The sequence below is a fragment of the Myodes glareolus genome, chromosome 5 (genome assembly GCF_982192425.1).
Source record: "Myodes glareolus chromosome 5, mMyoGla1.1, whole genome shotgun sequence".
Taxonomy (NCBI): Eukaryota; Metazoa; Chordata; class Mammalia; order Rodentia; family Cricetidae; genus Myodes; species Myodes glareolus.
In genome coordinates, this window is record NC_142030.1 from 15,474,766 (window position 1) to 16,417,984 (window position 943,219).

The following is a 943,219-nucleotide window of genomic DNA, read 5'->3' on the forward strand; positions in this document are numbered from 1 at the left end:
AACCCAGTTTAGATGACATCTCACAGGCATGCCCAGAGACTTGTCTCACAGGTGACTCTAGATCCTGACAAGTTGACAATAAATATTAAATAGCACATTTCTAAAACTATAAATGTATATAAGATATGCCTTAAAAATGCCAGGCCAATTGACTGGAGAGATGGCTTACGAGTGAAGCCACTTGCCACTAAATCTAATAATTTGAGTTGGATCTGCGGACCCACATGATAGAAGGAGAGAATCAACGCCTGCAAACTGTCCTCTGACCTCCACATGCATGCTGCTATTGTGCATTCATGCATAAATATAATTTTTAAAATGATAACAGGCCCACCTTTGGTCAACAATTTCTACAGTCTTAGCTTCCAGATTTAGGCCTTGGATAATGCCTAAACACATTTTAGGCATCAGAGGGATACTGGCCGCCGGTATTTTGTTTACCTCTTCAAGAAAACTTAAGTGTTTTTTGCTATCAATCATTCATCAGGCTTTGATTCCAAGACAAAAGCCATCCAAAGACCAAGCCATGCTGAATTTGAGGGACACGCTGGTGCTTGGACAGCACCATCTTGCCGTTGCAATCAGAACAAGGCTGGGTACATGCCCCCAAGGAAGGCATGCCCGGCCTCGGAAATCATCTCCAAGTGTTCGCTGGGGTGTTGCTGCCAACAACAGAGGCGAATGAGGTCATCTGCCTTTTACCTTTGTGGGAAATGAGAGCCTCCAGGGCTCCTCCACATTTGACTGTACTCTAGCTTTGATCCCGGGGCTGGCTATCCCCGTGCCTTGGCTGCTTGGAAATGCATTGAGCTGTGATTTATGCTTATTTGCATACATATGTTACACTTTTATAATAAGGTTAGTAAAAATTGAAAGGGCAAGAGACTTTTGTTCAACTCTCAGATGTTTCTTCTTTTTTTTTTTTTCCACTTGTGACAGTAGGGATTGAAGCCTAGGGCTTTGCACATCCTAGATAATTGAGTTACATCCCCAGCCTTTTGCCATGGAGTTAACCTTCCTACTGGATCAGATGGGCTCCCTCAGCCACACAGCACTAAGTTCTTGTGAGTGTACCCCAGAAAAGCAGATTCTCCCAAACTGAATCAGAAACCGCATTTTAAACAAGATCCCCCAGCTTAGTTTATTTTGATTTTTTAAATTCAAATTTAACTGGTATACAGACATGTTAAAAACTGAAAGTTGTCACAAAGGAATCACATAATTTTTCATTTGTTTGTTTTTTGAGACGGGGCTTCTGTGTAACAGCTCTGGCCGTCCTGGAACTCACTTCCAGGATGTGATAGACCAGGATAGCCTCAAGCTCACAGAGATCTACCTGCCTCTGCCTCCTGAGTGCTGGGATTAAAGGCATGAGCCACCACTTCCAGCTCACCATATAATATTTTATTATATATTATTATATGTAAGCTTGGAATGCGGTAGTGCTTCCATTGGTCTCTCAGTTCCTTCAGCTTTGGTTTGCTTGTTTGTTTATTTAAGGCTGAACTGACAGAAACAGCAGAGATGATGACGCAGGCCCTGGCCCACCAGCCACTGTTTCATGCAGGAATTACTGTCCAGAAGCCCACAGCCCACTCTGCAGCTTGGTTTTGCCAGCGGAGTCAGTGTACTGAAATCACTGCTGGCTGACTTCAATTTTGCCAACATTTTCCAGAGGGGAGCACTACGGAAGACCCCCTATCTACTAACAATTCTGACCTTTGCGGTGCATTTTGCCATACTACTGTGACCTAGACCAGAGCCTGAAGAACTCATGTAATGTTCTGATATATGCACATCACTGTAATGACTTAACTAGGTTAAACACTCACCCTGGGTGATCTACACTCACCCTGGGTGATCTGAGCGTGTTGTGAACTCTGAGAAACCCTGATCTACAATACAACCGTGTACACAGAGACATACAAGATGAGAAGAGTGAGCTGAATGACCGGGAGGAGGAAGGCAAGGACATCAAGCTAGCCTGAAAAGATTTATCTCCCCAAAACAGTCCTGCAACATGCACCCCGCTCCCAGGTTTGCTCTCAAACTCAGCAATTCAGAGATTTGAGGCCTCAACAGCCTTCCTTATTTATGGTTTAGCATCTTAGGCAAGAGCAGTAACCGATTAAAACCCATTCAGAAGAAGCCTGAATTCTGGGCTAGGAAGTACCGGTGTGCGCCGGCATTCATTTGAAAAGATAAACGGTCTCTATAGCTAGGGACAAAGAAAAACTGGGCCAAACACGAGGAGAACATGCCAGAGGAGGGCTCCGCAAATAATTAGCAGCTAATTTTAGCCCATCGGCTTACCTATTTTTTCATTATTCGGTGAAACTGTTTCACAGTTGTGAAATACGATCGTGCCAGAAGAGTGGCCCCAAATAATACTTGAGATCCAGGGACACTGTTTCAGATGATCGGCACCTGAAGCAGGGCAGCATCCCAGGTGCACAGACAGGCCGCTGCCTCTTCTTCGCTTTCTCCGTCCTGTCATCACTGTTGTTGAATTTGCTCTTTTTATTTATTTTAAATAAAATTATAAGAAGACAAACTTCTAGTGCACACACATCTAAGCCCCGTGGAGAGACGGTGTCTTGTATCTCTATGGCATACTCTTTAGTTTATTCTTGAGCCACTGGGAATTGTTTATGCAAGAGCGCTGTGCTGCTAACTCGTTTTGCCTGTGCCTCCCTCTGACCTGGGGAACACTTTCTCTTGCATTAGTGGTTCCCCAGCTTGATGCCGTCTTTAGTCTGCATTTCTGATTTCTCCAGGTTCCCCTGTGTGTTGGTCTCTACTGAAGCTAAAAGCAGATTCTGTTGTTAATGGACACTTACTGGTATTTCAAAGTCACATTGGGTTCCATTCTGAACATCCAAATTGATTGCATTCTGTCCCTGCAAATGGGTGCCCTTTCCAAAATCTGGTAATTTTGAGATCCCTGTTAAAGTTAGTGAGAAAATACATTCGACCAGGATGTCCTTAGGTTAGTTAATGAAGAGTTAAGAGAACAGCCTTGCTTAGAGATTTTCAACAGACTTATCATTACCAGTGGTTCAGCTCCTGGCTTTCGGTCTCCTATGGCATAGAATCAACCAACCTATTCATATCCCCTTAGGTTACTTCATCCCACTGTCTGCCACCACCTCCCACCACCATAGATCCTGCCCCTTTAGCGCAAGAGGAAATAGCATTGGTCTGGCATAATCCTCTTTTTACCGAGCCATGCCTTGGCATTCAAAATGTAAGGAAATAGGACCAGTTTCTCTGCCCACTGGCCAAGGCACTCTGCAGAGAGCCCAGTGTGGTTTCTGAGTGGCATTCCGTAAGTGGGACAGAGAACAGGCAGGGTCATCCGATGCCCAGAAACACGCATGGGTGAAGATATCTGTTAGTAAAACTGGCAAGAATGATTCAAGATCTGAGGTCACAAGGGACCAAGAAGAGCAGATTAGGCGGACAGGCAGCCACCATAGATAAAATCTGACCTTTTTCCACAACCCCACTCCGCAGTTCTCTCCAACAACCAGAGAGGAAAGCCACCCTCCACCCCTTCCAATCTAGCCAGCAAAGCAGACAATGGTCACACAAACAAAGCTACCTTACTCTGCTACAGGAAAGCAAGCTCCCTCTGACTCTGTGTTTAAAAGATACCTTCAACATGTGCGGGCAGCCCATTAACGCTAAGTCTACTCTGCTTTAGCTTGTCCTGATAATTTATTTTTTGGGTTAAACACCTACCACTTTCATGGGGTTCCCTGGGGGAACTATTTTCATTCCTCAGAACCAAGTCTTTTCAAGAAGTTAAATTTCATTCTTCCCTCTCTGGTCCTGACTTGACCGTGACGTACTCATTGTTTGTTCAAGGTCAAATATCCCCTGTTTATAAGTCGAGCTCCTTTGTCTCTCTGTAAGCAGCCAGACGTCGGGGACTCTGTATTCTTTTCCTAATACGAGTTTTCCTCCTCATCCTGCGGCAAAGGGAAATTTTTCTGCAAATGTCAACACTAGAAAATAAGTAGGAAGACAAGGCTGGGTGTGGTGGGGTTTTGACCAGAGAGACTGAGGCAGGGGGAGAGGATTTAATTGTTGCCTGGAGGCTCAGTTTCAGGATTTAGAAATTCATTTTTCATTACAATTGGTAGACTGAAAATTGCTGTGGAAAATATGGCAGGTGGTAGTGGGGGACGCTTGTCCTCCTTCTCAGGGCTGAGCAGCCAGAACCCTGCTCTCTCCCTACCTGGGCACAGCTATGACAGTCTGGCTGCTGGGTCTCCTTCTGGCACTGTCACAGGTGCTGCTACACAGTTCCCAGAGGTCCCAGCCCCTGCTCCTTCACAATTGCCTGGGAATCAAGGTCTATAAAGCAGAAGGTTCTTCCAAGACCAGATGTCTCCCATCTCTTTCTTAAATCCAACAATAAGTTCTCCAAACCTCAGCTCCATTGATTTAGGGGTGTCCCCCTACTCCCCTGAGGCCCCTCCTCCACTCGCCCTATGTCCACAGGTCCCTTTTCTCTGCCTGCTCTAGAGTTCATCTCCCCAAAGCAGCTCCAATGACACAGATTCACTTTTCAGGCAGCTTGGCTGGTGTATATCTGCTTTTCACACTGAGTCTCAAGATCAGTTTGGGATTTAAATCAGTCTTAACAGCTGATCATTGATTACCCCATAAAGCAACAGATTTGGCACCGTGAAGGACTGCCGAATCTGCTATGTCTGGTAATGGATCTATCCTCAATGGAATCTACTTAATTCAATGTAGAGTCACCTAGAAAGAGTGAGTCTCAATTGAGGAATTGCCTCCATCAGACCAAACTGTGAGCCTGTTTTGTGGCATTTTTATAATTGCTAATTAAGGTAGGAGGGCCCAGACCACTGTGGGCAGCACCATCCCTAGGCAAGTAGACTGGAGTTGTGTAAGAAAGGCAGTTAAGCAAGTCACAGAGAGCAAGCATTTCTCCTTGTCACTGCTTCAGTTCCTGCCTCTGGGTTCCTGCTTGAGTTCCTCCACTGACTTCACTCATGGCAGTGTAAGCCAAATAAATCCTTTCTTCCCCCTTCCCCGCTAAAGTTGTTTTTGATCAGTGTTTTTCTTTTCTGTTTGTTTTGTTTTGTCTTGTTTTCAGTAGCAGCATAAAGCAAATTATAAAACCTACCAGGTACAAAGCACAGAAGACACTACACTATTGCTTTTCTAAGAAGCCTAGAATCATAGAGTCAAATAAATAATAATAACTATACTTAGAAATCAGGGGAAAGTAGGGGTCATAAAATGCAAAGGGTTTTTTGGTTTGTTTTTTTTTTTCATTCAGGGTTTCATGTAGTCCGTGTCGGCCTGATACTTGCTACACAGATGAAGATGTTCTTGAACTCTTTATCCTCCTGTGTGCCCCTTCTGAGTGCTGGAATTGTGGGCATGCACCATCATCCCAACTGTTGCAAAGGGCATTTTAAAACCTCAAAAAAGAGATGTCTCACCCAGCCTTAAAAATTCAGGAAAAGTTTCTGGATAAGTCTGGAGTAAGCCCCAAAGTGTTACTTTGTAAGGCAAATGTAGAATTAAGACAGCAAAGAAAAAGCAAATTACAGCTCAGAAAATCAAGCTATGGTCTCAGCGTGATGGTTTATACCTGTAATCCCAGCACCCAGAAGACTGAGGCAGGAGGATTGTCATGAGTTCCAGGCCAGTTTGAGCGGCAGAGTAAGAGCCTGCCTGAAAATAAAAATTATAGGCCCATAAAGGTTCAGCCCCCATATGGAAAAAATAGATATCATATCCTTGACCAAACCCGTCTAGCCAGCCAACCTCCGTGCTGTAAGCACAACCTGACAGTTTGAAATGCTGGTCTGTGGCAGTTGCTATGTCCTGGGGAGAAAGGACAGACTAAGGGCTCTAGATTTCTTTTATCCCATCCTGACTCATTAAAATTTTCATAACAGATCTTCAGTGGATTCAGTAAACCCGAGACCCAGTTGTTGCTAAGAAATGTCCTCCCAAGTTAGAAAAATGGAACGCAGGCTTAGGGATGGATTGCATGTGGCCCAGCTTTTAGAATGGTACCCAAGAACCCTTTGTGTCTAAACGTTCCTTACAAAGAAGCATTAGCTGCCCATGGCTATGTGCAAACAAGTCACAGTCCTGAACTACTTAGGTCTGCTGCTTCCTACAAATAGAAACCAAAAAAAAAAAAAAAGGGTAAAATAGCTTCTGGTCTAAATGAGATCAACCCACCTGACCCACAAAAAAAAAAAAATCCAATTAATTCACAATAAGACAATTAAGGAAATTCCCATGGAATAAGTGAACTTGGGCTTTTAACTCATTCTAGGTAAAACCTGGAGGTACAATTGGTTTTAGGGAGAAACATAAATATGTCTGTGTTTATTTGATTTCTTTCTTTTTTAATGATTTATTTATCTCTATCTCATGTACATTGATGTTTTGTCTGTGTATGTCTGTATGAAGGTGTCATATCCCCCGGAGTTACAGACACACCTGCGACTCAGGAGGCAGAGGCAGGAGCTCCGAGTTTGGGGGTCAGGCGTACCTACACACACAGGGAGTTCCAGGGCCGCACAGTGAGGCCTTGTCAAACAAAAGGAGTGTGTGAAATGGCTCAGCAGAAACAGAGGCTTGCTGCCAGGTCTGATGACCTGAGTTTGATCCCCAGGATCCACACTGTGGAAGGAGAGAACTGACTCCTGAAAATGTCCGGGGGCCCTCCAATGCCACCTCCACCCCTGCATAAACACACCTACGTGAATAAATAGTAAATAAACAAACACAATTTAAACTTGCTTTTAATATTTAAAAGAAGAATAAATGTTTATTGAATGAATTTCAAAACCCCATATTTGGAGAGAGGGAGGTTAATCACCCAGTCTGTGTTTGCCCAGGGTAGTGACTCACATACTCCTGGCCTAGTTCCAGCCGCCTTAACCCAGAATGTAAGAACAAGCCCTAAGTCCTGCTCAGAATCTCCAACATTACAAATCGTGTTTGTTTTATGGGTAGGGTCCCTTGTTTATTTCTCTCTCAATTTGTGTTGTTCTCTTTGTCTGTCCTTCAACTTGTTTGTCCATGCTGATGGACAGCTTGCAGGGAGTGAAAGGGACACATGTTTTAAGGCTTCGTGGCACTCAAGTGGGTCCTTCAAGATGATGGTTTGAACGGAGCCTTTGGGAGATCGTAATGACTGACATTGGCCTAAACAAACTGAAGAACCACAAGAAACAGCCTCTCTCTAGAAGAATACTGAATGACATCAGTGGTGTATGTATGTGTGTGTGTTTACACGAAGCACCATCATTTAAGTAAACAGTCTTCACTGCTTTGAAAATCTCTGTGCTGGGGGTGGGGAGTGGGAGGGATCGGGGAGTTTAGGGGTGAGAGCTGGGGAGCGGGGGGATCCCCAGTGCTCTGTGCAGCTTCTCTGTTTTATACATTCCATCATCCCCTGCCTAAAGAACATTCTGCACATAGTCAAGATGGATATTCCCTAGTCAATTAGCATTCTCAAGATAATCCCCCACAGGCGTGCCCAGAAGCCCAGCTCTCAGGTGAGTCTAGAACTGGTGAAATTGACAATTAACTTCAACCAGCACACACTGCATTATTGCTTTGTCCTAAAGCCAGGGCACTGCTATGTATTTCCAGCATAAAAATGACCACCCTGTATATATTTCACGAGCCTCCTCTGACAAACCTCCCAGGCCCTGGGCACAGGCTAGAACATCTGGGGACTCTTCAGTTTGGTTGAGCTTCTGCCTTGTATAAAGATGGCTGCAAAGCGGGGAGGCTCACTGTACAGCACGGGTTAAATCAGCAGTTCCCAAGGGTCCCCAAAGACTGATCCGGGCCCCTGGGGCTCAAGAAGAGCAGCAGCTGCTTGTCAGCTCAGAAGTTCCGGTGTACTGATGCTCGTCCAACCATTGGATATTTTTAAATTATTTGATTTGTATGCATGTGGCCATACATGCCATAGCCCGGATGTGAGGACCAGAAGATAACCTGAAGGAGGTGGTGTCTCCTTCCATCGTGTGGAACCCAGGATCAAACTCAGGTCGTCAGGTTTGGTGGCGGGTGCCTTTACCCACTGAGCCATCTCATTGGCCACAGCGATTTGATTTTACAGGTGAAGAGAGTGCAATTAGAAGTGGTTTGACCAAGGTCACAGAGCAAACCTATGTCTGAGTCTCAATTTGAGCATTAGAAATCACCTTTTTCACTTTATCCACTAAGGATATTACATGAATGTTATAAATGACTAATCCTGAATGGAATATATATATATGCAAATAGGTCAGGTCGACCTTCAGAACGCATATGAAAGCTGTGTTACCATGTGCCATGTGCCGTTTCATGTGGTCTATTCTCACACAAGTGGTTACACAAGACAAAAAATGTATCCTTTGGTAGTATCTGAGTCCAGGATGTGCACAATTAAAGCAGTGTTTAAGAGCCAGTCCATCAAATGTAGAGGGATTTGCGAAGAGAAGGCAGCTAGGAAAGCAGTCAAAAAATGGGCCCTCTCCTTCTCCGGCTCCACCCAGCAACATTTACAGTTACTTTCTGTGTTGTTCGGTTTTCGGTTACTGTAGCAAGACACCCGAGACAGTCAACTTTAAAACAGGAAATGTTTTTTTTGTATCTTACTGCTTTGGCGGCTTCTGTGGGCGGTTAGTTGGCCCCATAGCTTTTGGGCCTGTGGGGAGGCAGGACATCATCAAGAGAGAACACGTTGGAACGAGATGCTGCTGTCCATACAGCAAATAGGAAATGGAAGCGAGAGGAGAGAGTGGGTTTCAATAGCCCTCTTTCTCTAAGAGAGCAGGTTTCAATAGTCCTCTAAGAGAGCGGGTTTCAATATCCCTCCAAGAGCGCTCCACTAGTGACCTCACTTCCTCCACCAGGTCCTCTTAAAGGTCCTGTCACTATTCAAGAGTGCCAGCTTGAAAGCTAAGCCTACAGCACAAGGGCCTCTGAAGGGCTTTCCAGACTCCCCACTCTAATTGCGGACTCCTGCTTCTAGAAGCACCTTCCTTTCCTTTCACCTGGTTCCCTTTGCTGTTGAGTTGAAGTTGGCGAATTCCTCGTATAGACTATCAGTCTGTTTTCTGTTACTATAATGAAGTAGCTGAAGCTTGGTGGTGGAGAGAGAAAAAGATTTTTCAGCCCACTGTTTTTGAGTCTGAATGTCAAAACGTGACAGTACCAGCTCTCACAAGAGTCACCCCAACTCCAACATATCTCTTCATGACATCATCATGACAGGAGAGACAGGAAGCCAGAGCATAAAGAAAGACCTCATTCTCAGAACTAACTTCTGAGGGCAATATCCTCAACAAACTCCCACCAAGTTCCCCCTGTTAATGGTCCCACCAGCTCTCAGCATTGCTGCCCTGGAGACCAAGCTTCCAACATACGAACCCCTGGGGGGGCATACCCAAGCCACTGTCGCGCAAGCGCACAGGGTCCTTCAGCCTAGCTTTGCTACGATTCTGCCAAACCTCTCACCATCTCCCCGGCCGACCAGCTCTGTGCCAACTGGATTTCCTGTGCTCTGAACGCTGCACCCTCTCCTACAGCTCTAGTCCTTCACATTCACAGTTCCTGGGCCTGGAATTCTCCACTGCAACCCTCTGGAATGCACTCTTTCCTCTTCTGTTCTCTAACAAACTCTTACTGGGCCAAGATAATTCTAATGAAGCACCATCTCCTCTAAGGTTACCCCCAGGGTGCTGGGCATGGTGACTCAGTTTGTCTTCCTGGGTCAAACAAATCTGTGCTGGAATTTCAGCTTTTCTGTATAAGTGTTTGAATCCATGTAGTTGTGGAGTAAGAGACTAAGGGTAGCCTCGACTCTAGTGCTCCTGATAACTGCTGCATCAGCAAATGCTGCAGAAACACAACCCTGAAGCCAATATCTCCATTACAAACCTTTCAAAACATATTATATTGAGATATAATTTAAAATACCATACAAATCACCCACTTGACATATACAATTAGGCCGGATGGTAATGGCACATGCCTTTAATCCCAGCACTTGGAGACAGAGGCAGGAGAGTCTCTTAGTTTGAGGCCAGTCTGATCTACAGAGTAAGCTCCAGGACAACCAGAGCTACACAGAATATTTGAACATTGCATTAAGATGGAATCATATCATATATAACCTTTCATGACTGGCGTCTTTCACTTAATGTAACTTTTCAAAGCAGTGCCAAAATGTCGTGTGTGTGTGTGTGTGTGTGTGTTCATTTTCGTGGTTAGATAGGATTGTTTGGATGGAATTGATGGGCCATGTAGAAACTACAGGTTCAAACTTTTGGAGAATTGCTGGGCCATTGTCCAAAGCAACAGTGCCATTTTACATTCCCACCCGTGGTACAGGGGAGTCAATTTCTCTGCATCCTCACTGATTCCTGTTATTGCCCCACCACCATCACCTTCACCATCCTGTGGAGTGCAACATGGTATCTGATTATGCATTTTCTCTGTCACTCTCTGTAACTAATAATTCTAAGCCATTTTCGTGTTCTTCGTGGTAACTTGTTCATTTTCTTTGGAGAGATATCTCAAATTATTTGCCCATTTTCAAAGTGGGTTATTCATCTTTTTATTGTTGCAAGAATTCTTTTTATGTTTTAGATATGTCTCTTGCCAGCTGTGTGGCTTGCAAACGTTTGTCTCTGATTTCATGGTTCTCTCTTTACTTCCCTAACATTGTTCTTGGCAGCACAGAAGCTGCTTTGTGTTTCAAGTCCAATTCATCCAAAGCCAGGGAGCACTTTGTAGTCCAGAATGAGAGGTTTAGATTTTATTCTAAATTGATCATTTTTAATTTATTGATTCTCAAATTTTCCTGCATGTGTGTTTTATTTTTCTGATATTTGTGCCCTGTTACCATATTAAGAAACTCTCACCTAACACAAGATTATAGAAATTTCATACCATATCTTTCTCTAGGAGTTTGGTACCTGGTAGTTCCTTGCCCCATTTATACCTAAAGTAAATCTTGAGTTAATATTAGGGAATGACTTGAAGTCAGGGTTCAGCTTGGCCTTTGTCTATAAACATCTCTTGTCCCAGTATTATTTGTTGAAAACTACTCTCTCTCTCTCCACTCTTGGCCTCCTTGAAGAATCACCTGACCATAAACATGAAGGTTCATGGAGTCACTTTTGTTTTTATCTGTTAAGCTTTGGTTCTACAAAGAAAATTTAAGGCAATAGAACCTGGTGCTCAAAGAGTCCTTAAAATTACAGTAAGTCCTGACTTACTAAGGCTTGATTCTAAGGCTTGACAGACATAGACGAGGGTTCCACTGTTGAAGGCTCTTCCTCCGTTCCTCTTTAGATAAAAGACTCGATAAATAAAGATAAAGACTCCTTAGATAAAAGCAGGCCACTTGTTCTTTGGGATAGGCTGTTCTTTGGGACAGGCTGTGCCCTTGCTTGGTAGGCTTCCTCTCCAGAGAGCTTCTCTAAAACCCTCATTTCTTCTGCTCAGTGTACAACCTGCAGGGCTGGTGAGATGGCTGAGCAGTTAGGAGCACTGGCTGCTTTACCAAAGGACCTGGGTTCAACTCCCAGCACCCACATGGCCACCCATAACCTTGACTCGTAGTTCCAGTTCCGAGGGATATAATGCCTTCTTCAAGCCTTCTCAGGCACTGGCTACATATGGCGCACAGACCTACATGCAGGCAAAACACGCATACAGATAAAATAATAAAATTGAAAACAAGATAAGAAACCCTTCGCCATTCAGATTCTTTTCTCTCCCTTATCACATTTTTATTCTGCATTTCACCTTAGAATTGCTATTCTGAGTTTCTTAGTATATTGGGTGTGACTTTTAGCAATGTGGTTTATTTTTTGTCAACATATACATATCGAACTTCTACCCTGTGTCTGGTCTAGCTCTTGGCTCAAGAGACACAGAGAGGGGCTGGAGAGATGGCTCAGTGGTTAAGAGCTTTGCCTGCTCTTCCAAAGGTCCTGAGTTCAATTCCCAGCAACCATATGGTGGCTCACAGCCATCTGTAATGAGTCTTGGTACCCTCTTCTGGCCTGCACTGTATACATAATAAATAAATAGATAAATAAATAAATATTTTTTTAAAAAAAGCTAGAGACACAGAGATAAGCAAACCAGAAAATGCCTGAACCTGAAAGAATGTGCATTTTAGGGTAAATAAGTATATTGTTTACATGCATATAACTAAAAATCAAGCAATTCAATTAATTAATTAATCCAGGAAGTAATAAGGATTATAAACGATGAATGGTCACAGGATTTCAAGTGGAAATTGAATCCTCTTTTAGAAAGTGAAGGACTTTAACAGGCCCAAGCATGGCAAACATGGTGCCAACAGGTTTTGCCCTTTTCCCCCTTTCCCTCTCCCTTGCTGAAAACCATTAGATTGCATTCCTAAAGCTGACCCCTAAGGTTGAGTCCCTTATTTGACCACAGACTCATTCCTGAGACAAAACACCAAGGTCCAACAATCAAAATTCATTATTTAGCTAATATAGTCAGTCAGGACTTACCAATTCATTCTAGCATAGACTCCCTCCTTTCCCTTTTAAAACCCCACTTCTGCATAAAACAAGCAAACAAACAAACACTCCACCTAATTGTTGCTTTTCGCTTGCTGTCTGACTTTTCAGCCTTCCCCACTGCCCTTCCGGGGTAGCAAATCTCCTTTGTGCTGAGAATTTGGTGTCTGGGTGTGTCCTGTATCAACTCTGAGGGAGGCGACCTCTCTTACAGAAAGAATTGCCAATGACAACTTCCATAAGATGGTAAAACAGACACAAGTCCAAGCTGGAAAGATTGCTCAACAGTTAAGAGCACTTGTTCTCGCGGAGAACGTGGTTCCCCGCTATTCACAACTGTCTATAACTCCAGTTCCAGGGGATCAGACCTTCTCCTCTGTCCTCCATGAACACTGTACATACATAGTGCACTTACAAGCAAGCAGAACACTCATCCGCATAAAATTAGACAACAACAACAACAAAAATAAAAGGAATGAGCCAAGCCTGAGAAAGAATAATGCAAGCAGAGACAACCGCAGGCTAGACAAAACCAGGCCTGGGGTGATGGTACCTGCCCTTAGGAGAGACAGAGGCAGGTGGGTCTCCATAAGTTCAAGGCCAGTGTGATCTATAGAGAGGGTTCTGGAGTAGACTGGAGGAGGGGAAATGGTAGACGATTGGAGGAGGGGGAGAAAAGCGGAAAGCAAGATCAGGAAGCACTTTGGAAAAGAGTTCCAGTTTTATTCTAAGGCAAGGGAAAATCCCTTGGAGAATTTAGGCAGGAGTCACAGACGCTGTCTGATTTGTACTTTAAAGAACAATTCTGAGGGATGAAAACCCTGTGACCTTGAGCTAGGCAGACAGGTACAGCACAAAAGCTTGATCTGTAGGAAGGAAAAAAAAGATCAGAAATTGGATTTAATATAAATTAAGATGTTTTTGTTTTCAGAGAAACACCATAGAGGATTAAAAGCCAAGCCACAGCCTGTCTGGTGTGTTAGGTGTCGCTGCATCTTAACTATAAGTACAAGGGTGTGCAAATTGAAAAAAATGAAGAAAATGATGCCCTGGAGCAAACTTCCATCTTCCGGGCTAGAGAGGCCAGCAAGAGGTAGACACAAAGAACCATGGTGCAGGAGAGCAGAGACCAGCAAGTAGAAGTCGCGGCAGCACCAGGGCAGGGTGGGGAAACTTGAAACACAATTGACAGTAGTTGGAGGTTTAGAGTAGATGAATCTGAGTCAAAACCTCCTGGGTTTGGTGGGGGTGAAGAGGATTAACTCAGACAGGAAAGTGTTATATGGACAGAAGGAAGACCTGAGCTCCATTCCCAGAACACAGGTTAAAAAACAAACAAACAAAGAACGCCTGGGTGTGTGACTTACATATGTAACCCCAGTGCAGGGGACAGAGGAGATAGGTAGATTTTGGGGGCTTGTTGCCCACTGGCCTAGCCAACTAGTTTTCCAGGCCCTTTTAAGGATGGGGAGAGAGGGGTGGTATCTGAGAAATGACACCTGAGGGTGTCCTCTGCCTTCCAAACACATGCAGCACACATGTGTGCCCCCCCACACACACCTGCACATACAAACTTTCAAGAACCCATTCTGGGCTGGAGGGGGAAACCAGATTCTCACAGTTACCACTGAAGGAAAATTTCCCCATCCTTCTGGCAGATGTAGGGAAAGGAACTATTTTGAAACACAATGTGCATTGCATAATATTTGAATTATGTTCTCGGAAACATGTCATCAGGTCGTTTTGTTGTAGGAACATGATGACGTGTACTCACACGAATTAGATGGGAGAGGTCAGTCACAGGTTCTTGATGTAATTTAGAAATGAGGGAGAGGCTGGAGAGACAGTGCAGTCCGTGGAGGGCCTGTCACACATGTATGGAGAACTGAGTTCAGACCTCAGGCACCTATGTAACCTGAGCATGGTTGCACATGTCTGTAACCACAGTGCTAGCATGGCAAAGACTGGCAGACCCCCAGAGCTTGATGGCCGAGCAATCAAGCCAATCAGCCAGCTCTGGGTTCACTGAGGGATCCTGACTCTAAAAATAAAGAGGAGAGCAAAAGAAGACACTCAACATCACTCTCTGAACCCTACTTGTACACACACACACACACACACACACACACAAACACACACATACACATACATACATACATACATACACATACACACATGCATGCATATATACATGCATAAATACATATACATGCATACACATATATACATACACGTGTGCGTGTATATATACACGTATAAACACATATACATACATGCACATATACACATATATACATACACAGGCACTTACACAGATACATACACATATACATACACACAGAGATGAGATAAGGACTGGGAATGTAACATAGTAGTGAAGCATATGTTTAACATGTATGACATCTTAGGTTTAATCTCCAGGATAAAAAGAAAAGGCTAGTGAAATAGCTCAACATGTAAAGGAACTTGCTACTAAACCTGAAAACTTGAGTTCAACCCCAGGGACCATGTGATAGGAGAGAACCGACTCATATAAGTTGTCCTCTGATCTACACACACACTCTAAGCAAAAGTAACTTTAGAATGAAGGGAGGGAAGAGAGAAGAAAATAGGAAGCACTTAGACACTTTACTCACAAAAGATGATCTATAGGATATGAGCACACAAGATATTTGATATCACCAGTCAACAGAGAAATACAAGCTAACAGTACAGTGAGACCACACATCCACCTCAAGTGGAATAATAAATAGGAAGGAACTTGAGGAGTGACTGGTTCTCTCACACATTGCTGGTGGGATTGGAAAATGGCAACTCCCCCGGTAAACAGTCTGGCAATGCCTTGCAAAGATGGCATATAACTAGGTGATAGTCCTTCCTGGTACTGGTACTTGAAGGGTAAAACAGAGATTCCTCATTTGTTTCCAGCAGCTCAGACCCAAATAATCACACAGAAACTATATCAATCACAACACTGCTTGAACTATTAGTTCAAGCTTCTTATTAACTAACTTTTACATCTTAAGTTAACCCATTTCTATTAATGTGTGTACCAGTGATAAGGCTGTGGCTTACTGGTAAGGATCAGGTGTCTGTCTCCTTCAGCAACTACATGACATCTCTCTGACTAGTCTCTAGTATATATATATATATATATATATATATATATATATATATCCTGTTTATATTCTGCCTTGTTATAGGCCAAGTAACTTCTTTATTAACCAGTGATAATAAAACATATTTATAGCATACAGAGGGGAATCCCACATCATCTCCCCTTTTCTGTCTAAATAAAAAAGGTTTTTAATTTTAGCATAGTAAAATTACATATAACAAAACAAGTATCAAGCAAGAATTACAGTTACAATATTTCTTTGTGAGTCTAAAGTTTCATATCTAATTTATCTTTCATCATAACTAAGGAATATTATAACTATTTGTCTTCAACTCCATCAAAGACCCCAGACGGATATAATATTACCTAAGTAAACCTAACTAACATGACTACAAGCTTGACTATTACAAATGACTATCAATTAATCTGTATTTCTTAAATATGCATTGCATTTTTAATGAGCTGCACAAATACATACCTTAAGCAAGAGTACAAATATATATATATATATATATACATAGTGTAACAAAATTGACCTTAAATTTATATCAATAGACCAAGATCCATACCAATGCAAAGTATTCATCTCTATATCACATCCCCCTTATTTGTTTTTTTGTAGAAATTGACTGTGATCATTAATCAATACCCCTTTAAATGAAAACAAACATTTATAAACAATAATTTTAGGGATTGGGACATAGTTTTCTCCAAACTGCTTCCCGCTATTTGTTGAGTGAAGTATTTTTAGGGTTCATGGAGATCTTTCTGGGGGGGGGTCTTGTTTCAACAAGCTATATTAGCCTAGAAAGAATCCACAGGTTTCCATCCTCTGGGGAAACAAAAGCACAGCCTCTTTTCCAAAGTAACTTTCTTTTGACTCAAGTTTTGAAGTCAAGATACCCTTATATTGACTTATCTTAGCAGCTCCCACAATCAAATATCTCTCTACAGTTAGCTCAACAGTCAAAAAAATTTAAAGAAAACACAATAATATACATAATCCAGACTCTCTGTATTTTCCATTTTCATGTGGCTTTTTTCTTTACTCCTTTAATCAATGACTGTCTGTACTCTTTTATATTACTTTTACTGTCTCTTTAAAGATGTTACTTCTTTTTATAACTGTTTATACTCTTTTTTTCTCTCTCCCCCAGGCCTACGTGTATTTTTTAAACATACTGTGTCTCATTTAGAGGTCTTTTATGTATGAATCTGTCCTTTTGTGTATCTAAAATCCTTTCTGACAAGGAGCATTTTAGAATGGTAAGCAGTGTGGCTGTGGCAGCCCTGGATTCTGACTCCGCCTATCTTGACCTTTCAATATGGCAGAGGTGCACTTACTGCAAGCTCTGGAACTGCTGGGTGGGAGCTGTACTCACCACCTCAACTCTGGGAAGAACTGTGTAGCACATAAACCCTTTTTGTCTGAGTAAAAGCTAAATCTGCCATACAGTGTTCTGCGTGGCCTGGAAATATCTTCATGCATGGCGGTGGGAATCTGTCATGCTTTCCTGCCTGTGCATGCCTAGCACACCCAATCCATCCACTTTCCCAGGTGGAAGTACTGAGTGGCAGGCATGCTCTCAGCTACTTTCCACTTAACCCCGAGCAGTATATAAGCACCTGTACCCAAAATGTGTGGCTGGTCATTCAGGTTAGCCCCAAACATATGGGCACCATTTGTAAAAGCAGACTGCTCTTACGTTCCCAGCCTCCCAGACCCGAATAATCACACAGAAACTCTATCAATTACAACACTGCTTGGACTATTAGCTCAAGTTTCTTATTAACTAACTCTTACATATTAAATTAACCCATATCTAGTAATCTGTGTGCCAGCACAAGGCTGTGACTTACTGGTAATAATTAGACATCTGTCTCCTTCATCAGCTACATGACATCTCTCTGACTCTACCTACTTTCTCTATATATCTCTTCCAGCCTGGCTATATTCTGCCTTGCTATAGGCCAAAGCAGCTTTTTAATTAACCATTGATAATAAAAATATTAATAGCATACAGAGGGGAATCCTCCATCAGAAGGGAATGAAAATTTATGTTCCTTTGAGTGTATTTATTATCTATGTTAAGAATCACCAAAGGGTATGACTGAGCCTGTAGCTCAGGGGTACATAGCATGCATGAAAAGTCCTAGGTTCAATCCTCAGCATTGCAAGGGTTAAAAATAAATAAAAATGGAAAGCATTTTCTTGCAGTTGCCTTGACAAGAATCATTCAAACCTGTAAACAACCTAAATGTCCTTCTGCAGACAAATGGATATGCGAACTATGGTAGGTCTATACCACTGACTACTACTCAGTAACAAAGAAGCCTATACCATGGAAACACTCCAATGAAAATGAATCTCAAAAGCCTTGGAAGCAAAACAACAAGAAACAATAAGACATTTTGTGTTACTCTGTAATAGAACATTCTGGAAAAGGCACTACTTTGAGGATGAAAGGTAGACTAGAATTTGCCTGTGGCTGGTGCTCGGAAGAGGGATCGACTGTAAGAATATGGGAGAGTATTTTAGGGAGGTGGGGCTCTTCTGTAGCTTTGTGGTAGTGGTTACAGAAAATAAAGATTTGCTGAACTAGGATCTCCAGCCAGGTGAATGATGGTACTGGTCCCTAACACAAGACTTGCTGAGAGAAGAGCAGGTTTCCAGGGTGTGAACCCTATGGTTCTTTTTCAGGCTGTTGAGTTCAGAAGCCCATTAGTGTCTTCCTCTCTGTTCTGTTGCTGCGATAAAATAATTTCCTTTCCGGCTGCAGTGATGGTAAAATAAAAATTGTCGTGACAAAAGCAACTGGTGGGAGAAAGGGTGTGTTCTGGCTCACAGTTCCGGGGTCCAGTCCGTCACAGCAGGGAAGCCACAGAAGCAGATCTCGGAGAGAGCTGGTCGTGTTACAGCCACAATCAAGAACGTGGAACAACAAATTAATACATGCAGACTAAGGCTCACCTTGCCCTTCTAATTTTCACAGTCCAGAATCTCCTGCTTAGGGAATGGTTCTGCCCACAACGGGCAGGTTTTCCTACCTCAATTATATCCCTCACTGACATCCCCAGAGGTTAACCTTCAGCTCAACAATCCTCATAGGTATGCCTAGAAGCCTACTTCTTGGGTGTTGAGTTGATTGTGACTAGTAACCATCAAAGACACCTAGGTGAAAAGTGTATCTGTGACCCTAGATTTAGGCGAGAAGTCCAAAGCAGAATAAGTTGGGAGTTAAAATCATTTTGATAATATTTTTATGTCATAACTACACCATCAGCAATCAGCAAGTAAGAGTCACCTGTTACTTCTGTCCTGGGCAGTAGGTGTAGACTAGAGAGTGTGTTCTCTTCATTGGTGTTGGCTCATCTCCATCTCTGGCTCAGGGTGAGTATGTATCTAGGCAAAGGCAAACTGCCTACAAACAGAACCTTTACTGCAACCCACTTACTTTGTGAGCATTGAGTTCAAATCAGAACTAAATGCCTCGAAATTTTGAACTACTTTGAGCTACAGAGGAATGCCAGAGTTGATAAGTTTTATGAAAATAATTTATTGTCCATCTGCATTTGTGTGTGTAATTTATAAGCACTGCAGAGAAAATTGAAAGCATATTTTTAATGTACAAAAACTGGTAGAACAACAGATAGTAGAGGAAATAATACACTATGTTTTGTGGTGTCAGGAAGTAAGAAAGAAAGAGAAGGCTTTAAGCAAACCCATCCCACATAAATAAAAAAATTAAAGAAAGTCAGTTCTAATTAGTTCTGTGTTTTTACTTTATAGTCAAAGCATTTTATGTTTTGTTTTGTCTTGGAATTGGTTCCCTTATATAACACATGTCAAATAGCTGGAGAGATGTGGTTAGCTATTGCCAGCTAAAATTCCTGTCCCACAAGAACACTCCCTTCTGGCCCCTTCTTTTCTTTTCAGACTTTGGACACCATGAGCTAGTGTTCAGAGCACAGTTCAAAGAACAGCTCCACAGAGAGGCCATTTCCAGGGTTGGCCCTCTAACTCTGAAGCTCTTATTAAGTTACCGAATCCTGCCCGAGCTCATTCAGGACCCACTGTGTGTATGTTGAAGACTGCTCATACAAGGTACGGTCAGCAGGGACTTGGTCCTAAGCTGGGTTTCCCAAAGAACACAATTTTGCTGAAGTGTGATGAGGGGAAAGAGAAACCAAAATGCTTTCACAGAGTCAGGTAAAACTAATTTCTTCTATCTGATTACCTCATCCACCAAAAGAAAAAAAATGTGTCATTCAGAATCTTGCTTTAGCTAGGTGTTGGGGCAAGCCTGTGGTCCCAGCACTCAGGAAACTGAGGCAAAAGGAATGCTTGAGCCCAGGAGTTTGTGGCCAGCTTGGGCAGCATAGTGACACCCCAACTCTTAAATGAAAAAAAAGAAAAAGAAAAACTTTCCTTAAAGAAAAAGTTTTAAGTCAAGCATGGGGCACACCTTTAGTCCCAGCACGTGGGAGCCTGAGGGCAGGTGGATATCTGAGGGTTCAATATCTTCATAGAGAGTTCCAGGATAGTGAGACCCTGTCTCAAAAACAAAAAGAAAGGAAAGAAAGAAGGAAGGAAGGAACGGAGGGAGGGAGGGAAGGAGGGAGGGAGGGAGAAAGAAAGTTGTAAATAAACATACAAATTCTTACCCATTTCCACCAAATGCTCTTTTAGGCACCTCACAACCTCCCAATTTTTCAGCAAAATTTCTGCAGTGAGACTCACAGACTTGGCCACAATAGGAAAAATGGATAATGACATATGTCTGAAAATTCCTTACTGAAAACTACCACTGGGTGTGCTGACTTTAAATATTAACAGGAAAGAAGAAAGTCAGAGCTCTTTTGAGAGAAGAGACCAACCCCACCCTTTTTCTGAGCCCGGATCTCTTATATGCCAGGCTGTCCTCAAACTGGCTATGTAACTCAGGACAGTCTTGACCTTCTGATCGGCCTACCTCTACCGCAAGATGGACGGCAGGGACATGAGAGTCCCCAAGAAGCTCAAGCGCCAGCTAACCTGTAGTATATGACTTCATAGCAAACAATGAAAGAGACTGTGCCCCAGAAGCAATGTGGAAGGTGACGATTACCATCCAAAGTTGCCCTTTGACCTCCACAAGTGTGCTGTGCATGCATATGCCCTCACAGACAAACACATACACAAAACTAACCAACTAACTAACTAAATAATCTTTTCTTTAAAAAGAGAAAAGTTTGAGATTCAAAACAACAGCAAAGAGTGTGGGAGTGCAGTTTGGTGGGCGAGCATGAACTGGGCATGCACAAAACATGGGCCTCGGTGGGCAAGCATGAACTGGGCATGCGCGAGACATGGGCTTCAACGCTCTGAAAACAACACTGGTAAACAACGGTACGCCACCTACACAGCATCATATCTACGCTGCACAAAGCAAACCTGAGTGCGGGGGTCAGGGGAAGCTCCTAGGAAGTGATGAAGAGTGTGGAGTTGGGAGCCTGGAGGGTGATGAAGCCATATCTCACCAGCAAGCAAGCTTTAATTTTACAAATGAATGCAAAGGAGCAAGACAAGAAGACTCGACGACAACAACAAATGCCAAGACAAACAAACAAACGAAAGCTGGCGTGCCAAGATAGTCTAAAACTATGATATCTAATGTGGTAGCCACATGTGTGACTTTTTAGAAATAAATCTGTTTAAATTGCATAAAATTAAACTTTTTCTTTGATCTCGTGCAATAGTCCCGCATGTGGCTGCTGTAACACATTGGGTTACACAGATATAAAGCATTTTCACTGTTACACAAAGTCCAGAACCACAGAAATGTGGGTACAGCGCCATGAAGGCATAACTTGAAAGGATTCCCTAAGTTAACTGGCATGCTGCTGTGCCCGGTTTTATATATTTTCCATGGCCACAAATTATCCAGAATCCGAAAGGCATTCCATTAATTTAATAAGTATACAACGAGTCTCTACCAATACAAGAGTAGGAAATATGAGAAGCCCAAGATGGAATAGAATAGGTTCTGGCCTAATAACAGAAAGGAAAACCTGATCCGCATGAATCATCTTTCTGTTACTAAGACAAATAACTGATATGATCAACTTCTAAAGAGTAAAGGCAGCTTTGGGCTCACTATGCTGGAGGTTTCTGTCCACGACTGATTGGCCCCGTTGCTTTGGGGTCTTGGGGGGAAGGAGCACCTCACGGCCTGGGTGGATGGCAGAGCAGAACCACACAGTGAACCAGGGAACAAAGAGAAAGAGAAAAGGACTGGAGTGCCGCAATCCTCTTCAAGTGGCTTCAAGACTTCACAGTAGAGCCTCCTCTAAAAGATTACACCCCCCCCAAAAGCACCATTCTATGATCAAACCACTATCATACAAGTCTTTGGGGGACATAGCACTTGTACACAAATAACCACAGTGCAAAATAAAGAATGATAATCTCCAAAGAGGGGTACCAATAAACATATATGATATCAAAGAAGGGACAGGCTAATAGAAAGTTCCCAGAAATTCTCTTAGATGGGATTTTTTTAAGCTGGCCCTTGGGGAAGACAGTTGGTATAGCAGGAAGATCCCAGCAGTGCAGAGGGCATCTCTAGTTGAATCCTGTCCTCTGTGAGGTCTTGGCTCCAGTCCTCAGGTTTTCAGTTGGGAGGAGGAGCTTTAGGAGCAGTAAATACTTAGATGGAGAGGCCGTTAAAAGCAAAGGCACAGTGATGGATGTGCACATGGGAAACGGAGCAGCACATAAGCTTGGAGCCCAGCCATGGCACCGCTCTCTTACGACTTGTGCCTGGGCATGATATCAATTCTAGGACAAGCCAAACTTGTGCAGACAATGAGGTCACCTGTGCAAAAACACGAAAGCTAGATTTTGGCAATGCCTTGATTGTTTGGGTCAAATATGGGAAGCACGCGGATAGTTTTAAATGTCAACTTGCCATGACTTAGAATTACTTGGGGAGAGAGTCTCTGACAAGGAGGTGTCTAGATCAAGTTGGCTTGTGGGAGACAGATTTGATTTGATTGTTAATTGATGTGGGAGGACCTAGGGCATTCTGGGCAGCATTGCCTCAGGGCTTGGGTTTTGAATTGTGTAAGAGGGCAAGCAGACCACATGGGTGTGTTGGTTTTGCTTTGCTCTTGACTGTGGATGCAATGTGACCAGCTATTTTGAGCGTCTACTTTGATTTTCTCTCCATGATGGATGGTGACTTGAAACTGTAAACTAAAATAAATCCCTTTCTTCTCTGAGGTGCTTTTTGTTTGGGTATTTATCATAGAAACAGATATGAAACTAGAACACACAGGAAAAAAAGAACCACTGTATTTTCATTTAAATACAGTTTTTAAGAACTGAAGAATGATGCCATTAATTTCCCCTCCTTTGAGAACAGCCTGCCATTTGTAAAAAAAAAAAAAAAAATACGAGCAGGAGAACATTCTAGAACACAATCAAGAAAACTATGGGACATTTCTGAGGGGTGAGGGGAAGTAAGTCAGAAACTGAAGGTGAGGGAGTGTGAATGGACAGACCACTAAACGGTTAAGCTGACGTGGACGCAGTGAAGCCAGAACCACAAGGTGGGAACACAGTGCAGAGCAGATGTGGAACATGCTGTCCCTTGCTAAGAAGCAGACAGAAAACAGTGCGTAGGTGAAATGCCAGCTCAGCGGGCTTGCGGATCTCTTATTGGATAGGAACATGCATAGAGAAGAGATACGTGCAAACTGCAGCTGGACCACAGATCTGTCAGTAGTCCCATTATTATTCCTCCTATGTATATTTTTATAGCCACACTGAAATATTTGTGTAAGTTTGAAGATGTGTTTCGTGTATCCAAATAAAAGAAAGTATTTACCTAATGATTAGAATTGACATTTCCTAGAATTTTGTTTTTCTAACCCACAGGTCACTGCTGACTATTAGCACCTTTTCCGGTAACTTTTGCTTCTAAAATGTTGAAAATGAGATCCAGTGTGAGCCCGGGGAAGAGGCACTGTTCGTGGGGAGGTACATACCATCCAAGATCTTTAAAACAGCCCTGATGTGCTATCCCCTCCCAGATGAGCACAAGTTGCCCTAAAAATAAACGTGAATCACTATGCTGAGTCCACGTCCATATTTGTGCATGTCCCTTAAATTCGACCATGCAACTTCTCAGTGAGCTGTCTGTCACTCTAGGGGACCATCCTCACCCTGTGAAGCTACCATAAATCATTAGGCACCACACTCCAGGAAGTAGAATGAATTTTTATTTGGCAAAATCTCTGATTCAGTTGCAAGCTCCCTCCCACTTCATTTTTGCACAGTTCAAGAACCAGAAGAGAGAAGTCAACATCTAGCCGGACATGATCTCTGCCTGTGGTGGCGCTAGCGAAGGATCCTGGGCCCGGCATGTACTTATCAAGAACTCCACCACTGTGCTTCATCCCCAGCCCTGGGACGTTGACTCTGAACTGTGGTATTTCAGCTCAAATTGATTCTGACTAGACACTACTGGCTAGGGGTGCAGCTCGGTGTCAGAGAACTTGCCTAGCATGCATAACATTCCAAAGCTGATCCCCAGCACGCCAATAAGTCAAAACAATGACCAAAGAACCCTCGTATGTTGGGCAAGACTGTCGACTCACATTTTAAAGAGAAGTGTTTATTAATCTGAGCACAGTGATGCATGTCTATAATCTGAGTACTCCGGGTATGGAGTGGAGGCAGAAGGATCAGGAGGTCAAGATCGTCCTTGGCTACACAGTTCAAGACCAGCCTGGACTACGTGAGACCCTGTCTCAAAAAGAAAGAAAGGAAAGCATTCACGTTTTCTAGTGTTTCTCATTGGTTGAGAAGCTGTGACTACTCAAGGTGTTCTAGCATCCTTTTCATGGCACAGTGGTTCCTGATGTCCACTTGACTCCTTTTGTTTTGTTTTGGTTTTCACCAGACACATTAAAAATTCTGTATTCACCTTAGATTTCTTTTTCCCAAATAGAATTGGTTAAGTTGGGGTTCAGTCAAACTGGCATATGGTGAGCCCCTAATCTAACATGTCCAATAGCCTCGTGAGAAAAGGTAGGGGGCTTGCAAGACGTCTCACAGGTAGAACTGCTTGCTGCCAAGACTGGCGACTTGAGTTCATCCCTGGGATCCACGGGATAGGGAAGAACTGACTCCCAAAAGCTGTCCTCTGACTTCCACAGCGGGTAGTGTCACACATATGAGTGTGCATGTGCACACACAATGTAAATAAATAAATGCATGTAATAAAATATTTAAAAGAGTGGCAGAACATTTACTAACATGTGCCAGGCCCAAGGTTCATCCAATCACAGAAAAAGAAAGAAAGGAGGAGGAGGAGGAAGGAGAGAAAATGTGGACCCAGAAGTAAGGGGGAGTAAGGACACATGGAGAGACGTTCATGACAGGGCCAAGGTGGAACAAAGGCGCCTCAAGTCAAGGGTGTCATGCAACTACGAGGCACGGGGAATTTCCTTCCCAAGCTCCTGGCAAGGGAGTGTGACCCAGAAGACACCTTGATTTCAAACTCTGACCTCTAGAACCACAGAACAATAAAAGTCTGTTGTGTTAAGCCCTCCACCTGTGCCAGCCCTCGGAAACCAATAGGCTTTCTTCTCCATTCTTTAAATTTGGTGCTACCCTGGTGTTTCCCAAAAAGAACTTGTTTGTTTCCAACCTTTTTTGTCTAGCAACTACAATTAAGGCATACAATTAAGGCATGCACGCACACACGTGCACACACACACATGTGCCAAGGGGGTACTGGCATGTGCCACCTTATAGATGAGGAGGTCAGAGGACAACTTGGTGGGGTTGGTTCTCTCCTTTCATCTTTACGTGGGTTCTGGGGCTGAACCTAGGTCTCCAAGTTTGTGTGACAAAGTGACTTTACTTTCTGAGATACCCTGCCATCACCTGTTGCTCATTTCTAAATATTTTTACCTATGAATGTTTGAGTTGTTATCGTTGGGATATCTTCCTCAGCCTCCCGAGGGCAGGGGTTGTAGAGTACACCACCATGTCCAACCTCTTTTTAAAGTTTCTTTTTTATTGGGTTTTCCTTTTGTGTTCAGTGCAGAGCCTCACACAAGCACCAGGCAGGCACTCTACCACTGTGCTGTACTCTCAGCCCCCTGGGTGGAAATTTTAAGATTCAAAGTATGTGACAATTTAAATAATATCCTTAGTATTAATTTCTAATTCAAATGAATTACAGCCATGCTATAGTCTGTATGATAGCAACTTTTAAAAGAAAAATTTTGCTGAGATTAAATTACATGTGAAATTTTTGTATTATAAAAGTTCTAGATATACTTGAAAACAAAGAACTATATTTTCTTTGGAAGTTTGGAATATTGTATGTATTCAAGATGTGTATTAGATCAAACTTTTAAATGTTACCTTCCTATCTTCTTGGTAGTCACTGATTTTATTCATTTTGCCTGACCTATTTTTGAAAATGCCTTTAATTGACCCATACAATTGGATCATTATCTTTAAAGGTGTGTAATTTCATACTATCAGTTATTTTCCCTTGGTGATGTAAAAGACATATTTCACTGTCTTCTGGTACCAGATTTTGCCAAGGGGATGTCAGCAATTAGTCAGATTCTCATTTCTCTTCCCTATAAAACATAATGGCTGTTATGTTTTCTCTTTATCTTGAACATTGTATCTCAGTAATTACTGAGTAATTAATCTCAGTAATTTTACTGAGATGTATAGATTTATAATATATACTCTACTTGAAGTTCTACATGAGACCTCATTTGTGTGTGTATGTGTGTGTGTGTGGAGCCTATGCACACATGTATGTGAGTTTCTGCACCCACATGCTAAGGAGGATGTCGGGTGTCCTATTCCTTCACTTTCTGCCTTATTCCCTTGGGACAGTCTCTCACTGAAACTGGAGCTAGGCTGACAACCAGCAAATCTGCCTCTGTCCCACAGTACCGAGTTACAGCCACACATGTGGTCACATCTGGCTTTTTACATGAGTACCAAGGATTCAAACTTGTGTTCAAATGCTTGAGCAACACACTCACTCCCTTACAGACTGAGCTGTCTCACCAACCCTCATTTCTTTTTAAATTTAGATTTCTTTATTTTAGCTTATGTGTACGAGTGTTTTGCCTGCCCCCATGTGCATGTCTGGTGTCTTTGGAGATGAGAAGAGGGTATCAGCTCCCATGGAACTGGAGTTATGGATGACTATAAGCCGCCATGTGGGTGCTGGGAACTGAACCCAGATCCTCTGCAAGACCAAAGAGTGCTCTTAACTGCCGAACCATCTCTCTGGTCCCTTCAATTCTTTTTTTCAATAATAAAAAACATATTCACTATGATCTCTTTGATACTACTTCTCTGTAATCCCCTTGATTCCCATCTCTGAAGCTCCTAAGGAACACATGTCACAGCCTAGATAAACCCCCAGTTCCCTGACTGTTCCTCTTTGTCTCTCTGCCCTGTTTCCATGGTGAAAGTTTCAGCATTATCATCAATTTTCTAATTTTCTCTTGAAACTATATTCAGTCTATAGCTTATATTATCTACTGGATTTTTATTTTAATGAGTATATATTTCGAACTGAGTCAGCCACCTGGGCCAGAGCAGGCCTGGGATGGCGAACTCCCCAGGGGCAGAAGAGGATCCAGACCAGGGACATTTACAGAAACAGGACTGAGCCAGCAACCTGGGCTGGAGCAGGCCTGAGACAGTGAACTCCACAGGAGCAGAGGAAACCCTGGGAGCACTGAGAAACCTCCAGGAACACAGAGTGACCAACAGGATGACTGGAACTATGGCACTGACTGCACCAAGAAGAGCGACATCTGAGCCTTGGATCCACTGACACCTGGAAGATTGCTGACCAGTGTCACAGACGGCCCACACTATATCAATCAGAGGAAAAGATAAGTAGACAAGATAAAAACAGACAAGAAAGAATGCATAACACTAGTAAAATCTAGTGACCCTACAACAAGACTTGAACAACAAAATATAGATAAAGCAGAAAAAATAATGACATAAAAAATAACTTCAGGAGAATATTTGAGGGCCTTAAAGAGAAAATGAAAAATTCCCTCAAGAAATGGAGGAAAAGAAAAACAAAAAATTGGAAGACATCAACAAATCCCTTAAAGAAAACCAAGAAAAAGCAATCAAACATATGAAAGAAAGTATTCAAGACTTGAAAACTGAAATAGAGACAAAAAAGAAAACACAAGTCGGGGGAATTATAGAAACAGAAATCATGAGAAAACAATCAGGAACCACAAATGCAAACATAAACAGCAGAATACAAGAGATGGAAGAGAGAGTCTCAAGCTCTGAAGATACAATAGAAGAAATAGACTCATCAGTCAAAGAAAATATTAAATCTAACAAAAGCTTAACATATAATATCCAGGAAATATGGGACACCATGAAAAAAATCAAAGCTAAGAATAATAGGTATAGAAGAAGGCGAAGTTCAACTCAAAAGCACAGAAAACATATTTAACAAAATCATAGAAGAAAACTATCCCAACCTAAAGAAAGATATGCCTATGAAGATACAAGAAGCCTACAGAACACCAAATAGACTAGATCCAAAAAAAGTTCCCAAATCACATAATAATCAAAGCCCTAAACATACAGAATAAAGAAAGACTATTAAGAACTGCAAAGGAAAAAGGCCAAGTAATATACAAAAGCAGACCTATCAGAATTACATCTGACTTCTCAATGGAGACAATGGAAGTCAGAAGGTACTGGTCAAGTATTATGTAGATATTAAGAGATCAGTGATGACAGCCCAGACTACTATATTCAGCAAAACTTTCAATCACCATATATGGACAAAATAAGATATTCCTTGACAAAACCAGATTTAACCAATACCTAGCCAAAAACCCAACCCTACACAAAGTACTAGAAGGAAAACTCCAACCCATGGAAGTTGGTTATATCAACAACAACACAGACAATTAATGATCTGACAGCAGCAAATCCCAAAGAAAGGAAAAATATACAAAATAACATCAACAACAGTGAAAACTAAATTAACAGGCGATAGCAATCACTGGTCCTTAATATGCTTTAATATAAATGGACTTGACTCCCCTATAAAAAGATATAGGCTAACAGATTGGATACGAAAACAGAATCCATACATCTGCCGCATACAAGAAACGTATCTCAACCTCTAAGACAGACCTCACCTTAGAGTAAAGGATTGGGAAAAAAATTTCCAAGCAAATGGACCTAAGAAACAAGCTGGTATAGCTACCTTAATATCTAACAAAATAGAGTTCAAGCTAAAATCTATCAAAGGAGGCAAAGAAGGACATTTCATATTAGTCACAGAAAAAGTCCATCAAGAGGAAATCTCAATATTGAATATCTATGCCCCAAATACAAGGATACTTTCATATTTAAAAGAGACACTTCTGAAGCTTACATCACACATTAAGCCCCATACACTAATAGTGGGAACCTTCAACACTCCACTCTCACCACTGGACAGGTCAGTCAGACAAAAAATTAATAGAGAAATAAGGGAACTAACAGATATTATGACTCAAATAGACTTAACAAACATCCATAGAACATTCCATCCAAACACAAAAGAATATACCTTCTTCTTAGCACCTCATGTAACCGTCTCAAAAATTGATCACATACTCAGTAGCAAAACAAACCTCAACAGATACAAAAAAAATTGGAATAGCCCCATGTATCTTATCAGATCACCATGGCTTAAAACTAGAATTCAACAACAACACTAATTTCAGGAAGTCCACAAACACATGGAAATTAAACCATGCTCACCTGAATCATCAATGAGTCAAGGAAGAAATAAAAGAAGAAATTAAAGACTTCCTAAAATTCAATGAAAATGACAACACAACATACCCAAATTTATGGGACACAACGAAAGCAGTGTTAAGAGGAAAGTTCATAGCACTAAATGTCTACATAAAGAAACTGGAAAAATCCCACACTAGTGAATTAACAGAACATTTAAAAACTTTAGAAAAAAAAGCAAACATATCAAAGAGAACTAGACAGCAGGAAACAATCAAATTGAGAGCTGAAAACAACAAAATAGAAACAAAGAAAACAATACAAAGAATCAATGAAACTAAGATTGGTTCTTGGAGAAAATCAACAAAATAGACAAACCTTTATCCAAACTAACTAAAAGCCAGAGAGAAAGAATATCCAAATTAACAAAATCATAAATGAAAAGAAGGACATAACAATAGACACAAAGGAAGTGCAGAGAATCATCAGGTCATATTTTGAAAACCTGTACTTCACAAAATTGGAAAACTTAAAGGAAATATACAACTTTCTGGATAAATATCACTTACCAAAATTAAATCAAGACCAGATAAGCAAATTAAATAGATCTATCAATGCTGAAGAAATAAAAACAGACATCAAAAGTCTCTCAACCAAAAAAAGCCCAGGACCAGATGGTTTCAGCTCAGAACTCTACAAAATTTTCAAAGAAGAACTAATAGCAATATTCTTCAAATTTTTACACACAATAGAAACAGAAGGAACATTGCCAAACTCTTTTTATGAGGCTATAATTACCCTGATACCCAAATCACATAAAGACATTATTAAGAAAGAGAATTACAGATCAATCTCACTCATGAACATTGATGTAAAAACACTAAATAAAATACTGGCAAATCGAATCCAAGCACACATCAAAATCATCATCCACCGTGATCAAGTCAGCTTCATCCCAGAGATGCAGGGATGGTTCAACATACAAAAATCTGTCAATGTAACCCACCATATAAACAAACTGGAAAATAAAAACCACATGATCATCTCATTAGATGCCGAAAAACCTTTCGACAAAATACAACATCCCTTCATGATAACGGTCTTGGAGAGAGTAGAGATACACACCTAAACATAATAAAGGCAAGAAAGAGCAAGCCAACAGCCAACATCAAACAAAAATGAAGAGAAACCCACAGCGACCCCACTGAAATCAGGAACAAGACAAGATTGTCCACTCTCTCCATATATATGCAATATAGTTCTTGAGGTCCTAGCTAGATCAATAAGACACCAAAAGGAGATCAAGGGAATACAAATTGGAAAAGAAGAAGTCAAACTCTTACTTTTTGCTGATTATATGATAGTTTACATAAGTGACCACCTAAATTCTACCATGGAACTTCTAAAACTCATAAACACTTTCAGTAATGTAACAGGATACAAGATTAACTCAAAATACCAGTAGCCCTCCTTTACACAGACCATAAATGTGCTGGGAAAGAAAGCAGAGAAACATCGCCCTTCACAACAGCCACAAATACCATAAAATATCTCGGAGTAACTCTAACCAAACAAGTGGAAGACTTGTATGGCAAGAACTTTAAATCTTTGAAAAAGAAATCAAAGAAGACAACAGAAAGTAGAAAGATCTCCCATGCTCTTGAATAGATAGAATTAACATAGTAAAAATGGCCATCTTACCAAAAGCAATCTACAGATTCAATGCAATGCCCATCAAAATCCCAGCAAAATTCTTTTCAGACCTCGAAAGAATGATAATCAACTTCATATGGAAAAGCAAAAAACCCAGGATAGCCAAAACAATCCTGTACAATAAAAGCATCACAATCCCTGACTTCCAACTCTATTATAGAGCTATAGTACTGAAAGCAGCCTGGTATTAGCATAAAAAACGGATAGGAGGATCAATGGAACCAAATTGAAGACCCGGATATTAATCCACACACTTTCTAACACCTGATTTTTAACAAAGAAGCAAAAAATATCAAATGGAAAAAAAGAAAGCATATTTAACAAATGGTGCTGGTATAGCTGGATATTAACATGTAGAAGAATGAAAATAGATCCATATCTATCACCATGCACAAAACTCAAGTCCAAATGGATCAAAGACCTCAATATAAAGCCAGCCATACTGAACTTCATAGATGAGAAAGTGGGAAGTACACTTGAATGCATTGACACAGGAGACTACTTCCTAAATATAACCCCAGCAGCAAAGACACTGAGAGAAATAATTAATAAATGAGACCTCCTAAAACTGAAAAGCTTCTGTAAAGCGAAAGACAGAGTCAACAAGACAAAATGACAGCTTACAGAATGAGAAAAGATCTTCACTAACACCACATCAGTCAGAGGTCTGATCTTCAAAATATACAAAGAACTCAAGAATTTGGTCATCAAAAGAACAAATAATCCAATAAAAAAAATGGAGTACAGACCTAAACAGAGAACTCTCAACAAAAGAATCTAAAACGGCTGAAACACACTTTAGGAAATGCTCAACATCCTTAGTCATTAGAGAAATGCAAATCAAAACAACTCTGATATTCCATCTTACACCTATAAGAATTGCCAAGATCAAAAACACTGATGACAACTTATGCTGGAGAGGTTGTGGGGTAAAAGGAACACTCCCATTGCTGGTGGGAGTGTAAGCTGGTACAGACCCTTTGAATATCAGTATGGCAATTTCTCAGAAAATTAGGAAACAACCTTCCTCAAGACCCAGCTATACAGCTTTGGGGTATATATCCAAAGGATGCTCAACTATGTTCATAGAAGCATTGTTTGCCATAGCCAGAACCTATATACAACCTTAAATACCCTTCGACCAAAGAATAGATAAGGAAAATGTGGTACATTTATACAACGGAGTACTACAACAGCAGAAAAAAAAATAACAACAACTTGAATTTTGCAGGCAAATGGATAGAGCTAAAAAACATCATTTTGAGTAAGGTAACCCAGACCCAGAAAGACAATTATCATATGTACTCACTCATAAGTGGTTTTTAAGCATAAAGCAAAGAAAACCAGCCTAGAAATCACAATCCCAGAGAACCTAGACAACAATGAGGACACTAAGAGACACATACATGGATCTAATCTACATGGGAAGTAGACAAAGGCAAGATCTCCTAAATAAATTGGGAGCGTGGGTACCATGGGAGAGGGCTAAAGGGGAGGGGACAGGAAGAGGAACAGAGGGGAGCAGGAAAAATGTATAGCTCAATAAAATCAATTTAAAAATGCTATAACAAAAAAATGAGTATGTATTTTATTTCTAAGATTTCTAATTCTTTTCACTATCTGTTCTGGTTTCATTGAATTTTTCCCTTAATGTTTTTCTTTGCTCAATGAAAGTTATGCTTTCATGCCTTTTCCTCCATCTCTGTGCATGCACACATGTGTGTGTGTTTCTGTCAGTGTGTCTTTGTCTGTCTGTGTATATGTGTGTCTGTGTGTCTGTTTGTCTGTGTCTGTGACTGTGTCTGTGTGTAAGCCTGTATGTGTGTATATCTGTGTGTGTGCGCACATGTATGCACATGCACACGTTCGCACACCTTGCTACACAGCCCTGTCTGGTCTGAAACTCACTGTTTAGAGCAGAGCAGGCTGGCCTTAAACTTGTGACCCTCCTGCCTCTGCTTCCTGAGTGCTGGATTATAGGTTATAGACCGGAGCCACCACTCCTGGCAGCTTCCTTATATGTCTCATGCACATTTCAGCATATTTAAAGCTCTTTCTCAAGTTATTCTAAAAAATTAATTCCAATAGAAGTGTGGTGGTTTGGGTAAACATACTTCCCATAGGCTAACATATCTGAATGCTTAGCAACCAGGGTATGGAACTATTTGAAAGGACTGTAAGGACTATGCACCCTTGTTGGAGTGGGTGTGGCTTTGTTGGAGGAAGTGTATCACCAGGGGTGGGCTTTATGGTTTCAAAAGCCTATGTCAGACCCAGGCCTAGTCAGTCTCTCTCCTCTCTCTGTCTCTCTCTCTCTCTCTGTCTCTCTCTTTCTGTCTGTCTATCTCTCACTCTCTCTCTCTCTCTCTGTGTCTCTCTCTCCCTGTAGATCAGTCTATAGCTCTCAGCTATTATATTAAAGTAAAAATCATGGGTGCTGCCTTGCTCCCACCACACTTCTCACCATGACAATGGACTAACCCTCTGAAACTCTAAGCTGCCAGCTTTGTTTTATGAGCACTGCCTTGGTCATGGTGTCTCTCTACAGCAACAGAACAGAGACTCAGACAAGAAGTAAAAGCATGGTCTTATATTTTTGTTGTTCACTTTCTTGGCTTTGAATTTGGTTGAGAAGCTCACTTAGAAACTAGGCTTGAATATTCTCTCTCTCTCTCTCTCTCTCTCTCTCTCTCTCTCTCTCTCTCTCTCTCTCTCTTCCCCTTTAATACCCCACCCCCAGTTTTCCCTCTGTGTGTGGTGGGTTTGGATTTGCCTTCATTCTACACTTGGTTATAGGAAGCGTCCATTCAGACTCCAACCAACTAATGGTGCTTCCAAGGCCCCACTCCCAGTGACCCTGAAGACAGCACAGATTAGGCTGCCCTTCCTGCTGGTCATAGGTAGTAGCTGTGTCCTCCCTGCCCAGTAAGTCCAGAGTTGGCTAATGCTGCAGCCCTGGGCAGTAGTAACTCTCTGTCAGCCTCCTTTCATGAGCTCCTCCTGAAGCCTGCCATTCCTGTGGCTTCAGGCAGCGAGTTTGGCTTCAGTCTCCCATCTGGGCAAGAAGCTCTTTGATTTTCATTTCCTTGGGATGAGCCAAACTCTAGTTAATATTGCCTGGTTCCAGCCCCAGAATCCCATAAGCTTGTGGCTTCCGCTTAGCTCACAGTTGTGTGTTTCTGTTCCAGATTTGAACTACAGGAGTGTTTATTTAAATTTCAGTCTTGATAAACTTCACCGTTGCTGCATGTTTGGGGTAAAGACATGTCAGAGAGCAAATGTTCAGGACTGCCTGGACTCCCTTAGCAGACGGAAGCATCTGCAATGCCTTCACTTTTAGCCCCAACTCCCCTTTAGATGACAGCACAATCTAGAATATTACTTCATAAACAAGCAATTCTTTAATAAGCACATGATTACTGTTTAGAAAGAATAATGGCTCTCAGGCTGGGAGAACAGCTCAGTGGTAAAATGCTTGCCTAGGATGTGGGAGACCCTGGATTTCATCCCCAGCCCTGAGGGGGAAAAAAGTAATAGTTCTTTAAATAATTTTGTCTTTCATCTGCTTATCTAATGAGCTTACCAAATGTTCTAATTCAGTTGTTATGGCATTGAAAATATTAAACTCTTTATCTTCCAGCTAATCTTCACAGAATAGCACTTTTAAAAAAAGAAAGAAAAAGAAAAGAAAAATACTGAGGAAAATTTCTTAGTCCCTGAGTCCCAGAATTTCCTAATGATTATTTTTTTTTAACCATGTAAACAAGCCCAGGAGTAAATGAAATGTGGTTTATTGCTTATACTTCCTGGAATGTCTGCAGCCATTGCAGAATTATAGCATCTCAATGTTGGGAGACATTCTTCATATGACCACACTGAATCTTTTCTTCCCCTGTTGGTCTGCATCAAATTTGTGAAGGTTAGTCACTAATGGGCTAAGACTGTAGAGAATTCTGTGGCAAAGGTAAAATCCCACTTCAAAGGAAGCTTAGACACCCAGCTGGCCCCTTTGAAGAGAACTTATACCCATGAAAAATCTTTTGAAACTTTCTGATGGAACCTGATAGAGTAAGAAGGCCAGTGCCCCCTCCTCATCACAAACGGAGCTGCGCCACACATGGCATGCTGGTTCGTGTTTAAGAGACAGCCGTTGAGAAGAACAAGGGAGACTGGAGGGATGGTTCCGAGGTCCAAAGGACTTGATGCTCTTGCAGAGAACCCAGGCTCTGTTCCCAGCACCCACATCAGCACTCACAACCATCTTACCTCCAGCTCCAGGGGATCTAATGCCCTCTTCTGATCACCTAAGGTATCAGGCATCCATGTGGTACACACACATACATGCAGATGAAATAGTCATACACTAAATAAAAAAGTCTAAACCAAAATTTTTAAAAGAAAACCAGAAACAACCAAAAACTTGGAGAAACATTTGCCAATTTCCATGATGCAAATACTCGCACCATGGCTGAATTCAAGTTATCAGCTTGTCGTTACTGATTACAGAATTGGGAAGAGGTGCCCACAGTCGATTCTCTGGGCTGGTAAGAGTCAGTTTCAACACATGAAATAGCCACGATATGAAATCCAGTTCTCTGCAGACCACCACTTAACCTCTCAGAGGGATGGGTGGAGTAACGCTCCTCCATCGCCATCCGGTCTTCACGTCACCACGTTGTCCTGGATTCTCCTAGACTTAGCTGATGTAAAACACATTGCCAGGCCTTTCTCCTTATCTCTGCCTCCACGTGTGTCTCCAAAGAGACTCTCTGCACTCTTTCTGAAGGCCATTTCTCTTCTCTCCCCACACTTCGTATTGTACCATCTCACCCTGTCCTGTAGCCTTAAACACTGTCAAGCACTGTTAACGAATACATATTTATCTGAGTTCCAGGCTGCTGTAAGCCAACTGGCTGCTCAAATGTCTCAGCAATTCATATTTAAATTATCTGAAGCAGAAGTCTTGCTCCCACTCCTCCCATCTTCTTTGTCTAAACAGAATTCCCTTCTGGCTGCTCATTTGCTAAAGTCCCAGACCTACCAGGGATCTTTTTGGAAAGTTTCCCTCCCATAATAGCCATTATGAAATACTGTTGAATCCACTCTAAACAGGCTTCTCAACTCTCACTGTAGCTCCCCCCACATCATCTCTTCAATGGAACACTGCCACTCAGCTCCCGAGTCCCATCCCAACCTCTTATGCCCTCCTTCCTGTGTCTCCTCCCCACCCACCACCAGCTAGAGAGACTTCAGAGAACATGCTTAAGCCTTCCTCAGCTTCTCATTGCAGTCATTCATTCATTCATTCATTCATTCACATCGATAGACTGAAACCCAGAGTCTCACATACAGTAAGCAAGCACTCTAACACTTGGCTTCTCTCCAGCCTCCACTAAAAAGTTTACTTTCTTTTCCTTTTTTTTTTTTTTTGTGTGTGTGGTATGTCTCACCTTGTAGCTTTGACTGACTTAGAACTCATTTTGTAGACCAGGGTGGCCTTGAACTCACAGAGTTCCACCTGTCTCTACCTCCCAAGTGCTGGGACTAAAGGTGTACCCACCACATCTGCCTTATTTTAATTTTTCAGCTTCACTTCCTCTCATTTCTCTGTCTACAGCACTATAATCAGTTGAAGTGTTTCCCATCTTAACACATAAAGTTTCTTGTCTTCACTTACACACTGAAATGCTACTCCTTCCTCATCAGCTTCTACCTAAAACCCATCATCTGGAGGTTAGAGAGATGGGCCATTCGTTAAGAGCATAGGACTTCTGGATTTCATTCAACTTCTGCATAGGACCTGGATTTCATTCCCAGCACATATGACCCCTCACAACTATTTGTAACTCCAATTTCAGGGACTCTGGTGACCTCTTCTGGCCTCCTCGAGAACTGCACATTCATGGTGCACATACTTTTCTGCTGACAAAATAATCATGCACACAAAATTAGAATAACTCAATCTTCAAAAGCAAAAAAATAACCTCACCATTTGCTTTCAACTTATCTTTTTTGCTCTTGGGTTTTTCTCAGAGATCAAAACCTGGTCCTTTCTCATGGTTTCCAGCAGTGTGGATGGAAATTCATTTCCCTCACAGTGTTTCATATGATTTGCAGTCTTAAGCACTGAATGGTTCATTTATTTCATTTCTGTGTCCCCCACCCCCAGTCAACTGCAAGCATGGTGAATGCCAGGACTGTGTCTGGTATGCTAGTTGTAAGTCAAGGTCACAGTAAGTGCTCAGTGGCAAGGTCACAGTAAGTGCTCTTGGTGACAAGGTCATGTGTTAGATGGTGAAAGGGACAAACAAGTGAAATGGATAAAGCATCAGGTTTAGGTTGTATAGGTTAAACATGAATAGAGTTAGTTATTGGCATTGTAGCTTTTAGGGTACTGCCATGGGGGCAGGAGGGAACAATTGAAGTCCCTTTGATGATAGGACTCTTATAACAATGTGAAGTTGTCTTGTTCATCCCTAGAAAGCAAGTTAAGAAAAAGAAAAAAATACCCCAACTATGATTACACTCAGAACAAAAGATCAAGTAATGCTACCACAACACAGATATAATTCATCAAGTGGGCCCCAGAGACCCTAATAATTATGTTTTACAGCACACAAAGAAAGTTTTGATATGATTTTATGAGATCAACAGACACAGGATAAGATGGGAGTGAGAGCCCCCTAGGAGAGCTATCAATTGTTAACTTAGACAAATGCACGAACACAAGAAACTATAGGTAACACAGTGTAGCTCTGACTTTATGATGAGGAGGACCTAGGAGACACTTCTGGCCATTTCTGCTCCTTTGCCAGTGGCTCACTATCCCCCATGACACTCTTCTGAGCCTCACACTGTCCCAGGTTGCCCACTCTCATTGTTTATATTCACTGCACAGAACTCTGTGTCTCAGTCCACCACAGCTCCTCTAAGCAGCCTGGACATGCACACTGGTTCTTGGTGATGCTTATTTCCAGGTCCTTCTGGACAATCCTCCCTCCCACTGAAGCACAGAGATCTGCTTTACTCAAAGCTTTCGGTATTTGCTTCTATCCTGGGAATACCTTTCCTGGTTAGCTTCCTCTGTGTCACATGGTACTGAGATAGACTCTCAGGTTTTGTAAAAGAGAATGTCGTCTGCTTCCCGGGGGTAATCTGTTGGGGAATATTATTTTAAGGTGTGTTGTTTTTGTTTATGCTGCATTTGTTTAACTCTGTGAAGCTGTGTTACTGTGCCTGCCTAAAACACCTGATGGGCTAATAAAGAGCTGAATGGCCAATAGCAAAGCAGGAGCAAGGATGGGTGGGACTGGCAGGCAGAGTATAAATAGACATGAGGAAGAGGAGGAGCAAGAGAACAAAGAGAGGAGGGCATCAGGGGTCAGCCACCCGGCTACACAGGCAGCCGCAGAGAAAGAAGTAAAGAAAGGTATACAGAAATAGAGAAAGACAAAAGCCTAAAGACAAAAGGTAGTCGGGATAATTTAAGGTAAGACAAGCTGGCAACAAACAAGCCAATCTAAGGCTGGGCATTCATAACTAAGAATAAGCCTCTACATGTGATTTCTTTGGGAGCAGGGTGATGGGCTGCCAAAAAAACCAAAAAAATAAAATATCACATAACAGTAATCATCATTGATTTGTTAAGTGTGTGGCATATGAGAGACGACATGAAATAGACCTTTTATATCTGTCGTTCACTGACAAGAATGGGATTAGGATGAATAGCACTTCCCTACTTGGTGGTTTGGAATAGGTTGTAAATTAGAATAACTTGTGGTAAGACGATTTACGTTCTAATCTGCCCCAACGAGTTAATGATTACACTAAAGCATCCCACATCTGGCCCCTGTGCCCAGGGAGGACTTGTGTCTATGGCTCACCATGCACCTTTGGGCTTCAATGCCTTCAAAAACTTTGCTTTTGTGGACCAGGTTTGCGGAGTTTTGAAGGACGACATGGAAATTACAAGTTCCTAATTCAGAGTCTCCATCCAATTCGCTGGGAGGCCTTGCACGAATCACCTCCGGTCATTCCTTCACCTTGGCCTGTTGTGAGCTGAGGCCAGCTAGTGCACCAGAGAACCTGAAATCTCACAGTCCGGTCACGGCTGCCGACCTACAGCAAGGAGAGACTCAAGCATGTATGCAGTCCTACCAGAGGCTTTTTTTCTAAAGAAAGAGAACACTGTCTGAATTTAACATTCACACATTCCAAGCTATGGTCTTCTAGGCTTTTCTTCCCAGCCAAACCTGATGGCAGGAGCCAGAATAATTTTAAAAAAAAAAATCCAGTAAGCAGATTTTGGCATAGGTTACCTTTAAAACCTTCAGAGAATGAGATTCAAGCCTTTTTGTTTTAAATTTTGTTTTCTATTGTTTTAGAGAACATCTTCATTCCTTCTGTCACGGAGTGTCACAGGCTTTGGTCACTTTTCTCATTTTTAGGTCACAGTAATTTTTCGGTCAGATGTTAGGAACAGTTCTACGTCTTGAGATTCTCTTTCCTTCTTAACTTAAAAGTCTTTGTTGGAGCTGAAGTCTGACTCTATTTTAAGAGATGTGTTCTTCTGATGTGATCATTAAATCACTCAGAGAAGGGGGTGCAGTCCAATTCTGACTGCTTGGAGAAAATTTAACACATGCCAAGTGGAAAGGTTTTGGTTTTAATTACCACCCCCGGACAAACAGCCCATGTGGCCAAAGCTCTGCCACCCAGAGACATCAGCGGCCCCTGCTCTGTCTGGGAAAGTTTTATGAACCAAAAACAAAACAAAAAACCATGGCGCGTATTCTAGTTTGAGAGGAATGTCCAAGAAAACTGCCCTCCTTCTCCTCTCAACGCAACATGTCATTACAGCAAGATGGAAGGCTGGGCATTCCTGTGTGATTTCCTCATGAGCCTGCGATCCTGAAAGTGTGGCAGTGAGGGAAGGGGCGAAGTCAAAGTGCCAGACTCCCTTTAGGGCCACAGACCTTGTTCTAAAATGAATATTCCTTTGGGCTCGTTGGTGTTAGTCTGTGGGGGTCATGGAATCAATGGGGCTCTGTCTGCCTAAGAACTCTTAAGTCCTGGCAATTAGGAACTAACTGGTTTGTCTGGTGCCTATGTTTTAAAGGTTAGGAGTTCAAATCCTGTAGGCTTGCTCCTGGATTTAAGTATGCACACATCTTAGTTGAAGACGCCATAACACTGCACAGTGGAATCTGGCTTACCAACAACTAAGGTCTAGCTGTGATTGATTAAACAAATGCTGCCTATGGAATTCTTTGCCTCGAAGTTTCTGGACATTCCAGAAGGCACCAGAGAGTTGCTTTCCACACTTCCTGCTTCCCACAGAGTGCATAGCCTTGACTTTCATCACCTAGACAGTCTGTATTTCCATCTCTAAACTCTGATACAGCAGTAGTCCCAGGCCTTGCCCCACTTCAGTTTCTCATCTCCTGATTGGTCCAGGAAGTAATAATTTACAGATGTGAAAGTATGAGAAACAGGCGTCACAGGCAGAAAGTACAGCCTGTGTTAGAGCACATGGTTTTGGCAGTCCAATATACATACTACCTTGTTTTTATGGTGCTTTACTATTCAGAAGGCATTTTATAGAGATGATCTCCTATCATCATCATAGTCCTTGGGTAAGGAAATATTGTGCCCATTCCACGGACAAGAAAAATGAGGCAGGGAATGAGGAAAGGCCAATCAGTACTATTAAGTCAGACGATAAGTAAGCTCAGGTGTGCCATTACACGGCAAGGTGACCACAGATAGTGACAATATTCCATGTTTCAAAGGAGGCAGGAGATGTGGGAATGAGACCTCAGATGTGTAACCTTAGCACTTGGGGAGCTGAGGCCGGAGGATTGTTGTTAGTCCAAAGCCAGGGTGGGTTACAGTGAGACTCATTCTTGACAACATTAACAATAACAAAAAGGTAGAAGAAAATATGTTGTATATTTTTCTGACAAGGAAATGAGAAATGAGGAAAAAAATGGTCACTCTCACTGGTATATTCTGCAATACACACACATGTCAACATACCACAGGAATATGCACAATGTTATGTATCAATTTTTACAATTATAAGCAAAAATAGGGACCAGGAATGTGGTTCAATTGGTAGAGTGCTTGCCGAGCAAGCAGGAAGCCCTGGGTTTGATCTGTTGCACGTCACGAACCAGACATGGTGGTGCACACCTAGAGTACAGCACTGGGGAGGTAGAGGCAGAAAGATTAGAAGTTCAATGTCATTCTCAGATATCTAGTGAGTCCAAGGCCAGGCTAGAATACATGAGACTTTGTCTCAAAAAAAGGAAAAGTTTTAAGAAAATAAAAATGAATTTAAAAAGAAGAAAAGGTGAAATTCAGAGAGGTTAATGAACTTCTTTAAAGGACTGGGGTGCAGCTTGGGGAGTGAGACCTTGGCTGGCACGGACAAGACTCTGCACACCATTCCCAGAATTGCCAGAACTTGAGACTAAACTAAAACACCCACAAACGTCCTCAAAATCACAGAGCTAATTGGTGTCAAAGCTCTTGAACTCGGGCTTGACCACTTCTTAAGCTTCCAGCAGCACAAAACTGTTCTTATTTATTTTATTCATTTATGGGGAGAGGGCTGTTGATCAAACCTAGGATCGCACACATCCTAGGCCAGCATTGTTCCACTGAGCCACATCCCTGCCTTAGAATCACTTCTAATACAATAAATAAATAGATAAATAAATAAATAAATGCCACCAAATTTGAATGCTTCACAGTGTTTTTGTATCCCAGTTTCTGCCGTGGATCCTACTTTACTGAGCTGTATTTGCAATGCCCCTGCCCTCTTGGAAAGAAAGAAAAGAAAGGACATACTGACTATCCTTATTAACTCAACAACACACTGCTGAAAGTGAGTTCATTAAGTTATCTTGTACTCAAGTTCTTCCTCTACATCACAAATGAAGAAAACAATGAGCCCTCTGTGCCCTCTGGCTCTGAGGATGCCTGAAGTTAGAAATATCCCAGCACCTGGGACCTGGAGCTGCCCCTACAGGAAGTCCTGTCTTTTAAATTAAGGCTCCAGCCATTTCCTTTCCAGTGACTCTTATTGCCAATGGGGCTTTGGACAGATCACTCCCGTGAAAGCTTTTCCTAAATGTGTGAGATGAAGACAATAGTGTTGCCTGCTCCCTACCTACCCGACAAAAGTGAGGAGTAAAGCAATATGATAATGTCTATCACGTGCTTTGAATGCATAGAAAGACAGGGTTTAGGAGCAAGGGTGTAATTATATTGAGTCACCAGTGGTATCATCATCTGGAGTTTACACATGTGGCTGTTGCCTAAGATGCTGCTGAATGTGTGGCTACCATGTTTGATGTTTTAAGGACATGAACATGCGACAGAAATTAGCAGAAAAGTTTACATTGAGAAAGGCAAATATTCTTTTCTTTTAAATTCCTAGACAACCAAATTTTATTTTAGGCTATCTGCTTCAGCTCAGCTTGCAATGGATACCACACCCTAGCTTCACGAAGTCTTCCCTTCATTTCTTTGTCAGGCGGTGCCTCCTATAGTTGATCCAGAATGCCACGGTGGGAGGATACCCTACAGGAGAAGAAAATGTATCTTCAAGCAACTATCAAAATTTGGAAGCCCAAATAGCCATGAATTTTACAGCCATGATTCTAGAAACCCTCAGGCTGTAGACTCTGTACCCCAGCAATGTCCTGGCCTGTGTCTAAGAGAGCTGAGACAGGTCGTCCTCTGATAACCCACCACTGGAATTAGCTTTAAAAAATCCTCAAACTTAAAAACCACAGTCTGTAACCAAATCGATCATCTCTTGGTATGTCAGGAACTCTATGAGTGCTGAGGCACAAGTAAGAATGTGGTCCCCTACACCAAGGATGAAGGTGCTGATGGGCACAAGTGAGAATGTGGTCCCCTACACCAAGGATGAAGGTGCTGATGAGCACAAGTGAGAATGTGGTCCCCTACACCAAGGATGAAGGTACTCAGGTTTTCCTTTTGACTTCTCTCACCTTTAAAAATAATAATAATAAAGATGCCGCCACTCACTACAGACCCCATCTCACTGTGTGGACGTCTGTGTCATCACAAAGTACTTTTCCGTCCTCTTCTGTACATGTGCTGGCCTAGAACTGAGGACCAAACAACACAACAGAAATATCCTCTTGGCATCAGGCACTGTGGTACACGTCTCTACGCTGGAGGCTGAGGCAGGAGATTACAAGATGAAAACCTGCCTTGAGATCCTGTCAAAAAAAAAAAAAAAAAGGAGAATGGGGGAAGAGAGAAAAGAAAAGCCTGCTTAGGAGCTCTTAGGTTCCTCTCATGAGACACACTCTTTTCATTTCATCTCAACCATTTTCTTGACAGTCATGGCCGACCTCTGTACTAGTTTCCTACAGCTGCTGTAACAAGCACTTAAAAACAAATTTATTTTCTCAAGCATTCAAAGATCTGAAACCACTTTCCCTTCACTAGGCCAAGATCAAGGTGCCAACAGGAAGCATCCTTGGCCACTTTGCAGCTCCCCGTACTCACGATCGTCCTCAGCCTGTGGCCACATTCATACAATGTTTCCCTGATCATTGTCTCGTCATCTTCTGTTTGAGTCACACACAACTGTTATGAGTCATTGTGTAAACATCTAACCATCAAGAGATCTGATATGTGACCGCCCCCCACAACGGGTCGCTACCCACATGTTGAGAACCACTACTCTAGATAGATGGGACTGCACTGAGGGACTTGGGCTGCAGAAGGTAAACTTCTCACCCTGCAGCCTGTGAGCTTTCTTGAGTACACATGCCCTTAACTCACGGACTAGTCAAGGCGAAAGGTGCGATGATTCTAAAAATTTTCGCCTGCTGTACCTACCAGCCGTGCCCCGTGTGCCAGACACAACAGTCCCCTCCACATTGTCCCCACCCTAATGTCTCAGCCCCTTCAGAGATTTCCTTACACAGATACAAAGTTCCGGAGAGGCACCACGCAACCCATCTCAACCATCCTAGGAATCACTAGGCCCCTATTGCAGGAGGTCCCTGAGTCCTTAGTGGTTTTTCAGTTATAGCCTGGGCTTTCTGTCACACTGGTCACTGATCCTTGTCTGCTCAATGGAATCAGCTGCAGAGGGGATTGAGGCCCAGGTGGCCGGCCTCCTACACACAGCCACACTATAGTTCAAAACCTTCTGTCTTGCTTAGAACCCCATCTTCTGCTTCTAACTTGTGTTCCTAGTAAAAACAAGATTCCATGTCAACCCTGTAGGAATACGTCCAACCCAAAGACATAGACTTGATTTGGTTTCCTGGTTTTTTTCCTTGTTTTTTAATTTTATATTCATTGGTGTTTTGCCTGCATGTATTTCTGTGTGAGGGTGCTGGATTCCCTGGAACTGGAGTAACAGACAGTTGCAAACTGTCGTGTGACTACTGGGACTTGAACCCAGATCCTCTCGAAGAGCAGTCAGTGCTTTTAACCACTGAGCCATCTCTCCAGCCCCTGATTTGGTTTCTTGTTTTCATTTCTGGGAAGCCTATTCCTGGTCCCTAACTGAAGAACCTAATTACCTAGGCTCAGGATCCTTTTCCTGCTGGGTGTGATGTTGCACTCAGGAGACTGAGACAAGAGGATGGTGCCACAAAGGCCAGCCTGGGCTACATTGTGAACCTATGAATGAATGAAGGGATGGAGAGAGGGGAGGAAAAACCCCTCTTCTATGAATATACATCTGTGATATGATGATCCTCAAAAGGCCCAAAGCAACCATGAAAACTGCATATTTACTGACACTGGGAAAGCAGACCACTAGTTTTAAAAAATTATTATAATCCAGAGGTTATATACAATAAAGCCAGTATCCCAAAGCTCTCAAATTATACCTCCCCTGATGTGAACAGATCCCGATCCAGTCCAAAATGATGGGATTTTTCTCATATTTTCTCAATACTCACTCCCAGTTCCACACCTAAGATTCCACTCTCACGGGGCCAACCCACTGGTTCCCAGTGGCACAGGCTAGGTTTGCATCTATATTTGGCACCTACAAATCCAGTCAGGGCCACAATAATACCAAGTTTGTCCTTGAACTTCATGTTTTTGGTCTCTGCACTCCACCTCAGTGTTTGGACATTTACAAGCAAAAGATATGTTTCCAAAGAAGGAAGTCAATAAAAAGATCCATGTTTACATTGTCCATGCCTTTCCCATTCCCTGCACTTGAAGGCCCTTCTTTAGGGTGGTACCAATCTATTTATTTGGCTTCTCTAAGCTGTGCCTTCATTAAAGGAAGAAAAAGAGTCCTCCAAGCATTCTGCCACTCCTTTGTCTCCCCGGTCAGCCATCCGTGTGGCTAACAAACAAACTGGACCTCTAGTTGTTCTGAACAAAAAAAAAAACAAAAAAAAAACACCACAATTCTTAGTTTATAATTCAGTATGACTTTCATTAAGTGAGGTCAGTTCTTCCAAAGAGGGCATTTCCGACCACATGAAAATGGAGGCTTTTCTACAAGGAATGGAGGCTGAAGAGAAGCCACACTGTCACTTTCCGGAGGTTCACTGCTGAACACAGTCGGTCTGCTTTGAGTCCTGCCTTTCCAAGCTCTCGTATAGCTGAACGTGATGAATTCACATCTTGGTGAATCCAAGCCAACATAAGCATAACTAACACATAACCGAGTAACCAGAGGTGTGTTACCCGTAGCAGGCAAGGAACGTGTGGGAGAGGGCCTGTAAGTATTCATATAGGGATTGGTCTGTTCCATTCCCAGGCATGCTCAGTCTACAGTCACAGAGATTAAAGTGATGGACAAGCATGCTCTGGATATGCTCAGCTCACACCTTGAAGTTTAGCTGAAAATGAGGGAAAGGCTACTTTGAAAGTTGTATTAACACAGGCGTCTGCCTTTGAAGGTGCCTGCCTTGCCATATACTGCTCTTTAAGTGATACCTAAACCACAGGTACCACTCCAGGTACATATATATATATATATATATATATATATATATATATATGTGTGTGTGTGTGTGTGTGTGTGTGTGTGTGTGTGTGTATATATGTATATGTACATATACTTGTAATAATTTGTTCTATATAATATACATAAAATCATATATAGCCTATATATACTTATTATAAAGTGTTTATGTTCAGAAATAAATACTAATAATATCTGATACTGAAACAGAATATAATGATACATTATAATAAAGTTTACTTAGGATGTATAACCTGTTTTTTCTAGGATTTTCCATTTTTTATTTTTGGATTGTGGTTGACCACAAGTCACTGAGGGCACTGGGAGACTGCTGTACATAAATATGCACACTGATCATTCTTGGCCACCTAGTTTTTAAATGTCCTTCTTCTTTGCAAGAAAGACCCAGAAAAGGAGAGTTAGGACTCCATTACCACTTTGGAAGGCAAAGAGGGCACAGAGTGTTCCTCTTGCCCAGCAAGTCAGAAGCCAGCACATTGCTGGTGCCCAGTTGGTCAGAGGCCCTGCTGGAATACCATGACCCTAGGGAGGCAGAAGTCATCTCTGGTGGCTGATTCAGAGGGACTGTGTGTCAGGCGGCTCTGTGACGAATATACAGGGTGCCAGGGACCAGCAACATGACGGCCAAGGTCCAGCAGTGACAGCCCTGGGGGCAGTATCTCCATGATTTCTTTCCTGATCATTTATTGTCTTTTTCTTTAAAAATTAAAATTAAGACATTTATTGTGTATGCATGTGTGAAGGTCAGAGGGCAACTTATAGGGAGTAGTTATCTCCTTCTACCGTGAGGGTTCCAGAAATCAGCTTGGGTTGTCGGGCACGGCAACAAGCACCTTTACTCACCAAACCATCTTGGAAAGCCCTAGTTACTCACATGTATCACCTGGTTCCCTGGCTTTCCCATGGATTCTGAGAGCAAAGTAACATTTCTCCAGTAAATCCATCTCCCACTTGAGATTTACACAGTTGTTACCAAGAATTCCAAGCGATGTCAGACGGTGGTGGCACACGCCTTTAATCCCAGCACTCGAGAGGCAGAGGCAGGTGGATCTCCATGAGTTTGAGGTCAGCCTGGTCTACAGAGCGATTTCCAGGACAGTCAAGGCTACAGAGAAACCCTGTCTTTAAAAACTAAATAATAATAGTAAGGACAATTCCAATTGACATCCAAGAATGGAACCCTGGAAGCAAGCCTCCTTTGCTGTTATACTAGACCTTCAAGAAGAGGCCAGAGGGGCTGCAGCTCATAGACCAATGTCACAGATTCACACCTGAGAGAAGTGAGAATGTATTGCTGCTTGTTCCTACAGCCTGGCTTGTCTTGTGAAATGTTGCTGTATACTGGGTTTGCTCTCATTTAAGCAGAAAATCCAATTAATTTAATAGGCACTGTTCTCACAGACTAAAGGTGATCAGCTTAACGCGGTCCAGTATCACTCAAGTACCTCCCCGCAATGACACGATAGTTATGACTATTCTTTTAAGGGAGACAAATGAGGACAAATGAGAAAAATAGGTGAAGAAGGCAGCAGCATCAGGACCCTGAAAAGACCCTCAAGGGAGAAAACACTTCCAGGAGAAACCCCTCTTTTGCCCCTGCTAGGCAGTCTTTCATTGCTATAACAAATGTTTGAAATCACTAATTTTCTGAAGAAGAAAAAGAAAAAAAATGATTTTGATTCAGGGCTTCAGAGGCTTGGTTGACCACAGTGCTTTGGGGCCTGAAGGCAGCACACGGTGGCAGAAATTCAGGATGGAGTTAATTACTAGAAAGCCAAAGAGAGAAAGGGGTGTCACCACGGTCCCGCAATCCATAGCCCCAGCGACCCCATTTCCTCACATTACACCTGTCTGAAGGTTCCACTGCCTGCTGAGAGCCCCAGAAACTGGGGGCAAGCCCAGTGGAGTCTGCCTCCGAATCTGCCTCCAGCCAGAGTTAAGTATGAAAACATGGCTTCGTCCATCAATGCAATAACTCTAAAAGTCAAAGTATCATTTGAACGTCCGTAGGAAATGAGGAAAACAGGAAGTGGGGAGGATCCCTGAAATGGGCGATGTCCCCTCGACAAACATCTCATTCAACACCTTGCTGGGGTCAAAACCTAGCCGCAAGACTACACGGCACTCCTCCGGCTGGCAGCTGGCGTTTGCAGAGCACGCTAAGTGTTTAGAAAGTCTGAGAAATCCCAGAATTCAAAAACACCTTCGAGAAGATATGCGGGGCAATTTCCTTTTGCTTCAGGTGAAACTTATATCAAGCTTTTCTTTGGTAGATTTTCAGGTGCCTCCCATAACTGAGCTGCCCCATGACCCTCCAGAAGGAAACAGAACCTGACAACCAAAGCTGGAGGGAGCCTGCTCATCTCCCCTGGTCCCACCCCTCTGTCTAGGGCTGACAAACGGGGAGCCTGACGCCCACCCGACATTCAGAGCGTGAATGTGTTTCTCTCCTTTCTATTTTTGTGCAGTGTTCCCATGGCATCCCGCCAGAGCGTCCACACCAGTAATGTCTAGAGGATTTATGAGGCCAGCCAGCCTTTGGGTTTCTGCACAGACCCAAACAGGAAATCCACACAAGGAAATGCCCTTTCTGTTTGCAGGCCAAATTCCCAGGATGCCTTCACCACAGTGCCTGGCTGGGACAAAACAAAGGCCTGGTACAACAAATGCCCTTAGATTCAAAGGCTGAGGTGCCCTGTCTGCCCCCCAGTACTCCCTCCAAATCCAGGGGACCCTCTGCTCATTTAAGAAGAGCAAGCTTTTCCTTTCTCAACCCTCAGCTGAACCTTGCTCTGGTTGCTGGATGGTATCAGTGAAGAGACCCATATCCTCTGACCTCCAGCTAAGTTTCAGGGTGTTACGTCTGACTTGCGCAGAACACATTAACCTGGGCCCCGCCTCCGGTTCCATTAGCTGGACACCCCGTCACATATTTCCTGTTCTTTCTTTACATTGCACCTAGCACTGAGGGAGCTTAAGAAAAAGGTTGACTTGAGTTGGGGTGTGACTCAGAGGTAGAGTGCTCACCTGGCCTATACGAAGCCCAGGTACCGTAGGAAAAGTAAAAAGGACAGCCGGATGCCACTAAGCCCCTCTGTGCTACCACTCTACATTGTGACAGCCCCTCAGCCTTACGCAGCGGTCTCAGTGTTGCTGCCACTTCAACACATAGCATCCTGACAAGCCTCTCCTCCCCACTCAGCCTGTCCATCTGTCCTGAACCCAGCCCCTCCAGCCCATTTTCAAATCTCTTTGGCCCTCCGCGAAAGACTCCAACTTTACAGAGACTGTTACTGAGCCGGACAGGAAGGAAGCTTGTGTCTCTGTCCCAGAATAGGACTGTATTGCTGGTGACCCTCTGCCCCCTGCTCAAGGCATCCCCATGGCTGACCACCAAAAATAGACTCTATCCTCCTTGGTTCTCTCCCCCACCTCCCTTGGGAAAAAGACACAAGCTTCCAAGGAGCCAGCAACATCATTGGGGCTTGACTGTGTTTCAGAAATGACCAGATGTGGGGGAAAGGATAACATGTCATTTCCTTTAGCAAATGGTCTGGGCAGCCATGCATTTCCTCTTGAGCCAGTCAGAGGAGAACCCGAGGCAGCGAAATGGAAGGACAAACCACTCTGGCTTCTGCTTCCACGCGGGATCCTGGCAGCCTCCTCTAAAGTTTTCAAGTCCAAGCCCTCTGTTGTTGGTTAGTCTTTTGCTCTTTTGATTCTTTGAAGGGCCCGTCACCCAGCTCCCCAATAATCACACAGAAACTTTTTCTTTCTTATGAATGCCGGGCTTTAGCTTGCCTTGTTTCTAGTGAGCTTTTCTTAGGTTATCCCATCTACCTTTTTCCTCTGGGCTTTTACCTTTCTCTATTCTATACACCTTTCTTTACTTCCTACTCCGTAAAGGGCTGTGTGGCTGAGTGGCTGGCCCCTTGGTCCTCCTCTTCTTCTCCTTTTTTCTCTCCCCTTCTTCTCTTTTTCTCTTATTTATTCTCTCCACCTGCCCAGGCCTGCCTATCCTTTTTCCTCCTAGCTATTAGCTGCACTACTCTTTACTAGACCCATCAGATGTTTTAAGCAGACAAAGTAACACAGCTTCACAGAGCTAAACAAATGCAACATAAAAGAATGCAACACATCTTTGCATCATCAAACAAATGTTCCACAGCATAAAAAAAGTAATACATCTTCAACTAATATTCCACAATACCCCTTGCTAAGCATTTTATCTCTATTATTTTTATGGTATTTACTTTATTTGATTTTGGTGCTAGAAATGGAACCTGGGGCCTTTAGAACATTACACATGCACTATTGAACTGTATGTCCAACCCGAAGAAAACATTGCCTTCTGTTTATATAAACAAGGACAGAGAAGAAGCTGTGATTCAATGGAGAATTTTGGAGACAAGATAAATACAAGGAAATGAGCTTGTAAGAAAGCGGTGTTGGCGGATGGCTTCAGGTAGTCAAATTGGTCACCCTTTCTTCTGTATCAATGACTCTCCATGATGGACCAACAAGATGATGTTTCTTGGGATCTTAGCTACCAACCCAGCTCTACCAGGAAGAGGCCCAGCAATCTCTTGCCAAGCTTTCCAGCAGACTGAAATCCTTACTCAAGTGTGAAAACCACTGGTCCAGACAGATAAAGCTTAAGAGATGCTGCAGAACCAAAGGAGCAAGGGCTGATGTGAGATGACAGAGAGAAATGTGTCTGGTACCTTGCAGAGGTGGGAGGAAGGTGTATGCTGGCTGGATTTACGTCAACTTGACACAAGCTAGAGTCATCTGAGAGGAGGGAGTCTTGATTGAGACAATGCCTCCATGAGCTCGGGCTGTAGGCAAGCCTGTAGAGCATTTCTTAATTGGTGATTGATGGGGGAGGGATCAGCCCATTGTGGGTGGTGCCACCTATGGGCTGGTGGTCCTGGGTTCTGTAAGAAAGCAGGCTGAGCAAGCCACAAGGAGCAAGCCAGTAAGCAGTATCCCTCCATGGCCTCTGCATCAGCTTCTGCCTCAAGGTTCCTTCCCTGTTTGAGTTCCTGTCCTGACTTGCTTCAAGGATGGGCTATGATATAGAAGTGTAAGACAGATAAGCCCTTTCCTCCCCAGCTTGATTTTTGGTCACGGCATCTCCTTTCAGCAACAGAAATCCTAAAACAACAGGGAAGGAGATAATCCAGCAATGGACGCTGACAGAGCTGGGGATGTGGTTCAGTGGTAGAGTACTTACCTAGCATGCACAGGGCTCTAAGTTCAATTCTTCAGTAACAACACACATACACACACACACACACACACACACACGCCAAATAGTGGCAGAAAAAAAAACATAACTTTGTCCATATCTTTATACATACCACACTAATTTACAGCACTTCTAAAATATGGCTTAATAATATAGGGATATTTTTCATTTAATGAAATGTATAATGTGAACCCAATTATATAAATAAATATGTGCGTGTCAATTGATATATGGGGAGAAGTCGAATATTGCACACTGAAACAGAAGTTTGGCACGGCGGCGCCTACTTGTAACCCCATTACCTGAGAGGTAAAGGCAGGAAGGAGTTCAGGGTCACTCTTTAAGCTACTTAGGGTTCAAGGTCAACCTGGGCAACATGAGACCCTGGCTCAAAAAACAAAAACCAAGACTTTTCTGATGACCCCAGTCAACATACTGACTCAGGAAGGGGAAATTTCACAAAACCCCACCCCTAGATGAAGAGCGACAGGCCACCCATGGCTGCTCAGAGAGGGAGACTCTCCAGGGACAAACCCAGTGGTGATTACCCACTCCCAAGGGATCGGCCCTAAGCAGAAGAACACAGTAACATTACATGTGCTCAATAGATTTTATATTTTTCTTATATAGCCCAGGCTGGCCTTGATGTGTGTGTGTGTCTATCACAATACAATTATTAACTAAAAAGTCATGAGTTTGAGGGGTATGAGAAAAATTGGAGGAAGGGTAATTAAGTACAGCGCTCACATGTGAAATTCTCAAAAATATAAAAATTGTGTAAACAAAAAAAGAAAATGGATAATGGCACATTTGTTAAAGTGAAAAAAAAGTCAACTGTGATCATTGTTGAGTGATGGGCTATGGACAATTTTGTGAGACGGGAATTACTGAGAACTGAAGCCATGGAGTATGAATTTCTTGGGGGAGGGTGGCATATAAGTGTGTGTATATGCCTAATTTTTACTTTACTTCATCTTTACGCTTTCCTGTCGACCACACCACTGTGCTACTTTACATAATAAATTTTAAAAGGTTAATAAAATGGCAAACTTGTTAGGCACAAATAGCCATTTAAACAAATTTGTATAGCCCTCTTCAGGCTCTGCTCCGAGAACTTGTGTCACACAGATATTATCAGCCCGCCTCTTGCACTTGTCCTCACAGGAGTGTGCAAGGACGTCGGATTCGGAGGCTGCGGTCGAAACTGGCACAGCGGTGAGAGCTGCAGAAAAATGTGAACCTTTGCCCACACCCACCCCCGAGGCACGTGCCCGAGCTGGGGCGGCACCATCCACCGCCATCTAGGGTAGGGGTGCTCTCAAAGACCCGGTGGTTACCCGCGGTTGCACTAGAGCGATTTGCTCAGAAACCTGGCAGCCTCCGACTTTTACACTCTGATTTCCTGGCAGGGCTAGGCCCCAGGCAAACACAAAACAAAACAAAAACACCGACCGAGTCCTCAAATGCCTAACAAGGAAGAAAGGACAATGGCGTGATGTAAGGGTCGCTGAGCAGCCGGTGACTCAGCGCTTCTGCTCCATCAACACCAGCTGTAGCCTGCGGTGCTGACGGTGGCCTGGTGGCCTGGCCTGGGCATGGAAACACAAAACGAGACACATACACACACACACACACACACACACACACACACACACACACACACACACACCACTACAAACAACACATTCCCTGAAGAGTGGCAAAGATACTGATAGTTGTACCATATGGAACCCTGGACCTTAATTCAGTTTCTGTTAACATCTTTCATCAAAATCCCAAAGGAGGGGACACTTGACAGGAGAGCCCAATTCTCCAGACTGGAACCGTCTCCTGCCTTTAGGCTCTATCTCATGTTAATTCTCCTGATCCAGTCTTATTCTTTTCAAAATCCCACCGGGTGAAATTTGGTTAGTGTGGTAGCTGTCAAGACAGGGTTCTCAAGACTGTGGGAGGAAATTCCCACCCTCTGTGAGTCACAGGGGCCTGAGAGATTTTTGTACAGGCTGCAGAAGAGAATGAGAAACTGCTTTCTGCGAATGTGTGCTTTATTAAAAGATGGTGTCCACAGGGCTGGCCCCATTTCCTCGGCACTGCTGCTCCCTCCTGACCCAAGGCAAGGAACCCTACAGGTTGGGCTGGTTCTGGCAGGGTCAACAGCTACCACCAAGCCCGCAGCCCTCACTGATGTGGACTGAATAAGAGGATCCTGTCGGTCACTGCTGCCTTGAGAACTGTCTATGAGAAATGTTTGTCATTTGATTAAAAACTCCAGGCAAGATAGCTCAGCCTGTAAAGGTGCTTGCTTGCCTCATGACCTGAACTTGATTCCCAGGAGAAGGTGAGAACCAACTTCCAAAAACTGTCCTCTGATCTCACACACAATATAATAATAATAATAATAATAATAATAATAATAATAATAATAATACTCCAGAGCCTGGAGAGATGGCTCAGCAGTTAAGAGTACTTGCTTTTGTAGAGGACCAGAGTTCAGTTACCAGCAGTCACATGGTGGCTCACAACTATCTGTAACGCTAGTCCTCGGGATCTGACTCCCTCTTCTCTCTTCCCCAGACTGTAGGCATGCATATGGTGCACACACATACATGCATACATGCAGGCAAAACACTCATGCACATAAAATGAAAATAAACAAATCTTTTTTTAAAAAAAAAAAAAAACCTCCAAGGACTTCAGAATTTTCTTGCTCACTCTGAAGTATCAGATCACTGTGTGGACATTTAATTTATATATACGTACATACATGTATTTTTATAGTATCAGATCACTGTGTGGACATTTAATTTATACATATGTACATACATGCATTTTTATAGTGGTTCTAGGGAAGAGCTCGGGTCCTTACGGATGCTACCAGGAAAGACTTTTCCACTGATCTCTACCCCCTTTATAGACATTTTCAATCACAAAACACACTCTCTTTTCAGAAAAAGGTATCTCGGCCCTTGCATCCCTGATTGCTGCGATATTCGTTCTTAGTCTCCCAGCCATTCTCCCGCCTGCCTAGAGGGAAAACCAGAGCTGGGAGGCGCATGATATTGCTCCAGTTTGCATCCCAGACTCCCCTTGGAGCAAACGGAGACTATCCCTCAATCTCTCCATGCCAGAAGGACTCCCCTCGTGAACCCTGCTCTCTGTTGAAGCCCAGTGCTTTCACAAATGCAGTTCCACTTCCTCTCCCTCTACCAACTCCCTCCCAAGGCTGTGCAGGTCCCAGAGCTATCAAACCAAGGAAAGAAGCAAAGGCCACACATTAGAGATCTCATCCCATCTTCCCCACGCAAAGCTAACATTTATCAGTGTTTCACCAAAGGCTGCTGTATCAACAATAAATTTGTTAGCTATTTCTGTATCCGATTTCTTTGTGGGCCATGACTAGAGAAATTTAGGCTCCCTGGTAAAGCTACAATAAAGAGTGCACAGGAGCGATGCCCTTTTCACTTGGGAAAGTCCCTGCAGTGGCTACTCTGGGTATGATGGAAAAGAAGGAAACTCAGCGGATTTCCCAGGGTCTTGAGGAAGCCCCTATTTCCTAGGACAGCAATTTCTCAGGAAACAGACTGAGTGATCTGGACGGCTGCGCCACCCTAGGGCCTAGAGAAGCCTTAGTTCCCACCAATCTTTCCCAGTGCCCCAAAGCAGGGACAGTGTCCTCCAGAGCATCCAGGTCTCTAGCCCCACAAGCAGTGAAATGTCTATGACCCCACAGTCGCCCACCAATCTCCCACTGGCCTTCACTGGCCAATGACGGCCAGAGACTCTGTGATGGTGACAACCACTTCACAAGCAAACAGCAGAAAGGGTCTCAGCAGCCACCTGTGATGGCGGACGCCATCCTGAAAACTAGAAGAGCCAGCAGGTCCTTTGCTGTCTGTCCACGGTGAGCATGCAGGCTAGGTTTCCACTCATTTGCCTTGGCAACTTTCCCACTGTCATGGAATGTACCAGACTAGGAGGACAAGGCCAGGATTGATGGAGCCCCAGCTCAGAACACAGAGAGCCAGTTCCTGGCTGTGATAATGACATGGTCCCTGAAAAGGGTAGCATAACAGTGGAGCCTGTGATCAAACTGAGACACCCTTTGTCCACGGGCTGGTGAGTGGGTGGTTGACAAGCTCAGCTCCTGATTTGTCCCAGCAGGTCTAGGTCCCTCAAGGCCCTGTGAGAGGCCATCACCTCGGTTCCTAAGGCAGGAAAACATTTATAAATCAAATGCACTCTGTTCTCTCTATTTCACTGGGTGCCTTTTCTTCTCGGACTCATTTTCTTTTCTGAAAGTAGGTCTAATTGGATTTGTTTCTATTTCCACAGCCCCATTAGCTTCCTAATACCATTAGAGCCTTTCAATTATGTGAGAAATTAAACCAAACGTGCCATTCTTAAAAACCTTTAAATGTCCATGCAAATTCCCTTGACCCAGTTTCCTTGTGTCCTCTATGGACAAGGAATCCCTGACGAGGACACCTTGTGACTCACTGTAGAAAACAAGACGGGAATGTCAAAGGGCAGGTAGCTCGAAACGGAGGAGGAACAAGATCAGAGAAGAGCCATTCCTTTCTTTCCCACATCCCAAACATGGGAAAGCACTAGTCCTGCTTTTTAAAAGAAACACCAGTTTGAGAAAGTATCAATGCAGGGATGGAAAATTAAATACTAGTGGGAAAAATGTACAGGATATGAATGCTGGGTAAAGAAAGGAGCTCTCTTAAGAGAAATCAACGAAGTATGAATTTTTAGCAGGGAATGATAGTATAGGACTGTAATTCCACCCCTTGGGAGGGAAAGACAGGAGGATCCTGAGTTCAAGGACACCTAGACTATATACTGACACTCTATCTATCTCAAACCGCCAAAGTCAGGAAAGAATTATCCTTCTAACATTTATATTGAGAAGAATAGCAAAGCCAAAGGTCATGCTAAGATGTCTCATAACAATGCCTCCCACCCCATCTAACCACTCTTGAGTTTAAAGGGCTATTATCCCAAATCTGGGAGTCACCTTTAGGGAACCCTAAAGTCAAAAGTAAAATTCTATATCCCCATCTCAGTAGCTGAGGGATTGCATGAGGCCCTGAGTTCCATTCCCAGAACAAAGGAGGATGGAGAAGAGGAGAAAGGGAAGAGGGAGGGGAGGAGGAAGAAGAGGGAGTCTGTAGTTAAAAGTCTGTACTGCTCTTCCGGAGAACCCACGTGAGGATGACCGCACCCACATAGGGACACTCATGACCACCTGTAGCTCCGGCTCCAGGGTATAAAAGGCCTCAATGAGCACTTATATGCACATATTGCATACACATAACTAATCTTTTATATATCTTTTCAAAAGTTAGAAGAGAAAGTCCTGCTTCTAACATCCACTTCATCTAACTTGCCATGGAGACTTTCAACAGAGATTTCTGAAGCAAATCTACTTTGCTAGGCTGACAAAGACCAATTTAGAATTTTCTGAACATATTTATAGTGAAGGAAAAGGCCAGGCTTCTGTCCCTGAGTTGTTATGTCTATTACTATACCACCATCTAATGGTGAGGTACATTAAAACACAAATGTGACCCACATGGGGACTGCTAGTGCCCATAGCATCTTTTCTTCATGTCAAATGCCAATGCAGACAGTCCCTACCTTCAAGACTTTCCAGCTTTATGATTATGTGAAAGCATTGCAGTCAGTAGAAATCTCACTTCTGAATTCTGAGTTTTGATCTCTCCCTCCCACAGCCCCCGACCTTGAATAGGAAGTATAATACTCTGTCACAATGCTTGGCAGGCGCAGGAAATCATGGCTGCGGGTCTGCCCCATGATCCTGAGGGTAAACCCTGCAACTGCAGGTGTGCTGCCTTGCTGAGCAAGCTGCTTGGTAGGTTAGTCATGGGTGCATTTCCCAGTCACCATGTTCTCAGCTATCAATGGGTTAATCAGGATGTAACCCATCAGAAGGCAAAAATCATGCAGACAAACCATTTCCCCTTTTCATTTGTGTACATTAACCATACAGAATAACAGGTTTCGTCGTGACATTTTCATACATGCATATAAAGTACAGTAACTATATTTACCTCTCCTTATGAATCTCTTTTGTTCTGGTCCCCTTCTTCTTTTCAAATAGTTCCTTTTCTACCTTCATGCCTTTTAAAAAAAAAAAATCAATGCTTTGCTTGTGAAAGAAATTATGCTGACGCCTTCATGGGAAGTCTGGTTACATTAGTGAAGACCAAAAAAAAATTCTTTAAAAAAAGCAAAACTCGGGCTGGAGAGATGGCTCAGAGGTTAAGAGCATTGCCTGATCTTCCAAAGGTCCTGAGTTCAATTCCCAACAACCACATGGTGGGTTGCAACCATCTGTAATGAGGTCTGGTGCCCTCTTCTGGCCTGCAGACATACACACAGACAGAATACTGTATACACAATAAATAAATATTTTTTTAAAAAAAAAGCAAAACTCCAAAAATATAATAAAATAAATTTTAAAACTCCAAAGCATACTATAAAAATAAAATTATCAGTTTAAGACATTGTTTAAGGTAGGTATGATGGCTCATGCCTTTAACCTCAGCATTTGGGAGGCAGAAGCAGATGGATCTCTTTGAGTTCAAGACCAGCCTGGTCTACAGAGTTCCAGAACAGCCAGGAGTGTTGCACATAGAAACCTTGTCTCAAAACAAAAACAAACAAAGAAACTAAAACCAGTGTTTGATCTTCCCTATAAATGAGAACATAACAACAACAGAAAGATTAGTACAGTGTAGTGTGTACACAGTATATTATCATAGAGAGGACAACAAATTAAGCCACAGTTCTATGCAGAGACTATCCACTAAGATTAAAGACTCAGAGCTAGAGAAATGTCTAGAGGTTAAAACTGCTTGAGGCTCTTCCAGAGGACTTGATTCAATTCCTGGTACTCACTTGGAAACTAACAACCATCTGCAACTCCAGTTCCAAAGGCTCTGATGCCCTCTTCTGGCCACTGAGGGCACCGGGCATACACTTGGTATGCAGACACAGACAGGCAAAACACTCATACACCTAAAATACAGTTTAAGGGTTTTTTTTTAACTAAATTAAAGTCATAGCAAAAATTAGATTGTGTTGTTATATAAGAAGAAAGAGGGCAGATTACTAACAATTTGCCTTCTGTTCTTCTTGGTAAAGAATGTAAACCACAATTTGTTTAGGATCAAAACACTATCTAGGAATTTTCTCCCAACACCAAATGTTGGTAGTGTGAACGGTCTGGGGAAATTTATTGACCAATAAAAACAAAGCCCATCTCTCGTACTCCAAGCTCTCTCTTGTCTCCACACACAGAGGCTGCACATCCAGGGCTTGCTTCCTAGCTGTTCTTGTAACTCCAACTCTAAACTATATCAGAAAATGGCAGGACAGCTGAGCCTGGCTGCAAAGAGGGGTCCTCCACGGCTGGGAGAGTGGCGCGGAAGACAACAACCGGATACTCAAATAGCTTTAGAGGAGGAATTGCCATGGGAACAGCAGCATGATGAGAAAGTAAAATGGGGACTCCCTGAAACACGGCTTCAAACACCAGGTTTACCGTGAAATTCTGAGGCATATTTGTACTCTTAAAAATAACATACACTCACTGAGTACTGTAGCATAGGCCTGTGGTCCCCGCTACGAGGAAAGCGGAGGCAGCAAGTGGACTTGAGCCCGTGAGTTTGAGGACAGCTTGGGCAATACAGCGTGGGAAATGATCTAGCGTCTCACTCTCCAGCCAGGACGATGGGAAGGGGCTGCCATAAGATTAGAGAGTAGCGCTTCTGCGCGGAGACACACACTGGTGAGCCTCCCAAGCAGTACCGCCCACTCTCTGACTGCTAGCGCACGGATGCCACGCAGTTAGAAGTGTGACTAAAACAGAACTACACAAAGCTACCCAGCCTATCTCCTACCAGAAAATGTTCGTGGCATTATTTACACTTTGTTTACTTTTATTTTCATTGCAACAGAAAAGACCTAGTCACCAACCATAGAGCCACATCGCAACCAGTGTTCTTTTGACGTATGCTTAGCTCTTTTATTTTTTGAGGCAAGGTGTTGCTATGGAGCCCCAGATGGCCTGAAATTTGATTTGTAGATTATATTTGCCTTGAATTTACAATGATCCTCCTGCTTCTGTCTTCTAAGTACTAGCATTACAGACATGCGCCACGGGGGCTGACTTGACCAATGGTTGTTATGTGTGCCATGTGCAGCCGTGCATACGCACAGATTCCTGTATGTGCGCAGTAGTGTATTGTCTTAAGTTAAGGTTTCTATTGCTGTGAAGAGACACCATGATCACGGCAACTCTTATAAAGAAATATTTAATTAAGGGGGCTCACTTACAGTTTCAGAGATTCAGTCCATTATCACAATGGCAGGGAGCATGGCAACATTCAGGCAGACATGGTGCTCGAGGAATAATTAAAAGTCTTACATCTTGCAGGCAACAGGAAGTAGACTGAAACACTGTGCAGTATCCTGAGCATAGGAAACCTCACAGCCCGCCCCCACATTGACACACTTCCTCCAGTAAGGCTATACCCACTCCAACAAAGCCACACTTCCTAATAATGCCACTTCCTATGAGATTATGGGGACCAATTACATTCAAACTACCACATTCCACTCCCTGACCCTCATAAGATTGTAACAATATCATAATGCAAAATGCATTTAGTTCAACTTCAAAAGTCCCCATATTCTATCACAGTCTCAACAACATTTAAAAGTCCAAAGTTCAAAATCTCTTCTGAGATTCAAGCAATCTCTTAACTGTAATGACCTGTAAAAATCAAAATCAAATAACAGATCACATACTTCCAACACACAATAGCACAGGCTATACATTACCATTCCAAAATGCAGGGAAGGGAGATAGTGGAGAAATACTGAACCAAAGTAAGACCAAAAACCAACTAGGCAAACCCCAAACTGTGAATCTCCTTGTCTGATGTCAAAACACTCTTTAGATTTTCAACTCCACTCAGCTTTGTTGACTGTAACACATTTCTTTCTCTTGGGTTGGTTCCACTCCGTTAGCATCTCTCCTCAGCAGATGTCTCATGACTCTGGCATCTCTAACATCTAGGTTCTCAAAGGCAATCCAGGCTTGAACGTCACAGCTTCATGCAATGGCCTCTCTACTAGGCCTCCCTCCAGGGACACCCCTGACACACGCATGGCCTTAACAACCTTCTTTAGGCATAAAGACAAAGTCCATAAACCATTTCTTATATTCTTAACTCTAAAGTCAGAATCACATGACCAAAGCTGCCAAATTCTGCTGCTTACTAGGGTTGGAACATGGTCCCCTTATTCAATTACATCTCCACCAGTTTTCTGTCATTCACTGCCTAAGCTTGGCTGTCCTGAAACTTGCTCTGTAGACCAGGCTGGCCCCAAACTCCTCAGAGTCTGCCAGTCTCTGCCTTCACAGTGCTGGGATTAAAGGTGTGTCCCACCACACCCAGATCTAAGCTTTTCTTTAATTCCTTTTCACAAGTTGGAAACTTAGCTGGGTGGGATTTTACCCTGAAATCACCACTTCCTACATTTCATTTCTTTTCTTTTTTAGTCAAGATTTACTTATTCGTTTACTATATATACAATATTCTGCTGGCATGTATGCCTGCATTCCAGAAGAGGGCGCCAGATCTCATTATAGAAGGTTGTCAGCCACCATGTGGTTACTGGGAATTGAGTTTTGGACCTCTGGAAGAGCAGCCAGTGCTCTTAACCTCTGAGTCATCTCACCAGCCCCCTTCAGTTACTTCAGATAAAGGTAAAATCTTCACCAAAATCTCACAAGAACAATCTCTAGACAACATGCTAAAATTCTTTTCCTCTGCAACCTCTCTGATCCCCACAGTTCAGCAAATCACACACAGCACCACTGTCTTCCATGTTCCTACTAGTATGCCCTATTAAACAACACTTAAAGTGTTCAACTGCTTTTCTAAACCACAGTTCTGAGGCCCACATTCCTTAAACAAAAGTATAGTTAGGCCTATCACAGTAATACCCCAGTCCTTGGTACCAACTTCTGTCTTAGTTAGGGTTTCTGCTGCTGTGAACAGATACCATGACCATAGCAGCTCTTGTAAGGAAATCATTTAATTAAGGGGGCTTGCTTATAGTTTCAGAGGTTCAGTCCATTATCTGTCTAGGACCGGCCTTGACAAAATCACTTCTTACCAGGGTAGGGGCGTAGGAGTAGAAAAATTATATGATGACACATAAAAATAATAAGACAGAAAACATAAGACAGTATCAAGAGGGTATTTCAGGACTCACTCAGACCCTGAAATCCGCCTGCGTTTGTTTTTCCAAAGCTTTTATACCCAAGGTAAACTGGGGGAGAAGGTAACAAAAGACCTCATTAACATGATACAACAAGATTAATTCACACAGTCAACTCTGAGACTTCCCATCATTAGCATTCTGTTGCCTAGGTGATGAGGTACCCCATATCTTGAAGACAGCTCTTCTCCAGGTGACCTCATTGTTACAAGGGAAGGAGTACAAAGTACAGCTGCATATCCTGACCACCTGCTGTCAGGATGGCACCGAGCTCAACATCAAAAAGGGCCAGGCAGCCACCTCCTGAGTTAGAAGGTGCAGTTACACCTGTCTCCAAAACTCTCTGGCCATTAGACAAGATGAATGGGCCTGCACTTCTCGGCCTCCACAATTATCATCATGATGGAGATCATGGCGGCGTGCAAGCAGATGTGGTGCTGGAAGAATAGCTGAGAGTCCTACATCTTGCAGGCAACAGGAAGTTAACTGAGACATAGGACCATATGCTGGGCATAGGAAACCTCAAAGCCCACCCCCTCAGTGACACACTTCCTCCAACAAAGCCACACCTCCTAAGAGTGCCACTCTCTATGAGAGGTCAATTACATTTAAACTGCCACATGTATGCAGGTGTGTATACACCCATGCATGAACGTTCAGAGGCCAGAGGTCAATGTCAGGGCATCTCCCTCAGATGCTCTCCACCCTACCTTTTTGTTTAACTTTTTATGACATGTATTTATTTTGTGTATGTGTGAGTATCTGCACACCACGGCATATATGTGGAGGTCAAAGAGCAACTGTAGGAACCTGTTTCCTTCTTTTGCCATGTAGATTCTGAGAACTGAGCTCAGGTTGTCAGGGTGGGTGGCATTTAACCCTGAGCCATCTTGCCAGCCCTACCTCATTTTTCAAAGGCAGACACGATCTCTCATTGAACCTGAAGTTCACTGGTGCCTCTAGACAATCCTACCATCCAGCTCCAGCATCCTGTGTCTCCACTCCCCAGTGCTGATATAGATGTTAGGGATCTGAACTCGGGCCCTCATGCTCACACAGTAAGCATTCACCAGGTGCTTTCCTGACCCCCAGTCTATTCAGTGGTGCTGAAAGTGGTCTCGAATCAGCAACATATGCATCATCTAAGAACTTGGAAAAAGCGAATGTTAAGGCCTCATCCCTACTGAATCAGGAATTCGGGGACGTGTTTTACAAATTTTTCTGTGATTCAGACACACTTGTCAACTTGAGAACCACTATCCTAAATGAAGGCACAGAGGGAGTAAACGGGTGTGACTTGTTGTTAGTTAAGAGATAGCTAATGAGGGTGGGCCAGGTCTCACTCAAACCAGAAGCTCAACACCTTCATCCTGCTTCTGCAGCTCCTCCGCGTGTCAAGCCATATGCCACTTCAGCCCAGGTCAGTCCATCCACCACACAACCTAGTGATTCTGCCTGGGAAAAGGAGCAAGGCCATGGGAGCACAGCTAGTTAGTACCTGTGGTGGAGCTCTGTGGAGAGATCCCTGGGGAGCCTGCATTCCCTCGTTTTGTTTGCTAATCTCTGGGATCAGTGGTTCACTTCCTAGCCTAGCGAGAATGGTTGGCAAGCATCCATGGTTTGGTGGAAGAAACTGTGCCCTGGAACACTGAGATCTGACCAAGCACAAAGGAAGCAGTGTGAGCCTGCTAACAGCTTGGGAACCGAGATAGTGCAGAACCACCAGCGAGCCCCAGGAAGGAGGCGGGGAGCCATTCATTCTCCACTCTGATAAATATACAAGTTACAGAAAAAGTGTAAACAATACCATAACTAAAGCCCATATTCCCACACCTAAGACTATGAACTGCCAGCTCACAGCAGAAGCTGTGAGGAGATGGCATCTGGGGCGCTCTGGGAAGAGGGTGGGAGAACAAGAAGAGAGCCTTCGGAATGGGGAGAGACAAAGTATGCCTGATATCTTTTTCAATAAAGAGAGTCCTCCTTTTATCAGAAAATATTCTGAACAGGAGGCTTCCACAGTACTAATAACAGCTCAGAAACTTGCCTAGTTGGAGGCTAGGAAGTTAGGATTTACACATAAAGATGAGCAGAAAAGTAGCCAGAAAGCAAACCAGCTCCTTTGGGTTGGGGATAATTTAGTTTTGTTTTACAGATCTGGAGGTTGAACCCAGGCCCTTGCATAGGCTAGGCAAGGTCCCTGCCAACAAGCTATATTCCCAGCCCTTTCTGCAATCTGCTTTTGGACCACCCTCACTCCCTGTCTAAGGGAGAGTGGGAAAGGAATCAGAACAATCCAAAAGAAAGCAGGCGATGGCTCAGAAAAGCACATGCTTTTTCCAGTTTTTATGAGGTTGGAGCTCCATGTTGGACTACCCAGAAGGAGCCATTGCCAATGGTAACCATGACTGCCTGGCCTTGGACTGCTGCACCTTGCTCCCAGCAAAGCAGACAGGAAGCAAGAGCCTGTGCTAAAGGTACCTTGTTAGCAGGGTAGGAAAAGAATGAAGGTGAAAACTTGGAGGGCTAGTTTCCGCAGAGGACAGAGACGCCTAGCATAGATCCCGCCAAGGAGCGGGCAGGAGGTGCTATCTCTGCTTCCATTCAACCAGTTTTACAGCTACCAGGCACCGTTTAAGGCAATGTTTAGAGCCTCTGAAAAGATACCACCCACATTAGCTGAGCACAGGTCTTTAATCCTAGCACTCAGGAGGCAGAGGCAAGAGGAGCTCTGAGTTTGAGGCTAGCCTGGTCTACAGAGTGAGTTACACAGAGAAACCCTGTCTTTAAAAAACAAAACAGAACAACAACCGAAAAAAACATTCATAGTATAGAGGTACAGAGGGTGCTGTTTCTGATCCTTGATAAGCTCAGTCTATCAAGAAAGCAAGAAAGGGGTGGGGAAGACACTCATCCTTTCCTCACCCATCTCAGAGCCATATCCCCCGCAGCCAGGGCAACCATGGTTGAGCGAAATTTATTCTGCTGAACCAGAGACCCGGAGGACTGGGCTAGGGCTGGGGCTCAGATGGTAGAGAGCTTGCCTAGCATGCATGAAGTCCTAGGTTCAGTCCCAGCACTGCATAAAGCTGGGTGCCATGGAGCACAGGGCAAGGGGATTAAAAGCTCAAGGCAATTCTCAGCTACTAGGGAGCTTGAGGCCTGCTTGAACTCTATGGGACTGTCTCATGTTGGGGTGGGGTGGGTGGCAACTATCAGAGTAAGAGAGAGAGAATATCAGAAGCCAGGAAAGCTGCACCAGGAACCTCCCCTTGTGTGTTTTTGTACGTGTGGATAAATCTAAAATCCTCCTTGGAGATCTCGCCAAGGAAAACGTACAAGGCAGCTGGGTAGATTCAGCTCATTTCCCTTCTCCCCACCCAAGTGTATAACTGTGCTAAAACAGCTGTCAGGGCCACCCTGAAGCATGCTACATGTCTCGTGTACATGCTATATAGTACATGCTACATGACAGCACAGTCACAGCCTTGTGAGAGAGCTCAGCACACGGACCCCACAGTGGACCCTGCTGGGCGCTATGCGGCTCCCAGGCCCTTGAATCTCCATCAGTGCAAGGGCAGCCTGTTTGCCAGAAAAAACCGACAAGGAAGTCTGCAGAAGTATTCAGGCCCATTAGAAACCAGTAACGAGAAATGGATTTTTCACCTGTTTTCCAACGAGCAAAAAAATGCTGGAGGGAAGAAAATAAAAGTGACGCTCTGTCCACTGTCACTTTAGCGTCCCCCACCAAAAAAAGGCAGAAAACAAAAACAAAGCAAGAGACTAAAACTGCATTTCCACGCTTTAAACACCACATTTCCTATTGTGATAGAGATAGAAGAGAGAATGTGCGAACTGTTTTCACCTCGATACCTTGCCTAGAAATCCATCCTCTCGGGGTCAGCAAGGTGACTAAGGAGGTAAAAGTGTCCAACGACCTGGGTGTGATCTCCCAGAACCCGAGGTGGGGCGAGAGGACCAACTCACAAACGTTGCCCTCTGACCCTCTCACACACGTGCTGTAGCATGCTCACACCAACACAGACGCTCTATACACACAGTATTACCAGTTAATGAAATGAAATCCATTCTCTCTGACAAACAACAATCTGACACCTACACCGTACAAAGCTCTGTGTAAGATCCCACCAACAAACACGAGCGAGGCGGAATCCTTGACTTCCAAGCGCTCACAATCTGAAATAGAAAAAAAAAAAGAAAACAAACAAAAAAAAGACTCATCTATGGAAATGGGGGATCATAGTATAAGTTCTATGATAGAGGAGCATTCATCCACTCAACAAAGATTTATTGTGTACAGTATGCCAGCCTCGGGTGTGAACAAGTAACGTTGAGAGCGCAGAGGCCAAGCAGAATGACTGCTTCTCTTTCAAGCCAAAAAGGTGAGGCTGGCATAGAGCTCAGGGGTTGAGTGTGGGCTTAGCATGTGTGAGGTTCTGAGTTCAAGCCTCAGGACCAACCAACCAAAACACACACACACACACACACACACACACACACACACATACATCATACACCATACACAGTATACACACACACACACACACCCCACACAACAGGCAGAGATACACACTCACAGAGGAAAGATGAGATAAATAAGCTCCTTCATATAAGCTATTTAAGGGTAGGGCCCACATCTTCTATCTATTTCAACATACTTGTTATGTGTTGGCAAACATTTAAATAAATATTTCTTACTCAGCTGGGCACGGTGGCATGCATCTAGCTACTTGGGAGACTGAGGCAGGGGGATCACTTAAGTTCAGGAGATTGAGATCCAGCATCAAATGAGGGGGAGGGGCTGGAGATGTAACTCAGGTGGTAGAGTGCCTGCCTTTCGTGCAGGAAGTCTGGGTTCAGTTCCCAGCACTGTGTAACCGAGGTGTGGTGGCATCCACTGGCGATTCCCGCACACAAGAGGTGGAGGCAGGAATATCAGAAGGGAACTAATTCCTGAAAACTGTCCTCTGACTTCCACACACACCAGCAGTGGCACACCAGTGCACACATCGCACACACAATAACAGTAAAGAAAATAAAAAGAAATGGGTTCCTCCTGCCAATCAACATTTTTGACACCTGCTATGTGCAGAGCTCTAGATTCTGTGAAGGAGGAGCGAGGCAGCATCCCTGACTCCCAAGGACTCACAGTCTAGAAGAGAGAGAGAAAGAAATTATACATCATCCCCAACTACACAGTGAGTTCAAGGCTAACCGAGGCAATACAAGACCCTGTCTCAAAATTGTGTGTGTGTGTCTTTCTATCAATTAAAATACAAAACCAAAACAAATTAAATAACTGTATGTAAAAAAAAAGAAACAAGAAAAATAAATACACAATGTTTGAAAACAAATTTTCTGTTCCATGATTCATTAAGCAATTATTAGCTTATTACAACCCTCTTTTTCCATCTATTCTCGGTTTTATAAACATTTATGGAGCACCTACAACACACTGGAGCAGGGCTATTAAAAATAAGAAGCCCACTGGGGATGCACAGCTCTATGGGAGAGAATGAGGTAAAGCTCAGGGGAGCCTCTAAGGGTGCATGGTGTCAGAGGAAGGCATTTAGCAGAGGGGAGAGACTGAGAAGGAAGACGACCCCTCAGAGCACTTTGCTTTCTGAGCTCTGCACCTGTGAGAACTTTTGACAGAGCCGTTTGGAGTCTGGCATGCTTTCTTGAATAAACCAAACATGGGAGACGCTGTACCTTACCAGAATGCCAGTTTCTTAAGCAGTTCCTTTGGTGGGCCAGAAGTTTTCATGGCTGTTGCAATCTGGATACATCTAGAAGGATGCTAAGTGAGCATGAGATTGGAGCAAGTTGTAACCACCACCACCCCCCCAGGATCTTGTTGACACCTGATGCCTGGCTGCTTCTCTCTGTCCTCATCTTTACTGCCTTCACTCTCAGTCAAGGTTCCCAGGCGCTGTATTTTGCCCTACTCCATGGCTTACACACTGTTGCTCATCCAACTGCAATCTAGAGTCTGTGCTACTCTGTCCTAAAGTTTGGTTTGTTCAGGTCATGAATGTATCTCTCTCTCTCTCTCTCTCTCTCTCTCTCTCTCTCTCTCTCTCCCTCATGGTAAATGCAGGATTCCCTCTGCCCTACACCCTAGACCACACTGCAGCTTCTCTCCTGGAGGCTTGCTCTCCTCCCTGCACCTCTAGGCTAGATCCCCTTCCCTTTTGAACCCATTTCTTCTCTGTTCTCTGACTCTACCAGCCCTGCAGCTCTTAGCTTCCCACCACCATTCTGTCTATGTGAAACCACAATTTCTATATTCATAATTATTATCTGTGACTCTAATTGATTTTTATTTTTAAAAAATTATGATATGACCTGGTGTGATATCACATAGAGCTAGGCAGGGAAAACTAAACTGAATGCTGGGAGAAAGAAGGCTGAGTCAGAGAGTGACCATGGATCCAATAGAGGGGAAAGACATGAGCTGCCAGTTGGAACCTTGCCAGTAGGCTATGAACCTCATAGTAAAATATAAAATAATAGAAATGGGTTAATTTAATGTGTAAGAGCTTGCTAGAAATATGCTATGTGATTGGCCAAGCAGTGATTTAATTAATACAACTTCTGTGTGGTTATTTCAGGACTCTGGGCAGCCAGGAAATGAACAAGCTGCCTCCTTACAAAAAAATGGTGCACCAACATGGCCAACATAATCAATTTAAAACCAGAGTGCTTAAAAAGGAATTTTAGACACAAAAGAACAGAGTTTAGCACAGTTTTTTTGCAGTAAAAACTGCATGGCTTCTTTAAAAAGCATCAGCTTTCTGGTTTGCCAGCACAAATGGCTCTGACTCTTTTAGGAGGTCTGACTACAGAACATTTTTTTTTTTTAGATTTATTTATTTATTGTGTACACAGTGTTCAGTCTCCATGTATGCCTGCAGGCCAGAAGAGGGCACCAGATCTCATTACAGATGGTTGTGAGCCACCATGTGGTTGTTGGAAATTGAACTCAGGACCTCCAGAAGAGCAGTCAGTGCTCTTAACCTCTGAGCCATCTCTCCAGCCCCCTGACTACAGAACATTTAAATGGGGTTTGTGAGCAGAGTGCTGTAAGGAGCCGTCCGGAGAAATCACCATTACAAGATGGCGCCGGCGTTCCTGCAGCTTAGAGGTAATCAAGTCCATATTTGATATTGCCACGTGGGGCTGATCGCCCTTTGCCTGCACATGCGCAATTGAGCCTTTTGTCCCTGGCCAATCCCGAGGCCCCAAGCATCAGCAGAATGGTATTCACCAATCAGGACAGTACCCGAGTCCCTCCACCCTATAAAAGCAGCTGCCTCTGGGCTTTTGCTCTCTCTCGCTTCCTGCTCTCCCTTCAACCAAGAGGCTCCAATAAATTGTGATCAGAGAAGAATCCTCGATTCATGGTCGTTCTTCCTTGCTGGTCAAGAAGCGCACCACAGAGTGCTACAACTTGCTTAATGGCAACATAGACCCACTGTTTGCCTGAAAATAGGGCAGTGAGCATTGCTCTTGCTAACAGACCTCTGCCCCACCATGTTGGACTAGGCAGAGTCAAAAGGCAAAAGCCTTAGTCTTAGTAACACTTATTTGCTTAACATTTTAAGAAGTGCTCCTGGAAAGAAAAGGATTTCAGATACACAATAGGACAGATTCAGACATAAAAGACCTCTAAACGAGGCACAGTGTATTTAAAAATGTACATAGGCTTGGAAGAGAGAAGAAAAAGAGTAAAGAGACAGTAAGTATAATCTAAGAGTACAGACAGTTTTAGATTGTAAAAGGAGCGGCAGGCTGCATCCTGCCACCCGGCTCCCAGCTAGCTTTACCTGAAATAATTACATGGAAACTGTATTCATTTAAACACTGCCTGGCCCATTATATCTAGCCTCTTCTTGGTTAACTCTCACATCTTAATTAATCTATTTCTAATAGTCTGTGTAGCACCATGAGGAAGATTCTAACCCACGTCCATCTTGGGCCAGAGCTTCATGGTGTCTGCCTGACTGCTTTCTTCCTCCCAGCATTCTGTTCTGTCTACTCCACCCACCTAATTTTCTGCCCTATTAAAAGGCCAAGGCAGTCTCTTTATTTAACCAATGAAAGCAACAGAAATATAGAAGGACCTCCTACATCAATAGATTAAAGGAGTAAAGATAATAAAATAAATATTAAACTTGTAGGAAAAGTAATATAGTAAGAAAAATAAGCCACGTAAAGAGGGAATATACACAGAGAGTCTGGATTCTGTATACTGTTGTGCTTTCTTTTCATTTTTTTATGTGAAGGAGCTAAGTACAGAGAGATATTTCATTGTATGGGCTGCTAAGCTAAACCAACATATATACTTTAAAAGTATCTTGTCTTCAAATTTTTGGGTCTAAGGATATGTTGCTTTGGAAAAGAGGTTCTTCTTTTGGTTCCACAGAACCTATGGAATCCTTCCAGACTAATGTGGTTTGATGGACCAAGAGCCCCCAAAAGGTTGTCATAAACACCTCCAAAAATACTTTGCCCAACAAAAAGCAGGAAGCAATTTAGAGAGAACTATATCCAAATTTCCTAAAAGATTGTTTATAAATGTTGGTTTACATTTAAAGTGGGATATGCTATAGAGATGAATACTTTGCTTTGGTACAGATCTTGGTTTATTGATACAAATTTTAGGTTAGTCTTATAAAATGTATATTTCTGTTCTTGATTAAGGTATTGTGTTTGTGCAGCTCATGTAAAAATATAATGTATAATTAAGACATATATGTTAATAGAGAGTCATCTATAATAGTCAAGCTTGTAGTCATGTTAGATTTTCTAGGTATATAGAGATATATTTCAGTTAGATAGATATTCTTCAAATCTTTCAGAGACCTTCAGAATATGGCATTTAAAATGTTTTAAGAGCTTAAGACTTTTCATGACAGTGAGAAAAGAAGGAGAGAGGACCCCAGCTATACAGCAAGTCATAGAGTAAGAAGTAAAGAAAGGCATATAAACTAGAGAAAGATAAAAGTCCAGAGGGAAAGGTAAACAGGATAATTTAAGAAAAGCTGACTAGAAACAAGCCAAGCTAAGGCCAGGCATTTATAAGAATAAGATTCCATATGATTTATTTGGGAGTTGGGTGGCTGGCCCCTCAAAGAGCCAAAGAGTAAAAAAACCAATAACACCAGAGTTATGGTTTTTGATTTTTTTTAAAAAAATTGCTTCTTTTATATGTGCATGCATGTCTGTGCACCGTGTGTGTACAGTGCCAGTGGAGGCCAGAGAGGGTGTTGGTTCCCCTGGATCTGGAATTATAGACAGTTGTGAACATCCATGTGGGTGCTGGGAATTGAATTCAGGTCCTCTGTAAGAGTAGCCAGTGCTCTTAACCATGGAACCATATTTTCAGTCCCTTTTGTTTTAAGACAGGGTTTTCTTATGTGGTGATGGCTGGCCTCAAACCTGTGGCAATCTTTCTGCTTCAGCTTCCTGGGTATTGGTACCATGGACATGCACTACCACACTCAGTTCAGAGTTAGTCTTTATTTTTAAATTTCATTTGTTTGTTGCGATAGCCCAGGCTGGCCTCACACGTACTTATGGCTGAAGATCACCTTAATTTCCATTCTCCTACCTCTGCTTCTTAAATGCTGGGACCACAGCATGGTATACTCACTGTCTTAGAGTTTCTATGCTGCGAAGAGACACCATGACCATGGCAACTCTTACAAAGGAAAGCATGTAAATCGCTTACAGTTCAGAGATTCAGTCCATTATCGTCATAGTGGAACATGGCAACATGCTGGCAGACATGTTGCTGGAGAAGTAGCTGAAAGTTCTACATTTTGAAGGCAACAGAAAGAGGTCTGAAACACTGGGCATGGCTTGAGCATATATAAGATCTCAAAGCCCACCTCAGTAGTAACATACTTCCTCCAACAAGGCCACACCTACTTCAACAAAGCCACACCTCCTAATAGTGCCACTCCCTTTAGGGGCCATTTTCTTTCAAACCACCACACCCACCCCTACATACATGCATATCACCTCTCCCTTGGGTCAGTATTATCCTTTAAATCCCAGTTTTGATCCCATCCTCCCCTTTTCAAAATCCTTTAGAATCTCCCTAATGTTTTCAGGACAAAAGCTCGAAACCATTAGAATGGAAGGTATCTGTTGTAAGCTTGCATAAACGAGTTCAGCCTTCTCTCTCATCATATCTCACTTGATCTTTGGAGTTCGTGCCAAACAGTCTGCAGTAGCCCAAATATGATAGAGTTCTTCCCAGTAATTCTTGATATGAACATTTTCTCCCTCTCTGTTCCCTCTCTTGTCTAATTCAGTATCATCTTTGGTCCTCCATCTGGGTTAGGTTCTCCTACATGTCTCTTAGTCTTTCCATACCCTGTGGTTAAGGTCAATGGAAAGCTAAAAAAGAACCAAAGACTACTAATAACTCAGACCCTCCAGGGACGAAGGCTCCTGTCACTCAACCTGTATAGAATCAAAACCAGTTTTGATGTTCTTCTGAAGGCAGAGGAGATACAGACAAGCAATAGAAGGTAGTTATAAGCACCAGCTGTGGGAGCTGGATGGACAGCCCAGCAGCAAGAGCATTTGCTGCTGTTGCAGAGGACCTGGATTTGGTTCCCATACAGCTCCCAACCATCCACAACTCCAGTTCCAGGGGATTCCACAGCATCCTCTTCTGTCCTCTCTGGCCACCAGGCATGCATGGAGTGCACATACATATTTTCAGGCAAAACACGCATACACAGACATGATCATTGTGACCACATACAAAAATGAGAACTATAATTTTCACGTTTCTCCTTCTTTTGTTAAGAATGTTTGTGTATTAAAACAGTTATATGTACATCAGATATCTTTGCTTTTCTTTCTTTTTCCATTCCCCTTCCATGTAGTTTAAGTTCAAATTGCCTCTTAAGTCAGTATTCAACTACTGTTAATATTTCATTGTAGTACCTGGGAACAGCAGACTTCACTCAAGGACTTTACCCTCTCTTCCAGGAAGGATAAAAGTCTTTTCAATTATATGCAATATAAATATGCCATATTGGGTGGAACAATGACTTTTTAATGTCTTTATTAGGAGATTAAGCATCACTAAAGAGATGAAGTCCAATGAGTGCCAAGTTAACAGAGGGGGTGACTTAGTTATGATATAGTTGCTGTGTCGGTTTGAGGGATGTCCAGGTAGCTGATAAAACATTACTTCTGGGTGTGGCTAGAAGAGATTAGCAGAGCAATACACCCATTTCAAAAGACCCACCCTTCCCAGTGTAGGAGGAAACATCCCTTGAGCAAAGTCCTGACTCAAGCAAAGGGGTAGAGGAAGGATGCCTTTGCTCCCTTTCTTGCTGCTGTGATAAAATACCCACACAAAAATAAGCTCAAGGGAAAAAGGTTTATTTCCCTGATAGTTCAAGGAGCTGGTGACAGCGCATCTACAGTCGGGAAGCAGAGTGGAATGAAGCCATGCCTTTGCTTGTGTAGCTCTTTCTCCAGTTACACAACCCAGGACCCCCATGGAATGGCTCACCCACCGCACAATCAAGATAATCTTCCCTGGGTGAGTGCACACACACTCATACACACACACACACACACATACCACCCGACACAGGTAAATACACACACACACACACACACACACACACACACACATGTTGGTAGAGACTGCTTGTTAGTTTCCCAGCTGCCCAGACCTGAAATAACCACATATAAACTGTATCAATTAAAACACTGCTTGGCCAATATCACAAGTATCTTTCTAGCTAGCTCTTATATCTTTAATTAACCCATTTCTATTAATTTGTGCATCACCACAAGGCTCATGGCTTACTAGTAAAGTTCCCAGGCATCTATTTCCTTCGGTGGAGGCAACATGGCATCTCCCTTTGACTCCACCTTCTTTCTCCTAGCATTCAGTTTAATTTTCCCACCTAGCTCTATTCTACTCTGACATAGGCTAAGTAGCTTCTTTATTCATTAGCCAATAAAAACAATACATATACAGAAGAACTTCCCACACCACACACACACACACACACACTCATACACATATACACATAAACCACCTAACACAAGTAAGTGCACACACATTCATATACACATAAACTACCCAACATGGGCAAATGCACACACTCATACATACATAACAATCTTCCACGGGTGGGTGTATACACTCATATATACACATAAACCACAAGGTGAGTACACATACACTCATACACATACATAAATCACATATACACCCAGCTTCCAGATCTTCTAACCACCAGACAATTCTAGATTTTGTCACATTGACAAGTTACACTAGCCATTACCAAGTATAAGTTTGTTCACTGTGTTGAGTTGGAACGTCCATATTCTCTCAGCCTCGAACAACAGTACTCGTAGTTCTCAGATCCTTGGAATTTTGTGAATTATGTCACTAGCCTATAGATGGGACTGTGGCTTTTCTAATTACATACGCACCCTTCTGGCTCTGTTGCTCTGGAGAACCGTGCGTGATGCAATAGGCCAAGAACTATCTCAGGGGGGCTGGGAAGATGGCTCAGTGGTTAAGAACACTGACTGTTCTTCTAGAAGACCCAGGTTCAATTCCCAGCACCCACATGGCAGCTTACAACTGTCTGTAATTCCATTTCCAGGAGATATGGTGTCCTCACATAGACATACATGCAGGTAAAGCACCAATATACATTAAAAAAAAACAAATCTTAAAGATAAAAAGAAAAAATAAGAAAAAGGAAAGATAGAAAATATTTATTTAAAAAAGAACTATCTCAGGTGATGGAAGCAATTAGCAAAGATGTGGCTTTGAAATATAGATACAGATTAGATAGATAGATAGATAGATAGATAGATAGATAGATAGATAGACAGATAATTTGGCTGAGAACTACAAGTCATTCAAGGTGACTGGAGTCCAAGGCAAGGAGAAATGGTCATAAACAAAGTCATATCATGTTCGCTAGTATCAGGAGATCCGTGCTACCAAAACATGAAAATATTATACAAGGCCAGTTAGAGATGACCTGTGAGCATCAGGGTTCAAGATTCCGTAGTCTCTGCCTCTCAGAGTACTTGGACTAAGTGATGGATGGACCACCACCATAGTTTAGGTCCCTAATGCTCCCCAAAGGTCTGTGTGTTAGAAACTTAGTCACCAGCCTGTGATGTTGCTGGGGATGGTGGTACCTTTAAGATGTGTTGCCTAATGGAAGGAAGTTAGGTCACCGAGGGTGTGCTCTTGAAGTGGATTGGGGGACCTCAACTCGGTCCTTGCTCTGCTTTCGAGATGGAGTGATATGAATAAACCTCCGCCATATGCCACTACCATTATGCCCAGTGCCACCAAAGACTCAAAGCCAAGGGCTGACAACCATGGACTGAAACCTCTGAAATTATGAGTGTGAAGTACTCTTTCCTCTTTTAAGTGAATTTTCTCAGGCATCCTGTTAGAGTAAGGCAGAGGTGACTCACACAGCTGTACACCGCAGATCTTCCTCACACATTTGATGAATTAGACAGGCTAACAGATTCGGTGAAAACTGACACTGAAGACTAGGGACTTAACTCTGTTGGTCGAGCACTTCCGTAGATGTAGAGCACCCACGTCTACGGTGGAGCACCCACAGATTCCCACACCCAGTCCCTGGAGCTGAATAACCCTGGTGCACACCTACAATTCCAGCACTCAGGGGATAGAGGCAAGAGGATCAGAAGTTCATAGTGAGTTTGAGGTCAGCCTGAGCTACCAGAGCCCTGATAACCAAAAAATGAGGAGGAGGAAGAGAAAAAAGGCCTGTCGGCCAGGGAAGACGCATCCTGGAGGGGTCATCACACGGCAGGTTCAGCTCTACATGCTGGTCTACGGAAACCAGTCCCGGTGCTAAGGGTAGGCCCTGGATTCTGACGTTTGCTTCTCCGGAATAGCCCCTAGGTTTTTGCTCTTTGTGCGGATGGACGAGTCAGTCTAGGCCTCTGCCCCGGGAAAGCTTCGCTGGTTAAGTCATACCCTCCGCCCTCTGAGGCCGCTCAGAAAGACGGTAGTTAGTGGGGCGGTAGGGGTGGGGTTGAGTGGTTAATACTTCTTCATCTGCTACCCAGCCCTCTCTTTCTCTGCCCCTTACCCTACTTGATGAATCTCAGTCTGCTGCTTACACACCTTTGAGCCTGTTGACAACAGCCTCTCCTCAGATTCTAACAGGGTTCCCAGATCAGCTCCAGGCTCCGTCATCACCTGGACTCAGCCTGTCTCATTCTTTGACCCTCAGGTCTGAGTTAGTGAAGGAAGAATGTCCCCGTGGGTCCGTGGCTTGGCCCCGAAAAGACAGCAACCGCCTCACAGGAAGCCTGTGCAAACCGGGCTCCAGCCAAAAATAAAGAGGGAGGCCCCGCCACAAAAATCACTGAGTCAGTCTAGGCCTCTGCCCCAGGAAAGATTCGCTGGTTAAGTCATACCCTCCACCCTCTGAGGCCGCTCAGAAAGACGGTTTTTAAAGAAGTTTTAAAGAAATATGAAGCCTAGGGCCAGCGGCGGGAAGCCAGGCTAGGAGACAGCTAAAAGTGACCGGCTTTTTTCCGTTTGCTGCCACCTCCCGGGAGAGGTGCGAACTGCAAGCCTGCCGTGGGGGCGGTGGTGTCGGGAGGAGCAAAAGGGGAAAGGAAACGTTCAGGCTAGGAGCCCTTCACCTGCAATGGGTTATCAAGTCCTCCCATTCCTAAGCCAAAACATCTCCGACCGGTCCTCCACCTACCCCATTTCCACTTCTCTCTTGCCCGATGGGACCTCCCTTACTTCTCCTTCCTAAACAACCCATCCCGCACACTGCAGCCAGTTTAAAGCCATTTAGTCGTTCATGGATGCCCTTAGGAGATCGACTCCACAACCCAAGGTCCTGTTGTCCGCCCTCCTCCCCAGACCTTCCCTCACACAGGCAAGCACTGGAACTTTCTAGTCTTAGACACCCCAAAGTTTTCCTCACCTTCAGGAAGTCCCTCTTTCCGGTTCTTCCCACCGGGTGTATTCCACCTGGTCCTCCCTCTCCATCTTTTTCCATCCAATCATCCTTCAGATAACAGATAACCCTGATCTCTGCTCAAGGAAACGCCCCTAACCTGCAAAAACCGGGTTCTTCTGCCGTTAACTCTTATTTCTTATGCTTCCCCTCAAGTCCTACACCACAGTTTAATAACCTCTGTGTATATTCATTTAATTCGTTTCTCATTCCCCCTAAACCGTAAGTCTGTTTCACTGATATCCAGCATTGATTCTGATACACAATAATGCTGAATAATATTTAGAATAAGAGTCAGTCATGAGACTGGGCAGTGGTGGCGCATGCCTTAAATCCTAGTACTTGGGAGGCAGAGGCAGGCAGATCTCTGTGAGTTTGAGACCAGCCTGGTCTACAAGAGCTAGTTCTAAGACAGGCACCAAAGCTACAGAGAAACCCTGTTTGGAAAAACCAAAAAAATAAAACAAAACAAAAAAGAGTCAGTCATGGTGGCTCATACCTGTAATCCAACACTTGGAAGGCAGGACTTTAGCATATTCTCTCTCTCTCTCTCTCTCTCTCTCTCTGTGTGTGTGTGTGTGTGTGTGTGTGTGTGTAAGTGTTGTCTCTCTCTCTCTCTCTCTCTTTCTCTCTCTCCCTCACACACACACACACACACACACACACACACACACAAGGATTTTTTTTTTAAGGTAGAGTCTCTCTATGTAGCCCTAGCTGTCCTAGAACTTTATGTAGACCAGGCTGGCCTCAAACTCACAGGAATCCACCTGCCTCTGCCTCCAAGTTCCAGGACTCTCACAATCACTACTGCAGGGTATGTGGATTTTTTTTCTTATGCAAGAGCAGAAGAAGGGAGAAGTCTGTCTTGCCCAGTGTATCTGTCACTTTCCTCACTGCTCTAACAAAATCAACTGAAGGAGGCTGGCGAGATGGCTCAGAGGTTAAGAGCACTGGCTGCTCTTCCAGGGGTCCTGAGTTCAAACCCAGCAACCACGTGGTGGCTCATAACTGTCTATAATGAGATCTGGTGTCCTCTTCTGGCATGTGGGCAGAGCGCTATATACATAATAAATAAATCTTTAAAGAAAAAAGCAACTGAAGGAAGGAATTGGAGATTTCTTCTGGCTCACAGTTTGAGGGTGCAGAAGTGTGAGAGGCAGTTGTCACATTGTGTCTTTTGGGGGAGGAAGCAGACAGACACGAATGTCCTTGCTCAGCTTGCATTTCCCTTTTTGTTCAGTCCAGGACCCCAGCCTGTGGAACGGTGCAGCCCGCATTTAGGGTTGGTCTCCCCACCTCAGTGACCCCCTTCTAGGAAACACCCTACAGACACACCGAGGAAAGCCCAAGCCCTGCCAGGTTGTCAATCAGTATTAACCATGGCAGAGGTGCATTGGTGGATGCAGGGGAAATGAAGTGTAGAATTGCTGTAGCATTTTCGATCACACTGTGAGCCCCAAGATTGTGTTATTTGCTGGAAAAACTCATTTCTAGCTGTGGTGTGGCTCAACCCTATGGCACACTTTTAATCCAAGAGGTTTCTGTTGAATATTGCAAACAGGATTAAATAAAGTCAATCAGAGGTCAAGAGGCAGACAAGGAACCAGTTGACAGGAAGTGAAGATTAAATTATTTGGGAAAAAATCAACAACAAAACAGAGAGTAAGACCGAGTCAGGAGGACAGCTAGAGAGGAACCCAGGAAGTAGAAGGAGGGACATTGAGTTTGAGGAGGTTGCTTGGAGACAGTGAAGAAAGAGAGGAGACTTCTGGTTCGGGAGCATCAGCAGAGGAAAATAGTCAGCTAACTACTCTCTCTCCTCTCTGAACTAGCAGCGTCTGGCTCCTGAGTCTCTATTGGTAAAGTTGAACAGTTGAGATTTTGTTAAAATAACATAGGATAAATGGGGCAGAGCTGAGCGATGAAGTGATGAGACACCGCGGAAGGAGGAAGGCCGCTGGACTGATGACTCCTAAAACCCTGATGGGGCCAAAGGTGTAGCTCAGTGGTAGGGTACTTTGCCAACACGTGTGAGACCCTGGTTTCAATCCTTGGTACCACAGAAAAAGTCATAAGAGAAAATACTAAAGCCCTATGCCCTGGCTTAATTCATGTTGCTATGATAAAACATTCTGACCAAAAGCAACTTAGGGGAGGAGAGGATTTATTTGTGACATCCACATCACAGTCCCTCAAGGGCAGGAACTTGAGGCAGGAACCTGGAGGCAGGGACCATGGAGGAACCCTGCTTAATGGCTCACCCTCTCACTTATACTTAGCTAGCTTTCTTATACAGCCCAGGCCCACTTTCTTAGGGATGGTGCCATCCATAGTGGGCTGAGACCTTCCGCATCAATCATCCATCCTTCCTATACGTGGTCACAGGCCAATCTGACCTGGGCTATCTATCCCTCAACTGAGACTCCCTCGGGTGTCTCTAGACTGTGCCAAACAGGCAGCTACGGCTGACGAGGGCACGCTCAGGTGTTCTCTCCAGGTTTCAGACTAGGCCATGCCTTATTATTCATACAGTGGGAGGGAATCAGACCTGTGTGCCATGTTCTGAGGTTCAGGCAGTGGAATTCATTGAGTTTCTCTTCTCGAAGTAGTTGTGACTCCTCTCAGACACCAGAGGGCACTCTTGAGACTTTTTCTGGACAGCTTGTCAAGGACCCAGGCACTGAATATGAAGGCAGCTGAAGTCAAACCTGTTATCTGTGCAATAGGTTGGGCTAGGAGTTTGGGAGAGGCAGGTGACTCCGTGGACAGTAGTGGTTGTTTATTTTAATTGCTTACTGTGCTTTTTTATCCCCTTCCATTGGAAAAAAAATAGCACTTTACTTTTCTTTTTAGAATTAATCTCCCTTATATTGCACAAGGATGACCCCAGCTAAGAATCTAAGCAATTGGAGAGAGTGCCTTAACTAACCTTCCCCTGTAATCAGGTTACAATTACTACGTTGACATCACAGAACCCTCACCCAAAAACTGATGGAAGCAGATCCAGAGATCCACAACTGACCACTGGGCCAGGTCCTGGCGTACAGTCGAAGAGAAGGAAGAGCGACAGGATGAACAAAGGGGTCAAGGGCGTGGTGGGGAAACCCATGGAATCAGCTGACCCAAACTAGTGGGAGCTCACTGACTCCAAACTGACTACTACATAGGACCGAACTAGGCCCCCTGAAGTCAGGTAACAATGGTGGGCCTTGGGTAGTATGGAGCCCATTCTCTATAGAGAGATACCTTGCTCTTCATAAGCATGGGGGTTGTGGGGGGTGAGAAGGGGGCCTTGGTCCTGCCTCAAGGAGCTAATGGGACAGATTTAACTGACTTCCCAGGGGAGGACTTACCCTCCCTGAGGAGGGGAGGGGGAATGGAGTGGGGGAAAGAGGGGGAAGGGGGAGGAAAACAAGGAGGGAGAACTGGGATTGGTCTGTAAAAAATTAAGTAAGTAAGTAAGTAAAAAAGGAAAAAATAGGGTCTCTCACTATTCAGCTAGACTGGCTGGTCAGCGAGTTCCAGGGCCCCTCCTGCCTCTGCTTACTCTGTGCTGGGCTCCTAGGTAGCAAAGCTCAGCTTTTCATATGAGTGCAGGGGATCCAAACTCAGGGACGCATGCTTGCGTGTCATCACCAGCACTCTACCGCTGCTCCATCTCCCTAGCCCCGAGAGAATGAATCTTCTTCATTGTCTTTCTTCTATAATATTGGGTACCAAACCTAGAACCTCACACATCCTGGGACAAAGTGTTCTACTGTGTGAGCCACCAGCTCCCTGAGACTGAATCACAGATAGGGCCATATATCATCAGAAATGAGGGCTTGGAGCAACCTCATCCCCTCTTTAACTCCCAGATAAAATAGCTGACCACTTTCTGTTGGCAACTGTCCCATTTCAAGACTGAATTTCCAGCCTCCTGTCGGCTTTGAGCTACCTGATTGCTGTTCAGAAAACTCTCCTTTGTTTGATTAGCTGAAACTGGTGATGTTTTATGCCTCTAATGGATCAAGATAAATTAGTATCTGGTTCTTAACTTCTATTTGACTAAATACAGATGAGTACCATATTTCAGAGTCCTGAACAGGAGCTGCCAAGAAAGTAAATAGCTAGAAACATCTAAAATCCAGTCCATCGCAGCTTTGGGGGACTAAGCAGGAGGTACTAATTGGCAAGAGAAGGAAGGTGGACACAAGATCTTTACTTTAAAAAGTGTGTATGTGTGTGTGTGTGTGTGTATGTAAGTGTGTGTGTGTGTGTGTGTGTTGTACATGCCCTTGGAGGCCAGAAGAGTACATCATATCCCCTGAAGCTGGAGTTACAAGCAATTGTGAGACACCCGAAGGGGGTGCTGGGAACTGAACCCCTCTAAAAGAGCAGCAAGCCCTCGTAACCACTGGCTCCTAACTATACTATTGTACTGAAACTCTCCTACCAACAGAGACAAGCCAGGATCCTCAGCCTTTCCCAAGGACAGACGACTGAGATGGTGCCACAATTCAGGATGTCATCAAGCAGATGACTAAGAAAAAAATGTCTCTTTCTATAAACGATGTCTGGCCCTTATTACTGCCAGAGTCTGAGAGTGGGAGGCACCTGAACCCCCCTCCCCAGGCTGAGGAAGTATTGCATTTTCTCTTTTATTTTTTCTTTAAAGATTTTATGTATGTGTGTCTACACGTATGTGTGTACATGTCTTGCAGGTGCCTATGGAGGTTGGAGGAGGGTATTGGATTCCCTGAAACTGGGTTAAAAGAAGGTGAGATACCCAATGTAGGTGCTAGGGATTGAACTCCAGTCTTTTGCAAGAGCAACTAGTGCTCTTAGCTGCTGAACGTCTCTCCAGCTCTGCAGCAGGAGCTCCTTCCGCTCCTTCCGCCAAGGAAAATACCCATAATCCATTTGTTGGGAATGTGGGCGTAGTATTTCAGGCTACTTCCTGCTGGTTGGGGGCGCTGATGATCTTATGGGGACCTAAAGAAAATTTAGAGTTATAATCAAGTCCTGACTGGAGTATCCTGTGAGTCTTGATCATCTCAGGCAGCAGTCTTGAATCTGTTCTGGATGTAGAACTCTGTCATCTGGGCCATCTATTCCTATCGGAGATTTCTCAGGTGGTCTTCCTTTTTCGAACCTGATTTTTCTTAACTCAGAATGAATCCACAGCCTCTCATTTTCTGTGGAAACAAAAGCAAAATCTCTTCTCCAAAGTAACATACCTTTTGACTTCAATTTTGAAGCCAAGGTATTTTCAAAATACCTATCTTGGATTAATTCTGCAGCATTTATAAGCAAATGTCTTTTGGCGACTGTTGCTCCTTTCTCAGCATTCAAACAATTAAAAGAGAGCACAATAGCATACAGTATCAAGATTCTCTGTATTTTCCATCTTTATGTGGCTTTATTTCAACCTCTATTTCTTTTATTTTTACTTTTAACTTTTGGATTTTTGAGACAGGTTCTCTGTATATATCTTTGTCCTGGAATAACTCTGTAGACCAGGCTGTCCTTGAACTCACAGAGATCCTCTGTCTCTGCCTCCCCAGTGCTGGGCTCAAAGGTGTATGCTACCACACCTTGAACTCACAGAGATCTGTCTGTCTCTGCCTCCCAGGCATTGGGATTAAAGGTGTGTGCTACCACACCTTGAAGTCACAGAGGTCAATCTACCTCTACCCCTTGAAGTCACAGAGGTCAATATGCCTCTGCCTCCCAGGCATTGGAATTAAAGGTGTGTGCCACCACACCCTATTTCTCCCTTTCTTTCTTTTTTATTTTTAATGACTTTAACCTTTAGTCTGCATATATTTTTAACACATAGTAAACCATTTAGAGGTTTTCTTCGTCTTTGAACCTCTCTTTACTGTATCTCTCTTTTTCTGACCACGTGAGCCTAAAACCGTGGCTTTGACGGCTGGATCTAGGCCATTCCTTAGCTTTCCAGCCTCATGGCAGAGGTACTGCTGAAGCCATTTTATTGCCACAACTCTGTGGCATTTCAAGGTCCCTGCTAGTAAGCAAGCTGCAGCATTCTGCTCACAGACCACACTCAGTCGGACTGCCTGCCTGAAACAGTCAGAGATTGCCTTGGCAGGGCAGCCCAGAAAGCCGGCATTTTAAAACAACGTGGCTTTTTTCCTGCTACAGTGGAAAACCAAAAAGCATGCATTCGGCTCTTCACCAACACCGTTTAAGAGTTTTGTGGCAGGACCTCTTAATGAGCTGCAGGGTTTTGCAGCTAAAGCTGAGTCAGGAAGCCTCTCTTAGATGAGAGCACTTGCTTGCCTCTAGCAAGCAGAGCAGACTCAAGAAATTGCTGTTACCAAGAAAATATGCTTTACTCTATTCTTTCCCAAGCTTTCTCAGGCTTTCTGTGGATTCAGTTATCCACGTGGGCGCCATGTAACATGATGGGCCGGCTTGTTGGGGTTTCTGTCCCGCCCGGTACCCCACAACTGGCAACTCCCAACGAAAATCACACACAGGACTCCATAAGATTATAAAGCTGAATGGCCCACTAGGTCAGGCTACTTATTAGTTCTTATGACTTATCTTCACCCATTATTCTGATCTATGTTAGCCATCTGGCTTAGTACCTTTTTCAGCTGTCAGCTTACATGTTGCCTTTTCGGTGGTCTGCGCAGGAGTGGCGGAGGGAGTTTCCTCCTCCCTAGCCTTATCCTATTCTCATTGCACCGCCTCTACTTCCTGTCTGGTTGACCCGCCTATACTTCCTGCCTGGCCAATCAGCATTTTATTAAAATACATGATTGACAGAATACAGACAATTCTCAATGGCACAGGCTAGACTTGGTCAAGGTAAGCAGGACCACAGCAATGACAGAAGCCAGAATCTCAGCGGGGTTCCTGAGGTGACAGAATCCCTTGACATAGAGTTAGACCAGTGGATAATGTCACCAAGCTCTTGCCACGCTGCTCCTAGAAGCTAGATGAGAAAAGAGGCAAAGGGGCCCCTTCATCAGAGGATTTGTGTTGACCATGTCTGTGTCCACCAGAGTGTCCCTGGGTCAGGATGAAAACCTGCTCTAGCAAGTGAGAGCTTGCTCGTCAGCCTCCCATGTTCTAAAACCACAAATGTGTTGCTGTAAAGAGAATCTCCCAGTAGCCACAAACTGGTAACAGGATCAGGAACTTCGTGGCTGGCACCAGGCCCAGGCTAATCTTGGAAAGACATTGAGCAATACACAGAATTGCTAGAAAGACGGAAGTATCAGAAGAGTCAAAAAACAGAAACAAAGATACAGACTACTGTACGGGGGTCGACAAAAACCCTGCTCACTGGCTCAGTGAGCAACAAGGCCACCACTGCTGATTCTTGTGACCCTGGAGGTGGGGTATTACTGTGGGCCTGTCACCACCAGGTCAGACCCCCTTCCTCTCCTCCTCCTCACTCCCATTCGACTATAACTGCTTCCAATGGTGCCTCTAACTTGCTGAGTCTAAAAGGATAGGAGAAAGAAAGGAATGTGCAGTAAAATGCTCGAACTTCCCTCTTTGTTTGTTGTTATTATATGGTCCAGAATGGCTTCCAACTAACTCATTCTGCAGCCCAGGCATCCTCACACAGTAGCCTTTGCAATTCTCCTGCTGATCAGCAGGGATGCAAATGTGTGCTCCGTACTCGCTGCCTTCTGCCTACCTTTAATCTCATTCTTTAGGTTTTCTTTCCTGGAATTCGTTCTGGTTTTTCTTTCTTTTTGCTTTGTTTTGTTTTTGTTTCTTTGTTTTGTTTGGTTTTGTTTTCAAGACAGAATTTCTCTGCGTGGCCCTGGCTATCCTGGAACTAACTCTGTAGACCAGGCTGACCTCGAACTCAGGGATCCACCTGCCTCTGCCTCCCGAGTGCTGGGATTAAAGGTGTGCGCCACCATGCCCGGCTTCCATGTATTAAAAAACAAAACAAAACAAAACCCAGAAAAACGAAACACAAAAACAAGAGAGTCTTGCTATGCTGGCCAGGCTGGCCTCAAATTATGCTGCCTTCTCGGCTGGCCAGATAGCTGGGACTTATGGGTGGTGGCACACCCCACATTTTGTGATAACCCTGAGAAGGAAATCCAGGTCCTGGATTACCCACACCATGAACTCTGCCATGGAGCTGCACTCCCAGCCCACCATGCATGCTTTGTAAGAAAAGCTCTTTGCTGCCAATCCGGAGTAGATACCACAGCACCTGGCCAGATCCCTGACCCGGCTGTGCAAATGTCTGTAGCTAGCCCATCACAGCTGCTCACCTTTACCCTCCTCAGGACCACCTTCCTTGGTGGGTGCAAGCAGCCCTGCTGGGAAGTTAGGAATCCTTTCTACCCAAGAGAAGTGTCGGGGCGGTGGGGCCAGTCATGGACTGAGGAATATAGGGATATATATCTTGTCTTTGCCTTAGGGTTGGCTGTGTTCCTGCCCTCCTCTGTCAGACTCTAGAAGTCACATCCTTGCTTGATCCCCATTCCTAACCTACTTCCCCTCCTCCCTTGCAGCTTTCCCTAAGACACCCTGCTTCCCCTCCTCCTTTGCAGCTTTGCCTAAGACAACCCCTCAAAGAACCCCCAAGCAACCACTACCCTGTCACAGGTCCCACCTCCAGAGAACAGAGATTTAGTCATCCTTGCTGACATAATTGTCAATCTTCCTCACACATACCCCACCATCCTTCTAGTAACAACTTGCAGTCTAACAAGTCTCTGCTTCCCCGGGAGACAGTCAGGGGGACGCTGGAGCCTCCCTGACCAGTGCCAGGGAGGTGGGCTTTAACCTACAGCCACACAGGCCCTATGGAGGGCCGAGTGTGACACTCTCTGTAAAGAAAAGGTATTTACCACTGCTGGGGAAGGGAGCTGCCCTAATTAAGAGGTCAAGGATGGTGTCTCTGAGGAAGCAATGTGGAACAGTTGTGGTAACTAATCTTGGTTGTCAACTTGATAATTTATCCATTCTAATTCAGTCAGGATTTGATCAAAGGGTTAGTGCAGTCCACAAAGGGCTGTTTTAAGAGGAAGAAACAGACAGTTTAAAAACTAAGCAAATAAATAATCCGGGCAGTGGTGGTGCACCCCTTTAATCCCAGCACTCAGGAGGCAGACGCAGGCAGATTTCTGTGAGTTTGAGGCCAGCCTGGTCTATAGATCGAGTTCCAGGGCAGGCTCCAAAGCTACACAGAGAAACACTGTCTCAAAAATAAATAAATAAACAAATAAATAAATAAACAAACAAACAAAAAATAAGGTCAGACATGGAGGCACAGGCCTTTAACCCCGGCACTTGGGAGGCAGAGGCAGGCAGATCTCTGTGAGTTCAAGACCAGCCTGATCTACAGAGTGAGTTCCAGGACAGTCAGGGCTTTGTAGAGAGAGCCTGTCTATAAATAAATAAATACCAACAGTAATTATCTATCCTATTAAGACATGTAGACAGAAACATGTAGACAGGAGCGTGTGGAGGGCCTTCGAGCACTTTAGAAAAAGCTGTTGGAGCCGGCAGCGGTGGCGCACATCTTTAGTCCCAGCACTTGGAAAGCAGAGGCAGGCAAATCTTAGTGAGTTCAAACCAGTCTGGTCTATAGAGCAAGTTCCAGGGCAGCCAGAACTGTTACACAGAAAAACCCTGTCTCGAAAAACCAAAATAGAAAAAAAAAGGGGGGGAGGGAAAGAAGAACCTTTGGGATGGGGATGGGGAGTGACTAGTTGGTAAAGCACTTGCCTAGCTCTGAGTTTATACACAGACACACACACACAGAGGGAGGGGGGTGCAGAGACAGACACACGCAGACAGACAGACAGACAGACAGACAGAGAACACACTCAGGGATACTGAGTGAGTGGCTGTTCAGCATACCTAGCAGAAGGGAAGAGCACTATCTCATTAAACTGAGAGAATGCACCCATTAGCTGCATTCCAGGCAGAGGGGAAAGGACCCAGAGGACAGAAAAGGGCTTTCTAAGGAGGAAAGAAATGAAAGTGGTGGGCATGGAAACCCTTGACTGGGGACAAGAGTTGTGGGACATGCGGTTTATAAAGAAGGTGGAGACAGATCACAAAGGCTTTCATATTGGTCAAGGTCCAGCTCAAACTACGCACCAGGCCCTGGGCTCCATCACCAGCACCGAGGGGTGGGGAAGAAAGCAGTTATGGTCTAGTTAGCATTGTGGGGTTCCAAACTGAGACGTCCCAAAACTGTATTAGAAGAATGCAGTTCCTTAGCTGCTCCTATGTCACCAGGAGCCACATGGAGTCAGACTGTGAGCTATAGCTCTCATTGTTTTTCAAAGGTGCAACAGTCAGCCCTGATTGTCTCCGCTAATCTGAGTAAAAGCCTGTTGTCTGCCAGGGCCCATGTAACCCAAGCAGTGTGTTTTCTCGCTTACTGTTGTTTTAGTAGGAAAAAGAGACTCTGTGCGAGAGGATTAGAACAAGCAGGAGTGGGTCTTGACTGTCTCTTCTACCATGTCCAGCTCTGGCTTCTGCTTCGCTCCTGCAGTGACAGCGCCTTCTAATAGCAACGGATGCGGATGCGTCTGGTTTGTAGCTTTTCTAACATGCACTGAACCACCTCTTCATGACCCACAGAAATGCAGTACCAACAGGGGTCCCCGTCTCCGGAGACATCACTGCCAGCCAGCCAGTAGTCTCATTACAGAGTTCTTGACCTCAGCTCTGTGGCTCCTTTCTCCAAACTACTTTTAAGTGTTAATACCCCTCCACTCCCCCTCACCCACCCCCCCATGAGCACGCACACTCTGTCCAGAAAGAACCCATATCTGATATCTGACTCCGGCTGTTCTTTGCCATGCTTGGAGAGTTTCTTCCCACGCATGTCCAGGTTAATGTCTTCTTCAAGACTCTGCCCTATGAATCGTCATTTGCCCAAGGCCCTCTGGTCTTTGGGTCCTCAACTCTTTGGGATCTGCGTTTGTTCCTACTCCTTACTGTACCAGTCCAAAATCTGCCTCCAGGCAAAGGCTGGGGTGATTAGGGTTGATCCGACCTGTTTCATCTCAGAGATCACACTTGGCACTAACTATGGGTCCTTGTTGGGATACAGTTGCTTCCTGTGTGTGTCCAGTTTTCTAGCTGATAATTCCAGAAAGCCAAGTTCCATTCCAAGGTTTTTTTCACATCCAAGTCTTTGACTTGACTTTCAGTCTGAATCAATAACTTACCTAAAACACCCATATTAAAAGATGTATATTCTAGGTGGGCAGTGGTGGCATATGCCTTTAATTCCAGCACTCAGGAGGCAGAGGCAGGTGGATCTCTGAGTTCAAGGCCAGTCTGGTCTACAGAGCGAGTTCTAGGACAGCCAAGGCTCCACAGAGAAATCCTGTCTCGAAAAACCAAAAAGAAGAAGGAAAAAAGGAGATGTATATTCGGAGAGTTTAGGGACCAGTTCAGTGATGGCATATTCGCCTAGTAGGCACAAGGTTCTGGTTCAATCCCTGACATAGACTATAAATAACATTAAGAACCTGCTTTCTGATGAGAGCTTTAAAAACATAGAAACTGAATTATGGGGTATGGGAGTGTATTGATTAATCTTCACTGTCAAATTTTGGGATTTATCTCTTCTCTTTTTTAAAGATAGGGTTCCACTACGTAGCCCTGGCTGTCCTTGAACTTACTGTGTAGACTACCAGGCTGGCCTTCTGCATAAGATTAAAAGCTTTCACCACCACGACTGGTACTTGCTGAGGATTAGAATCACCATGGAAATACACTGTTGGGTGTGTTGGTAATGGTGTTTCCAGGAAAGTTTAACTCAAGAGGGAAGATCCATCCTCCATGTGAGCATCACCATACTCTGGGCTGGGATCCTAGACTGACTAAAAAACAAGAAATGAGCTGAGCGTTGGCCTTCATCACTCTCTGCTCTCTGACAGTGGATATGATGTGGCCCACTGTCTCACATCCCTGCCTCGATGCCTTCCCTGCCGTGATACACTACACCCTTAAACTGTGAGGCAAAAAAAAAAAAAAAAAAAAAAAACCTTCTGCAGCTATAAGTGAGCTCAGGGTATCCCATGATACAATCTCTAGGTTCTTAGTATCTCAAAAAAAGAATTGAGCAAGATACAGAGCAGCAGCCATGAAAATATAGATTTACCTAAAGAGAAGATAAAAGCATAGGGTATATTCCTAGGGTAGAAACAAGCTCAAGCAATTGTATGGTTATATTATGGGGAACCTGAAGATAAAAAACCCAGAGATGCCTGAATAAGTCTTATGGCATCTTTACTCATCACCAGTGTGACTGTCCCAAGGAGAGTAGCAGGAAGCTCCCTCTATCCCAGTTTGAGTTTTTAAAGGCAAAACGCACAATTGTGACATGTACAGAAAGGCAGCCCCGGACATCTGCAACAAGCAAGCATTTTTTTCCAGTCGCAGAAAGAGAGCAGTTAAATGGTCAGGCAGTTCTCATAACCGTTAGGTCAGGAACACATTGTATAGAAATTTATGGCTGGTCCAGAGACCAGTTTACTCAAAGAATTTATGGCTGGTCTAAGTGACCAGAGACCAATTTACCCAAGATAGTTGCTAGCACTTAAAGTATTCTTGGAATACTTTTGTGAGATGGCATGTCTATAGTTCAGTATCCCACTGCGTTCAAGAGCCCCACTTACTGGGTTCAAGGCTTTTTATTAACAAAGGGAGGGGACCAGTCCTCTGAAGAGGTATATCTGTTTCCTTGACTGTCCTGAGTGATGAATTTTCTTTGTTTGCTGGAGGGAAACACACAGTCCTTGGGGTGATAGTCTCAAGTAGTCCAGGGATCATCTTTCTTAGTTGCCGGAGTCCGGTGTTCACCTTGGCACTCACAGTCATAAATGCCGAAGCATCTTTCTGCCTCACTCTCTTCGTCTTCTTGGTCAGATATCTTGTCACAGCAGTGAGAATAATGCACAGAGGACCTTAAAGATGCCCTAAAAGGACAAGATACTCAGGGTGAGTTTTGACGTGTCTTAAGTGTTATAAGGCCCAAACAGAACTGCTCATCCCCGGAATCTGTCCCTGCAAGTCTTCTCTGCCTTACCCAACAGAAGCACCTTCCAGCGGTGACTCAGACCCTGTGATGTCATCCTCATCACCTCACTTCTTCCCTTACCTTCTATTCAGCTCTTGTCAGACCTGTCCCTAAGTTTTAGCCAAAATTCAGCCATGTTCTACCACCCTGGTGCTCACCCGCCGTCAGCGTTGTGACTGTTGTATTCAGTGAATGGAGACTGACATGTATCAAGCATTTTATGAATCAGTGAGAGCCGAAGCTGTAGCTGGGGAAGATTGCCAGTGAAGCATTGGCTTTTCAGGGTGGGGGAAAAACACCAAAGAGGCAAAGAGTGCATATGATCGGGAAATCAGATTAGAAGGGCGATCGGTGGGGCGAAGGTGTGAGGGCTGTTATTGGTTGTCAGCTTCACTATGTCTGGAATGAACTACAATCCAGGAAAGGAGGGTACATCTGTCAGAGTTTTGTTTTGTTGTTGTTGTTGTTGTTTTGGCTTGGTTTGAAGTGGGTGAATCCACTTTTAGTTAGGATCTCTGAGGTAGGAAGCACACATCTTTGATCTGGATCTTGAAGCGGAAAGACACACCTTTAATCTGGGCCACACCTTCTGCTGCAAGTCTATATAAGGACGTGGAAGAAGGAAGCTTTTGCTCTTTGCCCACTTGCTCTGGTCTCACTAGCACACCTATTCCTTCTCTGGCATTGAAGCCTTCTCTGAAATTCTAGCACACACTGAAGACCAGTTAAGACATCCAGCCTTGTGGACTGAGAAACTACTAGATTCTTGGCTTTTCTGTCAATAGCTGGTCACTGTTGGATTAGCTGACTAATACAGAGGGCATGTAGAAATGTGGCCAAGAGCCAGGGCTGGTATGTCAATCTGAAGTATTTGAACTTCAGTTAAAAGCCAGAAAGGAGATACCTGCAAGATGGTTCAGTGGGTAAAAGCTCTTGCTGCCAAGTGTAATGACCGAGTTTCATCTCCAAAACCCACACTGTAGAAGACTCCATGTTGTGCTCTGACTTCTATATGTGTTCTGTAGCACACATGCACCCATGCACACACAACAAGTAAATGTAATAAAAGCTGGGACAGGAAGGTGGAGACAGAACGTGAAACTTGGTCATATTGGTAAGTGTAAAACACCAATGGAGGGGGTCATCAGGAGTCAGATACGAAGAAACCAGTTGGTCCTTATTTGAATAATGTTGATCACTGATGAGGTCAATATCCAGAGCTATTCAGCAAAAAGGCTATGGAGGCTGAAGGTACATAAGAAGTGAGACCTTCAGGACTGGGTAGATAAATCCATTGTGAGGTATGAGGCAGAGTCTAGGGTGACAACTGTATTTCTAGCCGGAGTCACTTGAGGGTGTCAGAGTCATTCACTAGACGCTAATTTCAGTCTCATTGGTCACTTCCTGCCGCTGGGCTGCGAAGTTCCAGTGATGACGGAGCACAGAGCTTAAGCCACACATCCGAATTCACCGCATGCACACGCCCAGCTGGTGGCAGAAGCCTGAGTTAGCACTGTTAGTCAGCAACTTCCCGTCCATTATGAAAGGCCATGCCTATAATACAAACATCATTTGGGGCCGGGTTTTGTGGTTTCTTGTTCCACCCTTTCTCTAAATTTTATTTAATTTTAGTTTATGTTCACTGATTTGAAGGTTCCAGATTCCCTGGAACTGGAGTTACAGACAGTTGTGAGCTGCGATGTAGCAGCCAGAGAAGGATCATGTGCAAGTTTCCCTAAAGAAAGGTTCACATTTGTGGCAGTGGCATGAAAGTATCATCCTTGCCTCAAGTCTCCCATGTCCTGCGTTTACAGGCATGCTCCATCAAGTCAGCTTTGCTTCTTACTTTAAATTGTGTGTGTGTGTTTGTGTGTGTGCGTGCGTGTGTGTGCATATGCACATGTGTGTTTGTTTTATCTATATGTATATGTCTGCTTTCCACATGCGTTCAGTGCCCACAGAGGACAGAAGAGATGGTTGCATCCCCTGTGGAACTGGAGTTACAGATAGTTGTCAGCCGTTACGTGGGTGCTGGGAATTGAACCCAAGACCTCTGAAAGAGAAGGCAGTGCTCTTATCTCTCCAGGCCCTGCTTCTCACTTCTTCTTTTTTTGTATTTACATTTATTTTATCTTAATTTTTTAAATTTATTTATTTTATGTGTATGAGAGCTCTATCTTCATGGATGACTTTATGCCAAAGACAGCATCAGATCCCACTGTAGATGGTTTTGAACCCAGGACCTCTGGAAGAGTAACCAGTGTTCTTAACCTCTGAGCTGTCTTCCCCCTGCATCCCCCACCACCACTTCTTAAGGAGACCTTTTCTCTTGAGTGGTGAGGGGGACAGTTAAAAGGACACTTTGCTAATCTGGTCAACTTCAGAGTCAATGGTCACAGTAGCCAGAGTCCCTTCACCAGAAAAGCTGAGACAGCTAAAGGTCCTTCCCAGGCTCGGCCAACTGGAGCAGCTGGGTAGGATATGGAGCCTGGGACGGTGGCCATGGACTGAGTAGGATGCGCATTTCGTTCACCGGAAGGAGCAGGTTGATGAGAGGCAAGGGGATCTGTCTGAAGCCAGAGGACTACAAGTAGGGCTAACAACAGGCAGTGCATAGATTTAGGAGTCTAAGTTGCAGACATTCTGGAAGCATCTCTGAAAATCTATCTATAAGGAGGAACAGGACTTGAAGATCATTGTCAAAGCTATTCACTTGGACATAAGTAGTTTATATAGCAATGGCCCTCCCTTTTATGGAGTGGGGCTGTAGTACAGAAGGGCAGTAATGGGGGCTCGACTTTTAAAACATGCACTATAAATAAGTAAAATAATCGCATTCATATACTTAAAAGCCTTTATTAAGCTCCTATATGCTTATGAACTAGTACGTAGTAATACATGATTACCACATGAATGAATAAGCAGACCATTATAGGCTAGTGCAGTTGGAGGTGGCTTTTAATGCAATGAGGTGTTATGTGTAATTATAGGAATGGTATGTGTGTAAATTTTTAATCACGATGCTAAAGATGGCACTTGGAATTAAGCATGTACTCTTTGGTTTCAAGAGTGGCTTTGAAAGAGCTGATTTTTTGACCTTCAGTTGACCCTTCAATGCATGAATCAAGTCAGGAAGTTCACCTTTTTGATGGACATTTAAAAAATAATGAATGAGTCTAATTGGAGATATATCCTGGTTAGTCCTAGCTACTTAGAAGATGGGACTCAGTGAATTCAAGACCAGCCTGGATAATATGGTGAAATCCTATCTCCAAACAAACAAACAAAACATTCTGAATTGAAAGAGCTTCATAGATCCTTTACTTTTTTTTTTTTTAAGATTTACTTATTTAGGTTTTTGGGCCAGGGTTTTTCTGCCTGTCCAGGAACTCCTCTGTAGACCAGGCTGTCCTTGAACTCATAGAAATCCACCTGCCTCTGCCTCCTGAGTGCTGGGACTAAAGGCGTGCATCACCACAGCCCGACAAGACTTATTTTTATTATTGTGTCTGGGTATGTGTATATGTGTGGGTGTCTGGAGATCAGAGGGGGGCACAGGATGCCCTGGAGCTGGTGCTAAAGTGGGGGTGGGAGGAAACCACTCAGTGTGGGTGCTGGGAAACGAACTCGGGACCTCTAGGAGAGCAGCAAGCACTCCTAACCACTGAGCTGTCTTTCTAGCCCTCATGGTCCTTTGCTTCTCGGAACTATTTGGACTATCTATTGACACAAAACCTGAGTTAGTGGACAGAACGAAAACTTCATGGCTGAGATCTTCTACAATGGCCTTATCACTTGAAAGGGAACTAAATTATTATGACCAGTACCCTGTCTTGACGGTCCGAGTAAGATAACTGGCATCCGAGTAAGCAGGGGGGTCACTGCAAAAACCATGTATATGCTATGTACAGTGTACTATATTGTACAACATTCTATTTGCATACGATTTCCCCCAAGGCCTCTTCCCTGCTTGAGAAGGAAGTTTTAGAATGGCGATGTCAACCTCTGGATGTTTCAGACACAGTTCCCTATTTGCTGATATGTTTACAGTTTCTTCGAATGGAAAACAGGAAGTATTACACTCTGTTTCTTACAAATGACATGGCAAAACCTGACAGGAAAAACAAACAATTCTAAGTTAGTTGTGACACTCAGTTTCTTAAATCAGTAACAGACAAGATTTCGGTTCATTTGTTACAACAAACCATGGTAATCTGCAGCACAGTTACCTCTTAATGTGCCATGTCTGACCTTCCCCTGACTCCACAGCCAGAAACGCACAGTAAGCTGGACCCAGTGGGGCTTTCCGTTCCAGCACTCAAGAGGTTAGTACAGGACGGCCTTTGAGTCTGAAATAGGACTGGACTCCATAGCAAGTACCAGGGCAGCCTGAACTGCACAGCAAGGCTCTGATCCCCAAGTGTATGCCACCATGTTCAACTGTATTTTGGTTTGGGGCTTTTTGAGACAAGGTAGGTAGCCCAGGCTTGCTAGAACTTACTCTGAAACCCAGTCTGGCTTTGTCTTTTGTGTATTTGGGTGTTTTGTCTTCATGTATGTCTGTACACCAGAAGATGGCATTGCACGCCTTTATTCCCAGCACTCAGGAGGCAGAGGCAGGTGGATCTCGTTGAGCTCGAGGCCAGCCTGGTCTACACGGTAAATTCCAATAAAACCTGGGTCATTACACAGAGAAACTCTGTCTTGAGAAAACAAAAAAACAAAAAGACAAACAAAACAAAAAGAAGAGGGTATTGGATCCCATAGGACAACAGTTATAGATGGTTGTGAGCTGCCTCCTGTGCACTGTAAAGATTTGTCACTCAAATTGGTTCAATAAAATGCTGATTGGTCAGTAGTCAGACAGGAAGTATGGGGAGAGGAGCAAACTAAGGATGATGGGAAGGAGAACGGCAGAGTTAGAAGTTGCCATTGAGACGCAGAGGGAGCAGGAGATGAATGTACCATGCTAATAAAAGCACCACCACATGGCAGAGCATAAATAAAGAATATGGATTAGCTTAAAATGTAAGAGCTAGTTAGTAATAAGCCTGAGGTATTGTCAGAGCATTTGGAACTAATATTAAGCTTTGTGTTGGTTATTTGGGAGCAAGTGGTCAGAACAGGAAAGGTCCGTTTATGGATCTGCCTACCTCTGCCTTCTCAGTGCTAGAATTAAAGGTGTGTGCCTCTGCACCTGGCTCTCTTTTGTATTTTTAAGATTTATTTCAAATGATGTGTGTGTGGGAGGGTGCACATACATGAAAAGACCCTTGGAGGCCACAGGCCTCTGATTCTCCTGGAGCTGGCGTTACAGGAGCTGTAAGCCCCCCGACACAGTGAGTAGAAACTGGGTTCTCTGCAGGAGCACTAGGCTCTGAGCCGTCTTATTATGCATTTTTTGTTTTGAATGATAAAATTGATATTTGCTCATTTAAAAAATGATTACTTTAGCTGACCATTTCACCATTATGAGAAATGTAACACGAAACAAGAAAAACGGAACTCATCGTTCACCCTGTGAATGGTTAATTGGAAAATCCGGGGTGGGAACTGCTTGCTGTGACCCATGTTCTCCACAAAAGATGATGGAAATGTAGCTGTTAGAATAAAGACCCTCATCTTTATTTCAGACAGAGCAGCTCTGTTTTTGTTGTTAATGATAAAGTAGCGGTGCCGTCCCATTACTTTGCCAAACAAATGGAACTTCATGCACATCCTGTCAATGAAGTTCTCTCAAATTGGACAGCTGTCAGTCACTCCTGGGATGAAGGACTGAAATAGGAACGTTTCTTGAATAGAATACTTCCATGGAGGCCCGGGGCCTGCACCAGCTATTGCCATGTCCTCGGCAGTTCAGCTTTATATTGACCATGGTTACACGGGTGAAAAGGGAGCCGATTCGGTGCCTGCTCACTTCTAATCTTCCTCACAGTCCTGCAGAGGTAACAGTTTCTTTTCTTAGCTAAGAAAATAGTCTCAGAAAGGAAAGCAATCCAATTAAAATTATGTAGTTAGAAGCAGTGAGAAGCATTACAACTTAGTTTAACTCCAAATAATCACATTCTTCTGTTTTTCTTTCTTTGTTCAGAACTGGGCATTGAACTGAAGGTCTCAAACAAGCCAGGCAAGCACTCTACTGCCAAGATATACTCAGCTCTTTGACTATTTAAAAGATCATCTTGTTTGTTTGTTTAGACAGGGTCTCAGTCTGTACTTCAGGCCATCCTGGAAGCCAAGCTGACCTCAAACCAGCAGCAATCCTCCTGCCTCAGACTCCCAAGTACTGGGGTTGTAGACATAAGCCATTGCTTCTGGCTTCCTAACCCTTTTCTTACTTCTGAGTTTTTAAGATCATGTCTCACTAAATTGTCCAAGCTAGACTGGAACTCACTTACAGCTCAGATACAACTCAAACTTGTTACCTACTATCTCAGACTCCTGAGTGGCTGGAACTACAGGCCTATGTCCATAGGTCCAGCGTTCACATTCTTACTTCCAAAAGGGGAACACTTTGCAGCTGTATTTTCCCAAGTCTATTCTGTGACCCACCAATGACACAAGATCTACCCCAAATACAAGTGAACATCACAGCAAAGCAATTTTGATAAACACCAAGCATGTCAAAGACACTGAAGTATTATATAAAAGCAATGCTTAATTTATTTAATCAGCTTTTCTGCAGTCACAGTTAACTACCGAGCCTACGTTTTTCTCTTTACACTTGACATTTATTACTGCAGATGATTGAAACTAATTAAAATAATTTGGTGTATGCTTAAAGGACTGAAAGACGAGGAAAAGTTGGAGAGCTTTACATTGGAAATGAAGCTTACAGAGTAATTAAGGTTAAAAAGCAACAGGAAAGCATTTTCAAAAGATGCAGTCTGTGCTGTGGGATGGGGTGGTGGGTGGGTGGAGAGAGTCAGAGGCAAAAAGGGAAGCAGGCATGAAATAATGCAGCATATTTCCAATGCAAGTTTGTAGTTATGTGGGTTGAAGTGACAGAGAGGATTTGCCATAGAAAGGAAAGCTTGAGCTGGCCAGACAGGGATATTCACATTTTGAGGTGAGGCCAGGTGTGGTGACATATTCCTGTAATAAGTGGAGAGAGGTGGGGGGATCCTAAATTTAGGACCAGTCTGGACAATTAGCAAGAATGTCTCAAAAACCAAACAAACGGAACTAAAGATGTAGTTCAGTGTTTGTCTAGCATGTGTCATGGCTGAGTTCAATCCCTGGCAACACATAAAGCCTGCTGCAGTGGTACACAGCAATAATTCCAATTTGCAGAACGTGGGGGCAGGGAGATCAGCAGTTTAAGGTAATTCCAGGCCACATTAGGAGGTAGCGTCTGTATCAAAACAAACAAATAAGCAAGAGATGCGGATCTGCCGGGTGATGGTGGCTCACATCCTCATCACACCTTTAAAAAAATTCCAGTATTCAAGAGGCAGAGTCAGGCGGATCTCTGAGTTAGAGGTCAGCCAGGTCTACAAAATGAGTTCCAGGACAGCCAGAGCTGATACACAGAGAACCCCTGTCTCAAAAAACAAAACCAAACAAACAAACAAGAGGTGAGAATGTAATTAAGTGGTAGAAAATAAAATAAAATAAAATGGGAAGAGAAAAGGATGCAAAAAGGCAAAACACATCGGGAAGAAAAGGAAAGAAAGTATTCTCAGGTTTGTAGGTAAATAGAACAGGTACAGTGCCAGGAAATGATCCTCTTGTGCACTGTAAAGATTTGCCACTCAAATTGGCTTAATAAGATGCTGACTGCCTAGTATCCAGGCAGGAAATATAGATGGGGCAACCAAAGTAAGGATGATGGGAAGGAGAAGGGCAGAGTCAGAGGAGTCACCAGTCAGCCTTGGAGCAGGAGATGAACGTGCCATGCTAGTAAAGGTACTGCCACATGGCAAGGCATAAATAAAAATATGGGTTAATTTAAGTGTAAGAGTTAACTAGTAACAAGCCTAAGCACTTGTAACTCACAGTTAGCCTTTGAGTCAGTTATTTGGGACCGGGTAGTTGGGAAAGAAATTTCCGTTTACAGTATGATTGATTCAGTTATTTGATAGTCAATCACAGAAAAAAAATCAGTCTGTTAGTAATGATGGAAGAAAAGATTAAAATCTTAAAGACTGTGTATGAGTCATATTAGGTAGGATGGGACAGATTATTGAATGTTACAATCTAAAGGGATTTTTGATTATTTTATTTTTTATATGTATAAGTATTTTGCCTGTATGTGTGTCTGTATACCACAAGGGTGCCTGGTGCCAGTGGAGGTCAGAGGGAATGCTGGATTCCAAGAACTGGAGTTACAGAAGGCGAGCCACCCTGTGGATGCTAGAAATCCAATTCTGGTCCTCCTGGAGAACAGCCAGTACTTTTAACTGCTGAGCTATCACTCTGCAGAACTCTATGATAACTCTGAAGCCATTTCTGACAACTCTGAGGCCATTTCTGAGGCCTCTCAGCCTTAGTGCTTTCCCCCTCCCTTGGGAACCTAATACTGCACCTGCACATAATAGAATGTTGGGAACTTTCCATCTCCCGGAGGTCTTGTGAGTGTTCTCCAAATAGACCTCCGTTCCTGGAATTGGGACAAGATAACCCACAGATGTTCATAGATGTTTTGACTCAGTTTCTGGGAAGGGGGCAGAGTGACCCTCAGATGTTCCCTCTTACCTCACCTGATCTGGCAATCGCTCTCCAGCCAATTATAGGTAATAGCTGTTTGAATAAGCCAATCCCAATAGTTAAAAAACAACCCCCGAGTTGCCCCCTCCCTGGTTTCTATGGCTTTTTGCTTTAAAAATAACTGTAACAGTAGTTCGGGGTCTTTTGGCTTCTCGAATGCTGAAAGACCCTGTTGTGACAGAATTAAATCCTCTTGTTTTTACATCAACTTCAGTGTGAGAGTGTTTTCTTTGGGCAACTCCTCCTCAGTAATTGGACTCTAGGGTCCAACAACTCCAGCTACCTTTACTACCCCGGGACTTTGCTAACATTAATAAACGTCAGCCTAAAGAATCGTCAGTTCTTCACTTTGGTCCCCTTGGTCTTCAGATGATTGACAACTAACGCCCAGAAATCACCTGATTTCCCTGTCACACCAGCAGAATTCCCGGGCTGAAAATCTTTGTCTTCTTACTATCGAGATGGAAATGTAGACCGTGGAGGAAGGCAAGGACAGAAGCTAACGTGTTTATGGGACAAAGGGATGCTTTCTGTTGGATGAGTCTGTTTAATGGGGCTCAAGGCGATTAGATATCCTGAGCTCAATCCCCAGCATCAAATAGGCGTAACTCAGTTGGTAGAGTGTTTAGCATTCATGAAGCCCTGAATTTGATCCTCAGAAGCACCCAAAACTGGGGATGGGGGTGCATTACTGTAATCCCAACACTGGGGTTAAGGCCAACGGTACACGAGACAGTTCTTTCTTTCTATCTTCCTTCCTTCCTTCCTTCTTGCCTGCCTTCCTTCCTTTCTTCCTTCCTTCCTTCCTTTCTTTTTTCCCCAAGACTGGATTTCTCTGTGTAATAGTCCTAGCTATCTTGGAACTCATTTTGTAGATGAGACTGGCCTTGTATTCCCAGAGATCCTTCTGCCTCTGCCTCTCCCAAATGCTGGGATTAAAGTTGTGTGCTGCCACCACCCGTCCTAACACAACCCAGTCACCACCAGCAACACCACACCAGACCACACAGCTCTTGCTGTGAAGTCATTCTCTTTAACTTTGTCCTGCCACGATTTAGACTACTACCCTGGGCAAACAAGCACCGTGACTTTGTAGCTTGCCATGGATAAAGAAAAAAACCATAAAGGTAAAAATAGTACATTTCTAAGAGGCAGCTTTATCTCAAAAAACACATAGGGAGAAAATAACGAAGGTAGGTTTTACTGATTAAAACAGCCCACTAATATCCCCCCTCCCCTCTCTTTCCTGATCCCTCTGTTTGTTTGAGACCTGTAACCCTGGAACTCGAAATGCAGAGCAGGCTGGCCTTGAACACATAGAGATCCTCTGGACTCAGAGTTTTCTGCCTCATTATAAGTCTTTATTGCAACTCAGTATTCGTTTGAAAAGTATTTGGTGCTAGAAGTATCTTTTCAGGGAAAGAAACTAATGATCTACAGAACAAATCCCTGAGGTGAACCGCCAAAATGATGCAGCCTGGAAATGGTACAGTCTAGGGGTCTTAACTGAGTTCATTTTCACTGCAGTTAAAGAATTAAAATGTGACACAGGCCTTTAATCTCAGCACTGGGGAGGCAGAGTCAGGCAGATCTCTGTGAGTTTGAGGCCACCCAGGTCTACAGAGAAGGTTCAAAGGCAGCCAGTGCTGTTACACAGATAAACCCTGTCTCAGAATAAATAAATAAATAAAAATAAAAAGAAGGCGACAGAATTGAAAGGCAAAATGCAACAAGTAGGAGAATTAGCGGTTAAGAAGGGTGTTTATTCACATTGGAACACTGGACTTAACTCCCTAGGTCCAAATGAGAAGCAGAAGGAGGGAGAATGTGAGCAAGAAAGGCAGGACTAGAGGGAACCTTCATCTGACAATAGATGGAGATAGAGACGGAGACCCACATTGGAGCACTGGACTGAGCCCCCAAGGTCCAAATGAGGAGCAGAAGGAGAGAGATCATGAAAAAGGAAATTAGAACCGTGTGGGGTGCGTTCACCCTCGGATACAAGGGGACTAATCGAAAGAGAGCTCACCAAAGCCAGCTGGACTGGGACTGAACGAGCATGTGATCAAACCGGAGTCTCTAAATGTGACTGACATGGGGGCTGACTGAGAAGCCATTGTCAATGGCACTGGGTCTTGTTTTGTCTGCATGTACTAGCTTTCTGGGATCCTAGTCTGTTTGGATGCTCACCTTCCTTGACCTGGAGGGAGAGGGGAGGAACTTGAACTTCCCACAAGGCAGGAAACCCTGACTGCTCTTAGGACTGGAGTGGAAGGAGGGGAGGGAGTTGGGGGGGAGGAGGAGAGGGAGTGGGGGAAATGGGAGGGTGTGGGGAGGAGGGGAGGAAGTGGAAATTTTTATAAATAAATAAATTAATTAATAAAAAAAAGAAGGGTGTTTATTGGGGTGCGAAAAGACACACATGCAGCAAAGCACACATAGAAGAAGACCCTCTGCAAAGTAAAGGAGGGACTAGTGAAGCTGAAAAATCCACTCCCTTCTCGAGGCCAGATTTTTTGTTTGCTTGTTTGTTTTGTTTTTCGAGACAGGGTTTCTCTGTAGCTTTGGAGCCTGTCCTGGAACTAGCTCTTGTAGACCAGGCTGGCCTCGAACTCACAGAGATCCGCCTGCCTCTGCCTCTCGAGTGCTGGGATTAAAGGTGTGCACCACCACCGCCCAGCTCAGGGTTGTTTTGTTGGCTGTATGTAGTCTTCCTCCCTAGGGTCAGTCAGTTTGAAGACAGACAAGACGGTTGATTGACTGATCCCATATTGTTGTGTGATGTGTCCTGATCAGGCCTTAACCTTACCAAACCAGACCATCGGCAGGGGGTTGAGGAAGAAGCTGGCTCGCTTGGAAATTCGCCACAGCCCTTCTCCCTATCTGCCTGCCTAGCAAGGAATCTAATCCTGGTCTCTCAATACTAACAAATGAAAAAACAAATCAGAAAGGCAACAAAGGTTTGGCGTCTTGGAACCCAGAGCTTCGTGCATGCTAAGCACGTGCGCTAGCAGAATACACCCAGGTTTTGATAGATGACAAAAGATTAGACTTTTTGAAAAAATGAGTAAACGTTTCTCAACTCTGGGGTACGCTTTTTGCATGAAAAGTCGGAGCGCGGGATGGAAAACACGAGGCAAGCGTGGCAGTCAAAGAGAAAGGACGATCGCTTGGCTGCCAGCAGGAACCTCTGCCAGAATACCCGGGGCCACGAGCTTGGCAAGGCCTGCCACTCCCTACACCACGCCCAGCACGCAAAGCACCGTGGGACTTGTAGTCTTTCTCCCATCCACTCCTAGGAGGCGGGGAGACCCTGCCTTTTACGTAAATGAACCATTCTTCCCAAAGCAGTCTGCCATTTCTCCCTTTCCGCAAGGCCTAGCAGGGAGGGTTTGAAAATTCCCGCGGAGTCGGCACCCGAGGCCGGAACCCTCGCGAGAAGTCCGGGCCCCGCAGCGCGATCTGCGCTCGGCTCCCCGCCCTGGCCGCGATCCTTCTCTCGGCGGAGAGGCGGTGTGTGGGGTTCGGGCAGTGCGCCCGGGGTAGTGCGCAGAGCGCGGCCCGCGCAGTGCCATCCCAGTAAGTCGAGTCGCCAGCGGCGCGGACGCGGCGCGGGCAGCGGCCGAGTTCGAAGCCGGGATTGGACGGCCGGGCCGAGGCGCTCCCCAGGGCCTGAGAGGGTCGGAGAGTAGCTGAGCGAGAAGCGGCTTCCGCGGGCGGGGGCGCGCGCTGGGCCGTGTCTCCCGGGAGATGCTGTGACGGACTGCACGGAAGCAGCAGGCGCCACGGCTCTCGGCGGCCTGGCCCGCGGGCTCAGGTAGGACGGGGAGCGGCAGGCCCGCGCGCCGAGGGCGGGGCGGGCGGGACGGTGAGGCCCGGGCCTAGGTCGGGCGCTCTGCCGCGCGGGGAAAACGGCGTCCGCGAGCCGCGACCGGTGCGGCTCGTTCCAGCGCTCGGGCGTTAGTTACATAACCTCGGTGGCGAGCGCTGGCACATGGCGGCAGAGTCGCGGCTCCGCGCTTATCTCCCGCCCCCGTGGTCCGGATCTGGGCCGCCAGGGGCGGGCCTGACTCAAGACCCCGACCCGTCTTGGTGCAGCGGGTCGGTGGAGACCTTTGTGGGGCGTTCCCCGCGGACAGCGGCGGGCACTCTGAGTCTCTCCTACGTTGGCGTGTGCTCCACATGGTCCTGTGCTTGGCTCCGGTGAGTCCTGGGCGGGGAAGAAAGTTTGACTCGCGGTGGCGGGTCGTGCGGGCCACAGTAGTGAATGGATCTGGTACAGCACCTTTAAGATGACCGTGTCAAGAGCTCGTCTGCGAGCTTTACGGAAGATTACTTTTGCCTTTGGTTGACTTTTCGGGGAGTCGGTTATATTTGCTTTTAGAATTGATAGGTGGATGCGATCTGTTTGAGACAGGTGGTTTTTGTTGACTTTGTGGAACGGTTTTTTTTTTTTGATACCGTGGAGGATTGCATTCTGGTCCTCACATGCCAGGCAAGCGCTCTGCCACTGAGTTGTGTCCCCAACATGGGATCGGTTGGTTTTTGATTTCCCAAACGAACGGCATTCATTCTAGAGGTGTGTTGTTATAGGAAAATGAGTGTTGTTATTTTTGTTTATTTTTGATGCCAGTGATCAAAAGCTACCACCTCGCGCATGTTAAGCACGCGCTCCACCGCCGATCTTTACTTCAAGCCGCTGGCTTTTTGTTTTTGTTTTTAAAAACTTGACAGTTGGAGACACATTTCAAAGAATGTGGGTTCTTTAGAACGAAACATAATTTGGCTTTTGATATCCTAAAGAATCCGCGGGCTTTAAGAACTGTCTTTGAGCTTTAACGGTCAGCTTCTTGGAAGACGGAAGTTACTGGAGTGAGTTTACTTATTTCATGTGGTGTTGGACAAACGCTATATGAAGACTATTCTGTGATTTATTTTGTACTTTTGGTGGTTCTGGGGATTGAACCTGTGACCTCAAACTACAGTGCTAGGCGCAGGAACCACCATTGAGCAACTCTCCTTTTACTTTTCTTTCTCTTTTTAGAGACAGTCATCCTACGTAGACCAGGCAGTCTTTATGCACGCCCCTTCCCTCAGCCTGGGAAATAGTTAGGATTACAGGCGTGAGGCACATAGTAACTTAGTATTCAAATGTTACCAGTCTGTAAAGCAACCTAATTATTTTGTAAACATTTAAAGTTGGGGCATAGATTTCCATTTAAATAAACCATTGCCCTTTTAGATCCTAACTTCATAAATTACAGGACTCCAAGAATGAAGTGTTCTCCGGGCTAGCTTGTCTGTTAGCATCTCTGTAGCGTGTCTATTCCGGCCAGCCTTATCTCACTGATTTTCTATTTCAGCCATACAGAATCAGCACCAGTCCTAGGCTCACATTCTTCAAAAGGTGTTTGATCTTCAGTTTGGCATGCCATCTTAACTTTTTAAAAAAATTCTCAAGTTTTAAATCCTGCCCCTAACTACCACCTTTTGGCTGTATTCTTTTTTTTTAATCTCAGTTTGTTTCTTTCACAGCATATGTATCTCTATTGTAGCATTTATTCCTGTGTCTGATAGTGTGATTGTGAATGCCCTCTTGTAGAATGTAAACTTCTGGAGGCCAGGATGTAGATCTCTGCCCTTGGAGTCTACTTTTCCCAGCACAGTGTTTTAAAAGTTGATAGCTAGGAATGATGGTGGGAAATGGAGGTGGAAAATTTAAGGAGTTCAAGTCCAGCCCGGACTTCATGAAATTCCTCCTGAAAATGACAAGCAAAAAGTAAAGCAGTGGGTGATTAATGTTTGGATTAAACTAGAAAGAATTGATCCACTTGCTTTTAGATCCGATATTGTCTTTGGTGGTAGAATTCATTTACTTGGAAGATGTATATATTTCACTTCAAAAACTGGGTTATGCTATTTTGTTTAAATGTTCTAGCATTATAGATTTTGTTTTTCATAATAGTGATATTTAAAAATAAAAGAAGCCAGGCAGGGGTGGCGCACGCCTTTAATCCCAGCGCTCGGGAGACAGAGGCAAGCAGATCTCTTGAGTTCGAGGCCAGCCTGGTCTTCACAATGAGTTCCAGGGCAGGCTCCAAAGCTACAGAGAAACCCTGTCTCAAAAAACATAAAAAATAAATAAAAGTAGAAGAAGCTAAATATTGAGGGTTTTTAAAATTACATTTATAATTTATTTTGGCACATACCTTTAATCTCAGTGCTTAGGAGACAGAAGGAGGAGGATGTCTGAGAATTTGAGGCCAGCTTGTTTTACAAAGTAAGTTTTTTCTCCCTTTTTTAAAAATAATCTGATTATACATAGTAGGCTGTGTCAGATTGGATTCTAATTCACCCTGCCCTGTCTTTTTCCTGTTAGGAGTCTTGAAATTCATGAATGAAAATCTAGTGTATTTTCCCCTCTCTACATTAAACTTAGTCTTGCTGTCTCTTTCAAGTGATTTTTTTTAACCTGCTTCTTTACCTTTTGAACATTGAAGCTGTTCCTGAAGCAGAAAGCTTGTATAGTAATTTTGAGAGCATAGACTTGCATGAATAGCTGTGAACTGGTCTAAAACTTAGCATCTAGGCCAGAATGTCCTGCAAGTTGTGCCTCCCAAACATTAAGATTATAGGTCGGTGACACCATGTTTAGCCTGAGGAGTCTGCCCCTTTGGAACATTAAAGTGTATTAAACAAGATAGGCTCACCAGGACTAGATTTGATAGGTAATATTCAAGACCAAAGCCAACTTGTCTCAGGATTCTATTGTCTACCCCTCCCCATCCTCTCTGCTTTTCATCTCAGTTATTCAGAAAGATGCTTTTGTATTTAACCAGAATTTCTGGTTTTATTTTGTATGTATGGGTGTTTTGCCTGCGTGTATATATGTGAACCACACACGTGCTGCAAACCTGGTACCTGTTGGAGGTCAGAAGAATGCATTGGATCCCCTGGAACTGGAGTTGTGTTGGTGGTTGTGAGCCACCATGGTGGTACTGAGAACCAAACCTGTATCTTCCCCAAAAGCAAAAAGTGTTCTTAACCACTGAACTGTATATCACAGCCCTACTTTTTGGTTATTTACAAGTCACAAAGGGACTTTAGTCTTATATAAGAAATTAAAGATAATTTAGATTTTTTTTCCTTTCTATCTAGTAAAATATAGATATTAGATTCAATTTTTGAGGTTTTGCTGGGGATTCTGAACATTACAGAGTTTCTCTCCCCCCCCTTTTTTAACTGAAAAATCAACTTTTTCAGGGTTGAAAATGTTAGTTCAGAGGTATTGGGTTCAATTCCCAGCATATTAAAAGGAAAAGGAAAGAAGTGTGGAAAAGAGATAACTCCGTGGGATAGTCCCCTGTTTGCCTGAAATATTTTTTTAGGAAGTAGATTTTTATAGGCGAGACTGTGTTAGACCATATGTACACACTTATCTTACTTTGTTTACTTTTGTATGTGGCTCACTTTCCCTCACATTCACCTGACAAGAAATAATGAAGTGTACTGTTCAATAGAACAAATATACTAATTTTATTTTTTAAAAAAATATTTACAGTGGAAGCATGCAAGACTTAACAGCTCATGTGACGAGTGATCTCCTGTATTTCCCAGAAGTGACTATTGAAGCTCTTGGAGAAGATGAGATAACATTAGAGTCCGTGCTTCGTGGAAAGTTTGCTGCAGGTAAATAACATCGATGAAGATTCACTATTTTGTAACTACAGCTCAGTGGTAAAGTGTTTGCTGCCTGGCCCTACTCACAGTCCTAGATTTAGTTTCCATTACACTTCACACTCACACGCACACCTATACATACATACACACACACGTGTGCGCACAAATGACCGCATGCATGAATGCAGAAGGGTCTCAACAGTTAAGAGCACTTGCTACCTAATCATGAGATCAGAAGGTGGGATGTTGGGCCACTCATAAACCAATAATTTCAGCTTCGAGAGATCTAACATTCTTTTGGCCTCCACAGGTAATCACACAGAGACAAATACACCCACACATAAGTACAATAAAATAAGTCTTTTTATTTGTTTGTTTTTATTTTTCAAGACAGGGTTTCTCTGTGCAACAGCCCTGGTTGTCCTGGAATTAGCTCTTGGAGACTAGGCTGGCCTCGAACTCACAGAGATTCTCCTATCTCTGCCTCACAAGTGTTGGGATTAAAGGCATACGCCACTACCTCCTGGCTAAATAATTTTTTTTTTAAGAAATTTACCAGTTAAGTTTGTAAAAAAGTTTTAGTATCTATTAAAAAACCAACTTAGAATATTATATAATACCTATAGTTACGTATGTAAAGCTATATTCTTTGGAACAATCATTAAATTTATGGGGCAGTGTATTCTAATTGTTTTTCTTATTTAAAACTCAGTGGGATGGGGAGACAATTTATTATAGGCATGAAGACCTGAGTTCCAAATCTGCAACATATATGTAAAAGTAGGGCATAATAGTATATACCTAATCCCAGCATTGCTGTGAGGAGACAGGTCCTCCCCAGCCATTGTAGTCAAAATGGGGAGCTCCAGGTTCAATGAAAGACAAAAAACCGTAAAAGATACCCAAAGTTGACTCCTGGTCTCCTTATGAGCAATCATACCTACACACATGTATATATACATGCCTAGCTATACACCTATAACCCTGGCGCTGTGTGGGTGGGGGCAGAAAGATCACTGGGGCTTACTGCCTGCCATCCTAATGCCAAATTCAGTGAGAGGCCTTGTCCCAAGGGAATGAAACAGGATACCCAATATCTTCCTCTGGCTTATGCACTCATTGATATGTGCAAATGACTATAACCTCATTTTCTTATCTGGGAAGAAGTTAGTAATTCTAAAAAAATATTTCCCTGCAAAAAATTAGAATGCTTATTATAAACTTTTAGGGTTTTTGTAGTTTTTATTATAAACTTTTTTAGGAAACTCTTATTTTATTGTTTATTGTTGTTAGGGTGCCTTAAATCTCAGGAGTCCACCTGCAACTGGCCTTCCAGGGAACAAGGCCATGTTGGCTTCTTAACATAGGTACATTATAACATTTTCTTTTCTCAGCAATAGAAGAAAAACTGACAAATGAAACGAAACCAACTAAACATCCAAAACTGAAAGGATATACTAGCCACCTGACATTGTGGTACTATTCATTTCTTGAAGAGACTGTATCTCAAAATGTAATAGGTGTGCATATATTTCAAATGGTACAAAGTAATACTAGATTCAAATTAGAAGATGGCCGTTCATCATGAATCTCTAAAATTTCCACAGAGAAGAACGATATACGTGGATTTATTTAGGGTTTTTGAGATAGGAGTGTCATGTGCCTTGACATATATGTACATGGAGGTCAGAGGACAGCTTGTCAAAGTAGTCCCGTTATTCCAAATGTGGGTCTCAGGGATTGAAATCAAATCATCAGGTCTTTACACACTGAGTCATCTCACCAGCCTGAAAATTCTCTCTTTAAAAAGCCATTTTTGCTGGGCAGTGGTGGTGTACGCTTTAATCCCAGCACTCCAGAGGCAGAAACAGGCTGATCTCTTTAGTTCGATACCAGACTGGTCTACATAGTCAGTTCCAGGGGAGCCAGGACTACATAGAGAAACCCTGTCTCAAAACAAAACAAAAAGCTATTTTCTTTTCTCCCCCTGCCCCAGGACAGGGTTTCTCTGTAGCTTTGGAGCCTGTCCTGGAACTAGCTCTTGTAGACCAGGCTGACCTCTAACTCACAAAGATATGCCTGCCTCTGCCTCCCAAGTGCTGGGATTAAAGGTGTGCACCACCACCGACCAGCAAAAGCCATTTTCAATGTTGTCAAAAAAAAAAATTGTGTCTTATTTGCTCTGGGATATCTAATTACACACAGTAGCTAGTCATACATAAAGATTTAATTTTTATGTTTTGAATGTTTTAGTTGCATATATGCATGTGTACAGTGTCAGTACAGGGCCCTTGGAGGTCACAATTTGCTGGTGACTCCTTGTCAGTTCTTCTGGTCAGAGTCTCCCCAGCAGGATGGGACCCCATAACTCTTGTAAGTTGAGCTTTCCCAGCTGAGTACAAGTTTGTTTACTTTTTGAATCTCCTGGGGATAAGGTTTCCATTAGAAAAAAATTGTTACAGGATAATAATGGGCATTTCCATGGTAGTGGTAAAGTTACTGTCATTCATCTAGTTGCTCACATGAAAATGTAGGATCTGTTTAGTTTGGATTTTGTTTTCCCTTGACACAAGGAAACTACGTAGTTCCCTTCTTGTTGTGTCTCCTAAATACTGGGATTACAAGCATGCCCCACCATATCCAGTTTAGGGTTTATTCTTAATTCTTTTTGTTTGTTTTTTAAGTTTTGCTTAGTGGCTGAGTAACATTCAACAAATTAGATTGGTATTTACCTACTTTGGGCTATCCAGTGACTTTAAAGACAGAGGAATGCAATTTGGATAGGATTAGGAGACAAAGGGAATTCTGATATTTTCTATGGTTTTCTTCTAAGTTTATAAACTCTAAGATTACCACAACTCCTGTTTTGTAGTTCTTATTGTCTCTGAAGTGTTGGGGTTTCCAAGTCGTGCCACAATGCCTGATCTTAGGAGCTACTTATGTAGACTTGGGTTAATTTTGTACCTGTATGACTTTAGATAAGTTAAAATGCATTAAATTTGAGGTTGTTTTATGTTCTACTGAACATATAAGGAGTAAATAAAATGATGAATTTGGGTACTATATGGTCTCTTTAGTGCTTGATTTTATTTGTTTGGTTGGTTGGTTTGTTTTTTTGAGACAGGGTTTCTCTGCAGCTTTGGAGTCTGTCCTGGATCTAGCTATTGTAGACCAGGCTGGCCTTGAACTCACAGAGAGCCTCCTGCCTCTGCCTCCCAAGTGCTGGGATTAAAGACGTGTACCACTACCGCCCAGCTAGTGCTTGATTTTATATGTTGTAGTTGATCTTTATTTTATTTATATTTGAGGATTGCTGTACTCTCTAAATGCTTTGCTTTGCATTCAGGAGGGATTTGTAATTGTTTGTGTAATAAAGTTAAGTATTCATATCTAAAAGAGCTAACTACTAGATTTGTTATGTTGCAGTGGCATTGCAATAAACAGTGATTTTGCTTCTTTTTTTTTTTTTTTCTCCATAGGGAAAAATGGACTAGCATACTTAGCTTGTGGTCCACAACTTGAAGTTGTAAACTCTCTAACCGGAGAACGGTTATCTGCATATAGATTCAATGGAGTAAATGAACAGCCTCCTGTAGTCCTTGCAGTGAAAGAATTCTCTTGGCATAAGAGAACTGGATTGTTAATAGGATTGGAAGAAGCAGAAGGGAGTGTTCTGTGTCTTTATGACCTTGGAATATCAAGAGTGGTCAAAGCTGTTGTTCTTCCTGGAAGGGTATGTACTGTTTAAGATAGTTTTGCTCTCTAGACTGAAAGCTTACAAGATGTGTTTGCCTTAAAGACTATTTGAACTGTACCTGTACAATTAATATTTTCATGCAATTATCACCTTCAGTATAAAGTTCAAAATTTATTTTTAGTTAAGGGTGGTGTGCGTGTGTGCGTACATGCATCACATGCTCATGTGGAGGTCAGAGGACAACTTGTGGGACTCAATCCTTTGCTTTTCCCTTTATGTGGATCCTAGGCATCAGATTCAGGTTGTCAGACTTGTATCATTGTCAGCAAGTAGCTTTACTATCTGAACCATCTTACCAGCCTCTTCAAAAATTCTAACGTAAGATGATCAGGCATGGTGGTGCACACATTTTATTCTCACTCAGGTGCATCTCTTGAGTTCAAGCCAAGACCCTTCTATGTATATAGTAAGTTCCAGGTAAGTTAGGGCTACACAGTGAGACCCTCTCTTAAAAAAAATAAAGCGAAACAATACAAAAGCTGAATATAAGTCATTTAGATTGTCTGTACCCCCCCCCCTTTTAAAAGATTTTGAAATTTATACTGAGCTGTGGTGGCATAGGCCTTTAGTCCCAGCACTCAGGAGGCAATGGCAGGTGGATCTTTGTGAGTTGGAGGCCAGCCAGGTCTACAAGAGCTAGTTCCAGGACAGGCACCAAAGCTACAGAGAAATCCTGTTTCAAAAAAACTTAAGATTTTGAAATTTAATTTGTTATGAGTGTTTTGTATACATGTATGTCTGTATACTGTATGCATGCAATAAACCATAGAGGCTAGAAGAAGGTATTGAATTTTCTGGAACTGAAGTTAAAGATGGCTATTAGCCATCATTTGGGTACTGGGAATTGAATCCTGCACCTCTGGAAGAGCAGCCTAATTAGCCATTTCTTTAGCCCTGGTTTTACCGCCTTTGGTAGAAAATACAACAAACATCTTGTCTGGGGTGGTATGCACATTGGCTCTTTTGCCATTATGTTATTTGGAAGGTTTCTTAGTCACTGTTCAGTTGTTGTTGAAGAGATACTATGACCAAGGCACCTCTTAGAAAAGATCACGTTTAATTGGGGACTTGCTTACAGTTTCAGAGGCTTAATCTATTATAATATGGAGGGAGCATGTGGCAGGCAGGTAGGCATGGAGAAGTATTTGAGAGCTACATACGTCCTGATCCATAAGCAGAGAGGAAGACAATCTGAGCCTATTGTGGGTTTTTGAAACCTCCCCCTCTCCCCTCTGTAACACCCTTCCTACAAGGTCAAATCCACTCCAACAGGGAAACACTGCCTAATCCTTTTATTCTTTTCAAACAGGTCTACTCTCTGGTGACTAATCAAATAGATGAGACTGTGGGGGCCATTCTTATTCAAACCACCACAGAAGGTTAAACTAAAATTTTCTGGAATGATTAGTTTACATTGGGTAATTCTAAAGTGACTGCTTAAGAGTGATAAAATAAAACATTATAGGTTTACGTTGTATAGTTAACAAATTTATGATTTTTAGGTTTGTGTTCCAAGCTTCAATTTTATCTTTAAACAGATAATTGCATATAGTTCAGTAAAAAGATTATATAAACATTAAGTGAGCCAGTTATTAAATGACAAGCATAGACTAAGCTATCAGTAAACATCAGTTAATTTTCTTTTATTTGTTTATTCTGTTTTTTGAGACGGGGTTTCTCTTTAGCTTTGGTGCCTGTCCTGGCAATTTTTCTGTAGATCAGGCTGGCCTCAAACTCACAGAGATCCACCTGTGTCTGCCTCCCAAGTGCTGGGATTAAAGACGTGCACCACCACTGCCTGGCCAGTTTTTTATTATATTGAAATAATAGCATAATTATGTAGTATAACTGAGAATTCAACTGTGTTTAGGATTTATAAATATCATGCAATTATGATTCTATATAATGTTTAAGTCTGTTAAAGTTACTAATATCAGTTCTTATTTGTTGGACAGTTGGTTGTATTTCCTCACTTTAGAAAAGCTAATCACATATTCTGGTTCCTAGGTAACAGCTATTGAGCCTATAATTAATCATGGAGGAGCCAGCGCTAGTACCCAGCATTTACATCCAAGTCTTCGATGGCTTTTTGGAGTGGCAGCTGTGGTAACTGATGTTGGACAGATCCTTCTTATTGACCTATGTTTGGATGACTTGTCCTGTAGTCAGAATGAAGTAGAGGCATCAGGTAATTTAGTTTTGGGGGCTTTTGGTGTTTTTTTTTTTAATTTTTTTTTTAATTTTTTATTTATTTATTTATTTATTTATTTATTTTGAGACAGTGTTTCTCTGTGTAGCCCCAGCTGTCCTGGGACACGCTCTGTAGACCAGGCTGGCCTTGAACTTACATAGATCTGCCTGCCTCTGCCTTCCAAGCCTATTTAATGAGACTTTCTCAAGAAAAATGGAAGGAAATGGTAAAAGGCTAATTATTTGTTTCCATATATATACTAATAAGATATATTTTTAAAATTTTTATAAATGTTTTTTCCTGCATATACCTATGATGACATTAGGCATTCTGGGAACTGGAGTTGTGTACATGTATAGAGAGCTCAGGAACATCTCTGTGGATTCAGTCCTCTTCATCTTCTCTTTATTTTAAAATCTTTTATTTTGTATACATGTATGTGAGTATGTATAAGAGGACATGTGTGCCATGGCTACATGTGGAGGTCAGAGGACAACTTGCAGGAGTTGTTTCTCTCCTACCATGTGGATCCCAGGAATTGAGTTCTTAGTGGCAGGTATTTTTTATCAGGTGAGCCATCTCGACAAGCCCTGTGTATACCTTTACATGGAGTCTAGGAATTGAACTCTGCTGGCCCTTACTTAGTTTCTTAATCTTATTATTTTTTTTTATTTTAGACCTTGAAGTTATAACTGGTATCCCAGCTGAAGTACCACACATCAGAGAGAGCGTAATGAGAGAAGGGCGCCACCTGTGTTTCCAGTTAGTAAGCCCATCAGGAATTGCCATTTCTACTCTGAGTTACATCAACAGGACAAATCAGCTTGCTGTAGGCTTTTCTGATGGCTACTTAGCGCTTTGGAATATGAAAAACATGAAAAGAGAGTAAGTATAATTCTTTTTCTCTTAGTTGATTGCTTTTTTTAAAAAATATAATGTATTATTTGAAAATTACTATAAGAAAAATGACAGGATAGTCATGGTTTGATAAAGGAATTAGCCTGTGAGTTTAGGTTGGTGTGTGTGCCTACACGTGTCACAATGTGCATATGACTGTTAGGACAACTTGCAGGAGTCTCTTCTCTCCTTATACCATGTAGATCCCAGAGATTAAATTCAGGCCATCAGACTTTATAATATATTGTCTATAGGCTGAACCATCTCATAAGCCCTCATACTGTTTTTATAATAGAAAATTGACTTATACCCAAAGGGCAGCTAGTCATGGATAAATGTCATCATGTCTCTAGCGCTGAGGAAATAGAGGCAGAAGGACTTTTAAATAGAGGCAGAGTTACTTCTAAATAGAGGCAGAGTTTCAGACTAGCTTCAGCTACTTAGCTAATCTGAGAGCAGCTTAGGTGACATGAGAGTGTCTCAAAGAAGCAGATGAACAAACAGCAGCAATGATAAAATTCCCAATGGTTAAGTTGGAATATTGTGGCAGTTCTGTCTCTTCTACTCTTTGAGGAAGGTTATAGTATGGTATGTATTCATGTGACTCTTAAAAGCTAGTTATCACATAAGTATACACATGTGATTTAGCAGTTGTCATCCTGTACTACCTGGGAGTGATAGATAACTTGGCATGGTCTTACCCTCCCTTGTGTTCTTGAAGGTAAGATGACTTGAGTCCCCCAAATCACTGAATTTAGGAACATACGAACAGCGCCTTCTTAACTCAAATTTTTATACAAGGCACTTTTTTCTCACATTGATAAAATTTAAACCTAAAAATAAGCAATGTATTATTTTGTTTGTTTTAGGTATTATACACAGCTGGAAGGTGGAAGGATTCCTGTCTATGCAGTTGTTTTTCAAGAACCTGAAAATGATCCTCGTAATTGCTGTTACTTATGGGCTGTTCAGTCCACACAAGATAGGTTAGTATGCCTGTGGTTTTTAAAAATACATGTCATGAAGGCTGACGATATAGCAGGAGAGGAGTCAAACTGGAACAGTTTGTTTCTTATGAAGTTGGAATACATTACCACTGCCAGATATGATGATAGCACACTTCATGCTCTGTGTGCATTGTACCTGATTCATTTGGTGTCTTGTTTCATGTCCTTGTACTCTCTCTTTCGTGTGGAGCTTGATCTCCATAGGTAGAGTGTGGAGGGTAAAGAGCACGTCTCTGAAGGGTGCTCTCTGTACTTGCCATGGGGTGGTTCTGTTCATACTCTTAGGGCCAGGACTCAGTGGGTGCAAAGGAAGCTAGGAAATGCAGTTGATAGTTTTAGGCAGCCATATATTTAAAATACACTTACTGAAGGAGGAATATCCAGTAGACTGTGCCACATACTACATTAATTACATTTTGTACAAACAAGAACATAATCTATTCTGTACAACTGTAGTTTGTCACATGCATTTAATGTGTTATGTAAGCTCCATGTTTTAGTGTTGTGGGTAATTTCTCTTTTCTTTCAGTGAAGGGGATGTTTTGAGTTTGCATCTGCTTCAGCTGGCTTTTGGTGACAGAAAATGCTTGGCGTCAGGGCAAATCTTATACGAGGTAAGTGGTTAATTAGAATATTACCATTTGGGGGGTTTAGTTTTGTTTTCTGTTTTTTGTTTTGTCGAACTGAAGTTTCTTATTTAAATGAAAGTTGTATTTATCCTATAGTGGAAGAAATACTAGGTTAGTGAGCATGAGCTTTCTAATACTTTTCACCTAGTTTGCCATTGCAGTTCTCTAAATTTTTCTGGGTATTTTCCCCCCAGAATAGAGACTGGACTAAATTGATGTTTGTGACCTAACTGTAATGCCCAGTAGACATGCTCTTAACTTTTTCCTAGCAGGTCAAGCAATATATGCCATGGGAGTACTCATGCACTAGTAGCTAGAGTATAAAGTGGAATACCCTAGGCCAGTAACTCTATTTCTGTTTTTTCATATAAATTCTTAAGAATAGGATTATTTTTTTTTCATTTTTTTGAGACAAGGTCTCACTACATAGCCCTGGCTGTCATCCTAGAACTTGCCTTGCCACAAAAGATGAAATATTAATTCATAATCAAAAGAGAAACTTTTATTCAATAAGTAAGATTGGTTTTTAACACACACCCCCCCCCCCTTTCTTTTTTCTGAGACAGGGGATCACTATGTAGCTCTGACTGCACTGGAACTCATTATGTAGATAAGACTGGCCTCGAGGTCACAGAGATCTGCCTGCCTCTGCCCACTGCTGGAATTAAAGACTTAGAATTCTCTCTTTATTGTTTTATTGTTTTTAATTTTTCAAGACAGGGTTTCTCTGTATCTTTGGAGCCTGTCCTGGAACTAGTTCTTATAGACCAGGCTGGCCTCAGATTCACAGAGATCCACCTGCCTCTGCCTCTGAAGTGCTAGGATTAAAGGAATACGCCACCATTGCCCAGCTAGAAATCTTTCTTAATGACAGATTCTTTATATCTATCAAAAGGCTGAGATGTTTCTCAGGAAAATACATAGTTATTAGAGTTTATGGATGCCTTAAAACCTATTCAGATACCTAAACACTAAGTTCTGAAAGCCTTTTAAAGAGTTGAGAAAATGTAGCTATTGGTAACAGTCCTCTTTCTCAATTTTATAACTTTGGTTAGAAAATTTAAAAGTCACCTGAGCATTCTGATATCTCTACCTTTTACAACAGTTATTGGTGATTATTTTGAGAGGGGAAATCTAGCTTGATATTTGCATTTATAGTTATGTGTGTATAATTTTATAAGCCTTTGGAGTAATTAGTTCTTTAAAGCTTTTGTGTGCAAAAACTTTTAGCATGGAAATACATTATGTTAGAACACTTTTATTTAGCTAATACTAAAATTTGTGCTTATTTTATGTTGCAGGGATTAGAATACTGCGAAGAAAGATATACACTGGATCTATCGGGTGGCTTGTTCCCCTTAAGGGGACAGACTAGCAATACTAAATTGTTGGGATGCCAGAGTATAGAGAGATTCCCATCTCATGGTGACAGGGAAGAAAGTATGAGAGAAGGTTGGTTAAAAGTACTCTTAATGGGGGGAGTGAGAGGGAAATGGGAGGTGGGGAGGAGGTGGAAATTTTTAATAAATAAAATAAAGGTACTCTTAATATTTTGTGTGATGACTTAAGATTTATGACAGATTTCAAGAACTAATATTTCTGACAGCTGAAAATTAAGATTCTGGTTATGTCATTTATTTAGGCTCTTAGGTCTTGCTTTCTGGATTGCTATACAGAAGTGAAGAATGAAAGTTCCTTGTGTTTGATTCCAATTCAACACCAAGACCGTCTTCATTTTAATTAGTGTAACTTGTCTTTGGATGTTTTTCTTTGTGGTTTTTGTTATTTATCTTATTTATTTTTAGCTATGCAGTGTTTACCTTCATTTCCCCCCTCCTCCAATTTTTCTTAGTATTTCTTCCTTCTGGGCAAAGATCCTGGGGTAGATTTCTTTAAATGCCACATTGATCCATTTTCCATTTCTTTTCCCTTAGGTGTAGCCTTTGGAGATGCCTCAGGGCCTTTGGCTGTACATGTATCTAGATACCTTATTTTAGTGAGTTCATTCATCCCAGAGATGTCCTGGGTCAAAGTTCTCACATTTTAATTTGTGATCTTGTTTCCACATCCAAATGAACTTGTCAGAAACTTAATGTTCCATCTCTCTTCTCATTCCCTGTCCACATCTTCCTTCCGTTTTCAGTTGCCATTAGGGGTATCTGATGTTTTTGCTTTTCTCTTCCTGTCAAGTCCCCTTCTGGTGCCGTTCCACTGCCACAGTCTAGGTATTTGTTTGTTTTGTCTTCACCATTTGGCTAGATCTGTCTTTTTCAACTAAGTTCCTGTCTTTCTCAACTAAGTTCCTCTAAAGAAATAGACCTCAGTAGTTAATGGCTCAGCTGTTAAGAGCACTGCCTGCTCTTCTAAAGGTCCTGAGTTCAATTCCCAGCAACCACATGGTGGCTCACAACTGTCAGTAATTAGATCTGGTATCCTCTTGAGGAAGAGGTCAGTCTCCTCATCAACTTAGACCATGAAACCCACTTTGGACAAGTTTCAACAGATAAGGGCTGCCCATGCATGTTCAGCATTACCAGGGCATAAATTTTAGTTTTTACTTAAAGACATATATTTGATGTATTAGATTAACTTCTGTGCTAGCTGTATACCATCGTTGGGGGAATATTCTTTGAAGTCGCTTTGTATTTTCTACTTTGGTGTCTCAAAATCACTGAAGCATTACTAGCTGAAACAAAGCCTTTTGATGAGAACTTCCTAATAGCTAAAGAGGAACATCAGGGTATAAGTGAGACTCAAATGATAGAAATGTTTTTGATAAATCTATTGAAATATGAATTGAATATTACAGTGATTTTTGTATTGGTGTACTTTTAGATTCTTTATTCTGTTTTTGAAAAATAGTTGAGTTTTTTGTTTGTTTGTTTGTTTGCAGCTCTCTCCCCTGATACTAGTGTTTCTGTCTTTACCTGGCAAGTGAATATATATGGACAGGGAAAGCCTTCTGTATATTTAGGACTATTTGACATAAATCGTTGGTATCATGCACAGATGCCAGATTCATTAAGGTATGATTTCTGTGTTTTCTCACCCCCTTCTTCTTCAGGTATTGTTATGCATAACTGGTCAGTGTCTCAGTACTTTTTAAATTTTCTTTTAGGTCAGGAGAATCTCTCCATAATTGCTCTTACTTTGCATTGTGGTCATTGGATTCAGTTGTAAGTAGAACTGCTCCACATGACATCTTGGACATACTAGTACATGAGAGAAGTTTAAACCGAGGGGTGCCTCCTTCATACCCACCTCCAGAGCAGTTTTTTAACCCAAGTACTTTTAATTTTGGTATGTATTTTCATAATATTTTGAGGAAAATAATGTATAAATGTATGTCAGTTGTATATTGGTTTAGTTCATATAGTGTCATCTGTTCATATCTCACTGGCATTTAACTTAGATAGCTTCTTTGATATACATATTTGCATATACATGAGAAATTTAGTGTGTTTGTAATCTAATGCTATTGTGAATCTTTTAGAATACGTCAGGTAATTTGTTAATGATTGTCACTGTCTCAGTAGAAAATATCTGAAGAGATTTACATAAGAATTTATTCTTGCTGGGTGTGGTGGCACATGCCATTAATCCCAGCCATGGCAGAGGCAGGAAGATCTCTTGAACTTTTAAGATCAGCTTGGTTCACATAGAATTCCAGGCCAGCCAGGAATACACAATGAGACCCTGTCTTTTTTTTTTTTTTCTTTAAAGAGGATGGTGGTTTATTCTATATAATAATTTAGTTACTTGCAGTAAACATTTAATTTGAATTTTAAAATCTTTTTTTTTTTCTTTTTAAGATGCCACTTGTTTGTTAAACTCTGGAGTTATTCACGTAACTTGTACTGGATTTCAGAAGGAGGTATGTATGAATTAACTACACACAGAGTGTGTGGTAATTGAACTGAAGTTGCATGTTAGAATATACATAATTTCATGGATTTAATCTTTCATGGTATTTGTATAAACGTACTCATCTTAAATAGTAGTTTCTGCCAGGTTTATGAGTTTAGCATCTTTAATACCTGTTTTAATGACAGCTTTCAAGAAGAGGCATTGAAGTGTTTTAGTAGCTTTATGTGGATGTTATGTACTTGACCGCCAAGTAAGTGAATAGGTCAGGCTGGTTGCTGGGTGGTTGCCTAGGAGACAGTGGTGGCTGTTCTCGAACTCATAGGTCTTCAGCGCTGCCTCCCTAGTGCTGGGTTAAAGACTGCACCGCAACTGTAACCCATCCTTTGTGTGGTGACTGGGGAGGGCTTCTCCTTGGCTCTTCTCAGAAATAATACAATGTTGACATGGGAATGATGAAAAATAGTTTTTTGTGGGTAATATGATGTGCAGGTGGGGTAGTCAGCTACTCATAAATAGCTGCTGTGACTTGAGCTTTAGTAAACCATGATAAAGAAACATTTCTCTATTACAGACTTTGACATTTTTAAAGAAATCGGGACCATCTCTCAATGAAGTCATTCCTGATAGTTATAATCGATGTCTTGTTGCTGGCCTTCTCTCACCAAGGCTTATTGACATTCAGCCTTCCAGTTTAAGTCAAGTGAGATATTTTACTGTATTCTTTTTTTCTTTTCAATTGTATGTTATTATCTCTATTGCAATATAAATATAAATCTATTCCTTTTTTTTTTCCCAAGTGAATAATGTGGTACCATGCTCATTTTAGATCCCCATGCTGTTGATCATGCTTGGGATTTGGCTTCCAAGTCACTTAACTTTGCTAGATGACTAGATGTAAGAACACTTGTTGCTCTTGCAGAAGACCCAGGTTCAGTTCTCAGGATTCATATGGTGACTTAGAACCATCTGCAACTCCAATTCCAAGGGGACCTGATGCCCTCTTTTGACTGCTGCAGGCACCATGCATTCATACACATGGTACACATATATACATGTAGGCAAAATACCTTAGTTTTTTGGGGTTTTGTTTGTTTTTTTAAAAAGCAATCACACATGAGTAGGCCTAGCAATGTAAGCATGTAAACCTAGTTACTGAGACAGCAAAGTCATAAATTAAAAGTTGGGCTGGGCCGCAGAGTGAATTCAAGGCTTGCTTGTCCAATTTAGTGAGACTCTATTTTAAAATAAAAGAGGACTGAGAATATATAACTCAGTAGTAGAGTGCTTACCTAACATCCTGGGCTCCAGTTTCAGTGTCTAGTACTGCCAATAAAAGTAAAAACAAACAGCTTTGAATTCCCATAGCTATCTAGTCATCTTCGTCCAACATGTCTTCTGGGTGTTCTGATTGCTGCTTATTACTGTCTGCTTTTCTTACTGTTTTGCCCGGGTTGGCCTCAAGCTTGTGGTCCTCTTGTCTAAGCCTCCCAAATGCTGGAATTCTAGGCATGTGATTTATTGTCTCTTTGCCTGTAGCCAAACTGGGGAGTCATAACTATTTCCCAGCCTTTCACTGCCTTTGATTTCATACTCTCTTTTTTCTTTAATATGGTTTAGGAAGAACAATTAGAAGCTATATTGTCAGCAGCAATTCAGACAAGTTCCCTGGGACTTTTGACTGGTTCCATCAGAACATGGATAACAGAAGGTAACAGTTTGATTTTGTAAAAAAATGCATATTTTTAAAATTACATTTGAGGTTTCACTTTTTAGTAAAACTTTCTGTGAGATAATTGTAAATTCACATAAACTTGTACGGCATAATAAAGTGAATCTGTGTATGCTTTATAACATTTTTCTCCCCCAGGTGAGGAAAGCAATCTAGCAAATTTCTTGTTCGCATTGTCACATCCAAGATCCTGAACATTGCCTTTCATATCTGCTTCCTTCTTGCCCGGTATCTGGGCACTAATCTGTTCAATACTGTTACAATTTTGTTATTTCTCATACTCATAAACTGAATCATACAGTATATAACTTTTATATACTTTTTCCACTCAGCTAAATTTCCTGGGGATACATTGTGTATTGTGTGTAACTTTTTTGCACATACACATGTGTATACGCTGCCCCCATATTCTGTTGTAAACCATTTGAAAGAAAACATCTTGTTTCTTAACTCATTTCAGTTTTATCTGAAAATAAGGTGCTCATCTATAAAATCTTTGTGATTTAAAAACGAAGGTTAACACTAATTGAGAACTTTCCAGTTCTGTTATATACCAGAATGTTTTATAGCTAGAGGGGTTTGGAGAAATAGATCATCTTTTGTGTTTTTGAGTTGTTTGAGGGATTTTGTTTGTTTGTTTTTCTAGATATGATTTCTCTGAGTAGTCCTGACTGTCCTGAAACACTCACTCTGTAAACCAGACTAACCTCAAACTCAGATTTGAATACTTCAGCCTCCTGAGTGCTGGAATTAAAGGCGTGGGCCTCTATGCCTAGCATGTTTTGACTCTTAATATTCCTTAATCTGGTGAAATTACTAAAATAAAATTTAAAAAACTATAGGCCTTGGCAGGTTTTTCCTTTGTTTCTTTTTTGTTGTTTGGTTGGTTGGTTTTGGTTTTTCCAGACAGGGTTTTCTTGTAGCTTTGGGGCCTGTCCTAGAACTCAAACTCATAGAGATCTGCCTGCCTCTGCCGTCGAGTACTGGGATTAAAGGTGTGTACCACCACTTGTTTTGTTTTTTGAATTGCTTATTGGTCTTCCTCATAACCACCTCCTACCCCTTCTCAACCTCATTAGGTTTTGTACCTTATGCAGCATAGTTCATACGATAAAGTGCACAAGAGACATTTGGTACAAATTGTTAAATTCATTAGCTTTGTTAAGGTGCTTCCTGTCTGGTTCCTCCTACAAAGAACTAATTTTCATTTTGGGGTTTGTAATCATTCTTTTCTTTTTCTTTTATACAATAAGAACAACCAAATTCTGCTGCTAATCTTCGATTTGTTCTTCAATGGACATGGAATAAGGTGGTTCTCACAAAAGAAGAATTTGACAGACTTTGTAAGTATAAGTCTGGATTCAGGGCAAATTTTAATAGTTAAAAGCTAATCTTGATTAATGTTTTATTTACAATAGGACATTTGTTTGAAACAAGGTTTCAGTAACGTAGGCTGTCAAGAACCTCACTATAGTTCATGCTTGCCTTGAGCTCGAGCCCACTAGCCTCCAAGTGCTTGAATTACAGGCATGAGCTACCACATCTAGCTCAGTAATAGTTTTACTATTTTGAGGATGTATAATATTAAGATTTACAGCTGGAAGAAAGCATTTAATTAAAGTTATTGAAACAAGTTCAACAAAATCTTTTCACTGGCAATACATTATTAATCCATTTCATCCTAGCTATGTGCTGAAGTTGCAGTTGTGTGCCTCCACACCTGCCCGTATGTAATACAGCTGTTGCTGAATTTTAAAAATTTGTGCTGGTTAATGGAGACTTCATGGCTTTTTTTTAAATTATTGGTTTTTTTTTTACCTCTTAAGATAATTCAAATGCAGATACAGTGTTACAAAATTTTTAGAAGAAAATTAGAGTTTGACTCAAGGGACTTAGAAACTAAAATAGTTGTTTAGATGAATCATATGTTAAATATTGATGAGATTAAATGGTTCATTAAAGTTGTATCTTATAGCACATAGTAGTTAGAAGGATAAGCTGTAGACCTATATAGAGTTCATAATAATTTTACTTTGGCTCTGGTTTTATATTGAAATCACTTTCTCCAAGTCCTTGATATTTTCCAATTCTAGCCTATATTTTTAAAGCCTATCATTCTTTAAAGTAATGGAACTTGAAGAAAATGTACGTTGATCTAATTTTGTATTTTATCCTTGGAAGGTACACCATTATTTGATGGTTCATGTCAGTTCATCGATCCGCAAACTATACAGTCTATCCAGCAGTGCCATTTACTTCTTAGCAACCTCAATACAGTCTTGAGCTGTTTTGCAATGGAAGCCCAGGGCATCACTGAAAGAGGTGTGTGCTTTATACAAATGAGTGTTTTATTACATTTACTTAATTCAGTTAAAGTTCTTTTTTACTTTGTGAGGCATTGTGTAAAGAAGAAATTATTTCTCCCAGATGGAATTTTTTTTATTTGTGTGGTGTATGTGAACGTGCATGCACATATGTGCACATATTGTGCAGGCATCCTGACACCTGTGCCTTGGTTCTACTCAAATGGGTGTTCTAGGGTTTGAACTTAGGTCTCCTGGCTTTTTCGACAGGTGTCAACCATCTTGCGGACCTTAGAATTTACAACCAGTAGAATTGAAAATTGGAGGTTAACATGTCTTTTTTTTTTTTTTTTGTAATTTTATTAAATTATAAAAAATGTCTTTTTTTTTATTGAAAAAAAAATGAGTTTGTTTTGTTTTTTGCCATTTGAAAAAAAAGTACAATTTTATTTATAGGCCTAATTTGAACAATTTATTTTTAGTCTATTGTAATTGCGTTTTGTAGGAAACAACTAAGTGTAGTTTGCATAAAATGCCTATTTTAGTTATCTTAACATTTTAGAGATTTGCATAACCTCACGTTGGCTTAATGTATACTAAATGCAAACTAAATTTTATACACACACACACACAAATGTATGCACGCTGTTGACTGATTTGTCATTTGTGGTCAATAAAATGAAAGTTAAACAACCAATGCTAATTCTTTATTATAGGACTGGTGGACTTGAGCAATAAGCATATGGTTACCCAACTTATCTGTCAATATGCACAAATGGTTCTGTGGTTTTCTCATTCTGGACTTTTACCTGAAGGCTTAGGTAAAGTATTTAATATATTAATATTGATTGACGCATCCTAACTCCAATGTTATTCTGTTCTGAGCCTTCATATTATGTTTTCTGGTCTTCATTCTCCCTTGTACCTTCATCGCCTCACAGAGGCTCTGTGTCTGTTCATTGGATTATCATGTAAAATAAGAGCAAATTTGAGAAAACATGGCTTCTAAAATATCACTACCTATAATTTAGACCCATGGGACTATGATTTTTGTAACCTAATTTGCTTGTTTAGTGCTTTTGTTGTTATTTTGTTCAGTTTTGAAAAAGGGTCTCACTGTTTATCCCTGTGTGGCCTGAAACTCATGTAGACTAGGCTAATCTCAAAAATCATAGAGTTTCATCTGACTCTGTCTTTAACTGGGATTATAACTCAATGAGTTGACCAGGCTGGCCTTGAACTCTCAGAGATCCGCCTGCCTTTGCCTTCTCAGTACTGTGATTAAAAGTTCGAGGCCAGCCTTGTCTATGAGAGCTAGTTACAGCACAGGCTCCAAAGCTACAGAGAAACCTTTTCTCAAAAATGGAAAGAAAAAAAAAGTGTACACCCCATGCTGGCATTAATATTGTTATGTTTTGTTTTGTTAATTGTTTTGTTTGTTTTTTTTTTTTTTTTGAGACAGGGTTTCTCTGTAACTTTGGAGCCTGTCTTGGAGATTTGCTTGCCTCTGTCTTCTGAGTGCTAGGATCAAAAATATGTGCCCCATGCTGGCTTTAATATGGTTATGCTTTGGTTTGGCCATTTTTTGATTCTTTTATTTTTGTTTGTTTTTGTCACCACCACCCAGCTCAGTACTGACTTTTTATAGAGTTTGTTTACAACAAAGACCAGACTTGTATTTCTAGGAAGTACAGTAGATTTTATTCAAAGTTGCTCTGCTTACACATGTGTAATTGTTGGTCATATTCTTTGTTGGCATTCTAACTCGAATAAATGGTGAATATTACTTGTTTTCAAATGCCTTTTTGTGCCACAGGAGTAAAATTACAAGGATGACTTTCTAGGCTGTTAAGTCCCACCAGCATCCTTTTCAAAACTTCATGAGGGAAGTTTTCCTTACTTGACCATTTATTTATTTGGTTATTACATGTATACTATGCATTTTAGTTATATTTAACCTGTGCTCTTTCTCAAACTCCTTCCAACTCCTCTCAACTTTATATATATATATATATATATATATATATATTTTTTTTTTTTAAAAAGATTGTGTTCCTGTATTGATTAAATTTTAGCAACATTAGTTGGGGCAGTGGTAGTGCATGCCTTTAATCCCAGCGCTAGGGAGACAGAAGCAGGCAGATCTCTGAGTTCAAGGTCAGCTTGATCCTACAGAGCAAGTTTCAGGACAGCCAGGGTTATGCAGGAACTCTGTCTCAAGAAATAATAAGCAAATAAATTTTAGCAAGACTAAAATTTATTTTGCAATTACAGTAAAATCGATTGGTATAACCTAAATTTTGAGATATTTGGCAGTCTTACTAACTTTTCCCCCAACTTTAATTAAACCTCCAGATGATGCTCTGCAGCTGTCAAGGCTACGCTACAATTACTCTGTTATTCAGAACTACTATAGCAGTCGTCGGCAGAAGTGTGAACGCTCGCCCAGGTACAGTGCAGCCTGACTGCACTCAGACTGTAAAATAACTAGTTGAACTTCTTGGTCAGATATTGTCATAATTGACATTACTTTTTAAGTTGTTTGCTTTAACTTGATGTATGTACTTTTATTGAAAATAGTTTTTCATGCAATATATTGTGATTGTTACTCCCCCTCCTGCAACTTTTCCAGATTCTTCCATCCTCCTAAATCCACATCTGTTCTTTCTCTCAGTAGAAAGCAAACAGATATCTAAAACAAAAATAAATATAAGATAAAAGCAAAACTGATTAGGACAGAACAAACAAATGAGCCAAAAAACTTAAAGAGCCAAAGAAAAATCACAAGAAACACACATTGTCAATCACAGAAACGCTCTAAAAACACACAATTGGAAACTATAATATATAGACAAAAGACATTAGGGCAAGAAGAAAATGCCCAGATAAAGCATTATGGAGCAAAAATACCAGTGAGTTTGTTTCGTGTTAGCCATCTACTGCTGGTAATATATAAATATTTGTATATTACCAAGAATCATAAAATTCCAGTAGTAGGACTCTCAAATGTCTAACCCAGTCTCATGAAATGTTTTCTTTCTGTCCTCCCCGCACAACCTAACTGTGTTTTCTTAACTTAGGATGTGGGGTCTTGCAGGTGTTAGAATAGTATGCAGAAATTCCAGCAAGTAAACCATACAGCTAATAAGTAAACAGTTTCAATGGCAAAGCAGGAGACAAAGCTAATACACAGATCAGTTACCTTCCTTTGTATAAAGTATCTTGGGGTACTTTAATCAAGCAAGTGTAAGACTTGTATACTAAAAACTTTTTTTAAGACATTGAAGAAAGAAATTGAAGACAATTCAGAAGCTAGAGCAGTTTCCCGTGCTCGTTGATTGGTAGGATTAATGTAGTAAAAATGACTTCCAACCTAATGCCTACACTAAAACATACTATCATTATTTTCTAAATAAAATGATATTCATGAGTGATTTCTCACAGGCGTTTGTAGAATCACTCTTCTATCCTCCCGGGAATTCTTATTTGGAAAAAAGACTGGAATCTTCAATTCATTGAAAACCTGTAAATACATAGTGAATTGGTTATTTTAACAATTTTCAAAACTTGAATAATCTTGTTTTCCTTTTCTTATTTTTTGTAGTTTTCTCATAAAAGTAAAAATAAAAAATGTATAGCCTAGTTAGTTGCTTTGAAATTTAAAAAAAAAAAAGTTATGATAGAAGAAACATTTAGAGCCTGTATCCTGTCTCTGGAATTAGTCTTCCTCAGATTGACCAAGTAGCATTTAGGGTGTGACTTAGAAGCACCAACTCCAGATTTCTTGGGTCAGATTATTCTGGGAATGAGCTATAATTCTAATTTGCTGTGAAGTTTGGAAATCAATCCCTTTAGTGTCACTGTTCTAGGATAATGGACATGAACTTGGAAAATTGTTTGGGTTTTTGGTTTTAATATTCTTTATTCTCTTATATCTTGAGGCAGTGATTCATGATGTAGATTAAAGGCATGCACCACCACCACCCAATTATGATGTAGAACTTAACTGTAGCTGAGCATAACCTTGAACTTGATTCTCTGCCTCAAAAATTCTATATGTGGTTCACGACTCCTGGTTCTGATTAGGCGTATTTTATTTAAAGTTTTATAGCCATTATTTTGTAAGTGTATGTTCTTTGGAAGATTTGCTTTATTTGTAAGCTGCAATATAAAAATTAAATGTGTAGGGCACTAAGTACATGTCTGACTCTTAGGATGCTGCTATTTATAGGTGAGGAAATAGGCAGGGGGAGTATCTGTTTATCACATTGAAAGTATTCAGTAATATGTTTTAGAATAAATAAATCAGGATTCAACTCTGTTGGAACAGAAATATTTTTATCACCTGGGTCTGCTAGTAATTAATTCAGAATGGTAAGAAATACAAGAGTCTCATCCATTTTGCTGGTTAGACCCCATTCTTTCCTAATACTTAGTCTTCACTGGCTGGCTTGGTAATGACTGAACTTGACACAACTTAGGGATTTTTCTGATAAATAATACTTTATTTCTGCAGTCTCGTGATACTGAGTGAAGTCTGCTTCTCACCTATCTTCTGATAATTGTATAGTATTTGAGCATTTGATGCTGACTGTTTTGATATCAAAAGTAAACATTAATGCAGATCATCTTTAATGTTTCCCATATTGCAGAGGGAAGTGGAACCATGATTGCTTGATGATTGATGGATTAGTTTCTCAGCTAGGAGATCAAGTTGAGAAGTTGTGGAAACGGGATGAAGGAGGCACAGGAAAATATCCTCCTGCTAGCATCCATGTAGGTTACAGTAATATGGAATCATTTAAAGAGTCTGAGTGGAGGGAGGAAGAGTTCATAACTGAATGAATTTTTCATGCCTGACAGGCTAGAGAAAGTGGGACATGAAGAAAAGTCTATAAAATGCACTGACATTTTTATCTTTTTTCTTTTATAGGCACTACTTGACATATATTTATTAGACAACATTACTGAAACAAGCAAACATGCTATTGTATCCTTTAAACTTTTAATAAGTATTTGTATATCATCAAAATTATAAAATTCCAGTAGTAGGACTCTCAAATAGCTAACCCAGTCTCATGAAATGTCTGTCCCCCACCTCTGGCTCTCCTAGAACTCACTCTGTATGCCAGCCTAGCTTCAAACTCACAGATACCCTCCTGCCCCTGCCTCCCTGGAATTAAACACAGCACCACCATCGCTTAGCTCATTCATTCCTTTGTTGTAGCACTAAAATACAGGATAAAGGAGATTGGCATGCTATTCTTTGCCTGTCTGCAATGAACTAAAGCCATAGTTGGATATTCCTAATGGCCTTATAAACATAAGTTTTTAAAACCTTTTAATTATACGTCTATTCCCTATTCTAGGTATACATGTATTTTTTTTTCTTTCTGCTTATTATCCTTAATCCCTTTTAAAAAGACCATTTATTTGCTACTCGATATTATGTATTCCTTTCCAAACAAAACGGATACTCCCATTGAGTCTTTTCCAACTGCCTTTGCTATTTCTTGGGGCCAAGTTAAGCTAGTTCAAGGATTTTGGCTGTTAGATCACAATGACTATGAGGTAAGTATTTTACTTGGAATATAAGCTTTTATAAGTTAGTATATAGGAAAGATGTATATAGGAAAGATGTATCTTGACATAAGGTGATGTTGTCTATTTCTAGAGGTGGTAGCTCTTTAACTAGTGCTCTCAACCAAGCAGCAAGAATACCAGTTAATAATCTCAGGTTACTTGCTATTAAAAAAAAGGATCATACAGATAGATGGTTTGGAATGGTGCAGCACTGACTGTTGTGTATGCGTTTTGACGTGAGCCAAAGAAGACAAAATTTGTTAATGGGGCATGAAATTGGTATAAAAAGACTTATATATATGAGATCTCAAAGGTGTGACACTTTTGTTCTTTGAACTCTACCATAGATTAGCTCCTTTTAACTTACATTAAACTTACTTAATTTTGATTTCTATGAATTTTAATACTACTTGCCCTTTTTAAGGGCCAACTACTTGGTCTAAATACAAACACTTCATCATTTTGCAGAATGGTTTAGACCTTTTGTTCCACCCGGTTACTGCAAAACCTGTGTCGTGGCAGCATTCAAAGATAATTGAAGCCTTTATGAGTCAGGGAGAGCACAAACAGGCTCTTCGGTATCTTCAGACAATGAAGCCTACAGTATCCAATAGCAGTGATATCATCCTTCACCTCACTGTTCTGCTTTTTAATAGGTAAGTACATCTTAAAAGCAGAAGCTCTTGATCACATTTTAATAAATGGAATTGGTTAATAAATGGAATAGATAGTGAAAAAATAGAACTAGGTGAGGTGGCATATATCTGAATTATGGATTCTCGCCCAGCCCTAGCTAAATGAGACCCTGCCTCAAAAAAACCAAAAATACATTGGTCACATTACCTAAGATTCTTATAAGGCAAACCTACGGTGCCTTTCACCTAGAATGTGATAAATGACAAATACTGTACGTAAAGGAGAGTGCTTGGCTGAAACTAACACCGACCCCTCTTTGCTGCTCATTGATGACATTTATAGTCTCCTGCATGAATAGTTTGTTAGGTGTGGACTTAAGAAAAGAGCAAGTTTCATATCTTACTGCTTAGACCAGATCCAGATTTGAGCTAATGATTCCCCTGCCTCGGAGAGAGCTTTTATTATTTACTTTCATATTTGTGTATGTTATACATATTTACATATTTTGTACATAGCATCTGTACGTGCATGTTGAAGCCATGCACTTCTTGCAGAGGTCAACACTGGATGTCTTCTTTTCCTGCTCCAGACTGAATACTCTGGGTTTCAGTCCCCAGCAAGGCCCCCTTCCCTCCCTTACCACCACCTTCATTGCTGGCCTCATAAACCCAGAGTAAAGAGTGACTTGAATGTTGCTAAAAAGTTGGAGAATGTTTTGTCAGTGAAGGTGATTGATTGGTTTTTTAATGTAAAAAATACTTTTAGAAAAAATAGCTGTAGCTTCACTAAGTGAAAGTGGGAAGGAATATCCTTATTTCATTGAGCAAGAAACCATTCCTAAGCGTGATCTGAGGAAGAAGACAATAACCACCAAGCAAAGCACATTACTTTACAGTGAGTTATTCAATAAAATAAAAGTCCAGGGCATATCCTGTGGTAAGCACATAGTTACTTAATTTTCCCATCTATCTGTGTCTCTCATCCAAGGGTTTATTCACTAAGTCTTTGAACTGTAACAGTTGTATTTGGGAAGTTTGAACTTAAAGGTTGGGCCACATAGTAATTTTTCTAGCATTTAAAGCTCAGTGATTGCATAATCATTGTTAAAAATAGCCGATAACTAAAAATAATCAGTATTTCAAACATAAGAACGATAACCCCTTTGCCAAGACTATGCAATACAAATGAGGTAATCCTGTGGCTTTTTAACTATTTATATTAGTGCTGCTGCTTATTAGTTAATGTTGAATCCTTAAAGTCCTACTGGGACCAACCAGGTATCAAGCCAGCAAAAATGCCTGTTGTGCAAGCCTGATAAACGTGAATTTGATCCCTGGAACCCTCACCAAGGTAGAAGAGAAGTGACTACACCAAGTTGTTTCGACCTCCACAACATATACACCCACATTCACACATCTCGTATGCACAAATATTCATGCAATAAGAGAAATATATCGTTAGAATAGCCACTTAACCAGGGCAAAGATTTTAAGAGGATAATCTTTGTACTTGAATAGATTTTAAATTAAAATTAATTCTAAAACTACCACTTTCTCTTGTACTTTTGTCATTTCAGCATTTGGGAAGTTAAGCTAACCACTTTCTAAACTGTAGTTTATCCTGCAGGTGTTCCATGAGGTTATTGCCCACCTTGGAATATTCTGAGGGTTAGGTGCAGATGTCATTACAGCTGTTGGCAGAGTTGTAATTCATTAGCAAATGGCAGTAGTGATTGATAGTGGGATCCGTATTAAGTTCCTTTTCTGTGACTGATAAAACACTGTGACTAAGGCAACTTATAGAAGAATGGTTTGGGGGGCTTATGTTTTCAGAAAGTCGTCATGGCAGGAAGGTATGGTGGCTGGAGAGTAATGCTAAGAGTTCTTATCCTTTACCATAAGCTGAGAATGGCAGCTCAAGTCTTTTAAATATTAAACCTACTTCCTTCAGCCAGGCTGCACCTCCTAGACCTTCTCCAACAAATGCCACTAACTAGTGACCAAAATGTTAATGCCTGGGCCTATGAGAGACATTCTTACTTAAATTACCACAAACACAAGATTTTTTTACCCCCAGAGTACACAGAATTCCAGACTGATGTTTAGGAGACTGTGTAAAAAACACTTCTTCATTTATGGTGTTACTGCTCACAGAAGAGCATTTCAGATCTTCCACTTGATGATTTGAAATTGATCCAAGTTTTCCGATTAGATCTTAAGATTTTGCTACCTTGTCAGCTTTATTTTTTACTACATAACACTTAAATATTGGAAAACTGACTAAAATTGAGGTGCCCAGTTGTAGCTGGGAATGCAGAGGCAGGCATATCTCTGTGCATTCAAGGCCAGCTTGGTCTACATAGTGAATTTCAGGATAGCTAGGGCTACATAGTAAAACTCCATGTTGTGGGGGAAGGGTGCCCAGTTGTCTTTTTGACATTAGCAAGACTCATTGTGTACAAGTATTAAATAAAAATTCAAGTATTTTATAATTGCACATGCATATTGTCTTTGAAATGCTATAAGCAGGTGACCTTTTTATGTGTTATATAGCTCTTTGAATCTTTGTTACCAATTTCAGATGCATGGTTGAGGCCTGGAACTTACTGCGACAGAATTCAAACAGAGTGAATATAGAGGAACTACTAAAGCATGCTTACGAAGTTTGTCAGGAGATGGGCTTAATGGAAGATGTACTAAAGCTGCCACTTACAGACACTGAGCAGGTAATTAATCACCAGTCAGTATAGACTTAAAGAAATTTAGGGTAAATTGATAGCTTACAAATCTCTTTTGTTCTTCCTAGGAATGTTTAGTGAAATTTTTACAATCCAGCACCAGTGTTCAGAATCAAGAATTCCTTCTAGTTCACCATTTACAGCGTGCTAATTATATTTCTGCCTTGAAACTAAACCAGACTCTGAAGAATACTCTCATGGTATGATTAAAGTTGCCTCATTGTGTGAAATGAGAATGAGGAAAGCTGAAGCCTTTTTTTTTTGCTTATTTTACAAGAACTTACAGTTCATTGTCTTGAACTCAGAGAGTCCTCATTGTTACCGCTGTCACTGAGACCTGGGTATTACTGTTTACAGAATTCTGCATGTGCCACAGTGTTCTGATAGAGACCCCCTCACTTAGAGAAAATGAAAGGAAGACTCCTAGAGAGTAGGAGTTGTATAGTACAGAAAACATTCAGATTTCAGACTAACTCGTAGCTTATTCTGTGCACATAGGGTACTCTTTGAACCTGGTTCTTGATCTGTAAAATGACAATATCTGAGAGTTTGCCTGGATGTCATCTCCAGCATGGCCCCAGAGATGAACCTTACTGGAGCATTGGGAAAATGAAGAATGATGAAGAATGATGAAATATACCTAATGACAAGAAAAGCAGGAATCAGGCGGACTGGGCTTTTTTTAGGGAGAAACCACTGCATCCTGGAAGCTCAGCTTGTTTATTATATGCCGTTAAACAGGGAGGTGGGGTTATTGCATATAGCTGAACAAGTAGGCTTGGTTATTATGTATAGATAAATAAAGAGGAGGTAGGGCTTATAGTATACAGTTGAATCAAGGAGAGAGGTTTATTTAATCTTGGTAGAAGCAGTCTTCAAGCCATATATCCAGAGGAAGAAAGCTGTATTCTCTGTATACACCATTAACATTCACATTAGAGGAAGCCTTTGCCTCTATGTGTGTGGTGGGGGTGTTTGCTGTCTTCCCATGTGCCCTAGGCTTTTGGTTCTTGACATACTTGTGGCAATGTCAACAATGCGCACTCACTCAGAACTTAACACACTCAGGGCTTTCCCTACTCCCCACACATGAAGGTGCATGTAAAGGAGTATATTTCATGTTACATTGTTTATATTCGTTGTGAAGGATCAAGGCTTGGTACTGACTATTTGGAATGTATAGATGTGTATACAATTTTAAGGAAGTAAATGAAGTCTGAGCTCGAAAATGTAGCTATAAGACATTCATAATTAAGATTTAAGTGATATAGTTGCAGCTAACATTATGAAGATTAAATTTTTGTTAATTATAATGTATTCAATAGAGTGATCATGATCCACGTTTGCGGGAGAGATCAGTGGCTCGAAATTCTATATTAGACCAATATGGGAAAATCCTACCCAGAGTCCAGAGAAAATTAGCCGTTGAGCGAGCTAAGCCTTACCATCTGTCAACATCGTCAGTTTTTCATGAAGGTAAGATTTCGTTGCAGAACACTTAGACTCGGTCTAGAAAAGATGCTGAATGATTCCCTTCCTGGAGTCACCACCATCATCATTTTCTTGTGTTGTACATTCATGTTAACTTTTTTCTTTTTATAAAAAACTTGTTAGAAAAAAAAAGCTTGTTAGAGATGCAACTGAGTCCTGTTTTCTTTATTTTTCAGTTCCTAGACCCAAACCATTATCAGCATTCCCAAAGAAAGCCGTAGCTGGAACAGTGTTAACAAGATCTACCTTCATCAATAATGTGTTGTCTAAGATTGGAGAGGTGTGGGCAAGCCATGAACCCAGAAATGGCATTTCACTTTACAATAGGTATTGTTTTTAATTACCTTTACATTTTACTTTATGTGTGTGTGGAGGGATAAGGCGTGCAGCTCACAGAGCCTGTGTGGAGGTCAGAGAACTGTTTACAAGAGGTGGTTCTTTCCTTTCACCATATTGGTGCCAGGGGTCAAACTTGGTGTCAGGCAAGTCCTTCTGTACTCTTTCTAAAAGAGCAGCAGTGTTCATCAGCAAGGCACCCCCATCCTTACCGAGTTTATTGTAGAATATAAAAAATGAAACTTCTTTAAGTTAGCTACTTTGTTAAAAGATTGTTTTGTCATTAAGTTTACATTTTGGGGGGCTGGAGAGATGGTCCTGAGTTCAATTCCCAGTAACCACATGGTGGCTCACAACCATCTGTAATTAGATCTGGTGCCCTCCTCTGGCGTGCGGACATACATGGAGGCAGAATGTTGTATACATCATAAATAAATCTTAAAAAAAAAAAAGTTTACGTTTTTTGTGAGTCAGTTTTCTCCACCATGTGGGTTCTGGAGATGGAAGTCAGTCACTAGGACAGATTTACCTGCTGAGCCTTCATTCTAGCCCCATTTCATGTTTTCAGGTGACTATTGTTATTTGTAAACAGTGCAGAAATGTATAAAGTTAAAATCAGAAGCCTTTTCTTCCCTCTTCCATCTAATCTCATAGCATTTTTGCCATAATCCATATGATACATAACTTAAAATTGAATTTTTACTTCTATGTAGTCCTAAAACAGAACAACTGTCTCCTGTAGTACGTCCTTTCCCACGACCAGAGCTTCCTGAGGCATTTGTTGGAACACCAATTTCAAAATCATCCCAGAGAATTTCTAGGTGAGAATTTCTTGAATTGTATTGAAAAGAACTGTAATTGTCTTAAGTTTTTTAAAGGTACTATTTCCTGGGCAGTGGTGGTACACACCTTTAATCCCAGCAGAAGCAGACAAATCTCTGTGAGTTCAAGGCCAGCCTGGTCTACAAGAACTAGTTCCAGGATAGGCTCCAAAGCTACAGAGAAACCCTGTCTCGGGAAAAAAAATAAATAAGCAGAAGGTGCTATTTTTAAGTAAAAATTTAAATACTTTCTGTTATTATTTGGACAAGAGTATAGTTATTTTAGCACATTATAAATAGCTATTAGTATAATTAACATTTCTGTTTACTTACCTCTTGTGGTTTAGTGAAAATAAATTAACCATATTAAAACCTTTAGGAAAACAATCTGTCAAACTTAATTTTGTTTTGTTGATCTTTAAAAGAATGTTGTTTCTATAATTAGTTACAAAATCTTGGTTGACTTGGTGAAGATTTCTCCTGGGCTTCACTGAAGTATCTTGTGTTGCTTAGCTACAGTAATACTTTCATCTTACCTAAATATTTAAAATTATTAAATTATTAAAGTCTTAATGAATGAAATTATTGGACAGAAATAAATACATAATCATCTTTTGAAGAAGTAGAATCAAATAGGTACTATCAGTCAATTCTGGCGTTTTCTTAAGGCTTACCTGCTGTTTTCTGTGTTTTGTTTTGTTTATGTATATGCTAGAAAGTCCATTCTTGGATCACACCAAAAAACTTGAGAATATCCCAAGACCTACTATGATGTTTAGCATTTCTTTTGTAACATTTCTTAATCAATAATACCTTTTCTTGATTCTTTTTTAAAAGTAAAATTTTAGTGATCTGGGGGTGGTGGGAATGGTTTCTCCTAATATTTTCCCCACTGAATAAAAGTTTGGTGCCCCCTCTAATAATGAGAAGTTGAACCAAATTTTTGGCTGAGGTCACTCTTGCATTTTAGAGGAAGTAAGTTATGCTGGTTTTGTTTGTTTTGGTGTATATGTGTGTGTTTTCTAGGCAGGTTTCTTCATGTAGCTCTGGCTGTTCTAGAACTTGATCGGTTGACTAGGTTGGCTTTAAATTCACAAAGATCCACCTGTCGCTGCCTCCTAAGTGCTGGGATTAAAGGCATGCACCTCCACTACATGGCGATGATGCTGGTTTTATCATGAAACATTTTAACCATAAGCTGGGGGTGGGGAGTGAAAGTATATGCTATAATCTTTGCACTTGGGAGGCAAAGGCAACAGGATCAGGAGTTGAAGGGCATCCTTAGCTATATATACACATACACACTAGTCACTAAAACATAGCAAGAAGAACCACCTGTACAAGTGATCCACCAGATATTGTAACCTTAAGATATTACCTGGAGGTTGAAGTTATATTAAAGGGAAGGTAGGAAACTGAAGTCTTTGTTTTTAAATTGCTGTTTACAATTCCTAATTCCCTTAGCTTTGGAAAGAACTTCAGACTTTTTAAACTAATACTGGCTTTTTTATTACATTACTATGCTTGCCTAAAATTATTTACATGTTACGGTGTTTTAGTAGTGAGCATTTTAGTAGTGAGCACTCAAATATGAGTAACTGTTTTGAACTCAATAAAGAAGTTAAGTTTTTTCTATTTAATTTTAGATTACTGGATTTGGTTGTTCATCCTATCCCCCAACCTTCTCACTGTTTGGAGTTTATTCAGCAAAGTCCCACAAGATCTCCTTTGTGTTTGCTATCCAGTTCATTGCCATTAAGTTCACAACTAAAAAGGCCCCATCAGAATACCTCCAGGCCTGCAGAATTACTTTTACTTGAAACTCCTCCTGTAGTTAAGGTCAGTATTACCTGTCTGTCACCCTGGGGCATAAACATTTTTCTTATAGCATGGAGAAATTAAGCTGTTTGTGGTATTAACTATGGGAAGTCAAAGACTTTACTTTTAATTTTTTTCTTTCATTTATTCATTCATTCATTCATTCATTTATTTATTTTGAGGCAGTGTTTCTTTCTGTATCCCTGGCTGTGCTTGAACTAGCTCTCTAGACCAGGCTGGCCTAGAATTTTGGCTTTGCTTATATTTTCAGAGTACTATATAAAGTATAATATAAATCTGTATATGATTACCTTAAAATATCTTTTATAAAGTGCTTTCAGGTTTTTGAGTGATATATAATAAATATCCTTTATTGCTGATAATTGTCATGTTTTATTTTTTTCTTTCAAGTACTTTGGTTTTAGGCTTGTTTTTACTTGTTTTACTTTAAACTACTGTTATAGGTGATCTTTAAAAGACTTTTTTCCAACCATCCTTGATAAATTACTAAGAGAAGAAATCCAAACTTGTGATGATTGGTAGTAATGGGCTTACACATTTTTCATTCCAAGTATTTTTGCATATGGTATCTCATCTTTTTTTATTAAAGAAGAAAGTGTCAGGGCCTTTAGAAAGAGTTTAAAAATAATTTTGTCTCGCAAAGTTAACATAAAGTTCTAACTGAATTTTGTATTTTCCCATCAATCTGAAATAAAATTTTCTACTTGTTTTATGAAGATAAAAATGTATATGCTTTGGAATTACTGTCTGCCCTTGTGGAAGTTACTTATTAACACTAATAATGGGATTCTCTTTGCTCTTTGCCATAGAAAGCTAAATCTTTGGCTCTGTCAGCTACTTCTTCTGGATTTGCCGAGTTCACGCCTCCATCCATCCTTAGGTCTGGTCTTCGAACAACACCTTTAGCATCTCCCTCTGTGTCGCCTGGGAGATCTCTCACCCCACCTTTCAGACTGAAAGAAACCAGGATTTCTTTCATGGAAGAAGGCATGAGCACACACTGGACTGATAGAGTAAGTTTAGTAACATCACAGGTTTTGTGTGCAATCTTGTGGGTAGTCTTGAAACTAAAAAATCACCCAGAAAAAAACAAAAAAAAAAAACACCAAAAACTTTAGAACATGAACTAAGCCAATCATATCTTCTACAAGTAAAATACAATAGGGGTGTGTGTATGTGTTTTGCTATTATGCTATTAAAGTAAAAGGCCTGAGAAGCTACATATTTGGTGAAAGAAGTAATACTAGATTATGTGCCTTCTGGTGGTTTGGTTTTCACTCAATATCTTGTTGTTTTTCTTACCTAATTGGTTTATATATAGGAAGAGTGTCTGTGGAGTCCACTTTAGTTATTATTCATAGAAGTCTACCCACTTTATAGTTTTTCGTTGTCCTATACATTGTATTTTGTTTTAATCGGTGATAAATTACTGATTAGAGAAATGTTAACAGCAGTTCACTTTTAGTTAAACAATTAAAAAATACTTTAATTTGAAACATATGAATTGTAATTAAGAAAGTTCCCAAAAATATGAAGTATAGGAAAGGTGGGTGGGTGTGATTGGAATGGATAACTAGAGACTCTGCTGCTTTAACTTTCTTCTCATAATCCCAGGCTACAGATGACCATAATGCAAAAGCATTTGTTAGTACATCTTTCCATAAATGTGGACTCCCTGCAGAAACTGAATGGATGAAGACTAGTGATAAAAATCCATATTTTCTTCTGGATATCCCTGCAAAAGGCCATCAAAAGGCCCACTCTCAAAGTCTGGAGAAACTGGATGTGAGCAAGGATGACAGCATTGCTTCAACCAGATCAGACCAGACTTCCTTAGAATATCATGATGCACCATCGCCAGAAGACTTAGAAGATGGTGTTTTTGTGTCCCCCAAGCCAGCAAGTGCTTCTGTTGAACTAACTACTAACTCGACTCCACGAATTGAGAAGGAGAATGATAAAGATTTGTTTAAGTCAGAAGGTACTCCTTCAGCTGTGAAGAAACAAATGGGTAGGAACTCTTTGTACACACTCAGAATTTCATATTAGAATATTTTCTTCTAGGAAAGCATCGATGCTAAACAATTCTTTTCTCACAGTGTAGTATGTCCTAGACAAAGTAAATTTTGTTTCAGCTTAGAAAAATGCCTTGTGTTCTTAAGTAGATGAGACATTTGGTGGCAAGAAAACTTTTATGTGCTACCTTTTTATTTAGTCATAACATTTGGCAAGCAGCAATAGTAGTGTTAAAGGAAGGACTTGACATGCTGTAGTCTGCCTTGAATGTTTTCAGTAACTATGAGACGTAATAATGCCAACTTTATAGTCTGGGAGTGTACTGTAATTTTAGACTGTCCTAGCAGCCTGTTTGCTAGAAACCAGGAATTTGATTCTGCTCTCTGCCCTCACCTCTGAAATAAGCACATGGAAGTCATAAATGTCTTCAGGCCCATGAATCTATTATATTAATACTCGTTTATCTATTGAAAATTTTGTTATTTTTCACTGATGGGAATTGTCGTTTGTTTAGTTTCCCCCCCCCCTTTTTTTTTGAGTCCCTAAAGTATGTGCTCTACTAGAAAATCACCTCCCTTCCTACCCCTCCCCCCCACAGTAAGTGCTGGCTACTGACTGTCAGTAGAGAGTGCACTAGATAGAGTACTTGCCTGTACATTGAGTAGAATGGAGTATTGACAGACAACTTAAATTGCTACTTGGTTAATTTTCATTTTGGGATATGGGGCCAAGTGAACATCAGAAACTTGGCTTAGAATTGGTGGATCAAATGCCTATTTTACATTAAAGAATTTTTTTGAGGAACTTTATGAAAGGTATTTCTTCAGCATGTATAAAATTAAATACATGCAATAAAAATCTGTCATTTGGCCAGGGGTAGATGTAGCTCAATTGGTAGAATGCTTGCCTAGCATACATCAAAGCCCTGGGTTCAGTCCTCAGCACCAAATTCAGCAGGTTTAGTAGAACTGTAATCCCACTCAAAAGGTAGAGCAGGAAAACCAAGTTCCAAGTCCTCCTTGGCTACATAGTATTTGAAACTAGCTTGGGATATATGAAACTTTATCTCCTTAAAAAAAAGTCTGTGTCATAAGTAGATTCTATTTAATGTTTTTAACCAAGGCAGAATGAAGATTTTGTAGCAGGTGATTGTCTATTTAGATTGTGGTGTCTTTAGCAAACATAGACATTAATTGTTCTAAGTCTTAGAATTTGACTCATAAATAGAAAATGTGTAGAATTTCATGCTGCTTTCTTTTTTAATGTGCTTTATTGTACCAAAATATTTAAATGATCACCCTTAGATAAGAATACTCATAGCAGTACCTTCATTATTTCTACAATAGTAAGCAGTCTCAAGTAGAAATCTTTTTGAAGGGATAGCATATAACATAAACCCTAGACTGTAATAGGTTAAGTGTGAATCTTAGCCCAGCATCTAAACATGGTTTGTGATCTGAGCTAAGCATGTAGCTTTATGCTTCAGATTTTTCTCAATTATCTCTTTGGATATTGAGGGTTGAGTTCGTTTAGTGGGAGATCACCTGTTAAACCACAAATGAGAAGTGGAAAGTTAAGAGGGGGCCCTAGGCTCAAAGAATTAGAAGAAAATTCTAGCAACCTGATGCCAAGGAATTAAAACAAATTAGAACAGAAGAAATAGAATCAGCAGTTTCTTTAAAGCGATGGTAAAAAAGGTATTTCACATGACCTCATATGTGTGATTGACAGGCACTGAAGATGTTGCAGTGGAGGCACTTTCAGAATTCAGTCATTTAAGCCCTGTTCAAAGAGTTGAAGCCTCTGTGTGTGTGACATCAGTCTGTGAAGGGTAAGTTAATGGAAACAAATGAGGGGGGTTGGGATAATAACTTATTGGTAAGGATATTTACTGTTCCTCCTCCAAGGGACCCAACTTCAATTCCAAGCCGCCTGCATTGGGTAGCACAAAACTGCCAGTAATTCCAGCTCCAGACATCTGATGCCTCTGACTTACTTCATTAGATACTCTCACATACCCACCCATAAACATACACATATTTAAAGTAAATCACGGCTGGAGAGATGGCTTATCATTTAAGAGCACTTGCTGTTCTTCCATAGTGCCCATGTCCTTTTCCCAGCACCTAATGTATAAGATGCTTCAGAGCTGTGTATAAACTCCAGTTTCTGGAGTTCAGATCTCCTGCATCTATATAACATCATAGTGTATGCCTAGATAGAGTACCAGCTATGAACACACAAGTGGATCCTGGGGCCTGAAGGTGGTGGTGCATGCCTCTAATCCCAGTACTTGGAAGGCAGAGGTGAGCCCAGTCTATTGAGCAAATTTTAGAGAAACAAAGAAACCTTGTCTGGAAACTAAAAGAAAGAAAGAAAAAAAAAGTATCCTGGAGCCTTACTGGTCCACCATACTAGCCAGTCATTGAACTCCAGGACTATACACAGAGAAACCCTGTCTCAAAAAAACAAAACAAAACAAAAAAAGATGGGAATCATAGACATCTTCATGTGCATGCAGCTATACACATGTGTGTACACACACATCCCAAATGGGAACATAATGAAGGTGATGGTGATTTAGATAGTTGGTCCATTTATTCCCAGCCCTCGGGAGGCAGAGGCCAGTAGATCTCTGCGATCAAGGCCAGCCTGGTGTGCAGAGTGAGTTCCAGGACAGCCAGAGCAGTTACACATACAAAAATGAATGAATGGAAGAAAGGAAATGTATGCCCTGGCAATGCTGAAACATGCATGGGCTGCCTGTATGGTGGTTCTATTGAACTTGTCCATATTGAGTTTCATGGTCTAAGTTGATGAGAACAACTGACCAGGTCTTTTCCTCAAGAGGGCACCAGATCTCATTATGGATGTTTGTGAGCCACTATGTGGTTGCTGGGAACTGAACTCCAGACCTTTGGAAGAGCAGGCAGTGCTCTTAACCACTGAAACATCTCTCTAGCCCTGTCATGAAAATCAAAACAGCAAAAAATAACAACAAAACCATAATAGACAGTTGGCCTATTCCCTGCCTCTTCCAGTCTATGTCCTCACCTCCCACAGTTTTATTCCTATTTGAGTGTGATAGAAGACCCAAAAATGGGTTAGACATGGTAGCACGTCCCTTATTCTCAGCACTTGATTGTCAGATGCAGGCAAATCTCTGTGAGTTAAAGGCCACACTGGTCTGCATAGTAAATTCTAGGACAGCTAAAGCTACATACATACATGCCTGTGTCAAAAAAACAAAAGAAACAAAACATGTGTTTCTGATGGTACTTTGAAAATATGCTTCGAGTGCTAGCAAAGCCAAGGTGTTGAAAATGACATGCATCAGCACTTGAGAGGCTAGGGAGGAGTTCCGGGTCAGTCTGGATTATTACATGGAACCTGTCTCCAGTAATAGGGGAAAAACCCAGTCTAGCAAATTAGTTGTAGCTTTTAGGATTATAGCCTATTGTAAAGTTACATTAAAATAATATACCAGCCTACTGCTTCCACTATTGAAAGTCAACTGACCTAATCAGTTAGGATTATTCCTGGAGCCATTCATCACCTTTGTTTCAGTTCAACACTTGGAGTAGCACTGTTGTAGAGGATATAAAACAGTGACAGCTTTAATTCTTTAGAAAAAAAATAAGATAAAGTTAATAAAACTAGCTCACATAAAGTATGATTTTTTTTTATAAGATCCAAGAATACTTTATTACTTTGAGTAAGCAATGGGTATGGCAATACAAGCCATCTACAAAGCTTGGAGTGTCACCTCTATCAAACTCAGCCATGTGTTTTCTGCTGAGAGTAAAAATTCAATAACTAAAATCTTCCAGGACTTTAAAAAAAAAAAAGTAGGAAAAATAAAGGATTTTCTTGGTTTTTTTTAATTACTTATTTTGTAATTTTTCATTTTAATAAAAGTTAATGTTAATTATTTCAGTAAGTTTAATAGCAGTAGAAAAATTCAAAACACAAATGATCATATCAAGAAAAGTTATTTTCAGTGATAATCTAGATGAATATTAATATTTTGGCAAGCTAGTTTCCTAATCGGGAAGGTTGTGGGGATTTATTGTGTATTAACAATCATTGTTATAAATATTGTTATCAAGATAATCTCATAAACATCTACAAATGTTTATGTACATCAGAAACTGCTTTTTTGGGAATATAGTGTTTGTCCTCTCTTTAAAACTCAGCATGCAGTCAGGCGGTGGTGGCACACGCCTTTAATCCCAGCGTTCAGGAGGTAGAGACAGGCGGATCTTTGTGAGTTTGAGCCAGCCTAGTCTACAGCTAGTTCCAGGACACTCAGGGCTGTTACACAGAGAAACCCTGTCTCAAAAAAACAAAGACAAGCAAAAAGATTCACCATGCTTTAGTTGGGATATAAAGAAAAGCCAGTAACAGATCACTTCCAGGATATTTTACAACTTAATTTTATTTGCTGTCCATTCTGAGTCATTTATCTTAATATTTCCAGTTAGCATTAAAGTGCTGATGCTGAGCCCACCAAGCTGTAGGAAATACTGTACACCTGATAAGATTTCTTTGAAAAATATAGTGACTGGTTATTTTTAAATGCCTGAAATTAATTTATGTACTGACACTTAGAAATCATTTTATTTGTCCTTTTAAGACCATACTTTTACTTCAAAAGTAAAAAGAAATAGGAAAAACAAGTACAACAGTAATTCTCTGTAAATTTTATAAAACCTTAACTGTGCTTGGTAGTGGCTTCTGAGTTTTGGTTTTTGTAACAAAGTAGCAAGTAGAAAGGAAGAGGGTGGTACATGTGGGTCTCATACACTCAAGTGTGCGTTTCTGTTTCTCAAGGAAAACCCCCACCTCAAGATTCAAGACATCGGTTTTGGATGGAATAGTGTCTGTTGAAAGCCAAACCTCCACAATCAAGACAGACCACAGTGAATGTACGTATCATTTTTATGTTTTGAATCAAGACTTCAGTAATTAATATTATTAGAGTTTTCTTTTCCCAATTCTTATCCTCTGGCCAGCTTCCCTGGAGTAAAACATTCTAATATCAAGAGACTCTTAAGAATAGGAATCTCAGCTGAGCATGGTGACACATACCTTTAATCCCAGCACTCAGGAGGCAGAGGCAGGTGGATCTCTGTGAGTTCAAGGACAGCCTGGTCTACAGAGCAAGTTCCAGGACAGCCAGGATTGTTAAAGAAACCCTGCTTGAAAAACCAAAATAATAATAGTAATAATAATAGGATAAGAATCTCAGTGAATTTTTTGGACATAGTTTTATACTTTCCTTTGGAACAGGAAGGAATAGCAAAATAAATCACCAGTTTATAGCAGTGTATTCAGGAAATCAGTAAATGTATTAAGTACTTAAAATTTTTAATTTTATAATTTTTATAATTAGTTTTTTACAAATAAGAGCATGGTATTTCTACTCTGTGGGTTCCAGTCAGATCAAGGGAAAGCAGACATGGAATATCTATTCCCAGTCACATTTCACATCTATCAGCTTTATTTAATCTTCCTAACACTGTGCCTTTGAGGTTGTCCAGGTCTAGAGCTCATACCCCTCCTGACCTATCATAGTATGAGTAATATATGGGGCAAGTTTGAGAATTTTGTCCCAAGATTAAGAATATGAAATGCATTAGGCATAGTGTCTCATGCCTTTAATCCTAATACTTTATAAATCCTGGACCATTCTGTATTTTTTGATATTTTGTTTGTGTTCTGACAAACAAAGGTTGTTTGGAGGGCAGAGCTTTCACTAATTAACCATAGAGGCCAGGAAGTGGTGGCACACACCTTTAAAATCCTAACACTTGGGAGGAGGAAGCAGGAAGATTAGGAGTTAGCTGGGCAGTGGTTGTGCATGCCTTTAATCCTAGCTCTAGGGAGTTAGAGGCAGGAATATAAGGCGTAGAGAGACAGGATCTCGTTCGTCCATTCAGTCTGAGGATTCATAGAGACAGGGCTTGTCCCCATTTGGTCTGAGATTTCTGAGAGGCAAGAAGTCTAGTGGCTGCTGCTCTGCTTCTCTGATCTCCAGGCAAGCTTTATTTGTCAGGATACAAACACTGGTCTGCATGGTAACTCCAATACAGCCAGGACTATTTCATATAGAGACGCTGTCTCAAAAACAAACAGCAACAACAAAAAGGATGTGAGATGTAATGTGTGTTTATTATAAACTAATTTAGTGGAAATTCCCAACATGTAAAGTAAAAGCCAGATTCTTTAGTCTCTGTTGTTACCAATTTAAGTTGTCTTCTTCCTGAACTTTGTTGTTGTGTTTTCCCCATGTGTGAAAAGAGAAGATAGTAATGTAACTGCACTAGCTGAGACTGCTTCAGTTTCTTAACTCAGGTCTGTACTGACTGAGCTATTCCTGGGTGTGTTTTGTCTGATAAATATTATTTTCATGTGAAATGTTAGAGTAATGTTTGGCACTCATTAAAAACTAGTGCATGCTACCTGCTTTTATGAATATTATTACATCATCAGTACATTTTATTAAATGAAAAAAAACTTTTAGAATATTTAATACTTTTTTCCATAGCAGTAATACACATATTATCTTGTCTAATATCGTACCCTGTCATTGAATGAGGATGTTCTATGATAAGCTTAACCAGCTTTTGCTAAACACTTGATCACAATATTTTTGTTAGTTATTGTTTCAATTTTTTTTTAGTCGGTGTCATATTTCTTTGGGGTAGACCTAGCTTAGAGGGTCAAAGACCACACACAGACTTCTGGTATTTTATTGGATTTTTTTTCCCTCATAATGGTTGATGTACTTCATGTATTGAGAGAGGGAGGTGAGTTATGGTGCCAAAGACGGGTATGAATCATTTCTTGCTGCACTAATAATTACATTCTAGGAATACAAACGCCATTATGTTAAAAAGTATAGGGCTATTTAATTAGGCTAAATATAGACACCGTTTTCCCCCTTGAGGTTATTGTGTTTTGTATCAGTCACAGATTCCAAGCCTCATACAAAACTTAGATTAAAAGAAAAATGAAAGGAATTTCCTCTTAAGTGGGCCATAAACTTATGAAGTGCCAAAGAAGACATCTGTACTTACTTGAGTGCTTTCTACCAAAAGAAGACACCCATCAAGTTCAGGTTGCAGATCTCTTGTAGAATTCTGATGACTCCAGTGAGGACGACTGGTTCTCTAGGCATCTGAGTCCCCTTAGAGTAGTTTTCATCATAGTAAATGTTCACAGGATTGTGTTCCAATTCAGGAAGGTCAGTGTGGTTTTCAAGTGTGAAGTTTATCTTCTGTGTATGCCTTTGTGGGGAGTGTGTACATATTGTTTCAACTTGATACTGTCCAAGAAAATGGGGACCCACAGATATGTCTTCCTAAAGATGTCTCAAACGTTCTGACAGTATTCAGATACTCTCGAGTTTAGGTAATCTGTTGCTTTCTGAATTATATGAATCAAGGTTTTGGTTTTGGAATGTAAGAAGTTACTCTTACTCTTTTGTTTGTTTTGTCCAGCTGTTGCCACCATGGTTGAAGATGGTGAAAGCTCTGGGCCCACTGCCTCCAAGTGCCCTGTTACCTCTGATCAGAAACTAGCGTTAAACCTAAAAGAAGATGATGCAATAGAAGCTGATGTACATGTTGGCTTACCAGAAGAAAACCCTCACGTTTCTGTCAGTCCTCCTGATACTCAAGAAATTCATGTAAAAATAATAATTTTTTTTAATGCTTTATAAGTTTTCCTTTAGTTGGGCTTTAAAGATGATCTCTTAAATTTAGTGTATTCATTTGACAACAGCATAAAGATCTGCTCAAAAAGTAAATATATAAATATTTTCTGGAATATAAAATAGCATAATCTTTAAGAAACTGATTTTTATGTAAAATCAAATGATTATTTTAAAACACAATTTAGCAATTTATTTTTTTGCTTATTTGCTTTAAATGGAAGTTTTTTAGTTATTAGTGAACATAGTGATTATTGACATTTAGAGTCCATCTGTGATAAATGAATATAGTGAAACAGGATCTCCTGCATTTCTGTGGGAGAAAGACACTTAAGTTTCTATACTGCTTGATAGGACTTCCTGCTTTCATAAAATCTTACCAAATACCTTTCATCATCAAGGGAACTTTCAGTAAATGAATTTAAGATTAAAGGCCAATCATTCTAATTACTTACAGAAATCTCATTATGTGGAATTTGGGGGCATTATTTATAAATCCATCCATATTTATCTTTGTAAGTTTTCTCTCCCTGAAATAAATGACACTAAATTTCCTATTTCTTCAGTTTAGAGGCTAACAAATGTGGGTGTAGTGTAACGGAACTCCTCACTTCTAGGTTGTGTCCAGCCTATCAGCTCACTATGGGGTGTGGGAAAATGTCTTTGTCTAGGTGGGTGATAATGTCTTCCTTCTTGGTCAGGAGATCTCTCTGTTACTTTCTACCTCCTCTTTCTCCCCTTCCCTTACCAAAAGGTAAATGCAAGGACCATTCCTTCTTCCACCAAACCCTTGCAGGAGAGTTACTGAACTTGACAGCCTTAGGAATTTCATGGTTTGTGCAACCCCAGCAAAGGGAAGAAGATTGAGTCTAGCCCAAGGGAGCTTATGTAGGTGAATTGTTCTTCAACCTTATGGGGATCGTGCTGTTTAGAAAGTGTGAATAGTTAGGTAATTTGGGAATTATTGTATGGGGTTATTTCCTTTTCTCTGATTAAGTTTTTTTTTGTTGTTTTTTGTTTTGGTTATGAGTCTAAGTCTTTAATTTTCTTAGAATTGTTAGCATAGTGATTTTCAAGATTTTATTAGTACTATCTTTTTAGCTAAAGAAATGTGAAATTTCTAATTTAATTCCAACCGTAATCTCAATATTTTTTCTGTGTAGTTATTTTGACTGAGGTTTCATTTCTTAAGTAAATATTTCATGAAGTAAACCCATTAGCATATGCCACAAGTATAGTTTGTATTGTAAAATGGACACACAAAGAATGAGGTTGTCATTAAAATCCTGTATGCTTTAGGTTAAAACGTATTTTATAGTTCATTAACTAGTTTCTTACCTTTAATTTATTTTAGCAAATTGAACACGGAAAACCCGAAGCTCAAAATCCAGAAGAAGAAGTCAAGAGCCTTTCATTTAATGAGTTGTATCCCTCAGGAACACTTAAACTCCAGTATAATTTTGATACTATTGAGCGGCAGTTTTGTGACATGCCTGACGATAAAGACTCTGCTGAATGTGATATCGCTGAAGTAGATGGGGAACTTTTTGTGGCCCAGAGCAACTTTACCTTGATATTGGAAGGTGAAGAAGGAGATGTTGAGGCAAGTGACTCTTCAGCAATGAATCCATCATCAAAAGCAGCTAACGTAGCAACCAAGGAAAAACTTGTGTCCCGAGCTGAACCTGATAATCAAGAACATGTTACAGATTTACCATCTGCTGTAACAGGTGACCAAGAATCCCACAAGGTAGAGACTTTACCATATGTGCCGGAACCAATTAAAGTGGCAATTGCAGAAAATTTGTTGGATGTAATTAAAGACACAAGAAGTAAAGAAGCAACTTCAGCAGCAGTGAAACAGGTTGTTCATGAAGAAGAGGTAGTGTTGATAAGCCCAAAGGTTACACGTTCCTCCACGTTAACAAAATCTTCACTGAAGACTATACAGAAAACAGGGGCCGAGACTAAAAACACCAGCCAGGGTGATGATATGGTTTCTAGTAGAACTCGCACAAGAAGGCAGCGTGCCCAAAACTTGGATGTCACATCAGAACAACAGGAGTCCTCAGCAATTGCTACTCCTCAGAAGAAAGCTAGAAAGATGAAAGAGCTTCCTGGGTCTTCTGACAGTGCCTATTCCAGTATAAACGTAGCATCTGAGACCCAGCTAACCTCTCAGAATTCTCTCACTCCTAGGAGAGGAAGGAAGAAAAGGGAAGTTAGCCAAGGCACACTAGCAAGCCTTGATGCTGTAGAGCAGGAGCCACAGGATCCCCCGGAGCCAGCCCCTGAAATAACACCTTCTAGAACTGAAGTCAAACTCTCAAATGCTAGAAAAGGGATTCCGAGAGGACCTAAGAAATTTATAGAAAATGGACAAAGTGCCAAAATTGTAAAAGATATAAACGTTAGTAAAGCAGCAATCCATAGTGGTACTATCAAAAAGATGAGGAATGCTAACTTAGAAGATTCTCAAAATGTGGGATATAATAAACAAGAGGAGGAACCCAGTGACCAACAACTGCCTCTAAAACGAAGAAGGGTCAGACAGGAAGAAGTCAGTGTGTCGAGTGTGGTAGAAGAGCCTACACTTGATTCATCCCAATTGCCAATTCAAACAAAATTTGATGTCCCAGCCACACCTAGGAAACGTGGTAGACCAAGGAAGGTAGTGTCATTAGAAGATGGCAGCTCCATGGATGTTGAGGGACAGACAAGCCCCCAGAAGAAAGAAGTTCCAAGTGTCCGAAGATCCACACGGAACACCCCAGCTAGAAATGTGAGTACTTTAGAAAAATCCATTTTGGTGCCAAATGAGGAAGTTGCTATAGTGATGACCTCGAATAAAAAGCCTAGAAAGAAGTCTGCAAATGAAAGCCAAAAAGGTCCGTTACCAGCAATATCAGACTTTGAGACTGAAACAGCCAACAAAGAGCCAGCTGACCAAGAAGAAAGATTGCTTGCCGCAGCGACTTTGACTAAATCTTCCCGGAGCACAAGGACTAGGTCTAGAAAAAACATGTTGTTGATGGACTTTTCTGAACCCAAAGCTAAGCCGTTACTTTCTCCTCCTTTGGTGAAGGATCCAAAAAAAGTAAAAGGTATCTCATTTTACTCATTGTTGTCTTATTTAGAATGCACAGCCTAATATTTGGTAGTTTAAAAGCACTATTTGAGTTCATTATTTGATTTGAAGCATTGTGTTTTTCCTTAGGGGAAAAAAAGTTTATATTAAGAGACAACACCTCCACCCCCCAAAAAAATAAACCCCCAGATAAAATTGATCTAAAGGTTTGTTTCCTAGTTGATCTTCAGAGTCAAGATTATCCAGAGATATTGTGTCTAGCTTCCTGTATCCAACAGTCCATTTTACCTAGGCTTTATTTTGTTCTACTTCTCTTTATTCTGCCCTTATAGCTAAGTGACTTAACTTTGTTTCCCTTCAAATACAACTCTTTTTGAGCTGGATAATGGTAGCACATAGTTTAATCCCAGCTGATCTCCATGAGTTCAAGGCCAGCCTGGTCTACAGATCAAGTTCCAGGGCAGCCAGGGCTACATAGAGAAACCCTGTCTAGAAAAACTTAGAGAGAGAGGGGAAAACCAAGGAAAGGTCTTTTGTACCCATGCTAGTCTTGAACTCACTGTGTCACTGAGAATTACTGTGAATTCCTGATCCTCCTCCTCCTGCTTCCCAAGTGCTAGGATTACTGGTATGTGCCACCTATGTGGCCTAGAATCGTCGTCATTTTTGTTTTTTAGTTTAAGTGCCATAGCTTTTGGCTTATATCCCAGTGATAGCCACAGATCCAAATTGTTTTGTGGGCAACTATCAACATTTTATGGCCTGGATCAACAGAAATAAGTCTGTACTCACTATTGCCGTGTCTCATGCATAATTTCTCATTGTCTTTAATGAGCATGTCACATAGTTGCTGAAACTAGCGCTTTCTCAAGGGTGATAACTCTCCTTGTACATCAAGTAAAAAGTAGGTATAGAGGGTATCTGTGGTAGTCAAACCTGTGTGAGAAGTGCTGTACAAATGACCAGAGGGTGACGAGGAAGAGGCTCAGACTAGTGTAGCTGACCAGGTGTCATTGGAGTAATACTTCGTAAAGTTTGTTTTAGTGATTACAGTCAGGCATACAATATATGATTGTCTCCTGATGTGAATTTCAGAAAAGCAATTGATAGCTTTATTCATTTAAGAACTGTAATAATGTATAAGGCAACTCCTGCGTAGTTGCCGCCTTGCCACGTGGAAAATAAGCTACCGTCGACTAATGGAGAGCCAGCTCCTAGACTGCATTTAAGGTATTGAAAGAAATCCATGCTGAGGGGTTAGGAGAAAGGAACAAGCACACACTTTCCCGATGGTGTCACTCTTTCATGTTGGAGTCTGTTCTGCCTCAAGTTTCTGCCAGCTCTCTTTGTTCTTCTAACTGATAAAGACCCACACAATCTTTCAGGCATTGCATCTGAATGCATCATTGCATTCCTGAATAAATGGTAAGAAGCAGTCATTCCAAGAACTCACAGAGCAGTAAATCCAGATAACCTGTCATATAGCAAGAAGAGAGCACTTTGTTCAAGTTAACTCTCTAACTAGTGGGCTGCAACCCTCAGCTACAAGAGAAATCTTTGTTATCTGTAGAGGCCTTATAAAAAAACTAAACTACTAAGGAGACTAAAAGAAATAAGAATTGTGTGCTATATGCTATACTTCTAAGTGTATAAACATCAAACATTTTGTGGTTAGTGGTCGTAGAGGCCGGACTTTTCTTGAACTGGAGACAGTTTACAAAGAGATTGTGTTGTCAGAGTGCAGCGCCCACCAAGCTGCAGGGCAGGGGCTGGGGCACAAGCGCAGATAAGCTCACTTGACACTCTCCAAGGCACAGTGACATCAAAGCATTTTAAATCTTAAAGTATTTTTGTCCTGCATGTAACCCTTGACCATAAAAAAGAAGACTAGTAACTCTTTCTCAGGGCTATGAAGTTAGTTTATGTTTTGTAACCCTGTTCAGTTAGATAATCTTTTCTCATGGAATCTGAACAAAGGCCAATAAAACCTAGGCAAAAGTTTGTATAGAGAAGTAATTGCTGTCCTCTGGCATTGCAATTAAGTTGTTTCACACTATACCTTGGCTCAACAAATCAGACAGCTGGCTACATGTCCTTGTAAATAAGATTGTGTTTTTCTGCAAATAGTTTATCTTAAAACCAATTAGCAAGGCACCTGGTCTGATCTAAAGCTACTTTTGAAGTTTTATATCAGTTGATAAGTATATAGCTATCTTGGCAGCTGGGGAAAATACAGCTGTTTTCTTAAGCTTTGTTCCAAGATAGTTCTTAATGGAAACTTAAAGCCTCTGACTTGGGTAGCATCTTTTTGTATTTATTTTATTCATCAAAATTCTGTATAGGCTGTATGGGCTAACATTAATAATTAATATCAGTTCGACAATACAGCTAAGGAGGAGCCACCTTCTTGACAATCTACAGATAAAGATGCCCAGTAGATCAGGATAGTATTCATGAGATACACATTTAGACTCAGACTGGGGATTTCCCCATAGCCACTAGGGAAAGAATGCAATTTAGCACATGTAAAATTATGGACAGAAGCAAAAGATATTCCTGAGTGTATATTTCTTTCAGGCTTTGCAAAGAACGAATTTCTTCCATCGGGAGTCATTTCTAGTGAGTTGACACCTTGAATATCAATTGTGATCTGCTGTAATAAATGATAATGGCTCTCAGCATTAAGCTGTTTAAAAATCTTCCATTGTCAGGCAATTGTAGAGCACACCTTTAATCCCAGGATTTGGGAGGCAGAAGCAGGTGAATCTCTGTGAGTTTGAGGCCAGCCTGGTCTACAGAATGAGTTCTAGGACAGCCAGAGCTACACAGAGAAATCCTGTCTTAAAAAGGCACCAAACAACAAAGCTAAAAAAAGAAAGTTTGAAAATGAAAAACAGTGAAATTGGTAAAATACTGTTAATATTTGTATTTTCTCTAGAGTTTAAAGTATAGGAAATATTTTTGTTATGCTAACTTAGAATAACATAACATCTTATTCTTTGTCATCTTAATAAAATTTTCTATATAGCTGTTTTTCTTTTAAAAATAGTACACATCTACTATAGAAAATTAGATGATAAAACATATCTTCTAGTACATGGATGATCTTAGCAGCCATAAATGTTCTTTGTTTAAAGAGCAAACAGAATAAACCAAGCATGGGACACCTATAGTCCCAGTGCTGAGACCCTGTATGAAAACACACACTAGAGTTTTATGAGCTCATACATGTCCCTTATTTCACCATCTTCCTCAGATACCCATGGAAGAGTTTGCATTTGAGCGGGTTCTCTAGCCTTGTGCAGAGATGGAGTTAACTCAAGAGTTGACTAAACTGGCTGGTCAGCAGCCTTCGGGATCTTGCTGTTTTTGCCTCCCAACACTGGGAGTATAGGCACTTAGCACTTTGTCCAGCATTTTAAATGACTGCTGGGGCTCTAAACTCAGGTCCTTGTGCTTGCATAAGTTTACCCCGTGAGCTACCTCCCCAGTCCTCGGTTCCAGATAATCATAGTCTTCAAAGCCTTAAACATTTATGGCACTGTAGTTTTGGGGTCTGCTTGGATTTTGTCACACGTGGCATTTAATTTCACTAATATTCCACAGGTGCTTAAACATCTTCATCTGGGATATTTTCATGTTTTGAGGTTTTCGGTGTTAAAAATAGATATTAGATATTAGATAGGTGGAGGTACTGTACATAAAGCATTTGAGAATCAGGGTCTCATTTTGTTTGAAGTTGGCCATAATGGAATCATTTGACCACAAAAAGTAGTTAATGTTGCCAATCAGAGCTACCTTTTTTCTGCCTTTTCCCAGAGAGCTGTTTCCCAGCACAATACTGGATTTGCATTTTGGTCTTGTAATTTTAGTTTGTTAATCCTAACTAGTCCTGGTTGTCAAAGTGTTTGCCATATGTTTGAAGAGGTAGATGAAGCATTGTCTCACAGTATAGTAAAATTTTGTTCATGTCTTAAAAGAGGCATGTGGGAAAAACAGTGAATAGGTCAAACATTTTCATACATGATACTGAATTCTTAAATTTCTCTTCTGAGTCCCAAGAAATGAATGGGGAAACTTAAGTGAACTGTGAGGTGCTCTGAGAAAGCCAGAGTTGTTGTTGCAGGTGGCCTACCTAGAAAGAGCGTTATGAAATCGGGCAGATTTGTATTTTTACAGTAGGAAGGGTATCTCACCATTAGTGGCCTGAAGTGAAATTTTTGCCTCTTATAAGCTGGAAGTGAGGATGTCAGATGCTGCCAGTGTTTTTCTTTTTTGTTAAGAGCCATGGCTTTTGTGTGACTGGGGAGATGCTCAGTCAGTAAAACACTTGACTCTCAAACTTCAAGACCTGAGTCCGGATCCCCACGATCCATGGCAAAAGCTGGCATGGTGCACATACCCAACAGTGGTGAGATGCAGGAGCAAAGACAGGATGCTCCTGTACCTGGTCTAGTTGTGGGAAAGTTCCAGTGAGAGACCTATGTCAACCAAAAGGTGGAAGACACCTGAGGACCAGCACCCAAGACTGTCGTCTGACGTCCATAGATGCACAACTACATCCACACAAGAATGCACAGACTGTACTTGTCATCCATATATGCACAACTACATCCGCACAAGAATACATAGAGTCATGGTTGGGGTTTGTTTTTGTTGGTTTGGTGAGTAGTGGTGGCGTTTGCTTTGTTTGAGGTAAGATCGAGCCAGCTGGGCCCCAGACTTGTCATTTTCTTGCCTCTACCTCCACTGAAACTTTTAAGTATGGACCTTCCTGTCCAGCAAGAGTCCCAATAGCAGCATTTGACATCTGATGTTGGTCAACCAGTCTATTGTCTGTCTGTCTGTGTGCCTGCCTATCATACAGACTTCTTGTTTATAAAGCTCTTGCTATATGCATCAGATTGTTCTGATCTTCTCATCACAACGCTGAAATCATTGTCATCTGTATCTATTTTTTATTAGCTGAGGCACAGCTAGTGAGTCCAAACTCTGGCATGTGATGTCTGAGAGGCACACGGCACTGCTGCTTCCACAATCACAGTGTCGTGCTAGAGAGACGCTATTTCAAAGGTTCAAAGTAGAGTCAGCATGTACATACATTTAATTGTATGTTGAGTTAATTTCCTCTTTAAAATGTCATTAACATATATTAGTTATACATATGTGTTTTATTATCATATTTTCATATATGTACATAATGTATTTTGATCATTCAGCTCACCTCCCTTACCTTTTTCTCTTCTCAGCTGGTTCCCCTGTTTGTTTTACTTTTTTATTTTTATTTTGTGTGATTCAATTAGAAAATGGTTTACAGGAACATGACCACCTTGTTACCAAAGGCTACACCATTGGGTAGAAACCACCTCCACCTCTCCATCAACTTAAAACCTCAGGAAGGGGTAGGGCCCCATGAGCCCCTCCCTCAAATTAATTCTTAAACTAGTCTCCATCTCCATCTGTGTTACAGCCTCCTGTTTCTTGCTTAACTTTTGGTTTTTCGAGACAGGGTTTCTCTGTATTGCTTTGGAACCAGTCCTGAAACTAGCTCTTAAAGACCAGACTGGCCTCGAACTTGCAGAGATCTGCCTGCCTCTCCCGAGTGCTGGGATTAAAGGCGTGCACCACCACCGCCAGGCTAGCTTTTTGCTTTTCTGATGTGAACTTTTTTGTTGCCCCTGCTTGACTAGACCAAGTAGCTTAGAATAAGGTGTCTAGAAAGAGATTTTAAAGTGAGTCTTTTCTCGCAAATAAAATTCACTGTGTAATACAAACTTCATCTAGAAACTGAGACTCACACTTTCTCATGGGATTCATGCTTTCCTGAGAGTAGCTGAGGAGCGCTGAGGGTCAAACTAATAGGAATAGTTTATACTGCCTGGAGTTCCATCTTTATGTGTTGGCAATTATTTAGTTTGAAGCCTAAAATATTTATGAACATTTGGTTGACACATAAATGATAATGGGATTTTTTACATCATTTCTCTCTGCTGACATGGGTAATAAATTTATATGTTGTGCTTTCTTGGTTGGGGATTTTTTTTTCTTTCTAGTGTGTATCATTTGTTTCAAGATTTTTGACATAGTGTATATAATTGCCTTATGTTATCATTGTTTTTAAACCATGTATAGTTATAGGTAAATGTTTTGTTTGTTTCCCATTTGTCTTTAGCTAAAAAATTGGAGGCTGCTGCCCAGCTGAAAGAACTGGTATCAGATTTATCTTCTCAGTTTGTTGTTTCCCCTCCTGCTTTGAGAACCAGGAGGAAAAATGTGTCCAGCACATCCAAGCTTATAGATGAACTGGTAAGAAATGTTTGACTATATATTTAAACATCCTCTGTGCATATTTATTATTTTTCTGTTTTGTTTTGTTTATTTGAGATTGACACTATACCTCAGGATTGTTTTGAAGTCGTGATCTTGCCTCAGGTTCCTGAGTGTTGAGAGTGCAAAAATTTTAAGTGAATTTCTCATAAGTAAAATTTGTTGAAAAATAAATTTATTTAAGGATAACATGTGTGCCAGAGAGACGGCTCAGCAGTTAAGCACACTTAACTATTCTTGCAAGGGACTCAGGTACAGTTTTCAGCTCACAGCCTCTAGCTCCATCCAGTTCTAGAATCCAGTGCCTACATGTGTACCAGATATGGATGTGGTACACATGTAGGCAAAATACTCAAGACACATAAAATAAAAAAAAAAATTATTATTTAAGAAAGGTTATTTGCGGCTGGTGGTGGTGTATGCCTTTAGTCCCAGCACTTGGGAGACAGAGGCAGGGGGATCTCTGTGAGTGTAAGGACAGCCATGGCTACACAGAAAAACTTGTCTCAAAAACAAAGAAGAAAGGTAATTTGCATTTATATTAAAAGTATGAAACTCCTGTTTCCTACCTTCAGGACGGATCTATGGTGTGTTCCAGACACCCAGTAGAGTGACAGTTTTAAAGTTAAAGTGAGTGCCTGGGACGGTGACACGCACCTGTAATCCCAAGGCTCAAGGCGGACCTCGGCAGCTCTCTTGAGTTCATCTCCAGCCCGCTCTACATACTAAGTCTTAGGCCAACCAGGGATGTGTAGTGAGACCGCCGCGAAATTATCTGGGTGTTTATATAAGATATATGTCGTTCAAAGAGTATCCTTAAAGAGAGAGTTTCAGAATTGAGTACACAGCTTTAAGATGGACATTTTTCATAGATTAAATGTCAGTTATTTTTACTTATGTCAGTTCCATAAGCATGAATTAGATTATATTCCATGAGCCAGTTACTATGCAACAAAAATAACTGATTAAAATGCAGTTTAATTGACAAAATGAGTAGTTAGTTTGTTGAATAAAGTTTCTCAGCCCAAATACCTCTGCGTGTATAGGGAGATGGAGGGGAGAGGCCTTTCTGGCAGAAAAAGCAACAACAGGCAGGGATTCAGAAGCATGGCCGGGTGGTGGCTACAGAGCAAGACATGTACAGGTTTCAGGTAGCTTCTGTACAAAACATTCTGGGAAGGAAGAAACCCGTCTCTGGTGACCCTGCACCTACAAGATGGTGAGAGCCTGGACTTAGAGCTGAAGCTATATTAGCTCAGGGAGGTGAACAGTGGGAGCATTCCACGTGAGGTTGTGACAAGTCTTGGGGAACTAGAGGGCTTTCTAGGACCTAGGGTTTTTAAAGATAGTTGATACTTTTTTTGGTTTGTTTGATTTTGGTTTTTTTTTTTTTTTTTCTTCTCTTTTTTTTCCCCCAGTAACGGTTTCTCTGTAGCCCCAACTGGCCGGAAACTTGCTCTGTAGAGCGGACTGACCTCAGACTCAGAGATTTGCCTACCTCCGCCTCCCTAGTGCTGTGGTTAAAAGTGTGGGCCAAGCAGGATACTTTTAAAATCAGACTTTAGGTGTTGCATGCTTTTAATCTCAGCACTCGGGGGAGGCAAGTGGATCTCTGGGTTTGAGGCCAGCCTGGTCTACAGAGTAAGTTCCAGGTCAGCCAGGGAAAGAGAAACTGACAGAGAAGCCCTGTCTTGGAAATTAAAAACAGAAAAATTTTAATTGCTTAGACAGTTTATATTTTCTAATTTTTAATCCATAGGAGAGTGACCCTAAACCATTAGAAATCATAGAACAGAAAGCAAAGAGAAGCAGGACCATGAAGACAAGAGCAAGCAGGTAAGCAGCTGTGCTCTGTGGCCTCTCCACTCATTGTCTAGGGGCTTCTCAGACATGCCTGGCACCAGTAGAGAGAGCCCAGTGCTGATGGGTGACCTAAAGATAGCCTGTTGTCCACTGGGTGTGATTGGGAGAGAAGATTGTTACCTTTTTATTAGTAAGGAATTAGAACTTTAAATATGATGCAGTTGACTAATGACCCTGCTCACATGTAAAACTGTGTTTGTTGACACACACTCACCAGCTGCTACTGTTTTTGAGTCCTGTCCCACCCCACCCCTTTTGTGGCACAGTGCTGTGCACCTAAAGCTGAGCCCCGAATTTCATTTCCATTTTCTCTGGACTGGGTCTTTAGAACATGTAGCCTTGGCTAGGCTGGAGCTTGCTGGGTAAAGCAGGCCAACCTCAGACTCAACAGCTGTCCTCCTACCTCTCTTACTGAGCACTGGAATTTCCTAAGTTCTCTGACCTGCTGGCTCTCCTTCCGTGAACTAACCATAGGACATAGCACAGCAGTATCTTACATGGACATGTATGAGTATGTCAGCACATGTCAGGAAGGGTTGTGGGGTTGACACCTTAACCTTGCCTGCCCTTAGCCCTCTCCTCTCTGCAGAGCACTACGCTGTGCCTGCTCCTACTTGACGGTTTCTCTCTTTCAGAAATACGGAAAAAGAAGGTTCTTGGTCACCTCCCCCTGTGGAAATCAAGCTGATATCTCCCTTGGCCAGCCCAGTTGATGAAATAAAGATCAGCAAACGAAGAAAAGCTACAGAAGTAGCAGGAAAAACTCTTGGAAGGGGCAAAAAGAAGCTGTCTTCCTTTCCAAAGCAAATTTTACGCAGGAAAATGCTGTAATTTTTAGCCCAAGATTTTAACATGCACCTGTTTGTGACGTCATCAGTATTTGTGTGGGTTATTAAAGGTCACCTAATTTGAAAGGAAATAATTTATATAAATTGTACAATTTGTAAACAAGTAAATAAGTAAAGTAGCTCCATATGGAGTATGGTTCTTCTAGTCCAGGCATTTTATAAAACTTGATACGTTTATATGATATGTAAATATGGCTTATTATTTGGGATGTTAAATAAACTACTGTAAAGTATACACTGTGTGTCTGTTAGATTTTTGAGAGGGAATTTCTGTCTTAGTCGTGATTTTATATGCTACTAGATATTTGTCCATTTTCTTTCTCTGTTGATACTAGACCCAGTCTTCAATGCGGGTGACTGACTGTTGGTTATTTTTTAAAGTTGCTCTTTTATAATTTATGCACTTTGAACCTGTTACTCAGATTTCTAATCGTCACATGTACTTTCCTGGGCTTTGCCTGGCACTGTGTTGAATTTGGTTTGTGGGCATGTGATTTTGCCTTTTTATACTTTTACAAATTTTGTGTAATCTACCTCAAAAGAGTAATTTTCCAGTAATGCATTGGTTAACTATAATGCTGGCATTTCTTGTTCAGTAACTTTAAAGACTATCCTGTCTCTCAATTTAGAGACTAGTTATCCAGGTTAGATTGACCGGTTCACTGCTTCTTAGCAACCTCATGAAAGGATTTGAGAAATAAATGTGAATACTCAGTCCACCTGGTGTGTGCCTGGCGTTGGGAAGAGGAGCCCGGACAGACTGTCGACACCCATGCTGTGCAAGCTACGGAATCACAGAAGCCTCCTAGTATTCAGGTTTAAAACTGCAATCACCAAGGACCTCAGGCCCAGATCTGGAGAGTGGAAGAGTGTGAGTAGATGTGGAAGGAGAGACAGACGCCCTCTTCGGCTGTGTGAGTGTGCACAAGTTATGGCGCTCGATGGAGGCTATGAAATCCATCAATAAATAAGTGTTGTTGAATAATTGATGACAGGTAATTGATAGTGTAATGAATGGACCCTTAATAATTGATACCTAGAAACACTGCCTTTGTCAGCTAAGCTTTGGATGTTTTCGTGTGAAGTGTAGCAGTGTGCTTTGTATGTTATTTTTCTATCAAATAGCATTATGGATAATGAGGAAATGGGGACAACGCCTGTGCCGAGCGCAGACAGTGTGCGAGTGGCGGTGCGCGTGCGGCCTTTCAGCCAGGTCAGTCCATGTTCATTGCCTTGGTGACAATAACTGCCTGATTTTATTCATTTTTTAATAACAGTTCCTGAATTTGTATTTAAGCTGCTTGTCATTTATGAAATATTAAACTTATTTAAATGAATTTGTCAAATGAATAACAAAGATCTAAGCATAATTTAGTAAATAATTTCATTCCTTGGTACAAGTAGCACAATAAAAAAACTGACAAGAGAAATACTGTCAAGTTAATAATTATTTAACCCAATACAGTTTGGTACATAGAAATGTGTGGTATCTGCTTTTAATACATGTATGGGGGCAGAGATGTAGCTCAGTCGATAGAGTGTTCACCCACCATGTGTTGACCCTAGGGTGAATCTCCAGCACTCTGTCAAACTAGGCATGAAGAGGGAGAGGCAGCCGACTGGAAGCTGTCATCCTTGACTGTGTTGGGCATTCAAGACCTGCTTGGGCTACATGAAGCCCTGTCTCAAAAACACTCAAAAAAGTTTATCTGCTTTCATAAAAGTAGGTCTTGTCGTGTGGACACATGTGATTCCCACACAGCATACTGAGGTAGGAGAATCAAATTTATGACCTAAGTTATAATGAGACCATGCAGAGCCACAATGTTAATGGGTTTGTGTGCAAATCTATAGTTTTTTGTGGAGTCTGCTGCCCTTGAGATCTTTGTACATGAGGCCGCCCCTTCCCTTTGGCTGTGTCCTATCCTGCCTTAGCACCTGTAGGCACACTGTCCATTCCACACATCAGAAGCCTCTAGGCCTAAGCCCCTCTGCAGGAGTGGGGAATACTGCGGGAATGAGCTTGCCAGGTAGAGAACTGCGCTGTGCCCATTGTGACCACTGGAACCTGCTGTCCGCTTTCCAACTACCAGAAAATGCTGGTTCTAAAGGGAAGTATCCAGGGGGCTGGAGAGATGGCTCAGTGGTTAAGGGCACTGGCTGCTCTTGGAGAAGACTCGGCACCTACATGGGGACTAGCAACTATCCATAACTCCAGTTCCAGAACATTTGGTGCCCTCTTTTAACCTCCATGGGCACCAGGCATGCACATAATACTGGCAAAACACATATACAAATCTAGGAATTTTTAAAACAATAAAGGGTAAGTGTCTAGTTGATTTTCTGCTTCTTTCCAAAGCTGGGACCAAAACCTAGAGGTACTTTTTTGTCCCGTTCTTGCCTGAGAGCCCAGCTCATAAATCTGCAAATGTCAGCTAACTTGACTGACTGGCAAGGAGGCACTCAGTTACCTCCTGTGGCAGTGTGCCTTTTAAAATGCTTCCTATGGAGACCATCCCAGCCCCATGTGGCTCCTGTTTTCATTAGCTCCTACTGTGGACATAGACATCACATTACATGAGCAAGAAGAATCTTATGGGAGTTGTGTACACCCTGTACACCTTTGCCATACAGGAGATGAGAAGTGTGCACTTTATACACTACACATACATGCGCGCGCACACCCCATGTCAAGAATCAAAAGGGTTTTACCCACCAGTCATCCCTAAGAATGTCTCAGATATCTTGAGCTACCAATCATACCCTCATGGGTAGATGGGTGAGTGCATACTCTGTGTCCTCTGAAGGGTTCCCATCTTCACCGATTAGCATAGTGTCACCATAGCAGAGTCTGGTCCAGGCAATCTGGTGAGCGGCATATGTGGCTACTCTAGGACAGGACCTAGACTGTCCAGTTCTATGGATCCAATTATAAGGGGTGCTCAAAATGCTACCACCTGATGTCAGGGCGGTGTGCACAAGACCAAGAGAAGGCGCAGGTTTCTGTGTATAGTCGGGATGGGAGGTTGTCTGGCTGAGCTTCCTCAAGTCCCATCTGACTTTCTCACTAAGACTGGGCTACTGAAGAGAATGTGAGCAGGTCAAAATCCCATCCTCTGTTCGTTCAGCCTATCCACTCCCGCCAGGTTCATCGGACAGCTTATATTGCCAGTGTTTACTGTGAGCCTCCTCATGTTGTATTAAATGCTTTGGATAGGAAATGTCCCCCACAGGCCTGCATGTCAGAATGTTTGCTTCCCAGCCAGTGGCACTATTTCTGAAGATTGTGGAGCCTTTGGGACATAGGGCCTCGCTGGCCTTTGAGAGCTACTAAGATCTTCAGCTTGAGCTTGCTTAGAGTCCCATCATGGCTTCCTGATCAAACTGCTACAAACTCCTGCCCACCAGTCCCCGAGCTATCCCACCATCATGCCTAACCCACAGAGTGAGTGACCTGAAACAGCCCGAATAAGCCCTTTCCTCAAATTGTTTTGCTTAAGTACTTTGTCATGGGCATGAGAAAAGTAAGTACTACAGGGTCAGGAGGAGGTCAAGGGTCAATATTGCCTTTACAACCCGTTTTCCCTTTCCCAGATCTGTAGTATATTTCCTAATAGAATACCTACCTCCCAGAATGTTCTGAGGGACCAGGGATATTAGTACAAAATAGAATGGAGGTGTTCTCCTAATTCCCAGGCATAAAGCACTTGTTTGTCTTTGATGGTCTTACCCCGTCCACCAGTTACTTTATATGGCCCTGGAAAGCATCCTCAGTTGCCGTGAGCCTGTGTGCCCTCAGCACCTGTGTCTGCCAGAGCAGACACGCTCCTTGTCTTCATAGGCCGAGTGATAGTGAGTTCCTTGGGAGGTCCGTGTCACCCTCTAAAGCTTATTCTGAGATAAAATCTTGGCTCCACTTCTTATAATATGGAGTTGGGAGCCCATTCCTATGCCCTACAACAAGCTTCATCCTTTACGGGCAGCAGACGGGAAAGGTGAGAACTACGATTTGTACTTACGTCCCATCTGCTCAGCTACCAAGATTACACTGGGCTATCTTTTTCCTGGAGTCCAGGAATGGCACAAATCATACACCACCATTCCTGCTCTCTAGCCCAAGGGCTACCCATCCTCCCTTTTTTCCCTTTTCATTTTTGCCTGTTCTTTCTATTGTCAAGTTTTATGGCAAGTTGTGCCCAGTTTCTCAAAAGCCACCAATAATAACCTTGTCCATATCATAAACTGGGCTTTGTTACTTTTCTTATGGTGACAAAACACCAAGGCCAAGGCCACTTATAAAAGGTAGCCTTAAATTTGGGGTCTCCTGGGACTGGAGCAGTAGCTGAGAGACATACTCAGACAACAACCACAGGCGGAAGAGAGCCAACTGAAACCTCAAAGCTCATCCCGAGTGACACAGCTCCTAAGTCCAAGCAGGTCAACCAACTGGGGACCAAGCATTCAAACGTGAGCCTTCAGCGGTCATTCTCAATAAAAACCACATGAGCAGAGGCGGGGACAGGGTGGGGGCTCTCCATCCTCAGGAAGTAAATGGTAAGCTTGTTTTTCATTCTACTCAGAAATATGACTGTCTTGAGCTGGTGAGATGGCTCAGTGGGTAAACACTCTTGTGTACAAGCCTGATGTGTTTGACCCCCGGGACCCACAGTGGAAGGAGAGAAATAGTTCCCAAAGGTTGTTCTCTGATCTCCACATGCACTGTGGTGAGGGTGCATGCAAGCACACACTCGGGCATTCACATATGTGCATACGTCAGACGTGCTAATAATAAAATGGAATATAATAAAAATGGATTTTCCAAACTAAGAAAGGTGGTGGTGCATGCCTTTAATCCCAGCACTCGGGAGGTAGAGGCAGGTGGATCTCTGTGAGTTCAAGGCCAGCCTAGTCCACAGAGCTAGTTCCAGGACAGGCTCCAAAGCTACTCAGAGAAACCTTGTATTAAAAAAAAATAAAAAATAAATAAAAAAAAATCCCCAGGTCATTGAATCGCCCGAGCATAAGTGGTTTCTCCCATACATGCATAATTCCCAGAAAATACTCAAGACTCCCCTGAGCTACCTGCCCTAGCACGCCTCTCTGATGGCCGCAAAGATCAATTCTACTGTGGACCGAGTTCCTTGGATCTGGCAGGCAGTTTGGATGCTCTTCCTCGGGCCAGACGATGGGTGGTATTACTCCCACATCAGCTCAGTTTCTTCTCACAGAAATGCCGTTTCCATATCCCAGAGTATTCACCCAAGTAGGCAAGGTTCTCAGGAATGCTTGTTGAAAAGATTGTGTTAGCCAGGTAGTGGTGGTGCAAGCCTTTAATCCCAGCACTTAGGAGGCAGAGGCAGGTAGATCTCTGACCTGGTCAACAGAGTGAGTTCCAGGACAGCCAGGGCTCCACGGGAAAACCCTGTGATTTTGCTAGCTGTCTAGAAGTTCTGCATCAGTACCATCTTGAACAGTCCAGATTTCTGTCTCTATTGGCACATTCTACAGCTTTATGTCAGTAGTCACAGAAAAGCAAGAATCCACTCACAGTCCGTGTCCTTCAGTGTGTTGATGAGGTAGGGCTTTCCCCTTGATCCCATTCCCATCTTTACCTACTGCACAAAGCTGGTCACTGGGATTTTTTCCTTGATGTCCCAGCTGTCCATTTCCCTAGCATTATGCAGGCTGTAACTCTTCTGATTTTTTTTTTTCGGAGACAGGGTTTCTTTGTGTCATTTTGGAGCCTGTCCTGAAACTTGCTCTGTAGACCAGGCTGGCCTTGAACTCACTGAGATCCATCTACCTCTGCCTCCCTAGTGCTGGGATTAAGCACCACCACCACCCGGTGCTTCTCTGATTTCTGAGCTCTTTTGTCCACAGCCATCTGGATACTGGTGGCCATCCAGTCCACAGAAACAACCCCACTGCAGTAGCAAGACACTGCCCTTCCTTTTGACAGTGGTATAATTGACACTAAGCAAACAGCTGTTCCAAACCAGCAATGCCTTTGACACGTTTACCATACAGAGGACCCCTTCCCATACAGAAATATGCATCTTACTTGTGTGCCCTCTTGCTCAAGCTTCTTTTCTCTTGTCCAGTTCCTCAGTTTTCTGGTTGGCTTGCCAAGTTTTCCAGAAAAAAAATCCCAGCACATGAGAACCAGTCACGAGGTGCCATGAGACTGGGGTTACCAAGTGAGTCTTACCAGCAGAAGCATGGGGCTGCACAGGTCCTACAACTCTGGTCCGAGAACAAAGCTTTAAATCAGGCTTTCTCACTGTTCTGTTGCTGTGAAGGGACACCCTGGCCAAGGCAACTCATAAAAAAAGTGTGCAGGGCTGGACACGTGACTTCTTCCAGCAGGAGTGCACTATGATTCTGAATTTATAACCCAACTATAGAGAGAGAAGAGCTCCGGAAGCCAATGTGTGATTTCCATGCATTCCCAAAGCACCACCATCCGAGACCCTAAGAACGGAGAGCATCTGAGGACCTTCACCTTTGACCTGGCCTATTGGTCTCATGATGGCTTTCAAAAGGATGAAGATGGGGTCCTTATTCCATCTAATCCGACCAGTAAATTCGCAGGCCAGGTAAGTCACTTAGAAGCTTCAATGGTAGATTTTGTGGTTTGTGTTTTCCCTTATAATGCACTATGAACACTTCAATATTATCCCTGCCAGAGCAATGAGATGGCTTAGTTGGCAAAGCACTTGCTCCCGGAGCCTGCAGACCTGAGTTCAGATCCTTAGAAACCATGTGATTGCCAAGCCTTGCTCCTCAGTTTGTAGGGCTTTGGAGAGGAGAGACGGCGTAGCAGGAACTCTGAATAATAGCATGCCCTTGAAGGAAATGTGGGGACCCCTGCCCCTCCTCTCTCTCACTTTGCTTTCTAGCTTTGGGAGACAAGTCTCTGTCGTATGCTCCTGCCATGGTACATGCCACCACAGACCATAGCAATGGGGCCAGCTGAGCATGAACTGAAACCATGAGCCCAAACCAATCTTTCCTCCATAAATTGATTACCTTGGGTATTATAACAATGGAAAGCCAATTAACAAAGAAGTACAAAATGAAGACAAATCTTCTCTCTGGTCACAGAACGATGTGTTGGAAAGAAACTGGAAGACTCCAAGATGTCCCAGATTTCTCAGCATACAGATAATAGCCACACCACATCCCAGTGGAAGACTGCACCACTAAATGTTTATGAAATGTTTCTACTCTTTACCTAGTACTTAACAAAATGTTGTACTACTTGAAACTTTCAATTTATGAAAATTAAGGACAACGACTGGTGAGATGTCGCCTACACCGTGTCTGATGACCTGAACTCAATCCCTAGGACCAACATGATGGGAGGAGAGGACCAAGTCCCACAAGCTGTCCTCTGACCTCCACACACACACAAATACACAAAATAAATTAAAGAAATAGTTGTAGTTTTAAAAATTGCAACTAAGAACAACAACAAAAAAAACAACTCTAAGATTTCAATAGTGTCAGCAAGAAGGAAGTCCAGTTGCTAAACTTGGCAATCCCATCTGAGGTTTGCCCAGCAGCTGCTAAACCACCAGGCTGGACAGAAGGATGCTCAGTGGGTCGTGGCTCTGGCTGCTCTTGCCCAGCACCGCCGTTGAATGGTTTACAATCACCTGTGACTCCATCTCCAGGGCACTCAACAACCCACTCTGGCCTCCAAGGGTACCTGCATGCACACACACACACACACACACACACACACACACACACACACACACACATACACACACACATACACACACATACACACACATATACACACACATACACACACACACACATACACACACATACACACACATACATACACACACATACACACACATACACACACACACACACCTTTAGAATAAGAGCTGCAGATACTTCATTAGACACGTGAGCAAAAGCATAGACACCGTGTTCTTGAAAACTACATCACGTTTCATTTCCTTTAGACCACACAGCCCTTTAGTACAACAATTTTGTATTCCTATTTTTGTTTTGTTTTTTGATACAATGTCTCTCTGTGAAGCCCTGGCTAGCATAGAAGTTGTTATATAGACCAGGTTGGCCTCAAACTCACAGAGATCCTCCTGTCTCTGCCTCCTGAGTGCTGGGATTAAAGGCATGCAGCTTTTTATTCCTTCCTATGAGAAACAAATACATTTTCTGTTGGTTTTCTGGGTTTTTTGGGGAGGGGAGGGAGGTGGGTTTTTTGTTTTTTGTTTTTTTTTTTTCAAGACAGAGTTTCTCTATGTAGCTCTGACTGTCCTGGAATTAACTCTGTGCACCAGGCTGGCCTCAAACTCAGAGATCTGCCTGCCTCCGCCTCCCAAGTCCTGGGATGAAAAGCTTACCCTGCCACCACCTGGCTAGAAACAAATAGTATTAAAATTAGTTATTTTAAATTTCTCCTTAGTAGATCATGCTAGGTTGGTGTGTATGCCTTTCTCAGAATTAACAACTGCATAAATTACATAAATGTACATATTGTGACAGATGGATTCCATGATTCTCCCTGTTTTATTCTTTGATCACTATTGCTGCAGTGGCCGTGACCAGAAAGAAAAGGAGCCAGGCTACACTGCCTTTTGAGCAATTGTGGTGCAAGCATCTTTTGATTCCACTTTTAAAAATGTTTCCTTTTTTTTTCTGCTTCTGCCTCCCAAGGCACTCTACCATCATTCCTGCTTCTCAAGGTTTGTTGCTACTGTTGCTGTTTTCATATATTCTTAGGGGCTGGAGAGGTGACTCCGTGGTTGAGAGCACTGACTGCTCCTCCACAGGACCTGGCTCAATCCCAGCAGTCACATGATGGCTCACGGTTGTCTGTAAACTCCAGTCTAGGAGATCTGATGCTCTCTTCTGATGTCCAAGGACACCAGGCACACATGGGGTACATAAACATACAATGATGAAAATAATAATAAAAATTTAAACAGATTTTATAATATATTTTTATTAATTCTTTTAAAATTTCATGCATGCACACACTGTATTTTTGTGGAATTCACCCCTTGCTCCTTCTAAACTCCTAGATCCTCCCGAACACTCTTCCACCCCTCCCAATTTTTGCCCCTTTCTCTCTCTCTCGCTCTCTCTTCTTTTGTCTTTTTTCTTCTTCCCTCCCTCCCTCCCTCCCTCCCTCGTTCTTTCCTTCTTTCCTTCCTTCTTTCCTTCCTTCCTTCCTTCCTTCCTTCCTTCCTTCCTTGTTTCCTTCCTTTCCTCCATCTCTCCCTCCCTCCCTCTTTCTTTTCTTTATCCACAGAGACCTGTGTTAGCTGTCCATCTATTCAGGAATATGGGACCATTGACTGGACCCTCTCAACTTACCAGGGGTCATACCCTTAAAGAAAATTGTCCCCCCAGAAGCCATTAACTGTCAGTATCTCCTCGGCTGGGAGTGAAGCTCATGAGCCCCTCCTCACGGTGCTGGACTGGCGACTGCTGGCCGTTGGGTGGGTCTTGTGAGTCCCGCCATGTCCTAAAGCATCATGGCTCGGGTCCTCCCTGACCTCTGGCTCTTACTGTCTCTGATCCTTTCTGCAGTGGGCACTGAGCACTGAGGGGAGGTTCGTTTTTTAAGGGTGTGTGCATGAGGCAACTTTCTGTTCGTATAAAAAACACCTGAGATGGCTCAGAGGTTAAGAGCACAGCTGCTGTTCTGGAGGTCCTGAGTTCAGTTCCCAGCAACCACAGGGTGGCTCACAGCCATCTGTAATGAGATCTGGTGCCCTCTTCTGCCCTGCAGGCATACATGGAAGCTGAACACTGCATACATAATAAATAAATAAATAGAGCCAAGGCCTACTTTGTTCATTTCGTAGGCTCTAGACCATTACACCCGTGGTGATGAGTAACGCATTAGAGCAGGCAGTGCTGGGGGAGGCAAAGCTACAGATCTCACTGCAGGAAAGAGAAAGAGGCCAGGGTGTTCCCACAGCCTCGGTGTGCTACTAACCTGTGGCGTGCTACTAACCTGGGGGGCTAAACCTTTGACACATGGACCTCTGGGCGGCAACCTGGATACAAACTGCAGTTCTGTGAAGGGGTCTGTGGTGTGTGACTGTTTGCACACGTTCATATGTGTGTTGAAGAAATACTTTAGAGCCACCGTGCCTGGTGACAGTTACAATTTCCTTTCTAGCTCCATGTCTTCCATGATATTGGAAGGGGAATTCTAGACAGTGCCTGGCGAGGCTACAATGCTACCCTCCTGGCCTATGGCCAGACCGGCTCTGGAAAAAGCTACTCCATGATTGGCTTTGGCACAAACAAGGGTATTATTCCAAGAGTGTGTGAAGAGCTTTTCCAAGCTATTAAGATGCAAAAGAAAAACCTAGAACTCCAGGTATGTGTCCATTGTTCCAGAATCCTTTCTCCTGGAAACTGCACCTTTTCATTTTCCACAAGTGGAAGGCACCAGCATCTGTATTTTCAGATGGATGTGTGTGTTGCGGGGATAGACAATCACACTGGGCCTGAGTTTGCATTTGCGTTAATTAAATAAAATTAACCTTGGGTCAGGAGGCTGTGCTAGCAGCTAGTTAACAAAAAATAATTCCAGCGCCTCAGAGTGCATCTGGGAGAGACAGACCCAGACCCAGAAGGCAGTAGGGTGGGATTTGGAGTGGCGCAGGCTTTTCTGGTTTGGCGAAGAGGAAGCATGGGTCTTCTATAGATGCCAGCAAGGAGAGAGGACTAGCTGGTTGTTACTCAGCCTCTCTGGGCTCTCAGATTTCCACCCAGCCTTTGAATCTCTAGTCTTCTTCCTAATGAGAACAGTAGAGAGCTGGTTAAAGCTGCCTTTAGTGGCCGCAACAGGGCTGGTGTCTATAGGAGCAGAATTCTTGCCGGGCTACAGTCTGAGAGAACTGAAACTCATAAAGAAACAAACAAAACAATACAGCTCCTTTAAGAGGACTACTGTGAGGCAGAGCCCTTGAGCAGCCAGCACACTAAGCTAAGTAAAACCGCCCGCCAGTGCCGACACAGACTTCCTGGAGCTGGGGCCGTGAAATGCAGCTACCTACCGAACAGGCTCAGTGGTTAGGGATTGGCTACCGAACAGGCGCAGTGATTAGGGATCGGCCCTCACAGACCTGAGTAGGGAGCAGAGCCCAATGCAAAGGGCCTAGCCGTAGCTTAGGTTTGGCTCATGGGGTCAGAGAATGCCACAGGTGCTCAATAGAACAGAGTCAGCCTGAAAAACCCCTTTAAACAGGTTACAGTGTGGATGGGCGCTTATGAAAGACAAGAAAATGCCAACTGCATGTGTGTCCTAAAATAGGTACATAGTTGTATGTCACATATGGTGACGGGACTTGGACCCAGTCTGATGCTGGCATAAGAATTACACCTAAGCACCAAGGGTGGTCTTACTGTCCCCCCATGGAAGACTCCAGAGCAAACTTTGAATGCTGGTGGCAGTCATTGATGTGACTAGCTCCGGAACACAACAGTAAGATGTTAGGAAACACCTGTAGGCACACCCTTGTCTCTGCTCGTCCTAGGTGGCAGAGAGCAGACGCAAGAGGAAGAAGACGAGAGCCTAAACGTTTGGTGCAGAGACAGGGTTTTTATGTTACTGCTTCTGACCCAATGTTGGCTGTGCGCACAGATGCAGAACCTGTGCGTTGGTAGTGAGACCCCATTCTAGAAACTACTGGATCACCTGGGTTTGTGGATGAAGCATATACAGTGCCAGTCACTCTGTAAAGCCCATCCTAAAGCCTGTCAACAGCACCCAGCGGCGGGAGCCACCTTCTCCCCTCCCATCCAAGTTCTAATGAGTCTTCTCACCTTAGCCTCCTGAGAGCTGGAATTGCAGGCCTGCCCACAATCCCTGTTTTGTGCATTTTCCTTTTCATTTTAATTGTGTATGTGCGTGTATGAGTATGTAATATGAAAGTACATGCACACGTATCTATACATGCTTCTGTGTCCATGTGTGGAGGGCAGAGGAGGACATAGGTGTCCCCTCCACCACCCTTCACCGTGTTCCTTTGAGAGAGCGCCTCTCACTGAAGCCGGGGTTTGATGTTTTTTAGATAGACTGGCAGGCAGCGAACCCAGAGCTCCTCCTGTCTGCACCCCCACCATTACAGGTGAGCACAGTCCTACCTGGCTTTGTGCGTGGGTGCTAGGGAGCCAAGCTCAGGTCCCTATGTTTGAGTGGCCAGTATACCTGCCCGCTGAACAGCTCCCTGGGTTGGTTTGAGTTTTTTTTTTCTTTTAAATTTATATTGAGAGGTTCTCCAGTGCCATAAAATCCCTTGAGCACCGAGCAGCTTGAAACAGCTACTGCCGCTAATGTTAGTTAGCTTTTCCTTTGCTGAGCGTTTATGTCCTGGCTGCGTCGCTCCGGAACTGCAGGACAACACTGAATCTCTGTTCTCTCTGCAGGTCATGTTTAGCATGCTGGAAATTTACAATGAACAGGTAACATCCTCTACATGCTCTCTGTCTGTCTGTCTGTCGCTCTCTCTCTCTGTCTCTCTGTCTGTTTGCATGAACAGATCCTTGCACACCCTAAGCACCAGCTTTATCACTAAGCCGTGCCCATCCTGAGAGTCTGTGCTAACGCACACACCTGAGTGAGTCCATGGATTATTAGCAATGAGGACTCGGATCACCCGTCATCCTGTGTTGAATGTGGCCCACAGGCCTCTCCAGCACCATCTCAGATTCCTTGTTCTTCACTGTCGGGAACCTCAGAGTCAGCTCAAAACCAAGACCAAGTTCTCAGCAAGAGGAGGGACAAAGGGCAGCAAATAAGAGACAAAGACATGAGCCAGAGGACAGGAGAGAAGAGGAGGGAAAGGGGAAGAGGGACAAGGGACTGCCTCTGGGTAGAGAGGACAGATGTGGCCCATAGGAAAACAACAGCTTATAAAGGTAGAAGGGAAAACCCTGCCTTAGGATGAGGTTGTAATTTTGATTGTGCATTTAATTAAGGTAACCAAAGGGAGCTTTTGATTGCGGGACTTTAAGAGTTTGATAACTGGACCTTGGTAGTCAGCCACAGGAGGAGGGAGTGGTCAAATAAGGGAATAGACCGTGGTGGCTAGCTTTAGGAAAGTAATATAATGGTTTGTAGCAAGGCAGGAGGGCAAGGCCTGCCAGAGCCCTGCTCACCAGGCCCGGGCTGACCAGAGTCCCTTCATTCACTCTCTATGCCACACACAGCCACTGTCTTAGTTATGTTCCCATTGCTGTGATAAAACGCCACAATAAGGCAATTTATACAAGGAAAGGCTTATTTGGGGCTGACAGTTCCAGGGGTGTACAAGTGCATTGTCACTAAAGTGGGGAGCATGGCACTAGGCAGGCAGGCAGGGAAGCTGAGAGTTCAGATATGAACCCACCAAAGGGAAGCTGAGAGCACATTAGGGAGAGTAGGAGGACTCTGAATTCTCAAAATCGGGTCCAGTGACACACACCCCCACCTCCTAGTCCTTCCCAAACAGTCCCACCCACTGGGGACCAACTATCCAAATGTAGGAGCCTATGGAGGCCATTTTTATTCAAACCATGACAACAAATCCCCTCCTTTCCAGACGTGCCTTTCTCTTAGACTCTGTCCTTTCTCTGCTGCTGACCTCCAGGCCATTGCTATGCGCACCCTGAAATCGTTATGGTCAGTGGGTGAGATGCTATTGGGGACCAAAAGGGAACTCTTTTATGCTTTGATTGTTTTGGTTTTGGTTTCATTTTCTTTTGGTTTTTTGAGACAAGGTTTCTTTGTAACTTTGGAGCCTGTCCTGGAACTTACTCTGAAGACCAGGCTGATCTTGAACTCACAGAGATCTGCCTGTCTCTGCCTCCCGAGTGCTGGGATTAAAGGCATGTACTGCCACTGCCCAGCCTTTCTTGTCTTTCTTTTACATTTCCCAGTTTCTTACTTAGCTCAATTATAATCACTGAGCACCTATGGAAACTCAGTATTAATTCAACTACCTAATACATATTAACTGAGCACCAATTATTTTGCAAGCAGTGATAAGAAAGGAAATGAAATTCTCACATTCTTAAACTGGATGACATTTCCTCTTCTCTCTCCTCCTACAGATAAGAGATTTGCTGTCCAGAACCAAGACTCCAGGAGGGTTAAAAGTCAGGGAAGATCAACAGCTGGGGTTTTTTGTGGAAGGGCTAAAGTGGGTGCCTTGTGAGAATTATGCACAGATTGAAAAGCTGATGGAGCAGGCCTCAAAAACCAGGATGACAGCTTCGACCAACATGAATGCCAGCAGCAGCCGGTCCCACATGGTCATTACCATCCAGTTTAAGCAGGTGGGAGTCCTCATCTGTGGGACAGGCTCCCGGAGGCAGGGTGCCGCGGACTGACTCTCTTGGAGATTGATGACAGAGGGGGAACAGGGGTGAAGGCTAAGGAGAACTCGGGATTCGACGAATGACAGACAGACACAACTCTAATGAGGTTTGAATCTGCTGTAATTTTACTAAAATTCAAGTATCACTTTTATGAGATTACAGAAGGAAGTTGGCAGACACAAAAGCTTACATAGAAAAAATGATTACAGGCAGTTGATTATTCTCAGCCAGTCTTGTGGTCAGGGCCAGGTGGGCAGAGCTTTTCTTTGAAATTCGTCTCACGCCACTAGCCAACTGCGCTTTCTCATGGCTCTAAATCATATCTGCCCTTAAGGTAACCCAAATACCATTCTTCAGGATTCCGCCCCCAGGGTTTGCTCCAATATTGAATGGCTGGCTTCATGTTGTCAAGAATAACCTGCCTTTCTTTCCTATCTAAAATGCACCAGGGGTTTCTCACTCTGGCTAGCCTCTCCATAAATGTTGACTCATGCCACTCCATACGTTCTCCTTCATAATTTACCCATCTTCTACCATCATGAGCTCTTTTTGTTTTAGGGTATCCATAAATTCCCCCAGAGAGCGAGCCGGAGTCTTAATCATAACACCAATGGCCTGAATCAAGGGAGGGGACTGACGCATCAGTTCCTCCGTATTCAAGGAGCCTTTGGGAATATTTCCTGGTTCCTTGAACAGATTAGGTTTTTGTCAAGAGAAAAGTAGAACAGAAGAAGAAGATAGCAGAGCCAATGCAAGAAACCATCGCCAGGAACAAAGTGAACGAGGTCGTTGAGGCTGATCAGCCACCACAACTCGAGCAGGCTGCCAGGGGGCCGCCGGGGCCAAGCTCCTGGAAGCACGAGCCCCTCATTTCGAGACGGCCACCACCTGAGAGGCATTTTGTCACACAGGCTAGATAGGCGTGGATGTGGCAGCAGGGTAGGGGTCTAGAGTGGACCAGTGGGCTGAGGTAACTGCTTCCAACCATAAATCACAGGGCTTGGATAGGAAGAGCTGAGGGCCTTGCTCTCCTGCCCACCCTCCATTCCGCAGGCTCATTACTTACAGCAGAGTGGCCTTACGATCGTCAACCAATCGAGTGCGCACAGGACATGGCTGGCTATTTTTCCTCAAGCAATTTTACACTCTGAGGATTGAATTTTGAGGCCAAGTTGGTAAAGGGGTCATTGTGAAGACATTGACTGTGATCCATCATGGAGAATTAAGATTAGCAGGCCCATGCTTACCCGTCTGAGGATCAGCCATGAGCCAACGGCACAGCAAGGTGCTGAAGCACCTTTCTGAGACAAAGATCAACCAAGATTAGTTCTTGGAAATTCTTGGAAACTTCCACTAACTAAAGCCTTTGATCAACCAGAGAGGATCTCTCGTCTCCATTCTCCTCAGTGGGTGCCAGGACGTCTCTGAGCAACACCCCTAGTTTGTTCTAGAAATAGTTGCTCCTGAGTCCTGGGTGAATGCCACAGCCAGCTGTGATTACATGACCCTTGTCCTCTCAGAACTGAACCGGCAATAAAGGAAACCATCACGTTCACACCAGGAACAGTGGACACATAAGTGACTGTTAGGTGCCAGTGCTAAGCTTTTGAGGGGATCACCTTCAAATTCCCAGTTTCATCTTCTGTAAAATGGGGCGATGGCTGTTTTCAGGCATGTTGAGAGGCTGAGATGGGAATTTTCTAGAGATGGGAAGGTGGCTTATCAGTAAAGCACTTGCTGTGGAAGCATGAGGACCAGAGTTCAAATCCCCTGTACCCCTGTGTAAGAGCCAGGCATGGCAGCATGCTTCTATAATCGCAATGCTGAGGAAACAGTTGGGGGATTGCAGGGACTTGCTGGCCAGCAGTCTGGCCAAATCAGTGAGCTCCAGGACAGTGGGAAACTATGCCTCAAAATTCAAGTGTAGAACAGTTGAAGAAGACATGTGATAGCAACCTCCGTCCACTGCATGACTACTCATACATGTGCACCTATGCATACACACATGCACACACACACACACACACACACACATGCACATAGACATACCCGCACAGACATATAGAATTGTAGTCGGACTTTCTTTTGGGACTTCCAGCTCCCCAATAATGACATGGAGACTTATTTTTAATTATGAAAACTTAGCCTTTAGCTTAGGCTTGTTCTCAACTAGCTCCTAACCTAAATTAACCTGTTTCTATTAATATGCATTCTGCTACATGACTTTTTACCTCTCCTTCATTCTGCATATCTGACTCCATGTCTCACTGGCATGTCTCCTGTACCTAGATTCTAAGACCTCTGAGTTCCTCTCTCTGTCTGGAAGTCCCGCCTAACCTCTCCTGCCTAGCTATTGGCCAATCAGCATTTTATTAAACCAATCACAGAGATACATCTTCACACAGTGTAAACAAATATCCCACAACAGAGTTTTTTGTACATTTTAAGTGCTGTTCACTGGACAAATTTTGCTGTGTTAGTAAAATTCATGTACTGTATATGTGGTTCACCCTGTTATTTGAACTCCTTATTTAGGAGCAAGAGGACAAATTGGGTGAAGGTAAATAAATGGAAACTTTTTTCTTAAGAAAGTTAAAATGTTTAAAAAAAAAAAAGCCCATATATCCAGCAAGAAACCCCGTAGAATCCCAAAGTGTGCGTTCATTGCAGGACCAGAGCCGAACAGTTCAGGATGCTCATGATGATGGCGGCTTTACAGCATTTTATGTGCTAGAAGTTTACTGAAATGTCTGTCATGACCACTACCTCATATGTCCCTCAAAAGAGCTTCGCAGAACTGGAGAGAGGCAAGCAGGACACTTGGACCCAGGAACACGGCACTTCACTGTCTGGTGACATTTTCTTTGTGATCTAACAAATAAGGCTTGCCTCAAGATCAGAGAAGCAGAGCAGCCAGCCTCTAGAGTTCTTACCTCTCCAAAGGCTCAGACCGAATAGGCAGGATCCTGTCTCTACGAATCCTCAGATTGAATGCTATGAACTCCTGTCTCTTCCCACTTTATATTCCTCTCTCTGCCCAGCCATATCACTTCTGTCTCCACCTTCCTAGAGCTGGGATTAAAGGCACGTGACTCCCAAGTACTGGGATTAAAGGTGTGAGCCGTGATACCACCACCTGACTCTATTTCTCTTTTAGACTGGATTAATTTCATGTAGCCCAGGATGGCCTTGAACTCACAGAGATCTATCTGCCTCTGCCTCAGTAGTGCTGGGATTAAAAGTTGTACACCACCACTGCCTGGCCTCTGTGGCTAACTAGTGGTTTAACTCTGCATGCTGACCTTCAGGCAGGAATTACTTGTTAAAGCACAAACAAAATATTGTTTTCCCAGACTTCTTGCCCCCCAAAGAGACCACCAGGGATCTGGGACTTGGATGCAAAAGCAAGGTTTATTCCAAAGCACAATACGAGCCTAGGCATGGAACTCGTTCAGCATACTCAACGCAGTGAGGGCGGGAGGAGCTCCCTTCCAGAGATTGCAGGAGTTTTTATAGACAATTTTGCAGGACCATCAGTTCTCACCTAATTTGCATACTCAAACCTAATTGAGGACAGCAAATGGTTACAAAAGGGCATGATTTAATAAGCATGATATCATTATGCAAATGAAGTATGGACATAAGTATGTTCTCAGTTGGCCCGTTCCTATCTGTCTTTGGGGTATGTAGATGAAGCATACTATGGATATATTTTTGATTGGCCAGTTCTTGGCTATCCTTGAAGCAATATTCTCCCAGTTGTTACTGGCTCCTGACAGATGGCCCTTATGTCACATATGAAGTGTTTTTCAAAATATAATTTTAGCCTAGCCTAAGCAGTGTGGTTCAGACGAAGAGCAATTAGGTTACTCTGACACTTCGACCGGTTTTTCGTTTCTCTCAATATCACCACAACTGTCACTGCACACGGACGGCACCTTCAGTGACAGCTGCCTCTACTGTATTATATTTGGGGTCTGTGATATACCTCGAAGAGCCACACAAGATCACGGGACAGTGTGTCTCTGAGGCATCAGTCTAACAGCCCAACCTGTGTCTCTATAGGTTTTCCTGGACACGGCTCTCACCAAACAATCCAGCATCAACATGGTTGACTTGGCAGGAAGCGAGAGACAGAAATCATCAGGAGCTGAAGGAGACCGGCTGAGAGAAGGATCCAGGGTCAATTTAAGCCTAACCAGTTTAGGGAATGTCATCAGGTATGTGGCCAGCACCCAGATATTCTTGTGTCTTAGTTACATTTCTATTGCTCTGAAGAGACACCATGGCCAAGGCAACTTATGGGAAAAAAATCACATATTGGGAGCTTACAGTTATAGAAGGAACATGGTAGCAGGCAGGCATTGCATGGCATGGGAGCAGTAGCCGAGAGCTCACATCTTGACCCAGAAGTAGAAGGCAGAAAGAGCTAAGTGAAATGGTGTGGGATTTTGAAACCTCGAAACCCACCCCAGTGACATACCTCCTCCATCAAGGCCATACCTCCTCATCCTTCCAAACCGTTCCACCAACTGAGGACCAAGCATTCAAACATATGAGCCTGTTGGGGCCGTTCTTGTCCGGACCACCACATCATGGAATGATACAATGACATATAACAGAGCAGAGGGTGGTGCTCCAGTTCCCTAGTGAGCCAAGACTTGGACCCCATCCCTAGCTCCAAACCTACCAAGGCAAATTAAATAAGATTAGATTAATAATAGCCTTTAGTTCATGATCCAGTGGCATCATTGATTCATGCCCAGCCCTCCTGTATATTTAAAACAAATTAATGCTTCACAGAATAACACTAGCAAAATAAATATTCCCTCCATCAACCAAAGTAGTTGGTGCAGAATTTTGTCCTGTGCTCTCCTCTTGGAGGCTTCTACAATGTGGGCTGAGGTCCTATCCCTCCCCCACTATTGTTCTTCCTTATTTTCCTTTCTTTTTCTTTTTTCTTTTTGCCAGAGAGGTGTCTGTATGTGTGTGGGCACACATGTGGGTGGGTGCATGTACACATATGTGCAGAGACAAGAGAGGTATCCTTCATGTGGAATGCCTCCCTCAGCTCTCTTTGCTGTGCTTACTGAGGTGAGGTTTCTGGACGAAGATGAAGCCCGAGAGTTCTGCTGTGGGACAATGGTTTTACCCTGTAAAGATTTGTTTCTTGCACTTGTTTAATAAAATGCTGATTGGCCAGTAGCCAGGCAGGAAGTAGAGGTGGGGCAACCAGGCAGGAAGTAGAGGTAGGGCAATGAGAACAAGAAAATTCTGGGAGGAGGAAAGAGTCAGTCTGTAGGACCAGGCAGAACAGAAACATCGGTCAACAGAGTTCGGCAAGTTTAGCTAGCCAGATTGCCCTGGGGCTCCCCCAGGGAGAGTTCTGGTCTCCACCTCTCAAGCTGCCGCACCTGCCTGGCTGGAATCAGAATGCTAGTCTTCATGCCCCATCCAATGAGCCCCCTCCAAACTTTTCTATTATGTGAATATGAGTGCATATATGCAGTAATTTTTAACTTCACACCCTCTCCCCACTGAGGCACGCCCCTCCCTGTTGACACACCAAGAAAACAATTGGACCTTTGCCATATGATTTACCTTTGCCTAATTGTCTTGAGTTTTGTAATTAAATTTTTTAAAATTATGTGTATGTCTATATGCATGTGTGTGGGTATGCACCTGTGAGTGCAGGTACCCATGGCAGCCAGAAGAGGGAGCCAGATCCCCTGGAGCTGGAGTTCCAGGTGACTGTGAACTACCTGTTGTGGGTATGGGATCAAACTGGAGTTTTCTGCAAGAGCAAGCCATGCTCTTAAGCTCAGTGTTGTCTTTCTCTCCAGGCCCTGTCTTTTGAGGGTCCTGTCTTGCCTGGGCATCCTCGTACAGGTGTCTGCTACTCTGTGCTATTATTGCCACAGGGTGGATTAGTCAACTTCTCTCTGACCTGAAGCCACTTCAGGGAGGAAGGATTTATCCTGGCACATGGTTTGAGTGAGGAAAAACATGATGGCTCCCTGGAGGCAGAAATAAAGAGTGGCTTACCCACAGGTGTGATCATCAAACCACACACAACACAGAGCCCCTGCAGGGATGTGTGAGCCATCTCTAGTTACCCATGGAGACTCAGTTTCTTCCTCGTCTCTTCCATTGATTATTTAATGTTTTCTCCTTCTCGTAGTGCCCTGGCTGACTCAGCCATGGGGAAGAAAGTCCTGCACATTCCCTACAGAGATTCTGTTCTGACCAAACTGCTCCAGTCGGCTCTGGGCGGGAACAGCCGGACAACACTGGTAAGATCTCTTAGAACTCGTGACACTGGTTCAGCTCTTAGTGCTCTTTGGCTAAAATCACTCTCAACACACCCAGGCCTCAGTGCTCAGCCCTGATGCCTGCTCACTGCTGTGTGTGGCAAGGCTTCCACCACATTGAATAACTTTTGGAGCTGCTACCGGAAAGTATACTACTTTCCGTTTTGACTCTGTTTAGTGATGGGGCATGGAAACCAGCACCTAACACATACCAGGCAAGTGCTCTGCCACCGAGCCACGCCTCCAGCCTGGTGTTAGGAATATTCTTAAGATGAGCCTCTCCACCGATGCAAATAATTCAAATCAGACTAAATTAGACCGAATAAAAGATGCCCACATTTACTGCAGCACTCCCGGGTGGCCAGGAGAGCATGAGGGGTGGGGAGGACCACACAAAACCCAAAGACCACGTGTTTCTTCACTGGGAAGCAACCTAAATAGCCTGTGGAAATGGTCCGCAGCTTGGTGAACTCTTTTGGGGGTAGAGTCTGGATCAAGGCAACTCCCAGCAGGAGGGAGCTTCCAAAGATGGATGCCAGGTATTACGTAACAGGGAGCTGAGGCGATGCTTATGACCAACATTTTAGGCTCTCTTTGGATAAAGGGGCGTCGGCTCAAGTCTGGCTACTTCCTGCAGGCATGGGGTGATGTGGGGGAGGGGAGAGCTGGGAGTTAGTGGGCTCCTGCTCAGCAAGAGGTGTGGCTGCAGTAGCATTTGGTTTACTGTCATCCTGGAGTCCTCAGGCAGCTGCTTTTTGAGGGAGATGAGAAGGCAGGAGGCTAGGAGAAAAAAATATTGTTATTATTGGCCCTATGAATGGGGCTAGACATGGGAAGTCATGTTAATGCCGGAAAGAATGGGACAGAGAAGTGCCCCGGTTGTACAGCTGAGGCTTCGGTGTATACAACCAGATTTTAGTTGGCAGGTGTCCTTGATTCAGGAGAGTTGGTGCCAATGGTGAAATCCCAGGAGCTGATGCAGGTGTTGGTGTAGTCTGGAGAGCACTTTGTCTCGGCCCAGACAGCCAGAGTGACCTGTGGGAAATCATCCCAGGTCTGCATCTCCACCCACCCGGTATGGACCGCGGCTCCACACCTTCCACGGGCTGGGCAAGGGCCTAGGGGTTAAACACAAGACACACACACATAGAGAGTCCAGGTCATTTGCCAAGAGGTGAATGCCAAGTTTATTCAGTTTTCACCAGGATGAATACTCTTTTTCCCCAGAAGAGCAAACCCCCTCCCAGCCAGGTGTGAGATCACAGTGTTGAGCACCTGGCGCCGAGTGGCAGGTAGTACCCGCCTGGGAGCTGTGACAGACAGTTTAAGAGAAGATTTAGGCACTGTGGGAAACCTCCTTTGCAGGTGAAATTACCATGCCAAAGACTAAACAAGGCTCTGTGCTAATCCCCCACACTGACAGAATCGAGCAGAAGTTAACAGGAAGCTAAGCTGGTTTCGAGTAAACAGTTCTTGCATCCTGTGCTTTGGCCTCCCGGAGCAGGGGAAAAACCTGCGATACAACAGTGACCTGTAAAATATGCTTGAAACTTGTAACAAGGAGGGCCAGCTTGTTGGGGTATCTGTCCCACCCAGTACCCCACAACCAGCAAGCCCCAAAAAAATCACACACAGGACTCCATAAGATTATAAAACTGATTGGCCCATTAGCTTAGGCTTCTTGTTAATTCTTGTAGTTTATATTAACCCATTATTCTGATCTATATTAGCCATATGGCTTGGTACCTTTTTCAGCTGTCTGCTCACATGTTGCTTCTTCGGTGATCTGGGCAGAAATGGAAGAATGGGCTTCCTCCTTCTTAGCCTTCTCTTGTTCTCATTGCCCCACCTCTACTTCCTGTCTGGTTGACCCACCTATATTCCTGCCTGGCCAATCAGCGTTTTATTAAAATACATGATTGACAGAATAAGATAATTCTCCTGCACCAGAAACTGGGAGAGATTAAAACATGCTCTATGGACTGTTAGGGGTTTTTTGTTTGTTTGTTTTGTTTTTTAACCAGACCTGATTTTTGATACAGCAGCAAAATTTTTAGGTATCTGTAAGAAAACTGGAACAGATTTACATCTTGGTGTCATAACAAAAGGCTAAAAGACAATTAAAGGGAATTGGGAACTCTGGATTTTTAAGATACAACTAAAACCTGTTAATTTTAAACTATGAAGCCTGTGAAAGAGGCAATCCCTGTTTGTGTTTTTAACAGGAAACTTAACAAATAAAGTAATGAGCTACCAGTACCTTAAGTCATCAAATGCTATTAGACAGATCTGGGAGGGATAAATGAGCAAAAATGAGACAGCTTTTTAGCTACACAGGCAATCCCAAATTTTTCCTTAGTCCTTGGAGAACACCAGCCTAGAAGCAGTGCTTGCCGTTAGTTGCTGAGTACAAGAGACCCAAAGATTTTCCTGTGGTGGGGAGCAAGATTTAGTCTACCTGTCTTGGCAGGATGAGATCATTTCCCCAGGTGGCATCCAGAAAGCTGAAGAAGTGAAAGGCCACTTTTTGATGTGTAGGTGTCTTTGCTAAACCCAAGCCTCAAGGCAGAAGGTCTTCTGTAACCATGTTCTTCTTGGAGGAGCTTCTTCAAGCAGAAGCTGGCTTGTCTCTGTGTTAGATGCTCTTTTGTTAAATTTCATACCCTCAGATCTGTAAAGGCACCTGAGAGTCAGGGTACCATTACCTGTTATTTTTTTCTTTTTTCCCCTTTTTTTTAAAATTGATATTTATTGAGCTCTATATTTTTCTCTGTTCCCCTCACTGCCTCTCCTCTGCCCTTCAATCCTCCCCCAAAGTCCCCATGCTCCCAATTTACTCAGGAGAGTTTGTCTTTTTCTACTTTCTACTTCCCAAGTAGATTAGATCTATGTAAGTCTCTCTTAGTGTCCTCACTGTTGTCTAAATTCTCTGGGATTGTGGTTTGTAGGCTGACTTTCTTTGCTTTATGTTTAAAAACCAACTATGAGTGAGTACATGTGATAATTGTCTTTCTGTATCTGGGTTACCTCACTCAAAATAATGTTTTCTAGCTCCGTCCATTTTCCTGCAAAATTCAAGCTGTCATTATTTTTTTCTGCTATGTAGTACTCCATTGTGTAAACGTACCACATTTTCCTTATCCAGTCTTCAGTCGAGGGGTATTTAGGTTGTTTCCAGGTTCTGGCTATGACAAACAAAGCTGCTATGAATATAGTTGAGCACATGTCCTTGTGGCATGATTCTGTATCACATATACCCTATGGTGTACACACAGATGCACACACACAATTAAATGTAAAATTAAATTTGTTTTTGAAAATGTAAAGTTCAGAGGTGTGGAGAGTTGACTCAGGGGTTAAGAGCAGTTGCTGCTCTTGCAGAGGACCAAGCTTTGATTCCCAGCACCCACATGGTAGCTCACAACCACCTACCTGTAACTCCAGTCCCAGAGAATGTGATACTTTCTTCTGACCTCCACTGGGCCCAGACATACACATGGTACACATGCACACACACACACATACACACACACACACACACACACATACACACACACACATACACACACACACACACACAGAGGTAAAACATTCATAGACATAAAAGAATTAAATACATCCAAAAAGTAAATAATTTAAACTTCAAATAATGCTGAAAATTAAATGATATAAACTGCTTTGTGAACACTAGTTTTTTTTAATTAACATGTGCATGCATGAAGTGCATGTATGTACAGGCAGGACTGCAAACATCCTGTGTGTGCGTGTGTGAAGGCCAGACAACAACCTTGAGTATCATCCTCAGAAATGTCACCCACTTCCTTTAAGACAGGGTCTCTCACTGGCCTAAAGCTCACAAATTAGACTAGACCACTGGCCAGTAATCTCCATGGATCCTCCTGCCTCTGCCTCCCAGGGCTAGGATTACAAGTGGGTACCAGCATGCATGCCATTTTTATGTGGGTTTTGGCATCAAACTCAGTTCTTCTTGCTTGCAAAGCAAGTACTTGACTGGCAGCGTCCTTCCCTCAACTTGAATATTAGCTGTTTTAATAGCATCAATGTTAAAAAAAAAAAAGAAGACAAAACCCAAAGTCCTGGATGACTAACGTCTACACGGATGGTTCCAGATTGCAGCCATAAGCCCAGCTGATATCTGCTATGAGGAAACCTTGTCGACACTGAGATACGCCGAGAGGTGAGTGCTCTGTGAACAGCAACCCGTCATGGGGTTCCGTGTCCTGTGTCACAGCTCCTTTGGCACTCTATTTGATGGCTTGGTGTTTGCGGTGGGAGTCCAGGAGGAGAATCAAGTGACCGGTGAGACAGGAATAAATGAGAGCAGGGGGGCCTGGAGAGGTGGGTCCACAGCAAGCCACTTACTGTGCCTGCGGCTCTCTCAGGGACACTCAAAAACTAAAACTATCCTTTGGGCCTTTGTGTGGTGGCACGCCTTTAATCCCAGCTCGTGGGAGTCAGATGCACGTGGATCTCTGTGAGTTCAAGAGCTCCATCCAGGTGAGATCCTGCCTCAAAAAAACAAAACAAAACAACAATAAAACCCGACAGTTCAGATTATGCCTCCAGTGAACTGCCTCTCCCGATCTGCCCTTCAGATACTTCTCAGCCAGGGAGTCCTTTCCTGGGAGTGAAAACCACACACACACACACACACACACACACACACACACACACACACACATTCTTCACAGCTTAGACGCAGTACTGTTGCATGCCATGCCATTTTCTCCCAGCGTCTGAGTGCAAGCTCAGATCCGTAGGTGGAGCTTCGGCTTTGGCAGCATCTGGAATGTTCCCTTTCTCCTGCCTACTGCTGTGATCTTGCTGTCAGTAGATTTCAGGAGGAGGTGTACACAGAGAGACACTGTGTTCTCTAAACTCCATTCCTGACTTTGAGCTTGGAACAAGCCTCACTGGAATCTTTAAATTTCTTTTATGAAATAAAAGGATAAAGTACAAAACATGTGTCGGGGTAGAGCCCTGTGGTAAAGCCCTGGTGTTTAATCCCCGACATCAAGATAATAATGGCATTGCATACCCTGTTAAATTTGAATTCTCACAGAGAATAAGTCATGTTATGTATGGTATGTCTGAGCTTTCTGTGGTGACCCTGGGAGTAAGGACAGGAACAGAAAGCCCTGAGTTGACTGGAGCCTGTTGTAGAATATTACTTTAGGATATATTTTACATTTGTTTATGCTCTGGAACATTTGTTTAATGGTGCAAACATGGGTTGCGTTCTTTTACATTGCATTTGTTTAACTCAGCAAAGCTGTATTACTTTGCCTATCCAAAACACCTGATTGGGCTAATAAAGAGCTGAACAACCAATAGCAAGGCAAGAGAAAGGACAGGCGGGGCTGGCAGGCAGAGAGAATAAATAAGAGGAGACATCTAGGAAGAGAAGAACCAGGAACAAGAAAAGGAGAGGAGGTCGTCAGGGGCCAACCACCCAGTTACACAGTCAGCCACAGAGTGAGAAGTAAAAAAAAGGAAAACAGAAATAGAGAACGGTAAAATCCCAGAGGCAAAAGATAAGCGGGGTAATTTAAGAAAAGTCGGCAAGAAACAAAATAAGCTAAGGCTGGGTCTTTATAATTAAGAATAGGCCTCTGTGTGTCTTTTGGGGAGCTGGGTGATGGGCTCCCAAAGAGTTAAAAAAAAAAAAAAAAAAGAAAAACTAGCCTGTGGTTTCCAGGCTTTTGATTGTTGTTGAATCAAATTCTTGAATTAGTCAAGTGTGTTCAGAACCCAAGATACACAGAATCCTAGCATGGGACTCAGCTGAGCTTGGTGAGTTTTTGCGAATTGTGTAGGTTACTGAGGTCAGTTTTGGTCTCAGTGAGAGTGTTTGTCATTGCATGTGACAGGGCTAAAAAGGTTCAGAATAGAGCTACGATCAACACGTGCACACTGCTGAGAGCATCCAGGGCTGAGAACAAGCAGCTGCTCAGATTCGGGGGCACCGGAGCAGAAGGTAAATTAAGTCGGGAGGCTACGCTCAGCCACGTCTGACACCCAGACGTTGGCTGGAAGGTCTGAGTGGTGGCCTACGCAGCAGCTGGGCTGGGGAAGGAGGGTTGGCCAGTGAATGCAGGTGGGAGGGAAGGCCCACGGTTTGTTAAGGAGCTTCTGGCTCAACCTTGAAACATTCCAGCTTTGACGTCAGTGTGGTCTCATTTGCTACTGGCGTGAAACAACGGCCTTGGCCTTGTGCTTTCCCACACGGCTCAGGCACAGGGCAGGCACGCCCACGAGGACAGACGCCCAGGCTTCGTATGTTGACCTGCTGACCTCAGGCATCCACGGCAACAAGACGCTGCCTGAGTTAGAGCAGACACAAATGGTGGTCCACGCCGGGCTCTACTGGCCACAGAGTTCTGCATGTGCTGGGTGTTGATACACACGCAGCATCTAATTCTCACTGTTTATAAACCCAGGCATGAAACATGAAAAAAAAAAAAACAAAACCAGCGCAAGACAAATCTGTTATTCTTTCTGACCTCTGGGCAGATGAGATTTCCCTGAGCAGGTAGTCACATGCCTGCATACGTGAAAAGGAGAAAAGGGGACCTCTGAGCTCCAGGCTTCCCAATGAATTGTCCTTCGTGTTCTAATGCCTGAGTTACCCCAGGGTACCACCTGCCGCAGAACTGAGCGGATGAGTCTTCACACAGGAACGGCTCGGTTCCCAGCTCCTCCGCAGTCACTCTACATCTCCCTTTTGATGCCCCATCTTAAAGTCCCTCCCTCCCCCTAGAGCACCCAGCTTGTTTCCTGGCAGAATGGCAGCTGGGTACTCGAACCTGGGCCCACCTGCTGGAGCAGGCGCGGAAGGAATGGGAGGAGCAGTACGCGGCGCTCTCGCAGGTGAGAATCCTGTCAAGGATTCTGAAGGTCTAGGCAAAACTCGGGTGCCAGCGGAAGTTCTGTTAAATAGCATCCTGTGGCGGGGTGACCCTGGGTGACTCTGGGCTTGAGTAGGATTCGGGGTACAGGTCTACAGAACTTTACTTCAGTGAACAGTAACCACCAGGGCTTTCATGTTCTCTACTCTTAATCAGAGGAACTTCAGGGTCTTAACATCACCCTAAGCCGCAGCGTTTGTGCTAGGTCTGCTTGTCCACCCTCTGTGAGCACAACGGGGCCCTACCGTGCATGGGAGAGGAAGACTTAAATGCGCTTGGGCATCACTGAGGGAGATTGCAGTGTTCGGGAGAGGAAGACTTAAATGCGCTTGGGCATCACTGAGGGAGATTGCAGTGTTCGTTCTTCACTAGACATTCTAGCTGAGGATTAGACAGGTAGTAGCAGGTTAAGCTACCCAGGGAGGGGCCACCCCGAGGGGAGCAAGCAGCCTGAGGATGGGGGGGGGGGCCTGAAGAAAAAAGATGAGGCAGAATAAAGGGGGGAGGAACAGTAGAAGATGATTGTGGGAGGGAGAGACAGGAAGGGAGGCCCAGGAACAGGCATGTCCGGACAGCTCTCCTCCCTCTTGAGGACCTGGGACCTTAAGTATCTACAGGCTTTTCTGTGTCTTCTTAGGAGCAACAGATGGTTAAGGCTCTCCCACACCTTCTCAACGTCAATGAGGACCCACAGCTCACAGGTGCTCTCAAGTTCTTCATTCACAATGGTACTTGATCCTCCTGCTCCCTCACCCCCCAGGCCAGTTCTGTTTCCATTTTCTTCTCCCTCTCTTCCCCTCTTCTCCCTCTTCCTTCTCCTCTCTCCCTCCATACTTTTCTCTCCCTTTTCTTTTTTGATAGTTTTAATTGTGTATTCCAAAGCATACAACATAAAGCTCACCTCCCTCACCACTCTTGAGTGCGCAGTGCATAGGCACTAAAGCATCTCCATATTAAGTGGTCCCTATCATTTACCTATATTGCATTATCCACCACCCACACGTGGTCACATCACAGGTTTGTCTAGTGGTTTCTGAGGAAGTGGCAGCCTTTGGAATGTCTCTCCAGTATGTATGCTCCTGAATGAGTTGGCATTCAATGCCCAGAGTTGGCCTGATCCCTGTTCTCCCCTCCCTGACCTCTATGCATGCCTAAGCCGTGTGCAGGATGGAGGCTGGAGGGCAGCCAGAAGCACCCAGGAGCTGCAGGGGACATGGCGCATCCTGAGGGGCTGGCCACCACAGAAACAGCTTCTAAGAGCCTTTCTGTCCCGGCTTCAGTGGGTCGCTGAGGACTAAGGGCCATAAAAAGGTGGCATTTTCACCAAGTTGGGGGCCCCAAGACAAAAAGAGGAGAAAGTAAAACAATTATCCATAAAGCAATGTCATATCCAGGTACTATTATGATTGACAGCTCCAATGGGGGGGGCACTCTGCATACTCTTATTGAAGAAAAAAATGCCACTATCAGACTGTCAAGCATATTACGTCATCAAGGCCAAATGCTGCCCATTTGAAGATAAGCTGTCCCAACTCTTTCCAGGTTCCTGTGACGTTGGTCGGGCTGCTTCAAATGCGATCTGTCTTCAAGGCCTGGGGTAAGAATAGCGCCCGCCCGAAACTAGAGGACCAGACATTCTCAACCTAGAGATCTGTCTTTTTGGTGTTTTGCTTTTTGTTTTGTTTTGAGACAGGATCTCACTATGTAGATCAGGTAGGCCTCAAACACGAAATCCCTCTGCCCCTGCTCTGAGTGTTGGGTTGTCAGGCTTGTGCTAATAGGCTTCACTGGAGTAGATTCTGGAAAGTCATCTGGTTGTAGGTAAGCCACACTGTAAGTCCTGCTGGATGGGCAATATTAAAAAGTTCCCAGACCTCCCTCGGTACTTCCTCCAGTGCTCAGGCAGGAGGGGCTTGCTGAAGTCCAGTGTGTGGGGCACACCCCCTGTTTCCTCCGCTCATCTTGGGAGAAAAAAGATGGCAGCGGAAATCCTGTAAGACAGAACCATGAGCAGAAGGTGACCCTGCCAAAAATAAGGGGAGATGAAAGACCAAGCACATCGTGGAGGGCCTTTCACGATTGTACCTTCAGATAGCTGTCTCCTCAGCTGTTTGAAGCCCTTACTGAAGCAGCTTTTAAAAATTTTAAGCCAGGCATGGTGGCGCATGCCTTTAATCCTGGCACTTGGAAGGCAGAGGCGGGTGGATCTGAGTTTGAGGCCAGCCTGGTCTACAAAGAGTTCCAGGACAGCCAGTGCTACACAGAGAAACCCTGTCTCGAAAAAACAAAGCAAAAACCAAATGAACAAAAACAAAAAGAAAACAAAAAATAAAAATTTTAAAGTTCCATATATATGTTTTAATTGGCACCATAGTCATGTGTATGTTGTGTTCTGTAGAGTGATTTCCAGAACCTACATCCAAGGCTGGTGATCAGATGTGCTAGAGATTTTAAACTTTCAACTACTGACTTTGAGCCTCATAAGCTTACGTGTAGAACACCAGATGCTCTCTTCCTATTAAGATCCATCCCGTGATCATTAACCATTCCCTCACCCACCCCCATGCCCTACCTCCCCGCCCCCAGCTACGGCAAGCATTCTTCTGCTCTTCTGTTCTCCGAGACCAGTGTCTTGACCTCTATGTATGGGTGCGAGCATGTGGCTATTTGTCTTTCTGTACCTGGTTGATTTCACAATGCCCTCCAGTTGCACCCATGTTGCTGACATCCTGGGAATCCATTCCTCCTTTCTGGCGGATTGTTTCCCCTGGTGTATACACACCACCGTTCTTTACTATCTTTTGATACACAATCTTGGCTAGCTTGTGACGGACTTGTGACGGTCTCAGCAGCTGATGGTTCCTGGCAGCTGTAGGCCCTCAGCTAGAGTTTGCTCAGTCAATAGAATAGCATCTTTGTTATCTTCCAACTGCCTGCCCTCTCCAGGGCCCGGTCCTGCAGCTTCGGTGTGGGGTGAGGGACAGTGGGAGCTCCCCCATTGACCACAGCTGTGGGTGTCATTGTGCAACTCAACCAGCCTTGAAATCATAGTCTACTGGGTGACTCTGACAAACTCGTGTCTCCTTAGGATTACAGATAAACACGCTTCCTTCGTGAATCTGGACGGTAAAGTGACAGTCGCACCACACGGCAAGTGCAAGGTGATTGTTAACGGGGTACCTGTCACCAGCAGGACAAAGCTGCAGCACTTGGTACGTCCCTTCCCAGCCACAGAAGTGTTTCACTGCTACCCTCAAGATGGTGACAAGGGCGGGGGGAGCAGGACTCTCTTGTGAAATGTCTCCTGTCACAGTGAGAGGGACTGGCCAGGCCTGGGGCTTTCTACCTCTGCCAGGTTGCACAGACTGGGGTGACAGACAGGCTCCCAATTCACTGTATCTCGGGAACATCCTCCCCAACACAAGGAGGGTGAAAATAGATACTCTTCAAGACCCTTCTTGGCACTCACATTTGATGACATCTGAGGCCTAAGAGAGCCTGCCCTGGGGAGTGACGAGTTATCTGCCTTTATCAGTCCCTCTTTGTTCCCATTTGTTCTGCCACCCTCGTTGGAGTCTCTACCACCACAGTGGCTCTACGGGCCACCCTGATGCCTTCTCCCTCCATCAGTCACTATACACAGAAGCCACAAGCCTCTGAGACAGGCAGGAGGCTCAGTCACTCCCCTTTTAGAAGCGCTGGGTGAGCCCTCCGTAGCTTCGCTGTCCAGCACACGCCCCTCCCAAGGACTTCCCTCTAGTGGCTCATCAGCAGTGTGATCAACCTCACTGAAAAGTGTACCCCCCTGCCCCCCCGCATACGTCTGCACTTAACCCTCTGCCCTCTCAGAGGAACTCTGATAACCTAATCTGAATCAGACCCCAGTGCACTCTACAGAACCCCACCCCCATCCTATGCTTTTCTTCTGAGGCTCAGAGTGAGGTGGTTCCATATCCTGGCAGAGGGCTGAATGTCAGTGGTCACGGAGGCTCTCTCTGCTCTGGCTCAAGAAGCCTGGACCCTGGATCAGGTCCTTTCCTCCCTACGCTCTCCCTTCCAGGACCGCATCATCTTGGGATCCAACAGTGCCTTCCTCTACATCGGGTTTCCCTCAGAGCGAGGCGCTAAAGATTTGAGTAGATACGACTATGACTTTTTCCAGCTGGAGCGGGCAGCTGCTGAGGGAGTCAGCATGGACATGCTTGGTAAGCGTTCCTGGACCTGCCTTCCGGGGAAACATAAAAGCAACTGTTTCCATGGAGTCAGAGTGCAGGATGCAGAAAGTTAAAATCTGAGATCTCTCTCTCTCTCTCTCTCTCTCTCTCTCTCTCTCTCTCTCTGTGTGTGTGTGTGTGTGTGTGTGTGTGTGTTGGCAATAAAACCCAATGCTTTGTGTTTTTGCAATCCAGACAAGTGCTCCACTGAGCTACATCATCAGCCCCAAAATAGAAACAGAGAAATAGAAATATAGAAAACTGAATAGATGTCAACAGAATGAGGTCGCTAGCCCTTCCCTAGGGATGAGGATGGAAATAGTTCACGGTATGGGAGAGTGTTCCACGCAGCAAGTTGAGGCAAGAATGCTGAGAAGGCGGGTGGCTTAGACAAAAGCCTTCAGCCAGTGGGGAGCACTACAGCACACACTGAGACCTGCTCTGGGCTGGAGAGATGGGGAGGGGTGAGGTCCAGGCCTTGGTCTGGAAGAAGCTGCAGCTCTGGGTTTCTGAGTGGAAGGTATCTTTTGCCCCTCAACCCACCCTCCACCCCTGCACTATCTAGGATTCCCACGGGTTCCTAGAGGCTCCATTCTTTGCCCGTCCACATCCTCTTACTCCTGAAGCAGAGCTCCTTAAATACCTTCCCACACCTCCTCCCCTAGCCCCAAGTCATATGCACAGGGTTGGCTGGATCCCACTGAGGTCTTTGTGATATACTGGCTTCTTGGGGAGGCACCTAGGCTCTGTTGACCTTAATAAAGCCACAGCCAAGGGGCAGTGGGGTGCTGAGATGACAGGTATGAGCCACCATACTTAACTCTGTTTCAGATCTCACGAGGCACCTGGGCTAGATTGAAACTCACTGTATGGCACAAGGTGGTATCAAGGTGTTAACTTGCCTCAGCCTACTGAGAACCGGAATTGCCACACCCACATTCTTCTCAAGTTCTTGATGTAAACCCAAGGCTCAGTGGTTAAGAATGCTGGCTTCACAGCCATGAGGACATACGTTTAGACCGTCATCCACATAAAGAGCTGAGTGTTGTCTTGAGAGGGACAGAGTCAAGACGGCTTAGTGACTGTTGTCTAGGTTCATGGAGAAACGCTGCCTCGGGGGAATAACGTGGAAAGTGATAGAAGACATGACACCCTTCTGTTTGGTCTCTGTGTGCACACTGTATACACACACACACACACACAACCATAAGCAAAACCATCCACAAAAAACCCTTTTCATTTAGTTCTTCATAACTGACTGTGCAGATGCCTTTCCAGCATAGGGACGGTGGTGACAGGAAGTTCATTAAACCTCGGGCCCTGGGCTGAAGCATTCTGGGTCTGGTGATGATGGCAGGTTCCCAAGGCAGCCTGGTGGGAAGTTCTGAGGCATCGGTGCCATGTGACCCACGGGTGGGAAGTCTCTAAGGAGTAGACAGGTCCTAACACAAGGCAGTGTTCCTCCAAGTCTGGAGAGGGGCTCAGGACCTCCCATAGTTGCTATGACCCTTCCTCCATAGCACCCAGACTCAACTGAAGGAGAACAGACTACATGCTGGGTCTCCGAGGACTCAGCCCCCTCCTCTGGCCCATTGGCTTCTACTTCCTTTAACCTTCCTTCCTGGACAGTCCGGAACTACACTGGACTGAGGGCCTTCAAGCCAAGATTTTGAGGCAGTGGAAGTGAACAGCTGAGTGTGTGGCAGAACAAACAGACTCACTTCCTCCATGACTCTCGCTAGGTACTGGGAGCCCTGGAGATGGCCAAGCTGACCCTAGCATCTTAGCTGTGTTCCAGGACTACATCAAACTCATGCCGCTGGTTGTGGAGGCAAATCAGATGAGCGAGGAGCTAAAGAAGGTGACCTTTCACCCCCAGTGATGGCAGAATGTCAGGTCCCCAAAGGTCCGAGGTTGGGGAAGGCTGAGACTTTTCCCACAATGGCACTGAGAGCTAGGGACAGAGTTAAACTAACCCTCAGGCCTTCCCAGCCAGCTGAGCACCTGACACTAGCTTCCCAGACCAACACTTACTGCCATAATTGACCACCTCTGAAGTCCCCACGCCTCTCTCCAGCACCTCAGTGGCTGATAGACCACACAGTGGACCTCGGCTGGGGTTAGCTCCTGAGAACACAAGATCCCAGTCAGCAGGAGCCTTGAAAGGGAGTTAACCAACTTAGGAAGTCTAAACGCTAGATCCAGGATACCACTGGGAGATGCCGGTGATCTGCTATTTGGCGTGGCAGAAACTCTGAGGAACAGGAAGAGCCGGGCTGTGCTCTTTTACAAAGCCTGGGGCTGGGAAGAATGGGGAAGAGACTGTAAAAGGAATATGAACGAGGGGATTGTTTAGTGAGCTATCTCTTTACCAGGGACTTAGAATGGAATTGAAGGTGAAGAACTTGGCATCATCAGATTCCAGGGGCTTCGACCTCCAGAAAGAGGTCATGGTGAAGGTGACCAAACCAAGGACTCATGAGGTAAGACCCCATCAGTGGGCAGACATGAGTATCCTTGGAAAGTTTCCAAAGTACACAGGGGATTTTTGCCAGCTGCAACCTAGACAAAACCCCCAGATGCTCTGAGTAGGAGCTGAGTCTGGGGACCCTTTGTGTGTCCTGGTCTTTCTCTCATACTGCTAGTTCCTAGGATCTTTTCTAGTGACATTGTCAGAGTCACTACTGCTGTGATAAAACACCATAAGCAACGGCAGCTTGGGGTGGAAAGGGTTTATTTCACTCGCACTCCTGTGTAACAGTTTATCATTGAAAGCAGTGAAGACAGAAACTCAAGCAAGGCAGTGTTGTAGGAGACTATTTGTTCCCAGCTGCTCAGCCCCGAAATAATCACATAGAAGCTATATTATTTAAAACACTGCTTGGCCAATGACTCTAGCGTATTTCTAGTAAGTTCTTACATATTAAATTAACCCATTTCCATTTATTTTGTATTTTACCATGATGTTTGTGGCCTACCGGCAAGGTTCCAGCTAGCGACTCATATCTTTTCCCCCTGGTGGCTCCATGATGTCTCTTGACTCCACCTTCTTTCTCCCAGCATTCAGTTTGGTTTCCCCTGTCTAGCTCTACTCTACCCTATCACAGGCCAAGGCAGATTCTTTATTGAATAACCAATAAAAGCAACACATACAGAAGGACTTCCCACACCATTTCACCTTTTCTGTTTAAATAAAAAGGAAGGTTTTAACTTTAACATAGTAAAATTACATATAACGAAACAGATATCAAGTAAGAATTATAGTAACAATATTTATATCTACTTTATCTTTTATCATAACTAAGGAAAATTATAACTAGTCTTCAACTCCATCAAAGACTCCAGAAGGATATAATATTACCTAAGTAAACAGGAAGTGCATTATAAGAAACTTCCAAAACTCTAGAATTGAGAGCGACATCTCGCTGCCTGGACAGTCACCCAAAGTTCTTCTGTATCATTGGGGCATCCAAACTTCAGCCCACAGGCCCATAGCATCTGGTAGACTTTTCCATGAAGCAGGAAATTTGAAGATATGTTCTGCCTTGTAATGGCAAAGTCTATCAGTTGCTTTCTTTGTCCAGCAGAATGTCTGGCAGACTCTTGAAGCAGGAACCTTGAAGGACAGTCTCACCTTTTTTAGGCAACTTCAACAGTAATTTTTCTGTGGGTCCTGCAAGTCCAGGCCATACAGCATAACATCAAGCAGTCCAGGCAAGAGCAATTCCTTGCCTAAATGTCTAACCAACTTCATAAGGAGCCTCTTTGATGCCTATCATCCTCTTGAAGTAATTTGTGCTGCCAGGAGCAGATGTGTCTCATTGTCAAAGTCCTAAGTTCTTAAAACATTTTAAATGCCATATTCTATAGTCTTTAAAAGGTTTGAAGAATAACTATCCATCTGAAATATATCTCTGTACATCTAGAAACCCTAACTAACATGATTACAAGCTTGACTTTTATAGATCACTTTCTATTATCCTATATTTCTTAATTATACATTTGTAACATGATGGGCCGGCTTGTTGGGGTTTCTGTCCTGCCCGGTACCCCACAACCGGCATATCCCAAAGAAAATCACACACAGGACTCCATAAGATTATAAACTGATTGGCCCATTAGGTCAGGCTTCTTATTAGTCCTTGTAATTTATATTAATCCATTATCATTATCTATGTTAGCCACATGACTCAGTACCTTTCTCAGCGTGGCAGCTCACATGTGGCCTCTTCGGTGGTCTGTGCAGGAATGTGGAGGGAGCTTCCTGCTTTCTAGAATACTCCCAGTCTCTTTGCTCCACCTCTACTTCCTGTCTGGCTTTCCTGCCTATACTGCCTGCCTGGCCAATCAGCGTTTTATTAAAATATGATTGACAGAATACAGATAATTCTCCCATACCATACATTACATTTTTAAAGGAACTGCACAAGAACAATACCATAATCAAGAGCAGAAGTATAAGATAACAAAATTGATCTTAAATTTGTATAAATAAACCAAGATCCATACTAATGCAAAGTATTCATATCTATAGTCTATCTCCCTTTCAATGTAAACAAACATTTATAAATATTTGGGAATTTGGGCATAGTTCTCCAAATTGCTTCCTGTGTTTTGTTGGGTGAAGTATTTTTGGTGGTGGGCAACCTTTTGTGGGGTCTTGGTCCGTCAAACCACATTAGTCTGGAAGAATTCCACAGGTTCCCATCCTCTGTGGAAACAAAAGAAGAACCTCTTTCCAAAATAACATATTCTTAGACCCAAATTCTGAAGTCATGATACCTTTAAAATATATAGGATGGTTTAGCTTAGCAGCCCATACAATGAAATATCTCTCTGTACTTAGCTCCTTCACAGTCAAAAAATTCAAAGAAAACACAATAATATACATAATCTAGACTCTCTGTATTTTCCATCTTTATGTGGCTTATTTTTCTCTATTTCTTTAATCTATGACTGTTTGTACTGTCTCTTTAAAGACTTTTTCAAAATAATTTACTTTTTATTACTCTTTATCTTCTCTTTCCCAAGCCTATGTACATTATCCAACACTGTGACCCATTTAGAGGTCTTTTTTTTTTATTTGATTCTGTCTTTATTGTGTATCTGTAATTATTTTCTGACCAGAAGCACCTTCTTTTTTAATGCTAAGTGGGTGTGGCTAGGGCCAATACAGCCCTGCCTGCTTGCTCCTCCCAGTCCAACATGGAGGAAGCATGTTTACAGCCTAGTGGGAGCCTTCCTCACCACCTCAACTCTGGGGAGCACCGTGCAGCATATAAACCCTTTTTATCTGAGTAAAAGCTAAACCCGCCATGCAGCACACTGCATGGCCTAGAAATATCTCTGTGTATGGCGGTGGGAATCCACCATGTTCTCCTGCCTTTGTAAGCCTAGCAAACCTGAATCTGCAGCCTGCCAGGTGGGGAATGCTGAGCCATGGGCATGGTCTCAGCTAGTTTCCTACTGACCCTGAGTGGACACGTAAGCATCTGGAGCCAAAGTGGGTGGCGGGCATCAGCCCCTAAAAAGAGCCAGAGCTGTTCCTGGCACGAATTAAGAAGCCTTCCTTTAAAGAAACCACACAGTTCTGCCACTAAAGCTGAGTCAGGAAACCTCTTAACGGAGCTGTGTCTCTGCTTGCCACCATCAGTGGAGAAGAAACTGCATTAAACTGTCTTTTTGTGTTTAGAACTCCTTCCCAGACTCTCTCAGGTTTTAAGTGGATTTAGTTGGCCACGTTGGTGCACCAATCTTTTGTAAGAAGACTGTTCATTCCAAGCTGCTCAGCCCCAAAATAACCACACAGAAACTCTAGCCAAGCAGTGTTTTAAATAATAATGACTCTAGCATGTTTCTAGAATGCGCTTACATATTAAATTAATCCATTTTTATTTTATATTTTACCACAAGGATTGTAGCCTAACAGCAAGGTTCCAGCTGGCAGCTTGTGTCCCTCTGGTGGCTCCATGGCATCGCTTGACTCCACCTTCTTTCTCTCAGCATTCAGTTTAGCGCCCCCCCCCCCAGCTCTACTTTACCTATCACAGGCCAAGGCAGATTCTTTATTCATTAACCAATAAAAATAACACATACAAAAGGACTTCCCACACCAAGACAGGCAGGAATCTGGAGGCCACAGAGGAGTGCTGCTTACTGATCTGCTCCTCATTGTCCACTCAGCTTGTTTCTTAGAGAGCGCATGACCACCAGCCCATGGTGGTCCCACCAACCATGTGCTCAGTCCTCTTTTATCAATCACTAGTTAAGAAATGCTCTACAGACCTGCTGACAGCCTGATTCTATTTTTTGAGACAGAGTTTCTCTGTGTAGCCCTGCCTGTAGACCAGAGATCTAAGGTGATGGTGCACACCTTTAAACCCAGCACTCAGGAGCAGAGAGCAGAGGCAGGTGGGTCTCCAAGGCTAGCCTGGTCTATATAGTGAGCTCCAGGACAGCCATCAGGAATAGAGATAATAGAGATAAAACCTGACTCAAAAGAAAAAAAAAACCTGGAAGCTTACCCAGATGGTATAGGTGAGCATGGGACAGAAACATACATCTCTGTATGGTGCTTCCTTACATACCTGGAGGCCAGAGAGACAGAAAAATCTGTGTTTGTCATGCAACTTTCCCATTGAAGGTGATGTTCATGGAGACAAGGCTTTAGCCATTGGCTTTTGTTTTTATTCTAGTTACGAAGGGGTTGTTGGTTTTACTTCATATCACTTCTGATGTGACATTTTAAATCAAGAAAATTTCCAACTGGACTTCGCTTAAGTTTCTCTCCATAGCAGGCATTTGAAGAGGCCCTGGTCTTGCCCAGTGAGAGGCAGCAACTCCTGTCCTGGACTTGTTGCTCACTGGTGGATACCTGAACAAGAGTAGAACCCCTTTGTGGGCTTCTAAGAAATGGAGCTGACGTACCTGTGTGCTTAGCTACAGGGAAGGCAGAAGGTTGTCCACCCAGCACGTGGCTCTGTGTTTGCTGTGGAGCCACCGGCTTTCCGGTAGACCAGTTTTTGTATTTATCATCTATTGTCCATAACAAGCGCTGTCACTCACGGAATCCCCCAAGGTCTACCTTAGCTCTCTGTAGGCTGTGAGTCCAACTGTGAAAAAAACAGTGGTTAAATCTATTTCCTTGCTTTTTCCAACCTCTAGACACCACCAAGCCACCTTGGTTCATGGCCTCTCTATCTTTAATCAGTCATAATTATCTCTCTGGCTCCATTTCATCACTTACAATGTGGTTCTGGATGGGCCTCGAAAAGTTAAGTTTGATGAGAGTAGTGTGTGGTCTTCCCAAAACTCCACCCACGAGGAGGAACAGACTGGATAAAAGATAGGTTGTTTAAGCAGCAAATGAAACAGGACATGGCCTGGTGGTTTGGATAATATTGGCCCTCGTAGGCTTATGTATGTGAATGTTTAGATTCCAGCTGGTGGAACTGTGTTGGGAAGGATTAGGTGTCTCCTTGGTGGAGGAAGTGTGTCACTGGACGTTCATGTCACATCCAGTCTGTCTCCGCCTCCAATTGGTGGATCAGAATGTGACGCTCCAGCTACTGCTCCAGGGCCATGCCTGCTGCCCTGCTGCCCACTTCTCATGATGATCTTGGACTAACCCTCTGAAACCACAAGCCAGCCCCCAGCTGAGTATGTTCATTTACAGGTTGCCTCGGTCATGGTGTCTCTTCACAGAAACACAAAAGTAACTAAGATGCTGGGTGACCTCCCTTGCCTTCCCTGGTATGGATCTGGTCAAAAGCCAAGTTTATAGAAAAGTAACTAAGACGCTGGGTGACCCCGTTTGCATCCCCAGGTATGGATTTGGTCAAAAGCCAAGTTTATCAATAGGAAATTCCTGATGGAGGAACTTTACCAGCGCTTTCTAGAGAGTGAAGACAGCCAGGTGGCTCAGGAAGATGACCCATTCTGGGACCCTGTGGAGGTTGTCCACTTGGGCTCGGCACACATTTGGCTGCAGTCCCTGGCTTACCGCATGATGCTGGAGGAGCAGGTGGAGTTTCTGAACTATGACGGGCTAGAGGAGGCAGTATTGCACATCCGCATCACTCCCTGCTCCCCGGAGGGATGGTGAGTCTCGGTCCCCTCCCGGGACGCTCAAAAGAGCCGGAGTTCTCATGAAGCGGGGAGAGAAATCAACTTGGTCCCTTAAGGGGTCACCGATGAGACAAGTGAATTAGCTCTTTTATGACTTGACCCAGTTGAGTCTGATTCTTGTCAAATGGCTAGCATTAGAGACAGCTCAGCACTGTCCTGGAGACCCAGGGAATCAGGAGGACATCCCACAAAACAGCAGATGGAGTGAGGAACGCTGAACAATGACCCAAAGCCTGGGTTGGTTCCATGAGGGGACCCCTGGGAAAGAAGCCTATTTGGGGACATGCTTACCCTTAGCCACAGCCTGCTCCTGGCAGCTTGCAGGTCTGGCATCCACTCCACAGGATGCTTGTCACAATTGGCAGGTGTCAGGGTCAGAGGCAGAAAGCTGGCTTCTGTTCTCCATTCTTGGCAGAGGCCGGAGCTTTGCTCCTTGGCTTGGGATGTGGGGGCGGCTAGGTGTCCGGATCCTTCTGTGCTGTCCCTAAACTCCCATTTTATTATTTATGTTTTAGGCCATAGGGTGTTTATATTAACAGTATTTCAGCATTTCTAAGCACAAAGTCTGGCAGGAGTCCTGGGCTGGGTACAAACATCCAATGTGACCTTTTGCCTTGATGAAGAGGAAACTCCCTTGAGAAGGGAGTAGGAGAGTCTTGTAGTTCTGGGTCCAAAAGGCCAAGCTGACCAAAAGCAGTGTCTGTAGGGACTTCAGGCCACTGGCTCGTCACCTGTCTGCACTAGGCACCTAGGCTGCCCAATGGTCACACTGAAAATTAACAACATGGTATTCTTGTGTGTGGGTTTCAGCCTTTAATTAAGAGCTTGGGTTGGCATAAGAGGTCCCCAGTCCGAAAGCTGTCCCAGTCAGCTTCCAAGGACAGAGGGATCACGTTGACTCTGGACTATGACTGATTCACCAAGGTAGATGAGAAATTAGGCTGCAGCCTCTGAGCAGACAGCTGGCCCTTCCTCCTCCCCAGTGGGACCAACCGTCCTCAGTGTGGGTTTTGCATCTTACCCACATTCGCCACACAGAGATGTTTGGCTTCTTCTCTGGGCTGTGAGCTCTCTTTGCCAGAAGCACCATCCGGAACTGGCTCTTCAGTGAATGGATTCTACAGCAGATACCAGCCCTCCAGGGCAATTGTCTATCTCTGTTTATCTCTTAATGACTTTCTGAGTGTTAACTAGCCTGGGTCCAGCCTAATCCAGAGACTGATGTTCAACTCTTGTCTGTAGGGCCCACAGTGAGGAAGATGTGGTTATTGACCCCCTGGAGCTACTGGGCAAGAGGATTGACTTCCAGATTCAGATCATCAGATGCCTTGGTGTCAAATGGCTAAAGGAAGATGCAAACCGGGGCATTCAGATGGGGTATGGATGAGCACTACCGCTCCATGAACACACCGTATCACAAAATTCTAAGTTTTTCTTTTTGTTCAACTGCAAAATGGCTACTCTCTCCATCACACAGAGAAGCCACATGGCCCTCCACATGCCTAGGATGGCTGCTGAGTCTCTTATGTGATTAAAGCAACAGGGTCAGATATTTGAATTGCCACAAAAAAAATATCCACCAAAACCATGTTGTTTAAGTACAGACACAACCAGAAAGGGTCAAATTCATTCGATTCAAAGGATATTGAAAGGTAAAGAAAGGGTGCTTTAAGAGGTAAAAAATGTGCTGGGCAGTGGCAGTACACTCCTTTAATCCCAGCACTCAGGAGGCAGAGGCAGGTGGATCTCTGTGAGTTCGAGCCTAGCCTGGTCTACAGAGTTCCAGGACAGTTCAAGGGCTACACAGAGAAACTGTCTCAAAAAACAAAAACAGCAACAACAACAAAACAGAAAAAAGTACAAACTGAACACCTCCCAAGGAAATCTAGCACTTTAAATACTGATTAACCCCTTGCTGCCTGTTGGATTTACCTACTCGATGGCGATGGTATTCATGCTGAGTGACAGCGCTGGAGGCGGAAAGCCACAAGACTCAGTTACAGGGCAGCTTCTCATCTAGCCGCATTGTAGCTCAACGGCTCATCCGATTATTTTCTTCACAGATATGCCCCTTCTGGTTTTCAATTATGTTTTATATCCTTGCCTCAGGTACAGAATCTATGATCTCCCAAACACTCTGTATACCAAACCTGTGTGGAAAAGCGTGAACCCCCGGATCGAAGAGACTGTCCACATCGTAGCCCTGAGTGCATCTCGCGAGTTTCTGGATTACTTACTGACAAATGCTCTGGTCGTTGACTTGTGGGGCCTCCAAGGTACCTTGCTTGTTTATTCTTTCCTAGGTGTGCTGTTCAACCAGATTTAATGCTGAGAGGGAGCGGAGGGAGGCAGGCGGGTCTGGGGAGCAGTGGGTAAGCACCATCTTCTGCCAGGCCTGGAGTTCGACATTCACTTCAGCTCACTGGGATCTTTTCTTTCTGGTTCTCTCTCCCACGCTGCAGAAGGCTGTGCTGAATTAGGCTTCTCTCAGCTGGACAGCCTGCTCCTAGGTGAAGGCCACATTGTGGTAGATACTAAGAAACTGTCCGGTGTGAAGAATGTGAGCCAGGTTTGTACTCGTGGAAGATGACAAGAGGGCTGAACAATCTCGGTGACAGCCCATAAGAATCATCCCTTCAATGAAGTGGTTTTGTGCTTTTATGTGTGTCTTGAGGGACTTAAACCTCTCCCTGCCCCACCCCCATCCATCCTTGTTTACACAAGGTGGTATGAACCACTAGTCTGGAATGCTATGCAGGTAATGCCACAAAAGCTGAGCTGACATATCTTCTGTAGATCATGTCAAACCAGGTACCAGAAATTTATCAGAAACTGCTCATGTTAGAGCAGGAGACGGAGCTGCTTAGAGATGTTAATCGAGCCCTCAGAGAAGAAAACGTGTTTCTCAAGGCATCGCTGGAAAAAACTGGTTCTGCTCAGCAGGGTGAGAGACAGTACCATTTGCTGGTTTATCTCATTCCCAACTCCCATGTTTGGAATGCGCTATTTGTCTAGAACAGGAATTAGTTTTAAAAAAACATTTACTTATTTTTATGTTTATATATGTGTGCCTGAGTGCATGTGTGTCCATAGAGGCTAGCAGAGGCTGTCAGGTGGATCCCCTGGAACTGGAGTTACAGACACCAAATGTGGGCATTTGGAATCAAACCTAGGTTCTCTGGAAGAGCAGTCAGTGCTCTTAACTGTTGAGCCATACCTCCAGCTCCAGAAGAACAGGACATTTTAATGAGTTAATTCATATCTTAGACCATAAACAAAACACAGAACCCTTTCTCTTTTGCCCTGTAAGATTTCTTAGAGTGGTTCCAAAGGGAATGCGCTGATAACTGAAGACATAAAATGTCCCCAGAGCTGGGCCTGGTGGCACACACCTTAAATCCTAGCTCTCAGAAGGTAGAGGCAGGTAGATCTCTAAGTTTGATGCTAATCTGGTCTAGGGAGTGAGTTTTAGGACAACTAAATCTACACAGAGAAACCCATACTTTTTTTTTTTTTTTTTTTTTTTTTTTTTTTTTTTTTTTTTTGGTACCCCAGCCCGGAGGGCAGATAACCCAGAGAGAGGTGAGGTGAGAACACAGCTGCCGGCTGTCAGAGAGGCTAAGCGGATGTGTGCTCAGCAAGCCGGCTGCGATGCCCAGCTGGCCAGAGCCCTGAAGGTGTTCTATGGGGGCATGAGCGTGGCCAGACGACAGCTGCTGGGACTGCGGCAGTGCAGACCCCCTGTGAGTATTCAGCCTCCCTGCGACACCCAGGCAGCACTCCACTGAGCCTACAGATTTGACGGCACAGAGATGGGAGGTGTGTGTGTGAGCAGATGAGCAAATTAGTGTGGATCCTGGCCAGGCAGTGGTGGCGCACGCCTTTAATCCCAGCACTCGGGAGGCAGAGGAAGGTGGGTGGATCTCTGTGAGTTTGAGGCCAGCTTGGTCTACAGAGTGAGTTAAAGGATAGCTAGGGTTACACAGAGAAACCCTGTTCAAAAAACCAAAATAAAATAAAATGAAATAAAAAAATAAAGCACCATGTAACCTATCTTGGTTAGGGTTTCTATTGTTTCCATGAAGCACCATGACCAAAAGCAAGTTGGGGAGGAAGGGTTTATTTGACTTACACTTTGGCATTGCTGTTCATTACCAAAGGAAGTCAGCATAGGAACCCAAACAGGGCAGGGTCCTGGAGGCAGGAGATGGAGGTCATAAAGGGGTGCTGCTTACTGGCTTGCTTCCCATGGCTTGCTCTGCCCACCTTCTTATAGATCTTGGGACCAGCAGCCCAGGGATGGCACCACCCACAATGGTATGGGTCCTCCTGCATTGATCACTAAATGAGAAAATTCTTCACAGCTGGATCTCATGGAGGTATTTCCTCAACTTAGGGAAGTCACCAATCTGCTTACAGTAAGTGATCAGTTCAGGCACCCTCTCCACTATTGCTAGGAGTCTTAGTTGGGGTCATCCTTTTGATTCCTAGGGGTTTCCCTGGCAGCAGGTCTCTCCCTAACCCCAAAATATCCCCAATCAAGACTCTTTTATTGCTCTCCCCCTCCAACACACCTCCCACACCCAGCCCAACAAACCACTCCTTCAAGATCCCATCCCTCCATTCCCCAGTCCCTTGTCCCCAGTTTTCTATGAGATCTCTTCTATTTCCCCTTCTCAGGCAAATCCATGCTTCCCTCTTTTGGCTCTCCTTGGTATCTAGTCTCTGGGGCTGTGGATTGTAGGTTGGTATCCTTTACTTTACAGCTAATATTCACTTATGAGTGAGTACATACCATGTTTGTCTTTTGGGGTCTGAGTTACCTCGTTCAGAATTATTTTTTTCTAGTTCCATCAATTTGCCTGCAAATTTCATGAAGTCAATGTTTTTTTGTTTGTTTTGCTTTACAGCTAGGTAATACTGTTATGTACCCCCATTTTCTAATTGGATTATCTGGTATTTTGATGTCTACTTTCTTGAGTTATTCATATATTTGGAGATCAGCCCTCTGTCAAATGTGGGGTTGGTGAAGATCTTTTCCCATTCTGTAGGCTGTCGTTTTGTCTTATTGACTGTGTCCATTCCTTACAGAAACTTTTCAGTTTCAGGAGGTCCTATGTATTAATTGTCGATCTCAGTGTCTGTGCTACTGGTATTATATTCAGGAAGTAGTCTCTCCTGCCAATGCGGTCATGGCTACTTCCCACTTTCTCTTCTATCAGGTTCAGCATAAACAGATTTATGTTGAGGTCTTTGATCCACTTGGACAGTTTTGTGCAGGACAACAGATAGGGATCTATTTGCAATCTTCTACATGTCAATATCCAATTATGCCAACACCATTTGTTGATGATGTCTTTTTCCTCATTGTATAATTTCTTTTTCCTCATTGTATAATTTCAGCTTCTTTGTCAAAAACCATGTGTTCATAGGTGTGTGGATTTATGTCAGGGTCTTCAATTTGATTCCATTGATCCATGTGTCTGTTTTTATGCCAATACCAAGATGTTTTTTTATTACTATAGCTCTATAGCAGAGCTTGATTGATGTCAGGGATGGTGATACCTCTGGAAGTTCCTTTATTGTACAGGATTGTTTTAGGTATCCCAGGTTTTTTGTTTTTCCATATGAAGTAGAATATTCTTTCAAGGTCTGTGAAGAATTGTGCTGGTGTTTTGATGGGGATTGAATAGGCTCAGACCCCATAAATAAAGTTAAGAATAAGCACTGGGGGCTGGAAAGGTGGCTTAGCCAGTAAAATGCCTATAGCACAAGTATGAGGACCCGAGTTTAACCCCAGGGACCATAAAAAAATCAAGCATGGCAGCGAATGTGTAAAATTCTAGTCCTAGGGAGAGGCAGGCAAGGGTCCCTGAAGCTCACTGGCCAGTCAGCCTTGCCTATTCAGTGGGCTTCACAGCAGAGATCCACCTCAAAAAAAAAAAAACAAAACAAAAAACAACAAACCAAGGTGTACTGCTCCTTATGAACAACTGAGACTAAGTTCAGGCTCCCGCAGCACACCTGTGGACACCCTCCTCCATACTCTAAGTACAAACTAATTTGTATTATAGGTTGATTATCCCTTATCTAACATGTCTCAGGGTTTTTTGACTTGAAGAATATTTTTATGGACTTTAACTGGATGAACACCTCTCACTCAAAAAGCCAAAGTGCTCTAGCATCTGAAACTTCCTGACTGGCAACCCATAACTACTCTCATGGATTAATGTTCAGAATATATAAATGATTAGCTTTGAAATAGGAAAAAGAAACATGGAAAATTCATCAGGGAAATAGTGGGTAAAGGATCCAAACAGGCAGGAATCTATTGATAATCCAGGAAACAAACCGGAGCCTAGTGCCATGTCACCTGTCTGCCCCACCCCCCTCTGCCGATACTCCCCGGACTCTGCAATCCCTTCTAGGGGTGCTTCTACCGGGCAGGGGAAACACCAGTAAAGGCCTCTCTCTGGGAGTTCTTGTGCAAGTCTCAATGTCTGTAGCACTGAAAGAACACGGCATTCCAGTCTGAAGCTGTGGGCATCTATCTCACCCTACTCCTGGTGGATTCCAACAGCCTTCCTGAAGCGCCTGCTCCAGGTCCCCACTGACTGCTGGAAAGGGTCCAGCGCAGCTCTTCAGCCACACAGACATTTGCTGGACACCGCGTTCACACGCACCAAGTATTTTCACTCCAGTCATGATATCTACTATCATTTTTTCCCTTTCATTTATCTTTTAGGAAGACGATCAAATGCTTCGACCTTTTGTGCACCAACGATCTCAGATGCTAAAGGATTTGGAGGACCTGCTTGAATCCAGCTTACGGAGGCTGAAAAATGATGTTGCTTTCATAGTGAAGAAGAAGAAAGAGTATCTACTGCATAGTCAACAGTGAGGACAAGCAAACTAAAAACACGCTCTGAGTTCGTGAGCTTTACTGACAAATGTATCCATTTGTCATTTTTAGGTAAGATGCCTCCATTTGATATGTGGACCAGACTGGCCTATCTTGCCTCTGTATAACCTGACCCCCTGGCCCAATATGGGGAAACACAGACCTGTGCCACCACCACGCTGGATTAACTGGATTTAAAAATTCTCTAAAAATATGTACACAGATGGAGAGAGATGTCTGTGGTAGATGTTCAGAACCTGAAGCTCTGGGTCTGAGTGCCCACAATTCAATCCTGGCGAAATCTATCACTTATACATTGTATACAGCGTGGGGCCACTCACTCACCCTCCTTTTAAGCCCCTCTTTCCTCATCAGTTATCTGGGATAGTTAATAATTACCAACCTTCTGGCAGAGTATGCTCAGTAAACATTTATATTAGTGCTTTCCTGGGAAGTAGCTCACATTCTTTTCTTTTTTCCGTTTTTAAAAATAATTTTTATGTGTATCTATGTATGTGTGTCTGTACATGCATGTGGTACCTTTTTAGACTAGAGGAGGGAGTTGGATCATCTGGAGCTAGAATTACTAGCAGCTGTCAGCCCCACCCTGGGTACTCATCTTGGGTCTTCGGCGAGACCCGTACATGCTTTTAAGCACTGAGCCACTTTTTCTTTTTCTTTTTTCAAGACAGGGTTTCACTCTTAACCCAGGCTGCCCTGGTCCTTGGCTTCATATCCCCAGTGCTATTGCAGGTGTGAGACAACACGTCAGGCTCGTCTACACTTTAAATAAAGCCTGTCTGATTAGTTTGCTTGCTTCTGTTGTCAGAACAGACAACGGTTAGTCACATTTATTTTGTACTCCTGCTCTGAACAAGTCCACCCGTCCACAAGTTGCCTCCACTTGTTTTCTATTCATTTGTTTATCTGAAATACAACCAACTGGCTCAGCAGCAATAGTGCGGTACTGTAGGATCTCCGCGGTGCAGAGCCGACTGTTAGCAAACTCCCTCCAGCAGACAGTCCATCCTGTAGCGGGCACCGATTCCATCAATGGTTGGTGAGTCTTAGAGACTGATAGACACCAAGTACTCTAGGTAGAATCTATAAGGAAACCTTTCAGGGCCAGGGGGACATCTAGTAACAAAGTCACAAGAATAGTTGACCCTTGGGGCTGGAGAGGTGGCTCAAGTGTTTAGAACACTATCTGCTCTTCCAAAAGACCCAGGTTCAATTCTCAGCACCTACACGGCAGTTCACAACTGTCTATAACTCATTAAGTTACAGGGGATCCAACAACACATGCAGGCAAAACTGCAACGCACATAAAATCTTAAAAATTAATTGTAAAAAAGTTTAAAATATAGTGAGCTGTAACACACATTTACCAGGTACCAGACTCTAATCATAATTCCAAACATTCGTTAACTTGTTCAGTTCTCACAATTCTATCACTTAATGTGTGCAGTACTTCCTTGAAGGTTCCTAAGAAAACAGAAGTATCTTATGATCAAGCAATCCCATTACTGCGTGTATACTCAAAGGGACTGAAACAAGCACGTTGAAAGCTAGCCACACTTCATGTTCACTGCAGCGTTATTCTCAAGCTGAGCTAGGGCTTAGGTGTCCACCAATGCACAGCCAGATTTTTAAATATGGCCTGTGTGTGTATGTGTGCACACAAATACTACTCCATCTTAAGAAAAACAAGATTGTTTAACTAAATTGATATGGTACCAAACCACCTTCTAAATATTCCTATTTATACCTTTAATGAAATGACAATCGCAGACAGAGAAGCTTCTCTTAGCAGTGAACGTAAATGCAGAGAATCATGGCTGACCAAAGAGCTGACGATAAGTGACAATGAAATGCTCATCCCTAAACATAATTTATACCACTCCCCTCCAAAGCTCAGGAACACAGTGGAAGAGGGGGCTGGAAGAGAGGAACAATGACAGTGGGTGCTTTGTTCTGGCATGACAGCCTCTGCAGCCATGGTCACAGAGCTCTGGCTGCCAGCACTGGGCCTAGCAGCTATCAATCACAGACTGAGGAGGTGCTCGCTGGGCCCTGGCGCTCCCTGCTGAACTACTGACTACTGACAGACTCGGGGCCAGTCACTGTCTTCAGCTGTGGACTCATTGAGAAGCCCCCTGGACTCCAATCCAAAACCATGGGTGCCCAGAAGGCCATAGTCACAGAACTAAACGGAAAGCGTGGTGTGGGGAAGGGACTGGAAGAGCTGACGGGGTTGAAGGGCGATGAAGAGGTGGGTGAGAGAAACCAGAATGTATTATACACTTGTATGAAACTGTCAAAGAACAAATAAGTTTTCTTTAAAAGTGGGAAATTCTAATTTGTGACAACACAGATAAGCTTAGAGGACATTGTGTTAAGTGAATAATCAAACTACATAGAGAAAGCCATTATATAATTTCATATCTACAAAAAATAACTATAGAGCTGACAGTGGATGGTTTCCACCAAGAGCCTGAGGAGGTGTTGAACTGGGAAAGGAGTCCTCCTTCGTCAATGGCACAAGTTACAAGGAGTGGGTCTGTGTGTTCTGTCCCAGGCTAACTGACCATAGTTAACAGTGTCTAACTAAAGGGTTTTGTGTTCTCACCACAAAGAAATGGTAAATAATCTAAGGTGATGAATGCTATTACTTTTATTTGCTTAATCTATAATGTGTGCATGTATTTAAATACCTCTCTTTTTTCCCCTTGAGACTGGGTCTTTCTATGCAGCCCTGGTTGTCCTGGAACTTGCTCTGTAGACCACGCTGGCCTCAAACTCAGAGATCTGCCTGCCTCTGCCTCCTGAGTTCTGGAATTAAAGACGTGTGATACCACCCAGCCATCATCCCCAATCTTTGAGCACATGTATCTCATGTGGTTATTACGAGAGGAGGAAATGCTCTTTTTATTTTGCGTTTCAGTGCCAACTGTGTCTGAAACGCAAATTTGAGAAAAATTCTGCTGAGGCTGTCAAGATCAATAAAGTCAAAAGTCATTTAAGACTAATCAGTTATGAAATCAGGGACAAAAAGTAAGTAGGTCAGGCCACTTTAAGTAGTACCGATGTACAAAAATAAGCATGGAAATCCAAACCAAAAAGCCCACCATTCAACTAACAACCCTTTATTATCCAACTTGGGTAAACAATCCAAATCAGTCCAGGTACATGGATGAGAAAGTAGATTAAAATAGAAAAAGTACAGTTTTACTTAGCAAATGCTCACAGACCATGCAGGAGCTCCCAGGGGGGTGAGATTCACACCATCATGGCAAGGGAGGCAGAAGTTACCGCTGCACGCAGCCTCCCACCAGTGGAGCCCCATCAGTAAGGACGCTGTCAGCACACAAACAGGGAGCCTTCCCTATCTGACCTTCCAGTTCATTTGTCACTAAGCGGGGAAGGAGAATATTAGTTTTCTCTCACAAGCAATAAAACCATAAAAACACCTGAGCTAGGAAGTCTGGGATAAGCTAGTATAGTTTCCTGCTTTTAATGCATAGATATTTAGACTTGACAGTCTTCCACATACAGTCAGATAGGTTTATAGAAGAATTTCACATAATAGCAAATACAGAAGCTGTTAGTTCGTGCATTTTATGATTCAGTTATCTTCAAATGTTTAGACTTCGGAGCTGCTAATGACACTAAATTCAATGCCATGTTGGTTGAGTCTGTCAATCAACTTTGTTCTGGAGAAAGCGGCTCCAGGAGTAAAGACACCGCCCCTGTAAAACAGTAACAAGAGAACACAGTGCATGTGGCTCCTCCCCAGCCCTCTATTCCGTAAGACGGCTATCAACTGAGTCACTGCACAACTCCTGAAAACCAGTTCTTCCCTGTTAGCCACTTCTGGCTCCATCCCTAAAACCAACCAAATGAGCACATGGCATTTACTTCAAAGAAATTCGTCAGCAGCATGGCTCAGTTTCTCATGAGACACTTCCATACCATAGGTGAGCTCAAGGGGCTGAGCATCGCACACCTGAGGTTTCACACTCAAGAAGACTAAATAAAAACATGAATGGGATTCATTCAGCTGGCCAATTATTATTAAACAGCACTTAAACTTCTTTTTCATCAACTTTAACATAATGACCAATAATTTGCAAAAAAGGCAAATGAGTACTAGAAAATTTTAATTAGATTTTATAACACTCCACTTCTATCTGTATTACTTAATACTGTTTGAGTTATAGGTTATACCTGATTAGATTTTCAGTCATGGGGTCCTGTGCCCTGGTGAGGTTGGCTTAGTTCCAAGGGCACCAACTAAATGCTCAGCACACTCCACAGACACTGCTGCATGACTCAGTCCTGAGCCCCTCCCCCAGGCCGGGTTCCCCTGTCACCAAGGTGTATGTATACTCAGCACTGATGAGGAGCCCCAGATAACACTGCTAGCCAGCTTACATGGCTCTTATTCACCTTCACAGTAAATCCACCAAAGGCAGATAAGGAACTGTCTTTGGCATTGCTTTAATATTTATCTTTGGTCCAAAGGAACACAAAAACTTGTGTGTAGATCCATGACTAAAAATCAACTCAAAAGTAGCTAAACTGTCACATGGTTGAAAACACTTTCTCACCTTTAGAAGAAAGCAGAACTTACCCTTTAGGTAGGTCAGAAGCATCATTCAGAAGAGTCATGGCAGCCTGAACCATGGCTATGGGAGTAGCGACGTATCCAGCCTCTGCAGAAAAAAAAGTTCACGAAGTGAGCATCACCTCAATCAATGGTGTGCCTCATGTCTCTCATGTCTAGCACAGAGGTTTTTATCAATAAAAATTCTGTTCTCTTAACGACAAAAATGATTAACATTTATGTAGTTCACATTGAATATCCTTTATCCAAACTGCTTAAGACTTCTGTGCTTTAGGTTTTGTGTTTTTATATATATATTGAAATATGTACAGACACATACATTAAAATTATTAGCTTTTTTTGTTTTGTTTTGAGACAGGGTCTTATTATGTAAGCTGGCCAGTGCCAGCCTGGAACTCAGATCTGTCAGCCTTTTCTTCCTAAATGCTGAGATTAAAGGCATGTACCACTATGCCTGGCCTTGGAGATAACCTTATAAAATATTTTGAGCACACCTGAAATTTGACATTATGCAGAATCTGCCACTTGTGTCACTACTGGTGTTCAAAATGGTCTGATTCTGGAGAATTCCAATTGTGGATTTCCAGGTTACAGCCCCACCTGTACTTACCATTAGGAACTGCCTGTACTAAGTGCTTAAGAACTAAACCCAGTTTGCACCACAGTTGTATGTGAGCAACACCGTTCCATCTCCACTTCAGACAAGGGCAATAACCATGTATCACATCACCTGGTCTCACAAAGCTAAAGCCAAGCAGCAGCTAAGCCAGTCACCCTCAGCCAGGGCTCATGGGTCTTACCAGCCACCCACACTGCTGAGGCCTCTTATCTCTGTTAGTCCTCTAAACTGATCCCTCCTTCCACACTTAACAAAAACAACTCAGTATCTTAAAAAAAAAAAATGGGGGCTGGAGAGACTGCTCAGCAGGTAAGAGCACTGGCTGCTCTTCCAAAGGACCCAGGTTCGGTTCCCAGCACCCACATGCAGCTCACAACTACCTGTAACTCCAGTTCCAGGGGACCCAACACCCTCACGTTGACATACATGCAGAGAAAATACCAATGTACATAAAATGAAAACAAAAAATAAAAACAACTGACTGCATCCAGTAACTTAGTCTATAACGAAAGGAGACACTAGCACTTACAGTCCTGCCAACACTGTCTAATTACCTTTAAAAGTCAAGCTGTCAATCAAAAGTGTGATGCAGGAACCTGTCACCTGGCTTGATGAGACTGGTGATTTACACTTCTCCTGTGGCTCACGTGAGGGCTTGTCTGCACAGTGCTCTAGAAAGTTCTTCAGTCTTGTGGGCAATGGACACTTAACAACCCATCACAAGTTATTATGCTCCTTTATAAAATACGTATAAAGCTATATACTTCACAGAATTGGAAACCTTGGGCCACAGATTTGACTCATAAACAATTACTCTAAAGTAAGATACTGAAGCAGGTAAATATATCAGCTAGCTTTCTTATTAATAATTAAAATTTGCCATTCTCAAACTTGAATTATTAAATTATCATGAAAAAGGTTAGATGTGTTAACAAAATTGGCTAATAACAATGTCAACCCATCTATAGACAGAATAATTTCAAAACACTTAATCCATGTAAATGTAGTTCTAAAACATACCACTTTAAAGTCTAAGACCATGTAAAACCCTGAACCATCCTCCTGCTGTATGCACAGTACCTGGTCCTTTCACTTGGGTACAGATTCTGATATTTGGTTTGTTCTTATCGGTACTAAAACCGTGGCTGTATCCTTGCCCAAAGAATGTCATTGTAAATGATGAGCTCTCCATCTGGGAAAGAAAAAGCAAAGGCTGTGCTTAATGACATCCTTCCTTCTAGAACACAATAAACCCTCTGTCCTACTTCACATGAGGCATTTTTTTCCTCACTAAATTTAATGGGTCTCAAAATCCTGTGACAGATTTTTAGTTATTTCTATTAAAAAGTACTGATTTTGAACACTAATAATGCTAAACTGTCACACAAACACACACACAAACGGCCCACAAAATATTCTCCTTTCCTTCTGAAGGTTTGTGATGGACTGTATCATTAACCAGGTGTTTACTATTAACCATCAATGGCCAACTGTGACCACTCTTCCAGCACTGATTAACCCTGGGGTGGCAGGTTAGGGATGATATCCACTTAGCCTTCTGAGCTTTCTGGGCAGACCTGGTGACTCTGCCAGCTCTGCCAGCCTTCTTGTTCACCTTTGATGGTACCACAGCAACTGCTTGCCTCATGTTATGAACAGTAAAATGGCCCAGTGGAGGAGAGTCAGAGAAGCTCTCCACACACATGGGCTTGCCTGGGACCACACAAGGTATTTTTTGTTTTGTTTTTCAAAACAGGGTTTTTCTGTATAACACTCCTGGCTGTCCTTGAACTCGCAGAGATCTGCCTGCCTCTGCCTCCCAAGTGCTGGGGCTAAAGGCGTGTACCACCATGCATGGTGCATGCACAAGATTTTTTTTTTACAAGATATTTTTAATAGATAAACACATCAATGTATTCTCTGCCATATGCATCATCTTATAACACGGGGCAAAAATGCCTTCTCTGAACTATAAATTCTTATGACTGGTGTGATGTGAGCGAAGGGGAGGTGACAGGAATGGTAACAGAAAGATGAGGGCTAGAGAGATGGCTCAGTGCTTGAGAGCACTTGCTGCTCTGCCTGGCACTTGTGCTGGGTGGCTCACAAGTGCCTGCAACTCCAGCTCCAGGAGATCCGATGCCCTCTCCTAGCCTCCGCAGGCACCCTCATGTGCATATACCTATACACATAATTAAAAGAAAAACAATTTTAAGATGATTCCTACACAGTGATTTTAAAGAATGGCAGCACTAGTGATCTGGGCAAGAAAAGGTGTTAATGTTTACATCAGGAGCACAGAGCATGGCTGTGTAACTGAGAGTCTAGGTGACAAGACACAAAGAGCAAGCAGTGAGCAGAACTGCAACCGCTGAGAAGACGTCAGAAGTCAGCTCAGGCACTGCGTTCGAATGGACTCTTAGCATCTTTTTACTATCACTAACCCTATGAAAAGAGCGACAAAAATTCAGTCAAGTTTAATACACTTTTACTAAGTACAACTAAGGGTCAAGAGAATATGTTAGGCCCTGAGATGTAAATATAATGGGTCCTTTCTTACAATGCATTGACAGGAGATTTAACAACAAAAGGAGATATAGACTAGCAGAAGTTCAGAAGATGGCGTATGAAATCTCTGCAGCAAAGGGCAAGGTTTTTAAATGTATATATGTCTATTTTAAAGGTTATTTTATGTGTATGAACATTTGCCTACATGTATACCACAGGCATCCCTGGTTCCAGCAAAGGCCAGAAGATGGCATCAGATCCCCTGGAATTAGAGTTACAGACCACTGTGAGCCACCACATGGGGCTGGGAACTAATCCCAGTTCTTTTGCAAAAGTAGCAGCGTTTTTAACCACTAGGCCATCTTTCCAGCCTCATATCTTATTTTTGTGTATTTGAAATAGGGTCTCACTATGTTGCCTAAGGCAGACTTGAACTCATGGTCATGCTACCTCAGCCCCCTATGTGCTGGGATGATAAATGTGTTACAGTACAGCCCATTAGGGAAGGTCATTTCTCTGGCCTGGATGGAGATCTAATATTCCAAAGCTACACAAAGCAGAGTTAATCCAGTTGGACCTGTCAATTGCCTGGCCAAGGGACCACATCTCAAGAAGGTGGGTTCACCTTAAATCATGCAAAGGAGATAGGAGGAATAATTATCCCTTTAATGATACACCATACTGTCCTTCCCAGAATCTCCTTAGTGTAGCTGATTACCCTGCCATCATACAGTTCCATCGAATCTGCCCACTCTTATGAATTACTCAGAAAAGTTTACTTGCCCTGCCCTGTATAGTTTGAATGCAACTGGCCCCCCTTAAGCATACAGGAAATGGCACAATTGGAAGGTGTGACTTTGTTGGAGTAGGTGTGGCCTTGCTGGAGGAAGTCTGTCACTGAGGGCCAGGCTTTGAGGTCTCCTTTGCTCAAGCTTCGCTCCCTGTGATAGGCACTTCCTGTTGCCTTCTGATCAAGACATAGCCAGCACCATGTCTGCCCACATGCTTCCTTGCTTCCCGCCTTGACAGTAATGGACTCACCCTCTGAACTGTAAGCCAGCCACCACAATGAAATGGTTTTTTCATAAGTGTTGCCATGTCATGGTGTCTCTTCACAGCAACAGAACTCCTAAGATAGACCCTTCTTTCATCTCTTTCAAAGCATGCTTTCCCCAACATTTGGGCCACATTTTTTCTCTAAAACTTTTCTCCCTGCCATGTGATGGGCCTCCATGCCAACTTAACTAAAATGGCTTTCTTCCCACTTTCCTCAGGGTGGCGGCTGTGACTTCAGCTTGCTACCCTGCGGGTTTTCTTTTAGACTCTAACAAAATCATCCCTGAGTGAGTCTGGAGAGACTGCAATGCGAGGCAGGAAGGACAAACGACAGATGGGGAACATCAGTGCATCACTCAGCCCTCATCAGAGAAGCATCTTCTTTCAGTGGACAGGGACTAAGAGAGACCCACAACTGGACAGTGTGCAGAGTAAGAGAGGCTGAAGTGCTCCGTCCTAAATGGAGTATCTTCATAAAACCCCTCCCCTCAGGGACCCTTGTGGAAGAAGAGGTAGAAGATTACAGGAGCCAGAGGTAGTAGATTATTCCAAGGAAGCAGTGTCTTCCCGATACAATGGAACTGAGACACATATGAACTCAGAGACTGACAGAACACATAGAACTTGTGCAGGTTCAAACCGAGAAGGAGAGGTGAGCACAACGTTCCAACCCTAAGAACCCAACTAAGAAGCTATTTGATATTGATAGATACGGGGAAAGTGAAAATCAGTTTTCTGCAATAGAGTGTACCTGGGTATGTCAACCACACTCTAAGACGGGCACAGGAGTAATTGGCCAATACAAAACTGACTCCATTTAGTGAGTGGGTGGGTGGGGAACTTTTTCATTTTGTTTTGGTATTTTTTTTCCCTGTTGGTTCTTTTTTGTTGTTTGATTTTCATTTCCTGTTTTGTTTTGAGAGAGAGCAAGAGAGAACATAAGGTTGGGTGGGATGGGAAGAGGAGAGGATCTGGGAGGAGTAAGGGAAAGAATATGATCAAAGTCTTTAAAAAAAAATTTCCTTGAGCTTTCTTCTGATTCCATTCTTAAATATTTTCACTATTGAGATTAAGAGCCTCAGGAAATATACGACAACTCTCTAGGAGTTCCCCAGATTTTCAGTAAGAGATGTATGCTACTATGTCTGGCAAGACACACTTTAATAAGTTGTTAAGTCCAATCGCATGCACTCATTCCCCAGGGCTCACACGGTGGAAGGAGAGAACCAACTCCAGCACGTTGCTCTCTAACCTCCCATACATGCTGTGGCACATGGAACCCACAACACACACAAAAAACACAAATAAATGTATTAAAAAGAGGAAATTCTAGGAAAAAAGAATGCATTAATTAAAAGCAAAAAGGGACACAGTAGGATGATGCATTTGGCAAATGTTACTGGAACGGTACAAACAAAGTCAGGACACACAGGACACTCCTGACCCCTCCCCTGCTGTGTGTGGGATCATACCATAGTCTTTCAAGCTAGGCACACATACAGCCTCAGAACTATTTTTAACATGGTTTCTGAGTTGCTGCTCCAAGTAATCAGAGGTGGATACAAAATGAAACCATCTAGAACCAGATCATAAGGGGCCCAGGGTGGCCTTAAAACTCAGGAAGAAATTCATTCCAGCAATACTCTAGCAGTGCATACACAAGTTGCCCAGACCTAACCAGGAGCTTTCTGCCTCCACAGCCGTGATCTTAACCATTCAGTGCTCTGGCATCACTGCGAGGCTTCTGAAAACCTCAATGATCGGCAGGACTCTTTTGTCATCAGCTCAGGATTCTCTCTGGAAACTGAAAACTGCTTTCTGTATTTTGAGGCCCCTCTCCAGATCTACCCAGTGTGGGCTAGGTAAATTCTACTAGAAAAAAGAAGGCTCAGACATGATTCAAATTCAGAACCTCTGCAAAATAGCCAAAAGTGGTGAGTCAGAAGTGTTTTAAACAAGGCAATTAACAAGGCCAAATTTTTGTATGTGTTATATCTTTTGGACAGCAGTGGGAACATGGAGTAGAAACATAAGACTGTCCTGAAAAGTTTAGTCCAAAGATAAGGGCCTAAAACAGCAAGTTAAAAAAAAAAGCAACACAGAATGGGAGATACTTGCAGATCATCATCTACTAAGAGATGCTTATTTAGAAAATAAATACGATCTTCTATCCAACTAACAATGGACAAAGAGGAATAGACATTTCTCCAAAGAAGATACACAAAATGTTCAGTCACAGCAGTCATCAGGGAAATGCAAACCAAAACCATGATACCAATGCATACCCATTAGATGGCTGCTGTAAGGAAAAAAAAAGTAAGCACAGTTGGTGAGGGGGCTGGAGAGACAGCTCAGAGTTCAGAGCACTTGCTGCTCTTGCAGAGGATCCAAGTTCATTCTCAGAATTCCTGTTAGACAACTAACAACTGTCTGGACTCTAATTCAGGGGCACACACATACATATACATAGCATATATCTACACAGATATAAACACTACATAAAAATAATAATCTTTCTAAGTTGGTGACGCTATGGAGAAGGCAGAATACTGGAGTAATAGTGGGAGCTAAGTGGTGCCATTTTATCAAAGATTTAACAGTTCTTCAAAAATTAAAAATAGAATTAATATGTAACCCAGGCACTCTACTTCTGAATACACAGCTAAAAAATATATGGAGCACATTTTCACATAGATATGTGTTCATCCATGTTCACAGCAGCATGTTCACAACAGGTAAAAGCTGGAAGATAATCCATATCCATCTATAGATAAAAAGTGGCATATACATAGAGTAAATTAACCAGTCACTCTTAAAAGGAGAAGAAATTCTAACATGTTATACCCTGGATGAACCTTGAGGACCTATAGCTAAGAGAAGTAGGCCAGACACAAAAGGACAAGTACTTTATGATTCCGTTAATATGAAATATCTAGTAAGAGCAAATAAAATGGCAGTTCCTGGGGAGCTGGGGGAACTAGGAAATGAGAGTGGCTATTTAAAGAATATGGTACAGCTTTACAAGACAAAAAAAAAGTGGATAGAGGGTGTGGAGGTTGCACAAAAATACAAATGTACTTAATATCACTCAATAATTAGAAATGAAAATTTTTGTTTTGTATATTTTATAATTAGATTTTTTTTTTAAAAAAAAAAAAGGAAACTGGGTCTGAACCAAGGCACATGAGATACATTTAGAGGAAAATCTATGACATCTGTTTAAGGTTGGAGAAATGGGTAGTGCCATCAAGCAAGATGGACTATAGAGGATATATATATATATATATATATATATATATATATATATATATATAGTCAGGAGAAAGAACTCTAGATTTCGGCACACTGAATTTCAAGTATCCACAGGATGTGGAACTGCTCCAGGTAGACGTGTCCATCAGAGCTCTGCTGGAAGGAGTGCCATGGCCCCTGGGAACCTCCAACCTTAAGGGACTAGAGAGATGAGACTGGAGCAGAGCCTAGAGGAGCGCTTATCTCAGACGGTCCCACCCCCAACACAAGGATGGAAAGTTCAGAGACCTAGACATAAAAAAACAACTATTACCTGTTTTTGTGTTGGACCTTGTTTTGAAAAATAACCAAACGAAAAGAGCCATGGGAACTAAAAGAAAAATAAAACAAAAAACCAAACTTAGTCATATTTTCAAAACTTCATGGGAATATTTCTAAAGATCTTATTTCATAAAAAAAGCTTACTTACTTTTGCGAGAAGGTGTCTTCCAATGCTAGACTTCACAAAGAATAAAAAGAAAAGTCCTGCAAACATCAGCTTAATAACAGAGGTGATGCCTCCCACGGTTACATAGGCAGCATACTGAACCTAGGTGCACAATACAAAGTCGAGTATTAATCTAGTACAAAGAATAGTGTCTGTGTTACCCTTCTCTTTAGTTACAAACATTGAACAAACGTACTTTCCATTTAATGTCTGCATCATGTTTTGAAAGTTTGTTCAGAACATGACACTAGGGCCTATGTTTTAAAGGAATTGTTACAAATGGCAATTATCTTGCTCTACTTGAACACCAAAGTTCATATAATCTATAATTTATCTGAGTCTTCTAATAATACATCATTGCTCTCCCTAAGAGACAATACATTTCACCTTTTATTCACTTCCCTTGCCTTTTTCCCTTCCCTTCCCTTTCTTCTCCTCTCCTCTCCTCCCTTCCCTCCTCTTCTCTTCTTTTTTTCTTTTTTTTTCTTATTTTTTTTGCGGTAGGGTCTCATTCTGTAACCCACTTAAACTCACTATGTAGTCCAGACAAACCCTGGATTTACTATATAGCCCAGGCTGGCCTTGAACTCATATAAACCCTCCTGCCTCAGCTTCCTGAATGCTGAAATTACAGGCATAAGCCACTATATCTAGTTCACTCTCCACCTTTTAAACTGAGATAGTTTCCCCTTGACATCTCAGTATGAACAATAAAATACTTCACCAAAAGGAGTGTGCTGGTATTCTAGCAGGGGAAAGGAGACCCAAGGATGGGGGCCAAGACATCTCCAAAACTCACTACAGAAAAAAACTTCTAGCAGCTGAAACACGAAGCAGAAAGAGCTGGGTGGTTTTTGTTGACTATGCAGCAGGCCAGATTTGAATCATACACAGGCTAGTACCACGGCCATGATCTAACCTTATACACATTATTTACAAACTCTTTTTCTTAATTTATAAACATGGACATCAAATTTTTAAGATATTAAACGTATTGAGGAACTAAGACAAACATAGGCTTACTCCTTATTAATAAATAGGCCACGTTTACTTACTGGGGACTCTTGTAAATTTTCATGTAAGTAACGCTGAGTCCTCTTCACAACAGACATATCAGATCCCAAAAAAGGAATGGAATATGAGTTCAGCTCTCTACAATAGGAAACTGGCCACCTGCAAGGCAGAATCATAAAAATGCTGCATTTCCTCCAATTACTACAGTGATCACAACTTCAGCTAATCTATTTCCAGATTAAAAAAAATTAGAAATGTTTCTTGGGGGTGATTAATAACAATAAGGCAAAGAGTGTGCCTTTAGTTCAAATGTTTCTAGTAGTTTTCTTTGTTCTCTATGCATACACCTATAGAAGTAACAATGATACTTCGTTACTCTTCATACTACCTACACATACATGCAGTGTTTGATCCCATCAGCTTCTCACTTAATGATCACTCAGCACTGCAGCTCTCACGTCTCATCTGCTAAAGTTCTCACATACAAGGGTTACTCACATTGATTATGTTAAATGATTACTTTGGGGAAGGCTGGTTAGAGATAGACTTTCTCTGTGTAGTCCTTGCTGTCCTGGAACTCATACTGTAGACCAGGATGGCCTCAAACTCAGAGACCTGCCTGCTTCTGTCTCCTGAGTGCTGGGATTAAAGGCATGTGCCACCACCACCCACCTAAGATGTAGTTTTATACCATAAATCTGAACTGAAATTTAATTTTGATGGTGATGATGTGCCATAAAATTCATAAAAAAATATTATGTGTATAAAGTAATATTAAGTACTTAAATTTAGTATAACATGCTAGTTACATTTTAATTTTGAAAATAATTTGGAATTTATCAAAAGCATCTCCAAGCTTTTCCTAGTAAAACATTAATAGCCAGCAGGTGGTGGTAGCACATGGCTTTAAAACCAGCACTCGGGAGGCAGAGCCAGGTGGATCTGAATTTGAAGCCAGCCTGGTTTGCAAAGTGACTTCCAGGACAGCCCTGTCTCACAAAAAAAAATGAAACAAAAAAAAACACCCAAACAAACAAAAAACTTCAATAGCCAGCCAATAGTAATGCAACACATAGAAGACTAAAAATAGTAAAGAATGGATTTTAAATTAATATACCTTCTTTTCAACTTTGAACCAACAATTGGGACAGGTTTCAGACAGGATGCACTCCGTAGTTTTCTTAAAGTACCCTTATCTCCAAATCCATAGATTGCTGACTTCCAGGTACCATCATGAATACATAACCCCTAAGAAAACATTCCACAAGTTAAACATGTCTTATGGGTAATTACTGAAAGGTAAGATCAAGTAACTTCGAGTTATTACATTTCACCTCCATTTGTGCAATTAATAACCCTGACATGAATTTGCATGGCTGACTAGGCAGTGATAATACCCATTGACTTGGTTATATCACCATTTACCCCAACACAAGTTCGTTCTTTCCCGATTATTCATGCTGACTGGCACTAATGTGACAGTCCTCTGAACTGATCTTTATTACAGATGGATGTCTCAGCAGAGGGACCACAGTAATACATGCTAATATATCAGAGTAATTCACTATCCTAACTTCCTAAAATTAAAAGTGACTTTCACACTAAAAAGGACAAACACATATAAAATTAAGTCTAAATCTTTTTTGAGAGCCATGTATCATTTGCAAAATATTTTTCTTATTAGTTTGAAAAGAGAGACAAATAGGACACTGACCTCCGGTCCTGTGTGGATAGTCAGGAAGCTTTCCACAGCAGTCAAAGTACCTAGAGGAGTGAGAGATGGTAAAGGTCAGATCAAATCAAACCTCCATTGCTCAACCAGGACAAGAAATAAACTGTCAATTCAGGTGGGGACATTTTTATTAAGCTTACAGCTGAAAAAAATCAGAAAAATCTACACAGACAACAGTTTTATTATGTTATTATCCACAGATCAAAACAGTTAAGGCCAGGAGAACTCCCAGAAAGAAGACTTTAGCATGACTCTAACTGGTAGTATTGACAAACTCTCCTGTAGCATTTAAATTAACAACGCTAAGAGTCTTCTCCAGATAGACAACAGCTCAACCTGCTCACCCTGGAAGACTCTTCACAGCCCTCGGTGGCAATGATTCTGCCTTAAATACCATTGCTTTCAAGGACCTTTCAGAAGTAACTGAAATTTACTGCAAATATTCAGAAAAACACTAAATACTCCTTGTGATGGTTTCTAAAATACTTAAAACATGGGCAGGGAATATGGCTCAGTGGTAGAGCTTTTGCCTAGCATGTGTGAAGCCCTAAGTTCAATTCCCAGCACCACAAAAAACAAAGACAAAAGAAAATACTTAAAGCTGTTAAGATAAAAACATATAACTGGGCTAGGGATGATTCAGCTGAGGGTAAAGAGAGTGCTGGCCTAGTCATCACTGCTACAAACAAGAAGTTCTTCTGTTGTGAGATTTAAGTACCCTTATTAACCAGTAATTACCGTTCATTTGATTTCTGGTGTACAACACTCCTAGATCTGCTGGAATGGAGTCAAAGCCACTGCTTCCAATGATATAAACCCCTTTCTCTGCAGCTTTCTCATGATACTTCGCATGCATTACTTCCAGAAACTAAAAAATCCAGGACAAAAATGTGAATCAGCATTTATAGAAACACCTAGACCAATATTAAATGATTTCTCTTCAAGACAAAGCCATTAAACTGGAAATAACAACATATGAACTGCAGCGTGGTACTGTCAGACGGTTTTCACATATTCTGCAAATACTAACCCCAAGACACAATGTGACAGAAAGCACAGGGAATGTGCTCATCTAACTAAAAAAGATGATTATCTTAGGATGTGTTTTTACTATGAAGTAATACCTGTCATAATTTTTTTAAATCAAAAAAACTTGCTCAAACTGTATTACCAGATGTTATCTATACATGGGGAGGGGTGCTAGAGGGGGCATTATCTATACATGGGGAAGGGTGACAGAGGCAGAGGAACACCTGCCTGTTCAGACCCTGTCCAAACTGTGTGGGCTTTGTTTTGTTGTGTGCTAGGATGGAACACAGGGCTTGCTATATTAGGCAAGGGCTTATCACTGGACACAGTTTCAGCCAAACCAAATTTTAGAACAGACTTAGATTTACAGGGGAAAAAAAAAAAAAGATTAGAGAGCTCCATGTTAACTGAAACCCAGTTTCTCCCATTATTAACACTTTTTATACCGGCATTTGTTAGAAATAATGAACCAAAACTGATACATTGGTAACTAAACCCTTTTATTTTAAAAAATTACTTTAAAAAAACTGAAAAAAATTAAAAAATAAAAAAAATTACTTTCATTTTGCATCAGTGGGTGTTTTGCCTGCATGTATGTCTATGTACCACATGTGTGCAGTACCCTGGAGACCAGTAGAGGACATTGGATACCCCTGGAACTGTAATTACAGAGGTTGTGAGCAGCCATGCCAGTGCTGGAAATTAAACCCAGGTTTCTGGAAGAGCAACTAGTACTAACTATTGAGCAATCTCTTCAACACCCCAGACATGCACACATATATATGTGTGTGCATGGTGGGGTGTTTTGCCTGCATGTATGTTTGTGCACCGCATGTGTGCTTGGTGCCCATGGATGTCAGAAAGGGCATGAGCTCCCAGGAACTGGAGCTATAGTTGTTAGCCACCATGTGGGTACTGAGAATCAAACCCAGGTCCTCTGGAAGAAGTCCTCTTAACCACCGAGCCATCTCTCCAGTCCCTCTCCAACCCCTTTGTTAATGGCAGTACTAGGGATCACACTCAGGGCAAGTGCTCTACCACTGGAGCTACTCCCTATCCCTCTGTACTGTTCATTTTGGCACAGGGTCTCACTAAGTTACCCAGGCTGGTCCTGAGCTCACTCTATCTGAGGCAGGTTTTGAATTTTCGATATTCCTGCCTCAATTTATTGAGTATCTGGGATTACAAGCCTGGTTTAAAGTTCATTCCTAATTTGTTCCTATAGATTTTACCCAATGTTCATTTTCTGTCCCAAGATCCCATCCTGAATACCACATCACATGTAGATGCTAAGTTTTCTTGGACTCATTTTGGCAGAAACAGTTTTTTTGTATTTTCATTTTTTTTGACAACCTTGATTGTTTTGAAGAACACAGATCAGCAATTTTGTAGATTATCCATCTACTAGAATTATCTGTTTTTCTTAAGATTAAACTAGTTTAGGAAGACAAATACATCCTATCAACATAACGTATTCACTTACAGTTTCTAAGTTTACTGTCATGTGTCTATGGACATGAGGTAGGAAGCACATGTGTCACTGTGTGTTTGGAGTCAGTTCTTTCCACCCACCCTTCCATGAGATCCAGAAAGCAAATGCAGGTCACTAGGCTTTGCGTCCAGCACCTTCACTCACTGAGCCATTTTGTTAGCTGAGCTTCCTTGTGTTCATGTCAACGTTAGACACCTGGCTGAGGCCTGTGTCAGGCTTCTGTGCTGCAGAGGTATGCACTCCTCCTGAGGGCAAGGCAGCACCTATCTGGGATTCTTGTCTCTTGTCTTTTACTCTTTTTCTTTCTTTGTTTGTTTCTTTTTTATTTTTTGTACTGGGGGCTGAACTCAGCACTGAGCTAAATTCTCAACCCTTTCTGTATCTTCTCATTGTTAGTTTTAAACTGGGTTATTTGTGTTTGTATTTTTACATTTCCCTTATTGGTATATAACAGTTCTCCAGGGCTGGAGAGAGGGTTCAGCAGTTAAGAATATTGGCTGCTCTCCCAGGAGCACCCAATTCTTAGCACCACATAGCAACTCACAACCATCTGTAACTCCAGTTCCAGAGTACTGGGTGCCCTTTTCCGGCCTCCACAGCTATCAGGCACGGCACACAAATAGTACACAGACATGCATGCAGGAAAAATACCCATACACAGAAAGTAAAATAATCTTTAAAAGCCCAGGATCTTTAAAAGTACATTCTGGACCTTTAATGGGGCATGGGGAGGTTATGTGTGTTTCTGTCCGTTTGTTCTGGTCTTTTCTCAATGCTTCTGGGGCCCCAAGAATGCTATACCCACTGCACACACTTTATAAATGTATCACAGCCAGGAAAGCAGACTGAGAGGCAGTTCTGAGTGCCAGGGTAATCCCTGATTCTGGACTTGTTTTGCACCAAGTGAGTAAACAAACAACCAGAAGCGAGACTGGGACAAAGGGAACGAGAGAAGGGGGTGGACAAAGTACAGACATGTTAGCTCTGACACTACTCCTTTGGTAGATGATAAAATAACTTACAAGGCTGTCACCATTTTCTGCACTCTGGATTATTTTAAACAACACAGAATTGGTTTTTGTTTAAGCCACGTGTCCTTTCTGCTCTGATCCAATTTTGGTAATTCAAACTTTCCTAGTACTTCCCATCTATAACACCAGTTGATAAGCTTTAAGCATAGATTATTCAGCATGCTGATGACGGTCAGTAGATCATATGTATTTACAATCTGAAGGTGGTAAGGGAAGGTTAGTTCTGTTAACACAGGACTCCCACAGTACAGCAGACCAAATCCTACTTCTATTTACTAGGTATAAGGCAAAAATCAAATTACTTAATCTTCTAAGCTTCAACTTCATCATCTACAAAATAGGGGAGAAGAAAGTGCAGATATGGTTTCAGAGAGTTATGTAAGATGCTTAGCAGTGTTTGGCAAATGGCAAGCATTAAATATGAGACCATTTAAATTTAATTATATAATATATACATTATAACACATACATATTTGCTGGGGATTGAACTCAGAACCTCACACAGACTAAGTACATGGCCTACCACTGAGTTGATCACCTAACCTACATCAGCCCTCATATAAAACTTTTAAGTTGAGAGGATTCCCCCCACCCTTTTTTTTTCTTTTCTTTTCTTTTCTTTTTTCTTTTTTTTTTTAAATAGGGTTTCACTGTGTAGCCCTGGCTGGCCTTGAACTCACAGGGATCCTCCCGCTTCCTTTGTTTTTTGTTATTTTGAGTCAGGGTACTTTGTAGTCCATCTTGGCTTGAATAGGATATCCTTGAACATCTGATCCTCCTGCCTCCACATCCAGAAAGCTAGGATGCTAGGCATGTGCCACTACAGCAAGTTTAAGCACTACAGTGAATGGAACCCAAGGTCTTGTGCATGCCAATCAAAAACTCTACCAAGCTACCTCCCCAGCTCAGGTGAGGTAACATCACATCTATTTTTCTGTAATGTTGGAAAGGTACCTAGTTTTAAAAAGGGAAATCACAACAAAAAAGTTACTAAGAGACACAGTCTGAGCATTATAACATACTGTATTAATAATTCAGCTTACAGCACCCAGTAACTATAAAAACCAGCACATCCACACACAAAAGAAATAACATAAGATGAACAATGAAGCTAAGATCTGATCAGTGCTCTTCCTTGATCTAGGAACAGAACACCAGCTCTAAAACCTAGAAATGTAGCTGTCAGCTTCCAAATGTCTACAAAATGGTACTGAATATGCCTGCACTTCATAGAACAATTATGGATTGTTTCCTCCTTTTTGATTTACATACCTGAGGCTCCCCACAGATGTCAATGCAACTTGTTCCGTTTTCAATACATGCTTTTACTACAGGTTCTCCATAAAATCGATACTGGGGAAATAAAGAAAACCAATGAATTATTCTTACTTCATAAGCTTAACTGAATCAAAGGTCATTTTACAGTTGGGGAAAAGGTCCAGTCTGTAAGCACCTGCCAAACATGCATGAAGACTTAAGTTCAAATCCACAGAACCCTTGTAAAGAAACTGACATGGTATTGCATGTCTGTAATCTATAACATTATGTGTATAACCTCAGTGCTCTGACGGTGAAATGAGAGGTAACCGGAGGACATCTGGAAGCTCATGGGCCAGCTAGCCTGATATGTGCAGTGACAGAAAAGGAACCCTGTCTCAAACAAGGCAGAAGGTTGTTTTATGACCATAACTATACCATGGTGCATACACACACACCAAGATTTCATAAGCTAAATGCCACTTTACTCTTGGAAGTACAGTATTAAATTATCAAAAAATCAAATTCTGGGCTTGTAAGACAGTTTGTCAGGTAAAAGCACCTGCTGTCAATCCTGAGAACCTGAGTTTAATGCTAGGGACTCACATGGTAGGACAGAATAGTAACATACTGATAAACTGGAAAAATAAGGTAACTGTACTGTACTGCCTCTCACTACATGTAAAGGCACAATGGAATCAGAGGCATACAGGCTGGAGAGATGGCTCAGAGACTGAGCGTGCTGACTGCTCTTTCAGAGGATCTGGGTTCAACTCCAGCACTCACATGGCAGTTCACAACTGTAACTCCAAGATCTGACTCTCACACAGAAAGACTAATGTAGGATGTCCTTCTGTATTCTGTGAATATGTGTTTCCCTCATTGGTTGATGAATAAATGTTTCAAAGAATAGAGTCAGGCAGGAAATCCAAATAAAGATACAGAGAGAGAGAAGGCAGAGTCAGGGAGACGGCATGTAACCACTGAAAGAGTAACATAGCAGGGCATTACCTGTAAGCCACAGCCATATGGCGATACACAGATTAATAGAAATGGGCCAAATTATCACAATTAACGTTAAGCCTCTGTGTGGTTATCTTATAAGCAGTTGTGGGGATCAGTGGGCAGGAGAAAAACCAGTCCAGTGGCCCTGGTCAAGAGGGAGAAAAGTCTCCATTTACAACAAATATACATGCAGGCAAAACACCAATGCACACAGAATAAAACAAATAAATTATTAAAAAAAGAAAGAGGAATCTACAACTAAAGATAAAATGTACAGTTTACAGAAGAAGTAATTTACTTGAGTTAGATCCAAAAGAACAAGGCTTTATATGGAAAAAGAAAACAAAAGTGAAAATATATGAACAGATATAAGAAAAGAGAGCTATTAAAGCTAAAAGCACAGGCTGGCTGGTCGGAAGTAGTAGGAGATTAGTTTAGAAAGAAATACAAGGCCAGATAAGGAAGGAGCAGGAGTGTGAGTCAGCAGTTTGAACTGCATCTGTACTAGCTTACTCAAGTCTCCTGAAGATGTTAAGAGGACACACGTGCACGCACACGCACGCTCAGACGAGAAGCAGTGCAGGCACACAGCACTCACATTCACTATCTTCTCTTTAGTAACAGCATCACTCTGCATACAATGCTCAGGTTTGAAACTGGAAGCTTTCTTTCAACCCACCTCCCCTGTAAGTCAGCAAATTTTGTCAAATCTGTCTCCTAAAAATCTGTCAAGACCACATTATATTACCTCTCACCTAATTTTCTACACAAAACCCCCAATCACTTCACAGTAACCAATCTAGCCAATTTCCAAAGAAATATCCAATTATTATTTTAAAATAAAAGTCTCCTTTTTCCCCAACTATATTAGTTTATCTACCCAGAATCCTTTACCAGCTGCCCGGTGTCTACATTTAAAGTCTAAACTTATCTTGTCACAAGTTCTTAAGCATCATGGCACACCACAGCCCCTTAATTCGCATGTTCCAGCAGTTCTAAAGACAGTGTGATGTCACACACAGTGGTGTTTGTTTCTCCACCTGGAATCAGCTCCTCCTCCTCTGCACTGCTGGGCTAGCTCCCAACACTAGAGCCTCAGGCTCACTCCATGTCTCAGCTGTGTGAAACCCACAACTACTAACAAGCCACATGTAAAGCACTAATAACCACTTAAAAACAGCAATAGTTCCTTAAAGAGCCCATTTTCCTATTGCCAAAACACGCCCTCCTTACACTGTTTCGTCTCAAGCAGCCACTTCTCCATTGGGTGATCTGAGAAAGTTCCCACTAACTCTAATTTACTAAACTATCTCTAATTTACTATGCTGTTAAGAATCTTTCTTTATTGGGACTGGAGAGATGTCAGTGGTTAGAGCACTTGCTGCTCTCGCAGAGGACCTGGGTTCAGTTCTCAGCACCCACACCAGGCAGCTTCCAACTGCCTGCAGCTGCAGCTCCAGGGGATCCGACACCCTCTTTGGGCCTCCACAAGATCCTACACACACAGTGTACATATATATATATATATATATATATACATATAAATAAAAATAAAATAGAGATTTTCTTTATTAGACCCCTGAGTAATAACCTTTGATCTAATCGGTTCTCAACACTCCATGTTCTAAGCCAGTGGGCTCCCAGAGAGGTGGACCTCCACCAGGGGTATACAAAATGATCCATTGAGTGTGAGAGTAAATATTAAAAACATTTATTTATGTGAATTTAGAATATGAAAAAATGTCATTAATAGTTGGTTTGTATTTATAAATATTTATTAATTATAAGTATTAATAACTTATTAATAATTGAAATGTGGATTAACACCTGGGTCATGTCAAGTGGTCAAATACAGAGGATACAAGTGGTATTCTTAGTAGCATGGGAGAGTTCCACAACACCAAGGGGGCCACAATGATACATCATTCATTTAGTTCTTTTCTCCTGCTGCGACCTACGGCTGCTTACGCATGTCTAACAGAGGAGTCTGCTTGAGCTCTGGAGCCTCAGGCACTCGAGAGACAAGATACAGAGACTAACACCGAAGACAGATGAACCTGATGGGTAGGAGAAAAACTAGAAGAGAATTGAAAAATCAAGTAAAGAATGGGGAAATGAGCCAGTTGTAATGGCTCACAACTGCAATCCTAGCACTCAGGAAGCTGAGGCAGGTGGATTACCATGAATCTGAACACAGTCAAAGTTAATAATGAGTTCCAGGACAGCTGAGAGTTATCAAATAAGATTATATCTTAAAAATTAAAGAAAAATTTTAAGAAAAGGAAGAAAATTCCAGAACAAATTAAGAGAGGGGTTCAAGATGAAGGTGAGGTGAGTGCATTTGGCAGAGACCTGAAAGAGGCAGGGCAAGGCCTGGAAGAACTGGTTAGAGTAGAGCGAAGAGGCAACAGGAACTCTTCCAAGAAGCTCGCTTTAAAGAGGGACACACAAAATCAGATAGCTACAAGGGTTTATGAAATCAAGGGGAGTTTTTTTAAAAAGAAGACTGACATAACCACATAAGTGCTGACAGAGAAGATCCAGCAGGGGCCTCACAACCACCTGAACCCCTGAGAGAAATGACTAAATGAGCGATGCTGTCACTGTGGACTCCCCTGCACCAGATCAGGCCTCTTCTGGCCTGCGAGCATGCACACACATTTATCTTAAAAAGAAAGAATCCGTTAAAAAAGAAAAATATACCACCCAATAAAGATAAGAAAACATGTAAACATAAAGCCTTCAATGGAGGCACAAGAGTTTTCCCTTGTGACATGTCAGGGTGCTATGTGGAGGTAGACAAGTCAATATGCAGATCTGGTAGCATGAAAACAAAAAACTTCTGTCCTGGCAGCTTCTAGTTTCATAGGCAAAAATGGCTCATTCCTATAACCGTAGCAATAGGGAGAAACCGTGGCTGGACGACTGTGAATTTGAGGATAACCTGGGCTACACAGCAATATCCATTCAAAGGTACAAAGGAAGGGCTGGAGAAGAGGAGGGAAAAGGGAGGAGCGGGAAAGTAATCAGGTAAGAGTGAGGGATGGGGTCAGAGAGAAAAGGAAGAGGTGTGAGCCATCCATGTGCTTCAGAGTAGATGAGAACAGCCAGTGGAAACAGACGTTCTCAGGTCCAGGACGTAACACAGTGCTTCTGACTGTGTGATTTAATGCAGGACTGGCACAGATGGGCTCATGTTCAGGTGAGGAATTCTGTTAGACTACCCAAGGATTGGGGGTTTCTATAGTACTGAACAAAGAAAGACAAAGAAATTGTTTCAAGTGTTACAGTGATTACAGCAATGTACTTGCTAGAATCTAAGCTGGCTAACAACGAGAAAAATATAAACAACATTAGGACAGCTTCTTCAGATCAGTAAATATTATCAACAGTCATCTTGTAAAGGTCAAAAGTTTAGAAGTGACCTTTTTCTTTCTTTTTTCTTTTTTTAAGAGACAGGGTCTCTCTGTTTAGCCCTGGCTGCCCTGGAACTCTAAGTAGACCAACTCACAGAGATTCTCCTGCTTCTGCCTCCTGAGTGCTGGAATTAAAGGCATGCTCCACCACTGTCCAGTTTAGAAGTGACCTTTTTCATACCCAATATCCAATATAAGGGCAAGAGCTGTTCTCCTTTGAAAATACTAAAATATACTTCAATCACTTTTTTTTTTCTTAAGACAAGGTCTTGCTAGCTTGAGAAAGAGGCAACTTCAGTCTCCAAAGTGCTGAATTACAAGCATACACCAGCAACCACGTTTAACCACCTCTGCTGCTACTACCTCCATGTCTGTCTGGCCCAGATCATCCTGCTGTTGGTCCCTTAGTCTCAGAAACTGAAGAACTTAAAAATGAGATCTTAAATGACTTTTGCTCACCTTTTAAAAAAAAAATCCAATTCCTAAACACAGCCTGTTAAGAGTGCACAGGACCTAGCTCCCGAGTATCCATGTACATTCTTCCTCAGCTTGGCTTGGTCACGACCTGGCTCCTGAGTATCCACATATCCACATACATATTCTCTCTCTCTTCGTTTCTCTCTCTCTCACCTCTGTCTCTTTCTGTCTCTCTCTTTGCCTGCCCCCTCCCCCCAGGGCCTGGCTACATAATCTACCTCAGCCTGGTCCCCAGACCCAGCCACACCATCCTCTCTCACTTTCTTCAGTCTTTTCAAACACAGGCTCATCTGGGACCTCTGTAACTACTCCATAGAACAGGGCTCTTCTCAAATATAATCATCCAGTTTTCTCTCTCCCTTCATCCTGACCTCTGTTCAAATGTTAATTCCTTAGAAACATGTCTTGAGAGACTATGAGAGCTGGTGGCACATGCCTTTAAACCCAGCACGCAGGAGGCAGAAGCAGGCGGATCTCTGAGTTCTAGGCCAGCCTGGTCTACAGTGTGAGTTCCAGGACAACCAGGGCTACACAGAGAAACCCTATGGGGGGGAGATAGAATATGAAAAAATATTGTGCCAATTCCTATATCTGATTATTCTGATGCATCTGAGTTACTACTTCCTATTTCTATAATATTATATTCCTATCTTCCCCACAAAATTGTAAACACCACACAGAATTTTCTGTTCATGACTATGTCCTAGTTGTCAGAATAATATACTTTATATAGGGTAAACATTAAATAAATTAATTAATCTTTTCATTTCTACCTACTCTGTCTTTTAAACATGCTATATAATAATATAAGAATTTGAAGGTTTAAAATTACATTTGTTTAGTGTGTGTGTGTGCATGTACATGCATATGCACATGCTATGGTGAAAGTGTGCAAATCAGAGGACAACTTTCAGGATCAATTCTCTCCTTCCACTGTATAGGTCTTAAAAACTGAACTCATCTTTCTGGTTCGTTAAACTTTATTTTTCTTTTTACATTAAAAGAGGAGATGGGTAGGGTAGGGGGATCATATTCTCCAAAAACAGTGCCACAAAAAGCCTGACACTATTTTTGAAGACTTTGGTCCTATCAATCAAAAGACTGCCCCCTATGCAATTAAGGCCTTCAAGCAAGTCATTTGTCTTCTGCCCTTCTGTTCCTCTGGAATAGAAAATACCAATTTTTGCTAGAAATGAAAGGGCTGTTTGTTCTGACACAAAGAAGGGTTGATTACTTACAGGTCCTACACAGTTGAGGACAAGCGCTGTCTTTGTAGCCATTTCATCAAGTGAGGCTGGATTACTGATATCACAGATAATTATTCCAACTTCAGATGGCAGTGTTGGTCGTCCTAAAGTTAAAAAAAGTCATTTCAACCAAATTCATGCTGAGACCTCCTAGACCCACCTTTCTATCTCAGTGACTGCTAAGTTACTAAATGTACTAACATACTAAAGCTTCCAACCATGACAACTTTACGATCTAGTTTAGGTGCTTAGTGGGTGACTGCTGTCTTCCTCACCAGGGTGTTTCTATCACAGAACGAGCTACTACACAACTATATACGATCTAATCATGGGAAGTGGAAGGAGACCATCAAGAGCCAACACCATGAGAACTAAGGAGGGCTCAGGCCAATTCACTTTTTAGCGTTTTTAAAGGCATTTTTTAAAATTATTTTTGTTTTTTCTGAGACAGGGTTTTTCTGTATAACAGCTCTGGTTGTCCTGAAACTTGCTCTGTAGTTCAGGCTGGCCTTGAACTCACAGAAATCCACTTGCCTCTGCTTCCCAAATGCTGAGATTAACGGCATGCGCCACTGATACCGCCACCACCTGGCTATTATTTTTCTAATGTGTGTGTATCTGTATGCATGTATATGCACTTCAGTGCAGGTGCCCAAGGAGATCAGAGGTATTGGATCTTTCCTGAAGCCGGAGTTATAGGGGGTTGTGAGTCACTCAATTTGGGTGCTAGGAACTGAAAATGGATCCTCAGCAAGAACAGTACATGCAATTAACTGCTGAGACATTTCTCCGGTCCTGTGAATTCATTTTTAAGTAGTTCAGCCTACATAAAATCATTCAAGTGTATAAGGAAATAACTGGAATCAATCGACTCAACAGAGCAATGCAAGTCTCCATTAGCCCCTACTTTCCAGTCACCTAACTTTGGCAATGTAGATGGGAAGTAGGTAACTAGGTTATAACTACAGATCAGCGGTTCTCCTCCTTCCCAATGCTGTGACCCTTTAATATAGTTCCTCTTGTTGTGGTGATCCTCAACCATAAAATTACTTTCATTGCTACTTCGGAACTGTAATTTTGCTGCTATTATGAAGTTATGTAAGTACCTATGAAGTTATGTGTTTTCCTATGGTCTCAGGTGATCCCTGTGAAGGGGTCATTTAACTCCCAAATGGGTCTCAACCCATAGGTTGAGAACCACCACCACTACTACTACAGAGTCTCACTGACGAATGAAAATAAAAGAATATATTTTAGCAATGATATACTTTCCAGAAAACAATAAATAAACATCCAAAACTTTCCGTGTTAGCAGTGGCAGCATCAAGCATTGTAATCGTCTATGTCTAACCAGAGAACAAAAGACTGTATTCTCACTCTAGCCAAGGCTCTAGTGGAACTGCAAGATTGAATAGGAAGAATGCAGAACAAGTGTGGCTTGTCTTAGGTGGACATTTGGTTGCCAAATTCCAAGGCTACTGGGTTCTAAGTGCTTCCCCCAACTAGAAGTAGTGTGTGTGTTGTGTGTGTGCGCGCGCGCGCGCATCACATCACTCAGGAGTCGGCCTAGCAAGGAAAATACTACTCAATAAATATATGTTGAACAGAAATCGAAGGAGTAAGTAAATTTCCAAAACATAAAAATCAAGGCAGGAATGTCCACATTTTTATGAAGAATAAGATGCCTGCCGGGGGTGTGGCAGTGCTAATGTCAGCTTTTGGGAAGATGAAGAATAAGGACCACCTGGTCCAGGCCAGCCTACACTGCCTCAAACAATCAGTATAAGGACGGCTGGAGGATTTCTACATGCAAAAGCACAAACTAAAAACCAAAAACACAACAAATAAAAAAAAAAAAAACAACGAGTAGCTAAGTGAGGTAACTCAGGAGCACAGTGTATGCTTAGCACGTTCAGAGGTGCTGAGATAAATCCTTAGCACCAAAATAAACAAACAGGCGCACTATAATGTGATTGATACAACTCAAGTTTTCTTTCTTGTTCCCAAACACAAATGCCAATGGACCTCCGAGAAATCAGTAGCTTATTTCTCTTTCCGACCCAAAGTAGCAAGAACCCTCCAAACCCAACAGAACGCCAGAGATGGACTAAGGCGCTACCAAAGTTCTTATTTCGACAGCGGGGCTCCCCAAACTGGGGGACAAAAAGCCTTTCTTTTCTTTCTTTCACTCAGGGGCGGGCCACGCCGTGCCGGACCAGGCGTCCCGTCCGCGGTCAAGGCTCGCTGCAGTAGCACACGGGGAGACGCCCCCCGGCGACCTGCGCTCGGCCCAGCCCGGCGCTGCCCAGCCCGGCGCGTTACCCAGCTTCAGGGCCGCCTTCTCCAGCACTTGCTGCAGCTTCTCCTTGGAACGGCCCGCCACGGCCCAGGGCAGGCGGGAACTCTGCTCCGCGGTCATCTGCTCCCGGGCCACCTCCTCCGTCACGAACTGGCCGGTGAAGCCAGAGGCGCCGAACACCACCAGGTGGTAAGGCCTCTGCTCCGTCGCCATGACGAGTCCACAGCGAGCCGCAGCCCGGGGCGGGCTGAGTCCACCGCGCCTGCGCCTCAGGCCGCGACCCCAGTACCGGGCTCAGCAACCGCCGCTGGCTTGGCCGCCGTCGCCGCACCGAGAGCGCTCGGCTCCCTTCGGCCCGCGTGCAGGCCACGCCCATGGCCACGCCCACACCTCCTCGCGCCTCCGCGGCTGCGCGGTCTCCCGGGCCGGCGGCGGGTGCTGCAGGAGAGTCTCGTCGGGCTCGGGCTGCAAGTTGGCGTCGCTAGCTGACAGAAGTGGCCGGCGACCCATGTTGCCCGCGGTCCAGCGACCCTCACGGCTCTGCCAGTCCGAAGCGTCGCGTTCTCTCTGAGGCCGGACCGGGGCGGGCAGGTTATTCCCGCTTCTCCAGGGGATTGCGAAAAGAGGCAACCGAGGGGTCGCCTACGCTGAGCGCTAGCTGGAACCCTGGAAGCCCGTGGGCCCTGTGTGTTTGGGAAGCCCGGGTGTAGGCGGAGGCGAAGCGTATTAGCAATAAGGAACGCCGGTGACAGGGCTTAGTGCACTGGACTGTCATCCAGGCTTTCAGCGGGTGAATTTGTCAGAGACAATTGCTTTGGACTAGGTTTTCTAAGGAGGAAAAAAAGTGCATTTACTTGTTTATTTGTGTGTCTGCCTGTGGACGTGTGTCGGAGCTGGAGAACTTCCTGGAGTCAGGGATCAACTCAAGATGTCAGCCTCGACAGTAATTGCCTATACCTACTGAGCAATTCTGGGAGCAACTACACACCAAACCCATCCCTGCTAATTGAGATGCGTTTATTATACAGCTAGCAAAATGTCTGGGGGACAGTAGCTCGGCCAGTTTATATTTAAATGACCTGTGCCTGATCAAGTCACTCATTTTGCTCCATTTACAGCTTTCATTATAAATCTCACTTGACTTGAATGCTGTTCTGGGTTTCTTGGAAGCTGTTCTGGTTTGAGGGCTGCCCAAATTACTGATTATTGTTGAGTGGTTGGATGGGTGTTTTGTTTTTGCTTTTTGTGTGTCTTAAACTTGCTTAACATTTTGTTCCTTTTGTTTTGAGACAAGGTCTCTATCCCAAATGGCCCCAGGCTCTGGGTCCTCTGCATCAGCCCTTGAGTCCTGGAATTACAAGCATGTGACCCTTATATTCCCACCCCCCTTCTCTATCCCCCCCCTTAAAATGCTTTAGTTGGTTTTCTCTCTGAGAGATGGCTCAACAATTAAGCACACCGGATAATCTTCCAGAGAACACAAGTTCGATTCCCAGCAGCACCTGCTTACATGATGCAGATATACATAGGCAAAACACCCATACATACATCAATAACAATAATAGTAATAAAAGAAAATATCTGACAAATTAGCTTATCAAGAGGGAAATGCTTGTTTGGTTTGCAGTTTGTGTATTCCCAGGCTTTAATCTGCTGTGCCTATTGATTTCGGCCTCTGGACTTCTGCTGGTCATTCTGATGGCAATGACTGCGGCTCAAAGCAGAACAAATTACTCACTTCATACCAAGAAACAAAGATAGAAGAGGGTGGCTGCTACGCTCTCCCTTGTAGTCATTCCCCCAGTGATTTAAGAACTTCAACCCCCGCCCCACTACCCACAAAAAGTTTCCACTACCTATACATAGTTTCCCAGAACCTCGGGGCCCAGAGCCAACACAGAGGCACCGACCATCAGCAGAGATACGAGACTGGGAGGAGGACTTCGAGAGTTCTGTACATACCTACTACCCAGAGCCCACCTTTCAACACACTGACCTTTGCTGGATGCTCAAAATCCAAGCTATAGAATGCTGTAGATATAAATCTACTCCTAAGCTTAATTGCATGATTGTGTTATTTGTACCCTGGTGCGGGAGAATTATCTGTATTCTGTCAATCATATTTTAATAAAACGCTGATTGGCCAGGCAGGCAGTATAGGCGGGAAAGCCAGACAGGAAGTAGGGGTGGAGCAAAGAGACTGGGAGTATTCTGGAAGCAGAAGTTCTCTCTCAGCCATTCCTGTACAGACCACCAAAGAGGCAGCATGTAACTTGCCCAGCAGAGAAAGGTACGGAGCTATTATGGCTAACATAGATGAGAATAATGGGTTAATATAAGTTATAAGAGTTAACAAGAAGCCTGACCTAATGAGCCAATCAGTTTATATCCTTATGGAGTCTTGTGTGTGATTTTCTTTGTTGCTTGCCGGCTGTTGGGGTACTGGGAGGGACAGAAACCCCAACAAGCCAGCCCTCATACTACAGTACCCAATACATGTAAAAAGTCGTTTAAAGCATTCCCAGGGGGCCTCCTGTGTGTTCCGCTCTGAAATAGGATCTATGAATACATGGCTATGACAGAGCATTGCTTTCCCTAACTAATTGCTGTATATGTGGCAAATGAGGAGAGGAAGTAACTCTAGGCAGAATAAGCAAGAGAAGGCACTTGTCCCAGGTTGTACTGTTGGTGGTGACAAGCTGATGACCCTTGTGCTAATTCACTGAAGAAGAGAGTCCAGAGAAGAAGCCAGTACTGGCCCGGATTAGCAGGGTTTACATATGGAAAAATCAAGAATGAAATCGTAACTATCCTAAGAAACATTTTTTTAAAAATCACAATGAACAAATCGAAAATTTAAATCAGTGATTCTGAGCCAAGGTTCTCTGTCCAACACGTGGAGAAATCAGTAACACAGCATCAGGTGTGCACAAAGAGCCACATGGTAGGTCAAGCGAGGAGAGAAGCGTGCTCATCAGCCTAGGGGAGAAATGTGTGTGGCCGTAGGTAAGGAGAAACAGGCACCTGGTTGGTTATTGTCTGATTGTAACAAGGAGGAAAACTAAAGGAAGAAAAGACTGGTCACGTGGTTGGCACCAGCCAGCGGGGGCCAATGAAAACTGCAGATACGTGGGGTCTGAGCGGATGGCTCTCATAAAAGGCTGTCTGTGTAAGCATGAGGACCTGAGTTAGATCCCAGCAGTCACGTTTGGGTTTGCTGGCCACTGCCATGGGAAGATAGAGACAAGAGGTAGGGTCACTCTAGCTGAATCAGAGAGTTCCACGTTCACTGGGAAAAACACTGCCTGCCAAAAACAAGGCTAGCGAGTTGGTTCAGCAGGTTTGGGCACCTGGCATTAAGCCTGGACCCTAGTTCAATCCCAGAGACACATATGGTGGAGAGAGCCAACTTTTGTCAGCTGTCCTCTGAATCACACTCACACACACACACACACACACACAATAAATAAGTGTAATAAATAGAGGTGCCAAAACTGTGAGATGTCTACCAAGAAAGCCGCAGACCAGGAGTGTTGAGCAAGAGAGAGAGAGGTGTGTTGCAGTGAGCAAAACTCAAGGGCAGAGCCATCCAGGTCCTTTGACATTAGACATGGAGCTACAGGATGTGGGGTTTGTCCTGTTGGACACGTGTAATTTGCTTTTTGATTTTACATGGGGTTACAATTAAGAAATTGCTTTGAGTCTTGGGAGAGACTTGGAGTTTGGACTTTAGAACAGCGCTGAGACTGTGAAAGCTGACAGGGACTTTGAAGTTGGACTGAATGCATCTGTGTTATGACACGGCCCTGAGCTCTGGGAGCCAAGGAGTGAAATGTGGTGGTTTGCATGAGAATGGCCCCCATACGCTGGTTTGTTTGACTATTTGGTCCCTAGTTGGTGGCTATTTGGGGAGGATTAGGACATGTGGCCTTGAGGAAGGAAGTATGTCACTCCTGGTGGGCTTTGAGGTTTCAAAAATATTACCATTTTGAGTTCTTGCTGTCTCTACTTGCAGATCAAGAAGTGAGCCCTCAGCTGTTCCTACCGCTATCTCTAGTTGCCCCACTATCATGGATCCTAAACCTCTAACACTATAGGATCAGTTAAATGCTTTTTTATAAGTAGCCTCCTCGGTCATGGTGGGTTTTCGTTTTTTGTTTTTCAGCAATAGAAAAGTAACTAAGGCAGCTGTTTCCTGTTGCTATGATAAATGCCTAAAGCTAAGAACTTTAAAAAACAACAAAGATTTTGAGATAAACAAAAGATTATCTCAAGATTAAAGACCAAAAGTTTGCTGGGCCATGGTGGTGCCCACCTTTAATCCTAGCTCTCCCGAGGCAGAGACAGACAGATCTCTTGTGAGTTCGAGGCCAGCCTAGTCTACAGAGCGAGTTCCAGGACAGCCAAGACTACACAGAGAAACTGTGAGGAACTGACTTTTCTAACTCCATTTTAAAGAAGGGGCTTCATCTTAAGCCATGCAGTGAGCTGAGGGTGGGCGATCTCAGCTCCAGAAATGTGCTGCGATAGCAGAAATTTGAACAGATGCCCTAAAAATAGCCAATTAAGGAGATAGGGAGCAGGCCCATAAAATTTAACGAGGTCCAGATGTTCTAGTCCTTGAAGGTACCTTGTCTGTAATTTATGGCTGTTAGGTTTTGCACCCAAAAACTGACCAATGGTTTCAGAAACCACCTTACCCTATGCCCTCCTTACCCAATCCCAAGGTGACAGGACACTCCCTAACTCCCCCAATTATGGCGTTTCCCCTTTAAAAGTTCTACCCTCCGTTATATATTGCAAATATATTGTAATTTGCATCAGAAATCCGGCTCCATGATTCATTTGGGGACCAGGAACTTGGGCATAACAAAAGCCCTGTCTCAAAAAATAAGCAAACAAAGGCCAAAAGTTCAAGTTCAGGCAGCCCTAACTGTTTATCTCTGGCTCAGGATGTCACAGAGAAGTAGAAAGGAAAATAGCGAGCTAAGAGTTTAACTCTGCATCAGAGTGCCTGCTCAGCATGCATGAGGGGCTCTGAGCTGAAAGTAGAAAAAAGGAAAACAGAAGAGCACAGACGAGAGAGAGAGAGAGAGAGAGAGAGAGAGAGAGAGAGAGAGAGAGGGAGAGAGAGGCGGGCTTCGCTCTGTGCATGCTGATGAGAACTCACAGGAGTCCTCGGGAGCTGCTCTCACCTGCCCGGGAGCGAGGCCTGAGACCCTGGCTCCTGCTGGCTCTGCTTTCCATGGTTTGAACACTTTTCTTGTCACTGCCCGTGGACCGAGTTCCAACACAGGAACCCTTAGGAGACATGCACAAACCACATCTAAACCGCAGCACAGACAGTGTCTTGTAGTGATGTTTTGTTTGTAATCTAACAAATTAAGTTTGCCTGAAGATCAGAGTGCAGAACTAAGCCATTAGTTGGCCATAAAGGCCAGGCAGTAGTGGTACACATCTTTAATCCCAGCACTCAGGAGACAGAGGCAAACTGATTTCTGTGAGTTCACGGCCACCCTAAGGCAATATTGCTCCAGTCTAAAAGAGAAACAGAGCCTGGAGGTGGTGACTCACACCTTGAATCCCTAGTACTTTCAAATCACAGGCTTTTAATCCCAGCACTAGGGAGGTGGAGACAGGAGTGTCAGGGCTGGGCAGAAAGAAGAATAGAAGGTGGGAGGAGACAGCAGCTCAAAGACAGTCCGAGGTTTCTTAGAGACAGGATCGCCCTTCGGCCTGAGCATTGACCGAGGTAAAGAACTCTCTAGTGGCTGGCTGCTCTGCTTCTCTGATCTTCAGTATTAACGAACCCCTATATCTGACTCTGGAGTGTTTGTTTGTTTGCTTGTTTTTTGAGACAGGGTTTCTCTGTGTAACAGCCTTAACCGTCCTGGAACTCACTCTGTAGACCAGACTGGCCTTGAACTCACAGAGATCCGCCTGCCTCTGCCTCCCAAGTGCTAGGATTAAAGGCGTGCGCCATCACCACCACCTGACTCTGACTCTGGGTTTTTATTATTAATACCAATTCGAATTCCCGCTACAGTGTCTGGGTCTGCTGACATATATTGGCGTCTATTATTAAGAATATCCCTGTTTCCCAGATATGACAGTTACTAGTTATCTGGATGATGTTTAAATGAAAATTCTAAATATCCCTAAGACAATTAATCATAACAATGTATACTGTGCTGCCTAGTTTTATGTTCACTTGTCACAAACTAGAGTCATTTTGAAAGAGGGAAATTCGGTTGAGAAGATGTCCCCACCAGATTGGCCTGTGGTGAATTTTCTTGATTGGTTGCTGACGGGGGAGGGCCCAGCTCACTGAGGCAGGTGTGACCCCTAGGCCAGTGGTCCTCGGAGCTGTGTAAGAAAGCAGGCTGGGCAAGCCATGAGGAACAAACCTTTAAGCAGCACTCTTCATGGCCTCTGCCTCAGGTCCTGCCTCCAGGTTCCTGCGCTGCTTGACTTTCTGCCCTGACTTTCCTCGGTGATGGACTATGATGCAGAAGTGTAAGCCAAATAAACTCTTTCCTCCCCGAGTTGCTTCTGGTCTTGGTGTTTTATTGCAGCAATAGAAACCCTTACTAAGACCCACACTTGTTTCTATCATCTGTTGACTTCAGCTAATTACACACCCCCCCTAGCTGTCAGACACACTATTTCTGTAGTGCCATCTGTTGCTCCCACGTGTGAGTTGCCAAGTTCCATATGCGATGTGACTCATGATCCTCAGGGAAGACTGTATTTCCTTTGTCTGTCAATGGCACCATCTCTGTCTTCCAGGAACATACTCAGCAGACAAAGGCTCCAGCCCAGGCCCCCACTCACCCCAGACTCTGCTATCTATCCCCTAGGTCAGAACTTTTAGCGGTTGTGATAGCTCCGGATTCCACTGGTGTTAGGCCTTCCTTTGTCCTTTTCTCTTCCACACTCTTGCTTTCTCATACAAATGAATGCTTCATTCCCTAAATAGCTTAGTTTTTTCCTCTGTGTTACATGAACTTAATAACACGAATGCATTCAAAACCCTAAGTGCTTGCAAGAAGGAAAAACATAAATATTGTAAAGAACATTTGAAACGATGCCCATTCTGTGATTACAAAGGTGATACAGCCTGCAAAAAGGGATGACGTCAATTCAGGGGCTCATGTGGTGAGGGCTGGTGTTCCTAAATTAATAAAAAAATGTTTATTTGCCAGTGAAGTTTTATGAGCAAAATTTTTCACATAAAATATTTTAGTTCTTTGTATATAAAAAACTTGGATTTACACTTGTTGGAGGTCCTGTGTGGAGTGCTTTGGGGCTTTGTGTATTCGGGCTCTCATCTGTGAAGAGGAATACTGATTTTATCATGAGAAGAGCTCCGTCACTAGATGGAGCTCTTTGGTTCTCCTTGCTCAAAGTCTGTGTTTTCCTTGGCACAGACAATTCCCAAATCCTAAGGCCTCCAGGCATTCTCTGATAGCACTTCCCACAGGTGGTTTAGCTGTGGGACTCTGTGCCTGCCCCTCGGCATCCTTAGCCTAAAGTTCCTTAGAAGGCCATCCAGTGTACAGATGACATTCTGGTTCACTCTCTCGGAGAGATCAACTTCATAAACTAAGCTTTTTTTTTTCTCTCCCCTCTCCTCCTCCCGTCCCTTTCCTTTCTCCTTTTACCTCTCCTCTTCAAGCCCATTCTCACCATGTAGTCCAGGCTGGCTTTAAATTCTCTGCCCATTTTTCTGTCTCAGCCTACTAATGCTGGGGTCACAGGGGTACGTCACCCCTTCTAACGAAGCGCTGTTTAGACCAGCAGAAGCATTGGCCAAACACAAAAGGCCAGTTTTGGCTTTTGACTCTTTTGCCTATTTATGTTACTGTATGAGGGACATAGGAATACAGCTGCCATTCCTCTTCCTGATGAGCCACAGAATTGAGCGCGCCTGGCGTAGGAGATGTGCAAGACCCCCTGGAGACACTCTAAAGCACTTACTAATACTAGCAATCAATGGTAATGTGAAATTAATTTTTTGTCTATTTGCCGCTCCTCTCTGAGACACCTGGACATCTGCATTAGTCGGGGTTCTCTAGAAGAACAGAACTGACAAAAGGAGGAGCCACAGGGCTCAAAGGCCAGTACGGATGCTCCTGTTTCCTTCCTGCAGAGGCCAAGAAGCACATGCCTGCAGGGCTAACGTTAATGCTCCGTTTTGTTCACATATTCCCCCCTCTGTCCTACACTCACTGAGTGCTACTAAGAGCCAAGAAATAGAAACTGGTAAAAGTGAACCCTGATTTTCTGTCATTTGCCTGGAGCTGCCAGTCTCAGTGGAGCTGGAATTGGGATGCTGGCGACTTGAGAAAAGGTCTGTTGTACGGTGGGACGGAACCTGGAGGAACCTGGGGTGACCTATGTAGGTCAGGAACAGCCCGACCAAGGCAAAGGATGGCCTTAGTTTCTCAGTCTGTACCAGCAGGGGCAGAACTGTAAGGACCTCAGAAGCAAGAAGCAGCCGCCCCGCCTGTTTCAGCACCCCAAAAGCGACAGTCACCATGCCACTTCACGGGCAGTGCCACTGGTGACAGCGTCCTGTGACATAAGGAGAGAAGGGCGTGGGAACAGGTTGTGATGAGCTAAGGAGATGCCGGAGAACATGGGATGGACATTTAATACTAGCTCAACCTGTGGCGACTTCAGTGACCTTGGACATACAGCCCACGGACTCTGACCTGTTATTTCTGGAAGGCAGAGTTAACTTTTCTCTGTTATTGAGGATGTATTTTTGCAGGAATTAGGGTACAAAAGTCTGAGTTCATTTTCTGACTCAGCCACTTTCTGAGTGTGTGCCTGTGGGGTATCACCGAGTCTCACTGAGTTACTTCAGTTCTTATGTAAGGATGTACAACCTGATAGACGGATGTGAACGTAAGTCAGGCAACAGCTCTCTCCAGCGCTGGAACGCAGTGGGACCCAAATAGTGTTTTTCCCTGCTTAACTCAGGCAGGCCTTGCTACCAAGAGACAGGACAAACATGTAGCCTGCTTGTAGTCCTCAGGAATGGTGTTTATTGGCCTTGTTGCCACAAAATTTTAAATATCAGGAGGTCATGGATCATGTTGCCTAGCATTGAGCCCAGCACAGAGAAAGCACAGAATAAACAAATCTCTGCCAAACACGGACAGAAATACACAGGCCTTGACACATCCACCCATCCATCAGGCCGATCCTGGAGGAACTATTATCTCTAGGCCTATGAATTCTGGAACTTTTCCTTTCCTGAGGTACTTTTGGAAACAGAGCAGACCTGTAGCTGATAGTAATGTGAAGGGGAGGGAGAGCGTGGAGAAGCAAGCATAGGCTGACAGTCATCTGCACAACAGCGTGAAAACCTTTCTCCTGTGTGCTGCGTACTTTTGTGGCAAAATGCTGCAACCAAGAGCAAGTTACAGAAGAAGGAGGGTTGTGGTCGCTGTTGTTTCCTTTTGACTTATGGTTTCAGGGGCTTGGTTGTCCGTCATCGCAGCAGGAACAGAAAGCTGAGGGAAGTAGAGAGAACTGGAAGTGGGGCGTGGCCGCAAACTCGGATGCCCTCCCTCCAGCATGGCCCTACATCCTGAAAGGGACCTTCTCAAACAGCTGCCAACTGTGGAACAAGCGTTAAAATACACGAGTCTATAGGGGACACATTTTCAAACCACCACACCCTGCTCTCAGGTGTCACAGCTGGGTTTGGGGGGTGGGGGTTGTTGTTTGTTTTCCCAGACAGGGTCTCCTATAACCCAGACTGGCCTTGAATTTACCAAGAATGACCTTGAACTTCTGATCCTCCTTCCCTACCCTCCACTGCTGGGACAGCCCTGTATCACCACACCCAGAAATGTGCACGGGCATCAAACCCAGGGCTTCACAAATGCTAGAGCACCTCTCTCTGTGAACCTGAGCTAGAACCCTCCAACCTCAGCTGAGCGTTCTGGAAGCTTTGTTCCAGGCAATGTGGGAGACACTGTGGTCCCTTATGCATTGTGTGATGTGTCATCACAAGGTGAGACATTTCCGGGAGATCTGTTTCCCAGGGGAAGATATTAGAAGGCAAGGTGACAGACAGAGACCTCTGTACCCCTGTCTCAAACTGCAGCCTCTGGCTTTCATGCTTGAGAGTCGGTCCTCAGCCAGACCTGGCCTTTGGAATCAGCTGTGCCTGCCACTGAGAACAAGTGCACAGGGCTATTTTGAGCCGCCGCTCTTTGGAATCATGACAGCGTAACTTGTGTAACTAGAAGTAGGTTAACTGATCTCTTCAAAGTGACAGGAAAAATGCATCTGCAGAACCCATGAAGACGAGAGTGAAGCCCCGACTTCACCTTTTGCTAACCCACCCACACTCCCCTGGAATCGGGAGACACAACAGAGCTTGGTGAAGTGGGCTGTGCCTTTGCCTTCAGAATACATCAGGTCCCATCTGGCTGCACGTACACAGATGTATGTAAGATGACCAAGTCCCCTAGTTCTTTTGTTGGCATTACCATAGCTGTTGATGGTTGTCATAGAAACCAGCAGAGGTGTCATGGCTTCTCTCTCCCAGCCAGACGAAGACCTGAAGTTATTCTGATCTGAGCCTTTTAAAAATAGAAACTAGATCAGCAGCCTCGGAGTTCTGTCTGCTTTGAAAATGTTTGCCCGTGGGATTTTTCTTATTTGTAATTTGTTTGTCATACATTTTAATTTAAAAAAATAAAAGAAAAAATGTTTGGGGGCTGGGGAGATGGCCCAGCCAATACAGTATTTGCCTTGTAAACATAAGGAACTGAATTTGTTTCCGAGAACCCATGTTTAAAATCCTATATTGTGACATGCATGTAATTCCAGCACTGGGGAGGCAGGTAAAGGCCAGTGACCTGAGCTTAGCCCTGGAGCTTGACGGGGAAGGAAAGAACAACTCCTGAAAGCTGTCTTTATCTAGCTTGTGAGGGTGTGCCCACACTCACACAGACACACGTGCGTGCGCGTGCACACGTACACACGCACGCACACACAAAAGTACATGCTTAGAAAGAAAGAAAGGAGAGGAAAGATAAGGATGAGAGAAAAGATGAACGGCAGTACCCATCCTCCTCTTTGATTTTTTTCTTCATACCTGGCCAGGAGGTAAAGAGGTCTCTGCAGCCATGTGCTCCCGCCAGGATCTACTGTTCCATCCCATGTCTAAAGCTCCTGGCACAATGATCATGAACTGAACCTCAAAATTATGAGCCGAGGGCTGAGAAAACTGAGAGAAGGCACAGGTTAAGAGCACTGGCTGCTCTTGCAGAGGTCCTAAGTTCAGTTCCTAGTAACCACATGGTGTCTTACAACCATCCATAATGAGACCTGATATCCAAGAGGCATACATGCAGGCAGTACACTGTGTACATAATTAATAAATCTTAAAAAAAGAAACTAGGAAAACTGCAAGTATTAAAAAAAAATCACGAGTCAAATAAACCTTTCTTCTTTCCAAGATGATTTATTTCTCAGGCATCTGCTGCAATAACGAACAGCCGACCGAGAGCAATGCAGCATGGCATTGCTGTGTCTCCTTTCGGCCCTTGTGACACCTAGGACCCTTTGACATGAGATGTCACAGTGACTAGGTCTCAGATCTCACATTCATCCAGAGGCAGGGGTGAGATGGGTTCTGGGTGCCTTGGGGCAGTGTCTTTGCCAGCACGTGAACCAGCTGCCAGGAGGGAAGTGTGAGGGGCAGGGCTATGGGGTGAGAGGGACAGAACTGCTGTCATCCAGTGGGATGGGCAGGGACCACGTCTACACGTCTATCCCATTGAGAGTCCCCTTAGTCAGGTGCTGTAAAGAACCTCAAGACTGATTCTGTCTCTGGTGCGTTTAAACAAGTTAGACAAATCTGTTGTTCTTTCCAGAGCTCCAATATCTGTACCCGCCAGGAGAAAGAAACCACGGATTTATATATTGTTGAATCTGAGGAATCACTGTGACAGGGGATTACAGTTGTGGGGAGAATTGACTAGAAAAACACTGAAAATCCGAATGAACACAGAAAACTAGGCGTGAAAACCAACCCGAGGGCTGAAAGAGCACAGGCTCCCCAGGGGTGAAGTCTGGACTTGTGCAGATGTGACTTCACTGAACAGCGCCGAAACTGTTGCGGGCCCCATTCAGAAGGTGCCATTCATAGCTGTTTGTGGGGTATTGTCCCGACCCCAGGAGGTGTGCTATAAACAACGCTGAGGTGAAAGGACTCTGGAGGAAGCTGGTGCCACGGAACTGACCTGAACACCCCCGGTTACACCTACTCTCCTGGTGGAACTGTGAGTTAGTGTCCTGATTGCCTCACCAAAGCATCCAGCTTGGTGTAGTCAGGAGGCTCATCAGTGTTTTATGTTTAGCTCGCCCTCTAGTGGTAAGAGAGGCTAATCACCTGCATCCCAGCCAGTGAGGGGACCTTCAGGAGAACCCAAGCCTCAGGAGTTGACACCTGGGAGGATCATAGCCAGGTCAAGAGTGGGAGGAGGGAAGACGGGTGTGCATCCGGAAATGGGGCTGGAGCCTACTCCAGGAAAGGCCTCTAAGAGTCACTCAACACCAAGAGGGACTGTCATGATTATTAATAAACTTCCAGAAACTTCTAATCAGATCAAGACAATCTGAGTTCAGTGCATGATAATGTATGCCAAGTTTCTATATTTATTGAATCACTAATTAACTCAACTAATATGTGTTGGAATATTGTGAGCCAGTGCTGGGGGCCAACAACCTGGTGTGGTCTTCAGTGGGAGTGGTAACTGTTTCATGCCAGATTGATGAGGGTTCACCTGGACCGCGGTAGGCAGCTTTCCACTAGCGCAACCAATACCCGAGGCAAATCACCTTTAAAGGAAGAAAGGTTTGTTTTGGTTCACAATTTTGGGGGTTATCCAGGTTGCTCTGGATCTGTGGCAGCATGGTGTATTGTCGTGGGAACATGCCGTTTACCTCAAGGCATCCGGGAAGCAACAAGAGAGAAAGAGCGGGGGCTAGGGTCTCAAACCTTCAAGGGCATATGTCTAATGACTTAAGACCTCCAACAAAAGTTGACCTTCTCTGTGTAGCCTTGGCTGTCCTGGAACTTGCTCTGTAGACCAGGCTGGCTTCACTCTCACAGATCTGCCTGCCTCTGCCTCACAAGTACTTGAAATAAAGGCATGTGCCACCACCACCCTTCAAAAAATTTAATTACTGTTTTCCATTTTTAAAAAAATATTATTTTCATATATGTGTATGAAAATTTTGCCGGTATGCACGTATGTGCACCACGTGTGTGCAGTGCCCAAGTCGGGCTCTGGATCCCCTGGAACTGGGGGTGAGCTACAGATGGTGTGAGCTATCATATGGGAACCAAACTGGGTCCCCTGTAGCAGTCACAAGTGTTCCTAACTGCTGAGCCCCTCTCCAGCCCAAGATTCTGCCTTTAAAAACATCTACCACCTCTCCAGAGTCGAAAAGAGAAATCATGATTTTACTATATGCCCGTGATCTCTGAGACATTTACTGACTGATGGAGCCACGAGCTGCCTTATGGGTTCTGTATCAATCTGGCTTTATGGGCACATAAAGCCATATATTCCCAAAAACATAGGAATTTTAACTTGACTGGAGTCAAGCCAAACACCCCCCAATAGCACTAGTTCAAAGGGCTGGATTAGGAAATGTTGCCCACGTGGCCAGAGGGCAGGCCACGCCTGGAAATGAAGCCTCACTCTTAATGGCGCACTCTCCTCAGTCACCAGACAAGGCTCTGGAGTTGGTTTGTCAACGGCTTGTTAAAGGCTAGCTCCAGGACATTCACCTTGTGCCCAGTTTTAGAGCCCAGCCATTAACTCCCAGAGGTCAGCAGCAGCCTATCCAGAACCACTCACAGACTCAGGAAAGATGACAGGCATTAAAATGACTCGTCAGTAATTCTGCAGGCAATTTCTTAGGGACGATGAAAATCTAACTGTAGCATTAAGAAGCATTGCTGGGGAGACAAAACAATTCCTCCACCCCATGCCTGGCCCTCACTGCCTTAACTGTCATTTCAAAAGCGTAGGAGTTGCTGGAGACAGGCTCTTGTGTGCCTCCAAGCCTTGGGCGGGATCTTGGTTCAGATTGAAAGTCTTTGGACTTACAATGCAAGAGCCACCATTTCCAAAAGGCACAGAATGGACGCCAGATCTCCCTCTGGAGCTCTTAAGGCACTCTGACCTGCCTGTTTGTTCTTGTTGAAGCAAGAACACTTTTCTTTTCTTTTTTAAAGATTTGTTTGTTTGTTTGTTTGTTTATGTACACAGTGTCCAGCCTCCATGTATGCCTGTAGGCCAGAAGAGGGCACTAGACCTCACTATAGATGGTTGTGAGCCACCATGTGGTTGCTGGGAACTGAACCCAGGACCCTTGGAAGAGCAAGCAATGCTATTAACTGCTGAGCCATCTCTCCAGCCCTGGAATTTTTGTTTTTATAAAAACATTCTCCAGTTTTGTTGCCATCTAAGTTTTCATGGCTTAAATGTTACACCTACCGGACTCTGACCAGCAAAAGAAAGAAAACCGCTCTCACATGCTCAGTCACAAGCACGGTGCTAAAATCCTGTTATCTCCCAGGCTTTTCCTTCAACTATACAACACACACAGAAGTAATTTTATTATTATTACGTGCATTGCTGTTTTGCTTACATGTGTGTGTGAGGTATCAGATTCCCTGGAACTGGAGTCACAGACAGTTGTGAGCTGCCATGTGGGTGCTGGGAATTGAATCTAGGTCCTTTGGAAGAACATCCTATGCTCTTAGCCTCTGAGCCATCTCTCCAGTTCTGTCTTTCAATTCTTCTTTTGACAAGTTCGGGGGGCTTTGTGGATGAGTAGGCAAATGTGACAGGGGCTGTGACCCTGGTTAGGATCTGCTGGGAGGTGGTAAAAGGTGCTTGTCACCAAGCCTGAATCTGAGCTCTGTCTCAGGGACACACACAGGAGCGAACCAACTCCTGAAAGACATTCTGACTTCCAAATGCAGTTCACACCTGCACACAGACACACACACACACACACACACACAGAGAGAGAGAGAGAGAGAGAGAGGGGGGGGGAGGTGATAAATAAATCCAATTAAAGTCAATAAAGCAAAGCAAAACAAATCAACAAGCCCTTGCTTTTATTTCTCTTGGTATCCAAGGAGTTCCAGGAAGGAGACTTCTCAGGTTATGGCTCATTCTGTTTCGGGGACCCCGTGTCACCAGAGGCTGTGGCTCTGTAAAGACCTCACTGCCTGCCCCTTTCCTTCCTTTCCCGCTCTTTTGCCAATTCATCACTCCGTGAAGAAGAAGAGAGGCCAGCTGGGACTTAGATCGCACTAATGCACTTCTCTTTCTGAGTAATGACTTTAAACACAAGATGGGATTAGTCTCTGACAAAGAGGTCAGAGAAGAGCAAATCTCTCATCAAGAGCGACTTTCTCCCACCGAAAATACAAGGGCACACGGCATGCCTGGCTGGGGAATAGTAGTTGGGAGAGGAGGCCTACCCGTAATCCTTTTTCACAGTGAATGATCAGGTGTTGGATCCAGATGCACAGAATGCCAACGAGAAGACCTGGGAACCATAGCAAAATGGGTCACCATGCCAACCTCACGTCTGCGTGTTTAGCTGATGTTGCCTGAAAATCGAGAGCAGATCATACAGTACTGCGTCTAGAACAACAGTACACACATGTGGGGACGCATTTGCCAGATTTTTTTAAATTTGAGGTACATACTTTTTCATTTTTTTGAGTGTGTATGTGAATGCTGTGTGTGTGTGTGTGTGTGTGTATACATGTAGGTCAGAGGACAGTCTCAGCGCCTCACTCCTCAGGGGCTGGCTTGTTAGACCCCACAGTGAATACCTTTACTCTCTCCGGCCTGATTAAGTTTTTGGTATTAGGTAGGGAGTCCTTGGCCTTGAGTGTGCTAAGCAGTTAAGCACAAAAATCTCCCACTGTGCTATAATCTCAGCTTCCTGGGGGTATTTTCAATTTCTCAACCAAAAGTGGAAAAGCTTCCATTTTTCTGTTGCTCCTGATCTTAAGTAGGTCACCGACTGTCCTTGAATCACAGCTTTATTCTGGACACAACAGAGCCAACTGGACAGTGTTTGTACTGCCCAGGATCTGTAAAATAACATGATTCTAAAGAGCCAGGTGATGTTTACACAAGAAACTGCTGAACGGCTTGGCTTCAGTTTACAGGGAACAAGACTCTTTCTCAGGGGACCTTGTGTCAGGAGCACAGGGAATGAAAAAGTCACCTTGCTCTAACCTTCCGGAGCTAGAACGCTGTTTTTACACCTTGCAAAAAAGACCCTTTGCATTTTTTTAATCGTGTTGGAGATGGAATAACAACAGCATTGGTTAAAAGCACTGGCTGTTCCTCTAGAAGATACAGGTTCAATTCCCAGCACCCACATGGATCTGATGCCTTCTTCTGGCCTGTTCTGACACGAAGCAGGAATTGCATGCATTGACACAGAGACATACATACAGGCAAAACACTCATGCTAATAAAATAAAATGAATAAATTTCAAGGAAAACTTTAAAAAGTGTTTATCATTTGTGTGTGCACAAGACACAGGTGGAGGTCGGAAGACAACCATGTGGATCCAGTTCTGGCTTCTCTCATTTCAGGACTGAACTCAGGTTACCAGGCTTGTGCCACCAGTACCTTTATCGTCTTTGTGACCTTTGAGGCAAGACCTTGAGGATGTCTACTCTGCTGTCCCTGGTCATTTGGCTCCGTGCTCTTTTCTGCCACTGCAAGGTGCCTGTGCCTTCCATTGTCAGAGCGAGACACAGAGTCTATGTTGGGCTTCCGTGGTCAGAGAGGACCTGCTTCTCGGATTTCCTCTGCCAAACACCCTTCTAAACCCATCTTCACCCAGGTCACCAGTCCTAGCATGTGAGTGTCAAAGCATGCATCACCCTGAGGCGCCCTCCAATCTAAGCAACTGTAACTAGGATGGCAGGATTAAGCTCTGCAAAGCTCCACACTTTCCAGAGAAGGAACCATTTGTTGCAGGCTCTTGGAAATGGCCCATGGGCATGGCAGATGACTGGAAAATCTGTGAACCAGGTCTCAGCTTCTACCTCTCACCTCCTGAGATATACAGAGAAATCCTTTTACAAAAAAGGAAAAAGATTACATTCATTCAGAGCCCGTTGTGGACCTATTCTAGTCTCGGAAGCGCAGGGTGTTTTTCTTGCTTGGTTTATAGATTGTCAACCCCAGGTCATGCACTTGGAAAATGAGAGTCAGCCACTTAGGGCTCCATCATTCTGATGGGTGAGGGGATGATGTTAGCTCCTTCTGCTCCTGAAGTGCACATCTCCTTCCTGACCTTTGATCCAAATCAATTAAGCAATGAAATTACGAAACCGCATTTTTGATCAATACTTTCCATCCAGAGGGACACTGTGTTCTCCTTACAGACTATTATTAGATTGAGTTTGGAATGTAAAATGCTGCATCATGTAGAATTTAAAAAAAAACTTAAAAGAAATCTCCAGGGTCTCTATTGTAACCCAAGCTGGCCTGGACCTTGTCATCCTCCTGCCTCATCTTCCTGAGAGCTGAGAAGACAACTGTGCTCCAGAGTTGTCTTAAGTCAGCAGTTCAGCATTCAAGGAGGAACTAGAGAGATCTGCAAACATTAAACACAGTTAGGACCGGGGTGGGGCGTTTGGAACTAATGAGTTTATCAAAACATCCTGTTAGCAGCTACTCGGTAGCTAACTAGGTCTTGCACATTTGAGGTACCTGGAAGTTACCAAAGTTTTTGGCTTTTCTAATTAAGCCACAGTGTTGAAACAGAGTAAGTCATCTGAAGGACAGATTTTTCCTTGCCTCATGCATTCTCATAACCCTTCACTCTTCTCCAACTCTTCTCCAACTCTTCTCCTTCGTCCAACTCTTCTCCTAATCTTCATTTAACCTGAGTTCTGGTCACCAAAGGACGTTTAATACTTTTCTACACCCATAGGGTGACCATCATTTCCCCCTCTTTGTTCTACCGCTGATACACTGAATTCCTTATGTTGAACTAACTAACCTTGTACTGTCTGTTCATGCAAAGTTTGGCCATTCTAAGTGTGCAGGGATAGCTCATTCGTTTGCAATTTCTTGGTGACTAATGACACTTGGCATCTTTCCATGGACTCACTGGCATCCACACATTCTCTCTTTTGAAGGCACTTCAAGGCTGTCATAATTCTGAATCATATGAGCCTTTTTACATACTCTAAACTTACAAGGTCTCTGACGAATTCATCGTGAGGCCCTTGTTGCCAAGCCTGCTGACCTGAGCTTGCTCCCCAGGACTCACATGGTGGCAGGAAAGGGCTGACGCTCAGAAACAGTCCTCTGGCCTCCACACACCCCCAGCAGGCACCCACTGCACAGCCCACAAAACTTAAGAAATATTATGAATATCTTCTTCCATTTGAGAACTTGCCTCTAATTTTCCTAACCACATTATATCAAAAGCACATTTTAAAAAGCCTGATTATGAGTTTTCCTCTTATAGTTTGTACACTCTGGACTTTAAGGAATTCTTTTTAAGGAAAAGTGACAAGGGTGACCCTGGTTTCTTCTAGTTACCCTATAGTTTTAGGCTTTAGACTTAAAACCAAGTCTCTTCAGATTTTAGTTGTTCCTGCTAGCTCTTCCCGATTGCCCACACAATTCTGCCAGCATTATTTGCTGAACGGAGTCCTCTTTCCTGACTGAGTTGGCCTGGCTCCCTTGTGGATCACTGGAACATGCACACGTGGCTCCCTGTGTAGGTCTCCTCGGACACCACTTTGATAAATACAGGATGCAGCCTTGAGAACAGGAGCAAGGGGCCTCCAACTCTACTCTGACGATTCCACTAGCTTCTAGGTCATTTTCATCTCACACATTTTAAACTGTCAGTTTCTAAAAACTGCTGCAATTTTGATTTAAATTTTATCTGTCACATCTATAGTAGTCCTGGGGCTTGAACTCTTGACCTTGTGAGTGGTAAACACTCTATATTGAGCTATATATACTCAGCTGACTTGGACATTTGAGATAGGGTCTCACCATGTTAACCCAGTCTTGAGTTGTCACCCTGGAAACACAGTCTACTGTCTATGAGACGGTCTCTGATTGGTCTGGAAATCACCAATCAGGCTGCCTGGCCAGAGACCTAGAGATTCTCCTGTCTCCCACTTCCCTAGAGCTGGGGTTAAAAGAGCACTTTTGTGGGTTCTGGAGATCAAACTGAAGTCCTTGCACTTGCCAGGCAAGTGCCTTACCAGCTGAGTTCTCCCTGCCTCCCATGCCCTCTCTTATCAGCCATTTTCTAGAAGAGATTTTGGTGTCTAAGCTCACTAGTGTCCTTTGTTTCCTGTACTTCATCTTGTTTTGCTACCAGAGTGATACTGGTCTCATATAAAGAACCAGCAGTGCTTTCTTTGTAAACGAGCATCTTGTGGGATGGGCATTTCTTTCTTAAACAATTGACGGACTGACTGGGCACACCCTCTGTACTGGGTTCCTTTGTGAGATGGTTTCTAATTCAAAGCCATTAAGACCTCTTTTTTCTTTTGTGGCACTGAGTATTACGCCTAGGGTTTTGTGCTCAAGAGGCAAGCACTCTACTTCTGAGCTACATCCAGCTCCAGAGCTTCAGGTCTTAACAGAAAGTTTTTGCTGAGCTGATTTCCGTTGCTGGAAGCATGCCTGCCATGAACTCTCGGAGTGCTCGCGGCAGGTGTGAAACAGTGAGAGCTGGCTCGTAACCACCAGACCTCTGGCTGGCAGGAGAGATTGATGTAGATTTTCGTATTAACTGTGCATTTCCCTTATCCCTACCAGTTCATGACACATGACAGGGCGGGGTGGGGGGGGGTGAACTCAGGTTCCCACGCCCCTAGGTAGCACAAGCTCTTCAAGCTGGGTGGGGTCACGCCCATAGTGCTTACACTGCAGGCAGTCGGATGTGTGTCAGGGTACAGAGGGCAGCCAGTACCACTGTGCAAAGTTCTGCACAGGTCTCTGCACCAGGCACACAGCTCTGTCCAGCTTACTAAGTAGTTACTAGAGGGTCAATGCAGAGTTCATAGGTCCCAGAACCACTCTTCCTGACTCTGAAGGTACAGGTCACGTGATAGAAACAGAAAGTGTGGTGCACTTGGGCATCATGAGACTTATGACTGAGAACTATATGTGTGCTAGTCTGGGTCTGGAATGAACAGATGTTCAAGTCCTACAAATACCACATCAAGTTCTACCTGAGACCACGTGCAGATCAACTGTGTCCACAGAAATGAGAGGGTTACACAGGGTTACTGCTAGCAGCAGGATAAAAGGCCAGCTCATTGAAGGGGGACCAGCAGGGGAATAGGAGTATACCAGGAAGTAAAGATGCTCAAAATGCTCTACCTACACGTACGCAGATGTCATAATGAAACCCATTATGGATAATTAGCATATGCTAATAAAGTAAAAACCTGCCTGTGTACAGGGAGGACACGCCACACAACAGGTCAGCAGTCAAAGGACTTCTTTGTCCTCCATGTTCCCTCTGCCTAGCTCCTCCCGGTCCTTTATCCCTGTTCCTCTCGGGCCATGTTGTCCCATCATTCAGAAGACCCAAATCACATCTGCCCTTGCGAAATAAGCTTGATCTTTAGACTTCAGATCCATGCCACATCTCGCAATAAAGTAAGACTTTAGACTTGAAGTTCATGTCTAAAAGGAGGCACACTTAAGAGCAGAGTTTGGCTTACCATGTCAGGCAGATGCAAGAGATATTTTCGAAGCTGAGAAGCTGTTACTGAGGGAATTACTAAGACATCTTAACAAGAGGGCCAATAAGACGGCTCAGTGGGGACAGGTGCTGGCTGTCAAGTGGGTGAGTGTGACTCCTGAGTATGACTCTCTGGACTGATGGAAGGAGAGAGCAACTCGCTTATAGGTACAGTGTGGCACACATGTGACCTCCCCCCAAAATGAATATATAAATGCAATTTTAAAATAAAGACTTGTTGGGACCATTTGGAGTCCTGGCCTCCAGCTGCTCTTCCCTGCTAGAGATCTTTACTTTCCTTCTGATTTGAGTTACTAAAAGCTGTGTCAAAGTTGTTTACCAGCTCTGCTTCACGAGCATGTGTTGCCTTGCCTTGAGGATCAGATGAGGTTTTCACCTGTTGGCCCACCTGACTGTGTTGGGTATATAAGCCTCTGTGGTGCTATTGAATAAGGGGCTTCTTACCGGTGACTAGAGGTCCGTGTCTCTGTCTGTGTGTCTCTGTATGTTTCAATCCCAGCCCCTTGCCCGAAGCTCATGAACTGTAGGGTAGCGAATACAGCGCAGACAAGTGTTGTGCGATGCAAAGACTTCCCCAAAATAGATGGCATCTCCTTCATATTTTGTTTTCAAGCAGTTCCTTTAACACTAAGTGTTCAAATAAATTCTCTGAGACATTTTTGTTGGTATAGATTTTAAATTACACACTTGTTTTCACACCCTCAAACACGGTTCTTAAGAAGGCTAGTTATAGGTAGTTGTCAGTACTTTCCAATGAGAGGAGAAATGACATTTCAGTCCAACAGAAGCTTCTCTACACGAGGGTTAGCATCCTCTCATCTCCAGGTGGGCGACTCTGATTCATGCAGCAAATGACTGTTACGCTTTAAAAGGTGCCCTAGTTCTTCTACGTGACATTTCATGCCCACTTTAAGTCAAGAGGTCAGCCTACTTGTGACCACTCTGTGGTCCCTGAAGTGGTGAGCACCCAGGCTCCTCTGACACACAACTGGGCCCCTGGTTAGCGAGGTGTCATGTCAGGCCTCTCAATGACGGCTCCCAGGAAACCTTGGGTTTTAGAAGTGAGCAAGGTCGGCCAAGAGCCAAGTGTAACACCAGAGATCACACAGGACTCTGAGTGACCTGAAAGAGGTACATGGGGAGAGATTTTAACTTCTCTTGACGTAAAACTGGCAGAAACAAGAATCACCAAATCCCTGCAACTAGAAATCATGAGGGTGAAGCATGTTTGTGCATCATGACGAGGCCCGCACAGGCCACCTCCCACGCGGCTTCGACAGAACCGCTATGGCAGTACTGGGACAATGGGACCTGGTTTACACATGATGTGAATACAAAGCCTTAAAATTTATAATAGGACATTAAAATAATCTTCTAATAAAATCAGCCTTCGGTATAAAGGAATCTAAATTTCAGTATTCTGTATACTTCTAAATAAATAACTCTGATCTATAACCATTGAAAATATTACAGTTTACGGTGACATCGGAAGAAATAAGCCACATGGCATTATAAGTGAAAATAAAATGTCAATTTAAAAATAAGCCTAAAACACACGGAGCTAAAATAATAGAAAATCAAAACATTCAGTATCTAATTAAATAGGTAGCAGTGGGATGACCACATACATGCTCAACAACACACACACGCTCAATTCATACAAAAGCCCTTAAATTCACAAGTTCCAAATAAATAAGCGAAAACACAAAGGAAGGTACTGTGCCAGCCAGTAATAACTACAAAGCAATGTCTCTCTTTTTCTCCAAATGTTTCTAACAGGAAAACAAAACATAAAGATCACTTGCTAAAAAACTATAATTCATGATTTTTTTTTTAAAAAAAAGATGTTGCCTAAAATATACAAAAGTCAAAGCAAGGCTTCCTAAACATTTGATCACTGTACCGTAAGTAAGGAAAGGCCATCTAATGACAGATTTAAACAAAACTAGACATTTAAAGTTGTCTTTTGAAGGTATGATTGAATTTCCGCTTCATGACCACATGATGGGGTCCAGAACGAGTCCATGATAGACATGCACATTCACATACCCGAGCGTATGGCCTGCGGCCACTCAGTCACACATGGTGGCCTGTTTCACTCAACAAAGTAAGGGTTTGCCTTCCATGAACACCCACACAGCAGAAACTACCCCTTACTTGGATTCCTAGTTTTAGGTTCCAAAATGGAATAGATGCTCAGGACGTCTCTCTTGAGCTGTGGAGCCAGGACTCGTTGCTTCCGGCAGTAAAGAAGCAACAGCGAAATCTCACCTGAGACTCGGGAGTTCTGTCACGGTGCCTTCATACCTGTCAAATTCACTGCCACAGATCTACCAGTTTCTAAGTCAAGGCAAACAGTCCTACATTTTATCTAATTCACAGGTAAGCCTTCTCCAAAGATGTGTGCCTGCACATTGTAGTCAAGTTAAAAGAATAAAGGTCATCTTTGTACTCTGTGCTGGATATCCACTTGCGGTAACTGCTTCAGACAAACACACACCCACACAACCATTTCACAAATGGAGAAAAGGATCTAGAGTAATGCCCAAAGCTTAAATTACACAGCTCCCAGGATTAACTAAAAAATGGCATTGAAACCATGAGGAAACTCTCTGATTACAAAGAAACTTACTGCATGAGGGCAGGAAGCAATGTCTGTAAACTGGGAGTGGTCTTTAGCCCTCAGGGAGCTCGGAGTGACCCTGCTGAGTGTGCTTCACCACACAAGCACACAGCAAGGAGAGGGGTGCGCTCCACAGCTCCCTCCCACTGTCCTCAGTGCCTACACCGTATTTGCCTTCTTCTGTGGACCATTCTGAAAAGAGTTCTTTGGGCTGTTTCTAAAGTCCGTCCTTGGGTCCTCGCTGCAGGGGAGGGGGAATGTTCCATGGTTCCTGAAAGAAAAGCTGTTTGGGAAGTTTGCATCTTTGTCTGTCTGTCAGCACGCCTGTCTGTCCCACTTGATGCTAGGAGAGGTAGACCCAGTGTTTAAGTCCTGCCACCCCCTGCAGAAGCCTAGTGTAATAAAAGTCCATGTTGTCGGCAAAGTCTGTACAAACAGCTGACTCCATGTTGCCCAGAGTGCAGTAGAGTGCGGTCCCTCCCACGCTGAGGAAAACCGTGGCTAAGCACAGCAAGATGAGCAGGATGCAGGAGCCACTGCCGACCTCATCTGAAACAAGAGAAAAGGTCAGAGGTCACACAGGACAGTCAGCGCAGGCTCCTCACCTGCCTTCCTGTAGCGACAAGTCTCTTGGCCTGTTAATCAACGCTAGCAACCTAGTTTCTGTACCCCCATACTTCTTCTTCATACCGTGAACAATCCTCCATATCTGGGTTCTGCATCTGTGGGCCAAATACTCTGAGGAAATTTCACTGTGCTAAGTATGTACTTGTTTCTTACTGTATTTCCTTAAACAAAACCGTGCAACAATTACTTACAAATTACTTAAACTCATGAGACAGTATATGTAACGTGGATGACTCCAACTGCTGAGCCAACTCTCTGACCCAAGACACTCTTTAACAAAGAATAAACAGCCAGGCAGTGGTGGCGCTCGCCCTTAATCCTTGGGAGCACTCGGGAGGCAGGAGCAGGCAGATTTCTGTGAGTTTGTGGCCAGCCTGGTTTACAGAGTGAGTTTCAGGACAGCCAGGGCTACACAGAGAAACCCGACCTCAAAAAAGACAAAAAGCAAACAAACAAAAAGAATAAACAAAGTATGCAGGAAAGATTAGTGAGACGGCTTAGCAGGTAAAGACACTTGGCTTGTCAGCCTGGTAGCCTGAGTTCAATCCCTGGAGTTAATGGTGGGAGAAGAGATCGAGCTCCCAGAAGTCACTGTGGCACAGGTGTGAAATGGACAGTAATCATCATCATCATCATCATCATCATCATCATCAAAGCACACAGGCGGTATGAACAGATCCTATGAAAACAATATGCTGCCTTATATAGGGGTCTTGAGTGCCTGCAGATTTTATTACTATGGAGAGATGCTATCCATTTTGTTTAAAGGAAACACTTTATGAGCTGGGACGGGAGCAGCTGTGAGCTGCTGCTGAGCACCCGACAAGTGACTGATACAGAAAATCACAACCTGTGCACGAAGCAGATTCCAGCTCTGGAGGACGGAGTGTGGGACAGAGGGTGTGAAACGCTCATCAGCATTTCCCACACTGAGCACATGCTGCAATATTTCTGATACACTAAGTTAAATGAGATATACTATTAAAGCACATTTCATATATTTTCAAGCTTGTTGTGTGGCTGTCATAAATTTAAAATCACCTATGAGGACTGGAGCAATGACTCAGTGTTTGAGAGCACTGTCTGCTCTTCCAGAGGACTTAGCTTTGAGTCCCAGGCACCATGAGATGGTTCACAGTCCTCTGTAACTCCAGTTCCAGGAGATCTAAGCCCTCCTCTAGCCTTCTCAGGCACTGCACACATGTGGTGCACAGACATACATGAGGCAAAACACACATGCACATTAAAAAAATCACCTATGAGCGTCCACATTGTATTTCTAGGCCACAGTGCTGACTAATGGAAGGATGGGCCTCTTTAGGGAGCTCCAGGCAGGTGAGATTTGTAGCTATACACGTGTAAGCTTCACATGAAGGTCTCATGACTGTTGAGATCAATTCATAGACTTTATCTACATGTTTTTCATTGTCCTTAGCAGCAGAGTAGCGATTATTATTTTGAATTTTAAGGAGGATGAGGTTGAGAACTTGGTGAAGGATGAGGTGGCCTGAGAGTCCCAGACCCAGGTGCACATGTGTGTGGTCAGGATAAGAGGATTCCACTGGAGGGGGATGGGGCACGGAGGCTGTGCTGGTTACAACAAGATGCCTGGATAAAAATGAAGCATTTCCAAGGCCTTTCAGTTTCACAGCTGAAAATCCCAGGCAGCTCTCCCGCTAACTTAGAAATGCAGCTCGGCATTCACACCGTTACTCAGGACATAGCGAAACACACTGACAGACTCTGACCTGGTTTCCACTTCCCTTACTCACTCCTGCCTCAGGTAACTCTTTCTGCAGCCACACAAGGCATCTCTGCTGTGACAGCATGACCTTGGTGTTGGCCTTGGTGCTGGCCAGGGGCCGAGAGGCTCAGTCACAACCAAGTGGAGCAGATGGTATTGGAAGGCACTCAGCTTCCATTCAAAGAAGAGAATACCACACAATAAAAAAGGGACACTTACTTGTCACTAAAAACAAAATAAAAAAGCAAGTTCACTAGAGAGGAAAATACTAAAGAAAAAAATCTGAGGTGAGTTCTTAACTTTGAATATTTCTGGACTGGAGAGATCACAAGGCCAATTTTGTAGCTCGCTCAATTATTTCAGCAAAAAATGTTTCAAAACTTTAAGATCTAACTTGATTCCTTTTTGTTTCTCTGCTAGAAGATGGAGCAAGTTCACACAGTCCTTACAAACCCTGCTGGCAAACATCATGTCACACGACTGTCCAGCACTCACAGACAGGGAACCCTCCAGACCCGGGGCCGTGCGCACCTTGATCCAGGTTATCATCTATTTCCTGGAACCGCACTCTCCGCTTAGCTGGCTTCTGCTGCATTTGGGCGGGATGGTCTCCTACTGTGTCATTCCTCTTCTTTAGTATGGACACCAACCCTTCTGCAGGAACAGCCTGTCGGACATCAGAAGAACCAGTTACGTTAAGCGGGTGGGACTTAGGGGCGATATGTTACACATGCAACCATAGAACACAATTGCAGTGATTTATACTCCTCTCTTTACACTTAGAGAATAGGTTGTTCTCTCAAATACGTTGTATTCTCTCTCCCCCGCCCCCCCCCCCCCCCCCCCGTTTCCTTCTTCATTCTATAGCTCAGGACTGCTTGGAACTTGCTATAGCCCAGGCTGGCCCTGAATTTGAGATCTTCTCAGAGCTTCTGAGTACTATCATACCTACCTTACCTTCATGGCCTGTTTTTGTAAATTTAATTGTCCAATTCTGTACAGCTTTGGGGGCCTTTAAGGCAGAGCGGGAAGCTGTGACTACTCCACGGAAAACTGCGTCAGGCACCTCCAACCCACACTACCCATGTTATGCAGCCTTCTGATTTTCACGCAGGCCACCACTCGCCTTCCTACCCTCCTCCCATTTCATACCAGAAGCACCTGCTTGATATTTAGGAGCAAAAGCTTCCAAGGTACAAAGGTTGCCGGGGTCGGGGGCAAAGAGGGTCAGTTGAGGAGGAGGAGGGGAAGCAATTGCTCACTTCTGCACATCCCAGCCGACTGGTAGGAGGTGCCTGCTTGCTCCATTCATGGTGATGACATGGTGGGCACTACGGGCTCGACACCGTGGATGTCAGTGCTGTAAGCTAGGATGGCCTGTAATGTCATTTATCCGATCAATGGCATAAAGCACTTAATATGATTTCCAGTTCCAGGCAGCAATCTCGGACAATTACGGATTCCATTAGTTCTCTTTATAATTCAGAGCTCTTAGGAGCAAATGACTCTAGATGGTCTTCTACTGGGGTTCTCTGAACATGGGTCTATAGAAACCATTATCTTAAAAAAAAAAAATCAATAGGTCGGCAATTTGTTCTTTTTATAGAAAATGCATATCTCAGATAGCTTTATTCTGAGAAAAACTAAAGGACTTCAGTGACATTAAAATGCTAAGTACAGGGCAGGCAAGATGGCTCAGTGGGTAAGAGTGCCTGCCACCGAGCCTGAAGGTGTCCCCGAGTTTGGTCCCTGGAGCTCATATAGTGGAAGACGAGAACTGACTCCCTCAAGCTGTCCTCCGACCCCCACACATCTGGGGCACAAGCATGCCCCTCTCAATACATAAATAAACGGAATTTTTTCACAAGTACAAACGTGTAGGAATAGATTTTTTAAAATTTTGCTTTAGAAAAGAATTCCTTCACAGAACAATGGAAAATGATTTGACAAGTGCCTTTCTTAAAGCGTGAAGTTACTAAAGTTAAGTTTTAAAGAGCAAGGACTGGAGCCGGCGAGGCTGCTGAGCAGGAAGAGCACTTGAGCTTGATTCCCGGATCCCACCCCAGAAGGAGAGAACTGACGTTCAGATGGCGTGCTCCAACTCTGACACGCCCTGCGGCATGTCTGCACTCACACCCTTGTATCATACGTGTACAAAATAAGTAAATACATGTCAAAAACCTTAAAAAACAGGGGACATAAAATAGAAATTAGTGTTAATGAAAGATGTACAACTGGCAATCTTCTTATCTCTAGAAAAACATAAAACTAAAGGCGAGAAGCCTCATGCAACCTTTGCTATCTTTTCCATTAAACATTTCTCTGTTCTGCGTTTGTCAGTGGTAAATTTACCAACCATAGGAAAGCTTTGTTTTTATTGAGAGTCTTGCTATTTTCCTGAGCTGGTCTTAAACTCCTGGACGTAAATGATAGCCTACTGCATGCCAGGAGAGAGAGAGAGAGAGAGAGAGAGAGAGAGAGAGAGAGGAGAGCGAGAGAGCACTTGCATGTGTTGTATCCTGCAGGAATTAGTCCTTTCCCTCCACTGTGCAGGTTCCAGAGATTGATCTTGGGACCCCCAGGCTTGGCAGCAAGCACCCTTACCTGCTGAGCCATTAGCCAGCCCTTAAGGTACAGTTTTAATTTAGAAAAAAAAAAATCCTATTAGGAGCAGTCCTAAGATGGGCCATGATGGCACATGCCTTTAATCCCAGCAGAGGCAGGCAGATCTCTGAGTTTATTTGAGGTCACCGCTAGATACACAGAGAAATGCTGTCTCAAAAAACAACAACAAACCAAACCAAACCAAACCAAACCAAACCAAACCAAAAGAAGTGTTAAAACATGTTGAGCGAGCATGAAGGCCTGAGTCTGGATCCCCAGCACCCAAACCAACAGCTGGGTGTGTCCATGCACCTGTAACCCCAACACTGGGTGTGGGGTGGGGAGTGGAGACAGGTAGACAGCTGGGGTTTGCCAGCTGCCAGTTTAGCTGAAAAACAGCATGTTCCAGGTTCCAGTGAGAGACTGTTTCAAGGAGAATAAAGCCCACGTCGATACAGGGATAGAAGACACTTAACATCGCTTCTGGCACACACACACAAGGGGACAATGAGAAGGGTGAGCCCAGGAGCCGCATCACTGTCAAGTGTATCGCTGGGACATTAATTCTGCATTTGTAAGTTCAAGAAACAAACTATAATCAAATGATGTTGGAGGTACGGCAGACTGTGAGGTCCCCTGGAATGGTACAGCTGGTCTCAGTGAGGCAGCGATCATCCCCTACCTTACTTCTAGGAGAGTTTGTCTCTGGAGGCCGTCAAGGGATGCAAGCCTTATTAAGGGCCCCATTTTATTTTCTTTGGGTGTCAAAGAACCAGGGAACTTGGGAGGAGGGCAGAGGCAGAGTCTGAGAAAGCACAGTGGCACAGGATGGATTCAGAGTCTGCTGTGACTTCCCTGCTCCTTATGCTATGAATCAGATCCTCCCCTCCTTTACCAGCAAAGCTGTCATTTCCACCCCCACTTTTGGTTCCACTGTCCCAAAGTGAAGGAGGATGTTCTTCTCTCAGGTTCTTTTTGGGTATCTTGTCTAGGTTTTCCTTCCTTCCTTCCTTCTTTCCTTCCTCCCTTTCTTTCTTTAATCGAGACAAGGTTTCTGATGTGGGATGTCCTTCTGTATATGTGTTGCTTTTATTGGATAGTGAATAGAGCTGTTTCAACCAATGGCTTAGCAGAATAAAGTCAGGTGGGAAATCTTAACAGAGATATATAGAGAGAGTAGGCACAGTCAAAGAGATGCCATGTAGCTGCCAAAGGAGAAAGATGCTAGAACTTACTGGTAAGCTACAGCCCTCGTGATGATACACAGATTAATGGAAATGGGTTGATTTAAGATTAAAAGCTAGCTAGAAATACGCCTAAGTTATTGGCCAAACAGTGTTGTAATTAATATAGTTTTTGTGTGATTATTTGGTTCAAGGTGGCGAGGAAATGAACGTGCAGTCTCCGCTTACAGGGTTTCTCTGTAGCTTTGGAGCCTGTCCTGGCACTTGCTCTTTAGGCCAGGCTGGTGCCTTGAACTCATAGAGAATCACCTGCCTCTTGCCTCCCGAGTGCTGGGATTAAGAGCCTGCACCACCACCATTTCTTTTGGGTACATTTTCTGGTTCCTATAGCACACACATGGGGAACAAAGCACAATGGGTATGCGCACAGGAGATGCCGCTAAGGAGGGCAGATCTTGGATGCAGGAGGTATAACACCTAGGTTAGGATGTGTCGTCTGTGTGTATGTGGGTTGGTTTTTTTCTGCAAGAGTTTGGAACAAAGACTTTGGACTTGCTTGAAACAGAATTGCTACTTCCTACAACATGGCAGCCAGAATCAGACCTACTCCACCTCATTCCTGCCTCATATGGATCTCCTACCCCTCACTCAGAATTTCTATTATCATAGTGTGGCAGTCAAACACCAAGAGTTTAATAAAGAACTTGCCTTAATTTGAATTTGCTGGTAGAATTTGCCTTACTTCCATGGCTGATGGGTAAGTAATCTGAAATAAGAGCATGACCTTGTTCATGGTGTCATCCTAATGATGCCAAACGTGTCTATACAGAGTCTCTATATACAGCTCACGATGATGCGTCTCCTGGAAACTACTCCATGACTGTTGTTGTTGCTATGATAAAGCAAGAGGGCTAAGTGTGGCCACGCCTTTAATCCCAGCTGGTCTACATAGTTAGTCCCAGGATTCAAGGGACTCTTGTGAGCATGGCTCTGGCAGGCCTTGCCCTTCTCCCCATTCCCTCTGCCTTGCTACAAACCATTAGATTATATACCTGAAGCGAGACACCAAGGTCTATTCCCTTATTTGACCACTTCCTCCTCCTGAGACTGACCAGGGCCCAGCTATCAAAGTATTAAAGTCAAGCAATCAAAAGCCCCCTTTGGCTACCCTAATTAACATGGCCAATTACACTTAAACGCCTCATCCTAACACAGGGTTTCCCTTTCTACTTTTATAAACTACCGTTTTCCTATGCCTGTCTCCTCTCTAGCCAGAGGCAGTCCTCTGTCCTTACAGGACAAATACCCCACCCCCTTTTTATTGTCCCCTCCCCCTACTCGCTCATCCCCTTTACCACATCCTAGCCCATTCTAACATAGACCTCTCTTTTTTCGCCTCTTAAAACTCACACCTGCAAGGTCATTTACTGCTGTTTTTCTGCCAGTCAGAAAGCAGACACTTTGACTTTTCTTCCCTGTTTAATAAATCATCTCTCTCTGAAAACAGGTGTTTGGGTATGGTCTGTACCTAATCCAAGTCTGGGACGTAGTTGTTGTTGCTGTGGGGGGGGGTGGGGGGAGTGAGGATGGGGGTGGGGGGAGTGAGGATGGGGGTGGGGGGAGTGAGGATGGGGTGGGGGGAGTGAGGATGGGGGTGGGGGAGTGAGGATGGGTGTGGGGGAGTGAGGATGGGGGTGGGGGAGTGAGGATGGGGGTGGGGGGACTGAGGATGGGGTGGGGGCTGTCCTCCTTCAAGGACAACCAGGGCTACATAGTGACACTGTCTCAAAAAAAAAAAAAAAAAGATATGAAGAATTTCAGTCTGTCCTCACTCCTTCCTTTCCCCCTTCCTTCATGGTACTGGGATCAGGACCAGGGCCTTCTCTAAGCTAGAAAAATGTAAAGAAAATTTAAATCTCCAAGAGAGCTTTATCAGTAAGAGCAAATTAAATTTCCTGTTTCAATTAGCAAATTGTTTTGGTACCCAAACAATATCTACCCAGTCCATGCACTCGGAATGTCTGAGCATAATTACTGTAATTGGTGGCACTCGGATAGATGCAGGGCTGGAAAACATCCATCTGGCCTAGTCCTGCACATCTGCACATAAACGGCTCACCCTGCTCAGCAATCCACAGTCACTTTAAACAGCAGATCAGAGGGTACAAAACAAAGTGATTCTGTGACCCCTGGAACTGCAGTCTCTGCCAGGAGAAGAAGGCAGAGCATGCCGCAGTTCCTTCTCACCAGATTATGGAGGAAATGAGCCAAAATTAGACTATTTTCACCTGGAACCTCAAGTCTTGTTAAACAAGAACACATGCTTGACTTCCAACTAATTTAACAATGAACATCCACAAGCCACATTTGTATACTGTGTGTAACTTTTTTGTTTGTTTTTGTTTTTTAAGACAGGGTTTCTTTGTGTAACAGCTCTGGTTGGCCTGGAGCTCACTATGTAGACCAGGCTGGCCTTGAACTCACAGAGATCCACCTGCCTCTGCCTCCTGAATGCTGAGGTTAAAGGTGTGTGCCACCACTGTCTGACTTTATTGTGGGTACCTTAACCGCCAGCAATTTCACTATGGATGAACGTGTGCTTTAACAGACAACTCTACACTATGCCCTGCTCAGTCCTCACGACAGTTTCAGACGTCATCAGAGGAAAAGCCAAATGTAAAGAGCCCAGGAGTGTGACCACAGGCAGTGTTAAGAACAAACTCAGGGCTGAATATGGAGACCTGATCTGCACTATCAGGATTTTATCTTGTATGTATTTGTTACCATTAGAGTGAAATAAATGGAGTTTTCAAATAAGATTTACAAGGCTTTGGCTTCCCAGAAGTTGTTTATATTTTCTACCTGAAATTCTTATATTTTATATTTCCCAGCCAAGAGATACTGAAACTAATGCCTATTCTTGTCATGGGAGCAGCAGATCAATGTCACAGCTACTCTCACAGCTAATTGACAGAACAGGTCATTGCTGAACCTGGTGGTGACAGCTGATGTGGGAAAGCCATTTCACAGAAGAGCCTGGGGCTTCAGGCCTCCCAAGGCTAAATCTGGGAACACTGCAACAGGGTGTGCCAAGTGGGAAATTGTGGGGGACACACGCCATGATGAATTTCTAAGCGCTTAAGAAGGAAAAAGTATACTGTTAAAAGTCAGGAACTTTCTGATGCACCCAACACCTAGAACAGGTGGTGCTGCATGCACTTGCTCTTGTAACTCGCTCCTGCTTGCAGAACAGATGATTTAGTAAGCACAAGATGAGAAAGGGAATGTGAGCGTGCTGGGCAGCATCCTCCTTTTGCATATCCAGAAGACTGTTTGAAGAGCCGCCACTTTCAGTATTTACAGCCCCCAACTCTGCTGGGAGGATTTCACAGATTTTAATATTGCATTTTACATTATTTACTTTCTCTCTCTCTCTCTCTCTCTCTCTCTCTGTGTGTGTGTGTGTGTGTAGCATATCCAAGTCACAGCACATATGTTAGGTCGAAGAACAACTTGAGGGAATCAGTTCTCCTTTCCCACTATGTGGGTGGGATAGACCGAGTGATCAGGCTTGGCAGCAGCTGCCTCTACCAGCTGAGCATCTTGCTGGCCCTTTACTAATATTTGAAACTACACTGTTTATTCTTATGTGAATTTGGCTACAATAATCTCTCCATCTAGAAAGCAAGCTTCATGAAGACAGGGACTTGATTTCTGTTTACTGCTGTGCCCTGGTCTCTATCAAGTAGGAGGTGCCTAAGAAGCATGCTGGAGAGAAAATGAATACGCCCAGCATAGAGTTAGAGGCTAGACATAGATACAGAGACGTTGCCAGCAGGAGCCTTATCTTTCAGGGCCTGGTAGTTTAGTACAGAGGAAAGTATGCCTGTGTCCTATGGTAACTAGGGAAGATCACAGTGGACAAGGCCTTAGGAGGAATGCTGCCCCACCCCACTATCATCAGAAGTTCAGAGAGGTAGTTCTAAGGGAACAGCAACGTCACGGAGTTGGGCACTGTGCTGAGCACTTTACATATTGAAGAGCGTGATCAAGATGTTGAGGCTTGGGAAGAAGGCTCATCACCGCAAAGCAACACAGACAGCACAGACAGCAAGGAGCAGAGGTCAGAATGGGAAAAGCTTGTCTGGAGGCAGTGAGGGGCCCAGTCTGGTTGCAGCTAAAAACACAGGACAGCAGGCAGGAAGGAGATGATGCAGAAAAGTGGATGGGCCAGACCACCAAGAATTCTGAATTTCAGGCTACATAGCACAGCCTTTCCCATGAAGCTATAGGAAGCCCTGGGAAGAGGCTGGTGGCACAAAGATAGTTCAGGGCAGAAGTTTAAGTTAACAGGCCCTGTTAGAGAGCTGGGCTCTGTCTTTGACTTAAGAGCATAATGTTTTCTTTCATTTCTCCTCACCCTCTCCATTCTTTCTTCCTTTCTTACTTCTTCCTTCCTTCCTTCCTTCCTTCCTTCCTTCCTTCCTTCCTTCCTTCCTTCCTTCCTTCCTTCCTTCCTTCCTTCTGAGGCAGGGTTTCATTATGTAGTTCTAAATGTCCTTGAACTCACAGAGATCTGCCTGCCTCTACCTTTCAAGTTGGGATTAAAGGTATACAGCACTACGCCCAGGCCTACTAGAGGTTTTGCATTTTATTATATTGTATTTACTTTAAGTATATTTTTCGAGTGTTTTGCCTGCATGCATGTATATGCAGCTGTGTGTACCCAGTTTCTGAGGCGTTCAGAGGAGGGGATTGAATTCCCTGGAACTAGAGTTATAGATGTTTTCAAGCCTCTATGCAGGTGCTAAAAACCAAACCTGGGTTCTTGGCAGAACAAGGGCTCTTAACCACTGAGCCATTTCTCCAGCCACACACAAAGATGGAAACTTTGACAGGTATAGGAACATCTCAACTGCCCTACAGTCAAGCTGTTTCATTCATTTTTACGACCTGGTTGGCCCTTTTGAGTATCAGCTTGAGACTCCAGGTCTACACAGGGCTAAGGTGAGATCACTCCAGGTCTACACAGGGCTAAGGTGAGATCACTCCAGGTCTACACAGGGCTAAGGTGACATCACTCCAGGTCTACACAGGGTTAAGGTGAGATCACTGGAGTGGAGAAGGGATAAAACAAGGAGAAGAAGCTTATAAAATAGCTAATGCAAATGTCCAGGGAGAGCAGTAAATATGGAAATTTGAAATGTAATTAAAACAGGAAAGGAACCTGGTAAAAGAAACATGTCAATCAAGAAGCATTAACTAACTAGAAATGTAAAAAGCAGTCTAAAAACAAGAGGCAAAAAAAAAGACACCGTCTGGCACAAATAAAAAATGGGCAATCTCATGGTTTTCCCTAGGGACTAGTTAGAGAGCTACATAAATCAGGGGTCAACCATTCCCACCCCTGGTGTTCTTCAGTGAGCAAGCTATACCCGTTTCCCTTGGAAGATCCACTCTGAGTAAAACTGCCATGGCCACTGTTTCTAAGACTCTTCTTTACCCAAGACCCACAGAATAGCCATTTCCACGACCCCCCACCCCAACACTGCTGCTTAGCATTGGCCTCCCATCTTTATTTGGTAAAGGATTCCCACAGCAGCTAACCTTTTTAAAAATTTTAATTTTAAAATTGTGTGCGTGTGTGTCTGTGTCTGTATGTGCACACAGGCACACGTGTAAAGGATAGATCTGGACAGCTTGAGGCAAGATCTCTCACTGAACTTGGGACTTGCCAAATTTTAGCAAGTTCCAGTAATCCTCCTGCCTCCCTACGCTGCATGCCCACAGGCTCAGCACTAAGGCTAAAGGTCTTATCCACTAAGATATCTCTCCATGTGCCTGCAGTGGTGATGTGCGCCTTTAATCCCGGCACTTGGAATGCAGAGGCAGGCAGATCTCTGAGAGTTTGAGGCCAGCCTGGTCTACAAAGCAAGTGCCAGGATAGGCTCCAAAGCTGCACCTGTCTCAAGAAACCAAACAACAACAACAACAACAACAACAACGGTATCTCTCTAGTCCAATGGTTAATTTAAAAGATTTATTTTAGTTAGTTTTGAGCTAGGGTCTCACATGCAGCCCCGGGTAGCCTCAAACTCAGTCTGTTACTGAGTGCTGGGGTTAAAGGTGTGCGCCACCACGCCCAGCTTCACCTGTGATTTCAATCATCACATCTATATTACTGTCGAATTCAATGGACGTCAATCATAAAAGTTATTGCATGTGGGAATACATGAGTGGCCCTAACTTGTGCCTGACACTACAAAGTACTAGCTTTTTCTTTTACAAAATGTATAAAATCAACCAGGCATGGTGTCACCCACTCACAAAGTCAATACTAGGAGGGCAGGAGGATTGCAGGCTAAAGAGCAGCAGCTTAGGTCACACAGTGAGACTCTCCCAGAAAAGCAGAACTCTGGGCTTATGTCAGTGGGTAAACGTGCTTGCTATCAAACCTTACAGCCTAGACAACCCCCAGGTTCCATGGGATAGAAGGAGAGAACAGGCTCCCACAAGTTGTCCTCAGACCCGTGGCACATGTACACCCAAACCCACACACAATAAATAAATGAGGAACAATCAAAATGAAAATAAAAACCCAACAATCTATGGAATGGAGATGTGTGTCTAATTTTTTTCTTAAAACAGTGGAGACAGCACTGGGTGGCAATGAGTCATGTAATTTTTAATAAGAAAAAGAACAGCAATGCTTCAGATATTAAACTATTATTTGGAAAAATTATTTCTGGGTTACCAAGCCTAGAAAACCTCATTTACATATGCATCTATGCTCAGAAACCAAAATTCTGGAGACATTTTTCCTTCTCTCTGAGGTGAACATTATTTCATTTTATAGGATGAATCTTAGTCTAAAACAACATAACAAGTGGCTGTCGGTTAGTTACAAAACCAAGTCTACTGCAGCCCAAACTGAGCAATGCAGAGTGACAAAAAAGAAAACAGCTGGAAAGAGAGGATACCAGGACCTATAAAGTTGCCAAGAGTTTCAAGCAGAAGGGGACCCCAGAGGGCAGATGCCAGGCGGAGAGGAGGGACCAACAATGACAGGCAGCAACATGGAGACAGGCAGATGAGCTGCTCCCAGGGTTGAAAACTACCAGCCAATGCAGCTGTTACAGAACTGTGAAGGCAAGAGCAGGGAACCCCACACAATCAGCTTAGTCAGCAGCAACAGCAGGAGGCCCTTACAAACTCAAGATTCTCTTTATACTCCACAGCACCCAACAGTGCCAGGCAGATGACTCTGTAGAAGTTTGCTGTAAGCACAAAGTAAAAACTAGTTTAAAGTTACTTTTGTGTTTTAACTTTACTCACTTATTTAAATCTATTTATTGTGTATACAGTGTTCTGTCTGCATTTTGCCTGCACAACAGGACATTAGATGTCATTACAGATAGTTGCGAACCAACATATGGTGGCTAGGAGTTGAACTCGGGACCTCTAGAAGAGCAGCCAGGGCTCTTAACCTCTGAGCCTTCTCTCTAGCCCCTAAAGTTACTTTTGTACTTAAGTCAAAACTAAGGTTTTAGAATTTAATTGTTAAAAATTAGGGGCCAGGGTGTGTATTGTCGGCAATAGAGTATTGCCTACCATATACAAGACTCTGTGATCTGTCCCCAACACAAACAGATAAACAGATCAAAAATGTGTGGTAATTATAAATTACAGTAATCCCAGCACTTGAGAGAGAGCAGGGCAGGAGAATCAAGAGTTTAAGGCTACCTCGAATGTTGGAAGCCAGCCTGGGCTACATGAGACTCTGTCTCAAAACAGAGACAAACAAATAATGCATGTGGTGTAGGATTCCCCTCTGTGTGATGTGAATACCACTGGTAAATAAAGAAACTGTCTTGGCCTGTGATAGAGCAAAAGAGTAGAGCTAGGCAGGGTAAACGAAACTGAATTCTGGAAGAAAGATGGCGGAGTCAGTGAGAGGTCATGTAGCCACTGCCAGGAACAGACATGCCAAACCTTGCCAGTAAGCCACAGCCACATATTGATACACAGATTAATAGAAATGGGTTAAATAAAGCTGTAAGAGCTAGCCAATAAGAAACTAGAGCTAATAGGCCAAGCAGTGATTTAATTAATACAGTTTCTGTATGGGGCTGAGCAACCGGGAACAAATAAGTGGTCTCCTACAACATACATGTGTCTGTGTGTGGAATAATTATACTTATAAGAAAACCTATGGCTAACCTGTATGTTTTACTTAACCTAAAGCCTCACTTTTATGGTATTAAGAAAACAGTAAAATATTAGTGATTTCTTTTAGCTTAAGACTCTTGCAGACAGGCAGATTTTATTAAAATACACAGAATGGATACTGGAGTATGTATTCGGAAAGTCTGTTTAGCAGCCTATTTAGCACAACCGCAGAATATGTTGTATTTATTAATGGAATATAGCTCTAGGTGTTCTTATACAGCAAAACTTAACAGACCGATACATTTTTAAAAAGGAGACCATTATGTACAAACTGTTAAGTCTGGAGCATAGCTTCCAGCCCCTGGCATCCATCCCAGTCCCCCTGGCCTGGGAGTTGCTTTGGTCTGGACTCCAAATCCCAGCATGCCAGGGAGGTGTCAGGACCACTTCCACAGGGTATTTAAGTGGGCTCCCAGAGGAGAAACACATGGTTCCAGGTTTGCATGGGCTCTCCACTGTCCCGTCTGTCTTGTCTCCCCACCAGGCCCTCAGACACCCGAGAGTGCCGTATCTAATAAAACGATGGGCATTTTGATTTGGTATGATCTGACCTTATTGGATTTCTTTGTGCCACCGGCAGAGCCGCCCTTTTCTTATTATTTTTTTCTTAACACTAACTTCTCAAAGAGACAACTTTCAACTCTACAGTTTCCTAGCCATGGTTGCATGGGCAAAGAGACACTGCCGCCATCCAAGGAAGGGACACCCCATTCGACTGTGACATCACCGGCTTGATGACCCTCCATACAGAGCTGTCCCTAGGACAGAACTCTGGTCTAGTGTTTCACCACCAGTTCTGCTGTTTCTTAGAAAATACTTTGAAAATTGTGCTAGGATGTATAACATAGAAGTACCATTTTATCCCTTTTTATATATACAGTTCAGTGTCTTATATTCGAACGCTGTGAACGCCACTGTCACCTACTACCTAACTGTACCATTGCCTTGGACAGATACTCAGTATTCACTGGGCAATACTGAATGATTCTGATAAGAGAAAACTAAGACACAAAACTCACAGTTTTGTGGGAACTATCTGACAATCAGACAGCCTGGAAAAGTAAACAGGAGAGTAACTACTGAGCGTAAGGTTCTCCTTTTTTTTTTTAAAAAAAATCTAATTTTATAAAAAATTAAAAAGGAAAACCATAGATTATAGGAAATTAACTAAACAGTAATGGAACAAAGATCTCAGGAAGCTTGTCATGGAGTTCCATTCTTCAATTAAATTAACATATAATTTGTTATCTACTTTTATTTTTCTACTTTCTTCCTGAACTCACCTTTTTCGAAGATAAAGCTGTTAGAATACAGGGGGTGGTATACATGAGCATTTTAGGGATTGAGACAATGTCTCCCTCTGCAGCCAAGGCTGGCCTCAAAGGTGCCTCTCCTGCTACAGCCTGCCCAAGGCAGGGTTTACAGGTGTGAATGAGGACAAGGGCCAACTTCAAGGGAGAAAAAGAACAGAAAAAGCCTCCTCACTTTCCCAGCAGAAGGTTCAGAGAACCAGAGCAAAGGCCCAGGGGGCTGATGAGCCTGAGGCCCCGCCCTGGATCCGCCCACCATGAGTCAGCTCAGTCCACCCATTTCCCTCCCCTAGGGCAGGACACCTGCCATTGCTTTTTAATCTTTGTCTTCCGAGACTTACCTTTTGTATTAATCTTTTCTTCCCAGAACTTTTAAAATTCTCTTATTAAACAAAGGACAACAGTCCTCTTTCTTTAATTTTTCTTTCTACTTAATAGCTTAAAAGTCCATCCAGTACCTCCCAGTACCATTATTTTGCAGCTCTATTCTGCGAAGCCGGTTTCTAATCATCTGAGAAGGATGCGAATACACTGAAGGAGCAGTGAGCACACACCAGCTTTCATTTTCTGTGGCTCTGACGAGAAGCATTTCCTCCTCAAGCCCTGAGAATGCTACACTGAATCCACAAGGTTGAAGGGGAAGAATGGCCTCTTCCGTGCCTCTGTGTCTAGAGGCAGGCGGCCAGGTCCTGAACTGTAAACACTCGCAGTGACGGAGAGCCATCGGATTCAACGTGCTTAATTTAACAACTAACGTTTTTGCTAGCTTAAAACCAGAAAAAAAAATTCATAAAACCAAAGCAACATTTTGCACATGTGAGAATTCATCTTCCTCTAGCTGCTACTTCCTTCCTGTCTTACCTCTGCGATCTCTATCTTCTTGGCCAGATCATCAAGGGAGAGCGAGCTCTCATCAGGAGGCAGGCTCTCCTGGAGACTGTAGGATGCTTCTTCAGGAGAGAGGTCTTGGAGGAGGTCAGAGTCGTCGTCCTGGGTATCTTCATAGGAGAGGGACTCTTCGGCGTCTTTTAAGCATCCTTCCAGGAGGCTGTGGAGATAGTCTTCCGTTTCCTTACTGACTTGATCTTCCTTATCCCGCCCTTCTTCTGGGGCCATACACACTTCTGGACGCGGTGCACTTACGTCAGACGCTTCACTTTTGCCACAAAGTGCATTCTCAGAGCCGGGCTCCGAGTCAGTCTGACTCTGTGGTGATTTCCCGTCAACGGCTGGGCGACGGGATTCATCTAATTCACCGCTCTGCAGCTGCTCCCTGGGCAGTGCTTCAAATACACCCTGAACTGGCAGGCAGAGTTCTTTTCGGTGTGTCTGTGAATATTTACTCTCTGAAATCAACACAGGAGGTAAAGTGTCACCGCTAGCGAAGAGCTGCGGCTCTGTCACTGACTCACTAGGAGAAGACACCTTAGGGTCTTCGGCCACGTCAGGGTGGTCCTCCGTGGGAGGTGCCTGCAAGACGCCATCATCTTCAGAGGCATTCTCAGCAGCATCTGGCCCTGACCTGCTCCTTGCAGTCTCTGGAGACGGGGTGTGGAGCTCCAGGGAGGCATCGTTGCTGCAGAGCGGCGGCTCCTCCTCCCGCTCAGTGTGGTCCTTCCCCGCAGTTACTGGAAGGTCGGGGGAAGCCGCCTGCCAATCCATTTGATGAGAGCTGGGGCTGCTCTCCTGGGGCTGCTCTTCATGCTGGCCTCCACTAGGTTCCATGGCAGGCCCGGCTTCAATTTCTGAAGATGAAGAAAAATGAGCTGCATTTGAATTCCAAACAATGCTTTGCGTATCAAGGTAGAGAAGGGACAAATGAGTACATGTGTAACAAAAATTATTTCACCCTCTCCGACAGAAATGCTGCCTGCTGCATTGCAATGGCCTTAGGTAGAACATGTGTGCTCAGTATTTTATAAATAGCATTAGTGCAATAAAAAATAAAGATTCTTCAAAAGAATGTTAAAATAAATGAATGAGCCAGTCTTTATTACAAATGAAAATGTTTAAATTCTGAAATTTTGGGTCTTTTATATTTAAATGAATACACTTACTGATCTTTTTGTATACTGAAGTTAGGAAGGTTTTTTTTTTCCTTCTGCTTAAGGCATAGCATATCGAGTACATATTTTTAGGACACCTTAATAATAATATAATATGTAAGTAGAACTATGTCTAATCAGGATGAACAAGAGTTTGTTCAGATCAAATTTGCAATTTGAATAGAGTACCTTAGAAATGTGCTTTCAAAGACAACAGCTTAGTACATGGTTGCAAAGGCACATAAAAAGGACACATTTTGACACGAAGTAGAAACAGGTTTGAACTTCGGCCTTACTCTAGAATAAAATCAACTTAAAATACTTTTATGTAACTAATGAGTAGATATTGCCCACTGGTTAACAGAGAAGCCTTCTTACCTTGTTAAATATTTCGGGAAGGCATATGATTCCCACAAATAAGGGTCAGAAGTGCAAGATAAATTAGTAATTTTATTGCTTCTTTTTAAAAAAAATTTATTGGGATTTCAATTACCAACTGACAATCCAAGTTGAGTCCCTATTACAGATCGGGCATTTTTTAAGTACTGTCTCAGATACCAAAGAAGCTGGAACTGGGCTGGCATCCTCAGCTCTAACTGCAGAAGTGGCACTAGGAGTTCTGGGCTCTCCCTGTCCCCAACTTCAAATATCAAAGAAGACTGAGAAGAACTGGCCATCTCTGGGGAGTTCTATGTCCCTGCTCTCTCCCACTCTCACGGTTTGACTGCAAGAAAGCAGGCGGGCAGCTGGTTCCCAGGGGTTGTGTGCTTTGCCCGAGCTTCCTGGCATCACCCTATCAGATGGCAGGTGTGGGGTTAGGGTCACAACAAGGAAGGCCACAGCCAGGGAAAAGGGTCAAGCTCAGCATAAATTCCCAGGACTCAAAGGTTCAGAGACAGCCTTCAAAACACATCTGTAGGATTCAGAGACTCAATGAGACTGGGCACATTCCCTAAGTCCTGGTGGACCACAAGGTTGGGGGATCATCACATATGGGAGGGGGTGATAACAACAAGAACAAAATATAACGTAAGAGGCAGGGGGAAGTCGCCCACAGCACTGAGTGCTCTTCCCTGTCCAGGATGTGGTCCACACTTCATAAGATGGATATTAGCTTATGTTTGGATTGCTGAAGCCAGTGATGATCCCTACAGTTTACACAGTCGAGGCATGAGGTATTCAGTTAGAAGTCAGAAGATCCAGGCTCTACCTAAGAATCAGGGCCCCAAACAAATGGCTGTAAATGGGGTGCCTCAGTTTCCCCATCTGTACCACACAGACCACAGTGGAGGCCAAGCCAGAGGCAATGACAAGCCAGCCCTAAGCTGGGTGTAACAGGGTCCTTACACAGCCCAGGCCAGGCTGGAACTCACCGGGTAACCAAGGAGCAGGACTCTGAGCTCCTGCACCGCTCAGTTCTGGGGTCAGATGTCTATTACATGTCTATTACATGTCTATTACATGTCTATGAAGTTGTAACAAAGCTTATTTTACCCTGTTTCTGATGTAAAAACGACCAGAAAAGAGACACAAAGAACAGAGCGTGTGGGACTGACACACGGCCATGTGCCTACTTTGTGTCAGGAGGGAAAGGGGATGAAGATTTCAGAATGGCTTTATAAGACCTTTGCGGAGGAGAGCGCTGATGGATGCGCACAGCCACATCCGCATCATCAGGGCGCTCACTCAAAACTCCTGTCACCTCTTTCCAGATCAGGGCTCTCAGGCCCAGGATCATAAAGCTCAAAATATAAAATCATAATAAAACCATCCATCAGGATAAAAAATACCCTGAAAACATTAGTTACTCCTCAAACTTCATAAATGCATTTAGAAGTTTCCCAAGTCTTTTGTACTGAGGCACAAATTGATATAAAGCACATCTTAAATGGTTAAGAAACACACACACGGTGCACACACAGCACACACACACACACCACACAAACATACAGACATACAGTGTATGTTAGTGCTATAAATTATCCAGACAGAATTTCTCATTATCTAGATTTATAGAAAAGGTCAGTACCTGATTAGTCCATTTAGTAATGGTTGTTTTTTTCCTTTAGCAAGAAAGAATATCTAAATATACCAAAGCCATTTCATTTTTATATTTTTGTAAGCATAACCATTTTTGTATAATCTTTTTATATTCTGTTTTCCTTACTGACAACATAGAAATTATTTTTCTTTTTAAAAGGTTTTATATTCTATTACTTCCAGTTATCTAAAAATGTAAATACACATAAAATGTGGGGTTTATTTTTATAACTATATATATAAAAATCTAAATACAAAAAAAAATCTCAACACAACAATTCAGGTCTAATACTTTAAAATGCCACAGGTAACAGGATTCTTGTCTATTCCTCTCCAGTATAATCTGCAACGGACCTGGTTCTTTGGCTGTTGTTCCTCTTTCCTTTGGCTCCTCAGACACTGCCGACCGGGTCAGGCATTTTCTTTCCAGTGACTTTTCCACAGGTGCTATCTAAAACGTTTTTAAAAAGGAAAAACATAATCACAGCTTTTTTGAGAAACTGTTGCATTAAAACAGAAAACTGCAAGTGTGCTGGGGAAAGGTTTTTCTAGGATGGCCCGGCCCCAGATGTAAGATGCTGACATGCCCCCGCCCCCAAAGGCGGCCAGAAGAACACCTCTTACCTTATGCTTGGACAAGAGAGGGCTGTGGAAAAGAAGAAAAACATAGTTTTAAAAGTACAGCATGCTTCCAAACAAATGTCACGGAAATGGATATAAAAAATAGAGCCTCTCTGCATTCTAATATTAGCGTGGAACATTCCCAGGGCGCAAACAGTGCCACTGGCTCCCATGGCTCACAGGACAGTCGATCACTGCTGAAAGACCCCAAACAAGTTACACGTGCTTCTTGCACCCATAAATGTTTTACAATTTCAATTTAAAACAGATTATGGCAAAACATAATTATGTTGGAATTACTTGTGGACAGACAACTTTCAAGTGTTAGGGTTTTTTCTAACAGTATGCCAATAGAGGCATGGATAAAATAAATCCTGCCTATATTATTATTATAACTATTAGACTCAAGAAATGGCTCAAATGTCTACAAGTAAGTGAAATGGGTGTGTAAGCTGCCACACAGTTATACAATAAATTGGTATAACAGTAAAACAGTGAATTGATACTGCATGTGATAAACTATAACCCAGAGACAACGATGGACTGAAGGATCTATAACAATAACTGCATTCTGCATGATCTGTTTGTATGAAATCATATAGCATGTAAAGCCACAGCTACAGAACTCAGTTGTGATCACAGGAGAGGGGAGCGGGAAAGGTCAACATGGTAACTCAATGAAGCCGCCTTCTGAGAGGCTCATGTTTTGGATTCTGTTAGTGCTAGTCATAGACATGGTAGGGAAACATTTACCAGGCTCCTACACTGAACTATAAATATGAGGCATAATTTGGGGGTACAATGATCTAACGAGATCATGCAACTTAGTATGTTCAAGTAAATACTTCAAACAATTAGGACACGCTAACAAACTGTGATAACAAACCGTGAGTTCCTTCAGGAGGGCAGTAGGTCCGTGTTTGCATTGAGTATATTGAAAGTAAATAAATTATCTTTACTTTAAAGGCTTCTAATCTTTTAAATAGGTTATAAAGATGAAAATATAAAATAGAAAGCTAACGTAGGAACTTCCTAAGAACATGAGCTACAATTCAGAATCCCTGAAAAGGTTGCTTGCAAAGGTTCAAACTGCCTAGCACAGGGAAACCATCTTGGGAGAGTTGACTGGACACTTCCATTGGAACCTCTATGCTCTTCCAAGGTTGGTCTCCAGGACATCCAGGTCCCCAAGCATATGCCCTCTCTTCTGCATGGCTAAGCAGCAATTACTCAGGACTGGTTTGTTATCAACACACGGAGCTTTAGTTTACTGCCCATTATTTTGAAGAGGAGACAAAGTTACTGGCAAAACAGACTGCCCTTTATCCTTTGTACAATGGACTCGGGATCCAAGACCGGAAATGGGCACTATTTAAACACCATGCCCCCTTCCCCTTCAGAGCTCTGAGTGAGCCAATGAGTAATTCACAGAAAAGGTAAGCAGAACAAAAAATAACAAGCTTTATTATTAGGATAATTTAGTTTTGAAAACCTATCTCCTTGACACAAGTCAAGCAATTGGAAAGTACCCGGTAATGAAGTTTTCCTTCAGCTAGGTTAAATATGAAATACTGAGCTTTTTAGACTGCTCTTAGGAAGGGTACAGCGCTTCTTATCACAAACAGACACTGGAAAACAGCCAAAATAGCAATAATCAATATACAGAAATATATATATATATTTAATAAAATTAAAGTAATAAATAATGATTAAAAAACAAATGAACAAAAGTCCTAATGTGCAGCTTAGATAATTTGGCTTGCTGATCTCCTAATTAAACAGTATCAAAACTAACAATGTGTCTGAGCCCATGGAAACCTAGTGAGGTCGGTGAGAAAGAAAAGAAGAGCTGAGAAAGAATCCTTAAAATTTCATTATACTCAGTTCAGTTCAATTTCTTAAGTTGAAAACAGCAAGAAAACAAAGAAATAGATCATACATTTCAATACTTAAGATAATGCATATCTTCAACAGTCTCCAACTTACTTTAAATAAATTATGACATACTTACTCTTGATGTGTTGTGCAAATCTTAGCAAGCTGTTCAAAATCTTCACCATTGAATCCCTTTTCTGAATTCCTCAGAGGCGTCACTGCATGTGGCTGGACAGCTCTCCATTTTGTTTCTAAATTTAAAATACTTGTTAATCACTGGCTCTTACAAAAATGTATTTAGGCTTCACTATAATAATTAATATGCTGCTACCTTCTCAAGCAACCCCAAGGTTAACAAAGTTAGAAAGAGCTAAATGATTCCTTCACAGTACATGTAAACATCATTCTACAAACAAAACTAGCCAGGAGCGAACACAGAAAAATGAAAACAGAACTATGAAGAGCAAGGCACGGAGAAAACACCGTCTGCCTTCCCTCTCACGCTGCTGGGGAAACCCCCGGTCTTGCACCCACTAGGCAAGCTCTCAGACGTGAAGCGCATCCCTGGCTTGTGCTTTGCAACAGAAACTTGACTGTGTAACTTCTTTTCTTTTAACATGCGAAACCAGGACACTACGCTCACTTTCTAGATAGCTGTTTGATTGCTGCGAGTTCCGAGTTCCAGGTCAGTCTGTACTCACCCCACTGTTCCTGAATGGCAGAAAGATTCGCCAGCAGCTGCTCATGGTACAGTCGTTCAAGCTGAATGAATTTCATTGCTTTCTCATCTGAACAGAAAAACTGAGGAAAATAGAAATCGAGACTATATCTGCAAAAGAATGTCCTAGAGAAGCCAAGAAATGTGCTCCTCTGACCAAAACAACGAGAAGACTCGAAATATTTCTAGACCTAAGCACACCTGACTGGAGGGTTCCTGGCTTTGGGAGAGTACATTTTATGGCAACACACGATGCAGAGGTACTTGGGCTCCACAAGCAGCAGACATGAAAGGTTTCACTCAAGGATTGTCCGCCTGGCAAGGCACTGGCAGCAGTCACTAAAGCCATCTAACTGGATAGGGGACCACAGGGGATCCTGGAGTCTGTGTTTCCTTCACTTCTCTCCTTAAATGACTTCCTGACTAGGAGATCCTTCAGGTCCAGGTTTCTCTCTGGTTTTGTTATTCTTTACTTACATTTCATTGGACATTTTTCTCTCCTGAGTCAAAAAGTATCAAATGCTAAATAATGGAAACATGGCATGGGTCTTTACAAAAAATTAATTTACCCCAGTGACTTTCCTAATTATAACATAATTCCTTTTTTTTTTTTTTTTTTTGGTTGATCTTCTTATGACCTTTTGGCCTCCCATCTGTGCCACACAAACTTGCATCTTAGGAGGTTTGAGAAACACTGTCCAAATGCCCAGCTTCCTCTGGGCGGTATTCTAAATGTTGATCCAGAAAAAGGAAAAGACGATCGGAAGGTTTAGCTTTGTGTCCTTCCCACGAACACTGAGAGTTCAGCTCTCCCTCTCGTCACCTTAATGATCCTTGGGGCCAGGAGAAGCAGAACCACTCCTCTGCTCCCTCCGCCCAGGACGGAATGCTACCTATTCAAAAGCTTCCGTGGGATCTACTTGAAAACAGTATTTGTTGGTTGCTAGTGAAGACCTAATCTTTCCTTGGCAGCTACACACAGCCGTGGATCATGAAACATTTCTGTCAGGGAGGAACCATTAAAAGATAAATTTAAATTGCCCAATGATGCAAAAGCATCTTGACATGATGTTCTCTAAACAACAAAGCCACCAAATGACGCCTTTCTCCAGACCGAGCGCTGCTGTTGCACAGCACTGAGCAGTCAGAGGAGCTGCTCTCCCAGGATGCTTTGTTATGCGCATGTTTGACTCATGTGTGTGAGCGAGGGAATCTAACAGACTTTTAAACGTTTCGCCTTCAGCAGTGTGTGTTTTCACCATTCTCTTGAACATAAATGTTTAATGTTGGTAAAATTAGGCCTCCTTGATGAAAGTCAAATTTAGGAGGCTTTAGGGGATTTTCTGGAGTGACCTATTTCCTACACTTTGTTCTTTGAGGCGGTTACAAGGGCACACGTAACTGCCAAAATCATATGGTCTTCACATTTTGTTGCATAGACTTTCAACTTAAAAAAATAATAATAAGATGGGTTCCTCAAGCCTTCTATAAATTTCTGTCTGTAGTTAAGAAAGGATACAGTCCTCTTCCTGGAAATAGGTCTCAGCTACCTATAAAGACAAAAGAAGAAATTAATATTTGAGTGAAAGGACAAACTTGGGAGCCAGCAAGATTCTGAAAGGTTGCTTTGATAGATTGCTAACAAAAACACTTTTGCCCCATTCAAAGTTCAGAGGACTTTGTAGGCGCAGGACACAATCCTCTGGTCTCCGTCAGCAACTGTGCACAGGCACTCCCCCGTCCAGGCCACCACACCCTTCTAGTCTAGCTTGAGTGATAACAAGCATCACCTAGTCCCTAAGGTTTGATTCTTTCTTTTTTTTTAAATATTTATTTATTTATTATGTATACAATATTCTGTCTGTGTGTATGCCTGCAGGCCAGAAGAGGGCGCCAGACCTCATTACAGATGGTTGTGAGCCACCATGTGGTTGCTGGGAATTGAACTCAGGACCTTTTGAAGAGCAGGCAATGCTCTTAACCTCTGAGCCATCTCTCCAGCCCCCTAAAGTTTGATTCTTAAGGAGAGCGGAAAGTTAAAGATTTACAAAGATACAACAGGGGTGAAAAGGTTAAAAAAATTATTCTGTTTGTTTGTTTGTTTATTTATTTTGTTTTTTGAGATAGGGTTTCTCTGTGTAGCTTCAGAGACTATCCTGGAACTCACTCTGCAGACCATGCTGGCCTCAATCTCATAGAGATCCACCTGCCTCAGCCTCCCGAGTGCTGGGATTAAAGGTGTGCGCCACTATGCACGGCCAGACCCCTTATTATTTTTTGACTCAAGGTGCCTCATTGGACTTGGGGCTCACCAATTGGCTAGACGGACTGGCCAGTTAGCTCTGGAGTTAGCTCTGGCCTTGTGTTTTTACACAGAGGCTGGGAGTCCAGACTCAGGTTCTCATGCTTACACAGCAGCCACTTTCCCATCTGAACCATCACTTCAGTCCTGTTGATTTTTTGAGACAAGATCTCTTGTAGCACAGGCTAGCCTGGAATTCATTATGTAGCCAAGGATGACGTTGAAGTGCAGATCTTTTGGCTTTACTTTCTGAGTGCTAATCATAGACCCAGTGCTGTATTGCTGTTTTTGAAAAGGCCAAGCTAACTCGGTGATAGTGCTTGCCCCCAGCATGCTCCAGGCTCTGAATCTATTTCCTAGCACCATAAACATAGCTTGGGGATGTAGCTCAGTGGCAGTATGCTTGCCTACTGTGGGTGGGGACCTGGGTTCAATTCCCAGCACAACAAAAGTGAGCGAGAACGAGGGCAAATGAAATGTCAACAGTTGGACATGCGCAATGCCACACTTAGACCAAACACTAGAGACATTAGTTCCAGGAGCTGATGCCAGAAAAGGTTTCTCATAAACTACTTTCCTTCTAAAAGGTCTTCAAAACAAAACAAAACAAAACTGAACCAGGCACGCACCTTAACCTCAGATACTGAGGATAAGGCAAAACAACAACTTAATCCCATGAGTTTAGGACCAGCCTGGACAGAAAGCCCTGTCACAAACAAACGCAATTAATTAAATTAATTAATTAGTTAAGAATTTATTTGATTAGAAATCTCTGAACTCCTAAAATGTCTCCACTATATTTCTGATCCTCAGTCTCACACTTGTTACCTTCCTACATCCGGCCTGGTCTTGTAATCATCACGTGTGCTGTGGCATCGATTTTCCTCTAAATGTTCCCGGATCCAAGAGTATATCATCTAGCAAGTGTCTTTATCTTAGACTCAAGAATGTACAAAAGTGAGTAAAATAGTACTTTAAACTTTAGAAGCAACATTTAATTCCACATATCCAACTTTCCCCATCCTTCCTATGCTGCTAGTGGCCGGGGAACAGAAGCAGGTCAGTTCTGGGGCACGATGGCCTCTGCTCTCCGTGGGGAAATGACTGGGGAAATGACGTGTACCTCTGCTCTCTGAGGGGAAATGACGTGTACCTCTGCTCTCTGTGGGGAAATGACATGTACCTCTGCTCTCTGTGGGGAAATGGCGTGTACTGACACACTCTTCACGTGCTGGAGCGCTGAGCTTCATGTTAAGCCGGTCCCCAAGCTCACACTCTGCAGCTACCATACTTGCAGATGAAGAGGGAAATGCATCAATTCCTTGTCTTCCCACTGAATAAGATTTTAAATACTTTCGTTTGGTGCTGGCACTTTAAGTAATTGTGTTACCATAAAGTCCAAATTTGCCTTTTCTCTAATAAGCAGCAACCTTTGCTGTGGATTTCAAAACGGCCTCGTAGGGCTCTGAGAAACGGGGTGACAGCAGTGCTGATGCCACAGAGAAATGCAGCAATAACATCTTAAGGAAATAATGCATGCTCTGTGTTCAAACAACTATACAGGCCAGGAAGGGAGCTGGTGGGAGAGCACTCGCCTGGCACGGTTCAAGGCCCTGCGTCAACACACAGCACAGGAAAATAAGTAATAAAAGATAACTGTACTCTGTGGTGATTATCTCAGCTCTGTGCCCTGCAATGCCACAATGACAACTACTTTTTAGGAGTTCTCACCACTGTTTATATGTGTGTATGGACTTTTTGGTTGAGAAGCAGAATTTTAAGGAGTAAGCAGACCCGTTGCATATTCTGTGTGTCCACATATAGATTATATTTTTATATCTGAAAAAAAAAGCTAAGAGTTTTTTTTTAGGACCTTGATGATAAAGTGTTTATGACCAAGACCAGTAAGTGCTAAACAATTGATAAAGTTTGGCATAACTTGTGATATGTAAAATATTCGACGTAAATATTATTTTATATTACACTACATTGCTTTTACATTAGTTACTCTGTATGTGTGCATGTGTGGAGATCAGAGGATGGTTTGAGGAGTTGGTTTCTCTCTTCCACCATCAGAGTTCTGGGAACTGGCTCAGGTTTGCTGACAACACCTTTGTGTGCTGAGCCATCGAGACAGACTGCTTTACACTTTCAGAACAGTGTCTACAAAGTCCTCTAAGTTTCTAGTAAAAAAATAAATAAATAAAGGATTTCATTTGTAGATCCATATCTCTATTTTCTAGGGACCTGCCAGTACAGAGAACAATAAGGTACTTGTTAAACTTAAATAACTTTAAATACTCAAAGAGTACAAAAAGGTCTAGATTGTCTTTCAATACATTCAGGTTCAGCAGTATGCAGAAACAAAGAAATGACCAGAGAGTCTGTCCCAAGATCTGATCTGCTGGGAGCAGTACCAACTGCCCTCCTGGGATGCAGCTGTCACCTTCAAATTTCCCTTCACCTAGACCAGCAGTTCTCAACCTACAGGTGGAGATATCAGATGTCAGGCCCTGAAGCAGGAATATTCTCAGTCTGAGAGCGAGTCTGGCAGGAATCAGGGTTGAGAGGTAACAGGCACAGGTCACAGGAAGTCATGGTGAGGGCTTTGCTTGACTTTTATATGAATGAGAAGAGTTGTCACTGGAAGGCCCTGAGCAGTGAAGTGACAGGGTCTAAGATGTGCTTTATCTAAGTCACGGTAACTTCCAGGTAGAAGAGGAAAATCTAAACAACACTAGAGTAAATGCAGGGAGGTTTGCACAGTGAGGAAGTTCAGATGGGATTCGATGAAGGGACACACTGGCTATTACAGAGGAAGGGCCCGTGGGAGGGCTCTGCAGGTCCAAGTGCCTGCCGTGTAAGCCTGACAGCCTGAGTTTGAGCCCTGGAACCCATGCAGGGATTGTCCTCAGACCTCCATATGTATATGGTGGCATTCACTTCGCATCCCCTCATACACATATATGCCATAATAAAATTAATTCGAAATAGTTAAATAGAGAAAGCATTTGAACATGTACAAACCATAATGAGAAAACTACAAACATTTGTCAAAATGTTTACAACTGATGAATGTAGGCGAAAGGCACGAGGTGATGGACTGGGAATTACTAAAATGAATGAAACCACTTCCACACCTCTCCGCTGTGTCTCCTGGGAAGTGACAGGGTCTTCTGTATTCTGCACAGAGGTGATGGCCTCAGCTGATTCCTGTTTGTAGCTACTCGGCAGGGACTTCACAAGCAGTCTGCACTGGTGACAGTGAGGACCGAGTTGTGTGGTGTAGTAGTCGTAGGCTTTTACTGTGTACCTACCAAACACTGCATTGCATGCTCATGTTCATTAACGCAATTCATCTTCCACCAGCCTGGTCATGGTAAAGAAGCCAAAGCCACACAGCTCAGCAAAAGCCTCTCTACTCACCGAGCTCGCTCCGAGCATGCAGACTGCAGGGATGTGGAGGAACGGCAGTTAGAGGGCTAGGACACATGTGCTTCTGGGAAAGGGGCAGAGTTTTTCAGTGAAATAGAAGCAGATAATCTTTAGGTCCAGTCAAAATTATTATTGTCTTTCAGACTCAAATGGGGCTTTTCTTTCCGGCCTAATTTGCCCCTGCCCAAGGTCACCTGCCATAGAAAAGAACCTTCTGAATTCTAATGCAACTGTGGCTTAAGGATAGAAACTCCATAAAAAGATGTCTGCCTTGCTATTTCCATTTTTATCTTAAATATTCTTTCCCCGACATTTTACTGAAATTCTTCAGCGGAGTTCAGACCACAGGGAAACCAAAATACTTTACCCCTGACTTGGCAATGACAGTCACACTGTCACATTCACTTTCTCTTCTATCACTCAGGAACAAGGAGTCTCCTATATAACCCATAACCTAAACATCCTTAGGAAAAAATGAGGCTTGGGGCTTGAGAGAAGCTCTGAGGCGAAGGGTGGCTTCAAGTACTGGTACACACGATGGGCAGATCAAAATGTTCTGCAACTCCAGCTTCAGGGGATCCAACACCTTCTTCTGGTCTCCAAGAGCGCGCGCGCACACACACACACTTAAAAAAAGCTTTTAAAAATGATGCTTTACTACAACGGTATTTAAATGCAGCCCATATCCAAACTTCTTCAGGTTATTTTAAACATGAATGCATCCCATCTGATAGCAAATTCTAGTACTGGTGTTGAGGAACACGATGAGAGCAAATGGCAGTAAGGAGGATAAAACAGCTGGGAACACTTCTTACAAACTGGGTTCCACTGCGCGAATGTCACAAAGGGAGGGCTGCCTGGGTGAGGTGGTCTTCAGTGATGGCAAGTCGGTAATGTTTTAGAGGCTAGACAGCAAGCCTTAACAGTCATACAGCAGATGATATAAATCTGTAAAAATATACAACCTGGTGCCTTGGAACAAAACATATTTTACTTAAAAATATTATGACTGCTTACTGCAACAGTTGAAGCAGAAGTAAATGAGAGGAAAAGCTAAGGCCAGGGCTGTAGCTCAGTTTTGAGTGCTGGCTCAGTCAGCCCTGGACTTGATCCCTCGCACCGAGTGCTGGCTCAGTCAGCCCTGGACTTGATTCCTCGCACTGAGTGCTTGCTCAGCCCTGAACTAGGTCCCTCACATCACATAAACCACGCATGTTGGTTCATGACGGGAATCACATCACTTGAGGGGAGGAGGGCTTGAGCTACACAGCTAGGATACAAGAAACACCATCTCAAAAACAAAACAAAAAACAAAAGGAAAACAAACAAAAGCCTTCCTCTAATCCCAAGTACCAATTATTTCCATTTTAACTGCAAATAAAATGCAAATCACAAATATTTAAATTTTTCCCAAGTGATCTCATTTGTTGAGAAGGCTGCTGTCCTCAAGGCCTCCTCTCTCCACATTCTCCACATTCAACACATCCCACCTCCCAATCTTCAGAAGATTCTGTTTCCAGATGTAAAGTTGCACTCTGGGTATTGCAATGTCACTAGGTAGCTGAGTGCCTACAATTATCCCCAGACTCACAAGACAGCAAGAACAGCAACACCCACCCCAGTGCAAGACAACAACAGCAGCAGCAGCCACCCTCCAGCAAAGGCATTCTCAGTGACAATGGCTTCTGCCTCTTTCCAACTGTGATTTCCCAGCCATGTCGTCACACCCTTGGCTGTGATTGCTCATTTTTCTTGTAAAACTCTTTAAAATTGACACATGTGGGTGTTTTGCCTGCATGATTTATGTCTGTACACCTCGTGTGTATTTGATGCCTGCAGGGGCCAGAGGGTGCTGGGATTCCTTGGAACTGGAGTTTCAGACAGTTGTGAGCTGCCCTGTGCATGCTGGGAATTGAACCAAGTCCTCTGGGAGCGCAGCCAGTGCTTTTAGCCGTTCCAGCACCCGCTCACCCTGAAGCTCCCTTCAAGAGCTGCCTTCTTTTCTCTGTTGCTGACTGGGCCAAGTTAACTGCTGAACCTTAGACTTGTCCACTCTACAGCACAAAACCCCACACTTGTGTCTACGTACTTATTTCTCCCATCTCACCATGGCTCTCCTTAGACCACGCCTTAGGAAATCTTTGTTCCTTCAGTGGCTAGCAGGCCTCTTGGCATCCTGTTGGACCTTACTAAACTCTTGCCATATTGATTCCTCCTATCCTTAGCGGAGCCACCAAATAAAGGCATTGGCTACTCTCCAAACGACAAATCATCCAGGACACAGTGTGTCTACCTCCCAGAAGAGGCCAGACTTTCTACCGGCCATGCATTAGGGTCAACAGTGGGTGGAGAGGTCAGCTTTTCGATGCCTCCAGACACTGGCAGCAGCGCTGGTGAGGCTGAGAACACAGGGTGTGGTCTTACCTGGTGGAGAAAGAGGGGCAGTGCTCTGGAGTCCATCTGCTCCACCTCTCCTCGGATCAGCGAGAAGAGCGGCTGCAGTGCTGGCGCTGGAGCTTTTGGGGGTTCATTTGCGTTCACTCCGGCAGCCTCCTCACCAACAGCCTGCAGCTCTGCATTCACTGTCTGCATTAAAGGTACGGCAGCTCCTACTGGACAGGAAGGAAATGACTGCATCAGGCTAGACCCTGTCATGGAGGAATGTTTTTTAACTATCACTTCCACGGACGAGAAAATGTTCAAGTAAACTAACCACATGGGGGAAAAAACCAGAAACCATATACGACTTTCCTCCTCCATTGAGCAATTTGTGCTTTGCTGTTGCTAGGAGCCCTGACGGAGCCATTTCTGCAGAACTAGAACTGAGTATCAGTGAGAAGGAGCTGAGAAGACAGGGAGCTCCGTACTCAAGGGTTTGCTTTACAAGCATGAAAACCCAAGTCAATGCCCAGAAGTCACATAAAAAAAAGTCGGGCATGGTAGTACACACTGGTAATCCCCCTGTTGGAGAGACAGGTGGACTCCTGAAGGCTTGCTGGCCAGCCAGCCTACCCCTTGATGAGGTTCAACCTAGTAAGAGACTGTTCAAGAAAAAAAAAAAATGATGGTATCTGAGGGCTAACATTTAATATTGTCCTCAAGCCTCAATTTGGACATACACACACACACACACACACACACACACACACACACACAAAATTGTGAACTTCAGAGATGTATAACCCACACCTCTATTTTACCTCTTGAGACAATGTTCCCTACTCAGACAGAGCCCATAAGGCAAAGAGCTTTGGACAAGGAAGGAGCCAGGGCCTAGTTACTGCATTATTTTTCAGGTGATCTTCCAGATTAGAATATTACTCACTGTAAATGGAGATAAGTTCTCGGCTCTCTCCTAGATCTGATCAACTAAAACAGTCAAGATCCTCACAGAGATTCTGAGGATTAAGAAACGCACAGAGTGCCAGGCTCGGTGGCACACATCTGTAATCCCATCAGTTGGCAAGCAGAAGATGCAAGATCTGAGGATCCATGCTATCTTGAGCTACACAAGGAGTTTGAAGCCAGACTGGGCTACAGCAGAATCTGTCTCTAAAGAACAGTCATACTGAAGAGCTAGATATACGAAAATACCTGAGGCTTGCTGGCCTCCCATCTAGCCAACAAGCCTTGGGTTCAAAGAGAGACTGTCGTAGTTAGGTTTACCACTGCTGTGATGGAACATCATGACCAAAAGCAAGCTGCAGGGGAAGGGCTGATTTGGCTTATGCTTCCCTATCATCAATGAAGGAACTCAGAACAGGACCTAAATCAGGCAGGGACCTAAAAGCAGGAGTTGATGTAGAGACTACGGAGGGGTGCTGCTTACTAATTTGCTCTTCATGGCTTACTCAGCCTGCTTTCTTATAGAACCTGGGACCACCGGTTGAGGGATGGCACTACCCACAACAGGCTGGACCCTCCCACATCAATCACTAATTTAGAAAATATCCCACAGTCTTGCCTATGGCCCGATCATATGGAGGGATTTTCTCAATTGGAATTCCCTCCTCTCTGATAACTCTAGCTTGTATCAAGTTGGCATAAAAGAAACCTGCACAGAAAGAAACGCAGTCTCAAAATCTCTCTCTCTCTCTCTCTCTCTCTCTCTGTTTCTCTCTCCCTATATATAATATAAAATAATAAGGTAGACAGCAATTGAGGAAGATACTGACATACATAATAGACCTCAACAAATACACATTCATGCAAAATAAACAATAACATTTGTTTAAAAGAAAGAAATGTAAGGCAGTGGGTGTTGTTTAATGGTGTAAGGCCTAGGACTCCATCCTTTGCACAGAAAAAAAAAAAAGAGGAGGAAGGAGGAGAATTTAAATGCCATTGTTCGGATAAGTGTGAACAATTGTTTTAAAACCCGAAAATGAGGCTATTTTCCCTAACCCCAGGAGAAATGCTTTCCAGTTCCCTTGCATCAAACATGGAAGGTTTCCTGGCAGGGAAACAGACTTTTGCAGGAAGAGTTAGTTTCATAGCATTTCCACATAGTGGGTTTTTGTTTTTAGTTCTGCCAAAAGTTTTCAGCAGAGGTCTACCATGACTTATATAATCATGCTACTAAACAAGGACATACTCTATCTGAGGGACATATAAAGGAGACATTAATATTCTAACTACATGGAGTTATATTTAAAATATGCCCTTACTGGCTTCATGCCATCAACAGGACAAAGAATTTATATTAGAAAACTATCTGCCAGGCATGGTGGCGCATGCCTTTAATAATACCAGCAGAGGAGGAGGCACAGGCAGGGGGATCTCTGTGAGTTCCAGGACAACCAGGGCTTACACAGAGAAACTCTGTCTTGAAAAATCAAGAGAGAGAGAGAGAGAGAGAGACAGACAGACAGACAGACAGAAAGATCAAACTATCTGTTGCCAAAATGGATACTCTGGAAGTCAGGCAGTCTGTAGTTCTGCCAAGTTACTTAAACTCCGATTCCCTAGCTTTGTCTTGATTTCTCTGCAGCACAGGGGAGAAAGCATCTACCTTCTAAGATGACGTGAGCACTATGTGAGCTGGTAAGAACCGCTGGGCAAAGTGAGGTGTGCTCCCCACTCACATGGTCATTTAACAGACAGGTTTACCTCTGAGACTGGCTTCTTCTTTTATTTCTTTCTTTCTTTCCTTCCTTCCTTCCTTCCTTCCTTCCTTCCTTCCTTCCTTCCTTCCTTCCTTTCTTTCTCTCTTAAAGAAAATATGTGCAGGCAAAGGCTACTAAAGGCTAATATAGCATCCCTAATGTTGCAGCGAATAACAGAAATGGTCACAACTATGCTGGAAGTCAGACAGGGTGGCGCTCTCCGGTGGTCTCAGCATTTGGAGGAGGCAGGAGAGCAGTTCAAGGTCGTCCTTTACTACATAGGAAATTTAAATCCACACTGGGCTACATGAGAGATGTTCCCCCAAAATACAGGAATAACAAACAAAAACAGACACACAGAGAGTCACACGGAAGAGTTAAACACTTAGTTTGAACACAAGTGGACTCCCCATATAGTAATATGTGATTGCCTTTCAGCTTGGCTTCTTCTGTTTAGTCAGGACTCAAGTTTCCTTCACGTCCTCCCATAGCTTCAGATCTCATTTCTTCTCAGCGCTGAATAATCCTTCAAGAGCTTGTTTTATCAGGGAAACAGTTACGAAGAGAATCACTGGCATAGTCGCAGACTTACGGACTAACACAATGTGAGCCTGCACCTCTCCACTGTACTAACTGACTCTATAATAGCTGCTGAGCTTTCACACTGCAATATGGAAGCTCAGTTGTCCATGTGTCTTTCAAGGTAATTCTGATATTGCTCCTTTTAATGATGCCCTATGAGTCTTATAAATGCTTTGCTTTTAGTAGATTAATTATGCTTTGTGAATTATCACTAAATTTCTTTGTGGTACATAAAAATTTTCTGGTGAAAACACATTTCTAGTTAACCAAGAAAATCAAAACATAATCTGCCACATGCAATTTCCCCTTCACTATAACGTCTCATTCAGTATAAATAAATCTCTCTGCTGCTGTGCATGAATCCAGATGCCGAGAGACGAGAAACTCTATTTACCTCCCTCTGCAAAACCACGTGAGTTTTAGTTAAAACACCCACCAAGCAACTCGGTGATACTATTTATACATTTTGCAGATGACAGGCAGATTCATAAGCCCTAATTTAACTTAACACCTGTCAACTTTATTAAGCTCCGACACAAAGACTACAGTTCAACATTTGTCTGTTAACGTTTCATGTAGCATTTATACTTGATTTTAGCAGAATTCTAAGAAACCATTGTAGTCGATTTAAAAAAAATGATTTGTAACAACTTTGGGGCAGAGACTGGGCAGCTTATCTTGACTGAATTTATTCAGTTCTGTGTCTCATTCAGCTTAGAGCCTTAGCCTAATGGGTGTCAAGAGGCACCCTGCAGAACCCCTTGATACCCTTTAACAGTTTTTGTTTTCAAATGCTCAGACTGCCTCCAGGTAGCAGGCTCCTTCAGTAATCTGCCATCTGTGACGCGGCTGTTTGGCTCCAGGCTGGGGAAAGTGTGGCTGGATCAAGGCAAAAACCTTGAGTATGAAATGTTATCACCGACAAAGAGACCTAAAGGAAGCCGGCAATGACAAGGTAGACAGGAGGTGGAATTCCGAGAATTAGGGTTTCAAAGCAAACAGGCAGAGAGGCTGTCCCACTCTTCCTTCTATCTAACCTGTCTTTATTACCTGAAGGACGGTCTTTGTTTACCTAATTAGGAACCCCTCCAGAGCAGGAAAGTGGCAGGTATTGTTGAAAATATTGTCAGAAAGTCAAATGGTCATAAAATGACTTCTGAAACCATAGGAGGAGAGAAGCAGGAATAAAGTTACCCCTGAGAAACCAGGGCGTTTGAGAGTGCTTGGGTAATTGGCAAACTACAAAGCCACCCCCAGGTGTTGGGAAAGATAAATGCTTAGAGGAACTGAGGAGACCTTGGGCTTCACCTCTATGAACTCCATGGTTCCTGCACGGAGCAGGGAGTGAGAGCTGAGGCAGAACCACAAACAGCTTGTTAGCGGAGAGCCTAGAGCCAAGCTGCACAGCCCTGGGGAGGAAACCCAGCTAACCAAACTATGAAGTGCCACCCTCTGCTCCCCAGAGACACTGCCATCACAGGGCTCACCAGGTCCAGCATTCAGTAACCAAAACCTCAGAGTGTACAAAGAAAGAGCACAGAATGGCCTGCGTAAGGAGAGACATCAAATGGCGGAGAACTTCCTGGAGGAAGACTAAACATCAGACCTACCAAAGAATTTAAGTTAACAATCTCCAAAATGCTCAAAAATTTAAGGAAGTTATGAACAAAACACGAAGGGAAAAAACAAGAAAGAACTCAAAGGGAGACTGTGCAAGAGGCAAGGGAATTAGCGCTTCCTGCACATCCACACTCTGTTTGGGTGACTTGAGTTTTGAAATAGGCGGTAGTGAAGACTAAGCGCATTAAGAATATAATTAATGCCACTGAATGAACAGAACCATTTGGACAATGAGTGGTTAGCAGAGCAAATTTATGTTTGCAGCAATAAAAATAGTAAAAGAAAAGGAATACTTTCAGTGCTATGATTTTGCTATGATTCTCTGAGCCACTGTGGAATTTACTCTTCACACTGCTGCACCCAAAAATGCTGTGACCATCTTGGCCATGATCTTGCAGACCGATCAGGTGGAAGCATAACTTCTAACGGACGTGAAAACAGAGAGAGAGCTTTCCATCCAAATGCTGTAGTCACTGTCTAAACACACAGAAGTAGTCTCAGCTCTAGGAAGATAATCCGAAACAGTCTTCCGGCCTGACCCGGGGTCAAAGGGATGTATATGTAATTAGGGCATAATTACCACTTGCTCCATGGCTGGGTCTCCTCCCATGCCCTCAGGCCACAGCCTGAGCCACTGCAGGGTTGTGGTGAAGCCACTGGGCTGAGGTCATGCTATCCTATTAACACGATAATAAAGTAATTAATGATAAAGAATAAAGGAGACGACACATATGGTGTTCCCAGGCACTGGAGCTGTCACCAGGCCTTATTTTAGATAGCATCTTTTGTTACTGTTCGTTTTGAAACAGGATCTCACCAGGGAGCTACAGCTGGTCTGGGACTCACTACTTAACCCAGGAAGGCCTTAAACTCATGGGTAACCCCCTTGCCTGCTTCTCCTAAGTGCTGGGATTGCAAGCATGAACCGTCGTGCCAGCTTTAGGTGGCAATTTAAACATGACTGTCCACATTTAGGACTGTTTTGATGTCGCAAAGGGCCCTTTTCCTGAGCAAAAGTTCAAGCCTTTTTATGGCTTGTTTGCTTTGCAGAGCACTTAAAGAGAATGGGCTCTAATTAAAATCTTCAACAGGTCATTTTGCGCTGCAGCCTAGATCTACCTTAGTATACTTCCTTCAGCTAGGCTAGTCTTGAATTTAAAAGATACTTTTTCCTTTCAAATACAGCGCTCCTTACATCGGACACATCATCCTGAACTCAGTGTTTAGTGGATTTGAGAAAGCATTTCACAAAATGAACATTATGAAGACTCGAAGGGGATTTAGCATTTAGCAAATGCCAGTCAATGAGAGAGTTCATGGCCTTGTCTCTTAAGTCCTTAACCCTGCAGGGGTGGGGGGATTGGGAGTTTAAAGCAGGTGCCCCCCCCCACAGCTGTACCCATCCCCCCACAGCGCTCTCTAGGCTTCCCTCCAGTTTTGTCACTTTCTAGAGCTTGCTGCAGGCAGTTTGCATTCCGTATTCATGGCACAATTAGTACACACAAATATTGCCAGGAATTAGACTCTAAATTATGTAGAACATGCCAATTAGCACCAATGTTGGGAATCTCTAATTTTCCTCTTAGACGTTTGATTAGCTGCTCAATACTCCAACAGGTCTTATTAAACCTAAAAATATGCAAGGGGCTTGCTTTGCCCAAGCATGCAACTCGTTATGCAAACTCTTAAGCCTTAAATTAATAAGTTCTTTAAGTCCTTGTCCACAAACAACTCAAGTGCCAAGGTTTCATGTGAAATTAAAACAGAGTTTTTCAAATCTGGCACGTGACTTGGTTAATATCAAAATGGCTAAGTTCCACCATATCATCAAGTCCATTCCAAGAAAACTAAACTCATCAGCTGCCAAATACAAAATGTTTCAGGGTTCTCTAGGATACATAAAGGTGAACAAGATGCTAAGAATTTAAGACCTTATACAGAAGTATATACAGAAAGGATGTAAGTAAAGGCACTCGTGAGCAAGCATGGAGACTTGAGTTCAATCCCCAAACTCCACGTACAGGTGGAAGAAGAGAACTGAGCCACGAAGTCCTCTGATATACATATGGGCACTGTCTGCACCTGTAATAAGTGAACTTTAAAAGGTAAATGAACTTCCTAGGTGAGCAATTCTTTGCAGAAGAAGGGAGAGAGACTAATTCCCTGAGGAAACAATCTGAAAAATCTCTTAAAATGATTCTCTGTTTTAGTCTATAATTCTCTGAAAGCTCCTGACAATGGATTATCTTTGGAATAACAAAATCAAATTTGTTATTTGATTTAGAAGATTTAGAAAGCTAAGAGTTAAGTCTGAAGAAAAGTAAAGAGAAACACATGTAACAGCACTCTACACAGTCTAGAGAAAATGTGTTACATTGGACTGTCCTTTAGCAGGAACCTTTACATTTGTGGGGCTATGGGCTACATCCTGTTTCTTCAAATCACTAACCCACCTACACACTGCCTCCATATTCTTTTCTAAAATAGTTTTACTGAACTGTAATTTACATGGCTTACAATTCATCTGTTCAAATATAGAATTCAACAGTTTTACTATCTAGCTAATGTTGTCTACTGTGGAGAGTCCATATTTGTGGCTTCTCTCATTAAGCATAACCAATGCTTTCAATATTCATCCTGTGGCTTGTATCAGTGCTTCATTTTTAGTGCCAAGCGATGTTCTGTTGTATGTATATGTACCTTGATTTGTGTGGCTCTTTCCAGTGTTCACTCATGTGCTTTTCTCCCTCCCCCTTCCCTCCTTCTTCCCTCCCTCCCTCTCTCCTTCCTTCCTTCCTTTTTTACAATTAGAGTCAAGTATGCTGAATAACCATTTAAAAAAATAACACAGACAAGAAACTTTTAATCAAATGTGTTTTGACTTATGATGGATACCTGGAAGCAACTATCTTAAACAAATGAAAACAAGACAATATCTTTTTGTAGAGATCATGATTCAGTAAAAACCTGGAGTAAAGAAAGAGAAAACAAAGGAGATACTGTAACATTGCGCATTTACTGTGGTCATCCACGCCTGCAGTCAATCCCAGCAGTTGGGAAGAGCAGTCAGGTAGATTTCCGTGAGTTTCCATGTAGCCAGTCTGAGCTACGTGATGAGTAGCCTGGGACAGCACACTCTCTCCTTCGCTCTGGGTTACTCTGACATCCTTCACCCTCATCCTCATCTCCCCTGGCCTAGCTCAGCTTAGACGTCACTTCCTCCTGGAAGCTTCCACAGCTCTCCCTGGACATTTCAGTCCACTACTAACGGCATGCTTGACTCTGTCAGGAGCTCCTCTGCTAGACTGCCCCTGTTTGTTTCTTAGTTCTCTCACCCAAATATAAGAAACTGAAAGGCAGGCTCAGCAGCAGCTGAAGAGCGCATGGAATACAAAACTCAACAAATACCTGCTGACTAAGTAGTCCTCTATGGTTCTATAAATTAATGGAATGACAATATTTATAAAGTACAAGACTTTGTTGCTATGTAAAGCATTATCATTGCGCTGGTGTAGGAAATCCTTCTGTTTATGTGTTGCTTTCATTGGTTAATGAATAATGAAACTGCCCTGACCTTTTGATAGGGCAGAACTTAGGTAGGTGGGGAAGACAGAACTGAAAAATAAAGCTGCATAAAGATAAAAAATACACAGAGAATCTTGATACTGTATGCTATTATGCTCTCTTTAAATTGTTTAAATGCTGAGGAAAGAGCAACGACTGCTAAAAGATATTTGTTTATAAATGCTGCTAAACTAATCCAAGACAGATATGTTAAAAATACCTTGACTTCTGAATTTGGATCTAAGGATATGATACTTTGAAAAGGAGGTTCTTCTTTTGTTTTCACAGAGGATGAGACCCTGTGGATTGCTTCTATCCCAATATGGTATGATAGACCACGTCCTCCTGAAAGGTTGCTGTGAACACCCTCAAGAAATTACTTCACTCAACTGCCAACTGAGATAAACCTGGCAGACAGGTTTTAACATGAAAGACCTGATTAACAGCGCCCCTATACAGCAGAAAGAAGTTTGGAGAGAAATAACTACGTCCATATTCCCAAATATTGTTTATAAATGTTCTTTTACATTTAAAGGGGGATATGATATAGATATGAATAATTTCATTGGTATGGATTTTAAGGTCAATTTTGTTATATGTATATATATTTCTGATCTTGACTGATGTATTGTGATTGTGTAGTTCATTTTAAAAATGTAATGTATAATTAAAAATATAGGTTGTTAATGGATAATCATCGATAATAGTCAAGCTTAAAGTAATGTTAGTCTGATTTTCTAGAAGTGCATAGATATATTTCAGATAGACATTCACATCTTTCAAAGACTACAGAACATGGCATTTAATGTTTTAATAACTTAAGACTTTTCATGACAATGAGACACGTCTGCTCCTGGCAGCACCAATCTACTTCAAGAGGAAGATGGGCATTGAAGAGGCTCCTTATGGAGTTGGTTAGCCATTTGGGCAAGAAACAGCTCTTGCCTGGACTGTTATATAAACGGGACACAGAGAACCCGCAGAGAGAGGACTGCTGAACTTGCCTAAAGGTGAGATGATCTTTCGGGGTTCCTGATTCATGAAAGAGTCTGTGAGACATTCTGCAGGACACAGCAGATAGTGACTAAATTGCCTTTGAAATTTCCTGCTTCATGGAAATGTCTCTGGATATTATGGGCCTAAATGCCAAAGATGGGTGCCCCAACGATACAGAGGAACTTTGGGTGACTGGCCAAGCAGCGAGATGTCTCTGTCATTTCTAGAGTTTTGGAAGTTGCTTACTTCTTGTTTACTTAGGTAATATATCCTTCTGGAGTCTTTGATGGAGCTGAAGAATGGATAGTCATAGTTATAGTTTTCCATTATTATGATAAAGATATAGTTATAAATATTGTGACTGTAATTCTTGTTTGATAACTATTTTGTTATACATAATTTTACTATGTTAAAATGAAAGCCTTTCTTTTTTGTTTAAACAGAAAAAGGGGAAATGATGGAGGAGGGTTATCTGTCTATTGTGTTATTTTCATTGGTCAATAAAGAGACTGCCTTGGACCTTTGATATGACAGAAAATTAGGTAGGCGGAGTAAACAGAATAGAATGCTGGGAAGAAGGGAAGTGAGGCAGATGCCATGGAGCCAGCCACCAGGTCAGACATGCTGAATCTTTCCCGGTAAGCCACACCTCGTGGTGTGATACAGATTAATAGAAATGGGTTAATATCAAGATATGAGAGTTAGTCAGTAACTAACTCTCTAGAGATAATGGGCCAGGCAGTGCTTAAATGAATACAATTTGTGTGTTATTATTTCTGGGGCTAAGCTAGCTGTGCGGGAGCCAGGCAGGATGAAAAGCAGGCCTGCCCGCAACTCCTCACTACATGCTGGGAGGAAGAAAGGCGGAGTAAGAGAGATGCCATGGATCCTCTGCCTGAGATAAACACTGGTTAGAATCCTGCCAGTAAGCCATTGCCACATGACGATACACAGATTAATAGAAATGGGTTAAATCAAGATGTGAGAGTTAGCCAATAAGAGGCTAGAGCTAATGGGCCAAGCAGTGATTTAATTAATACAGTTTCTGTGTGATTATTTCAGTTTTGGGCAGCCAGGACAAACAAGCAGCCCTCTCCCTCCACGCAACATTGTGCCTTAATTAAAACATTTTCAGGGGTTGCAGAATAAAGTCTCCCCAAAATGATTATGTCCTGATTCCATGAATCTGTACATTCCTCATGTTACACAGAGGACAGAGCAGCCGGTGGGTGTCAGGCTGCTCATTAGTTGTCTCTGAACAGGGAGGTTGCTCTGGATCACCTTGTGGGGCCTGTGGGACCATGGGGGCCCTTAAATAACCTAAGACGTGGGCAGCAGAGTTGAAGCAGCATGTGCGAGACCTCTACAAGCCATCGCTGGCTGGAAAGATGGAGGAAGACAGCAACACACTGGGCAAGAAGCTGGAAGAATGTAGTTGGCTGACAGTCTCACTTTAGCCCAGAGGGCAAGGGCAGACCTCTCATTCTTTCTTCCTTCCTTTCTTTCTTCCTTCCTTCCTTCTTTCCTTCCTTTCTTTCCTTCTTTCCTTCCTTCTTTTCTTCCTCTTTCTGAGACAAGGCTGATGATGAATAAAATGGCTGTCACACAAGACAAGCATGAGGACCAGAATGTGGGTCCCCAGAACCCATATGTGACTTGAGCAGACACTGGCTTTGGTGTCCAGTTAGAAAAGTTCTTCTCTAGCCAAAGTCAGACACAGAAGATGCAACTGGGAGTCCATATTTTATGGCACCACCAGTTGTTATTTTAGACATCAGTAACATGCCGGTGTGTACCTTCTACCTAACACTAAACATAGGACAAGGTCCCAGGTTCAATTCTCAGTACCACAGAGAGAGAGAGAGAGAAACTCCAGGACTTAAGAGAAGCACAGACAGGCAGACTCACAGTCAGATTTATTTCTTAATTGTAAACTCCCTAAGAGATATCACCCAAAGAACATTCTGTGACACACAAGCACTTGTCTTCTGGCCGCTGGAAGCACAGACTATTGTCCCAAGGACAAAGCCTCAGGATGTGCAGTGTCAGCTTCCTTGTAGATAAGCAGAGACAAGGAAGGAACTGAGTTCCCATCTCAGATCGCAAAGGTAGCATCAGGCAGAGCACAGCCTCAAACCCAGAGCTCTCCTAACTCTACCGGCCTGACTCCAGGCTGCAGATCCTTTCCAGGTTTACTCTCCCCCCAGCTTCCATCCCTTCTTGTCTTGGACCAGCTGATACATTGTGAAGCGCAAAAGTAAAGCAAGATAAGGTGCTGCACGTGGCAGCTCCATCTAGAAGAGGCTTCCTTCCTCAGTCTCCACCTCTGCTCTGGCTGCTTCCTGAGCTGTTTTGCCGAATGCGTAGATACCATGGTGACGAGGGCTGAGTAAACACCAAATGTTGTTATGGCAATCTTTAGACACTTAATCTGGACTTGTCTGCTAAGTCATACGAAATTTATGAGCCATTGATCGCCAGGGGCTGAGGAACAGGAGAAATGGGGAGTGACTGCTAATGGGTGTATAGTTTCTTTTACAGGATCCAATACTGATGATGGCTGCACAGTTCTGTGGCTATAATTAAACCACTGTGCCGTATGCTTTAAAAGGCAAACTTTGTGGCTTGTTAATTATATCTCCGTCTTAACAACTTGCTATTATAAAGAAACCAGACATTAATAAATGTTGGCGAAGAGACAGAAACTGCACCTCTCCCATGTTTTGTGGGGATACAAACTGGTGGATCCACATTGGAGAACAGTTTGCCACTTAAACAGAACGCTACCTGTCATGCAGAACCACCTCCCATTGATAAAGAGAGAAATAAAAACATGGTCGTAGAGGCACCACAGTAGACAAAAGTGTAATAACCAGCATGCTCACCAGTGCAGACACGGATGCCTGAGAAATGTGCTCTGCTCATCCATGCAATGGAGCATTTTGGTCATAAAGAGGAAGGGAGTATAAATATATATTACAACCCGAGCGAACCAGGGAAATGTATCATACGAAAGAAACCAGCAAGAAAGAGCATCTCCTGTATGACTCCACTAACAACAGTATGTCCAGAGAGGACAAAGCTACACAGAAAAAAAAAAAAATAGCTGGGCGGTGGTGGCGCACACCTTTAATCCCAGCACTCGGGAGGCAGAGGCAGGCGGATCTCTGTGAGTTTGAGGCCAGCTTGGTCTACAAGAGCTAGTTCCAGGACAGGCTCCAAAGCTATAGAGAAACCCTGTCTCGAAAAACTAAAACAAACAAACAAAAAAATTAGCAGTTGCCTACAAGTGGGATGGCCCTAAGAAAATGACTGCTAACAGGTATGGGGTTTATTGAGGTTTCTGGCTAGCTCTACAGTCAGCTGATCTGGAACTCGTTATGTAACCAAGGTTGACAGTTCTACTTCTCGCTCGCAAAAGCTGGGATTAGAGGTATGAGCCACCATTCCCAGACAGGCTTTGGTTCTTAAAGGCAGCACTCTGTCTCTCAGACTGGAAAGACAGAGTCAGTATGCCTTGATTTTTATGTATACAATAAGTCAATTTAATGCATACAGCACTGTGTATATCGTATGTTTACCATCACATCTTTTGCAAAAAATATATTCATACCCCTTAACCAAAATTATATGTTTTAAGTTAACACGGAAAAAACAAAAGAACATGAACAGTCAAATTATGAGTTATCTTTGCTAGAGCCAAATTATGAGTTATTTCATTAAATAAGGAACAATTAACAGGCACATGTGTGTACAGGTATATACGTGCAGCTCTGTGCATACAGAGGTTGATAGGCCGGAAGTTAAGGCTGGGTGCTTTCCACAATCAGTCTCTACTTTATCTATCGAAGCAGGGTCTCTCACTGAACCCAGAGTTTGCCCACCAGCTGGTCTGTATGGCCAGCTTGCCCAGGAATCCTTTCTCTACCTACCTAATAACACAGGGATTCATGTAGCCCACCAGACCAGCCCAATACTATGTGGGTGCCAAGAAGCTGAACGCTGGGGGCTGGAGAGATGGCTCAGTGGTTAACAGCAATGGCAGCTCTTCCGGAGGACCTGAGTTCAATTCCCAGCACCCACATGGCAGCTCACACTGTTTGTAACTCCAGTTCCAGGGGATTCGACATGCTCATACAACATATGCAGGCAAAAAATCCAGTGCACATAAAGTAAAAAAAAACAAAATTTAAAAAAGAAAACAATGAAAATAAAGCAATCTGAATGCTGGCTCTTGTGTTTGTTCAGCAAGGACTTCATCTACCGAGCTGCCACATACAGTGTTCATATCTATGGGACTCAGCCCCACAGTTTTATAGTTTACTCTAAAGTTTAAAACTACAAAGGAAACCCAGGATACAGAGTAGCTACATTTCTTAGCAGCCAAAGGAAAAGAGAGCAGAAGGGAGGAGGAGACACTTGTGTAATTCACTAGGCCTCTTGCGAACACGGCTGGCCTGGGGACAGTGGGTTCCAGAAAGGACTTCCAACCGATAGCATGCCAGCACTGCCATGTTCCTGACTAAACAAAACAACAACAACCAAACAAGAAAAACCCAACCAACCAACCAAACAAACAAACAAGCAAATGAAAACAGGCCCCAAACCACCAGAGATTCCCACGAGTACCTGGTGAGCCAGACAAGAAACTCCACAGCTGTACTCTTACCTGCCAAACTATATTCTGAAGAAAAATCTGAATTACTTTGTGACCAAAGACATGCAGATGTCAAAATCAGGTGCCTCACTCAACACTGGTACAAGACATGAGTTGGTATAGGTTCACGGATACTGCTCACCTACAGGGCGAGGCAGAAAGAGTCCATCCGAAGTCATACTAGCACAGACCATCACAGGCCAGAGACCAAGGCCACGGTGATGAGAAGGAAAGTTAAAGGGCAGCAGACAACCGTGGGCTTTATACAGGAAGTAGACTAAATCGCTATGATTCAGCTGCAGACTATGACTTTGTAAAGAAGCACACAGTGGGACCTACAGATGCTGCTGCAAACAAGACGAAAAGAAGAAGAACAAGTAGAAATGTTGATTTTCTTAGAGGACAGTAAGATAAATTGAAGGCCTTACCTGGAGGTACGTTCTTAGGGGTGCCTCTTTTGGCTCTTGGACTTCTTTTCCCAGGTGTTTTTTTGTCCTGTCCCAAGGAAAACTGGTCATCTTTGGGCCCTTCATATGGAGTGTGCTCTGCGGTCTCACCCGGGGCCACCTCGCAGTTGGACAGGCAGCTTTCATTATTGTTGAGACTGTCCTGGTCAAACACCGTGGCTCTTCCCATTGCACTGCCACTGCCGGTCAGAGCTGCAGGCCCGTCCCGGTCAAGCTGATTCTCATTTTCATCTGAGGCAGAAGGCAAGGGTGTCACTCTCCTTTCCGCGCTGTCACCCGGATGACATCCATCTTGCGGTTCTATCTGAAGACTGGATGCAGGAGAGTCGCTGTCATCCATTAGCGCATCTTTTGTGGAACTGTTTAAAATTTCATCAAAGTCCTTCCATGCCTACAAAGACAAAAGGATAAAGGTTACTTCATTCTGTGGCCTCTGGGGAAGCATGCGGCTTAGTTTCCCGCTCCTTTAGATTTCACTGACGTCAGGAAAGGAATGAGCTCCATTCCTCCCCCTTCACCCGCAGCCTCATCCGAGTCTCACCAGCTCTGCATGTCAGTACCCTGGCTCTCCCGGTCGCTCTCATGCTTAGGATGTCCCACTAAACCAGAGTATAAAGGCTGCCTGCACACTGTGCTTCCTAGATGCTCTGGTTGGTTCTCAACGTGCATGGGGCTGGGGCTGCTGACTTGAGGAAAGGAATTCCTGGCTATGCATGTTGTCTGCTAACACCAATCACTCATGCTATCCCTGGACATGAGCCAGGAAAGTAGGAGCCAGCGGTGCAAGTACATCTTTAGCTAAACAGCAGCAACATTTACAAATGAAAACAAGGGAAGCCATATCGTTTGTTTATTTATTTATTTTCTAAAAAGGCGCATGGGGGAAGATTCACCACAGGTATTCACTCAGCTGGTTCACTACACCTTCTTTTACCTTCCAAGAACAAGCACTGGGCCCTCCGAGGCGGACCTTACAATTTCCAACAAAATCATTTTAAATGATCACGTTTTCAAAAGAGAGGGCGGAAATAATTAACTCCAGGCTATTTAATGTGGAGCTTAGGGACACAGTTAACAGTCCCAAGAACTTGGGAGGCTGAGGCAGGAGAATGGTTTGACCCTAGGGATCTGAGGTCAGCCTGAACATGAGAACAGGCCTCGAAACACAAGCCAAAGAGATGACAAAAGATCAAAAGTCAGTTAGTCATCAGCCATCCTTTATCTAATCATTCAAAGGTACATTTTGAGGGGAAGAATGCCAGCCAGATTACTTATGCTTGCTTAGAATTATTTCTGGGTTTGAGCCAACTATTCCAACAATTCTGATAGAAAAAAAATCCCCCACCCCTTAGGTAATAGTACCTTAAAAAAATCTTCAAATAGGTAAGCAGAAATTCTTATTCATTAAAAAAATACATAAATAGGTGCTGGAGAGATACTTCTGGGGTTGAGAGCACTCACTGCTCTTGCAGAGGACTCAGGAGCAATCCCTGGCACCCACACGGAAGCTCACAATTATCTGTATCCCCAGTTCTAGGAGATCCAGGGCTCTCTCCGGGCCTTTGCAGGCACCAGGCACAGCTAGATGCACAGCCATGCAGGCAACACATACATAAGATAAAAACATTTGAAATAGAGCCAGTTGGTGATGGACAGCTTTAATTCTAGCACTTGGGAGGCAGGGGCACGTAGATCTCTGTGAGTTTGAGGTCAGCCTGATCCACAAAGCGAGTTCCAAGACAGCCAGGACTATGACACAGAGAAACCCTGTCTCAAAAAAAACAAAATAAATAAGGATATAAATAAATAAAATCTAAAAGAAAAACAAACAAACAAAAGTATGCAAATAAAGTACAATTCTCTTTAAAATACACAAGCAAAGTCAGGCAGTGGTGGCACATACCTTCAATCTCAGCATTTGGGAGGGAGAGGCAAGTGGGTCTCTGAGTTTGAGGTCAGCTTGGTCTACAAAGAGAGTTCCAGGATGGCCAAGACTTCACAAAGAAACACAGTTTATAAAAAATAAAACTAACAACAACAAAAAAAAACCTAAAAACAAAAAACAGCAAACGAAACCAAAGCAACTACAACGAAACATAAACAAGGGCTGAGGATGTAGGGCAGTTGGTAGAGTGCTTGCCTAGAGGTGAGAAGTCCTGGTTGGATCCCTAGACCTACAGATTGGACAGAGCAGCACATCCCAGTCATCCCAGTACTTGGGAGGCAGAGGGAGGCAAATCAGAAATTTACTGTCCTTCTCAGCTATGGAGCAAGTCAGAGGCCAGACTGGGTTCATGAAACTCATCTCAAAAATATATATACACAGATATATCATACACATAAACATATATATCACATATATGCACACAAAGGTCTACAATATTAATTCTATACAAATGTATTTCATATTTGTAACATATTTTGTGGCTGAGATGTATTATTTCATATATAAGGGCATTCTTAGAAAACATAAAAATGTTTAAATCTGGCTGGTTTCATTTTCCCTAAAACATGCACAGCAGGTCTCTACTGATCTACTACTGGGTTTTTATTTTTTGTTTTTTTTTTTGTTTGTTTGTTTGTTTTTTATGAGACAGGGTCTCTCTGCATAGCCTTGGCTGCCTAGAACTCACTCTGTGGACCAGGCTGACCTTGAACTCACAGAGATATGATTGCCTCTGCCTCCTGAGTGCTGGGATTAAGGGCATGCACCTTTATACCTGAACTTCTAGTTCTACTTTAAGTAGCCTGAGCTGCTTTCTAATTAAGACCATCAGCAGGTACTATAGCAAGTTTGCAGTCTGAGTACAGGGTTTTCTCTTCTAACTGTATGAGCCCCAGAGGCTGGCCACACACCAAGGAGACCTAAGACAGAAGAAACAGAGCAGCTGAGGGAGCCCTTACTGTGGCAGACACTTCACATGTCTGACCTCTGGTCTTCACAATAAGACTACACAGAAGTATTCACCTTATGTTTGAAATGGAGAAATAAAATACTAAGGTCATAATCCTGGAACAGAGCAGAGTTGGACCTGAAACTCTGTCTTCCTGGTTCAGGTCCTATGAAGTTCAATACAATGGCTGAGGACAGAGGCACACCTAGGTTCAAACTGCATCCTTGCCATTTTATAAGTCATGTGGAAAACAGTAGGTGAGTTACCTAGCGACCACACTCCCTTTTCTCGTCTGTATGACTATAGGACTGTAGAGAACCTGTCTCAAAGGGTTGCGATTTCTTCTGTTCTTGGTGATGCCAGAGATTAAACCCAGGACTCTCATAGGTGAATGTATCACTAATAAACTACACGCTTCCAGCCATTCTTCACTTTACACACTTAGTGTCTTTGTGTGTACACATGCATGCACACCTGACTGCCTATTTCTCTATATGAGCTGTGTGTGACACAACACATGTATGAAGGTCAGAGAATAACTTGCGGACGTTGGCTCTCTCCTTCCATCATGTGGGTCCTGGGCAGTGAGCTCCTGTCATTAGGCTGAATCACGTTTATCCACCCATCATCGTTCTGCTCTTAACTTTTTTGAACTTTCATTTGAGACATGATATTGCCAAGTTGCCCAGGCAGACTTCAGATGTGCTATGAGTCCTGGCTAGCCTTGAACTCATGATGCTAATGCTCCGCCTTCTGGTATGTTATCTATGACACCTGGCAAACGGCCATTTGTGATGTTTAGGTAACAGGACAGGTAAGGCACTTCAGTGGGTCCTTGGTCCACACAGCAGATGTTTAGTAAACGTCACTTCCCAAGCGGACTCACAAGCATTACACTCTAGTGGTTGACTCGGGATGCTCGGCCTTACTGTATATACAGAAACAGCTTTCCAAACATTCTAGAAATGACCAGGCTCTGGACGATAAACAATGCTAACTGGCTTCACTATAGAATACTGAGGTATCAATTTATAATGGAGGATCCACTCTAATTCAGTCCCCGTAGTCCTTACACATCTCTTCTGAATGTCCTGTTTCAGATGACTAAGGTATTTAGAAGCTAGTGGTTGGAACTACTTGGTAAGGGCCAGGTAGATGGTTCAGTGGGTAAAATGCTTGCCTTCCAAACAGGAGGACATGAATTGATTCCTAGAATCCAAATTTTAAAAGCCAGGAATACTGCTAGGTATGGTGGCATACACCTTTAATCGCAGCACTGGGGAGGCAGATGCTGGCAGATCTCTGAGTATAAGGCCAGCCAGGGCTACATAGTGAACCCTTGTTTCAAACTAATAACCAAAAAGAAAGAAAGAAAGAAAAGTCACGTGTGGTTGCATGTATTTCTAATTCCCACTGTGGGAGGCTGGGAGGCAGAAACAAGCAGATCACCCAGGCCCACTGGCCAGCTAACCTAGCCCGTCCAGCAAGTACATGTATGTCTATATGTAAAGGTACACAGCTCCTAAGGAACATTCTGAGGTCTGGCCTCCACATGCATGCATGAGCACACAAACACATACACACAAGATGCCTGGGCGAGCTGGGCATGATACACACACTGGTAATCCCAACATGAGAAAGACAGAGGTGGGAGGATGTCAGCCCAGCTACATGAGACCCTGTCTCAAAAACAAATGGCTCCTTGGTAAGTACAAGTTTATATATATTTGAAGCTTTGCTACACACCAGGCTCCAACTTAGAAGTATTCATACAACAGACTCAATTTTCACAATTACCCAGCAGATGGTCACTTCCAGTCCTGTTACACAGTTGAAGAAGAGACTCTTAACTATAGTGTTCTGAGGACAATGAAACTGAAAAGACATTTCACTCCAGTGTCCCTACCCGCCACCCACCCCAAGACAGAGACATGCGTCCAATGACCAAGTTCAAGTTTTTTTGAGATGTTTTTCTCCTCTATGAAATATACTACATCACTGAATAAATGGCTTCCCAGGAATAAATGGTTTCCTCTTCCTTTTGTTGAGAGCCTTTCTGGGTGGTCTTGGGGGAAGTCCACACCACCTAAATGAAATAGCCACTCCCAGAAACAGCAGCATTCCTTTCCTTGAGCATCATAACGTCCCTCTTATTCTTTCGTGGTCACACAATTAGTTTAACTAATTTTAAAAGGAAAGCCTTCAAACTGTTTTCCTAACACTAGGTCTCTTGTTCTTTCTAAGGTTTTATTTTTCTAATTTTATTTTTGTGAGACACCTAATAATCCATCATGGCCTGGCTCAAAAGCCACTTAACTCCAGTTTGCCTGGCTGATTTCTCTGTCCTCAAAGACTCCCATATAAGGAGCTCCTCTCCAGCACTCTGCCAGTCAGAGTCCTCCCCGAGTATCGCTCTGTACCAGAGTCCTCCCCGAGTATCATTCTGCACCATGTCTGCATGTGTTTTACACATAAGCTTTTTGAATGCTCACTAAATCTACTCCCGAGCCGTTTGTCAGTGTCTGGCTCTGGCTCCTATGGCTATCAGACACATGGATTAAGTTTTTACTATTTTCTTACAAAAGGAGGAGTCAGACACCGATTGTCATCTGCAGCCTAACCTTGTTCTGAAAGGTAAAGGGACCTGATACACAGTGCTTGGCACCTGTTTGAATTCTTCTTTTTTTGGCGGGGGGGGGGGGGGGAGGCGGTTTCCAAGACAAGGTCTCTCTATATAACAGTCCTAGCTGTCCTGGAACTCGCTCTGTAGACCAGGCTGGCCTCAAACTCATAGAGGCCCGCCTGTCTCTGCCTCCCGAGTGCTGGGATTAAAGGCGTGCACCACTACCACCTAGCACCTATCTGAATTCTTATTGTCTTGTGATTAGAATGCTTTAATTTGAATAATGGCCTAAGCTGTTCGTAGAATTCTAATCATTAGCAAACTCTGCCAGTTTTGGAGTTAAAAGTAAAATGTCATATTTTTCTCTTTTTCTTCCAGCAATGGAAGAAAGGGCTGAGGAGGCCCAGGCAAACACAACAGTGGTTCAAAACCTGGATTGTTTTCAAAACCAACAAAACTTCAGTAAAACACCTCTGGTTCTTTCAAAGCTTGTGTTTTAAGGAGCAGTGTCAACTGCTCTGGCTGGGTCTTGGGATTTTGCTTATAATGACAAATACCAATTCTTTCGCCTTTAAGTTACATTAAAAATTTTTCATTTAACAGTAGCTGAAGGGCCATTTTTAATTGGAAAAATTTATTTATATTTGTGGTAAACTTTATTTTGATGAGAAGTTGCACTAGTATTTTACGACTAAATGAGAAAAGTTAGATGAGCATCATTTTAAAATTAATATATTTAAAATAAAGTACAGAGGAAATGTATATAATATATCAGGCTTTGTTTTGAATGAAATTTCCCCCATCCTTAAAGATTTTGTGCCTTAAAGATTTTAAAGCCATACAACAATACAAATAAGCTAAACTGTGGACTTAACATAGGTGTGTAAATATTTTCACTTTTCTTGTTTATTTTATCTTTTCTCTAATTTCTTTTTGTAAAATTTTTATTGAGCTATATATTTTTCTCCATTCCCCTTCCTTTTTACCCCCTCCCTTTCTACCCTCTCCCATGATCCCCATGTTCCCAATTTACTCAGGACATCTTTTCTTTTTCTACTTGGAAAATAAAAGTGTAACAACCACAAAAGCAAAAGAAAACAAAACTCCTGGGCTAACACTGCAATTGGCGTGGGGTCCTCAGGACAGTGAGTTTGTCCACACACATGGCTATTCTATGAGAGCCCCTATGCCTACAACAATTCTTTCCAAAGCGGCAGGAATGCTGAATCACGGCTACAATACGGACGCTAGCATATTTTGCCTTTTAAAAGCATGACAGTAAGTCTGCCCGTTTCCAGACTCTTGTGGCAGGATAGCATTCCAAATATGTACACGGCGTGAGTCATCTGACACGTTGACTCTCCAGCTGAAGACTTTCAAGCAAATATATTCAAGGAAGTCCTAGACAAAACTTGAAAGCCAGGAAACCGTAAGGAAGAAATATCAAATAAACAAACATTCTAAATTAACAGTCTAAGAAGGAAATCTTTACTTTGTTAAAATCGCAAACTTAATCGCATATAAAATTTTAATTCATTTTTGCATTTGAATAGATGTAGTGATATTAAACACCAGGTGTTATGAAAGTGTGAAACAACACACAGGAAGAGTTAAGTGTATGCGGGTGACTCCCTTAGAGAAACCTTAAGAAGACCGCAAATGCCATTCTTTAAACCATTCAAATCAGACTGAAATACTCTAACTTCCACACACCAAGTTTCACCATAAGAAAAAGGCTTGCTGGCTGGTGGTGGCACATGTCTTTAATCCCAGCATTCAGGAGGTAGAGGCAGGCTGATCTATGTGAGTTCCAGATGGTCTGTTCTACAGAGTGAGCTCTAGTACACAGAGAAATACTGTCTCCAAAAACAAACAAACAAATAAAGAAATAAAGAAAGAAAGAAATAGAATAAAGGTTGACTTCTAAGTCTGAATTTGTCAGTTTACAGGCAGGTCAAGAGTTGGAGACAGTGAGCCAAGGAGCTGCCCTACTACCGTCAAGTCCAGATCTGCCCATCCCTCACTAGCTCCTTCTCCACGCTATTTCACAATGGTCGTTCATATGGTCACTCTACCACCCTCTCATCAGAGACTCCAGCACACACCTGTACCCGAAAGTCTCAAACCACACGTGTGGAATACTCTGACATGCTCTGCACTGTGTTTCATTTAGTTTCTGCTCAGGCTTGTTTTCTTTCTTGCGGTTTTGTTTTGTTTTTTTGAGACAAGGTCTCGGTATAGCAGCCTGGGATGGCCTGGAATACGCTCTGTAGCTCAGGCTAGTCTCAAACTCAAGATCTTTAGTCTGAAGGCTGAAATGACAGCATGCTCTACCATACTCAGTTTATTTCAAATAGTCTTCAAATAGTGGTGGTACACGCATTTAATCCTAGGATTTGGGAGGCAGAGGCAGGTAGATCTTAGAGGCCAGCCTTGTCTACAGAGCGAGTTCCAGGATAGCCAAGGCTACACAGAGAAAACCTGTCTCAAAAAAAACAAGACAAAACAAAATACAATTTCACATTTTAGTAATGAGTGTTCACTGCAGCACTGCGCCAGCAGGAAGTTCCTAGAAGTGAACAGTATCTCAGCCTGAGGGCTGACTGAGACATCAGAAGACTGGTTTCTAAAAGAATGTAGAACAAAGGAAACTTAGATAATGCCTCTTAAAATGAAATTCTCATAACTTTAACTCATTGCTAGCAGGACTAGAATTGGGTGCTGTGGAATATTCCTTTATACTATAAATATATGTCACTATGATTGGTTTAGTAAAGAAGCTGACTGACCAATAGCTGGACAGCAAAGGTTCTGTAGGAGAAGCAGACTAAGGATGCTGGGAAGAAGGGCGGGGTCAGGAGTCACGAGGAGAAGCAGAGGGAGCAGGATATGCTGGAGGACGGGTAAAGCCATGAGCCATGTGGCAATACCTACATTAATGGAAATGGGTTAATTTAAGTCATAAGAGCTAGTTAGTAATAAGTCTGAGCTATTGGTTGACCATTTATAATTAATATTAAGTCTCTGCGGTTACTTGTGAGTGGGCTGGCAGGACAGAAAAGTCTACCTACAGGGTGAAGCCACTATGGAAATCAGGATGGGGTTTCTCAAAAAACTAAAAACAAACTAGGTATTATGGCATTTACCTAAGACCCCAGCATTCAGTAGGGAAAGACATAAGGGTCAGATGTTCAGGCTATCCTTGGCTACATAGTAAGCTTGAGATCAGCTATATGACACCCTGTCTCAAATAAGACAACAAAAACCCATTTAAAAATAGAAGTACCAAATGACCTAACTATACGTCCCCTGGGTATATCCTTCAAGGACTCTACCACAGGGATATTTTACACACTTATGCTTACTGCCACATTGATGGGGAACCTCAGCCAATCATATTCTGCTTAGGGTGTGTCCCCTTGGGGCCACATAAAACAAATAAAAGATCAAAGTGTGCTTGCCACTTCCTCTGTCTTTGCCCACTGCGTTCTTGAATAGCTGGAACCTTGGTTTTGTAAGTTTTCTTCTGTTTATTAAAGCTATATCTTTTTTTAAAAATATTTATTTATTTATTATGTATACAATATTCTGTCTGTGTGTATGCCTGCAGGCCAGAAGAGGGCACCAGACCCCATTACAGATGGTTGTGAGCCATCATGTGGTTGCTGGGAATTGAACTCAGGACCTTTGGAAGAGCAGGCAATGCTCTTAACCTCTGAGCCATCTCTCCAGCCCCAAAGCTATATCTTTTATATTAAGTTAGTCTGGTTAATTTTTAACTACCGATCAACCTCGCCCCTTCACCATGTTACTCACAACAGCTAAGAAATGGAACCAGCACCTCATTCCATCAACAGAGGAATGGACGAGAAAAAAATGTGGCATACATACCCAAAGGAATTTTTCAAAAAAGAATGAGAACATGACATTTGCAGAAAAGTGGATGGAACTAGAAAGTATGTTAAGTGAAAAAAGAAAAAACAAGTACTGCCTGTTTTCTCTCATACCAGGATCCTAGATTTCAATGTGTATGTGTAGGTGCATGTATAGAATGTGAAGGCCAGGAGTTGATGCTGGGACTTTTCCTCAGTGGCTTTCCACTTATTTTTTAAGAGAATTTTTTCACTGAACCTAAGCTCATTGGTTTGCCTAGACTAGATGGCCAGCAAGTCCCAGGGGACCCACCTGTCCCCCATCCCCCCATGGCTGGGATTACGGGTGTGTGCTACCATGCTCAGCTTCTTACAGACATTCTGAGGATTCCAACTTGGGTCCTCAACATTTCACCCATGGGGCCAACATCTCAGTATTAATGCCTGTGTGTGTGGTTGTGTATGGTCCTGAAACTAGAAAGAGGTCTATGAGAGATGCTAAGGTGGTGGTAGGAATGACAGTATATACGTGACATGAATGCAGAGCAAGGGACCAACGGGGAAGAGGGAGGATACAGGGGAGGGGACTGGAAAAGAATGATCAATAAGAACAATGCACAAAAATGTCACAATGAAATCTATTTAATGTACGTTAATTTTTTAGATGGATGAAAAAATGTAGTCTTCATAAGTTCTACATACTAACGCTTATCAGTCCCCTCTCCTTAACATGTAGCTAAAATTTTCCCCTCAGGGCTCCTTCACTTATAATCTCAACCCTGCCAGTAACCACATATGGCTCCCGAGGAATTGTGAATTCACACAATTTGATCGTTGGTTCACGGGATGTTGCCCATGCACGTCCAAAACAATGGCAGCATCAGTCACATCACACTACCAGATCAAAAGCAAGTCATAAGTAGTCCTGGGCAATGTGTGATGAGTGAGGTGTATGATATATGTCAAGTGGTATGAGTGACAGGATATTCAGGAACTGACATTTTCATTTTATGTAACTAAATAAAAAGGGAAATCAATTCAGTAACAGAAAGTACCAAGTATATGTGGAACACTGAATTTGAACCTTTTACACCTGAAAATTGTATGAATTTTCAAAATACAGATCAAGGGCTGGAGAGATGTCCCAGAGGTTAAGAGCACTGACTGCTCTCCCAGAGGCCCTGAGTTCAATTTCCAGCAACCACATGGTGGCTCACAATCATCTATTATTGGGTCTGATGGTCTTCTTCTGGCATGTAAGCACACATGTAGATAGAGCACTCATACAGAATATACATACATAAATAAAATTAAGCAACAATAGCAACAAAAAACAAAATGCAGATCAAGCACAGGGCATGGTGGCATACACCTATAATTCCAACACCCAGGAAGTAGAGTTGACACCAGCTTGAGATCAGCCTCAGTAAAACAGTGAGACCCTGTCTCAAAAACCAGGCCAGTGAGATGGCTCAATGGGTCATGGTACTTGCTGCCAAGCTTACGAGCAAGTACCCACACACTAAATAAATGTAAGCTTTTTAAAAAGCTTATTAGTTGAGCTTGGTGATTGTCTTTTATTGCTGTGAAAAGATACCATGACTATGGCAACTTTTATAAAGATAACATTTAATTGGGGAGGGTCAGGCAATTATCATCATAGCGGAGAACACGGCAGCACACATGCAGACGTGGTGCTGGAGCTGAGAGTCCTTCTATCTTACAGGCACCGGGAAGTCGACTGCCTGTCACACTGAGCAAAAGAGATCTCCAAACCCACCCCCACAGTGACACACTTCCTCTAATAGGGCCACACCTCCTAATACTGTCACTACCTTTAAGGCCATTATCTTTCAACCCACCACAGAGGTGTACACCTGTAAACTCAGTACTAGAGGCTGAGGCACAAGGACTGCTGTGAGTTTGAGACTAACCTGGGCTACAAAACTCTGTGTTTCACTCCAACACATACCAAAAAAAGGGAGGGGTTTTTCCACAATGCAGTCTCAAGAAACAATATTACCTGTATGGCTTGTGCTGTATTTCATTGGTCCATGCTGCTCTGTGACACTGCCTTGAGAGTGTCATAGTCATGGTTCATGGTGACTCATTCCATGCTAATTCATTCTTGATAACACAAACTATGCTACAGGCATTTCCTGGTGTAGACGATTATAATTAGTCTAACATGACAATGTAAATACTTATTGACAGAAACAGATGCTATATGCCTTTAAAACTAATTTTTACTACTTGTTTATTTTCAGAATGTCTGTCTTGCTTTTTGTTACTTCCTCATTCATTAAAGCTGTATATCAAAAACAAAAACAGGAAGAAAACAAGAAACAGAAACAGACTCACAGAAGATGCATACACTGAAGAAATGGGGTACTCTGTTGGGAAAGGGCCTTGGGAATTTCCTGAAAAGTATAAAGCAGCCAATGTGGGAAACTGGAAAAGTAGTGGCTACTGCCACAGCCCTCTTAGAGGAATACTACCGTAAATCCACAGTCTCCATTCCGCTCTCGATGCGCACACTGTCTAGAGATGAATTCTGCCATAACCCATAGTGTCCATTATGCTCTGGACACTGTGTATAAATACACACTGTCTTTAAACCAACTAAGTCAAACTGCTGTGCAGTTAAAGTACAAAATTGAAGCTAAACACCTAATTGTAGCTGTACCCTAACCTTCTACAGGAGAAACTAGCAATGGGAACCCCAGAATTTTTGAGGATAACAGAAAGAGTTGTCTTCAGTCTATCTTAACACCAACTTCCATTTATACTGCATTCTGCAAAACTTAAGTCATTTCTTTTCCCTGCTTCTTTATGTGGACAACTGAATGACGTTTCTAAAATCTTGCCTCTAGTTCATCCCATGTTTAGCAGAGGAGGACGAGTGGATGTTGTTCACTGGTACAGCACATGCTTATCTGCCTAAGGCTTGGGTGTGTTCGCTCTCCAGCACCCTGCACCCAAAAGGAGGTGACTATATGTCTTTTCAATCTGTAGGAATCACACAAATGTTACCAATCTTTTATGACTTCGTACTGTTTAGAGACTCTTGCATTCTAAAATGCCACTTTTTGTTTGTCAGGTCCCAGAGAAACCCAGGCCAAGGCTCACTGGGTACCTGTAGCTCCTCCCAGCTCTTCTCATCCCATTCCCTACTCTAAACCTCTCCCTCCCACGGGCTGAGCTTTCCTTCCCTCCCCAGGCTTCTCATTCCTATATAACTCTGCCATTGTGGCTACTTGCCCTCTTGGTTCTTCTCTTGCCTCCTGGCCGGCCCTGTTCTCTTGGTTCCCATCTCTCGGTCTCTCTTCTCCTCTCCACTTTCTCCCTAGCTCTCCCCTGCCCCACCTCTCTCACAGCCTTATCTATCTGCTGCTCAAATTCAGTTTGGGCCCTTGCCAATACCTCTGGCTAAATTCTCCCTCACATCCACTATAAACCCTTCTCCTCAACCACCTAGGAATGGTCAGTTCTCATTTCCTTCACTGTTGTTACCAGAGTTTGCCTAACACATATACCACAATGGACCTATGGAAGAATAACAGCTGACTTAGAGATTTCAGAACCGTGGCTCTAAAGAGCTCTGGTGTCATCTCATTCCTTCAGGGATACAACACTGAGCCTATGGAGAACAACAGCTGACTTAGACTTCAGCAATAGGCTCTCGGGAGCTCTGATGTTATTCCTTCAGGTCTAAGATTCCTAACTTTGTTCTAATTTTGTTCACAAAATCACTGTCATTTCTCTTTTTCTCCTACTGTCTAAACCAAGTACCGCTGTCTAGCTGTCTAGGTCTGAGAACTACCACTGTGCTATCTACTTTCAAAGAGCTGCTCACAGGCAAGTTTGCACACTTCCTTCTGGCATCCTATTGTTTGCCTTATCTTGAAAAACAATGACACAATGTTGGCCTTGGAATGGGAACACCTAGATCCTGGTCCAAATCCAGAAGGACGCCTACTTTGAACTGTGAACACAATCCAGGTGTTACACCTAGTGCTCTTAGTACCCAAAGCTCACATCCGGCCAGCATTAAAGACTATGAGGACACAAACAAAACAAAGTAAGTCTCCACCTGGCAGCTGAACTCTGACCCCGGAAGTTGAGTGCTTTGACTGAGCTCCCAGATAATAACGCACTCAACTGTAACCGACTCTTAAGAACAAGCCACATTTACTAAATGAGATGAGGTACACCAGCCCTTAACAGCTCCCACTGCACTCTAAAACTGAATGAGGTTTCTACTTCAATAGGAAATAAATTATAGGCTGTACCTACAAGTTCTGCCCTATCCTTCCTTCTCCCCTACAAACCTTTGCAAAGATTTGGTGAAGGGCAGGCACGCTCCCTAGGCGCCAGAGAAGACTACTTGTGTGAGGCAGTAGTAACATGCGAAGATTTTTAGACTATTGAATTTTTAAAGCTTTTCAAATTTTATTTTTTCCTCATTACATTTAGTGTGTGTGTGGAGGGGTCAGCAGCTTGTGGAGGTCAGAGGACAGCTTGAGAGAGCCAGTTCAGTTCTCCCCTTTCACCACGTGGGGCCCCAGGAGGGACTCCGATGGTTAGATTTAGTGGCACGTGCCTTTACCTGATCTTGTCACACAAAGGAAAAGAAATAAGAGCCAGGTATGACACATTCAGGAAGAATTCAAAGCCAGCCTGGGCTTCAGGGCAGGCGAGGGAAAAGAAGAACAGAAGCCAACAGCATGAAAGATTTCAGTCAGAAAACACAAGCCGAGCATAATGCCAAAGAGAGCAATGAATGTGAGCTCCAGGAGCCACAGAATATTCACGACAACATAGGGGAGACATCAATTATTAATGAAGGAATTGACATTCACGAGGAGTCAGCATCCCAGCGCGACATCCATTTCTGGACCTCCATGGCCTTTTACTAAGAAACAGATGAAATCCCATCTGTTCACCATGCCACCTGGCAAGAAACAGCACCAGCCAGATGTACCCGTCCCTGCCTTCTCTAAGATGGCCATGAGGATCCCGAACTTTCCTTCTTGTCCATCTCCACTCTGGCCAGAGAATGCTAATGTGGCAGAGACAGAGACAATGTGTGAACATTGCATTACCTGCAGCTGAGGTGGGCGTTTCTCCCACAGCACTTGTACCAACACCCTGAGGAAAGCGGCAAGAGAAGGAACCCAGCAAGCTACAAAGATGGGCAAACAGGGAGTGCCCAGCATTAGCTGCTGCACTGCAGAACAGGATGAGGGGGGAGCAGGTTGTGAGAACTCTAAACTGATGCAGGCCTACAGCATAAAAAATGAAAAACAATTCATTAACACTATTTTTATTTATATGTACATATGCATCTGTGTGAATGTGTGCTACATGTGTGCAGGAAGCAGAAAAGGGTGTCATATTCCCTAGAGCTAGAATTATAGGTGGTTGTAAGCCACCCTATGTGGGTGCCAAGAACCAAACTTATATCCTCTGAAGAGCAGGAAGTGCTCTTGGCCACTGTGACAGTCCCACGAAAAGGTGCAGCGATTTCAGGTGTGCTCTCCCATTCTTAGCGTAAACCCAACTCCTAAAACTTCATTCATATAAAGTGTATGTTAAAATACTGTGGAACTTTCTAAACACCTCCTCTCTCTCTCTCTCTCTCTCTCTCTCTCTTTCTGACATAGTTGGGGGTAGAACCTAGGGCCTCATAGTAGTTGTAATGGTTGGTTTGATACAATGAAGACAGTCTCAGTGAAGGATTGTTTAATCAGGGCACCTGAAGACAGGCATGTCTGCGGGAGATTGTCTTGACTGCTGTAACGAATGTGGAAAGACCCATTCTAAATGCCAGTGGCATCACTGCACGGATGGAGCCCTGGACCATGTAAGAGTAGAGCTGGGCATGCATGCAATTACTCTCGAGACAGGGTTCCTCTGTGTAGCCATGGCTGGCCTCGAACTCATAGAGACCCACCCGCCTATGTCTCCTAAATGCTGAGATTAAAGGCATGCGCCACCACCGCCCGAATCTCTCTCTACTCTTGACTGTGGCTGTGACTAGTAACTTCAATTCTTGTCTTGACTTCTGAGCAGTGATGGAATGTAACCTGGAATTATAAGCCAAATAAGCCGTTTGTCCTCTCAGTGCTTTTTGTCAGTGTGTTTTAGCACAGCAACAGAAAGAGATGGTCCCCTTCCACATGTATACACCATATAACACACAAAAGGTAACATCACATGTATACACCATATACATACAAGTGGTAATAACACATAATTTTCATTTAAGTTACTTTTTTAAAGGTATTTTATCATGACAGCAAGAAAGTAAAAAACACGTATGTCAAGAATGAAATCTACCCTAGAGGGTCTGAGCTGGATTTAACCTGAAAGTCTCCTTCCTCCCTGAGCACTAATTTTCATGGTACCAGAAGACCCCATGCAAGCTTCCAAGGGAGAGAAACAACCAATAGTCCTACCCAGCTACGAAGCCTCAGAACCACAATAATGACCAACACGGCACGATAACCCTAGGGATCAACAGTGGCAAGCATACCTTGTTGGTAACCGACAGCAATTTCATCAGCCTTACGACCAGCTCAACAAGAGTGAAACCATGTTTGCTACCAGAAACCTAGCCAAGTACCTAGGGTCAGTGAAGTCATGGATCTTGGAGGAAAACCTACATAACTACTTTACTAACACAGCATTATCCAACTACATTCTAAATATTTACCCTAATACCCACAGACAAATGTAGTTCTCAGCCCTCATCAAAGAAATTTTCTCTTTGCCACAGAGATCATTACAGAAAGCCAAAACCAACCAAAATGCAAAGACAAAAGATTATGCAGTGCCCAGTCCCAAAGGACACATCCACAGCTTGGGGAACATTACAGAAGAGGGACTGGAAAGACGGTAAGATCAAGAGGAACATAAGTCTGCTATAAGACTGTGTCTTCTAGAAGCATGATAGAGGCTATACCCATGAAGACTCGTCAACATGCCTGCCTAAACAAGACCTGAATGGTACCAACGGACTTGCTAGCACATTACGGGGAAAGCTCACAGGACTTCAACACTAGACAAGGAGCTACGGGCAACCTGGCAATGCTGAGAGCAGGAGAAATGGTTTTACCAAGGAAGACATTCCCAGTTGGTTAACCAATGCCAGGTGGTCAGCTCTGAGATCATAACATATACAGACAGGTAATATAATATGGACCAGCCAGGTTTTATTTAGGGTGTGTGTGTGTGTGTGTGTGTGCGCGCGCGCGCGCGTGTGTGTGAATGCACACAGCAATGAAAGAAAAAGAGGCCATGAATTTGAGAAAGAATAAGGAGGGTGGGTACATGAGAGGGGTTGGATAAAAAAAGGGAAGGGGGCATAATAAAAGTTTAAAAAATAAAAATTTTTGAATTATTCTGAAATAGAAATTTTGTGTTAACAGCAGCAAACCAAATTATTCGGTTTAATTTGCTTTATCAGTGGTAAATGTATAGGAAGAATGACTTACACTTGGAAATAGATGTTCATGATTTAGTCTCATGGTTTCTTAATTTCTAGGCTATTCTTGTTATATACTGTTCCTGGGTATAACTTTTAAAAGGGTGGTTATATTGTGGCGGTTGTCTTTGTTGAATATCATAGTACATGATAATCATTACGAAATAAATCATATATCAGAAACCTATGACTCATTATAATGATTACATGTGCAAATATACTAGTAAAAGAATGAAACAGACTGGGCAGTGGTGGCGCACGCCTTTAAACCTAGCACTCAGGAGGCAGAGGCAGGTGGATTTCTGTAAATTAGAGGTCAACCTGGTCTGCAGAGCAAGTGCCAGGACAGGCTCCAAAGCTGCACAGAGAAACCTTGTCTCGAAAAAAAGAAAAAAGAATGAAATCTTCATATAGGCCTCAACAATAGCACAAGATTATTTTCAAAACTTAAAGGGAAGCATCAGTAAAAACAGAGAACTGGCAATGTTATCTCTCACTTAAATTTAGAAATTTGGTACAGTTTATAACCATTCTCAAGAAGGCTAAGTCCTAGTTAGACATGGTGGTGGACATCTTTATTTCCAGCACTTGGGAGGCAGAGGCAGGTGGATCTCTGTGAGTTTGAGGCCAGCCTGGTCTACAGAGTAAGTTCCTGGACAGACAGGGCTACACAGAGAAAAACGCTGTCTCATCTCCCTCCAATAAAAAATAAATAAGAATGTGAGTCAGAAGTCAGACATGCTGTTGCAGATCTTTAATCCCAGTGCATGGGAGGCAGAGGCAGGTGGCTAGGCACTTAGTCTACACAGCAAGTTCCAGGCCAGTCAGGGCTAGCTACAGTGAGACTCTGTCTCAAAAACGAGGGGAGGGGAGAGAGAAACACTCACTCCATAATCCACTGATCCCAGAAGAGGCATTTCAAAGCAAGAAACCAGTACTAGAGAGAAGATGGGTCGGTAGGAGGTCAGGCTCTGTTTTTGGAGTCATTCCCTCCGGTCACCAACAGGAGCCCTGGCCTGCCAGCTGTGAAGTCTTAAGTCACCTGAGCTCAGATCTCTGAGTCTCTGTCTCTTTGTTAGAAGAATGGACTCAGGTAAAGCACAGGAAATGGATAAGGCAGCCCATAAAGACAAAAGATTAATCACACCTTGTAAGCAGACCTGGCTGTCAGGGCATTTATAAAATTCTGCTTTCCTGGAAAGGCCCAATGCCTGACCGAAGACATTTTCTGCTGTGCATTCTAAGCAGCAATTCACTTGTATTCACTCGCTCAGGACTCCGTGTGCTCTCAGTCCTAAAAATATCAAGTATTTCTGTGAATCTCTCCCCCATTCTCATTGCTTTCCTTCGCCCTCTCCTGTTACATTCTCTTATCCTAAGATCTCCATTACTTAACAGGTCTTTTGTAATTTCTCCTTATAGCTTTGCTGAAATCTTTTTTTAAAAAAGATTATGTATATAGATATTTTGCCTTCATGTGTTTCTGTGCACCATTTGTGTTCCTCTTGCCCAAGGAGGCCAGAAAAGGGCAGTTGTGAGTCGCCATGTAGGTGCTGGGAATTGAACCCAAGTCCTCTGGAAGAGCATGAAATGCTCTCAACCACTGAGCTCTCTCTCCAACCCCCCGAATAGGCCACTCCCTGCCTCAATATGCTCAATTTAAGTTGTTTTTGCCAGCTCTTGCTGACTTTTTTGGAGGGGGCAAGGTTCGAGACAGGGTTTCTCTGTAGCTTTGGAGCCTATCCTGGAACTGTTCTGTAGACCAGGCTGGCCTTGAACTCACAGAGATCTGCCTGCCTCTGCCTCCTGAGTGCTGGGATTAAAGGCGAGCGCCACTACCACCTGGCGCTCTGTACTTTCTTATTGGGAGCCCCTCTATAGCGTGTAGCTTTACCTGTGGGAACCTTGCACAGGCTGATAAAGGATCACTCTGAGTGCTTTGCTCTTACAAGGCATCCCACCTTGTTATCAGCCAGGACTACTTTGTATCTGGCTCAGCATGGAGCCATGGTTATAAGTGGTTCAAGAGCTCAGGGCGGACTGTCTTCAAAAGGATGCTCAGCAAGAGACAGGAAAGTTCTCTGCCCCTTCTAAGGGCTGGGTTCCTACACTGCCACTCATCCCACCACTTTCAAAAACAGAGATGCCCTAGTGCTGTGTGACATATTCCATTCCAATACTCTACTTGGGTTCCTTTTCATTCCCACAGGCCAGTTACAACTCAAGCCCACTGGATAAATACCCCACATGCTAGTCTCTAAAATAGCTGTCGAAACATGTAACAGTTGCTGAACATTTAATGAGTGTTCGGTACACGCTAACAGTCTGGGCATGTTTTACTCCATTTGCATAGGAACTCTATTATCTTTCCCATCTTATAGATAAGGAAACAGAAAAAAAAATAAGTAACCTGCTCAGGCTTATCTAGCAAGCAAGCAAGTAAACCCCAGACCTGGGATCGAACACAGATGTAAGTATTGACCTCCGTAAAAGGCCACTCCTTACGTGTTCTTGTGCTCCATCCATCTCGGCAACGAGGAATGGCTGCAGAATGAACACACTTTCTCTTTTACTGAGAAACCCTGAGACCAGTTACTTTATTTATGGGGATGGGAAAGGGTGTGAGTGTGTGTGTAAGTGCACACATGCATGCATACCATGGTATGTGTACGGGTGAGGTCAGAGGTCAACCTTGGGTGTCAGTCTTTACCTTCTACCTCGAGACAGGGCCTCTTGTCCTCCACTGCAATCTCCAGACTCTCTAGTCCATGAGCTTTCAGGATGTCTTCCTGTTTCCTCCTACATCTCTGCAGAAGTCCTGGGATTATGGATGTGTACTGTCTAGCTTCACGTCCTCCCATTTCACAGCAGATGTTCTGGGACTACAGATATGCACCACCATGTCTGGCTTCATGTAGGTTCTTGGGATCACATCTCAGGTCCCTGCACTTGTGTGACAAGTCCTTTATAACTGAGCCAACTTCCCAGATGCCAGCAGAAACATGGCAGTCTTAGTTATATTTTATACTGCATTACAGTATTAAAATATCTGATTGGTCATTTGTGAAACTGCTAATTTTCTACTGTAATTCAGATGTTTGGCATTTTCAAGATACATTACACATTCCTATTTAATTTAAAACAGGATTCCTCTTTGAGAACTCACAGTGAAGGGTAACCACAATATCAGAGTGGAGTATAACACCCAAAATTTTTACGGTGCTTACTCAGTACCAGGCTCATTGTAATCATTTATTTTCACAGTAATCCAAGTAGGTCACTGTTATGAACGTGGCCATGGCCTAGATGAGGAAACTGAGGCAGTAACAGGTTAGGTTACTCATTCATGGCCACGCTGGTCTCAGAATCAGGACTTAAACACAGTAGAGAGCTCCACAGCCTGTAATTCAGTCTCTGAATGCAAAGATTCCATAACCAAGGTAGACTGTGAGTCACACACTGAAGGCTCCAGAACCAACAAGGTAGACTGTGAACTATACATTGAAGGCTCCAGAACCAACAAGGTAGACTGTGAACCATACATTGAAGGTTCCAGAACCAACAAGGTAGACTGTGAGCTATGATTAAGAGTTTGGGCACGCTAGGGGAGGCAGGAAGGGAAACTGACAATATAAACCCTAGTAAAGTCTGGCCATAACATGAGACATAGCTGATACTGAGTCCCCATGGAAGTATCTCCAGAGACCTATTTTTAAACGGAATAAGCAGTGTATTGCAGGCTGCAGGAAGCACTACCTCAGTTTTGCTTCTTTCTTGCTGTAGGGTTTCTTTCAAGTTCTTTCATGCATGTGCTGCTGTTGTTGCCCAACTGGAACTGAAGCTTTTGTGGCAACAGAAACATGTCTTTTGCAATCCTCACCACAACACAGCCCAGGGCGCATAAAAAGTACTAAATATATGCTTGTCCAATTGAACTATAACACTAAAATTTCACTTTCGCTGCCTCTTACCTAAGGACACAGATGCAAAAACTAAAAATATTACACAAGATGACATTTTAAACGTATTTAATAAACCCACAAATATTATCTGGTGGGAAACAGAGAGACAAGGGAAGCTTGAGAACAGGGTACTTACGTCCCTAAAAGACTAAATATGATCTGGACAAGGCAGCAAATTCGGAAAAGAACAGATGAATTAGTTGCTTTTAAAATGAATTAAATTAGTGGACCCATTCTGCTTTCTGACACCACAATGTGGGAAAATTCTGAGTTTGAAATTACAAACATCTGTGCTATGCGTGATGCACGAATAAGCTTACAAATAAGGACGGCTTCAAGTTACATTCTAAAATAAAGGAATGGAATTAGGGCAGAGCCAACTTTAACCTAAGCTTCTTATTTTGTTTCTCCTCCAGTTTTACTATGCATTCACCCTGTCCCATTCCTGACAAAAGCAACCTAGGCAATTCTACACTGTGACAAAAAGCAAAGGAACAGCCTGTCAGCGAGTGGCTCCACACAAGAATGACCATGCTCAGTGACACTAAATAAAGTTAGTGAAATAAATGTTATTGGTAGGATGCTCCTGACATTTTAAAGGCAAACAAGTAAAATAAAGTGACAACTTGTGATACCAGGTAAAAATGGAGCCAGTCTTGGAGAATTTGAACATAAAGCATGAAACAGTGGACTGGAAAAACAATAGTATCATTATTATTGATTTCTGAAGAATTTTTAATCTAAAATTAGCTCAAAACCACATCTAAGCTGTTATAATGGCGCAGTCTATAACCTCAGCACATGTGAAACAGAGGCAGGGGGAAAACCCTGAGTTGCAGGTCAGTGAGGGCTACACAGAGAGCTCAAGAATGAATCCTCGTCTCAAACCAAATTAACCGAAAATAGAAATTGAGGGTGAGAAGGAAGGGAAAAGGAGGAAGGGAGGCAGAGAGGGAGGGGGGAATAAAATAAAGAAGGAGGAAAACTTGACCCGCTCTGAAGAGTTGGTGGGTGTGGTGGCACATGCTTGTAATTCCAACACTCGGGAGGGTCAGGAGTTCAAAGTAAGGGTGGGCTACATACATAGCAAGACCCTGTTAAAGAAGAAAAACAGTCAGGAACAGATAGCTTAATGGTAGGTAACTTGGCCTAGTATGTACAAAGCCCCAGGTTCTATTCTCAGTCTCTCTCTCTCTCTCTCTCTCTCTCTCTCTCTCTCTCTCTCTCTCTCACACACACACACACACACACACACATACACACACACACACACACACACACACACACACACACATACACACCAGGAAAAGAGAAAGAACTCATTTGAAGATCTTTAGCCACAAAAGCATTTTCTCCTGAATTATTCTCTAGCATTTTCATTTCCTTACTATGATTCAAAATATCTACCTTTAAAAAATAATCTTCCTAAGGGGTTGGAGAGATGGTTCAGTGGTTAAGAGCACTTGCTCTTCCAGAGGTCCTGAGTTCAATTCCCAGCACCCACATGGCAGCTCACAAATGTCTGATGTCTTCTTCTGGTGTGTGGATGTACACCCAGATAAAGTATACCCATATACATAAAATATATGAACAAATAAAATTTAAAAGAAAAATCTTCTTAGAAGTTATATAACTTGGCAGTGTTCCATCAAAATAGAAGCGGGGGGGGGGGGGGGCGGGGCGGCAAATGAATCTTAAAACAGAAAAACCTAACTCAATCATTGAAACTTTTCAAAGTAAAGCATTTTGGAACAAGGCTGTCAAATGTTTCTATGTTGGCACTCCCATGAATTTTAAAGACCAAGTTTCCATGGATTGATGCTAATGGCAAAATTAACTATTGTTGGTTGTTTTAACTCTTTACTCTTTTGGGGGCCTGCCACCCAGCTCCTAAATATATCACAAGGAGGCTTATTCTTACTTATAAATGCCCAGCCTTAGCTTGGCTTGTTTCTATCCAGCTTTTCCTAACTTAAATTATCCTGTCTATCCTTTGCTTCTGGGCTTTTATCTTTCTCTATTTCTGTATACCTTTCTTCACTTCTTACTCCACGGCTTGCTGTATAGTTGAGAGACAACCTCCTCTCCTCCTTTTCTTGCTCCTAAATCTTCGTTTTACCTTTTTTTTGAGACAGGGTTTCTCTGTGTAGCTTTGGAGCCTGTCCTGGAACGAGCTCTGTATACCGGGCTGGCCTCGAACTCACAGAGATCTGTCTGCCTCTGCCTTCCAAGTGCTGGGATTAAAGGCACACACCACTATCACTCAGTTCTTTCTTTCTTTCTTTCTTCCTTCCTTCCTTCCTTCCTTCCTTCCTTCCTTCCTTCCTTCTTTCCTTCCTTCCTTCCTTTCTTTCTTCTTTTGGTTTTTCAAGATAGGGTTTCCCTGTGTAACAGTCCTAGCTATACTGGAACTAGTTATTGTAGACCAGGGTGGCCTTGAACTCACAGAGATCCACCTGCCTCTTCCTCCCAAGTGCTGGGAATAAAGGCGTGTGCCACCATCTACTCCTCAATCTTTTTTCTCTCTTTTCCCTATTTATTCTCTCAGCCTCTCACCTATCCTTTTTCCTGTCTTGCTATTGGTCATTCAGCTCTTTATTAGGCCAATCAGGTGTTTCGGACAGGCAAAGTAACAAAGCTTCAGAGTTAAACGCAGCATAAAAGAATGCAACACATCTTTGCAGCATTAAACAAATGTTCCACAGCATAAACAAATGTAACACATCTTAAAATAATATTCCACAACAATGAATGTACTTCACCAAACATCCCTTGAGTACCTACTGAGTATACTCTACCAGCTCCACTATAGAGTGAGGTGGGGGAAGGGAAGGAAGAATAATAGGGTAAAAGGATAACAGAGTTGAGACACACGTAGCTAGTGTCCTAGAATATCCTAGATAAAGAGACAAATGGGTACAAACACCATCAGCAAAGGTTATAGTAAGGGCTGGGCATAAGCAGAGGGTGTGGGGAAATTCAAGGAACAAAAGCACAACAAATGTCAGCCAGGCTGGCTCTGAACTCGATTCTCCTGCATGAGTCTTCACAAGGCTTGATTATGGGCCTGCGACACCATGCTAGTGACATGCCAGGTAAGAAAAGAATGGTGGCTTCCAAATACTGAGGACTGTATTCTGCTTCACGCTCTGTAAAGAACGGTGTTTGAACAGCTTGGGCAAGACACTTGCTCCTTGTGAACTTTAATTCCTTCAGCAGTAAAATCTCAGGGCTCCTTAGAGATCCTGAAGCGTCTCTGCTATAGCTTCACCAGAAATGCTTGCCATGCTTCTTTAAGCTCTGACATTATTTATAATTCCACTTAAAAGATGTAAAAACTGTCCTTATTTATGCATATGACTCTTAATACAACTATTAAGCCATAACAAATTGACAAATAAAGCAATAAGAATCACATCAATGAAATCAAGTAAACTTGGGGCAGTCTGTAGAGTCAGTATTATTCACAAACTGAGCCTGGATCACTGTGCAATCAGCTCCCTTTCAGCTCCAGGGTTCTGGACAGGGCACAGGGGGACCTGACTCTTCTCCCACCTTCTCCTCTGCGGACCATGGAGAAATCTCAAAAGAAGCTATGGTGCTATGTCAAAGGCATGGTTTATTAATTTTACCACATGTTTATAAACATATGTGTAGACTTCAGTACTGAAATGCCACATCAGAATGAGTCTTAGGAATCCTGAACTTGAATAAGCTTAGGTTATTTTCTTTCAGCTTTCACTGAAATAAAAATAAAGGATTTTTTTAATCTCACTTTTTTTGTACTTTTCTAGATTTTACCTATCGCTAAAATAAATGTATTTTTTTTCCAACTGACTGTCTCAATGACAGTGTCATTAAGATACAATTCTAATCATACAGCTCATCCCCCTGAAATGGGTCACTATAACAATCCATTCTAGAACATTTTCATCTCACTTCACATCCAGCTAGTGGCCACTTCCTACTCCCTCGTGTCCTCCACAGCCTTCCGTACCCACTCAAACCTTACTAATCACCACAGCATGGCAAAAGGGCAGACACGGATTCAAGGGCAGTCCAAGCTACAGTGTGAGATCCTGCCTAAAAAAAAAACAAAACTACACTAATCTGCCTGTCCCCATAGATTTACCTATTCCAGACATTTCATATAAATGAAATCAGAACAGGTGTTCTTAATTCTCGTACTTGGGAGGCAGAGGCAGGTGGATCTTGGTGAGTTCAAGACCAGCCTGGTCTACATAGGGAGCTCCATGACAGCCAGGGCTACATAAAAGAGCCTTGTCTCAAAACACCAAAAATAAATAAATAAATAAATAAATAAATAAATAAAAATAAGTAAGTAAATAAGACTCATGGAATACATAGTCTTTTGTGATTGGCTATTTTCAGTTATTATAGTGCTGCCAAGGTATATCTATCTACGTTGTGTAATACTTTATGCATATAACTCCTAACGTAACTATTATACCATAGCAAATTGACAAATAAAGCAATCAGAATATGAACACACCATTTCCTTTTATTCCCAATATTTTACTGTAAGGACACAACCACACTTTATGTATCCTATCAACTGATTAAACATTCTGGTTGTTTCTTAGAGTATTGTGAGTAATATAGAGAGAGACAATGAGCTGTCAGGAGAACTGGACACACATCATCTTGGCTAGATGGAAAAATACGGGAAGACCAGGCTTGCCTCTCAATGCATGTTCCTTTCCTTCTACTCCAGCCCAGGCCCCCTGGGAGAACTGAGGAACACGTCACTCAACATACTCCCTATGCCTGTTCACAACCTCTTAGACCCCATCTTTCTATTTCCTACTAATTCTGTAAACCCTCTTTCCAATTAATAAGCAGTTCATCTGCCTCTCAAACCCCAAAGGACTCATCATCATCACCATCATCATCATCATCACCATCATCACCATCATCACCATCACCACCATCATCCACACGTCTGTGTGTGGTTATGTGCACATGAGTGCAGGTGCTCACAGAGGCCAGAGATGTGGGCTCCTCTGACTGAGCTGTGAACTGCAAGTGTGAGCTGTCTGATGTGGGTGCTAGGAACCAAACTTGGGTACCCTGCAAGAGCAATACATACCTTTAACCGCCGAGCCCTGAGACTAAAGGCACGTATCACCACACCTGGCTCAGCAGCCTGTGCTCTGAACTGTTGAACCTCTTCTAGACCATCGGAGCCTATTTTAAAGAATCCCAGTATAATTGTCGTAACCTACAGCACTGGGAAATTCTACAGTGTGAGTTCTCAAGAGCCCCCGTGGAGACCTCTGGGGTAGAGGTGAACTGATCACAGAAACAAACACAACTGAATTGTTTCAGAACTTTCCCCTCTGCTTTCAGGAGTCTAAAATGAAAAGGTAGCATTTGAGGATCAGTCTGGTGATGGCTCGGCAGATGAAAACATGAGGCCCAAGCCTCAAGTCCTGAATTCTACCCCAGAACCTACATAAAGGTCAAAAAGGACAGAAAGGACTTTACAAACTTGTCCTCTGACCTTAACTTCATATGCACACCATGGTACTGCTCCTACACACACACACACACATACACACACACAAAGTAGCATCTAGTTTTTGCTAAACTAGCATGCAGGAAACAGAGGCAGGAGGAATTTTGTGAGTTTAAGGTCAGCCTGGTCTAAATAGTGAGCTCCAGGCCAGTCAGGCAACATTGTGAGATACAGTCTATAATAATAACAATCCACTAAAAGAAATAGAATTCTATATACTACTTATTGTATTATAAACTAAAATAACCAAAAAGGTTTCATATGCATTTCCTTTCTTTAAAAAAATTAAGTTAAACTGAGCGTGGTGATGCATGCCTTTAATCCCAGCACTTGGGAGGCAGAGGCAGGTGGAACTCTGTGAGTTCAAGGCCAGCCTGGTCTACAAAGCAAATTGCAAGACAGTTAAAGCTGTCTTGAAAAACAACAACAACAACAAAAATTACCTCAAATTTAATCAAAAATCATTGTTTTAAGAGAAACAAATTACTTTTCAAAGAATTACTCTTATGTGAGTGTGTATGTGTGTGTGTGTATGAGTGTTTGTGTATGCACAAGTACCACACATGGTAGTCAGAGGACAACCTTGGGAATCAATTTGCTCCTTCCACGTTGGTCCCCAGGATGGAACTCAGGTCTTCAAGCTTGGTGGCAAGCCTCTTGACCTGTTGAGCCTTGTCACTGGCCGAGATATAGCCATGGTCTGTATCTGAGGGGCTTGACTGCCCACCACATGTTCTGGTAGAGACTTACATAAAATGCTCTGTGTTGTGTCTGTACCATGATCCCTGCGGACTCAGTGACAGTCCACATACCTACAGCACCAACACCAGCCATCAGGGTCACCAGGCCCAGAATCTCCCATGAGCCTACGCATTTCGAAGTTACTCATCAAAGCGGTGGATTTTGTTATAAATGTACAGCATAATATGTTCTCTTGCATGAATTAGGGTTACTTAAAATTCATTTCTTTAATTCATCTAGGGTAAAGTATAATACTTCATATGGCAAACACAATTTTAACTGTATTATAAATCCTAAGTGGAGAGCTCGTCAGCTTATCTCCTAGTCTTCCAAATAAGGAGCAGAAACTTAGTGCTATCATTTCGGGAGCTAAGAAATTACAGCGTCCAGGATAATTCTACTTTTAATTAAAGGCTCTCAGCATCTCACATATCCCTTTCAATCTCTCCCGCATACCAGAGGCAGATTAATCTTCAGAAAACACTACCTTTCTGTCTCACACAATAAAAACAGTGGCTCCACACACTTGTGGAACAAACAATTCTTCATGTCTCAAAAATCCATAATGACATGTTACTGTCTGCTGCTCAATTTAGTTCATGTCATCCCACCTTCTATTTTTATTGAGCATCAAAACAATCTCTTGTACACACTCAAATAAATCTCAGTATCTGCAACATTCCACTACCAATAGCTCCGTGCTTCTTACAGCCAGTCCACACGCTGCTAAGGAAAACGGCGACTGTATGAACCAGCAGAGCACCGACCCAGCTTCAGCTGCACCCCCAGTGTTGCTTAGATATGCTTTCTAATACAGCAGTCAGAGACAAAGACCGCTACAGAGCTGCTCTGAACCTTCCCCTCCAGGCCTGCCTACCCCTACTCACAGTTAGCCTCAACTGACCACAACAGAAACTACTGAAAGCTATTCAGCAGCCAGCGCTTTCCTCTCATCTCAGAGGAATGCCTCCACATCTGCTATTCTAGAATAATCTTTCCGCCTGTATCCGCTTTTGCACCTCCTTTATTTCATTACAGAACATGCCTGTAAGCAAACCTAGTTCCAGCTCCATCTGCACACTGGGAAGCTCTTGAATATAAATCCTTTACCCTAATCCTACACCAATGAATAACTAAACTTTCCATGAAAACTCATCCACGGGAATGACTCTTGACTACAAAACACACAGCAGACAAAAACTGATGTCTAAAACAAACTTCTTAAAGTATTAAGGCATGGTGGAGTTCCCTTTAATCCAGCACTTAGGAGGCCAGAGACAGGCCAGCCTGGTCTATATAACTGGTTCCAGGCCAGCCAGGGTTACACAGTGAACCCTGTCTCAAAACAAACAACAACAACAACAACAACAACAACAAAAGGTACTTTTTAAAAACAAGTTACCCAAATACTGTATTTGGATGGGAGCTTTGGGGGAAAATAGTAAGACAGGTTATCCTGAGCTACACATTCTAAGAAAAGGGAAAAAACCAATAATAAAAATGTTACTGGAGAACACTTCCCAGTGCCCTTTTTTTTCAAGGACTGCTGGAAGATGACACCTTTCCATTTTCCCCTCAAAAAGATATATAGTTGGCATAGGTGGGCTGGAACTGTCCTCATGTCCCCTGGAGTGTGTCCCTCTTCCTGACGAATTCACCACACTATCAATACAGACGGAAGACATCAACAGACCGGCTGCTAAATAAGCTTTTATTTAACTTTCTGAGACGAGAAAAAAGTTGTTTTTCCCCCCAGTACTCAGATTTTCCTTGCATTAAAATTCAATTACCTTTTTTTTCCTTCCTCTTTGAAGAATTACTTTTTTATAATTGAGGAGAGGAACAAGATAAATATGGTTTTTAAGGTTTACACAGCTAGAGTGCTCCTGGCAGACACAACGGGCACAGTCAGAAGAGAGAACTTGCTACAGTGGGCTTGAGGCTCTCTTTTCAAGAGCTGGTCTCACACACCCCTAAGCCAAGGCCCACTGGGAACTTCCCAACAAGGCTTCCCTAGCACTGAGCCTTATGGGAAGCATTGTGCATTCACGGCAGAGCCCTGGGTTCGAAAGCAGACATTCCTGGAATAGTTGCTGCTTCAGCCTCAATGAGGGCTCCTGAAGCAGGACTTTGGCTCTGTACCTAGGCGAACTTTCTGAGGCTGTCAGTAACCATGAACCTTGCATAAAAGCAAAGCTCTCCACAGCGTGGCTGGGACTGTAAGAATCAAAACAAACTCCTGTCAGCTGATCGGGAACCTGGAGGAACAGTAATCAGCCTTATGGAGTAAATGCTTCTTCAGCTTAGAGGTTACTCTGTAACAGATTGTTCTATGATGAATTAAATGCCCTGAAACTGGGGTTCACATGCAATACTTAGAAGAAAAACCTCCCATCCCTTCTCATCCAAATGTTTGGTATATGACTAAAGTAGGGAAGACACACGACGTCGTTTCTATTTTGGACAGTGTTTACCTAATGTTTTAGGTATATCTCTGACACAGTAAAAAAACAAAAAACCCCACAACAAACCTAAAAATAGTTGGAGCAAAACATCTAGGACACTAGGGATATAGCTCAGTGGTAGAGAGAGCTCTTGCCTAGACTATATAAATTCCTGGGTTGGGCCAGTGAGAAGTTCAGGGGGTAAAGGCACCTGTTACCAACCCTGACAACCTGAGTTCAAGGCCCTGGATCCACACGGCCCAGAAAGAACCAGAAGCAAAGAACCAACTCTCACAAGTTGTCCTTTGACCTCCGTATGTGTCTGTGTTGCACGTATGTCCCCCGGCCTGCGCACTTGCACATGCACACAAATAAATGCAATTTTTAAAGTGTTTTTTAAATTTCCTGTGTTCAATTCCCAGCACTCAAAACAAACTACTCACTGTGTGGCATGAAAGGATGCTGCCAACTTGAGACAAGTTTTCTGCTTCATCCTCCCAAATTCTAGGTTACAGGCTTTAGGAATAGCCGTCACTTCCTCCTTTTATCTAAGTCGAGTATGCAAGAAATAATGTGGATTACTTTCTCAAATCCTTAAAAGTTATGGACTTTATATGCGGATTAAATAAACCTTTTCCATATTTGATGAGTGTGTGTAGGGGAACAAACCCTAAAATCTTTGTACATTCATAAGGTAAAAATTAATTACATTAAGCTTTAGTCAATAAAACCTGTTTTTAAAAAGTCCTCATTGAAAAATCTTTAACAATGACTTTTAGTTCACCCTGTAATTTTGTTAAATTTACAGTAATATGAACTGTACCTGCAAAAGAAGAGACTAGGAAGAACTAGGCATGCATATAACACGAGAAACAGCAGAGCCGAATTGCCTTAAAGTATAGGATATTTAAAAGTTCTCAAACACCCAGGAAAACATATACCCAATACTCTTAAATACCCAGGAAAATAATGTTCTGTTGAATCACAAGGTGCACATTTTTTTTTATTTTATTTTGTTTTTGAGACAGGTCTTCTCTGTGTAGCTGGCCTTGAACTAAGTGAGATCTTAGAGAGCACCTGCCTCTGCCTCCCAAGTGCTGGGAGTAAAGGCGTGCGCCATCACCACCCCACAAGTACACATATTTTAAGGGCATCATTAACTTCAAAATCTACAAGTAAATGAAGAGGTTATTATGCTTTCATTCAAATTTGAATGCCACCACCTAATAACGCTGAGTTTTCAAAACACAGCTAAATATAAAAAAGGATATAGTGATCTCTCAGGTGGTAGTTTTCCAGGAAGAAAATGTAGATATTCTCATGAAAAAAAAATAACTTACTTAGAGGTAGCTAGCCTTGGGCTCACAGAAATCCATTGCCTCTGTCTCTTTCTTAAGAGGGGGAATTAAAAGTGTTATATCATCCTAGGGATTATGATGTTAATTCGTACAATCATAAGTACTGTCAAAATGCCAATGCCCAAATGTCAGTTAAGGCTGCTAATTTGCTACTGTTTCAGAATTCTTACTAGACAGTGCAATAGAAAAAATGCAGATTTGTCATTATTTTGATAGATACACACTATCTTTCCATTCCAAATGGCCAGTGATGACAAAAAACAGGAAGTCCCAAGATAGCCTGGTGCAGTGGTGCAGTGGGGCCAGGAGACAAGGTCTCTACCTCCAAATATGGCAATTTCAAAATCTTGCCTATAACACTTACAGAAATCTTCAACTACCATAAAACTTAAGAACTTTGAAATGTACAATATTTTTTTTAAAAAAAAATACTCCTATTGCTTAAAAAATAAAAGTGTCCCTTGTTGAAAGTACACCTGTTTTCCCCATGGGGATGATCACAAGGGAAAATCAGTATAAACGTAACCTTAAAGGCCCAACGGAAGGGAAAGCAGCACAACTGTTTAAAGACATCGGACCTTCTCAGGCAGAACATCTCTTTTTGGAAGCTCTTCAAGCATTAAAGGGACTTTTTAAAGAAACTGAAAAAATGCCAGACTATCGGTTTTCTTCCTCAAATAACTAAAATAAATTTACTAGGGCTAACTTGCAGGAAACAATGTGTTTTAATTTTCCTTCTTTTTCAGAGGGGATCTAGCTATGCTGTCTAGGCTGACACCTCTCCCAGTCCCCTGTGCTTGTGCTTGTGAGCCCCCTTTCTCAGCCTCTGCCATAGCTGGGACTACTGGAATATACAACTTCACCCAGCTTGGTTTTCTTTAAGAAAAAAAAATACATTTTTTTTTGTTTTTAATTTTCTTCTTTTAGATTTTTGGTTAGATTTTAGAGAGAGGTTCTCCTTATGTTGTCTAATTTGCTCAGGCAGACTTCCAACTCACCATCCTCCTGCCTTAAAAAAACAAGCTTTATTACATTGTATATTTTAGCTACATAGCATGATTGTATAAGATACACGTATATTACATAAGATACATGATATTAAAGTGGTTATTAGAATGAAACAAATAAACACAGTCATCACATAGTATCCCCCATGCACCCAGGCATGGCTACAATGTACTCACTCAGCTCAAGGCTTAGCTATTCCTCACTGCCACTCTTATGCTGTGCACTAGCTCAGTCTACCTGGTCCTCTGCATATTCGATACTTTGTATCCTTTTGCCTATATCAAGTTTCTCTTTGTGGTCCTATATTGTATTCTTTTTTTATCAAACCAATAGCCACTAATGGACATCAATTTCTATTTTCAAATGTAAATGAAAACACTACCAGAATGTGCGCACCTCTTTCACACACACACACACACACACACACACACACACACACACACACACAAAAGGCTCTCCACTTTTTCCAATTCTGTATTTTCTCTTGTAAACATTTCACAGACTGCCTTACAGTGAGTAGGTCTATAAAGACTGGATTTTAGATAGAAAGTCTGTTTATTAATCAGGGAAGAAGATTTTTTTTTCTTTTTTTCTTTTTGGTTTTTCGAGATAGGGTTTCTCTGTGTAGCCTTGGCTGTCCTGGAATTCACTCTGTGGACCAGGCTGGCCTAGAACTCACAGAGATCTGCCTACCTCTGCCTCCTGAGTGCTGGAATTAAAGGCGTGTGCTACCACTGCCCTGCTCATATATGTTTCTTGCATTAAGTTATAAGGAGTCTTAATTAGGAAATGTATTGGAACCAGGTAGTCAAGACCGGACCAAAACAGGATCCCCACAGAGGTCAGCTCTAAGCCTGGTGACTTCAGCTCTAATCCACGGATGGTTTCACTTGAATTAGCGCACCTGCTGCAAAGCAGCTCCTGGTAGGCACCTAGATGTTGCACCAGCAGCTTTATATAAAGCCATATTTCCCTTTAACAAACATAAACTCGCATTCCCCCAGTTTCAAAGCCAAAATATCATACCCTCTTTTCTTCTAAATTTTGCCTGAAAAATTACCTTGCCCTTGATAAGAAACACCAGGCTACAGAGACCCACATCTCCCAAACCATTAGCCATACTTGAAAGCGGTCCAGGAAATAACACATCAACAAACAGCAGGTACCCCCCTACCTGTTTCGCAACAAAGGTCAAGCGTCTCATAGGGCCCCAAATTCTCCCTACTCAATGCCAAGAGACTTAGTAGGCAAAGACTCAGACAGCCCTGACACACTGTTGACATATGGATAGAAAGACCTGTGACAATGACACCCCAGGAAATGACTGAGCACTCTATTCATCTGAGGATACTCCCCAAACAAGTCCTGAACTTGTGCTCACAAGAGAAGCAAGAGTTCAGGGTCAGCGCAGAACCTTCTCAATTTAAGAATGGAAGCACTTAGGAAGAGAATAGATAGATAGATAGATAGATAGATAGATAGATAGATAGATAGATAGATAGATAGATAGATAAGGGCCTTTCTATGTATCCCGAGAGACTCAGACTCCCAGGGTAGAAAGGCATTTTAAGCAGCAAGCACCAAACTTATGGCTGCGTGCCAGCCAATGAGGGAGGACAGTATCGGTTACAGGTGACTCCTGGACGTTCGCACCAGGGTCAGTCTCAATCGAGCAGGGCTATGAGGGTGAACCACATCAGAACTGCGGATCTAGCAGAGTCTTGGTGGCTATGACACGCAAAGGACTAAAGCCACTAAGGCTCTTCCACCTGGTAAACGGGACTGCTAGAAACGTTTTAAAATTATCTCCCATTTCTTTTGAGTGGTGCAGCTCCAGCCTTGATTCCGACACAAACCAAAACTGTCATTCAGTAATTCCTAATTGCAGTTCTCATTTAAAAGTTCCAAACAAAAAACCAGTAGTTTCCTTTCTCAAGCAATTTGATTATGGTAACTTAATAAGAAAAACAATTTAAAGACAGCCACAAAGTAACCAGAAAGCACTATTAGAAAGTGGGGGGAGGGGCAAAAATAGCAGAGGATACAAAACCTGCAACTGTCAAGAACGTGACTACAAATTCCTTAGCTAAGTTTGTCTAAAAATCTAAGTCTAAATGCTGAGATTCATTTTAAGCTGGGCGACGATGGTGAGAGTCTTTAATCTCAGTACTCACAGGCAGATCTCTGAGTTTGAGGTCAGGCTGGTCTACAGAGCCCAGGACAGACAGTGCTACACAGAGAAACCCTGCCTCAAACCCCCAACTCCGAAAAATCATTTTAAAAGTGAAATGACTGTTTCGTTTTTAGTATCTGGGGCCCCAGGGATGGGGCTGGTTTCTGTATTACTGAAGTACTTGCAAACACAAACAAGTAAACCATTAACACTATGAAAATGGAAACAACTGAGCACGTGACACATACCAGGCAGGAGGATGATGAATTTAAGACCAGCTTAAACCACAGTCAATCTTTCAAAAAACCAAGGGCAAGGGCTTAATCAGCAAAGTATTTGCAAGCATGAAAACCTGTATCTTGATCCCCAAAGATACAAATCTTTAATCCCAGTGTTTACGGGATGGAGGAGGGTAGATCGTTGGAGCTCTCTCCCTAGCCAGCCTAACCGAGGCTCTAAGGGGTAAAGGTTCAGGGACAGAGCATGTCTCAGGAAAGTAAAGTGGACAGCAACTGAGGAAGTCATCTGACATCACACACACAGGGCACACACGTGCATGGACACACAAACATGTATACCACATACACAAACAAAAACAAGGTACTAGGGAGGTAGCTTGGAGGCAGATCATTTGCCTAGCTTGTGCAAGGCCCAGGGTTTGGCCCCTAACAAAGAAGGGGAGAAGAGGAAAAGGTAAATAAAAATAACTTCTCTTCCATCAACTGCTCAAAAGCAAAATAAACACTGCCCTACATTCTCTAGGACTGATTAGGCTGTGGTTTAAAATTATGAGATTTTCAAAAATGTACTTTCCCCACAGCGTTAAGTATATTTACCTTTTGTGGAGTCAGGTATGGAATTCAGGGCCTAAAACATGCTGAACAATTGATCTACCACTGAGCTATACTGAATATCCTTGCTTAATTTAAATGCAGAAAAACTCAAGAATAAACTTGGTAAGTGAATTTTGTCCTTACTCTCATATAAAAAAAAATCATTTTCCTGGGGCTGGAGAGATGGCTCAGAGGTTAAGAGCACTGATTGCTCTTCCAGAGAGGTCCTGAGTTCAATTCCCAGCAACCATAGTGTGGCTCATAACCATCTAAGATGAGATCTGGTGCCCTCTACTGGCATGCAGGCAGAACACTGTATACATAATAAATAAATAGACCTTTAAAAATCATTTTGCTATATTCAATTGTTAAAATATTGCTTTGGGAGGGTTACTAGACTACTTCTGAGTTTATGAAAATGGTCAGTTGGGGGGGTTGATCCTCTTTCTTTTTCTCCTTTCCTGAGATATGGTTTGACTGTATCCTAAGCTAACCTTGAAATCAGAACGTATCTCAGGTGGTCCTCAAACTCGTGGAGCCTCAGCCTCCTTAATGCTAGGATTAGAAACTTACATCACTGGCTATATTAAACAAACAAAGTTAACCAAATTAACACTAGTGAATGAATCCTCGGGATTTCCACTACAGTTAATAGCTCCTTACAGTGCACTAACTTATTCAAAAAAGGCCATCTTCAGGTGTCAATTCTTTATGTCCTTGAGTTTCATCAGCTAAGGATAATCTTCGGGCTACTTGGCAGGTGACACATTCCTCAGAAACTCTTTCCTTGTGCATTTAAATGCCAAGCTCAATTATGTTGCCAGCAGAGTAAGCAGAAAGGATTGTACATATTTTAAACTAGGGAGTTGATTGGCCGCAGCTTCCTGCCTTGATGGAAAGGATAATGGGTAAAGCTCTGAGTCCGATCCCCCAAACATTGAAATCACTCTCAAAGAATCGGATCCTCTAACACTGCCCCAAAGACTGCCAAAATTCCCATTAGAGCATCCTATTTTTAGTCTCTGCAATCGGCCTTTTAAATTGCATTCTACAGTACAATGTGCTTAACTAAGTTTACACAGACGAATAAAGACGCTTCCTAAGGCTTTAATCCTTTGAAACATAGGACAAAATTTTAAGCTCTCGAATCTTATTTTTTGTTCAGCCAAGTCTTGCAAACATGCATATTAAAAAGAAAAGGTAAATCTTGGCCCAGAGGGAGGACAAGAAGGGAGACAACTAGGCTGTTCCTGGCGACCGAAGAGGTGGCGGTGGAGGGGAAACAAGGTATGGGGGCAAATAAAAACCACCCGGAGGAAAGCGAGCATAGGCGCCGGGCCACCGAGCTGGGAGACACCGACGCGGAGTAGAAGCCGCAGGATCCCCGGGGAGGCGAGCGCGCGCGGAGAAATTGGCGCGATGCGCGACAACAGCATACCCGCAGAAAAGCGGGGGAAACGGGAGAGCCGAGAGGGGGCGGATGCGAAGGGACCCACTGCAACTCGCGGGAGGACAGCGCCCGGGGAGGAACGTGCGACTGTCCCCAGCTCCGCGGCCGCCGTGAGCCGGCAGATCCCCTGCAGCACGGCTGCTCGTCTCACCTGGGCATCCAAGGCAACGCAAGGACTACCGCCGGGAGCCGGGTCTGTTTCCAGCCCCACTGGCTGACATGGCGGCCGACGAGCTGTCACACAGCTGGCTCTGGTCTCCCGCGGCTCTGGAAGCTCGGACACCTCCAACCTCCCCGCCCCGCCTCCCCCCGCGCGCCCCTCCCGCCTGGTCGCCGGACCGAGGAGCATAGAGTGCGAGAGGCTAGAGAGGCAGCGCCGAGTGCGAGCGACCATAGAGTTCCAACTCGGACACACCCGGATAGTCCACTCACAAGCGTCTGGGGGCGGAGCCTGGGCGGAAGCGGAAGCGAGTGAAGAAAGGGCTGAGGCTCCGGCGTTCGCATGCGCGGTGTGTAGTGTTTTCTTCCGCCCGGCCTGGTGTGGCGGTGTGTTGTTGCACGTGGAATGGCGTGCTCCTTGTTCTTCGCAGAAGCTGCCCTAACTGGTGGTTGTGGACGATAGAGGAGGATGTGGGGCGCGGCGATGGGGCTGCCTCCGCGGCTGGCGCTGTCAGTGCTGGCTGGTCCTGGTCGCTCTTGCATTCTGGGGTCTGGAACTGCGACACGGAAGAACTTGCAAGCGAGAAACCGTCGTGACTTCTCTGACTTCTACCTGCAGCCGTTATTTGATCCTGATTTAGAGGAGTCACCCTTTTATGCATCCAAGGGTCGATCCGAGCCTACGCGTCACGTAGCATGTAAGAAATTGGCCAGAAACCTGGCACGAAACCTGCTGGGATTCCAAAAACCAACCCGTCAACTTATACTAGAGTGCAATCCAGGTGAGATGAGCAGAGGTTTGCTCTTAACCTTTACACCCCCAATTTTCTAAGTTATGTTTATTTATTGCGTTTTAGTTCAGAAAACAACCTAGCGAGAGTCACTTCTCTCCTTACACCATTGTTGGTCACGGTGATTGAAATGAGACTGTCAGGCTAGACGCCAAGTGCCTTTGCCCTCAGAGCGTTCTCATTGGCCCGAAATTGTACTTTTTCTTTTTTAAGCACCACTTCTTACAGAAAGTCGGTTCCGTTTAGACTAGACAGTAGTTTTTATGACGAAACATTCAGATAGTCCGTGAGTCCAAGCCTCAATCTCATATACTGGTTTTTCTTCAAATGAATAGTGGGATTTTTGAGGAGTGTTAAATTTTGCTGTCACTGACATCCTGCAATGCTCTGCTACTTACCTGTTGGAATGTTGTGCCTAATCATCTTTTTACATGTGTAAAAAGAATAATCTGGGAGTGTTGTGAGATTTAAAACTTGTGTGAAACCCTACTTTAAAAGAGGCTGTGGCCAGGCGTGGTGACACAAACCCTTAATCCCTGCAGAGGCAAGCTGATCAGAGTTCAAGTTCAGCCTGATCTACATTACATAACTAGTTCCAGGACAGTCAGGACTACATAAAGAGAGATCCTAATCTCAAAAAACAAAATAGAACAAAACTAAACAAAATAACAGCAAAAAAAAAAGGGAAAATATTAAGATGGGCTTGATGGTGCACACCTTTAATCCCAGCACTAGGTTGGCAGTGCCAGGCCCATCTCTGTGCGTTTGAGGCAAGCCTGGTCCACATAGTGAGAGAGACTATGTATGTTGTTTATTTTGCAAATAAAGGTTTTCTGTTAATATTCCAGGTCCTGGAGTCCTGACTGAGGCATTGCTTAGCGCTGGTGCCAGAGTGGTCGCCCTTGAAAGTGAAAAGTCTTTTATTCCAAATTTAAAGGTATATTTTCTAAATGTAGTTTCTAAACTAATTTGTTGTTCCCTCCACTAACTTTGAGTGGGTTAAAGAAGTGAAATTAAGCACATAGTTTCTTCTTACGGACTTTTAGGGACCATGTCTGGTATCTCCAAAGACTAGGACCCATTGTGTCTTCGGTGCTTGTTGAGTAACTAAGAGCTTTGGTGTTCTAGTTTCTACTGGGACCCAGAAAATGATCCCTCACAGTTTGACACATTGACATGCTGAGTGTTTTGAAATAAAAGACAGTTAGAAGCCTCCAGGCGTAGCCTCAGAAAGAAGGTATTTCTACCTCCCTATTTCTTTACTTCTTTCTTTCCCCTTCAAATCGAGCCGTGGAGACCAGAACTCCTATTCCCAAAGGACAGTCCTAGAAACTAGGACCCCCTCCCGGCCAAGCAAACCATAGCCTGTGACTATTAGCTGTCAGTGTGAGAGCTGCCCGCAAAGATCGTCTCTGACCTGCCCTGTTGGATAGATCACCTGTCTGTGCCAGTTTCCCGACGGCATGGGGAATGACTGACTTGACTATGAAGTGCTGTGCGACAGAAAAAAATTGTGGAAATGGCTACGACAGCCAAAGATAGAATTTTTTTTCAAAAGATTTTTTGAAAAGTTCATTTTTCAATGAACTTTTGAGTAATGGGTTGTTTTGGCCTTTGGTGTGGTTCTGCTCAGTGGTAGAACAATTATCTGGCCTCACACACAAAGGCTATGATACAAACCCCAGTGAGGAAAGCCAGCCTGGCAGGTGAAGTGCCACATGCTTTTCATCCCACAGCCCTGGTGCAGTGGCAGAGCCTCTGGATTCCAAGGCTAACCTAGCCTACATTGGGAATTTCAGACCAGACGGGGCTACTTAGATTTTTTTTTTTCAAGCTATGGTAGCCCAGGTTGGCCTCAGCTTCACAGACCTCCTCTTGCTTCTGCCTCCTGTTCCTGTTATATGGAGGCAGAGGCAGAAGAATCACCCAAAGAGGCCAGCCTCATCTACATAGTGAGTTCCAGTCCAGTCAATGCTACCTAGGGAAGCCCAGTTTTAACATTCATTTCCCACACCCTCCAAAGGAAACAGCTTTATAAACAGCAAATGCAATTAACAAAACGAAAGGAAAAATTGTTGTTGATTTTTTTTTTGTTATTGTTTTTTTATTTCAGTTTTTTTCTTTTTTTTTCTTGAGACAAGGTTTCTCTGTGTGTTCTGACTGTCCTGGAACTCCATGTGTAGACCAGGCTCACCTTACCCACCTGCCTCTATCTTTTGGGTGCTGGGGCTAAAGATCTGGCCACCATGCCTGGCTTGATTTTGTTATTTAATGTACTGGTGGTTGAATCCAGGGCCTTGTGCGTGCTATGTAAGTACTGTACTTCTGAGCTCTGCAGGCTCTAGGGAAGGTAACTTTTGTCTCAGAGCCGTTGCCCTTTGGTCATTTTTTCCTGTAGCAGTTGATTTTTAGGTTCTCTTTTAAATCCGTGTTGTAATAAGAATATTTGTACCTTCACATAGGATCGTTGGATTTCTTTTTTTAAAAAAATATTTATTTTTTTATTATATATACAATATTCTGTCTGTATGTATGTCTGCAGGCCAGAACAGGGCGTCAGACCTCATTACAGATGGTTGTGAGCCACCACGTGGTTGCTGGGAATTGAACTCAGGACCTTTGGAAGAGCAGGCAATGCTCTTAACCACTGAGCCATCTCTTCAGCCCCAATCGTTGGATTTCTTATTTGAGGTGCCATAATGCCTCCCTGGGCCTTGTGCATGTTTGGTGTAGGTGCTGTTATTGAGATATATATAATCCCAGCCCTTGAATTTTAAGACCAGATCTCACTATATTATATAGTCTGGTCTTACAGTGTAACCCAGGCCCTCCTAGATAGAGTTTGTAATTCTCCTGTCTCCGTTTCCTGAGGGATGAGATTGCAGATATGGCCCATTGTGCTCAGCTATTTTTTAAATTATCTTTTTATTTTTTTGGGATAGAGCGTTGATGTAGCATGGTGTACATGATAGAACATCTAATGTCCCCTCCTCGTCTCTTCAGTCCTTAAGGAAGTATACAGGAGAGCTGCGAGTGGTTCACTGTGACTTCTTTAAGATGGATCCTAGACATCAGGAAATAATAAAACCGGAATACAGCTCACGGGTCATTTTTCAGAATTTGGGAATAAAAGCGGTTCCTTGGTCAGCAGGTAATTTTTGCCCTTCACTAAAACGAATTCTTTATAAATAGCCATTTCTTTACCAGTATGGCTCATTTGTTTACTGGATGTACATGTAATATATAGAGAGATTTAGATTGTTCAGTTAATAAGCAAATGGTCTTACACTAAGCATGCCATTCCTTTTTTCTGCTTATGAGTAACCATTTTATTTCTGTACAGGATAAGTTATGTACTAAGTGGGAGGCTTAGTTATTGAGTTCTATTTGTATATATTCATTGTATATGAGACTGTATTACATAGTAATTTTCTTGTAAATATATTTTTTCTTTTTTTTTAAGATTTATTTTATTTATTAAGTATACAGTGGTCTGATGGTTGTGAGCCACCATGTGGTTGCTGGGAATTGAACCCAGGACCTTTGGAAGTACAGCCAGTGCTCTTAACCTCTGAGCCATCTCTCCAGCCCGTAAATATATGTTTAAATAAGTGTCGTCCATATAAATTCCTTTCATATTACCTTGTCTTAGGGTTTCTTTGCTGTGAAGAGACACCATGACAACCATGGGAACTCTTATAAAGGAAAACATTTATTGAGGTGGTAGCTTACAGTTTCAGAGATTTAGTCCATTATCATCATGACGAGGGCATGGTGGTTGGGAGTTATGGCAGTGTACAGGTAGACATGCTGCTGGAATATATTACATGTAGATCCAGAGGCAACAGGAAGTGAACTGTCTCACTGGGTGTGGCTTAAGCATATATGAGATCTCAGAGCCCGCCTCTGCACTGACACATTTCCAACAAGACCACACCTACTCCAAATGACCATACTTCTAATACTGCTATTCCCAAACCATCGCATACCTTTTTATTTAAAATTCTTTTAAAGATTTATTTATTTTGTGCATATACATGTTCTGCCTGTATGTTTGTCTATACACCATATTTATAGTGCCCATAGAAGCCAGAAAAGAGCTTGAATACCCGGAACTGGAATTTTAGACACTTATAAACAGTTGTCAGCCACCATGTGGGTGCAAGGAATTGACCTGTAAGAGCAGCTAGTATTTTTGAACCTCTGAGCTGTCTCTGCAGCCCCTCTGTATTCCCCCTTTCACCTGTTATGCTACCATCCTTCATTCTCTTATAGCTTTGCTTCTATTTTCAGATCATAGTATATATACATGATTTTATGTTCCTATGTAAAAATCTAATAACTACATATGAAGAAAGTAGGATATTTGTGTTCTGGGGCTGGCTTAATTTGCTTAATATGATAACCTCCAGTTTCTTCCATTTCCTTGCAAGTGACATAACTTTGCTTTTTTTATGTTATTTTTGTTTTATTTTTGTTTTTTGAGACAGGGCTTCTCTGTGTAACAGTCCTAGCTGTCCTGGAACTAGCTCTTGTAGACCAGACTGGCCTCAAACTCACAGAGATCAGCCTGTCTCTTCCTCCCGAGTGCTGGGTTTTGTTTTTATGACTGGAAAAAAAATGGCCTTGTGTGTTGTAGTTAGTTTGAATACATTAATAATAAATTATGATGCCTTCTTGATGGATTGTTCTATTAATCAGTATAAAGTGACCTTTATCTTTTCCAACTTGTTTGTGTTTTGAAGTCTGTTCTGTCAGAATGGGAACACTTGCTTGGAGCACCTTCTCCATTCTTTCACCCTAGGTTTGCATTTGTCTGTCTTTGATCTGTGGTCTGGTTCTTAGAAGCAACAAATAATGAGATCCTGTTTTTGTTGTTGCTTTTTGGTTTCTTGGGGGTGTGAAGAGTGGTGTTTTGTTTGTTTATTTGCTTGCTTGCTTTCTTGTTTAGAAAGGGTCTCACTATGTAGCCTTGACTGGTTTGAACTAAGCCTGAGACTCATAGAGATCCATTTGACTCTGTCTTGACACTGGGATTTAAAGTATGCCTACCACACCTGATTTAGGTCCTATTTTTAAATGCATTTTACTGTTGCAAGGAGAGGGGGCCCTTTGTTTTTCCCGGCTGCCCAGCTAGCTTACACCCGAAATAACCACACATAAAATTGTATTAATTAAAACTGCTTGGTCATTAGCTCTAACTTCTTATTGGCTAACTCTTACATCTTAATTTAACCCATTTCTGTTAATCTGTGTATCGCCACGTGACTGGTTTACTGGCAAGATTCTAACCAGCATCTGTCTCAGGCAGGAGATTCATGGCGTCTGTCACTCTGCCCTTCTTTCCAGCATTCAGTTCTATCTACTCCGCCTACCTAAGTTCTAAAGTACCTATCAGGTCCAAAGCAGTTTCTTTATTCATTGGCCAATGAAAGCAACACACAAACAGAAGAACCTCCTACACCAGTTTACTGATCTATACCTTTGGATTGGGGAATTTAGGCTACTAACACTTAGTTTTATTATTGAAAAGTATCTATCCCTGCTATTTTATTGATCTTGTGGTGTTTTCTTTCTCTCCTTTGCTTAACTGCTGTTTCTAGTGTATTTATTTTCCCCTTTAGCCTCAATGTTTTATCTTTCTCTTCAGTCTGAAGAATTCCTTCAAGCATCTTCTGTAGGACTGGCTGGCTTAGTGGTTATGATTCCTTTAGTCTGCTCTTTATCATATAATGCTTTTCTTTCTCTTTTGGTTGTGACAAAGCTTTATTGGGTGCAATATTCTGGGTTCACAGTTGTCATCTTCTAGAGACTGAAATGTCATCTCAAGCCCTCCTGTTTTAGTTTCTGTTGAGACATCTGTTACTCTGCTGGCTTCATTTACGTGCAGCCTGCCATTTCTCTCTTGCAGCTTTCAAAAGCTTTCTTTGCTCTCTACATTGAGTGGGTTTTTTTGTTTGTTTGGTTTTGGTTTCTTGAGACAGAGATTCTCTGTGTAGCCCTGGCTGTCCTAGAACTCACTCACTATGTAGACCAGGCTGTCCTTGAACTCAGAGATCAGCCTGCCTTTGCTTCCTAGATTAAAAGCATGTACCACCACCCAGCTGAGCATTTTGACTGACATGAAGTGGAAAAGTTCTTCTCTGGTCTTGTCTGTTTGGTGCTCTAAATGCATTATTAATTGAATGGGCATGTCTTTCCCTAGATTCTGCTATGATTTTAATTAAAATATTTTCTATGCCTTTAGCATGAATAATTCTTTTATGCACATGATTTGTAGATTTGGTCCTTTTTATAGTTTCTTCAGATCTCACATGTTCTGTTGATACCTTCCAGCTAATTTATTTGTATCATTTTTCTGAATATTCCAATTTCTCTACTTTGTCTTGAGCCCAGATAGTGCATCTTCACGTTGGTCCGTTCTACCGGTCAGGCTTTCCACAGAGGTTTTTATTTTGCTTACTGAGTTTAATATTTCAAGTATTTTTAAAAGTATTTCTATCTACTTACTGAATTTCAATTTATATTCTTAGTTAACCTTATTTCATTAAGCCATTGTATTCTCTTAGAATTTGTCCAGGAATTTATTGGTATCCTCTTTTGATTTCTTTGGATATACTTGCAATCCCTAGTGTACCCCTAAAAGTTGAACAGTGTCTGCAGAGATAATCACTATCAAAGGGTAGGCCCACTGTGAATGTATAGGAGTCAAATACACAATTCCTTTTAAGTGCCAATAATTTTAGTTAAGTACAGGAACACTGATGCTGTCTGTATTAAGATATTAATCACGGTGAGTATGCATGAAAAGCAAAAGGTAAAAATTAGTGATTAGTATTGAGTTGGTTGGGAAAAGAAGAGGGGGAAATAAACAGAAGGGTAAAAATAGCAACTGCAGGATTTTAGTGAAGCAATTTTAGCTCAGGTTAGACTAAGTAGAGGTAAAGAAATGCAGTGGTGGAGAGTACCTAGAGAGATGGGTGGTTATCAGCACTTGCTCCTCCTGAAGCCTAGAGTTCAGTTCCTAGCATTCATGTGGGCAGCTCACAGCTGTCTGTACTAACAGCTCTAAGAGAATCGGTATCTCTGGCATCCTTGTGCACCTGCACCCAACTGTGTGCCTGTGTGCAGAAACACACATCTGTGCATAACTATGAAATAAAATAAATATTAAAAATAGACAAATTGTCAAACAACCTAAAAGATTAAATGAGTTCCAGCCGTTCGGAGGCTGAGATCCAGGGACCCCACAAGCCAGTTATAGCCCATGTGCTTTGGACAAGCCTGTGGAAATAAAGAGTGGAGAGCAGGGTAGAAGGACAAAATTAGTCTGCTAAATCATGCTTGAGTATTAAACAGATGAGTGTGAAGGGGAAAGAGCTGGTTGGGGATAGAGAAACTGCATGCAGTCTCACCTGATTGTTGGTTGCAGCCTTGCACCTGGATGCCTGTCACTGTCCAGGATATCCTTCTATATCAGGTCACAGATGCTCATTCCGTTGGGCATCCTTCACAGGTCTGCTCATACGTAACGTCACACCTAAGGTAGCCTTCAGGAGTCCAGTTTCAAATGCTTATCCCGCTCCTGGGCTGTACTTCCAGGTGTCCAGGGTGTGCCAGCTGACACAAGCGTCTGTGTTCTCACAAGGGCTCTCAGCCAGGTGTCCATCTCACTGAATACTGCATGGCTCTAATTCAGATTTTTTTCCCCCACTCTAGTTCCATGACTCTTTCTGGGGGAAAATTGGGGCAAATGAGGGACAGGACTAAGCTGCTAGCTCAGCAGGAGACTTTTGTTTGTTTGTTCTTTTAATGTGCTTGTATGTAAGTATGTGCGTGCATATATGGGTGCCCTCAAAAGCCAGAAAAAGGCATCAGATCTACTGGAGTTGGAATTATAAATCACCATGAGTCACCCCAGGTGGGTGCTGGAAACCAACTTTAAGTTCTCTAGAAAAGAACCAAGTGCTCTTAACAGCTGAGCCATCTCTCCAGCTCCTAGAATCTTTTTTAAATGGTGGATTTTGGCTACTCCCATGAGTGCCAAGAGGAAAGAGTATCTTTTCCTAGTATCTCCTCCTCCTGTCATTGCCATGGGCAGCTGTCTTAATTAGGGTTTTTATTGTTGTGATGAAACTCTATGACCAAAGCAGCTTGGGGAGGAAAGGGTTTGTTTTGCTTACATTTACACATCACTGTTCATTGTGGAAAGAAATTAGGACAGGAGCCTGAAGGCAGGAGCTGATGCAGAGGCCGTGGAGGGTGCTGCTTACTGGCTTGCTCCTCATGACTTGTTCATCCTGCTTTTTTATAGAGCCCAGGACCACCAACCCAGGAACGGTACCACCCACAATGACTGGACCCTCCCCATCAATCACTGTTTTTAAAAAAAAAATGCTCTATAGGCTTGTCTATGGCCTGGTCTTATGGAGGCGTTTTCTCAATTCCAGCTTGTGTCAGGTTGACTTAAAACTAGCCTATACAACAACTTTTGTGTTCTTTATTTTTTTCTTTTTTACGTATGTGTACATATTCATGTATGTGCGCATGTACATGTGTATGCATGTGGAAGTCAGAATTTGATGTTGAGTGTCCTCCTCCCTCACCCCATGTCTGTCACTGAACGTGGAACCTGTTTAGGTAGACCGGACAGCAAACCCTGGGGATCTGGAATTAGGCTCTCAGGCCTGCATAGTAAACACCTCTCTGAGCCCTCTCCCTAGCACCATACAAGTTCTCATCTTACTGCATTTCTAGACTAGATATTTGGGGGAGGGGTTGTGTAACATAATAGCTGTTGTGTTATCTCTCTGGTGGTTCTAGCACAGCACACCTACACGGCATCTACCATCTTGAATCCTTAGTTGAAATAGAGTTACCATTATTAACTTGCTTTGCATCAGTAAAATGGGATCATAGGAAAAAGTTTTAAGAAACTTATGCGCACGTGTGCTTGTATCTCTAACAGGTGTTCCTATAAAAATATTTGGAATCCTGCCTAATAAATACGAAAGACGAATACTTTGGAAAACTCTGTTCGATCTGTATTCCTGTGACTCTATATACAGATACGGACGAATAGAGCTGAATCTGTTTGTTTCGGAGAAAGAATTCCAGGTGGGTTGTGAACAGGTGACTTGTGTCGCTGTGAGAGAGTGCTGTAGAGAGTGCTGCAGTCTTCTGAGGAACTTCAGCTGAATTTTTATTTAGGGTCCCTGACATTTGAGAGTTGTAATTATTTTACAATGTACAGTTAGTTCAGTGGCATTACATATATTTATATTACACATCCAGTACTTGCTGTCTGGCTCTAAATTTTTTTATTTTTGTGTATGAGTGCTCTGTCTTTCTAGACATCAGATCCCACTACAGATGGCTGTGAGCCACCATGTGGTTGCTGGGAATTGAACTCAGGACCTCTGGAAGAGCAACCAGTGCTCTTAACCACTGAGCCATCTTCCCAGCCCATCCAAAAATTTTTAGATTTTCCACTGAACACTTAGCTCCCACGCTTCCATTTCTGCAGACTCTGGTAGCTGTTGTCCTGGCATCATCTGTGAGCTTGGCTTGAGTCAGCCTATATTCTTCCTTTGTGGCTGCTTTATCTCACTTAACATAATATCTTCAAGTTCATCTGTGTTATAGTGTTGAAATTTCATTTTTTTTTCTTTATTCAGCTATATGAACTCAGTAACTTGTATCTATTCATTCGTAAGAGAACACCTCTAAAATATTATGATTTAGACTTCCACATAAGCCCAGCAGTGGTGGTGTACACCTTTAAATCCAGCACTCAGGAGGAAGAGGCAGGCAGATCTCTGTGACTTGGAGGCTAGCCTGGTCTACAAAGTGAGTTCCACAACAGCCAGAGCTACTACACAGAGAAACCTTGTCTCTGAGCGGGGGGAAAAAACAAAACTGCCGCATACACAAGTTTTTGCTTTCAGATTGTGACGGTGGTGTGCAGGTGGATATAAACTTTTTTCTTTCTTTACTCTATTTGATTTATTCATTGATCTACTTATTTGAGAAGGGTCCCTCACTAGGACTATTTCCATTTGTCTAGACTAGTCGACCAGTAAGCCCCGGGATCCTCTGTCCCCCCTCCAAGTGATAAGATACAGATGTGAGCTGCTGCTCTGCCTGGCTTTTCTGTGGGTGCTGAGGGTCATCCTCAGGTCCTCATGCTTTTGTGGCAAGCACTGGACCACCTGAGCTGTCTCCCCAGCCCTTGTTTTCAGTGGTTTAGTTCATATAAGTAGAACTAGGATTGCTAGATCATGTGGTAATTCTACATTTAATTTTTAAAGGAAGTACCATACTGCCTTCTTTGTAGATACATTTTACTTTTCCAACAGTACTATACAAGTATTCAGAATTTTTCCATTATCATACTTGTATTTTTTTAATTTAATTTTGTGAAGTTCTTTTTGTTTGTTTTGATTTGTGGTTGTTTTTTTTTTTTTGTTTTTCAAGAAAGAGTTTTCTGTGTAATAGCCCTGGCTGTCCTGAACTTGCTTTGCTTGAACTCCCAGAGATCTACCTGCTTTTGCCTCACAAGTGCTGAGATTAAAGGTGTGTGTCACCACACCCAGCTAATTTTGTGTTTCTTATTAGTGTGTAAGCATGGATACATATATGCCACACCATATGTGTGGGAGTCAAAGGTGTCCAGGGATCGAACACAAGCCAGCAAGTTTGTCCAGTTTCATCATCCCGTTGGCCTTTTCTTTGTATTTTTGATACCCTCTCATAGTTGAAGTCATGTTTCATTGTTAGTGTTTTCCTAATGGCTAGTTAGATTGAACATCTTTTTTATTTACTTACCAGTCACTGCATATCTTCTCAGAAGCAGAGTCTATGAACATCTTTTGTCCTGTTTGATTTTTCATCACTTTGACTGACGTTATCTTTGATAGGAGGGTACATCAACACTTCTTTCCATTAAAAATGAAATTCACATCCCAACAAAAACAGCAGAGGAAGTTGATTTTATAGATGATGGAGAACTGAAAAAAGCTAAACCAAAACTCGATAGCTACTTGGTCATTTCACAATTATATTCCTAAAGCAGAAACAGATGCAGAACAATAGAAAGATAGCAAATTGGTTATCACCGTGTTCTTTCAGATGACCTTTATAAGATTAATACAGAAGGACGGTCATTATGTTGACAAGTTGTCCCTAGCTTGTTTGGGTACTTTGGCTGCTCCCGATTTCTGGGAAAAGCAAATAAGCAGCATGGGTTCACCTTAGTGGCATGGAGCTCAAATCTGTGTGGCTGCAGTTTAACTTTTAATCTGCTCTTCGGGAGTCTAGTGCACAGACAGCAGCCACTCTGCTTTTTCCTTTTTAGTGGGAAGGTGTCCTGCAGTCGAGCAGTGCTGTTAGGATCTGCTAAGGGATCACAGTGCTTCCTGTGCGTGAGCTTTGCTCCAGTATAATTGACAGTGCCCATTTGTACATAAAGGATCCCTAGGCAGGAATATGGTGTGAGAAATGAGGGATGTTTCCTCACCCAGATAGTATATATTGGCTAGACAATCCTGATCCTTTATATATACATGCATGCATACATACACACACCCATACATACATACATACATTCATTCATTCATTAAACAAAAAATGAGAGCAAGGTATGTAAGAATGTTCTTCAGGTTGTAAGTTGGCCACAGTAGCCAAACCTGTGTTTGGTCCAACTATTTGGGAGGCACTTGGGGGTAGAGGGGGACGGCTCAGGATCAAGGTCATCCTCTAAGATATAGTTGCAGACCAGCCTGAGCTACATGAGACCCAAAATTTTGTCTTGCTTTCTGCTTCTTTAACATGAACTTTTCTGTGGGATCCTTTCTCAGTGATACCTTCCATTCATTGATGGTATTATCCTTAATGTCCAGCAAGAGTTAGCTTTGCTGGGATGGTGGTGTCATACCCCATAAATCCCAGCACTCGGGAGACAGAGGCAGGTGAATCTCTAAGTTTGAGGCCAGCCTTGTCTACAGAGTGAGTTCTAGGACAGCCAGGGCCACACAGAGAAGCCCCATCTCAAAAATAAGATTAATATTTAACAATTTAATAGCTCACAGTTGGAGTTCTGAGTGGCATTTTGTCTGTGCCAGAAGCCAAATTCCAGTCCCCAGGAAGAGCAGCAAGCTCTCTTAACCAGCCCAGCCCATATGCAGTCAGTTTTGTATGTTGATACCATATGCTTTCAAAAAGGGAAACTGATTGGAAAGCCTTAAGGTTAATGTTTTGTGCTTAGTTCTCATCTGTTTGGTTTGTTGAGACAGGGACTCTGTATGTCCTGGAACTCACAGAGATCCTCCTGCCTCTGTCTCCTGGGAATTAAGTTTAAAGGTGTATGCAACCACACCTGACCAATTCTCATCTTTTAATTTAAATTTCTAGATGCTATTAAGATGTTAAAGTTAAGATCTGGCATTTTATATTGATTATGAGTCTATGTAACATAATTTTGTCTTTTTTTTTTTTTTCTTCACTAGAGACTGATAGCAACTCCTAAAAGGCCAGATTTATACCAGGTATTGAGTGTGCTTTGGCAAGTGGCTTGTGAAATTAAGTTTATTCACATGGTAAGTAAAGTCTCCAATGCCAGGACAACTTTATAACTCAGAGGCTAATTTATTAAAAGATTTAATTTTATTATTTCTCAACATATTTAGTGTAGTTTTATTTTGAGATAAAACAAAACTAAATCTACCTGGTGTGAGTTCACAAAGATCCTTCTGCCTCTGCATCCTGAGTTCTGGGATTAAAATCATACATCATCACCAGTTATTGAAAGAAAAGTAATGTTGATACTTCTTTTGGCACCTTTTTTCTCTAATCATAGAAGTATTACAACAATAAGGTGGTGGTGGCGTACTCCTTTAATCCCAGCACTCGGGAGGCAGGGGCAGGTGGATCTCTGTGAGTTAGAGGCCAGCCTGGTCTACAGAGCAAGTTCCAGTACAACTTGGACAACTCAAACCCTATCTCAGGAAAAAACAAACAAACAAGTAATATGACTAGCTCATGATAAAACTAGGAAACTTACTGGGTGATGGTAATGCACACCTTTAATTTCAGCATTGGGGAGACAGAGGTCAGCCTGATCTACAGAGCTAATCCCAGGATAGCCAGGACTGCACAATGAAACCTTGTCCCAAGAAAACAAACAAATACAAGAATATGAAACTTGGTTTGAGACATGCTCTATGAAATGGAAATTTTGTGAATCAGTAATGTAGTTCTATAGGACATACAGGACTTATTTTGGTCTTCTGTTTTTGTAGGCTTTTCCCTTTTTTATTTAATATAGTGAATATCACATTGCTTTGTCTTATGAGACAGTTTTTCATTATGTAACCCAGACTTTCCATCCTACTGTCTTAAGTGCTAGGATTATAGATGTATACCACCTATAGATGTATACCACCCACTCTCTTACCTGTTACACAAAATATGCTGTTTGAATATTGTAGTTCAAATAGTTAGTCATTGTTAATACTTATTTAGCAATGCCAGATAGGATTTGAACTGATTTATCCTTTTATTTGTGTGGGGGTTTTGGGTTTGAACATAGAGACAAGTGCTCAAATACAGAGTTACAGCCCTAGCCCCTAGGTATGGTTTGGTTTTGTTAACAGGGTGGGGTTGACTGGATCTCATAGCCCAAGCTACCTCTACCTCCTAAATACTAGGATTATAATTGTACACCACCACACCCAGATTTGCATAGGTATGGGGTTTTTTTTCCCTGTTTTTTGTTTGTTTGGGTTTTTTTGTTTTTTTGTTTTTTTTTTTTTTTTTTTGGTAGTAATAACTTGAGGTGTTTGACTAAAGAGAACTAACAGAATTGAGGCGCCTTCGGCCTCATTTGAGATCTGTGTAGGTTAAAGAATGTCCTGGGGTAGAAGAGATGGCTCGATTGGTAAAGTGCTTACAGTACAAGCATAAGAACCTGAGTTAAATTTCCAGTACCCATGTGAAAAAGAGCCCAAGCCTCTAATTCAAGGGCTTGGGAAGGCAGAGACAGGAGGATCCTTGGGGCTTGCTAGGCAGCTGGTCCTACAGAATCCAAAGATCCAGGTTCAGTGGGAGACCCTTACTCAAAACTAATGTGGAGAGAATGATATAGGAAAAGACCTGAAAACAGCCTCCACCCTCCACACATGCCCATGTGCACACGTACCACACAGACCTACAGAAAGAAAGGAATATCTTGTCTGTTTTTCTTCCTCCAGGAACCTTGGTCGTCGTTTAGTGTATATACCGAAAATGGGCACTTAGAGAAGTCAAAGCTTAGGGTAAGAACAAATGATGCTATTCCTGTGTATCACATTTATTTTCTTTAAGATTGTCTTCAGAGGCTAGAGAGACATCCACCCCACAAAAAAGGATTATGTTTTCTGTATTAACTTGAGTTTTTCAGTAATAAAGTTATGCATACTTATGTTTGCACACACAGTAAATAAGTATATGTTTAGAAAAAGATAAGGAAAAGGCTAGTCAATAATGCTTTTGTATTCTTGGATCTGCTAGTGGTTTTTATTAAACACAGCAGCAACTTGGTTCATGTTGATGTTGTGTCTGAGCTCTGATTTTACTATAACCACAACTCAGTACACTGTAGGCTGAAGATTCCCGTCTTGGATCCACTTGGTCCCAAATATCCAGCAGCTGCTTCCAAATTACCACACAGAAGCTTACTATTATTATAAATGCTCTACCAATAGCTCAGGCTTATTATTAACTAACTCTTACACTTTAAATTAACTATATTACTTCTTTATGCTCTGTCATGTGACAGTACCTTTACTCAGTACAGCATGTCCATCTTTCTCAGCTTCTGGCCAGTGTTTCTCTTCCCTTCTCCTTCCCCTCATCCTTAGTTTGGTCACCCTGCCTATACTTCCTGCCTGGCTTCTGGCCAATCAGCATTTTATTAAACCAATTCAAGTAACAGATCTTTACAATGTATGAGAGGATTATTCCACAGCAATACACTTTAGCTGTCTGTTTTAGATAAAGGACTCAGTCTGAGCTTGCAGCCCAGGAGGTAGTGAGTGTTTGCTAGACACACATTGGGTTTGCCCCACGGCTGAGCATTGGAGTAGGGCCCTCACATCACCTCTGGTGGCAAATGTAAGCAATGTCATATACAGAATAAAAACCTCGTCCTTCTAGGTTACTTTCTGCTCAGAACTCTGACATGGCCTAGGTTACAAAGTGTTAGGCCTTTAGTAAAAAAACCCAGAGACACTGGGGATGTGCAAGTGGCCTGAAGAGTAAAGGTCAATGCTTACCTTGCAATAGTTTATGACTGACAAAGTTATTTCTTTTCTGTCTAGGAATCATTAAAATCAATGAAACAAAATCTATATTTTATTCAAATGACTCCTCGTAAAACTTTATTTACAGAAAACTTAAGTCCGTTGAATTATGATATATTTTTCCACATGGTAAAGCACTGCTTTGGGAAGCGTAGTGCCCCAATAATGCAACATTTACGGTAAGTAGAAATTCAATGAAGACAAATTGTAAAAGTCATGACTTAATGTGACTTTCTCCTGTGTTATAAGGTGGTTTTTCACATCTTGATTTAGAGTAAGATGTGCCCATGTTTCATTTACCTGTTAAAAATACTTCCTTCTACACTGGAGAGATGATTGAGAAGCAGTTCACAAATGTCTGTAATTCCAGTTCCAGGGACTCCAACACCCCCTGCGTTGCCTCTGTGGGCACTATACACACAACATGCACACACCTACCCACAAGATAAGATTTAAAAAGTACTAAGTAAAGATACCTGTTTCCCTGTTGTGCTTTATGTTTTCTCTTTTTTTAAAGATTTATTTATTTATTATGTATACAACATTCCTTCCATGTATGCTGCATGCCAGAAGAGGGCACCAGATCTCATTGCAGATGGCTATGAGCCACCATGTGGTTGCTGGGAATTGAACTCGGGACCTCTGGAAGAACAGTCAGTGTTCTTAACCTCTGAGCCATCTCTCCAGCCCTGCTTTATGTTTTCTATACCTCCCTCTGACCACTTGTTTTCATTTGTAGGATACTCGAAAACTCTTTTATCTTTTTTCTGTAGCTGGAATTCTTTTCTCTGTCCCATCTGGCCACACTGGACTGATTTCTCTCCTGCCTGCCAGTCCCCACAGCCGCTTGTGAAATAATCATTTGGAGGCTTAATATTAATTATAATTGTTTGGCAGATGACTCAGGCCTCTTACTGACTAGCCCAACATATAAATTAACCCATTTCTATTCATCTGTATATTGCCACGTGCCCCATAGTTTACCAGTAATGGTCTGGCATCTTATTCCTCTGGTGACTGTTGGCATCTCCCCGACTCTGCCTTCTTTCACCCTGTCTCTCTGCTTGGACTTTCCGCCTAACTATATTCTGCCCTGCCATAGGCCGAAGCAGCTTCTTTATTAGCCAATGGTAATAAAACATATTCACAGCATACAGAGAGTATTTCACATCATTGTTCAGTGTATGTTTATTTTGTTTTTATGTCTGCCCACCTGTGCTGTTCCTGTGTCCTTTGGAGGCCAGAGCAGCGTTCGTATCCCTGGAGCTGGAGTTACATAGGTGCTAAGAACCGAACTCAGGTCCCCGAGAAGAGCAGCATGCACTCTTAACCACAGAGCCGTCTCTCCAGTCAGTGTGATGTCTTATCCATTCACCTTGTAACTAGCAGTTCCTAAAGTGTCAGAAGATAGAAAAAGTGTTAAAATAGTTATTTTAATTAATAGTCAAAAGGCAACTCTGTTAGACTTAACTGTTGTTAAAAGGGATTAATCATATTTTTTTGTTTTTGTTTTTGTTTTTAACAGTTCACTGACCACAGTTGATCCAATTGATGTACTGAGGCAGATGAGACTAAGCCCTGGAGGTACAATTCTTAAAATGTATCCTCAAGACTTCAAAAGACTGTTTGAAAGTATAGAGAGTTCCGAGGACTCTGTCTTTAAGTGGGTCTATGACGAAAGCTTGGAGGACATTCAGGTCTAGAACAGTCTGCAAGCCGCGAACTGGAGCTGTCTATCTATTTATTTGGAAATTATGAGACAAATGAAAACTGAATTTCAAGAAGTTCACGCCCTTTCTACGGAAGAGAAGCTATCCTCGTCTGGCACAAATGCGGCTGGTAATTTCATCTGAAGCTGATACCTTTGACACACTGGAAAAGACAGTGGCTGTGGTTTTATTCAAAACTGAATAAAATATAAAGTTCTCAGTTTGATCAGATCCAATTTTTTTTAATTACTGTCTGCAGTAGATCAGTGGTAGAACACATACCGAATGTGTCCAAGGCTTTGGTTTTACATTACTCTCTGCTGTAGATCAATGGTAGAACACAAAGCTAATGTGTCCAAGGCTCTGGTCTTGCTTCCAAGCACAGGAAATTAAAAAAAAAAAATCTGTTTACTGAAAAGTTTAGTAGGTACAGGATATTTCAAGTTGTAATTTAATTTCCTCTCTTTAAAAAGTCTTTTGGCCAAACATCTTTAAATATCGCAGTTTTCACCACTGCCAATTGCTTGCATCTTTTTCCAGTTTCTGTACTGTAAAGCTTAGAAAATGAACTGATTTGACCAGGCATGGTGGTGCAAATCCTGGGACTTGGAAGGTAGCAGGCCCATCAGTTCAGTGCCAGTGTCAAGTAAGGATGAATGTGAGGCCACTTTGGCTAATAAGAGACCCTGTCAAACAAAACAGTATAAACTTGTTTCAGAAAGTGATGAGTTTATCTTTATGCTGAAATGAATTATGAATGTAATTGTTTAAATTTTAGTATGTTTTAAACTTTTTTTAGAAATAAAAAGGTTTTACGTGATATTTATAATTGTTTGTCTGTAAATGCATAAGTGAAATATTAAATTGACCTGAAACTTATTTACCTTAGTTCTATCATATGTAGTCAGTGTGCTATCAGTGAGTAATTCTGTCTGTAACTGAAATTTGAGGAGCTACCCCTGTAGTTGCAGTGGTGGCTAAGGTGGGAGGGTTCAGCAGACAAGAGTTGGAGACCAGCCTGGGGAGTGGTGGGGTCAGGAACAGGTGGAGTGTTTATCTGATCTTTATCAATAAAAACTCAGGAGTCAGATATCAGGGTAAGAACCTGAATGATCACAGAAGCAGCAGACAAACAACCAGTGACAACACCTCTCCCTCCCTCCGTGTCTCTCTCTCTTTCTCTCTCTTTCTCATTCCTCAATCCAAAAATGACCAAATCCCTCTCTAAGCCCCACCCTTCTACTTCCTGTGTCTATCATCTATGGTTAATTTTGATCAGCTAGTAACTAACCGGCACTCTGATTCAAAGCAAACTTTATTGCCACTCTCAGGAACGTCAGGATGTGGTCACAATATCACGTAACATTTCTCCCATTTGTCTAAATAAAAAGGGAAAGTTTTAGCTCCTAAGACAGAAAAACTATATACATTAAGAACAATTATCATGGGGCTGGAGAGATGGCTCAGCGGTTAAGAGCTCTGCTGCTCTTCCAGAGAACCAGGATTCGATTCCCAGCACTCACATGGCAGCTCACAATTGTCTGTGACTCCAGTTCGATGGGATCCAATACCCTCACACAGACATATATGAAGGCAAAACACCAATGCATATGAAATAAATTTTTTTTTAAAAAAAGAACAATTATCAGGTAAGAATTACATTCACACTGTCCAGTTCATTTGCATTTGACAAATCAGAGAAAATACTCCATTATCTATTCTGTATTGGTGAGTTCAAAGTTTGGTACTTAATTCACTTACTATTCTAACTTGTCTTACTTTCTATCCTAACTTGTCTTACCAACCTCAAACTATTTTTAGACCTCAAACATTTTCTTACATAAACAATTGGAGCTTTTTTGTCTCTCAACCTTATATACTTTACACTTCTTTTGTGAGTTTCATTTCTGAATTTGGTAGCAAGGAAATCTGTAACTATTAACTATCTAGTCCTCAATTCTATCAGACACTCAAGCAGTATATAATATCTGAGTGAACAGGAAGTGCAGAGCAAACTACTAAAACTATAGAAATGACAGAGACAGTTGACTGCCTAGAAAGCCACCCAAGCTTCCTCTTTAATGTTGAGACATCCATCTTCAACCTATAGGCCTAGAATATCTTACAGACTTTTCCTATAAAGCAGGAATTTTTGAAGGACTGGCCTTAGAGGCAGTCCCTAAGCAGCTCAGTTGCTATGGTGACTTTGACGCCTCATTCTCCCTACACATTAAGCTTCAGTTCCTGGTTTTACCTTTATCTATGGGCTGTATGGTGATTAGGTTTAATGTCAGCTTGACACATTGTAGAGTCACCTGGGAAGAAAGGCTCAATGAAGGATTGTCTGCATTTGGTTGGCCTGTGAATGGGCATGCCTAAAGGGGACGCCAGACCCAAGGCACTGTGGGCAGCACCAGTCCCTAGGGAAGAGGTCCTAAACTGTGTAATAGTGGAGAGATCAAACTGAGCATAAGTGAGCGTGTGTGCGTTCATTTCTCTGCTCTTGACTATGGATGTTAGGTAATTCTATGTTTGAGGTCTCTTCCTTGATTTTTCCACAATGGTGGACTGTAACTTGGTATTTGAAATGGAAATAAACCCTTATTTCTAAGTTGTGTTTTATTGGTCTATTTTATCACAGCAAAAGAATGAAATTAGGGCAGGTTTGTTATCTGTCCGGCTTAGAACTATGACATCCCGAACAACTTAAAGAAATTTGAAGACATTAAAAAGACGGAGAGATGGCTCAGTGGTTAAGAGCACTAACTGCTCTTCCAGAATTCCTGGCAATCACATGGTGGCTCACAACCATCTATAACATCTATACCATCTGTATACAATAAGGACAATTAGCTGTTGGGCAAGAAACTGCCCTTTCCTCAACTTTTGACAGTATGATGTAAAAATGAACAAGCAGGATATAAAGAAAATCAACTTCTGAACTTTGCCAAGACAGGGTAGGCCAGTCCTTCAAAAACTCTTACTTCACAGAAAAGTCTGTAAGATATTCTGGGCTTAAAGGACAAATATGGATGTTCCAAAATTGTAGAGGAACGTTTGGTGAGTGTCTAGGCAGTCAGTTGTCTCTATCATTTCTATAGTTTTGAAAGTAGTTTGCTCTGCACTTCCTGTTTTATTAGGTAATATGTCCTTCTTGGGTCTTTGATGGGATTGAAGACTAGATAGTTATAGTTTTATACTTTTCTTTGTTACCAAATTAAAAAGAGGAACTCACAAAAGAGATGTAAAGTTTATAAAGGTTGAAAAACATAAAAGCTTAAGTTGTCTAGCTAAGAAAATGTTTTAAGGTCTAAAATATTTTTGGATGGTAAGACATGTTATGATAGTGATTTAGGTACAAAACTTTGGACTCACCAAGATGTAATAAATAATAAAATACTTTCTCCAAAGTTGTCAAATATAAATGAACTAGACATTGTGAATGTAATTCTTATTTGATAATTGTTCTTATTATATATAATTTTACTATGTTAGTGTTCAAACCTTTCCTTTTTATTTAGACAAAAGGGGGGGAATGTTGTGGGATATTTGATCATACTGTGAACCCCAAGATTGTGTTAAATAAAATCTGTAGCAAGAATAATAAAAACCCAGAGTCAGATATTGGGCCTCAACCCAAAAATCAGAGAAGCAAAGTAGTCAAGGCACTAGAGAAGTCTTACCTCTACAAAGACTGGGCGACTATAGACTAAACAGACTAAGAAGACTAAGCAGCCTGGGCCTCTCCTCCCATTTTATATTCCCTCTAGTGCTAGGATTAAAGGTGTATGACTTCCTAGTACTGGGATTAAAAATGTGAGTCATCACCACCTGGGTTTGTTTCCACATTGATCTTGTGTAGCCCAGGGTGTCCCTGAACTCACAGAGACCCATTTGCCTCTGTCTCCCAAATCCTGGGATTAAAGGTGTGTGCCACCACCACCTAACCTCTAGTGGCTTAGCTTTGCCCCTCTGATATTCAAGCAAGCTTTATTTTTTGAAACATTAATAAAATACCAATATAAAAGTCAATCTTAGGTTAAGAGGTGGAGCCAGCAACCACTTGACAGATAAAAAACACAGAGTGGGAGGAAGTCAGAAATAAGGGTAGAGAGACACACAGGAAATAACATGGAGGGACTTCAAGTCTGGTGGCCTTTTTGGTTTGGAATGGCGAAAGGGAAGCTCTCTTTCTGAGATGCCAGCAAAGTAGGAAGGTCAACTGGTTGCTCCTGTGCCTTTCTGAACCAGTAGGTTTTCACCTCAGTGTCTTGACTCCCAAGTCTTTAATAGTAAAAATAATAAGGTTGAGATTTAGTTTAAAAAACAGCATTTATGATACTAAATAACCAATAAGTAAACTCTACATCTTAGCAGCATTTGTTCAAACCACTTTCCCCTGGTTTTCCTCCCTGTCATTGGTTTACAGTGGAATGTCGCTGGAAATGCTGAGTGCTCTGTATTCTTATACAATTCTTTATTATATAGTCTTCTTCTCCCTAGCCATGTGCTTTAAACCTTGATTTTCCTTCAAATGTCTTAACTTTGTCTTCATCCATCCATTCTCTACAGGGAATGGTCTACAATAGCTATACTTTTGATTTTGAGTGACTGAGTTGATTGAGCATCTAGTAAGCAGAAGAACAAATAGCAACGAGACAGTGGTGGCACAGGCCTTTAATCCCAGCACTTGGGAAGCATAGGCAGGTGGATCTCTGAGTTTGAGGCCAGCCTGGTCTACTACAGAGCAAGTTGTAGGACAGCTGGGGCAACACAGAGTAACCTTGCCTGGAAAAAAAAAAAAGGCAATAGCAAATAGCAGATAGTAAAACATCTTCAGATCGGAGTGTCCCGATCAGGAGAGCAAACAAAAGTAACAGAATCAGATCAGGCATTTGCGATATCCATTGTGATGACTAGAGAAGCCCTCCTGGAATATTGTACTGGAGCTTTCACAGTTGAGAGATTTCCAGGCTGAGGGTTCTCTACATGGACAAGCTTTCTGGTCTCTGGTTCTCATTGCTGGCATTTTTAGATCATGTTGAACAAGTTACCTCTTTTGGAAATTCTTTGCCCTCTAGCTGTTCTCAAGAGTGCTCTGTTTTAATACCCTTGGCTGCTTGCTCTTCTCCTTTATACTTGGTACAGTGCCAGGGGTCCAGGCTGTCCCAGGATGGGGGGTCTTGAGAATACTTAGCATAAGCATGCTGGGGTCACGGATGAGGGACTCTCTATTCCCAACCACTTTTTCTTTTGTTTTTGAGTCTGATCTTACTATGGTAGTCCTGGCTGGCCTAGAACCAAGCTGCCCTAAAGCTCACAGAACTCCACCTGTCTCATCCTTTCAAATGCTTGGATTAAAAGGGTGTACCACCCAGCCCAGCCATGACAATGTACCTATATGATTTACACAATTTTATCACTTCTGTATTAATCTTTCTAGTCTCTGTTTCTTTAATCTGCTCTTGAACAGCACTAGGCTTGCCTGAGCTTTCTTAACTCAGTTATACCTTGTGATAGTAACCTATGACATCACTAGCCACTGGAAAATTGAGGTTGCCCAAATCTTAGCACTGGTGTTGGTCAAGAACTGATGATGAGAGCCTTGAAACCCATGGGGGTACACTCCTCTAATCCAGCACTCGTGAGGCAGAAGCAGGTGGATCTCTGTGAGTTCTAGGCCAGTCTGGTCTATACAGCAAGTCTACATAGCCACTATCAATTCTTAATGTCTTAGTCAGTGTTCTATTGCTGTGAAGAGACGCCATGGCCATGACAGCTCTTGTTAAAGAAAGCATTTCGGTGAGGCTTGCTTACAGTTTTGAGGTTCCGTGAATTCTCGTCATGGTAGGGAGCATGGCGGCATGCAGGCAGAGAAGGTGCTGGAGAGCTAGCTGAGAGTTCTACATCCAGAACCACAGCAGAAAGAGAAAGGCAATGGGCCTGGCTTGAGCTTCTGAAACTTCAAAGCCTTCTTCCAGTGACACACTTCTTGAAGTATGGCCACACCTCCCAATCCTTCTCAAGTAATGCTATTCCATCATGACTAAGCATTCAATTATGTGAGTCTATGGGGGCCATTCTTATTTAAACCACCACATAAACGACTCTTTTTTTCTTTTTCTTTCTTTCTTTCTTTTAAAGATTTTATTATGTATACAGTATTCTGCCTACATATATCTTATAGGCCAGTAGGGGGCACCAGATCTCATTACAGATGGTTGTGAGCCACCATGTGGTGGCTGGGAATTGAACTCAGGACCTCTGGAAGAGCAGTCAATGCTCTTAACCGCTGAGCCACCTCTCCAGCCCCATAAACGACTTTTTAAGATTTTATTTTTATCTATGTGTATATGTCTGTGGTGTAAGTTGATGCCATGTGTACACAGGTTCCCTAGCATGGGTATTGGGAACTGAACTCAGGTCTTCTAGAAGAGCAGCAAGAATTGAACCACTCTGCCAACTCTCTATCCTTTCATCAATTCTTTCTGTTTTGTTTCTGTGGGTTTTCTGCTTGTTTATTTGTTTGTTTGTTTGTTGAGGTAGAGGCTCACTGTGTAGCTCTGGCTGGCCTGGAACTTGCTACTTAGACCAGGCTGGCAAATATCAGCTGGGCAGTGGTGTCACACACCATTAATCCCATCACTCTGGAAGCAGACACGAGTGGATCTCTGAGTTCAAGGCCAGCCTGGTCTTCTATAGAGCAAGTTCCAGGACAGCCAGGGCTACACAGAGAGGCACTGTGTCCAGAAAAATAACTGAAAATCAAACATTGGTGGCACAGGAAGCTAAGGATCACATTGCTCTGGAGTTTGGGAACTGTCTGGGTAATATACAGTGTAGCAAGACTACTTGTCTTCTGGAAAAAGAGTGGGCATGGTGACTCATACTTACAATTTTATACTTGAAAGACTGGCACAGGAGAACTGCCAAGAATTTGAGACACACTTGGGCTTCACAGTGCTTTCCAGCACATCTGGGCTAGTATAGGACCGTCTTGAAAACAAAAACAAAATAAAATCCCCAAACCCCCAGACCCTACATTATTGGTTATCATAATGGAGTCAGCTAAGCGAACTCTTCAGGATCAGATAGATGGTTCAGTTGGTTAAAGTACTTGTCACGGAAACCTGACGACCTGAATTTACAGTCCCAGGTCTCGTGTAATTGTCATGCATGGTGGCACATGTCTGTAATCCCAGTATTCCCATGATAAGATGTGGAGTGGGGACAGGAGAATCTGCTAGAAAGTTCAAGGGCCAGTTAGCCTGGAGTGCCCCTTGAAGCAGCAAATGAGACCCTGTCCCCCAAACAAGGTAAAAGACAAGGACTGACAACTGAGATTGCCTTCTGACCTCTATCTACATGTCATGGCATCCATACACCTCACATAGAAACACACACACACACACACACACACACACACACACACACACACACATGCGTGCTCGCGAAAGCGCTCTCTACACTTAGACAAAATTAGATTTTTAAAAACGTAAGCGTAGCTTTAAGAAAAGGGAACGGGGAGGATGACGGGACAGCAGGTAAAGGCACCTGCTGCCAGGCAAGGGAACAGAGGGGAACACATTTTATTCTTTACTTAGATAAACTAAGGTGAGTATGAATGTTGTTAGAAACATAGGAAAGGATAAGAAATTAATGCCTTGCAGGGTCTGCATTCTCTATGAAACCACAGAGTCACTTCAGACAGTGGAAAGAAGGACCCGAGAACAAACATTTGTAGGAACCGTTGTGAACAACTGCAAGAGAAAAAGTGGAGGTCCTTGCTTGGATCGGGAGCCCAAAACTGCAAATTACTGTGCTGTGCGGAGGCTTTGCACAGTAGGTGTGAGGCAGTGTGGGAAACGGACAAGAACATCAATAGGAAGGTGACTAAGGGGGCAGCTTTAGATCCAGGCACTGGCCTGAGTCTCATCAGCTGCCATTGAGGATTTAAAACTTGCAAAGATAATTCACCGGCTCTGGGATGTAGCTCAACTGTAGAGCACTTGCCTAGCGTGCATGAGTCTCTGTGTTCTAGGACCAGCCCTAGAAGAAATAACCAAAAACCAAAGGATGGGGACTGGAGAGATTGCTCAGTGCTTGTGATCATTATTGCTCTTGCAGAGGACCTGGGTTTGCTTTCCAACATCCATATAGTGTCTCATGCCTACCTGTAGCTACAATTCCAGGGGGTCAGATGCCCACTTCTGATATCTGTAGGTCCCAGGCACAGATATGGTACATAGATATACATGTAGGCAAACACTCATCTGCATAAATACACGTGGGAGTGGGGGGAGCTTTCCCAAAGGAACAGGCTTTGCTGATAAACCTCTTTGTAATTTCCATGCTGGAAGACAGAAGCAGGACACGTTAATGACAGCATGGGCTACGTTGAGACATTCTCAGAAAGTTGGTTTTGTTTTTGTTTGAGACAGGGTTTCTCTGTGTAGCCCTGACTGTCCTGGAATTCACTCTGTAGAACAGGCTGGCCTAAAACTCAGTGATCTACTTGTCTCTGCCTCTGGAGTGCTGGGATTAAAGAAGTGCTCCATCATCATCACCACCTGACTGGAAGTTTTTTATTTTATAGAGGATAATGTATGACTAGCCTGTTCATTTGACTCCCTCAGATCGGATGAATTTAGTACACTGTTTAAATACGTATGTCTGAGATCAAGTGGAGAAGCTGGGCTGGTATCTCAAGTTTTTCTATGCTAGAGAAATGGATCAATGAGAAAATCCCTGGGAACGCATAGGCCAGCTAGTCTGGCATACGCAGTGGTGCACAAGAGACTGTTTCAAACAAGGTAGAAGATACAGGACTGATATCCCAAATTGTCCTCTGACCTCCGATGAATGCCTTTCTGGTACACATACCTGGGCAAGAATGCATCAAGCATGCATGCACACAGGCACACACAGGCACACACGGATTAAAAGGAAAAAAATTGTTTGTCTTTGGGTTTTTGTTGTTGTTGCTTTTGTTTTGTTTTGAGACAGGGTTTCTCTGTATGGCTGTCCTAGTGCTTGCTCTGAGATTAAAAGTGCGTGCCACTACTGCCCAGCTCAAAATAAAAATGTTTTACCTAGGAAAATGAAATCCTAGATATGATGGGGTGCTGAAAGGTTGTTAAGAGAACTAAAGGCTTGCATCATTTCTGGAGGAGACTCCTCCGGTTGTTTTAATGATGCTTTTGTTTGTTTGGGAAATAGCCACAATTTTTCACTAAGAAAATAAATGATGCAGCCAGGAGTGGTGGCTCATACCTGTAATCTCAACAAGACAGGTGCTTTGGTTAGGGGTTACTACTTCTGCAATAAAACACTATAATCAAAAGCAAGCTGGAGAGGAAAGGGCTTATTTGGCTTAGATTTCCACATCATAGTCCATCTTTGAAGTAAGTCAGGACATGAACTCAGATAGAGGAGGAACCTGGAGGCAGGAACTGATGCAGAGGCCATGAAGGGATGCTACTTACTGGCTTGTTCCTCATGGCTTGCTCAGCCAGCTTTGCTATAGAATCCAGGACCACCAGCCCTGGGGTAGCACCACCCATTATGTGTTGGGCCTTTCTCTAACAATCACTAATTAAGAAAATGCCCTACAGACAGATCTTATAGAGGCATTTTCTCAATTGAGGCTCCCTCTCAGATCACTCTAGCTGGTGTCAAATTGGCAAAACTTTAGGCAGCATAGTAGGCCTAGGAATAGTCAGGCAACCTGGGTTCCTGCTTGGCTAGAGCTACACACATGCACTTTTCCCAAAAATGCTCTTAGCAGCCAGAGAGCCTGCCTATATCACTGTGTATGCACACGTACGCACGCACACACACACACCTCTCTCCAAACAAAGCAGCGAGTTGTTCTGACCTGCTTCTAGCAGCCTGTTAATGTTGGTAGCCTTTGCAAGGCGGTCCCTCATGAAAGGAAGTTAAGTACTTGGAAGTGTATCTTTGAAGGGGGTGTTGGGACTTTGGTCCATTCTCTTTTTCTCTTTTGCTTCCTGGCTACCATGAAGTGAGGACTTCCTCTGATCTTTCCCTCCTAAGTGCTGGGTTTACAAAGTGTGTGATGTTATGCCTGGTTTGGTTGTGAAATTCTAAAGCTTCTAGATGAGAAAGTTTTCTCATGACCTAAGAAAACGCTGGAGAATGAAAGCTAACCTGGGGGACACTGACACTGGTAAGTAGAGAGAAAGAGACTGAGCCCACCCCCAGTGACACACCTCCTCCAACAGACCACACCCACTACGACAAGGCCACACTTGCTACTCCTTCCCAAACAGTTCCACTCACTGGGGCCCAAGCCTGCAAGCATATGAGCCTACTGCAGGTACATTTGAAATCACTGTATGAAGAGAGTAACTGGGACTAGAGAGATGGCTCAGTGGCTGAGAGCTGCTCTTCCAGGGGGTCCAGGTCCCAGCACCCACACGGTGGCTCTTTAAACTCCAGTACCACAGGATCCAGTACCTTCTTCCTACCTCAGAAGACACTGCACACACATGGCACACAGATCTATATGTGAGGCAACACACCCCATAATAAAAGTAAAAGAAATGTTTAAAGTTTTTTAAAAAGTGAGTAAAAAAAAAAAAGAACAATTACTGAAATCAGCATGCCTTTGAAGTGACATCTATGACTGATGACCTTCAAGGTATAATACTGGACCTTAAGATTATTAAAAAAATGAAGAATTTTGTGTTTCATGTGTGGTAAATATACATTAGATTATTGCAAAATTTGAGAAGGTTATATCAAAAAGTTTTGAAATAATTTGGTAATTTTTGGTTAACTGTTCACTCAGTTTATTACTCCGATTACTGGCTGACTCCATACTAAACATTTATAGCTACTATTTAATTTACCTCTTGCTAATAACATAGTGTATTAAGCTTACAATTAGCGTTTATGGGGAATTGAGGCTTATTCCATGCGGCAATGATTTTCATCAGATCTTTAAGAGTAACTGAGTGAGAATGATGGAAAGGGAGCAAGAAGGCATGAATTTTTGTGATTATTTTCTGTGTGGTGGATGGATGTGTTCATGTGGGTGTGTACACTTGTGCACACAGGTTCTTGTGCACTTGAGTGTGTTTGTGTTTGTATATAGGTTAGAGGTCAATGTGGGTATCTTCCTCAATCACTCCCCACCTTACTGGGGGTGGGGTGGGAATTCTCCTTTTCTGCCTCCCCAAAACTGGGATGACAGGCAGGCCTGAGCAACTGCCTGGTTTTTTTTTTTGTCTGGGTACTGGGGATCTGAACTCAAGGCCTCATGCTTGCTTTGCAGGTACTTTACCACCTGGGCCATCTTCCCAGCTCTCAACTGTTTTATATTTTGGGGCCATCAGATGACTCCTCTTTTAAAGGGGCTTGCCTTACAAAACCAAAGCCTGTGACTGATATCCAGATGCCACAGAGGAAGGAAACAACTGACTTCTGAAAGCTGTCCTCTGATCTGAACTCACGCGCACATAGTTCACATATGTACACAAAATAATAAAGACGACAAAAATATAAATAAGAAATTAACTTTAAAAACTCTATTTCTGGGTGTGGTGTTGCATGCCTTTAGTCCCAGCACCAGGGAGGCAGAAGCAGGCAGATCTCTGGTCTATAGAGCGAGGTCCAGGATAACCAAGGCTACACAGAGAAACCTTGTCTAGAAAAAACAAAAAGTAAACAAATATACAGGAATCTACTCCCAGTCTTCTGGGCAGGAAAAAATGGGTGTTTTATCTCCTCTCTTGAGAAGAAGCCCTTCTGTGCTCAACATTCCTGGCTTCTTTATTGATCTGTGGGTACAAGGACCTTTATGTCCCCAACAATTAAATACGAACAGTTCATTGTACGTCCAGTCCCACCGTGTTTCCCTAACTTTTTCATTGTTTTGAATGTAAATCCACCCGCACTTGCTGATCTGATGACCCTTCATCCCATGCCTCCCTCCATCCCAGCTCCCACCCCGAGTGCTATTATTTCCTGTTCTAGGTCTCCGCATCTGTTTGCTCTGATTCATAATACTTGTCCTTTGCAGCTCATGTATTTTACCTTGTATCATGTTTTCAGGGTTTCTCTTTAATGTCACATATGTTAGGATCTCACCACTTACATTTTTGTTACATTTCTTTTTGTGTGAGAGACTGTGTATGGTGGCCACAGGACCAGTTTGTGCAGGTTGATTCTCTCTTTCTACTCTCTGGGTCTCGGGAATGAAAGGAAAGCAGCCGGAATGGGTTGTAAGTACTTTTCCTGCTGAGTTACCTTGCCAGCTCAGAGTTTAATTCCTTTTCAAGGCGGAATAATATTCCTGCATGTTCACGTCCACATTTTCTCTCTCCATGCCCCTGTTGACGGACATTTGGTTTGCCTCTACTCTTTGCTACGGAGACTGATGGTGCTGTGCTGTGAACACTGATGGAGAAGGATCCACCTGAGTCCTTGCTTTTGTTTCTTTGGTGCAGTGAGACTGCTCTTGAGTTAAAGGTTACCTGCATTGGAGGTGGCATCCCTCTGCTCCATGGAGCATGATGCCTGGCTTGTACAAAGCCCCGAGTTCAGTCCTCGGCATTAAAAGGCTACAAAACAATAAATACAGGTTCAAGTATAAAAGTGAAAGTTTGGATTGAGAAATCACATCAGACATTAAAAAGTGTGTGGGATAAACCATGCTATCATGCCTACTGTATGTGGTCAGGTCTCATTCACATATTATTGAGGAACCATGGGGGGTTTCCCTGTCATTTCTAGGAGGCAGACATGTGAAGAATTTTAAAGCTGAGATAACGATTTTTCCCCTTTAACGTTGTATTAAGCCCCACAGTAATGTTAAAGAATTTGTAGTAAATGCCTTATTACAAATGTGCTTAAGAGACATGAAGTCCTGGGTTCTAGTCCCAGCCCAAGCAAAACAAAGCGAAGCAATCCAGATCACAAACCAGATGGCAAAACAGTGGGTACATGTGTAAGTGGGAAAGTGAAGGGCTGGGGACATGATTCAGGGTGTAAACGTGGAAGGAGAGACCCTCTCCACCTCATTATCTTCTAACTTCTACACACACCCTGGCATGCAGTCACTCCCACTAATGGACACCCATCACAGACACACACCAACTCAATAATAAAGTTAAAACTTACTTTCTAAAAAAGTGAGTATTTCTGGCGCATGCCTTGGATCATGCAGGGGCAGGGGGAGACAGATATCTGTGACCCAAGTCAGCCTGCTATACACACAGAGTTCCAGGTCAGCCAGGATGACACAGTGAGATGTGGTCAGAAACAAACTAACAGAGTATTTGGTGTAAAGTAAGAAATCCCCAATACAAAGCAAACAAACAAACAAAACCCCAAAACCATTTCAAACAGGATTTCTCTGTTACTGAGGCTAGTCTTCAAGTTGTGGGTTTGCAGGATTGCCAGGAGGCCTGGAGAAGTGTGTTCAAGATCCCTTGGTGGGTAGGCAAGATTGACACACCTTTAATCTCAACCCTTAGGCAGTGGCAGGTGGATCTCTGTAAGTTCAAGGCCAGCCTGGTCTACACAGAGAGTTCCAGGACAACCACGGCAACATAATAGAGAGAGAGTCTGTCTAAAAGCTGACATTTCTAGGCACGCTGTGTGTTCTCACTATTATCGGGTAGTTTTATACCCATAATTCCAGTGCTGAAGAGGTGGCGATAAAGGATCTCCGAGTTCAAGACCTGATTGCAACATATTTTCAATTGTTTCAACAAAGACTACTCTGGAATGGTTTATCAATATGAGCACATACACAAACAGATGGCATGATTGGAAACAGCAAACGCTGAGAATTGTTCATCTAGGTGGGGAATATGCAGGTGATGGCCACTGTCCTGTCAACTGTTCCCTATGTATTAAAACGAGCACAAGGAGCAGGGTGTGGTAGAGTGCACCTGGAATTCCAGAACTGCGGAGGCTGAGGCAGGCAGATTCCTGTTAGTTCTAGGTCTAAATAGAGAAGTTCCTCAGTCAATAAAGGGAGTTCCAGATCTGCACAATGCTACACGCATTGAGGTTCTGTCTCAAAAAAATAAAAAAAAATAAAAAAAGAAGAGAGAGAAAAGAAAAAAAAGAATCGCACAATAATATACTGGAAGACATCATCCAGCCCAGGTTGTAGTAGGCCCTCCTGCGCATGCTCACATGACCTACCCGCGTTCGTTCCCGCCCCCTAGTGTACGCAAGCGCAGGACGCAGGCGCGCAGTCAGAAAACACGAGACTCAAGCTGAGGGACGCGGTGCGGGTCTGAGGTGCGGATCTGAGGTGCAGGTCTGTGGAAGGATGGAGACACTGAAGGTGGAAAAGTTCACGACCGCCGACCGGGGAAATGGGCTGCGTGCCGTGGCCCCACTGCGCCCCGGGGAGCTGCTCTTCCGCTCCGACCCCTTGGCATACACTGTGTGCAAGGGGAGTCGTGGCGTCGTCTGCGATCGCTGTCTCCTGGGGTACGTACGGAGGGGTGCATGGCTCTGGGGGTGGGTCTGGACCTCTTGGGGTCGTCTCTGTGGGATATGTGCAGCACCGCAGGCAGCAGCAGGATTTGGGGGGAGCCAGTGCTACAGATGGAGGAGAAGCCTTGGGCAGTAGATAATTTTGCTGGGGAATAAAACATCCATACTTTGTGCAACGAGCTTCATCGGTTGTGGAAATCAGAAGTGGCAGGGGTGGGTGGAGGCGGGAGGGAACGAGCAGGGGTGTGTACGTCAGGTTCAGAACTGAGGCCTCACCTGATCAGTCTGGCGGAAGGAGGGAGAAGTCTGCTGTTTAAGGGTGCACTTTGATGGTCCGGGTTTTGTGTGGCTAAGGCATAGGAGGATGAGTAAGGCATTCTTAAAGAGCCGGTCAAATGAGAAATACAGTGTAACAAAAGAGCAGAATACAGATCCTCTTAGCATAAGTTACGGAGGATTCGCCGTGTGCTTCGCCTTGTAGTGGCTACAAGAACAAGTGTAATGCACCACCTATGTGTATATGCGACAGTTTATGTGACAAGGCTTTGCAAGTCTGGAAGCACAGTGTCAATGTAAGGTGAATTACTGTTTATAGAATTGTATAACATACATGTGTGTCCATAGGATTTGTAGTCCGTCAACACAAGACGGCTTCCCACTTTGCACTGGGGGTAAGGACTCAGATAGGTAGGTTGATTTTGCATGTGACCACTACTCCTTCAGACCCATCAGTCTGTGGTTGGGGTAGGTAGAGGTGGGGAAGTCTAGCTTCACTATTCATTCCACAATACTGCACTCCCCGCTCCCCCACGGTTTCTCTGTGTAGACCTGGCTGTCCTTGAACTCACTCTGTAGGCCAGGTTGGCTACCTGCCTCAGCCTCCTAAAGCCGATGGCCATCATGCTTCCACATCGGCTTCCACAATATTCTTGTTTGGTTTACATTTGAGGACTTTGGTTTGCGTTTTAAAGTTAGCAGATAATAATCATCTTATTTGTTATTTTCTGGAGTAACGATAGCAATGACACGTAGAAACACACACACACACACACACACACACACACGATTTGTTGAGGAGGGCAGCTTGTATAGTTAAAGCAATTCATTCCTTTCAAGACTTGGCCTTAGATGCATGCACCTCTTCTCACAGACTAATTAGAGAAAGCAGGACTCTTCATTCTGCTACACACTTTGGAGTGTATTCAGAATGCGGGTGCACTGAACTCTGTAGCAGAGGGCTTGCTGCCTAGGTCCTGTAACAAGTGGTAAAGACAATGGAAGACTCCCCGGAGATGCTGTCTGGCTGCTGTGCTTTTTAGTGGGTGGAACAGAACAATTGGATCATAAACGGTGACAAATTAGTAGTGGATTATCAGAGATGGTCTTTCAAAAAATTGTAATGACTTATTTATTTTTATTTTATGTGCATTACTGCTTTGCCTGCAAGTATATCTGTGTGAGGGTGTCATATCTCCTGGAACTGCAGTTACAGACAGTTGTGAGCTGTCATGTGGGTGTTGGGAATTGACCCTGGGTCCTCTGGAAGAGCCGCCAGTGCTCTTAACTGCTGAGCCATCTCTCCAACCTGAGATCTTTTTAAAAAAGTTTTTAGAAATTTTGTGTGAATTCGTGTTTTGCTTACATGTATGTTTATGTGAGGGTGTTGGACCCCTGGCACTGGAGTTACAGACAGTTGTGAGCTGCCGTGTGGGTGCTGGGAATTGAACCTGGGTCCTCTGGAAGAGCGACCAGTGCTCCTAGCGTCTGATCTTCTTTTAAAATTTTAAGTTTATTGATTTTTTTTCAATTGTATGCAATATTGGATTTCACTATGACATTTTTGTACACACATATCATTGTTCTCAGAGCTGGTCTTGAGTTGTAAGCCGCAAGGAACTGCCCATTTTCCAGAATAACGTCATGAGCCTTTTATGGGTAACAGTGCCTCTTGGTTTACCATACCATATCATTTTATCTTTTTTTTTTTTTTTTTTTGTCTCCGAGAACCATGGTGATTCAACGACAAAAGGAATTTCTTGAAATGCTGTTGGGGAGTGCTCCGCTTTAAGGCTGGGAGAAACCTGGACCTGAAGGTTGGCAGGAACCAAGTCAGAACCGCACAGCCATGGTTGGGCCAGAGTCTGGGCAGTGTTGTTTCTGGTGCATGGCAGTCAATGGATTGTGCAGCACACGTCACTAGTACCATGGACAAGGGACCCTGCTGCTGCTTTTTGGGGAAATATTGTTGGCAATTTGCTCTCTTTGTTGGATTAACTGAGCTCAGGCCTGTTATGGAATATTACTTTATCTAGACAAAGATGCGTTACATTTGTTCATGCTGCATTTGTTAAAGATGTAAAGATGTGTTGCTTTGCCTGTCTAAGGCACTTGACTGGTCTGATAAAAAGCTGAATGGCCAATAGCTGTGTGGGACTAGTGGGCAGAGGGAATAAGTAGGAGGGGAGAAAAGAGGAGGGGAAAAAACAAGGGAGGAGAGAGAGAGAGAGAGAGAGAGAGAGAGAGAAAGAGAGGCAGGCCTGGGGCAACCACCGGCCAACCTTACACAGAGTAGAATATCCAGCATGAAAGAAAGGTCAAAAACCCTGAGGCAAAACGTAGATGAAGAGAAACAGGTAAAATAAGTTATAAGAGTTAGTGGAACAAGCATAAGGTAAGGCCTAGCATTCATTACTAATAGTAAGTCTCTGTGTCATGATTTGTGAGCTGGTTGGTGGGCCAAAGAAAGCCTGCTATGTGGGCCACTGCTTGTGCCTTAGCTAACAGAAAAGTTGAGAAAGTATATTGATCTTGGGTAAAAGATAGGAGGCAGACCAGCCTGGTCTACAAGAGCTAGTTCTAGGGTTCCAGGACAGGCTCCAAAGCTACAGAGAAACCCTGTCTCACAAAACAAAACAAAAACAAACAAACAAAAAGGATAGGCAGCCTGTATTCAGTGTTATAAACAAATGATGTGTCCTTCATGCTGGTTAGTAGATACTTGCTTATCAATTCTTTACACAAAACAATTGATGTGTGCTTACTTTGGATTGCCAGGTGGTATGTATACTATAATTCATTTGTGTTATAGCAGGCTCTTCGGGGAACACACTCATTTCTGTGGTTGCCTAACTGAGAATCATTGCAGCCTGAAAATCTAGTTAGTGGAATGCTGGTACATCCTTAATGAGGTTTGCCATCACTACCAAATGCCCGCCGTTGCAGGATAAGTTTCTACGTTCCTCTCTTTGTACGGGAAGCCATTTATTTGTTTATTATTTATCTACCCATCATCACTTGTAAAACTCTTAAGAAGATGATATGTTGTTAAGTTTCCATAGCCCTAATGCAGAGAATACATAAGCTCTTTTTTTTTTTATTTTTGAGACAGGGTTTCTCTGTAGTTTTTGGTACCTGTCCTGGAACTAGCTCTTGTAGACCAGGCTGGCCTCGAACTCACAGAGATCCGCCTGCCTCTGCCTTCTGAGTGCTGGGATTAAAGGCGTGCGCCACCACTGCCCGGCTTTTTTTTTTTTTTTTGATTTTCATAAGCTCTTATTTTGCAATTTTTTTCTTGTTTTTTTTTTTTTTTTTTTTTTTTTGAGACAGGGCCTCTCTCTATAGCCCTGGATGTTCTGGAAATCACTATGAGGATCAGGCTGGCCTCGAACTCACAGAGATTGGATTGCCTCTGCCTCCCGAGTGCTGGGATTAAAGGCATGCTATCATGCCTGGTAAACCTTGCTGTCTTATTTGACTTATTACACAATTGTATAATAAAACATGGACTTTGTAACATTAAGGGGGAGTGGATAAAAATAGAACAAAGGAACAATTTTATAATTACTTTATTAGTGTCCAGAAATGATTGTTAAAATGTTCTATTTGCTTTTTTGCATTTGATTAGTGCTTTGATTAGTATATATATAAAGCTGTTTAAGAACTATTTTATTTGATTAGTATATATTTATCTATTTGTTCATTTGTTTATTATTTTTAGACAGGATTTCTTATAGCTCAGGATGTCTTGCTACTAGCAATGTAGCTGAGGATGACCTTGAATTCCTGATCTTGCGTCTAACTTCCAAGTGCTGGGATTATAGGCATGTACCAGTGTGTCTGGCTTTCATGTAGTGAATGGAAAAGACAACGAAGAGACTGAGGGTGTAGCTCCACGGTAGAGTGATTGCCTAGCAACGGGAAAGAAACAGATGAAATTGTGAATCACTGCAATTGCGAACTGAAATCATTCATACTGTTTTTCTCCTCCGCTGTGGCACACAGTTTTAGTTTGCGGCTGATACAAAAGATGGATGGAACAGTGAGTTGTCTTTACTTTCAGTCTGTTTTGGTTAAATGCAGAATGTGAAATTTCACTTTAGGGTCTGGAGAAATAGCTCAGAGGCTAGGTAAGGGTACTTCCTGCTCTTCTAGAGGACCCGGCTTTGATCCCCAGTGTCTGTGTCATATGGCTCACAGTGTGTGATTCCAGCTGCAGGGGATCTGATTCCCTCTTCTGCTCTCTGCAGGTGACTGTGTACACATGGCACACATGGCATACATACACACATGGTACACACACACTTGGCACACATATACACATGGCATACATACATGGCACATACAAACACATGGCTCACATATATACATGGTACATGTACACACATGACACACACATGGCACACATAAATACATGGCATATATACACACATGGCACACATACACACATGGTACACACATAGCACACATAAACACATGGCACCCATACACACATGACATGCATCCACACACGGTACACACACATACACACATGGCACACATACATACATTGTTCACACACATGGACACATACACATGGTACACACACGATGCACATAAACACATGGCACACATATACATGGTACACACTTGGCGCACATAAACACATGGTACACACACATGCACACATACACATGGTACACACACCCGGTACACTTAAACACAAACACATGGCACACATACACACATGGCACACATACACACGATACACACACGGCACACATAAACACATGGCACACATGGCGCACATAAACACATGGCACACACGCACACATGGTACACACATGGCACACATACATACATGGTACACACATGGCACACATAAACACATGGCACACAAATACACATGGCATAATTGCACATATACACATAGATGAAAATTGAAAAATAAATCTCCAGATAGCGCTGCTGTAATCATCTTGTTTTTCTAAGTCTTCTCACCCAGGTACTGACTGAAGTCTAACCTTTCTACTTTAGCACACGCGATGGTAATTGTTTATGCTGTCAAAGGACGGTATTTTGGGGGTAGTTTAGAAAGGACCAGGTTGCCGTCAGCTTCCACATCAGTACCGTCTGTGGACAAACACTCATTGTTCCTTCTGTAGGTTCAGAGCTTCGTGCCTGCCAGGAGGGAAGGAGATGACTTGGAAGTGGGAAGGTCTTCCTTTTCTGCCTTTGTGGACTGTGAAGAGAAGTGGTCAGATGTAGGGTAAACACATTCTGGGAATTACACGCTCCTGCTGTTCTCGTCTGGCCAACGCTGTGCGCTCGCGGTGGGCGCTGAGTGGACGGAGGGACAGGTAATAATAGACAGCAGGGGGCGTTTGTCTCTACTCCTTCTCTTTATTTCGGATCTCCATTCTTCGTTTGTAGTGCTGGGATGGAGCCTAGGGCTTTACACATGGTAGGCAAGTACTCTGTCACCAAGCCACGCCCCCAGCCCTGCTGTTGAGAGTCACGAGAAGAGATAGATAACTACCCTGACCATAGCACACAGTGGCAGAAGGAAGAGACTATGCAGGGAACCTGTGGGGCAAGGACTCTGAAATGCTGTCTTACTCAGCGAGGTGGATGGGGGAGGTTAGTAACCCAGCGAAGAGTAGGACTCATGACAAAGGACTGTGTGATTTTGACTCTGAAGTGAGGACTGTGGACACCAGGATGGGAGCATAGTGACGTCAAAAGATGAGATGCCTGCTTCTGGCAGCACAGAACACTGAGGATACAGGAAGAGACCAGCATCTCAGGCGTTGCTACACTGTATCCAGGGTGTCTCTGAAGATCTTGGAGGACAAACCTCTTCAAAGCAGCCACTCAGAGTGGTCCTGCTAAGCAGTTAGACTCAAAATCTGAACTTTAGCTGGAAAAGACTGAAATGTTGTTTGATACATTTAAATTTTTCCCGGCTGTTAGCTGGGTGGTGGTGGCCTACACCTTTAATCCCAGCACTGAGGAGGCAGAGGCAGGCGAATCTCTGTGAGTTTGAGGCCAGCCTGGTCTAGAAGTGCTGGTTCCAGGATAGGCTCCAAAGCCACAGAGAAACCCTGTCTCAAAAAAACAGGAAAAAAAAATTCCTGGTTGTTTATTAGGGTAGATATTTAAGAAACAGATGTGTTACAGAGCAAAGCACACCATACTCAGGAGACAGGCTCCTGGAGAAAGCAAGGTGGCCGCATTTGAGTTGAAATGTGTGTTTAGGCTGTTATGACAGCACAAGAACTGGTGTAGTAAGATGGTGAAGTCTGTCCTGGCGGGGACTGGAGGACCTAGACTGGAGACAAGGGGAGATGGCTTCATGTCTTATGGTGAGAAGGTCCTGGAGAAGGCGACAGTCGTGACTGAAAGATAAGAGGCAAAGTCAGACATAGTGTCACTGCCTTTAATCTCAGCATTCGGGAGGCAGAAGCAGGCAGATCTCGGAGTTTGAGGCCAACCTGGTCTATGTAGCACATTCCAAGCCAGTCAGGGTTACTTAGTGAGACTCCATTTCAAAGACAAACAAGCTAAAACATTGAAACGGGCTTTACTTTTGGTGCCAGAGAGATGGCTCAGTGGTTAAGAGTGCTGGTTATTCTTCCAGAGAATCCAGGTTTGATTCCCAGCACCCACATGGTGACTCCCACTGTTTGTAACTCCTGTCCCAGGGAATCTAATACCATTCTGCAGGTACAAGGTATGTGCCGTGATGCACAAACAGACACACAGGCACCCACCCCCCATACATACGAAAGAAATACATTTTAGAAAACTAAATAAGAACGTGTGAGACAGCTAAGAGGGTGGTTGCTAAGTGACTCCGGCTTAGAGGTTTGAAATAGTTTTCTAGGAGAGAAGAGGAATTTGCCTCCTGAAGTGTGAGCTTGGTGTCCAGTGTTGTCCGATCACTAAAAACTTGTTTTCATTTGACCTCTGAACACATAGCGCTCTGCTTTTGCCTGTCTCTGTAGCCTGCGGCTTGGCTGTGAGCACTGCATTGCCCTAGGGATGCTGGGTGAGTGTGTGGCTGGAGGAAGGGGAGGAACCTGGGATTGTAAGGAAGGGCAGGTGTGAAGGTGGGATCTCAGCCTCTAAGCCGTGGGTTGTGAATGTGACATTACATTGTTAAAGGTCTTTTTGTCACGTAGGACAGGGTCTTAGGCCACCCAGACTGGCCTGAACTCACTGTGTCGCAGAGACTGGCAGTGAACTTCTGGTCCTCTTGACTCTACCTCCTGAGTGCTGGAATTTATAGACATGTGCCTGGCTAAAGGTCTTTAATTTTTTCCCATTTATTTCTGTGTGTGTGTGCATGTTTATGGTTGTCCATGCACATGTGCATGCGTGGATGTCAGAAGACAGCTTTGAGTGTACTTCTCAGACACTGCCCACATTTGTCTTTTTAAAAACAGGGTCTCTTACTGTCCTGGGACTCACCAAGTAGACTGGGCTTCCCAGCTGTTGGGTCCACAGGGATTGAACGCAGCTCTGTACTTGTATGGCAAGTTGACCAGTTGAGCTCCTCAGATCAGGCTTCGCGGGAACTCCAAGTGTGTCTAGGGTGACCTTGAACTCACAGAAGACCTGCCTCAGTTTCCCCAGTGTTGTGATCGCAGGAGTAGGCCACAGCATCCTACTGTTTTCAGTTTTTCTTAGTCTCTGTTCTGTTGCTGTGAGGAGAGACACCATGACCAAGGCAGCTCATAAAAGGAAGCATTTAATTGGGGGCTTGCTTACAGTTTCAGGGGGTTAGTCCATTATCATGGCGAGAAACAGACAGGCATGGCATTGGAGCAGTAGCAGAGAGAGAGAGAGAGAGAGAGAGAGAGAGAGAGGCAGAGATAGACTAGGCCTGGCATGGGCTTTTGAAACCTCAAAGCCCATCCCTAGTGACACACCTCCACAATCAATTCATCAACCTGGGACTAAGCATGCAGATATGCAAATATATGAGCCTGTGGTGGGTAGGGTATTCTCATTCAAACCACCACATTTTCCCTTTTGTCACCTCCCTTCCCCCCAGACAGTTTCTCTTTTTTTACAGGCTAGACTATAGAGCTGTCTTGAAATCAGGGCTTGGACATTCCCGACGGGTTTACCTGAGGGTCAGGGACCTGGAGTGAATGAAGCAGAGACAGATAATTAGGCGTGTTGGAAAAGACACTGTGAACATAATTCCCCCTTTCTTCGTAGGTGGGAGTTATAATGCCTTTTGTTTTGCTTGTTTTCTTTTGCAAGGAGGTTTGGGAAAGGGCCACTTGGCTGAGCTCTGAGCCTGAAAACATTTGGTCCGTGTGAATGCCACAGCGGAGGACGTTCATAATCAGACAGGATGACCCGTTCTGCGGACAGCAGTAAGCTGTTCTGTCTCCAGACTGTTTGGTGCTTGTTCGGAGGGCTCAGGAACAGAACGACTTGAGACAGGAGTGGAGGATGGTGCCGGAAATCAGTGCAGTACAGACTTCTCCAGTAGTAATTCTATCAGTACTAATTACTCCTGGCTTCCCCAAATGGTGAGCCCACCCAGGACCGGCCAACTACCTGCCATCAGATTTTTATTTCTTTGTCTTGTCATGGAGACTCAGATTCTTCCCATTGGACTGCCCATTTATTCCCTGAGCCTGGATTTGATCTTTGCCGCTTAGACTGTTGTTTCTGATGTCAGAAAATCTGTACGCCGTGGAATTCTTGTTTGCCTCTTACCTTCACGGGATGGGACTCAAAGTAGCCGGCTAATGTCTGTGAATGTGACTGCACTTCATGTATGCCATCTTTTGAGGCATCCCCTTCCCATGCCGAAACATTATTCAGATAGATTCAAAACCTGCTAATGACCATGGCGAGGTTGTTTTTGAGACAAGGTCTACGGCCCAAGCTGGCTTGGAACTCACCATGTAGCCAAGGAAGACTTTGAGCTACTGGTCCTCCTGCCTCCCCCTCCCAAGTGATGGCAACACAGGCATAGACCACCATACTTGGCATAAAGGTTTTGCTTATGTGGGTTTATCTATTGATATTTACAGCATAAAGAAATTAAGACTTGGATGGCTAGTGCTACACGGGGGGAGACCAGCACTGAGGTGAAATCGTCTGAGAAGTGTTTCCTCAGAGTCAGCACGCAGAAGCTGTGCTCCAGAGGCAGCTAAGGCTGTACCTTGTACTCTCAGCTGAAGCTTGGAGTGTTCAGAGTCACCCATGTAGACCTGATTTTGAAGACACCAATAGACCGTGGAAAGCAGCTGAGACCTGGCGCTGTGTGGCAGGGCTGGAGTTCCTAAAGCAGAAGATTCCCAGCATTTTGAAGATGCCAATACCACGTAGTGATTACCATGGACCGCAACGGGTGGAGTGGAGCTGCCCAAGCTTAGGAGACAGCTGCGTGGGCTGCAGAGGGTGGAGCCAGAGGAGTGGCTCACGCCCTTCGGAGGAGCCCAGAAATGGGGCACTGAGTTATTTACACAGTTGTAGCCTGTGTCTGCTTTGTTCAGATTGTGACTGTGCCTTGGCTCTTCCCTCTGCAAGTGAAAGTATTTATTTTTTTATTATTTTACTTTTTTTTTTAAAATAGTTTTTTGAGACAGGGTTTCTCTGTGTAGTGCTGGCCGTCCTGGAACTCACTCTGTAGGCCAGACTGGCCTTAGGGGTTATTTTTGATTTTATGGGAGCCCACAGTTGAGAGACTTTAAAACTTAAAGAGATTTTAGTTTTACAAAGATTTTGGATTTTAAAAGAGATTTTGGATTTTTTCTTTTTTTTTTTTTTTAAAAAAAGAGACCGAACTTTAAAAGTGTTTGAATTGGGACTTTTAAATTTGTAATACAGTATTTTTTTTATCTTTTTATTTTTTATTTTTTGGTTTTTTGAGACAGGGTCTCTGTTTTGGAGTCTCTCTTGGAACTAGCTCTCATACGTAGATCAGGGTGTCCTCGAACTCACAGAGATCTACCTGCCTCTGTCTCCTGAGTGCTGGGATTAAAGACCTGTGCCACCATCACCCAGCTATAATACAGTCTTTAAAATATTTTATTCTTGTGATATTTATTAATCTGAGATCTTGGGGATGAGCCAAAAAAAGAAAGGTTCTGTTTTAGTACGAGATGTGTTTGTATGTGGAGTTGACAAGGACTGTTGTGCTGCATAAGTTTATGTCAGCATGACTCGGGCTACAGTCATCTGAGAGGAGGGAGCCCCAAGTGAGAAAATGCTTCTATAAGATCGGACTGTAGGTAAGCCTGTAGAGGGGCTGGGGGAGGACCCAGCCCGTTGTGAAGGTGGTCATCCTTGGTCTGGTCGTGCGTTCTGTAAGAAAGCAGGCTGAACAAGCCACGAGGAGCAAGCCAGCCAGCAGCACCCTCCATGGCCTCTGCATCGGCTCCTGCCCCTGGCCTTGGTTTTGTTAGATGGTGAGCTGCCATGTGGAGGTGTAAGGCAAATGCTCCCTTTCCTCCCAGGCTTGCTCTTGGTCATGGTGTTCACCACATCGCTCTCACAGTTGGGCATAAAGTTGATCACTTTTTTAGTTTTTCCTTTGTTCTCAGCGTCTTCATGTTGCAGCTAAGGTTTTGTGGGGAAAGGGTTTAAGACCATTCAACTCACCTGCTCATTAAAACTTCCCCAGAACACTAGCCATGGATAGTTCTTTGCTTATTGAATCTCATGGTTGGAAAAATGATTTTTCAGCTGTGTTGCTCCCTACACTGAGATGATGACAAGAGTCTCCTCGTTCTTAGAGTTATGTGCTTTCCCCGGTGCACTACAGAGCTACAGTGTTTGGTTGCTGGTCTTCACACCTTTCATAGTCACTTAAATTTATTCACATCTTTGCCTTTTTTTCTTTTCTTTTTCCTTTTGTGATAGGGTCTCACTATGTATGTGAACCATGCTGGTCTTGAATTTACAGAGGCAATTCTGGGATTAAAGGTGTGTGGCACCATAGCCAACTTTGGTCTTTTTTGATTGTGTTCTTGTATTTTTACTCTCTGAGGGAGAGAGACTCCAATTAGACTCCAAGGTGAAGGCCACTTTCTCCATATTCCATTAATTGTGTGTGTCTGTTCTGCTTCACACACACACACACACACACACACACACACACAAGACTTATGCCTGTTTGACACTTGACATAAGGGGAACATGGGAAGGTTCAAAAGGTTATCATTCAGTAGAAATCAGGAAGAGAGGATTTGAAAAACTCTAGAAGTGACTGAGGCATCTGACTGCCTGGACAGTTACCCTGAGTTCTTTTGTGGTATTGGGCATCTATCTTTAGCCTACAGGCCTATAGTATCTGGCAGATTTTTCAAGAAGCAGGAACTTTTAAAGACTATTCTGCCTATATTGGCAGTTTTCAGTCACTTTCCTCTGTGTCCTGCAGAATGTCTGGCAGTTTCTTCTGTGAAACAGGAACCCTGAAGGATCATCCAGCCTAGTTTTGGCTAAGTTCAGTGGTCACTTTCTGGTGGGTCCTGCATGTCCAGTTTATGTAACAGATTGTCAACAGTCCAGGCAAGAACAGTTCCTTTGCTCAGTTGCTGACCTTGCCACACTGAAAGCAAACCCTGTAAGGAGTTTCAGTCCATCATCCCTGCAGTAAATTGGTGCTGCCAGGAGCAATGTGTCTCATTGTCATGAAAATCCCTAAATTAACAAAACATTTTAAATGTCATATTCTTTAGGTCTTTGAATTGTTTGAAGTCTATCTATCTATCTATCTATCTATCTATCTATCTATCTATCTATCTATCTATAATATGTCTCCATATGATCTGGAAAACATACCTAGAATAGCTACACATTTGATTGTTATAGATGACTTACTACTGACCTGTGTTCCTTGATTGTCCTATATAATTCATAACTAGACTTTTACCTTAGATTTTTAAATGAACTGCATAGATACAATATCTTAAACAAGAGCAAAAACATATATAAAATATGTTGTAACAAAAATAACTTTACATTGTTATCAATATACCAATTACCTTTAAACAATTACCTTTAAACAAATACCTTTAAACAAGAGTAGAAACAATATACAGTGGGTTGTAACAAAAATTACCTTAAATTTGTATCAGTATACAAAAGCCCTTTAAACAAGAATAAAAACATCTATACAGTGTAATAAAATTGACTTTGAGTTTGTACCCATATACCAAAATCTTTTTTTTTTCACTAAAGATTTTATTTTTCTTTATATATAATTATGTATATGTGCCTACTGAGGACAGAGGAGGGCACTGTATCCCTTGGAACTGGAGTTACAGGTGGGTGCTGGGAATCAAACTTAGGTCTTCCACAAGAGCCACACTTTCTGAACTGATGAGTCATCTTTTCAGCCTCAAAGGAAGAAATTCTTCCCAGTTTGTCACACTGACAGAGAAGACACTAAGAAAATGAGTTTCATGTTTCTTTTTAATAAAACCAAGCTTGTGCCACAGCTCCAATCCCCGGCTCACAATCAGTCTTTCCGCAGGGGAACAATCTCCTCCCTGTTGCCCGCCTTGGTCACAATGCAGATCCTGAGGGCATCGCCAGTGTACACGTCCCTCTCAGCTGCAGAAATAAAGACATCCTTCAACCAGCCACCTAGCTGTCCAGAGACAGGGGCACGTGATCCACATTCTGCATATTTTTGAAACCAACCTGGTTGTGAAGCAGAGGCTGCAGCGTGGCACTTGCTGAGCCCCCAGCCTTGAAGGAGTCTCTCTGGTAGGAGCCCACCGGGTCAAAGCTATACACAGCTCCCTTTCCTTCTTCATCGAGTCCACCGATGATGTTGTAAACATAGTATGGGAAGAAGCGCCGTGAGTACAGGATGGTAGAAAGCATTGCAGCAATTGCCCCGGTTGTCATGGCCTTGTTATTGGAGTGCTTGTACATCTTTAATCTTGCTTCAATAATCTTCGTCAGAGTAAGACAATCTCCATGAAAGCCACTGCAGCCAATGACTGTTTTGTCTGTTACTTTATAACATTTAGGGCTATCTCGGGTATGAATTGAAAACCCTTCGCTCAATCGAGTGTCTGAAGCAACAATGGAAAAATCTTCTCCAGCAATTGCCAATACAGTACCTCCATTGAAGGTGTAAGGCGAGAACCGGAGCTGCGCGGGGCGGTGGAGCCTCAGGGCTCCATTGCCAGCTCTCGGTCCAGGTCTCGGGAAGCGGCCATGGAGAGCATCGCGCCCGACTCCCTACCAAAATCTTTTTATCCTATATTACTCTCAATTATATCAAATATCCATGACCAACAAAATAACCAAAGACCACCCACACCTCCCTTTTCTCTTGTGAATGTGGACATTGCTTTCTAGGCTACTTCCTGCTGAATGTGGGTGAAATATTTTTAGGGTCCCAGAGAGAAAATTTGAGATATGGCTGAGTCCTGGGAAGACCAGGTACAGCCTTTGTTGATAGATATCACCTGTCAAGTTTCAGGTCTCCCCGATCAAACCAGATCCAAATCAGCCTGGAACAATTCCACAGCCTCTTGTTTCCTGTGGAAACAAACAAACAAAAAACCGTCTTCTCCAAAGCATTTTTGTTTTCCATTTGACAAATACATTTTTTGAAGTTTTAAAAGTTAAACCACCATACAAACGTCCAAAGGAGGGAAGCGACCAGCAGTCTATCCAGCTATGAGGCCTATGAACCACACCAAAGACAATCCTGGCACACTCACCATTAGGGGGCAGTAGTGGCACACATATCCGTTCCATCTGCTCTAATCGGGCTTAAAACCTGCTCAACAGGAGAGAAATCATGCCTAGTACTAGAAACCCAGCCAACCTAGGGTTAGTGAAGAGCTGCATCTTTACTAAACCAGCATACCCCATGACTCCTAATTCTAGATATTAGTCCTTTTGTGCTGTGGGAGCTCTTTTGGCTAATATCCTTTAAGATTTGGGCTGGGAGCTTAAAGGCTATTGGCCAAAGGAGCTCCCACAGCACTTTTACCTATAGATTAGTGTATTCTTCAACCCTGATCAAGAAAACTTCTCTTTGCAACAGATGGTGACCACTACGGAAGACCAGAACCAAACCAACTTCAGAGTGTAGAGCTCAGTATGTCTGTAGGAATGGTTAGTGCAAGACAGCAAGGAGGCGAGGGGTATATGGGAGAACTCGGGAGAAAGGGAATGCACAGCTAGCTGATGAGTTTATCATAATCTCAAAAAATAAACTGTTAAAAAATTAAAGTTAAGGCATTCTTAAAATATCCAGGCTGGCTCATTCCACAGCCCCTCTTCCAATTCCCTGTCTCTGAGCAGCTGCCCTTTGCTTCTCATCAATCAAACCATTCAAAAATCAATACAATAGTATACAGGATCCAGACTCCCTGAGTGTTTCCCATCTTTACGTGGCTTTTTTTCTTTTATATTACTTTTACTGTCTCTTTAAAGACTTTATTATTTTTAATCTATTTCTTTCTTTCTATGACTGCCTGTATCCATTTTCTTTCTTTCTTAAGTCTTCATACATCATAAAGCACACTGGAACCTGTTTAGAGGTATTTTTTTTTTTCCTGTCTGGACCTCTTTTACTCCTTGTCTTCTAGCCTTTTTTGACCGTATGAACAAACCTCAGACCCTTAAGCTCTACCTGGATCCCCCAAATGCTCTAGCAGCTCCGCCCACTCTTGGGTGGGGTTTTGAAAGTCAAGCCCAAAACTTGCAGCCAGGTCAGAGGTTTGTGACCAGGAACTGCAGTCAACCTTCCTAGAGCTCTAGAATGCTGATGCTTGCACCATGGGAGGCGATTTTACATTTTTTGTTCCTACATAACATACTAGGTATTTAAGAGGTCACTAACCAGCAGAAACTGTCTGAGCGAAACCCTTAAAGGAGCTGTATCCCTTTTTTTCCTTTCATATTTCTCAGACTCTAGATGAATATTTGAGCCCCAGGTTGGTATGCCATGATTCTGTGTCATCTTTTACTCTTCTGGCTTTTTTGGGGGCTTGCCACCCATCTCCCAAATAAATCACACGCAGAGACTTAGTCTTAGTTAGGAATGTTCAACCTTAGCTTGGCTTGTTTCTTGCCAGCGTTTCTTAACTTATATTATCCTGACTGCCTTTTGCCTCTGGGGTTTTATCTTTCTTTCTGTGTACCTTTTGTTTCTTCTTACTCCATGACTGACTGGGTGCCTGGCCCCTGATATCCTCCTCTCCTTGTTCTCTTGCTTCTGCCTTGCTATTGGCCATTCATCTTTTATTAGGCCCAGCAGGTGTTCAGGCAAAGAATCACAGCTTCACAGTTAATCAAATGCTGCATAAACAAAAGTAACACACCTGAAACTATTATTCCCCAGCAATATGCAGGCAAAATACCCATACACGTAGAATCAAAATAAGTGGATCTTTAAAAAGAGAAAGAGAGATGCCCCATTGATCCAGAATGTCATGGATGAATCTCCAAAGCTGTTGGGGCAGGAGCAGGGGATGCAGCTCTGTCTCCGTAACTGAGGGACTGCTACTCAGTTTGCAGAAATTCTTGATAGCTGTGGAAGAAATCTTCAGGATGAATCAGTATGAAGAAAAGTTGGAGTTTACCAAGAAGCAGTTTAAATAATTATATATATATAAATATAAAAAATATAAAAAAATATAAAATATATATATATATTTGTGTGTGTGTGTGTTTGTGTGCGCACACACACACACATCTGGTGGTCAAAGGACGATTTGTGTGAGTCAGTTTTCTTGTTCCTCTGTGTGGGTCTTGGAGATCAAATTAAGATTGCTAGCCTCGTGACAAGTACCTTTACTTGCTTAGTCGTTTCATTGACGATAAGAAGCAGTGTGAATATAGATGGGTACGCATGGGCATTAGAGGAGACTGCACTTAGGACAAGGACAGTATACTCCCAAGTATGGCTGTGGGCTTCCCTAGTCTCAGTTGCCGGTTTCCCTTAGTTTTACTATCTGAATAATTGTCAAACCTTGAGACTTCTGCTAATCTGGTGGGTTAGAAGTGCATAAATACGGTTTTAATTTTTAAAAGCATGTGTGTGTGTGTGTGTGTGTGTGTGTGTGTGTGTATGTATGTGTAGGCCATGAGGCAGTCTTGGGTGTTGGCCTCAGTAGTGCTGCCCACTTCCTTTGAGGCAGGGTCTTTATTGACCACCTCTGCTGTACTGGCTGGCCAGTTAGCTCTAAGCATCCTCTCCAGTCCTTGCCTTCCCAGTACTGGGGTTCTAAGTCTGTGCCGCCACAGAATGTTTTCTGAATCCTGCTGTTCAAATCACCCTGTTAGTTTACCCATCTCAAAGAACGCAGCTTCTTCCAGCATTTTCTTCCTCTTACCTATCCTTATCCGACACTCTTGGAATCACTTCCATCAGGGTCACCCAAGGTTTTGTTGACTAAATCTTGCACCCCCCTTTTTCTTCTTTTCTTTTTGTGTGTCCTGGGAATGGAGCCAGAGCTTGTGTGTGCAGGACAGAGCTCTGCCATGCAGCTGCCCCCAGAGTGTGTCAACACCGCTTCGTGAGTCACATTTCTTCTCGTTGGTGCCGTCCTTCTGAGGGACATGGGCACAGTTTGGAAGCCCTAGTAGGTGGGGAGGGCCATGCCTGTGCCTGAAGAGAACCACGGAGCACTTGCCCAGAGGAAGCTTAGAGGTTTTACATCAAAGGGAGATCAGCCTCTTCAGAGAACCCACAATGAGGAATTTAAGGGTGCAGAGTACAGGGCTGTGTAGACATCTCCCCAAAGGTTCGCACCCCCAGTTTAGTCTTGCAGTCAATTCCCTATCTTTATATGAGTCAGCTGGGAATTCATTGCGCTCTTAATTCGGTTCTTGATGTTCTAGGTGATGGTCTGGGTTGGCAGTGTCAGCATCAGCAGGAGATGATCGTCAGCCAAATGCCATTTTAGGCTCGAACATACACAGAACCAGAATATCCGTTTTCTGTGTGTGATTTCAAGATGACTGAGTAACTTTGCACATTAAATTAAGGCGAACTGGTTTCTTCTGTGCTTTGAAAATTCTTAGAAACCTGATTATTTGATAGCTACTTACTCTGAGAATATTTGAAGACTCTATGATTTGATTTTTACACATAACGTACATCTGTAAGACTGTACACATCAAATTTTAGACTTCCCGTTGCCATCTTAATTGTAATAGAGGCAGAGCTCCCTCTGGTGGACACTGGGAAGAAAAGCACATGAGTACTTTGTAGAAAAGCAATTTAAGTTTCAATTATTAAAGCATATTACCTAAGCCTGGCAAGGTGGCTTACACCTGTATTTCCCCAACACCTGAGATGCTGAAGTGGAAAGATTGCTGCAAGTATGTGGGCAGCCTCTGCCTTCTCCAAAACAAACAAAAAACCCAGACAAACAAAAGGAAAACAATAGCGCCCTCCCATCTTATTTACTGGGTTTGACTTTGGTAGACCAGTTGGTAAGCGTGCAGGATTCCTGGATTCAATCTACGGCATCATGCGCACACAAGAAAATTCCCTAATTAAAACAACAACAACAAAGAACCCCACACCACCCCTAACGTCCCCCCCTCCAAAAAAAAAAAAACCAAAAACCAAAACAAAACAAAAAACAAACACTCAAATATCCCTCACCATAAGGAAAACATGGTAGATTTTTGTGGTAAAGGTGGATTATTAGCAGTGGCCAATCATAACAGATGTTTGGTAATCGATCATATTTGAATTTGGTGTGATCTGAGGGAAATAATTTTCTTGTCTATCTCTTTACAGTGGGATGTATTGGTGAAAGGTTTTTTTTCCCCCCACTTCCACCGTGTGTGTTCTGGGATTGAACTAGGTTGTCAGGCCGGCAGCAAGCAACGTTCTGTACCTGTTGAGCATTCCTGCTGTTCCCTGGGTTGTTTTTTTTTTTGGGGGGGGGTAGGGTTCACTGTGTAGGCATTTTATTAGCTTCATCGGTTTATTTTATTTTCTTCTTAATTTTTTTTAAAAAAATTACATTTATTTATTACTTAACTGTGTGAATTAGTTTTCTCTTGCTGTGACAAAAATAAAAAAAAAATAAAAAAGAACCAAACCACCAAACAAACACTGTAACCAAAGCAACTTATAGAAGGAAGGGTTTATTTAGTGTTCATAGTTCCAGAGGGATGAGAGTCCATTGCTGTGGTGACAGGAAGTAAGATAGGAGGCGGACACATGGTGCAGTGACACATGTACACACGTCCTCCAATGAGTCCACACCTCCTCTTCCTTCTCAAACAGTTCCACCAACTGGGTGTCCAATATGCAAGCATACGGGTCTGTGGGGCCGTCCTCATTCACACTGCCACATCGCGTGTGTGCTTGCGGGGCTCAGAGGACAGCTTGGAGAAGTTGTGTCTCAACTCAGGACCTCACGCTTGATGGCTGTATCCTTGTTCCTCTGGGCCATCTTGCCAGACCTATTTTAGTTTTTCTTTTTGATATAATTTATTTTTGTTTTATGTTCATTAGTGTTTTGCCTGCATGTATGTCTGGGTGAGGGTGTTAGATCCCCTGGAACTGGAGTAGCAGGCAGGTGCCATGTAGGTGCTGGGAATTGAACCAGGGTCCTCAGGAAGAACCACCAGTTCTTCTAACTGCTGAGCCACCTCGCCAGCCCCTATTTTAATTTTTCTAAACAAGCTCTTTCAGTCTGGGCTGGCCTCAACTCACTCTGTAGACAAGGATAACCTCCTATTCCCCCTGCCTCCACCTCCCGAGCGTTTGGGACTACAAACTTGCAGCTCCTCACGGGGCTTCGTGCAGATTTTTGAGTGGAAGTGTGGGACGCGGGAAGTAATAGCAGATCAGTGCTGAATCGTTTATGTGTTGTGATCGGCAAGATGTGTAAACCTGGAGATGAATGGTTCACGCTGGCCTCGAAGGGCTGAGAGGCGAGGCTAGGGAGTGGCGATCAACAAGAGCCTGTGGAAGACACACACATGGTGCAGGCTGGTTTGGAGGTGTGGTGAGATCCCAGGTAGTGATTTAGGCAGCAGGAGGAGCCCCATGGAAGGTCATACCCACGGGAGACTGTGTGGCAGTAGAAGCCTTTGCGAAAACTAAATAGTCCCCTTCCCTCCTTTTCTTCTGGCCTAATTTTTACTATAGGTGAATCAGTAAGTGATTTAATCTGAGTCTCCATTTAACAGTTTCGGTTTTTGAGGCAGGGTTTCTCTGTGTAGCCCTGGCTGCCCAGGAACTCTCTCTGTAGACCAGGCTGGCCTCGAACTCAGAGAGATCTGCCTATCCTGTCTCTGCCTCCTGAGTGCTGGCATTAAAGGTGTGTAACTTTTTTTTTTTTAAGGAAATGAGGGGTTCAATAATTTCTGACACTTTTTTTTAACCCCTACTGCCCCCATTAAAGAGGATTAAGCCCATGGTGGGCATGTGCCCTCCAAACTGAGCTATGTCCCCAGCCATACTGTCTATAGTTCTTGAGGCCACTGTTTGTGTTTGTTCCCAGGATTGCTGCCTTGTTCCTCTCTTAAACAACAACAAAAACAACAACAACAACAACAACACACAATAGCAACAACAGCAGCTTTGTTCAGGCATAATTCAAATGCTCTATCATCCATTCATTCAAAGTGACATAAAAGTTATATAGCTTACCTATTTTAATTAAAAAAATTAAAAAGAATTTACTTATTTTATATGTATAAGTGTTTTGCCTGTGTGTATGTATGTGCATCACATGCATGCCTTGTGCCTGGTACAGTCAGAAGGTGTGTATGTGGGGTCAGATGTCCTGGTTCTGGAGTTACAGGTATTTGTGAGTCACCCTGTGGGATCTGGGAATCAAACCTGAGTCCTTTGCAAGAGCAGCAAGTGTTCTTAGCTACCGAGTCATCTCTCCAGTCCCACATTTTATCCATTTTTAAGTATCTGTTTCATGGTGTTAAACTACATTTGAGATATTAGACAGCCTGGCTGCAGTTGTCGTTCAGCTGATAGAGTGCTCTCCCAGCACACACAGATCCCCGAGTTCGGTCCTCAGCACTGCGGCAAGCTGAGCTTGGTGGCACACTACTGTAATTGAAGCACCCAGCGGGTAGAGCCAGGAGGACCAGCAGCTCATGCCAGACGCTGTCCTAAAACGTTAGGCGACCGCCACTGTAATCAACTAGAAAGTTCTCATCACCTTCAGAAGTCATGCATGTTAAATTTTCTTCTGACCCCACTAAAGGCGATGCTGTGATCGAACTCAGGTTCTTGACTTCCTCCCTGATTTATCTGCCTTGTGATTTCACAGAACCACTCAGAAGTGACTGCCTGTTCAAAGGGACACCTCACAGTGCTGATCCACCAGGTGTCAATGTGGGAACCGCAGGCAGGACAAGAGTTGAGGCTCCATCTCCAGAAACAGGCTTCACAGCAACCCCTCTGTGACCAGCCTTGTTATGCCTGCATCCTCTCAGGACCGTAGGTCAAAGGTCTTCCACATGGAGATCTTGCTAGTGCAGACCACTAGCTTGTGTTTCCTGTTTATATAAACCAATCTGAAAAGTCCTGTGACAGGTGTAGTGACACCTGTAATCCCAGCCTTTGGGAGGCAGAGGCAGGAGGATCACCAGTTCTAGACTAGCCTAGGATATATGGTGAGATAAGACCATGTCTCAAGAGAGTTCTGGTTTCTGTCACTCATTAAATACAGTGTCTATTTTGTCTTAAATATTTTATTTTAAAAATTATGTGTATTTTGTATGTGTGCACATGTGTGTGAGTACCATTGAAGACAAGAGTGGGACATTGCATACCCTGGAACTAGAGTCACAGGAGGTTGTGAGCCATCTGACGTGGGTGCAGGGAACTGGCCCAGGGTTGTCTACAAGGCAGCAAGTCCTCTTTCCTGCTGCACCATCTCTGCAGCCCCCTCTTGTCACTTTGGCAAGTGTTGATGTATCTGGCAATCAGTTGCTTTGAACTCACCTCCCCCTTTTTCTGTTTGTCTTTCTGCCCCATGCCTCCTGCTCTCCCTGCTTCTCCTTTGTCCTCTCAGGCTCCAGCCATGGAGAGGGTCTAGGGTGGTGGGTCTCAGTATTGCTGTGGATTGGAATCACCCAGGAGACACTTAGGCACCTTGATGCTTGGCTTCCCTATTAGATCAGAATCTTAAGGTGGTTCCTAGACATCATGATTTTCAATTCTCTAATTGCCTACTTTTTTTAAAATCTCTTACCCAGTTTGTAAATAAAAGAATGAATTTAACTAGATAGATTCTGAGTTCTTAGCGGTTCACTTAGATGCTGTCCATTCTCCCAAGTGTTGTATGAATCCCTCCTCTCTCTGTCTCTCTGTCTTTCTTCCTCTCCATCTGGGCACACACGTGACACAGTACACATGTAGAGGTCAAAGACAACTTGTGGGAGTCCTTTTTCTCCTTCCACTTATCTGGAGTTCAAACTCAGGATATTATGCCTTAAGCTCTCTTAAGCCGTCTCATTGACCCCTTTTCACCTTATTTTATTTACTGATTTTGGAAATTGTTTTACTTATTTTTATTTATTTGTGTATGTGTGCACACTACCCCATACATGTGAAGTCTGAGGAAGATTCGTGGGAGCTGATTCTTTCCTTGAGCCACATGAGTTCTGGGGATCAAACTCAGACCATCAGGGTTGCTTTCAAGTGCCTCTGCCCACTGAGCCATCTGGCCCAGTGGCCCTCTCACTCTGCACCCGCTCTTGCCATTCCTCTCACTCTGCAGCTCCCCTCACTCTGCAGCCCCCCTCACTCTGCCTCCATCCCCCTCACTCTGCAGCATCCCACTAACCTCATGAGATCCTTCCGTTTCTGTGTGTCTGGTGCATTGGGATTACAGGTGTGTGCTGCTGGTCTTGGCTTTCTCGTGGTTGCTGGAAACTAAACTCAGATCCTCATGCTTGTGTAGCAAGCAGTTTACCAGCTAAGCTCTCCTCGGGCAACCCCCACCCCATTTCTCTCTCTTTTTCTTAAATTGACTTTACCCATCCTTTTCATTATTACTTGGGAATGTCACCCATTCTATCTCTCCATTTCCATTGCCACTGCCCTAAAAGGAACTCTCATTCTGGCCAGACCACGTAGGAACACACTTAGAGCGGAGAGAGTCCACGTATTGCCAGGAGTCGGTGAGATGGCTCAGTCATGTTAGGAGGGGCTTATTGTGGGAGTTTCCTTGTGCCAGGTAGTTTTGAGAGGTTTCAAAAAAGAGAGTTATTGCTTGGATTGGGTGTGGTCAAGAAATGAGAGTGATTCTATGATTTGATATCTTGGTACATTTTATCTTATTACCCAGAGAAATGAAATGAGGTCAAAACTGTGCTTGGTAAAGAAGCAGAGGTCACAAGCAGTTCTGAGGGGGCACACTGGATCGCTTATGTCGTGGGCGGTTCTGAGGGGGCACGCTGGATCGCTTGTGTCGTGGGCGGGTCTGATGGGGCATGCTGGATCGCTTGTGTCGTGGTCGGGTCTGATGGGGCACGCTGGATCGCTTGTGTCATGGACGGTGTTCACGTTTTTGTCTTTGTTCAGACATGATTACAGTGTGGCCAAGCCTGTTACCAGTGTGCTGGTAATTGTTTTTTTTCAGCTGAAGGACACCATAGCCTCCAAGCAAGGCCTTGGCCAGCTTTGTACACTTGCTGCCCAATGTCACCAGCCCTGGTTAGCTCTTTATTGAGCTGTTTCTCAGTTGTCTATTTACAGAGCGGCCCTAGGACTTTCTATGCTGCCAAGTACTTCCACATCCTCACACATCCTTTTTATGATTGGTTCCTACCTCACGAACCCAGATCGTGGTCCTGCATTTCCCTCACGTGTTTTGTTTTTGCCGGTTTGCTCCGTGCCTTTGAAGCAGTCAACCTTCTTTGCACATTGGCTTCCCCTTGCGTCACCTTCTCAACTAGATTACGTGACGCAGGCTGTATACTTACTGTAGGGGCAGACTTTGAGGTCTCATGTGCATAAACTATCCTCAGTGTGGGACACAGTTCACTTCCTGTTACTTGTGGACCAAGATGTAGATCTCTCAGTTCCTTCTCCAGCATCAGGTCGGCCTGCATACTGCCATGAAGGCAACAGACTAAACCTCTGAAACTGTAAGCCAGTCCCAGTTAAATGCTTTTCTTTATGAGAGTTGCCAGGATCATGATGTCTCTTCACAGCAATAGAAACCTTAACTAAGGTGATGGTGGTGCACGCCTTTAATCCCAGCACTTGGGAGGCAGAAGCAGGTGAATCTCTGTGAGTTCGAGGCCAGCCTGGTCTACAGAGTGAGTTCCAGGACGGTTAAGGCTGTTACACAGAGAAACCCTGTCTTGAAAACAAACAAACAACAAAAAGAAACCCTAATTAAGTCAAACACTGAAATAACTAAATGTGAAAAATGCCAGTGACAGCCTGTTCAAAGACTGTGCTGTTTTTCTGAGCTCACCTCGGGGTTCCTCAGCAAGCTTCATGTCTTCTGTCTCAGCTTTGCTTCTCTGCTGAAGCTCTCGGACTTTATATCACACTTCAGTCAGGTCATGCCAACAGGTAATTTTATAAGTCTGTCCTGAAAATTCCCAGACTTACATTGCACGATGTTATCCATGTAATAACTACCTTTAATGGTTAATTTTACAGCCACAGATCAAATACATGGATTTAATTGTAATTTGTAGCCCAACTTTTAATGAGCAAATACGTGTGGGAGATAGATTTATTGAGAGGCCAGTGAATCACTGGACTGCTGTGTCTAGGAAACACTAATTGGCAGGCGAGCGGAGCCAGCTTGGGTTTTATTTCCTGGTGGAGTCCTACTTCCTGGAAGTGGTCCTTGTAGGGAGCGGCATTTCCTGTTCTTTGCCTTCTGCTTTAGGTTGATGAACAAATTCTCCAGTTGCACCGTGTTTGTTGAGCACTGCTTTTTCTCCTTTCTGCTCGCAGCACTGTGTTGTTTATCCTGCTTTTATTGCACATTGTGTATTTACGTATATAAAAGATTCTATTTTAAAGATTTGCTTATTTTATGTGTATGAATGTTTTGCCTTCATGTATACACATGTTTGGTGCCTCTGGAAGCTAGACAAGGGCATCAGATCCCCTGGAAATGGAGCTACCAGATGTGGTGTATCTCTGCATGGGTGCTGGCAACCGCGCCCAGGCCCCAATGCTGGGATTACAGTAGATACTACTGTACCTAACCCATGTTGTTTTAATTGGCTATTTGAAAATTGAAGTTATTAAATTATATTCTGTTTCCTGGAAGCTCTGGAGACAGGGACTATGTTTTGTGCTATTAATAATACTTATCCAATATTTATTTGTTCTCTGTATTTAAAATTAAAATATAAGTACATAATATCCCCCTACAGTCCCTCCCATGTCTCTCTCCCTGCTCCCTCCCAAATTCATGACTTACACTTCTTTGTAACTGTTACATAAATATATGTATGAATACACCTATAAATATAATTTGCTCAGGCTGTTTAGTGATGCTTGAATGTGTGTGATTTCAGGACTGACTCGTTGGCATTGGATAACCATTTAGGGTATTCTCTAGGGTATCTCTAGAGAATACTGTTTCCTCCATTCTCAGCATTCCTTATAGTTCCTTGTCTAAAGGTGGGGCCCTGTGAGGGGTCCCCCTTCCAGATTAGCGTGTCTGTTGGTGGTGTTTTTGTTCAGTTCTTGTTTAGGCAGTCATGTTGTTGAGGTATCATGGATATGGCTTCCCTCTCATTTCTATATCTGTTAATTCTTTTCTTTTTTTTTTTAAAGTTAACAGCTGTAAGTATTATTTATTTATTTAGTATTCAGTGTTCTGCCTGCAGGTATCCCTGCAGGCCAGAAGAGGGCACCAAGTCTCATTACAGATACTTGTGAGCACATGTAGTTGCTGGGAGTTGAACTCAGGACCTTTGAAAGAGCAGGAAAAACTCTTAACCACTAAGCCATCTCTCCAGCCCCATATCTGTTAATTTTTATATAAACTAGATCCTTGGGATCATTCTAGGCTATAAATAATGCATATAAATAGTGCATATTGATACTTTTTTGGGTATATAATACTTTCTTCTTCTTTTTTTTTGTTCTTTTTGTATTTTTGTTTGTTTGTTTGTTTGTTGAGACATACATGATCTCTCTATGTAGTTCTGGCTGTCCTGGAATTCATTATGTAGACTAGGTTGGCCTTGAACTCACAGAGATCCACCTGCCTCTGCCTCCCAAGTGGTGGGGTTAAAGGCATGCCCCACAACTGCCAGCTTTTAGTGTGTGTTTGTTTTCTATTTATTGATACTTTGGAGATTCTGTCTTCCTTTTAGGCCCATGGACTAGCGTTGTATTCGTCTCTCCCCTCTTTTTCCTCCTTCCAGCTCCATTTTTTCCCCCTTTCTTTGTCTGTCTCATTGTTTATTTCAGCAGTTCTCAACCTTCCTAAGGCTGCAACCCTTTAATACTGTTACTCAAGTTGTGGTGACCCCCAACCATAAAATTATCTTCGTTGCTACTTCATAATTGTAATTTTGCTTCTTTTGTGAATTGCAGTGTAAATATCTGATATGCAGGATGGCCTTAGGTGACCCCTGTAAAAGGGCAATTTGGTTCCCAAGGGGTCACGATCCACAGATTGAGAACCACTGGCCTATTTGGTGCTGGTGAAACCCAGGCCTTTATGCATGCTAGCTAAGCACTGTCACAGAGTTCCCCTCCTGGCCTCATTCTTTCTTCAACTGCTGTAGTTCTGGGACCTGCATCACTTTATTGTCTCCAGAGCATGGATTATTGAAGAGAATACCTCGGAGATTACTCTCTTGAGGGGGCACATTACTATATTTTGTTTGTTTGAGAGGATCTTGCTGTGTAGGTAGATTAAGCTGGTCTAGAACTATACAGTTTCAGGCAGCCTTGGTCTTATGGTCGTTCCTTTGTCTCAGAGGTCTTGTGAGTGCTGAGATTTCAGGTGCAAGTTCACTTTTTCTTGAGGTAAGATAACTGTATGGGTGGGTGGTGCTGGGGTTGGAGCGCAGAGAGCCTGAATGCATGGGGAGCATGTACTCAGCCACCAAGCTACCATCCAACCTACAGGCCACTTCTGAGCCAGTATCTGCTTATCTGTGTGTCTACATGGCAGTATCAAATAACTCTGTATTTGGAACAGGACAACTTAGATTTGAGCACTTCTGCTTGCCAGATATGTGACCTTGAGCGGGTAAATGTTCATCTACCTCATTTACAAAATGAGATAATTTCTACCTATGTGATGGGATTGTAAGGAGACTCAAACTGCATACTATGCCAGATTGTTAGACACACACAATATGCTCATCCCAGACAGGCTTGAGAGATGAAAGATCAATTCATTCAAGAATTAGAATTAAGTGCTTTTGGTTCTCTTTCGTTTTAAAATTCTGAAGTTACCATAGTTGCTTATAGGTCAGCATCTCTTCCAATGTGTTGGGTTATGAAACTGATATCACCTGTTCTTCTGAGACAGTTTTGCTAGGTAGCCCAGCTAGGTAGCCTGAACTCATGATCCTCCTGCCTTAGCAATCATCCATCACGTTCAGCTATAACATCTATTAGCTTTGAAAAAGTATTTTTTAAAAGACAGGGTCTCATTATGTAGCCCTTGGCTGGTCTAGAACTCTCTATGTAGACCAGACTGGTCTTGAACTCACAGAGGTCCACCTGCCTCTGCCTCCCACATGCTGGGATTAAAGACATGCACCACAATGTCTGATCCTTTACATTTTTAAAAATAATAAAAGCTACTTTCAGTTATTGATTGTGTGGGTGCATTCATGCAAGCATGTGTGTATGCCACTGCATACATTTGGGGGTCACCACCTCTCTGAGGTGGGGCCCAGGGACTGCATCCGTGTTGTATGGTTTAGTGACAAGCACCTTTATCCACTGAGCTGTCAGCTGGCCCCCATGTCATCCATTCCTGAGGACTGGACATTTCTGCGTGTTGAGGTGCAGTATGATTCGATACTGGTAAATGCTCTGGTTAGACCATCTATTGCATGGACGTGGTAAGTTAGGAGTGAACCCTATTTTCCTCAGTGATAAAATGGGGTTGACAGTAATGAAAACAGCTATGTTATAGGATGGTGTCCAGCACTGAGCACAAAACCTAAGATACCCTGCATATTGATAAGCAATAGTGACAGTCACAGTGGGTGTAAGGTGAGTGGAATACTTGCTGTGTGTCTGATACAATGCCACAGGTTATCTCATTTAATCTTCCAGAATTTTCTGAAAATTTTTTTCAGTATTTGTCATATTTTTTTCCAAAGTTTATTAAATTATAAAAGTTTCCATTTCCGCCCCTCCTCCCAACACCCTCCCACTCCCCCCACTCATTCTCCTCCCTTTCCATCCCTAAGAGCAGTCAGGGTTTCCTGCCCTGTGGGAAGTTCAAGTTCCTCCCCCCTCCCTCCAGGTCCAGGAAGGTGAGTATCCAAACAGACTGGATCCCAAAAATCCAATATATGCAGAGGAAACAAGTCCCAGTGTCATTGTCAATGGCTTTTCAGAAAGACTCCAGGCCAGCCACATTCAGAGAATCCGGCCACATTCAGAGAATCTGGTTGGATCACGTGCTCGTTCAGTCCCAGTCCAACTGGCCTTGGTGAACTCTCATTAGATCAGTCCCCTTGTATCAGTGGGTGATCACACCCCTCGCGGTCCTGATTTCCTTTTTCATGTTCTTCCTCCTTCTGCTCCTCATTTGGACCTTGGGGGGCTCAGTCCGGTGCTCCAATGTGGGTCTCCGTCTGTATCGCCATCCATCGTCGAATGAAGGTTCCTTCTGGTCTTGCCTTCTTTGCTCACATTCTCTTTCCTTCTGCTTCTCGTTTGGACCTAGGGAGTTAAGTCCAGTGTTCCAATGTGGGTCTCTGTCTCTATCTCCATCCATCGCCAGATGAAGGTTCTGGGACTCTTGTCTATTTCCAATCTCCAGGAGGATAACTACATGATTTTCTTCAGGTTCACCTTCTTATTTAGCTTCTCTAGGACCACGAATAATAGGCTCAAAGACCTTTAATTATGGCTAGAATCCACTTATGAGTGAATACATACCATATTCCTCTTTTTGGGTCTGGCTTACCTCACTCAGTATAGCGTTTTCTATTTCCATCCATTTGCATGCAAAATTCAAGATGTCATTGTTTTTTACCGCTGAGTAAAACTCTAATGTGTATATGTTCCACATCTTCTTTAACCATTCTTCTATTGAGGGGCACCTAGGTTGTTTCCAGGTTCTGACTATTACAAATAGTGCTGCTATGAACATAGTTGAACAAATGCTTTTGTGGTGTGATAGGGCCTCTCTTGGGTATATTCCCAAGAGTGGAATTGCTGGGTCTTGAGGGAGGTTGACTCCCAGTTTCCTGAGAAACCGCCACACTGATTTCCACAGTGGCTGCACAAGTTTGCATTCCCACCAACAATGGATGAGAGTTCCCCTCTCTCCACATCCTGTCCAGCATAGGCTATCATTGGTGTTTTTGACTTTAGCTAATCTGACCGGTGTAAAATGGTATCTCATAGTTGTTTTGATTTGCATTTCCCTGATCCCTGAGGATGTTGAGCATGACCTTAAGTGTCTCTTGGCCATTCGAAGTTCTTCTGTTGAGAATTCTCTGTTCAGATCAGCACTCCATTTTTTAATTGGGTTAATTAGAGTTTTAGTGTCTAGTTTCTCGAGTTCTTTGTATATTTTGGAGATCAGGCCTTTATCTGATGAGGGGTTGGTGAAGATCTTCTCCCAGTCAGAAGGCAGCCTTTTTGTCTTACTGACGGTGTCCTTTGCTTTACAGAAGCTTGTCAGTTTCAGGAGGTCCCATTTATTCATTGATTCTTTTATTGTCTGTGCTACTGGGGTTCTACTTAGGAAGTGGTCTCCTGTGCCTATGTCTTGTAGACTACTTCCCACTTTCTCTTCTATCTGGTTCAAAGTGGTCAGATTAATGTTGAGGTCTTTAATCCATTTGGACTTGATTTTTGTGCATGGTGATAGATATGGATCTACTTTCATTCTTCTACAGGTTGACATCCAGTTATGCCAGTACCATTTGTTAAAGATGCTTTCCTTCTTCCATTGCATACCTTTAGCCCCCTTGTCAAAAATCAAGTGTTCATAGGTTTGTGGGTTAATATCTGGGTCTTCTATTCAATTCCATAAGTCAACTTCTCTGTTCTTATGCCAGTACCAAGCTGTTTTCAATACTGTAGCTGTGTAATAGAGTTTGAAGTCAGGGATGGTTATACCTCCAGAAGTTCCTTTATTATATAAGATTGTTTTGGTTATCCTGGGTTTTTTGTTTTTCCATATAAAATTAATTATTATTCTCTCAAGGTCTGTGAAGAAGTTTGATGGGATTTTGATGGGGATTGCATTGAATCTATAGATTGCTCTTGGTAGAATTGCCATTTTTACTATGTTGATCCTCCCAATCCAAGAGCATGGGAGATCTTTCCATTTTCTGGTATCCTCCTCAATTTCTTTCTTCAAAGACTTAAAGTTCTTGTTAAATAGGTCTTTCACTTCCTTGGTCAGAGTTATCCCAAGATATTTTATGCTATTTGTGGCTATCGTGAAAGGTGAAGTTTCTCTGATTTCCCTCTCTGCTTCTTTATCCTTTGTGTATAGGAGGGCAACTGATTTTTTGGAGTTGATCTTGTATCCTGCCACATTACTAAAGGTGTTTATCAGTTGTAGGAGTTCTTTGGTAGAGTTTTTGGGGTCGCTCATGTATACTATCATATCGTCTGCAAATAACGAGAGTTTAACTTTTTCCTTTCCAATTCGAATCCCCTTGATCCCCTTATGTTGTCGTATTGCTATTGCTAGAACTTCTAGCACTATGTTGAAGAGGTATGGGGAGAGTGGACAGCCTTGTCTTGTTCCTGATTTCAATGGAATGGCTTTGAGTTTCTCTCCGTTCAGTTTGATGTTAGCTGTTGGCTTGCTGTAAATAGCTTTTATTATATTTAGGTATGATCCTTGTATCCCCGATCTCTTCAACACCTTTATCATAAAGGGAGTATTTGTCATATTTTATAGATCAGGAAACTGAAGACTGGAGGGGTTTTAATTTGCCCCAATTAAATAGCAAATTGTGCCTGAATTCAGAGCCTGGGTTTTCCTGTTTCTGTAGAAACTTGTCATACATGAATAGTGATTATGCATTTGGTGACATACAGCGTTAATAGTAAAACAATAATGGTTTTGGGGACTGGGAAAAATGTACAGACAAGATACAGGTTGAAATTGTGTGTTTTCGTCAATATCTTAACACATTTTTTCTGGTCGACATCTGTTGAAATTATGAATAAATAATGATGCATTTAAAGATCGCATTATTATCTGAACCTGGAAAATTACCAGAGATGCATTGAGATTACTCTCCTTTTCATCAAAATGGCCTCAAACAGCAGAGGGATCTGGACTGGAACAAAAGAAAAAAATCAGAGATCCTGATTACCATGTTTATCATGAATTGTTATTTCCGCTGAATTTTTTCCTGTTCTGTGTCATCTTAATTGTACCACGGTCTGTAGGAAGACTTCAAGAGGCACATTGTATCAGAGAATATAGTACACAAACACCTATCTCCAGAGTGGCTGGGGGGAGCTTGTGTGGGTGTGGGTGTGGGCTGCCCTTGTGTATGTGGCTCTGCTTTCTGTGTGGATACTGGGGTTCAGGCTTGTGCAGCACTTTACCTGCCCCCCCCCCCGCCACCTCCCCAGCTTCTTTAGAGGCTCTCTTCATTGGCAGCTCCTTTATTTACTTAGTGAGACAAGAGGTCATTGCTCAGGCTGACCTTGCTTTGGCTACATAGCCAAGGCTTGCCTTAAATTCCTGATCTTTCGACTCTACCTTGTGAGAGCTGGGATTATAGGCATGAGCCACCACACCTGGCTTCTTTGCCGTTTCAGCGTGACTCAATGTGTGATGTTCTTTAATGCTTTGCTTGAATGACCGTGAAGGTTTCATTAGCAAATCAGATTCTAAGCAATTACCACCAGCTCAACATGTAGCTTAATGTTCATGTGCATCAGTAGAGGAAAATTCTCCTTTGATCACGTTAACCTCGGTAGCCTAAAAAACATTCAAAAACAGACTAACCTGGAGACTACAGAGAATTAGTTCTGTTATTAGGAAGAGTGACCCTTTCCCAAGTCTGCAGCAGCCTTGTGGTACATGACATAACAGTGTAAGTCAGAAGAAAGCCACGTGGGCTCTTTAGTTTTATTAACCCTTGGGGAAGCTGCTTGTGGTTAGAAACTCCTGGGACACTTAGTATCCTTGGTCCGTCCATTTCTGTGATCCATTGTTTTCCCCTCTGTCCCTGAATGGTGATTTCCAGGATCTTACTGATAACTGCTCTGTTGAGAAGGACATGGCTTTCGTTCCTTGGAACTAATTTCATATTTTGCCCTGTAGTTTTCTATGTGTGTGTTGGGAAGAGATCTCACTAGATAGTCCTGGTAGATGTGGCACTCGCTATAAAGACCAGGCTGACCTGAGCTCTGGAATTAAGAACACGCGTCACCACACCCACTCCCAACTCTTTGTTTTTTGAGACAGGGTCTCTTACTGAGATCACTGTTGGAGTCACAAGCACAGATCACCACACCGAGCCTTTTTTTATCGGGTGCTGGGGATTGAATTCAGGTCCTTCGGTTTGCAGGGCAAACACTACCTATTCTATTAGCTCTGAACCCCTGGTTGCCTTAATTTCACTGGCCAAAATTATGTGGCTATTAGTTCACAGGCTGGCCACTCAGCTAAGATCTCTGTAGTAAAATTGAGTAACTGTGTTAAACTGCTTTCTGTTTCTATAATTAGGTTGAGTAATTGTGCTGGCTGGTTTCACAGGGAACCTCAACTGAGAAAATGCCTCCATAAGATCTGGCTGCCGGCATTCTTGTAGGGCATTCTCTAAACTAGTGATTGATGGAGGAGGTCACTGTGGGTGGGGCCATCCCTGGACTGGCTGTCCTGGGTTCTTTAAGAAAGCAGGCTGAGCAAGTTATGAGGAGCAAACCAGTAAGCAGTGCCCCTCTATGACCTCTGCATCAGCTCCTGTCTCCAGGTCCTTGCCCTGTTTGAGCTCCTGTCCTGACTTCCTTCACTGATGAACTGTGATGTGGAAGGGAGAGCCAAATAAACCCTTTCCTCCCCAACTTGCTTTTGGTTATGGTTTTTCATCACAGAAATGTAATCTTAGTTAAGACAATGAGGCTTGATAATTATAAATTAAAGAGGTTTTATTTGGCATCTAGTTTTGAAGGTTGAAGTTCCAAGTGTCGTCTACCTCATTGATCTCTTCTCTGGGGAGGCTTTAGAAGAGAGGAGAGGTTTCTTAGGAGACACCATGGCCACTGCAACTCTTATAATGAAAACATTTAAATGGGGTAAGTTGCTTACAGTTCAGAGGTTTCGTGATGGGGAGTGAGGAAGCATGCAGTCAGACCTGGTGCTGGAGCATAGAGTCCTACATCTTCACTCAGGTAACAGGAAGTAGACTGACTGTCACATTGAATGAAGCTTGAGAAAAAGACCTCCAAGCCCGCCCCCACAGTGACACACTTCCTCCAGCAAGGCCACACCTCCTAATAGTGCCACTCTCTTTGGGGACCATTTTCTTTCAAATGACCACAGGAGGGGTGGTTGTGTAATTGAGAGGGCATCATGGTGTGCAGGATGAGTCAGGCATCACCTGGTAAGGCAAGAAGCTGGAGCCCAATGAGAAGGAGTCAGGCTTGTCCTTTCGTGAAAACTCTTTTGCGAGAACTAACCAGGAGTCCCATGAAAACTACCTTATTTTATTTCAAGGGCATTATCCGGGGTGGTCTAATTGCTTCTCACTAATTACTTCATCTTTAATGTTCCATCACCCTTTGATTGTGCCACATTGAGGGCTAACCTCCTAACACCGGAAGTTTTGGGCGACACCAAATCTAAACTATATCCCAGGGTGTGAGGGTATAGGCTCTGGTATCTCTGAATGAAAGTTGGAGAGCTCAGTGTGATTTCTAATAGGAGCTAAGGAGAAGGTTTGTGTTTGGACTCAGTCTGGGTCAGGAAAGGATGGGGTGACAGCCATGTAGTTATACCAGAAAGTGTAATTTCCTCCTCCCCGCTTCTTTTCAGAATATGTAGATATTTATTGTCTTACCATCCCAAGGCTTTTGAGTTTGAGCATTTGCGTGTGTGTGCCCATGCTTGTAGAGGTCAGAGATCAACCTTTAGAATCATTCTTTTCAGGTGCAGTCCACCTTATTTTTTGATACCCGGTCTTACTGGCCAGGGACTCACCCTGCTGGCAATGCTGGGTGGCCAGTGAGTTCCAGGGATCTATGTGTCGCCGCCTTTCCAGTGCTGGGAACACAAGAACACATCTCTTTGCCATTTGTTTTTTCTTTTTTCAGGTGAGTTCTGGGGACTGGACTCAGGTCCTCAGAATTTCATAGCAAGCAGAGCAAGCAATTTACTGCTTGAAGTCTCTCCCCAGCTTTGGATTTGGAGCATTTTAATACAGTAAAAAATGTTAATTGTTGAAGCAGATTGATAACTACGTGAAGGATTGTATACCCTGCTTATTTGTGTGTGTGTGTGTGTGTGTGTGTGTGTGTGTGTGTGTGTATGGTGCTAGAAATTGAACTTAGGCCTTGCATGTCCTAGGCAAGCATTTACCACTTAACTATACCCTCAGATGTTTTAATTAAAAAAATGTTTTATTTATGTATACATATAACTGGGTATGTGAGTATATGTGCATGTATGCAGATATGCATGCCTGTGCAGAGGACCAAAAGAGAGTATTGCTCATCCTCCTCAATCTCTCTCTGTCTATTCCTTGGAGGTAGGGTCTCTCCCTGAACCTGGGGCTCATGTTTTCTCAGCTAGACTAGAAAGAAAGCTTATCTTGTTGACTAACTTTCCCTTTTCTTTCTTGGGTGTCCCCAGGTCTGTATGTCTCAGATTGCATTTCCACGCCCTTGTTTAATATACACCTTTCTCCTTTAAATCTTGAGTCATTGGGGAGATCTAGGTGCCATTATTTGGGGCTTAGTCTTACATGAGAACATTTCTTTGGCGGTCTTGTGTGCTGTTAGGTGGTATATAATGCTTGTGTTTTTGGAAAACTCCGTGGGGCCATTGGTTAGTCCTCTATGTGTATTTCAGAGGTGGCTTTGTTTGCTGTCTTCATTATAATCCAAACACGTGGTTGTCTTGATGTTGCCTGGCTGGGAAACCATCATTTTTGGGAGGATGGTACCACTGTCTTGCAGCAAAACCCACTGCTGCCTTGGGAGAGCTTTAGGGCTGTGCCCCCCGAGTTCCCTACACACACAATCCTTACTCATCTTTCTCAGTCCTTTCTTCTGTCGGCGTCTACTCAAACTTACTGACTTAAAACCCTTCTTTCCGCCTTTACTGCTCACCTACTTCCAATCACAATAGTCGTTACCATAGTAACAGCAAATAACTGTTCTTGATAGATATCCTCCATTTTCTTTTGTTCCCTCATATTAGCTTATTACTCTTTAAATATTTTTGTACCGAAATAGCATAAGCTTTGCCATTTCCCTCATTTTAAGTGTGCAGCTCCGTGACATTAATTGCAGTCAGAGTTGTGCAGCCATCTTCGCTCTGCTTTCAAAACCTTTCATCACCTTGAACAAGAGAATCTTTTTTGACTAAGAAAATTTTTATTTATTTATTTTTTTGGTTGACAATTCATACAATATATCCCGATTTATAGCTGATAGACGGTAGCTCATCCTCCGTTTACCCAGCCCCTGGTAGCTGCTCTCTGCCGCCTGTCTCTATGAACTTGTCCTTTTCCACTATTTTATGCGTATGGAATTAAACGTTTGTTTTTCTGTGTCTGGCTTATTTTATGTACCATGATAACTTAGGAACATCTCCTTCCCCTCCATGGGGAAATGTTGGAGAATGTACAGTGTGTTCATCTGAAACTGTGACTACATACGGCACTTTCTGTACAGGTGCTGGCTGAGTGGACTTGTAGGAAGTTGGGTGTGCATGTATGTCTGTGTGTGTGTGTGTGTGTGTGCACGTGTGTGACTGTGAGACATGAGTGTGAGTGTGTGTGCATGTTTTGAAACCGTTTGTGACCTGTGCAGTACTGGGCAGTTGATCTTTGGTTTGTATTCAGCCCATAAAAAGCAAATTTAAAGACCATGGGAATCACTGGTGAACCAGTCAGGGGTTTTGGCTGAATACTTAGGTATTTGATGAATCATCCTAGCATCATGGAAACACATGTCTTTGGGTTTTGTGTCCTAAGATGGAGTCAGATGTCTTCTGCTTTCTGTAGCCGACCTGTGCTTCTTGTTAATTAGCTTTTACAGCCAAATTTGATACTTCTGCAGTTCCTAATCTGGTTGACTTAAGGAACACACTTCCTGTGTATTTCTAGAACTTCTTTTGGATCTCATCTCACGGTCTATTTATGGATGAGAGATAGAGTGCTTTAATCGTCCCCAGGGGACCCCGGCACGCCTAATGGAACCCAGGCAGAACAATAAACAGAGCGCCAGCGCAGAACCACTGTGCTCTGTAAGCTTCAGTCCACTCGTAAAATATTTATCTGCGTTTTATATCTTGTTTATTTTTAGATCTTTTCGCTGGAAAGTTTATTTTGTTGCTTTGCTAATTATAGTTGAAATTAAAGCTTCTTTGTAAATGTATTCTTTTTAAAGTATGTTTTATAATTGGTTAAACCTTTTTCTTTTTTAAGGAGAAGCTTTATTTTGGGATAATCTCAAAATTACAGGAAAGTTGAAAGTACAGAGAAGCTTCCTATGCTCTTTATCCAAATTTAGCAAAAGTTAGCATTTCCCATGTGAACTTTATCATGCTTAATTGCTGTTTATATATACATATTTATTTTTGAATTTTTTAAATTTTAACTGAGCCTTAGTTTTTCATCTGTGAAATGGAAAAAACAATAGTCTCTCAGATATTTTAAAGTGACTGCCTGGACTCTTGTGACCCCAAAAGCTGGATTCAGCCAGTTGTCTTGATGTGCCAATAAAAGAGATGAATAATGGCTGGGCACGGCAGTGCACACCTTTAATCACAGCGCTGGAGAGGTAGCGGGCATGGCAGTGCACACCTTTAATCACAGCGCTGGAGGGGTGGCTAGGCATGGCAGTGCACACCTTTAATCGCAGCACTGCAGAGGCAGAGAAAGGTGGATCTCTGAATCTGAGGCCAGTCTGCTCTAATAGCAAGTTCCAGGCAAGTGATACCCCATTTAAAAACAAACAAGAGACCAGGGTCCCATTTCCTAGACTATTTACAGGTCAGTTACCCAACTTTATACAAACCTAGCCCCAATAACCCCTTTCTCCACAGCAAGGACTCAAGCACAACTGGTCCCCTTCCAGAATTATTCCTTGTATGGAATACAGGTGAGATTCAGGCCCATCTCCTCTGCACATTTGATGAACCAGCCTGCCTCCATCTTTGAAAGAGCCATCTTATCATAAAGACAAACTAAGTTCAATCCTGTTTATGATTAAACTCTGTTTCTCAAGGATTAGGCTATGCCCCATGTGTAATAGAGCCGCTTCTAATTCCCTCCTTTCCTTCAGCATCTTGTTGGCTATGGGTTTGCAACCTGCATAGTCTTGTGTGATGGGGGTTCCATTTAGTTTCCTGAAAATTTTTCTCAATTTTGTTGAATTCTGTGTATCTTGAGATGGTCAAGATATTTCAGGTTTTTTGTCCTTCATTTTATTGATGTTAAGTACAGAGTTTATTAATTTGCATATGTTGAAGCATTTACATTTCTAGGATAAATATCTCTGTCCAGAGAGGGCTGCCCTGTTGTATCAGGACAGCAGAGCCGTTGTGGAGTAGTCAGGGTTCCATGGCTGGTTTCCGGGTTTAGGTTTGTTTGCCCAGGTTTACCAAGAAGCCGGTTCACTTCACAATACTCTAGGTAGATGGGTCTTAAGGTGGCCTTGTGTGTGACTTGAGCCTGTGCTAGCCTGGGCACTCTATGGGTTGGTCTGTTTCCTCTGTGCCTTGTAATGGAGTGGGGACCTTGAAGCTCCCCAGATTGGGCTCAGGGTCTGAGGGTGATGGGTGTCTTCAACAGCGTTTATTTCAGTGGGACTGTCTGGGGCCTCCTGCCTGCCCTCCCCGTCTCTGCAGAGGGAAGTTCAAGGCTGCTCTCAAGAGATGCGGCAGAAGATGCTGAGGGTTCAGTTCCATTCTTCAGTGGCCGTTGTGTTCCTCTGCCCTCTGCAGTGTCTCTATCGCTTGCTCTTCCTCAAACACTCAGAGAAACAGCTCTTGCTTTTCTTTGGTCTTTGTTGTTCAAGGATGTTCATCAGGTACCTCCAGTAAGCGATTTTGCTGAAATCACTTCTGTCCTTAGTTTTTACAATGGATTACAGATTCTTTTTTGTAATGGGTGTGTGAGCAGCGCTAGAGATTGAACTCAGGGCCTCATGCATGCTAGGCAAGTGCTCTGCCACTGAGCCACGCCCACAGCCCTTATTGTAGACATGTGACATTCTCCGTTCTCTTAGTTAGGGTTTCATCGCTGTGAAGAGACCCCATAACCACAGACACTCTTATAAAGGAAACATTTAATTGGGGTGACTAATAACAGTTTCAGAGGTTCAGTCCATTGTCATCATGACATGGTGATGTGCAGGCAGACCTGGTGCTGGAGTCGTAGCTGACAGTTGCTACATCCTGAAGGAAATAGGAAGTCGCCTGAGACTCTGGGCGGTATTCTGAGCATAAGAGAACCTCAAAGTCTACTCCCGCAGTGACACACTTCCTCCACTTCAATAAAGCCACACCTCCTAAGAGTCCACTCTAAGAGATTATGGGGGCCAATTACATTCAAAATACAACATCCATTAACTATTTTTTCCTACCCAATGTGTGGAACAGAATTTATTCAGATGACTTATTAAGAATATCATAGTGTCACTGGGCAGTGGTGGCACACGCCTTTAATCCCAGTTCTCGGGGGGCAGAGGCAGGCGAATCTTTGTGAGTTCGAGGACAGCCTAGTCTGCAAGAGCTAGTTCCAGGACAGACACCAAAAGCTACAGAGAAACCCTGTCTTGGAAAAAAAAAACCCAAAAAACCAAAAACCAAAACCAAAAACAAAAAAAAGAAGGAAAGAAAAGAATATCATAATGTCTGTTATCACATAGAAACTGACAACATTTCAGTTATAGAATAAATAGAACTTTCTTTGAAAATGAAATCAGATTCTTAGCTCCTGACACTTGGGAAATGTAAGATGAACTTGGAGCTTGCCATATAGTCTCACATTCTTCTTAACCTTTGCTTTTCATTCGCTCCCTTAAACAGTTTGGAACACGAATACCTTCTCCCTCATGCTTGTCGTTTCTCCAGACGTGTTCAAGACTCCAGGTCATTGTGACATTTAATCGATAGTCCGATAATGGCTGGGGTTCAACCTAGTTAGTATTCACTAAGGCATGGTAGAAATGTATTACATTTGTACTTAGTAATTAGGAGTTTACAGTAATTGTGACATGCTGGCTTGAAGTCTGTACTGTTGAAAGCAATAAAAAGGGATTTGCTTAGCTAGTTAAAACAATACAGGAAGGTTTAATCCCAATAACTATTTCCAAACATTTGTAAAATCAGCACAAACTAGGGATATGCCAATTAAAATTTTGTAAATTAGTGAAGGTACTAATGGATTCTCTGAGGCTTACTTTCTTGGCGTTTGTTGAAGTTACTAGGAAATAGGGACTTAAAGATATTTTTAAAATTATTTTGTTCATAATTTACGTTTATATATTTTATATAGTATATATTTAATTATGTATTTACAATATAAAATATAAACTATGTATATATAAACTACATGTATGTATTATGAATCATGTATATATATATAAAGTATATATATGTTATATTACTATCCAGTATAAACATAAGTCATCAAAACTAAAGTTTTAGAGAAAAATAATCTTGCTTGAGTCAAATAAGATAATTTATACTCTTTTATATTTTAAATATTAAAAAGGTATTTCTTGAGACCCACTAAGTTGGTTTTACAACTTGATCAAGACTCACCTTGAAAAAAAATACTAGACTTGGTGATAATCTTTAACTCCACCACATTAGCTAATTAATCTGTGTGTGTGTGTGTGTGTGTGTGTGTGTGTGTGTGTGTGTGTGTGTGCACATGTCATAATGCATGTATGTGGGGATTGGAGTACAACTTCTGTGAGTTAGTTCTCTCCTCCCACTGTGTGGGTTCCTGGGATTGAGTCTTTGATATGTCTTAGTTAGGGTGCCCAATGCTGTGAAGAAATACCATGCCAACAGACAACCTGGAGGGAAGGGCTTATGTCAGTCACATGCGCCATCACAGTCCATCATTCAGGGAGGTCAGGGTGGGAGGTCAGGCAGGGACTGAGGCAGCGTCTCAGATGACTGCTCCTTACCCATTTGCTCCTCATGGCTTGCTCAACTTGCTTTCTTATACCATCTGGGACTACCCACCTTGGGGTGATATCAACCCCTGTGGGATGGGGCCCCCCATATCAATCATTAATCAAGAAAATGCACCAATCTGATTGGTTCATTTTCTGAATTGAAGTTTCCTTTTCCAAAATTGCATGGCGGCAAGGGCCTGTGTTTGCGAAGTCATCTCACTGGCCTGTTAGTAATCTCTTGTAGCTGTTTTGTTTTGCCAGATATCTTCTGAGCACTTCTTTATCCAAACCAGCAGATGAGGGCTAGAGCAGAAAATATGGTTCCCATCTGTGGGAAATGCAGGCTGATAGAAGTAACAAAATCATGCATGCTTTTAACTGTCATAATTCAGCCTTAGACAAAGCACTGTAGGGATGTTTGTGCCAGTGTCTGTCATATAGTAGGAAGGTGTACAGGACAACTTTGGGGAAGAATCAGAAGGTGTCCATCTGGTATTGTGAAACATAGTCTTACTGAAGATGTGCAATCAAGTAAGTTTCTACAGGGTTGATAATGCTTACAACAGGTTGGACATTTCTGCTGTTAAAACAGCTTGAATACAAGAGACTTGCTGTGAAGTTATGATGAACACTTGAATGGAAATGTGCTCCTAATTACATGAAGAAGAGCCAGGCTGGGAAAGGCCATTCATAAAAGTCATGTAGAGAATTCAGATTTTGTTGTCTATGTAAGAGGAGGAGTTTTTTTTTTTTTGAGATAAACATGACCAGTGTTACCTGAGATGGCAAGAAATGGGTGGGTATGAAATCTGTTGTTTAGAAAGATCACACAAGGGGCTGAAAGAAGTATCTTAGTTGGTAGACTACTTACCTAGCATGCATGAGGCTCTGGGTCTCATCTGCAGCATGGCATAACACTGTGCATGGTGGCACCTACCTGTTGTCTCACCACTTGGGAGGTGAAGGCATTCTAGGCTACATAGTTATTTCAAAGCCAGCCTGGGCTACATGATGCCTTGTCTCAAAAACAAGCAAGCAAACAAACAAAAACAATGTGAGAAATGTTGAAGTTTTTGTAGTCAGACAGCAAGAATTTGTATTTGATTTCCTTTAGGGGTGTAGTTTTGAGGACTGTTTAATCCAACATAGGGCCAGGCTTACAGCAGCCTGGTGAATTCTGAGCCCGGAGATGGAGAAAGTCAGTGCTAAGTACATCTTCCCTATCTGAGTGTCCTCCCTCATGAGGAGTCCTTGATGTCTGCCTGGTTAATCTTTGATCCTGATTCTGTAGGCATAGAACATGAGACTCTTAATCTCAGGGCTGTGGGTTTGAGCCCCACGTTGGGTGCCAAAATGTAGGTGTATAAAAGAGTTCCACAATGGCCCAGAATGGAGCAGTAAAAACGTTTGTTTATTTGGGGATAAACTCACAGTAAGGGTAGACCTCTGTGTGTGCTGAAAACTGGGAACTGAATCTAGGAGAAAAGAGGGCCACGCACGCTTTTTGTCTGCACTTATACTACCCAAGACCACACCCAAAATGGGCTGGCATCTAAAAGGCTGTTGGCTGAAGGAGTTTCCACAACATGCTTTCCAGTTTCTAATCATGTGTGTGTGTGTGTGTGTGTGTGTGTGTGTGTGTGTGTGCGTATGATTTTTAAAGAAAAAATAAACACATATTTTTAGAAAAATATATATTTTTAGAAATATATATATTTTGAGATAGGGTTTCACTGTGTAACAGTCCTGGCCATCTTGGAAGTCACTCTGTAGACTAGGCTGAACTCACTCTGTAGACCAGGATGGCCTTGAACTCACAAGAGATCTGCCTGCCTTTGGCTGCCTCCTGAGTGCTGAGGTCAAAGGCATGTACCACCACTACTCGACTTGTTCCTAAGGTTTTACTGTAAAATTTCCCTCGCTCTCCTCTCTCTCTGGCTTTTTGTCTGACACACAACCTCAGTGCCATCCGTTGTGGAAACTTTGGATACAGAAGCACAGAAACACAAAAATAGTAAAAACCAAGTCTTAAGGGGACTGCATCGTTCACAGCAAAGGGTGACATCTAATGGAAGCATTTACTTGCCCTGTGATTGTGGAAGCTGCCAGGGATTGCCTCCAGCTGCTGTGCTCAAGGCAGTGCAGGGGGCAAATGCTTTGCCATCCAGAGAAGTGGGAGCGGCCTGCAGGATATGTAGGTGGGGTCTTTAGAGAAGGCAAGACTGACAGACCTAGAAAAGCAGCGGTGCTCAGCCTTGGCTAACCTTTTTGGAAGCTAAACAACTGGCTTGGCCCTAATACAGAGAGTTTTATTTATCTGAATTAAGGAGCCAGTTTGATAGATTTTAAAAATGATGGAGGAGACACTAAAACAGCCAGGCTGGCAAGTGACTGGGACCCAGGAGAGGCATTTTTCTGGAGAAGATAGACATTAAAGAGCTGGTGATGATGCACGCTTTGGATGGGATCAGTCTGGGAACAGGCAGAAAACCCTTAGGCAAACCCACCCTGTGGCAGAGAGCAAGGAGGAGCCAGCGGAGAAAAACCCACAGAAGCAATTCTCTTGTTAACTGTGACGTGTTAATTCAGGTCATTAGTGTAGATTTTGTAAAGCGGCTATCTTTTATGATCTAGTGCGGGCTATAGATCAGGATGTATCTTAAGTGACTGATTCATAGATATAAATTTATATGGATATTTAATTATTTATTTGATTGACAGACCGATGGCACTTAGGTTAGTTCTTTCTTTTCCGATGTACAAGACATGACCTTTAATTTTTACTATCAGCAAATACCCATGTCTGCTTCCAAGTTTACTTAAAAGACAAGGCTAAGAAGTAGCATTTTTCAAGACCCTATTTTATTTTCTGGATTCAAAGTCACCTGTCACTTTTGCCATAAATTCTTTGAGGCATGAAATAGCCTGCCAGTTGTCTATTGCTCTCAAAGTTAATGAATGGTTATCAATTTATCATGGATAATAACCTAACTGCAGATTGTGAAGAGGGCATTCTATCACTCCCAAGCACGGTGGCCTCCAGGCAGTAACTGTGCCTTTCAGGAGCAGAGTTCAGAGGCACAGCGTCCCCAGAGGCTTTACCGAGCTTGGATATTGAAACCGGACCATTTGGTGATAGCCTACGGAAACAGTAGCTGGTTACAGCTAGCGGTGTGTCACAGATTATGGGTAGATTTTTGATGTAAGATTGTAAGTGGAATTTCCTGAACACTGTAGCAGTACAACATTTGAATCTTATAATGTTGTTTTAAACATCTTAGATATACTTACTTCTGGCTAATTCGCACTGTCCAAGTGTGGCTGCTCCCAGCCCTCTGGCCTCCTGTTAGGTACTTTATGACTATGAACATAGGACTCTTTCAGGAACCCTATTTTTCAAGGCATATTTTTTTCCACCCTCGACAGACAATGTGACGTCAGCATTAACATTTACTTTTTCAGATCAGGGTCTTGGAATTGGCCATATCGTTTTTTCACAAACAAACCGGCCCAAGTGTTTCTCAACCTTCCGGCTCATGCTCTGAGGACAGCATCATAACTCAGGGTTTGTTGGATTCATGCGAACCATCCTCCCACATTTTCAGCTACAGACTGTTGTAGGGTGAGTTCTGTTCAGGATAGGAGGGTTTAACCTCTTAAAGGATTTTGTGTTTCACCCTGGTCAGAGCAGTCCAGCAGCAGTAATGGCTGTGTGGTTAAATATGTTCATAGTTGGTCACAACCATAGTATCAGTCTTGGGCACTTCATCTGCTAACGGAGCCTTTTAGCCTCTGTCTAATTGACTCATTCAATTAGGGTTTGGTCCAGTGGCTTATATTATAGTAGTGGCTACTTAATTTTATTGTTTATTATGTTTTAATGAGGAATAACAATGTTGAGAGTTGAGGCCTTACCCTGTCGCTGATAACCTCTACCAGTTCTTGCCAATACTATTGATTATTTATTTGCCCGTGTACATTTAAGAGCCTCCAAGATTCCATTTTGGTTGCCCCTCAGAATTTTCTAAAGTTTACACGGACGTTAGAGCGAATGCTCCCATTGTTAGCTTGTCTCACTCCCTTCTTTTCATGGATTGCTTTGTGCTTCCCATGCACACAGTGAGCATTTCTCCTGCTACAATCACAGCTCACGTACATAATTGTTGGTTGGTCCAACTGTGACGTTGAAAGCCCTCTTCCTGCCACTCGGGGTACCGTAGCCCCTCAAGGAAGTGAACTGTCTCATAAAAATATTTCCTAGAGGGAATTCCAGTTGCCTGGGGATTTCCTAGGTGAGTGATCTGTACCCCGTGTGTATGTGTGTTGCCGGGGAGCTGCTCAGCTCACTTTCTCCCCTTTTATTCAGTCAGGGCTTCAGCCCATGGACTGGTGTCTTCCCACCTCAGTCAACCTAATCTGGATAATGTCTGGAGGACACACCCAGAGGCTAATCCACATAATCTCTTACTGCTGTGCCAGAGGTGTGGCTTCTAGGTGACTGTGTTAGATCTATTCCCTTTACTTCTCACAGTGTTTTGCCTACATGTTTGTGTATCCACCGTGATCATGCTTCCTGCATATTTGTGTGTCCACCGTGATCGTGCCTGGTGCTCACGGAGTCAGAAGAGGACATTGGATACCCTGGAACTGGGACAGAGTTATGGATGATTGTGAACGACACTGTAGGTGCTGTGAATTAAACCCAGGTCCTCTGGAAGAGTAGCAAGTACTTACAACCCCTAAGCCACCTCTCCAGCTTCTCCTGGGTAAATCCAGATCTACTCAAGTTTTTTATTTTAAGCATTACACTGACTCAAGCCAGGACGGTTATATATCTTCATTGAAATAGGAACTACAGATTAAAAAATTACTTTAATTTCAGTTTTAGTGACTAGTGAAACTAATATTTTTATAATATATATATTCAGTTTTTACTATTTGGACAGAAATAATGCTGATATTTTATATATTCAAGTTTTTAATCTACTAGTAGTTAACTTTGTTTTTTCTGTTGAGTTTTGTAGATAAAGTTATACTACTGGTATACACACATTTTTTTTCCCCTCGTTTTTGTGACAGAGTTTCATGTCGATGGCTCTGGCAGTCATGGAGCAGCACTGATGTGGCTTTAAACTTCTCTACAACTTTCCAGCTGTGTGTCTCCGTGTCTGAGTCTCCTTGTCTGTTAAATGGGGCAGCAATATGGCACCTCATAAATAGCAGCGGGGGTGAATGTCGTATCAGGGTTCTCTAGAGAAATAGGACTTCTAGAATGACTCTCTCTCTCTTTCTCTCTTCCTCTCTCTCTATATATGTACACACACATACATGTATATGTACACATATACATACACACACATATATAACTAAAGGGGTTTATTGGAATGACTTACAGGCCTTCAACAATGGCAGGCTATGAATGGAAAACCCAAGAATCTAGTAATTGTTCAGTCTACATGGCTGAATGTCTCAGGTGGTCTTCAGTAGATGCTGGAATCCCAAAGTAGACTCTAATGCCAGTAAAGGAATGGACTTGGTAGCGAGGTGAGAACTAGCAGGCACAGAGCAAAATTGTTCTTCTTACATGTCCTATGTAGGCTTCCAGCCGAAGGTTTGGCCAAAATCAAAGGCGTGTCTCTGTACCTCAGAGGTCCGGACTAGAAGTTTATCCACCCACTTCCAACAAAGCCAAATATATTATATTTATGTCTCACAGGTGTGCTCTCTATTTCTGAATGGTGGTTCATTCTGGGCATAGTCAAGTTGACAAGCAAGAGTAGCCATCACAAATGTTACGTGAGTTCAATGATTTGATGTTTGTGAAATGGAGAAGACAGTGTTTGTTACACAGGAAGCACCAGCGTAATGTTTGATAAATAGAAAGCACATATCTCCCAAACATTGTGAAACACTTCAAAATTGGTATTAAAAATGATGGGTGGGAGAGGGGAGATGGGTCGGGGTTAAGAGCACTTGTTCCTCTTGTAGAGGGCTGGGTTTGGTTTCCAGCACCCACATGGCTTCTCACAACCATCTGTAACTCCAGTTCCAGCGGATCCGACGCCTGGTGCTCCTACAGACTCATACACACAAAATAAATACATCTAATAAAAATAAAATTTTATGAAAATTATTTTTAAAAGGTGGGTGGGACTTCTTTGTGTCTTCTCTATTTTAACAAAATTGCTTCTGTTCCTCGCTGCTCACTAGTGTTCCTAGTAAAGTACTTATTAGGGTTCAATGTTACATTTTTTAATTTTCAAAGATGTTAACCAAATAGCTTTCTATTCTCTTTTTCCCCTCAAGGTGAAAAGTATGGTGTGGTTTTGAAACTTATTTGTTTTAGCACCCAGAAGATAGCCTTCGTAGAGGAGCGACTGCAGGATGAATGAACGAATCTGTTCTGTGTCAGAGGATTTCCTAGTATTGAACTGTCCATCCTTGTGACTGCAATGAACCCTGTGTCTGTTTTCTATTCAGTGCACATCTGAATTCTCCTAAGGATTAACATTTTTGAATCAAAATTAATAAGTGAAACTTACTGGGAACTTTTTTTCTTTTTTGGTGTCCTAAGATTTGCCACAAGGCAGATGTTCTACCACTGACTGCATGTTTATCTCTGCTTGTAATAATTAGTGAGCTTTGTCATATTTTGGTATTAGCATAATATTAGCATAATGTTGCAGACATTTGTCATTTTCTCTTCTTTCTCTAACAAGATTTAAGTTTTATAGCCCATTTCAGAGTGGTTTTTTTTTTTTTTGACAGAGTCTCACTGCCCTGGAACTCACTATGTAGACCAGACTGGTTTCGAACTCACTGAGATCTGCCTGTCTCTGTCTTCTGAGTGCTGGGATTAAAGGAATACACCACCACACCTGGCTTATTATTTATTTACTTGTTTATTTGTATGTGTGAGTGTTTTGTCTTCATGTATGTCTGTGTACTTTTTGTGCCCGTAGAGGTCAGAAGAGGGTATTGGAACCTTTGGACTGGAATTATAGACAGTTGTGAGCCATGATGTGGGAGCCGGAAATAAAGCCCTGTAAGAGGAGAGAGCTGCTTGTTGGTTTCCGGCCACCTGGCTAGCTTAGCCCTGAAATAATCACACAGAAACTGTATTAATTAAATCACTGCTTGGCCCATTAGCTCTAACGTCTTAGTGACTAACTCTTACATATTAATTTAACCCATTTCTATTAATCTGTGTCTTACCAGCTAAGGTTCCCGGCGTCTGTCTCAGGCGGTGGATCATGGCATCCCTCTGGCTCCACCCTCTTTCTCCCAGTATACAGCTTAGCTTTCTCTGCCTAGTTTTGTTTTTCCCTTCCATAGGCTCAAAGCAGTTCTTTATTCATTAACCAGTAAAAGCAACATATAGACAGAAGGACCTCCCACACCAAAACCCACTGAGCAATCTCCTCAGCCAGGTATTTCAGGTTTTAAAAGGTTGTTAAATTGGGACATGAATTGCACAGTTTAGTTCTGCTTTTAGCTTTTATAGGTGAAGAGACAATAGCTTGTTTACTGTTCCTTAGCAACAGGCCTTTGAGGGCTTACGGGGCTGAGGCTGTTGTGGGGAAGAAATAACATTTATGGAGTTTTTCTTAGTGATTTACTCTGAGACAGGGTCTCATTCTGCAGGTAGGGCTGGCCTAGAATTCCCTGTGTCGGGAAGACCTTGTCTCACAGCCTGGGGGTGCTGACTGTGGGTCCAAATCATGCAGGGGGCCTTTTCTTAGGCATTTGAAAAACAGTTTGCATACTCTCCACCCGCTCCTGTCCCTGTCTCATCTCTTCCCTCCCCACCCTCTCTCTCCTCTTCCTCATGTTTGAGCCAGGATCTCAGTATTTCTCCCAGGCTAACTGACCTTAATAAACTGGTAAGTTCTCAACTTGCAGGCATATGTCACATCTACCTAGTGTCTTACTTTTAATGTTCTCATTAAATGCAGATTTTGCATGGAGGATTCTTACATCAGAATAAAACATTGTATGCACATATATACACATACACACATATATAGTATATATATGTTGCATACTATATATAACACAGTATTTGTATGTATACAAACATATATGTATTTATATGCATAAATACATAAGTATATTAAAAAAAACAATGAATTTTGTGTTTTGGACTAGTTTTGAGTATAAAAGTGTAGAGTCAATGTTTGTACTGTGTTCTTCAAACACATGTAGCTGTCTTTACTGTCTACATCCTGCACCAAAGTACAGTTGTTAAAACTTTCTTTACAATTGTTACAGTTGACACAACTTCCAGTATCTGAAGTTTGCGTTAAGATTCACTTAGTATTGCATATTCTCAAGGTTTTGACAAGTCAGTAGTGGCCTGCATCCTGTCCTGCTCATCCCTTCCTCCCCCTGAGTCCTGGCCACCACTGCTTTTTGCTGCCTCCACCGTTCTTGTCTTTCCCCAAATGTCACATGTGTTAGGATCATACTGTGCATAACCTTTTCAAATCCACTTCTTTCACTTTGTAACACGCATTGAAAGTCGATCCTCAATTTTGTGGTTTAATAGCTCATTTCCTTTTAGGACTGAATAATCCATTGTCTGAATACAATTTTATTGCTTTTGAATGACTAAATGTCTTGTCAGTGATCTAATAAATACTTATTGAAAGCCAACAAAGTACTTTGCCAATCTCCTTGGCTCTAGGCACACAAAAGTGATCGAAACAGAAAGGAATGTTCCCTTGTGGAATCTCCTGCATGTTTGCGGTTTAATTATGTTTGCCTTCTGGTCCATCAGCCCATTTGGAGAGTCTACCTTCTTTTGGGACTTTTCAAGTGTGGTAATAGCCACATACTTCCACTAGGTGGCAGTAGGGTCATATATAATGAACAGTTTGTGAAGCAAGCCCACTATTTTGTTTATAAACATAGTTCTTTTTATGTTAAATTTAAATGCTTGTAATAACCCATCAGATATAATCACTAATTAATATGGTGCTTTAAAATTATCATTTTAAAGTCAGCATACGATATAATAGATTTTGTTCTGACAGGACCCACACCAACTCCGTTTCCACAGGGATTCTCTGTGTAGCCCTGACTCTCTTGGAACTCAACTCTGTAGACCAGGCTGGCTTTGAACTCAGAGATCTGCCTGTCTCTGCCTTCAAAGTGCTGGGATTAAAGGCATATGCCACCATACCTGGGAATTTTAAAGTATGTTTTTTAGGATCAATCCCAGTATGTATAATTTTTTAAATTATTTAATTTTTAAAATGCATTTATTTTCTGTGTAGGAGCATCTTGATTGTGTGTGACTGTGGACTTCTTAGGTGCTTTGTGCCTGCAGGGGCAGGAAGAGGAGAAATGTCAGATCCCCTGGAGCTGGAGTTACCATGTGGGGGTGATGGAAATTGAACTTGGAAGAGCAGCCAGTGTTCCAAACTACTGAGCCACCTCTCCACCCCCAGTTCCTAAGATTCTTGGGTTTGTCTTCCTTTGATTAATGAGACATTTACTGCAATCCTCATACAGGATAGGCGTTGGTCTAATATTGTGTGTTCAGAGCTGAATAATTGTTCCTTTTTGTCCTTGAGACATCACAGTTTGACACGGGAGGCCAGCTGGGTTGAGGATACATTACGAGTGCCTGTGCCTTACGTGTCCCATTAGATGACGCTGACAGATGCGCACCTGTGTATCCCGAAGTCCTGCTAAAGTATAGATGATTAATGCTTCGGGGTGGCCGTGTGCAGGCTGGGTAGTGAGAGGGACCGTTGCGTGAAGATGGCTGAAGCCGGCATTTTTGAGAGAATGGCCTGGTGTCCTGGGTCAGTATTTACCAGTTGAACTTCGATCCCTCTGAGCCCTTCGTGTGCTTCGTTCATGTGGTTTGGTCTTTCTCTCTCCCTTGTTAAAGCAGTCCACATGTGTAAGGAGAGAGAGACACTAGCTTTCTATGAGGGAGGCCTTTGTCCTTGCATTTCTGCTGACACAGTGGAAAGATTCCTCAACCCAGTAGCAACCGGCTGTTGGGTCACAGGATCAGATGACCCGGTGAGAGCCACAGGCTCCGCTGGACGTCCTCTGTGCCAGGCACCAGCCTGAGAGTTGAGCACCTCTGTCAGGAGCCCTAAGCCCTGGGTCCTTTTTATTCCGTCTCTTGTTGAGAATGTCAGCAAGAAAACCGACTTGCAGAAGATTCTAGAACTCATGTAACCTCTCATAGCCAGAGGAGTCATGTCTTGACACCCAGGCCTTCTGACTCCACAGCAGATTTTCCACTCCTGACTTACAAAGGGGGAATTTTAAGTTATACTGAAAAAAGTCACAAAAATAAAACGGAGATTTTTAAACCTGCTTTTCTCCTATTTGTGGAAAATAGATGAAGTCCATACAATGGCAACAGCAAATGATTACTCATTCAGGGCCTTCTCTATATTGCAAGGCCGTCAGTTACTCTCGCATTTGACAGTGGGGAATGTTTAGAGTGGAGACAAGCAAAGCCTCCAGGTGTGCCCCGACTGGTGGACAAGCAAAGCCTTCAGATGTGCCCCGACCAGAGGACAAGGGAAGTCTTCAGGTATGCCCCGACCGGAGGCTGTTCGTGTAGAAAAGAGTGCTTCAGGAAAAGCAGGGATCCCAGCACCCAGAGACTCTAGGATTGTGAGTTCTAAGCCAAAACCAAACCAAACAAACAAAAAACTCAATTAACTTAAACAGACAGACAGACAAACAGACAAAAACCGACAGCATCTTCTGAATGGAAGTGGGAGAAAACCTGATTATTTAACTCCATGGCCCAGTGGCTGGAGAAAGACGTTTGGAATCAAAGTGTTGCCCACATTCCTTCTAAAGCCTTGGGGAGGAGGATCCTTCCCTACCTGTGACTCCTGGCACACCCTGACATTCCTCGCTTTGCAGTTCCACACTCGTGGTTCAGCCTCTGTCACACGACTAGTTCTTGTGCATCTGAGTCCCTTTCCCTGTCAGAACATGTCAGTGCATAGAGAGCTCGCCCTGTGCAAATATGACCTCATCTCAGAGCTCATCCTACTCAAGGATGACATCATCTCAGAGCTCCCCCTACTCAAGGATGGCCTCATCTTAGCTAATCATATCTGCAGAGACCCTGTTTACAAAGAGAGTTTGGGGGTATGTACCATTACTCTACTGCAATGCTTTGTAGAAAGTCATCTGACAATATGTAAGTGTATGGTTAGACATCCTAATCTGTTCCTTGGTGTCTATGACTGTCACTAGGCTCACATCACATGTGACCATGTTTGCCCTAACTTTCTAAGGATAAGAAATATTGACGTTAGATAGTGTCAGACTTTGCTCCTCGGGAAGGTTGTTTAAGCTACTTTAAGTGCTTTACTTTTTGGAATAAATTTTAGGATTATGTAAATTTTTTTAGAAAAGCCTGCTGGGGTTTTGATTGGGATTGCTTTCAGTCTGTTGACCAATTTGATTTCTTCTTAGTTTGGAGTCTTCCATTCCCCTGGCTAGGAGTGCCTGTCACTGATGTTCCGGAGTGGTGTGAAGTGGCTCGGGATTGTGTAGGTCCACATGGCCTGCATTTTTGCGTGGCTCATGGCAGCAGCTCTGCCTGTCACGAGTGTGTCCTCAGTACAGTCTGGCACATGACAGCGCTCACTTAGCAAGTAGCTCTGACTTGATGATTGAGGGTTCTTTTATTTTTATTTTGTTTTTCAGTAGAGAAATGGTATCTAAGAAAGGAGATGATTTGAATCATGATGTTAAAACCTAGATTTAAAAGCAGAAAAACAGCCAGGCCTGGTGGCATATGCCACCCAGTGCTCCTGAGCCAGAGACAGGCGGATCTATGTAAGTTTGAGTATAGCCTGGTCTACAGAGAAAGTTCCAAGACAGCTAAGACTACACAGAGAAACCTTGTCTTGAAAAACAAAAACAAGAACAACACATACACATAACTCTTGTCAGAAACAAAACAAACAACCAAGCAAAACCCCTAAGCCAGGAAAACAAACAAAATCCAGTAGTTTACTAAAAATCCAGTAGATCCCAGCACTGGGGAGGCAGAGGCAGGCGGGTCTCTGAATTCAAGGCTAGCCTGGTATACACAACAATTTTTAAGCCAGCCAGGTACAAAGTGAGACCTTGTGTCACAGACAAACAAACTAGCAAAACAACAATCCCCCCAAACCCCAAGTTATAATAACTGAGCTACTTTCTGCCAAATTTAGGAAGGTTGACTATTTAGAAGAAAAAGTTTTAATTGATTAAGCCTTAAACACAGTACTCCTTCTTCTTCTTCTTCTTCTTCTTCTTCTTCTTCTTCTTCTTCTTCTTCTTCTTCTTCTTCTTCTTCTTCTTCTTCTTCTTCTTCTTCTTTTCTTCTTCTTCTCCTTCTTCTCCTTCTTCTCCTTCTTCTCCTTCTTCTCCTTCTTCTCCTTCTCCTTCTCCTTCTTCTTCTTCTTCTTCTTCTTCTTCTTCTTCTTCTTCCTCTTCCTCCTCCTCCTCCCCCTCTTCTTCCTATTCTTCTTCCCTTCTCTTCTTCCTCCTCTTCCTCCTCATCTCCTCCTCCTCCCTTTCCCTCCCCCTTCCTCTTGTCTTTCCTCTTCCTTCTCCTTCCTTTTCCTTCCCCTCCTGCTTGTCCTTCCTCTTCCTCCTCCTTTGTCATGGAAAACAGGGTCTTGAGCAGGCTAAGCAAATGCTCTAAGTAGCGGAATACATCCCTAGTGAGGAAACATGTTGTAAAGGTAAAAATCCTTTAATGCATAGTAGTATTTAAAAAGGCTACTAGAATTAGAAAAGAAAGGGATTTTTTTCCTCTAGTGCTGAGTACTGAACACTTAGTCCTGTGCATGCTAAGGATATGGCCTACCACCAGGCCACATCCTTAGCCCATACTAGGTGCCTCCTGATGAGTGTAGATGAACCGCAGACAACTTGTTCTAATACGCGTGTTAACGGAAGATTCAGGCAAGGGCCATGACTGTGTGTAGAACACTGGGCGGAGGCTTTTCAGAGTGCAGAGTCTGCACACAGTGTCACAGGTTCAGGGAGAATTTTACCTCTGCGATGGGATCTGATGGCTGCTCCATACAGGTGGTCTGGACTTGGTTTGCCTATTATGGTGCAATGTGAAATACACAAAAATGTTTAACAGAGCTAATCGAATCTCTACTGAACTTCAAGAAAGTTCAGAGAAGCAAGTGGACTGCATCGGGAAAAGATCCACATAAATTCAAAATGCAAGACACAACAGGACTGATTTCTGAAACTTTAAATAAAACAGAAAAGATGGGTGTGTGTGACATCTCTAGGCAACAGGAAACTAAAGAGGCAATTACCAGTCGTGATATGTGATCCAGGCTGAAAGGGGGAAATTAGAACAGGGTTTTGTATTTTTCTTTCAAATCAGTTGGATGATTTTGTGTGTAGATGTACACTAGATAATACTATACATTGTGGTTGCCTAAGAGATGATTCTCCTCTTAGGAATGACATGCTGAAGGTTTTAGGGATGGGTAAGATTTCTTAAACTTTCAATTGGATGAAGAAAAGAGCACACGTGAGTATGTGTGAGAGACGGAACAGACATGGCAAATTGCTAACACATGTTTAAATGGAGGGGGGTGCGTGTTAGTGGTTATTAGATCTCGAGCCCCATAACATTTCTCCTTGATAAGTGGGAGGAAAACAATCCCCTTAAAAAGCTGAGTGAAACGGTAGAGCTCAATAACCCACGTGATGATTACCTGGCAATTAATCCCCTGAGTAGCGGAGGCTGCCTGGCCTTTCCCAAGGTGTTGAATGAAGAATTGACTCGGAATGGAGCGGGCCCGGCTCCAGTGATTTATGACGCGTATGTGTTGTGCGAGCTCTCCTCTGTGCACTTCTATAGACTTTAAAGTTGAGAAAGAAATATTGGAAAGACAATCATCCCCTGGATTGAGACAATCAATCTTACAGGACAGGGGAGAGCTTTGGAATGTGGCCTCTGCTTAGTCTCTGTCGCTGCCTGTGTCTCCCTTGTGTCCTCTCCCTTCTCTTCTGTTCTTCCTGACGTATTTGTGCGGGAATCTTCTAACAGTTATGCCCCTCCAACACTTGACAAGTATTTTTAGTATTTTCATTTTGTCATAAGCTTGAAATTTCCCTAAAAAAATTGTGTTTCCAACTTTTTTTTTTGCCGTTAATCAACTATGTATATTAAAGGTTTGGATTTTACAAGCCCATTTTTCTCGTGATGCATTTTGTCCCTTAATATTAAGAAAATTAATGTGATCAACACATTTCAGTTGACTTACTTAGCAGTCTGCCCGGTTTCTTCAAGAAGTGGAAAACCTTGTAGAATGCCACACGTGCTGACGAGCTTCATGCCATCGTCACACAAGCTAGAGTCTCTTCGGAGAGAGGGAACCCCAGTTGAGAATACGCCCCCACTAGGTTGATTGTGAGATGGTTGACGTGAAGTGCCCAGCTCCCTGGAGGCAGAACTACCACCCCTAGACTGGAGGTCCTGGGTCTGAAGGAAAGCAGACTGAACAAGCCGTGAGGGAGTCGGGAGGCAGAACACCTTTATGGCCTCTCCTCTTGGGGCTACTTCTTCCGGTTCCTGTCCGAGTTCCTGCCATGTTCCTCCAGGGTTTAGATTTAGAAGCTGTAAACTGAGACAAACCCCCTCTTCTCCAAGTTACTTTTGGTCATAGTGTTGATCACGGCAGTAGAAACACGAAGACACCTTACTCTAAGATGTAGTTTCCAAAGGAAAACTGAACAGTGCCGCATTTAACATCTTAGTAAAGTCTCCACTTTGGTGATAGTTTAAGAATTGTCAACATTCCTCTGAGTTGGGCTGTTACGGCTGGAGTGAGAGATGGTTGTGAGCTGCCATGTGGGTGCTGGGAATTGACCCCGGGTCCTCTGTAAGAGCAGCCAGTGCTCTTAACCCCTGAGCCATCTCTCCAGTCACTAGCGTAATTTTAAAAGAATTTGCAGAGATTAAATTTAATGTACGGTTAGATTTCCCCCTTTTTTATGTAATATAATTCAATATAATTGTAGACTCCAACAACAGAATCATAAGAAATATACCAGTTTAAGTTGCATACATTTTTTTTCTTATGTTGGTTAATTCTTTATATAGAGAAATGTCTTGGGCATACTGAAGTTTATTCTTGGATTATAATAATTTCAAAATCAGCAAAACTGAGAGAAACAAAATATTTCTAAACCCAGAATGTGCTATCCTTATGACCCTATATGTTGCTGCAGTACGTGGCTATTCTGGAGACAGATATGGTGGTACCGACAGTGGGGTGCCCTCCAGCACTTCCCACAGCTGTCTGACTGAACAGCTCATTCTTTGTTTTTCCATACATTTATTTATTCATTTAAGATTTATTTTTTCATAATTCCGTATATTGATGCCTTGCATATTGACGTCCCCCTTTCTTTCTTTAGTTTCAAAACAGGGTTTCCCCTTGTAGCCCTGGTTGTCCTGGAACTCACTGTGTAGACCAGGCTGGCCTGAAACTCAGAGATCCTCCTGCCCCTGCCTCTGCCTCCCTAGTGCTGGGATTGAATGTGTGTGCCACCACTATCATAGTGACCTCCCTCCCATCCTGCTTACGTTCCTCTTCCCTATATACCCCCCTCTCATGTTTATGTGTTATTGTTTTGTTGCTCAACAAGATTAACTAGTGCCACCTGTGTGACGTGGTTTTGGAGCTGTCTGTTGGAACCTGATGGCTGTAGCAGAGACTCACAACTAAACACATCAATTTTCCTTCCATAATGTATGATAGCCAGTAGTTAGTTGGGAGGAAAAGGGTGAGGGCCGTGGTTGTTGAGAGTGTTGGTCTTGTGTGGCCCCAGTGCAGGTAGCTACAGTTGGCCTGAGTTGATGACGACAGCCTTATGGAATCTAGGGCATGGAATTTGCAGCCTTCACCTTACCTTCTGCCTCTTACTTCCTAGCCCCTCTTCCACAATGAGCCCTACGTGGGGTTGTATGAATTATTGTTTTAGGGCTAGGCCTACAGTAATCAAATCAATTTCTGCATCTTTGGCAGCTAAGAGTTTCTTTCTTTCTCTCTTTCTTTCCACAGGCCTTACTGTGTAGCTTGGGCTGACGTGGAACTCATAGTCTTTCTGCTTCTACCTCCCAAGTGCTGGGATTCCAAGTATGCACCACCATGCCTGGGAGTCTTAATAATTTTTAAAAACTTTAAAATTTTATTTTACTTATGGTTTGTGTATAGGTATGTTGGTGTTCCACATGTGTGTCAGGTGTCAGCAGAGACCAGAGGATGGTATTGGGTCCCCTGAAGCTGGGGAGCTCTCAACAACAGACAGTTGTGAGCTGCCAGGTGGATCCCGGGAACTGAACACAGATCCTCTGGAAGAGCAGCCAGTGCCCTTAGCCTCTGAGCCACCTCTCCAGCCTCCAGTCTTAACAATTTTATCAGTAGAATGAGGTACATTAACAGTGTTGTGTAGCCATTACCACCACTGTTTCCAGAGTTCTTTTTCCCTCTCGCATGCGAAACTTTTCCCCTATCAAACATTGACCCTAGAATCTGAAAGCCTTATTGTTTGGCAGTTTCATACATTTATATAATGAATTTAGTATTTTTCACCCCCATTCCCTTTTCTCCTTCCTCCCCCAGAAACCCTGATCCCAAACAAGCTTTTGTATTTTTTTTTTGTTTTGTTTTTTGAGACAGGGTTTCTCCATAGCTTTGGTGCCTATCCTGGAACTAGCTCTTGTAGACCAGGTTGACCTCGAACTCACAGAGATCCACCTGCCTCTGCCTCCCGAGTGCTGAGATTAAAGCCCAGCTAAGCTTTTGTACTTTCATGGCTTCTTTCAGTGTGACTCACTGAGTGTAATTCGTTTCTTGACTAAAGGTGGGCAGGAGGCCATTCACTGGAGCAAAGACAGCTTGTGAGTGGCTACTGAAGAAAATAATACCCTGTCCCCCAACAACTGTTATCTGCCAGTATTCCGTCAGGGTTGCGGGAGGCCTTATAGTCCCCTCCCCATCTAATGTGAAATGTTTATCCGACCCCGTCATGTGCAGGTCTTGTGTGTATATGAGGCCCCATCATGTGCAGGTCTTGCGTGTATATCAGGCCCAGTCACGTGCAGGTCTTGCGTGTATATCAGGCTCAGTCATGTGCAGGTATTATGTGTCTAACAAAATGAACTTGCAGTGAGCTCCTGAGTGCTATGGCTACGTCATGTCTAGGAGACATCGCTCCATCCTCTGGCTCTTGCATTCTTTTCTGCCCCCTCTTCTGAGATGTTCCCTGCGCTGAGGAGGTGACACCCATACCACCAAAGGCTGAGCACTCCACCGTCACATCTTACCTTGTTAATTACTGGCAGCTGCAGTCCAAAGCTTCCCTGCTGGAGCCTGGTGCAGCACTCATCCTGGATGGTGAATGGGTGCTGTTCCCTTCTCCCACGCTCTGTGAGTTTCACCATTCTACTTCCATAAGTGGAGTCACGGTTTCTGTGTTTTAGTGGCTGGCATAGTTTCACTTAGGTTTGTCTATCTTGTGGCATGTATGGGCTTTTCTTTCCGTTTTAAGAGTAATAATTCAATTATATTGAAATATATTTTGTTCATCCATTTGTCAGTTGACATTTTCATTGATTCTACCTTTTCATTATTGTGAATAATGTAACACAGCAGGGCTTGGTGGGCTACATGGTAAGCCCCCCCCACTCACACACACACACACACACTCACACACACACTCATACACACACCTCTCTCTCTCTCTCACACACACACACACTCACACACACACTCATACACACACCTCCCTCTCTCAAGTGCAACTACGAGTGTAAATATGTTTTCAGGACTTTGATGCCAATCTTTGGGTATATAACAGTATCTCCTGTTTTGTTCTCCATGGTTTCAGTTATCCGAGCCAACAGTCATCCAAAAACGTTGAAAACAAGGTCCCAGGAATACCAAATTTGTGGGCTTTAGGACGGCGTGCTGTTCGTGGTGATGTGATGACGTCTCAAGCTGTCCGGCTCTGGCATCATCTATGTGCAGAGCACGCAAGCCGGGTATTCGCTCTGCCTTGTCGCTAGCGTCAGTCCAGGTCACCCACTCAACTGTCTCTATCCCACAGTGCTCGATTCTTCATGGGGGCCTGGAGTACAGGAGAAGTGATGTTGGCAGGTCACATGCCAAAGTGAAGCCGTGAAGTGTGTTACATATACTCATATATTAGATAAGAGGAGGAGGGGTTACAGTACAGGAAAATAATCTTAGTGACCACATTTCTTTAACTTTTATGACAGCATATTGTAATTTATCTGTTTTATTATTACTGTTAATTTTTTTGCTATGCCTAACTTGTAAATTAAGCTTTATGATAGGTATGTAGCTGTAAGGGAAAAGGAAAATATTGGAAAATGTTAGTAATAACTGTTATTTCAGGGATCAACAGGGGAACTTGGAGCTTATCCCCCACAGTTAGTGGGGAGCAAATCTTCCACAGATATTGGGGAGCAAATCTCCCACAGGTAGTGGGAAACAGTGTCACCTGCAGGGGACTGCTATACACCTGGAAATGGAGCTACTGATTCTGTATCAATTCTGATTTAAGTTTTAAGAAACCATCACATTTTCAGACACAGTTTCATCAGTTCCCATTCCCACTGGCCGTGCACAGGTTCTTTACTGCTCCATACTGTGGTCAATACATTTCTCCCCTCTGCCCTCCCTCTCTCTTCTGTAGGCAGCCTTTTCTTGTCCCATCCGCCAGGTCCCAAATAACCACACAGAGAGTTATTTTTAATTATGAGTGCTGGTAGATAGCTCAGTTTATCTCTAACTAGCCCTTTTTTTTTATTGATTTCATTGAGCTCTATATTTTTCTCCACTCCTCTCCCTTCCTCTCCCCTCCCCTTCTACCCTCTTTTATGGTCCCCATGCTCCCAATTTACTCAGGAGATCTTGTCTTTTTCTATTTTTCATGTACGTTAGAGCCATGTATATCTCTCTTAGGGTCCTCATTGTTGTCTAGGTTCTCTGAATTGTAGGCTGGTTTTCTTTTCTTTATGTCTAAAAGCCACTTATGAGTGAGTACATATGGTATTTGTTTTTCTGGGTCTGGGTTACCTCATGCAATATGATGTTTTCTAGATCCACCCATTTGCCTGCAAATCTCAAGATGTCATTATTTTTTTCTGCTGTTTAGTACCCCATTGTGTAAATATACCACACTTTCCTTATCCATTCTTTGGTCAAGGGGTTTTTAGGTTGTTTCCACGTTCTGGCTATGGCAAATAATGCTGCTATGAACATAGTTGAGCACATGTTCTTCTGGTACGATTGAACATCCTTTGGGTATGTGCCCAAAAGTAGCATTGCCGGATTTTGAGGAAGGTTGTTTCCTAATTTTCTGAGAAATCGCCATTCTGATATCCAAAAGGGCTGTACCAGCTTGCACTCCCACCAGCAATGCAGGAGTGTTCCCTTTACTCCACATCCTCTCCAGCATAAGTTGTCATCAGTGTTTTTAATCTTGGCCATTCTTATAGGTGTAAGATGGAATCTCAGAGTTGTTTTGGTTTGCATTTCTCTGATGACTAACTAGCTCTTACAAGGTAAGTTAACCCATAGTTCTTTTTTTTTTTCTCGCTATGTTGCCCAGGCTGGAGTGCAATGGCTATTCACAGGCACTATCCCACTACTGATCAGCACGGGAGTTTTGACCTGCTCCGTTTCCGACCTGGGCCGATTCACCCCTCCTTAGGCAACCTGGTGGTCCCCCGCTCCCGGGAGGTCACCATATTGATGCCCAACTTAGTGCGGACACCCGACGCACTACAGCCCAGAACTACTGCACTCAAGCGATCCTCCTGTCTCAGCCTCCCGAGTAGCTGCGACTACAGGCGTGAGCTAACCCATAGTTCTTATCTACGCTCTGCCACGTGGTTTGGTACCTTTTCTCAGAACGTCATATTCATCTCCTGCTTCCACTGCATCTCTTGTGACTCCTGAGACTCCTCCTCTTCTTCATGCTCTCTCTCTTTCTCTCTCTCTCTCTCTCTCTCTCTGTTTTTTCGAGATTGAGTTTCTCTGTGTAACAGTCCTAGCTATCCTGGAACTTGCTTTGTAGATCAGGCTGGCCTTGAACTCACAGCGATCCACCTGCCTCTGCCTCCTGAGTGCTGGGATTAAAGGCCTGCGCCACCACCTGGCTCATGCTCTCTTTTTGTCTGTCAGTTCTGTCTAACCTTTGCCTGACCAGTCAGCTTCTTTATTAACCCAATCACAGCATCATACATTCACACAGAGTAAAAGAATATTCTAAATTCTTCACCTCCCCTTCTGTCTCCTCCTCTCTGGTTTCATTTACTCCTAGTTAACTGTGCATGTGCTGCCAGTTGAACTAGCAGCTGTGATGTCCTAGCCCAGGCTAAAATTACCTGGGTAGTTGCCACAGATGTATTCTGTCTGAATCTCTAAGATGGGAGCCTTTGACAAGCATTCCAAAGTGATTTTTGTAACCAAACAAATTTGAGAAATACCAATTTTATTGGTCAATTTTTTTAAATATTTATTTATTATGTATACAATATTCTGTGTGTATGCCTGCAGGCCAAAGAGGGCACCAGACCTCATTACAGATGGTTGTGAGCCATCTGTGGTTGCTGGGAATTGAACTTAGGACCTTTGGAAGAGCAGGCAATGCTCTTAACCTCTGAGCCATCTCTCCAGCCCCCTTATTGGTCAATTTTTAAAATAGATTTTCTTATCTCCTTGGGGATCCATAGTGATCATTAGCTTGTTAGAGGATATATAAAGATTACTCTCTCTAAAGCTATTTTACATCCTAACTTATTCATGAACACTTGTATGTGTGTGTGTGTGTGTGTGTGTGTGTGTGTGTGTGTGAGCGAGCGAGAGAGAGAGAGAGAGCGAGAGAGAGAGATTTTAGTTAACTTCTAATGCTATGTATTGTTTTTCCTTTGAATTCTGACTCAGGCAAAGGTTTTGCCGCTCTTGTCTTGTGGGAACGCTTTATTATTCTGAAGATTTTAGTATTGAAAGGTCTTGCATGGTGGTTTACAACCCCGATCAACACATTCAAGTCTCAGCTATCACTGAATTCTCTGTGAGAAAGGGGCCTTTGGTTTCCGCCTGCACGGCCACATCTGTCTGTTTATAATTAGTGAGAACTGTTGGCCTTCTGTGGTTTATGTATTTTTAGTCTTAAAGTTTAGACTTCTGTAGTCATTTTCTACTAAAGAAACACAGACCTTTTTCAGGTACAAAGTAGAAGGATCTACGGTGCCCTCCCCTGCGTGTCAGGACCACCGCAGCTAGCTTAAGCTTCGTCTATGATGATGGTTGGGAAGCGCAGGCCGATGGCTGCAAGACAACGTGGTGTGTTCCCTGTAGCAAGCAGTCATCCGCTTTCTGTAGCCCTTGAAATCTGAATTAATGTCAAGGAAACCTAAAGTTCGGTACTTGAACTTTGTCACCTATGTTTCAAATCTTCAGTGAGAACTCCTGGAACTGGTTTGTGAATCAGCGCAGATCCAGGACATTTTGGCTCCTGCAGAAACTTCCTTTGGATAGTGTCATTGTAGGGGGTCCAAACACTATTGTGATTCATCATCCACCCCGTGGCCTGGATGGAGATTTGCTGGATAAAAACTCGAACCCACAGATGTTTCTTTATATCTAAAGTTAAAAATTTAGAATTATAAGATAAACCCAACCAAAATCTGAAACAACACAAACACATTGTCGAAAGCTGAAATACGAGAGATGTGTTGGGAAACCTGAAGTTCCTTTAAAAGCCCGTTAGTTCAGCTAGGATTTGTGTGCAGAGAAGAGTGCAGCCCAGAAGCTCCAGGTGGCGGGGGGCGGGGGGGTGTCTCACAGAGTGCACCGTGAGCGGAGTGCACAGTGAGCGTTCCCTGCATCCCATAGGCTTCCTTCTGCACATGCCCAAAGCACCGTGGAGCTTGCTTACCTAGTAATAAATGTATTGCTTTAAATAGTAAATGAATTTGAGATGCCATTTCCCAAAAACATCCCTCTTCAGTTGAAGTAAAAACTAGTTTTTGCAGAGTAGCCATCTGCTGAATATAATCTTAAATCTGTGAGGTAAAATATAAACTAATATTCTCAGTTATGGCAAACATACCAGGGTAATTGGGAAATACGGCCATTGATTGTTTTCTGTTATTAGACATGAATATAAGTAACAGTGGATCCTTGTAATCTGGAAGCGGAGGCAGGAGGATTGTAGGTCTAGAGCTAGCCTGGGCTGTATCCAAGACAGCATCATGGGGAAACAGTCAAGAGAGCAACAACAGAGCCACACGCTGGAAGCATGATCTGAGAATCCTCCAGAATGCTTCTTCTCCCCACGGCTGGGGTTATGCTGGAGACCAGAGCCAGGACCCCAGCTGGGTGCATTAGGCAGCTGTCCCGCCCTGGGGCTGCACACCCACCTCACAGTTCCCTGACTGTCTGGTGCCTGCTCTCCTGTAAAAGAGGACGACTTTTGAAATTACTAGTTTATTTTTGTGAATTCTAAAACATAAGTTTCCTCTACAACTAAATAGGAAAAACATGGGGTCTTATCTTTAGATTTAAGGTTTTGTTTGAAAGTATCTATAACCAGTTGGAGTGATTGCATCTCCTTAAAAGAAACAATAAAAATATTGTTTTGTCTTTTTATTTGGACTTGATCTTAGTAAAAAACAAACAAAAACCCCTGAGATTTCTTTTTTTTTTCCATTTTTTTTTTCTGTTTCTAAAGCAGTTTTGGAACTTGATGAAACTGTAAACCAGAACATAGAAATGGTTGGTTTCTAGACAATTTGTTGTCTGTGTGTATGCGTATGGGAGTGTGGTGTGTGAGCGTGCGGCATGTGAGTGTGTGACGTGTGGGTGTGTGGTGTGTGAGCGTGTGGCGTGTGAGCGTGCAGCATGTGAGCGTGCGGCATGTGAGTGTGTGGGTGTGTGGGTGTGTGGAGTGTGAGTGTGTGTCCTATGCACGTGGGCCTGCAGGGGACATCAACTGTGCTGACATTAGTAGAAGGTGTTGGAAGGAGCCCTCCTTTATTACTCTCTGTCTTAGTCTTAGGTCAGGATCTCTTCCTGAACCTGTAACTTGTGGTGTCGTGTTGTGTCACCCGCAAACCCCCCCCCCCCCCAAGCTAGCAGGACTTAGAGATCTCTTGTCCCCATTCCTCCCCGTGCAGAGGTTACAGACACAAATGATACCACAGTCGGTTTGTTGTGTGGACACTGGGATCCAAGTCAGGTTCCCATATTTGTGTAGCACGTATGTTAACTACTGAGCCATTTCTCCAGGTCCTAGATGTTTTATTTCTTTCTTAGTTAACTTCAAGAAGAGAAATTAACAGAAAAATAACAATGAATGTGTATTTTTGTCTGGCAGTTCAGATATTTCATGTAGCATCAAGTAAATTTTGACTACAAATGGGCTTATAAATATACACTTTCATTTTCTTTGTGCATGTGTCGGTCTGACTTTCTATCATTGTCTGCCTTGTTTTTTGAGCCAAAGCCTCTCACTGAACATGTACCTCACCATTTCCCCACACGCCTGTCTTTTACCCAATGCTGGAATTGCAGATAGATGCTGCCATGCCCAGCTTTTATGTGGGGCTGGAGATTCGAACTCAGGTCCTCTTGCTCGCATAGCAACACTTTACCCACTGAGCCTTCTTTCTTGTGCTTAAGTTTTATTTTTCTTATTGGAGAATTTAACTATTTGTATTTTTATAATGTTAATGGTCTATAATAGAGATGTTCACTTTTTTCTCAAAACTATTTGGTATTAGAATTCACAATATACTCTGTACCTCTTCTCAATACAAACTAATATGTGTTTGTAACCGAGACCAGTAAATAATACCTTATTTCCTGAGAGCCAGGTTAGGTTTTATTGCATTCATCTCTATTTCCTTGCTCAGTTTATTTAATAAAAAAAAAGGCCAGTAATACCCCTTTAAATTGACTTTACGGCACACTGATGGGTTGTGGCCGACCGTGAATCTCCTGTAATCTCCAAGCAGAGGTCTGTAGTCAGCAGTTGGTAACCAGGGGCCCTGTTTCTTCTGTCACTGTGTGAGATGGATGCAGATGCTCTTTCCTCAGCCCCCGTGAGCAATTCGATGCGGGCTGGCCTCTGTGGGCGAGCACACGGGCAGTCTATACCCCGCTTCACTCTCTCTGTAGACAAGCACGCGGGCAGTCTATACCTCGCTTCACTCTCTCTGTGGACGAGCACGCGGGCAGTCTTTACCCCGCTTCACTCTCTGTGGTCGAGCACGCGGACAGTCTATACCCCGCTTCACTCTCTCGCCTTGTGTTGTCCTCCCATGTTCCGTGCTGCTGTGGTCCTGGCTGGTCTCTTTAATTCCTTCATTTCCCCCGCCCCGCAGGAAAGGAAGTTTAGATAAAATTTATGCAATAGGAACAGAAACAGCACCGGCAATTCTAGAACATTTCCATCAGTCCTTAGAGTGGTGGTTCCCAGCCTCTGGGTTGTGACCCCTTTGGGGTCGAATGGCCTTTTCACAGGGGTCACCTCAGACTATCAGTAAACAATTTACATTATAATTTATTACAAATTTATATTATGATCCATAACCCTAGCAAAATTACAGTTATGAAGTTGCAACGAAAATAATTATGGTTGAAGGTCTCCACAACATGAAGAACTGTGTTAAAGGGTAGTAGCGTTAGGAAGGTAGAGAGCACTGTTGTTACCTCTCGAATCTTCCTTCCTTGTCCTTTGAAGATCACAAGCTGTTTACTATCTCTGTTGGTTCTTCCCTCCCTCCCTTCCCCTCCCTCCTCTTTCATTTCTCCTACCCTTCTCTTTTCTCTCCTTCCTTCCTTCCTTCCTTCCTTCCTTCCTTCCTTCCTTCCTTCCTTCCTTCCTTCTTTCCTTCCTTCCTTCTTCCTTCCTTCCTTCCTCTCTTCCCTTTTTCTCCCCCCTCCCTCCCCCTCCCTCTTTCCTTCTTCCCTTCCTCCTTCTTTCTTTCCTCCCTCCCTCCATTGCTCCCTTCTTTCCTTTTTTCCTTTCCAGATTCTCCCTAATAGCACCCAGGTTGGTCCAGGCTGGCCTTGAATTCAGGATCGCCCACCTCTGACTCCCATTGTAGGCATGTGCCCCTATGCCCATCTTGACTTCTTTCATCTAGTATCATAATTTCAAGATTTGTTGCGGTTGTAGTTTATGTTTACTTCATTCCTTTCTGGGGTTGGATACTATGTCCTGGCCTGGACACTACATTTTGGTATCCATTCATGAGTTTATGGAGATTTGGTTATTCCTCTCCTTTGTCTGTTATGAATGATACCGCCGTGAACTAAGGCTTAATTTCAAAGGCATTTTTATTTCTCTTCTTCATCCAGCTAGGGGAACTGCAGGCTGTACTTGAGTGGTGCCCGTCGGTTCCCTGCAGCAGCTGCATCGTGTCACAACGTCAGTTTCCCCGTGTCCATAGCAATGCTTATTTCCGTCAAAAATGATTATAGCCAGCCTAGCTTGGACTGAAGTGGCATCTCATTCTGATTTTGATTTCTGTTTCCCTAGTGACAAACACTATTGAACATCTTTTTAAAAAATACATTTATTTATCTTTAAAAAAGCTATTTATTTATTTATTTTGTGTGTGTGTGTACGAGCACGTGCGCACGTGCGAGTGCATGCATACACAGAGATTCAAATGACACCTTGGGCAGTCAGTTCTCTTCATCCTCAGTGTAGGCCCCAGGAATTGACCTTAGGTCCTCAGCCTTGGTGGACCTAAGGTCACCTTAGCAGTGCCTTACCTGCTAAGCCATCTTTCCAGTCCTGGGTTTCTTTCTTTTCTTTTCTTTCTTTCTTTCTTTTTTTTTTTTAAAGTTAGCATACAAACTAATGGGTTTCAGTTTATAGAGCATGTCATACTTTGTTGAGCATCCTTTGTATGAAAATGTTCACATTCAAATTCTTTGCCTGTTTTTTTTTTAAGATTTATTTATTTATTATGTATACAGTGTTCTGTCTGCAGGTTTGTCTGCACACCAGAAAAGGTCATCAGATCTCATTACAGATGATTGTGAGTCACCATGTGGTTGCCAGAAACTGAACTCAGGCCCTCTGGAAGAACGACCAGTGATCTTAACCTCTGAGTCATCTCTCCAGTCCCTTTGCCTATTTCTTAATTGACCTGTCTCTCCATTGTTGAACTTAAGAATTATTTTATATAATTTAGATATGAAGTTTTTATCGTATATGTGGTCTTTGCATTTATTTCTTCTTTTTGTTTTAGTTTTGGGTGTGATAAAAATTTGAGCCAGAGCCTCACAGTTGCTGAACCCTGGAGTGTTCTACACTGAGTTTGCCGGGGCTGCTTTCAGGCTCTTGGGCTCAAGTGCTTTTCCTACCTTCGTCTTCAGTGAATGGGACTCGAGGAATGCACCACAGTCCTGGATCGCTTTTCTTCCTATTAACAGTGCCCTTTGATTTAGAAATGCTTACATTTGATGAGATCGAGTTTATCTTTAAAAACAAATACCATTTGTACTTTTGGTATTGCATTCAAAGAAATTATTTACGTGAGTGGTAGCCCATGCCTGTATCTGAGCTCCTGGAGGCAGACACAGAGGGCCGCAAGTTCTAGGTCAGCCCTGGCTGTGTAGTGAGTCTCTTTCTCAAAACAGAAACAAGCAACAACAACAACAACAACAAAAAACCCAAAAAAACAAAGAAACATCCAAAATTACTATCTGATTCAAGGCTGTGAAGATTTATACTGACTTTCCTCCTAAGAGCTGTATGTTTAACTTTACGTTTAGATATTGGATGCCCTATTTTGAGTTAATTTCATGTGCTGAGTGAAGCAGGGATTAAAATGGATTCTCTTGCAGGTGGGATATAGAGGGTGTATTCATATCTTTCTTAGAATATTTACCTGTGTATTTAGAAAGGAAATGTGAAGTTTCATGACATTACTCATTAATTCAACAACACTAGCTTTGGAGACTCTGTCTGTCTGTCTGTCTGTCTGTCCGTTCGTCCATCTATCCATCCATCCATCCCAGCATGTGTGTGGTGGTCCAAAGACAATTTGCATGTATTGGTTGCTTCTTCTACCATGTGAGTTTTGGGACTGAACTCAGGCCATCAGATTTGGTGGCATGTGTATTTACCCACTGAGCTGACTTGCTGGATTGTCTTTTTTTTCTTAAACAGTTTTATTAAAGCTTCATCACATACCACAGCATTTATGTAATTAGGTGTATGACTCTGTATGATCTACTGGAAGCATATCAAGGAAATAGACCACATTCCGACACCGAGGGTCACCAGCGACCGTAATTGTTTGTGTGCCTCTGTGCATTTGTTTAAAGAGACAAAAACATTTAATCTCTTCCAAAAAAGCTGCCACTTCATTTGCTTCTTGGGGATTGTTTCCAGGGTTCAGGCTGAGGTAGGACTGGGCTTCTGGACTTTATATGAGGGAAACCAAGGGCGGGAGCTAGTTAGCGTCTCTTGGAGAACTGCGCCAGCTGTCTCCCGTCACTCACTCTTGAGCCTGTGTGTAGGCCGGCTTGGTGGTTGAAAACTCATTCACGATGTGCGGTTTCATAATAGAATAGAAATCTGATCCTGTGATATATCCACAGAAGAAAGACAGAAATAAAAGAAAGTACCCTACTAACTAGATTTTATTTTCCTTTTGTTGACATCATTTATATTTTGGCAGAAAGGAGTTGGATCTCTTAAAGAATTCCCTCTGAACATTTGCCAGTTCACTGACATTTCTAGTTAAAGAGGTTTTCTGTTCTCAAACTTAACATACACCTCCTCTCTTGTACAGCAGATGGGAAAAATCAATGGGGAGCTAGAAAGAGTTACAGGGCCTTTTTTTTTCTTGCTATTTGATCTTTGATCTTAAGACAACTTTTAACCCTATAGTAATCTCCCAAGAGATTTAAGAAAATATTTTGTAAAGCAAAATTATGGGGACCATGAATGTATAATTGGTGTTCTGAAAGCACGCTGCCAAATATGAAGCTAGTGGTTTTAAGAAATCATTATCAGCTGTTATATGTTTTTTATTAGGCTGAGTTCTTAGTATAGTTTATGTTTAAATGCATTATTGCAATTTGGTTTTGAATTTATTGTTAGAGAAACAATGAGACCTTTCTTGATGATATAGCAACAGCCAGAAAAATAAATTGCAACCATGAACAACTCAAATTCTCTAGTTAGGCTTTAAGATCAAAATTTACATTAGAATATTTTAATTTGGAACATTCCTTTTAAGTTGGCCCCCTAGTGAACCCAGCCTTCTAATAAACACATTCAGGCATTAATAGGGACCAAATTCTGATACCGAAAGAGCGTGGCCTCTAACCTTGAAACATGACAGCAAAATGCCTCCTAATCGCGCACTCATTGTGTTTGCACTCCAGAGCACAGTGAGCACAGGGCGGCCAGGGAACTATAGGTCGGAGAGGAGACAGATGTGCAAGGAGGGATGTGAGAACTTGCTTACCTGGGCTACACACAGGGACACACTGTTCAGAACTCAGATACTCAGATGGTCATGGATTTTGTAGCTGCAGACTGCAGTCTTGCAAGAGGTTGTGAGGTCCCTGGAGGCTGCAGGGAGTAGTTTATAACCAAGTGTAGGCCTTTGCTCCACAGATTACCAGAAGGTCCCTTTAGGGTACAAACTCACAGGCCTACAGGAGGGGTAGAAAGGCAAGCCTACCTTGGAGGGAGGGTGTGAGCCCAGAGCTGCCCTGGGGAGGGGTAGAAGCACAGAGAAGGTGTGTGCGTCCCTGGTACCAAGGGAGAGAGTGACGGTCTAGAACTGATGCTTCTTCAGAACACTGCTATTTCCACAGCAGGGAGCACCAAGTGTGGGAGCACTATTGTTAGAGGTGGGAGGACTCCCTAGAGTATGGGAGCACTATTGTTAGAGGCGGGAAGACTCCCATGGAGCCTTAGGCAGACAGCACTCAGTGGAACCCAAAGCGGGTAGCAAACACTGAGAAAAGCTTCTACAAACACATCGTCACTCTGAAGGCAGGTCACCCCAGAGGACTCAAAAATTGTGCAACCTCAAACCCAACCCAACAGCCTGCTCTGTCCCAGCCTAAGGGGATGGGAAAGTAGGAGCACCCATTTCTAGGAATTAAAAACCATTACCTTAAATCTAGTTTTCTTTGCAAGATGTCTAGCTTTGGACAGAGTAGAAGAGCTACAGACAGCAGTTCCAAGAGACAACACAGTCAGTAGGGATTAGAAACATAAAACATCCAGGCGGTGGTGGCGCGCACCTTTAATCCCCACACTTGGGAGGCGGAAACAGGAGGATCTCTGTGAGTTCAAGGCCAGCCTTGTCTACAGAGTGAGTTCCAGAACAGCCGAGACTACACAGTGAAACTCTGTCTTGTGGAGGAAAAAGAAAACAAAACACAAAATGCCTTTAACAAAGGATGAAACCAGAGGAGAACTAGATGGGCAGTTTTAGCGGAGTGTTAAACCCATAGGAATAGAAAAAAAACTAAACAAAAACACACAAAAAACAAGACAATAACAACAAAACAGGGACAAAGTCCCAAGATAGGTTTGATGAACTTGAAAATAGGCTACTATAATTGATGAAAGTGTGAAAAGGAAAAAGAGTGGAAACAAATAAAGTCCCCTCAAGCAGGTGAGAGTGTCCAAGAGCTGACGCACAGTGTCAGCAAGTCTAACGTAAGTGTGTAGGAAAGAACCATCTCTGCCGAAGCTCACCCTGGAGAAGGCTAGCAGGGCGGTCGCGTAGTGCTGCTCCCTGGCCTTGTCTGTGATTAAGATGTTGGTTTTAGGGGAAACTTGCCAAACACCTTACACATAAAATAAGCAAACAAATAAATGATTTCTAAAAGTCGAAAAGAAATAGATAACTGGATGACTGATGTGGGGGAGCATTTCATTGGCGAATTCCAGCTAATAAGTACAGAGGGATTTGGGGAACAGAGAGTAACAGTTAAGGTACCAGGCAGTGATTGTTACAGGGAGGTCCAGTGATGAGTACTTGAGACGACAGTGTATTTGCAGAATTTCAAAGTCTTTCTCTCAAGATAGGAATTACAAAGGAAAGAGAGCAGCAGATATCCTAACCAAGAGAAGCGCACGTCACCCGTGGTGTTCCTGCCCCGTTGTAGAATACTTTTATACTGAGAAAACCTCTCTCCAACCCCAAATATCTGACCGTTGCTCTTCAGAAGCATTACATGCCGGGGCCTGGAAGATGGCGCAGGGAGTAACAGTTCTTGCTATGTGAGCCTGATGACCTGGTCGATGTCCAGAACTCACATGATATGCCGGATGTGGGGCCTGTGCACCTGTAACCCAGCATCGTCCGGTGAGACGGGAGGAGGAGGCAGAAGAATTGGGACAGCTAGCCTGGGGTGTGATGTTCAGGAGCGAGAGAGACCTTGCCCCAAGAAGACAGATGGCAGAATCTAACTCCTGAAAGTTGTCCTGTGACCCCCACATGTGCACATGGCATGGACATGTACACACACACATACACATTCTTTTGAAAAATTACATGTCTAAGACAAGGAAAGACTTAGGGATTGCCACAGACTGAGGTGAAGGGAATGGAAATAATACATCACAGACTCATGAGAAAAAACTGGTGTTACTGCAAAAATTAATTTGAGTGAAATCTTGAGTAAAACCTTTCTTGGTTAGAATTGAATTAGTGCTATTTCTTGGTTTTATTATGATTAAGACATTTTAGGGGAAACTGACCAAAGAATTCTTTTTTCTACTGCAACTTCTTTGTATATTTAAAATGATTTTAAAATAAAATTTAAAGGAAACAAATTTAGGCTTAAAAAATTTTGGTGCCTGCAGTAGTCTGTAAAACACAGTGCTCCTGTTTCTGGTTTTTGGGGTGCATCCGTGCGTTTTACAAGCTCAAATTACTTTTGAGCTTCTTGCTTTTGTACAACATTCTTAGGGAATGTTTCATAGCAGATTTTCCTTTTTCTCTTTCGACTGATAAAGGAGATTTGAAGAGGTGACTATTATTCGCTAAGAACTTCTAGGACTTTAAAAAGAAAATTGGCCATTACTTCTCACCCTTACTTCCTTTACCGATTCCCGGTAGGCTGCGTCCACCGTGTGTCAGGTGCTGGGCTGAGTCCCGTGGGGCCCGGACTCGGGGAGGATCTCCCTGTCACAAGTTTCCAGTTCTCTAGAGAACGCAGGGAAGAAACAACCTTACGGGAAATTCATTGTCCGTGGGCTGCTGCCGTCAGTGCTGTTCCAGTGAGTAGGTTTTCTCCTTTTTCTCATACTTTGCATGGGGAATCCTATCATTTAGAATCTTCATACGTCAGCTTCCCTCCTCTGTGTCCCCAGTTCAGGCTGTTTGGGCATTCTCAAGTTGCTGGTGGTTTTCCTCACTTAGAACTGTGGCTTTCTGTCCTTGGCATGCCGTATCTCGTATTAGAGGGACTCCAAATACCTCTGCACTTAGCCTATAGCCCAGGAAGCTTTGAAGAGGAAATATAAGGTCCTCATTTAAAAGTATGCCGACTTACTTTATTGTTTCCATGGCAACTGGTATTCTGTCCATCACTATTTATTTTTTAAAAAATTTAACATACAAAATAATGAGTTTTATTATGGTACTTTCATATGTTTAATACCTTTAATAATTTTTACAGTACTGGGCATTGGGTTGAACTAAGACTTCTCTCTGCACCTGGTGGTCGAGGACTTTACCACTGAGCTATTTATCCTGTCGTCTTTTCACTTGTTTGGTGGTTTTGTTTCTCAGGACAAAGTTTTATTTAATTGTTTGTTCATTCATTCTGGATACAGTGTTCTGTCTGCATGTGTCCCTGTAGGCCAGAAGAGGGCACCAGATCTCATTACAGATGACTGTGAGCCACCATGTGGTTGCTGGGAATTGAACTCAGGTCCTTTAGAAGGACAGCCAGTGCTCTTAACCATTGAGCCACCTCTCCAACCCTTCTTTTTACTTGTTATTTTGATATAGAGTCTTTATTAAGTTGCCCAGACTGGCCCTGAACTTTTGAACTGTGATGCTTCATCCTACCAAGCAGCCTAGATTTCAGGCCTGTGTCATTAGGCCCTGCTGTCCCATGGTTTCATTCATAAAATTAATTTTGGAGACCCAGGGCTCTTCTTTGTAGAAAGTGAAGTCATGTTGGAGATAGTTTGCCTACGAGAAGGACATGAGCTCAACAGCTTATAAAGAGAGAAGTTTCCTTTGGGTCAAAGCTTTGGACTGTCTGTATGTCATGGTTGCCTCTCTTGCCTTGGCCTATGGTGAGAGAACACACCATGGTGGGAGTATGTACTGAGCGGAGCCACTCATTGGCAGCCAGAGAGCAAAGAAGGACAGAGGTTGGACAAGACCCAGAACGTCCTTTAGAGGCTGCCCTCACCTTTTAAACCTTTTAAACACCTTTGCTACCTCCAAATAACACCACTCAAACAACCAATTTCAAGGCTCTGGCCCTTAGGGGTGACATTTAAGACCCACATTTTAGCAAATGGACATAGATAGGGAATATTTTCAGATAATTACAAATGCACTGTGAAGCTTATCCGCTGGCCTAGGTAAAGGGATGCATCTGGGCCAAAAGCCGGAGTATCAATTTGTCTCATTCCATTTAGCTGTTATCACGTTAGGAAATAATTTTGTGGGCATGATTATGATAACTCAAACACTGAAAACTTATCAAGAAGATATTATAGAAAATTTTCGGTGTGTGTGTGTGTGTGTGTGTGTGTGTGTGTGTGTGTTTTGAGAGTTCCTGGCTGCCTGGAACTCACTCTGTAGACCAGGCTGGCCTTGAACTCAGAGATCTGCCTGCCCCTTCCTCCCGAGTATTGGGATTAAAGGCCTGCATCACCACCACCCTCCCCGGCTTTATAGAATGTTGTTTATTTTTTGTAATGGTGGATGTTATGGATGTTATGTTTTATGGTGGATGAAGGCACTTGGCAAGGTTATCGTAAAAGGCTTGGCTGCCTGCAGAGCCGGGGAGTGCTGGAATAGTCCCCCGTGTGGTGACCGAGCCTGGAATCAAGTGTCCCTTTCATTTCCTCTCAGCAGACTGAGCTGGGAGCGTGTGAAAGATGGCAGGCAGGGCTGGGAAGTCTTTCAGGTCACTCTGCAGTCTCTTCTGCAAGTCTCCTCTGCAGTTTGCAGGATCTGGATGGATCCAGTGTCCTGTCTGCCCTTACGCTCCTGCTGCGATGCTGATTGAGTTTGGTGTCAGATGTGAACCTTTGAGTTCTCCATGTTTTGATGTTTAAGGGGCTTAGGTTGAATCCAGAGTCCATCAGTCTGCTCTATAACAGGTCTCGCGTGATCCTGCTCACTTATTTATCTCATTTGAGATGTGGGGTGTGGGGACACAACATGTTTTTATCATAGGGTCAAGTCATCATGAGAGAAGAGCTATTTGGAAGGTCAGAATTGGCATTTTTTTTTCTGTCTGCATGGCATATTCTGCTTCCTACCCGCCGCGGCCCCCCACTTGCAGTGGAACCTGCCAGGGTCACTAGCATGCATGGTGTCTTTCATCAGGTATGTAGGTAGGAAGCCTAGCTAGATGGTAGGGCATCTGTCTTTCGCGCCCATGGAACACAGCTGGAATGCTGATGTTTTCCGTGCTTCACCATGAACTTTGACAAGTCCTTTCCCGGCAAGCCTGTTGTGGGGAACATGTGCCCACAGCTGGCATCATGGATCATCAGGGCCCTTCAGTTTTCTAAAGGGAGGTGCAGTGAGGATGTAAGTCTCCCAGGTCTGCCAGGGTCACACACTTCTCTGTAACCCCGGTCCAAGTGCTTGCAGCTCAGTGGTGGGCGCTCTTGCCTGTGTCTTCAGCCCAGGCAGTTCTTCCTACTGGGACTCCAAGTCTCCCTGCTCTTAGCCTGGTCCCCAGTCCCGAATTGGTATTTTAAGACATGCTAATAGGCTTATGGCAGTTCATGGAAGAAGGAAATGAAGTTTGTATGGAGTAACACAAGTAAAACTCATTGCTACTCTGGAGATTGCGTGTGTGTTTTGAAAGTCACCTTTAGTGCTAAGCACTACCAATGTCACCTCGCCCCCACACACAGCAACTGCTGGTTTACATTTTCTGATGGCGTGGGGTAGCCATCTGTAGAAATAAGTCACCTTGCTATTAACGAGTCTGCAAGGAAGGCAGTCTCATCTCCAGTGTGCGGTTTACCTGCTGACCGGTAAAGCGGCAAACCTCCGTGTAAAACTCTTCTCATTTGTAGTTTAACTTGTGAGGTTTCTGAGCTAATTTTGAGGTTTGTTAGTCATAGATTATGATTTTGCTTGCCTTTATCCCTCAGAAATATTTGAAGAAAAACAGTGAAGTACGTGCTCTCTTACACAGCGAGTCCTGGCCTCCCGCTGAAACGACATGGGACACAGTGAACAGAAAACCTTCTTTTAAAGCAAGAAAAAAAAAATGGATAAACCCATTACAAAGACCCTCATTCTATGTCTCGACCCCGTGTAGATTACATGTTTTGGGCTTTTGGTGTACTTACTTCTAGAACGATCGCTCTGCCTACGGTACCCTCTAATTAACTTTTCCAAAGGAGCCACACACCCACCTGGTTCCGTCCTGTAGACTCTTTCTGTGAGAACAAGCAGACTGATTAACTTCCTAATTGATGTGTGGTGGCATAGCCATCTGAAATACTTCCATTAAAGCAACGTAATTTTTTAAAAAAGATAGCCAAGTTAAATATGTAATCACTCTCTGGAGTAATTAAAATAAAAGAATGGATGTAATTACAGCGTGTGTCAGTCTCTGTATAGGACACACGTAACCGATAGCACTCCTGTACACATGCCGGCAATAAAGGGTTCTGGCGTTCCCCAGGAGAGGGCTCGAGGAGAGGGCTGGAGGAGGCAGGCCTTTCCTGCTGATGCCGTGGTCCCATCTGAGTTTTAATGTAGCTTCGACTTTTGCTCTTGTGTCCCATTTGCAATCAGGCACTAAGTTAAACAAAGTGTACGTGTGCTGGGCTGCCAGAATATGAGTTCCCTCCTGGAAAATAGCCGGAGATGTGAATTCACGATCTGAATTTTATCAGCTGCTGTAAGGACGGGAGCATCTGAGCTTTTAAAATGTCTCAGTTTATGATAAAGTAGAACCCTTTTAGGTAAAGAATACCTGAGCAATGGTAAAATTTTGAGGTTGAATTTAGTTTCCTTGAGCCAGCTTGGCAGACAGTGACTAAAAGCAGAGAGTGATTTATTAGCACAGACCTATAAAATGGCGTCTCTGGGTGGGGTCATGCCAAAGATGTTACTTTACTTTTGTTGTTGATTTTTGAAATGGGACTTTTCTTTGTAATAGCACTGGCTGTCCTGGAACTTGCTCTATAGAGCAGGCCAGCTTCGAATTCATAGAGATCCACCTGCCTTTGCCTCCCGAGTACTAGAATTAAAGGTGTGCACCACCACTGCCTGGCAAAGGTTTTACATTACCGCATACTTTTTTTTTTTAATCAGATTTTGCTGATCATTTTTTTTTTTTTTTGGTTACTGGATTAGGTTTATTTAATCAAAAAGTTAGAATACTGGTTAAAGCAGAACACTAATTTGTATAAAAATAACAAATGAGTTATTTTATACTAAATTAGTATAGAATTTTTAAGATTTGTTTTTTTACATGTATGGCTGCGCATCCCTTGGATGTAGTACCTACGGAGGCCAGAAGAGGGCATCATATCCTTGGGAACTGGAGTCACAGACAGTTTGTTAGCTGCCATGTGGGTGCTGGGAATTGAACCTCCGTCCTCTGCAAGAGCCACCAGTGCTCTTAACTGCTGAGCTATTTCTCCAGCTCCCTTGAAAATGATTTTATATGTGTTTTACATCTGTGTTTTGTTCATGGTAAGCTTTTTGAATTGGATCCAGCCTACTATGTCCTGCAATATTTCACACACCTGAAGACTTCAGCATCAGTTACCGTCATCTCAGATCGAGGTCATTCTTTCCGGTGTTTCTTCTTCTGGCCCCGTGGGCACATCCCTCTCCCACCCCTGCTCTTTAGCCACGCTTTGGGCCAGCCCAGGGGATGGGTCTTCACTTCTATTTTTATTCCGTCTTTAGGTGAACTTTGTTAGTATTCTCTTTTTTTTTTTCTCTTTTTTTCTTCTTTCTCAAAACCCAGCAGAACAGGGACTCGGATGGGGAAGGAAGCAGAGCTGACAGAGGCCACGGGGAACGCTGTTCACTGTCTTCTTCCCCATAGTTTGCGCAGTCTGCTTTTACAAGGAACCCAGAACCACCAGCCCAGGAGTGACCCCACCCACAATGGCCTGGATCCTCCCCCATCCATCACTAACTAAGAAAATGTCCTACAGGCTTGCCTATAGCGCAATCGGTGGAGGCATTTTCTCCATGGAAGCTCCCTCCTCTCAGATGGTTCTAGCATCTGCCAAATTGACATAAAACTAGTCAGCATGTTCTCTCTCTGTTCTTCAACAAGATACAACTTTAGTGGAATTTTGAGGCAATAGTGAAGTGGGCATTTGGTTGGGGTCGTTCACTGCCAGACAGACATAGCCTCTCTGTTCAGTCTCATGGTTCTCCTGTGGTCCATGGTCTGCTGATTCCATCTGTGCTAGGGAGGAATCCGTGATAACACTTACTTAGGTCCTTATTTTCACACAGACTCTCTCGTCTCTATGTTGCAAACTCCGAATTGACCCAATAAGGAGTTTGGTGGCTGACCCCTCACAGAGGAAGAGAACCTGCGAAGGTCAGAAGAATTGGCAGCTGGAGGCCTTTGAGAGGCACGCAGGAGCAGTGCGGCACCTCACTGCGATGTGCGCTCTTCCCTCTGCTTTGCCTCAGTGGAGCTTCTCAGCTGTCCCTCTCTCCCCCCTCTTCATCCGTAAAAGATATTAATTGCGAGAGTTCTCAGCTTGTCCTCCAGGCTAGCCAGCTTCTCTACAGCTGACACTCACTCCAAAGATGTTCCCCTTTCCACCCATCTGTCTGTGGCCACCACCTCACAGGTCTCCAGCATTGCAGGCAGTCCTGAGGAAGTAGGCATACAGGACTTTCTCGTGGGTCGAGGGTCTGCTGCGGAATAGTCTGGCGAGCCACAGTTGCTTATTTGAGGCATCGAAGACAAAAATGTGTCAGGCGAAAGCGATGACTCAGCATTTGAGAGCACTAGCTGCTCATCTAGAGGACCAGGTTTGATTCCCAGCACCCGTGTGGCACCTCACAAACATCTACGACTCCCATTCCCGAGGAGCTGATTTCTTCTTCTGATCACTGCAGGCACCAGACATCATGTGATGTCCAGGTGTACCTGCAGGCAATCACCCCCACACATGAACATAACTAGCTAAAGAAATAGAAATTTCTCATCTCGATAACTCATGTAAATTTTAACTACATTTATTTATTTACTTATTTATATTGTGTGTGTGAGTGTGTGCACATGTGCATGCCTGTGTGTGCATCCCATGGTGTGTGTGTGTGGAGGGAGATCAGAGGACAACTTTTGGGAATTAGCTCTGTCCTTTCACCATGTGAGTCCTGGGCTCTGAACTCAGCTTGCCAGGGTTGGCAGTCCATCTTGACCTGCTGAGCCATCTCAATGGACCTGACCTTACATCAGTTTTAATGTCAAATATAGGTATCATACCAATTCCATTTTAGCCCTTCTTAGTTGTGCAGTACACCAGCCTTGGTTATATTCATGGTATTGTACAAAAATCACTACTATCTGTTTCCATTTTTGTTTGGAGACATTGTCTGCCCATGCAGCACAGACTGCTCTTAAGATTCACCTGCCTTAGCTCCTTAAGTGCTGGTACGGTAGGCGTGGCAGGCTAGTCCTGGCTGGACGGGTTTGTAATCCCAGCTGTTTCAGGATTTGAGGCAGGGGGATCACAAGTTCATTGTCTTCCCAGGCCTCAGAGTAGGTATGCACCAACCACCACGTTTGGCTAATTATTGTCATTTCTAAAACATTTTAATCACCCTGAGTAAAAAAAAATTGTAACCAGTAAGATGTAATTCTCCATTTCTTTCTCTGCTCAGTGTTTTGTCTCCAGAGTAATTTGCTCCGTCTCAATATATCATTAACAATTACATCATTAGCGACCTCATACAGTATCTGTCCTTACGTGTTTGGCCTCCTTCACTTAGCATGTCTTCAGAGTTCTTCCACGTTGTAGCATGTGCCAGGTCTTCCTCTACAGGCTTTGCTCTTGGATAGTGGTACTGACTTCCACTTGGGACATCTGTGTGGCTTTCAGTGTAAACATCAATTACTTACCCCCCTCTTGGTTTTTGAACTGGTGTCTGAGTTTTCTGCTTTCCCCAGCGGCACAGTGGTATTGTTGGCTTGTTGGGTCGTGCTGATGAATGACAATTTCTAACACGTTATCCTCATGTGTAAGGTTGATTTTTTTCATGTGGTCTGCATAAAAATAATAGTGGCAAATATTAATCAAGTAAGAATGAAGATCTGAATGCTAAGTTGAGAGAGGCTGCGGGTAGGGAGAGAGCGAGCCTGAGTCAGATGTGCTGATTACATTAGTGCCCCTCTGCAAGGAGGTATGTTTTCTACTTCTGGATTGAATTCTTGTTTCTTTGGTTGTTTGCTTTGTTTTAGGGGCAGAATCTTGTTATGTATTATGTGGTATATGTACACAGTGAATGTAAATAAAAAGTATGTAAATGTGAATAAGAAATTGTGACATTCACTAGAAAATTGATGGAACTGGAGAGCAAACTAAGACAGACTCAGAGACAAATATTGTATGTTTTCTGTGGAATCTATATTTAAATATATATGTTCTTCTAAACATCTATTTCTTTATTCAGTGTGTGTGTGTGTGTGTGTGTGTTAGGGTGGGTAGGGGTAGGCATACCACAGCATACATGTGCAGGTCAGGGAACAGTTTGTGTGTATGTATGTGTGTATGTATGTATTTGTGTGTGTGGTGGGGTGGGTGGGGACAGGCATACCACAGCATACATGTGCAGGTCAGGAAACAACTTGTGTGTATGTATATTTGTGTGTATGTATGTATGTATGTATGTATGTGTGTGTGGGGGGGTGGGTAGGGGCAGGCATACTGCAGCATACATGTGCAGTCAGGGAACAACTGGTGTGTATGTATATGTGTATGTATGTATGTGTGTGTGTGTGGTAGGGTGGGTGGGGGCAGGCATACCACAGCATACATGTGCAGGTCCGGAACAACTTTCAGATGTTAGTTCTTTCCTTCCACTATGTGGGTTCTGGGGATGGTATTCAGGTTATAAGTCTTGGTAGCAAGCGTCTTTACCTGGCATCTTGCTGGCCTTATGTGTTATTCACATACATGCACACACACACACATGCACATGCATGACATTAAGTAAAGGAAGAGGTCAAAGTCAAGTTGGGGGGGCAAGAGAATTGACAAAATCATCTAAAGGAAAGCCCATTTTCTACTGACGAGCTGAGTATTGCATGTGCTCACTGACGGTTGTGGAAGTGGAAACTGTTCTGGGTTCTGCTGTCGTGGCATCATGACGTGGAGCCGTCACGATCAGTGTGAGTGAGATGCATTTTGGAGTCACTTGCTTTCCTCTGTTCTCTGTCAACTCTCACAGCTGTAAGTGATGGTGTGTGCCATCTCAGCCTTGGTGGTCAGTCCCTCTAAGGACTAGTTTCTCCGCTTCACATTTATTAACTGTTTGTCTCTGACTGCCTCTGGGGTAGGAGGGCATGGAGACCAAGAGAAAAATGATGTCCAACTCTTCAGAGGATAGGATGTGTTCCTGGGCTTCAGTGTTCAATGTCACATAGTCACTTTCTGCTCACATAGCAATACCAAGGAGCTGGTCTTTAATCATTTCATCTTCAATATTTTTATTAGCACAGTAGAAGAGAGGATTTAATTCTTAGGCTTAATGGCTATGTTTCTTATGAGTTTTTGTTTTTGTTTTTTGAGACAGGGTTTCTCTGTAGCCTTGACTGTCCTGGAACTCACTCTGTAGACCAGGCCGGCCTCAAACTCACAGAGATCCACCTGTGTCTGCCTCCCGAGTGCTGGAACTAAAGGCATGTTGCTACCACACATGACCTCTTGTGAGATTAAATGATTTGTAGGCTAAAAATTCTTGCTTTTATTTGTTAATGGATCTTCATAATCAAAGGATGAACATCGACTCAGGACCTCAAGACCAAGTTCTCAGCACAAAGAAGATTTATTTGCCCCAGAGGGACAGAAGGCAGGAAATAAAGGATTAAGACAGGAGATAGAGGACAAGGGAGAAGGAGAAGGGGACAAGGGAGGGGGGCAGGGGTGTTTGTCCCAGAGAACAAGGGACTGCCTCTGGATAGAGAGGAGACAGATGTGGCCCATAGAAAAATGACAGCTTATTAAGGTAAAAGGGGAAATCCCATGTTAGGATGAGGGGTTTAATTTTAATTGGGCACATTAATTAGGTGAGTCGAAGGGGGCTTTCGATTGCTGGACTTTACTAATTGATAGTTAGACCTTCATAGTCAGCCTCAGGAGGAGGTAGTGGCCAAATAGGGGAATAGACCTTGGTGTCTAGCTTTAGGAATGTAACCTAATGATTTTTGGCAAGACGGAGTGGGGGAGAAGGGCAAGGCCTGCCAGAGCCATGCTCACCATGCTCCATCTGTCCAGAGTCTTTTCAGTGATCCCCAGACTTAACCCTATTGCTCATTCCACCCTGCCCTTGCGAATAGACCTGAACCTCATCAGTCTTCTTAGTTCATGAAATTAGGAGAGCTGGCAGGCTGACCGATCCTGCGACTACCCAGGTCCGGAATCAGGTTATCAATTGGCCCACCCCAACATCCACCCCATCTGTGATCTGCTGGAGCACATGAAGGGGCCGGTCCTGCAGACGCAAAGCTGCAGAATCTCCACAATGCAGAGCAACAGCAGGATAACCAAGAAGGCGACCAGTGAGGGCCCAGCACTGATAGTGTTACAGAAGCCAGAGGCCTCGAACCAGACCGATGACTCTGCAAGGATCTCTTGCAAGTTCAGATACGGAGGAGGGTTTGCTGTGCGACCGACTGTGCCACACTACAGCTTCCATGACAAGAGTTTTCCTTTTTTTCCTTTCTTTTTAAATTTTCTTTTATTTTGGGGATGGGGAGGTTGCAAGGACAGAGGGCTGATTTGAAGGGACAGGAAATGAATGGGACTGAGAAATATGATTTGAAAGATACAAGGAATAAATAAAAAGAATGTAAAAGAAAAATTTTGCTTAGTGAGTTTCTGTCCTAACAGAGAGTATGGCCCACTGATTCAGTGTACAGGTTCCGGAGTCACAACAAGTACAAGCTGCAACATGTCCTGTGTGATTTTGGAGCCCCTCACGGGCTTTCTCTGACTTTAGCGTTCTTGTTTGTAAAACGGGAACTATTTTGGTATCTGACTCAGGAGGTTACCGTGACCACTAAATGAGATGTTTAGCGCAGTTTCCAGTGTGTAATTAGCCACAGTAATTATTATTGTCAAACTGCAGTGCAGCGTAATGGAATTAGACAGACAGGGGTTGCAACCCTACTACTGGGACAGGTGGGGGTGAAGGTCTCTACGTGACATTGAACAAGCGGTCTTCTTCTGACTGTATTGATTTCCACAGCCTATAAATCGATTAGCTTTCCTATTAGGCAATTAGGAAGATCTAGAACAATTTGAAATGAGCTATTGTTCACTACTTTGCATTCCCCGCTCAGTTTAGGAATGCTGACCCAGAGGATCAAGGGTCATGTTCTTTAAGCGTGTACGACAGTTGCCGTTCCACGTGTACTTACATTGGTATCTTATTTTCCAACGTCTGTCTTTTTTTTTTTTTCTGAAATAGATAAAATCATTGAGAACAGATCAAGTATTAAGGGCTTTAACATTCTGTTATGGAAAAATAATTAGGGAGTGCAGTTTTGTGTCACTTGGATCCATGAATGATAAACAAAGTCTCTCCCACACAGGTCCCGGAGATGTGACAGGTGTCCTATATTTTGTCTTTGGTTTGCTGATGGAAAATCAGCAACTTTAGGAAAATATATTCAAGATGGAAGAGGCTTTCTGGGTGGGTGAGTGAATCAAGATGATGGGATCAGCCAAAAAGGAGCCCTCTCCTCACTCCGGGGGAAGGGGCGAGGATGGGAGGCAACTCAGAACCAAGCTGGCATAGCCTGGGGTAGAGAGGATGGCAGGGCAGGGGAGGGTAGAGAGGCTGGCAGGGCAGGGGAGGGTAGAGAGGATGGCAGGGCAGGGGAGGGTAGAGAGGCTGGCAGGGCAGGGGAGGGTAGAGAGGATGGCAGGGCAGGGGAGGGTAGAGAGGATGGCAGGGCAGGGGAGGGTAGAGACTTCCATCCCTTAAAGACTCGCTTCACTGATAGGTGTTTTGATGGTGGGGCTGGGACTCTGTGGAGAAGAAACATGCCTTTTCTTTCATTTTATCAGTACTTAGAAAGCTAGTGTTGGGCACTTGGAGTTCTGGCTTTTCTCTGGAGTTTGGATAGCAGAGGGTGACAGGCTAACATGAGTTTATTTTCCCTGTAATATGAAGCACGGGTAGAATACCAAGCCTGCAAAATACAGTGTCCTAAATATTTATTTATTTATTTGTTTATGCATGCTTCCAGGGCATGCTTGGACTACTAGAGCATGAATACAGAGGTCAGAGGACAACTTGTGTGGAGCCAAACTCAGGTTGTCAAGGTTCCAAAGATAGTCACAAACTATTATTTTTTACAGTTTGCCTAGTCATCTTACTGATAACCCCATCTTAATTAGAATAATCTTAATCTCCATCTCTCTCTCTCTCTCTCTCTCTCTCTCTCTCGCTCTCTCTCTCCCTCTCTCTCTCTCCCTCTCCCTCCTCCACACACACACACACACACACACACACACACACACACACACGGGAATTTGGAAAAGGGGCTACAAAAAGTGAGGAATGCAATTGGACTTAGCACATGCTACGTTTTCTAGGATTCTAGTCATCGGGTAAATTAGGAAAACTAGAATGTTCCAGTAATTAACCCAGTGCCAGGGTTCAGGGATTCAAGTCTTCTAAAGACTTCCTTCTGTGCCTTGCGCACCTGGACAAGGGAATGACTGTGAAGACCGCGTGAGAACCGCCGCGCCACTCCAGCTGTGGGCGCCCTCAGATTAATCGTGCTGGTATTTGCTATTTGCTGTGTCCAGTACGGTAGCCAGCTACCAGCCACTTGTCAGCATTTGGGGTGTGAGTGAAAGAGTTAAGTGTAAATTTTGTTAAATTATATTTAGCTGAGTAAAAATAGCTAAATGTGTCCAGTGTTGGAAAGCACAGGTCCATGAAGTGAAGGGCACACAGACAAAGGAGGCTTTAAGAACTTCCTAGATGTTGCAGTTTCTTTCTCTCTGCCCCACCCTGGTGAGTCTGCCTGATGCTGTCATGGATTCAGGGGGCAGCACCTGCCTGTGCCTTTGTGGACGCAGAAGCACTTCAGGCATCTGTAGTCTGGCAGGTGGGAACCTCCGGGTTCAGCAGCTTTGCCTCCCTGGTACTGCTGAGCTGGCTCAAGGAACCTTTAATGATTGCAGCATCTGTTTCAGAACCAGGGGAGGAAATCTTCTCCCTTCAGTCTGAAGTCAGCACAGATGGGACCTGGAGCCAGGCCTTGGCCCTGGAGAGCTAAACTGTTAACCATTTATAGTCATTGTGATGGTGCTGAGCCCGACAACTGTGCTTGCTATGGTATACGTAATGCATTTCCAACAGCTAAAGTTTCCTTTGTAGCTATCATCCTAAATTGGAATCAGGGTAGGTAAGTGAAGGGTAAACTATGCTAGCTGGCTTTATTTATTTATTTTCAAAATTGCAGCATTAGAACAACAGTAGGTTGGCAATGTTTGGTGGTCCATTTATAGAGCAGTTGGATTCTGTCTAACATACACCCAAACAAATACATTTCTATTAGAAGGTTGGCTTTAAATCAAACCAGGGTATCTGATATGCTTTTGTTCTTAAGTTTTCTCATAAATGTGGAATTCAGTATAATTCTACACTTCTTTCTATATTCTGAGTCTATAAAATGGCATAATTGTGTAACAGAGTCACCAAGATTATTTTTATCTGTTTCTGAGACAGTGTCTCACTAAGTAAGGTGGCTGGCCAGGATTTACTGTGTAGACCAGGCTGTCCATAAAATGGCAGAGATCTGCATGCCTCTGCCTTCCAGATTAAGGGTGTGTACCACTATGCCCTGTGGCACATGGAATTAAAACAAGCAAGTAAGCATGTGAACAAAACAACCAGGATTTCAATATCTGTCAGAATTATTGATGTAGTTTTAGTTCCTCTTTATTGCTGTCTGTTACTCCATTGGGTAGCATATAGCTTACTTTATTCATTTTTACGTCAAGGAGCTCTGGGCTGGTTGCTAGTAAAGTGTAGGAATTGTTCATACTTTGAGTTTCATTATCATCTGAAAGCAGCAAAGATAAGGAACAAGCTACGCCCATGTCATAAGAGGAGGAACCCAAAGGGGAGGGAGGGACCAGGAATACATGATATATAGTATTTAAAATAGGTTGAAGAGACAGGCAGTGATGGCACATACCATTAATCCCAGCACTCGAGGCAGAGGCAGGTGGATCTCTGTGAGTTCAAAGCCAGTCTGATCTACAAGAGCTAGTTCCATGGCAGCTAGTTCTGTTAGACAGAAAAACCCTGTCTTGAAAAAAACCCAAAAAACAATCAACAAAAAATAGGTTGAAGAGAAGGCAACTGGAATACAGTGGTTTCTAGATTCCTGGGGCCACCACAAAGCCTGTTTGTATTTAGTGAGTGACTGAATGGTGTGGACAATTGTCTGTATTCTGTCAGTTATGTTTTGAATAAATGCTGATTGGCCAGTAGCCAGGCAGGAAGTATAGGTAGGACAACCAGACAGGAAATAGAGGCGAGTCAATGAGAACAGGAGAATTCTGGGAAGAGGACGCAGTCCTTGCCCAGTCACAGAAGAAGCAGGATGTAACTGCCTTGCTGAAAAAGGTACTGAGCCATGTGGCTAACATAGACAAGAATAATGGGTTAATATACATTATAAGAATTAATAAGAAGCCTGAGCTAATGGGCCAATCAGTTTATAGTTAATGTAGACCTCTGTGTGATTACTTTGGGACTTAATGACTGTGGGAACTGGGCAGGACAGAAAACTCAGACAACAACTGAAGGGACATACTGAGAAAAAAAGCAGCTTCCAGGATTGTTCAGCTACTAAGAACTAGAACTGGAACTTCTGACTAGAGCCTTAGAGCAGTGGTTCTCTGTAAAAGGAGATTGTGCCTTGGTTTCTTGGCCACCCAGACCTGAATAATCACACAGAAACTATATTAATTACAACACTGTTTGGCCAGTGGTTCAGGCATATTTCTAGCTAGTTCTGATATCTTCAATTAACTCATTTCTAGTAATCTATGTATCACCATGAGGCAATAGCCTACTGGTAAGGTTCCAGCGTCTTTCTGCTTTGGCAGCTACATGGTGTCTGCTTGACTCTGCCTACTTTCACCCAGCATTCAGTTTAGTTTTCCTTCCTAGCTCTATTCTGCCCTGCCATAGGCCAAAGCATCTTCTTTATTAACCAATGGTAATAAAACATATTCACAGCATACAGAGGGGAATCCCACATCAGTTCTCAACCTTACTTACACTGCAACCCTTTAATGCAGTTTCTCATGTTGTAGTAACCCCCAACCATAAAATTATTTTCGTTGCTACTTCATAACTGTAATTTTGCCACTGTTATGTGTGTGTATTGATATATACTGTTATGAATATAATGTAAATATCTGATATGTGACTCTTGGAAAGGGTCATTAAACCCCAAAGGGGTCCCTACCCACAGGTTGAAAACCACTGCTTTAAATTGTTTTTGCGCAGGGGTAACTACAACAGTCATGATCGCGTGACCAGGAGAGACTAGGAGGCTTAAATGGAATGAGGATTCTATGAAGCTCCGTCACTTAGAATGATAGGCCAGCACTGTACAAGGGCAGCTTGAGTTCAAGGTCAGTAAACAAAGGGAAGCAAATCAAAGGAACTGTAGATTAATGCTTTCCACCAAAACTTGCTCTGACCTGCTCTGGCCCAGACTGGGACTTCTGCCGTGGAATCTGAAGTACGTAGGCTTTGGTAATTCTTCTTCCGTCAGGGCAGAACTGGCAAACCGGTGAGGATGGGTTCACTCTTCATCAGCCACAGGCAGAATAAGCAGGAACCTATCCTGTCAGTGAGTAATTTTAGACAGTACTTGTCCATCTGCCCTCGAACTCTTGGGCTAAAGGAATCCTCCAGAGTAGCTGAACTCCAGGCATGTGTAGCCAAACAGACAGCCATTTTAATTCAAAATTACATTTTATTTATTTATGTATATGTGTGTGCATTGTGCATGCATCACAGTGTGTGTGTGTGTGTGTGGGGGGGGGTGCTTGTGTAAGTCCAGAGGACAACTTGCAGGAGCTGGTTCTCTCCTTCTGCCATTTGTGTCCTGGGGGTTGAAATCTGACTATCAGGCTTCACGGCAGGCATCTACCAGCTGTGCCATGCCACCGGGCCAGATGTTTGTCTCTACCAGGGAATTTTTATGCTGAGTTGGGGAAGAATAGGGTGTCAGTCTAGCTATTGAGATAGCTCCATTTATTTTCCAGTCTGCAGCACTTTTGATTGTTACTAGTGTAACCTATGATAGGTTATAAGTTCATGTTTTAATTTTATTTCCATTGTTTTAAATGATTGACCCCTACTGCTAGGTCAGGGCTCCTATAGCCCTAGTGACTGTGAAGTTGAATAGAAAAAAAATCTCTTCTTGGAAAATGGGGACCACTGGCCTTGCACGTTGCAAGCGGCTCTTGTCCTTGCTCATGTTTTATTTAGGTATTTAGCAGTGCCATTTTAGCCTCTAATTAAAACTCTGCCTGCTCGTCAGTTGTTTTGAAGCCTGACACGGACTGAACCGTCAGATCAGCCCGAGGAGAACTTGCAAAGGTGAGCCTCCCAGCTCACACAGTGGCCCCTAATCTCTTCCTAGGGTGTCAAGGGGGCGGCATTGATTCATAAGAACACCACAAACAGCTCAGTGATCACAGGAGTCTATTGAGTCGAGGATGAAATGCAGGAGACTATTACAGACACTCTGTCTCTATTAACCTCTCTTACCCTTCCATTTAGTGTGATGGATAGAGGAATGTGTGCCCCGAAATCACAGCGGTATCACGTGCTCCGATGACAGATCTTCTCCTAGAAGGCGGTGTTAATCATCTTAGCAGACGAAGACTTAGTTTAACTGGTTTGAACAGTTTTGCTTCACGTTTTATTATGAAGCTTAATAAATTAGGAAAGTAGGTAATTATCAAGTTTAATCTTGGATTTGTTCATTTGGGTGGATAAACACCTGTATTTTGATATGAAACAAAAGCCTGATTTGTTAATGCAAGCATATCGAGGTAATGTTCTTACAATGAAAATAAGAATACCTCAAGTTTATCTTTTTACCACTCTGTTGGAAAAACAAAGGATAAAGGTGGTATGTTTTGTTTCTAGGGTTTTTTTTTTTTTTCTTTCCCTAGGCTCAGATGTACTATGAACAATCTTAAAGTGCCAGGCTAGAACTACCATTGCTTCAGTGTTTGGATCTCTGTATATTTACTCCCTAACTTTTGGAGTTTGACATTATTATTGTTTCCTATTTGAATCACTTGTCATCTACCTACAGTTCAGCTCTGAGTTTCTGGAAGCTTTATTTTAAAAACGATCACTTTTGTCTATGGAAATGCCCATCCGAGGCCGTAGTGGTATGCCACCTCAAACACAGTTTTAAAATTAAAATTGTATTCATTAACTTTGACCAGTATCATAAACATCACCACTCAGGAGCTCTGAGTGTCTGAAAAGGACAGGAAGTGCCAGAAAGAATTTCCTTTCACATAGAGGCGTTCTCCTCAGGGTTCTCGGAAGGATGCATGCTTAGACACTGTGTATGTCAAAATTTTGTTAATCTTGTTTAGGTCAGTGAAGTAATGTTAAACCACTTTGAGTCTTTTATTATACGGTTTATATCATTCACCATGGCTGCTTTCCTATTTGTTTTTCAAAATATCCCAACTTTTCTGTCTCAGCTAGTTTTGTCTGGAAGAGGCAAGGATTATTCTTTTGGACATGCATCTAGTGTGAGGAGCTGTAAGTAACAGCTAATGACTAATGCCAGCCATGAGATTGTTTCTTAATGTTGTTTGAATGTCTAACATTATTTATTTATTTATCTATGATGTTGGGCAATCAAGCCAGGTGGGCTTTCTTGAGCCATCCTTCTAAGTCCTCAAGTTATCTTAAAAAAAAAAAAGGTCCAAAAATGTTTCATTGCAAATGGTATATGGGAGTAGCTGCCAGGATTATTTATAAAAATCCCTTAATACACTTATATAAAATTATTCTCTTGCTAGGCTGAGCTTTGTGGAAGGCAGGCTCGCTCCTATTTGTTCTGCGTTTGTTTCTAGCTCTCTGTCATGGTCTCTGGCTTGGTGAACAACTGTTAGTGGAATGAATGAAAGACCACATTTCTGACTATCTTAAGATCAGCCGCCGTGCAGTTAGACATTTCTAAGGACTGTGCATCTGAGGTGTGTAGCATTTGTGTTTGTTTGTTTGGCAATGGAATCTAAGGAAAACAGAGGGAAAGGTTCAGGTTCAAGGTACTCATGAGCAGAGCCGTAGTCCTCACGCTTCTCGAGGTCACGACTCGTTATGCAATGAGAGAACAGATCCTTATTGACCATCTGTCAATCTGTCAGTCAGAGGTGTTCACGTCCTTGCTCGAGTTTTGTTTGTTTACACAAGCAATTGCCAGCCTGATGTTATGCGTGAAAGCCTTACGCATAATCTCTATAATAAATTCTCCAGGGCAACATGTCTTTATCAATACATAAGTAAGTGTTGCAATTCAGTTTGTAGCCTGGTAGTATTTAAAAAAATAGAAAGAAAAGAAATCCTTATGGATAGACATCTATCTTTCTCATCTTGATTCTTTTTCCTGGTTTATTTTGGCTCAGGGTTTGAGGGTAAAGGCCATCTTGGCAGGTAAGTAATGGTGTCATATTGTGCCCACGGTCAGGACACCAAAGAGGGACTGCTGGTGCTCAGTGTCCCTTCGTCCTTTATCCAGTCTCGGATCTCACTCAGGGTGAGCCTCCCTGAAGCCTTCACTTACACCTTTCTGGAACATCTTTATAGGTATTCCCAGGATTCATGTTTCCATGGTGATCCTAAATCCAGTCAAGTTGATAATGAAGATAGGAAGACTACCTGCACTCACCTTGCTTGTTTAAATCGTGTGTGTGTGTGTGTGTGTGTGGTGTTTCCATGATGGTCCTAAGTCCAGTCAAGTTAGGAAGATTACCCAGGACACTCACCTTGCTTGTTTAAATCATGTGTGTGTGTTATGTGCGTCGTGTGTATGTGTTCATGTCTGCCTGTGTGTGGAGACCTGAGGTTGATGTTAGATGTCTTTACTCTTTCGCTTTCTACCTTACTGAACCTGAAGTTCATTTATTTGGCTAGTCTAGTCTGGCTGGCAGTGAGCTTCAGGGGTCTGTTTCTTCTGCTCTACCTCTGGGGTTCTAGGAGAGCATGCCTTTACATGGTTTCTGGGTGTTTGAACTCATGTCCCGATACTTAGGTAGCCGTTATTTTACTGACTGAGCCATCTCCTCAGAACATTAAATCAGGGTTTACAAGCCATCTGTACACTCGTGTACCCGACACAAGTGTCTGGACACCTCAGCTATTGTTCAGGTGAAGGCAGAGCACAGAGGTGGAGATTGGAACCCTTAGTCCCTTGGTGTCCACCCTCCTGTGGTAGTTACTAATGCTTATAATCCATCAGTGAAGATGGCCAACTTTTCAAAGGCAGCTGACAGCCCCTGATTTGGTCCTGTTTACTTCTAGAGAGCTCCTTAGGGCAATTCAAATGACTCCTCGGAAAACGTCAATTTGTCTCAGTTTGAAGGGAAATAGAAAAATAAAATATTTCCCTGTAGACCTGCATGAGTGATGTTGGCACTGAGGTCTCTGTTCCCGGTGCAGGATAACGTTTCAGGGACAGAGCCAAATGACATATCTCTGTACTTGGACCTTGACTGTGCTCACGGACTTACGTATTAATATACTTAGAGCCTGCCTCGCTGTGAAGGGTTATGTTTTCAGATCTGTGTCGCCGTTCTTGATTGGTTGTGTGGAGTAGTGGCAGAAATGCTGTGTGTGTTTTGAAATGCTGTCGTGTGTTTTGAAATGGAGGGAGTTAGAACCTCTCTCTTGGCTTCGAGCCTGACTGGCCAAGATGGATCTCTTTGACAAGTGACCAAATGGCCTGTCTCACATAGCACAGCGTAACAAATTCATGAGTTCATTGCTACTGTGTTTATTGTTCAATTTCCTTATGGAACTAGGGCTGGCTTCTGTACTTTGTATGGCTCCCATCTTTCGAATATTCTGACCTCTGGGAGAATCCTGGGATCCGGTGAACCCAAAGCAGGTTTTTGCAGGCTGATAGAGGTGAAGAATTCATGTGGAGGGCCCGCTCCAGTGGCTGATGCTGCTTTACAGTTTTACTGCAAAGGGTAGAAAGTAGATCAGAAGTTAAGCAGGACTGTTTTTAGAGCTCTCTTAAACACCATGATTTTTTCATGCTCCTAATCTTTTAAAAACTACATAAATAAAAATGCTCATTAAAATGCATTGCTTTGGTTTACCTGTTTGGATGCAAATGTTTGAGAAGGCAAGCCACTCACACATTTCTCTAATTAGAGGGCAGGATCAGGCCAGGCTCAGTGCTTGTTCCTCTGTACAGTAACTCCTACTCCTGACAAGTTCCTCCGTACAGTAACTCCTACAGTAGACAAGTTCTGCCGTACAGTAACTCCAACAGTGGATAAGTTCCGCCCTACAGTAACTCCTACCACGTACAAGTTCTTCTGTACAGTAACTCCTACAGCGGACAAGTTCTGCTGTACAGTAACTCCTACAACGGGCAAGTGATTTATTTTTAAAACTTAATTAAAAAATCATTTAGATGCGATTTAATTCATGTCCCTTTCATTCCACTCATTTGCTTTGTATAATTTGTGGGGCTGTGCTGCTGATACCAATTTTAGAATCCGTTTGTCCCTTGAAACCTGTTCCGCTAGCTGTCAGCGCCAATCTGCTAGATCACAGGAGGACTCCATGTTTAACATTTGAGGAACTGCCAGACTGCTTCCATTTTCTTTTCTTACCAGCTGTGTTTGAACCTTTCAGAGCCTTCTAATCCTTGCCATGTGAACAGGCCTAATTGTTGTTACTATCTCTTCTCGCGGGTTTCAAAGAGTATATTCTTGAGCTTTTTGATTGATATTTTCCAAATGATTAGTAATGCTTAATGACTTTCATGTGCCTACTGGCTTGTTGTATATATATTCTTCTAGAGACAGTCCCCTTTATCTTAACGGTGCTGAACTAGTGCTGACCTAGCGGAGCTGTAAGGATTGAGAGAGCCAGTGGATATGAGATGGTCAGAGTGGCGGCTCTGGTTATTGTGATAGTTCTTACGTGGTTAATGCCTCCTACTGCTCCTCATTTCTCCAGTGAGAACTTGAAAACTAAGCTTCATCTTCAGTTCCTAGTTCTACCAGTTCTGTCTGTGCTCCATATGATCCGTTGCTCATTTATTTCTTCTAAGACCTTATTGGACACCTAACATGCTTTATCTTATTGGTAGAGTCTAAAATACGAATTAACAAAAGAAATGTCTCCCTTCAGAAATCTTTTAGACTGAGCTAGCAGAATGGCAAGTAGATAGTGACCTGTTCTTTTAGGTAGGCATGTGAAGCTGGACTGAGAGACTAGGTGGAGGATTACGAAAGGCTTTGTAGACGACCTGGATGATAAACAGGAGTTCGTTCATATACAATGGCCTCAGCATCGTGGACAGTATGAGGGTGTTGGAAAGCAAATATTCAGGGTAAAGTGAGACCCTCAGGGTCCTCCCTCGGTGGTGCTGGAGACTAGAGCCTCTTGTCCATGCCTCTTGATTGGATCTGGAGGTCATCCATGCAGGCTTCGTCCTCACCTTTGCCTCATGGAGAAGACTGAGCTGATCCTTGAGGCCCAGCATGTTTAAGTAGCACTGCATGAGCGCAGTGACCCAAAGAGGCGCTGCCCACCTAGGAGCTCAGCCCGTGACTGCTGTCAGCGGCCGTGTCTGTCTGGAGAGTCATCTCCAGTGTCAGCAGAAAGCCACCGTCTCCAACAAGAGTTTGCAGCTGAGTAAGGACCATCAGGAAAAGTGGAGCCCAAGAGGAAATCTGTCTCTCCTAGTTCCTAGGAATCAGTGGATAGGTAATTGGCAGGTAATGCCCACTTTCTGAAAGAGAAGGGAGATGTTTGCTTGTATCCTTTTGAAGTTATGGGAAGTGGATGATGGAAAACTAATGATGGTACCCAAGGAGCTTACCCAGAGGCATTTGGTATAAGAAAGAAAAGTTCTCCACACTTCTGTCCCAAACCTGGCTTAGCTCCTTTTACTTTGAGATCCTTAATAACCTAGCGCTTTCCCACACGTGGAGTAAAACATTATGTTCGTCACTGCGAAATATGATACAGCAGAAGGAGCCCGAAATAAAACCAAACAGTTTTCACACATCTCCATTCCTTATTCTATTTGGGTCTTCCATAGTGAAGAAGCCCATTCATGAGTATGGAATCAGCTGTTTACACACTACAGCTTCCGGAAACGCCATTCCTTGATTTGTGTTTGTTTTGGGCCTTGTTTTATGTAGTTACTGCTGCAGAGAAATATTAATAGCTTCACTTCATATAAACACAAGTAGTTTCTAGACACTTGTGCCGAGGACTAAAAGTGTTTGTGGTGTTTCAGTAATGTGAGCCAGTTCTGCAACCGCCTGTGTTTTGTATTTCCGGGAAGATAGTGAAGTGAGAATTATGGCTTGAGAGTGTTCTACACTTCTTCTCCCTCTTCCTCTTCCTCTTCTTCCTCTTCCTCCCGTTCCTTCTTTTTCATTTTTTTTTTTTTCAAGACAGGGTTTCTCTGTGTAGCCCTGGTGGCTGACTTGGAACTCACTTTATAGACCAGGCTGGCCTCGAACTCAGAGATCCACCTGCCTCTGCCTTCCAAGTGCTGGGGTCAAAGGTGTGTGCCACCATGCCTAGCTCTACATGACTTCTTAATTTCTACCCCCTCCTGGCTTCCTGTTCTCTGGAGGTTTCCTTTCAGAAAGCGATACTTACATACTGTTACCACATTCACTTTTAGTGGGAGTCCGGAAGTCTTGGCTTGAATGGGTGAGCACTTGATGTTTCTGGGCTGGCTAAGAAATTGAAATGTCTCCGGAATCATAGCGTGGACGTCATGTCTATGTGTGACCATAGGGGCTGTCTTCATTTTGCTACGGTTTTATTTAGCTGATAGGAGGGGTTTGGGGCCTTGCCATTGTGACAGCATTTTCTCATGACTGCTGAGGGGACATTTGAGAGTAGGGACGTGAATGTCATGTCTCTGTATAAAGTGGCATGTTTTCTTTTTAAAAAGATTTTCGTTGGGCTGAAGTGTCCACATCACTTATTCATTCATTGACTATTAGGTTACCTGCCAATTGCTTAGCTAGATGTCAGGTACTGAGAAACTAAAGAACGAAGACAATGCAGAGGCCATGCTTCGATGCAGAGTGAGGGCAGGAGCTCTGGCCACCCAATCAGAGAGCGGTTCTCTGGAATTTACTCTATACTGTAAATTTAAGTATTCAGGGACGCCAGACTTCATGGCAGCTGTCTTTTGGGAGAGACAGATGCACTTTGAAAAATTCACTGTAAAACACATTTTAAAGCATCTTCTATTTTTACTTGTCATTTTGATTTCAAAATTACTCCATTGAGAGAAAAACACGGCCATAAAAATCATTTTCGAGTTTGTAGAAGTAGCAAGTTATTAAGAAAATAACAAATAAAATTAAGTAAAAAGGCCAATGAGATGGCTCAGCAGGCACAGGCTCTTGCCATGCAAGAGCGATGACCCAAGTTCGATTCCCACAACCCTCTGCAACCCATTGTATAACTAGCTAAAAATTCCACAGTCGTCTAAATGGGCCAGTAGAAGGAAGAACAGCAACAACGGGAAGGATGTGACATTTAAAAGGAGATCTTTAAGACACAATTAAATTTTGCCATTTAAGGTAGCACATAATTTTGAAAATGCATTCAAGTAATGGTATTTTAAAAACTGTTTCTCTAATTTTCTCTTGGGGGAAATGGATGCTTTAATTTACTGCTATTGGGATTCTTTCAGTTTCGTCAAGGCTGATCAGTTACAAATTTCCATCTCCCGAGACTATTATAAATGAGCAATAAACCAGGCTATTGCTTTGTGGAGAAATGGGTGAACTTACCTGAAAAGAGGCAATTATCTTCTCTGTATTGAAAGATGTTTCATAGCAGCCTAATGTGTAGGGAGAAGAGAAAGTTGATGTGTTAACATTTTCTTAGCTTCTTCTATCGTCTAGGTAGAAACCCCAAAATATTTGCTTCTCTCTTGTCTTTGAGAGTGGTTGATATTGATTGGTCAGCTTGACAAGATTGAGAAGCACCGTGGATATAAACCAGTGGACATGTCTGTGCGGGAATGTCTAGATGAGATAAATCGGGTTGGATTGCAATACCCGTCCTAAACGTGAGCAACACCATTCTGTTGGCTGGGGTCCTGGACTGAATAAAACTGAAGAAGAGAGCGGAGTACTGCACCCGTCTCCCTACTTTCGGAGTGTGGACGCAGCATAACCAGCCCGTATTATGCTCCTACCGCCGTGGTTTCCCACCCCGATGGATTTTACCCTTGAATAGAAACCAAAATAATCCTTCCCTTGCTTCCCGCCACGATGGATTTTACTCTTGAATCTAGACCAAAATAGTCCTTTTCTCCTTAGGGTGCTTGTGTCAGGTGTTTTTCTCAGCAGTGCACGAAGTCATGAATGCAGTGAGTCTTTTCTTCCAGATAAAAGTATATAAAAGTTTTCAAAAGACTGTTTAGATAGGGATACTAGCCTCACCAAATGGTTGACACTTAAATATGTTGTGACTTCAGAGCACTTCATATTTTGGATTATTTGTTAAGGTATGGTTAACCTGTCCTGTTATTTACTCTTATTTTAGTTCAGTGAGGTTAAATTGCCCACTGTTTCATAGCTAAAGGTAAACTACAACTCAATCCCAGGTTAATGTGACTGTAACATCAATGATTCATTTATTACACCAAATTCTTTCAGAGCTTTGCTGAGGGAGAAGTGCAGGCTTAGTGAAATTAATTTATAAAGCACATACACAGCAAAATATGCTCCATGAGAATACTCACTGACTGGATGAGAGTCATAAACAAGCAGTTCGTGGAACAGAGTCCATTACAGTGAATGGGTGTGTAAATGGGCTTGGTTCTAGATCCTTTGCCTAGGTTGTGTGTGAACCTGGGTTCTGTCTGAAGCACTTAGGAAAGGAAAGGAAAAAAAAATCTTTAGAAAGTAAAAAATAAGTCAAACACACAGGGCTTGTGTTTTTGGATGTAAACCATTATGTTAGAGCTCAGTGGAATTTTGCCTGTGGTACTTTCAGTATTTATGATGTGTGGTGTCTATGTTAGCAATACTTAAATGGTACTTGATTTGAATCTTTGGGCGGAGCCAGAGGTGTTTTTTTTTTTTTATCATTTTAGACTTTAAGATTTAGGGAGAACCAAATACGTTTAGGATATCAAAGTTGTATTTCTAGAGTTGGCTGAAAAGATTTCTAGGATCACTGAAAAAAAAAGTCCTTCTTTTGGTATTTTTGGCTTCAGTGTGTGTGTGTGTGTGTGTGTGTGTGTGTGTGTGTGTGTGTGTGTGTAAGTCTTGCTAGAAAAACCATCCTAGCATACTTCAGTATCAAGAGTGTCACCAATTCTCAATTACTAGCTATCAGCATGACCTACAACTTGTAAAACCTTGTAGCAGACGATTGTTCTTGTAATGGGGAGAGTTGGAACCTGTGCTCTCGAAAAAGAATGTTAATTTGCTCCTCAACTTGTTACAGAATCCGCGCACACAGCAAATGGGAGGTATAAGTCATAATTGCCTTTTAATATCATTGAAGATTTAATAGTCTCCCCTGGCTTTAATTTCCATAAGGGAAAGATTCACAAAACATTTTTATTGCTTCCAAGTTAGACCTTGATGAGACAGCCTAGGCAGCCATGGGGCTGAATTAAAATGGACAGGGGGAGAGGATTTGGTGCCTGTAGGAAGCAAGGAAGGAAGCACTGGAAGCCAGGCAGCATTTAAAGCCAGGGTCGCTTGCTCTTGGTCTGAGGGTTTTAAAGTGATGCCTGTAAACTGAATGAGTGAGCACTACTGCACACATGTAGATTTTGCTTTTTCAGCAGCCCTGGGAGAGGCATGCAAAACCTTATTTTTCCTCCTTTCTGATGTGGTATATCACCTTGAATGAAATTATCTATGCCATATAAGGCATAGAGTTAGAGGAAATTACTGCTATTTGAAAATGCACTTAGGTGATTCGCCTGTCTCCTATGGTCGATAGCCTTAGCCTATTTGCTTGTCTGTTGTGGTAGCTAACCTTAGCCGATTTGCTTGTCTGTCGTGGTAGCTATCCTGTTGGTACCTTTTCGTATTCCCTTTGTAATCATCTGCCATGGTCTGCATAGTAGTCACGCCTTCCCGCTTTTCCATGAAGGGAAGTGAGCTAAGAAAGTTTACACACCTGCCTGTTAGTAGTTGGTAGGCTTGGACCTCAGAAGACGAACTCAGATTTCTGAAGGAATTAACTTCCCTCTCTTCTACCACAGCCCTAACACCCACTCCTGTTCAATCGTCCGTCCACAAGAAAGTGACTTCTTCTCTTTGAACTCGGGTCTTGGGCAGCCCATGACTTCTCCGAATTCTCTTTTCTCTGTGACCCTTTCTGCACACGCTGTCTGCTCAACTGATCTTGGCTGCGATGGCTCAGGAGCTTTCACCACATTGCTCCCCCTACAATCGTGTGCACAGGCCACATGGTTTCACTGTGGTCCCTCAAGGAACGCTGGAGTTTGTGTACCCGTTGGCCGTAAAGACAATGGCTTTAATGTAGGGATCTGAGGACAGTGGACAGGGCAGGTCCCAGTGGTTAGCCGCCTCCCCTGACTGGCATGACCCAGATACTTGCCATCCCTTTGTTGAAGACTTAGTAAGGATTTAAATTGCTTGCTTCCCTTCCAGGAGGGTTTGGTGCCAGTGAGCAGGAGATTCAATTGCCCTGAAATATTAGTCATTATGTTTTCTTATTTTCTGTTTTATATGCTAGAATTGTGAGACAGGCTGATAGGGAACACAGGAAAACAAACCCAAATCACTTCTGCTTTCTGTTTCTCATGGAGTTGTATTCTTTGACCACATCTGTTGCTTTGTATTAAAAATCATTTGTTAGTTTATATGGATGCTAGAGTGAATCTCTTTAATTTTGAAAAAGGCCTTTGGGCCCAAACCAGCATAATTACGATTTGGCAACAAGAAAACAGAAGATTCTGTCTCTAAATTGTTTTGAATATTCAAGCCAAAGGGAGGTCTTATGTTTAGCATTTGCTAGCATCTTTCATTTAGTTAGAGTTATAGTAATTTCACCACTCTGGAAGAATAGCATGATTTTAATCGAGATAATCTTTTTCTCATAGTGTAGAATTTCCACGAAGAATCAGCCAAGCATTTGCCCACACAGCATTACCATTTTTAATGAATCCTAATGCTTAGATTTCAAAGATACAAGCATGAAAATTTTGTAAAGATATATTATTATTATTATGGTCTTTTGCATGAAAAGCATCTATTTAGACTTTATTTACCTAGTTATGTTTGGCTTTCTCCATGTAAAGAAAATATGTTTTTCTTCATGGGATTTATTCCTGAGAGCTGCTCATGGTAGCCATCGGAAGCCCTCATGTGCATCTTCCCACACACCATTTTATATCTCAGTAGTGTGAACAATATTTTCTTAGGAATTCTACCCATAGAATCATCTTTATAACTGTTTTTAAGCTGTGTAGTGTTTAAGTCAGTTTGCCCAAGTCAGTATTTTCCCTGACAGTTGTAAGTATCGTAAGTTTTACCCAATTCTCTTGTTTCGTGGCCCAGATTTCTTTCCCCAGGTCTGTTTTGTCAGTCAGCCCCACAGTGAACCTTGGGCTTTGAGGTTTTATTCAGTTTGCTGATGGCCACTGGGTGTGGGTCATAAACCCGAGGGCCGATGACGTAAGGACCCAATGCTGCACTGTAGCACTGCTTCTGAGTTATTTCAGGCCATGTTTCTCAGGGGTGGGTGTGCCTCAGAGAAGGGGGCCCTCCTGACTTCCCCGAGTTGTCAGAATTCTTGCCTGGGTCCAGAGGCTCAGGGGTGATCAGTTATCTTCCACGATGGGTCACCCTGGGAGATTTCTAGAGAAGTAGGGGAATCATTATACAATAAGTATATTATATGCATATGTATTACAGATGAAGTTTATTCCATATAAGACATTTCAAGCAGGTTTTGCATAAGCCAGGGTTGGAAGGAAAGGCGGAGATAACATGGTTTTTAAAAACCTCTCTCTCTCTCTCTCTCTCTCTCTCTCTGTGGTGTGTGTGTGTGTGTGTGTGTGTGCGTGTGCGTGTGTGTGTGTGTGTGCACTCACACGCGTGCATGTGTGTGTGCCTGTGGTGACCAGAAGAGGTTATGAAATCCCTTGGGGCTGGAGTTAGAGGTTGTGAGCAGCCTGACGTGGGTTCTGGAAACTAATTCGAGTCTTGTAGAAGAACAGCAAGTATCCTTACCACAGAACCATTTTTTTTTTCTTGCCTTGTCTTTGTCTTTTAGGTGAATTCTGGAAGCTTCTTTCCTTCTGCATGATAACTTACTTTCTTGTCTTGGTGGCATAGATACTCTTTCCTCTTCCCACCCATGGAAAAAATGATTCCCGACCAGTTAACATTTGAGGGCTCCCATGAATTCCTTTGGTTCCAGAGACCATAGTCTCACCTATACTCATATGTAGTTATTGACTTGTAACTAACTGTTAATTTTGGACAATTTAATTTCTTGTGTATATTTCAGTAGCTTACACTGTTGTAGAAATCAGCCATAGCCCACGCTATCCTGGGGAGAAGGGACTTACTGAGTGTACCCCAGGAGCTCCTGCACTCAGGACACTGGCTAACCTATGAATCTCCCTAGATTTGACCCTGGGCTGCATCTTCCAGTATCGCTATGAATAAGTGGGAGGAAATTCCTTTATCGGGTTCCCAGGTGTCCAAGGAGATGTCCCCAACTTGTTCCTTGAGCAGTTGAGGAGAGGGCACCTGAACTGGCCCTATCCTATAGCCACACTGATCAATATCTTGCATATCACCATAGAACCCTCATCTGGCGATGGATGGAGATAGAGACAGAGACCCACATTGGAGCACTGGACTGAGCTCCCAAGGTCCTTATGAGGAGCAGAAGGAGAGAGAACATGAGTAAGGAAGTCAGGACCATGAGGGGTGCGTCCACCCACTGTGATGGTGGGGCTGATCTAATGGGAACTCACCAAGGCCAGCTGGACTGAGACTGATGGAGCATGTGATCAAACCGGACTCTCTGAACGTGGCTGACAAGGAGCGCTGACTGAGAAGCCAAGGACAGTGGCACTGGGTTTTGATTCTATTGCATGTACTGGCTTTGGGAGAACCTAGTCTGTTTGGATGTTCACCTTCCTAGAACTAGATGGGGTGGAGGAGGACCTTGGACTTCCCACAGGGTAGGGAACCCTGACTGCTCTTTGGACTGGAGAGGGATAGGGAGGGGGAATGAAGGGAAGGGGAGGGAAATGGGAGGAGGTGAAAAATTTTAATAATAATAGTCATAATAATAATAAAACCTGAAAAAATTATTATTTGTTTTATTTTATGTGTATGTGTGAATGCTTGCATGTATGTATGTGTACCACAGGCATTCCAGAGGCCAGATGAGGGCACTGAATCCCCTGGGTTTGGTGTTATAGTGGTTGTGAGTGTCCTTATAGCTGCTAGAAGCTGAACCTGGGTTCTTTGCAAGAGCAGCCAATGCTTTTAGCTACTGAGCCATCTCTCCAGTTCCTGCCTTTTCTTTAAAATAAAACAAAACAGCAAAAAATCAAAAGCCAAAACCAAAACAAAACCTGTTGGCGAACAACAGAGTTCTGCAGAGAGTAGGCTTTTAAAAGATCTTATTTATTTTAGTAAAAATAGTTTAAACATTATTTTAATTAGAAGTGTAAGTAGAGGGAGAACAGATTTGAAACTGTTTGTCATTGTTGTCCCTTGTACATTCCTAACTTCTCCAGATTACTTTCAATGAGATATTTCTATGAAAGATAGGAAATGGGGTGTGAGTGCATATGGCATTCAGTTGCGAATCAGTGGCTCTTCATGGATGTTCATCCACATTTCAAGATAACTGATGCGTGATATCATCCTGTGGAAATTTTGCCTCTGAATTCGAAGCAGGTACATTACTGGGAAACTGGATTGTTTACTTAGAACCTCTTTCATGTTGAAATTCTAGGGTTGTGCTTCTACACAGGGCTCCTGGGTGCTGGGGAAGCCAGCACAAGGGGCCTGCGTGCTCCACCAACAATATGCCAACCAAGCTGTATCCCAGACCTATTTTTTTTTTTCTTCACAGATTTTTCTTCTCAATAACTTGAGAAAGAAATCACCATTTTTGGCTTCTTATTGTTTTGGTGCACGTGCTAAGAATTGTGGGCAAATTGAAATGTCTGTGTTCTGGTCTTCAACATAGCCAGTCAAGTCTCGGTTATGAGAGAAATGTTGGTTCTGAGTGGACCCTTGCCACCCTTGGGATAACGCCCTTGCGAAGGGATGTGCCTGCAACCTGAAAATGAACCACTCGTCACTGCTCTACCCCAGGACAACCATACTCCCCCTGATGATGTGCACAACTTGCATCATCTTCCAACCTCGTTCATGTTTGTTGCTTACACAGGAGCCGGAGACTCAAAGAAGGCAGCGACCCCAGGCCATTGCCGTTGGCAGTGCCGTGGTTCCTTCACGCCCAGCAGGTTCTCCGCCGGCATATGGAATCACCTGGAGCCTTATGCTTCTAGGGCATTTTGCTTGTGTTTTGCCACATTTGGAAAAAGCCTCACGATTTACATAAAAACCTGTTCTTCGTTCATTTTCATTCAGTGTTTCTCCTTTTAGTCCCAGGAATTGCCTAAAATAAGTGGTCTCTTTTCTGGAAGATTACTAGTTATTTCTGGTTTTGATTTGATGTATGCATTTCTCGCTGCTGCTTTGAAGAAGTACAGCTTTGTTTTTCATTTGATGCGCTTAAGAGAGAGAGAGAGAGAGAGAGAGAGAGAGAGAGAGAGAGAGAGAGGAGAATGTTTTCTAAAATGCCTGCAGGCCTTGGTTCTTTGTCTTCCTCCTTTTTCTTCTGTTGTTCAAGAGCTTCTCAGCAGGGGTCCTTACCCCCCTCCCAAGCGCACCCCAAGAGGAAAGTGGGCTCCACTTGGAATCCCTGGCTGCTCTAAACAAGCACTCACAACGTTTTCCTTAGAGTCAGTTAGCTTTGTTTTTGGAACTTGAGAATTAAAATCTATTTATTTGTTTATAAAAATTGTGACCATCTGATGGCTTCCTTGTGGGATTTCTGGCCAAAGCAAGCAGCAGTTGAACTCTTCTGTTGCCTGGGTCATCTTGTGTAGTTCGCGACAATGCTGCGCTAGGATGCGCCGCCGAGCAGGTGTGGTCCTGGCCGCTGTTCGTCACTGATGACAGTAGATGTAGACATCTCGATTCCATTCACCATTTATCAGAAGTAAACACCAAAACTTTGTGTCGATGGGGATCTTTATTTCCAGGCAACAGAAATAACCTCTGAATGAGGTAGACAAAGAGAAGCCCGTACAGTCAGCGGAGGCTTGCAGGGCGGAGACAGTCTTCATTCTTTGAGACCCTCCCCCACGTTTGCCGGCTGTCCTGGGACTGACTCATCACCCTCTGCGCTGGTTATCTTTGGGATGTTACGGGGTTACTTTTGCTTACGGTCTGTTAGAAGACTGACTGTTGACCCTTATTTCCTCCTATAATTATAGCCGTTGTCTTAAGTCATATCTGAGAGCCATTGGCAATTGTTTCTGCCCACTTGTATTTTGAGTTTTTTGTAGATGTAGGTAGTGTGAGAGCCTGTGGCCAAGTCTGGACACCGAAAGTCCCCTTGCAGCTGTTGTTTCCCCAGCATTGTTTCACATCACGACTGAATCTTGGGTTACAGTCCTACTTATTCTTAACATTCTTACAGGAGTTATTGGTTAATAACTTTCTTGCTTCACTAATCCGGTCTGTTGTAGCGTTATGTGCTATTTCATTTAAAACATTTGTCTTACAATTTTAGTTTTTACTTTCTGCCTTTGTTGGATTTCTATTATTATAAAATGTGTTTTTTTCTTGTTATTTGTTTGTTTGTGTTTTGAGATAGTGCTTCAGAGGTAATCTTCCTGCCTCCGTCTCCTGAGTGCCTGGATCACAGATGTGCACCACTATCTGGCGCTAATTTAAATTCTTGATTTGCATGTTTAGCTCATTTAGTTTCAGCTTTTCTTCTTTTACATGAATATTTAAAGTTAAAATTTTCTGTATTATTTTAGTACAAGTTTGGGTATTTCCCTCATTATTTACTTAAAATATATCTCCCAATTTTCATCGTGACTCCTCTGTTCCTCAGACAATATAGAAGAGTGTCTCACATATCCAGAAGAGACTTTATTGCTTTTCTTAAAAAAACTTTTCTAGGGAGATGGCTCAGCTGTTCTTCCAGAGGTCCTGAGTTCAATTCCCAGCAACCACATGGTGACTCACAACCGTCTGTGATAAGATCTGGTGTCCTCTTCTGGGCTGCAGGCAGAACACTGTAAATACTGTAAACATAACAAATAATAAATCTTTGGGGAAAAATATGTTAAAAAAAATGTTTTCTATGCCGGGCGGTGGTGGCACATGCCTTTAATCCCAGCATTTGGGAGGCAGAGGCAGGTGGATCTCTGTGAGTTCAAGGCCAGTCTGGTCTACAGAGCGAGTTCTAGGATAGGCTCCAAAAGCTACAGAGAAACCCTGTCTTGAAAAAAAAATGTTTTCTTATCTCTATTGGTAGAGGAAATGACTGGTACTACTTATTCTCCTGGGTACTTTTTGGGAGTGGCCAGTGATGCTAGAAAAAGTCATGTGACGGCACAGCCACATGGCAGGTGCAAGTGACTTGCCGAGCTACTTTTTCCTTATTTGCTTGGTCAATGAATTTCCAGTAGAGAGTCTGTATTTTTGTATACATTATTGTACATTTTATATACATTATTCCACATTTTTATATAATAACTACCTCTTGCATGGTTCTTCCAGTATTCTGGACATTGTTTTAAGGTCCTTCCAAATATTAACTTAATTGTGTGTTGGTCATTTTTTCTCTTAAAGGTCCATTATTTGTACTCTATATATTTTGAGACTTGATATATTTATTACTGACTACATGGTAGCTAGTGACTTGACTGGGGTCTTTTATCATTACCCTTTGACCTCCTTTATCACTTATGATTCTTTTAACCTTTTCCTGTTATTGATCTGACCACATGGGCTTTTTTTAATAGTTTGCCTGATGTGGCCTTCTTTTCCCATCTTGCGTGCCTTTTTGTTTGAAGCATGAGTGAATTCAATTTTTCTCCAGTTTTCTTCATAAGTGGCAGTAGAATGTGATGGTTCGAAGTAAAACTTCAGGCCAGGTTGGTTGGTTTGGTTTGCCGTTTAGTGTGTAGAATTTGGCAGCTTTGTTTTTACAGTGGGAAAAATTTGACCCTTCTTTCCCTGGCATCTCTCCATGCCATGCCCTGCTTTCAGCCAGTTAACCCTCCGGTGGAAAGGCAGCGGATGACCAAGTTCTCACTTTCAGTAAGATTGTTGTCACCTTGCACGGCACCTCATGCTTCCCTAGCTAATTTCTACTGTAGCCTCTCTCTCTCTCTCTCTCTCTCTCTCTCTCTCTCTCTTCATTTCTCTGTCTTTTTTATTTATTTATTTATTTTTTTAAAGACAGAATCTCACATGTAGCTCTGGTTGTCCTGGAACTCACTATGTAGACCATCACAGATATCCCCCTGCCTCTGTCTCTGCTGGGTTTAAAGGTGTGGGCCGCCACACCCAGCTAGCATCTACTTTTGATCTCTTCGAAATGTATTAAGCATTTCCAAAGTGGACACAGTAAGACTGCTCATCTTAGAGGACTCTTCCAAGTGAAGCATGAGTTAGAGGAACAGAGCATGGCCCCATGCCCAGCACACCAGTAAATGTTCACACTGCGTCTCTGTTTTCCCATTGACTTTGTTACATTCTGACCGTTGGTGCGTAGACCTGCCGGGACTCTGTCCACCAGTTCACTTTCTTCTCTTTCTTGGTCACTATTAATGTTACCAGACTTGCTATTTTAATTTTATGGTTTGGTCTTTTCAATGTCTGATTTTGTTGTTGTAATTGCTCAGGTGACTTGGGAAAAACAGCCTTGATGCATCCCAGTCCTAATCCTGCCTGTCTGAATAGGATTTAATGGAGCTTCTAAATCACTTCTTAGCAGGAGTCTATGTTATGAAGCTTGATAAACTCCATACCTAGGATGTATAATTTCGGCGATCTGGGGAGATGACTCATAATTTGTCTTCTTATATTTGAAGTGTACAGAATACAGTTTGGGAATCCACAATCAGATGACTGAAAAACCTAAATTGCTCTAAAGTCTGAGACATTTTGAGCATTCACACGATGAGGGAAAATCTCATTCTGACCTTATGTATCAGGTTGCATTCAGTCACAAGTACTAAAAATGCAGTCACTTCAGGCTCTCTGCACCAAGTATGTGAGAAATGTAAGTGACGCTTGTGTTCAGAATTGGTTCCCATCTCTAAAACATCTCATCTCAATTAAAATACTGTAATCAGAAAAATTTCATATCCTAAACACTTGTCTTGTTCCTGACATTTCAGATAAGAGAAGCCCAGTCTGTACTTTGTCCAGGTGATGTATTGACCTGGGGTTCCCTATGGAGAGAGAAATGTTCCCATGAACAGAAGTTTTATAGAAATATTGTTATATATCAATTAAATTTAGCTTGAAAAGAAAATTAGCAGTAATGTTGATTGTACAACATGTGAATAGTCTGTTTTTTGTTGTTAGTAGGGGTTGAATCTCAGACTTCATACATATTAGGCGCTGAGTGAGCTATGTCCCTAGGCCCCAGAAGTGAATTTTCTTAATGCCTCTGGGCCCTATGTTTTAAAATGGTTAGCATGTTAAAATTATGTTGATATCTTTGTTGTATGTCCTTTTCTTTGGGTGTGTGTGTGGAACTAGTCACCTAAGATAGAGAGGCCACTGACAACCAAAGAAAGGATTCCACCCAAGCATGGCTTGCTGAACTGGTGAATTTGTTGAGTGACTTACAGGAACCTGGGTGACTCACAAGCAGCTACATCAGGATATCCACTAGGCAGTGTGTAGGCGGCGTGTAGGCGGCATGTAGTGCCACAGAGAAGCCCTGACTTATTCAACCCTCTACTCATGTGGTGGTGATTGGAATTCTGAGGGAAAGGATGATGAATCTGACAGGATCTCCTCAACCTCATAGTCTGGTCCTCTCCCTGTGTGAGGGGTTAATAGGCTGGACCTCTTGAGGGTCATCAGAGCCGCTCTGCATCAAGATGGAGATGTTCATCAAACTGAGAGGAAATAACTGTATTATTGCAACCTGATATCACAATCCCGCATGCGTGTGCGTGTGCGTGTGTGTGTATCCACTGCGTCTTTTTGCCTGTACATGTGCGTAGAAGCCAGAGGTCACCTTTGTGTGGCTTCTTTTATTGCCCTCCACCTTGTTTTTGAGACGGGGTCTCTCACTGAGCTTAGATCTCACCGTTTTGGCTGGCTGACAGTAGCCAGCATGCGCTGGGATCCACCTGGCCTCTGCTCTTGCTGGCACTGGGGATATACGTGCACACTGCCAAACCCAGCTTTTATGTGGCTGCTTAGAGTCCAAGCTCAGTCATCATGCTTGAGCAGCATCACTCCAGCCCCACCCCCCCAGTCTAAGTGTTAAAGCCTCCTATGTGAGGACTCTACAGAACTGGTGGTGCCAGCGTGCTGGCTTGTGTGTTCTTTGCTCAGTCATACCTGTTTCTCATTTATTTCTGACATGGAATTAATTGTTTTTAACAGGAAGGAAAAGCTGATGCGGTGTTCTCAATGCCGAATCGCCAAATACTGCAGTGCCAAGTGTCAGGTAAGACTATTGAGCTGTTCGGCCCAGGCTTCAGATCGTCCTCCTGCGCGTCTGTTCTCGGTCACACCCATGGCCGCTGTCTGCTTCCCTTTTCATCTTTTTAAAAGACAAAACTGTCCCGCGCTACCGTCTCGCCAGCAAGAACCACGCGGTACACATAGGATCCTTCTGCAGAAAAGCTTTATGTCTCTTGGGAGCTAGAGCATAAGCCACATGGCGGAGACCCAGATAAGATGGAACCCATCCCTTATAAAGGAAACAGACCCTGCTTTGGACGTGTCATTCTTGGATTGGTCAACTGCTCCCAGTCCCAGGTGATACCTTGGGAGTAGTGGAAAATACCAACACATGTGAGCTTTCTAGCTCACCTGGCGGTGCAGCACCATCTATGGTGGAGAGTGTGGTTGCAGCCTTCTACATCTCCCCCTAATTTACTTCTTTGCAGAAAGGCAACTCCCTCGGAAGGTAAAGATAGAGGTCGCACTTCCCAAAATGAAAACATTAAAATGGGCTTACACGGAATCTGTCCCTAGGCTCATGACACCTGGAACCTATCCGGCCTGCCCTCTGCCAATTTTCTGGGAAAGGGAATATACGGCAGGAAACCCTTAAGCAGAGCGACTTATCTCTCAGAGAGGGCCATTCTCTGTGCGATGCTCTTCAGCTCGACAACCTTCAGGGCTAGCTAAGCCAAGCACTCCACCCTGTGTAATGGACCACAGTCCTAGGGGTGCAGGAGCTGGTTGGCTTAAACCTTACTGCTTTAACATAGATAACCACATATCAAAAGAGGCTCCCTGTTCTAGGGCAGCCAGCGCTGAGCAAAAACCACTTTATCCCTATGGCTTTGGGATTTGAGTCAGCAGACCATCCAGAGGAGAAACACTATTCCATAGCATAGGACTGTTCCAAACATTCCAACCCCCACCCATTCTTTGAAGTAGGAGATGAAGGACACAATCCAGGACTGGAATCCTTTGGCCAGGCTTATGTCCACTCGCGTGGAGTTGATTGTCACGATGGACCATCTCAAGGAGGACAGCAAATCATCAAAATTCTCCTGCAAGATACAAAGACAATTATCGGGACAAGTTAGCCACTTTTATAAAGTTCTCATATGGTACATTGGTCACACATAAGGCTGGAGTTTTCCATTTATAGCCCAATTAGGCAAGCTTGTTCTTGTATTAGGTCAATTCTTTAATTAAGAATCATTATTTCACCTCTAATAGATGTATCTATGGTAGCCTGCTGATCCAGGGCTGTAGCCACTGTGGTAGATACCTGATTGAGGGTCTCTGTTTTCCATGGTATAGGCCGTGCTGCCATTTAAAAAATGTATAATGAATAGAGCATCGGGGGCAGTTCCTTTATTATTCCCCCCCTTTTTATTTAAATAGATATTTATCCAATTTTTAATTTAAATAACCATGGCATTTTGTAACCTGTCTTGAAGATACCCATAGTGTTTAGCAGAAATAACTGACAGGATAAGGGAAACTGATAGCAAGCAATAACTGACAAAACAAGGGGAAATCCAGCAGCACAGCAATGGCATAGCAACAATAACACTGTAATGTATAGCAACAACAGCATAGCAATAACTGACAGACTAAGGGCAGGAGCTGGACCATCCCTCAGGAACCTGTCAGCTCCGCAGCAATCAGGTTAGACAGCTCCATAGCAGAGGCTTTGTCCTCAGGCCTCTGGACAGATGAATCCACAGCATGAATAGTAGCATTCCTAGAAAAAAAAAACATAAACAAACTCTTCTCCCAAAATAACATTTAAGAGTATTAAAAAACTCAGTGTAAAAATTTAGCACAGTCAGTACTGGAAGTAGGCTGGTCTTGAACTTAGAGATCTACAGGTCTCTGTTTGTTGATATTAGATTTAAGATTTATTGGCTCCTGTATTCCTTGCCAGTACGGTGGCCTTGGGTTCCAGAGCCCGCCCGCCACCCAAGGGCTGTGTGCGGCTGCACGGCTCTGCGTGTCCCAGGCCAGGAAGTGGTGGCTCCATCCCCAGGCGCCCCTGCCTTCCCCGCGGGGCTAGCCTAGTTCTCTGAGGCTGTGTTGGTGGCGGAGTGTGGCGGGAGCCGACACTCAGACCGAGGCGGCACAGGCCGGCAACATCTCAAGGTCCGCGCCAGAGCCGTTGCGGCTCAAGGGGCCGATGGGAGAGGCGGCGAACAGGGCCGCTTCCCTACTAGCCAACTCTCAACACCTGTGCCACAGCAAAAGCGGCTGTAAACTCTCACAGATCCAGCCAACGACCCAATCACCCCAAAATCCAAGGGCCCTTCGCATCCATCTCCCTGCGGAACCCGAAACACCAGACAAGCCAAGCGTATACACAGCAATCTTTTAGGAGGACTTGAGTTCTTAAAATGTTAAGCAGTTCTTAAAAACTTAAGTCGCACTATGTAGATGTAATACGGTACTGCCTGTTTACTGCGTCTAAACCTTAATTGCGCTTTTATTATGATAAATACGACCAGCCCTGCCTGAAGTCAGCATCGTTTAGCTAGCCAAATGGAACCAGAGCCATTTTAGCCTCAGAGACCCTCAGTTTTAGGTACATTGCAAGGTACAATTAGGTACAATTCTGGCCTGGCAGCTTGTAGCACCGCTCTCATTCTCGGTACGTGACACCCTCCAGGCCAGGCACCAACTGAGCCTGTGCAACATGCCTCCCACCATAGCCACAGAGCAAAGCTCCGCTCCAGCCGCAGCTGCACCCATTCCGAGCCCAAACCGGTGTACGGAGCAAAGCTGAACTCAGAGAAGCAGGCTTGAAAGGACCTCATTTAATCTTTTAGGGAATTTGGGCGTCGTTTAGTCTCTTTGGCTGCTTCCTGCTGTTATTGGGCCGTTGCATTCTTAGGGGTATACACTACAACATTTCAGGAGGTCTCGGTGATTCAAACCATGTGGATCTCAAGCACATACTTAGGCTCCCATCCTCCGTGGAGGCGAAAACAGAACCCCTCCGCCAAAACATCATATTCTTAAGCCCATGTTTTAAATTTAAACTACCTTTTTTAGCAGTTCCTAAATTCAAATATCTTTCTCCTGTCCAGTACATAAAAAACAACATGAACAACATAACATAAAGCTTTTGACCTTGTAAATCAGCCTTCTCCCCCATTTTTACTTTCTAGAATCATTGGGGGGTCCTTTTTAACTTATTTTCTTTTCTGTCTCCCCCATTCTTTACCGGAGGGTCATTTTTTAACTTATCTGGGTGCGCGCACAACCTCCCACTGCTGCTCAGTTTCTGATATGCTCTCTGGACTTTAGAACGTACCTCTCTAAGCATGCATACCTGCAGTTCTGAATCCTCCTTGTGACCAAGGGGTCTCCGGCGGTGCAAAGTTCTTCTTCTTCTTCTTCCCCGGTATGGCACCAGATGTCCCGCGCTACCGTCTTGCCAGCAAGAACCACGCGGTACACATAGGATCCTTCTGCAGAAAAGCTTTATGTCTCTTGGGAGCTAGAGCATAAGCCACATGGCGGAGACCTAGATAAGATGGAACCCATCCCTTATAAAGGAAACAGACCCTGCTTTGGACGTGTCATTCTTGGATTGGTCAACTGCTCCCAGTCCCAGGTGATACCTTGGGAGTAGTGGAAAAATACCAACACGTGTGAGCTTTCTAGCTCACCTGGCGGTGCAGCGCCATCTATGGTGGAGAGTGTGGTTGCAGCCTTCTACACAAAACCAAAATGGTGATTTTACTTGTTATTTTCTTTCAGTTTTAAATTTAATATTTGCGTAGTTTGAATAGGCTTTATCAAGGCTGGAGGGAAGGAGTCTGGCCACATCTTTAATTTCAGCACTTGGGAGGCAGAGGCAGGTGGATCTCTGTGAGTTCAAAGCCAGCATGGTCTACAAGAGCTAGTTCCAGGACAGGTTCCAAAGCTGTCTTGAAAAACAACAAAACAGAACACTCAAACAAACAAACAACCCCCCCCCCAAAAAAAAGGAGGGAAAGGAAGGAAAGGGAAAAGGGAGAGAGATAGAGACAGGCATAATTATGTATATGTTCCTGTTAGGGCAAGTAGTCAAAGCCAGGCACCAGCTACCACTTCTCCCACAACACTTCTCCTAGTCTCCCCTTTAGCTGTGAATTCAGTGGATTATTTCACTGATGACATCAGTGCCTTCATGACCCAGTCAGTTACCAGTAGCACCAGCTGCGGGTCCAGCCTGTACTTTAACACCCAACATATGGTGGTGCGTTTCAGTTTAAACCATCATACCACTGTTAAGGTTTTTGTATAGACATATTTGAATATATATATATATATATATATATATATATATATATATGTTTATAAAAGTAGATACAGGTTGTTTTGGCTCCGGTTCTTCCATGTCTTGATTTCTGTTTTCATATTTAGAGACTATTTTGTATCACCAAATATATTTCATTTTATCTATCTATATGTATATACACACACATATATACATATACACATACACATAAACACATAGATTATTTTCCATTATCATAATTTTCTTATTAATGAATGTTTAAATTTTCTCCCAAACTTGTTATTATTAATAATATACCCAACATTATTTTGTAGCTTTTTGTGTACTTCTAAAAATTAATTTCATGATAAATTTCTAATCATATTTTTTGGTAGAAGGATATATGCATTTTGAATTTTAAAGATAATGCCAAATTGCCTTCCTAAAGATTAAATTAATTTGTAATGAATATGGTTGCTAATATCTTTGGAATTCTTTTAAGGATGTATAATTAACATTCAGAATGACCTTTTCTTCGAATCTTTTGATTAATCATTTAATAAGAGGTATAATTATGCTCTAGTAAATTATATCATTAAAAAGTCTTATTGAAACTTTTGTGTCTGTGTCCCATCCTCATTCATATTTTGGGCTGTGTGTGTGCTTGCTTGTGTGTTTATGTGCACAGGCACTTATGTGTAGTTCTTCTTTCTTCCTTTGGAATCTAGACCATTATTCTCAGGGGTTCTTCTGCCATCTCATTTTTGCCTTTGAAATTAGTCTCTTTAGAATGCAAATAAGATGTTCTTAATGGAAGAGACTCCATATACAAAATTATCAGAGGATCTGAGTTCTGATGTTACTTCTGCCACTTTCTAGTTAAATTATATCATAGGAAACACAAGGTCAGTCTTCAGTTTCTGAATCTGCACTGATACGAGCCACTATCTGTTAGGTCTCTGCTGGGTGCTAGGTGCTGCTGAGAGCTAATATTTGTTAGGTGTCTTCTGGGTGCTAAGTGCTGAAAGCTAATATTAGGTATCTGCTGGGTGTTAGGTACTGAAAACTAATATTAGTTAGGTATCTGCTGGGTGCTGGGTGCTGAAAGCTAATATTTGTTAGCTATCTGCTGGGTGCTGGGTGCTGAGAGCTAATATTAGTTAGGTATCTGCTGGGTGCTGGGTGCTGCTGAGAGCTAATATTTGTTAAGTATCTGCTGGGTGCTGAAAGCTAATATTAGGTATCTGTTGGGTGCTGGGTACTGAGAGCTAATATTTGTTAGCTATCTGCTGGGTGCTAGGTGCTGTCTTATTCCGTTTAACTGTTTAGAACCTTGTATAACTTGGCTACTGTCACCATGTTCAATTACCAGTAACAAACAGCTCAGAGCAGCAAGTAAACTGTTACACATCTCATAATTGATAATTGATACACCGTAGATTTTGGGAAATAAATGTACATACTAACAGCACATGTCCAGATTTATGCTTGCCTCCTAAATGTAAATTTCATTCTTGCAACCAGGCAGTGGTAGCGCACCCCTTTAATCCCAGCACTCGGCAGGAGGCAGAGGCTGGCGGATCTCTGTAAGTTCGAGGCCAGCCTGGTCTACAAGAACTAATTCCAGGACAGGCATCAAAAACTACAGAGAAACCCTGTCTTAAAACAAACAAACAAACAAACAAACAAAAAAAAACATTCTTGCTATAACATTCTGATTACATCTGCTTTTCTTTTATCTATTGCATTTGGCCTTTAATTATTGGCTAATTATTTTTACTCTGATCCTTGGTACATGCCCAGAAAGATCTTTAGTCCTTAAGCTTCCCTCCCCTCAAGCTACTTAATTTGTTCTCAAAAGACACAAAAATTAAAATTTACAGTAAAAATCAAGAGCTCGGGAGATCATTCAGTGGGTAAAGTGTGTGCCAGGCAAGCATCAGGTCCTGGGTTCAGATCACCAGATAGGACAGTACATGTGGTAACCCCAACTCCGTGGGAATCAGACAGGCTTGGGAGCAGAGGCAGGCAGATCTCTGAAGTTCATTAACCAGCCAGGAGCTTCTGGTCCAGTGAGAGACTGTGTCTCCTAAAATAAAGGTGGAGAGCAACCAAGAAAAGATGCTCTATCTCAGTGTTGACCCTCCTCACATATGTAGACATATCATGGAGATGTGCATGCATATCTCCACACACGCACATAGGCGCACACCATACATAGAAACAATATCACAGAGAGAAACAGAGACAGAGAAATCCAAAACTTCAACATTTTCCTGATAAAGATATGAATTGTTAAAAACAATTTTTATTTTCGTCTCATTTTTTACACCAGATATTTTGTCAAAGAGAGATCCCAGATTTCTTGTATGAGATCATTAGCAGTAACCATAATAAAAAGCAGAGAGAAAGAGAGAGAGAGAGAGAGACAGAGACAGAGACAGAGAACACATGTTTTTTCCCTAAGATAAATCATAAAAGTCTATTTTATGGTGATATTTCAGCCTCTTCAACTCCTCATATATTTGGGCTCCATGTTTCCCCAAATGTCTGGTCAGGTGGAGTACATACACAAATGATGAATTAACAAACTATTTGACAGACATCTTTTGGAAACTTCATTTCTAATCTCAGTGGCCTAAGCCTTTATTTTTTTCCCCTCACAATTTTACAAATATATTTTCTCTGAGGCTACTTTCTCTGGATATAATAAAACATAGAGAAAAGAAAACCCCATTATCTGATTAGAACAAGTAGAGGGAGTTTGGCAAGTGGGTATGTCACTTTGATTCATTGTGGCGTACATGTTTTATTACACATATTAGTTATTCACTGTAGCATCAATAACAATGTCATTGTTAGATATGGTGTGTAAGGCAATGGGGAAATAGCCAGTAAGATGAAGTATGTGTTGCTAGCTTGAGTGTGTGTCTATGTGCGTGTGTGTGTAGGGGTGCCATGTGGGCGTAGAAGTGGCAGTTAGAGATTGGCCAGAGCATATGCATTTAAACTGCTCTAGTTACCCACACCTGGAGGTCCAGAGCTAACTGCTGTAATTATTGTGGGTACCTAGAAAGCCGCGCAAAATTAAACTGACAAACTGAGCTATGAGCACGCTGAGCAGTAATGAGCAGGAAGTAAAAGTAAGTGGAACGGAAATTGGTGTAGAGATTGTGACTCTGGAGCAAAAATATGTTCGCCTGAGAGGGACATGACTTTGGTTCCATAATTGGGCCTTTTTTGTGGGCCTATGGTGTTAATGAGTTGTCAGAGAAAGGTTTCGGATAGTTTCAAGGGTGTAATATGGAATGCCGTCATTGTTAGCTTTCACAATTCATTTTTAAACATAAGCAACCCACAAAATAAAAATTAAGATACTACAGAATTATGCAGGATTAAAACAATGGACATTTTCTCTAGTTTCCTTTTCTTCAGTTTTCTAAGATACTTTGTGTTTCTTTCTGTGAATGCAATAGAAGTCAAAGACAACTGTCCCCCTGTGTTTCCTATGCCTTCGGTCAGTCAGTGCCCTTGCCCGTCGCCGCCTGCACAGGATTATTTCTGATATTGACAGGAATGGTTTTTCATTGGCAGCTTTAACCTCCTGCCTGCTCCTTGCTGTGGGGCATCCATCACGTTATTTCCTAGTGCGGGAACAGGTCTCCATGTTGGCATAATGGAATATCACAATCGATCCTAAGCCAGAAAAGAAGAAACAGGCTGTTGTCTTATTAAGTAATTTTCAGAATGTTAAACGGATAGCAATAGTGATAGCTTTTCTGGATTTCGTCTGGCTTGTGTATTGCATTTGTAATTGACCTTGTTGCTGAGCAAATCACATGACCAGGCTCTAGATCACATTTCACATTATGAAGTTTTGAAAAGCATTATATTTGTAGGCAGAGGTTCTGTTTCATATTAGCAACTTTATATCTCTTTACATACATAAATCATATTTTGGGTCTGTGTTTCATGTGTAGTTATCAAATGATTTGATTAATTTTTATGGTGGAAAACTAATCCTACGTCAGTAAGCAGGGCGATTTTATCAGTTGTTTTCTGGAACACTGTACTCAAAGGGGGGAACTGAGGAAAGCTAAGCCTTTTGATTCTTTCAGAAATAACTGTGTTCCAGACCTCAGACTATAGGATTTGCATGGTTTTATTTTTAATCCATCCTCACACTCTCTCTTTTAATTGGTTCATCAAGATCATTGGCACTCAAAATGATTCTTGTTACTGATATGTTAATGATACCTGTTACTGTTTTCTGTTTCTTGTTCTTTTCCTGTTTTTGTCCTTCATTTTCCTGCCTTTTTTAGGTTCTTTGTTTTTTTTTTTATTGTTTTGTTTTGTTTTCAGACAGGGTTTCTCAGTATAGCCTTGGTTGTCCTGGAACTCGCTCTGTAGACCAGGCTGGCCTCGAACTCACGAAGATCCGCCTGCCTCTGCCTCCCACATGCTGGGATTAACGGCAGGCTCTACCATCATCCAGCCTTTTGTAGAATCTTAACTAAACATTTATTTGGAACTATTCCATTTTCTCTTCTTCCCTGTGCCTTTTAGTTTTTTGAGGTTGGGTCCTACTATGTAGCCCACACTGGCTTCAAATTCATATATCCCTAGATTGCTTAACTCTAAAACCATCCTTCTATAGTGTTCTGAGTGCCTGGATCAGAGGTGTATGTCACCATGTTCTCTCTTTAGGGAACCCACTTGTGAGTGTAAGAATGGGACCAAATGGAAGACCTTAGCAGTGGTCTGGGCAGTCTTAGCATCATATTTAAACTGGACGTTTCATCTTAACCCTCCGTTACTTGCTCTAAATCATGCCAGTACTAGGGAGATGTTTTAAGATACTTTAGTACTCTAGGCTTTTGGTTAACTCCCTCCCCCCATTCCCACATCCCACCCACCGCCACGTTTTTGTCCCGTTCTCTGTCAGCTACACAGCTTTCATTTAGAGTTTTCGCATGGCAGGGTAGCCTGTCCCAGAGGCAGCTGTGACACCACTGACGGCCTCATGAATTGCTTCTGCATCCTGTCTTTTACCACAGTTTGAACTTTCTGATGAGAGGCTAGCTCCTTCTCTGGTGACTTTAAGAACTGTAGATGCTTTTTATGTCAGGGAAATAAAATGCCGTTTTTGCTAGACCCACATAGAACCCGCTGTTGATACTTTAGTTAGTTCAGCATGGAGATCATGGTTTAGCAATTTTTTTTTCCCTGTGAAGGACTGTATGGTAAATTTTCTTGGCCATATGATTTGTTAATAACTTCACCTTTATCTTAGCACAAAGAGAGTTCATCTATTGAGTGTGACTTTATTCTTGTATTGATATGGAATTCCTTTCTGTATGCTATGAGTATGTTTTATTGCCATTGGTTAATAAAGAAGCTGGTTTGGCCAGTGGCTTAGCAGAATAGAGCAAGGCTAGAATTCTAAGTAGATCGAGGAGGAAAGAAAGTGGAGTCAGAGAGATGCCATGTAGCCCCAGAAGGAGAAAGACGCGAGCCACCAGCAGGACCTTACTGGTAGGTAGGCCACGAACCTCATGATAAAATATAAAATAATAGAAATGGGTTAATTTAAGATGTAAGGGCTAGCAAGAAATACACTTAAGCTATTGGCCAAACAGTATTGCAATTAATATAGTTTCTGTGTGATTGTTTTGGGTCTGGGCGGCCAGGAAACGAGCAAGCGGAATGTGATTAGAGATTTTACTTCCTGGTTGTAGTTTTTCTGAACCCTGTACTAGATGATAATGGCTTATTCTTGGGTTCTAGTGTTATTATTGCCTTATATTGTATGGTTTTGGTTAACCAAGATATTGTGATTTCCACAGAGGTTGTAATTTAGTCTTGTCTGATTTTCTGACAACTTGGAGCTGTGTGGCTATTCCTGACCCTGTTCCTTCTTCATCTTTGGCTCTACCTTCATTCTTTGAGTAGTACTGGGAAGGGGCTCTGCTGTCGTTCATTTGCCACCAAGTGCTCTTGAGTTGAATGAAAGCTCTCAGGTCTCTTTTTGTGTCTGTGGATTGAGGGACAACTCACTTCTTTTGAGTTTTGCCCATAGGACCCCCTTGCGGATACTGTGAATGGCATGAGGTAGACACTGAAAGCCCCGGCAGTGGTTAAAAACAGTTCAGGGGCTGCTGAGAGGACCTAGTGCGTGAAGACATTTGCTGCCAACCCTGATGCCTCAGATTCAACCCTGGAGATCCATGTGGTGGAAAGAGGGAACTGCTGCCTGCTGTCTGTCCTTTGACCTCCATACATGCACTGAGGCACACGCATATATACACTTACACATGGCGCACGCACACCTTTATAAAGAAATGTAATAAAATTTCAGATATCCAATTCTATCTCAAGAGTAGTCACAGTTTTCTGGGGGTAGTTCTTAGGACATGCATTTGAACAGATAATATATACATGTATATGTTTGGCATGTATAGGATTGTTCTAAATTTGAAATTTTTAACTCTTCTTAGACCTAGACCTAGCTACACATTTTATAACAGTTATGTTTATTGCCCTTTCTACTATCTTGAAATGAAATGCAATCCACCTGTGTTTGTATATTTGTTATTTTTTATTTTTCTTCTTCCTCCTCCTCCTCTCTTCTTCTTCTTCTTCTTCTTCTTCTTCTTCTTCTTCTTCTTCTTCTTCTTCTTCTTCTTCTTCTTCTTCTTCTTCCTTCTCCTCCTCCTTTCTCCTCCTTCTTTTCCTCCTTTCTCCTCCTCCTTCTTTCTCCTCCTTCTCTTCCTCCTTCTTCTTTTTCCTCCTCCTCCTTCTCTTCCTCCATCATCTTCCTCCCCCTCCTCCTCCTCCTTCTTCTTCAAGACATTGTTTCTTTGTGTAGCTCTGGCTGTCCTGAAACTCTTTCTGTAGACCAAGCTGTCCTTGAACTCAGAGATCTGCCTGCTTCTGCCTCCAAAGTGCTGGGATTAAAGGCGTATGCCACCACTCCTGGCTCAAATTTGTATATTTATAAGGAGAAATAAAATAAAGACTAATAATATAATAATAAAACTAATAAAATAATGTGTCCTGCTATGTAAATAGTTAGACAGGACTAGACTGGATGTCATAATTATGCAAACCCACAGAGCCACTATGAGAAGGAGGAATAGACACAGGGTGGGAGGTCTGCTGGGTTGGGAACTTGATATAGTTAGTGCTGTGACTTTAGCTTTATAAAATAGTGACAAACTTTAGTCAGGTTTTCAAAGTCTTCCCTTAACTTGACAACAACAGCAAAGTTAGCACTGTTAGTACTGTGAAAACAAGTCAGCCATGGTTTGGTCTAGACCGAGCCGATTAGAAACACGTTTTTACCTTCACAGCAGATCTTCAAGGACATGTGAAACTAGTGTTGCTTTTGAGATCAGTTTTTCTCTTGTGGAAATGTCCTCTGTGGGAGGCCTGGAATCTCATTTCCTGCTAATTAAGTCTCCATCATGCACCGCAACATCGAGACAAACAAAAATAGCAGCATGGATTTCCAGGGCAACCTTCAATATTGGTATTGTTCTCTTTGGGAACTCCTCTTGTAATTAACTTGTAGTCTGAACAATTATAAATACCGCAAGAGTCACGGAGACTTGCTGTTTCTGAAGTCGTTTTTCTGAGTCGCAAATACTCTGGACACATGGGATTCTATCACAGACTTTCCTTTTCTCATCTGAAACTTGAATTTCCTGTTGTCTTTGTCTCTTAATGCAATGTTTGATTTTCCTTTATCACATGCCAGTTTCTGCTTGTTGTACATCACTGCTAATTTTCATCTGTGAGAACAGAGAAATATCACAGCCAGCGTTGTGAACTAACTAACATTCTTCGTGTTCCTGGTTGGCAGTAGAAGAAGAAAATAGAAAGAATGGTTATCATTCAGGAAACCGGTGGACTGTTAAGTCTAGTGTGCCACTGAGGTCCTGACTAAGGTGTTTGCTGAGTGAGGACGGTGCCAGTGTGTGTCAGTTCACAGGGAGCCTTTAACAGCCTCTCTGGGGGGCTTGGACTTAGAGCCTCTGGAAAGCAGCAGGGCCTAGGGAATGTTTTAAAAACCTGGCTTTTATCATCATGGTTAGAAGAAATGGAATAGATTGACACTTTCCTCAAAAATAAAGCAATTTCAAGTAGTTTGATCATGTTCTATATTTATGACTAAATGGTCTGATTTGGCTTTTGAATGGCCAAAAAACAAAAAAAAAAAAAGAAAAGAAAAAGAACTTTCTCTTAATTCTCTAAAACCAATGGAACGATAAACATATTGCGTGGAATGATCCAGAATAGGATGAAAGAACATTTTCTCCCAGTATCTATTTATTATTTAGACAGATCAATATTAGTTATGTTAAAGACCAGAAGTTTCTTTTGACAAGAATTCTCTAAATGTTAGCTGCCTAACTGGTAATTGATTCACTTTCTGAAGTGTATTTTGGCCGCCAGGTGTTCCAGCTGATCATATCGAGAAGTTTTCAGAGGAGAATAATGGATTAATTAAAACCTACTTTTATGATCGTCTGCCTCATATGGTCTCTGCCATACCTTGTCGAATACTCTTGTTCAGTGGGTCACTTGGCTCAGGCAAAGGTACAGTCTCTTTGGCCCTTTGACACTGTGTGGTCCCCTTCTGCCCACGCAGTCTGTCCCTGAGGGCATTTTGTAAACTTCTAGACTTTTGTAACCAAAGGAAACTCTTTCAGCTCAATCGTGGTTCTCCCTTCAGTTTTAATTCAAATTTTCAAAAATTCTTCTCTCACTATGCGTCCTGACCACAGTTTGCCCTCTCTCTCCTCTTCCCAGTTCTCCCTCCAAATCTCCTGGATCCACTCCTCTGTTTCCCATCAGAAAAGAGCAGGGATACCAGCCAACCACAGCATAACACGATACAATAAGAGTAGACACAAATCCTCATCTCAAGACTGGACGAGGTAACCCAGTGGGAGGAAAGGGGTCCTAAGTGCAGGCAAAAGAGTCAGAGACACCCTCCACTCCCACTAGTCAAACAAGAACATTGAGATACACAGCTATGACATATATGCAGAGGACCTGGTGCAGACTCATGCAGGCTCCGTGGTTGTAGCTCCAATTTCTGTGAGCCCCTATGAGCCCCATTTAGTTGATTCTGTGGGCCGTACTCTTGTGATTTTCTTGACACCTCTGACACCTCCCTCTCTTCAGCAGGGTTCCCTGAGCTTCGCCTGATGGTTGGCTGTGGGTCTCTGCATCTGCTCCCATCAGTTGCTGGATGAAGCCTCTCTGATGATGATTGGGCTAGGTGCTAATCTATTAGTGTACCATGTTGTATGTAGTAAGGCCACTTTTTTGTTCCCAGCTTCTCAGACTCCAAAAACTACATTATTTAAATCACTGCTTGGCCAATCACTTAAGCATATTTCTCGTTAGCTCTTACATGTGTTAATTCGTGGCCTATTGGCAAGGTTCCAGGTGACTGCTCACGTCTTTCTCCTCTGGTAGTTACATGGTGTCTCTCAGACTCCGCCTTCTTTCTCCCAGCATTCAGTTTAGTTTTCTTCACCTAGCTCTTTTCTGCTAAGACACTGGGCAAAACAGCTCTTTATTCATTAACCAATAAAAGCAACACATATACAGAAGGACTTCCCACACCAGTAACAGAGTAACTCAGTGTTTAAAGATAACAGTATTGTAGTTTCTCATCAGAATGAAGAACTCACATTGGTCTGCTTAACCTACTTTCATTTCAAGACCAGATGGAAGTAAGCATCTTAGCACATCTTAGTCAGTGTATAGCAACCCACATCCCCAAGGATGGCAATGACAGCCATGAAATGCTATGTTGCATCATTTGTTGATGTTTCTTTGATGCATTGGAATTTTTAGTAGGGGAATATATTTTGCTAAACAGGTTGTGTATGGTCTTGTGTTTTTCAAACTAATTTGACAGCAAAATGGTGAACTTTTTGAATACCTTGTGCATCTTGGTGATTGATAGTTGCCAGTTCAGTACTCCTTCCTGCACAACAGGCTTTTTGGTTCTACTGAGTCAGATTTTAATATCATGCCTTCAGGTAAGTACTGGTGTTAGGTAGCTGCCCGCAAGGCCATTTGAGTTGTAAATGTAAGCACTGTGAAAGACAGAGTCCAGTCCGATGAGCAGCCTTCCTGGAATAGACTCCTGTGATTTAATATTTAGTAGCATATGTCTTCCTTTCTACCAGATGAGAATTATGGAAATCATTATGCCCTGTTTCTGCCTTGCTTATACAGTAACTTAAATAAATGTACAAACATGGCAGTCACTTAGTGTTCATGCTGCATGTGCCAAGGGGTTTACTAGCCTTGTTTATGTTTGGGAAGTTTGTTTTAATTCCAGGTCATGAGCCTTGCTTTCCCTCTATAATATGGGATGCTTTCTAGTGTCTGGATTACTGAGGAATGAAATGCACTGTCTTTTGCTAATTACTTAGGCATGTGTCTAGCACATTCTAGGATGCTAAGTGGATGTCAGAGGACTTACCTCAATTACACCAATGATTTTTAACATTTTATATCTGCTGTCACAACCTATTTCTTTTATAACTTTCATTTTTCCTTTTTAAAAGATAGGGTTTCATGCAGCGCAGGTTGACTTGAGCTTATTACATAGTTGAGAATGACCTTGAACTCCTAATCCTTCTTCCTCAGTCTCCTGAGGAATTACAGGCACATCATCTCTCTTTCTTCTTTTTTCCTCCTCCTCATCTTTTTTGGTGGCACTAGGCCTTGAACCACAGCTTCGCGCGCTCTATTGCTGAGCTCTGTGCCCATTTCCTCTCATACTTCTCTACGTGGAACCAGCTCAGATGCAAGCGAGGTATGAACAGTGGAAGGAAGGACTATACAGAGCATTAAGCATTAAGCAGGATTATGATAATCACTGCTAGCAGCTCTGTGTGAAGTTCATGGCAGAAATGATAGACTCGTAAACAGTGTTTCCCAAGCCTAGGTTGCTAGGGGCTGACCAGGCGAACACAGGAAGGCTCACTTGAACAGAACTATGAGTCAGGTGTATAATTTTTATGAAGTGAGAATATATGGGGCATCAAGCATATCAGCAATAGAACATACGAGACTAGCTGTTACCCTCTCCTCAGGGATATTATCTTCCCTCTAGTCCACTCACATCTAGATATGAGACCAGCCTGCTATTCACACTCATATCTAGATATGAGACCAGCCTGCTGCTCACGCTCATGTCTAGATATGAGACCAGCCCACTGCTCACACTCACGTCTAGATACGAGACCATCCCACTGCTCACACTCATGTCTAGATGTGACCACTCCACTGTTCACACTCATGTCTAGATATGAGATCAGCTGCTGTTCACACTCATGTCTAGATATGAGACCAGCCTGCTGCTTACACTCATGTCTAGATGTGACCACTCCACTGTTCACACTTATGTCTAGATATGAGACCAGCTGCTCACACTCATGTCTAGATATGAGACCAGCCTGCTGCTCACACTCATGTCTAGATATGAGACCAGCCTGCTGCTCACACTCATGTCTAGATATGAGACCAGTCCACTGCTCACACTCATGTCTATATAGGTGACTAGCCCGCTGCTCACACTCATGTCTAGATGTGACTAGCCCGCTGTTCATACTCATGTCTAAATGAGACCAGCTGCTCACACTCATGTCTAGATATGAGACCAGGCTGCTGCTCACTCATGTCTAGTTGTGACCACTCCACTGTTCACACTCATGTCTAGATATGAGACCAGCTGCTCACACTCGTGTCTAGATTGGTGACCAACCCTCTGCTCTCTCCAGCCTCATCATGTAGTTAGTCTCACGAGTGTGCTGATCAGAAAATTTATCTTCCCAGCTACATACTTCTTCCAATGCAAAGGCTCTGTTATAATTAAGCCAGGACAGAAGTATGACCTTGTACAGTCTTTAGCTAACTGCATATTATGGGTTAGCACCTTTCATGTGAGAGCTACAGTCTTCCTAGTTTTGCGCCTGTTAGCCCTCCTGGTATTCCTGACTTTTTTTTACAGCAAGGTGTAAACTCAGAATGTTAGTTTCCCTGTTTTGATTTCCCTTAACCAATGTTTTATTTTCTAGCTCTAAGTAATATTTTCATTTGTGAGTCTGTTCTTTTTTTTTTTTTGGAGGGGGGGATGTCTTGGTTTTGGTGTTTTGAGATAGGGTTTCTTTGTATATATAGCCTTGGCTTTTCTGGAACTCACTCTGTAGACCAGGCTGGGCTTCAACTTACAGAGATCCGCCTGTTTAGGCGTGTGCCACCACTGTCTGAGTGACATTTTCATAAAAAAAAACCTGTCTTGTATATGGTTAAATATTAAGTTTAAGCACTAAGAAAGACCCACTGGTTCTTATTAAGGAGCCTTGGTAATAACCATAGGGCAAATGAAAGGTGAAACTGAGGTGTTGTTGCCTTAATCTGGTACCTACCTGACAAAGACTAAATTCTGGATCAGTTGCCGTATTACATAATGAATTTTGTATTTTACAGATATATTTAGGCTGTTGAAATTAAATTAAGGTTGATGATTCTCATTGTTCAGATTTGGCTTAAGTGAAAGCTAACTTTCGTCTTCGATGTCCTTCCCTGCTCTTGTTTTCTAGAAAAAAGCTTGGCCAGACCACAAGCGGGAATGCAGATGTCTTAAACGCTGCAAGCCCAGATATCCCCCTGACTCCGTGAGACTTCTGGGGAGAGTCATCGTCAAACTTGTGAGTATACAACCCATGAGAGAAGCCTGGATTTAATTTGATAAAAGCAATGGCTGGTCCTATTCATATCCATGTGATGGAAGGAGAGAACTGACTTCTTAAGTTGCCCTCTGAGACACACACACACACACACACACACACACACACACACACACACTGAGTGCGTGAATAAATAAATGTTTTTAAAAAGTTACAAAAATGATATCTAGAAAATAATGTTTTAAAAAATGTTATTGAAGCTGGGTATGGTAATACACACCTTTAATCCCAATACTCAGGAGGCTTGGGCAGGTGGATTGCTGTGTGTTCGAGCTACACTTGGTCTACAGACTAATTTCCAGGACAGCCAGAGCTACATAGTGATGTAGTGGTGTATCATGTCTGAAAACAAACAAAAAATTTCATTTAGTTATCCAAGTGTGTCAAATATACTTATTTATATACTGGAGCGGTCACCTTTGTCTTCTCCTTCTCCTTCCCAGATGGACGAGAAGCCCTCAGAGTCAGAGAGACTTTACTCATTCTACGATCTGGAGTCCAGTAAGTGGTTACTCAAGACTATCTTTAAACCTATCATTCGCCAGCTGAACTTCCCTCCTTCCCTCTCCCTATCCCACTCCTGCCATTGTCTCCTCTCCCCAGAGGTTCAGTCCTGGCACTCAGCCTGTGGGCCACAAACATCTGAAAACAAATTATTTTTCCATGGTCTTAGGAACTGAGAAAATGCTCAGTTATGAAGTAGCAATGAACAATGGTGTTATGGTTGAGGGTCACCACAGTATGAGGAACTGCATTGAAGGGTCGCAACATTAGGAAGGTTGAGAACCTTCTAGGTCTAGGGCTTCACTGATGGTAGGCACACCCCTAGCCACTGAGTGACCTCCACATACTGCTTTTAATGATGACTTTGCTTTTTTTGTGTTTATTGCATAAAACAACCCTGAAGAAGTCTTTGTTTTGATAAACAACTCACACATAAGTTTGTCTAGTTGATTCTAGGTAGGTTGGGAACACATAAGTTGTAAAGATCTACAGTAGGCATAGTCGTGTAATTGGGCAGATGAACTCATCTTCATAGGGAAACTGTGGTAGAGGGTTGGCGCTATGAAGAAATTATTCAATATGGTGAGAATGTTAGGTTTGTGACTTTTGTCAAGCTTTATTGTAAGCACCATACAGTCCTTTCCATGAATATCTGTAACTCTGCAGTGGGAGCAGAAGTCCAGACCTTTAAATGATGGCAGATGAACCCCTCTCTTCTGCCGGAAGCCTAGAGCAGGGAGCTGTCAGCCAAGCAGTCCCTCTTCTGGTATCTGGCTGGACTGTGCTTGTCTAAGTGAGGCTGTTTTGGGCATGTAGTGCTCACTCTGAAAATGTTCCAGTCACAACCACTCCAGACACCATGCACTGGCCTGAGAAGACAGGAGCCTGAGCCAAGCCTTGGTGAACTTTAGATGACTCTGCTGCTGCTCTCGTTCAAGATGGGAGTGGGGACATCACTTTATGAACTCAGAAAGAAGCTGTTGGATTGGTTGAACTAATAACTGTTCTTTGATTGGTACAAATACAACCCTTCATTTGCATGCCATACTTCCTCTTTTCCTGGCTCTATCATTATTAGGCTGGTCACCTAGTTTTCAAATCAAAGTGATGCCTCCCCTCCTGAGCTGAATGGTGTTTTAACAGAGCTGAGCGGTGTTTTAACAGTTAACCCAATAAAAAGCTTCTCCTAAGGGACTTTTCTCACCTACCTGTGATTTTTTTTTTTTAAATCATGGGTGGAGTGGTGATCTGGACTGGTAACATATGGGAAGTCGGTGGTAGCGGAACAGTACCTGTGAAGGATGGTTGAAGAGTGTCTGGCTCAGGGTACAAAGTAAAAGCAGTGTAGTGGTTGAAGAAGCAAAGACTTGAGAAGTCAGTGGGCAAGAGGCTAGGCCTTGGTCACTGGAAGGGTTCCTGGGAGTTGCCACACCTTGAAGATAAAAGGCTTCTACATCCAAGGTGCTTGCGAGCTCCAATGCTAGCGTGGGCATCCTGATACCCTAGGCTCAAGAGCTGTCAGACTTAGCTGGCGCTGAACTGCTGCCAGCTGCTGCTGTCACAGATGTTGCTTAGAGCCAAGGGTTTCAGTAGCCACCTTGTGTCAGTTTGGTAGCACTTGGAGTCCAGGGCTCCATGCCTCTGAGTCCCCTACCAGTGCGCTGTCTTTAGCTTCTAAGGTCTCCATTTATGCACTTCTAGTTTTTATGAATAGAAGCCATGATCTTTTGAATCTATCAATCCAACCCATAATCCTTTGCCATACAAGAGAGTACTCATGATTTCCTCCTGAGCAGGACCAAGGGTTCTCACTCAGTGTGTTAGTCTAAGTGACAACAATTGTCTTCTGTTTCACCTCCCTTTATCCCCCTCTCTTCTTCCTTGGTTTGCTCTCCATGTTAGCAAAGAGTGACGTGTGAACAGCATCATCCTAGGGAATCCCTTGGTGTTGTCAGCCCTTTAGATGCTAAGAAAAGCTGCAGGCACAGACGACTTAGGCTCTGTGACAGTGGTGAGCATTGTTCTTTTCCTGAGCTACCATGGTGATTGCCGGCTGCCATGGATGCCTTATGGCTTTCCAGGTGTGAGTGTCAAGTACAGTCAGGTTTATTTTGCTTCTGTGCAGCCACAGGTCCTTTTCACTGAGGGTGCAAGTGGTTCTAGCCTCAAACTAGCCAGAATACATAGACTGCATTGGTTACACTGTTTACCACTTCTGGTTAGAGATGAATGAGAAGATGCTCTCTAGATTTACAGTTCTAGGACCTCGAGTGTCAATGGTAATAAGTTATTATTTAAGAAATCATGGGCTAATTATTCTGTTGGACAAATAATTGGAAGAAAATATGCAAACCTGACATGAGGAAGAGTATTAGTTCACTCTGATGTGTCTTTTCAAGTTTTAATAGAGAACTAATTAGTCATTTTTCTTTGTAGTACTGCTGTGTAATTAACACCATTTGCAGTGAATTTGACTGTTAGCATTAGCCCTGCTCAGGAGCAGACCGTTGCATTGCCTTTGGGGAAATGCTCTCAGATGTTATGAGTGCGATAGTGCACTCTTAGCCTTAATATGCCATTTGTAATGACATATTATTTAAATGTGGTATGATAATTTAAGATAATGCTCAAGGAGTCCATATTGGCTTTAGAAAAATCTCTTTTTATGTGTATTTTTTTAGGAAAATGTAATTGACACATAAAGTATCTAAACAAATTTATGGTGTCCAGTGTATGTATATAATATGTAAAAGTAAAATCAGGGTAGCTAGCATTACCATTTCAAAAAAGTTATCATTTGTGTATATTGGGAATCTTTTGGAAGTTGAAATGTTTCAGTAGAGTAATCAGCATAAATATATAATAAGTAATGAAAATATCAGAATGACAGGTGTTTATGTCAGAAGTGTGTTGGGAACTCTTTGACTATTTTCATCTGGTAAGGGCTTAAGCCTGTGTGCTATGGAGTAGCTAACTGTATTTTGTACCCATCGCCTAACCTCTCTTCCCTCTGTTCCCGCTGTCCTTTCTCGCATCCGGTGATCACTATTTCACTGTTTTGTTTGAGAGCCGCTTATTTCCTGGCTAACTTTGTCAGCTCGATTCAGTCACCCGAGAGGAGAAGGCTCAGATCTGGTGGGCACATGAACAGTTCTGTGTGGGTTCATTTAGATTACTAGTACCTGTAGGAGAGTCCAGCCCATTCTGTAGGCATTTCATTTGTGTTTTAATAAATAAAGCTTGCCTGAAGATCAGAGAGTAAAACAGCCCCACTGGTCAGCCTTACAGACCAGGCAGTGGTGACACATACCTTTAATCTCAGTAACCACACTAGTTGCCATAGAAACCGGGCGGTGCACATCTTTAATCCCAGGCCTAGAGAGGAATATAAGACAAGAAGAGACAGCTCACAGACAGTCTCTTTCTGGGATTACTGGAGGCAGGATCGCCATTTTGGATTGAAGTTTAGGTAAGAGCCATGGCTGGCTGCTTTGCTTTTAGGGTCTTCAGGTCAAATCGCAATTTCTCTCTCTGAGCTTTTATTAATCATTTTTCACCATTTCAGAACAAGTGGTCCTGGGCTATATAGGACAACTGTGTAAGCCTGTGTCTGTGAGTGAGCCAGAGAGTGAGTCACCAAGCACTGTCCATCCGTGGCTTCTGTTCCTCCTGTGCCTTCAGTTCCTGCCCCGACCTCTCTCAGTGACTGACCTCGAACTATAAGCCAGATGAACCCCCATTCTTCTCTTAAATTGGTCAGTGTTTTATCACAGCAGCAGAAAGGAAGCTAGACAACCTTTTAAAACCTCCTCCAGTGGATGGGGATGTGCGGTATTTGTCTTCCCGCTGATTTCACTTAACACCGTGATCTCCAATTTTATCCCACTATTTTTTCAAATGCCGTGGTAGTATGTTGCTGTATAGATGTGCCTTATTTTCTTTTTCCATTCATCCTGATTCCTTGTTTTGAGTACCGTATGCAGAGCTGCAGTAAATTTGACATAGCACTGTTCTGACACCGTCTGCACGACATTGTGTAGGAGTTTGCCCGTGTTTCTGCATCTGTGCCAGGATTTATTATTTTATGCTTTTGGTTAATAACCATTCTAGCCAGAGTGAGATGATATCTCATTGTTTTAGTTTAGTGTAATTAGCGCTGTGGAATATTTTGTCATGCGTTTGATCACCATTTGTTTATCTTTTGAGAGCGTGTACTTTCCTTCATCAGCCTTTCACATTGCTATTGAGTTCATTTTTGCCATCATCATTGTTTATTTATTTATTTTTGTTTTTACTTCCTAATCGAAGTTTCTCCTTCCTCCCTTCTTCCTTATTCTTCCTCTACTGCCCCTCCTCTCCCTGCTACTGAGTTATTTTGAATTCCTTATGTAGTCTAAATATTAGTCCCTTGTGATGAATGGCTTGCTGGTTTTCGTCTGTTATGTAGGTTGGCTCTGTGCTGTACTGATTGTATTCTTTATTCAGATATTTTTGTTATTGTTTGATTGGGTCTTGTTTTCTAATTTCTGTTTCTCTTGGTAGTATTTTGTGGTTATAGTCAAAACCTTTGTGCTCAGATCAGTGTCCTAAACCTTTTCTTTTATGTTTTTTCACTAAAAGTTTCATGGTTTTGGATCATACACTTATATATGTTTTTGATACATTTAATATTGCCTTTGTGTATGAAGAGAAATAGAGTTCTCGTTCCATTCTTCTATACATGGATATCTACTTTCCTGGCACAATTTATTGAAGGCGCCACCCTTCCCTTTAATGTGTATTTGTAGCAACTTTGCTGAGAGTCATGTGGTGCAGGCACAGATGATTTCTGGCCTCTCTGCTCTGGTGCAGTGATGGGCAGGTCTGCTGTCATGTCATGGCATGTTCTTTCGTGATGATGGACTTGTAGCGTGTTTCTCACATGAGATATGTCACGATTCTACTCTGGGTGACCTCGGATTTCCAAATGTTTCTCCTCTTCTTGGGAAGGTGTCATTGTTAATCTCTAGGAATCACATTGAGTTCTTAAGTCACCTGGGAGAGTGTGGGTGTCTTAACAATGGTAATTGTTCTGACTCATGCACATGGGCTGTTTCTCATGCATATGTTCTTTCTCTCTCTGTCTGTCCCTCCCTCCCTCCTTCCTCTCTTCCCTTCTTCCTCCCTCCCTCCCTTCCTCCTCTTTCGCTTCTTTCATCAGAATTTTGTAATTGCAGAGGATTTTGCTCCTCTGGTTAAATCTCTTCCTGCATGTTTCATTTTGGGGTCACAATTGTGACTCACTTTGTTTTGTTTCTTTTGACATTAAGTTTGCCATTAATGTATAAAAAGTCTAGCCAGGCGGTGGTGGCGCATTCCTTTAATCAATCCCAGCATTCTGGAGGCAGAGGCAGGCAGATCTCTGTGAGTTCAAGGCCATCCTGGTCTACAGAGAGAGTCCTAGGACAGGCTCCAAAGCTACAAAGAAACCCTTTCTTAAAGAAGAAAAAAAAAATCTTAGTAACTTTTATGCTGGTTTTATATCCTGGAACATTACAGAATTACTGTCAGCTTTAGCTCTTTTCTTATGTCTGGTGTCTTTCTCTTTAACCCCAATGTAAGGAGAAGAAGCATAGCCCTTCCTCTCTGTCTCTGTTTGTCCAACCTGGGCAGATTTTTGTTATGCTACACATTTTGTCTGACAAACTTCGATTGTTTAAACTTCATATGAACTTCGAATATCTAATTTTCTGCCTTTTTAACCTTTCAGATAATACTGTTTATGAGTCAGTTGTGACCTACTCATGAATTATTGTGGGGAAAAGTCAGTTTAAATTCACTGCTTTAATTAGGATTTATGACGGTACAGCTGTGCACCGTGATGTACAAGATCTGGTAATATGCAGCTGGTTTGGGGTTGGTTACTGTACTTTTACAGCCTGTCTGTGCATTTATTTATTTATTTGCTTGCTTGTTTGTTCGATAGCTCTGTGATCTATTTTGTGGATAAAGCTGGACAGAATTTAACCGATATGATATGTTTCTTGATTTGTAGTTGTCAGGATAGATTGCATGTTAGGAAAGATCTTGTTTAATAGCCATCATTGAACACCTGAAAATTATCCATGACGTCCATTTAGTGATTATACTATTTATTCTCTTTGCAAAAAAGATATTGACAAACTCACCGAAGAAAAGAAAGAGGGCCTGAGGCAACTTGCAATGACATTCCAGCATTTCATGAGAGAAGAGATACAGGATGCTTCTCAACTGCCTCCATCGTTTGACCTTTTTGAAGCATTTGCAAAAGTAAGTTTGAAGATTCGTCTCTCTGTTGGTGCTGTGAGTCAGTCCTTTACCCTTGACCATCTGTAAACATGTCTAGAACCTCCATGGTATATTGAAGACCGTCAGTGCCTGGTATCACTGCCCGTCTAAATGAGCAGGGAATGAAGGAATTCCATATTGCCTAGACCGAAAAGAGTCTTTTCTGCTTTTTCAGTAATGGTGCTGGAGATTTTCCATTGCTAATACTGCAAGCATCCACTTTGGAGAGTTCACTCTTTTTTCTCAAAAGAGCACAGCATATCTATTTCATTACTTTCTACTGAAGAATTTTCGCTTTATTGTTGAACTTATTGTTAATGTTGGTTGTTCTAGTCAAGTGAAAAAAATCTATTGGAATCTATTTTGATTAACTGACTTTTAAATAATTTGAAAACATATCGGTTTCTGACTTAAAATAATTTAAAATCTGATTAGTAAAATTATTGGGTTAAAGAAAGAAAACAGACTTTAGTGTTTCAACTGTGCTGTGTTAGTGCGAGTTACATGAAGTGTCTTGATTGAGAATGAGCCTGCACGTTTGCTTTGGCCCAAGCAACAAGGATGAGGTGAGCGGGGACGGCGCATGCCCGGCACTACCCACACTGCTCTGGGTCTGTTGTCTTTGTCCATTTCTTTTTAATGGTTGTCATGTTTTACACTGGAAGATGACTTTGCCATTTATCTTGAAATTTGTAAAACACGGATTTTATAACATCCCCCGGTTATTTTAAAGTATACTTTCAAAATTACCTATCTGGTGAACTTAAATGTGATTATTTTGATTGCTAGAGATTTATTCTTGTTTTCCCCCCTTAAGGTTATTTTTATTTTTCAAGTCTGTCCTGTGCTTTTCTGATAATACGATCTTAGCATTATATTCCAGTTTGTTTATAATTTGAAGTTGGTTTGAAATATGGTGACTGCTCCCTGCTTGTCTATTTCACGTGTTTTTGAAAAGTTACAGCCTCTCGTAGTCCCATAGGTGCAGTGCACACAGCCTCTCGTAGTCCCATAGGTGCAGTGCACACAGCCTCTCGTAGTCCCATAGGTGCAGTGCACACAGCCTCTCGTAGTCCCATAGGTGCAGTGCACACAGCCTCTCGTAGTCCCACAGGTGCAGTGCACACAGCCTCCTCAGTGTGAAGCAGTGAAAATGCGTGCGGTGTCTGGTGCTTCATCTCTCACCTCGGCAGTGCCGCTGCTCTGTGGTGTCATTTCTGCTGTTGAAAATATCTTCCAAACAAGCGTAATTACAGTGTATATTCACGTAGAATGTCTTCAGACATTGCTAAACCTAAAATGTGAGTGGATGCCTCCTTCCTGTTGTTTATTGTTAATCATCTTCAATGGCGTTTATTTTGTGGAACTCTTTCCGTGTCAGGCATGAGAAGTGTTCTGGCCTTGCAGTGAAAGTGGGAAGATGCTTTGGATAAATTTTGAATTATAAGCAATTCTCCTCCGCACACACTTGTAGTCGTGCTTGCTATAAAAGTGGAACATTTCAGACCGGGGAGAGGTCTCAGGTGCAAAAGTGCTGACCACACAAGCAGACACTGTAGACTTCGAATCCTCTGGCACCCATGTAAAGGCTGGCTGGGGGGGTGCACGCTTGCAACCCTAGAGTGCATGAGAAATGTTACAAGCTGATCCATGGGGCTCCCTGGCCCACCAGTCACTTGTCCAGTCAGGAAGTCCCAGGTATCAGTGAAAGATGAGTGGTCCCAGGGAGCAACAGAGGAATACACAGGCGCACAAATGCACACATGTGTGCACACACAGAGGTAAACAGCTAGTGAGCCCTGATTCATTTACTTAGTTAAAAAATATTATTATTCTATGTGTTTGGGTCTTGCTTTCATGTAATTAAGTGCACCTCATGTGTGCTGTGCCCACACAAGCCAAAGAGAGTGCTGTATTCCTTGGAATTGAAGTCACATGCAGTTGTTAACAGCCTTGGGTGCTGAGACTCAAACTTGATTACTCTGCCAGAGCGGCCAGTGCTCTTAACCGCCGAGACATCTCCGCAACCCTGAGAGGACAGATTTAAATGGCTGCTGTGTGGTGTGACAGTTAAGTCATTTTCTCAAAGCAAGAAGTGAAATTCTTCTGATCTGTGTTCTTTTATCTGTGCATTTGTATGTACACACTCAGATACAAACACACACACACACACACACACACACACAAATGCACAGATAGACAAATACAGATAGGAGAATTTCACTTTCTCTCTTTGAGAAAATACATGTGTGTGTGTTCATATGTAAATAGGATGTTAGTATCTCCTTTGTGTATAAAAGTGAGGACTAAGTTGCTTGGTAGAGTATCTGGCGCGTTCCTACGAATGTCTACTGCTGTTGCTCTGCCTCCGTGCATTATTGGTATTTGAGGATAAAATGTCAGCGTTTTATGCCTCCCAGTGCTGTCGTTCAGCCTTGAGCACAGACTGCGACTGGTTGTAAACCTGAGTTTCAGACGGTTGCTCACTGTTGTGCTCAGTGCCGGTGTCTCTTGAGATGCCGTCAATTACCTGTCTTCATGAGAAGAAATTTTGCAGCCAAAAAATAGTATCTCTACCCTTGTAAGGTATTTTTGTTTCAGTCCATAGCTATTGTGGCAAAAATCCCCTTCTGCCTTCGCTCGTAGCCGCTCACTTGACTCCCGAGTGTTTCCTGCAGGTCGTGTAAAAAGTAGGTGATGGCTGAGTTCTGTTTTGCAGTTGGACCTGAAGAGGAGAAAGCTAAATTACAAGTGTTTTCGTTATCATTACTTTCTGACTGCTCCATATAATATTTCTATTCATCATAATTGTTAGAATGGTTGTGATTAGTCTAAGTGTAATTTTAGCAAACAGCTTTTGAGGTTTTTATAATAAATGCACAGAAAATATGTGTTTAGGGGTTAATATAGGGTTCTAGAAAAAGACAACTACCTTTTATTCTAGATGGTAACTTTTCTAAATGTGAATTCTGACTGATTAGAAACACAATTAAGATCAGAGCAATAAAGTAGAAACTGAGCGAGTTGCACAGAATGTTTCAGAAATAGACATTAAATTGGAAGCAGCAGAATAACAGTGACCTTCCCGACCACAAAACACGTGTCTTTGTGTGTTCCCAGAGCTCTGCAGTGCTGTTTAATTTCACAGTGTTGTGCCGTTGGCGTAGAGGTTTTTGATTAGAAATTCCACATCTGTTTGAGAAGATATCCCCTCCCCTTTTTCTTTCAAACAAAATAATAATTCTTCTGGTTCCATTTTATTCTTTAAGGCATATATGCATTCTTAACTGTAATTTTTAATTTAATAAAGCGTAATTTCTAATGCATGTAGCACATTTGCAGTGCATGCTGGTTGTGTGCATTTGAAAGCACACATTAGAAGGTGACTCTTTTGTTTTGGGATACTGAACTTTTATATTCTGTTTCATTACTAGCAATTTTTTTAAATTTTCAATTGAAGAATTCAGGATGTGTTATAACAAGACTCTTATGCATTAGTAAGATGAGAAGTGATATTGATTAGAGGTTTTGAGGGACATTAGAGATAAGGCCAAATAAAACAGGTCTCGGATTCAGAATTCTAACTTGCATTTAGCTGGTGTGCACTATCAAGATGTAGAGTGTTGATAATCTGCCCTATCATTTTAGTAAAGAATTGACTAGAAGGAAATCTTTATTCCTTTCTTTTGAATATTTTTTTTCCTGTTTCGATTCTCTGGGAGAATGCACATCAGGACAAAGCAAGAGTGAAGTTTATCTTGATAGATTCCACTTTCAGTCTAGACCTTCAGCTAATTCCCGCTAGCAGCCTGTGCAGGCTGTGCCGGTGCTGGGTGACGCCAGTGCTCTGGTTGTCTAGTTCGCGGAAAGAACATTACCTCTCGGTGTTTGGAAAGGTCACAAGTATTGTACGTTTGCCACTTGAGGGCTTCAAGTTCACATCAGACTAAATTTTAGTGCCTCTTTGTTGATGAGCTCAATTGGGTTTCACTGCTGCAGCACGCTATAAAGTAGGAAGAGAAGGCAATTTTTTGAATTAATAAAGTGATGGATTATCTAATTACAAAGTTGATGTGAGAGAGCTGCATTGTAACTTTGACTGCATTACTGGATGATCCCAGTGACGGATCAGATGGGCCTGGGTTTCCATTAAGGGAAAATATGCTATTAAATATTTAATGCCGAGTGCGAGCAACGCACCAGGACCGCTAACCTCCAGGCACCCGGGTGCGCATACCTATGTGTTTGGCAGTGGCCGCTGTTAGAGACACCGCAGTGTGCTCTGAACAGCTGCTGAAGTCTTAGTTGTTGGGATTTTACTTCTCTGCTGGTCTTAAGTAAGGCAGGCAAACAGCCAAGATACTTAATGCACAGTGATCCTGGCATTCTAATTACAAACCGGTGATACACTCATGATTTATATGTTTTTTTCTTTATTATAATAGATTGAGTCCCCAAGTAGATTCAAGAGACATTTATTCTCAAAGATGCACATCAGCCCTTCAAGGAAAGTGATGTTTGTTGGACACTTGGGCTTTGAAGGCAAAACAAATCACCGCTTGCATTTTAATGATGCTATTTATTTATCATGTTCTTCACTTTTAGCCATTTGGTTAATATTTCTCTTCCTTTATGTGTAACTAACCTATGATGGGTGTGTGTTTATCATGGTTCAAGACCAGATGCCTGCTAACTTCTGAAGGTGGGAAGGATAATTAGTGAGCCCTTTATCAGCATTTTTATTTATACTTGTGCTGCCCAAGGTTAATTGCTTATCTTGGGTCTACTGCTTTGACTAAAAGTGTCCTTTTACTTGTTTGAGTGTCTAACTTGCCATTCATTCAGGTAAAGGTGAGCTTTTGAAGATGCCCTTTATTTAAGGGCAAAAACTTTCTTTTTGCGGTACTGTACCACTATGAGAAAGTGACCTGGAATTAGGAATTGCATTAATTTGAACCTGAAACACTTTCATGTTTAATTGTTGGCAAATAAAATGATACAGAATAATTAGGTGTCTCCTGTTTTGTGAATATTATTTTAATAAATATTTAAAAATAGTAATTCAATCTTTAAGTATGCACTCGACAGAAGGGCATCTTTAATATTATGGCAAAATTTATGAAGTTTAGTAAATTAGCCGTCACGTCAGTGTGATAGAGAGACCGCTATTTGAGGAAATGAAGACTTGCGGTATTAATTACCCTAGGGCTTGGGAAGCTTTTCTGTAAGACGCACGCACCTAGCTGTCACTGCAGTCATGCCTCTAAGGTAGTTTTCCAAAAAATCAATTGTTTTAAATTGCCAAAAAAGCTCCCAGCTTGTCATCGATAGCTATTTATTTATTTATTTATTTATTATTTTTGCTCTAATCTCTTGATTCTACTGTGCCAGACTCCCACGCACTGGAATTGTAGGTGTGTCCCACCATACCCAGTCATCTCAGTATTTTGCCCTCTAAACCTTATGGAATGGCAAAATGGGCTTCATTAACATACGTATTACCTCACAGGGTGTCAATTTCATTTTGCTGTGGTAGCCCAAAGGCTGTGCCATGTGTTAGAGAAGGACGTCGCTGTGCACTAACGAAGCTTTGTTTGTGAACACAGAATATCAGTTTCCGTATATTTTGACATCCCCTGGAATGGTCTTCTGTTCATTTCCCCCAGTAACCTTTAAAAATAAATGAGCATGGTTTTAGCTTGCAGGCTGTATTAAAGCAGATGGCAGGCCAGATTTGGCCTGCAGGCCATTATTTGGCAATCTATAAATCTTCTTTGTAAGCCAGAAGATATTCTGCTCATACTAGGGAACAGAATGTACTGTCAGAAAAGTCTTTAATTAAAAATAATAATAAAGGGGAAGGAAATGTTCCCCTTTCCTAACAAAACATTAGTTCCATTTGTTTTGGCTTCCTATTCTATTTATAGGTATACATATATATATATATATATATATATACATACACACACATATGATATCTGGTTTTTCATTTATTTTAGCTCTAAAATAATTTAATCCAATAGCTTTAAAAGTTTCAATTCAACAATACAGTACGAGAGATGCAGTTATACTACTAAGGAAAGAAATGGTCAAATAGAGAAAATATATACTTGTTAAAAATAGATAAAACATATACTTATTAATGTCTCGTGTTTAAAATATATATAATTAAACAAAATAGTATATATATTATGTTATATTATAGACAGAATCTCACCATATAGCCCCGACTGTCTTAGAATTTTCTATGTAGACGACTTGTAACACAGAGTTTCATCTTCCTCTGCCTCCCAAGTGCTGAAATTAATGCATGTACCACCATGTCCAGGTTTTTTTTTTAAAAAAATTATTATTATTATTTGTCACTGTCAGTGGGGGGAAGCGAGGCAGAATGAAATAGAGTTGGGGAGTCTTATGTGTGCCACCTTGAGGGTGTGGTGAGCAGAGGACAGCTTGGTTGGTTGTCTTCTATTGTGGGTTCTGGGGAGTGAGCTCAAGCGTCAGGGTTGTATGGCTAATGCTTTTACCGGCAGAGTTGTCTCCCCAACCTTGTTTATTATTATTATTTTAATAAGACAAAGTTTTGCAATGTAGCTCAGGCTATCCTGGAGCTTTTGGTCCTCTTGCATCATGGCTCTTTCTCCCACTTGCTAGGATTATTGGTGTATATTCCCATTTTTGGATATGTTTGTATTTTTGAAAGCTACAGGTATATTTTTTAAATTTTTCCTGGTAGGAAACATAAGGATACAACTTTATGTTAATATTAGAAATATCTTGGTTGAATATTTTAGGTTCAGAATTGGTGTGCGTGTGAGTATGTGTGTGCTATGTGTGGGTATACATGCATGTGGAGGGCAGAGATTGATAATGAGTTTCTTCCTCTATCATGTCTCTGTCTTCATCTCTGGAGATTGGGTCTCTCAGCGGTTCCCAGATTGTTCTAGACAGGCTGGCCACACTAGGAGTCCAGCTCCCCCCATATTGGGTATCAGACCCTGGTCTGCCAGGTTTTCCTGTGGGTGCTGGGGAATCTGAACTCTGGTTCTCATATTTGCACAGCGTGTGTTTTTACCCTCTGAGCCATTTCTCCAGCCCTAGGTTCAAAATTCTTTGTTTAATTCTTTTGTTTTTTATTTTTAATACTGCCCTCAGACGACATTGTGATTTGTCTATTTCTTTTCGAGTTGAGGAGAGCTATTCCTGAGAGGAAAAGAACAAATGTATTTTAGAGGTGTGATGTTAATAGTGACGAAGATTGTCATAAATTGCTCCATTGCGTTTTATAATAAGCAAGAGTAGAGTTGTATTTTTGAGATTAGAAATCATTTGTTGCCCTTTGAAGTGGAAAATAGTGTGGTTTGATACATTAACAAAATAAAGAAATAACTTTGGTGATGGCTTCTCTAAGTCAGAGTTTTTAACAAAAATAAGTCCTGATCAAGGTCAAAGGCAGTCTCTCTTCATCTCCACGTAGAAGTTCAAAGATGTAGTTATATTAAAATATATTAAGCACTCAGTGTTGCATGCTCAAAGGGACATATCCCAATAAGTACTGGTCTCTGAAGCATGTTGAAGAAAAGCCAGTGGGCCATACCATTTATAGCCACTCAGGCTGCAAATCCTTAAAATTAGATGCTCCAAGGGTGAATTAGGCTGTCCTGGTACAAGATGAAGCTGCCTGTCCTTCACTGATGATCAGCGGGGCTGCCAGGATGGGTTGTCTCAGTATAAAGTTGGGCTAGAAGGTAAGTGGTGGGCCCCTGGGGCTTGTGAAGTTGTCATATTGCTGGGGCTGCGGGCTTTTTACTTACCTTGCCTTCTGTAGTTTCCTTTCTCACTAAGGTTTCAGCTAAAGTCTTCAGTCAGATCCAGCACTAGGGCTGGCCTTTTTGTTTGGTGAAACCAGTCCCCCCCTGGTGTTTTCTACTGCAGTCTTTGGTGACTGTATTTTGTAAGCTGCATGTCTTTCCTTCTCAGCCTCTCATGTAGGTTGTGAACCTCATGAGAACATATTCATGCTTCCCCGCTTCCTTCATGCAGTGTGACAGAATCAGATAATATACGGCTGAAAGATCAAAGAAATTATCCACCTCATAACCTACCCAGCTCTTCTCCCCCTCCCTTTCCCATGATGCATCAGGTGCTGTGCAGAAAGCCGAGTTTATTATGTTCGGTTCTGAGACTATTTTTGTTCCTTGATGCTGACTAGTTCAGGAATTACCCGCTGAATTAAAGTAGAAATGCGCTAGAATGCCAACTTACGTAACTAATGTCACACCGGCTCGTCATCAGTCTTTATTTCTTGTATTGAAAATCATCTCCGTAAAGCCAGGAAATTAAGAATATTCGCCGTAACAGTATTCCCCCTGAACATTTTGAAACCAGGTTAGGTTCTCTCTACACTGAAGAATTTCAGCTTTGGCGATTTTGTGTGTCCGTCCTTAAATGACTGGGACTTGCCCAGCCAGCTGAGCACTCCCACCTCCCGTGTCTTGACGATAAACAGAATTTCTGCATTACACATCAGCAATATGTGGGTTCGTTGGTCGTTCCAATGCTTTGGCCCATCATATACCAGGAAGCCGACGGCGTCAGACAGTGGTGCTGGGCTGTGTGTCTTATCTGTAGATCAGGGACAGCTGAAGGATTGGCCTCAGGATTGCCAGTGCCACACTCTCCGGTTCTGCTTTTAGTATTTTATAACTCTACAGAGTACTTTCCATCCATAGCCACAGTTGTCTCCATCGGTAGCCACGGCCGTCTCAGTCCATAGCCATGGTCATCTCCTTCCATAGCCACAGATGTCTCCATCAGTAGCCACGGCCGTCTCCATCTTTAGCCACGACCGTCTCCTGCCCTCAGAGTGACTGTGGTATTCTGCCCTTCGCAGGTGAAGAATGTGTAAGGTCACACATGTGTAAGGGCGGGGATCAGAGTTCTAGCCTGACTTTCTCACCACAGAGTTCCTGCTCACTTTACTCCTTCACACTGCGCTCTGTGTTATGTGGGTTCTGTGGTAGGGTTCTAATTACGAAGGAATAAAAAACACAGGAACCAAATCCAGAGTGACAGAAATAAGAATATTTACTAGTATTTCTCTTTCTATTAGGAAAATATTGGTGAGGGCAAAGCAGTACATTGTAAAATACTGTTCCTCGCTGTTTCCATGCAAGGGATCTGTTGTGTTCCCCTTCCCTTCATCCAGGCAGCCCTAAATTAGTGTGGGTAGGGCGGGTTGGAAGATGGTATATTTTCTTATCAAGTCGTTTGCATTGCTAGTGCTGCAAATCCATGTGAAAATAAAGGCCATTGAAGTAGAATTTGCATGGGGATAAGGCCGCCTTTTGATATCTGAATTCTGTAGCCTGGAAGTACCATATATTAAAATGTGAATTATTCAAGAGCCCCCCCCCCAGCATGAGTCTGTATTGTTTCTAGATCATTATTAGACATATTTTCTCTGTAATTCTATAGATAGATATTTTGTACATTAAACATTTTGTAAACTATTTTATCAACTATGTATGCAATATAGAAGAAAATCCTCTTTGGTAGTAATACCCTTTCCTCTTTTATGAGTATTTATTTTACCTGAGCATTTATATTCATTAATAGCACAAGGAAAGCATTTTGCAGTATCATTTTTGAACACACGCTTTCCAAGCAAAATAAAAGCATAATAAAAATAACACATTAAAAAAGCATAATAAAAAATAATACATTAGTCCAACCTGAACAATGATAGGGGCCATTTCATACTTTGATTGGCATTTTTTTTTCAAGACAGGGTTTTTCTGTGTTGCTTTGGAGCCTGTCCTGGAAATAGCTCTTGTAGACCATCCTGGCCTCGAACTCACAGATATCCGCCTACCTCTGCCTCCCGAGTGCTGGGATTAAAGGCATGTGCCACCACCGCCCGACTTGGTTTTAGTTTTGATGCTTATAGAAAAACGTATCAAGTTCTGTGCTGTTCAGGCAGCTGTCTCCTTAGGCTCTCTTATGTTAGCACGCGGATTCAGCACACCCTGTGTGCTGACCCTTTCCTGTCTGTGTGGTAGGTGTGTAGTGTTTATTCGGGGCCTGTGAGGTACTAGTGCCCTGGGGTCTGTTTCCTCCGTAGAGGCAGAGTTGTTAGGCTGTGTTGTTTTAGTGCCCGTCCGTCTCCTTGCTTTGCTTACATCCCACTTTCCCAAGGTTCCAAACAGATCTTATGTTCAGCTTCTAGAAGTCCTTTGGCTGTTTGATGTGGCATGGCCTGTCCTCGGGTAGTTCACCGTTTCACTGTACCAGCGATCTTTCGCAGATTCGCCTCTCGCCGTTGGCTAGGGGTCATAACTGTGACTTTCACACCTCCCTGTGCCTTGAGAAAACTCCAGGTTTCATTTCTGGTCTTGGTATTTTCTTTTCCCCTAAGCTCTAATCTCGTATTTTGTAATTAATGAAAACTTTCACCCGGAAAACTTATCTTTACTTCAGACTTATCACTCCCAGTTTGTAAGTCCCCTCCTTCTCAACAGAAGCGTTCTCCAGAGAGCATTCCTGCATCCCCCTTGGTATTGATAGGGAACCAAGCAGGCCAAGACCTCAGCAGGGCAGCAGGGTTTCTGTCTCTCTCTCTCTCTCTCTCTCTCTCTCTCTCTCTCTCTCTCTCTCTCTCTCTCTTTTTCTTTTTTTAATTTAGCTACTGCCCTGACTAGGAGCATTGTTTACCTGCTTCTTATTCTTTCTCAGTTTTGTACACCAGTGGTAGAGATGAAAACAGACACCCAAGCCCAAATCTGATCACTTTATGCTCCCCATACAAGTGTCTATTAAGAGAGCTGGAGATAGTTCAACAAGTGAGATGCTTGCCGTCCTATTTCCCCAAAAGGCTGCACCCCAAAGATTCCAGTGCCTTGTAGAGAGACAAGGGGTGGTGAGGATTCATCCTCTGTGTGCCCTAACTCCTTCGCATTGTTGTTTCTTCAAGAGACCAAAGCTGACCATGGATATGAGGGTACACACATAGAGGCCATGCAAGCCAGTCAGAAATCCACAATGGTGTGTGTGTGTGTGTGTGTGTGTGTGTGTGTGTGTGTGTATGTTCTGACCTGGGTCAACTTCAGTTCTGAATAATACTAATCCTCTGTAGTAGTTGAGTGGATTTTTCTGCGTTGTCAGGATTGTTGGATTTGATAATTACAAGCATGTGATCAGATTTCAGAAATCTACTTATGTTTGCTAATGGTTGCTATGGCTGCAAGGTTTTTTTTAAATTTGTTTAATTAAATCATTTTATTAAGAGGTGAAGGTAGGGTGGGTCTGCCTGTGAGTGACAGCTGATATCCCAGGTGGAGCAGATCTCCCTGGTCTTACTGAATAAGAGCCCTTCTAGCATTTATGTAAGAAATGATGATCCTACAAAGATAGTTTTTCATGCTTAAAATATTCCTTTCGTACCAGTGAGATTAGAGGGTTTGTTACTTCCTTCCCCTCAAGTGTGCCCGAAGACTCCCACGGCGTCCTCTGTACTTTGTGGGCAAGAGGCACTGTGCTCCCAGAGTTAAACATATTCTCTAATTTATTGGAGTGGAATATTTGCTTTATGACAAGAAATGTTGAGACTTGATGATTTTGTTGTTTAAAAATTCTTTTGAAAATTCCTAGATGTTTTCAATTACGGAACACAGTGGGGCTCACAGTGAGCCAGCCTGTTTGATGGGTCCCGTATTCGCTTACAGCCACCACCAGCATTGCCGTTTGACAGTTCCCTTAAAGCTCAGTTCCTTTCCTTGATTCCTACCTTTGTTAGCACGCCACCTTCCATCCTGCCTGGCAACTTCCTTCTACTCTTCAAACTGTTGCCACCAGCGTTGCAATCCTCCAGAGAGCACGTGGCGCCCTTACAATAGGCTAAGTATGACAAGCAGTGAAAAGCTGATGGTGGCAGTCACAGTCTCTCAAGGGACTTGTGTGTAATTATGCTTTAGTTGTTGGTATATTTATTTCTTTTACTTCTCCTTCATGACGGGACAGGAGCTAAATCTTAACTCTCCTTTTCCCATTAAGTGATGCAGGAAGAGGGAGTTTGAATTTTCTGAACTACAGCGTATTTAGCTAGTTCACTCTGACCTAAAATACCTAAGAATCACACTGCTTAGTTTCCACCCCATTTCTTCATTTCTTTGGGATGCATCAGGATTAAGAGGAGCTTGTGGATGACAAATCAAACTACTTTTCCTTGTCCTCTTTATCACCGGCACTCAATAGGAAATATCCTAGTCACATAGGAAGCGAGGCTAAGAGTTTCAATCCTCCCAGACAAGAAGCCTCTTACCACGCTGCCAAACTCCAAACAGCAACAGCATATGATGCTCAAGAGGAAGAACGGTTCGCACTTACAGCTGAAGCTATCACAAAGGCAGGCCAGCATGTCCTGTTCAGTACGCTCAACAGAAAACAGCTGTCGAGCCAAGACAGACGAAATGACTTCAGCGTGAGAGCGCTCAGCGCAGCACTTCCTTACGCTCAAAAGTTTTCTGCTGCTTCCAAATAGGGAAAGGATCACAATGTCAACATTTAAGGAAGAAGAACTTCAAATGAGCACTCAAGCTCGTATCCATCCAGAAACAAAGAAACGTACTTGCGCACCTAGGGCTTCGAAAGGCAATCACACTAACATAGTCTAAGAAGCATTCCGTGTCTATGCAGTTAGCAGAGCATCAAGGGAGTTTCTAAAATCAATATGTGGGTTTTTTTTCTTAACTGTTTGGAAGCATTTAATGTTAGCAATGAAATAATCTCACAGGCTTTGTCATTCACAGAACAGGCTAAAATTCTAGCAAAATGGTGCATGCTAGCATATTTTAACACAGATGGGAAAGCAGAAGGATAAAATATATGCAGACAAAAATATAAGAGCAGGCACTTGGATTTGTATTGCTCTGCTCCAGTCAGACAAGCTTACAGCCAACTGTCCAGTGCAGCCCGAAAGGCAAGAGCAGAAATGAAGTCGCAACACATCACTCAGTGACAACTGCCTGCCTGAGACGAGTGGAGCTGTGAACACGGTGACCCTCAAGCCATCAGCTGGGTACCGGGTAGTAAGGTTCAGGATTCTGTCACACTTATTACACTCTTTACACTCAGTGTCTACTGTGGCCAATGTAAAATCCTGTAGAAGTAACGGGGCCGCAAAATGACATTTAGATAAAAGCAGTGAGATTCAGGAATAGAGATACCCCACAGAAATGTTTCCTGGGACATTAGTGGGGTTTTGAAAAGGAAGGTGTCGTCTACTGAGACATGGCTCTTCAAGATGCTTTAGCAATGATCCCAACACACTCTTTTATGAGTTACAGTCTGGCATGAGAGGTCTCACCCAATTTTTGAAATTTAAGAACAAATGGATCCTAAGTATGTGGTGATAACCATTAAACAAAGGACTGGACAGCGTGAAAGAAAAGCAGACAAACATCAGCAGAACTGCAACTGCTTTCTGGGTATCAGACACAGCTTCTGGAAATCCAGGTTTTTGAAATAGGGAGATGAACTTACTAAAACAAATCTTTCTGGGCAATGAGATACACAATGGGTCTTCTTTAGCTCATACTTTTCCTAGTCTATATAATCTGATCTATTGTTTGTAGAAACCAAATATTTGTACGCAAGATTTTCAAGGAAAATATGCTGTGCATGACTGCCTTTAATTTTGTGTTTATTGTTTCACTACAAAGACCATTGAAAGTGATTGTAATAACACACCAGCTCCAAGGAGTGAGATCTGTTCTTCATTGTTTCTTAAGTTTTGCCTTCTTTTTAGGTGACTCATGACAGTGGTATAAATTTATGGACTCTAATGTGAGTTTCCAGTATATGCATATAAATGTAATGATCCAATCAATCTTTTGATTCTTCAAAATGATTAGAGGCAGGCTACCTCAAAAGGGATGGTGACAAAGATGGACAAAGAAAGGATGCTCAAAAGATGTGACTATCAGCCACCACAGTATGTCTGCTGGTCTTCATTTCTGATGATGGGAGCCTTCAGCTACTCCCTTTGGGACAAACAAGACAGCTCAGGTTGCCAGCATTTAACCAATGGAGCCAACCAAGGAAGTGCCTATGCTTTGCCTTACCCTGAAGACTTCTGCTTTTCCACTTCCCAGTCCTGACATGACAGGGCAGAGACATGAGGGGAGGGAGTAGCCGAGGTGTTCTAGAAGGCTCAGGAAGTCTGGCGTCTGAAACAAGTGGTTCAGGAAGAAGGTAGCCAGCATTCAAAGATCAGGAGTGCTTACTAAGTAAATTCTGCATCAAACTGAATACTTAGAAACCCACAGGGCCATTTGGTTTCTCACATGGATGACAATTATGAGACAAGCTCACCCTTAGCCCCAGGCTGTCATCCTACATCAGCTTCCTAAATATTGGGATTACAGGCATGATCCATGATACCTAGATTTTTTTTTTAAATTTACATTCTTAGGACACCCTCCCTATATATACGATTGAAACTCAAATGAATTCTACCACACTCAGTTTGTGAGGTCAGTTTGAAGTATTTCAGGAGGAGCCGCAGTGTCATGGTGATTTAGGGTTTGACAGACTTAAGACCGTCTATAATGGAATTGTCCAGAACGAGGAAGAAAGGTCAAAGCGATCCATATCAGCTCCGAGCAAGTATGCTGTAATTACATCTTGTAGGGCATAATTTCGTACTATTCCACCTTAAAAGCTGCAGAGCGCTTTAATTTGGGAACTTACAGCATTGTAGTTAGAGATGCAAGCATGTTTTGCGTGTGCTCTGCAGTCTCTTATGCCCCACAGGAAGGCAATACTAACTTAAGAGATTATCTGTCGAGAAGCTGGGTGGCCCACCTTCGTGGTTCACCTTGCTGTTTAAATAATACCATTTAGGATATAGAACATAGTTCATTTAATTCACAAACATCAAAACTGAAAAAACGTATTCACACATGCTTTTGAATTTTGTCTTTTAAGTAACACAACTACATAGTTATAGTAAAATTGAAGATGCGTTTGGTTGAATATTTTGTCTCCACTGTGATGGCTGCAGGCCTTTAATTCTGATTCGTCATTCGTGCAGCAGTGGTAGTCATGTGTTGTGGTAGCAGAGCGTGTTCAGCAAGTGTACGCTGTGATACTGGTTCCCTAATCAGACAGCTTCTCATGAGGCTGGAGCTAGTGAGAACCTCAGTCATTGGGCTGGGTCCTGGTTGAGGGCTACCGTGATATGTCAAGAGACATAGTCACATGCTAAGACAGAATAGTAGTTGAAGTCGTAGGACAAGACAACTGCAGATAGTTCTGCAAGAAAGGAACCTTGAAGTGTTTGCTTCATTTATATTAGACCTTCTAATTAAGGAATCCGTGGACATGAAAAACTCCAGTTTCTAAAGATGGCCGTGGAAGCACACATGTTAATTTCAAATTATAATCTTCAAATGGCCTTATTTCCCTTATCATCTCTCTCTACTATTAATTTTTCACATATTTATGAGGAAATGTCCCTTATCTGCATATTATTAAGTGGAAGCAGTCAGACTCGAACATTAGCATTCCTTTCTACTGTAGGAAAGCTGTGAAGTTCGCATGCCCCTTAGAGCCGATGTTAAAAGGACGAATTGTGTGACGAGGAAGATAACAAGGATGCTCTTATCCTGATCCTTGTGCTGAAATGAGGTCCTCTGTAATTCTCCTAAGTTATAGAGTGTCACATGGCCGCAGCAGCAGTTTGGCGTTTTGTGAGCTTCTAGAACCATCTGTGACGTTGACTATGGAATCAGGGTTTGTTTCTCCAAGTGTGAGATCGATGCTGGAGTCTGAGAGATCCCGACCTCCCTAACGCAAGGTCGAAGCAGTTTCAGGAAAAGTAAATTCTTTTGTCAATAGATATTATTTCCAAAAAATCGTCCACGCTCCCTGTCTTACATCATTGTCTCTGAATTTGGCCTGCACTCTGGGCCTCTTGCAGGGATGCAAGGCAGAGCAAGTCTGTGTTGGCTTTTCCTGGGAGCTGCCTAAGGCTGCTCTCATTCTGAAGCTCAGCAGAATAAGAACTTTCAGTCAGCGTGGTGGCGCACGCCTTTAATACCAGTGCTTGGGAGGCAGAGGCAGGTTGTGAGTTTGAAGACGTCTGATCTACACAGTCCATTCTAGGCCATTCTGGACTACACAGTGAGGTCCTACCTACCTCAGCGTACCCCTCCCCCCTCCCCAGATCAACAAAGTTGCAAGTGTCACATCTTTTTGTGGCACAAGCAAACATCACTATAACTCAGAAAGGATCATCACAGGGCTATTCCTCTTCAGATAAAAATGGATTAATTTGTAACCCTTAGCGCTGAAGCTGTGGGACCATTGAAAAGACATTAAGTTCAAGTCCAGCGTCATAGGTGTCTATGGAGATCAGACAACACAGTGATCCTTTGCGGGTGCTGGCAACTGTGAGGCTGGTGTGAACGTCCGGGCTGCAGGAACTTGACCAGCTCCAGCAGGCTGGGCGGGCACATGCTATGGGCAGTCGTGCAGCTGCGACGAGACAATCAAAACCTCTGGAATGCATTTTCTCCTCCCTGTTTTTTTCCTGCTTAGGAAATGTATTTCTGTGTGTTTTTTGTTGCCAGTCATTTACTGTTATGTACTTCTGTGGCTGTGTGCACAAGAAGGCATTGCAAATTTATCATTTTGTGGTATACTTTGAGGTTATTTTTTCAAAATTGAATTGTTTTTTCACCTTTACTATGATGGCCTCCATAGAAATTTCTTCAAGTTTATTGTATTTGGTATTTGGTTTTTATAGATATTTATTACTATATTTATTTTATGTAGGAAGTCTTTTGGATGTGTTTTATGTTTTCTTTTTTTCCCTAGTTACCAGGATCCTAGTTTTTTTCTTAAGTTACTTTATTTTTTTTGTCTCCAGTATCTGAAATACAGGACTATTAGACACACACATGTTAGTTTTTTGGACCAGTAAAATTACTTTGTTTCCTGCTAAATACTTTCTGATCTAATTTGCATTAATATAATTTTGATTTTATATTTTATTTTTAAGTGAGTATAATGCCATCTGAGCACATTCTAAACTTGTTATTTCCAATTGATTTTCAGTCTGTAGTAAGTAAACCTTAATGATTAATTTTTGCCCCTCCTAAAAACTCTATAACTTTCAAACCACTTAGAACATGGTTTATAAGAAAGCAGTTTTATGAATTGCCTGCTCTTTGTTTCTTTGTATCTTTAAAATATACTTTACATTCATTGGTATATTACGTGTCGTCAGTTATAATAGTTTTGTTATCAGAATCCCATTTTGAATGCATCAGAACACGAACTTTCCAGAAAGCCTGTAGTATTAGGGACTGGGTATTAGGGACTTAACCATGGGCCATGCTGTGTTCTAACAATGTCCTTGTTTCTGTTTCTGCATAACAAACAGCAGCCATCTTAGTGACTTACACAGCACTCAAAGGCAGTGCCCAACTCAAGTATTAACTCATTTACTACTTACAAGTTGACGAGGCAGGCGATCATAGCAAGTAGTGCTTCAGAATCTCTCGATCCGGGTCCAGAGCCTGGATAGCAGCTTGGGCATCCTGACCTGAGAACGTACAGTCTTGATTTTCATACGCTCTCCTATCACACTGCATGACGATATCTCAGTTATCACAGACCCTTATACTGTGGTAGTTCAGTGAGCGCATCATGGAGCCAAAATCCCCATCTCCTACTGAGGTTGCAACCACTGCAGTATTGTAGCACCATGGATTGTGCTCACGTTTGCGGGCGATGCAGGTTATAAGAGCCTAGCTATACAGTTACACACAAAGCACAGAATGTGACTGGTTTATGTATTTATGGTAGCATGCTTTCATTGCTGTGATAGTGTGCACTTTTTCTGTTTACTGCAAGTGAGGCTGCTCAGGAAGTAGGAGCACTTGCCACCGAGACTATTGACATGAATTTGATCCCACACCCACACGGTGACCAGAGGGACAGAGAGAATTGTCTTCTGCAAGTTGTCCTCGGATCTTCACATGTGTGCTCTGGCATGTGGTTTGGAATTTACTTCTTTCATCATCTAAGAAGCACTGATGGAGCCTTAGGTTGTTCCCTGGCTCTGGGTCCTGTCCCATCGATTTGCCTACATGGTCTGGATACCACTGTTATTTCTCTCTTTGTCTTAATGCTTACCAAAGTCTAGACTTAGCTTCTTGTTGTAAAATTTGGACTTCACTGGGTCACTTTTCACACGGCATCTCTTTGCGTGGCCAAGAGGAGATCCTCTTTGGAAGGTGAAGTGTGAGCAGGGGAGCGTGCCACCCGGTTCCTGTTATTACCATTGTGCCATCCTCACCTGCTCATCCTGTGGTTCCTTTCATCTGGTGGACACTTTCTGTGAAATCTCACCTCACCCTTTTCTAATGAGTTCTGGTTCCATCTTTCCTTCCCGCCCATCATCATCATCTTACTGAAACCAAATAAAACACAGAGAGGGTTTATTGGCTGTGAAAAATATCTCCATCTCACATGGCCAATCCCTGGGCATCTGACAATGTCATTAGTGTCTGGTCTCTGTCCCTTGGTGGACTCTACTTCTTTGAGTTGCCCAGTTCTTAGATGGCCAACCAACCCAGGTCAAATTCCAACAGTAAGGGGGACATGATTTTTTTTTGTTTGTTTAAGCATAGTCCCTCAAATTTGCTGGGACATGGGTGGAGTCAGGCTGACTTTCTTGAAGCTGTAACTGATGGGAAATCAGTCCTTTAATTTGTTCAGCATGACCCCCTGCTCATCTGGGGTCTTAGTCCCAGTGTCTCATAGACAGATACTAAGAGTGACACCGGGAAGACCGGTCACATAGTGCGTGCCCCATCGTCCTTGCTCACCGACTGTCCCCTTCGTAAGTTTCTCTGATACTGAGCACCCATAGTACACACACACACACACACACACACACACACACACACACACACACACATATATATATATATATATATATACTACTTTGCTTTGGATTACAACCATTTATTTATTCATGTATTTGCCAGGCATTTGCTTGGTGCCAGGGATGTTGCAGGCACTGTGCAAAAGAACATGAAAACAAAGATAAAAAAGATATATCAGACCCCCTCAGGGAATTAACAATACACTGCGTGTGATTTAGTCTTTGGACGGACGATAAAGTTTAGTAGATGCCAGACTCAATGCTGTGCCCCTTTGGGCATGTCACAGTTATTTTCCACAAAATAGACTCGTGATATTCTGAGGTTTGTGCGTGTATCTTATTAAAACACGGTTTTATTACTTTGCACTTGCCAGATAATGCATCTTACTTAGTGACCGTTTGTTTAAGCTGAGACCTCAGAGCATTCCCAGCCTGGATTGTTCCCCCTGATCGACACAGGAAGTCTTCTCTCTCCTTGTCAGGTTCCCGTGGAGTTTGGGAATTCTTCTAGCCCCCATCTTGACCTGCGTTCCCTCACAGTCTGTCCCTTTGGTTTATCTTGGCTCCTGTACAGGCATTGGACAGTGGGCAGGGAATTGTTTAACGCCTGCCTGTTTGAATCTCTTGAATAATGAAAATGTTTGCGCTGTGAATATGGGAACCAGTTTTTGGCTCTTTGTTTTATTTTATGCATCCAAGTGTTTTGCCTGCATGTATGTCTGTACTATATGCATGCCTGCTTCTCTCGGAGGCCAGAAGATGCCATCAGATCCCCTGGAACTGGAGTTACAGGTGGTTGTGAGCCTTTACGTGGGTGCAAAGAATTGAACCCAGGTCCCCTCCACCGGGACTTTTAACTACTGAGTCATCTCTCCAGCCCTTTCTTTTGCTTTTTAAATCATATTTAAAAATAATTTCTTAGATTAATGAATAAAGTAACACGGTGCAGGAGAATTGTCTGTATTCTGTCAATCATGTATTTTAATAAAACGCTGATTGGCCAGGCAGGAAGTATAGGCAGGAAAACCAGACATGAAGTAGAGGTGATGCAATGAGAACAGGAGAATTCTGGGAAGCAGGAAAGTTTTCTACCACTCTTGCCCAGGCCACCGAAGAGGCAACATGTGAGCTGCCATGCTGAGAAAGGTACTGAACCATGTGGCTAATATAGATAATGATAATGGATTAATATAAGTTACAAGAACTAATAAGAAGCCTGACCTAATGGGCCAATCAGCTCTATAACTTATAGAGATCTCTGTATGATTGATTTTTCTCTGGGACTTGCCGTCTGTGGGGTACTGGGCGGGAACAGATACCCCAACAAGCCGGCCATTAATCTTTATGGAGTCCTGTATCTGATTTTCCTTGGGCATTGCCGGTTGTGGGGTACCGGGTGGACAGAAACCCCAACAAGCCGGCCCCTCATGTTACAGTAACAGGTTTCATTGTCAGTATTATTTTGTCAATTCATATTTGTTTGTTTGTAAGATCTTATATAATTTTCCCTTCAAGTTCTCATTTATATTTAACAGGAAGATTTGGGTTTAGCTATTCATGGAGTTTTCCTTTTGGAACTGGTCTTTGTTTGTTTGTTTGTTTGTTTTTCCATGTCCCCAGCGTTTCTCTGTGTAGCCCTGGCTGTCCTGGAACTCACTCTGTAGACCAGGCTAGCCTCGAACTTGGAGATCTGCCTGCCTCTGCCTCCGCCTCCTAGGTGCTGGGATTTAAGGTGTGCACCACCACCGCCCAGCTGAACTGGTATAGTTTTGATATTTGTCACACAGTCGTGGCTAGTATTTATCACCAGGAGAGGACTTTTATTTCTGCCCCACTGAGAAAGGTACCGAGCCATGTGGCAAACATATACTAGAATAATGGGCTGGTATATGTTATAAGAGCTAATATGAAGCCTGAGCTAATGGGCCAATCAATTTATATCTAATGTAGACTCTGTGTGAATTTCTTTGGGACTTACCAGCTATGGGACCTGGTGGGAGGACAGAAACCCCAACAAGCTGGCCCTCATATTACAGAAAGAAAGTGAGCTCCACTCACAGGCTGGTGTTTTCTGTCTTTGCATAAAGCCCAACCTTTGGTTTCCTGCGCTCGTTATAATTGCTAATAAAAATGTAAACTGATGTTTTGGAGGCAGAGGACAAAAACCATCATCGGCTGTTGGCTGGTGCCGGCCCCATAGCTTACATATATTATATTTAAATGTTCACAACAGTTGTTGGTAAGTTTTATTATTATCCTTATATCATAGGAAACAAATGGAGGCTTTAGGCAGGGAGGTGAACCTGCTTGAATCACATGGCAGACCGGGGCTCGGGACCTTTTGGGTCTGTGATCTCTCAGTCCAAGCAAGCTCTTATTCCAGAAAGTACAGAGCTATTTAAAAAAAAAGCCCAAATTCATAATGTATTACATCCAATACCTCCAGGAAAAGTTGTATAGTATCTTCATCTGGTAATATTTTATCAGAAGCTGTTAATTTCCTCCCATTTAGTTAGGCAATTTTGTGTAATTTCCTTAATACCTTCTGTGGTAAGAGCAGCCTGCAGATAAGCTGCCACATCACCATCAGTTCTCTAAGTTCCTCCTCCTTTAGTACACAGCTTCGCTACACCCATGCCGACATGTCCATTTTCCGCCACGTTAGGACATAGCCTAATTTCTTTGAAGCATTTGTTCAGGTTAACTATGTATTCTCAGGTTCTTTAGTACAGGCCTGTAATCCCAGCTACTCAGGAAGCTGAGGCAGAAGGATTATAAATTCAAGGCCTGTCTGGGATACAGAGTATTTAAGCTCAGATCCTGTCTCTAAATAAGATGTAAAAAGCAAGATGGTCATACAGCTTGGTGGGTGGAATACTTTCCTCGAATACTTGAGGCTCCAGTTTCAATCCCTACCACTGCAACAAAACAAAAATCTTTATATGTATTACAGAAAATATAAATAGTAAGTAAAAATCCAGAGTAGAAATTCAAGTTCTACAGAAACCCCATTCTTTCCAGATCACCACTGCTAAGAACTAGGTCTTCATCTATATCCATATTTAGTCTCTACTCCTGAATATTCACCAGTTCTCTCTCAGTAGTTGTGAGTGCTTTCATTTGTGTGAATGTTGACACTTAGTTGGAACCCTGTTAGGTTATAAACACCAGTATGTGCATAAAAGTTTCATTAAATCCCCTTCCTCCCTTCCTCCCTTCCTCCCTTCCTCCCTTCCTTCCTTCCTCCCTTCCTCCCTTCCTCCCATCCTCCCTTCCTCCCTTCCTCCCTTCCTTCCTTTTAACACGGGATAAACAAATGGAAATAAGATTGTGGAAGCAGATTTTGCATTTATCGTTTGTGTTGTCAAATTGTTTTCCAATATAAAATGTATTGGTTTAGACTCTACCAGCATTGTGTCAGAGCTTCCTCTCTTCCCTTCCCTTTCCTTCCCTTCCCTGCCCTGCCCTGCCCTGCACTGCCCCGCCCCGCCCCACCCCGCCCTGCCCTTCCCTGCCCCTCCCCGCCCCTCCTCCCCTCCCTTCCTCTTTCTTTCTTTCCCTCCCTCCCTCCCTCCCTCCCTCCCTCCCTCCCTCCCTCTCTCTCTTTCTTTCTTTATTTCTTTCTTTCCTTTTCCGAGACAAGGTCTCTCTGTATTATCAGTTCTGGCTGTCCTGGTACTTGCTTTTTAGACTAGGTTGGCCTGAGAACTCATTGAGCTCCTCCTACCTCTGCCTCCAAGTGCTAGGATTAATGGCATGTGCCACCACTCCTGGTGAGACCATTCTCTTAAAACAGAGACCCCCATTATTCTTTTATTTCTTTCTGTGCGTATATATCACATCAGCAGTGTCTCTTTATAATTTTTTGTGTAATTATTTGTTTCTGCTGGCTTTAAATCTTGTACATTTACGTGATAAGACCATGAGATTTTCAACTCTCTCCCTCCACCTCTGAAAAACTAGAACTCTGTCAGTTGTAACCAGACCTAAGCATTTTCTTAGGCTTTTGCATGTAGAGATGTATCTTTGTCTTTAGTGATGGAATAATATGAAGATATTACAGATTCGGATGGCTGTGTCATTGTCATTGTATAGTGCTAACATTTGCCTTGCCTTCTTAAAGCCATCGACTCTCACACATTTTCATCTGGTGGAGGTATAGCTTAGACTTTATTCGGGGAAAATGTCCATCTTATCGCTAATATCTGATGGATGAATGCCTGAACTGAACGTGGAGCTTCTGCCTGGCCTGTGAATTGTACTGAAAGCTCAAGGCAGCCCTATGCCACCCAAGTTCGCTTTCACATTCAGGGACTTTGAACTTAAACCAGTCCAAATTATTGAACCCAGTATTAAAGCTTTTCTGTCATGGACAAAACCACTATTCAGCATTTAGATTTTTTTGTTTGTTTGTTTTTGAGATATGGTTTCTCTGTAGCTTTGGAGCCTGTCCTGAAACTAGCTCTCCTAGACCAGGCTGGCCTTGAACTCACAGAGATCCTCCTGCCTCTTCCTCCCAGGTGCTGGGATTAAAGGCGTGTGCTACCACTGCTCACTGCCTTGGTCGTCCTTGGTAGAACACTGCTACACTTTGGCGCCTTGCTTCTTGCCTGATGTAATAGTCTCTAATTAGTGTTAATTTTTCCTAAGTAAGTGTGTTATTCCTATTATAAAAGTTCTTTTCCATTTCTGGCTTGTCTTTGGTAGAGCTGACTGAACTTATGGATGGAAACAGACAAAAGAACAGCTCACGTTGTTTGTTGTCTCTCCAGAAGAGGGTGCATCAGCAAAGGAAAAGAGTGGGTTCACTGTTCCACGCCTTCAAAGTTAAAGACAGTGGAATATTCATTATATGGAAAACACAGTTATAGTTATAATTCCTACATAATAGTGACATTTAAATCCAAGATGTCCTATTAGCAGAAAACAGAAATTGCAACTGTCTGCCTCTAAAATATGGATATTTTTGTTCCACAAAACAAGGATGCATGCAGATAGCATAATACGACTCGAATGGAAATCTTAGGAAGAAATTTTTAAAATTTAATTAAAAAGCCACCCCAATTCTAGGAAGATACGCAGCTTTCTTTGACAGATGCCGTGGGTCTGTGGCATTCACACATCAGAAGAATAAACAAATGATTGACTTCCGATGCATTACAGACTATTCTTTTATTTTAGTGATTTATTTATTTTTATTTTATATGTATTGGTGTTTTTCCTGCCTGCATGTCTTTATGAGGGTGTTGGATCCGCTGGAACTGGAACTGCAGACAGTTGTGAGCTGCCACGTGGGTACTGGGAATTGAACATGGGTCCTCTGGAAGAGCAGCCAGTGCTCTTAACTGCTGAGCCATCTCTCCAGCCCTCACATTACAGAATATTCTTACCTTTGTTATGACATGTAGGTAAGCTATTAGGATCTTTTTAAAGAACCAGTCATTGTTGCCTCTGACCACAAGCAAGAAAAGCCCCTGCCCTGGGAACAATGGCTGCTCCTGGTTCTTTCTTTTTTTTTTCCAAAGTTTATTAAATTATAAAAGTTTCCATTTCCGCCCCTCCTCCCAACACCCTCCCACTCCCCCCACTCCCTCTCCTCCTCCCTCTCCATCCCTAAGAGCAGTCAGGGTTTCCTGCCCTGTGGGAGGTTCAAGTTCCTCCCCCCTCCCTCCAGGTCCAGGAAGGTGAGTATCCGAACAGACTGGATCCCAAAAATCCAGTATATGCAGAGGAAACAAGTCCCAGTGTCATTGTCAATGGCTTTTCAGAAAGACTCCAGGCCAGCCACAGTCAGAGAATCCGGCCACATTCAGAGAATCTGGTTGGATCATGTGCTTGTTCAGTCCCAGTCCAACTGGCCTTGGTGAACTCTCATTAGATCAGTCCCCTTGTATCAGTGGGTGATCGCACCCCTCGCGGTCCTGATTTCCTTTTTCATGTTCTTCCTCCTTCTGCTCCTCATTTGGACCTTGGGGGGCTCAGTCCGGTGCTCCAATGTGGGTCTCCGTCTGTATCGCCATCCATCGTCGGATGAAGGTTCCCTCTGGTCTTGCCTTCTTTGCTCATGTTCTCTTTCCTTCTGCTTCTTGTTTGGACCTAGGGAGTTAAGTCCAGTGTTCCAATGTGGGTCTCTGTCTCTATCTCCATCCATCGCCAGATGAAGGTTCTATGGTGATAAGCAAAATATTCATCAGTATGGTTATGGGCCAAGGCCGTTCCAGGCACCTTCTCCTCTGTCCAGAGAACAATCTGGGGATCTCTCCTTGGACCTGGGATCCCATTTATAATCAAGTCTCTTGTAAACCCTAAAATGACTCCCTTAGTTGAGATATATACTTCCCTGATCCCATATCCATCCTTCCTCCCCCCCCCATCCCAGTCCCCCAAGCTTTCCTCATTCCTCCCCTTCTCCCTTCTCTCTAACCCTCTCCCCTTCCAACAACCCTCCCACCCCCGTTCTTTCATCTGGGAAGCATGATGCGAACACTGCCATCACCTTCATCTGTGGAACGGTCTCCATGTTCAGGGCTCACACTGCAGTCACCTTCATCTGTGGAAAGGTCTGCATGTTAAGAACTAAGAGAGAGAAAAAAAAAGAAGAGGACAGGGAGCTTGGCGCACCGCCTCCATTTCCCCCCGCACTGTCTTTCTTTAGGCTCGTTTACATACCTTCTACTGTGATAAATTAGGTTCACAGTTAACCTTAGATGCTGAGAACAGTATTCTCTCCTTGACCTCTCTGAGGTCATACTGTTAATGTTCCCTTTAGTCTTTTCCATGACTCAGTGATGTTGTCTCTGGCTCACACACCACAGATGTTACTGTTGGCCTTTCTTAAAGACGATATTTATTTCTCTTTTATTCTCGATCTTGTATTTTTTCTTAACATAATGTTTTCTTCTGCAGATTCAACCCTTCATCAACTCTTATCTATTTCAGATCACCCTCCTGAAACTATGACCCAGCATTTCTAACTGGTTGCTGTTTGTTGTGCGCCCATCCCATCATCCAGAGCTAAATAGCTTGGATGACCATCTAGCACTTTTCCTTAGACCCATATGATATGTGTTTCCCTTACTGCACTTACTTAGTTTTTCTCTCCTGTTTAATTTCAGCAACACAGAAACCTTTGAATATGTCAGCATTTCAGCAAATCCTGTTATTTTAGAAGTTCATCTAAAGAAAATGTGTTTCTCTACTGGATAGATTTGCTACTTACTTAATTACTTAATATTTCATCCAAATTAAATGAAATAGAAAATATCTAATGTATACATTTGCTATAATCTTTATTATTATTATTACGATTATTAGGTGTTTTTGAGACAGAGTTTCTCTTTGTAGCCCTGGCTGTCCAGGAACTCACTCTGTGGACCAGGCTGTCCTCGAACTCACAGATATCCGCCTGCTTCTGCCTCCTGAGTGCTGGGATTAAAGATGTGCTCCACCACCATTTAGCATTCTTAACTATTATTAACAATGGCCTTAATTCTCTTCAGTGGAATGAATGACAGTTCTCTATTGAGAATAGAAAGATTGACTTTGTGCATATAATAGAAAATACTATTATATGTAGTTTGGGGACTATATTTTAGAAGAATTATATATATAACTTTTTGAAAGTATATGTGTGTGTAAAACTATGAATTTTAAAAAGTAAATCATTTGTACACGTCTACACTGGCTGTGTAGGTTACGCAGGTGTGACACAGTTTCTCCTGTCATTTTTGCTGTTAATTTTTCTTACAGAGCCATTTTATCATTGAACTTATAAGAGTTGCAGTTTTTATTCTGGTTAATTTTCAGGACGTTCAGTGATCCTCTGCCATTTCACAAAGTCATTGCAAATCAAAAAGAAATGATTTGCTTACAGCTCGAGTTGTTAGGGGAAGTGTGAACATCCTTGGATAGTTGTAGAAAACAAGTACTTGAAAAGTCTGAGCAGAGAGAAAAATCCATCGAATTTTCACAGGCATCACTAAAGCTTGGCAGTTGATAGCAGTTCCCCCGTCTGCCTGAGCAGCCTTTGTGTCCAGACTTCAGAATGGCCCAGTTAATACCAGTCTCTTTCTTCTCCTCCTCCTCTTGGTTTTGAATATGCTCTTCTGATATTTTTTAGATAAATGTAAAAGACTGTGATCCATAGGCATCCTGGTGTGCACTCCACCCCACTTGCACATACGCACCTCAAAGCAAAACTCCAAACTCAAACCTTGGAGGCTTCTGGAGCAGATTTCTTATAATCCACACTTCTTGTGAGTTGGATTTTATTTTCCTTTTGATGAATTCTGACGTTTTCGTTACATGGCTGTCACCTCAGTTGCTTAACAATTTACTTTATTTGTTCAGAGAATTGAGTTTCCTGGATCTTGTAGCTATAGCTTGTATTGGTGTTAAGGTCAAAATCTTTTAATTTTATTGATGGAGCTGGTGTTATAACCGGAGGGTCTCCTGTTGTATATTTAAATCCTGTCATAGTGCCTAAAAACTGTCATATCCTGGCTTCCCGTCCAGCAAATATTTTTATTAAATTCCTTGACTATATCTAGTTTACTTTTCCTTGGGAGAAATATTACAGAATACCACCAGCCGCACGATCACAAATAGATTGTTGCCATGGCAACCTGGCAGGTTTATTTTTTGAAAAAAATATTAGTATTTCCTTGTTGAAGCAAAACTTATGACACTGGGGACCTTTTCCTGATGGTGAGAACTTTCTGCTGTCTCTGAGCCTGGGAACCTGGGAATGATGCTGTGTCCAAACAGAGACCAGCTCTGCTCTAGGAAGCACACAGTTAGTTCATTTACCCCCTCTGCTAATCAGTGGCTCCGCTGCTATGTTAGGAGACCCACTCTCTCTTAACTCTAGACACTCTGCGGGCATTGTCTTTTCCACAGTTGGACACCAGTGAGATCTAAGCCAGTCGAAGTAAAGGGAAATCCCATCTCTATCTCTGGCATCACAGAGCCTGGCCACTTACTCACTGCAGTAGGCCTTAGAATATTGCTCGGGTTCCCTGAGACTGGTTTTCAGAGTTGTCAGTAGGAGCATTAATCTCTTCCTTATGTGCTTGTTTTATGAAATTATTGCTTTTTACTTACAGAGAGCACAGCAATAGTAAATAGACGGCATATTGGATTTATGTAGCTTCTCACTTAACCTCCTCCATAAGTAACTCTCTTGCTTTTGTTACCAGTTGCTGTGACAAAATACAGGGACAAAAGCAACTTAGAGGACAAAGGGTCTATTGTAGTTTACAATTCCAGCTTTCAGCTCATCATTGGGGGAGTCAAGGTGACAAGAACTTACAGAGTTATCCATAGTCAGTGTAGACAGGACAGTTACAGAGGCATCCATAGAGCAGAGAGGACAGTCACAGAGGCGCCCATAGAGCAGAGAGGATGGTCACAGAGGCTCCCATAGAGCAGAGAGGACGGTCATGGAGGTGTCCATAAAGCAGAGAGGATAGTCACAGAGGCGTCCATAGAACAGAGAGGATGGTCACAGAGGTGTCCATAGAGCAGAGAGGACGGTCACAGAGGCGTCCATAGAGCAGAGAAAATGGTCACAGAGGCGTCCATAGAGCAGAGAGGATGGATGAATGCATGGATGCTTGTTCTTGGCTCCACCTCCCCATGCTTACACAGGTCAGGATATCCTGCTCAGTTAATGGTGCTGTCCACAGTTAAGATGGGGTGTCATCATCAATTAACTTAATATGACAGTTCCCCACAGACATACCCATGGGCCAACCTTATCTGGACAGTCATTCATTGAGCCTCTCTTTTTAGGAAATTCTAGAGTGTGTCAAGTTGACGATTACAACCAACCACATTGATAACAGTAAGAGAAAGGCACAACATTTTCGGTTTACATGTGAAGATGTATGGGCTATGGTGGTTTGAAAGAAAATGGCCCCCAAAGGGAGTGGCACTATTAGGAGGTGTGGCTTTGTTGGGTAGCTATGGTCTTGTTGGAGGAAGTATGTTTCTGTGGGGGTGGGCTTTAGGGTCTCTGTTCTCAAACTTCCCTCAGTGTGATAGTCGACTTCCTGTTTTCTCTGCATCAAGATATAGGGCTCAGAGCCCCAACACCATGTCTGCCTGCATGCTGCCAGCTCCCCTTCATCATCATAATGGACTGAACCTCTGAAACTGCAAGCGTGCTATTACTAACCCAATGCCTACTTCTGGGGGTGGACTTCCCCAGGAAAAGGTCTGGGCATGGAATTAAGAATTGGGAACTTGCCATGGCATTGATGCTAGCTGATGCTGTCCCAGTAGAAGTGAAAAGAACCATGAACACACACCTTTGGGAGGGAGGCAAGATGTCTCTGGCTGATGTGCTTAAAGTGCTTACAAGTGTGGGTGTGAGTTCAGGTTCTCAGAACCCTTGTAATGCAGGATGGGTGTGGTCGGCCACCTTTCATTCCACCCAGAAGGTGGGGTCAGGGGATCCCCAGAGTCAGACAACTTGTGAGATTAACCGTGTCTATGAGCTCTGGGTTTGACTGAGAGACTCTACTTTGATGTCTAGAGGATGACTTCTGACATTAGGTTTGGGTTTTCATGTGCATGCCCACACATGACTCGCACATGAACCCATACTGTGCCCACACAAGTGCAAACATTCGCCATACACGCACACAAAGAAAAAGGAAAACAATAAACCATTGGAACAGGAATGCTTATGAAGCAAAACTGGGAAAGAGAAGACAGGAACGACGATTGAGGTTCAGTAGAGAGAGCAACATAGCGCTCAACAGGAGCTCAGCAGTCCCGAGTGCCCTAGGGGTCACTGAAGAGGAGGGCTGCAAGATGAATGAACCGGCCGTAAGGAATCCTGTGCTGGTCTCTGCTACAGCCCCCTGGCGTGATGAATGCTGGACCTTTGTGAGGAAGTGGCCTGGGAATGGATGGAAAGCCCAAGGTGTTGGTTGGAGGGCCAATGTAGAGTTCCTGCATTCTCTTAGTGTCTCGTAAAGAGGCTGAGTAGGTGAACCAATTAAAATAAAACATTAACAGTGAGTGCATGAGAGGGTTCTTAGTGGGGAACTGAGAGTTCTGAGAAGTTGACAGTGGGGAGGGGTTAGTCATGAGTGCCAGGATAGTCACTTCCGTGGAGTCAGCTGTGGGCTCCAACGTACGTGGGCTGTTCCAGGCATGGGCTATTCCCGTGAGGGCTGTTCCCCACGTGGGCTGTTCCAAGCATGGGTTGTTCCAGGTGTGGGCTGTTTCCCATTTGGGCTGTTCCAGGCATTTGCTGTTCCCTGCATGGACTGTTCCAGTTGTGGGCTGTTCCCCGTGTGTGCTGTCCCCGTGTGAGCTGGCCAGCTTCCTGGAGTAGTCTTATCCAGAAGGACGGCTGTTTAGCTCCATGTACGCATTATGTCACTTAAAGTCCACAGTCCTCTAGATTTTTTTAAAAACTTTAATTTTGATAATGCCTTAAATCAAGTTAATAAAAAAATGCACAGTCATCCCACGTACTATAAAGCTGCCTCCTGAAATCTCAGGTTCACCAAGGGTCCAGTCAGTCTGCAAAACGGAATGTAACATGGAGATGCAGTTGGAGAATTACATGATTTGTTGAACAAACTGTACAGCTCCCACAGCTAAGGGGTACCTTCACAGGCCGAGTCCTTGGATGAGATGTTCTCTAGGTGGGGGGACCTGTAAGGCTAGGGGGTAAGTGATATTAACCAGCCTAGGGATTCATAATACCTTCTCAGGTGTGGTTGTAATTACCACCATATATGCAAGAGCCCCATGCATGCTTCACTTTCGATTTTTAATAATAACACAGGGACCCAAACCAACCTGGAGAGGAAAGGGTTTGCTTGTAGCTTACAGTCCGTTTTCAAAGAAGCCAGAGCAATAGCTCAAAGGAACCTGGCAGAGACAGGAACCAAAGGAGAGCCTTTGAGGAGGCTATCCACTGTCCTGCTTTCTGTGGGTCGCTCAGCTTCATTTCTTGTGCAGCCCAGGACCACCATACAGGGGTGGTCCTGCTCACAGTGGACTGGGCTCTCCCACATCCGTCATTAATCCAGAGGATACCCTGCAGACTTGCCCACTAAATTGAGGTTCCTTCTTCCCAGATGACTCCAGCTCTTTCAAGTTGATAAAAACTAGCCAGCACAGTGGTTTTTATTTTGATTTAATTTGGAGTGCGACTGAACCACCGTCCTCTGGTATTTTAAGCATTCTCCCTGCCTCTGAGTTATACTCCCAGCCCCAGACTGTCCTTTGGTAGGACAGACGTGGTGACAGGTGGACCTTAATCCATCCACTGTGAGGTGGTCCGAGGTTAGTGCTTGGAATCCTTGTTATTATCTGCAGAGTTTTCCAGCTCACACATCTGTCTTCAATATTCTTCGTTTTCTCCTGTGGTGCCAGGGATTAAACCCTTGTGATTTGTACGAGCTGGGAAAGTGCTCCACCTCTGATTTTTACATCCAGCCACGAATCTTTTTTTCTTTCATTTTTAAAATTTAATTATTTTCTCTTTTTATTATTTATTTTTTGTCCCCTCCCTCTACTCCTCCCAGCCAGCCTCATCTCCCCTCCCCCCAGATCTACTCCTCCTCCGTATCCCTTCACAAAAGAGCAGGTGTCCCAGGGATATCCACTGAACATGTCATAACAAGATACAATAAGACAAGGCACAAACCCTCATATCAGGGCTGGAGAAGGCAACCCAGTGGGAGGAAAGGGGTACCAAGTGCAGGCAACAGGGTCTGACAACCCCCTCCATTCCCACTAGTCCCACAAAAACACCAAGCTAATAACCAGACCATATGCAGAGGACCTAGTGCAGACCCTCGCAGGCTCCGTAGTTGCTGCATCAGTCTCTGCGAGCCCTGGTGTCCTTGATCCTTCTGCCAGGCATGAATCTTAACTCTTATTCACAGCTAAGATTATCTTCCTGGAAGTGGTGTGTGTGTGTATGTAAGTGGGTTTCAGCCACCACCCCACATTCCTTGCCTAATGTCTATGTTTCGTTTGCTCGGTTCCTCGTGTTGCTTTCTGTTGCTGGTTTCTGTTTTAACTTGGCCCTTCCGCCCTTGAATGCTCTCAAGTAATGGACTGCCAATGCCTGTTCCTGGCCCTTTAAGGGAAGGTTGTCATGTGTCATGCTCCTTACTGCGTCAGTGCTTTGGTGCAGCATATGTCTACAAAAATTATATTGTGCTGTGCTGAGTGATTGGAATGTTGGAGTGGGTTTTTATTAGCAATATATTTGCCCGTATAGTGATCATATCTTTTTTAATATGTGACAGTTATGGTAAGTTTAAGATACAGGCATATTGGATTGGTTGTGGGAGGTAGAAAGGCCTCCTTTACTACCTACATGCGTGATAATCAAATTCATTTTTCCCCAAGACCAATATTTCTTTCTTTCCATTGTAATTAGGTTCCTCATTCTGCAAGTTAATTATGATTCTAAATATTGAATACTTGGCATGTTTTCTCAAGTATGAAAATAAAAGCTTATACTTAATGTGTAAGCTCAGCTGTACAGAGGTCCAGGCATATGGCCGCTCATGTTGTCTAAATCTTCAGGGCCTTTTGTCATTGTTGTTACAGACACGCTCAAAGGGCTCCCACGTCAGTGCTCTTCCTGTTCTTTAGAAACCAAAGAATACATTCCAAAGTTCATTATTTTATAATTTGAGACATTACTCTATTGGACCCTCATTTGAAGGTCTACATATAGTCTCCGTTTGCTGAGCTGCCCATGGTCTCAGAACATTTGGTTTAGGATTTTTTGGCTAAAAGCCAGCAGCAAATTATACTTCCCATGCAACTCTCAGCTCCTTTCTCCCATCCTGGAGCACGGTCTACAAAATGTACTCATAAGACATCAAATTTGAATTGCAAATTTGTATGTGGATATTATCTTACAAGTAGCTGGGAAAGCAACCAAGAGGGAACAATTCCCTGATTTGTTAGCAAGCTGTATACATAATTTGTTACTGATGTTCAACTTGACCATGCGGTCATCAGTGTTTTGGAGATTTGTAAATAATGGTGTCCTTCAGCCTTTCTTTTCTTTTTACAAACCAACAGCCACAGATTTTCTCTTTTACTTAGATCAAAGGTGGTACAGAATCTGCCATCCCAGCCCTCCTGAGACCAAGGCAGGAGTACTGTAAATTCAAGGCCAGCCTGGGCTATGCAGCCCGAAGTGTGTCTCAGCAAACCGGCTCCCACAAACAAGCAACAAAGCTTTCTTAACTGTGTGCCACAAACTAGCAAATTGCCTTCTGCTGTGGGAAATTGGCCTGTTGTAAAAGACACACATGATGTCAGGAGATACTTATTATGAGTTTTCTTCAGAGGCTTGTAGCTGTTGATCAAGATGTCCGTGTGGTAAATTCTGAGGAGTGTCTATGCCTTAATTTTTTATTTGCTTCAGAACACAGCTAGATCCCGTCCCTTCAAACTGGGGAAGGATAAAGAGATGTGTGTGGGGTTGGTTATGTATGTATGTTCTCTCTCTCTCTCTCTCTCTCTCTCTCTCTCTCTCTCTCTCTCCACTTTGTCATAGGAGGCCTGGGTGCTTTTGTTCCTCTTGCCTTCCTACTTGCTACATATAAATGGTAGTGGGGAAATTAAAACCCAGACATTTGTTTAAGAGAAGTGGCTTGAAGGCTTGCCCAATGACTGTGACGCCCACAGTGTGCTGGTGTGTCTGTCATTCTCGTGTTCAGAGGCCGAGCCTCCCTTTGTAAGCCCAGTTTTGCATTTGGATAAGTTAACAGTTTTACAGGTGAAGTCTGTTCATGAGTAGCCTTTCTGTGGAGGAGGTCTAGAGAGTCAGTAATGCAAGACTCTCTCCCCCAATAACTTTGGTTGGAAAACTCTGACCTCTGACCTCTTCCCTTAGCCTCTGAAATGGGAACAGAAGCAAAAGACAGAAACAGAAGGTTTATCTGTAAGTTTCCTATTATAACGACACCAGAAAATTCAGATAGCTTTGTTTAAATTCATTTATTTAGCTTTTGAGACATGGATTTGCTCTGTGATCCTGTCTGTCCTGGAGTTCATTCATTATTCAGTGTGTATCTAGGCTGTGTGTCTGGCTGCCCTGGCTAGTCGGTGTGCACCAGGGATGCCGTGTCTGCCAAGGTGGAGGCCGCCATCTTCAGAGCCGCGTGCTACTCTTCGGCTCCCGTGACAGTGCTTGGCCTTCCATAGCTACATTTTTAAATGGCATCCAGTGTTCCTGTACCGGAGAGAGGGCCTCATTCTGTCACCAGGAGCTGGGTTCTTTCAGGTCTGTGCACTTTGTTGTGCTGCTGTTCTGTCTTTCATAGACCCACACATACAGTAGTGATGACAATACATGACTCTCACCATCTACCTTGATAGTTTGGGAATCTCCTTGCATTCTTAGAGATGTATATGGTCCCTACCAGGGACTCTCCTGTCTAACCCCTGACCTGGCATTGTCTTAGATCACTGCTGTGAGCCCTGTAAATGAATCCATAGCCCTTTTCAGAATCCTAGCCACCAGCAATATGACAGTCCTAGGCTTTCTGTTTCAAGCAAAAACAACCAAACAATAAAACCAAGACTCCCTCCCACCCTCCCTCCCTCCCTCCCTTTCTCTCTCTCTCTCTCTCTCTCTCTCTCTCTCTCTCTCTCTCTCTCTCTCTCTCTCACACACACACACATTGAGACCAGATCAAAAATGTGTGCATTTAAAATCATTGTTTACCTTATAATTTGGGCTCAGATATTTCCCCCAAAGATCTGCAACTACTTTTCTTTTGAGATAAAGTTTCTTTACGTAGCCTTTGCAGACTTAGAACTCACAATGAGACCAGGCTGGCCTCGAAATCAGAGCTCATTCTGCCCCTGCCTCCTGCATGATGGAATTAAAAGTGTGAACCACAACCTCTGGCTACAGCTGCATTTTTCATGGAGGTTAGTGGGAAAACTTCTTATTTGAATTTGGAGAGTGTAAGTTTGATTATCGCGCATTTAGCAGGCAGCAGACTAACTCCTTAGTCAACAAAAGGATTCTGCCATTTGCCAGGTCCTGAAGTAGGTGACTATTACAGAGATTAACAAGGGCAGTGTCTCAGCATCACACTTTTATTGATTAATTGTTACTACAGACAAATTTCTAAAAGAGATTTTGCCCAGCTATCCAGGGAATTGATGGAGAAAAGGGCAAATTTTCTGAGAGTTTGAGTACAGAACATCGTCCTGATTCTTATACTTAGACACCGACATTGTGTAAAAACCTGGGCAAATAATTTGTGTGGCAAACTTTAAATTTGGAAACATGGAAAAGTACTTGTTTTTGAGAGATATTGATAGTATGGAAAAATACTTGCTTTTGAGAGATATTGATAGTTTGTATGGCGATTTGTGAGTATTAGAGTGTTTTGTTTTAAAAAGTGCTAGCATGTGCCAGAAACAAGATTTTTAAAAAATTATCCTTCATTAATCTGTGTGTGGGGGAGAAGGGGAGAGAGAGAGAGAGAGAGAGAGAGAGAGAGAGAGAGAGAGAGAGAGAGAGAACATGCTTTTCCTTTGAGTCAGAATCCTCAGAGCCTGGAAATTTATCTCAGTGTTCATGACATCTTAGTGACTTGGTGACTCTCAGTGCACTAAGGTTGCGCTGACTTTGAGAGAATCTTGAGCAACGCGCTCTCTTTGTTCTGCCTCTGCTGCATCCGCAGCACACGCCAGATACGAGATGCAGAAGTGCTGCGGCACCTGCCTGCTGGGAAATCTTTATCTAACTGCTGAAGTAGCTGATCTGCAGCGTGTGGCAGTCCTGTGTGTCCCTGTGGTTGAGGCTCTGAGGAAGGGCTCACAGGTGACACTGAATGCATTCCTGAGGAATTCATAGAGTCTTTTATTTTCCTCCCCAACTCATTTTTTTTTTAAACATTGTTTAGTTTTTCCCCTCATTGATTTGCTCTCTTAATTACTTTGGATGTGCTAAGCTTAAACGTGTGACTTATGTGGACTGTAAATGTGTTGCATTTTGTCGTTTTCAAATCAGCTGCGGAAGCTGGACTGTTACCCGAATGCTGCACACAGATCACAGTTAGCATGGGGCCTGAAACCTGTACTGGCGGTGGGTTTTGTTTATGACTTTGATTGTGCGTATAGCGGGGGATATTAATTTTAACAATGTGTCCATCAGGGTTCCTGACAGGTTTCTGTGAGTGCTGTGGGTTGAAGGATAAGTGGTTTGGGGCTTTTGATGTTGTAGGGCAATTAGATTTTTGTCTGATTTCACACAAGAAGCAAGTGACATTAAGGGACCTGCGGTCAGAATTGTTGAGGTTAGGAACTTATTTCAGTTTGAGGCCTCTAGTCGCCTTTACAATTAATGCGTAGGCGTGTATAGTGAGAGCTCCATCTACTGGGTGAGCAAAGAAGGCCTTCCTGTGGGGCTCATGAGGCAGGGGAGGAAGTTGAAACTCAGTTTAGCTAGTGTAAGGACTCCTGTGTTCAGAGTAAGAGCCAAAGGCGAAGAATTGGCAGGAGAGTGTGGTGATAATGGCGGCGCCATGGCGTGTCATACACAGATGCTGCAGGCACCGTGCTCAGCCCTTTGTGGGTTCTTGGGTTTACAGTCTCTGGTATCTTACTTACTCTACATAGAAAGGCAAATGACTTGCTCAAAAATGACAGATGCTCTTGATGTGTGTCCCAGGCTGGCCCTGAGCTCCTCTCCACCTGCTTCCTTCTCCCAAGTGCTGGAATCACAGGTTTGTGCCACCACTTGGGATGGCACAAATGCCCCTAGTGGTGATGTCAGGAGTGGGTGTGCAGGGAGTTTTGGTACAGTAGCGTCCAGGAGAGAAAGTATTGCCAGTCCTGAGAGCCTGGGCTCATTCATTCTTTTGGGTCCAGAAATCAGAGTGTTCATTTTCTTTAGATAGTTAACAGTGGACACAAACCAGATTGATTTATGATGTTTTCCTTAACAACGTTTGTTGATTGTTTAGCCAGTTTAGTCATGTATACTATTTTTATCATTTTTCTCCTAACATATGTTGGAGCAGACATCTCGTCTGCTAGACGCAGTATTAAAAATGCTTACATATCAGTAATGGTGATACAGAGATCATCTGCAGCCAGTCATAGACTTCAGCCCCTGTGCTCCATTTATCTCCATCTGTCTGAAATGCTGAGAGAAAAAGATACTGAAAATACAGCAAGGTAAGAAGAAGGCATAAAACAAGACAAAAAAACCATCTAGCTTTTTTTTTCTCCACTGAGATTTGGGATCTCTGCGTTGTGTTGTATTCAGTCTCCATTGCTTGGTCTGCAAAACTTGGTCCATAGGCTCTACCTCTTGCAGAAATATCTTTGAGGTAGTTGATTTTGTAGGCATCATACAAAAGCAGGAGATTCCACACACTGCCTACTTCTTCCCATCTCTTTCTCTTTCTCTTAACACACGACAGCTTGGTCCTTGAAAGCATCCTTGTCCACTGATGCTGGGGTCCTTTTGCTGTCTGAGTCTAAGCTGTTGAACAGAAGTTGTTCCTGTAGAGCAGTGGTTCCTCGCCTTCCTAATGCTGTGACATTTGAATACACTTCTTCATGCTGTGGTGACCCCAACCATAAGATTATTTTCACTGCTACTTTGTAACTGTCATTTTACTGTTGTTATGAATCATAACGTAAATATCTGAATGAAGGATGTCTGATACGTGACCTCTGTGAAATGGGCCATTGGACCCCCAAATGGGTCGAGAACCTCTGTTCTAGAACATGCTGTTGGTTTGAGTCATGGGGCCTCTCCTTCCACAGCCGACTCAGAGGAGCAAAGCTTTTTTCCTTCTGTAATGCTTAAGTCCAGGATGTGAACAGTGTGTATTAACTTGCAAGATTAGGCTCTGCAAGCAGTTTTGTGGGTATTTAAAACTTACTAGGCTATGCTCTAGATTTGGGGGATACAAAGATAATAATGGCATAATTCCTCACACTCAAGGTGTTCATGCTCATCCTTCATGGAGAGAAACACTTGCATTGCAGTGTGACTTTGGTCCTACAGGGGCCCTCTGTAAGCAAAAGATCCTAACATCTGAAAAATGCCTCCTTCTCTTGGCATGCTCTACCAGCCATCCCTCCCCCAGAGTCTTTGTTTTTGATGTGGTAGTTTGATCAAATGCAGGTTCAGCTGTGGTGTGTGGTTAGGTCCTTCAGGGTCTAATAAATGTACAAACAATAGAAACGAGGCCAGCAGGGGTCAGTTTAGTACCAGCTGAAGGAGCGAGCATAGTGATTTTTACTTCTTTGTAAATTGTGCAGGGAGACTAGAAAATGACACACATCATCCAAACACAAGCTTTTAAACTCCAGGCTACACCAGAAGATTGTAAAAAAAATGTAGAGAGATATCTTCAGCGAATTTTCCTGACTGATGAAGACAGTGGCTGAAGCTAAACTGTAGGGTACAAAAGCTTTAGCTCTTGATTCGGACATGATGGGCCAATTCCTTGAACTCAACTTACTTTTCAGTTTGTGTTGATGTCTGCTAGACGAATCTGGAAATGTGACACATATTTATTTGACCTTAGCTACCAAGTAGGCTTTGTAGAATACTTTATGTTCCTTTCTCCTCTAGCTGGCTGCAAAGATGAACTGCCACTAGTGAGAGTTTGCATGTGAAATGTCAGTATCTCAAAGTTTATATATGAGTCTGGACATGAAATGATTACTTCTGGCTACTAATCTTCAAGAGAAATAGCCTCCCGCTCCTGTATATATTCCTTTGTTATCTTTGTGGATTTGCATGGCCTTTTCTTTGCAACCTAGATGTATGGTCTTGACATTTGTAAGACTAGGATCTGAAATATTAAAAATTAAGTGTGTGCTGAACTCAGGAATTATCTATGTAGTTGCTTGCTGGAGATAAGCACTCAGCAGGTAAATATTGTCTTGATGCCTGTGTACTTTCCCCAAGACCAGTAGCCAATTGCCATGTACTGTTTAGGGGCCATTGATATACTGAACACCACATTCATCCAAACATACCCAAAATATTTGGGAAAAAAATTGCATCTGTACTATACACAAACATAATTTCTTGGCAATCCCTGACAATCCTACCATGACTGACATCACATTTATACTCTATCCGCTATCATATATGATCTAGAGATGATTTAAAGTGGGTGAGAGATGAACAGAGATCACATGTAGGCTCTGTGCCGCTCATGGAAGGGATTTTACATCCCTGGAGTCTGGTATCTCCGAGAGGGTCCGAGCCCATTCAAGGGATGGTTATGATTATTTGCCTAAAGAGCTTTATGTAAAGGGTCTGTGTAGAATAATGGATAATCACGCCTAGGATATACTTTAAGGATTCTGAAGTCCCTGTTTTATGTATGGGACAGCCATGTAATGGGCCGTGCATAGGACTGCCCCTATCAGAACACTTCAGACTTCCTGTGTCAGCCGTTTCCCACGACTCACACTGCTCGCTTTGCGTTTTCTGTTTACGTGTTTGAGTTGACTAATAAACAGGTTATAGTGGTTAAAAACCGCCTTTGAGTGTATATAAGGACTATTCTTTCATCCTGGCTTATGGGAGCGTCTTGTCCAGTAGGGCCACTTGTAGCCGCAGGACATGTATCTTTCCAATCAGGAAGAGAACTCTGTCATTAAAGGGCTGTTGGGACTGTGTTTCCTACAGTACACTCGGGACTGCTAGGAGGTCGATAGTTCGTGTATAGTAACCCATTAGGGCCTGGAAGATTCAGGACTGATGGAGGTGGTCTGTTTGTGGTCAGGAAGGACCATGTAGCAATATTATTGATTGAAGTGGGATGTGGCTGCGTGGTCTTGGCAGTTGATATGTATCTCCGGCTGGCCATTGTGTTCTGAAAATGCTCACTGTATTTGGTGTATGAAGCCTTTTCTTTTTAACCACTTAAGTATCCTTTGTCTGTATTAGTTTTCTTTGGTATAAAACACATCACCACAAATCTGTTACATTAAAACAGCAATTACCTTTATCAGTTTCTAAGAACTGGGATCCACGCTTAGCTGGGTCTAGTGGTGAGGGTGTCACAGGCTCCCATCAACTTGTCACCTGGGCTGAATTCTCATCTGGGAGTCTGGGAAGGATCGACTTCAAAACTCCTTGGGGTTGTTCGAAGCATATATTTTCTTGTGTAGATAGAACTCAATGACCTAGTTTTTTGTTTGTTTGTTTGTTTTGAGGTAGGGTCTCCATATAGGTTAGGTTAGCCTGGGCTCACCATTCTCTTGCATAACCTCCTCAATGCTGCAGTTGTAGGTACTGGCTGCCACCCATGACTTAAAGATGGTTTCTTTCTGTCTTCCTGTCTCTTTTAATTCTCTTCTCTCTCTTCCCCTCTCCCCTAACCTTTTCGGTTTTTCTTGGTACTAGTGACCAACCGTAGACCTAATACATGGCAGACAACCCTATTAACACTGAGCTGCACCCTCAGCTCATGGCTCTTTCCTGGCTTAAGTCCACTCAGTTGCCAGATATCCCTGTGTTGTTCTTTGCCGTATGGTTTTCCCCACAGGGACATTTACCTGATGAGCCAGCCAGGAAGGCCTGTGATCCAAGTCTTCTAGCAAGACAGTGTTCTATGCATTCTGTCATTATCACAGGATTGACACATGGGTGCTGTGTTACATTGTTGGAGATAAGCACATCCCAGATTCTGCTCATGCTCCGCGGATCGGATTGAATCCTGAGAGGCAGGAGTCACAGTGGGGAGCACCCTGTGAACACCCGCACCCCCACCACGCTGCACATGCCTCAGTTATGTCAAGGGAAATGAAGAGAGCAAGCAGGAGAGCTTGGGAAATGGGATTAGGCAGCAGGAGAGTGGCCCACAGAGGATGCCGTTCCTGGGTTTCACATGGCGGCGTCTCTAGTCTTCCAGGCTGACGTCAGGCTCCAGAGTGGCTCAATTGTTGCTCCTCACTTATCTTCTGTCTGCCTTTTCACTTTCTACAGATTCCTGTTCTCTTGGTGCCTTTGTCTTTTCATAAATGTAACTGTGTAGTCAGATGGACGTGTAAATGTATATACCCATGTCACTGACCACGACCACCACCAGCACTAGCTAAAACAGTAGTTCTCAACCTGTGGGTCTTGACCTCTTTGAGGGTCAAATGACCTTTTCACAGGGGTACCCTGAGACCATTGGAAACCACAGATATTTATATTAAGATTTGTAACAGAAAAATTACAGTTATGAAGTAGAATGAAAATAACATTATGGTTGGGGGTCACCACAACTTGAGGAATTGAATTAAAAGATCATAGGAAGATTGAGAACCACTGATCTAGATCACCCCAAAATTTCCAAATCTTTCTGGTGACAGTCCTTCTATACCTGGATGCAATAACCATTGCCCATAACAAGCCCATCTGCATTGGGCTTGTAGATTAATTAGCTTGCTTTGGAATCTCCGGTCTGACTTATCTCACTCATATAATGACCTTTAGGGTTTTTCCCCATTGGTGTTTGAGTCCTTCCATTGCATAGTAGCAGTTGTATAGCTTGTTTATCTCGTCACCTGTCCACGAACAATTTTGTTCTGGAGAGTAATTAGGAACTGTGACAAAGCTGCCGTGAATATCCAGGCACAAGTCTTTGTGTGGACATATGGCTTATTGCTCTCCCATAAATACCAGCAGTGAAATCACTGGGTCATATAATAAGTGTATTTTTCAATTAACAGGATAGTGCCCGACTATTTTTCCAACGTGATGGAACTGTTTTGCATTCCCACCTGCAGCTCACGAGATAGCCAAGTCTTCTCCTTCTTCCTTGTCTTTATTCTCTCTCTCTCTCTCTCTCTCTCTCTCTCTCTCTCTCTCTCTTTCTCTCTTTCTCTCTCGTTTCTCTCCCTGGGACACACAGCAGTGACAGCTTGGGATGGTTTCAGTTCGCATCTTAGCCCCATTTCTCCCTCTTCTCTTCTCTTCCCACTCTAAGCTTTGAGTCTGTCCCCGGGCCCCACCTGTGCCTTCTCTGCTGCTGAGCTGTGCCTTCAACCTTGTCTGTATTTCACGATAATCAGTGTTGCCAAGCACTTTGTATAGACCTTTTGGCCATGGCACTGTTTTATATGTAATTGCTCACCTACTAATTTAATGAACATACATTAAGCAGCCACCAGATACTAATTGCTTTATGCACACTTGGTGGTATACATATTTTCATGTCAATCCTATGAGATTAGTGATCCATTATCCCCACTTTATGAATGGAAAACAGACCTGGAGACCCCAAGTAACTTCCTTGGTGCGATCAGGCTGATCAAGAGTGGAGTTCGTAGTGAACCTTGGCTGACTTGGTGTGTATATTCTAGCGCAGGATGAGGTAAGTCACACGCGTGTTACAGTAGTGAAGCTGAGCAGCTGCGGTGGGGGTGTCCTGGTCGGCACAGTCCGATCGCTGACTCCTGCGCTTGACCATCATGTGTTGTCCGCCCAGCATCTGCAGTGCTGTCCGGCCGTGAGGAGAGAGAGACCCTCAGGACACAGTAGCTCGGGTTCTCAGAAGCCTCTTCCTACAACACTAGACTTTTCTCAAAATAAGTAAATAGTGACCAAAATCTCCCAACAAAAGCAATGAGTGAGACTTAGATGGCAATGGCATCTGGCTTTAGAAGGACATGGAACTCTCTGTGTAATGTGGGGCTTACCGATCCTTTCTCCCAGCGCCACCCTCAGCAGCCCTCTGCGCCTTTGGCTGAGCATCTCCGGGGAGTCGTTTGGAAAACTGAAGCCTGGTCCATACAGAGACAAAGGAACAGATTGAGACCTTAGTTATCAGTGCTCTCTGCCGACTTGGTTGACTTTCGCACTGCCTGGGCCGTGATGAGGCGTTTTATTTCATAGGGTTTATAGGCCACTCAATGACAGTTTGGACTGGTTGGAGGGACTGTGTGCTTGAATTAGTGAGACTCTCGAGTTATACAATTCAAAAAGTCGCAGAGTTGCTTCCAATTATGCACAGTAATTTAGGTTTCTTATGCGTGGAACAAATGTGCACACTTGGAGAATGGAATCCGTGGCGTTCGGCAAGGCGACTGTGGCTTGAAGCAAAGCCCCAGAATAAAGCCCTGGGTTGACTGTCAGTGTGCTCACATCAGTGTTTTTTATTACACGTCTCAGTCTTTTTATAAAAGGCATTGTGAGAAGTCCAGATGTGAAGCTTAGAATAATAAAGCCAGAGAAAGAATACATCAGAGATTTGTGAAACCCAGCTAATATGGAAGTAATTAACTGTGGGAATCATGGTACGTTCTTTGACAATAACCTTGAAACTTCATTTTTGTGTGTAATGACTCATCGTACCCATAAAAAAGAGAGGGGGAAAGTATGCTTTCCGGCAGGATATGAAGAAGTTTTGGGGTTTTCTGTTTTCTGACTTGGACACACAGGAGGATTTGGTGGGGTGTTGTGAGCTACAGGAAAGCGTGGCACTGCTGGAGAAGATTCAGCTGTAAAACCTTCTGTAGCAAATTGATGGAAGTGAGCAAGTTCTCTTACTTTACAGTCTAAAAATTTTATTAAAAGAACTAAATACAAAGCTAGCAGAAGAGAATTCATCATAATAAAAAACCTAGATAGTAATAAATGAAATCAAAGCAGAACAACATTTGAAAAAGTGAATGAAACCAAATGGTAGAGCTTTGAAAAAATGAACATGGCTAACCCATTGACTCCTGTGAGGAGCGGTAGGAGGGGGTGAGAAGTGAGGAAAGGGGCAAGGGCGAGAGAGGGATCTGGCACCAACGCTTAAGCGAAATGAAAGTGGGAATGTCGCGGCTTCTCATAAATGAAAAAGGTTACAAAAGGATCGTGTGAGCTAGTCCTTTGTCGAGAAATTAGGTACCTGGCCACAATGGATGAGTTCCTAGAACCAAAGGAAAAAAATATGTACTTTCTCTAAACACGAAGAAATAGAAAACTTGAATAGAACTGAAATTAATATGGAGATGGAATCTATAAAAGATGTTTCCCAACCAAGGAAAGCTCTAGTTAGAGAACTTCACAGTTAAATCTGACCAGACATAGAAAGAATGCACACAAATTCTCAAACTTTCCCCCAACAACTAAAGAGCAGGCAATGCTTCCAGCGCATTCTAGGAAGCCAGCCAGCCAGCATCACCTGGATACCAAAGTCAGGCAAGACCATCACAGGAAAAGAAAACGATGACCCTTGTGACCTTATGACTTAAGTCCTCAACAGGATGCTATCAAAGCCAGATTCAAGAGCATAGTAAAAAGGATTTACATCGTGCTTAAATGGGGTTTATTCCTGGAATGCATGGCTAGTTCAACATCTGAGAATCGTTGCAATGTACTAACAGAATAAAGAAAAAAAATCGTATAGTTTTTTTGAATCCATGCAGAGAAAGCAATTGCTAAGATGTAACATTTCATGAGCTAGGACTATAAGGAAACTACCTTAGCATAGGAAAGCCATGTGCCTCCGCACATATCAGGATGCTCAAAGACTGAAGACCTCCGAAACATGCCTGTGTCTACCATCTCTGCTCGGCATCGCACCCAACAGCTTGGCCAGGTTAGGTAAGATCAAGGCCTAAAAGGTGTCTACACTAGAAAGGAAGAAGGAGCATCAATTCTGTTCATGAGCCATATAACCTTCTATGTAGAAAATCCCCAACTTTCTGCGACCCCTGGCAGAGTTCCATGACCCCTGACAGAGTTTAGAGTAGCCAAAATTGATAGACTGCAGCCAAGTGAGTTCTGTATGCCTGTAATCCAACATCCTGGAGGCACGTGGCAAGTTTGGGGCCAGCCTGAGCTATACTGCAAGATCCTTTCACCAAGAAACTGTGAATGTCATTTAGAGACCAAAAGTACAGTGGCGTTTGTTAGAGGCTGGGTGTTGAAGTGGGGGGGGGGGAAGTTACCTTGGTTTGGCATTTCAATAATGAGTCATAAGGAGAGATAGCAATGAAGGTTGTTTTCAGTTGTGTTTTTATTAGTACTGAACTGTATATTTATAATTATTGAGGCAGTAACTTACTGTTACGCATATCTTACCACACTAAAACATTTGAAATAAAATCAAGTTGTAACCTAGAAGGACTTTTGAAGCCACTGTGCTTTGAGGAATGAGTTCTTTGATATAAATTCACAATATTAAGAATAAGTTTCAGTTAATAGAGGATGTTGTCTACATCTTAAATATACTTAATAACTTTCTGTGAGTAAAGCATATGCCTAGTTTATTCAGAATCAAGGGGAAAGGGTATATTAAGGGTCTATTCTGTGTACCAAAGTTAATGCTTATATTTATAATATTAAACGATTCAGTTAAGATTTATTGAGAGAAATTCATCAGTTTGAGTTCACTCTTTCTTGAAATGACTGTGCTTGGCATTCTGTACCTGTCTGTGTTCCTAGAACATTCGTGAATCTTGAGGGTAAGTTCCCCAAAGACACAGAAGGATATGGGGCATAATATATTTAGGGGTCATGCTGTAGCATGGAAGGAAGTCATAAATTCCATAGAAGTGAATTCTTATTCTCACTTGGCTCCAAGTGTTTATCTTCTGCTCTTCAGTTTCCTGATCTAGGGTGTGAGGGTGTAATATTGATACCGCAATATGAAGAGGCTTAAATTCATTCTTGTCACCTGGAAACCACTCCATTGAGACACTTGTCTTTGCTATAAAATCTTTGTTGTATCTTCTGGATCTAGTGAAATATCTTGAAAGAGTGTTTTTCTGTTTGAAGTCAATTTAAAAACAAAAAGAAACAGGGCCACTTCTGCAGTAGATGGACCTAACCCTTTACCTCAAAGGGTGGTATCATGAATTAGGTGGGTTTATGCATATTCAGAGGGATGGGAAAAGCGGTGGTTGTTTTTATTTAGCATCAAATATGTGCTTGTTGGACTTTAGTGATCTTGATATAGTGCTGAGGTCCAACAACTTTAAACTTTTCATTTTTTAATTCTTCTACTTCTTTACATTATCCAAGTCATAGGTTAATGGTGATGTAAATTAGGGTCCAGACGGTTTTGTTATGGTGGTACCTTGATAAATTGATACTTACATAGGAAATATTGTAGAAACAGAAGCTTACAAAAGTTCAAAGAAACATGGATGCCTGTCAGTTTACAAAGCCTCATGCCCAGGAATTTTGAATGTGTGAGACTTACCCATTTAGAAAAGGCAAAAAAATGGGTTCAATAGTAAAGGATCTACGAATAGAAGAATCTTCAAGTGATGAGCTGGAGGTAGGACACTAAAAGTGTTCTTTCAGTTCATGAAGCTTTGCTGAGCATGGGCCGGTGTTTTCACACACCCAACATGCAAGCATGTGTTAGCGTCCTCACATGCCCAAGGTGCAAGCATGCGTTAGCATCCTCACATGTCCAAGGTGCAAGCATGTGTTTGTGTCCTTACATGCCCAAGGTGCAAGCATGCGATAGCATCCTCACACGCCTAAGGCACAAGCATGTGCTAGTATCCTCACATGCCTAAGGTGCAGCATCCACCTCTGAGTTGCAATCCAGCGTGACTGTCTTAATGTAAGAAAGATTCAAAACCAGTCTGAGGGTTTGTGGGCACAGCCTGGCTAGTGGATTGCATTTTTCTATTTTTGGCTTAAAGAGTTTTTTTTTTTTATTTGAGGAGGAAAAATCCCAAGTAAAGACCCTTACATGTAAATGCTCAGTTCTCCACTCAGATCTGTTTGTACCAGAGACAGTTTGTTGGTGTTTGAGAAGTACTCTAAGTATATTTGAATGAGAATTTGAAAATGTTTCTTCACAAGTACCATTTGTATGAGACTGTCAGAATTTGTTTATGAACCACGAATAACAATAACAAGCACCATTCTTTTCTTCCTTTAGAATTAGACCAAGAATGTAGATTTGCAGATGTTTTATCATTTGATAATAAAAATTCAATTCATTGCCTTCAGTGCATATATTACCACATGGCTATTTGCCTTGTAGGTTACCTAGGCAATAGTTATATTATAGCTCATCTCTGTGGTGCAGCTTTCTCTTTGCGCTTTGTTTTCAGCACATGCAAATTTATTTTAATGCTGCTCTGTTTCATCTTTAATCAGGCAGGCAAAAATTCTAATAAAAAGTTTCAAAGTGAATATTTTATGACCTAGTACTAAATATATACTCTATAACTTTGGGGAGAGCCATTTGTCAGGTTCATAAAATGACATATAACCTCCCCCCATAAATAAAATTACTCTGGGAGATTTAATAAAAGAGAATTAAGATGCTGTGGTATAGGAAAGAAAAATGTTATTTTTTTGAGTTTGTATTTTTGTATAGAATTATACTTCTTTTTGAGTTTTCAATTGAAGAATCACCTTTCCCTTTTTTATTGCTGTTTCAAAGACTTTAGCATTATAATGTTTTCCTTAAATTATTGGTAGAATTTGATGTTACAGTAATCAAATTGCCTAAAAAACATTAGCCAATCTATACTAGATATGTTGGGACACAGGGAGAGTTAATTCTGTGGCATGTAAGTAATTTGCAACAATGTACTTAGGGATACAAAGCAAAATATTTTAGAAAAAAACTGTTTTAGGTTGGGAAAACAGAGGACAGAACTTTTGCTTCTCTTTGTGTGGTTTAGGCATGGCATTTCTTTTTGGGGGGGGAGGATGTTTCAAGACAGGGTTTCTCTGTGTAACAATCCTGACTGGATTAGAACTTACTTTGTAGACCAGACTGGCCTCGAACTCACGGATATCTGCCTGCCCTCTGCCTCCTGAGTGCTGGGGTTGAATGCATGCACCACCACCGCCATTGTCAGGGCATTTCAGCTGACACAATGAAAATGTGTAGTAGGTGTCTCATGGAGAACACAAAATGGGATAGAAAGGGAGAATGAGTGTATCATTCCCAATCATACTGCTTCCCTGTCCCGTCACCAGACACCTTTGATAAATGGTGATGACAAAGTTGACTCTCAGACTAGCTGCTCCTCATACTGGGTCACCTTGCCCAGCCTTTGTACATGGGAAGGTGCTTGATCTTACTGCAACTTAATATGCCATGCTTTGTTGATATCCATGGGAGACCTGCCCTTTCTGACCTTTTTAAACAGGAATGAGTGAATTCAGGGGTGGGAATAGAGAGGGATTGAGGGAGGGACTGAGAGGAGAGTCTTGAGGGGAAATTGAGGCAGGGCTGTTAAAAGAGTTGATCTCAAGAGAACTGGTAAGAGACTCATCATGAGTGTCTCTTGAAATCAGGGTTTTAGCAAGTAGAAGTGAGAAGGTGAGTAGTGTTTTTAACCGATGAATAAGTTTAGGACTCTAAGGAGGTAAGTCAGTACATATGGTTATAAGAGAAAATGATAGCAAGTGTGTGGACCTTAAGTGTTTAAAATGTGATAAATTAGCTCATACAGAACAGAAGATTCTTAAACCTATAGTTTGAGAGAAAGATCCATGATATCATTAGTCGGAAGATCGTCAGCACAAGGGGGTGAGATTATTATTTATTTGCTTTCATGCAATTCTACTTACAAATCAGTCACCGTGGGAGTACTTGCTAATGGTCCCTACATCCATCTAGATCTCTTACAGGCCTGGTTAAAGTAGGCCAGACTATGAGCTCATTTATTGTGACATGTGTTGATTACTGGATGCTTCTGACTCGTGTGTTCCTCCTGCTGGTTTACCAGCTTCCCAGTAATGTTTCATGCTTATGGATTGATATCTACTGATCCATGAATGTCCCAAGGACCATCATCCCTGAAGGACCCTCTGTAGCCTTTATCATGTCTCTTTCTGCTGGTCCATACTTTGCAAAATGATTTAAAAAGATAGATAAAATGTGTTGATCAGAAACTGCAGTGTGATCTCTCATCCATGGCGGAGTTGGTTGTTCACAATCACCCAGAGATGGACGTAAAGGCGGGGTGCTGTTCCCAAGTTATAGACTTAGGTCACATTTGTGGATCTGAATCACACAGAATTCTCTGTGTCACTTCCTCTGCTGTGATACTCTAGCATTTTCTGTTTTATTTCAGGCCCAGATTTCTCAGATGTATTACTTTCATGATCTTCCATCCCTTACTTCCTCTCTGACTTCATCCTTGGAAATACTTAAGTCCCTTACCAATTAATGGAGAGCTTATTAGTCTTCTCTTCAAAAATCTGTCTAGATTATGTGTGTATTGTGCCATCTTGTGGCACCACGTGCCACTGTTGTCACGGGATGTGTGTTGGAAGTGCAGACTGTTCCACTGCTGGATTTGCCATGTTCTAGAGTTTTCCACACCTCCCTGAGCCCATTTCCTAGGTCTCTGCAGTAGAGGCATCTAGTAAACTTGAGTGTTCCTGTCTCAGCGTCCTTAAACATAGAATGGCTTTCACTCATAAGGTATATGATTGGTATCTTCGTGTTATGATTACTTTTATGATGGTTGCAAGTAAATTCTTTTAATTAAATGTCTTGACTTTGAAGTGCTGTGTCTCTAAGGCTGCTGCTCCCCCTTCTTCCTCATCCTCTGGAACACATGAGGCCTTTCACGAGCTGTTTCTTACTGAATTAATTTATTTCATTAATTAATAATTCCTAATAATTACATTTGCTCTGTGTCAGTCATGTACCTGCCTGCATGTCCCCGAAGCGTGGCAGATCTTTGGTGTGAGGAAGATGCCTGAGGTCAGCTGTGGCCTCCACATATGAACACCGCACCCCAGCATATGCATAGATACATAAACAACTGCACACATATTTTGTATACACAAAATGAAGTAAGCTTTACAGTTTAATATACAATAGATTAAAATTCATTTTTCTCACAGCATTATCTTAGCCTACATTTCCTTATATCTATGTGTAGGTTATAAAGTTAAAAGGGATACTTTGTTTGGCCTAGACACTATGGTCTTTTGGCTAGAACTCAGAAATTGAAAACTTGATTTATTGGTTTTGTAGGCATCTTGTATGCAAGGAATTAGCTTGTCTTGAAATAATTTAATCATAAAAGATTAATTTATGTACCACTTAATAAGTAGTAATGTAATTATTTAAAGGGGTTACTGTCTTTCACTTTTTGCATTTAACATGTGAATTAGTTGTTAATAAATTTTTTTTTCTGGAGACAAAAAAAATGTTCAACCTTGCTTTGGGGTTTGAGCATGCATTTGGAAGGGGTTGGTATTTTCTTTTGAGAATACTGGGAATATAGAACCATATAGAAAGAGTTCAGTTTTCCAGTACCGTCATTTGCAGATGATACTAAGTTACTCTGAAGGTTCAAGAGCAGATAAGGATGCCCAGTGAGCTAAAATCCACGCTGCCTGGACAGCTTCCTCGCCGACTCCTGCTAACCCCCTCTCCACATAAAGCTACCACTTATGAAGCCCCGACTCGGCAGTGTGCTCTGTCACGCTCTTCACACACAGCATCTCCTCCGTCATCTCGGAATGGAGTGAGATGCTCTTAGAGTCATTTGCTTTTTGAACTCATAGCCGGAGACTGTGGCAAGTGAAGCAGTTTGCCCTGATGACAGGTGTTAGATAGCAGAGCTCATGTCGTGTTCCTGTGTGACTGCAAAATAGCCCATGTGTCACATGGCCTCCTTACTTTAAACACTTTGATCATTGCTGTGCAGTATGATGTCTTGAATACGTACTAAAACATTTAAAGCCCATGCCCGTGTGATATTTGTTATGGACTTAGGTAGTCAAATCACACACATTCTGAACAGTGGAGAGAGCAGTTGGTCCACATGGAGTTGAAGGATCTGTGGATCTGTGTTATGGTGCACCCCACTTCCTCTTTTTTTTTTTTTTTGGTTAGTTTGAAGTGCCAGTTTTTGCCACCTGCCATGAACTTCTGGGACAGTTGTAAGTAGTGAGACAACTTATATTTTCAAAAAATACATTCATCAAATATATTTTAGTTGAGTTAAAAGCTATTTTAAGAGCTGGAGAGATGGCTCAGTGGTTAAGAGCACTTCCAGAGGTCTGGAGTTCAATTCCTATCAACCACAGGATGGCTCACAACCATCTATAACGAGATCTGGTGCCCTCTTCTGACATGAAGGCATATGCAGTCAAAATACTGTATATTAAATAATTAGTCTTTTAACAATAAATACAAATAAATACACTTTAAAAAGATATTTAAGGGATATAAAACTGGACCCAAACATTTATTACTATTGTGTTTGTAGATATGCATCATTTCACACAGAAACTCATTGAGGTTTTGTTGAGAGTGTACCGTGGTCCAGATGTGTACTGAATGTCAGAGGTCGCTATGTCATAGTGGACAGAGGAATGGACTCATAGCCTAAGTGCTGTGTCAGACAGAGTGCCTGGCAGAATCAGGAAGTACAGAGATATCTGAGGCAGAAAGGAAGAGCGTCTGAAATGGCCAATTAGCTCATTTCTCTGTTTCTTCATTTGAAACAAAAAAATTATAAGATCCAATTCATAAGGATTGAGTTAAAATATGGCAATATGCCCAGAACAGTGTCTGGCACATATTAATAGATAATTAATAATTGTTAGTTCAACAGTGAAAAAATAACACGTCCCTGGTCTCTAGCAGCATTAGGCTTTAAAATTGGACTGCTTATGCACAGTGGAATTATGCTTTGGTTCACATATGCTTGTATTTGCTTTGAAATCCTGTGTAATCCTCACTAGTAATCCAAGAACATGCACGCGCGCGCGCGTGCGCGCGTGCACACACACACATCCCCCCTCCTATACACACCTCCACATCTACACCCACGTTTTAATTGTGTTGCCCTGTGAAAAAAATCTGTATAAAGTTGTTGCTTAGCACATGAAGCATTCTTATACTTAAATGCCTGCTGCGATCACAGAAATGGTGGGAAAGCTTCAGAGAAATTACATCATTGGAGTAAAAGGTATATCCCGAAATAAATCTATATGTGTGTGTATGTGCGTGTGTGCCTGTGTGTGTGAAATGAATATACATATATATTCATATTATATATATATGTATATATATATATATATGTTCATTTCATTTTTACATAGTGTGATACTATTTGCTTGGTGGTGGGGCTGGGGTTTGGATCTGACAGGTGAACTACAGCCCTAGCCCAGAAGTGTGATTCCAGAGATTTACTGTAACAAGAATGAAGCTGAGCGATGCCAGAGGACTGTGGCGTGCATAGGACATACACTGCCCTTGTGCCATTTGTATAGGGTGGATTTTCGTTTTTTATTTTTGTTGTTGAGACAGGGTTTTACTGTGTATCTGGGCTGCCTAGACAAGGTGGTCTTTTTGCCTCAAACTTCCAGAGATCCACCTGCCTCTGCCTCCCCAATGCTGGGATTAAAGGCACGTGACACCAGCCCTGGCTGAGTGCCGAGTGTTTAAATGACCCTTTCCTGACTGGAACAGCATAAGCTCTACCTTCTCTTTCCAGACAATGATAAACAGATTCAATTTGTTTTAGACTCTGTTGCTTGTTCTGTAATAATTGCTCATACTGCATATTGCAGAAGCAGGCTGATTTCATCGTGAAGATCAGTGGTTTATGGTGGGTCTCACTGAGTGATCCCTGGCTAGCCTAAAACTTCTGCTCTTTCAGCCTCAGTTTCCCCAGGCTGGGATTACAGAATGTGTCTCCGTGCCCAGCTAATTATGTGTTTAGACTTTCTCTTATTGAGTAAATGATTAAAATAACCATTTTATACATAATGTGTACATTCATAGTTTATATTGGTGACATTTCTGTATTTATTGAATGCCATTCTTTGAAAATTATTATGCCTTTACTATAAGGAAGTATACCTATTTTCTGACATAAATTATTATCAAACCTTTAAATTCAATGACTATAAAGTAGCTTAGAAACAGCAGCAAAATTAATTAAATTTAGATTGCTTTTAAGAACATTTTCAACCTTCCTAGATGTAATCTTGATTTACAATAGAAATGCCAAATAACATAAAATTCAAAATACTTCTCTAGTTTCATACTACTCCTACAGAGTATTAAATATTAAATGTTAATTTTTTTCATGCTACTGGGAGGTCACGACGATTCAGTGTTTAATGAAAAAAATACACTTACTTGATGGTTCTACACTCTGTAACAACTGTGTGTTTATCACTGATTAACAGGGTTTATTCTGGTTGTATTTCAATATTATTAAGCCATGTATGAAAATATTTATTTTAGATAGCTTTGACATCAAAAACTGGTAACTTACAAAATTAAAAAAAATTCTATCTCTCCTGGAAAGTATACTTTTTTTAATGAAGAAAATTATGTAGTTATGATAGACATTAGACGTAGGTTGAGTCACACCTGGCAAGTTTAAGAAATGTAGTGAAATCTTGCTGTAAATTCATCTGGAAAGAAAAACCTGCCTTATACAAGTAGAATGAGTTTTTCAACAGAATTAGGAACCTTGAGACTTCATGTATTTCTTTATATTTTAGAGACAATGAGGTTATATATTTATATGTATTTATGTGTGTATATTTCTTTACACCATTACTACATATATGAGCTAGAATGTCTTGGTTTAAATATGTAATTGGGTTTAATGATAGTCCCCTTTTAACAGTGTTTCTTGACTTGTGCCTAGCAGTTAGCTAACACCACGTGTTACCTTGTGTTAGTTTATGTGGTGTGAGGGATCAGTCCTGTGGGTGGAGACAGAAGTGGGATGGGCAGAGCCTCACAGTCAGTTGAAACACATTGCTAGTGGTGCAGGCTGGGTGATGTTGTGCTTGACATGTGATCCAACTAGAAAATGATATCCATGGAAGGTGATTTTTATTTGCTGTTTACTCGTAAGTGTGTGAAGACAGACACTCTTATTTGAAGTCGTTCAACTACTTTTCTTCATCAGAAAAAAAAATCCTCCTTTTCATCCTGTCTCAACAATCCTAGCCTAACAACACTCCTCCCTAGCCTAACATCACTCCTCCCTAGCCTAACAGTATCTTCCCTAGTCTAACAGTACTCCTCCCTAGCTTAACAGCACTCCTTCCTAGCCTATCAGCACTCCTCCCTAGGCTAACAGCACTCCTCCCTAGCCTAACAGTATCTTCCCTAGTCTAACAGCACTCCTCCCTAGCCTAACAGTACTCCTCCCTAGCCTATTAGCACTCCCCCCTACCCTAACAGCACTCCCCCCTACCCTAACAGCACTCCTCCCTAGCCTAACAGTACTCCTCCCTAGCCTATTAGCACTCCCCCCTACCCTAACAGCACTCCCCCCTACCCTAACAGCACTCCTCCCTAGCCTAACAGTACTCCTCCCTAGCCTATTAGCACTCCTCCCTACCCTATCAGCACTCCTCCCTAGCCTAACAGCACTCCATCCCTAATATCCTCTTCCCACAAGATCTGTGTTGATTCTGTTTGTTGATTTTGTTTATGTTCATCATATCTGAATCAGACTCTCAGGTCTATATGTAGGGTTTAATGACAAAAACTGTTTTGAGTCTTAGTATATTTATTGTGTATTTTAATTCATTAATTAAAGACCGGGTCTCTATAGCTCAGGTTGGCCTTGAACAACTAAGTTCCCTCAGTGTTTTGAGTGTCAGGACTACAGGCATGAAACACCTCCCTGCTTTGTGTTTATCTTTAAAAGAGCTGAAGGTAGTTGGCTTTAAGCTTTCATTTTAATTTATCAATCCATCAAAGCTAATAACCTTTAAACATGTCTGCCTTTTAATTGTTTGATTTAGTAGAGTGGCCGTCCAACATGACCGCCTCATCTTTCAAAGATGTTCATCAAACTAACTTTTTTTCTTATTTTGTTTGAGAGAATTCTAGATGCGTCAGAGGCGTCTCAAGAAATGGAGTTGAGTCTACCAGTTGGGCAGCATCCTAGCTCATAGTGATGTTCCAGTGCTGGCGTGGTTGTGGGCTGTGTTTGCCATGTTCAGTGTGCGATATAAATGTGATGGTTTCTTCTTCCTGTGTGAATTTCTCTGTGGCGTTTGTTGAAGATTTGCTTTTGTGAAATCAAGCTTTCTCTTAGGACTTGCAAACATTCTGCATCTTCACACCTGACTCACACGGGAATCATCTGTGCTGAGCGCTATGGCTTCCAATGCACTAAGAATCATATTCTGGGTTCATTTGCTTTCTTTAAGTCGATACAGTATGACAACTAAATTTGTCAAGTGGAAGTTGAGGGCGTGAGTATTGGACTATGAAAATGAAGTTTCCGAGGAGCCAACAGTCATCACAGAGTGAGAAAAATTGGATAGTGTTCCAAGTGTGTGTGAGACAACAGCTTAGAAATCGCGTTAGGGTGAAGGAAGGCATGAGCATGTGGAAGTCGTTTAGAATTTTAGATTTTATAATAAGGTTTTTGAGACAGTTCTGATGGTATGTAACAGAGAAGAAGAAGAAAAAGGAATGCATTTGAATTTGTTCTGCAAGTTGTTAGAATTACAAATGAACTCGAGAATCTTATTGTGCCACAGATAACATGAAGACTGTCTAGGGGAAATTCTCCTAGCAGACGAGAGAAGAGATTTCATATGAAAAGGACAAGGACACCTTGACCACCCCCCCCCCGCCCCACGCATGTGTGTGTGTGTGTGTGTGTGTGTGTGTGTGTGTGTGTGTGTGAAGTAGCTTGTAAGCTCATAGAACATGCTATTTCTTTAAGAAACCGTTAATGCAGCAAAAGGCTGTGCAGAGTCAGAGAGAAGCCATGTAGCCCCGCCGGAACCAGACAGAACTTTACCCGGTAAGCCACAGCCACGTGGTGATACACAGATTAGTAGAAATGGCTTAAATTAAGATGTAAGAGCTAGCCAATAAGAAGCTAGAGCTAATGGGCCTAACAGTGATTTAATTAATACAGTTTCTCTGTGATTATTTCAGGGCTGAGCTGCCGAGCAGCCGGGAAACAAACAAGTGGCCTATCACAACAAATGTATTTCTTTTAATTGGTGAGCAAAACAAATTTGGGAAATGTCTAAATGTGTTGAGCCCGCGCACGCATGTATACACTTTCTTCTTGTTTTAAGAGAAAAAAGAGCTCTATTTTGTGTGTGGCTACAGTTTTATCATGCTGTGGCCTGATTATTAAATACAATTTCAGAAATTTTTTGAGACAAGGTTTCTCTCTGTAGCCTTCACTGTCCTGAAAATTGCTTCATAGACCAAGATGGCCTAGGACTCAGATTCACCTGTCTCTTCCTGCTGGGATCAAAGGCATTCACCACTCCTGCCCGACTAAATGAAATTTTTTATGGAGTCTATTTTTTGGAAACACTTTCCAGAAATTAAAAAAAAATAAAATTCCAACAATTACATAGGGGTTTATGCCAGGCAATAAATTAACTTTGAATTAAAACCTAGACTAGTTACTAGTTTGGGGGTTGATTTTGTCTTTTCTGTGTTCTGTATACAGTGTTGGAGAATGCTGTCTTTGCCACTATGTTACTGCTCTTAGAGTCTCCATGTCTTTTTCATGGTTTTATTTGAACTTCAGAAAAACAGCTCCAAGCAGCAGAAGTCAGAGATGCATGGTTTACCCAGGGGTGTGCCAGACAGGCTCACATACTCGGGCTTTGCTAACATTTGGGCTTTCAGGATCTGGCCACAAGCTCTCTCCTTACAGAAGTGCGGGCCAGAGCACTTGTGAAGCTCAGAGTATTTAGGACAGAACTGCTTGCTTACCAAACATAGCTGATGCTGGCAGAAGTGACAGACATTAGGCTTTGTCGCAGTATCCTGCAGAAGAGATATCTTTTTGTGACACTAGACACACAGACTAAACTGAAGCTTCCAGGTTTATATGTGCTGATGTCCCAGAATTAGTTTGTTAAAAAAATATTGTCTCTATTTGGATATGTTTTATGTTGACAATAAAAGCAAATTTAAGATGATCCAGAATGACTTTTTCAAAATACAAAAATTGTGTCAGAACTCAGTATTTGCCTTGTGAAACATTTTTATTTTATTCATTCATTCTTTTTTTATTTCATTTATTTACTATTTATTTATGGTCTGCCTTCAATTGTGTAGAGTACATGGTTTCATTGTGTGGTTTCAGTATGTGCTCAGGAGCAGTATGGACAAACTTGTTAAATGATCAATTTTCATACATTTGGTGCCAGCCCTACTTTGGTTGTCTTCTTTTGGTGTTGGGAAACAGCTTGTCCCTAGCCCCTTACCTGTGACCCCTCAACCCCTACTCTCCAAGCAAAGCCCTTTTCACATGGACTATTTAAGTTGAGATGTAGGCTCTAACTTTACTCATCAAATGAGTGTCTCTGTGAATCTTTGGGTTTCCCGGCTTGATGGTAGGGACAGATAAGCCAGAAAGGATGTGTTCTCAGCCTCATGAATAGCTGAGGGGTTGGTGTCTTCTCTTGTCACCTGCCCAGTCTAGACAGTGCCTGGCCAGGTTCTGTGAGTACCCATGTACTTTGCCGATAAAGCAAAGCAAACAAACAAAAAGAACCCAAACAAAACCCATAAACGATTGGAACTCGCTAGAAGAATTAGTTTTGTGTGAAGGTAACAGATAGCTCTTAGTGAGAAATAGAAGCACTCCTGCAGGGTCTGCTTTCTTCAGGAAGCATTTTTCCAAGCAAAAGGTCATGCATTTTATCAAAGTAATGAAACTTGAGTTTTAACCGTTGTTTTGCCTGTAACACAGGAAGTTTGAAATCTGGACCAGAGATATTTCTTCCCAAGCTGCACACGTACTTTGAAATGCCATTTCCTGCTCGAGACTAGCATAGGCAATTTGTTATATCGAGCAGGTAATTTCTCAGTGTGTTTCCTCTGGGCTTTGGTGCAAAGTCATCTAACACAGCTGATGGCGGGAGTATCCACGTGCATTCAGATCAGGAGTCACCCGAGGTTACAGCTGTTACCTTCAGGCCTAATGAGGAAGTTGCTTGCAAAACACCATTTGGTTTCTCAATGTACAGTGTGTAATACACTGAGTAGTACAGTGAGTAGTACAGTGTGTAATCCTTGTAATTTGATATTTATATGTAATCAAAAGACACTGCTTTTACTGTGGAAAAAAAAGGTTAAGATTAAAGAACTAAATTTAGATGTGTTTGCTCCCATAGGAGATAGCATAGTAACATTGAAAGTATAGATGTTGGAATGGGGGTCTTAGGCTTGGATTTTTCTCTAAAATGTGTTGTGAAGCCTCTTCTTCGTACCTCAGGTGCATGTCTTTAAAATGAAGGCACCAAGTCCATCAGCTTTGTGGAACTAATATACATACTAAATAAAATCCTAAGTGCATTATTAATCTCCATGACAGGGCACCCAATAGGTGATATTCGTCTTGGATTTGATATAATTCACTTATGAATATATTGAACGTCAAGCTTCACTGGCCATAGTGTGTGTGTGTGTGTGTGTGTGTGTGTGTGTGTGTGTGCATGTGTGTGTGTGTGTATTTGTGTGTATGTAATGCACTGTATAAACATCAACTCTTCATAGGTTATTCGTTGGATCTTTTACACTTAATCTAATGATCCTAATTTAGACGGGAGCTTTTTCTACTGTAGCAAGAGCTCAGACTACTCGCCTAGACCTGAAGAGTCTGCCCCATGGAAGAGTGTCTATTTCTGTTCCACACAAATGCTCTCTTGCTTAGCTAGAGCAGCATCCAGTTCAACGCCATCTCATTTTCATGCCATAGCTTATACCATCTGTGTTCAATACAATATTTAACATGCCCCATGTTCTTTTACTTCTGTAAGCTTTTACAAGTGTATACACCATTTGGAATATCTTTCTGATGTCAGATTTTTACATATAGATGAGAATATTTGTCATTATTGAAAGCTAAGTAGTTATGAGCTGAAACAAGTATATTTTGAGGGTGAACTCCGTGTCACGGAGATGAGGGGATCTGTTTCTTTCACTGACTTAGTAGTGGACTTTCAAGTCCATGTGTCGCTAATTGCAGTCTTGATTTGGGTCTTTACTGATATGTTCATTTGGAGCCCGCTTCTCTGGCATTTGCACTGTGCTGTGTGCCAACATCAAGAGGATAATCTTATAAAATAAAATAAAATAAAGCACGTATTTACTTCCTCTGCCCCCCCACCTCTGCTCATGCCTGGTGAGTGGCATCTCCTGATTTGTTGTCTTTTTGTAACACAGACTCTTTTAGTTATTGGGAAAATAAATCCTTTGTTTTCAAATCACGTTTCTCTCCTGAGTCCGAGTAGCTCGTTAATATTAATGCTCCGAGCTGAATGAGAATTCTGAACCGCCGTGTAATTCATCCTGGGCACAGGTGCTGACACGTTCTCAGGAAGGTGAAGGTCCTAAGTCCCTTAGGTTATTATGTGGAGACCTCCTCTAATTATGGAGCCATTTCGTATCTGCATAGCTAAAAAGATTGCTCTTCAATTTAGTCTGGTCCCCTAGATTTGATGCATCGTCAAGTCATCTTGTCATTGGTGAGGCCAGACTTTCATCTCCTTTCTCATTTGCGTAATACATTGTAAAACAGTAGCTTGCCCGTCACCTTCACTCTTCGGGTTTGCTCTTTGCTAATATTTCTGGCTTCATAATCCCTGGGTTGCTTGCTCTTTTTCACATGCCCGGTCAGTGGTTGGATAAATGTGACCTGGATCTGCCAGACTCCATGGCCGCTGACTTTCTTGGGGGAAAATCTTTGTCCTAAATTATGGATCTTATAACCGGGCAGAATGGCATACTCTGAAAAATAGCTGTTTTCTCCTTTCTCTTTGTCTCCCTCTCTCTCCCTCCCTCCTTCGTCCCCTTGTGGGATGCTTCCAGTAATGGGCTCATTAAATGGCCTTTGGCATGTGTAACTTCTACATGTAAATCCGTTACAGGCTCATTTACGCAATTCTGTGACCTATAGAATAATTTAGTGAAGTGAATGCTGGCAGTTCAGGAGGATATATCCTAGCTTGCACGGAAAGTGTTTCTGAGACCTTGAAGAGGTTTCAATTAATAGTAATAATAATAACAACAAGATGCTGAACACATCTGTCTCATGGTATAGTATGGCTGCAGTCAACCCAGAGTCTGGCTTGCAGGAATTCTGGTTGGAAAGAGAAGTTGCTCTTCTTTGGAATTGAGCGAGATACATATTTCAAGCTTAGCAAAAGCCACTGTGTTGTGGATCTAGCTTATATTAAACTCAGAAAATCCAAGTGCAGTTGTGCCTCTGAGATGGTAATGGTTACCTTGGAACCATGACCTTTGACATCACATTTCATTACCAGCAGAGATTCCTAGCACACGTCTCCACTCTATTTCCACGCACAGGAACTGTGATCGTTTTCTCACGGTGGTATGCTAATTAGGAGACCGTGCTGAAAGTTTTAGAAACCAATCCCGTCTAGCTTCAAGTCAGTGGAGAGTAGTGTGCCAGACTCGGAACGTTTTACAGGACCAAAGGAATTCCCTTAGCCTGAATCTGTGGGCCAGCTGCAGTCTCCAGAAGGCTGCTCACCTGCGACAACTTTCCCGGCGCCTTTTCTCCGTGCCCCTTTGCAATTTATTTATTCTAGCTTTTCCAAAATATCCGTGTTTCCATTTTTATTCTTATTTTCAAACTGTATCTTGTTTGTAGATAAAACTAGAAGGAAAAAGAAAAGGTAGATGCTGCCAAATTCCTTTAGGAAGTTTCCAGAGTCCGGCTTCCGAGTGGGTTTGACCAGAAAGGAGCGTATGAAAATGATCAACATTAGTGATGCCGAAAGGCAGGCTGCCACACAGACAGGAGCACACTGTCTGTCCCAATACAAAATTAAAGAAAACTGGAACTTCAGCGTTCTGAAAATCATCATGGAACCGTTTCCCACGTGTTCAGAATTTTTAAGGAGTAATGGGAGACGCAGGCCACATAAAGCCCAACTTCTGACGGTACAGGCGCTTTCTCCCCCAAGGAAAGCGGTTAGAACTACGTCCTTAAAAAGATGTGGGTGTTTGTGGTAGGCAACAGAAAACACTGGAAAACTACACGAGAGCAATAGTAGGCGTGCCCCCTGTCCTTTGTGGTAGTAGAATGTACGGCGCGAAAGGAATGATGGGTACGTCTGCGGAAGACCATCTCTCGGGCTGTGTATTTTATGTCTGCTGCAATGCACCAAACCCTGCATCTTCCCCTGTCAAAGTGAGTTAGTGTGGTACATGTCGTGAGTAGCTGTGAAACCATTTTGCCTTTAATAATAATGTGTTTCGAAACACCACGTGAAGTGGCTAGGCTGTATACTATCGATGCTTTCAGTGTTCGGTCTTGCATACATCCCATCGTGTTTATAAGGTAGCATTATCCAAAACAAATGGCGGTAATGATCTGGTGGAAATGTCCTTTCTGGTTTCACCATCAAAAGCCTCATTCTGCCCAGTGACTTGAGTCAGCATTTCAGAATTTATAAATTCTAATGTAAGAGTAGTCTGGAGACACCCCTGAAGAGGGGCTGCTCAGGGAAGCAGAAGGTGCAGTGGGCTGCATGGGGGTACATGTGAGTCCCTTAAAGGGTCGAGTTAAAAGGGTATCACTCTCTGTGATGATGGTGATGATGTTCTCAGGTGTAAGAAGATGATAGTGAAATATCCTTTTTTAACATTTAAATCAAATTAGCTGGGATTCCTTTAATAAGGTTCTTTCCTTCTTTTCTTCCTCCTTTTTATCGGGATCAACCCTGACTCTAAGCCCTAGGACTAGACAATGCTTATCTCGATGTTTTGAATGTGCCCACGTCTTCACCGTGCTTATGAAAGCCAGAGGACAGCTTTGGGTTTTGCTGTTCGGGAATGCCAGTTAGTTTATTTTTACAGGGAGTGAGTCTCAGTGGCCTGCTGGTCATCAAGCGGGCTAGCGTGACTGGCCAGTAGGTTCTGGGGAGTCACGTGTATGCTTCCCCGTGCTAGGATTGCAATGTGGCCTGTGTGCCTAGTTTCTTCTGTGACTTTCTGTTGATTAATTTCAGGTCTCTTTCCTTGTATGGCCAGTTCTTTGCCAAGAGCCATCTCTCCATCTATGATCACAGATGTCTTGCTTGTGTGTGTGTAGGTTTTACATTAGTTAATATAGTCTTTAAACTTAAAAAATAGGGCTATTTATTCCTTCTCCCATGTATCCTCCTTTCTGCTTTTATGTTAATGTATTCTTGTGCCAGTAACATTCTCTCAAAAGACAAGGAGAACCTTCCTATAGTTAAGGCTTGTATGGTGTAACTGGTCCTCGGGGTAGCCCATAGCCTGAGCAGATGGCACAAAAGATGGGGAGTAGGTGCCTGTGTCCTTATAGGTTACACCCCAGGAATGCAAACAAACATGTAAGCAAAACCTGCAACTGCCTGGGAGAGGTTGCAGCAGCTAACATTTGTTAGGTGCAGCAGACGACAGGACCGTCGTCTATCTCAGGGCAGAGAGGAAAGTGTCCTAGAAAGAGGTCCTGTCCCCACTGTCCTCGACAATTTGGTGAACGTGGAATTGGCTTGCATTGATATTGTTTTCTGTGGACTGAGATGGTGATGGGGTGGTCGCTGGAATTCGTCCAGAAAAGCTGATTTCTTTGATAGAAGCCATTTTTTTTTCCTGTGAGTGTTCATACTTCTGTGAAAAGATTAAATTTATACACAGTTGGTAAATTCAGGGATGTTAAGTTAATGTGACATCCTGCTTGGTTTATAGGTGATACTTTTTTTTTTCTCTAGATGCATTAACTTAATGGCTTCTGTCCTGTGGTGGTAACAACTGAAGCCAAAGCTGTGACAGGAGGGCAGCCCAGCAGGGTGGAGGGACAGGAGAACACTGTAGGGAGCCTGAGGACCTGGGACCAGCAGGGTGGAGGGATGGGGAACTCTGTAGGGAGCCTGAGGCCTGGGACCATCCCTTGTTGTCCTTGTCTCTTGCTTGCTTTTATTTCTAGTTCCTACCTGTCTCTTAATTTTCTGTTGCTATAACAAACACCTCCCCCAGACAAATCTGATTATAAAGAGAAAAGGTTGCCTTTGTTTCAGAGTTTTGAAGACTTCAATACATAATCAGGTGGTCTCATTTTTGTTTTTGTATTCTGTATTATTTGGTTGTGTTACATGTATGAGTGCACATGTGGCGGTCAAGGGACAGCTTGGGGGGGGTTGCTTCTCTCTTTCTAGAGACTGAACTTGGGCTGTCAGACTTGGTGGTGAGCGTCTTTACCTGCCGAGTCATCTTGCTGAGTGGACTCATTGCTTTAAGAGACAATGCATGATGGAGGTTGTATGATGAGGTAAAACTGCTCACCCCATGACCACTAAGGCTCAGTACCTTTTTCAGTGGGGCAGATCACATACTGCTTCTTGGATGGTCTGGGTAGAACTGCGGAAAGAGCTTTCTTCTTCCCAGAATACTCCTGTTCTCTCTGATCTGCCTCTACTTCCTGTCTGGTTTTCCTGCCTATACTTCCTGCCTGGCTATTGGCCAATCAGCATTTATTTAGAACATGATTGACAGAATACAGACAATTCTCCCACACTACTTCCCCCTCCTTTTTTTTTTAAACAAAGGAAAATATCCATAGCCCATTTTTTGGGAATGTGGGCGTAGTTTTCCAGGCTACTTCCGGCTACTTGGGGGCGCTGATAATCTTATGGGGACATAAAGAATATTTAGAGTTATGATCAATTCCTGACTGGAGTATCCTGTGCATCTTGATCATCTTAGGCAGCAGTCTTGAATCTGTTCTGGATTTAGACCTCAGACATCCAGGCTGTCTGTTCCTACTGGAGATTTCTCAGGTGGTCTTCCTTGATAAAACCTGAGTTTTCTTAACTGAGAATGAATCCACAGCCTCTCATTTCCTGTGGAAACAAAAGCAAAATCTCTTCTCCAAAGTAACATACCTTTTGGCAGCCATTGTTTCTTCCTCAGCATTCAAACAATTCAAAGAGAGCATAATAACATACAGTATCAAGATTCTCTGTGTATGTTTCATCTTTACGTGACTTTACTTTAACCTCTATTTCTTTTATTTTTACTTTTAACTTTTGGCTTTTTGAGACAGGGTTTTGTGTATCTTTGTCCTGGAACTCACTCTGTAGACTAGGCTGTCCTTAAACTCACAGAGATCCACTTGTCTCTGCCTTCCCAGTGCTGGGATTAAAGGTGTCTGCTACCACACCTTCAACTCACAGAGGTCTGTCTGCCTCTGCCTCCCAAGTTTTGGGATTAAAGGTGTGTGCTACCACACCTTGAAGTCACAGAGGTCAATCTACCTCTGCCTCCCAAGTGTTGGGATTAAAGGTGTGTACCACCACACCCAACTACTCTCTTTCTTTTTTATTTTAAGAACTTTAACCTTTAGCCTGAATATATTTTTAACACACAGTAAATCATTCCGAGGTTTTCTTTGTCTTTGAATCTCTCTTTACTGTATATCTCTCTTTTTCTGACTACATGAGTCTTTAATTTGCTAAGCAGTATGGAGAGGATTGAAGCCATGGCTTTGACGGCTAGATCCAACCCATTTCTTAGCTTTCTGAGATTTCAGCCTCATGGCTGAGGTACCAGCTATAGCCACTCTGTGGCATTTCAAGGTCCCTGCCAGAAAGCAAGCTGCAACAGTGTGCTCAGAAACCACACTTAAAAGCTCCGTAGTCAGACTGCCTGGCTGAAAGAGTCAGAGTTTGCCCTGGCAGGATGGCTGGCATTTTAAAATGGCACGGCTTTTTTCTGCTATGGCTGAAAACCAAAAAGCGTGTGGTCAGCTTTTCATCAACACTGTTTAAGTATTCATGGCAGGACCTCTTAAAAAAGCTGCAAGGTTTTACAGCTGAAGCTGAGTCAGGAAGCCTCTCTTAGATGAGAGTGCTTGCTTGCCTCTAGCAAGCAGAGCAGACCCAAGAAACTGCTGCTACTAGGAAAACATGCTTCACTCTGTTTCCAAGCTTTCTCGGGCTTTCTGTGAATGCAGTTATCCATGTTGGGCACCATTCTGTAACATGAGGGTCTGCTTGTTGGGGTTTCTGTCCCGCCTGGTCCCCCAGCTGTTTAGTCCCAGAAAAAAATCACACAGAAAATCTACATTAGGTTATAAACTGATTGGCCCATTAGCTCAGGCTTTGTATTAGCTCTTATATCTTATATTAACCCATTATTCTAGTATATGTTAGCCACATAGCTCGGTACCTTTTTCAGCGGGGTAGGTCACATCCTGCTTCTTCGGTGATCTGGGTAGAACTGCAGAAAGAGCTTCCTTCTGTTCTCTCTGACCCGCTTCTACTTCCTGTCTGTTTTTTCTGCCTATACTTCCTGCCTGGCTATCGGCCAATCAGCATTTATTTAGAACATGATTGACAGAATACAGACAATTCTCCCGGACCACCATTCCAGTAGCATTGCCAAAAATGTATGTGGCTATTAAAACAAACTTATTGAATGATAAATCTCAACCCGTTGTGAGGCTCCTGTTCTGGATCACACAGCTGTAGCATGAGGTGGGCACACTCAGAATGTCTCTGCCCATCGAATCACATAGCTCTCTTTCCCAGAATCTCCTCATTTAAGTAGTCAATAATTTCTCAGGAGAGACACTCAAGTCAGACTGGTACAGAATGAAGTATATGCAAACTAGGAAACAGAAATATCTGTAGAGATTTCATTTGTATCTTAATACATAAAACTTGCCTGGATATCAGAGAGTAAATAGCCTCACTGGTCAGCCTTAAAGACCAGGCAGTAGGAGCACACACCTTTAATCCAGTATCCACACTAGTTGCCATAGAAACAAGGCCATGCACACCTTTAATTCCAGTGCACGCCTTTAATCCCGGTTTGAGTTTGAGGCCAGCCTGGTCTACAAAGTGAGTTCTAGAACAGCCAGGGCTGTTGCACAATTAAACCCTGTCTCAAAACAACAGCAGGACAATAACAACTAAACAAAAACAAAACAGAAATAAGAGATTAAATGCAGAGAAAAATGGCCGTGTCGTGAGATGTGTCTCAACAGCCTGCCGTCCGCTCCACTTTCTCTTGTTAGCCTGGAATGGCATCCTAGGTTTCCCATAAGGGTTTTGCTGCTGTTGTAATGAATCACATGAAACATCTTGTAGTTGTAAAATCTGGTAGTTACGAAGGCTTGTGACGTGTATTTTATCCAACTCATGTTGCTCCATATCCTTGTCTGTATTTTCGCGGCATGCCATGACTTTGCTGTGTTAGTGACTGAGTGATCCTTATCATGCAGGTTAATGCAAGATCTTCTTACATGAAATATCTTAAGACTGCTAAAACGTGTAAGGCACAGTGACCCGCACTGCCAGCGTCTGTGCTGCACGAGCAGGAGTGCTTCCCCGTGCTGTATATGTGCTTTAAGGGGCCTGCCGCCGCTTTCTGCTTCATTATAATTCACGCTGCATCCAGTGTTACTGGAAAACTAATGAAAACGCTGGGCAGCAAGGCTTTATTTTACTGTTGAGAATTCTGTGCGGCTACACTGTTGTATCCCACCTAATTCTCTTGATGTTGCTTTTTTTTTTAATAGTGATTTTTATTTTCAGGCTAGTGATCCATTTCATTCATTAACCCTCTAACCACTGGGTAAGCTCCATATCACAAAGAAAAGCCCCACAGATCTACTGTAAATATACATTCCAATCCTGCGTGAACCCCAGTGAATGAGTGTGTACACACGTGTGCATGTATGGTTGTATTCTCATTGACATTAAAAACTAGGGATTTTTGGTCAGTCTCTGAGCTGAGCAAATAAGAGCAATTGCACAAATGCTGTTTCTTCTAGAATATCTCAGTGATAGATCTGTTGCCATAGAAAAATTAGGTTAAATTCAATAAAACCTGTTCAGTGATCACCAGGAAAACCTAAGCCAGGGCATATGCATTATAATGTCTTATTTTCTCCTTTTCATTGGATTTCCTCTCCTTAACACAAAATAAATACTGATCTTACCCTTCTTTCTGAAAAAGTTGATTTATTGTGGCAGGTTGATGACATTAGACCAGGGTATAATTTGTACAGATTTGTGTCCCAAACAGCAATTGTCATGCATGCCATGATTTGTGTGCTAAGTGGTACATCTGATGAGCAACTGCAGCCCTAATGGCGACGGCTGTTTGGGTATGTGTGGGATGTCATCTCTGGTACGCTGGGTAACGGCTCATGATCATGTTTTGATTTTTCCCCTACAATTTTAAAGAATGTAGTGATTTCTGTTCTCTGTGTATCAATGTCAGGGTGTGTGTATCTGTGTGTACATTTTAGTATTAACTAGTAACTGACCTTAGCTGCAGAATTTATAGCTGTTGTCTGTGCATTGCGACAGTGACACGATCCCATTGGTAGGTTACCTTCTCCCTAAAGCAGGGAGACATCGACTCTCTACATACAATACATCCGCTGCTGGCGCTAATGCTGCATGTCCTGTGACTACATAGTCAGCTTTCTGGACAGCATTTCATAGTCCCCGGCATGTATCTACAGCAAATTATAAAATTTGCAACTTTCTTTGCATAGTGGCAAATGCCTGCAACCTCAGGAGGCCGAGACAAGAAGAATGCAAGTTTGAAACCAGCCTCAGGGACTTGGTAAACATCAAAATTTATGTAAGAAAAGAGGAGATACATGGCTGGGCATCAAGGTCAGAAGGAAACAGTTGCCTCGTGTGCAGTGGGTCCTGTCACCAGTAGTGTGTATGTGCAAGCGCGCGCGCACACACACACACACACACACACACACACACGCAGGGAGAGAGGAAAAAAAGAAAGAAAAAGAAAAACTAAAAATAAAGACACTGACACTATAGGAGACATTATATCCTGCTCACCGATTCTACCCTAAATGATCCATCGCTGGAAAACTGTGCGTACAAGACATTTGCTGTCCCAGTGTGTCAGTGGTGTTACAGATGGACACAGGTGTCACAGCCAGGATTTGCGTAATAATGAGTCAACTGATATATAATCAATATCAAAAGAGTCCATCAAACAACATGCATCATTCAATGACTTTTTTCACATAATTTATAGTTCCTTGATGATAGTCATAGGTGAAAACTCAGGTAATGTAAATAAATGCATAGTATATAGCATCATCATTGGCTTGTACATTGTATAAATTGAAGAAAAGCCTTTAATTATTTTAAGTTAATTCTTTCCCAGTGTGCTAACTTGGAAAGCAGCCATTCTGCCAAGCTAACGGAAAGGCTGTGGGATTCACTTATGATTCATTTAGGCACTGAGGGTCACCATGAGGCAGCTAAAGTGCGGGACTTTCCTAGGTCATTTACTCCCTCTTTGTTCTCGGTCAGGTCAGTGAGCAGACCACGCAGTGTTGGAAATCACACTTACAGTTTGATTAGCAGAGCACATGCGTGGAAGTTTATTTTATGTGGGAGCAAATTTTCCAGACCAAACTGAAAGCCAGAGTGTGAAGAAGAATAAATAAATACGTTATAGACACACTCTGCGAAATGACTGGGTCATAGGCTGTTTTTGTTATTAGAAGTATCTAGAAAAGCACCCTCATAATTGAAACACCTCCACTTCCTACTATCTGGAACCTTAAATCTGTTTATCTTCCTTTTCTACTCTTTTCCTTTGTAGTCTTGTGATATCTATACAATGTTAATTTGTACATGTTTATGAAAGCAAAGAATATAGTTGCTCTGCTCACTCTTTTATTGCTGTGAAGAGACACCATGGACTCAGGCAGTTCTTATGAAAGAAAATATTTAATTTGGGGCTTGGTTACAGTTTCAGAGGGTGAATTCCTGAGCATTATGGTGGGCAGCATGGTGGCAGGTAGACCGGCATGCTGCTGGAGCGAGCGTGTGTTGAGAGCTTGCACCTAGTCTGCAAGCAGTTTTCAGGCAAGGAGAGAGCAAGACAAGACCTAGCCCGGACTTTTGAACCCTCAAAGCCCACCCTACTGACACACCTCCTAATGCTTCCTTTAGTTTACAGTACCATCTGGAAACTGGTCAAATATAGCCTTCCCCAGGGTATGGTCATCCCCGCACTAATTGGTTATCTAGCCCCACAAGTAGCATTATCATCGTTGGTTTGAAAGAAGATGGCCTCCAAGGCGAATGACACTATGAGGAGGTGTGGCCTTGTTAGAACAGTTGTAGTCTTGTTGGAGGAAGTGTGTCACTGTGGAAGTGGGCTGTGAAATCTCATATATGCTCAAGCCATACCCAGTGTCCGAGATGACTTCCTGTTGCCTATGCAAGATGTAGGACACTCAGTTCCAGCACCATGTCTGCCTGCATGTTGCCATGTTTCACCATGATAATAATGGACTAAATCTCTAAAACCATAAGCCACCTCGTTAAATGTTTTCCTTTATATATAAGAGTTACCTTGGTCATAGTGTCTCTCCACAGCAATAGAAACCCGAACTAAGACAATTATAAAGACTGTGCAGGGTATAGTTAGGAATATATATATATGTGTGTGTGTGTGTGTATTCATATATACATTTAACAATAATTAATAAGAAAGAGGTCATTAATTTGAAAGAAAGCAAGGAGGTATATATGTGAAGGTTTGAGGGAAGGAAATGGAAGGAGGAACTGATATAATTAAATCATAATATCCAAAAGAAAAAAAAGCCAGAGGGTGACTTTTAAGGGGCAGTCTGTGATATGTGATCTGTGATTAGCTGTGCAGCGAAAACGCACATGCAGTAGCTGTCGGATGTTAAGGCATATGTGAGTCACAGCCATGATCATCCGTGCAGGAACCACGCCTTCCAATCTGGGGAACAGACTACACATCAAATTGCCTTCTTTCTGGCCGACCGTGGCTGTACACAGCTTAGAGTTCTGGGCAGCCTGTAGTTTATGTGGATGTTTGGGTTGTAAATTTGACCCTAAACCTGAATCATCCTTGACTTTTTTTGAAGGGAGTAATGAAAAGTTTGACTTATTCTTGTCAGCTGGGACTTGACTAATTAAGCAAATTCATAGTCATTAAGAACTTACTCTTTGATTAATATCTTTGGAGAACCTTTTGTGTATTTTACAGAATTCCTATAGGAATATTGTGTATTAAGGTGATTTTTTAAAAAAAATCTATTTACAAATAAGATAGAAACTGAGAAATTCTGATATTTGCTCAAAAATGTACCACCTATGAGGCCCAGTGGTCCAAACCCCAGTTTTTACTTTTGAATTTGCTCAGTTTCTATTACATGGATGTATATTGTATTCTTTCTCTATGATAAACTCGATAATGCAAACCAGTAATTTTTAGTTTTCTAAAATGGAGAATTAGATAACTGTGAGCCCAATACCTACTTCATATGCCAGTCGCGGTATGATTATTATAAGCAGGAATTAACATTAACAATGTGTTGATTTAGTCGCCTTTCATTTTACACAAATAGTTCTGAATTCGTGCGATGATGCTGTAGTGCTCTCTCTCCAGCATTGAATGTTTTAATTATTTGTTAGGCTCCTCGTGGCTGTGTTTGGGTTTCATTGAAATTTATTTTTACACCCTTCCAATTGTTGGCAAATATTCATCAAGTAGCAGACCTACCCATCTGATCTGCTGCCAGCCCAGACATCACAACAGTCAAAACAGCAGATCAGCCTCTGCCATGAATGTGGATGAGACAGAGCAGCAGAATGCATGCCGGAGCCCAGATGACAGATGTGGAAGCAGATACAGGTTGAACTTCTCAAATCCAAAATTCTCCCAATCCTAGGACTTTCTGAGTACTAGAGATTCAAAGATTTGCCTCTTGGAGTGTTTCAGATTATCTACCTACCTACCCACCCACCCACCCACCCATCCACCCATCCATCCATCCATCCATCCATCCATCCATCCATCCATCCATCCATCAATTTGCCTCTTGGAGTGTTTCAGTTGTTTGTCCATCTGTCTGTTCGTCCATCCATCCACCTATCCATCCAAGCTAAGGATTTTATATAAAGCCCAGGCTAGCCTTAAACTTGTGGCATTCCCTTTGCCTCAACTGTGGCATTACAAGTGTGTATCACAACATCTGGTCCTCAGATTTCAAATTTTTAGATTAAATATATACAACTTGCAAAGTCTGTGCAAAATAAAAAAAAATTTCCAAGTCAGAAAAGATTCTCAAACATGAGAGACTTCTAGCCTCAAGCCTTTTTGATAAGGTTATACTCTACATGGGGTATCAGGTTGGGGAAAGTTAGTGTTTCATGCAATATAGTGACAGCTGAGGTCATTTATGCCAGAAATTGTGTTTACAGATGCCATTGTACTTGGAATTGAGTAAGCAGAGCTGGTGAGAAAAAAAGAAACGAGCAAACTAACAAACTATATACTTAACCGAAGCCTAGTTCATGCCATAGATAAACATGACAACCGGGCCATTTGAGGCGGCTGGTGCCTTACCCCTCCGCGTCCTCTACTTTCGGAAACACATGGATGTTCTGCTGTGCTGTTCTCTGTCTTTGTCATTTCTCATTCTGAAACGTGTGTGCTGCTGCGGTACTAGGGTGACTTTATGGTTAGTGTTAAGATACCCAGGAGTGAACTCCTTTCGTGGGGGGCAAACCAACAAACAAACAACCAAACTTATTTTTAAAACCTTCGACATGGCTGTTACCCCAGTTGCACATAACAACAGACTGAAATGTCTGCATAGTGAGCTGTCTTCCGAATGCAGTTTCTACCTCTTCTTCTTCACTTCTGTGAAGTGATCACCATCTTCTGAGTGCCATTCTTTGTGCTTCTTTGCACAGAGTATGTATTCTATGTATGCATGTATTCTAAGTACGTTTGTATGTCAGTATTTGGTTTACATTGATTTTTTTAAATTTTATATAAATTAAGCCAGTTTGTGCTTCCCACCCACACTTTACTAATTCTTGGCCCAGCACTCTTAAGTTTTTTTTTTTTTCAATTAGGAAGCATCCAGACACAGTTCCTTCTGCTTCATTGTTGCAATGCTTTCTAGATCAGTATTTACCCAAATGGAGTTTGCAGGTTATTACTTTAAGTGACAAAAGCATTAACACTCCTGGGTCCTCCCTAATGCTAGTTTCTGGCCTGGGGTTGAAGTGACTGTGCAGTGCTTTGGGATATTAATTCACAGTTGTTCACATTCACTAGTCTCTGGGAGTCTCAGTTCTGTGTAGGAGTTTGTTCTCAGACCTCCCAGTCTGAGGAAGGTCCAGGCATCCTCTGGTGCTCTAATACACGTGTGGTCAAGCTTGAATCTGGGGGTCCTCAGGTCAGTTCCACGTCTCCAGTGAGAAGCCCAGAATCGAGAGCACGCATGGGAGAGGGTGGAAGAAGGAGGAAAATTGATGTCATTATATTTTACTTTACAGTATTTTGTTTTTACTTTAAGAGCACGGAAATGGGAAAGCCGTATCCTTACAGACCAGTGCGTTAGCCTTTGTACATTTCTTCAGCTGCTGAACTCTGCTGACCCTTGATTATGTCCTGTTTGGCCCCATCCATGAAGATAAGGCAGAAACATTAGACTGAGCGAGCCAAGTCATTTATGGGTGAGAGCAAAAGGATAAAGGTTTTTCTCCTAAATGCAAAGCTGACCGAATGTTTCTCCTCATTGCTGATGAGTTTCGTTAGAGTCTTGATGGATTTACTGTTGTGTGACATTTTTAAGATGGTTCATAATTAAAAAAAAACATAGTGCTGTTGAATAACAATAAGTGTTGAGTGAAAAAAAATGAAGTGATGCTGCTTTTTGATAACCTCACAGTAATTTATGTCTTCAGATACGTGCATGAAGCCCTGCATTTATGCTTTTCTTTGTCAGTGACTTCCCAGTAGCTCGGTCGGATTTTAAATATTTATGTTTTATATTTTCCTGCACCTGTCCCATGACAATACGCATAGACTGTGCAAACAAAGATGTATTTAGTGCTGGCCTTGGTGAAACCATTTTATTACTGTCCCAGTCTTCATTGGAAATGAAGCTGCTTTTTCAGAGGCTGTTTGGGCTTGCCATATAGCAGTCAGTAATTGTGCAAATTATAATCATAAGCATCTCTTCCTCATGTGTGTGGCTTTTGAGGTAGTAACTGGTAAACCCTTGCATTTTAATTTGAATGAGGAAAAAAAAACTCAGCAAAGGCATTTTAAGAGCGGTGAGAAATATTTTTAAAAAGAAATGAGCCATGTCTGTGAATTTAAATTTAATAGGAAAATGACATAGATAATCTAATATCTATGCTCTTCTATAGTATTGTGAATGTATATACTGCAGGAGATAGCATTACTATACCAAATAAATCTTATAAAAATTAGAGTGTTTCTTTCCTCATGATTTGAGACCTAGGATGAGAAGTGAAATGGATTTTGGGGATACTTCTTTTGTCTTTTTCAATCTTATTATTCTCACAACTTGGTATCATGATGACCCTGTTTCCATTAGATTAACATCATCTCTTCTCTGGAAGAGAAAAAAATGTTGGATGAATTTTGTAACAGTAACTAAAGATGAAACCTTGGTTGTCTTTAGCTGATGGTATCAGGACAGAGCTTTTTGTGAAAGTGCCCCAGAAAAGCTGGTCTGCTAGCCAGGTCAGGAAGGCTCTGGCTGGTATTTCAGAAGATGAGTAGGAAGCCAAAGTCTCTAGAAATGTTCTCTTGAGAGAATCAAACTATTGTGTTCAGTAAGAGAAATAAGCAGAACTGTATGTGGTATTTTTTTACTCATAGGCCGGTTAGAGCTGTGACTTATTCAAAGTCGATGACCATTGCAGACATCGGGATGATCCTAGGCATCATAGGAAGACCTCGCCAGCAGTAGGTGGGCCTCATCCTGGCCTTTGGACAGGGTCGTTGTCCTCATCTGTTGTACCGTGTACAGCGCAGGCTGGAGATCAAGTCAAGAGGCTGGTGGGTCTGTTGACCTAGTTCAAGCTAGTGTGGAGGCACACTGTCCAAGAGCAGCTGGTGATCTCTACCGTGGTTTACTTCTGCCTCTCTGTTTTGTCTGAAGTGGTGGTTTGAATAAAAATGGCCCTCCTAAGTTCACATGTTTGATGGAACTGTTTGGGAAAGAGTAGGAGGTGTGTATTACTGGAGGTGTGCACTGGTGGCAGGCTTTTGAGGTTTTAAAAGACTCCCGCCATCTCCTTGCCTCCTACCCCCCCAATCAGGAAGTGAGCTCTCAGCTGCTGCTCCAGTTGCCTGCTTCTCTGCCCTCGCTCTGCCGTCATAAACTGCAACCCTTGGAATCGTAAGCCCAGTTAAATACTTTTATAAGTTGCCTTGGCCATGGTGTCTTACCACAGCAATAAAATGAAATTAAGTCACCTCTGGTGTTCCTTTTAAAAGTGTTCATTACATATTACCTAGCATCTTCTAAATGGCCAATCCATTCATCAGCCTAAAGGTTTTGGTTTGGTTTGGCTTGGTTTTGTTACTTTATGTATGTGTTTGTGCATTTATTTGGTTGTTAGACTAAAAACAATATCCTGCACTTCCCGTATGTTAGGCAAATGCTCTATATTGACTTTCTTCTTCAGCTAGTTTTTGTTGTTGTTGTTTTGCTTTTGTTGCATGTGTGCATATTTGTGTATATGCATGACTGATGTGCGGTAACACTTGGACATGAGTCTACATGTGTACAGAAGCCAGAGGTTGATATCAGGTATTGTCCTCAGTTCTTTTCCACTTATGCATTGAATAAGGGTCTTTTACTTGAGCCCAGAACTCACTGATTTGGCAAGCTAGCCAACTTTCTCTAAATGTCCTATCTCTGTTTCCCAAATGCTGGGATAGCAATCGTACTTCCATATCTACCTGGCATTTATGTGGAGGTGTGGACCAGAATTATGGTCTTTTTACTTTTGTGGCAAACTCTTTACCCATTGTGCCATCTCCTCGGCCCCGTTAACTTATTTTTTTAGTTGACATATAATAATTTTGAATATTTATGGAACACAGTGTGATATCTCTTCAGGTTTATAATGTGTAAGAATCAGATCAGGGTAATTACTATATCCATCACTTCAAACCTTTTCCATTTCCTTGTGTTGGTATCATTTAAAATCTTCTCCACTAGCAGTTTGAAATACATAGTTAAATGCCTTCCATTCCAACCATCTGTAATTAGCTCCTCCTTCCAACCTCTGGGCAACCACCATCTATCTAGTCTCTGCTTTTTGTAAGATTTCCTTCCTTCCTTCCTTCCTTCCTTCCTTCCTTCCTTCCTTCCTTCCTTCCTTCCTTCCTTCCCTCCCTCCCTCCCTCCCTCCCTCCCTCCCTCCCTCCCTCCCTCCCTCCCTCCCTCCCTCCCTTCTCTTCTCTTCCCTCCCTCCCTTCCTCCCTTCTCTTCTCTTCCCTCCCTCCCTCCCTTTCTCCCTTTTTTCTTTCTCTCAGCTGCTGCATGTAAGTGCAAATATGTGGTGTTTGCTTCCACTTTTCTTTCTACTTAGCACATTTTCTTCCAGTTTTTCCCACTTTGTCACAAAAGATTGAATGTCATTCATTTCTCTTGCTGATCAATAATCTCTTGGGTTTGTATAATGTTTTCTTTATCTCTTCACATATATCTTGGTTGATTTCATATTTGCTCCTGTGAATAGCGCTACAGTAGATATGGGAGTGTAGACATCTCTTTGGTACATTAGCTTCCTTTTCTTTGGATGTATGCCCAGAAGTAGAATTTGTGGGTCATATGTGTGCTGGTTCTATTTGTGTGTGAATGTGTGTGTTTGTGTGTGTGTGTGTATGTGTGTATACATGCATGCACATTTGGCTTGATACAAGCTTGGGTCATTTTTTTTTTCAAGAAAAACTGAACACTACACAATATCTACCTTGATAAAATTGGTTTTGGGTGTGTGTGTGTGAGACAACTAATGGAACATTATTTCTTTTAATAAAATTAACTGAAGCACAGTAGGTTGTTAAAGGCCCACAAGGAACTAGCAGCTCAAAAATAATGAAAGTAAGATTTCACAATGCCAATCTGCCTTGACAAGCTTTTAATTTATTAATGTACCTCTACACATACCTTAAGAAAATGTCACCTGCTTTGGAACATGTCACACTGTGATGGTCAGTGTTACTTGTCCACATGATAGACTCTAGAATCACCTGGAGGCTGGCCTCTGGAAATGCCTTTTGGAGATTAACCTGGTTGGGTTAAATGATGTGAAAAGCTCCTCCCACTGAGGGTGATGTCATTTCCTGGGATGAGCACAGACAGGAAGCTGAGCAGTAGCAGACATCCATCACACCTCTGCATTGTGCCTGTGTACTGCTGTGAGCTTCTGCTGTCTAGACTTCCCTGCCATGATGGACTGTACTCTTGACCAGTAAGCCAGTGTAGACCATAAGCTTGCTTGGGCCTACAGTAGCAAAAAAAGGAACTAAGACATAGACTTTCAAGTTCTTGAGTCTTATTTATGTTTTGGAACGAAGCATTCGTTGTGAGAACATATTGTCATACTGAATTTAAAAATTCTCATTTTCTTCCCCCATTCGATTTTTCTTTCCTTTTATTCCTGAGTGGATGTTGCTATTTTCTGGGTTTTTTTCATCATTGGTTGCCAAAATATTTATCTTTTTAATGTTACCTGTCTGTAAGAATTATATATTGTGATAGCTTTGGAGGCATGGCATTATTCAGTAATTTTGATAATGTAAGAATGTGCCCAAGACAGGGGCTGTAACAAAGATATGAGGTGGCTATTAAGCGTGCTCCTGAAAATCATTTGCTTTTTGTGTTTCATGGCAGTCCCTTGTAAATCTGCATTTAGAATGATAATTCGTGCTAACAGCTTTCATCTCCCATGAGGTAGCAGAAATCAGTTCTAAAATGGCAGAATGAAAGAGTATGAGCAAATAAAGTCAATGAGCTGTCAAAGAATTTTTCTTCATCCAATAAGTCCCAAAGAACCCTGTGCTGCTGTTCTAGACTTTCCTCACCCTTCATTCTAGGGGTCTTCGTTGAGGGTTTTCTTTTCTAACCAGGAGAAAAATGAACAAACGTATGTGGTCAATCAAACAGAAGGTGCTTGCAAATAGGACCTTGGAGCGGTGTTTCAATCTTCAGGAAAATGGTGAAGGGGAAATCCAGCATTGATTGCTGTTGCTAGGCAACGTCTTTTGCAACAGATGTACCAGAAACAGTGGTGCTGTCTGCCAGCACAACCATGCGGGATGAAAAGCAGTACAGGGCTGTGATGTTTCAGAGAAACTGGAATCAACCCCACGCTCTCTCTTTCCTTTTGGTTTCCTTTGATCTGTATTTGAGAAGTTAATATCACCTGGGCCAAATATGTAGACAGTGAGACATTTGGAGCTTTTGGGGGGGTTTTACAGTGGCATTTATAGATTTGTTGAGCTAACTCCAAAAGAATCAAAATTTTTATTTTTTCAAGTGATATTGATTTTGCTGTCTGTTCCTGTGCTTTTCCATTCATTTACCCTTGCATCCCCATATATGCATATGCCACCAAGATTAATTCATATATTCAAAACATGGTTTGGTATGTCTTGCCCTGCTAGCTGTGTGATCCTGCATCACTTTGTGTATCGTGCATGTGATGAAGGAACCATTGTCTCAGTGTAGACATTTTGCAAAGACGGGCCTCTTGCTTTCCTCTGAGCCTCTGGAGCACAAGAGACTCTCCTGGATAGTTTGTTAAAGGATTTCTCAGCCTCTTTCCTTGTGATCCTATTTCCCCCAGTCTGGAAGATAATTCATGAGCATGCATTGTGTATAAACTTCCTGGGTGAGTCATTCTGACTGTAGAAGAGCCTTTCTTGAGAAATACTGAAGTAGATGTATTAGTGGCGGTTTCATCAATGTCCCTAGTCCGTGCCCACTCACTCCCCGATCAGCAGCTTGCTCCGGTGTTGAGTGAGCGCGCCACCCCTGCAGGCTGACCCTTCAGCCTCCTCACTGGAGTTACTCTTCATCCGACTGAGCCGAATGAGTTTCTCTCCCTTCCAGAACTTGCTTTCTGTGTGTCTCTTGAGCAATTTGGAGAGCAGCATCACAGCTTCTAACTCAGGCGCCTCAAGAAATAGAGCCACATAAAACCATGTCAGCCTCAATTCATGTTATACAGGCAGGCCCTGAAGGTGGGCAGTTTGGACCCCTTTATCTTGAAAAACCAACAAACGGACCAACAAATAAACAAAGCAGCGAGTACCCAGATTCACCTTTTGCTGTTCTTTTGAATCTCAAGCCTGCTCCCAGTACGTTTCAGTGGTCTCTCTACTGTGACTCTGCTCAAGGCTTTTTAGTAAAACCTTGTAGTTTATAAAGTATTGGCAGAAATTAAAAAGTAAAATTGCTTATATAGCCTTTAATAGATAATTCATTTTCACTTTCTCTAGTCATGTATGCTTAGAATCCCCATTTTAGTTAGTGCATGTGAAGATCTTGGCCTTTTATTATGAAATAGTATAAATTAATATATGGTTCTGTCATATGAGTTTGTTCACTTCGTTACCATTCATCTATCAAGCTAAATGACTCATACATTTAAGTCTCTTCCAAAGATGTTAAGGTTTGTAATTTATCACACAGCCATTTCTGACCTTGTTTGTGGTCCCTGACTACAGTGATGTTCATTGAATATATATTGAAGAATATGAAAAAAAATGTGCTGCACTAAAAGCATTAGCAGTCAGTATATATGCGGACTTACATTGTTGCTGGTAATCAATCGTAAAGCTTAATTCATATATTCGATAATGGAGACATTTTTCATTATTTACAATTTTTAAATTACTTCCATTTAAAAATTAGCCACCCACATTTCAGTCTGTGTTCAACAGTGAAATAATATATTTCCCGAGTCTACATCATCAGATGTGGTTTGACCTTTTGTGGAATCCGGTAGTAAAGATCAGGATGAGTTATGCCTAAGTGGAAAGGGACATTTAATGTTGCTCTGTGCCTGGTGTTGCCCCACCACACATGCTGTGTAATGTTATTAACTCCCTTGAATCACAATGAGCTAAAAAAAGACAAACAAACAAAAGTTGGTTTTGGCTAATGCATTCTAAGGTCTTATAAGAGGACTATAATACCCGAATGGTTCTGCATGAGCCACAATACATTTATATATTCTCCGCAAGGCAGACTGCAATGCATTTGCCTGTGGGCAGCAGAGCACATTTCTGCATGTGTGTGTGTTCTCTTTGTGTATGTGTGTGTGTGTGTGTGTGTGACTCCCGATCATCCTTGCCGTGCTCTCGTTTTTCATCTGTGACGTAAGCATTTAGAGCGTAACAATGGATATTTGAAGAGTTATCATCAAACCTCTCAAATAGTAGGAAAGCATAAATGACTTTGAGTGCTTAGACCAGGAAGAATATTAAACTCAGTCGTCAGTGGCTTGCCAGTGAGAATGCAGCTGCCTGTGTCCCTCCAGCCCTCGTTTCAAATCCTGGAGACTGCCCCGCACGATGGGAAGTCAGCGAAGGAGTGTCAGTCCTACCCACAAGGCCTGGGCCTTTGGGATGCTCCTTGTTTGAATTTCTGGCAATAATGACTCACGTAATAGGATCTGCTGTGACAATAAAGGGCTTGCAGAGAGGGCGAGCTAGGCTTCCTGTGGGTCTGCCAGGCAAAGATAAACATCGTTCTAAAATCATTCACATCCTCTAGAAGTAAAACATAACTTGACGTTAAAGACTTAGTGCATTTTTGAAAGTTTCTTATTACCAGCAAATCAGCTCCCCATCATATTTTTTCTAGTGTTAGACAGATGCCTACATGGAAAAAATTCATACAGCCTTATAGGCATTTAAGAAGGCTTTAAATCTATTAAGATTTCAGATGGCATGGGTTTATAGAGAGAATAATTTTTCAAATAAAATTTCTTGTGGACAGGACTGAATAAGCCAGGAATCACCTGGAAATTTCGAGTATATAGCACTTCTTGAAAACTGTTGTTAATGGAGAAGGTATAGGTTTAACCAGGGCTGTCTGGGTGATTGAGGCTCGCAGTCACTTAACAGTTGGCTCAGTGCAGCTATGGATTGCTCCTATTGGGAAACTTGAAAGTTACATGTTACTGGCTTTGTAAGGTCGACTTCCTGGTTTTATTAGTATGTTTGGGTGCATTAGAAAATCTCTTTGATTTTGATGGGACGGGTTTTGTAAACCTGTAATCCCAGCTACTTGGGAGGCGGGGGCAGGAACATGGCAGGCGCATGGCTTGTTTGGGTTATAGATGGCATTCAAGGCTAGCCTCAGCAACGTAGTGAGTTCCTATCTCACAATAAATGTGAAGTGAAGACTGGGTTGGTGGATCCATGATAGAGCCCTTCCCTCGTGTGCAGAAGCCCTAGGTTCAACACCCCTTCCCCCTAGAAAGCCTCAGACTTTTCTTAAAGTGTAATCAGTAGTATTTAGACCCCTAAATATTCTAGTGCTGGACAATTATTTTAGTTTGCCATGATTTTTAAAAATTGATAAAAGCAATGCATCCCAATTTATTTATTTCTATTATTATTATTATTTAATGATTTAATTTTATTTCATGTGAGTTGATGTTTTGTCTGCATTAGGTCTGTGCGGGGATTTCAGATCCCCTCTACCTGGATTTACAGACAATTGTGAGCTGCCATGTTGGTGCTGAGAATTGAACCTGGGTTCTTTGGAAGAGCAGCAATGCTCTAACCTTCTGAGCCCTCTCTCCAGACCCCGTCTCCATTTGAGAATTAAAGATAAATGTAGAAAGCTATAAGAACTCGCATAAATATGCTTATCTCATGACACATGCTGCAGGTATTCTGTGCTCTTTCTTTGCTCTGTTGTATAACTGGTGGCCAGTGACTGCCGTTTCATTATAGTAAAGCATTTGTTATAGTTCACTGTTGCTCACAGATATTATTTGGGCGGCTATTAATTTTATTTTATGTGTGAGTGTTTTGCTTGCATGTATGTTTGTGCACCATTCTTGGTGCCCAGGAACTCCAGAAGAGGGCATCACATCCCCTAGAGCTGGACTTACACATGTGGGAGCTGGGAATCGAACCCGGTCCTCTTTGGTAGCACACGTGCTCTTACTACTGAGCCCTTTTTTTAGCCCATAAGTACATTTTTTTTTAATCATGTAAAAAAAAATCTTACTGAAAAGATTAAAATTGCATGTTTCTTGTGGATTTTTCTCCCTAATGTCCTGTAGCCATTGTCTCTTTCTAGCATGTAGCTGTCTTGCTCTGTTTATTCTGAAAGCAGTGGTTATAAGCCTTTTTCTTGAGAGCTAGGCTGTGACTGTTTTATGTTTTTGGGGCTGAGAGGCAAAATTGAGACCAGTAATATATCTACTTATAAGAAGAGAGAAAACAAAGGTTATAACACTTTATTCTTGAAATTCAGATTCAATTTACTGAGGTGTAAACCAAACTGAAAATTTTAAGAAAAAATTTAATTTTTAAATTTTTATTTGAAAATGATATATTTTATATTATTTTTCTTTCTTTTCTGCTCCTAGTTTTTTTCTTTTTTCAGTATTTTATGGTTCTAAGGTCATCTTGACATGAAATTTGAAAATTTGATATAGTTTCTTCTTTAGGAGTTTTTATTACTTTTACCATATTTACACGCTTTAATTAGATTTAATTACTTGTTATTCATTAATTACTGATTACATTGTTACTCATTAGTGCTTCTTCAGAAACCCTGTTTCCTGGTTCTTCCCCAACCCATCCTGGCGGTCTGTATGATAATAACAATGGCAGCCAAAATCTGTTAAGTGGTTTGCCCTTCGTTTCTATGGGTTCCCTCGCTGCATATTGAAAAGGGTTTCTTAAATTATGCATGTTCAGACCCTCTTCTGTAATCAGTATGGTGTAACTGCTGTTTATATAGTGTTTGTGTTGTGCTAGGCATCCTAAGTGAAGCCGAGTTTGAATGTGCACGGGATGCTGTGCGTAGATTGTCTAGAAATGCTGTGCTGTTTACATAGACACCAAACATCCGGATCTTTTGCGGTCTGTGTCCGTTTCTTGGATTCCAAGAACTTATTGTGTCTTCAAGGTGTCCTTGGCATCCTTGTACGTTCTTCTGTCAGGGTCAATCTCCTCTAGGTTACTCTGATGCTGATTTTATTATTATTTCCTCTGGAAAGATAAATCAATGTAGGCAATCTGAGCTGAAATAACTTGTTTGTGGTCACCAGCCCTGTGCAGCTGGGAGCTGGTAAATGCACCTCTCTCTAGAGTCCATTTTCCCTTGGCTGGAAGAAGCGTGCACTCACATGTGCTCACAGCCCTCGCCTGCCTGGGAATGTCTGTGCAGCTTCGAGACATGAATGGTCAGTGAAGTTCTACAGGACATTGCTGAGCCACCACGGCTTTTTCCTTCTGTGACAGGTAAAACTGTCACTGTTTGCCATTTGACTCTTGGAAAGGGCAAGGCTGAGGGCAACCTTTTCTTTTTTTTCTTTCTTCTCGTCTTAGGCGTCCTGTGCTCTCCCTGCCCAAACTGTACTGGTAGCTTTGTGTTTCTATTTTAACTTTAAAAATTCAAACATTTTGCCGGGGTTTATCCTGGCAGGTCATTTTAGTCATGTGTGTGTAAGATAATGGGATTTCCATGATGTCAGATTTCAGTGTTTCCTCGGATCAGACAGGCTCCTCACATCACATCTGTGTTTCTGCTTCCACCCCCGTTGCTCTGGTTTGTCTCTGCCAATCCTTTTCCTCATCAGTTGTATTTCTGCACACCGTCTTTCTCAACAGTTGGTGGGACGCCAGCCTGGGAATTGCCTTTCCTGCCCTGGTTTGTGTCCAGAGGCTTCCCGCCCGCTCCTCAACCCTGTCTCCCACTAGGACCGTTAGAAAGAGTCTCGTTCTTTCTTGTTACTCTTCTTCCTTTTGAAGTCTCCTTCTGCTGAGGCAGGTGCAGGTCTAGCTGGTAGCTGAACCAATCACACCAATAAACCATAGTTCTCTAGATGCATAGTTTTTGATCTCTAAAGAGTTGTTCATTTTCTATTCTACCAACATGATCCTTTTCGAAACCAGAAATTAAATAATTGGTATAGCTAAAAAAGTATTGCTTTGTGAAAAAAAATCAGATCCAGTCTTGGAAGAAGAAAATTTTAACAAACCCTCCCTCACAGGGCCACATCCTAATCATTTTTTTTTTGTTTTCATTTGTAAGTATATAAAAAGAATGATGAGGATGTGGCCCTCCCAGGGATATCAACCAAACATGGCATATCAAGTTATAATAAAACTAGGGACATCCCGTCATATCTAGAATAGATGAGGCAACCCAGTACGAGGAAAAGGGTCCCCAAAGCAGGGAAAAAGTCAGAGACAGCCCTGTGCCCGCTGCTAGTATTCCCGCAGGAACCCCAAGCTACACAGCTATTACATACATGCAAAGGACCTAGGTCAGAGCCACACAGGCTCTCTCATTGTTGGACTAGTGGCTGTGAGCTCCCAGGGGCCCTGGTTAGTTGATTCTATGGGTCGATTTCTTGTGGTGCCAAGACCTATCTTAAATATCATGACTTTCTCAGACTAACATTCCTTGCTAATGATCAGGAATGAGTTAGTTGTTCAGGGAACTCAACTTGCTTCAGGCTGCCACCTAGCCTGCCAGCACTTTCAGCAAATTGATATATTTAAAAAGGAATTGGGAAATTAATAGAGGTTATATTACCACTAACTTGGCTTTTTGTAGTTGTTAAATCGGTTTCAATGAAATGATGAACAGTAGTTACCCAAGCCGTTAAAAATTTAATATCCTCACTGTAAAGTGCCCAGTGTTTTCCTGACTGCCCCCGCGTTTCATTAAAGCTTCAAATGTAAAGTGCTTTTTGTGCCCCAGTATGATTAGTTATGTGTTGAGAGAATGACAGATTCACTTGTCTGAGGAGACGCTGAGTAAGCGGTTCTGTTCGGGCTGTGCCGAAATTGCCTTTGCGCAGCACGGTGGACAAAACCTAGAAATAGAATTGGTTATTGATTTTGCTTATTTTGCATTTGTGGCAAGAGGAAAAATAAGACTCGTAACTGTTCTTTCAAGCATACAAATTCTGTGCAGAATTTTTCTTTGTCATTTTTGTCTGACGTTGGTCCTACCAGAACTTTCCATCTGATCCCACCTCCATATGTCACATCTGTGACAATCAACCTGCCTATAATACCTGTTTAACTTATTAAGAGTTCTGTGTTCCCACAGAATTTGTGTTACCTTTTCTTACTCAGAATCCCCTTACTTGCTCATGTTGGTTTATAGCAGAATATCGATTTCAGTGTAAGGCTTTCCTCATTTTTGTGCTGTTACTTAGTTGTATATAATATGAGTCTATTTTTTTTAAAAAAACTTAATTTTGAATTTAAATTATTCTAGCTTTTCAAATATGTTGAGTATTCTTTTTTTCACATCTAAGAAAATTTTGGCAAATAAGTGAGAGTCCTGGTTTTCTGTTAGAAATTGAAGTCAAGATAGAGATGCGTAATTCATCAAACCACTTAAGCCAGGTACCTTTTCAACCCTTGTAGCTTTTAGTTAATGCTATGATTCAGAGTTTACTGGCGATGGAGGAGAGGTGAGGTACGTTGCTTATTGGTCATGAGATGCAGTCTTAAGGGACTACCAGAAGCTGACGTTTGCGACTGCCCACCATACCTCATGTCCCTTTTCTCAGAGGAGAGGAACTTTGCTTAGGCTTCCTGGATCATAGGAAAGGATTCCAGGGGCAAGACCACCCTCTCTTTGTGTTGTTTTGTGTAGTATAAGAAAGGAAAGAAAAGAGAGCCTGCAGCGTTTGATTGGAGGGGTGAGCACTCCCTAGTGAGTCTGGTAACCCTGTTAGAAGTAGGAGTTCTCATGTCTTCTGATTGGAGGGGCGAGCACTCCCTAGTGAGTCTGGTAACCTTGTTAGAAGTAGGAGCCCTCATGTCCTCTGTACTCATTTATAATTGCTCACTTAGCTGCTTGCAGGATCCACCTTGGGTTTGTATCTTTTTCTCCTATCCCCTCCCCTTCCAATTACTTATGTCTTTGGGTATTTTGCCTAAATATATGTCTCTGCACCCTGTATATCCGTGACGCCCAGAGGGGCCAGAAGAGGGACTGGGATTCCTTGGGATTTGAGTTCCAGAAGATGAGCCTTCATATGGGTGCTGGGACTCAAACCTTAGCCCTCTGGAGGAACAGCCAGTGCTCTTAGCCACTGAGTCATCTCTCCGGCCTCCTTTCTCCTGTGTTCTTTTGTCTACCTCCCATGGTTTTAGTCACTGCCCCTTGGAAGGACAAAGTCTCTCACTCTCATCGTCAGAGACCCCATCCTTCTGGAATAATCAGACCATGCACAAGCTGAAGGGATACAAAGAATGTAAATCCAGTCTGTTCCAGTAAGATCCCAAACCAGCAAGAGCGGAACAACACATGGGCATCTCAGGAATCTAATTGAGCCGTTAGGCTAGAGATTAAAAACTGGTTCTGGTTGGCTGTGATTTCCCTACAAACTAAGTTATATTAAAATAGTTTATGATCTGAAGCTAGTAGATTCTTAATGAATGTATTGAGGGATCACTTACATGTATCATTAATAAACGTTAGTCATCTATTTTGATAACTCGTAGCTGTTCCCTATCTCTAGATGTTTGAATGTGTTCTAAAGTATTAAATGTGTAGATAAGTAATCTGTTAAATCTGAGTTAGTATAAAATTTTCCTTCTTAAAAAGCTAAATTTTATAGCTGGGCCGTGGTGTTGCACACCTTTAATCCCAGTACTTGGGAGACAGAGGCAGGAGGATCTTAGTAAGTTCAAAGTGAGCCTGATCTACAAAATGAGTTCCAGAAATGCCAGAACTGTTACACAGAAAAACTTCAACTCTAAACTATACAAAGAAAAAAAAAGAGCTTAATTTTGCAGCAAAAGTAGGGGTTTTGGCGATTGTGCCATTTGAGTATACATGGGACCTAATGAACAGACCTGTGGCAAACGGTTGAAGCCCATCATTAAATAGTTGGTGAACCCTTACATAGTTAGTCAAGTGAAGACCCCAAGTTCTGTAAGATAAAAAGCCAAATTGTTTTTTTAGGAATTATATAAGGCCGCACTCTACTCTGGACACAGTGCCAACCATTGGGTGCTTGAAGATGCGGTGCCTGGCACCTGCCTTCTTGGAGCGTGTGCTTGAGATGGGGAAGCTGACAGGGAACATGTGGGACTCAGCAGTAATTGTTTCAGCAGGGCGCAAAAAATGAACCGGTGCACAGAAGCCAGATTTCAGAAACGTGAGAGACGAGTGACAGGTGAAGAAATGGGGAGAGTGACTTTAGAGATTATGGGAATTGGCGTTGATTGATGAGGGCAGGCCCCTTTCTTTGGCCCACCTACAGTATTTCATTGTTACTCCATAGCAAACTTTAGAAATCCCACATAGAGCTACCTATGTGTCCTTTGGAAAATCCAAGCAGGCCAGACAGCCTGAGTTTTGATTGCGTCCGTGACTTCAGTTGGGCTGGTGCTGTCTGGTTCCACACCTGGGCATGCTGGCTGGTGACCAGGCACATTTGATTCGGAGTCACGCTGTATCGCCAGTGAAGAAGCTAGATTGAATCGGGAGATGATCCAGATCAAGTAAAGGTTCTTAGTCCTTTCAAGTAGAAAAGAATTTGAAGATGTTGCTTAGTGAAGAAGATTCCTCATCAGAGGAGAGCTTGGGAGGAAAGAGGGTGAATGCAGTGGACTGGGTGGTATCCTCCCAGATTCATGTGTGGAAATCTTAGCTCCTTGTCCCTCAGAACATGGCAGTGCTAATGTCCTTTAAAGAGAGTAACACCGTAACCCCATCTTATTGCTGTTCTTGTCACCAAAGGATGGGACATCAGAGACATATGTGCCTGGAAGGGCAGCCACTTTTGCCAGTCAAAGAGACAGGCCTCAGGGAAGGCCAGATGTCTAGCCCCCAGAACTGTGAGGGGCTACTCTGGTGTTTTGGTCACTCATATGTGGCATTGCATTAAGTTTGCTCTTGCAAGTGATCTAAGGGGTCTTGAGGAGATAACTGATGGTGTAGAGACTGTTGGCTCTAGGGGGGCAGAGACCATGTCTGCAGGTTGCTGGTAACTCATCTACACATCTGGCTGAAAGGTCTCTGAATGCTTATTGGATTAATTTAATTTGTTGATGGAAACATAGCCCTGGGCTCAGAGGGAGTTGTGGGTAATGAAGGAACATTGCGGGTCACCTGAAACCTTTGGCTCTTCCTGTGTAAGGAGGTTGAGGAATGCCATCATGGATTTACTACCTCAGTGTTGCAGGAGGCATTTAGATACTGCCAATACTAAAAGCGTCAGCTCTTTACCTTGGTCCACAAGGTAACTAAGAGCAGAATGGGAGTCTGGTGCTTCTGCATCTGCTGCTTCATTTCAGACAATAAACGAAGTTCATGTGTGCCTTAGGGGATCTCGAGATGAATACCCATTCTCTACCATGGGGAAAAGTTCTGGGTTTGCATTGCTTCTTTAAAAATACACATTAGGGGCCTGAGAGATGGCTCGGCAGTCAAGGTCACCTGTTGTTCTTACAGAGCCCCCGACTTTAGTTCCCAGCACCCACGTGGTAGCTCACAATTGACTATAACTACAGTTCCAGAGGGCCCATGCCCTTTTCTGGCCTCTGGGCATTGCATGCATATACACAGTCAAAATACATATGTATTAAATGTTTTTCAAAAAGTGTAAAAAAAGATGTGAGTCCTTTTGGTCCTGTGTGTGTCTGTTGTCACTGGCCTCCCACATTATCAGCCCCATTCATCTGATAGACACGGAGGGGCACTCTGATTTTGTTGAGATGAGTAAGTTGATTAGTTTCTCTCTGAGGATATTTATTTCCGTGATGTTGCTGTGTTCTGCCCCTGGACACTGCACCTCGGGTCTTCATGTCAACAGATAACACTTCCTTGTGGTGTTTGGAAGTCGGCTCCCAGGAACTCTTGTTGTCCAGGAGGACTAGCATTCCTGAGACTGCACACGGATTTAACATCTCCTGTGATACCATGGTAAGAAGCTTTGGTTTTGGTGAAGTAGAAGGCAATGAGAAGACCCAAGTTTCATACCTGGTGACTTCAGCAAAGTCACACACAGCCTGGACTTCCGTTTCGGGGCTGGTGAAGTGGCAGTGATGCTCCTTTCCCATGTTGATTAGAGGAGGGGGTTGATGTGTGTTAAAGCACAGTGCCTGGTTGAGTTCTTGGGGGTTCACTGATTACCCCTAACCCTTTGTCTTGTGCTACCATGGATGTTTGCGTTCATACCTGCTCCGCCTCCATGCTTCTGTCTTCCAGGTCCAGCCTCTTGGCTTTGGTAACTCCACTTCACTCTCTGGAGACATGATCAATGTGATTATCCATAAAGAGCTCCTGGTGGGCACACAGCCCAGCCTGAGTCAGGGCACTAATGAATTTTGAGCTGTGTGGCACAGTCCTGCCGAGCTGTAACACAGTGTCCTGATGGAGGGACTTCCTAGTAGCTCCTAATCCCCTAAGTGCTCCAGTGTCACAGTAAGGATCCTTCATCCTCTTCCAGCCCCTCCCTTTGTGCTGGAGATCCAACTGAGGACTTTAAATGCTGGGCAGGTGCTTCTACTGAACTGTATCACAAGTCACTTCCCCACTTTTAGAACTTAAAATGGTCAAGTTAATTGTGCTGCCATACACCTCAAATTCCCACTTGACTAGAAATAATTTCATAAACATTTCTTCTTAAAGGCCAAGAAACATGTACTGGCTGCCTTTTTCTTTATACACCCAGGGCTAGGGCAGGAATGTGTCCAGAGGATAGGAAGATTTTTGCCCTTCTGTCCTGGTGCTCTCGGTGCAGCGGTTTCGCAGACGGGGTGATGTCCTTATCTGGCAGGAATATGGGGCACAGCCAGAAGTGCAATCCCCAATTAATCTTGATACGTTTTGGTACTAAGAGTAGTGACTATTAATTTTATTCTAAAAGAATTAATTTAATAGTTTTAAGTTAAAAAAGCCTCAGTGCCCATTGGCTAGTTGTAGACTCCTGAAAGAATAGCTAATTATTGAACTTTTTTGTTTGTTGATTTGATTTTATCTTTTTATGTAGTATAGTCAAGAGAAGAAAATCTTAAAAGTTTTATATTTACATGAAGTTTTGGATCCTGTTTGATTGAGCTTTGGTAATTGATATTGGACGTGTTTCTCTTATTAAATGTTGTGGGTATAACATTCTAGATTGTATACTAGATCGACTAATTTGGGAGCAGCATGGACACTGTTGCCTAAGATGCCAAACCTTGAACCACCAACTTTGATGGAAACAGCCACTTGCAACTGCTGTGTGAGTTTTCTCTCGAGACCCACTGTCGGTAGCAAACATTCTAAATCTTAGCATGTACATTTTCAATGACAATGACACTATATTCGCTGATCAGTTTGCTAAAAATACCTTCAGACATTTTCCTCAAATTCCTTTTGATGCTTTATCTTACAATAAATTTAGCTTGTGAGATGAAGGCTGTTTCTCTTTAGCCTCCTCTGAATATTAGAAGTAAACAGTGTTCATCTCATGCAAAGTTCCTGACGGCTCTGACAAACCAATACTGCGCTTAGCTTGGAGGCATTAATCACATGGCTGGCTGCGGCTGTCTTTCCATAGGACAACTTGACTGTGAAGTCCTTTGTCATTCAGAGCAACATACTGGCAGGGTCACTACTGCATATGGCCACCCTGTGATGAAAAGCTTAAGGCTGATGGGGACATATTGATCTTCTTATTAATTTTTGTGTGTGTGTGTGTCTGTGGGGAAAGCAAGTGTCATACTGCGTGTCACCGGAGCCACCATGGGCAAGCATACATCACTAGTGGAAATCAGCTTGGTGGAGTTATACCTGAAACAAAAGCTGTTGGGCTGCGGCTTCCACATCTGACCACATTACAATGTCACACCTGCATTTTAAAATGAACCTAAGATGGCTTGTAGTACTGAAGCACGGTTAATTAAAAACTCAGAGACTGAAATTGGGGTTCAAGCTGAAGACCCAAAGAGAAAGCAGCCAGCCACTGGCTTACCTCGACTTCAGTAAATGGTGATCCTGCCTCCAGAAATCTTAGAATGAGACTGTCTGAGAGGTATTTCCTGCTGTTTTATAATCCTCTCTAAGACTGAGATTAAAGGCATACACCACTGGGATTAAAGTCATGCACTGCCCAGTTTCTATGGCAACTGGGATTAAAGGTGTGTGCTACCATTACCTGGTCTGTAAGGCTGACTAGTGGGGCTGTTTTACTCTCAGATCTTCAGACAAGCTTTATTTGTTCAAATACAGTTGAAATGCCACTACACAGTACAGTGCTGTTCTGTCTGCTGCTCCCTCAGCCTCCAAGAAGGCTGTGGCTTACTGTGGCGGTTGGCCTTAATCACATGACCCATGTGTCTTCACTACAGCTGTCAGTAAAACTCGACTGTGGCCAGTCTGCCCTGGAGGACGTGGGGCTTCCCTCTGCCCGGGAAAGGGGGCTGTGGCAGTTACACCTGTTATTTGGCATTTTCCCCAATGGTATATTCATCCCTCCGTCTGTTAGGTGTTTGTAAGTATGTACTTGCAGTTACTTGTTTTATATTTTGTTGCGTTTGAGTCTCCCTTCAGTTGTCACTCAGTGTCCTAGCTCTGGCCATCTGCTCTCTCTGAGTTATGTTCTTTGACCTTCCTGGTCATAGTGGAACTTGTCATTTATTTTAAGAGTATATCCTAACTTTGCAGTCATACGTGATGCTACAGGCTCATCTTTGCCCTTCCTGTTGGGACCTGGGGACAAACATGTCTTCCGTGAGCCCTGCTCTTCCATAGCAAAGACTTATAGTCTCTGACTGTGATGCATGCCGCTGGCCTTCCCTCCTCTGCCATATAGAATAGTTTTAGCCCCATTATTTTTTTAAAAAAAACTTTTTAACTTTTAGATTTTTATAAAATTTTTTATGTTTATGTGTGTTTTACCTGCATGTATGTCTGCACCATGTATGTATCTGGTGCCTAAGGAGACCTGAAAGGGACATCAGTTCCTCTGGAACTGGAATTAAGGGCAGTTCTGAGTCATTGTGTATGTGCTGGGAATTGAACCCAGTCCTCTGGAAGAGCAACCAATACTCTTAACCACCGAGCCACCTCTTTCTTCAGCCCTTAGCCCCAGTTTAAGAGATGTTTACATTTCTATAGTAAGCAATATCAGTTCTATTAAATGTTGGGAACCAAAACAGTCCAATAGTTTTAACTTATATTTCTTTGGAGGAAGAATATTCTGTCGTAGGTCTAATAAAGAACTGTACAAACAAATAAAACAAAATCGAAAACAAAGCTAACTGAACTCAGACATGTGTAGAACGTGCTGTCAAGGTTGCTGTGGGCAGTGGTGGTGAAGAGCCCCTTTGTGGTCGCCTTTGTGAGCAGAGGGAGCTCTGGGGATGAACCCAGGGCCTTGTTCGCATCAGGACGCGTTCTACAGCTAAGCTTCCCCAGTCCCAGCCCCAGCTCCAGCCCCAGCGACTTTCATTTTTCATGGACTTCCTATATATTTGTGACTGAACTCAGAAATGCAAATAGTCTGTCAATTGTGTTTACCACTTAGAACCCCCTTTCTCTGCTGGATGCTTCATATCTCGGTTGTTCAATGAAAAATAATATAAGCTGCATTGTCTATGCCCACGAGTGACTTTTGGTGTTGATAACTAGGAGGTCAGTAAACAAGCACCCAATAGTCAGAACAGGACAGCAGGGAACTGTATTTAAGTGTTTTCCTGGCAAACACCTTCCCTGTCGAGAACTCAACAACTCCTAGAGGGCAGAGAGAGCTGATAAATAAATGATTTAATTTATACTAAATGATATGTAGTAGAGTGATAGAAATGATAGAAAGTAGAAAAATTTTAGACATTAGATGGCATTGATATTTTTGCAAAGGAAGGTCAAATTTTATTTTTAATATGACGTTCATTTTCTTGTTTGATAGTTTCATAATGTATACAGTTTATGTTCTGTTTGTTTTGTTTTGAGAGTCATTATATTCCTTGCTGGCCAAGAACTTCTTTAGACCAGACTGGCCTTGAACTCACAGAGTTCTCCTGGTCTCTGCCTCCTGATGGCTGAGGTTAAAGGCATATATACCACCATATCCACACATGTAACACATTCTGATTTCTTTCACTCCATCCCTCTTCTGTCTCCCTCCTACCTCTGTGAACTTACTCCTCCCTCTTTAGGTGTCCCTTTTCACGTTTGTGTCTATTTATTCTGTCTCGTGATTACCGAGTTCTACCAAGGCCTTCTTTCCCTCTTCCTGTGGAGACTGATGCAAGTGTCAGGCCAGCATGGGAAACCAAGTGTGAGAGCCAAAGTTACATTTTTAAGTTTTAATTACTATGCCTAAGAGAACCATGAAGCAAAATGCCTCTGATCTGCAAGCCCAAGGACAGACAATTTCTGAAATGCCGGAGGCTGTTGTTTATGGGAAATAGCAAGTCACATGTTTTCCATTCATCTAAACATGTTTGTTTGACCATCTGCACAGACGTGTTTGATCACCTGTGGGCAGGAGGGTTCACAGGCAATAGGTATGTCAGGATGTATGTTGTCCCTGTCAGACCTTATGGGAAATGCAATGAATTATGGGTTTTCTTTCTTAAGCCCTTGTCATTTTTTGATTCTGGGCCATTTCCCAGGAACCAGGACATGGACCTGACAAGAGCCCATCCACCCGGCCCGTATTTAATCAAAGCTTGCTTCAAATTTGGCTTTAAACTTTGGTAGTGGTCTTATTCTTGCCGCTGGGATTAACAAAAGTAAGACTGTTTAAAAACAAACAAAACTGCAGAGAAACCCTGTCTTGAAAAACAAAAGCAAACAAGAAAACAAACAAATAAAATGACTATTTTTGCCAATTAAGACGGTGCATATATAATATATGTAATATATTAATGTATACATGGGACAGAAAGACTGTAAGAGGCAGAGGACCAAGAATTCTGATGTCTGCTACAGGATTATACATCCTCTAGATATGACAGGGAAGCTACACCCATGAAATGTCAACAAGATGTCTGCCTAAACAAGACCTGAACAATGACATCACCAGTTGGCGTGCCAGGAGAAGGGGAGAATTCTCACCGGGACTCTAATCTTGGCAGTTTACAGCTGCTGAGAGGGAGAATTAGTTTGCCTCAGAGGTGAGTGTCCTAATTGTTTATCTAGTACCAAGTGGTAAGCTCTAAAATCACACATACAAACAACACTAAATGGATTCAGCGGGTTGTATTTATATACTTATTCATATAACTGTAAGAATAATAATAAAAGAATAAGAGGCTATGAATTTGAGAAGGTGTGGGGATGACATGGGAGGGGCTGGAGTGGGTAGAGGGAGGGGAAGCGATGTAACTATATTTTAATTAAATATAATAAGAGGACTCACCTTCTTTTAAAACAAAACATTACTTTTTCAAAGAATATCTTAAGATCCTAGTAGCAATTATTTCTCTCCCTTTCTCCCTCTCTGTGATTTCAGAGAGATGTGCTGTCAGATTCTTCCTTTATAGCTAAGTTGTAATAATTATGGCTTTAAGGAAATATGAGCTTTTTTCACAACCTGCTTTAAAAGTATAGTGAAATAATAGTGCAGCTTGACACTAAGGAGTCATAGTTTCATGGTTCATTTTATTTTCTAGAAACATTTACTAAAAATTCTAATTATCTGTGATTTTAGGATTAAGAGAGAAACCACACATGACCCCATCTCTGTCTATATATGTAGAATTAAAATCCTTATAATTTTGAAAAATTATAGGAGTCCTTATTTTCCCATGAGAAAACATTAGGTTTTTAGATTGCTTTTGTAATCACTTTGCTTCTTTCTTTCTTCTTTCTTCTTCCTTCCTTCCTCCCTCCCTCCCTCCCTCCCTCCTCCCTCCCTCCCTTTCTTCTCTTCCTTCCTTACCTTCTCCTTTCCCTCCCTCCCTCCCTCCCTCCCCTCCTCCCTCTCTCCCTCCCTTCTTCCCCCCCTCCTTCCTTCCTTTGCATTGCTTCCCAAATGTTCAGAGCTACTAGATTTCTGGTTTAGTAGTTTTGGGGGAGGCACTAGTTACTGGTATTGATGCTGGTTGTTGGGGCTGCTGTTCAAGAATGACTGTGCCACCATGCGTGATCCTCCAGGAAGCTAGAGATGTGCTGACAGAGATGGCCGAAGAAAGTTAGGCTGAGAGAAAGCCCTTTCCCCAGGACCACATGATGAACTGGGGTAAATAGCTACCATAGTCCATGAAGACTTGATTTTTCTCCATTTCACATCAGGAATTTAGTCCCCTCAAATACCTCTTTGAATTCAGACATGTTTGTCTCATTCTTTGTAGAGCTCTGATGTGGGATTCCCCTCTGTATGCTGTGAATATATTTTATTACCTTTTGTTAATAAAGAAGCTGTTTTGGCCTATGGCAGGGCAGATTAGAAATAGTCAGGAAAACTAAGCTGAATGCATGGAGAAAAAAAGCAGAGTCAGGCAGATACCATATAACTGTCGAGGGAGAAAGATGCTGGAACCTCCCATAGGCCACAACCTTGTAGATTAATATAAGTGGCTAATTTAAGATGTTAAGAGCTAGCTAGGAATATGCCCAAGCTATTGGCCAAACAGTGTTGTTATTAATATAGTTTCTGTGTGATTATTTGGGTCTGGGCAGCCAGGAAACCAATGCATAGTCTCTGTTTACAGAGCTTTTTTAGATACAATCCTTTTAGTATTCATGTATCTATTTAGTTGTCAAATGTTTGAGGTGTTTTTCTCTTTTGAATATATAACTAATTTTTTTCTATAAAGGGGCTGGCGAGCTGGCTCAGCAAGAAGGATGCCAGGATAGCCCATAGACCCCTGAACTCACATAGAGGGGGAAGGAGAGAACTGAGTCCTCAGAGTGACCCTCTGACCTCTGACCTCCACACACGGGTGACAGGCATACATGCACCAATAATAGCTTTTTTAAAAATTCAGAAAAGTTGTATAAAAGTAGAGTCCCCTTTACAGAATTAGAACTTTTATTGTACTTGTTAAGGCTCCCACAGAACCCTCTGCTGACACCGATTGCTGTGTATCATTTGCTGCACCTATGGGGAGAGAGAGAGAGAGAGAGAGAGAGAGAGAGAGAGAGAGAGAGAGAGAGAGAGTGTGTGTGTGTGTGTGTTTGGGCACAAGGAAAGCTATGCTATTGCAAACGTCACCCTGCTGAGCATTGATTTAAAGTGGCTCGTACCTGCTACCCTGCGCCGCGTTCCATGCTTTTTAAAGTTCGTATTGAGCTCTTGGTGTATTCTAAGGCCTGTGTGTGATGCCTCACCTTTATTTAACCGTCAACCTTGCAGAGATCATTCTGAGGAAACTGTTCTAGGCAGGGGTATCAGTTTGGCCAAGGTCTCATTCACATTAAGAATAAGCAATCAAGCTGGGGCTTAAAGACCCGACTTTTGACACAGAAAGTCTGGTTACCTCTCCTTTGGTTTTATTACTCAGGTGGGAGTTGTATGCAACAATCTGCACTTCTTGAAATAAATTATTCTTCATAAAACTAAAATCATAGCTTCAAAACTGTGCCCATGCCTGTCCGTCCCTGTGTGTGTATGTGTGTGTTTGTGTCCCGGTCTGTAACTTGGTCAGCTCTTTTCTTAAAATGTCGTGAGAAGAGTGGCAGTTACTTTGTTTTCGGAGGTGCGTGCCTTCCCTGCGGCACAGCTGACAGGGTCTCCCCGTTGCTGTTTTCCTGGGAGATTTTATGGTAGCTCTTTGGGTGTTAAAAGCAGTGTGTGATGAGCTCCAGTTTGTCTTACGACCACAGAGAGCTTCTGTGAGGCGCACACCACTAACTGCAGGTTTTCTTTGTCTTCATTCTCCCTTGCTGTGTCTGAGGGCTTGCTGAGCAAAGGCAGCCCTCTAAGCGCCCAAGATAACCCAGTTCCAGGTAACCCAGTCCCAGGAGGCGCTTGGGCAAAACTTGCAGAGAGATTTGTTTAAGATTGCTTCATCACCTTACCCCATTGTCCTCAAAGCCTTCTTACCTCTTGTGATAGGAGTATAAATTTTAACAAAATACTTCATAATAGCATTCATATTTATAATAATTGAATGGTGAATACTACTGATAACTAGATACTTCAATCAAATACCTATTAATTAACTCCAGCAATCAAGCCATTGCTGTATCAATAGGAAGACTAGTATTAGTATTGACTCTTAGATCTTTCCCCTGCTCGCTGAGTAGCCTTGAAAAAAGAGATCACTCATTCCTTTGGGCGTCAGCTTTCTTTTCTTTTAAGTTATGCTACTGTCTGGCCCTGTGTTTTCTCTAGTAGGGCAAGATGGTGTGTATTATACAAACAGATGTCTGTGTAATGACACAGGGTAGTGCCTCTCTCCTAGAAATATTTTTTGTTTATGAAAAAGTTCTAAAATAAAAACACATAGGCCCAAGTAGGGCATAGGCATCTTGGAGAAACAGGTTGGAAACAAGACTGTCATGTGACCCATGGGAAATATATCTTTAGGAAGAATGCATTAATTGGGGCATTAGTGCTTATGGAGGGTCAGAGCGTTTGGGGTGGCAGGACACTTTGCAGCGGGTAGTGGCACTTATGTGTTTGAATTTACCGAATTGTGTCCCTTGAACACGAAGATGCTTACGTGATTCTGTGGTAGAGTGCATGCTTATCTACAGAGCCCTGAGTTTAAGCTCACAGCAGAACATAAATACATCAATAATTAAAAACATAGAGTTTAGAAGCAGCTTGTGAGTGGAGAATTCAAGCAAAGAAAGAGCATAGTGGTGAATATTCACACTGCCCCCCGCATCTCCTCAAGGCCAGTGAATGTACCATTGTACGGTGCAGATTTTGTGACCAGAGGATCTATTTTGTGAAATCACGTTCCTGGCTGTGTTCCTGGTGATAGCAGAAACATGCTGAGGTATGGGTAGCAGGGACATGCAGAGGATGAGTCCCCTGATGCCCCTCCACAGCCTTTGTGCGTGCATGTGTGCCTGCGTGTGTGTGTGTGTGTGTGTGTGTGTGTGTGTGTGTGTGTGTGAGATCAGTGCACTACTGTGATGCCAGTCCAGTGAGCATTCTGATGATGGTTCGGCTTCCGATGAGGAAAGAGAACACTCAGGTCTCAGGACAATGGCTTCATCTTCCTGTCATTCAACCAAGCTTTACATCAGAAGTTGACAGGTTGGTGCTGATTATGTGTTTCTAAAAACACTAAAACAAATTGAAAATTTACATCTTAACTCCAAGAAACATGTGTGATAACCTTTACTGTTCCTCTCCATAACTCTGTGTGGGGAATATGAACCCCTGTGTTACCATGCTTCTGTTTTTTTTCCCAGTCTTTATTTAAGTTGCAAAATGCTTTTTTGTGTGTGAGCATGTGCAGGTGTGTGTGTGTGTGTGTGTGTGTGTGTGTGTAGAGGCCACAAGAGGGTGTCAGATCCCTTGGAGCTGAGTGACAGGTGGCTGGAGCGGCTAGGAAGAGTAGCAAACACGCCCACTGCTGACCTGCCCCTCACTTCTACTACCCTCTGTAAACAGCCTGCAGGCCATGAGCACACACAGTCAGAGATGCTTAAAAAGGAGAGCAGCCTGGATGGCCCAGTTAACCAGAACACTGCCTCCTGCCCCTCCTCAACTCTTCCACACTTTGATAATGACTCTGAAACCAGAGAACAGTAAGGTGGGGTGCCGAAATGCAGAATTCCAAATTTGTGTTTAGTTTGTGACTTTCTGTCAAGCCAAGATTCATTCATTCATGAATGCCCAGAAGCAGGCAGTGTCAACTCCAGGCACGTTGGCCAGTGCTCACCTCGGCACGGAGCTCTTCCTTCTCAGTAAGCACAGGAGAGCAGCGGATGCAGGGCCTAGATCTGCACCCATCTGAGGGTCAAGGTAGTACTTAAACCCGGGTCTTCTAAGTCCCGCATGAACCACAAGTCTGGTAGTTTTCACTTCGAAGAGAACGTACAGAAATCACTTTAGAGTCTGCGTGTAAAACTACTAAAACCAAAAATTCTTCATTGTCAGGACTAGAATATAAAACAAGGACTGGTGGGGCAGAAACAGCCAACTGTCTAAACACGTATGTCTTCTGTGCTGACCAACTGGATGCTGTGTGCAGCCAACTGAACTCCGGTGTAATGGCACAGCTCAGATCTGAAGATCTACATTAGAAAAGGAAAAAGGTTGCTGGGCGGTGTTGGTGCATGTCCTTAATCCCAGCACTCTGGAGGCAGAGGCAGGCGGATCTCTGTGAGTTCGAGGCCAGCCTGGTCTACAGAGCTAGTTTCAGGATAGGCTTCAATGCTACAGAGAAACTTTGTCTTGAAAAACCAAAATAAAATTAAAAAAAAAAAGGATAAAGGATACTTTAAACTATCTTAATTAAAGTGTTTTCAGATTCGGTTCATTTTTAGCAACACTACACTCCTACGGGGATCACAAAGTCTGTGTTCATCTTCCTGAAAACAAATGCTATACTCGTTGTTTGAACAGAAAACTGTGACTAAAAGAAGCAAGTCAAAGCCAAAAACAACTCACCCCCAGATATTAGAATTTATTCCTGGAAGACAATGAGAAAGCAAAGAGAAAAGAGTTCAATTAAGCCTTCATTTTCTCTGTCTACAATGGAAACAAGTCTGATAAGACCCTGTCAGAATGGCCTCTCCCAGGCTGGGGCTATGGTTCAGTAAAGAGCTTGCTGTGCAAGCCTGGGGACTTAATTCTGATCCCAGCCACTGTGTAACACGACCGGCATAGTGCCTGCAGTCAGGAGGCTGAGGCAGATGCACCCCTGCTGCTCACTGGCCAGCTAGCCTAAGGTGGCTGGAGAGCTGCAGTTCTACCAGGGGAGGTGCGGGCTCCCAAACAAGGTGGGCAGAGACACCCAAAGAGTGCGAGCGTGCATGTGTGTGCACACACATACACATACACACACATGTACACTAATAATGATAACATAAATCTTTCTCTTTTCTCCTCAGAATGGAAGAAAATGAGTCATAAGGCTTATGGCTCTTGCCATAGAAACACTAACCATGTGTGGAATGTGCAGCCAGCCACTGTTCTATACGTGAGGGTCCTTTGGCTGCTTTTCTATCATGTTGGTGGGTTTGGTGCTTATGTGATTCTTCTGTGGCTTCTCTCTTAAATTACTCATCGCATCTTACTATTCCTTCAGTAGTAAGTTAAAAAAAATTATTTTCCTGGATTTATTTTTTGAGTCACCATTTTACCTTTATAAAAAATATTTGTTTTTTAAAAACAGTCATTTGTGCATGTGTGTGTTTACATGTCTATTTGCGTGTGTGTGTGTGTGTGTGTGTGTGTGTGTACCATATTCATGCAGTACCAGCAGAGACCAGAAGAGGGTACTTTGGAATTAAAGTTACAGGTCTTTGTGAACTCCACGGTGGTGATGGGAACTGAACTCTGGTCCTCTGAAAGACTAGCTGTAGACGGAAGTTTCTGTCTTACCTGGTCCCACAGCCATTCGGTCCCAAATAAACACCCAAAGGCTTATATTAATTATAAATTGTTTGGCCTATTGTTCAAGCTTGTTGCTAACTACCTCTTACAACTTAAATTAACCCTTAATTTTTATCTATGTTTAGCCGTGTGACTTGTTACCTTTCCCAGTAAGGCATTCTCATCTTGTTTCCTCTGCTACTGAATTATGACTCCATCTCTGACTTTTCTCAGAATTCTCCTAGTCTGGTCTTCCTGCCTATGCTCCTGCCTGGTTACCGGCCAATCAGCATTTTATTAAATCAATATAAGTGACAGATCTTTACAGTGTACAAGAGCGTTATCCCACAGCAAGTAGTCAGTGGTCTTAACTGTTGAATCATCTCTTTATCCCCTATAAATGAGTATTTATTAATACAGCAAGAAACATAATCCTGGGAATTAGACTTGCACGCTTCCTCCCACCCTTCCTCCTTGTGGAGTGTGTGTGTGTGTGTGTGTGTATGTGTGTGTATTTCTGTCTGTTTATTTGTCTGTCTGTGTGTATGCATGTGGAGGTTAGTGATCAACCCCAGGCCTTGTTCTTTGGGAACTGTCTGCCTTGTTTGTTGAGACAGGTCTTCACTTTTTTATCAGGCTAGCCAGAAAAGCTCTGTGGATTCCCCGCCTCTGCCTTCCCAAGCATTCACCACTGTACCTGGGTCTGTATGTGGGAGCTGGGAATCACTCCCCAGCTCAACCCCTCAGGATCTTCTTATATTATCTCAAAGAACTTTTGTTTCTTTGCTATGCTTTCATTACTTTAAAAAATATTGAGACGAGGACAGGCAGAATGGCACAGACCTTTACTTCCAACTCTGGGGAGGCAGATGCAGGTAGAGCTCTGTGAGGCTGAGGCCAGCCTGGTCTACAGAGCAAGTTTCACAGTGAGACCCTGTCTCCAAAACAAAGCAAAATAGTGTGATAGCTCTAGATGATCTCTGACCTATGGTTACATGACTTTGGATTTTATTATTTAATATTCTCTGAACACAAATGTCTGTCTTCAGCTTGTTAGTATGTAAGTGTGTTAGAATAAAGCCAAGTCCGTTCTTTCAATAAAGCTTCCTCTCTCCTCCCCGCATCCACTCTTCCTTGTTCTGTCTCCCATTTCCTTTCTTGTTTTTCCCCTTTCTCCCTTGCCACCCCTCCATGCTCTTTCTTGCCCTTTTTTCTTTGTTTTTTCATAGGGTCTCATGATGAAGCTCGAGGTTTAGCAGACTCCCAAATCCTCCTACCTCAGCTTCTCAAGTGCCAAGATGAAAGGTGTCTGTCACCTTGCATTCCTTCGGAATCTTTCCTATACAAAAATCACAATAGATGTTCCTGGTAGTAATTTTAACACACACATCACATATATGATAGTTATGCAGGAGTTTTATCTTTTTATTTATATTTCTTGCTAATGACAGTTTTTATTAGTGTGAATAATGGAAAAAAATAAGTGTCCTACAGATAATGTTTTAGGTCAGAAGAAAGATGCTTGCCTGTAAAATGGTATCTTGGCATAGAAAACCAACAGTGACTGAAGACTCATTATAACGGGCTACTTGTTTGTCTTATAACCAACTCTCATTATGCTCGGAAAGTACTTCTGAACACCCAGCTACACAGAGTGTCATACCGAGAAGTATAGGATTGACGCTCTCATCCTGGCTTTCGTGTGGTCATTTTAAACACTGATCGAGGAGACACACCTCATGTGAGCTTAGGCTGCTGTAACAGACATCACAGAACAGATGGGTTTAAAGGCAGGGTAGTTTTTCATTATGGTGGCGCTAGAAATCAGAGGTCGGGGACTGCTTCTGGGTTTGCAGAGGGTTTTTTCTTGAAAAGCACCTTTCCTCCTGCATGCCCATGAAGAAGGAGCGTATTTCCCTGGAGCCATCCATTTGCTGGGTCAGCTGACTTAGCTGGAGTTTCTCCTCCAAAAGTCTTGTCTCCAGAGAGCCACTATGAGTGTTAAGGCTACAGCATAACAAACTTTGCTGTGGATGCAAACGTCCAGTTTATAAGAAGGTGAGACACTTTTAGAAGCAGAAATCACAGTCTGAGATATAGGTGGCATGAGTGCTGTCCCCTGAGAAGGCCAGATGAGCGCCAGCCAGCCCCCACTGGTCCTTGCCAGTGTGGATTCCGACTTGGAATGGAGTAGATATACTGACCCACTGCTGTTCCCTGCTCCGGATTTGTTGACCCTGATCTCCCAGCTCTTCCCTTGTGGCGAGAGAAGACAATAAACTTGCCTTTAAAAACTTGCAATTTAGTTTAAGTTGGGGTTCCCTTCGTGCCAGTAGATGACTTCAGGTACCTCCCACTTATATAATAGCATCCTAGAAAATCCAAATGCTCTTTGTGTTTCCAGTTCTTGGCTTTTCCATCTAACTGCCTCTACTTGTTTGATGCTAATGGGCATACTGTCAATTATGAAATAATCCAGCATGATCTTTCTTGGCCCTTGGAATGGCACTCTTAGCATGGTGGTGTCATCTCAGGTCCTGTGGCTTTCCTCCCAGGCCTGATGCCTTTTCTTGTCATTTATTAAGGTGTGTTTGGTGTGTGGCATGTCGTCACCTTGTAAATCCTCCTCACAATACCTTTTATGACTGCTGTGGGCACACCTGTCTCTGCACCACTTGCTCCCTGCTCTGTGTTTCTGCAGGGCTCTAAGCTGCTAATGTCATGTTGCTGAGGGATGTTTGACAGCACCGTGGACCAGGGCGCAGAACCAGCAACTGGTTCACAAGAATCAGCCATAGAGAATATGGAGGACCCAGGAAGACAGAGAGCTATACAGGAGGGAATAGAGAGGGACTTAGAGATTCACGTTTTTTTTTGGGGGGGGGGGTGAATGGGTTGGGACAAATGGAGAGAAATTCTCTTGCTGGGTCTCTATCCAAAAGGAAAGTCAGCTGGCTATTTCTTGGCCTCTCTGAAATACCAGGTTTTCACTCCAACATCTGACTTCCAAATCTTTATTAGTATATAGAACAATGAGACCTAGTTAAAAACTACAGTTGGCAACAGCAACAGAGTCAATGGGACTGCAGATGGTTGTTAAAATATCACTAGATTCAGGTGTAGCTGCTAAGCTGATCGGATGGGGGTGGGGGAAATGGCAGGTTATTCATTTATAACACCTAAGCCAATGGGATTGCCGAAGAGTAGCAGATACCTTGTCACCTAGGCAGAGCCAACTGGCATACCTGTTTTCTTCTCAGACTCAGCATTGATCATGGGAAGCTTATCATGTATCCGGAGTGTCTTCAGATTTCCTGTGGAGCTGTGGCTGGTCTTGAACTCCTGATTCTCCTTACCCTACCTCTCAAACCCTGGGATTGCACACACATGCCTACACACCTGCCTTATCAGGCCTTGGATCTGTGTTTTCTAACCTTGTTCTATCATTAAGGGGTTTAGTCTGGATATTTCTGGCTGTTTCTTCTCCTCGGCCGGTCGTCTCCTATTAGCTAAGGTTACAGCTGTGAAGTTCCATGACATCTAACAGCCAATGAACTAGATTTAGACTTTTGCTCGAAAATACTTTCTCCCTATGTTGGGGATCGAATCCAGGGCTTTGCACACGGGAGATAAGGGCTTTCCCACAGAGTCAGGTCCTAGCTTCTGAAAATGCATTGAGACCCATTCGATGTTTTCCTCCTTCCTTTCTAGTTACTTATCATGTTTATGAGTTAGTCTATTTGAAAGGTGCTGTTTTCTCATAAGCTGCCTCTGGCATACAGTTTCATTGATCCCCCGAACTTAGACAGATTTTCTGTTACTTCTGTTGATGGCCTTTCTCTTATATTAATATTTTATGTGCACGCGACTGATATTAAAAGGTATAAAGAGCAACACGGAGAACTGGACCCGGCAGTGCAGGCCCACAGTCTTAGCTACTCGGGAGGCTAAGACGATTGGCAGTTTAGGGTTTGCCTGGGCTGTAGTCCAAATTCAGGGCCAATTTTGACAATGTAGGAAGACCTTGCCACAAGATAAAAAGTAAAAAGAGGGTTGAGAATATTGCTCAGTGGTGGAGGGATAGCATGTAGGAGGCCTCAGGTTCAGTCCTGAACAATGCAAGTGTGTTCACATGCACAAATGTACATACACACATGTGCTTATGCACACACACACACACACACACCAGGCTTTCCTTTGGGCCACTACCCAACTCCTAAATCATGACACAGGACTGATTAATTAGTTTTGAATGTGTGGCCTTAGTTTAGCTCTTATTTTAATCTGTTTCCCTTTTTCTACATTTTGCCTTGAGGCTTTTTACCTCCTTCCCTTCTTCCCTCCCTCTCTCCCTCCTTCCCTCCTTCCCTCCCTTCCTCCTTCTCTCCCTCCTTCCCTCCCTCCCTCCCTTTCTTCCTCCCTCCTTTCTTTTTTTTTCTTTCCTGTTGTCTCCATGACTGATTGGCTGGCGGTTGCCTGGCTTCTGACCCCTGGCATAACCCTCTCTTTCTCCTTCGTTCTTTTCCCTAGTTCCTTCTGCCTAGATTTCTCATCCTACTTGTTCTCTTTGCCCGCCAGCCCTGCCTATATCTCTCCTGCCTAGCCATTGGCCATTCAGCTTTTTATTAGACCAATCAGGTGCCTTAGGCAGGCAAGGTGAAACAGATGCAGCACATCTTTACATAATTAAACAGATGCAGCCCAAGCAAATGTAACACATCTTTACATCATTAACAAAGGCAGCAGAAACAAATGTAACAACCTTCACAGAGTTAAAGTGATAGTCCACAGCATGAACACATCTTTGCCTAGTTAAAATCATATTCCACAACACACACACACTCACACTTAGCAGGCACACACATATGCACACAGCTCCGTGGACAATTTGAAGAAATGTCAGACAAAGAATAGAAATATAATTAAAGGACATGATATTACTTAACTTGCTAGCTGTAAAGTTCTGGTCTCTGGAGAACTTCTGTAAGGTTCTTTTACCCCAAACTCATGGTCTAAGCTGATTTTTTTCCACTTGTACTTAGGGGTTAGCTCAGTACCTCCTCAGCCTGTGTTGACTGTGTGTCCACTTCATCTCCTAGAGGGCAGGGCAGCTTCCCACCATGAGGAGATTTGGGGTTGGCTCATGTGAGGGGTTCCTCCAGCGATGATGCCTGCTGGAGTGAGTGGGGGTCACTGTGTAACTGGCTTCCTGGTTCCTGGTTTTAGATGAAGAGGTGAAGAAAATGGAGGTTTCTCCAAGGTACCAGATTCTTGTCTCATTGTTATACTCAATTTTGTTGGATTTTTTTTTTCCTGCTTGTGATTCCAAGTTCTTTACCTAGTGAGAGAATAATAAAGTACCCCATTGGCTTCTTAAACTGTTTCTTGGACTAGACTAGTGCATTCAGGGAGAATGCAGCGTTGTGTATTAGAGAGAGCACGGCTCTGGGAGCCCTATTGTAGGTGAACCAGAACTGATGTGTAAGCCAAGCCTGAGCTGTTATTTCATTCTTCCAGGCCTGGGTTTTCAGTTCTGCTCTACGGATGCTGGGGTAGGAGAACTCGTAGGTAACTCTCACATCAGCGCTCTGGTGGCAGAGAGGAAGTTTGTACCTGTAGAGGGGAAAGGCGTGAACCGGGATAGGTCGTAAGGTATCAGAGAGAAGAGGGTGGAGGACAGAGACCACAGCGGTGGCTGAGCGAAGGCTGATACTTGAAGATGCGTCTGCTTGATTTCACTCGTGTGAAAGATTTCTTTATCTTAGAAGACATCTCACTGTCTGTGTTTGTGAGAAAGCCACCTTAAAGGAATAAAGGCTTACTTTGCTCAAGGTTTTAGCTTGTGGTCAGCTGGCTCCATTGTTTTCATACCCATGGTAGCATAGTGTATTGTTGGTATAGGTGTGTAAGAGCCGTGCGTACCTCGTGTGCATAGGAAACAGAGGATGGGGAGGAAGGAGGCCCTAGACATCCTAAAATGACTTAGCTTCCTCACACTAGGCTCCCCTTTCTGATAATACCACAGGCTAGCAAACAAGCCAGATTAGATATGACAGTTCCAGATTGTAACTGAAATTGATCTTTTGTTAAAAGGCAAAAGTTAACCAGGAAAGATCTAAGACCATTTGCTTCTTTATATTTTCATCACAATGAGGTTAGAATCTTAAATTTTTAAAAAAAAATTTCAAAGAATTTTTAATCAACAGCAGTAACTGTTTCTGCTTTACGAATGGTAATTACCCATTGTAGAATACTGTGTGTTCCCGTGCTACCTGACTTCCTATATCAGGGTTCTCTAGACCCGGAAGATGTTGTTTAGTAGACCAGGCTGCAGAAGTAATGATGACACCCAAGGTAGATGCTGTTCGTCCTCTTGAATTTTTATTAGGAATGAATTCACAACCCCTAATTCACATTAATCCATATACCATTTCTCTCTCTCACTCTCTTTTTTAGTGATTTAAATTCTTTTTTTTTCTTTAGCCAGGGTCTCACGTTGCCCAGGCTGGCCCTAATCTACTGCCTTAGCTAATGATGACCTTGAGCTCTTGATCCCCACTCTACTCTCAGACAGTTGACCAGCAACAAACACTGCCATGCATGATTTCTGTGGTACCAGTGGCAGAGGGGCAGACACTGTATCGGTGACACCTCCACTCCATTTGGATTCTTGTGCAATTAAACAATTTATACATCTTCAGGTAGTCTAAGATTACCTGTGTCAGTCCGAGGGGGGAGAGTTTGGTTACCCACAGTGTGATTGACGAAACTATATGGTTGTTAATGTTTTCCTTGAATTTCCTGCCTCTTCCCTGTACCAAATGGAAGGTGAGCTGTGCTATGGATAAGGAGCAGTGACTGTGGTGTGCTGGTGGAGGTGTCAGTTGATAGCCTGAAGTACTTTGCACTAATTTTGTAAATGCGCCGAATCTTACATTGCAACAGAATATGATTTCCAGGACCCTCTCTTCCGTTGTGGTTGAGGGCAGGGCATCCATTTGAAGGGATGGCGCAGCACGAATGTCTCCTTTATCAGAGCTGCTTTACTAAATTGTTTTAGTGTGCTCTCAAGAATCGTTCTGCTGCCTCCTCTCGAGACCCTACTTTGCATGGCCATTTCGCTGTGTGGGAAGAAGCCCCTCGGAATGAGCTGCCTCTGCTCACAAGAGCCTCTGTTTGCACACCATCCAAGGTCTTTCATTTCTCAAGGCTGAGAGTGGATGAGGAGAGATGGATGAGAGTCATTTTCCTAGCTTAAGCAATCGCTTCATCTCAGGGAAACAAATGTGTTCTGTGTGACAGATGCACTTGGGAGACCGTGTCCCCCGCGTGAGATCTCTTTGTGTTTACAGCCCGTCACGTCTCTTTATGGCTCTTCTCATCATGTGCTCTGTTTCCATGGCTTCAGGGAGCCTTGTAGAGGGAAATTTGCCTTCCTGGGATCTTGTGCAGTGGTTGCATCAGCCTCATGGAACAAAACCAAACCTTCATGCCTGAGTTCAAGGTATAAGGCACAGCGAGAAGTTCTGACAGTCCACAGACCCGTACTCTTTTGGGCTTTGACTGCTTTCTTAGCAGGGGATGTTCTGGCTTTAGGAAGAGATCTGCTCCCTGGAGAAGCTCTGTTGAGAGGACAAGGTGATTGTGACACACGCCTCTTCACCCTCCCAATCCCGGGGCTTACCTAGACCCCAGATTTGGGTTTCCAAGAAAGATGCAGGGACTTTTTCAGAGCTGAAAATAAAAGCCGCATTGGCTACCTTTTTGGACAGTATTATAGAACCTACTTATTATATTGATATAGTTGAAAGGAATCAAAGCTTTACTCGACCCTTCCCTCATGAATCCCACCAGAGAGTTCACCACTTAGCCTGAGAAAAACCCTTTCATGGAACTAGCCCAGCAACAAAGGAAAAATGGCTCAGACAGTTGGAATTCAGTGTTTTGCAACCCTGTGACTGTGTGTGGTTGTTTGCCCCCGAGAGAGGTGGTGGGGGCCACATGAGGTGCCCAGCCGACGACATTTTCTTACTACCTCTGCCAGGTGTCAGCTGATCAGGTTTCTTCCTTCTCTCCAGCTGAGGACCAGCTAACTGGAGTGGGGAGGACTGGAGAACATCGTGCCTAAGGAAACAGTGTGGCGATGCAGCTTAAAAACCCGCCATCCCCAAGCAGCTCCCTAGAACAGATAACTCGGCTTTATCAATGAAAAAAATGTCAGTTAGGCATAAGAAGCAATGCATGATTAACTATATGTTAAATATCAGCTATTGTTATTGTCTGGATCTATTTTTAGTTCTCACCTTATACAAATAAACTACAAAAGATTGTAATGTGGGAAAGGTGTGCTGCCTAAATATTTGAATATATTAAAGAGGTACTATTTATATATTTAAGGAATTATAATGTTGAAGTTTAAAACAAATCATATTTAAAATGTAAATATTGGCCTATGAAATATGAAATGATGCAACAGTGGAACTTGCTTGCATAAAGGCCAAGTGGTCCAGTCAGTATATGGAGAACGATTGGCTTGCATTATTAAAGCTGGAAGATGGGCACGTGGGGTATTCTTCCTGTCTGTGTACAGGATTGAAGTAATCTGTTGGAACATCTCAAAGAAAGAACTGTAGATGAAGTTATGTAATAACACTTTAGTTCCTGTGGAGGGGAGAACAGGGCAGGGAACAAGAATCCTTAGCAGAAGTCCTTTTGTGTGGAATGTTTTAGCCACTTGCTGGCTATTGTTAATTTAAATTCATGCAATTTATCTGTCTCTGGATCCATGGCACTATGTATTTTCAGTATGATGCTCTACAGCATCAGCAACTCCGGGAGGGTCCCTGGCATACTGGGTTGTGGTCCTTGAGCATCTCTGAACTGCATGTACGTGGCTTCTAGACTCAATGTTAAGGTAGAGGCTATTATTCCACTTCAACACTTAGGTTCCTTTCAGGGTGGCTCTGCCCACCTGATTTAGCTTGGCCTGCCTCTTGAATCATGCAATTCATGAAGGTCATGGGTGCCACCTACTTGGTTCTAGAAGGGCCGTGTCTAATTCCTCACTTGGTTCACTCAAGTGGCTGCCAATTAGGCATCTACCTCTAGGTTATGGTTGAGTTCCTATGGCAGAGATCTCTCCCCCACCACCATGTCACCTTCAGAACTGTTGTTACACTCTGGAAGATTTTCCAATTACTACATCTAATTAGAGGGAAGAATAAATTACCGAAGCAAGTTAAATTATCTTGTGTGTCATAACAATAATTAACATTCAAATAGGAAGCCGCTGCCATTTTTATAAACACCACTAAGTGGAGGCAGCACCCCCTGAAAGCAGAAAGCAGGGGTGTCTTCCTCCCTGAGGCCTGGCGTAAGTAAATAAGGTTGTTTGGGAGAGTTGCTGGGCTGTGCATGTGTGAGACTGATCCCACCAGAAAACTTTTATAGCCAGTGTATCCACCCCCGCCTTCCTGACAGGACATCCGTATCCCCTAATGCTTTTCCGGTGTTCTCTTCCGGTGTTGCATTTGTGCTAGTAAGGAGGACTATGGAGTGTCCATACTTAATCTTAATTCAGCTATTAGATTTCCTAGCCTTTATCATTACGTATAGTGTTTGGGGATTTAAAATGACAGTATTGAGTTGGTCAGCTGAAAGGCTATATAGGAAGAATGTCTGTTAAATTACAAAGGCCCTAAAAACAAGTAATAAATGGAATAAAGCTGCCCTGATCCTTGTTTGGTGCGTGGTGTGTGGGAAGGTAAAACTCAGCAGTTGGGAGTGAGCTGGCCATATGTACCCGGGACGGGGAATCGCACCAATTTATTCAATAAACGACTCCTTCACCTAGGATTTATTTTGACTACTGACAAGTTAACTTTGGATTTTATAATGCTGGATTGTTACGATTTCTGTTCTTCTCATCTTTTAAATTTACAGACATTGAAGTGATTCTTGGGTTGAGAATGATGGATCTGATTTAAGAGAGAGTGATGGAGTTGTAATTTGCCCAGAATGGAGAGATTGCCCCTAAAAGGGCTAGCTCATTAGCAGAGTCTTTGAAGGTTTAAATGAACTCAGGGGAGATTTGACTTGGATACAGGCACCGCTCTGGGTGTCTCAGGCACATAGGAACAGGCATGTCTCCTCTCCTCACACAGCAGCCTGAGAAAATGTCAGCCTTTTCCTGTTCAGCTTTCTTTTTCTTCTCGTCTGCCTTGGTTAGCGCAGTTCGTGCCCTGTTCCCTTTAGCTTGGGAGCCTGTGGCTTTGTCATCTAAGGGATTTAGGGCTTGCCCTTGACGAAAGACCAAGCTAGCCTTTCCCCCTGCTTTGAAAGTGGCCTTTTGCTGGTGGACAGAGCATGTAAATCGTTTCTCATGTGTTGAATAAAATGCTACTTTTTTTTTTTGCTAATATGACTCCAATTCAAAATTTTATTTTTCATGCTTTTCTACTTTTGCTAAAGGCACCAAAGAGCCAACTATGACCCTAAATTTACTCCTTTCTTTGGAGCTGGACAGCAGTGGAGACCTGGTATTCCCCAGACACTTCTCAGTGTGGTTGAATGAGGGTAATTTTGTCAACTGACCTCCAACCGGGGCATGACACTTTCTGAGATTAAGCATCATGTAAGAAATTAATAATTATTTCTAGCTCCTGGTCAGAGGTTGGGATGGAACCTTGGCAAGTCAATCAGAAGGAAAGCAGGAGATGAGAATGGAATACGATGTATTATTCTTAGTGGTGTTGTATGATACTAGCTTAGGTTAGAAAATGTGGTTCCCAGTACTCTGTTGCTTTTGAATGAATTAAGTGTTCCAGATGGATGCTGAAGGAATGGTAACATCTAGGGTCAATGCAGTTTGCTTTCTGTGGAGGATATATTGAAGATAGGGGACTCCTTTGAGTAAATTACATATTTTGAAAAAGGTTTTTATTCTGTGTAAAAAACAGTGTAATGTATTTGGAATTTCCAGCTAATTTACTCACACCTCGTTTACAATGTCTTAACACCCTGCACAATGAATAGTTGGTGATTAGGGGATCGACACATTCGCTCCCTTGACAATCACACATTCTAGGAAACTGACCCGTGTGTTCAAGGAGCGGTGCCTGTAAATGTTGCAAACCTTGTCCAGGAGATATTGCTTAGCAAAACTGTTAGAAGGTGGAAGACACAGTCTTCACAGCTGATGAGCCGGGAACCCTGGAAATGCAGTGTCCTTTCCTAGGGAGTACCTTCGGCTCCCAGGGTAGGAGGTTCAAACCCATGCAGCCAGCTATGCATATGGAGAATGTTTGAATTCTTAGGCATGAAGGAATGTCCATTTCAGGTCATTTCTGCTTTGTCCAGGTGATTTGTAGAAGGACATGCCATTTCGTTTAGTAAGGGAACAATTGGTTTCTTATCTTCAATAAGCCAGTGGGATTGCTTGAGCAGTAAGCTTCTCTCAGAAATGCTTCCTGTTTTATCTCAGTCATCAGTAAATAAAAAATCATCTTGTCATAGCCTTTGCTATGCTATTTTAAAACTTACATAGTTAGGCAATGCCATTACATAGCATTTTATAGCATATATTCTATTTTATAAGATAATACTCAACTATAATTTTAATAAAATTGATATTTATGTTTATGTACTAATATACTTTCTACATATGGTGTAATACTTAAAATTTTCTCAATACTTTTATAATAAGCGATACATAATTTTGAACAATATATAGGTTTAAGTATGGTCATTGATGGAGATTTGAATATACATTTATGTACATTCCTACAACCTACACTATCATTAGCATGTAATGGGCATTTTAGACATTCCTGATTCTAAAAGTAGCAGAATTCTACCATCTGTGAGGAAAGAAATATTTCCATTTTATCATGGAAAGAATGGTGGAGAAAGGCAGATAAAGTTAGTAACTAATAATTGTTCAGACTTTACTCTTCTGCTTCTAGTTACTAGAATAAGTTCACTATTAATAAACAAATAATAACAACCCAGACTTATAATAGAAGGTGATATCACCCAGCCAATCATAGGAAGTGACGTCACCCAGCTTTAGTGAGTGGTGTCATCACCCAACAGTATAATAGGAGGTGGTCCAGGATGTTGCAACTTAAAGAGAAGGTTGGGCAGTGAGTCAGGACAATTAAAATCAAAGAGAGGAAAGCTTGCCTTTTTCTCTACCATGTATGCAGAATTCAAGATAAAAAATTAAATGAGATAAACTCTGTATCTGTCCTATGAGCCCCCTTTTTCAATTATCTTTCAAACATTTGCCAAAATTGCTTCTTGGGCAGACATAGCTAATATTTGCAAACTAAGAAATTAACCATTGGACTGAAGTAGAAAATAAAATGGTTTTAAAATTCATAGAAAGCAACGTTCTACTTACGGATTTATGGTTGAGCTTTGAAACCATAGAAAAATGTTTTCCTGTTTTCAAGAGAAAGATTGAACAATTGTTTGGAAAATATCATGTATTTTGCATATAAAGTTTAAAAATATGCAAAATGTATTTTGCATATAAAAGAAGTCTTGAAATAAATAGAGCCTACAAATACAAAGCAACCCCTACCCCCTCAGAAGAGTTGAAGATAATATCTCCGTGCGGGAGATAAGGCCACTCGCAGAGGATGACGATGTTTCCAAAGCATGTTTTCAGGCTGCATTATTATTTTCAGCTAAGTGTTTACTGTCCATTTGGAAGAGTGAATCTGCAAGACGGTGCACACAGAAATTTCCCAAAGGAAATGCCTTGGCCTATAAATATGTGAAAAAGGATTTAATTTTGCTAATAGTCAAAGAAAGACAAATGACGAGAGTCATGTGGGGTGGAGGATAATTGCTCAGTTGTTAGCAAGAGCTAGAACTGCTTCACACACAATGCTGTTGGTTCCGGGTTAGAGAAAACTGGGAAATATTTGTTAATAGTTAAAAATGATTAATTTTAAGTGAACTTTGAGCCCGGCGTGGGGTGCACACCTTTAATTCCAATACTTGGGAGGCAGAGGCAGGTTGATCTCTGTGAGTTCAAGGCCAGCCTGGTCCATAGAGTGAGTTCCAAGACAGCCAGGACTGTTAGAACAAAAAGAAACCCTATGTCAGAAATCATCCTCCCAAAAGAAAAGTGGGGGAAGGAAGTGAATGTCATTTGATATAATCTTACCGCCCTCCACACACACCGTTCTTTATGTGTAGTCTCACTGTTATGTAGTCTTTGCTATTCTAGAACTGCGTGTGTTAACTGAGTATGTTAGAGTCTTGAACACACAGAGATCCACCTGCTTCTGTCTCCCAAGTGCTGGGATTAAAGACATGTGCCACCATGCCCTGCTTACTTAAACCTTTTAGCACACCCCCAAAAGTTCAGCAATTTGGAAATGATGAAATAAATTGTAAGTACATTGAAAGAGAAAATTTGCAGTGAAATAACTAGGGTATTATATTACTTGAATATTATTTGAATAACAGTGGTTGATTTATAGATGTATATACACTATATATAAAACACAGACATTTATACTTAAGTAGACATTTATGGGGAGTAGAACAAAATCAGCATCTTAAATTTCTCATTTTAGGATACTGTCAAATATAGTTTAATTTTATTTTTTGTCGGTATACAAAAAATTTAAAGTTATAGTTTAGCATGTTTTTTCTATTTTATATTATATGGCTTCATTGGTTTCATATAATATTTGGAAAACAAAAACAGTGCTTAGGGTCAAATCACAAAACTTTTACTTATTATATATACTTGAAAATATTTTCATCTCTATGGGAATACATGTGGAATTATGTGAGCATGCTGTCTATATAGATATTCTGTTCTGATTTTTGAAATATTTTATAACTTTACATCTTTACATGTTAGACATCATTGTAAGCTGCACTGATTAAATCAGCATTAACCACACATTCATGCGATTTCCTAGTCATGCACCATTACATGTAAAAATCTTATGGCTCACAGAGGTAACTGTCAGGTAAGGTCTCCCAGCGACTGAGTTCCAGAATGAACCTGAGCAGGGTTCATAGCACCGCCTTCCAGTCTCTCCACGGTTAACATCTTGTTTTTTATTTTATTTTGTTAAAGGAGTATGTTCAGCAGGGAGTATTGCAGAGCTTTGCTTAATAAGACCTTACAAATAACTGAGAAGCCAAGGCAAAGGGCCCTAGTAGGCATCTGTAGGCATACTTTTCTTTGTCTCAGCTTCCCAAATAACCACACAAAAACTTATTCTTAGTTATAAATGCTCAGCCAATGACTTAGGCTTGTTACTAGCTAACTCTTACAACTTACATCAATTAACCCATTTGTATTAATCTATATTCTGCCGTGTGGCCATTACCCCTCTTTCATCTTGCACCTCCTGTTTCCTCCCTGTGTCTGTCTGGCAACTCCTCTGACTCCAGCTCTGCCCTTCTTCCCAGTCTCCTGAGTCTTGTTTTCTCAGCTAACCTTATTCTATCCAGCTACTGGCCAGTCAGCTTCTTAATTAAACCAATAATAGTATAATTTACACAGTGTACAGAAAGATTATTCCATAGCAGGCCTTTATCCAAATGTGTGTTCCACTGGCCAACAAACACATGAGAGGATGCCCCAATGCAGTTGTCACTAAGGACTCACCAGTCATAATGGGAGGTGGCACGGCGTGGTCACCAGGATGGGTTTCCACAATAAAGTGGAAAATAAATGTTGGCAAGGATGTAGAGAAATCATAATCCTTGCATTCTGTTGATGGTATTGTAAAATAGAGCAGACTTCGTGGGAAAGCTTTTCAAAGACTAATCCTAGAACTATGATATGACCCAGGAATTCCACTGTTACATATCTACCCCATAGGACCAACACTGGTGCTTTACATACATGTATGTGTATGCTCATAGGGTACATGTATGTGTGTGCTCATAGCAGAACTCTTCATGATGGTCTGTGATCCAGGTGTGATATGTCCATACAATGGAGGACTTTACTTATACAAAGGAATGAACTACAGAGCATGCTACAACATGGATAGACCTTGAATGCCCGGGTCCACTTACATGAGATATCGTCACAGGTAAATCCATAGAAAACAGAGGAGTTGCCAGGGCTTTGGAGTAAATGGCGGGAGGGAGCACAGAGCTTCCGTCCAGGGTAATGATACATTTTAGAGCCAGAGAGTTTGGTGGTCACACAACGTTGTGAGTGGACCAACTAACACTCAGCTTTTCTTTTTAAAATGATGAATCAAGTGTCTGCATTTCCCCTCGGTGAACCTAGCACAGATTAACTAACTGCATCGTCCCATGTCAAGTGGCCCACCAGCACCAACTCTTTAGCATATGTAGTCACTCACAGGTTCTATGGGCAAGCAGCGGGTTAGGCAAATACAGTCATTAGCCAGTTCCTCTAAGTGTTTAACGTATTCAGGACTCCATGACTGACAGGGTCTCCAGACTCTGGGGACTATCCGACTCCGAGAATTAACAAAGTACTGACAGACTTTGAGGGCTCTATGGATCGGATAGACACTCAGTAAATAGGAGGCTTGCATGTGGGCAAGCCCAGGGATTAATTGCCTCTTCACACAGTGAGTAGTCAGGGGGGAGGTACCAGAATTACATGCGTGTTCAGGCAGGGTGACATCGTCCTTCTCCTAGTTTGGGTACATTTCAGTCATGCATGCTGTCACGGATAGTTCAGGTGAGAGCATGCTTCTGAGAACTCTCTGTGCAAATATGCATCTTTCTTCTTCGGGGCGTGCAAGGAACACGTCAGCCCATGACCTCTGTGACCTCTTCTGATGACTGATGCTCAGAACAACCCTTTGACAGTCTCAGGTTCTTGTCCACGTCCCCAAGAAGAAGTTTCTAGGTATACACGTCACTCATCTCCACTGCATCCTTGAGGAGCGGCAAGGAAACAGCATTTTCTGTCAAAAGAGAAAACTAGGGGCACAAGCCGTGAGACGGTTTCCCTGGAATTGGGTAACCGGGGCATGAGTTACAGAGCAATTCTGCCTACCCGTCCTTCCTCGCCTCAACTGTGCACATGGCTAGCTAGTATTCACTTACAGACCTGTTTAGGTCACTGAGGCCCATGGAGTTAGCAGTATTTCCGGCCTTCCCTTCACAGCCTTGGAGCCAAACATAGAAGGATAAGGGTAACAACATGGGAATCATTGTATTGCCCAAGGTTTTTTCCTTGTCTGAAGGAAGGTTGGTGCTGAGGATGGAACTTAGGACCCTATATATGCTATATGTTATTGTGTAAGAGTCAACTTAATGATCAAGCCTGCCACCTTCTCTCTCTGATACCTGCCCGCATCACTGGTGCCAGCTCACCTGAGCCATCCCCACCTGAGAAGCCCGTGATCAGAGCCGTGGAGGCCTACCATCTGCACTGCTTCTTGCCTGAGAATATGTCTTTTAAGTATTTATTTATTTTTATGTTAAGTGCAATGGTGTTTTGCCTGCATGTATGTTAGGAATTGAACCCGGGTCCTCTGGAAGAGCAGCCTGTGCTCTTAACCACTAAGCCATCTCTCCAGGCCCTGAGAATGGTTTGGCTTGAGGGTGTAGGGTAAGTTCTTTCAACTCCTAATTCAAATTCTCTACCAGGACCTTTCCTGTTCCTCAGACCCCAGTGACAAAGGTACATGCTCTGTCTTTGTAGACACCTTTCTTTAATGTCATAGACTACATGCCACCAGTTACGTGTCCTCTCTCTCTCTCTCTCTCTCTCTCTCTCTCTCTCTGTGTGTGTGTGTGTGTGTGTGTGTTTGTGTGTGTGAATGACCATGAGACAGCTTGTCATATTGCGTCTGCATCCAGGAAGACCTCTTGCCTTCTGCTTTTTGAGTTGGTCTGGATTCCCAGGCCATGGGAAGATGCTTCATTTAGGGTAGTTCTTCCCACATCAGTTTAATGCATGCTCCCTCCCAGACACCCAGAGGTTTGTCACCTAGACAATTCTAGGTCCTGTCAAGTGGACATTTGATATTTAAAGTCTCTTCTGTCCTTTGAAAGTAGGACGGGAGGGAGGAGGAGAGATGTTGTTTCTATCTCGCCTTCTCTGTCTTTGACTCCCAGTTACAGTCTGGATCGTTCACAGTTGCTGTGATAACACCCCAACCTTAGCAACTTTGGGGAGGGAAGGATTGATTTGGCTTGTACTTCTGGGTCACAGCCCATCATTGAGGGACATTACACCAGGAACATTCCTCAAGCAGGAATTTGATATGGAAACTCTGAGGGATGCTGATTACTACTCATTCACTGGCTTCTCCTTGGCTGGTCTTCTATAGCCCAGGCTCATCTCCCTAGGCAATGGTCCCGCCCACGGTGGGCTGGACCTTCATATGTCAATTAATAATCAAGCCAGTCTGGTCTGGGTAGTCCCTCAAAGGAAGCTCCCTTCTCTGGTGACCCAGGCAAGTTGACATTCTTAGTCCTCACTTCCATCTGTCTCACCTCCTGTCCCTAGCAGTTTGGTCTTCAGATACATTCCTCACTTCATCTCCCTGTGGCTGAACTCAGTGTGCACTCAGCTCTCCTTATCTGATTTTATGACGGTTTGTCCTATGGACCAGACTCTCTCTCCAAACTCTTGGTGCAAGACGTTTGTGACATTAAGCCCCCTCCCCCTGCCCGACCAGTAGATCTCTGTGCTCTTTTCCCTGTTTTGTTCTTTAAACAGTACCTCTTGGTTCACCTCATAAATTCCTGTAGCTTCTTTTTCTGTCTATGTGTGGCTGGCCCCCCAGATTTATCCTGCATCTTAATTACCATTATGTATTTTCAGCAGTTGGCATAGAACCTTAGTTAAGAGAATGAATGGCCAGGTGGTGGTGCACGCCTTTCATCCCAGCACTCTGCTGGGAGGCAGAGTTCAAGGCCAGCCTGGTCTACATAGCTAGTTCCAGGACAGTCAGGGCTACACATAGAAACCCTGTCTTGAAAAAAATGAGATGGGGGCCAGGCTTTATAGGTATTTCTCTAGCAAGAATGGTCATCTCCCTACAAATTTTTATTATTACTTACATGTGGTAGTTTGAGAAATATTTCTCCATCGACTCTGTGGTTTAATATTTGGCTTCCACTTGGTGGCACTGTTTGGGGAGGTTTAAGTGGTGTGGCCTTGCTAGACAGTCGTTGAAATTACATACCCTCACCCTACTTAGAGTTCACTCTCTCTCTGCTTGTGCTTGTGGTTGAGGATATGAGCTCTCAGCTTCCCGCTCCTCCCTCATGCCTGCTGCCTGTTGCCATGCCTCCTTTCCATGGTGGATTCTTATCCTTCTGGAAACCAAACTCAAAATAAGCTCTTCCATAAATTGCTTTTAGCCATGATACATTATCATAGAAAGAGAAGAGTAACTATTGTGTCACCCTTCAGGAGAATACTAGCCATATGGGAACGGCACTGCTGGTCCCTCTAAGGACAGTGTGCCTGGTCCAGGACAGGTACACATTTGGTATGAGCACATGAAAGAGGAGATCCCTCAGGAAAATCGTGACAGAAGCCAGCAGTCCTTGTTTGCAAGCTTGAGCCTGTCTCTCACCTATTGTGCATCACATAGATGTTACTGAGGACGGTGGCCTCTGGGATGCCCCCTTCACCCCAGCTCCACTACAGTTGCTCTACATCATTCTTGTGGGAAATATGCCAATTCACCTGTATTCTCTCCCTCTGCTCTCCTCCCAGTCCCCGTCTTCCCATTTCATCACACTGGGAACAGGAAGAAAGTAAACATAAAAGGTTTGGCTCGCTGGGACTAGTCCTAGTGGCTGGCAATGCTGGGGTCTCCGTGGCAGTCTGCCTCCCGAGAGCAGCCCCAATTTTTATATCCCCTTTACTTTAACCTGGGATCACAGTGCTGCCCCCTTCATAGCAATCTCCCGAAAGAAACAAACTTTAAGCATTGTACAGTTTTAAATTTTAGTGAGATAAGTTGACTCTGCTTAAGGGGGGAAGCAGGGACCCAGAAGAAAACTTGAACTACGATTAGATTCTTTCCTCCAGTACCTAGCTACAATAGTTACAGTATTCCTTCTGCTAGGAAGGGCTTGTCTTCCCAGCTCTAACTCTCTGGACTTCATTCATTCAGGATTCTGATTTTCTCAGCCTTTCTTCCAGCCTCCTCCACCCTAAGGCTCCAGGGCTGTCTGAGAAATCACGAGGACTTTGCTGCTCTGCCAGAGAGCACTCAACAGTGCATAGGGGTCTCCTAACACTCAGGGCGGGTCTTCCTTCTGCCTTATTGTCTGCTGCCCCACTTCTCTTTTAATTGCACTTACTTTTATGGAGTGACAGCAGCTCAATTTATTTATCAAAATGCTTACATGTTCCCTCTTAAAGAGCATCAAGATTAATAAACATCAAGCGTAGAGACCTAATCTGAATTTGTGTTTTTATTGAGAGCACTCTAATTAAACGCAGGCTTAAAATAATAATCAAGCAGACCCTGTGTATCTTGCAACATCTGATCAGCCTCCCATCCCAGGAAGCCAGATCCTCACTGCCTTCATTTCCAAGTTCAGGGCCAGGTAGGTAGGGGGAGATTAAAATGGCCTTGATGTGAATATGCATAAGCCTATAAAAATATATATGAATTGGTTAAAGACCAATAAAATACTTTCTGTTTCCGAAATGCTTAGCCAGGCTATTAAGATGTGAACATATTGTCATATTGCAGGAACTGCAGCTTTGCTACTTGATATGCTTAATTATTTCCAAGGTCATTTCCTTTTATGAAAGTCAAGGCAAGCTGGAAAATGTCAAGCAGCCTGGACATGTGGAATGAAGTCCTGTTCTCATTGTCATTTTTTTTCGTCACCTAGAGTTGCAGTTTCGAGTCTCCTAGTTACAGCCAGTCATCAGACACAAAAGTCACAGTAATTTGCAACATTAGGAACATGACATCCTTTATCTTTCCAGCCATTAAATGTTCCAAGGTTCTTTTCAAAAGAAATATTGCCAAAGAGAATTGATGTATTTCAGGAGTGCGGCTATTTACAACTTCATGTAACGCTGCCGATGAAAGTGACTGACTGTGCAATAGATAGCTACAGTAGATGGGTTTAATTGAGACATACAGCTGAAGAGGATTATGTACTTAGCCCCTGGGCCACTTAGGATATGCGGCAAGTGAGATAGTAGCACACAGACATTCAGCTGGAAATAGGCTTTCTGTACACGACGCAAGTCTCTAGCAAAGCAAGCCCTTCTGAACTGCTCGCTAGGCAGGTGTATGTAGTCCATCCTTCCTGTGAGCACCTGCCATGTGAGTAATCCTTACACATCTGGACAGCATCGCACTTTGTTGTGCTTGATGGTTTTAGATGATTCTTAGCTATGCATCAGAAAGAGATCTGGTCTATATTGCTGTCTCACCCCTGTAATCCCAGTACTTAGGAAGCTGAGGCAAAAGGATTATTGCAAGTTCTGGTCAATCTGGGCTACAGAGAGTGAGTTCTATAGATTGAGATCCTGTCTCAACACACACACACATACCACCATCGCTGCCGCCAACACCACCACCACCACCAACAACAACAACCAATTCCTCTAGGACAGACCCTGGTTCCAGAATTTGGCTAGCTATTCTATTTTATAAAGTCCCCCAGATCCATGAACTCTCATCACTGGGCAATTTGGATTCAGAGGTAAGATGAATACAATCTCTAGATTCTTTTAATCAGTAGATAAAATTTTAAAACCGGCCACCAATACACATACCCATTGTGTTAGTTTAATTAGAATTGTTTTGCATGTCAGTGGAGTGTTCGGATGAGTTAGCTGTAACCCTCTGAAATCCTTCTCCATGTGGTTCCAGCCTAGGCTGTCCCTAAGGCAGATTTCGTATGTCACTGTTGGACAGAACTGCACACCTCCCGTAAGCTGGTTCTTGTTAGCATGACCTGGTTCTGCATGCTCTCTGGTTTTGCTCAAGATAAGCATGGCGTTTGGCTAGTGTGCTGGTTTCTCTGCAGTCTTTGACTTTAGATGTCTTGTTCCCGTAGACTTGGTTTCAGCTTCTATGTTGTTCTTCTGACAGGCTTAACCGGGAATGAATTCAACCTGACCAGCCAAGCTGCCTCTTCATGGTTGCCTCTCACTGCACCAGTGGTGCCCGGCCACACCTTCTCTGCTCTGGGCTTTGAAACTCTAGGCTCTTCTAGTTTGCACGTAGATGTCATCTTTGTCTACAGTTTCCGTTCCGCATCCTTGCCACCTGTACATATACATGCACCACTCGCTGGCAATACTGCTATTTCCAAAGGCATGGCCAATTTTGTGATCTTGTTCACCCCCTGGGCTCAGCATGCTGAGGAGCAAGTTGTGTATTTGTGAAGTGAGAAACACTTAATGCATCTCAGTCAGCATGCACGTACGAGGTGGCTATTGGCCCAGTGGAGGAGCAACATGAGGGCCCAGGTAGAATGCAGAAGAGGCAGAGATACGTGGTGTGGAAATAGCAGGACCTAGAGACACCTCTTCCTGTCTGTCCTTTGAAATACATTCTCGTAATGCAGATGTATATTTGCTTATCTTTTCAGTTTTTAGATGTAAACAGTTTTTAGGTTATATATTTTTTAAGCAGCTGCTGATGCAGGCTGGGGGTCATGATCAGGTTTGTTTTCTCTGCCAGTTAAAGATTTGAAAGGCAGGAAGAATCTTGCGTGTAGAAGGTAGCGTCGGAGAAATCGCAGAGCGCAGAGCGCAACAAACAGAAGCAACAGTTGAAGACAGGCGTTCACTGGGGAAACACACGCATGCTGCAGACACACAGAAAGGACCCTCTGGAAAGCAGAGGACTGGGGAAGTTGAAAAATCCAGTCTCTTTTTGGGAATTGGGACTTTTAAAGCCTCTGAAGGCTTTCTCCCCTAATTTAAGGTTGGTCAGTTTGAAGAGAGATCGGATGGTCGATTGGCCCACAACTCTTGTGTGACATGTCCTGATAGCCCTTAAGTTGTTGAGTCTATCTGTCAGCTGGGGGCCTGCTTGTGGGAGACAAAAGCCTACATGGTCTGTTTTAAGCTTCCGGGCTTTTGTTTTAACCTGGAGGTTGATGAAGAAGCAGGCCGTCTTGAAAATTCATCCCTTTATTACCTAGTCATGGCCCCTCTCCCTGTCTGTCTGCCTTTCAGGGAATCTGCTAAGACCACCGTTGCCTTTTCTTAGGGCACTGTTCCCAGTCACTTTAAGACCTCCCATGGGGCCACATGTGCAGGGGGTGGCTGGTGCCGCACAGAGAAGATGTGAAGGACCGAGGTCTACCTTAAGCAAGTCTCTTGTCCTGGGTCTGTCCTATTTGACCTCAGCTCTGTGACCTTAGCGAGTGTCACAGACACTCCCCCCCCCCAATAGAGTAAGCAGAGAGCCCGCTTCCCCTCCCCTAGAACTCTGTAGGTCCCCTTCCTCCAGCTCTCCTAGGCCCCCGGGGGCTCCTCCACATTCATCTTCCTTTAATCTCCCCAGATTTTAAGTGTAGACTTGGTCTGACTGTGACCTGAGACCATTCCCCCTGCTCCTTCCAGAGTCACCTACGGTCTGCTGCCTCCTTCTCCACTGTGAGCACCCCTGGCCAGGTCTGTGTCAGGGATGTGGTGGCAGTGGTGGGGATACTTCAGAAACTGTGAGCGATGTCCTGGGAACCCCTGAGCAACTGTCTGCATAGCTTTCCTCCTTTATCCATCTTCACAGAGCTCTTTATTCTGGGAAACTCCTTCCTTCATTATGCCCAGCAATTTACGTTTTCAGCATCCTCGGGCTGCGCGCCTACCTTTGCAGATTCCACAGCTCATTAATGCTTCTTCGGTGTGGGAAGCTGGCGAAACCTTTGCGATGCTGGCCTCCTCTTTCCTCTCTCAGAATCTGAGCCAGCCGAGCTGCGGAGAGGTGTGTTTCCAACCGACACACATTTTCACATGCCCGGTCTCAGTCACAGGAAAAGATTCATTCAGGTTTCGTTTTACACTTCTTCTACTGTCAGGTGGGCGGAGAGACACATGGGAGTCTCTCTGTCAGAATTTCCCAATCAATAACACTATTAGGCAGTGAAGAAGTGAGAGAATGAGGAGGACAGTAGACGGCACCCAAAAGGGAGCTGGCGGAGCCATCCAGCTGGCTGGCGTGTGAGCAGGGCCGAGGACGGAAGCTGCAAGCATGAACTTGGGAACCAGGTCTCTGTATCCTGTCTCTTGACATTCTTAATTTTGTGAGTTGAAGTGAGTCACTTAACCCAGAGCTTGTTTCTTATTTGTAAAATAAGAGCAATAACCAGACAGGGATGTGAGGAGACTCAAATGAGGCAATCTGTAACAAATCTGTAACAAATGGTTCTTGTATTTAGTATTTACCACACGGAGGCCATGACCAGCCCTGCACCCCTGTGGCAGTTCTCCCTGTTAGCCCTCACACAGTTCACTTCCTATGTTTTGCACACTCCAGCTACCTTAGCTAGGGCTTCTTCTGATGTGAGGAGACACCATGACCACGACAGCGCTTCTAAAGGAAAACATTTCATTGGGATGGCTTGCTTACAGTTCAGAGGCTGAGTCCATTGTCATCATGGTGGGAAGCAAGGCAGCATGAGGCCCACATGGTGCTAGAGAGGGAGCTGAGATTCCTACATTTTGACTCCCAAACAATAGGAAGTGGTTTTGAGATACTGGGCGTGACTTGAGCATCTATGAGATCTCACAGTCCACCTCCACAGTGGCTCACTTCTTCCAGCAGGCCCACACCTGCTCCAGCAAGACCCTCCTTCTAATAGTGCCACTCCCTTTGGGGGCCGTCTGTTAAACTATTACACCAGCACAAGCCCTTTTCACACCAGGGACTTTACACATATCAACCGCCTTGCCCAGGACACTTTAATAGACACTGTTCATCTCATATCAATTCATGCTTTCTTCCTAGTCAGTAAGATAGTCGTTTGTTTGTTTTAAATAGACCTAATTCAATTCAAATCAGAAAATTTTCTGCTGTAGTTTGGATCCTAAATGTTCTCCCTAGGCCCACAAGTTACAGCCTTGACCCCCAGCTTGTGGCACTACTGGGAGGTAGTAGACCTATAGGTCCTAGTGGAGGTCTCTAGATTACTAGGGGCGTTTCCTTGAGTGATTGATAGATCACAGTCTCTAGCATGCTTATCCTACCGTGTACTCCTGCCATGGCCTTTCCTCCCAGCTTCAGAGTGATAGGACCAATCTATCATGAACTAAAACTTCAAACATTTTCATCTTATAAATTGATTGTTTCAGATGTTGCTTCACTGTGGCTGGGGACAGTGTTCAAAGTGGATGTCAGGGAAAACTCATGGCCCTGTTTTTGGGTCAGGTGCTGTTTCCTGATCTGAGGGGCTCACAGGGCTGATTGGACCCCTTTTTCTTCTGTCTGGCTCTCCAGAATGCCCAGACACCCCTAGGAAGCTGAAGGTACAACAGGAGGATGGAAACCACACCTACTGGTGGCAAAGAGAAACTATGGATGCCTTTGGGTCCCTGCTGATGCTGCGGGACCCCTGTGTGATACCGAATCCTGTCTTTTGGGGACGTGGGAACACTTCATCTGGTGTCCTGTTGTGAGCAGTGGAATTTAATTCTATTCACACATGGTTTTCCAGGAATTTTTAGCTGTTTTTTATTATTTAATTTTTAATGATTAGCTCCTTCTCATCATTCAAACAGTAATTATTTGAACAATCTTCTCAGAAAGCGCTGCTATGGCGGCCCCTTCATAGGTAGCTCTGTCTTCCATGCCCCATGGCCTCTCTGGTGTATTATCACTACCTTCTTAGCATATCTGAAATGATCTCATGTTATTAATTTTTTGGCACAGGGTGTGTTGCCCCAGAGGAACAAGTTCCCTTAGAATCAGACCCTATATACTTTGTTCACACTGTCCTGGATGGGGAGTTATAGCCAATACAAAGTGGGCACACAATAAATATTTTTAAACTCAATAAAAATCAATTACATATTTTAAAGGTAAAGCTTTATAAGTTAGGGTTTTAATAGAGAAAGAAAACTATGTGGAATTCATGACGGTGAGCTAAGGCACCAGTGCAATATCTGTGCTTGTATTTCTTTTTTAAATAAATTCAGTGCACTAAGAATTCTGTGTACCTTCATTTTCACAGTTTCAGTAAATAGTTTGTATTAGAAAAAAGCAAGTGTAAGGGCTGGGATACGGTTTTGTGATAGGTCATGTCCAATACCCTTAGTTCAGGCCCCTCCACCGCAAAAATAACACATAAAATCCTGCACCTCATTCCTGCTTTACTCTCTTGTTCTAAAATAAACCCAACCTCCTTTGTTAATCTTGTCTATCTATCTATCTATCTATCTATCTATCTATCTATCTATCTAATTTTTGAGACTGGGCCTCCTGTAGTCCAGGCAGACCTTGACCTTTGACCTTTCTAGGTAGCAGAGGATGACCTTGAACTCCTGACTTTCTCACCTCCAGCTGTTGAGTAGTGGGGTTGTAGGCACGAGCAATCACACCTGTTTGTTTTGTTTATCTTAAGGTGCTGTTCAAGTGAAGCCTGAACTGTGTGGTAAACTTTCAAATACAGCTGCATCTAGTCTCACTAGGAACACCCTGTCACACATCATGGTGGCTTCCTGTCAAAATGTGTAATTTTACATGTCAAGATGGTTTTCTTTCCTTTTTGGCCATTTCAAAGGATGGCGTTTCCCAGACGAAGTTTCAGCGTCAGCTGCGTCAGTCACAAGCCAACAGGGCTGCTTCATTTTCACCAGTGATGGAGAAAGAGTCGGGAGAATAACCGGTTGATTTTTACCTCCTAGAAGCAGCATTTGGGGAAAGGATCTTCATTTAGAAGTCAGCCATTCCTCTCACAGCAGTCTCTGGCTTTAATAATTTATTCTGAAACCTGGGTTTTTGTGGCCAATGCTCCTGGCTCTTTACTTATTTAGAGACCCATGTCCCTCATGGTTTGCACCTGCACCTGCCCCTTCTGTGTGCTGTGCACAGCCAGGAGGGAATAACGCCATCTCTGGAATCATTTAGGCCCCTCAGCTTCACCCAAATCTTCAGCCTGTTGGGATTTGGCTCACAAGATAATTTCTTTATGAAGCTCATCTTTCATGCGAATCATGGGTCCAGATCTGTAAACACAGGAACCTGGATTGTGGTACTGTGATTCTTGAGAAAGTCAAAGACCCACAAGATATTGCCCGGTTTGCAGACTTTCATCTCTGCTAGGGATTGACAGAATTCTGCGAGTCTCTTGTATTTCTAACTAGAACTGTGGAATACTAAAAACAAAACAAAACCCCAATACAAAAACAGCCCAAGAGGGCCCATGGAAAACACAGGGCTGCCTGCTGTGGCAAGGGAGTGGGGGGGATGTCCTTCCCTCAGGGCTGGTGACCCTGTCATGGATATAGAAGACTTCTAGTATTAAAAAGGCCTTTTGCTTCTGACAAAGAACATGATTAAAAGGAACAAGTTGAGAAGAGATGTGTATTAGTGTGTTTCCTTGATCTACACACGATGGCCGACTGTTTGAAAGCCTGGCTTTCAAAGCCTGACTTCATAAGAAAAACTAATTGCTGCAGTCTCTCTCTCTCTCTCTCTCTCTCTCTCCCTCCCTCCCTCCCTCCCTCCCTCCCTCCCTCTCTCTCTGTCTCCTCTGTCACACACACACACACACACACACACACACACACACACACACACACACACAGAGAGAGAGAGAGAGAGAGAGAGAAATGTGTTTGTGTAGGCATATGCACCCGTGCATGCAAGTTTGCAGGCCTTTGAAGGCCAGATGTCACTCAGTTGCTCTCCACCCTGTATTTTGAGATAGTCTCTCACTTAACCTAGAGCTCATGGGTTTGGCTATCTGCATGCCCAGTGAGCTACAGAGAGCCTATGGCCTCTGCCCTCCCCCTGTCCCCAGTCTCGGGTTCCAGATTACTGGCCACCTAGCCTTTTATATATATCCTGGGATCGGGACTGAGGTTCTCATGTTTGTATACAGACTCTTTGCTGGTGCGCTATCTCCCAGCCCCCTGCTGCAGCTTTTTAACCAGGCTGCGGAGTGCTGTGTTGACGAACATAAGGCTCTGGGACAAGAGGTGGTTTGCCCCTTGTCTGCCCTCAGACAAGGTACTTACCTTCATGCTCTGGTTTTCATGTCTCTCTCTCTATATGTGTGTGTGTGTGTGTGTGTGTGTGTGTACACACACACACACACACACACACACACACACACACACACAGCCCCATAGGACAGGAATAGGAAGAGAGGGGGACACTATAGGGAGGACAGAAAATATGCATTGGGGCCCAAGGCAGCACTTTTCCTTTATCCCAGGTCTGGTTTGCTGATATAAGCCTCGAGTGGGAAGCATCTGTTATTCTGAACACGTGTGTGTGTGTGTGTGTGTGTGTGTGTGTGTGTGTGTATTATTGTACTGGGTCAAGGTTTTACTCTGTAGTCAAGACTGGACTTAAACTCACAAACATTCTCCTTCATCAGCATCCAAAATGCTGGGATGACAGCGCACGCACACACACACACACAGAGAGAGAGAGAGAGAGGTTTTGAATGTTGCCCCTATTTCCGTGGTGACTCAGCTACCCAAATCCAACACCCGAGTCTTTCCTTTGTGTTATCTTTCCCAATCATCTAGCCAGACATTAAATGCAGTTTGTTGTTCCAAACCTTTTACCTATTATAGCATTGGGTTTTCTTTTATCTCATAGACTTGGAGCCAGAAATATTTCAAAGTTTAGAAGCTGTGCATAGGTTTGAATTATTGAGTATCTCTAACCTTCAAATTACAAAATGGAGGAGCAGTAGGTAGAGTGCTCCCCCTGAATGCACAAGACTAGGGGTTCCATTCTCCACACTGCATAAGCCAGGTGTGATGGTACACACCTGTAATGCCACCACCTGGGAGGTAGAGGCAAGAGGGTCAGAATTCAAGGTTATATTCAGCAACATAATAAGTCCACAGCTGGCTGGGGATGTATGAGACCCTATCTCAAAAAAATCAAAATTAAAACGATGTAGGAGTGCTTCAGAGTTTGGTTTAGAATTTGGCATGTAGAACCTTGTACCACCTCTTTGGTGAAGCAAATTCTTACTTGGTCTTGAATTTTAGGAGAACTTGAATTCTTTGGGCTACCCATTCTGTAACTTCCTTTTTCAGATGGACTCTAGTCTCCCTTTCTTTGATCTCCAGATCACTGTTGTATATTGTAGAACACTCCTGCTGCCCTGCAGATATCGGCTCCTTCTTGAGGCCCTAAGCTTCTGGTGCTTGTGTTTGCAATTGCATCTCTACCACTTAGCACCCTCCTCGCAGAGAAAAGGAACTTGATGTTTCTTACAAATGACTTTTGTTTTTATTTTATGTGTATGGGTGTTTTGCCTGTACATGTGTTGTAATGTGTTGTAATGCCACGTGTGCATAGTGTCCGTAGAGGCCAGAGGAGGGTGTTGGAGCCCGTGTATCTGGAGTCATAGACAGTTAGTTGTTGTGTGGGTTCTGGGGTTGGAATCCAGGTCCTTTGGGAAAACACCCAGTGTTGTTAACCACAAACTGTCTATCTTTAGCCCTCAATCTTAATGGGCTTGAAGAAGTCAAGTTAGGCCTTTTCAAATTAACCTTTGGACCGTGGTATAATTTCCACATTATACTTCCAAATAGCATAGATGCATTGCTACTGAGTATTATAGACTGAGATAACAGTCTAAAAGTTTTTTCCCTTAGAATCTAAACTCTTGGAAGATCCTACGCAGTGATGAAATTACTTGTCTCTGCTCTCATGAACAACACAAAAAGTCTTTGTAATGCTGTTTTACTCCTTTTTACTTTTTGTTGTTCATTTTGGAGACTTCTTGGACTTGGAGCTTTGCCTGGGAAAACACTCACTTGTGCTGCGTGTGAGTAACCCGAACATAGCAGCCACACAATAACCAAGTTGGATATGTGGTGTTTAAACCAACAGTCTAATTTTCACTATTACCTTTAAAACTTCTTGAGAGGATCCCTACCTGGTTTGAGATAAACAAGATTCCTATTGTGGTTCTGGTGATGATTCTAAGCATCTTTAGGTCAGGAACTTAACTACACCAGCACTCTTAGGGTCAGCACTGGGCACTGAGGCCACTTGAACGTACAAGTAAGTCCTAGTGAAAAACAGAAAAGAGATTTGGTCCATGTGGTTACACTGTGAAGAACAAACAAGGAGACCTAGTGAACCCTGAGGTCCATCTCTGAGGTTCTGATGTGAGGCTTGCGTAGAAAGTAAGAGTTATGAACACTATACAAACCCTGTCAAGGGGTGGTCTGGCCTGTCATTCATCCCTCATTGTCTTCACTCTGGTCTGTCCTTCAAGGTGATCTGACAAGTTGTTAGAACTGTTTAAAATGCCTTCTCTGGTGACAATTTCCTCTTTGACCTGCACCAGGCTCCTGTATTCTCCTCCCAGCATTAGATTCCCAGGAAATATCAGTATTTTGGGGACCATTGTTTCAGTGGTCTGAGTATCACAGGGAGGCTGCCTGTATCCCTAAGAGCATCTTCCTCCCTGCCAGTAAAGTTCCTGGTTGTTAGCATTTAGTATATAGTACGTGGTGAAAGTTACCAGCAAGGGAATTATTATTATTCTCAGCTGTAAATTTGATGGTCAAGCTACTTGGTTTGATCAATTCCTTATCATGAAGGTCATGTTTTGTTATCCTGCAGCAGAATTGCTCGATACATTTGGGATTATGTATTTTTCTTTAATCAAACACACAGACACAGGTAAAACTTTGAAGACTCGAGCCTTAATTACTATGCAAGTAAGCCAGTTGCTCACTAGAGATGCAGGGAGTCCTACCTCTCAGAAGTTTGATTCCTTTATAATATACCTGCCAAAGAAGCTGTTCCCTTATTAAGAATTTTAACGTTCTAATGTTAGCTGGAACAGAATCAGCTGGTGTATAGTGGAGGCCCTAGGGCCACCAGGGCTCTGCTTACTTTTGGTGATTCATTTGTGGCACATGCTGGAGACTTGTCATGCTTGACTATGATGATGGAGAGCCAGGCCAAAGTATTTTTCTTTGTCTTTTTGTGAACTTGCCATGTAGCACAGTCTTAGAAATTGAGAAGGGAGAGTGGTTCATGTATAGGTGCATGAGCTAAGGGGGTTAAGGTGTCATATGTTCCATGTACCTGTGTGTTCTCTAGAAATCGTTGGCACAGATTTGCTGCTCAATGGTGTCACACTGTGTCCTATCAATAGTGGGAAATTTGAGAGGTAGAGACGGATAGCAAGCATACACTCCACGTGGTCTGGTGCAGTGAACTGGGACAAATTTATTAAAACGTGTTGGCCTTTGGTGTCCCCAGTGACCCTCACTGGCTGGCTGACTACTTCTGGCAGCAGCTGTGCACTTGAAAGGGCCACCTGGGACAACGAAACAGCAGCTTAAGTGGGTTGTGATGGTGCATTAATAATGAATGGGACCAGCCAAATTTTGAAGAGTCACTTCAGCTCTGAAAGGGCTTGACTGCCTTTGCCGACAAGGACTCACTCCTTAGCCATCGAGGGAATGCTAAAGTTGGTTCTGGTGGTCACCTAAGGTGTTGAGAAGACGCCACTCCACGGGTTATCCCTAAGCCTTATCAGTGGGCTATGCTAGTTTGTGTAGTTAACAATATGGTTATGTCATTTAACTCCCAGGTAGAAATGTACGTCATTCCGCTTACGGGATCTAGTTACAAGAAAGAGCGGGCTCTTGTTTTTCCAGTGGTGACTCAGAACAACAGCCTCAGCCCACTGACAGGGTATAGACTGAGTGTTGAAGAAGTCAGGGAATGAGAAGGTGCCTCATCGGCCCCTATGACAAAAGACTTGATTAACAATTCCCGTGCTCGTGTGATTACATTCGTTTTGAAGTGTACGTGGCACTCTGTTACTTGGTATAGGGTATTTTGTCAGATTGATGTTCTGTATTTGAGAATGGATTTTCACTGAGGTGTCTCTCTCTCTCTCTCTCTCTCTCTCTCTCTCTCTCTCTCTCTCTCTCTCTCTCTGCGTGTGCACATGTTGATCGTGGTATAATCATTTCATAATACCAAGAAGATTTTGGAGTGATTTATAATGCGTGGCTTTAATCACAAACCTGTCGGCAGGTGCATTGGACGCCTCTCCCACGCTTAATTATAGCTCCTTGCTGTGCTCCCGCTGAATGAACACCGAACCCAAGATTGGTGACTTCTGGGAACTTGCTGCTGTTTTTCATTAATATGTTGTGAGTTTGCAATAGTTAAAAAACAAAACGAAAGGAAGCAAACCTCAAAATGCCATCAACACAGCTTTATCTGTGCCATGTTTTGTCCTTGTTACTTGAGAACTAACCTGAAGTCCAAGCGTGCTGCGTGAAGATGGGGGCAGAACGGCGAGAAACCGATGGTCAGGAAGTGCGGCGTCTGAGGGAGGGTGGCACTCGTGTTTTATGGAAGATTCTAAGTTCAGACGTGCATGTGTGTTTCTGCCACACATTACCGTGTTCTTCACAGGATCTCAGTGGAGCGAGTCAGGAATGGGATTTCCCTGTCACTGCGGAGGCAAAACCATAGGTGACGGCCCCGTTGTATACCAGAGCAAATGATGGAGTCAATCTTCTGATTCAGAGGGAAGGGCGAGGGAAACTGGGTGGAATTGTAGGCAGAAGGCGTTTAACAAAGCTTTGTCTACCTTCCAGTTAGAATACCGACTCCCATCTGGAGACTCCTAGGATTTACAGTTCCTTCCCATGATCTCCACACCCAGCACACTTTGGATTTTTGTCCGATGTGGTAGAAGAAATCTAGAGCAGTAGTTTTTAAAAGTATGATTACATCGGATTAGGACAGTGGGCATATTGCTCATCTCAATAATGCTTCCAGCTTTTCAATTCATTAAAATAATAAAAGATTTTCTTTTTCTGCCTCATTATTTTTAATGTAATTCTCCCATAGAGCAGACTTAATCCCTTTGTTTGTGAAAGTAGCTAACACTCCGAGAGAAAAACAAAACACACTCTTGTGGCTGTGACACCATCCTCTGAGGGAAAACCAAACAAAAGCAAAACTGAGTACCAGACACGGAGCTGCCTGGGCTAGGGGAGGATGGGGGTGGGTGTAGGTGGGGAAGAGCCCTACTCCTGAATACATTCAGCTCTGGAAAACTGAACCACAAACCTGCAAATGTGTGTGTGTGTGTGTATGTGTGTGTGTGTGTGTGTGTGTGTGTGTTTCTGTAGGAAATGAAGGGTTCAGTTTGATTCCAAGGTTCCTTTTACTGCCCACTTAAAAACCACTTAATTGAAATGTGGCAGGTACTATTTTCAAAGTCACAGTGTGCCCGTGGCTCACAACTGCTGGCCTTGCATCTTTCCATCTCTGTCTGTAGCCTTTGCCCTGTCTTCCCTGTCTTGAAAACTCTTTCACTTTCTCAGTTGTTTCCTATTAAGGCGGCAGCATCGTTAAACCCAGTTCCTCAGTTTCATGTTGGGATTCAGCTGTGCTTCCAGATCCCACCCTAAGGTCTGGTGTCTCTCTGCTACTGTCTTGAACACTAAACACCCCCTGACCTGTCCTGTCCTGTCCTGTCCTGGTGGCACCGTTACAACAGACAGATCACTCCTCACTGTGAAGAAAGGGCTCGGCCTAGGACGTTGCTGGGAGCTGTGTGGCTGGAGTGGGGATTGTGTTTTTCATTTTGGAAGCTCTAAATCACATTTTTTCAGAACACCCCCAATAGCTGCTTTAAACAGCAGGCCTCTGTGCCTGTGAGATTCCCTCAGTTTTCTCTCTTCCATCTTTGCTTGGTAATCTTTCTTCGTAAATAGAATTATGAGCTCACGACACGTCCTGATGCAGATAACTTTCAGTATATAACGAAGGCATATTCTTCATGGGGCTGTGCCCGGCTTCTCTCCCATCCCTTCCATTGAGAGCTGGTCCCCTGGCTATACCTGGAGCTCATGACAGGAACTCTCTGAGACAAAATAAATGACGGCTCCCGAAGACGGGCCTTTTCTCAGCCTGGGAAATGAAGAAAGCAGCAACCCGTCCCTTTCCTGGGAGTTTGCTCAGACTGAGTTTGTTTACAATGAGAGGCGTGCCAGGCAGCTCCAGCGGCAGCCTGACTGGAGAACACATGGGCTCAGGCAACAGAAGAATGTGACGTCTTGAGCAGTGGGTGTGTGTAAGGAGGTGTAACTCAAAAACAGATGATCCTCTCTACCTGGCGCCATCAGGCCTAATGCAGATTAGCAAGAAAACAGTCTGCTTCTGTCCCCAAAGGCCACCCAGAACGCTGTGCAGCCCCTCAGTCACTGACAGAAGATTGTCAGTGATTCCATGGACAACACATTTGGTCCTGAGCAACTTGAAGTGCTCCGGAGGTTTTAAGGCCCCCCCCCCAATACACACCCCTCCAGTACTCCTCCCCCTCTCATATTGTTCTGTGCTCATTACAAGATGCCAGCTCGTGTGTCTGTCCCTTGGTTGTGTGGGTCCATTGCTTGTCTTCCTCTGGCAGTCTGTCTCCTTCCCGTTCCTCTCCTGCCCCGAGTGACCTTCCACATCCCGTTGCCTTTCTTCGTGATTGTGAGGGTGGTCTTCATAGCATTTATGCCTTGCCATGCTCCATGTCCCTGGAGTCCATTCTGGGAGCCACCAGCGATCATGATCCCTCTCTGGCCGCTAAAGGGACGGTTTGTTCTTTGTTAAATCACTCAACTCGTAGCCAGGCTGAGGCAGTGCACACCTTTAACTCAGCACTCGGGAGGCAGAGGCTGGTGGGTCTCTGTAAGTTTGACACCAACCTAGTCCAACAAAAACAAACAAACACAAAACAAAACAAACACCTTGTGGGAGGGAAGGAGGTAGGTCAGAAAGTGAGGGACCTCTTTGCCATGCCCTTGACCTTACAGTTATTTACTTTCTTGAGTTTTGAGACCAGACTACATACATATTCTTTCTGTTGGACCTGAACTGTTTTATACTAGAGTGTTTGAGCTTCTGGAGGTGTCTCAGTCACTGTCCTTTTTTTTTTTTTTTTTTTTTTTTTTTTTTTTTTTTTACCATGATGACAGCAACTCTTAGAAAAGAAAACATTTAACTGTGGCTTTCTTAGAGTTCCAGAAGCTTGGCCCATCATCATGGCGGGGAGCATGGTGGCAGGTATGGCAGGCAGACAGGCATGGTTTTGGAAAAGTAGTTGAGAGATACATCCTGATATACAGGGGGAGAGAGAGAGAGAGAGAGAGAGAGAGAGAGAGAGAGAGAGAGAGAGAGAGAGAGAGAGAGATTATACAACATACAAGAGTATAAGAGCCTGGGCCTAGCACGTGTTTTTGAAACCTCAAAGCCCACCCCCAGTGATATACTTCCTCCAACAAGGCCATGCTTCCTAATCCTTCTAATCCTTTCAAAGAGCTCCGCTCCCTGGTGACTAGGCGTTTGAATCCATGAGCTTATGAGGGCCATTCTTATTTAGACTGCCACAATAACTCTGAAAATTTTGGTTTTAAGAAAAAGTTGAAGTGTAAGCTAATAAACTCGAGTGATGCTCAGGCAGCAGCAGTGTTTCTGACTCTCTAAGCACCGGCCCAGAACGATTTGCTCGTTGTCAACCACTCAGGGGGTGTATTAACTGGATCCAGTGTGAAGGAGTTGTGAGAATTCCAGCTGCTGGGCATTGAGCCTCTACTGCTTGGTGTCCATGGTGGACAGCCTTTCAAATCAGGTGTTGGTATCACTGCTTTCATTTCACAAGTAAGAGCCTGGAGCCCCCGAAGCTCAGGAACTCAGCCATTTCACATTGTAGCCCCAACAACAGAATTGAGACTGAAATAGGTGAGTTCCAAGCCCACATCCTTCCCTCAATGAACACAGCAGCGCTGGGCCAGAGAGCCTAGGATGCTGACTGGTCCAGGATGCTTGCTACTGTAGCCTCTGTACCCCCAGGGAGCCTTGGGAGAAAGAGAGGCTCCCAGAGCTCCTCCACATCCATATGTCCAGCTCCTAAAACATGATGTGTGGATGAAAAGTCTGAAAATATTATTGTATCTTAGCTATTATTATATCTTAGTGCTATTTCTATTTAAAAACACATGTAGAGCACCTAGCATTCAATGGCGAGGAGTCTGCTTAAAGTTTTTCCCCCAATATTTAGTTTCATGGATATTGTTCCTAAAAGAAACTCAATGTGTACCCACTTTTCAGGAGTTATTGACCATGCAGTAGACATATGCACAATCTCTCTCTCTCTCTCTCTCTCTCTCTCTCTCTCTCTCTCTCTCTCTCTCTCATTTCCACTGGTCCTCTCACAATTGTTTCCTAGAGCTAAAGTCTCAACTCTTTTCAGGTAGATGAAGTATATACTTGATCCTAAGGCCATATACTTACATGTATATGTATAGGATTATTACTGCATTTCTTATATCATGTCTGCCTATTAAGCTGGGTCTCACTCTAATTCAGAGCCTGGGCTCAACTCCCGGGCTCAAGTGGTCGTGGGGCTGTAGATCTAGGCTGCTGCTGTACCAGGGTTCTTCATCATGTGTTTAGGAAGCAGCTCCTTCCCCTCCAGCCTGCATCACTGAGTGGTGCTCCTATGTTGTGGATGCAGTCCACGGCAGTAGTTGTGCGCAGTCCCTGGTCATGGGTTCACGCTTCCAGTATGAGCCGTATCTGTTACATTTAGGGAGAAGATTCCTTATCCCTTCGTTTTCAGGCAGCTGCAAGTGTGGCCATGTCTAAATGCTGCGTATGTTTCTTTGAGAGTCAGCAGTTTTTCAGAGGTCTTGTTTATGAGGGTTGTTAGTTATGCAAAGTGGGCCTTTATGGATAGTTCTATGAAATGATTCCAATTAAAAAGAAATGGGTAGATTGCCAGTCAGTGTCAGCTAATTAAATTATGATATGCTCCCGTCATTAACAAGAACCTTGACTGAAGAGAGAGAGAAGGAAAAAAGGGATGAAAGCAGATTCCTGGAATTTGTTGACAGGGAGGGTGTATGGCTTTATCCATCCTTACATAATTAGATGTGTAAAACAGCAGCTTCCTATTATGGATCTGAAATCGGAAGTCTTATTACTTCCTTCTAGGGTATAATTAATCAATTTCTGCTGGAGTGCTTTAGATGCTACAGTAAAATGCAGTTTCATTAAGAAGCATAGTTTAATAATAATGGGTCAATCAACATGACACTACTGCAGACACAGGAATGAGCCCCAGACATCCAAACCATGTTCTTGCCGAGACAAGAACATTGCCCCGAGATGAGATTGAATTGAGAAGGCGGCTGGCTGCATTATCTCCTGAAGGCTGCTTCCACCTCAGCATTTTGCTGGGAAGACAAGTGGGATTTTAGACCACAGGCTTGCATTGAAGAGCGCCAAGGGTACCACAGCATCTCGAATCTGTATCCAGCGACCCCAGGGATGCTGTGGTTGGAATGAGCAGAGCCTTGCTGGGGGACAGTAAGTAGATTATGCGGACAATCAGAGAATGGAGGGGGCTTCTGGAAGCATTTTGTTAATCATGCTGATGTCTGTGAGGAAGAGTGCAAGGCTCTAGAAAAGTTACCTTTATGAGATTAAATCAATCTTCCAGTTCTGTAAGCCAGCGCCCCTTTGTGGGTTATGTAGCAGGATGTTTTTCTCACATGTAGATAAATAATGTTGACTGACTAGATGGGAGACCCAGAAGCAGTGTCTGGGAAGACCTTGGGGTACCCCAAACATATTTAAAATCTTGAGAATTTGTACTTAACTAGTTGGACATCTATGATGAGCCCCTTAGGGCTGCTGTGTTCTCTTCACTTTCACAATAGGCGATGAAATGACTTGGGAACACTATGGTATGCCAGTGACTGCAAGGCATGTGTGAAACCTTACTGTGGAAGGCTTCTATGTTAAAGACTTCTGGGAAGTCATAACTCATGCAGTGATCTATGACTTGAGCCTAGTCCCTAGTCTACACATTTCCATAGAACTTTCTATCCTCCATCCAGAAGCCACCAGAGTTGGCACTAAGACCACAAGGCTCCATTGTTTTCAGTGTTCATCTTCCTTTCTAGCCATTTGTGTTTGTGAATGTCCAGAAAATAGAGCCGACTCTCTGTCACAGAGGTACTGAAAGAAGATTTGATCTTCTTGGTGCTGGGGACAAGAGGGCTCTCTCTTGGCTGTCAAGGAGTAGCAGTGTGGTGTACGTAGGTTTGGAGCCAGCCCTGCTTGCTGGTTCACAGCTGATCCCCCTGAGCATTGGTATTTTACTTAAATGTGATTTCTTAAATGAAAACTAAAGAGTGGGGGGAGGTACTTTCAAAATGTTCAAGAATGTACTCAAATGTATCTTCTCTCTCTCTCTCTCTCTCTCTCTCTCTCTCTCTCTCTCTCTCGGAAGCCTACTTTTGTACCAAAATAAGACTGTTGATTCCAGCTAAACTGTCCCTCATTGTGCATACAACTCAAAATGCAGGATTTAACTAGGAGTTAGCATTGTATTAAATAAAAAGACCATAATATATGCTAAGTGTTAATTTTGAGTGATTTCATTTTAATTTAGTGATTAAAAATGCTGAGCATTTGCATTGCTATGCTAGTCATTTATTTTAAAATTCTGGGTACTTTCAGGAAGTTTGTGACTGTGTGAAGGGTTTGCTACTTTCTAGCAAAATGTGCATTTAACAGTGCTTATTTCATTTTTATTCTCTGTGTGTGTGTGTGTGGTTATGATATAAGTATGAGCATGGTGCATTGTCATTGTGGTCATGTGGAAGTCACAGAATAACTTTTAGGAGTTGGTTGTTTCCTTTCATTCACGTTGGTAGCAGTAGCCTATCAACTTCCCGGGTCATATAAAATTTAAATTCTGATAAGTCTTTGGTAGAGTTACTAGTACTGAGTACTTATAGTGTGGGGAGCTAGAGGAGAACATTAAATTCCAAGCCAAATATGTTGAGATTCAAGATATATTAGTTTCGCGTGATCCTGGGTATTTGATATACTGTCAACCTGTCTGAGATTTCATTTTCCCGAGAATCACTAGCTTTAGGAAAAACACAGGAATTGAATACACAGAGCCACCTGATGTTGTCCCTCTGTGTAGCTCCTCACATCTCTGTGTTTGTCACAAATGGTATAACATAGTAACTGTTGACCTTAATGATTGTCATAAATTGCCAGGGAAGATACTTTCTACCCTGTTAATCTAGCTTTGGGGATGCACATTTACAAAGTAGCCCTCTACATGGACTCAGTGCAATACCTTGGTGTTTCATGGTGTAAGCTTTAGTTAACATCACCATCACCACCACCACCACCACCATCATTATCGAGATGGTCACTCATTGAAGCAGAACACAACACCCGGCTGCTCTCCCTTCTCAGGTCTCTGTTGGGATGACTGATGGTGGTCCATCCAGCACTAGTACTATTACCATTTTGTGTTGAATGTATCTTGTTTGCTAGAAAACACATCATCTTTTCCGTAAGGTTGTAGTCTTTCTTAATCTGATAAACCAGCCTGCTTCCATCTTGTGCTTAAAAACTACCTTATAGCAAAGACAAACTAGATTCGTTACTGTTTATGATTAAATCTGTTTCTCAAGGATTGGACTGTGTCCTATTTGTAACCTTAACTACAAGTGGTTCTGTATTGCCTTTCCCAGGAAATGACAACCATGCCTTTGTTTCAAAAAATTGTTATGACTACCTTGCAACTGTGCCTTTGTTTCAGAACGTTGTTATGGGCAGCTTATAATGCTTATGTTCTGCCTCTATAACCCTGATTATATGCTTGCCAGATTCCCCATTTGGAAACCCCATACTTGTAAACTATAAAAACATTATCTTCCCCATGTCCATTGCTGATCTCTTGAACCCCACATTAGGGAGAGACAGCCCATGTACAAAAATAAAGCTTGCTTTCTTTAATTTGGCCATAAATTGGGTTGTGGTCTTCCCGCATCTGTGTAATTAACCCCACGGAACAAGCATGAGTCCCATTACCCAACATTAGGGAAAGGTCCTTGAAGAAGATGATGTATGTCCAGAGAGGTCGAGCTGGACTTCAGAGTCTTAGTGTCCTGTCTCTTTCCTGTATGACTCAATGTTCAGCAAAGGATCTAATCCTCCTACCTCCTTGGCCACTACTGTGCGAATCTTGTTTTGTGTGTATGTGTGTGTGTTCACCAGTTGACCTCTTTAGCAAAGAGATAATGTCCATAAGTATTATTGTATTGTATTTTATGTAGTTTTCTGATCAGGCTATAAATAACGAAAGAGATATCATGACAAAATGCAAGAGAGAGACTTTCATTGACGACCGGGAGCTCTTGCAGATCTTGATAAAGAGGGTTATCCCAGACATCTCTCAAAACTGGGACCTGCTGTCCTTGACTTCCCAGCTTGGTTCTTTCTCGAGACTATGCAGAGACATTCAGATTCCTTTGACTCCCAGTTTGAATAACATAACCACTGAGGATAAAAACCCACATTCAAGGATTCTCCAGTTACCCATTCTTGACTTTTTGTGTTGTGTCTTCACAGACCAACAGCTTGACACTTAAATATAAAGACGAGTAATCCCGAAATCATAATTTATTGGTTTTATTTAACAAACCTACCTCAGAATCAGTTGTGTTATTGCCTGTGACCTGCAATTTGAATGATTCTGCTAAGAATGGACAGAGGGGTGGACACGATGGTGAGACATTGTGGGCAGAGTGCTCTAGAGGCCTCCTGACAATAAAGGAATTGCCAGTTGAGGAATGAAGTCAAAGTGTCATTTAAAACCTCTGTTACACACACTTGAAAAGGTCATTAAAGATTAGACCAAATAATCCAATTAGGGATCTTTAGGGGCATAAAACTAGGTAAACTAAATTCTAATTCAGATTTTACTCTTTGATCTTGAGCCAGTTTCCTATGTATTGAAATACTTCTTTTAGCCATCTATCCCTATTAAGTATGATTTTAAGTCTTTTTTTTTTCTTTTAAAAATATCCCTTGGGAAAGCCTTTTTGTAAACATAAGGTCAAAGGGTTAATTTTAGGTCTTTCATCTATAAGAAATTAAGTTTTCTCAGGAAGCTTGATCAGATATTAATGCAATGCCCGCCAGTGCCCCGGAGCCTGCAGTGAGTTGTGCCATCGCTCCTTATTGATTAGAACATGTGCTTTTTGCTGCTTCTGAATTATTTATGGAGGCTCCCCTGGGGTTCTCAGGCATTGTGAAGGCAGATGATGAAATCCTTCAGTCTGAATGGCTCAGGCTGTGGGCTAGATGGCTATTGGGACTGACCCTGAAGGCCAGGCCTCCTGGGTCCCTGTTGTTGTAACTACCCTGCAGGACTGCGGAGGTGGAGTTACAGAAGGGATTAGATTGGGACCAGCAGACTCAAGGGATTGGAACACTTTGTACACCAGTTTTTTCACATAACTGATCTATAGAGTGACTGAAAGGAACGCAAGTACCTTATTTAAACTCAAAATAGATTTTTATTTTTGCGTAGGTAATATGAAAAACTGAAGTGTCCCAGAGACATTATTTTCTTTGTTGCTTCATCCTAGAAGCTAAATATCATGAGGACAATTGTTTCATTACTAATATGTTTCATAATTGGTGTGTGGATATGTGTGAGTGTGTGCAGCATCCGTGCTGCTTATGGATTTAAGTCTCGTGGGTCATATACATAGGATGGGGACAGGAAGAAAGACATCTTATCTTCGTTCAGCTCGTTTTCATTGTCTTAAGGAATATTTTTAAGGTGTTCTATGTTTTTCAGCGTAAATCAGAGAAGAAAATATATATGGGCATTTGGCAGAGGGGAGGATGTAGATCTCAGTAGGATTTCCTTTACAGCTCTGCGCCCATCGTCTCTGAAAGGACTTGGAGAGTTTCCTTATTTCAGGGTGTGCAGGCCTCTACCAAAGGGCCATCTAAAACCCAGCAGTCAACTCAGGTATAAAATTTAATACAAATACTCCTGTTCACCTTAAAGTGGGGAAAAAAATCAGCTAGACTCATAATCCACTGCGTCTGTCTTGGGAGTTGCTGAGAAACACATGTGCTTTTCCAGACAGAACTGTCTCACTCTGCGACTTGAAGGAAAAATCAATTATGAGCTGAGGCTGTGGAGTGGATGATTAGCCGCACACCGTCTCCTTAAGCCTTCTTTTGACCTGGTCACTATATTTAGTTATTATGGTGTCTACAGTGGGGAGAAACAACTGCAACCTTTGCAGCTGGGAAGCCCAGGGATACTGTAAAACCTCAGTGAACCTTGAAAACTGTAAATGCCACATCAGGCACGAAGAAAGGAGACTTGTCTGTGATGTGTCCTGAGTTCTGGCAGGATTTCTCTGGCAGATAACCGTTTATCTTCTCCTGAAGGTTTGCTGCTTGTAGGAGTATTCACTTTGGGGGTGACGCATTTTAAAAGGCAAATTCATATTAAGATTGAAGCATATTAATTAGCCCATAATTCATGGACTAATGGCAGGCAGGGAAGGTGGGAAGTGACTGACAGTGGGCCAAGGTTTCTTTTGGGGGAGATACAGCTGTTTTGTTTGGAACTAGGTAGCAACAGTAGTTACATGATGTTGTCCACGTGTTAAAACCCATGAAATGGTTCACTTAATATATAGTTTAATATAATACATAAATTATCACCCAATTGGTTTAAAAGCTCATTAACCCCAAAAGTTCAAATATCATGTGTGCATCCTATCCTAGGTTGTCTTTGTAGAACAACATTAACAATTGTCTCTAGATTTCTGTTTCTTATTTTTTTACTCTTGCTGATTGATCTTTCCCAATCACTTATTTCATAGTGATTAAAATATTTACTGCATTCTCTCTACTCTTAGAAAAGTGTGTATAGATAGGGAGGATTTACACTGCACAACCCCAAGGGATTTGTGGTCTTCTGCATGACTGTTGGCTTTGAGACCGACTGGTGCAGCCCTGGCTGGTCTCAAACTCCTGCTGGAATTAGAGGCATGAGCCTCTGCACCTGGCTGGTGTCCTCTCATCTGCTCTTTGGAATGGGTTCACACTGGGTGTCCTAAGTGCCATGCTTTTAACTACCAGCTCTGAGCGTGATGGGTCTGTACGTTCACAGTCAGTGACCAGCACACTGCAAACGGGAGCGTGAGCAGGCAAGGTGGTGGCTCAGTGCGAAGAGGCACTCACCACCAAGCCTGACAACCTGAGTTCATGGTGGACGGAGAGAACGGACTTGTACAAGTTGTCCCCTGCCCTACACACATGTAATGCCATGTCATGTTTCCTGCATAATCTACAAAATAAATGCTTAAAAAGTCATTCTTAAAAACAAAGCAAAACGAATAACTGGTGCCCTGCTCATCTCGATGGCTACTTTTTTTGTGATTGCAGGGTAGTTATTCCCAACCAAGACAGATGAAGGCATTGATCAGCATAGTTTGAGCACACATTCTATAGAATGGCTGTATATGACCGTCACTCCCCAGGCACAATGTTGAGACGGTGGCTTGGGAACATGTATGACTTGTCATCTGCCTGAGGAGCTCTCGGGTCACCAATGACAGAGCACCTTTACTAGGACCCTCTGATCTAATGGTCACAGGAGGGCATGGTCATATTTGAGAGCTCTGTTCTTTGTGTTAGTATAACTGGATGAAGAATGGTATTAGGAAGCATTCCATGGCTCTTCATGTAGTTCTACAGGACTTTAAGAACTAGACAAAACTTAGCGGAATGGTAATGGGTTAGATTAGAGGGAAAGCTAGACCGCTCTTGGTGGGCCTTCCTGCTGCCTACGCTTGTATGCATTGCTTTTATTTAAAATCATTTTGGTTTTTATATGAAAATTGTTTCTGCTCTGTCTGTGTGCACCGTAGGTGTGTAATTTGTCATTTTTAGCAATAGTAACCAAATTCATTTGAATTAAGAAGCTTTAAGATGATGGTTTATGGACGCCTTGTGAGCTCTGCATTTGAAGCAAATTTATGGTCTTTGCTTGGCTACTTCATTGTTTTGGGGGTAGCTTGAGGGATGTTTTTAGAAGTGATAGTTTTGTGGAGGAATTTGACATGTATCCCCATCATGGCTTTTTTATGACCTTCTGTCATTTGCGAGCATACTTGCATTATATAAATTGGGGCCACTTCCAAAAGTTCACCTTATAGGATTTAATTAGATAATATCCTATCAACAAGTCAAAACCATTTTGTGTTGGCTTGAGTTCACAGGCGCTGTGTCTGACTCTGGCTACAGAAGCATGGTTGACACTGGCTGTCCGAGCATTCGCAGAGAGCAAGCAAGGGACAGGCATAATTTTTAAAGTTTGGAAAGAAAAGCATTCAGGTAGATGACAAAGTCGTTGTAGCTCATCCACATACCACAATGGGAGAAAGAGTCACTTTCTGCATTTTTGAGCCTATTTTAATCAGTAGTAATTTTCTTGAAGTGCAGTATTAATGTAGCTCCACGCCAGCGAAGCTCCTTGACATTTCCCGCAACCCTCGCTGAGCGATTAGACACCAGATCCTCAGCAGATCTGCTCCATTTTCTAGCTGGTTTAACTATGCATATTTTCTAGGGAGTTTAAGTTTCAGATTGGTGTACTGCGTAGGTAAGCATCCTTTGAAAATAGCTACCATGGGCTGGATAGGTAGCTCCTTCGGTGAGAGCGCTCCCGTGCGAGCAGGGGACCTGGGTCCAATCTCTAGAACCTATGTAAAGAGGCCACCTAGTCCTCTTATCATAGGCTCCACTTCCAGAGCTGTGGAGCTGGCAACAGGCAGGTCCCTGGCGCTTCTTGGCCAGCGATAGCTTCTTAGCCTAATCGGAAATCTCCAGGTCTATGAAAAATGACAGTTCAAAACCCAAGGTGCGGGCCTGGAGAGATGGCTCAGTGGTTAAGAGCATTGCCTGCTCTTCCAAAGGTCCTGAGTTCAATTCCCAGCAACCATATGGTGGCTCACAACCATCTGAAATGAGATCTGGTGCCCTCTTCTGGTCTGCAGCACACAGACAGAATATTGTATACATAATAATTAATTAATTAATTAATTAAAAAAAACAAAAACAAAAAACCCAAGGTGGACAGTTCCTCAAGACTCAGTTCCTCAAGGCTGAGGTTGGCTTTTGATCTCTAAATACAAGTGCATACTTATTTCTGTACAACCTCATACACACGTAAGTGAACACGTTTACATACATATACATACATATACACAAAGACAGGCACAGGTAACTAATGTCTATTAGTTGGTACTTGAATGGAAATTAAAGCAAGCTGGTAAGAAGAATTATGGGGAGATACAGTAAGTAGTGTAGCTGTGTAGAAGGAAGCGGTAAGATAGCTGGTGGCTTAAAGTCTCTGAAAGTCAGAGGGGTGTACTTCATTTACACTTGAGTGATGTGCTGGGTGGTGGTGGTGCACACCTTTAGTCCCCGCACTCAGGAGGCATAGCCATGTGGATCTCTGTGAATTTGAGGCCAGCCTGGTCTTCACAGTGAGTTCCAGGACAGCCAGGGCTATTACACAGAGAAACCCTGTCTCAAAAACAACAACAAACAACAAGTTTCAACAAACAACAAACAAAAAGTAATCCAATGACCCTTTCAGCATAAACCAGTAAGTAGTTCCTGAAATGTCTTTTGTTTGGCAGACACATTTGAGGAACTGTTGAAGGCTAAGTGTATATGTGCATACACGCATAATTTACACATCCTTTCCAAACAGTCATAGGTTCTGAAGTACGCCACCGCACCTGCTAGGGGCATATAAATTGTGCTAATTTATATTATGGAAAATTGTAGGTGTATCATTAACATTTTGCCCATAAAAATTTAAATTATCTAGCTTCTTTCTAAGTTGTGTACATGACCTAGTTGGCTGAAGCCTTGTTTAACAAGCTCCGTTTTAAATCTTGACAGTGCTGGATAGACTGGATTGTATTTTTGGAGTATGTTTCGTAAGGAATGTTTCCAAGGGAAGGCCGTTCTTCCTCAAATGTCAGCCACATGCCACTTCTAGAAGAAAAGGTGGGAAATAAAAACATTTTTTCTTAATGTAATACAGCGAGTGACAAGGCAAGCTGGCGTGCTCACTAAGGGAGGCAGGAGATGTGGTTTGTAGGGAGAGATTAAAGTGTCGTTTTACCTGAAGGTTCCCTGCCATTTCCCCGGGGCCTTCTTGCCTGGGCCAGGACTGGATTCTTCTGCTCTAAATATAGCACGACTTTAATTAGTTGGTCGCGTTTCTTTGAAATTGCTTTCAGCCTATAGATAGCAATGGCTTAATTACAGCTTTAAACTGAAAATTTAGGTTGGCTCATGCTTCTGATTGTAATACTATCCGCAGCCGTGCCGATTGCTAGCTTCGCTGTGGCTGATGTTGAAGTGACAATGTTTCCAGGCGTGATTTCAGTATCAGCTGAGTTCATCCCTCCCTCCGGGTCTTCAAAAGAAATGTGTTTAGGAGAGGACCTTTTTAATTTCCTTGAGATGGTCTTTCTCCTGAGGCTGTAGGGGACGCCACCCCTCCCCTGCGCACCCCCCACGTGTCCCTCCCCTTTGCCCGCCAGCTCCCTATGATGACCTGAGATAGGAGTCACTTTGGTCATTTCTGCCCTTTCTACTTTCTCTTTTTGTTGCTGTAGGGGACGCCACCCCTCCCCCCCACACCCCTCCCCATACATCCCTCCTCCACTTGCCCCTCCCTCATGGACCCCTCCTCCATGCACCCCTCCCTCATGCGCTTCTCCCCCATGCGCCCTTCCCCCATACCCGCCAGCCCCCTATGGTGACAAGAATGTTTGTTTTGTCGTTGATCTTTGAAAGTGCTGCGTCACTTTTCCTTGTTTTCTACATTGTCCTATGTTCTCTTTCTCGTTATTTTTGTTCCTGTCTTTATTTCCTTCCATCCGCTTCATGCTTTTCTTTTTTGAGTTTTTGAGGTAAGGTCTTGGACTGTTGATTGGGAGTCTTTTTCTCTTTACATCATATTTTATTTGTAATCTCTATGCTTATTTAGTGCAGAGGTGAGAGGACAACTTTTGGGAGTCAGTTCTCTCTCCTCCATGTCAGTCAGTTGTCTGCCTGGTTTCCATAGCCTTCTGGTCTGCTTTGAAGGATATGTCTCTAATATGTCATTCTTCTCCTCCCCCATTAATTTTCAAAGATTGTTCTATTTGAAGTAAGTTGGTTTGTTCGTAGTTTTGGACAGGTTTTAAAACCTGTTTTGCCCATCTTTTGTTGAAGTCATTTTTGTAATGTTGGCTCCTACATCCTTGTCAGATGATGCTAGTTTTGATTTATCTCAGGTTGGTTTATTTCCGTTATCTTTTCTTGGTTAAGCTGATATTTTCTTCGGTATGAATGTTTTTCAGCTATATCCTGGATATTCAAGGCATTATGAGATGTTGAACCTTATTTAAATGAACCGTTAGTGGGTTCCCTCCAACACTGTGCCAGCAGAGAAGGAAGGTGCCAGCTGATGCCATCATGGCACATAGGCAGACTCCAAGCTCTCCAGTATCTGAGGGGCTACAATGTATACTTTCTGGCGGTGGTAGGCGATCCAGCTCCCTTTAGGCTCTCTGATGTTCCCCAAGTGCGTGGGTAAAGAGTGGTTTGTCATATGACTTCCATTGATAACAGACAGAGTGTGGTGTGTCGCTGGTAGTGGTGGGCATGACTGTCCTGGAGGCTGAAGCAGCACTGCAGAGCCCTAACCTATGCTGTGTGGTGGGGATGGAGGTCCCGCCTACCCATGTGGTGCTCACACCTACCTCAGAGAGGGAAGGCTGTTGTCATATCATTCAGAGCTGATTCACATCCGGGCTCCCTGTTTGAGCTTTTATTCACAGCTCCTGCAGGGATGCCTGGCAAGTGAGGACTCCAGATGCTCTTGCGCCTTCGCTGGCGCAGGTAGGAAGGAGCCTGTGGATATTGTCTGCTGTATTTTGTTGGAGCAGGACAGTCATTGCGTGAAGTTTTCTATCTCGTTAGTGTGTTTCTTGCTTGGTTCTCTTGGTTAGGAGTTGTCTTTGCCTGTGGCCAGTACTGCAGTTTTTAGGGAGAAATTATTCCATTTTGATTATTTATTTTGTGTGTCTGTGATTCTGGGCAGAGTACATGGTGCAGTGAACGTGAGGAAGTCAGAGGACAACTCTCAGGAGTTGGTTCTCTCTTACCGTGTGGATCATGGGATTGACCCTAGGTCATCAAGCTTGGCAGGAAGTACATTTCTGCACTGAGCCATCTTGACAGTTCTGTTGAACATTTCCTGTTAACCTAGCTTTCCAGTGAGTTTTGAAATCAGGAGATGTGGTACTTTTATTTGTGATAATTTTCAAGATTATTTTGATTGCTTGTAGTCCTGGAGTCTTATGAATTTTACAGGTTTTTTTTTTTTGATGTCACAATATACTATTGTAATTTTGATAAGATTTCACTGATTTTGTAGCTTGCTTTGGGTGATTGCCATTTTAACAATACTACGTTTGTAATGCATGATCCTAGGCTGTCTTTCTTTAACTCCAATTATTTTCAAATTTAAATTTAGAACTTGGAGTTTAATCCTGCTGAGTGTAATCATAGCTATTTTGACTCAATGTAATCTGTCTGATTCCTTTAAAAACTCTTTTAACTTTATGAATTCAATATATTCATTGTTTTGGTCAACTTTATCTCATTTCTAAGTACCTTTTAGGGTCAACCGAGTTCCTGATTGACATATATAATAGGATTTTCCAAATCCAATGAACTAACACCATCCACCAGAATTAGTCTTAAGAACTGAATTGACCTTCATCTGTCTATATGTTTAGACAAAATAACAAACACAACTGATCCTTCCTTTTACTCAGCTGTGCCTCTGGAATGTCTTGGTTAAATACTGTTACCTTTCTCTGTCCCGCTTTATAACTCTATGAAAGGGAAATTTCTTTACATACAAAGTGTTTTAATAAAATGCTTTTCTCTGTAATTGTAAATTACCTTCTCATATGTGCACTGTGGCTAAAGAGCCAGGCATGAACTTTGGAACGCAACTGGTGGGGAGCGACTGTCTGGAGAGGTGGCTCAGTCGTTAAGAATGTGTGCTGCTCTAGCAGAGGTCTTGAGTTTGGTTCCTAGCACCCACATCAGGCAACTCACAACTGCCTGTGACTCCAAGGGATGGGCCCGCTTCTGAACTTCAGAAGCACCTACACTCATACATAACTTTAAAAATATTTTACATTCTGGCGGAGGTTAGTGTTAGATTTAATTATTTACCTTACATAAATCATGAGATTATAGTTTAAACTCACCTCTGTAAGTATTAATTTGAATAGCGAAGAAGAAAATATTTTGACTTAAAATCATTGGCTGTAGCTAAAGCTGAAATGTATTTTCTGACTGTGATGTCATTCAAGTAAAAAGGCTTTCAATGTTGCCATGGTAGAGCAGGTATGGTGGGCGTTGTAAACAGCAGTCTGAGGTGGGAACACGGGAAGGTGCGGAGCAGCCCTGTTTTTAGTCAGAGCCTTCTCTGGTTCCTGATTCATTGATTGGAAGTTCCCATGTATGGTGTCCATGGCAGAGCTGTGCGGGCCAGTGGGGTGGGTTGCCCAGAAGTGTAAATACCCAGCTCTAGAAAATGCCTGACAGTGGCTTCTATCTCTCTCTCCCATGGTGCTTTTCTGCCAGAGCACGTACAGAAATGTTACCCTGGAGCATAGGCTGGACCTGGGCTATTTTCTCCCCCACACTCCTCCACTGCACTCCATATGGTGTCTATAGGTTAGACCACTGAGAGGGACTTCTCAGCTTAGCTCACCTTGTCCTCATGAGAGCAGTTCCTGGACTAACAGACGACAGCACACTTGCAGGGAGCCGCCCCCTTCTAGGCCACACTCATTTCTTTGCTCTCAGAGCAACTGAGGGAGAACTGGTGCTCCCAGGGACCCCTGGTGATGTCAATGTCCTCATCCCAGCCAGCTGTCATTGTCTCTCTGCCTAGAAAAGACTCTTGAGAATGGGAAGGGAACATTTTGGGCTTTTGTGTTAACCATGTAACCGTACAAGCATTCTCTGAACATGGCCCTGCCTGTGCTTTGTTAGGTTCCTCTGCTAATGTGGTGTTAAATGGGACAGGATCCTTGTTCTCATGTGACAAGCAAAGTGAGGTGAGCACCTGTAGTCATCATTATGATAAGGTGAGCATCGTCCAACAATGAAAACAAGAATCATCTATGTGTTCTGGAGACACACAGGAATGAATAAATTTCTGACAGGCGTGTCTAGGTTCTGTCAAAGCAACCCTAATTTAAAATTTCAGAGGCAGACAGGTAGAGACACTGGGGAAGCCAGATGAATGTTTCCCATGCCAAATGGTAAAGATCGGCCTGTCCCCGGTGCCTGGAGCATAGAGTGTGTTGAGCTTCGCTGTCCATCGATTGGAAAGGTAGGCGGCTTTGTTTGTGCAGCTTCTTGATGGCTGTGGTGTAAAGTTTAGACTTTATTATGTAGCGCACAGAGGGCGGCTTCCAGCTTCCAAGCAGATGAGCAGACGAATGTGCTGATGTAGAAAGATAATTCTGGTAATAGCATGAAAGATGGATTAGGGAGTGGGGAGCAGAGGGAAAGAGCCCAGCTAGGAAGCTCAGAGCAGTTCAGGCAGAAGAAGTGAGATGCGGAATTGGTCTCTTAGAAAATGGCAGGATCCATCTGCACTTCAAATGAGGAACACGTAACTATGACTTCTATTCTGGAAGGCATCTCTTCTTGTGATTAGGAAGGGATTAAAATCCTCCGTTAAATAGAATTCCATACTAAAAGGAGAATAAAAATTGATCTTTAAGGTAAAAATACTCCATATTTCACTGGGGGTATCTAACGTCTTTTAAAATGATAAATTTAGCTTATGATTTTCTTTGAGTTCTGTAGTTTTAGTTTTAAAAGGGCATAAACTGAATCAAAACATTTGCGTACAAATGGATGGTCTTCTGTGGGGAGACTACCACTGAGAGTTGTGTCTTAAAACCAAATTTTGAGGTTGGAGCTATCAAGGTAGGTTCAGTGTATGCCTGTAAGAACCCAAAGGACAGTGTTCATAACACTGTTAATAATGCTGAAAATGCAGGGGCCTTGGGGTTTCATCACAGGTCAGGGACGCCTGAGCGCTGTTGCTGATAATTTTGACTAAATCTGAGATGTGAACGCTTTAATCCTAAATTGGTCTCTTGGAGTGACACATTGTATCCATTTGTGATGGGTAAGTTCTGTGGTTCCAGACTGAACTGAACAGTTTGCAGGTCACTTGGCTGTGACTTTCTGAGGTCACATGCCAGCAATGAACCTATTTTCTGGGAACCTCTTTCTTCTTTTGTGCCTTGAACTGACTCTGGAAGTCTGTGTTCCTAGTTTTATTCTTTTCAACTCTTGCTCTCATCATTGGTCTGGCTCGCAACAGTTCTTAAAAGATGTGAGAAGTGCTTTGTGCAAAGGGTGTGTTGAAGAGGCGCAACCTGCAGAGGCGAGGGGTCTTTCCATGTCAAGAGTCCAGTCAGTACACGCTGTTACAGGAGCCACCATGCTGCGTGAAATTGCTGTCTTCTTTCCGCTGTTCAAACAGAGGAAGAAGTGTGTTTCTTCAGGATGTGCTCAGCCCTCATGCAAAGATGGTCCCTGCGACGTGAAGCCACGAGTCTTCACCCTGGCAGCCTCCCCATGGATCCCCTCGTGAGCTCCTCGACACAGCTGACTTCCCTGATGTGTACAAGCACTTTATTCAGGTTTGATTAAATGGCAAAAATAATGGCTGCGGATTCCGTCCCCTTTGGTCTCCTCTGAACCATGAACGTGCAGTGGACGGTGCCGTGAGTTGAGAGGAAATTGCAGGGAATGTCAAAGGTTCATCTGTCGAAGACAGTTTGCCCAAATGAGAAAATACAGCGTCACTCCAAAAAGCAGAGAGGGGGCGCACACCGCTTCGTACTCACATTTCTCTTCTTACCGTGTTTCTTGGAGCCGGTCCTTTCCTCTCTTGCAGTGCTGAGGTGTATGTCTTTCTCGTTTTAAACTTGTCAAGTGGCAAGTGCCCAGTTAATTTTTCTTGACTCTCAATGTAGAAATGCGGATGCAAGACTAAAGGCTTTAATTTCTTTAGAGCAGTTACAAGTTCACAGCAAAATTGGTAGAAGGCAGCAGGCTTTCCACACTTGCCCTGCCCTGTACTTACTTTGGGTTTTCTAGATAGGGTTTCTCTGTGTAGCCCTGGTTCTCCTGGAACGCACTTTGTAGACCAGGCTGGCCTCAAACTCGGAGGTCTACCTGCCTCTTTTTCTTGGGTGCTAGGATTAAAGGTGTGCACCACCACCACCTAGCATGCCCCTATGCCATTTTAATACACTTCATCTTAGGTATCTTGCCAACGATCGCAGGCAGCCTGGTGGAAGGGATCTACATGCAGGTGTCTAACTCCGGGGATTTTTTTTTCTCCCCAAATGTAGAAGATAGTGATCTCATGATCTCTGCTGGGGTTCTGACTGTGATGTAACAGGTTTTCTGGTCAGATCGCTTAACTTGTGGTCAAACCCACTGCTCACTTGCTGCACTGGATAGACAGCTTGTTTACCACGAAACCCTACTCTGATCACCTTTAGGATGTGGATGGATGCATTTATTGTCTAGGCTTCTATCACAAGATCTGGATAACAGCTTCTATGTAAATACTTATGAATATGCCTGGGTCCAAAGAAAGCATCCTGAGTGGTCCATGATATAGGTAATTTTCCACAGATTGACACTGGCCACCCATAATGTTCTAGTTATTTGGAATGCTGGAGTACACAATGAATGGGACATAGGATTGTTGTCCTCTAATGGGTTATATCTTAGCAGTAAGACACAATAGTCATAGTAAATGAGAAAACTATGTGGCATGTGGAAAATTTCTAGGTCTATGGGGGCAACATGAGTTTTATAATAGGGAGTAAGAGTGCAGAAATTATACAACTTGCCATTTTTAAGTTGTAAGTGGCTTTAGGATTCATTAAGAGGACCCTCCAGCAGTGAATCAGAGGCGTTTGATGTTATTAATTCCACCAAATCTGTGCAGACAATTCTACTCTTGCCATTGAGTAGGAAAGCTTCTGATGCTAATAAATAAATCCTTAATACTAATAATAGCAATTATAAAATTCCCTGGGCATGTCCGTTTTGTAGCGTTTCTTCCTTCTCTGGGTTTTATTCTGCTGCACTGCGGTGAAGTATCGAACCAGTTTAAGAACAACTTTGCACCATGGCCGAATACTCCCCAAGCACTTGCACACCATACAAAATGTATCTTTTTCTCAGTTTGCCATTAAGGAAATTGAATCCTTTGATAAAGGTCACTGTATACAAAACGATGCAAAAGTACACTAGCCCATAAGTAAGGTGGGGAAGGCTGTAGGTTCTGAGATTATAAGCAGAGTCCCTCACACATACATTGGCCAGAGAGTCTCATGGAACATTTGAAAGACATGTTGGATGTAGACCAATTCTTTCTTAGCCCAGACTGTCCTGTTTAGCAGGCCTGCCAAAATGTCATCATGATGATTGAAAACATTCGGATGACCTCTAAAGCCATGTGTCCCCACCTCAGTGTTAAGCTTTGGTTAACATTTCTGAAGTACTGGCATCCATGTGGGGGTCTGTCCACACTGCGGTACCCTGTTCCTCCTGCAGCCTGGCACCACACCTTGTAGAAGGGATGCCCTCAGAGTTCTGTCACTGCTGGGCCTGAGAAGCTTTCCAGGTGGCTGCCTGATGACCTTCTGGGGATGCGGGAGCGGTTTCCAGATGGCTGGTAGTTCCCGTCCCTCCCTTCAGACTGTTCTTCCAGTTTCCTCAAAGGCTAGTGGGTCTGAACTGGATACAGCGAGGCCTTCTAGTTCCTACTGCTCCCGAGGAGGGCGGATGTTTGGTTGTTGGCGCGTTTGTTTTTGACTGGTGGATTGGCTGTTTCCTCTGTTGTCATCTCTGTGTATTGACATATACCAGTGTTCATTGCTCTGAATCTCCATCATCACTTCAGATATGACCTCACTCTTGTTCTAACCATTGCTGTTTTTCTATTATACCCCCGTTTTATTAAAATGTCTTTTATTACATATTACTATTCCATCCTAACTTGTCGGTTTAATCATTCACCCCTGTCTCAGATGTCTTTTAAATTTTTTTTTGTATTTTTAACAGGTAACATATTTAATATTGAACAGCTTGATTTTTAAAATAGTGTTATTTTTCCGATGTCTGTTTGTGAGAATCAAGAAGTCCCTGAAAGTCTCGCTTTCTGGAAAACACATACTTCTTTGATGAAGAAGCCTGTGTTTTAGTTATTACATTTCCTCAGGTGTGGCTATCATTGAGCCTGGATAAGGACATTTGGATTTCAGTGTAGAAGAGAAAAAAAAAAAAACTCTTTCAACTTTCTCTGCAGGTATTAAAGTGATAAAAGTCTCTGTACTGGCTGGTTTCCTGTGTCAGCTTGACACAAACTAGAGTCATCAGAGGAAGGAGCCTCAGTTGAGGAAATGGCTCCATGAGATTCAGCTGTAGGGCATTTTCTCAATAAGTGATCACTGATGGCGGTGCCATCTCTGGGCTGCTGGTCCTGGGTTCTATAGGAAGGCAGACTGAGGGGGCAGGGGAAGCAAGCCAGAGGCCCTCCGTGGCCTCTGTATCAGCTCTTGCTGCTGAGATCATGCCCTGTTTGAGTTCCTGTCCTGGCTTCCTTCAGTGATGAACAGTAATGCTGAAGTGTAAACCAAGTAAACCCTTTCCTCCTTAACTTGCTTTTTGGTTATGGTGTTTCATCACAGCAGTAGAAACCCTCACTAAGACAGTCTCATTGTAGTGACTTTAATAGTGTTCATTATTCAGGAGGTTTTTTGGTTTGTTTATTTGTTTTGTCTTTTTAAAGAGAGAAAAGTAGGATGGAATGTTATTTTAGTTTATGGAACAGTAAGGAAAATTATTCAAGAGTTTAAATATGCTGTCATCAAAATCTTCACCAACTGTAATCATCTTATGATTACTAACATGCCAGAAATTCATTTAAAATATATGAACAGATTTGTTTGTTCTGGGGTGACAGGTCACACACACATGTCTCTATGTGTAAACACAAGGTATGTTTCTAGAATTAGGGACTTCATATCTATTTATTACAATGTGCATGTGTACATGTGTGTATCTGTGATGTCATTTTTGTGTATGTGCAGGTGTGAGAGCACATGTGTTTGAATGCATCTGGAGGTCAGAGGTTGACATTGACTGTCTTCTTTGCTCGCCGTTTGACATCTTGTTTTTAAGACAGGGCTTCTCAGTGAACCTGGGACTCACTGGTTCAGCTAGACTCAGCAAGCTTGAGGAGTGTGCTAGCTTCTCAGTGAACCTGGGACTCACTGGTTCAGCTAGACTCAGCAGGCTTTAGACATGTGCTGACTCCATCATCCCTCGTCTTCTCCAGCACCGGAGTTACAGATGTATCCACTGCGTGTAGCTTTTACATAGGTGTTGAAGATCTGAATTCAGGACCTCGTGAATACCTGGCAAGCTCTTTACCAATTGAGCCATCTCCCAAGTTGTACCTCAAATTATGCCCTTTGCATCTCTTTCTGGCACTTAGGCTGCCTGCCTGTCTTATACGATTGTGTGTGCGTTCATGTGTCCCATTGGGTGGAAATCTGCAAGGCACGATCTCTTGCGTTTTGGCTCATGACAGAACTTTATATACTGCAGCTGACTGGTATGTATGAGGTAACTGGCTATCCTCCCCACCTTCTACTTGGATGGCATTTTTAGATTTTATGCTGTTTAAAATAATTGCCTTCGAAGATTTTCAGAGACGAGTCCACTTGAAGCAGTTTTTTTTTTTTTTGTCTTTTAAGCTCAAAAAACTAAACTGTTGTTGATGAACGGTGCTGTTTTTCAGATGTCTATGGACAAAAGTTCTTTTACTGAATGAGCAAACAGCCTTAGGGAGGTTAGGGGGCCTGTTCCCGATCACTAGCTGGTTAGTGATGGTATCGAGACCAGGCTATAAGCTAAGGTGCATTGGAAAGAGGTTGTTTATCACCTTTTTAAAAGCCGGGTGTTGCTTCATGGTGTTGTGACGGGATGGCTCATCAGTGCGCAAGCGTTTGTTTACTGTGGTTATGCACACAGAACAGTAAACACGGGGTCTAGGCTGTGCAACATCGAAAAAGAGTTTTGTTCTGAAAAGCATCTTAAGTGGAGGTATTTAACAAAGAAATGTGATGAACTGGATGTGAGGACAGCAGTGACAGGTGATCTCCGCGAAGCATCGGCCGGAAGAAGGCTGTGGGGGCAGGTGGAGAACCAGCCTTGTGCATCGGTGCTGCGGAGGCCGTTACTCCGGTAGGCCTGATATGAAACTGCACATTTCTGAAAAATAATAAAAAAAACCTATGATATTTTGGTAACATTCCTTTGTAATGGTTTAATTTTGCATTTGGATTCAATGTATTACTTTATATAAAATAATACAAGCACGTAATTTGGTTTTAATAGCTTCAGTTTTATTAGGAACAGAATATAAAGATGCAATCCAAGGGCTGGCAACATGCGGGAAGCATAATTGGACAGCGCAGGGTGATTAGGCTGTTGTATCAGATGGCTCTTCTGTTTAGGTCATCAACTGCCTGCATTATGAAATTCTCTGGAACTGTGAAGCCTTTTGAACACATTCAGCTCCAATTACCTGACAGGTGTTCTCATTCAGAGTTTTGGACTTTGTGGCTTCCAACTCTGTAGTTGATTTAAGTTATTTCCTTTTTCTTACCCTGGAAGGTTAGGGTAAGAAAGAAGATGGAAAGTCAGTCTCTGGCCTCTACTGAATCCTGGGCAGCAGGGGGCATGCTTGCTTTGTGTCCTCGGTCAGGACCTTAGCCTAGCCTGGCCTGATTCCTGCAATGCTATCTGTAGTGCATTTGGTCACTGCGGTCTTGTGGCATCCTCAAGTCATCTGATTGCAATAACCTGCCAGGGTTAGGGTTCAATCAAGACATACGCAAGGATAGACTATGACTTGGTCTTTAATTAGTTGATACAATTTAAAAAATTATTTGGTGATTGAAGCTATTTCACTAACATGTAACAGAACTGCTACAGATGTGTGGACCCTTAGGGCTCATCATGTGACAGCAGGGGAGTTGTTTTTAGGATTTTTAGTGCATCACTTATGAATATGCCTCTGTGTGTGTGTGTGTGTGTGTGTGTGTGTGTGAGTGTGTGTGATCAAGAGATTAAGCATTCCTTTTCATTCATTCCCCCATCCCTTTCTGTGCTCTTCTTTCTTCCCCATACATTCTACAACATGTTGTTTTTGAACTTCAAGAGAATCAAGGAATTTTCCCCCCTGAGAATGGAGATATTTTCAACACCACTGTAGTACCTAGAGGTTATATTCACTATTGTAAAAGGAGGTGAGGTAGCGTCTTAGCTAGGGATTCCTTCTGAACCTGGGCAGGTATAAGTGGTGTTTTGTTTGGCTTGCAACCCTAAGTGATATCCCTCTTTGCTGTGTTGTGATGCTTCTGTCCTGGGTGATGCCCCAAGGTGTCATTCTTCATCTCAAAATGGCATCATTGATTGTCCATTTGATATCAGTTTCCAAAACATGTTCTTTTTACTTCCTCCAAAAATCGTTTTGTGGCTAGTGCACTATAGAATAAGCCTTTATCATTGTACTAAAAAGACCTGTCACTGAGTTCCTTTGACTTCAGAATGGGATAGAAAAGTGCCCAACAATGTCACTTATCTGAAAACTAAATAAATTGACCAAACGAAAGAGCACGCCTCTGAAGTCCTCTTCTATCTATGGTGGCAGACGTATTTTGATGAGTTTAAATTTTTTTTCATTTTCCAGAGTATAATTAAAATGAGCAACAATTACAAAAGCATCTTTTCTTGCCCAAATTGGAAGAACTTCAAAATTGGTTTTTTAAAAAAAAAGAGTAAAGTTCCCTAAACAAAACTGTACAAAAAGCATGCGGGAGAAACAGACACTCAGTTTGCAGACACTATCTAGCTTCCAAATAGTTCTTTGCTGTGACACATTTAGTAGGTATATCAAAAAATAACCATGAACAATAAAAATCATGTTTTAGGACACTGTCCTAGAAAAGATTGCTTTGTAGTCTTAAAAACACCGAAGGAAGAGTCCATAAAAGGCACCAGCGACTGCAAACGTAGCATGGTGTTCTGTCTTGAAAGCTCTTAGTTTCTAATTGTTGGGCTCCAGCCCTCGTAAGAGGGAACCTCTCCTCCTTTCGGTAGCTTCACTGCAGCAGTGAGTAATAAACTAGAAGGGAACGAAAGCCATTCTTCATTTCGCTGACTTTAGTCAGCACTCAGTAAATATTTATTTAGCGTGTATTGTAAGTCAGGCACGCTGCTCCAAGCTGGAGGTGCTGACTTGTATAATAGGTGGTCCTGCCCTTCTAGACCTCACAGTGTAGCAGGAGAGGCCAATGTGTAAATAACCAACCCCAGCACATTCTTCAATGGTTATGTACAGGCTGTCCCGGGGGCACGTGGGAAGAATGTGTTGGACCGGGAGGGGAAAAATACATTAAAGCTGGGCTGGCCTGTGAGGCATTATCTATAAATCAAATTAATGGCCATCTAGCCAAGGTCATTATGGGCCAGGAAGTGTGCCAAGTACAAAGGATGTAGAGGGAACTCCGCATACCCCCTACACCAGAGCCTACTATTTTGTAGTAGGTGGGCGTGTGTACAGTTGGGTAGAAGGTCCCATGTGCACAGCTGGGAGTGATTGTTGTGGAAGGCAAAGAGAAAGGCAAGCAAGGCTGAGAGAGACAGGGCTGAGAAGACCATGCCTGGAGGGCCCTGGGGTCCAAGTCAGTCTAGGAAAATAGTAGGACAATAGTGGGTGGTTGGAAAGTTGGTGTCAGGCTGTTGAACCAAACGTTTGGAGCATCATAAGCCGTGGGGTTTGGAGTCTTAGCATTTGAGCAAAACACAGAAGCAGGAAGAGTGCCTCAGCATCATTCCCTGCTTCCCTGAAGCATGTCACAAACCTGCATTCCAGGGGGACCCTCCTTACACCTGCAGGAGGAAAGCATCCTTTTCTTTGGAGATGGGAGGATGCTAGGAAGAATCTGGGTCAAAGTCCTCGTTCAGTTCCCCTTGGTTTATCACCAGTGCACCTCACCCACTCAGTGCAGGCAGCCTTCCATTTGACTGACTGCCCAGTCTTTGTCACCCCTGAATGGAAAAGTGTTTGCTTCTCCGTGTCTTTGGGTCTTTATTTCCAAAGGTTCCAACATCATGTAAAATTTACATTATGCAAATTTGCATGCTTTTTCTCTTGCTATTCGATCTTTTCTGACAGGGTGCTCAGCCACGAACCTAGCCATAATCATGAAGGTGACTGTTTCCCTCCCTTACTCCAGAATAAGTTACTTAGAAGGAATTCTGATGGTGGTGTGAATGAGAATGCCCCCCCTCCCTTAGGCTTGTGTATTTGAATGCTAGGCCACTAACTGCTGGAACTGTGTTGGGGGAGATTAGGAGGTGTGACCTTCTTGGAAGATTAGAAGGTGGTCACTGGAAGTAGGCTTTGAGATTTCTAAAGCCAACCAGGCCAGGCCCAGTCTTGCCTCCAACTTGTGGATCAGATTTAAGCTCTCGGCTCTTGCTCCAGTGCCACGCCTGCTCGCCTGCCACCATGCTCCCTGACATGATCATCATGGGCCCACTCTCCAAAACTGTAAGAAAAGCCCCACTTAAATGCTTTCTTTTATACGTTGCCTTGGCCATGGTGTCTTTTTCAAAATAACTAATGCAGCACGTGGCAGGAAATGGCACTAAAAGGTAGCAGACTTCGGACTTCTGATAGGTGATGGAGATCTGGGTATGATAGTTACAGCTTGCTAGCTGCAAGAGAGTCTCAGCTATAGTGGCAAAAACGTATGCATTTCTACTCTTCCACAAAAGAAGCCCGAGAGAAGCATTGCAGGACTGTTTGGATCTTTTAAAGGTCCTTAGAATGCAGCTGTGGATTATGTTGGTTTAATAAAGTGATGATTGTAGCTTCTCCTCCAAGATCTATGACATACTGGCTCTGGATAGTAGGCTAGGTTTCTGGGACCAGGCATAATTTCCCTCTTGTTGGTCTTAAGTCCCATCAGAGATATGTTTACTGCCAGGGTATGCATGCCATTCCTGCACCCTTGAGGTTATTGTGCCATGGAATTTGTTGTGGTTCAGAGAATGGAAGAGCATACCAGTTCACTACCTAGTACCAAATGCTCAGCCCCCAAAACATACAATTAACATTATGCAGATTGAGAAGTTTGTGCATAGATATTCATAAACATATGTATGGACACACATACATACACACATTATGCACACGCGTTAATAACAATTAATGAAAATAGAGGGCGTGAATTTGAAAAAGAGCGAGAAGGTGTAGTGGAGGGCTTGGAAGAGGGAAATGTTATAATTTTTATAATCTATTAAGTAAAAATGTCCTCAGAGAGCTGGATATAGTGGGCGTGCCTGTGACCCTAGCCCTCCAGAGGCTGAGGAGGGAAGATGTTGACCTGGAGGTTAGCTTGGGGTTACCGGGTGTATGGCGCAGCTCAGGTAGAGCCCTTGCCACACCTGCAAGTCCTTGAGTTTGCTTTCGAGCATTGCTGGTACTAGGAGTAGGGCCAGGGATGGGAGTGGTGGGTGGTGTTGTCAGGTTCTCGGAGAGTCCAAGGGTGACCATCTTTGCTGGACTTGAGCATTTTGTCCCCGAGGTCCTGCGTGGGTACCGGGGTTCCATGGAGCAGTAGCCATTATTATCTTTTGTGATGAAAACCAGAAAAAGATAAAGAGCCATAGAGGGTACTTACCTTGTGTTTTAAGGTAAGTTCCCCAAAGCTTCATGAACCATTTATTTCTGTTTAACAAATATGTAAAAATTCAAGCCATTAAGGTGAAAGATGAAGGGGGAATGAAGAAGAGTGACCAGCATTCTGTATCGCTGGGGAGTGTCATCGAATGTGAGTTTATAAAGTGTGTCTCTGGCTGGAGGCTGGGATATGAAACAGGCAGAAACAGAAGTCGGGTCCTTTGTTTTGCTGTTTTCTTTTATTGGTGCTGGGTGTGGACCTCGCGCTTCACGCGTGCTAGGCAAGCTCTTCTGGAAAACCGAGTTAGCCCGACAGTTTTTCTTCTTGTTTCTCATCACTGTCACTCCTGCGAGGGCTTAGTGATGGCTGGAGGGCAGCTCACTTCCGTCACTGTGGGGCAGGCGCGTGACCCCCGCACACCTGTACATACTGAGTTTCACCCCCTAGCAGTTCCTTCCATCTGGAAGATGACTGGCCAGGATGCGGTTGTTGGTGTTCATCATTTGGGAACTGGTACTGTCTGTACTACATGTGATGCAGTGAGACAGATGCACCAGCAATATTGCTATCACAATGAATAGCCCATAGCTTCTTAGAGGGGAGAGGCCCTATCAGAGAAGATACACATTATTTCACAGCGGGGAGAAGCAATGCCATGCCATTGTTTCCAGGAGGATATGAAGACTTGCTTTTATAAAATATTCATGTTCTTAGTGGGAAAGTGCCAGGAAGTTGCTGCCTGCAAAAGGGCCCTTCCCTCCCGCCATCAATCTTCTTCCCTCCATCCTAGCCTCCTGGGATGGAACCCAGGGCTCACACATGCCTGACAAGCGCTGTGCCATGGAGCCATAGCCCAGCAGTTCGTCTTTACAGTGTTTCTCATTACTGTCACTCCCGAGTGGACTTGGTGATGGCTGCAGCCACTCCCTTTTCTCTCTAGTGTCAGGATGGGGGACCAGAGTGGAGCTTGGCCTTGTGCAGCCGGACACGGGAATCAGATGTCAGAACACACACACACTCATTTCAGCTACGGAATGAACAGCTCCTTTAGAGAAATGAGATTGTGAAGCAGAGAAGCTAGCCTGGGTCCGACCTTCTTTCTGTTCGGCCTGGCTTGGAGGTTTCTTTTGCCTCCTATGCCCTCTTTGAACAGAAGAGGGCGGCAGAGAAACCAATTAGAGAACCCACTGCCCAGTTTGCTTCTTTCCCATGCAAGCCCTTGTGCAGTGTACTTGGGGAGGAAATGAAAATTGAAATTAGGACCCTTTGTATTTCCAACCTGAAGTAATTAGAGGAGAGTTTTAACACGATCCAGATTTCTTGCTGTCAAGTTTTTGTTTTTTGTTTTTGTTTTTGTTTTTTTTTTCTTGATCACGCAGATGTTGCCAAGTGGATTAATGCTTGGGGATTTTGATGTCCGTAGATCTGACAGTCAAAAGCAATGGATTATTTACTGCAGGTGAGCAACCCTGATGGGGCTTGGCTTTTGCCAGACATTCTGCGTGTTTGTAGAAAAACATGTGCGCCCATGTGTTCGCATGGTCTATTGCAACACATTTGCCCGCTGGAGTTAAAGGGTCTCTAAGGAAAGCCATTTCATTTCGCGCCGAGACAAAGAGACCCTAATGCCTTTTGACTTAATTTTGATTTGGCATCGGCTTTATTTTTAAACTATTTCCTGTACAACTCCACTTCCCTTTTAATGGTGGAAACTGTCTATGCTGCCCGATTGGGTGGTTTCATGCCCTTGACCTCTAAAATGTGACGTAATTGAAGTGATGTTATTTTTCTGCTGAGGAGGATGATTTATGTCTTTTCACACTCTGAGCTGGTTGTCTTTGCTGTGTATGAACTCTGGCTTCTTATTAATATTCTAGCTCTCTTTATCTATGATCTGGGACAGTTGTATACTCTAGGGCTTTCCCTCTGATATTTTAAGATCTTCTGTCTGTAAGGCAAAGAGTAGTGTGCAGGGAACCCTGCTCCATTGTGACTCAAGGGATCACGGTACAGGTGCTCCTCTGTATGGGAAACAAGGCACCCCTGTGTCATTTTCTATTGTGATAAATTTAATCTGTTGATGTTTCTCCTTATAGCCCCATTTTATAGATAAAGTACAAACAAATGATCTCAATGCTACTTTCAAAATGAGCTGTGTCATTGTCCAAGGCAGAAGACACATAACATGGCCTGGTGACCTAGCAAAAAACGAACATGCATGCTTGCGTGAGACAGTCATGTCATGCTCAAGATATGGGACTCTAGCTTGTTCTTAGTGGCACCATTCAGTGTCCCCTCACCTGTCACCTCCTGACTGCATCTCTCCTCAGCCCCTCCCTGTTTTGGTCAGTGTTATTTCTAAAGTGCTACACGTGTAGAAACATGTATTTTTTTTTAATAAAACCAAACAGGAAACTCGTCACCTTTACTGCCTATCTGTGGTCACAGGTTTCACCTCTCTCCATGTTTTGGGACAACTTTCCTATGAAATACGCTGCTTATTTTTTTTTAAAGAAAATTATCTAATTACTTTATCTGTATGGGTGTTTTGCCCACATGCATGTCTGTGCACCACATGTGTGCCGTGTGCCTGCAGAGGCCAGAAGAAGGAAAAGTGACCTGAGTAACGACATCCATCCTCGCTGTGATTCCTGGCTGTGGACAGTGTGACCAACCAGGTGCCACTGGTGACTTCCCCACCATGATGGCCTGTCCCGTCCCCTGGAACTGTGAGCCAGACTATATTCCATTTTCTCTCTTCACTAGGTTTTGTCGAGATATTTTGTCACAGCGGCGTGACACCTGCTATATAAAGCAGCCAATACACCTGCTACTAAGTGCAGTATAGCTTTCTCCTTAACCGTGTATCTACTTGCCTTTCTGTTTTACCTGTTCAGTATCTAGAATACAGATAAGGTTGTGTTTGCCTTTGATCCCAGCACTCAGGCTAGGCAAGCACTCTAAGTTACTGAGTTACATCCCCAGCTGAGGGTGGTTATCTCTGAGCAAATATGTTTATTGTTCTTTACAACCTCTGTCTTCAAAAGTCAAGTATACTTGACACTCTTAAGTTGATATGTTTTTGAGTTCTCTTATTTCCAGGCACCACTAGATGTTAAAACTACCTGGGTGGAAGGCAGATGTTCCTGGCCCTATGAAGTACACGTCCACAGAACCAAAATTGCAGGAAGTTTATCAAGTAGCGTACTGAAGCATGGGTCACGTGAACTGGGAATGTAGCTCACAGTCACTGAGGGCTTGTCCCAGATGAGGGGTACCCTGGGCTTGATTCTGAGCTCTGTCCTCCCTGTAGGAAACTAAAGGTCCTACACCAAGCCAAACCAAAAGTGTGAATTCCCTATTCAAAGCGGTCAAAGATGTTCGCTCTGTTTCTTTGTGTCCTTTCTACCAGAGTAGAGGGACAATAGCACAGCCCTGCCCCGCCTTTCTCCCCGTGCCTCTGGCTTCTCGATGAGCCCAGGCTCGCTCTCTATCTAATAGCAAGCCGCAAGCATCACAGTGCCTCCTAAAGACTGACTTTGTCTCCACGTAACTATTTAGTTTTCACCACTGCCTAGTAACGTGCTAGCCATTGGCATGCTGTTTTCAGGGCTTCATTTTGTATGGCAAGAGGAAAAGAATTGCAATTCTAGATTCCTAAATTATGTATCTCCTGGTAACAATTCTAGGAAACATAGGATTCTTTCTGTTATATTAATTCTATGTTGTTGTTTTTTAAGAAAACATCTCTACAAAGTTTGGTTTTCAATTATTTTTGTACATTAGTTTTGAAAAGCAGATCCCCCCCCCATAAAAATGCACCACCGAAGCAGTGTTCTTTCTAAGGTCACGTTCGCTGGAAGTTTCTTTCTCAAGTAGATTTTAGAGGTATATTAGTACTCACTTATCTATAACTTGTTCAGTATTGTTCAACCAAAACCAAGTAAAATATTTTCTAAGGTTGGAATTTCAAACTACACATAATTTATCATGTAAACATCTCAGTAGTGTCATATAGCACATGGAGGAAGAAAAATAAAATGAATCTGTGTAGATCTGTCTCCTTTCCTGGTCACAGTTCTGTGTGTCCACCTCTGCACACTGGGAGGCTTTTCTACGGCCCTACATATCACAATGCAGGAGAAATTCACAAAGGATCGACTTGGACAAAAGCAAATAAAATGGAAGCAGGCCATTTTAATTTAATAAAATGAGAAAATAGCTCTTTAATGAAATAAAATAAAAATTTAGTACTTCAGTGTCAGCTTACCAGAACAACTGGCTGTTTTAAAGTTCCTACTGCAATTGACGAATCTTGTGTTTTGGGTTTGTCTTTCCACCTTGGCCAGGGAACTCCTCAGCTAGAAGCAAGTTGTCTTCAGAGTCTCCGGGAGAGTAGGGTTCCCTCCATTCTGTCTGTCATGTTCGCTTTCCTTTGGAAGAATCCTTTCATAAGTATTGATTTCAGAATACTCAGGGTACACAGTACTGTTTTAACTGATGAGAATTAAATTGATCATTTTGTGAGTTAAAACAATACTGCTTTAACGGATGAAAATCAAGTTGATCATTCTGTGAGTTAAACAACCCAACAGTGAGAGGATTCTGAGGCTTGGAGCAAACCATGTGTTTTCATATTACCATGTTAGCCGGCCGGCACTTGACAAACCTTTACAGTGAACTGAGCAATTTTGTGTGTGTGTGTGTGTGAGGTGTATGCAACATAGCCTCTCCAAGGTAAATATGACTCATGGGAATAAGCCAAGTCCTGTCCAAGGTTAAGAGCGACGGAATGCAATTATTACCCCTCCCAGAGTGATTCCTGCGCAGCTGCGGATTTACACTTGACTAATCAACAGCTCTTGAGGGTCAGTCATAGACAAACTAGATTAGGGTAGACAGACGTTTTGCCATGCTTATTGACCATGCCACATGAGACCGTAGTTTTGGAAATGAATCCCCTGCCCCAAGTCCCCATCCCTTGCTTGGTCCACGCATTGGCTGTGATTGTGAGATTGCAGAAATGACAAAATGCCTTGGGGTGCAACCTTGGGGTGCAAGAGGTTGTCTGTCATTCTGGAGAGCAGTAGGTACCATGCCCAGAGGGGCCCAGGAGGATGGGTCATGCAACTCAGTCATAGCCACATGGAGATGCTGCCACACTGGTGGACAGTCCTTGCAGCGTGGAAGAACAGGCTCAGAGGAGCCATAGTTTGCGTGCCTAAAGGAAACTTGCTGAACAAGGTTACTCGAGAAAGGAATTAGCAGGGGGACTGCTCAGGATGCGTTCACACCCGTCACTAGAGACAGTTCTTGCTTGTAAAGTGTGGAAGCCCCAGTACCTGCTCAGTGTGACCAGAGACATTTGTTTCTGAGTCGATGTGAAAGGACATTAGATTTCAGAGACCTTAGGTTAGGTCAGCATGGGTCAGGCTGGTTCTGTGGCTGGGATCTCTTGGAAATCATCTGTGGTGAGTGAGCTCTTTCCCCTTTGCTAAGAAACACATGAGCCAGTGAGCTTCCTTCTTTTGCTATGAAATCATTTACTGAACTGCTAAGGATGCTCAAAAGCCCAGACCTGCTTCTGCCATAGAGACACCACACCGTACTCAGACTTTACACTTAGATCGGGCTCTAAGTCTCAGCTGGCATTTTTTTCTATGTTCTGCATTTGTTTCTCTTCATCTCTCACCTCATGGACAGTGAAATAGGAATGCCCTAATGGAGGACAAGCACTCTTTAGGTTGTTTGCAAGAAAGACCTCCTTTTCATAACTGGGAGCCGTTCCATGGAATTGTAGTTTAGAATTAGGAGACACATGGGAGGTCGTATGGTTCATGCTGACTTTGCAGATCAAAAGTTTGAGCCCCTAAAGGATAACTGACTCAGCCCGGACCACACGTCTCCTTAGAGAATGAACAAAAACATAGCCTGATTTCATTCTAGACCTGTAACCCTTGCTCAGGGAGTGGTCTGCAATTCAAAGTCTCTGTTCATTTGTCACCAGGGTCTGGGGCATATAAGTGTGTTGGAGTAGGTGCATGGTGCTGAGTGAAGAAGAGGCCTGAGCTATTGTGGCTGAACGTGAAATGGCAGCTTTTGAATCAGCATCTCTTCTAATTTCTTTGATTCCCACAGTGCCTCACTGTAGCTTGTGAGGGCTGCACTGAGGGTTTGAGCACTGAGGGCTGCAGGGGGAGCACTCACTCTTGAGCCCTTGCCGAGGCCCTGCTTCCTCCTCTGCTTTCCTGCCGAGCACTAAAGAAGACTTTCTCCACAGGAAGGAGAACTGCCTAGTCTGCTCATGCAGCCCTGGGAAGAGTTAATTTTAGTGAAACCAACTTGGAGACCAGGCGATCAGTAATCACTGGGCTGGTGGGAAGGGAGAGCCGGGTCCTTAGATGAGCACCATTGTGTGGCGTTAATGGAACCCCGTTTCCAAATGCAACCTCATGACTTTTCTAGAAGCAGCAGGCAGTTACATCTTCTTGTCGATGGAAAAATTTCAGTGGCAGAGGGGAATTCTTTTTTTAAAGCTTTCAGCTTCTTATAGCATATTGTGTTATATTTTCTTCTCATAAAATCTGGCCTTAAGCTTAAGAATCAGCTTGTCAGATATCAATCTTGTTTTCCCTTGAACTCACTGCATGCCTCAGATGAATTGCAGACCACCATGTGGCTGCTCTAGTGCCACCCTTCTGTGGCAGGTATAACTCAATGGGAAGGGATCTATTTATTATAAAAAGTGTGTGTGAGCTATACCGAGATCATAAACTATTTCTATATCATACCTAGCACAAGTTTATCTTTATAATGGAGTATACTGCCAGCCTAATAGGCAATAATTTCCTTTATTAGACTTCCAGCTAGAATGGATTTAGTAATCTTCTTAGTTCATTCATCAGCAATATTCCTTGCAACATTCTGGGAGATAATTAAGAAGCAATCCTTGAACTCAAGGAGCCTGTGGTCTATGGAGAAACAAAAGTGAAATTACACCAGGACACCAAGGCAATTTTATGGCATAGAGAGCTAGACACATAGGCAGTTAGATATGGCGCAGAGAGATGCCTGGCTTGGTGACAGGACACTCAGAGAAGACAGCACAACAGAAAGACAGAATTGTCAGGGTAAAAACAATGGCCTCAGGATAGGGAATAGCTCATCCTGGGCAGTGGAGCCAGAGAGAAAACCGTGGTATGCTGACTTAAAGTCAGGGTCACTATCCTACCTTGTTTGGAATAAAGCTGGTATTTGCTTTGCTGCCTGGAATGACCGTGCTAGCTGTTGGATCTACATTCTGTTCTAGACTGAACGTCCTGGAGACTTTACAGAAGGGGACCAAATCTGTTTCGGTCTAATGAAGATGTTTTACTAATTATGCAGTAACTGGAATAGAGAATGTGAACACCGGAATAGAGGGTGTGAACACTGGACTAGAGGGTGTGAACACTGGACTAGAGGGTGTGAACACTGGACTAGAGGGTGTGAACACTGGACTAGAGGGTGTGAACACTGGACTAGAGGGTGTGATCACTGGACTAGAGGGTGTGAACACTGGACTAGAGGGTGTGATCACTGGACTAGAGGGTGTGAACACTGGACTAGAGGGTGTGAACACTGGACTAGAGGGTGTGAACACTGGACTAGAGGGTGTGATCACTGGAATAGAGGGTGTGAACACTGGAATAGAGGGTGTGATCACTGGAATAGAGGGTGTGAACACTGGATTAGGGAGCCGAGTATTAGGCAACAGGAGTGATCATGATGTAGTTGATTTATATCTATTTTTTCTTTAAAAAAATTGTGTGTAAGCAGAGTGTGGGGGTGGTGTGTGTATGTTAGTGTGTCAGATCTCTCTGGAGCTGGAGGTATAAGCAATTGTGATCCATGCACATGCTCAGAGTTGATCAGCTCCTCTGCCACAGCCGTTGCTCACTCGTAACCGCTGAGCCATCTGTCCAGCCATATTACAAAGGTAGCTGTGCAATCAGCACCGCAAGGGTTTTCAGGGTAGGAGAGGTCGAGAGACTGGGCACACGCTGATGTTGTAACTGTGAGGAGGCAAGATCTCTGTCATAGCATGTACCCCTTTGTCGTCACACGTAGGTCTTTTTATTGTAATCGTCAGTTCCTTACATGGAGCGGCAGCCCCTCGAGGTTGCGGGTGGCATCAGCACACACTGAGTGTGTACCAGGTGCTCAGCAAACATTTGAATGTTCGCTGTAACTTCAGCAAATGCAATAAGGGATTGGCTGGTAGGTTTTTCTTTTTAATAAAAAAGAATTTTACATCTTGTCAGAAACAAGTCTTCCTGTGAAGTCAGTTGTAATGTCATCGAATGATGAAATTCCTTTGGACTTCCATTTTCTAGAAACCACCAGACCTAGATTTGACTGTTCCCTTGAAGACTGCTCACTATAGATCTTGTTTACAGATCACATGATGATGATGATGGTGTGTGTGTGTTTTTATGCATTTGTTTCTTCAACTTGGCTATTTGGACCCACACCTCTGTGATCTAAATAGTAATTCCTTTGTAGATGGATTTCTTTGGAAGAGTTAGGAAAGCACTCCTGTCTTGGATGGCACTTAGGCTGCCTGGGGTTCCCAATACAGCGGGAGGTCTGGTGAGATTTGTGAATGGTATTTGGAGGAATGGTCTGTTTGCCTTAACAATCTTTTATATTGTTTTCATCTGCTTTCTGTCTACAGAGGCAAGTGTTGAGATTTTATTCATTTAATGGGCTTTTTTTGGGAGTTAGTTAATTCAGCTAAGTCCACAATTACTCAGGGAAGGCAGGAATCACTCTCTGAATTTCTTACCGAGGGGCCAAAGGACAGAACAATCACTCTTGGAGCCACCAACCCAAATATTATTAGCTGTTCTGTTATAAAAGGACCCATCTTTATGAACTTGCCCAATATTGACACACAGCCCCTCTTTAAAGAGCAATCTGAGGAGAAGCATTTTGCATTTAACTTTGGAGGATTATTTTTTAAATGGAAAACATCCCAAAATGGCCTTTTCCAATAGTTGGACACTAAACAAACTATTGGAAAAAATATATATTTCTCATTCACTCCAGCTTGCTTGGTAGCTATACTTATCTTCCTTGTACTGTTAGCAATAGCGTTTTCAGGGCAGGAGGGCTTGCTTGCCAAATGTAAGTGCCTGGATTCGATCCCCATCAAACAAACCCAGCGCCCCAATTGTTATCTATAAAGTTCCCTTAGCAACTAATAGTCAAAACTGTTGCAAACCCATAAGACAAAAGCTTTTTGATCACCTTCCTTGCCTACAACTCCTTATTGACTGATACCTTTCAGATGCTGAGAGAACTTGGAAAGATAGGCTGGTAACATGGCTCAGTTGGTAAGGAACCTCTGGCACAGCATGAAGACCAGATTGCTGGCACCCTACTAAAAGCTAGGCATGGCAACTGCTTTCATAACCTCAGCAATGGGGGGAGGGAAGGAGAGGAAAAGGGGGATCCCTGGAGGTCATTGGCTGGCCAGCCTAGTCGAATCATCGAGAGCAGGGAAGACACCTGCTCTAACCTCTAGCCTCCATACACAACTATAAGCATGCACAAATTCAATTTAGACAAAATGAAATCGAGAAAAGCAAAGATAAAAGACTTGATGTCAGTTGGAAGGGTGACCGTCGACTGTGCTGTGAGAGCCAGTGGGGAGAGGATAATGCATCTTAATCCTTCCCTGGTAAGAATGGCAACCAGAGGCAAATCAGGCTGCTGGTTATACTACCATTGACTCCAGAAAGCTCATGGTATGTGCTCGTCTCTCCATCGGCTCGGCATGTGTAAGTGTGACTTAGTAGATTCGCTTGGTGAAGTTGGAATGTGGAGAAGTGTCACTTCTCCTTGCCTTGCTATTTTAAAATCATAGGATTTTTTTTCCCTTTTGGTAAAAAAAATGAATGAGTTTCAAATTTTGTTTGGGCAATGTCTGTATTAAACCCATGCATACGGGGTTTCACCTTCACTATGTTTAATTTCTGGCTTCAGCTTGATACCACATTAATCTTACATAAGATATTCCGTTGCATTGCTAATAGCCACGGGCTTTTATCCACTGCTGTTGGGAGCTTTTGAGCAGGGTTCTCTCACTGCAAAGGACAGCTACAATACAGCGAGTGGCAAAACATGCCGGAAGTATTTCTTAGTGCTTAAACCCATCTGGGGTTTATTAATTTTCCAGATATGGGTTACCATGGTTCTGTGAATAGGCACAAGGCCCAGAGAGCGGGATTAGGTAGGTTTCCAGAGGCTCTGAACTCATGTCAAGCAAAACTGCCATGCTAGGTGGCTAAGTCCACTGAATGGGGAAAAGTCTACAATTGCTTTATCTCTTCGCATATGTTTGCAAATTTTATTCAATTAATTTACAGCTTTAGGGCTCACGAGGTTGAAATTAAATTTTTGTGAAGTTTTGTTAAGGAGAGAGCCAAACACGGCTGATCAGCGGTGGCTGCTTTGGAAATGTGTTGGCAGAAGTGGGAAAACAAAGGGTTTGGATTTCAGGAGCTCTTGTCTGTGCAAACCCCATTTGCTCAGCGGTGGGAGGGGTGCCCCTGCCGCCTGCAGTCCCAGTCTTCTCTCTGTCCAGTCTTCTCCAATCTAACCTCCAACTGTGGTTGGAGTAAGCATCATTTGTAACGCTCACGGATACAGTGTTGCAGGCCGCCTGTTCCCCTTGTGCCTACCAGCAATGTATGCTGTCATGCCTTTTTCCTTCTTTATTGCATGTTTAGGTTATGTGTGTTTAAGTTATGGCTGCTTCAATAAGTTGCTTTGCCCTTGAGTAGCAGACACCTCTTTCCTTTGATCAGCTCTGCCATGCTGAAGGGTGACAAAGAGCACAGGACTAGCTTTCAAATAACACTCCTTATGGTTTGCTGGTGTGTGTGTGTGTGTGTGTGAGAGAGAGAGAGAGAGAGAGAGAGAGAGAGAGAGAGAGAGAGAGAGAGGGAGGGAAGGAGGGAGGGAGGGAGAGAGGGAGAGAGGGAGGGAGGGAGAGAGGCTTATTGAGATGTAGTGGTTACATTCTTTTCTGGACCAAGCTTTGTTCATGCCTTTGAGCATTTTCTTTAGCAGGGCCCATCTGTTCACCCCTTTTGAATGCTTGCATTTTTTTTTTTTATTTTAGGTTCATTGTTTTGAGTTTTAGTATATACCCAGGCTGGTCTCAAGTTCACGGTTCTCCTTTCTCAGCCATCTAGTGATATGATTATAGGTGCGTGTCCCCCATGCTTGTGTTTTTAAAATCCAATTTTCCTTAGAATAATTCGTCAGTCACTTTATCAAGAACCCCTTGCCCATCCTCCGTATCTTGTCACCCTGATGACTGACAAGTTCCTCATCTTTTGCTGTTCCCAGTTAGTGTTAAATTGCTCCGTCTGTCTCAAACTTGTTAGTTGGGTTAGTCAGAATTTCTCTTACTTTGATGTTTCCTTAGTTGTTTTCCATCCACTGACCCCACCCACTCCCTGGCTACAAGGCTTCACCTTCCTGCCAAATCCATAGCAGGGTCCAGTTGTATATATTGAGTCCTCTCCATCAATGCAATACTCCCGAGTAAGATATTATTATTGTTGTTGTTGTTTGTTGAGAAATGTTATTTTAAGGTGTGTTTGCTTATGCTGCATTTGGTTAATTGTGAAGCTGGGATTCATTGCCTTTCTAAAACACCTGAAGGTCCCAATAAAGAGCTGAACGATTGATAGCAAGGCAGGAGCAAGGATAAGCAGGCCTGGCAGGCAGAGTATAAATAGGAGAACCAACGGAGGAGGAACAATAAGAGAACAAGGACAGGAGGTCATCAGGAACCAGTCACCCAGCTACAGAGCAAGCCACGGAGAAAGAAGTAAAGAAAGGTATACAGAAATAGAGAAAGATAAAAGCTCAGAGGCAAAAGGTATTCAGAATAATTTAAGTTAAGAAAAGCTGGCAAGAAACAAGCCAAGCAAAGGCCCGGGCATTTATAGCTAAGAACAAACCTCCGTGTGTGATTATTTGGGAGCTGGATGGTGGGCCCTTCAAAAAGCCAAGAGAGTAAAGCATCACGCAGCAGTCATTGTTGTTATCTCACCCTAACTATTGTCTCCCTTTGGTTTTCCTTGGACAGTGACAGACTTTACAGCATTTTTTTTTTTATTGTTTAGGAAATCTAAAACTGGGAAGGCACAAACACTGAGAAGGGATACAATGAAGAACCAGTTTGTGGGGCATGTGCCTGTCAACTTGTCGGTGCTGAACTGAGCTGTGTGTTGTAGGTGGATATGTGGCCCTGGTGCACTATGGCTGTCCTAAATCTCCTGACCTACATGCCAGTTGCCACGTGTAATTTGTAAACGGAGATGGCTCGTTCATTTCCCCGCCACCCAGACCCAAATAATCACACAGAAACTATATTAATTTAAACACTGTTTGGCCAATAGTTAAAACGTATTTCTAGTTGACTCTTATATCTTAAATTAACCCATTTCCGTTCATCTATGTATCTCCACGTAGCTGTGGCCTACCAGTAAGGATCCAGCATCTTTCTCCTCCAGTAGCTACATGGCATCTCCTTGACTCTGCCTACTCTATCTCTGTTTGGATTTCCTGCCTGGCCTTACTCTACTGAGGTATTGGCCGAAACAGCTTCTTTATTAACCAATGGTAATCAAACATATTCACAGCTTAAAGAGGGGAATCCCACACCAGTAATTGGCAAGGTTCAAACCAGCCAACACCTTCTCTCATAATGAACTCCTCTCCCATCACAAAGCAGTTTGAATTCTCAGCCATGTTCAAGAGCTACCAAGGTTTTTAAGCGTGTATTCTTAATTTTAGCTCTTATCTCACAATGGACCCCTAAATTCCTGGTTGGTGATCTACTCTGTATAACCCTGAAGTAGTCTTTGTGTGCCGGAAATAGTTTTTAGTAAAGTAATAGCAAGCCAAAATTCATTTGGACATATGTGTATTTTCAGAATATATGCACATGTGTGCATACATACATGCATATATATGTGCATGCATGTGTATGTGTTTTCATGTGAAGACTGAAAGTTGATACTGTGTACTTTCCTTGATTGTTCTCTTTCTTTATTTTTTTAGGCAGGGTCCCACTGATTCAACCAGACTGGCTGATTAACCAGCTTTAGGTGTCTTGCTGTCTCAGCTACCCCTGCACTGGGATTATCAGAATGTTTCACCATGCGTGACTTTTTTGGGGGTGCTGGGCATCAAACTCTGTTCCTCATGCTAGTGTGATAGGTACTTAGTCAACCAGTCAGGTGCACCACACCTTTCCAAAGTTTGTTTTTATCTACCTGTCGCCTGTCTGTCTGTCTGTCTATCATCTCTGTCTCTCTGTCTCTGTGTCTCTGTCTCTTTCTCTCTAATTCACCTTGGTGTGGTTCTCCTGAATTTACTGATAAATTAAACATTGTCATCTTTGGGGGTTTGTTTTACAGAGAAGACAACTTAATTCAAAAAATGTTTTAAGTATTTATTTTTGCCACAGGCTTTATGTAAGATAATAAATATTCAAGTATATGTAATTCATAGGCTTTTCTTTTAAAGAATTTCTGTTTGTAGTGGGGAGTCTGTATTTTATGTTCCAAGGAAATCAGCCACACCCACAAAAACACAGACAATAGATGATATCACATCAGCAAATCCCACAGAAGGGAAAAACACACACAGTAACATCACCATAACAAAAACTAAAATGACAGGAACTAGCAATCATTGGTCATTAATATCTCTTAATATAAATGGACTCAACTCACCTATAAAAAGACGCAAGTAACAGATTGGATACAGAAACAGAACCCATTTTTCTGCTGCATACAAGAAACTCACCTCAACCTCAAAGACAGACATCGCCTCAGACAGAGTAAAGGGTTGGGAAAAAATTGTCCAATCAAATGGACCTAAGAAACAAGCTGGTGTAGCTATCCTAATATCTAACAAAATAGACTTCAAACTAAAATCAATTAAAAGAGACAAAGAAGGACATTTTATATTTGTCACAGGAAAAATACATCAAGAGGAAATCTCATTACTGAACATCTATTCCCCAAATACATGGGCACCTTCATATGTTAAAGAAACATTACTAAAACTTAAATCACACATTAAACCCCACACACTAATAGTGGGAGACTTCAATACCCCACTCTCACCACTGGACAGGTCTGACAGACAGAAACTTAAACAGAGAAATAAGGGACCTAACAGATGTTATGACTCAAATGGACTTAACAGACATCTACAGAACCTTCTCAAAAATTGACCACATACTCAGTATCAAAGCAAACCTCAACAGATACAATACAATTGGAATAACCTCATGTATCTTATCAGATCACCATGGCTTAAAGTTATAATTCAGCAGCAACACTAATTCCAGAAAGCCCAGAAACACATGGAAATTGAAGAATGCTCACCCGAATCACCGTGGGTCAAGGAAGAAATAAAGAAAGAACTTAAAGACTTCTGAAAATTTAATGAAAATGACCCACAGCATACCCATATTTATGGGACACAGTGAAAGCAGTGTTAAGAGGAAAGTTCATAGTACTAAATGCCTACATAAATCAGCTGGAAAAATCCCACACTCATGAGTCAACAGAACAACTAAAAGCTCTACAACAAAAAGAAACAAACTCACCCAGGAGGTCTCGACGCCAGGAAATAATCAAATTGGGAACTGAAATCAACAAAATAGAAACAAAGAAAACAATACAAAGAATCAATGAGACAAAGAGTTGCTTCTTTGAAAAAATCAACAAAATAGACAACCTTTTATCCAAAGTAACCAAAAGGCAGAGATAGAACATCCAAATTAACAAAACCAGAAATGAAAACAGGGACATAACAACAGAAGACTTTATTTTTAAGGGCAGAGACTAGAGGAGGGAGACTAGTTAGTAAGTTGTTAACATAGTTTAGGTGATGTCAATATGAGCTATAGCATTGAGAACTTGGAGTAGGAATTTAATCTAAAGGCCACCCCTTGCTCCCTTCCTTTCCCCTCCTCTTCCCTCCCTCCTTCCCTCCCTCTCACCAAGTTTAGAGTTGCTGCTACATTAGCATAGGTATGGGTTTGGTACTGGTGTGTGGGCAACTTACCAGTGGCTAAACTGGTGAACTCTGACTCATGACCAAGCTTTGAGAATGGTCCTAAGGGACAAGTCTCTGTCATTGAAGAGGCTAGAGGGGCCGCCCAAAATGTGTAAAAGATCCCCGAGGGAGGGATTGCTGGGCTAGATTCTACAGTTTCAGGGCTACACGTGAGAATCTGTGGACTGACTAAGGAACACAGCCAAGTTTTGGTTTAACTGCTGGATGTGCCGTTCACAGTCCGTGGCAGCAGAGACATGGAGGAGAAGGCTGACTCTCAGCAGCAGCAGAGCCCTGTGAGGTGGCCAGAGATGTGTGGTGGGCAGTTTAAGTAGTTATGTACCCAGTCCTGTGGAGGAGGTAAGGTCCGGCGGCCTTTGGAAGCTATTAGCATGGAGAATGATGCTTAGGATGGCCAAGGCATGGATTGGCATGGGCATCTGGAGTCCTACTCAGTTGACGGCTAAAATTCATTAACAACTGCAGATGCAGCAAGCAGGGCTGCTCTCTGGGCACTGAGTTAAAAGGAGAGCAGTTTATGTGCATCTGGCTGGTGTTTATCATCTCGCCAAGAGTGCAGAAATACTGGTGAAAGAAGCAACCTGTCTTCCTTTGAACTGTTGACTGAAGAAATGCTTTCAAAAGCACATGGAACCTAATTTGAGAATAAGATCGAAGCGGAATACCAATTTAATATAATTAATATGCCTTTTAAGTGTAAAAGCAAACATATGTATGTATGTATGTATGTGTGTATGTGTATGTATATATGCATGTATGTATGTATGTATAGACAGCTTTCCTTTGCTGACAGGCTGTCTGGAAACTCCGGGGAGCAGTGATCCCCACGGAGCAGCCTCCAGTGTAGCTGTGTCTATAGGCATATACCACCACACTCTTCTCCATTAAGTTTTTGGGTTTTTTTTTTTTGCAAGATATACATTTATTTATTTTTAAAGAAAGGGTGCAGGTGTAAGTTCAGCCTCTGTGTACCGTGGTGACTGAGACCAGGTGCCCTACCAGGGGGTGTCAGGGCTGGGGATTGGCAGGGACTTAAAGGGTACCCGCTTTATGCCCCGACCTTGCTCTGGGAAAGGAGTGGCTGATCCTGGGCGCATTTTAAGGAGGACTGGAGAGCAAAGGCCTCATCCTCATTGGCCCTCCGGTGAAGCATGATGCTGGCATATGGATGTGTTTGCCAACTTTCACTGTCAACCCGGAGAACTGCGCACAGCGGTTATTTTCGCTGCATAAATAGTCCATTTCCTGTCTCTGTATGAGCGAAAGCACAGTGTGTACTCCCAGATTGGGAAGTTGTGGACAGAACTTCATGTCCCCTGAGTTTCTTCCTCCAGAAAAGCCATCAAGGCGCCAGGAATGGGATCCCTGAATGGTGTACAGATCTCTCAGTTTAGGAAGAGGCTGAACCCAGGCGATTCCTTTCCTCGTCCTGCTGGCCTAAAGCGTAGTTTTCACGTCGTCTGTAGGCCATCTTGCTTGCTTTATCTTATTTTTATCCTTCTAGCCTTCACGCCGCTGTAATGTCATACCAGCGCAAGATTTCAAGTTGCTTAGAGAATATCCTTAGGAGCCTCTGTCTAACCTTTCTGTGACAGAGAAACTCGATATGTTGTGACTTCAGGGGACTCCCACTCACTTTCACAGAGGGGCAATGGCATTGACTAGTCACAGATACAAGGAAGTGGGCTCTGGCAGAAAGGAACTGCCTGTGGCTCAGCGGGGGGAGGGGGGTCTCCTTTGCAGGGAGGAGTCAACCTTGACCTTGCAGGGGACCCTTGGTTTCCAAATCAGGTGTGTCCTCTTCTGAGGAGCAACAAGCAGCCTGGAAAATGGAGAAGAAAGCCCTTGGGCAGTGCTGGTGTGGGGTGAACAGGTGTGCTGTCTGAGAGGGTAGATGCCCAGCGGGGAAGTCACAGATCCTTGACTCCGGAGCACAAGTCAGTCCCATCATGCTGGCAGGCTGTCAGCGCTGTCTGAGTCTTCAACGGCTACCTTTCACATAAATTAACTCTCTTAATCAACATTTCTGCCCTACCCATTGAGGGTCTATGAAAAGGTTAAGCTCATCTAAATATTAACCCCGGTAAAACAATTAGGCCAGGCCAATGTGTTCAGTAAATGTGATCTTGCCTATCCCAAAGATGAAAAGAATTTATTATTATTTTTAATTAATTATTTTTAATTACATGCTACAATTTTTTTCTCTCTTGGCATGGGGAATTGAGAGGTGCTTATCTGTCTCCTCTGGACTGTCCATAACTCCTTAGTAGGCATTGCGCCGTTAACGGGTTTTTAATGATTTAATCAGAAAGGGCTGACTGTGATGATGCGATGAGAGCTGGCATTTAACCAGTTAATTGGAATTGGAGAGAGCTATTAAAAGGCCATGAGAAGGCCTTTTATGGAACCCTTGAATTTGCTTCAGTCTGAAGATCTTATTAAATTATGCTAAGGGTGTATTCTGCTTTCACTGGAACCCGCCCGTTAGGATCGCCTAATCAGCTCCCTCAAAGTTGCTGCAGATGGAAGCATTATTAGCCCCATAATGGTAGACTTTTTATTGTTTTCTCTTCGATTGTTTCTGAATCTGTGTCGAATGCTGTGTATTTTCTTAGCCCATTGGGACCAAACCAGAATCGATTTATAAAATTTCTTTTCATATCTTTTTAGTTTCCAACATTATTATTTGAGACATTGGTGAGCATCTCATGTTACTTATTTGGTCCATCAGTGTTGAAGGCGTGGCCTGCTCTTTTCTGAACAGACGTGGCACGTGATGTGTTCATGTGTCAGTCATTTGAAAATAGCATTTCGCCACCGAGAAGCAGATGGAGGTAGTTGGATTCCATTGTCCCTCCACTAATGACCCAGAGATCTGTTTATTTCACAGCCATATGTGAGACACAATAATTGTTTCAAAAATAAATATTGTATGGACTGTTATTCTTCAGGAGAAGTTCGCCTGCCAGGCCCCAGGCAGACTGCTTTCTGGGGCCTTTTGTTCTCAGCTTCCCAGACCCATATGAACTCGTCCTGGAACTGGGGGACTCTCTACAGTTGCTCACAGATCGACTGGATAGAGGATGTGGAGGGCAAAGAAAATTGAGAAACATTTTGTCTCTTTAGTAGTTAGAAGTTCTACTTTTCTTTACCCAGAGATAGAGCAAAAATGGTTTAGCAAACAGCGCCTCTGCTGCTCGGGACACACATTTTCACATGTGTTTAGATATAAGGCTCAGTAGATTGCGCATTCATAGATACACATATTATCTTGATGCGATAATCGTGTCTTTTATAAGTTGTATTTATTACAAATTTTATAGTTGAAACACATCTTTCATAGGATAAGGAACACTCTCTAAAGAAATCCAATGTCATATTCTTGGTGTGGGAGAATTATCTGTATTCTGTCAATCATATTTTAATAAAACGCTGATTGGCCAGGCAGACAGTATAGGCAGGAAAGCCAGACAGGAAGTAGGGGTGGAGCAAAGAGACTGGGAGTATTCTGGAAGCAGAACCTCCCTAGCCACTCCTGTGCAGACCACCGAAGAGGCAACATGTAAGCTGTCACACTGAGAAAGGTACTGAGCCCATGTGGCTAACATAGATAAGGATAATGGGGTAATATATGTTATAAGAGTTAACAAGAAGCCTGACCTAGTGAGCCAATCAGTTTATAACCTAATGTAGACTCCGTGTGAATTTCTCTTTGGGATTTGCCGGCTGTTGGGGTACCGGGCGGGACGGAAACCCCAACAAGCCAGCCCCCTCATGTTACATATGGCGCCCAGACGTGGATAACTGAATCCACAGAAAGCCTGAGAAAGCTTGGAAAAGAATAGAGTAAAGCATGGCTTCTTGGTGGCAGCAATTTCTCAGGTCTACTTTCCTTGCTAGAGGCAAGCAAGCGCTCTCATCTGAGAGAGGCTTCCTGACTCAGCTTTAGCTGCAAAACCTTGCAGCTCTTTAAAGAGGTCCTGCCACAAAACAGTTAAATGTTGTTGATGACAAACTGAATGCATTCTTTTCAGTTTTCAGCTGTAGCAGGAGAAAAGCTGTGCTGTTTTAAAATGCCGGCTATCTGGGCTGTCCTGCCAGAGCAAACTCTGACTCTTTCAGGCAGGCAGTCCGACTGAGTGTGGTCTGTGAGCAGAATGCTGCAGCTTGCTTGCTGGCAAGGACCTTGAAACGCCATAGAGTTGTGGCAGTGAACACAGCTCTGGCTGGTACCTCAGCCTTGAGGCTGAAAAGCTAATGAATGAGCTGGATCTAGCCGTCAAAGCCACAGCTCTCCATATTGCTTAGTAAATTAAAGACTCATATGGTCAGAAAAAAAAAATATACAGTAAAGAGAGATTCAAAGAGGAAGAAAACCTCTAAATGGTTTACAGTGTGTATATGCAGGCTAAAAGTTAAAGTTCTTAAAGTTAAAAGGAAAGAAAGAGAGTAGTTGGGTGTGGTGGTACACACCTTTAATCCCAATGCCTGGGAGGCAGAGGCATATTGACCTCTGTGACTTCAAGGGGTAGAGGTAGATTGACCTCTGTGACCTCAAGGTGTGGTAGTACACGCCTTTAATCCCAATGCCTGGGAGGCAGAGACAGATCTCTGTGAGTTCAAGGTGTGGTAGCATACACCTTTAATCCCAGCACTGGGGAGGCAGAGACAGGAGGATCTCTGTGAGTTCAAAGACAGCCTGGTCTACAGTGTTATTCCAGGACAAAGATATACAAAGATCCTGTCTCAAAAAGTAAAAGTAAAAATAAAAGAAGTAGAGGCTAAAATAAAGCCACATAAAGATGGAAAATGCACAGAGAATCTTCATACTGTATGCTATTATGCTCTCTTTAAATTGTTTGATTGCTGAGGAAGGAACAACAACTGCTAAAAGACTTTTGTTTATAAATGCTGCTGAACAAACCCAAGATAGGAATTTTGAAAATACCTTGGCTTCAAAACTGAAGTCAAAAGGTATGTTACTTTGGAGAAGAGATTTTGCTTTTGTTTCCACAGAAAATGAGAGACTCTGGATTTATTCAGAGTTAAGAATAATCACCTTTGACCAAGGGAGGCCACCTGAAAAATCTTCAACAGGAACAGATGGCCTGGATGTTTGAATTCTACATCCAGAACATATTCAAGACTGCTGCCTGAGATGATCAAGACTCACAGGATACTCCAGTCAGGACTTGATTATAACTCTAAATTTTCTTTAGGTCCCCATAAGATCATCAGCGCCCCCAACCAGCAGGAAGTAGCCTGAAATACTACGCCCACATTCCCAACAAATGGACTATGGGTATTTTCTTTTGTTTAAAAAAAAAAAAAGAGGGAAATGGTGTGGGAGAATTATCTGTATTCTGTCAATCATATTTTAATAAAACGCTGATTGGCCAGGCAGACAGTATAGGCAGGAAAGCCAGACAGGAAGTAGGGGTGGAGCAAAGAGACTGGGAGTATTCTGGAAGCAGAACCTCCCTAGCCACTCCTGTGCAGACCACCGAAGAGGCAACATGTAAGCTGTCACACTGAGAAAGGTACTGAGCCCATGTGGCTAACATAGATAAGGATAATGGGGTAATATATGTTATAAGAGTTAACAAGAAGCCTGACCTAGTGAGCCAATCAGTTTATAACCTAATGTAGACTCCGTGTGAATTTCTCTTTGGGATTTGCCGGCTGTTGGGGTACCGGGCGGGACGGAAACCCCAACAAGCCAGCCCCCTCATGTTACATATTCTGACATAATTTTTTAATATAAAGTTTAGAATGATATTAAAAAAATCACATAGATAAAATAATACTTAGTCCCTTCCCCCCTTTTGTGAAGGACTGAGAATTAAAGCTGGGGAAGTCATACACTGTGTCCCTCCTACTTCAGCCTCCTGAGTGGCTCGATTACAGGCCCGCACTATGGCGGCCTGCCAATATTTTACTCTGGCGGCCTGCCAATATTTTGTTATCTAATTCATTTTTTCAGGTCACCTACAATAACTATCTTAGTTAAGGTTTATATTGCCGTGAAGAGTCACCATGACTACAGCAACTTTTATAAAGGAAGAATATTTCATTGGGGTGGCTTATAGTTTCAGAGGTTTAGTTTATTATCATCAGGGTGGGACATGGTGGCATGCAGGAATACGTGGTGCTGGAGAAGTAGCTGAGAGTCCTACATCTTGGTCTGCAGACAACAGGAAGTGGTCTGAGTATCACACTAAGCACAACTTGAGCAAAGGAGACCCTAAAGCCAGCCCCCACAGTGGCACACTTCCTCCAATACTACTCCATCAAGGCTACCCCTTCTAATAGTGCCATTCCCTGTGAGCTTATGGGGGTCATTCAAACTGCTACAATAACATAGCGAAAGTTAAAAGAGGATTGATTGTTTTTTTATAGAAAAGGAAAGCAAGGATACTAATCATTTGTCTTTAATATTGAAGTGTTGAAATAATGGGCCTTTTCTGAAGGCACAGAATGTAGCAGTTTCTCTCAAAGCTCATGCCTGGCACTTTTTGACCTTTATAATAAACTAAACACAGTAGGTTCAAATGTGCAGTAGATCTGGAAATTTACGGCTTTTTGCTTAGGACATAGGACTTTGTTGGGTTGGTAGTGACTGAGTGAGTGAGGACTGCCTGCTGACATGCATGAGACAGACGGATGCATCTTAGCAGCTTCGGAACTAATGGGTTTTCTTGTTGGTCATTCATGAGTGCAGAATTCATCATGACCGAATACACTTTAGGAGATATTTTCCCCTACTTTAGTCATTGTTTTGGGACCAAGTCTTTATATTTTATTCATATTTCTTATGCAAGTGAAATATAAATGCAAGTCTAACGTTAATTTATAAATGAGACATGAATGGCAAGAAGAAAATTCCAGCACTAGCAAAAGCTCCAGACACTGAGGCAAACTGTTCAGGAGGGTAGGAAGGCAAGCATTAGCACTTGCTGTCTCGTGCCATCTCAAGACTGGTAGAAACTGAACTTGTCACTCCCTGTAATTTCAGTTACAGAACCAAACCTGGAAAGAAAATAGAGGTTTGATCACAATTTAACTCTATTTAAGATCATCACAGAGGAAATTCAGAGTCACTGCTCCCCAAGTTGACCTAGGGCCCCATTTCTCAACACCTTGCTGAGGTGACAGGTGGGGTGTCAGGTGTGATGGGGGCAGCGGCAGGTTGTGTATCAAAGGGGCCTGACTGCTCAGGGACTGCCAGTTGGGAGCTGGGGAGGGGAGCATGGAGGTGGGGTTCGGGCATTCCCATGTTTGTCCTACTTCTTGGCACAAATCAATCAAACACAAATGTGAAGGGTGTGGACTGAAGAGAACCCAGTCCCTGGAAAGAAAATATAAGGAGATCAGAATAAAGTTTCTTGTTTGGGGAAACAATGGTTTTCCAAGAAATGAAGTACTCCAGAAGTGAATAGTTCAGAGTGATTGGATATTTCTAGGTCCTGGTGAGGGGACTGTAAACTGGACAGCAGTGTCTCATAATCTTGACTCTTCTTACAGTCCTGGATTATATACGAGAAAATAAATCAAAGTCCGAAGACTCGGAGAAGTGCCCGAGCAATAGAAGCGTTAGGGTCATCCGTCCTTCTTGCTGCGGACGAGATGGGCAGATCATCTGGCAGCTGTTGCAAGTGTCCCTGCATGAGCTGTACTTGTGGGATAATTGGACATGGAGTTAAGATAATGGACATTTCTAAGCGTGGCAGATCCCTTTGTTAAGTGAAAGCCAGGTGCTATCTGTTTCATATGCTCCATCCAGCTAGCCAACATTTACCAGCTCACTGGAAACCAAGCGCCAGGCTTGTAACTTTTTGTACTTTAGTTGGGTGTTTGTGGACCAATTCCTGAGTCCTCACATTCACCAGGCTCTGTGAGCACTTTAGTCTGAGTGCCTTGGGGTGGAGATTATAGCTGTTAGAGGGTTCCGCTCTCAGGTTCTTCGTTCTTCCTGCTCCCAGGAGTTACTGAGGAGTTACATGTTGTTTCTCTGTTTATTCAGTTGTACTTTTTGCCAGTAAACAAGTCCGGAAAGGGTAATAAGAAACTGTCTACACAGGGCTTTTGTCTGTCCTACTACTGCCTGCTGGCAAGAGTAGTCCAGTGTTCAGTAGTTCACATTTTTGTGAACCTTGCTTTGAGTTTGCGGAGCAAAGCAAACCCTAGACACAAAGTAAGAACTGGACCCTTACACTAATAGGAGTTAATGTGACAATGGGCAACTATCAATAATCAGTAATCTACAAAACATGCCATTTTCCTGTATTGATGTATTTAGAGTGTGTTTAGCGCATGCCTGTGTATGCCAGGAAGGACATGTTGAGTTCAGATGACACATTGGTAGGTGTCAGTTCTTGCCCTTCTACCATTCAGTCTCCAAGAAGTGAACCCATGAGTCATGGCCAATACCTTCTGTCTTAATTCTTCTTCTTAGTAACAGGAAATCCTCGTGCAGACTTTTTGGCTGCAGAGAAAGTGCTAACTGATATATTTTAGTTATATTAACTTCAGCCCCATGGAATTACTATAGTAGTATTCATAAGAAAAATACTTTACAGAATCCCATGAGAATTGGTAGATGCTTTTGTTGTATGACTACCTTTTTAAAGGAGTTTAAACCATGGGCCCTGGTACATGGAATAATGATGGAATTGAAGATGATATTTTGGTTGTTTTCCCTTTAAGGATACTGTTGTGCCATGGAGCTTGGGTTTGGATTTGACTGATTTGTTGGTGAGTTTGATGCCACCAGCTGCACTTGCTCACGTTTCTTCTTGATTTCTTCCAATTGATGCTTCAGGCTCAGTTTCAGATGTACAAGCATCGGCACAGCCTTCTTTACATCTTTTAGGCTCACCATGTCCCAGTGAGGGCTCCCACAGTCTCCTGTATATGTTCCTATGTGGAGTCCCCCATCGCAGCCTGTGCCACCATGTTTGACTCCGGCTTGTACTCGTATTTGGCTGAGCATCTGGTGTAAATTCAATAAGAATTTCTTAAATGAGCGATTGTGTCACTGAAACCTACAGAAGATTAAGAGGTAAAAACGACTCCAAAGGTCTTCTAGTCATTATCACTTCTATTTTTGCAAATCCTTTCTATTAAGGGAAGACATGTGAAGCTGTGTTGGTGCTAGCAGGCCCGTCATATGGAAGAGTCTGGGAAGCAGATTACGAGATTGTATATGAGTGACAGCATGATGTGTGCAGGGTCTTCGGAAGCCCGGTGCAGATGCACGCAGTCAAGCCTACAGGGGCCAGCAGGACTGTTGGAGAACGCTGTGTCAGCTGAAAGGGGACCATGGGCTGTGTGTGGAAAAGCCAGTCGTGAGAAACCCAAGAGTGACATCAGCTCAGACTGCAGATCCTGAAGTGTAAGAAGAGGGATGTGTAGCTAAGGCAGGGAGGTGACTGTGGCAAGGAAGAGTTCTGTCGGAGAGAAGCACTGAGATAATCATTACTACTGTAGAGATTAATGTGTAAAAGTTCTTTCATATTAGATGTGGAGATAGCATGTCCACAGTTCACGTTTTTCATATGGAGTTTACACCAAGCTGGTCGGCTCTTCATATCTCTTGACCTTTTTGGGGGAGCAGGTTTTGAGACAAAAACAATAACTGTGTAACTGCCCTGGTGGTCCTAGAACCCACCCTGTAGACCAGGCTAGCTGTGACTGCACAGAGATCCTCCTGCCTCGGCCTCCCGAGTGCTGGGATTAATGTGTGCATCACCACCGCCGCCCAGCTTTGACATTCTTTTTAACACTGTGTGTTCATAGTTTGCTAAGAATCTTTAGGACTTCTGATGAAGGCTGTCTCATCTGCAGAATGCTGATTAGTTCCCCTGTGTGTGTTTAAAAAGGGCAGCGTGCAGGAGAAATGCCAAGGTACCAATCAGCAGTTTGGCCGTCTGAAAAAACAAACACCCACAGTTAACACTGAGTGAGTCCAGCACAGCATTCAGCTCCTGGCTGCCAACAAGGTTTCATTCAGAAAAGAGATGCCATCTTCTCTGGCTCCACACGCATTTAGTGAGTGTCCCGTAGCTGTGGCTGAGTGGCGCGGGCGCAGCTCTGGCATGAACTCCCAGGGTGGTGTTTTTGGATACGACTTCTCCCATTTTAGGACCTATGGGGTGCCACTGCAAGGCTTTGCCATCAGTCACTCCTGTCCCTCACACACACCTCATAGATGGGTGCTGTGCCCTTGCTAGTTTACGTCAGGATTCCAGGTTCTTGCCTTGATGCTTTTTAAACCAAGTTTGTTACCTTAACCTCAACACAATTAGATAGTCCTTCAACCATATGGAGAGTCTGGAGTTTTCAAGGAAATCTGAGAACAGGAATAGGAGAAAGTGGGTGGACTCTTTCTGGGTCCTGTCTCTGGGAAATACTGAGAAGGACATATTCTCCCTGCCCGTATTTCTCCCAGCCTCTGCTGTGTAAGTGCCATTACTTGCAGACATCAGTCTCAACAGAGCTCCATGGCAACCCTGAGCGGTTTGGAGGGTGAGGGGTAGATATGTTGTGTTCACACCACTGCAGACAGAGGGCCTGTTTCTACCATAGACTAAAGCAGGGTGATCAGGTCCTGGCTTCTCGGGCACATGGAGCAATGCAAACTAAAATCATGAACAGGTAAAACGGAGATGCTTTTGGAAAGCGAAAGCTTCAGCAAGCGCCTATGAGCGTTTAATGAATACTCCAGTGATCATTGTTTGTGGTGTCCTAGAGGAGCAGTTTAAATAATGGTTGACTAGAAATAGATAGAGTGGATGGTTACCCTTTCCTAAATAATTATCTGGGTCTAAAAATTATAGTTAAGTGGAACCCAGTAACCCAAAGGGCCGTATGCATGAAGAATAGTCAGTAGGTACATAGTTTTGAGTAAGCGTTTGTAGGATAAAGAATATACTATTAATTGTAAATATTATGCATGGAAATTTTAGGATAATAAAGTCAAATAATTAGTTCACAATAGTTAAAGGATCTGAAGGCTCTTTAACTAAATATGTGTTAAAGTCACTGTCTTATACGGTTGTGCGAGTCCCTGTCCTGTGCAGTTGTGTGAGTCCCTGTCCTGTGCAGTTGTGTGTGTGAGTCCCTGTCCTGTGCAGTTGTGTGTGCGAGTCCCTGTCCTGTGTAGTTGTGTGAGTCCCTGTCCTGTGCAGTTGTGCGAGTCCCTGCTCTGTGCTCCCGACAGCCCACATTGCCGTGTCGAATACAGAGAGGGCCCTATCAGTGGACCCGGGTTTAAACTTCTCCTCATGGCACCCTTGGACTCCTGCTTTGCAAGTGCTGTTTGTCTTCTGTTAAAAATGAAAAGGCACAAGCAGATTCTGCCATGCTGTGTTTTCAGATGAAGTTTATAAAGTTTAGATAAATTTTCAGCTAGAAAAGTTGCCATCTTGGCAGATAAACATGTTTCAGGAGAACACGTTTGACTTACATTGTTTTCTGTTGCTATGAGAAAACACCCGAGGCTGGGCCCTTTTCCTCACAGTGTTAGGACCTCAGGAGCCATCTGCCTGGCTCTGGTGAGGGCCGCATGGTGGATGACGGCACAATCATTGGATCATGTGCAGGAGAGAAGAGCGGAATGGGCTGAAGGGACCCAGAGTGATGAAACCAGAACGGAGAGACTAGAGAGGGGCCAGACCATCCTTGGCATACCAATCCCCTGGGACCTGATCTCCCATGAGATGCATTCATGTGTTCAGAAAGGGGAGGCCTCAGGATCTAAGATCCTTCATCAAACCCCGTTTCTTAAAATTTCATTCTTTGACCACCACTCCATTAGAGACCATATTTCCTGCACAAGAGTCCTTGCTGGCAGCATTTGTATTGTTTGGATCCTAGGGATTAAGGCTAGGTCCTTGACTTGCTGGGCAAGCACCATGTTAGACAGCAAGAACCACATCCCAGCCCCGCAACATTCTTTATTTAAGTGTAGACAGCAAAGAAAGCAATGGCTTAACCGCTCCCCACACCCCCAGCGTTTGTAAGAACTGCTGCATTTTCTTTCTTACTGTTGCTTTTCCATTTCTGGAAAGGGAGTAAAACGGCTACTGAAGCCCAGAGATGTTCTTTCTCATCATTCAACAAGCGCCTGTCGTCTGGTGGATACCAGTATTATCTGGTTGGAAAAGAAAGATGTTGGGCAGATGTGTTTTTAAAGTAGCAATAAACACCTGTTCCCTTATAGCGAGAATGGCAGGGTGGATGTTGGAATAGCCTAATGGTTTTGTTGATTTTCTAGAATTTGAGGGGATTTAGGGCCATTTGTTCTTTTTGCGCTGAAGTGTGGGAAGAATCTTTTTCTGCTGGATGTAGCATGAGGAATGGGGAATGTGTTTGTGGAGTCAAGAAGGCCAGGGATGCTCACCAGCGAATGAGGAGGCTAGCATCTAACAGTAAGGGAGTTAGGAGAGGTAGGCCTGACTGCTCCACGCTGCTGAGCTCAGTCTGTGGACCTCTCTAGCTTCACTCAGGAGTCTGAGGCCGGCAGGAAAATGGCATGTTCTGAGAAACACGTGCTCTGCAGTCTTAAGTAGCTCTCATACTGAGTGTCTCTCTGGTCTTTCTGTTGCTATATGTAGTCTGGAAAATACGCAGGAGAGTTATCCTTTTGCAAAAGCATTTTGTTGGCAAGATTTTCAATAGCCTCTTTGATTACCTAAGTTGGTAAAAATGGTTAAAATTGATAGTGTGTACAGCACGGAAAGTACTCTTACAGAGAAGGGAATGAATGCCTGTGTGCTGTAGCTCAGTGGTGGAACACCTGAGGAGCAGGCATTCGACACTGCTTAAGCCTCAGGGCCGGAGAGGGAGAGCCTTTTAGGAGTTGCTAATGCTAGCTTCTGATCCTTTCTTTGGAACTGGGGCATGTTTGGGTTCCTCTCTAGATATTGCTTTGTCTCAGTGGCCCTAGACCCACAGTCTTAGAGTGGTGATCTTGGGAATGGGAGCCAGCAAGCTTCTCTAGTGTGCATTCCTTGAGACCTTAACCAAGAATGGTGTCCCAACTTTACAGAACTTGTCACTGTTGCCTAACCAATCATAAACTAATAGAAAATCTGGATCGTGATGTCGAGCAGAGAATTACCTTGTTTTCAGGTGTGCCCACAGACGGAAAGTCAACGCTCTGGCTCTTCAGCTGGGTCTTGGCACACTCCCGTTGTAGTAGACTGCACCCTGTTTTGTGTAGTGCATGTAGTCTGGGTTTCTCCCGTGTTCTGTGAGGTCCTTGTGAACTTTATACATGCCCCTATTTTCACTTTTATTTCTATAAAATTAGATCTTGTGCCAACACACAAACATAGCTTACTGCCGTAGCACACATGACTCAGAATGGATGAAACTGAAGACTTTGGATATATTTGAGTACCCTGTGTGTAGTTGTAAAGACAATATATTAAATTACTTTTGTTTTAGAAACATATGCAACTCCTTTTTTGTGTATATGAACTAACAGTAAAGACAGGAACACAAAGATGCAAGCAAACAGTACTGTTGGCATTTTCCCCAGCCAGGAGAGGGAGAGACAGACATCTCCTCCATGTCTCTACAGGATGAGGTCACATTCCTTCCACAAGCTTGATGTTCATGGCCGTTCTACTGGATTTCAGTTGTCTTGTATTGGAGTATGCCATTCTCCCACCCATCCCAAGATTTCCAGTTTACAAGATGAATTAATCCAGGCATGGGATTTTAAGCATTTTATTCTTTTTGTGTATTTTTGTTATAGTTTTGTCTCAGGACCTAAAACATTTCACTATCTTCCCCCTTGTTCTATTTTGTAAATGCACGATTCTGCCATGCCATTATTTTGCCATTGAGCTCAGTTACCACGCCTTTACATGCTGTGGAGTAACAAACTTCATTGTGTACTTAAGGTGTTTATTTGTTGCGACCTGACCTCTGCAGATTTGTTACTTACTCTCTGAAAATGTATCTACACCCTCCAGTCATTAGTCTCTTCTGCAAGCCCGCTTTCAGGAAGCGCAGGCTGAAAGCCTGTCTTGGACGAGGGAGTCGAGACACTGATTATCAAGCAGCTGCAGAGCTGCCGCAGCGATGCTTCTGTAAACCTCCAGACTCCTCAACCCCCTTCCTTGTCCTTTAGGTTCTCTAACAAGCACCTTGTAAGGAAAGATTGACTCGAAGCAGGCACAGCAGCGTTTCAGCTGCCGAGCGTAGCTCAGTTACAGTTGATTGATGAAAATCCATATAGGTTTCATCATAGTGTTAAGCCAAGGGTGCTTTAAAGAAAGCACGCTGTTGTAGGGTGTCCATGTAATGAATTACCGAAGCCAGAATACCTTGGGAACAAAAGGGAGAGCTGGAAATAACGGTGCTTGGATAAGTGATACATATTGGAGATGAACTAGGCAAATTGGATCCATGATTACTGTAGCCACAGGGTGTGCTGGGTTCTCATACCCTGTTCATGAAAAGGCAAAGGAGATTTTGTGTTGCTCATATATCTGCTTAGCGTTTTACCAGGGGAAAATGGTTTCCGTCCTCTGCAGCGTAAATAGACAGATCTCTTAGGGTTGTCCAGAGATGAGATACTGAAAACCTTTTTGTAGCGTCGGGGAAGATGCTAGCTTTCTTCTGCTCATGTTGACTTCGTAGCTGGAACTGCTCTGCCAGGCAGATTAACAAGAGGAAAGCATATAGATTGGTTTGTTTTATGTGACTCGGGAGCCTCTGTAAGGAAATGGACTCGCGAAGAGCATTCATTAGACATGAGTGGTTTCTGTAGGAGCGTTGATGGAGAGTGGACAGTCATGGAGAAATATGGTAGGGCAGAGGGTCCTGCGGTAAACGTAATGAGTATGGACTGTTTGCTGACACTCCCTTGTGCCTTGTGTGTTCGGAGAAAGGGATGCTACTGCTGCGTTTGGGGAGGGCACATCTCACACGAGGGTCTCTTGACCTGCTTCATGGAAAGACTGTAAAATCCGTCCTGTGTTTTATGACCTGTTTTAGGAAGAAGGGTGTGGCAGGGAAGTCAAAGTCACCTTCCAGCTTCAAATTTTTTCCTCAAGTCCCTCATCTTAACATATCCAGTGTGCCATGTGCTGGACCAGCGTGTTCTGACCCCTATTGGTAGCTCTCCCTGGCTTCGCTGAATGTGATTACAGTTTATCAGATGATGAATAGCCGGAAGAAGTCCTTCCTTAGGGGACTGGTGTCCAGAGGATGAAAACTGAAAGCAGTCAAAACACACAGGAAGCATGCTGGTGGCGAGGTATTTCAAATTCATTACAGAAGCCTAACAGTGGCTTTGATGGAGATAGCGCCCCCCCCCCCCCAAAGATAGGGTGTGCAAGATGTTTTGGGATCTCTGGGCGTAAAGCCATTAACAGGAAAACACAGGTAGATGCAGAACTCCGCAGCAATTTGTGCTCTTTTTATGTATTCTTGTGAGTATTCTAGCCATAAAATATTAATGTTCATCTTTATGGTTAAAATAGTATGCTATGAAGAATATGGATAATGGCTAATGATTTGTAATTATTTACCAGACTTTCTAAACTAAATAATTCAAGGTAGCACTAAAGGATCAATAATCAGCCTCCTGAAAATTGAATAATGCAATCAGTTGGTATTTCTTTTGTTGCTACTGATGGAACCACAATGTTTAATTTGCCTATATGCTACAGTCATCTAAAAGGAAAACATATTTAAAAAATTAAAGTAGAAAAGTATATATATATATTATAGTTTTATTTATTTTTATTGTGTTGCATTGGTGTTTTGCTTGCATGTGCGTTTGTGTGAGGGTGTTTGGTCCTCTGGAACTGGAGTTATAGACAGTTGTGAGCTGCCATGTAGGTACTGGAAATTGAACCCAGGTCCTCTGGAAGAGCAACCAGTGCTCTTAACCCCTGAGCCATCGCTCCAGCCCGAGAAAAGTATATTTTAATAGGGTAATATATAATTCTCATGTAACTTGCCATTGAATGTAATGTAGCGAGAAAGAGAATTAGTAGCATGATAAACCCTGCTCCCAGGAAACTCCGGGGGTGACAGATTCACAGTCCCCCACAGAATGCTGAGATCAGGTTGGAGGATTAGTAAACTGCTTGATTTCTCAGAGCAACAGAACTGAACTGGACTTCTCCTTCCCCACAAAAACTTCATTTGCATCCTTGTGGGTATGGATCTACAAGTTAACATGTAATTTAGCAGCCCAGAACATGGGAGATAACGAACAGCAAGTTCGGAAACCAGCGCTTTGATGGTGAGTGCAGCATGGGAAGCATATGGAGGTTTGTGGGCTTTTCTTTTTCTTAAAAACAAACAAACAAACAAAAACAACAAACAAAAACCCCTTATTCTTCAGTTTTCATAGCAAAGGTTTAGGGTTGGCTTTGTTTTTATGTTGAATCATGTGATTCTTCAACAGTTATGAAATTGTGACCTTTGTGTATATACTGTGTGCTTTGTTTGCGTGTTAATTTGTTTGGCTTATAGAGGATCTTGGGGTCCAGTAAGGGAGGGGTCTGTCGTTATGGCTGTCTGAAAGGTAAGCAAGACCAGATGTCTTTTGATTGGCGCTTTTGTCCCCTGCGAAGGGAGCTTTCTAAGTGTTCCAGCGCTCAGTTTGGCCCCTAGGTCACCTTGAAAAAAGTATTGCACGTCTAGTTAAAATTTGTATTTTTTTAAGCATGTAGAACAATAAATTCAGTTCTTGAGCAAGCACACTACTAGTTTAAAAATGTAAATAGGGCAAAAAGAAAGAAGTTCTATGTTTACATATACTTATTATGTGCACAAATTCTTCTTTTTAAAGATGATTTATTTATCTTTGGTGTATGAGTGCTTACCTGACTGTATTTTTGTGTCACATGTGTGTAACAACCATGAGACCAACGAGGGCATTGGGTCCCCTACAACTGCAGGTTGTGGGGTGCCATGTGGGTGCTGGTTACTGAACCTAGGTCTTCTGCAAGAGCAGCATGTAGCCTTAGCCCTGGGCCATTTCTCCAGTCCCCTGTAGCTTCTTTTGAATCTCAAAGGAGACGGGCTTTCTTACCAATAGTCTCTCAGATCTTAAGATTTAGGTTTTGACTTCAACTTTCAAAAGTAACAAAATGATTTCCAATTAAAAGCCAACTGACTATATAGATGGCATTTCTCCTTCATCACAGCCAAGGTCATAGGAATTAAGCTGTTCACATTTTCCTTGCAGTGGGTTGCACTGATAGCATGTGCAACAATGCACAAATTGGTAACTCATTTGCATTGGTGATGGACTTCTTCAGAGAAGTTTTGCATCAGACTGACATGCTCTAATTATCCTTCCTAAAGTAGCTAGCTATGCAGGCCCAAAATAGGCTGTGTGACTATCTAAGATTTATCCTCCGTTCTGCCACTGCTTTTGACCTCCTCTTGTTTGTCAGACTTTATTGTAGATTACAGGGAGGCAGAAAGGAGGAACATAGTAAAAAAAAAAAAAAGGATCTTTGTTCTTAGAGCGTTCGTGTTCCAGCCAGAGAGATTAGAAAGTAAGGTAAATGAAATACTAGGCGTCTTTTGCAAGAATATAGTGAACTGGAAACCAAATTTAAAGTGTCTTAAATAGCCCACCTGTTGTGTAGTGGGGGTTGTGAATAGTTGGAAATCTTTTTCTTCTCACAAGTAATTTTTTTTAAAATTTGGTTTATGTTTTGCTTTCCTTATGCATTTTGAAGCTTACTTAATGGACTTTTCCTACAAAGACAAGGTTGACCTAAAGCATAAACTTAAGAGTGGATGAAGAAACAAAAGATGACTTAGGGACCTCAAATAAGTGTTTATTTAGGGTAATGTAAATTGAGTTTTTTATAAGGACCACTGATGTTGAAAGTGCCCGCCCCACCCAAAGTTCAGACGTTAAAAGACTCCTGCCTCACATACTGATTTTTTATACTTCATCTTGACTCTTTGCCTCTTGTTGTTTTGCCTTTATTTCAGCTTAATACAGATCTTTGTGGATTTAGAGATCACATTCTAGGACCAATAAAGACCATTTAAAATTAATAGCAACATTTATAGTAGTAAATTGGAGACATAGGCCGGGCATGGTGGCACAGCCTTTAATTTGAGCACTTGGGACGCAGGGGCAGGTGGATTTCTGTGAGTCTGAGGCCATCCTGGTCTACAAAGTGAGTTCCAGTTGCCTCAAAACTATGCCCCCACAACAACTGAAGACCTCTGGGCACCCTTAAAAAGTAAAATTTGAACAACTCTAAAGCTTTAGTTGGCTTTTAGTAATCTCCTGAATTGAGTAATGTCTTATCTAGAAGTTTAGAAACATCATGAGTCCAATAGTCCCGACATGTCCAAAAGACATCGTTTCATGCTTCTGCCCCCCAACTTCTAGATTTTGCGATGTTTCTGTCTCCTGTTTTACAGTAGTACTGAAGCCTTAGAAGGGGGTGACATAGATGTCCTGTCTCTGGCTCAGCGCTTTGAACAGTTGTGACTTTCTGCATTAATCACTGTCTACTGCAAAGAAAACCTCTCTGATGCGGGCTAAGAGCTAAGCATATAGAAATTCAAGTTTAAAGGGTATCAACACTATGCCCATTTAACAGAAAACAAATAGTAGATTTACCTCTGGAGCCTGTAAGCATCACAGCTGTGGACAGGCATTCTTTTCCTCCCAGAGAGTGTGTACAATCAGAAAGCATTTGGCTGTTGGTTACTCCCGTAGCCTTTTTTTAAAAAATATTTATTTATTTACTTATTATGTATACAATATTCTGTCTGCGTGTATGCCCGCAGGTCAGAAGAGGGCACCAGACCTCATTACAGATGGTTGTGAGCCACCATATGGTTGTCGGGAATTGAACTCAGGACGTTTGGAAGAGCAAGCAATGCTCTTAACCGCTGAGCCATCTCCCCAGCCCCCTCCCATAGGCTTTATACCACTATCGCCCACTGGGCATCTCTTGCCATGTCAGTCACCACTGCAGTTCACGGCTGGGTGAGCTTACTGATGACTTTCTTTTCCCCAGCAGCCTACATAGCACCTTCTGCTGCTGTGAAAACTGGCCAGCAGGGAAGACACTTCCTAGTCAGGCTCCACTTGATTTCTCTATGTCCTATGACCAAAGTGTGTAATGTCATCAGCAATAGAGGTGTGCCATCGGTTCTTGTGGGCAGCCTAGAGCAATGGCACTAGCCTGCATTATGTTGGAGTCTCCAGGTTATCCCTGATCAACAACCTGAGAATGATATCCCATATCTGACAACTGAGGTGCTTTTGGTAGTTGATGACTTTTGAGAGAGGAAGAGTCACTTTTCTTTAGGTTGTGTTCCCTTGTAGGTTGACCATGCTTAAATAGCTTGGTCGGAACACTTGAGTATATATGGTCAGCCTGAATTGAACTTTTAAAAAGAAATGTGAAATTAGAAGGGGATAAGCAAATGGGGGGTAGATCTTGGAGAAATTAGGGGAAGAAAGGAGGGTAGATAATGATCAAAATACACTGAGATTTTTCAAATAATTAAGAAAGTTTAGAAAGGCTTTCGTAGCAGAGCAGAGAAAGCGGTCCTCATGGGAATGGATGGACGAGTGCCAAATAAAGCAAGTTGATATTTCACGGTGAACTTCCCTGTGAGCTTGAAGCCAGGAAGATTGCCTTAAGATGCTGTAGTTTATACTTTTCTCTAAGTTTAGGGGAAATCTGATGATATTTTGAAATAATATTTTTCCATCCTTCTGTCTTTACTTTCTTCCTGGGACTGCATTTATATGCATGCTATGATTTCCAATGTTGTTTTTTGAGGAAACAATTTTTTTTAAATCTTATTTTAAAAATCTTATTCTTTATCCACACTGGCTTATTTTATTTGCTGTATGTTATTTCTACCCCGATTGAAAACTGTCCAGTGCAGTTTTTGAAGTTGTGCACAGGGCAGCTTATAGAACTTTCCTTTCGGCATTTTATAATTTTCCATTCTAACCGCGCTTCTTTTCCTTGCACAGTAATGCAGGCTGACTAAGGTCATCTTTATCTGATTCTGCAAATCCTGGTCATTCGGGGTTGATCTCCGTTGGTTGCTCTTTTTTATTTTAATTTTATTTATTTATTTGAGAATCAGTTCTCTGTTCCTTTTTTTTCTTTTAAATAAGTCTACTAATTTGGGCTTTTATTTAGAATATTTTAAAGGTTTTGTGGGTTTCTGGGCTCTTTTGGATTTCTCCTAAGAGTGTGGGTTTCTGTTTGCTTTAACAAGCTCCTAACTTAATGCATGTGTGCCCTGAGTACAGCCATTCCTTGAAGGACGTGGTAAGATGGCTTCTCAGTTATTTTAGTCTGGGATCCTTGTCATCTGCTAAGGGCATGTGCTTTTGGGAGCTCAGATAGAGATCAAGGTTCAGTTTACGTCCTATGATCAGTCTCTTCTCTGTGATCCTCACTGGCCTTTCTCTTCTTTCTTCTGTTTCTTCAAGTCGTGAAACTACCTGTTTTTGTAACAAGTTTTACTTGCCCTAACTGGCTCAACTGGAAAGTTTCTGGCTTCTGCTAAAAACAAGAAACCCTCCAATGGTTAATTTGAAGTATTTATCTGACTGGACTGCAGACGCTTCGGAGTCACGGCAGAATACGTATAGGTGTGTTATGAGAATGTTCGGAGAAGATTCCTACGGAGTCAGCTGATGGGAGACCCCTCTGAAAATGGGTCGTGCCATCCAATAACAGGCTGGTCCTATATGAAAAATAAAGAGAAACTCTGGTTCTCTGCCTCTGCTCTCTGCTTTCTTCTAAGGCTGTGTCCTGACACCCCAGCCCCCGGCAAGTCAGACTCCAGGTGTTTGGGCATTTGAATATGAAATTTTACCAATGGTTTTTAGGGATATGCAGTGTTCTTCATTCTGAGGCTTTTGGTCTGAGCCCTCTACCCTACAGGCGGTATTGTCTGTAGTTGTATATGAGAAGCTAATGCGCGTGTGCGTACACACCACACCACACACACACCTTACTCAGTTCTGTTCCTCCAGAGAACCTTGATGAACACACCCCTATGGATTTTTCCATTTGTTTTACATTCTAGCTTTCTTCTAGTCTCTGCTTGTTTTGGGTCACTCTCTCTCTTAAGATAGTGGCTTTTTGTTTAATCTAGAATTTTTAGTTGCTCTGTGTAGAAAAAGCAAATTCATCATTACTAGAAGGTTTTTTGTTGTTGTTGTTGTTGTTGTTTTGGTTTGGTTTTTAATCTGTTAGTGATTTTAACTTACAGGATAAGCTTACAATTTTTTTTCCTCACCTCCAGCCCCTTTGGGAGAGGCAGTAAAAGGAAGATAACTGTTTCTTCTTTTTTCTTATGTTGCAAAGTATATTTTATCCAGAATTAGCTGGTGGCTTCTCAGATGTACTTTTCAAAATAAATGCTTTGTTGCTACAGACCTCTTCTTTGCTTGCTTGGATCCTATTTAGATATCCCTCTTGTTCTAATTACCTTAGCCAACATCAATTTGCCTTGTGTTAAGCTTTGTTTCTTCTTGGAGAATTGTCCCTGGGACAAGAATGGGCTAGTGAGTCTTAGGACCTTTTCTAACACCTGGCACAGCACCCGAAGGACTAGGTTTCTTTGCTGCTTTAGTAACCGCCAATTATGATCACAGTGATATATAAGTAATCTGAAATTGTTACTTCTTATGAGTATGAGTTTTTGCCTGCGTGTGTGTCTGAACACCATATGCATGCATGGAAGCCAGGAGAGTGCCTCGAATCCCCAGGAACTTGAGTTATAAGTAGTTGTGAGCGGCCGCACAGGTGTTGGGAATTGAACTCCGTCTTCTGCAAGAACAGAAAATGCTCTTCACTGCTGAACCTGCTGAGCTGCCGCCGTAGCCATAATCATCTGAAAATGTAAAACTGTTGTAAGTTTGCCATACCCATGCCCCATGTTCAGCCCCCAGCAATGCACAGGCATACACACACTCTGCTCTGGGAAATAGGACGTGTCTTGGTTTCTCCCTCACCTCACCCCCTGCGCCACTGCCACCCCTCTTTCTCTGCATTTAGGATCCCATGTAGTCCAGACTGGCTTTGCACTCACTATGCAGCAAACTGGTCTTAAGTCTTGATCCTTTCCCGTCCAGGTCTCAAGTGTTGGGTTTCCAAGTGTGCATCACCTTGCTTGACACTTGTGTTTATTCGTTCCTTCTTCTCCTGCCCTTGACACACACACACACACACACACACACACACACGCCTCTGCAGCACCCTCATTTTCACATACTAATACCCGAGTTATCTTTCCATGTCCGTTGTCTTCTGGCTGATTACATTGGCTGCTCTGTCCTCCAGTCTTCTGCTGACAAGGGTTAATTTACCCCGCTGTAATCTGCTCAGGAAAGCTTTCAACCAGTATTAATAATTGAACCAGTAAAGCCTCATTGTTTTTAGCCTGCATATTTGAAATTTATGATAATTAGGACAAGAAGAAAATTAAAATTTATGGCCGCCAATTAATGACTTTGAGGAATATTTTTCATAAGCGATAAATAGCTTTGAAACATCAGTTTAAAATGTACCAGTTACAGATAAGTTTTATCTGCTTTTCATTACCAAAAAAGTAGAAGTTTGTTCTGCTCACTCTGCACATTCAAAAACAATAAAAGGTACATGCCATTAAAATAATTCTGTGTTAGATCTGTCACTGATGAGGACTGTGCTCATATGAATGAAACACGACTCTTCTTTTCCCACATTGCCCCTCACTACCTCCCTTTTCCCTAGTGTTTTTTTTTTTTGCTGGAGCCCCTGTAGTTTACTTCTTTTGGAGGGGCATTCCCTGAGTGAGTATCCCTGGGTGCTTCTGGGAAGGGAAGCCAACTGGGGGCGTTGCCTTTGGGTGTTATATTAGCTTACAGCTTTTCGTCACTTTGGACGTCATTTCTCAAACGTCACCATGGAAATGAATAAAGGGTGTGCCTAAGCACAGATAACTAAAAGCTTTTTATTATGAAATGAATGCATTTAGGAGGTCTCTTCCAGATCACTCTAGAAATGCCTGGATGTGTTTCTGGCTAACCACCGACAGAGGTATAATTGGATCTGATCAATATTAGACAACGTTTACTTTTCGAGAATTAAAGTCACTTCCATCATCTTTTCTCACCCTCCGTAAAGAATGTGTTCTGAACCCAGTTTTGGGATGTATAGAGCAGGCACAGGAAGAAGACCCAAGAGTCCTGACGGCTTGTGTTCGTGCCCCTCTTCAGAAGTCTTTGCCACCCTACAAGTCCTCATGCCATTCAGCCTTAAGGACATTCATGAAGGGAATTGCTCCTTTAGTCTGGATGAGCTGTCTCGTCCTTGGGTGTGAGCGAGGAAAGGACTGTGGAGATCCACTTCCTCCCAATGCAGGCAACATAGAGTGAGAATGTAGGGGATATGGTGGTGTCTGACACTGGGCAGGACTCCACCACCTGAACTTTCCTGGGAGGAATCAAAGCGCTACCTGCCCCATTTGAACTCCAGAGCACTTCAGCCTTCCCTTGTAGATGGAGTAGCGGTCCAGGACTGCCTCTCCTTCAGGAAGAGCCTGCAGATGGCATCGAATTCCTGAACAGAGGTGACAGAGAAGTTAGGATAGCAATGCCTTGGAGAGCAGTGTGGTGGCCTGAGCGCATGCCTAGTAAGCTGAGACCCTAGGTTCCGTCCCCAGAACTGCAAAAAGTTAAAAAGTCCTTTTACATTGGCTTTGTTGTTCTTAGTTTGGTTTGTAAATATTAGATAAATACAAAAGTATTATTCCTTTAGATACTTATCTATATTTAGTTTCTGTTAAGTTTTTTGTTCTTCTCCGCTTAGCGTGGTTCATTGGCAAAACAAACCTGGGGTTAGCAGACTAACGTCTGCTGACAGGGCTGTTCTGGGTTGTGGATCTAACACCAAGCACCCAGAGCAGGATGGTGTTTTGTCGTACTTGAAATGCGTTAAATACTACAGACAAGTTGAAGGTGTGTGGCATGGGTCTTTCACATTGTTGGCAGACTCTCAGTTTGTTTCTCCCTCCTGCTCCTGCTCCTCTTCCTCCTCTTCCTAGTGCTGGGGGAAGAACTCAGGCCTTGCCCGTGAGAGGTGAGCCCTGTCCGTGACCTGCGCCCCACCTCCTTATGGTGGTTCTTATTGGCCTAACTGTAACATGCAGTGTGACACCTCACGATCGGGCACACTCTGCCCACCATGCGCTGCCCGGAGGCTGACCTGACCATGAGTAGGCTGGTGGCACACTGGGCTTTAGCTTGATGTCTTTGTTCTTCCTGCTTCCTTGCTGGCTCCTTCCCCTTCATCACCTCCTCCTCCTGACCATCACAGTGACCAGACGTGAGGCCTAAGCTGTTCGTTCTGTGTTATTACTTCTCATTTTTCTGAGATTTTGTTTTGAAGGAAGTTAATGCACAGAGAATTGAGGGGGACTACTTTGTACCCTTTCAATAGAGGCAGTCGTAAATGGAAGCTTTGTACTGCCTGGGCGCTCTCATTTTGCTGACCTATCGTTTAATTTCCAACGTCTAGACTTGATAGTCTGAATTTAAGCACAAGACATAAACAGCATCATCTGGGACTGATTTTTTCCCCCACACTAAACATTTCTTTCTGATACTCATTTTCAGGAGGCTCCTTCCTCCAACCACACCTCCAGATGAAAATCATTTCATTAACTGAGAAAGATTTAGCTGAACTTAATTGCTCTCCTAAACAATCACACATACTGTATTGGTTTAGGCTTCGCGTCTCCAGCCGGGTACAAACCACAGCCCCATGCTCGGAGAACCGCCGCCAGGTCTCCTGTTCCACCCAGAGGTGGTGTTGCTCCAGCCCATTGGCTTCTTGCTCAGTCTCACAGGCCGGCTGATTCTGGGTGTGTGGCCTTTCTAATTGCCTGTGGTTTCCCTGTCTGGTGACAAAGGCTGAGCGGGACCTCTCCTGGGGATATTCCACAGTCAGGAGTGTGAGCCCCCGATATCCGGCTCCCCCTCCAGTTTGTTGCATGTGTCTGCTCTGCGTTCAAACAAAATATTACAGTTGATATAAATAAGTTTATGCAGTATGTGTTTAATGAAAATGCCCCCACTCCTCTGTTAGATTCATGCTCTGGATCACTTTAGCCTTAGTTTGCTGGCCTCTGCCTGCCTCCTAAGCCCAAGACTGTGGGCTGCGGGAGGTACTGGGTGGTGAAGGAGCTTCCGTTATTTGTACCAGGAGGTGCAAGTCTGCCGAGCCGACCCTGGGAAGCTCCAAACTTTGACTCCCAGGGTGATAAAACCCAGACACCTTCCCTGGTCGGCACCTTTCCTCCTACTCCACTCTCAGCAACCGGCTTTTTATCTCCTCCAGGAGCCAGGTCTAAGAGGAGGGCGGGCTGGCGCGAGGGAGAGTGAGGCCGCCCTGCTCACTGCCAAGCAGATAGTTCCAGCCCAAAAGAGTGTTCTAATTAAGAACGATATCAAAACCTACCAACCAACCAGCCAGCCTCCTCCCCCACCCTCTCCCCCTGGGATCTGCAGAGATAGGTATGCCACTGAGTTTGATTTTTTGATTTGTTGCATTTAGCTTGGAAATAAGGTTTCTTTTCTTTTATCACCAGGGATAATTAGGATCTCTGGGACATCTACAAGGTTCCTTGTTTTTCTAACTCAGAACTAGACTGCGCTGTCTTCATATAGCTGTTAAAGTGACTTGGTAAATGGTTCTACCAGCTTCTAATTTAGCAGAACTTTTATAGAATCTAAAAGTTTACTAGTTAAAGGCCTATTCATGCTGAAATAAAGCACTGAGTTCTGTGCTCTCCTCCCATCCCAGACTTTAATTATAAAGCCACAATCACACCAGATAGTAAACCTTAAATATTTTAACATTTTCCCAGCAGGAGACAGCAGCACATAAACCAGCATGCAATTATAGCGAGAGATTTATTTCTCGCTGACCCAGGAAGCCATGCCTCAGTGCCTGGAGAAGAAGCAGTCTGCCCTGCCCTCCCCGAGGGCGCTAATGAATTAGCATAAATACCTGTAGTGAGTTAAGTACACTTGATAGGATGGACGACAAAGAGGAAGAGTTTCAGACAGTTACCATGTTAAAACTTTAGGTCTGTTTACCAGGTGCACTGGGATGGTTTGTAAATTTGGAGTTTAGTTCCAAATTTATTGAGCATTTTATGTAGTGCTGTCTGCTCATCCTCTTGGTCCTGCTTCATTGTGAAAATTCACTTATTTCGGTCTGCAGCTATTTAGAAGCAGTAGAAGTTCAAGGCATGAATTCACAAAAATTTACCATCACACTATTTGGTAAAAAATGATTTGAAGAGGGGACATCGTTATGATTCAATAGGTAAAAGTTCTTGCTAGCACACCTAATGATGCATCTGCTCCCAGGGACCTACACAGAGGAACAAGAGAACCAAGTCCCAAAGGCTGTCCTCCCACCTCCAGGCTCAGACCAAGGCACACCCACACTAAATGGATGAAAGTAACTGTCGTCCTTAAGAATGACTTTAAAAAGTGACGTAAAACATGAAAAGATGAATTCTTAAACTTGGCCAAAGAACAGTTTTCAGGTGTTGTTCAAAGTTTCTTGTTTATGTTGAAATCATTGAGCAATTAATTATAAGAACATTGCACACTGTGCTTAGAGACGACCTGGGCTCAGTTCTCATCCACTTGGGTGGCTCACAGCTGTCTTCAGCTCCACCTCCAGGAGGTCTGATGCCCTCCTCTGGCCTCTGCAGACACTGTGCACAAACCCAGAGTTGGATACACACATTCACACATAATTGAAATAAATCTACAAATAATAACCAAATAGATAGACATTTAAATCCTGCTCATTCATTAAAATTCAACTCTTGAAGGACATTCATAGCCAGTTGTTTTTCAAATTAAAGTGTTTCCAAGTGTGATGCTGGAGAATATAAACCCCGTCCTTTGATTGTCCAGTTTGAATGACTGTCCTTGAGATAAATTGAACTGGCTTGTCTTCAGAAGCTCAAATGTATCATGCATTTCCAAAAATGTTCATTCAGCAATCCAAATTCCTTTTCTGCCGGTGTGATCAGATCACCTGAGGTAGGTAATGTCACCGAGGGATTTCGGCTCATTGTTTAGGGACTCAGTGTATTGTGTTGAGGAGGGGGTGACATATCAGTGTAGGTCATCTTCCTGTGGACCAGAAAACAAAGGGGAAGGGATGATGGCACATGACGACTTTCTCCTTTTCCTCTCTCATTCCATCTTGGCCTCCAGCCCATAAGATGGAGCTACCATCTCAGGGATTCCTCTTTTCTCTTCAGCTGATCTCTACACACCCTCACAGACATCCCCAGAGGTGCTTCACCACATCCCAGCTTATCCCTCATCCAGTCAAGGGATGCTGAAGATTGACCACCACATCTCATATTAAATACAGAGGTGCGTGCGTGTGTGCATGCGTGTGTGTGTTAAGGGCTTTTAAAACTCTGTTAATGACAGTTATTTCCTGTGGTGGAGTTTATAAAACAAACTGGAAATAAAGGAGAATACTTTAAATATAACTCGGGTTATGTGGTGGTGTCTGCAACCACCAGGGTGGTCAGAGTCGTGATCTGCATGAAACAAGGAAGAAATCCAGTTCAGCATCTCTCAGTAGTCTGTGTTGGATCAAATTTCTAACATCTGACACCGGGCAGTTTATTTTTAGGCATATTTAAGTATAGTACAGTTTTAGAGGGAAGGTTTCCTGGTGTAATACAATCCCATCTACACAAAGAGGCATAATTACATCAAAACACATCTCAAAGTTGGAGATGGGTTCTAGAGATAGGCTACGGGCCTGGGGGAGGATCTGGTATGGTCTCAGTCATGCAGAGAGCGTAGACACCATCTTGGGTACTAGCCACCTCTGGTACGAGTTGTAGGAGCTTAGGGAAGCCAGGCATGGCCTGGCCCTACTGACAGCACAGGGATCACCAGGCCATAAGCCACCTCCATTCCCAGCCTCTTGGCAGAACACAAGTTATATATCATTTCCTTTGTAAAGACAACATAAATGCTTACGATTCCTGTTTTCCTCAGTGCTATCTGTGAACTCAGGGATTTGTGCTCCCAATAGGATTAAAGAAGAAACAAAAAGTTTGATATTGGTAATAGATATTTTGGTATGTGCATATGAGTGTATGGTGCGGGGTAAAACCAGGGCCTTGATGTGCTAGACATGCTTTCTATCTGAAAAACAAAACAAAACAAAACAAATTTTCTCTTTCAGAAATCTATAAGTTCTTGAGAGCAAGAACTTGGTTTTAATCACGGAGAATCCATTAACCTGGGAAAGTAATGGGTTCTCCAGGGACTTTCAGGGACTGCTGGTCACAAAGTGCAGTGGGAAGAACCCACAGGGCTTCTTGAACATCTTTACGCCTAAAATGCTAATAGTTTCTCCTGTGAATTTGGTGATGACAGTACTCGGTATTTAACGTCAGTTTGTTTTGGCTTGGTGGCTACAGACCTTCATGCAGAGGCACTGGGACAGGTGAAGGAGACCGTGTTTACACACAGCAGAACCAGGAAGGGCGGGATGGAGGCATAATTACAGCTGCCTGGGCATCCACACTGGCATTACGGCGGAGCACGGTAAAAGCTCCTGGACACCTTTATTGATCTGCCGCGCTGTTTCCTTAGGTAGTGCTCATCCATAGTAGGCGTAATCTCCGAGTCACTGGCTTTATGCTAGCAGCGTGAGGAGAGTGAGGCATCCGTGGACTCACTCCGTTGAGCCTTGTTCTTCATCCCTGTTGTGAGAATGTGGCTTCAGATGTGTGCGCCTTTATTCTGACTGACTTAAAAGCTGGGAGCGGAGCCAAAGAGCCAGGGAGAAACGACTTCCATTTCCGAAGCTGTGAGTGTGTGTGTGTGTGTCTGTGTGTGTTGTAATGTTTCCATGTCTCCGAGATTGCATCCATATTTTCTTTAATATATATTTTGCCTTGGACTAGGTGAAATCTATGCTTTGGAAAAAAAAACCCCAAGAGTATGTCGGAGTGATCAGCGCAGGAGGCTCAGAGGTCAGGGAAAGTAAGCTGAGATTAGAAGGTGGACCAGTGTGCACAGTACAGGCCACGGCTACAAGGTCGTGAGAGAACACAATGCAGTGGCTTGTTAGTTCTCCAACAGAGACTTTCCAGAGAGGATAGCAGGAACAATGTGTCCCTCCAGGGTCTGGGCCAGAGCCGTCTGTCTTTGTAGTTTCCCATCCTAGGCTGTGGGACAGGACCGACAGAGCCGTGATAAAGTGTGATGTTCTTCAAATCAATACTTCATTGAATCCGGTAGTTTGTTAGTTACTGTACTAGACATAGCGGGCACTCATTTGAGGTCCTGGAAAATACTGTAAGACTACTGTGGCCACGGTGGAAATCAGTGTGGAGGTTTCTTTAAAAACTAAAGATAGAATTATCATAAGATAAAGCTACATCACTCCTGAGTGGGTACCAAAGGGGTCTAAGTCAGCCTATCACAGGGATACTTGCTCATCTGTGTGTATCAATCACAGAGTTACTTGCCCATCGGTGTTTATCGCTACACTATGCACAGTAGCAAGGTATAAAAGTAAGCAAAATGTCCATCAGTGGATAAATGGGTAGAGGAACTGGTATATGTTCAGCACAGTTTCATTCAACTGTAATGAAGAGTAAAATTGTATCATTTTCAGAAAAATGCCTGGAACCAGGAATTACTATGAAAAACAAAATAAGTCAAATGGACAAATATCATGTATTTCCTCTCATATGTGGAATCCAGAAAAAGTGCACATATATGACATGAAACTAGAGGGGACTGTGGAGGGGAAGGAGGGTGTTGAAAGGAGAAGGGAATGAGACAGGGTGTGGTTGTTCGAATGGGATGTCCCCCATAAGTCTCAGGGCTTTGAATACTTGGTCTGCAGTTGGTGACTGTTTGGGGGAGAGCTAGGAGGTGTGGTCTTAAGGGAGGAAATGCCACCGAGGACTGACTTGGGATTTCCCAAGACTCACCCTGTTTTCAGTACCCTCTCTGCTTGCTGTTTGTGGTCTGAGATGTGAACTCTCTGCCGCTCTTGCCACCGTGCCTGCTTGCTTCCACATTTCCCCACTGTGGTGGGCATGGACTCTTATCCCGCTGGAATGGTAAGCCCCAAATAAACTCTCTCTTCTATGAGTTGGCTTCACCATGGTGTTTTTATCACAGCAGCAGAAGTCCTGACAGAGGAAAAGGGTAACGGGAAAAAAAAAATTGACACGATTTCTCTCATGTGTGGCGCACACACATCAACACGCATACACATATATTACATGAAAAACTCAGGGGGAATGAGGGGAGGTGAGCATCAAGAAGATGGAGGGGAGGGGAGGGAGCATAATGGGAGGGTAAATATGGGTGAAATAGAATGAAATACATGTATGAGAATGTCGTAATGAAGCCCATTGTGATGTATACTAGCTAAAATGTTTTAATTTAATAATATGGTCATATATTAATATTAATTATGAGTGATGAAGCACAGCTAGGATGGGGTAATTCAATAACATAGACTGGGATATTGCAGTCTGGTAAACTCTCTGTGGAGTAGGAGGAGTAAGTGCAGGGCATTGTAAAACCTACTCCAGGCCCAGGGAGGAAGCTTCTGTGGGTGTTCTCAGCATGGGTCACTTCAGCTCGAAAGGATACACACTTCTTCATCCAGGCAACGGCAGAAAAGCATTCTGGGTCGAGAAGGCATGTTTTATATACTAGGCAGCAAAGGCGAGAACGGATGACTTTCTGAGGACTACTCATGGCAGGTCAGTTTGATTGGAGCAGAAAGCGCATCGTGACATACTGAGAAATCAGCTGAGAAGACAGCCATTTCTGGTGTACCAGTTGTTAGTAGTCCTATTCAGGAGAGGCAGGGTCGAGGAAAGCAGTTCCCCGGAGGACTGAGCCAAGAGAAGAGATTCCATAGACATCAAGGAAGATGACAGAGGTTTAACCTCAGTGCTCACGATGACAGACTTCTGTGAGTTCCAGGCCCACCTGGTCTACACAGAATGTTTCAGGAGAGCCAGGGCTACATCGTAGGACCCGGTCTCAAAACAAAACCAAAAAATAGAATAGTGAAGGACAGTGAGAACAAAATTAATGCTATTTAACTGGAAGAGATGAGGTATAGTTACTTCTGGCATCCTCATGTTGCGGAAATGAGTTAACATAGCCAAGGTAAATGGTTATAATCACAAAGGGCTATTTGTAAGGCTGGTCTCTGGTCAACATCTGGTGACTTCTTCCCCCAGTGTGTGACAAGCATGGCTCACTGTGGCTACCCTGATGGTACTGACATCAGTTTTATACTGAACAACCGCTGTCTTTCTGGGAACCTAAAATTAGACAGGGGCTGCAGGGGATCAACCTTCAGGAAAATCTCTTGTCCATCCGCATCACTTCACTGGCTAGCAGCATTTTCTGCGGGAGTTACAGTTCTCATGCTGACGACATCACCGGAAGGGGACCCTTGATTTCCCCAGGTCTTTGCTCCTGATGCTCTCCCATTGCTGACTCTACTTGGTGCTCCTTCAACATAATGAATTATGGCTGTGATTTTGGCCATATGTTGAGTCTCATAAGCCATCTGGACAAATCCCTGAAAGTGGCTGTGCCTTGTATTTCTCTGCCGCAGTCCCCTGCAGTAGTACCTCAGGGGTTAAGAACACAGAAGGAGTAGTAATTATGGGATGGGAGCAACCACATGTTCTTCTTTATGTTTTCCAACTTAGTTGCCCGTATTCCTCCACCTGGGTTATTTGGAGTTGGCATTTAGTTATTGACTGTTTGTTGCTTACAGAATTAATTTACCTGGAAAACTTATTTCCCCCTCAACATGCTTTCATTCATTCAGCCTGTCCTTGGTGAGATGTCCCTGGACATTTGAAGTCAGTTAAGCATTTTAAAGGCCATAGTGATGCTTAGAAGAAGGAACCGAGTGTTCGAAGAGGTCACCCTTACGTTGGGAAGATTTGCCCCTGAAAAGCAGAGTAGCATGCATTTCGGACATGAAATATTTCCATATGCAGATATTTTTGTCATTGAGAAGTTGCCCAGCATGCTCCTGATGGGCACGGTGAAAAGCTTATGTTGTCATACACAGTGTGCTTACTTCAAAGTAGATACATTGCGTCTCAGGTCCACTCTCGTGTGAGCAATGTTTCCTCTCCCGCTGTTAAAACAGGCTTACAATTAATATTCAGGACCTGTTCACCTCTTGGCAAGGTTCCCGAGATTCGTCTTCTCCAGCTGAGTATGTCTTCTGTGGGGAGCTCAGATCTTTTTCCCATAGTAGAGTAGAGGGCCTTGTGAGTCAGAGATCCACCTCTGCAAGAGTCAGGGAAGGACCCTTCGGCTGGCTCTTTCCACTCAGGCACAGTGAGAGGGGATGATCTTCAAGTCACCCAGTCAGCCCACTGTGCCGCGTGTAAGCAGTATGAGCCTGGTGCCTGCTGCTTACACCTGACGGAAAGCCCCCCATTTAACTAACAGGACACATTTGTGTTACCCTGGGAAACTAAGAAGGGTTTTGACTTGGAGCTGTCCGCATTCTAAGGAAACTTCAGCCAATGAAGTAGTTCATTAAGATTCTAATGGTATGGCCTATTTTGTCCTCCACGGAGGAAAATAGAAATTAATCTTTCAGCATCACGACTCTGGTAAATGTCTCCTCTTGCTCAGTCAGATCACTGCCGTGTGATAGGTCTTCTTGGCCAAGGCAGCTGCCATTCCTTGGCAAATGAATATAAGTGTTCATTTGAAATCACACTTTCTGGGTTCTTCTTTAATCGTGTATGTTTTACTAAATATTTTCCCCAGCTTATTGGAGTTGATGTGAATTGCCTCGCACACAATTGGTCTCAAAGACATATATCAGCACATATTTTCAGTCGTATGTGTATGTTCTGAGATGTTTGTGGTCCCAGCATTCCACTCCTGTGTTTTATTACAGTTATTTCCTTGTCTTATGTCACCATTAAGATTATGAAGGTGTTAAGATGTTTATTTCTAATGAAGCGAGTACCTCCATGCAGTCAAGATTCAGGGAGGAAGGAAGGACAAGGAATGGGTACCCAGCAGGCATCAACTAAAACTCACAGGGCAGGCTGGCCTTTCAGCAACACTTAGAGCAACCATCCTGAATATCATTTGTCTGGTTTAGCAAAGTAGCAGGACAATGCACGGGTCTCAGGTGGCTGGGGTAGTGGGAGCCGAATGTGTGTATCCCAGTGCAGGTGAAACCCGCATTCGACAGCGGGGAGAAAGAGACCGTGAGAAAGAGCGTTGTCCAAAGTGTGACGCCTGAGGAGCAATTGCCTTGTCTCCAACTGAGTAATCAGTGGGGTATAATTATTAGAAATGAAACAAGAGCCAGTTTGTCTCTTTACTTTTCTTTCTCCTCTGATTTTTTTAATTTCCAAATGATCAAGGGATATTATTTTTCTGCTATTTGGGCAGTGCTATACCATTTTTGTCACTTATCAAAAGTGGTAGTTGAGATATGATTAGAAGGAAGTAAAACTTGGTGAAGTGTTTGCTCATGAAACTATGTAGAACTTTTAAATCAATGGTTCAAAATGGAACACTTAAATTAGACAGATCTTGTCAAATACTCCACAGTTGAAAGCGGCGTTTCTTGGAATTTTGAGCAATGCATTTGGTGATCTCTGGAGTAGTTCTATTTGTTAAAACTGCCAAACTCTGAGATGATACTGTAAGTAGCTTGTACTGTGTCTTCTTTTTTAATTTTCATATTAATGTTTAAATGCCGTCTGCTCTAATATAAATGGATTTTGCTTAACAAATATTGCTCGTAATTAGGCTCTTACCAGCTTAAACTGGCTCCTGGAAGCGTGCAACACATTTCTTCTTCATTAGTTCTCCTAATTGAGTTACAGAAAATGAAATATTATTATGCCACAAATAATTGTGTCTTACTTGCCTTTTTCTTGAAGCTTTTCAAAAGAGTTTACGATTTTTTTAATGACAAAAATGTTTTATTTTTTCCTTAGCTGTATACTTCAGCCCTGAATCTAACACTATTCCTTGCAACAACTGAGGTGCATCTTATAGATATATTTACAGACCCTTAAATTTTATTAATTCTTTATTTTTACCTAAGCGCTTGTGTTATATTTTCTCTGATCCTGCTGGTGTTGAAAGCCTGACAACACATTCCACGAGACGTGGTGAACACATCACACACAGAAGATCCAAAGCCGTTTTCACTTGCTTTCCCACTAGTGAATTTGGAACTCATTAGCGATGTGGATCTGGGTAGATAGACAACTTTGTCAATTGTGGAAAACGTTATCTATACATTATTTTTATTACACATAAGAGATATTCACGCAATTTTGAAACTTTTTCTATCGTTTTTATTATTTTCTTAACAATAAGGACTTGACTATTCTGTGATTCCTGAGCTAAGGCTGTAGAATGGACAAGTTCTGGGGTAGCCTCTTCCAGTGCTAGCTGTTATGTTTATTTATTGTCTGCCATCCCCAAATCTCTTCATTCTGGCTTCTTGAAGGGAATCTTCCAGATGGTTGGGAAAGTATAACCAGTTCATTTCCCTGAGAAGAAAAAGGCAGAGGGAAATCCTATTCACCAAAGATAAATGAAATTTATTATTTCATAAGGTAATTCATTACTGGAGGGTCTCGTTAAAAATTGTTTGTTTGTTTGTTTGTTTATTATGTATACAATATTCTGTCTGTGTGTATGCCTGCAGGCCAGAAGGGGGCACCAGACCCCATTACAGATGGCTGTGAGCCACCATGTGGTTGCTGGGAATTGAACTCAGGACCTTTGGAAGAGCAGGCAATGCTCTTAACCTCTGAGCCATCTCTCCAGCCCTACTGGAGGGTCTTGACTGGCCCTGGCTTCTATCCATCATAGTTTCTATCATATGTGTTTTCTAAAGGACAATTTCATTTTAGAGACTTTAGGCTCACAGCAGGATTACAGAGGGTGTAGACTATGCTCCTGCCCCATACATGCCAACCCTCTCCCATCCTCCTGACCCTCCACCGTGCACCTCCTTGTTCCCGTCAGCAAACCCATGTTGCTGCATTCCTTTCATACAGTGTCTGTTGTACTGAAGGATTCATTCTTGGCTCTGAACATTCTTGTGTTGGGAATGACGGATATTGATTGGCAGACATGGGTTGTGATTGTGTTGCGTGGCATGGTCTCACTGCCATTTAGTCACTGTAGGACATCTTGATTGTGTTCAAGTTTGGGCAATCAGGGACAGTGCTGTTGTAAATATTTACTTGCAAGACTCTGTGTAGAAATTAGCTTTCAACCCTATTTTGATGCGTTTCACCAAATCAGGCTACTCTGTCATATGGTAAAGTATATTTAATATTTAAGAGATTGGTAAAGTCTAGAAAATGGCTCAGTTGACAAAGCAAAGCAAGGCTCATGGCCTCAGTACAATCTGTGGATCCTCTGTAGTGAAAGGAGAGAGTTGTTCTTTGACCTCCGTACACGCACTGTAGACGTGAACATCAGGACCACAACAAACAGACAAACAGGCATGATTTAAAAGAGAAAATGAAAAGTGCCAGTGTCTTCTGCAGGTTTGCTGCTTGTTGCATTATGGCACAGTGAGGGCGGTTCCTGTTGCCCCACCCACCTCTCACCCTGCTGGTGCTGGGTGTCGTCAGTGTTCTGAGTTTTGACTGTTCTAATCTGTATGTAGCAGAATCTCGTGGCTGTTTTAATTTTCATTTTGGTGGTGACATATGATGAAGAACATCTTCTCATGTGCTTATTTACCATCTGTATCCATTATACATTTTTAATTCCAAACCATTAAGATCGAAATAGGTTGTAAGGGAGAGACAGTAGGAGGGAGGGATGGAAGGAGGGAGGAAGGGAGGGCGGGGGGAGGGAGACCCCATCTAAGTAAACCACCTCCTCAGAAACTGCCTCTTCTTGCTGTTGTGCACACGACTATACACTTCTGCACATAGCTGTGGCAAGCAGACTTTGCGGGAGAAGGAAGAGGCTGATGTGTCCAGAGAGCTTGTTATGCTTCAAGGCTGTGTTAAATGCTTCAGCCCATTGCTTGTTGTTTTAATCACAAAAACCCCTCTGGAGTAGACGAAGTTATCATCTCTATGTAGCAGATGAGGAAACCGAGTTAGGAGGAGCTGATAGGTCATAGCACGGAGATCAGGACCTTACTCAGTGACTGGACTTTGCGTCCATCGTCTTTACACTTGACTAAAATATTAAAAAATGTAAAATGTCCGAAGGCAAAAGTTTGGGGAACACTTTGCAAGAGACTCTCTAGCATGAATGGAAACGCATATTTTCCATTCGGTTCACTTGAGTGATCCACCATGTCCAGTTCTCCTGGCTTTGTCTGCCTTTGTTTCCCCTTGTGTTTGTAGCCTGCTGAAATCATACCTGGAGGAAGTTTTTGCCAAGCAACCTGCGAAGATCTCCATCCAGTCAGTGGCTGTGAATTGAGCTTTATTCTTTATTCAGTGAAACATAGGTAAATAACCTCACTGTGTCAAACTTTTCATTTTCTCGTCTGCAAAGCTGAACGCTGGCGTTACTGGGATGGCAAATAAAATTGATACTCTGCAGCTGCTTACTGAAAGGATGGATTTGATTTCTCTTCTCCACTCTCTTTCCTCCTCCTCCTCCTCTTGGAAAAGATGCTCGTTCACTTGGCAGGATGAAGTAGGGAGACGGGGATGAGGGGCATCAATTACATTCCTGCTAATTTGCTGGTATCTTTTTTTCCCCTCATCAACTTTATTGAGCAATAATTTTGTACAATTAAATGAATCTATTTAATTGGACGAGTTTTGACAGTTTTATACTCCCTTGAAACCACAGTCACAATCAACACCAGCACATCCTCCCCAACTCTCTCTCATACACACACACACACACACACACACACACACACACACACACAAACACACATATGTGCATGCCATTATTAGGGAAAATAAAGTTATTTGAACATAAGCACCATGATGCTCTAACAGTTGCGTTTCTAAAGAATGCCACTGCTAGGCAACATATATGGCTTGGATACACTGAAAGAAGGGGTTATCTACAGCAGAGTGGGGCAGTGTGGGATGTTCTCACACTACTCAGAATGGTGTGCAATTCAAAGCTTAAACAGATCTTTAAAGTTAAACACTTTGTTACATTTTATTTATCCCCCCCGTGTGTGTGTGTGCGCGTGCATGCATGCATGTGTATGCATGCATGTGTACTGCCTTGGCATGCATGTGGAGGTCAGACAACTTGTGGTAGTTGGTTTTCTCATTCCCTGTAAGTCCTAGGACTGGCCCTTAGAATGTCAGGCTCCATGACGTGTGCCTTACCCACTGAACCATCTCATTAGTCCCTGAATTGTGTATTTCTGGAATTGTTCATGTAATGTTCTCAGGTCATAGTTGTCTCCAGGTGACTGAAACAGCAGTAGGGAAAATGAGAGATGAGAGATGAGAGAAGACACGTCTGTCTCTTCTTGCAGTCCAGCCTCTCCACAAGGCTCAGCCTTTCACTGATGGCTTTCTTCACTGTGTGGTGATTTGAGGTGTATGTAGATGACATCATGGTCACTTTCCCACCTAACTTAGTTTACTAGCTCTGTGGTATTCAGACACATCTGTTCCATTGGGTATTGTTTCTATTACTGAGCATTGTTCCGTTTTGAATACATACTGCATTTTTATTGATTTCCTATTAATATATGTGTAGTAGTACTTTCTCATGGAGATTGCAAGCCCCCAAATAATGACTAAAGGCTTGGCCTTTAGTTTAGTCTTATTCCCAACTAGCTCTTATATGTTCAAATAACCTGTTTCTATTAATGTATGTTTTACCATGTAGCTTTTACCCCTCTCCCATTTTGAGGGGGTATAGAGTTTATTTAGTGGTTATGGAGGGGAAAGGGAAGAAGGGGAGGAAAGGGGGGGTGAAGAAAAAGGGGAGAGAGGGGGATAGAGAGAGAAAGGGAGGGAGAAAAAGACAGGTGGTAGTTACCTCTTCAGAAGAGGATGGAAAGAGCCCCTCTCCCATTTTTATGTTCAACTTTCTCTGCATTTAGCTGGCATCTCTCACACTCCTAGATTTATCTCCAGTGCCTCTCTCTCCCCGGAAGTCCCGTCTGTCCTCTCCTGCACTGCTATTGACCATTCAGCTGTTTATTAAACCAGTCAGAAGGTGCCTTGGCAAAGACACCTCTTCACAGTGTACAAAAAGATTATCCCGTAACACTGGCATCTTTCTCTAATATTCATGTACAAATCTTTCTGCGAATATATCTTTACATTTCTGTCAGGGGTTGAGGACTATATTATAGGGTACTTACAGTTAACATTATTTTTAAAAATGACTAGCAAATTCTCGTGTGAAGTAGTTTATGTATTGGTATAAAAGATGTTTGGAGAATAAACGCGGGGAGATCTTCAGGAGGAGGAAGCTTGAGATGCCCTTTTCCGTAATAATGGTGTAAGCTGTGTCTGGTTATTCCTTGCGCCTCCGTACCAGTCCAGTTAGGGACAATAATTATCTGTGTTGGAGTCACATGGGCTCTAACATTGGCCAAACAGTGTTGTAAATTATATAGTTTCTGTGTGATTATTCCAGTTCTAAGCAGCCAGAAATGATTGAGCGGCCTCCTACTACAGGAGCTTCTTTTCCATTCCAAACTTTCCTGGTCCGGCTTTTTAGTGAGCTTTTGGGTCAGTTAGTAAGTGTCCCCTGTCATACTCAGTCTCTCTCCCTTCCATCTTCTGTTTAAGTTGATTTGGATATTTTTGTTTTTTTTCAATTCATATAAATTTTAGAACCAGCTTGCTGTCATTTTGGTTAGACTGCTATTGAATGTAGACCACTTTGGTGGAGATTTATATCTTAATATCGGATCTTCGGTCAGTGGACATGGTCATCTCTTCATTTATTTGGAGTTCCTATTTAATTTCTCAAAAATGCTTATCTCTTTATTGACATTTCTTCTGGGCACCTACTCTAGGTCAGTAAAGTTCAAAATGCCCTGCACTTATTCCCACAGTTTCCCTATGGACATGTATGTATTTTTTCCCCAGCTCAACTGTGGCAACTGAGAATCACACTGCTAACACATGTGTTGCTACCGGAGTTCCAAAGGCTTCCCTCTCTCCAGCAGTCCATACAAAGGGTTTCTTAGTCTTTAGTAGTCGATACATTTGGGGATTCTCTAGTTGTATATTTGAAGAGATAATTAACAATCATTTAATGCTCATTTCTTCCCTCCCCCCACACAAGCAGAATTAAATCTATGTGCTTTCTGACTTGCTAGCTGCATCCATGGGTGAATGGACTGATCTTTCGTTCCCCATCTCAAACTCACAGTGGACTTGTTATTAGAAAATCATGTTAGGGTGATTTCTGCAATACATGTTAATTAGATGATATTTCTCTCTCAGATGTCTCATTTAGATACCACAGAGCATTAAATGTGTCTTAGGCTCCCAGCAGCATGTAGAAAGTGGCTAGGCTTCTCCAGAGCAGGAGGAATTGGTCTCCATCACATCTGCTGCCCATCAGCCACCGTCACCATCCTGTCCTACATCTTAGCATTCATGGGAGTCCCGATATGGCAGACGGAGATTTCACCTGATAAACATTTTCTGGGCCTTTAGTCTCATGTAATGGTTCTTTCCTTCTTCTTTTAAGAGACAAGAAAAACGAATGGGCTGTTTTATACCCTCTCAGTGCTCGGATCTTCAGAGAGGGAAATGTTAAAAGGCATGGTGCAGCTGTTTTATGTTGCAGTTTATAATCTAATTAAATGTGTTTTATCCAGATCATTATGGACTTCATTAAAGCTGTACTTTTTATAAGAAAGATGATGAGTTAGATGGCTGCAGAATCATCTGGGTCTGTTAAATTTTGTGATCATATCAGAAGTGCCTGATGGAGGGAAAATACCCAGATCTGCCTTTGAGATTTAGTTGGTCACTTAGTTCTGGAAAGTTCCTGCTTCCCCTTTTGCTCTTTAATTTTTTTCCCCTATGATTCGTAGTCTGGGTATGTAGTGTGCCAAAGGAAGCCTTGTTGCTCGGCTGCTGATGTTGGGAGGTGTGGGAATATTTAAGGGGTGGGCATAGCTGGAGGAAGCAGGCAGCTGGGGCCCTGTCCTTGAAGGGCCCGTCGGGGATGGGGGTCTCTCTCTGCTTTCTTCTCTGTCTTCCCTTTCTTCCTCTTTCCCTCACTCCCTCTTCTTCCCTCCCTTCCTCCTTCACCTCTCATGCAGTGAGGTGAGCGGCTCTGTCCCATAAGCTCTGTGCATCCTGCTGCAGGTACTGCCCCTGATGATGTTTGTCTTTGGCTTCTGTTATTGTCAGAGAGAGAGAGAGAGATGAAATGTCATTTCCTTACTTTTTTTTCCTTTTGTGCTGTGGAAGAAGTCATTTTTATGGCCTTAGTTAACTGCTAATTGTTTCCAGTGACGGGGAAAGGCATCTAAGCCGGCATTTGAGAAGGGAGAAGGGATTCCTGTTTCTTTCTTCCTTTTTCGTTGTTTCGTTTTGAGCATTTTCTCATGGCAACGAGAAAAGTAGTGCATGTATACACACTAAGAGTCCTAAAGCTGGGACTGGAGCGATGGCTCAGCAGTTAAGAGCCCTGGCTGCTCTTCCAGAGGTTCTGAGTTCAATTCCCAGGAACCACATGGTGACTCACAACCATCTGCAATGAGATCTGTAGATAATGTAGACAGAACACTGTATACATAATAAATAAATCTTAAAGAGTGATAAAGCTGGGTCCTGTGGCACTCAGCCTCCGTTCTGACTCGCATGTGACCAGTGGGGGTGGGGGTCACTGTCTCCATCCCTGCCAGCACTGGTTCCTCTTTCCCCCCATCCTCACCAGTCCTGGGAGCTTTTCTGACTTGGGTGGGATATAAGTTCAAGGTAGTTTTGATTTGCATTTCTTCAGAAGTTAAGGCTGTTCATTTATTCATGTTTTTCTTGGCCAGTTTTATCTATTGAGAGTTATCTATTGAATTTGCCATTGGTTAGATTGTTTTGCTGTTTAATGTGTTGAGTTGTTTGTCTATTTTGGTTTTTAATCTTATCCCTCTAGATGAGTGTCTCTAAAGCCTTTCCCAGCTGGTAGGCTGCCCTCCCATCCCCAGGACTCTTTCTCTGCTGTGCACTGACTTCTGAATGTCAATTGTTAGTTCTTCTGCTGTTATTTTCTGGCCCATTAGGACACTATTCAGAAAGTTATTGCCAATAGCTAAGTCTCAACATGTCTTTCCTGTGTCTTCACCCAGCAGATTCTGGGCTTCGTGTCTTTACATTAAAGTCTTGGCTGCAGTTTGAATTGATTTTTGTATGGAGAGAGCGTAAGCTGTCTAGTTTCACTTATATGACTGCCCAGCTTTTCCATTTCTCACTCAAGAGACCTTTTCCTCACCAAATGATTCTGGTACTCTGCTGAGTGTCAGAGAGCTGTAGATGCATGGATTTAGATAAGAACCCTTAATTCTGTTTTCTGTTGTTCTTCATTAAGTGTTTATCTCATTCGGAACCCTCCATATTTAAGGCCTTTCCTCAGTTTACCTAAGACAGTCTCAACAAATATATTGTGCATTGAGCCTGTTTGAAACATTTGTTAGCTACTCTGTGACGTGTGTGTGTGTGTGTGTGTGTGTGTGTGTGTGTGTGTGAGAGAGAGAGAGAGAGAGAGAGAGAGAGAGAGAGAGAGAGAGAGATATCTCATCTACCTTACTGGACAGCATGGTAGGGCTTCTTGGGTTGAAGAAGATTTTTTTTAAATGCTTGTCCTTTTAATCAGAGAAATGAAGACAGGCTTACGGGTCTGAGAAGGGCCTTTGCTAAACTCCTGCCCTTTCATTTCAAAGCAGGACAAACACTGTTTTTGTAGTTTATGACCCCAAATTTGCATTTTGTAAAAGGTTGTGTGTTAGTTGCACTAATACATTTATCTCCCTAATAATGTTTTCCTTGTTGACGTTATTATTGGTAGCATCATCAACTTATGTTTGACTTTGTCTAGTACTTAACTACTTTTATCTGAAAATGTGCAAATTTTATCTTATCGGGGCCAATATTCACTAGTTAGATTAAGTGGTAATTAATTATTGAAAAATTTACATGGGCTATACAGTGTCTAACTCCTGCCAGGATTTTTTGAATCACTGAATATATGTGAACACAGTTTTAGAGACTAGCTCAGAAATTAGAAAATTCTCATGTAAGCAGGGTGTGGTGTACATGTCTGTAGTCTGATCATTTTGGAGGCTGGGGCAGAAGGCTTGAAGCAAGTTCAAGGCTACTTGGGCAGCATAGTGAGTGTGAGTTCATGCTGGACTCCATGAGACCCCGCCTTAGCATCTCTTCCTCTCAAAGAAGAGGGGGAGGGAGGAGCTGAAAAAAAGAAAGGGAAAAGGGGAGGAAGGAAAAGTCACCGAGTGACTTTGTGTCTTCTGCCCATTTTTCTTTCACACTGATTTCATTTTGTGTTAAACCTGCAGCTGGATTCTGTTGAGTACTTAGCTGTGGTAAGCGTTGATATTGACCCCCCCATAGAAACTGGGTGACCATGACTGTCCCTTGATGGCCTCCACCCCTGCCCATGCTCCTGAATGTGTCTCACATGCTCCCCAGTATGCTTCCTCCCCTTCTCTCCCCCTCTCTCTTAGTCTTTGTCCCACCCCCTGGGCTTCCGTACCAGGCTGCAGCCCTGCTGTGAATTCCTCCCTACAACCCCAGCCCTGCCTAGTTCATTGAGTCATTACTGTCACCTCCTATTGGGGCACACACCATTAAAAATGGACAATATTAAGGTTTGTTTGAAAAGGGGTGCTTTGTATTCTCTCAAAGTCAGGGTTCCCCTGGAGACATTCTGTCATGATTTGGTTTCCTGGCACTTGACCCAAGTGTATACGTCATGGTTTGGATGCAGTGTCTGCCTCAAAGGCTGCAGCGGCCTGTGCAGTCCATCCTGTCCCTTTGCTGAGGAGAAAATGGAAGTGTAGAGTCTAAGCAAGCAGCTGGCGCAGGTAAAGTCCCAGGGATTTAGAATGCAATGCTCGGATCCTGAACTCTAGTTTTACAAACGCTACTGGGACAAAAGACTTTTTAGAAGATATGTATTTATTGTACACACAGTCTTGGTACCTGGTGTAGTCTGCCATGATCTCATTAATAAACATTCTCAGTGTTCTCACTTTTTCACCAAACCATTGCTGGATCAGACATTCTGATGCTCGCAGCTTTGCACTCTGCTTCCTGTATGTGGCTGGGAAAGACCCTTCAAATTAGGGTTATTGTTGTTGTTCAAAGGCGATGGAGATTTTACTCACTAATTTACTTGTTTCTTTTCTTTTTCTTTTTTTTGTATCATTTTTGTTTGTCTCTGTTCTTGAGGCAGGGTCTTGCTCTGTGGTCCAGGGTCAAGTAAACCTCATAATATTCTGACTTTAGCCTCCTGTGTGCTGGGATTATAGGCATGCACCACATAGCTGTGGATTTCATATTATAGAAGATGCCGTAGTTTGGGTATGTATTGTGCCTACGGAAGCCTTGTTGCCTGGCTGCTGGCACTGAGGGAAGGTGTTGGGAATATTTAAGGGGTGGGCATAGCTGGAGGAAGCAAGCAGCTGGGGCCCTGCCCTTGAAGGGCCCGTCAGAGATGGGAGTCTCTCTCTGCTTTCTTCTCTGTCTTCCCTTTCCTCCTTTTTTCCTCACTCCCTCTTCTTCCCTCCCTTCCTCCTTCACCTCTCATGCGGTGAGGTGAGTGGCTCTGTCCTCTCAGCTCTGTGCGCCCTGCTGCAGTACTGTCCCCGACGATGTTTGTCTTTAGCACCAGTTATTGAAAAATACTCACTTCGTTACCCTGAAATATGACGGCGTGTTTAAGAAATAACACATGAAATCTCTGTTTTGGGAATGCTGGCCAATACCAAGATTTCAGAAATATTTCCAGATTTTCCAATACATTTATTAATTTTAAAAATTGAAATCTTAAGGTTGGAGAGATGACTCGGAAGTTCAGAGTGCTTGCTGCTCTTGCAGAGGGCCAGTGTTCGGTTCTCAGCACCCACGCTGGGCAGATCACAGCCACCTGTAATTAAGGAGATTAAACCCTCTTGTGCACTCTCCGGGCATCCTCAAAACTAGCAAGTACAGACACACACACACACACACACACACACACACACACCCCAGGGTTGGAGAGAGAGATTTAAAAATGTTATAATGTCATCATGCTTTCTTTTTCCCCAGAGATGCCCTTATTGCTGTTAGTTTTTCATCAGTAATACATAGATTATCATTTTCCTAATCAGATGAAAGAGAATGATGCTCTTCATAAGAACAGTTTAGAGAAATACTGCCTTTGTATCTAAGTCAATTGTTCTCATTTTCTGCTTCTTCCTGTGTCATTCTCTTCTTCCCCCCTCTCCCCTCTGTCTTATTTCTCCTACCGGAAGGGTCCCCTGTATGCTTAACATTGTATTTTCGGTCAAGATCTACTAAGTTGATTTTGTCACATTTTAGTGATTAAGAAAATATTGCTACAATGTCTTTTTTCTTTTGATTCGTTACGTGATAAGGTTTCTCTGTGTGCTTCTGGCTGTCCTGTAACGAACTCCCTCTGTAGACCAAACTGGCCTCAAACTCAAAGATCGACCTGCCTCTGCCTTCTGAGTGCTGGGATTAAAAATGTGCACCACCAGCAGCCAGCTAAAATGGTTTTTAAAAAATATATGTTTATTTTAAAAATTTTTACGTGTATGAGAGTTTTCGTGAATGTATGTATGTGTACCACATGCATGCACTGCCAGCGGAGGTCAGAAGAGGGTGTCAGATGCCCTGAGACTAGAGTGACAGATGGCTGTGTGCCATTATGTGGGTGATGGGAATTGAACCTGCGTCCTCTGGCAGAATAGCTAGTTCTCCCGGCCACTGAGCCATCTCTCCAACCTCACAGTTTTATCTTTTCTATGTAAAATATTTTACCTGACATCTTTATTTACCTAATTTGTGTGGGTGTGTATGTGTGGGTATCTATTGTGGGTATGTATGTGTGTGTGGGTGGGTGTGTATGTGTGGGTGTCTATTGTGGGTATGTGTGGGTGCATATGTGTGGGTGTGGATATGTGGCAGGTACTCTAACAGTGAGCTCAAATCCAGCCTAGTCATTTCTTTTCTGTTTTTTCTTGTATATGTCTGACAGTAAGTTTAATAGCTAGCAAAATACTGTCACTCATCCGAATGGATGTTGTTGCAAATGAACTTTAAAATTACTTCAAACAGATTTTATAAGGTTCTTACTAGGTTGTGGGGAATCAATTTATCTATTAACTTTAGAAAGCTTGATATTTTAGGGGATTACTTCTTTGGGAACATGTTTGTTTATTTATTCATATTTTTTATATTCTTCAATGATATTTTCTATTTTTTTACAGCATTGGTATATAGTTTCTGTTAAATCTATCCTACCCATAATATGTTAGTTTTTTAAAAGTTTTTTTTATTCATTTGAGCTTTTAGCTATTTCTGGTATTCAAAAAAGTTAGTTATTGTATAATTATCTTAAACATTTGTATTGAGTAAATTCTCACTAGTTTAGTATTTTTTATTGAAATTGCATTTTCAGCATATATAATCCTGTCTGTAAAGATGCTGCCCACATTTTTATATTTATTTTAAATACCTTCTTACATCAGACAGACCCTTAGGAACAATATTTTGGCAGTCATCTGTCAGATTTCTTTAATAAAGTTACCTGTACCATTTCTCCTTTACTCTACTGTTTGCTGTGGAATCCCGCCCAGTTGTCTTCATCGTCTTTAGTGATTCTCATGGTCCCCGTTTAAGCTTTCTGTTTTTATTTTGTTTGTTTGTTTTTTTTAAACAAGACTGATTTATTGACCTAATTTGTTGTGTACGTGTACATATGGGACCTCATTAACTCGGCTATAAAGCTTTGGCCAGAACAGCGAGCTCTTCATCACACTGGTACTGGTGAAAGGGGCTGGAAATTAGTTTGCAAGAGTTTCATTTCCTCAGCGACCCATGACCTCTGGTGTCTCTACTGAGCCAGAGGCAGAGCCTGACTCTTCCCTAAATAGTTCTTTCTTAATTCCTAAAGTCAGGGTGGTGTATATTGTTAGGAATGTAAGTTATTTCCTGCTAATTGGTCTATAAGCCATCACAACTTTCTCTAGGAAGTAAATCCAAGTAACAACTTTTTTTTTTTTGTAAAGGGAACTTCCTTCGATTTAGAAAAATAAACAGTAAATCAATTCAAATTAGGTCTTCATCTAATAATGTATGCAAGTTTCAAGGTAGAAAAAATTTGGATATTATTTTAGGGAATTACTTCCTGTCTTTAAAATAGAAACTTTGGACTAAACACATTTCAAGAGAACCTTACTGAGTTCTCGAAGACAGCAGAGCTCAAAGGTAAAGTCTGCCTTGTGTTCTGGACCCACAGGGAGCCCACAGCACTGTGGGTAATCCTGACCATGCCTAAAGGAGGGTGGGATCAGGTTTGCTTTCAACTGGAGGTCCTGCACATTCTTTGAGGGAGTCGTTCTGCTTTCCACTGGTCTGCACGCAGGATTTTGCCTCTGGCAGAGTTCTAACTTCAGTCTGCTTGAGAAAGGAAAATACATACAGTAATGGCTTTGGGCAGCTGCCAGGGAAAGACTAGCCCCTCCAACCATCACTTTCTATTATCCTTTACTGCTCATATGATACATTATTCATCATCCCCAAGTATGTTCATTATGAATGCTGTTTAATCACGTTTTAAAGGTAAACAGCATTTATCAAATTATCATCCAACATCTTGCTCCAAGCCAGCCTTTTTCGTTCCTCACAGCAAGTCTGTGCCCCGAGGGAGAACATGTGTGTTTATTTTTTGTCCCAGCGTCTGTCCAGAGCTTGAGAGCTGCACGTGTGTCCTGCTGAGTTATTTCCCCTGTTTCAGCCCATCCCCCCAACAATACTAAAGTAATCATCTTGGTTTGCTAGTGTTGTTCCAACCTCAAGACGTAGTTTAAATGTGTGCACTACTTTAGTTTGCTTTTCTAGGCCACCACGAATATCTATTGTGATACTCAAACATTTTTTTGTTGTTGTTTTGAATGTATAAATATATCCATTTTGTGTAGTATATGCTGGCAATATTTATTTAATTTAATTGAATGATAACTATATTGTTGGACCTTGGTAAATTACGTAATTTTGTGAAGAATATCAAAAATTGTTGAATGTTTTTATTCCCGTAGTCCATTTTTAACATTGAGGATAGTGGATAGAGCAGAGTTAATTCATGGGTTCAGTACTTTAAAGGTGTACTGCATGCATGTGTTGACATGTATCTATATGTACGTAATTAAGGATGTGAAAAACCAAGCAGAGATATTCCAGGTGACATATCATCATTCATGCCTTTAATCTTAATGCTCCTGAGGCAGAGGTAAACAGATCTCTGTGCTTTCCAAAACATAGAACTATGAAAAAGAGAAAACGTTCCCAGGGTGCTTTAGGACTCTCAAGCTACTAGGGTTTTTATCATTATTATTATTATTATTATTATTATTATTATTATTATTATTATTCCATGAAAATCCATTTCTCCAGCCACACTGGTGTATTAGCACGTCAGGACTTCTGTCTTCCTCTTGTCTAACTGTAGCAAATGTATGGAAAGCTCATGGATTCTCATGTCATTCTTGGGTATGGGGTCACATTAATCTGTATGTTTCCAGCTTCAGTATTTGTGTTGCTGAAGTGAGCAGTGTATGGTTCCTAAGGTGGGGATTTATTTTGGAACCTACAGGTTTCTCCCACCTTTGCTTTCTTCTTAGCATAGTATGTGTCTCCAGTCACTATCCACCAGTCTGAGCCATATCTCCCAAGAGGAGCCTGTTCCAGGTGCTCGTCAATGCTGCAGGTGGCGACAGGTGCCAAGGCCGCTTTATACAAAGACGAAGTATAGAGAAATGGTGTCTGCCCGTCCTCTCTGTTCCTGAACACTCTACAGCACACAGGCACTGTGCTTGTCGCTTTCTGTAGTAGGAGCGTGGCCTCTGGAGTCAGGCAGACACGGAGGCACATCCTTAACAGATTGGCTGTCAGTCATAGAGCTACAGTAGACTCTTTTAAACTTTTGAATCCTCCTTTTCCTCCACTGTGAAACAAAAGAAACCAAGCTTGTGATGGAGAATGTTCGAGAAGCGTCACCCTGAAGTGCCACACAGAGGTCAGTAGCTGCTCATATTACTCGTTTCGGTTAGGCACAGAAATGGTGGTGACAGTGTCCATTTTGCTTCTGGTAAAAAAAAAAAATCCCTATTATCTAGCTGGAATGATCCCTGACTCCATCTGATATGCCCACCCACTCTGACTGTGAACGGCTTTGTGCTTTCCCGTTAGGACTCCTTGCCTAGAGAGCATGCTCACTGCTGGCTTATTTTATGGATGCTTAAACCCACCAAGGCAGGGTATGTTTGCATGAGAGCACACATCCACCCACACCCATATGTACTCTTTTTCACAGAAAAAAAAAATCAACTCTGAACAAAGAAGATAACCAGATTTGCTATGTGAGACTAGAAAGATGTTTTGTGTGTTTCAGCATCCGTGAAATTTTGTCGTCTGATCTTTTTAACTTTTTTTTTTTTTCCAAAACCACATTGGGGGAAGGGTGGGGGGAGATCTGAGCTTTTCACTTTGTGGGGATTCGAAGTTGTGTGTTCCCACCTAGTCTTCTGTTTGTCTACCACAAGTTCTTCAACACCTGGACATTAAAGGTAGAAAGAGTACAGTCATCTGCCTTGCACTTATGTGATTTTTCAAACAAAATTCTAAGCAGCAAATATTAAGATACAATAGAATCAATGACATGTAGACCGCAGAGCTGTGGAGATATATAAAAACTTAGAAACCCAAAAGTGTGTGTGTTTTCAGGATGTGTTAGAATAACCTCCGCCACCTTTGAAATAATCTTTTTTTTTTTAATGAAAGAAGATATAGGGTCCATTCTGTCATAAAGGTCAGGAAGTCCATTTATAACAAACAATAGCACGAACAAAGCTCTACTGAAATCTTAATTTCCTGGTGGGCTTGGCAAAGGACACAAGGCTTGGTAGCAAACTGTGCCAGCAAGGTTACAAAAGAACAAGCATTATTCAGAAAAGGTAGGTGGTGGGGGGGGGGTGAGTGCATGTAAGTAACGACTCAATAAGTACATGTAGAGGAATTTGTCCCACATTTATTTATCAAATACAGGCAGTGATAGATGTATAACACATTAACCACATCTTAATTTGCAGCAGGCAAAGAATTGAGACAATCTGAGCATCCATCAGTACTTTTGCTATAGTAGCCATTCCTTGAGACAGTATGTAGTCATGCAAAACAATGGAGAAGTTCAGTGTCTTCAGCTGTGCCACAGCCAGCGCAGCCTGGATACCGAGACTGGGGGAGTGGGGGGGTGGGGTGGGGGGGTGGGGATGGTGCAAGGATTGAGTGAGACATGGAGGCTTCTTTTCAGGTGAAAGAACAGCAAGCTTTATTTTGTCCAGCAACCTTTTATACCTTTATTGCTTTTGTGAAAGAGCACAAACATCCTTGTCAATTACAGACCACAAGGAAGTTCTGCTGTTGGTCAGAGGGAGTGGGGGCAGCTGGATCACAAGGTAAAGCTAAGTTAGCACTCAGCTGTTTTGGTAAGTACAGGGATAACTCCCATGTGCCATACGGAACGTGGTTACTGTGTAAAAAGGAAAAGCAGAAGAGCACCTAAATGTACTAATACAGAAAGTAGAACCCAGAGAAAGGTAAAGTTGATGTCTCTGGACATAGAAACCCCTAAGAGAGAGAGGATCTTTCTCTTCACTCTTCAATGTAAGGGAAAGGAAATCTTACAGCCCATTTGGTTACAGTCTCACATAGCTTTTCATCAAAACTTCTAATTGAGATGTTTTTCGGATGATGGTCTCTCCAATGAGATCTGCAAGACTGTTGGCAGAGCCACTGTGGCGTGATGGCTCTGGTGGCTTCAGTGCACAAGCTGTGACCCATCTGCCCATGTCCGTGCCTTGTCACATGCATGCTTGTCCCAGAATCTCTGTGTTTCTCAGCCTTCTGGAAATCAGTGATGCCAGGTATTTTTAGACACTCTTCCACTGCAGACCCAGCTAATCTAGTTGCTTCTACCTATGGGTCTGATGTATTGGAACGTTTGTCTCACTTGCAATAAATGCTCATTAGTTGTTCATGCTGTCTTTTGAATATTTCTATATAGAGAAAGTTGTATATCATCAACAAGCAAACATTTAGACAATCAGAGGACCAAAATACGGGGCAAATGTGCATTTCTCAAATCTGTCTCCTCTCTCTCTCTCTCTCTCTCTCTCTCTCTCTCTCTCTCTCTCTCTCTCTCTCTCTCTGTCTCCCTGGGCAAGATTTGCCTGCAGTAGAAGGACCTGAATATGGATGAGCACGTGTTGCATGCCCATCTTCAGTTATAATTGCTTGCAGTAGAAAAACAGGCAAAGAAAGTAGATGGGGGCTATAGGCAATCAGAGTTGAGGTCCCCACACCTGCCAGGTCCCGTGAGCGGCACATAGTCTTCTGCAGAGAAGTGGGAACGCTGCTGCCCTGTGACAAGAGGTTCCAATTAATGTGGCTCAGGTGCATCTGTCTGTCAGTAGCTCACCTCAGGAAGCGACAACCTGTCCTGCTGCAGAAGTTGGTCAAAGGGCTTATTTGCTAAGTGCACCAAGCGGCAACCTGGGACCTGAGCTGAATGACCAGGATCCCCGTTTCCTCCTCATTTACCTCAAGTCAGGGGTAGTGGAGAGCTGACAAGGAGTCATGACTGGCAGGCCCCTAAGGAGGAGGCCTTTGTATAGTAAACGCCATTCTGAAAGCATATGTTCCTCAGACACAGGTTATAGAAGAGATTAACGTGGCAGATTGCTAGATCTGGGTCACTGAAATAAAAATGTGTTTACCCTGTTAATTTTGGAATGAAGACCTTGGCATCCTAAATTAGAATCGATGAGTTTAAACAGGACTGTCTGGTGATTACATATACTGGGTGGTGACCTGGCAGTCAAGAGGTTGCGTCAAGATTTATTTTGGAAGCTAGCCATTATATGGTCCATTGTGTATATGTTGGAGGAAATGGGATAGTGTGTGTGTGCGTGTGTGTGTGTGTGTGTGTGTGTGTGTGTGTGTGTGTATTTCTTTGTCTGTGTTTTCTCTTCCCATATCTGTGGAGTAGCCAGGAACTTTCCACAGACTCACTGGTGCTTCTTGGGCCAGGAGAGGGCATAGGTCTCTGGGCATACTGAGGGTGTGTTGCAGCATCAGCGGAGCCCCGTAGATCGCCACAGCCCCTGAAAGACCATGGCTGTGCACTCTCCAGAGTTGTCCACGGGTCATATAGAGCTGCTGGTTTCCCCGTTCACTCTGCCAGCTTTAGCCGCACCACCCATGCCTGCCGATCCCAGGCCAGACCCCGCTTACCCGTCCCTGCAGGTTTGCTCCATAGAGCTCTTCTCCCTTTATTCTTCTTCGCTAGGTGTGAGCATTTGAGCCCAGAAGACCCTGGTTCACACACTCTGTTCTTCACTGACTGTGAAAGAGCATACTGTTTAAGTTTTGGCTTTGGTGCTTCTCTTGTGACTGTGGTTCTTGGCAAACTACATTACTGTCCCTGCAGCTGGTTCTATTATTCACTGTGTGTGTGTGTGTGTGTGTGTGTGTGCGTGCACATGCATGTCTTTCTTTTTGTTTTCTCTTCCCATATGTGTGTGTGTGTGTGTGTGTGTGTGTTTGGCATGCGTGTGCATGTGTGCATATGTATGTGTTGTATGCATGGCTAGATTGATATGCATGTCTGTGTGTGTACAGAAGCCCAGAGGAAGGTGTCAGGTGTCCTGTTCTTATCCTTCCCTGCTTCCTTCCTTGGAGATGGTGATTCTCACTGATCTTGAAGCCAGCAAGTTCCAGAAACTCTCCAGTCTCTGTTCCCAACAATTCAAGGGTCAAACATAGAGCCCTGGCCACACCCGTGATGCCAGGGACCCAAACTCAGATCCTCATGCTTGTGCCCAAATCCTCTTTACCTGCTGAGCCATACCCTCAGCCACACGCACATACCCTCAGCCACACGCACATACCCTCAGCCACACGCACATACCCTCAGCCACACGCACATACTCGATGAGGAAAATTGGTGGATTCCAAACCACTCAGCTTTGTCATGGGAGTGTGATTTGATTCTCCTCCAACATCTTGATTTCTGGAAAAGCCTGTGTACCAGGGAGTATTTGTATTAGGATTAGAGCCCTTTTGTAAAGTTAGAGTTTCATTTGGTCCAGAAGGAAAGCTCTTGAGAACACACGCAGTCTGTTCACAACTACTTGAAGGGTGTGTTTCGAAGAACACTTGTAAATCTCTTATTGCTGTGGACTGGCTGTGTTAGGCAATTTTCCATATATTTAATAGCTGCTTAAATATCATTTAATTCCATGTATCATCTAATCACCTCAGTGGTCTTCTGAAATATATATATTAGAATTACATTTGAATTAGAACTGTTATTTTGAGGTGATTACAGACTCATGCGTGTTTGTAAGATATAATGCAGAGAAATCTCTGAATCCTTTATCTACTTTCTAAAGAGGTTACATTTTTGTCTTTGTCTTTTTAATGTCGTGCTAGGGGTGGAATGTGGGGCTTCACAGATGCTGAGCAGAGTCTCACACGTGCTGTGTATACACACTTTACTACTCAACTCCATCTCCAGTCCCAGTGGCAACATTGTGCAAAACTGTCATCCAATATCACAATCAGGACCTTGGCATTGATGGAATGTGCCCATCACCGGGAGAGCCCCTCAGGTGGCCCTCTTACAGCCATGCCAGTGTCCTGCCACACTGCTCCAGCTTTAAAAATTGTAACTGTATGCTCCATTTTCCACTTTTGTCTTTTCAAGAATCTTATATAAATAAAATAAAATAGAAAATATTTGATAGTTTACCATGAACTTTCCCTTTAGCAGAATTCTGTGGAGGTTCACTCCAGCTCTTGCATAGATCCAGACTGTTCTTCTTGTTGCTAAGGAGTAGTCCATGATCTGGAGGGACCACAGTGTCCGCCAGTGGAGTGCACCTGGTTCCCTTCTGTCAACCCCAAAGAAACCCCAGACAAGTCTCACTCAGTTCCTATGGCTCCTCCCAGCTCTTCCAGCATCACTCAGTGTTGGTGGTTTCTCCCAGCACTCCCAGCATCCCTCAGTACCTATGGCTCCTCCTTGCACTTCCCACCCCTCTGCTTCCCCAACTTTCCAGCCCAGGGGCTGGGCTTTGCTTCCCTTCTCCCAGCTCTGTATCCCATGTAAACGAGCCATTTTGTTCATCTGTGCTTTCCTTCACAGCTACGCTACAACCCTTCTCCTCAGCCATATTTTGAAATGGTCATTTCCTCATTTTCGTTTCAACTTCCAATTTTTGCCTATTGCAAATGAAGTTTTTAAATATTGTTGGATATTTCTGGGGTCCATGCTCAAGACTTGGGGGTGGTGCAGCAGTTGAACATTAGTGTGTGCTATGTTTTTTTTTCTTTGTTTCTCTATTGGACGCTTGGTTCCTAGTGATGCAATATTTAAGAAGTGTGTTCTAGCAGGAGACCTTGGATCACTTGAGTAAGTTATCAGAAAGGATCCCAGTCTCCGTGGATTTTTGTAATACCCTGTGACCTTTCTTCCTGCACCAGTCCAGCCGTTGATATTCACCATCAGATGACAGAGCTGGGGTATCCCTCACCACAACCCGTGCCTTGCTCTGACCTAAATCATGCTCTTTTCTCTTTGTGGTTGGCTGGCTTCAGATATTGTCATATGAAACATGAAACAAATTGATGGCATGCAACTTGCATTGACCCCAAGAAGTATGTTATTGCCTTTTTTATTCTGAATTAAAAGTGAGAAAACAAAAACCCATGGCCGTCACCTTGTTCAAGGTGAGCTAGCCGGTCAGTTACAGAACTTAAAACTTGACCCAAGATCTGTCTGTCCCTCTCACTCTGTACCTTTTCCATTAGAGGACTGTGCTGTATAATGTGTGACTTTTCACATAATGGTGTTTGGAACAGAAAGTGACAGGTCTGTTTCTCCCTGGCCTTAAATCACTAAGAACAAGGCGGTGAATTTGTGGGCATATGTTTTGTGTCGAGTTTTTAATTCAAGAGTTGGAGGCCACTGAAGAGATGCCAGACTCCATGGCCATAAGCATCTTAACGTTCTAATGATAGGCAAGGCGGGAGCCTTGTGATCTTGTCTTTGTGAGAGGCTGCGTGTCAGGAGGTGTTTGCTCACGGAATCAAGGATCTAAATCTGAGCTCTCCATCTTTTTTTATGCCCAGCTGCCCTTCTTTCTGCACAGACAGCTGTCAGGGCTGTGCAGGCCGCCTAGTGATTGGCAGCTCTCTGGAAGACAGATGTTATCAGTCGCTGCTGGGGAGGGTACGTGGTGGGGAGGGAAGAGCAGGACGTTCCTAGGTGATCTGATTAGGAGCAGCGGCCATGTGGTGCTGCGGGTGTTTGTATTTTAGATGCGCAGTGTAGCAGCCTCTACCTCTTGTCTAAGGGTCGCTTCTGGGTGATACCCTGACAGGAAGGTATCCTGTGGGAGACGAGGGCTCACCCTCCATCGGACCAACATTTTATCATTAATACTTCACGACTGATCGGTAGAATCTGCCTGGACATTTATACACAACCATTAGCTTTGTATTTACTTCTCTTTTCTCCCCCCAATAAAAGGAAAAGATTCTTATTTAGCAGTTTGAGAAAAACGACAGCCAACAATTTCACACGATGGTGGTAGGATTCAGTGTAACTTGAGTGGCGACGTAAGTTATGCTCCTGCAGGAAATGCCCTCTCTGTTCTACAGATTCTAAACAAAGCAGGTGGCTGCCACTCTGCATTGTGCAGCCTAAATATTGTTTCCGAATTAAAACAGTTGATGTCAGTTTAGTCTCCACCGACTGAACTGACGCTTGAGTGAAAACAGTCTGTCTGATCCTGCGCTTACAGCTGCAGAGGCTTGAAGTCAGCTTCATTGGCAATGCAGCTAACCTGAAATAATGCTCCCTCCCAAAGGTCAGTGTTGTTTGTATTGTAATAACGGATTTTTCCCGTTAACATTTAATGCCATTTCTGATCTCAATATTTAATAAACACGTAAAGAAGATTCCGGAAGTTGCTCTGCCTAAGCTTGTACTTGTCCTTTTTTGGCTGATAACAGTTAGCTGCTAAGGTTGTTCAGTGTGTTCTGTGACAAGGATGATCATGCCGGTGATGCTTGTTTATGTGATTTCCTGTGGGGACTCCTGATTAAAGAGCCACCGACATCATTAGAAGCATAGAGAAGAAATTCTAGTCTCAGACCCTTGTTATGTAGTAGTAAGTTCCTTGTCCAATCGGCATGCCCACGTTTAGTTTCATCTGGGAGGAAGAAACTCCGAAGGTATCAGTGATATTCAAGTCGTATTCTGAGGATGCAGCCCAGTGCTCCTTCCAGCACGGAACTGCTGAAAAAACGTACACGCAAGCCCATCTTGCTCCTTTTACGGCGTCCCACTTCTGTTTGGGGGTTGCATGTTGTCAGGTTCTTGTAACGTTATTTGATAGAACCTTTCCACTCTTGAAGACTGTGTAGTCAAGATGCTTGATAAGGGTTTTTAAGACCATGTTGTTAATGATACATAGTAAGTAAATGATAATTTATGTGCACATAGGAATCTGTAACCCATACAACAGGTTGGTGGCAGTGGGACTTTGTAGCAGTGTTGCTATGGAACTCTATTCAGATTTCAGACATGAATGGGCTGCCATGAATATGAGGGTAGAGTTCCAAGCAGCTGCTTGAGTTTGTATGCTGAGTGGGATTAAGTTTTACCTGTAGGGGTGGTTGAAGATGCGTCTAAAAAAATAAATAAATAAAGCCTAACCTTTCATCTCCCCAAGAAAAAAAGAAACAACTATAATTTTGTTTGATTGTATTTGATTGTATGTTCGTGGCTCTGTGGCCAAAGTGTGTTTACTATAGGTAGAACTTGTACAGTTAGGAGACGTGATTTAAGAGACAGTCTAAGCGTTCTTTATGCCTCATCTGTGGAGACTCCGGGGTGGGTTGGGGGAGGCTAAGAGAAAGGCCTATGCTTTGCTTTTTATTTCATTTTTTTTTTTTGAAAAACAAATAATCTCCTCTAAGGGATGGCTCCCTGTAGAGCCCCTGAGACATTTGTAGACAGCTCCTGATGTTATTACAAATCCACAGCTTCCTGTCAGCCACATGACTATGTCTCTATCCAGTTTAATCATAAATCCACTCAGAGGACAAGGGAGAGATTCCGCTCGTCGCCATTGTTCAGATGCTGTGTCGCTGAGTTCAAGGCCCGTGCCTCATCTCAGGGTACAGTAAGTCTTTTAGAGTGACATCCCGTGATACCATTGACGTTCAGGGCATACAGCTAGCATTTTCTCAGCCATGGGCTCTTTGACCTAACATGATTCTCTCTGTGATTCAGTCAGTTAATTTTGGGAGACAAGGTCCCTTAGCATCCCTGGTCTTCTTCATTTGCAGAGAGGCAGTGTGCATACAACTGCTTACCACCGTGAAGCAGCGAGAGCAGAGCCTTTCGCACAAGCATGTGCACGTTCAGGGCAATCTGTTTCTTTTGTGCTGCCCGCTGGCTCGGACTTGTCAGCCGTTCATCTCCAGATGTTGTCTGCAAACGTCTTCCTGCCTTTTCATCAAGTTCATACTGAGTTTTCTCTTTTTCTGGAAGAAGCTGATGTTTAAGTTATGTTGCCCCTCTCTGACAGCGTTCTAGTGTCGTTCCCCAATTCACGGCGTATGGCAGAAAGCAGCATCTTGTGTCCTACAGCGGAAGAATATTGGCCAGTGGTTTGTGAAACTTTGAGTTAATCCCGAGAGCAGCTGGCTAAGACAGTTGGTATAAATTTGATGCAATCTGCATTTTCTTCTTTTCTGCCCTTCCACCTGATAGTGATAGTATTTTCAAAGTAGCAGGTGCTACTTTATCATTATCATTAGACCCTTTATTTTTACCGAGTGGCCAGTATCTGCGATACACAGGTGTCTCTGAAACAGCATCTAGCAGGTACTAAACACATGCCAAATACCAGCAATGTTTTATATATTCAGATTACCCTTGGGGTAATCTGGGAGGGGGTCCCCAACGTGAAGAGCTGGAGGTACAGAGGCATGCCTTTCCTCTGAGTGTGCTTTTCCCCCCATCCCTGCTGTCTTTCTCGTTGTTAAAAGGCATGTCTTCATTTTCTAAAGGAGTCCAGTCCCTGACGTTGAACGGTTCACTCTTAGCATCATCTTTAAGAAAGATGCCCAGAAAAGAACAAAATGTCCAGCTGTATTCCCTGTCAGTCCTAAAGTGGTAATGACTTCGGGGAGTGACAAAGAGTACCACGTTTCTGGTGACACTGGAGGGAAGCAAGGGTGTCCTTTCCAGACATCGGCGTTCTCTCTCAGAACTTTGAACTTTCAATCTAGCGACAAGACACTGGTTCACTGGCTCGAGCTCGCTATATTAATGTTCTGTTGTCCAGCTGCTAACTTTAAATGACCGTAGTTTTGCAGAGACACACAGAGTTCTCCACCAGCCACCCCCCCAACCCTCGCTCCTGTTTCTTTCATTTCCAGCTCTAGATCCCCTCAGCTGTTCTCAGTCTCCACGGAGCCTGAAGCCAGCCAGGAGCAAGGCCTTCCCACGTCCCGCTGGAGAGGGACCCGACTGAGGAGCTGAGGGAGTGTGTCCGTGGAGGAGTAGAGTGCTCTGCCCCATAGCTGTCTTGTTCTCCCTAGATCCTGCTGTCCTTGGGAGAGAGGGAAACAGACAGGTTTTTCTCAGAATTAACATTTAAATGAGAAAATTTTGAGTTCAGATTGCTAGTGAGACTGTTCTATCGTGAGGGCGTCATGGAAGGGTTAAATGTGAGAGCCTTCTGCTTCGCTACCGTCCCTTTTTCCAGGGTCTGCTGTAGTCATTTAGGACATGTCCTTGTCCACTTTCCACTTGCACATGGAGAGTTTTTTTTTTTACCCATTTATTATTTAAAACTTAAAGTATTGATTCCAAGATGAAGCACAGGCCTGGCTTTGATACCCAGTGCTGCATAAACTGGCCGTGGTGGTACATGTTTTAGTCCCGGCATTCAGAAAGTGGAGGCCAAAGGATCAGGAGTTCATGGACATGTGCTGCTATCTAAATTCAGTATCAGTCCAGGCTACAGGAAAGTCTGTCTTAAAAAACAGTAAAGTAAAAGATTCAAGGTCATGCTACATACTAATAGACACATCTCTGTGTCTTTAAAAATGCTTCCATGCATGGCATAGGCATTAGGAGGTTGAACAGTAATTGCTAGTTTAGTGAACTCTTGTCAGCCGTTGTACTTTATATACAGGTAACAAAACTAAGGCTCAAGGACATGTCACTGCTCAAGGTGGCACCGTTGGTATGTGGCACAATCGGCAATGTAAACCCCAAGATGCAGGGCTCCCTAACCCACATTCTGACCCTTTCGCCATGCACTGAATGTAACTAGTCCCCCACAGAGAGCCATAATCCTCTCCTTCATCACAGTAACAAATACTCCTAGAAGGAGCCCCTTTGTGCACGGGTCCTTATGAAGGGATGTCTGCGACATGTGCCTTTGAATGCTCAAGAACCAACCTGACTTAGCCATGTTTGTAGCTCACGTGACCTGTGCAAAGGGGTCGAGGTCTGTCTGTGCAGGGCCTGGTGCTGCACACCCAGCAGTGACTGTCTTAAATGGCCTTGGGTGTCTGTAACATGAGGGCCGGCTTGTTGGGGTTTCTGTCCCACCCGGTACCCCACAGCCGGCAACTCCCAAGGAAAAATCACACACAAGACTCCATAAGATTATAAACTGATCGGCCCATTAGGTCAGGCTTCTTATTAGCTCTTATAACTTATGTTACCCCATTATCCTTATCTACATTAGCCACATGGGCTCAGTACCTTTCTCAGTGTGACAGCTTACATGTTGCCTCTTTGGTGGTCTGTGCAGGAATGGCGGAGGGACCTTCCTCCTCCGTAGCCTTATTCTATTCTCATTGCCCCGCCTCTACTTCCTGTCTGGTTGACCCACCTATACCTCCTTCCTGGCCAATCAGCATTTTATTAAAATACATGATTGACAGAATACAGACAATTCTCCCACACCAGGTGTCAGTTCTCCTGTTGTGTAATTAGGCTTAGACATGCTTTCCAAAGACCTATAATCTATGTTCTCAGTTGCTTTCACTACCAGTGGCCTTCAAGACCAAGCAGAGGAAACCCTGATTGTTTAATAATTTGGGGTACCTCTCGGGAGTCAAGTCTGCGAAGAAGTCACAGACACAGTGGCCAAAAAGTATCACCCTTAAAAGGAGGTGCTGATACCTCATTCTCAGTATCCCAGTGAAGGACAATTTCATTTTTCCACTTTCCGTTTCAGTGGGTTTTGATATGCTGAAAAATAAATAACAATACACAAAACAAACAAACTTGATTGGTGGTAATATTTGCCTATATTGCTGAGAAAGCAATAGTGTTGTAAGACCAGGGTGGCTTTTCATCAATGGAGTGATTAATTACTACATCAGATGTGTAGATGGTGATCAATAATACAGTGATGGATAAATGAGTTTCCTGCTCCCCAAAGCATCTCCTGGTAGGCCCTGCTCCCCTTTCCCTCAAAGCTACATGACAGGCCCGTGCACAAGGTCGAGGGCTTTGTGGGCCTGGAAGGTGTTTTTCTGGATGTAGGAATCCAAGCCCGTGAACGGAAGTCCTTTCCTGAGTAGAGTCCTGTCTCCCATTGCTTGCCCAGAGCCTGCCTGGAGGTGGTCTCTGTGGGACGGTGAGGGACCAGGATTCAGACTGTGCCATCTACACAGAAAGATTGACAGGGCGCTTGCTTAGTTTCCGTGCTTGCATGGTGTTGACAGAGCCTCACACATGCAAAGTTCGTTCCTACTGCTAACCTATACTCCCAAGCTTAAGGAATTTAAACATGCCAATTCTGGTTTGCACCAAAATAAATATTAATTTTTTTTAAACAAAAGCATATTGGAATTCTGTACCCCATACACAGGTTGCAGAGTTCCTCTTTATTTCCTGAATCTGAAGGTGGCAGCAAGGGGTTAAAGAAGTGACCTCTTGACCTTGGCCCGAGGTAGATGGAGGTGCAGTTGTAGTGGGATCTCCCACCTGCAGGCTTTGTGTGGCTTCCTCAGGTTAACAGGTAGGTGCCCTGTGATAGTCACAGGCTTCCACTGTTGGCACCAGGAGTTGCTACATGGTAGATTTGCAAATAAGTGGTATTCTCTTTAGTTTTTATTTTTGTCCTTAAATTGGCATTAACTTTTATAAACCTACAAAGATCTGTGCTGGGGACGCTCCGTAAGTGTAAGTTCTGCCAAGGACATGCGCAGGCTCACAAACAGCCTTCATGAAAAGGGGCTGTAGGAGTCTGAGATTCGATCAAGCCTTGTAATGATTGGCATCAAAGGCAACAGTTCCTAAGTGCTGAGGATGTAGCTCGGCAGTAAAGCACTCTCCTGTGAGGCAAGGTCCTGGGTTCAATTCCCAGTCAAACAAACAAACAAAAATACAAATGAAAACAAAACTCTCCAAAAGTAAAAAGAAAGCCCACAGCAGCAGCTGGGCATGGTAGTCCATGTTCATGATTCCACCTTTGGGAATCCTGGCATTTGGGAAGCAGAGGCCAGAAGGTCAGTAGTTCAAGGTCAGCCTTGGCTATATAGAAAGTTTAAAACTAACCCATCGTATCACATGATGAGGCTCTCTCTCTCTCTCTCTCTCTCTCTCTCTCTCTCTCTCTCTCTCTCACACACACACACACACACACACACACCAAAAACAAATTAACAAAAGTAAAAGTTCTTTAAGTGTGAAGTATAACCTACACATAATGTTTTCAAAAAGATGGGGATCAGAGAGGCAGGGCAGCCATTAGGACTGCGGGTTTTACAACCAGTTTTCGGATTTGTTTGCTTGTCTGTAAAGTGGGGCCAATGAGAAGAGCCTCCGTGCTGCAGGATGCCATCGTATCACATGAGCTAGCATGTAAAGTAGTGCAGATGCCATCCGGTACATATGAAGCCCCCAATAAATCTTAGCTGCTTTGTGATTAAAGCACTAATTCATCGTTAGGATTTTATCTTTCTAGCAGACTCCTCTCTTATAACAAGTAGGGAAGGAGACTAAAGCATGTGAAACGGAGGGTTTAACAGTGTGAACACCAAACCAGGTTTAGTGCTTGCAGAAAAAGAATGGAATTCACAGAACGCATTGACTTCTGAGGCCTAATGACGGGAGGATTCCAGTTCCTCGTAGAAGTCTCCATAGCTCATTAGGAGACAGAGACCACCAGAACCCTCCCATGTAGGCTTCCCAGTTTCTCATTGAAAACCACAGGCACTGAGAATGTTATTTTGCCTCTGGTCGTGTTTGAAAGCTATTGTGCAGAAGGGGAAGCCGTTTTGCTGCCAGCCTGTATGTCCATCTCACTGGATGGATTCTGCACCGGGTTGCAGGCCCGTGTGGCAGTGGTCAAAGTAGATGTCACAGCTGTCAGAAGGGCAGGATTACGTTTCGATGGAGCTAGGAGAAAGGTGTCGTGGGATACTGTTCTGATTGGGTAGATGGGATCTGAAAATCCCTTGGTTTTAAGAATGGAGTATTTGTGAAAATGACGATAAACTATTCTGGCAGGCCAGTAACAACCCGTAAGCACCGAGATACATGCTGTGTGTCAGGGTAAAAATGTTTTGAAATCCTTTCTTTCAATATATCTGCTGCAGCGTGTTACATTTCTTTATGTTACTTCACCATGTGTCCAAGACCTCAGAAAGAAAGCAGAGCTTTTATTTTCAACACTGCCTTTTATTATCTTAAAATATTTATTTTTATTTGTATATTCTTCTGTGTATTTTAATAATTTATTTAACCTGGTGTGGTCCTGGAAAGAACTGGGCCAACTTGTTCATTGACTTCCTTTGTCACTGGCGTTTAACTGTGTACCTTGATCAGCGGGCTCTGAATTCAAGACAACGTGACAGACACAGGTAGAGCAGAGGACACGCTTGACGGAGATCTCAGCCAAGAGAGTTCATTATGGAAGTGATGGTGGCAGTACTTTTCATTTGTCTTTTTGACTATGTATTTCTGGTAGAAGGTTCTGTTGCCGACATTTGCAAATGAAACCTCAGACTTAAAAGAGAAAGCTAGTGCTCCCTCCAAGACATTTCTCCTGTTAGTCTATTTTTCTCCAGTGTCTTGTTTTGTAAGAAGTCGGAAAAAATGGCTGACAAGTGGCTCCAGATTCCAGAGCAGCCCTGACACCGCTAGTGTTGTGGATTGCACTGTGCTGTGCAGACATTCGGCAGCATCCCTGGCCTCTGCTGGCAGAGCACACAGCCCCATTCTGTCACAATAGAAAGTACCTTCAGACACTGTGGTAGCTGAGGGGTATAAAATCATCCCAGTTGAACTGGTACGATAGTTCAGCAGGTAAAAAAGCTTGCGGTCAACCTGACGGCCTGAGTCCAGTCCCCAGGACCCAGGTGGTAGAAATTAATTCCCACAGGTTGTCTGACCTCTACATGTATGCTCTCAGTATAGCACATAAACCACACACACACACACACACACACACACACACACATACACACATAAATAGTAAACATCAAAAACAAATCACCCTAAATGGAGAGCGAGCATAGAGGTACTAGAGAAACACAGAAAGCTCAGGGAAGGCCATTGGGCCTTGAAGGCAGTGGGAGAACTGCAAGGGGCTCAGGTTCTCTATATCAATAAAATAAAAGTTTCGTATTAAAAAATAAAATGAAAACCAAAATTGTCAGGAAATTACTTACAACACTGATGACAAAAAATAATTGGTGCCTTCGCCATGTAGAGGGTGAGAGCTCGTCAGTAAGAAACGGGTGTGTGGAGGTTAGTGGGCAACGCACATGTGAAAACATGGAAGTATTCAAATTTAGACATAGTTCTGATAGTGCCTCTTTTATGTTTTCTTGTTTTTGTTTTTTTTAAATTTGGGGCTATCTGGTACTTACCTGTTTGGTTGATTCTGTGTTTTGGGGACAGGGTCTCTGCCCTATGCAGCCCAGACTGATCTGGGAATTGCCCTCCCCCTGCCTCAGCTTCCCAAGTTCTTGAATTGCAGGCGTCAGCACCACCCCAGGCTGTTCTTCATGTCTCTGTGATGGAGGAAGGTTATCTGTCTATTGTGTTATTTTCATTGGTCAATAAAGAGACTGCCTTGGCCCCTTGATAGGACAGAAAATTAGGTAGGCGGAGTAAACAGAACAAAATGCTGGGAAGAGGGCTATGAGCCAGACGCCATGGAGCCAGCCACCAGGTCAGACATGCTGAATCTTTTCCGGTAAGCCACCACCTCGTGGTGCTACAGATTATTAGAAATGGGTTAATATCAAGATATGAGAGTTAGTCAGTAACTAACTCTCTAGAGATAATGGGCCAGGCAGTGCTTAAATGAATACAATTTGTGTGTTGTTATTTCTGGGACTAAGCTAGCCGTGCGGGAGCCGGGTGAGGCGAAAAGCAGGCCTGCCCTGCAGCCCCTCACTACATCTCTGTAGTCTACACGTCTACAGTCTACAAATCGCTACATGAGGCAGAGCCGTTGGGGGTCCACACTGGGAGTCTGGGAGAGAGCTCTTGCGGGAGAGGGGCGCCACAGTGGCCCGGAGCTGATTGTCAGAAGTAACAGAAAGTGAGAACATTACTGTTTCACACCAGAACTTGACAGAAGATAGCCGTAGTCTTGAATTGCGGTTTTGTTTTGGAAGAAGGCAGTGGAATAGACCCTGCTCACTGGAGAGGATGCTGCAGACCAGGGCGTGTAGGGAAGAGCCTGCCTGTGCCCTTCATGTGCACATGTGGGTTTCCTTTGTCTGACTCCTAAAGATTTGGGTCCATGAAGACCTAGTGCACACATAGTCTGATCCGCGGCATCTAAGACCCTTTCTCCACTGTATGCTTCTTATGGAATCTGAGTCTCAGTTGAAATGGTTAAAAGCAGATGTTGAATCTGGGATATATTGTCCCATAAAGTAATGGAATATGTAAAGAAAGAGAAAGGACATGGGAACCAGCTTAAAGGGACTCCATTCACGAAATCTGGGGTGATTTGAGTATCAAAAATCATTATTAGCACAGAGTGAAATGGGAGCTCATGAATCCATGCTGATCTGAATAAATGAGTTCTCCAAATCTGTGTTTGATGGGAGATGGGATATTTGCATCATCCCATAGTAATTTCTGGACCCCCAAATGTGTATTCCTTACAAAGGGAAAATGAGTCGCTTCACACGCAGTTCTGAAATCATGTGTGCTACTCCTACTCAGACCAGGAGGTCAAAGGTCACAGCATCCGCGGCAAGCATGATTAGTATCCTGCGCTGCCTGTGAGGGTAGCAAGAGTGTGAGCTTCTAAGATGCATCTGTCACCTGTAAGCAAGCACGAGCAAATATCAGGCAAAACTCAGGGGGAAACGTGTGCCGAACAGCTGGCCTCTGCTTCACCAACGTGTCATTCTTGAAAGTCAAAGAAACAGAAGCTTTGATTCTGACCTAGAGCCTTTTACTCTGAACAAGAGTCGCTGCGGAATGATTGATGAATAGTGTTTAAACATTAGGTTGTAGCAATACATAATTGTTAGCTCCTGTTTTACGGTTATACTGCAGGATTTTACTATTGTGTAGAGAAATGCTGTGTGGAAGACAAGAGTGTAGGCCGGTAGTATAGCACCTGCCTAGCACGACAAGGCCCTGGGTGCGATCCCAAGTGTGCATGCATGCACGCATTCACAGACCCACAGTCGGGGGAGGAGGTTGCAGAGAGTTTGTAAGCAGTGGTATTCATACTTAATTTTCAAGTGGTTCAGAAAAATGAGTTATAACTTTTCGGGGTACTGAACTGAACAGAGAATTCTCAACAGAAGAACTTCGATTGGCCAAAAGACACTAAAGGTCATGCTCAACCTCCTTAGCTATCAGGGAAATGCAAATCAAAACAACTATGAGATATCATCTTACACCTGTCAGAATAACTAAAATCAAAAACACCAATGATAACCTATGCTGAAGAGGATGTGGAGTGAGGGGAACACTCATCCATTGTTGGTGGGAATGCAAACCTGTGAAGCCACTGCGGAAATCAGTGTGGCGGTTTCTCAGGAAACTGGGAGTCAACCTACCTCAGGACGCAGCAATTCCACTCTTGAGAATATTCCCAAGAGATGCTCTATCATACTACAAAAGCATTTGTTCAACTATGTTCATAGCAGAAATTTTTTCAAAATTAAAAAATAAATCCTGGGTGGTGGCATCACTGATAATCATGTTGTACCTTGCTAGTATCCCATGCATGACATGTTAACATGCGCCAAACAGCCTTGAACATGTATGAGATGGTATCTGTTATTCTGATCTAATTGAGCAGAAACACTCTTCAACTACATGTACAATGAGTTCTTAGCCATGTACAAAGATTAGACACCCCGCCCACTGCTCTTAGTGTGAGCCCATCAAGACAAGGTGCCTCTGACTGTCCACACAGTCCCTAAGTTATTTCCCATCGTTGCTCTTCGTATTTTCTTCCTCTATTAATGTAATCCTGCTTTCCTTTTCTTCCTCTTGTGCACCCTTCTTTGTCTCCCCTTAACCGGCTTCCTGTTCTCCTCAATCTGCCTTCATCTCAGCATCCTGACTCATTTCTATAGACGCCCTGGCTTCTTTTGTCTTAGGTTGCTTCTGTTTCCTGTGTTGAAAGATTTCAGATGTGTGTTGCAGTATTTTTTTTTTCTGTGACTGTAGCATCATGTTTTCTTCCCTGGAACCATGCTGATTGTTTATAGGCAGCATGTTAATGTCTTTCTGTTTCTGCAACAGACAGATAGGATCTCCCCAGCATGGCCAGCTCATGGCTCCAGCTCTCATGTCAACAGAAATGGTTCCTCAGGGCTCCAGATCTTAACTTCAAAGCGCCGTCCAGTTCCTGAAAAATTAAAAATAGTGTGACGCGCTTCCTGACCAGCAGGAATGGACGATCACAAAATCAAGAATCCTTCTCAATCACAATTTATTAGAGCTCCTTGATTGAAAGGGGGAAGGGGGAACAGGGATGAGAGAGAGAGAGAGAAATCCAAAGACAGCCGCTTTTCTAGGGTGAGAGGCTCGAATGCTGATTGGTTGATGCCATTCTACTAGGATCCAAGGCCATGGGACAGGTCAGGAGACTGAGTCTCTTGAAATGCAAAACAAGGCTCCAAGCACACCGGCCTAAGGCGGCAACATCAAAGGATATGTATACCTCCAGGCTGTAGGACTGCTGGCACTATCTGGCCAAGGCCACATCCTGGCGGCTCCCTACAAAATAGGCCTGCATGATCCACCAACTCTTTGAGATGCCCCAAAGGCTTGAAAAGCTGGTTCAAACATATTTGTTCATATATGTCCGTATATGTCATAGCAGAATCAGTCACTGCTATCCAAATGGTGGGTGCAGCCTGTACATCCTTCAACAGATACTACAATATGTGCGTAAAATGGAATTCAGCCTTCAGCAGAGAAATTCAGGTGCATACAACAGCATGAGTAAACCTGAAGACATTACACCCAGTGAAATAAGCCAGCCGTCAAGGGCAGGTAATGCAAGGTGCCTGGAATAATCAGCTTGTAGATAGAGAAAAGCTGAGCGCCAGCTACCAGATCTGGGGAGGTCCAGCGTTTCACTTTTGCAAGAGGAGGTGTTTCTAGAGCCAGATGGGTGGTGGCTGAATGGCACTGGGAATGCACTTGATGGCTCCTTACTTAGAATGGTTAGAATGTGTTGAACAATGATTAGTTTTGAGAATAAGGACCATCGTGCAGTTGTCCGAGGGGACACACTCTCATCAGTGCTGGACTTAAGGGATTTCCCTCAGGGCACTGAACTGGGTATTCTCTTGAGCTGGCTGCACCTTGGCCAGATTCTATGTCTTCATGATTTCTTTAATAAGACATGAAAGAGGTCCATGTATCTGGCAACATTTATTACATATTCTACAGACACAGCCCTTTTTTTACCTGTGTGCAGTATAGCTTTACAGAGGGCCTCTTTTGTCCTCCATCCCATTGGGAAACTAGGCTTTAAGAGGTTAATATGGTGAGTGGGGCTAAAATGTTAGTATGTGGTAGGGCCAGGATGAGTCTTAGTTCAGAATTCTTACTCCGTTCAATCCCATTGCCCCCAGAACTGCCTGCTCACCAGGGTGCCCTTGGCGCACACTGTGCTGGTCTTTGCTTAGCTTAGGTAAATTCCTTCTCATGGCCCAAACCTGGTAACGAAACAGTTTCTCCCCTGCCTTGGAATGCCAGGCGACAATTCTGATTTTTCTCTCTGCATTTTCTCTTTATCTTCTGTTTTTTTTAAAAAAAAATGTGTTAATAAGGGTCTTTAGTCATCTGTATACCAAGATAGGCCTCTTGGGTAAAATCGTCCAGCCTTCTGTCTGCTTTCTCAGAAAGCAAGAATATGACCATTTGCTGTGAAGAAAAGCACACAGTCCCTCTGCAGTGTGGCCTGGGACTTGCAGTGTAATTTCCCTCCTCCCACTCAACTGCTATTACATGTATTATATACAGAGGGCCTCTCCAGATGCCTGTGCCTGACGGCCTCATGCATGGCACATCGGTATAGGCTTGTGATTTGCCCATCAGCCAGTTTGATCTCATCCTTGCTGTGTTGGCCAGGCTTGTGTTGTTAAATTGCCCTAATTTTTTTTCTAAAAGGCCCACAAATTCAAAATTAAATAAATGTAGTCTATCAAACCTATAACTGTTACATTACAGCCTAGAAATCATTCAGTACCTGCTGCTACATAATAAAATTATGCATGTGAATAAAAAATGAACTCTAAGTCTTGAACGGGAGATACTTACCATGGCAGATTTGTGGTATTTAAAGCACACACAAAAGCCTGTGAAGTGTAATCCGTCTTCTTGGCAATTTGAAAAACGGCCTTGGATCCTGTGTTTTCCTTGTGGAAATGTAATTTTGTACCTGTTAATTCCTCCCAGATATTAAGCATGCTGTTTTGATAGAGAAGAGTGAAAATAATATGTACCTAAAAATAGACAGTTGAACTTTTTTTTAGCTTTTATTTCATGTGTATGGATGTTTGCCTACATGAATGCATGTCCGCCATATGCAGGCCTGGTGCCTGTGGAGGACAGAAGAGGGCATCAGATCCCCTGGGACTGGAGTGATAGATGGTTGTGAGCCCCTATGTGAACGCTGGGAACCAAGCTCAGTCCTCTGGAAGAACAGCCAGTGCTCTTAACCACTGAACTGTCTCCTCAGCCCCGCCTCCCCACACATTATCCTTTCCTGTCTCTGTATGCCCGTTCACCTGAAATGTGCTCCAGGATCCTGGGTTGTCCATATACTTCCTTTTGCATGCACCTCAGGAGTGGGTGGGTGACAGGCATAAATGTGATTGTCGAAGATAACGAGTGTGTGTTTTTCCTTGGATCTATTTTCCTTCTGTGCTTTGCCAGCTGTGGTGGCTCCCTAGGGGAAGTAGCTCTTGCCTGGGTGTGGGTGATTGTGTGAGGAGGGCTGTGGGGACCAAGATGGCGGCGGTGACACAGATTGAACATTTCCCTGCTTGCATTGACACTCATCTCACAGGGACACATGCACGCTATGCTGCTGGGAGTGGTGAGTGCATGAGCTCTTAATGTGCCCAGGAGATGAAATCCAGAGACTTCTTATGGGGTAGGGACTTGGGAGAGGGAGGCAGGGTGGGGGAACAGCTGGAGAATTCACAGCACCACCTGTTGTTTAAATCATATAATTGCTTCAAGTTCTGCGATACAAACAGAGGGACAAACACACAGGCAGTATCTCTGCTAAGAATTCCAACTCTCTGTTTATCATTCTGTAAATTTAGTATAAATGGGCTATCAAGTATGGGTTTTCACAGTGTCCAGAAAGAAAATCTATTGAAGACATACAAGTGGGTCCTTGTCAGCACTGTGTGTGGGCCTTATGGCCCTCCTTATTGTTTGCCTTTTCTCTCCAGAAGCAAAACAGAAATGTCTTTTAGCCGATAATTACAGATGGAAACTTAGGGAGGTGTTTGGGACTAGCATTAGTGACTTAGGTCTGCCATCTAGCAAGCGACTGATAGCCAGTATCAGTCATTTTAATTGCTGCCTGTAGCTGGGATCTGGGCAGCTGCAGGAGTTACTGTGTTGATGGGTGTGCAGTACTTCTCAAGGGAGACGGAGGTAGCTCTGGGCCTTTGGTTTGGTATTGAGTTTGTAGAGGAGACAAAGGTGAACTGAAAGAAACGCTAGCAGATAGTAAGCAAGTGCACAGCTTTCAGTGACTCTTCTGAGGCATCGAACCCATCTAATTACTGTGCCCATGCTAGCTGTGTAACCTCCTTATGGATAACCGTGGTATAGTGACCGCATTGGAAACCTTGTAGCCTGGTGGGAGACAGCACAAGGCCAGGGATCTCCTCTGCCTCCCCAGTGCTGGCTTTAAAGATTCACACCATCACACCTGGCTTTTCACCTCCATAATGGAGATCTGAACTCAGGTTTCCATCCTTGCATTGTAAGCATTTGTGTCTCCCCAGCCTTTAAATTTCACATTCAGACCCTGCCTAACCCATTTCCAGGCTTCAAGCCGCTGTACTGATTGACACCACCCGCAGATTTCCAAAGTGGCCCTTCTAATCTCAAAGAGGCCTGGGCTCAGGCAGAATACTGAAAGAAAATGTTGACTTAGTGTGAAGTTACAGCTGGGAGGGAGAAGATATTTGTACCTGATCCATAGCCTCTGGCAGGTCCTCCAACTTCATTTCTGCATCAGAAAAGGAGAGGGGACCCAGGGAAAGTCGGATCAGAAAACGTGGCAGCTCCTTTGCTGTACTGTATGCATGAACTTGTGATTCTATGTAGGTCTGTCATGGTATAACAGTGCAGACTGCTGTACCAGATGCAGAAATGAACATAACTATCTCTGGATTGCACGTGGCTGGCGGGGTGATGGCAAGGATGACTTCCTCTTCGGGGCCCGTGATTCTAGAGCCTGCGCCTTAGTCTGTTTAACTTCGGTTACAGCAAAGTACGCGAGTCTGGGTACTCACTCTGATTTTTGGAGGCTGAAAGGCTAAATTAGGAAAGTTTCATTTGTCTGACTTCTAGTGTGGTCCTAGACAGGTAAGCTCACCTGGTGTAGATTTGTGGAAGGGATCGTGATGGAGGAAGCAAGAAAGGGCAGGCAAGTTCCAGGTTTACTCATTTAGAAAAGATCTAATTTTCGCCTGTCACACCTAACCATGCTTAAGACCAGCATGGAGGACAGTGATAGTCTTTACCTCTTATGCCTGCCTCTTAAAGGTCCCACACCCTTCAGATGCCATGACAGCAGAGCAGGAGCTTTCAGGGAACAAGCCATATCCAAACCACAGTAGCATGTTACAAGCCCTTCCAACAAGAGACATTCTCTAATCTTTTATTTTGGACTCACAGAAACTAGGACAAACAAGGACAAACAAGCTCCTTTTGAGGGATCATCATTGTCCCTTGATCCTCTTGACCTTAATGTCTGTGTCGGTGACACAGATAACCAAGGACATGACAGAGATACTGTCCGATGTCGACTAACAGCTCCCTCTCAGAATAATTATTTTAAACCTTCCAAACCTTGAGTGTGTCTACATTTCTTTAAACCCAAGACATATTTTAAGATGAGACCTGAACTTTCTCCCATCTTCTTTTCTCTTCCCTAATTTGGATTTTCTCCATCACTCTACTTATTCTATGAATAGGCAAAGATAATATGGTTAAATCCTTGCCAAAAATGCACTCAGATTTCTCCTGCAAGCACTTATTTTAAGTAAATCAGTGTAGTAGTAAGTGAAGAGGAGAGGCAGTTTATGGACTTTATGTTAGTCTCTCTGCCTTGCAGTACCCGGCTCTTGGGGACATGTCCATCTGGCTGCTGGCTCTGGCAGATGTTTGTGCCTAGGGACAAAAGCCATCTTCTGCTCTTTTAGAACATTGTGCTAGACCTGAGAGCTCCCTCTCTGAATGGCGATAACTTCTGCTATGTGGTCTGCTAGTGAGCTGGGGACGAGGGGTGGGGGAAAGATCAGAGGCCATGCTTTAAAAGTCCTTCCTTATCCTCACATAGGCAGATAGTTGCCCGAGTGGGCAGGAAGTTTGATTCTGTGTTCTGATGCTCAGAAATCCAAAAAATACCCGAAACATCTCAGGACAGCCACACATATCATTTCAACTGTTCTTTCTTAAATTTTAATCTCCCCCCGCCATATTCTTACAACTATTCTCCAGAGAGCCTTGTAGCAGACTCAGAGTGTGTATACTTTGGAAGATGTTTTAATATACAAAGAGTTACTAAAACATGACCTGAGAGGCTGAGACCTAAGACGCGTGGCACCTTCAGTTTTGGAAGTGTGCAGTCTACTTAAGATCTAAAATTCTTTCCACTTTATATGAAACCAAATATCATTTGTTGCTTTATTATCCCCGTGTGTGTGTATATATATCTGTGTATGTATTTATAAACACATATAAACATGTTTCAGCATAACTAGAGTGTCGATTAAAAACATGCACTCATAAATATTTCCATGACTTCAAGAAAGACGAAATCTCATAGTTTATTTTAAAATGCATTAAAATCAGGATCATAAGACTCTCTCCAGAAATGGAAAGTGCACTTTAACTATAGGATAATTATGATCTCTAGTTTCAGCCTGTTCTGCATCAAAAGCAGCGTAGGCAAACTAGTAATCCTTTACGTGTTCGCGTTTGCCCCGTTATGGGAGCCCATGGGTATTTATCACTTCGCCTGGAGCAGTGTGCTCGTTGTGAAGGACACTCTGTGAAAGCGCTTTGACCGTGGGCTGCTCGTACGACTCAAGGTCATTCACTCCTATGCATTTTCTGTGAGTCTTGCCGCGTTAGTTACAGTCAACATGCACTGTGTGGAGACTGCACGGGGCCAGGCATTTCCTAGCAACTCTGTTTTCCTTGGTTTTCAGCCAGAGGTAGGAAACCAGGAGACTTAATGGCCTGTCCAAAGTCACACTGCTAGCAACCCGAGTCTCTGTGACTCAGGGACCAGTTTCTTAATCCACTGCAGAACGTGGTACCTGGGAAGGTGCTGTCGAGTCTCGGGGATTTGCCCTCTGCAGACCTAAACAGAATTAACCCTCTGGTTTATAATTTTCTGAGGGAACAGTGCTACAGAGAGGCACTTGATCTGCAAACAAATGATTGGCATTCACTCAATGTGAAACTCAGAGAACCAGCCACCAGCACAGGCTTTGTGTGCAGGGCTGTTTCCCTGCTTCAGCCTGAGGCTGTGAGGTACTGCCTGAGAGAGGGAGGGAAGGCTGCAGAGGCAACTACTCCCCCAGCCCTGAATTTCTGAATGTGCATTAAAACAGCGTTGGCATCTATGCATATTGGCATTCACACATGTTGGCATTCATGCATGTTGGCATTTCATGCAGTGCTCTCTACATTGGATTTAGGAAATCACTGAGAAAAGTACCTGAGCAGGCCTCCCAGAAACCCATACTAAGCCCCTCCCTGCCCAGGTGACCCTGGCTCTCCCTGACTGGCCTGTGTGTCTTATTCCTGTGTCGGTACAGGAAGGACTAGCACCTTCAGCCATGACTGGGGTGGCAAGAGTGGATGCTTCCCTTGCACCTGTGCTAAGGACACGTGGAAAGGGACAATGCTTCTTCCAGAACTTAAGGGCTACCAAACATGGCTCATGCTTCTTTGTCATTTTAGTTGGTGACTTCTCATTAATTAGCCCTGCCTCTTTTGCCCTAAGATCAGGTAAAGCGAGGCAGAGCGAAGTGGCGGGACCACGCTTTTACCCCACGGCTGGACTCCTTGTGATAGCTTCTCTCGACAGCGGTCATCCTCAAAAGTGGTCTTGCCATGACGCTACTTTGTTTTAACCATCTGACGGGCAGGGATGGGCCGGCTTGGCTTCATTTATTTTTAAATAAAATCACCTCCCTGTATAGCTTATCCACCAACTAACTACTGTAATGCCGATATATTCTAATCTGATGCTTTGGGATTAGAAAATTCCCTGGTATTTTTCCCATGGTGTTTTTCCCCCTCCTGCTTTGTCGGGGTTTATCTCCCTTCCTTTCCCTTCATGTGAAGCCCAGAGCACTAGATGCGGGAGCTGGTGCTGGTATTGGAAAGCTGCCTTCTTAGGCTATTTTGGAGGAGGGAGGATCTTTATTGCTGTCATGTCTGTATTCACTCCCCCTGTTTTGAATCTTGTTGAAATTTTGGTCAGCTATCCCGATTTCCCCACCACAGTCTGGCTGTTAAAATTAGCCTAGTTTAGTGTAAAATTCCAGTCCTGTGTCTCATTCGGGTCTCGCTGACTCCAAGGGGGTTTGTAGAAGAAGGCTTTGGGGGTCGCCTCCCCTCCCACAGTGCCTTTTTATTCTAGGTTCTAGAACCTGTGCTGTGGTGGGTCTGGAGGAAGTGCCATCCAGGACAGTGCCATTTTTCTTCCTGAGTCAAGTGATGGTCGGGCTTGCGGCTTAGACACCCTCCCCGTGGTACACAGCATGCTTTCTCAGAGCACATGCGCATGCGTATTTGGTGCCCTTATTCCCCTCTCTGCCTTCCTCTACTGCACCATTGTACACTGACAGGACATGGGAGTGTTGGCCTTGGCTCCAGTCACCACCCCTGGGTTTAGGCTACAGAAGGACGGCTGAAGCTCAGCTGCCTTCTCTGGTGTGCATGTGCATTCGTGACAAAATAGAGCATCCTTCTGCCCAGACCACTACCTCCCCATCCGGCTGTCAATCCCCATCCCCTCCTCAGGTGGAATCAGAAGGCTACCCACTCACGAAGGTGGCTGACCATGATCTGACCCTGGGTGCTCTTGGATATTCCTGGGAAGGGGAAACACTATGTCTCATGGGAGATTTTTAGGGCATATGCTTGTTTTCATTTTATTTAATTTTTTGTTGTTTGGTAACCTTGAGTGCTGGGGACCAGACTCAGGGCCTTACCCACACTGCCCAAACTACCACTGAGCCACAGGAAATTTCGAGACAAGTTCTCCCTGTGTTACCCAGGCTGGTCTTAAAGTCACTCTATAGCCCAACCAGGCCTTAAGTAATGAGCCTCCTCTTTAGTCTTCCATGTATCTGAGATTACAGGCCTGCAACCGTGACCCGACCTTCCCATCACACCTTGAACGTCTAGAAACTCTCCACAAGTCAGAAAGAAGCCTGAGCCCTTTAAGCTCTGGCTGTTGATGGATTGAACAGGACAAACATGGTCTTGGGGAATGGCATCCACCTTCTGCTCAGCTAGCCTGTGGGGTGGAGTTGTAGGGGAAGTTGGTGAGGCCCGGCCTGCATTGCTGGGAGCTCCTCTGACACTGTGTGTGTGTGTGGGGGGGGGGGGGGGTATCACGTCTTTCCTCAGTGCTGGATCCCATAGGACGTCCCTCCCAGCAGAGCATCACCAGGAGAGCAAGGAGAGTAAATCAGGAAGGCATCTCGTCTGTGACCCCTGACCTCCTCCAGTGGCAGTTCTCTCTGCTTTTGAACTCCACAGTGGTACTGCTCTTGTGTCTCAGAGCCTCCTCATCCCTTCATCTTGTCCACCGTCAGATCACAGGTAGCTCTGCCCTGTGTGTTCACTGTGTTGGCGATGCTGGCAAACCTAGCACAGTTCTGTGGTCGGTGCTGGGAGCTGCTGAGACGCACTGCCTCCATCGTCTGTGTCACCTGTGTGCTCAGCGGGCCGGAAGACAAGGGTTTGCTGTGCGACAGGTCGGGGTTCGGCACCTGCCCGCTGTTTAACCGTGTCCGAAAGCCCTCAGCTGAATCTAAGTTTCTTTTTGGTTTGTTGTGGTTTTACTATCCAGGGCCTTCCACAGGCTCCACGAGCACTGTGCCACTCACCTTACCCATAATTCCTTTTTAAAACAACCTCGAGAGTAATCAGACTCATACATGACTTGTGTATCACAGTCTAATTTCTGTACATATTTTCTAAATGTGTGGGAAAGGCAGGGCTCCTCCTAGTCAGTCAAGATCTCCATCTGGGAAAACAGAGGCGGCTCTAGCTGCCCTTGATGGGAACAGAGATTCAGTGGGCCCTGTATTGAGCTGTCTCTCAACACTTACTGGCTTCTCCAGTATCCTGCCCGAACACACACACACACACACACACACACACACGCTCACTGTTATATTTTTATCCAGTGATATCACATGATAACTGGCTGGAAGTGAGAAGAACTTGACATCTACCACGTCCTTTTTCCTGTGCAGGTTTTTGTCAGAATCTGTTTGAGAAGACCAAGTAGTAAACAGATCTTTGGGGTCTTTTGTTTTGCTGTAGTGTGTCATTTTGACTCCGCCTCCTCGCTCCTCCAGCCTGGCCCGGTGACTGGTTGCTTTAGCACGCCCAAGGACTGGAACTCCCCAAGGCTGTATTCATCCCCTTTGCCTCTAGTCCTCGCTTTGTGATAACCCCGTGTAGAGATAGAGTGCTCTCCCCACTTAGATGAGCAAACCAGAGGTTGAGGAAGTTGTCTAAAACTTAATAAGTAGTGAACTGAGAAATTCGAATCGCACGTCAAGCCAGGTCACGATAACAAAGTCGCTCCACTGTGTGCCAATCACTTCCCGCCACCAGCACTGCTTTGTTACTGTGAAGAAAAGCTGAGTTTATATCTTGGTTCTTGGGCCAATGAGAATATTCTAAGATTTTCTTGTTAGACTAACAAGTAACGAGAAAGAAATAGGAAGAGTCTGTGTCTGTGTAACACTTCCTCCCACTCATTTTTGTTTTGTTTTGTTTTTGAGACAGTTTTGCTATATAGCCCAGATAAACCTCAAACTCTGAATTCTCTCATCTCAACCTCCAGTGCTGGGGTTGTAGTTGTACCCCAACATGTCTGGCCTTTGCATCATTGTGGGTACTATCCATTAAAGATGTCACTGTCCCCGTTGTTTTGTCTCTGTAGTATCTATATGGGTGGCCTCCACATTTTATGGATTGCTCCAACCCCAGCTTAATCAGGCTTCAACCTTCAGTGTGAACTCCAATTCTCAGGTCTCCTAAGGCAGCGACTCCTTCAGCATGAGGAAGCCCAAGAGCCTGGAGAAGTTATTTTGTTTAAAATTCTTGCCTTGAAGTTCTTTTGGTAACGGAGTCAGGTTGGACACCATACCAGAAACAGTCGTGTTTCTTAGTCACACTGTATGGAGGGGGACTGTCACTCATGACCATTAAGTTGCTTCCTTTGAAGTATAAGAAAAAGCAGAACAACGTTTACAGTCCTCTAACCCACAGGATTACAGTACCCATGAATTAAAGTCACATGTTATGAACTCTCCCCGTGCCGTGGCTGGCAGGATTCCATCTTCACCCTTTGCTCATTAATGGGTCGACTTTCAAGTAGAAACTGGGTTGGGGGTGGGTGGGTTTGAGAACCAGGAGTTTAGAAGGCTTTTCTGCCTTCTCATTCAGAAGTGGGGAGTCTTACTGTGACTTGTGAATTGAGATTTGGTACCGCTCCCCTAGACTTTTCAGAGGGCAGCAGGAAAGGAATGAACATGGAGCATCTCTGAGCTGCCAGGATGCCCGTTCTCACGTAACCCCCACGGCAGCCCTGTGACATCAGCGGCACCTCCTACTTTACATGTGGGAACGAGACAAGACAGAGGTTAAACACTGAGTCCGCGGTTCCAGATTCCAGTTTATACTACGCACCTTTGTTCATGCCCCTTTCTGCTCCCCAGAACTTGTACCAGAGGACACAGAAGAGTCAATGACACTGGTTGGATCCCAAGTCCCAATATTAGCAGAGAAATTTCCACTCTTGTATTTGTTATTGGGTAGCTCGTGGGCGAAGTCATGGGTGGTCAAAAGCAGAAGAGGAACATTAGAACTTAATGACTGTATCTGAGGTATTTATGCCTCACATGTATAATAAGCCCAGGTTAGTGTTGCGTGACTGTTTTCACTGGAAGTCTGCTGAGCCGAAGGGGGCGAAGAGGAAATCGTGTGCAATTCAAACTGTAGTTATGTCTTCCCTGTTTTGAGAAGAAGTAACCCATAAGACATAAAATCTGTGAACTTAAGCCCAATGTGTTTATTGGCAGCACATTCTGTCACCTGATTTTATTGCCTAGAATCTTATCAATATAGAGTTGAACTTGAATGATTCTGACTAGGTCATTAAAAAAAATTTCCACCACTCCACTAGATGGCGCTGTGGTCGCATAGATGCACTTGATGCCCCAGCAGGGATTTTCGTCTCTATGGGGATGGAGTGGGAACTGGAACCTGGTGGCGCCCTGGTGTGTTTCACTGTCCTGTTTCCAGCACCTCTGTGTGTCTGCACATCTTCACTTGAGATTTCTTTGCCCTTTACTGCCTTCGTGTAAGGCCCGCCCACCGACCCTCTCTATCGATGAGCTTCCTCTTGTCTTCACACTTCATTTTTCTTTGTTGGGTCCGCTTACATTGTCCAGTGTGCCACCGAGACGTCTGTGTGTGCGCCCTGTGGTGGGAACAGGTGGACGAGGCACTAGGAAAATGGCCTCGATGCCCATTAGACCAGTGTCTTCCCTCACACGTGGCCGAGCAAGCTCACCTTCTTGCTTAAGGTTGTAAGAGAACTTGGTGCTGTCTCTGCAACCATAGGTTTGGGTCTAGAAATGCAATCCTTGAAAGGCTAGAGACTCTGCAAGTAGGCAGATGTGGGAGGATGTGGGAGGGGCCGGAGATAGTGTTACACACTATCCACAACCATAGTGTCTTTCCAGGACCGTCTACAACCACAGCAGGAAGGGATCTGCCAGAGACTGTCTAAACCCTTTATTTTAAAGTGTGAAAAGAGGCTTCCAGAAGAGCCCAGGTCTCTCTCTTCCCTGTATCAAATAGCTGCCAGCTCTCCCAGAGAGTGAGCTGTGTGCTACAAAGACAGGAGCAATCTGGGAATATTAGTTATTGAAGGGTCTTCAGGCCTGAAGATTACCAGTCCCAGGCATGACCTCTGCCTGACGCTCATTTGCAGTTCAGAAGCAGGAGCATGGGAAACACTGAAGACACTTCCAGTCTCCTAACACGTTAGTCATCTCTGTGCAGAATTCTTCCTTTCTATCTTCTAGCCACAGCTGGCAGAGCCGCGATCTTGATATTAAAGAGGCATGCTTCTTTGACTTGGGGAAGGGCACCTAGCATCAAGACTCCCTAGCTCCACAGTGGGATCAGTGCCTCGTGTCCCTCCGTTCCAGTAATGAAGGTCAGCACTGTCTCCCGCAGCACCCAGCGCTGGGAGAGGCTCACAAAACGCCGACAGCCTGGAAGGTGGCAGCTGGGTTGGCAGGAAGAGAAGGTGCTTATGGGAACCAAAGTTGTGGGCAGGCAGGCGTGTTGGGACCTGCTTTTGATGCAATTCATCGTCTATTGACATAAAGCTCCCCGACCAGCAGCGCTTTCTGGGGTGTCATTTAATTTGCACTGTCAAGTTCGGAGATGTTCAGGTGAAGAAGTTAGAATGCAGTATTTGGAGCTGATACAGCCCTTAGAGTGGTTCTGTAGGGACCTTAGGAACACATGGTACCATCTCTGCCCCCGCTGTCAGACTGGACACCAGACCTTTCTTTCCTGGGGCTTGACTGTGAATACGTAGCTGAGTAGTAGGGCCCTTTTTGTGCTATCTCCAGACTTAAAAACTGACTTCTACTTGACTTGGGTTTGGGAATGTTCATGTCATCTTTGGTTGAGACACTCTGGGTCATAGTAGGGAAAAATGGAAGGTGGGAACCCCGCAGCCCCCCACACACAGAGAGACAGATACTGAGGAAGAGATGGGCAAGAATGGCTTCCAGTCTCTGTCTTCAGGTCCTTTTCCCATTTTGTTTATTCTCTCTCGCCTCTTTTTCTGCATTCCTTTTTCTGTCTCCTCCTCTTCTGGGAAGAATAGAACAGAACTGACTTCTCGCGGTCCCATCTGCCTGGCTTGAGGGTAGGAAACAGGGCAGGGCACAAGGAACCAAGCAGCCGTTTGTGGCCGCCTGTCTGCAGCCTGGCGCTCACAATGCCTCCATTGACAAGGCGAGCACCAAGATTTATGTATCTTAATCATTATCAAGAATTCTCGTTCCGAGGAATTAGGCAACAGTCTGTCCTCAATCAGCGATTACTAAGTGCCAGCTAGGAGTCAGGAGCGGCCACGCCTTTTGTCTGTGGCTTTCATACCAACCCCATGAGGGAGGTGTGTTATTCGCCTAGGACTCAGACTTTAAGACAACCCACGGCACATTGCCAGGTGCCTTGCAGAGTTAACAGGTGCTAGTGAGTGAAGAAATAAGCAAAATAAGTAATCAAGTCGGGATTTAAAACCAGATCTTACAGCCTCAGACCTGGTATCTCTCTCTTATTGCTTCCCTAGAAGAGATTTGGGCGAGTCTAAAAGATCAGTTGTGTTCTATACTGTTTATTCAACGGTTTGTGTTTGACTTTGAAATAAGAGTTTATTGGCTTCGTCAACCCCTGTCGCTCTTGTTTCTTTAGCCTGTAATTGCTCGCACATCTCTCGCCTTAACCTCCTCCTATCTTCCTCTAGCCACAGCTTCGTCGTTAAATATGTCACTTCTGGAGTCCCAGCTTCCTGGGTATAAATCCAGGATTTGGTACTTCCTAGCCGTGTGACCTTGTACAAATTATTTAAGCACTGTGTACCTTGGGATCTCTAATCTTAAAATGAGGCTAATAATACCACCTGTAAGAGGTTTCAATGAAGTTTATGCCAGTAAATATGTACTTAAAATAGGTCTTTAAAAATTAATGTTATTGTGCTGGTTGGTTTTATGTCAGCTTGACACAAGACATGGTTATCAGAGAAGAGGGAGCCTCAACTGAGAAAATGACTCCATAAAATTAGACTGTGGGCAAACCTATAGGACGTTTTTAAAATTAATGGTTTGATGGGAGAGGGCCCAGTTCTTTGTGGGTGGCGCCACACCTAGGCTGTTGGTCCTGGGCTTTATAAGAAAGCAGCTGAGCAAGCCATGGACATCAAGCCAGTAAGCAGCTCCCCTCCATCAGTTCCTACTTCCAGGTTCCTGCCCTGCTTGAGTTCCCATCCTGACTTCCTCCAAAGATAAACAGTGATGTATAAGCCCAATAAACTCTTTCCTCCCCAGCTTGCTTTGGGCCATGGTGTTTCATCACCGTAATAGTAACCCTAAGATAGTTGTTTATTTTTTCTCTGAGAGTTTGAGACAGATCATATTCATACAATATAGTTTGATTTTATTTTTCTCTCACCCCAACTCCTCTCAGATCCTCTTCACCTTCCCTACAGGCTCAACTTTTCTCATAGAAAAACAAACAAACTAACAGCAACTACAAAATTCACGGAGTCCAATTTGTGCTGGCCAACTGCTCCTGAGAACGGGGCCATCCTTGGGATGTGGTTGATACCCAGTATCACTTTGGTGAAGAAAACTGACTTTCCCTCTCCCAGTAGCTGTCAGTTGCAAACATGGTCTTGGTTATGGGCGGAACTTTACGTCCACTTACTTCCCGTTCCTCCTCTGGGTTGGGATTTTGCGTAGTTTGAGCTTGTGCACATTGTGTGAATGCTGTCACAGTCTCTGTGAATTCATCCGTGTATCTGCCCTCTTGGCTCTAGAAACTGCTGTTTCTGTGAGGTCATCCACCACTTCGGTTCTTAAAATCTTTCTGCCCCCTCTTCCACATAGGTCCCTGAGCCTTGAGAGGAAGGGAATGATCTAGACATTCCAAGCAGAGCTGGGTGCCCCAAAGTCTCTCATTCAGTTGTCCAGTTTGGGGCCCTGTGTTAATTGCTATCTACTGCATGAAGAAGCTTCTCTGACGAGGGTTGAGTGCTGCACTGGCCTGTGTCATTCAGGCTATTTTATGTTATTTGTGTATTTAGCAAAATAATAGTAATGGGTTTTCTCTTAGGGTCCATGATCTGTCTAGTCTGAGGTTTTTGACTTCAACAATAGTACCAGTATGGATTCCATCTTTTAATTTTTATATGTATGATGCTTTGTCTGCATGTATGTATGTGTACCATATACATGTTTGGTACCCATGGAGGTATCAGATCCCTGTGACTAGAATTACGGACAGTTGTGGGCTGCATGTGGATACTGGGAATTGAACCTGGGTCCCCTGGAGGAGCTGACAGTACACTTCACCACAGGGCCATCTCTCCAGTTCCCTACCCAATATGATTCTCTTCCTTCCTTTTTAAAAGAGGTGCCAGGATTGGAACCTAGAGCCTCCTGTGGCTAAGCAAGTGCTGTATACTGAGTGACCCCTCCAAATAACAAGGAAATAAGGCCTTTGTCTTAGACTCAATCTTTGTGTTTTTGAGTAATCTCATTACCCTTGTAGCTTTGGTGGGATTCTCCACATATGCTTTGATTTTACGTTTGGTCGTTTGTGCTTTCTGTTTAATTTTGTGGGGATTCAACGTGCTCGTATGTGGCAAAATGTACAGCTTTGGCCTCCCGGGGCCTTTTCTGTTTGTTTTGCATTGTCTGGGTGCTAGGGATCAAGTCCAGGGCCTGGCTCATGCTAGGCATGTGCCTGGCCACCAACCACCATCCACAGCCTCCATTTTAATCATTTCCAAGAATGTGATTCATTGGCCATGAGTTATATTTGTATCTTTGTGTGACCATGACTGCCGTGTGTAAAACTTCTAATTGCCAGACCAAAAAAAAAAAAAATCCCGCTGTCCCATTATGTATGTGATCACTCGGTGTAAGTGGAATCACGCAGTGTTTGGTGGTCTGTGTTTGTCTTTGTTTACACAGCATGATGTCTTCCAGGTCCATTGACACTGCAGCACGCGTGGGGACTTACTCCTTGTGGTTGAATCCTCTCTCTCTCTGTGTGTGTGTGTGTGTGTGTGTCTGTCTGTCTGTCTGTCTGTCTGTCGGTCTGTCTGTCTGTCTCCATATGTGTGTGTAGTGCATTTTTTTAATCATTTATCTGTTGATAGGTACTTGGGCTGTTTCCTCTGCCTGCTGGGCCATCGTTGTGCTTTTGTGAGCACTGATGTGGTTATGTGTTCAGTCTCCTGTTGATGGTGTTTTCCATGTTCCTAGGAACAGCACTGCTGAGGATCCATGTGATTCCCTGTTTAACTTTTTGATAACTCCCAGGCTGTTTTCTATAGCAGCCGCACAATTCTACGTGCTCCTCAGCATTATGTGAGGTTTCCATTTTCTCCACATCCTCACCAAATAGATTTTTTTTTCATTTTTAAACAGTAGCCACCTAGTGACTGTGTTGTACTATGTCCTCCTGGTAGCGTCGTCATCTCTGGGTAACCCTTATAGGAACCGTGGCTGTCCCGTTGTCCTCTTGACTGAGGGTTACTGATCTTGTCTTTCCCGGAGGCAGATGTCACTTGAGTGTGGGCTGTTAGCTGGAAGATGTCTTCTTATCTTCCTTTCTCTTGATGGAACCCAGGGAGCCAAGCCTTAGAGGAGGGAGACAATGACTTTGCCTTCTGGAATCCACTTGCTCACAGGTGTTGCATGCCTGGCTTCAGCCCAGCATAACATTTTCCCTGGAGAAATGCCACACCATGGATTTTCTTGTCTGCAGACTCTTGTTTTCAGGTCTTACACATAGACTCCGGGAGCATTTGGGCTGCCGGGCATTGCCAGCTAGTGCCTGTGCATGACCCCTTCGTGGAGTGCCTGCCAGAGAAGGCTGGGAGCTCAGCAGGGTGGCTTGGAGTTTGTGGGTGTGGCTGGTCCCTTCCCAGCTCCCCTGATCACTCCTCCATGGGCACGGCCTCAGACCTCAGCCCTTCCCTTGGGCTTCCTTCTGTGTCTCAACACTGACACTCAACTACCTTGAGTCTTTGCTTCCTTCCTGGTGTTGGAGGTGCTGACCTTCTGGAGAATTACTCACACACACACCGTTTGCATGGGAATGGCCTGGAGGAAGCACCCGATGGTAGACCTCCTGCTTCACCCTGCCCCAGTGAGCATCTTGCTTTTCACTGAGGACAATGGTCCCTCCTGCTGTTGACTCACAGTGAAGATGAACAGTGGTTATATAAGGCAAAAGTACACCGCCCGCCAAAAACAATGTAGTTATTGTCAGCAATCTCCATAGAAGCTTCTTGAAGAGGGAACAAGTCTTCTATGATGTGGAGTCACCGAACATGAGTGTTGATTAATGAATATTAAAAACATTTATATAAATGGTGTGTTTTATTTGACCTATTCATGTTTTCTAGTAGTTTAATCTTTCAAGGCCACATTTTTACCTGTGTTTATTTAATATACACATACACACAAAGTATTTTGTTTTATCTGAGGAGGGATCTCATTCTATTGCTCAGGCTGGCCTGAAACTCACTAGTTGCCGAGGCTGAGTGATAGCTGATTGACTTGTTTCATTATAACTCCTCTGTATAGCGTGGTGGGGAAAAGGGTGGATGCGCCAAAGACAGTCACCAACATCTGCTTGAGGAAAGTCTGCATAGATGGCTGACTTTCAAGAGAACAGACATCATCTGATAGACAGCATTTATCATCTATTGACACCTAGCTCATACCAGCCAATATTTAGATTTTACCTAATTTTCCCTGATACTTAACAGCTCTGTAATATAAATGTTCTTTGATAATTGCCAAACTGAGACTCAGAGAAGAGCAATAACTTGACCAAGGCTGCACACCCAAGAGAGGCTGAGCCAGGGGCAGACTGAGCGTCCTGTTCCAGAGTCTTTTGCACTTTGCATTGTGTGGCAGAGAACTCTGGTTGGGAGGGTTGGTGTTTGTGTGTGTGCAGCTCTGGTTTGGGAGGGCTGGGGTGTGTGTGTGTGTGTGTGTGTGTGTGTGTGTGTGTGTGTGTGAATGCGTGCATGTGCGCATGCAGCTCTGGTTTGGGAGGGCTGGTGTTTGTGTGTGTATGTGTGTGCAGCTCTGGGGGAGGACTGGTGTTTGTGTGTGTACAACTCTGATGTGGCTTGCTGTTCTGTTTAGTAATGTAAATCAGATCTGCCCCCTGTTAATTCATCTGCATGATTCCTGGTTTAGAGGGGGCAAAACCCTGGTTCTCACACCTAGCATGGAATGCTAAATACAGAACTTCTTGCCTCTATGTCGGGTTAACTAAGTCACATTCTGAAGGTGGGGTTTGGGAAACAATTTTGATTATTTTGTTTGTTAAGACCGAGGTATGCTTCTCTAACACGAATGGTTCTGGGAAGTCCTTGATAGCACAAACAGTCTCTTCTGCCCCCGTTACTATAGACCTTTGGATATTGAAAGCGGTGGCGTCTAATCTCTCATGATACATGCCGTCCCTGGCTCTGGTGCAAGGAGCAAGACTTGAGATCAGAAGGACCAGTTAGAAATTTTCTCTCCACTGTGGGCAGGTCACTCGCAGGAGAGCATGGACAGGGCTCTGGGTCCTTTCTTCTTTGTAGGGATGAGGAAGCTTATGCCATGAGATGCGTTAGGAGAACACGGGGAATTCTTAATGTGAATCTTTGCTCATAGGAAGGTTGCAATGGCTGCTGCTTATTACTGATTGTTCGCCTCTACTTCAGCTTTTTGTTCAATGATGTTTTCCAGACCACTATGTTTTCAGTTTCTATTTTATATGACTTTTAAATTTTATTTTATGTGTCTGAGTGTTTTGCCTGCATGTATGTGTATTTACCATATGCATGTCTGGCCTGGTGAGGTAAGAAGAGGGTGAAGAATATCATGGAACTGGAGTTATGGATGGTTGTGAGCCACCATGGAGATGTTGGGTTCTCTTCAAGAGCAATGAGTGCCTGTAACTGCTGAGCCATCTCTCGAGCCTCGAGCCTCCAGTGTTCATTGTTTTCTGGGCAGGCACTTTACTGCTGAGCTATGTCTCAAGGTCTCACTTTTGGTATTTTCTAATTTTTCTTTGTAAATATGACTCTTGTCCACTTTCTAAAAGGGTTGATGGATGTAGATGCCAAACAAAACCCTAGATATCTGGCCACCTCAGGGACCCATGGGAATATCACATCCTGTGCTCTGAGGTTGAAGTTTCTCTGAATACAGAGAAGACAGACACTCACCATCTTGGGATGCATTGTGTTGTTTTTGTTTTCTTCTGAGTTTTCAGTGGAAGATCACAGGACCATCTGAATTCTCCCAGTTTGGAGAGCACTGGCCTGTGCTGTGCTTGGAGGTATGAGCACAAAGCTGGTTTCATCATAGAAATTGGGATGTTTCCCACACCGGCGTGATTCACCTTATCTGGGGTAGATCTGTCAGCATTTTCCTGTTTGGTGACAAGTGATGACTAACTTGAAATGAGGTCTGCTCCTCCACAGAGAGCCAGCTTGCCCCACAACGTGTGCACTGACATTTATGTAAAATGCAGATGTGTTCATTTTTGTCTCTTGATTTTTGTCTCTTGACTCGCTGTTTGCCATATCGACTCAAGACAGCCCCGTCTGCTATCTGGAAGGCACATTAGGCCTGGGGTCAGCTTGCCGAGAGTCATACATGTCCTGTTTTGAGGCACTCAGCCTATTGTCGTAGTGCTGACACATCACTGCCCACCGAGCTACAGGTGTTCCCAGGTCACCCAGGGAGAACCAGGAATGGAAGAATGGAAGTGTCTGTCTTAGATTGTGTATGAGGAGGGCTTCTTAGGTTATAAAGTCTTTTTTAGAGAGCTATGGAAATACCCAAACACTCCACGTTTCAGTCAGCCAGTGAAGATGTTTATCACTGGCCTTATAAATCCGCATAACTTTGTTTCTGATGTTACAACAGTATATAAAAGCAGCTGGGCTCAGGAGGGGCCGTGAAAGCAGTCTGTGAGACTTGGACCAGCTACGGTTGCATGCACAGTTGCATGCTGCAGAAATGCGTCTCAGGGCTGCTGGTCTGAGTGTCAGGAAACATGTGCATGTCCTTTTAGGAAAGGGTCAGTTCCCCAATGCCAGTGTCCCTTAGTTTCCTTGGGACTTCTCTCTAATGATGGAGAAAGCTGTTAGCACAGGCAAATAGCAGTCCTAACCATCACCAAATACAATTCCGGCGTCTCCTCCCTGAGCTTGCTGAAGGAATGACCTGGAGACTGAACGTGTTCTGAAATAAGCATATGATGCTGGTTGTCTAAAAATCAGCAGGAACATAATAAACATAAAAAGGGATTCTGAACCGTGAAGCTACCTCATCCACCCTGCCAGGGGCATGTACTGCTTGTTTGATGTATGTTACTTGAAAGTAACTATAGTAGGGTTCATATTTTGATGCAGATATGAGTCTCAGCACTAGGGACTCAAGGTTTTACTTTTAAATAGTGCAAGGACAAGCTTAGAAGAGGAACATTGCTTTAATTGAGGTTGGTTCAAGCAGAAGGGGACCCAGAAAGGGGCCTGAATCCAATAGTCTTAGGAAAGATTAAAAAATAGAATACTGATGAGGGGTTTTAATAACGAATAATTTTCCAGGAACATGGAATATACTATACATTTTTAGATAGAAGAAACCATATGATGGTTCAAATCTGCAGTTCAGTCAATAATTTACTACATTATTAGAACTCAGAATATGAGAAAGGCCAGGCGGTGGTGGCGCATGCCTTTAATCCCAGCACTAGGGAGGCAGAGGCAGGAGGATCTCTGTGAGTTCGAGGCCAGCCTGATCTACAAGAGCTAGTTCCAGGACAGGCCCTGAAGCTACAGAGAAACCGTGTCTCGAAAAAAAACAAAATAGAATATGAGAAAGAAGACTGAAAATGCACTAGAGTTGAAAACTTAGTTCAGTAACAGTGACGAACCATTTTAGAGTTTTCTAGAGAATTATTATTTGAAGTCACAAAGAAACTCTATCTGCAGTGTGGAGATTAAGTAGAACCAAGGGTGAAGAGGCCAGGATGTAGTTATCACATTGCACGGACATTGTACTGATTCAGATGGCATGATGCATTGTTGTGCATTGGAGTGGTGGTCATAGATGTGGGAACAAAGGGACACATGTTAGGTAGAATTTGGGATGATTTGGATAGGACTTGGGTTCTAGCTGGACAGGAGAATGAGGACCGCTTGTGGGAATAACCCGAGGAGCCTTTTGTTAGTAGAAAATTAAGGAAGGAGACATGAGTGAGGTGGAAGTTCATGAGTTCACTCTGGGAAATTTTGACATGTCTGCTAGACAAACGCAGTGTCTAATTGTGACATTATATGCATTTGAACTTTGAGAGAAGTCTGGGTTTGAGAGGCATCAGGGCGTAGACGATCGCTGGCAAACAGGCATGCATGAGAATTCTCAGGCAAATGCACAGCCTAAGAAGAGGGACAAGGATAGGGCCTGAGGGAACGCCGCCACTTAAGAGGAGAGCAGACTACACACATCCCTCAACGAAAACAAAGACTGAAGGGGGATATTGAGAGGCGCAGGGGGAGCCCCTAGGGTAGAGAGAAGATGAAAAACCCAAGGGAAGGGAGCAGTGTGTGGGCAGGGGATCAATGCCAGCCATTGGAGGAAATTGAGAAACGGGGTCTTCCGAAGCATCCATTGGCCTGGAAACTGCTAATTCACAGGAGCACAGAGTAGGCTGGCTGAGCCACTTGAGCAAGGGGGGAGGGGTGTGCGTGGGATGGACAGAAGAGCAGCGTGTCCAGAAAGACGGAGAAACGTGTCGCATCTATTCCCAGTAAAGACAGTGGGGAGTGTTGTTGCGTTTAAGGTGTTGGACCTTCACACCTGTTTATGTGCCTAGGGTAGGGCCGAATGCAGAATGTGGACTGAGAAAAGAATAGCCAGCAATGAAAGTCCTACATTGGCGAATCACAGTTTACCCTGGGGGCGGCTGTATCAGTGGCCCTGGGGATTTGTTAGGGAAGGAAATGACCTGTCTCTGGAACCTGGGCTCAGCAGCTCCTGTTCTAGCTCCAGGTGGAGAGCTTCTGATATAGAGGTACTATGGGGTTGAGGGCCCAGATGTCCTTTCTGCTCTGGGCCGGCAAGGCGCTTCCCTGCAGGGCCATGTTCAGACAGGTGGACATCTGGAGGTTGAAGTTTGCTCTCGGTTCTCTGCTCTTGGTCTCTAAGATGTGAAGGAGCTCTGTCTACTGCAGGCCTTGGGACAGGGGCCGCATTGCTTGAACATATTCAAACGCCATGTACATTCTCGGCGGAGGAATACCACTGTCTAGGCTCCTGGCTGAATTAAAATGGCAAGTTTCACATTGAAGCACTCACGTATTTTCCCCTTGTTTCCATTTTGTTCTTGTCCTTTCTCACCAGGAGCAAACAGTACCTACTGGTGCTGGATTCATTTGACCCAAGACGATTCCATCACACGTCTGGACAGTCCATCTCTAGGACTTCAGAGTTGTTTTTGGTTTGCTAGTTTGTTTTTTTTTTATCACTTGTGACTTCTTTGCCATCCTCATTAGCGACCCTCAGAAGGTTACTGAGATTGCACCATCCAGAACCCTAGTAAGTAGGAGCATCGTCCAAGCACACAGGAGACCCAGCTGTGTGACATCCTTACCGCTCCTACACAGAACGCATCAGACGAGAGGAAAACACTATGTAGTTTTTAAGACGAAAAGTCAAACAATTAAAAAAAAAATGTCTGCTGTGGACATCTGACTGCAGGTTCCAGTGCTAGACACTTGATCTCCTTAGATTCTTTCCTTAGCGGGCCATGAGAAGGTGGCGCACTGTGAATTCAGTCATACACAGCACTTTGGCCAGGCTGGGTCTATGGAAAATGGTCAGTCTGATACGATTAGCCATTCATTTCCTTTTTCTGACTTGATTCTCATTGACAGAAATGCATCCACATCCAGTGTGAGAGACAGGCACACATGATCCCCCAAAGTGAGGGATTCAGAAAAGTTGTCGTGTTCTGAAGTCAAAGTAAAGGAAGATGAGATAGGGAGGCAGGCCGTCTTGTCTTCCGAGGGACCTTCGCTGTCAAGTCCTCCTCTCCTTTGGAGGCTCAGGGCAAAGGTTCCGCATAAGCAAGTCACCTGCCTTCATGAAGGGCCCCAGTTATTTAAATATTCATGTCGGCAGTGATCAGCTGGGTTTCCCAGGGTCCAGCTACTAAAGGAGTAAGGGCAGCCTGCTTCCAAATGCACTAACAGTCCTCAGAGCGCCGGATTAGCGCTCATCCTATGTAGTGTCGCCGTGTCCTTACTGAGAACAGTGAGCCATGTGCATTTTCCCGTAGGACCCGGAATTTGTTAAGGACATGAATCGCATATGAATTAGATAGGCTTGCAAGAGGATTAATTTTAGAAAGCACCAAGCCAAATTTCCTTGCTAATATTTTGATATTAGTTACTTTGATACAGCATTTAACTTACAAATCACCCTTGATTGTTACATTTGATCAGTTCTCAGGCATTTTGGCTGTTTCCTATTTGATCAGAAATGAAGACAATCTGCCACTTTTGTTTAATTCTAAATAGACTGTTATTACTGCAAAATTAAAACTTACGCTACTGTTAAATCTGCAGTTCCTTATTATCTAAAAAAAAACTGTAATGGAGACCATGCTAGGGTTTTTTAAATTTAGAAACAACAACAACAAACAGTTCCACAAACCTTCTAAAATTACAGTGGAGCCAGGCTGGAGAGAAGGAGGACTGGAGAGCTGGAGGGGGTCCCTGACCAAGCCCGGCTGAGGACACCACATGGAAGCAATAGTTCTTTTGGTGAAAGTAAAAAAAAGGATAGAAGACAAATAGTATCAAATTCTTTCTGTATGCAGAAAGTTCTATGTGATCATTTTCCAAGTTAAAGGACCAGTCCTCCTTTGAGTCTAACCATAAACAGCTTTATTGGCACCAGAACTTGCATATGCTTTCTGTACAGACCCCAGGGCTCCTTTTCAGCACCCCTGAGTTTCCCACTCTTCTTGGTTATGGCAGAGTGGGATGGCTTTTTTTCTTTCAGATCTGGGAATCTTTGAAAGAGTTTTTTCACTAAGTACCTTGAGAATTTGTGTTTATGTTTGGCTTCTGACAGCTGTTTTGGGGTGAGCTGTGTGTGGGTTCATCAACGTGAACCTCTTTCCAAGCGTTTACCCTCCTATAGCTTTCTAATGTAAATGGATACCAAGGAAAGATTTTGATTGCTTCTTTTCCCTTAAATCCAGTCTGTCCTGACAGCTCTGTGTTTCCAGATTCTTATAATGATTACGTCTGGCTGTTTGTCCAGTCTGGTTTCCCCAGAGAGCTCCCAGGTAGTTTGTTAGCCAAGGAACACCCACACACAGCGCCTTGTGGTTGGGGTAGAGCTTTGGGACAGTGGTCCAGCTCAGCAAGGACCCTGGCTCCACTGTATGCTGCAGGCTCTCCTGTCAAAGAATCCAGGTAGGCGTCTTTGGCTACATCTTCATTCTTAACTTCATGCTTTATCGAGCACCAGCTAAGCAACAGGTATTCTGTAGGTTGCAGTGATCCGAGCCAGATAGGGTTTCTGTCCTCTTCAGCTTAATTTTTGTGTGTGGTGACAGTGGTAGTGCCCAAACTTCAAGGCATGAGCAGCCTGTGGAAGGGCCAGAGAGTCAGCACTTTAGACCGTCTGAGCCCTGACCTTGTCTTACAAGAAGAGCTTCAGATAAGATGTAACCGCACAGGCAGAGCAAATAAACAGTGAAACTCTATTTACAGAAGCTGGGAGTGGGCATACCCTAGGCTAGAATTCTTTTCACCAGTGGTCCAGGTAATGCCAGTCTAGCGGGGCATCGTACATGTAGCCCTGTGTGGACTTGGGTTTGGTTTTCAGACTCTCGGACATCCCTCCAGTTGGTATGGGGCAGCCAGGGAGAGGAAGTGCATTTCTGAGCATCCGTTGCTGTCGCAGAATTACCGATTGATGCGTAGAATTATCCATTGCTGCATTTGGCATCTTCTCCGGTTGTGTTCTCCTCTGAGCAATGGAGTAGCACCTTCATTTCTTCTCCGTGTCCTGTGCCTGGGAGAAGCAGAAAGAAACAGGCAGACCCAGATCTGGAGCGGGCCTGGAGAAGGGGACATGCTGGCTCCTTCCTTCACAGGAAGACTTCTGTTTTCTCTGTGTGGTCCCTACCTGATGGCACAGCCAGTGACACTGGGGCCCTCACAGTTCTCATGATCCCTGGTGTCAGTAGTGGAAGTTGATTCCTGCCCTGGTTGCCCAGCTCTGTTTAACTGCCCAGCACATGAGCTCAGTGGAGATAGTAGGCATGACCATGGCCCGTGCCTACAGAAGGGTCTGCTTGTTATCATTGCATGCTCTATAAAACACACACCTATCGGGAGTGTACCGCTGCCTCACATGAGGCCACCTTGTCCTGAATCCTTGGTCCCTTTCTTAGGAAGGGAAGTTTTTGTGCGTAAGGTGGAAAGAGTGTTGGGCACTGAGCATCTGCCCTCCAATTCTCTTCAGCAGTGTTAGAGGGAGGAAGGGGTCCTGAGAGCAGACATGACAAGGGAGGCAGGAAGCAAGGGGAGAAGGCAGCATGGGGACAGGGCTGGAAGAAACAAGAAAGATGTTGGGGGGAGCTTTTTCTCTTTTATCACAAGAGAAGCTACTGGACCAACCAGGTTCCAGTTTGCTGGGTCGATGCTCACTCCTGAAAAACTCTTGAAGTAGCTCTGTTCCTCATTGCTCTCTCTTTCTCCCTCCCTTCTTTCACTTTGTTTTACAAAGCAATAATGAAATCTACTGTCTTGAAATTCTAGAAGCTCAGCGATTACCTCGAGAAGCTAAACAGTCTTTAAGTGACTTTTTTTTGTAGGCACATAGTTAAGTTTAGGCTGTCATGATTGTAGGCAGTTTCTACATGTGCCTAGTCGCCTAGTTCGAGTTCCTTCTTTTGTGATGGGTCCCAGAACAGACATGAAGATGGGTGAGCTACATGCTTGACTGCGAGGAGCTTCTAAATCAGAGGAGGGAAGATGGATGTCGCAAGTGGCAAGAGTAGGTCAGGGAGCATCCCTGGCATCTCCGAATGTCCTACCGTTCTCCATAGCTCCTCATTCTGTCAGATGTTCTTTGGGCCTCTGCTAGGAGCCAGGTGCCCTGCTGCGTAGACTCCAACTACTGTGACGAGAGGAGCCAGGACACCTCCGCACAGGGCTGCTCATGCTTGCACCTGGCTCTGCACCTCACTTGCCGTGTGACCTGAAGGAGGTGCTTCACTTCTTGGTACGTCTCATCCAGCTCTAATAGGGACAATGTTGATATGGACCGTTCTCTTGAGCACAGGGACCGAGAGAGCAGGCTGATGCGAGGGCTCATTAACCAAGAGCATCGTGAGACCAGCATGTTTCCTGCCTCCAAGGAGCTTAACCTCAGGGGCCTTAGCATTTCAACAAGGAAAAAGGGAGGTGTCTAAAATTCCGGTGAGTGATGGCAAATGAAAGATGCTGTGCGATGCAGGGGAGTTCCCCTTAGGCTGTGCATTGGGGCTGAGCTTTCTCCTGAAACAGTACCTGAGTTGGACCTTGAGGCAGCTAACCTAGAGAAGAGGAGGACGTCTGAGTTAGTTGATGAGTAGTAGACAGGCATGGTCAAGTAGAGCCTCCTAGGCCACGGGAAAGAGTCTACGGTTCATTGCAAAGCGTTAGGAAGCTATCAACAGGCAGTAAGTATGGATGTGGCTAGATGTAAGTCATTTGTGCAGAAGAGATTCTGATTGGGGGATGAGTCTGAGCACATTGCCGTATCACGGGAGATAGGCTGTAGCTCTTGCTAAAGGGTGTGATCTGAGAGAAATAATTAAATAGATTTAACTGAACCTGTATTTCCAGCTCTTCAGGGAGCAGAGGCAGGAGGATTACTTGAGCCTGGGAATTTAAGGTTAGTTTGGATAACCTAGGGAGGGGGAGACTCAGTCACAGACAAAGAAAAAAACAATATTTTGAAGGTTAGAGACAATTGTTGCAACTGTCATATCTGGATGCCATGGATTAGAGCAAAGTGGGTGGGGCTCTGGAATTCTCACTGGTTCTTTCCTGAGAATTTGAGTTGGTTCCCTGGGAATGAATGGGTGAGGAAAGATCAGCTTTAGAGTGAAACTTAATCGTGTTACATGAAAATGTCACTAAAAAGACACATGCTCTCTGAAAGACAGTCTTAGATAGCATCAGAACTTGGTCACTCGCCATGGGAGAGATGGCTGTGAGACACCAGGAGGAGAGGAGGGCGCCTCAGCCAGCAGAACATTCCAGAGCCACAGTGTCTGGGGGTGGTGCAGGACTCCATTGAAACTGTGTAGACCTGTAAGCCAGGTATTAATGCTGACAACGTTGTTAAAATGTCAGACTGTCCTACAGAGCAACTCTCAGCTGAGAAGATATTCTGAAATGAAATTAATTTGACATCCAGAACACTCCAGTGGGATTTAAACTTTGTTTTTCTAGACATGGTCTTTTGGGATGGCAAGAAATGGGTCTGTAGCCAACTCTATGAACCAGAAACAAAGGAGGGGTAGCTAATTTATGTGAACTTCCATATGTGGATCAGAGGATGTCACTAAGAGATGTGCTCCTCAGCCATGGCTAGTTGGAACAGTTGTCTTTGTGTTGGGGCCATCCCAACCCATGGAACAGTGTCTGGATAAATGACGGGTGGACAATAAGTGTTTTCTCTGGAAATGTGTGTGTGTGTGTCTGTCTGTCTGTCTCCTCTCACAAAGTGGGTAGTTGCTGCCCCCATCCCCTCTTCCTATCCACACACACACAATAAACTACTTATTTTAGCCCAGTTGTGTTTCCCAGCTGTGAAACAGAGGGAAATCTGCTGATGCTGTTCAGCAGATACTTGGTTCCTGGGTGGTGTTTCGTGAGTGACTGAACACAGACTGTCTTGTGTAAAGCACAGGCACCCCTAATTCTATACAACTTCCCCGTTTTCTTCTGTAGTTGCAGCTACAGTCTTCCTTAAAATCTCTCCACAAGCACACCCAGCAGAGGCCACCAAACCATGGCCCCTTTACCCAGTATCGCATCCTTGAGTAGGACGTGTGTGTTAAGCCATTTCCGTCACAGCTGATGTTTCTCTCCGGCGCCATCCTTACTTTAGTAAATTCAGTGGGCTGTTGTCACAGGGCCGTTCAGTCTGTGTGGGACGTCAGGTGCAGTGTCCAGTAGATGTGGCAGTAGTCTGACTGGACACACGAGCTCCTTGGACATAAGATTTGAGTCAGGGGTAGAAGAATATGGACACTGCCGGGCAGCTAACAATCTCTACTGATCCTGCGATGCAGATGTGGTGTCGTACATTTTGCCGGTGGGTATTCGGTAGTTCATGGTGCCCCTGGGCACTGTGCTGCTGTCATCAGAGCCTCGTTGGGCTTCCCAGAGGAGTTTCATGGGCATCAGTTTGCTTGTGGCTTCAGAAACAGCACGTCTTTCCCTCCGTCCACTGAGGACCTTCCCCACCCAGTGTGGGAATGAACACAGAGTACAAACCTAATGGCAAATCTGATTTCCTTCCTGCTGCTCTCAGGAGCTAGTGGTGAGGACCAGAGAAGCCAAACTGGGTTTGGGACTCATGGAAACATCCCACACATGGCAAATAGGGTCAGATGCGTTTAGGTCCCTACACCTGCACACTTGGTACGATTATAAATAGAGGTCAATGGGAGTCAAGGCATTGCAAGGTGAGTGGTCACCAGGCCGGTGGTGGGGGCAGTCATTGTTTGTGGCCACTCATGGACAGAGCATGGTGTTTAGCTCTGCTTCAGGGGGCTGTGAATCCAAATCTCTTTTAGTTAGTCACCAGGTATGTGACCTTGGATTCTGTCTTCCCGAGAGTTCTGCTTGCAACAAGTTGCTTATTAAGTCTACTTACCAAGGTTGTTTCAAGCATTCTCAATCAGGTGAGCAACGGGTCTGCCACAGAACAGCCTTTAGTGAGATGAAACCTGTCATTAAAAGACAAAAACAACCCCAGCAAGCATGCATTGAGTGCCTGTTATGTGCTAGGTCCCAGCGTAGGCACTAGGACTCAGAGGTGGAAAAGCACTTGCCAGTCTTGGGAACAGTTTTGAGTGTCAATCTCAATGCTCAGGTGTTCACAGGAAGGATAATGTGGTCTCATTAGACTACAGTGTGTATCCTCTGATGAGCTTGTGTACGCCGGAATGGTACAGAGACAGTTCGGGTGCCACAAGGTATTCAAATGAAACCCTGACATTTTTATTTGTTGTTTTAATAGTCCTTATGATAAATGTCAGCCAAATAATACTTCTTAGAAACACTTGGTTTTTACACACACTCTGAGAGGTAATAAAATCCCCCATTAATGCTAATAGCATTCTGACAGACTGAAGACAGCGGTGCATCAGAGACGCCTCGCTCTCCAAATGGACTCTAAGTTTCAGAACAGCACAGAGAAATGCTCTGGGTATTTACTCAGGGATTTGTGTGCACGCTTGATAGATACCATTTATCTAGCCGGGGAGAGCAGGCTGCTGGTGTCTTTCCTATTCCTAGGTTAGTTGGAATTTCCTTTGTCCTTGCAAGAGCTGTGTGCAGTTAAGTAAGTGAACGGAGTCCGGTCCTGAGTTTGTGTCGAACCATTTACAAAGGGATGGCGGCTTCGACAGGGAAACAGTACTGAAAATGGAGTCAGATAAAGACCCAGGCCCCGAGCCACAGCTGACTCCAACAGGCAAGGTCCAGGAGAGGAGCCTGAAAGCACGTGCCCCGAGCCCCAGGAGAGCACCGTCATCCTTATGGTTGTTAGTGGAAGCTGTGTAACTCTGGTAAACGACGGTCGTATTCATACTGTGTTTTCCCCACTGCACATCCATTGCAGGTAGTTCACACAAAAACCCCTTGTCAGTTTTTTTCCATGCCAGGCTCTTTGTTTCTTAGATCGAGAAATCTAGTGTTTTTTTGTATTTGCCTCTGCGCTTTGGCTTTAAGGAACCCACAAGTTCTCCCATGGCCATTAGCATAAGTGGCAATTGCCAGCACACCATATTGACTTTAAAATAGATCACAATTGCAGGTTTCATGCCTAGGATTTCCCAGGACAGGGGAGCAGATGCTAGAGTCTGGAAGTCTCACTGTCTTATGAACAGAATTTATTTGGTATGGGCTAGGGGCCGGGGGTTGGTAGAGCCACCTTGGACTAATACTTAGAACTAGGCTGCTGCTATTAGTGAGCATCAGGAGAAAAAGAGCTGGACCCCAAATTTGCAACTGGAGAAAGCTGTGGACTACCTGGAATTACTAAAGAGAATACATGAAGTTTATGTCTTGTCTCCACTTGGGATGTAGGTATTAGATTTATTCCACTGAGGAGAGAACTCAGCTTCAGCATGGTTGGGTCCTTTATCCAAGGTTATAAGACTAAGAGGTCAGAGACTCAAAGCTCACCCACATGTGTCAGGCTTCCTTGTCTGACCTGCTACTGTAAGATGAGACTTGCTCATTTCCCAGCCACCCTGACCGAAATAATCACACAGAAACTGTATTAATTACAACACTGCTTGGCCAATAACTCAGGCATATTCCTAGGTAACTCTTACATCTTAAATTAATCTATTTCTATTAATCTGTGTATAGCCATGAAACTGTGGCTTACTGATAAAGGATCTGCCAGTATCTGTCTCTTTCTGCCTGCTCTTTACATCTCTTCCAGCCTGGCTATATTCTGCCTTGCTATAGGCCACAGTAGCTTCTTTATTAACCAACGATAATAAAACATATTCATACCATATAGAGGGGAATCCCACATCGCATTACTTTAGATAACAGTGTTTCTTTCTCCTTACACTTTCTTCCTGTTTTGGATGATATCCTTTCTAGTGTGGCATAAATTCTTCATATTAAAAAATGCTCTAATCATTCTTTCTATTAAAAAGGAGAAACTTAGGTTTGAAGGATGCTGCTGTGTTAGTAGTCTAGCCAAGACACTTCAGGTGGAAGACTCAGCATAAACAGATACTGAATGGGAAGGACCAAGTGTTCAGAGCTGTGGTCGAAAGCTGCCCCACAACAGTGTGTAGACAAGAGCAGAAATTAACAGGAGGAGAGCAGCATTGCTCATGGAAGCTCCGAGAGGTGGAACAGCCTAGGTTTTCATCTGTTTGATTCAAGAGCGAGGAGCACAGTAGTAGGTGTTTCCAGAGTGTTGATTGTGGACTGTATGTTGAAGAACGCAGGGTCTGGGGAGGATAAGGAAACCTCTGTTACAGCATGGATGCCCACACGTGTGAGTAAACGGTGCCCATTGCCCTAGGCCAGTTATTCCCCTGAAGCCTGCTATTTTTCATACACCTTTATACCCCAATACTAAAGTGGGGGAAGAAGGCAAAAGACTGCTTTAACATGACACAGAGGACAAACAGACCAGTTACTTTTGTCAATACTTGAGACATCAAGCCATTGCTTCCTGAGTTAAGCATTCTGTTATTTTGGGCAGGATATGCAGTTAATACACCCTAGATCAAGTATTCTGTAGGCAACTACTTCCTATGTCAAACCTCCTATTTTAAAATGAAGGAACAGGAATAGACTTGAATTCTCTGACCTTTGGTCAGGGTAAAGCAGATCCACCACCATCTTAATGCTCAAAGCACCAAGTAACCACACCTTAGGCCAGGGTTTCTCATTTGTAGCCACCCCTGTTGTCAACAACTTTGAAAGAGTTAAAATAAGCTCAAACTCTCTGACCTTTAGTCAAGGTGGAACAAGCTCACATCTGGTGCTTCCACACATTCCAAGGCATGTAAAGACTCCATGTGTTCACAAACCAGCCTTTCTCACTTCTCATAGGCTCACTTTGCATTACAAAAGATTTTTAGGGACAGTCCCACATGTCCTTGCATGCCAGTGTGCTTTTGACTGGTCTCAGATTGTGTGTTATTGTCACCCTCAGGCCCTGGTGTTTAGAATTTTTTTTAGGAGTTTTCTTCTACTTCTTTGAATTTTAGATATGCAATGTCTACATGTAGTTTTTCTTTATCCTGCTTGGTGTCCTTTCAGCCTCGTGCATCTATGGTTTCGTGTCTTATTTCAGTTCATTACTGTACCACGGATCCTTCCCTTTTCTCTCCTGGCTTCCCCACTGCTCGGATCCTCTGTGATATTCCTGTAGCTGTTAGATATTCTCCTGGGTGTGTTCCAGTCTCTGTTCTCTGATGTGTGGAAGTTCCTGGTGTCATGTGTAAGCTCAGAGGTTCTCTCCTGGCTCCGTCGAGTCTGCTCAGCAGATGTAATAGTATTTTTCACCTGTTACAATATTTCTGATCTTTAGCATGTGCTTGGCACCATCTTAAAATGTCCCTTGCTGATTTCATCCCATCTGTTCTTTAGCATATTAATAATTTTCCAAAAGTTCCAAGTCTGCAGCCTGTGAGGTGACTAAGAGAATAAAGTTGCTTGCTGCCACACCTGAGGCCCTTGGTTCAATACCTATGACCCACATAGTAGAAGGAGAGAATCAACTCTCTTAGGACCTCCATGTTTGTTTACACACATGCGCACACACACACTATTAAAAAAAATTCTAGTCTGATAGTCAAACATTCCTGCCATATTGACTCTGGTTTTGAGGCTTCAAACTGTGACTTTCTCCTTTCAGCAATGCTTTGCGTTGTTGTTGCTGCTGCTGCTGCTGCTGCTGCTGCTGTTGTTGCTGCTGTTGTTGCTGCTGTTGTTGCTGCTGTTGTTACTGCTGTTGTTGTTATTGTTGTTGCTGCTGCTGTCGTTGCTGTTGTTATTGTTGCTGCTGCTGCTGTTGCTGTTGTTGCTGCTGCTGTTGTTGTTATTGTTGTTGCTGCTGTTGTTGCTGTTGTCGCTGTTGTTGTTATTGTTGTTGCTGCTGCTGCTGTTGCTGTTGTTGTTGCTGCTGCTGCTGTTGCTGTTGTTATTGTTGCTGCTGCTGCTGTTGTTGTTATTATTGTTATTGTTGCTGCTGCTGCTGTTGTTGCTGCTGTTGTTGTTGCTGCTGCTGCTGCTGTTGTTGTTGCTGCTGCTGTTGTTGCAGAGTGAGCACATGGTGTGCTGGGCAGAAGGAACATTATTGCCTCTGGTGGCATGTTGGTCACATGACAGTGAGCAGAAGTTCATTCAGTGTTGTGATTCCATGTTGGTTTTTCAGTGAGCCCGATCCCAGAGCTGCAAACTTCATGGTGGATCTCAGAGTTTCCTTTAGGTGAGAAAATTCCTGAATAATTCCTCGTCCTCCAGAGCAGCACTAGGCACTTAGGAAACCATGGGAGGTTAGGCTGTGGAGAGACAGGCGTTGCTAAGAATGCAGTGCTCTGGTGTTTTTCAAATGACTTGTTTTTCCTCTGTAAACTCAGAGATGTTTTTCTTTGTTGTCTTTGTGAGGACCTGGAAGAATTCTTGGAAAGGAAACTCATGAAGTGAGTCCCTCTGCTTCTGTGACCTGGTCCGCAAGTCTTCCGACTCAGACACTTGGCTCATACTGGGCCTCCAACAATTTCTCACTTACGCTGGTTTTTCTACCCTAGTACTGTCCTGTGATGCTCGCTGCTCTGGAAGCTTGGTGCCCTCTGACCCCAGCCCTCCATCACTCACGTCTGAGGGCAACAGTTTGTCCTGTGGCCTTGTGTCTCTAACAGATCTAAAGAGTTGTTAGTAGATTTTCATTTTGTTCTATTCTGTGTGCTTTTAGGATAAGCTAACTTTTAAGGTCCTCGGCACTCGGGCCAGAAGTCAGAAGTTTCATCCTGTTTTGTGAAACCGAGCTTTGACTATTTTTATTGTCCCTAATAATAACAGTAATAACAATGCTGGCATCAGTGACCGCGTGACAACCTGAGAGTAAATAGGTTTATGACAAGATCAGAAATATTGCTTTTTTTTTTTTTGGTCACTTATTTGCAACAGCATGTCATGCCCAGGGCTCGTGTGTGTGTGTGTGTGTGTGTGTGTTTCCTCTCTAGATATTCTCAGAAATCCAGGGAAATGCAGGGATGATTGGTTTTGCAGTTACTAAGGTCAAACCTTGGCTCCCATTTTTTGCGGCTTTGTTTTCTTTTGCCATTCCGCATGACCGACATGTAGGTTCTTTTCTCCCTCCTCTATCTCATCTGGCTGCTGTGTTGATAGGAGCTTGGCCAGGCTGCCTGTGACTGAAACCAAAGCCATATGGGCTTGTCCAGTCGGGGGAAAATGGATAGCTTTAAAAATCATCGTCATGTGGACAGCACTGGGCAGAGACACCAAGACTGGAGGAGGCATTCAGTGGGGAGGAGGCATTCAGTGGTTACCTACACCCGGCCCCATTTCCTGCTCCTGAATTCAACAGCAGCACTGCTGTTATTTGGATCATATCAGGGTACCCTAATTCTTTCCTACACAGTGACCCTGCTTGTAATGCGAGTGTTAACATATACAAGGAGTCTGAAGTGGTGAGAACTTAAGCCCCTTGCTTTTAACATGCAAGGATCTGTGGGAAAACAAAGTGATTCTGTAAGGACAGGATAGGATGGTTTGGGGGGCTGTGACTTGTTGGATGGGAGTGTGGCCTAATGGGTGGGGGTGTGGCCTAATAGGCAAGAGGTGTGGCCTAATCTGCTCTTAGTTCATTGAGAGGTTGTCCCTGAAAGTGGTTCTTTGAGGATACTTTTAAAGTTATTTTTAATTCATTTTGCTAATTCATTTTTATTTAATTATTCATACATTATATTTTGATCATATTCTTTCTCCTTTGCCTTTCCTAAGTCCTCCCTACCTCCCAACCCACCCAGCTTCATTTTCATTCTCCAGCTCTCAAAACAGCATCAAAATTAAAGACCAAGAAGACAAAAGACAAAAATCACCAAACTAAAACTTGGAAGGGTTGTTACAGAAGCCTGAATTTGACCCCACCTCACCCTAACTACTCCCAGTTTGTCATTTGATCCTTCGTGTGTGTGTGTGTGTGTGTGTGTGTGTGTGTGTGTGTGTGTGTGCGTGCCTGCCATGCAACCCCAACCAGAGTCAGAGTCTGCCTGCATCAGGCCATTTAGACTTTCAGACTTCACAGTTCAGCCAAACAAACCTTTCCTTCATAGTTTGTGTCAGGTACTTTGTAACGAAAAGCATCTGCCACTTTACTGTGAAGACCGACTGGAGTCCCCATATATTAAACATATCTTTCATTCACGTGGTCACTAGTATTTTTATTTATTTGTGTTTAGGAAGCAACTTCATATATTCCAAGCTTTGTTTTGAGCATGCGGTTGTGGCAGAGAACAAAATAAATCTCAGCTGTCAGGGATCCTGCAGTCCCATGACACATCCTGATCCGGTAACATGTGCTTAGGTGCGCCTTTCTTCTGGCTCTGAAAGGCACCGTGAAAAGGTGCTGCTCTAAGCCACGGAGCTTAGTATTCTTCAGAGTACAGGAAGAAGAGGTACTGCATGGAGCATATGCATTTTCCATGACTGACCTAAACAAGTCGAGAGAAGACAATTCCGGTGCTTGGGGTTCAGAATGGTGAGCTCATTAAGGGTCTGTCTGCTGTTTCTTCCTTAGCCTTCTTGAACCCCTGCAGCTGTGTGTCTCAGATTGCTGTCTGTGAACACTCACATTTTGGGGTGAAAGGGTGAGCAGGAAATGGGGATCCGGTGTGCTGAGAAGATAGAGTGCACACTCCAAACACTCATTCTCCTGAAATTGGAGTTACGACCTGGATACCTTCTCCGAGCAGGCTGACGTGAGGAAAGTTAGAAAAGTCGAGAAAGCTGTGCCCTGAAAACAGTGTTCCCAGGAGTCAGGCCTAACTCTGTCAAACCAGCCCCGCTGAGAGGGAGCAAGGGAAGTAAATGCCTCTGCTGTGGGGAGTGAGAATGAGGGAAGGTGGGGATTGCTGTTTGCTGGTACACTCTGTGTGTGTGTGTGTGTGTGTGTGTGTGTGTGTGTGCGTCTGTATGTGTGTGAGAGTGAGTGTGTGTGTACGTGTGTGCGCATGCATGTGTGAGAGTATGTGTGAGATTGTTGTGTGCGCTTACACGCATGCGTGTGTGAGAGAGTATGTGTATGTGTGTGTGTGTGTGTGTGTGTGTGTGTGTGTGTGTGTGTGAGAGAGAGAGAGAGAGAGAGAGAGAGAGAGAGAGAGAGAGGAGAGAGAAAGAAAATCACTCGTGGGGCTCAAACCATGAGCTTCACCCACATAGCTGCTTTGTAATTCACTTCCTTTTACAAATCCTGAAACCATATCTAACTCTGTCTCCCTCCGCAATTCTCAGGGTCACGTGGTAAACTTTCATCAACTTGAGTGGAGGTAATGAGGGCATTTTAAGAGTATACTCCACAACCGGCCTCCCGCATGAACGTAGAACGTGTCCCAAGAGGGCCAGATCTGCCGACGGAAAGCGCCTTTGTAATTCTTCCTTCCTTTCTCCCTGAAAGATGGAGATACAGTGGGAAAAATGTGGTAGTTCCTCTGGCTCTCTAATGCCCCTGTAAATTCAGTCCGTTCCACACTGGCATCATTTTCAGGCAGAAAAGGTTTTTGTCACTTTAGCAAAGTTTTGACTTTGATAACCAAGCAAAGAATAGCAAAGCCATGTGAATCGGCCATTCACTAATATATTTGTTTTCTATGCATTGAAGTTGGTAACCAGGAGAAGTTAATAAAATAGCAAATGATGGCATTTCACGGGCCTTCATCAGGAAACACAATCAAGTATGCCAGCCTAAATGTATGAACACAAAGTAGGTGCTCCCGGTCAGTTGGCTCAATTTTGGAAGTCAATACCAGTTTCTGATTATTCTCAGATTTTGCTAGTATTCGTTTGTTTTTACTAATTTTTTCAGAAAAGATCTTTTATACTGTGTGTGTTGCCCATTTTTCTTTGTGTATTTTGTATTTCTTTGTTTAGAGAAAGGGGCCATTAGATAGAGAAGGCAATGTTGGTCAAGGCAGCAAGCTTTGGACATCCTTGTACCCTGTGAGAGCACAGTGCCCCATGCATAACCAACAAGCCCTTCTGTAGTTTTGGTTTGATGGTTGTAGAGAACATCCAGTTGGTTGCCTCTCCAAAGCTCTCCTTTCACCCTTCATTTTAGAAACAGTGATACCAGCGTGAGGTTAGTTGAGTGACTCCCCAAAGTCACTCAGCAGCCTCAGAACCAGAACCCACTTTTCTGTGGTTGTCTCTGTGTGACTATTATCATTACTTCCTCAGTGTTGACTTACTTAGCCTCAGAATACACTTGTCTTAATCAGGGTTTCTATTGCTGTGAAGAGACACCATGACCACAGCAACTCTTAAAAGGAAAACACTTAATTGGGGTTGGCTTACAGTTCAGAGGTTTAGTCCATTGTCATCATGGTGGAAAACATGGTGGCATGCAGGTGGAGAGGTCACTGAAAGTTCTGCACGTTGATCATCAGGCAGGAGGGGAGAGAGAGAGAGAGAGAGAGAGAGAGAGAGAGAGAGAGAGACTGACTGACTAGACCTGACTTGAGCAGCTGACACCTCAAAGCCCGTCCTGAGTGATATACCCACTCCAACAAGGCCATACGTCCTAATTGTGCCTCTCCCTATGAGTCTATGGGTGCCATTTTCATTCAAACCACCACAACACTGATGCTCAGAATGCAGGGCCAGGAAGATTTTTGGGTCATAGGGCAACTTTGGGATGTGGTGTCCTTCCTAATGGGTTGTTATCAAGCCCCTGCTTAGACGCCAACTCATACGGTGGCTCACTTTAGCTTCCAATGGTTTTTGGATGGTGATCCCAGATCCACTCCCTGTGACTTCTCTCACAGCTCTTTGGAGTCACTGAATACCCATGAGGTATCAGCCATTGTGCTATATGTAAAAGAAAGAAAGAAACAAACAAAAATCAAATGTGGCTCCTGCCTGCTGGGAGTAGGCGTAGGAGGTGAAACAGACAAGTCAGCCATCCTAGCCTAGAGAGCCAAGTGCTATAGGGCCTCTCAGGTGAAGAGAGCCTCCTGACACACGTGACCCCTGAGCTGAGCGGGGGACTGGGAGATGAATGGACAAAGCGAGGGTATTTCGCACAAAGGGAAAAAGCCCGTGGGAAGGGAGAGCATCGTCTATCCGAGGGCTCTTTAGAGAGTGCCTGACTGTTTTGTGGGCCTAGAACAAGGGGAATTCATGGTGGACAAAGGGAGGGAAAGTGGCAGGTGTCGGGGTGTTTGTGAAGGGCTTTAGTTGATTAGCAGTCGGAATCATGTTTGACGGCCTTGTCAGAATACTAATTTGGTGGCTTTAGCCTTCTTAAGATGCCTTCAAATTAAAACATGTCTTGCTTTTGGAATGTAAGTAGCAGACAGATTTAGCTTTATTTTCTGATGCCTTTGTCAAGCTGTCCTAACAGCGCTTGTTAGTGGACAGGATGCTCCTAAGTCTTCCCGGCTTCTTGGTGATGAGGGAGTATGCACAGAAGCTGGTCAAGTGCCTGGCGCTGGGCTGATCCCATAACACCTTTGCTTCCCCAGCGATCCATCCAAAATCCCTGGCTTGACTGTTGTGATCTCTAATGATGTTAGCTCTGACATTAGACTGGGGTGGTCCTGCAAGTGTCCTTCCATATTTAACGTGACTGTACAACTCTGCATTCTGCAGTGAAATTAAGTTCAAGGTAAAACTTTCCCTGAGCCCTTTCTAAGGCTTGAGAGGGGAGGATGGAAGTTAGGGCTTTTCCAGATGATCGAGGATGTCTAAGCAGACAATGAAGACAGACAGGTGATGGGATTGCTGGGAAAGACGGAAAGTAGACAGAAAAGTCAGGAGGTGGGTGCTGGACTTGATTGACGTGTATGGAGGAGACAGTGTGGCGGTGACAGGTGGCTTCTGTTTGAAGAAGGGTTTGAGCTTCCTCAAGTAGAGCAGCAATAGATCCGTGGCAGAGAGCATGCATTTGTCAAAGCAGGTGGAAGAAATAACAGCAATGAAAGATCCAGGGTGCAAGAGAAGGTTATTTATGATGACACGGTGGCTCAAATTAGCAAGGAGGAGGCATACCCCGAGAGAAGGTGAGGCTGGAGAGAGAAGGCAAGCACTCTAATTCCCTCCAGGCACTGTGGGAGGTGGGGATGGTGAGTGAGTTCAGGGGACAGGTGGGAAAGAGGAAAGGAGGAAGTGAAGTTCTTGAAATAGGAGGGAAGGAAAGGGGAACGCTAATATGTAGGCTTTATTTGTACCTAGCATCGAAATAATGTCCACTCCCCTCCCTTAAGCAGGGGGAAATGGCGTAGATAGAGAGAGATGAGCTTCTGTAAATCATACTTAATTTCATAGAAAACCTTGTCTTCTAGGTTTTCATAGAAACATATGAAAAAACATATGAAACATGAAACATATGAAAAAACATAGAAAACCATAGAAAACATAGGTTGTGTTTTGCCTTTGACTTTAATTCCATTCCATGGGTTTCTGTGCCAATTATTTGGGAAGGATGAACTGGCAGGTGCTGCAGATGGACACATCATTGGGTTTGGCATAATTCATCTCTTCTTGCGTCTTTACCAAGTGTGTTATCCTCAGGATTAGTTTCCAGGTCAGTAAAATGAGAACTTTAGATGAGTAACATGCTGGCGTGGTGATTGTTTTTCTGAAGTTTGGTTCTGCCAAAGAGTGTGCACACAACATGCCATAAGGGTTAGTGGAGTGGCCCAGCACCTTGCAGTAGGTGTGTGTAGTCAACCATATGATGACATAGTGAGAGACAAGTCATTTCAGGCAACCCGCATCACCCCAGGATGGAGTTTGAGATGAGAAGGCAGGGGCTCTGAAAGGCAGAACTATCCTTGCATCCTCCTCACTGCACCACAGCTGGCTCACAGCTGGCTAACACCCACTGAGGAGCACTGTGAAGGAAGAGGAAGCAGGTCAGGGTTAGAGAGAATGGCAGTCTCAGGGAAAAAGTCAATCTTGTGCATCTCAGTGGTTGATAGAGCTTAAAAGCAAGCAGACAGAATCAGCTACGTCAAAATAATCCTCTGCCTGCTTAGATCTGAGGAGATGCTGGCACATCATGGTTCCCGTTTGATTTCCTTATCAGTCCCAGTGGAGATAAACATGACCATCCACCTTGGGGTCTTACATGATTTTGAGGATGTTTCAGATGGTTCCTGCGCAGCTGATCACGAACAGGCTCTGAGGAGGAGACATGCTTTGCTTCAAATCGATTTATCATTTTCCTGTTTAAAGTGTGGCAAGGTACTCTATGATATGCCAGAAACGCTAGTATGAGAGAGCTTTTAAAATACCATGGTTTATTTATGTATCCCTCTTATAAGAATTATCAGAGTTTTTCAGGGTTTTGCTTTTGGTTTTAAATTTATCATATATTTCTTTGGACATTCCTTAAGTGCTTTCTAGAAGACATTGGACAAATGTTCCCTCAGCAACTGCATTATAGCTACATACGCCATCACTTATGAATACCAGGAACATTTGTTTATTAAAAACGTTGTGAAATAATAGGTGTGGTAGAATTTAACTTACAAGAAGACAAAGCACTTCACGCTAAACATATAATATTCGTATAAGGACATGTGATATGGAATAAGATTGTTATAAAAACAAAGAGATTAAAAAACTCAAAAAAGAAGGATTACTTCCAGAGTGTGGGAAGGGAGTGGGACTGGATGGAGCACTAAGGATATTGTACGTTTGTGTCAATACTTGTGGAGAGGAGCGATTTCTCTTTCACTGGGTGGTGGGCAAATGCAACCTTGGCTTAATATAAATATTACAATGTATACTATATCACAGCATGCTCATAGTAAATATGTATCATTAATATATACTTACTCTTTCTTTGAAAGCATTTCTTCAAGGGAAATAAGGATCACAATCTCAGGGAACTTGGAACTTTTGAATACGAAAAGACGTTTGCACAGATAAAAGCCATGAAATGTTCACAGGACAAAGAGAGTCAGGTCTTAGCCACTTAGCATTCAGCGTTAGAGACTGACTTTTTGATGATTAGCTTCATTTCAAAGGAGAGAATCAGGAAGTCCTATAGTTAATGTGTGAATGAAATAGTAGGAAGGTGCGTGGAAGCACTCACCGGAATGCAGGAGCGTTTCCTGAAAGAGATGGCATTTAGGCTTGACCATGAAGGACGAGTAAAATTATAAGATACTTGATCAATCACATATTTGGGGCCTGAAGAGATAGCTCCATGGTCGGCAGCACTGGCTGTTCTAACAAAACACCCAGGCTCGGTTCTCAGCACCCACACGGCAGCTCACGAGTGTTGTGATTCCAAAGGCTCCAACACCCACATCTGGCCTCCATGGGCAGCAAGCACTCCTTTGTGCACAGATATACATGCAGACAAACACTCGTCCACACAGCAGAGATCTTTTTAAAAGACACAGTTTAAAGGGGAAACTCTGTGAACACCACATGACTGAGCATGACTGGCGCCCGAGAAAGAGACCCGTTCACGGGAGATGGAGTGAAGGCTGGATTCGGTGGGAAGCTGGGCTGAGCAGGTTCTGGGGGGACTTTCCCATCATGCCAAGGCACTTTGTCTTTATGCTGCAGCACTGGGCAGATCTCGTATTTCTCTTTGAAAAATTCAATTCATTCTTAAGAAATATTTACCTGGCAGTTTAGAGACCAGGTTGGGACGAATGGAGCTAGAGAGACATAAAATTGTAAGCCAGAGATGACAAGTGACAGCAGTAGGGAGGGGAAAAGGGATGCGGGGATGCTGTGAGAGTGACAGGGAGGGGAGACAGATTGGCAGGGGAGTCTGGAGTACTTCCTCTGACTATTTCTTACCTTTTCCTGTGGCTATTCCTCACCGTCTCCTCCATTTTCTCTGGGTCTGTGTCCTTGACCCATCTAAGTGACATGGATTTACAATGACAATTAGCTAATATTGGTGAATGTCCACTTGCGAAATATGAGAAGCATTCGATTGTACACACACACACACACACACACACACACAAAACACACCTCAACACAACATGCAACACAGAGAGGGTGGAGGGTACACACATCCTAGACACAAAAAGAAAAGTTTGAGATTTTTTTAAATTTCAATAGGAATGATTAGAAATGTTGCAGAGTTCCGCTGTGCCCTTGGATAGTTTGTTAAGCTCTATTGACCTCCCTGTTGATCTCCTAGGCTCCTCTTGTGAGGTTAACACTGCCGTGAAGAACGGAAATGGCTCCTCACTGAGCACGATCGGGAGGCTTCCTGTGGGCTCCATTGCTGCTGCTTTCCTTTGTCAGCTAGTTTTCTTAAGAGAGATTTTCCTGCCGGTCGGTGGTGGCGCACGCCTTTCATCCCAGCACTTGGGAGACAGAGGCAGGTGGATCTCTGTGAGTTCGAGGCCAGCCTGATCTGCAAGAGCTAGTTCCAGGACAGCTAGGACTACACAGAGAAACCCTGTCTCAAAAACCAAAATAAACAAAACAAAACAAACAAACAAACAAACAAAAAGAGTGACTTTCCTAACCTGCCGTGGTGGCGCACACCTTTAATCCCAGCACTCAGGAGCAGAAGCAGGCAGATCTCTGTGAGTTCAAGGCCAGCCTGGTCTACAGAGTGAGTTCCTGGACAGTCACACAGAGAAACCTTGTCTTGAAAATTCAAGAACATGAATAAATAAATATTTTTAGAAGTGCGTTTCCTTACCCCCCATCTTCAGAGTTAAATCCCGAAACAATATTTTTGGTTAATGAAAAGGTTTGGTATGGTTGGATTGTATCAGTATACAGTCAAATTTCCCAACATGGAGAATTTAAAATATAGAAGGAATAAAACAGTTCTTTCTCCTGATGTACTCGAATCATTTGTATTAGAACCAAAGAACTCTTAACAGCTAGAAATAGCAACATTTTGCCCAAAGGTGTTTATTTGTTTAACCATTTTCTGGTGTGTTTGGGGGTTTCATGATGGCATATTTGCCAAGTTCCTTTGTCTTAGACTCTAAGACTTCGACGCCTAGAGCCTCCGGTTCATCCTCTGACCACTCCACACGGTGTCTGATCATTGTTTTCTGCGTGGCATCGGTAACTGACTACAAGCTAGGATCGTTAGTCCCCACTGAGATATAGCCATGCAGGCTTGTGGTTGTCCAGCACCTGGTCCTCGTGGACAGCCGAATAGTTCATGGCTTCTGCTGGGACTCCTCAGAAGCCCGCGAGGTCATCTGGGACGCTGAGGCTCATCATTTTAGGAAGAGCTTTGACAGTTTTCTTCTGCAGTGCAGGCCTCGGCTGTATTTGCCTTCTGCTTCGCTAAAAGCCCCATAAAATCTGCTTACTGCTTACTGGCGCCAGTGTTCCCTTTGCTGAGAACGCGAGCAATGCTGGGAACAGGGGCTACGTCTTTCACTGGTCATTAGCAGGAGACTTGGGCAGCCTCCATCATGGTCCCCTCAAGTTAGTTCGATGGGAACAGTAGTGATAACGGGAGCTGTCGGTCATCGCTCTCAGCGTTTGCTCATTGGCGGGCTCTGACAGCCAGCCTGTCTGTTTACCCCGGTAGGATGACAGTGAGCTGCCCGCTCATCTGGCAGCCGTGTCCATCATTGTATTTATTATATAGTTTCCTGTGCTTTTCCGTCTTCTCTCTCTGTGGGACAGATGTGCATTGACAGGGGTTTTCTTGGCTGATGGTCTTCATAATGTTTCTGCTTTCAACTCATGTGCTGCCTCGATCCTCCTCTTTCCATGCCCATTCCCCTTTCATATTTTGCTCACGTCCCTAGTAGTCCTCACATTTCCCGTTTTAAAACTTGCCTTTTATTGATAATGCTCTGACTTATGTTTCCCTTCAGATGGCTTTCCAGTGATATCCCCCCATCCTATGAAAATTAATGTTACACAAATGTGATTTTTTTTTTTACTTATTTCTGTTTTATTTTTTGTGAACCAGTGTTTCTTTTCCTATCATCCTAAAGATGCTGGCACCTTTTCTCAGAAGCAGTATTGATTTTCATTTGGACCTTTGTGCCGCTCGTTGCCTTTGACGTCAAAGTTAGAAGCCTCGCATCTGTAAATTCGCGTCTGTTTGCTATAATTACTAACCCTAATTATTCTGTGAGTATGCTCTGTTTTGGCTAGATGTGGGAGGAAAATTAGGAGAGGGCGTGAGTCAAAGGGAAAGAGAGGATCGTTCACGATGTTCTGGTTAGAAATAACTAAGTGAATTTAGCTCCAGACAAGGAAAACTTAGCTCTTTTCTCTGTGACACTGAACAGTCGCTGGCTGGTTTATGTGGGAAGTTCAGACTTCTCAGTGGAGGCGACATCGAGAGTAATTAAATAGGGGAGAACAAAGGGAAAGTGAGGAGCTGGAATAGCCAGGCCACGGACAGCACAGTCAGGCTTAGTGGCTAGGAACTGTAAATACTTGTAAGGTAATTTTAAATGCCTACGTTAGGGGAAAGTGAGCATTGGCTGGATAATCCACTCAGGTTTTTATGCAACCAACAATGTAGCAGGCCCCTGGCCACCAGCGGTGCCGGTGTTTTAATTACCCCCAGTTCACTAGGACATATAGTAGATACAATGTGACTCTGTTTACTACACTGTGTCTCTGTAAAGTTTTGCATAAGTATTTTTTAAAGTTGTTGCTCTTTTGAAAGGCTAAGGCCTCACACATGCTTGGCAAGCCTGGTGGGGGGGGGGGGAGGTGAGCACCTTCCAGGTTCCAGTAAATGTTGTTATATGTCCCTCAGTTCTCTGGTGTGTTCTATGACCCTGATGGCCAGCACTCTCTGTAAAAAATAGCCACCTAATTCCAGAAAGTTCTTTACCTAGTGCTTCCATTTGTCAGGCTAGCAATGAACGACCGTGAACGCCATCCTCAGGGTCTCTGCCCCCTCTCCCCTCCAGAATGCCTTCACTCAATTACCTAGAGAAAGCTGTGTGATGGGCAGAAAAGCAATACGAACTTGGGCTTTCAAATAACTCGATTAAATTTAGTTCCAAGGGACGTGGGCACCACTTACCTCAATATGGAAGGAGAATGCTGGGAGCTCACGTTTATTAAGTTACCCCAGAGTGCAACCGCACTTGCAAGTCCCACTGCCTTGGCACAAGCCCTGTAACTTGATACTAGGGACATAGTTTGGGTCTTGAGTGACTTATGTTAGTCTGTTCCATGACGGCTGACCAAACACTAGTTTTTTGGGTTTTTTTATTTAATTTTTTAAAAGCCCCCCCAAACCCAAGACCCTGTCCAGGGAGAGGACCAGAACTGCCAAACCTTTTAGTGGGTGAGATTCCAGGAGACAGAGAGATGGCTAGAAACTCAACCTCAAGTGACTGTAGTGGCAGACATGCCTGTATAGATTTTCAACTTGCTCTCTCCCAGAAGCCTCGAGGTCTCTATAGTAATGCTGTATTTCAGTAACACAAGTTTTGAGGCATTGGTCTGTTGTTGATGGTCTTTCTTAGCGTACGATGCCTGCCTAGCTAAGGGTGTCGTCTAATTGATGGTATTGTGCAAGTCGCTGCTGTTTACTGTGCTTCCTGGGTGTCAGGACTCGTTCCCAGGGCCTCCTTTTATCTTCTCAGTTCATCCTCACAACACCTCTGGTTTGTAGCTCTCTGCTCTGCTCTGGCCTTTTATTTCTGGGCCTTTCCTGTTCCGAATGAATTGGCCAGTGGTGTATAATGCAGGCACGTGAGCAATTTAGCCCACTTCTCCCCACATAAAAAGCCGTGTTCCCCCATGATTTTAAATGTGATGTGGCAGAAGGCATTTGTGGAGCAAGGGAAAGCCGTAGGGGTTGTTGGAGGGGAGCTGGGAGGAGGGTGAGCAGGGAGAAGGGTGGGCTGGGAGGAAGTGTCTTTTTTCTATCTCTGTCTCTGTCTCTGATGGATCTATGTGTGAATGGCCACAGACACAGAGACACTCACAAATCAAAGTGCCAGGCTTCATTTTCTCTTTCTTCCTTTAGCCGCTTGTTCTTTTTGCAGCTGATTAATCTTCCCTGCCCTCTCCAGGGGAGAATATCGTTCTCTTTGTGGCACTAATTTAGGGATGGTGGCCACTCAGGCTGCAAGAGAGTGGACTGTTCAAAAGCTGCCCATTCACCCCATACCTCCCAGCTGGCCCTCCTAATCCCCAGCAATCCTGCACGTGGGCAATCAGAGCGAGTGGCGACCGCGTACCTCCCAGGGTCACTGGAGCGCAGTGGACTCTTGTGTCTCTAAATTGATCTGACAGATTAGAATGTCATCCTCATTACTGCCATTTGTATTATGACAGAGTCGCTCACAAAGAAATATGGCCGATAATAGGAAACTCATCTTTGGCCAAGGAAGGCTAAAATCTGTCAAAATTGGAGAGACATGCAACATGTTTTTCAATCTTTCTGGGCCTACTTAGCGAATGAAATAAAGCAAAATGGTGAAAGGGGTCATTTTCTCTCCTTCCTAGTGCCTGTTTCTGCTCTGGGCACATGAGAGCCCTTTCATAACGGAATCAGCAGGTCTCCGTTGCAGATGGCCCCAGGCCCCAAACCTTACCTTGCCCGGTCCTCTCCCTAGGAGCTCTGCAGAAATGATTTTTCTCAACTGGTGTTCGGTAGCACATGAGCAGCGCCTTCGGAAAGTGTGTTGAAGTCTTCACCTTCTGTTTGTGGAGATCCTGGCTGGCACCTCCTTGTGGTCAGGAGAAATCTGAATGTGACATGTGTCACAGTGTTAGTAACAGAGAAATGGCAGGTGTTCCTCTCTTGAGCAGCGTGGTTTGGTTTTAAGGGATCCTTGTGCTCCAGGGAACAGTGGGTCAATGGCATGGATTTCAGATCAGCAAGTCACAGAGGAGCACACTGAGGACCAGTAGGTACCTGATGTCCTCAAGGCTGTCCCCGCTCTCCTCTTCAGATCACTGTTTCCCGTGCTCAGCCCGCTCTGGTAAAACCAGTTAGGATGAGCAGGTCTCCATTACGCTTATGACTCTAGCTTCTGAACCTCTCCCTGGGTGTCCCTTCCATAGTGAGCGTTCTCCAATCTGCCCCAGTCACTCCAATGACCTGTAGCTAGACTGCTGGGCACAAGAGCAGTTGACATGGGGATTTTTTCGTATACTTTTGGGCAGCTCAGAATCTTGCCTCTGTAGGTTGCTGATCAAGTGTTTATTATTGTAGGAAGAAAGAGAGGATGAGATAAAATGGAGGAAGGAGGGGGCAGTATGAACTTGTTTGTTGCCTGGGGCTTGAACCCAGGGACTTGTGCATTCTAAGCAAGTGCTCTACCACTAAGCGACACCACAATTCTTTTCTGTTATTTTTAATTTTTGTCCAGGGTCTTGCTGATCACCAAGATGGTCCTCAGGCTTTTTTTGTAACCTAAACTGCCTTCACAATCACTATCCTCCTGTTTCAGCCCCCCAAACTTAGGCAATCTGTGTGAAGCTCTTAGAGGCAACAGTCACTGAGATTAAATGCGCTCAGCATGCATTCACTCACAGAGCATTTTTTGAGCTCTCCATGTAGGGTACCAAATGCTGGGGTAGATGTGTGATCAAATGTTGTGCTTCATATGCCCAGAGACTACCCCCTTCCACTGAGCAGAGCTGAGACGCTCTCCCAAGAAGGGGCTTGGTCAGCACCCGAAAGATCAGTGGTAGTTCAGGGATAAAGAAGGGAGAGGGCTGCCTTATTTAAAAGGACCTTCCAGCTCTGCAGGGACCAGAAGACATGAAGAGTAGAAAATCCAGGGACAACTTGAGGAAGCAGTCTGCTTGAGCAGAGACTGGAAGGATGGGTGGGGACCACTTGCATCCCCAGCAGCCATGGCGTAGTGTGTTGTCTTTCAGTGGCCCCCTGGGTTTGTATGCCTTTTAAATCCTTGCTTTGGTGGTTCTTCACTCACTCTCTCTGGCCAAAAGTGTTGACCTTCTGTGAGCACGGGTTGGAGGGAGAAGGGAAGGGCAGCCATAAGCAACTTCTAGAGAAAGAGGTACGGTGGGAGAGAGGAGACAGCTGTGATTTATCTTTCTCTTATTTTCTTCTGAAAATAATGGGATATACTTTGAGAAACCACAAGGGCAGCTGGCCTCATTTCTTGCAGCCTCTGCACCGCACAGTTGAGGGACCCTCTGTGGCCTTCCCTCACTGGCTCTTGCAAATGCAGTATTAGGGTAGTGTCCAGCCACAGAAGGACTGACTCACTGAGGTCTCTGTCATTTGCCACCTATGGTAGGTGAATGTAATTGGCCCCCACAAGTTCATAGACAGTGGCACTATTCGGAGGTGTGACTTTGTTGGAGTGGGTAGGGCTTTGTGGGAGGAAGTATGTCATTGTGAAGGTGGGGCTTTGAGGTCTCATATATGCTCAAACCACACCCAGTACAGACCACTTCCTGTTGCCTGAAGGATCAAGATGTAGCTCCTTCTCCACTCTCTGCTCCTTCTCCAGCACCATGTCTGCTTGCATGCCACCATGTCCCGCCATAATGATAATGGACTAAAACCTCTGAAACTGTAAACAAGTCCCAATTAAATGTTTTCCTTTATAAGAGTTGCCGTGGTCATGGTGTCTCTTCACAGCAGTAGATACCCTAACTAAGACATTACCACAACGTGAAACATTCTTGAATACAAATTCACAGCACTCTTTCCTGCAGAAACACACTTGAACCGGAGTCAGGCCCACTTCGTGTGCTGTGATATGAACTGTATGTTTCTGGGTGTCACACCCTAATGTGACAGGCCTGAGCAGTATGAGAAACCCTTGCTGTCAGACATTCTCTGGGGAGTTTGCACCTTCCTCTCGGCAATCTGACAGTGACCTCAGCATGCACCAGGATTTAGCTTACCTTTGGGGAACTGCATTAAGCAGCTAGTTAGCGTTCAGTCTTAACTTTTTCATGGAACATTTTTATGTAGTTTTCTCCATTAGTTTGATGGAAAAACACAGATGGTTTGAGCCACACTCTGCTATATTCAATCCAGCCTAATTCGACTGATGTAAACCACCCAGCACACAGTACATGTCATCTAGTAACTCAAAATTAGAGCGGAGACAGATTACAGTGAAAAACACAGGCCCTGCCTGGGGTGGATGTCTATGCTTGTTATATGAAAAGGAAATATGAAAATAGATTTTCAAGGAAAGGAACTTTTTTTTTTAAATTGAAGCTAAACAAAGGAATTTTTAAGTAGGTTCTAGGGGGAGGAAGTTGAGCTTATTGTGATTGGCCTTTGGATAGGGATGCATCCCAATGAAACTTGTAACACAAGGCTCCACGGCAGAGCTAGAGAAACTGGTGACAATATCTTGCAATAAGTTATTTAGGAGCATGATAGCAGCTGTGAGCCTGGGGGCGTGGAAGGGAGATTACGTGGTGGGAATGGCATCGCAGAGCTGCTGGCTTTTACACGTCTGATGGACATCTCTCGCGAGTGCCAGCAGACGGCTTTAATGAGCTGAGATCTGGGTAATAGCGTCCAGGAAAGAACCATGCAGGGGCTCCAGGATATCACTCCTGTTTTGCCTTCTCTCATCAAAGATGGTCTTTTGATGTGCTGAGGCATGCCCTTGGGGAATGAGAGTGTGGCTAGCTCACACAAAGCCAGTGTGGCATCCAAAGAGCCCTCACGTGCTTACAGTCGACCCTGTGGCCTTGGAGGGATGGAAAATTCAAAGCCATCATGTGGCTGCTGCCTCCTCATTTAGGATGTTGGCCTTGATGTTGATTTTCACCTGGCCAAGCCTTGTTGCCTCTGCCCCCTTGGTGCATCGCATGCTCAGCTAGAGTCAGACCTTGTAGTATGTTGGTCAGTCAGCAGAGTATACCTGCCCAACTTTATTGCTATATAGAAGATATTGAAATTATTTTAAGATTATTTTATTTTATATTCTACTTAGCTTGCATTATAAAGGTAATCTCAAAGATACTTCATAAAATTCATAACATATAAGAATGTTCTGTTTGATAAGTGATACATGAATAGTTTAAGTTGCTTTAAATTAATTTTATATAAAAAATCCCACATGACTAACATAGATTTTTGTTGCATTTGGTCTTAGGTAGCATCTTGCACTCAGGAATTTGATGCTCAACACTCTTACAATTTTTTTCCTTAAGAAACTAGCTAGATTAGGACATGGAGAAGATACCTATAACCCCACAACTTAGGAGGCTGAGGCAGGAGAATCATAAGTTTGAGGCCAGCCTGGGCTATATATTGAGACCTTGATTTTAAAAAAAGAAAAGAAAAAGGAAGCCAACAAGGTTATATTTTGTGACTTTCATGTTCTTTTTATAAATCATGAGGTAATAGAGAGGTTTAATGGCTAAATATAAGCACATTCCCATGAACATACTATATGCTTTGATATCTTCACTCCATTGGTTAACAATAGAATTATGAGTGCCAACAATATGGCTCAGTAGTTAAAGGTGATTGCAGCCAAACATGGCTACCTAAATTCAATCCCTGAGAAGGAGAGAATCAACTCCTGACAACAGACACAGAGTTCCATGGAACACTTGTGTATACACATATGTGAGTATACGTACCCTATGTATTTACACACACACACACACACACATACATGTCCTTTAAAATAGGACTAGTATTCCCTTTCTCACATGTTTAATCCCTTCAGATTCTGTGAAAGAATTTTAGTCAGATTAAGGATGTCATTAAAATAAAAAAAACACCTTTGGGACAAATTTATAAAATTGTCATTTTTCACGTCATTTGTCTCCCAGCATCCTTGTTTGCTGTGTTAAAACCGTCAAATGTTTGATTGGCAAGTAATAATTGCATGTGTTTATGGAGTACAATGTGATTCTTTTTGATACAAATATTCATTGCAAAATGATTGAATAATGCTAATTAGACATGCCCACTGATGCTCCATGGGAGCTGTCCTGTACCTTCCCAATGAAGGGGCAATGGCTGTTTTAGTTATTACTTTTTCAGCATCGGTATTGGAAAGGTTACTGTAAATATCCTTCTCATGGAAACTTCTAGAAACAGGTTAACCTTGGGGTTTGTGAGCCCTCATTTAAGAAATGCTGTCCAGCCTGATCTACAGAGCGGGTTCCAGGACAGCCAAGGCTGTTATGCAGAGAAACCCTGTCTCGGAAAACCAAAAACAAGAAAAAAAGAAACGTTGCCTATTCCCCCTGTAGCAGACCTTTCCAGGCAGCCCAGTTAAACACCATTGCCGTTCCCATTGGGGACTGCAACCCTTGGGACTAACAGAAGATGATTTTCTAAAGGCCCAATCTGTATTTAATAAAATGTCACACACACAGCTGAAAGAGAAAACTGTGCCCCAACTAACTACTCACTGTGCTTCCAACGTTAGAGAAACACTAGTTGTAGGAGTGGGGTAGGATGGTTATTTTGAATAAAAACTTATGTGTTTTGCTTTTATAATCTGCCAGTTCTTCCTAGCTGCATTTTTTTTTTCACCCTGAAAACTTAATAAAACTAGCTGTGGTAAGCTCTTTTGAAAGCTCACCTTTGGTGCCGATAATTAGCAGTCCTGTGAGCCAGCCCTTCTACTCAGCACTAAATGGAGATGCTCAAAAGCACTGCAGATGTCTCTGAGGAGCCACTCTGTGTTTGTGTTAAGAAACCGGGTTTCCGCCTATTAAGTGTTTTAAATTTCATTATGTTGTTTGAAGAGTGGAACTGTTGCTGTTTGAAGTAGGCTGTGTAGTCCTTAGTAATTAGGGGATGTGTGCGGGGAAGTGACCGGTCCTTGGTCCAGTGCTGAATTGCTCTGCTCCAGCCAACTGTCCACTGTCTTATGTCATCTGCTCAGCTCTGCTGTTCCAAGGGATGGTGCAGCAGTGACTCTGCCTCCCGTCACAAGTTCTACACGCCACTTACTGTCACAGTAGAAACCATCTAAGTTCTAAGAATTTGAGGACTGGGGTGGAATCTGAACACCTAATATGTAAAGTAAGTAAATGCCTCTGGTATCCAGGTCGTGTTCTGGCGTCGGTTGATGTCTGTGTCAAACCTATGGGAATGTGTTCCACCTCAGAACATGAATGTGAGGTTATAAACCTAGAACTTGCACTATGTGACACAAAAATTTCGTTGTAGTATATTTTCAAATTTAACTTTCATGGGTTTTTTAAATAAAATATTGGGATTTTTATAAAATATAGTTCAATGACCAACTTGTGCCTGCTCGCTAGATGTTTGGTGTCTAACAAAGGGTGCCATGATACAGTCTTTTGGCTATTTTAGAGGAAAAATATAAAATTCAAGCTTAACTTCATATTCAATAATAATAATACATATTTTCTAGCTTCATGCCACAGAAAATATTTTTCAAGCATCGCCCACACTTTGCTTTTAAAAGGAACTCTTTTGCTCAGTGTTCCTTGTTTTTATTGAAACAATCCTATTGATACACATTTCTAAATGTGCCTCTTGCCTGAAATAGTCATTCATTACTGTTTTACCATGTGGATTTTTAAAGGAAACTGTTTATGCATAGCTAATGCTTTTAAAATGTGTAAAATTTATTCTTGGACGGACATGATTTTCATTTTCCCATTCCTTAAGAAAGAGCAGTGACTTTCAGATTATGACTGAGCGAACACGGGCATATATATTATCTGTCTGTTCATTCAGCACAAAGTAGAGTCTGAGAGCTGTATCTAGCCATGGTGGCTATTGTGAACTGTGCAAAAAAAAAAAAAGTCTCTGGTTATGTTCTTAATCAATGTGGCATTAAATGGACTCAACATTCTGTCATCATTATTACCCTCGTCATTATCACTTTGTGTGTTTTTGTATGATGTATGTAGGTATGTGTTGGCCCTCATCATCATCATCACTGTGTGTATGTGTATGATGTATGTAGATAGGTGTTGGCCCTCCTCATCATCATCACTTTGTGTGCATGTGTATGATGTATGTGACATACGTGCATTATGTCTCACATATGTGCATTCTGTGTTGTATCTAGAGGGTCAGAGGAGCACCTTTTGGGGATTGGTTCTCTCCTTCCACTCCATGTAGCTTTCAGGAATTGCTGTCCTCTTCTACCATGGGTTTGGGGATCAAACTCAAGTTGTCAGGCTGTGTAGCACAGCACTTTAACCTCTGAACTGTCTCGCTGGTGCAGGACCCAGCATTTTTAATAAAAGTAGGAGTTGACAAATAAGCACATTTACAAGAAAACATTTTCCCTGACCCTTTTCTAGATAGTGACCCCTGGGAATGCTGAAGACCACATGTATGAAGCAGTCCATCTATCTAAATATGTCTAGTAGTGGCTTCTATGTAGCAGACATTGTGCTAGACGTGAGAATAAATGAATCACTACACACATACACACACACACACACACACATACCCTGCTGCCTGGTTCAGGGACCAGGTGAAGGGAAGGGCAGGTCTGGGTCCACGTGGATGGATGTGCAGTAGTTCCAGGTGGTGCACAGGTGCACAGGTGCACAGGCCATGCTAACAGCAGGAACTAGAGCTAAACCTGAAGCCTCTGGGACAGTCAGGAGTTCTCTGCCTGTCCACCCCTTGATGCATGCACTAGATGGCCAGGTTATAGACTGTTGGGGCCACCGCCATCTCAGGGCTAGGTGCCCAACTCTCTGTGTGACCCAAGAGAGGGAGTTATACCCTTTCCATGTCTGATGTAGTCTGATAAGTTCTTGAGCGAGGTTTCTGTGGTATGATTTTAATATCCCCATGTACTCCTGTACTCCCAAGTCACCTCAATAAATTAATAAGGTCATACTGTTTGTACTCTCAGGAATAAATCATGGGTACGTGTCGTGTTTAGTGCCACTCCTGTGTCCACCCAGGTACAGAGTCATTCTCTATCCTCAAGATGGGCTCAAAAGCTGTTTGTAGAATGGAGTCTCTCGGGGCAGGGCACCATCTGAAAAGCCCAGTTTTAAGCAATCTCAGCCACTTAGGGCAGTGTACCAATGGGCAATGTAGAACAGGGTGCCAGTGGGCAATGCAGGGCAGGGTCCCAGTGGTCAATGGTCCAGTGTGGTAAATGCTACGAAAGGCATGAAGACCATCACCTGAGTCCAGGGGTGAGAAAACACATCCCTAAGAAAAACACCAAGCTAGTATTTTGTTTTGTTTGAGACTTTCATCCTTAGAGAGTCCATCAGAATGAAAATACTTTGGAAGAACCTTTAATTTGCTTCAAAATTCAAGGAAAATTGCATTCTAATATTAGCAAATTTTATTTGTTTGGTCTGAATTTTTGTTGGTGGATTGCTTTCCCTGCTGTTCTGAATATACTAGAAGATACAGATTTTAAAGTTTAAAATCTGTAATCACATTGCTCCAATTCATAGCCATTTAAGAATGTTTAAAATTTCAAGAAATAACCCCAGAATCTTTAGCCTTGTCCGTTTATCATGCACTGTGTGTATGGGCATATACAGGCAGCACACCCTTGCAGCTTAATACAAAGCAGATGCCTAGAAGGCTGCAATTTAGCCAGAATTTGTTTACAATGTGTCTGTGCACCAGTGCACTTCCTGATTTGAAGCTGTGGTTTTATCAAGACTTTCGGGGGGAGCCAGACAGCGGCGCATTGCTTAGCTTCCATCTCAGAGCTGTTTGCAGCAGCGGCACCGCGGACTAAGGACCTTTTCATACTCTCTGTGTCTTGCTGTAAATCTGACAGAGAGGTTTGCTGTCTCAGCCCTTCCACACAGAAACTCCAGCAGGCGGCATCCGCTTGTAGTCATGATCTATCTCAACCACGCTTCTGTCCCCTTTCTTTCTGATGGGTTTTCTATATTTCATCCCAAATTTATAGCTCTGCCCCTACCTGCCCCCCACCAAACTCCATTTGCTCATTCCTAGTCTGGGTTTGGAGGTGAACTGGGCCTTTTGAAACTCGCCGTAAGAAAACAAAGCCCTACCCCCCCCCCCCACTTAATGCCAGACTTACTCCTTTTGCCTTCTTCCTCCTGTTAATAAATGACAGCCACGAAAGGCCTCTCATAGGCCAAGCCCCAAGTTTGTCTCGACTCCATTCCCCATCAGCAGTGCTCCACTGAAGCTGGTGACCGTGTTGCCAGCTCCTCCCACTTCTGTAGCTGGTGTCCAAACCATTGCCTGGGCTATGGCAGGGGCCTCTGACCCATGTACTACCCACGTGGGCTCACCTTTAAACAGCTCGTCCTGTGTGTAGCTATCAGAGCGGTCCTTTGCGGACAGAAATCAGACCCGTTTACTCCTTTGCTTGGCGTTTCACCTAAAATAAAATTCCCAAACTGTAGAGTCCTGTGTGATCTAGCCACCTCTCTGGTCTCTCCTATCTTAACCACTTTCATGGGCTCCATCAGCATTCTTGTTGTGTGCACCCAAACGCTCCTACCTCAAAGGCCTCTGCACATTTTGTTTGTTTGTTTGTTTAGTGACATACACCTTTGTGTCTGGAGAATACAGCGTGGAGAAAGAAAACTACACATCAAGGTTAACATAGAAAAGAAGCCCTTCCTCACTTGGACTACATAGAATGAACAGAGCATGCTCTAGAAAATTCTGCTGTACAAATGGGGGTTCTGTAAATGCACTGTCGTTTGCCTCACGCCCCATAGCCTTGGGCTTTCTCCTCAGCTCCCTGGCTCACCCCTGTACTCGGGAGTGCATTTCCTTTCTTCGTCAACTGTCTCTGCTTTTCTTTCTGCACCTGAGTCCCTGGAGCAGCCCTTTGTTTCAGAACACCAGAGCCCGGAATCGATGCCCTCTGAACTCAGGTGGGCAGCTGCAACACTTTCCTTGCCTATGGAGCCTGGGGGTCATTCCCGTCGTCCCTCCCACCCCCTGTTTGCGTGCCACCTCTTTTCCTCGTGTCCCTGTCATGAAAACACGGCTCTCACCTCACAAGGAATCTGAACTAGTTTATTCTGGAGTCAATATGAGCAGCCATGGCTTGGAAACACAGGTTTAAGTTACCCCAAATTCCATATTGCATTGTTGAAGCAGTTTCATGCAGTTTTTATTGTAACAGAACAAAGTAATAAATCAAGAAATTTTAAAAACGCATTGGTGGAAACACCAAAGAGACGGTTACTACCATGGTTGGGAAATCTCAGTTACAGACCTCAGATGCTATCTGGTAGCATTCTTAGCCCTTTGATTGGTGGAGAATAGGGTTTTGCAAGGTTAATCCACTCCAAAGGTTTTAATCTGTTTATTAGTGCATTAGGTCTGACACCAAGGCAGGCCAGGGATGCCTCTCCAGGAGGCTAGACACAGCTGAAGAGGAATTGCAGCTGGGCTCTGGATCTGCAGCATTCCAACTCTCCCTCTCTGGAGTTCTAGGTCGTCTGCCCTCTGCATAGACAGATTCAGCTTCTTTCAGGAATTCTTCACGTTCATTCACTTCTCTTCCCCACAAGTGATAACTTCTACATCTTTGGGATTTCTTCCTTTCATGTAGAACTTAAGTTCTGTGAGAGGGGGCACCTTGACTTTCCCCTGCTTCTCTTCCTAATGTCTCTGTGGATATTATCTCGTGCCAGGGTCCAGACCAGTGACTCAGGCCCAGTGCCCCGCACACGTTTCCTCGTGGCCTCAGACACATTGCATTGCCTCCTGCACAAACACGGTTTTCAAGTTCCCTGTATAGAGTGATTGTGTTTTTCTTTCTTTCTTTTCTTATCTTCCCAGAGGGCACAGGTACATGCCACAGGCCCAGCCAGGGGCTCTGTGTGTTCAGTATGTGCTGTGGCCCCATGGAGCAGCTTCCTGTCCTCCTTGTGGTCTGTGGGCAGCTTGGATCACAAACTCCCTCAGGGTGCACTTCACTCTGTAGGAATAAAAACAAACAGGCTGCTGTATTCCTTAGATAAAGGGGCCTTTGGACCAGGCAGGCGGCCTGAGAAGCGGCAGTGCCACAGGAGCTTAGTTTTTCATGAGTAGCTTATTTGTATTTTGAATTTCGAACATTTCATGGAGTTGTAGAACGTGGGTGGGGGAGGTTAGACGACAGTTAATAGTTTCCATGTTCCTTGAAGCTGCATGTTTCCCCGGGGTTGGGGAGTGTGTATCTTGAGAAGTTATTTTAAAGTCCATGCTTGGGGAGACCCTCCAAGCAGTCCCAAAAAAGCACAAGCCTTTGTGAGCGCCTGTGGGATTCCTCAAGTGGACGTCTAACAAGGGCCCCTCTTATTTCCACAGGTGATCTGCAACTCGTTCACCATCTGCAATGCGGAGATGCAGGAGGTTGGCGTTGGCCTGTACCCCAGGTATGGCAGACATCTCAAACCCACTCACTCTCATGCCGCATGCCAGCTGTTTGTAGGACATTAGGAAGGCTTTTGTCGCAACCAGCTCAACAGTCAAACTCAAAACTTAGTGTAGTAAATTATAAGAAGCTGTAAAAATGTTAAGTCTTATAACCCATATTTGTAGTGATATTTTGTCTGTGATCTAGCAAATAAAGCTTGCCTGAAGATCAGAGTGCAGAGTTAAGCCACTAGTTAGCCATAGAGGCCAGGCAGCGGTAGCACACACCCTTAATCTCAGCACTCAGGAGACAGAGGCAGACAGATCTCTGTGAGTTTAAGGCCACCCTGGGCTACACAAGAATGTTCCAGTCTAAAAGAGAAGCAGAGCCGAGCAGTGGTGGGTCACACCTTTAATCCCCAACACTTGGGAGTCACATGCCTTTAAAGCCAGCACCAGGGAGACAGGAAATGATACGGCTGGGCACAGAGAGGGATACAAGGCAGGAGGAGACACAAGCTCAGATGCAGTCTGAGTATGCAGTCAGAGGACACAGTGTGAGGACCAGATCGTCCCTTTGGTCTGAGCATCGGTAGAGATAAAAGGTCTTGCTAGTGGCTGGCTGCTCTGCTTCTCTGATCTCTCAGCTTTCACCCCTAATATTTGTCTCCGGGTTTTTATTAAGAACATTTAGAACTCGTGCTACACACATTATATGATTTTATATGGCATGGGACTAGGAGGCCAAGTTTGACTTAAGCAGTAGCGTGCTTTCCACTCGGCTAGAAGAGGCCCGGGAGCCTTCAGGAGTAGCCTGCTGTAGTGTTCCTTAGCCTTTGACCCTGAGCTAGATGGCATGAAGCCCAGCATTAGAACTACCCTGACTTTCATCCTATCTTTATGCTTCTAGGGCTCATAGTGTTTCTCCTAAGCACTTGTATCTGAGACTCAGGCTCCTCTCTTAGACCCTCGTGTGTCATCTGGTGCAGGTCAGCTCTATTGATAGCACGTGTATCAAAAAGCAGCAGCGCAGAGGACTTCAGAGCATGGGCTCTGAGCTCAGGCCGCCTGGTTCCAGTTCAGTCCCCAGTTAAACTGTGCGTCCTTGGCTAAGCCGTCTCATTCTTAGGCGCTGGTCCCTTCACCTGTGAATAACCCTCACAGTGTCGTTAGGGTGGCTGGAGTTGGTCACTCTGCCCCCGGCACTGAGCAAGTACTTCCTTCAGAGTACTTGTTTCTCCTAATTGCTGTCAGTTCAGGGTGTGAAGTCTTGGCATTTCCCATGTGAAATCTCCAGGAAAATCGTGACGAGGCTCCTTCCCAGAATGCATCAGGGCCTACTGAGAGCAGGTCCCCCCGATTATTCCTCAGTGTGAGCATCTAGCAGAGGCCCAGCCCTCCTCTACCGGAGCTCAGCAGTGAGATCCTCTTGTGGGTCAATGGAACTTCGGGTGATAGCTATTAGCTCGGAGATGATCTCTCTGCAGGCTACTTGTCAGTAGCACCTTCATTCGGGTCACCATACTGGGCTGTTTCTAATGCAATCCATCTCCTCAAAGGACTGAAAAATGATTTTATTATCAAGCTTCCCTGTTTAGCCTGTGTTATGAGAAGTACCCGACTTCATATGAAGCAGGGTATGGGCATACCTGTGAATGCTTCTGGAGCCCCGTCTCCATTTCCTCTCCATCAAACCCATTTTGGACCCTCCCACCTAAAGTGTCTTTTGGCTGTTGTTTCCATTTAATATAGCTGCTTAACTGTAAGCATTGATGATCCCCCCCTTTTTTCTTTCCTTCAGTATGTCTCTGCTGAATCACAGCTGTGACCCCAACTGCTCAATTGTGTTCAACGGGCCCCATCTCCTGCTGCGTGCAGTGCGAGAAATCGAGGCTGGAGAGGAGGTAAGGAGATCTATGCCTCCCGCTGCCTGTTTTCCCTATCCTACCCCCCCCCCGCCACTCTTCAATGCCTTTCTCAGTGTAGCACCCACCTACAACCAGTTACAACTAGCTCTTTGCTGCCCTGACACCAAGAAGGCAAAGCTGTAGAGTGAATCTATGCAGAGTTTTTGGTCTTGGCCCCTGGGTTTCTGTATGATAATCCTCTGACATATATTTGAGAGATTTCTTTGGTGACGGAGCCTGGGTGTTTTGTGTCCATGCATGTGAGTCATTAAATCTCCTCATTGGCAATGACAGTTCAGCTGCCTGTTGCATCCCAGCAAACAGCCATTCTTCCATGGCTAGAGAGGCAACCCAGCTTGTCAGTAGCATCCCCGGGGCTTGCCCCCAAAGCCTCTAAGCACATTTTGGAGATATTTTAAATTCTGTCTGAAGAAAGTAGACATGGTTTACTCTTTCAGACCTTTGCCATTGGTAGACCCCTCAGCATTTTTGAGTGATGGTTTTAGCAAAGGTACAGGGTCAAACAGGACTTTCCAGTGTCATTTGTTTAGATGGTCAAGACAGCTTCTTAGGTGAGGGACCTTGCAGAAGCCGGAGTTCCCCCAGGCCACTACAGATAGGCTGCGGGACCACACAGAGTCTGTCGAGTTCTTGCGGCTGCTACCCATGCTGAACTCTGGTTGTAGTTTTCCAGAACTCCATTTCCTCCTGCCTTCCAATTTGCTAAAGTGGATATTTACTGCAAGGAATGGCGGGCCGTAAGCTTTTACGACATTCATGTAGCACTCCCCCAAATAAAGCCCTACTTAGAGCTACCATATTTTATAGAGACAGGGATTCCTTCCAAACTTATGTGCAGCCAAGTACGCTACCTCTTACTCAGCCCCTTTAGCTGAGTTTTCAGCCTTTAGGACCAGTGTGCACTAGGATCTCTTCTGATGCTATGGGGAATTTAGATCTGTTTCTCTTGGGTCATGTGACTTCAAGGCAGGGTAGACAGGGAACCTCTTCTAGGTTCAGTACTGTTAGTATGCTTGTCATGTTGGCACTGCTGTGACTTGACTGACATAAACAGCTTAGAAAGAAGAACCATCTATTTAATTCCATATTTTGGAGGGTTCAGTCCATGGTCAGTTGGCCCCATGTTTCTGGACTGTAGTGAAACAGTCCACTGTGGCCGCAGGAACACGTAATGGAGGCTGTTCATCTCTTGACCATGAAGATGAGTGAGATAGTTTACATTGTGGTAGACAGAGTGGAGCTCCATATAGTTCCATATGGAGTGGGGACCAGAGCCATATAGTTCCCAGTGACCCACATCCTCAGCCAGGTCCCGCCTCCCTCAGGTGGGCCTCTTTCCAAGAGTCTATTTAAGTTTTGAATATATCTATTGATTACACGTGTTTGGGTCAGCACTCTCCTGATCTGCCTGTCACTGGAAACTCCCTCATTGATAGATAATAGAGGTGTGTGTTCATAATTTCCTAGTCATATCTTAGTGCAGTCAAGTTGACAATTAAAGTGAATCATTGTAAGTCATTTAAAGGCAGAGTGGCTGTTGATGGTAATGATGTTTTAACCAACATAGTGTTAGGGTATCACCCAGTGGTAGAGCACCTAGCGTGTATAGTGTCCTAGGTTCAACTCCCAGCACTGGAAGATGCTAGAAACTAGAAAAGCTATGAGATGGAGTTGGGGCTTTCTAAGCTTGGCTACCATTTTTTTCTCCTTGGCTAGATTTTAAGTAATTTAAAAAAAAGTAAACCCCTGTTTTTTGTGTTTGTTTCGCTTTTTCATGTCCTCTGTCTCTGGAATGACAAGCAAGTGCTTCTTCCTGTCCAGTAGAAATGGTCCAGCTCAGTGCTGGACATCGAAGACCAAGGTGCCTCCCTCTGGGTTGCATATCAAGGACTCTTCTCAACTCTAAGAGTGTCTTCTGAGGCTCTTGTTGCAGCTTCTTGTCTGTGCTCACATTGTGCTCCTGTTGGTGAATGGCATTTCCCGTGCATGGCCGTCCTGCTGTCTGGCACCATTTCTAGTAGTCTCTGTACCATGTGCCCTTCAAGGCTCTTCCAGACCCCCTCTCATCAGTGGAGCTTTTCTGATTTCCCAGATTGAGGGGAGGACCTTCCCTCTGAACTCACCCTCTTAGTGATTACTAATTTGCATTTGGAGCTTATCCTGGCTCCGGGTGGCTTTTCTCTGCCACTGTGATTTCACAAGGACAGCAATTGAGTTGAGTCCCACCTCTTCCTCATCTCCCAGTGCTAGCTTCACACCTGGGAAGTATCTGGCACTCTTGAATTGATTCTATTGGTTGTGTTGACTGAGATCAGTAGCATTTCTCTCCAGGGCATTGGGTGGACTAGCTCATCCATAGGATTGTGGATCATCAAGAAGAGTGTCTCTTGGCCCCACCCACTTAATGCTGTGTGGCTAAGACTAACCAAAATTCATCCTGAACCTTTAATACTGACCCCATGGACCAGAGGCATGCAGGGGTGGTGGGTACAGGAAACATTTGGAGGCCATGGCTAAGAGGGATAATTCCTACTTATCATTAGATGTGAACTTTAGTTAAGTTGATTATGAGTAAATTTAAAGTTTGGTGGTTGTGTGGCATCAAGTTTGCATTTTGGCTTTGTTGCTCAGTAGGCTCCTCGGTTTTGATGTGGACCAGGTGGGCTATGAGTATCAGGATATAAGTCCAAGGAAGAGAGACTAGAAAGTGCCTGAAACAGAAGATTCTTATTTGGACGGGGGAGATTGAAGAATTCATTGTAACCAGGAATGGAGAATATATAGGGACTGGACCAGTGTCTGGGGCTTTTGTACAGAATGCTGTTCACCTGAGGGTTTCCTAACAGTGTCTGCTCTGTGGCAGAGGGCCAGGCAGTGGGCATCCTTGACATCCAGGAGGATGGCATGGCAAGACTTTATGTGTAGACAAGAGTAAGAGGGTGCGGGTCAGGCTGTCCCTCAAGCAAGAGCTGACAGTGACAGTCTGACGTCGGGAGGAGACTGGGTGGTGGCTCAGAACAGAGGAAGTGAAGAATTTAATTTAGAATCCAAAATTAACAGAACTATTAATTATTAGATTAATTAAATTAAGATTTAATTGATTTAAAATTAATATAATTTATATGACAGAGAAGGGACAGAAGACATTGAGGTTTGACTTTAAAAAGAAGTGAATTTTTTTGTCCTTTTCTTTTTCAGTGCAGAGCCAGTAATGGAAAACTATGTAACTGTGACAGTATGTTGCAGAAATAAAGACAAGATGTGGATTTGTTCTGCACTCTGCTGTTGATGGGAAAGAAGGGTTCAGGGAAAGAGATTTTCTCTGCCTTGTGATTTGAACAGAGGCACCATAATCAAGTTCCAGAAACCCCTGTAATATTACTCCAAAGCTAGAAATGATTTATGCATTTTTTCATAAGAGTCACACTTAAATGGCAGAGCAATGGTCAGAGCATTAATATTTTAATGTGATTTTGTTCTGTGCCATTAAAGCATCGGTTGATCAATGGCCAAGTTTTGTATGTATGTGCCCACTAAATGAGCCCTACATGTAGTGAGCAATGATTCCATTTAAACTTGCTAATCTATGAGCCCTTAATAAAGGTTTTTATCTTTGGCTGATAAGATGATTGAGTTGCTACTTCAGTCTGGCTGTGCGCTTCTGGAATGTTTTAGCCACTGAGCAGCCCCTCGGCTTTGGTACACAGCGTGGTTTGCAAACTCCAGTGGCATAGAAGAGCCACAAAGGGCAAAATGAGTTCCCGTTTGTGAGGGAGGGGGCGTTTTTGAGCCAATCATGAAGGACAAGGGTAAGGAAAAGGCACTGAAGTAGGCAGCAGGTCACGGAATCCCAGTGACATCCTGTGTGGAGGGCAGCACACTGGAGCTTTCTAACATGCCAAGAGCCTAGAATGTGGCCTCCAGTCAGCTCAGGCCGTGTCTTCTGTCACCTGGTGACAGCGTGGGGTTGACAGAAATGGCTGACCAGGCTTCCTCCTCCCCGTGGAGCTTTAAGGAGATGGCCTTGGAGCCGTTTTCTGTCAGAGGCCTTCCGTGCCCTACCTTGACTCCAGACAAGTAAAATCTTGTCAAAAGACTTGTGATACTTTGTTTTCAGCAGAAGAAAAACCACATGGAGTGTTTGCTCAAGGGAGGTTGGTTAACTCTTCCCGCAGATTAAGCCTGCCTCCCTCTCCTCCAGTACCCACTGCTCCCCCACCACCCAGACCCCCATAATTACCTTCTGCGTTTGAAAGCAGATAAATAAGTCATTTATAGAGTACAGTACAAGCTGATGTTCATTGCAAGAAGAAAGCAAACCCAGACAAGGGGGAAGGGGGAGGGGCGCTGGGTGTGGTGGGAACCAGGTTGTTATTTTTAGTAGGTGGCGGGTTAGGCTCCTTGAGAAAATGGGATTTGATTGACATCCAAGAGGACCATGGAGGCCACCTTGGTGGAGCTGGGAGAACTCAGGCCTGAAGTGGGAATATGAAAGGACTGCAAAAAACACCAGACTAGCTAGGGCAGCAAGAGTGGAGGGGCAGGGGGAAGGCATCACCCAGGGAGGGGCCGTACGTTCGGGAAGGGAGTGGGGGCACTGTTGCTTCTCTGTCCCCGGTGGTGAAAGACTCATATTTTACTTGGGTCATCACATACTAATATTCTTACAAAATTAGAAAAATGAAAATTTAAAGACAGTAAAATGCCACTACCTCCAACAACAAAACCCCAATGTTTTGTCATCAGAATCACACACACACACATTCACACACACAAACATACATACACACACACAAACACACATTCACACACACAAACATACACACACATTCACACACATAAACACACACATTCACACACTCACAAACACACACATACACACACATTCACACACACAATAGTACCAAAGTAGTGAACAAGTTTTTAAAGGAGGACTGTGTTTCTTCTTCATTTCAGCATAGCCTAGAGCCCATGAGATCCAGGGATGCACTTAGGTGGCACTGTGTGGTCTTGGCCCTCATTGGACAAAAGGGGGCGCTGTTGCAGTGTTTGAAACAGATGAAAGCCTGTCTGACTTCAGTTTCTGTCCCAGCTAGATGGTAGCATGCGGGGAGAGTCCTTCTAGTGGGGGGAAGGGGAGAACCATCCTGAGATGGTGGTGGGCCAGGGCTCAACATCGGGAATGATTAGAAGTGGTTGGTTCTGGATTTACTTTTAACAAGTGGAGGTGACAGAACATCTTGGTGGTTCTGGTAGAGTCAAGGGAGACACTAAGGGTTCAGTCTGGACAACACGAAATAGGAGCTACTGTCTACCCTTCTCCAACTAGGGAGGCTCTCCGGGGAGCGGGTGTGTGTGTGTGTGTGTGTGTGTGTGTGTGTGTGTGTGTTCTTTTGTGAATTTGATTTCTATGCACTGGGGATTCAGTCAAGGGAAATGTCAGTTCACTTTTTTAAAAAGAAAAACTAAGCAACAAGTGACAAAATATCTCCTTAGTTCAAAACTGTCAAATATAGGCAGCCCCAAATTCCAGGAAACAGTGATCCAGTCAGCCAGTATTTAAAGCCAATCTGGCTGCATCATCTGCCGCTCATTTGTTTGCTAGAGTGAATTTGGTTTCCCTGATTATCAATGGTCATACGTTGAATTTACGGCCTACCTTAGTGATTCCAAACATGGAATAACTCCTGATGTTTTACTGTTTAATGGAAGGGGGAAAGAAAAAACAAACATAAAGTACAAAATTGTGTCAAGGTTATAAGCCAAGTCCTTTAGACTAAACATGTAATGTCTGTGTGCTTACACTGAGCCAGACAAGAAGAAGGCACATTACAGCCCCTTGGGGAAGAGCCTGTCGGTGGTCCCTTCCTTCCTGTGCCTTGTCGGTGTCTTACTCTAAGAATTAGCAGCGGTAATAACGGAAGAAGAAAATGAATGAGCACGGCAGCCGCGTGAGCCTTTCCCTCTGTGTCCCCGCAGCTCACCATCTGCTACCTGGACATGCTGATGACCAGCGAGGAGCGCCGGAAGCAGCTGAGGGACCAGTACTGCTTTGAGTGTGACTGTATCCGATGCCAAACCCAGGACAAGGTATGTGGCGTGAAAGCAGATTGAAACATCCCATGGTGGTGTCTGGAAGGTCTTTCGGGGACCTCTGCTGCTGGTTACACTGCTCCAAAGAGCACTAGGAAGTAGAACGGAGCGCGAGTTGCGTTCTCTATTTCCTGGGACCTTTGTCAAGGTGAGACTTAAGATCTCTGGGACTTTGAGTATTGTGGGAATGTAGATGTCACCCGTGTGGCATTAAATATGTAATTAAAAGGAAATGAAAGGCCAGAGGGCTGTGAGAGCACACAGTGAGAGGCTGAATTATGTTATGATTGATAACAGTTATTGCTGAGCGATAAACATACCAAGGAGTATTTTGTCTTTCGTTCTTTTGAATCCATTCCATGAGGCTCTTTTGCAGCACTTTATCAGATGAGGCACACTTATCTCAAACCTCTCACTCTCCCAGGAAGGAAGAAGAGCCAAAATAAATGCCATAAAGATAATAAACTGCTCTCCAATTACTCATATACTGTCCTCATTTTGAACCTATTTACTCTGGTTTGCACGCAATCAGGTTATCTGATACAATCTCACTTCTCCAGGGTGTTTGCATTGTCAGATGTATTTTATGATCATTATCTCATTTAATGTCAATACTTACAAATAAATTGGGAAGCCAAACCCAGGCAGGTTCAGAGCTATGCCTCTGGGATGTCATAAAGAAAGCAGTGACAGTACCAGGTCACCCATTCAGCTTCATTGATTCCACCAACTTTCCCTTGCACTGTGCCGGGGCCACCTGTGGTTTCTGTCATCAGTGTCAGTGGAGAGAGAGGTAAATGCTCTTACTTCCCGAGAAAAGACCATAAGCTCATTTGAGTAGCAGAATCAGCAGAGACAACTGGGTTTGCATTAAAAGGGACTAAGAACTGGGAGTGGTGGTGGTGCACACCTCTAATCCCAGAGCTCAGGAGGCAGAGGCAAGTGAATCTCTGTGAGTTCAAGGCCAGCCTGCTCTATAGAGTGAGTTCCAAGTCAGCCAGGGCTACACAGTGAGTCCCTGTCTCAAAGAAAAGAAAGAAGAAAGAATTAGGTAAGAAAGGTTGCATCTGCTGCATAGATAGCACCAAGATCCAGTCTACTTTAGCACCGTCACGCTGACAGTCATATGGCACCCCCCGGACACTCTGTCCTCTAGCAGACTAGGCTCTGGGGTGGGTCCATGCTGGTTTCCCCACAGCCCTTAGCTGACAATGCGAAGGCTGTAGTTCCTCTTAGAAATCTTCCTGAATAGGGCCAGCCAGATGACTCAGTGGGTAAGGAGGCCTGCTGTCAGGCCTGACACATTTTGAGTTTTATCCTCAAGACCCACACAGTGAAAGGAGAGAGCACACAAGCTGTCCTCTGCCTTTGCCTGCCTTCTGTGGCACGTGGGTACCTATCTGCACACAGTAAATAAGTACAATTTAAAACTATTTCCAAAAGAAAAGGATTCTTGAATGAATGCATGAATGAATGAATGAAGTGCTTCATTTAAGATCAGTGTGTTCATGTTTGCTTTATTGTAACTATAGTGGTTAGGAAACATCTGGTCATAAATAAAGATAAATAAAACTGTTTTTGATAGGTGTGGTCTGTTAGAAGTGATTCTGGAGAAATAATCCACTGATCTCACCATAAACCCACAAGCCATAAATCTGTTTTGTTTGTTTGTTTTTTCTTTTCATGGTTTGGGACATTGAACCTTAGAACCTTGTACATGCTCAACAAATGCCCAGCTACATTTTTAATGTTTATTAATTTGTTCAATGTAATTTTTATTGTGACACAGGGACTCACAGGGTTATCAAAACCTTGTCCTCCTGCTTTAGCTTTCTTGAGTCTCTGTGATTTTAGGCGTACACCATAAAACTGAGTTCTTGTGGTAGTTTTAATGAGAATGGCCCCAATAGAGTCATATATTTGAATATTTGGTGCCCACTGAGTGGAACTGTTTGGGAAGGAGTAAAAGGTATGACCTTGTTGGAGGAGCTGTGTCACAATAGGTGGGCTTTGACGTTTCCAAAGCCCACACTGGGTCCAATGCCTCGCTCTCTGTCTGCTACTTGCACCTCAGATATGAGCTCATCTGCTTCTCCAGCGCCATGCCTGCCTGCCTGCTCCCCACCATCCTCTCCACCACGATGGTCCTGCCCTAATCCTCTGCCTTAATACTCCCAATTAAATGCTTCCTTCTATCGATTGCCTTGGTCATGGTGTTTCACCACAGAAATGGAACAGTAGCTAAGGCAGTTCCCAAGTCATCTCTTCTATAGCACTTCCTAGCATGTGGCTTTTGTCCTCATGTCCCCAGCACCTATTTGGTGGGTGCAGGCTCAAGATGGGACTATAGAGGCCAAGAAGCAAGGTAGCCTCTCGTCGAGATGTGGTCTTATACTTCACTGTCAAACGCTGTGTCCCATGGCCACCTGTAGCGGTGAAAGAGGCTGGACCATATTCTATTTCAGCTTTTCACGCTGGAGAAGAGGAGTGTGAATGACTTTGGGTGCGCAATACCTGCATCCCATTCAGACCATTTTCATTCTCTTAACTGTGGTGTGCATGTTTGTGTGATTGTCACATGTTACTTCAGTTAGATACATTCTGAGGAACTTGTCACTAGGTGAGTTTGTCATTGTGTATGTATGTAAGAACACAATGTATTTGCTGTGTGTGATGGTTTAAAAGAAAAAAAGACACTGGGTGTGGCTTTGTTGGAGTGGGTGTGGCCTTGTTGGAGAAAGTGTGCCACTGTGGACGTGGGCTTTGAGGGCTCATATATGCTCAAGCCACACCTGTGTCTCAGTTCACTTCCTGTTGCCCACAAGCCAAGCTGTAGGACATCTTCTCCAGCAACACGTCTGCCTGCATGCCACCATAGTCCACCATGATGATAATGGACTGAACCTCAGAACTGTAAGTGGGCAACCCCAATTAAATGTTTTCCTTTATAAGAGAATTTTGCTCTGCGTAGTGACACCCATGCTCCTTCTCAACTCTCAATAGTGTCAATTTACCTGAGAGGGAAAAATATTCACAGACAAAATTCACTTCTTAGTGCATTCTGCAAAAGTTATTGGTTCAGAATCTCAGGATGGTCGAAATTAGTTGTGCTTCTGGCCTAGATACCACACAGTTACTTCACACACACACACACACACACACACACCACACACACACACCACCACCACCACCACCACCACCACCATCATTCTACACATATATACCACACACACATATATCACATTACATAGACACATTACATACACCACATACACTCTACACACACATACACACCATATGTACACCACATACACACACACACCACATACTACCACACATATGCACCACACACACACACTACAAACATGCCAAGATATAATTTATGAAAATAAAAATAAGCCACGTGTCTACCAGTCTACTGAAAGCTCTTACTTTATACCAGATTATGGAGAACCCCCTGACTGTTCTCCTGGCTCTTTCTTCTCACCCCCACCACACACTGTTCTGGAGTGTGTTTTCTCATACACCCTGTTTCCTTATCCTGACTTTGTTCAGGGTTAGTGCTCAGGATAAAGTTCCAACTTGTAGCTCAGCTTTGGTGTTCTCCACTGTCTTGATCCCAAGAGCCAGAGATTTACTTCATTTCTTTCTTTTCAGATACTAACATCTTCTACCTAATTGTACCTTTCTCTACCCAAAAGACTCTGAAGTTGTGTTCATATACATATGTATGCACACATAGGCACACATTTGCACATATATGTGTCATGCAACAGCCGTTCGTTTTTATATTTATTTGAAAGAAAAATGAGACAAGGCAAAAGATAAGCAGGCCAGTCCCCAGAACGCATGCCCAATGCTATCTTTCTTAATGGCCTAGATAAATCACAGGTTGACTCTGAACCTCCAAGTACACAAAGCTAACGGCAGTTTCAGAATTCACAGAAGCCGTAGGGTTGTGCACATGCGTGTCCCTCAGCCAAGACACAGTTATCCTCACACTGAGACAGAATTCTTGTTGCTCTTCATGGCCACTGAAATACCTGATTTTTATAATATTTCTCAATGGAACTGACTGAAACAGTTTAAAATATACCTTAAAGAAATCAGGAGAAGCAATGACGTGATCTGAGATGTATCTCTCTAATGCTTTTTCCGTTTTTATCTTCCTAGAGCAGAACCATTGCTGCAAATGCCTCAGGCCATCCTTCCTTAGCACTGTTCTTACAACTGAGATCTTGCACTTTTAATATTTACTAAGTGATAATTGGGTGCATTTTGAAAAATCGAAGGGTAGTCATGCAGTTGATAACAGTAGGGCCCTTCTGGCTGGTGCCGGAGTTTGATCCTTCAGCAGTTTGCACCCCATTCCCCTCACCCCATGTTGTGCCGTGGGTGTGCTGGTGCCATGTAGGATGGCCAGCCTCACTTCCTGAATGTTCTGGGTGTCAATGGCTGTGCCTCTTGACTGGGGCACCTGGGCAGGAGCAGCAGAATGAATCCATGCCTGTTCAGGAGAGAAAGCAACATTAGTTGAAAAAGCTGTATTAAAAGGGAAGTAGGCATTTCTGCCCAAGAATGTTATTCTGGTAACCTGAGTCCACTTGACTTGTGAGCAATTACTTAAAAGTCGTTAGTAAACCAAGATTTTTTTTTCTGTCACCTTCCCCTATTTTGCTACGTTAATTATGAGCAGAACTGCCTCGTGACAGGATGGTGAGGCCAAGCAGTTCTGAATTGTTTTACTTTTCAAGTTTTAACAATGCAAGCAGAATGTGTTTCCTGTTTCTAAGGTTTTCATCATAGGCAAGGTATGTTATCTTCAGGAAGATTCGAGAGATGTAGAAGAGAGGAGTGTGCATGTATGTGTGTACACATGTGTGCGTCTTTCCATTGGATGAGTTCTTTAGGAACTTTGACTTTTAAATTACATTTTTATTTATTTATTTGAGAGGGCACACATGTGGAGAGCCAGAGGAAGTCAGTTTTCTTATTTCACCGCGTGGGCTCAGGGGATCGAACTCGGGTCCTCAGTCTTGACAACACACCCCTCTAACCACTGACCCACCTTGCTGGCCTCCTTTTGCTTTAAATAAGCAGAGGGATGGGCTTCTGGAGTGGATACAGGGATGGCTGTTGTTCATGTTGAAACAAGGAAAGGGGTTCTTGACTTTGTAACCCAGACTCCTCTCTGCCGAGCTGCCGTGAAGGAGTGGATGACATCTAAGCAGGCCCCATGCACCTTGCCTGGGAAGTCATTAGTGTGACCTTTGTGTTTGTTGTGGAATATGCTGCCCCTGCACCGCAGTGCTTGACGCTGCAATGTTGCTTTCTTCAAGCTGAGTTCACCTTGCGTTTAAGAAGAGGGTCTCCCCACAATCCACACTGACACAAGTAACCTTTCCGGTTTCTGCAAATATCTACTGGCTTTCGGTGTACTCCAATTACGTCTAGCCAATGGCTTCTCTGGACCACACTGGACAAGAACTGTCGTGGACCCTACCTTAACATGAAGGCCCCAGCCGAGAATTCAGCAACCGCAGCTAGTGTGACACAGAAAATATGTTTTCTATGAACCAGTCACTGAATTTAGGTAGGCCAGTGCACTGCCCAGTGCTGTAGGTGAGAAACGTTATAAAGACCCTCTTTTCCAGAGAACATGATGAATTAGAACAGCTGCTGAAGTTTCGGTAGCACCTACTACCTTTGAGGTATTTGACCAAGTTTGTTACACGCCACGTCTTGTCTAATTTCCGCAGCTTTTGTAAACCGTGACTACTGTGTTTCCATTCAGTAGATGAAGTGACGGAGCTCATTACAGTATCGCCAGTCTACTGTGCTGTTCCTAGAGATCTGTCAGAGATAGACCATCCATGTTTTTTTTTTAAATTGAATCTAGTTTGTGTTTAGTAAAATCCCCCGTTTACTGTACAGTTCATTCAGTTCTGACAAATGCACGAAATTGGTACCACAACCCTTTAAGGGTGGAGTTCTACTGTACACCTCAAAAGTCCTTCATTTGGCTCTATTGCTAATTTTATGCTTGATTTCCAGCTGAATACCATGTGACATTTTAAATTACGCATGCTCTGTGTAATTTATTTAACTGTATTTATCTCCTCAGTGTTCCAGTTTGCTTTCCATTTTTGGTGAAACACTAGCCAAAATCAACACGGGAAAAAGGAGTTTTATTTCATCTCACAACTCCTAGGTCACACTTCATCACCAAGGGAAGTCAGGGCAGGAACTCGATGCAGGAACTAAAGCAGAGGTCATAGAGGAACACTGCTAACTGGCTTGCCCGCTCACCTCGCCCCCTCCATGGCTTGCTCGGCTACTTGGCCCACATGCCTGCCAATGGTACCCTGAGGTGGGATGCCCTTCTGTATGCTGTGAATATGTTTTATGAACGTTGATTAATAAAGAAACTGATTTGGCCAATAGTCAGACAGAATAGAGCCAGGTGGAAAATCCAAGCAAATATACAGGGAAAAGGAAGGCAGAGTCAGAGAGACGCCAGGAGCCACCCAGGAAGCAAGATGTGAGATAACAAGCCACAAGCCTTGTGGTAAAATATAGAATAAGAGAAATGGGTAAATTTAAGTCATAAGAGTTAGTTAATAATAAGCACGAGCTAATAGGCCAAACAGTTTATAATTAATATTAAGCCTCAGAGTGGTTATTTGGCAACTGGCAGGCGGGAGAGAAGCCTCCAATTACAGAACCCAGAGAAGACTGAGTTTTCCTATGTCAATCAGTAATTAGGAAAATTCCCCACAGGCTGTTCTGATGGAGGCAATTCACTTGAGATTTCTTCTCTCCAGTGTGTCTATATTCCTGTCTAGATGACATAAAATAGCTATGACAGTTATCAATATTTTATAGTAAAACATTTAGAATCTTCTCTTCTCTACTTTTGAGGTATACAGAAGCCATTTCCTGCCTATAGTCACCCTACCAGATCTTCCAATCCTGACCTAAGTATAACCTGGTGCCTACTGTCAGCCCCTCATGGCTCTCTTCCTTTTGTTTTGCTTGTTCTTCCCAGCCACCCAGCTAGCTTAGACCCGAAATAATCATACAGAAACTGTATTAGTTAAACCACTGCTTGCCCTTGTAGCTCTAGCTTCTTATTGGCTAACTCTTTTTTCTTTTATTGGCTAACTCTTACATATTAATTTAATCCATTTCTATTAATCTGTGCATCGCCACTTGACAGTGGCTTACCAGCAACGTTTTGGCATGTCTGACTCTGGCTGCAGCTCTATGTGTCTCCTTGACTCCTCCCTTCTTCCTCCCAGTTTAGTTTTTTCCCACCTAGTTCTGTTCTGCCCTTGCCATAGGCTCAAAGCAGTTCTATATTCATTAACCAATACAAGTAACACATAGACAGAAGGACCTCCCACACCATCTTCCCTGTTGTCCTTGGTTGCTTACATGCTACTCTCAGCCTTTTTTTCTTTTCAGCCCTAGGACTTGAACTTGGACCTCATCAACACCTGTCTAGGAAGGTGCTGTACCACTGAGCTGTATTCCCAGCTCTCTAGTTCCAGCTTCTGTGAAATCAACATTTTTATATTCCACATGTACACGAGCTCATGTGGCACTCACCTGGCTTATGTTCCTTACTGCACTGATTTCCAGCCCCACACATGTCCACCGCAGTGACAGGAGCTCTTATTTTTAATGGCTTCCTGGTATTTCATTGCATATATGCATGCACACATACATGTGCACACATCTGTGTGTGCACATGTAGCTCATTGTCTTTATGCATTCAATAGCTGATAGACACTGGTTGATTTCATTCTTAGCTCTTGAGAATAGTGCTGCTAATAGTGAACTCAGGATGGAATTAGGTCACTGTTGTGCACCAATCTCATTCCCTTGGAGGTATAGCTAAGAGTAGGATCTATAGGTCATAAAGTAATTCTACTTTAGTTTTTGAGAGACTCCGTAACACTTTCCATAGTAGTTACACTAACTTATGTTTTTACCCAATCTCCAAGGATGACTGAAAATTTTCATCTTGTGCAGATAAATATTTAGGATTGGGATTGCTGAGTCATATGTCAAATACATGTTTAACTTGATTTTGCTGGGTTGTTTTCCTGAGTGACAGCAGCAGTTTGAATTCCCACCAATTGTGACTGCGAATCCAAGTTGTGACTTATTCTTGTTAACCCTTGTGGTCCTCAGAAAGAAAATGGCCTGCAAAGGGAGTGGCACTATTAGGAGGTGTGGCTTTGTTGAAGTAGGTGTGTGCTTGTTGGAGGAAGTGTGTCACCGTGGGAATGGGCTTTGAGATCTTCTCTGTGAGACTGTGAGACAGTCCACTTCCTGTTGCCTGCATATCAAGATGTAGCCAGCACCATGTCTCCCTGCACACCGCCATGCCCCTTGTCGTGATGATAATGGACTGAACTTCTGAAAATGTAAACTATCCCAATTAAATGTTTTTCCTTTGTAAGAGTTGCTGTGGTCACAGTGTCTCTTAACAGCAATAGAAACCCTAAGACAGTCTTTGATTTGCCAAGGTCTTTCACCTTGTCTTTATTTTCAGTTATCAGAGGTGTGGCAAACTGCACTGTAGTCTGAATTTGTATTTAATTTGTAATCATTAATAACTAATGTTTGTACCTTCAGATATATCATACTTAGACCCATGAGTGTGTTTCATGTGCTTATCTCATTTGAAGACATGATTGTTCAACTCTTTCGACTGTTTGAAAAAAAATCAGATGTTTTCTTGGTGAACTGTGAGAGTCTTTTATTCTGAATATCAATCTTTTACCAAATACATGTCACATAACCTATTTTCCTCTGCCTGTGCCTTGTCTTTTCAGCCTGTTGACAGTTTTTAAGGAGTAGAAGTTTGGATTTGGATGTAGTCTCCCCTTCAGTGTTTCCCTTGTGTAGATGAGGCTTTCATGTATTATTTAAGAAGTCTTTACCTGATCCAAGAGAACAAAGACTTTTTCCCTGTGTTTTCAATTCACAATTTATATTTGGGGGCTTTTTACTTATGTCATTTATGTGGTACAAGGTTTCATTTTTGCATCTGAGTATCTTGCTGTTCTAGTATAGTTTATTGAATCAACCTATTATTTACTTTTACTTATTTTTAAATTATATTTATTGCATGTGTATGATGTGTGGAGACGTTCATTCCATGGCTTGCACGTGGAGGTCAGAAGACATCTTTTAGGATCTGATTGATTCCTCTGGCCTAAGTGTGGTTTGAGAGATCAGGTCCTCAGGCTTCCTTGGCAAGTGCCTTTACCCACCGGGTCACCTCAACCAGACCCTCAATATCTCTTTTTGAAGCCCCAGGGTAACACAGGAAAGAAGGCAGAGTTAGCAGGGTAGAAGTTGGGGGCACAGTGGGTAGCTGGAAGTGAGGTGGTGGTGGAAAGGAGACATATGCTAGGGCTGATGGCTCTGGGCCCGGCTGCATTCCAGACACTTGGCGTTGGCACTCTTTCATCTCTTAGTACCCTTTATCTTTTGTAATAGGAGACTTATCGATGCTTGGCCAAGCTGTTTTGCTTTCAATTAGATAATGTGTGTGTAGCTTGGGAGGTGGAAGATGCTCAGTAGTGGTGGTCATTATCCTCCTAAAATGATTCATTTGAAAGTTCCAAGAACTGCAGCGTCCCCAGTTCCCGTTCTTTGCTAATCAGACTCTGAATTGCCCTCCTAGGCTTCTGGGCAGCTTTTAAAGTCTTCCTGCTTCCGTCATTAGGAATGTCTTCTTCCTTTCCATTTGCCGTCTGTGTAATGCCAGTGGTGCCTGCATTAGGGAACTTGGTACTCTTCATCCATCCTCTTGCTTGGTTTCTTTCCCTCCTGCACAGCTCTTACTCCTAGGAAACAAGCTGGAGCTGGCCACGGTCAAGACTCTGATGACACGTTGTCACCTTCCACCACTCCCAACTCTGCCCGGTGCCCCTACAGTCCCTGGCACAGCTCCCACTTGGGGCAGAGTGGCATGCAGGTGTGCGTGTGGCTCTGAAAGGGACGAGATCATACTCTGACTTTGCTCAAGTTCTCCTCCATGAGACCTATGCTTCTTTCAGAATTTCTGTGTAAGGCTTGCTTTCCTTAGCACCCCTGTGATCACACCAACAGGAGGTGGAAGCAGAAATGTGAAGTTCAAGGCCAACCTCACTATGCATTGAACTCAAGGCCAGCTTGGGCCACGTGAGACCCTGTTGTAAAATAAAAAAAAAAAAGTGAAAACTGTGTCGCTTACTGGATTTGGCCAGTAAGAAGACTTGGAGTCTTCTTTTCAGAATAAAATGGAAGTCATGAGACCTCATGGGACAAACCTCCCTGATTTTTATTCCTTATTTGTTATAGTTCAGGAAGATGGAGAGCTCGCATTCTGGTAGTCCTAAGCCTGAAACAAACTGTGTTTCCTTCTTTTTTTTTTTCAAAATGTCTGCGTCTGTGCACATGTTTGAGTGTAGGCATATGTGTGTCGTGGCCCGTGTGTGAAGGCCAGAGGACTGAATGTCTGCCTTACGTAAGGTAAGATCTCTTGTTCTCAGCCAAGCCAGATGGTCTTTGAGCTCCTGGGAATGGTTCTGTGTCTGTTTGGCCCCTGGCCAGATGGGGGCTGGGGTCACAGACACTTTCTGCGTGGGTTCTGGACATCTCAACTCAGCTCCTCACATTCTCACGGCAAGCGCTTTACTCACTGAATTGTCTCCACAGCTCCCAAAGAAATACACACACATAATACACACACACACACACACACACACACACACACACACACACCCCACAATAGTTGTAGCATCTGGGTCATCAGAAAGTAAGCCACTTGCTTACTCTACAGCAGCAGTGAGCAAGCAGCTTACTCTACAGCAACTGTGGGTAGCAGAGGGTGCTAAACCTGTAGGTGGTCACTCTGGTGCCAGTGAGAAGGATGTCTTTGATTTCAGAGGTGGGAAGGTGTATTCTAATCCCTTTATCATCTTACAAAAAATGCAATGATTCAAAATTACTTTCATTTCATTAAAATAGTATATTTCTTCCCTTACCTATGTTCTGAGCTCAACACAAACTTGAACTCTGACCCTTTTGGTCTGCCGTATTTGTCAATTCCCTTAAAGTACCCACACTATCTTCCACTAGTATCTCCCTGTTGGAATATGGGCCATGGCAAGAGAGTGAATTTCCTAACTTCTTTGGACTCCCCGTTCACCTAGACATAGCGGCTTCTGTGAAGACCTTGTGTCTTTTGGAGGGTGGAGCTGAGGAAGGTAGCATTCACTTGCTCCCAGGAGGATCCATGGTGCCACTGTATGAGTCAGGAAGTGGCTTACCAGGCATGTGTTCCTTCTTCCCAGACCCCTGCCTGAACAGTAGCTCTGAGGCGCCACCCATATGGCAAATACAGCATCCGCAGCCCATTATCCACCTTCTCTCCAAATCTGCTGATGTGATGATCGGAAGAGGCTTCAGCTACACGCTGAAGAGCCCAGGCGTAGAGCACACTGTTCACTTAGGTTCATAAGCAGAGGAGACAGGATAAGTTGTATCCGGGTCGGTCCCACGGGAACAGCCGCAGGAGAAGGAGGCATCTAGTTCAGGACCTTCACTGTAGAGAGAGGAGGATCGAGGAGTGCCGTGTGTAATGGAGTGGCTGGGCAAGCAGGTTCAGCTAGTTCAGCCACCCTGAGGACGCCACAGAACTCCCTCCCAGTCAAGCAGGGCGCTGCACTTGGGTGTACTGGACCACAGGGATTCTCACAGCACCGCTTCCAAAGGGCTTTGGAGACCTCTGCCTGCATAGCCATGATGGCAGCTCTCCTTAGAGAGGCTGAGTCTGATCACCAGCCAGGAATTTGGATAATGGTATGCTTCCAGTACTCACCTGCTTCCAGGCTGCTTCTGGGAGCTTCTGTACAGGTTAGGACGCTCACCCATCACACTGAGGGCTGGCTGTTGGGACAGGCATCCATGCGGCTTTACCCCCTTTGGTTAAGAGACTATTCGGCCTCCATGGCCTGTGCCAGCCTGTTTTCTGTTTTCTTTGCACCTTCGTTGCCAGTGCATGCTCAGATCCTGAGGATTCTAATAATTAAAATTGATGCTTTTCTCTGTCTCTTGTTTAAAATGTAAATTAGGGGTCTGTAATTACTTCAGCCAGTGAGCATGCTTTCTTGTCTTATTGTTAGAACTGGAAAGCTGTGGCTAAAGGCCCTAAATTGTTGTCCCCGAACTTGTTATTGAACTCCTCCACGCAATAGAAACCCTCACCCTTAACTTGGTGGCATTTTGTTTTTCTCAGAATTTAGTTAATATAGGCATTCCCTCAATGCCTTCTTAATGCTAATTTCTTAATTTATTGTGCCCTTTAATCTAGAGCACATAAAATAGCAGCTAATTAATAAATTGCACTTCCTACAACTGAAACAAAAGCACATTAATTATTTCTAAACAATTAGGCTGCGTTTGACACAGTAAGGGCTCCAGTGTGTAACAACTGCATCAGAGGATGAGAATTGGCCAGATTTCACATCCCCTAACTGAATATCATCTTCTTTTCAAAGCGGCCTCATTTAGGAAGGTCAATTAAAAACATTGTACAAATAGTGAGTACGAACCTGTCTGATTTCATGTCATCTCTGAGTTCCACAAAAAGATCCAGTGTAGCATTCTCCACAAGTCTTATCCTGTACATGTGTACGGCCATATTCTAAGTTGTCAAGGCTCAGAGAAACTGCCATCGTCGGAGAAGCTCCACCGGAAGTGATGTGAGGACAAACTACGGAGATGGCACTGTCCCTCCTCTCCAGGAGTCTTACCCAGGGCCCCATCTCAGCTTCGAGTCTTCCTGAGCTGTGGAAATAGGCTCAAACTGCAGCAGATGGATTACTCTTTGCTGCCTGGACTTCGTTTTTAGAATAGTCTGCCACTTCTTCTGTGGACAGCAAAGCCTTTCCCCTTCGTTTGGCCCCTGAATTCCTCAAAAATTTCCCTGTTACCGAGTTTCACAATCTGTTCATTTTGCTGGATAAATCCTGGGAGAAATGAGATGTTTTGGAACTACAAAGAAAAGGAAGGAAGGAAGGAAGGAAGGAAGGAAGGAAGGAAGGAAGGAAGGAAGACATTATACCAAAAATTATTGTACAAAATCAATTTTTCCTTGTTTAGATCACCTGTTCTGGGTATGGGAATTTTTCACCTTTATCTGTCACTTTTTATGGCACACAGTCAGCAAGAACTTTCTGAAATTCCTACTGTTGTTCTTAAAGACCTACAAAAAGAGCCTTTCACCCAATGCCCCATTCAAAGCAAGCTGCCATTATCGAGGTTAGTGAGGAGAATCACTGCCGCAGAGCTGTGTTTACATTGTTACCAAGTCAGGCCCACATCCCTTGCTTTCTGTTGCTGGGATAAACACTATGACCAACAGCAGCTTGGGATGAAAAGGGTTTATTTCATCTTACAAGTTACAGACCATCACTGAGGGCAGTCCGGACAGGAACCAGCTGGAGGCAGGAAGCCAGAGGCAGGAACTGAAACAGGCGGTGAAGGAATGCTGCCTACTGTGTACCTTTCAGCTTGCGACTTCCAAGCTCCTTCAGAGCAGCCCATTAAACTCTGAGCACTCAATGGCTTTGTCAGACCAAAGTTACAGATACTTCCACGAGTGTCCCCAAAGCAACATAACAAGAGCCCAGTCTCTGGTACCCAATGGTGTTAGCCAGGTTTCTCAAGAGGAACAGAACCAATGGGATGGAGAAAAATATGCATATACTAATAAGTAAAAATATGTATGTACCAATAAGTAACAACACAAATGGCTTCAGTACCTGGGCTTTCAGATTTACTTTTGGGTGGGCACAGGGCTGATTGGTATGACCACAGCATCACAGTGCCAGGACCCGCTTTACACGCTATCTCAGGTTTCTGCCCACCAACGAAATCCATGCTGCAGCTTAGAAAATGAAACTTCCCACAGTGCCTCTGGTTTGATAACTAGTGACCAAGAGTATGTCCAACGAATGGCAGAAGGGCTTTGAATAAGCCTGGCAAAGCTCAGGGATTGCATACATCCCTTCTTTCTGCAGACCGTGAACATTGAGCGGACAGGCTAATGGGGAAGATTCATAATATTGTTCATTTAAGGCAATCTCTGGTTATCACTTTCAATTTCTATAGCAGTCTCAACCCCTCCACCTTGAGCACCACCCACCCCCTCTAGAAAGTGCGCTGGGCTCTGTAGCAGCTTGTCTGTGTGTAGCAGCCTGCCTGTGTGTAGCAACCTGCCTGTGTGTAGCAGCTTGCCTGTGTGTAGCAGCCTTCCTGTGTGTAGCAGCCTGCCTGTGTGTAGCAGCCTGCCTGTGTGTAGCAGCCTGCCTGTGTGTAGCAGCCTGCCTGTGGAAGTCCCTCTATTGACTGAGCTGCCACGAGCTCATGCCAGTGATTTTCGCTGCCGCCATCTAGCCTTTCAATTAAGTACGCTGTGCCATGAGATTGTTTTTTTATTAATTCGAGCGCTTTATATCAACAGAAGGTAGATTGTTATTTACTGGTGCAGAGTGGTATCTCACAAAATACATACTTGTCATGGAAAAGTAATTAACCCCCTCATTCTACTGCATACCAGATGTGTAACTGAATGAGTACTGGAACCCAGGGGTGCATTCAGGCATTTATCAATTCACTTATATATTTATTTATTTTTCAGTCATTAGATGGTTGACTTAGAGACCTCCTTGAAAGGTTCTTAAATTTTCTGTGTTTTCATCTCAACACGCATACGCCAAATCTACCCTGTCACCACTATCATTAAAAGTAGGTTTGTAGTCATCCCTCCAACTTCTCTATTCAGCCCTGGTTTATTGCAGTCATGCCAAGCCATGGATGGACTGGCCCGCTGTTCATGTAGAAGGAAGGGCTGATGGCTGGTGGGTGGAGGATGTCTAGCATGTGGCTTGGTTGTTGAGGACCTGGAAAAGGCTTAGCAGCAGCTGCGTGGGGGCACAGGCTTGATTAATGCAAGTCCTTGAAACTAGTGTTTCCTGCACCAACACTAGGAAGATGTTAGGTGAAGCGGCCTTGACTGATGACAGGCCATAGGCCGTCTTTGCTTCTTGGTGTCCTCTCCCTACTCCAGTAAAAGCTGTGATTTCTTGAGTGTTTTCTCCAGCACCATCCTCTCTTGCTTAGACTCCATAAAGCTGCTATTTTATAAAGGCCGGCTTCAACTAAGCCCTTTTGTACTCGTGTTTGGCATGGAAACCTCAGACTGTCTTCTACGAAGGGCTTCTTCAGCCATTCCCATGCACCAGCGAGAGGCCCCGGCCTCCGAAGGGCTGCAGGTCATATGTAGCCTAACTTCTGTGTATTTTCAAGCTCAGCCCAGGCTCGTGGCTGTAACACGCCAGATTCTTGCCTGCCCCCGGCACTTTACTCTTGGCTCGCAGGGCTTAAAGCAGCCTTCCTGAAGCTTTGTGTCTGCCTGGCTCTTTACCATGCTGTAACCCTCAGCATTAGCCTCACCCCCTGAGCTCACCATGGGAACTATTTGCCCCCAAACCATTCTTTTAGGTTTCGTCTTTATTCATTTAGCACAACATCAGTATCTCTTGTCTTTGATGCTTACCTGTTTTCTTGTTGAGAATGTCAGAATGACCTCATCAGTCTGGTTCACTGGTGTGCCCTTGATGTCCAGCATGCTATTTAATAAAACTCAGCTTCCACCCGAGAATCAATGCATAAATACTGTTACTAGACTAACTCTGAGGTAAGCTCTGTGCTCCAAGCATCTGTTACTAGATTCTTCATGATGACTTAGCACATAGAACAATTTGATCATAGTTTAAGTGGTGACTGATCAAGAAAGGACATTCTTATCCTTCATCCTTCAGTGGAATAACTGAACATGGCCTATCCCACTTACCCATACCAAGACTTAACACCCTCATGTATAAGTCACCTGATGGAAAGACAGAACATTTTTTCCAGTCCCTTTTTGATAGAGTCCTCCCTCCAAGCAGTTCATGCCATGCATGGTGTTATGCTTCCCAGAGGCACACATTTTCTCAGAAGCCAAGCTGTAGAAGCAGACCCGTGTCAGTGGTGTGCACAGATATGTGAGTTTTTTAGACTATAGAAGACCATAAATATTGTTCAATGAAGATTCATGTAGTTTTGTTGATTATCTTGTTTGTTTTGGTGTTTTGAGTTTTGAGATTGATGGAGTCCATTAGCTCAGGTTGGCCTCAAACTAGCCCTGTTTTTGCAACTGTGCTGGCATGCCCACCTGAGATTTGTGCAGTTTTATAGTTAACAAAAGTTAACAAAGTGTGGTAGTCTAAAAGAAAATGGCCTCCAAAGGGAGTGGCACTATTACTTTGTTGGAGTAAGTATGTGTCCATGGGAGTGGGTCTTTGAGGTCTCCTATATTCAAGCTATTCCTAGGCATTCAACCATTTCCTGTTGCCTGCAAGATAGAGGACTCTCACCTACTTCTCCAGCACCATGTCTCCCTGTACACTGCCATGCTCCCTGCCGTGATGATAATGGACTAAACCTCTGAAACTGTGAGCAATTAAATGTTTTCCTCTATAAGAGTTGCTGTGGTCATGGTGTCTCTTCATAGCAATAGAAACCCCAACTAAGACACAAAATAAAAGAGAGATATTTTATGGATGCTCATAAATCTAGGATGGGAGGGGACTGGAGAGGTCCACCCACTGATGTCTAGACTCCTCCGCAGCATCCCATTCGAGCAAGTGTCAGGCTTCCTGAGAATGACCTTTGATGGAGGTCTCAGCACAGTGTCTTTGGGCAGACCATTCTGCTGTTAGGCTTCTGTGATACTGAAAGGTAATTACTCTGATGAACCGAAAGCTGCCTCATCTGATTCCATCAGGCTCCTGTTCTGTCCCACGTAGCTGTAAAGAATGAGTAAATAGGCCTTATCCCTTCTACCATCAAGTAGGCAAACCCTGGGCACCCTGTGGCATAGCAAAGTACACCCAGGCTTTTGAATCGCATAGTTGGAACTCAAATCCATCTCCACCTTTCTGTAGCTACTTGAGCTTTAGGTGCTTCCTAAATTTCTGTAAATTAGGGAGTGAACTTGTTTTTAACATTACTGAGATGATTAAGAGAGATAAAGCATTTACAATAATTAACACAATAAATCTCAATAAATGTTGTCAGGTTACTATTATCATTTGATCTGCAGCTAAGCCAGCTCTTTGAAACTTAGTCTCTTCTGTAGACTATGGAAAATGGTTCCTGCCAAGGATTGATTCAATATTGACATCCGTCAGTCCTGAAATGTAAGAGATGGTTCAACCAAGCCAAAATTACAGAATATCATGAAAAACTCTGTCCCATCCTTGGTGAAATCAGATGATTGTATCTCAGGAATATTTATTCAAGATATTTGACACAGTGGGCAGGCCTTGCTGGTGGTGTTTTCTAAGGAACAATACTTTATTCATGTCAGTTGTAGATAGTAAGATATATACCACAAAGCTCTCTTTCGGCAAGAGAGACACCACTTACTAACCTTGGTCTGCTGCTGTCACTTCCTCTCTGTTCTTTGAGAAGAATTGTGGTCATTTCATGACCTTATTCTCAAAGTCCTTTTGAGATCCCAGACTGTGGTTCATTTAGAATTAATGCTGTCAATTTTTTTTAAAAAAAATATTCTACTGCTTTATTATTTGTTCATTTGTTTTTTTTTTCTATTTGAAAACAGTTTCTCTTAAGGAAAAGATAAACTAAATCAAATAGCTTTGCATGGTACTGGTGTTTTCCCAGATCCCAAGGCTATGAGTCTACTGTGTCTTTCTTTTTTATTTGTTTGTTAGTGATCCCTTGCAGGTGTGCAGTGTGCTTGATTATTTCCACTCAGCTCTCCCTTCACTTCCTTCATCCCCCAGCATATCCCCTCTCACCTTCATACTCTCTCCTCCTCCTATTATTCCTCCTCTTCTTCCTCCATAACACATGAGTTCCCATTAAGACCACCTGTATACACATAGGGATGGGACCATCCCCAAGATGGATAACCGCCCAGAGGCCCAGAAGAAAATGGCCCTCTTTCCCCCAGCAGGCATCAGTTGCCAGCATCTCCTCAGCTAGGAGAGGGGCCATCCGCTTTGGAATGTTGACTGGTTTGGTCATCTTCTGTGGGTCCTATAGGGAGCCATAAGTGCTGTGAGTTCATGAGTGTCACGGCCATGCCACTCCCAGAAGACAGCATTCCAGAGCCCTACTTCCCCTCCTCTGGCTCTCATACGCTCCATCTCATCTTCCGCAATAGTCTCTGGATCTCAGACAGGCTCTGATTTAGATGTCCCAGTTAGGCCTGAGCGCCCATAGTCACCAGTTTTCGGCACTTCCGTCCTGACTGCTGCCCAGTACAGAATGAAGCTTCCTCGACCAAGGTTGAGAGCAGCACTTATCTACGGGTATAAACATAAATATTAGACTACAGTTTGACACCATATCCATTTGGCAAGCCAACAAAATAGTTTCTTTCTTAAGGCCTAGGACTTCATGAGTCATGGACTTTTGCTCAGGTTTACAGTGTAGTGCATGAACTCCCTCCTGTGGAACAGGTCTCAAATCCCGTTAGAAAGCAGTTGGTGACCTCCATAAGTTGTGCCACTGTTGCACCATCAGACACATCTTGTCTGGATGGTTGGTATTATAATATACCGGGTCTACCATTGGGAAAGTCCACTGAACATTTTCCTCCCCCTGCAGCCTGGGTATCAAGCACCTTCTGTACTTGAAGAGCTAGCTCGTATGGAGGGAGTCTCCAAGACAATTCCAGTTTGATTTCTCCATGTCCTGCAGTCAAAATGTGTTTTGTCTTTAAGCAATAGGGTCTTGCTCTGAATTATGGTGGCCAGCCAAGAGCACTGACAATAGTCTGTGTTGTTAGAGGGGCTCTTGGGCCCTCCTGACTAATAACTCGTAGGGAAGTGCCCCATGTCTGGTACTGAACTTTTCATTGAATAACCGATATCACCTGGGGAAAGCGTTGTCCATCCACACAGGGTACCTCAGTTCAAACTCCTAAAGAAATCTCATTTCTAGCAGTTTACTAAGTAGTGGTTTCCCGTAGGTGTTTTCCTGCACTCTTAGTTTTGGTCCACCTACTCCATACTGTCTTTGCTCCCCCATCTCCTTCTCCCTACCTCGCTTAAACCTTTAACACCCAGTACTTTCTCAATCTACAAAGCCAGCAGACAGTGTTTCTCTGTAGGCTAATTCACTGTTGTTTTAGGATTGTTCATCTTAGAGACATCAAGGTCTTTCTGTTATCCACTGTGTCTAGTCTGGAATTGCCTTGCTCACTCATGTGTGCACTTCCTGTGAGCCTATGACCCTGGCTGGGTTCTTCTAGGAACCTGAAAACTGGGTCCTCTAGTCCCATTTCTACTGGGAAGCAAGCAGCTTGGGGCTGGTTTCTATCAGCATTCTGAGTTTTTTTTTTTTTTTCCTGTAAATGGTGAACCAGTGTGTTTGCACAGGCTACAGATGAGCAAAGCCAATGGGCTCTTGAAGTAACTCTCTGGTAATTTTATAAATTTACAGTGGCCTTATTAGCAAATTCATAGCTTCTTTCTTACAAAACAAACATAAAAGTCCAAGTGGAGCAATAGGTATGCAGTTCTCAAATGCAGTGTGGTGGCACCGCCATTCTTCCCAAGGTTAGCAGGTCGGCAAGCAGTCACAGTCTGGCTTTGTAAAGCCAGCCATGAACACAGAAGAGAAAGGTCATTTGCTTCTGTGAAAAACCTCAGTTCTCCCTGTTTGACTTTGTCCCTTCCGCCCAGCCTCATGCTCACTTCCACTCAGGGCCTCAGCCCTGCTTCTCTGCCGCCCGTTGCCTTCTCCTTGCTGCCTTCTAGTGTTGCTCGTGAATTTCATGGATGCTGTTAGCAGTATGTTCCCACTGCTCCGGCTGCTGCGATTCCAGGACTCCTGACGAAAAGCCCCGGGTGCAGCTGTTTGACACCATGGCTGCTCCAGTCCTTCCTTCTGCTGGGCTCCTGCCTTGCCAAGTTGTCCTGTCTGTCCTCACTTGGCCCCTCGTCCTCCTCCATCGCCTCCTAGATCCACTCTCCTGTTCTACTTCCTAAGCCCTTGCTCTAGTGATGTCAGTAGACCAGTAATAAGGTTCATCAGACACAAGAGACTTCCCCTTCTCACCCCAGCCACTTCAGGGTGCTGCTGGATCTGCTCCCATCTTCTCATTCACCCCCCTCTTGTCGGAAATGGGGTTACCCTGTTGAAGCCAATCCCTTGCCCTCCCTTTCTTGGCCTGTGCCCCCGCCCCTTGGTCCGGATCCTCCATCCCATTCCTCCATATGGTCTGCCTCTCACTGTCGTTGCCTTCTACTTGGTGGCCTGACCATGATCACAACTTTCCCACAAGATAACAAGCCTTTTTTTTTTTCCAGTTCAGCTTTGGCTTATAGCCCCCACTTCCTTTTCAGTCTGGGGAGCCCTGGTTCTCTCCAGCCTTCCCATTATCACCCACTCAAACTGCTGGCTGCTGATGTCATGAGTGAACTTGGATTCCTCTGAGTCTCCCTACTGACTACTCTGCTGCATTCACCATCGCCATCCCTCCACTCCTCCTCGGGGTCCACCCTCCCTCCACTCCTCCTCGGGGTCCACCCTCCCTCCACTCCTCCCCAGTGTCCCCTGAACATTGATATTTTCCTCAGTTAATTGGTCTCCTCTGCTCTGGTATCTTCAGATTTCCCATATATGATCTGTCTTGCCTTCTGGATTCATATTCACACTGCATCCTCACTCCCAGCCCAGGACAGTTCTACCTCTGTCTACAGTGATCCAAAGTGACCATGAAGTGATCACTGAAGCCAGGTGCTGGGCACCTGTCTTAGAGTCACCCCTTCCCTGCACCCCTGCTCTCCACAGACAGCTTGCTCCCAAGTTAGCACCTTCCTGGGCTCTCAGATTGTTCTCTTTCTTTCTTTTCAGGATTCTATGTCATCAGCTTAACTGGTCCCCGTGCCTTTAGTTTCTCCATCTGTCACGGTATTTCACATAAATTCAAACAAATTGATTGTACTTAAACTCTCCTCATCCAAGTTCAAATTCACCCTGTTACCACCTCCGTGGTACCTTTTCATCCTGTCTCTAACCCTTTGCCTTCTTCCCTCCTCTCCGCATAAGCTGCCGACACTGCCTGGTGCTTCCAGACCTGTGCCTTGTTCTGAAGTTGCTCTCCAGGTTAAGGGGCAAGGAGCTTTTAACTGTGAAGAAGGAACATGTCAGTAGCAAATACCTGCAGACTCATGGGCTGGGGGCAAAGATGACAATACTGTCCCTCCTGGACACCAAGACACAATGGGCAGGGACACCAAACAGCTTGCTCTCCTCCTGAGCCCTTTGCTTTCTGCTGATGTTGTGTGTGGACCAGCCACCGTCTCTGCTTTTGTGCTGCTGGCTGCTGCTTCCATAGTCTTCCCCAGCAAGCCTTCACTCCAAATCCCAGGCAGCGAAGGCCCCTGTCCCTGAACTCTTCTGTTCCCAGAGCTTGTCCCCTGGTCACCATGTGTGAGATTTAGAAATGAGACATGTAGCACTGTAGCCACATGACTGCAAGCCTTGTTGCGGTGCGGCTACTTGTCATCTAAATCTACAGTGTTAGTGCCCGGCCTTCATGTACAGTGTATTGAGCTAGAGACCATCTGAAGGGCACAACATTCATCATGGCAAGGTGTATTGATCACTTCTTGTGCCTGTTGTAAATAGACTAATTTGTATAAAGCCAGAGGACATGGAAGAACAATTATAAATTAAGTAAGCAAACAAGAATCTCAAACCATAAGCACTTTCAACAACTCCTGATGGCGTTGCCTGAAATGTGGCAGTTGTGTCCGAGGGATTGAAGCAAAGGCTGAGGGCCTAGAGAGATGACTCCGCAGTTGGGCGTGCTTGCAGCTCTTCTGGAGGACCCAAATTCTGTTCTCAGCACCTAGGCCAAGCAGCTCACAACCGCATGTAACTCTAGATCCAGGGGAGCTGAGTCCCTCTTCTGGCCTCCTCTGGAACCCCTCCCCCAACACATATATTAAAACAAATCTTTTGCAAAATATCAAAGGCCGAGTCCACAAAAACCAGGTGGTCTCCAGGCTTAACTGCGTGAGAGCCTCGTTTGCCAAAGTGACCTGGGCCTGAGTTTTTGAGAGCTCTTGCAGGGAAGCTGAACATACACCCCATGTTCTAAGACCTTCAGGAGAGCCAGCGCTGAAGGAACAAACACAGTTTTCCTGAAGGAACAGTTGGAACCCTGAGCAGCCTTCCTTGTATGTGAAGAGGGAGTTTATGTGTGATTGTCTGTCTGTACAGGGTGTGAGTATGACTGTCTGTCTGTGCAGACTGTGTGTATTACTGTCTGTCTGTACAGGGTGTATGTATTACTGCTTGTCTGTGCAGAGTGTGTGCGTTACTGTCTGCCTGTGCAGAGTGTGTGCGTTACTGTCTGCCTGTGCAGAGTGTGTGCGTTACTGTCTGCCTGTGCAGAGTGTGTGCGTTACTGTCTGCCTGTGCAGAGTGTGTGTGTTACTGTCTGCCTGTGCAGAGTGTGGATGTGACTGTTTGCCTGTGCAGAATATTAAATAGATAATAAAATGGGAATGGCCAGGACCATATAATCTGGGCAAACAAAGAGTATGACCCAGAAAGAAAATAAAAACCAACCAGAACATAATGCTCTCCCAGTCCTTCTTAGGTAACCACAGTACCCCTAACACTGGGTACCCTGAGATGAGAAGAGAGAATAATACCATCTTGTGTACCCCAAATACCATTTTAGGATGTCCAAAATTTTATAAGGATCTTATATTACATCAATATAGTTTATATCCATACTGTTTGGCGCCAAAAAGATTTGCCATTGTCAGCATGCCAGGTTCTAATGAAAAATGCCCAGGATTCTGGCGCAATGAGCACTTTTGGGGGCTAGAATGTTCTGAGAATACTATTTGAAGTCTGTACTTCCAGATTTCCCCATAATTCCCAGCAGGTCCCGTGTGAGATCACTTGCCCCCTCCAGCCTTTCTCTTCTGGCGTCATGGGGATACATCCACTCACCCTTCGGGGATGTTTATGGAACTCCATCAGACCCCTGTCTGAAAGGCCCTGCTAACAGTCATGCATGCTTGGTTTATAAGATGGTTACAAGAAAATGGAGGTGGGGGCAGGGTGCCAAACGCCGCCAGAGCTTTTATCTTTGACATTACAAAGAGGTCCCTGGCCGAGGGCCAGCCTGGAGTTTACGGGAATATAAAATGCAGACGTGCTTTCTGTTGGTGGGGCGCCAGGAGGAAGGCGCGCCACACAGCCAGACAGCAGTTCACTTCCGCGGATGCACAGTTGCTAGGAAGAACATCCTAGTCGTGGTGGTTCAGGGCAGGGTCACCCATGGCTATGACATGGGACAAAGAAGCGCTATACCATGTGCCTGGCCTCCTCCCAAGCCCGAAAAGGGGTGATCCTGCAAACCCCATAGCCTGAGGGTGACCGCCTACTGCAGTGACCCCCCAACCCCCACCCTCAGGAGCACCCAGGCTCCAGAAGCTGGTCTCTGGAGGAATTAACTGTTCTCATCGAAAGATGACAAACTGGATCTCCTCTACTTTTAAGTAAAGTTCAGATGTTGTTTCCCTCAAACTGTGACGTAATCTTCTTACAGTTTTGCTCACTTGATAGATGGTCTGAGATTTCGGGTGATGCCTTATTAAAGTAAGTAAGTTCTGGTGGATTTGTGCAATCCAGCTCTGAAAAAAAAAAAGAAAAAAATAAGATTAATATCTACTGGAAGCTGCACTAACTGATATTAAGGCATGGCCTCTGACCCCTAATGAAGTAATTGCCTTTGGTTACTCCAGCGGTGGCCTTCTTTAAAAGTGTCTCTCGACTTGTGTCTCAGGACTAGTTATCCGAAACTGCTAGTGTGGACCCCAGCTAAACTCCCTGTTTGTTCGGGAAACCACAGATTAAATAATCTGATGTGCAGGCACCATAAAGTGCCTGGGTTTTGGATATTGCCCCTACTGATTATTATAGACATGGTTGTTAGAGGAGACACATGAATTAAACAGTCATAGTCGAAGTCTTAGATTGGCATCATGTAGTGCCATGTCGAGTACAGTCTTTGTCCTGTGCCACAAGCTCTTCGTGCTCTGGCTGGGGTGGCGTGGGAGCAAACTCAGCTTTAAATAGAATGAAGGGGAAGAGGAGAGGAAGGGGGTTGCGATCTGCACGACCACAGATGCTCAAAGTCTCTACTCTCAGAATTTAAGGACTCTCCTCAGGCACAGCAGACGCCTACATAGGTGACCAATGGACTGGAATGATTAGTTTCCGTCTCCATGGTAACAGTAATCAAGTTCTCACCTGGGAACTGCATCTGAAGGCACTGCTAGCTCCGGGTCCTGCAGCAGGCCAGTGGCAGAGCTGGGAGTTGAGTCTAGTTCCTCCATGCTGCTGTCTTGGTTCCCGCCACACAACGCCTCCTGCGCAGGCCTTGCTATCTGTCGATCATCTATTTAATGTCAAGATGGGGATCAAACCGAGGTCCTCACAGCCCTAGCACACAGTCACCCTCCGCCCTGTTTTAAAATGTCTTTGGAGCAACTGCCATCTCGCTCACCCCAGCCTTCGCCACCAGGATGTTGCCCCTTAAAGCTGACTTGAATCCATTCTGTTGCAGTCCACAGCAATTTCCTGTCTCTTTGCAGAGGTGAGCAAAGGCAGCTGCTCCTGGAGAGGGACATAAAAAAGATTAAGGAGCCGGGGCCGTGGTTTCAGTCTCCATTAAAACAAAACCTGTCCTGAAATTTGGGGGTGTACTTTATCTTAATGGCTGCCTACATTAGGACAGTTTTCCTGTTAAAGGCCTTTGCGTTTTTTTTTTTTTTCCCCCTCGGAGTCTCAAACCTCCCACCTTGTGTTTACAGAAGGAGACTGGCAGGACTCTCGGCCGGCGTCGTGTGCGTTTGCAGCTGCACAAGCCATCCATTTGATAGTTTCTCCACAAATGTGAAAAGAATTCATTTGAATGCGCTTTTGTAAGCCAAGCCAGTGGCCTTCTGCTTCATATAATACCCGTTGTGCGTTCTCAGGAGCGTATCTTTCCAGTGTGGGGGAGGCTGTGTGGAGGTGCCTCCTTAAATATCTCCACATAATATTTAACTGCTTTTGCATGTCGGCCCATCATGCCCGTTTCCTGCAAAATGCTGCAGGTAACAGCCAGTCTTCAGCAGGCGCTACTGCTGAGGCTTGGCTCCCAAACCGCCCTAACTTTGTAGATATTTGTTTTTTTTAAATTCATGTAGACCTGGTTCTGTAGAAGACGTTTGCACTTTCTCTGAGAAGGAGTCTTTTCCTGTGGGATGGGAAGGGGTGATGTGGGGGTTGCGGGTGTCGAAAGGATTTGGCGATTCTAGGAGCGCTGCTGCGATGCGAACATCTCTTTCCTCCTGCAAGGTCTCTGCAACTGGAGAGTTAACTCCGAACCCAAGGTTGGGTGGAATGCATGCATTGCCTTGTACAACTGTTGGGTTCTATCTCAAGTTGAGAACATTCTTTCCTCTTCATCCACATCCTTCATGCCCACGATGCCCATGGGCTGCTCTGGGCTTGATACAATGGTGAATGCTCTAGTTTCAGCCTTTTTCCATGTTCTCAAAGAACCCTTTTCCCCCTAAGTTAAATCTGAACTGCTCTCAGTTATTTCTGCCAAAGGAAGTGGAAATTGGTTCCAGTCGGGACAGTTCCTGTTAAACATAAAGGTTTTTTAGTGAGCCTGTATGTTAATCTATTAGTCCCAGTATGTTATCCATGAACCTAAGTGCTACAGTCAAGGGCACTAAAGATTAGACTGTTTCCATCCTGGTTTCTATTTCAGGACTCTCAGCTTCTCTCCAGAGAACAAGCATGATATTTGAACCTTATGCTACTTTTTTTTTTAAAGCAAAAGAACACCCATTCTTTCCTTTAACACACTAGAATTGTTGCATTACTAGAAAAATTCATAAGTGTTCATTAATTTTCCTTCCCATCCTCCCCCATCCAATCAATCTAATTAGAGTTTACATGGGGATTGGAAACCAGGAAATACAGAGAGGCAGCTTGCCTTTCTCCTTTTCCTTTTAATAAGAACCATCTGAAATTAAGCTAGCATAAGAGTTTCAACATCAGACTCTTGCAAACCAAGCACGAGCACAGCTGTCTGTGGCTTCCTGTTGCAAGACAGACCTGGATTGGTCCCTCTAATGCTTCATCTGATGTTGCCATTGACCGCATCCTCAAGGATGTGATTGACCACCTGTGCCAGGACCCCTACCCTGTTGAGGAAATTTGGCTCTCTCAAATTTCCATGGTGACTACTGGCCTCTGGAAGGCCTGGTATCTACATGTGGCCAGTTGAATCCAACTGTGTTGACTGGCATTTTTTATGTGGTGGTGAGTTTTTGTGGAGTCATCGGCTTTTACATTCAAAAAACCAACTCTGGGTATCAGTTTAGCATCTATGTAGCAAGGGTATGTATGACCTCGATTCGTCCAGGGAGAGGGGGTTGGGAAAGTTTGGGCAAGAGAGCTTGAAATGGCTTAGGATGATGCTTTGGTGGAAGCCAAAGAAGTTCACTGAGCCCACTCTTCCAGCTATCCCTTGCTGCTATTGTTTTGAGAGTATGGATGCTGAGCCAGTGTGGGATTTCTTGTACTGGCTGGGCACATTTAGGTTCTAAATTATTGGTCAGTATCTGGGTGTTTGGTAAATACCACACTGCAGTGAAAACATGTCTTTCTCCAACATAGTCACGATGGCATAATATCAGAAATGAGTCAAGGTAGAAGTGTTACATAAAAAAAAAAACCAACAGTCCATTTCTTTTGCTGTCTTTTTTCATTGTTGTTGACTTAAGTAATTAATTTTGGTCTTCTAATAATCTTAGCCATGGATCATAAAGTTAGCTCCACTCTTCTTGCTCATCCATTGTGTCACCAAAGTCACCAAATCTTACCACGTGGCACTGGGTATCGGATCTGAGTAGGCCAGGGTCCCTCAGAGAGTCCTGGTCTAGTTCAGAGACAGTGTAGCTAGGTGATAACTGACAGCACATTGCCATAAGAACCGTGCAGAGGGACTTCCGGGGCTCAGGGGTCAGGCTGACTCACAGGGCAACCAGAGGGGCCCCGGCAGAGCGCGGTAAAGGCTGAGAACTAAAGGGACAATGGTAGACAACCAACAGTGAGGGGTGAAGGCTGAGGGAAGATCAGTAACGTCATCCCCTCTCTGCCTGAAAAAGTAGGTACCAAACTGAAAGACAGGCCAAGTGGGTGTGTAGGGCACAGGTGATGGGGAAGATGGCTGTGAGATTGTGGGGAGTGTGAAGAGCTTGGGTGGTCGGGAGGGCAGGGAGGAGGGAAGGATACTCAGATCGACCTGAGCACAGCTGTCAGCTCAGCCTCCCATTCGCTACTGCCACATTTTTACTGTTGACTCGAAGACTGGCCTTGATGGCTTCCTAGGGTCTGTGGGAGAGTGGTCATCGGTGTGGGGCTCAGCTGGCTCTGTGCTGCCTCAATCCCCAGAATGGTCCAGTGGGAGCTGATCACCAGGTAAGGAAACTAAGAGTAATGGAAAAGATGGCTTCTGGAGACGTTTCATGGGTCAGCCGAAGAAGCTGTTTAAACCAGCCTGATCTAACTATATTAGTCTGGCTGCCCTAGACAATCAGAACCTGATAGAATGACTGTTTATATTAAAGGTTAATTGATTACATTAGCTTATGTTATATGACTGGAGGTGTCCGGTAACGATTCTCTGGAAGCAGAGAGAAAGAACCTGAAAGCTGCTCACCGTACAAAGCCTGCAAGATTCCCAGAGAGCTGAAGGTCCTCAGTTCACTTTGGAAACCAAAGAAGCTGCTACTGGCCTCAGTGCAAGAATAAGCCGCAGTGGTGGCGGTAGCAGAGTAGATGACCTCACTAGCAAGAGTGAAAATTAAGCCAGCAAAGAAAAGTTTTTCCTTCCATCTCCTTTATCTTGGCTTCTGTAAGAAAGCGCCACCCGTGTTTAGGGTGAATCTTCCCACATCAGTCAAAGTAGTCAGAATTATTCCCCCATATAGATAACCTCGCATCGAGACACTCTTGGGAACTTGGGAATCCTTTAACTTATGTTCTGAATTATCTTTTATCATCTGTTGAAAGCTTTTTTGTTTGTTTGTTTGTTTTGTTTGCTTTGCCTTGCTTGGATTTGCTTTTGCAATTCTGGGGCTGGGTTCCAGGGCTGGGCACATTAGGCAAACTCCGTACCATGGAGCTGTGCCTCTAGCCCATAGCAATGCATACTTTAAAGATATGTAAGCATGAAGTGAGCGTTTTTTCCTAATTTCTAAATGTAAATAGGGGGTCCACCTGTTCAAACCCTTTGCTATTAATTGGCAAAGCTGAAATTCGAAGAGGATTTTCTTTTTCCTAGATAAGTTGTTCTGAGTGATAGCAAGTACTGATGTCTTCAGATATGAAAAATAGAAGCAAAGATGTTTGTTTGCTGATTTCATACCTCAGGATCTGGGAGATGAACATGTTAGTTTTCTCTCATGTTTGTGCGCTAAGAAGAACAGAAGACTGGAGCTCCGCTTTTCTTTCTGTGTATATTTACAGCTTCTGTGTCTGTGCACACACAACTGAGTGTGGTCCTATAGCCTGGTGCTGGGAGAGGGGGGACAGACTCCACTGTGAGCACAGATGTGAGGAGCCCGTGGGAGCAAAGTGAGCTGGAGACCAGAGTGCAGAGACACTGACCACAGTGGAACATTCCAGCAAGTGTGAGACTCAGCTCTGAGCCCTGAGCGTGACCATGTCCAGCTCCAACACTAAGGTCCCTCATCACCATTGTTATCAAATGCTTGAGGGAGCTTTCAGAGATTCTGGGCCTTTGTTAAGTAAGTCAAGGCTTAGGGTCAACCTCAGAAAACAACCCGTCACACATTTAGCTGTAATTCCCATATGAAATTGCTGTCTTTGGGTGCCATGGTCTCACCCACCTTTTGCACACATACTGGATTTGTTTGCAGTCCACATTAGGGTTTTTACCATTTTTTCTAATGCAAGTAGTGAACCATGGCTGTAGATACTTTGAAATTATCACCCCACAGATAATTTTACCCTTGAAGCAAGCCCAGGAGAAAGACAAATCAGACTGTATGGATGGTCTAGAGGAAGGAGGCTGGGCTCGCAGCCAGACCAGCAGCCCCAAATCCTGCCTTGGCAGTCAGGGGAGGAAGCTGTGTGTCTGATCCTCAGCCTTCGGGGCTGTCCAGGCATGGCTGTCCTGCAAGTGAGGTGGGAGGGTTAAGACGTATGCAGGAGACATCTAGAAATTCCAAGTCCGCATCCCCTCTTCAGATCAACTTCCAGGTACCCCAGCTGAGCTCTGTACCAGGCGAGGCCCTGTGCTCGGTACTGGGGAGAGAAAGGAACCCAGATGAGTCGAGATTTAGAAAACGAAAGGCTTGTGTTTAGCGTTAGAAAACGTACGCGTAACTGTGGCTGATGCCACAACCACAGGAACCGCAACCCATGAGCTCTGGACCGTGTTGACCTCGGTGCCTCTGGGCCTGCCCCTGCCTCAGTGTGTTGCAATTTGCTGTCCTTCTCTCTCTGTCTCCTGTCTGCTATCCTTTCACCTCCCGCAACCTCTATGCAAACAGTGTTCAACCAGCCCTTCTCTTGACGCTTCCTTTAAAAGTCTGCCAGACTCCCGGCCCTCTTCCCTGGGTCTGCCCATCTCAGCTCTTCCGTGTAAACATCATGACTGGCTGACTTTTATCCCTGCTCCACCCCAGTGCTTACAGCAGTTCCTAGTAGGCACTCATTACATGTTAACAGAGTTAATGAGTGATCAAATTAATTAAATTCAGGATCAGGGAGGGCTATGTGCAGAGCTCCAGTAGCCGGAAGTCCAGAAGATGTGTGTGCTGGTTTTCTTCTTGGCTATAACAACCCATCACAAATCGAGTGGCCTAGGACAATCCAGACTTTTTATCTTATGTGCCCAAACCCATCCCACTGGGTGAGAATCAAGGCTGTGTTCCTTTTCTTTGGCCGCAGGAGAGAATCTGCTTGCTTGCTTTTCTAGTCTCTGAGGCTGCTTGTGTTTCTTGATTCATTCTGTACACACACACACACACACACACACACACACACACACACACACACTGACTTCCTCTTCAGCTCCTCTCTCCTACTTTTAATTGTACTGCACCCATTTGGATAATTCAGGGTAGTTCCTGGATTTATAACCATCTGTAAAGAACTCAATCCCATGTATAGCGCCCCTCCACCAGGTAACCTAGCACCATAGGTTCTGGGGACTCAGGACGTGGATACCTTTGGAAATCTATTATCCTGTCTACTCTAGGGACTGACAAACAAGATGGGCGTATTTAAAGATAATTGTGGAGGGCCTTGTCTGAAGTTCAGAGAGTTTGAGCTTGCTCAAAGTTCTGACAACAGCTGTGGCTACCCACCCCGACCTAGGATGTGCTTACTTGATGTTTTGGACATTAAGGTGGTCCATGGAGGTAGATTCACTCCACCCTGACTAAAGGTCAGAGAATTCAAGCATACTCTGCTCCTTCTTTTGAAATAGGATGTTTGACCTGGGGAGTGGCTGCCTTCAGGATACTTGGTTTATGGTGGGTTCACTGCCTAAACAATGGAATGCTTTTCTTATGAATTAATTACTTGATGTCTCAAAGTATGGAAGCAAGTATCTTTTCTAGTTGTCTTTTGTATCACATTAAAGCAGTCTTTTGTCTTCTTCCTCCCTTTTTGTATTGGGGTATAAAAATATGTGAAAAATTAAACACTGGCGAACTCAGAACTTGGCACCCAAAAATTCAGCATTCAGTATTTGCTAAATTGTCCTCCTGGTGCTATCCTGTATTCTGTGTTTCTTTCTTATCTCTATCCCTCGTACCTAATTTTTCTAATCCTTATGCCCCTACCCTGGAACATACAAGCCTGCAGCGGCTAGGAGCCCAACGAGTCACCCCGAAAAGGTGGCTCCTCACAGATATATAATTGAGTGTGGTGGCTGAAGCAGGAAGATGAGAGGGTCAGACTGAGACCAGGAGATGAACATGAACTTGGAACAAGAGCACAGAGGGAGACCTCTCCACAGGCACCCCACTCCCACCCCTTCTGTGGACACAATGTGCAGAGTCTTCCAAAGCCATCTTCTGGTGCGCACACACACATGGCACAGACAGAGAATGAAAAAGCCCCGGTTCACAACACATAGCACTCCCTGCTTATATGCACACCATCTACCTCAGCTGCACTTGGAATCTTGTTTCCCTGGTTTTCTGTGCCTTTATTTATTTATTTGATTATTTTTACCTGACCATGACACCAGGGTGATGTGTGTTTTCGCTCTGGTAACACAGAACTAATTATTATTCTGACAGTGGTTCCCGTAGGAATTGCTCTGTCCTAAGGAGGCACGTTGAGAGTCTCCAGGAAGATGCCTGTCCTTTCTCTTGGCCATCACCCATTCTTGCCCCTTCTCAGTTTCTGGACTAGCTCCTCCTGCACACCACCAGAGCATTGTGGATACTCTGATGACAGATCGAGCGGTGTCTGCAGTGAGCTCCCGTCCTCCGAATGGCCTCTTGGCACAGCACTGTCCCACAAGACATCCTGTGGACACAGCACTGGTCAGTGTGCTGTCCAGGGTGTGGCCACAAGCTCTCGAAATGTGGCCAGTACAGCTGAGGAGCTGGGCTTCTTACTGAATGTTGTTTTAAGCAGTTGAAGCTGGAAGAGTCACAGGTGGCAGATACCCAGTGTGTTGGGCGATGTAAAGAAGTAACAACTTGCTGAGCATGCCAGAGAGGCCACAGCGGAGTTGTGGGAAGCAGAGTGCATGACAAGAACACAGCCTTTGGGACTCAGACTAGGTTTATACTTTACTTCCGTGATTTTGTGATTTTTATTTATTCTATTTTTTGACAAATCTTATAACCTTTCTGGATCGAGTTTCAGACTCAAAGCTTTATCCATGGGTACTAGGCGTGCAGGAGTTGGCGGTGGGCAGTGGTGTATACCATGTGACCTGAAGGGGAAGAGTGTTGAAACTGAAACCTTGAAACTGAAATCAGATTTTCTTCTGTTGCTTTTATCATTGCTTTCCAGGAGTCTACAGACCCGGGGGTCCTCACTGTTTGGCTCAGGGCGGACTGCACCCACCCCCACCCATGAATACGCAAGGATGGCTTTACTTACCTAAGAGCTGTGTAACAATGCAGTGGGGCGGTATTGGTAACACACCCAGCGCCACACCACACACCTGTCCTGTGGCCAGCACTCCGCTGCGTGCTGGGGGCTCACTAGCATACAGAAAAGCATGTGAACTACGAGAGCAGGCATTTAATAAACAATAGCATACCATCTCGATGGCTTTTTCCTTTAACATTTTTAAGTCATAAAATATCAGACTTGTTTTTTACTGTGGAAGTCAGGATTGTTCCACATGAGTTTATCCTCCTTTATCCTAGCTGTGTCGATAAACCCTGCTGGGTCACTATTCTATTTCTTAACAAATAATGGTGTAGAGGAGTGTGTGTGTGTGTGTGTGTGTGTGTGTGTGTGTGTGTGTGTGTGTGTTAAATTCCATGTGTATGTGACTTGTGTGGTTGTGCACATCTGTGAGTGTGGGGGCTCTTGAAGTCCAGAGGAGGGCACTGGCTCCCCTGGAGCTGGAGATATAGGTGGTTGTGAACCGTCCATTCTAAGTGCTTGGAGCCAAGCTCAAGTCCTTTAGAAGAACAGAAGTGTTCTTAAGAACTGAGCCATCACTCCAGTCCCAAATAATAGCTTTATGAAAAATCTCTCATAGGTTCTTGAGGTTTATTGAGGTATAATTTCTTTTCTTGAGGTTTATTGAGGCATAATTCACTTATTCTGTTCTTTCTGTTTACAGCATCTAAATCAGTGGATTCTATCTATCTATCTATCTATCTATCTATCTATCTATCTATCTATCTATGGTTTTTTGAGACAGGGTTTCTCAGTAGCTATGGAGCCAGTCCTGGAACTCACTCTGTAGACCAGGCTGGTCTTGAACTCACAGAGATCCACTTGTCTCTGCCTCCCGAGTGCTGGGATTGAAGGCGTGTGCCACCACTGTCCAGCTAAATCAGTGGATTTTAGTCTCTTTACAGAGTTGTACAACCACCATCATGGTCAATTTTAGAGCATTTTATTATTCCTGAAGGAATCCTACCCATCAGCAGTCACTCCTCCTAATTGTTCTAGCCTTAATCAACTATCGGTTTGCCTTCTGTCCCTGTGGATTTTCCAACCTGGGAATTTCATATAAGTAGAATCATGTAACATATAGTCTTTTACTGTATTTTTATTTATATTTTAACGTCATTTGGGGGGATTATAGGCATGCTAGGGGACACATGCGGGGCTCAGAAGACAACTTCTAAGAGTCAGTTCTCTCCCCCCACCACGTGGATTCCAGGGCCTGACCATCTCATGTGGCAGCAGCCACCTTTACCTTTTACTGGGCCATTTCACCAGCTCAGAAAGACTGGCCTTTCCCACTCAGAATAATGTTTTTAAGGTTCAGCCATGTTATCTCCTATGATAATGCTTTGTTCATTTTATTATGAGTAATATTCTCTTGTAATGAGTTTTTATTTATCTGTCCATCATCAAATGATGGACATCCAGGTTGCATCATTTTTGGACTACAACTGTTTGGGTACACACTTTGGTTGAACATGTTCTCATTTCTCGTGGTTGCCTGCCCAGGAGAGCTAATGAGATGCTAACACTGTTGGTAGCATGGCATTTCCATGTTTGCTAGAAGCTTCCTAGCACACCAGCCACAAAAGTGCAGCAATGCAGTGCTCCATCACACATTTTCTTGGCGCACATGGCAAGGAGCACAAATAGGTCAATTGTCTGAGGCGCCGAAAAGACCACTTTTCAGAGCCATGCCGCTCACTCTACATATCTACCTGCAGAGCGTCGGCCGTTCAGCTCCTCTGCATCCCTAATGATACCTACTGTTCCTCGCTTTTCTATAGCAAGTCAGGGCTGTGTTGCTGGGCAGGAGGTGGCATCTCTCCGTGGTTTTGAATTGAATTTCCCTAATGATTAATGATGCCGAGTATGTTTTCATGTGCTTGTAGGCCATTTGTTTGTCTTTCTTGGAGAAATGTCTGTTCAAATCCTTTGGCCGGGTTTTAATTGGGCCATTTGTCTTCTTTGCCTGTCTTCCCATTTGGACTAAACAGGATGCTGATATGCTAACGGGTGATGAGCAAATATGGAAGGAGGTTCAAGAATCGCTGAAAAAAATCGAAGAACTGAAGGCACACTGGAGTATCCTTTCATCTGTGGGCTGAGCTGTGCTGGTGGTTGCTGCTTGACCGGGAGCTTAGTGCCACTGGAGCCAGGGCCAGGTCTGAAAGCTCTAGGTGCTACATCCTGGCCCAGCCAGCAGTGTGGGGAAGCACTCAGGAGGACTGCAGTAATATCAGCCCAGTTACCTTACCACCAGTTAATAGTATGGCCCCGTCATAGTGGGAAGGTAAGTCGCTGGTGTTTTGTTTTTTCTTAATCCACCTCTTCCTCCTCTTCCTCCTCTTCCTCCTCTTTCTCCTTCTACTTCTTTTCTGTGCAATAGGTAAAACTCATAGACTCTTCCTCCTTTCTCCCATAACCACTTTAGTCTCTAGAAAGGAACGTTAGAATCCTTATAAATTAATACCACTGACCCTCAGACCTACAACCCACCACAAAACAACAGCAATGAGGTTCTCCATCATGCATTTTCTTGGCATGAATGATAAGGAGCACCAATAGGTCAAAGTTGAGTGCAAAGGGAGACAGCATATGATGGGGTCGTCTGGGACGACCCACTGGTGCTCAGGGTCAGGATTTGGATAGGTAGATGCTGCAGCGGAAGTCACTTGTCTGTAGAGGACTCCTGGATGCAAATGTGATGAGGGAACTACAGGTAAGAAGGAGACTGTAGAATGTGAAAATGTCACCAAAAGGTCATCAGATGCTTTGGGTTGAACATATCCCAGGCACTAACAAAATCTGCAAATAAAGTTTCCAATCCATAATGCCGTTAGAGTATTGTGAAGGGGGAGAAGACAGGTAGGGTCTCCTTCTAATAGTGAAGTATGTGATTACAGAAATCATTAGCTCAGTGGGTTTGTCCATTAGTTCAGTAAGTCTGACGAATGAACTACAGTTGGCTAGTTAGCAAGAAAAGAAGTCTGCCACAGAGTCTTTTTTTTTGTAAAATTTGCATCTAGATTTCATTAGAGGCGTTGCAAAGAAGCATCAAGACATTTGTGTTCTATACGAGCAGATCGAGACATCCTCGTCAGTTAGCAAATGACACAAGCGTCACTCTGGGTCACTCTGGGGTGCTGTGTGTCCTCCACCTTTGCTTCAGTACCTGGAATGAGGAGACCTCCCGAGCATGTAGAGAAGGGAAGGAGAGCAGAGGAGGAGCAACAGAATCAAGAGCGCAGTGGATCCTCGGCAGCCTGAAGAGTGACTGAAATCAGGACATGAGCTTTGACGAGAATGTGTATAGAGTCTTCTGTTTGGGGCAAGAAGTTGAAGCATGTAAGTCTGCATAAAGCTTGGCAGCAGAACTCACGAGAGGATTGCATGGCTTTGGTAAACAGGAAAATTTAATAAAGTGTACAAGTATGTTATAACTCCTCAAAGACAACGGGGATCTTGAGCTGCAGTCCTAGAAATATAAAATGAGAATATAAAATGAGAAAGGAGATGGCTTTGGGCTGATCCTGTGTAGCATCTCAGATTCGGTCTGGGGTATGGCATATTAATAGAGCTGAAGAGAAATTAAATTTGTTATGAGGAAAGGGTCAGAGTGAAGGAGGCGTTTGAAACTCTACCTGTCAGTGTGAAGAAAGGTAGTGGGACAATAGCCAGCTCTGGGTGACGCTCATGGGTCTAGAGTTGTCACACCACTGAGGAGTCTTGTCCTCTGTGGTCCTGCGCAGCAGGAGTCGGGCCATAGAAGACCACGGTTCAGTCTCCCCTGGATGAGGCTTACGTGGAAACTGACTTGTTCTCATCTTGTTGTGATTCAGGCAGAAAGTACAGAGCACAGTCTGACATTCACAACTCTCGCATATGGACTGTAATTCAGATGAGTTTTTCTCAAAGGTCCTCTTGGGAGGTATGGCAGACTTTTAAGGGTTGGGGCCTACTGGGAAGTCATTGGGAGGATGCCTTCAAGGGGACCATCAGGTCCTGGTCTCTCACCTCACTCTGCTTCCTGGCTTGAAATGTCATTTTTTTTCCTGACAGCCACTCCCACCTTTACCATCTGGTGCCCTCACTGGAGATCAAACCAGTAGGGCCATCTGAACTTGTTTTTGAACCTCCATAACTCAGAAGCCTATCATTGCTTCATAAGGCATTTGGTAACAGATAATTCATTATAATTGTGCAAAGCAGAATAATATAGTACATATTTTGGTGACGATACACATGCATACATACACACACATACATACACACACAGAGAGACGTGGCCAGCCATGGAGGAGATTGCTCAGAGGAAAGAAATTTGCTGATACACAGAGGATGACGTGGTGCCTACTGGTGCTGGTCACTGTGCCACATGTAAGGAAAGAACCTGCTGGAAATGGGCACAGGGGGTTAGTTTTTATGCGAAGGGACCCAGAATGATGTTAAACGGAGTAGCATGGATAGATGGGCATAAACCCTGTTCTGGCAGCCTGTATTAAGAAGATGACTAACTCCCAAGTGACTTCCCTCCCTTGTCTGTCTGTCTGTCTGTCTGTCTGTTTGTCCCCACCCTCCTACAGTAATTAGGAGCATTTGAACAAAAGCCCTGATTGTGCCCTTGGGGTCCCCTTTGGTACAGAGCTCATTGGAACAGTGGTTATAGTAGGCACCACAGGCGGCATGGATCATCTCTGAGCAGATACATGTCTGCGTTAACTTGGAAAGAACCTTGTAGTTAAAATTGTTCCTCCCTCCTCCCTGGAGCAGTTTACATGAAAAGTTTTACCCTTGTTTGCCAGGAGATAGTTGCCAATATTGTGGAGGGAGGTTGGCAAGGAGTTCTTTCCTGCTTGGCATAGGGTGTGTGACTGTATTCCTGTGAGCGGATGCCGAAGAGCACACCTGGTTTCCACCTGTAAGGCGTCTCACCTCAGCCTGTTGATGAGGTGGAGCCCATTATGGAAATGAGTAGACAGGTGACAATGAGGACCCAGCAAATGATGTGGCAATAAGGCCCAAGTGTTGCCACAGATACGTCTGGCATTGTGTAAGAGACAGCCATTGCTCCTGACAGCTTGTCAAACATCTAATCCTGAAATGAAAAGCCACAAGGTTAGCGTGGCAGTCTGTTTCAAAATCAGCGCATTGCCTGAGAAACCACTTCCCTCAACCTCTGGAGGATCCGTTCAACAAACGCGAAACATCCATGTCACCGGAATACAAAGGAAAATCACCAGCTGTCAATAACATCAAATCACCGTCTTCAGAACAGGAACCCCTTCTGGGATCAGAGCCAGGGCTCTCCCCTAAGAGCCGACATAAAGAGCCCTCAGCTCTCAGGTCTTCCCAAGGAAGTGATGCTCTGGAGTGAGGTGTTGTGCCTCAGCTGAGAGGAAACTGCTCTCCTGGTAGGTTCATGAAGATAGTATTCCCCTTTCCCAGGGGGGTCTTGGTTTGTAACGGAAGCAGACTGTGCAGGCACGGGCAGCAGAAATCAGATTTCGTGGAGAGGGAGAAGGAGCTTTGCACACATGGGCTGTCTGTTCAGGCAAGGCTTGCCATGTCAGGACACTGAGGAGAGGGCTTGCGGCAAGGTTTAGGAGGAGTTGGAGCAGTGAAGAGACAGGTGGAGTGGGGAGGGAGGACCCTGCCCTCCAGGCCCTTCCACCCTCCAGCCTCTTCCTCTTCAGTCTGTCAGACTCAGGGGCTGTGGCCAGAAGAAGTGAAAGACTGTCATATCTCTGCCATAGGCTTCACGTACCCCGGGAAACTTCCCAACCACGTCCATGACACCTGGAACTCTAGCTCCCAAGAGGACACCAAAAGGTTCTCCCCCATTTTTAGATTTGATCTTTACTGAGACAGGTCTTTCATTTGCAGCCTACCTCAGAACATTTGACCCTATCAGGGCTCCGCATTTGACACACAGTAGAACAAGCTTAGGTTTGAAGCACGCTCTATTGATGATGAAGATCTGTACTGTTTCTTCTGTTGTTTGAATCTTTAAATGTTTTTCCCCAAGTGGAATTCTAGCAGCAGAGCAGGGTAGTATAGGACCACAGTGGTAGGAAATTGGGTGGCAGGTAGGGAGATACCCAGTCCCATATGGCAGGGCATTGGAGGAGCTGCTTGATGACCCCAGCTGGGTCCCTCGCATGTACCTTCAGCTGCTGGTGGAGGAAGCCCCATGTTGTCAGTCCTCCAGGGCCTCTATAAGAGGGTGGGAATATCAGTCAGCAAAGGTGAAGTTAAAGGCTGGACCAAATGCCACACCGCAGTAGGCCCAGCTACTCAAGAGACTGGGGGAGACTGGTTACCAGAGCAAGTGATTTGAGGCCATCCTGAGTAGCAAGGTGCAACCCATGGGGAGTGGAATATCACATGGTGGCTCCATGAAATTAATTAATGACTTAACTGACATCTGGTTAATCAGAAAGTCAGTGCTACTGAGCAGTGGATCTTCTTACTTCTTATTTTAAGATACCATTTTCCCTTATTTATATATATATGGTACATATATAAAAACTGTTCTTGGTATTTTCTTTTTTCTTTTTCTTTTTTTTTTTTTTTTTTTTTTTTTTTTTTTTGCTTTTTGAGACAGTAAATCTCTGTGTAGCCCCAGCTGTCCTGGAACTTGATATGTAGACCTGACTGGCCTCGAACTCACAGAGATCTGCTTGCCTCTGACTACCAAGTACTGGGATTAAAGGTGTGCACCACAGTGCACAGCTTTGAATGTTTTCTTTCGGTGTTTGAGTTTAAAGGAAGAATGCAGTTCCTTGAGTTAAGTATAGGTTTGGGGTCCCCTTTGTTTTCTAGTAAACACTAAATATAAGGCCCACTGGAACTGCATGTCTTCAGATGGCCATGCCAGCTGCAGGCCTGTTCACAGTGTGGGTTGTCCTCCGTGCATGTCCAGGACAGGATGACCATGCCCGCTGCAGGCCTGTGCACAGTGTGGATTGTCCTCCGTGCATGTCCAGGACTCAGATGAGTCAGGAGCAAACACATGCTTCTCCTTTCTCAGTAGGGATTCTCTCTTTTAAACAGAAATAATTCCACAGTAAATAATTTGAAGCCGGACGAGAGCTTAAGTCCAGCTTAATAAACACCTTCATTCGTTTCCCAACCAAGTCGAAGGAGAAAGCGTGTGGACGTGTGAAAAGGGGACATTTCCTTGGGAATTTTAATTCTCTTAAAGTACAGACTGGGTTAGAGGATGGTTTGTTGATGTAAACAGAATTTCCTTCGCTAAGATGGTACTTGAATGTGTTTTTGTCTCTCAAGTATGCTTCCAGGCAGCTCATCTGTGCAAAATAATGGGCGTCTCCTCCCTCCTGTGCCTGGAAGCTCTTCAGCCTTTCAGACATCTCCACTTCCTTCTGTGCTTGCTTGATGAAGACAATGCATCCTTAACTAAGTTAATAACAGAGTGGGAGCAGGTTCTGGCCCTGTGCCAGGCGATCATAAGCAGCAACTCGGAACGGCTTCCCGACATCAACATCTACCAGCTGAAGGTGCTCGACTGTGCCATGGATGCCTGCATCAACCTGGGGATGCTGGAGGAGGCCCTGTTCTACGCCATGCGCACCATGGAGCCCTACCGGTGAGAGCAAGGCAGGGCCGGCGCACAGGGGTCTTCACTGTTCGCAAAGGGTGGGATGGCCGTTGTTAATCCTCCCAGACCCTGCTCTTATATAAAGTGTCCCATTGGCTTTCAGCGTGTGAAACCAAACCTTGTTTCGACCATTCCTGTTTCTTCACACATTTATCAGTCACTGGTTAGGCTGTTTCCAGGTTCCTTGCACTGTGCTTGTTCAGAAGTGAGTCAGACACCGTCTCTTTGTGGAACAGGCGATTATAATACAATGTGGGGCTTGCAGTGACAAAGGCCAGCAGGCAGGGAGCAAAGAGGAGCATGTGACTCGGTCCTGTGGTTGGAGCACTGGTCCAGGTGAGGGAGGCAGATGTGCTGCTCTTTGATTGGTTTGCAGTAGTGATGGTTCCAGAATAGATGTTTGTCAGAGTGCTTGTGTACAGATCGTTGACCCTTCTAGCCAACTTGTGATTACGTAGTTGGCTACTCTTCTCCAATGGGTCATTGCGTCAGAGAAGAAACTATTGGTGAATAATGGGTAATTCATCACTGTGTGTGTGTGTGTGTGTGTGTATGTGTGTATCTGAAGACAGTATCTAGCTCTGTGACCCAGGCTAGCCTCCAACTTGTGATCCTCCTGCCTCAGCCCCCTTTCCAGTACTGGGGTTTCAGGACTGTGCCACCATGCCTGCCGGAGCCTGACTGCCCCTTGCCCCAGCTCAGCTCCTCCAGGTGGCTGTGTGTTTGCTCCTGGGTGGTCTTGTAGCGTGGAGGAGCTTTGAGGGGAAAGGGAGGTTGAAAGCCAAGTGCTGGAATTTTGACACTGCTGGCCATGAGGCTCCGGTTTTCTCTGGGCTAAGAACAGAAGTTGAACCTGGGAGCGAGCCAGTGGGGAGGACATGGGGTAGATGAATAGTCTGAGATCAGGCTGCCCAGTGCCCGGCACAGGACAAAGTTGATGCAGGGAAGACCTGGATACCTGGGACATAATGGGGACAGTGCCAGCAATGCAGGACGCCATCCCTGGAGGATGTGACCCTCCCCATTCTGCAGGTGATGCCAGCACGACCCAGCCAAAGAGGGCGAAGCCCAAGGGGGTTCCAGGTCTAGACCTATGGGACAACAGGTACAGGGAGCGGTTCAAAGTGAAACGGGTGGGGCCCAGCCTATCCCCACCGGAGGGGAGCTAGAGGTGACGGGCGACAAGGAGGGGCAATTACCAGGCTCTGCATGTCAAGAACAGAAGCAGGGTTAGGAACTAGGCTGTCACCAGGGAGAGAGATAGCAGACCTGTGTGACCCGAGGTCAACGGTGAGATTTGGGTCAGGACTAGATGTGGGCCGACAAGAGCCTGAAGACAGCCACAGCCCCACTACCAAATAGATGTCAAAGACACACAGGCCAGCCAGTGGCACCAGATCCAAGGGTGTTTCCAGACTTTGGCAGGTGGCTGCTTTTGTTCCCTTGTGGTGAACGGCTTTGGAGCTGTCTGAGTCAGCTTTAATCTAACTGCCTGGAGGGCTGAGACCGGAGACTTTCCCATGAGCCGTGGAATGTCTGTGCAGGGTGAGGAATTTTGTGGGTTTTCTGAAAGTATGAATCGAACACAGAGAGATAAGGCTGCTTTCTCAGAGCCTTGCTGGGCGTTGACACGCCAGGCAGACCCAGATGGTTGGCACAGTCTCTGAAGGCTGGGGCCTGGCTTCAGGAGCTCAGAACATAAGCAGCGCAGTAAATGGATGGACCCAGGCCAGGAGCTACAAACTGAGAAATTCCACCTTTCTCCAAGGCTCTGTAGCAGTCCTGGTTCCCCACCCCTGGCTGGTCTGTGGAACAGATTCTCTTTGCCCCAGGGTCCCCTTCTCTTTCCCATCCAGGCTGTCCTGCCAAGGTCAATCTGAAACAGTCATTTATATTGCCCTACCAGAAGGCCCTAACAGTCCTGAACGCATTTTGAATCTTTTGTCGACACTTACAGAGACTTCTACACAGTGTTGACCCAGCCCCAGTTAGCTGGTGGTTTGATTGGCCAACACTTGAATCAGACAGCTTTCCGCATAGGTGAAGCCAAGTCCTACCACAGCATACTCCCTTGCGTTGGAGCCCTTTTGGTTGTATTTTTTGTGGTGTGGGCCAGCCAGCCACATTCTCTCTGTAAATGTGTGTTCTGTCCTTGTACACAGCGTCAGGTTTCCAAACAAGTCGGTCTCTGCCCCTAGAGCTCTATAAGAAGTTCCTTGCAGCTTGCTGTGTTGCTCCACTTCCAGTGAGTGGGACTTGTGCCATTAACCAGCAGAGCTCTGTGGAAGCAAAGGCTAGGGACAGTCTTGAACCAACACAGTTCAGAGAAACAGGGGCACACTTTGTCCTTTTCCCTGGAGCTCAGGGGAAGTGAAAGGTCGCATGACAATCTAGGAACAAGAAGGGGTGGGATGGTGGCGATGGTTTTATATGCTGTCACCTACACAGTGGCCTGTGGCTGCTCTTGGGGGGCTTTTGCTCCCATTTAGCCAAGGGCACAGACAGTTAACTAGGTCTGGGTTACTGAGAGGTGATTGGATTGCCATCTGCGGGAATAATTTGACAATGTCAATCTGCTATTTGCTGTGCCTGGATTGAGGTCAAGTCTCTACTAGTGAGCATTTTGTCATTCATGACCTCAGTAAGCTTTTGCTGTTGACCTTGGAGGACAGAGTCCAGATCCCATTTTTATCCAGCCCACTTCTTTCAACCCCTGTTTTGTTACTCACTTATTTTTACTCAGTAGATCTTACTTAACTTTATGATGCAATTTAATACAGACCTTTTTTAAATTAAATTTTCCATAAGGCAAGCTGGAAATACAACAAAATGTCGAGATCAGCTCCTAAGAATATGAACCTCATTCTTTTAACAGATACATTGTGTCATCTCAAATTGTGCCATAATTCTATTCCCATTCTATTCACTGTGTCAAACAATGTCATGATTCACATCAAACCAGGTGATTCTTCTTTGCATGGCGATGTGGTCAAATCTGCATGCCATATCCGTACGAAAATGCTCACCTGCCCTACCATAAGTTATACTCCTTTTAAATTTGGCTAGCTGTCACCAAATTGTGCGCTACCCACCACAAGGTCACTTCATCCTTAAGGGAATATGAAAAAAGATGAATCTGTTCATTTATTATTATTATATTATTCCTGATCTAAATTCATTTCAGAATTATCTGGGCCTTCTCCATCTTCTTAATCAAAGTCTGGGACTAAGATTTGTCGATACTCAGTTTTGTTCATAAATAATCCTTTTGTGGTACTTGAGATGACACTGTGTGAGTTACCTGGGGGAAATGCAGAGAAAGAGCAATGAAAAAAATCCTCAAGGTCTACGTGAAGACGTCCACAGTCCTGTACCACAGAAAACTGGAAGAAAAGGGTGCAGTGTTCGCCTGGCTGTGCTGGATGATTCAAATCTTAACTTAGTTGCAGACAAAACTATGACCCAGCTCTGTAGCTTTATTTCTAGAGGAGAAATTGAGAGCTTTTTTGCACAGAATTATCCAAGGCTCTAACATTTGTTCCACTCTGGTCCCTCTGTGGAAAACAAAACTAAAAGGCAGGTCACCATAGGTCTGCTTGTTTTGGGGAACACTGGACTAGTGACTGGCTTCCCAGCCCATCCCTACCTACTTCTCCAGGCCTCCTGCTTTCGGGTAAGAGCTGCGTATTTGCACAGAGCTCTGGGTGACAAAGGACAGACCCAGGTCAGTCTGGCAGCGTGGCAGGCCAAATTGTAGTCTCTACTGCGTCCCTTGGCTTAATGGCGAGACAAAAATGGCAGAGCGACAGGGCACTGCTGGTGTTTGCACGGCCCCCTGAGGTGTTTGCAATGGCCCCTAGAGTGCTGGGCATGAACAAAGCCCGTGTTTCCACACAAGTCCATGCGTTTGACACTCCTGACCACCAAGAATGGCTACCTGCCCACCGTTCAGAAGAGCCACTTTCCACTCACTAGGTAGGACTGCACAATCAGCCATGGCCTTTATCCCACTAGTTAGCCCTGTGGCTAGATCACCAGATCCCTGCTCATCCCCAGCCACTTCTCGTTCCTCCCTGGCCTGTTAGGACTGCACTGTGCCATTGTCTTCCTGTCCACATCCATGTGTGAGCTCCCATGTTGGTGCATGCCTGTATTATCCTCAGTCTTGCCTATGTCTAAGCTAGTCTTAGGGATCCTTTGGCCAGTGGGAGGTGGGCTAAGGTACCATTTGTACCAACAAACGCTGACCCGTCTCCTGCTCACCCTCACAGCCTGGCTCCTGGATGCTTGATGGGAGCGTGCCAGTCTCCTGCTTCATATACCTAGTAATTTTCTCATCAGAAACATTAATTGATACTTCTTCCATGCACAGTGATACAGTGTCATGTAAGCAGGCAAAGCAGAGCACTAGCCCCGGTGGGGCTCAGAAATCACAGCCAGCAGCCAGATGTTTATCACAGTTGGGTTTTTCCAAGGGAACCAAAAAGCCGAAAGTCTGAGGAGAAATGCTTGGACCAAACTGGGCCTGGCCAGTACTGGGTGAGATTTTTCTCCTTGGATCAAGTACTTTTGCTTCCTCTGATTCATTGACTGATCTTAACATTTCATTCATTGTTCTGTTTCCTTACACCTTATATAGACAGGGTGCTATCTCTAGCTAAAGCCTGTTCTATAGCAAGCATTGATGACCCTGAATGCCCATTGAACATCATTCTGCCATCCTCTGACCCAACCAACTAAATTATCTCACTCAGGATGCCTTAACACACCAGCATCTCGGGGCTTAAACAACAGAAATTTCCCCTTTCACAGTTTTAGAAGTCCAAGGCTAAGGCACCAGTAATTCTGGGTTTTGTCTGAAGCCTGTCTCCTTCGTCTGCAGATGGCGGGTTTTCATTGTGTCTCTACATGGTACCCCCCTGTATGGGGGTACCCCAGAGGTTTCTCTGTCTGTCTCAATCTCTTTTTATAAAGCCACAAATTGGATTAAGGCCCACCCCCAAAGACCTTATTTTAACCCAATTACCTCTTTAAAGATCCTATCTCCAAACACTGTCTCATTTGGAGGTCATTTACCAGGGATTATAGGAGGATTAGGATTTGGCCCATTTTCTTGGCGATCCGCATCCAGCTTAACCGCTGCCTTCTCACCATTTCTAAAAATTACCCATATCAAGGATTGGTTCCGCTGCATCTATGTTTTCATGAGTGAGGGTCTAGTAGAAGTCACCTGTCATTCTTGGAAAAATAACCCTTTTGCCTATCAGGTTTCTGCTTGAGTTCAGGAGATCCAAAGTTATGTGGCAGCCCCTAGCAGCATGTGTAGGGGAAACTGAGTTGACCTTGGAGACTGCCTCCCTAACCAACCATGTGGACACTAGCTGGCCAAGGAAGCAAACGAGCTACTGCTGGTCTTCGGCTCAGAATGCTCACACTCCAGGACGGAGCCTTATTGCCGAGTTCTGCTGCTTCGTGTGCCAGCTCACGGGGCTGACTACAGAACCCTGCTGTTTTCCTGTCTGGCTTGTCTTGGTGGGCGATCTTTCATTCTGTCATTCTCTTTTCTATGCTGGGTCAAGGATACTAATGCCTCCTTCCCTTCAAATCCTGTCACTGTGGACGAATGCCCAAGAAGAAAGCCATTCTCCACCTTTGGTGTTGGGGCAGGACTGTTTTGTGTTCAGTCATGTCTATGAGCAGTGTGTGTGTGTTTCTGGGCTTCCTACTCATAAAAGCATTTCCAGAATACTTTTGTCCACCCCACTTCACTTCTTCTCCTATGCATTCCCAAGCCATTACAGAAGCTCTTTGACTTTCCCGATGGAAAATCTTCACTTTCTTATTGCAGCAAATCGTAGCATAAGCCACAGGCAGAGAGCGGAGCCTGGGGAATCTCTGGGCATGCGCGGCTTCTCTGGGTATGCGGGGCTTTTCTTCAGTTGAATCAATCTGTGGTCGGCTGCGCTACAGTACAGAGCTGCCATTTCTCTTCCTTCTCTCACCTATTGGAAGAGAAAGTATGCAAAATAAATAAAAAATAGAAAAAACACATTTTCTTCAGTAGGGATCACCAAGAAACCAGCCAGGCCTGAGAAATGGGAAATGGTGGATATAATTTTGAAAGACTTAAGACTTTTAAAAAAAGTTCAAAACTAATTTAATCATATATAAAGCACATGTTTTATGACTATAAAAACTTGGTCTATATGCTTCTATGCCATTTATTGGTGTATTTTGAATGAAATCCTTATTGAGTTTTTAGAAATTCTCCACGGGTGCATGAATGAACTGTCAATTAAATTGCACAAATAAAGCTGATTTCTCCAGCATCATAAACTTGATCAATTATAGAGAATGACACCAACACTTGTAAAGAACGGTAAGAGGTCCTGGGACTGAAAAGATGGGAAGTGAATGTCCTTCGACATTGTAGTTCCAGTTTTTGAGAGAGCCACATTATTCTTAGCAAGAAAAACACCCTCTGAACTAGTTAATATAGAGCCCTTGAGCTTGTTAAAGCAGACTGTCTTGAAAAATGGGTAGTAATTTTATTGTTCAATGTATTTGAGGGAAGCGGCCCAGCCAGCTGCCAAGAAAGACAGTGACAGCCCCAGCCCCAGAAGGAGTAGAGGACACTGCTCTGGTGGTGGTGGGTGGGGCGGGGTGGAGAGAGTGCCCTGCTCTGAGGAGAGTGAAATGGTTGGTAGAAATTGCTCTTCCTACACAAAGGACGCCAATCATACTAACACTGCCCTTCAGAATTAAAGAGGAAACAGTCTCCTCTCACTTGTCATGGGAAGTATCGTTGTGATGTCCTCCCAAAGTGAGATAAATGGAGCCCGCCGATTGTAAAAGCATCTGCCGGCTATTTGTTACATCAGCATTATAGAGGAAGAGGCGAAAGAGGAGTCTGCCTCCACCTCAGCCTTCTTAAACCAAACGGCAATGGCTGTGATTTATTGAGAAGCTGCTGTGGTCCAAGCACTTGCCCATTCTTGTACTGCTGGCAGCCCCGGTGAGGAGAAGCTTAGTCTGTCCGACCTTCTAGAGAATGCGGCAGGTACTCTCATGACAGATCCTCCAGTGATAGAACCATGGCTTCAAGTGCAACCGTCTGCTCCGTCTATTTTATTTCTTTTCAAGAGTGTTTGAGTCAGAGTGAATTTGAGTTCTGGTTTGGATAGCAAATGTCCCCAAAGTACATTTGCCATGTGTTGAAGCTTTGGTTCCGCGGTAGCTAAAGTTGAATGGATCATGGTGGCTTGGGCTTCAACAATGGATGGATCTGTTAAGGAATTCATAGCTGAATGACTATTATAAGATGAGACTTAAATGAAGGGTATGTCTTGTCCCTGGCCTCCCCCCTACTCCCTTCTTTCTCCCTCCCTCTCTTGCCTTCCTCATTGCTGTGAGGTAAGATCTTTGCTTGACCACACATGCTGTCGTTGTGATGTTCTGCTTCATCTTAGACCTAAAAGAACAAGCCACCTGTGGGATGAACCGCTGCAACCATGAACCCATACAAACCCTTCCTCCTTCAAGCTTGATGGGCCGGGGTGTGGGGTGTGGGGCGGGGTGAATATTTTGTCACAGTGAGGGAGAAGCTGTCTGACACACCAGATTTGTTTGGCTATAAAGCGGAAAGCTGTGGTGGGCTTTCTTCTTCCCACCCTCCCTTCCCACTGTCCTAGTGATAGAAATCCAGCAGGCGCGTGTGTACACGGACGGGCACTGCTGCCCACTCAACTGCACAGTCAGGCAGCGCCAAGACGTGTCAGAATCCAGGGTGCAAGAGTACAGGCTCAGCCACATGATATCCTCCTTTCCCTTTCCCACACACACTAGGAGACAGCTTCCAGAAGCCCCAGTTCACATTCTTCCAGCCCCACAGCAGAGATGTCTTCTCTGCTGCCCAGAGCCACGGTTAAGAGTGTGCATTTAAGAGAGACCACTTTGAGTCTCACAGACACCCTTTCCTGGACTGAGAGACAGGTGCTGACAGCTCCATCAGGAGTGCCAGGTTTGGAGCCTGACACTGGTGTTCATGCCTTTAATCCCAGCCCTCGGGAGACAGGCAGGTTCGAGACCAGTGTGGGTTTGGCATGGGACATTTATTCTTCAGTAGCCTTGAGAGTAAGTGGATACTGAACTAGAGAAACAATGTCCACGGTGCTCTTTTCAGAAACAGCCTAGTAAAGTGTCATCGAAGAGAACTCAGAGGGAAAAAAAGAGACCCAAAGGCAAGACTGAGACAGAGAGAGCTGCAGCGCCATCCCTTTGGAGTTCTGCAAGAGCCGGTGCCTAGAATCTCAAAAGCAGCACCAAGACTCTCTTGGGCCAGGCTGGCTGCTTGGAAGAAAGACTTGATTAAAAATATATGGGAGGCGGGCAAAGTCACCGCTGTGGGAAAGACGTCACAGACCCGGTGGGCCTGCAAGGTTCTTGGGCTGTGCTGTGCATCGCCCATTTCTGGCTGTCAGCGGCCCTGTTCATGCTAGAGATGTTGCCAGGAGAGTGCATCTGGATAGCAGCAAAATATCTGCAAGCAGCTCTGGGACATAGCCTATAGATAGAAAACCACGGACCAGTGAGATGTAGTCACACCTTTGAAGCAACCGTTCTGCTCCCTAGTTATTAGCAGATTGATGGACTGTTTGGGGGAAATGAATAGGGATATGCTTCTAAGTGGCCTTTTAAAAAATGGTCTAAGTCAACATTTTTATCTGAGTGAATATGATGAATAAGTAGAATTTATGTATATCATATTTTTCAAGGGATTCAGTGCTGGGAAGAATAAATAATATCTTAGGGGACTAAACCAGGCTCAAAACCATCGTTTTAATCAGAAACATTTGGTCAGTACCAAAACTGAGTGGGGGTATGTCAATAGTCTACATCTGGAGTTTTGTAAGTGGCACTAAGGTAATACAAATGACATCTGTTTCTGTATAGATATATGTGTGTGTAATTAATGCATATGAAGCATTCTGATTAGCTGTATGACAAGCATTTTAAAATTAAAATAGTTTTTAACCATTAGAGGCTAGACTTTAGGTCCTAAGAGCATCCAGACTTCTGACTGCTGGGGAACTGGGAAATTTATTTAGTGGCTGCACTTCCCCAAAGCAGAGTTCTGGGCAGGTGCTGTCTTTTTAGCTGGCATTTGTAAGGGATCCCGACCCCTACCTGGCTTGCCTTGCTCATCTAGGTCCATTGACCACCATGGGCTTCTTTATAAACTCTCAGCGTTGCCTGCCAGAACTGTGTGACCCTTTCCACGGTGGCCAGTGAGTGGACAAAGGAAAGCTGAGGAGCTTCTGCCCAGGCCATCAAAGACCCAGAGAAAAGAAAGAAGGCAATGAGTTTTCAACGGAAAGATGGCTTTTAATCTAAAAATAACTAAAGAACAGGTGCTAATACCTATTAAGTTAGGCTAATAAGATGTAATCTATTTATAGAAACACAATATCTACGTCAAAGAATCTTTTCATATTTGGTCAGTGTGACTGCTTCTGATCATCCATCGCCGTCTGTTCCCAGGGCCCCAAGCACAGGCACCCATCTTTAGTCCTGTTTAAGTGGTGTTCTCCAGAGTAAGTTCCATGGAGAGGATGTTCTGCCGAGCTTGTGAAATGGTGGGCTAGCTAAAAGTGGTTCCAGGTCAGTGTGCTGATACCAAGACTCAGCCCATCTGGACCCAGATCACCATGTATTGTTTCCAAGTATGTAAATCTGTCAGCCATCACTTGGCGGTTTCATCAGAAATGTTCAGCCTGGGATATTAACATCAGAGGCTGCTTCTCTGACTCTTAGCTGGCCTACCCTACCCAGCTGCATCTGCTACTGTCTCGCCTTTGCTACTTCCTTTGAGTTCTTAGTATCATTTCTATTTTGATCCCTTAATATTCTCAAACTTTTCTCAACTAATGAAATGTTTTTAAGCTTTAAAAAAAAAAAAAAAGCATGAAAGTAAACCAGGTGGTGCACTTAATGCCCTGGGAAGATGGAGTTGCCAGTAACTCAAGGTCAGTCTTGGCTACATTGCAAGTTCAAAACCAGCCTTGCTCCATGAGACCCTGCCAAATAAATAAATAAATTCAAACTAACTAAATGAATTATATTCTCTCCAATTCTCATCATGCTTTACATTAAAAATAAATCATTCTTTCGTTGGCTGCCTCGAAACATCAAACAACATAATGCAAATTCTCTCTTGCTCTCGGAGCGGCGGCTAGCTTCCCTACTTTCAGCTGTGGTAGATGGAGGCTCATTTCGCTCATTCACTGTAGAGAACTTGAATATAAAATTCTCAAAGTCATTTTCAATGACAGACACAAAGACCTGTTGCCGGGCTCCTGAGAGCCATTGTCTCAGGAGCCTGTTGGATTCGATTCCTTTGATCTCCCAACTTTGTCCTACTGTAAGTGGTCTAGCATGGCTCTTTGATGTGTTTAGGCCTAGGCAATTTTTTCTTTCATTCATGCAAGGCCATTTTATTCTAAACCCTCTTGTCTTCCTATCATCTCTGTGGAACTTTGTCTATATTCTCTTTTCGTTTTCTCTGGCTTTCAGAAGATACTTTGGTAACATGTTAAGCTGTTTCTATGCCTTGTGTCCCTTGCTTTGTGTTTAGAGGCTCTCTTAGACTTTATCTTCCAGGTTACTTCCAGCCCCCTTTTCTTTCTCTTGTGGATTCTTCATCTTGGAAGCCTAAGTCTTTTTTTAAAAAAATTCTCTTCCATTTTCTAGATGATTTTAGTTTTCCCCCTTTTTTCCTTGTTGCTAATTTTTCTTGAATTTTTGATATTTCTTAATTGCTTATATTTTGAAACCACTTTATCGATGTAAATCACATACCACATAATCCCTCCATGTAAAGAATAGTCCATTGGCTTTGACGTCCTCACATGGGTACATACCCATTAGTATAGTTTTATTATATTGCCCCAAATAAAGTCCATGCTCCTGAGGGGTCTCTATCCAGTCCTCTCAAACACAAGCTACTCCCACCACCACCCACCAGGCAATAACTGTACCTTCATTTTTGTAATAAAGTGTTAGGAAGCCTGGCTTGTGCCTCTGGGATTCCAGAATGAAATCCAGTGGTAGGGGAGGAAGGAAAGCCAATGGTAGGGATCAGGACTACAGAGTTCAGAGAAGAACTGGGGCGGCAGATGGGCTGTCCTGCTGCTCTGTGTTGAGCTGGTTCAAAGTCAGAAAACATTGCATTGTTGTCGATGACGTGATAGGATAGAATCTGTTCTGTTTGCAGCTGTCTCCTGCATGAATGACCCAGCACACGGGTATCATGCATTGGTAGATTCAGTGCACACAGTAGATACCATGCATTGGTGTGTTCAGTGCACACAGTAGGTTTGCATTGGTAAGTTTAGGGTCATGCACTTGATGCTTGTTTCACTTGATGCTTGCTTCTTACACTGTGTTCACATGCTTATCTCATCTTATTTGAACACCTGGATGAGGCTGGCTTGCTACTGTGTGTTTGTCAGCAATATTTTGCTAAAGAAGGCCCAGGGCATTACATTTTCAGTATGAGGCACCAGAAGATCAGAACCTAGATCCATCCTTCTGCATACAACAGACATGATTTGTCTTCATTTAGAGCTGAAAGCTGTGACTCAGAGTGCCGAATGCCTTACCCAAGGCCACACACCCAGTAAGGGGCAAACTAATTCACACCTGAAACATTGTTCCTACAACCTGTTCCTCAAGATGACAGGCAGCTTCAAGGTGACACCTGTGTTCAAGAACCTAACACAGGAGATGGGGCTTTCTCTGAGGTGGGCCTGATGTTACTGTAGGTGGGAAGGACGATTCCTGTATGAGTCAGGGTTCTCTAGAGGAGCAGAAATGATACAATGGGCATGTGTGTGTGTGTTGAGCATGTGTGTGTGTGTTTGTGCGTGTGTGTAATTTATTAGAGTGGCTTATAGTCTCTGGTCCAGCTAGTCCAACAACGGCTGTCTACCTACAGAAAGTTCAAGAATCCAGTAGTTGTTCAGTTCATGAGGATGGGTGTCTCGGCTTTTCTACAATATGTGCCAAAATCCTGAAGAAGTAGACTCTAATGCCAGTGATGAAATGAACCTGCCAGTGAGACCGAGAGCAAGCAGGCAAAGAAAGCAAGCTTTCTTTTTCCATGTCTTTTAATAGGCTTCCAGCAGAAAGTATGGCCCAGATTAAAGGTGGATCTTCCAACCTCAAAAGACTCAGATTAAAAATGGTTCTTCCCTCTCCAAATGATTTAATTAAGAAAAAAATCCCTTACAGGTGAACTCAGCCAGTTGGGTTTTAGTTAATTCCATATGTAGTCAAGTTGACAACCAAGAATAACCATCACAAGTCCACCTTTTGTTAACTTGAAACACCATCATATCTTCTTGTGTCATGCTTAATTTCTAAATAAAAACAATAATCCATTTATAACTAACATGATATAACTATCCCATGTACAATCTCAAACACATTATATATTAAACAAAATCCTAATTCCAAAGATCCCTTCTCTTAGGGGCCTACCAAAGGCTTTCAACATATTGGTATCTGCCGCTGATACCTCAAGTGCCATCAGGTCTGCTGGATCATATGGTCCAGGTGGTAGAGCAGCCTGCACAGCAGCCTGGTCCTGTTGAAGAGACCTCTCCTGCTCCAGGCCCACACAAAGCTAGCAGCTTTCTGAGTCACTTGGTGTGTGGGCCAGAGTAATGCACCCAAACGGGGAAAGTGCTGTTTCCAGAATCCAAATAGGCCTACTAAACATTGTGGGTTTTTTTCTTGGTGTTGAGAGGGTTCGGGTGTAATAGCTTATCCTTCACATTAGGAGGACTTTCCCTGCATGCCCCCCACCACTGAACTCTTAAGAATTTCACTGATGTAGAAGGACATTGAATTTTGGTTGGATTTATTTCCCATCCCATGATGCATATATGCGTTACCACCAAGTCCAGAGTGGTTGCTGCCTCCTGCTTACTTGGTCCAATTAGCATAGTGACATCAATGTAATGAACCAATGTGATATTTTGTGAAGGAGACAGATGCATATGATCCTTTTGAACTAAGTTATGACACAGACTGGAGACTTCATATGTCCTTGAGGTAAACCTGTAAAGGTATACTACTGGCCTTGCCAACTGAAAGCAAATTGCTTCAGTACCAAGAAAAGGCATTTGCTAGGTCAATGGCTACATATCAAGTACCAGGAAATACTATACCACATCTACTATGGCAGCTGCAATTGGGATCACTACTTGATTAAGTTTTCAATAGTCAATTATCATTCGTCATGACCCGTCTGTGTTCTGCACTGACCAGGTAGGACAATTAAAGGGAGATGTGCTGGGAACCACCACCCCTGCATCTTTCAAGTCCATGATGGTGGAACTAATTTCTGCAGTTTCTCCTGGGATGTGATACTATCTCAATAGGCAACTCCAATGGCTTCCATTTGGCCTTTCCAACCAATAATAGCCCTCACCTCTTAGGTCAGGAAACAAATGTGGGAATCCTGCCAATGTCTGAGTATACCTGTCCCAACTATATATGCGGAAACTGGAGAAATAGCTACAGGATACCTTTGGGGACCCACTAGACCTATTGTAAGTCGAACTTCAGCCAAAACTCCATTAATCAACTGGCTTCCATCAGCCCTACCTTAACTCAAGAGCCACAATGTTTCTTGGTGTTCCCCAGAATCAGCATCTATTCAAATCCAGTATCCAAACAGCCAAAGGTCCCTTTGGGGAAGGATTGGAAAAAGGCTAACAGTACAAATTTTAGGCATTTTATCAAGGTCTTTCCTTGGCAGAACTGGGTCATCCCTTCATTCAAGGGATTCTGGGTCTACAAACTGCCTCATGTTTGGGACTTGGTTAACACACCAAGATTCCCGTTTGTCATGATTCGATTTAGCCTTTCTTTCTTTTGTCTGAGAATTTCTCTGCTTATACAGCTCAAACAAAAATGCAATAGATTTTTTCTTGTTTTTTTTTTAATCTGTTTCACTTCTGGAACCATCATAATTCACCAGCCAGTACCAAAGGGCCATACAAGTCACACCATCATAAAAGTCACTATGCCTGTGCTGTCCATCATGGGTCAGGCCCTTCTGGACATGGCTTTGTCTATATCGCCCATTACAATCGCTAGGATCACCTTGCCTTTGGTGATTCAGTGCTGCCACCTGGCCCCTGCTGCTTTGTGGCCCAACTGAGCCTCAGCATCTCCAGCCTTAGGTCTGGCACAAGGGACAGGGGCTACAACAAAACTCTTCTAATGTGTTGGCGCCCCTCTTGCCATTTTGTATCTTAAAGGATTAGTGAAGGGTGTGTCTTCTGGGCCCTCCTGTTTGGGAAGATTAGGTTTTACACAGCGTACCCACTCCAGCATTGCAATTTCCCTGAGTCTTAAAAATCCCTTCATCAGAGCCGGGCGATGGTGGCACACACCTTTAATCCCAGCACTCAGAAGACGGAGGCAGGCTGATCTCTGTGAATCTGAGGCCAGCCTGGTCTGCAAGAGCTAGTTTCAGGACAGGTTCCCAAGCTACAGAGAAACCCTGTCTCAAAAACCAAACCCAAACCCAAAACAAAACAAAAAAGCCCTTCATCATCAGTTCTAAGCCAAGGGATATCTGGCATCATTGACTCCTTTTCAGTAAGCTGTCTTTTGACAGATGCTTCAGCCAATCACTCAAAGAAAATTTTGACACCTTTTTAACTGAGCAATCTTCCATATTAAACTTACATCCATCCTTCTGCGTACAACAGACGTGATTTGTCTCCATTTAGAGCCAAAAGCTTTGGCTCAGAGAGCTGAATGCCTTACCCTAGGCCACATACCCAGTAAGGGGCAAATTATTTCACACTTGAAACATTCTTCTACTACCTGTCCTTCAAGATGACAGGCAGCTTCGGGGTGATACCTGTGTCCAAGGACCTAGTTCAGAAAATAGGGCTTTCCTGGTGGTCCTGGCATTGCTTTAGGTGGAGGGATACTACCCCTTTGCCCAAGAGGAACCGAGCCAGGAAATCTGCATGCCCTCCCTGTCCTCACCCATCTCAGTTTCAGTTATGAAATACCTTTGAAATTATTTTCTTTGAGCAACAGAAATACCGAATCCTCTCCCCTTCGGTTTCTCAATGACACTCTCCATCTCATGTTGTTTCCCAGTCTTGAAATAAAATGTAAGATCTGTGGGGACTGGAAAAAAGTCGGAGATCAGGCTTCCAACCCCCAGCTAATTCAGTGCAGCTCCCAGGTGGGAAAATCGATGGCTGCCTTGCAGAGGTGAATCGTGCGTGCCGCTGTGTCGAGCCGCAGAATCCTTCTTCTCGGGAAATTAATTGCCCCTCCATGGTTTTCAACTCTTCAGTGCAGGATATTTCATGTTTGCCTTTCTTCAGACACACTGTATGTGTTTTTGAGTGGAAATCTGAGCAGGTGGTGTCTGAGGTTTCTGTCTGTCAGAAGGCTTGGCTGAATTATCCAGCACTAGCAGAAATCTCCGGGCATCTGCAGGCTGAGTTGCCCCTGCACTGGTAGAGAAATGGGCTCTAGGGGGTTCCACACCTACTGAGACTCTTTCGCTGATATTATGTCACTCTAGGCTGGGAATAGGGATGTGTTCAGAGGTTGGTCAGGTGTGATGGCACACATGTGGAATCCCAGCACCCAGGAGGGAAAAGCAGAGGCAGAAGGACTACTATATAGCAAATTCCTGTGGAGAGAAAGGAACTTCTTTTTATTTTATTTTTTTAAAAAAGAAAACAAATTATCTTTTTGCATTTTCATACCAATCCCAGTTCCTACTTCCTTCCCTCCTCTCATTCCCTCCACCTTTCTCCTACCCCATCCCCATCCACTCCTCAGAGAGGGTAAGGCACATTACTTTGAGGAAGTCCAAGACCTCCCTACTATATCTAGGCTGAGCAATATATCTATCTAAAGAGAATGGGTTCCCAAAAAAGCCAGTACAAGCAGTAGGGATAAATCCTGGTACCATTGCCAGTAGCCCTGCAGTCTACCCCAGCCATGCATCTTTCACCCACGTTCAGAGGGTCTAGTTTGGTCCTATGCTGATTCCTTCCCTGTCTGACTGGAGTTGGTGAGCTCCCATTAGCTCAGGTAAACTATTTCAGTGGATTTCCCCATAATGCTCTTGACTTCTTTGCTCATATTCTCATCCTCCCACTCTTTTTCAACTGGACTTTGGAAGCTCAGCCCAGTGCTCCACTGTGGGTCTCTGCCTCTGTTTCCATAAGGTACTGGGTAAAGGTTCTGTGTGGAAGGGCAAGGCCAGTTCGGGCACCCTCTCCTCTATTGCTTAGGGTCTTAACCGGGGTCATCCTTGTGGATTCCTGGGAATATATTTCTCTAGTGTCAGGTTTCTTGCTAGCCCCATCATGGCTCCCTCAATCAAAATATCTCTCTCCTGCTCTCATCTCTGTCCTTCCTCCATCTTCACTATCCTGTTCCCTCAAGTTCTTCTCCCCTCCTCTTCCTCTTCCACCCTCCCTTCTCCCCGGCCCCCGTGCTCCCAATTTTGTCAGGCAATCTTGTCTATTTCCCCTTTCCAGATAGATCTATATATGTTTTTCTTAGGGTTCACTTTGTTACTTAGCTTCTCTAGGGTCATGGACTCATTATCCTTTGCTATATAGCTAATATCCACTTATGAGTGAGTACATACCATGTTCATCTTTCTGGGTCTGGATTACCTCACTCATGATGGCTTTTTCTAATTCCATCCATTTGCCTGCAAATTTCAAGATGTCATTATTTTTTTTACTGCTGAGTATCACTCCATTGTGTAAATGTACCACATTTTCTTTATCTGTTCTTTGGTTGAGGGGCATGTAGGCTATTACAAATGATGCTGCTATGAACATAGATATGGAGAGAGTGGACAGCCTTGTCTTGTTCCTGGTTTTAATGGAATCATTTTGAGTTTCTCTCCATTTGATTTGATGGTGACTGTCAGCTTGCTATATATTGCTTTTATTATGTTTGGGTATGTTCCTCATATCCCTGATCTCTCCAAGACCTTTATCATGAAGAGGTGTTGGATTTTGTCAAATGCTTTTCCAGCATCTAATGGGATGATCATATGGTGTTTTTCTTTCAGTTTATTTATATGGTGGACTGCATTGGTAGATTTATGTATGTTGAACCATCCATGCATCTCTGGGATGAAGCCAACTTGGTCATGGTGTATGATTTTTTGATGTGTTCATGAATTTTGTTTGCCAGTATTTTATTGAATATCTTTGCATCTACGTTCATGAGTGAGATTGGTCTATAATTCTCTTTCTTGGTTGAGTCTTTGTGTGGTTTTGGTATAGGGTAACTGTAGTCTCATAAAAAGAGTTTGGCATTGTTCCTTCTGTTTCTATTATGTGGAACACTTTGAGGAGTGTAGGTATTAGCTCTGAGAGAAAGGAATTTCAAAGCAATTTCATGCAGAGGTTGCTGAAGCTACCTTTCATCCCTGTTCCTCCTGCATTATCTTTGTCTCCACCCTTCCCAAGACTGAGGTCCACCAGAAGTTCTGGTAAGGACACGAGCTCCCTACAGCATTAGAGTATTTGTTTCCCACTTGGTGAACAGCCTCACCCCTCTGCACAGCCACATAGGACTTTCCCACAGTCCAAGAACTAAGTCAGCAGTTTCCTTGTACTACAGGGGATTTTATGTCCATTGCTGCTCTAACTGATCATAACTATTCTCTAAATACACTGCTTAATACATCTTCCCTTTGTGGACATATGTGTCTTCATGCACATGTATTATTCTAGGAACAGAACCCAGGGCCTCACATGTACCATGTATCATTGAGCTTTACCTCTAGTTACTATGGCATATTCAATGCATGATTATTAAAATATTAATTAAATTTTATACTTGAAAAATCACTGCCACTACTGATGAACTCTGACTGCTTGGGCCAGTAGGATGGACAGTGGACTCCATTCTGACGTCCTAGTTCCTTGGCAGATCAAAAGCAGAGGTCAGTGAATACCTTTGCTGGCTGAGAGCTTTGGACACAGAATAAGGAGGGAGCTGGAGCCATCTAAAATCCATATTAGCGCATTTTCATCATGATGGTGTCAGTCGTGGCTGGGAGGGAGCCAGCACTGAGCTCCTCTTCTTCGTTGTGTGAGACTTGGGGATGTGTGCCTACCCAAGGCAGCCACCATTTGTCTGCAGCTAGGAAGGGTTAGGACAGTGCACAGAACATGACAACACAGGTGTGCCTTGGGTGGCCTTTAGCTGAGCCTGAGATCAACCTTCCCGAACAGATCTGCTCCCAGAAAGAAATCATTCAGAATGAATGATCTGCACCATGGCCCCAAACCCTGCAGTGTGACCGTGGCTAGTCCTGGAACACAGGACTGTAGGTGAGGTGTATCTGGACCTCAGAGTCCAACTTTTTTTGAATTCCTCAGCTTTTTAGTTAGGCTGTCTTAGACTCAGTTGGAGCTTGCCTCTCCTATCTCACCCTCCTTAAACTCCTGCCTCTGTATCTAGTCCAAACAGAGTCATGTGCCTATTATGACCACAGAAGTATATATAGATATAGAGATAGAGATAGAGATAATAGATAGATAGATAGATAGATATAGATATAGATATATCCAAAATGGATAGATCTGTTTTTAACTTAGCAAAATCAATGGTTTGGGAGAGAGTCCTGGGAAGTGACACCCTGCAGAATGCCGGGTAGGAGTTAGGACCCTTGTATCTGAAGGAAACCTGATCATCATCTAAGAGGCAGTCCTTCTAGATGATGTAGATGGCGTATGGAGGACCAAACCATTGAAAGAGCCTTTCCTCGGCCACTCTGGGCTCACCTGTGGCTCTGGGCGGGCAACAAGGCAGATGAAGCAGCGTGAAGAATACAGGTCTGTCACTGTCCCCAAGGTTAGTGGGTGACCTGAGTTCATTGGCTCTAGTGCTGGGCATTCTGGAATGAACTTGGTTAGAGACACCTTACCTTCTTTTTCTGTCTTTTCAGTTTGTATTTCCTTCCTCCATGTTGCTGTTCCTCTGGCTACTATATGAGTAAGCCTTGTTCTTTTCTCCCCGGGGATCTTCCTAAAGCACACTCTTTTGTACATCTGTTCCCATGGCTCTTCTGACTGCTGTTGCTTCAGCCTGCCTTTTGGGGACATCTGTATTATGAGAGTGGGTGGTTCTTGAGGCCAAAATGTGGAAGCTCTGGCTGTCAAAGTCTGTTTGCCAAGCACTAGCAATGCAGGGATCTACTGGTACCTAGAAGGTAAGGCTTCTGTAGCCATCTGCCTGCTCGGGCTTAAACCTTCGGGGTTTTTAGTCTCCTGCGCTTCCGGTCTTTTAGAGACTAGCAAAGGAGTCGTGGTTTCCCACTCTCATTCTGTGTATCGGAACTTTGGTCTCTTTAAGATTTGGTCTCATTTGTTCTGTTGTCATGTTGGTTTTGTTTTGCTTTTCCGCCATGCAGGGCTGGGTCTCTAGCCCAGTGGTAGAGTTCAGCTCGTGCCAGGCGTGCAGGAAGTCCTGGGATTTTTCCGTTCCCAGCAGTGGGGCCGGGGGGGGGGGCAGATATCCCATACCAGTCTTGATTTGATAAAAGGCAAGGGATGAATAGCTAGCCTCATTTATCTCTGCTCACCTTATCGTATAATTGCAAAGGCCCACATCCCTATAATGGGGACTTTCCCCTGGAGACTCCCTGTGTGAGTTGTTTATTTGATGAATGGCCCCGTACACCTGTGTGTACACGCTGCATGCTTAATGTTGTCATTTACTAGGAAAAACAACGCTGTGTCCTGAAAGACCTTGTCAGTAGCTGAGGCAGTGCCCGTCTGAACAACGTTGGGTTTCCTTCTTGGTCTTGTGCTCATGAACTGAAATGAAGATTACTAAGTATGCAGCTATGGTCTGAGGAGGACATTTGTCCCATCAAGGCTACCTGGGACTGTGAACTGAGACTGTCTAGGATGTCCATCATAATTTTTTTTCCTACACTTTCAGGCTGCCAAGTGCAGCATTCATCAGAGGTGACCAAAGATGCTAAAATCTACTCTTTAAGAGTCCACATGGGTCTTGCCACTTACAAGATAGGCAAGTTGGTGAGGGGCTGTGTGTAGCCCATCCCTCTTCACAGTGCTATTTCAAGCAGGTCTCATGTGATCTTGGATGGGGAAGGGGTCATTGTTTCAGGGTCTGACTGCTCATCTAGACCAGTTACTTCTCAACATGTTTCCAAGGAATAATCACTCCCTGGGATGTTGAGAAAATCCATCCATCCATAGCTCCATCCATCCATGTATCGAAGGCCAAATAAATCTATTTAAATGCAGCAGAAAGTGGCTAAAGGTGCCAGAGGTTCTGAAGAGCAACTTTTGGGCAAACAGCAGTCAGTAGGAAACCCTGGCTCAGTAACCTCTCCTCAATCCTCAGTTCCCCAGACGTGATTAATAAAGTTAGAAGAGAAGGGCGTGTGATCAGACTAACTAGTGAAATGTAAGCGTTTTCGACTAGATGCAGACACAGTGTGGGAACAGGGTGAGCATGGGGAATGAGATTCATGTGACAGGATCGTAGTAGGGACTCTATTCGGTACCTTGCCCCCACCCCCACCCCATCCACTGGTCCTGATCAAAATGAACCTGCCTGGCACCAAGCTAGAGGGGAGTGTCAAATGCAAGGAGCCTGTCCTGACCTGCGCAAGAGGTGGGCACTTCGCCAGTCTTCATGACTATCTACCTCTTGCTGTGATGGCACCTGGGTGAGTCCTTAGGATAAGGAGTTCACCAATTGAGCTTTAAGTCTAGGTGAGCCTTCCACCGTCTTCTAAAATGTCTTCTAGAATGTTTTATATATATATATATATAAACATATATATATATATATATATATATATATATATATATATATATATATATATGACTGTGCCTTACAGCCATGGGACGAGGCTGGCTTCATCAGGGGTGGGAGGAGGATCCGCCTTTCCTCTCATCAGGGCGATGAGAAGAACACTATTTAGCTTTGAGAAAAGCAAGAGATGAAGCAAGGTCAGGTCAGAAGTAGCTGTGCGGAGCATCTGACCGCTGCTCTTCAGAGCCGTCAGTGGAAGACTGGGAAGTGCGGGTGGCAGTGGATGCTGGGGAAACGGGATGGGTAATGCAGACTCCAGGGAAGGGAAATTGCACTGGTGGGAGACTCACAGGAGTCGATTAGAGCCTGGAGTTAGTTAACAATACTATCCCAGCATCGTTTCGTAGTTGGGGGAAGTGCTTCTTACTTAGTCAGGTGACACGTTAATGACAGGAAGGGACTCATGGGGACTCTGTGCAACCTTCATAATAATAGTCTATTACTCCATAATCATTACAAAACAAAATGCCTAGCTTTAAAAAGGTCATGTGTCAGCAATACAAAGGTTAGTTTTCTGTCACAAACAGGAAGTAGCTGAAGGAGATGGAGGTCAGCAAGTCTCTAAGAACCAAAAGCTTCAGAGTGACCAGCAGGTGCTGAGGGCTTCAGGAAAGCTGGTTGCTCCCTCTGGAGAGCTCTATTTGTTCTTCAGTTTCCCAGTTTCCCATCACTGACAAAAAGTCTGAGACTGTCAGCTAAAATGGAGGAAAGGTTTGTTTAACCAGCATCTTTGTAGGTTTCAGCGAATGGGTATGTGACCCTGTTGCTGTGGCAACATGGTATGTCCTGATGTGATCATATGGTAAAGGAGGCCTTTTCACTTCATGGCTGATAAGAAGCAAAATATGAGAAAAGAAGTTAATATTTCTTTTCTAGGTTTACCCCCAGTTACCCGACTTCTTCCCCCTAGGCCCAGCGTCCTAAAAGTTCACCACATTCCACCTAAACCAGCTGGTGACCATGCTGGCTTAGGGAGACCCAATGATGAGAGTCTGTCCCGTCAGGAACTCACGGATAACACTCAGGTGAAGTAAGTACACTTTGAACATCCCTCATAGAGAATGCTCCGAAAACCTGAACTTCTATTAGAATTCGGGTACCACCGTGTAGAAAGTGCCATACTGTGAAACTTGCTTTCACGTATAAAACTATTTAGGTCATCTGTAAAATGATCTTCAGACTGTGTTACAAGGCATATATTTATTAGACTTCAGCTCTAATCTGCCCAAGATCGCTTAACTATTCCAAAATCTGAGAATATCCAAAATTCATAGCACTTATTCAGAGTAACTCATCAAAGTCCAACTGATGAGTGAGTTTTACTTGAATTGCTTATATAAGTATAGGTGAGAGGTCGCGGGCGTAGAAATGGCTTGAAGACAGCTGCATTAGCCAAAATCTGCTGCCGCATGGTGGTGGCTCGTGAGAGCTGCAACCCTGGAGCACACTGCACAATCTGCAGCCGTTTGGAGGGTGTCTCTTCCAGGCAGCCTGTGTGCTCTGAAGCTCTTGGGTAGCTCAGCTTGTCTGAGACAGACTTTTAGCCGTTCTCATTGTGTTTGTAGAGGGAGGGGCCTAGTGAATCCCATCAGTCTCAGGGACTTCCTGAAGACTTTGTGTTGTGTACTTCCTGAGCTTAAAGAGCTTGCCTGCAGCTGTGTTTTACGATGGAATGGTTACCTCTCTTCAGAACACCACATGTCTTAATCAGGAGCTTTCCTCTGAGATGAAGGGTTTTCTCTCAGAGAAAGTAACAACATGACAACACACCCCAATACAGACACATAATTAAAAAATAAAACTGTATTCTTGTAACTACATGCTTAACCCTGCCACCCCATCACAGAAGAGGTCTTTGTTATTACAGACATGAGGAGCTTATAGCTGAGACTTCTTAGAATCAGGAATGGAGCCCATTTTACTACCGTTAACTTCCCATGGAAGCCTGGGGTTCCACAGAACACACTTTGGGGAAGGGCATCCCATTCTGTTTGCTAGAGTATGTCTCTTCAGTCTGAATGGTTTCAAGAGTTCAGCTGTTAGGTCTGGAAAAGAGTGTGTCGCAGCTGTTCTTTGCAGGTTTTGAGTGTACAGCTGCTCCTCTGTCAGTGAGCCCTGTAGAGTGTGGCCTAAGGGCCTTCCGGTGATACCTGAATCAGGGACCAGGTTAGATGAGGCAGACCACATGTGGGAAGGATCCCCAGATTTGCCCTTTTATTAGAAAGTAAAACTGAGAAGTGAGGAGGTGGGTGTGAGGGGCAGAAGCCACCCTCCTCCACGAAGTACCCCTCCAGGAAGCTGGTACTTGTCACCAAGAGAGGAGTCAAAACCCTCTGTGTATTAGCTGGAGAGATCCTAGCGAAGATTCAAGTTCAGAGCTCCTTGGTTGTGAGCCACGGCTCACATCATGCCTGTGCCTACCTCCTTTGGCCTTCTGCAGGATGGCTACCATTTTAGCTACAGCCAGTTCGATGACGATGGCCCACTGGGGCATGGTTGGCAGTTCCTGTCCCCTGGCCAGTGATGAGTCAAACTGTCCTTTCAGTGATTGCCCTCACAGGGGCTTTATTAATGGCATGTCGTGCTCCAGACTTTACCTTCAATTGCTGGGCAACAATAAAACATTGGAAACAACTTCAACCAAATGGAAAGCGCTGTGCGGGGGAACTGAGTCTAAACGCTGCTGCCTTTGGATGAGGGATGCAAGAAAGTGGGCCGCCTGGCAGGTGCATCCCTAGCTGATGGGAACTTCAGGCTACTAATGGCTCTTCTGGGACACTGCTGTGTGGGCAGAGCTGGCTCCTGACGTAGCAGAGTGACTGATGAGGGAGACATTACTCAAGCATGCCAGAAATAACCAGAGATGTAGGGAAGACCCGTAGCTCTGACCAGACTTCCTGGCCAAAGGCTAGCTCCTTCCCATGGGTACAGACGAGTAAAGCCACTTAATTTCTTACTGTGTACACATCATGGCTAACCTTCCATCACAGGGAACAGAAAAGCTACATCTTAACTAATGCATCATGTGGAGGCTTTTTTTATATTTCCATTGTGAAGGGCAATCATTTATTAGCCCCGTCAGTCTTTCCCGCCGCGTAATTTCAAATTTCATCCATGCTGTGACATATATCAGTGCTTTGTATTGCCGAATCATATATAAGGCAGAGCCTGTCATTGTAGGAAAACAGTCACCAAGGGTGGGTGAGCCCTCCTGCAATGCTAATGGAGTGTGTCACTCCCAAATGTATGGAGCCAGGCTTCTAAAGTTCAAGTGCAGTTTCCTGGGGGTAAGCTTGAGTTTGGTTAAGAGGCCTGTGGAGTGGATGAGATCACTGATGCTCTTATGTGTGACGAGACAAAGAGAAAGTTTGTGAACTGAGAAGCCAGGCTGAGAGGCTACCCACCAGGCCAAGCGTGTACCTCGCTCTAAATACAACTTCTGAAAAGCAGTACAGGTGGAAGAAACACCTGCATGTGATCCCTTTCTGTCTTGAATGCCCTCCCCATGACACCAGCCTGGAGCTGTGTTGGTATGCTGCGGAACCTTTAACAGATGGGGGTAGTGGAGGAAGTGAGATCATCGGTGCTGGTGAGACTGTGGACTGAGACCTCCAAAACTGGGAGCCATTTCCTCTTTTTTGAGTTGGTTGTTCCGGGTGTTCGGTCATAGTGTCAGACAGACACGGCCTCTTCTGGTTTAGAGGATGTGTTCTGGTTATCGGATGAGATGTTAGTAAATCTGTATGCAGCTCTTGCCACTCTGTTGGATTATTGTATTATTGATGGCTACATGTTATTTGGGAACAAACTTGTTGTCTCTAAGCTTCCTACTTTGTATTACAGTCTGGGCAGTGTTTGTTGGTTATGCTCTGTGGCAAATCATCTGGTCCAGAGAGTTCCCCGGAGAAACCTTCTGTATAGATTGGCGGAAGACAAACAAGTTGTGGCATTTGCTTTGCACACTCATTGCTGTGGCTCTCAGCATGTTTTCATAGTAGACTATGTGTTTTGACGGTTTTATTGAGAGGTAATTCATACACCATACAATTTACGCACTTTTGGTACACAACTCAGTGGCTTATGATGTGTTTACAGAGTAGTGAAAGCATCTCTACAACTGTAGAATATTTTCATCTCTTCTAAGCAACCCGTACTCATTAGCTACACCCCAGTCTTCCCAGTTCCCCAGTCACTGAATAAGATATAATCCACTTTCTGCCTCTCTAGGCTTTTCTTCTGCATATATTTTATATTAATTTATTAATACTCTATGTAACCTTTGAACCAAACTCTTTCATGCAGCATATTTTTAAAGTTCATCCATGTTGTGACACACATTAATACTTTGTATTGCCAAATTATATTCCATTTTATAAATATACCACATTTTATATATCCAGGTAGCAAATGATAATCATTTGCATTCTTTTCCTTTGGGGGCAAAAAATACTGTTGTTATGAAATTTCTGCATAAGTTCTTGGGGAGAAGTGTGCTCGATTGGTCTTGGATGTGTATTTAGGAGTAAACTACTTGATCACTTGGTAACTTCGGTTTAACATTTTAAAGAACTGCTAAACTGGTTTCAAAAAATATATATATATATATAAAGCGTTACATTTCTATCAATAATATGTGAGGTTTATAATTGCTGCATACCATCACTTTCACTTACTGTGTTTATCCTAGTATTGTCTGCATGTATGTACACGTGTGTGTACGTGTGTGTGCAGGCATGCTTGCCTGTTGGCTGTGTGCATGTAAGTCTGAGGTCGTTATTATGAGTCTTCCTCTATCACTGTTCACCTAATTTTTAGAGATGGAGTCTTACAGAACCTGGAGCTCACTAATTGGTTAGGCTAGCTGGATAGCAGAGCTCACTGATTGGTTAGGCTAGCTGAATAGCAGGCTCAGATTGTCTGACTCCCTCACCCCCAGTTTACAAGGGATATGACCATGCAGGGGATGTGAGCTTGGGTCGCCTTACCCAGAGCCTGCCCTTGCCTGTCTTGATTCTAACCATCACTCTGGGAATGTGGCGGTGTCTCCTTGTGATTCTCATCTGCGCCTCCCTGTCGGGTGATGCTACCAACATTTATTCACGTGCTTAGTGGCCACTTGTATTTGTTCTTTAAAGAGATGTCTATTCTGATCCTTGGCCCATATTTTAATTACATTGTTTGTCTTTATGTTATTGAGTTGTAATGGTTCTTACTTTATTTTATTGGCTTATTGATTTTTGAGGCAAGGTTTCACTTTGTAGCCTCGATTGGCAATCTTCCTGCCTTGGCTTTCTGAACACTGGGGTTACAGATGTGCACCACATGCTTGGCTTAGTAATTTCTTATGCATTTCGAAGACAAGCCTTTTAGCACATATATAACCTGCAAGTATTTTCTTCCATTCTCTGGGTCATTATTTCTGCCTTTTTAACTGTATATTTTTAAATTTTAATGATGTCAAATTTATGGGGTTTTTATTATTGTTGCTGCCTCTGACATCATCTCTAAGAAATCTCGGATCAAACAAAGACATCAAGATCCACTTTTGCTTTTGCTCTGACATTTAGGTATTTGATTCATTTTGTGCTAATCCACGTGTATAAAATGTGGATGGGCCAGCCCCATTCTGCATGGAACCCAAATTGTTATACATCACATTTCTGAAGAGGGACAGCAGGCACCTCTGTTTTGCAGTCACTCTTGTTGACAGGAGCCCACCTACCCACACAGCCACAGTCTATAGCTGGAACTAGGTGTCACACGAGCACAGAGGCCACCATCGCATCCCACTCTGAAGCCAGCCTAGCTGGTATGTCCCACTCTCCCAACTGTCTTTGAGCACTGAATGTTGCCCCACCCTTCAGCACAACTGAGCATGTGCAGGCTGATCTGCTATTCAGAATGTGGACGTCCTGACAGCACACACACACACCCCCCATTTAGTAGCGTAGTAACCTTAGGGGGTGCTTAGCTTCTCTGGGTGTTCTTTTCTCATCTTAATGATAAATGCTTTGCAAGGTCATTGAGGAGTCAATGGGATATCCTAAATGGCATGCACAGTGTTGGCGCCTGAAGCCTGGCAGGTATTCCGTAAATGGTCATTATTCCCTTGGCACTCCCTAACTTGCTTTGCCTCTGAGCTACCTGCCTCTTCCTTGGAATACAAACTTTAGCAGAGCAGGAATGCCCCGAGCTTTGTTTAATCCTACACCCGTAGGGCCTAGAATAGTGCTCAATACACAAGAAGCTCTCGGTAAATATTTGTTGATTGGGTAAATATATAATACTTCCACCACATAAGCCTAAAGATAAAGATAAATGTTTTTAAAGCCATGTGTCCAGACAGTTGTGGTGACCCATACTGATGAGATAGAGTCAGGAGGATCAGGAGTTTGAGGTTAGCCTGGGCTACACCGTAGAGACATGCATTCAAACAATTTATAAAAAAACTATGAAACACTACAGAAATAAATTCCTTTGATTTTTAGGGGAGCTGTGGATTGATGTAACAAGCCAGCAAACCTGCAAATGAGGTGAATATGTAGTCTCTGGGAGGTGTGATTTCATTTTCAAGATCCTAAAGAACCCAGTGATCCTTTAATAAAGTTAATTTATTAAAGAATTTTGAGGTCATAAAAAGTTAATGCCCTCTCCAGGTTTTCACACTTTCCTGGGGAGCGAAGAGCCTTCTCCGTGACCCTTCTTTGGAGCAGCTATATTGAGGCTGAAGGGAGGAAGTGAGAGACGCAGATGCAGCCTGCCTTGCAGAGGTTCAGTATCTGAGTAAGAAGTGGGAATTTGCTCCACCCACTCACTATTCCTTTTCATCCCCCCCTCCCCCATAGTAGTAAATTGTCAGTCCTTTCACACCACCTTAAAATGAATGAATATGGACTTTAACTCCTCCTTATTGTGTCTGCCCACTCAAGGCCTTAGATCACAGCTCTGATGCTGACAAATCCTGAGGAATCCTGGGTAGGTTTTTTTTTTAGAGTCAGCAGCAAGAGAGGACCAACCAGAGACAAAAGCCTGGGTCCTTAGATTCTATTCTGCATTAATTAGTTCTGTAACCAGGACTGTGTGGCCCTCTCGGTGTGAAAGCCATTCTGGAATGAAGCTGGGGAGAGTGAGTGGCCTTGAGGAAGCCATGGAGTCCCTTCACGTCTCTGGATCCATCCTAAGCAGGGCCTATCCAGCTCTTCCATTGTACAGCCTTGTGGCATTTGCAGTCACGGAGTTTGTCAAGTGACTTGTCAACCTCCAGATGCTGTTAAGACATGTAAGAAGTGTTAGGAATATTTCTTAATATTAGCTCCCTGACGACGCAAAAATTCCCAATCAAGCCAAATCAAAACAAGCCAAATTAAGAAATATCCAGGTTTAATGGAAGATCTCGCTCTCGGGTGGCCCCGAGGGGAAAACCAGGAAGCCACAGGAGCGAGACCCCCGGGAGGAAGAAAGGTAGACCACGTGTTCTCTTTTTGGGGGGATCACTTAAGTAACCTGGGGAGGGGTCCTGACCCCACCCCCAGGGAGGGGTCAGGATCTGGCCTGCTGGGATTTGAAGCCCAGACCAGGCCTGGGGGCTGGGATAGATGCGAGGGACTGGGACCTACAATCCCAACTTAACATTCCAGACTCTTTGGATATAGGGGTGACAGAAAATTGGAATAGTAATTATGACAAAGATTTAGGCTCTCTCTGGGAACAAAGGGCGTAGATTCAAATCTGGCTACTTCCTGCAGGCATGGGGCGGCATAGAGAAGGGGAGAGCCAGGTGTCCATGTTTAGTGAGAGGTGTGGCTGGAAAGGCATCCCATGGACTGTCATCCCGGAGAAGGCAGGCAGCAGCTGTTCCTTGGGGGAGATGAGAAGGCAGGTGTCTGGAAAACAAATTGTTATCGATAAAGATCAGTGTGCCAGAATGAGGAGCAGGTAGGCCCTTCATTGCGACATCCTGGAAAACCGGAGGGTGGAAGGTCCTGTCTGCTGGACAGACCAAATGTCTTGAGTAGGTGCCCACTTGAACCTGGAGAGATGGTACCAGCATGGGTGTCCCAAGAGCTTGGCAGCCGAGGGTGTGGAGAGGAAGGATAACACGAGTCCCTTCCTGGAGAGTTACAGGCATGGTGTGTGGTACTACCTGTGAGCTTGTGTGTGCAGTAGCACTTGGCCATACAGAACGAAGGAGAGGCAGAATTTAGGAATATCTGTGAGAGACTCAGACACAGCCGGGAGAAGTAAATATGCCTTCACTTCCTATGGCACGCATTGCTAGAAGATATGGGCTCCTGGAGCGCCTGGACACTTGATTATGAGCTGGCAGCGATCAAAAGCGCCATAATCTACCAGTCCCTGAGCCCTGAGTGGAAGAAGCAGCTAACGGTCAGTTAGAAACAAAAAAAGTGGCGCTAACATTTTGGATCCCTGAGTGTAAAGAGCTGGGGTCTGCTGTCACCTTGTCTGCATTAGGTCCTCACGTTGTGATTTTTTTTCTGGCAGCATCCCTCTTTCCCTCCTACAGTCAGTTTGAGGAAGTGGAAACTGGGATCCCCGCCACTCTCCAGTACCTGGTGGCCTGCCAGGACTTTGCATACAGTGCACTTTTATCCTGGAGCAAATTTGGTACCAACCCAGAGAATTCTTTCCAATTTTCTTTCCCCACTTGGCATCCTTGCCATTCTGCCTGTCCTCCCATCAGAAGAGGAGCGAGCAGAACTCATGCCTTACGGGCTGTCCTGAAGGTCACCTAGGAACTTCGGCGAATACTCTGATGGGGGTGTGGGGGTTAGGAGGTGAATCCAAAACGTAGAAGTTTGCTAGTGAGGACTTCCTGAATGAACATCTATGAAAACCATCCATATAGCTGAATTGGATAAGTCCTGCTGGGATGGTTCACAAGGGTGGGAGCTTTGCCGAGACAAAACAGTTGGCCCACGAGATTGCAGGGGCTTTAAAGGGCACATGTTTTCTTTCCCTAGTTTCTTCTTTCAAGTATGGACTTCTTTGGGCTTAGATGCCTAGAGCCTTCAAAAAACCAAGTGTGTGTGTGTGTGTGTGTGTGTGTGTGTGTTTGTATGTGTATTTGTGTGTGTCAGATGGAGAGACATTGAGAAAACTTAGGACAAGAGTAGATAAGAAAGAGAAATTGACTTTGAAATAGTTGTAAAAATGATGGAAGAGTATTGTAGTCTGTTTTCTGTCGCTGCAACAAAATACTCAAGACTAGATATTTATAAAAGGAAAAAAGTTTCTTTGGCCTCTAGACTGGAAATCCCACAAGTATGGCCCATTAAGTCCTTCCTGCTGCGCAGCCTTCCCTTGTGACCACGCCCCTGGAGATGACTAATCCTGCAAGAGAGGCAAGAACCCATTTCAGAGGGCTCCATTTCCCTCCCGATCTTGCTGCAGATCCTAACACATGGTTGTCTGGGAGACACACTCACACCCCAGCAGAGAGCAAGAAAACGTGAGCCGGCCCCTCTACTATGGTTCTTCTGATTGTCTTTCCTCTTGTTCATCTCTGTCCAGCTCTGTTCCTCGGAAGCCAGACTCCTCTGTCAGTTTTCACAACAAAGAGCTGAGCTGTCTGGTCAACTCACAAGCCTGAGCAATGACAGACAGAAAGTGTAATAATTAGGGAGGCAGAGGCTAGGAGCCCCTCGCCAACAGTGTCTATATCCTTTGCCTTGCCTCTCTGTGCTGTTGGAAGAGGCTCAGGGGAGTGTCTCCCCTCCGCAGTTCTGTTACTGCTCACCTGGACTTGACCTTGCACTGGTAGATTTGCAGAGTGGCTTTGACAGGAAGCTCTATACTGCATGTGTAATGCTGTCTTCGGCCGCAGAGGGAAGAGAAGCTGAGAGTGCCAAGCACAAAGTGAGCCAAACGGAGAGCAGGGCTGGACCCACGGTAGTCGGTCGTCACTGGGATCACCACAGAAGACGGCAGGGGAGTTCTTGTCCTCAGCTACAGAGTGAATCCATATGCAAAGAATGCTGCACAGCCACAAGAGCTGAGCTCCCAGGTCCCAGACCCCAGTCCACGGGGGCCTTTCCTCACAGAGGGCAAGGACATCAGTAGTAACTTGGAGTGCATGTACGTGACTCTTCCAGTGGCCCGGCAGAGTGCTGTTGTGTGTCAGTCTTTCCGTTCTGAAGTGTGGGAGCATCAGGTTTAGCGGACCCAGAATTGAAAGGCAGCCCCATGGCCCTGGACCCTAAAATACTGCTTCTCCCACTAAGGGGTGCTGTTGTCTGGGTTGATGATGGCGGAAAGGGACTGCTAGGGGACTGTTGGTTCCTGGTGTCGAGGGTGGCCCCACAGCATTGCTGGGCACTGTGACCACAAGCCCGCCATCACTTTCACAGGCGGAAGCGATGCACAGACTCCAGGGGCACAAAACTGCAGAATGAGCAAGCTGTACAAAGCTTCTCATCTGTTCTTAGGACTTTCTGGTTGGGAAGAAAGGTCCACAGAGCGAAAGCGTCTTGTTCACGTGTAACTGATCTGTGTGGCTTGCTACCAGATTGTGCCAGTGGGTGACTCATGCCAGAGGTCAAGCCGGGCTCAAGCCACTGAAAATAATTATCACCCTCTTCCACGGTGACATTCGATGACCTGTCAGTGGAAGGGCTATTTTGAAACAAGCCAAGCAAGAGGCAGCAGCCCATTCCAAGGGAGGCTTTGTAGGAAACCAGACATGTTCAACCCGTGCCTGCTGCTTCCCAGCCAAATGATCTCAGGCAGTGTCCATAACCTCCAAGAAGGCCAATTTCCAACATCTGGAAAATGAAGAAGACAATGACATCGCCCTTAGGAGCTCATCAGCAAAACCAACGGGACAACACCTTGGAGCCCCTGGATAGCACATCACTGAATATCTCTTGTTCAGGAGGCAGGGGTTTTGAGTCTCTAGTGCTGAGACGTGTGCACACTCTTCACCAGTTCCTGTTTGGAAAAAGCTTTCTCCAAATGTAAGGATTGTTGTGTGCCTGGTGGAGAGAGAGGCTGGAAATGTCAACCGGGTTTGAAAAGGCTATAGCCACATTGTCTCGTTAACTGCCCAGAAAACTTCTGATAAGAGATGCCTTCCACATTCTGAAACTCCCAGCTCCTTTGAATACATAATGTTAAAAGTATAGTGTTAAGAAGCCCAAGACTTCCGGCATTTCAGATCTGTCTGGGAGTGCAGATACTAAAAGCATAACAGATATTTAATGGAATCTGTCTTTTTGATGATAATTACAGCACTCTGAAGTAGGCTTTAAACACATCTGTATACGCAAACTGCTACTTGGAAATTGCTTGCTTCAAGGGGGCATTCAGTATCTCGCCAAACTTTCAAGTTAGATAACTACTGTTTAAATTGATGGCAGGTGTTTGATCTATAAATAAGAGTTGTACTCTGCACTGCGGGGCTCTGTTTACCTGCTGCAGTGTTCATTTGCAACACACCGAGAACTGGAAAGGCCAGAGGCGTTTGCATCGGTGGTACCCAGAATGTGACAGCTAAGATGGTGCCTCCACACTTCTGAATTCTGGAAAGAACCCGTTCTTCTTTTGGAGATGAGAGGCTGTGTTGGGTTGGAAGGTGAGCCAGTGGGCCTGAGGAGAGCTGAGGAGATGATATGGAAGGATAATGAACGCTCCAGAGCATCTACTGGCCCCCATAGCCACTGAGAAAGATCTTCCCTAGGGGCTGGGGAGATAGCTCAGGGGGTAGAGTTCTTTGCCATGCAACCATGGAAATATAAGCTCAGTCTACCGAACCCAGATTAAAAACTATGAACCATACACAGTGGCCTGTGCCTGTAATGCCAGCTGGAAGAGACAGAGGCAGGAGGATCCTGGATTAGCCAGATGGTCTAGCCCAATTGGCTAACTCCAGGTTCAGTGAGAGACGCTGTCTTAAAGAGCAAAGTGAACGGAAACTGGGGAAGACAACTGATACCAGCCTCTGGCCTCCACCCGCGAACACACACACACACGTACACGGAAAGAGGGTGGGGGGGAGAAGAGGGCTTCCATAATTTTTTTTATTGTTTGTTGTTGTAGTTGCTCTTCTTCCTCTTCCCCTTCCACTTCCCTTTTCCCTTCCTCTTCTCACCTTAGCATGCACTTCCTGGTCTCTGGGACCACCCTGGCTTTATCAACCTCATTTCTATGCAGTATGGTAGTATCAGCAAATTTTCATTTTCCCTTAAGGAGTGCTTTCAAAACCAGCCACTTCCCCATGACACCCAGATCTCTCCTGATGTTCCAGGCACAGCATTTTAGTGCGGATCCCAGCCTTATATAACCTGGACACACACACTGTCAGGGGCTTTCACTGTTCCAATTCTCACACCTAAAACTACATCTCAGGACCAGCACTCAAAAGCAGAGAGGCAGCAACAGCTCATTTCCGGGGGATTCTGGGTTTCAGAGTCACTGCCGAAGCAGAGGCCGTGGTGGAGCTGGGGAGAACCCTGGCCAATGCAGTGCTACAAGACTGGCTTCCAGACTGCTCCGATCACAGCTGTGCCCGTACCTGTCCCATCTCGCCAGGGATGAACTGTCCTCATCTAGGGAGAGGAAACTGTGAGATGGACACCTGACTCCAGGACACCAGAGCCACGGGAGATCGTTTCCCAGGGAGAAGCTCTCAGCGTTGACTGTGCGAGACAGCCAGCAGGCCTCACAGCCACAGCACAGAGCTCTCTCGATCTGGATCCCGTAGGTCTGTCTTTTGTCACAGTTCTCCTCAGGTATTGGGTGAGAGGCCTCAGTATGGAACCCAGCAGGGAGGCAAGCCCTCCAGGCTTGTGCTAAACTGATAGTATCTTGTCAGGAGAGTCAGGGCGTCAGAGGAGCTGGTACATCAGAGAAATCAGGTTCTGTGCTGAGACAGGGGGAATCAAGAAGGATGCCCCCAGCCAGTGAGACGGCTGGTGACCTCTGACCTGAGACCCACATGAACAAAGGAGAGAACTGTCTCCCACATACTGTCCTCTGACCTCCACCTGTGTGAAGTGCCACCAGTGTGTGTGCGAAACACATTCACACATTCAGGGTTTTTTTTTTCCTGAATGTTTACCCTGTGAGGCCAGTGTGAGCTCCAGGGACAAATCCCACCCCCGGAGCTGTGTGGTAATGAGAGAGAGAGTCGTTTGTTGGGAATGAAGCCTGCAGGTGGTCCTACATGTTCACAAATAAGGACTTGCTGAGTACATGGAGAAACCTTTGTCCTGCCATTACCTCCTCACTGTAGAGGCTTCACAGAGTGGTGTAGCCCCGGGACAGCCACTCTGCTGTGTCCTCCTCAGCATCTCCTCTCCTTGTCCCAGTCACACACAGCTTGGTTGGTAGAGGATTGTCTTTTGAGTCTCGTGTCCTGCTGTTACAGGTGGTTAGGGTCTGGGCCAGGTGCTTTCAGGTTCTTGACGTCTTTATTTTATGGAATAAAAGGCGCACACAGATGGTAAAGAACCCAGATACCTTATTAAAAGCACAGCAATGTACAGATCGGAAGATATATCCTGTCAGCAGTGACAGTGGTTCACATGACTGAAGATACCAAGAGCCCTGATTGCCGTTTGTGTCTTTCTTTTATGGGGTTCAACGGAAGGAGAAATTTGTTTGCTGAGAGGTTTAGTGAGGGCGGTTCTTTTATTTTGATCGACAAGAGTGGATTATGTAATCTTTGCTCACTGTGTAAGTCCCTTCCCTTGGTGCATCTGATTTTAATCATAGGTACGCCCAACTATGCCTAGGCATAAGGTGGTTCCTAGAGGATCCCTCTAGGAGGTCACTCAGAGGACAGAGTTTGTCTATTGAGCCAGCACTTAGAATCAATCTGGGCGGGATTGGCTCACTACCCATAGCTCTCAGACTGTGTTCCGGGATATGCTTGAGCCGAAAGGGGCCATTATTAATGGATTGCTAAGAGCAGCGAACCTGTTTCCATTGTTCAAAGAAGGTATGTGTAAATCCTACAGGTGGTGTTTCCAGGTTGCTAGGTGCATTTGGAGAGGGGAATGTGGATAGCCCAAACCAAAAGAGTCCCAGGTGGCGAAGCTGCCCTCTATGCATGCCTGCCTCATTGCTACCACAAGCTTGGGTCCTTCCCTGGCAGTTTCGAAAAGTATTTCCTAACATTGCTCCCTTTTTCTCTTCTTCCCTTCCTTTCTGGAACTAGCCACCCACCCCCTGATGACAGGCAGTGATGGGACTTGTAACCCAGACAAGCACCTCCCCTCCCCCAAGTTGCTTTTGGTCACGGTGCCTTTCTCAGTGCCGTAGAAACTTAGCTAAGACACAGTACATGTGTCCGTGTGGAGACAGGGAGGAGGGAAGGGCATGCGCAGTTGGGAAAGGGACAGCCAGTCCTACACAGATTTTTCTCCTTCTCCTCTTCCTTTCCTGACAGATGAACTTGTAAGCCATTTACCATGTGATCACTAGTAACAAGGTCCACACTTGCCTTGTATTTGAGATTAGTGAGCAGCAGGCACCAGGTGCAGCCCGGAGCCCCAAGTTCACCGAAGACCACAGGAAAGCTTCCGCTTATATCCAAACTAACTTTTAAAATGTAACCTAATTAGTTTCCATAAACAAGTTATGAAGTGGGGTAGGACAGTATCCCCATGGAGAGACTGGACATGCTTCAGTGTGCATGCACACACACACACACACACACACACACACACACACACCCCAAAGGTCAAGAACCTTAGTAAAGTTAGAAGGCTACCATGCACTTGAGGAGGGTGAGCATGGTCACCTAATGCACTCTACCCCCCACGCCCTCACCTGCCGCTTCCTAAGGCAGTGACTCTCTGACAGAGTGACTGTTTGAAGGCTAAAGTTATGTCCTCTGAAACCGTCATCTAGCCCTGCGCATTTCTGATTTTGTTAGAGATTTTGTTGGTCACACTTCCCTCTAGTGCATGTGGGGGACGTGGGTTTGTGTGTGCACATTGAAGGCTTTCTGGGGTGTGGAGGGGGCTGTGCGGCCATGTCAGTGTTGAGTTCTGAGAAACTGAAGAAATAAGTATGAAAGTATGGCATGCATGGGTTTATCCTGTGTGTGTGGGGGGGGGGTGCGGTGGGGGTATGATAACCCAGCCAAGAGCCTTTATCTGTTTAATGTAGCAGAACTCGACCGCGGGAAACTCAGCTCCATATTAGCATATCACGAAATGTGCAGTGCAGCTGCCTGGGAATGGCCGGTTTATTATTGCTAGGGGCTGTCCTGGGTTATGATCTGGAAGAATTTGAATCGCCCTTCACATTTTTTTCCTGCTCCCGTTTGATTTTGGCAGTAGCAGAAGAAGAGAGTATTCCCCTGAGATTCAATTATTTCCCTTCAAAATCCTCTTGGACTTATAATGGCTATTAAAAATGGAAGGCACCCATATCTCATGCCATTCAGCTTAACTAGTAATTAAAGTGCAATTAAATTTTCCACGGTGTAGATTGTGTCTGTTTTTTTCCAGGGGAATTACAAACCCTGAGCCCTTGAGAATTATAGGATTAAGCTATAGACATTTAATAATTCAACTTTGATCCGATGCCGCCACTGATGGGCCTCTAAAAGGGAGTGGGGGTGTGTGAAGTGTTGTTCTGTTATTAATGGTGAATTTAAATTTTATTTGGTTTCTTAGAGACCAGAAAATAACCAGCAGGCTATGAAGTAAGGCCATTGCAAGTGTAGTTTTGACTTGGCAGTGGCCACCGTTCCCAATACAAGCGAACAATTACCATTCTCCTGCCAGGCCAGTTTCCCTCAAGTAGTTTTGTGCAATTTGGGGCATTCCTGAGTTGTCACCAGTGAACAAGGCATCAGCATTTGGCCAGAGTTTGGAGACAGAATTGCTTGGCACCTTGGTGGCCTTGGCCAAATGTTCCTGGCTCCCCTCTCTTTCTCTCACTTGCCTACATTTTCTTTCTTTGTTGGTTAAAAATGATTTTGCAGAGCAGGATTGTGGCGTTAATCATGTTTTACTTCTGAAAGACATTTTGCTTACCTGAAGCCATGCCCTCACCAGATCTTTGTGCCAAGGAGAGTAGTCTAGCTGGAAGCAGAAGAAAGGGCCTCTTCCTGCAGCCCACCAACAACAAGACACTGGTGTCCAGCACCGCCGCCTGTGCCAGCAGATTCTAAGAAAACAGAGGTACCACAGCTTAACCACACAGCGTACTCCTGTGGTGATTACAGATACTATCCCCAGTCCTGATGGGTGGTGATCACCATCCTCAGACACTATCCTTGGTCCTGATGGGTTGTGATTGCTGTCCTCAGATACTACCCTCAGCCCTGACTCATTCTAATTCTGGAGAAGATAGGACTCACCATTTCCTAAATCTGTTATGAAAATTCATGTTACAGAAATCTCATATGGGGGATGCTCAGTCTGCATAATGCTCATGACAGGAACATGAGGGCCTGAGTCCAGATCCCCAGTACACACCAAGAGCCCTGCTCTGTGTTTGCACACACACATACACAGAGTGGGGGCAAAGGGGTGAAGGGAGGGGGGAGGGGGGAGAGAGAGAGAGAGAGAGAGAGAGAGAGAGAGAGAGAGAGAGAGGTCTAAAATTGCTGAAATTGGCAGGGTATGAGTTGAATAAATGAAGACAGTAGGCCATGATTTATGGTATTGTGTTTGCTGTCAATCCAGCAGATTTTAATGCCTGCATTGCCTGCATCTCCATTGTGAAACTCTGGCCCCAAATGTTCCCCTCCTCCTCCTCCTCCTCCTTCTTCTATTTATCTTCTGTGAGTAGCAAATAAGTTGAATGGCTCAAAAGACTCCTAATTCTTAGTGTCCCCCCAGGAACTACTAATGAGTTCCCTGGCACATAGTAGGCACTCAGTCTGTAGATGGCCACGGGGGTGAAAGGAATCTCCCAGATGAATTATATGATGGTGTCGTTTATCCTTCTGTCTCAAGTCAGTTGTTCGGTCCCTGGGGTGGTAATAAGAATTTGGGAATATATGTCATGTTAAAGCTATATAGATTCTATATAGAATCTATCTGATAGATTCTAGAAGTAATGTGCCCAGGCCTAAGGTGTATTTGCCAGGAAGGACGCCAGACATTGACTCACACACTCGCTCACAGAACAGCACAGCAGCACAGAACCAGCTCATATGGGAATGGCATCTAGCTCTTCAGATGGCCTGGACCCATGGCTAGGATGAACACTGAGTACTGGGTTTTGAAATAGTGACTAATAAATGGTTAGAAAGCCAACTACTTGTTGACTCCAACTTTTCTCTGGTGGGTGCCGCAGATTTGGGCAATAAACTGAAATCAACCGTTATTAGTTGCCCAAAACAGATACATTAGAAGAGCAGAATTTATGCAGAAAAATGTGAGACCCAAGTGAGCATCTGGCTATTGTTTCATGTGTGGCAAATACTCAGCGTGGTTTGGAAAAGACTGAAAGGGCTGAGAAGCATCAAGTCCTTGCCTAATATTTTATTAGAAACCCGTGAGGGCACTCTAATAAATTTAATCCTATAACAAACAACAATTTGCTCATTCAGGGCCAAGTTTACCTCATGCCTTGTGCAGTTTTGCGTGACTCTTTCACCCTGCAGTTTCTTGCCTATGATAAGGACATACTGAGTTTGTCTTTCTTATATCAGGAAGATGGGAATAGCCTGTTTCTTGCCTTCTCTGTGGTAGATCGAAGCATAGTTGTTAAATTCACAAGTGAAAGAAATTTCCCCGTATATTTGTCCTGTTTGGACAGGCCACATATTCTTTTCTTTCCCCCTTGCTCCTTGAATCTTGGAAAAGCTTCTTATCATGTGTTTAAGTACCTCTGCCTCGACACCATGAATTCAGGAGTCAGAATAGAAGCCTAAACTCTTGAATTTTGAATATGAGATGTGTCCTGCCTACTGTGTGAACATTTTAATAGAGGTGTGGCACTGGAAGATTTTGTATGTTGTGGCTGTTCTGTGTGTTTGTATATATGAGGGTGTGTTGTTCTGAAGAAATCTATTAGGTCATATAACAGGGAAGTCCATGAGTGTCGGGCTTTGGGAATGGCTGCATTCAGAGCTCTGAAAACACAGCAGGACACCGTCTGGATCTCCTGCTCTCCTTGAGTCGGCCCCATAGTCAGGCGTATGGGACTTGAGGATTTTTTTTTAAACTGATGATGTGCATGTTGGCCATTTTTCTTCTAACTTTTGCTGTCTCTAGAAGTAATTTGTTCTTTTCCTTAAGAAACCTTCCGTTCTGGAACCTCCCAGGAGGAATTTCTTCCTTGTCCCGCTGTGGCCAGGCTCTGCATTTGGACTGTCATTCCTCCTTTCTGCTGTCATTCCCCGCACACGGAGATCTGCAGGACTCCCTTCTCCCTAGCCATCACAGGTCCCTGTGTAGCCTTCACTCTCTGACACCGTTGCTAGTCAACCATTTCTGCTGACTGAATTGGCATGTTCGTGCAGCCCAGCCCAACTAGCAGGTCTGGAGTGGCAGGGGTTCTCAGCAGCAGCCGTTGCACATAGGAAGCCTCACATTAATTTTTGCATAGATGGTTTTTCTCATTTTGTTGTTGGTGACTTGTTCCTGGCCTCTCTCCCGAACCTTGGTGGGATGTGTACACAGCTGGAGGCAAATAGCAGAGTGTTGGAGCATATGGTAAGCCATTCATAACGGGGTCCTGTGCCCAAGATGGCGATCTTTCCTGTTGCTGGTGGAGGTTCTGCATGCCAGTCTGGGATTTCACATTAAATTAGCTTCTGTGACTCCAGTAATGAGGAAGGATAGGACTATCCAGGCATTGCCGAGAAGCTGGTCTGTGTGTGCCAGGGCAGTTAGAGAAGATGATAGAATTTCAGAGCTGGAAAAGACAGTCCAGAGACAGACCCCTGCTTCTTGGATGACGCTGTCATGACTCGGTGCACTAAGGAATTTGCCTGTAGCCAGAACTGGTTAAGAAGCCGGAGGCTCCTGGTCCTGGCCCATCTTCTCCTGTCTCAGCCATCATTCCGCAGATCACTGCTGCCTTCCAGAGGGGACATCAGATGCATTTCCCACCCTCTTTTAGCTGCCTTTGTGGAGGCACGTGAGAGAGTATTGGAAGCTGCAGCCACCTTAGCAGCATCTAAAACATGCTTACTTCTGTCTATGGTACTGCAATGCACCAGGCTTGGGAAGATGTATGATTTTTAAGAAGAAATCAATATTTTAGAAATAACAACTAACTTTCTAAGAATAAATGTATACCATAAAATGGGTAAGATCTTCATATCAAGTAGCTATTTTGTAAATTCTTTATGTTGTTTTAAAATTAATTAATCAATTTTATGTGTATGAATGTTTTGCCTGCATATATGTCTGCACACCATGTGTCTACTTGGTGCTCCCAAATGCCAGAGATGTCCAAACCCCTGGGACTGAAAATACTGATGGGTGTGAGCCATCATGTAGGTGCTTTGAATTGAACCCAGGTCCTCTGGAAGAAGAGCCAGTGTCTTTAACCACTGAGCCATCTCTCCAGCCCCAATCTTTGTAAATGTTTAAGAATAATTATCCTATGATTTAGCGGAATCACTTTCTGGTTCTCTGATGTTAGGATTCACACTAGAACCTCAGGAGACTCGTAGCGGTTGGCTTTTGAGGACCTTGTGACCATTATAAACTTATAGAATCCCTTGTTGGCGGCACTACTACGTCACGCCTCTCTCATTCTTTAGGTCTTTAGTAGTTAGTTTTTCTTAATGAAGGCTCACACTGGAACCAACTCAAGTACAAAGCCGTATCACCATGGCCTAGGTTGACAGCCAGGGTGACATACTCCCACAGGCAGCTCACCAGGATGCAGCTGTCTGTCTGTTAGCCAAAGGGATTGATTGACAGACAGAGCAGGACCTTCCTGAAGGTCTTCAAATGACATTGTTGTGTTCTGTAAGAACACGGTCTGGTGTTGTTCAAAGTCAGCTTTCGGTTCGGGTGGTCTCTGTTTTGGTTTAGGTTTTATGACTCTTTGTTTCCTTCCTGTGACATGATTTTGTTGGTGGTGTTGTTTGTTGAGTCCCCAGCTGGAGTAATTTAGTCGAAGCTGTAGACTCAGCTCCCCTTTTAACTCGGCATCATGGCTTAGTCTTAGCCCAGCCGTCTAAACTGAGTCTTAAAAGTTCCCGATTCTGCCACTCTTGGTGTGAAGGAAGGTTCCTTCCATAGCCCGTTGGTCTTCATTGGGGTGACTCTGAGAATGTAAGAATCCTCTCTTCCTGGGTGATAAAATGGAGTCCCTGGTGGGTTGGTTGTCGAGTTCAGGAGCAAGCGTCAGTCCTCCTGAGCCTTGCAGCTGTGCAGGTTTGACAAACTCATCCTCAGTATTTTCAGCTATAGCTAAGGACGCTGGATCGCTCCAGGCCACACTGGCTATTTCAAGTGTCCCGCGACCCCAGATACTCTTCTAGGAAGTTTCTGAACCACTGTGGTGTAATTCACCTTGTATCAAATCTGCTTCTCCCTTTATTGGCCTCATTATTTTTTTTGTTTTTTTTGTTGTTGTTGTTGTTGTTTTTTGAAAATTCTTCTACATAAAAAAAGCATTTGGCACATTTTAAAAGTCTAACTATTTTAAATGTTTGTAATTGGTCCTGGTATAATGTGGCACAGCCCAGGAAAGTAAACTCCTTTATGGTCGTGTTCTCTAAATGGATCTGTTAATTGGGCTTCTCCTCCAGAAACTTGCCTATAAAAGCCAAACAAGACCCAGTCAGTTTTTTCTCTGCACATTATTTCCTAGCTTTTCGACTCCCAGGATCTTCTGTAATGGGCAAAGAATTTGCTGGGAATGACTCCACCCCATATGCTAATGAGCCCACCGCAGATGCTAATGAAATTCAGTGGGCACCAAGATAAGCAGGGCCTATTGTGTTTCTGCCTCCTGTTAATTTAAAGTCCTGGTGGCCAAGGGAAAAAGTTGTCCTTAGGCAATCTGATTTTTCCCACTCCCTAGGGCCTGCACTGTGGTACATCCCTTCCCTTTGTGGTTCTGGAATGTCCGCAGCTTGCTGGCTGGTCCCTGTTACTAACTGAGCGAAATCTTCATTCTTTTCTTATGCTTGTGTAAAGATCATTCTTCAAGAAGAAAGTTTTCGTGAGTTGGTATTCCAGATGTCTTCTTTCTCAGCCGGTTTGATCTGCAGAAGAGATTGGCTTGTCCACAGAGGCACATCTGCATGGCAGGCCCATGTGCCACACAGCGCTAGATACAGCACTGTATCATATATGAACCTTGTCAGCACATAGCTAAGCATGCCGTGTGAGCCGCAGACAATAGTGATATAATTGCAGAACATAGCATATAGTTATAAATTACACCAAGGAAGGAAAGACACCCTGTCATGGGATCTTCACGGTAGGGGCTGCCGTGCCCATGACCCTCCATAACCAACCTGAGTTCATCCTCCTGAAGAATATGAAAAAGTAGGGTGTCTTATTCTGGGGAACCTCAGGATGGCAGACTTTCTGCTGTCACCTGGAAGCAGAGGGCCGTGGAAATTAGGGAGCAGAAGCACAGAAGGGCACCGAGAAGTAGCAGGGTCCCTAGCAGCTCAGTGTGTCCCCTCCTGCCCTGCTATGTAGGCGTAAGCCACACCCACCTGCCCACTCTGCTGTGATAGGCCCTTGTTTCCAGCACATTGGCCAGTCATTGCTCAAGGCTGCAGAGAATCTTTTTGGTTCTTCCTTCTTCTCTCCGTGAGAAACTCCTCAGGGGCCTGCCTAGCCCCTGTCAGTTCCATTCCTTGGGGCTCATCTCCGGTTATTAGCTTCATGGCGAACACTGTTGTAAGAGTGAAGTGAAGGGGTCTTGGCTGGCAGGCATCCATCTTCCTGCCTGTGGCCTGAGGGAGGATGCTCCTTGAGACCAGACACGGAGGCTGTGTGATGGGAAGGGTCAGGACAAGTGGTCCAGAATGAGACTGGTCACGTCTTAGGTGGACGCTGTATAGCAGTCTCCTCTAGATTTGCTATGACTCCTTAGGGTGGTGGGAAGTGCCAGCTGCTCACACAGTTCCTGTGAATCACATCTCTAGGTGAGGTATCTTACGAGCAGCTCTCTGGATCACTATTAACAAACATCAGGGAGAAATTTGCCCAGGACAGGACAGACAGGGCCTCCTCTGTCAGCATCAGGGGCCAAAATACAAGAGCAATCTACCATATATGGCCGTTTACTCACATGATTAATGCTCCAATAAAGAATTGTTCGTTTGCATAATCTTGCTCTTTACTTAGTCACTTCCCAGACTCTTTGCATTCTGTCATGATGTCAATTTTACTGGAAGCAGGGGTGTGTGGGGGGTGGGAGATGGGGGTGTTTCTAGACTGAAGCATCTTCCCTCATGGAGAGTATAGTGGAAGCTGCCCAGTGTAACTAAGCTGCAGGCTCTGCTTGGTAAAGTCACTGACCCCAAACTCCAGGTCAAAGGAAGAAGGGAACCAGGGGCTGCCACATTCACCTTCTTCAAACATCTGGATCCAAGAATCCCCCGGAGTTTCCTGGATTCTGAAATAGACAGTAACAACTGAGAGTTGCATATTTTTTTTAAATAGCAATGCTTCCACTTTCTAGACTAACTCATTTCCCCTGAGGAACATCCGGCATGCATGCATAGTCAACAAAACTCTTCAGGTTTCTGCACACCAAGCTGCAAATCCAAGCTGCTTAGTATCCTTGAACCCATGTCATGGAAAGTCTTATAGCTTTTGAAGATCGTAGAATTCTCTGGAATTCAGGAAACAGCCCTTGAATGAGAAGCATTAGCATTCTCTTGATCCAGTTCTTTTTCAGAACCCAGAAGCAACTGAGAAGTCCCATCTTGGTCCACCTTTGGAAACATGCCAGTCAGGACATTTGTAGCCCAGCTTGAGCTCTCAGACCGTTTCCTGTACTGCCAGAGAGCAGAGCCTCAGTCCTCACTGTTGTCCCTGTTGCTGGGCTGAGAGCTCCTTTTATGTGACTGGGTGATAGCTCAGTAAGTAAAGTGCTCACCTTGCCATCAAGAGAGCAAAAGATGAATCTTTAGAACCCAAACAAAAAAGCCTAGCTTACTAAGCCAAATTTGTCTCAAAAAATCAAAACAAACAAACAAACAAACAAAAAGGTAGATGGTATTCCTAAGGACACTTAAAATTGTCATCATCTGGCTCCCTCAATGTATGCACGTATATGTGTTTATACCCAGACACATGTGTACCCACATACACTTGAACCTATGCATGTATACACACACACACACACACACACACACACACACACACACACAAACCCTATTGGCACTACTGCTGAAGCAGCTTCCTCTGGTCTCTGGTCCCTGTCTGTGGGAGCTACTCCAGTCATTCTGCTTAGTGGCTTCTCCCCCTCACTTGCCAGTGACCTTCCCATTCGGACTGACTAATCAGAAAGGTCTCAGGTCAGCAGACATTGGCTGGGCAGGGTGCAGTGGTCAAAGAGTGAGTCACAGATGCAGAGGACATGGCAGAGTGAGGGACACTTCAGGACGCTCACAATCATTCTCAGCAAAATGCTTCCGCATCCGTGCATCCGTGCATCCGTGCATGATGCATTTTGCCAGCCTGGACTCACTGGACTTGATCTGTGGTGGCGTTGAGGAGGCTGGGACTGATGTCTTCAGTCCTGGTGTCTGTAGAAAGAAAAATGTATTTCTTAAGAAAATGATAAATCTGTAGGAAATGGCAGAGGCAATCTAGCCCATTCCTGCTGCTATTCCAGCATGCCACCCCAAATAAACATAGTTAATCATAGCTAGCCCCTTACTGTGCGTTAGCGCAGTCCCACGGAGATTCTGGTTGGCACTGCTGTCAGCCGTTGCTCGCTGCTGTTGCGCAGGTTCACACAGACTAATCTCCACTTTGTTAGGAGAATCCAGAGCTTCCCATTGCCATCCGTTTCGATGTTCCCTCATCCCACTTAGTCCTGTTTTGTAAATTTGCATTGCATTTTGTTTTCAATATAGTGTTGGAATGACAGGATCTTTGATTATTGTACATCATTATTTAAGTTCCAGATAATCCACTCCGTCTTAGTCCTGAAAAGAGATCAGACGTCTCATCCCAAGATCCATGCTTCCTTTTTCTTTGTGGCGCACTATGGATTCTCTTGACCTTCAGATTTATGCATTAATTTTAATGTCCTTGTTGTGTAAGTTTTTTTTTTCTTCAATAGGATGGAAGTGTATCCTGTATCCGCTGTTTGGGGGTTATTGTGATTACTTGTAATATGATCTGAAGAATGCTGATCAGCTACTTAGAGGCAGGGCCACCAAGAAGGAGCAATCAGAAAAATAGCATGTGAGATCATAGTGTTTTACCTGAAAGGGAATAACTGAGGAGAGGGTTTGGGGAGTTCCTTCTCACCGTACATGCTCTGGTCCTGAGGGAAAGAAGTCTGGATGGACCACAGAGCAGAAGCACTGATGCCAGTGATTGGCACACATGGGCCAAAGATGAGGTAAAGCCAGAGCTCAGGGACCCTCAGTCACTCAGCACAGTTAGAACGAGCTTTTAGGCCACCAGTAGAGCAATGGCAAGTGGAGGGACGTAGCCAGACCCCAAAGCAGGATGAACGCCCTGGCTGAGAAAAAGACCATGGAGCGAGACTGGGGCTGCATCCTGGCTGCTTGGCTCTGGGCAACCACAGTGGACTTGCTGGCAGCCTGGCCTGTGAAGTGGGGTGTAGGCGAGCTACCGGTGTCAGGAGGTGCCGATGGTGGCTGTTGACCCTGAAATGATGGCTTCTGGGAAGCCTGTGTGTCCTTGAGGTACAGGATTCATATGGGAGAGGATCCAGATGTGGGCTGAAATAAGTTACCTTCCACCATAGTGACAGACCTCCATCCCTGTCATTGAGAGTAGGGTGTCTGAGCCACCACTGAGGAGTCCATTCGTGATGGGAAAAGAAGACATCAAGAAAGACAGTCAAGACGGCCGATAGCAGTGAATTCATTCCATATGGAAACAAACAAGTAGACTCGAAGTCTTAAATATATTGCAACACTTAAAGTGAAACAAATAAGATGGGAAAATTGAATCAATTAGAAATCTGAAAACTATAGTCAGCGAAATAAAACGACGAATTTGTATAATGAATCAAAAAAGAGAACTGAGGAATTTAGTTGGACAGAAAAAGAAATCTTTTAAAAAAATATTTTTAAAAATAACTTATGGACTAGAGAGATGGCTTGGTGGTTAAGAGTTCTTGTTCTTCCTGAAGCAAGGTAAGGGGGTGGGAAGAAGGAAGTGAAGGACAAGAATAGGGCTGAGGCAGGGGGACGAGGGACATTGAACAGGGCAGCAATTAAGAGACTGGGCTAATGGATCCTCAGTGAGGTCTTTTTTTAAAAGAAGAGCAATGACAAACTGAGAGGGCTAAAAAGAGATGTGCCTGGGCACATCCATGTCAGATGACAGTGTGACTTCTGAGAGTCTGAATACAGACTGGGATGCCCGTAGTAGGAACGATGCCCACCAGGTCTCTTCTGGGCCCGAGCCTGGCCTAGAAAGCAGAGAGCCTTGGCACCGCTCCATCCCTGCCAGCAAGTGAGGCTGCAGGTGGAAGTCTCCCGAGCAAACGTGCAGAGAGCATGCTGCCTGCACCTCCAGAACACAAGCCTTTGCCAAGGACCATTGCTCAGTGTGTATCTGATACGTAAGGGGATATATTCATCACCATTGTGAGTGTGGGTGGCAGCAGCTCCTGAGATGAAGGAAGAAAGCCAAAGGAACACTTAAAGGTGGTCCATGCCTTTGAACTTGATTTCTTCCCCAGATACCTCCCCTGCTCAGCTCCCCCTGCTCTGTGGATCTCTCTCACCTCCTTTGCTGCTACAAGGGTCACATTCTTTGAAATAAAATAAAATAAAATAAAAACAAAATAAAGCTGTGTGCTAGCCACAGACTATTTGGCCTATTTATAAATCATAGCTTAGCAGTGTTTTCATGGTCTCACTCTGTGCCCCATTGGCCTGGCACCCCCAGAAAAGGATAAACCAGCTGAATGTCAAAATTCCATGTTTCCAGAGGGGTTCATAGATGGAAATATGCCCTCTTAGCTTTAACAAGGAGTTTGTTCGGTGCCTATTATCACAAACAGACCTCTTTTGGGGTCTGTTGTGCCATGGAGATTAAGCTTAAAAACTTTAAAAAAATCCGATTGCAAAAGAATCCCTAGCTGCTAACAGATCTAAGCATGACCCACTCACCCCCCCCCAAAACAAAACACACTAGCACAGACTCACTTTGCAGTATCTTGCGTTATGTGACTTAAGCCAATTCATCAACTTTGTGAATTTTAATTTTCTCACATATTAATGAGAATGTCCACAGTAATGTTTATCCCCCATGCAGCTGGGGGATTCATTATGCAGTACTCAGTCCCTGTAACAGTACCGGGCTAATTGTAGGCCATGAATAACTATTTCTTAATGAAATGGATGAATGTCTAAACCACTTGGAGGCTCCTAGGATGTGGTCTTAGCTGCATCCTAAGCCCTTGGGCAGGACACTCTCTCCTGCTCCTCTTCTCTCTCTCTCCCCCTCCCTCTCCTTCCTTCTCTGTCTGTCTCCCTCCGCTCCCCTTCCCCCCTCTCTGTCTCTCTTACACACACACACACACACACACACACACACACACGCACACACCTACACCTGTCTAAAATTAGACTTTTTATGAAGCGGTCTAATTGTGTCGCTAAGCGTGACAGTGAGAACTCCTAGGGAGGAAGGGAGAGCTGACTGTGGAAGGAAGTGGCTCAGAGGAAAGGAAAGTGGTGGGAATTCTGGAGGGACATAAACAGAAGCATGGTAGGGGAAGGAAGACGGTGATGGGGCAGCAGGCAGGGCGATGCTGGCAGTGCCACGCAGAGGCTCTGCTGGGCTTTTCCAGTGGCTTCCAAAACACGGATTGAGTGGTTTTAGGAAACAGTCTGGCTGGGAGACTAGAAAGGAGCAGGTGAATAAATTGAATTTCTGCAGAGCCAGTCCCTCCTGATGCTCATGGGAGTGTGCATAATTCCGCTTCCCCCTACCTCATCCCCTCCCCCATCCTCTTCCTCTCTGCTCGCTCTCCCCTAAGAGATAGATAAAATCATTACCTACAGAAAATGATAATCCACCCGACAGAGCCCTGCTCCACAGCCCCACTCAAGAAAAACACAGACAGTGAGCGTATAAACCTTGGTTACCCACGGAGACACAGTGCCACTCTGCCCTGACTCTGGAACTCCTGCCGTTTCCGTGGGCTCTTTTGTAGTGTCCTGGCGTTCACAAAATAAGCCAACCCACTGCATTAGCAGGCACTGCAAGCAGCTCTCTGAGGCCCAATGGGGGATTTGGAAGGATTCTGCCTGTGCTGACCAGACCTCTCTTCCTGGGTGAAATACCATTTTCCTTTTTTCCAACTGACTTCACTCCCCATCAAATGCTTGGAGCAATTTAGTAAAGGCAAGTGGCCAGACTGAGGAGGTGTCGGTATTCTGGGGTATCTGGGAGCAGCTGCACCAGCCTTAAACTTGGCTTCCTCACAGTGCAGCCTATTAAATGGGCACAGACAGGGTGAGGAGCGCCATCACGGCCACAGCTCCTGCGTTTCCTGCCGTCTAACAGCAACCAAATCCGCGTTTGTACCACCACTTTCGATTTCCCTGGAAAAGAATTTGTCCAGACATATAGAGTGGATTAAGCAGGAAATATCTTTACCTCAAAGTGGAAACCAATAAGTATCCTGACTAAATGAAGCAGACTGCAGTCCCATTCTAGATTCTGATTGGGCCCCAAGTTTCATCTCAGCAGTTTTGTGATTCATGGGGATATTCAGCCACCTTAACAAAAATAGGCATGGTCCATTCAGATGGCTCAAGTGAAGTCAGAAACTCCTGATCTACCGGCTTCTAAACTTAGCCTGGCCTCTTCTAGGAACTTCCTGTTAATTTGTTCCTGACTTTTCTGAAAGCGTTCTCATCCCTGGATGGTCATTGTGGCTCGGTTTGGAGCAAGGCATAGGTTGTGGAGTCACTTTCAGGACCCAGTTCCATCCTTGAAGAACTTTGTTGCCCTTGACTCTGGCTGGACACTCCCCTGGACCTCATAGTACCAAAGCAGGTAGTTCACAGTGAACCCACGCATTGACTCAGCTGGTCTAGCATCCATAGTGATGTGGGATTTACACGGCAAGCATAATAGTGATATTTCTACAGCCGTGTTCTATACTCAGGACGCTCTTTAACTTCCCTTTTTAATCTACTCTTTGAGAGCTTTGTGCTGTTTGGGAACCAGAATTTTGTATGGACTGTTCCCACTGCTCAAAATATTCTTTTTTCAGTCAATCCAATTTTGATTCATCTATCAACCTGTCTCCAACAAAAATCTCTCTTCTGGGACGGTCCAGTAGGTCTGCCTGCTGGACGCCGTTCCCATTTTTGTTAGAACCTTACAAGCGCTCCACAACTGTGGAGAAATGTAGCTACCTAACAAGGGGGCCTTTGTGAGCACAGCCTTCTCTAAAGCTGGCTGGGAGAACTTCGCCAAGGGAAGGAGACACCAGTAAGAAAGCCACTGAGAAGTCTTACATCAGTGCGAAAAATAAAGGCTGTCAGCAAGCAGAGGCTGGAGGGGGAGGGTGAAGACAAATGACACATTTCAGAACGTTGATGTGCGCTGGCCAGGCATCAGGGCTGGACTTGAAGTGATTGCAGAAGGCATCGCTACTGTGGAATTATGGGATTCAAAAGTAATGGGAACTACATGCAAACAGCAGCCACAGAATACTCCAGAGAGATGGAGACAGAGTGGCTTTCCCCGCCAGCAGAAGTGAGCCTTTTAAAGCAAGAATAGCAGTAATTTGCACAAGTGTTAAAAATGCACTTCCAACTGTAAAATTCCTGAAATATCCCTAACACGGCAATGGCTCCGCACGGGAGATGATGCGCGATCTTGAAAAGTGGCGAGAATGGGATGCGCGTTGCAAAGGCGCCACCCTAATGAGCACAGTTCTGCTTGCTCCTCCGCCGCCCCCCTTCCCAGAAAATTCTGTTCCCCCATCAGCCTGCTGGAGACCAGTCAGCTCTTCAGAGAGTAGCTCGTGAAAGCTGAGTTCCTCCACGACAGGATTTTTGAGGACGATATGATTTGGCGTTTCTCCATTTTCTCTGATTCTGTGTAGACAGTAGAAGACTGTCATAAATATTTTCTGCAAACGGTGTTAGAGCTGGAAGCGCAGCTGGCAGAGAAGCGGTCTGTGATTTGCTTGGTTGCTAGATTCCGGGTCTTCCGTGAGAAACAACCATGCTGGCAGGTTCATTGGCTTCACATTTCTCCAACACGCTTCTTTGTCTCTCACTTAAGTGATGAATTCAGTTCTGCCTGCGGACTCCTGGTGGTCGGGTAATGCTGGGCTACGGGCACTTCTGTGCCTAGTGGATTCAGGGCACATTAGGGGCTATTGAAACTGATTGGAAATGTTATCGTGCACTGTTAGACATTAAGCCAGTGCACAGAGCTGCCTAAGACCAAGCTCGTGGGTAAACGAGGTTTAGCGAGACCTTGAGGTGATTTGGGCAAATCACGAAGCCTCCTGGTATCTTGGCCTCCACATCCGTGTAATCATGGCAATAAAATGCAGTTTTTCCAAGTGGTCAATGAAGTTGGTGGCTATGAAATTGCCCCAAAGCACATGAAAAGCATACACTTAAGCACACAGTCATAACATAGTCTTTTGGCACCCAAACCCACTTTCTGTAACCCTCTTTACCTTCTTAATGCCCCATTGCCTTCACTGGCCCCATGATCACCGCCATTCTCTGCTCAGCACTATCTCTGCAGAGCTTTGCTCTCACCTGTCAGTCTCAGGCGTAAGGAGCAATGTACTGTCCAGCATTTCCTAAAGTTCTTAAGAAAGAAACTTGGTCTGGCGAATTGGCTTAGTTGGTAAAGACACTTGCTGCCAAGCCTGGTGACCGGAATTCAATCCCCGGGTCTCACATGGTAGGAGAAAACTGACTCCTACGAGTTGTCCTCTGACCTCCACACATGTGCCTTGGCACGTACGCTCCTCCCAGGTTAAAAAGTATATTATCAACAAGTAAGTAATAAAAAGGAAAACTTCGTATCAATTGAAATAATTAAAATTGTGAAATATTATTTAATAATTTTATACTATTTTAGAAAGTATTCAAAAAAGTTCTGTAAGAAATACAGGATCACAGGAGCAGGATAAATCCCTATAATGTCTATCCACAGATAGAAATGGAGGATGGGAGTGAAATACTCTCGAAATTATTCTTTTGAGCCCCCCTCAGGAGGAGACACACTAGAGCACATTAGAAAAATGGTATGGGCCTGTAGAATCATTTGTGTGGGTGGTGGGATGCCCTTTAACTGTTGTGAGATGCTTCCAGACAAACAGGTCATCTAGCTGAGGCTCCAGACGTCATGGAGCAGGGAAGAGACATCTACGCCACCCTCTCTCTGACATTCAGACACGGGAAGTAAATGGAGGGAGGAGCTGATTGTTTGCTATCTGTGCATTTGGGAGGGGTTTCTTGAACAGCAGTGAGTAATTGGAGCAGATCCTACTTAGCTGTAGGTGGCTGGGACTCCCTGTATGCATCATGGCCACACTGGGTTTCCTGAGGAGCAGTGGAAACCTGGTGACTAAGGGTCATGGAATAGACATGCCCAGGACTTAGGAAAGAGCCCAGGCCTCTTCCCCTGACCTGATTACTATACTTCTGATATTTGGAATCAGATAGTTTGGATCCCCTGGTTTTCTTCTTGATTTTAAGGGGGTGTTGTTTACACTGGGTCTTTTGTCTTTCCACACAAGTTTTAGAATTCTGTGGATTATATATCCACAGACTCTTATTGGGATTTTGGTAAGAATTGTTTGACCTGGTGGATCAGCATGGAGGGAGTTGGTGTCTTTCTCTGCCTTTCAGCATGTGAACCCAGTATGGCTTTCCATCTTGTTTAGATCTTTGATTTATGTTTTGCATTCTGTAATTTTCAGCATATGCATATCATACCTGGCATATTTTATATGTATATTTTAACATATTTCTTTATATATAAATAATTTTGTCTGCTCTTTGATTTGGGTTTTCATGTATTTGTTGTAGAAAATAAATATGCAGTTAATTTGTGTATATGGAATTTGTATCATCTGTACTGAATTCAGTTGTTCCCTTCTGGAACATTCTGTTTTGTTTGATTGAACCAAAGATCCAATCCAAGGTCTTCCATATGCAGCACCTAAACTATATCCCTCACCCTCTTTGCCCTTTTTAATTTGAGGCTGATTGACCAGGCTGGCCTTGAGCCAGTCTGTATCCCACCCAGCCTTAAACGTCTAGTCCTCCTGACACAGGCTCTCCTGTATCTGGGATTGCAGGTCTGTGCACCAAGTCTGGCTTCTTGGGATGATTTTAAAACTTGTTTGGTATTTTCTGTCTGTTTTCTACCTATTTTAATCATGTAATCTTAATTAGAGACATTTTCTTCCCTTCTCATCTGTATCATGCCCTCTTCTTGTCCCATCTGACTGCCCTGGTTGGAGTGATGACAGCAGACACCCTTGTGTTAGCATCAGTGTTAGAGAAAAAAGATTCAGCCTTCACGGTTGCCAGTGACATCATATGCCAACTGCCCTTTGTCCAGTGATGTTCAAACTTCTGCATCAGATCTGTAAGTGGACAAAGGATGGGTACGCTTGATGTATATCTAGTTCTTGTAATCATGTGTGGTTTTGTCCATTAGGAACTTGTTGACTAAAATGACATATTTGGCCATGTGTCTCTGGTACATGAAGCATGTATATTGAAAAGCAAGCACCCAGAATCCACTTCTGCCGAGCTTCTTTATATCTCAGTCTTCTCTTATCACATTCTTTGGCTCCGTATTTGTATCAGTTTTCAGGTTGGTGCACCCAGCCTTCCAGTCTTGCCACCTCCCACCTCTCTCTGTCTTGTCATTTCCCAAGAGTTCCAATCTGTCCCTAGAGTCAAGGTCTGAGCTGGTTGAGGAGAGGGTGGGCTAGGAAGACCGTAGGGCTGCTGCAGAGACCATTCTCACACGGCGATCAGTTGTGTAGATCCCCGCTTGGTCTAGACTGGCAAATCTGGTCCATGACTCAGAGGGTGGAAGGGGTCTTTCCCAGCACTCAGGCAGGCAGGTCTATTCACATTCTGTGACACCATGTATTGCACATAGCAATGCTGGAGCTCAGGAGACATCCTGGACGCAGGCATTAGGCAGCTGCTCTCTGTGTCTGGCACTGGTCTGAGTTTCACTTTGAAATTTTTTAAAAAAATATTCAAAGTCTGTTTTTATGACTTAATGAATATTTTAATAGCTACTTGTGAGTTTTGTAATGGAGTTAATTTGTCAGGTTCCATTTTAACTCTATGATACATTTGCATGAATATATATGTGCATGCATGTATGTATGTATGTATGTATATAATATATACATCAGGTGTCCTGATATCTTGAATGATTGCTAATTTTGTTATATATGACTAGTCACAGACTGAGAGTGCAACTCAGCCTAGAGCATCTGCCTAGTGTTGTGAGGACCTGAGTTCAGTCACTGCATCACTGAATGTAAGTAAATACCAAATAGCGAACAAGAGGGCAAGAAAGAAAACGGAGTTTTCTCAGAGCCTTCAAAATGTGCTGTCTTTGGTCTAGGGAGATGGACCCAGTGGATAAGGCACTAGCCATATCTCTTATCAGATATTTACATTACAATTCATAACAGTAGTAAAATTACAGCTATGAAGTATCAACAAAATAATTTTATGGTTGGAGTCACCACAACATGAGGAACAGTATTAAGGGTCACAGTGTTAGGAGGGTTGAGAACCTCTGTCCTAAAGGTAAAGGAAAGCACTGACTCCCCAAAGGTTTTCACTGACCACGCATGCACTGTAGCACATGAACCTGCACCCCCCTTCACACACACACACACACACAAACACACACAGAGAGAGAGAGAGAGAGAGAGAGAGAGAGAGAGATAAATGAATAAAGATACTGGCTAGATGTCTGATGTCTGCATTGTGGAAAAGTGTTAAAATCTTGCAAGTTAAAAGTATAAAGGAAGGTCACTCATGACTGCCAAGACTTCTCCAGAACTTTTGACCTCTAAGGAGGGATTTAGTTATACGACAAAGCACACGAAATGCATGCGCAATGCAGTGGTCTCAAAGGGAGGGCTGTGTATTCGGGTTCCAGAGAAGGGCAGGGCTGGCCTGTTGTGTCTCCCTGACTGGCTTGCTGGAGTAGAGCCTGTTAGCAGGGAAAGCGCTGAAGACTCAAGTATTGAGAAGATGTGTTTTCTTTTCTAGACACCATGGAACTCTGGGGAGATCATTAATAAGCACATGTCTTTTAACTATTTTTTTTAAAATACTTGTTTTTGATGTTAAAGGCTAGGTTTTTTCCAATCACATAGAGAAATGTTATGTTTTTAAAAAGAATTCACTTTCATGCAAGATTGGAATAATGTGTATATATACACACATAATATATTCGATAGATAGATAGATAGATAGATAGATAGATAGATAGATAGATAGATAGATAGATAGATAGTGTATACACACACACACATATTTTAAAATCAAAACCAGTGCTTTGCTTTCCAGTCACACACTACTTGCACAACCTTAAGCAGACTCTGGAAGATTGTGTCCCAGTGCTTCTTAAACTTTGAGATAGAGGTAAGAGGAAGTCCCTCGTCAGTGAATGCACTGGCTGATGATGGAGAATAGTAAATATAAAATAATGTGACTCCTGAGGCCTTACCAAATGGCTGTAGTGTTGTCGCGCCACCTCTCTGATGCCCCTCTGTTCTCCCCAGGTGGAGCCACCTCTCTGATGCCCCTCCGTCCTCCCCAGGTGGAGCCACCTCTCTGATCCCCCTCCGTCCTCCCCAGGTGGAGCCACCTCTCTGATTCCCCTCCGTCCTCCCCAGGTGGAGCCACCTCTCTGCCCCCTCCGTCCTCCCCAGGTGGAGCCACCGCTCCAATTTCCATTTCTCTCTTCTTATCTCCTGCGTCCTGCCATGTCCCCCTCCAGCCCCGCACACCAGGTCCCTTTACATGTGGTTTTTGTAGTTAACCCATGCTGTATACTCACATCTGAAGATTAGGAATAGAAACCTTGGGTGAGAGAGAACACAGGGTGTTTGTCTTTCTGGGTCTGTGTTACCTCACTCAGCATAAGCGTCTCTAGGTCCAGCCGTGTACCTGAACATTTCACGATTTCAGTTTTCTTGTCAGCTGAGTAGCGGTCCATGATGTATATGGACCACATCTTCATTATCCATTCGTCTCCTGAAGGGCATTTAGGTTGCCTCCATTTCCTTGAACGTGGCTGAGCAAGTATCAGGGGTGTAGGTGTTGAGTCCTTCGGGCACATGCCAAGGAATGGATCATATGGTAGATTTATTTTAATCTTTTTGAGGAGTCTCCATAACTGATTTGTTTGGCCGTGCCGGTTTGCAGTCAGCCAACAGTGGGATTCCTCCCCACAACACTTGTGTCATTGTTTTATTGACCTTAGCCATTCTGACTGGGGTGAGAGGAAACCTCAAAGATTTTTTTATTTGTATTTCCCTAATTACTAAGGATGATGAGCCCTTTCTGTAATATTTTCACTATTTTTTTTATTTCTTCTACTGAGAATTCTCTGTTTAGATGCCTAGCCCATTTTTTTAACTGGCTGAAGTCATACACATACAAGCAACAAACATAGACTCAGTTGGCTAAGTGTGTGTGTGTGTGTGTGTGTGTGTGTGTGTGTGTGTGTGTGCATGTATCTATGTAATAATGAACACCAGAGAAAAAGAGGCCATTGTTTTGAGAGGGAGATAGGGAACATGGGAGGAGTTGTTAAGAAGGAAAAGGGAGAAATGATCTAACTTTATATTTTTAATTTATTTTTTATACAATGTACTTTAATAGTATTCTTCCCCTCCCCCAACTCCTTCTCACTTTCCCAGTGCGTACAACACTGTGCTGTTGCTCTCCTAGACCTGGGCAGTGGGGAGTGACATGGTCACAAAGCTGCTGCGGCCCTCTTCTCTGTCTCCTTCTCTCTAATTTGCTGCTTTGACATCCAGGCTCTGCTCCGGAGCCTGGACATTTAGACTAAACAAAAAGCTTCTTCAGATTCTTAAAAAAAAATAAATAATTAGAGATTCATCTCAACAATGGACCATACACAAATGACCCCTGACCATCAGATCTGTAAGAATAAGAAAGCCCCTCCTTTCGGGCAAAAGGCCTACTTGGAAGTGTGTAAGAGACGTGAAATGTGAGATGTGTTATTTTGAGTACAGAAACGGTCCTGCTCACTACTTTTGTGGCGTAAAAGAAACCCAAGAAAGACCTCATTGTAATGTTGTCAGGTCCTGTTACAGTGTGGCTCTGTGAGTGTTCTTCTCACACTCAGTAAAGTGCACGGAGGTAGCAGGGACACATCTGACTTTCCCGGTGCCGTGGGACACTGGTAGCCCGTGTCACAGGTACAGTAGGAGTTGAGGGTTTGAGGCGCAAGTGGGCATCCCAGCTGATGTCCCCAGTGCCAGGGATGGTCCATCCACTCAGGGATTAGCAGCTTCCCAGACTAATAGTGTGGGTTAAGTGAGGCCATGGCCATGGCTTCTTGGGCAGTGTGGTCTGTCTTTCCTCTCTGGCTTTGTTTCCTGTTAGAGAGGGTCAGAGGGAGCAGGAGAAGGAAACAACCAAAAAGTTATTTGTTACAAATCAAAGCTTCCCTGTCACAAAGACATAAATAAGTTCCATACAACAGCTGCTTTAAGTTAAACAGAGCCTGGGCCGCATAGGAGGAGCCTGAGGCTGCTCACAGAGCCGTCCCAGTTACCCGTGGTGCTTGACGCTGATTCCTCCCAGTGAATGGAGTCCCAAAGCTGAGTATCTCAGTATTGAGTGCAAGCTGCTGCTTCTGCCATTTTACCTGTCAGGTCTGTGTCTGGAACAGAGTGGGGGAGCACTGCACCCCACTCACTGTGTGAATCAATTCGATTTAAGGCTCAGAGTGAAATAAAACGCCAGCACCTTTGGAGACTTGTGGCTTTAGGAGTCTGTTTCTTCCTCCCTCCCTCTCTCCCCCCTCTTTCCCTCCCTCCGCCCTCTCTCCCCCCTTTTTCCCTCCCTCCCTCCCTCACTCTCTCCCTCCCTCCCTCATGAAAGGTAGAGTTGTAATACCTGCTTTTTGTACCAGGTTGTCAAGATTTCTCATGGGGTAGGATTGTCTTCAATCTCATTTTCACATAGACGATGTGCAATACTTCTCCAGGGTACCTGCTGCCCAGAGGCTGCAGTCAAGCAACCCCATCAATATAGTCAACCCAAGGTTGTCTGTAGCCCATGAGCAATGAACCTATGCAAACACTGTGGAGGCTTGGGAAGGAGAAGGCATCGCCATCTCTGAAGGGAGAATGTAAAATCCAGTGACCGGGGTACTTTTGTTTTGGTTCAATTAAGAAAACTGTCAGACATTTGCAGGCGTGCAGTAGTAGGTTAACCCTTCATGCCCGGCTCCTGTTACGGGTTATCACTTACCTTCCCAGCTCTTTCCCATTGGTGAACTGTCTTCACAACGCAGTCTCTTTGAATCTGTCTTGCTGTCTTTTATTATTTGTGAAATTTCTCACACTCAATGCTTCGGACTTTGTTCTGCCCCTCTGCTTCCCTTCTCTCCTCTGAGATCCCAGCTAGCATGCATTTCCCTCCTGTGAATTATGATAAATACATCCATTTGTCCTGCATTCCAGTTTGCAGATGCAGGACTAATCTGATCTTAAATTATTAAGTTATCACTTCTACAGTGTCTGTTGCCAACTTTTATATAATTCTGATCTTTGTTAATAGTCTTCCTTATTATTTAAATTTTGAAATATACTAATTATTGTTGTTTTGTTTGTTTGCTTGTTTGAGACAGGGTCTCTCTACACAGCCCTGGCTGTCCTGGGACTTTCTATGTAGATCGAGATGCCCTCATACTCACAAAGATCCGCCTGCTTCTGCCCCTTGAATTGACACGCAGATTAAAGGTGTGCGCCACCACACCTGACATATTATGGTTCTTTTAACAGTCTTGTCAGAACTTAAATGTTTTCCACAAAGGTCTGCTCCTCTGTGTGTGTTCCCTCTCCCTTGGTCTTCTGACAGTTGTCTTCTTGTGCACCTGGTTAGAGTTGTGCTGACTGCAGAATATCATACAGAGAAACCGAACAGACAGCTCGAGACCTAGATGATGCTATGTCTTTCACAGAAGCACATTCTTACTGCTAACAATCAAGGTAAAAAGGTATCACCTTAATTCAGACAGGGTTTGGATTAAGTGGTTCATTCTGGGTAGCGACTGCTCCATTTCTTGTCTACCCAACTATTCCTAGGTCACAGTCCTTTGGGAGCCACTGATGGGAGTCTTATTGAGTCCTCAGTGTAGGTCACTGTGTGCCCTGTCGGCGAGGCCATCAGAGCCACTGCGCAGCTGATTGGTTTGCCTGGCCCTGGCTCTCTTCTCAAAGCTACAAGGAGAAGGAGTAGCTCTGCTCATCAGCCTCACCTCCTTAAGCTTCCAGTCCTTTCCACAACTGTGAGCCGTTAGGACCCTGCTGCTCCCATGGTTTGGCTTACCTTCAAACAGGGTTTTAAAGATATTTTTACCATTTTTTTCTTGTTCGTAGCAGGAGTCGGTCTGAAGCAAGCTAATCCACCATTGCTGGGAAACGGGATTCTGCCGAAGATATTTAAATCACATCTCAGACATTACATCATTTAACACAAAACAGGTGGACAGTCCCTTAATGCTCAAATGCCAGCGCTGCTCAGATTTCCTTCGATATCTGAGAAAGGCCTTCTAATCATTGCTCCGTTTGAATCGAGATACACCAGGCCTGCCTATTACATGTGCTTGTTACATCTCTTAAGTCTTTTTAAATCCCAACTGTTCTCCCCTGTCATCTCTTCCTTTTCCTTCCATGACCTGTTAAGGACCCTGCATTGAGTACCGTGGGTTCCCACAGCCTCAGTGCAGCCAGCTGCCTCTACGCTCTCCTTTATCGCTTGTGTTTCCCATAAAATGGAATTTAACTTTATGGGCTCCATTAGATTCTGTTTGGGTTTGTTGGTTTCTGTTTGGTTTGGCAAGGATGCTGTATAGGTAATGCCAAATAATTTTAGCCACGTCCCATCAGACAGCACTCCATGTCTGGTTGCCCCACGCCGGTGACTGATCAGTGGGTTCAGATTGCAGCAGCCTAACCCACCACTGGAAGATTCCCCAGCATCCTTTCATCTGGGAGCTTTATCTAGTGATACATTTTCTCCCTGGACCAGATTTTCAGGAGTTGTAAGCTGGTCTTTCAAGCTCCATCACTGGTTCACATTTCTCAGCTAAAACCCATACAACTAGATCTATATATTCATGCAGATTCAACAGGCAGGTTAAGCTCTCGTCTAAGAACCAGCAAATGCTTTGTGTTCAGGTTTTAAAAGCAGGTTCCCTGTATATGGCAAGCTCAATCACTTCTGAAGCTGTCTCACGTGGAGAAAACCGGGCATTCAGCAAAGGCAATGCATGGGTTTCTTTCTCTGTGTCCTTTGAATTCTCGGCTATTCCAATTCCCTGACCCTCAGCCTCTGCTTAAAGCTGAGAGCAAGACCTGTGTGCCTACAGCTGGGAATCAACTGGAACTAAAGCTATACATGCGTAGTCCTTCTATCAGACTCATTCCCTCCATGCACTTCCTCACAACAGCCCTGAGGGTAGTTTTTGCCCAGTCTGAGGCATGGGATTGCTTGTTTTCTTCTTCTTCTTCTTCTTCTTCTTCTTCTTCTTCTTCTTCTTCTTCTTCTTCTTCTTCTTCTTCTTCTTCTTCTTCTTCTTCTTCTTTTTCTTCTTCTTTTTTGATTTTTCAAGACAGGGTTTCTTTGGAACCTGCCCTGGAACTCTCTCTGTAGACCAGGCTGGTCTCGAACTCACAGAGATCCCCCTGTGACTGCCTCCCGAGTGCTGGGATTAAAGGCATGCACCACCACCCTCTGGCCCACTTGCCTCATTCTTATAAAAAGAAAACTTGTAATGCTGAGATGAACAATGCTCTGTAAGCTGACTGTGGTATTATATGGTTCTCCTGTGTGTTTTTGTTGAGGTGTTTCTAAGACTGGGGGCTGTGTATCCCAGAAGGCCCAGATCCTGTTGAATCAACTCTATGACCTTGTTTGTCTCAAATCTTTCCCTTTTTTTGTGACCAATTTTAACCCCAGTGTCTCTGCCATAAGGGTTTCTTTTCCAGTTCTCAGTCTTCCCTATCTGGTGAAGCTTTCTTCACGCCCTCCAGAGAGTGCCATTGATAGGAAGACGTGGGAGCTGGGCATGTCTGCAGTGGACAGCCTGGCCTCAGGCACCTCCCCTCCAGATCTGCATCCAGCCTCCCCAACCACGGATAGAGTGCCTTGCCCTTTCCTATGCTCCACAGGCTGAACCCAGCACCCCATCTTCTCAGTCTAAACTAGCTCCCCCTTACTTGCTCCCCAAGTCACTGTGGTCCTTGCTGCTCCCCGAACGCCCATGTCTCTGCTGTGTCTGGGGAAGGAAGGGATACTCATGCCCCTCCCTATGTTGTGACATAAACCTTATTTCTCCAGCTTAGCTCTGTGTCCACCAAGGGTAAGAATACACCTTGGACTCTTGCAGAACCTGAAAGTCCTGGGCCCAGAACCAGGCATCACACAGCCATACTGTCCCCCCTCACTTTCACACCCTCATCCCCTTCCTCCCCAGCAAACCTTCAGGTTCTCTGTGTAGCCTTGATTGACACCTGATAGCCCTGTAGGTGAGGACCAGCAGACCCTCCTCTCTCATCACTTCTCTGTGTGTGTGGGAGGTTCATGGAAAGCCCACACCCCAGGTGGGCCACCCAGCATGAGTGAGCCCCCCTCCAAGCTCCCCGGGGTGCTGCTCCAGCCAGTAAGCATGACTCTGGTTCCACATGTCAGCTGGGAGACCTCCAGGAACCAAAGTCCCTGGCAGACCCCCAACTAAGAGCCAGCTCACTGAATTTTTGTGTGGGCGTCCCCCAGCCCCCGCTCCCCACAGGAACCTCCCCTTCGCCCTCCCTTAAGAAACTCCACTCAGTTTAAATCTTCCGGTGACCGAGGCAGGTACCTGTCATGGCGTAATTATGCACCACTTTCTCTGCCATCGCTGAACTGAAGATTTTCTTTCCTCCTGCTCCATGACATGACAGACACCCACTTAGCGGAGAGATTATTAGTATAAAATTACTTTTTGGCCTTTAAATTTAACTATACCATATTCACAGCAATAAAATAAAACCCCAAATCCAGGTGTGCTTTCCGGGGAACGTGTCTGGGGCAATTACCTTCTGATAATGGCGTCCGGCACTTAAGCCTTTTGTCTGAGGCTCTTGAAATCATTTCCATACAACTCCATAATGATGCTCATTCTGGAAGGGACAAGAGGTGAAGTGGGTGACCCCGTAGCACACACCAGAGATGAAGGTGATCAGGGACCCAGGTGTCTGCTTTGTTCCCACTCTCCTCCCTTTCTGGGTCTTTAAAGAGGCATGGGCCGCCTTCTGTGGCACCGTGCTTGCCCCCACCGGGGTTGGCAATCTCCCTTTGTAAGAGCATGAATGGATAGGTTTCTATATCCGATGTCATGGGGAGGGGCTGAAGCAAGCAGAGGAGGTGCAGCGGACCTGTTACACAGGAGAGCTTTCCCGTGGATTCACTGGGCTCACAGATGAAGGGCAGCTGCAGCCGAGCCACAGGGGGCCAGCGCTGTCAACAGTTCCTGGACTGTGGGTGCCTGTGGGCAATAAAGACAGGTGCCTCCGTCCCCACATGGGGGGGTGTCCTGCTTGCTCTTCCTGGTTCTCTAAATGCCCATCTGTCTTCCTCTAGCACAGACATTTCAAGTTCTGGGTACCCGCTTACCGCACAGGTCCTTCTCCAGTCCGCCCAGCCTCCAGTCACTTCTCTGCATTAGCTGCGCTATCATTTTCTCCCTCCACTCAGGCCATCAAATTGGAACTGAGTATACGACTCGCAGGATTTGAGCACTAAGTCACTCTCCTTCCTATAATGTTGTTTTAACTCTTGTATGAATGTTTCTCTGTATCTGGTGGGATCACTGGGCCTTGAGGAAAACACTCATGTCTGGCCAAAGTAGTATTTCCCCTTGAGCCTGGACATGATCCTTCATAGACATCAGAAAGTCAGCATTCACTTAGAGCAGCGGTTCTCAGCCTGTGGGGCCACAACCCCTTTGGCTAACCTGTGTCTTCCCAAAACTTGTACATTACAGTTCATAACAGTAACAAAAATCACAGATATCAAGTAGCAATGGAAATAATTTTATGGTCAGGGATCACCACACGAGGAACTGTATTGAAGGGTCGCAGCATTAGGGATGTTGAGAACCACTGGCCTAGAGCCCATTGGAGGCAGAATAGACAATGCTGTAGGATCCAGTATGATACGACACAGTGCTAAGTCCTCATTCTTGATCCAGCACCACGCCCATCCTATGCTGTGTTCTATGTCGGTATTAATTGCTAACTTGACAGCCAGGAGACACGCCCCTGGGCACCCCTGTGCGGGGGAGGGGGCATTGACAGGTCAGCCTCTGGGAAGGTCTGTAGGGAATTGTCTTGATTGTGTCAGTGTGGCAGAAGGACCCCCCCCCCCCAATGATGGGCAGGACCATTCCCTGGGCTCGAGCTCCCATGCTGTGTAGAATGGAGAGGGCAAGCTGAGTAGCAGCATGGATGGGTTTATTTCTCTCCTCTTCTGACTGTGGATGGGCATAGCAGTACCAACTGTCACTGTGGATTCCACGGCCCTGAATTCCCTGTCAGGATGGGCTGTTGCCTGGAACTGTCAGTCAGTGAATCCTTCCTCCTTTAAGTTACTTTTGTCGTGGCATTTTAGTACAGAAACAGGAGAAGAGACTGAAACAATACAAAAGACCTTAAATATGAGTTGAGTTCTACATGTTGGGCGTGGTGAGAACACATACAGACCGGGATACCTTAACCAGTGGTGAGAGAAAGTACGCACACAGGAGCTGGAGGAAGGTGGACCGTGATGGGCGCCACAACCGAGACTCAGTCAAAGGGTTTGTAGAGAAGCTGTGGCAGCGTCTGTTTAGAATTGGAGAAATGCTCACCCATTTAGCCAGTAAACGTATAGTGATAGTATGTGGAAACCCCCCGCTCCAGTGCTGCTTCTCCAGAGGAGGGAGGCCCTGCCTGGATGGTCATGTGGCCATCTTTAGAACTATCTCTTAGAAAATACTGGCCCTGTGCTCTCCCTGCTTCTGCCATTCCTCGTCTGTGAACCCATACACCCTGTGGTTAAATGTTCCTGTGTAGCAGATCCCTTGTATTTATTACACACACACACACACACACACACACACACACACACACACACACACACACGTATATTGATGGAGCCAGGCTAGCATTGGAACTTCATGTAAAGAGGACCTGGATCAGATTCAGAGTCCAGAACGCAGTGCGGCATCCTCTAGATGTAATTGCAGAGGCCCAGATGGATTTCTCTTTCCTAGTGTTAACCATAAAGCCACCCAGTTATATCACCCCACCCCATTCCCAGGGCATAAGGATTCTAGGCATCTGAAGAAAGATTGTTGTGTATCAGTTCCTCTCAGCACTGGCTTCTGGATCACAAGCTAATTTCCCTGCAGGAGCTGATTGACAGTCACAGCCAGCTATCCCCCTGTTCCCCAGTCTTCCGATGCAACACTGACTGTGAAGGTGAGAGCTACTGACACTGTTTGCCCTTCCGATCTCTTCCAGGATCTTTTTCCCCGGAAGCCACCCCGTCAGAGGTGTGCAAGTGATGAAAGTTGGCAAACTTCAGCTGCATCAAGGCATGTTTCCCCAAGCCATGAAGAATCTGAGGCTGGTGAGTGTGCCAAGACTCAGGTTCTGCCTGGTCTACTTTCCTCTAGCTGTTGCCAGGCCTCTACTTGGTAACTGCCAAGCTCTGTTTTAGTGTGTGAGCGCGCGCGCGCGCACACACACACACACACACACACACACACACACGCACGCACATGCGCCCAAGTGTGCTGGTAAATGTTTAACAACCATCTCTAAAAACATTTGTAACACTTGCCAATTTCTGTGGTAGGAATGTACCCAAATGTAATTCATTTTACACTGCCAGTACAGAATCAACCTGCTTGTGTATTATGTGTGCATGTGTATACACACATGTGTATAGGTGCTTGTATAAGTGTGTGTACATGCATGTGGAGGCCAGAGGTCAACCAACTGTCATTCCTCAAGAGCCATTCACCTTCTTTTGGGAAAACATAGGATCTTTCTGACTTGCAGCTCATTGATTGGGCCAGACTGACTGGCCAATGAGCACTAGGAACGTGACTGTCTCCATCTCCCCAGCATTGGGGATTACAAGTCCACTCATTTATACCCAGCTTCTAACATGGGTCTTAGGCCTCAAACTTAGGTCTTCATGCTTGCATGACAGACACTGAACCTACTGAACCATCTCCCTGGGCTCCTAATTATGATTCTCATAGTCACACTTACAAACTGGTGTGAGCCTCAGAACACCGCAACACGCGTGCCCTGACTTACAAATCCCCCTTCTCCACATTCTCTGAACACAGTATGTCTCTTCTTACGGTAGGCAGGACCTGGCTCTCTGTCTCTAGACTCTGCATCTCTGCTATACTTGGTCCTCATGACAGATAACAGCTGAAGGCAAGACGGATGTTTCCATTCGTGTTTGGAAAATGAAACACTAAGTTGGAGATGCGTAAAAGCCCATTTAAATCTCTTTGAGGCACAGCCAGTTCTGTGTATTCTGCTTAACTCAATGTGAGTTGCTGATTAAATAACACTGCTACTTAGAATGAGACCCATTATCGCCCCCACAGTTTAATGGAGGAGACAGACATGTGAAAAGGTTTTAAGACTCCACACTAGAATGCAAGACTCCTCCCGTCTCTCAACTGTCCCTTTTAAGGAAATGATGCTTTCTGGAAACACTCAGTATTCAGAAATGCCTTCAAGCCTAGCTGGATCACTGATGCCATTTTGGAGGCAAGCTGGGGAGACATGAGAGCATGTCTGGCCCTCTTCCGCTCTTCACCGGGGCCTGAATTCTTGCCATCATTGTAGAGCTTCCGCTGGGGACATTAAACACCCCCAGCTTCAAAGACAACCGTGAGCCAGTCCACGCGAACATCTCAGTGTGGGCCTATGGCTGATTCGGCTTGTATGGAGAATTCTTGCAGGCCATGACCAGAACCTCTTGATAACCCTCCTGTTGCCGTGACACTTCTACCTGTCTGTCATGCCTGTCCCCTTCTTGTGAGGTTGCCACACCCTATCCAGAAGCTTCTGTTGGAAGCCTGCCTGACATTCCCTGCTCTTGGCACCAGAAATAAGCCCAAGCGTGAGTCCTGAGGAAGGCCAAGCGAAGGGTGTTCTGGGAGGAACCTGGGGTCATCTGCCATGCTTCTGATTTTAGAACATGGTCTCACCCAAGCAACCTGTCTTACTCTAGACAGGCCCAGGCTGCTTCTGAACACTATTTGACTTGAGATAAATCTCCAGGCTTCTGGTATGTTCTTATGAGAACCCCAAGAGCAAATATGTCCCCTGGCAACATGGCAGAGCACCAAGGGTGCCAGGTTTAGAGTCACAGGCTCAGGTTCTAGTGCGACCATGTAACTTTATAACTTGAAGTAAGACACTTAGTTTCTCTGATTATGATTTTTATTTCTTTTTTAAATGAGGATAATAACTCTTCTATGGAGTTGTTTAGATACATGGTTGAGGCAGTGTTGAGGGTAGGCTTGCCAGTCTAAAGCATTTGGAGACTATGTTCCTGTTGTCTGAAACCTTTATTAATCGTGTTTACAGTTTGGGATCATAACCGAGCTTCCTCTTGAACAACTACATCCTTCATCTTGGGGTGTTACCCCCAAGGGGAATGGGGTTTCCTCAAGGGACTGATGTGTCTTATGTATCCCCTGATGGTGTCAAATACAGACACATGTACCATCCACCCAAACAAATTTGTGCTGGAGTGAATGAATTTCTTAGTGAGCAGGAGCCCCAGCAGGGCCCTGCTCTTTAAGCGGTGTGTGTAGCAGCCTTCCTCTTGACTATTTCTGAGCATTTCCTAGCAGATGAGTCAAACTTAACACTGGCCCATGAGAACACGCATGACCTGCGAGTGTAGGTGCAGGTCAGACACTTCCAGCAGAAAGCCTCCCGCGTTCCCTCGGCATTCAGGCAGCCTGGAAAGCAGGAAGGAAGCCATCGGCTTCACCCTTGCTAATAGAGTCACCCTCTTCAGAGAGGCTCCCTGGCTAAATCCTGGGAATAATGAAACAGCTTCCATATGGTTTCAAAGCCCAAGCACAACACAGATCTGAGAGTGTCTTCAGAAACAAGAACAGGAATGTGTCACAGGTTCAGCTCGGATCCAGCGTCTTGTAGGCGGAACCCGCTCGTCCAGCTCTGATGTAGTTTGCTGTCTACTCATTGCTCAGCTGAAACCTGCTCCTCCTGACTGCTCACAGCAGCCCTGCAGGCTCTGCACAGTGCTCCGTCTGCCTTCTCTCCTCTCCACCACTCTCCTTTCTTCCCGTATGTTCCTCCAAAGGCTTTTGTTACTAATCTGACTTCTTGGCCATCAAGGGCCACCTGCCTCAGCCTCACCGTCAGCGGGCAGATGTTTTTCTGTGGATTTGTTTGCTGCTGACTCCCCACCCTGGGTCCCAGCCTGGTTCCTTTGCTTGTGGTACTTTGCCAGCAGAAGTCACACCGTCACCCTTCCTTTTAACTTTTGCTACCCAGGTTCACTGTATTTCTTCTCCTCTTGTTATGGGGGTCTGTTTGGCTTTTCCTGGTCCTAAACAGGAAGGAGAAGCTTCATGTCCTGTACACTTGTCAGCGGCACCCACTCACCCAGGCAGATCCCACAGCACAGCCACGCTGGTCTCCACTCCAGACTGCACCCCGCTTTCCCGCCCTTCACAACAGCCAAATCAAATGCTGGATGAAATGCAGGTGGAGTGGTTAAAGCCATCTTAAAGCAAATAAGCACAAATCTCCCTGTTAGCAATGCTAAACTCAGTAGTGGCAAGGAGCTGGGTGGGAAACCTGACTTGTGTCTCTGGCTGGCCCCATCAGTGGTCATCAAGGGTCATCCTGCACCCCTTACAGAGTGATACCAGGGACAGCCGGGTGGACCAAGGTTTGCATACAATTCAGATTCTCCAAAGGTCCGCCTTTCAGTTGAAAATCACTCACCGTACAAAGAACCAGTCTTAATCTTCAGCAGCGATCAGCAGATGCCAGCGTTGAGCTAGCAGATGCATAGGAATCATTTGACAGTGATTTTACAACAGCCATTATCGAGATGCTCCAGTGAGCAATTACAAATACTATCCAAACAAATGAAAAAATATAGAAAGAAGGTGAAGAGAGAGACGATGTGAAGGAACAAATAGAAATTTAAGATCCCATAAATTCAGTGGGCAAAATAGTGGAGAGGAACTCAGCACAGGAAGGGAGGTCACAGCATGGACTGGGAAACTCAAAGACAGAAAGAAGGAGGGACCGCCCACTCTGAAAGCAATCGCACAGGAAGGAAAGCATAGAAGAGTAAAACTGAACAAGGCCTTGGGGTCTTGGGAACCAGTGAGTAGTAATGTTAGTCATCTGACATCACACTCCCAGGAGGAGAAGAGAAATAGGGCAAGTACAGAAAGTACTTGAATAGTAAAGGCATCCAAACCAGAAAAAAAAGTAAGTTTTGTCTCTGTCCACAGATGACAGATTTTATATATTGAAATCACATATGCATGTGTGTGCACACACACAGACACACACACACATTATAACTAGTAAATTAGTTAGTAAATTAGTATAATCTAAAATCAACATTCACAAGCCATTTGTGGTTCTATATACTAACAAAAATGAAAATGAATATTTTCATTTGTAATACCATAAAATACTTAAAAATAACCTAAGTAATGAAGGAAAGATATTAAAATGTAAACAGTGTCTCATGCTTATGGATTGGAAAACTGAATATATCAACATTGCTCAAAATGATATACACATTCCCATCAAGTGATCTATTTTTTTACAAAATAGAAAAAATAATCTTAAAATTCACATGAAACTTAAAAGACACCCTCATCCCCAACAAAATAGCCCAAACAAATCTTTAAAAAGGAACCAAGTTGGAGAATGCCAATTCCTGATTTCAGAAAATATTTACTACAAAGCTATAGTAATCAAAACAGTATGTTACTGGTATAAAGATGGACACATAGACCAATATGTACACAATAAAAATGCAAAACGAGACCCTCACACATATGGAAAAGTAATTTTCATCAGCACCACTCAATAAGGAGAGGACAGTTACTTTGACAAGTTTCATCCACTGGAGAAACAGATGTCAACAGGCAAAGGCATCAAGCAAGACTCATCTCACCACATGGAGAAAGTAACTCAAGTGGATCAAAATCCTAAACGTAACAGCTAAAACTACAAACAGATTAAAACCAATAAAGAAAACCTCAAGACCTTGGGTTTAGCAGTGGTTACTTGACTATGACAAAGAACTGGGCAATTGAAGACCTAGTGGTCAACAAAATGAACGTCACCAAAATAATAAGCATTATGCATTAAAAGGAGTAAGAATATGACTATAGACACACAAAAGCAATTGTTTGGCCTTAAAGAGAGTGAAACTCTGTAGATGAAAGTTTTTGTCCCTCCCAGTTCCACAGCCTTTCAGTTTCAAGTAAACACAGAGAGACTTACAGTAATTATAAACTGCCTATTACTAACTAGCTCTTACAACTTAAATTAATCCATTCTTCTTGTCTATGTTTAGTCACATGGCTTGGTGCCTTTTCTCAGTAAGGCATTCTCATCTTGCTTCCTCTATATCTGGCTTGTGACTGCATCTCTACCTTTCCTCTTCCCAGAATGCTCCTAGTCTGATTGCCCTGCCTATGCTTCCTGCCTGGCTACTGGCCAGTGTTTTAGTAAACTAATATGAGTGACAAATCTTTACAGTGTAAAGCATTATCCCACAGCAAAACTCTCACACATGCTATGCCATGATGAACTTTGAAGGTATCACACTAATTACATATGACATGAATTGCTATATGATTCTGCGTTTGTGAGGCACCTAGAACTGCTGCACGCAGCAGCAGCAAGCAGAGCAATGCTTACCAGGGCCTAAGGGGAGCTCCTAGGGTAGGTTCTCACTATGTGACAGACACACCCTTTCAGCATGGCATGGTGCAGATGTTCTGCACATGGATTGCAAGCATGGTTGCCCTAAAGTGTGAATGCACCTGTGCCACTAGCCAGTATACCTAAAGATGCCAACATGGTGTCTTAGTTAGGGTTCCTATTGCTATGATAAAACACCATAACCAAAAGCAACTTGGAAAGGAAAGGATTTATTTCTCCTAACAGTTTGTAAGTCCATCACTAAGAGAAGCAGGCAGGAATTTAGGGCGGGAAGCTGGAGACAGGAGCTGGAGCTGGAGCCATGGAGGAGTGCTGCTTACTGAATTGCTCTTTCTGGCTTGCTCAGTTCACTTTCTCAGGATCACCGACTGAGGGTTGACACAGCCCACAGTGGCCCTCCCTCATCAATCAAGAAAATGCCCCACAGGTTTGCCTACAGGCCAATCTGGTGGAGGCATTTTCTCAATTGAGGTTCCTTTTCCCCCAATGACTCGAACTTGTTACCAAGCTGACACAGCTGAAGGCCAGCTAACCTGATAAAGTTTGGGATAGTACTTACATATTTTACTGCAATAGTTTTCTTAAGCGATAGAAAACTTCCTGAATTTGGCAAAAGTAAATCCCCCGAATTAAACCTAAAGACATTCAGATCTATTACTCGAATAGAACTAAAATCCCAGGCCAGTCCTCAGAGTAGCGAGAGGATGAATGAGTCCTGACGATTGGGGAAGAACAACCTGAATCAGACTGGTTCACCAGAAAGCCTTCAAAATGGCACACTGTTTTCAAGTGTACTGAGAGGAAAGAATTGACAACCCCCAAACCCAGATTCAGCAATAGCCTCTGCCAAACGTTGAGAGGGAGATCCAGCGGTTCACAGTCACAGGGAAATTAAAAGGGCTCATCACCATCCGATCTCTCCTAAAAGAACTGACACCCAAATCCTCTAAAACAAAAGGAAAACAATAGAAGAAGGAATATCGAAGCATCAGGAAGGAAGACTACAGTAAGCAAAAGTGTGAGTAAGCGGATTGGTCCTTCTTCCCCTCAGTTTTCTGTGCTGACAGTCAAAGCCAAAATTCTGATGCCGTCTGAGGTGATTCTAGAAGTAAGTAGTGAAAACAGCTGGATAATTACACTCCAAGGGGGAAGGTAAAAGATAGAGAAGAGGGAGGTCTGTATACCAGATTCCAACTGCTAAAGTGAGGACACCATTAGTCTGTAATGAGAAAGGAGGGGGGGCTTAAAGCAACCACTTCTTAAACTGTGTAAAGGAATGTACTCAAAGACACCACAGATGGGTGGCATAGCTCAGGTGGTAGAGTGCTTGCCTAGCACGCACAAGCCTGGGGTTCGATCTCCAGCATCTCCTTACAGGAATGTGGTGGTGCACCCACGTAACCTCAGCACCGGAGAGGGAGAGGCAGTAGAATGCGAAGTTCAAGGTCATTCTTACTTACTCAGCAAGTTCAAGGCCAGCCTAGGCTAGGTGGGGATTTGTCCCTACATAAATAAATCTTTAAAAAGCATGTTACAAAATAGATATGGGAACACAAGGGGATTCAAAAAAGAAAACAAATACCAAAAGGTAGAAAGAACAAACAAAAAATAAAATTATATATTTAAATTCTAATGTAGTAATAAATACATTGTGAATGATATAGTCTATGTAAATTATCTAAATAAAAGACAAAGATTAGTAGAATAGATGTATTTGAAAGTAACCCACTTATGTACTATCTATAAGAAACTTTTAAATATAATGATATGGACAGATTGAGAGTAAAAAGATAGGAAACACATCATGAAAACATAATCAAAAGATAGCTGGAGTGGCTATATTTATATTATATAAGTAGACGACATGGCAAAGAAAACTTTTCTAGAGACCAAGTCATCTGCTCAGAAGCTATAATAACACCAAACACGCCTGCCCCAAACTGCACGGTTTCAAGCAGTGGAAAGGAAATCTGTAGAGCTCTGCTATGGAGCCCGAGACAGGAAGATTACTAGGTGGAGGCCAGCCTGTGCACCCTAGCAAGTTCAAGACAGTCTAGGTAGCACAGCAGATTCTGTCTCAAACCCCAACCAAATCAAACCTATAGATCTGACAGAAACTAGAAAACCCCAAGGAGAGAAGCAGCGTGAAGCCTCGCTGTCTACAGTTGACGAGAATGACTAGGCAGAAAACCCGACAAAGACGGAGGAAAATCTATTACTCTGACTGGTCAGTCGGACCTTAGTGATGTTTATAAAATGCCCTCCTCAACAAAAGTGGAATAGAGGTCCTTTGCAAGTGTGTAAAGAACACAGGTCAGAGTAGAACACATACCATCTTCCAGGTCATTAAACAAGTACCAATAAATGTAAAAGGTTCATAAGTGTAAGAGTCACACAAAGTAAATTCTCTAACCCCAGTGGAATCAAAACAGAAATTAAAGCAGTACTTGGAAACAGACCAAATATCTGCTTCCCCTTCTGTCTGAGGGAGTGTCCCACCACTACTGCAGCCCGAGTCGTGCTTTAAATGTACTCATTTGATGACACCAATGTCCTGGGAATGTGTGTGACTCCTTCAGAGCCCTCGGGGACTATGTTAATGCTTATTGAGTTGATTCTGGAGAGATTCAAGGGATCTCAGTTCAGTTCCCAGCACCCACACAGTATCTTACACCACCTGTAACTCCAACTCCAGGGGGTCCATTGCCCTCTTCTGGCTTCTGAGGGGGCTAGACAAGCATTGAGTGTACATATATGCATTCAGGCAAAACACTCAACTCACAGAATAAAAATAAGTCTTTTTAAAACATATTATATAAAGATAGTAACACAATAGCAACTCTGTGCATGTGTGCATGTGTTTTGCCTGAATGTATGTGTGTGTACCATATGCATACAGTTCCCATGGAGGACAGAAAAAGACATTAGATCTCTTGGAACTAGAGTTACAGACTGCTGTGGGCAGATTTGTGGGTGCCAGGAACTGAACTCAGGTCCTCTGCAAGAGTAGTAAGTCATTCAGTGTTCTTAACCACTGAACCATCATCACTCCAGCCCCAACAATAGCAGCTTTTCCTGGCTTGTTCTCTCTGCTGTTGACAGGCAGCCCAGAGCTCACCACATCTGTAGCCCTCTGTCCTGTGGGCATCTGAGCACTTTGCCTTCACCGTGGTGACCTCATAGGTCCAAACTGACAAGGCCAGAGCCCCTCCTGCCCCTCCACAGCAGGAACCCAGACTCACTGGAACTGCCTGCCAGTACAGGGCCAATGAGTAGGCAGGTGGTCTCTCTTCCCCCAGCGCATTCCTGGCAAGGGGAACGGACACTTGCAGTGAGTCTTTAAGGGGTAGGAGTGGAGTGGGGTCTGGAGGGAAGCTGCTGAGCTCACATGGGTCCTCAGAGGCTTTGGGGTTTCCTGTTTCCCATTGCAAAGAGGCTCAGTGGCTCTGGAGTGGCTTGTGGGTATAAATCCACTGCCTGTCCCTTACTGAATGCCCAGGCCACCTCCCCCAGCACACACACGGCTTTCTTCTTGGCATGGAGAGAAGAGGAGAATTCGCTTCAGTGTCCCCTGGGGTGACCTGATCTAAAGGCCCTTATCTTGCACATGTTTCTTTTCCTTCTGATTTTTATATCCATATTTAAATCATGCTTGGGGAAGTCATTTATTGCATTCCCCAGGCTCACAGTAGAAAGCATATGAGATCCTTGATAAGCTTAATATATTTATATTAAAAATTAATAAGAAAGCCATATTGTTTCCAACTTTAAATCATAATTTGATCTCATTCATTTTATTTAATACATGGCCACAATTCTAAAATTACTTTAAAAAATAGGATGAGATGGAAATCAGTTCTGGGGCCCTTTTCTTTATTTCTCAGCAGAGAGCCCTGTGCCTCTCATGTGGCAGACAATCTACACTGCCATTTCCGGTGTGACATTTAGAATCCGTACGTGGGTGCAGCACATCAACTGGCAGCTTCAAATGAATCCTCCGTGCCTGATTGTATGCAGGCTCCCTTTAAATGCTGCCATTAAAAAATAAAATTTAATGGAAAGCGAGATGCTTTCCCCAAACCGAGCCTGCTCCAATTTTATATTTCCTTAATCTGTTTTATACGCCACTACAGGAAATTAAACTGGAATTGTTCTCTCTGACATGCACATGTGTAGCATTTGGGAGGTGCTGAGCGCAGGGAGACTCAGAGCTCCCAGCAACAGTTGCTCTGGCTTGCCCAAGATTTACAGCAGCTTCGTTTGGGGCGGGGGGGGGGAGGTGAGAGGAAGCAGTCTTCTTCCAGCTAGGCTGAAGAGGTATCCCAAGCACTCAGGGCTGTCTTCTGTCCCAGGCAGGTATTTGCCTGGGGACCGTGGTAGACACAAGTGGTACCCAGGACAAGGACCAGATGTTCTCCTCCATCATCAGGTCTTCCCTGCTCAGCATGTCACAGCGTTCACTCTGCAGATAGATGAAAGTCGCTGGCAGGCTTAGCATTCTGTTTTCTTCCATATAAGACTACCCCTCAGGAAAATCTTGTCTACTTATTTATCTAAGCTCTGGTTTCTACACAAGTGATGTGCTTTTGGTCTTTTGTCCCCCACCCACCCACTCCTATGACTGCGATCTTCACGTTAGTCCTCTGTCCCCTCCCTATACTCCCGTCCACTGCTTCTAGCCATTGTGGTGCAGAATCCTGAAACACTAGCGCCCTGTTTCCATGTGACCCTAGTGTTGAGGTCCCCAGCAAATGAGAGGACACAGAACACAGCCAGCGTCACTTGACCTGGGCCACGCCCAGGGTCCTCAGGCTGTCTGAAAGTGATATCCAGGACTCTGTGTTTCTTCATGGTCACCACACTGTCCACAGCTAGAGGCTGTGCTGGACAGGAAGAGAGGACACTGACAGGGTGTCACTGACAGGATGTCACTGACGGGGTGCCGAGAGCTAGGCATCCCACTCTGCCCCCTGTCAGCCAAGCGAGTTGGAGTCGTTTCTTCTGATCAGGGCTTCTGGCTAGGCATTTTTACCCTGCCTTCAGGAAGCTGTCTGGGCAGTGGAGCTGTGAGCTCAGGTGATGGCAGCTTCCCTGTCTTCTGGGTCCTGCAGCCTCTGTGTGGTCATAGGTCCCATGTCTTCAGTGGAGCGTGGGCACCTGCCCTGCTACCAGATGGTAGCTCTGCCTCTTCAGTGGACAGGAGCATTCTGGTTAGGACTGGAACTGCAGGAGGGGAGTGAGGAAGGAAGACTGGAAGCAGAAAGATGCCGGGAAGACACAGATGAGCCTTCCACTGTCCGGGTGACAAGAAGACAGCGTTGTCATTTGGCTGTCAGTCAAGTCACAGAGAGGCCCAAACAACCGTGAGGCCAAGCCTTTGGTCTGCTTAGGAGCTGTGAGAACATGCCAGCAGAGGGCACTGTGCCAGGGGAGCCCTTTCTCGGGGAGGATGCAGGGCCAGGGCCTGTTTGCAGGGGGCTCTCCCAGAGAGCATTCACCCTCCGCTGTACAACAAAAGCTTAGCCAGCCCTAGGTAAGCAGATGGGGGCAGGACAACCACACTGGGTTTCGAGAATTCGCCATGAAGGATCTGATCCAGGAGCCTCTGTAATGACACCATCATACAGGTCTCTGCCTCAGACCCCAGCTTGTCCAGCACAGCAGAGGGCCCAGGGCAGTGCAGAGGAAAGAGAATAAAACATGAGGTAACCAGATGTTGGCTTTTAATCTCCCAGAGTTGGCGGCCTGCAAGGTGGGGCAGCTCCTCCCCTCCCCTCTCCTCCAACAAGCCCTGCCTCAGGATATGTGTGCAGTAACCTCAGCAGGACAGACCTGTGCAGATGAACAAGAAACAAGTTCCCTCATCTGCCCTGGCCCCTCCCCACCTCCTGCCCCTTTAACACACACACACACACACACACACACACACACAGTGAGACAGACAGACAAACAGAGCCCACTTGTTTTCTGTTCTTTAGCCCTAAAGGGAACACCCCTACAGAAACATGAAGAGAAGCCAGGAGCTCAGGCTGCCAGCAGCCATCAGTCAGAGAACTTTGTTGCCCTGCCTTCGGTCTTCCCCTCTGTAGAGGCAAGAGTGTCTGTCTTGATGGACATAGTGAGGACAGAGTGGTCCCACTGCAAGACCTACTCGGTGCTTACCAACTCTGAAATCTCTATGGCTTTAAGATGCACGAACCCAAGACTTCCACCCCTAAGCATTTATCTCAACAAATACTTAACAAAGGGGGAAAAAGGGAAAGGAAAATACATACACACACAACAATAACAACCGGAAATCCATAGGCTGGAAGATCTGTGTCATGTCTTAATCAAAAACAACTGGGAGTGACCTAAATTTTCAAGAATAGTTTATGAAATAATGTCTGTAAACTATACGTGGTAGACTTATACTCACTTGTAAAGTGGCAATTGTGCTGACTTTAGATTAACCCAGAGCGATGGTTAGTGGCTGATTGCTGGGAGTCACGGCACTTGCGCCCAGTGGGATGCGTGTGCGTTTTGCAGGGTGCGTTGGTTGCCCTGGAGCCCGTCACGTGGTGCTTCACAGCCACCAGCCATCTTGAAGGGTCTTTAGAACCGCTGGATAGCTAGTTTTGAATTCTTTTCCCTATTCCTTCCCTGCTTCCCATTGAACAGTGCGTAGTGCTGCTGTTTGAGCCATTCATTGCTTGTGCAAACCATCCAAAGACTCAGTAGAGCAAAGAACAATAAGATTATGTTCACAGTTCCGGGTTATGGAACTGAGCATAGTGGGAATGGTCTCCAGCCTTCCCACGGTGCCTGCTTGGCTTCTGCCTGGATGCTGGAGTCAACTGGAGCCTCACTGGACACATCCCCGGTGACTTGGCTCTTCTGTTAGTCATCCAGAGCCGCCGCATGTGGCCAATGCACGCAAGTCAGGCATCCTCACAGCTTAGAAGCTGGTGTCTCAGGAGCAAACACCAGAGACCAAGGCAGGGACTTCTTGCCTCTAAGTTGCTAACTTTATTTCTTCTGGACTCTCGTACTGGAGTAGCCACAAACTCAGACCAATTTTCAAAGTATCCAAGGGGTTGAATGTCAAGATTTAGTAACAGACTGAACATGGAGGCTGAAAGAAGGGATCGTCTACATGCTGCCACTGCGCTGGCACACACCAGGAAGAGCATGTAAAATGTGTGTGCACAGTATAGTGATTCAGATTTTAAAAAAAAATGTGTCATGGGACAGCAGAATGGCACAGCAGATGGAAGAGCTCGCCACCAAACCTGGCAACCTGAGTTCTGTCCCTGGGAGCCACAAAGTAAGAGAGAACTGGCTCCCTCACATTGTCCTCTGACCCCCCAAAAGCACACTGTGGCACACACATAGCCCCCCAACACAAAATACGTGGAAGTTTTAAAACATTTTGTTATGAGGAAGCAACTTACCATTTATTCTTATGTGTAACTGACTTGTCTTGGTGAGAATTAATGAACCCCTACACTACCCACCTAAACCTGTACATTCGTATAGTCACTGAAGATCATGGCTGCCCCAGGGTGCCCAGTGCGGAGCCCACTTTCTAAGCACCCAGGCAGCACCCATGCCACCTGTATTCTGACTCCGTGAGGCATTGTGCTGCCAACTTCTTAAAGACCAGGTGCTCACCTGTGGGCCACAGGGCCCCTAGATCATTGGGAAATGGTGAGAAGCCAGGCAGGGGTATGCCTGTTTTGAGATATTAATCTGTCACCTTTCCTTTATCTTTAGGCCTTCGACATTATGAAAGTGACCCATGGCCGAGAGCACAGCCTGATTGAAGATTTAATTCTTCTCCTGGAAGAATGTGATGCCAACATAAGAGCCTCCTAAAGGCAGCCAGAGGAATGGGGAGGCAGCGCACCCTCGTCGAATGCCTTATTGAGGTCACACACTCTGTGATGTTTGCTATGTGAACCTCCTGTAGAAAATGCCATTCTGTGTTTATGTGGGTAACTGTGTTTCTGTGGTGTGTTGTGAGAAGACCCATTCGTGGTAAAGCAGAACCATTACAATAAATACAAAAGTTGAGAAGAGTTGAAAATGCCATCTGGCAGCTTGGCTTTGCCTACTCATGGGTGATTTTGATGTTAAAAATCTCAGCATTGAAAATAGGAACTTACCAAAAGATAGGATGAAAGACTGGGTGGTGGTGGTGCACACCTTTAATCCCAGCATTCAAGAGTCAGAGGCAGGTGGATCTCTGTGAGTTCAAAGCTAGTTTGGTCTACATAGTGAATTCAGGAACAGCCAGAGCTATGTAGAGAGAGCCTGTCTCAAAAAAAAAAAAAAAACATAAGAAAACAGAAATAGGATGGAATACGTTAAAACTTCCTCTTTGTATGTATATAGAGGCAGTTGGACTAAAGTAATCGTTTCACCTCTACTCCTAAACACAGGCGTATGTCCATTTTGTCAAGAAGCAGATTTTTTTTATTGTTGTTCTTTTATCTTTATTGACATGTATTAATTGTGCTAAATAATGTGATTTGCTGTGATATTTCAGTGCTTGAATACACATGTCTAATGTGCACCTATCAGGACAAATCTGGCCTCCCTGTCTTTCCCCTGCCTGTACAGTTCACGTTTCTCATATCACCCGCCCTGACTTTCACATGAGAGGGAGAAAGGGTCACACTCATCTCCGTCCCCGGCTGACTTGGCTTCACTTGGTACAATTTTCTCCAGTTCTGTTCATTCTGCTACAGATGACAGGACCTCACTCATCTTTACAGCTTAATAATATTCTGCTGTCTATATATCCTTCATTTCTCCTTGTGCGTGTTGGTGAGGGCCTAAGGTGATTACAGCCTCGGTTATGATGAGTAGCTTCACAGTAGACGTGGACAGACAAGTATGTTTGAGGGTTACAGAATTCATTTCCTTTCGACATATACCTAGACGTGTGATGGCTGGATTCCACGGTGGTCCTGTTTTCATAGGGCCACCTGTCATCCTGGCTTAGGTTCCCACCAGCAGTGTTTAAGTGTTCCTTTCCTCCGTGGTCACACCAGCATTTGTTACCTGGCGGTCGTGCTCGCTTTGCTATTGGCTTTAGTGGCATTGTAGCTGTGCACGTGATATTTCACTATAGCTTCAATTTCCCCGATGACTGATGATATTGATTGTGCCTCGTGTGCTTGTGACTACTCAAAGCACCTGCTCATTTTGTAATCAGACTCTTGTTTTTTGAATTCCCTGCACACTATAAATATACTATGTATTATGGCTATGAACCCTTCATTGGGAGGATAGTTGGCAAACAGTCCTCTCAGTCTCTAGATTGACTTTTCCTCAGTTGTTTTGTGTACTGTACAGAACTTCCAGGTAACCATTTGTCTCTCTTTGGTTTTGTTTCGTTCACCTTTATAATAATATAAAAAACCCATTGCTTATTCCAGCATCTGTGATAACTGTTGCCCATACTGACGTGTCTCCATGCGTGTTTCCAGTTCAGATCTTGCATTTGGCTTTTGATCCATCATGAGCTGAGTGTTAGTCCAGAATGACAGATGAGAGTTCAGTCTCCATCTCTTGCATGTGGTGCCCGCTTTCCCTGCATACCTTGCTGAAGAGGCGAGCCACTCAGCCTGCACGGTTTGGGCACCTTTGTCAAGAATAAACCGATTCTAGGTGTGCGAGCCGACTTGTGGGCTCTCTGTTCTGTCCCACTGGTCCTTGTATCTCTTATTACTCTATGACCACACTGCTTCTGCCATCATGGCTCTGTAGTACACCCTGAAATGAGGCCCCGTGTTGCCTCTGGCCTCATTCTTTTTGCCGAAGATTCTTTTATCTGTTCTGAATCTTTGGTGAAGAAGCAGAAGTTTGAGGTGTTGTATTTACTCCTCTGTGATAAATAACTACACACATTTCTTTCTTTCTGAATACCTCCCCAACCCAGGAGTCTATCTCAAAGCCCAGTTCTAGGTCATTTCAGACATTACCAGAAAAGGTATGTAAGCCTCACACAAAAAGAAAAAGATATGGAACTCAGCTCTTTGTGTAAACCTTGTGAGCATTTTATAATTCTTTGTGTATATTATTATTTTCTTGAACTTTTTTTTCTGTAATTGCTTGAATCTGTGGCTCGGTGTGTTAATGGGCAGAGCAGAAAACTCTATTGCCCTCCAGTAAACTGTGTTCTCACCACTGTTCAAATTGACTGGCTTCCTCTGTTATTGTTGTCTTTTCTATTTTCCAACCCTTTGGCCTGTGTCTCAGTCTTTCTGCTTTAGATAAATAGCAAAAATATTTTCCTTGTCCAAAAAAAGTTGAGCCTTGTATGGTTCCCTGGTCCCGGAAGCAGTGTGGTCCTTCATGTTTCAGTGAGATTCTGGTAGTAAATCAGGCCGGTGGGTTGTTGCAGATGACATGGGCCTTAGATAGCAGGCCTCCATCCTCACCTATGTTATAGGGATACAGATGCAGGGGATGAATGCACAACCCAGAATGGCGACCCTCAGAGGGAGGGAGGCAGTCCGACACTGTCAGAATGACATACAGTTGTCTTACTGAGCTTGAAGGAACAGGTCTTACCTTCATGACAGAGAAAACTGACAGCTGGAAGCCGGGGTTTGCCTGCTAAACAACCACTGGCCGTGGAAACAATGAAGTGTGCAGGATGTCTTATGCACACCCACGAGCTCCAAGGCCTTTTCCTAAGGGTGCTTCTGCTCATGCCCCAGCTGCCATACAGTCAGCACATCCGTAAGGCACACATAGTCTCTGCTAACCACAGTAGCATGCAAGGTGGTTTCACGAGTGAGGAAACAAGCCTGAAGTCAGATGCACTGGAACCCCCACCCCCAGATTTATTAAGTAGCTCTGAGATGACCTTGACCTCAGCCTTTTTGGAAAGGTCAGTTCTACTCAGTTCAACAAACATGTATTAAATGATTCTGATGTTTTCCATCATCAAAGGCCAAATAAAACCCATATGACCTCAAAATGAACACTGTCTGGGAGAACTTGTATCAGTTAGATTTTACTGTGTAACAAACAACCCCAATACTTAGAGACTCAACTTAATTTTGTTTAGCTCATACTGCTGAAGGTCAGCAATTTGAGCTGGACATTTCTGATTTGTCCCAGGAATCATGGCTCCACATAGTTATCGGTAGGTTGCTTGGAGAATCGGAGTGGCTAGGTGATGTAGCTCCTTAGGTTGGCTAACCAGCTGTGTCCACATGCCAGGAGGGTTCCAAGAACAGTTAGTCTGTCAACCCCCAGTCGGCCAGGGCTTTTCAAGCCTGCTGTCATCACATTGGCTTTAGTCCCACAGGTCAATGCCAACCTCAAGGCCAGCTTCAAACCATGTTCCCTTTGTTGTAGAAACAGCTACAGTCCCACTGCGGGGCACAGGCACAAGGATCGGGAGGATAGTGTCATCTATGGCGTTCACCATAGCAACCCTGAACCCATCTTTATGTCACTGAACATTTAACAAATATGATGAAATCTACTCTCCATCCTTCCAGAAACAGACCAGAATAATTTGTTACTAGGATCCAGATTTTTAGACCATCCCAGAGCCCGTCAGTGAACTCTTTGTCACTCTCACCAAATAAAAAATAAACTTGCTACATTTTGGAGAAAAGAAAACCAGGAGAGAGTTGCTCTGTTCATTCCCTTTAAATTTGCTGGGGAAATGCAAAGACCCTGAGAGAAAGTCGGGGGAATAGCTTCCATGACCCATGGGCAGAGTTCATGAATAGATGGCTGTACTTGCCAACTTTCTGAATGAAATTTGTCAGTCACTGATGATCCTGGATTAAGAGATTTGTCTTCACGCCTCCTAGAGAAAGTCTGATGGACTTTGCAATCCCTCTCAACCAGCTTGTGATGTGTGAGGACGAGCGCACCCTGCATGCATCCAGTTTTAATAAAAAGCAAATATTTAAGCAGAGGTAAACATTTACCCAATAAAATTCGAGCAAAATAATTTTGGCAAAGAGGGAAATGGCCAGAGAACACAATTTAAAATGCGTGTCGCCAGTGGCTGAGGATTGATTGCGGCCCCAGCCTCCACGAGACTGTTTCATTAATCCAGAGTCATTGCAGCGGCAGACTTTTTTCACATCAGTAACTTGACGCCATTAGTCGCTCCTCTGGGATGAGAGCACATTCAAACTGAAAATGAACACGCCGGGCATAATTTATAACCGTGCCACATGAATGCCAAGAGTGTGGGGAGGAAGCTGCTTGGGAACCCACTCGCAGTGGCTACTAAGACCTCACTTCCTCTGAGCAGCAGCCAGACAGCTGCAGACCACAGCCCCCAGTTAGACTAGCTGCAGGGAGGGCGGGAAATTCCATACAGGAGCCAGATGTCTTGGAAATTCCTTCTAGTCCAGTCAGGAGTGGATGTTAGGCTCCCACAGGGGAGCCCACTGGGATTCTGCAGGGAGAAGGTTCTGGACCTTGTCTGTGGAACACCGTGAAATCCTCATGATGAGCAGTCAATCACTGAAGGAAGCTTCTGGATGGCGATGACCCCTCCTTTCCTCTGAGGTCCAGAAGCGATCAAGCTGATGGAAGAACAAGCAACACCCCCAAATCAGGACACCTTCTTAACTCTTCGGGTTTTGTAAACATCAAGTTGATGATGCTTACTGCATGTTCATACTAATCCAAAGCAGTAGGAACCACAGCTCTTCCTCCTCTGTCTCTACCTCGGGACTCCATCTCCCTTCCATTCAGTTACTGACTCTCCCTCCTCCTCTACCGAGGGAATACATCCTATCCATCCCCTGAATTACCTTTGAAATCTCGTATCCATTCCCAGAAACTTCCCAGACTCCAGCATTGTCTCTCAGCTGCTGGAAAGATGCCTCGTTCCTCTCCCCTGTTATCCTCCCCTTCCTCCTCCCCCAGAGCTGCAGAGGAGCCTTCCAGAGGAGCCTCCTGTCATCATGCCCTCTCGAAATCCTCTGCTCCTAAAGAGGCCCTCCATTGCTGCCCTGGATCTAGTCTTCCTGTCCTTGAGAGATAATTTTCTGTCCTTCTGGGGTCTTGTGCGTACCTAACCTTCCGCTCCAGCTAGACTAGCCTCCCAGGCCCAGACCTCAGTCTTTGACAGGGCTATGTATGTGCGCGTGTGCTGTAGAACATCACCGTGGGATCTGAAGCTAGAAAGGAGACCGTGAAGAGGGGAAATGGAGATTTGAGGGACTGTAAGGAGAAGGTAATAGAATATTTTTGACATATAAGTTAAAAGGGGAGAGAAGTAGAAGAGATGGGTCCATCCACAAATGTATCAACCTAAATATAAAAATGCCACAACAAAGTCTGCTACTTTTCATGCTGATTGTAAGCAACTTTTAAGCAGTAAATATAGGGGTGGAGAGATGGCTTAGAAGTAAGAACACGGGCTGCTCTTTCAGAGAACCCAAGTTCAATTCCCAGCACTTATAATGGCAGATCATAACCATCTGCAACTTCATTTCCAAAAGGTATGTTTCCCTGTTCTGACCTTCAAGGTGATGCACAGACTTACATACAACCAGTTGCTTACACATGTAAAATAAAAAATAAATTAGTTTTTAAATTATTTTCCCTTTTAAAATAAATGTAGACTAAAAACTAAGTCAACTTTCATGCCTAGTAATACTCCCAGATGAGGCAATTATGTGGCTTTATTTATTATAGAATATTATGTTAAGGTGTGTTGCTTTTGTTTATGCTGCATTTGTTTAACTCTGTGAAGCTGTGATTCTGTGCCTGCCTAAAACACCTGATGGTCCCAATAAAGAGCTGAATGGCCAATAGCAAGGCAGGAACAAGGATAGGCGGGGCTGACGGGCAGAGAGGATAAATAGGAGAAACAAGGAAGAGGCGAGAACAAGGGGAAGAGCACATCAGGGGTCAGTCACCCAGCCAGCTATGCAGTAACAATGAGAGTAAGATACAGAAGTAAGAGAAGGAAAAAGCCCAGAGGCCAAAGGTAGTCGGGGATAATTTAAATTAAGAAAAGCTGGCAAGAAACATGCCAATCTAAAGCTGAGCGTTCCTAACCAAGAGTAAGCCTCCATATGTGGTTTATATGGGAGCTGATGGGAGGCCCCCCAAAAGCCAACAGAATAAAACTTCACACAACATTTAGTTCTCTGGGGTTCCTTGTGTCATATTTTTGCTTAACTCTATGGTAGACCGTCTTTATTGTAACATTTTCCAGGACTCTTTCGGTTCCGCTGCTATTGCTGTGAATTTACTAGAATCCTTGCTTATCTTTTGTTCACTGAAGGATAAAACTAAAGAGGAAACACTAATTTTTAGTGTTTTTAAAAGGTGTTGTCCTAGTCTCTGATCTCAGTGTATTACCACTCTGGGAATATTAAAGATGGGAGAGAATTAATTTTTCCCTTGCTATGTATTTTTCTATCAAATTGTCTTTGTGTGTGTGTGTGTGTGTGTGTATGTGTGTGTGTGTGTGTATGTGTGTGTGTGTATGTGTGTGTGTGCGCGCACGCTAGGCTCCAGCTTCCACATCTGTCTTTTCCCGTGTCTCTGTCTGTAATTTAAGATAGGACTCCATACACCTGCTCTGCACTTCATGGCTTCCTGTTGCAGAGCAGGTGTCCTGCAGCAGACTTTCCATCAAAACAGTGGAAAGGGAACCGTGAATTTTTGAAACACTGGAGAAATTTAAGGGCAGTGGAGGAAAATCTAAGCTGATATGGAGACAGATGGCAGAGTGCCAAAACTGGCCCCAAAGGCGTTCATAAGTGCCACAGACTCGGGCATCAGAAGCTTTCCTGGGAAGGAGTCAGTATCTATGGCCTCCCTGAGCCGGTCAGACCTAGAGGAGATCCTGTCCCTGTCTCACTGAGACCTCACGTGGCTGAGCATTTACTGCAAGGAGAAATAGCCATGCTGGGACATGTGTACTGAATGATAAAAGGAAGGAGTGGCAAAGAGCACCTGTGCCACTAGCACGTGATGACAAGGCTGTGTGTGCTCGCTGTCTCGGCAGGCAAAGCTGGGTTGAGCAAGAGACATCACACTTCAAACCGATTCAATGTAGTCTTCAAGCAGCGGGCTTCCCAGGGCTCTAGGAGAAATGGACAAATGGCTTCACACAAGCCTGCCACCACCCAGACTTCAGGAAGCCCAGAAGTCATCATTCAAGGTCAGCAAATGACATTGGCCATGGTAATCGGGAACTTGAGATCCAAAGCAGCTTGAATTCAAGCCAGGAGAAACAGACTTAGATTTCACATAATGGGAATAAAGTAAATTATAGAATTCTGGGAACCCAAGAATAATTTCGTATCTTGAAAGCGAGAAGGGGGGGGCTCATGAGCACCCACCCACACTTGAGGAACTACTGACAGTTAATGTCTGCTGGACGGGGGAGAGAGCTAGTTTTAAGAATGTGGTTCCTGTTAGGTCTACCATGCTCCAGATGTTGCCACACCCAAGTATCTGGGCAACACAAATTGGACTCAATGAGAAGGAGAAGGAGGCTTGAAGTAGGGACCAGGTGGGGAAGGGACAGAGGTAGGTCTGTGGGGAGTTACACAGAGAAGTGGGGCGTGTGAATACGATCAAAATACACCATGTGCATGCATGGAATGCTCAAAGAATTAATAATGTATTACACATCTTTAAAATGACAGTCTGTATTTGAGTAAGAGCCATGCAGAGTCTAGAGGTGAAAACATATTTCTGAAATCAAAGGGGCAATGGATATCCTTGTCAGAGACTGATTGCAGCGGAAAAAAAAAAAAAGAAATAGGGTGGGCAGGAAGACAGCTAGAAGGTGTCCCTGACAGAGTTCATAGAGGGGAACACATAGAAAACATAGTAAACACAAAGATATGAGTGATATTTAAACAAAAGTCATAGTTTGATCAAAGAACCACAGAGAAGGGTGAGGATACAGAGGCCAACCTGAACACACAAGGTCGCAGATCCCTCCAATGTGACAAAGGCATTGACATACAAATCAGAGGTCTGGTGAACCCCGAGTGTTGGGAACTGTGGACCCCTAAACCCTGAATTTTCTGTAAACAGCTGTTTTCCTATGCTTGTAGCTGCTCTGAGCAAACAACTTGTTTTCCTGTGTTTGCAGTTGCTCTGAGCACGAGACAGGGGAGTGGTTTCTGGTGAGCTTGCAGCTGAGAGTTAGGGCGTGGCCATTAGTCAAGGAGATCCTATATAAACTGCCCTGGAACACAATAAAATTAACATTCTTGATTCAAGGATGACCCATGTCTCTGTCTGTGTGTGTGCTCCAATCTCCAGCCTCTTGCCTGGCTTGCAAATTGTAGTGTGTTTACCAGGTGTTGTGCTACACCCAAGCACGGTGAGCAAAAAGAAAAACAATATAACAACAGAAATATCATTATTAATTAGATAAAAGCTAGAAAAAGGAAAATCTTAAAGATTTTTACAAGGGAAGAAAGGCAGTCTGCCTTCAAACAGTTGCCAGGTGGTGATTCCTAGATTAACTTCCATCTGTATTACAACTCAGAAGGAATGGTGTTTTTAGATAATGTAGGAGAAGAACTGGTTCCTGGGATATGATACCCAACACAACTATCCTTCAGGAATGATGGTAGAATGAATGCATTTTAAAGCATCACCTCAAGAGGAGTTATTACTCACAGACCATAACCTGGAAGGATGTGTACCAAGCCTGGGGGTGTAGCTCAGTGATAGAGAGCTCCCCTAGCATGGGAAGGCCCTGGGTTTCATCCTCACTATGGCAGTGCACACCCACCCTAAAGCACACACCATCACAGGGTGGGAAAGGAACCACGGGTGAAAGATCAGTATTGTAAGAGCAAGTGGAAAAGAAAGCAACCAACAGCTGACTCTCCAGGCCATGCAGAGGCTCCTGACCTTGGCAGTGGCACTGACCTCTCCATATGATTCTTTCATGATTAGAAGTGGTAGCTGCTTTCTGGTGTTACTAAATTGTGGATTATTTTCCCGTTAAAGATTATTTATTTTTATTTGTCTGTATGTGTGTGCGTGTCTGTTTGTGCACCACACGCATGCGAGTGTCACAGAGGCCAGAAGAAGAAAGCATCAGAATTCTTTGAGCTGGTGTATAGGTGGTGTTGAGCTCCCTGGCGTGGCTGCTGGGAGCTGAACTCAGGTCCTCCCCAAGAGCGTGCTCTTAACCACTGAGCCATCTCTCCAGCCCTTGGTCTTTCTATTCTAGTGTTCAGTTCCCTTTCTGTTATCCAGAATGTACTTTAACATGGGGAGTTTAAAACTCCAGTGTGGATGGGGAAGGGGATATAGGGGTCCCATCCCAGCTGAGGGGCTACTGGCTGATAGCTGCTGGGGGAAGAGGGGATCTCTTTCCTTTGGGTGTGTCTACTGGCAGGTGGCACATTCCCCAGTGGATAATCCCGAACCATGTGCATATGGGTAGCATCAATTGGACTCTGGGATGATGATGTTGACAATGATGATGATGATGATGATGATGATGATGATAATAATAATAATAATAATAATAATAGGAGTCTAAAGTTGGGACGGAGATGTGTTAGGGGAGTACTGAGAAAATTTGGAGGAGAAAGTTGGGGGATATAATTAAATTGCAAATGTGTGTGAAACTTTCAAAGAATAAATACAAAGTATTCTTTAATGATCATTTACATTGTTTTCCACCATGTTGCCACCATCCCACAAACAGCTTCATCTTTCTGAGGTGTAAACAGCAAACACCCTGTAAACAGCAAATGCCCTATAAACAGCAAACACCCACCACCCTGAACCAAAGCAACCTCTTCGTTTTCCTGTGCACTGAGGACTCTGTTTTCATGCAAAGTGGAACCAGATGATGCTCATCTTTCTGGGCTTGCCCTATTTTCACTTAGCACAATGTCTTTGGAGTTCAGTCATGTTGTATCACATGGCAGAGTTTCATTTTCAGGCTGAATATCACGTGCATGTCTACGTCACATTTCCCAGGTCTATTTACTTATCGGTGGACTTCTGAGCTGCTCCCAACTTCGGGCAGTTGTGAAGAGCCCTGCTGTGAGGTCTAATGAGCAAGTATCCCAGGAAGGTTTCTGCTTCCTGTGTGCTTCCAAATATTCTGCAAGTTCTTTTGGTTGCATGCTCAGAGCTAGAATTGCTGGGTTGTGTGGTCAAGCCAGGTTTAATTTTTGGACGAATCTCCACGCTGCTTTGCACAGGAGTCAAACTGTTTGAGATCTGTGCTCACAATGTACAAGTGTTCTCATCTCTCCACACCATCGCCAACGTTTGTTGTCTTCCTTTGTTTCGTTTGAAGTGGGAGTCTAGCTATGTAGCCCCAACTTCCCAAGTCGCTTAGATGGTAGATACATGCCATCTACGGCACAGGGCTTATTGTTTTCTGGGGTCTTGTTTTGTTTTTTCAATTGTAGCCACCCTAATGGATGTGAAATGGAATTTATTGTGAATTCCATTTCCATAATGATTAGCTAGACTTGATGTCTAAACTGCTTTTTAAAGATCTGGAATAAGCATAAAATATTTTCCTAGGATACTTAGGAATTTTTGTTTTAAAAGGTAAGACTTACCAAAATTCACCAGAGGCGCATGTGCCTGTAGTCCAGCTACCAGGAGTCTGAGCTAGAAGATTTGTTTGAACCTAGGACTTTGAAGCCAGCCTGAACAACATAGAGAGACTAAGTTTCAAAAAATAAAATCCAATGAAGGAGATAATAGCTGAGGTGCTGTGCTGTGCTGTGCTGTGCTGTGACTGTGACTGTGCTGTGCTGTGCTGTGCTGTGTGTGCTGTGCTGTGCTGTGCTGTGCTGTGTGTGCTGTGCTGTGACTGTGACTGTGCTGTGCTGTGCTGTGACTGTGACTGTGCTGTGACTGCTGTGTCTGTGCTGTGCTGTGACTGTGCTGTGCTATGCTGTGCTGTGCTGTGACTGTGACTGTGCTGTGCTGTGCTGTGACTGTGACTGTGCTGTGACTGTGCTGTGCTGTGCTGTGCTGTGCTGTGTCTGTGCTGTGCTGTGCTGTGCTGTGTCTGTGCTGTGCTGTGACTGTGACTGTGCTGTGCTGTGCTGTGACTGTGCTGTGACTGCTGTGCTGTGACTGTGCTGTGACTGTGCTGTGCTGTGCTGTGCTGTGTCTGTGCTGTGCTGTGCTGTGCTGTGTCTGTGCTGTGCTGTGACTGCTGTGCTGTGCTGTGACTGTGACTGTGCTGTGACTGTGACTGTGCTGTGACTGTGACTGTGCTGTGCTGTGACTGTGCTGTGACTGTGACTGTGCTGTGACTGCTGTGCTGTGCTGTGCTGTGCTGTGGCTGTGCTGTGACTGTGCTGTGCTGTGCTGTGCTGTGCTGTGACTGTGCTGTGCTGTGCTGTGCTGTGACTGTGCTGTGCTGTGCTGTGCTGTGCTGGGCGTTCTTGCATCCACTGGGCAGGCTGTGCTCTTGTGCCGTGAGGCCCTGCAGGCGCTGCTCAAGGATGTAAGCAGAGGAATCTTCATCCCTCACATCTCTAAGGATGCAGTGAGACCACATCAGACACAATGGCTGGTGCCTTTTTACAGTGGGGAACTATTTGACGTTCGCTTCCATCTTTCAGTTCAATGTGTTTCATGGGTCACATGATCTCCGATTATGAAGGTGACACTTAGGACAATTTCTATGGCAAATTGAGTCCCAAAGTACAACCCCCAAGGGGCCTGCATTAATAATGGCCCGTAAGAGCATCAGCAGGGGGCCCAAGCTGGGTTCCAGCGCAATGAGATGCGGTTGCTAATGTAGCATTTCAGAAAGACACAGACAGGAATGTGTTATTAAGATGTGTGCAATGCATTCTCCTTTCAAAAAGGGATGCTCACATTACCATAGAACACCACCAGATTACAGAATAATGAAGACAGAATTCTTTTTGCTTGAATTGGGATTTCCCTGTGGCTGAGTTAAGAAGCATGACCCACCACCAATGAATTGGAATGACTTTTCTTAAGGATCAACCACTCTGATTGCTTTGTTTATGCTCTAGGCATTCCTGGGCGGTTTACATTGTCAACACAGGAGCCAGCGCCTCCAGTACATGTTGGGGGTGGGGGGGGAGCTTGGCTGGATGGTGCATAAGGAAAACTTATAGACTATAGCAAGTCTGCCCAGCAGATACTTCCCTGAGATGTCAGAATCTGAATAGCCCTGTGCAGGACAATATACTGCATATCAGAAGACACTGCTGGCGTCTGGGCTAGGAGATGGCATGCTGGGTAGAGTCGCTTGCCACATCAGCCTGACAACCTGAATTCCATCCCAGAAAACTACGGCTGGGATGAGAGAACTGGAAGGTGTCCTCTTGTGCTCTATGCACCATGAGCCTGGGTTTGGGGGACCTCCATGTTCAGCTCTACCATGTGATAGCCAAATTCTTAGGGTGGTTTGCGGAGTGCTGACTCAGCACATTTAAACTCGCAGAAAGCAGCATGAAATAAACAAGAAGCCGCCCAAAGCAAACAAACAGAAAAGAAAGGAAAAAAGAAACATAAAAGCAGAGAAAACTAAGGGGAAAATGCATTGTATACACATAGTCATGGGACTTTGCTGTGGGTGGACTTCCGTCATGCAGGACATGAATTTTTAATTAACATTAATGATTAAATATTATCTAGCTCTTTGATTTTCTGGTTTGCTTTACTTCTTAACATATTCTCTCTCTCTCTCTCTCTCTCTCTCTCTCTCTCTCTCTCTCTCTGTGTGTGTGTGTGTGTGTGTGTGTGTGTGTGTGTATCAGAGGCCGCCCTGCAGGAATCGGTTCTTTCCCTTCATAGGTCCGGCAATCCGACTCAGATGGTCAGTCAGTCTTAGCAGCAAGTGCCATCACCCACTGAGCCACCTTCCCAGCTCCCTGGCAGCTGAGTTTAAGAGTACATCGAAAATCTGTTCTATGCAAGACTAGGTGCTAGCAACTAGGTACGCAGACAGTGTCTCTGCCCAATGCGAGCTTCTGGCCTACCTGTAGCTACGCATCCTGGCATGAGAAAGCATTGCTATGATGGACGATGGATGGGTGTTTCCCATCCTCCAGGGGCTCAAGGACAGTTGCAGCTGTGCTAGTTGCTTTTCTATTGCTGAGCTAAAACGCCATGACTAAGGCAGCTCACAGAAGGAAGGATTTATTTGGGGCTTATGGTTCCAGAGCCCCACCATCACAGTGGAGAAGCATGGCAGCCGGCAGCAAGCACCTCAGCGGGAACAGCTGAGAGCATCCACTCCCACAACACCCATCCCAAAACACAAGCAGGAAACAGAATACTCAAAATGGCGCAAGCTTTAAGTTCTCGAAGCCCGCCTTCAGTGACGTACTTCCTCCAGCAGGGCCACACCTCGTAAACCTGCCCAAACAGGGCCACCAAGTGAGGATCAAGCATTCAAATGCCAGAGGACAGCCATCATTCCAGCCACCACTGTCCTCCATAGAGAGTCCTCACTAAAGGCCCCACGAAAGGAAAGGGTACCAAGAGACAAGTGAAGGGCAACTGAAGGACTAGGTTGAACTCTGTCCCCTTCTCAACTCACCTGTTGAAGTCCTTAACCATAGGCACCTCCAGACTTAACTCTGTTGGGAGAAGGGACTTTTAGTTTGTAATTAAGTGCAAATCAGGCCAATAGCATGGTCCACACTCCAGTCTGACGGGTGTCCTTCTAAGTAATGAAGGACACAGACACTGAATGTTGTGAGAAAGGACAGGGTGACAAGACAACAGTGCCAGCCAATGAGTGCAGCCTGAGAGGATCCTGAGCCAGCCAGCACCTGATCTTGGGCTTCCAGCCCCCACACTGTAGGGAAATCCATTTCTACACTGCCTTTCTTTCTTTTTTCTTTTCTTTCCTTTCCTTTCCTTTTTTTCTTTTGTTCTTTCTTTCTTTTTTCTCCTTCCTTTTTTAAAAGGAAGCCTAAATAAAATATATTAGAGTGTATTATTTACTTCCCTGTATCTGTGAAAAAACACCAAACCACCTTGGAAAGGAAAAGATTTATTTTGGCTTCTTCCTTCTTTTAAATTTTTATTCCTTTTATCCATAGTTCCCGCTCCTTCCTTGGCTAATTTCTCATAGTTCATCTTGAAGGAAAGTCATGGCAGGAACCTGGAGGCAGAGCAGAAGCAGACACCGTGGAAGACGGCTCTGCACTGGCTTTGTGTTCACCATGGTTTGCTCCGTGGCTTTTATTACACAGCCCAGAACCACTGTCCCAGGAATATCACCGCCCACAGCGAGCTGGGCCCCCTCACACGAATCATCAATCCAGAGAATACCCCAAGCCTACAGGTCAGTCTAATGGAGGCATTTTCCCAATTAAAGGTCCCTCTTCCTAGATGACCCTGGCTTGTGTCAAACTGAAAAATAAAAATAAAAAGTTAACCACATACAAACTAATAGTGACCATAGACCACGATGTCTGTTTGGCTTTTTTTTTTTTAATTCTCAGGATTATAGAAAAGTTGAAAATAAAGGCCATTTTTCCCCTCAATTTTTGAATAAGTTTCTGAGCTGCTACAAGTTCTTCTGTCTTTCCTACTGGTCAGGCGCAGACGCCAAATGAGGCAAATGGTTTAGAACAGGGGATTGATGCAATTTTTTCAGAGGGAATGAAAGTACAGGCACTGGGGAGTACAGGGGATTCAGGATGGGTGAGGAGGTGGGGTGCGGGGGATACATGAGGGGTGAGGAAGTGGGGTATGGGGAGATACAGGAGGGGTGAGGAGGTTGGGGTAGGGGGATACAGGAAGGATGAGGAGGTGGGGCATGGGGAGATACAGGAGGGGTGAGGAAGTGGGGTGTGGGGGATACAGGAGGGGTGAAGAGGTGGGGTGTAAGGGATGCAGCAGGGGTGAGGAAGTGGGGTGCGGGGGATACAGGAGGGGTGAGGAAATGGGGTATGGGGAGATACAGAAGGGGTGAGGAGGTTGGGGTGTGGGGGATACAGGAGGGGTGAGAAGGTGGGGTGTGGGGGATACAGGAGGGGTGAGAAGGTGAGGTATGGGGGGATACAGGAGGGGAGAGGAGGTTGGGGTGTGGGGGATACAGGAGGGGTGAGGAGGTGGGGTGTGGGGGATACAGGAGGGGTGAGGAGGTGGGGTGTAGGGGATACAGCAGGGGTGAGGAAATGGGGTACGGGGGATACAGGAGGGGTGAGAAGGTGGGGGATACAGGAGGGGCGAGAAAGTGGGGTGTGGGGGATACAGGAGGGGTGAGAAGGTGAGGTATGGGGGGATACAGGAGGGGAGAGGAGGTTGGAGTGTGGAGGAGGCAGGTAACACAGGAGGGGCAAGGAGGTGATGTGATATACAGTTGGGACAACTTGGTTCATCTCTGCCAGACACTTGCAACCTTGGAGAAATCACCTCTGTGTCCAGTGAAACTGGGTCTTGGTTCCTCCCAAATGGACCATTTGTGATTTTATGTCTGAGGGGGTTTATTAATTTGTTTGTTTGTTTATTTATTTAAGACAAGGTCTCACGTAGTTGAAGGTGACCTTGAACTTACTATGACCTCAAACCTTCTTCCTGCCTACACCTGGTTGATGTGGTGCTGGAGACTGAACTCGGGGTTTTGCGGATGCTAGGCCAGCATCTGTATTCCATCCTGTCTGCTTTAAGGACTGAGGACAAAACTTTTTCAGTCTAATGGAAGGCTCCATGTTTACCGGTTTTCCTCTTCGACATGGCTCTGTCTCTTACCCTTCGGTTGCCTCCTCCAGGCTGCAGCCCAGTTCCAGTCCCGGCTGGCCTGTCTCTTCCTCCACACACCTGGGACACATCATCAATTCTCCCAGATCTGTCCCCCGGGCCTTCCTCTGTGCTGCCGGACATCTGCCCCACTCCCTGGAAGCTGAGCCCATTCAATTGCTGTTTATTTAGCCTCTAGGGAAGGAGCCTGGGTCTTGCCTCTCTGTCACTGCAGGCACTGACTGAGGGGCTCACAGTAGGTCATCAGTGGATACATGCTTCTGCAGGTCAGATGAGGAATGCCTCTGAGGTGGCCTCAAGCCAGCAAGGGACAGGTGACACACCGTCCACACAACAGGAGGAGAGACTGAGGATGTAACTGAGTTCTCAGGAGGGGCAGCTTTCGAAATGGATTTCCATCCATGGAGCCAAGGTGGCCATACACAGGGCATCACCACTGTGCCTTGGCCAGGGGCAGGCACTGAAAACATGTTGTAGCTCCACAGAGGTTTGCACAGTGTCTGTCTCTTCTGCTGTTGATTCTTTGCTTCCAGAACCATGTGTGACACATTGCAGGGACCACCAACACTTAAGCCATGAGCACACGTGTAGCAGAAGCCAGTCCTGGAGTTTCCACAGCCCTCTCCAGCTATCCTTTCTCCCGCAAATCTCCCTCCACTAAGCTCCTAGCTAGCCCTCCTGCCAGTCCTCAGGATCAAAGACTGGGAAAGGCACCGCCTCCACCCTAGAGGTCTTCTCTCAGCACCACAGGTCAGCTGAAGCTGGGCCAGGCGGGATGTGACTGGGGATCAGGTGCCCTCAGGACCTAGTTATGCTCTTGTCAGCGCAAACAAGACTCCTGTGTTTTCGTTTTGCCGTTCTTAGGAAGCTCCGTGTGTTTTAATAAGGACCTTAGAGACGCCCTCCTTTACAAGTGGAAGAATAATTCAGGTGCAGTAATTAGGGTCCGTGCAGTGGCCATCCAGGTGGAGGATCCTAATGAGGGCTTCGCTTCCCCTCCACCCTCTTCCTTCCCGGGCTCTCCCACAGGGGGGTTTTACTAGAGAAAGAGCAGATCCACTGTCAGGGAAGGGAAGTCCTGTATTACTCAGGGTTCCCCAGAGAAGCAGAACCAATAGAATGCGTAGGTACAGAGCAGGGAGACCATGGCCCTGCACTCAGTAATAGACTGGCCCAGGAGTCAGCGGCAGACCATGGCACAGAGGCTGGGATGCCACTTGGTGGCCAAACAGGTGCTGATCATAGGCAAGGTCTACTTAAGTTAGCATTTCAGGGTGTCAGAAAGGGGGATTCATGGCACAGGGAACCCAGGAGTGGTGGGAAACTTTGATGATGGTAAGTCCATAGTTTTTCAGAGAGTGTAAGCTAAGAATCAAGGCAGGCTGAGCCTCTTGGACAGGACTCCTCTGCTGCCTCTAGAATCAAAACATCCCTTCTCCGAAGCAGCTTCCTGAAGGACTGTCTTTCCTTAGCCAGCCATGGAAGGTACTCACACCAGGAGCGCCCATGCCTCTGGCTTCTCCCACTTAGAATTGATTTGGAATTGCATGTGTATGGGTGGGACACTCTAGACGACACTAAGCCAGACCTCAGCAATCTGTAGCTGGACTCAGCTATGTCCTTACAATCCTGTCCACTCAATGCCACACCATGCTTTGCTTGGCGGAGACACGAACTGATGTCCCAAGCTGGGACAGAGCACAGCCACCTCACCTTGTCTCTCCCACAGCTTCTTTCTCTTTTCTTCCCTGGGAACTCCCAACAATTGATCTCAGGAACCCCGAGGTGTGCTCCAGTCCACAGGGCGGGAACCCACTTGTTCACTGATAGTAGAGTTGTCCTCTCAACTCCCAGATAGACAGGTGGATGTGCATTAGCACAGCGACTAAGGCGCACAATATCTCAAAAGAGTATGAAGTGAAGACTCCCCAACTGTTTATTCAAACTGGTGTGGAAAAGAGAAGGCTGGGAACCACCTCACTTGTTAAGATGTTGCCTGGAGGGATTTGTAACTCTGTCACTCAGCCGCTTGGAAGATCTGGGTTGAAGAAAGAGGTGAACCATGAGCGGACCATGAGGAAACTTTCCAGCCTGGGGAAAGTAATGTGAAGACAGTTCTGTAATGTGGGTGGGACTAGCCTTTAAGAACTCCCTGTGAGCAATGCTGTGTGTGTGAATGAGGGACATTAACCTTCAGACGTTCTGTGGGACTGGCTCTGCAGAAAGGAGCTGGAATCCAGGAGTCCTGAGTGTTGGTGCGGGTTCGCATCTGCAGGTCTCTGAGCAGGGACTCACAATCAAACACTAAACCTAGCCCAAACCCTAATATTATCCCCAACATGAGCCCTAACACTAACCCTACCCTAAACAAAACCCCAACCCAAACTCTAACCCTATCCCTAACTAAAACTCTAACTCTAACCCTGAGCCTTAACCTACCACTAACCCAGATCCTAACCCTAACCCAAAACCTCACCTTAAGCCAAACCTAACCCTAACCTAAACACTAACACAAACCCTAACCCTTAACTTAACTCTAACTACACTCCAGAGTTCATACAGAAAAACCTTCAAGTTTTGTTACTGCTAAAGTTTAGATACGAAGTGCCCCATGCCAGGTCCCTGTGGTAAGGGACTTGTCCCCAACCTCACACTCCAGGGAGAC

At 43.6% G+C, this 943,219-nt stretch overlaps 6 protein-coding genes, 2 long non-coding RNA genes and 2 pseudogenes across 12 annotated transcripts; 5 read left to right on the top strand and 5 right to left on the bottom strand.

Annotated features, from left to right (window-relative positions):
• Nucleotides 1–102,091: 102,091 nt before the first annotated feature.
• On the top strand, nt 102,092–158,195 carry Ahctf1 (AT-hook containing transcription factor 1). 2 transcript variants are annotated; one of them, XM_085687635.2, is made up of 36 exons: nt 102,092–102,415; nt 106,160–106,287; nt 109,758–110,011; nt 112,043–112,223; nt 112,904–113,111; nt 113,993–114,109; nt 114,660–114,744; nt 116,061–116,211; nt 117,653–117,785; nt 117,878–118,059; nt 118,572–118,633; nt 119,198–119,326; nt 120,244–120,334; nt 121,609–121,698; nt 122,537–122,677; nt 123,375–123,479; nt 125,014–125,107; nt 127,311–127,434; nt 127,592–127,648; nt 128,083–128,229; nt 128,710–128,897; nt 131,458–131,602; nt 131,683–131,814; nt 132,940–133,090; nt 133,282–133,432; nt 134,155–134,262; nt 135,909–136,101; nt 136,911–137,114; nt 137,716–138,112; nt 139,849–139,948; nt 142,951–143,045; nt 145,623–145,810; nt 147,189–148,938; nt 155,095–155,228; nt 157,009–157,085; nt 157,748–158,195. In XM_085687635.2, the coding sequence occupies exons 2-36, from the start codon at nt 106,167–106,169 to the stop codon at nt 157,941–157,943; spliced, it is 6,681 nt and encodes a 2,226-aa protein (XP_085543761.2). In that variant the 5' UTR covers nt 102,092–102,415; nt 106,160–106,166; the 3' UTR covers nt 157,944–158,195. The 2 variants fall into 2 exon arrangements, with proteins under 2 accessions (XP_085543761.2, XP_048292427.3); XM_048436470.3 differs by lacking the exon at nt 102,092–102,415 and adding an exon at nt 102,578–102,801.
• Nucleotides 158,196–158,347: 152 nt separating this feature from the next.
• LOC125401997 (kinesin-like protein KIF28) lies at nt 158,348–207,843 on the top strand. Of its 2 annotated transcripts, none has more exons than XM_087906089.1 (23): nt 158,348–159,173; nt 164,365–164,556; nt 168,135–168,338; nt 170,393–170,428; nt 172,058–172,282; nt 176,390–176,544; nt 178,506–178,617; nt 182,766–182,833; nt 184,527–184,633; nt 185,417–185,526; nt 186,202–186,292; nt 187,107–187,161; nt 188,653–188,776; nt 189,625–189,769; nt 191,521–191,639; nt 192,154–192,261; nt 197,604–197,878; nt 199,148–199,282; nt 200,015–200,181; nt 200,368–200,474; nt 200,702–200,849; nt 201,461–201,648; nt 204,651–207,843. In XM_087906089.1, the coding sequence occupies exons 1-23, from the start codon at nt 159,090–159,092 to the stop codon at nt 204,804–204,806; spliced, it is 3,111 nt and encodes a 1,036-aa protein (XP_087762215.1). In that variant the 5' UTR covers nt 158,348–159,089; the 3' UTR covers nt 204,807–207,843. The 2 variants fall into 2 exon arrangements, with proteins under 2 accessions (XP_087762215.1, XP_087762216.1); XM_087906090.1 differs by having other exon boundaries at nt 200,368–200,465; nt 200,702–200,868; nt 201,468–201,648.
• Nucleotides 207,844–207,936: 93 nt separating this feature from the next.
• Sccpdh (saccharopine dehydrogenase (putative)) lies at nt 207,937–233,665 on the bottom strand. Its single transcript, XM_048436469.3, has 12 exons — nt 233,378–233,665; nt 231,047–231,159; nt 224,926–225,006; nt 220,840–220,969; nt 220,084–220,133; nt 219,487–219,617; nt 218,411–218,528; nt 217,338–217,457; nt 217,182–217,238; nt 211,133–211,244; nt 209,440–209,521; nt 207,937–208,555 (listed from the first exon to the last, which is right to left on the bottom strand). The coding sequence occupies exons 1-12, from the start codon at nt 233,565–233,567 to the stop codon at nt 208,450–208,452; spliced, it is 1,290 nt and encodes a 429-aa protein (XP_048292426.1). The 5' UTR covers nt 233,568–233,665; the 3' UTR covers nt 207,937–208,449.
• Nucleotides 233,666–254,852: 21,187 nt separating this feature from the next.
• Nucleotides 254,853–339,294, bottom strand: Cnst (consortin, connexin sorting protein). 3 transcript variants are annotated; one of them, XM_048436462.3, is made up of 11 exons: nt 339,082–339,294; nt 302,506–302,935; nt 287,978–288,162; nt 281,336–281,366; nt 279,800–279,886; nt 279,235–279,349; nt 277,227–277,248; nt 276,957–277,053; nt 273,379–274,262; nt 259,722–259,857; nt 254,853–257,368 (listed from the first exon to the last, which is right to left on the bottom strand). In XM_048436462.3, the coding sequence occupies exons 1-11, from the start codon at nt 339,277–339,279 to the stop codon at nt 257,163–257,165; spliced, it is 2,391 nt and encodes a 796-aa protein (XP_048292419.3). In that variant the 5' UTR covers nt 339,280–339,294; the 3' UTR covers nt 254,853–257,162. The 3 variants fall into 3 exon arrangements, with proteins under 3 accessions (XP_048292419.3, XP_048292418.3, XP_048292420.3); XM_048436461.3 differs by having other exon boundaries at nt 287,978–288,165; XM_048436463.3 differs by lacking the exon at nt 339,082–339,294 and adding an exon at nt 335,649–335,763 and having other exon boundaries at nt 287,978–288,165.
• Nucleotides 339,295–339,418: 124 nt separating this feature from the next.
• Nucleotides 339,419–357,747, top strand: Tfb2m (transcription factor B2, mitochondrial). The gene is made up of 8 exons (XM_048436468.3): nt 339,419–339,871; nt 340,729–340,817; nt 342,884–343,031; nt 348,849–348,997; nt 352,387–352,476; nt 354,130–354,192; nt 355,237–355,397; nt 356,744–357,747. Exons 1-8 carry the CDS (start codon nt 339,559–339,561, stop codon nt 356,919–356,921), a joined length of 1,191 nt encoding a protein of 396 aa, XP_048292425.1. The 5' UTR covers nt 339,419–339,558; the 3' UTR covers nt 356,922–357,747.
• A 13,385-nt stretch (nt 357,748–371,132) lies between these two features.
• Nucleotides 371,133–927,037, top strand: Smyd3 (SET and MYND domain containing 3). The gene is made up of 12 exons (XM_048436460.3): nt 371,133–371,402; nt 477,613–477,676; nt 494,572–494,679; nt 495,162–495,219; nt 501,374–501,510; nt 799,462–799,529; nt 801,311–801,413; nt 807,417–807,527; nt 841,892–841,979; nt 847,332–847,506; nt 911,377–911,485; nt 924,604–927,037. The coding sequence occupies exons 1-12, from the start codon at nt 371,239–371,241 to the stop codon at nt 924,703–924,705; spliced, it is 1,287 nt and encodes a 428-aa protein (XP_048292417.1). The 5' UTR covers nt 371,133–371,238; the 3' UTR covers nt 924,706–927,037.
• Nucleotides 376,783–382,634, top strand: LOC148121985 (uncharacterized). The gene is made up of 2 exons (XR_015737843.1): nt 376,783–377,023; nt 379,938–382,634. It is a non-coding gene; the product is annotated as an uncharacterized LOC148121985 (long non-coding RNA).
• On the bottom strand, nt 384,144–384,877 carry LOC125401991 (proteasome subunit beta type-1 pseudogene; annotated as a pseudogene).
• LOC146894828 (signal recognition particle RNA) lies at nt 430,781–431,049 on the bottom strand (annotated as a pseudogene).
• On the bottom strand, nt 477,840–481,388 carry LOC148121986 (uncharacterized). Its single transcript, XR_015737842.1, has 2 exons — nt 481,004–481,388; nt 477,840–479,419 (listed from the first exon to the last, which is right to left on the bottom strand). It is a non-coding gene; the product is annotated as an uncharacterized LOC148121986 (long non-coding RNA).
• Nucleotides 927,038–943,219: the final 16,182 nt, after the last annotated feature.

Coding starts and splice junctions, on each gene's coding strand:
- Ahctf1 (XM_048436470.3), top strand. CDS start 102,593: ATGGCGGCAGAGTCGCGGCTCCGCGCTTATCTCCCGCCCCCGTGGTCC. Junction 122,678..123,374: donor CCAGGGCATCACTGAAAGAG/GTGTGTGCTTTA, acceptor TCTTTATTATAG/GACTGGTGGACTTGAGCAAT. Junction 157,086..157,747: donor ATGAAGACAAGAGCAAGCAG/GTAAGCAGCTGT, acceptor TCTCTCTTTCAG/AAATACGGAAAAAGAAGGTT.
- LOC125401997 (XM_087906090.1), top strand. CDS start 159,090: ATGGATAATGAGGAAATGGGGACAACGCCTGTGCCGAGCGCAGACAGT. Junction 187,162..188,652: donor ATCTGTCTTCAAGGCCTGGG/GTAAGAATAGCG, acceptor GTGTCTCCTTAG/GATTACAGATAAACACGCTT. Junction 201,649..204,650: donor TGCGGCAGTGCAGACCCCCT/GTGAGTATTCAG, acceptor TTTATCTTTTAG/GAAGACGATCAAATGCTTCG.
- Sccpdh (XM_048436469.3), bottom strand. CDS start 233,567: ATGGCGACGGAGCAGAGGCCTTACCACCTGGTGGTGTTCGGCGCCTCT. Junction 220,970..224,925: donor ACATCTGTGGGGAGCCTCAG/GTATGTAAATCA, acceptor TGGATTTTTTAG/TTTCTGGAAGTAATGCATGC. Junction 217,239..217,337: donor GAAGACACCTTCTCGCAAAA/GTAAGTAAGCTT, acceptor TTTTTCTTTTAG/TTCCCATGGCTCTTTTCGTT.
- Cnst (XM_048436461.3), bottom strand. CDS start 339,279: ATGCTCCTCGGTCCGGCGACCAGGCGGGAGGGGCGCGCGGGGGGAGGC. Junction 279,887..281,335: donor CTATTTCCAGGAAGAGGACT/GTATCCTTTCTT, acceptor TTTTCTGTTCAG/ATGAGAAAGCAATGAAATTC. Junction 277,249..279,234: donor ATTTGCACAACACATCAAGA/GTAAGTATGTCA, acceptor TCTTTTCCACAG/CCCTCTCTTGTCCAAGCATA.
- Tfb2m (XM_048436468.3), top strand. CDS start 339,559: ATGTGGGGCGCGGCGATGGGGCTGCCTCCGCGGCTGGCGCTGTCAGTG. Junction 352,477..354,129: donor AAATTAAGTTTATTCACATG/GTAAGTAAAGTC, acceptor TTCTTCCTCCAG/GAACCTTGGTCGTCGTTTAG. Junction 355,398..356,743: donor CCAATAATGCAACATTTACG/GTAAGTAGAAAT, acceptor TGTTTTTAACAG/TTCACTGACCACAGTTGATC.
- Smyd3 (XM_048436460.3), top strand. CDS start 371,239: ATGGAGACACTGAAGGTGGAAAAGTTCACGACCGCCGACCGGGGAAAT. Junction 477,677..494,571: donor ACTGCAGTGCCAAGTGTCAG/GTAAGACTATTG, acceptor CTTGTTTTCTAG/AAAAAAGCTTGGCCAGACCA. Junction 801,414..807,416: donor AAATCGAGGCTGGAGAGGAG/GTAAGGAGATCT, acceptor GTGTCCCCGCAG/CTCACCATCTGCTACCTGGA.